General features: G+C 40.4%; 2 protein-coding genes and 1 long non-coding RNA gene across 7 annotated transcripts; 1 reads left to right on the plus strand and 2 right to left on the minus strand.

Annotated features, from left to right (window-relative positions):
* Nucleotides 1-35,465: 35,465 nt before the first annotated feature.
* Nucleotides 35,466-46,239, minus strand: LOC122558287 (uncharacterized). 4 transcript variants are annotated; one of them, XR_015759928.1, is made up of 6 exons: nucleotides 46,125-46,239; nucleotides 43,394-43,545; nucleotides 43,184-43,286; nucleotides 41,817-41,876; nucleotides 36,073-36,170; nucleotides 35,466-35,623 (listed from the first exon to the last, which is right to left on the minus strand). It is a non-coding gene; the product is annotated as an uncharacterized LOC122558287 (long non-coding RNA). The 4 variants fall into 4 exon arrangements; XR_015759927.1 differs by having other exon boundaries at nucleotides 41,817-41,873; nucleotides 43,184-43,311; XR_006314092.2 differs by lacking the exon at nucleotides 36,073-36,170.
* A 30,469-nt stretch (nucleotides 46,240-76,708) lies between these two features.
* On the minus strand, nucleotides 76,709-327,226 carry LOC122558288 (uncharacterized). The gene is made up of 4 exons (XM_087995769.1): nucleotides 324,184-327,226; nucleotides 97,582-97,636; nucleotides 78,920-79,054; nucleotides 76,709-76,853 (listed from the first exon to the last, which is right to left on the minus strand). The coding sequence occupies exons 1-4, from the start codon at nucleotides 324,253-324,255 to the stop codon at nucleotides 76,798-76,800; spliced, it is 318 nt and encodes a 105-aa protein (XP_087851895.1). The 5' UTR covers nucleotides 324,256-327,226; the 3' UTR covers nucleotides 76,709-76,797.
* Nucleotides 138,215-930,173, plus strand: pmfbp1 (polyamine modulated factor 1 binding protein 1). 2 transcript variants are annotated; one of them, XM_087995767.1, is made up of 41 exons: nucleotides 138,215-138,384; nucleotides 170,014-170,168; nucleotides 232,131-232,259; nucleotides 261,021-261,104; nucleotides 300,145-300,267; nucleotides 326,067-326,134; nucleotides 381,008-381,140; nucleotides 424,922-425,068; nucleotides 431,712-431,801; nucleotides 474,320-474,394; nucleotides 485,505-485,588; nucleotides 485,889-486,035; nucleotides 512,608-512,799; nucleotides 529,656-529,739; nucleotides 619,706-619,852; nucleotides 635,903-636,061; nucleotides 648,171-648,254; nucleotides 660,367-660,534; nucleotides 668,700-668,879; nucleotides 675,373-675,540; nucleotides 678,367-678,450; nucleotides 683,629-683,796; nucleotides 715,224-715,466; nucleotides 720,538-720,768; nucleotides 721,324-721,554; nucleotides 741,460-741,582; nucleotides 753,299-753,425; nucleotides 756,692-756,849; nucleotides 758,183-758,429; nucleotides 786,681-786,870; nucleotides 802,028-802,181; nucleotides 804,288-804,455; nucleotides 819,726-819,893; nucleotides 824,459-824,626; nucleotides 830,911-831,078; nucleotides 837,838-838,005; nucleotides 851,760-851,869; nucleotides 854,764-854,838; nucleotides 862,813-862,906; nucleotides 863,231-863,301; nucleotides 927,845-930,173. In XM_087995767.1, the coding sequence occupies exons 1-41, from the start codon at nucleotides 138,285-138,287 to the stop codon at nucleotides 927,936-927,938; spliced, it is 5,757 nt and encodes a 1,918-aa protein (XP_087851893.1). In that variant the 5' UTR covers nucleotides 138,215-138,284; the 3' UTR covers nucleotides 927,939-930,173. The 2 variants fall into 2 exon arrangements, with proteins under 2 accessions (XP_087851893.1, XP_087851894.1); XM_087995768.1 differs by lacking the exon at nucleotides 635,903-636,061.
* Nucleotides 930,174-995,353: the final 65,180 nt, after the last annotated feature.

The raw sequence follows: 995,353 nt of genomic DNA on the forward strand, positions 1-995,353 counted from the left end.
TCTAACCATTACCCATTCAGTGGCATTACCATCATTCAGTGGCACTACCATCACTAAATCCCCCACTATCAACGTCCTGGATGTTACTATTGACTAGAAATTGAACAGCACTAGCCATTAGGTGCTGTTGCTACAAACTTGGTCATAGACTATTAATACTGTAGTGAGTAACTCATCTCTTGACTACGCATATCTTGTCCATCATCTATCAGCACAAGTCAGGAGTGTGATGGAATATTTCCCACTTACCTGGATGAGTGCATACGTCAACAACACTCGAAAAGCTTGACACCATCAAGGACAAAGCAAGCCTTTTGATTAGCACCACATCCTCAACATTTACTCCCTCCAACAGTGCTCAGTAGCAAAAGTGTGGACCATCTACAAAATTCAATGCAGAAATTCATCAAGGCTCGTTAAATAGTACCTTCCAAAATCACAACCACTTACATCTAGAAGGACAAGGACAGCAGATACATGGAAACACCTTGAAAAAACCACCACCTGCAGTTTTATCACCAGCCTGACTTGAAGTATATCAAATGGGAGAAAGTGAGGACTGCAGATGCTGGAGATCAGAGCTGAAAAATATGTTGCTGGAAAAGTGCAGCAGTCAGGCAGCATCAAAGGAGCATATGTCCGAAACGTCGATTCTCCTGCTCCTTTGATGCTGCCTGACCTGCTGCGCTTTTCCAGCAACACATTTTTCAGCTTGGAAGTATATCACCATTCCTTCAGAGTTACTGGGTAAAAATCCTGAAATTCCCTTCCTTGTGGCATTGTGAATATATCTACACCAAACGGACTGCAACAGTTCAGGAAGTCAGATCACCACTATCTTCTCAAGGACAAGGAGAGACGGGCAATAAATGCTGGTTCGGCATGCAATGCCCACAGCCCACAAATGATTGATGATATAAACCACATAATGGTATCTGTGTGTACCGACCATAAAATACACTGCAGGAAATTGTCAAAACTCCTCCAGGAACATTCTACAAGCCTAGTGACTCTACCACCTAGAAGGGCCGAGGCTACAGAAATACTATCGGCTTCAAGTTCATCTCCAAATCACACACTATCCTGAATCAGAAACATATCACCATTCCTCGATTTATGCTGCAGCAACATCTTGGAGCGCCACCTTTAATGCCTATATGAGAGTATCTTCATCACACATCTACAACTGTAGTAGTTTAAGAAGGGGCTAGACACAACCATCTCAAGAGCAATTAATGATGGGAAATAGGTCACACCTAGCTTTCCCTCTCCAGCAGGAAATCTGCTACAGAGGAGAAAACAGGCCATAAAACCTACTCATAGTCATTTGTACCAAACATTGTTATTGCTGAAGGGAGAGATATACAGTTGCAGCTTTGCATCTTGTATGCATCGAGGCATGAATTTTACATTTCAAAAAGGGAGTGACAATTTACATTGTCTGAGAAAAGCATGCTTGTTAGCTAACAAGTCAGCTCCGATTGGTAGAGATGTTGCCATATCGAATCCAGCAGGGAACTTTGTTGCCATTCTTTTGTGCAATTCCAAAGAGATGCATTTCTGTTTTAGTGCAGAGGACAGTTCATTGCATTCTAATATATATTGGTTGGAGAAAATATGAGTGAGCCAAGTAGCGCGGATAACTGATAATCTTTAATTGGTTGTTGGTGCGATTTGTAGCACACTTCGGATTGTTCATTAAGAGCTATCCCATCTCAGAGTTCTTTTTGTATTCATATTACATATATATTTAACTGTGAAACTTTGGAAAGGTTAGCTAAAAAAGACAAGTAAATTGTGTTGGAAAATTTATGCGGTTGAAATGTAATGTATGCAGAAAATTAGTTTATATTACCTACTACCTGACATGTAGGATTGAGAGATGAATGCTTACTCCAAAAATATAGACTATGCAGCTCCTTTCCCTCCTTCAATTCAAATCATTAGCAAAGGAAACAAGTGACAAAAGAATTCAAGTATGTCACAATGATTATTAAATATATTGTCTAGTCTCGCTGCAGTGATGGTGTGATTTCAAGTCTCCAAAAATGCACAGGTGACCTTTATCTAGAGAGTTGCATTTCTGATTTTTAATAAACCATGCATGTTTGTTGAAATGTGCCTGTTTATAATACATTACTGTGTATGGAATTTCCTCACAATCTACTACAGCTTGTTTTGTGGTAAATTGGCAGTAATGACATCACAGAGAAACCTAATATCTTCCTGCGAATGCTATTTGGCACTGCACTGAGACACTGGAATGTTTCTGCACACGGAACTCTTACAAAAATATAAAAAAGTAAACCAAAAATCCATACATAAAATGTACTTTATCAAAAGCAGTACCAGTGAGTGAGTTAAAGGTTGTAATCTAATCTTTGAGTTTCAGCTGGCATTTATAAACCACTTGAGCTTCACTCTCACAGGTTATGATGTCATCTAAATCCCTCAATTAGGTTACAACCTTGTAACTTACTGTGAGAATCCAGTATTCTGCATTTATTTTGCTCAGTAGATTCAAGAAAGATCAGGTTTTGTTAGTGCAAGAACTCAATTCTCATGAAACTCTTTTCACCATTTCATATATTTGGCTACATTTAAAAAAAATAAAAGCAGTAACATATCCTTCATTAACGGTGACCACTGGAGACTTAAATTGTGTACATAAAAGACATTGTTTCATCATAGTCATCAGAACACAGGTAACAGAACATAGGATTTCAAACAATGTGTTAAAAAATATCAGACCATTGCTAAAATTACTTTTCAGGGCAAATAGCAGGAAGGTCCTTTTCCTCTGACAGCAGGACATCTGACTCAGAGAAAATATGCTACCCACAGTGGCCTCCATTGGTGAAGTACTCCATCAAAACAATTATCACAAAGTAGCTATTTATTTGTAATACCTCTTTCACCTAATTACTGTCCTCTAAACTTTCCTCTGGGCTTTTAAAAAAATCTCTTCCCAACGTCCTCAATGTTATTTCTTAAACAACTCAGCAAGGGATGTTCAGGAATAGGGAAGGGCTGTCTTTGAGTATTATTTCTCTCTTGTGAGAAATAACACAACTAGTAACACAACTCTAGGAAAAATCTCAGAGCAAATAATTTCTTAGGCTAGGAATGTACCTCAAGTCTTCTAAATTTGAGTCACAAGTCAAGGGCCGCCTCCAGTATCAACCCAGGAACTTTAGCATAGTAAAGTGTCTACTTGCAGCAGACAGGGTCAGAACCTGCTCCTTGTAGGAATTGAGGAGCCAAATGTCATCCACTAACCCCTATTAACACTTTCTGTCCTAGTATGGGCAATTTTCTACTGGGATGAGAGAAAAAGAGGGTATTGAGTGACATGAAAGCGGCTGGTCCAGTTGTTAGTCCTATTAGAGGTTGGGGCAAGGTGATGAAATATCCCCAAGTGAGTGGGTAGTGTAGCGGCCATGCAGGCTTAGCAGCGTTTGGGGTTGGATGACAGAGAATGAGTGAAGGAAGACATTGCAAGCAATAATGAGAATGGTAGAGCATAAACCTTGGTGGGAGATGAGTGCACTGGCAGAGATAGAGTGAATGCAAGGTAGCAGATGGAAGGTGGTGCCAGTTACACTGATAAAGCAGAGTAAGTCACTGAACCTCTTGCTGCGCTCCTGGGCATTCCTTCAAATGATTGAGACCGTGTTGAGTCAGCTAGTAACCTCAGACCAGGTTGGTTTGGTCTGGTGTTGTGGCCTCCACTGCTGTGGGAAAGTGGATGGCCAGTGCAAACTGATGCACTAAATATCCCCTGACTGCCAAGTGTAGGGCAAGTGTCACGAACCATGCAAGGCAGCTTCAAACTGCAAGGTGCTTTTAAAGATGGCACCTGCACCAGTGCTGACAATCTTTTCCTGGAAATGCCAGCAGCTGCAAATATTTCTGCCTGTAGCAATTGGGAGGATTGGGCTAGCTTCGACCATATGGGTGCCATGGGGCAGGAGGTACTTGACTAAGTGAGTTGGAATGATAGCATGTGAAAGGTAGTAACTCTCACAGAGAGAAACCCTTCATGAAACTTGACAAAAATGACACCTTGCCAGAATATGACACAATTCAGACCGACAATTTTATAGAACGTCCGACTCCCCATGTGTACTGTAAAGCACCACTATCACCGCCTTACTCCAAAGTCCAAATCCTAACTCTCAAACACTACAATAGGGACAACGGACCAAAACATTGGCCATTAAATCAGATGCATTGTTAGCTGAATGAAAAACATACTTGCAAAATGAATTGATGAAAGGAAGTTTGCTGCTACAGATAAATGAATGTGTCATAATTTTCTCTTGCGCTCTGCTTCCCAATTTCAGGTACCACTACTTGACAATATCAAATCAAAAATGGGTTTAAATGTTGAGAATTCTGGAATCATTTTTTAGCATTATAAGAGGCAACTGCTATATATAAATTCTGAAATGTTATGTTACCTTCGAAAATGATGTTAAAGGGACACTCCTGGCTTTTTACGTTGTTGCATAGTTTATTAATACTTCCACTAAGTAAGCAACCATAATTTTTGTGAAATCGCTTTAATTTGGAAAGGTATACAGAACAGACTTCAAGGCAATTTTAAAGGAATTTTAAGTTACAGATCTTCAGTAACAGAAGAGTCCTAAGTAATGATTGATCTAAACACTCGCAAGATTCTGATTTTCTACCGTGTTAAAAAATGCACAGTTCTTGAACCAGAAATAAGGTTAACTAACAAGCCTTCTTCTTCTAATGACACCATATCCACTTCTCATACATTCAAGTAAATAGTGCTACCTCCTGGTAAAATGAATTTTAGAAAATGATCAGCCCATGCCTTCTTCCCCAGTTTCTTTCCCCAGGGGATGGGAGAGTGAGTGATTTAATAACTGGTTAGACCTTTATGCCTGGAGTATATATTGGAAATTAATATTTTAGACCTCCTAGCACAAACACAACAATCTCTGCTGTTTATCTATAATTATTTTTAAAGTACATATTTTGCACAAATGACAGAGGCCTGCAAGCTAATTCAGCTAATGGCATCTGCTACTTTTCAGTTCATATCAGCATTTAGTGGTAAAGATTAAGCTTACAAAAAAAAGTGGATTAGACAGAATATCTTTCACTCAATAGGTGCCACTTGCATGTGCTTGCCATTGAGTGAGTGACTCGGCTAGAAAGTTTTGTTGTGCTCGGTACATTGCCCTCACATTGTAAAGACAGGACAGTGTCACACTCACATTGAATTAAACTGGTTGAAATGAAAAGCATTGCAGATATGCTGACCTTGAATTTAAAGCTGTTTAAAGGATAAAATGGAATGATTGAAGATTTACCTATTGTATAATGGGTAATAATCTATTGTAAAAATTCAAGAAACCATTAAACCGAATGCATTGTGAAAATCTGAGTTTTTTCCCTTAAGAAAATCTTACATTATAGTATCAAATCAATACTACACCAACTGCAAAATGTTAAAGAATTTAAAAACATTCTCATCCTAAAGAATCTGGCAGTACAAATGAGAGAAAAATTATCAGGTGAAGCCAAGTAAATTCTCTCTGAAAACCTCAATCTTTCAGCTCCATTTTATAATATGATGAAAGGCATTTTTTCTATTTTAGGCAGAAACAATTCTAATGTTCTAATGGAGTTTTATGTGAGTTAGGTTTGGCAGTCTCAGACCCCAGTAGACCAAGAACACATCTGCACCAGGTCAAAATCATCTTAAAAGCAGAGGGAAAAGAAAACCCTTCACATAGAAAAATTCCCTAACCGGTTGATGTTTGTCTGTTGTATCCCACAGTTCCTATAGGGGGATATAAGAAAATTTATGGAAGACAGGCAATTGACATTATCTGGAAAATCAATACAATTTAATAGAGAACATATGGAGAAATTATAGGCAAATACAAAACTGAGGAGCAAAATGTCAAAATAACATAGAAATTAATGTAAAATGCATCTTTAAAAAAGACCGAGAATGGGAAGAAGATAAGGGAATGATAAGCAGTCTCTTCAAAGTGCAGAGGGGCAATGAAATGGCAGTTCACAGAAGTCCTTTGAGAATCACCAATTTAAAAGAAAATACCAATGATGTGTAAAGGTAAGAATTAGTTACAAAAAGAATCATAAACTGTAAATTTCAGTTTCTCTATAGTAATCTTCTGATCCAGACTATTATAATTTTCCCAAAAATAGAAAGAGAAACTCCAGACTCTGTGATCCTTAAGCACTTGTAAACATCAATCACATATGGAGACAAGATATTGTATATGGTTTTGGGTTAAAAAATAGATACATATGCCAGATCAACCATTTACCCTTAAATCACCCTTTGTTTTGTTTCTTTTTCTTATCATGCAAGAGTTTTAATTTATTATCTATGGTAAAGAATGTATTTAAGTGGAAGCAAAGAATTTTCGCTAACTTTTGTTAGAGAAAGATATAAATATAAATAAAAAGAACAGTGAAGTCACACAAATGTATTACTCCAAATGTATCAATACATAGCCAAACGTGATACATGTAATACAACTCGGTTCCATCTAAAAGCATTGTACATTTTTAACAATCTTTGAAGTTAAATCTTTGTCATTTACTGAGAGACCCACAAAAAGCTATTATTACAATTCACAACATAAATTAAGTTTTCAAGCTATAAATCAAGTATGGTCTACTAATTTATGTGAACATGTTATTGACGGCTAATCATAATGTGAACTAAATAAAGGATTACACTGAAAAGTAAGTAGCAAGTTGAATGTTTTCTTTTAGACTGTCGATGTTTAGCATTGGTTTCTTTTAATGACTACTTTGCTTACAATGATTTAAAACTCAGTGTTAAGATGGATACAAATGATACAAGTAATTCTTATCTGAACTTATATGTAATCAATATTTCCCTATGACAAAATTTCTAATAAATATTTACAGATTTAGTCTCATAACTGCCATTAAATTTTATCTCTAGCCTCATTTATAAATTGCTTTAATTAATGCTACAACAGACTATTTGTTGGGATTTGGGTTTTTCTACAGTTTCTAACTAATCCTATTCTCTGGTTGCATAGCAGTTCAGAGGAACGCAGTAAAGACTGTAATAAGTTTAAAGAAAACACACAAGAGGTTATTTAATAGGCTTATTTAACATCAACCTGAAAATATAAATTTATCAAATCTACAAAAACATCAAAATTAAAGTGCTCTGATTGTGGTTTTTATTAGTCCTTAAATCAGGCTAACACTGGTATGCAGACACACTGGAACCTGGGTCACAGAGCAGTAATTTACACTGCCAGGCAGCTTCTGTGTTAAATTAAGAATGCTAGCATTTTGGTCGGTTATCAGTGCTCTATAACAAATACAGGACAATTTTTTTTTGATATATTAATTTTTGACCAAATGTTCCCCGCTTGACTGCTGTAACGAGGTATGATATATTGAGCTCAGGCGGTTGCCTAGGAGACCTGGGTCCCCTGTTACTTGTCATTACAGTGCAAACAAGTCCTGGCATATAATGTCATTCCAGTCATCATAGAGAAATAAGGCAATGCTGGCCCATGGTTAATTGCATGCAGACACATCACAACCACTAAAAAGTCCCATTTTGTTTGCAAATAAGAACAAGAGGTTTCTGAATAGTTAGGATCAGAAACATGCTGTAATTGCATTTGAACACTTAATTTCACAAAAAGCAATATAGCCCATGTTGGAGCACAGGCTTTGGGTGAATAACTGAAAATTGCATCTCGGAAATGGGAGGCATGGTACATTGCAAAATAACATTTTATGGAAAAGAGTGGATATGTGGTGGACGCTTCTCCTTTATTTTCAGAGAAGATATGGTGGTCACGTCTGTTCAGTTGTTTCCTTTCTTTCATCTTGCTTTTCTTATTTTCAAAGGAACCAGAGCAATGGCTAAATAATGAGCTGTAATTTTCAATTGTAAAGTGCACTTTGCTTAGGCTTTCTATTTGGATCTAATACTTTATGATTTACCGTTGTAGTAAGGTGAAAGATCAAAGCATTGGTTTTTTTCTCTCCCCACTCTTTTTTTAACTTAGAAATGATAGCTGGTTGACTAATTTATGTTCTAACTGGAAAATAAACCCGTTTATTGGTTTCCAAAGGTAGTTAAAATATTTTTATTAATGTATTAATAAATTCATTCAGCCAAATCATATTTTATAAAACAATTCCACTGGTGTTAGTTATCCTTTATTCCAGAATTTCAGCATAAATAATGGTGTTTTTCAATATCAAAAATGCACCGACCATTTGATACTTTGCTTAGATCTTGACACACAACTTTATGCATTCTAATATTATTCAGATAAAATAGTTACAGTGGACTGGATTAAGAACAATCTAGGCACAACAGAATCAGCACACAGGAAAATATGAAGTCAAGTCAATTGCAACTAGCAAAGTCCTTGCAGATCTTGATGTGGAGGTGCTGGTCTTGAACTGGGGTGGACAAAGTCAGAAATCAGGTTATGGTCTGAAAGTTTTATTTGAAATCACGAGCTTTCAGAGCACTGCTCTTTCGTCAGGTGAAGTCCTGACTTGTAGATCGTAAATGACTGTCAATATCCTATTTGCCTTACAATTTATTGCAAATGCTCCAATTATGTAAGGTTTTCCATCAGCAATCCTATGGAATATTTGACAGGGAAATAAAAAAATTTAACGTCATTTCAGCCTGCAGTACTGTATTGTGATGAATGCTTCCAATTTTGAATACAACGGTAAATAAACCAGCTGCTGTTTTTTAAAACAACTTAAATTTTTCTGCTTTTTAAGCAAGTACTTAACATTACTCAAGTCTATGGATGTAGACATTTGAGAGGACATCTAATTGCACTAAGAAAACAAGGTCAACATTACTTTGATAACCTTCCCAACAATGTTTAGTATGTCCTACTTCCCCCTCCTCATCAAAAAAGAACTGGCCTTAGAAAATGGCTGAGGACACAAGTCTCTGGAAAAAGTGCTGAACATTTAAATTTAAAAACAAACATCAAAATTAGAAAATAAGTTTCCAAATTGTGGTGCCCAATTTGTCTGTTTCGAAGCAGTGGGATGAATGCTAGGACCAAGGCTCTCAATTCTATTCTAAAACCATAGAAATATATTTGTTGTTTTCTGCCTCACTTATTTTCTCAAGCATGTTGATGTAAAATCATTTATACCATAAAATACATTTATTTTGGCACTGTCTCAATTATCAGGGAAGCTTCAAACAGAATCTGGTTATTTGCCATTGGGAAAGGAAAATTAGTGGTCTGGTTTTCTCAACTTACTTGTCCAGCATAGTAATCTGTCATGGAACAGAGGAGCTGGTTGCTTTGTCATTTTTGAAATCAGGGAATAGTGCATCATAGGAGAAGCTGAAAAAAGGGTGCTGATGACCAACATTTGAAATTAAAAGAATGATTGGAAATTTTAGGCAACTAAAATAAATAAGTGAAATATTGTCAACAACAATAAAACCAAATGCCAATAAACAGGTGCATCAGATTACTAAGGTAGAGGAAAATGCACATGCATGTTTTATATATAAGGCAGACATGAGGTCCTAAGTTGTCGCTTAATATTTAGAAAGATCTCTTCACAATCATCTGTTGACTGTATTCTGGTGCAATCTGCCTTAACCATGAAACCCTAGTACAAGTATCTTGAAAACATGGACTGCAGAGATTTACTGTAAGGAATAAAATGAAGAGGGCTTTTCTTTGAGCAGGCTTTCGTCATGACAAAGTGAATTAAATGGTGGTCAGGTAACTGATGGCTCCAGGATACAGGGAGATAATGTAGTATGAAAATAATGGCATATGGAGATTTTAAATCTGAAGACTTCTGATACCAATTTACTCCTGTAGGATTCAGCTGTCGATCCCACTGTGAGCTGAAACTGGATTTCATATTCTTCTGTAGTAAAAAAAAAATGACAGCCTTGACTGGTGAGGTGTATCGCGGGTAAATTATAGATGTAAGACGGAAACCGAACACAGAGGTAGTCAGACAGGAGTTATCAATTTCACAGAACAAAAGGTTTTAACAATTTTTCTGTGATGGCTGCAGGAGAGATTTAGTGACAGTGTTACAGGTCAGCTAATGAAATAAGAAAACAAAGATTCCTTTACAAAATCTGCATTTCAAACACAAACTTTGTACAGTCATGTTATAAAAGGCTTTCATAATTTAACAACGACTTGGTGGACTTTTCTTAACAGTTGACACCAATATCAGGCAGGTATCATGAAAGAAAATACAATATAGGGGGAGTTACAGATCTCATCCAAGCAGGGGACTGTTTGTGAATCACTTTCATTGAGCTATAATTGTGCCTGCTCACTTGAAGCTTTTCACTGTGATTTAGTGTCTACAACATCACACATTAAAAGTGAGAGTTATAACCCATTGCAGCTTTTTTCAACTTTATTTTTCATTTTTCTATACAGATTGCCAAACCCTTGCAAATCTGCTTAATGAAAGAACTGAAAAGTTAAGCCTGTGGATATGCTCCGTTACAACAAAGACAAACTTCACTGGCTGTGAAAGGGGCCCTGTCCAGTCATTCTTACTCCCCTATCAGACAATCCAACAGAAAATGCTAAAGATAGGCAACATGACAAAACATTATGCAGAGAAGGAGCAGAGCTAGAAGATATGTTAAACACAAGAAAAGATTTTTGGAGTACATGTTCTCAATAGGTATCCCTATGATTTGTTGAATTGATTTACAAAAAATAGTAAAGTCATACTGACCCCATTAGATGAGAAAATTTGATTACATCAGTTGAAACTGTGCTTCAGATTTGTTTTTCCCAGATGGCAGCTCAATATTTTATGCTTATAACCACCTGGTTCCAAACTGACAACAATCGAGGAAAACATTTATTGCATGCAATAAAAATGGTGAGACATGAATGCTCTAAAGAAGGTCAATTGTTTGCACATATGAATGGAAAAACAGAAATTATATGTGTATGTGCCTACAAAAATTCAATAGATAACACATCAAATGTTACTTGAAATGGCTTCAATTGTAATGTAAATCCAAGGTGAATTTTGGTTGACTAATACGTATTGACTACAAATAAAGTTTTGCATCTCAGTCTGAAAATTCTATAATATTGTGTAACCTGTAAGACCCTTACAGTTAACAATCATTAGCAATAATCAATAATATTGTTACCCATTAATAAATTGTCCGATGTAAATTAACTGAGGCAACAAAGGCAATTGTCTTTCAACAATGGCGAATTGCCTCTCAGATGATACCCACAACTGAAATAATCATTACAAACTGAGATGTACTAATTATTATACAAGTTGAATTAACAGGATATCAGATTTTTTTATTTTGGAAACAGACTTTAATTATTATATGCCACCAGTCATTATAAATGGTGACCAATATCGAAGAGCTTTGCTGAATAACAGATTCCCCTACAAGCCCATTATCCCCTGCACACAGAAATCTTCCATGTATACAGTTGATGTTATATTGATTTTGTGCCCTAATAATATTGCTGGACTTGCAACATGTGGGTCTTACTCATCTGGTGGCAATCTCAAACTTAGTTTGCTAAATTTGTTAAGGCTGATTGGCAGGAGGACTGCCATCAGCTGCTTCTGCTGTGACTCATGGAAATCTGTGATAAAGGTCTCTTCAGGTCCAAGATAACTCATTTAATTAAAGTTTCATGGTTTTTATAAAAATATGCTTTCTGGCAACCATACATTGCCAGGATACATTGCCTTTGTATTTTTGCTTTTGTATTCTAAGCATGCTTTTATCATCCCATGTGGGATGCCTTTCCATCCTCATCGGCTGGTTCAGTCGTGATCTTCTCTATGGCCTCCACCATTGCCAATTTCTGACTGCTGCAGAAATTATAGTTCAGAAAGAAAATAACTGACGATGTGACTGTATGGTCTAATCCAACAGTAAGAATGGGGAATCATAGCATGTTTTCACAGCCTGGACAAATTAGCAATTGCTAACCGTCTCTGGCCAAAATGGCTGGGTGGCAAGTGGATGCTCAGCCATTATAATCAGGTGACTGGAAGACACTTTCCACTTTAAGTACAAAACGATGTCTGCTTTCTGCCATAAATTACTTTATCTTCTCTGTTATCTTTTCTGCAAAAATATTTCTAGGCAAAAATAACTACAATGGTTCAAGGTGGTCCCATGGTCACTGTACTGTGGGTGCATGACATCTGTAAAGACATTACAAACTTCAAGCTCTGATCTGACAATTACCCTTAAGTATATAAGAAGCAATAAAATGAGAAATAGAAGGAAAAGTAGATTATTCATCCCCTTGAACTTGATCCACCATTTAACAATCTCAGGAGGAACAAACTATTGCAAATGGTGGAACCTGAACTGAAATCAAAAGGTGCTGGCAACCACAATGGGTCAGGCAGCATCCGTGAAGACAAATCAGGCTAACGTTTTTGAGTCTAGTTGACTCTTCATCAGAGCTGAAGTGAAATGTGGAGTGGGCAGCATTTATGTAATAGTGGGACAGGGGGTTAGAGTGCTGAGGGAGAAAGGCTGTTGACAGAGCAGGTAAAGTGATTGGAAAGTGAAAATGGCAGAACAATGGTGTGTCTAACTGCTAGTCTGGAAAGAACAGACAGTCCACTAGAGAGAGAGAGAGAGAGAGAGAGAGAGTTTATATGTGTGTGTGTGTTGGGGGGTGGGGGTGGCACAGTGGGATGAAGAAACAGAGGACTTGTCAACAGCAAATGTAACAACCAAAGCTAAAGTAAGGGGACAAAATGGGTCAATTTGATCTTCTATCTTATCTGCATCTTCTGTATTCTTGAATTCCTTTCAAAACCAAAAGTTCATCAATGTTTGACTCGAATTTACTCAACAACTAAAAATCAACAATCATAATCCAAGAATACCAAAGGAGAAATCCTTGTCCTGTAGAAGATGTCCTCTATAATGCTGGGCTGAGTAAAAATAATATGGAAAGTCATTGTGATAGCTACTAGAAAACCAGGCAAAGAACTATGTGAGTTAGTGATGATGGTCAGTCACAAACTGAACAGCAATAGAATGAAAGCCTTTCCTAACTATGAAGACTGCAAGCTGATTGGGATGTACTCTAGAGGTAAAATAGTAAAGGCAATAACAGCCTGAGCTGGTGTAAAGGCTGCTATTGCAGCAAGACAAAAAGTTTTTTCCAGTTCACTGATGCTACCTATGGGAATGTGATGCCATGGCCCCACAAAGAGGAAATCAAGCACCTGTCTAGTAGCCATAAGACTGATTAATGTGATTGATGACACACGGTCCTGGCTGGAATACGCTTGAGGAAATCGGGGAGTGATTAATGAAGTAATGTGGGATAAGGGAAGAGACCCTGTACCTCATATTGTCTGTTATTCAAAGTTAATTTTTTATGTTTTTTATTCTTTTGAAATGAGAGTAGAAGCCAACTGAGAGATTACGCTGTAGGTCCTGCTGTAGGGGACTTCACAGATCTGGAGAAGCACAACAACCTGATTCACTGATACTTGGAAAGTTGGATATGACTGGGACCCAATAGAATCCACAAGCTTAGTAACGATGCTTGCCAGTAGCTCTCCTTATATGTGGTCTCCCGACAGACCCAGCTGCAGCTTTTCATGTTCCACTTGCAGTTTTTGTTGCTTTTCATTGCATCCTATCCTCTCATTGATTTAACCTGAATGACATGCAGCTTATGTCCTGTGCTTTTTGAAGATCTAAAAGCAAAACATTAATGAATTCAAAAAGTCTGAAGGAATCCAGCCAGCCAAATTCCACATGGATGCCAGTGTTCTGGGTGATAATAGGTGAGTGTCCCATTAAATGTGGCCAACTTGTCATCGCATGCCTGGGTGCAGCAAATGTGGCATGTCAGTTCTGCTTACCTAAACAAATGACATCGGGTCCAATTGACATTAATGTACATACTTCAATAAGGTCTCATCAAGTTTAAATCAGTGCCTGTGCTATTCTTGTGAAAATCTCAGATATTGATGATGGACCTTTACAGAAGGTATAGCACTCCAATTTTGGGGTTGTTACTGTCCAGTCCTGATAGTTAGAATAAATATTTATCTCATTTTTAAATAACTTCAGCTTTTAGACTCATGAGATGAAATGATGTGTTCACACCTGTCATGTTTAGCACTGGTATAGAATGACAATAACATAACCAGTACTCATCACATATGGTAGGTCTTTCATGAATGTAAGACTCATACCTCACGGGTATTCCACATTGGTTTGGAATTGTGTTTGTTGAAATTTTATTGATGCTTGTGTGTCTTTGAATTTTATTTTGTCCTCTCCAGTTCTGGATTTGTTGATGTGATTTTTTTTCCAAGCTAACTGAACTCAACATATTGGAAATATTCACATATCTTGAATACGCTCTGTCCCAAGGGGTTTAGTTGAATAAGGTTCTGCTGTGCTTTTGAAGTGAAACTGTCTGTGATGAACAGCACACTAGCTCATTGATACTCAAGTAAAAGTTCCTGAAACAACAAAACTAGGCACAGCACAGTTATCCTTGCGGTCCTGCACGGCATGCCAGTATCTCATGAAGCAAACAATCTAAATGCTAATATTTTTTGGGTTCTTACCGAGACTGGATTTTAATCATCAAAAATCACATGAATGCAGCAGTCTATGAAAACGCTTAATATTTTTCATGAACAATTCCATAGTTCTTTATTATTTAGCTCAGAGGTGTTGTATGCATTGCTCAGTCCCTGGAATGATTATGTAAAATGCACAATTTAAAATGAGTTGTTGTTCATTTTACATCAACTTATCTGTTTTGATCAGTCCTTCATGTTCTTAAGTAATTTTCTGATTTACGTTTAACAGCAATGCATTTATTCCACTGTTTAGTTCTTGACTTAAAGTGACCTGATTCAGGCATTTTATCTTGTACCTGATTAGTAACAGCTAGAAACCTTTATGGAAATTATGGAAGTACTCAAATTTCTCGACCATGATATTAGGGGCTACCAAAAGCTGAACTAAACTAGCCATAAAAATACTATGGCTACATGGGGAGGTCAGAGGTGAGGAATCCGGCAATGAGTAACTCACCTCTTGACTCCCCAAGGCTGTCCATTATCTTTTCGGCACAAGTCGAGTGTGATGCAATATTCCTCACTTGTATGAACGATTGTATATCCAGCAACACACCCAAGAAACAGGATGTTATCTAAAATAAAGCAACACTTGATTGACACCCCATCCACTATAAATATTCATTCCCTCCACCTCCAGGACACAGTGACAGTAGTGTGTACCATCTACAAGTTGCCCTGTAGCAAGGCTCAGTAAGGCTGCTTTAACAATAATTCACAAACCTATGACCTCTTCAACCTACATGAGAACACTGCCACTTGCAAGCTCTACTCCTAGTCATGCACCATCCTGTCTTGGAACTATATCACTATTACTTTACTGTCACCAGGCCATAACCTAGACACCCCTCCCTTCAAGCACTGTGTAACCCACCATGACCCATTCCCCTACCCTATAGTTATCCCTGATTAATGCACACCTACACTATGAGCAATTTAGCATGGCCAATTCATCTGATCTGCACATCTTTGGATTGCAGGAGGTAACCGGAGCACCTGGAGGAAACCCATGCAGACACGAGGCGAATGTGCAAACTCCACACAGACAGTCACCCAAGGCTAGGATCAAAACCAGGTCCCTAATGCTGTGAGGCAGCAGTGCTGACCACTGAGCCACTGTGCCACCTCTAATTAATTCATACTAATAACTGGAGTTCTTAATAATTGGGTTGGCTGAATGCACACAATTCACTACAATCACTCTGGAAAAAAATGCACTTTATTCTTTAGTTATTCTTGAGTGGCAGTAAAATCTTCCAGTAGATTGTCCAGTCTTCTAAAGTTCTGAATTCTTTAGTATAAAATAGAGTTTTCTCCAGTCCACAAACTGATAAGTGTGTTTCATTGTAAAACCCCTCCTGAACTTTGAAGTTTCTTAAATTACAACTCAGCTAGTCTGAAGCTATACTTTTTTGACCTCAATAACAGCTATGTCTCTACAAGGAGAGCACGTGCACTATATATAGAGCAAACAAAAATCATAAGCACAGGTATAGATTACTCAATTTCTTCATTGGGAGACATTTAAATATAATCATGGTTAACATGCATATTGGGTACCCAGTTTATCACTAAGAGATACAAAAAATGCCCTATGTAGATGGACATATATTTGCCTTTACCTTGGGAATATTAAAATGCCCTCAAATGAGTCATCCTTAAATAATAAATTGGATGCGCAGCGTAGATGATTAAAATGATTAAATAGTTTGAAGCATTACTTTTTTTTGTTCGCAACAATCCAGTAACATTGTGATTATGAAACTTCCTGAAGCTGAAATTTAATCTTATCTAAATTTGGCTCGCACAACTTTAGAACATATTATGGATGAATTCAGACTCAGAAATACACAAATATACACATGCAAGAGAGATATTGTAATAATTTGTCCTCTCAATTCCTTTAGAGTTAATTGTAAAATAGAAGCTGGAGCTCTGCCATATTCTCACTTATGTAATTGAATAGAAGGAAAGAATACTAATCAATGACAGGTTATAGTTGTCCTAGATTTAGAGTAAATTTGATTGAATCTGGGGTTTAATCTATGAATCACTGGTCATGAGCATTTGCATTACCTTCCAGAATGAGAAAGAATGTGCATTTATATAGTGTCTTTTAAAAACTCGAGCACCCTAACAATGCTTCGCAGTCATTAAAGTATTTTTACGTTTTAGTCACTGTTGCAACCTACGAAACCTTATACATACAATAAGGTCTCACAAAAAATAGGAGAATTATCAGATCATTTGGTTTAGTATGTCAGTTGATGAATGCATTTTAACCAGGACAATTATCCTGGTTGTTTTTGTAATATTGTCATTTGATCTTTCATCTCTACCTGAAAGAGCAAGTGTTTTACATCCTACCAAAAGAAAGTACATCCAATAGTGCAACACCTCCAATACACCCTTAGATGTTTTACTCAAGTTTCTAAAGTGGGACATGAATCCACTACATTCTGACCCAGAGGAGGATGCTGGCACTGAGCTGCAGTTCAAACCATGTCAATCGCACTGGTCCATGTTAGCTTGCAGCATGCAAATGGTATTGGAAAGTTTTGGACCATCCTGGAAACAATATGCATTTCTACCTGAAGCAAAATGAAATCCTTTAATGGGCCAAGCTGAAAAGTCAACCATTGATAGCACCTTGGAGTTTTTCAGTTCTCTTATTCAGGTGATGGCCAATATCTCTGCAGTGGGGAAGCAATTTTAAATCCTTGTAAACCAAGTCAAATCCAAAGAAATATCCCGTACTACTGAAAGGCAAACATTGCTGTACTGACAACCTTCTAAACAGCCTTATGGTTACAATGGTTATACTATAAACTAAATCTTTAACTTGGTACCACAAAGTAATATCTACAATACTCTAGCAGTTCAGATTTTAATAATATTTGAGAACTAGAGCTTGGTGGCCTCAAAATGATTTCAGATTTTGAAGGGAAGTATGGATATAAGAATAAATAGCTAGCAATATAGAAGGGGAGACATATGGCCAGAGACATACACAAAGAATTTGAAACACAGAAAGGGGACATGACCACTGTAAGACACATAAAGCCGAAAGTCATAAGGCAGAAAATTGTTTTAAATATTAAAAGGAATATGTCTGCTGTAATATATGTGAAGTAGAAATCATTTAACCTTGTAAATAAATTATTGCTGCAAACATACAGGGTGGGAAACTGTTTTAAAACACAATACAACATGATCACCATGGAATGTGCAAAGGGAAGGATTAATTCACCTTACGAAGAAGTCGATCACTGTAAAATGCACCAACCAGTTACTCGTTCAGTTTTACAAAGTACTGTATTAGCTGTGGGTAGTTTGTAAATATATAATAATTAGGATTCCTAAATAATAGGCATGATTGCAGATTGTGTAAATGTGTGAAATAAACTACAATCGGGGAGACTGCCTCTCCATGAGCTGTGGTTCCTGCATATTTGTACAATAAAGCCTTTGTCTTGTTTGGACTTTCAAGTGTCTCCATCCCAGTATCATTTGAAAAGTACAACAGATTGTTTCTGATAATCTAATAATATGTTGGCAGTCACTTGTGATTCTCATTAAACTCAATGACAGATATGCATATGCATACATATAGCTGTTTGAACACATATGAACATTGAAATAGTAGATCATCCAATTCATTGTTACAAGTAAGAAATTATGGTGAGCACAATGTTATTCAAGTTACAACTTAATACTAAGACATTCAACAAGAAAGGTCACAAATTTGTCTTGCTACTTTGAGGCAAGGTAAAAGTTGAAATGTTATGATTCGCCTCAGCCTCTCTAGATGGGACAAAGATCAGTCAGGATAACCATTGTCCACTGTTCTTGAGAGGCTTCTGCTAGAAATTGCATTTCTGTGGATCTCAGCTGTCAGCTGTTCTGCCTCAACTCTAGCAAAACTCATCTGGTAGACTCACAGTTGAAGAATAGTAATCTCACTGAGGTTACCAGAATTTACCAATATCAACACAAATGTAAACTAGTCAGCACCTTCAGGAGGCAGGAGTGGAATTAGGGATGAATGCATTGCAGTGTAATCTGGTCATTCATTAATTAAAGTATTGTCTTAAGACTATTGCGATTGCAAGTTCCAAACACAGCAAGAACAAAAATGAGTTTGGTGACCACTGTGCAGAATTTATTGCTACAATTTCTGACTTTACAACAGTGACTATACTTTTAAGAGAATTTTATCAACTATACAGCAATTTTGAAAATGCCAAGGTCATGAAAGGCACTGTATAAATAATTATCAGTTATTTGCCTGGATTTGTATGGCACCTCACTTTGAGCAATAACAGCACTCATTCTATTTTGGGGCATAGCTTAACTCCTGTCAGCTGCACAATAGAATAGGAACGGTGTCACCAAGTCAATGGTCTATTTGCTTACCCTACAATTATTGAAGTGAATGTGGGTGTTGGTGGGGGGAGGTTGCATAGTGGATAAGGTAGTGGAAGGGTGCATATAATCTGACTACAATAACGTACTTCATTGCTTAAGAATCATTTTGCATGGGTCCATGGGATGCAATACTAAAACCACTTTGTGCTTTCAGAATTTAAGTGGAGAAATGTTGTATTGAGCTTTATAAGTAGGTTTATGGGTGTAAAACGTATGTGCATATTTGATTTTTGATAGTTCTGAAATGTACCATAAGATGAGAAAACAAAAACACAGCATGCTTATAAGACCATCAGAAGTAGCCAGCAATTTCTGAACAAAACCACCTACCATTTTCCACTCAGCAGGGAAATACATTATATAAATGACTGTCTTGTTTTTTTGTGTCTTGTGATTAGAGGAACGTGATTGTGAGTGATAGCGATGAGTTTCCTGGTGAGCCAGAATAGAAGGAAAGACAAGAGTTATCTTCTGATACAAAGACAGCAATTCTCCCAATGGCTGGCTGCATTATCCAGCCTAAGGACCATCATTATTCTCTTCCCAAACACCTTAGCAGTTTTTTTTTAAACAAAGGTAATTATCTGTTATAATTGGTGTGATATTTTTCAGTTGGCAAAATCTTCTACAGGAAGATTTTGCTACGTTGTTAGCAAAAATTGACGAGTCTCATCTGTGTTTTATACAGTGACTATAATCACTGAATTTAAAACACAGACTCTTGGGCAGTGATACATTAACAGTTATCAAAATCTTAGTACTTTTTGAATGAAGACACAGTCCAATATAAACTAAACATTTTTTTGGTGAAAAATTACATTTATTTTATGTAGGGCATTAACACTGAAGTGCTACATGGTTAAGGTGTGTTGTAGTGTATTACACCGGAATTTATTCACAATGCATAGTGAGTTTGTTGCTTTTCCATTCAGTGCTTGGCAGAATATCTTGCCACAGAGGAAAAAGCAGTCTGGCCATGACAATTACCTGTTCACTTCTTTCCTTTGTTGTGGCATAGAGACATTTTATTCTGGGATGTTCCACATTATCCCATAGTCTTCTTTACCAGCTGAAATAAGGGGGAAACTAATTCAGATGAGGGGGTGGGATGTTGATTGTGAATTGATTGGACTCTGAAGCCTATGAAAGTCTTATTTACAGATCCTCTGTCCTCCTTCCTAGGTAATTAATTTTCCAATTTAAAGGCATTTAGACAACATGATCTCTGATCTCTCCCAATACCTTTTTCATCTACACTATCCAGTGCTTAAGTTGTGGTGCACAGAAAATCGTACATTTCTTAAATCTGTAAAACTCTTTGCCAGGTAATATCAGTGTCAGATGCTTAGTCCTTATACACAGGAGGTGAAATGTAAAGGTAAACATGAGTTTTTAAATCAAGTTACTGGGAAATACTTCACAAGAGAATCTGCGACTGTTACCCTAGTTATACATCGTGTCTTTCTTTACTCTCGGGTATAATCACAGTCAAATGCAACAAAAGTTTACTTTGCTGAACTTTAGTCTGTCACCAGATAGACAAAAAAAGGCAAATCAGGATAGAAAGCACATTGATTGTTCCCTTTCTGCCTGAAGGGATCTTTCTGACACAGTGACTCCTGTTATTTCAATCACAATCAGGAATCTATCATGTGAAACATGGGATATTGCAGGTATCAACCTGACTCCAATTATTGCATTGCACATTGCATTGAACCCCAACATGATGCCTCAGCAAGCAACTTCTCAATGTGCTTTATAATGCAGGGTTTGTTTGTTTAAGTGCATAGAAAATTGAGTTGTTTAGTGCAAGAATAGATTCATAGTAACTTAAAGGGACCAATTTGTGTACTATCTGCATGAAGTGAGTCAGATTGTTTTGCAGCTATACAGTTTAGCGGAAACATTGGCCTCAATCTCACCACTTTATTCCAAATACATTTTAAGGAGTACCAGTCTATGTATTGTATCATAGGAGTCTAGATAAAACAAACATTCTCTTCAAGCTTAGATTCGTCAGGATATGTTGCAAGAAAGCCAAATTTGTAAATGAGCAATGATTTATTCTTTATGAGTAAAGGAAACTTATTGGTTGAGGAGTTGCATGGAGATGCACCAGGGAATCATTGTCCGGAATCATTTAATTCAAAAAACACACAATGCCTATGAAAATGTTTCTTTTCCTGCAGAGAAATGGTGCCCGTACATGAATATATGCAACACAAAGCCACAGAAGTGAGCTATGTTGTGAGCTTAACTCATAATCTTAATCTTAAAAAGATTATGATGATGCTACTTTGAGATGTATTTTGTCCTGGTTGTTTTATGAAGAAAGGTTGAGACAGAGACACTGATCAGTCTGCTCAAAGCCAATAAACAGCTTGTGAGGGTCTTAGGTTTTTTTTAAAGTTAGAACAATAGAAACAGCCTGAATGGGTGGGGTCAAGCTCCCACAGAACCAGGATTTTTAGTTTCAACTGTCAGCAGTTGCTGGGATCTTGAAGCTGGATGGGGAAGCTCTTATTCCCCTCTCAGTTACAGCTAAAAGCTATGGTTGTCATTCTTTTGGAAGAATTACACGTGAGACAATCTATTTTACCAAATTTGCCTTTGCCAAGGATGTGTTTTTGGGATGCTACTATATTAGAACAGTGAATTGGTAAGTGTATACATGTATAATTCTGTTAAGCATTTTGATACAGTTACAGTTAAGCCAATTTGATTCTTTTATTGTTATTTTGTCTGTATTTTAACTATAGTGTAAAAATGAAGTGTGTTTTGTTTAAAGAGAAATAGTTTGACCAATCGAATTGCATCTGGAATGCAATGCCTGACACTTAACCTCAAAATAAGAAAAAGTTAGGGTCTACTTGGAGGGGATTTGTCTGATTCATAAAGAATTGGGGCTTCTTGTCAGGATCAAAATCTCTAATTCCAGGTTGGGTTTAGGATTAATGGAATCAAAGGTGGTGAGTATTGGTATTCTCTTTTCGTGTGTTGAATGTGCTTGGTTAGGTAGGGTGTGCCTTGTATAGTAAAGGCTCCTTCCTGGGAGGAAGAAGTCACTTTGGGAATTTTACAGAAAGTGAGAAAGGTAAAGCTTTTTAATTAGCAGACAAGCTGGAGCTAGAGTTGCCTTTGTCCGTGCAAAAAGATGCAATTGCAGTAATAGCTCGACATTTACGATTGCCAGAAATACCATATTTGGAAATATCTAAAATTCAATTGCAAATGAAGAGTTTGAATATGAAAAGGAAATTAAACAGTTTCAATTATGGTTGAAAGCAAAAGAAAAGCAGAAAAGAGAGATTAGCTCCAGCAGAGGAAAAAGAAAAGGAAAGAATTGCCCTGGCAGATTTAAAAGGAAAGGAAAGGATGGCCCTAGCAGAAGAAAGGGAGAAAGAAAGAGTTTTTGAACTTCAAAAGATGGAAATGAAAACTCAAAGTCGGCTTAAAATGGTCGAGATCGAGGTGAAAGATCGGAGTAGTGATGAGGACAGTGATGGAAAGCAATTCCATTGTAGCCAAAGGCCTGGTGTGGGAATCTGTTTTAATATGTCCAATAGTTACCAAAGTGTGATGAGAAGGATAGGTATTGATGATCCAATCGGAGTTGGTAGGTAGACGTAGTGAGGTATTTGCATCACTATCAGGGGAGGTATCTGGAGAGTACGATGAGGTGAAAACAGCCATTTTAGGTACATAAGCCTAAAGATAATGCTTTAGGAATCTAAAAGGGGAACCTGATCAAACATACAAGTGTTTGAAAGGATCAATCAAAGTAATTTTGAGAGGTGGATAAGGACATTGAAAATAGAACAGACATATGTCGCTCTTAGAAAGATGCTTATTTTGGAAGAGTTCAAAAATTCATTTCCTGAAGTCGTGAGAACTCATGTGGAAGAGCAGAGAGTTAAGACTGCATTATTAGCAGTGGAAATGGCAGATGACTATGAGTAGGTTCCTAAATCAAAGTTTGGTTTCTGACATCGATTTGAATCTAAGGTACAGAAATAGGGGAAAAGAGAAATTTTCAGTTGGTAGGGGAGAAGCAAATTTCATTGAAAATGTAAAGATAGTAACCACAGGGGTAAAAGGAAACCCATGAGGAGGAAAACATAGATGTTTTCACTGTAATAAAGTGGGCCACATAAAATCACAGTGTTGGTTAAATAAAAAAGGCATGGGGAAGATGGAAAAGCCAGTGAGTTTTGTTGAAGTGGTAAAGGAAAGCAAGTGGAAGCTAGAAAACTGCATAACCTGATAGAGAAGAAAGTGCCAGATCTCTTGAAAGAATTTACTTCTGTGGGTCAGGTAAGGTTTACTTATGTGTACCAGGAGGAGTAGGTAAAGAGATTAAGATTTTAAGCAATAAGGGAGCAAGTCAATATTTGATGGTGAAAGATGAAGATATGTGTAATTCAAAAGGAATATTGCTAGAAAAGGTGATAATGTGTGGAATTCAAGAGAAGAGCAGTGTTCATTTATATAAAGTGAGATTAGACAGTCTGGAGAAAAGTGGTGAAATAGTTGTTGGAGTAATAGAGAAATTTGCGATTCCAAGAATAAAATTTATCCTTGGTAATGAAATAGCTGAATCACAGTTAGGAACGATGCCGATTGTGGTTGAAAAACCAGTGGAAAATCATGCAATCAGGCAACTGAGGTGTTACAGAAAGTATATCCTGGGATTTTTCCTGACTATGTACTAACAAGGTCATAAAGCCAGAGGTTGAAGCAGGCGGAGAAATCAAGGAATAAAGATGGAGAAGTTGAAATTCAATTTATCAGAAAATATGTTTGATCAAATGGTTGAGAATAAAACAGGAACAAGTGAAGAATAAAGTGGAACAAAATTCAGAGAAATCAGCAGTATTACAACAGGAAGCTGAAAAACTAAAGCAGTTGTTTAAAAAAGAATATTTAAAAGAACAATCTGAATGTATCCAAGAATGCTACTATCTTAAAAATGAAGTCTTGATGAAGAAATGGAGACCATCACATATTCAGGTGGATGGAAAGTGGGGAAAGGTTCCTTAAGTTGTATTACTGGTGGGTTATAGAAAGGAGGTATTGCAGGTCGCACATGAATTACCAGTAGGAGATCATTTGGGAAAATTCAAGCCAAAATACAAAAACATTTTTATTGGCCTGGACTGCATAAGGATGTGGTTGACTTTTGCTGGACATGTCATACATGTCAGGCAATAGGACTACCTCAGGCAGTGATAAAACCAGCACTCTTGATACCCAAGCCCTCATTTCTTTTTCATTCATTGGAATGAGGTATCACTAACTAGGCCAGCATGTACTGCCCATCCCTAATTGCCCAGAGGGCAGTTAAGAGTCAAACACATTGCTATGGATTTGGAGTCATAAGTAGGCCAGAACAAGTAAGGTTGGCAGTTTTCTTCCCCACAAGATATGAGTGAACCAGATGGGTTTTTCTGACAATCAATAATGGATTCACGGTCACCATTAGTCTCACAATTCCAGATATTTATTGAATTAAAATTCGACAATCTGCATGGTGCCTAGAACATTACCTGAGTCTCTGGATTAACAGACCAGCAATAATACCACTCGGCCATTGCCTCCCACATTTGAGGAACCTTTCATAACCTTTTGCATAGGTCAAAACAAAAAGTGGGAATCAGTATTTCTTGACTACAATGACTACTAGATTTCCAGCGGCTGTTCCATTATGCAATATCATGGCTAAAAGGATTGTAGAAGAGTTCCATCAATTTTTTTATGAGATACGGACTACTCACAGAAATATAATTCGATCAAGGGTCAAATTTTACATCAAATTAATTCGATGAATTTATGGATAGCTTAGGAATTTTAAAAAATTCCAATACCACATACCACCCAGAATCACAGGGAGCATTAGAATGGTGGCATCAAACTTTAAAGACCATGTTGAGGTTATGTTGAAGACTACCCAGAGAATTGGGATAAAGGAATTCTATTTGCACCTTTTGCAATTAGGGATGTACCTAATTAATTTGAATTAGTCCATCTGAATCAGTTTTTGGACATGAAGTGAGAGGACCACTGAAATTAATGAAGAAGAGATTGGTAAATCAGAGTTCAGAGACCACACATTTGGACTATATGTCAAATTTTAGGGAACAATTAAATACAGTGAGTGAATTAATGAGATAGCATTTGAAAGTAGCACAGCATGTGATGAAACAGGAAGCAGACAAGAGTTCAAAAATTCGTAATTTCGCTAATGTGTTAGAGTTACTCCCAGTGGTAGGTGATCCATTAAAGACAAAATTTTATGGGCCTTATCAAATGGAAAGGAAATTGAGTAAGTTGCATTATTTGATAATAATGACATGTGGAAAGAAATCCAACAGTGTGTATCATGTGAATATGCTCCAAAAGGTATTTTGATAGGGAAGAAAAACAAAAGGAGAATATGGTCGTAGTTACAACATGGAATTAAGAACCAGGTACAGGCCATTCTGAATTAGACATTCCTCAAATTAAATTTGACAATGAGGAAGTTGTCAAAAATTGGGATAAATTATTGAGTTGCCTTCCAGAGGAAAATCAAAATGACCTGAAAAAGTTATTACAATCACATGGGGAAGTATGTGGGAATAAGCTGGAAAGTACTAATCTGATTATGCATGATATTGATATTGGAAATGCTATTCCAGTTAAGCAACATCCTTATAGACTTATGCCTCTAAACTTGGCACAGATTCAAAAAGAAATTGAACACATGCTCAAAAACAATATTAATCAAAGTGAGTTGCCATGAATGGAGCTCGCCAATAGTAACATTGTCAAAACCAGATAGTACCCAATAATTATGTGTGGACTATTGTAAAGTCAATGCAGTTACAAACTTTGATTCATATCCTATTCCACATCTGGATGACCATATTGAGAAGGTTGGACAAGCAACTTATATTTCAAAGTTGGACTTACTCAAAGGATTCCGGCAGGTATCTTTATCCAAAACACAATGGACTTGTGGTATTATCGCTAGATTATTAATCAAAAATTCAACTAAATGTTCTGAGGACCTGGGTTTGATTCCCACTACAGAATTTGAATTGAATAAATGTCTGGAGTTAAGAGTCTAATGATGACCATGAATCCATTGTCGATTGTATAAAAAAAGCCATCTGGTTCACTAATGTCCTCAGGGAAGGAAATCTGCCATCCTCACTTGGTTGACAAGCAGAAGACTGAAAGAACACAGCAAGCCAGGAAGCATCAGGAGGTGGAGAAGTCAATGTTTTTGGTATAACCCATCTTCAGGACTAGGAGTGGGTGTAAGGGGAGCTGCAGATAAATGGAGTGGGGGTGGGGGGAGTCAGCATGGTGCAGTGGGGATAGGTGAACACAGGTAGAGGGTGCGACCTCGTTGGTCAATGGGAGGGATCCTCACTTTATCTGGCCAACATGTGACTCCACACCAACAGCAGTGAGGTTGACTCTTAACATTCCTTTTGGAATTCAGGGATGGGCAATAAATGCTGACCTTGCCAGTAATGCCCTCATCTGATGAACGAATTTTAAAAACAGCGAAGGAAATTTTGGCTTTTGTGATCCCGAATAGACTATACCCATTTAAATTCATGCAATTTGGCATGAATAATGCAGCAGCAATATTTGAAAGACTAACCAATAAAGTCATTGTGGGATGATCCAATTGTGAGTTGCATATCGACAATATGCTTAATTTAAGTCACACATGGAAGAAACATTTGGAGCATCTATCAGAATTGTTTGATTAACCTCAGGAGCCAGGCTTGGTGATTAACCTGGCTAAGAGTGAGTTCACAAAAGCCCAAGTCATGTTCCTGGGCCTTGTCATTGGACATGGACCAATGGCCCCATGGGATGTGAAAATAAGGGCCATTGGGGAATTTGCCATACCATTGACTAAAAGGAAAGTACTATGATTCTTGGGACTGAGTGGTTTTTATTAGAAGTTTGTACTGAATTTTAGCAGTGCAGTTGCTCCACTGACTGACTTGTTAAAGAAATGCAGAAAATTTCAATGGACAGAAGAATGTCAGAAGGCATTTGTCAGCCTCAAAGTTGTATTAATCATTACCCTAGTGCTAGCCTAATTACACAAAGCCATTCAAGGTGTCTATCAATGCAAGTGGTATGGGTGTCAGTGCTGTACACTTGCAAGAAGACAAGAAGATAGAAAGGCCTTTTGGGTACTTTTCCAGAAAACTGAATAATCATCAATAGAAATAGTGCACATTTGAGGAGGAAATCTTATGTTTGGTGTTGTTGTTGCAACTTTTCAACATTTATATTGTCTCAGACTTATTACTGGCAATGGTATATACTGATCATATCCCCTTAAAGATTTTTTGAAAAATTAAAGATAAAAATCCCAGACTGTTTAGATGGAGCCTATTATTGTGGTCTTTCAATTTGAAAATTTTACATAGGGCAAGTTGAGAGAAAGTAATTGCCAATGTGTTGTGGCAATTTTGATGAAGGAAGATTGAGGTGTTTGGTGGCGGGGACAAAAATGAACTGAAATGGACTGTAGTGGTGAATGTTTGCATGATTAGAGTCAATATAAAGCATATATATTCTAGTGTACTGATAGTGTTAGGCTAAAGGCTTTTAAAAATGAAGCCATCTTTGTATATTTGTAGTTCATTATTTTTAAGGGGCTAGGTGTGACAATACAAAGGCTTTAAGGGGTGTATTTTGTACTGGTTATTTTATGATGAAAAGTTGAGACAGAGGTGGCAAACAGGTTACTCAAAACCAATAAAATACAAACAGCTTGGGAAGCTATGGATTTTTTTTTAAAGTTGGAACAATGGAATTGGTGGAGTCAATCTCCCAGAAAACCAGGGTTTCTCTTGTGCTGATTCAAACAGAGGTTGTTTTCTTACCTACATTTGCTGCTGATGGATTCACTAATGAGCCTAGATAATCGGAAATCAGGTAGAGGGGTAAGAAATGAGTTGTGACAGATGATGAAGAAAAAGGTTGTAAGGGGCATGATGAAGGAGGTTGTAAGGCAGGCCACATAGTCTTTGCCTTAAGCACCATATTTTACTGAAAGTGGCAATGCTTATGTCATGCCCAATAACATCAGAAACCAAGCATAGATATTGTGGTTTTGAAGAAATGGCAGAAATTTGTAACAGCTGTCGAGAGTGTGGTGCCGGAAAAGCACAGCAGGTCAGGCAGCATCCAAGGAGCAGGAGAATTGACATTTCGGGCATAAGCCCTTCACCAGGAATGACTATTACATAGAATTATTAGAGTTCTCAGACATCTAATGTCTAGACTAACATGAAACTATGCAGGTACAAAGAAAAGAAGGCTTCCAATACTGTGTCATAATTCAAGTGATCCTGAGGTAAGGTGAAGTATAAAACCTTTATGCCCTCAGATCACATGCTCTGCTACAGTGATGATATCTTCCACATATGTATTGGAGATAAAATAACATACTGGCTGTGAGACATTGACAGAATCCCACTTTTTTCAAAGGTAAAACTTATCCCAAACAGATATACTTCATTGTATACCGGCACTTGTTGCTTGTTTGAGAAACACCTCAAACAGAGATAACAAGACTAACATCCCAAAGATCAGTCTAACACTTTGGAGGATTGACAACTCATCCTGATCAGATGATCAAGTAGGATACGCATTGCTCTGTGTCACACTTATTTGGCAACTTGTCTTGCTGCTGGTTGCTGTCACTTAATGTCACTGCACAATCATTATCTGGGATGGTTGCATATACTGGCATCCAAGTATTTATATTTATATTTCTAACTCAGATACTGTATCCAGTGCACTGTTGTGAAACTTCTCTCTCTTTTCCACATTGAGTATCTCTTTCATTCTCTCCTGTCTCTGAAGAACAATGTCCTGTGTCTTAGAATGTTTAGTTCATTGGTTGCTGAGCAAGGTCATTCAAAATTGCTTCCTGAGCAAAGGATTGTGCTGGATATGTTAATCTGTTCTCCAATGGTATTGTCTTGATACTGGTTGTTGTCACTCAGCATCACTACATAGCCATAATTGTCAGATGTTTCTTCCTCACTCACTTAATGAATGATTGGCATGCTACAAAGTGGTCTGAGCTGGCTTCAGTTCTTTGCAATTTTGTACTGTGATCAATAATAACTTTGTATGACCTGCTCTGGTTGCATATTTTAAAAACCTTTGCTGGCATGCAAGTATTATATCTGTATTTCTAACTCTCATTTTCTGCTCACTGCACAATTTTCATACTTCTTTATTTGCTGGCTCATCCCAAATCGATTTCATTCTCCTTTGTATTTGCCATAATTTTGTTCTTTCTAATTAGCCTTTCTAATCAGATATCTTGTGAATGTCTCTTGGTGGCACATGTTTTATAGATATGAAGATAAGCTGGACAGCTTTTGAGTAGAAGCGACAAACCACGTCTGTTACAGATTCTTTTGGTTTGGTGCACTTTGATGACTGTACCAATTGTTGTGGATGGTCAAGCAACCATGGGCCCAAAGTTGAACATGCTAAATTAACCACAGTTAGAGAAATCAGGCCTGACAGAAAACTGGCCAAACTAAGTTAAACAGCAGCTAATAGCTATTAGCTACAGAGAATAAGTGGAAACCAAGAATGAAGAGGTTACAAACGTTCAAGCACACCAGATACAACATGCACATCTCACGAGTGAATTAAAAGAACAAGCCGGGGATTTGTATTGGAGAATTGGCGATCAGACTTTCTAGCGTCTTGACTGCCTGAGAATGTACACTTTACACCTCCTGGCATGTCAGCAGTGAAGGGTGTTGGTGTTGGTGCAACCCCATTGGATGATTTGAACCCAGCTCATGACCCTAATGGCCAAAAGCCACAGAACATTCTGAAAGATCAGAGGCAAAGGGGTAAGAATGCACACCTGAATACCCCCTCAGTGAAGACATGATGAAGACTTGCTGGGAAGAGTTGCAGCAAGACTTGTGGCTGAAGAACATGCAGCAACCCAAGAAGACCCAACAGAAGATCTGCTTTGACCTCAAGACCCATCTTCATGGAAAACAGCCAGCCCTATATCGAAGAGGAAGGAAATTCCAACAGTCTCACTCAAATACATGGATCTTAGCAGGTAACAAATATACTTTCTCATTCAGATAGAGCTAGAAAGAGAGTAAATATTGTCAGAATTTGAGAAATGTTCTCATTGGGTTTTAATAAGGAATATTTTCTGAATATAATTGAGTTGAACTACTAACTGAACTCTGTGTCTCTTTGTCCTCACCAACAAAAGCACTTGGGTAAAATGTTTATAACTGATCAAATCATCCAAAGCATAAACAACAGTTGGCTGCTTCTAGAATATATAATTGTTATTGGCCTGCATCTATGGCTTCTTACTTGAATCCATCCTCAAGTAATATATCGAAGATAAGCCCCTTCCCATTGCACAAATATCCTTCCTAAAGGCTTTATTTAGTCATGCAATATTCACTCGCTAAGCCTCTCTGATAGTTCTTCAAAAAAAAAACCCACATTCAATGCCTTTTGATGCAGCATCTTTTGACAATCTTGTCAACAGATCTTGGATTGATATCTGCTTGACATGTGTTGGAGTCTACTAATCCTGCAGTTAATTCTTTCCTTGAGCTGATAATTGAGCATTTTCTTTCCAATCATCCACAGAAAGATCAGATATATCAATTCTGTAAAGATCCTTCTTACTGATAACAAACAAGATTTTCAGAGATCGCTTCTCAACATGATTTATCACTTGATTTGTAAAGTAAAACTGCATGTACTATTGAAAAATTGTAATTCAATGAAGGAATAATTGGCTGCATAATCCAGAATTAAGTGGTTGCCTTCCATTTTTCCTTGGAATTTTTTTTTTGCTTTATTTTCTTGAATAGGTTGAAGTGCAATATTTGTTTAGTTCTTTTACTAATTTTGCTTCTCATTCCTTTTAGTTTTATCTATTTTCTACTGCTGTCTATCTTTATTTTTGTCTGTTGCCATTCCTTTGGCTTTAATCCCTTTAGGAAATTGGTTTGAGAACCTCTGTCTTGGCCCCAATTTGGAAAAAGCCCAAAATTCCAAAAGCCAATAAGGTGGTAAAACACTGCAACTCTGACAGCAAGGAAAATATTATAAAAGGGTACAAACACAAATACATCCATGAGATTCAAAGTCAACCAAGCAAAAGGCAAATTTCAGAATGCGATCATCCTTCCATAGTGTTAACTTAACACATCATGTCAATAGTATTAGATGATTAGGAGCTTTTAAGGCCATTAGCATCACATGGCCTAAAAAGGCAAAACAAAACGCACTAAAAATTAAAATCAAGTTCGACAAGGCTCTACATGGTAGATTGCTTAGTAAGGTTAGATCACATGGGATCCGGGGGAGCTAGTTAATTGGATACAAAGCTGGCTTGCAGGTAGGAGAGAGAGGGCGATGATAAAGGGTTGCTTTTCAGACTGGTGGCCTGTGACAAGGATTAATGCTGGGTCCACAGCTTTTCTTCAGTTATAGAAATGATTTGATGTGAATATAGGAGGTATGGTTAGTAAGTTGCAGATGACACCAAAATAGGTGGTGCAGTGGACAGTGAAGAAATTATCTCAGAGTACAATGGGACCATTATCAGATGGGCCAGTGGGCTGAGGAGTAGCAGATGGAGTTCAATTTGTATAAATGTGAGGCAGTGCATTTTGGAAAGGTAAACCAGGGCAGGACTTATGCAGTTAAGTAGGGCCCTGGGAAGTGTAGCTGAACAAAGACACGTAGGAGTGCAGGTGCATTGTTCCTTGAAAGTAGAGTCGCAGGTAGACAGGGTCGTGAAGAACATTGGTTAGAACATTGAGTATTGGAATTAGGATATCGTTGTGGCTGTACCGGATATTGTTGAGGCCAGTTGTGTACAATTCTGGCTGCCCTTCTATAGGAAGGATGTTGTTAAACTTGAGAGGGTACAGAAAAGATTTGCAAGATATTGCCGGGATTGGAAGGTTTGAATTATCGGGAAAGGCTGGATAGGCTCGGCCTTTTTCCCTGGATTATTGGAGGGTGAGAATGACCTTATAGAGATTTATAAAGTCATGAGGGGCATGGATAGGGTGAATAGCCAAGGTCTTCTTCCTTGGGTGGAGGAGTCAAAAAATAGAAAACATAGGTTTAAGGTGAGGGGGAAAGATTTAAAAAGGACCCGAGGGTGGTGGGTGTATAAAATGAGCTGCCAAGGAAGTACTTGAAGGTGAGTAAAATTGAAACATTTCAAAGGCATTTGGATAGGGATATGAATAAGAAGGGTTTAAAGGGATATGGGCCAAATGCTGGCAAATAGAAGTAGGTCAGATTGTGGTGTCTGTTCGGCCAAGTTGAACCGAGTTGCTTCCATGCCACACGACTCTATGACTCTAAGTAGCACTCCATTGTACAGCCTGTATAGCAGAATCACATTCAATGAAAATATACTGTTTCAATCTTGACTTCTTGAAATCTTCTACCTAGTCAACATCAGCTGATCAGTGAACCATTCTGAGGCATAGGAAATTCTTGTTCAAAGAACTAAATGTGTTCTGAAGGGTCATTTTTGGGATCACAACCATTCATTTTATACTTTAACAATCTGGACGAAGGAACTGCGGGCATTGTTGCTAAGTTTGCAGATGACACTGGAGGATAGGTTTGGGATGGGTAGAGTTAATGAAGCAGGGAGGCTGTAGAGGAGTTGGACATGCAAGGCAGGTCAGCAAAGAAGCGGCAGATGCAATACACTTTTGGAAAGTGTGAAGTCATTCACTTTCAAAGGAAGAACACAGGCATAAACTATTTCTAAACAGGGAAAGAAATCTGAAGCACAAAGGAACTTTGGAGTCCTAGCTCAGGATTCTCGAAAAGTTAACATGCAAGTTCACTTGGCAATTAGGAAGGCAAATGCAATGTTAGCATTCATTTCAAGAGGGCTAGAATACAAGAACAGGGATATTCTTCTGAGCTGTGCAAGGCTCTGGTCAGACCACATTTAGAATATTGTGTGCAGTTTTGGGTCTTGTATCTAAGGAAGGTGTTGTCATTGGAGGAGGTCCAGAGTAGATTTACAAAAATGACCCGGAGATGAACTGTTTTTCATATGAGAGCGGTTGAGGACTCTAGGTCTGAAGATGATCGAGTTTAGAAGGAAGAGGTGGGATCTAAATTGAAATGTACATGATACTGAGAGGTTTGGACAGAGTGGAGGTGGTGAAGATGTTTCCATTAGTAGGAGAGACTAGCATCAAAGAGCACGGCCTCAGAGTGAAGAGACGACCCTGTAGAACTGAGATGAGGAATTTCATCAGCCAGAGGGTGGTGAATCTGTGGAACTCATTGCTGCAAAAAAGGCTGCAGAGGCCAAGCCAGTTCAGACAGATAGATAGATAGGTTCATGATTAGTTAGGGGATGAAGGGTTAAGAGGATAAGGCAGGAGAATGGGGTTGAGAAACATTTCTGCCATGATCTGCAGATTCGATGGGCTAAGTGGCCTATTTCTGCTCCTACATCTTATGGTCTTATTGTTTAAGACAAAAGGAAATGAAAGGGATACATGAAGAGTGAACAGATAGAGAATCACTACAACTGGCAGAAAATGCAAGCTAGAAGCACAAATACAATACTTGGAGACCAGCAAAGGTTTTTGAAAAACAAGCAATCAGTCCATATCATACAAAGCATTACTAATCATGATGTTATGCTACAATGGAACAGAAATCAGCTTAGACTGATGCTTGACACACCAACCATGTGCGAAGACAGCGAGGAAGAAAACTTTGACAATGATATTTGTGTGGTGAGAGCAATCAGCAGCAAGACAACTAAGTTGTCAAAGAAGTGCAAGAAATAGCAAAACATATCTCTCCAGATAGGCACATGATCACCAAACCAGGTTGAGTTATCAAACCTGCAAAGCATTACATTGAAGTATGAATTGTTAGTCGTGTAAACTCTTTTCTTTTTATCGGTGTGCATATCTGTTCAATTTTTTTTTATCTGACACAGAATTAATATACCAGTACACCTTTAAGAGACATGCTCATGATATCAACACTGTATCAAATGATCTAGGGTATAAAGGTCGCCACCTTATCCTGAGCCACTGGAAACATTTGCTCTTTGTGACTAGATAGCTTAATAGTAGTCCAGACATAGATATGCTCGTGAATATAAAAATTGCATATATACATAAGCTATAATAAAAATCTTTGGATCTTTCAATATCATGTTTCCCACATCCTACTTTCTTTTGTTACAAAGGGAAACTTTTGCATTGCTGCATCCAGTAAAGATAGGAGGCAAAATGCAAATCACATTCAATATCAGCAATGCACTCAGTTATTAGCAATTGTTTGGGCAGTTTTATTGACTTCCAAAAGAGTGTAAGACCATCTCATATTTAAACTCCTTGGCACTAAAATAATAACATTTATTTTAAAATCTATACAGAAACAGAGGCAAAAGGTATACATTTTTACAAACTGACTGATATATAACAATCTGGCTTTGTTTTTAAGAGTGAAACATTGCAAATCAAACCAGAATTCTACAATTTGCTACTGTTGCACGATAGCCGTTTTTGAACCTTATTTTAACAAGTCATTCAAAGCATTTGACTTGCACCTAAAGTGACATTACACAGAAAGCATGTGCAAGTCTTCATCTCTATATCAATTGCAAAAAAAATAGTGGTAAATTTGATGGTAGGAACTTGAACCATGGTGGATTGTCATATTTCCAAATACCACTTTTGAAAATTCTGATGTGTTTTACACCTCTACACAGAGTACACCCCATTTTACCATTGCGCTTTTGTTGAAGTGACTTCTACACATTTCCTTTAAAGGATTATATAAAACCTGAATTGAGACACAATTTATGCACCAAATCTTACATTAATCAAATTAGCTGTGTTCAAAATAGTGACATTTTAATTTAAGTGGAAATGCAGCAACTTCTGTGACATCACAATGGCGGTAGTGTTGACCTAATCCGCTTGGATAATCTGATTGCATATCAGACTGATTGTTCATTTTCAGCAGATAGACAGCAGCAACACAGCATGATTGAAGACACATATATAGGGATGTGACACATGAGAAAAAAAGACTGCAGCAACATGGAATTATAGAGAGGTGCTACTTCACATTAATACTATATCTTCCTTGTATTTAGAGTCCATTCACTGCTATTATTAAAGCAGGAACTATAATCAAAATTAACTGAAATTAGACATAATTTAGCAGAAAAATTTACAAAAAAGAACATTGACATTTAGAATTCAATTTACCAATTGTACAACCTACAGACAGAAACAGAAGTACCTTATTGTCAGAACTCCAATTCATGTTAATTTGAATTACATTCGTTGTGCTTTATTCTTGATTTACATCTTGCTGCTGCTGCTTTTAGTTATTCCGGTGAGGAGATCATGGTATTCACACTTGTCTGTCTTGAGTCATCTTCACACAACTATTGCAGTTTATCCAATTACATCTTAATGGGAAACATATTTTTGAACAGATTAATTTAGTACCTTTGTCTTCTTATATTCTATGTTTCACTTAATATTTATATATCTTATTTCCTTTGTCTCACATGCAAAGGAAAAGATCATTTTAAACATTCTGTGTGAATTAATGTTTAATAAACCCATAATACTACACCCATAAATAATTAATAGTTTAATAAAATGTTATTGTATTGCTATGAATAAGCAAAAAAATGTTGACAAGGGTAGAAAAAAATGCCATAACACATTCTGATTCATTACTGTGTTCAGACAGAGACCTTTGGTGGCACAGCCTCCAGATGTTTTGTCATATGCATGCTTACACATTGTTAGTTGGGTGTATTGGAGAGCATTTTTATTGTTAGAATTTGTAATTTCCCTAACCAAATGAACAGCTGCATTAAAAAATTGCAATGGTATGTATTCTACTTACAATGAAAACATAAATATCAAGCACCCGATAAAAGCTGAATTCGCAAAGACACAATGCTTCTTTCACCACATTGCAATTTTTCAGTATTCAAGTGATGCCTTTAAAATGCAAATAAATCATAAATCAGGAAGCTGCAACAATCTTGAGAAACATGCAAAGGAAACACTTGATATGATTCATCTAATCTCTTATGAACCTGGTCTTCCCACTACTTTACACTATTCTACTAGTGCATTTTGCCTGAACTGGGTTGAACCAACAGAAGAAATCAAGGTATTTATGTTGAATCTATATTGAGTTTCTGCAATCTTTTGCTATGGTGTGGAAAACAAAATCATTCAGCAAACCAGCTGCACCTACAAAACTAGCCAGGCTCAAATCTTTTGCATGACATGTTCCACCATGTCACCAATTGCACTGTTGTAGTTCTTCAAGGTAATTAAGCTTTAGGTATGACAAATTCTTACAAAAAATTAAGAAACGGCCTGGTGCGGAGCAATGTAACTAATGGTTTTGTACAGTTTTTAAAAGTACTTTCAGTTAATTGAAGCTAGGTTGTTTGCAACTAGTACACAGGAGGTGCTTTTTTTTGTATTAAATCTGTTTCTGACTATTGTAAAAAACTGCATTTGTGACCCTCAAATTTCAGAATATATTTAACTGCAAAGAAAAGAATGAGCAATTGTGTTTTATTATGCAGTATGATTGCTTTAGTTCATAGTAGGCATTATGCTTGGTAATATGCAAATAGGTTTGAGTAGGAGCTTGAACTATATAATTCAATACACAAAACCAATGAAGTTTCAAGTACAATGTGCACGTGGATTAAATGCAAAGTGGAAATTCCACCCTGTGCTGTCTGATTTAAAGAAAAAGCTTGATATCTAGACTAAAACAAGTGAAAATTAATAGAATAATACAATTATCATAAGAAAAAGTAGCACCCATTTTACGTTGGTATAAAACATGTGGACAATTGCTATATTTGTGCCCAATACATAAAATCCATGCAGTTACGAGTAACTTAAACATGCCCTGCTGGGTGGATCGGATGAACAGCTAATCTGGAATAGTTCCTTACTTATTCGTTTTCAGTTGATCACAGATCTAACAGCTATTGTATTTGATAGTAAGAACAGTGAATATCAAACAAACACAGAAGTCTCACACATAAATGCAATGTGGATTGATGGGTATACTGGTACAGTGGTTATGTTATTAGAAGATGGTATTAGTAATAACATTAGCAAATTTGCTGATGCTACTAAGCTGGGTGGCAGGGTGAAATGTGAGGAGGATGTTAGGAGATTACAGGGTGACCTGAACAGGTTAGGTGAGTTGTCAGATGCATGGCAGATGCAGTTTAATGTGGATAAATGTATGGTTATACACTTTGATGGCAAGAACAGGAAGGCAGATTATTACTGAAATGGAATCAATTTAGGTAAAGGGGCAGTACAAAGAGATCTGGGTGTTCTTGTACACCAGTCAATGAAGATAAGCATGCAGGTACAGTAGGTAGTGAAGAAGGCTGATAGCATGCTGGCCTTCATAACAAGAGGGATTGAGTATAGAAGCAAAGAGGTTCTTCTGCGGCTGTACAGGGCCCTGGTGAGACCACACCTGGAGTATTGTGTGCAGTTCTGGCCTCCAAATTTGAGGAAAGACATTCTGGCTATTGAGGGAGTGCAGCGTAGGTTCATGAGGTCAATTCCTGGAATGGCGGGACTACTTTACGCTGAAAGACTGGAGCGACTGGGCTTGTATACCCTTGAGTTTAGAAGACTGAGAGGGGATCTGATTGAGACATATAAGATTATTAAATGATTGGACACTCTGGAGGCAGGAAACATGTTTCCGCTGATGGGTGAGTCCCGAACCAGAGGACACAGCTTAAAAATACAGGGTGGACCATTTAGGACAGAGATGAAGAGAAACTTCTTCACCCATAGAGTGGTGACTGTGTGGAATGCTCTGCCCCCAGAGGGCAGTGGAGGCCCAGTCTCTGGATTCATTTAAGAAAGAGTTGGATAGAGCTCTCAAGGATAGTGGAATCAAGGGTTATGGAGATAAGGCAGGAACAGGATACTGATTAAGGATGATCAGCCATGATCATATTGAATGGTGGTGCAGGCTCGAAGGGCAGAATGGCCTACTCCTGCACCTATTGTCTATTGTCTATTATTATAACACAAAGAACTGCAGATGCTGGAAATCTGAAACCAAAACAGAAATAGCTAGAGAAACACAGCAGGTCTGTGGAAAGAAACGGAGTTAATATTTTGAATCCGGTGACTGTTCTTCAGAACTGATAGTATCTTGGGAAAAAGGGAATGATGCTGACAGCAGGGGATGCTGGGGGAAAAAGAGGAAACAGATTGATATAGACGAAGCCCAGAGAGAGAGAGAGAGAGAGAGAGAGGAAAAATGTTAGGCAGGCAAAAGGATTGTCGATAGTAAGCCAGGGAAGAAGAAAAGTTAGATTGATGATAATGGGCACGATGAGTGCATGAAAATGGATTGGATGTGTTGAAAGCAAGCCATGCCATGATGGGACCTGAGGTGTAGGGGTTGGTAAGGAGGTAGTAAAGCTCTAAAATTATTGAACTCGATATTGAGTCCTGAAGACTGCAAGGTCCCCAAGGAGAAGAAGAAGCTGTTCTTCTAGCTTTATACTGAGCCTCTCTGGTGGTTATTGCTATTGGAGAGGTGATGCACACGCCAGAACTTGAGTTCAAATCCTACCAAGATTACTGAGAGACTTAAAATTTGATGAATTCAATAAATATGGAATTATAAGCTTGTATCAGTCATGGTAACCATGACATTACCAATAACACGTTTGGTTCATTAATGTCAGTTAGGAAAATAACTATCATAATTAACTAGTCTGCCCTATTTATGACTCTAAGCACATCAACATAGTGGACTCAACCTCCAAACTGACCTAATAAGTCAGTTAGTAATACTCACCACCAACTTCAAATGGGAAATCAGAGATGGGCTGTAATTGTCGATCTTAGTAATCTTCACATTGTGTAAATACATAAACAAAAGTCCTGTAATATTTTAAAGTTTCAGTACTTCCCAGTATGTTGACAGGCAGTGGGAAGATTAAAAATGTCCACTGGACCACAAACAATTCCTCTGTGGATTTCAAAGAAAAGGAGTGTTCCAAAGACAATCACAACTTCCACTGTTCTATACAGTCCCATTTCCCTCCTTCAAAAGCTCCTCCTCTTCACTTAGATACAAGTCCAAATCTACCCCACTAGCAGCTACACTACGTTCCCATTCCATTTGGAAAAGGACTGTAAAAAAAACAACACAAACCAGCACATGCATTTCAATGCCACTTGCCTGGAACTCACCCCAGGTTAAAATCAACTCCTTAATTTAGGAGAGATCCAATCAATTAATTGGATGAACAAGAGCCAGAACAATTCTGTTCACTTAAGACAGCAAGCACAAAGTGATCTTTGGAATTTCCATAAATTTAGTGTGAGTTCTTTTTTATCTTTGAAGCTGAGGACATTTAAGCTGAAAGAAATTATACCGATTGACAGGGCAAAGGATCATCAAGGTATGACTAATATTGAAATGAATAAAAAGAAAAATAAGAATGAGGTACTTTTATATGATGAGTCTCATAAACTCAGGATATCCCAAAGTGTTTTACAGTCAATTTGGTATTTTTGAAATATTGCAATGCGGAAAACCTGGCAGCCAATTGGCACGCAGCAAGGTTTAACAAAAGAAAATGGCTTAGTAATCTGTTTTATTGATTGAGGGATGAAGGATGCTCAGACACTGGGAGAATCTCCCTGCCCTTCTTTAATTATTGGATGGCATCAATGCAGGTGGGGCTTTGGTTTAAAGACTCCTTAAAAACTTCTTTAGCCAGAGAGTGGTGAATCTATGGAATGCAATGCTACAGAAGGCTGTGTAGGCAGGTCATTGAGTGTATTTAAGACTGAGATAGATAGGTTCTTGTTGGTGGGGGAATCAAAGGTTATGGGGAGAAGGTGGGAGAATAGGGATGAGAAACTTATCAACCATGATTGTATGGCTGAACAAATTCAATGGGCTAAATGGCTTAACTTCTGCTCCTATTAGAGATTTTTTTTTAAGATTCCCTATAATGTGTAAACAGGCCCTTCAGCCCAACAAGTCCACACCAACCCTCTGAAGAGTAACCCACCTAGACCCTTCCCTGGGATACCTGACCTGCACATCTTTAGATTATGGGAGGAAACCAGAGCACCCGAAGGAAACCCACGCAGGCACAGGAGAATGTGCAAACTCTACACAGACTGTCGCCCAAGGTGGGGATTGAACTTGGGTCTCTGGTACTGTGAGACCGCAGTGCTAACCACTGAGCAACCATGCCATCCCCTGTGTCTTATAGTCTTGTCTGACATGGTAGTTCTCCCTCGGTGCTGCACTGCAGTGTCAGCCCAGCTTGTGAGGTGAAGTCTCTGTACAAATCCTTTTTTATGATACAGCAGAAATATCAATTTTCCCAATCTCTGAATGACATGGGCAATAGTAGATCAGTTGGTGAAATGTGGCGGAGCTAGCAAAATAAGTTCTCAACTCCAGCCCAAAATATGTTCAATTTTCCACCCAATGTTGAATGTTGACATGAGAAACTTGCTACAGAGGCACAAGAGGACTGAATTTACATCTCATTAGTATTTAATCGTGCCTCATTTATGTGCAATTTCCTATTCTTCCACAAGATGGAGAGAAACTAGATAGAAATAATTCCCAACCTGAAAGTCAGGGCAGGTACTTGGCAGCTTCAGCTCCCCATTTACTCAGGGCCCTTAGCTTACTTTCATGGGGCTCACTCAGTTACCGGCCACTTGGATCTGGCAGCATCTCTGCCTTGCCTTTTTGCACTGCTGCGTAATTCAGAACTCAGAAACTCACCACAGTTCTGACTTGCCTTACTTCTTATCAGGTTGCACATCATATTTGCCAGCAGCGATCAGTCATTGATCATGGGTGGACATGTTGCTTTATAGCACTGTGCTATGTCAATGTCAGACTTGCAACATTTGCTAACTTATGTGGCAAACACACTGAATGTGCATCTACTAAGTGCTTTGTCTCAAAGTACTTTCATCACTGGCAATGATAGTGCAAGCATGATGATACTGAGGCATAGTACATACATGGTGAGCAGCACACAATGAGATAACTCACTCAAATTCACAGAGTGAAACCCTCCATGAAAACTCCCCAACACTGATACTGCACCAATTTTAACTAATGCCTTCAAAATATTCAATGCATTTCTGCTCACATCCATTCACAGTTCAAATTCAAGCCATTACACTCAAATTAGTGCCCATTTGTAAAGTTATGGACAAAAGAAAAAAAAACAGGTTATGTCTTTGAATTTATACTATGCAAGTTTTATTTTCAATAATACAGTATGTCTCCAACTCCCTCTACAGTTCTTACATGATCTTAGGATGAAATCTGACTGTGCTCCCCAGTGGACACCTATTGATAATAGGTTTGTTTTGTGCCTGAAGCAAAATGTTTCTGAGAATTGTTTAATGGCCAACTCTCTCTCAACTGTTTGCAAAACTGAAAAATCTACTTTTTTGTGAGTGTTATCAGGCTGACAATTCTCAGCCTTTAGCAATGGTTTAATTTATTTCTTTAAACACAGTCCATGGCGGAATATCAACCAAATTCCTACACCAGAGTTGCATATGAACAATACTCACTTTAGTATAATTCCGAAGGGAATCTGATAACAGTGAGCCTTTCCCGAGAATCAAACACTGCTGAAACCAAAGGGGTGCAAAGGAAAGAAATTAGAGGACATAAAGATAATAGTAAGAAAATAAAAGAACAGGCAGCACATATTCTCCAATAATAAGACATAATATTCCATGTAATAGCAGGTTTTGGGATCCCAACATTGGGATCAAAGATCCTGCACTAGCAGGTACTGTTAAGGACAGCAGAAGGTCTTCTGATGCTATAGCCCAATCTGTAAGATTTAGGATCTGAAGCTATTGTTATCTAAAATAGGCAGTTGGTTATTCATCAGTAATTTTCAGACAGTTTATTAAGAAGTAGCAGTTTTGATATATACGGTATTAAAGAAAAGTATACAACCCTTGATCGTTTAGGGCATATGACTGGTTCTAAAGGGTGAGCAGCTGGTTGGTACAGTGTATTGATCTGTTCATACTATCTCGGGAACTCTCCCCTGGCTCACCTACCATCTTCCCTGATCCATCTTCCATCTGAGAAAGGAAATTGCTGGACAAACACTGCCATCTGAAAAGCAGGTGCTATCTGCTAACAAAGACCTGTTAATGTACATTAATTCTAGGTGGTGGTAGTCTGCACTATGTCCATCACATGTTTGAACTTTTTAACCCATGAATTCAGGACATATCTCAAGATATAAGGATAGTCACCTCCCTCTCTCTCTTGACCTGCCAGGAGAGGCCAGTTTTTCTTTTTTTCTACACACTTGCATAGATAGGGATGTACGCAGGACTCCAGACAATTCCCTGATAATAGTTCAGGAAGGTATTGACCTCTGTATGGAATGGAGTCATGGGGCTATGATTATAGGCCCGGAATGACAGTGGCTATGGTGGGAAATGCAAAAGAAATCAAGTGTGGTCTATACAGTTTGTAGAGGTGTTGTCCCCTAGATTGAGGTCAAGATCCCTTAATCTCTTGCCTTGCTATTGGTGATGAGACCACTAGCTAGGGCAATGGAGTGTGAGCCTGCTTTCAAATTATTGTTTACCTGGGGCAACAGGGTATGGATGGAATTGCTGCAATTCTTGTTTAAGGTTGCCCGGTGTCTGACAAACCTATCTGCTAACCCTGTGTCAGCTTGAGCATTTGTATAAATTCCCTGGGATCATCTTCTGCCTGGGGATGTGGAGGTGCCTCACCTCCAGCAGTCCTTTGAAAGTCAGGGAGTTCAGGCCTTTCTTCCTCAACTAACTGAGAAGACGTGGCAATGGAATGCTCACCAGCAGGTACTCCCAACTCTAGTCTAGATAAAATACCCAGTGAGATGTCAATATCTGAGCTGGTGGATGGTTGCAAGAGGCATCCACACCTGTGCGTCCTCTGAGGCACTGCACAAGCTTCTTCAGAGATGGCAAGGGGATGTCGGGCAGATTGGTGCATTGACTATGCCAACGTGGATGTGCTGCTGGTATCTGCAAAAGAGACAAAGTGTGGAGACTGAAGGTTATAAGGTGTGGCAGATGAAAACTGCATTGACAGTGAGGGTAATGGAAGAGTTGCAATGAATGATGCTTCTCACCTGGTTGCCAGGACAGGGATTCCCTTCATCTCTACAGGATCAGACCTCCCACCCAGAGCCAATATCCTCCTTTCATTGAGTGTGAGGAGCCAAATGTCAGGCACCCCACTACCTATCCTGGCTTCTTCGGCCCTACTGTGGGCCTTTTTCTCCTGTAATGAGAGAAAGGGAGGGATTGAGTAAGATGAAGGTGACTGACACTGCTGTTAGTGCTGGTGCTGGTTGGGAGGACTCAGTCAGTAAGTAAAGCAGGGGTGTCTGGGAATGTCAGGGTACATGAGAATGGGAGAGGGAAGATTACTGACTGCAGTAGTTAAACAGTGATGGGATGAGCCTTGATGGGATGTGGGTATAGTAGCTAAGACAGGGTTTATGGTAGCAGAGAGAAGACGGTAAGATTTACCCTGGCAGAGCAGAGAAGATCATCTTTAATGCCTTCCTACACTGCTAGGTGTTCCTCTGGATGATTGAGTCTCTATTGATGCAGCATCCTATTATTTTCCAAGCCTTTTGCTGCCTCTAAGCCTGTCACCATAGGGCCGGGAACATTCAACTCTTAGATTCCTACCGATAATTTACAACACAGAATATTTGCTAATCTTGGAAGTACCAAGAAAAGTGGGCAGGCACTTCCTCACAGAAGGAAACAATTAACGTTGAACTGATGTCAAGAGCTTCCCAGCAATGGGCTCAAAAGTAATAGTCTTAATTTAGTATTCCAAAAAAATGTGGTGATCCTATTACATTTTTGATTCTGGCAAAGAAGTGCCTCAATTCATTTAATTTCTGTGACAGAACTCAACTAAAATATCATAGCATGGAAAACGAATCACGCCCGCAAACAGATGCACCAAGGGACCACATGAAGTTGGTGTTGGCAGCTCATTATAATGATTTAGGCGTGCAGCCATCACTACCCATTATTATCCATTGGCTGTATGCCTGCTTCACTGCTCAGGAAATCCTGTGCCACTTACAGAGAGCCAATGCGCCTTAAATGGGAGGTGCACGCTTGCTGCAGATGAAGGAAAATATCTGAGATTGAAAGTACTAGCTGTTAGAGATTACCCAGGTTGCAATAGAAACTTTGGTCCAACTGGTTGTCAGGTGGTGGTGATGGTGGGGGGTGGAGGAAAGAGGATGAAAGAAAACCCTGTATTCAATTTCTCTCTGCCAACAGGAAGAGGTTCTAAGGAAGGCACTATCAGGTCTTTAGTTCCCACTGCACGCATGCAATGCCTAAAACAGTACAGAAAACCTCATCTGAATTCTCAAGCTAATGCTATTGCTGTCTTGCATTCTGATTCTATGCCCTCTCCCTCTAGTCTCACTACTTAAATACTCCTATACTTTATTTCCCAAATCTCTCCAACAATCATTGTATCACACTTTGCCCCACTTTCTTCTCGGAGTCACACATACTCGTCCACATTGCAAATGTCAGTTCCCTAAACCACTCGACTTACACATTGAATATAAACTATTCGATCTGACATGTATATTCTACAAACACCTCACAGAAATGTCACTAAAATGATTCACTTCTTTCTTTCATTTAGAAGGAAATCGCTCACAACTTGTGACAGGAGGCTGCCATCAGCGGTGACTGTACTCACCCGCACAACCATTCTCTTGTGAAAGAAAACATATGACCGTCAAAGATAAGGAGTGAGTCAAAGTCATGAAAAATTGTGACACTGGGGGAGAGTTGATCCAGTACAACCTCACATCCTTTCCTCCTTATTATTTCAATCTAAACCAAGATTCGCTACTTCAATGGCCATTTCTTTCTCTGTAGTCACTGCACACCAGGCTACCAGCTTTTCCATTTCACATGCTAAAAATCCAATTCTTTTTAAATTCATTCTTGGATGAAGGCGAGGGCATTACTGGCTAGGTCGATATTTATTGCCTAATCCTTAATAACCCAGAGGGCAGTTAAGAATCAACCACATTATTATGGGTGTGAAGTTATATAGAGGCCAGATCAGGTAAGGATGGCAGTTTCCTTCCCTAAAGTACATTAGTGAACCAGGTAGGTTTTTCCTGACGATCAACAATGGATTCTTGGCTACCATTAAACTCTCAATTTGAGATTGTTTTATTGAATTCAAACTTCACCATGCTCCATGGCTAGATTTGAACCCAGGTCCCTCAAACACTACCTGGGTCTCTAGATTAATAGTCCAGCAATAATACCTATTGCCTCGTCCATGGGGAGTTGCTGAGCTGGAACTTTAAGAGGAGAAGTCTAGCTGTCCTAAAGATTTACTATTACTTCATCTACTCCTAGAAAACACTAGCCAAGAAATTGATACTGCATTAACTTTTAGAGTTTAGTTTGGAAGTGGATTTGCAGCTGATGAATCACCTAACACAAAGGTGGAGAGCTAGAGCAAAAGGGTGAGATCACATGACAGCTCTGAAGCAGAGGACATAGCTGCAGGCTTCAAACTCTCAGGCTACCCCAAAAGGTCAATGGGCAAACTTCAGGAAATGCTTACTTTCAAAAGAGAGAGATAATGGGAAAACATTTCCTTGTTGTCACCACTTGGTTGACCACAATAGGATGTAGCTTTAAGAAGTGTTTCAATACTTATTCTCACAACATAGGAAATATAAACACACTACACAGTCCCCCCAAAAGCAGTTGTACATGCAAACAGATCATGATTTCAAGAGATGCAACCCAGATACAAAGTTATTAACAGAGTAACAAGAAACAAGTTACCTGTTTAATCAATATTCAAGATGGAGGTTTAAAATGAGGGAGGCTTGGAGGATCCTCTCCTGGTTCTTCAAAAACAAAGAAGTTTCTGGAAGTTACTGGCTTTTCCAGAGGAAATTGTGTCACCTGCTGTGAAGAAATGCAGGTAAGGTAAGAGATCCCTTTTCACTGCTTAGAAAAGAGATCAAGTCTTTGCTTCTTTGCTAAGTGTGATTGTCTTGTGTTACTTGTCTCAAACTGCCTTGCCAGCTCATTGTGGATTAATAATGTATTGATCCCATCTCTAGCCAATTTAGTCATACAATGTGAGCACCAATGTATTCCATTGCCTACCTCAAGATGGCTTTAATATTTAGAGGAGGCGATGGCCTATAATAGTATTATTGCTGGACTGTTGGTCCAGAAACCCAGGTTCTGGGGATTTAGGTTCAAATCCTGTCATAGCAGATGGTGGAATTTGAATTCAATAAAAATCTGGAGCTAAGGATCACTGTGAAACGATTGTCAATTGTCAGAAAAGCCCAGCTGGTTCACTAATATCATTTAAGGAAGGAACCTGCCGTCCTTACTGTGTCTGGTCTACATGTGACTTCAGCCAAAAATGTAGTTGACTCTTAGCTACTCTCTGAGCAACTAGGGATGGACAATAAATGCTGGCCCAGCCATTGATGCCCTAATCCAGAATGAGGAAAACAAAAAGGCAGTGAATTGAGAGCAAAATGCACTACACTGGACTGGAGGAAACCAATTGATAACGATATTCTGGCAAAAGTGGTGAAGAGTGTGGGATTGTTGATGTTTTCAGAATGGAAGAAATGATTCATGTAAACTGTTTGTGGAGGGGTTGCTGTGTATGACTTGCGGCAGAAGCACTTGTGATGTTGCTAATGTTCTTTTTCCAGCTCTTGTACTTCCTCCTTTTGTTCTTTCTGCTGCATCATGCTGCCCAATTGTTGATAATGGCTCAATATTCATGATTGTAAACATATACAACAAGGGCAATACTTAATAAATAGTCAAGGTTATGCTGTAAAATTTCTCATGGGTGGTCCAGGCATTGAAATCACTGATAAGGCATGCTCCATGTTTCTCGTTGTAGTATGGCTGTTGTTGCAGGATGCAGCTACAAAAGTTAGCCTTCTGTAACTTAAAAGAGCAATCAGCATTTTATAATTCATGTAATGGACATACTCTTTAACTAGTGCCTCTGGAGGGTACTTAGAATACTTACAGTGTGGAAACAGGCCCTTCGGCCCAACAAGTCCACACTGACCCGCCGAAGCGCAACCCACCCATACCCCTACATTTACCCCTTTAACCTAACACTACGGGCAATTTAGCATAGCCAATTCACCTGACCTGCACATCTTTGTGACTGTGGGAGGAAACCGGAGCACCCGGAGGAAACCCACGCAGACACGGGGAGAATGTGCAAACTCCACACAGTCAGTCGCCTGAGTCGGGAATTGAACCCGGGTCTCAGGCGCTGTGAGGCAGCAGTGCTAACCACTGTGCCACCGTGCCGCCCAAACTTGTGGTCAATTGAGTTGCTATATGAGCATGTGGTGAGTCAAAACTTGGGGCCAATCATTTTCCACAAAGTTTTCACAACTAATACGTAAATATGGTTATAAGCAATTCTTCATTCATTCGTACAATATGTCTGATCTGGCAAGGTCAGCATTCATTGCCCATCTCTTATAATCCTTAAAAAGGTGGTAGTGAACTAATCTCATGAACTTCTCTAAGTCTCTATTTATTCTTTCACAGGATGGGGGCACGACCAACAGACCAGCATTTATCGACCAGCCCTAATTGCTTGTGAGAAGGTGGTGGTCTGGATACCTTCTAGTCCAACCTCCAAGGTGTTGTTAAGAGATCCAGCAACAATGAGGGAACAGCAATATGGTTTTCAATCAGGATGTGAGTGGCTTGGTGGGGAACTTGCAAGTTCCCATCTATTTGCTGCCTTTGTCATTTGACTTGGTAGACGTCCTGGGTTTAGGAGGATGCACAATAACCTTAGCAAGTTACAGGTAGAGTTTTCTGGATGGTACACATTGCAGCTACAGTATCTCAGTGTTTAATGGAGTGATGTGTAAATGATATATTTAGAGTCAACAAGTGGACTGCTTTGTCCCGGATGGTCCCGGATGATGTGTTGTTGCAGCACACATCATCCAAACATGTTCGATACATTGCATCAGTTGTATGACACTTTGTCTTTTACTATAAATTCTGTGTCCTATGATCCTGCTCCACTAGCTATCTGACTAAGGAACAGCACTCTGAAAGCTTGTACATTCAAATAAATCTGTTGGATTATAACCTGGTGTGTGATTTTTAACTTTGAAGATGTGGACTCAGTCAAGTGGGTTGCTTTGTCCTGCATGGTGTCAGGTTTTTATGGCTGCTGTTGAAGCTACAGGTCAGACAAGTGGGTAATATTCCAGCACACTCCTGACTTGCACCTGGTAGATTGTGGAAAGGATTTTGGGATCCAGAAGTCACATCTGACTTAGTATCTTCCTGTGTGAGTCTATTGTTATGGACTAGGCCAGACCACATCCTTAAGCAGGCAGCCCAGACCATAACATTGCAATTTGTTTCAGTAAGTGTATGGTGAAAATTACCCAAATTAAGTTAGCGAGGCTGACTCCAGGTTTAAAACAGACAAAAAATGTATTCACAAAATTACACAATGAAACATGAAGAACAGAATATAAAACCCCTACAGAACTCAGTCTAAACTAGACTTAAGTATGCTGTTCCGAATATACACAACAGTCCCAATAAGCAAACCCTCTTTAAAACATAGTACAAAAAAGGGTCAGATGCTTACAGGTTGAAGTTAGAAGGGCAGAAGAGAGAGTTTTCACACAGCTCACTGTTGAACTCTCAACCAGTTCTGGACTGAACTAAACTGCTCAGCTCAGCTAGAGAGCTGACCACTCCCCTTTCATTTTACAGGTCACTTCTAACACATGACCATTTTGGCCTGAAGTCTCATTGTTTACATATAAACAAAAGGTCTCTCAAAATCCTTTTCAGCTCTGTACCAAACCAGTCTGATTGGAGCCCCGCTTGGTTTTTACCCCTCTGAAAAAAATCAAGGATAGGGTATCCTTGACTTTTAGAAAAAAAAGGACCAGCTTTGTGACACTGTTAAATTTTGTTTGACCATCATTCCTTCTGTGAAGTGACTGAGGAAACTTAACCACTTTAAAGGTATTGCAAGTTGTTACTGATATTGTAATAGTTTCTGACTCTCCTTTGTTGCAAACTATGCTGTTCTTTATCCTTTACCACAAATAGCATGAAAAGCAATGCCATTTTGTCCCTTAATATTACCCACTGTGGATAGGTTTGAGGCATGAATAGAATGGAAATACTCTGGTGTTCAGATACTGTCAAAGAAGTGAGCATTCACTCCAATCATTTTAGAATCCATCTAATGAAATCTCACAGATGTAATACCGCAAACTATGAGATGTGCTGTCTTTTGAAAAAAATTGAAGATATGTGTATATAAAAATATTGACAGAAAGTCAGAAAAAAGTGTGGTATTTTAATGGAATGTTTTATTGATTACAAAGTAAATTATAGGGGCTTCACAGCTTATAAAAATGAATAGTATTAAAAAGAACAATAATGTTTAACCGTTTCCAAGGAGAGATATTCTGTCTGATTCATACCTTTGCAACTGATTTCTCTGAAATTTCTTCAACTCTCCCTCTTCCTTTCACCCTCCTCTACTTCACTAATTTACTGTTATTGGTCTGAATCTTGGTAGTGAATGTCAGGAGGCTATGTATGTCATCAAAACTTAACTTATCTTTAATCAATGTCTACATGTGCTCCCAATGATATTGCTTAGTAATAGACTGTTGTACAAAAACACCAAAGATGGATGCTGGAAATTAGAAGCAAAACAAGAAATTGTTGCAGAAACTCAACAGGTCTGGCAACATCTATGGAGAGAAAGCAGAGTTAACATTTCTGGTCTAGTCACCCTTCTTCAGAATTTTACATTTGTGATATTTGGCTTCTTTTCTTCCCAATGTTCTTTCAAAATAACTTTGGTTCCCTTGGGCCAGAGGAAAATGGCAGAAAGGAAGACAAAAACTTTCAATTCTATTACTTTTATATGCACTTTTATATGCGTTTTTCAGGCATAACTCCTGCATACCTGCATCTCACCTCTCTCCACCACCCCATCACCACTGTCACATTTATTGCATTTTGTGGTTTATTCATGTATTTTTTGAAAGGTGCTCTTGATGAGACAGATTTTAGCTTAGGAAATATCAATGAGAAATTTTGTAATTTACTGTTTTCTACTACAGCCTGCAAAAAATATAGTATTTTGAAGAGAAAGAATTGTAAAAAAAGATTTAAAATAGCCTTGGACATCAGCAAAAACAATGGATACTCAGTGTTCAGTAGGGAATAATGAGTACTTGGGAACAATTACAAGGTAATAATCTAATTTAGGAATTCAGGTGACACCTTAAGAAAGAGAACCAAGTTTGACTAGCTTGTTCCACCATGAATTGGATTAGGGGGCACCCTTCATGTTCTATGGAATTTATTCTTATTCAGTATGTACATTCTATTTCAGTTTTATACAGAAGCTTTATTTTGTGCCTTGGTCAGTTTTTGTGCTAGCATTTACTGTCACAATGCTCTGTGTCCTTGATGGATGATGACATTCACACACGAGGATTAATGATTCTGACGACAATACTGCAGGTTTATCGAGAAGTAATTTGCTGTTGATTGCCGGGAAATTCTGAGTGCATAAAGAAACAGCCACCTCGACAGGCTCTTTCTTATATAGAGACAGAATTTGCTACTAGAGATTAGTCACACTCATCATACAGCTGGTTTTTGCCTGTAAAATATTTATTGTTAAAATTGTTGGATTATTTTAATTGCATGAGCTATGTGATATCTTAAGACTGTTACAAATAAGTGCACTTGCTGCAGTTTCATCATAAATTTCTTAATATTTTAAAATATGATCAAAATGGATGATAACAGTTTTAGTGTAAATATAGTCTGAGCATTTTTATTTGCTGAGGTGTGTGGAATCATTTCAGTCTGTTTAATTTTTGTAGAGAATACGTGGAAGGTTTTGATAAAGGCATAAGTGCATTAAAGGGGTTCTTCTTTAAATTTGCTTTCTTTTTAGATTTGAAAAACTGTCTCTGTAGAGCAAACAAAAGAAAATGTAGTCTCTTTCAAGGGGAGTGCCTCCTTGAACAGATATGGAAGCGCATAGAAAAATTACGTAACTAGGTCTCCTGAGCATTTTGTGAATATATATACTGATGTTATTACATTACAATAGAATTCTTTGGAGGTTTTATATTTTACCACTTAATTGTCATGGGAAAAGTAGTCATAAAAGTATTATGTATACATAAAAGACTAATTTTAACAAAAATGTCAAACCCATTGCTTCTAGTTTTCTGCTTTACCAGAGGAATTCTCTCTTGTGCCCTCCAGGATTCTATTGCAACAGATGCTTTGACAATACTAAATAGCAAGTCACAACAACTCATTATTGATTTCCCCAAACAGGTCCATAAACAATTGGTACCTGAATTACAAAGTACTATCTCCAAGACACAGGGAAGAACGTTCTCTCATTGAAGCTAATAAAAATATTAAAGTGGAGTCTTACGATGGTCTGTTTAAAGTGGTTATATCTGCCATATGTGAAGCAGCACCCAATTGTTTCCAACAGGAAAAACAAGTCATCATATGAACTCTTCCATAGTCGAATCACAATGTAGTGATAAAAATTTAGCAAAACATTTATAAAGGAACATTTGATTTTGTTAGTATACCAAGAACTGAAGATGTTTTGCAATAATTGGCATTAAAACAGTGAATCAAAGAAATGTCACACTATTAACATGTGATCCATCTCTCTGAAATGATGCATGGCAATTTCAATTTTCATTCTCTTTCCAATGTCGGCTATATCCTTTAATCATTAAATTCAACTTTTATCCTAACCAAAGATTGTTAACCCTTCCATTGAATTGTATCAAAATATTTTGTACTGGTAAGTATTGCCTCTTGTGGCATGGAAAGAGTTACAGTCTATCAAAATTAACCTCTGATAGAATAAGCATCATTATAACAAGTAGCTGCTTACAGCAAACACATTACCAGGCCTCACAGCTCCATGTTTGAGGAATATTAGCCATCAGCATCACAAATAATTTTTTCTGTAATCTCTGGGCACTTGCAAAAAGTGCCTGATACAATCAAAACTTCAGAGCTTAGGTTCATGAATGTGGGAAACAGCTTCGACACTTCATTTTATTCACCAGCCTGTGGTCAATCAACATAGTCAGAGAAAACCTGAAGCCTGTTTTTTAACTATAAGCAGATTTCCATCAAATAATAATATTGTTGTTTGAAGTTATGTGATCAAAGATGATTATAAATTGAAGTGGTGAAACATACAATTAAATAAAATATGATGGCAAAGAATCAAAAAGCTAAATTAATCTAAAACTTTCTAGCTGAATATTAATGTTAACTAATCATTCACTGGTAGGTTTTAGTGTGAGGTTTTCAGTTTAACACATAATTCAGCGATATTTCTGCACTTTTCTTCTGTGTAGATGTTTTGCAATCATTGGCTGATTAAAAATGATGTAGCATGGATTATTTCAGCCTCAAACCACCATTAGTAGATCTTCTCGCATCCTTTCTGTAGCTACAAATCTGCCAGTCACAGTGATGGATGTGATATGAAAATAAATCCAGTGGTTGATGATTTAGGGGAAGAATCGCCTTTTTTTTGTTGGGGAATATGTGAATGTGTGTAATCAGCAGCCAGCTGCCCCATTGCAGATCATTTATCCAATATCTGCATCGGAGGATGACAACATGATGAATGGCAAACAAATGCATCTTTTATTGCCTGTACTTTTCGGCAGATTCCTGGACAGCTGGATACAGGAATTCATAAAATTTGTTCTGCTTCTTCTTTTCTTGTGTAATAGGATCTGCAGAAATAATTCAAAGGCTGAAAGGTAATTTACTAGTCTTTCACAATGAATCCAAGGTGCCCTCGAGATGAACTAATCATACTTAAAAGATTATATCTGTTTCTAACACACAATTTTTTGCAAATGTTTCAAATTTTGGTTAACAAATATCAATGGTCTTGACCATATAGCTCTGTTAAATTTTGGATTCAGATTATATAAGGAAAAGGGTTGAAACATCGAAGATTACAGTAGAATCTTAAATCATTAACATTCTTCAGCATAAACTTGATCTGCAGTTAAACTATAAGGAACTATGTATACACATGATAGAACTGCAAGGCAGGAACATGACTAAACAATTCACATACAATCAAAACAGAAAATATTAGAATGAGCACTATATACAATATAAAGCGTCTGATTGTATCACAGACTTTAATTCCCAAGTACTTTTCAATTTTTATAATTAATTGTAATTGTAAACTAATAGCGATTTACTATCAGTGAGATTTGTCACAAATTGGCATGGAGCAATTTCAGTCAGTACACATTCTGGGATGGTATTCTACCAACTAACCTGTGTGGTACCTCATACTTAGCTCTGTTGTCAAAGGATAGTGCTTGAAGAAAACTACAAATTGAAGATTAATTTGATCACATCTGCTCAGTCACCATGGATATTTCAATTCAATAAAAATAGCCATCACCCCAACTTCTTGCCCCCTCTTCAATTAAAAGTCTTATCCAATTCTTGATTACTACAAGGGTCACATCCATTCTCCACAGCTACAATTTATCCAGATTGTCACTGTGCTTAACAACAGTTAAATCATTTATTTATTTCCAGGCCAAATTGTGTGGATCTGTGCTCCCAGAAATTTTATTCTCAGGTGCTCAAACTTCACATTTAAATTACCTTTGTGCTTCAACGCACTAAAGCTCAGTCAACTTCCCCACCATATATCCAGGTATGCATTGACCACTCCTCCAACATTACGATACATTTTTCTTGCCTGAATCCTGTACTCCAACCTCAGTGATTTCCCCATCTTCTGCATCTCTCTATGTCAATATGTCTGCTTTGTCACCCAATTTCCTACTCACAAAATCCTCCTTAAGATTCTTCTCTTCAACTGTGCTTTCATTATCTTGAAGCGCCTTCTTTTCTTTTTATTGTTCTTTGTTTATCTTTGGGTAAATTCCTTGTTGATTCCATTGTTGTTGAATGAGATATACAGCTGAGTCCCCATGCATGATCGCATTAGATAAGGTTCTTATGGATCACACTCAGATGTCGATTTCTCAGCAGCCAAATTACTAAATTAGAATCACATATAAAACATGTGTTATGTATTTAGAACCTTCTAGGCCAAAGATGGACTTATTCAAAACTCCTGCGTCAGAATGGGTCTGATTCCACTTTCATGTTACATGACTATTTTTTTTTCCACTGCAGGGGTTTAGTATCAACATTAAGCATAACTGATACCAAATCTGTAGTAAAAATGTACCACCTACAAGCCTCTATCCTCATTCAGAATAATGGTATGCTCCCAATACTTTCATTTACAGAACTCAGAGAAAAACCCAAACTGAAGCAAAGGAGTGAACAATTCTTACTTCTTAGAACTAGAGCAGAATTATGTACATAATGTAAATCTATCACATTAAAATCCTACATACTTAGAGATACCTGATGCTAACGGGCAGGAACTTCTCTCTGTGGTATTTAAAATGGTTAATGAGAGTTCTAAGTAACACAAATTCATTTGTATCAGCCCCTACAATTTCTTTTAAAATCTCACTTCCTATTGTTGCAGAGAACAGATAATAGAAGAAAGATGGAAATACACAATTATCCTGTAGGTCCCATAAGACAGTCACTCAACCAATATTTTCAGTGAGTGTAGAATAGCATCTGTGTGCCGCTGCCTGACTATCCTCTTTTGTGTGGCACTTTGAATTTAAAGCATGAGTAATCAATTAATGAGGGAAAGAAACAATTGGGCCAAATCTTCACTGTCCTTGAATGATGTGAGCAATAACATGTCAAATGGCAAAATTTGGAAAGAACAAAACAAAATGCGATTTTCAGACTCAAGGAAAAAGAAGTTCCAATTTTCCACCTAAAGTTTGAACGATTTCTCTTCTGGGCCTCCACCATGACCAGCTTTGCCAAACATCTCAGGATGATGACCACCTGTGTACTTCATCCATGGAGGTTGGTATCAGACTTTTACCAATCTCAGCATCATCAAGGCACATCTCAGATTACCACTTCAGTACTACACTTTGGAGTTCATTGGCAACTTACATTGCAATGCTGCAGCCAGGCCACTTTGTAGAGACAGACACCCATCTCATGGATCAAAGCAATGTGCACTTCAGGGCTCTGAGCTTGCTTTCTTAGTGTTCACTCACTTCGCACTTCTTGGATGCTCACGGCATCTCGTCCTTGCCTTGCTCTGCATTATTGTATATTGTTGCCTTACTTAGGACTCACAGCCTTCCAGTACTTCTGTATTACCTTGACTCTTAGTGCTGTCACAAAATGAGGCAACCTGTCATGATGTCCAGCATTGATCAGCCCAGGGGCTGAACATGTCGCCCTACAGCACCATGCTACGTCAATGTCACACCTGCACCATGTGCCACAGCTAAAATGGCAAACACACTGTAAGTGCTCCAACCCAATAGCCAACTCTGAAAGTGTAAGATGAATAATCCTCAGTTAAGTCAAGGGGAAACTATTGTCACCACCACAGTCAGTCAAGGCTATTATTAAATCTCAGTTCAACAGCCTGGAAACATTCATGGGTAATTGGGCTGTTCAGGGTCCAGATGTTTCTGTACCATTACAGTCCAGGGAATAGGCCACAGTCAGTTCTGTAGGCCCAGAACAAGCATTCTATGGAGTAGCGGTAAGTCTGTCAGGGAGCTGCAAATAGATCAGTCAAAGGTATTGTCATTTTTTAGTCAGTGCAGTCTTTCTAAGTCGGTTGTGGTCAATAGTCAGTACTGCAGCTCTGTATACTGAAAACCACAAAGGGTATTAGGGGTCACTAATGTGGTCGGACTTCTGAGGAAGTCAATTAAAGGTCTTGGAGGCAAATGCTGGGATGCAAAGGGAAGAATAATTGTGAAGGGGATCAGCTTAACCTAAAAGGGTGGGAGGCCAATGGTATGAGAAGGCAAGAGGTATTGCAGGAGAGAGGATCATCAATGGTCACAACCACCCTAGTTTCCATGGAGGCAAGTGCACAACTATGTTTGGCGTGACTAAGGTGTATGCTTAGGCTCAGGGATAGGAACATAAACAGTTAAATAAAAGAATTGGGCAGGAACATGCGAAAGTGCAAAGCTGATGGGGTTGATAGGCTGTGTAAAACAGAAAGGAACATAAAGGCTTGAGGGTGGCTCACCAGGGTGAGCCTGCAACTCACTTTGTAAGGTGCGACATGTGTTGCTTTCAGTCTCCTCCAAATCACAAGTGCTAAATGAAAAATAACTGTCATCACACTCAGGGGAGTCTGAGTTCTTTTCACGCTGGAGGAGCAAGTACAACTCGTGAACAATGTGAGTGTCTTCAAGGGGCAACAGCATTAAACTGATACATGATAGGTTCAAAACATCTTTATCACATGTTTCTGATTGTGAACCCCATGCATGACCAACTGTCTCACTGAAAATGCTGGTTGAAAGCAATCTTGACCATATCATTTAACAGTACAAATGAATCCTAGTAATGGCTGTGAATCATAAATAATATCAAGCAAGCTGTAAATATTCATCTTACTTCCTCAATTTGCATCACCTTTCATGGTTTCAGAGTCTGGATGAGGCACAGGATTCACTTCACACCCTGAAATATAAAATATCTGCAGCATTGTCTTATATTAAATGTTGCATTTCTTGGATATGTCATGAACCCACCTGATGTTCTACTGGAAATATTCGATTCCAGACTTAAGTCTGGCTTGATAGATCATACTTATTTTTGGCTTTAATGAGGTCATCTCTTACTGAAACATAGGCAATGTTGCAGATTTTGTTTAAACAACGGAACAGATGAAATGAAGATAAAATAGAATGAACCAAATTATTTACACATGACACATATTTAAAGATTTCAAAATTCACAGTAAAAGTATAATCTCATTAATCCCAAATGCACCCCTTTACAGTTGTCATGCTAATGAGAATTCCCTTCTCTATCATCCTTAAAGAACTTAATTTACCTGTGGCTCAGCTCCTGGTTTTGAGAATTGATAGCCTCTCCTTGGAGTCTTCATACAACTGAACATAACTTTCTCAGCTTCAAAAACTCCCTTCAGGGTTTTAATCAAACACTTCTGGTCTGGAACTTTAAAAAATTCATTGCACTAAAGGTAATATACTTTTAACTAACTCCCCTTTTTTAGCCAAGACCTGTAGAACTGCCAAACTGAAACTAAATAAACTTTTATCCCCCACACTTTGGATGTTTCCCCTAAGTAAAATAAATAAAAATCCTTGACCTTGTAAACAAAAGCCTAGTGCACAACTGTTTAACTTGTTTTCTCATGAAATTCTCCAAATGTAAACAAAAACCATTACTCTCCAGGAAGTCTATCTTAAGATAACTCATCATGGTTAAGGAAATACTTACAAATTAATCATTACACCCCTCAGACACAGCCACTACTTCAAATTCAAAAATCCACAGGAACAGAAACATAGAAGCCCAGGAACAGCATCAGCCTCCTGAAGATGTGTTGCAGTGTCATCATGTGGAATTTGTAGCCAAAGGTGTCTCACGATGCAGCGAAAATGAGGGAGCCCAATAGTTGCACATGAACCAGGGAATGCTGTCCAGAGGTGTGAGGAGCGGTGGCAGTATACCTTAAAAAGAAGTACTGGTCTGATCTCCATGTCATGATGTCCAGTGGATCTGCAATGTGTGTTCCACTGGTCAAATGAGGGCCATAAGATTTGTCCTCCACATCAGGTTCCCGTGAAAGCCATGCCTGAGGCTTTGTTGTCTTATCCTTTAAAATAATGGAACACTATACTGTGAATGGCAGTTCCTGGCTTACAGCATTTCACCTGGTGCACAGCGAGGAATCAAATCTGGTGTCAGCAGCATCCCAGAAGATCCCAGCAATGGTGAGTATTTTTGCTGCTGCTGAACTCAAGTTAGCAGTTAATATTGTATATTTTATATGTTTTGATAGTTATTTCATTAACACATTATCACTGCAGCAGTTGACCCAAGGGATTGAGCTGATTGGAAATGGTAGAAGGGAAATGAAAAACTTCAAGAAAATGTGATCTTATGTGCCAAAGTAGCTACAATCAATGTGCTACAAAGTGAATGTCTGCTCATGGATTGAATATTGTAGTTTGCCAAGAGAGGAAAAATACTTTTATTGGTCCTGAACTCTCACATCCAGGGAGCGTTAAGACCAATGGGTTAACAGAGAATGGTGAATTCAAAAGCAGAGACCACCTCTTTTAGTGGTGGAGTCATGTACCTTGGTTGTCAGCCTCTGGAGGATCATGAACAGAACAGCCTCAGAGACGAGACTTAAACTTTAAGAACACACAAGCTGTTCAAAAGATATGTACAAAACAATGTTGACTCCTTTCGCTTGCAGAGGTCTTTCAGAAACAATGTCAGCAACAGGAATGCCTTCTCTACTCTGTGGATTTAACCTTGACTTCCTGAGCCAAATTTCTGAACACATGAATGATGCTACGGGAAAGATCTGGTTGCCTGCTGATAGCCAATACAAATTTATGAGATCTTGGTGTGCTCTCAATAATCACTGGAATTAACGTCCTGAAACATTTATCTTTGTTGAGTTGCCTCTGGAATATAAGAAGGAATTCTTCATATAAGCACACTTTAACCAAATTTCAGTCTATTCCTGACTTAAGAGAAACATATGTAGATCAGAGAATAAAACTGCATTTCTAAGTAGTTTCAGTAAATAGCACGTTGATGGATGGTTAGACATACAGTATAATCACAAGTGATGTGCGGACAGATCTCTGCTCCAAATTATGATATGTTTAGGACATACAGGAATGCAGCAACTGTATAAAGCAAATTTGATATTAACTGTATAGTGAAACTGCCTGAACCCTGTATTTCGCACAACATGACACCCAATTCTTTCACCTACAGAACTCAAACTGAAATCCAAACTAAAGTCATGGATTAAAAGCTTTTCCTTGTTAATCTTATGTAAATAAGTTTAGCAATCCTAAATGATGGTCCGTAACACCAAAACCCTCCATAATTACTTTATACTGATGCTAAAGAGCAGAAACTCTTCTCTGTGCTATTTATAACATATGTACACAGACCTTTTAGTAGTTTAATTTGCTTTTGAATAATTGGTTTTAATTTTATAGAATTGCCTAAACTCATTTTTCAAATGTACCATTATGAAAGCAGCGGATATTTTGTTACTTGCCAATAATACCTTGCAAGTTGTCCCCTACCTGCTTGCAGAGGTAGCTAGCCAACGACCAAATTATCCTTCAACAGGGAATTAAATCCTCAATTCCAAGTGTCATTTCAGCATTAAAAATAATATGATTTACCAGAGAATCACTGGGCTCATATGAATGCTTAGCTCCTGAGTTCAATATAAACACACACAAACAAAATATCTGTTGAAATTTATCATCAGTTATATTGACTTGAGATAGTGAAGTGAAACTGTTAGAAAAACATCCCAAGGGTTTGAAAAGAACCTGAGGCAAATTTATCTCAGAACTTGAGCTAGTTAAATACTGGCAATGGGACAACTTTGCTACCAGTCCCAGAGTCCCTGCTACTAAACCTGATATCGCAAGTCTCCTGACAGATTTAATAAATGGAATATTTGAGTGATGGCCACAAATACAGCTTGTTTTCACAATAAATCATGAAGCCAATATGTTTTTTTTCTCTGACAAAATGTAAGTGCATCTATAAAATAATCTTGTTGAATAATCCCTACATTTACCCCTTACCTAACACTACGGGCAATTTAGCATGGCCAATTCACCTGACCTGCACATCTTTGGACTGTGGGAGGAAACCGGAGCACCTGGAGGAAACCCACGCAGACACGGGGAGAATGTGCAAACTCCACACAGTCAGTCGCCTGAGGCGGGAATTGAACCCGGGTCTCTGGCGCTGTGAGGCAGCAGTGCTAACCACTGTGCCACCGTTCCACCCAAAAGATACTATATGTCACATTAATTCTGTATGGCATGTTGTCACTACTTCTTATGCAAAATTTAGTTTTGATTTTGGGGGTTCCATCCATCATTTCAAGAACCAGTGAGAATCCAAAATTGCTTTCTCCAGAGACCTGCCCCATTACAAGGTGTTACAATTATATGGTTTAATATTGTTAGATCTCGAGAGTACATTTAATTGAAGGTAAAATGAAGAGTGCTGTTTGACCTGTTCTGAAATCTGTCTGAAAGCAAACCTGGGTGGTTAAAGAATCCAGATTGTTTTACTGGAAAGGTAAAGCCATAAGCTACAAAATTAATTCTAATTTGTATGAGAGAAAGAACTTTAAGAACATAAAGTAGACCAGTCTCTTTATTGTTACATGCATTTAGTTGATATAGGTTAAACATCATGATGCTGCCATGATGGGCTGTACAATGGAAAATGTGACAGCATGGAAGAAGAGAATTTTTAATATGGTATTTAGTAAGTTGGTGTTAAAGTAAATGAAATGCTATAAATTATATTTTGGATAGTGTTTATGAAAACTCAGAATGTTATCATCGTGAGGCTTATAAGATTACTACACTTTGGGAATATGTCTTTAATTGAAGGTAAAATGAAGGGGGTCATGTAACCTGTTCTGAAAGCAACTTGACAGCAAGCCTGAGCTTTGATTGTTAAATATTAATGGGGGCTCAGTTAGGTTCTCAGCTAACCTGCATCTCTGCCTGGATACAAGACTCTTGTGATCCATACTGTCATGAAAATATATGTTGTGAGGGAAAGGATTTCTAAGACATCACTCAAAATGCACAGGCACTATTAATCTGCAAAGATCCAGGAGAGGGAGAAAAGTTGCAAGGAACAAGACACTGTGCCTTGATGGGTAAGACTTCAGCTGAGAGTTTATGCTCATATTAGAAAGACCACATTTTTGACAAACTGAGTCCAAAATATTGCCTAGCTTTAAGTAGGAAAACCCCCTTTGTAAAATGTGTTTTTGAAGTTAAAAGATTCCAGTCTGGGAAATGATTAGGAGCAAACCTTTAGAACATGAAATTATTTTGGATTGATTCTTATATGATTGAATGCCTGTTGAAAAAAAGTCTTCTTTCTTCAGTTGTGTTCAAAGTTCTGTTTTGTAGACTTAAAGTATGGGTTGGCAGTTATGTTAATGTTTACTCAATAGTTTGTTTTTAGTATTCTTGTTACTGTAAACAACTTAATGTGTGAAATGTGGTCATGTCATCCATTCAGCTATTAACTAAAAATTTGAACTTCTTTTCAAAAGTTATTCATCTCTACAGGTATAAGCAAAGGTAAACTGATTAGACTGTAATGGGCTCCAATCAGATTATTTCCCAGTACGGCATAATTTCTGTCCCAGAGAGCTACCAGCCATCAAAGGCTACGTCCCTCCTTTACCAACAACACCACTGGGAGTGATGGGTCTTGCTGGTAATATTATTGGGGTCTTCACCAGGGTTCCTATTAGGACAGGATAGGGGAATCACAGGGAGGGGGTCATCAGTGATGCCAGGATCTGGAGCAGGGATGGGGGGAATAGGAGGCAAGGATGGTAGAATGGTCCCATCTCCTTTCCAATAACATATACCTCAGTTTGACATTCAGTACCCTTGAATAGGGATGTGTGCTTAAATTGGAAAAAAATGTGATTCTGATGGAAACTTGGAAAGGAAGTTTTTGTGTATACGCTGATCTTGTAGTTTCTGTGTGGTGCAAGTTTTGGGTTTAAGAGCTATTAATGATGCTCTTATATTTTCCAGAAAGTATCACTCGATAGTGACTAGGAATGCAAACCACCTGATTTTTCAACTTCTCAGATCAGAGATGCTGAAAAGAAATGTAATGCACTAATACCACCCTCTCTGAGGTCAACTAACTCAACATGGACTGACGATTGAGGCAGAAACCTACTTGCACTGAATCACTCAGGGATCCAGTGTGCAGTGTTTTATCCACAGAGGTATTGGAGTTACTTAATAAGAACATAATATAGTCAATTTCTATGAAATGAATAATAGAAAACAAAAAGACTGGGATTAGCATTAGAAATAAATGACATTTTAAACATTTTATAAACAATCCATAAGATAAAATATCAGACTTATTCAATCATATTATGGCTGGAGTTAGTTTCTCTGTCAAGTTGCTCCCTCTGTATTTTCAAATTTCAAATGTGCCATCTAAAATTTTACTGTACTGCACCATAAAAGGTCAGCCAACAAGTTCTGATGTCTTTTACAGATCTTTTGGCCCAGGGGACCATGTTGACCTTGGCAGTTGAATCCTGCCAGATCTTGTTGCAAACATGCTGTAGTCTCCCTGGGATATTCTAATGTGTATATGGCTAAATATTTGTCCCTCTGGCTAGTGACCTTAGAAATTAAGATTTTTAGCACATCAGTGCTACATTTTGGCAGGCCCTGTCTTCCTTGTGGCTCCACAGTCACTATAAAATTGAAACCTACAGTATTCCTGGAGCAGTCCAGATCAAATTCAAACACAATCTTCATTTTAGTGCTATTAACAGAGCCATTTTGTCCAACTTTCATTTGATTGAATTCCCAGATTTTCTTTCTGCAAAACCATTTTGAAATGAAATACTTTTAATATTTGAGCAAGGTTCTTTAACCCTCATTCATTCCAAAATAGTCTGACCTGTAAATAATAACTTGATGCAGCTTGTCATTATTTTTAGAATTAATTGCAAAAAAGCATACCGTTGTGCCTGTTAACATTTCAAATTACATTTTGTTCAATCACATGGAATTATACATATAAATATAAAATTATTACAATATCTTTTCAAAGTTAAAATTTTGATTTATTTTTAAATGTTCAGTCTAATAAATAATCTTAATCTGTTACCAAATTTCACCCATATATAGTAGCATGCTTCCACTGACCTTAATAGAAAGTAAAATATAGCAGGATGTGAAACAATCAACTGATCTGACCACATCAGTCTCCCTCCAGGCAGGTTCAGTTAAAATTACCTCCAAAAGATTTTCTTCATTGATAGTACTGCTCTTTTTCATTTGAATTGTTGAATTTATTATTAAGTGGACTGCATGAGAAATATTTTTAACAGCTAATTGCAATACTTACTTGGGGTTAATATAAATATATTGTCAATTTTGTTTTTCCAAATCATATACAGTTAGATAAACAATTGGCTTGTCCATCTCAGCCTACTGTCCACCATAGGGGAGTTCCAACATAACATTGCTTGGTGCACAATAGAGACTGCTTTACGGCATCTTTGTCCCACCCTAGTTCTATAAACTTTCAAATCCCGGTATCTCACACTTTGAATTAGTTTGTTGAAGTCAATTTGCCAAAACAGTACTTATATTTTCAAGAGTTGTTTGTTTAAACTAATGGACTGCATAAAGACTGGAACACATCAGATCGCAGTGGCATGGCTCACATTTGAATAATATTTTGTACTGTGAGGATGTAGCTTAAGTAGTTTTTCTTTTCCACCTGAGTCCTGAGGTGTGTTACATTGTTAGAACAAGTTTCAACACAGCACATAATGTCTGCAAACTGAAATGTTTGTTTTGTTTTACCCAGCTTTCATTTTTTTTTGTCAGCATGGGTGGGGGTGGGTATTTTGGACACGGCATCCTTTGAGCAGTATTTTCATAAAATGAATATAAACTGTTTTTGTAATTACTCTATTATAATTTTATTTTAATTGTTTGAAAGAAGGATTTCATCTACTGTAAAGATAATTTTCTAAATAATTAATTGCATTTACATACAAATTACATTATGAATTCATTCTTGCCCTGTAAGTTTCAATAAGTATCAAAGGACCCATTTTCTTAGTAAACCTTTTTCTTTTACTATGCTATACATCATGGTTTTTATACATGCAAGATATAAATATTTTAAATTTGAAAATATACTTTCAAACCAATTTTTGTCAACCACAGTGACTCTTTTCTGTCACAGAGGGCAATGTCATTAGCAGTCATGAAATCAAATGAAAAATAGTTCCCTTGGATGACCTTTGATCTCCTCTTAAATTGCAGTGCATAGTCCATGATTATGAAGCAGGGAAATATAACAAAGCATTTTGTTTAATTGTGTTAAATTGGAAGGGTTTTTTTAAAAAAAAGATTTTTTTATTGAAGAAGCCAAAACAAAACAATCCTCGCTGTTGTTGTTCAACATTTAGCATCAACCAGCTTTTATCCCAATGGTAAAAGCATGATAAAAATTGCCCAAGGTCTTCTATATTCTTGCTGTTTTTCGATCAAATGAGACTGCAGGAGTCGAAGCCCTTCAAAGCATATGCTGAATGGTTGATGCTGGCTTACCTAACAATTATTTTTTGTTCAACCTATTTTGGCAAGGCAAAAAAAATGAAAACAAAAGATAAATCAAGATTATTTAATTTTGTGCTGATTTTTGTACAAATCAGCCTCTAGAAAAGATTTATTTTTCTGTTTTACAATATAGCAAGAATCAAATGTAGCAAGAGCTAAGAGCTAATTGGAAGGCAAAATAGAAGCAAGTCCTATTTGTTATTAATATGATCTCGTCAATGAGTTGCATCAATGAGTCATGGAATGCAGTTTTCTGTTTGCGATTATCCAGACTGATTCTGCAGTCTCATCTGGGAAGTAAAAGGAGAGTTCAATTTATGCATGGAGTTTATGCTTTGCTGGCTTGCACAGTTAAAATAGAAGTGCTTTGGTGTTCTGCAGTCATTACCTTTGGCTGCTTCTGTCTCCAGGAGCCACTTTTCAGGTTAACATTAAAGGCTCTCCTGTAATACACTGCATGGCTCAAACAGTTCGTGGGGTACTTTACATTTCTTCTCGCTTTGGAAGTTTACACCTAAATTTAGAGGTAATATCAGCAGAAAATGTCTAACATAAACATGTATTCAGTACAGTGGGATTTTCTTTTACCCAGATTTATTTGCCATCATTATTAGGATAAGGTTAAAGAGGTTAGTGAACAAAAACAAAGAGTGGGCATGAACGACCACATAATTTGAGATTGCCCAACAAATAGTCATCAAAGCCAAAAATAAAAAGAGATATTGCAATCCGATTTAACAAAGATAATCTATTTAATCAGGTTCCATTTGGATGTTCATCCAGTAACAAGTTCCCAATCTTTGTTATAAATAGAGAGAAACACCAAATAATGGTAAAGCTGAAGGAGGAAAGAAATTTTGAAAGGTGAATCACCTCAGGCAAATCTCACACACCTCCAAGTGGTCAATAACAGAACTACAGTGACAAAGACTTCAGCAAGAATTTAAGCCTTACTATTGGTTAGATTAAGGGTAAAAGGACAGAATTAAGCAGTTTTTCTCCCCCTGGAGGAAATAAGGAAGCTCTTAAAAGTTGTGAGAGGAAAAGTCAACAATTTCCAATTGATCAGAAACACAATGAGCTGTTTTTTTTACCTTGACTATAAATGTAGGTCACACACAATTTATACTCAGTGGAATTTGGATATGATTTATACAAGACCTTGAAAATACTGGGAGGAAATTACATTCAGGTGTCCCCTTTTCATTTAATAGCAGAAAAGACTAAAAATAATTGAGTACTTGTGTACTTGATTAATGGCTAATTAAATAATTGTTGAGTTTATGCTTGATAAAAAAAAATATCATAATATATAATGTCATAATGATCAACAAATCAACCTGTCCTCACAATACACCAGATAATGCTATAAAAATGACATTAAAAAGAAATTACCTTTGGAGAATTAAAAAAATAATTAGCCAAACTATATAGTAAAGAGTACAGAATTTAATTTCCTATTTCTGTAAACACAACATTAATAAATTTTCCAAACTGTATTACCAAGATTCTTATAGAAATTATAATCAAGCTATTGGTAATTATTCACTTTAATGTGATAGGGAATTATGTGCTTATTATTTTATTGGTATGTTACTTGTGAAGCTAATTTCAATCACAATTACAGATTTTTTTGATTACTACTAAAAGGGTTTCTAGAAAATGCAGGAAGTTAAATGAAAACTTGAATGTAATAGAGAACGTGCTTTCCTTTATTGTTATCTGCAGCTTTCCAGTCTAATCCATGGTGACAAGCAGGAAGTGATGATAGCTGAGTGTATTCTAATGCATTTTCTTCTGACAAACATCTGAGGTGATGCATTTCTCAGTAAAATAACTCCTAGCTGAGGCAGTCCCTTTTCATAATGCTTCCTGCACTAATATTATGTAGATTTGCATTACAGCATTAAATTTTACTGGAGTCAGGGACAATTACATTTGACTGGAGCATAACAAAATTGATAAAATGTTTCATGATGCTTAAGGCTTACAAAAATGTCAAAAGTTAAAGCAGATACCTTTTTTTAAAATGGTATAATGAATTTAAAGGAATACTATTTGCTAAAACTTAAATACTGAAGCTTTATCCTTTAGTGTCAGTTGCAAAATATATTCTAAATATACAAGCTGTATGAGTGCACATTGAATGAGGAAAAGATAAACATGTTTAAATAGCACCTTTCTCATCCTTATGATATTGAAAACCACTTTGTAATCAATTAATTGCCTTTGAGATGTAGTCACATGTATATTACTCAAATATGGAGCTAACGTGAGCACGGCAATAAGCAAAATGAGCAGCTGATATGTTTTTCATAGAGTTGATTGGCAGATGAATATTAACCAGGATAATAGATAATGACATGACATCTTTTATGTGCAGCTAAAGAAGCCAACAGTATCTTATTACAAAGGTATTGGATCTTTTTCTTCGAAAGATGGTACTTCCGAAATGCAACATTCTTTGTAATGCATTAAAGTATCAGTCTGCATTGATATTTTTCTGTGGGTCAAGTGTTCATGTAAGATAGTAGAACAATATCAATAGGAATTCGTTTCACAATCCACTATTAAAATTCCTATTTAATATGCAGCCAAAAGGATGAATGCCATATTGAGCTGCATTGTTCCTTCATCTCTGGAGTGACTCTTCAACCAATAGTTTTTCTTTATTATGGCCCAACATAATACCAATGTTGTATTTTGGTTGGAAAAGTGGATGCTATGGGATGCATTAAGAGCTCAATGCTTCAAGTAATGTTTGTGGTTGGCTAGAATACTGTCTTTCATCTCTGATATATTACAAGAAACTAACTCAGGGACATTTTCTTTTCTGATGGCAGGTAAATAGAAAATAATTTAGGTTGTCTCCATACTGTGCAAATACAAGGACAGATCCCCGTAATTGTTGGAAGTCTTCAACCAGCAAAGCATTAGTTGGCCCAAATTGGCACATTCACATAGAGAAGGATAGAAAAGGATACTACAGGAAATAGAAATGTAGTACCAGGAACAATCTTATGAAGGTGAGCCTGAAGCACATTGTTGAAAGCTCTACATTTTACCACGCACAGAGGTGGAATAGAATAGCTGAAAATGGAATATGTTCCACTCTCCACAGGTTGGGACCCTGGAGCAACCTTGCAATAATGTCGCTTAGCTACAAATCACTGAGCATAAATAATAGCGTGAGCAGTAGTTAGAGTAGACAAGAAGGAACACTCTGGAAAAACATTAGACCAGCCTATACCAGAACTCTCTATAGCCTGGAAGAAATACAAAGGACACACAAAGAGCTTAGATTAATCTAGTACTCCTTGAAATTTGTTATGCCAATGTAATATAAAAATAACTTGAGCTTTTTTTATTCATTTACAGCTGAGGGCGTTGCTGGTTAGACCAGCATTTATTACCCATCCCTAATTACTGAGAGAGCAGTTAAGAGTCAATCACATTGCTGTGGGTCTGGAGTCACACGTAGGCCAGACGAGGTAAGGATGGCAGTTTCCCTCCCTAAAGAGCATAAGTGAACCAGAATGGTTTTTATCTAGGTTTACTATATAGATCAGACTGTAGTAATATGTATAATAAATAGTATTACTTTGAAATCCAAGCCTGAAGACATACCATGACATTGCCTACTCCTTGACCAGACTGTAAAGAACCCAAACTCATAGTGTGGCATCAAACCACACAGTAAAAGATGGTGGCGACTACAGGAATCACGGCCTAGAAAACTATGACATCTGTGTAGATCGAGAAACAAACCCTAAGTCATCTGGAAAAGGAAGAATTCAATTTCTTATTTCTTTAATTCATATTTAAGATCAGCCAGCAGTCGGAGAATAGCCAAGGAGCTAAACAGCAACTGTGAAGGAAAAGACCTCTGAAAAGGAATGTCACCAAAAAACTCTAAGTCTCAAATCCCCTTTTATAGATAGAAAAAGGGGAAATAAATCTACAAGTAAGAACAGTAAAAGCCAACTTGCAGCTAAGGCACGAATTCTGAATTGAGTATCAATGAAAGGAAGAGAAAGTCAGGACTGCATGCTGGAGATCAGAGTTGAAAAGAGTGGCACTGGAAAAGCACCGTAAGTCAGGCAGCATCTGACAAGCCAGACAGTCGATGTTTTAGGCATAAGCCCTTCATCAGGAATGACATTCCTGTTAGACAATAGGTGCAGGAGTAGGCCATTCAGCCCTTCGAGCCTGCACTGCCATTCAATATAATCATGGCTGATCATTCCTAATCAGTATCCTGTTCCTGCCTTATCTCCATAACCCTTGATTCCACTATCTTTGAGAGCTCTATCCAACTCTTTCTTAAATGAATCCAGAGAGTGGGCCTCCACTGCCCTCTGGGTCAGAGCATTCCACACAGCCACCACTCTCTGGGTGAAGAAGTTTCTCCTGAGCTCTGTCCTAAATGGTCTACCCCGTATTTTTAAGCTGTGTCCTCTGGTTCGGCACTCACCCATCAGTGGAAATATGTTTCCTACTGCCAGAGTGTCCAATCCTTTCATAATCTTATACGTCTCAATCAGATCCCCTCTCAATCTTCGAAACTCAAGGGTATACAAGCCCAGTCGCTTCAGTCTTTCAGTGTAAGGTAATCCTGCCATTCCAGGAATTGACCTCGTGAACCTACGCTGCACTCCCTCAATAGCCAGAATGTCTTTTCTCAAATATGGAGACCAGAACTGCACACTGTACTCCAGGTGTGGTCTCACCAGGGCCCTGTACAGCTGCAGAAGCACCTCTTTGCTTCTATACTCAATTCCTCTTGTTATGAAGGCCAGCATGCTACTAGCCTTCTTCACTACCTGCTGCACCTGCATGCTTGCCTTCATTGACTGGTGTACATGAACACCCAGATCTCTCTGTATTCCCCCTTTACATAAATTGATTCCATTGAGGTAGTAGTCTGCCTTCCTGTCCTTGCTACCAAAGTGGATAACCATACATTTATCCACATTAAACTGCATCTGCCATGCATCTGCCCACTCACCTAACTTGTCCAGGTCACCCTGTAATCTCCTAACATCCTCATCACATTTCACCCTGCCACCCAGCTTTGTATCATCAGCAAATTTGCTAATGTTATTGCTGATACCATCTTCTATATCATTAACATATATTGTAAAAAGCTGGGGTCCCAGCACGGATCCCGGTGGTACCCCACTGGTCACTGCCTGCCATTCTGAAATGGAGCCATTTATCACTACCCTTTGTTTCCTATTAGCCAACCAATTTTCAATCCAATCTAGTACTTTGCCCCCAACACCATGCACCCTAATTTTACTCACTAACCTCCTGTGTGGGACTTTATCAAAAGCTTTCTGAAAGTCCAGGTACACTACATCTACTGGATTTCCCTCGTCCAACTTCATAGTTACATCCTCAAAAAATTCAAGAAGATTAGTCAAGCATGATTTCCCCTTCATAAATCCATGCTGACTCTGTCCTATCCTGTTACTACTATCCAGATGTGCAGTAATTTCATCCTTTATAATAGACTCCAGCATCTTTCCACCACTGAGGTCAGACTAACTGGTCTATAATTTCCTGCTTTCTCTCGCCCACCTTTCTTAAAAAGTGGTATAACATTAGCCACCCTCCAATCCTCAGGAACCGACCCCGAATCTATTGAACTCTGGAAAATAATCACCAACGCATCCACGATTTCCCGAGCCACCCCCTTCAGTACCCTGGGATGCAGACCATCAGGCCCTGGGGGCTTATCAACCTTCAGACCTAACAGTCTCTCCAACACCAAATCCTGGCAAATATAAATTCCCTTAAGTTCAGGTCCTTCAGCCACTTTTACCTCAGGGAGATTGCTTGTGTCTTCCCCAGTGAACACAGATCTGAAGTACCCATTTAATTCCTCTGCCATTTCTTTGTTCCTAGTAATATATTCCCCTGTTTCTGTCTTCAAGGGCCCAATTTTTGTCCTAACCATTTTTTTGCCTTGCACATACCTAAAAAAGCTTTTACTATCCTCCTTAATATTCTTGGCCAGTTTACCTTCGTACCTCATTTTTCCTCTGCGTATTTCCTTCTTTGTAATCCTCTGTTGCTCTTTAAAAGCTTCCCAGTCCACAGTTTTCCCACTTATCTTAGCTATGTTATACTTTTTCTCTTTTAACTTTATATGTTTCTTTACTTTCCTCGTCAGCCACGGCCGCCCATGCCTCCTCCTGGGATCTTTCTTCCTTTTAGAAATGAACTGATCCTGCAACTTCTGCATTATACACAGAAATATCTGCCATTGTTCCTCCACGGTCATCCCTGCTAAGGTATTGCACCATTGAACTTTGGCCAGCTCCTCCCTCATAGCTCCATAGTTCCCTTTATTCAACAGAAGTACTGTCACTTCCGACTGTACCCTCTCCCTCTCAAATTGCAGATTGAAGCTTATTGTATTATGGTCACTACTTCCCAATGGCTCCTTCACTTCGAGGTCTGTGACCAATTCTGGTTTGTTACACAATACCAGATCCAGAATTGCCTTCTCCCTGGTCGGCTCCAGCACCAGCTGCTCTAAGAATCCATCTCTGAGGCACTCAACAAAGTCTCTTTCTTGAGGCCCAATACCATCCTGATTCTCCCAGTCTACCTGCATGTTAAAATCCCCCATAACAACTGTAGTGACATCCTTGCGACAGGCCAATTTCAGCTCCTGATTTAACTTACATCCGACATCCAGACTACTGTTTGGGGGCCTGTAGATGACCCCCAAGAGGGTCTTTTACCCTTAGTATTTCGGAGCTCTATCCACACTGACTCTACATCCCCTGACTCTAGGTCCTCCCGCGCAAGGGACTGAATATCGTCCCTTACCAACAAGGCCACCTCACCCCCTCTGCCCATCAGTCTGTCCTTACGATAGCACGTGTATCCTTGAATATTCATTTCCCAGGCCCTGTCCACTTGAAGCCACGTCTCAGCTATCCCCACAATATCGTATCTGCCAATTTCCAAAAGAGCCTCAAGCTCATCCATCTTATGTCTAATGCTTCGTGCATTCATGTATAGTATTTTTAATTTGTTACTGCTCTCACCCTTCCCATCAACCCTTATTTCACTCAACCTTACAGCATGATGCCTTTCTGAGTTTTCTGCCTCATTGATACAGTTGTCTTTCTTGACTTCTCTTGTTCTAACTTTCCCTTCAATTTCCTTTTTAAACATCCAGCTTGTCCCCTCCTCCCCGCTACTTAGTTTAAATATAGCGGTGTTGCAGTAGAAAACCTGCCTGCCAGATTGCTGGTCCCTAACCTATTAAGGTGCAAGCCGTCTCTCTTGTAGAATTTATGTTTACCACAAAATATACCCCAGTGATCCAAGAACTTAAATCCTTGCTTCCTGCACCAGTTCCCCAACCACACGTTCAAGTCCATTATCTCCCTGTTTCTGGCCACACTAGCCCGAGGAACTGGAAGCAAACCGGAGATAATCACCTTGGACGTCCTGCTTTTCAGCCTTCTTCCTAGTTCTCTGAAGTCTCGCTGTAGTATGTTCCTCCTCTTCTTCCCGACATCATTTGTGCCGACATGTACCACCACCTCTGGCTCTTCACCCTCATCCTTGAGGATTTCCTCCACTCTGTCCGTGATGTCTTTCAATCTCGCACCAGGAAGGCAACACACCATCCTTAAATCCCGTCTGCTGCCACAAAAACCCCGGTCAGTTCCTCTCACGATGGAGTCCCCTATTACCACGGCTCTGTGCGATGTCCGACTCTTCCGCTCTGCCTCTGCGGCAACTTTTGATTGACAAACTTGGCTGCCTTGCGAACTGGCAGTGTCATCAGTCTCTGTTTCCAAAAGCTTCAACTTGTTCCTGACAGGTACTTCTCCCGGGGTCTCTTGCACCTGTCTCATCTCCGCCTTCCTCATCGTCTGCTCTCTTCTGGCATGATTGGTGTAATAACATCGCTGAAGGTCTTGTCCAGAAAGATCTCATTCTCTCGGATGAGCCTAAGGTCTTCGAGTTCTTTCGTCAGCGCTGCAATATGCTCGGTCAATTGCTGAATGTGCACACATTTTCCACACATATACGAGCCAGACACACCAGAGTCGTTGACCTCCCACATCAAGCATGTAGCGCACTGAACCAGCTGGGCAGTCATGTCTTCACCCTCTTCAACTGTGGTGTAATCACTTCACTCAACCTTCTTGTCAAAGATTCCTGAGCTGAAGCCTCACTCTTCGATCTAAACTTCCTTAGACCCTCTTTTTGTGGCACGTCTGTGGACTCTTAATTAAGGTTAGAGGAGGAGGGAGGGAGGGAGACCCTACTTTGTAGGACCTGGGGTTTAGAACACACCCAGGGCTTATGCTGAAAACACTGATTCTCCTGCTCCTCGGATGCTGCCTGACCTACTGTGCTTTTCTAGAGCCACACCTTTCGACTACCAATGAAAGAAACCAATTTCTGGACACCAGAGCAGATATGATCCCTTAAGGGAAGGGATGGAAAGAATTTTGTTTATACTTAAAAGACCTAGGCTGAGGAGCACAGTTAAGACTTCTAACATCTAGCTACACATATCTTAACTATTTAATCAATGAAAACATTAACAGCAAGTTAAGATAATTCTTCAACTGAAAGCTAAAAGAAAATCAATTAAAGAAGAAAAAGAATTGGGAATAAAGACTGTCATTGCAATTAGAAGTAACAAAACTCGAAGTGAAGGTAGTGCAATCTATTATTTCAATGGTTCAAACAAAATATTCAAACTTTATTTGGCAATTAAGAAGCTTTAATCTATTTCATTCATTCAAAAATATGAAACATTGGATGAAGAAAACAGGCATAAATCTGACCAAGTGGTTTTGAGTTCTTGGAGGAAGAAAAAAATTGGCACCAATGACATCAGGCAGATATCATTGGCAGAATCAGAGATTTATTGAATCTTGTTGAGGGAAGCCATTTCAAAAAATTCTACCAATAGATTTTTAGAAATTCTCCAGCTATTATGGAAAAGGAATAGCTTCATACATAAGCCGTACTGGTAAAGCAACAAGTTTAAAGGGAACAGAAAATTTAAAAATTGTCAGTTTTACTGTGACAACAATCTTCATAACAACAAAGATTCAACAACAACTTTAATCTAGTTAGAGTAACAGAAGACAACAAAATAAGTGTAGCACAAGGAAGTCAAAATCCTAATAATATTATGCAAACCAAGGTAATCAACAAATTGAAGTGTCTATCAATAATTAAGTGATGTAACAAAATTTGCTTGAACCAATCTTTCCATCAGGAAAATTTAAGGTCTCAGATTCATTTGATAAATTAGTAAATTGGCAAACACAGAAAACATAATTCCTAAGATATCAAATGGTGTTAGCATTGGATCTAAAATCAAATATAGCACGCATTAACAAACTTCCCTATTATATAGGATCAACATCAGATCATGTGTTACGTGGACAATTGATCAATACAAAACAAATTAAGTTTGACATCATAACAGCATGGGAGCAAAGTTACATCGCCACAACTTCCTTCACCAGATCGACTGAATTTCTGATATAAAGAACCAAGTTATTTTTTAATTCTCAAATGTTTCTTTCTAGGTCATGGAATTTCCTTACCCAACCATTGGCACAAATGAATCAAGTCAAAAACTTGGGGAGGGATGAGAGAGATAAAAACAACATTGACAGGAAATATTGTAAAAGGTAATAACCTAAGTAAATCATTTTCGAATGAATGTAACTTGTAATCAATGTTTATCATGGGGGAAGAAATGCTTGGGGGTAGTGTGTTGTGTTGGGACCCTGGTGCAATGTTGCAATGTTTTTAAATAGCTGCACATAGCTCAGCATAAATAGCAATGCAGATGGAGTTAGAATGAACAGTAGACCAGACTACAATTATACTATCCACACTCTGGAAGAAACATCGAGAGCACATGGGCATGAACATACGTGATGTAACAATAGGTCAGAGCTTGAATATCCATGAAAAACTCAGTGTGGCATCAAACCACATGCTAAAAGATGAACAACCTTCACATTAATTAGTGCAAAAATGAATGTGTAAAAATTGATTTGGACCTTTTGTGTAATTTAAAAGTGAAATTCGGATTTTGACCCATCTTGAAATATTGTTTTCTCAACAATTATTTTTCTTATTACATAATTTGGTGCTGTTTCTGGAAAGGAGGTTTTTAACTATTATCATCTGACACATCAATTATAAGTGCAGATACAGGACTTTTTACTGTTATTGACTCACTGCCTAACTCTTTCCTGCCACTTATATTAAAGGTAGAGAGGACACAGAAGGTCCAAAGGATTTAATTTGGGTCATTAAGTGCAACTTGGCGACTAAAGCAGTTTTCCTAAAGATGATATTGATCTCAATTTGGCAGCTTATTTTTTCCATATCTTCAATTTGACCTTGTAAAGCTTTTTTTTTTCCAATAACTTAGCAATATCAAGCTAGAGAGGTAAAGAGGGACTTGAAAACTCTTTGAGAATTGCCAAGGTCAGGATTTCAGCTATTACATCATATTGAAAATACTTGCTTTAATTTTGAATTAATAAAATTTGGACATTGGAAATTATGCTGATAATGTCTCGCAAATCTATATTGGCATATTTCTCACAACTTTCTTTTTGACAGACATCTCTGTAAAGATTAAAAGGGAAAATTCACATGACATTGTGCATTATTTAGTATTTTAATTGCCAGTTTTATTTTAGAACAATGACAGGCTGAATAGAAATTTATGTAATGCTTGTTTCTAAATATAACTGGGATATTTAACCTCAAAAGGGTAGGAATTTCCTCATGAAGCAATTGCTTTCAAGGTCAGGACAGTATGTTGGTGCATAGATCCAGCACAGCAGGAAATCACTCAGTCCATCACACCAATGACACTTCTTTGGTAGAATTATCCAATTAATCATTTTTCCTTGCTTAATCCAAATAGATATGATTTGTTTTTCTGTCAAGTGTTTATTCAATTCCTTTTGAAAGTTACTATTGAGTTTGCCTCTACCATATTTTTCAGGCAGTATATTCCAGATCATAACAACTCACTTTGTAAAACACCTGTTCCTCACGTCATTTCTGTTTTCTCACTGTCTATTCTTTCAAAATTATGTTTGATTTTGAACACCCCATCTAGTCTTCTCTTTATCCTCCCTGCCCTGAGCTATTCTGAAACCCTTCCTATCTGGCACTCTTCCAGTAAATCTCTTCTGCACCTTCTTTAACAGCACTCTAAAACTATTCTGCCTAACCAGGGTTTTATAAAAGACTAATACAACGGCCCTGTTATTCTATTCCTTTCTTAATAAAGCTTTCTGCTCTTTTAACAGGCTTCTCAATATTTTCCGGATTCCTTCTAGGATTTTTGCAAATTACAACGACTATCCTCTCACTTTTTCATGCTCCTTTCAAAATTACACAGTTCAGTTCATATTGTCACTCCTACATATTTTCCTCTACAAAAATATATAATATTACACACATTTACATTGAATTTAATCTGCAATTTGTTTATCTATTTCATGAGTCTATGTTCACCTGAAGTCTGTTCCTGTTTTTCTCAATGATTACTGTACTTCAAAATTTCAGGTAATGTACAAACTTTGAAATTAGGCCAAACATATCTAGATTCAGGTGTTAGGATCCCTGTAGAGGCTGACAATGTTTAAAGGATATTTGAATTCTCAATGACCAACTTAAAGAAATTCCATAATAAGATTTTACATTTTAAGACTTCTACTACACCAAATGAAATGAAATCAACATTAACTAAGCATTATTCTGTAGGCAACCACTGCTCAAAATCACAAAAAATAAATTTCTTATTAGTAATTTATTGTACTCAAAATACCCACATCACAGTTTTAAATTACTTTCTACAGAATTGACTTCTTTATGAAAAAAAGCAGTTCAAAGTTACTCCTGGCTTCCAATGGGATTCTCCGTCCATACTTTACCCAGTCATAACATCAAGTGACTCTTGAAGGTCTTTTCCATCTGTCTTCCCAGAATTTCCATATTAACATCCTATGGCACAACCCTTTTTGATAATTAATTCCCCAGCCATGTCAGGACAAATCTCTTTGTGTCCTCTGGCTGAAGCGTTGGTGCCCATGAAAACTCACTAGAAATAAATAAAGTCATTGGATTAAAAAGAGAATAGCAATATTAGTACAAAATTGGCTATGGGACAGAAAGCAAAATCGCTGTAAATGAATCTTTTTCAAACTAATGGGAGATATAGAGTTGCATTCCTCAGAAATCAGTACAGAACCATTGATCCTTTCGATTTATATTAATAACGTGTTATGAATTGAGGTTTATGAGATAGATGGATAGTTTAAAAATTGTTTCTTTCAGTTCACTGATAAAGAATATCATATTACTTGTTATTATATCCACCTGACAACAAGTCTGTGTATTGATAGACCAAATGTCAACTAAGGGCACGTTTCACTGAGCATCTCAGCTGGGCCCATTAGTACAAGCATGACCTCCCAGGCACAGCTCATTTCAATTGCCCTTCCCACTATCTCTCCAACATGTCCATCCTCGGTCTCCTCTCATTGCCAGTGAATCAGACCGCAATTGGAGGAAGAACTCATCTTCCATCTGGGCAGCCTACAGCTCAGAGGACTCAACATTGAGTTCTCCAATTTCAAATAACCTTCCCACTCATCCCCACTCCCATTCCAGCCCCACCTCATCCCTTCCATCCCTCTGATCGACCCCTCTTTCCAGCTATCAACCGGATTCATTCCTCCTAACAACCAATCAGGTTGTACCTACCACCTGTATTCAACAATCACGACATCACAACTCCGCTCCTCTCCACACCCATAATCTTCACCCCCTCTTGATCTGAAACTCGCCGGACCCCCACTCCCATTCCTGAAGAAGGGTAATAACCAAAATGTCGGACTCCTCCCCATATTTCTATAATTATTTCCATGGGAACTGGACCAATTTCTTTGGGCTATAATAGAAGAAGTAGAGACAGCAGTTCCAATTTGCTGCAAGTTTTAAAAATTATGCTTTCAAAAACAGAGCTATGTTGCCTTGTGACACAGATAAGTAAGCAGCTGTGAGCATTGAGAATTTATAACAATATTTTCTTGAGTTTGATTCAGGTGCCTCAGTTGACATTGTGTCCTCACTTTGCTTTCACTAGCAAATCTCAGGAACACCCTGGAAGTAAATGGATGCACACTTAAATTTGAGTGCAAGTTGAAATTGAGTGATTAGTGTATGTTAATAGATCTTTCTTGAGAAGTTGCATGCAAGCAAGTTAGTGATCTTGAGGTAAACACAAATTATTGGATTGGAGCCAGCTTCCTGATGCAACTGCCAGTTTTAACCCATTTTACCAAAATCGATAGGCTCCTCCATTTCCATTTATGTCAGAGCCATAACTACTAGTATATTATTAACCATGGAACCATTGAAATTGATATACGGTAATTGAGGATTTGTAGCATCATTTTTATATGATGTCCATTGATCATCATGGTATGTATGATATAATTTACATAGTGTTTCATTCCTATGTTACTTGCTGATTCCTAAGATTTGTAAATTAGTGCAGTGTCCGAATAAATACTTAACAACCATCAATCTCATGGATATTGCGTGCTGCTAAAATCTACCTATTCCCTCTTTATATTATAGAAACAGAAAGTATTGGAGAAACTCAGCAGGTCTCGCAACATCTGAGGAGACAACAAAGTTAATGTTTCAAGTCCAATATGGCTCTTCTTCTGGTTCTCTTGCATCTTCAGTTTTATTTTATATCTCCAGCATCAGCAGAACTTTGTTTTTATTTGAGTGTTTCCACTTTATATTATTCATTTTCTTTGGGGTCTCTAGCCATGTTCTCCAAATGATAGTGTTATGATCCTTGTATGGTCTTATAATATTCAGAGAGAAATTTACACTTTCAGTTAGATAGCTAGATAGCAAGATCACACAACAAGATTTCATGTTTTAAGATCTTTATTATAACCAATGACTAAAAACATATTAAGTAAATATTATTTTTGTAGGCAATTGCAGAAAGGTACATTTCACTTTTATATTAATCACACATTGAACTCTTAAGAAAGTTAGTCTTTATAGTTCTCAGCTTCTAACAGGTTTATATTTGTCTATTCTTAAAGTAGTAACATTGAGTGACTGCTTCCAAACCCTTACCTTTGATTTTGAAGAAAAAAATAACGATAACGTAAATCCACGACCAGCAGGAAAGTGTACCCAAATAAGTCTTTATCCTCTTGCCGGGATTAATCTCCTGGAATCCTGAGGTGACTGTGAGACATGTCTCTTCAACTAAAGGACATAAAATTTCCACATCTGATTGTGTTAGTTTGCAAAGGCAAGTGCTCTCCTTCCGCTGCTGACCACACAGAATGCTACCTCACTGTAATTTTTATTCATTTGTAGAGAAGCCTTCATCTGATCTTAAAAATGGCTTCCTCTGCGTTCTTCAACAAAGCAATGTGGAATACAAGGATCATAAAGTAGAAATGCTAACTAGCAACCTTTAAGAGCCCAGCTCGCTTTCATTTTGGAATTAAATGGTCAATTTACAGCACAACTGTTTGCAACCTGACATTCTCAACAATTTTGTGTAACTATGGAGACACAGATTCTCCACTGTTAACATGTGGCTGCTATTATCACCAATCACAGACCTTATACCTTCTTCCCTGCAAAACAGTCTCGCCATCTTTTGATCACTAAGTCTGGTGGTTTGATTATTACTGCCTGGAGGACTTCAGAGTAAGTCACGTGACCACTAGCAATTTAGAACATGATAACTTATAAAACTCATTATTGTAACAATTGATCAAGTCATCAAATTGTCAGAGACACATTTTGCTACATTTGTTGCATTTTCCCTCCATTTGTGAGTTTGCCAGCATATGTAGATATTTGACATTAAATCAGCTTTCTTCAATTTCATTCAGTGATTTTCCCCAAAAGTTCTGAACATGTTGTGGACGGGATCATTTTCACTGGTTGGGAGTAGGACTGGAGTCACAGGCCAGGAACGGTAATGGGGCTTAAGATGTCTGTTCCAGCCCCTGCCTGGATTCAATGTAGAATGGGGTTTAATTTCATCAAATGCCACAAGAGTGATTAGATGTCATCATTTCTTTACTTTTCTCAATGCCACCTGATGACAAAGCTCTCTTTCCATTCTCATCACACTCAACTACTTTTTACCTTCTATCATATCTTCAACATGGTGGGCAGCATGGTGGCTGTATGGTTCGCAGCACCAGGGATCCAGGTTCGATTCCGGCCTCGGACGACTGTGTGTGGAGCTGCACGTTCTCCCCGTGTCTGTGTGGGTTTGCTCCGGTTTCCTCCCATAATCCAGAGATGTGCAAGTTAGGTGGATGGGCCATATAAATTGCCCATAGTGTTCAGGGATGTGTTGTTTAAGTGCATTAGTCAGGGGTAAATATAGGAGAATGGGTTTGGGTAGGTTACTCTCCAGAGGGTCGGTGTAGACTTGTTGGGCCAAAGGGCCTGTTTGAACACTGTTGGGATCCATGCCTATACAATTGTAAAATGACACTAAGACATCATTCTTTATCATTTCAAACAATCTCACCTCTTATTTTCCTCTTTTCATGCCACACCACCACGAGTATTCTTTTGTCATTTCCTAATAATTGAACATTGCTAACACCTTCCACCAATTTTCCTGCATGCCAGGTGCATTTTCTTTATTTTCTCTACCTCTCCAGCCGCATTCTAATTTTTTTCTTCGAACAGATCTAGCATATGCAAAAGCTCTACACACCTCCATTCAAAACAATCTCACTTTCACCATCTCTTTCTGCAGAACAAGGCAGTGCTAGGATGAGGAAGAGGATGAGTGGAGGAGACCCCAGCATCACACAGAGAGAGCAAAAACTCCTGAATCTTACTAGCCAAGAAAGAGACATGAGCAGAAGGACATTTCAAACCAGGAGAGTTACAGAAAGCTGCAACTTCAACTGGTGTTCTCCAGACTGCTACCTGTTGGATTTCGCTCTGATATTTTATTTTTTCTCCCTGATCTCTGTCTGACTTCAGATCTTTTTCAACACCAAGAGGTTCCTATAGAAGAACAGGCCTGAGTGAATTTAAGAATGTAATATGACACACTCCACCCCTGCCAGGTAGCAGGTCTGATGTTGTGTTCCCAGAGAACAGATGTGGGTTGTCAAGTGACAGATGCCAATGTCAGTGAACGATGGATGTGTGCAAACTGACGTTTGTGAATTGTGCCATAAAATGTAGTTGCCCAGTGTCATGCATTGAGGTCATTCAAATCAAGTGGCAAGCTGAATCCACCAGGTATGTACTCTGATTTCCTTACTGAAAACAAAAATGCCAGCGATCACAGTGGGTCAGGCAGCATCCTGAGAGAAAGCAAGCAAATGTTTCGAATCCAAGTGACTCTTCATCAGAGCTAAGTGAAGTGTGGAGGGGATAGCATTTATGCAATCGTGGGGAGGTGGGAGGTTGGAGTGCTTGGGTGGGGGGAAGGATGTTCATAGTTCAAATTAAATGATAGGAATGTGAGAATGGCAGAAGAATGGTGTGTCTAACTGCCGGACTTCAAAGAATAGACAGTCCCACTGGAGTTGGGGGGGCGGGGGGAGAGGACGTGATGACGGAGAATGCAACAAGCAAAGCTAAAAGGGATGGTATGGATTCCCAATTTGAAGGTGTTGAACTCAATACTGAGCCCACAAGATTGTAAAGCGCAGAGTTTGAACATGAGATGTTGCTCCTCAAGTTTGTGCTGTGATTTGCTGGAGCATTGCAGCATGCTAAGGACAGACAAGTGGGCATGATAGCAAGACGTTGTGTTAAAATGAACAGCTACTGGAAGGTTGGGTTTATGCTTGCACACAGACTGAAAGTGTTTTTCAAAATGGTCACGAAGTCTGCATTTACACGAGACTGGAGGAGATACAGGTGAAATGCCGCATCATCCGGAGAGGTTGTTTAAGTCCTTGGATGGTGAGCAGTGACAAAGTGAAGGGGCAGGTGTTGCACTTTCTGCAGTAACATGAGAAGGTGCTATGGGAAGGAAGGGGTGGTGTTGGTGTTGGAGGAATGGACCAGGGTGCCCTGGAAGGAATGATTCCAGTGAAATGAGGAATGTGGTGAAGATGCATTTGGTGACAGCATTCTGCTGGTGTTGTTTGAAATGGCGGAGAATGATCCTTTGAATGCAGAGCCTGGTGGGATGAAAAGTGTTGTGAGTGATGGGAAGGGGCAAAGGCGGATGCACGGTTGATAGGTCAGATGTGGTTGAGGGCCCTGTCAACCACAGTGGGCTGGAAACCATGGTTATGGAAGAAGGAAGCCATGTCAGCAGTTTTGGAAGATGGCATCATCTAAACAGATACAGTGTAAGAACATAGAACTTGGAACAGTACAGCACAGCACATGCCCTTCGGCCCTCGATGTTGTGCCGACCTTTTATCCTACTCTAAGATCAAACTAACCTACACACCCTACATTCTACTATCATCCACGTGTCTATCCAACAGTCACTTAAATGACCCGAATGTATCTGACTCTACTACCATTGCTGGCAGTGCATTCCATGCACCCACCACTTTCTGTGTAAAAAATCTCCCAAAACGTGCCTCCAATCTCTTGTGATAGCCATTTCCACCCTGGGTAAAGAAATTCTGGTTATCCACTCTATCCACTCTATCTATGCCTCTCATCATTTTGTACACCTCTATCAAGTCACCTCTCATCCTTCTTCGCTCCAATGAGAAAAGCCCTCGCTCCCTCAACCTTTCTTCAGAGGATATGCACTCTAGTCCAGGTAGCATCCTGGTAAACCTCCACTACACTCGCTCTAAAGGTTCCACATGCTTCCTATAATGAGGTGACCAGAACCGAACACAATACTCCAAGCGTGGTCTCACTAGGGCTTTATAAAGCTGCAGCATAACCTTGTGGCTTTTAAACTCAATCCCCTGCTAATGAAAGCCAATGCATCACACGCCTCCTTAACAACCCTATCAACTTCGGTGGCAACTTTGAGGGATCTATGTACATGGATCCTAACATCCCGCTGTTCTGCCAAGAATCATGCCCTTAACCCAGTAATCTGCACTCAAATTCGACCTTCCAAAATCAATCACTTCACACTTTTCCAGGTTGAACTCCACCTGCCACTTCTCAGCCCAGCTCTGCATTCTATCAATGTCCTGTTGCAACCTACAACGGCCCTCCACACTATCCACAACTCCATCAACCACTGTGTCATTGGCAAACTTTACCCACCTTTCCAGTTTCTTATCCAAGTCATTTATAAAATTCACAAAGAGCAGAGCTCCCAGAACAGATCCCTGCAGAACACCACTGGTCACCAAGCTATAGGCTAAACACTTTCCATCTACTACCATCCTGTGTCTTCTATGGGCCAATCACTTTTATATCCAGACAGCCAAATTTCCCTGTCTCTAATGCCTCCTTACTTTCTGAATAAGTCTACCATGGGAATCTTACCAAACATCTTACTAAATTCCATGTACACCACATCCATTGCTCTACCTTCATCGATGTGTTTTATCACATCCTCAAAGGATTCAGCAAGACTTGTGAGACGTGACCTGCCCCTCACAAAGCCATGTTGACTATCTCTAATCAAGCTACGCTTTTCCAAATAATCATAAATCCTGTCTCTCAGAATCCTCTACAATAATTTGTCCACTACCAACGTAAGACTGACTGGTCTGTAATTCCCAGGTGTGTCCCTATTCCTTTTCTTGAACAAGGGAATAACTTTTGCCACCCTCCAATCATCTGGCACAATTCCAGTAAACAGTGAGGACACAAAGATCATCGCCAAAGGCACAGCAATCTCTTCTCTCACTTTGGGTATAACCCTTCTGACCCAGATCTATCTTTATGTTTTTCAAAATTTCCAGCACATCCTCCTTAACATCAACCTGTTTGAGCTTATCAGCCTGTTTCACTCTGTCCTCACAAACGACAAGGTCCCTGTCGGTAGTGAATACTAAGCAAAGTATTCATTAAGGACCTCCCCTACCTCCTCGGACTCCAGGCACAAATTCCCTCTATTAACCCTGATTGGCCCGACACTCACTCTGGCCATCCTCTTGTTCCTCACATAACTGTAGAATGCCTTGGGGTTTTCCTTAATCCTACCCACCAAGGCTTTTTTATGCCCTCTTCTCGCTCTTCTAAGTCCATTCTTCAGTTCCTTCCTGGCTACCTTGTAACCCTCTGGAGCCCTGTCTGATCCTTGCATCATCAACCTTAAGTAAGTTTCCTTCTTCCTCTTGACTAGATGTAAGTAAAGGAACTGGGAGAACGGGATGAAATCCTTGTAAGGCTTGGAGTGGGAAGAGCTTTAGTAATGGCAGCTTTAGACGTCAGTAGCTTTGTAGCGATGGCAACGGACAGTTTATTCACCAAAATGGAGACATGGAGGTCATGAAAAGGAAGGAAAGTGTTGGAAATGGATGATGTGAAAATTATAGAGGGGTGGAAATTGAAGGGAAAATTAACAAATTTCTCAAGGCCCAGGCGAGAGCATGAAGCTGCACCAAAACAGTGCTGTAAAAAGAATTGTGGGTGGGGACCAGTTAGGACTGGAATAAGGATTGTTCCACATAATCCATAAAGAGGCAGGGTATAGCTGGGACCCATGTGGGAGCCCACAGCCACTCCTTTGACTTGGCAGAAGTGACATGAATTAAAGAAGAACTTCTTCAGAGAAAAAATAAGTTCAGCCAGGTGGAGGAGAGTGGTCGTGGATAGGGATTGTTCAGGCCTCTGGTTGAGGAATAAGCTCAGAGCCCTCAGACCATCGTGGCGGGGGGGGTCACGGTGGGGTGGAGGTATAGAGGGTTTGGTCATCCATGGTGAACAGGAGGCAGTTAGGGCCAGGGAACTGCAAATTGTAAATATGGTGGAAGGTATCAGAGGAATCATGGATGTACATGTGGAAGGGTATGACTAAGGGGAGAGAAGGTAGAGTTAAGATAGGAGGAAATGAGTTCGGTGAGGCAGGAATAGGATCAGTGTATCCATTGTATCAGCCTGCTCCTGCCTCAACAAATTCATTTCCTCCCACTTTGACAAGGATCAGTGCTGGATCCACTACTTTTTTGTCATTTATATAAATGAGTTGGATGTGAATACAGAAGGTAAGGTTAGTAAGTTTGCAGATGACACCAAAATTGGAGGTGTGGATAGAGAAGAATATACCTCAGATTACAACAGGATCTTGATCAGATGGGCAAATTGGCCGAGGAGTGACAGATGGAGATTAATTTAGGTAAATATGAGGTGCTGTGTTTTGGAATGGAAGGACTTAGACATTTAATGGTAAGGTCCTGGGGAGTGTGGCCAAACAAAGAAACCTTGGGGTGCAGGTTTATAGTTTTTTGAAAGCAGAGTTGCAGGTAGACAGGGCAGTGAAGAAGGCGTTTGGTACTCTTGCCTTTATTGATCAGTGCATTGAATATAGGAGTTGGGCGGTCATGTTGCAGCTGTACAGGACATTGGTTAGGCTATTTTTGGAATACTGCATTCAATTCTGGTCTCCCTGCTATAGGTAAAATGTTGTGAAACTAGAAAGGGTTCAGAAAAGATTTATAAGAATGTTGCCAGAGTTAGAGGGTTTGAGCAAGCAAGGCTGAATAGGCTGGGGCTGTTTTCCCCGGAGTGTCGGAGGCTGAGGGATGACCTTATAGAAGTTTACAAATTATGAGAGACATGGATAGGATGAGTCCGAAACTAGATGGCATAGATTTAAAGTGAGAGGGGAAAGATTTAAAAGGCACCTCAGAGGCAACTTTTTCACGCAGAGGGTGGTGTGTGTATGGAATGAGTTGCTAGAGGAAGTGGTGGAGGCTGGTACAATTACAACATTTAAAAGACATCTGGATGTGTATATGAATAGGAAGAGATTAGAGGGATTATAGGCCAAATGCTGGCAAATGGGAATAGATTAATTTATAATATCTGATTGGCATGGACAAAGTAGACCAAAGGGTCTGTTTCCCTGCTGTACATCTCTATGACTCTAATATATTTGGATTTTCAGGTGTATGATAAGGTGCCACACATTAGGCTATTCAATAAGATTACAGCCGATGATGTTAGAGGTATTATATTAGCATGGACAGACGCTTGGCTAACTAATATTTGGGGTAAGGGGTACATTTTCAGGATGGCAATCTGTAACTGGTGGACTACCACAGGAATCAGTGCTACAATATAGTAATTGTACTCACCTCTACCACTTCCTCTGGCAGCTCATTCCACATACACACCACCTTCTGTGTGAAAATATTACCCTTCAGTCTCTTTTAAATCTTTCCCCTCTCACCTTAAACCTATGTCCTCTAGTTGTAGACTCCTACGTTGGGGAAAAGACCTTAGCTGCACACCTCATCTGTGCCCCTCATGATTTTATAAACTTCTGTAAGGTCACCCCTCAGCCTCCTTTGCTCCAAGGATAAAAGTACTAGCCTAACTAACCTTATAATACAAACCTTCCAGCATCGGTAACTTACTTGTACATCTTTTTCACACCTTTTCCAGTTTAATAACATCCTTCCTATAACAGGGCAACCAGAATTGTACACAGTACTCTAAATGTAGCTTAACCAATGCCTTGTACAGCCGTAACATGATGCAATGTTTGTCTTTATTTCAAAGGGTATGAAGTAAAGAAATAGAGAGCTTTTGTTAAAATTATACAAGAAATGAGTCAGACAACAGATAGACTACTATGAACAGTTTCAGTTACTTATCCAAAGAAAGATACACTGGCATTGGAACTAGTCCAGAAAAGGTTCACTCAACTGATACAAAAATAGAAATTGCTGGAGAAACTCAGCAGGTTTGGCAGCATGTGTGAGAAGAAAGCAGAGGTAATGTTTCGAGTCATCAGAACTGCTGGATTCAGTACTGGACTCAAAATGTTAATTCTCTTTTCTTCCCACAGATGCTACCAGACATGCTGAGCTTCGCCAGCAATTTCTGTTTTTGTTTCAGATCTTCAGCATCTGCAGTTCTTTGTTTTATTTACTAAACTGATACCAGGCTTAGAGAAACTGTCTTATGAGGAGAGGTTGCCGAGGTTGGACTTGTAGGGAATGGAATTTAGAAGAATGAGAGACAGTCGATTGAACAACAAATGACAGACATTTAGAAGCATTAATCTTTAGAGGGATCTTGGGGTGCAAGTACATAGCTCCCTAAAAGTGGCAACACAAGTGGATAAGGTGGTAAATAAGGCATATGGCATGCTTACATTAATTGGTCATGGCATGATGCATCAGTATAAAACTTTACTCAGGCCACATTTGGAGGATTGTGTGAAGTTCTGGTTGTCGCACCATAGGAAGGAGATGAAGGGATGGAGAGGGTGTAAACGAAGTTTACCAGAATGTTGCTTGGGATGGAGTGCATTAGTTATAGGGAGAGGTTGGACTTGGATTGCTTTCGCTAGTGTGTCAGAGGCTGAGGGGTGACCTGGCAAATTATATAAAATTATGAGAGACATAGATTGGTGGAAATGTCAAATACTAGAGGGGAAAGGTTTAAGGTGAGAAGGGCAAAGTTTAAAGGAGATATGCAAGGCAAGTATTTTACTCAGAGGATGGTAGGTCCCTATGCTGCTGGGGAGTTAGTACAAGCAGATATGATACTAACTTTTATGCGGCATTTAGAGACAAGGAATAGAGAGATATGCACCATGTATAGGCAGATGGGATTAGTTTAGAACATAGAACATAGAGCATAGAACATAGAAGAATACAGCGCAGTACAGGCCATTTGGCCCTCGATGTTGCACCGATCCAAGCCCACCTAACCTACACTAGCCTCCATATGCCTATCCAATGCCCGCTTAAATGCCCATAAAGAGGGAGAGTCCACCACTGCTGCTGGCAGTGCATTCCATGAACTCACGACTCGCTGAGTAAAGAACCTACCCCTAACATCTGTCCTATACCTACCACCCCTTAATTTAAAGCTATGCCCCCTCGTAATAGCTGACTCCATACGTGGAAAAAGATTCTCACGGTCAACCCTATCTAAACCCCTAATCATCTTGTACACCTCTATCAAGTCACCCCTAAACCTTCTTTTCTCCAATGAAAACAACCCCAAGTGCCTCAGCCTTTCCTCATACGATCTTCCTACCATACCAGGCAACATCCTGGTAAACCTCCTCTGCACCCATTCCAGTGCCTCCCCATCCTTCCTATAGTATGGCGACCAAAACTGCACACAATACTCCAGGTGCGGCCGCACCAGAGTCTTATACAACTGCAACATGATCTCAGGACTCCAGAACTCAATTCCTCTACCAATAAAAGCCAGTGCGCCATATGCCTTCTTCACTGCACTATTTACCTGGGTGGCAACTTTCAAAGATCTGTGTACATGGACACCAAGATCCCTCTGCTCATCCACACTACCAAGTATCCGACCATTAGCCCAGTACCCCATCTTTTTGTTATTCTTACCAAAGTGAATCACCTCACACTTAGCTACATTGAACTCCATTTGCCACCTTTCTGCCCAGTTCTGCAGCTTATCTATATCCCGCTGTAACCTGCCACATCCTTCCTCACTGTCAACAACTCCTCCGACTTTCGTATCATCCGCAAACTTGCTCACCCAACCTTCTAGCCCCTCCTCCAGGTCATTTATAAAAATGACAAACAGCAATGGTCCCAAAACAGATCCTTGCGGAACACCGCTAGTAACGGCACTCCAAGATGAACCTTTACCATCAACTACTACCCTCTGTCTTCTTCCAGCCAGCCAATTCCTAATCCAAACCTCCAACTCACCCTCAATGCCATACCTCTGTATTTTTTGAAGTAGCCTACCATGGGGAACCTTATCAAACACCTTACTAAAATCCATATACACCACATCTACCGCTTTCCCCTCGTCCATCTCCTTAGTCACCCTCTCAAAGAATTCAATAAGGTTTGTGAGGCACGACCTGCCCTTCACAAAACCATGCTGACTATCCTTGATGACATTATTCCTATCCAGATGTTCATAAATCCTATCCCTTACAATTCTCTCTAAGACTTTGCCCACAACAGAAGTGAGACTCACTGGCCTATAGTTACTAGGGTTATCCCTACTCCCCTTTTTGAACAAGGGAACCACATTTGCTAGCCTCCAGTCTTCTGGCACTACTCCTGTAGATGAGGACATAAAAATCAAGGCCAATGGCTCTGCAATCTCCTCCCTTGCTTCCCAGAGAATCCTAGGATGAATGCCATCAGGCCCAGGGGACTTATCTATTTTCACCCTTTCCAGAATTTCCAACACCTCTTCTCTACATACCTCAAAGCCATTCATTCTACTTAATTGTGACTCAATATTCACATCGGCAACAATGTCCTGTTCCTGAGTGAATACTGACGAAAAGTATTCATTCAGTGTCTCCCCAATCTCTTCAGCCTCCACACGCAACTTCCCACTACTATCCTTGACTGGACCTATTCCTACCCTAGTCATTCTTTTATTCCTGACATACCTATAGAAAGCCTTAGGGTTTTCCCTAATCCTACCAACTAAGGACCTTTCATGTCCCCTCCTTGCTGCTCTTAGCTCTCTCCTCAGGTCCTTCCTGGCTACCTTATAACTCTCAATCGCCCCAATTGAACCTTCACGCCTCATCTTTACATAGGCCGCCCTCTTCCACTTAACAAGGGATTCCAAATCCTTATTAAACCACGGCTCCCTCACACGACCCTTTCCTCCCTACCTGACAGGTACATACTTATCAAGGACACTCAATAGTTGCTCCTTGAACAAGCTCCACATATCAATTACGCCCTTGCCTTGAAGCCTACTTTTCCAAGCCACGCATCCTAAGTCATGCCTCACCGCATCATAATTTCCCTGCCCCCAGCTATAACTCTTACCCTGCAGTGCACACTCCCTCTCCATCACTAGAGTAAAAGTCACCGAATTGTGGTCACTGTCCCCAAAGTGCTCACCTACCTCTAATTCTAACACCTGGCCTGGTTCATTACCCAGAACCAAATCCAGTATGGCCTCACCTCTTGTTGGCCTATCTACATATTGTGTCAGGAAACCATCCTGCACACATTAGACAAACACCGATTCATCTAACGAACTAGAACTATAGCTTTCCCAATCAATATCAGGAAAGTTAAAGTCCCCCATAACAACCACCCTATTACTTTCATTCTTCTCCTGAATCATCCTCGCAATCCTTTCTTCTACGTTTCTAGGACTATTAGGAGGCCTGTAAAAAACTCCTAACAAGGTGACCTCACCTTTCCTATTCCTAACCTCAGCCCAAACTACCTCAGATGGCGAGTCTTCATCCATCGTCCTTTCCACTGCTGTAATACGATCTTTGACAAGCAATACCACACCTCCCCATCTTTTACCCCCCACCTCTGACCCTACTAAAACATTTAAACCCTGGAACCTGCAACAGCCAATCCTGTCCCTGTTCTACCCATGTCTCCGTAATAGCCACAACATCGAAGTCCCAGGTACCAATCCACGCTGCAAGTTCACTTACCTTATTTCGTATACTTTTTGCATTGAAGTATACACACTTCAAGCCACTTTCCAGTTTACAGGCACCTTCCTTTGAGATTGATGCCATGTTCCTAACCTCCCTACACGCCAGGTCCTGCACCCTAAAGCTACAGTCTAGGTTCCCATGCCCCTGCAGAATTAGTTTAAACCCCCCTCAAGAGCACTAGCAAACCTCCCGCCAAGGATACTGGTGCCCCTCAGGTTCAGGTGTAGACCATCCTGTTTATAGAGGTCTCACCTTCCCCAGAAAGAACCCCAGTTATCCAAATACCGGAATCCTTCCCTCCTGCACCATCCCTGTAGCCACGCATTTAACTGTTCTCTCTCCCTATTCCTCGACTCTCTATCACGTGGCACGGGTAACAAACCAGAGACAACAACTGTGTTCGTTCTAACTCTGAGCTTCCAGCCTAGCTCCCTGAAAGCCTGCCTAACATCCTCAGCCCTCCTCCTACCTATGTCATTGGTGCCAATGTGGACCACGATTTCGGGCTGCTCCCCCTCCCCCTTAAGGACCCGGAAAACGCGATCAGAGACATCACGTACCCTTGAACCTGGGAGACAACAGACCAAACATGAGTCTCTCTCGCCCCCACAAAACCGCCTATCTGTGCCCCGAACTATCAAGTCCCCAATTACTATTGCTCTGCTCTTCTCCACCCTTCCCTTCTGAGCAACGGGGACAGGCTCCGTGCCAGAGGCCTGAGCCCCATTACTTACCCCTGGTAAGTCCCCCCCCCCCCCCACAAGTATCCAAAACAGTATACTTGTTCTTGAGGGGAACGGCCGCAGGGGGTCCCTGCAATGGCTGCTTCCTCCTAGTCCCCCTCACTGTCACCCATCTGTTTAGGGATGGTATCGTGGTTGGCGCAGACATGGTGGACTAAAAGGTTTGTTCTTGTGCTGAACTGTTCTATGTTCTTTGAAACATATAAGATTCTAAGGGACTTGATGGGGTATATATGGAAAGGTTGTTTCCCCTTGTGGGAGAATCAAGGGCCACAGTGTCTCAAAAAGAGGATTGTGCATTAAGACAGAGATAAGGACGAATTTCTTCTCTCAGAGGGCAGTGAATCTGTGGAGTTCTTTACTATGGAGAGTTGTTGAGGTTAAGTCATTAAGTATATTCAAGGTTAAGACAGACGGATTTTTAATCAGTATGGGAATTAAGGAATACGGAAAAGGCAGAAAAGTTGAATGAAGGATTATCAGACCAGCCATGATCTCATTGAATGGTGGACCAGACTCAATGGGAGAATGGACTATTTCCGCTCCTATGTCTTATGGTGTATTTGTAATGCAATTTATCTAAACTGATTTGACTTTAAGCAGGTGAGAATTTTCTCATCTAGCTTGCAAAAGTTGCAAAGTAATTTGCCTCAGGCTGCTTGGTGGCTGATGTTTGCAACCTTCTTTTAATCAAAGAAGTGAAAGTCATAAAATTGAAATGGCTGATTGGCTTTTTTCTTTTCTAAAGATTCAACTGAGTTAGAAATGTAGAGAGAAGTTGCAAGATAGGCAGATATAACTGTCTGATCTTATATAGTATAACTCTTCAAAGTTTCCATTGTACTGGGAAGCTCTTTTCTTTCAGTCAAACCTATATTAAAATATAGCTGCATTTAATAAAAGCTGACATTTGTTCCATGAAAGGCTATTAGTCCTTAATTAAACTGTTGGTGCAGGAAACCCATATTTTCTTTAATTTTCACATAAAGACATAGTCTGTACTTTTGATTATTGTTACAGTACCAAAAAGCATCAACGCTATTTTTTAATCTGTTAAATGTTATTATTTGTTGATAAAAAGCATCAAACTCTCTAAATGTTGATCTGTTTTTATAGCAGTAAATATATACTGATGATCATTTAATTTCTGATCTTCTAATTAAAGTATTGCAGATTTCAACATCTGCCTTATCTCAGTCAACCTATTTAAATGCCCTTTTTGACTTTTGATCATGAATAATTTATAAGATCTAATTTATCTGTTTTTACAATGCCTGACCGGGTTTAAAAGATTTTAAAATTTTGATTATTTTTCTCCAAGTATTTGCAACAATGTTCTCAGCATTTGTGATCCTTTACAATCTAGACTTAATAGCATTTAATCTTTAATCTCTAAATATTATAGCACGAAAGAATTAAACTTTTTGCATTTTAATTAATTTTATATTTGTTCAATTTACTTTTACGATTATGATTTATGCTATTTTATGCACACTGCAAAAATATGCTTTTTACATTATTCAGATTACACTTTGTGAAACAGTGAAATTTTCAATTTAAATAAAAAGTCAATAATAAAGGAAATTTTTTTTAGAATTTACCAATAATCTTGTGAATAAATCTCACGCAAATAAAACTGACTTTGAGAACATGCAATAAATTAAAGTAGGACAGTTTTGCATACTGTTATGCTCTACTTGACCATTCCATAATTAAAACGTATGACCCAGTTTTAGTTCCAGGGTGTCCAGATAGTTTTCAACGGTGAGAGACATTACATAGTTGAGAAACTCACCCGCTGCCCCAGAGATGGTGATGGCCAGTATTCAACACTGATTATCTCCTGGATAAAGTGAGTCAATTAGGACTGCAGATACTGGAGAGTCAGAGTCAATAAAGTGTGGCATTGTAAAAGGCACAGCAAGTCAGGCAGCATCTGAAGAGCAAGACAGTCGATGTTTCGGGTATTTTGGGTCCTGATGAAGGATTATGCTGGAAATGTCGACTCTCTTGCTCCTCAGATGCTGCCTGATGTGCTGTGACTTTTCTAGCGCCACACTTTAACAACTCACTTTATCCGGGAGTCACTTTGAGTTCTTTAGCCAGCATTCCAGCCAACCAGTCTTTCTTTAGACTATGACTGGATCATGGGAGGGAGATGATTAAATATGAGGGTAAGCTAATGGAAGACTGTAATAGTTTCTTCAGCTATATAAAGGGCAAAAGAGAGGCAAATGTGGACAATAGGCTGCTGGAAAATAATGCTGGAGAGATAGTAGTGGGGAACAAGGAATGGCTGAGGATCTGAATAATTACTTGGCATCAGTCTTCACGATGGAAGACTTGAGTAATATCCCAAATATTCAAGAGAGTGAGGGAGCAGAGCTGAGTATGGTGGCCATCATCAAGTAGAAGGTGTGAGAAAAGCTGAATGGCTTGAAGATGGATAAATCACCCCAACCAGATGGACTACACCCCAGAGTTAAAAGGGAGATAGCTAGAGATAGTGGAGGCATTAGTGGTGATCTTTCAGGAATCACGTGAATCAGGGAGGGTCCCAGAGGACTGGAAAATCGCTAACATTACACTCCTGTTTAAAAAGGCAAAAGACTGAAAATTACAGACTTGACAATGTGTTGCTGGAAAAGCATAACAGGTCAGGCAGCATCCAAGGAGCAGGAAAATCGACATTTCAGGCTGGAGCCCTTTGTCAGGATTTTCCTGCTCCTCAAATGCTGCCTGACCTGCTGTGCTTTTCCAGCAACACACTCTCAATTCTGATCTCCAGCATCTGCAGACCTCGCTGTCTCCTAGAAAACTCCAGACTGATAGCCTAATGTCGGTCTTGGGTAAGATTCTGGAATCCATTGTGAAGAATGAGATTTCTGAATACTTGGAAGTGTATGGATAAATAGGGCAAAGTCAGCATGGTTTTATCAAGGGGAGGACATGCCTCAATAATCTGCTAGAATTTTTTGAGCAAGTAATGAGCAGGTTATACCAAGGAGAACCAATGGATGTTATCTACCTGGATGTCAAAAAAGCCTTTGACAAGGTGCTGCACAAGAGCTACTGAATAAGATAAGGGCTCATGGTGTTTTAGGTAAGGTACTAGTGTGATAGCATAGTTGGATAGAAGCTTTGCTGTTTGGCATAAAGCAGAGAGTGAGGATAAAAGTATCCTTCTCAGGATAGCAGCAGGTGACAAGTGCTGTTCCACAAGTTTCAGTGTTGAAACCACAACTTTTCACTTATACATTCATGATTTGAATGAAGAAACTGTGGGTATTCTGGGTATGTTTGCAGATGATACAAAGATAGGTAAAGGGACAGGCAGCATTGAGGAGGTGGGAGGCTGCAGAAGGATTTGGACTGGTTCGGAGATTGGGCAAAGAAGTGGCAGATGGAGCACAATGTGAGGTCATGCATTTTGGTAGGAAGAAAAGAGGCATGAACTATTTTCTAAATGGTGGAAAATTCAGAAGTCTGAAGTGCAAAGAGACTTGTGAGTTCTAGTACAGGATTCTATTCATCTAAACTTTCAGGCTGAGTCAGTCGTTAGAAAGGCAAGTGCAATGATGGCATTTATTTTGAGAGGACAAATATAAAAGCAGGGATGTACTTCTGAGGCTCTATAAGGCCCTGGTTAGATCACATTTGCAGTATTGTGTGCAGCTTTGGGCCCCATATCTCAGGAAAGATGTACTGGCCCTGGAGTGTGTTCAGAGGAAGTTCGCGAGAATGGTCCCAGGAATGAAAAGCTTAATTTATGAGGAACCTTTGAGGACTCTGGATCCACAGTGGATGAAGTTTAGAAGGATGAGGGGAGGATCTAATTGAAACATACAGAATACTGAATGGCCTGGACAGCGTGGATCTTGGGAAGATGTTTTCATTGGTTGGAGAGACTAGGATTTGAGAGCACATCCTTAGAGTAAAGGGAAGACCATTTAGAATGGAGATAAGGAGAAACTCAGAAAGTTAAAAGAAAAAAGGTATAACATAGCAAAGATAAGTGGGAAAACGGAGGACTGGGAAGCTTTTAAAGAACAACAGAGAATTACGAAGAAGGAATTACGCAGAGAAAAAATGAGGTACGAAGGTAAACTGGCCAAAAATATAAAGGAGGATAGTAAAAGCTTTTTTAGGTTTGTGAAAGGCAAAAAAATGGTTAAGACTAAAATTGGGCCCTTGAAGACAGAAACAGGGGACTATATTACAGGGAACAAAGAAATGGCAGAAGAATTGAATTGGTACTTCAGATCTTGGTTCACTGGGGAAGACACAAGCAATCTCCCTGAGGTAACAGTGGCTGAAGGACCTGAACTTAAGGGAATTTATATTTGCCAGGAATTGGTGCTGGAGAGACTGTTAGGTCTGAAGGTTGATAAGCCCCCAGGGCCTGATGTTCTACATCCCAGGGTACTGAAGGGGGTGGTTCAAGAAATCGTGGATGCGTTGGTGATTATTTTCCAGAGTTCGATAGATTCGGGATCAGTTCCTGCGGATTGAAGGGTGGCTAATGTTGTACCACTTTTTAAAAAAGGTGGGAGAGAGAAAGCAGGGAAATTATAGACCAGTTAGTCTGACTTCAGTGGTGGGAAAGATGCAAAGAGACTTGTGAGTTCTAGTACAGGACTCTATTCATCTAAACTTTCAGGCTGAGTCAGTCGTTAGAAAGGCAAATGCAATGATGGCATTTATTTTGAGAGGACAAATATAAAAGCAGGGATGTACTTCTGAGGCACTATAAGGCCCTGGTTAGATCACATTTGCAGTATTGTGTGCAACTTTGGGCCCCATATCTCAGGAAAGATGTACTGGCCCTGGAGTGTAAAGGATGAAATTACGACACATCTGGATAGTAGTAACAGGATAGGTCAGAGTCAGCATGGATTTATGAAGGGGAAATCATGCTTGACTAATCTTCTGGAATTGTTTGAGGATGTAACTCTGAAGATGGACGAGGGAGATCCACTAGGTGTAGTGTACCTGGACTTTCAGAAAGCTTTTGATAAAGTCCCACATAGGAGGTTAGTGAGCAAATTTAGGGTGCATGGTATTGGGGGAAAAGTACTAACTTGGATTGAAAGTTGGTTGGCTGACAGAAAACAAAGAGTAGTGATAAACGGCTCCATTTCAGAATGGCAGGCAGTGACCAGTGGGGTACCGCAGGGATCAGTGCTGGGACCGCAGCTTTTTACAATATATATTAATGATATAAAAGATGGTATTAGTAATAACATTAGCAAATTTGCTGATGATTCTAAGCTGGGTGGCAGGGTGAAATGTGAGGAGGATGTTAGGAGATTACAGGGTGACCTAGACAGGTTAGGTGAGTGGTCAGATGCATGGCAGATGCAGTTTAATGTGGATAAATATATGGTGGCAAGAACAAGAAGGCAGATTACTACCTAAATGGAATCAATTTAGGTAAAGGGGCAGTACAAAGAGATCTGGGTGTTCTTGTACACCAGTCAATGAAGGTAAGCATGCAGGTACAGCAGTTAGTGAAGAAGGCTAGTAGCATGCTGGCCTTCATAACAAGAGGGATTGAGTATAGAAGCAAAGAGGTTCTTCTGCAGCTGTACAGGGCCCTGGTGAGACCACACCTGGAGTATTGTGTGCAGTTCTGGTCTCCAAATTTGAGGAAAGACATTCTGGCTATTGAGGGAGAATTCCTAGAGGTCAATTCCTGGAATGGCGGGACTACCTTACGCTGAAAGACTGGAGCGACTGGGCTTGTATACCCTTGAGTTTAGAAGACTGAGAGGGGATCTGATTGAGACATATAAGATTATGAAAGGATTGGACACTCTGGAAGCAGGAAACATGTTTCTGCTGATGGGTGAGTGCCGAACCAGAGGACACAGCTTAAAAATACGGGGTAGACCATTTAGGACAGAGATGAGGAGAAACTTCTTCACCCAGAGAGTGGTGGCTGTGTGGAATGCTCTGTCCCAGAGGGCAGTGGAGGCCCACTCTCTGGATTCATTTAAGAAAGAGTTGGATAGAGCTCTCAAGGATAGTGGAATCAAGGGTTATGGAGATAAGGCAGGAACAGGATACTGATTAAGGATGATCAGCCATGATCATATTGAATGGTGGTGCAGGCTCGAAGGGCAGAATGGCCTACTCCTGCACCTATTGTCTATTGTCTAAACTTCTCCAGCCAGAGAGTGGCGAATTTATTGAATTCATTGCCACAGAAGACTGTGGAGTCCAGGTCACTGAGTATATTTAAGACTGAGATAGACAGGTTCTTGAGTATTAAGAGGATCCAGGATTATGGGGAGAAAGTGGGAGAATGGGATTATCAGCCATGATTGAATGACAGAGCAGACATGATGGGCTGAATGGCCTAATTTCTGCTCCTATGTCTTATGGTCTTATGGCAAAAAGACTTTGGTTAGCTAATTGAAGAGATGAATCTACTGTAATAGGCATTGTTTGAGGGATAAATTGGCTGCGATAAATTTGTGATCTTTGAAACAAACTTTTATACTCACTTGACCTGGCAGACAAGATTTCGGTTCCAGCATGTATAATATTCCAATGTGTGTTCTGTAACAAAATTGGAATTTGTTTTGTAACTGTTTTCTCCTCCTGTCTTTTTTCTTACTTCTATTTGTGGAATCATGACAGTGTATGACATCAGTACAGCACTTCGAAATGTAGAATAATTCTAGCACAAATTTAGTTTGCAATCATTCTGTGCTTTCTTCATCAACGCAAAGAGGTCATGCTCACAGCAGTTTTAAAATAATAGGATACAGGATAGACCACCATCTTCAAATGCTAACAATCATGCAGAATATTTGCACTCCAATACTGCCATTTTCCATGAATTTCTAAAGTACTTCCACAATTAATTTTAGAATAACAGCACAATCTGTTTTTCATTTAATCTGTACTAGAACTATCCAAGACAAATAAATCACTTGTTTAATACAAAGCTGCAGCATTTTAACCTCTAACTGAAATAATCTGGCAGTCTTACCTCGATAGTTTACAAGCACGGGATAAACAGTCTAGTGAGGATGTTCTTCAGAGACAAGAATCATGATCTGATAGTGGAGAACCTCAAATTTTTACTAATGTTACATTTTCTTACTTGCTGTGATATAGAAATTTATTTTAAACTGTGAAACAGTAACACTTACTTACAATTGCCTTGCTGTGTAGGTAGTTAATTTGTTGATATTCGGTTGGTATAGAAATACCAAGAAGGCAAACATTTTAGTATTCATTACCATATTCAAATAATAAACTCAGATGCAAGCTAATGCTTTCTAAAACTGATAGCTTTTCAGTGCTGAAGGGAGCCCTGAGAACACTAGTCACTTTTGTCACTACGAATGAGTAAATGAATGTTTATTCAAACACATTTAAGTATTGTCTTTTCAACATTTCACTGAAATGCATTTGTTTCAGTTGGCAAAAACTGGGAGAATTTTAAAGTCATTTCCTGTATTTTAATGTTTAAATGGAATGTTTTCTTAAATAAAATATGAAGATGGAGATGTTCTGATTTTCTAATACACTCAGTTGCATCAGAAGCCATAATTTGGCCCTTTTGAAATAACATAGCAAAGAAAAAACTTTCATATCATGAAATTAAGATGTTCAAAGGAAAATAGCAAATAGTGTTAATAAATGTTGCCAGTTTTACTATCTCTTGTATTGTTGAACAAAGGTAAATGATTAGAACAAGGAATTCCATATTGGGCCATTTCACTCAGTTTTGAAAGTGTGGGAGGTTTAAGAAGAAAGCAAGAAACAAATTACTTGGCTCAAATGGGTGGAGTCTTTGCAGTAATGAACATATAATAGAATTGTTATTTTAGCATTTAACCTAGTATTGGTTTAATTAGTCCAAGCTCCTGCTTTGTATTATCTCAGAGTAAAGCCTAATTTAAATTGATTGCTGAGTAGCAGGCTTAGTTAATCAAGCCAACCAACAATTTGTAAGACATTTAGCGTGACAGTTGCGTGTGAGATAAGGAGTACTTGAAGCATAGTTGAAGATTTCCCCTCTGTAAGGTTACTTAGTAACAAATTACCCAAATATATTCAGAAACATGTGAAACTACATTGATTTATAACATCATTATGATTCGTTACCAAGATAAAGCATAGGTTTTTAACATTTGCAAGTACAAATAATTTTATTAAGAAATCGTTAGTCGTCAGTTGTTGGTATTCTGTTCAGTTTCCCATCTAAAGCTCAATTACTTAGCTTAATTTACAGCCGAAGTAAATTTGCAATGGTAAACATATTAAATCACGCATTACCGCTTTCACGACAAGTGAATATAATTATAATTTTACAAGTACAGTATCACAAATTAGTAAAACAAAAATAGTGCTTTGTATTATTTTTCTAACAGGTTATTTTACATTTCTATAATTCTCATTTTTGTATTCTCGTACTGATGCATCCACATCACATTTCTTCTTTCAACTCTAAAGATATGATATTTCCACACCTGTCAGCAATGTCATTTTGTTATCAGGCAAAAAGACATCCTTCTGTAAGGCAAGACTGTACATCCAATTTTCTCACCGTCAGTTAGATCATTTTACCACTGTAAAACAGTTCATTGATCAGCCTGAATGAAAACTTATGAAACTCATTCAAGCCTGGTTATAAATTTTGAATGATTTCTGAATCTGAGATTCAATTCAGAATTTTTGGCTAAATACTCAAAATCTGACTTTTTAATCTTCATATAAAAATAAGCAATTTTCCCTGCAAAGAAATGAAAATGATACAAAAATACAAATTTGCCGATACTTTAATTTAAAGATTGTGCGTCTTCTGTGTCATGAAAATCAATTACCTTTAACAAGAATCTTTTAACTAAGAAGAATCATCTGAAATTCTTCTACTCTTTCAAACCCAAATTTCGCAGAATCCATGGACTTAATGTTTGGTCCTAGGTCCTAATTCCACCATTAAGAATCAATATATGTCAGACACCCATAATTGCTAGTGAAGGAAGCCAAAGGGCCATTTTTGAAAAGGTAGTCAATTAAGCTGCATCATGGAGCCTGTGCTATTGAAGGAGGACAGGTTTCCGAAACTGGAAGGCTAATTGAAGGCCTGCTCTGATGGAAGATTGGCAGTCCCACAGTCTGAGGTGGGGGCGGCCTTTGTTGGTAAATGAAATACAGGTCGTTCTGCTATAATTTGTATTTCATTAAGACAAATTTGCTATAATGTGATTGACAAACTGGGGACACTGTTTCTAAAGTGCAAACTTTTAAAGCGTGTATTGGTTATAATGTGATTCCGGCCTTATTAACTAAATCGTGTTGCTATTACATGATTTTCCAAGAACATGGGATTGCATGAGAATGGAAATATCACGTTATAGCAGAATTGACTGCAATACAGTGCCTTAAATTGGAGGTAACTCTGAAGATTCTTTTTTTAGGGTTGAAATAAACTGTGACCCCAATTACCAGATCTTTATTGTGGAAGGAAACCCCATTCAAGGGACAGCTTGCCATTGCAGCTGTGAGCCCTTGGCAATTGGGACTGGGGAAAGGGGGTGGAAATGGTGTGCTTAAGTTTAATGAGGTATTGATGGTTTCCATGCCCCAGTTTATTTCTAGGAGGCTCCCTCAATTCTCTCAATAGTTTTACGTTAAGGAGAAATTATATCTCTCAAAGTCATGTGAGTCGGTGGAATTCACTACCACAGAGTGTGGTGGATGCTTCAGCATCGAATATATCTAAGGAGGAAGAAAGCAGATTCTTATTTAGTAATAGGTTGAAGGGTTAAGGAGACTGGATAGGAAAGTGGAATTGAGGCCCAGGTGAGACCAGCCATGATTACATTGAATTGTGCAGTAGGTGCAAATGGTGGGACGGAGAGTTGAGTTGCCTACTCCTCATTCTAGTTATTATGTTCTTATATTCTAATTCAATAGCTGGGCTTTGGGCACTGTAGGGGTGAGCCTACAGTTTAGAAATTTCTAGTTAGATTCTGACACTGAGCAATTTAATTGGCCTCATTGCCTACCTATCACCAGTGGGTAACTGCAATACAGTCTCGATCCAGCCTCAGTAAAATAGCCCAGCTATTTTACTGACCATGACAACAAATTGGCACTCTAACCAGTAACAGGAAGATATGGGTTTGTCTATCTCTAGTTCCACATCTACAGCCAAATGAAACATGGTATATGTACAGTATGATTAACCAAAACAATTTAACTATTCTTTATATCTTTGTTGCACAATGCAATTCAAATTGCAACTGCAGGTACATGTGAATTCAGATAATTAAAGTTTAATTTACCAGTAGAAAAAAAAACACAGCACAGCTAATATACTGAAATTGAATCTCTTTGTCACAATAATTACATTTTTCCAAGCATATGAATATGTGTACATACTGGTACATCTGGTGGTCAAAGTGTCTGACAAAAAAGGCAATGCTCGTTAAATAACAGGTATTACAGCTCAGCATGATAAAGTCTTTTCAAATTCCTGGAGGTTACAACAGCAGTTTCCTTGGCATAATGATGAACACAATAATGGAAAATTGAAAGCATTTGCAACAACCATCTCTGTGGAAAAATGGCATTCACTAAACCAACTCAATAGTAAAGAGTAGTGGGAAAATTGGAAAGATTGGAGCAATAGTACAGAAAACTCAAGGAGCAGTCGAAAAACAACTGCACAAATGTAATTGGCGCCTTGCTGTTCAGGCAATGAATGTATATCCGACTGCAACTGCAACATGGAAGGTGCAAAGCCGAGTCATCCTCAGCGATACATAATGTTTTATGGCCCAAGGTACTAAGTGAGCAGCACCATGTGTATGATATGGGAACTTGGTTAAGTACTCCCAATTTGCAAAATTGGATGATTATTTTCAGGCTGTAAAACAACGCTTAGGTATCATAGGCATTAGTGGGATTGATTCTTCATTTTGCATGATGTTATCAACTGTGCTTTGAGCCACATAGAAGATTAATGCCTAAAGTTCACAGTGCTGACAGTTGTCTTTCACCAGTACAGAATGGGTGCTTGCATAATGCTGTTGCCCTTTGAAGGCCTCGCAAACCTCAAGAGTGAAGCCATCTCTTTCACAGAATAAAAAATGTACCCTTCCCATTCCAGGTCTGGTTGCAACCATTTTCAGCTCCATTTACATATTTGTTAATTACAGTATGATAGAAGGAAACAGCAGTCGCTCCTAACACAAGGTATCTCAGGCTCAGCTTCTTACACTTGGTGAAACCCCAAATCTACACATTCCCTTCTTGGCAGCTCTTCCTGTCAACCCAGTCAGTTTTGAACTTCCCAGCATTTTCACTCAAACTGCCTATCTAACTCTTCATCTATTCACTTTACCTTGCCCCAGTCCTAGGCGTATCAAGTCAACATGCCAGTTATAGTAGTCCACTGGCCCCCATCGAAGCCAGGATACTGCTTACTGTTGATTACTCCATGCATTATGCCTTTCCCTTCCATGATCAAGTGTTCCCACCTCCCTTATATATGGAGTTTCTCCCCTTCACAATTGTTATCCTTTTATATTCCACTATGTTGCCTCCAATCCTCACAACTGAGCTCCTCAGCATTATTTCTGAGGCAGTAACCTCTGATAACCCCCCCCCCCCCCCAGCTTTTAGTGGCCACACCCCAGCACTGGTTACAGTCCAATTTTTGATCCACTGAGCCAAACAGTGTTAACATATGGCTCAAGACCCCCTAACTGATTTCTGTGCAGCAGCCCAACTGACTTCCTGTGACTCTCCTCAGCCAGTTTTCGCTGGACATGCAGGAATGACCTTGACCTACTCCCAGACTACAGATGAACAAACCCACCGACCCTGACTGATCCCAGCAGCAGACTAATCATTTCTAACCCCTGGACTTATATAGTGGGTGCCCTTGACTTCCAACGCTAGTCCCCCTGACTGACAACAGTCTCTCTTGACTTGCCAAAGGAACACTCCCCCTAAATTTTAAGACATGGCCATATGTTTGATGCATGTGTAGTGTGTTTGTCATGTTGCTATTGGCACATGTTGAAGGTATGACACTGTTGTAATGTGGTGGTGCACAGCAAAATGTTCACCCCTCCTTACTGATTACTGCTGGCAAATAAGGAAATGCCGCCTGGTTTTGTGCCTGTGCTAAAAAGGGGAGTCAACTAAAACTACACGGGCAATGGAATGTTCTCTAGTGTTCGAATACTGTAATGCAATGGTGTTGGGCTAGCTGGGATTGCAATTTCCTGTACATGCTGAAATCTGTACAATTATGTTATATTTAACAGTTTAGTTTGTGTATTTTATCTTCATTTCTTTTGTGTAATAACTTATATTTTATTCTTGAATGCTTAAAAGTGGATAAATCCCCAGGACCTGATCAGGTCTACTCTCGAACTCTGTGGGAAGCTAGGGAAGTGATTGCTGAGCTTCTTACAGAGATATTTGTATCATCGATAGTCACAGGTGAGATGCCGGAAGACTGGAGGTTGGCTAAGGTGGTGCCACTATTTAAAAAGGTGGTAAGGACAAGCCAGGGAACTATCGACCAGTGAACCTGATGTCAGTGGTGGGCAAGATGTTGGAGGGAATCCTATGGACAGGATGTACATGTATTTGGAAAGGCAAGGACTGATTCGGGATACTCAACATGGCTTTATGCGTGGGAAATCATGTCTCACAAACTTGATTGAGTTTTTTGAAGAAGTAACAAAGAAGATTGATGAGGGCAGAGTGGTAGATGTGATATGTATGGACTTCAGTGAGGCGTTCGACAAGGTTCCCCATGGGAGACTGGTGAACAAGTTTAGATCTCATGGAATACAGGGAGAACTCACCATTTGGAATCAGAACTGGCTCAAAGGTAGAAGACAGAGGGTGGTGGTAGAGGGTTGTTTTTCAGACTGGAGGCCTGTGACCAATGGAGTGCCACAAGGATCAGTGCTGGGTCCACTACTTTTCATCATTTATGTAAATGATTTGGAATGAATATAAGAGGTATAGTTAGTAAGTTTGCAGATGACACCAAAATTGGAGGTGTAGTGGAAAGTGAAGAAGGTTACCTCAGATTACAACAGGATCTTGATCAGATGGACCAATGGGCTGAGATGTGGCAGATGGAATTTAATTTAGATAATTGTGAGGTGCTGCATTTTGGGAACGCAAATCTTAGCAGGACTTAGACACTTAATGGTAAGGTCCTAGGATGTGTTGCTGAACAAAGAGACCTTGGAGTGCAGGTTCATAGCTCCTTGAAAGTAGAGTCGCAGGTAGATAAGATAATGAAGAAGGCATTTGGTATGCTTTCCTTTATTGGTCAGAGTATTGAGTACAGGAGTTGGGAGGTCATGTTGTGGCTGTACAGGACATTGGTTAGGCCACTGTTGGAATATTGCATGCAATTCTGGTCTCTTTCCTATCAGAAAGATGTTGTGAAACTTGAAAGGGTTCAGAAAAGATTTACAAGGGTTGGACGATTTGAGCTATTGGGAGAGGTTGAATAGGCGAGGGCTGTTTTCCCTAGAGCGTTGCAGGCTGAGGGGTTACCTTATAGAGGTTTATAAAATCATGAGGGGCATGGATAGGATAAATAGACAAAGTCTTTATCCTTTGTGGGGGGGGGGGTGGGTCCAGAACTAGAGGTTTAGGGTGAGAGGGGAAAGATATAAAAGAGACCTAAGGGGCAACTTTTTCACTCAGAGGGTGGTACGTGCATGGAATGAGCTGTCAGAGGATGTGATGGAGGCTAGTACAATTGCAACATTTAAAAGGCATCCTGGATGGGTATATGAATAAGAAAAGTTTGGAGGGATATGGGCCAGGTGCTGGCAGGTGGAACTAGATTGGTTTGGGATATCTGGTCAGCATGGATGAGTTGGACCGAAGGGTCTGTTTCTGTGCTGTACATCTCTATGACTCTATGACAAATCTGCAGCCTGTGTTTCAGTAAATGAAAACGAAACAAAATGTGATCTATCAAACCAAATTTTAGTCTGGGATCTGACTTGTGCAGTAATAACATCAGCTGATATCATAAAATGTGTAAAGGTTAGGCTGCTGAGGCGTCATACCTCTGTCTTGCTCAGACTTGCTGCTACTTCTTCCCCACCCAGCCTTTATCACGCAGGTTCTTTCTCTGCCTCAATCAGCCCTGCTCCCGACCAGCTCTCCCAAAATCCCCCTTACCTCTCAGTTTATCCCAGCCTGGCACCTCTGTGGTGTTTGCCTATAAGACGCAGGAGCAGGAGTGGAAGCAGTCCTTTCAGCCCATCAAGACTGCTCCACCATTCAATCTAATCTGAACATCCACAACTCCACCTTCCTGCCTTTTCCCCATTATGGTCAATTTCTTTCTACATTAAAAATGGCTCTCCCATTCTTGAGTATACTTAATGATCCAGCTTCAACAGCCACCCGTGGTAAAGAATTCCGCAGATTCACTCTCCTTGTAGAGAGGAAATTCTTCCTCATCTCTGTCTTCAATGGGTGACTCCTTACTCTGAAACGATTAAGGCTTCTGGTCCAAGGCTATCCCACAAGGGGAAACAACTACTTCACATCTACCCTGTGAAACTCGCTGAGAATCTTGTATATTTCAATAAGGTTGCCTCTCATTCTTCAGAACTCCAGTAAGTACAGGCCTAACCTACTCAACTTCTATTTGTAAAATGGTCCTTCCACACCCAGGATTGGCTGAGTGAATCTTTGATGGATTGCCTCCAATGCCAGTCTCGCCTTCCTTGGATAACAGACCCAAAACTGTTCACATGTTCCAGTTGTGGTTTGACCAGTGCCTTGAATAGTTTTAGCAAAACCTCACAACTCTTACCATCCATTCCCTTTGAAATAAAGACAAATATTCTATTTGCCTTCCTTAATACCCTAATGCTGGCTTTTTGTGATTCATGGACAAGGACACCAAATACATTCAACTGCAGGTTTCTGCAGTCCATAATATTCAGCTCCTCTGTTCTTCCTGCCAAAATGCAAAGTCTCACATTTTTTTGCTTTATATTCCATCTGCCAAGTTTATCCCCTTTGTTTAACCTGTCTATATACTTCTGCAGATTTTTGGTATTATCCTCACCACTTGCCTTGCTGCTGATTTTGTGTCATCTGCAAACTTGACAATATGCATTCACTTATCTCATCCAAGTTATATAATATATTGTAAATAATTGTGGCCCCAGAACTGGTCCCTGTGGCACTCCACTGGTTATGGGTTACCAGCCTTTAGCCATTGCTGTATCCATGCCATTTTACTACCTCCATTAAAGGTATGAAACAGAGGGTGGTGGTGGAGGGTTGTTCAGACTGGAGGCCTGCAACTGCAGGAAATGGTGCTGGGTCCACTGCATTTCATCATTTAAATAGATTATTTGGATGCAAATATAGAAGGTTTCATTAGTACATTTGACAGATGACACCAAAATTGGTGGTGTACTGGACAGTGAGGAGGGGGGTTATCTCAGAGTACAACTAGACCCTGATCAGATGGGTCAATGGGCAGGTTGAGTTTAATTTGGATGGATGTGAGATGCTGCATTGTGGTAAGGCAAAACAGGGCAGGATTATACAGTTAATGGTAAAGCAATGATAAGTGTTGGCAAACAGAGACAAGGTGGTGAAAAAGGTGCTTGGCATTCTTGCCTTCATTGGTCAGTGCATTGTGTATAGGAGTTGGGATATCATGTTGCAGTTGTACAGGATATTGGTAAGGCCACTTTTAGAATACTGTATTCAACTCTGGTTTCCCTGCTGTAGGTAAGGTGTTCTTAAACTTGAAACAATTCAGAGTGGATTACAAGGATGTTACCAAGATTGGAGGGTTTGAGATATGGGGAGAGGCTGAATAGGCTGGAGGTTTGGAGGCTGAGGGATGACTTTATATAGGTTTATAAAATCATGAGGGGCATGTTTTAGGTGAATAGCCAAGATCATTTTCCCAGGATAGGGGTTGTACAAAACCAGAGGGCAGAGGTTTATGGTGAAAGAGGAAAGATTTAAAAGGGACCTGAAGGGCAACTTTTTCACAGAGGGTGGTGCATGTATGGAATGAGCTGGCAGAGGAGGTAGCGGAGGCAGGTACAATTACAACATTTAAAAGGCATCGGGATGGGTACATGAATAGAAAGGGTTTAGAAGGATGTGGGCCAAATGCTGGCAAATGGGACAAGATCAAATTAGGATATCTGGTTGGTGTGGACGAGTTGGATCATGCTTCTACATTTCCATGCTGTATGTGTCTAAGAAGTGATCTTGTGGAATTTGACTTCACCGAATGTAAGAAGGATCCTTTTGTTTTAAAATTACTGGCCGGTGGAGGTTCTGGATATAAAATATTTGCAGTGTGACAAAATTAATTGCATGGAAATTGAAGATGGCTTTGAACATTACTAAGAGTTTTTTTCACATTAATTAAGATTAATTGAAACTCTTCACTAAAACTAAACTGAGTGTCAGCAGATGATTTGAAGGTAGAAGTTAAAGCAGAATTTTGGCTGGATAAGATGCTTGAAATGATTATCCAACATTCTGATAGAAAAAGGTAAATGGAAACTTGGGGTGCCATAGCTGGAAATAACTAAGATACTCTAAGAAACGAAGAGAAAAGCAGAAGGTAATGGAAAGGGACTGAGAATTAAGAAAACTTCAAATGTAGAATAAAAGGAGAAGAGAACAGAGGATAACAGAAATTATGAATAAACAAAAATGGATGAAGATGGAATTAATAATACTCAAAGTCCAAAAAGATAGAGAACTGAGACTACATGGGTTAACCAAAGAAAAGCTCAGAGTAAAGAGTCATAGAGTCATAGAGATGTACAGCATGGAAAAAGACCCTTCGGTCCAACCTGTCCATGCCGACCAGACATCCCAACCCAATCTAGTCCCACCTGCCAGCACCCGACCCATATCCCTCTAAAACTTTCCTATTCATATACCCATCCAAATGTCTCTTAAATGTTGCAATGGTACCAGCCTCCACCCCATCCTCTGACATCTCATTCCACACATGTACCACCCTCTGCGTGAAAACGTTGCCCCTTAGGTCTCTTTTATATCGTTCCCCTCTCACCCTAAACCTATGCCCTCTAGTTCTGGACTCCCAAATCCCAGGGAAAAAACTTTGGCTATTTATCCTATTCATGCCCCTCATAATTTTTTAAACCTCTATAAGGTCACCCCTCAGCCTCCAACGCTTCAGGGAAAACAGCCCCAGCCTGTTCAGCCTCTCCCTGTAGCTCACATGCTCCAACCCTGGCAACATCCTTGTAAATCTTTTCTGAACCCTTTCAAGTTTCACAACATCTTTCCGATAGGAAAGAGACCAGAATTGCATGCAATATTCCAACAGTGGTCTAACCAATGTCCTGTACAGCCACAACATGACCTCCTAACTCCTGTACTCAATACTCTGACCAATAAAGGAAAACATACCAAACACCTTCTTCACTATCCTGTCTACCTGCGACTCCACTTTCAAGAGCTATGAACCTGCACTCCAAGGTCTCTTTGTTCAGCAACACTCCCCTTACCATTAAGTGTATAAGTCCTGATAAGCTTTGCTTTCCCAAAATGCAGCATCTCGCATTTATCTGAATTAAACTCCATCTGCCACTTTTCAGCCCATTGGCTCATCTGGTCCAGATCCTGTTGTAATCTGAGTAACCCTCTTCGCTGTCTACTAAACCTACAATTTTGGCGTCATCTGCAAACTTACTAACTGTACCTTTTATGCTCGCATCCAAATCATTTATGTAAATGACATAAAGGACCCAGCACCGATCCTTGTAGCACTCCATTGGTCACAGGCCTCCAGTCTGAAAAACAACCCTCCATCACCACCCTCTGTCTTCTATCTTTGAGCCAGTTCTGTATCCAAATGGCTAGTTCTCCCTGTATTCCATGAGCTCTAACCTTGCTAATCAGTCTCCCATGGGGAACCTTGTCGAACGCCTTACTGAAGTCCATATAGATCACACCTACCACTCTGCCCTCATCAATCTTCTTTGTTACTTCTTCAAAAAACTCAATCAAGTTTGTGAGACATGATTTCCCACGCAGAAAGCCATGTTGACTATCCCAAATCAGTCCTTGCCTTTCCAAATACATGTACATCCTGTCCCTCAGGATTCCCTCCAACAACTTGCCCAACACTGAGGTCAGGCTCACCTGTCTATAGTTCCCTGGCTTGTCTTTACCGCCCTTCTTAAACAGTGGCACCATGTTTGCTAACCTCCAGTCTTCTGGCACCTCACCTGTGACTATTGATGATACAAATATCTCAGCAAGAGGCCCAGCAATCACTTCTCTAGTTCTCGGGTACACATGATCAGGTCCTGGGGATTTATCCACTTTTAACCGTTTCAAGACATCCAGCACTTCCTCCTCTGTAATCTGGACATTTTTCAAGATGTCACCATCTATTTCCCTACAGTCGAAATCTTCCATATCCTTTTCCACAGTAAATACTGATGCAAAATATTCATTTAGTATCTCCCTGATTTTCTGTGGCTCCACACAAAGGCCGCCTTGCTGATCTTTGAGGGGCCCTATTCTCTCCCTAGTTACCCTTTTGTCCTTAATATATTTGTAAAAACCCTTTGGATTCTCTTTAATTCTATTTGCCAAAGCTATCTCATGTCCCCGTTTTGCCCTTCTGATTTCCCACTTAAGTATACTCCTACTTTCTTCATACTATTCTAAGGATTCACTCGATCTATTCTGTCTATACCTGACATATACCTCCTTCTTTTTCTTAACCAGACCCTCAATTTCTTTAGTCATCCAGCATTCCCTATACCTACCAGCCTTCCCTTTCACCCTGACAGGAATATACTTTCTCTGGATTCTTGTTATCTCATTTCTGAAGGCTTCCCATTTTCCAGCCGTCCTTTTACCTCAAACATCTGCCTCCAATCAGCTTTCGAAAGTTCTTGCCTAATACCCTCAAAATTGGCCTTTCTCCAATTTAGGACTTCAACTTTTAGATCAGGTCTATCCTTTTCCATCACTATTTTAAAACGAATAGAATTATGGTCGCTGGCCCCAAAGTGCTCCCCCATTGAGACCTCAGTTATCTGCCCTGCCTTATTTCCCAAGAGTAGGTCAAGTTTTGAACCTTCTCTAGTAGGTATATCCACATACTGAATCAGAAAATTGTCTTGTACACACTTAAGAAATTCCTCTCCATCTAAACCTTTAACACTATGGCAGTCCCAGTCAATGTTTGGAAAGTTAAAATCCCCTACCATAACTACCCTATTATTCTTACAGATAGTTGAGATCTCCTTACAAGTTTGTTTCTAAATTTCCCTCTGACTATTGGGCGGGGGGGGGGGGGGGGGGGTCTATAATACAATCCCAATAAAGTGATCATCCCTTTCTTATTTCTCAGTTTCACCCAAATAAATTCCCTGGATGTATTTCTGGGAATATCCTCCCTTAGCACAGCTGTAATGCTATCCCTTATCAAAAATACCACTCCCCTCTCCTCTCTTGCCTCCCTTTCTATCCTTCCTGTAGCATTTGTATCCTGGAACATTAAGCTGCCAGTCCTGCCCATCCCTGAGTCATGTTTCCGTAATTGCTATGATATCCTAGTCCCATGTTCGTAACCATGCCCTGAGTTCATCTGCCTTCCCTGTTAGGTCCCTTGCATTGAAATAAATGCAGTTTAGTTTATTAGTCCTACCTTGTCCCTGTCTGCCCTGACTGTTTGACTCACTTCTGTTCTCAGCTGTACCCGTCTCAGATCGATCTCTTTCCTCACTATCTCCCTGGGTCCCACCCCCCACCTCCCCACCTTACTAGTTTAAATCCTCCCAAGCAAATTTCTCTGCCAATATATTAGTCTCCTTCCAAGTTAGGTGCAATCCGTCCTTCTTGTACAGGTCACTTCTACCCCAAAAGAGATTCCAATGATCCAAAAATGTGAATCCTTCTCCCATACACCAGCTCCTCAGCCATGCATTCATCTGCTCTATTCTCCTATTCCTGCCCTCAGTAGCTCGTAGCACTGGGAGTAATCCAGATATTACTACCCTTGAGGACCTCCTTTTTAAATTGCTGCCTAACTCTCTGTAATCTCCCTTCAGAGTCTCAACCTTTTCCCTTCCAATGTCATTGGCTCCAATGTGGACAATGACCTCCTGCTGGCCCCTCTCCTCCAAGAGAATATTCTGCACCGTCTCTGAGACATCCTTGATCCTGGCACCAGGGAAACATTCTGCTTTTTCTCTGTTGGCCACAGAAACGTCTGTCTGTACCTCTGACTACAGAATCATCGAACACAATTGATCTCTTGGAAGCCGACGTACCCCTCGTTGCATTAGAGCCAGTCTCAATACCAGAAACTTGGCTGTTTGTGCTACGTTCCCCTGAGAATCCATCATCCCCTACATTTTCCAAAACAGCTTACCTGTTTGAAATGGGAATATCCACAAAAGACTCCTGCCCTAGGTGCCGACCTCTCTCACCCTTCCTGGAGTTAACCCAAAGAAAGGAACAAGTAATAGCTATGAGGATGATTATGATTCCAATGATTTAACTAAGAATCTACACTTAGTGCCTAATTTACTAAGGACTGAGTTGAAAGGTATTTTATTTTATTTGAGTGTGTGGCTTGAGAGATGAATTCACCAAAAGATGTTTGAACCTTGATAAACCAGAGTGTATTGATAGTTATAGCTATGATTGTATACATTAGCCTGTCGTTTTATCAATTAAAAGAGTACAAAACTGTCAAAAACGAAATATTCAATACTTATGATTTGATTTATTAATGTCACATGTACCTAGGTACAATGAAAAATTTTGTTTTGTATGCAGTACAGCAGATCATACCATACAAAGTGCATTAGGGTAATAGAATAGAGCAAAGAATACAATGTTACAGCTGCAGAGAGTGAGATTACATTAAGTTTAAAATTTGAGAGGTCCATTCAGAGGTCTAATAACAGCGGGGAAGAAGCTGTTCTTGAATCTATTCATACGTGTATCCAAACATTTATACCTATGTATATGTTTTTATTATATTTGTGCCTCAGGCTTATGAATTAAATTTTGGACTACAAGAAGGAAACCTAATTGGACATTTATAGAATTTGTAACAGAGAAAGAAATTCTACAGAATTAATAGTTTAGATCACTCAGCTAGAGATAAATTTTGAGAATGTAAGGGAAATTATGATCATGGAAGAATTCAGAAATAGCATTCCTGAAAACTTAAAAACTTATTTAGATGAAGGTTAAAGATTCAGGATTAAAGTAGACATCAGTTCTGATAGGTACCACACACAGAGAACTGAAGGTGGGAAAAGGGTGACATGGAAATTGGCAGAATAGAAAATCTGTGGAAGGAACAGGTACCAGTCTTAGAAAACAGACAAAAGGACACTAAAGGCATAAAGGAGAAAGGTTAGAACTAAAAATGTTATATAAATAAATTAATATGCTTTCATTGTAATAAGACTAGAAATACCAAAGCAGGTTGCTGGAAGTTAAATGGGAGATTGATAGCAGTTGTAAGAATGTTTAAAGAATCTTCAGAAAAGGGGCCATCAGGAAAGGAAACAAGTATTTGAATAGTATTAGTAGTAGTAGTAGTAGTAGTAGTACTAGTATGAAGAGAACAATTCTTAAAGTGCACTAAGAGGATCCTTTTTTGAATATCAAAGGGAATTAGACCTTTGGAAGTTCTGCAATATTTTACTTCAAAGTATTTCTTTATGTTTCAAATTAGGGAGGTAAGGAAAGTTATTGAGAGATACTGGAGCAAGCGGTTGAAAGATATTGGAGGAATCACCAATGGTTGGTGTTGAGACTATTTGGCTTCCCAGTTGGGTTAATGAAGGAGGCAATATTAATTGAGGGTATATCTGGAGGTTACAACCCAGTGTCATTATATTGAGCTGTTTAAAGAGTGACTAGATAAATGGAAAAGTTGTATGTGCGCTGTGTAATAAATTCATCTGAAAGGAATTAATTTTATTTTCAGAAAATATGAGGTATGATCAAAAATATTGGCTGTACCAACATGATAGAACAACCTGTGGAGTAAAATAAACAGAAATGTTACAGGATGAACATTGTTTCCTGTGCTGTGACGAGATCTCAGATTCATAGAATTAGACAGGAAGAAAATGAGTTCATGAAACAAGGTGATAATTTGTAAATACAGTTATTGGATACAATTGTTGAAAAAAAAGGTCAAGTTTACCAGAATTAAGCTGATATGTTCAACCCTTCTTCTTTAATAGAAATCTAACAAATGGATTTAGAATTAAAAGACCTCTACAAAATAGCTTACTCAGAAATTGCTTTAGAAACAATACCTGAGAGTTATTAAAGTATGGATGAGGAAATCAAGAGCAAATGGCCAATGGTTCACTGGGTGATAGTTCCGGCTAAGTATCAGACTGAAATTTTCCTAGTGGCTCACAATATTCCAATGATAGGTTACTTAAGTATTAGGAATGCACAGGCTAAAATATTAAAACATTTCCATTGGCTAGGATTACATAAAGAGGAAGTCACATTTTGCCAGATCTGCCATACATGTCAGGCAGGAGAAGTCTCAAGTATCAATTAAACCTAAGTCTTTAGTGTGATACCAAAGAACTATTTAGATTGTGTAAGGGACCTACTTCAAATCAGGAATGGGAGTCAATATCCTGCAATAATTATGGACATTTACACAAGATTCCCATAATTAAGTGCCTTTGGGAAAAGCTGGTTCAATTGTTTTACAAGATATTGATTAACCAAAGAAATACAATCAGATCAAACTTCAAATGTTATGTTGCAAATACTCAAAGAATCGATGACTATTTTGAGAAAAAAAATAACATGTTCTGCTTTTGCAGACAATCTCAAGGTGCTTTGGAAAGACAGCTTAAAGCTTTGGAGACCATGAATAGAGCTTATTGTCATGAATATTGTGATGATTGGGACAAAGGAATCCTTTGTTACTGTTTGCCAGTAGGAACACACTCAGGAGTTGATAAGATTAAGTCCTTTTGAATTAATATGAAGAGAGAGGACCACTTAAATTAATTAAAGCAAAGTCAATAAACCGGAGTTCTAAGCTTCCAGCTTATGTTTCAAATTTCAGAGAAAAATGGACATGCAAGTTGGCTAAAAACTATTTGAAGGGTGCTCAACAAATAACAAAAACTGTGGCTGATACATAATTGAACTTTTGGAGATAAGGTGTGACTGTTGTTACCTGTCTCAGGAGAAACACTAGAAGCAAGGTTCACTGGAGTTTATCAAATCAAAAAGAAACTCACGTATGTAAACTGTGAGATGAATACTCCAGACAGGAGAAAGAATCGGTGAATATTGCATATTAACATGTTAACAAGATATTATAACAGAGTCAACAGGAAAAAAAATTTCCTGGAGTAAAAGATGAAATCAGAACAACTGGAAAATGAATCAGAAATTGAAAATTCAAAAGCTGACCCTTCAGCAATTAGATTGCATAATATGGAGGTGTATAAAAGGTCAGATAGCATTATGTTTTATCTTCCAGAAAACTGTCAAAGTAACTTACAAAGGCTATTACAGGATCATAAGTCAATATGTGGGCATAGGCCAGGAAAATGTTTTGGTCGTTAATGATGTTATTGTGGGGGATGTGTTATGTATAAAACATCCCAACAACTTAATCCAGAGAGACTATTTCAAGTGAGGGGTGAACTTAATTTCATGATGAACTGACATTATTGAACTGAGTCATAGTAACTGGAATTTGCCTGTAGTGATGGTGCCAAAAACACTTGGTTCAGATTCTGTATTAAGTCAATACGGTAGCAAAATTGGATTCATATCCTATTTCAAGGAATGGGACAGGAGGTGAGGTGCTGCACAAATGCTGGAGATACCTCTTAGGAAAAAGCCACTTGCATAATTCCCCTTCATCATCTCAAATAACTTCAGATTGGGTAGAAAGTGATTAACTCCAGAAAACAGCTTTAATAATAATTGTAGTTTTAGGGTAATATACTCACCTGGAACCAAGAGACCAACTCCAACTTGAAAGATAACAACAGATACACAGAAACTTGGTTATAAATTTGCCTCACAGGAGAAATAGTTAAAGGACTTATATGGTTTAGAAATGGAGTTACATGACATACACTACCATAAAGAGGAAAAATTAGGCAAGATACAAAGCTAGGTGGGAAACAATGCTGTAACTCCAAGGGCATATTGATCAATAGTGTTACAACACAAGGTAAACCCCTCTGCTAATTTAAGCCCGACACACAGAGAAGCTCACCTCACGCCTTAATCTGTTAAATTTCAAGAGGCAAACAACCATCCCAGATATCACTACTTAAAGTAAAAATTAACAATTTTATTCTTTAACTCCAACAGAGAACATTAAAACAACGATTTACAACTCCTTTCTCTTAAACCTGTCCTTTACCTCCCATTTTACAATACTGGTCTGATAAATTTCCTCTTAAATTTATGGCATATCACTTTCAAACCCAGTTGTCGTCTTCAGATGTTGAATTTTATAGATTTTTTTAGGTTGGGTTCGGTGTTCTGCTGCACAAATTTCTTATGGATAGGTATCTTTGAGAGAGTTGTCCGGCTGGCCTTATGTTGGTGCTTGCTTGGCTGCTCTTTGCTGTTCTCCTCCCAACTGTTCAAAATATCTGGTTTTATACCCCAAAACATCAGATCATTTCATTGGTTTGACGTCATCCCAAACAGTAAAATTCAAATTCGATTGGATTTTGGTATCTGGGGCATAATTTAAACTGATTGGCCAAATTTGAATTTGTTTTTGTTTCATGGCAACACAACTCCAGCTATTTGTTTCAACAGAATGTTCCATTTTCAAACTGTTCAGAACACTCTCTGTTTTCAGTCAGTCCTTGCTAGCTTCCTTTCTCTCTTAAAGGTACAGAACATACCTCTCCCTGGATAACAATAGTGATTGGGCAAAAAAGTGGTAGATTGAGCTTAACATAGGGAAGCATGAAATTACCATTGTTGGCAAGAAGAATGGAAAAGCAGAATATATTTTAAAGGACGAAAGATGAGCAAATGTTGGTATTCAGGGATTTTGGGATCTTTGTACATGAATCAGGTTCAATGGGCAGGATCTTATACCATCACCAAGGTCAAATTTGAAGGCTACAGCACAAAAAGGTCCTAGCATTTTTTTCTCCTGGGCTCTTACAGGAAGGGATTGTCCCTCATTCAAATACACTTAATGCCATTTTTAAAATTCTCTCATTGGGAAGGAGTGGCCTCCTTGGAACTACCCTTTGCACTTTTATATCTATAGCCACTGTCTCATAAAATCACTTGCTTTTGACACATTTACTATCGACTTTGACAGTGTCCTTTGACATTTCTTACATGTCTCACATTTTTCAGTCATCTCTTCTATGGACTTATGGCTCCCCCCATCCTTATTCCTGTATCTCTTCCTAAACCTTTTATTGGACATATGGGCACATTGCCTATATAGTCTTCACACAATTGACTTTTAGTCTTCTAAATTTCTAAACTCTGATGTCAAAAACAATTTTTAAATTTTAGTGGAGACGTCATGTTCTATTAAAGGAATACAACAATATCCGATTGTGTAAATTCAGACTTTCCAAATACAGTAGTTTTGTCAATTTCATCTGTGGTTTCTTCATTGATGGTTTACTTAATAACGTTTCACTGGACACTACATTGTGCTAATAAAATGGTTGATTCTGGCTATTTTAAAAGGAAGGACCAATCTTTTCAAATATTTTAGTATGTCAACATCCCCAAATCTGACATTTACAGAATTTTAAAATTCTAACTTTGTCTCGATCCGTATTACTTAGATCATCGAGGTAGCATTGTTGAGTGTCTATTCCACAGTGCAGTAGATGTGCATCCACTGTCTAATTGAAAGGCTCTGCCACTCACATGTTATCACTGGGCTGAAATTTGTTAATTTGTATTTTCTACTTCTTCCTCTGAATCCTCCATTTCATGTTTAGTTTAAAATTCTTTATTGTACTATTAAGGACATGTCAGGGTGTAATAGAACTTTGAATCACACCTGAAACATAAATTGACTATGCATTGAGCATTTCTGGGGTTCATTTTTTCATTTGAAAACGCCTCTTTGCTTTTCAAAATTATCCTTTCGTATTTGCCTCGTGACCTGTATCTGGACAGTTTCACCAATTTGCTAATATTGTGTCTGCCATTTTCCGTTGTATCATCAATTATCCCCTTTGTGCTGTGAAAGCTGCTATAAAGAAAAGCTTTCCGAGGAAGCTTTTTAGTTCTTCTAACATTTGTTAGAACAGTATATACTTTTGCACAGATTTAACTCGAGTCAAAACTAGAAATCTGTCGATACTTTGGCACAGTCCATTAACTTTAATGACTCATTAGCAGTCAATAAATCAGCATCTTGATAACATTGTATCCATGAAAATTAATAATCTGTTCAAATCTTCACCTGTGTTCAAATAATCAGGCTCCAATTCTGAGAAAAAAAACACTTTTGCTTCTTCTCCTACTTCAGTGTAATAATGAAGGCCATACTTAGTGATTGGGCTCACTTTCAGAAAATAGGGATGGGTAATCACATCCTGAAACTTAATGTTTTGACTCAACCATTCTCTGCTACCAATATTATAGACTAAAAGGTAACCGTGTTTAGCCTCACTGGACGTAGTATGCTGGAAATCAAGCCCCGCTATTGCCAGAATTAACGTAAGAGTTAAATATATTTACAATATGCAAAATTCTCCAATTTACTTGTCTTTTAGACCAAGGTTGACAGAAAACATGGACCAGGTTTCTGGTCAATTAACAAGAATTACAATTTATTACAAATAAATAGATGCTAACTGCAGACAAAATAACCATGAACTGTTGACATATAACTGTACTAGTTAAAACTTTAGCACATACATACAGTCATGAAGTTGGTGTGTAAAGATGGTAAAATTGTGAAATGGGGGAAAATATGGTGTCATCCCTTTAAGACAAAGTACTTGTTATGCTTAGAGATTTGAAAATTAATGTCTGTAGGTAAACAGCTGCTGGTACTTGAAGTGAAACGATGTATCAAAAAGCCATTCAGTTAGCAGGCCCAAGCAGTATTTTTACCCAGACAACAGTTTAAATTCAATCAATTAATTTAAAAAGACACTTGGAGACAAAGGACTAATTGAATTTAAACGGATTGCTTTGACACCCAGAAGCCAATCAAATTATAATAATTTAATGTGTAATCATGGATATAAAAGATGTGAGCTTTTGAAAATTAAGAGAGAGCCAACTGCCCATCTAATATGAAAAGCTCTCAAAAAAATCTCTAAGAAGGCACCATCTATTTAAAAGGTACCAAGACATTAATAGCTAAAAATACTTGCAGTAAAAAGTAAGGCGACAACCCAGGAGAAGACAGCACGTTTGGGAAGAGGAAGGAAGGCTGAAGGAACAAGAGAAGACCATCTATGTGGACTTTAAGAGATAAAGTGCTAATTTACCTTTATTATTCTGTTATTGGAACAGTATATTAATAGAATTGTGGTCAGTTAAGGGATAGTGGTTAGTTAGAGGAAAGAGTGTTTGGTTTGTTAATATTTTTGTTAGTGTTCACTGTTGGGATTAAATAGTTATGTTTTATTTATACAGTGTAAATCAGGGATCTTCATTCATTCTCACATTTTTAACAGATTATGAGCTGAGACGATTTTCTATGGGTGTTTTAGTTTGATTAGCAGAGGGGTTTGATCTCCGTGTCATAAAAATACAGACAGACAAGAAAATAAACATAGGTGTGATGCATAAAGAGAGACTGGGAAGGCAGTTCAATGGTCCCTGTTCACAGGATTTACTATTATAGTCCTCGCAGTTTGTCAGGACATGCAGCATCTTGATTTTCCTTCTCCAGAGACTTTCACTTGCTTGCAAAGGGTACAGGCTGGCTGATTCTCACTAAGCCTCTGGCGTACTTTTTAAGAGCCACAGCTTACAGCAATTCAGAGGAAAAAAAAATCTTTTTTTTTCAAGGTTAAGGTAGTTCCTAACTGCAGAGAACAGTGACAGCTCTTGCTCTAACAGAGGTATGATGATTTCTCCCTCAAACATCCTTATTCCTTATTGGCACGCAGAAGGCCTTTGTTATCAAAATCTAGTCCACAGACCAATTAGCTACCTGTTCCTGGCCAAGACTTCATTCAGAGCCCCCTGGCTGCAGCTCACCTGCAACCATACTTATTCTGTGGCTTGATCAAGCAACTGTGTAAACAACACTTCTAATGAGTGCCACGTTACTTGCTTTCAAAAAGTGCAACAATCCTTCAACAATTCTTGGTTTTAAAAAGTTTTCTTTCCTATTTCAGTCCACAACCGAAAATACAGAAAGATAAAGAAGATACAGCCTTTACAACAGTATTTAAACAGGGTTCAAGTCCACACCTTTAGTGAGAACTTTACTTTAGGTCACCAAACAACATAAAACTCACTCCCTGCTGATTACTAGCTCCTCACATATATGTTATATATACATTTACACACACATACACAATCAATTCAACTTTAAGTAACTATCCATCATCTGTTCCCTCATTCCACTATGTCTCAGGCACTCCATCATATCATATTCAATGATAAAACCAGAATATTTTGAATAGTCTAGGTTTCCTTACTTGAAGAAGGATATATCTGCTTTAGAAGTGTTACAACAAAGGCCCACTTGAATGATTCATGGAATGACAAGGTTGTCCTATAATGAAACATTGAGTAAAATGGACCTATATTTTTTGGCGTTTATAATAATGAGATTATCTCATATATATTATATATAGATTCTTAGAGGACTAGACAGATGTTTCTGTTTGGCTGAAGAGTCAAGAATAAGGGGATCAAAAACAAAAATTGCTGAAAAAAAACTCAGCAGGTCTAGCAGCATCAGTGCAGAATAAGTAGAGTTAACATTCTGGGTCCAATGAGCCTTCTTCAGAACTTCTGAAAAAGGATTATGGACCCAAATCATTAACTCTGCTTTCTCTCCACAGATACTGCCAGACTGACTGAGTTTTTCCAGCAATTTCTGTTCTTGTTTCTGACTTCCAACATCCGCAGTTTTTCAGGATCTTTTTAGAATAAGGGGATCAAGAGCTCAGAATAAAAAACCTTGACCATTTAGAACAAAGGTGTGCAGAAAGGTATTCATTTTGGAGTTGTGAATCTCTGGAATTCTTTACGACGGCAGACAGTGAATTTAGTGTATGCACGAATAAAATTGCAAGGACACTAATAGAATAAATGGATATGGTATAGCTCAGGGAAGTAGAATTGATATAGAAGCTCGGCCATTGTCTTATTGAATGGTGGTACAGGTTCATGGGTAACATTCCCTCTAACTGAGTGGCTGTGCACCCGTACAGCTACTCCAAGGCAAAAAGCGATTGGCACACTTATCATGACTTTGATTTCTGGTAGTTGTTGCTACATCAGGCTCCAGAGGCCCACGCAGCCAGAAAAAAATAAAGTTAATGTAGTTCATGGGGTCAGATGGCCTACTCCTGGCTTTTATCTTCTAATGCACATTTATACTGCTAAAGCTAATACCATGATGTATTGAGAGAGTTGATTTAAAATGGTGCAGAATCAGCTTGTTGTGGAGAAAGGGATTGGTTATTCATAGAGTTTGAGTACAGCTGGGTTATTGGGTATGTGTGCAAATATTGTGAGCGTATCTTTTTTGGGAATTTCTTTTCTGCCATAGGTAGAACCTGCCTCTCTTAAATGAAACCCCAAGTCTATGATTATGGCATGAAGTACAACAGGAATATTCAGCCAAAATGCATAACAAGACTTCCTGTTCAGGAGAAATTTCATAACAGGTAGTAATTGCATTTGCCTGATTCTGTATCTCACATTTACAGCTCAACAAAGTGAAATCTTTATTATATTAACACCTCCCATGATATTATAAAATAAGTTTCCAGTTTCTCTTTTAACTTAACTGAACTCATGACTTCTCCTTATTGGCTCTGCTAAATTGTACTGAATTATGTTCATTGTCAAATACCCACTGTAAGCTGAGAAGGAACTTCTTAATAAAATGGAAAAACAATCCCCATATCTAATAGGGTGAAGGCACATTTCATATCATCAGTATGGGCTCAACTGAAACTTAGCTCAGAGTTGAAAAAGCTGTCTTCAAAGCACCATAACTCCACTATTTTCAATTCAATATACTGAGATGAAACTCATTTTTGTTTTCTCATTATTTTCCTTCTCTTCAATGCCAAAATTCAGTGACCTAAATAGAAAATGAGTACTTGACTAAAACCAATACTAGTATTAATTCAGACATCCATTTGAATGCATGATTCCAATTAAACAGCCCACATACTTTGACTCATGCTCATTAACAGCAGAGTGTTGATTTGTATTGTAAATGTTTTATTCACACTATTCATTTCTCTATAATAACCAAAGTGGTGTACAAACAGAACTTACAGTAATGAGACACACATGTCATGACTGTTATTGTGGTTATCCATGCAAGCATTTGTTAGTTTTCTGTAACACTTGATTCTCATCCCACCCTATCAGGCCATCAACAGTATTATTTTTAATACACAGTCTAAATATTGTGAATCCAAGCATACTGAGTAATATCTAACAATAGGTTGTTGGGCTCTATACCAAAAGCAATGTCTGTCTCTGGTGTCATATAGAAAAATCACTTTCAGAAGCTGATTGTTAGGGTGCAAATGATCTCATTACCTAATACTCTAGTTTACATACTGAAAAATGTAGCATTGCTGGCAGGTGTACTCAGACGTTTCCACACCCTGCTACTGACAGGAGCCTGAAACAGCAGTGTAGCACAGTTGGTATTACATAATTGAGGTCTTACTTCTGGAAAAACATGGGAAATCTACATTGTTTTGTGGCTGCATTCCAAGAGAGCAGGCAATCAAGCTGCATTCCAAGAGAGCAAAGCCTAGAGCAAGACAAGTTATTCCCTAGCACATACATTTAAAATTCTCCATATTGTTATGCGTGCTTCTGTTGAGACAAGACAAAGCCTGGCTCGAGGTGTGGATGTCCAGCTGAGTTCCATTAAATAACCTGTTATAAATTCAGAAGTATTTGGTCCAATTTTATTTTATTGTTAGAATCTCCCATCACAGTTTGCTATAGAATAGTAAGAAACAAGTTCATATACCATGAATATCTAGACACAGTTTATTTACCAGAGTGATGAACAAAACATTCTCCAAAAGGAAAGAAAAATCAATGGATGATTCACTCAAATCTACATTCCTTACCAGAGTGGGGGGGTTCAAGAGATATACCATCAATCTTACAACTTTCTACCTCCAAGCAAATTATTTGCCTGCCTTCACCACTATATAGGTCACAAATAAAAACTGAAACAGGGGCAGAGAATGATAATCAATTTTAAAATGGAATAAACAAAATTTCCACTACCTAGTCTTTTTGTTGTTTGGGTTACAATACAGGTGATATGTATTTGGCTGTCTAAATAGGTGATGCAATTTCCTGTTGTTTCTGTCAGTTAAACATAAATCAGTACCTCCCTCAGACAGGTAATTTAATGCATAAAACGCATAATGCACAAATCTAATGCATAAAACGCAATTGGTCCAGCCTAAATATGAACCCTGGGGAATTGTTCTGAGTTCAGGATCTTGTGGTCTACGTTGGATCCAATCCGTATGAGGCTGCAAAGTATAAAGGAGAGGTAGCTATCCTCACTTAGTTGTCTTTCTCAGCATCCTCCAGGCAACTAGGGGAAGGCAATAGATGCAATGTGCTCCTCAATGATTTGAAATGATACTCTTTATGTTTCCATTTAAGAATAGCAGGCCTCTCTTTAAAGGAGTAAGAAACTGGCAAACAATTATGAAATGTTTAACCAATAAGATATTTTGGGCAGATTCCATATGATTTATAATAAGTATGTCACATAATTAATTAACTGAAAAGAATTGAATCCAGGTCATTATGGACTGATATATGTAAAACAATGTCATTTCTATTCTGTACTGGTGTGGAGGCTCTTTGATTAAACTTAACCCTGAAAAAGATTACCTTAGATTTAGAAAGATTTATAAAATACCAAGAAAGCTGATTAAATGCAATGATGAATACTGTTAATATTATTGGAGCACAATGATTTTCACAAATGTGAACCTATAATATTTGAATTCATTTGAAATTGAATTAAGTCCTGGAAGGTATCATGCATAATATTGTCTTCTAAAGAGAGAGAGAAAAAAGTTATGAAAATAGAACTAAGCAATGTATTTTTTTTTAATGGCTAAACAAATACTATTTTTGTTGCGTTTCAATCCTTTGCAAACCAGGGGCCTATAAAGGTGGGAAAACAAGTCTAATTGTCTATTTTATCATATTTATTTTGAGAATGTATGCGATGCACATTCAGAATTCAGTAAGCTAGACTGCCTATGCAAGATATTTTCCTGTACACATTCAATCCCAATTGACAGAGTCATGGACATATTTAAACTAACAAGTACATAATTGGAACAGCTTTTCACTGAAAATGCAAATTAATTAAAATACAAATAAAATCCCCAAATCTTTTGCTTCTTCCCACTTTCCAACTGTTTTCTCTTTTTATTCAGCTGCTTTTTCTGCATTTAATTTAGGGAGCTTAAGAGCCAACTCTGAGCACCAACAGATCCAGAAAAAAACCCAGGTAATGCTTTCCATAGGTCACCAAAGACACCTTTGCACAAAAGGGGAAACAACTGTGTAATTTATTTTGGGGACTCTTAAGCTCAATTTATAATTATCAATTACATTTACTGTAACATTTGCCCAAAACCCACTTGAATTGTTGATATGGACTTGTCTAACTGCAACTCAGTTTAGATTTTGAACCAATTCAAATCTAAATCCAATTCCTGGAATCGCAGCCACATTTATACCATTCTATCCTTTTCAGGCTGTTGCATCTGACTAAATTTCACATAAAGTCATTGATTTTATCTCACCTATGTAGCGACCATGGGCCAAAATTGGGTGGTTTGGGGTTGACAAGGGAAAATGAATGTCTACATATACATATATTATACAGCAGACATTGAGGTACATATAAACATTTAAAAATAAGAATGAATTAGTGTGACAAGTTATACCCAGAGGTTAGTCAGTTAGTCCAGCATTAAACCTGGATCCATTTTTAATATCAGGTGTGACGCTGAGACAACTGAAGTTAGGCAGAGTATTGAGGGTTATATTGTACTTGTCTTAAATAAAACCACATTAGAGAGGAGATAAAAATCACTCAAAGCAACTGTTATTGACTATTCAAGAGAACTATGATCAAACATATATGTATTTATAGGAATGTCAGGGCACTAGTTGAATCTGCCTCCTCTGTTCAACTGACCTGCTGTCACTCAGATGCACAGGTTAAATGCTTTTTGCTCAGTTGGAACAGTGCAAAGAAGTGTTCAGAAGGTTGATGGGATCTGTGCCACATTTCCAATGAATTGCTGCCATGTATTTTCCTCTCTTGCTTGCATTCAAGCATGAACAGATCAGTCATACCAGGAGAGCAGGGATGAAATTAATGGTCGAAATTAGTCATCAGAATACACATGCCATTTCAACTGGGCTCAACTACTCAAGCTTGAACTGCTGAAAGAATCCAAATAGCTTTTCCTGGGAGATATTTGTTGGCCTCTTGCCCTCGGGTTTCAATCCACACTTACTGACATCAAGTTCATACTTACCTTTTAGAGACCATTTCTATTAGTTCCCAGGGGCATCTTGAGGTCTCACCAAATTTGAATCCATACCCAGTGAGAATAAGAGAATGCATGGAACATGCAGGAATTTGAAATTTTCTGGATCTCACACCAATAAGCCTTACAACTCAGCACGAGCTATGCTGATTCTTGCTCTTGCTGAAAATTGTCAAAGTCCATTCAATTTCTGGATTTATACGAAGTATGACAACTTTGGTTGGCCATGGGCACCTGCATGGACCCCATCTACACCTGCCTCACTGTGGGATAAATGGAACAGTCCATCTTCCGCAGTTATACTGGCACCATCCTTCACCTCTTCCTCCGCTACACTGATGACTGCATCGGCGCCACCTCATGTGCTCCCACAAGGAGGTGGAACAGTTCATCAACTTCACTAACACCTTCTACCCTGACCTTCAGTTCACCTGAATCATCTCAGACACCTCTCTCCCCTTCCTGGACCTTTCCGTCTCCAGCGACCAACTCAACATGGACATCTATTTCAAACCCACTGACTCCCAAAGCTACCTGGCCTACAACTTCTCTCACGTTGTGCCCCCCACCCTGTAAAAATGTGATCCCTTACTCCCAATTCCTCCAACTCCACTGTATCTTCTCCCAGGAGGACCAATTCCATTCCATGACATCCCAGATGGCCTCCTACTTCCAGGACTGCAATTTCCCCTCCCACGTGATCAACAATGCCTTCCAGCACATCTCTTCTACTTCCCGCACTTCTGCCCTTGAACCCCACCCCTCTAATCGCAACAATTTAGAACCGTCTGGTCCTCACCTTCCAGCCCACTAATATCCGGATACAGCGCATTATCCTCCGCCATTTCTGCCACCTACAATCAGAACCCCTCTACCAGAGACATATTTCCCTCCCCACCCCTATCTGCATTCCACACAAACCATTCCCACCGTGACTCCCTCATTAGTTCCACGCCCCCTACCAACCCACCCTCCACACCTGGCACCTTTCCTTGCCGCCGCAGGAGGGATAAAACCTTTGCCACACCATCCCCTCACCTCTGTTCAAGGCCCCATAGGATCTTTTCACATCCAGCAGAGATTGTCCTGCACATCCACGCACCTCATATACTATGTTTGTTGCTCCCGATGTGGTATCCTCTACATTGGGGATGCAGAATGCCAACTCATGGAGCATTTCAGGGAACATCACTGGGACACACTCAAACAACAACCTCACCGCCCAGTGGCCGACCACTTCAACTCTCCCTCCCACTCCGCCAAAGAAATGCAAGTCCTGGACCTCCTCCACCACCAAATCTAAGCCTAATGACTGGAGGAAGAACGTTTCACCTTCCGCCTTGTAACCCTTCAACTACATGGTATCAACGTTGACTTCACTAGTTTCTAGATCTCCCCTCCCCCAACTCATTCCAGATCCAAACCTTCAACTCAGCAACGCCCTCTTGACCTTTTCCACCTGTCCATCTTCCTTCCCATCTATCTGCTCTACTGTCCCCATTGACCTATCACAATCACCTCCTACCTATATCCACCAAGTGCCTTCCCAGCTACCTTCCCCCAGCTCCATCTCCCTATTTATCTCTCAGCCACCCTTCCCCTGCACCCCCCTTCCCCTCAACAAACTTGGGTGAAAGTGAGACTGCAGATGCTGGAGACTGTGACTCTCCAGCATCTGCAGTCTCACTTTCTCTCAACTTTGTTTGACTGACTGCTGCTGAGACTTGTGCATCTAACTTGGTTTACAGCAGGCTAAAGATGGAATGGAAGCTGTTGCCTCATAAATACAGTAGGTTTACGTTAACAAAGTGTCAGTCAATGAAGTCTGGACTTGGGGTAAGCCTGGAAAGCTGTACAACTCCCAAAGCCCTATTGTACTGTTTCCAAGGTGAATGTCTTAGTGTCAAAAGCTTAATGCAAACTTGAAGTATAAACTGTTATTTCAGATATGCTCTGTACAACTTTAAAGTATCCAGAAACAAAGTGGGGAGCATTAGTAACTTCAACTGTAACAGTTAATACATTATCAGCTACAACGCTGAGTTGCAGGTTTTGTTGTAGGAAGTTAAAAATCACACAACACCAGGTTATAGTCCAACAGGTTTAATTGGAAGCACTAGCTTTCAGAGTACTGCTCCTTCATTAGGTGGTTGTGGAGTACACAATTGTAACACAGAATTTTAGCAAAAGTTTACAGTGTGATGTAACTGAAATTATACATTGATTGTTTGTTAAGTCTCTCATCTTTAAGAGTGACCATGTCAGTTTCACGTCTTTCATATGTAAATCAACAAAACTTTTTTAAAAGTTACATTCTCAGGTTAACTTTAACAATTGGTGTTAGCCCAGATAATGTGTTGAAGGTGTTAGCCCCCTGTGTGCTGTTGTCTGTGCCATAATGTTTAGACTGATTCTAATCTAAAAAAATGAGTTAACAGAGTCTTACATGGATTAAAGCAGGTTTTGAGCAAAGTACAATGTAACTCTGCAAGTACATATTCAGCCCACAAACGTATATGTGTATGTATGCATTTGGGTTTGTGTGTGTGGAGTTGTGAGTGTCTGTGAGAGAGAATGTATATGTGTGTGAGTGTAAAGGGGTCTAAGTCTGTGAGAGGGTGTGTGTGGGAGTGTGTGTGTGTATGAGTGTCTGTCTGTGTGTATAGCGCAATAGTGGTCACCTGTAGTGTGACATGAACCCAAGGTCCTTGTCGAGGCCCTCCCTATGGGTACCCATATAGTTGACCACCATTGGACTATACACACACACACACACAGGCACTCTTGTACACACACACGCACACTCCCAACTCACACACGTACTCTCTCACAGACTTAGAGCCCTTTACATTCTCACACACACACACACATACACATATACACTCTCTCACAGACACTGACAATCCGCCACCCTCCCCCGCACCCCTCCACCCCTCCACCCAACACACACAAACCGATATGCACACATACACATATAAGTTTATGGGGTGAATTTATACTTGCTGAGTCACATTTACTTTGCACAAAAACTGCATGAATCCATGTAAGACTCTGTTAACTCATTTTTTAGATTAGAATCAGATCTAAACATTATGGCACAGACAACAGCACACAGGGGTCTAACATCTTCAATACATTATCTGGGCTAACACCAATTGTTAAAGTTAACCTGAGAATGTAACTTTTTAAAAAAGTTTTATGATTTACATATGAAAGAAGTGAAACTAATATGGTCATTCTAACAGGTGACAGACTTAACAAACAACCAAGGTATTTTTCAATGTATAATTTCAGTTACATCACACTGTAAACTTTTGCTATAAATTCTGTGTCTTACAATTGTGTCCTCCACAACCACCTGATGAAGAAGCAGCACTCCAAAAGCTAGTGCTTCCAATTAAACCTGTTGGACTATAGCCTGGTGTTGTATGATTTTTAACTTTGTATACCCCAATCCAACACCGGCATCTCCAAATCATTGTTGCAGGAAGTGATAGTGGTCTCCTTGTGGAAGCATAATCTCCATAACAAGTATGCAATTTGCAACCTACATAATTAGTTCATGGAAGTTCTCCCTTTTCCCCCAAAGTTGTAGGTCCTCAATCTGATACGATGCCTTTCGTCTAACCTAAACAGAATGACTGAAAAGAATTTCAAGAGCGTATTCAGTGCTTCCTCAAATTTCCTGGAGGTGGTCCAGACACTACAGTGAAAAAAGACCAATTTTACAAATGAACATGACTGGGATCACTGGAAAGTAACCCTAAGATTCTGTTACAATGCAGGAAGAAATTTAATGGCATTATCAGGATTGTTATGACAACATTCCTCTTTACATTTCTCTTCTTCTCTATGGGCAGAATCTTATTAACTCCACAGAAGCAGCTTAGGAGAATGGGGCATTGGCAAAGCTGGGAAAATTTAAAAAGTTGCATGGCAGATCAACTTTCCAATGCAATCCTGCCTCTGTATGTTATGGTAAAGATGGACTGACAGAAGAAGCTGCTTTCCACCTGGCAACAGCAGGTACCTAATTAGGCTAATAGCACACATAATCATAGTACATGTGGACACCTCAATACATAGTACTACTGCTGGGCTTTCTTTGCAGGAGTGTGTGGTGCAGGTAGTTGTATCAATACTCAAATTGCTACAATGCAGGCTCTAGACGGTATTCTCTTAGCAGTCTTGGATAGAAAAGGATACCTGTGGATAGAACATTGAACCCCTTTACAGAACAATTGGAGTACTCAGTATAGACCAATATCAGGGGTTAGTAATGCAACTGAAGTTGAATATATTTTCCTCTCTTAGGATGATATGATGTCTGCACTCACCACCTTCTCAACAATATTAGCATTGGTGCTAGAAAGCCAGCTGGACCAGAATAATCTTGCAGCTACCAAGTTGCTACAGTAAAGCTTTAATTCCAAGAGTTTGCCAACTTCAAGATGTGTACTTCAAGATCCCCTGTCTGAGTCATAGGACCATTTCATCTCCCATGCTGAAGACATTGGGGAGTGTTCTGTTGAAGCAGTAAAGAAGAGATTATGAAAGACACTATGACAGCAAACCTGGGTGATAGTGGGTAGGCATGTGTGTAATCCAAATTAGAGTGGTGCTGGAAAAGCATAGCAGGTCAGGTAGCATCTGAGGAGCAGGAAAATTGATGTTTCGGGCAAAAATCCTTCATCAGGAATGAGGCTGGGAGCCCCGGAGATCTCTGGAACACCGGCACTAATCAACCACAGCACCCCGTGACGAACATTTCAACTCCCCCTCCCACTCTGCAAAGACTATGCAGGTCCTGGGCCTCCTCCATCGACACTCCCTTACCACCTGAAGCCGAGAAGGAGAACGCCTCATCCTCCGCTTCGGAACCCTTCAACCCCATGGCATCAATGTGGATTTCACCAATTTCCTCATTTCCCCTCCCCTCACCTTACCCCAGTTCCAACCTTCCAGCTCAGCACCGTCCTCATTACCTATCACATCTGTAAATCTTCCTTCCCACCTATCCACTCCACCCTCCTCTCCAACCTATCACCTTTACCCCACCTCCATCTACTTATTGCACTCTCAACTACCTTCCCCTAGCCCCACCTCCCTCCCATTTATCTCTCCACCCCTGAGGCTCTCAGCCTTGGCTCACAAACCTCATTCCTGATGAAATGCTTATGCCCGAAATGTCGATTCTCCTGCTGCTTGGATGCTGCCTGACTTGCTGTGCTTTTCCAGCACCACATACCCACAACTACTGTTGTGAGCAGTTTTAAACCCTGTATCTAAAAAAGAATATGCTGTCCCTGGAAGGGGTCCAGAACAGGTTCATAAGAATGATCCCAGGGATGAAGGCCTTACCATATGAGGAGTAGTTGAGGACCCTGACTCTGTACTCAATGGAGTTTAGAAGGAAAAGGGGGGAATCTCATTGAAACTTACAGAATACTGAAACACCTAGATAGAGTGGACGCAGAGAAGATGTTTCCACTGGTAGGTCGAAATAGTTTCTGAGGTCACAGCCTCAGACTGAAGGGATGCCCTTTTAGAACTGAGATGAGGAGAATGGTGAAGCTATGGTACTTATTTCCACAGAAGGCTGTAGAGGCCATGCTTTGGATATTTGAGTGTATATAGGACAGAGATAGCTAGGTCCTTGATTAGTAAGAGGATCAAAAGTTACGGAGAGAAGGCAGGAGAATGGGGTTGAGAAACATAACAGCCATGATCAAATGGCAGAGAAGACTCAATTGGCTAAATGACCTAGTTCTGCTCCTATACCTTATGGTCTTACGGAAAGGTTCTATGACGCCATTTGAAGGTGACTTGGGGAGTTTTTCCAATAGCAAAACCAATAAAAACAGAAACTTATCATTTGCCTTGCTTGCAGCTAATTTTGCTGTGTGCACTTTGGCTGCAGTGTTCAACTAAATTACTTCCATGGAATAAAACCTTTTGTTGCGTCTTAATGCACATCTGGTCTACATAATGCAAATTCACGCCAGTGCATGAATATTTAGGTATTAATGATCTTCAATCTCCAGCAGGCGTCTGGGAATTTATGTTTTGGATCACATCAACTAGAGAGACAAATGTGATCCCAAGTTTGAGTAAATTGGGTTTAAAAAGAATTTCACCCAACTATCTATCTGGAAGGACTCAATTGTTTTCTAATATTGAGGGTTATAACAACCTACATGCAATTAAATCTAATATTTGTGTTTCGATGGGAAATGTTTATCTTAAGTGCCTTTACTTAGTTTCGTCCAACATTTGCAAATAAGTAGTGCATAAGGAGGATGCAGTTCTTCATGAAAGCTGGTGACTATTTTCAGTACAGCCTTGGCAGGTTGCTTGGGTACGAATCATTTGGTGTATTCTATATTACTTTGCTGTGCAACAGGAAAATACACATGGGTGAGCACTTCAGTAGAATGAGAAAGAGGCACTGATGACTTTGAGGATGGCAAAGAAATGTGGGGTCTCCCATTACAACATGCAGCTCTTTAACAGTAACATAAGGAACAGCAGTCCTTTGTTTTGATGACTTCATATTTTCGAGATTTGAGTTTAAAGGATTATGGATACTTGGAATTTTTAAAGAGGTAATTAAAAGAAAAGTGGGTTTTTTTGTTAGCCACATGTCTTGTGATAACTGCTTATGACTGTCAGGTTGCAGTTTGTGCTTTGGATATTTATTTCGAGTAGTGGGTGACCAGTCTGCTAAAAGGAAGGAGCTTCAAAGGTAAGCTCTCCTGATTTGAAAAAGCCCCTTGTTGTGAGTTCTAATCGTCCTGTTGAAAAACGACTGGAAAACTTCTTTATGCTGTCTTTCTTGAGCAAGATCCCAGAGACAGTTGTTTGTTGACACCTGGATACACATCTGAATAACTCAAATATTATTATTTCCTTCAAGACGTTAGGCTTATTGGCCAGGTGTACTTTTTCTCTCTCTCTCCCCAGAGTGAATCTCTAAAGAGAGAGTTTTTTTTCCCCTTTACCTATATGTATGTGTGTGTTTTGGGCTTTTCGAGAGGTAAACATTTATATTGTCATATCCATAAACTGAGTGTTAAATTCTTCACCTAGGTGGAATCAGTTTTGTTTTATAATTAATGAATAATTTATGTGTTTATTAAAGAAACCTGTCTGACTGAATTATTTTTATTCTAAGTCTAAGGCTGTACATTCCTCTCATATCCATCATAACAGCTTTAACTGAACAATTCCTACTTTCCTTGCATTAACATTTCCCACAGTGCTTCCACACTCAAATAAACTAGATCTGCCAATAGATAACATTAATATACATTTCACATGAAAGTGTAAGATCATCTGTTGCTATACGAAAATTTAAATATAGTTTGTTTCACCTTACTGAATTATACACATAGGCGAAAGTGGGTACTGCAGATGCGGGAGATTAGAGTCAAGATTAGAGTAGTGCTGGAAAAGCACAGCAGGTCAGGCAGCATCCGAGAAGCAAGAGAATCGACGTTTTGAGCATAATTGTTTCATCAGGAATCAGGTTTGTGAGCCAGGGCTGAGAGATCAATGGGAGGGGTGGAGCTGGGGGCAAGGTAGTTGAGAGTGCGATAGATAAATAAAGGTGGGGGTAATGGTGATAGGTTGGAGAAGAGGGTGGAGCAGATAGGTGGGAAGGAAGATGGACAGGTCAGACAGATCATAATGGCAGTGTTGAGTTGGAAAGTTGGATTTGGGATAAGGTGGGGGCAGGGGAAATAAGGAAACTGGTGAAATCCACATTAATCCCATGTGATTGGAGGGTCCCAAGGTGGAAGATGAGGCATTCATTCCTTCAGGTATCAGATAGTTAGGGTTTGGCATCTGCATGTCCTTGGTGGGAAGGGGAGTTAAAGTGTTTGACCACGGGGCAGTGGGGTTGCTTCATGCGTGTGTCCTGGAGATGTTCTCTGAAACGTTTTGCAAGTAGGCGTCCTGTCTCCTAAAGAGGAGATCGCATCGGGAGCAACAGTAAATGATGTGTGGAAGTGCAGGTAAATCTCTGATCGATGTGGAAGGCTCCTTTGGGGCCTTGGATGGAGGTGAAGAGAGGAGGTATGGGCGTGGGTTTTGCAATTCCTGCGGTGGCAGGGGAAAGTGCCAGGAGGAGAGGGTGCGTTGGTGGTGTGGTGTGGACCTGACAAGAGAGTCACGAAGGGAATGGGCTTTAATGAATGCAGATAGGGGTGTGGAGGGAAATATGGTGGGGTCCGTTTGTAGGTGGCGGAAATGGCGGAGGATGATGCGATGTATCCGAAGGTTGATCGGGTGGAAGGTGAGGAACCAGGTGGGGAGGGGGGGGGTTCTATCCTTGTTGCGGTTGGAGTGGTGGGGTTTGAGGGCGGAGGTGCGGGAAGCGGATGAGATGTGCTGGAGAGCATCATTGACCATTATGGGAGGGGAAATTGAGGTCACCTGGTGTGTTCTGTGGTGGAACTGGTCCTCCTGGGAGCAGATGCAGCAGATGCGGAAGAATTGGGAGTAAGGGATAGTGTTTTTGCAGGTGGCAGGGTGGGAGAAGGTGTAGTCCAGGTAGCTGTGGGAGTCAGTGGGTTTGAAGAAGACATCCGTGTTGAGTCAGTCACTGTTGATGGAGATGGAAAGGTCCAGGAAGGGGAGGAAGTGTCCGAGATGGTCCAAGTGAACTTAAGGTTGGGGTGGAACCAGTTGGTGAAATTGATTAACTGTTCAACATCCTCATGGGAGCATGAGGTGGCACTGACACAGTCATCAATGTAGTGGAGGAAAAGGTGGGGAATGGTGTTCGTATGGAAAATGGACTATTGCATGTACCCGATGAAGAAACAGGCATAGCTGGGGCCCTGCAAGTGCCCCTGACTCCCCCTTTGGTCTAGAGGAAGTGGGAGGATTCAAAGGAGAAATTATTGAGGGTAAGGACCAGTTCAGCCAAATAAATGAGAGTGTCAGTGGAAAAGTACTGGTGGGGACGCCGGGAGAGAAAGAAGCAGAGGGCTTGGATACCTTCGTCATGGCGGATAGAGGTATATAGGGACTGGGTATCCATCGTGAAGATGAAACAAAAGTCATGGAGGAAGTGAAGGGCATGGGTGGTGTCCTGAATGTAGGTGGGGAGTTCCTGCACTGAGAGAAGAGGACAGTATCGCGGTATGTGGAGATGAGTTTGGTGGGGCAGGAGCAGGCCAAGATGATAAGTTGGCCAGGGCAGTCAAGTTTGTGAATCTTGGGTAGGAGGTAGAACCGGGCAGTGCAGGGTTCCCGGACTTTGAGTTTGGAAGCTGTGGGTGGGAGATCCCCTGAGGTGATGAGGTTATGTGTGGTCTAGGAGATGATAGTTCGGTGATGGGAGGTGAGGTCATGGTCAAGGGGGCAGTAGGAGGAGGTGTCTTCGAGTTAGCGCTTGTCTTCAGATCTGTGGAGGTCAGCGTGCCAAATTACCACTACCCCCCTCCCTCCTCCCCCCGCTGGTTTGATGGTGAGGTTGGGGATAGACTGGAAGGAGTGGAGGGCTGCGTGTTTCAAGAGTGAGAGGTCTGACCAGCTGTGCTTTTCCAGCACCACAATCGAGACTCTGATCTCCAGTATCTGCAGTCCTCATTTTCTCATAGTTGTGGGTATGTTTGCTCATCTGGGAAGTTGATTTGCAGACATTTTTCATCCCCTGTCTAGGTGACATCTTCAGTGCTTTGGAGCCTTCTGTGAAGCACTGCTGTACTGAGTCTTCTGGAATTTATTTAGTTCTGTTCCTGCTGCTTCCGGCTGCCGGTTCCGGGTTTGTTGTAGTGGCCAGTATATTGGGTCTAGATCTATGTGTTTGTTGATGGAGTCTGTGGATGAGTGCTATGCCTCTAGAAGAAAACACATAAACCTAGACCCAATATACTGGCCACTACAATGAACAACCGGAATTGGTGACCGGAAGTAGCAGAAACAGAATTAAATAAATTCCAGAAGACACAGTACAGCAGCGCTTCACAGGAGGCTCCAAAGCACTGAAAATGTCACCCACGTAGGGCACGAAACGTCTGTCAATCAACTTCCCAACTCGGTGAACATACCCACAACTACAACAACTCGCACCTGAGCTACAAATCTTTAAGCAAATCTTGAATTGCTCACAATATTTCATAGCAAACTGAATGTACAGGTTTTCTCCCTTTGACATCTAATCCAAAAAATTGTATTTGAGAAATTGGTTTACTTCTGGAAGTGACATCGGTGTTATGATATGTGTTTAAACCATGCTCATTCATTGCATTGCTGTCAGCACGCCAAATTATTGCTGCCTACTTTTTATCTGACTGTACATCGGAGGGGGTTGGGGGGTGGTGAGGTGTTATTCAATGTCGCGGGAAGCTAACACTACTTAAAATATTGGTTGATCCCTCTTAGAGGGGAAATGCATTATATCTGTAAAAAATGTTGCAAAATAATACCAACAGCAATGGCTGAATATACAAGAAAGTATGCAATAAGGATTTTAGACAATGGGCTGATGGTCTTGGTAGAAAAGCTGGAAATGTGGAGAGATAACTTGTCTCTGCAGTGGGGCAGGAGAGCCCCTCAAGATGCAGTAGATGCTTAGGATTCAATAGTAACAAGCAGGGGTGTGTTCCATGGTTGCAATGCAGGAGGATCTCACTGGAGTTGTCAAATTGAGCTTATCTTTAAATAACTTACCAACTAAGTTCCAGTTTCATCATCTGACCTACATGTCAACACTCATGCACACCTACCACTCAACTATAAAAATCATATGCTTTCTTCACACTCACCCATTTAGCACTGTTGTAAATTTTGCACCTACAGCTCACATAAACTGGCAGCTATTCAACCATATGCAGGGCATCTCTGTATGAATTCCTCAGGGTAGTGTTCCAAGGCCAATCATCTTCACCTGATTCACCTTCACCTTCTCTCCATCACAACCTTAGATATGGAGATATTCATTGATGATTGCAAAATGCCCAGCATTTTTTGCAAACTCCTCAGATACTGAGCCAGTCCATGTCGAATAAAACCTAAACAATTTACAGGCTTGGGATGAAAGTGGCAAGTAATATTCACAACACACAGGTGCCACACAATGACTATCACCAGCAGGGAGAATCTAATCTAATCATTGCCTCTTGACATTTAATGTAGACAAGCAGGAGGCCAGAAGAACACTGCAAGCCACATCATATGCTGCCTGGCTTGCTGTGTTCTTCCAATCTCCGGCTTTTTACTTTGGATTCCAGCATCTGCGGTTTCTTTTTGTCTCTTGACATTTAATGGCATTACAATCACTGAACTCCAACTATCAATATCCTGGGTGTTACCACTGATCAGAAACTGACTAGCCAGAAAAGCACTGTGACTACAAAAGCTGGTCAGCAGCTAGAAATCTTGCAGAGAGTAACTTACCACTTCACTCCTCAAATTCTGTCCACCATCAACAGGGCACAAGTCGGAATCCAATGGAATATTCCTCGACTGCCTGAATGAGTACAACTTCAACAATACTCAAGAAGCTTGACACCATCCAGGGTAAAGCAGCCCATCTGTTCAGCATCACACTGCAAATGTTCACTCCCTCCAACACTGATGCATAGTAACAGCAATATGTACTACAGAATTTCATCAAAAGGTACTGAGATTGCACATTCCATGTCAATGACCATGACCATCTTGGAGGACATTGCAGCAGATACATGGGATACATGGGAACACCTTTCTGCAGGATCCCCTTCAACCATTCACTATCCTGACTTCAAAATATATTGCCATTCCTTCTGTGTTGCTGGATAAAAATTGTGAACTGTCTCCCTCACAATATTGTGTGCATACCTAGACCGAATGAACTGTAGCACTTCAAAAAGGCAGCTCACCACAGCTTCAAGGAGGAAACAAGGAATGGGTTTTAGATGCTAGCTCAGCAGTGACATTACCATAACGCCATCTTCTCCCCATAAACATACCTGATGCTTCATCCAAAGTTGTTTTTTATTGCAACTTTTTAAAATTATTTGCAATTTGGCATTGCTTTTCCATTTTCGAATGATAAGTCCCTAGTCTCTCTACCTCAGCCAGATGGGAATAGATCTCAAGGTGATGACATTATTCTGAACTTGCAGAATTGTATTTGCAGACAATTTATTTTTGCTCAAAATGCACATGACCTGCAGGCAGTCAATCCATTTAACATTTTATAAATTCCTACTTTGGAAATAGAACCAGTCTGACTCAAGATTGGGATACAGACAAATTCTAACCTCACACCTTTAATACATTGTCTGAGCTGAGATATATAAAACCTAAAGTTATCTCCAGAATGTGACTTAAAAAAGTTCTGGGATTTACATATTAATGAACTGAAACCTGCAACCCATTTTAAAAGATGAAAGACAAAACAGCAATCTAGGTTTGTTCATTATATTGTTTCAATTGTAGCTATAAATTCTGTGTCTTATGATCCTGCTCCACAGCTACCTGATGAAGGAGCAGCGCTCCGAACGCTAGTACTTCCAACTAAACCTGTTGGATTATAACCTGGTGTTGTGTGATTTTTATCTTTGTCCACCCCAGTCCAACACCGGCACCTCCAAAATTATTCTGAGCCAGACATTTACCATCCAGCCAGATGAGCAAACTAAATCTCTTTTGATAGAACTTAGCAAACAGTCGTCTTCCCCTGCTCTTTCTCCATAGCCCTGATTTTGTTTTGTGGATGTACAATGTATTAAAACAAGAAAGCCCGCGGCAGGTGTGATGAAATGTCAGTTAGGGTCCTGAACTGTTGGGTAACATATCAATTTACTCAAAAACCCATTCCATAACACAGGAGTTGAAATCTCATCACAGATGCCGACATATCTTGACTTTTGCTAATGCAGCGTCGGTTTGTGTGAGAAACTATTTATTTACCTCCTAAACTGACAAACAAACGTTTTGGCCTCCGTCCATCAGCTCCTCTTCCCCCTAACCGCCGGTTGATGAAAAGACGCGAGCCCAGCCGCCTTGACGGAGTGCTCCCGAGATTCCTTCGAGCGGATTGGCTCAACCGCACAGTAGGACCCGCCCTCTGTCTACAACACCCGTTTTCGATTCGCCAAAGGGAGTGTCCACTTTCCCTGCCCCACCTCCTGGTTGGCTGGTGTGCGGCGGTCTCTCTGGTTTCAGCCGGAGCCAATGGTGAGGCTCGAAATGGCGTCGACAGGTTGCAGAGGCAAACACAAACTGCGCTTTGACTTGGGGAGACGCTGTGATTGAGTCGCCGCCGGTCCACGGGGAGGGAGGGTGGGTAATCATCATCAATGTTTCGCTGAACCTCCTCTTCCTAGCTTGTGTGTATTCTTAGCCCCTCCACCCACCCTTTGAAGCCCATCTAACCCACTGTGGTGGAAGTCTCGGCGGAAAGTATGAGCGTGAGCGGGCGGTGGGAGAAAGCTGGGGAGGCGGCGGGAGAGAGCGGAGGCCTCGGCGGGAGAGTCAGGACATCTACTCAGCTCTCTGGGACAGGTGAGCCATGTCTAGAGTGACACATTAAAACATTATATAGATTATACATCCATTATTATAAAAGAATCACCGTACATGTTTTCTTTAAGTTTTGTTTAGAAATCGAAAGATCTGCATCTTGTCAAGTGAACAGCACCTTTTCTGCCAAACATCTCTTTAAATATGATACGCTGGCAACTTTTAACTAACACAAGTTATTGTAATAACCTTCCCAACGAAAGAAAAAGTACATATTTCAAATAAAACCTCAATTATCACTTTTTGTTTCTGCTCTCTTGTTTCTTGATTTGCGATTACGCCGGTTTGCCGCAAAGCAATAGTGAAGACATCAAAAAATAATTCTGAACAAATTATTGTATAACAAATGACTAGGCATGCATGCTGCTTAAAATGTAAGGACCCTCGGTCACCCACAATGGCTTTGTGGTGGGGATGTCACTTATCCTGGAAATGCCAAAGTGGGCAAAGGAAACGATTGAACATTTTCTGGAATCACCTAGAATGCACCTGATTAAGGCGTATGAAGGATGCAGTCAGACTATATTTCAACGTTGCTTTTTTATACACACCTTGATCAAATTAAGTTTTGGAACACACTATTATGCTAATAGATTTTCAGTAAGGCACAACAAAGACTATAGTAACTAATATTTTCAAGTATATTTTACCCTGGAGTATTTGTAATTCTTTTTATTTACGTGTGAGATGTGGACATTGCTGGCAGGGCAGTGTTTTTGTCTGTCCCTAGTTGCCCTTAAGAAGGTGTTGGTGAGCTGCCTTCATGAACCGCTGCAGTCCACATGCTGACCCACAATGCCCTTAGGGAATTCCAGGATTTTGACCCAGCGACAAAGAACAAACGGCAATTACATTTCCAAGTTGGAATTGTGAGTGGTTTTGGGGGGAACTTAGAGATGATGGTGTTCCAATGTATCTGCTGCCCTTGTCCTTCTCGATAGGAGTGGTCGTGTGTTTGGAAGGTGCTGTTTGGAAGTATCTTTTGTGAAATTTTACAGTGCATCTTGTAGATAGTGTATACTGTTGTTACTAAACAATGGTGGTGGAGAGACTGGACGCTTGTGGGTGTGATGTCAATCAAGTGGGCTCCTTTATCCTGGATGATGTGAATCTTCTTGAGTGGAGTTGGAACTGTGCCTGACCAGGCAACTGGGGAGTATTCTGTCATACTCCTGATATGTTCCTTGTAGATGGTGAACTGGCTTTGGGATGTCAGGAGGTGAGTTACTTGCTGCAGCATTCCTAACCTCTAATCTGCCCTTGTTACCGCAGTGTTTACATGAGTCCAGTAGAGTTTCTGTTGCTGGGGATCAGAGTCGAGTGTGGTGCTGGAAAAGCACAGCAAGCCAAGCAGCATGCGAGGAGCAGGCAAATCGATGTTTCGGGATGAAGGGCTCTTGCCCGAAATGTCAATTCTCCTGCTCCTTGAATGTTGCCTGACCTGCTGTGCTTTTCCATGACCACCCTCTCGACAGTTGAGTTTCTGGTCAATGGTAACCCTGAGTATGCTTATAGTGGGGATTCAGTGATGGTAACACCATTGCATGTCAAGGTTTGGTGATTAGATTGTCTCTTATTGGTGATGGTCATTGCCTGGTATTTGTATAATGTGTATGTTACTTGCCACATGTCAGTCCAAGCCTCGATATTGTCCAGCTCTTGTTACATTTGAACATGGACTGCTTCGGTATCTGAGGAGTTGCGAATGGTGCTGAACTTTGTGCAAATATCAGCAAACGTGCCCACTTCTCACCTTCTAATGGATGAAAAGCAGCTGAAGATGGTTGGGCCAGAACACAACACTGAGGAACTCCTGTCAAGGTGTTTTGGAGCTGAAATGACAGACCTCCAACAACCACTACCATTTTTCTATGTATCAGGAATGAGGGTGGTTATTTTCAAGTATACATTTTATTTTCTGTGATCTCACCTTTATTTGGCTATTCCATTTTATGGAGAAAGTGAGGGCTGCAGATCCTGGAGATCAGAGCTGAAAATGTGTTGCTGGAAAAGCGCAGCAGGTCAGGCAGCATCCAAGGAACAGGACAATCGACGTTTCGGGCATAAGCCTGAAGAAGGGCTTATGCCCGAAATGTCGATTCTCCTGTTCCTTGGATGCTGCCTGACCTGCTGTGCTTTTCCAGCAACACATTTTCAGCTATTCCATTTTATGATAAACTAATTGACAAGATATGCACTATATGTTTGTAATTGTTGTGCAATATTTAATGCATCTTGACACTTTTTTTCATGTCTTAGAAATGTTAAGTTGACTGCAGGCACAAATTTTGCGGTGTAATTTAAATGCCCTGCAATGACAAGTCTTTCAATTAAAACATTTAAATAAGTACTGTTTTAACCCAAACGTGTGCAGAGCAGGGAATGTTACTTCAGTTAAACTCACCTAAGATATCTTTCAACAGTGAAACTGAAGAGTCAGTTATTGAATTGTAGAGGTCCACAGCATGGAAAAAGGCCCTTCAGCATCAAATCTGTGTTGATTCCAACACATTATCTACATCAGAGAATCACTTATTTTATGACACGTATGAGTACTGATGTCTCAAGATTTCACAGCAGGTCATTGCTGGCATCTGCAGTCTCCTGGAACAAAACTTACTTTCTCTTGGTCAGGTGGGCCTGCATTGCCAGTGGCCATCAAGTTGCACATCACTAGAGGATCGCCTATGTGTGGAGCTGCAGGAGATGGAGGCGATACTAAACAAGTACTTTGCATCAGTGTTTACTGTGGAGAAGGAAATGGGAGATACAGAATGTGGGGAAATAGATGGTGGCATCTTGAAAAATGTCCAGATTACCGAGGAGGAGGTGCTTGGATGTCTTGAAATGCGTAAAAGTGGACCTGATCAGGTGTACCTTAGAACTCTGGAAGTTAGGGAACTGATTATTGGGCCCCTTGCTGAGATATCTGTATCTTTGATAGGCAAAGGTGAGGTGCTGGAGGTTGGCTAACATGGTGCTACTATTTAAGGAAGGTTGTAAGGAAAGGCCAGGGAACTATAGACTGATAAGCCTGACATCTGTGGTGGGTAAGTTGGAGGGAATCCTGAGGGATAGGATTTACATGTATTTGGAAAGGGCAAGAACTGATTGGGCTCGTCAACATGGCTGTGTGCATGGGAAATCATGTCTCACAAACTTGAGCTTTTTGAAGAAATAACAAAGAGGATTGATGAGGGCAGAGCGGTAGAAACAATTTATATGGACATCAGTAAGATGTTTAACAAAGTTCCTCAAAGTTAGATCTCACGGAATACAGGGAGAAGTAGCCATTTGGATAAAGAACTTGCGTGATGTTAGAAGACAGAGGGTGGTGGTGAAGGGTTGCTTTTCAGACTGGAGGCCTGTGACCAGTGGTGTGGCACAAGGATCAGTGCTGGGACCACTGCTTTTCGTCATGGATCTCCTTCCTATCGGAAGGATGTTGTGAAACTTGAAAGAGTTCAGAAAAGATTTAGGAGGATGTTGCCAGGATTGGAGGATTTGAGCTACAGGGAGAGACTGAATAGGCTGGGACTGTTTTCTCTGGAGCGTTGGAGGCTGAGGGGTGACTTTTTATAAAATCATGAGGGGATAAATAGGCAAGGTCTTTTCCCTGGGATGGGGGAGTCCAGAACTAGAGTGTGTGGGTTTAGGGTGAGAGGGGAAAGCTTTTACAAGGGGCCTAAGGGGCAAATTTTTCATGCAGACGGTGGTGCGTGTATGGAATGAGCTGCCAGAGGAAATGGTGGAGGCTGGTACAACTACAGCATTTAAAAGGCATCTGGATTCACATTTGCCTCAGAAAGGTTTAGAAGGATATGGGCCAAGTGCTGGCAAATCGGACTAGACTAGGTTAGGATATCTGGTCGGCATGGGTGAGTTGGACCGAAGGATCTGTTTCCATGCTGTACATCACTATGACTCTGTACCTATTCCTGCACAAATGTATGTGCACACACAAATGCATACCCTTTAGTGTTCTGCATTTAGCAGTACTTGTATGCAAAGAGAGAAAGCAGAGTTTTGAGTAGCAGAAATAACTTGTGTGGAGAGGTGAGACAGTGACTGAGTTGGTAGTCAAAGTGGAAACAAGTGTTTGGAGGGAGAGAGAGAAGTGAGTGTTTTGAACAATGAAGTATGTTGTTCTGTGGAGTGTTCTGTAGGATAATGCTGGGCTGAGTGTGAGAAATGGAACCTGAAATTGCTATGATGTCTTCCTGTCTCCTGCACACACAAATATAGTCTTAGCATCCTTTGCTATCAACATTGGTTAACATTAATCCAGTTCCTGTTATTGCTGAGATATATACTTTAGAGGAAAAAATGGAGAATCCTACATTTATTTGTTGAGATATATAAAGGAAGTTTGTTGCCTAGTTAGAAGATGAGGCGCTGCTCCTCCAGCTCACATTGACCTGCAATAGGTCTGAGATAGAAATGTTAGCATGAGAGCACAGTGGTGTGTTGTAGAGGCAAGCAATTGGAAACTGTAGGTCATTTTACGGACAGATCATAGGTGTTTAACAAAGTGGTCACTCTGCATTTTGTCTCCCCAGTCTAGTGGAGACCACGTTGTGAGCAGTGAATACAATAGACTAGATTGAATGAAATGTAGGTAAATCGCTGCTTTAACTGGATGATGTGTTCGGGACCTTGGATAGCCTGGAAGGATAAGGTACTCAGGCAAGTGCTACACCAATTGCAAGGGAAGGTACCGTGGAGCTGTGAGGACATGTTGGGAGTGGAGAGGAGCGGAGAAGGGTGTGCTAGTGACAACAGTCCTTACAGAAAGTTGACAAGGGAGTGGAATATGTGTGTGGTGGTGACATCCTGCTGGAGGTGATTGATACGGCAGCTTGTGATCCTTTGAATGCAGAGGCTGGAGAGGTAAAGGAGTGAGGACCAGGGGGACCCTATCATTGTTGTGGAAGGTAAGGGTGAGGGCAGAAGTGCAGGAAATGGGTTGGACTTGGTTAAGGGCCCTGTCAATCACAGTGGCTGCAAATCCTTGGTTGGAGAAAAAGTTGGACCTTTCTGAGACTCATCAGATCAGATATGTGACAGATAAAGAAATTGGAATAATGGAATGGAGTTGTTATAGAAAGCAGGGTGTGAGCCTATCCCCAGAAATGGAAACAGATGTCGAAGAAGGGAAGAGTCAGAGATAGGCCAGGTGCAGGTGAGAGCAGGTTAGAAGTTAGAAACAAAATTAATCTTTTTTTTCCCAATTCCAGCCAAGAGACAGAAGTAGCAACATTGGTGTTACTGATGTACCAGACAAAGAATTGTGGGAAGTGCCTGGCTGTCTGCCCTCCTTTTGTGGTTCCATCCACATTCTGGCATCCTTTGAGATTGAGCATGCTGCGTCCTCTGGCATGATAAAGGTCTTTAGAGATCAGTGTGCACCTCAAGGATAGGAGTGCTTCATCAATGTGGACAAAATTATTATGGTTGTGTTTTAAGTTATCTTTTATAAATTTACATTAACTGTTTCCTTATGTTTTTCTGACTGTGCCCCAACAGGGGGTGCTTAACCTGGTTTTAGGTTTGCTTTAAAAAGGTAAACAGACTTTTAATCAGGAAGCGAATTGATGTTTTTGTGGGCAAAGTCAGGAAACTTGAGTCAAGGATTATCAGGTTAGCCATGATGTCACTGAATGACAGAGCCGACTTGATGGTTTGAATGGTCTCTTTATACCCCTTTGTCTTCTAATAGTCTCCTTCAGTTCTTTTTTTTGGTATACTGATGATAGTATGGGTGTTGTGCTCTGCTCTTATCTGAATAGAAAAACTCTTAGCTTCCAATGTTTGTCCTTTGCTCAGTTTTACGTGGTGGTGGACATAGAGGCCAACCAGTACCACGAGTGCAAAGGTGAGGTGGTTAATGGTAGGAGGTCATGTGACAAAAGTTCCAGGACTATGCCCGACCAGAGGCAGTGAACCTAGCAACTTATATGTACTACTTTCAATTTGTTCTACTCTATTTGTTCCTCTGAACGCGATCTCCTCTGAACTGAAGTGACTAAATGCAGATTGGGTGTCTGCTATCTAGAGCACGTCTGTTCTGTCTACAAGTATGATCCCAAGATTCTGGTGTCCTATCATTTTAATTGTCTGCCTTGCCATTTCTGTCCTCCGCCTGCTGCACTATTTCAATTTATTTCCCTGCTGCACTAAAACACTTACAGCTTTCTAGATGTAACAATAAGCTCAGCCATTTCAGACAGTAAACCCTCTGCTCCATTTTATTCCTATTGTTTTTGCTGGCTTTGTTTTTTTTCAGTCATCACATCTTCTGGAGGCACATTTTTATTTGTTTTTCTTAGCCATCTCCATACTGCCTAGCTGTAGAGGACAATGTTTCCTGTGTTTAAGGCCATCATCGACTTTCCTTGTGTTGTCCTGCCATCCAGCCTCTGCTCAAAAGCTAATATAACTCTGAATTTTCCCAGTTCTGAAACATTTTATTATATTTCTCTCTAAATATACAGATGTGCCAGATCTGCTGAGTTTTCCAAAGATTTTTATTTGAGATTTACAGTGTGTGAAATTCTGCTTGTCAAAAAAATTCTGTCATTCTGTAATTTGGAAGTATGCTCTACATTTCAAGAATTTACATTCCCCCCCCCCCCCCCCCCACTTTGGATCTTAGTTTTAATTTTGTTGGACTCACCAGGTCAGTATAATTATTTTGAAGTACTTTTGAAGAAATAGGAATGAGAAAAGCATTTTTCTCCTGTCTGGCACATTATTTGTTTTGGATGCTGGAAGTGTGCTTGAGATTCTCTGCTAGCAATAATTTAGTGAATTACCAAGTCCGGAACATTTTGTAGCACCCCAACAAGTAATGAGTCAATATGAACAAAATTGACTTGCAATATAATGTTACAAGGGTGTAGACGTCTACTGTACCTTTAAGAGAGTTGAAGGACTTAGCAAGCACATAGAGTGCTGGAGAATTTCTAATGTTACATTTGGTCCAGTAGCTAGCAGTACCTGGGTTGTTATGAGATAAAAACAAATTTAATTTATGCCCCAAGATACTAAATCCAATCAAGTTTGAATTTTGACAATATTAAAAGCAATGAAACAATCCGATGCTTTGGGGTATAAAACCAAAAAAAAAGAAATTGAACAATTGGAGGAGAACTACCAAGCCACCAAGACATGCAGACTGCCCGGAGAATAGATCTCTTAAAGGTACCTTTATCTATCAATGACCTGTGAAACAGAAATTCCTAAGAAGAAGAAAAGAAGACAGAGGAAGATGCAAAGAGAAGATTCAACAGCTGGCTGGTTTTGAAATTTGAATTTTTTGGTTTATTGAACCAGTATTGTAGAAGGGAAAGTAAAAGATAGGTTAGGGAAAGGAGTTGTAAATAGTTGTTAGTTAATATTCTATATTAAATTAACAAATAAAGTTCTTAAATGTGTTGTACTTTAAATAGTGACTTTTGGGATAGTTCTCAGCTTCTTGAATTTTAACAGATTACAGCACTGGTTAAATCATTTCTGTGTTGCAGGTTTAAATTAGCTGGGGGGGTGTTTACCCCGTGTCATAACAGGCTTTTGTCCAAGATTTGAACTGGTTTAGACACGAAAAATCCCAGCAGATTTTAACACTTGCAGGTTAGTGACTGAGATCTTTAAATAAAACATAGGTGAGACAATTAGTTTAATCTTGGTGACTTGTAGTTGATTAAATTAAAAGTGACAGAAATAGCTCTTTAAAATAGCTAAAGAGGTCTGGGATTTGAAGATGATTCTTAAAATTTGCCAAGAGTGTATTAGAAGGAAAGTAAAAGGTCATACTTTTAGAATTAGCAAATAAGTTAGATTTGGGTTTAACCAAGGACAAAAGTAAAGCTTAAATTGTAAGGGAGTTACTTAGGTGTTTCACAGAAACAGATAAGTGTAGTAGAGGTAGAAAAACTTAAATTTCGATTGGGAAAATGGAATTAGAAGATAAACAAAGGAAGAGAGAAAAGAGAGAGAGAGGTTCTTAGCTGAGCAAAGAGAAAGAGAAGAAAGGGAGAGACAAAGAGAGAGAAAATTTGAACTTGAGAAGTTGTGACTTAGTCAGCAAAGTCAAGTTAACAGATAGAGATTAAAAGAGAAGGTAGTGATATATACAAAACTCTGCCACACTTTGAGAAAGATGTTGAAGCCGCCTTTATTTCATTTGAAAACTTGGTTAGGCAGATGGAGTGGTCAGAGGATTTATGGGTAATATTAGTTCAGCCTAAACTGGTAGACAGAGCTAGTGAGGTATTTGCCGCACTGTCAGATGAGGGGTCAAGACATTATGAAGAGGTTAAACAGACTATTTTAAGTGCTTATGGATTGGTACCAGAAGCATATACTCAGCAGTTCAGATACATAAAAAAGGAACTCAGACTTATGTTGAGTTCGAAAGAATTGAACATAGTCATTTTGATCGATGGGTGTGTGCTTTAAAATAAATAGGACCTTTTAAGGCTCTAGGAGAGATTATTCTGCTGGAGGAGTTTAAAAACTCACTTCTAGAGATGGTAAGAATTCACATGGAGGATCAGGAAGTGAGACGAGCAGCAGAATTAGCAGATGAATACATGTTGGTGCATAAGACCAGCTTCCGGCCAGAATTTCATCCTGTGAGTGATAGAAGTTGGGAGAAAGGGAGATCTCTATGAAACAAAGAGAACACTGGAAAGAATTCACTACAGGGTAAAAAAGAAACCCAGGAGGTTGGAAAGTAGGTGAAAGGCCTCAGGTGTTTCCACTGTTGTAAAGTGGGGCATGTTAAGTCACAGTGCTGGTCATTAAAGAATGGCACTGTGGGAAAAGATGTGGTAAAAGAAGCTAAGCATTAGTGAAGGTAGTAAAAAAGACCCCAAGAAGAGCTGAGGAGCTGCAGGAGAGTGCAGGGGCTGGAATTAGTACTTGTCGGTGAAGTTTACTCAGAACAGGAGGAGAAGGACAAGAAGTTATAATTTTGAGAGATACAGGATCTAACCAGTCGCTGATAGTAAGAGATGAGTGAATATACACTCTTTCTGATCTGTTACCCATGAGTGTGGTAATTTGTGGGATAGATGGACAGAAATTTAGCTTTCCCCGATGTAAGATCAGGTTGGACTGCAACTTAAGACTGGGGAAATTACAATGGGAGTGATTGACAGGATGTCAGTTCCAGGAATTCAGTTTGTTCTTGAGAATGATTTGGCAGGATCCAAGCTGAGAGTGACAACCTTTGTTGTGGAGAAGCCCAAGGAAGACCAGGAAACTGAGGAGTTAAAACAGAAATATCTTTCTATTTTCCCAGACTGTGTGGTAACCAGATCTCCCTATCATAAGTCACAGCACAAAGCGAAATGTAAAGAGAAAGATGAAGGAGTTGAGGTTCAGTTAGCAGATACCCCATTTGACGTAATGGTGCAGGAAGAACCTGAACAGGCAGAGGGTCAGGCAGAAGTGTTTACTCCTGAAAGGCTAAGGGACTTGCAACAGCAGGACAAGAACAATAAAAGATATATGGTTGCGGACACCGAAAAGGAGGCAGAGAATATTCTGGAGGGTTATTATCTGAAAGATAGAATGCTAAGTCGGAAATGGAGATCATGGCAGGTTAGTAAAGAGCCGAAGTGTAGCACATTGTGTTGCCGGTAGCATACAGACAGAAGGTGTTATGGGTAGCACATGACCTACCTGGAGGAGGTCACCTAGAGGTACGAAAGACTCAAGCTTAGGTACAAAAACATTTTTATTGGCCTGGAATGCAGAAGGCCGTGGTTAACATTTGCTGTACGTGTCATACATGCCAAATTGTAGGTAAGCCACAGGCGGTAATAAAACCAGCACCTTCATTGCCAGTTCCCACATTTGAAGAGCCATATAATTGATTGATTGTGAAGGTCCCCTCCAGAGAACTAGGAGAGAGAAAGAACTGGAGAAACAGTTGTTAGTTACTGCCCCCCGCAGAGCGAAGACTCAAATCCAAATGATGCGGCTCAAAATAGGTTTAAAAAATGAAGAAATCCTTGAGTGGGATAGGTTAGTAAGCTATCTGTCTCATGAGTATAGAACGCAGTTGAAAGATTTGTTACTTCAGTATAAGGATATAATTAAGAATCAGTTGGGGAGGATTAATGCTATTTTACATGAAGTAGACGTAGGGAATACTGCTCCGATAGAACAACACCACTATCTCCTTAATCCTTTCAAAGCCAGACCGGTACAGATGGAAGTGGAGGCCATGCTCGACGAGGACATCATCGAACCAAGCCAGAGTGGAATTCACCGATCGTCTTAGTTCCCAAACCGACCGGACTCAACGACTCTGCGTGGATTATCGGAATGTGAACGCCACTACAAAATTGGACTCAATTTCAATTCTTAGATTGGAAGATTGTATTGAGAAAGTTGGACAAGCCAGGGACTTGCAACAGCAGGACAAGAAATCCTTGAGTGGGATAGGTTAGTAAGCTATCTGTCTCATGAGTATAGAACGCAGTTGAAAGATTTGTTACTTCAGTATAAGGATATAATTAAGAATCAGTTGGGGAGGATTAATGCTACTTTACATGAAGTAGACGTAGGGAATACTGCTCCGATAGAACAACACCACTATCTGCTTAATCCTTTCAAAGCCAGACCGGTACAGATGGAAGTGGAGGTTGGCAGAGCTCTTCGAATGACTAAGAGCAGCAAAGCTAGTAATAAACTTAAACAAAACTAAATTTGCAAAAGCAGAGGTGACGTTCTTGGGACATAACATCTTGGGACATGACATAACATGGAAAGTTGACCCCACAGCATGCAAAGATGAAGGCCATTGAGGAATTTCCACGATCAACCTCTAAGAAAGAGGTGCTTCGATTGTTAGGACTCAGTGGACTCTATGGGAAGTTAATTGCAAACTTGGGCAGTGTCGTGGCACCATTAATTAATTTGCTGAAGAACAACACAAAAGTTTCAGTGGACAGAACAATGCCAGGAGGCATTTGACCATTTGAAAACAATATTAATCATCAAATCAGTTTTAGCTACACCAAACTTTTCAAAACCTTTTAAAGTCACTGTTGATGCTAGTAACATAGGAGTAGGAGCTGTACTGCTACAGGAAGATGAGAATGGGATTGAACTACCAGTTGGTTACTTGTCGAAGAAACTCCATATCCACTAGAGAAAATACTCCACAATTGGAAAAAGAACAATTGAGTTTGGTATGGCCTTGGGGCATAATGTGTGTGTCATGAACATTGTGTCTGAGACCATTGTGTACATGGATCACAATCCACTTGCATTCTTAGAATGCTTTAAAGACAAGAATATGAGACTCTTGCATTGGAGTCTTATGTTACAGATGGCAGGTCGTAAGAATGTAATCACAGATGCGTTATCTTGGATTTAACTGATAAAGTTTAGATGAGATTTATATTTATCCAATGTTTTATGTATTTATTTTATAAGAAGAAAGTTAAGATGAACTTAGATTAAAGTTATCTGTATGTGTTTAAAGAACAAGAACAAAATGAAGCTATTTTTTCATTACAATGGTTCATTTTTTCTTCGGGGGGGGCGGGGTGTTATGAAGGCGGAGAAGTGTACTGTACCATTAAGAGAGTTGAAGGACTTGGCAAACACGCAGAATGCTGAAAAATTTACAATGTAACATTTGGTCCAGCAGCTAGCAGTACCTGGGTTGCTATGAGACAAAAACAAATTTAATTTATGCCCCAATTATGCCCCACAATGATAAACTCCAATCAAATTTGAATTTGGTATTTGACAATATTAAAAGCGAGGAAATGATAGTTTTTGGTCTCTTGAATTTTAACAGACTACTGCGTGGGTTAAATCATCTCTGTGTTGCAGGCTTAAATTAGCAGGGGGGTTTACCCTGTGTCCTAACAACAGTTACTTTGAAAATGAACCATTTTGTTTTGCAAACAGTTCTGTCAGTTGCTCAGAACTTCCAAAAGATAATAGATTATTTTGCTTAGGATATCAAAAACTATTTTGTATTCCAAAGGCATGCATTATCCATTATGATGTGTCTCTTTCCATTAAAATTCTCCCCCTTGAAAGTCTAAATGATTAGGCCTTTTTGGAGATTAGGTCATTTTCCTTGTTAAATATGGGGTGAAATTGTGTGAAACTAAATTTGCTGAAAACGATGTACAAATTTTTGCTAGTGACAAAATGTGACATAAATGTCAAAATATGCAGTCCCTCCGGAGGGCAATTCTATGACCAGCACTCTCTATCCTTTGCCAGTGATGCTTGCGTCTGGTTAATGAACAATAATAAAAGCACAGAAATTTGTGACCACAAAATTGTGATCCATCTGGTTTGTCACATTTGGGAAATATTATTCTATCTTTGTCCCCTCCTTCCTCTTGGAGATACTTCAAATTCTCCACATTTAAAACCTTGCAAGTAGCAATGGTCACTGATTCCTGACAGTCTGAAAGCTGCTTACTTGCACGCTATTGCAGTTCTATCTACAGCTCTTTGTTTCCTCTGATTAAGCCTGTTTTCAATTAATTTAGAACAGCTCGTGCGCTCTCTCTCTCATGCTGTCTTGTTCTCGCTGTCTCATGCTCTCTTGCGCTCTCTCTTCCATGCTCGCGCTCTCTCTCTTCCATTCCTCTCTCTCTCTCTGTCCACCATCCCAATGCGCTCTCTCTCCCTATCTTTTCCATGCTTTCACTCTTGATCTCTTCCGTTCTCTCTCTTTTTTTTCCATTTTTCTCTCTCTCTCTCTCTCTCTGTCACCCCATTCTCTCTCTCTTCCATGTGCTTGCTCTCACTCTCTTTTCCATGCGCGCACACCATGCTCTCTGCCTTCCATGTTCTCTCTCTTTCTCCCCTCTCTCTTCCATGCACTCGCTCGCTTGCTCTCTCTCTCTCTCTATCTCTCTTACCCCCCACATTCGCTCTCTTTCTCTTCCATGTGCGCGCTGTCTCTCACTTTTCTATGCTCTCTCTCTTTTTTCCATGTTCTTTCTCTTTTCTATTCTCTCTCTCTCTCTCTCCCATGCTGTCTCTCTTCCATGTGCACACACACTCTCTCTCTCTCTCCTTCTTTTCCACACTGTCTTTTTTCCATGTGCACACACTTGCTCTCTCGCACTCTCGCTCTCGTGCTCGCTCTCACTGTTTCGTGTGCTCTCTTTTCCACGCTGTCTGTCTCTCTTCCATGCTCTTTCTTTTCATGCTCTCTCTCTCTTCTATGCTCTCTCCCTCTTTTCCATGCTCTCTCTCACTTTCCCTTTTCCGTGCGCGCTCTCTTGCTCTCTCTCGCTCTCTCTTTTCCATCCTCGTTCTCTTTCTTTCTCTCTTTCTCGTGCACTCTCTGGCGCACGTGCTTTCTCTCTATCCCTCTCGCTTGCTCTTTTCCATGCTCTCTTTCTCTCTCGCACATTCTTTTCCATGCTCTCTCTCTTTATTTTCTCTCTCTCTCTCTTCCCCCCCTTGCCCTCATTCTGCCATGCGCATGCACGCACTCTCTCTTTTCCATGCTCTCCCTCTCTCTCTTTTCCATGTGCGCACTCTCTTTTCCATGTTATCTCTTTCTCCCTCTCTCTCTTCCATGCTCGCTTTCTCTCTTGCTTGCTCTCTTTTTCTGTCTCTCGCTTGCTTTCTCTCGTCCATGCTCTCTCTTTTTTCCATGGTCTCTCTCTCTCTTCCTCTGCCTCTTCCATTCATGTGCTTTTTCTCTCTTTTTCTCTTTTCCATGCTCGCTCTGTCTTTTCCATTCTCTCTCTCTCTCTCTCCCCCCCCTTTCCATGCTCTCCCTCTCTCCCTTTTCCATGCACACACTCTCTCTTCTATGCTCGCTTGCACTCTTCCATGCTCTCTCTTGCTTTCTCTTGTCCATGCTCTCACTCTCTCGTCCATGCTCTCTCTTTTTTTTCTATGCGCTCTCTCTCTCTCCCTCTCTTTCATGCCCACGCTCTGTCTCTCTGTCTCCCATGCGCGCTGTCACTCTCTCCATCTCTGTGTGTGTCTCTCTCTCTTCCATGCACGTGTTCTCTCTCACTGTGTCGCTGTCTCTCTCTCTCTCTCTGTCTCTTACATTCGCATGCGCTCTCTCTCTTTTTCTCTCTTTTCCATGCTATCTCTCTTTTCCATGCTCTCTCTCTGTCCCTTTTTCATGCATGCTCTCTCTCTCTCTTTCCATGCATGTCTCTCTCTCTCTCTTTTCCATGCTCTCCCTCCCTCTCCCTTTTCTGTGCACACACTCTCTCTCCCATGCTCTCTTTCTCCCTTTCTCTCTTCCATGCTCGCTTGCTTGCACTCTCTCTTCCAAGATCTCTTTCGCTGTCTCATTCATGCTCTCTTTTTTTTCCCATGCGATCTCTCTCTTTCATGCTCTCTCTCTTTTTTCCATGTGCTCGCACTCTCTTTTCCATGTGGTCTCGCTCTCTTCCATGCTCTCTCTCTTTCCATGCACACTCTTGCTCTCTTTTCCATGCGCTCTCTCTCTTGCTCTCTCTTTACCATGTTCTCCCGCTTTTCCTCCCCATGTCTCTCGCGTGCTCTCTCTCTCTCTTCCTGCTCTCTCACTTTTCCATGCTCTTGCTCGCTCGTGCTCTCTCTCTCTTTTCCATGCGCACGCTCTCTCTTTTCCTTGCGTGCGCTGTGTCTCTTTTCCATGTACTCTTGCTCTCGCTCTCTCTTTTCCATACTCTCTCACTATCGCTCGCGCTCTCTTTTCCACTCTCTCTCATTCTCTTTTCCACACTCACTCTCTTCCATGTTACCTCGCACGCTCCCTGTCTTTTCTGTTCTCTCTCTCTTTTCCATGCTCTCTCTCTTTTCCATGTGCGTGCTCTCTCTTTTTCATGCTCTATCTCTCTCTCCTCCCCATGCCGCTCTCTGTCTCTGACTCTTTCTTCCATGCACCCGCTCTCTCTGTCTCTGTTTCTCTCTCTCTCTCTCTCTCTGTGTCTCTGTCTCTCTTCCATGCGTGCGTTCTCTTTCTCTCTCTCTCTCTTTTTCTCTGTCTCTGTGTTTCTGTCTCCCTTCCATGCGCGCTGTCTCTGTCTCTGTCTCTCTGTCTGTATGTCTCTCTGTCTGATCTCTCTCTGTGTCTCTCTTTTCCATGCAGATGTTCTTTCTCTCTCTCTCTCTGTGTCTCTGTCTCTCTCTGTCTATCTCTGTCTTCCATGTGCACGTTCTCCCTCTTTGTCTCTTCCATGCGTGTGCTCTCTCTTTCTGTCTCTCTGTCTCTCTGCCCTTTCCATGCGCTCTCTCTTCCATGCTCACACTCTCTCTCTTTTTCTTCCATGCTGTCTGTCTCTCTCTCTTTTTCTTCCATGTGACACTCTCTCTCTTCCATGCGTGCGCGCTCTCTCTGTCGCGTGCTCTCTCGCTCGCTCTGTCGCGTGCTCTCTCGCTCGCTCTGTCGCGCGCTCTCTCGCTCTCTGTCATGCTCTCTCTTTTCCATACTCTCTCTCGCTCTCTCTTTTCCGTGCACACGCTCTCTCTCACTCTCTTTTCCATGCTCTCTCACTGTCTTTTTTTCCATGGGCATTGTGTCTCTCTCTCTCTCTCTCTCTTTTCCATGCTCTCTCTTTCTTGCGCTCTTTTCCATGCGCTTTATCCCCCCTCTCTGTCTTCCATTTGTGCTTTCTCTCTCACTCTTTCTTTTCCATGCTCTCACTCTCTTTTCCATGTGCTTTCTCCCTCCGTCTCTCTCTCTCTTTCATGCTCTGTCTCTTTTTTCCATGCTCTCTCTTCCATGCTTTCTTTCGCTCTCTCTTTTCCACACACACACTCTCTCGCGTGCTCTTTTCCATGCGCTCTCACCATCTTTTCCATGCGCTTTGTCCCCCCATCTCTGTGTTTCATTTGTGCGCCCTTTCTCTCGCTCTCTATTTTCCATACTGTCTCACTCTCTCTCTTCTCCATGCACTTTCTCCCTCTCTCTCTCTTCCATGTTCTGTCTCTCTTTTCCATCCTCCTCCCTCTCTCTCTCGCTCTTTTCCATGCACTTTGTCCCCCTCTCTCTCTGTCTCCCATTTGTGCGCTGTCTCTTTCTCTTTTCTATGCTCTCTCACTCTCTCCCTTCTCCATGCACTTTCTCCCTCCCCCCTCTCTCTCTCCCATTCGCACGCACTCTCTCTTGCTATCTAGCGTTCTCCCTCTCCCATGCTCTGTCTCTCTTTTCCATGCTTTCTCTTTTCCATGCATGTGCTCTCTCTCGTGCTCGCTCTCTTGCACCCTCTCTCACACTCCCTTTTTTCCATGCTCTCTCTCTCACTCTCTTTTCTGTGCTTTCACTCTCTCTCTTTTCAATGTGCTTTCTCCCTCTCTTTTTTCCATTCATGCACACTCTCTCTCCTTTCCATGTTCTCCCTCTCTTCCCCTTCTCTCTTTTCCATGCTCTCATGCTCTTTTCCATGCACTTTCTCTCTCTCTCTTTCGCATACTCCCTCTCTCTGCCATGCTCTCTCTCTCATTCCCATGCTGTCTTACTCTCCCTTTATCTCTGCCATGCTCTCTCTCTCTCTTTTCCATGCTCTCTCTTCTATGCTCTCGCTCTTTTTTCCATGCCGCTCACCCTCTCTTCCATGCTCTCTCTTTTCTATTCTCTCCCTCTCTCTTCAATGCTCTTTCTCTTTTCCATGCTCTCTCCCCCTCTCTCTCCCATGCTCTTTCTCACTCTCTCTCTCTTCCATGCTCTCTCTGTTCTATGCTCGCACGGTCTCTCTCTCTCTTTCTCTCTCTCACTCTCTTTTCCAACCTCTCTCTCTCTTTTCCATGCTCTCTCACCCCCCCTTTTCCGTGTGCTCTCTCTCTTTTCCATGTGTGCTCTCTCTTCCATTCACATGCTCTTTCTCTCTCTTTTCCATGCTCTCTCACTCTCCCTCTGTCTCTTCCATGCTCCCTCTCTCTTTTCCATGCATGCTCCCTCTCTCTTTTCCATGCTCTTTCTCTCTTTCTTTTTCATTCGCGTGCTCCTTCTCTTTCTTCCATGCTCTGTCACTCTCCCTCTGTCTCTTCCATTCTCTCTCTCTCCCTCTCTCTTTTCCATATTCACTCGCTCTCTCTCTTCTCCACCTCTTTCTCTTTTCCATGCTCGCTCTCGCTCTCTTTTCAAAGCTCTGTCTCGCCATCTCTTTTCCATGTTCTCTTGCTCTCTCTCTTCCTCCCTCTCTATCTTCTGTGCTCTCTCTTCACTCTCTTTTCCATGCGCACTCTCTTTTCCATGCTCTCTCCCTCCCACTTTTCCATGTGCTCTCTCTCTCTCTCTCGCTCTTCTCTCTCTTTTGTATGCCCTCTCTCTTTTTCCATACACGCTCTCTCTTTTCCATGATCTCTCACTTTCTCTTTTCCATGCGCTTTCTCCCTCTATCTCTTCCATTCGTGCGCTCCCTCTCTCTGCCATGCTCTCTCTCTCTTTTCCATGCTCACTCGCGCTCTCTCTCTCTCTCTCTCTCTTTCATGCTCTGTCTCATTTACATTTACTCTCTCTCTTTCTCACATGCTTGCTTGTTCTCCCTCTCTCTTTTCAATGCACTCGCGCTCTCTTTTTTCCATACGCTCTCTCTCTCTTTTCCATGCGCTTGCTCTCTCTTTTCCATCCTAGCTCTCTCTCTTCCATGCACACTCTCTCTTTTCCATGTTCTCTCTCGTTTCTATGCTCTCTTGCTCTCTCCCATGTTCTCTCTTCCATGCTCTCTCTTTTCCATGCTCGCTCTCTCTCACTCTTTTCCATGCTCTCTCGCTCTCTGTCTCTCTCTTTTCATGCGCTTTCTCCTTCTTTCTCTCCCATTCACGTGCTTTCTCTCCCTTTTTCTCTCTTTTCCATGCTCTCTCTCCCTCCCTCCCTCTGTCTCTTCCATGCTCTCTTTCTTTCTCTCTTCCATGCTTTCTCTCTCTCTCCACCTCACCCCCCTTCTATGCTTTCTCTGTCTCTCTCGTTTCCATGCGCACGCTCTCTCTCTCTCTTGCTTTCTCTTTTCTATGCTCTCTCTCTCTGTCTGTCTCTTTTTTCCCCGTGTGCTTTCTCTCCTTCCCTCCCCCTCTCTCACGTTTTCTCTCTCTCTTTTCCATGCTTTCTTGCTCTTTTTTCCATGCACGGTCTCTCTCTTTTCTACGTGCTCTCTCTCGCGCTCTCTTCCCCCCTGCTCTCTCTCTCTCTTCCAAGGTCTCTCTTTTCCATGCTCTCTCTCTCTCTTCCTCTCTCTTTTCCATGCTCTCTCTCTGTCTCTCTCACTCTCTTTTCTCTGCTCTCTCTGTCTTTCTTCTGTGCTCTCTCTTTTTTCGATGTGCATTCTCTCTCTCTCTTTCCATGCTCTCTCTCTCTCTTTTCCATGTCCTCTCTCCTTTCCATGCTCGTGCTCTCACTCTCTTTTCCATGCTCTCTCTCGCTCTCTTTTATAAAACATAGAACATAGAAAAATACAGCGCAGTACAGGCCCTTTGGCCCTCGATGTTGCGCCGATCCAAGCCCACTTAACCTACACTAGCCCACTATCCTCCATATGCCTATCCAATGCCCGTTTAAATGCCCATAAAGAGGGAGAGTCCACCACTGCTACTGGCAGGGCATTCCATGAACTCACGAATCGCTGAGTAAAGAATCTACCCGAACATCTGTCCTATACCTACCACCCCTTAATTTAAAGCCCCCTCGTAATAGCTGACTCCATACGTGGAAAAAGATTCTCATGGTCAACCCTATCTAAACCCCTAATCATCTTGTACACCTCTATCAAGTCACCCCTAAACCTTCTTTTCTCCAATGAAAACAGCCCTAAGTGCCTCAGCCTTTCCTCATACGATCTTCCTACCATACCAGGCAACATCCTGGTAAACCTCCTCTGCACCCATTCCAGTGCCTCCCCATCCCTCCTATAGTATGGCGACCAAAACTGCACACAATACTCCAGATGCGGCCGCACCAGAGTCTTATACAACTGCAACATGACCTCAGGACTCCGGAACTCAATTCCTCTACCAATAAAAGCCAGTGCGCCATATGCCTTCTTCACCGCACTATTTACCTGGGTGGCAACTTTCAGAGATCTTTGTACATGGACACCAAGATCCCTCTGCTCATCCACACTACTAAGTATCCGACCATTAGCCTAGTACCCCGTCTTTTTGTTACTCTTACCAAAGTGAATCACCTCACACTTACCTACATTGAACTCCATTTGCCACCTTTCTGCCCAGCTCTGCAACTTATCTATATCCCGCTGTAACCTGACACATCCTTCCTCACTATCAACAACTCCACCAACTTTCGCATCATCTGCAAACTTGCTCACCCAACCTTTTAGCCCCTCCTCCAGGTCATTTATAAAAATGACAAACAGCAATGGTCCCAAAACAGATCCTTGCGGAACACCGCTAGTAACGGCACTCCAAGATGAACCTTTACCATCAACTACTACCCTCTGTCTTCTTCCAGCCAGCCAATTCCTAATCCAAACCTCCAACTCACCCTCAATGCCATACCTCTGTATTTTTTGCAGTAGTCTACCATGGGGAACCTTATCAAAGCCTTACTAAAATCCATATACACCACATCTACCACTTTACCCTCGTCTACCTCCTTAGTCACCTTCTCAAAGAATTTAATAAGGTTTATGAGGCACGACCTGCCCTTCACAAAACCATGCTGACTATCCTTGATCACATTATTCCTATCCAGATGTTCATAAATCCTATCCCTTACAATTCTCTCTAAGACTTTGCCGGCAACAGAAGTGAGACTCACTGGCCTATAGTTACTAGGGTTATCCCTACTCCCCTTCTTGAACAAGGGAACCACATTTGCTATCCTCCAGTCTACTGGCACTATTCCTGTAGACAACGAGGACATAAAAATCAAGGCCAATGGCTCTGCAATCTCCTCCCTTGCTTCCCAGAGAATCCTAGGATAAATGCCATCAGGCCCAGGGGACTTATCTATTTTCACCCTTTCCAGAATTTCCAACACCTCTTCCCTACATACCTCAAAGCCGTCCATTCTAATTAATTGTGACTCAATATTCACATCGGCAACAATGTCCTGATCCTGAGTGAATACTGACGAAAAGTATTCATTCAGTGTCTCCCCAATCTCTTCAGCCTCCACACGCAACTTCCCACTACTATCCTTGACTGGACCTATTCCTACCCTAGTCATTCTTTTATTCCTGACATACCTATAGAAAGCTTTAGGGTTTTCCCTAATCCTACCAACTAAGGACTTTTCATGTCCCCTCCTTGCTGCTCTTAGCTCTCTCTTCAGGTCCTTCCTGGCTACCTTCTAACTCTCAATCGCCCCAATTGAACCTTCACGCCTCATCTTTACATAGGCCGCCCTCTTCCATTTAACAAGGGATTCCAATTCCTTATTAAACCACGGCTCCCTCACACGACCCTTTCCTCCCTGCCTGACAGATACATACTTATCAAGGACACTCAATAGTTGCTCCTTGTACAAGCTCCACATATCAATTGTGCCCATGCCTTGAAGCCTACTTTTCCAAGCCACACATCCTAGGTCGTGCCTCACCGCATCATAATTTCCCTGCCCCCAGCTATAACTCTTGCCCTGCAGTGCACACTTATCCCTCTCCATCACTAGAGTAAAAGTCACCGAATTGTGGTCACTGTCCCCAAAGTGCTCACCTACCTCCAATTCTAACACCGGGCCTGGTTCGTTACCCAGAACCAAATCCAGTATGGCCTCACCTCTTGTTGGCCTATCTACATATTGTGTCAGGAAACCCTCCTGCACACATTAGACAAACACCGACCCATCTAACGAACTAGAGCTATAGCTTTCCCAGTCAATATCAGGAAAGTTAAAGTCCCCCATAACAACCACCCTATTACTTTCACTCTTCTCCTGAATCATCCTCGCAATTCTTTCTTCTACATCTCTAGGACTATTAGGAGGCCTGTAGAAAACTCCTAACCGGGTGACCTCACCTTTCCTATTCCTAACCTCAGCCCAAACTACCTCAGATGGTGAGTCTTCATCCATCGTCCTTTCCACTACTGTAATACGATCTTTGACAAGCAATGCCACACCTCCCCCTCTTTTACCCCCACCTCTGACCCTACTAAAACATTTAAACCCTGGAACCTGCAACAGCCAATCCTGTCCCTGTTCTACCCATGTCTCCGTAATAGCCACAACATCGAAATCCCAGGTACCAACCCACGCTGCAAGTTCACCTACCTTATTTCGTATACTTCTTGCATTGAAGTATACACACTTCAAGCCACTTTCCTGTTTACAGGCACCCTCTTTTGAGATTGATGCCATGTTCCTAACCTCCCTACACTTCAGGTCCTGCACCCTAAAGCTACAGTCTAGGTTCCCATGCCCCTGCAGAGTTAGTTTAAACCCCCCCCAAGAGTACTAGGAAGGATACTGGTGCCCCTCAGGTTCAGGTGTAGACCATCCTGTTTATAGAGGTCCTACCTTCCCCAGAAAGAACCCCAGTTATCCAAATACCGGAATCCCTCCCTCCTGCACCATCCCTGTAGCCACGCATTTAACTGTTCTCTCTCCCTATTCCTCAACTCTCTATCACGTGGCACCGGTAACAAACCAGAGACAACAACTCTCTATGCACTCTCTTTCCTATGCTCTCGCTCTTCCATGTTCTGTCTTTTTTTCCATGCATGCTTTCTCTCTCGTTTCCATGCTCGTCCTCTCTCTCTGTCTCTCTCTCACTCTCTCTCACTCTCTCTCACTCTCTCTCTCTCTTTTCTAATCTCTCTCCCTTTTCTATGCTCTCGCTCTTCCATGTTCTGTCTTTTTTTCCATGCATGCTTTCTCTCTCTTTTCCATGCTCTCTCTCTCACTCGCTCTCTTTTCCATGTGCATGTGCACGCTCTCTCTTGCTCTCTCTTTTCTATGCTTTTTCTCTCTCTCCCATGCTCTCTTTCTTTCCATGTGCATGCGCCCTCTCTCTCTTTACAATGCTCTCTCTTTACTATACACTCTCTCTTCTATGCTCTCTCCCTCTTTTCCATGCTCTCTCTCACTTTCCCTTTTCCATGCTCGCTCTCTTTCTTTCTCTCTCTCTCGTGCACTCTCTGGCGCATGTGCTTTCTCTCTACCCCTCTCACTTGCTCTTTTCCATGCTCTCTTTCTCTCTCGCACATTCTTTTCCATGCTCTGTCTCTCTTCTCCCCCCCCCACCCGCGCTCTCTGCCATGCTCATGCACGCACTCTGTCTCTTTTCCATGCTGTCTCTTTCTCCCTCTCTCTTTTCCATGCTCGCTTGCTCTCTCGCTCTCTCTCTCGCTCCCTCTGTTTTTCTGTCTCTCGCTCGCTCTCTCTCGTCCATGCTGTCTCTTTTTTCCATGGTCTCTCTCTCTCTCCCATGCACGCGTTCTCTCTCGCTGTGTCTCTGTCTCTCTCAGCCTCTTCCATTCATGTGCTCTCTCTCTTCTTTTCTTGCTCGCTCTGTCTTTTCCATTCTCTCTCTCTCTCTCTCTCTCTCTCCCCCCCTTTTACATGCACGCACTCTCTCTTTTCCATGCTCTCTCTTCTATGCTCGCTTGCACTCTCTCTTCCACACTCTCTCTTGCTTTCTCTTGTCCATGCTCTCACTCTTTCGTCCATGCTCTCTCTTTTTTTCTATACACTCTCTCTCTCTTTTCTGTGCTCTCTCTCTCACACTCGCCCTCTTTTCCATGTGCATGTGCACTCTCTCTCTCGCTCTCTCTTTTCTATGCTCTTTCTCTCTCTCCCATGCTCTCTCTCTTTCCATGTGCATGCGGCCTCTCTTTCTCTTTTCTGTGCTCTCTCTTTACAATGCTCTCTCTTTACCATACACTGTCTCTTCCATGCTCTCGCTCTTTTTTTTCCATGCGCTCTCTCTTTTCTGTGCTCTTTTTTTTCTCTCTCTCTCTCTCTCTCTCTCTCGCTCCTCTCTCTCTTCCATGCTCTCTCTTTTTTTCCATGCACGGTCTCTCTCTTTTCTACGTGCTCTCTCTCACTCTCTCGCTCGCTCTCTCTTCCATGTTCGCTCTCTCTCTAGCTCTCTCTCTTTTCCATGCGCGCACTCTCTGTCACGCTCTTGCTCTCTGTTTTCCATGTGTGTGCGCTCTATCTCGCTCTCTCTTCCCCACATGCTCTCTATTTCTTGCTTTGTCTTGCTCTCTCGCTCTGCTGCTCTCTCTCTCTTTTCCATGCTCTCTCCCTTTCTCTCTTCCATGTTCTCTCTCGCACTCTCTTTTCCATGCTCTCCCTCTCTCTTCCATGTGCGCGCGCTCTCTCTCTCTCTCTCTCTCTCTCACTTCCATGCACGTGCACTCTTTCTGTCTCTTCATGCTCACGCTGTCTCTGGCTCTCTCTCTTCCATGTGCGCACTCTCTCTCTTCCACGCACGTGTGCTCTTTCTCTGTCTCTGTCTCTTCATGCTCACGCTGTGTCTTGCTCTCTCTTTTCCATGTGCGCACTCTCTCCCTCTCTCTCGCTCTTTTCCATGCACGCACTCTCGCTCTTTTCCATGCATGCGCTCTCTCTCTCTCTCTCTTTTCCATGCCTTCACTCTCTCTCGCTTTCTCCCGGGGGCGCACTCTCTCTTCCATGCGCGCACATTCTCTCTTTCTTTGTCTCTTCATGCTCTTCTGTTTTCCATGTGCAAGCTCTCTCTATCTCACACCCTCCTGCTTTTTTCCATGCGTGCTCTCTCTTTTTTCCATGCGTGTGCGCACTCTCTCTCTCACACACGCTCTCTCTTTTCCGTGCTCTTTCTCGCTCTCAACTTCTTTCTTTCAAGCTCTCTCTCTCTCTTTTTTCATGTTCTTTCTCTTTTTTCCATGCTCTCTATTCCATGCTACCTGTTGCGCTCTCTCTCTTTTCCATTCTCTCTCTCTTTTCCATGCTCCCTCACGCGCTCTCTCTTCCATGTGCTCTCTCTTTTTTCCATGCATGTGCTCTCTCTTTTCCATTCTCTCTCTCTTCACCTCCCCCCACTTTTCCATGCCCTCTTTCTATCTCTCTATCTCTCTTCCATGCAGCGTTTTCTCTCTGTTTGATTAGATTAGATTACTTACAGTGTGGAAACAGGCCCTTCGGCCCAACAAGTCCACACCGACCCGCCGAAGCGCAACCCACCCATACCCCTACATTTACCCCTTTAGCCTAACACTACGGGCAATTTAGCATGGCCAATTCACCTGACCCGCACATTTTTGGATTGTGGGAGGAAACCGGAGCACCCGGAGGAAACCCACGCAGACACGGGGAGAACGTGCAAACTCCACACAGTCAGTCGCCTGAGTCGGGAATTGAACCCGGGTCTCTGGCGCTGTGAGGCAGCAGTGCTAACCACTGTGCCACCGTGCCGCCCACTCTCTCTCTCTCTCTCTCTCTCTCTCTCTCTCTCTCTCCCATGCACTCTCTCCCATGCACTCTCTCCTACGCGCTCGCTCACTCTCTCTCCCACGTGGTTTGTCTGTCTATCTCTCTCTCTCTCTCTCGGTCTTTCTCTCTCTTCCATGTGCGTGTTCTCTCTGTCCTTCTTTGTCTCTCTGTTTCACTCTGTCTCTGTCTGTCTGTGTCGCTTTTTCTCTCTGTCTCTCTGTCTCAGTCCCTCTCTCTTCCATGCACGTGTTCTCTCTCTGCGTCTCTCTCTTTCTCTGTCTGCGTGTCTCTCTCTCTCTGCCTCTGCCTCTCTCTGTCTGTCTCTCTCTTTTTCTCTCTCTTCCATATGCGCGTTCACGGTGTCGCTGTATCTCAGTCCCTCTCTCGATTCTATGCGCGCGCACTGTCGCTCTGTCATTCTCTGTCATTCTCTATCTCTGTCTCTCTTCCATGTGTGCATTCTCCATGTCTCTATGTCTCAGTCCTTCTCCCTCTTCCATGCACACATTTTCTTTCTCTCTCTCTCTTTCTTTCTTTCTCTCTCTGTCTCCCTTTCTCTTCCATGTGCACGTTCTGTGTGTCTCTCTGTCTCTTCCATGCATGCATTCTGTCTCTCTGTCTCTCTATCTTTTCCATCTGCACTCTCTTATCACACTTCTCTCTCTCTCTCTTCCATGTGCGTGCTCTCTCTCCCATGCGCTCGCTCACTCTCTCTCCCACGTGGTCTCTCTCTCATGCGCTCGCTCGCTCTCTCTCCCATGCGGTCTCTCTCCCACACGCTCGCTCGCTCTCTCCCACGCGCTCGCTCTCTCCCATGCAGTCTCTCTTCCATGCGCTTGCTCTCTCTCTCATGCGGTCTCTCTTCCATGCGCTCGCTCGCGCTCTCTCTCCCATGCACTTGCTCGCTCTCCCATGCGGTCTCCCTTCCATGCGCTCGCGCTCTCTCCCATGCGCTCGCTTGCTCTCTCTCCCATGCGGTCTCTCTTCCATGCACTCGCTCTCGCGCGCTCTCACTCACTCTCTCTCTCTCTGTCCCATGCACTCGCTCGCGCTCTCTCCCATGCGCTCGCTCGCGCTCTCTCCCATGCGCTCGCTTGCTCTCTCTCCCATGCGCTCGCTCGCTCTCTCTGCCATGTGGTCTCTCTCCCATGCATTCGCTTGATCTCTCTCCCATGCGTTCGCTCGCTATCTCTCCCATGCGGTCTCTCTCCCATACCCTCGCTCGTTCTCTCTCCCATGTGCTCGCTCGCTCTCCCATGCGGTCTCTCTCCCATGCGCTCGCTCGCTCTCTCCCATGCGCTCGCTCTCTCCCATGCAGTCTCTCTTCCATGCGCTTGCGCTCGCTTGCTCTCTCTCCCATGCGCTCACTCTCTCTCCCATGCAGTTTCCCTTCCATGCGCTTGCTCTCTCTCCCATGCGGTCTCTCTTCCATGCGCTCGCTCGCTCTCCCATGCGGTCCCCCTTCCATGCGCTCGCGCTCTCTCCCATGTGCTCGCTTGCTCTCTCTCCCATGCGGTCTCTCTTCCATGCACTCACTCTCGCGCTCTCTCTCTCTCTCTCCCCCCCATGCGCTCGCTCTCTCTCCCATGCGCTCGCGCTCTCACTCCCATGCGCTAGCTCTCTCTCTCCCATGCACTCGCTCGTTCTCTCTCCCATGTGCTCGCTCTCTCTCCCATGCGGTCTCTCTCTCACATGCGCTTGCCTGCTCGCTTGCTGTCCCATGCGGTCTCTTGCTCGCTCTCCCATGTGGTCTCTCTCCCATGTGCTTACTCATTCTCCCATGTTCTTGCTCACTCTCTCTCCCATGCGGTCTCTCTTCCATGTGCTCGCTCGCTAGCTCTCCCATGCGCTCTCTCGCTCTCTCTCCCATGCGGTCTCCCTTCCTTGCGCTCGCTCACTCTCTCTCCCATGCGCTCGCTCACTTTCACTCCCATGCAGTCTCTCTCCCATGCGCTCGCTCGCTCCCTTTTGCAGGCGCTTGCTCGCTCTCTCCCATGCGATCTCCCTCCCATGCGCTCGCTCGCTCTCTCTCCTATGCGCTCACTCGCTCTCTCTTCCATGTGGTCTCTCTCTCATGCGCTGGCTTGCTCCCTTTTGCAGGCGCTTGCTCGCTCTCTCCCATGCGATCTCTCTCCCATGCGATCTCTCTCCCATGCGCTCGCTTGCTCTCTCTCCTATGCGCTCACTCGCTCTCTCTTCCATGCGCTCACTCGCTCTCTCTTCCATGCGCTCACTCGCTCTCTCTTCCATGCGGTCTCTCTCTCCCGTGCGCTCGCTCGCTCTCTCTCCTGTGCGCTCGCTTGCTATCTCTCCCTCCCATGCGCTCTCTCCCATGCACTCGCATGCTCTCACTCCCATACGGTCTCTCTCACATGCGCCCTCTCTCTCTCCCATGCGGTCTCTCTTCCATGCGCTCGCTCAGTTGCTCACTCTCCTATGCGCTCTCTCACTCGCTTGCTCTCCCATGCGCTCACTCGCGCTCTCTGCCATGCGGTCTCTCCTCCATGCGCTCACTCTCTCTCCCATGCGGTCTCTCTCCCATGCGCTCGCACTCTCTCTCTCCCATGCGCTCTCTCTCCCTCCCATGCGCTCGCTCTCTCTCTCTCCCATGCGCTCGCTCTCTCTCTCTCTCTCCCATGCGCTCGCTCGCTCTCTCTCCCATGCGCTCGCTCGCTCTCTCCCATGCGCTCGCCCGTTTGCTCTCTCTCCCATGTGCTCGCTCTCTCTCCCATGCGGTCTCTCTCTCACATGCGCTTGCCTGCTCGCTTGCTGTCCCATGCGGTCTCTTGCTCGCTCTCCCATGCGGTCTCTCTCCCATGTGCTTACTCATTCTCCCATGTTCTTGCTCACTCTCTCTCCCATGCGATCTCTCTTCCATGTGCTCGCTCGCTCGCTCTCCCATGCAGTCTCTCTCCCATGCGCTCTCTCGCTCTCTCTCCCATGCGGTCTCCCTTCCTTGCGCTCGCTCACTCTCTCTCCCATGCGCTCGTTCACTTTCACTCCCATGCAGTCTCTCTCCCATGCGCTCGCTCGCTCCCTTTTGCAGGCGCTTGCTCGCGCTCTCCCATGCGATCTCCCTCCCATGCGCTCGCTCGCTCTCTCTCCTATGCGCTCACTCGCTCTCTCTTTCATGTGGTGTCTCTCTCATGCGCTGGCTTGCTCCCTTTTGCAGGTGCTTGCTCGCTCTCTCCCATGCGATCTCTCTCCCATGCGCTCGCTTGCTCTCTCTCCAATGCGCTCACTCGCTCTCTCTTCCATGCGCTCACTCGCTCTCTCTTCCATGCGCTCACTCGCTCTCTCTTCCATGCGCTCACTCGCTCTCTCTTCCATGCGGTCTCTCTCTCCCGTGCGCTCGCTCGCTCTCTCTCCTGTGCGCTCGCTTGCTATCTCTCCCTCCCATGCGCTCTCTGCCATGCACTCGCACGCTCTCACTCCCATACGGTCTCTCTCACATGCGCCCTCTCTCTCTCCCATGCGGTCTCTCTTCCATGCGCTCGCTCAGTTGCTCACTCTCCTATGCGCTCTCTCACTCGCTTGCTCTCCCATGCGCTCACTCGCGCTCTCTGCCATGCGGTCTCTCCTCCATGCGCTCACTCTCTCTCCCATGCGGTCTCTCTCCCATGCGCTCGCACTCTCTCTCTCCCATGCGCTCTCTCTCCCTCCCATGCGCTCGCTCTCTCTCTCTCCCATGCGCTCGCTCTCTCTCTCCCATGCGCTCGCTCGCTCTCTCTCCCATGCGCTCGCTCGCTCTCTCCCATGCGCTCGCCCGTTTGCTCTCTCTCCCATGCGCTCGCTCGCTCTCTCTCCCATGCGCTCGCCCGTTTGTTCTCTCTAACATGCACTCGCTCGCTCTCTCCCATGCACTTGCTTGCTCTCTCTCTCATGCGCTTACTCAGTCGCTCTCCCATGCGCTCGCTCTCCCATGCGCTCGCTCTCCCATGCGCTCGCTCTCCCATGCGCTCGCTCGTTCTCTCTCCCATGCGCTCGCTCGTTCTCTCTCCCATGCGCTCGCTCGTTCTCTCTCCCATGCGCTCGCTCGTTCGCTCTTTCCCATGCATTCACTCGCTCTTTCTTTCTCCCATGCGCTCACTCGCTCTCTCTTCCATGTGCTCGCTCTCCCCCATGTGGTCTCTCTCCCATGTACTCGCTTGCTCTCTCACATGCGCTTGCTCGCTCTCTCTCCCATGCAGTCTCTCACCCATGTGCTTGCTCTCTCTCTCTCCCATGCGCTCGCTCGCTCTCTCCCCCATGCAGTCTCTCTTCCATGCTCTTGCTTGCTCTCTGTCCCATGCACTCGCTTGCTCTCTCTCCCATGTGGTCTCTCTCTCTCACATGCGCTTGCCTGCTCGCTCACTCTCCCATGCGGCCTCTTGCTCGCTCTCCCATGCGGTCTCTCTCCCATGTGCTTACTCACTCTCCAATGTGCTCGCTCGCTCTCTCTGCCATGCGGTCTCTCTTCCATGTGCTCGCTCGCTCTCCCATGCAGTCTCTCTCCCATGCGCTCGCTTGCTCTCTCTCCCATGTGGTCTCTCTCCCATGCGCTCACTCGCTCTCTCTCCCATGCGCTCACTCGCTCTCTCTCCCATGCGCTCACTCGCTCTCTCTCCTGTGTGCTCACTCGCTCTCTCTCCTGTGTGCTCACTCGCTCTCTCTCCCATGTGCTCACGCTCTCTCTTCCATGCGGTCTCTCTCCCATGCACTCACTCGCTCTCTCTTCAATATGCTCGCTCTCTCTCCCATGCAGTCTCTCTCCCATACACTCGCTTGTTCTCTCTCCCATGCGCTCTCTCATTCGCTCTCCCATGCGCTCGATCGCGCTCTCTTCCATGCGCTCACTCACTCTCTTTTTTTCCCCCACTACAATGCACTCTCTCTTCCATGCACACTCTCTCTCTATATCTCTTTACCATGTTCTCTCACTTTTCCACATTCTCTTTCTCTCTTCCATGTGCGTGCCCATGCTCTCTCTCTTTTCCATGCTTGCGCTCTGTCTCTCTCTCTCTCTTTTCCAAACACACACACTCTCTTTTCCATATGCTCTCTCTCTTTTCCATGTGCTTTTTCCCTCTTTCTCTTCCATGCTCTCTCTCTCTTCTATGCTCTCTCTCTTTACCATGCCCTCACTCTCTCTCTCTATCTCTTCCATGCACGTATGCTCTCTCTCTTTCTCTCTCTTCATGCTCACACTCTCTGTTTTCCATGCGCACGCTCTCTCCCCCCTCTCTCACACTCTTTTCTATGTGTGCTCTCTCTCTCTCTTTTCCATGCACTTGTGCTCTCTCTCTCTCTCACTCTTTTCCATGCTCTCCCTCTCTTTTCCACACTCCCTCTTTTCCACGCTCCCTCTTTTTTTCCACACTCTCTTTTTATTCACACTCCGTCTATTCCAAGCTACCTCTTGCGCTCTCTCTCTTTTCCATGCTCTCTCTCCCTTTTCCATGCCCTCTCTCTGTCTCTCTTCCATGCATGTGTTCTCTCTCTCTGTCTGTCTGTCTGTCTGTCTCTCTTGCTGTCTCTCTCTCTCTCTCGCAGTCCTCTCTCTTCCATGCGCACATTCTCTCTCTCCATCTCTCTTCCATGCATGCATTCTCTCTCTGCGTCTCTCTCTCTCTTCCATGTGCACGTTCTCTCGGTCTCTGTGTCTCTGTATCTCAGTCCCTCTCTCTCTTCCATGCGCCTGTTCTCTCTCTCTCTTTTTGTCTCTCTCTCTCTTTTTGTCTCTCTCTCTTTTTGTCTCTCTCTGTCTCCCTCTCTCTGTCTCTCTGTCTCTGTGTCTATCTCTCTTCCATGCATTCAATCTCTCTCTCTCTGTGTATGTGTGTCTCTCTCTCTCTTCCATGTGCGCACTCGCTGTGTCTCTGTGTTTCTCTCTGTCTCTTCCATGCATGCATTCTGTCTCTCTCTCCCATGTGCGCACTCTCCTTCCGTGCGTGCGTTCTCTCTCTCTCTGTCTCTCTCTCTCTCTCTGTCTGTCTCTCTCTTTTTGTCTCTCTTTGTGTCTCTGTCTCTCTCTGTGTCTCTATCTCTCTTCCTTGCATACATTCTCTCTCTCTGTGTGTCTCTCTCTCTCTCTCTCTCTTCCATGTGCACGTTCTCTGTGTCTCTGTGTGTCTCCCTGTCTCTCTCTCTGTCTCTTCCATGCATGCGTTCTGTCTCTGTGTCTGGCTCTCTGCCTCTTCCATCTGCGTTCTCTCTCTTCTATGTGCGCGCTCTCTCTTCCATACACGCTCACTCTCTCTTCCATACACGCTCACTCTCTCTTCCATGCGTGCACTTGCTTTCTCCCATGTGCTCGCTCACTTTCTCTTCCATATGCTTGCTTGCACTGTCTTCCATGCTCATTCTCTCTCTTACATGCACTGTCTCCTCCATATGCACGCTCTCCCTTTCTCATCCATGCATACACTCTCTCTCTCTCTTTTCCATGTTCTCACTCTCTTCCATGTGCGCTCTCTGTCTCTCTTTTCCATGCTCGTGCTCTCTGTCTGTCTGTCTGTCTGTCTCTCTCTTCCATGCACTCTCTCTCTTTTCCATGCTCTTTCTCTTTTCCATGCGCTCTCTCCCTCTCTCTCTCCCCCATGCGCGTGCTGCCTCTCTCTGTCTCTTCCATAGTCTCTCTCAATCTTCTGTGCTCTCTCTCTCGTTTTCTTCCATGTGTGCATGTGTGCGCTCTCTCTCTCTCTCTCTGTCTACCATACTGTCTCTCTCTCTCTTCCATGTGCACGCTCTCTGACTGTCTGTCTGTCTGTCTCTCTCTCTCTCTCTCTTCCATGGTCATTCTCTCTGTTACATGCGCTTTCTGTCCTCCATATGCGCGCTCTCCCTTTCTCATCCATGCACTCTCTCTCCCTCTCCCTCCCTCCCTCTCTTTCTCTCTTTTCTATGCTCCATCTCTTCCATGTGCGTGCACACTCTCTCTCTCTTTTCCATGCTTGCGCTGTCTGTCTGCCTCTCTTTACCATGCTGTCTCTTTTCCATACTCTATTCTTTTCCATGCTCTCACCCTGTCTTTTCTACGCACTTTCTCTCTCTCTCTTCCATGCGCACGCTCTCTCTCTGTGTCTTCCACGCTGTCTCTCTTTTCTGTGCTTTGTCTCTCTCTCTTCCATGCGTGCGCTCTCTCCCTCTCTCTTTCTCTCTCTCTCTCTCTCTTTCATGTGCACTCTCTCTCTCTCTCCGTGTCTCTCTCTCTCTCTCTCTGTGTCTGTCTTTTTATGTGCAGGGGTCGTATTTTCTAGTTTTGTTTAGAAAATATCTTTACATATCTAATTTAAATTTTTTTTTAGCAGGCGATCTTGTTGGGAGATTTGGAATTAGTGATGGTGTTGGAACTGTATCTCAACCAGAGATGCAAGAACTACTTGGTGAATTTCGAGCACTCTATCAGGAACGATTACATCAGTTAGAAGCTTTAAATGATGGAAAAGAAGAAACTCTTGGGGTTGGTTCCTTTTCATAATTATGTTAAATTAGGAAATGTTCATAATGAAAGCCCACCTAATCCTTTATAACGTTTGTTGTTTACAGTCATTTGTATGGTTAAAATGCAAAATTAAAATCTAGAATTGAAAAAAGAGAATGTTTGAAAATATGCGCACTACTGCATAATTATAGTGTTTCAAGTGATTGGTTGAGTAATTAAGTTGCAAAATGTTTGCAATGTAATATTTTTGTGAATGGCCTTTTGACAAAGGCAAATAAATCTCTACTTTCTCATTTACTGTTTCTGTAGATATTTATCTCACACGGTGTATTGGGAATAACATTGATAGTGCCACCCTGTATTGATTTTTCTCTTGTTTGATTTCTGTGGACTAGAAGGTATTTTGAGACTATTGAAACATGCTTCAAGTTATTTACCACTTCAATTGCATCCAGTAGAGTGAGATTTTCTTGCCATCAATCAGGACTGCCTTCAAAGCCAAGTCTTAGAATTAAAAGGTTAATGAACTTACCATACACAAAATTACAACTGGTTGATTGACTATTACCTTAAATTCTTCACCTGCAGATTATGTAAGGTCAGCTGCATAACTTATCCCTTTGCTACTTGCATTTTATGGCTGTAACGTGAAGACCTAAATTTAATATTTGTAAATGACTTTCAAGCTAACAATTAAATTTAGAGGTCCCACAACAAAAGTAAATTAATGTTGATTTACTTCTTAAGGCAAACTCTGATTAGATGTATAATTTCAGGTATTGGCACATCAGGTTTATTACCTTGATTGGTTAGTGCAAATTATTGAACATTATTGTACCGTAATAAAAGTGACACCTTAATCAATACGACCAAATACATTAGTGCTTTAACACGGAAAAGCTCTTTGCTCCTGTTTAACAAGGGTCGTCATTAGTTCTGCAGTGCTTGCTTGTCCACTAAATGTAGAAGTTAACATAAGATTGACTATTTACTGTTATGCAGTGGTAAATATGCTGTGTAATGTATAACCAAGGTCCATGTCCTACTCATGACGAGTTTATTTGCTACTTTGTTTGTTTCGTTTACTTGTAATCCAAATATGACTATTATTGTGCAGTTTTCCATTTTTATCCCCTTCTCAGTTAGAATTGTACAGCATGGAAACAGACCCTTTGGTCCAACTCATTCATGCCGACCAGCTATCCCAAATGAATCTAGCCCCATTTGCCAGCATTTGGTGGGCGGCACGGTGGCACAGTGGTTAGCACTGCTGCCTCACAGCGCCAGAGACCCGGGTTCAATTCCCGACTCAGGCGACTGACTGTGTGGAGTTTGCACATTCTCCCCGTGTCTGCGTGGGTTTCCTCCGGGTGCTCCGGTTTCCTCCCACAGTCACAAAGATGTGCGGGTTAGGTGAATTGGCCATGCTAAATTGCCCGTAGTGTTACGTTAAAAGGGGTAAATGTAGGGGTATGGGTGGGTTGCGCTTCGGCGGGTCGGTGTGGACTTGTTGGGCCGAAGGGCCTGTTTCCACACTGTAAGTAATCTAATCTAATCTAAACTTTTCCTATTCATGTACCCATTCAAATAATTTTAAAATATTGTAATTTTACCAGCCTCCAACACCTCCTCTGGCAGCTCATTCCACACATACACCACCCTTTGTGTGAAAAAATTGCCCCTTAGGTGTCATTTAAATCTTTCCCTTCTCATCTAAAACATATACCCTCTAGTTTTGGAGTCTCCTACCCTGGGAAGAAGACGTTGACTATTCACCCCATCCATGCCCCTCGTGATTTTATTACTTCAACATCCGACACTCCAGGGAAAATAGTCCCAGTATATTCAGCCTCTCCCTGTATCTTAAACCCTCTAAACCTGGCAGCATCCTTGTAAATCTTTTCTGAACCCTTTCAAGTTTAACAACATTATTCCTAAAGCAGGGAGATAAAAATTGAACATAGTATTCAAAAGTGGCCTAACCAATGTCCCCTAGTTGTCCTTATGTAAATTATTTAAAGAACTTTAAAGCATATCAAAAATTATGGAAACTTCAACGAACGTGTTCATAAGTAAGCACTCAGATCCATTCCAAAGTAACTCATCCACAGATTTAAGCAATCAAGCAAGTTTACAAGGATCACTTACCAGAGTAATGTAATCAAACGTAGAACAATTTAACTACTGTACATGGCAATCTGGAAAACGCTCATGAACCACATTTTGAGAAATACTGGCATAAATGATCTGTAAACTGTTGCTGTAAAACTACAGCATTAAAATAGTAACAGCAGAATTATGGAATATTTTGTCAATGTGATTTACAAATGATGAACTTGTAAGTTTCTAGGATTGGCCCTCATTTAAGATTGTGAAATGCTTTATTTCTCCAAATGGATAACAATTTCCAAAGGATGTTTTGAAAGTTGATAATTTTTTTCAATGTTTTTTATTGATTTAAGGAAATTCACTTGAAATAAAATGTGAGTTAAATTGAGTGAAAATTAAATTGCTACTTTAAAAATGTCTACTTCATACACTTCTGACTATTTTGAAGTCATGTTTCAATGTTTTATGATCTTAATTGTGGTATTATTTTAAAATCAAAAATTATTCATTCATTAAATTTCTTGCGACTGAAAAACCAGAGTAAAAGGTGCAGGGTGTCATCAGAGTTGTAAAGGATGAAGCAAGAGAGAAATGAAACCAACAAATAGATTTTTGTAAGCCAAACCTTATATTAACATGGTAGAAATTAAAAAAAAAACAATTGGGAGGAATGGGGAATTCTCCATTTTAAGTCTTTAATAAAATTTGGGTAGAGATTGGGAATGACTCTTGATTTTTACATTGTAGAAGTTTCAGAAAGCAAGTGTGCTAGATTGATGCATTCACATTGCAGAAAGAAAAATGAAACTTCAGAGAAGAGTGGTTGTTGGTGTTTTGACTAAACTAGAGGAAGGTTTGAAAGATTATGATAGAGATAAAGTTTTTTGATTTTTGAGGTGAGTGAAGAACAACTTATCAATTTTCAGTTCTTTATTTCAACTTATGGAGAAAGAAAATACTCCTGGATTAGCGGCGAGAATGAAGAACAGAATATTTGTCATGCTTGCGGTTTATGTAGTACAAAGATTTGAATGCATTAATGTCTGGGATGATGTAAGTATGATCTCTGACTACAGTGAGCAACATGACTCTGGTACAGACAGTTATACTTCGGTAAAGCTGTCTGTAGTTCCTTTTATTATGTAATAAACTAGTTATTTTTCAAACGTTTAAATACTTGGCAAAATCAGCTAGCTAGACTAAATAAACTAAACATACAACACAATGAACAGTGGTGGCTCCTAAAACATGAATAACAGCTGTAAAGGAGCAAGAAAACTTTGAAAGATAATTTTAAATAAGATTTGAAAGTCAGTTTTGAAGAAAAAAGATGCTGAATCTTCTGAACCTGTGAAGAGGCAATGAAGAACTTCTAGCTGCACCATAGGTGAAGTAGATGCTCAAAGATCCAGAAAGCCAGAAATGCAAAGGCATTTGACTTGTGTCACAGAGTGTAGCAGTCTGTGAAGAAAATTTCAATTCAGCAGTTGCAGACTTTGAGTCAGAGAACTAAGCAAGAGTCCTGGATCTGGTGTCTGATCCTCAACTGGAGTAAAAATAATTGATTTAGCAGCACCCTGGACAGACAATTCTAGGTAATTCAGTTCCTCAGAAAGGAAAGCTTAAAGTAAAAATTTGAGTCTTGCCATTATGCATGGGCAACATGAGATAGAAACTCAAATGTGGCTGCAAATATCTGATACTCCGTGACCGGAGAGTGGAGATATTTTTAGAGGCAAAATTAATTAAGATGAATCAATTTTTCATGGTTTTGTTTGATTTTAAATGTAGAAACACTTAGTCTAGCAGAGATTCTTTAAGAGAAGGCAACTGCAATAGGAGTTGTGAGACTAACAACTAGGGAAACTTGCACAACTGGAAAGCAATTCTAAAACTGCAAATAAACCCACTGAAAGCTTAAATTCACACTATTTGAGTAGTTTAGATGCATGGAATGACCAAAGCCATCTCAAAGCTTGGCACTTTGGGGGGGAAAATGAGTACAAAATTGCTTCCAAATGGGCAGCAAATCTGAAGTAGAACAAATCAACTCTTTGCTCTACAGGAATAAGTCACATGGAGTTGCTGAGTATACTTTGGGGCCAGCGACCATAACTCTATTAGATTTAAATGAGTATTTTGCATCAGTATTTACTGTGGAAAAGGATATGGAAAATATAGAATGAAGGGAAATAGATGGTGACACCTTGCAAAATGTCCATATTACAGAGCAGGAAGTGCTGGATGTCTTGAAACGCATAAAGGTTGATAAATCCCCAGGACCTGATCAGGTGTACCCTAGAACTCTGTGGGAAGCTAGAGAAGTGATTGCTGGGCCTCTTGCTGAGATATTTGTATCATCGATAGTCACAGGTGAGGTGTCGGAAGACTGGAGGTTGGCTAGCACGGTGCCACTGTTTAAGAAAGGTGGTAAGGACAAGCCAGGGAACTATAAACCAGTGAGCCAGACATCGGTAGTGGGCAAGTTGTTGGAGGGATTCCTGAGGGACAGGATGTACATGTAGGGATTCCTGAGGGACAGGATGTACATGTATTTGGAAAGACAAGGACTGATTCGGGATTGTCAACATGGCTTTGTGCGTGGGAAATCATATCTCACAAACTTGATGGAGTTTTTTGAAGAAGTATCAAAGAGGATTGATGAGGGCAGAGCAGTAGATGTGATCTATATGGACTTCAGTAAGGCGTTCGACAAGGTTCCCCATGGGAGACTGATGAGCAGGGTTAGATCTCGTGGAATGCAGGGAGAACTCGCCATTTGGATACAGAACTGGCTCAAAGGTAGAAGACAGAGGGTGGTAGTGGAGGTTTGTTTTTCAGACTGGAGGCCTGTGACCAGTGGAGTGCCACAAGGTTCGGTGCTGGGTCCTCTACTTTTTGTCATTTACATAAATGATTTGGATGTGAGCATACGAGGTATAGTTAGTAAGTTTGCAGATGACACTAAGGTGTGGAGGTGTGGTGGACAACGAAGAAGGTTATCTCAGATTACAACAGGATCTTGATCAGATGGGCCAATGGGCTGAGAAGTGGCAGATGGAGTTTAATTCAGATAAATGTGAGGTGCTACATTTTGGGAAAGCAAATCTTAGCAGGACTTATACACTTAATGGTAAGTTCCTAGGGAATGTTGCTGAACAAAGAGACCTTGGAGTGCAGGTTCATAGCTCCTTGAAAGTGGAGTCGCAGGTAGATAGGATAGTGAAGAAGGCGTTTGGTATGCTTTGTTTTAATGGTCAGAGGAATGAGTACAGGAATTGGGAGGTCATGTATGGCTCTACAGGTCATTGGTTAGGCCACTGTTGGAATATTGTGTGCGTTTCTGGTCTCCTTCCTATCAGAAAGAAGTTGTGAAACTTGAAAGGATTCAGAAAAGATTTACAAGGATGTTGCCAGGGTTGGAAGATTTGAGCTATAGCGAGAGGCTTAACAGGCTGGGGCTGTTTTGCCTGGATCGTTGGAGGCTGAGGGTTGACCTTATAAGAGGTTTACAAAATTATGAGGGGCATGGATAGGATAAATAGACAAAGTCTTTTCCCTGTGGTGGGGAAGTCCAGAACTAGAGGGCATAGGTTTACGGTGAGAGGGGAAAGATATAAAAGAGACCTAAGGGGCAACCTTTTTACACAGAGAGTGGTACATGTATAGAATTAGCTGCCAGAGGAAGAGGTGGAGGCTGGTACAATTGCAACATTTGAAAGTCATCTGGATGGGTATATGAATAGGAAGGGTTTGGAGGAATATGGGCTAGGTGCTGGCAGGTGGGACTAGATTGGGTTGGGATATCTGGTCGGCATGGGTGGGTTGGACCGAAGGGTCTGTTTCCATGCTGTACATCTCTATGACTCTATGTCCATGCTGACATGACGGATCTAGCTATTGACATCCCATTTCTCAGCAGTATCCCTCGACTTATATGCTGTGATATTTCAAGTACTTACTTAAGTAGTTCTTAAATGTTGCGATAGTTTCCACTTTACAAACAGTTTGCAAAGAACTTTTGATAGGTTAAATAAATGAGCAAAAAGCTGGCAAGTGGAGTATGATGGAGTGAATGACAATTTCATTTTGGAAGGGGGAGCAAAAGAACAATACTTTTTAAATGTAGAAAAACTGTAGACAGCTGTAACACGAAAGGACTTTGAGGTACTTATGCAAGAAGCACAAAACTAGCACAGAGGTGCAGCAGGTAATCAGCAATTCTAACAAAATATTGGGCCTTATTTCAAAGGGGTTCAAGAATGAGAGTAGGGAAGTCTTGCTATATCTGTACAAGGTGCTGGTGATGTTTAATGCTGTGCGCTGTTTTGGTTCCCTTATTAAGAAACATATTATTTCATTAGAGGGAGTTTGAAAAGGTTCACTCGGCTGACCCCCAATATGGAGGTATTGTCTTATGAGCAAAGGTTAAACAATCTGGAATTCATTTGAATTTAAAAGAATGAGAAGTGATTTCATTGTAACATATAGGATTCTTGAGGAGCTTGACCTGGCAAAAGATGAGAGGATGTTTCGCCTCGTGTCCTCAAGGGCTAGAGGACATAGTCTCAGAATAAAAGTGCACCAATTTAAAATGCCACACAGAGCTGTGGGTGCAGAGTCCTTCTGTATATTTAATGCTGAGATAGATTCTTGAGCAGTAGGGGAATCAAAGCTTATGAGCAAAGGGCAAGATAGTGGATGGGAGCAGTGTTGGATCAGGCTCAAGGGGCAAAATGGCATACTCCTGTCCCTATTTCTTAAAGTCTTATATTCAGACAGTGCGTTCCAGTTAACTACTGCACTTTGGGTAAAAGTATTTTTCTTTCAATCCGCTTGCTACAAATGTTTCCTTCAAGCTGCACAGCAGGTGAAGCCGCTATAAGTTTCTGTGCACAGCAGTTGGTAGTGTCATCCCAATTGTGGCATTGACCTCCAGTTCCGAAAGTCACTGCTGTGCATAGAGTTTGGAGGCCCATGCAGATGGAAAGAAGACTTGGAGGGAACCTTTCCGCCACTTACTTTAGATTAGATTCCTACAGTGTGGAAACAGACCATTGGGCCAAATAGACCAGTCCGCACCGACCCTCTGAAGAGTAACCTACCCAGACTCATTGACACCATGGTCAATAAGCATGGCCAGCCACCTGACCTGCACATCGTTGGATTGTGGGAGGAAACTGGAGCACCCAGAGGAAACCCACACAGACACAGGGAGACTGCCACACAGGCAGTCACACGAGGCTGGAATTGAACCCGGGTTCACCCACAACACCCAGAAGCTTGACACCATCCAAGAGAAAGCAACGCACTTGCTATGTCTACACGTTCCATCCCTGACAATTATTATCAGCAGTATTTATTATCTGCAAGACATACTGCAGAAAGTCACCAACTATATGACTATTTCCAACTAGAGGCCAGGGACAACAGTGGCACCACCACTTACAAGTTCCACTCCAAACCACTCGCTATCCTGACTTGGAAATGTACTGCTATTCCTTTAGTGTCGCTGAATCAAAATCCTGGAATTTCCTCCTTAACAGCAGTGTGGGTCCACTTGCAACACATGGACTGCAGCAGTTCAAGAAGGCTGCCCACCACACTGTCTTGAGGGCAGCTTGAGACCAGCGATAAATGCTGGCCAGCCAATGATGTTCAAATCTTTCAACAAAAATACAGACAAAAGCTCTGATGCTGCAGCTCTGTTCTTTTTAGAGACAACAGTTTCTGAAACTGTGATGCAGAATGAAAACTCTGGAAACTCAATAAGGATATCTATGACCTCAGTGAGGCTTCCAAGTGTGGTATTTTTCTTCAAGGTCACTTGTCTTGAAAATCAGATCAAATTCGTCTCCTCGCAGATTCCTCTGCATCTTCATGATCTCTTATGTGATGGAATTGTATTAAAAAAATGTTAACAAGACTGGAGTAAAATTTGAATTGGAGATCAGATTTTCACATTTGAGGTAGGAATTGGGAATTAAGACATGTCCTATTTCTGCGTTCCTTGTAATTTAAGCCAGACTTCATGCACTTAAATTTATAAACTTCTATATGGTGAAACTTCAAACAATTCTCCAAATCTAAAGGTGCCAGATCTTTATATTGCCTGAGTGTAGTCATCCTTTCCTTAAATTTAATCCTAACTCTGCAAACTAAAACTCTATTAGCCTTCTTTTAGCATCTTATATTGCTTGTGCATTTTTATTAAGTCATGAAGGATTAAGCCATATTTCTTTTTTGATCCATTATCTTTATGAATTAAGTATGCCCAGAATCCACCAATTTCAAATGTTTGAAAGGTAGACTTGATGGATCTGTGATCTTCTGCTGAAAGCATTGCTATATTATGTGATGGAGCACTAGCCTTTTGAAGGTTACATGTTAAAAATTTATCGGTTTACATTATCTGCAAAATAATGGACATATTCCATCCAAATATAATGAATGATTTTATTTCAGTGATTTGATGTAGACTTCTTAATTGTGTTTGAATCTCCATGGACTGAAGCATATGATTCCTTCCATATGTAATGTGAATCCAAACTATTAGCATGTCTGCATACTGTGTTTTCTTACAAATTGTAGCATTTCTATTTGAATGCAATAAAGTGCAATTAATCTGAAAAGTTCTATTCCAAAACAATGGAGGAAGTAAAAACTGGAGTTTTAAGAAATTCTTTCAATGTGTCCTGATTGGACACTAGACTTCATCTCTTGAAACATTTTCTTCCTGTATTATGAGACTGTGGTTATAATTAAAATGAGACAATTGAAATTCACATCGTATACCTTATCACAGACTAGTAAGTAAGTATCACAAATATTTTTTCTTGATGTTACTTCTCTGAAGAATGAATAAATTTGGGACATTGACATGAGTTTAATAAGCTCAATATCATATCTGCAACTGGACCCTCAGCTTCCTGAGCCACAGACCACAATCAGTGAAGATAGCAAATAGCACCTCCTTCATGATAACACTCAACACTAGTGCCCTGCAAGAATACATACTCAGCCCCCTACTATACTCCATGTACACACAAGACTTTGTTGCGAGATTTTGTACGAGTGCCATTTACAAGTTTACTGACGACAGCACCGTTGTAGGCTGGATATCAAACAATGAATTAGGATACAAGAAGGCGATAGAGTGCTTGGTGTTGTGGTGCAATGATTACAATCTGTCTCTCGATGTCAACAAAATGAAAGAATTGATCATTGACTTCAGGAAGAAAGGAGGAGGACACATCCCTTTTGACATCAGTACACCTGAGGTGGAAAGGGTTGAGGGCACCAAGTTCCCAATGAGTGATGATGTTGAGTGGCCTGGAGGGGAACTTGCAGTTTATAGTATTCCCCATATCTGTTTGCTGTTTTTCTTCATGGGAGTAGTTGCACGTTTGAAAGATGCATTCAAAGAAGCTTTGATGAATTCCTGCAATGCATCTAGTAGGCAGTACATACTCCGACTGAATGTTGATGTTAGAGGGAGTGATTGTTTGTGGATATGCCGCCAGTCAAGCAGGCTGCTTTGTCCTGGATGGTGTCATTCTTTAATGTTGTTCGAACTGTACTCTTGGCCATTACATTCTTGATTTTGTGCCTTGTGGATGATAGTCTTCGCAGAGTTGGGAATTGAGTTACTCACTACAGGTACTTTATACAAAATGACCATAAGCTTGATCAAAAAAGCATCTAAACAAATCTTACTTAATGAAGAAGGAAGAGCTGAAAATGTTTCAATAACTGAGGGCATGACTGCAGTGATTGTAACAAGGTCAGTCGGGTGAATTTCATTGAGTGAGTTCCCTAATTAGGCCTGTTAATCTGGTTTAGTAAGGGAACCCTGGCTGACAGATATAAACCAAGTGTCAGGGGTTCTGTTCTCCCTGAGAGCTGGATTTGAGAAAGCTGCATCTGTGTTAAGAACTCTCCACATGTAAATAAAGGGTAACTTGGTAACAGGATACCAGCCTCGATGGTGGTTTTCCAGTGGCGATGAGAGAAAAGCATGCTTCTGATGAAATTCACTCAACTGTCATCTTTTGAGTTGGGGTAAGCATTTCTGGCATTATGCCATTATTTGGGCATAATTTGTTCAATTCTATCATTGAAGACTGGCAAGAATGTTTTTTTTTCTAGGCAAATGACACTGGGGCAGATGAAAAGCAATGAACACTTTCCTGATAGCTTGTGAACCTGCAGCTTTTTTGGTTATTTGGAGCTTAACTTTCCTTGAGGCACCAGATACTAAAACTTTCAAATGTTGATTGATTTCGTTAAGGAATGTTATATCCCAAGCCTCTTCTAATTCTGGGATTCTATTGGTTTTATTCGGCAATCTAGGGAGTTGGTATCAGGATTTTTGACAAGGTTAAGACAATTGACAGAGACGTATGTCTTTGGATTAACCTTAAATGAGATGCTGAGACACAGTTTGGTATTGGATTAATGATGTAACCATGCAAAGGTATCTACCAACTGAAGTGTAACTGGACCTCAAACAGGCACAACATCTGGTTTTATCATTGGAAAATGCAGCAAGTGAAACATATGAGTTGCAGAGTATTCTGAGGGAAGTAGATACTCTGGCTAGTTCAACTGAGCTTGGGGAACACCACTTGAGTGAAGGCAATTGCGTAGCTTCACTCCTGAACAGAGGAACTCTAGGTCAGCCCACAGCATAACTGCAAAACAAATTCAAGCGTCAGCTAAACTGTTAAAATTTTCTTCAGGATCCAGGCTGGCAGTTGCTGCAAGTATGCAGATTCGAGATGGAAAAAGAATCCTGCTTGACCTAAATGGAGTAATAGAACTCAAAGGCTGGTATCCAGGAGAGTGTGCACACTTTGGAAAGTCTACCTACATCTGGAACAGTTAAATTGCTTAGCAACATCCATATCAGAACCAATCAAAATAAGTGTCTGGTTAAATGGTCATCTGATTCTAACTGTCGAGGCTGTATCAGTGATCAGAGAACCAGTCTTGAACAAAATTCACTCTAGACTCTGACTCTTAGTTTGCGCAAGACCTTGACTAGACTGAGAATCTATACCGGGAACCATTATAGATGAAGGGTACAACTTTGATTCTGGTCTGCTATGAGAAGCAGTTTGTTCAATTACCACTAGTTGTAGTAAAAGGTTTGGGCCCAAGATGGACGGGGTGAAATTGGTTGGGAAAGATTCACCTGGATTGGATCAATTTTTCAATTAGGAAATGGCTGCCTGAGTGAAATCCTAATTAAATACCTGGATGGTTTTCAGGAAGGTCTAGGGGCCATTAAAGGAGCCAAGGCCAACCTTGCACGTTGACCAGGAAGCAATTCCACGATTCTGCAAGGCACGTCCAGTGCCATTTGTCTTATGGGCAAAAGTAGAGTCAGAGATCAGAAGGTTAGAAAGTGAAGAAATCATCAAACCAGTACAGTACCGGTCTTACTGATTGTGAAACCCTACAGGTCGGTTTGCCTTTGTGGGGCTTTTAAAGAAATGCTAAACTGCTTTTTGCAGCTGGATAAATACCTCATCCCTTGCACTTATACTCAAAGCTGGCAGGGTGCTGTCCTTCACAAAGCTGGACATGAACCAAACGTACTTGTAATTGTGGTTAGATGAGAGTTCCCACAAGTATGCTACAATTAATACCCATAAGTGTTTGCATCAATATGAGATTGCCATTTGGGGTATTGTCAGCCTGCGCAATTTATCGGTGGATGATGGAGAATATTTTACAAGGTCTACCCCAGGTCTTTATTTAACTGGATGATGTTCTAATAACAGGGAAGCAAATAAGGAGTACTTAAAGAACTTATAGACATTTCTGATAGTGAGGGCAATCAAAGATGCCCTGGCTCCCACGTTTGTACCAGAGCTGATGTGTTTTCTTGGGCTGGTGAATTATTGCAGAAGTTCATACCTAACCTAGCCTCCATTCTGGCACCTTTTACATCAACTGTTAAAGATCTGCCTTGGAAATGATCATGTAGCTAAGCCATAGCTTTGAGGGAAGTGAAGAAACAGCTATCATCATGTTAAGGTGGTGGTGCACATGAGCCCAGGTGAGATCTGGTATTGGCATGTGATGCCTATCTGCATGGCATTGAGGTAGTATTAGCTCATAGATAGCTCAATGGAGAGGAGCACCCAATTGTGTATGCATCCAAGACTTCGGCTAATGCAGAGCATGAACATGCCCAGGTAGAGAAGGAAAGTTTGGCCAATATATATGGAGTCAGGAAGTTCCATCAATACTTTTTTGGACTTAGATTTGTGGGTCCGTTAGCACAAATTTCTTTTAGGTCTACTTAAAAAAGACAATGTAGTGCCACCCATAGCTTCCCACGGAATTCAACCGTGAGCTATAATACCAGGTACATATAATTACAAGTTGAAATGGCATGTGGGAGGCCAAGTCGCAAATGCAGATGCATATACACCACTGGTGATACTGCCACTGGAAGAGTCTGTATTGGTCTTAAGTTTTCTGGGCACACTTCTAGTCATGGTTGACAATATCAGACTTTGGATGCAGAAAGTCTTGGCAAAACTGAAACAGCTGGTGGTGATGAGGGAAACCAAATGGTCATCACAACCAGAACTGAAACCCTTTTGGACCCAGAGAGACCAGATCACAATAGGGAACAGCATATTATTATGGGTAGCAAGAATGATTGTCTTGAGCAAACGCAACTGTCAGATACTAGCTGAACTCCTCTTGTGCCACCAAGGGGTTTCCAAAATGAAGATGTTATGTCCAGAGTCCAGGATTGGATGCAGACATTGCTGCATTGGCGGCGCAGTGCCCACAATGCCAACAAAGACAAAAGATTACTGCCAGCACCTCCCCCACATTTGTTGGAATTGCCAGGTAAACCCTGGATTCGGTTGCATGTTGACTGTGCAGGTCCTTTTGTGGGTTCAGAGTTCTTACTCATTGCGGATGCCCACTCAAAGTAGCTGGACGTGCATGGAGTTCATTTGTCAAACATGGGGATGACACTAGAAAAACTGCATGCATCTTTTGCAATATACGGACTCCCAGAAGTGTTGGTCACAGGAGACAGGCCATCTTGTACCAGTGGGGAATTCAAGTATTTCCTAAAGTCGAGTGGTATTCATCATATAAGGACAGCTCTATACCATTCACCATCCAATTGTCTAGCAGAAAGAAAGGCCCACACTTTGAAGGCAGAATTAAAGAAACCACCTACAACTTCACTAGGTACCAAACTGTCCCTATTCCTATTTGATTATAGGACCACCCATTATGCAACGACAGTGATTGCTCCAGCAGAGTTGCTAATGGGTAGAAAATGTCACGCCAAGTTAAATCTGATCTTCCTGGACCTGGTGTGGAGAGTGAAATGGCAGCAGGAACGTCAATGTTGGCCACAAGACTCCACTAAGTGAGAGACAAACAGTTGACTTTGGGGATGAAGTTTGGTATAGGAACCACAGGAATGGCCCTGCATGGGTAAGAGGCATGGTCAACACGAGGTCAGGTCTAGTGACGTATAAAGTTTGGGTAGGTACAACGATTCTGAAAAAACACATGGACTGTGTAACAGTCGTAAACCTGCAAACAGTGCAGGAGCAAAACGTGCCCGTTTCCTTGCCAGCGCTTCCAACTATTCTGGAATACATGGATTCTCCCTCCCTGTCGTGCATTGAAGATACCGTGGAATCTATCTTGTTGCCTTTGCCTCCTGAAGAGAATGAATTTCTTTCGATGTGCTCTGAGCTACTGTGTGTTACACGCTGCCTGTATCAGAGGCAGATTTGTAGGAACCTGACTCAATGCTAAAAAGTTCCACAAGGAGCTACCAAAAGCACACCACCCAATGTCCTCTAAATCTGAGGAGGAGGGATGAAATGATTGTAACAAGGTCAGCCAGGTGGACCTCATATAATGTGTTCCCTGATGGGGACTGTTAAGCTCCTCCAATAAGGGAGTCCTGGCTGACAGATATAAACAGGAGTGTCTGGAATTTGAATAAAGATTCGTGCACTTTGTGTCTTTCAGTGTGTCTCACACCTGCACACACACACACCATGGGTGCTGGGGAAAAAAATAAGCACCACCACACTTAGGTGGTAGTGTGGGGGTTAAAAAAGGGAAAAAAAAATTAAAAAACACAAATCTGGTTTTAAAAAAAAATTAATAATAATAATAAAAGAGGACATCCGACTGCCTGCAAAAAAAAAGAACAGGGAGCTCCCCTCCAACTCTATTTTGATTTAGTCCCTCCCCTCCCCTTCACTGTTTTGATCACACAGCACTGCCCTTTGATGTGAAGGGCAGTGTTTGTCACTGGCCACCCGGGTGTTTTCCTATCTTCCTGGTGGTGGAAATTGAATAAAGATTCGTGCACTTTGTGTCTTTCACTGTGTCTCACACCTGCGCACACACACACCATGGGTGCTGGTGAAAAAAAAATATAATAAGCACTACCGCACTTAGGTGGTAGTGTGGGGGAAAAAAAGAAAAAAAAAATGAACCAGTTGTGAAAATGGGATTTGAGAAAAACATATATACAGGAAAAAAAGAAAAAAAAAACAGGAGATTCCGGTTACGTTAGAGCCCGGGAAAAAAAATGATAAACAGGAGTGTCTGGAATTTGAATAAAGATTCGTGCACTTTGTGTCTTTCAGTGTGTCTCATACCTGCACACACGCACACCATGGGTGCTGGGGAAAAAATAAGCACTACCGCACTTAGGTGGTAGTGTGGGGGTTAAAAAAGGGAAAAAAAAATAAAAAAACACAAATCTGGTTTTAAAAAAAAATTAATAATAATAATAAAAGAGTACATCCGACTGCCTGCAAAAAAAAACAGGGAGTTCCCCTCCAACTCTATTTTGATTTAGTCCCTCCCCTCCCCTTCATTGTTTTGATCAAACAGCACCGCCCTTTGATGTGAAGGGCAGTGTTTGTCAGTGGCCACCCGGGTGTTTTCCTTTCTTCCTGGTGGTGGGATTTGAATAAAGATTTGTGCACTTTGTGTCTTTCAGTGTGTCTCACACGTATATACACACACCATGGGTGCTGGGGGAAAAAAATAAGCACTACCGCACTTAGGTGGTAGTGTAAGAGAAAAAAAAAGAAAAAAAAGTATAAATATACATGCCCTTTGATGTGAAGGGCAGTGTAAAAAAAATAAACAGGAGTGTCAGATGTTCTGTTCGCTCTGAGAAAGCTGGATCAGTGTCAAGGACTCTCCGTATGTAAATAAAGGGTGGCTTGGTGTCAAAATACTTGCCTCTGTGAATGATTGTCAAGGGTGGGTCTAAGGGAGGAAGGATACTGACAATGACAACTTTGGCAGCTTCTTGGGCAAGAAGAGGTTGTAGAGCTTAGTACGTGTAAAAGCATGAGAAAAGTAAATGTTGATGAATGAGACAAACATAGTGCAGTAATGACCAGGGTTTCAGTAAACTAATCTTGCTGTGGGAATCAGAGGCTGAGTTGAACTTTAGAGAGGTGAAGTCACCAGCCTGGAGAACAGTTGAACCTGGAAATTAAAATAGGCATGGATGGATGGTTTGAGCAGCGATGGAGGCAAGGTGATATAATTAACACTTTTTAAATTTGTTCTGTTGATACTTAATCATGTCTATAATTTAAAAAGCATGCATAAGCTTTTGGACCAGAAACTACAGTGAGTGGTGCTCATTCTTTGGTCGACTTGCATTTATTCATTGACTTTTTTTATTCATAGGATATGGGAATCACTAGTAACGTGAGAATTTATTATCCAACCCTAATTGGTCTCGAAGATGTTGGTGAACTACTTACTGTACTGCATCACTGCAAACTGGTGATGGCTGTCCCTAAGTGTTATTCAGTAGGGAGTTTCTGAATTTAGATCCAATAATAACAAAGGAATGTCACTATATTTCCAAGTCAGGATGGTGTGCAAGTTGTAGATGCTGCAAAGAAATTTACAAAAATACTTACTTAGTCTCTAGACTTGACAGCCTATATCCTTGGGCTTTGAAAGAGATATCAATGTTGATTTTGACTTCTAGAGTTTTCCAGATTCAAGAATAATCCCCATGAAATTAAAAGTAGCAAAGATTAACATTACTATTTGAGAAGGGAGAAATGGAATTGACCAGGAATATAGGCTGGCATCAGTAGTAGGGAATATGATCAAAATCTATTAAGTGGGTGGTAGTATCAGGACACAGGAATGTTATATTCTGATTCAGATTCAAGATTGACTTATCGGGGGAAACCATGACCTACCACCTTTTTAACACTCACTCCCGTCACCACTGTTGCATAGAAGCACCAACGTGTACATTCTGTAAGATTCATTGGAAGATTTCAGCAAAGGTCCTTGGATGACTCCTTAGTCAGTACCTTCCAAATCCACAATGCAGCCACCTAGAGAGGCAAGGACAGCTGACTTACGGGAGCACCACCATGTGCAGATTCTCCTCCAAGCAACTCCATGACATGACCTGGAACTATATCACCATTCCTTCACTGTTACTGGGTCAAGATGTTGCAGCAGGTTGTTAACAGCACTGCACCCCAAGGACTGAAGCAACTCAAGATGGCAGCTCACCAACACTTATTCCAATGCTGGCTGAAGCAATGATGCTCCCATTATATGAACAAGTTAAAAGATGAGTCTGGACAATTGGCTTACACCATTTGATTGGATTTAAAAATGTGAGTTTCTTTGACATTGACATTGTGCTTCTGTTTTTCTAGGCTCTCTAAGCCACCACAATGTGGTTACTTGAATCAAACACCATTGCCAGTGTGGTATGCTGTGAGTGCTGCCTATTATGTTCACTCACCTAACATATCAAACTGCTCATTGACACGAGACTTTGACATTTGACTAGCACATCTGTGGTGTGATCACCTCTCTACTGAAAAGCTGTAGACATCTGTTAGTAACTACACAGTAGTCTGGACAGCATAGGGAATTCAATGGATTGAATAATAAATATTAGAAAATTAAAGAATTACACTACATACTTTTGTCTATTAGGTTCTCTGTGCTTTTGCAGGGAAGATTATTAATATCTGCTCAATTTTTATTTTAATAGCAAAAGACATGAACAATATACGCCTCATTAATGGAAAATCTAATTTGGACATCATAATAGTGCACCAGTTCAAAGTTGTCATTGACCATCACTAATGTTTAGATACTTAATTGATTTCTGTTGCTTATTTGAGTACAGATTGGTTTCATGAAATAGTTTGAGTTTCTTCCTTACTACTGGCACATACTTAAGCACTGTTGTAACTGTAATTGGGATTTCAGGCGATAGGCATGTTTGAACGAGTACTTCACTAATCGGTGGACTTTATCTGAACTTGTAACAAACAAACTGGGGCTGGTATCTGTGAAATAAAAAGCTATCATAGTGAAATGCATTTAAAGTACAAGCTCATAGTAATATATTGTATCCTTGAAATACATTTCAGTTATGTGAAAATGAACAAGTTGATTGATGTTGGCATGTGAAGGCATCTTTGCTTGTGAACTGCCATTCTTGACTTCTTATTCAAAAAATAAAATATCAAGCTGAAAAAGGAAAATTAGTTACATACTCCATTAAGGACATAACAAAGTCTAACAATGATTTAAAGTACTACTGGTTGTCCTATCAATATTTACATTTAAAGTTTTCAGCCTGTGTTGTAGTGACAGCTGATCAATATTATCTACTGGTTCATGAATTTGTACTGAAGCAATAACAGTGTATTTAGGAAGTGAATAAAGATTTTACACTGACATGTTTCACACCAGAGAGAAATATTTAAAATCCCTGAGTGAACCCTTTTGAACTAATGTCTATAAGTATTAACACACTGGTGATAGCTTGTTTAAGAGTATAAAATCAGGCTAGTATATTTGTCAATTCAGGGTTTTTGGTTTATTTACTTTTACTGTAGTAAAAGTACTTAGTGGAGATCATTGAGCATGTCTGGAATGAGAACATAGCTAACTGTGCACCTACAACATTATCAATTATGACAGAATTTGCAAGTATTTGGATAAACAATACGTAATTTTATTTTAATAACCTGTTTAAAACAGGAATGATTCTAATTATTTTACTTGGATATGCACATGGATGGCATCCACTATGGGAATGTAAGTGGATACCATTCAACTACCGTATATACTCATGTATAAGTCGACCACCTGTATAAATAAACCTCTTAGTTTTGGCCAGAAATCTAGTGTTTTTCATATGCCTCATGTATAAGTCAACCCCAGTTTTCAGGGGTCTCTTCCTGACCATATACGCCGCCTTAAAAGGCATGATTTGCATATTTTTGTTTCAAATGCAATACCCGCATCATCACATGTTACGCGCACCAGTATATACTTGCACAGGACAATTTTCAAATTGTTAAATTGAATGTTGATAATTATATATGTACTGTATATATTTATGCCATATTTACATATATTTGACCTGTGCATGCAAGTATCTATGGTACCTTATGGCAGCCCTCAACCTTGTCTTCTTGCTGTTGCCTCAGTTGTGCTCTGAACTTATTTTTCTGACAAAATGGCATCACGAAGGAATAGGTATACAGCACAGTTTAAACTAAAAGTTATTGAAATTGCAGAGAAGAACAACAATAGTTTAGCTGCAAGAGAATTCTGTGCTTCTGAAAAACTTGTTCAAGATTGGAGGGAAAAAAAACACACCGTTAAAGGCTATGCTAAAACAGAAATACGCCAGCCAAGGAAAGCTGAACAAGTGGCCACAACTAGAAGAAAAGATTGCTGACTGAGTAATCCAATGTCATCAGAATTCAAGCATTATGTCTTGACAATGTATAAAAATAAGTGGCAAAAATGAAGCAAAAAAAGATGGATTTCAAAGCCACTGGTGGATGGTACAGTAGGTTTATGAAAAGGTATGATTTAGTGCTTAAACAGAAAACCAAGGTTGCCCAACATCTGCCAGTGGAACTTAATGACAAGTTAATTGGGTTCCATCGCTTTGTAATTAGAAATCAGAAGAAAAACGAGCACAGGCTCTCATGCATCGGCAATATGGACGAAACCCCCATGAACTTTAATATGCCAGGCAACAGAACTGTGGACCAGATTGGAGCAAAAACAGTTTTAGTTAAGACAACTGGCCATGAAAGGAGTCGATACACTGTAGTACTTGGTTGTATGGCAGATGGAACAAAGTTATAGTTTATAGTGATTTTTAAGCAGAAAACTCTGCCCAAACAGAAATTTCTGAAAGGCATTGCTGTCCTCATCCATAAAAAAGGGTGGATGGTTGAAGGTGGCTGCAAGACTTGGATTAGGGAGGTCTGGAATATGCAACCAGGTGGATTTAGAAAGGAAAAACGCTTGCTGATCCTGATAAAGGGCTCCAGCATGAAACGTCGATTTTCCTGCTCCTCAGATGCTGCCTGACCTGCTGTGCTTTTCCAACACCACACTAATCTTGACTCCTGTTCAGATCACACAGAATGAAAAATGTTATCAGTGAACTTCAAGCTAACAATACTGACATTGCAATGATTCCTGGAGGCCTTACGAGCATGGTGCAGCTACTGTATGTTAGCATCAACAAACCTTTTATGGACTTAGTACAGAAGAAATGGGACACTTGGATGCAAGAAGGGAGAAAAGAAAGGTTTCACAAAGGTTGGCAACATGTGTGCTCCATTACTTGCAACTGTATGCGAGTGGATTGTTGAATTCTAGAAGGAGATGAAAACTGAAATCATTCTGAAAGCCTTCAAAAAATGTGGAATTTCAAATGCTTTAGTTGGTATAGAGGATGGCCATTTATGGTCAGATAGCAGTGATGACAAATCAATTGATGATCCCCTTGAGAGTGCAGATGAAGATGATCCATACAATGATATGCTTGACCCAGATAGCTGGAATGAATTATTCAGTGGTGCAGCTAATGAGGACAGTAATTTTGAGGGGTTCTAATGGACTTTTGCATGTACTGGTAACTTTTGTTTTAAGCAGATATCCCATAATATTTGTGATTTACTGTGAGAAAAGTTTTTTGCTGTGAATACCGGTATCAGTTTTTTGATGTAAAATGTTTATCATATATTCTTAACAGTTTGATATGGTCTTTTATTAATAAAATACTATCAAACACTTTTTTTTAACTGCTCCTCTGGTTTTATTTCGTGAATTGTGTATTGCACAAGTACCCCCGGTAGATGGTCTGACCACCCGCTGGTATGCCTATTATCTCTAGTACATATGTGTTTGTACACCTACATGCACTTTACGGAACTGGTAAGTGGAATACGGTATGATAGTACTGTTGTATTGTAGCAGGCAGAATGGACACAGTTATTTTGTTGATATATATTCAATATTGGTCATAATCCTTTTTCTTTGAGAGAAAGTGAGGGCTGCAGATGCTGGAGATCAGAGCTGAAAATGTTTTGCTGGAAAAGCGCAGCAGGTCAGGCAGCATCCAAAGAACAGGAATCCTGAAGAAGGGCTTATGCCCGAAACGTTGATTCTCCTGTTCCTTGGATGCTGCCTGACCTGCTGCGCTTTTCCAGCAACACATTTTCAGCCATAATCCTTTTTCCTTTTGTTGTTTTATTTTATACAGACCTGGCTCTTGTTTGTCCATTTTTGACTTGTTTGTCCAAGCATGAGTTTCATCCCCTCAAATACCTCCATGTAGAAGGTGACCCCCTAATTTCAGCTTAAACAGTTTTCAAAGCTTGTCCTATACATGAGTATATATGTTAGTTATTTTCAGTGCAGGGTCTCATGTAATATTGACCTCAATACATTCATAAAATTACTTTAATCTTAATTAAAAATGGTTTGTAAAATATTTTTAAATGTTCCATTCTTGGTGCATTTTTACACTTCAGGAAATGCAAGGTAATGATCTAATCAAAATAGAATACATACTTTGAAGGATGGGTTTAAATTATTTGCTTTTCCTTCTACTTGGATAAAAATTTATTAGGTTCTTTAAATCTGCACCCGACATTGGAACCTTAGTTAAATTGAGCTGAATAGCTTGTTCTGCTCCTGGAGTCATTTTGTATTATTTGCATTTTAAATAAATAATGTGGCTACCGATCTTCAAAATGAGGGTGTTTGTACTGTTGATGTTGATATGTCCATGTCAGGTCGACACATTGCTCTTAGTTTACAAATCTTAAGACTTGCCCAAAAGACAATGTGGTCAAATATCTTAGGCAAGTGTAAGTTTGGATCTTCAGAAATATAGTCTAAATCACAGATCAGTTCAATTTCAACATCTTCAGAATGTTTCAATATGAAGTTACTATTTGCTGGCCTTCAGCAACATCTGCTTTAATGTGGCTGTTCAAGTGCTCTTTCAAGATTATGAAGTTATACTGCGTAATGTTGCAATTAGGTTTTGAAATAGGTGCACAAATTTTTAAAAAAGTTAAAAATCACACAACACCAGGTTATAGTGCAACAGGTTTAATTGGAAGCGCACTAGCTTTCGGAGCGACGCTCCTTCATCAGGTGACCTGACGAAGGAGCGTCGCTCTGAAAGCTAGTGTGCTTCCAATTAAACCTGTTGGACTATAACATGGTGTTGTGTGATTTTTAACTTTGTACACCCCAGTCCAACACCGGCATCTCCGAATCATGACTCTTTAAAAAAAGTGTTAGTCTCAAAAAGATTTGGGGCTGCACAGTTCTGAAGTCACACACATTGTCTGACAGCTGCCCATGGTCATTGTCAGCTGGCCAATGGTATGATTTCTTTCCACCTTGATGACTCACTGTGCAGTTAGTTTGAGTGTCAACTCTAAGTAAAGACCAATAATCGACTCAGAATTTGAAACCAAAACAATGAGTTTGCCAAATGGTGATTTTTGTTGTACTGACGCAACTGACGGTGTTTGTGTTATATTTTGTGCAGTTATGCTTCTTTGGCTATTGGTCCTATATATTTGGAAATTGGTCCTATATATTAAAATTATTTGCAGAGAAATGCACTGCTAACTGCCAGATGATGCTGCAGAGATACGTTGCAAATAACTAGTTTTATTTCAGTTAACTGGAAGTATGTTTCCTGAGGTAAATGCATCGCCAAAACCTTTTCTTTGATCTATTGTAATTACGGTAGGCCAGATATAAATTCTTGTGAATTCCACTGGTATATCATTTATCTGCAACATTGGGAGAGCGGGAATGAAAAAAGTGAACCAAACAGTTAAGCTATTCAGCCACATAATATGTTTAAGCCTATATTGCACTCCTTGCAGTAGCATTTGCCTACATATAAAATATTTTAGAATGCATTTTAAAAACCTAATCGATTGGCATTAGAATTATTGAGTCTCAAGTTGCATTAAGACTTTCTGAAAAAGGTTAAATTATGAATTATTTTAGAAGATGGATGAGTTTATTTCCCTGTTTTTTACAGAGACAACTGAAATATACCTTGAGCTATTTAAGTGCCTTAACATGGTGTTCCCATTAGTTTTGATACCTGATCTGATCTCAATGTTGCAGTGTATGAAAGATGGATAGATAATCCTGGCTGCCTACAAAGATTGATGGCTGGATTGATTGATCACCTAATCATTTGAGGAAATGGGCCTGAAAATGAATACAACTCTGCCCTTGGCTTTCAGGAAAAATTGCAAAGTTACAGAGTAATGTGCGAAGGCAGGATTTCATTTGTACTTAATATGTAGTTACATCATCCTGTACAATAGCTCAATTATTTTTAAGAAAATAATTGCTAACATTTAATTTTTCAAATTGCTACTTGTTCAGGAAAAGCTAACAAATTTCATAATGAAAATGTCTAAGTTTTTGTATATTGGTCTATTGGGGTAAAGAAGAAAGCAGTATATGGGTCACTGATTTGTCCTATTCACACACTGCCATATTTCTGAATAGCTATCGAGTGATGAAACCCTGAAGGAGCAAATTATATTCAGTTTGACTTGCATCTAATGATTTGTTACTTAATTCTTTTTATGGTGCAAAATCAATTTCTACTTGTAAGTGTCTTTTGTTGTTAAATTTTGAACAAATATTCAATATATGTGTAGTAACTGTGTTTTAAGGTATTCCAGCCATTGGTAAAATCATATTTACATGACCCAGGTGAGGCAGAATGTTAGTGCACAGACATTTTATTACTTGTGTAATGTTGTTCCTTGCAATGGGTGGTGTGGTGATAGTGGTAATGTAATAGCGAATTTGTGTGACATGGAGTTGGCCTCATTCCTGACGAAGGGTATTTTGCACAAAACGTTGACTCTCCTGCTCCTTGAATGCTGCCTGATCTGCTGTACTTTTCCAGCACCACTCTCTTCACTCTAATCTCCAGCATTTGCAGTCCTCACTTTTGTCTCCCTGCCTCAGAGTGCTGCAGTTCTACTCCAAGACCTGATGGCTGTGGAAGGTCTGTTCATGACATAATTAAGAAGTTGATTTGTCAATCTGTCCTTCCTTCCAATGGGCCTATAGCTGGTGGAAAGGTTGGGAAAGATTCCTGGTCAGCCAGGCTTGATGGGGAGTGGCACCTCTCAAGTTAAAGCCTCAAGCAACAGGCTAGCAACCTGTTTCAGGAAAGCCTAGTTATGAAATCTGTTATAAGCATGTGCTTTTTCTGTCTCACATACTACGTATGAAAAGTGAAAGGAAAATGACTGCTGGGAGGTAGTTTTCAGGCCAGTGATTTTCTTAATTGCAGGCAGTAACCTGTGTTTTAGTATGAACACCTTTGAATTTAAGGATGGGATTGGTGTGAAGGAGAAAAAGAGAAAGAATTGACCTCCACTTTGTCAAATCCTACCAGTACCCCTTAACACATAGAGAATCTTACAGAAACTGTGGACTCTATTCAGCTACTGATTATAATATAGTACAATGATGCTTCAAGGCCCCAGAAACTGCCATTAACTTTTATCCTGATTATAAAGCTGCATTAATTTTTTTTCTTTTGCCGTCTTTGTACAAGTGTCAGAATATTGCAAAAGACCACTTGTTACACTCCTGTTCAAAAAGTGGCGAGGGAGAAATCTGGCAGCTGGAAGTTGAATTGAAGGTTATCAGATCAACCATGATCTAATTGAATGGTCGAGCAGACTGGATGGGCTGAATGATCATCTGCTCCTATATCTTGTAGACCAATCAGCATAATATCCATTATGGGGAACCTTTGAGAGTCAGTTGTCAAAGACAAAGTTATTTGGCATTTTAGGAAGTATGGGATAAAAAATGAAAAGAGGTACAGGTAAGCTAAAGGCAAATTGTGTTTGACTAATTGGACATTATCTGGACTCTGGGTTTATGTTTGGAGTTTAGTAGGATGAGTGGAGATCTCATTGAATCTTACAGAATACAGAGAGAGTTGGATAGATGTGGGGAATGTGTTGATGATGGGTTTCCACAAGCAGGAGAAATTAGAATCCAAGGGCTTGGCATCAGAGTGAGGGACAATATTTTAGAACTGAGATGAAGAGGAATTTCTTCAGAAGAGGGTGATAAATCTGTGGAACTCAATGCCACACAAGTGTGTAGAGTCCAAGTCATTGAGTGTCTTAAAAACAGTAATAGATAGCCTCTTGATTAGTAGGGGGATCAATGGTTATGAGGAGAAGGGAAGGGAATGGGTTTGATAATCATATCTCGTTCTGGATCAGTGGTGCTGGAAGAGCACAGTACAATAGGTGAGTGGGGGAGGAGATGAAGGTGATAGGTCAGGGAGGAGAGGGTGGAGTGGATAGGTGGAAAAGGAGCTAGGCAGGTCGGACATGTCCGGACAGGTCAAGGGGACAGTGCGGGCTGGAAGTTTGAAACTAGGATGAGGTGGGGGAAGGGGAAATGAGGAAGCTGTTGAAGTCCACATTGATGCCCTGGGGTTGAAGTGTTCCGAGCGCTTTAGGGAACATCTCCGAGACACCCGCACCAATCAACCAAACTGCCTCGTGGCCCAACATTTCAACTCTCCCTCCCGCTCTGCCGAGGACATGGAGGTCCTGGGCCTCCTTCACCGCCGCTCCCTCACCACCAGACGCCTGGAGGAAGAACGCCTCATCTTCCGCCTTGGAACACTTCAACCCCAGGGCATCAATGTGGACTTCAATAGCTTCCTCATTTCCCCTTCCCCCACCTCATCCTAGTTTCAAACTTCCAGCCCGCACTGTCCGCTTGACCTGTCCGGACTTGTCCGACCTGCCTAGCTCCTTTTCCACCTATCCACTCCACCCTCTCCTCCCTGACCTATCACCTTCATCTCCTCCCCCACTCACCTATTGTACTCTATGCTACTTTCTCCCCACCCCCACCCTCCTCTAGCTTATCTCTCCACGCTTCAGGCTCTCTGCCTTTATTCCTGATGAAGGGCTTTTGCACGAAATGTCGATTTTGCTGCTCGTCGGATGCTGCCTGAATTGCTGTGCTCTTCCAGCACCACTGATCCAGAATCTGGTTTCCAGCATCTGCAGTCATTGTTTTTACCTCGTTGATAATCATATCTGCCATGATTGAATGGCAGAGCAGACTTGATGAGCTGAAAGTCTGAATTCCGCTCCTAAATCTTATGGTCATGTGTAACAGAGATAGTTGGGGAGAACCATGTTGGTTTATATGACTTGGAAGTGCCGGTATTGGACTGGGGTGGACAAAGTTAAAAACCTGTTGGCTATAGTCCAACAGCCTGATGAAGGAGTGGCACTCCAAAAGCTAGTGCTTCCATATAAACCTGTTAGATCATAACCTGGTGTTGTGTGATTTTTAACTGTGTTGGTTGATTTATGTGGATTTTCAAAACGCATATTACCATGTACTGTATAGTATCATTGAAAATTGTAGAAAAGTATAGCAGAAGACAATAGACTTGCTTGCAAAATTAAAGTCCATGAGATTAAAGGGACAGAGACCGTATGAACAGGAATTGGCTAAGCACAGACAGCATTGAGTCCTGAATGATTGATTGATTTTCAGACTAGAGGGAGGTAAACAATAATATTCCTTGGGTTTCTGTATTATGTTCGCTGCTCTTTTTGATATATTTGATGACCTGGCTTAATTTCATAATTTCAAAATACAATTACTTCATTGATTCCATAAAGCTTGAAAATGTAGTGGAATCCCACCATGGCAGATGGTGGAATTCATACTAAAAATAAAAAAATCTGGAATTAAGACTCTAATGATAACCATGAATCTGTTCTCAATTATTGGAGAAATCCATCTGCTTCACTAATAACCTTTTAGGGAAGGGAATTGGCTGTGCTAAATTGCCCATGTGTCCACGGATGTGCAGGCTAAGTGGATTAGCCATGAGAAATGCAGAGTTACAGGAACAGGTTGTATCTCTGTGGGATGGTCTTCAGAGGGTTGGTGTGGACTCGATGGGCAGAATGGCCTGCTTCCACACTGTAGAAACTCTATGATTCTAAATGCCAACCTTACCTTATCTGGCCTATATGTGACTCCAGACCCAGTGTGGTTGACTCTTAATTGCCCTCTGGGCAATTAGAGGTGGGCAATAAATGCTGGCCTAGCTGGAAATGCCCTCATCTCATGAATGAATAAAAATAGTACTGAGCAGAGTAGCAAAGATTATGAACCTGACTACATTTGAAGACTGCTACATAAATAGTTGCACTCCTAGCCAAACTTTTCTAGTATAGCTTCAACAATTGCATCGACTCAACAATATGGAAAATTATTCAACTATGGCCTGTCTACAAAAAAGGACAAACCCAGCTGATGACCACCCCATGAGCTTTCTTGTGATTGTTGAAATGGAAGGTATTTTTGCCTGTGCACATGCCACTTCATTGCACTGTGATAACTTGCACACTGACACTAGTGGTTTCTGTTAGGACAATTCAGCTCCTGACTGGCAGGCACATCGCAGATTAATTAGTTTGGCGCAAAAATGTAGCTTCTGACATTTTTGATCAGAAGATGGATGAAAGGAACATTAATTAAATAGTACAGTTTTAAAGAGTGATGAGGAACAAAGAGACCTCGGTGGATCTCTCAAATTTTGGAAGATGTTATTACATATTGCGAAGGAGACTTTATTAAATGAACATGTGATTGTGCTTTATGGACAGAGGATTATGGTCCAGAAGGAAGGAAATTATGTAAAATCTTTATAAAATACTAGTTTGGCCTTGTTTGGAGAATTGGATTTAATCCTGCACAACACAATTTAGGAAGAATACTCAAGATTTAAGGAGGGTGTAGGAGTATTTTACTGGACTGATGCTGATATGTGGAGAGACTCAAAGCTGGGATCAATGTACACGTTACGCACCAGCGCGCTGCTCAACCTCTCCATTATCGCAACGTTGTGTGCTTTATGAAGGTCCATGTTTTCTGAAAAGGAGTGGTCTAGTGTTATAAAAGCAAAGTACAGTGGAAGCTGGAAATCTGAAATAAAAACAGATCGCTGGGGAAACTTAGCGGGTCTGGCAGCATCTTCTAGAGACAGATACAATGAATGCTTCAAGTCGCTTTCTTAAGTACTCCATTCTGGATCAATATTTTAATGATGGGATGATAATTCCTTTAAAAAAGGATTTCTCCAACAATGATGTAAAAAAAAATCAGTCTAGTAAATTATCATGTTACTGAGCTACTTGGGTGGTAAATAGCAAAAGAAGTACCAATAAAATATTAATTCTGGAGTAGGACATGTGGTTAAGTAGTCCCTAGGTGTGGCTGTGATCTTGAGCAGAGTTATAGTTCGATTAATCTTGGGACAAAACAGTGAACACTTCTTTCCAGCAGCATTTCATTGAAGTTCCATATACTGGTAAAAGAGCATGAGGCTGTGAATGACTTCCGTCAGTGAGTTGAACCTCTTGAATAAACAAGTTGAGAAGAGAGAGAGAGAGGTTTGTGTACCAATCTCCAGAGTCAAAGAATATTCAAACCAGAAGGGTTCAGACCTGAGGTGGCTCGCTTAAGACATTTGCAATACCTGTACTGAACTGGAACTGCAACCATTGAACGGGTTGGAGGAAGTTTACCAGGAAACCCTTCCCAGAAGTAAATAGAAGGCCCAAGACAATTCAAATCTTAACAAATCATTATTACTCTTCCAATTTTTGATAAATATCTGACTTGAATTTTGGAGATTTAAGCCAAATGGGTGTCGAATGAATTAAAGTGAAGTTTCATGTAGCAAATAAGTAGCTGTATTCATTGTACTTCTAGCATCTTGTGGGTGGCACGGTGGCACAGTGGTTAGCACTGCTGCCTCACAGCGCCAGAGACCCGGGTTCAATTCCCACCTCAGGTGACTGACTGTGTGGAGTTTGCACATTCTCCCCGTGCCTGCGTGGATTTCTGGGTGCTCCAGTTTCCTCCCACAGTCCAAAAATGTGCAGGTTAGGTGAATTGGCCATGCTAAATTGCCCGTAGTGTTAGGTGCAGGGATAAATGTAGGGAAATGGGTCTGGGTGGGTTGCGCTTCAGCGGGTTGGTGTGGACTTGTTGGGCCTGTTTCCACGCTGTAAGTAATTAATCTAATCTTTGTATAACTTTCTATTTAAGAAAGAGTATTGTTAATCACTTTATTTATTTGATTTTTGTGTTGTCCAATCCTTTTGATTTAAGCTGTGAACCTTGTTGCTTCATTCATTTCGTGAATATCTGGCTTTTCAGATTGTTTTAAAAAAACACATGCTATTGGTTCTTACCGAGATCATAACCATTGTCATATTGCTTATCTAATGTCCGGTACTGGACAAGCTAGATTTCCATCAATTAATTATTGGTAAGACCCAAGCCACTGGTTTCAGTCCTTGTTGTAAACTGTGGTCCTTTGCCATCAACTCCAGCCTCCTCTTTGGCAACTGCTTCATGGTAAACCAGGCTGTTTGCAAGCTCAGTGTTATATTTAACTCTGAGATGAGCTTCTTCACCATTACTCAGATGGTCTACTTCCAGCTATGTAACATTGTGCAAGAGTGTCCCTGCCTCAGCATGTTTACTGCTGAAACTCTCAGCCTTTGCTAGTGTTTAATTTGACAATTTGAGTGCACTCCTGGCCTATTTCACATTTTACTCCCTGTAAACAGGAGGTTATCCAAAACATTGTTACATGTGCTTTACCTCACACAAAGTCTTTTCTGTTCATTCTTCACTGTGTTCACTGACCTGCATTGGATGCTGCTCGGCTAAACTAGAAAGTCTGTCATGAAGATTTGAAAGCAAATAGGTGTCAGTCAAAGATGATCTGAAACTGAGCAATGTCATTCTGATGGCTTTTAGTTGAACTGAGCCTCTACAGTTACGAACAGATCGAAACAGAGGATATGCTCAGGAAAATATGTTAACTCGATGTTTTACATCACTAAAACAGATGGTCCTGCTATTCAGGAATTGAACAGTTGTGAAGTGCAGCATTTCTTTTGAAGAAAAGCAAATGCCAGAGTCAAAGAGTGTACAAATTGGGTAAATTCCATTATGGTGAGAAATGCCAGATGGCTGAAAAGTTATGAATTTTCCTGGATAATAAATATCTTAATCAACAAATAAACAGGAACAGCAGAAGTCTTTGCAACTTGATACCAGATATCGATACTAGAATATGAACCTTGACATGGGACCTTCACTGTCAATAGTATTCAACGCATCCTTTAGGTGATACAAGTGTCCACATCTACTTGTTGGCCTTTAACCCAGGGTGTACTTCACATGAAAAGAGGAATCAACATAATTGAATATTCATATACATGTGAATAGATGTCCAGATCCAAGGAGTAGATGCAAAAGATTATAATAAACATCTCAATTAAGGTGTGGAGAGAACAAGGAGAGCTGGGATTTAACTACATGCATTGTGAAAGTGGCAGAATGCCAGTGGTTTGGAATAGTGTGCATACTTGATGAATGAGTTCTGGAAATGTCAGCTGTCTCTGAAATGGAAGTTCCAAGATATCAGAAAGAGCAGTGAAATTTCCTTTGTTTGATCCAATACATGAATTCTTTCTACCTCATGTTTAATGTTACAATTGAGGCTTGAAAGGATAATAACCTTTGGAACAAGGTTAAAAATCACACAACACCAGGTTATAGTCCAACAGCTTTAATTGGAAGCACACTAGCTTTCAGAACGTCGCTTCTTCATCAGGTGATGGTGGAGGACTCCACTTTCAGAGCGATGCTCCGAAAGCTAGTATGCTTCCAATTAAACCTATTGGACTATAGCCTGGTGTTGTGTGATTTTTAACTTTGTACACCGCAGTCCAACATTGGCATTTCCAAAACATAACCTTTGGAACTATGTCTTTAGATTCAGGGAAAAATGAAGGGAGCCATATGACATTTTCTGAAGTCTCTCCGGATCTGAGAGAGGGATCACTTACGGTGGGAAAGAAACTTCTTTGATTTGCCATGCAGGTGGAAGCTTGCATTCTGATTTGAAAAGATCAAATTTACAGGCTAGTAAAACAAGGCTGAAAGAATGATCTAGTTTTGTTTTGAGGAAGGAAAAGGATATGTCGCAGTGAAAGAGCATTCTAAGATTGTCAGTTACTAGATTAAGAAAGAGCAGGAAAAATCCATAAAAGCTAAAAATCTATGTGATTAATTGTGGAAAAACATTGAATATGTATGTGAAAACCCATGTAATATATACCTGGTGAAGTGTTTATTTTCAGTTGACTGAGAATAGTGCGGTATTCAGGTCTTTAGGTTAAAATATAAATTCTCAACAAAAATAGTGTTTCATTAGTAGTGCTTTTGACATTTATTGCATTAAAATTTTTAAATCCTGAATTTTTGTTATGTCATCCTTTTCAGCTATTAACTGGATGTTCATGTTTGTAGATGTTATTGGTTTTTATGGGGATCAAAACTTAGAACAGGTAGCAGACTTAGCTGATGGGGGAAGATATTGAGAACCAGTAATCAGTTACAAGATAGGAGTTTCAGCAAACTGAAAGAAATCATATGCAAAGAGACAAAAGTGTCATCCTACAATGAAAATAAACCTGCCACCATAAAAGTAGGTGCTTCCAGAAAAGGACGTGAGGGAAAACTGATAGCATTTGCATCCAAACGCTTTGCATTCACACTCTCACACATACATACACACACTCTCACAGACACTCATACTCCCCCGCACGCACGCGCCCACCCACATGCACATACATATATGTTTGTTGGGTGAATTTATACTTGCAGAATAACATTTTATTTTGCTCAAAAACTGCATGAATCCATGTAAGATTTTGTAAATCCCTTTTTTAGATTAAAATCAGTCTGAACATTGGGGCACAGACAGCCTCACACCTTCAGTGTGTTGTCTGGGCCAACATGGCATCTATTGTTAAAGTTCACTTGAGAATGTAACGTTAACTTTAAGGAAGTTCTGGAATTAACATATGAAAGAACTGAAACCAACATGCCCATTCTAAAAGATGAGAGATTTAACAAACAATCCAGGAACTTTTCAATATGTAATTTCAGTTACATCACACTGTAAACTTTTGCTATTTATTCTGTGTCCTATGATCTTTGCTCCACATAACCTGATCGAGGAGCAGTGCTCCGAAAGCTAGTGCTTCCAAATAAACCCGTTGGACTGTAACCTGGTGTTGTTCGATTTTTCACTTTGTACATTCCAGTCCAATACCAGCACCTCCAAATCAATGGTATTTGCAGATGTCTAATTTTGTCTGTCAAAACATGAGATAAGAAAAGTCTACCTACAACAATCAATCAGCTGGTGAATGTAACACCGTCAAATTAGAGTTGAGACTAGTAAAGGCTGGTTGAGACTAGTAAAGGCATCTAGTTCCTGTTGCTAGCTCAGCATGTGATCCAGGATTGGCTTGTAAAGAGAAATGGATGATGGTGGTGCAATGGTATTATTAGCCTCCACCTTTGGATTTTTAATCTAATGCCCTGAGGGCAAGGATCCAAATCTTACCATAACAACTGATAGGATTTAAATAATTCAGTTTTAAAAATCTGGAATTGAAGGCAAATCTCAGTAATGGCAACCATGAAGCTATCATCGATTTATAGTAAAAATCGATCTGGTTCACTAATGTTCTTTAAGGCAAGAAATCTGCCATCCTTATCTGTCTTATCCATGTGACTCCAAGTTGACACCACTGTAGTTAACTCTTAATTGCTCTCCAGGACATTTCAGGAAGAGCAATTTGTGTTAGCTTGCAGCGACACCCACATCCCACAAATTAATGAAAAGTCGTAGTATTAGTCAATCAGAGATGACATCTCACTAGAAGATAGTGTTCTTCTGGATGAATCCAGAATCATCACACCAAAATGACACAGCGCAAACTTCTGAAAATATATGAAAGTGACATGGGGTTAGAGAAGTGTAAGTTCAGAGCCAGGTCAGCTTGTAGTCAATAGCTATCTCCAGTGAATGAAAGAATGGTGTCTACATAAAATGTACACCAGAAATGTGGAATAGTACACAGCAAAAAGAGATGATCGGAATAGATACTCTCCAGATTTTGTCATACTGTGGGAGCAGTTGATTAATTCACATACAATCAAGAATGACCTCTTCCAGCAGCAAATGCTAAAAAAAAAATCCCTTTTCTCAGAAATGTCAACATTTTGTATTCCTCCTCCAGGATGTGGATGTTGCTGGTTAGCTTTGGAATTTCCCATTTATTATTGCTCTGAAGAAGATAATGCTTAGCTGCTTTCTTGAAAATCTGTAGTCTATCTGGTGCAAGTGCACCTGCAGTGCTGTTTGGGAGTAAGTTCCAGAATTTTAACCAAGTGACAGCAAATGAATGGTGATATATTCCAAGTCAGGAAGTGTGTCACTTGAAGGAAAACTTGCAGGTGTTGGTGTTTCCATGCATCTGCTGCCCTCATCTTCCTAGGTTGTAGAGGTTGTGAGGAAGATATTGTCAAAAGAGCCATTGTGAATTGTGTGCATCTTGCAGATGGTATATACAACTTTTAGGACTGAGAACAATCAGCTCAGCATTACAAATTAGGATATTATGTGATAAAGGTACCCAGTTCCCCTCCAGATAGTTTTAATGAATTTGCTGAACAACTGGTCGTCACCACATTACCAGAGATGTACAATTTTAAAGGAAGAAATATACAGAATGTCATGAGAACTCTTGTGAAATGCTAAGAGATAATGGAAGGCCTAAATATGCTTTGTTGTCCCTCACAGCTGCAACATGTGGGCAGCATGGTGGCACAGTGGTTAGCACTGCTGCCTCAGGCGATTGACTGTGTGGAGTTTGCACATTCTCCCCGTGTCTGCGTGGGTTTCCTCCAGGTGCTCCGGTTTCCTCCCACAGTCCAAAGATGTGCAGGTCAGGTGAATTGGCCATGCTAAATTGCCCGTAGTGTTAGGTGAAGGGGTAAATGTAGGGGTATGGGTGGGTTGTGCTTCGGCAGGTCGGTGTGGACTTGTTGGGCCGAAGGGCCTAGTTCCACACTGTAAGTAACCTAATCTAATCTGTAAGTAATCTAATCTAATCATGCAAGGCTGGCAGAAACTTGCTAGCACAGCTATTCAACAGCAGAAAATACAAGATAACTTTGCTAGGTGCGGTACATCCTCCAGTTGTCCTCCAGTTGACTTGCAGGAAATAACATAACTCACTGTGCAGGTAGAAGGATGTCAACCTTTCAAGCATGCCAAATGTCTGCAAACATTACCAAGATCCATGACAACAAGACAACATCAAGAACATCATCAAAAGAGAGGGATGTACTGGTAGTCTAATATTATTCAGGAACTAAATGTTCATGCATGTGTAAACATAGGTATATAGAGTGCTTCATTATATGGACTGCAGTGTAGTACTGAATATTGAACTAACAACATCCATAGCACATGGTTTGATCTGAAAAATGCATTCAATTAATCTCCAGTATTGGAATTTAGAAGTGTGATTATTTTGAACTACTTTGAACCAGAAAGTATAACAGGAATCATTACTGTTGAAATTCTAAAGAAGCATCACATTCAATTCAGTGTTAATTCTTCCTCTCTCTGCAGTTGCTGCCAGAGTGGTTGAGTGTTACAGCTCTGCAGAATTGTTACAGTTCAGAAGAAGATTATTTAGCCCTTTTGTGTTTATGGTGGCTGTCCAACATATGGCCATTTCTGCAGCATCACTGGGCTAAAATCCTGGAATTCCCTCCCTAAGGGCATTGTCAGTGAATGTACAGTATGTGGACTGCAGCAGCTTAAGAAGGCAGCTCGCTACCACCATTTTAAGGGCAAGTAGGATTGCCAATAAATGCTGGCCAGCCACTGACACCTACATCCCATGAGTGAATATAAAAATCGTAAAATGAATGAGGTCAATTAGGGACCAAGAAAGGGATCCATATATGGAGCACGTTGCCCGCCTGAGGTCATAGAGTCATAGAGATGTACAGCAATATGCGACCAGATATCCTAAATTCATCTAGTCCCATTTGCCAGCATTTGACCAGATCCTTGTAATCCCTTCCTATTCATACACCCATCCAGATGCCTTTTAAATGTTGTATTTGCACCAGCTTCCACCCTCTAGTAGTTCATTCTATATACGCACTGCCCTCTGTGTGAAAAGGTGGCCACTCAGGTCCTTTTCAAATCTTTCCCCGCTCACCTTAAACCTATGCCCTCTATCTTTGGATTCCCCCACCTGGGGAAGAGAACTTGACTATTCACCCTATCCATGCCTCTCATGATTTAACATCTAAATGGTCACCTCTTAGCCTCTGATGCTCCAGGAAAAATAGCCCCAGTTTCTCCCTATAGATAAAACCTTCCAACCCTGGCAACATTCTTGTAAATCGTTTCTAAAAGTTTTCAAGTTTTACGCATCTTTCTTGTAGCAGGGAGGCCAGAACTGAATGCAGTAGTCCAAAAGTGGCCTAACCAATGTCCTACACAGCTGCAACATGACCTCCCAACTCCTATGCTCAATGGACTGACCAATAAATGCAAGCATACCAAACACCTACTTCACCACCCTGTCTACCTGCAACTCCACTTTCAAGGAGGAGAAAAATTCATAGGATGTTACATTGTGCCCATTTTCCTGTGTGCCTCAGAAACCTCGACAATATGTAATGATCTGTGGATCTTTGAAGTGTGAGTGTTAAGACGGATGCTGAAATTACCATATATAGACCAGTGGGCAAATGAATATGTGAGGTTGTAGATTCATTTGCCAAACTGATGTGTCCTTCCGCAGATGCCCTGCCACCCCACTACATGAGACAGCCAGTGCGCCCCTGGCAAAACGTTGGCTGTCCATACCATCTGTTATTTATGTGTCTCTGTTTTTTGGTGCTTTTGGTTCTGTATCTGGATAAATCAGCAATGCTTCACTGGAGGCGCACTGACGATGCCACCCAGTGAGGCGCTGAAACGTCTGCAGAAAAACACATCAGCTAGTCAAACGAATCTACGACCTCACTCACAACCCAAGCTACAAATCTTTTCAAAAATGAATGTGCTTGAAATTGTAAAAGTAACTCTAAAAGTGACAATAAGAAAATGCCAGTTTTTTAATCTTTTGATTGCAGCTGTAAGGCTATAAAGGTATCCTTTAGGGTTCTTGTGCTACAGTGGTAGTGTCCCTGCCTCTGAGTCGGGGGCCTGAGTTCAAGTCCCACCTGCTCTGGAGTTATACACTAATACATCAGGAAAAAGTTGCTTTATAATAACTAGAGACCTCCTCTCGCGGGCTCAGTGCAGGGCAGCAGAAAGAAGAGTTGTCCCAAATGTAGGTGGGTGGCAGAGGTCACAGAGTAGCTGCAGCTGGGCTCCAGGGTTAGGATGGATTAAGACAGATGAATGCAGAATACCAGGTCAGCACAACTCTTGGCAGGAGCAGCTACAAGTAGCAACAACAGATATGGCACAGTAACTCAGTGGTTAGCACTGATGCCTCACTGTGCTGGGGAGCTGGATTTGATTCCAGTCTTGGTTGACTGTCTGTGTAGAGTTTGCATGTTCTCCCCATGTCTGCATGGGTTTCCTCCAGGTGCTCTGGTTTCCTCCCACAGTCCAAAGACATTCCACTTAGGTGGATTGACCATCCTAAAATGTCCCATAATGTTCAGGGATGGGCAGTCTAGCCATGGGAAATGTGGGGTTACAGGGATTGGGTGGGTCTGGGTGGGATGCTCTTTGCAGGCATGGACTTGCTGAGTAGTCTGCTTCCACACTAGGGATTATATGATTACAAAAGAGGAATCAGCTAAACAAGTGAAGGGCAGAACAGTTGCAGGGATATGGGGGTAAAAGCTAAGAAGTGGGACAGACTTGGAAAGAATCTGTGCAAATTTAATGGGCTGAATGGCCTCCTATGCTGCACTGTTGCACAATTATGAAATTGCAACCTTTTTAGTGAGAGTTGTAAGTGCTGGGAGTGGAGGAACAAGCTTTTGGTTCTCTCCCTAATATCTCCTTATGTGGTTTGGTGGTATATTATGTTTCATAATCGTCATGTGAGGTAATTTGCACTCTGCTAAAGATACTATATGAGTCACTGTTGAAGTTGCTGTAATTCTAGTAGCCTCTAGTTATTTGCCAATATTGCATAGCCACTGGTACTGCTCCAGCAGCCTGCTTACAGAAAACAGTTATAGCTCAGAAGGGTACAACAGGTGAGTTGTCACCCTGCTGCAACTGAACAAAATGAGAGATTAGATAGGGGAGGCCCACACTATCTACACCTGAGTTGCAAATGGAGACCATATGGCAGCATTTCTTCCCATGTCGCAGTCAATTTTTAAATCCAATCTTCAGGAGCAATGACCTGGTTAAGGAAGAAAAATAATGCACATACACACTGGGAGTTACAGCAAAGTTCTCAGTAGCATTGAATACAAACCCTCATTCATATGCCAACAGACAAAAATACAGGTAAACAATAATTTAAAAATAGTCGTAAGTTGCTATTTCGAGAACCGCTTCAATGATGAATGAGACTTTTGTGAAATCTGATGAGTTGTATTACAGGCATGTAGGATTGTATCTCTTGATTTCTGAAATCCTAGTCTTCTGCAGAGCTCCAGAGACATTTTTCTGATTTCATAAAGGCTGGTATTCTTTTCTCAGAACATTCAACAAGTCAATAACTAACGAATAACTGTAGAGAGCTAAACCAAACAGCCCAGTCCTGCAGTTTCCAAAGCAACTCTGCCTCCTCTCCAAAAATGTTCCTTTCTTAGAACATAGAATAGTACATGACTGTGCAGGCCTTTCAGCCCACGATGTTGTGCCGAGCATTTATCTTAATCTAAGATCAACCTAACCTACACACCTCTCAATTTACTGTCATCCATGTGCTTGTCCAGCAGTCGCTTAAATGTCCCTAATATCTCTGACTCTACTACCACCGGAGGCAGTGCATTCCACACACCCACCACTCCCTGTGTAACGAATCTAGCTCTGACATCACCCCTTTACCTTCCTCCAATCACCTTAAAATTATGACTCCTCATGACAGCCACTTCTGCTCTGGGGAAAAGTCTCTGGCTTTCTACACTATCTATGCCTCTCATTACCTTGTACACCTCTATCAAGTCCCCTCTCTTCCTTCTTCTCTTCAGTGTGAAAAGCACCAGCTCATTCAACCTCTCTTCATAAGACAAGCCAATCCAGGCAACATCCTTGTAAATCTACTCTGTGCCCTCTCTAAAGTATCTAGATCCTTCCAAAAATGAGGTGACCAGAACTTGACACAATATTCCAAGTGTGGTCTAACCAGGGTTTTATAGAGCTGCAGCAAAACCTTGCAGCTCTTAGATTTAATCCCCCTGTTAATGAAAGTACATATGCCTTCTTAAAAATTTTATCAACTTGGGTGGCAACTTTGAGGGATCAATGGACGTGGATCCCAAGGTCCTGCTGTTCCTCCACACTGCCAAGAATCCTGTCATTAACCCTATATTCAGCATTAAAATTTGACCTTCCAAAATGAATCACTTCACATTTATCCAGGTTGAACTCCATCTGCCACTTCTCAGCCCAGCTCTGCATCCTGTCAATGTCTTGTTGTAGCCTGCAACAGCCCTTGACACTATCTACAACATCAGTGACCTTTGTATCATGTACGAAGTTACTAACCCACCCTTCCACTTCTTCATCCAAGTCATTTATACAATTATTGTCTTCTTTTGGCCAGCCAATTCTATCACCAGACAGCCAAATTTCCCTGTATCCCATACCTCCTTACTTTCTGAAAGAGTCTACCATGGGGAACCTTATCAAATGCCTTACTGAAATCCTCTACACCACATCCACCATTCGAACTTCGTCAACTTCTCTCATCACATCCTCAAAGAACTCAATAAGGCATGACCTGCCACTCTCAAAGCCACGCAGATTATCTTTAATCAAACTATGTTTTTCCAAATAGCCAAACATCTTATCTCTCAGTATCCTTTCCAGTACCTTGCTTACAACAGACGTAAGACTGACTGGTGTGTAATTCCCAAAAATTTCTCTATTCCCTTTTTTGAACAGAGGAATAACATTCACCTTCCTCCAATTATCCGGTACTACTCCCATGGAGAGTAAGGATTCAAAGGTCATCGCCAGAGGCACAGCAATCTCATTCCTCGCTTCCTGTAGTAACCTTGGATATATCTGGTCTGGCCCTGGAACTTATCTATCTTGATGCTTCCCATAATTTCCAGCACATCTACTTTCTTAATGTCAATCTGTTCAAGCCTGTTAACCTGGTCCTCGGTTTTCTCATTATCAACAAGGACCCTGTCTTTGAATACTGAAGCAAAAAGTCACTTAGGTCCTCACCTACCTCTTCAGACTCCAGGCACAAGTTCCCTCCACTATTCCTGATTGGCCCTAACCTTTGTCTGATCATTCTTTTATTCCTCACGTAAGTGTAGAACGCCTTTGGGTTTTCCCTAATCCTTCCCGCCAAGCCATTTTCATGTCCCCTCCTCGCTCTCCTCAGTCCATTTTTGAGTTCTTTCCTAGTTACCCTGTAATTCTCTAAAGCTGTGCCCACATTCTTGCATCCTCAACTTTAAGTAAGCTTCCTTCTTCCTCCTGATGAGAAGGTTCTCTTTTCTTGTCATCCAAGCCTCCTTCACCTTACTATTCCTTGCCTGTCTTAGTGGGACAAAGTTATCCAACACTCGCATCAAGTGCTCCTTAGACAGCCTCCACATCTCTGTTGTGCATTTCCCGTACAGCAATTGTTCCCAATTTATACTCCACAACCTCCCGTCTAATAGAAGTATAATTTCCCCTCCCCCAATCAAATACCTTCCCATACTGTCTGTTGCTGTCCCTCTCCATGGCTGTGGTAAAGGTGAAGCAGTTGTGGTCATTGTCACTGAAATGCTCTCCCACTGAGAGATCTGACACCTGGCCTGGCTCGTTGCCTAGCACCAAATCCAATATGGCCCCCCCCCCCTCCCCAGTTGGCCTATGTACATTTTGAGTCAGGAATCCTTCCTGGACACACCTAATAAAATAGGCTCCATCCAGACTATCTTCACTAAGGAGGTTCCAATCCATATTGGGGAAGTTGAAGTCACCCATAACAACAACTCTGTTACATATGCACCTTTCCAAGATCTGCTGTCCAAACAGTTCTTCTATCGCTCTGCTGCTATTGGGGGCCTATAGAAAACATTCAATAAAGCGACTGATCCTTGCATTTTATTGACTTTCACCCATACTGACTGAGTAGACAAACCATCCTCAACAACCTCCTTTTACAGATTAGATTACCTACGGTGTGGAAACAGGCCTTCGGCCCAATAAGTCCACACCGACCCGCCGAAGCGTAACCCACCCAGACCCATTCTCCTACATTTACCCCTTACCTAACACTACGGGCAATTTAGCGTGGCCAATTCACCTAACCTGCACTTTTTTGGATTGTGGGAGGAAACCGGAGCACCCGGAGGAAACCCACGCAGTCACGGGGAGAATGTGCAAACTCCACACAGTCAGTCGCCTGAGGCGGGAAATGAACCCGGGTCTCTGGCGCTGTGAGGCTGCAGTGCTAACCACTGTGCCACCGTCCCGCCCAATAAGCTGTTATGCACTCTCTAATTAACAATGCTACTCCCCTACCTCTTTTACCTCTCTCTCTGTTCTTTTTACAGATATAAACCCTGGAATATTGAGCAACCATTCCTGCCCCTGTGAAATCCATGTCTCCATTATGGCCACAATATCTTAGCACCAAGTACTGATCCATGCTCTAAGTTCATTACTCTTATTCCTGACACTCCTTGTATTGAATTGGACACAATTTAACCCATCCCTTTGCCCAATCAACTGTGTATCCTTCCTGACTGTCTCTGCATTCTATTTCTGCCTGTTCAACAACTGCCTTCTCCTCTGATGTGTAGCTCTGGTTCCCATCCCCATTCCAAACTGGTATAAATCCTCCCAAAGTGCTCTAGCAAATCTCCTGCCCAGGCCATTGGTGCCCCTCCAGTTTAAGTGCAACACAGCCTTCGAATAGATGTCTCACCTTCCCCAGAAGGTACCCCAATGATCTATGTATCTGCAGCCTCCTTACTATACCAACCCTGTAGCCACGTTTTTGGCTGCACTCGCTCCCTGTTCCTCACCTCACTAGCACATGGCACTGGTACTAATCCTGAAATTACTACTCTTCGGTCTGTACGCAATCAGGTCCTGGACCTTCCCGTGGCTTGCCACTTTAACACACAATCCTGCTCCCATGCCCACATGGCTGTCCTTGGCCTGCTGCAATGTTCCAGTGAAGCTCAACGCAAACTGGAGGAACAGCATCTCATCTTCCAACTAGGCACGTTACAGCCTGCCGGTCTCAACATTGAATTCAACAATTTAAGATGATTATCCCATCTCGACCCCTCTGTTTTCATTCTGCTCCGTAATTTTATTTCATTTATTTTATTTATTTTTTAATATTTTTTTCACTGTTCTGTACCTCTAATTTCTTGATTGTCTCTCTTTCTCTCGCTCCCCACTCTCTCATCACCTTTTTCCTCTCCTCTTCCCTCTTTGCTACCCCTCTCCCCTGTTTTCCATTTTGCCTCTGCTTCACCCTCCCCTCCCGCCCCCCCCCCGCCCCCCACATATTTTGTCACATAGCACTGGCTTCAGCCTTGGTCATACACAGCTCCTAATCTCCCTATAATCTCTCTATACACTGTCATTATCACCTCTTTATTGCTACTTTTGCTTCTGGAGCCATGACTCACCTTCTCTCCACCTAGTATAAATATCTCCCTATTTCTCCCTTTTTTTTAGCTTTGACAAAGAGTCAGTTGGACTTAAAGTATCAGCTCTTTTCTCTCCTTATAGATGCTACCAGACCTGCTGAGATTTTCCAGCATTTTCGCTTTTGGTTTCAGATTCCAGCATCCGCAGTAATTTGCTTTTATACTAATCCTCCCTTGATTGATGAATTCAACATTCAACAGCTGCCAGTCCCTAAGCATAACAATATCTCAGTGCTGGTTTGTCCACAGTGTTCAAAGAGAAATCCTTAACCTAAGTTATTTTTCAAGGCCAGTTTCCAACAGCACGCATCAATCTTTTGTTCCTTCCTTTTTTTCTTTAACTAGCTGCTGTTCAAAGTTTAATTCTCAACTGCAACTCACAGTTCTAAACCAAAAATGAGAAAAATAAAATAAAAATAATGATAGTCACAACAACTTGAAAGTGGAACTTTAATGGTGCCTCTCAAACACCAGATATTCTGAAGTTCTTTATAGTCAACATAGTATGATGGATAGGATAAATTGTCAAAGTCCTTTCCCCAGGGTTGGGGAGTCCAAAAGTAGAGAGGACAGGTTCAAGGTGAGAGGGGAACAATTCAAAAGGGACCCAAGGGGCAACACCCCATGCAGAGGGTGGTGCGTGCATGGGAGGAGCCACCAGAGGAAGTGGCGAGGTATTAAATTAATATTTTGCATCTTACCAAAATTCTACCCAGGTGTTACTGAAGAAGGGCTTACGCCCGAAACGTCGATTCTCCTGCTCCTTGAATGCTGCCTGACCTGCTGTGTTTTTCCAGCACCACATTTTTCAACTCTGGTCTCCAACATCTGCAGTCCTTACTTTCTCCCAGGATAAACTGTACCTAAAACTGACAAAGCAATAGGACCAGATGAGATCTATCCAAGCACAGAGAAAAGTGCAGGTGCAAATTGCACTGGCAATAATTTTTCAGCCTTCATTAAAATGTGGAATAATGTCAGAGAAGTGGAGAATTGTAAATGTTACACCCTTATTTAAGAAAGAGTGCAAGGACAGGCCATGCAACAACAGACCAATCATATTAAATTGAAGTGTCGCAGAAAGATCTACTAACAGATATTTTCTATTGAACCTTTTCAGAAATATTGTTACACACCTCTGGAGTAGGTAGCACCTGAACTCAAGCCTCCTGGTTTAGAGGAAGGGATACCACCACTGCACCACAAGAACCCTTAACTTCTTATAACAATAATTCACAACAAAATTAATTATTACATGGGTGAATGCAGGTTAATTAAGGAGAGCCAGCATGGGTTCCTGAAAGAAATTCCATGTTGTTAAAACCCTTGCAGAATTTTCCTCATTGTAATTATATTAGTTTTGATTTGGAGCTCTGAACTGAGCACTGGGAGCTAAAGATGACTTTTGAACACTACACAACTTTAGAATTTGACATTGACTTGAAGCTTCTAAAAAATTATAAATGACTGAGGAGGATAAGAGTTGAACTTCAAAACGATAAAGACATGCGGTGGGGGGGGGTCCAATTTACTTACTTGAACAATTAACTGAAAGGTTAGAGCAATTAAAACATGATCTAGCTTCTTCCTAATTATAAAGTTGACCTCCCCGCTCCCCACCAAACATACACACACATTCCATCAACTTCAAATTACACTTGAACACCAAACCTATCTTTAAGACCAAACTTCAACCTCACTCTTCACCAGGCCCCAGCAACTGACTCAGTCACTCACCTTTTAGCTGGCACTGTACGATATGCCATCACCCATCCACCTATCCATAACCACCAGCACCATCCCTCTCTCTCTGCCACCTCCAGCACCTGTCAAGGTGCCATTAAAACCTTTAAATCTTTGAATTCAGTAGTTTATGACAACACTGATCCATGTTCAAATGCAACAAGGTCTGAACAGGTTTGGGCTGACAGGTCAGGAGATGAATTACCTGCTGCAGTATTCCTTAACCTCTGACCTGCTCTTGTAGTCATTGCATTTATAAAAAGAGTCTACTTGAATTTCTGGTTAATTGTAATCCCCAGGATGTTGACAGTGAGAGATTTAGTGATGGTAACACCGCCAAGGGTGGTGATTAGATTGTTTCTTATTGGCGATGGTTATTGCTGGCATTTGTGTGGCACGAATGTTACTTGCTACTTGTCAGCCCAAACCTGGATATTGTTCAGACCTTGTTGCATTACTCTAACATACAGATAGTTTTAGTATAAGTTCACCTGAACTTCTTCCCATATAAAATATGTAAACATTAAATAAATATTTGATAAATCCTTGGTAATGCATCTGTAATTACTTTCTTATGACCCGCAACATGTATGATTTTTAAATTAAAAGTCTAACGTAAAACTCCAACAAAATAGTCTCATATTCTTGCCTTTAAAGCATTCTAAAAATGTAAGTGGGTTATGCTTCGTGTACACAACCGTCTCCGACACATTGTTTGTGATATACACATTAAAATGTTGTTAGGCCAGTGCCAAACTAAACAGTTCATTTTCGATTGTGGAGTATTTCCTCTGGCGGATGTTGATCTTCTTCGAAAAGTAACCAACTGGCAGTTCAATCCCATTCTCATCTTCCTGTACGAGTACAGCTCCAAATCCAATGTGATGGCGTTAATAGTAACTTTAAAAGGTTTTGAAAGGTTTGATGTAGCTAAACCTGGTTTGGTGATTAATATTGATTTCAAACGGTCGAATGCCTCCTGGCATTGTTCTGTCCACCAAAACTTTGTTCTTCTTCAGTAACGGTGCCACAACACTGCTGAAGTTTGGAACAAACTTCCAATAGAATCCACTGAGTCCTCAGAAGTGAAGCAGCTCTTTCTTCAAGGATGGTCGTGGAAATTCCTCGATGGCCTTTGCCTTTGTGTTCCGTGTGTCAACCTTCCATGACTGAAGTGATGTCCCAAATACATCACGTCTGCTTTCGCAAATTAAGTTTTATTTAAGTTTATTACCAATTTTGCTTCTTGTAGTCGTTCAAAGAGCTCTGCCAACTGTACCATGTGATCTTTCCAGTACTTACTAAAGATCACTATATAGTCCAAATACACTGCACAGTTTGCTAACCCAACCACAACTTTGTTTGTGAGTCTTTGGAATGTGGCGGATGTATTCTTCATTCCAAACGACATCACTTTAAACTGATATAGCCCATTTGGGGTTACAAACGCTGAAATTTATTTCGCCATCTCTGATAAAGGTACCTGCCAGTAACCACCATTAAGTCTAACTTGGTGATGTAAGTGGCTTGTCCTACTTTCTCAATACAGTCCTCCAATCTATGATTCTGATTTTGTAACGGCATTGACCTTCTGATAATCCACTTAGAATCGTTGAGTCCTGTGCAGTTTGGGAACTAAGATGATCGACGAACTCTACTCGCTCTGGCTTGGTTCGATGATGTCCTTGTCGAGCATGCCCTCTACCTCCATCTGGACCTGTCTGGCTTTGAAAGGATTAAGCCAATAGGGGTGTTGTTTCATTGGAGCAGTATTCTCTACATCTGCTTCATGTAGAATAGCATTAATCCTCCCCATCTGATTCTTCCATATATCTTACATAGCAGTAACAAATCTTTTAACTGTGTTCTGGCTCCTGAGACAGATAGCTTACTAATCTATCCCACTCCACAAGGACTTCTTCATTTTTTAATCTATTTTGAGGCACATCAAAATCCGTATCATCTGGATTTGATTCCTCATCTTGCGGGGCAGTAACTTACACCTGTTTCTCCAGTTCTTTCTCTCTAATATAATACGGTTTCAACATGTGCACATGACATACTCAATATTTTTTTTCTATCTGGCATCTTTACAAGATAGTTCACCTGACTCAACTTTTTCTCAGTTTGATAGGGATCACTAAACCTGGCTTTGAAGGAATCTCCTATCACTGGTAACAGTACTACATATCATTCCCTCAGGAAAATGTCCAAGTCTCAGAGCTTTTATCTGCCACCTGATTCAAGTGTACTGAATGATCTCTCAAACTCTTAACATTCGCTTGTACCAGTGTTTTTGTTTTTGCCGCTGTTTACCTATTATTTGCTATCTATGCTACTTAACTATCTGATCTGCCTGTAAGACAAAGCTTTTCACTATGCCTCGGTACACGTGACAATAAATTCAATTCAATTCAGTTCTACACTATGCCCTCTTCAGATGCTGTTCAGCTCACTCACCTACTCTATTAATCTCTCCCTCACCTCCAATGCATAATCTCAGTGTGAGATCTCCGACCTTGGTCCTGTCAATTTCTCTTTAATTTCAAAGGGCCTCTCACTTCATGACTGAATATTAACTCAAAGGAAGTGAACTGGGTAGATTCATTTGGGGCATTTCTAATGGCAAACAATATGAATGGGATACCTTTATCACAATCATTCTGGTAGTCCTGACAGTGTGCTCTCAATGTGGTCTTCAAGGTCTGATGCTACCTTTCTAAAGCTCCCTGGGATTCAGGATGATATATACTGGATTTAAAGTGCTATATACCTAAGCTATCCATAACCTCCTTAAACAGTCAAGCAGTAAAATTTGACCTTTGGTCCAACTGAATCTCTCTGGGTAGCCCATACGGTATGAAGATAGCTACTAACTCCTCTACTACCCTTTCTGCCTTGATACTCCATAATGGAATTGCCTCCGGAAATCTGGTAGACACATCCATTATGGTTAACAAGTACTGGTTCCCACTTTTGTTCTTGGGAGGGGACCTACACAATCAATTATAACCCTTGTGAAAGGTTCTTCAAATGCTGGAATTGGCAATAAAGGTGCTGTTTTTATTACCGCCTGTGGCTTACCTACCATTTGGCATGTATGACACATACGGCAAAAGTTACCATGTCCTTGTGCATTCCAGGCCAAGAAAACTTTTTTATAACCTTAGCCTGAGTCTTTCGTAACCCTAGGTGACCTCCTATAGGTAGTTCATGTGCTACTCATAGCGCCTCCTGTCTGTATGCTACTGGCAACAGAATATGCTGCACTTCGGCCCATTTCTCCTCTGCACTAAGCTGCCATGGTCTCCATTTCCACCTTAGGATTCTATCTTTCAGATAATAATCCTCCAGAATATTCTGCCTCCTTTTCAGTGTTCACATTCACATATATATCTTTTATCGTCTTGTCCTGCAGTTGCAAGTTTCTTAGTCTTTCAGGAGTAAACACTTCTGTCTGACGCTCTGCGTGTTCAGGTTTTTCCTGCACCATTACGTCAAACATGGTATCTGCTAACTGAACCTCAACTCCTTCATCTTTCTCTTTACATTTCGCTTCATGCTGTGACTTATGATAGGGAGATCTGGTTACCACACAGTCAGGGAAAATACCAGGATATTTCTGTTTTAACTCCTCAGTTTCTTGGTCTTCCTTGGGCTTCTCCACAACAAGGTGTGTCACTCCCAGCCTTGATCCTGCCAAATCATTTTCAAGAACAAACCGAATTCCTGGAACTGACACCCTGTCAATCACTCCCACTGTAATTTCCCCAGTCTTAAGTTGGCAGTCCAACCTGATCTTACATCGGGGAAAGCTAAATTTCTGTCCATCTATCCCACAAATTACCACACTCATGGTTAACAGATCAGAAGGAGTGCATATTCGCTCATCTCTTATTATCAGCAACTGGTTAGATCCTGTATCTCTCAAAAGTATAACTTCTTGTTCTTCTCCCCCTGTTTTTTCTGAGTAAACCTTACCCACAGAGGCAAATTCTTTGTCGAGATCAGGTACTACCTCTATAGTCAGTCCCTGTCTAGGCTGTGCACTCTCCTGCAGCTCCTCGGCTCTTCTTGGAGTCTCCTTTACGACATTAACTAATGCCACTGCCTTAACTTCTTTTACCACATCTTTTCCCACTGTGCCTTTCTTTAACAACCAGCACTGTGATTTTACATGTCCCATCTTCTGGCAGTGAAAACACCTTTTCCCAGTGCCCTTCTGAAATCACCAGCACTGTAATTTTCTGTGCCCCACTACATTACAGTGAAAACACCTGAGGCCTTTTCACCTCCTGTCCACGCTCCTGGGCTTCTTTTTTACAGGATCTTGACCAAATAGTCCAATGGGCTGAGAAGTGGCAGATGGAGTTTAATTCAAATAAATGCGAGGAGCTGCATTTTGGGAAAGCAAATCTTAGCAGGACTTATACACTTAATGGTAAGGTCCTAGGGAGTGTTGCTGAACAAAGAGACCTTGGAGTGCAGGTTCATAGCTCCTTGAAAGTGAAGTCGCAGGTGGATAGGATAGTGAAGAAGGTCTTTGGTATGCTTTCCTTTATTGGTCAGAGTATTGAGTACAGGAGTTGGGAGGTCATGTTGCGACTGTATAAGACATTGGTTAGGCCACTGTTGGAATATTGTGTGCAATTCTGGTCTCCTTTCTATTGGAAAGATGTTGTGAAACTTGAAAGGGTTCAGAAAAGATTTACCAGGATGTTGCCAGGTTTGGAGGATTTGAGCTATGGGGGAGAGGCTGAACAGGCTGGGGCTGTTTTCCCTGGAGCATTAGATGCTGAGGGGTGACCTTATAGAAGTTTACAAAATTATGAGGGGCGTGGATAGGGTAAATAGACAAAGTCTTTTCCCTGTGGTAGGGGAATCCAGAACTAGAGGGCGTAGGTTTAGGGTGAGAGGGGAAGGATTTGAGAGACCTACGGGGTGGCTTTTTCACACAGAGAGTGGTACGTGGATGGAATGAGCTGCCAGAGGAAGTGGTGGAAGCTGGTACAATTGCAAGATTTAAGAGGCATTTGGATGGGTATATGAATAGGAAGGGTTTGGAGGGATATGGGCCGGGTGCTGGCAGGTGGGACTAGATTGGGTTGGGATATCTGGTTGGCATGGACAGGTTGGACTGAAGGGTCTGTTTCCATGCTGTACCTCTCCATGACTCTATGACTCTAAATTCTTACCAGACTCTCTACTTTTGGTGTCGTAGCGTAGGATCTCATCTTCTCCCAACTCCTATCCCTCACAGGACGAAATTCTGGCTGGAACCTTGTCTTATGCACCAACATGTAGCCATCTGCTAATTCTGCTGCCCTTCTCATTTCCTGAACTTTCTGTTCCTCCATGTGAATTCTTTTCATATCTGGAAGTGAGTTTTTAAATTTGTCCAGCTGAATAATCTCTCTTAGAGCTCAAAGGTCCTATCTATTTTTAAAGCACGCACCCATCGATCAAAAGGACTATTTTTAATTCTTTCGAACTCAACATAAGTCTGATCTGGTTCCTTGTTTGTGTTTCTGAACCACTGTCTGTATGCCTATGGTACCAATTCATAAGCACTTAAAAATAGCCTGTTTAACCTCTTCATAATCCCTTGACACCTCATGCTCTGCCTACCAGTTTAGTCTGAACTAGCATTACCCATAAATCCTCGAACCACTCCAGCTGCCTAACCAATTATTCAAATGAAATAAAGAAAGCTTCAACATCTTTCTCATCAAAATGTGACAGAGATTTGAGATTTTATATATATATATATATATATAAAACACTATCTTCTCTTTTAATCTTAATCCTGCTAACCTGACTTTGCTGACTAAGTCGCAACTTCTCAAGTTCAAATTCTCTCTCTTTTTTGTCTCTCTCTTTTTTATCTCTCTCTGCTCAGCTAAGACCTTTCTCTCTCTCTCTCTTTTTATGCTCTCTCGGTTCTCTTCTTCTTCTCTTTCTCTGTCTCTTTCTTCTCTCTCTTTCTCTTTTCTTCTCTCTTTCTTCTCTCTCGCTCTTTGTTTATCTTCTGACTCCATTTTCCTCAATTGTAAATTTAAGTTTTTCTACCTCTGCTGCACTTGTCTGTTTTTCTGGCACACCCAAGTGTTTGAGTAACCCACTTACAATTTCAGCTTTACTTTTGTCATTGGTTAAACCCAAATCTAACTTCTTTGCTCATTCTAAAAACATGGCCTTTTTCTTTCCTTCTAAACTTTCTTGGCAAATTTGAGAATCACCTTCAAATCTTAGAACCTCTTTAGCAATTTAACGAGCCATTATTCTCCCTTTTAATTTACTCAACCACAAGTCACCAAAAGTAAACAAATTGCCTCACCTATGTTTTATTTAAAGATCTCGGACACTAACCTCCAAGTGTTTAAACCTGCAGGGACTTTTGGTACCCCCAAATCTATTCAAATCTGTCTAAAACAGTTCAAATCCCAGGCGAGTCCCCAAACTGTTATGACATGGGGTAAACCTCTCTGCTAGTTTAAAACCTGCATAAAGGATTTATCCTGTGCAGTAATCTGTGAAAATTCAAAAGGTCAAAAACTATTTAAAATAAAAATTAACAACTTTCCTTCTTAAAGTATAACAGAGAATAATTAACTAACAACTATTTAAAACTGCTCTCTAACCTATCTTTTACCTTCCCTTCTATAATATAAGTCCGATAAAACTCCCGATTACAATTTACAAAACCAAACCTGTTATCTCAAAACCAGGCAGCTTTCAGTTTTCTCTGTATTCCGGTCATTTTAGATTAGATTTCTTACAGCGTGGAAACAGGCCCTTCACAAGTTCATACCGACCCACAACCCACCTCGACCCATTCCCCTACATCTAACACTACGGGCAATTTAGCATTTCTAATTCACCTAACCTGCACATTTTTGGATTGTGGGAGGAAACCGGAGCACCCGGAGGAAACCCATGCAGACACGGGGAGAATGTGCAAACTCCACAAAGAGAGTCACCTGAACCTGGGTCTCTGGCGCTGTGAGGCAACAGTGTTAACCACTTTGCCACCGTGCTGCCTTTTCTTCTTCTTGGGGATTGTGCTTCACAGGTTACTGATCAATAAAGATACCTTTTAAAAGAGCTATTTTTCAGACTATCATTACATGTGGGTAGCTTGGCAGTTCTCCCCCCAACTGTTCAATTTTCCCTCATCTTATACCCCCAAAGCATCATTGGCTTTTAAGATTGTCAATATACTAAATTCAAACTGGATTGGATTTGGTATTTGGTATAATTTAAACTGATTGGCCTAATTCAAATCTGTTTTGTCATTTCCAGGCAATCAGCTCCCTAGCTACCCCAGTAGCTGGAGCACATGTTACATTGTATCTTTTTTTCAGAACCCTTGGTGTATCAGGTAGTTTTTGCTCACTTTTAACTCTCTTAATGGTACATTTCACCCACATCTTCATAACAATATGACGAGTCTAGTTGAGTTTCTGGGTAATGATAATCTCCAGGATGTTGACCGTGAGAGATTTAGTGATGGTAACACCGTTGAATATCAAGGGGCGGTGATTAGATTGTCTCTTATTGGAGATGGTTATTGCTGGCATTTGTGTGGCGCGAATGTTACTTGCCACTTGTCAGCCCAAACCTGGATATTGTTCAGACCTTGTTGCATTTGAACATGGATCAGTGTTGTCACAAACTACTGAATTCAACGACTTAAAGGTCTTAATGGCACCTTGACAGATGCTGGAGCTGGCAGACAGAGGGCTGGTGCTGATGGTTATGGATAGGTGGATGGGTGATGGCATATCGTACAGTGCCAGCTAAAGGTGAGTGACTGAGTCAGTTGCTGGGTCCTAGTGGAGAGTGAGGATGGAGTTTGGTCTTAAAGATAGGGTTTAGGGCTGTAGTTAAAGTGTCATTTGGGCTTGGTGGAGACAGTGTGTGTATGTTTGGTGTTGGGGAGGTCAACTTCATAATTAGAAATAAGTTAGATCGTGTTTTAATTGCTCTAACCTTTCAGTTAATTGTTCAAGTAAGTAAATTTGGAGCCCGCCCCCCATTGTATGGGAGCCATTTATCAAGGGCTCTACATACTTCCCAGGTAGTACTGTATAGTCAATGCATTAAGTCTTCCACATCGTCCCAATGTCCAATTTCCAGGATATGTCTTGTCTCCAACCACCTGGAGGCTGGAATAATTTGGTCCAGTATAAGGATCTTGCTGATTAAAGGGAAATTTGATGAACTCTTTGTTGCCGGCAATATTATTTGTCAGGAATATGCAAGAGGTGAAGCTGAAGCATTGGGGAGAGCTCACAACTCCAAATACTCATTCAACGGGTCCTCCAAGCACCACCTAGTCACATGTGGCAGACATTGCTTATTATATATTGGAATTATCAGCCATTGCAGAATCCATTAATCAGAATTAAAGTAAGTCATCCATGGTCCGTGGACTATCTAAGAACAACTCTATGTACAGCAGGCAGTTTAGATTTCTGTAATTTTAATAAACAAGCATATGCTTGTTGTCACTTTTCAATGAAACTACTGTTGGGACTTTATCAACCCAACATGATTAGTGGTGGGAGACAAGTGGATAGTAAAATGCTGGGGATCAACAGCAGGAATGGCAACTTCTTGACTGGCCATGATGAGGTATTCATATATTTTGCAATGTGCCTTGTGACACCAACTTCGCTGCGTGGCATTATGAATATTCCAGGGCTGCATGCCCTTGCTCAACTTCAGCAACATCAGACTCTATCCCTGCTCCCTCCCCACCAGTGCCATCCTTAATTGAGCAGTGGGTCTCGCGATGATCAACTGAGAGGTTGTCTCTGGGATAATTGTTGGTACAAACCTGATACCTGCTCATTTGGGCTTGGTACTTTGTACCTTCTGATGCCCTATATGCCCTATATTAAAGTGATGACTTCAGACCAAAATATGGAAGGTATTGGGGCTAGCTGTCAGACCAGTGCCACTTCAAGCTAATCAGTGCAGATAAATTACTGAAAACTGAGTAAAATATTCCAAATTTGATCACAGTCCTGCCTCTCCTGGTGCACACTTTTGTCATACTGAAGAAAGCATTTAGTCTCTGCCATCAGAATCAAGACCAACAATTCATTTCAACAATTCCAACAATTCAAGACCAACAGTTATTTCCTTTAATAATGGGTTCTGCAGATGTGACCCATATTATCAGTAACTACTGCTCCACTGATGTGTTCTTCTAGGCTTCCAATTTTGGCAAAAGCAATTTCAATCAATCAAATTAATCAACTTTATGATAAAGTAAAATATTGTTCTAGAAAACATTTTTTGTCAGTGTACTGCAATTAATAGAAGTGTAGTTTTATTCAATAGGTATATATTTAAAGACCAAAGTTCACAAATGGTAAAAACTAGAATATGAAATTATGGAACAGTAAGATGAATGTTGTCAGAATTAATGACTTCAAAATTTTCAAGTTGATTTAACCCTTAAAATTACAAACAGCTGTGTGAATATGTACTCCTTCACATTATGTTTGTATAGTATGTATGTTTGTATTAAAGAAAACTAGCTGTGTGACCTACAGATGATAATTGAGGCCATTTATGTGTAAATGAGCCATGCAATAATGGCATTAATTCATGTATAGCGATATTTTAATGAGTCCAGACAAATCTAATGAGTGTCATTTTACATGTTACTAGAAATATTAAGATTATCAGTACTTCAAGGAATAAAATGTAACGTTATTTCCTTTAATAATGAGTTCAATGTATTTTCTGAAGTGGCATTGTGATGTTTAATTTTTGTTTAGATGTGGTGTTCTGTATTGTCTTTTCTGAAATGTGTGGTTATAGAAGTATGCCAGAATGTGTCCATGTAATTAATTAGCAAAATCCATCTTAAAAGCTTGTATTAAATCTAATTTGATCCATGGGGTGGATTATGGATCATGTAGGATTTGAGCTACTGGCCACAGTTGTTGTCAGTGTCCATTATTGCCATGTATTTCTCCGATCAATAGTGTTTAAATCAGTGTTTGTTCTTAATCTTTGGTTGCGTATTCTGCTGATCTTAGTGAGGTATGCCACAACATAATAAACAACAAATGCTGGAGATCGGTGTGTCAGACAGCATCCATGGACAGAGAGTAAGCTAACATTCTGAGTCTTGATTACTCTTCATTAGAGGTGAAGTGAAGTGTGGAGGGGACAGCATTTATGCTATAGTTTGGAGGGTGTGTGTGTGAAGGAAGTGGGTATAGGGTGCTGGAGGAGAAAAGTCACCCTACATTCACTAGCCCCACCTCCCCACTATCTAACAATCTGCCCTGCCAAACAATGGCACGAATGCTGTCCCCTCCACACTTCACTTCAGCTCTGATGAAGAATCTTCAAGACTCAAAACGTTAGTTTGCTCCCTCTCCATGGATGCTGTCTGACTTGCTGTGATCTCCAGCGTTTGTTGTTTTCACTACAGATTCTAGCATCTGCAGTAAATTGCTCTCATAGCTTAATCATACTGACTCCAGAAAACCTGGCACTATTCTCAGAAAACAATTTCTAAAATGAGACAAAAACCATATTATCAGAAATCAAACTTAAAGCTATACATTGTTCTGTCCATGTTAGAACCCAGGTTTTCAAATAATGTAACATAAAGCGGTTAAGATTGGAGATGTTCAAGAGACTAGAATTAGATAAGCAAAGACTTTTCAGAGGGTTATATGGTTGAGGATGTGACCGATAGAGAGGGATTGAAACATGAATGAGAATTATCGAGTGAAGGTATTGCTTAACTGGCTATTAATGTAAGCCAGCCAGAATAGAAATGAAGGGTAAGCTATTGAATATAAGAAATAGGGGTAGGTTTTTTGGCCATTGAGCCTGCTCTGCCATTCAGTAATTATCTTTGATCTGATTGAATTGAATTAGCTTTATTGTCACATGTACTCCGATGAGTGTAGTAAACAGTTTGCAAGTGGCCACTTACAGAGCCATTTTAGCTACAAAAATAGCAAAGTACAGATTCTTCAGGCCAAGTTCTTATGAAAAAAAAATAGAAAATAAAGAAATAAGAAGTCTGGTATTGCAGATAGTAGGAATAAATTCAGACACAGAAAAACAAAAAGTTCAGAACAATGGTTGTTCCAACCCAGTCAACACTGGCACCTAGCCTCCAGTCCTCACCGGACCTTGACTCCAAACCTCGATGCCAGGAGACCTTGAGACTGGATGGCAACAATCAGGCCATGCGATGCTAAAAGACTGCCATAGGCCACTGAAAGTCTACCATGCTGGGCCAAGAGACCACCACGCCAGGCCGAGAGACTGCCGCTTTGGGCCGCTGACAGACTGCCAGCCACACCAGGAGACCACCAAGTCGAAAGGTCGGGAGGCCGCCTCTCCAGGCCAGGAGGCCGCTATGCTAGATTGGGAGGCTGCCTCACCAGTCATTGATGCCAGGCTGCGAAGCTGCCATATCAGGCAGAGACGATGCCTCGCTAGGTCTTTGCTGAGGCCAGAAGTCCGGGTTTGAGAAGAAAGAAGAGAGAAGAAGAAACGCAAAGAGAAAAATAACAAACAGAGCAGATGAGCTCCAGCTGAAGCATCCTATTCCACTGCCATCTTGGAACAGATTGTGGCCTTAGTTTCACTTCTCCACTTGCCCTCAACCCTTGATTTCCTTTGTATTTATTCTCATTACTATTGTCATCACTATCCTGCATCTTGCCATTTTCAAATTTCCCATATGTGAACTCTCCGCCACGGCCTTTTGAATTTAAAGCCCATCCTATAACCTATAGTTTGCCAGGTCACTGATTCTAATGCACATCATGTGAGTTCCATCCTAGTACTATAGCTTCCTGTTTCTATAGGTGAAAAAAGGTAGGAAATGTTCCTTCAAATATATATAAACATGAAAAGAGTTAACAGCATAGGTGTATTCATCATCCAGGAAATGAGCCTGGGGAGTTAGTAATGAAGCATAAAGTGATAGAAGATGAACTGAATTGAATAGATATTTTGTACCAGTCTTCACAAGAGAGAATGTAAGTAACATCCAGGAAATAGCTATATATCAGGAATTGAAAGTGAGGAAGGAGCCCAAGAAATGTATAATTACTAGGGAGGTAGTAGAACATAGAACATAGAAAAGTACAGCACAGAACAGGCCCTTTGGCCCACGATGTTGTGCCGGGTTCAATCCTAATGTAAAATATAATAACTTAACCTACACACCCCTCAACCCACTGCTATCCATGTGCATGTCCAGCAGTCGCTTAAATGTCCCGAATGACTCTGCTTCCACCACCACTACCGCTGGCAACGCATTCCATGCATTAACAACTCTGCGTAAAGAACCTTCCTCTGATGTCTCCTCTATACCTTTCTCCTAATATCCTAAAACTGTGACCCCTTGTACCAGTCAATCCTGCCCTGGGGAAAAGTCTCTGGCTATTGACTCTATCTATTCCTCTCATTGTCTTGTATACCTCGATCAGGTCTCCTCTCTTTGTCCTTCTCTCCAGAGAGAAAAGTCTGAGCTTATTCAATCTTTCTTCATAAGGCAAGCCCTCCAGTCCAGGCAGCATCTTAGTAAACCTTCTTTGCACCCTCTCCAAAGCCTCTGTATTTTTCCTATAGTAGGACGACCAGAACCGGACACAATATTCCAAGTGTGGTCTCACCTGGGACTTGTGGAGCTGTAGCAAAACCTCGCGGCTCTTAAACTCGATCCCCCTGTTAATGAAAGCCAAAACACCATATGCTTTCTTAACAACCCTATCCACTTGGGTGGCAACTTTGAGGGATCTATGTACTTGCATACCCGGATCCCTCTGTTCCTCCACTCTGCCAAGAATCCTGTCTTTAATCCTATATTCAGCATTCGAGTTCGACTTTCCAAAATGCATCACTTCGCTTATATCCAGGTTGAACTCCATCTACCATTTCTCAGCCCAGCTCTGCATCCTGTCTATGTCACGCGGCAGCCTGCAGTAGCCCTCGATACTATTGACAACACTGCCAACCTTTGTGTCATCTAAAAATTTACTAACAAATCCCTCAACCTCCTCATCCAAATCATTTATAAAAATTACAAAGAGCAGAGGCCCAAGAACAGAGCCCTGCAGGACCCCACTCAACACTGATCTCCAGGCAGAATATTTTCCATCTACAACCACTCTGTGTCTTCTGTCAGCCAATCAAATCTGAATCCAGATAGCCAAATCTCCTTGTATCCCATACTTCCTGACTTTATGAATGAGCCTACCATGGGGAACCTTATCAAATGTCTTGCTGAAGTCCATGTACACCACATTCACTGCTCGGATTTCGTCGACAAATAAGATTTGTGAGGCATGACTTGCCCCTCACAAAGCCATGCTGACTGCCTTTACTCACACAGTGCTTTGCCAAATAGTCATCAATCCTATCCCTCAGAATTCTTTCCAAAACTTTGCTGACCACAGACATAAGACTGACTAGTCTGTAATTGCCAGGGATTTCCCTATTACCCTTCTTGAAAAGAGGAACAACATTCACCTCCTTCCAATCCTCCAGTACTCTCCTGTGGAGAGTGAGGAGACAAAGGTCCTCACCAGCAGCTTAGCAACCTCCTTTCTCGCTTTCCAGAGCAGCCGAGGATAAATCTGGTTTAGCCCTGGGGACTTATCAATCTTAATGTTTTCCAAAATTTCCAGCGCATCAACTTCATCAGTGAGTAAGTTGTTGTAACTATGAGTTGACAAGTCCTTAGGTCCTGATGGATTTCATCCTATGGTCTTAAAAGAAGTAGCAAGTAAGATAGTTGATGCGTTGGCTTTAACATTTCAAAACTCATTAGATTCGGGAAAGGTTCCTTTTAGATTGAAAAATAGCTAATGTAATTCCTTTATTCAAAAAGGTAGGGAGGCAGAAAGCAGGAAAATACAGGCTGGTTAGCTTACCATTTGTCACAGGGAGAATGTTAGTAGTTATTTTTCGAGACATTATAACAGGACAATTAGATAAGTTCAAGGTAATCAAGCAGAGCCAACATGGTTTTGTCAAAGGGAAATCATGTTTAGCTAATTTATTGGAGTTCTTTGAAGAAGTTGCTTCTGCTGTAGATAAAGGGGAACCAGTAGATATGTTGTGCTTAGATTTTCTGAAGGCATTTGTTAGGGTACCACATCAAATATTGTTGCAGAAAATAAAAGCTGACGGTGTACAGGGTACCATATTGACATGGATAGAAGTTTGGCTGGCTAACAGGAAGGAGAAAGTAGGATTAAGTGGGTCTTTTTTGGGCTGGCAGGACATCCCATGTGATGTTCCATGGGTATCAACACTGGAGCATGAACTCTTGATAATTTATATAAATGATTGGGTGAAGGGACTGAATATTGGGAGCTAAATTTGCTGATAACACAAAGATATGTAGAAAATTGAGTTGTGAAGAGGACATTAGGGAGGCTACTAAGGGACATGGGTTAAGTGGGTGGGCAAAGATCTGGCAAATGGAGTACAGGGTGGGAAAGTGTGGAATTGTCCATTTTTGCAAAAAGCATGAATAAGAAGAATGTTCTGTCAGTAGTGAGAGGTTGTAGAGCTCTGAGATGCTGAGAGATTTGGGTGTCCTAGCGCATGAATCGCAGGAAGTTAGTGTACAGTGCTGCAAATAATCAGGAAAGCTAATAGAATGTATTATTGTGAGGGGATATAAATGTAAGAATAGGGAGTTTATACTTCAGTCATGTAGTGCATTAGTGAGTGTCATATATGGAGTACTGGATACAGTAATGGTCACTACTTATGGAAAGAAGTTAATGCATTGGAAGCAGTTCAAAGATGATTTACTGGGCTAATAACTGGAATGAACAGTTTGCCTTGTGAGAAAAGGTTAAACAGTCTAGGTCTGTATCCTCTAGAGTTTAGAAGAGTCAGAGGTTACTTAATTGAAACATCAGATCCTGATGAGACTTGACCAGCTGGATGTGGAAAGGATGTTTCCTCTTATGGGAGAATATATAATTAGTGTTCATAGTTTGAAAATAAGGGGTTGCCCATTAAAAACAGATGAAACATTTTTTCTCTGAGTTGAATCTCTTTGCAATTCCTTCCTAAAAGAGCAATTTAAATAGAACCTTTTTAAATATTTTTAAGGCAGATGTAGATAGATTCAAGGGGATGAAAGATTATTGGGGATATGCAGAAATGTAGCGTTGAGATTAAAATTAGATCATCAATCCCTTATTGAATGGCAGAGCAGACTTAAAAGAGCCAAAGGATCTACCCTTGTTCGTTGTTCATATGTTCCATTTGCCAATGAATTGATACCTATTTCTCCTGTACCAGTTCTTGGAGCCCAACAGTCTATCCCCTTACATTGTGCAGATACATATTGTTCAAGTAGTAAAGGATTATTACTTTTGTGTTGCTATATAATTTGATCCCTAGTTATTTGTATTCCCTGTGCATTCTTACTCCAACTCATGCTTTTCGTTCCCATATGGGTCATGACAACTGGATCCTTCCCCTTGTTACACTAAGTCCCTCTCGAGAACTGAGGAGATTTTCGAAACCATGATATTAGGCAAACAACAAACCCTCGGGACTCTCAGTCTTTCCTGCAGCAAACAGTATCTATTCCTCGTAACTAGACTGTTCTCCTGCTATTAATAGTACTGTTGCTACATTCCTATGTACCTGTAGAATAAGTGCAAAGGTAGTGGCTCCACTTTTTTCCTGGACCCCATATCTGCGCCACATCTAGTCACAGATATCTATTCCTGACCATTAACCATATGTGAAATACTTAACAGGTTCCCTTCCTAACTACCTCCTGAACCAAGATATCCAGCTAGCTCCTTCATTTCCTGAAGTATCGTAGCTCATCAATTCTGAGCCAGATTTCCTTGGCCTGTTGATGATTAGAGCGGATGTGGATCACATTGGTGTTCACCATTTCCTTCAAGTTACAGCTGCAACACAAGATCTGCCCTGCCATGTCTATTGTCATAGAGTCATACAGCATAGAACTGTTTGGCCCAATTTGACCATGCCAACCAAATTTCCTAAACTGAACTAGTCCCATTTTCCTGTTTGCTCCATGTCCCTCTAAACCCTTCCAATTCATGTATCTATCAAAATATCTTTTAAATGCTGTACTTGTACAATTTTCTACAACTGCCTCTGGCAGCTCATTCCATACACGCACTACCCTCTGTGTATAAAAAAGTTGCTCCTCAGGTCCTTTTTAATTTTTGCTCTCAACTCAAAATATCCCCTCTAGTTTTGGACTCCCTTACCTTGAGGAAAGACTTCATGTTTTGAAATGACACTCGGTGGTTATTTGTAGTTGTAATAAGTAGTCAAACTAGTAAAGTTATACGTTTAATTTAGTATTTGTATCTTTTCAGCACTACTTTAGGAAAATGAAAGTAGAAAGATGTGCACGTTAGGTGAATTGGCCATGTTAAATTGCCCATAGTGTTTAGGGATGTAGGTTAGATACATTAGTCAGGCGTAAATATAGGATGGTAGGGGAATGGGTCTGGGTGGGTTACTCTTTGGGAGGGGTCGGTGTGGACTTGTTGGGCTGAAGAACCTGTTTCCACACTGCAGGGATTCTATGATTCTATGAACTCATCAACCAATTGCCTATTTGCTCACAAAATGTCTGTCAAACTCAACTCTTGGATCTCACTTGCTTTTCGTAGGACCACTCCTTATCTTTTAAAGTACCACTTCCCTGACTCGTTAGATTCCTGATTAATTGTCCATGTATTACAACATCATGACACTCCCTAAAGGATATTACTGAATCAAATTAGTTTTGCAGCTATTGACAGCAATTTCATGACCACCCTTACAGCGAACAGATTTTAATTCCAGATGTGTTTATGGAATTTAAATCCCATCAGCTGCAATGTTGAGATTTGAAGCTGTAATCCCAGAGAATTAGTTATAGAATACTTGTCTACTGACAGTACCACTATACCCCTGCCTGTCACCACTTGCCCCAAAGTGACAGAGGCCAAAAGGGTTCCAAGTTGGAGGCAGGCAGAGTTATTGGATAGTTTTAGGGTTCTTTATTTCCTTTTTCTGTTTTTTAGCCTCACTCCTTAATTTTCTTATTTCTTTTTCTCCTCTTTCTTCTTTCTCTGCCTTGTCCTTCTTTCTCTGTCTTCTCCTTCTTACTATTTTCATGTCCTCTTTTTCCCTTTTTCTATTTCTCTTGTTCTTAGAAAAAAAGGCTTCAAACCACAATTTGGACCATTTGGTAAAATAAAGTGTGGCAAATTGGTCAGTGCATTGATTATAGGTATTGGGAGATCATGCTGCAGCTGTACAGGATATTGGTTAGGCCACTTTTAGAATAATGTGTTCAATTCTTGTCTCCTTGCTATAGGAAAGATGTTGTGAAACTTGAAAGAGTTCAGAAAACATTTTACAAGGATGTTGCCAGGGTTGGAGGGTTTGAGCTGTGGGGAGAGGATTAATTGGCTGGGGCTATTTACCCTGGAGTGTCGGAAGCTGAGGGGTGACCTTATAGAGATTAGGAAAATCATGAGGGGCATGGTTAGGATGAATAGCCAAGGTCTTTTCACCAGGATGGGGGAGTCCAAAGCTAGAGAGTATATGTTTTAGAAGGGAAAGATTTAAAAGGGACCTAAGGGACAATTTTTTTAAGACAGAGCGTGGTGCATGTGTGGAATGAGCTGTCAGAGGAGCTGGTGGAGGGTACATTTACAACACTTAAAAGACGTCTGGATGAGTACATGAATAGGAAAAGTTTAGAGGGACATGGGCTGAATGCTGGGTGGTTAGAAAGGTTTCTTGTATGTGTGTGTTCATTGCTCAGTCCTTTGAGAATAGCTGAGAAGTCATGTTGAGGTTGTGCAAGACATTGGTGAGGCCCCTTCTGTATACTGTGTCTAGTTCAGGTCACCCATTTATAGGAAGGATATTAATAAGCTGGAGAGGGATCAGAAAAGATTTACCAGGATGTTGCCAGGCACTGAAGGTTGGATAGGCTGGGACATTTTTCACTGGAGTGTAGGAGGTTGATAGGCGTAAAGAAGTTTATAAAATAATGAGGGGTATAGATAGAGTTAATGGTAATTGTCTTTTCCCTAGGATGGGGGATTTCAAGACTAGGACACACATTTTTAAAGTGAGAGGGGAGAGATTTTAAAAAGTCGAGGGGCAAATCTTTTACACAGATGGTGGATCGTGTGTGGAATGAATCTCCTGAGGAAGTGATGGATGTGGGTACAATTATAATATTTAAAAGACATTTGGACAGGTATATGAATAGGGAAGGTTTGGAGGGATATGGGTTAGGAGCAGGCAGGTGGGACTAATTTAGTTTGGGATTTTGGTCAGCATGGACTGGTTGGACCGAAGAGTGTTTCCGTGCTTTACGTCTCTATGACTCTGAATCTCTAATAGCAGGGAACAATGGGTTTGAGTGGGTCTTGGTCCATTCTTCTTGGTCTGTCTCTACTCATGCCAAAGAAGCTTGGATTTCATTTGACTGTCCATCTGAGTTCCCCAAAACTAAAAGAGTTGTGAACCAACACTATTGCAAGACCCTAGAATCTTCTGTTGTGCAACACCTATTTAAATACTGTGGCAGTTTTTCCAAAAAAAAATGATACCACTGTGTGCAGTTATATAGGGGATCTGCTAGGTGTATGTGCAAATTATATATAAGCATGTGCATTTGTGAGTATATATAATTAGTGCAAATATCTCCTAAAGTAAACATACAAGACACTTTTCAAGTTACATGTTGCCACACTGGACGTATTCATTTATTCCTACATTGCATAACATCCTTTATTTATCTTTCAAATGTTCACTTATAGTATATATCTGGGATGTAATTCTGCCAAAATTAATATCAGTTTGAGACTAGATTGTCTACATATTACTTATTTTGATTTGTTTGTTCAGTTGAAGGTCCAGATTCTGCAGTCTTACATCAATGACTTAAGTGAACAGAATGATGCCCTGGTTCAGGCAATGGAGGAGCTTGAGAAGGAAGCTAATCGAAGAGTAACTTCTCTGGTAGAAGATCTGCAGGTATTCAGATATGTTGAATGTTTCAAGATTGTATCTATAGGCCTTTTATTTTCCAAAGAGTATTGGTAATGATTGGAAGGGACAGGTTTAGAGTATAATGTAAAAACTGCTGTCTTTAAAAGAAGCTTGCAGGTTGATCACTGTTTAATTGTAAACCATTCAAGAGTTTTTTCTTAACCATGTAATGTATTGTGATGATATATTTGCTCCAGAGATTCCGAATACTTTAAGGCATTGTGCAATTTTTCCTTGTAAGTTATTTGGGAACTTCCAGTTATTCTTTCAAAACATTTAAAGCATTTTAATGTTCACATGTGAAGGCATAACATTCATATAAATTAACCAATAATCCAGCACCTCAAGACAAATTTTCTAGGGACATGGGTTCAAATCTCACCATTGGAGATTGTAAAATTTGAATTCAATTCACCTTGAATTCCCTCCTGAATGTAATAGTGACTATCTTGTATTTATGGCCCATTGTTCTGGTGTTTCCTGCAACTGAGAACATATCCTCTAGGACTATCCTATTAAACTTTTTTTTGGAATTTTAAATTGCTCTGTTAGATCAGCCAGTGGTTTCATCCTTCTAACTAAAAGAGTCACAACCAGTTCATTCTTTCCTGATAGATATAGCCTATCAGTTCTGGCATCATTCTAGCAAATCCATTTTGTATGTTTTCTAGTGACTCAAAAGTTGTAATTTTCTCAGGCCTTGAGCAGTGTGACCAGTGACCAGGAAGTTCGGAAAACATGGTGAGAATGAAAGTATCAGATTCCCGATGTTGAGAAAATAATTTTTAATTTTCCCTTTAGGTTTTAAGTAGAACATTCTGAATTTTGCAAATGCATGATTACGTCCATGCATTTTCTGCAATTCCCCATTTTCCCCTCCTTCCATGAGAAATTAGACAGTGAAAATTCACTTTATGAAGAACAGAATGGTTATCTAGTGGCCCAGCTTTTCTAGTCCAATTTTACTGCTATCACCACCATTTCCATGTGTACTTAATGGACAATGTCTTTTTCTACCCTTCCTCCGTACAAATGCATATTGTCAAACCCCAACCTCATGAAATTGTTGTTTCTGCTTTCAGAGCAACTCACACCATTTCAATCCTTCAGGATTTCATTTTGACTGGTGTGTGTTCTGTTAGGTTAGGAAACACATACCTCTCCAAAAGATGAGGCTTTTTAAAAATCTTTTCTTTTAGCTTAAGTTCTTAACATTCACTGTCTATACCCTGACTTTAAGGCTGCCAATCTCTTGTGGCTTGCATTGCTTTTCAGCACATAGGCTTTTTAATCCTCAATTGTAGACTGCTGGCCTCTACTGCTTGCTTCCCTTTTGTCGTGACAGAACCTCATAGCGATAACTTAGAGGCTGCCAGTTTCTCTGTCTTGTTTAGTGCAGAGGTAGTGGCAGGTAACTGTCACAGGTAGAGACACTGATCAGTCGAGGTGTGGACATGTTGAGTATGGCATTGTGCTATATCAGTATCACACCTACAGCATATGCCAGCAACAAAAAGCTACATTCAACCAAATGTCTGAAAGCAAAAGGGAACTAGTCCTTATTGGAGTGAAATGGTGAAATGAACTATAAGGGGGTGCTGCCACAGCTGGTGGGCTCTCCTAAGCTCCTTGGATGCTGTCTGAACTGCTGTGCTCTTCCAGCACCACTAATCCAGAATCTGGTTTCCAGCATCTGCAGTCATTGTTTTTACCTCTCCTAATCTCCGTCCAGGGCATTGGCCAACATCAGTAAGGCAAGGAGCTTGGTCTGACCAGAGCATGGGGATCCAGTCCTTGCAGTCCAGGATTTGGGCCATAGTCAGTTCTGCAGATCTAGTGCAATCAATCTAGGAATCATGGACACCTCACTTGGGATGCTGTTGACATATCCCTGCGTGGGTCTGAACTGTGCTCAGTCAGTTCTCTCCTTCCAAGTCAGAATGGGTTATGATCATACCTACAGGCTTGGATATTAATGGTAAGACTTAAGTGGTCACCAGGTGGATATCTGTTCTGTCCTAGGGAGAGTGGGATAATTAAGACTGGGTTGAAGTTCACTGGATTTGGTGACCGAGAGAATGTTATCATGATAGGGAGTAATCCTAGATGGAGGATCGGATCACATACTGCACAGGTGAGGATAATGGGAGGCATTGTTTGCATAATTTATAATCACTCTGCTATCATTGTGAGAAGAGTGAATGGCCCATAAGGGCATGGCAATTTGTAAAACAGTGGGCTCAGGGAGTAAATGGGCTACGGTACGATAAAGGGGCTGAACCAAAATGGGGACAGATTGAAAGGCTATCGGGGACCATGAGGCAGCAACCCAAAGAAAACATAAGGCATAGAGTTAATCTGATGTAAAGTCTATATCTAACTCACAACGACATAAAGTTAAAACCTTGCCATCTTCGCACCAAACTCAACACTGCAATTAGGGGACAAAATAGTTGTTGGCACATGGAGAATGGGTGTGCAAATTACTGATTTTCTCTTTTGGGGGAGTGGAGAACAATGATTTGCTTATGAGGCCCTACTGGAGCAAATGTATTAATCATACATCTACTGATTCTGTAATGCAACCAAACTGCCATTAGATGGGATTCTTTTGAAAGATTGTTCTTCTGTCATCCATGAATACTAAAAATTGTTGCTTCAAGCAATCATGAAAGTTACATACTTTGCATCAGTCAGTCCCCTGTCATGTTAAGCATACAAAGCTATGTAGACACAAATTTAAAAATATCACCCAGTTTTGCCTTGCTTTTCTAATTGATAATGGAATATAGTGCTTTGAAGCTGCATCGTTTCACACTTAACTAGAAGTGTGTGGTGTCTGCTTAGCTTTTAACTATTTTGGGAGGGAATGCTAGCATCATGGAAAGGTTAACTCATTCAACTCAATGTAGCTATTGTACTTCTGTATACATCTCCATACAGTTATAGAGTTTAGAGATCTTTCTCTCGGCATGACTTTGGACCTCTTGCAAATACGAAGCCTTATTCCAAAATGTGGGAGGCCATAAGATCTTGTTTCATTGTGATCATCTGAGAAATCAGGAATATTGATTCTGACATGCTGTTCTATTTCCAATATATCCATCCAGTGGTCAGAGGATACCTTGTGGCATTGTTGATTAAGAGATAACAGCATAGAAGAAGGCATCAATGGGAACAATGTCCGTAAGCCCAGCAATGACAGGAACCTCCCCTGGCTGCTGCCTGCCTCCAGTGGGAGAACCAGTAGCTCAAGCTTGCTCAAGGGTTTGGAAGAGAATGACCAGAGCCTGAATAAACCAGCCTCACTGTCATTATATATAGCTGTTGGCAACACAGTGCAGATGCAGACCAAGTGTGTCCTGGGTCATCATTACTGAATTGTTAGCTGTTAGAAGAGAATTTGCACTGGAAGGAATGGATGTCCACCCATACTGGTGCTGATCAGGTGACAGCTGCCCTGAAACTTCTTTAAGTAGCTTATTCCAAGTAGCAACTGGCGATCCATGTGGCATTTCCGAATCCTCAGTCGACAGATGCAGCTGGAAAGTCACAGATTTAATTTTCTCAGAATTATACCAGTTTATAAACTTTCCTTGTTGTGAGAAGAGTTAAACATTCTGGGCAGTGGGATTCTAAACATTGCTGGCTTCTCTTAGTGCAAGGCGTTATAGACTGCATCCATGTAGCTTTGACAATGCCCATTCACCAATCTGTCAAGTTTACCAATTGAAAAGGCATTCACTCCTCCACGTCCAGTTCATCAGTGACCATAGATGCCAGATTCTGGAAGTGTGTGCCAGATGCTGGACAGTTATCATGATTCTGAGAACTCACTGGTTCCTGTGTCTTTCCAAGGTCCACAGGCCATAGAGATGGCTGCTGGGAGACCAGGGTTACCTTCTAGCAGATGACTCCTTTACAAAACCCTTAAACTAATATTAAACAGAGATGTAGTGCTGCCGAATCATCTGACAAGACCAGAGTGGTATAGGCCATGCATCTCCTTAAGATGAGCTTTCAATGCCTTGGCTGGTCCAACAGTGCTTTGGTCAGAAAGGCTCTGCTCTTCACTGCTGGACAAAACAAGGCAGAGGTGTAACTAGATACAGATGAAAGGGAGGATTGGGAACAATCGTCTCTGAATAAAAACTTTGACCTAGATGGATTTTAGGAGACCATGCTGGTGTTGTGCGCAGTTAAACTTGAGAGGTCAAGCAGGGTCTCATTAAGACCAACTTCCAGAAGGAGTGAGCTGTATTTGGACTCTCTCATTAGTTATTTGTTTTGATAATGTGGTAATTACCCCCAGGTCAGTCAAGAGTGTATGTGGACCAATTTATTTCTGCATTCCTTGAGTTTAGCTGTTCATGAATAAATGATTTGTTAAAAATGATTGTATGTGTGGTATCTTCAGCTGATCCAACCTTCAGGAAACTGCACTTGACATATCCACTTTATCATTTGAGAGACAGGGCAGTGCCATTATAGAGCTATAAGGTTAGGTGGTTTTTAAGGCTTCAGCCAGCATTGTTACACCTCACTAAGGTAACGCACTGGAAATCAAGCCCTAAAATTCCTGAAGTGACAAAAGTTAAAGATTTTTTAAAATATACATTACATTCCCCAATTTACCATCTTAGATCCAAGTTGATAGAAAGTACAGTGTTGAAACTTTATTGCTGGAACAGCACAGCAGGTCAGGCAGCATCCAGGGAACAGGAGATTCGACGTTTCGGGCACAGGCCCTTCTTCAGGAATGAGCAGAGAGTGTTCAGCAGGAGAAGATAAAAGGTAGGGAGAAGGGACTTGGAGGAGGGGCGTTGGAAATGTGATAGGTGGAAAGAGGTCAAGGTGAGGGTGATAGGTCGGAGTAGGATGGAGGCGGAGAGGTCAAGAAGAAGACTGCAGGTCAGGAAGGCGGTGCCGGGCTGGAGGGATTCGGCTGAGACAAGGTGGGGGGAGGGGGGATGAAGAAACTGGTGAAGTCCAAGTTCATCCCCTGTGGTTGGAGGGTTCCCAGTCGGAAGATAAGACGCTCCTCCTCCGACCGTCGCGTTGTTGTGGTTTGGCGGTGGATGAGTCCAATGACCTGCATATCCTCGGTGGAGTGGGAGGGGGAGTTGAAATGCTGTGCTACAGGGTGGTTGGGTTGGTTCGTCCGGGTGGCCCAGAGGTGCTCTCTGAATCGCTCTGCAAGTAGGCGGCCTGTCTCCCCAATATAGAGGAGGCCACACCGGCTGCAGCGGATGCAGTAGATGATGTGGGTGGAGGTGCAGGTGAATCTGTGGCGGATATGGAAGTTTCCTTTGGGGCCTTGGAGAGAAGTGAGGGGGGAGGTGTGGGCGCAAGTGTTGCACCTCCTGCGGTTGCAAGGGAAGGTGCCGGGAGTGGAGGTTGGGTCGGTGGGGGGTGTGGATCTGACAAGGGAGTCGCGGAGGGAGTGGTCTCTACGGAAAGCTGATAGGGGAGGGGAGGGAAATATATCGTTGGTGCTGGGGTCTGTTTGGAGGTGGCGGAAGTGACGGCGGATGATGCGCTGTACATGGAGATTGGTGGGGTGGTAGGTGAGGACCAGTGGGGTTCTGTCCTGGTGGCGGTTGGAGGGGCGGGGCTCAAGGGCGGAGGAGCGGGAAGTGGAGGAGATGCGGTGGAGGGCACTGTCGACCACGTCGGGGGGGAAATTGCGGTCCTTGAAGAAGGAGGCCATCTGTGTTGTACGTATTTTGAACTGGTTCTCCTGGGAGCAGATGCGGCGGAGACGAAGGAATTGGGAGAATGGGATGGCGTTTTTACAGGGGGCAGGATGGGAGGAGGTGTAGTCCAGGTAGCTGTGGGAGTCGGTTGGTTTGTAGTAGATGTCCGTGTTGATTCGGTCGCCTGAGATAGAAACAGAAAGGTCTAGGAAGGGGAGGGAGGGAGGGGGATTTGAATACTCAAATTCACCTGGACAGTCTCGGACTCCTCCCTCCCCTTCCTAGCAACACATCGGTAGTTGCTGTTGGTGATAGCTGCCTTCTTGAGTTGCTGCAGTCCATTTGAAGTAGGTATACCCACAATACTGTTAGAAAGGCTGCTCCATGATTTTGATTCAGCAACACTGAAGGTATCTCCAAGTCAGGATGGTAAGTGGCTTGGTGGGGATACTTGCGGGTTGTGGTGTTCACATGTATCTGCTGTCTTTGTCCTTCTGGATGGTAGTGGTAGTGAGTTTGGAAGGTGTTGTCTGAGAAGCCTTGGTAATTTTCTGCAGTACATCTTGTAGATAGTACACACTGCTGCAACTGAGCATCGGTAATAAAGGAATGTATGCTTAAGGATGTCGTGCCAATCAAATAACTACTTTGCTCTGTTTGGTGTCAAAGTTCTTGACTGTTATTGCAGCTGCACTCATCCATATAATTGAGGGTATTTCATCACACTTCTGACTTGTGCCTTTTAGATGGTGGATGGGCCTATGGAATTAGAAGGTGAGTTACCCACTGCAGGACCCCAGCCTCTGACACCTGCTCTCATAGCCATAATATTTATATGGCTAGTCCAATTCAGAGATCATGAATCCTCTACAGGCATTTCTAGACATTTCTTTTAACCCAGGACACTGTACTGATCCAAGTTGATCTCTCTGGTCAGCTTTGCTTCATCTGGTGGCGCAGCGTCCTTTGGCAAGAGTAAAGAGTTCTGCCTTCCTTGGCTAACCTGTCACCTGACTTCTGGCTCCTTGTTGGATAAATGGGGTGCCAGCCATTTACTGAATTCAAACGCAGGACTACTGTGTAAGGGGCAGTTTCATGCTTGCAGTTTCTCAAGGTGTCTGGGGCTGGGATTTCTACCAGTGGGGTGAATGTCATAAATTCCTTGTAGCTGTGAGGACTTCCACCATTCCTTCCATGGAATTGTATAAGTCCATTGTTGAAGAGGCCTGTTGCATGTACAGTAGGCTGGAAAGTGGTCAATTGTGTGCAAAACGTCGACATGTTGTAAGTACCACATCTTTTCAATTTTCTGTAATTTTGATTGTGAGTTAATAGGGGAAAGAATGGTTTTCAAAAAAGACAAGGAATGTGGAAGAATTTACTCCACTTCTGAAAATTCTGGCTACTGTCACTCATTTGAAGTGCTGTGTACACTGCTATTTGTTCAAGTGAGGTAGGGTGTGAGGTTGCTACAGATGAGTTGGAGTTAGTGGGTGTGGACAAAGGCAAATTTGTCCTAAAACAAGTACCTGATTAGTCTATGGAGTGGGTGACCAGCTGTCAATGACAAAGGCCTTCTGCTAATAGCTATGTGATTAGCTTCCAGGTAGCCAAAGAGCTTGTGGGTTTCAAGGGGTGTGCTGTCTTTCTCTCTGCAGCAATAAATACCTGAAGCTTGAATGGCAGTTTTATTTTCCCTCACTAATTGCTGTAAGCTATTGGTTTAACCAATAGTTCAGAGACATATAGAAAAATTGTCACTTATGCCTTCTGCAAATAATTGAAAGTACCCAGAAAAGAGAAATTGACGGGTAGCAAGTCCTGGCAAACCAAACGGGTCAATCTCCGTGAACCCTATGAACTAGGACCATTGCACTGCCTATCCAGTTTTTCTCCAGCCATAACAGTGATTTTTTTTGTGTCTGTATGTGTGTATAAGAGGAATTTTATAAGGGGTTAGAGTTTTAACTAGTAGACTTGTAAGCCAACAGTTCATAGTTCTTTACCTATAGCTAGAGTCTATTTATTTGTAATAAGATTCTTAATCAGTACAGAAACCTGGTCCATGTTTTCTGACATTCTGGGTGCAAAATGCCAGATAAATTGGGGAATTCTGCATAATTTCAGAACATTTTCAACTTGTGACAACTCCTGGAATGGCGAGACTTTATTTGCAGTGTGCTGGAAATTTGAGGCATGACAATGTGCCCTCGCATATCAACTGCAATGAATCACCCGGAAATGATACTTTGCCAAAAAATGGGAACGTTTAGTGCTTTATATCTCTTCTGTAATATGGACACCAGAATTATTGAAAGTATTGCTTGTATAATCTAATCAAGATTTTACGCAAGTTTAGATTCTTCCACTGTTGATATGAATCCCTGTGTGCTTACTTATGCTGCTTTAATCTGGCGGTGATCATAGACTGATAATCAAATGTATTTGAGTCAGGTGTAATATTTGCTGGGACCATTAAAATGCCACCTTGGTAAGACTAAATAATTAATATTCAAAGTGTAAGCAGGCATAATAAACTTGGCTTTAACTGCTTTGTGGAATTGTTTTGCTCTAGTTACTCAATAGTGCGTATCTATAAAACACTTTGGCATTAGTTTGAAGTATTGCAGATACTTTCTAAACAATCTGTTCAGAGATTTTATTACACACCTCTGGGCAAATGGGACTTGAACCTAGGTCTTCTGAGGCAGAAGAAAGGATATATCACGTGCATCTTTAAGCATTGCATTTTCCTCACATTAATGCCAAACATGTGGTACACATTTGATGTTCAAGGCCAAACTGACTCAAATTAGAGGAAGTGGAGTGAGATTGCCTCCTCCAGGAAACTTGCTCCAGTATACCTTTTTGGATTTCAGGATGTATTTGTTGTTGTGAGGGCAAAATTGTAGCAGGAGAAATTTCATTGTGCTGACACTAGAATAAAAATGTTAATGTATCTTAAGTCAATATAACAGAATCTATGACAAGATATTGTGTGGGATATGGCAATGTTGGAATTTTCATTCTTTGCTGTCTTAATGTCTCTTATTATTATCATCTCTGAAAAGAAGTTTCTTAAATAGCATTCACACCTTTTGACTTAATGCTTGATGTTCAAATCAATCTTGATGCTCTTTGATCTAGCTCCAGTTGATTTTTTTTGTGGGCTTATCAATGGTCAAGTTTGCACTTATTCACAACAAATCTGTCTGTATTTTCCTAATTCTTTCACTAAGTATTTCAGTTTCTTTTTTGAATTGGTAGAATTGACAATGGCATTTTGATGCTTTAGGTTTTTGTGCATGAGGAACAGTTCACGTTGTTAACTGAAAGACACAGAGAGAAGTACATTTCTGTTTTTATAATTCTAATTTGATTTGAGCCCGAGTGTGACCAAGGAAGTGTTCCAGAAAAAAAACTGTTAGACTTTAGGAACATCCAAAATATATATTAAGTATATATATTTCCTTCTTGTTAAGCCTATTCATACTATGCTATATAATTTACTATCTATTTTATTTACTTCCCAATTGCATCTCCGAGGTGACTGGTATTGTTTGTGCACAGTTGGCCTTAGGCTCACAAAGTTTGCATTAGTTTTCACAATGGAAAAGGAAGATGCAGGTATCAATGTCAGGGTAGGGGGGCTGTGAAAGATAAGAAAAAAACAGAGAGAGTTTAATGAGTTTAGCAACCTTAAAAATTTACAGGTCCAGATGAGATGCATTTCAGGCTGTTGAAGGAGGCAAAGGAAGAGATAACAGGAACCCTGACAGTAATTTTCAATTCCCCTTTGAACACGGGTGAGGTGCCAGAGTACGAGAAGAATGCTTATGTTGTCCCATTATCCAAACAGGAAAGAAGGACAGGCCAGGAAATTACAGCCCAATCAGTCTAACTTTGGTGGCGTGGATATTATTTTGAGGGACAGAAGAATATCTGCATTTGTTGAGACATGGATTAATCAGGGATAGTCTGCATGGATTTGTTAAGGAAGGTTGTGTTGAATAAAATTGATTGGCTCCTCAAAAGATTTAGTTCGGAGTGTTGATGAGGATAATGAATATAATTGATTTACATCAACTTTAGTGAGACTTTTGATAAGGTTCCTTGTGGCAAACTGTTCAAGAAAGATAGAGCCTATGGGATTCAAGGTAATAGGCATATTGGATCCAAAGTTGACTGAGAGAGAGGAAGCAGAGGGTGATGGCAGAGGGATATTTTTGTGACCGGAAGTCTGCTTTCAGTCTGGTTCTGCAAAGTGTGTGCTGGCACTTGTTGTTTGTAGTGTACGTTAAGAAATTAAACGGCAATGTAGGAGTATGATCTAGAAATTTACGGAATATAAGAAAATTGGCTGGCTTGTAAATAGTGAGGAGGAAAGCTGTAACTGCAGGAGGGTATCCATAACTGGTCAAGTGCAGAGTAATGTCAAATGAAATTCAACCTAGAATAATGTAAAGTATTGCACTTGGAGAAAGCTATCAAGGCATGGGATTACACTGTCAATGGTAGGACGTCAGAAAATATTGAAGGTGAGAGGGATCCCTGAAGGTAGGGCAGCAGGTAGATAAGGTGATGAAGAAGGCACATAGGGTTAGTTGGGGAATAGAATCCAAGAGCAGTGAGGTTGTACTGAAACTGTACAACAATGCTAGTTAAGCCACAACTGGAATACTACGTGTAGTTCTGATCATCACATTACATCAATAATTTGATTACACTATTTGAGTGCCCTGAGGATATTTACCAGATATTGCTTGACTGAAGGGTCTGAACAATTGAGGATTGTTTGGATAGGCTGGGATGGTTTTCTTTGGATCAGCCAAGATTGAGAGAGGAGCTGGTGGAGGTGTATAATATTATAAGGACAATTGGAAGGCGTGTTTCCCTCTTAGTAAGGGATTAAAGATATGAAATAGAAGGCTAAGAGGAAAGTTGAGATTTTTTATTTACCTAGAAAGTGTTGGAAATCCAGAACTCACTGATTGACATGGTGGTTGAGTCAGAAACTCTCAGAGCATTTAAGCAGTATTTAGCTATTCGCTTGTGTTGCCATTTGCTTGTTTTGAACTCTGAGCTCAAAAATTGCATGAATTCATGTAAAACTCAGTTATCTCACTTTTTAGATGAAAATCAATCTAAACATCATGGCATAGACAGAGAACACAGGGGGCCAACACCTTCAACATACTGTCTAGCTATCACCATTGTTAACAGCTATCCCGAGAATGCAACTTTTTTAAAAAAAGGTTTTGTGATTTACACATGAAAGAAGTGAAACTATCACGGTTTTCTAACGATGAAAGGCTTAACAGACAATCAATTTTTCAATGTATAATTTCAGTTACATCACACTGTAAATTTTTGCTATAAATTCTGTGTGTTAGGATTGAGCCCTCCACTACCATCTGATGAAGGAGCGACACTCTGAAAGCTAGCTTGTTTCCAATTAAACCTGTTGGACTTTAACCTGGTGTTGTGTGATTTTTAACTTTGTACACCCCAGTCCAACACCGGCATCTCCAAATCATGGGGAAACTAACTAATTCTAACTAACTAGTCAAAATATTGAAATAAAATTAGATCAAAGAAAAATCGAACCAACTGAATTATTGGCAACACTTCGAGAAATATGATTTGTGAATTCTTCAAACTGAAATTTCTAGTGCCCAAATTAATACTTCAAAATAATAGGGTCTAAAAAAGATATACTTCATAACATCCTGATTAAATTTATCTACTTCATTGTCCTTTAATGAAAAATGTGAAGTTTTTATTTAAAAGTTTAAACTTTTTCCAGAAGATTTGGCTTATTTGTTGAAACTAAAGATCACCGACATGTACCTGGATGATGTTTCTGCATTGCAATACATGAGAACTATATGCTTATCTTTCATCCTCCCAACACTAGATGATGGTGCTGCTTGCCTATCTGACTGTGGTTCAATTACCAACTGATTCTGCAAATAAGTTTTTATATTTGTATTTTTAATTGCCTCCACCCACCTCCCCCCCCCCCCCCCCCCCCCCATTCCCTCCAGTTAGTTTTAAAGTTAATAATTTTAATTCTGCTTCATCCTGCCATCAGATGGTTTTAGTGTGCATCTTAGATAGTACCAGTTTATGCATAGAGAACTCCTTAAAGAAATGCCCAGCCCATTGTCACCACAACTGACATGGCTCATTGAGGACCCTTAACATACATAAATGCTGTGGCTATTATAGTCTTGGTTATTTCTGTGATGAGTGGCAGTCTACTTGCTGTAAAATGCCTCTTCATTACCTACAAGTCAGGAGTGGAATACTCTCAGAAGTTGCTGGAAAAACTCAACAGGTCTTAGCGCGTCTGTGGAGAGAAAACAGAGTGACTGTTTCAGATCAGGTCACCCTTCTTCAGAACTTCAGATCTGAGTTTTTCCAGCAATTTCTGATTTTGTTTCTGATTTCCAGCATTTTTTTGGCTTTTTGTTTTCTGCAATATTTTTGGCTTGCCTTGCACCTATAATCCATAAGAAGTACAATGCTAGGCAGGAAAATATAGACCACTTGATCAGCAATCCATGCATCAGCTTAAATATTCACTTTTACACTACAGGCACTTTGCTTACAGTTTGCATTCCAGAAAATTGATGAGGTAACAACTACCAATCTGCAAACGTCACCATCTGGAAGGAAAGGGGATGTGGGGACCCTTCCCCTCCAAGTTACACATTATTTCGATGTGCATCGCAATTCCTTAATTGCTGCTGTATCAAAATCTTCGAAATGTCTGTTGAGGGGCCTCATGGAAATACCATTGCCATATGGAATAAGTCAGCTCAAAAAGAAATCTCTTTCTGAAAGACATCTAGAATGGGAAATAAATGTTGAACTTTATGTAGTAGTACACAGTACTTAACAGTGAATCCAAAAAACAATTAACAGTGGCCCTGTATCACTATTACTGTGTAAAAATGAGCCATATGGTCCATGAAATCTGTTGAAGCAGCTGTATTATAAATATTTTTCTCGATGTAAATCACCTTGCTTACTCCAACTCTCCCCATTTCTATGAACTATCATCAAAGAAGCGTTTACATCTGTTTCAAACCAACTACAGACTGCTTCAAGAACTGTTTGTGATACAAAGTTCACCATCACGAAAATGTCTCTTGCCATTCTGTTAATACTTCTGTGATTATCGTAAAGTAATGACCTCTTGTTGCTATTCACCTTGACTAGCATAAACATTCTAATAGTATCTCCAATGTCTTATAATCTTGAACACTTCTATCAGGTCATCTCCATTCTTGCCCCCCTCAGCAACCGAGGATACATCTCCTCTGGGCCTGTGGATTTATCCACTTTTAAGGTTGCTAAACCTACTGTGCTCTTGTGGAAACAAAACTCAAGTCTGAGTTCATAACTGAAATCTCTACTTGCTGTTTCCACCAAATATATATTATTTTATATTGCTTCTCATTATTCCTATACAATAGTGTGTCATAGTGAAATTGTCCATGCCCCTGAGCCAGAGGCCTACGTGCAGTTCCCACCTGTTCCAGAGGAATACTGCAACATGGTTGAATAGGTTGATTGAAAAATATGTATAACTGTGAATCATAAATTGTGTACCACATGAAAAGATTTTGTGTAAGTTCAAGAATACTTCTATGCTTTAAATTCTACAACCTTTGATATGAAACCAAAAATTAATATTTTTTTACGACTTAATCCACTTGCACTCCCACTTTTCACTGAATATTTTTATACATAGTCAGGTCATAATTCCATTTAAAATGTTAGCATTTAATGGTATGTGCTTGCCCTAGTTTGGCTATGAACTGCATGGCTAAGAGTGTTAGCCAGCAAGCGAGAACCTGGTTTGAAGTGTGTGTACTTCAACGTGAGGAGCATCCAAAATAAAGTGGGTGAACTGGCAGCGTGGGTTGGTACCTGGGACTTCGATGTTGTGGCCATTACGGAGACATGGATAGAGCAGGGACAGGAATGGCAGTTGCAGGTTCCGGGATTCAGATGTTTCAGTAAGAACGGAGAAGATGGTAAAAGAGGGGGAGGTGTGGCATTGTTGATCAGGGACAATATTACAGTTGTAGGAAGGATGTTTGGGAACTCGTTAACTGAGTAGTATGGGCTAAGGTTAGAAACAGGAAAGGAGAAGTCACCATGCTGGGGGTTTTCTATAGGCCTCCGAATAGTTCAAGAGATGTAGAGGAGAGGATAGCAAAGATGATTCTCAATAGGAATGAGAGAGGCAGGGTAGTTGTCCTGGGGTACTTCAACTATCCAAATATTGACTGGGATCACTACAGTACGAGTACTATGGATGGGTCAGTTTTTGTCTAGTGTGTGCAGGACGGCTTCCTGACACAGTATGTAGACAGGCCTACAAGGGGCGAAGCCACTTTAGATTTAGTACTGGGTAACGAGCCTGGCCAGTTGTTAGATTTTGAAGTAGGTGAGCACTTTGGAGACAGCGATCACAATTCTGTCAGGTTTACTTTTGTGATGGAAAGGGATAGGTGTACTCCACCGAGCAAGAATTACAGCTGGGGGAAGGGAAATTACGACGCACTTAGGAAAGATTTAGGAAGCGTAGAATAGAGAAGGAAACTACAGGGAATGAGCACATTAAAAATGTGGAGCTTATTCATGGAAAAGCTCCTGTATGTCCTAAATAAGTATGTACCTGTCAGGCAAGGAGGAAGATGTAGAACGCGTGAGCCGTTTACTAAGGAAGTGGAATCCCTGGTCAAGAAGAAGAAGAAGGTTTATGTTAGGACACAATGTGAAAATGCAAAGGAATGGGATTGTGGGAGACATAGCAGTTTGGATCAGTAATTGGCTTGCTGAAAGAAAACAGAGGGTTGTAGTTGATGGAACATGTTCATCTTGGTGTCCAGTTACTAGCGGCGTACCCCAAGGGTGGGTGTTGGGTCCACTGCTGTTCGTCATTTTTATAAATGACCTGGATGTGGGCTTAGAAGGGTGGGTTAGTAAATTTGTGGACGACACTAAGGTCGTTGGAGTTATGGATAATGACGAAGGATGTAGTAGGTTGCAGAGAGACATAGATAGGATGCAGAGCTGGGCTGAGAGGTGGCAAATGGAGTTTAATGTGGATAAGTGTGAGGTGATACACGTTGGATGGAGTAATCGAAATGCAAAGTACTGGGCTAATGGTAAGATTCTTGGGAGTGCAGATGAGCAGAGAGATCTCGGTGTCCATGTACACAGATCCCTGAAAGTTGCCACCCAGATTGACAGGGTTTTCAGAAGGCATACAGTGTTTTGGCCTTTATTAATAGAGGCATTGAGTTCCAGAACCAGGAGGTTATGCTGCAGCTGTACAAAGCTCTGGTACAGCCACACTTGGAGTATTATGTACAGTTCTGGTCATTGCATTATAAGAAGGATGTGGAAGCTTTGGAAAGGGTGCAGAGGAGATTTACTAGGATATTGCCTGGTATGAAAGGAATGTCTTACGAGGAAAGGCTGAGGGACTTGAGGCTGTTCTCGTTAGAGAGAAGAAGGTTGAGAGGTGACTTAATAGAGACATACAAGATAATCAGAGGGTTAGGTGGGGTGGAAAGGGAGAGCCTTTTTCCAAGTATGGGGACGGCAAACACGAGGGGACACAACTTTAAAGTGAGGGGAGATAGGTATGAGACAGATGTCAGAGATAGTTTCTTTACTCAGAGAGTAGTAAGGGTATGGAATGCTTTGCCTGCAACGGTAGTAAATTCGCCAAGTTTAAGCGCATTTAAGTAGTCATTGGACAGGCATATGGACGTACATGGAATAGTGTAGGTGGGATGGGCTTCAGATTAGTATGACAGGGTGGCGCAACATCGAGGACTGAAGGGCCTGTACTGCCCTGTAATGTTCTATGTTCTATGTTCAAATAGTAGGAGTTACCCTCTGAATCAGGAGGTTCATGTTCCAAAAATCAAAAATCAAGGTTGACGCTCCAGTGCAGTACTGAATAACTGCATTGTCAACAGTGTTGTCTTTTGTATTCAATTTTAAACTGAGGTCACCTGTTCCCTCAAGTTAAACATCCCAGGGCATTCTATACAGAAGAATGTGGTGCTGGAAAAGCACAACTGGTCAGGAAGAGCTTATGCTTGAAACGTTGACTCTCCTGCTCCTTGGATGCTGCCTAACCGGCTGTGCTTTTCCAGCACCACTTTTTTTGACTCTGATCTCCAGCATCTGCAGTCCTCACTTTCTTCTAATTATCCCTCATGTCCTGGCCTGTATCTACCAACATCACAAAAACAGGTTATCTGGCCATCATCATATAATTGTTCATGGAATCCTGATTGTATCGGACAGTTCATTATTTGTTTAAAAAAGTGGCTGAATATTAATGATGCCCTTTGACTAAAACTGGTACCTGGAACTGTAAAAAAACTGTTTTCTTTAATATACAACTGTCAGTGGGGGTGAAGGAAACAAACACGATATATTTGCTTTGTGCAACTGGACTGGATTAGAACTCGGGGAAACAATTCCAGGCACAGCACTGACTTAGTCAAGCTTGCTGTTTGTGAAAAGTAGAAGTTGTGTCTTTGTGTTTTGGACCAGACTAAACTCCTTCAAAATATATTAAGAAGATTGCCAAGACCCCAACGTTTTCTTATTTTTGAAGGCATTGTGTTCTGGATGCAATTCCATTGGTCAAACTACCAGGCTTGAAGCAAACCACAATTTAATATTACACTATAGTTAAATACAAACAAAAGAAAGAAGAATTGGAATAATGTAACTCGATTGGAAAACTTGACAGAATATTAGATTATTTACCACTAAATAGCAACTGTTTCAATAGTAACATCGCATAAACACATCCATGGCAAAGGTAAATTCAGTTAAATAGACTGTCTCACATGCAACTCTCCAGTGCAGGAGGAAAGAACATCAATGTATGTGGCGTAGTAGGGAGATGTATAACAATGTCCAAACTCCAACAGCTACTGAAACTTCAACTCAAATCCTGATTCTGTGAGAGCTTCACCACACCCCTTCATTCTGCTTCTATTGTTCCAACTTTAACAAAATATCTGAAAGCCTCACAAGCTGTTTATTTAATTGGCTTGGAGCATACCACTCGGCACTGTCAATCTCTCTTCCCTAAAAAAAGGACAAAGTACATCTGTTTAAAGCTGTAGTATCGTAATTCTGTGTGTAAGTGCTGGAATGCAGTTTTCAAGAATTCAGGAATGTAGTGTCAGGAAAGGAAAGTGAAACAGCAGAATGTGAGTAGTCATTGTGGTAGTCCATGATGGATCTGCTTCTGAGGGTGTTTCAAGAACAGATCGTCAAAAGTGAAGCAACATAATCTCTTGTGAAGTTTAATGAGATTTGATGACCCACAGTGTTGCTAACTGTTTTATTTGGGGACAAGATATTGCTGATTAATCCATGGGATCTGTTCAAGATAACCATATTTGCCTCGTGAAATTTAGTGTGTTAAAATAGAAATCCTATCCATCTTTGCATAATCAAAATCCTTGTTTTGTCAATAATCTTTGCATACTTGTTTGAGAAAGTTTACTTTGGTAACTGCGGGAAGTCACCCAACTTCAGCTCCTCAAAAACCGCGTTAGGGAACTGGAGCTAGAGCTGGATGAACTTCGGATCATTCGGGAGGCAGAGGGGGTTATTGAGAGGTACAAGAAAAAGGCAGATGGGTTACAGTCAGGGGACGGAAAGGGAATCGGCAGGCAATGCAGGGATCCCCTGTGGCCATTCCCCTCAACAAAAGGAAGCCGTTTTGGATACTGTTGGGAGGAACGACTTACCAGGGGAAAGCAGTGGGGGCACAGGGCTCTGACACAGAGTCTGTCCCTGCTGCTCAGAAGGGAAGGGGGAAGAGGAGCAGAGCAGTAGTCATTGGGGACTCCATAGTCAGGGGGACAGATACGAGGTTCTGTGGGATGAGAGAGATTCACGGTTGGTGTGTTGCCTCCCAGGTGTCAGGGTTCGTGATGTCTCTGATCGTATTTTTGGGATTCTTAAGGGGGAGGGGGAGCAGCCCCAAGTCGTGGTCCACATAGGCACCAACGACATAGGTAGGAAGAGAGATGGCGATTTAAGGCAGAAATTCAGGGAGCTCGGGTGGAAGCTCAGAGCTAGGACGAACAGCGTTGTTGTCTCTGGTTTGTTGCCCGTGCCACGTGCTATTGAGGTGAGGAATAGGGAGAGAGAGGAGTTGAACACGTGGCTACAGGGATGGTGCAGGAGGGAGGATTTTGGATTCTTGGATAATTGGGGCTCTTTCTGGGGTAGGTGGGACCTCTACAAGCAGGATGGTCTCCATCTGAACCAGAGGGGTACCAATATCCTGGGGGGGGAAATTCGCTAAGGCTATTGGGGTGGGTTTAAACTAATCCAGCAGGGGGATGGAAACCAAAATTGTAGTTCGAGTATAGAAAAGGTTGAGAGTCGGGAGATCCGAAATCAAGTTTCAGGGACGCAAGATGGCACCGGCAAGCAAGAAGTTGTTTGAAGTGTGTCTACTTCAACACCAGGAGCATCCGGAATAAGGTGAGTGAACTCGCAGCATGGGTTGTTGCCTGGGATTTCAATGTTGTGGCCATTTCAGAGACATGGATAGAGCAGGGATAAGAATGGTTGTTGCAGGTTCCAGGATTTAGATGTTTCAGTAAGAACAGAGAAGATGGTAAAAGAGGGGGAGATGTGGCATTGTTGGTCAAGGATAGTATTACAGTTGCAGAAAGGATGTTTGGGGACTCGTCAGCTGAGGTAGTATGGGCTGAGGTTAGAAACAGGAAGGGAGAGGTCACCCTGTTATGAGTTTTCTATAGGCCTCTGAATAGTTCCAGAGATATAGAGGAAAGGATAGCAAAGATGATTCTCGATAGGAGTGAGAGAGACAGGGTAGTTGTCATGGGGGACTTCAACTTTCCAAATATTGATTGGGAACACTGTAGTACGAGTACTATGGATGGGTCAGTTTTTGTCTAGTGTGTGCAGGAGAGCTTCCTGACAAAGTGTGTAGACAGCCCAACAAGGGGTGAAGCCACATTTGATTTGGTACTGGGTAATGAACCTGGCCAGTTGTTAGACTTGGAAGTAGGTGAGCACTTTGGTGATAGCGATCACAGTTCTGTTATGTTTACTTTAGTGATTGAAAGAGATAGCTGTATACCACTGAGCAAGAGTTACAGCTGGGGGAAAGGCAACTACAATGCGATTAGGCAAGATTTAGGAAGCATAGGATGGGGAAGGAAACTGCAGGGGATGGGCACATTAGAAATGTGGAGCTTATTCAAGGAAAAGCTCCTGTGTGTCCTAGGTAAGTATGTACCTGTCAGGCAGGGAGGAAGCTGTAGAGTGCGGTAGCTGTGGTTTACGAAGGAAGTGGAATCTCTGATCAAGAGGAAGAAGAAGACTTATGTTAGGACGAGATGTGAAGGCTCAGTTAGGGCGCTTGAGGGTTACAAGGTAGCCAGGAAAGAACTAAAGAGAGAGCTCAGAAGAGCCAGAAGGAGACATGAGAAGTTGTTGGCGGATAGGATCAGGGTAAACCCTAAGGCTTTCTATAGGTATTTAAGGAATAAAAGAATGACGAGAGTAAGATTAGGGGAAGGATAGTAGTGGAAAGTTGTGTGTGGAGTCAGAGGAAGTAGGGGAAGCACTAAATGAATATTTTTTGACAGTATTCACTCTAGAAAATGACAATGTTGTCGAGGAGAATACTGAGATACAGGATACTAGACTGGGTGGGATTGAGGTTCACAAGGAAGAGGTATTAGATGAGAGTAAACCGGTTGATGTGGTGTATATGGATTTCAGCAAGGGGTTTGATAAGGTTCCCCACTGTAGGCTATTGTACAAAATGCGGAGGAATGGGATTGTGGGAGATGTAGCAGTTTGGATCAGTAATTGGCTTGCTGAAAGAAGACAGAGGGTGGTGGTTGATGGGAAATGTTCATCCTGGAGTCTAGTTACTAGTGGTGTACAGCAAGGGTCAGTGTTGGGTCCACTGTTCATCATTTTTATAAACGACCTGGATGAGGGCGTAGAAGGCTGGGTTAGTAAACCCTGCAGACGACACTAAGGTCGGTGGAGTTGTGGATAGTGACGAAGGATGTTGTAGGTTACAGAGAGACATACTTAAGCTGCAGAGCTGGGCTGAGAGGTGGCAAATGGAGTTTAATACGGACAAGTGTGAGGTGATACACTTTGGTCGGAGTAATCGGAATGCAAAGTACTGGGCTAATGGTAAGATTCTTGGTAGTGTAGATGAGCAAAGAGGTCTCGGTGTCTGCGTATCCTTGAAAGTTGCCACCCAGGTTGACAGGGTTGTTAAGAAGGCATACAGTGTTTTGGCTTTTATTAATAGGGGGATCGAGTTCCGGAACCATGAGGTTATGCTGCAGCTGTACAAAACTCTGGTACAGCCGCACTTTGAGTATTGTGTACAGTTCTGGTCACTGCATTATAAGAAGGCTGTGGAAGCTTTGGAAAGGGTGCAGAGGAGATTTACTAGGATGTTGCCTGGTATGGAGGGAAGGTCTTACGAGGAAAGGCTGAGGGACTTGTGGCTGTTTTCATTAGGGAGAAGAAGGTGAGAGGTGACTTATAAGATAATCAGAGGGTTAGATAGGGTGGACAGGGAGAGCCTTTTTCCAAGTATGGTGACGGCGAGCACGAGGGGGCATAGCTTTAAATTGAGGGCTGATAAATATGGGACAGATGTCAGAGGTAGTTTCTTTACTTAGAGAGTAGTAAGGGTATGGAATGCTTTGCCTGCAACAGTAGTAGATTCACCAGCTTTAAGTACATTTAAGTCGTCATTGGACAAGCATATGGACATACATGGAATAGTGTAGGTTAGATGTGCTTCAGATTAGTATGACAGGTCGGCGCAACGTCGAGGGCCGAAGGATCTGTACTGCGTTGTAATGTTCTATGTTGTCATTCTTTACGGATTAAAGAAACCTGGTTGACTTCTTTCTAATTCTAAACCAAATACGACTGAGATTTATATACTGGTCAGTATCATCTCATTGGTTAAATTTTAAAATACATGACCAATGGAAGAGTGGGACTAGAAAGGAAACAAGGTACCCCTCCAACCTCAGCCATAAAAACAAAAGACTTCAGCTTGAACAAAAGCAGCAAGAATACTAAAATTTGCGTTGGTAAAAAGGTCTCAAACGATGTGCTGAATGAATAAATTCATTGTTTTGTTTTCTTATCACATCTATTTTCAGAGTTCAGGAAACTGTTGGGCTTATGTTATGGTGACTTGCTTATTTACACCCATGTATAATTTCTGTAAGTAACTAAGAAAACTTCTTTGGATCTCCAATCATTGAGCTTAAAAATGTGTTGCTGGAAAAGCGGGGCAGGTCAGGCAGCATCAAAGGAACAGGAGAATCGACGTTTCGAGCATAAGCCCTTCTTCAGGCTCTCCCGCTCATTCCTGAAGAAGGGCTTATGCCCGAAACATTGATTCTCCTGTTCCTTTGATGCTGCCTGACCTGCTGCGCTTTTCCAGCAACACATTTTTAAGCTCAGATCTCCAGCATCTGCAGTCCTCACTTCCTCTCCAATAATTGGGTAAATCCAGTTATATAATCAAAATACGTTTCTCCACATTAACTAACATGCTTTGCTCTGCCTTCCAGAATATGGTATTGTACAGCCAAAGGCAGCGCTGCTAACAGCTGCACGTCCTCATCCCTGTGCTTGCCATTGTTGAAAGAAAGACCTGAAAGATAATTGCTTTTATGATCGAAGGATATCCCAATTGTTTCACAGTTTTTCAAGTGCTTTTGAAGTGTAGTCACTGGTATAATTTAGGTATTCAGAAGCCAATTTGCATATCAAATGCTCCTAGTAGAACAATCTAACAATGAACAAATAAATTTTTTTGTTGCTGTGGTTCTGTTCGCCGAGCTGGAAGTTTTTGTTGCAAACGTTTTGTCCCCTGTCTAGGTGACATCCTCAGTGCTTGGGAGCCTCCTGTGAAGCGCTTCTGTGGTGTTTCCTCCGGCATTTATAGTGGCCTGTCCCTGCCGCTTCCGGTTGTCAGTTTCAGCTGTCCGCTGTAGTGGCCGGTATATTGGGTCCAGGTCTATGTGTTTGTTGATGGAGTTTGTGGATGAGTGCCATGCTTCTAGGAATTCCCTGGCTGTTCTTTGTTTCACTTGCCCTATAATGGTAGTGTTGTCCCAGTCAAATTCATGTTGCTTGTCGTCTGCGTGTGTGGCTACTAGGGATAGCTGGTCGTGTCGTTTCGTGGCTAGTTGATGTTTGTGGATGCGAATCGTTAGCTGTCTTCCTGTTTGCCCTATATAGTGTTTTGTGCAGTCCTTGCATGGGATTTTGTACACTACATTAGTTTTGCTCATGCTGAGTATCGGGTCCTTCGTTCTGGCTGGCTGTCAGTCTACTGCGACCACGAGGATTTATAACAGCACACAAACCAACAGCCACTCTCAGACAACAACTCACCAGAATCCAAATCTTCTCAAGATAATAGATATGAGGAGTAAATACAATAGCGTCAACATTGCTTCCATTTCAAGAAATTGAATTTATGCTTTCAACACATGAAATTCAAAAGTTTTGATCAATAATTGATTCAAAAGACCACTATTTGTGATACAAGTTCATACACCTGGGCTGCAGTCATGTTGTCCAAATGCTTTCAGCACTCAAGCACTTTTAGCATTCATTCATTGTTGGACACATTCTTGTTTAGTGAGTCACTGCATCTGTGGTTACTTCTTTGGATCAGATAATGAAGGGACTATCAGCTTGATTATTGTACTACCCTCGAGATGAAGCATGCTTCAAGTTCTGTTAGGTGAAGCAGATTGTAATAAATTAAGTAATTGGGATTTGTAAAAACTTGAAGCACATGCAAGTACAGCAAATGATTGGGAAAACAAGTGCATTTATTGAAAGGAAATTTGTGTCAAAATGTAGAAACATTGTTACAGCTGCAAACAGCTTTGGAGTTCCTTCCTTTAGAAAGGGTGTGATTATATCAAAACTGTTTAGGTGAGGTTTAGCTTGACTGATTCTTGAGATAAAGGATTATGTAATGAGAAGATGTAGAGTATGTTCAGCCTAACACCCATTGGAGTTTAGAAGAATGAAAAGCAATATTACATGTAAGATCCTGATGGACTCGTCACAAGGGATGCTGAAAGTATGACTCCCTGTTTAAACTATTCCTTAAACAATTTAAATATTAGGTGTCCCTCATTCAAATCAGAGATGAAGAGGGTTATAAATTTGTGCAATTCTTTTGCCCAGCAAGCAGTGGAGGCTTGATTATTAAAAATGTCATCAACGTCTCGATCAGGCAGTTAGGTATGGGCAATGAATTGTGGCCTAACCACTGTCACACATACCCCATGAATGAATAAAAAAATCAATTCAAGGTTCAGTTAGATAGAATTTTGATTGACGATAGAATTCAGAGATAATCCGAAATGGAATTAAGCCTATAATCTGGTCTGCCATAATCTTGTTAATTGTTGGAGCTAGATCAATGAGCTAAATGGCCTACTCCCGCTCATAAATCTTGTAGTCTTGTGTATTCTTGTCTCTGCAGGATCTTTGAAAATGCAACTGTGCTGGTCCCATATGTCTACTTTATCCAAAACTCTGTAAGTTCCTCTTCCTGAAATACATGTCCAACTTACTTTTAAAATTATTTATTGAATCAACTTCCAACATTGTATCTGGTAGAACTTTCCTGGCCCTGACCATTTTGATTTTTCTTGCACTAATTTGAACTTGTAATCTCTGGTTATTGACCTCCTTGCCAGAGAAAATACATTTTCTCTGCATAGTCTATCAACATTTCTTATCATTGTCAAAATCTGTATTAGGTTATCTCTTAATCTCATGTGATCCAAGAAATAAAAATGTAAACGTTCTCATCCCTCCTCTCAATTGGACTCCTTCCTCTTTGGTAACATCTTGAACCATCCATGTAAGTACTGTGGTTACAAGAGTAGGGCAGAAGTTAGGAATTTTAAGGTGAATAACTCAACTCCTCTCTTCTCAAACCTCCCCAATATCTAAAAGGCACAGGGGGAGCAGTGTGTACCATCTCCAAGATGCACAGGTACATACCAAGGTTCCTCTAACAGCTCCTTCCAAACCCACAGTCTTGAAGGTTGAGGGCAGCAAGTGCATGGGAACAAATACTGTCTGCAAATTCTCCTTCGAGGCACATATCATCCTGATTTGGAACCAAATCACCATTTTTTCACTGTTTCAAGGTCAATATTTCTTAACAGCACTGTGGATGTAGCTACTTCTCCATAGACAATATTGTTCAATCAGGCATCTCATAACTACCATCCGAGGGACAATTGGGGATGAGCAATAAATGCTGGCCACATCAGTGACAGAGCTGAAAAATGTGTTGCTGGAAAAATGCAGCAGGTCAGGCAGCATCCAAGGAGCAGGAGAATCGACGTTTCGGGCATAAGCCCGCAGAAGGGCTTATGCCCGAAATGTCGATTCTCCTGGTCCTTGGATGCTGCCTGACCTGCTGCACTTTTCCAGCAACACATCTTTCAGCTCTAATCTCCAGCATCTGCAGTCCTCACTTTCTCCACGTCAGTGACATCCTGAATGAATAATGTATCCTTTCCAAGACCTTTACTTCTTTCCGTAATACTTCAAATAAGGCCTAACCAATGACCACTTTGCTTTTATATTCAATGCTTTTATTTGTAAATCCAAATAAATTATATAATTTTAATTACATTAACCTTGCCCTGCTACCTTTTTTAGATTTATATCTATGAAGATTAGAATCTCTTTCCTCATTTACACTTTTCTGAAATTGTGTCATTTGTAGTAAATTGTCTTTCAGTAGTAATCCTACTATTATGCTTCTCTCTACATTTATCCCCATCTCCTGTGCTTCTATCATTTCACCATCCTTTCAGCCTGGTGTCTATATTAGGACATTATTATAATCTACTTTAATGCCACGTTTCATACCATCTGCAAGTTTTATTTTGTAATTTAGAAAACTTAAATGTAATGGACTCAAACTGATCCTTAGGAACATTGTAAACCTCATGCACACTGAAAATCATTCATCCACTACTTTTTGTTTTAAGCTCAGTTTAATAGAGGGTGCAAAGTGGGAACATGGCAAGGAGAAATTGGATAGTCAAGTTCCAAAGGGGCAAAGGTAATGGATGAATTTTCAGCAGTAGCTCCTCTTTTTTAGCTAACAGAGGAGCTGCGGCAGGCAATTTTAGAGATTTCAGACATTTGGCTTCAGGTTTTACCTAGTATCACATCATCACTTTGCTATCCATTTGGAAGAGAGTGAAAGCATTTGAAAATAATGCAGTGAAGCCCTCAAAGCAGGATTCCTTGTCAACTCTCTTTTCAACTTGAATATTTGCTCAAATGACTGTCATTTGGGTTTCATGTTGGAGATGTTGGTTAACACAATAGACAAGACAATCTTATCTGCTTTAGGTGACTGGGAATACTTATCCCAACCCAAAAGGAATGGCAGTAGTGTGGTGTAAGGGGTGTATGCTAGCCTTTCTTGGGATGTGAGATGTCTACACACCTCCCTCTTTTCTACCACATTCTCCTGAACTATCATAATGCCATCAGCAACTGAGTTACATCTACCTTTTGCTGTACTTTCACTCAATTGATCACAAGAAATCACTGATCTCATGCAACTTGAGGGCCAATAAACGTGGAGCTCAGCCTGGGCATGAGGGGAGCACCTCGTAGTCGTTGAAGTATGAGTATGTTTAAAAGCTTATGGGGCAAAAAAAAAAGAAAAAAGAAAAATCTTGGGTTTATTTCATTGTGTTGACCTTATGGTAGAAACATGGTTTACTGTATAATCATATTACTTGCTCAATGTACCTATTTTATCATTATTTCTTGTGTTTGTTTTGTTCAAGCTTGTATGGTAAACTTTCTATCAATGTTTCAACTTAACCCTGAAGTCCTGCTGCTTATTTTCTTAACCCAACTTCTTTCATAGAGTATACTTTTTAAATGATCATGGTCTATCAAGGCAGATTCTAATAGATATCCAGCTTGGAGAAAGTGAGGACTACAGATCTGGAGATCATAGTCAAAAAGTGTGGCACTGGAAAAGCACAGCAGGTCAAGCAGCATCCGAGGAGCAAGAGAGTCGACATTTCGGGCATAAGGTCTTCAATCAGGAATGTTGTGGGGCCGGGGGTGGGGGAATAAATGGGAGGGGGTGGGGCTGGGGGGAGATAGCTTGGAAGGCAATAGGCCGATGAAGGTGAGGGAGTGATGGTGATAGGTCGGAACGGATAAATGGGAAGGAAGTTGGACAGGGAAGACAGTTCAAGAGGGCAGTGCTGGTTGGAGGGTTGGATCTGAGATAGGTTGGGAGAAGGGAGATGAGGAAACTGGTGAAATCGAGTTGACGCAATGTGGTTGGAGGGTCCAAAGGCAGAAGATGAGGCATTCCTCCAAGTGTCAGGTGGCTTAGATTTGGCAGTGGAGAAGGCCCAGGACTTGCATGTCCTTGGCAGCATGTGAGGGAGAGTTGAAGTGGTCGGCCACAGGACGGTGGGGTTGTTGGGTGCGTGTGTCTCGGAGATGTTCCCTGAATCTTTCCGCATGTTGGCGTTCTGTTTCCCCAAGGTAGTGAAGACCACATCAGGAGCAACTGACACAGTAGATGAGGTGTTTGATGTTCAGGAAAATCTCCACTGGATGTGGAAGGATCTTTTGGGGCCTCAGATGGAGGCACTGCCCTCTTGAATTGTCCTACCTGTCCATCTTCCTTTCCATCTCTCCACTCCACCTTCTGCTTTGACCTATCTCCATCATTCCCCACCTTCATCTACCTATTACCTTCCGAGCTATCTTCCCCACAGTCCCACCTCTTCCCATTTATCTTTCAGTCCCCTTGATTCTCCCCCCGCATTCCTGATGAAGGGCTTATGCCCAAAACATCAATTCTCCCGCTCCTCCAATGCTGCCTAACCTGCTGTGCTTTTCCAGTGCCACACCTTTTGACCCAGATATACAGCTTGTCCAATGTTCAGATTTTTATAGATTGGTCAATATCTCTACATTGATTAGCTGTACTTTAGCCCCTAGGATGCCCTCCCTATGCCTCTTTAGTTCACTGACTTGTTTTCCTCCTTTAATATTATCCTTGAAAATGTCCTCTTTAACCAAGCTTTTGTTCACCTGCTTTAATACCATTTTACATGGCATGATGTCATGTTTTACCATGCTCTTAAGAAGAATATTGGATGTTGTGGTTCTGTTCGCCAAGCTTGGAATTTGTGTTGCAGACATTTCGTCCTCTGTCTAGGTGACATCCTGAGTGCTTGGGAGCCTCCTGTGAAGCGCTTCTGTGTTGTTTCCTCCAGCTCTTATAGGGGTTTGTCTCTGCCACTTCCGGTTGTCAGTTCCAGAGCGGCAGAGACAAACCACTATAAGTGCCGGAGGAAACAACACAGAAGTGCTTCACAGGAGGCACCCAAACACTGAGGATGTCACCTAGACAGGGGATGAAACGTCTGCAACACAAATTCCCAGCTCGGCGAACAGAACCACAACAACGAGCACCTGAGCTACAAATCTTCTCACAAATTTTGAAGAATATTGGATGTTCTATTATATTGAAACATAATTTAAATATAAATTGTTGACAGAGTGGAATCCATTTCATTGAATGAATGTTGCTTTTTATATAGTACATGACCCAGCTCTTAACCAGGATACATGAACATCAACTAGCCACAAAACAACATGACCCTCTCTCACTAGTATCCTTACATACAGGTGAGGAGGGACACCACTTCGACTGGGACAACGCATCCATCCTAGGACAAGCCAAACAGAGACACGCACGAGAAGTCCTAGAAGCATGACATTCCAAGTAGAACTCTATCACCAAACACATCGAGTTAGACCCCATCTACCACTCCCTGCGAAAAATGACAGGAAATGACATCACCGCAGGAAATGATGTCACCAACCCAAAGAAATCCAACCATTATAAATACAAAGCAGGAATTATCAATAGTGCTTCGCCTGGAGGCCCACTGAAGATGTTACCTAGTAGGGTGACGAAACGTCTGGAAATGAACCTTCCAGCTCAGCTAGCAAACCTACATCCAGAACCTCAACCTGAGCTAGCACTCTTCTCAAAACTCGCCAATTCTCATATTCTTTTCTGTGAACATGGTCATAAATAGTTTAAATGCTATGATTGATTTAATTTCTATAACTGGTTTTCTATGTCTGAAAGGCTATTCACATAAAAATATTTTAATTTAAATGTCCCCACTTATTCTTTTGGCTCTACTCCTAAGCTTGTTCACCAAGTAATCATATTTCTCTGCTGGTTGAAAAATAATTAATTTTTCATTATTTACCTGAAATTCTTTCAGAAATAAGAGAATTTCTACTTATGTCCCTTAACCTTTGTCCTTGTTTTTCCTCTAAGTTACTTGTTATAGCAATATACCTAATACCTATTGAATCTTGTATAGCTATTCAGAATAGTGAGAATACTTTTTGAACAATTGTGTTCTTTGTCTCCAAACATTGACTCTGACTTGACACATAGCTCTCATCTACGATTCTCCTCAACTATTTCTACATTAGTGGTGTACAGCTTGGCCTACCTATCTCCAGGAACTGAAGGAGAGTCATCACATTGTCTCCCTGTTGTCCACATGTGAAATTATATTTGCAACTTTTCTATAAGTGATTATGAAATTAGGCTGGTTTCTAAGACTAAAGTTTTCACAGGCACTGCATAGCATAATTATAAGCTGCTCAGCTGATCATTTTTGTCTCTTCAATTTTCAGAATGTTGCATTTTATATTTACCAAATCTTATAATTTGTAAGGATTTATATTGTCTTATAAAATCATCTATTGATAAACATGCTGCAAACCATGTAGAACCTACTATGGAGGAATTTAAATTAATCAGTTCATAAAATGCACAGTGAAAAATTAGGTACATTCAACATTTTTTGTTTGACAGACATATGTTGCTAAGGTAACTGAGTGCAAGGAAGAGAACAATATTCTACTTACAACAAAAGAAAATCTGGAAAAACAAGTTATTGTAAGTTTATTTTATAATCAACATTGTTTTGTCTGAACCTTTGAATCGCTCGATGATGGATATAATTTTTAGATTCCTGTTATTATTGTTTTTCATTTTACCTATGTGCTTTTGAGAAGGCCAATTGTAGGGTTCTTGAAAAATGAAAATGGCCTCAGAAAATAATGGATGTGCAATCTTTAGCATTTTTATATAATTGTTATACTTTGTATTATAACCTTGGCTTGATGCTATTCACTACTGTGAAATTCGGCAAAGTGGAAGGGATGACAGTTGGTGATAATTGGTAACATTGATCAATGATTATTAGCCCAGCTTACCAGTTTCTGTCCATATCTCACAACATTATTCACAAAGGAACAAATTGCATTAAAGTGAATGAAGTAATGAATCCTGTAGGCAAAATTTTTTTGGTGCATTTTATATTATATTTTGTCATTGAAACATGCAGTAAAATAAATATTTCACAATCTATCAATAAACGGAAGATCAAAAACAAGATTTGTTTTTTCATATTCTGAAAGAAAATTCAATGATTTGGCATAAATTTAAAGTTAACTTAATTGCTGCTCTATAATACTGCATGAAAAATACTCCATAGCATTTATTGACTGGAATGTCATTATAAAAGAGGCTTTAAACCTTTATGCTTCTGTCCCTCAAGTGATTTGTTTTTAAAACTCTTATTTTAAAAAAGATAGCTGCAGTAAAAACTAATTCACAACAGTTTTTTGGATCTGTAATGTGTCCATGTAAGTGCCAAAAATGCATGGGTTTATTGTAATTTAAACAAGAAATGGAGGGTATTCAATAAAATATTTAGCTTTTGTCATTTGAACCAGAATCAGAATTTGATATCAAGAAATGTTGTAGTGTTACCAACACCCATGGAACAATGCAAAATAAATCTATCTGCAACGTATGAAACTGCTTTTAAAACCAATTAATCTGCACTTAACCAAAGCTGCAACTTTGTTGAGGTGAATAACTAAATTAAATATTGCATGATGTTTCTCTTCTCAGTGCTGTTTTAGCAGATTTCAGCATTACTTGGCTAGAAAGGAGAGGGAGAGTTCCCATATACATTCCTCAATCCCCGTTCATCCACATCAATCCCCATTTGCTAGATATGCATGTGTATGGATGATATGCAAAAATGGGATCAAATTGCTTTATGGACACAAGGGCTACCCTTCATGTACATTACTGCTTACACCTATGGAAAGCCCTACATCTGAAGCCAAATGAAGCAAGGATTGCTACGCAGCAAGAAATTGGTGTACTGAAAATGCAACTTAAGTGTCTACACAAATCTGGGGCCGTCTTCAGTATGCATCAGTACTTCTAAACTGCACAGTCACATAGCAATCCAGAATGCACAACATAAGGAATAAATAGGCCTCACAAACTCAACATTCCTTTTAGGATGTGCACATGCAAAGCTATCTAATAACCTTAGGAGACATAAAGTCCAACAAATTGGACACATAAAACAAAGTGAAATTAGAGGGATAATTAGTATGAATGGAAGGATTTTGTAGAATGATAGTGGTCAGCTCCATCTTGCATGCATTTATGCAGCAGTAGGGCTGGAGCCTCAAGAGGACAAAGGTGATGATGATTTGTTCTATGGAGGAGCTGGAGAATGTGGAGAAGCACATTAAGGTGAAGGAACCTATGGTTACTCTCTTAGCTGCTAGGAATGACAGGACTGATTCGGACTTACTTCAGCTTAGCTGAGAGATTGCAGCAATATTGCACAGAATCTATTGTGTAGCCTCCTCCCCAACACAAAGCAATCACACAAAAAGCCTGGCATATTTGTGGGTATAGTTATATTGCAATTTTTCATGAAGGTTTTGAGGATGTCCTTAAAGCATTTTCTTTGCCCTTCTGTTAACTGATCGTTGTAATGAACCTTGGAGCAGAGCTTGTTCTGAAAGTCTTTTGTTAGATATGGAGATTATGTGGACTAGTCAAATGCAGCTGATTGACAGTAACTGGTGCCTTAATGCTGTGTTTGTTGGTCTACCATTGGCTTTTCAGGATTTTGTGGAAACATCACTGATGATATTGCTCTAGAGATTTGAGGTGTTTGCTGTACTTTACCTATTTCTTTGGTGTTTATAGAAGGTCAAGTAATACTACTTTCATTGAAAACAAATGTGTTTGGTGAAATCAAATATCGCTTCCAATGTGCCAAGGGCAGACTTTGACCGTCTAAGAAACAGTGGTTAAAGGAAAAGACCTCAAATTCACACCAAGTGCACTGTGTGCTCTTGATAAACCATTTCTTTCAAAAGGCAGAAGGAAATTTGGTTGGTGCAAGGCAAAAATAGGGAAGACAGAAACATGGTTTTTGAAATTAAGTTTATGATTCATCAACATTGAACAGAAATGTGATAATTTAACATTGTTAAATATGTAAGTGAATACCATTGTGCGATTACATATCCTCTTTTTCTTAGTATTCTTGCACCATGTAACACCTGTGGCTTCAGCAGAGGTAGAGACAGGCTGCTTGTTCCTCTGTGGTGATTGTGCATGCCTAGCATCTTTTAGGTTCTGGAGCCTATGAAGGCTCCACCAAAGATGAACCTGCGCGGGAATAGATTCTGGCTTCACAACATGAGGCAGGATGTGGAGCTCTAATTGTGGGGTAACAAGGAGTGAAAAATACTCTGAAGTCCCCATTTGCATGTGTCCCTTCAAATTCTTCTGCCTTAGAGTGAACCTGCATGTTCCTGCTTGCAAAAAAACAGGAGAGCACTTTGTTGCATTTATTTCTGTTGCAGAGAAGTCTGAAGTGATTAGTTTTGGTAGGAGGGATGAGGAGAAATAATACACAATATAGAGTATGATTCCAAGAGTATGCAGAAGTAAAGGAAGCAGGGCGCAAAGGTAGAACGCATGGGTAATAAATCATGCGGGACCATGGGACTTATAAATAGATTTAAAATCTTGCAGTGAAATGGCCACAGATGCATCTGAAAACTGACGTGTTGCTTTGCATTTGACCTTCTATATGTCCAGTTGCTGGCTCAGTTCTGGCATTTGGAATATTTCCATTCTGACCATTACAAATTCTGTTTAGATAGTGAAGTTGATTGATGCAGATTGTTACTTAGGCCGGCTTGTTCTAATTGGTCAAGAAATCTGGATGTCAGATGTATATGTCATGTGTGAGTTAAACGTGACAAGAGCGCTGCTGATATCTTGGGTTCCTGTCATAATAAAACCTCCCTGAGAACGAGATGAAGTGTTAAAATTCAGTATGAATTCTTATGTACAACATGAAACCTTGGCTTTTGGGGCTTGAGTACCCTATCATGCAACAAGCTGTAGGAAAGTGCATCATTAGTCTTTCACTCCCACACTAGCAAAAGGAGTAGGCTTCTGGACCAATTTCATCACATTCATTAATTCTAGCTGGGTATTAAAAATGGCATAGTAATCGAAATGTATTAAGGCTGAGAAGTCTACTAGATTAATCCATGACCAAATTGGATTATCAGGATGCTAGTATTCATGTTTTCATGAATTTATTGAATTGATGTTCTTGCTGTTTGAAGTTAGTCTGTGTCCCTAACAAATGCTGTTCCTGGATGCACCATTTTCAACTTCCATTAAAAAGGTTTCCTTGACCACAGGAGAACAGAAAGCTGTGAATTGTGAGAAAATGCAATCAAAACTCACCTGGAATAAATCTTGGGCAAATGTGTGCAAACGTTTTGGATTTTTGACAGTCTTAATATTGTTATTGATTGTATAATCTTCGTAATATAGCTCTTTACCAAATCTTGCTAGAGTAGACCATAACTACCATTTTCGAGGATTAGTCATACAGGTCATTTTTTAGGATTCAAATGGATCAGTTTGGGGAATACACACAAGTGATCATGCAGAAATGATACATTGCTGTATTAAAATGTGGACCACAGGTTGGATTACTGGACTGCAAGAAATATTTTGATAATTGAATGTGTTTTGTAAACCTGTCAAAGGTGACAATCTTCAAAATATTGAATCCTTTTCCCACAGGCAGAATATATCAATATCAGATCTTGTGGCCTTTTATCATGCTTGCCACATATAAACAGCTATTTATGTACTCCTATTATCATGTTGCCAGACTTGCCAGGAGGAACAATGAAACCTTTTAAACTGTCATTACATCAGATTGTATTGCAAATTTCCAAATAGAAATTCATTGTGATAGAAATTGCAGCACAAAACTATGTCATTTGGCTAATTATGAAAAGAATGCTGTTGTGTTTTGCATACACCGTTGCTTCTATGCATCATTTTAATGTGAATAAAACTTACTTTTAGCTGATTCAGAGTTGTCTGGTGTTATGATACTGACTGTTTTCTAATTAACATGAGATTCAGTGTGCATCCTATATGCTGTTCACAATGCAATTATCTTTGATTGAACCAAAGTCTTGGTGAATTGCATACCTAGGGCTGTAGATAGGGTTTTAAATTAATAGTGGGTGGATGGGTTCAGTGGCAAGAAGAAATATGGAAGAAATTAAAGTTAGGGAGAGGTCAGCAGATACTATTAACATTTCCAAAGCAAGTAGTTGGACAGAGAGTATGAAAAAAGTCAGGAATCTGATTTCAGGCACAACAGATAAGGAAACAGCTCTGAGAAGTGGGGGAGTCAACACAGGACTGAGGGCGTTGTACTAAACAAGGTAAATGAGCTTGTAGCGCAGATTGAAATTGTCAGGTATGATGTAATGGATATCATAGAGGTGTGGCTACAAAGAGATCAGGGCTGGGAACTAAATATCCAAGCATACACATCCTATCAAAAGGACAGGCAGATGGACAGAGGAGATGAGATTGCCTTGTGAGTAAGAAATGAAGTTAAATTGATAGCAAGAAGTGATTTAGAATTGAAAGGTGTGGAATCTGAGTAGACTTGAGGTACTACAAGGAAAGAAAACCTTGATAGGAGTCGTGTTCAGGCCTCTTCGCAGTAGTCAGGTTATGGGAAAGAAAATACATCAGGAGATAGAAAAGGCATATATGAAAGATACTATTACAATAATCATGGGGGACTGCAATATGCAGGTTTATTGATTGTTAAAGGGGTCAAGGGTTATGGGGAGAAGGCAGGAGAATGGAGTTGAGAAGCATAATCAGCGATGATTGAATCGTGAAGCAGACTCAATGGGAAAAATGGCTTAATTCTACTCCTACACTATACGATTGTATAGACTGGGAAAACCAGGTTGATAGCAGATGTCAAGACCAGGAATTTGTGGAATGTCTATGAGATGTTTTCTTGGAATGTCTATGAGGTAGACAGCATGGAAACAGACCCTTCAGTCTAACTCGTCCCTGCCGACCTAATATCCTAAATTAATCTAGTCCCATTTCCTGTTCTAGGCCCATATTCCTCCAAACTCTTCCTATTCATATACCCATTTACATGCCTTTTAAGTGTTGTAATTGTACCAGCATATATCACATTTATCTACATTAAACTCCATCTGCCACTCCTCAGTCTATTGGCCCATTTGATCAAGATGCCATTGTACGCTGAGGGAACCTTCTTTGTTGTCCACTACACCTTCAATTTTGGTGTCATTTGCAAACTTACTGACTACGGCTTCTATGTTCATACCCAAATCATTTATATAAATGATGAAAAGCAGTGGATCCAGCATCGATCGTTGTGGCACACCACTGGTCACAGGCCTCCAGTCTGAAAAGCAATCCACCACCCTCTGTCTTCCATCTAGTTCTGTATCCAAATGGCTAGTTCTGCCTGTATTCCATGTAATCTAACCTTGCTAACCAGTCTACCATGACGAACTTTGTCAAACGCCTTACTGAAGTCCATATAGGTCACATACATTGCTCTGCCCTCGTCAATCCTCATTTGTTACTTCTTCAAAAAACTCCATCAAGTTAGCAAGACATGATTTCCAATGCACAATGCCATGCTGACTATCCCTAATCAGTCCTTGCCTATCCAAATACATGTAAATCTTGTCCTTCAGGATTCCCTCCAACAACTTGCCCATCATTGATGTCAGGCTCACCGGTCTATAGTTCCCTGACTTTTTCTTTCTTAGATAGTGGCACCACGTCAGCCAACCTCCAGTGTTCTGGCAAATCATCTGTGACAATCGATAATTCAAATATCTCAGCAAGGGGCCTAGCAATCACTTCCGTAGCTTCCCACAGAGTTGTAGCATAGACCAGATCAGTTCCTGGGGATTTATCCACCTTTATGCATTTTAAGTCATCCAGCACCTCCTCCTCTGTAATATGGACATTTTTCAAGAATATCACCATCTATTTCCCCACATTTTATATCTTCTATGACCCTCTCCACAGTAAATACTGATGCAAAATACTCATTTAGTATCTTCCCATCTCCTGCAGATCCACACATAAGCTGCCTTGCTGATGTTTGAGGGGTCCTATTCTCTCCCTAGTAACCCTTTTGTACTAATGTATTTATAAAATTCTTTGGGATTCCCCTTAACACTATTTGCCAAAGGTATCTCATGTCCCCTTTTCGCCCTGCTGATTTTCCTCAAGTAGACTCCTACTGCCTTTATACTCTTCTAAGAATTCCCTTGATCTCTGCTGTCTATACCGGACATATGCTTCCTTCTTTTTCTCAACCAAAACCTCAATATCTCTAGTCATCCAGCATTCCCTACACTTACCAGCCTTGCCTTTCATCCTGGAGTCGAGAGTGTAGTGCTGGAAAAGCACAGCAGGTCAGGCAGCGTCCAAGGCGCAGGAGAATCGACATTTCGGGCATAAGCCCTTCATCAGGAGCCTCCCACCCTAACAGGAATATACTGTCTCTGGACTCTCATTATATCATTTTTGAAGGCTTCCCATTTTCCAGCTGTCCCTTTACCTGTGAACATCTGCCCCTAATCAACTTTTGAAAGTTCTTGCCTAATACTATCAAAATTGGCCTTTCTCAAACTTAGAACTTTAATTTTTAGATCCAGTCTATCTTTTTCCATCATTATTTTAAAACTAATAGAATTGTGGTCACTGGCCCCAAAGTGTTCCTCCACTGACACCACAGTTACTTGCCCTGCCTTATTTCCCAAGAGTAGGTCAAGTTTTGCACCTTTTCTAGTAAGTACATTCACATATTGAATCAGAAAAGTTTCTTGTACACACCTAATAAGTTCCTCTCCACCTAAACCTTTAACACTATGACAGTCCCAGTTATGTTAAAATCCTCTACCATAGCCACCCTATCATTCTTACAGATAACTGAGATCTCATTACAAATTTGTTTCTCAATTTCCCGCTGACTACTGGGGGGTCTATAGTACAATCCCAATAAGGCGATCTCCCTTTTGTATTTCTCAGTTCCACCCAAATAACTTTCCTGGATGTATTCCCAGGGATATTCTCCCTAAGTACAGCTGTGATGCTATTTCTTTATCAAAAACGCCATTACCCCTCCTCTCTTGCCCCATTTTATATCCTTCCTAAAGTATTTGTATCCTGGAACATTAAGCTGCCAGTCCTGTCCATCCCTGAGCCATGTCTCTGTAATTGCTATGTTATCCCAGTCCCATGTTCCTAACCATGCCCTGAGTTCATCTGCCTTTCCTGTTAGGCCTCTTGCATTGAAATAAATGCAGTTTAATGTATCAGTCCTACTTAAGTCTCTGCTTTGTTCCTGCCTACCTCGACTGTTCCTGCCTCACAACTGCTGGACTGTATCTCCTCCCACCCAGTATCCTGCAAAAATTCCATCCCGTTCTCCCAATTCCTCCGCCTCTGCAGCATTTGCTCGGATGAGGAGACGTTCCACTCCCAAGTTTCCCAGATGTCCACCTATTTCGAACAACACGTTTTCCCCTCCTCTGTCATCCACACAGCCCTCCACAGTACCATCTTCATTCCCTGTTCCACTGCTCTAAACCCTCCCCGCCAAGCACAATAAAGACAGAGTCCGCCTTGTCCTCACCTATCATCCCACCAGTCTCTGCATCCAATGCATCATCCTTAAAACACTTTTGCCAACTCCAACTAGACCCCACCACCAAGGACATCTTCCTCTCCCCACTCCTTTCTGCATTCTGCAAGGACCATTCCCTTTGCCAGTCCTTGGTTTGCGCCACTTCCCCTACCAACCTCCTTGAACCCTCAGGTATCTTCCCCTGCAACCGGGCAAGATGCCAAACCTGCTGGCACACCACTCCCCTCACCTCCAACCAAGGCCCCAAACACTCCTTCCAGGTGAGACAAAGGTTCAGCTGTCTCTCTTCCAACTTCGTTTACTGCATCAGGTGAACCTGATGTGGTCTTCTCTAAATGGCCACAACCATTCACATTATACACTAAGGATCTGGACGAATGCATTGAGGGCATTGTTGCTAAGTTTGCAGAAGACACAAAGATAGGTGCTATGGAAAGGTACTGTTAAGAAAGCGGAGAGGCTGCAGAAAGACTTAGACATGACAGGCAAGTGAACAAAGAAGTGGCGAATGGAATGCCATGTGAGAAAATATGAGGTTTTGCATTTGGGTTGGAAGAATATAGGTGTAGAAAATTTTCTTCTGAAATCTGAAGTATGAAGGGACTTGGGAGTCCTTGTTCAGATTCTTTTAAGGTTAACATGCAGATTCAATTAGCGGTTAAAACAAATGCAGTGTGAGCATTGACTTCTAGCGGACTAGAATACAAGAGCAAAGATGTACTGCTGAGACTGCATAAAGCTCTGGTCTGTCTGCATTTGGAATTTTATGAGAAGTTTTGGGCCCCGCAGCTAAGGAAGAATATGCTGGTGTTGGAAGGGGTCCAGAGGAAGTTTGCAAGATATCCTGGGGATGAAGGGCTTGTTGAGGACAGTGGACATATCCGTCCAAACCTTTCGTATTCATGTACTTATCCAAATGTCTTTTAAATGTTGTAAATGTACCTACATCCACACTTCCTGCGGCAGTTCATTCCACACATGTGCCACTCATGTGTAATATGTGATATGGGATATGTGCAAAATGCAGACCAGTGAGAATAGTTTAGTTTAGGGAAATGGGTGGTGTGGACGAGTTGGAACAAATGGTCTGTTTCCATGCTATATGACTCTATGACACTCAGCCCATCAGGTCTAGTCCACTTTTCGATCATGGCTGATGTTTCTCAACCCCATCCACCTGCCTCCTCCCCATAACCATTGGATTACCCTTCCTGAACAAGAACCTATCCATCTATTATCCTATGTTATATTATTCTATAAAACCTCAACACGACTTCCTGTCTCCTATACTCAAAGGTCTTAGCTATGAAGGCAAGCGTTCTTAATACCATCTTAACCATCCTATCTATATGGCAAACTTCAAAGAATTTTTTTATCCGGACCCTTAGGTCTCTCTGTTCTACAACACTACGTAGTGAGCTTTCTTCTGTAATATGTTCAATTGTATATTAAGAAATGCTGACAGCATGTACTGAATATGTAGATGAATTAATTATATATCAACATTGTATAAATTGTCTTAATTACTGAAGCTATTACATACAAATATGCTCTGCATTTTATCATTAATATAAATAGTGTGTACATACGATCCTGCCGCAGAATGCCAATTTTGAGAGTAGAGTTCCTGATAAACTACTATTCATTGGCCTACTTCTGGTCCTGTCTTTTGGTCTTATCCACTTTGCAGCGACATTGAGAGATAGTGGCATGGTGGTAATGTCAATGGACTGAGAAACCAGAGGTTGAGTCTAATTCCCTGAGGATGCCAGTTAATTCCCACCACAGAATTTGAATTTAGTTCATAAACCTGGAATATAAAACTGGTTTCTGAAATGGTGACAATGACATTTATGGTCGGTTGTCATAAAAACCAATTTGGTTCACAATATCCCTCAGGGAAGAAATTCTGCCTGGCCTGTACACGGAACTGGTCTAGGAAGTCACTTTCTTCAAAAGCAATTAGGTTGGACAACAAACACTGGCCTTGGCAGTGTTATTCACGTTAAATCAAAAAAAAAAATTAAAAAGCACAATAGTGGGTGCAGTTCACTGGGAAATGCACTGTCTTAATTTTTTTTTAAACAGGGTTTTCTGCTCACATTCTCCTGTGACAAAATCCAAGAGAGTTTGTAAATGGGATGAGTTTACCCAAACTACTGGTTGACAGATACAAATATTTTGTTCCTTTACTAAATTTTTTGCTGGCCATTTACTGTAATTACAGAAGAGAGGTAAGGAAGAAATATGCAGACCAATTAATAAGTTGAATAAAAATGTATTCAATAATAATTATAGGGTACTTCAACTTCCCTAATAATAACTAGATGGAAGAGGTAGATAAAGAGGATAAGGGATTTAAGTTCCTACAATGTGTACAGGACAGATTCTGAACCCAATATGTTAAAAGCCTACAAGGAAAGATTCATCATTGAATGTAGTATTGGGGCATTCTTCAAAGCAGATAAGAGAAGTAAAAATAAGGAAATGCATCTTGGCAATAGTCAGTGAAATATAATATGCTTTAACATTGTAGAAAAGTTGATTTTTCAGTTGAGGGTAGAACTTGGAAAAAACAAATGGGCAATCATTTTGGTCACAAAGATATAGAACATCAATGGGAGACATTCAGAATGTTGTTCAACAAAGTACAGAAAAATAAATCCTACTCGAAGGAAAGAATAAACTTAAAACACTACTGAGACTTCATGGGTAATTAAAGACATAAAGAACAATTGAGAGCAAGGAAAGAAACACACAATCTTCTGCTGCCTATGTACTTAATACATGATAAGAGGAAATATGAAGAAATTAGGAGAAAATTGAAAACAACAGATTAGGAAGACAAGAGCCTTGAAATTATATTATTGAGTAATGTAAAGGCAAATAGTAAAATATTTTATAGGCATACCCATAAAAATGTCTGTGATAAGAAAAGGACATTTAAGGCATAATGCTATAAATAATATTAGAAAAGTGACAAAGATAATTAATAATTATTTTGCTTTTTATTTGCCAGTGAAAGAAGCCAGATAGATATGACATTGAATGGTGAGTTAAATAATGAATTATGTGGACTTAAATTAAAAAGTAGGGATATATTGAATAAATTAATCAAACTTAAGAAGGTGGAGCTCCCTGTCTGGATAGATTCCATTTTAAAATACCTAAAGAGAAAACAGCAGTTTTGAAAAAAAAAATGCATGGCGCTAGAAGATTGAAAGATAGCTAATCTAAGTCCTATATTTAAAAATGGATGGATGTGCCTAGGAAAGTATAGACCAGTCAGTGTACAATTGCTGAAAGGAAAAATAATAAAACCCTTACTGAAGAAGAGAATAGAAAAACAACTAAGAATAGAAAAAACACAAATAATGTGGATTTCAAATTAAAATCTTGCTTGACTAACTTTATTGATTTATTTTGAGCTAATGTGGAAAGGAGACACTAGTATTACAGTTGATATAATTAATATGGACTTTTGAAATGCTGTTAATAAGGTGTCCTGTAATAGGGATATTGAGAATCTGGAGTTAGGGAACAAGTAGCAGATTATTATCCAGATTGCTATCTGGATTTGGATAACAAAATTTAGGAGTAAAGGATAATCATTCAGATTGGCAGTGTGGTGTTCTTGAAGGATCAGTACTGCGACCATTGTTGTTCACAATTTGTATCAATGATTTAGACTTTGGAATCAAAACGCAGTTTCTAAATTTCTAAATTGACACCAAATTGTAAAGGATAGTTGATACAGTGGGTAATGGTAATAATGGCCAAGTCAGATCCTAGAGCTTGAATGATCACAAGTTGTTATGGTGGTTGACCATTGAATATATTTACATAAGGCTGCCAATATTCTTTAATGCAAGACACAAGTTTATGACATAAGTTTATGACATAACATTTAGCAAAAGCAAAGCTATATATGACAATTGGAAAGATAAGGTTTCAAATTGTTTCCCAGAAATATCATTTCAGTTACTCAATCCCAGAGAAATGTTACTTCTATCTCAAGTCTTTCAATTTGTAATGATTCTTAGACTGCTGAGATAGTCTTATGACTTATTTCCCGTTTTGCTGGCTTCAGTTTCCTTTTAGTTCTGATGGCTTGAAGGTCTTCAACTCTGATTACTTGAAAATTCTATAGAAGCTCTCAAACTTGGAGATCTCACAAACAAAATTTTTTCTGCTTGAGTCAATATTCTCCTGAACTAAAATTTGTTTCTTCAGCTGGAATTAAACTGTTCTCTTGAACGGAACTCCTGATTAATTTGAATTCTAAACTCGTGGTCTCAGTCTGATTGTAAACCTAGCAGAGTAAACATTTTGTCAGTTGACATCACAGGCATTCAGTCAGGCATTGTACTGAATCATGTGGTGTCTTGGAAATGATGCATTTAGGCCACTATTCCAAATTACCTTCTGAACTCTTAAAAAAGAACAGTTACTCACAGAACTGAAACCCTAATCTATCTGCCTTTTATTCAAAAGTCTAAATTCTCAATTGATAATATATATTAAATATCTTTATCACAGCCTGCAACAAATTTCAGGAAGACTTAATAAATACACAAAATTAGCAAATTGGTAAAGAAAATTCAGAAGATGAATGTGAAGTAATATAGTTTGGTAGGAATAAAAAGGAGACCACTTACACAATTCTGGTTAACACACACCAAATCTTCATTATCTATGAGGCATAGGGACAAGGCTTCTCACAGATAACAAAAACCGCTACACTGCTGCAGTGTAGCTGTTCTATTTACCATAAAGGACCACACAATCAGACTAGATGAGTTAATGGAAAAAAGAAAAGATGATTTCTCGGGTCAGCCTTGTGAGTATGTGGATCTGTGAGTAACAAATCAGCAGATAGCAAGAAATGAGTGTATTGGAAAGGAGATATAGAATCATTGGAGAAAGTGCAGAAGTGATTTGCAAGGGTGTCCGGGTATTCATATCAAGAAAGAATTTTTTAGGCTGGTTCTTTTATCATTGAAGAAAATAAGGCTTGAGGGGTGACATAACCTTTCAATTCTGCATCCTTTGGAGATAATGGAATGGAGATGAGGACCATATGAGGGAGACAGAAAGAGTGTGAGAGGGTAATTGTTTTATTGGTGAATAGGACATGAAAGATAAAGGCGAGTAATTGAATAAATGAGTAGTTGCAGAAATATTGTGGCAGATGGACGATTAAAGATTAGACAGCTGGAATTTTGAAATTGCATTTGAAAGTGAGCTGGGCACTTGTTTTTTTCAGGAGTGGATACAGAGCCGGTAGGATTGGAGTGTGAAATGGGATTGTGCTGATGAGTGATACAAGGAAGTGATCGAGAAAGACCTTAGCTGTAATTGATTAGAAGAGATTAGTAAGACAGCATGCAATAGCAACATCAAACAATAGTCATGAATTTATTTTTGAGCATTTATATTGTGGATATTTAGGGAAGATAAGAGGATAGCTAATATAGAGGAGAGAGCACATGCTGTGGTGAAGTGGTGATTGAAACCATCAAGAGTCTGAAGTTGTTCATTGCAGAGGTTAAAGCGGCTAAATGCAGTGAGGTATCACTGTAATAAACATTTTAATTCTTGGGGAGATGTCTCAAAAGTATCATTTTGAAGAGACTTGATCTTGCCTCTAGTTGGCACTACCTAGTTGATGTTCACCTGGCAGAGGTGGGAACTGCCTCGTGTTTGGTTTATCACCTCAGGGAATTGAAATTAGCCCAGTGCTTAAAACGTTAAAAGATCTGCCTCAGTTCACTGAGACAGCAGCCAAGATCTGGAGAGCAGTGTGAGGTTCCAGCTTGTCTTGTACCCTACATCCTCTTACTTTCCTTTTCATTCCCTCTTCTTCTCACCTTTTCTAACCCTTTCCTCCTTCACCCTCCTCAGTTTTCACCCCCTCACCTTCATTATCTGTAGTTTCCTAGCCCCTTTCAAGTTCACTTTGTCTGGTTTCACATAGTCACCAAGTATCCACTTTACATACAGAACTCTCAAGCCCCATATTAATATTTGGAAGGCTTTGAAAAGCACCATGATGTACCATAATAACAAAACTTCACTTGAATAGGTATTTAAAAACCATTATCCTTTTAGAATTTTGAACTAATAAACAAAATCACACGCCTCTGGAAATCTATGTAAATATACTCTGCGTTGTAGAATACATTAGTGGTTTGGAAGGAAGATAAGTGATCAAAATGTCATTCCTGAGCATAGCTGTGTATACCAGCTCTGGAGTACAGAATGTAGTGTTGTTTTTGAGGACAGCCAAAAGAAATCATACATTGGTGAGTTAAAACAACCAAATAGACGTTTGACATGTTCTTTAAAAAATGAATAAAAGCCATGAGAAACTTGACACAGTAAGCCATTGATCTCACACTGGGCTGTAGTTTCAAATTTGTACAATGCAGAATAGCACTTTTCAAATGGATTTTCTAATCTAATGCTTCTATTACACTTTTATGGTGCTTCTCTTTCAATTGAAAACCTTCCAGTTATATCCGAGCGAACAACCTGGCAATGGTCACTTATCTTTCCCAATCACAGCACTAGTATAAAGTTATTTAGGTTTAATACTGGCTGCAACATTTCATGATGAATTATAGTGGGAACAACACCATCGTTCTTATCTTTTAGACATTTTCCACCACCAATCCATGGTTCATGTCTTAACTCAGCAGATGTGATGTAGAAATGCTTCCAAAAATGGTTGCCTCCATGAATATGACAGGTGTTCTGAAACTGTTGTTTCTAATGTGCTGCACCAACTCCTTGGTAGCAGGATGTCGGGTTTCACTTATGTTCCTGCACTGTTGAAAATAGTGGGAGACAGAAATGGGGGTAAAAATTGTGCGTCCTCAATCCACCTGTCAATTTCTCTCACTAACTCCATATTTGTTCGTGAGTTAAGGACATTGCTGGCTGGACCATCGTTTATTGCCCATCCATAAACGCTCTTGATAGAATGTGATGAACTTCCTTCTTTAATAATTACAGATTTTAGTCCTGCGACAGTGAACAAATGGAGATCTAGTTTTATATCAGGGTGATATGTGGCTTGGAGGGAAAATTGCAGGTGTGGTGTTACTATGCATTTGCTTCCCTTGTTTTTCTTGGTAGTAGTAGTAGTAGAAGATGCTGCCATAGGAGCTTAGGTGAATTGCATACATTGTGCATCTTGTAGATGATACGTTCTGCTGCCACTGATTGTTGGTGCCCAAATCAAGTCTTGTTCTAGTTGATTTTCTTTGAAGTGTTGTTAGAGTTACACTTATCCAAGCAAAGGGAGATTATTCCATCAAAGTCTTGACTTGTAGTTGGTGGACAGGATTTGAGGAGACAGAAAGTGAGTTACTTGCCTCAGGATTCCTAGCCTCTGACCTGTTCTTGTAGCCATAGTATTTATAGGGCTAGTCCAGTTCAGTTTCTGGTCAATGCTAGCCTAGAAGATGTTGCTAGTGAAGAATTCAATAGTGATAGTGCCACTAAATGCCAAAGGGAAATGATTAGGTTCTATTTGAGTGGTGCAAATGTTACTTGTCACATAGAAGCTCAAGCCCAGAACTTATTCAATTCTTGCTCTAAATGGGAGCAGGCTACTTCAGTATCTGAGGAGTCATGAACACTGTTGAACATTATGCAATCATCAACGAACATCTCCACTTCTGATTTTGATAGAGTGAAATGTACTGACGCCAAACTTGAAAATGGTTGGGTTTAAGATACTGGCCTGTGGGATTCCTGTAGTGCTTTCTACGACAGGTGCAATTGATCTCCAGAAATCAAAAACGTGTTGCTTTCTTTGAGGTATGACTCCAACCAGCAGAAAGATTGCCCTCTGATTCCCATTGTCTTCACTTGTAGCAGGACTCCTTGATGCCATTCTGAAGAAATTCTGTATTCTGAAGAAGGATCATACCAGGCTCGAAATATTAACTTGTTTTCTCTCTACAGATGCTGAGTTTCTCTGGAATTCTGTAATTGCTCTTTGATACCATACTGAGTCAAATGCTGCTGTGATACCAAGGTCAGTCACTCTCGCCTCACCTCTGAAGTTCACCTCTTTTGTCCATGTTTGAACAAGGCTGTGATAGTATCAGAAGCTGAGTAGTCTTGACAGATTCTGATTTGAGCATCAGTGAACAGGTTACTACTGAGCAAGTACCACTTGATAGCACTGTTCATCATGCTTTACATTTCTTTGCTGATGATTGAAAATGGATTGATTGGGCAACAATTGATTAGATTGGATTTGTCATTTTTGTGGATAGTGTAACTGGGTAATTTTTCACATTGCTGGGTAACTTGCAGTGTTGTAAGTGTTATGCTCTTCATTGAACTAGGGTTGATCCCTTGGCTTGATGGCAATGATAGAATGAGAGATATATTGGATCATGAGGTTAGAAAATGTGGTTGAATACAATTCTGCTGCTGCTGCTGTTGGTCCACTGCACCTGATGGATGCCCACTTTTGAGTTGTTGACTGTGTTTGCAATCTATCCCATTTAGTACAATGGTAGTGTCACATACCATGATAGAGCATATTCTCAATCTAAAGTCAAGGCTTTATCTCCACAATGACTTCACTGGTCACTCATTTTATGAACAGATGAATGCATTGGGTAACTTGGTGATGATGAGGTCAAGTAGGTTTTTCATTTTCTCATCACTTGTTGCAGACCCAGTATGGCCTTGGCTACCTCTGTCAGTAGTAGTGCTACTGAGTCATGATAGACATGAATTTTCTCACCCAGAATATATTCCGTGTTCTTGCCATGTCCTGTTTCTTCCAAGTGGCTTTCAACATGGAGGTGCACTGATTCATTAGCTGAGAAGAGTTAGCAGGAGGTTTCCTTGTCCATGCTTGACCTGATGCTGTGAACTTCTTTGATTCTGGAGTGGCTAATGTTAGAGACTCTCAGGGCAAATCCCTCTCAACTATATACCATTAAACTGCAAGTTCTATCAATCTGTCCCGCTGGTGAAACAGTACATACACAAGCTGTGTGATGGTGGTGTTTGGGGTATGCAATAAGGCCTCACTTAAAGCTGTTGTTGCATTCCTCAAAATGATGACTTCACGTGAAACATGTTTCCAGATGAATAAATGTTAAAGCCAGTATCAAGTTTCTGCAGACATTTTGTTTGCACAGAAGCAATATACAGATTGAGATACTGTACTGTATGTGTGCAGGACTATGTATTCCCAGCTGAAATAACTTGAAATAACTTGAAATAAAACACTAAATATAAAATAAATGTTGTACAGTTAGGTACTTCAGACCCCTTCTTAGCAATACTAAACTTTAAGACATTATTAAGTTGAAAAAATGTAATTCAAAGAACAGTACGGCACAGTAACAGGCCCTTTGGCATACCAAGACTGTGCTGACACTTGATGCGTTTCTAAACTAAAACCCTTTTGCCTCTATGTGCTCTATATCCATCTTTTCCTTTCCTATTCATATAACTGTTTGCATTTATCAATTGAAAGAACCTTTGAAATACAATAAATTGAACAGTGTAGAGGAAATACATTACAAAAGTAATTTCTTGATGTAAATATTCACATGAACTCACCTAAAGTTTAATTTAGCTCAGCTCCACCTAGTGACAGAATGTGGTCTGTGCAAATGCAGGCAATCTACTTGCACTGACCAGTTTCAATCATCAGTTGAAACCTGGGACATCAATGCAAGTTCAGAACAGCAGCCAGGAGAAAGTGATGATAGATGGGTTGAAGATAAAAATAGTGGGTATGAACTGGAGGAAGGGAAACAGTACTGAGTACGGTAGAACAGGGAAAAGGTTTTGGAAGCAGGCATGCAGCACCGGAAGTCTGCAGTTAATAGTGTTAAACTGAAACTCATAATATTATCTCTATTTTGTTAACAATGATAAAGCAAAATAATGTGAGCTGAGTTATCTTTAAACGGGGAAGTATTCTAATTCTAACAGAATTATATTTTACTGACAACATCAGACAGTTTCTTGGCTTGTCTGTGAGATAGCTTTCCTAACTTTGGCAGTTCCTTGGATGCTGCCTGGCCTGCTGTGTTTTTCCAGCACCACATTTTTCAACTCTGGTCTCCAGCATCTGCAGTCCTCACTTTCACAAGTCCCAACATGTTGATTAGGAGGACTTTGCAGGGTTTGCTGCTGATATTTTCAGTACCTGGACAGATGCTGATAGTCCGTTATGTTTTATTCCTTTCAGAATTTTGTTGTAAAGGTCGGTCTGTTATAATGCACGTTTCGCCAACATGTATTTGTAATGCGATTGATGAATCGGGAACGCTGTTTCTATAGCATAAACTTTAAGCACTGTTTCTAAAACATGATTTTTGTATAATGCAGGGCCACACAAGAATGCAACTATCGTATTATAGGAGAACTGACTGTAGTTTGATGCAAGTGAGTAGCTCACTATGCCACTTTGGAGATAACTACATTGCCATGGGTCTGTGATCACATTGTTATGATCCCAACTGATGGTAATAGTGGATAAGTCAGATTCCAGATATCTGGCTTGATAGATCATAAGTTTTATTTTTGCAATTTGTTTACTATGGTAGACAGCCATGAATGTATTCACAAGAGTCTACCAAGGTACTTTTAACAAAAGAATATCCAAGCTTATTACATATAAAAGTAAAAAAGGTCACAAGCTATTTTACACTGCAAAAAAAACTGATTATCTTATCAAATGTTCTTACTAAAAATATCAGAATTAACAATTCAAGCCATTTCCTCTCAACAGCAATCTTGGAGGTGCTCAAAAAGCAGTGAGAGATCAGCCTATCTCCCATTTTCAAGTTCATTTAACACAGCTGTAATCCATTTCTTTTCAGCATATTGCTGCATTTACTCAATGCTATTTCTTTATTTAATCTCTTATCCTGAAACCCTTGAACTGTTACTGTACCTCTCTATTTCTTAACATGGACTCTTCAAACTCCTCTTTACAGCCTTCGGTTTCTGGATCTTTTCTCTTACTGACATTAAATAAGTTAGACTTATTTTCTAAATAAAAATAAAATACTGCAGATGCTGGATATCTGAAAAAATAGCTAGTGATATACTGGAGACTGCTGTTACAAACTTTTTTTCTCTGAATTACCTGTTTCTTTTTGAAAGAAACCTATGTATTGCCTTCTAAATGAACTTATTTCTGCCTTTTCAGTGACACTGGACCCCTGTCTATAGGTCTTATTTTGCAAAGTTGTAACTTCTACCTTTCTTTCTAATGTATTGAATGGTTCACCTCAAGTTCTTCTTCAAGGATCATTTAAATGCATGTATTAGCAAACTTACCACTGCATCTCTCATGGAACAAGTCTAAAATGAAACTAAAACCATATTCTTCCCTTCTTAACACACACAATATAAAATTCAAATGAAACTTAAAGGTATACATGGTTCTGTACATTTTAGAACCCAAGTTTCCAAAATAGTAATGTCTCTTGCTCAAATGTAGGCACAACAAGTCAGAACAGCAAATTTCCTTCTCTAAAGGACATTGTTGAACCAGTTGGGTTTTCACACCAAACAGCAATGATTTTAAAGTTACCGCTTGAACTGCCCTTTAATTTCATTTGTATTAATTGAGTCCCCCTGTTGTCATGCTAGGATTTAACTCCTGGATTTCCAGTTTATTAGTCGAGCATTGTGATCACTATACCACTGTCTTCCCCGGTTGGAATAACACCACAAAAGATTTCATGAGCAACTATCTTGTGGTTTTAGTGCTGTGGTTAGAGGAGCAGTCAGATTCAGAATTTGCAGAGGGAACTATAGGAGATACAAGCACACCACTGGCTAATAGTGATATGTTTGAGGACCCTCCAGCAAATGAAGGTTGGGGGTGGGGGTATTGGGGGTGGAAATGTATCCATGGTTCACGATTTGACTGCAATGATGACAACACTTTGAAGATGAGAAAAGCTGCAAGTAGAAAGATAATCCTGTATGATTGCAGTGTTGAAGAAAGGGGGTTTTCTTGTGTGGGCTTAGACAAGGGGATTGTTCATGGAAAATTATTTAATTTCACATGCCATGACTGCAATACCCCAAAAAAACTCAAAGCATTAATTTTAATTGGCATGTCTTTCATGATTCTAAATATCCACCTCCTCAACCAATATGGCAGTAATGTATTTTATCCATGGCCTGCCATTTTACAGAGGCTAGGGGGTAGGGGGATGGAATTTTGGGTGGTAGGCACTCCTTCTTCTTGCTGGCAATTTACAAGAGACTGGAAAGATGCCAGATAAGCCCCCTGCACAGAAGCCTGTGGAGGTGACCTTACAATGGTCTTACTGGGACTGATGAGCTGCCAGCCCTCTGATTAACCAGCAGACTTAGGGAGTGAGCAACGTCTGTTAAAGAGATGGGAGGCATCCAACAAGGAATTGTATGCTGCTCTAAAAATTAGACCACAATTCTTTGAATCAAATGAGGTGGGATTACCTCATACTTTCTGCCACTGGATAGTGACACTGCTGTCTTGTAAAATCCCATCCTTAGTACACAACTGTAATAACTTGCCAAAATTCCTTCAGTCACCCTTATACTGAAGTCCATTACAACTGAGCAAGGATAGTGTTGTAAAATGATGTGCATACACTTTTGGGGGAATATCTTAAACTGCTGTCAATCATTACACATTTCAACAGAATATGATCTTTAATATCATAACTTGTTTGGCAGCTAAAGCAGCAAGTGATCATTCATTCAGCCAGTGCCAAACTCACTATGTACAATGGCCTGAAGGTTCCATCTCTGGATCCATTACCATCAAGTATTACTACACTAGCACTCTGTGGTTACGCCAGATATTTTAAATTGTGGATGCCTGAGGCCTAGTGATCATATCTGTCAGCATATAAAGACTTGTCTTTATTCATAATGGTATTGTCAAGAGAATGACAAGGACCACAGATCACAAGGGGTAAAATCAGATGCCTTTGCTTACACTAGGAGAAGATCACTTTCTCTGCAAAACAGAACATCTGTCTACAGGCTCTATGACACTGTTTGAATTTATTCTGGATGTGCACACTTTATTGCACTGTGGAACAAATAAGAGTTGTTATTTAAATAGACAAGTAGGGTAAAACTCCCCAGTCTTCATTCAACAATACTTGCAGAAGTCATGATGTATTACTCCATAAACAGGAAGACAGAAGATATCCATGACCAGTATGAGTGAACTTGAACTCAGGCAGAAATTTTGAATACAACACCAACTAATGACACCTGGAGTCCAGTAGAAATTATAGGTACATATCAAAAAGATTGAATCAAGCATGTGTACCAAATGACAGGACAATATGACTAAAACAAATGATAAGTTAGAACAGTGTCACAACCAGAAATACAGAGTGACCTTATTACAAAAGGAACACATTCTAAGAGACAAAAGCAATAAAGCAACGCTAAAAAAACTTCTTAAAATCTACAGCAACATCTAGTAAAAATCATTTGAACTAAGTCGGACAGATGAGCCAACCATCATTACATTTCTGAGACTTGTAAATTTACTCCTCTGTTAAAGCAGATTCATACGTAATGTTATTTTGTGCTGTCATTTAATTTTATTCTTTAAAAAGCATACTGCTTTATTTGTAGAAAGGATTATGTTGTAATTCGTGTGTATGGACCTTTTAAGGCTTTTGCTTAAATCGTTACCCATCTTAACAGGATATGGTGTTTTAGTCTCATTACTTGTTCAACAGTCTGATGCGGAAGCAATAGAAGTCAGATGTATTGTGCATAATTTCCCAGTTAATATTATCTGTGAATAGTCTTATCAATTAAATCAATTCTTTCACCAGTCTTTATGTGTGATTGACTTATGTCTAAAAATAGATGGTAACAGCCAACAGGTGGATGGCAATCTCTCACCCTGTCCTGCTCTCCCCTCCAAGTCAAATACCATCCTAACTTAGGCATATTCTGTAACATTACTGCATCAAAATCCTTGAATTTCTTACCTAACAATATTGTGAGAGTACTTTTGCCGCATGAACTGTTGCAGTTTAACCTATTATCTTGTTGAAACAAGAAATAAATTCTAACCTTGCCTGTGATGTCTCAGTTCTGATTACTGATTGCAAAAAGCACAACCAGCTATTTAATGCTTTTAAGCACTAGTATTTTTTTGCCTTTGCATGCATAAGCATCACTTATTTAGCATTTTTAATATAGAAGTAAGATCCAAGGTACTTCACAGAGGTAAAAAGAAAGGATGCCCAACCAAAAGAGGAGAAATGAGGAGGAACGACCACATCCTTTGTCTAAGAGATGGTTTCTAATGAGGGTCTTAAAAGAGGAGGGGCGGAGTTATCAAGGTACATATTCACAGAAAACATGCCATCATAGGTGGGGCAGAGGTTATATCATATGCCCATAAGCTACCGTGGAGAACCACTATAGTGTTGGGAAATGATAGAAGTTAGAAAGATAGGGAGGAACAAGGAATTTGAGCAAATTAAGAGCTTTAAACTCAAGGAAGATAATTTAAATTGGACATAGTGAGGAACCAGGATGTCCTGCACGTCAACAAGTTCAAGGATAAATGTTGGAATTGCTTTAGGATAGCTTATACTTCTCCACCTCCTGATGCTGCCTGGCTTGCTGTGTTCTTCCAGCCTCCTGCCTGTCTACTTTGGATTCCAGCTTCTGTAATTTGTTTGTCTCTAACCATGTATAGTAGATGTTTGGATGAGCTGAAGATTATTGAGAGTGAAACATGGTAGTGGGCAGGGGAGTTTGGAATGGGAAGTGACTTGCAAGAAGGAAGGTTTCTGGTTCAAAAGTGCTGAACCTAGGAATGGAAATGGCTTATCTTTGCCTCACTATAATAGTACTACTACAAGAGGAGCTTGATTGGGTGGGAGGAGGAATGATCTCTATGATCTTTATGATGCAGGAATGTTCCTTTGCATCTATAAAATTATTTTAGATAATGTTTCTATGATTCAAAGTTAACAGTATTCAAAAATAAGTAGATTAGTTTTTTTTAAATCCATGTTATTGAAGTGCAATTCATGAATAATGGCTGTATTTTTAAGAAAATTGCATTCTAAATTCACTAATTTAATAATTTTGTCCATAGAAGGAAAGAAAAGTACCATCAAAGTAGATGTGGATGTAGAAAAACATCTCATGAAATTATTGTTAGTAAATGAACAAAGGGAAGTATTATTTACAAGATAGAAGGTGTCCATATTATTATCAATTCTGAATTCATGAGTCAGGTTGTTATGAAACAGTGTTAGAAAGTTGCCTAAATTTCTCATGATTTTTTTCATCCTTTTGTGGGACTTGGGCATTGTTGGCAACATCAGTAATTGTTGCCCATCCTAATTGCCCTTCAAAACAGAATGGTTTATTCCACTGGTTCAGGTGGCAGTTAAGATTCAATTACATTGCTGTGGGTCTGGAGTTTTGTATAGACAATAGCAGGTAAGGAGAGCAGATTTCCTTCTTAAAAGATATTACAGAAGCAGATGTGATTTTGCATCAATTATTAAAAACTTTACAGTTAACATTACAGAGGCTAGCTTGCAGTTCCAGAGTTGATTAGTTGAATTCAAATTTGAAACCATTCCACAGACTAATAGCCAGGGGCTTCTGGGTTATTAAGCTGCTATACCACAGTCTCTCCAAATCTCGGAATCTTCTCTACTGTAACTGTTCTGTCCCTGTAATCCATTCCAAAGTGCGACTATAGAATGATGTCTTCTTACAGCAAAGATTGTTTTCTTTCTTGAAGAGACTTAATGCATTTTAGTTAATTCAAAATATTGAAATACTTAGTGCTGTGTGTGCAGAAGAAAACCTCAAACCTCAACCTTGTTATGACACACTATAAAGCTTCTTCCTGCTTAATATTCATATAGGAAGTATATTTCACATTCTTCAAAGTTATATTAGATGAAAGTATTAACTAAAACAACAGTTCTCAACCAGGGATCTGTGAGATGAACCCAAGGTGATACAAAACTTGATGAAATGTGTAAAGAATGTGATTTGCACCAGTGAAATAAGTACTTGCCACCAGGAAGAATTGACTAAATTTATCTGATTGATATTTGCTTAGCTAATTGCATTCTGAAGATAATTCACTTTGTGAAGCATTTGAATTGTTGCAACTCCTGAAAATGATCTCATACTATTTATAGTTTATGTCTCAACATGTCCAACAGAACAAAGGTAATTTCACAATTAGTCAGCACAAGAAAGTGAGGAAGGTACTTGCTAGGAGTGTCAAACATTTCATGTTGTTTCCTCAAGCTGCTTCTGCCTCATGCTGATAGTCAGGTGCCAGATATGCATGGTTTGAGGGCAAAGAATTTAACATAACCTGATTGGTAAGAGTACCAGATTATTAAATTTTACACCAATGGTCATATTTTCACAATTGAAGACCTTTTTAAAAAAAAACACTTTAATTGGACATAGAAGCTATATGACATTGAACTGAATGTTGGTCCAGGAATTGAGAATTGTTGCTCAGCACCAGCATTCCCTCATTTTCAAAGTTCCTGACCTGTTCATTTTGATGCAAAACACCTTTCAATATTTTTACAGGGCTGAGCATGATCTAAGTAACACAAATTATGAGCAGTTTCCGCTGTAGTTTCTGGGTATCTGTGCTCCCACTTATGAATGCATCTTGGAGGGAAGATTGCTCAGGACCAGCAATAAGTTACATTTTAAATAAATCAAAATAGTAATAAACATATTTAGAAAGAAATACTTGAGTGTGTTAGAATTGCATGTGGTCATGGAGTCTTTGTAATACAGAAAGATGGCCTCAAGAGCATTTAGTTAGAACTGCTGATGAAAAAGATATATATTTTTCCTTAGTTCAGAAGATTTGTGTAAACCATATGTAAGTTAATTCTGTTTGTGGGAAGTGGTGAGGGTTAATAAATAAAACTATGTTTACATCAAATATGCCAAACTTTGTTAATTTATCAATTTAGGATGAGATTCCACTTTGTGGATTTGTCAATCCTTGCTCCTGACCGATATTTCTTGAGTGCATCAGTTGTGCAAATGAGCATGCACGTAAAAATAATCTAAAAATGTAATTAGTCATGGAGCATAAAGTGAGAACAGCTCTGATAAGTGCATAAATATGACCTTTTCTGGAAATTGCATGCTCAAACATGTCAATGAGAAACTGCATGGATTGTTCAGATGTTTGAAGAATAGAACTTGTCACATCACAAAAAAAACTGCAATGCTTTGAAATAATTGAAACAGTTTTAGAAAGAATAATTACTGTCATGAATTTCATTGTTCATGTATTTTACAATATAGCTTTAGGTTTTGGGGATTAAAAGTCTTAACTATAGAAAATCAGATAATTGCAATTAAAGCAGGCTTTCGAGTATATTCTACTTAAAGGTTTGGGGCCATATTAACATGATGTGGAGATGCTGGCGTTGGACTGGGGTGGACAAAGTTAAAAATCACACAAAACTAGGTTATAGTCCAACAGGTTTATTTGGAAGCTCTAGCTTTCAGAGCGCTGCTCCTTCATCAGGTAGCTATGGAGCAGGATCATAAGGCACAGAGTTTATAGCAAAAGATAGTACTTCCAAATAAACCTGTTGGACTATAACCTGGTATTGTGTGATTATTAACTTTAACAGATTAATATTTAGAAAAGTAAGATCATAAAATAACTGTGTTTTTTTAGCTAAAGAACTGACATTGTGATCTCTGCAATCCATGTAGTTCGAGATGTTTTTGATTTGAGAATAGAGCTGAATTGATGTAAAGCATTCATTGAACACGGCAAGATTGTAAAATCCGTTTACTTCATCAAATCAAAGAAGAGCTTATAGATGAAGGATAATTAACAGTTTTGTTATAGATGTCCAAGAGCAAGCTACATTTTTATGGAGATGGGTGGAACTTAGGAAGACCACCTGAATTCAGTTTATCAGAAGGTTTCTGAGAAAGAACGTTGCAGTTTAGGTCTGGGTGGGGGGGGTTTACAACTTGCTGAGAAAAGATAATCAAACTAGATGACAGTTAGACCTACGCTGTAAGCAGAATGTTTAAAAAAAAAACTAACTCCATTATTAACTATATAGAATGTTAGAGCCCAACTTCAGATTGAATTTGTAAGAGTCAATAGGTAGAAGTTTGAAACTAATGGAAGAATCCACAGTTGTCCCCAAATAGCTTTGTGTAAAAGAAATTAATCTACTAAATTAATAGGAAGTATTTGAAAATTACAAGTGACTGAGGTGTCCGAAGTCACGAGATGGTAAATGAAAGTTTTACCTCTGAGAATAATTAGAGTTGAGGAGAACTTTTCAAGGGAATGGGATACATTTGTGGGTGATCCATTCAGAGGTAAGTAACTGTAAGACTGACTAAGTCTTATAAGAGAACCCTTGGGGAAAGTAATAAGGAAACCCAATTGCATTATGTTAATGTTTTAAAAGTGGTGCGAAATAAAAACAGCAATTGCTGGAGAAACTCAGCAGATCTGGTGGCATCTATGGGCAGCAAATGGAGTTAATATTTCCAGTCTGGTGACTCTTCATCAGAATTCAGAAAAGCAATATAATAGATGTTGTGTATACGGGCTTTGTAAAGCTATTTCATAAAGAACCACAATACAAACACACTCAGAAAATAGAAATATTTAGGATTGAAAGGATTATGGTTACTTGATCACATAATGAGCTAAGTAGAAGAAGATGGAAGTGATGGACATTTTTTCGTGATTGGATTCACATGTCTTGGAGTGCCTCAAAGCTTGATGTTATGAGTGTTGCTTTTTTGTTATAGAAACCAGCATATGTATGAAATTATCATTTCAAAACTGCAAATAGTACAAAATTTGGTAACATAGTGAGTAATGAATAGCAGACTGAAAGAGGACAAAGAAGAGTGAAATGGGCAGCTACATAACAGTCATGATTTAATGCTGATTAAATATGAATTAATGCAGTTAAAAACAAAAAATGCTAAAAATATTTGCTGCTCTGGCAACAACTGCAGAACAATTATGGTCTGCCTGTGAAAGGCAACGGACCTAAAATGTTCACTCTATCTACCTCCACTGGTCCTTTCATACCTGCTAAGTATTTACACCCTCATCTGCATTATCTCAAATTTCCAGCACGTATTTTATTGTTTAACTTTTTATGAAGTGATGCACTTCAAGAATCAGTAGAATCTAAAGTCATTCTAGTTTGAAGTGCAAAATAGAGGATCATGAGTCTTCATTTTGTGAATTTTTGGACATGGCAAGGAAAATTGAAAAGATAGTTTAAATTACATAATCAATACTTGACTTTGTAATTGAAGGTTTTGATTACAAAAACAATGCTAAATCTTTATAAATTACAAGTTAGGCTTTTGCGGGATTATAGTCTACAATTCTGAACACCATTCTTTAACAAGGATGTCAAGGTCTTGGCTTTTATCAGGATGTTGCCAGAGATAAGAGGAGGCATGGTGGCTCAGTGGTTAGCACTACTGCCTCACAGCACCAGGGAAGTGGGTTCGATTCCAGCCTCGGGCAACTGTCTGTGTGGAGTTTGTACACTCCCCTCGTGTCTGCATGGGTTTCTTCAAGGTCTCTGGTTTCCTCCCACACTCCAAAGATGTGCACGTTAGGTGAGTTGGCCATGCCAAATCAAATTGCCCATGGTGTTCAGGGATGTATAAGTTAGGTGCATTAGTCAGGGGTAAATGTAGAGTAATAGGGTAGGAGAATGGGTCTGGATGGGTTACTCTTCAGAGGGTTGGTGTGGACTTATTGGGCTGAAGGGCCTGTTTCCACACTGTAGGGATTCTATTATACAATTATGTAGAGAAATTGGAAAAGCTGTGGTTCTCCTTCAAGCAACAAGTTTTAAAGGGATGCATAGTAGAGCTATTCAAAATATGAACACATGTAGAAATGAATTGTTTCTGTGGAAATTCTGTGTTAATGTCCACAGGATATAAATTTTCTGTATTGGTAGAAGAGTGAGAAGAGATATATATGAATACATTTTATCCTCATTTAAGGTTGTCAGGTTCTGGAGCATTGTCACTGAAAAGTTGGAAGCAGATTCCACAGAAATGTCAAAAGGCAATTTGGCATGTCCTTGAAGAGGACTATCTTAAATTGAGCTTTCAAAGACCTGTGTCGGCACAACAGGTCAAATGGTTTTGTGAACTGTATTCTGTCTTTATGGAAACAGAATAATTGAGTGTATGCCTTATTTGAAACTGTCTTTATGAAAATTGAAATTAAAATTTCCATATGTAATGATGATTATTTTAAGTACTAATGAGATTTCTTAGGTTTGTCTTAAAAGAGTGCGCATTTCTGTTGAATTGATTGGGATTTAGAATAAGACAGTCTTGCTTGATTATTCTCCAAACATTCCATGCAAGTAGGCAACAAAAATAGGTGCCTTCAGGCCCAATATGCTTTATTGAAATCATTACCTGTCAGTTAGGACAAGTATCCTGCAGGAACGTGATAATTTTGTCGCTGTTTGCCAGGTGTATAATGTGTGAATTATGGCATTTTGAGGCCCAATTGGGCACATTAACAAGTTTGCATCATTGTTAAAGTAAAAGATATATGGAAATTGTTGAACAAAGAATTTAATTTATGGAGCTTCTTTTTAAATGTACGTTGCATACAGTGCATTTTCATGCCATTTAAAAATGTCTAATTGAACAGTGTAGTAGTTAAATGGTTTGTTTTAACCTGCCATAATCAGGAAATCAAGCCTACACAATAATTCCCACTCGAACATGATAATTAGTATGTTCAGTTAAGTGCCCAGCCATGAGGAAAAAAGTTGTAGCTTTATCTCACTTGAAGAGAACTCAGGTTAGCAATCTAAAGATCAGCGTGAACAAGCATGTAGAAATCTAATATCTTGATATTTTCTCATCATTTCAGCCTTCAACATTTTCAGTGCTTCCTTTAAGGCTTTTCCATACTATGCATTAATAATCATTCAAGAAAACCTAGTCAGCTTAACTATTTTGTTGTTACTGTTGTGGAACTGGCTGCTACAATGTATGTAACAAGAGCCTTGAGACTGACTCATCTGTTTTTCTATTATACTACCTCTGTGAAAGTGCTTTGTCTCTGTTATGTATCTTGACTGAGATTTAGTGTATAGTCTATGGAGAATTTTTAGTTGATATGGTCTTTGTAGGTAGGAGAATTCTCCCATCTAACTTTATTTATCTGGATCTAAGGGCCTAATTGATTTATTGTGTTGAAGGATTAACCACCACTGAGTTTTGAGAATAAAGGTTTCTTGTCTTAACAGATGAAATTATTTGCCTGATAGCCATCAGGTACAAGTTATATTCATCATTAGCCATTGTAATAATGGCTATGAGGAGACTTACGGAAAAAGAGTGTACTCTGAGATCTTAAGATGTTCTGCCAAGCTTGTATGACATCATCAGATTGGGTGGAGCTTAATGCAGTCTTCAATATTAACTCTTTCAGAACCATTACCTTATACAACAGATACAGTATGGTACTCCTCCACACTGCACAAATTACAATCTTAATGTGTTTTATGTGATTCACTTTGTTTACTGTAATTCTTCCCTGTCTGAAGCTATAAGATCATGTTTTCTTGTTTGGAAAATTTCACTTAGGTTTTGACAATGAGGATTATGCAAGAAAATGACCATAATACAAAGTACCTCCAATGTTTACTGCCCATTTCACCATTAGTTTAAGTTACGTATAATTGTTCATGACATACATTCTTTTGGAATATCATCATCCAAATTATCATACAGCTAATACTGAGGAAGACATAACAAAATAGAAAATGTTAATACATTTGAAGAATAGACATGTAAAAACAAATGAATTTCAATATAGACAAGTATGAGGTAGTATATTTTGTAGCAGGAACATGGAACCCATTTATTCCTTAGAAAATAAGAATCTACATAAAATGAAGGAGGAAAGAGTTCTAGAGGTACAGATTCATAAATCATTAGAAGTAACAATATATGCTAACAATGCAATATAAATGCGAATCAAAACTGGGAGTTTATTTAATCTAAGTAGAATTCAAAGACAAAACAAAATGGTATAAAGATGTGCCCAACAGCAACAAACCAGCTAGCTCAACCCTGGTAATGCGATTTAATGTTTTAGAAATAATAATTTGAGACAAAATTAACAGTCTCTTGGTAAGCGTGTGGCATTCTTTTTGGGAAAAAGCTTATGAACTTGACAAAGAAAGACAAGAAGAATATGTTGATTGGGTGAGATGAAGGAGGGAGCACATTCATGTGCATCCTTTATTCTTTATTCATTCACGGGATGAGTGTGTTTCTGGCTCGGCAGCATTTATTGCCCATCCCTAATTGCTCAGAGGGCAGTTAACAGTCAACCACATTTCTGTTGGTCTGGAATCACATGTAGGTCAGACCAAGTAAGGATGACAGTTTTGTTCCTGAAGGGACATAATAAAATTTGTTATGGAAAAGAAGGAAAATTGAATGGAACACTTTTCCAAGCATGTGCTAAAGATTGCTTTTGGACCAGGATGTAGATGCTGGAGTCTTTCTCTGTCATGAAAGGTGGGTAAAAAATGGATACATGATGAGACATATGTGAGCAGCACAGGGAGAAGGAGGAAAAACAGCACATAGATTTTAAAATATTGGGAAAAGATTTTAAAATATTGATTTGACTATTCTCTCATCCAAGCAAAACTTGGATTATTCATGTGTCTTGTCTGAACTAAGTGATGATTTTGGTAAAGCTTAAATTCATGTAGTTTAAATTTATACTTAGATAGTCATTTGATTGGAGTTGCATATAGTCCATGTTTGAAACCTATTTATTAACTCCTTATATTGTATTTCTTCATTACTCTGTTTCACCTATTTATTGAGGAGGGTAAACAGAATGTCTCTAGGTTCAGTAAATACAAGGGGATATGTGTTGCTGTTATCAATATTGTGTATAGCTACATATGTAATAACAAAACATAATATTCAGGATTCACAAGAATTCAATTCAAAATAGTGTTTTATTTTGGCTTGTTATTCTTCCGACCAGATGTGTCCCTTCACATTTTTCATCAGTTAGCTCAGTTACTTGGACAACCATTTTGCAGTGCAGAATGATGCCAATAGCATGGGTTCAATTCCTGCACTGACTGAGATTATCATGCTCCATGGAGAATTTTGAGTTGATATGGTCTTTGTAGGTAGGAGAATTCTGCCATCTAACTTTCTTTATCTGGATCTAAGGGCCGAATTGATTTATAGTGTTGAAGGATTAACCACTATTGAGTTTTAAGAAGAAAAGGTTCTTGTCTTTACAGATGCAATTTATTGCTTGGTAGCCATCAGGTACAAGTTATTTTCAACATTACCCATTGTAATAAGGGCTATGAGGAGACTTACAGATAAAAGAGTGTACTCTGAGATCTTAAGATGTTCTTCCAAGCTTGTATGACATCATCAGATTGGGTGGAGCTTAATGCAGTCTTCAATATTAACTCTTTCAGAGCCATTACCTTATACAACAGATACTGCATGGTACTCCTTCACACTGCACAAATTACAATCTTAATGTGTTTTATGTGGATTCACTTTGTTTACTGTAATTCTTCCCTGTGTGAAGCTATAAGGTCATGCTTCTCAACCCTTCACGATGTATATAGTGGGAGTAGAATGAAAAAGAAATACTTCTGAGGGCACATTCGTTCTACAGGTGCCACCTCATCACAAATGCAAGCTCATATTCGTAGATATATTTCTATTGTACATCGTCACAGCTACAAAAATCAAGCTGCACAGGTTATTTGTCCTTTGTTCTATTCTCAGAACCCTTTCTAAGGGAGTGCCATCTTTCCCTAATATGCAGCATGGCATAACGTCTCCTCATTGTTCAATGTGGGAGAGTCACATGGTTGAAAATATTGAACTTATCGAATAGTTGGAACCGTTTTATTCAGCATTAAGCCAAGCAGAGAAAACAGAAAAATATTTCTCTTGGAGCAAATGGGGGCTGCTTACCTCTCAAGCAACAATGAATTTACAGCCAAAGAGTAATTACTACATCTAGCTCAGATCTATTGGAATGAAGGTGCCAATTATGTCCTGTCTGGCTTGCGCCAATGCTGCTTCATTCTATCATCCTGAAGGTGATGTTTCTCCTTCTCAATGTTCTCATCTTGCTTCTCAGAAGACTGCTGCCACTATCCCAGCTCTTCAGAGTCCATCACATCCCCTTGTTGCCTGCTGCAGTTGTGCAGAGCATAGTATGCAAGTATTATACAGCACATTCATTCTGGGGTTGAAAGGTCACAGGTCACAGGTCCTCCTACAGCAGTTGGCTTAATTTTGTGATGTGGGGCATCTTCAGTCTCTGGTGACAAAGTGTCTTGGCCATTTAGAGGAACTGGCATTGAGGATAGTAGACATCTGTACCTCTTCCACATCCTGAGGGGACCTTCAGCTGTAAATTATTTACGTGGAGGCTATTTGGCAGCTGCAGGAGTTTGGTGTGGGCTTGCTGGTGCATCTGCTCCACATTCATTTCCATGTGCCTTTGTAGCACTGTGACCACAGTGATAATGATCCTCCTATGGTTAGATTCACGGTTCATTGAACCTATGTGAGTATTAGAACCAGTTTGTAGTAATGTGAGGAGTCAGCATTTGCATGCCACACAAATGACGATTTAGCATTATCCTTCAAAAAGTAGAGGATGGAAGACTTTGCCAAGGAGGGCCAAGGAATATCTTGACATAGACCTTTGGCATAACAGAAGAAATGTCTGCCTTTGAATGGACAGTCGAGAACCAGGTAATTGCAGTCCCATCCAGAGGGCCATGATGGAGAAGCGGTCAGAGGGTGGTATTTTCAATTGCATGAATGGTTGCATATAGGTCAAGAAGAATGAAAGGAGATTGTTTACATGGTCATAGGAGCATAGGATATATTTTGTGATTTTGCTTGTTTTAGTATTGTGGAAGCATGTAAATCCAAATGTAAGGATTTAGACATGGAGGTCTCAAAAAGACAGGCTTGGATTTGGAAGGCAACTTCACATCTGGAGCCTTGGAAAGGAAGGAGAGTTTGCAGAGGAGCTGCTGGCACTTGTTAGAGGTGAAGATGGAGAAGGCAAAGAAGAAGGGTTTAAGAAGGGTTTCCATTAGTCGAAAAAAGATGGGCTTAATTTTGGATTTCATTCTTGGTCCTGGAGCAGTGCATAGCTTTGCAGATGAGATCTGGACCTGACAGTGCTTTATGTGACTTTACTAGATCTGGTAATAGATGATGAACCATATCCCAACTGTATATGTCCAAGTTTGCATAATGGAGTTCAAACTAAGGGCATACCAAGGAAAAGAATAGAGTGAGAGACGGTGTTGGTTTTATTGGTGCATAAGGTTCAAATTTAGAAGCTAAGATGAGCAAATTAGTAGCTGCTGAAAACCCATTGCGGATGGAGGACCAAAGCTAGATAGATGAAACTTTAGAAGTTATTTTGTAAGTAAATAGGAGAGAGACTTTTCTCTAGAGGATGACAACGAAGAGGGGAAAGGGGCATGTGAGTGGAGTGATACATGAAAGTGACCAGAGATGGCCTTATCTATGATTGACATGCTAGGAGTAATGAGATCATTTGAGAAAGCAAGGCCAAGGGGGTGATGATGAATATGGGTAGGGTAATTTATAAAGAGGGAAAGATTAAGGGAGGGTGGTGAAATCAGAAGAATGAAGGCATGACATGTTGAGGTAGAGGTTGAAACAACTGAGGATAAAAAAGTCTCTTGAGGGAATAAAACAGTGATGATATTTTGTTGATATAGCTGTAAAGAGTGTGAGAGTGGTAGAGATTTTAAATGGGAGGGGAGAGGGTTGGAACAAGGTGGGAAACTAAATAGAGGAGTGTTAGAGGTTCTGGGGTCAGCCCAAAATGATTTGGTGATACAAGTCTTGTAGTCACCATAATAGTTTGGCAAGATAAGTGATGGTTTGGTGTAGCCTGAATGAAGAACTTCAAATTAAATATTTTGAATACTGACTTTCTTTGTTAGTCAAATCAATGAAAATCTGTTTTTTTTTGTAAATTTGTGTTGCTCATCACTAAAGGAGTAATGTTGAAGAAATTCATTCTCCTGACAAAATGATTCTGTTATGACCAACCTCTGCCATGTCACCTTTTCCGAAAATGTGAATGAAAATTATGTAGTAGTTAAAGTTAGAGTTACTCAGAGTGTTAAATTAACAAGCAACAAAGCCCAGTACTGTGAGCTAATTAATATATCCATTGTTTGTCTGAATTTGTAAGCTCAACGGGAACATGTTCATTAACTTGTCACAGGCTATCTGGTATTTGTTTATTACACGAGTACTATATGAGAAATATTGCTGGTAGTTGATACTGAACCTTGAAGTGATAGTTACATCAGTATTTAAAATTCCATATTGTATTTACATTTATTATCTCTGGTATAATGGCTAGAAAAATAATCATGAACAAATATTTTTGGATAAAGCAGTGATTGTGATATGGTAAGGGAAAACTTTGCGACATCGAATGACATAAAGGGTAATCAAGTAATGCACCTGACAACAATGAAATTCATTGTGTCTAAAAACACTCTACTCTAATATGAGCTATATAAAAAGATAATTTACACTTCCTATATGGTTTCATTGTAAATATATTTGTTAATAACTTTGAATTTTGAAGATCAGATCCCATTCACATTTTATTAAACAGAGTGATCAGTAAATACCAATATCACAGAATAACTAAACAAAGGAAATCTCCTCTCGTTTTATAATTTTTGAAAGAGAAAGCCCACCTATATTTGCCGGTATGTGTGTAAGGTAATATTTTTTATTTATAGTTTTTCATAAAATACTGTTGTCCAGCTGTGCTTTGACCTCTTTAATAATAAATGATGGATGTGAGAATTACAGAGAGAACTGAAAAAAAATCCAATTTTGTCTTGACTGTATTAAATAGAAACTGAAATACGTTATTTAATGCATGGTACGAATGGTTACTATTATGTGTTATTAACAAATCAACCTCTTCTTTCTATAATATGAGTCCTTATCGCACCAGGAACAGCATACATGCTTTTCTGTATTGATTTATTGCTGCTTGCCATATGACAGTAGAAAGTAATGAGTTGACTATGTTTTTGATAGGATTGTGCAATAAGTTCAGCAAGTTTTATCTCCGTCACTTGATTAGATTTTGCAAGGGTTACTTAGTTTGCAGAAAACGCTAACTCAGCTGTTACAATTGAACTGTTATGAAATAGATAATGGAATTTGAGGCATCTTGCTGTTTGGAACTGGAGGTAGATCTGAATATTGTGCACGCATAGGCAGGAATACAGTTCCCAGATATAGAGCTTATATTAGCAAACTCTGAGTGTAAAATTACATAAATTAATCTACAACTTATTTTACAATTATAATTTTAAATTGCTTCCCTAATTTTTTTCTGATATGTTTAGAAGGTGCTCCTGCAATATTTAATAACCTTACCACAATCAACCAAGTGAAAAATGATTTGGGTGAATTGTTAGTTTTACAGAAGATATTTTACACATCATGTTTTGAATTGCTGTCAGTGATACCTGGTGCCTGAAAGTGCAATGCATTCAAAAATGTTGAATTGAAGCGATTATCTTATTTACATTTGTTTCATACATTAGTTTGCAAATTACTAAATCATTTTATTGCTAGTTTCAAATAAAGTTGTTCAAAACACATTATTTCACTGCATCCAGAGCTCCAAATCCTTCAATTATCAACCTCCTCATTAGGGTGATAAATTTGACTCTAGCTTTGGGTGAAAGTATGCATTCATATAATTAATTTCTTGAAATTTAAGTTATGTATAAAATAATATAGAGGTTGTTTGATTCTAAAGCCTGTGGTGGAAGGTTCATACTTAACATAGAAATAGCATAATGAACAGAATTATTAAGAAAAAAAACAACTGATATTTATATAGTGCCATTATTGTAGTAAAATATCCCAGGATGTTTTCACAGGAGCAAAAGGAAGGAAAATATTACACTGACCATACGCTGGATGTTTATTTTAAGGAGTGTCTTATAGAAATAAATTAGGTAGAGAGGCAACATTGTGTAGGGAAAGTACTTCAGAAGTTAGAGCCTTAACAACTAAAGGTGTGGCAACCATGGAATTTGGAGTTATTGTAGTCATAGAAATAATTAGGACTGCAAATGAACTTCAAGACATCAGCAAGAACACAACTCTTTGTGGTACATGTTATGTAGACTAACAGATAAAACCACAAAGTGCATCATGGTGGCAGAATACTAGCACTGAAAACTAATTGTGACTGCTGGTTAGTGGCAATAAGTTAAAGGGTAAAAATATGACAGCAGTGTAAAACTTTGTGAAAAGTCCTTTTCTTAACAATCATCCATCGATTTGTCTGAGCTCAGTAAAATCTAAAGTGCTACAACCATAGCTAAAGACTTCAAACCTGTACTGAAACACAGTGAGTACTCCATCTCTCTCTTTAAAAGAAGCAGCAGTTTACAAAGGGCTCAGCTTCAAAACAAAATTTAAAGCATTGATGGATAACTTAACTGAAGAAAAAGCTTCTAGAAAAAAAATAAAGTTTGAAAACTAAGAAAAATGTTTTCCATATTTAAAACCCTTTACCAATGTCCAGATGTTGGGTCATTTCTTCCATTTTCTTGTCTGAAATGGCTTGGAAATTTGAAAGTGCATGATGTCATCACTGTTTTCTTTCTACATGAATGTCATTTACAGATATGAGTCTCCAACTTTTAAAGGGGCAGTGACATTTAATGATTGAGGAAAGAGAACAGAAGCGAATAGTAACAAAAGCCCAGAACAGCATTATACTGCAGTACAGATCTTTATGCAGATATTTTAGAAGGCATAAAGTTACACTTAAGATGCTTGCAAATTTCTCATCATGTACTGGCAATCCATTGATATTCTGTCAAAATATAAGCTGTTTAAAGAAGGACTCAATCTTTCTATTGTCAGATATCTGTGAAAGAAGTGGTCAAACTTCTCAGATTTGACATTGAAAGGTTAAGCAGAATGAAATACTCCAGTATTTATGGCAATGACAATAAAGACCCTGAAAGCATTTTTCAAATTTTAGAAGATCAACTTAAGCTCAGATTCAATTTCAGAATACACAGGTTCGAATTCATATCCTGCCAGATAACAACCACAAATATAAGGTAAATGGTATGCATCCATGTGTGATGATCAGTAGCATATTACAGAGAAAAACTCCACTGTCGAGACATAATAACTGCATTAAAATAAAGTGAATGTGTCATACAGCCAAGTTGTTACTTGAATGTAAAGCCACTGCATATGTATATGAATTCTTGTTCATGTTTATTGGAAAAGGGCTCCATTTCCTGAAAGATAAAATTATGTGAGATGTTCCATTATGGCATTATGTGTATTATGAATTATAGTTGTTGATGCCATAAGCATAATTTATTTTGTCTCCCTTAATACTGTTTTTATACATTTAATTGTTACTGATTCCACAATGCTTGACTGATTGACACTGTTAAATGTATAATGTGTTAACATTTATTTAACATTTGTTAAGATGTTTTTGATTCAAAATTTCAATTTAAAGTTCAGTTTAACTTAGCCAAGTAGCTAATCCTTGTCCCATGAATTTGTTTAGTAATCGTCCGACAGTTCATTCTAAATAATAACAGAAACCATAATGAATGCATACTTTTTAAAATGAGTGTGATTGGATTATGAAAGTGCTGTTGTTTGGAGGTGAAAACCTGGGGATTAAAGGACTAAAGAGCTGACAAATGTACAAAGTTTTCCAAATTTCATTTAAGGTGTTCCATTCCAGCACGTTGGAAATGGAAACTCATAACAGCTTGCCAATCTCCCATGTTGCTTATGATTAGTTAAAAAAAATGTGTAAAGTTTTGACTTTTCAAAATGTAACACATGAAAAGCTTATTTTTCTTGATAGTTTGAATATAAAGGCTTGAAATTTAATTGTTTTTTTCATAAATTGAGCTCTGCTATCTCCACACCCCAAAATCATTCTGATATGAGAAGTGCTGGAGGGTTCATTTTTGTTGGGTCTGTCACTCCCTCACAAAATTAATAAAAAAAACTTAACTTTTTAAAGAAGTGTTTATAACATAATTGACAATAATTGAACCAGTATTATATTCTTTGTTATAAATGAATTGTTTCACAAATTGATTTCCACTCTTTCCTCTTTTATTGGTTATAAATTATTCCATTTCTTTCCTTGCAGAGTGAAACTGTGGCAGTTTGATGTTTTACACTTTGCAGTGAAACAAATTAAGATAGTGTTTTCTTTAAACTTGAGTCCCATCTGCTCATATTAGATGGAACAGTATTTTCATACCACTGCAGCGAGAAGTAACAATTCCGTCCTTCAGTCAAATTACCATATTCAGTCAAGAAAGGTCTTCTAATTTGGCTTCCCAATAGATTAAAAATTATATTTAGGCATTAGGAGGTCAGCATAGTTTATCATTAGAGGTCTATGTAATGTGCAATTTGACACACTGCCTCCTTCTCATTTCTATGACACAACTTTAGTAGGAACAAGTGTACTTTTGCTTCTCCCAGACAAGAATTTTAAATAATTTTGGCACTAAAGTAAGGAGAAATGATTTTAAAAGTCTCTCGTTGTCAACAGTATTGCCACAGTCAAAACGTGTGATGCTGGAAAAGCACAGCCTGTAAAGGCAGCATCTGAGGAGCAGAAGAGTCGACATTTCCAGCACACGCTGCTTATCAAACACCGACTGTCCTGCTCCTTGGAGGCTGCCTGACTGGCTGTGCTTTTCCAGCACTACACTTTTTGACTCTGATCTCCAGCATCTGCTGTCCTCGCATTCTTCCAACAGTTTTGCCACAGATTAACAAAGATCAATTTTACATGTTTCTAAAATGTTCAAAATCTATTTTCTTTTTTTTGTTAAGGAAGTGAAAATTAAACTTGGGTCTTCTGAAGATGCACTATTAAACTTACAAGAAGAGAACACAAACTTGAAGACAGAGATTTACAATCTGAGGGCTAAACCTGAATACACCAGAGCAGACGAGGTGCTTTATTTTAAATAATAATTTCAGTAACCATTCATTTATTTTATATCTAATACTTTTGTGTCATGAAATCAGATTTATTATGAATTATAAGAAATAAATCTTTTATTGGTACCAGTTGCTTGCAGTATCGGACAAAATCTCCATTTATTGTGAAATTTCCTGAAGTAAGCCAAGTGTATAAATTGAAAATGTACTGTTGGTGAATCAGTGCTCATCTCGGGCAAAGTTTGACTACACTTCTTTGAACCCTCTTCTTTCCCCATTCATTATTGTAAATATATCACATTTCACAATTTTATCAAATTCCCACTCTATTGGAAAAGTTCAGAAGCAGGGAATATTTGGTTAGTATGCATTAAGTATTTGAAATTACTGCTTTGGTAGATTAGGTAAATATTGTGCTTTATAAACAAAGACATTAATCTGTCATATTTATCATTAATCAAATAGTGTAATCTTCCAAGTTTCAGCTCTGATTTGCGTAGAATTAAGTTAAATGTACCAGTTCTGTTCGTCATGTAAAGTGAATTTACATTTCTTTCAAAACTGCTTTCAGAAACAGTGTATCAGGATACACTACCAGGTAATTAAAAGAAAATCCCAGAGTCTTCCGTCAATATTTGAATAGCAAAATAGAAAAAAAGGAGTGGACCAGTAAAGGGATTTTTAGATGAAGGCTAGGGCATAGCTGAGATTAATTACATTTTTGCATCAGTCTATATTCAGAAAGTAGATTCTGCTCAAGCCATTGTAGAAGAATAGGTAGTTGAGATCGTTGATGGACTTAAAATTGACAAAGAGAAAGTATTAAATAGGCTAGGTATACTTAAAATTGAGGTCACCAATTTTTATGTCCTCTTTGTCTACAGGAGTAGTGCCAGAAGACTGGAGGATAGCAAATGTGGTTCCCTTGTTCAAAAAGGGGAGTAGGGATAACCCTAGTAACTATAGGCCGGTGAGTCTCACTTCTGTTGTGGGCAAAGTCTTAGAGAGAATTGTAAGGGATAGGATTTATGCACATCTGGATAGGAATAATGTGATCAAGGATAGTCAGCATGGTTTTGTGAAGGGCAGGTCGTGCCTCACAAACCTTATTGAATTCTTTGAAAAGGTGACGAAGGAGGTTGATGAGGGGAAAGCGGTAGATGTGGTATATATGGATTTTAGTAAGGCGTTTGATAAGGTTCCCCATGGTAGGCTACTGCAGAAAATACGGAGATATGGCATTGAGGGTGAGTTGGAGGTTTGGATTAGGAATTGGCTGGATGGAAGAAGACAGAGGGTAGTAGTTGATGGCAAATTTTCTTCATGGAGTGCCGTCACTAGCGGTGTTCCGCAAGGATCTGTTTTGGGACCATTGCTGTTTGTCATTTTTATAAATGACCTGGAAGAGGGGTTAGAAGGTTGGGTGAGCAAGTTTGCAGATGATACGAAAGTTGGAGGAGTTGTTGACAGTGAGGAAGGATGTGGCAGGTTACAGCAGGATATAGAGAAGCTGCAGAGCTGGGCAGAAAGGTGGCAAATGGAATTCAATGTAGCTAAGTGTGAGGTGATTCACTTTGGGAAGAATAACAAAAAGATGGGGTACTGGGCTAATGGTCGGATACTTGGTAGTGTGGATGAGCAGAGGGATCTTGGTGTCCATGTACACAGATCTCTGAAAGTTGCCACCCAAGTAAATAGTGCGGTGAGGAAGGCATATGGCGTACTGGCTTTTATTGGTAGAGGAATTGAGTTCCGGAGTCCTGAGGTCATGATGCAGTTGTATAAGACTCTGGTGCGGCCGCATCTGAAATATTGTGTGCAGTTTTGGTCGCCATACTATAGGAAGGACGTGGAGGCACTGGAACGGGTGCAGAGGAGGTTTACCAGGATGTTGCCTGGTATGGAAGGAAGATCGTATGAGGAAAGACTGAGACACTTGGGGCTGTTTTCATTAGAGAAAAGACGGTTTAGGGGTGACTTGATTGAGGTGTACAAGATGATTAGGGGGTTAGATAGGGTTGACAGTGTGAACCTTTTCCCGCGTATGGAGTCGGGTATTACAAGGGGGCATAGCTTTAAATTAAGGGGGGGTAGATATAGGACTGAAGTTAGGGGTAGGTTCTTCACTCAGCGAGTCGTAAGTTCATGGAATGCCCTGCCAGTAGCAGTGGTGGACTCTCCCTCTTTATGGGCATTTAAGCGGGCATTGGATAGGTATATGGAGGATAGTGGGTTAGTATAGGTTAGGTGGGCTTGGATCGGCGCAACATCGAGGGCCAAAGGGCCTGTACTGCGCTGTATTCTTCTATGTTCTATGTTCTATGTTCTAATAATCTGCAGGCCCAGGCTAATGTTCTGGAGACATGGCAAAATTTGAATTCAGTGGATAAATCTGGAAATAAATGCTAGTTTACTGGTGACCATGAAACCATTGTCAGCTGTTGGTAAGAAAAATCCCAGTTAATTAATGTCCTTCAGGGAAGGAAACCAGCTATCCTTATCTAATTGGGCTCAGATATGTCTCCAGACTCTTAGCAACTGTTACAAAGTCTAAAGAAAGAAAGTCAATTGAATGAGTCTCCAAGATATGGAGACCTGCCTCATAGAATCATCAGTCAACAGCCTGACATGTGAACCTTAAAAAGAACACACAAAGGCTGGTGTAATGGATGGTCACGTTGTAGATGAAGTTTAATGCAGAAATGTATAGTGAAGTGGTTCCTTTGGCAACAAGAATGAATAGAAGAAATGTAAAACAAAGGGTTCAATTTTATGGGGAATCAAGAGCAGAGAAACCTGAGAGTTTGTTGACCAAGAAGTTACCATTGACATGACGAGTTTAAAGGATGGTTAATGAAGCACATGGGGCTCTGTACTATATAGGGGCAGAAAGTATAAAAGCAAGTAAAGTGTACAAAACCTGTATAAAACATTGTGGCCTCTACAGTTTTGTGTCTAGGTCTGGATACCACACATTCAGAAAGATCTGCAGGTATTGTGGAGGATGCAGCTAAAATGTTTCTGGCATTGAAGAATTTCAGTTACATGCAAAGATTGTAGCAGTGGAGCTGTTCTCTATGGAGAAGAGAAAGTTGAGAGTAGATTTGATAGTGGTGTTCAAGATCATGAAGGATTTGGACAAAGTAAGTAGGAAGGAATAGCTATTACTGGAAGTATCCAGAGCCAAAGAAGAAGAAATGATGAGTTGTAGAAAATTTGTTTGTACAGTGAGTCTTTAAGATCTGGAGTGCATTGTCTGACAGTGTAATGGGAAAGTTTCGATTGTGGCTTTCAAAACAGAATTGGGTAATTACTTGAAGAGCAAAATGTTGCAGGGCTGCTGGGAAAAGACAGGGGACTTTGCTTCATAGAGTTTCTCTTACACAGAGCTAACATGGATGTGATTAGCAAAATAGCTTTGTTCTATGCTAGAACTATTATATGACTGATCATCATCTGAAGATGTTAAAACCCAGTCGCTGTAGTGACACTCGGCTTATGCATAGCAAGATGATAATGAGATATTCTGTTGTAATGAAGTTGGTTGAGGGATGAATGTTGGCCAAAATACCTTCATGACACCTGTTTAAATTTCCATGATATTTTTCTAAAATTGCCATGGTGTTGTATGTCCATCTGACATGGAAGACATGACCTCAGTTTAATGTCTCACTTAAAAAAAAACCCTTTTCAGTTCTGTGGACAACTGTCAGACAAGATTTGTTACACTCAAGTCTCTGGATTAAGACTGTGTTACGATCCCTTCTGTTGTTAAGACTGGACAAGTCATATCGCAAAATGAAACCTGCCTTGATAGATCATAAGTTTTACTTTTGCAATTTGGTTAAAATTGTGGTGAGTCACCAAATATATTAATATAAGAATGCCAATGTACTTTTAACAAATGGACATCAAGGTTCATCAAACAGAAGAAAAGAAAAAAGTGTTATAGTGGAAAGATTTTATTTTAAACATTGAAAAGAAAGATATCAACCCTTCTTTCCCAGCAATGTCTTTGTCAAACACTCAACCCTATTGTAGTATCACTCTTGTCTTCACTTTAACTTGGTATTCAACTGGCAAGGTTGTAAGCAATTCCTTTTGGTGAATTTCTGCACATTTGCAGGATATGATTCTCTCTGTTTCTGTCTCCTCCTGAGCCACACAGAGATAGGCTAAGTCATTAAGCTTAGAAAAGATCAGGACATTTTCCAGCCCTGTCTGCTTGGAATGCTAAAACAGCTTAAAACTTCATTCTAGTTCTAATGGCCTAGAGACAATCAAAACAGAACTCTCCTCTGCTGGTATGAAACTTTTTTCCTCTGAACTCGACTTGCATAGGGCCACTCTGTCTGTCATTCTGAATTGTAAATCTTAAATTTGTAAACACTTCAACAATCATCTCCTCAAGTAGCTTGCTTGGACATTTAGCTTAAATTGCATGATTTGTTGAAAAGGTTGGCTTGATCCATTGCTAAATAAAATTAGTTTTTGAAGTTTGAAGAAAGTGATCTTCACAAAACTGAAAACCAAAAACCCAAGTTCCCAAATAGTATTACAAATTTTAATCACATCTGGAATTCAAAATCTTCTGATTTCGAGACAACACTTGTATTATTGAAGTAAGGCTTCCGGCAATGAACTTTATATTAACTATATTGTGAAGTTCAGTTAATAATCATTGACAAGTTGTTTCAACATAATTAGTGCTTTGCTGTTTATTTCTTCATATAGATTTTGTTTTATTATCTGCTGCTTTTATTTTTAAATTGTCAGCCACTTTCACTTCAATGTATTTCTGAAGTTGGTAGGATCTCTATTAATTTGCCATAATTCAGAACTTTTCCAAATCCTTGGAATGACATCAGTCATGCATATTGCAATTAGTTATGCTGCGGACAAGTTCATAAGATTATTATTTTAAAGACAGAAGGCAATTAAAACTAATATTTGTTCTGGAAACATTAAAAGGGGAGGTACTTTTATGCACATGTGACAAGCATTGCAATTTTAGTAGAATAAAGTGGATGTTCTCATCTGACTGAATATAGTTTGTTAAAAGAAGGAAATTGAACACTTATTTTCAACAAATAAATATATTATGAATTGTATTTAATTTGAATGAAGCTAAATAAAAATGGGGAGACAACCTTAATGCTACTGAATCAGTCATAAGAGCTTTCTTTCTTCCTAGTTTTTGTCCTGCTGTTTGTCTTGAAGGAAAAGTATTAGTTTTATGGACCATATACTCAGGTTCTGTTCTTTGATAATTAAATAATGGAGCTGGTGCGAATATTTGATTGTGTACAACGTCAATAATTTTAGCTACACGCTAGATTTATTGTTTGTAGTGAAGAACTGATAAAAGTGAATTTACCCGGCATTATTCATGCATGAAATTACAAATAAGCATTGAACATTACAGTTCAGACTTTTTGACCTATTCAAGTAACTAATGAAATATCCATTGGCAAAATTCATAACTTTAATTTTGAGGTGGCACTCTTTCTACATTTGACTCTGGTACAAATACTTTGCATTGAACATAATTTTAAAAATATTGATGTGCATTTCCTCAAAATGTAGTTGTGTATTTTTCAAAGTTAAAAGTTATTCAGCTGAACAGAAACCAGTGGAATTCGTTGACTGTATTCATAGCTTTACTTTTGGGCATAGATTCAATAGCTAAGTCATTGACTCTTGAATTATGCAAAGAGATTTCATGAGCTGTGGATATCACTCGATAAGCCAGCATTTATTGCCCATCTCTAACACCATGTGGAAGTCAGTGATGTGCTGCTGTGTTGAACTACAGCCATCCTTGAGGTATAGGGACACTGATAATGCTGTTAAGAAGGAAGTTCCAGGATTCTGACCTGATGACCATTAAGGAACTGTGTTACAGTTCCAAATCAGGATGGTATGTGACATGGATGAGAACTTGCAGGTGATGATGTTCCTATAGCATCTGCTATCTTTGTCCTTCTAGGTGGTAGAAATTGTGAGTTTGGAGGGTAATGTCAAAGGAAGTTTGGATAATTAATACAATCTATATCAATAAGAGTGGTCACTGCCTGCTCAGGCATGATAATGGACAAGAATAGCTTCCAGGAGCTTGTATTGAAAGGAGTGTACTAACTGACTACTGTAAACAGCCAGAGAAAGAAGTCAACATTCTGTGAAAAATTAGGTGCTCACCAATCTTACTGGTGAGAAAAATAAAAGGTTTTCTACCTGGAAGCATATTAAATTATATTGTGCTCATAAGAAGATTCATGGGATGTAGTAGAAGGATGTCACTGGTTGAACTTTACTTCAGAAATGAACTTGTTAAAAGTTAGGTGCAAGAGCACTTCCCAAACTTCCCAGTACCCAGAATAGATATTTCTTTAGGGAATTTGTCTAGTAAGAAGTTGTCCCCTTCAAATAGAAATAAGACAGCCCTGATACGTTAGAAGGCTAGAGAATGCCAGCAACAAGTAGCAGGAAAGCTGAGAATTAAAACAAGATCGGAAGCCTTTCAAGAGATAATAAAGCCTTTAAGTCAAGCCAGATGTACATGAATGGGTCACGACAGATCCAAAAGGAGTAAAAAGGCCTCAAGATTAGCCAAAAGCCATAAAGGGCTGGGAAAGATGACAAAAGATGACAGGCCAGAGAGCCAGAGATTGGATTAACAGATACTTGTGGTTTATGCAGAAGTGTAGAGTTGAGATTAAAAGTACATCAATCATAATCTCACTGAATGGCAGAGCAGACTCAACGGATTAAGTGGCCTACTCTTATTTCTTGTTTATAAAAGGGCTAGTTGCGTTATCAAACATGCCAGGAGAAAGTGAAGGTGAAGCTTCACTTTAGCGACAGTGCCGCATGGGTGTATAGTGGAAACTGAACATCCACCTGATAGTTTCGTTTCAGAGACAGTGAATCAGGTTAGGGACAAAATGTTACAACACACGGATAACAAGCCAAACCAAATCAACATCACTCTCATTGAATTCACAACACAGTGAAATTATTCAATTGTTCCTAATTAAACTTTACAATTAACAGTCTTGGACAAAAATTAACAAATTATTATTAAGAATGTAATTTTAGCAGAACATAGATACACTACAATGCAATCTAATTAGTGTCTATGATCCAAATCAAACCTGATTATAAATCCCCACTCACTCACCAACAGACAGAAAACAGCTAAGAGATAAATTAAAGAAAGAAAATTTTAAAATTGTAACTGGTCAGTTGAGAACCATTTCAATTATGGATATCAGACCTTCATGAAATCCTTGGACGATACGTTGTATTACAGGCACATAGGACCATTTCTCTTGTTTAAATTCTGAATTCACCGGTCAATGCAAACAGCTTCCATAAACCTATGGCTGTTTCTTACAGACTGGGATTCTTTTTCAGAACTTTCATTAGGTCAATAACTGGAGAATAACTGGAGAAAGCAAAAGCCCAAAACAATCCCAGTAAGGAAGCTTCCAAAACAAAACTGGCTCCTGCCCAAAACCCGATCAGCACCAGTTAACTGTTTGTTTGTTTCTTTGTTTTTCAATGTATTTATGGTTGGCTAGTTAGTATCAATCTTCCATTTGTTGACCAATTCAACATCCAACCAGCTGCCAATTTCTGAACACAGCAGCATCTCCATGCTGAAATGTCTACAGAGTTTCTAGGGAAGTAATTAGCCTGCATTATCTTTCTAGGCCAGTTCCTAAGGAAACATCTGTCTTTTGTTCTCTCCTCTTTCTTTTTAAAACAAGCTGCTGTTTAATTGTCAACTATAACTCACAGTTCCAAACCAAAATTGAGGAAAATAAAAGAAAAATAGACATGATCTCATCAAAGAGAAAGTGAGGGCTGCAGATGCTGGAGATCAGAGCTGAAAATGTGTTGCTGGAAAAGCGCAGCAGGTCAGGCAGCATCCAAGGAACAGGAGAATCAACGTTTCGGGCATAAGCCCTTCTTCAGGAATGGATTCCTGAAGAAGGGCTTATGCCTGAAACGTCGATTCTCCTGTTCCTTCCATGATCTCATCAAAGCCCATTGACAAAAACAAAGGGAAAAGGGAAGGGAACATATCAGACACCATTGTTAGAGTTCACTGAGGGCATACTTTGAGTTAAATACAGACTCACCCACTGCGAGGTCCAAGAAGCAGAAGCAAGTCTCATATTTCAACTTGTCAGATCAAATTGATGCATAGTTAAATGGGAGCGAGTGAGGGAAGCAAGTCTAATCATCCTAGAGGAGGCAAACTCCAGATTACCACTCACCAACTCTACAGAAATCAATTTTTAAAACAAAATGTCTGATAGAATTGGGCAGTAGATTTTTAAAATTTTGGAATATGGCAGGTCTACGGACCGAAGTTCAATTACTGGCATGAAGGCAGATTTTAATCCAAGTTAGAATAAAGAGAGTGAATGCGGAATCGTGTGTTGTCCTCTTGATTCAATTAGAGTCATAGAAATGTACAGCATGGAAACAGACCCTTTGGTCCAATTCATCCATGCTAACCAGATATCCTAACCTAATCTAGTCCCATTTTCCAGCACTTGGCCCATATCCCTCTAAACCCTTCCTATTCATAAACCCATTTAGATGCCTTTTTAATTATACCAGCCTCCACCACTTCCTCTGGCAGCTCATTCCATACTCGCACCACCCTTTGCGTGAAAAGGTTGCATTTGATGCTTCTGCTTAGTAATCAATGTGCAAGGGTGTAGGGAAAGAGTAAGAGATTGACACTAGGTAATAATGCTCATTAGAGAGCAGGGATGGTCACAATGGGCCAAATCACTTCCTTCAGTAGAACACCTGTGTGATTTACTCAAGAAAACTTTAGAATATGGTTATTTTAAGTTTATTCTAAGTAATTGAAGTATTGATAAAGAAAGCCAAAAATATTTGTTATGGCTGACCAAGAGGGGTTTGAAAAGGAGGGGAGCGGTGACCTCTCCTCACCAGATTGTAATCTTATTTTGAAGAAGAATGGGGGGCTTATACCTGGTGTCCGGGCTATTATTTATCCCTCAGTGAAGATAACAAATACACGTTATTTGGTCATCATCTCAGCAATGTTTTTACAAATTTGTGGCATGTGATTCAGCTGCCATATTTCCTTCATTTGAACAGTGATTACATTTCAAAAACTAGACATGATCTCATTGGCAGGAAGATGCTTTGGGGCATGCAGTGGTACAGCTAGCTGCCTTATCTGTGCAAAATCTTTTACATTTCCTTCAATCTTCCCTCTTGATAAAATTTTCCAGAATTGGCAATATGCATAGAAGTCTCCTCTGTACCTTTTTCTAGTGCAGTCACATCTCTCCAGAAATGTGGTGAGCAGAGGTATATGCAATACATAGTTGTGACACATTATTCTATTCCTAAAATATCTACATGCTGACGATAGTGAGCCCATGTCATGAAACTATCATTGTTGTTGACTGTATGACAAAATTTGAACATAGTTTGAGATTGAATTTTAAGGATCCAATTATAATCACTCATTGTCTACATATTTTTACAAAGCATTTTTGTTAATGAAATGTATGGCCAACTGTACAAAATGGGTTAAACAAAATAAAGAGCTGTAGGATCTGTTTGTGGATAGCTTACCCTTGACCTGGCTCAAAACACATCTGTTATCATTCTTATGCATGGAGTTACATTATTACCTCATTACATCTGCCTCCAATTTTTCTGTCACTGGCTGTTGGTAATGATGCTGCTATTTCCATTTGCACCTTCTCTGGATCCATATTTTGACTTCCTTGCTTATTGCATGAACATCTAATTTTGCCTTGCACCATCATCCCTTTTGTAACTTAGTTTCTCCTACCTTCCATCCCATTACCAACTTTCTTGTTTGTTCTTTCCCTCTTGCCCTGATCTGCCTCAGTATTTGCTTTAAGTTTGTTAATCTTTTCAGGTTCTAATGAAGAGACATTGGGCTGAATTTTAATTTTCATCTGAACTCACAGCAGAGGCGGCAGATGCCAGAATTTCAGCTACATGTTCATCAGGACCCTTTTAGCATATTACAGATTACAGATTACATTACAGTGTGGAAACAGGCCCTTCGGCCCAACAAGTCCACACCGACCCGCCGAAGCGAACTCACCCATACCCCTACATTTACCCCTTACCTAACACTACGGGCAATTTAGTATGGCCAATTCACCTGACCCTGCACATCTTTGGACTGTGGGAGGAAACCGGAGCACCCGGAGGAAACCCACGCAGACATGGGGAGAACGTGCAAACTCCACACAGTCAGTCGCCTGAGGCGGGAATTGAACCCGGGTCTCTGGTGCTGTGAGGCAACAGTGCTAACCACTGTGCCACCGTGCCGCCCACTATTTTGAGTGAGGGGAAGTAATGATGATGCAAGAGGCTACTGCTAGGAATAGACCTAGTCTCCAAATACTTGACCATTGGAAATAGAGAGATCATTTGTTCCCAGCTACCTGGTAATAGAAATTAATAGATGACACACTATTGCACTGAAATATATTGATTAGCATAATGATTACCTGGAACCCTCCTAATCCTATCAATTCTAGAACATCTCTTTCACCTCCCATAGGTTCTACAAGCATCCTTCAGGAGGTAATGCTGGAAGTGCAGAAAGACCTTTCAGAGGAAGTAATTCATTCTGAAGATGCACTGTAACATAATTGATGTATACCCTCTGACAGCTCATACGTGGTGGGGCTGCTAAGACAGAACATTGGGTTGTCAATGGCAATGCATACACCATTAATGATCAGGAAAGGTATTGGACACTGCTGCAGCAGTAAGGAGTCTCATCTCAGGGCATAAGACTTCTAACTGTTCTGGGTGGATTGCTGAATTGATGATGAGGCCTGGTGGCTGATGACAAATGGGACTGATCTGAAGGAATAGCAGGAAACATCTGGCATGCTGTCAACCTTCCCAGAGACACTGGAGATAATTGAAAGAGTCTGACTCAAGCATGAATCCCATGATTCCCTGGCCTTTGCACTGATGTCTGTGTCCATGAAAAGAATGGTCACCTGCATTCAGTATCAGATGCGGCAGATAACAAATGCACACTGACTGTCATTGATGCCGAGCACAACCAAACTGCTATGTTAAACAGGATTGACAATAACCTTGTCTTGGCTAAACAATACCTTACCAAAATGCTTGTCAGCTCTCAGCTAGGTCAAGTGTGAATGAGCCATGAAAATGAAGATGGAGAAAGGGATATGGAAGTGACAATTCTGCTCAAAGCACTTCCATTCCTGACTCCTGACCCACTCCTTGTGTCAAAAAATTAAAGGCTTCCTCCTGCACTGATGACCAAGAATGACTATGCACAGACGTCGGAAGGACAATCCTGAATGTGAACCTTCTAGGCTCCAAAACCCAAAATGCATTGACCAAGAGCATTGTAAATCTTGCTCAGAGACAGATATGATGATCATTTGATTAATGCATGCCAGTTGAACATTTGGCATGTGAATGTTAATTGGTTATCTGAGGAGGTTGCCTTGATTAACACAAGTGCAATCTGTGGCATATTGTACCTGTGGAAATCCAGCAAATCCAATTGTCCGCTTATCCTAACTGACCCAATCAGAACAAAGTGTCCCTGTGATGTCCAGTTTAAGGCTGCAGGTTGTGAGTTGTGCTAATACTGTTAGCAGAGTTCTGGGAGAATCTGAAGATAAAGAAATTAAGTATTTTAAAGACCCTGAGCAGCACGGGCAATGTGTACCGACTTGGTCCATGTACGAGGGATTTTCTTCCTGGAGGCTGCAAATATTAATGACCATTTTTCAAAAAGTCTAAACCTTTTGAGGTCCGATGCTTAATCATGTAGTGAAATTTAATGCTGTGTCTGTATCCTAATGTTTGGGGTGCAACCTCCTCTGTGCTCATTCTTTTTGTTTTGACAAATGACAGATCATTGAGGAGAAGATCAGTTCTTGCAGGTGTTGTTTCTCTGCCCATCGTCTGAGGTCTAACAAAACTGCATAGTGGCTCCCATGCTGCTGTTTAGGCTGACAGCCAGAGAGTTGGTAAGAACAAAGGCAAATATCCCTACAGTTATAGAAACTGCCTGCAAAGCAGTGTTAAACACTCTTAGAATATGTCCTATGAACAAAAGCCTTTCATATAGTTAAGGAAACAGATGTCAAATCTCAGACCTTAAAACCTAACTTGCCTATTAGTTGGTTGAATCTGTCAATTTCCACAGTCTTCTCACTTTATTTTGCTTGGCAAATTTCATGAAGCCTGGAAAACCTGTGCTGTTTGAGCTAAAGGCAGAATTTGATGTTAAAACTACACTTAACTGCCTTGAGCTGAAGAACAAGCTCAGATTAAAGGTGAAAATTAACAAGTTTCTGCCAATTCTCAAGTTTTCAGTTTCAGCTGCCAAGGAAAAAAATACACTGGCTTAAAATGTGTTTGTTAATCCTTTCTCCCATCACAGATGCTGCTTAAATACTGACTATTTCCAGTAGTTTCCACTGTTATGACCACATTTTTTAGTTGTCCTTTATTTTGGATTGTGGGCCAATGGGGAAAAAAAAGAACTGTTTTAAACCAAGGACTATGGAAGGAGTTGCTACACTTTAAAAGCAAGTTACTGAAACTCATTGTGAGTTGTGTTTACACTATTGCTTTGTTCAAGCAGTAGATGTAGGTGTTCAAGATGCCACATAGCCATGTGTGTGTGTGCAGGTGAGCTTCACCCAGAGGTAGATTGCTGATTGATTTCTGCAGTTGGGACTAGTTACAGAGACTAGGAGCCATTATTTATGACAACAGCTGTCTAGGTCCTGAGTAGGTGGATGGAGAGTATGTGACAATATACATGGGGGAGAAAGCTCCAGACTACAATAGGGAATGGTTTTCTCTTTTTCTCTGTCTCTAGAAACATGACTGCAGGGTGACCAGGCATGGGAACTGAACTTCCAAGGGTATTTAGTATTTAGGAAAGACAGTCAAAAAGGAAAAGGTAATGGCATTGCATTGATGATTAAAGAGGATATAAACACAATATTGAGGAAAGATATTAGCTCAGACGATGTAGAATCTATGTATGTAGATTTGATAAATAGCAAGGGGCAAAAAACATTAGTGGAGGTGGTATATAGACTACCAAACTGTAGTGGTGATATTGGGAATGGCATTAAACAGGTAATCAGAGATGTGTGTTGTAAAGGAACATCTGTAATTATGTTTGACCAATCTGCATGTAGATTGGACAAATCAAATCAGTCACAGTACTACAGAGGAGGTATTCCACGTTTTCTAGACAAATATGTTGAAGAACCAATGAGAGAACAGGCCATTTAGACTAGGTATTATGCAATGAAAAAGAAATAAGAGGCCCTTTGGGGATAAGTGACAATGATATGGTAGAATTTTCTATCAAGATAGAGAATAAGGTAGTTGATTCTGAAACTATGGTCTTGGATCTTATTAATAGAAACTAAAATTGTAATGAGGCAAGAGTTGATTGTGATGGTTTGGGAGAAGTTACTGAAAGAGATGACAGTGGAGAGGCAATAACAAACATTCAAAGAATGAATGGTTGAATTTCAAGACATGCTCATTCCTGTCTGGCGCAAGAGTGCAAAAAGAACAGGGGTCAAACTATAACTTATGATGGAAGTTAGGGAGTATTGAATTAAAAAATGTTTTTTTCAAAATTAAGAATCATTACACTTACGGTAGTAGTGCAAAAGTTAACTCAGTTTTTTACTCAGTACAGACTACCAATTGAAATACAATTTGATCAGAGTTCGAACTTTATGTCTAAAGTTTTTCAGGACATTATCACAGTTTGGGTATAAAACAGTTGAAATGAACTGTGTATCACTCACAAATGCAGGGAGCTTTCAAGGGACCCCATCAGACTCTCAAAATGATGGTCAAGGCATGCTGTTATGAATGTCCACAGGACTGGAACAAAGGGTTATCTCTTATTGTTTGCTACCAGAGATTCCCCCAATGAATTTACTGATTTCATCCACTTGAATTAATCTATGCGATAAGAGATCCATTAGAATTGATTTCAGGAAAAATTCTTAAAACAAAACAACTAATTCTCAATATTGAATTACATGTCCAGATTCCTTGAAAGACTCACGAGAATATAAAGAAGCACAAGAACATTTAACAGTTTCATGAGTGGTAATGAAAGAATTAGCAAATAAAAATTCGACAAGTAGAATGTTTGAAATTGGAGATGAAGTATTTGCATTGTTGCCTTTGTAGGATGGACTTCTGAAAGCAAAATTAAAGGTAGTTGGGAGGGTTTGAAAAGTGATTGATTTGATTGATACTGATCATAGGAAGAAAATCAGTTATGTGACATAAATATGTTGTAACTATATCATCACAGGGAAGAGGATAAAAGAAGCAAGTGTGTCAGGTGGTAAGACTAGTGGTGGAGGACAATAAGAATAAGATAGAAGGAGAAGTAGACAGTTCTCAAAGTGACCCTCCTGTAATTCAACTAGCCAATATGGAAATACTGGGACAGTTAGACACCATGTTCTCATATATATAGGAAGGAAAGTGGGAGGACCTTGTAAAACAATTTAAAAAGTGGAAGGAAATCTGTAGAGATAGTCCTGGTTGTAATATATTAGCTGGGCATGATGTGGACGTAGGAGTGTCAACACCGATAAAATAACATCTTTATTGGGTGAGCCCATAGGAACAAGCTAAGGTGGAAACAGAGATTCAGTACATTCTGGAAGTTGTTTGATTGAACTTAGCCAAAGCACCTGTAGTTCATTGGTAGTGCTGGTTCCTAAATCAGACAGATTAACTAGATTCCATATAGACTACAGAAAAGTAAATGCAGTCAGAAAAACAGATTCATTCCCAATTCCTCAAATAAAAGAGTGTGTCACCATAGTTGGCAGTGCCTCGTTCGTTTTGAAGATTGATCTATCGAACATAGAACATAGAACAGTTCAGCACAGAACAGGCCCTTCAGCCCACGATGTTGTGCCATCCATTGATCCTCATGTAAGGTAAACCTAATGTACGAACCCTCAAATTTCTGTGACCATATGCATGTCCAGCAGTCTCTTAAACATCCCCAATGACCTTGCTTCCACAACTGCTGCTGGCAACGCATTCCATGCTCTCACAATTCTCTGCGTAAGGAACCCGCCTCTGACATCCCCTCTATACTTTCCGCCAAACAGCTTAAAACTATGACCCCTCGTGTTAACAATTTCTGCCCTGGGAAAAAGTCTCTGGCTATCAACTCTATCTATGCCTCTCATTATCTTGTACACCTCAATTAGGTCCCCTCTCTTCCTTTTTTCCAATGAAAAACGTCCGAGCTCAGTCAACCTCTCTTCGTAAGATAAGCCCTTGGAGGGCTATTGATGAGTGCCAAGGGCTAAAGAGATATCTACTTTTGTCACATCAATCGGGTTGGCCCAATGTTAGGTCATGCCTCTTGAGTTAATATCACCCCCGTTATATGTCTAAAACTTATGAATTAAATCATGACTTAAGCACTAAACTGTGTGTTTTATTTAGACAGTGTCGTAATATTAAATAGCAAGTGCGAAGAACTTGTGAGACAACTGGAATAGTGGTTTAAGCAATTTCAGTTATATGACTTTATTTAGGGAAAAGTGGATTTGTTAAAGCAAGAGTGACTTACCTAGGACATATCATAGGACAAGGACAAGTGTTGTCAAGGACAGGCAAAGTAAAGACTCTACATGAATTCCCACTTTCAAAAACTAAATGGGAAATCATGAACTACTTAGTAATATGTGTCCTTTACTGGAAATGTGTATGACTTCTGGATGGTAGCTGTACTTTTAACAATTTTGTTGAGAAAACAAGCAAAGGTTGTATGGTCAACAAAGTGCCAAGTGGCCTTTGAGAAGCTGATTGCAATACTAATAAGTGAATCAGTTTTGGCCACCTTTTAAACCTTTTAAAATAATAATTAATATAAGTGGTTTGGGAGTAGATGAAGTCTTGTTACAAGATGATGTATCAGGAGTAGAGAAGCCAGTAGCCTCCTTTTCTTGAAAACTAAGCCAATATCAGATAACCACTCTACTGTTGGAAAAAGTTTGGGATTATTATTAGCTCTTCAACACTTTGAAGTCTATGTCAGACATGGTAGCAGAGAAGCATTAATTGACACTGACCATAATTCACTGGCCTTCATTGAAAAGTTTAAAACTCAATCGTGAGATTATTCAGATAGAGTGTATTGTTTCAACTATTTAATATAAAGATTATTCACATTTCTGGAAAAAAATAATGTAATTGCAAATGCATTGTCCTGAATTTAAGATGTTGGAAGAAGTTAAAGGTTTAGGAAATTCTGAAAGATTGAGTAAGTTTATATAAGAGAAGATGAAAGATGAATTAATGTAAGTCTCAAGATTTTGTTGCTTTTGTGTCTCATGATGAAGCACATTTTTGAATGGGGTTTCATCAGTTATAAAAGGGAGAAAAGTACTACTTTAAACTAAGTAAAAACAGAACACTGCAATGCTGGAAATCTGAAAATGCTGGAGAAACATTAAGTAATTTCTGAACTGTTCTCTGCAGAGTCATATCAGTCTGGAAATGTTATCTTTCTTTCTATCTCCACAGAGCTACTGAGTTTCTCCACCATTTTCTGTATCAGTTTAAACTAAGGACTGTGGTTAGACTTGCTGCACTTTTAAAAAGAAAATTACTGGAACTCGCTGTGAGTTATGTTTACAATGTTATTTTGTTCAAGTAATGGACAAAAATGTCCAAGATGCTGCATTGACCAAATATAGCATCAAAGAGCCCTAGCAAAACTGGAATCAATGGGTATCGGGGACAAACGTTCTGCTGGTTGAAATCATACATCAGATGACAGTTGTGGTTTTTGGAGGTCAGTCATCTCAGCTCCAGGACATCTCTGGAGGAGTTCCTCAGGGCTGTGTCCTAGGCCCAATCATCTTCAGCTGCTTCATCAATGACCATCTCTCCATAATAACATCAGAAGTGGGGATATTTGTTGATGATTGCACAATGTTGAGCACCATTTAAAACTCCTCATAAGCACTCCACATTCAAATGCAACAAGATGTGGACAATATCCAGGTTTGGACTTACAAGTGGCAAGTAACATTTGCCATCACCAATAAGAAACAATCTAACGCATATCCCTTGACATTCAGAGGTGTTACCATGACTGAATCCCCCCAGTATCAACATCGTTGGAGTTACCATTGACCAGAAATTCAACTGGATATGCCACATAAACACAGTGGCTACAAGATCAGGTCAGAAGCTAAGAATTCTGCATTGAGTAACTCACCTCCTGACTCTCCAAAGCCTGTACACTATCTACAAGGCACAAGTCAGGAGTGTGATGAAATAGTTTCCACTTGCCTGGATGGGTGCATCTCCAATAACATTCAAGAAGCTTGACACAATCCAGGACAAAGCAGCCCATATGATTGGCACCACATCCACAAGCATTCATTTCCTCCACCACTAAAGCCCAGTAGCAGCAGTGCAAGATGCACTGCAGTAATTCGCTAAAGATTCTCAGGCAGCACCTTCCAACCCATGACCACTTCCGTCTCAAAGGAAAAGGGAGCAGCACCACATTCAAGGTCCCCTCCAAGCCACTCACCATCCTGATTTGGAAATACATCACAGTGGCTGGGTCAAAATCCTGGAATTCTCTCCCTAATGGCATTGTGGGTCAACCCACATCAGGTGAACTGCACCGGTTTAAGAAGGCATCTCACCACTACCTTCTCATGGGCATCTAGGGATGGGCTATAAATGCTGGCCAGCCAGCGACTCCCACATACCACAAATGAATTAAAGAAAAAACACTATGGATGTGTGAGCTTCATCCAGAAGCAGGTGGTTGAATGATTGTACAGTTGGGACCAGTCATAGAGGCATGGAGTCATCAGCATGACAATAGTTCTCTGAATGTCTCCTGGCAGGTGGACAGAAAGACTTTGTACAATGCAAGGAGAAAAGCCAGCAGGTTACGACAGAAATTGAGTCTCTGTCTCTGGCAGTCTCTCTATACAGTGAAGTAAGAGGCGAGAGGTGTGGTGCTGGAAAAGCACAGCAGGTCAGACTGCATCGAAGGAGCATGAGAGTCGATGTTTCGGGCATAAACTTACAGCCGAAACATTGACTCTCCTGCTCCATGGTTGCTGCCTGACCTCCTTGCTTTTACAGCGCCACACTTTTTCATTCTGATTTCCAGCGTCTGCAGTCCTCACTGGCTCCTATACAATGAAGTAACCAAAGCCAAAAGGTAGTTACTTACTCTCTCCTATTAGTTGCTATAAATTATGGCCTTAAACTAGTGACTGAAAGATGGTAATTAATGGCAACAGTTTTGCACCTTAAGCAAAGAATAAAATCTGAAACTAAGGAAATCGGATAACAGAAGATCTTGAAGAAGCAAAAGGGACTTCCTGTCAAATCCTATGAACTGTGTATCTCCAGTATTTCTTTTCTCCATCCATTGTCTGTGTTAATCTGTGTGTGTGTAGAGGTTTAAAAGAGGGGTTAGAGTTTCCACCAGTAGAATTATATAGTGTCATAGAGATGTACAGCATGGAAACAGACCTTTCAGTCCAACTCGTCCATGCCAGCCAGATATCCTAAACTAATCTAGTCCCATTTGCCAGCACTTCACCCATATCCTTCTAAACCCTTCCTATTCATATACCCATCCAGGTGCCTTTGAAATGTTGTAAATGTACCAGCCTCCACCACTTCCTTTGGTAGCTCATTTCATAGACGCACCATCCTCTGCGTGAAAATGTTGCCCCTTAGGTCCCTTTTAAATCTCTCCCCTCTCACTCTAAACTTATCCCCTCTGGTTCTGGACTTCCCCAGAAGATTTTGTCTATTTACCCATGCCCCTCATGATTTTATAAACCTCTATAAGGTCACCCCTCAGCCTTCGATGCTCCAGGGAAAAAAGCCCCAGCCTATTCAGCCTCTCCCTAAAGTTCAAACCCTCCAATCCTGGCAACATCCTTTGTAAATCTTGATCATTCATAGTTCCTTTTCTCTGTGATTGGCTATGACTGTTTGTTATAAATAGTAGTTTCTTTATAAGTACAGAATCCTTGTCAGTGTTATGCTGAATTCATAAGGTAGGAAAATTGGGGACTTTGTGTAATTTGATTAATTCCTTAATTTTACTTTCACCCCCAGAAGTGGTGCAGCTCCAGAATCAATGCACTTTCCAAAGTGGTTAATCAAACCCTCTCATTATTCTTTCGGCATGACAGTTAGTGTACTTATCAATATGAAATTCTCCTCACCATGTTACATTGTTTTTGTAAAATTATTTTTGTATGGCAATATATTTATATGAACTCTTCAACATATGCCCAGGAAAAGCAGAACAAATTGAGAACATTCAATGACTAATTGAAAAAAAATCCAGCTTTGTTCTCACAGTGATTTTTTTGCTGACAGTATGTGTTGAGTCTTATATTGAGAATATATACTGAATTGCTGGATGAGAATTATGTAATCATGCACAAGTGATCCCTGAAATATTTTAATGAGCAATCTAAGTTGCTCATTTTGAAAGTACGCTTGGAATTAAACACTTTCTGTTATGTTTACAAAAATCACACAAGTTAGTTAGAGTCAGGCTATTGCCATGAAATAAGAGCAGTGAATACAGGTCCCTGCATTCTAAGTATTTTAGGACATTCATTAGAACCTTTTCTTGTGATATGGAAGACTGCAAATTCATTGCATGCTTATTTCCAAAAACACATAATAGATTCAGTCTGAACACTGAGTCAATAATTGGAAGGACCAAAACACTTGGCCTGTCTGGAAGTTCTGAAAGAAGGGAGTATCTTGCCAGACCTCACTTTAAATTTGAAAGCTGTCTGTCACCTGAATTCTGCAGAATTGATGTCAACGTGTGAGTGGGAATTAAGGCTGGAACTAGCCACTGATTGCATTCAAAACAAATCGTTCCTGGCTTGAATTTAAGTGCCAATTTGAATTTCTTAAGTCAATGTATGTATGTTAAGGGAGAGAACTGTCAGGCAGAGGAGGCCTGCAGACTCCTTAGGTTCCAAAGGCCAAAAGAAAGCTCTGCTCTTTCTGGTTCACTCTGAGTCTGAACAAAAACTCAGGACAAAATATTTACACTTTCAGTTAAGGTGTTTTATTGAGTGCTTGGAGTGCGCACTCTGAAAGTGTAATGTTGACAGAAGCTGACACTCTCAAAGTAAGTGCAAAGTAAATGAGTGCTAAGAAAACAAGCCAAGTGCCATAAGATGCATCCTGTGCATGTGTGTCCTGTGCATAAAGTGGCCTGGCAGAAGCATGTAAGTCATGGACTGCAGCGATTCATGAAGGTGGTTCATCAACACCTTCTCAATGGTAATTAGGATGGGCAATAAATGTTGGCTTAGCCAGTAATTCCACAAGAGAATAAAAATCTGGCCTAGCTGGAGTTTAATAACATTCAGCAAAACGTCCCTTCTTTTATCCTCAATACCTCTATAATGGAACGGAAATTCTTATATGCTTTTCTAATTATCTCTCAATATGTCCTGCCTCCTTGCATTTCCTCATAATTACATTCCATCACAGTTTACTGTCATCTGCAAATTTTGGAAAAATTATACTGGAACTAGATTGTGAATGGTTGTGGGCCCAGCACTGATCCTTAATATATCCCTCCTACTAATAGCTTTCCAAACTAAGAATGTTCCATTCACTCCTACTCTATGTTCTGTTTGTTAGCCAATTCTTAGTCCATGCCAATACATTTTCTACTATCCCTTGCTGTCTACTTTTACTGGTGCTATCTTCTGAAAAGCTTTCTGAAAACCCAAATATGCCACATCCACTGGTTCTGCTTTGTCAATCCTACAAGTAATGTCCTCAGACAACAAATATATTTGTCAACTTTACCATATTTTTCTAATTGAGTATTCAATTAAGACATCCTTTATAATAGATTATAAGAGATCTGATACTTATTTGGACCAGGCAATTTATACACTTTATGCACAGCCAGTACATCCAGTCCATTAATTTTCATTCCTTATATTCCTCACTATTTCCATTTCATTATTTTGTCAGTCTTCTTTCATGAGCACTGATTAAAAAGTACTCATCAAATATTATATCCTAATCCTGTGCCTGTAGCATATATCACGCAGTTTGTTTCTAATAGTCCCCACTCCATTTCTTTATGACCCACTCACTGTTTGACGCTGTTGGACCAAACAGAAAATCCTGGAGAAACTCAGCAGTCTGGCAGCATCTGTGGAGAGAGAAATTGAGTTAACATTTCAAGTCTTCAGAACTCGTAGATTGTTTGGGTTCTGTTCTATGCTTATTGCTATGATATTCTCATATTCATTTTGTGCCAATTATAATTTTCTCTTCACCTCTCCTTGCAAATGTTTGTATTGGTCTGGTTTTCACTTGAAAAATTCAGTGGACATATATCAACCACCCATTTTTTTTTTTGTTTCATCATATTTCCATCTCCCTCATCATTACACAAGCACTGGCTCTGGTTTCTCAACTTTACATCTCGTTGGAATGTTCCCTAGCCTATACTTGAAGCATCATCTCCTTAAAGATTACATGCACTATTTCATTATAGGTTTTTCTGTCAGTCTTTGGTTTCTTGGTTAATTTGGCTAGATCTCCTCTCAGCTTTCTATCCAACATTAACAACTTAATGACCAAAAACTTCATTGAGTTAAGTGTCTACAAAACAAAAACTCTTTTTTTGGTTACTGTAAACATAAGAAACCTCTGACATTTTCCTCATCAGTTGACTCAGACCTGGCCAAGTTGTAACAGAATTAGGTTTTGTTGTCTGACCTGAGAGAAACATCAATATTTTCTATCTATTAAATTTTAAACTCATTCAGAGTGTTCACCCAATATGTCCATTTAGTCACATAATATATCTGCCCATGAAAGGGTGGATGCAGGCAAATGGAAGAACTGCATCACATAGCAGGATTTCCTTATTTTGCACTTTGTAATACTGATCGCAAGAGTTAGTTTGCGGGGGGGAGGGTGAAATCACTGGATTCGCTCTAATGAGCAGTGATGACCCCACTACTTTTAGATTTGGTTAGGTCTTAAAAAGATTTGGTTGGTCAAAAACAATTGTGGAGCTTCTTTTTTATTTCTAACATATGTTTATTCCAAAATCAAGTACATCGATATCATGGGAAAAATCAACTCCTACAATCACTTTTTGAACATATCAATCTCTTTAATAACAAGAGGCATTGTGCTGCAAAATACCTCTCTTTTCAAACAAAATAAATTGCAATATAAAATTGTATATTTGGGATTATCAAATTAACTAATGCATTAAAAATATAATTGCATGTGATGGATATAATGGGAAGTATTGATTTATAAGTTCCCTTTAACGGAGGTTTAATTGTATTGTGAGATTTATCACTAAATTTTAATCTGTTGTCCCATCTTTCCTACCAGTATGGAAAAGTTCTGGAATTATCTTACAATATAGAAATCCTATCATCTAATGCTACAGATGTCTATTGGTCTAAGTTTTTACAAATGTTTGTGTAAATGTTTTCTTAATAAAAATCTGACTAATAAAAAGAACAGATCAGTTACACTCTAGCTTTACTGCATGGATGTTAAAAACTTCAAAGAATGCAGCAATCTCAAAGAGAAGTGTGATGTCAAATGCATGACTGCTGACTGTCACACAGCAAATGAAAGTTCTAATTAATTGATTTGTATGTATACAAGAATGTTTCCGATATTAGCTCAAAATTGACTTTTTGTTTTAGAATCTTGATTTTGCTTCACTTCAGAAATTAACACATATTTAAGATAAAAGATATCTCTGAGCAACAATGTCATAAAACTTCTGTGGATTCAATACCATGGAAAAACTAAGATATCATTTTCCAGCAGAATACTTACATCAAATCAATCAGCACTTGAAAGGAGACAAATTCAAATTTCTATTATAATTATTTTTCTGAAATTCTTCAAAAACAATTAATTTCTTTTTTTTCCTTTTTCTTGAATGCTAACACATGTCTGTATTTTCAGCATTTTCAGTTGTGGAGTATTCGCTTTCGTTTTCCAATATGCTGCGCCATTTCTATTTAGAAAGCATTTGTACCATATAAAACAATTTACTTTACAGGAAGTTTTAATTGTATTTTAAAATATTGTGCTAACTGAACATTTATTATGATTTTAAATTATCTTTTTTAATATATGGTAGTTCATAGCGAAATGCTATGTTGTGGAAACAGCAATTTCATTAAACAAATTTGCTCAGTTTTTGACTGTAATAACTTGTAGTAGGTCAAAATCCTGTATTTTGCTCAAGATTTCTGACAGTTCTTTTTAAACAAATGCTTTTAAAATGAGAGCCATACTGTTTGTCTGCAAGCCTCACAAGTAATTTTCATTGGTTATATATTTGACGTTAATAATTTCTTATAGTACATTTTGAATTCAAAAAGCAACCTAATGTACATTTTTCTCATATTAGTATTTTTAAAATCCTCACTAAAATATTTTGATAAAAGTAATTGCTTTCATTTATTTCATGGTAATGGTGAATAGAACTCTGAGTTATAGATTGCCAACAGTATAATTGCATAAAAAAATTTAGAAGCTATTTCTCATGGTGCAAAATGCCATCATTAAAGACACTTACAGATTGCTCTTGTTGAAAAACCATTCATTAAATATGCAGGCCTCTTTTATATTAATCAGAAGCATTCCAAATATTGCTCAGCACTAGCAAATGTAGTTGCCATTAAGGTTTCAAGTGCTAACTTTTCAATTGCACAGAATTTGACAGTCAACAAAGACGCAAAGTCAGTGCATGCATATAAATATGTACCATCTTACCAATAGCAGTGAAAACAGGTGCCCTGAATACCAACGTGTTAAAGTCATCAGTGACTGAGTGATAATATCCATTGGGTAAATTAGTGTAAGCCGTTGGAGAGAGTTCTCTGTAATTCAGTTATGTATGTAAAGTACATCGAAAATTCAGAAATGGAAAAAAAGGTTATCCATATTGATAAATCCATTCAAAAGCAGTTGAATTGGTACTATTCAGGATGACAATAGATGAATGACTGTAACTTATGCCATTATGTTTATAATTCCATAGCAAATTCTCCAGAATTCCTACACCATTTGACTCGAGCTACATTTACAAGCTCATTCCTCCAGAAGAAAGGCAGAGACTTCTTGAAATAAAATTTAAATTATTTTGTATCCAAGTGATGCTCACTATTTTGCATATTATTATACCCATGTAAAGAACAACAGCGACATCTGCATGTTCACTACACAAAATGTCGCAGTCAGCAGTGTGTGGCTTTTTTTGCCAGCTAATTGTACAGTAGAGTCACGATGTATCTCATTTGAATATTAATATTAACAACAAAAGCGAGAGCGAAGGAAAGAACAAAGCGGCCTAATTTCCAAATGAATTCATGTGTTGTACATCAGCAACAGATTTCCATGCTTAATTGTCTTTATAGTTTTCCCAGGAAGTAATTTTGATTATCTGCCAGAACTAGGCAATGTTGGGGTGAATGAATTAAACCATTGAGAAAATACACAAAGGCCTGCGATTACTATGTTATTCATGTATGAAAGTGACAAAGACCCCACTGTATCTGTCGTGTACGCATAATAGGCTTTCAGACTGAAATAATTGATTAATCACATTAATGGTTTAATAGTGGCTATCAAAATTAGATGCACGTTAATTTGTGCAGAAATAGTTGACGCATGTAGTCTCTTGATTACAGACAAGCGTTGCGGGCTGGTGTTCCACAATTTTACCTAATCTTTATTTCTGACACTCTGCTTTTTAATTATTAAGAAAAAGTTTCTATTTTCACAGAAATTAGGAAATTATTAGGACAATTTTCCTGTTCAGTAACATTTCCGCATTAAAGCGATCCGTGGTTCTTTAAATCTCCCTTGCCGTATCATTTTGAATATAATTTTTTTCAAAACGCTGTCATAATAAAAGTAGGAATCCACAATGATTTCCAGCCACTGTGTTTCAGATATAACAAAGTCAGCGGATTAAAAGAGGAGAAAAATGCAGACAGTCAATTGAGCAGAGTAGCTTCTCTGATATGGATCATATGAGACTCACATTGTATTCATCCCACTCTGAATACCCCATGCTTAACCAGCTTAATGATATGCAAATGAAATATGCATAAAACCATTCTACTGTAAGATGATTAAACACTGGGGACGTTAACTGCCACCACATGACTGTTTGACTGTAATAATTTTAGAACATTCACTTTGATTGCGGCGTATGGAACCTAGCAGCTGGTAGAGCCTGTGACCCATTTAACGTTATCCCTCTGCAGAGAGCTTTTTTCCCCTGAACGTCGGTTTTCACAGGCGCCGCTGCCATTGTATTCCAGTCAAACCCTCGTAGATTCTTTCCACAGCACAAACACCTTGTTAACAAAAAATCTCCTCCGTTTACATTCATAAGCACGTACTTGAAAATGAGAACGTACATTAAATGATAAATCCAGAACTCATTTTAAATTGCCCAGAAGATGCCAGGTTAAAATCCATCACCAGCAGGTTGAATCGGCAGTGTGTATACAATTTGCATCCTATGTGTGGCACTTGAGGAAGTTGCAGAAGTATTCCATTATATTGCTCTTTCTTGTCATTTTGTAAAATCCATACGTAATTATTTTCAAAATATCTTTTGTACTTTTTGTCCCTTTTGTTTTCAGCTCTCATCGGTAACGCTGCGTGCGATGCCAACTGAACACCTTTTGGGATCCACGGCAACACTTCCACCGTAAGTAAAAGGCACTCCCTCCCAGATAGAGAGAAACATTTCATTTTCCCATTCAATGTACTGCAGAATTTATCCAAGTAGCACCTTTAAACCTTCGCACTTCAAGTTTGTACACGTCTCTGTGGCATCCCTCCTCCTTCATTCCCATAGTGGATCTTGTAAAAGGCTACAGATCGGCCCATTCATCTCCCTGGTGATAGCACTGAATGCAGATAAATCTCAGGCAGCCTGCCTGCTGCAAGAGTATGATTTTTATTTTCCTTGTGTACCTGGGTCAATTGATGGTTAAAAACACACTCCAGATTAAACAGTAAATCTCCAAAGTCTTGTCAGTAAGAATGTGAGCACCAAAATCGCCTTTATTCCCATTTTTGTAAGATGCAAGGCATAATTTTTACACAAATCCTTGTTTTTCTCCTCGTCAAGTGGCAGTACCATGCAGACATGTACGCTTAGTTCACTGTCATTCCCCATGGCATCGGATTGAAAGCGTTACTCCAAAATAGTTCCTTTGTTTTTTTGTTGGTATTGTTTTTGTAAATGAAGTTGAATAGAAAACAAGTCGACATCGAACAAAACACTGGCTCATGCTTTGACAGTTGGCCATATTGCCCCTGGCACCATGTCGTTACTACTGTTTTTTTCATTTCCTGGCATCCTTCGAAAAGACAGTCGATGGCATGGCGGCTTTTGTCTTCGAAGGGGGGAAAGTATCCGCAGTCGCTTCTGCACGGCCAAGCAAAAGATGATTAAACACATTCATGCACACATCCTTGTTTTCAACTTGAAACATGTCCTCTGAGGAAGGATTTACAGTGGAGCGCATGGTAATCCTGCCAGTTGCGCCTTCAGATATGACTTCGTGTTTGCTGTAGGGGTCTGGATAATCTCCCTTGGCTCAACAGTTCTGACAGACGTACATACGGGCCCTAACATACCCGCTGTTATCAAGAGAGCTGTGGCGCTGCCAGTGAATGGATGGCAGTGTGCCAGCTCTTGCCATTTGCGCGGCTTTCTATAGACTTGACACTAATTAACATAAGGGTTAATTGATTTTAAAAGCTGAAGAATTATAGTTAACATTCCCAAAGGGTAAACACACCAATAGCTTGGCATAACTGCCGTGCTGGCGCAGGGAAGCCCGCAGCAGCAGCAGGAACAGCATCGGCTGCTTATTGGACTATAGCTGATGGGAGACGACGCTTTACAGTCTCATCTGCGACAATATGTTGCAAGGATATTTTGTTATAAATACTCAAAGCCTACTTAAATGAAAGCTGAAATGAAGTTGTAGAGAAATTTTTGTCATATCACCCTCGGGCTTTATTGTAATCAGTAAATTAGTCCCTTCTGTCATATTTGATTAAGTAATTATCAGCATGCCGTTTTACCTAACATTTGAAAAGATGAGGCAAAGGGGAGAGCCTTTAAAATTTTTAAATACTACTCTTCTGTAACCTTCTTTGCAAGACAAGGTCAGAGCTAACTAATTGGCTCAGGTGCTTAATCTACATAAAGTACCTCATTAAGGCAAAGTTATTTCCTGCAATTAAGGAAAAAAGAAAGAAATGAAAAGCTGGAGTATAGATACCTGCTTCACTTAGATAATTTCTGATTGTTACTGAAGGAATTTACTTCACAAATCGGAGGCATGTTGTATAAAATAAAATCCTTTTTCAGTAAAAAGAACTTGGTTTGTGATATCAAAGCTTGCTGAATAGGACGTAAAGAAAGGAGCGGTAGCAATGACAGGAATCCATTATGTAAACGACCTTCATTTGCATGTATCCTACGACTAGAATATGTAAATGAGTTGCATAATTTAGATCTAGCTGCATCTGCCTGAAACTATTACAATAGTTACAAAATGAGACTGCAGAATTCAAAATTAAAATCTGGTATTTTATAAAAATAGATTTTTTTTAAAGGTAAGTAATTTAAATACATTATTACAAGACAAATACTGGACTAATATCTTTCTAAATTAGTTTTTAAACTCAAGTATACATTTCCAAAGCATCCAAAGGTTTTGTCACTTTCAAACCGTTGGAATACACTTGTATTAAATTGGAATTGCTTTTTTCAAATAATTTAATGCTTGAAATATCAAGCAACGACAATAAACGTAGTCCTTAGAAGTACTGTATATTATAATTTTTAGGATGAGATTTGTTTAAGAATTAAAATGGACTACTGTCTTAAAGGTTACTACAAAAATACTGTATATAAGAGAACTTCTAACAAGCATTTATGGAAAATTTGAGATTTTAAAAATGTATTCAACCTAATGCAAGACAACTAGCTTTGTATTAAAAACAAAATTTATTTTTTCATCTTTAGTTGTGATGGTAAAATGAAAAAGTTTGAAATTTATTTTCCATACAAGCATTTTGAGGGCAAATAGGAAGAGTTGGGCATCTTGGAGGATTCTGTCGCTCTCACCACTATTCAATTCCAGGTTCTGATTTCTTTACTGAACTTGTGCCTTCATATTTTGGATAGAATCTTCTGACCCTTGAGGCAGTGAGGTAGAAGGCAGAAATTAGGCAGGGAACAGGTTGTACCCAAACCTCTGATGCCTTTCCTCCTCCACCTGAATTAAGTTCTGTGTAGATAGATTCTTGCCTGACTTTCCTACTCCACTGCTAGTTGACATCGTAAGTGATAATTGATGAACACTTAAGGGCCTTCATCTCCTGCTGCTGGGAATAACCCAGTTGCAAGCAGGCCTGCCGACAGGCACCTTCCCGGAAGGAAAAAGATTGTGCCTCCTTGTCAGCTTGGGGCTTGGGTTTGATCAAAAGTGCTCAGTTCCTCATCGATGTCACATACATTGAGTATAGGATTGGCAACAGAGAATCCTTGTTTCCAAACCTACTGCCCCAATCTCCCCATGGTCCCCACTGCTGGAAACTCCAATCTCGACAAATCACCTGCCTTTGACCTTGGAATCTAGTGTTGTGTTCCTTGAAGTTGCCATGGCAATCTACTTAGGGGAGGTGGTTTACGTAATGGCAATAACACTTAAACAATAAGCCAGAACCCCAGGCTAATGTTCTGGGGACATGGGTTCCAATCCCAACATGGAAAATGATGAAATTTGAATTCGGCAAAAAAAAAGTTTGATGGCAGCCATAGATGGCAGCTCTGTCAATTGCCATAGATTCCTAATGTGCTTTAGGAAAGGAAATCTGCCAACATCGTATGGACTGACCTACATGTGACTCCACTACCATAGCAATAGAGTTCACTAACCCCTAAAGTGGCCTAGGTGTGATGCCTCCAACACTGGAGCTGCAGGCCTCTGATTGACAGTCAGCTCCTGTTGGAAAGGATTTCCAACCCCAGGGACAGGATTCTGGATGAAGGCCACTTGGTGACCTCTTGTGTATCATAGACAGAAGGTGTGATGGTCTTCCTTCTGAGAGTCAGTGTGGGTGGCTCCACAGTCTTTCAGGCAGGATAGATGACACCTTCTAAAGTCAGAAGGTTCCACTCTTTGCTTCTGATTCAGCTGCAGATATTCTAATTTCCATCTCAGTCACTTAGAAATTTGAATCTTTTTTTCTTCATATTAGCAATTTTGGATGAAGTCAAAAGTATAGCTACTTTCTTCTCCAGAGCATAGGTGGCTTTATTAACATACTGTTTTGGAACTTAACACTACTTTGTTATTTTTGTCATTTTTTTGTCATTGATACTAAATTATAAGTTTATAAAATGAATCAGTGAGAGTTTTCCACACAAAATTAATTACCATTCTGTGTCAAATATTACTTGTTATAATTAACTTCATTTCACTTTATTTTGAAAAAAAAATCATATTTATTTTAAACTATTTTAAATCTTTATCAAAGGTTTAAATGTTTCAATAAATTTCATTTTCCATTATACTTTAAAATATTTGTTCACCCCTTCACATCAAAGCTTTATTTTTATTGATGATCAATGTCAACTTGTATGTAAAAATTGATATGAGGTCCCTTAAACCCCAAATTAGAAAGCATTTCTTTGCCTCGGATGGTTTTTCCGGTGTGGTTTTCTGCTTGTTTTATACTGCTGTTGGCACTGGGTGTCATGATGATGAGAGGATGACAATGTGGGCGTTTCCTAGTACATTGGTTCAGTTGGCATTGAAAACCAAAACATAATAGCTGAAATTGCACCATTTATTATTGGTAATGTGCATATTTGTGTTGAATTTAGTTTGCAAAATAGTAGCATGAGATTTTATGTGATGTAAGTAAGAAACTTCATTGAACTTCTAGTGAAAATTTAAAGACATTTCATTTTATTTGCTGAAATTTTATATGAAAAATTGTCATTCTAACATGTCCATTATTAAGATCCTACAACATGTTTGCAACCAAATTAAATATTACATGATGAAAAAATTAACTCTTCCTTTCTCTACAGATGCTGTTAGTATATACATTTTCTGTCTTAATTTCTAATTTCCAGCAGTATATTGCTTAACTTTTACATTCAATAGATCACTGATATAAAAGGATCATTCATTTAAAAATGATTTTTTTTTCCTCAGTGGATCATGGAGTCCTTGGAATCTTCGAAACAGAAGTAAATAAATTGTTGATACTCAAGCAGGTGAAAGATAATCAACAGTAGGTTTAAATGCAGAATTGAGGTTACAATCAGATCAGATCTTATTTACTGGCAGAACAGGCTTGAATATAATAATTTATTTTATATAAAATGGAAGGAAAACTTGTCCTTCAATCTACTCAGTTTTATTGTTTTCATGATATTCCTTTGAATTTGTACCTTACTGGCTCACTGACATTGTTGAGAAAACTTTCTACTTTCATGTCCATGTTATCAGGTCAGTAATTGTATGCATTTTTTAATGAATTAAAGCTATCGCAACTGGGTTTCATTGAATGTCACAAGCAATATTGACTGCTCCCTGCGTGAAGTTATAACTGTTGCTAAAGCAAAATGAGATTTCCTCAGTAGCATGAGTCACATTATAAGTAGCATGCATTAAGAAAATTCTGACGATTAGGGCTAATAGATTAAGGAAGGTTTTAAAGTACTGAAGAAAATCCAGCAAAAATATGAATTTTATACCAAAACATTAAGAATATAACAAGCACTGCTGATGCTGTTTGCTTTGTTTCGTATTTACAGTAATGCAGGCTGTGGCCCTTGGTTGCCTGGTTCAGCACAGCAATACTTTATCAGGTTGCCTTCCTCTGTCTCCCTGCTGAAAATCTTCACTCAGTAATGACGATTCTCAGAGCTGTTCTTGAAGATTTAGCTGAAATAATACCTCACAGTCTGCTTTATAGTGATCAAAACTCAAGTTATGCCAAATCTGTTGCATAACGTTTCTAAATTAGGAAACAGATTCATCTAATTTCTTTTAGCTAAGGTAATTAGCTTTTAAATGTTTCAGCTATTAGTTTGAATAGTTCTCAGTATCAGGTTGCAATTGAAAGTACAAGCTATTCTCACCTCCAGGGGAATCATTATCAGGGAGTTTTGTTTACCCTTGGAAAATTTGTTGGATTTCAAGAAGGTATCTTGTGCTTTCTTCCTGAGATAGGAATCCAGTCCCAATACCAGCTCAATCTCCGAAAGTCATCATGTGACTTCTGGGAGCCATTTTGTAAAATTATGGTGACCATTTTCATGGTAGTTTAGCAGTTTTAGTCAGGAACTCTATACTAATAGCCATGAATGATGCCCTTCTTTCCCTCTTTCCACTTACTGTGCTTGGCTTCTTCAGCCCTCCTACTTATGCAGTGACTTCTCTTAGGTTCTTATATTAGGTGAAGCACTTCGCTCACTACCTGATGGTCGACTTGGGGATTTCCCTAATTCTTGTTTGATCCTGTGGGCATTATCTGAGCTGTTTTAACTTTCAGTGAAGATATTGGCCCCTAAAGAGTTTCTATACTTTCTTTTTTGGCTAGCTTCAACTTTACAAGCTTCTGGTTGAAACTGTTTAACCTGCTCAACCTCTCTGGACTTTCTGGATATTTTGTTGTCCACCTTATGAGGTTATTTCCTAATAACCTGACTCTTTAAAATTCACTCTTTAGGTGAATTTTAACCAATAGACCTCAATGACATCTCCAGTTAGTCCCTGAGCTATTATCTTGGAATTTGTCCTGCTCTACATAGGAAGTCCTCAGTTCTCCCTTCAGTAGTGAGTGTAAGCATCCAGTGTTCTGGAGTGTGCTAACCTTCTTTCCTCACTCTTTGGAATCGTTAGGAGTCCTTTCTCTTTTGCATGTGAAATTCTGGTAGGTTTCTGTGCCCTCCTTTGTATTTGTCCAAAAGCTTCTGACTTTAATAACTAGATACAGATTTCATTGAAAGGCTTTCTGTAGCTTTTGTGTACTGCTCCTTTATAGGATTTAATTTGTCACAATTGAAATCAAAGAGCATGATCCTGCATCACTGATTTCTACATTTTCCCTATAAATATTAGGAATTGGCTTTCCTGATTTTCCCCTTTTTTTTGCCTTCAGGACCCAGCTTCTGTTCCTCTGTCTCCCTTCTGTGTAGATAAGGCTATTAGATCCATGATCCATGACTGCTACACTGTGATTCAGTAGTTGTGGAGTTAGTTTATAACCCATGGCCTTCAGACAACTGCCTGTGCTGAGGCAATTTTAAGAAGTCAAAGAGTGTGTTGCTGGAGTCGAAGAGCGTGGTGCAGATCAGTGTCGAAGAGTGTGGTGCTGATCACAGTTGAAGAGTGTGGTGCTGATCAGAGTCGAAGAGCGTGGTGCTGATCAGTGTCAGAGAGTGTGGTGCTGATGAGAGTCGAAGGGTATGGTGCTGATCAGAGTCGAAGGGTATGGTGCTGATCAGATTCGAAGCGTGTGGTGCTGATCAGAGTCGAAGAGTGTGGCGCTGATCAGAGTCGAAGAGTGTGGTGCTGATCAGTGTCGAAGCGTATGCTGCTGATCAGAGTTGAAGAGTATGGTGCTGATCAGAGTCGAAGAGAGTGGTGCTGATCAGTGTCGAAGCGTATGGTGCTGATCAGAGTTGAAGAGTGTGGTGCTGGTGTGGTGCTGATCAGAGTCGAAGAGAATAGTGCTGATCAGAATTGAAGAGTGTGATGCTGATCAGAGTCGAAGAGTGTGGCGCTGATCAGAGTCGAAGGATAGGGTGGTGATGTGAGTGGAAGAGTGTGGCACTGATCAGAGTCGAAGGGTCTGGTGCTGATCAGAGTCGAAGAGTGTGGCGCTGATCAGAGTCGAAGGATAGGGTGGTGATGTGAGTGGAAGAGTGTGGCACTGATCAGAGTCGAAGGGTCTGGTGCTGATCAGAGTCGAAGAGTGTGGCGCTGATCAGAGTCGAAGGATAGGTGGTGATGTGAGTGGAAGAGTGTGGCACTGATCAGAGTCGAAGGGTATGGTGCTGATCAGAGTCGAAGGGTATGGTGCTGATCAGAGTCGAAGAGTGTGGTGCTGATCAGAGTCGAAGGATAGGGTGGTGATGTGAGTGGAAGAGTGTGGCACTGATCAGAGTCGAAGGGTCTGGTGCTGATCAGAGTCGAAGAGTGTGGCGCTGATCAGAGTCGAAGGATAGGGTGGTGATGTGAGTGGAAGAGTGTGGCACTGATCAGAGTCGAAGGGTATGGTGCTGATCAGAGTCGAAGGGTATGGTGCTGATCAGAGTCGAAAAGTGTGGTGCTGATCAGAGTCGAAGTGTGTGGTGCTGATCAGAGTCGAAGGGTGTGGCGCTGATCAGAGTCGAAGAGTGTGGCGCTGATCAGAGTCGAAGAATGTGGCGCTGATCAGTGTCGAAGCGTATGGTGCTGATCAGATTTGAAGAGTGTGGTGCTGGTATGGTGCTGATCAGAGTCGATGAGAATAGTGCTGATCAGAGTCGAAGAGAGTGGTGCTGATCAGAGTCGAAGAGTGTGGTGCTGATCAGAGTTGAAGAGTGTGGCGCTGATCAGAGTCGAAGGATAGGGTGGTGATGTGAGTGGAAGAGTGTGGCACTGATCAGAGTCGAAGGATATGGTGCTGATCAGAGTCGAAGGGTATGGTGCTGATCAGAGTCGAATAGTGTGGTGCTGATCAGAGTCGAAGGGTATGGTGCTGATCAGAGTCGAAGGGTATGGTGCTGATCAGAGTCGAAGTGTGTGGTGCTGTTGAGAGTCGAAGACAGAAGTGCTGATCAGAGTCAAAGAGTGTGGCACTGATCAGAGTTGAAGGGTATGATGCTGATGAGAGTCAAAGGGTATGGTGCTGATGAGAGTCGAAGAGAGTGGTGCTGACCAGAGTCGAAGAGTGTAGTGCTGATCAGAGTCGAACTGTGTGGTGCTGATGAGAGTTGAAGAGCGTGGTGCTGATCAGAGTTGAAGGGTATGGTGCTGATCAGAGTCGAAGAGTGTGGCGCTGATCAGAGTCGAAGAGTGTGGTGCTGATCAGAGTCGAAGAGAGTGGTGCTGATCTGTGTCGAAGCGTATGGTGTTGATCAGATTTGAAGAGTATGGTGCTGATGAGAGTTGAAAAGTGTGGGACTGATCAGAGTCGAACATTGTGGCACTGATCAGAGTCGAAGGGTATGGTGCTGATCAGAGTCGAAAAGTGTGGCGCTGATGAGAGGCGAAGAGAGTGGTACTGATCAGTGTCGAAGAGAGTCGAAGAGTGTGGTGCTCACCAGAGTCGAAGGGTATGGTGCTGATCAGATTTGAAGAGTGTGGTGCTGATCAGAGTTGAAGAGAGTGGTGCTGATCAGAGTCAAAGACTGCAGCGCTGATCAGAGTCGAAGAGTGTGGTGCTGATCAGAGTCGAAGAGAGTGGTACTGATCAGAGTCGAAGGGTATGGTGCTGATCAGAGTCGAAGAGAATAGTGCTGATCAGAGTCGAAGAGAGTGGTGCTGATCAGAGTCGAAGAGTGTGGTGCTGATCAGAGTTGAAGAGTGTGGCGCAGATCAGAGTCGAAGGATAGGGTGGTGATGTGAGTGGAAGAGTGTGGCACTGATCAGAGTCGAAGGGTATGGTGCTGATCAGAGTCGAAGGGTATGGTGCTGATCAGAGTCGAAAAGTGTGGTGCTGATCAGAGTCGAAGGGTATGGTGCTGATCAGAGTCGAAGGGTATGGTGCTGATCAGAGTCGAAGTGTGTGGTGCTGTTGAGAGTCGAAGACAGAAGTGCTGATCAGAGTCAAAGAGTGTGGCACTGATCAGAGTTGAAGGGTATGATGCTGATGAGAGTCAAAGGGTATGGTGCTGATGAGAGTCGAAGAGTGTGGTGCTGATCAGAGTCGACGGGTGTGGTGCTGATCAGAGTCGAAGTGTGTGGTGCTGATCAGACTCGAAGAGTGTGGTGCTGATGAGAGTCGAAGAGTGTGGTGCTGATCAGAGTCGAAGAGTGTGGTGCTGATCAGAGTCGAAGAGTGTGGTGCTGATGAGAGTCGAAGAGTGTGGTGCTGATCAGAGTCGACCGGTGTGGTGCTGATTAGAGTCGAAGTGTGTGGTGCTGATCAGACTCGAAGAGTGTGGTGCTGATCAGAGTCGAAGAGTGTGGTGCTGATCACAGTCGAAAAATGTGGTGCTGATCAGAGTCGAAGAGAGTGGTGCTGATGAGAGTCGAAGAGTGTGGCGCTGATCAGAGTCGAAAAATGTGGTGCTGATCAGAGTCGAATTCAATGGTGCTGATGAGAGTCGAAGAGGGTGGTGCTGATGAGAATTGAAGAGAGTGCTGCTGAACAGAGTCAAAGAGTGTGGTGCTGATGAGAGTCCAAGGGTATGGTGCTGATCAGTGTCGAAGAGTGTTGCGCTGATCAGAATGGAAGGGTGTGGCGCTGATCAGAGTCGAGGTCTGGTGCTGATCAGAGTCGAAGAGTGTGGTGCTGATGAGAGTCAAAGAGAGTGGTGCTGATGAGAATTGAAGAGAGTGGTGCTGATCAGAGTCAAAGAGTGTGGTGCTGATCAGAGTCGAAGAGTGTGGTGCTGATGAGAGTCGAAGAGAATAGTGCTGATCAGAGTCGAAGAGTGTGGTGCTGAGGAGAGTCGAAGAGAGTAGTGCTGATCAGAGTCAAAGAGAGTGGTGCTGATCAGAGTCACAGAGTGTGGTGCTGATCAGAGTCGAAGTGTGTGGAGCTGATGAGAGTCGAAGAGAGAAATGCTGATTAGAGTCAAAGAGTATGGCACTGATCAGAATCGAAGGGTATGGTGCTGATGAGAGTCAAAGGGTATGGTGCTGATCAGAGTCGAACAGTGTGGCGCTGATCAGAGTCAAAGAGTGTGGTGCTGATGAGAGTTGAAGAGCGTGGTGCTGATCAGAGTTGAAGGGTATGGTGCTGATCAGAGTCGAAGAGTGTGGCGCTGATCAGAGTCGAAGAGTATGGTGCTGATGAGAGTTGAAAAGTGTGGGACTGACCAGAGTCGAAGAGTGTGGCGCTGATGAGAGTCGAAGAGAGAAATGCTGATTAGAGTCAAAGAGTATGGCACTGATCAGAATCGAAGGGTATGGTGCTGATGAGAGTCAAAGGGTATGGTGCTGATGAGAGTCGAACAGTGTGGTGCTGATGAGAGTTGAAGAGCGTGGTGCTGATCAGAGTCGAAGAGTGTGGCGCTGATCAGAGTCGAAGAGTATGGTGCTGATGAGAGTTGAAAAGTGTGGGACTGATCAGAGTCGAAGAGTGTGGCGCTGATCAGAATCGAAGGGTATGGTGCTGATCAGAGTTGAAAAGTGTGACGCTGATGAGAGGCGAAGAGAGTGGTGCTGATCAGTGTCGAAGAGAGTCGAAGAGTGTGGTGCTGACCAGAGTCGAAGAGTATGGTGCTGATCAGATTTGAAGAGTGTGGCGCTGATCAGAGTCGAAGGGTATGGTGCTGATCAGAGTTGAAGAGTGTGGCACTGATCAGAGTTGAAGAGTGTGGTGCTGATCAGAGTTGAAGAGAGTGGTGCTGATCAGAGTCAAAGACTGCGGTGCTGATCAGAGTCGAAGAGTGTGATGCTGATCAGAGTCGAAGAGTGAGGTGCTGATCAGCGTCGAAGGGTATGGTGCTGAGGAGAGTTGAAGAGTGTGGCGCTGCTCAGCGTCCAAGAGAGTGGTGCTGAATAGAGTCGAAGAGTGTGGTGCTGATCAGAGTCGAAGAGTGTGGTGCTGATCAGAGTCGAAGTGTGTGGTGCTGATCAGACTCGAAGAGTGTGGTGCTGATCAGAGTCGACGGGTGTCGTGCTGATTAGAGTCGAAGAGTGTGTTGCTGATCAGAGTCGAAGAGTGTGTTGCTGATGAGAGTCGAAGGGAGTGGTGCTGATGAGAGTCGAAGAGAATAGTGCTGATCAGAGTCGAAGAGTGTGGTGCTGATGAGAGTCGAAGGGTGTGGTGCTGATGAGAGTCGAAGAGAGTAGTGCTGATCAGAGTCAAAGAGTGTGGCGCTGATCAGAGTCGAAGAGAATAGTGCTGATCAGAGTCGAAAAGTGTGGTGCTGATCAGAGTCGAAGAGAGTAGTTCTGATCAGAGTCAAAGAGTGTGGCTCTGATCAGAGTTGAAGAGTGTGGTGCTGATCAGTGTCGAAGAGAGCGGCGCTGATCAGAATCGAAGGGTGTGGCACTGATCCGAGTCGAAGGGTATGGTGCTGATCAGAGTCGAACGGTATGGTGCTGATCAGAGTCGAAGAGTGTGGTGCTGATCAGAGTCGAAGAGAGTAGTGCTGATCAGAGTCAAAGAGTGTGGCTCTGAACAGAATTGAAGGGTGTGGCACTGATCAGAGTCGAAGGGTATGGTGCTGATCAGAGTCGAAGGGTATGGTGCTGATCAGAGTCGAAGGGTATGGGGCTGATCGGAGTCGAAGAGTGTGGTGCTGATCAGAGTCGAAGAATGTGGCGCTGATGAGAGTCGAAGAGAATAGTGCTGATCAGAGTTGAAGAGTGTGGTGCTGATCAGAGTCGAAGAGAGTAGTGCTGATCAGAGTCAAAGAGTGTGGCTCTGATCAGAGTCGAAGAGTGTGGTGCTGATCAGAGTCGAAGAGTGTTGCGCTGATCAGAATCGAAGGTTGTGGCGCTGATCAGAGTCGAATGGTGTGGTGCTGATCAGAGTCGAAGGGTATGATGCCGATCAGAGTCGAAGAGTGTGGTGCTGATCAGAGTCGAAGAGTGTGGCGCTGATGAGAGGCGAAGAGAGTGGTGCTGATCAGTGTCGAAGAGAGTCGAAGAGTGTGGTGCAGACCAGAGTCGAAGGGTATGGTGCTGATTAGAGTTGAAAGGTGTGGCGCTGATTAGAGTCGTAGGGTATGGTGCTGTTCAGAGCCAAAAACCGTGGTGCTGATGAGAGTCGAAGATTGTGGTGCTGATCAGAGTCGAAGGGTGTGGCGCTGATCAGAGTCGAAGGGTATGGTGCTGATCAAAGTCGAAGAGTGTGTTGCTGACCAGAGTCGAAGGGTATGGTGCTGATCAGTGTCAATGAGTGGGGTGCTGATCAGAGTCGACGGGTGTGGTGCTGATGAATGTCGAAGAGTGTGGTGCTGATGAGAATCGAAGAGAGTGGTGCTGATCAGAGTCGATGAGTGTGGTGCTGATCAGAGTTGAAGAGTGTGGTGCTGATCAGAGTCGAAGAGTGTGGTGCTGATCAGAGTCGAAGAGTGTGGTGCTGATCAGAGTCGAAGGGTGTGGTGCTGATGAGAGTCGAAGAGAGTAGTGCTGATCAGAGTCAAAGAGTGTGGCGCTGATCAGAGTCGAAGAGAATAGTGCTGATCAGAGTCGAAAAGTGTGGTGCTGATCAGAGTCGAAGGGTGTGGTGCTGATGAGAGTCGAAGAGAGTAGTGCTGATCAGAGTCGACGGGTGTGGTGCTGATCAGAGTCGAAGAGTGTGGTGCTGATCAGAGTCAAAGAGTGTGGTGCTGATCTGAGTCGAAGAGAGTAGTGCTGATCAGAGTCGACGGGTGTGGTGCTGATTAGAGTCGAAGGGTATGGTGCTGATGAGAGTTGAAGAGTGTGGTGCTGATGAGAACTGAAGAGAGTGGTGCTGATCAGAGTCAAAGAGTGTGGTGCTGATCAGAGTCGAAGAGTGTGGTGCTGATCAGAGTCAAAGAGTGTGGTGCTGATCAGAGTCGAAGAGAGTAGTGCTGATCAGAGTCAAAGAGTGTGGCTCTGATCAGAGTCGAAGAGTGTGGTGCTGATCAGAGTCGAAGAGTGTTGCGCTGATCAGAATCGAAGGTTGTGGCGCTGATCAGAGTCGAATGGTGTGGTGCTGATCAGAGTCGAAGGGTATGATGCCGATCAGAGTCGAAGAGTGTGGTGCTGATCAGAGTCGAAGAGTGTGGCGCTGATGAGAGGCGAAGAGAGTGGTGCTGATCAGTGTCGAAGAGAGTCGAAGAGTGTGGTGCAGACCAGAGTCGAAGGGTATGGTGCTGATTAGAGTTGAAAGGTGTGGCGCTGATTAGAGTCGTAGGGTATGGTGCTGTTCAGAGCCAAAAACCGTGGTGCTGATGAGAGTCGAAGATTGTGGTGCTGATCAGAGTCGAAGGGTGTGGCGCTGATCAGAGTCGAAGGGTATGGTGCTGATCAAAGTCGAAGAGTGTGTTGCTGACCAGAGTCGAAGGGTATGGTGCTGATCAGTGTCAATGAGTGGGGTGCTGATCAGAGTCGACGGGTGTGGTGCTGATGAATGTCGAAGAGTGTGGTGCTGATGAGAATCGAAGAGAGTGGTGCTGATCAGAGTCGATGAGTGTGGTGCTGATCAGAGTTGAAGAGTGTGGTGCTGATCAGAGTCGAAGAGTGTGGTGCTGATCAGAGTCGAAGAGTGTGGTGCTGATCAGAGTCGATGGGTGTGGTGCTGATCAGAGTCGAAAAATGTGGTGCTGATCAGAGTCGAAGTGTGTGGTGCTGATGAGAGTCGAAAAGAGAAGTGCTGATCAGAGTCCAAGAGTGTTGCTCTGATCAGAGTCAAAGGGTATGATGCTGATGAGAGTCAAAGGGTATGGTGCTGATCAGAGTCGAAGAGTGTGGTGCTGATCAGAGTTGAAGGGTATGGTGCTGATCAGAGTCGAAGAGAGTGCTGCTGATCAGAGTCAAAGAGAGTGGTGCTGATCAGAGTCGACGGGTGTGGTGCTGATCAGAGTCGAAGAGTGTGGTGCTGATCAGAGTCAAAGAGTGTGGTGCTGATCTGAGTCGAAGAGAGTAGTGCTGATCAGAGTCGACGGGTGTGGTGCTGATTAGAGTCGAAGGGTATGGTGCTGATGAGAGTTGAAGAGTGTGGTGCTGATGAGAACTGAAGAGAGTGGTGCTGATCAGAGTCAAAGAGTGTGGTGCTGATCAGAGTCGAAGAGAGTGCTGCTGATCAGAGTCGACGGGTGTGGTGCTGATCAGAGTCGAATAGTATGGTGCTGATCAGAGTCGAAGAGAGTGGTGCTGATCAGAGTCGAAGAGTGTGGTGCTGATTAGAGTGAAGAGTGTGGTGCTGATGAGAGTCGAAGAGTGTGGTGCTGATGAGAGTCGAAGAGAGTGGTGCTGATGAGAATTGAAGAGAGTGGTGCTGATCAGAGTCAAAGAATGTGGTGCTGATCAGTCGAAGAGAGTGGTGCTGATCAGAGTCGACAGGTGTGGTGCTGATGAGAGTCGAAGAGAGTGGTGCTGAACAGAGTTGAAGAGAGTGGTGCTGATCAGAGTCGACGGGTGTGGTGCTGCTGAGAGTCGAAGAGTGTGGTGCTGATGAGAGTCGAAGAGAGTGGTGCTGATCAGAGTCAAAGAGTGTGGTGCTGATCAGAGTCGAAGAGAGTGGTGCTGACCAGAGTCGACAAGTGTGGTGCTGATGAGAGTCGAAGAGAGTGGTGCTGATCAGAGTTGAAGAGAGTGGTGCTGATCAGAGTCGACGGGTGTGGTGCTGATGAGAGTCGAAGAGTGTGGTGCTGATGAGAGTCGAAGAGAGTGGTGCTGATCAGTGTCAAAGAATGTGGTGCTGATCAGAGTCGAAGAGTGTGGTGCTGATGAGAGTCGAAGAGAGTAGTGCTGATCAGAGTCGAATAGTGTAGTGCTGATCAGAGTCGAAGAGAGAAGTGCTGATCAGAGTTGAAGAGTGTGGTGTTGATCAGAGTTGAAGAGAGTGGTGCTGATCAGAGTCAAAGACTGCAGTGCTGATGAGAGTCGAAGAGTGTGGTGCTGATGAGAGTCGAAGAGAGTGGTGCTGATCAGAGTCGACGGGTGTGGTGCTGATGAGAGTCGAAGAGTGTGGTGCTGATCAGAGTCGAAGAGAGTGGTGCTGATCAGAGTCAAAGACTGCGGTGCTGATCAGAGTCGAAGAGTGTGATGCTGATCAGAGTCGAAGAGAGTGCTGCTGATCAGAGTTGAAGAGAGTGGGTGCTGATCAGAGTCGACGGGTGTGGTGCTGATCAGAGTCGAAGAGTCTGGTGCTGATGAGAGTCGAAGAGAGTGGTGTTGATCAGAGTCGACGGGTGTGGTGCTGAAGAGAGTCGAAGAGAGAAGTGCTGATCAGAGTCAAAGAGTGTGAGACTGATCAGAGTCAAAGGGTATGATGCTGATGAGAGTCAAAGGGTATGGTGCTGATCAGTGTCGAAGAGTGTTGCGCTGATCAGAATGGAAGGATGTGGCGCTGATCAGAGTCGAAGGGTATGGTGCTGATCAGAGTCGAAGAGTGTGGTGCTGATCAGAGTCGAAGTGTGGTGCTGATCAGTGTCAAAGAGAGTGGTGCTGATCAGAGTCGAAGTGTGTGGTGCTGATGAGCGTCAAAGGGTGTGGTGCTAATGAGAGTCGAAGAGAGAAGTGCTGATCAGAGTCAAAGAGTGTGGTACTGAGCAGAGTCGAAGGGTATGGTGCTGATCAGAGTCGAAGAGTATGGTGCTGATCAGAGTCGAAGGGTATGGTGCTGATCAGAGTCGAAGAGTGTGGTGCTGATTAGAGTCAAACACTGCGGTGCTGATCAGAGTCGAAGAGTATGATGCTGATCAGAGTCGAAGAATGTGGTTGTGATCAGAGTCGAAGAGAGTGGTGCTGATCAGAGTCAAAGAATGTGGTGCTGATCAGAGTCGAAGAGTGTGGTGCTGATCAGAGTCGAAGAGAGTGGCGCTGATCAGAGTCAAAGGGTATGGTGCTGAGGAGAATTGAAGAGTATGCCGCTGCTCAGCGTCAAAGAATGTGGCGCTGATCAGAGTCGAAGAGAGTGGTGCTGACCAGAGTCGAAGAGTGTGGTGCTGATGAGAGTCGAAGAGTGTGGTGCTGATCAGAGTCGAAGGGTATGGTGCTGATCAGAGTTGAAGAGTGTGGCACTGATCAGAGTTGAAGAGAGTGGTGCTGATCAGAGTCGAAGACTGCTGTGCTGATCAGAGTCGAAGAGTGTAATGCTGGTCAGAGTCGAAGAGTGTGGTGCTGATTAGAGTCAAACACTGCGGTGCTGATCAGAGTCGAAGAGTATGATGCTGATCAGAGTCGAAGAATGTGGTTGTGATCAGAGTCGAAGAGAGTGGTGCTGATCAGAGTCAAAGAATGTGGTGCTGATCAGAGTCGAAGAGTGTGGTGCTGATCAGAGTCGAAGAGTGGCGCTGATCAGAGTCGAAGGGTATGGTGCTGAGGAGAGTTGAAGAGTATGGCGCTGCTCAGCGTCGAAGAGTGTGGAGCTGATCAGATTTGAAGAGAGTGGTGCTGACCAGAGTCGAAGAGTGTGGTGCTGATGAGAGTCGAAGAGTGTGGTGCTGATCAGAGTCGAAGGGTATGGTGCTGATTAGAGTTGAAGAGTGTGGCACTGATCAGAGTTGAAGAGAGTGGTGCTGATCAGTCGAAGACTGATGTGCTGATCAGAGTCGAAGAGTGTAATGCTGGTCAGAGTCGAAGAGTGTGGTGCTGATTAGAGTCAAACACTGCGGTGCTGATCAGAGTCGAAGAGTATGATGCTGATCAGAGTCGAAGAATGTGGTTGTGATCAGAGTCGAAGAGAGTGGTGCTGATCAGAGTCAAAGAATGTGGTGCTGATCAGAGTCGAAGAGTGTGGTGCTGATGAGAGTCGAAGAGAGTAGTGCTGATCAGAGCCGAATAGTGTGGTGCTGAACAGAGTCGAAGAGAGAAATGCTGATCAGAGTCAAAGAGTGTGGTGTTGATCAGAGTTGAAGAGAGTGGTGCTGATCAGAGTCAAAGACTGCGGTGCTGATCAGAGTCGAAGAGTGTGGTGCTGATGAGAGTCGAAGAGAGTGGTGCTGATCAGAGTCGAACAGAGTGGTGCTGATCAGAGTCGACGGGTGTGGTGCTGATGAGAGTCGAAGAGTGTGGTGCTGATGAGATTCGAAGAGAGTGGTGCTGATCAGAGTCGACGGGTGTGGTGCTGAAGAGAGTCGAAGAGAGTAGTGCTGATCACAGTCGACGAGTGTGGTGCTGATGAGAGTCGAAGAGAGTGGTGCTGATCAGAGTCGACGGGTGTGGTGCTGAAGAGAGTCGATGAGAGTAGTGCTGATCACAGTCGACGAGTGTGGTGCTGATCAGAGTCGAAGAGTGCGGTGCTGATCAGTGTCAAAGAGAGTGGTGCTGATCAGAGTCGAAGAGTGTGGTGCTGATGAGCGTCAAAGGCTGTGGTGCTAATGAGAGTCGAAGAGAGAAGTGCTGATCAGAGTCAAAGAGTGTGGTACTGATCAGAGTCGAAGGGTATGGTGCTGATCAGAGTCGAAGGGTATGGTGCTGATCAGAGTCGAAGGGTATGGTGCTGATCAGAGTCGAAGAGTGTGGTGCTGATCAGAGTCGAAGAGAGTGGCGCTGATCAGAGTCGAAGGGTATGGTGCTGAGGAGAGTTGAAGAGTATGGCGCTGCTCAGCGTCGAAGAGTGTGGCGCTGATCAGAGTCGAAGAGAGTGGTGCTGACCAGAGTCGAAGAGTCTGGTGCTGATCAGAGTCGAAGTGACTACTGATCAGAGTCGAAGAGTGTGATGCTGATGAGAGTCGAAAGGTGTGGCGCTGATAAGACTCGAAGATTGTGGCGCTGATCAGAGTCGAAGAGTGTGGTGCTGATCAGAGTCGACGGGTGTGGTGCTGATGAGAGTCGAAGAGTGTGGTGCTGATGAGAGTCGAAGAGAGTGGTGCTAATCAGAGTCGACGGGTGTGGTGCTGAAGAGAGTCGAAGAGAGTAGTGCTGATCAGAGTCGAAGAGTGTGTTGCTGATGAGAGTCGAAGAGAAGTGCTGATCAGAGTCGAAGAGAGTGGTGCTGATCAGAGTCGACGGGTGTGGTGCTGACGAGAGTCGAAGAGTGTGGTGCTGATGAGAGTCGAAGAGAGTGGTGCTGATCTGAGTCGACGGGTGTGGTGCTGATGAGAGTCGAAGAGAGAAGTGCTGATCAGAGTCAAAGAGTGTTGCACTGATCAGAGTCAAAGGTAATGATGCTGTTGAGAGTCAAAGGGTATGGTGCTGATCAGTGTCGAAGAGTGTTGCGCTGATCAGAATGGAAGGGTATGGCGCTGATCAGAGTCGACGGGTATGGAGCTGATCAGAGTCGAAGAGTGTGGTGCTGATCAGAGTCGAAGAGTGTGGTGCTGATCAGAGTAGAAGAGTGTGGTGCTGGTCGGAGTCGAAGAGTGTGTTGCTGATGAGCGTCGAAGGATGTGGTGCTAATGAGAGTCGAAGAGAGAAGTGCTGATCAGAGTCAAAGAGTGTGGTACTGATCAGAGTCGAAGGGTATGGTGCTGATCGGAGTCGAAGGGTATGGTACTGATCAGAGTCGAAGAGTGTGGTGCTGATGAGAGTCGAAGAGAGTGGCGCTGATCAGAGTCGAAGGGTATGGTGCTGCGGAGAGTTGAAGAGTGTGGCGCTGCTCAGCGTCGAAGTGTGTGGCGCTGATCAGAGTCAAAGAGAGTGGTGCTGATTAGAGTCTAAGACTGCGGTGCTGATCGGAGTCGAAGAGTATGATGCTGATCAGAGTCGAAGAATGTGGTGCTGATCAGAGTCGAAGAGAGTGGTGCTGACCAGAGTCGAAGAGTCTGGTGCTAATCAGAGTCGAAGTGACTACTGATCAGAGTCGAAGAGTGTGATGCTGATGAGAGTCGAAAGGTGTGGCGCTGATCAGACTCGAAGATTGTGGCGCTGATCAGAGTCGAAGAGTGTGGTGCTGATCAGAGTCGACGGGTGTGGTGCTGATCAGAGTCGAAGAGTGTGGTGCTGATGAGAGTCGAAGAGAGTGGTGCTAATCAGAGTCGACGGGTGTGGTGCTGAAGAGAGTCGAAGAGAGTAGTGCTGATCAGAGTCGAAGAGTGTGTTGTTGATGAGAGTCGAAGAGAAGTGCTGATCAGAGTCGAAGAGAGTGGTGCTGATCAGAGTCGAAGTGTGTGGAGCTGACGAGAGTCGAAGAGTGTGGTGCTGATGAGAGTCGAAGAGAGTGGTGCTGATCTGAGTCGACGGGTGTGGTGCTGAAGTGAGTCGAAGAGAGTAGTGCTGATCAGAGTCGAAGAGTGTGGTGCTGATGAGGGTCGAAGAGGGAAGTGCTGATCAGAGTCAAAGAGTGTGGCACTGATTAGAGTCAAAGGTAATGATGCTGATGAGATTCAAAGGGTATGGTGCTGATCAGTGTCGAAGAGTGTTGCGCTGATCAGAATGGAAGGGTATGGCGCTGATCAGAGTCGAAGAGTGTGGTGCTGATCAGAGTAGAAGAGTGTGGTGCTGATCGGAGTCGAAGAGTGTGGTGCTGATGAGCGTCGAAGGGTGTGGTGCTAATGAGAGTCGAAGAGAGAAGTGCTGATCAGAGTCAAAGAGTGTGGTACTGATCAGAGTCGAAGGGTATGGTGCTGATCAGAGTCGAAGAGTGTGGCGCTGCTCAGCGTCGAAGTGTGTGGCGCTGATCAGAGTCGAAGAGAGTGGTGCTGACCAGAGTCGAAGAGTGTGGTGCTGATGAGAGTCGAAGAGTGTGGTGCTGATCAGAGTCGACGGGTATGGTGCTGATCAGAGTTGAAGAGTGTGGCACTGATCAGAGTTGAAGAGAGTGGTGCTGATCAGAGTCGACGAGAGTGGTGCTGATCAGAGTCGAAGAGTATGATGCTGATCAGAGTCGAAGAGTGTGGTGCTGATCAGAGTCGAAGGGAGTGGTGCTGATCAGCGTCGAAGAGTCTGGTGCTGATCAGAGTCGAAGAGACTACTGATCAGAGTCGAAGAGTGTGATGCTGATGAGAGTCGAAAGGTGTGGCGCTGATCAGACTCGAAGAGTGTGGCGCTGATCAGACTCGAAGAGTGTGGCGCTGGTCAGAGTCAAAGAGTGTGGTGCTGATCAGAGTCAAAGAGTCTGGTGCTGATTAGAGTCGAAGAGAGAGGTGCTGATGAGAGTCGAAGAGAGTGGTGCTGATCAGCGTCGAAGAGTGCGGCGCTGATCAGAGTCGAAGAGTCTGGTGCTGATTAGAGTCGAAGAGACTACTAATCAGAGTCGAAGAGAGTGGTGCTAATGAGAGTTGAAGAGTGTGGTGCTGATCAGAGTTGAAGAGTGTGGTGCTGATCAGAGTCGAAGAGTGTGGCGCTGATCAGAGTCGAAGAGAGTGGTGCTGATCAGAGTCGAAGGGTGTGGCGATGATCAGACTCGAAGAGTGTGGCGCTGATCAGAGTCGAAGTGTGTGGTGCTGACCAGAGTCGAAGGGTATGGTGCTGATCAGATTCGAAGAGTGTGGTGCTGATCAGAGTCGAGGAGTGTGGTGCTGATCAGAGTCGAGGAGTGTGGTGCTGGTCAGAGTCGAAGAGAGTGGTGCTGGTGAGAGTTGAAGAGAGTATTGCTGGTCAGAGTCAAAGAGTGTGGCTCTGATCAGAGTCGAAGGGTATGATGTTGATGAGAGTCAAAGGGTATGGTGCTGATCAGAGATGAAGAGTGTGGCACAGATCAGAGTTGAAGAGTGTGGCACTGGTCAGAGTCAAAGACTGCGGTGCTGATCAGTGTCGAAGAATGTGGTGCTGATGAGAGTCGAAGAGAGAGGTGCTGATCAGAGTTGAAGAGAGTGGTGCTGATCAGAGTCGAAGGGTATGGTGCTGATCAGAGTCGAAGAGTGTGGTGCTGATGAGAGTTGAAGAGAGTGGTGCTGATCAGAGTCGAAGGGTATGGTGCTGATCAGAGTCGAAGAGTGTGGTGCTGATGAGAGTCGAAGAGAGTGGCGCTGATCAGAGTCGAAGGGTATGGTGCTGAGGAGAGTTGAAGAGTGTGGCGCTGCTCAGCGTCGAAGAGTGTGGCGCTGCTCAGCGTCGAAGAGTGTGGTGCTGACCAGAGTCGAAGAGTGTGGTGCTGATGAGAGTCGAAGAGTGTGGTGCTGATCAGAGTTGAAGGGTATGGTGCTGATCAGAGTTGAAGAGTATGGCACTGATCAGAGATGAAGAGAGTGGTGCTGATCAGAGTCGAAGAGTCTGGTGCTGATCAGAGTCGAAGAGACTACTGATCAGAGTCGAAGAGTGTGATGCTGATGAGAGTCGAAAGGTGTTGCGCTGATCAGACTCGAAGAGTGTGGCATTGAACAGACTCGAAGAGTGTGGCACTGGTCAGAGTCAAAGAGTGTGGTGCTGATCAGAGTCGAAGAGTCTGGTGCTGATTAGAATCGAAGAGAGTGGTGCTGATGAGAGTCGAAGAGAGTGGTGCTGATCAGCGTCGAAGAGTGTGGCACTGATCAGAGTCGAAGAGTCTGGTGCTGATTAGAGTCGAAGAGACTGCTAATCAGAGTCGAAGAGTGTGATGCTAATGAGAGTTGAAGAGTGTGGCGCTGATCGGACTCGAAGAGTGTGGCGCTGATCAGAGTCGAAGGGTGTGGTGCTGATCAGAGTCGAAGGGTGTGGTGCTGTTCAGACTCGAAGAGTGTGGCGCTGATCAGAGTTGAAGAGTGTGGTGCTGATCAGAGTCGAAGAGTGTGGCGCTGATCAGAGTCGAAGAGTGTGGTGCTGATCAGAGTCGAACGGTGTGGTGCTGATCAGACTCGAAGAGTGTGGCGCTGATCAGAGTCGAAGAGTGTGGTGCTGATCAGAATCGAAGAGAGTGGTGCTGATCAGAGTCGAAGGGTGTGGCGATGATCAGACTCGAAGAGTGTGGCGTTGATCAGAGTCGAAGGGTGTGGTGCTGATCAGAGTCGAAGGGTGTGGTGCTGACCAGAGTCGAAGGGTATGGTGCTGATCAGATTCGAAGAGTATTGTGCTGATCAGAGTCGAGGAGTGTGGTGCTGGTCAGAGTCGAAGAGCGTGGTGCTGGTGAGAGTTGAAGAGAGTATTGCTGGTCAGAGTCAAAGAGTGTGGCTCTGATCAGAGTCGAAGGGTATGATGTTGATGAGAGTCAAAGGGTATGGTGCTGATCAGAGATGAAGAGTGTAGCACTGATCAGAGTTGAAGAGTGTGGCACTGGTCAGAGTCAAAGACTGCGGTGCTGATCAGAGTCGAAGAGTGTGGTGCTGATGAGAGTCGAAGAGAGAGGTGCTGATCAGAGTTGAAGAGAGTGGTGCTGATCAGAGTCGAAGAGTATGGTACTGATGAGAGTTGAAGAGAGTGGCGCTGATCAGAGTCGAAGGGTATGGTGCTGAGGAGAGTTGAAGAGTATGGCGCTGCTCAGTGTCGAAGAGTGTGGCGCTGATCAGAGTCGAAGAGAGTGGTGCTGACCAGAGTCGAAGAGTGTGGTGCTGTTGAGAGTCGAAGAGTGTGCTGTTGATCTGAGTCGAAGGGTATGGTGCTGATCAGAGTTGAAGAGTGTGGCACTGATCAGAGTTGAAGAGAGTGGTGCTGATCAGAGTCGAAGAGAGTGGTGCTGATTAAAGTCAAAGACTGCGGTGCTGATCAGAGTCGAAGAGTATGATGCTGATCAGAGTCGAAGAGTGTGGTGCTGATCAGAGTCGAAGAGAGTGGTGCTGATCAGCGTCGAAGAGTCTGGTGCTGATCAGAGTCGAAGAGACTACTGATCAGAGTCGAAGAGAGTGGTGCTGATCAGCGTCGAAGAGTGTGGCGCTGATCAGAGTCGAAGAGTCTGGTGCTGATCAGAGTCGAAGAGTGTGGCGCTGATTAGAGTCGAAGAGTGTGGCGCTGATTAGAGTCGAAGAGACTACTAATCAGAGTCGAAGAGTGTGATGCTAATGAGAGTTGAAGAGTGTGGCGCTGATCAGAGTCGAAGAGTGTGGCGCTGATCAGACTCGAAGAGTGTGGCGCTGATCAGAGTCGAAGAGAGTGGTGCTGATCAGAGTCGAAGCGTGTGGTGCTGATCAGAGTCGAAGAGTGTGGCGCTGATCAGACTCGAAGAGTGTGGCGCTGATCAGAGTCGAAGAGTGTGGTGCTGATCAGAGTCGAAGCGTGTGGTGCTGATCAGAGTCGAAGAGTGTGGCGCTGATCAGAGTCGAAGGGTGTGGTGCTGATCAGACTCGAAGAGTGTGGCGCTGATCAGAGTCGAAGAGTGTGGTGCTGGTCAGAGTCGAAGCGTGTGGTGCTGATCAGAGTCGAAGAGTGTGGCGCTGATTAGAGTCGAAGAGTGTGGCACTGATTAGAGTCGAAGAGACTACTAATCAGAGTCGAAGAGTGTGATGCTAATGAGAGTTGAAGAGTGTGGTGCTGATCAGAGTCGAAGAGTGTGGCGCTGATCAGACTCGAAGAGTGTGGCGCTGATCAGAGTCGAAGAGAGTGGTGCTGATCAGAGTCGAAGCGTGTGGTGCTGATCAGAGTCGAAGAGTGTGGCGCTGATCAGACTCGAAGAGTGTGGCGCTGATCAGAGTCGAAGAGTGTGGTGCTGATCAGAGTCGAAGCGTGTGGTGCTGATCAGACTCGAAGAGTGTGGCGCTGATCAGAGTCGAAGAGTGTGGTGCTGGTCAGAGTCGAAGCGTGTGGTGCTGATCAGAGTCGAAGAGTGTGGCGCTGATCAGACTCGAAGAGTGTGGCGCTGATCAGACTCGAAGAGTGTGGCGCTGATCAGAGTCGAAGAGTGTGGTGCTGATCAGAGTCGAAGAGAGTGGTGCTGATCAGAGTCGAAGGGTCTGGTGCTGATCAGAGTCGTAGGGTGTGGTGCTGATCAGAGTCGAAGGGTGTGGCGCTGATCAGAGTCGAAGAGAGTGGTGCTGATCAGAGTCGAAGGGTGTGGCGATGATCAGACTCGAAGAGTGTGGCGCTGATCAGAGTCGTAGGGTGTGGTGCTGATCAGAGTCGAAGGGTGTGGTGCTGTTCAGACTCGAAGAGTGTGGTGCTGATCAGAGTCGAAGAGTGTGGTGCTGACCAGAGTCGAAGAGTGTGGCGCTGATCAGAGTCGAAGAGAGTGGTGCTGATCAGAGTCAAAGACTACGGTGCTGATCAGAGTCGAAGAGTGTGGTGCTGATCAGCGTCGAAGAGTCTGTTGCTTATCAGAGTCCAGGAGACTACTGATCAGAGTCGAAGAGTGTGATGCTGATCGGAGTCGAAGAGTCTGGTGTTGATCAGAGTCAAAAGGTGTGGTGCTGATCAGAGTCGAAGGGTGTGGTGCTAATCAGACTCGAAGAGGGTCGTGCTGATCAGAGTCGAAAAGTGTGGTGCTGATCAGATTCGAAGGGTATGGTGCTGATCAGAGTGGAAGAGAATGGCGCTAATCAGAGTCGAATGGTATGGTGCTAAAGAGAGTCGAAGAGAATGGTGCTGATTACAGTCGAAGAGTGTGGTGCTGATGAGAGTCGAAGAGTGTGGTGCTGATCAGGGTCGTAGAGTGTGGTGCTGATCCGGGTCGAAGAGTGTGGTGCTGATCAGAGTGGAAGAGTGTGGCGCTGACCAGAGTCGAAGGTTCTGGTGTTGATCAGAGTCGAAGAGTGTGGCGCTGATCAGAGTCGAAGGGTATGGTGCTAATGAGAGTTGAAGAGTATGGCACTGATCAGAGTCGAAAAGTGTGCTGCTGATCAGAGTCGAAAAGTGTGGTGCTGATCAGAGTCGAAGAGTGTGGTGCTGATCAGAGTCGAAGAGTGTGGTGCTGATCAGAGTCGAAAAGTGTGGTGCTGATCAGAGTCGAAGAGTGTGGTGCTGATCAGAGTTGAAGAGAGTGGTGCTGATCAGAGTCGAAGAGAGTGGTGCTGATTAAAGTCAAAGACTGCGGTGCTGATCAGAGTCGAAGAGTATGATGCTGATCAGAGTCGAAGAGTGTGGTGCTGATCAGAGTCGAAGAGAGTGGTGCTGATCAGCGTCGAAGAGTCTGGTGCTGATCAGAGTCGAAGAGACTACTGATCAGAGTCGAAGAGAGTGGTGCTGATCAGCGTCGAAGAGTGTGGCGCTGATCAGAGTCGAAGAGTCTGGTGCTGATTAGAGTCGAAGAGTGTGGCGCTGATTAGAGTCGAAGAGACTACTAATCAGAGTCGAAGAGTGTGATGCTAATGAGAGTTGAAGAGTGTGGCGCTGATCAGAGTCGAAGAGTGTGGCGCTGATCAGACTCAAAGAGTGTGGCGCTGATCAGAGTCGAAGAGAGTGGTGCTGATCAGAGTCGAAGCGTGTGGTGCTGATCAGAGTCGAAGAGTGTGGCGCTGATCAGACTCGAAGAGTGTGGCGCTGATCAGAGTCGAAGAGTGTGGTGCTGATCAGAGTCGAAGCGTGTGGTGCTGATCAGAGTCGAAGGGTGTGGTGCTGATCAGACTCGAAGAGTGTGGCGCTGATCAGAGTCGAAGAGTGTGGTGCTGGTCAGAGTCGAAGCGTGTGGTGCTGATCAGAGTCGAAGAGTGTGGCGCTGATTAGAGTCGAAGAGTGTGGCGCTGATTAGAGTCGAAGAGACTACTAATCAGAGTCGAAGAGTGTGATGCTAATGAGAGTTGAAGAGTGTGGCGCTGATCAGAGTCGAAGAGTGTGGCGCTGATCAGACTCGAAGAGTGTGGCGCTGATCAGAGTCGAAGAGAGTGGTGCTGATCAGAGTCGAAGCGTGTGGTGCTGATCAGAGTCGAAGAGTGTGGCGCTGATCAGACTCGAAGAGTGTGGCGCTGATCAGAGTCGAAGAGTGTGGTGCTGATCAGAGTCGAAGCGTGTGGTGCTGATCAGAGTCGAAGAGTGTGGCGCTGATCAGAGTCGAAGGGTGTGGTGCTGATCAGACTCGAAGAGTGTGGCGCTGATCAGAGTCGAAGAGTGTGGTGCTGGTCAGAGTCGAAGCGTGTGGTGCTGATCAGAGTCGAAGAGTGTGGCGCTGATCAGACTCGAAGAGTGTGGCGCTGATCAGACTCGAAGAGTGTGGCGCTGATCAGAGTCGAAGAGTGTGGTGCTGATCAGAGTCGAAGAGTGTGGTGCTGATCAGAGTCGAAGAGAGTGGTGCTGATCAGAGTCGAAGGGTCTGGTGCTGATCAGAGTCGTAGGGTGTGGTGCTGATCAGAGTCGAAGGGTGTGGCGCTGATCAGAGTCGAAGAGAGTGGTGCTGATCAGAGTCGAAGGGTGTGGCGATGATCAGACTCGAAGAGTGTGGCGCTGATCAGAGTCGTAGGGTGTGGTGCTGATCAGAGTCGAAGGGTGTGGTGCTGTTCAGACTCGAAGAGTGTGGTGCTGTTCAGACTCGAAGAGAGTGGTGCTGATCAGAGTCAAAGACTACGGTGCTGATCAGAGTCGAAGAGTGTGGTGCTGATCAGCGTCGAAGAGTCTGTTGCTTATCAGAGTCCAGGAGACTACTGATCAGAGTCGAAGAGTGTGATGCTGATCGGAGTCGAAGAGTCTGGTGTTGATCAGAGTCAAAAGGTGTGGTGCTGATCAGAGTCGAAGGGTGTGGTGCTAATCAGACTCGAAGAGGGTCGTGCTGATCAGAGTCGAAAAGTGTGGTGCTGATCAGATTCGAAGGGTATGGTGCTGATCAGAGTGGAAGAGAATGGCGCTAATCAGAGTCGAATGGTATGGTGCTAAAGAGAGTCGAAGAGAATGGTGCTGATTACAGTCGAAGGGTGTGGTGCTGATGAGAGTCGAAGAGTGTTGTGCTGATCAGGGTCGTAGAGTGTGGTGCTGATCCGGGTCGAAGAGTGTGGTGCTGATCAGAGTGGAAGAGTGTGGCGCTGACCAGAGTCGAAGGTTCTGGTGTTGATCAGAGTCGAAGAGTGTGGCGCTGATCAGAGTCGAAGGGTATGGTGCTAATGAGAGTTGAAGAGTATGGCACTGATCAGAGTCGAAAAGTGTGCTGCTGATCAGAGTTGAAAAGTGTGGTGCTGATCAGAGTCGAAGAGTGTGGTGCTGATGAGAGTCGAAAAGTGTGGTGCTGATCAGAGTCGAAAAGTGTGGTGCTGATCAGAGTCGAAGAGTGTGGTGCTGATGAGAGTCGAAGAATGTGGTGCTGATCAGAGTCGAAAAGTGTGGTGCTGATCAGAGTCGAAGAGTGTGGTGCTGATGAGAGTCGAAGAATATGGTGCTGATGAGAGTCGAAGAGATCATAGATGAACTGAGGCATATCTCCATGTGCCTGATTTTGGTCCATATTCCTTAATACCATTGTTTAATAAAAAAAAACTCTCTCAGTTTTAAAACTAACAACTGATCCTACAGCCAGTGCCACTTGTGGAAGAGAATTCCAAACATCTACCATCCTCTGTGTGTAAAGACACTTGCTCACAGTGAAGCACGTGTATTCCATCAGCCACAGTTTTGCCCATTCACTTAGTCTATCAACATCCTTTCTTAAATTTCTGCTATCAACTAGGCTGTCTACAATGTGTGATTATGTCATTGTTAATTTGGCATACATGACCGTCTATGCCTTTGCAAAAATTATTAATAAATAATGTGAATAATTAAGGCTCTAGCACAGTGGGCCACCACTGGTCACATCTTGCCAGTTTGAGTAGCTACTCATTATCCCTACTTTCTGTGGCCTGCCATTCAACCAATTTCCGGAACAGCCATGTCAGTAATTTGCCCTCAATTCTATGGGTGTCTACATTAGTTAACAGTCTCTATGTGTGACTTTGTGAAATGCTTCTGCAAATCAATGTAAACAACATCCATAGATATTCTCCTGTCCACCACTTTCGTCATCTCTTCAAAAAATTCAACTAAGTTCAAGACCAAAAACATCCATTTACAGTACTCAGAAGAGAGAATTCCATTCGCTATCACCCCTTTTGGACTCAATTTAACTGTGATTTTAACTCACAGTCTTAGGAATCTGATTATCTCTCCTTGGATCCTTCATACAACTGAGCTTAAATTTTCCCTGCTTCAAATAACATTTCAGTGCTTTAACCAAACATACCTTGTCTGAAACTTTTACTAAATTCTATACATCAAGGTAACCTATTTTTAACAATTCTACTCAATATTTTTCCTTTCTCAGGAGCAAACTGAAACAAAAGGATTTTTTTGTACATGCTATAGGTGTTTCCCTTCATCAAAAGACAAATATTAACCTTCAACCTTGTGTTATTTGCTTGTAAAGTTCTCCAACTATGAATAATTCTTCCATTTTGTTGATAATGTAAATCTGGAAATGGTGTCGAGCTATCACTAGACTCAATGTCTCCTTTTTCACTGTAAATATTTATGTGACATGTGGTCCATTTCTGAATTTAATAATTTTAATTGAATAATAATTACTTTAATTAGATTAGATTACTTACAGTGTGGAAACAGGCCCTTAGTTCAATTCAATCCTCTAATTTTGGAATAGGGTATTGGTCCATTTTCATCACCGTGTTGATATTATGATAATTACTATGGAATCTTTGTGACCTATCTGTTTCAGCACCAATGCTTTAGATGAAAAGAGAGGATTTTGCTGGAACCTTCAAAATACTTAAAGGGATAGCCAGGGTTGATAGATGAGGTAAGATGTTTCCCCTGAAACTAGGGGACACAGTTTAAAAGTAAAGGGGATGCCACTTAGATCAGAGATGAGAAATTATTTTACCCAGAGGTTTGTTAGCCTTTTTAATTCTCTACCAGAGATGCTATGGAGGCACAGTCTTTGAGTATGTTTAAGGTGGAGATTTCTAGATTTTTGAAACCCAGTGATGTCCCACAATAATGGAGATGGATGAGTAAAAGACATTGAAATGTTCAATCAGCTATGATCATATTGAATGCTAGGACAGACTGAATAGCTTACTCTTGTTCCTATGTGAGCTTCAGCTACAATGGCTCAGTTCAATAATGTAATTTCCCTTCATTAATCACTTTCTTCACTTAAGATAATCTAGTGGAATTAGTCTGTACGTGTGTTGTTTTAGAGGTAATGTGTCCCCGACGTTAACAAAATGAACAGCCAAAACAATTCTTTTTGGCCTATTCCTGAAAACTGATGTGTAATTTGTAATAGCCTTCATACATTATCTTGGTAGCTCATTAGAAGATAAAACATTATATTGTGTAATCTCTGTGTTTTCCAATCTGACTGTTATAGCATCAATTTTTTAAAATTTCAATTTGTCATTCAATCTCTAATTGCTCTGATTCTTCCATTTCACAGTCTACTTCTTCTATTACTGTAGGTACACTTTTTTCTGCATATCATCACTAGCATAATATTTTTTTAACATGTTGATTTTCTTCTTGTGTCTGGAGTGCTCACTATATAATTCACAAAATTGAGATTATTTTTGATTTAATATAGTTCAGTGAGTCTTGCTTTAATGGTTCCCCAGAGACAGGTAACAACACTAACACCTTGTCTCCCATAATAAGCCTTTTTAATTTGCTCTAATTTTCATTGTTTGTTGAGTATACATCAGATGCCTTTTACCTGGCTCAAGGCGTTGGTCAATATTCCTCAAAAACTGGAAGCATAGAGGCATCATCTCTAAACTTTGGTTTAACAACTTTTCTTTAATAAATTAAGTGGTCTTCTCACCTCATGTGCATACATTAGTTCAAAAGGGCTAAATCCTGAGGATTCGTTAGGAGCGAATAGTAAATGGAATAAAGTAATAAAGGAGTTCCCTGATCCTAATAAATGTTCTTGGCAATAATTATGGTCTTCAAAGTTTGATTCCATCTTTCCAATACACCTTGAGGTTATGGGTTATTTTGTTATCTTTTAATTGCTTTGCCCCAAACTATTTACATTTCCTCGACCATTTGCCAAATAAAACTACCTCAGACTAGCCTGAAGATGGGAAACCAACACCATCCGACTGAGTGCCACCTGCAAGCAACTGTACTTCTGACACAGATGCCTCAAGAAAGACGATTTGTCAAATACAAACCACCTCTCAACATCCCATTGGAATCAACCCTGGAAGACAACTGACTTACTGAAGAAGTCCAGCAGGCCATCAGACAGACAGTAGCACCAACACTAAGCAGAAAGAAAGAAGGGAACACCCTCAACGCACAGGAAAGGGAAGCCCTAGAAATACTTAGAAAAGACAGAAACATTGTAATCCTCCTGGCAGACAAAGGGCGCATGACCATCATCCTGAACAGAACACAATACATTGAAAAAGCAAACACACTACTCACAGATACCGACACTTACCAACAGGTGGCTATGGACCCGATTCCACAGCTGGAAAGCCGTATTACAGCAAAACTAAAGAAACCCCACAAGACAGATGAAATTAACAAAACAGACCTCCAAAGAATGAAACCTGAAGGATCCAACTCACCCCGTTTCTACAGATTACCAAAGGTGCACAAACCAGGGGCCCCCTCAGAACCATAGTCTCATTTCCCAGCACACTGACATAGAGACTAGCAAAGGAACTTCAACACAAACTGAAATGGCTAGTAGAAGACTCACGCCATTCCACCCAGGAATTCATGAACATTGTCAAAAACACCAAGGTAGACTAGACAAAATCATGGTTTTGTTCGAAGTGGCGGCCCTATTCACATCAATAAACATCACCCTGGCCAAAGAAACACTGGCCGCAGTACTAGATGAACCAAGGACACAAACACCAGACAGCACCAACTCCATCAGCAAGGACAGCATCCTTAAACAAGTAGACCTGTGCTTCACAATCCACTTCACCTTCAACGACAAGACCTACAAACAAATCAATGGGACACCCATAGGATCACCAATATCAGGATTCTTGGCAGAAGCAGTTATGCAGAGGTTGGAATGAGCAGCCTTCCCCATGATCCAGCCCAAGCTTTGGATTCCCTCTGTGGTTGACACCTTTGTCATGAGGAAAAAGAACAAATTAGAAGAAACCCACAAATATATAAAGAACGTCCTTACTAGTATAAAGTTCACCAAAGAGGAAGAGAACAACAACATCGATTTGGACCTTATTTACCAACCCTCAGAGAAAGAACCGGAAGTAATATCACCCACCACAACAGACCTAGTCACATAAATAGAAAGCGGGGCAGAACACCAGCGCTTCAACGGAGCATCACTGATGATGTTACATAGCATGGTAATGAAACATCTGCGAACAAATCTCCCAGCTCAGTGAGCAAACTTACAACCTGAACCGCAACCTGAGCTACAAGTCTTCACAAAAATCTCAAAGTTTTGAATCTTCATTTTGAAGTATAATACTCAGAAACTCTAGCAATTTGATTTTCTTTGTTAATAGTCAAAAATAACTTTCATGACTGTCGTCAGCCACCTCTTCATTCTAAATCCATTCTAATGAAACATGTTCTTTTCATACTGTTGTGAGAGTGTTAGGACCTACTTCCTTTCCTGATGTTCCTTTCTGAGGATTCCTTAAACATTCTTCGAACTGCAACTCATTTCCTATTTAACCTCCAGTGATTGGTTTGGGTCTGTCCAATCTTATTAGAATAGAAGCATATCACCTCCTTTAGATAACGTTTTGGTTCCAGCCTTTTGTCTTTGTTACTTTGGTGTCCTTCTGTTTGTTCTCTAGACTAGTACTTCATATATCCACAGAATTTCTAATCTTCCTATTTCCTTATGGATTTCCATATGCCTAATTCCCCACCTGTAATTGTCTCTGTGGAGTATTAATCATTTCTTTCAGAACTGCAGCATCTTTGGTCTTGACTATACAACATTTTAGGTTCCCAATGTCTTTGGAGTTCAAGTTCTTCTAATTCCATCTCCTTTTCCATTTTTCAATACTTTGCTTTCTCTTCAATTTCCTTTATCCTATGTTTTTCATTTTTCTTAACATTTACTTTCCTCTGTTTTTTTTTCCCATTTTCCATTTCAATTTTTCTTAACTCTGTGCCCCCTAATCTCTGTGTAGCTCTGTACTTCAAGTCGAGTTTTTGTTTCAGTTTCTAAGTAAATCTTAGCTAATTCCTGTTATGTCATCCCATTGTCAGATTTCCTTTCTTCCATTTCTAAATGTTGGATAATCACTTGAAGCATGTCATCTTTATGAAGTTGTGCTTTCACTTGCATCTTTTAATTATCTGCCACCTTTCTCAGTTTAGCTGCTCCTCTTTCTCGATTTTACTGCTCCTCGGATGCTGCCTGAACTGCTGTACTCTTCCAGCACCACTACTCCAGAATCTGGTTTCCAGCATCTGCAATCATTGTTTTTACACAGTCAATGTGTTACTTCTATAGTTGGTTTCTGCATTTTTTTGGGTGGGGGGGGGGGTACCTGATTCCTGAACTGGCTGAATTATATAGCCATTTTGTTAACCGGTATTCCTTATTTAGTGAGGACTTATTTCTAAACTGCCTGATCTACACAGTCAGTGTGTTTCAGGTATAACCCAGTTCTCATTAGGAACTGTTGTTTCACTGGCTGGTTACAGACTGTGTGTTACTCTTTTCTCTTTCACTTTCAGAAGAGGGCTATGCTGGCTTAGTGGCAGGGCTCAGCCCTTGTATTCTGGTTTTCTTACTTTTGAATAAGTTTTCACTTTTTTGGTGTTTGAACTGAGGCTTTGTGAGGAAATACGTCTTTTCAGATTAGCTGGCCCTATATGAGTAAGCCTGGCCCTTTGTGGGTGACTAGGCCTCTGTAAAGACTGAACACCTGTGTGTGTGCTAGAAGGTGAGCAATTGCTGCATCATGGAGTGGATTCTGCCTTCGAGACTGGACCAAATCTATGTGAGTTAATTGCACCTTTACAATGTACTGTTCCTGTGAGTGGGTCTGGTCCTTTGGATGGACCAGGCCCCTGAAGCCTGAACATGTGTGTGTCTGGCGTGGACTCTGCCTTCGGGACTGGACCAAACCTCTGTAAGTTAATTGTAGCTTCACAATGTATTGTGTTTCTGAGAGTGGGCGTGGTTATCCCTGGAGGGGCCAGGCCTCTATGGAGACTGACCACCTGTGTGCTGGGATGTAAGCATTTGCTACATCCTGGAATTCGGGCGTGGACTCTGCCTTTGGGCACGAAGTCTGCCTTCTGGCAGGTGGACTCTAATTTTGTACAGGAAACTATATTGAAGATTTTTTGAATTCTGTTACTGTATGTGGATTTTGTAATTAATTGTGTTTGAGTGCGGGCCAGAGTGGGCTAGTCAGTATGTGGAATGGCCGGGACCTGGAGGGAAAGCAGGCTGTGGGGGGGGGCATCTGTTAGTACCAGGGTGGCTGGGGGCTAGGCAGCCAACAGCGTGCCCATTGGAAAGCTGGTCAAGGGAGGGGCAGCCTGTACGCGGGCTGGCTGGGGGCCGGAGGGTTGATGTATGACTTGGAGGAAAGCAGGCTGGGAGGAGCTTGTCAGTACATGGGCAGGCGGGGCCAGGCAACTGATAGCATCCTTGCAGGAAAGCCGGTATAGAGCAGGCCGGTCAGTACATAGGGAGGCTAAGCCAGGTGACTGATGGCAGCCCATAAGAAGGCCGACTGGGGGAGGACCGGTCAGGAAACTGGGAGGCTGGGAGCCGAACAGCTGATGGCTGGTCTGTAGGAGCACTGGCCAAAAGAAAGGGTCAGTCAGTATGCGGGGTAGCCGGCTGCTGGAAGGCTAACAGCTCAACTGTAGGAAAGCAGATTGCGGGTGTTTGGTTAGTACACTGGGTGATGGTGACCGACGCCCGTTAGAGAGGAAAGTGGGAGGATCAGTCAGTACGCAGGGCGGCCGGAGACCAGAAGGCCAAAAACCAGCTCTTAGGAAAGTGACCCGGGTAGTCCGGTCAGTATGTGGGGCAACTGGGAGCTGGGTGGTCGACGACCAGTCTGAAGGAAAGCAGGTCTGGGGAGGGTCGGTCAGTAGGCAGGGCGGCCAGAGACGAGAAGGCCGGCAACTGTCCTGCAGGAAAGCTAGCCAAGAATGATCTGATCAATGTGTGGTGCGGAGAGTGTCACCTGTCTTTTTATAGCTATATTGGGACTGTGTTGTGCACTGTTTCTGATTTGAGTACACTGTCTTGTCTGTGTTTGTTACTGTTATCTTTGTGATGAATGGAAGTGGGTTTTGAGATTTGTCCTCATCTCCCTGAAAACTGGTTGAATTATGTGGTTTGGGGTTTGGCTTTGGTGCCTTTTCCCCCTGTATGTAGTGTTTCTTTTGTGAACTGCTGCTTTCTGTTTATTGTCAACTGTATTTGTACTGTTTAATAAAATAAAAAAAAGAAAATAACCAGGAGATTTAGAATCTCCTCAGTTTAGGGGACTGACTCAGTGCTGGTTGGGCCACAGTCAGTGTTGGTTTCTGTTTGTTTTTGGAGGAAACCTGAAAAAAATATAAGTAGGGGACTTGGCCAGGCCAAACTGAACCATAAACAGGTCCAGGCAGTGGTCTGTGGAGAGTTCGTTATGGCCGATTGCCTGCTGTCTTCCATGGTTACATCTGTGCCTGGGTGTCCTTAGACAAGGAGCATGTGGCATCTATCAACACCCTCAAGGTTTTCAGGGAGAGGTGGGCTCCACTGGGTGTGGAAAGTCTTATTTCCCCCTCCAACTCTATTTTGATTTAGTCCTTGCCTTCCCCTTTTTCTTTTTAGTCATGCAGCATTGCCCTTTAATGAGACGGGCACGGCTTGTCACTGGCCACTCTGGTGTTTCCTTCCTTCCTTGTGGTGGAAAATGAATAAGGATGTGTGCACTTGTTGTCTTTCACTGTGTCTCACACCTGCAAAAAAAAAAGGAAAAAAGAAACAAGTATAAGCAGGGGATTTAAAATCTCCTCAGTTCAGGGGTTGGCCACAGCAAGTGTATTGTGCACAAGTAAGTAAAGGGTGACTTGGTGACAGGATACCGCACTCTGTGCAGTTTGTTTCAGTGGCTACGAGAGTGGGATTAATGACACAACCATGCAGAAGCACCAATTAGCTGAAGCACAATTGGACTTCAAGCAGACACTACAACTGGCTTTGTCATTAGAAAATGTGGCAAGTGGAGCAAAGGAGTCCTGCAAGACCTGACTTGAATAAGAAAACTCATAGGTGGTACCCAGAAGAGTGCACACCCTGTAAAGTCCCCCTACATGGGATTGAAACAATTAAATTGCTTAGCAACATCCAAGTTAGAACCAATTAAAATTAATGCTTAGTTAAATGGTCACATAGTTCCCGTGGTGCAGTTGTATCGTGTTGCAGAATCTGTCTTTAACAAGATTCGCTTGAGACTCTTGTTTGCACATGACCTCAGCCAGACTGAGAACATTGAGGAACCATTGCAGATTAAGGGTACAACTTCGGTTCCAGTCTCCTTTGAGAAGCAGTTGGTGCAGTTACCACTGATGGGAGTAAGAGGCTCAGGGTGGGGTTGGTTGAGGAAGGTTCACCTAGATTGGCTCAACATTTTTCAGTTGGTAAACAGCTGTCTCGGTGAAGTCCCAGTGAAATACCCAGGAATTTTTTAGGAAGGGCTTAGACTATCAAGGGGCCAAAGCCACTTTACATGTTGACCAGGTAGCAATTGCGCAATTTTGCAAGGCCCGCCCAGTGGCATTTGTCTTCGAGGCAGAAATCAGGAGGCAGAGGAGTGAAGGAATGATCAAATCAGTGCAGTTTGCAGAATGAGCAGCACTGGTTGTGCTGATTGTGAAGCCTGTTGGCTCAGTTCGCATTTGTGGAGATTTTAAGCAAATGGTTGTGCACTTCTCGCAGTTGGGTAAGTACCCAATCCCTTGCATAGAGGACTTGTATGCAAAGTTGGTGGGGGCAGTGTCCTTTACGACGCTGGACATGAGTTATGCCTACTGCAATTGTGACTGGATCAGGAGTCCCAAAAGTAAACCACAATTAACACCCATAAGGTTTTATCCCAATATATAAGACAGCCATTTAGGGTATTATCAGTCTGTGCCCTTTTCCAGTGGACTGTAGAAAACATTTTACAAGGGCTACCCCAGGTTGTCATTTATCTGGATAATATGCTAATAACCGGAAAGACCAATAAAGAGCACTTGGAGAACCTGGACACAGTGCTTAAATATTTCTCACAGGTAGAGGTATGCCTTAAAAGAAAAAATGTGTGCTCCAGGTGCCCCAAGTGACCTGCTTACGTTACAAAATTGACGGAACCAGGTTACACCCATTGGAAGATAAAATGAGGGTGACCAAAGGAGCTACAACACCAATGTCCGTACTGGAGCTTAGGTCTTTCCTTGGGTTAGTGGATTATTATGGAAAATTCATACATACCCTGGCCTCCATCTTGGCAACCTTAAATCTGCTATTGAAAAAAGGTCAACCTTGGAAATGGTTGCATAGCCAAGCAGTAGCTTTTAGGGAAGTGATAAAGCAGCTATTGTCATCTAAGGTATTGGCTCGCTACAATCCAAAGTGAAAGTTGGTGCTGACATGCGATGCCTCCCCGTACTGCATCAGGGTAATATCGGCTCACTGACATGAATTCCTATTGTGTATGCTTCCCAGATTTTGATACTGATTGCAAATATGCCCAGATAGAGAAGGAAGGTTTGGTGATCTTTTGAGTGAGAAAGTTCCACCAGAACCTGTACAGACAGGAATTTGTCATAGTAACAGATCACAAACCCCTGCTTGGGCGATTGGAGGAAGACAAGGGAGTGCCGTCCATAGCTTTCAGGGGAATTCAGAAACGGGTCTCAGCACATACAAGTTAGAATATTGTCCAGGAAGCCAAGTGGCTAATACGGATACCTTGAGCCACCTCCCACAGGCAGATACTTGACTGGAGGTGCCTTCCCTGGAAGACTCCATTCTGGTTTTAATCTTCCTGGACATCCTTCTGGTTCCTGCTGACAATATCTGACTATGCTCACAAAAAAGATCCTGCCCTAGCAAAACTAAAACAGCTGGTGCTAATGGGGGAAATAAAAGGGCCATTGCAACCAAGACTGAAACCTTTCTAGATGGCGAGACCAGATCACTGTAGAGGATGGCATATTACTGTGGGGAGCAAAAGTGATTGTTCTGAGAAAAGGTTGCTGACAGATACTGGCTGAACTCCACCAGAATCATCCAGGGAATTCCCAGATGAAGATGCTAGCAAGAAGTTGTCTGGTGGCCAGGATTGGATGCTGACACAGCTGCATTGGTGCCCAGGGTGCCAACAAGGACAATAATAGCCTCCAGTGGCACCAACATTTACTAGCGGGAATTTGAGTATTTCCTAAAGCCAAGTGCCATTCGGTATGTAAGGGCAGCTCCAAACAATCTATCATTCAATCGTCTGGCAGACAGACCGGTCCAAATGTTGAAGGCAGACTTAAAAAAAGCATCAGCATCATTCAATACCAAAATGTCCCTGTTTCTGCAACTACACGGATGGCTCCAGCGGTGTAGCTGATGGGGAGAAGGCTCCACAGCAGGTTAAATCTGATATTCCCAGACCTGATGGGGAGGGTGAAATGGCAATAGGAACACCAAGGCCGACCACATGCCTCTTTTAAGCAAGAGAGACAGTTTAATTTGGAGGGCAAAGCTTGGTGCCGGAACTAGGGAAATAGCCCTGTTTGGGTACAAGGTGAGGTTGATGTGAGTTCAGGTCCCACGACTTACAAAGTTCATTTTGGTGATACAGTCCAGAACAAACATGTGGATCACCTGAAAACTGTTACCTTGCAAAGATGACAGGAACAAAATATACCTGGCCCCTCAATACAGCCAGAAGGCCTGTCAGAAACCATAGGTCTCCCCCTCCGTCTAGTGTCAGGGAAACTTCGGAGTCCGAGATGGATGCAGTCTTCATGCCATTATCAGCGGATGAAGAGGAGGAAACTCTCCCGAGACACACCAGACACAAAAGAAGGCTACAGTCCAGTACATGCCGCTTGTGTCAAAGACCAAATCAGAGAAGCTGAACCTGGGGTGAAAACATCGCAGGAAAAGCTACAAGCCAAAGACCAGGCCCACATCCCCGGACTTGTTGGGGAGGGATGTCAGGTGGAGCTAAATGACTACAAGACCCTTGATTTGCGTTGTTAACCATGGGCAATCATGAAAGCCCTGCCTGATCTACCAACACCCTTGAGATTTTCAGGGAGAGGTGGGCACTGCAGGGAGTGGAGTGTTTTATTTCCTCCTCTAACTCTATTTTGATTTAATCCCTCCCTGTCCTTCACTTCTTTGATCATGCAGCATTTCCCTCTCATGAGAAAGGCATTGCTTGTCACTGGCCACTCTGGTGTTTCCTTTCTTCCTGGTGGTGGAAAATGAATAAAGATTTATTCACCTGTTGTCTTTCACTGTGTCTCACACCTGAACACACACAATATGGGTGCTGGGGAAAATATAAGCACTTCCGCTGTTAGGTGGTAGTGTGGGGAATTTTTAAAAAAGAAAAATAAATAAACAGGGATAGATAAAGAAAAGAAAATGCAAACAGGATTTAGAATCTCCTCATTTCAGTGGACTGATTCTGAGTTGGCTGGCATAGCCAGTGTACAGTGCATTAGTAAATAAAGGGTGACTCGGTCAGGGATACTGGCCTTTGTGCAGGTATTTCAACTGCAATGCAGCCATTTTATATCCGGAATTACTGCATACTTGTTATTTTAAATTGAAAGACACAGACTCCATTTTAAATCCCATGACTCTCAAGAGATCCTAACTGTTATGATCCCAAGTGTTGTTATTACTAGACAAAACTGAATACCAAACTGAAACCTAGCTTGATACATTATATTTTTTGTGCAATTAACAATGTGATTCCTCACTGAAATGTAAGCTTGCAATGTTGTAGGTTTGGTTATAACAATAAAAGAGAAGTTTTTATACAAAAGAAATGAAGATAGAATAAGCCAAACTATTTACAAATAATATATTTAAAGATTTTGAAACACATGATAAAAATTTTATAAATTTAAACAAAACAACAAACAATGATCTTCTGAAATACAGCCTAATGCACAGCCGTTTATTCACTCTAAAATTCTCTCAATATAGACAAAAACTCATTAGTGTCCATCAAGTCTTTCTCTTAACACTTCTTTAAAATAAATCACTATGGCCACAAAACTACTCACATGTTAATCTTTACACCCCTTCCAACACACAGAGAATCTATATGCTACGAGTTCAAATTCAAAAATCCAAACTCAATGATAAATGGTAGTAAAGTACATGTAATACAGACACCTTATTTTACAGTGTCAATTGGATCTTTTGCTCAGCTTGACTAGACAGCCTTACTTGAAAGCAAGATAAAAGCAAACTTGCTAGACTTGAGTAAGAGCAACAAACTGCCAAGTGAGATAATATGATAAGATTCATCCTCATAACTCATTGCATCCACATATATATATGTTGCCTGCCCAAGACACACATAAGTGATGTCTCTTAACACTATTTGTTATGTGGAGAGGCTGAATAGACTATGGCTATTTACACTGGAGTTTGAGGTTGTTGATTTGCTCGCTGAGCTTCACCGGAGATGCACTGATGATGTTACCTGGGATGGTGACGAAACATCTGTGAACAAACTTACCGGCTCAGTGAAGAAGTCAGCAACCTCACTATTTGTTATGTCTGACTGGTTCCGTGCAATATGAACAGGCCAAATGGCGAACTGAGTGAATTGCTGCAACTTATTTTTAAATAATTTGCATAGCCACTGAAGGATTCTTTCACATTTGTGAACACTGTGGAAGACTAACATGTTGATAGCAATGCGGTGTCCATGTGCTCATTTGATGTGATTAGCCTATTTGCTAATTCACAAAAGCCGTATGCATTTGCACTGCAGTGTTATATAATGGCAAATAGACACATCGCCATTGTGTGAATCAACATTGATTCAACCTGTGAACTCAGCTTGAATTCAATTTTAATGACACCAACCATGTCTCAAAAAGTGGTGTTGCCAGAGGACTCCCATGAATCCCAAATCCCCCAACCATCTTTGTTGGGTTCCATGAGATATGTGTCTTTGATTAAATGACACTTAACTTCCTACTCCTTGCATATTTCCAACATGTAGATGATACATTCACCAAATATGGATCTGCAGCTGTATATAATTCTCTTGCATATCCTAATGGATTTCATGTTGTGCTACAATTCACCTTTGAGGTGGAGCAATCAAATGAGTTCACTGTCTTTGATGTACTAATTGACAATTGTCCAGGGTGTTCCTTACTACCATCTATCATAAACCTGCCCTCAGTATAGGAGTTAGACTTCCTACAATTCAATTCACTATAAGATTGGCCTTATCAACAACCTTGTGATGAGGGTTTGAGCCATTTATTTGCAGTCCAAATTGATGCTGAAATAGGGTTTATCAAATTCCTCCTGAAGAATAGTGGTAATTGTGATCAGATGATTTCATGCTCTATCTTGTCCAAACAAATGGATAGGCCTATGGCTGCTTCTTTTGGTACTGAGATGTGCTCAGTCTAACGGAGAATATCCAAGAATGATAAGTTGCCTGAAAATCTTGAACAGCAGCTTCAGCTCACTGCTTCATGATGGATTGATGCAGTCGCAACATGAGTGGTGTTCACTTCTAACATGATGCTTTCGTCAAACCAGGAGAGATTCTGCCATCACGCAAATGTATAATATGCTCTGTGAGTTTTAATGCCCATATGATACATGATTTAAAACCCAAAGGCTTGTCGATCATATCAAACAGCATTTCCTCTTAGTTGTTCACACTAAGCAAGTTATTGAATGCAACTAACCAGTCTGAGCTTGGAATAATTGCAACATAGTGTGCAACATTATGTATGATTCCACAATTGGACAATATTTATTAAGTAGGCCTCAGTATGTGAAGCATTATGCTGAGAACCAATTTAGGTTTATCAATCGAGATCACAGTGTTGTGTACTTGAGTATACTGGAAGCTGTGTATGGTATTGCATTTGGTTGTCCTTTGCAAACAGAAAGAACACAAGAAATCACTGTACCTGTTTCGACTCTTGAAAATAGGGTAATGCAAAACTGGGTCATTTATTAGGGCTATATCTTGACTAGTCAGAGTCAATCTCTCTGGTTTAAAATGTAAATAAAGCTTGGCGACTAATTTCGGTCATCATTAACTAGTACATTCTCCATGGCAATGCCACAATCAATCAGAATGCACTTGCTAATAAATCAACATTCCCCTCATACTGTATAATAATGTTGCTTTCCCTTTATTTGGTGTTTCTCGTGGATTGTCCTGATGAATGAAAGACATAAAGCTTCAGCAAAATATGTGTTTTTTTTATCAATTCAATAAGGATACGGTGAAGAAAGAAAATGATATGTTTGTCTTCATAGTGAAAGGCTTCAAATTCAGAAGTAGGGATATCTTGCTGCAATTGTAATGGACCTTTGTAAGACCCGAGTTGGTGTATTGTGTGCAGTTTTGGTTCTTTGTCTGAGGAAGAATGTTCTGAATATGGAGGAAGAGCAACAAAGGTTTAGCTGATTGATTCCTGGGATGGCAAGACTGATGTATGAAGAAAGACTGGACTGGTTAAGAGCATATTCACTGGGGTTTAGAAGAATAAGGGGGGATTTCATAGAAATCTGTAAAATTCTAACAGGACTAGTCAAGTTAAGTGCAGGAAAGATGTTCCTGATGACCAGGAAGTCCAGAATCAATCGTTATAGTCTAAAGTACAGAGTAGGCCATTTAGGACTGAGCTGAGAAATGTCTTCAATCAGAGAGTAGTGAACCTGTGGAAAGTGGCTGAGCCAAAGTATTAAATGTTTTCAAGAAGGAGTCAGATATATTTCATAGAATCATAGAGTAATACAGTACAGAAGTGACCCTTTGGCCCATCAAGTTTATATTGCTAAAGTAATACTTCTACCTAGACTAGTCCAACTTTTCCACACGAGGCCCATAGCCTTGAAATTGTACTTATTAGGGCTATAGGGATTAAATGGTATGGGCAAAAAGTAAGACAGGTTACTGAGTTGAATGTTGAAAAGTGTGGTGCTGGAAAAGCGCAGCAGGCCAGGCAGCATCCGAGGAGCAGGAGAATCGATGTTTCAGGCATAAGCCCTTCTTCAGGAAAGGCTTGTGCCCGAAACATCGATTCTCCTACTCGGATGCTGCCTGGCCTGCTGCGCTTTTCCAGCACCACACTTTTCAACTCTGGTCTCCAGCATCTGCAGTCCTCACTTTCTCCTACTGAGTTGAATGATCAGCCATGGTCATATTGATTGGTGGAGTAGGCTTAAAGTGCTGAGTGGCCTATACTTGCTCCTATGTTACATGTTCCTATGTTTCTATACTCAAGATCTTTACTGCCAAATGAAATTTATTAGTTCTTTAAGGATATGATAAGCAGGTGGCTATAGGGAAATCAGTAGATGTAGAGTATTTGGATTTCCAAAAGGCATTTCATAGGTGCCACTTAAGAGGTTGATGACAGGTCATGAGAGGTTGATGATTAGTGTGATACATTAATAATTTTGGAAGACTGGCTAACAGGAAATTGAGAATAAATGGACTATTTTCAGAATGTCGGATTGGCAAATTATCAAAGGGATCAGTGATGGACCCTCAATTATTTATAATCCATATTCATGACTTGGATGAAGGAACTGAAACTATTGCAGCCACATTTCCTGAAGCTGTGAAGAAATGTACAAAAGTGAGTTGTAAGGAAAATACAAAATGGCCTGCAAAGGGATAAAGTTGGGATAATTGAATGGGCAATACTTTGGCAGATGGATACAATGTGGGAAAATTTGAGCTTGTCCTCTTTGGAATGAAGAATTAGAAAAAGTATTATTTAAATTGAAAGAGATTGTCACAGAACTTTGGTTCAGTGGGATCTGCATGTTCTTGTACATAAATTACAGATCGTCAGCATGCAAGTACAATATGGAATTAGGAAATAACAAAATGTCGATCTTTATTGCAAAAAGAGATGGAATATTAGAAGTACAGAAGTCTTGCTACAACTGTACTGGACATTAGTGAAACCACACCTAGAGTATTGCGAGGTTGCCTTACTAAAGGAGGGGCATACTTGCAGTGGAAATAGTTCAGAGGAAGTTCTCCAGGATTATTCCTGGGAAGAGAGTTTGTCTTATGATGAAAGTTTGAGCAGGTTGGAGCTATGCTTATTGGAGTTTAGAAGGTTAAGAGATGATCCTATTGAAATGTGCAATATTTTGAGGGGGTATTGTAGTGTAAATGCTGAGATGTTTTTTCCTATCAGGGGTGTTTTAGAACTAGGAGCTACATTTTAAAGATAATGGGTGTCCCACTTAAGACAGAGATTAGGAATTTCATTTTCAAAGGTTGTAAATCTTTGGATCTGAAAGAACAGCAGATGCTGTATAAATCAGAAATTAAAGCAGAAATTGCTGGAAAAGCTCAGGTCTGACAGCATCTATGAGTTAACGTTTCAGTCCATGACACATCCTTAGAACTCTCAGGTCTAAGCAATGTCTACACTTCCTCATCAAGAATCCTTTTTTTAAATATAAGAACACTCTGGAAAACCTTCAGCCTCAACTTCAGTGTGAGCTGCCTGTATTAAATTACTTACCCTGGAATCTGCTTTCTGAGCCTCAATGAACGAAAATATGTTAAGCACTTCTGTATGCTGAAAGAAAATTTTGGCTACTGTACCATCTGTTGTAGTATTACTTTGACCTCTAATGATAGCCTTTGTTAAGCCATTATGCTTGTAATGACCCATCAAAATTAGTTCTTTTAGCCTTTCAAATTCAGCATAGGTTTGCCCATAAGTCTTCCCCAAGTTGCACAATATTTGTCTCTATTCTTCAGGAACTCGCATGTATCTAAAACAGCATTTTTCAAAGCATCAAAGTGCATAGAAATGTCCTCTGCACATAAATTGTATATGTTCTACCTGTCAACTTGCATTGTTTTGGTAATGTCCAGTTTTCTTTTGGCCACCTCATTTGTTGTACTATTTTCTCAAATGATGTAAAGCATGTCTGTAAGAGTTTTGCCTCAATTTTTTGTAGGGCTTGACCAAACCTAAGCATTTCCTATTTGACTTTAGATTATGACTTGGGCATTCTTCATCAGAAGATCATTTGGCATTCAAGGTCTTTTTTTAACTGAATCATTTTAAGATAGTGTACCCTATCTTTCATGTTTCCCTTCCTCACTGATATTCAAGTTCAACTTACTTCATCTCCATTTCCTAGTTTTGAATTTCCTTTTCATCTTCAAGTTGTTTTAACCATAATTAAATCTTTATTAGCTCTATTGATTTACAACTCAGTGTATCTAATCCTTCCTACATTTCAACAAGTTCTAGATCCTTTACAAATATTTCAATTATCTGGACCTTCTTAGCTCTGGCAAGCAATTCCATATCTGACTAATTTAAAAATTCCACCAGTCTGTGTTTTGTTACTTCCTGTAAAACCATTAGGGATACCTATTCCAACTGCTGGATGGGTTTAGCTGATTGCAATGTTAGCGAGATTTGAGAAGATTCCAATGTCTTCTTGAATTGCTACGCTTCATTTGGTCTTGGCACATCCACAATTCCCGCCTCAGGCAACTGTCTGTGTGGAGTTTGCACATTCTCCCTGTGTCTGCGTAGGTTTCCTCCGGGTGCTCTGGTTTCCTCCCACAGTCCAAAGATGTGCAGGTTAAATGAATTGGCCATGCTGAATTGCCCGTGGTGTTGGATGAAGGGGTAAATGTAATAGAATGGGTCTGGGTGGGTTGCTGTTCGGAGGGTCAGTGTGGACTTGTTGGGCCGAAGGGCCTGTTTCCACACTGTAAGTAATCTAAAAAAATATATAATGCCATTTTGGAAGGAATTCCAGGATTTTGACCGAGCAACTCTGAGGATGATGTCTGGATTGGAGAGGAACTTGCTGGTGGTGATGTTCCTAAGTATCTGCTGCTTTTGTCCTTCTAGATAGTGGCAATTATGGATTCAGAAGGTGCCGTCTAAGGAGCCTTGGTGCATTTCTGCAGTGCATCTTGTAGATAGTAAATACTGTTGCTAATGAGTGTCAGTGGTGGAGGGGATGAATGTTTGTGGATGTGGTGCCAATCAATTAGTCTGCTTTGTCCTCATTTATGATTTGTCAAACTTCTTGATTGTTCTTGGAGCTGAACTCATCATATCAGTAGAGACTATCATGCTTCTGACTTGTCTCTTGTAGATGGTGGACAGGCTTTGGAGAGTCAGGAAATGAGTTACTTGCCGGAGGATTCCTAGCCTCTGTCCTGCTGTTTAGCCACAAATATATGGCTATTTCAGTTCAACTTCTGATCAATAGAAACCTCCAGAATCTTGATGGTGGGATATTCATTGATAATTATGCCATTGATTGTCAAGAGCGGTGGGTAGATTCCCTTCTTTTGGTGATGGCCTTGCACTAATGTGGCCCAAAGTTTACTTGCCACTTATCAGCAAGGGTTTCAGAGTGATTTCACAGTGCTTGAAATTTTCTTTCCTTTTCCTATGGCGCAAACACCTAGTTTCCTACCTAAATTTAGTAGCACTGTTGACATGAGAAACTTGCCTATTTTCTGAACAATATCATCAATACGCTGTGCTTTGCAAAATAAATACTATGTGTAAGTGAGGCCTGCAGATGCTGGAGTTTCAGAGTCGAAGAGTGCGGTGCTGGTAAAGCACAGTCAGTCCGACAGCATCCAAGAGCAGGAGAATTAACATTTCAAGCATAAGCTCTTCATCAGGAATGAGGCTGTTTTGCTGAGAAAGATCCAATAAATCTCCAATAAATACCCCAGATCCAAGTGACTAGGGAGAATAAGGAGTTGAGGAATAGAAAGAATATTATACTGGAGAAATGAGTGTAGCCTAAAGTTGATAAGACCCCAGGACCTGAATTTACAAACCAGAAGGGGTGGTTATGGAGCTAGCGGATTGATCGGTGATCATCCAAAATTCTAAAAACTAATTCCAGCAGATTGGAAGCTAGCACATGTTACCCCACTATTTAAGAAGGGAACAAGAGAACAAAAAAAGGGAATTTCAGACCTCTAAGTCGTTGTAAAAATAGATCTCCTCAGCAAATTGACTCTACAATTCTCCTGTGTTTCAATTGGCAATGATAAACGTGAAACCTAGTTTGTAAGTTACATTTTTTGTAAGAAATCCTCTTACAGCAGTTTCCAATGTACTTAACTGTGATGAAAGGATGGAGCTCTTCAGAGTGCATGAACAACTGACATACTATCTTCAATTGTGAGTGCTGAGGCTGGCCCCATATACAGTCAGATACTGATGGAGAGATCACTGTTATAATTAAAGGCTATAACACAGTGCCAATAGGAAATCAAGTTTTGCATCATTACAAGGATGCCATGTCTGCAAAAAGAAAATGTGTTCCGTTTTGTTTGATTACCCACCAATTGAATTGAAAGATACTACAGGCTTAGCCTTCTGCTTTATTTTTCACAATGTACACATTTACTAAAAGTGCACATTTTGTTTGTTGAAAGCAAATTTTCATATTGTGTTGAACTATCAACATTTATTTTTTATCTTCAGTGTCTGCTACTTCTGTACATTTTTATATACATTTTCAGTGCAGTCATTTCCTTTATGTGTTGTTCCTTAGGATTTCCAAGAATCCACTCTGAGTCAACATAGGTCAGTTATCCGAATGTTAGTGGCAAATTGAATAGCTCCCATCATATAGAGTCATAGAGATGTACAGCATGGAAACTCACACTTTGGTCCAACTCATCCACACTGACCAGATATCCTAAATAAATATAGTCCCATTTGCCAGCATTTGGCCCATTTCCTCTTAACCCTTCCTATTCATATACATATTCAGATGTCTTTTAAATGTAATTGTATCAGTTTCCACCACTTCCCTGGCAGCTCATTCCAGACACATACTACCCTCCACATGAAAAGGTTGCTCCTTAGGTCACTTTTAAATCTTTCCCCTCTCACCTTAAACCTATGCCCTCTCAGGTTGGACTCCCCCACCCTGGAGAAAGGACCTTGTCTATTTACCCTATCCATGCCCTTCATGATTTTATAAATCTATATAAGGTCACCCCTCAGCCTCTGACACTCCAGGGAAAATAACCCCTGCCTATTCAGCTTCACCCTATAGCTCAAACCCTCCAACCCTTATAAATCATTTCTGAACCCTTTCAAGTTTCACAACATCATTCCTATAGTAGGGAGACCAGTGTTGCATGCAATATTCCAAAAGTGGCCTAACCAATGTCCTGTACAGTGGCAACATGACCTCCCAACTCCAATAGTCAATGCACTGACCAGTAAAGGCATGCATACCAAACACCTTCTTCACTAACTCGTCTACATGGAAACTACACTTCCAAGGAATTATGAATCTGTATTCCAAGGTCTTTTTGTTCAGCAACACTCCCCAGGACTTTATCATTCTGTATAAGTCCTGTTCTGATTTGCCTTTCCAAAGTGCAGCACCTCACATTTATTTAAATTAAACTCCACCTGCCACTCCTTGACCCATTGGCCCAACTGATCCAGAGCCCGTTGTATTCTTCGCTGTCCACTACATCTCCAATTTTTGTGGCATCTGCAAACTTCCTACCCATACCTCCTATGTTCACAACCAAATTATAGATGACAAAAAGCAGTGGACCCAACACCGATGCCTGTAGCACACTGCTGGTCACAAACCTCCAGTCTGAAAAGCAATCCTCCACCACCACCGTCTGTCTTCTTCCTTTGAGCCAGTTCTGTATCCAAATGGCTAGTTCTCTGTCTATTCCATAACCAGTCTACCATCAGGAACTTGATCGAATGAGTTACTGAAGTCAATATAGGTCATGTCCACCACCCTGGCCTCATCAATCCTCTTCATTACTTCTTCAAAAAACTCAATCAAATTAGTGAGACACTTTCTCATGCACAAAGCCATGTTGACTATCCGTATTCAATCCTTGCCTTTCCAAATACATGTAAATACTGTCCCTCAGAATTCCCTCCAACAACTTGCCCACCAGCAATGTCAGGCTCACTACTGTCTAGTTCCCTGACTTTTTCTTAACACCTTTCTTCTGTAGTGGCACCATATTAATCAACATCCAGTCTTCTGCATCTTGTCTGTCGCTATTCATGATATAAGTATCTCAGCATGGGGCCCAGCAATCATTTCCCTAGCTTCCCACAAAGTTCTGGGGTACGCCTGATCAGATCCCATGGATTTATCCACCTTTATGCATTTTAAGACATCCAGCACCTCCTCCTCTCTGATATGGACATTTTTAAAGATGTCACCATCTATTTCCCCACTTTCTATATCTTCCATGTCCTTCTCCACAGTAAACACTGATACAAAATATTTGTTTAACATCTCCCCCACCTTTTGCGGATCCACACATAGGCTGCCTTGCTGATTTTTGAGGGACACTATACTCTCCCTAGTTACCCTTTTGTCCTTAATGTATTTATAAAATTCCTTGGAATTGTCCTTAACCTTATTTGTCAAAGCCACCCCGTTAAGGATCAGCAAGGCCACCTCTGTGCCAAACAACCCTACCACCCTTTGGCCAACCACTTCAACTCCACTTCACATTCCCCCAAGGACATGCAAGTCCTGGACCTCCAACACCCCCAAATCAAAGCCACCCACCAACTGGAGGATGAATGCCTCATCTTCTACATGGCAACAACATTGACTTGACTAGTTTTCAAACCTCCCCTCCCCCCATCTCATCTCAGATTCAATCCTCCAACTTGGCACCATCCTCTTGACCTGTCCATCTTCCTTGCCATCTATTCACTGAACCCTCCCTACCGACCTATCACAATTAGCCCTCAAATGCATCCACCAATTTCCTTCCCATCTACCTTCCCCCACCCCCCAATTTATCTCTCATCCTCCTTCCCCCTCCACATTCCTGATGAAGGCCTTATGCCTGACACATCGCCTGTCAGAGTCATAGAGATGTACAGCATGGAAACAGACCCTTTGATCCAACCTGTCCACGCCGACCAGATATCTCAACCCAATCTAGTCCCACCTGCCAGCACCCGGCCCATATCCCTCCAATCCCTTCCTATTCATATACCCATCCAAATGCCTCTTAAATGTTGCAATTGTACCAGCCTCCACCACATCCTCTGGCAGCTCATTCTATACATGTACCACCCTCTGTGTGAAAAAGTTGCCCCTAAGGTCTCTTTTATATCTTTCCCCTCTCACCCTAAACCTATGCCCTCTAGTTCTAGAGTCCCTGATCCCAGGGAAAAGACTTTGTCTATTTATCTTATCCATGCCCCTCATAATTTTGTAAACCTCTATAAGGTCACCCCTCAGCCTCTGACACTCCAGGGAAAACAGCCCCAGCCTGTTCAATCTCTCCCTGTAGCTCAGATCCTCTAACTCTGGCAACATCGTTGTAAATCTTTTCTGAACCCTTTCAAGTTTCACAACATCTTTACGAAAGGAAGGAGACCAGAATTGCATGCAATATTCCAACAGTGGCCTAACCAATGTCTTGTACAGCCACAACATGACCTCCCAACTCCTGTACTCAATACTCTGACCAATAAAGGAAAGCATACCAGACGCCATCTTCACTATCCTATCTACCTGCGACTCCACTTTCAAGGAGCTATGAACCTGCACTCCAAGGTCTCTTTGTTCAGGAAAACTCCCTAGGACCTTACCGTTAAGTATATAAGTCCTGCTAAGATTTGCTTTCCCAAAATGCAGCCCATTGCATTTATCTGAATTAAACTCCATCTGCCACTTCTCAGCCCATCGGCCCATCTGGTCCAGATCCTGTTGTAATCTGAGGTAACCCTCTTCGCTGTCCACTACGCCTCCTGCTCCTTTGATGCTGCCTGACCTGCTACGGGTTTCCAGCGCCACCCTTTGCAACTCTGATCTTTAAGGGGCCCTAAACTCTCCCAAGTTACCCTTTTGTCCTTAATGTATTTGTAAAATCCCTTTGGATTCTCCTTACCCCTATTTGTCAAAGTCATCACACGTCCCCTTTTTGTCTTCCTGATTTCCCTCTGAAGTATACTCCTACTTCCTTTATCCTGTTCTAGGGATTCACCAATCTCTGCTGTCCATATCTGACATATGCTTTCTTCTTATTCTTGACCAAAACCTCAATTTCTCTAGTCATCCAGCATTCCCTACACCTACCAGCATTGCCTTTCACCCTAACAGGAACATATTGTCTCTGGATTCTTGTTATCTCATTTTATGGTCTTCCCAATTTTAAGCCGTCCCCTTAACTACAAATATCCGTCCCCAATCAACTTTTGAAAGTTCTTGCCTAATGCCATCAAAATTGTCCTTCCTCCAATTTAAAACTTCAACTTTTAGACCTGGTCTATCCTTTTCCACCACCATTTTAAAGCGAACAGAATTATTGTCACCGGCCCCAAAGTGCTCCACCACTAACACCTTAGTCACCCACTCTGCCTTATTTCCCAAGAGTAGTTCAAGTTTTCCATCTTCTCTGATGGGTACATCCATGTACTGAATGAGAAAATTATCTTATACACACTAAGCAAATTCCTCTCCATCTAAACCCTTAACACTATGGCAGTCCCGGTCTATGTTTGAAAATATCCCATACTATAATCACCCTATTATTCTTGCAGATAACTGAGATCTCCTTCCAAAATTTGTTTCTCAATTTCTCACTGACTATTGGGAAGTCTATAGTACAATCCCAATAAGATGATCATCCCTTTTGTTTTCCTCAGTTTAACCCAAATAACTTCGCTGGACATATTCCCAGGAATATCATCCCTAAGTACAGCAGTAATGTTATCCCTAATCAAAAACATCACTCCCCCTCCTCTCTTGCCAACAAATTTCTGTTTGGCAGAGCTTCAAGATAGCCACTTAGGACTCTATATGGCTCTATTTTCCCACAAATGCACTCTCTGTACTTTTACAAATGTCCCCCAAAAAAACAGAGCAAATCAGTAAGTTATGTAAAGGTTCTATTCTTCAATTTGTTCATGCCTTACATTGGCCTAACCTTGTAAAAGGCATTGAAAATGTCATACGTTAGCTCTGGAAAAACTCAAGAATCTTTTTCTGCTTAGTGTGCAATCATCAGACAAGTGTGATATAGTCCACCATATTGTCAGAACAGTTGACAAAATCACTGGTAGAATCTTCCTTCACAACGTTCACTTATTGCTTTATGTCACAGTTTTAGACTTGCTGCATCAATTTCACCTACTCTCTGATGGACATATGTTTCTCACAGGATTGGCCATTTTTATATAGGCTTTGTATGTCCTTTCACAGCCGAGTACCCCACAATTTTGCGTTTTTGTGTGGCCTAACCCCACCTTGATTGGTCAATGTGTTCATATGACAAGTTTACATGAATTGAACTAATCCAGACTTGCCATTTCAGAATTTTGACTGATCATAAGGATCATTCTCTTGGATTTGCTATTCTGCTTTCTGGAACAACTGACAACTCAAATATAACCAAAGTTTTTATCTCATCTGAATTTGACTTATCATGATTTAACTGTAACTGCGACTAAGAATCTACATTCACCAATAACTCTCCAATGACAGTTTGATAGTTTGATTTATTGTTGTCACATGTATTAAAATAGTGAAAAGTGTTGTTTGACATGCTATACAGGAGATCAAGCCATACAAAAGGTAGCAGAACAGAGTGCAGAATATAGTGTTACAATTGCAGAGAATGTGTGGTGGGAAAGCGATCAGAATTAAAATTTGAGAGGACCATTCTAAAGTCCAATAATTGTGGGAAAGAAGCGCTTCTTGAATCTTTCAAACTTATATATCTTCTGCCCGACAGAAGTGGATGGAAGACAGTATAACAGGGGTAGGAACGATATTTGATTTCGTTGGTTGCTTTCCCAAATCAGCGGGAAGTATAGATAGAGTTAATGGATGGGAGACTGGTTTGCGTGATAGACTAGGTTGTGCTTACAATGCTCTGTAGTTTCTTGCAGTCTTGGGAGGAGCAGTTGCCATACCACGCTATGATGCATCTAGATAAGATGCTTTCTGTGGTGCATCGATATTGGTGAGAATCTTTGTGGACATGCCAAATTTCTTTAGCTTCCTGAGGAAGTAGTTTTGTGGTTGTGTTTTCTTGACTGTCACGATTATCACTTACAGGAACTTGATGCTCTTGATTATCTCCACCTCAGCATCATTGATGCAAACAGGGACATGCCCTCCACTTCGCTTCTTGAAGTTTGACCAGCTCCTTTGTTTTGCTGATATTATGGAGAGATTGCTTCCTGTATACCATGCTGCTAAGCACTCAATCTTTTCTCTGTGCTCTGTCTCATCATTGTTTGAGATCTGCCCTATAATGGTGGTGTCATCAGCAAACACTTAATCGGATTTGGGACAAACTTTGCAGTTGCAAATGTGTAAGGAGTATAGTAATATCTCAACAGAAACAATAAATGGCTCCATTCAGCATTTATTTTCCCAATATCCTTCTCAAAACTACATCCTCTGCTTCTTAAACAATGTTGTGACTACGTCTACTTATAATTCATCCTGCACAAGTTGACTTGGAAAATTAGATCACGTCTTGTTTTCCATAGCACCACGCATTGGTGTGACAGTGTTTTGTATGGTAACACTGCCATTAGCTTCCAAACTGCCAAATCAATTACAGTTAATATTTGTATTGTAATTTATTTAATTATGGGTCATTTAACAAATGCCTGTTTGCAGCAGGGTTATTCATATATTATCTAATATTATCCAAGTAAACTTACATTCAAGTGTATCTTCTTCTAGGCTGGTAGGATTCGAGACTTTTGGAGAATGGTTGCCTGACTGGATTTTTCTTCTGGTGGATGGCTGGAGTTTGAGAGGTCTAGTATTTCATAAGAAATACTGATAAGAATCTCTTCAGCACTCGAGCTGTCTGCTTCCTTGCTAAGGTTTCCTAAATGTGACAGATTAGGGAGAGGTTCAGAGAAGCAAAACAACCGATTATGTAATTGTGAATTGTTCAATACTTTCTTTGCTTTTTGCTGCATTATTTCAATATTACTAAAAATCACTGGTTGCCTTTGATTAGCAAATCACTATTTGATATGGTAAACAAAATACTGGCTTTGTACCCAGAAATAATTGTCAAACCAAAATGGTTGACAGAATGTGTACTATGAGTGACTGTTTCAATATGCTCAATCATAAAAAAGAATATTGGCAACAAAGCTTGCAACTCAGCCTTTATGACTGCTGATTGTTGTAAAAAGAAATGAATATGAAAAGGTTAATCTTTGACTTAAATTGGAGCTTTGCCCAATCTGATGTATAACACAACCACTGGATAAAACTTTAAAATCCTTGATTAAAAATAGTCATTCTGAACCAGTGCTTTTGTCTATTCCATGTGGGTTGCTTGGCTTGTCAGGTGATCACCGCAAACACTTTAGGTTAGTAGTGTCCATTTTAAAACCATTCCTCGTACATCAAAGTCAAATGATGAAAGTTGTATATTGATAGTTCACTTTTGCTACAATTGTAACAATAGGATATTCGCTTGTGTCTTTTGTTTAATTCGTTCACAAGATTTGAGTGTCACACCTGAATCCAACATTTTTTGCCCATCCTAACTAGCCTTAAGAAGGGAAGGGATGATACCAAATCTGACAGGGTTGTAAATATCAAAACAAAAAGTTCCTTAAAATTAATAAAATACAAGCAAAATATTGTAGATGCTGGAAATTTGAAATAGAGCAGAAGTCCTGAAAAGTACTGTGCAGGTCAATTGTTAGAAAAAAACCACATGGTTCACTAACGTCCTTTAGGGATGAAAACATCCATCTTTACCTGGTCTGGCCAATTCCTGATCCACAGCAATGTGATTGACTGTTAAAATGCCATCTGAACAATTAGAGATAGCCTAGCCAGCGATGTCCTCATCCCATGAATGAATAAAAAAGGTGTCTTAGGAATTTTAAATTTGGAATCCTCCAAGTGTCTGAACTACTTGATTTTTCACCGTGAAGTGTGCAACAACTTACTTCATGTTAAAGCACAAAGTACTTATTTAATACATAGGCCAAATCTCCTGCCTCAATGAGAAAATCCCCTTTTTGGCTCCCACCATTTCTTTTACCATCCATTTACAATGTATCTGTCTATAGCAGACTTTAAAGTTCCCTGATTGCTGCCAGTCTCATCTCATACTCTAATCCCCTCTGAATCTTTTATATTCAACTTGGTTCTCAATTGTATTACCCACCAGTCATCTGTCATAACCACACTTGTTCACCTTCATCTTAATTTCTATATGTTTTATTGTCTAGGAAGTTCTATATTTGTTTTCCCTACCTATCCCTTCATGGGAACCTAACTTGATTCCACTTGAATATATCTTCTTTAAGGCAGCTCATCCTTCAGTTATATTTTTACCTGCTGATCTTTGATTCCATGTTATCTGGGCCAGATCCATCAATATCCCATTGAAGCTGTCTTTCTCCTATTAGTAGTCTTACTCTGGATTTCTCCTTATACTTTTCCTTGGCAAGTGTAAAATAACCTAATTATCTAAATTCACTGTCCCCTAAATATTTCCCCACTGATACTTGATCGGTCGGGCTCACCTCATTCTCAAGAACCCAGTCCAACTTCTTACACCCTTTTCTAGAAAGCTGGAGAACAACATTTTGTAAATACTATATCTTAAAGTCATAAATATAAAACAATTTTCTGGAATTTCTATCTTATTTTAAAACATCACTTGGGATATCAGTTTTGTTGAAAGATTTTTCAAATGTTACAAATAGAATTATAGCAATATTATTTTTGAGTTATTTGTATTTATTTAATAGCTGCGTATTTGCAATTTCCCATTTCTCATATTCTGGTCCTAACACTCCATCTTGTATCGCAGCACAAATTCCAATGAAGATTTAATGGAATATGAAGAAGTCAAATTCCACTTAGCAGCAAAAGAACAAGTGATCCAAAACTTACAGAGCCAGCTTCGAGAAGCTGTTTATCTCCAACAACAGTCAAAATATGAGGTTGGTTAAAGTCCAATGATGTAATCCGTTAAATATCATAACTTTTGTTGCTCTATTGTCATCATTGAAATACAGAGAATTTGACTCATTGCATTAGCTTTTTGTTAGCACTTACAAAAGGTTTCTGGATCTTCATATTCTTATGTGATAAGATATCTTGGTCAGAACCTTAACAATTCAAAATACATTTCCATCATCTTCAACTAGAACTGAAGCAAGTAATAATGTAACAGTGAAACAATCAGTTGCTATGCCATTCAGTCATCTCAGTTTGAGAATAGTTTATTGAGGATATTAAATTTTTCTGTTTACTTCCTTGTATTCTCTAGGCTTATAAGAATGCATTTACTTTGCAGCGAGAGTGAACAAATTGCTCCCAGGTTTCCATTTGATGCTGCTTGTGTTAATGTAAGTTAGCACCTAAAAACAGATAGTGGACAATCCTCCTTTTATACTTTACATGTTACTTCTTGTGAAATGGCTCCCAGTCTTTACTGGGAGCCTTGCAAAAGTCATAATGTCAGGAATTCAACAGAAGAAGGCATTAAGCTGCCATGTTCTTCCCTATAATGTTCGGACCATGTTTCTGATCAGAGAAATGTTTTCAACTGGAAACTAAAATCACTATCATTCAGTGTTAGCTAATGTCTGAAGTATACAGAATGTTTAGATCATGATGTTGATCATTGAGAAATGCAGATTTGATGTCAGTGGTGCCATGTTGAGGTTTAACACTCAAGCCAATGTTCTCTTAACTTAACATTGCTGAGTGTGTCGACAAAGCAAGAAGAAATCCTTTCACCAGTCGTTTGAATTTTGTTCATCTGTGGGATGTGGGTGTCACCTTGTCAAGTCCCTTGAGAAGTCGGTGGTCAGCAGCTTTCCTGACCTGTGTAGTGAAGGTATTCTCACAGTGCTCTTTTGTGAGAGCTACTGCTTTTTGACCCCTAAAGATAAAGAAATGGTAAAGAAATGATTCCAAATCAGCATCTTTTATAACTTGAATGAGAAAATTACAGTGATTTATTTTCCTGCTGTTCTTGCTCTTCTAGCCTTTAGAGGTCATGGATTTGGGAGGTGCAGACGTGCAGCCCGGTGGTTCAGTGATTAGCACTGCTGCCTCACAGCGCCAGGTACCCTGGTTCAATTCCAGCCTCGGGAGACTGTCTGTGTGGAGTTTGCAAATTCTCCCCGTGTCCGCGTGGGTTTCCTCCGGGTGCCAAGGTTTTCTTCCACAATCCAAAGATGTGTAGGTTAGGTGAAATGGCCACACTAAATTGCCCATAGTGTTCAGGAATGTGTAGGTTAGGTGCGATAGTCAGGGGTAAATATAGGGTAGGGTAGGGGAATGGGTTTGGTTGGGTTACTCTTCGGAGGGTTGGTGTGGACTTGTTGGGCTGAAGGGCCTGTTTCCACACTGTAGGGATTCTAATTCTAATTCTAATTCAAGCCTTGGCAAATTGCTACAATGCATCTTTGCTGCAACCATTGTGCAACAATGGTAGAGGAGATATATGTTTAAGGTTGTGGATGGAGTATTTATATCTCTGTTAATGATCGGATAAATGTTGTTGTGACCAAAATTGTAGATGATAAAAGATTGGTAGGAAATCAAGTTGTGAGGAGAATACAAAGGATCTGCAGAGGTTTATAGACAGTCTACTGGATGGGGAAAAAGAAATTGGCAGATGGAGTATAATAATGAGAAGTGTGAGGTTATTCACTTTCACGGGAAGAATAAAAACAGATTATTTGGGGGATCCAATATGGCAGCGATCTAGGAAGATTCCATTGCAGCGCTCTGCACTGCATCACAAGTGGGACGAAGTCCTAACCCGCCCTACCCAGACCCCTGCGATATCCTGGAATTCTGGAAAGGTCATGGAGTCCGGAAGCTATCAGAGAGCAACTTACCTTGGTTTTCACAATCCAGGGTTGCCGAAGAAGGGAGGAGGTACATCCAAGGCTGGGACCGCGGCCCAGGGTGCAGAATCCTTGGTCTCGATTTCCTTCCAGGTGTGGTGGAGGAGCTTGCAAAATCTCATGAGATCTTGGGCAAGCAGATAGAGGAGAAGCTGGCCCCAATCTCTATCATGCTGCAGAAGCATGAACAGCAGCTGGGAGACCTCGAGAAAGGGACAGTTGAGGTAGAACACAGAGTCAAATGGTGGAAGCTGACACCGGTTCCTCCAAGGATAGGATCCAGGCCCTGGAGATGCAGGTCCGTAATTTGCTTGACCAGGTTGATGACCTCGAGAACAAGGGCAGGAAAAATAGTATTCGGATCATCGGGTCTGCCAGAGGACAAGGAAGGTGTGCAGCCAGTGGAATTTATTGAGGATTGGTTGCTGAAATTCCTTAACTTGAAGGCTGGAATGAGAAGCTTGAAGATTGAGAGGGCTCACCAGGTCACAGCGCAGAGGTTAGATCTGGACCAACGTCCTCATCCCATCTTGGTGTGGTTGCATCACAATAGAGATAAGGAGAGAATTGTGGAAGCTTCCAGAATCCAGGGGAAGGATCCGAAGGCCCTAGTTTATGAGAGCTCTAAGATCATACTCTTACAGAACTTCTTAGCGGTGGTGACCTGGAAAAGAAAATCCTATGACATTGTCAAGAGAATACTGAGGGAGCTTGGTATCCAGTACTGTCTGAGGTATCAGGTGATTCTTTGGATCACCTTAGATGGATCTGTACATCTCTTTGACACGTCAGAGAAAGCAAGAGACTTTGTGGACAAATTAACTTAATTTGAACAATTTAGTATGTACAAATAGTAGTATTGTTTTGGTCTGTCTCTACTTTTCTTTAAAATAAGAGGAAATGTGGTCAGGGCTTTTCTTTTTCTGTTTTTTTTATTGGTAATAATCTGGTCTAAACTATGCTCGGGGGGGTGGTTGGGATGTGTACTTTCAATTTCTAAGTTAAGTTATATCAAAGGATGGGTGGGGTCCTTACTTTTTTTTCAAAATTTCTTTGTTCACATTGTTATTTCATGGTATATTTTCTTTCTTTTCTGCTTGTATTTGCAGTGCGGCTCTAGCTAGAAGGGGGGGTATAATGGTTGGGATGGCTGGATGCCTACTGACAGGCAGTTTTTTGCCCGGTTCAGGTATTTAAATGCCCTGGCTGCAGTATAGGCAGCGGGATGGGAAGTTGAGTTTTGGGACACGTAGATACCCCCTTTGGGAAGGGGGTACGTTCCCCTATTCAGTGCCATTGGCGCTTTATATGTTGGTTTGTCTTTTGGTTTTTGTTATAATCTTTGATAAGCTTTGTAAACTTGTTAACTGTAGTGGGTTTAGTTTATGTAGTTTTTATGTTCGATGGATCTTGCAACACTCAGGCTCGGCAATTGTAATTCGAGCTCCTCTTCTCTTGAATCTGAACGTTATTGCAGAAGGTTATGGCTAATGGCTTGATTAAGTGGTGTACCTGAACATCAAGAAGAGTCACTCACCAATCAAGAGGGAAAAGGTATTCTTGAGTCTTAGAAAAGAAAAGGTGGATATTGTTTTATTACAAGAGACACACTTGAATGTTAGGGAGCATTTGAAACTACAGCAGAATGCTTTGATCGGGTTTACTTTTCATCTTTTAATACCAGAAGTAGGGGAGTGGCTATATTGGTTAGGAGGAATCTTCCATTTAAGTTACTGGAGTGTGTTAAAGACAATCCTGGTGTGACATTCCTGAAGAAGGGCTTATGCCCGAAACGTCGATTCTCCTGTTCCCTGGATGCTGTCTGACCTGCTGCGCTTTTCCAACAACACATTTCCAGCTGTGTTAAAGACACACAGGGGAAGTTTGTAAGCCTCAAAGCCCTGATAAACGGGGAAGAATATGGTGTTTTAAATGTTTATTGTCCTCCGGCCTATTGCCTCTTATTTCTGGTAGATGCATTCTCTAAATTGATCATTCTCGAGTCCCGGCATATCATTATAGGGGGAGATTTTAATTGTTTTATGGATCTCATGGTAGACAGGTTGCCCAAAGGCGCCCCGATACCTTCTGTACAAATGAAACAGCTAGTGGATCTGTGTGTGGAGTTAGAGTTGGTCGACGTCTAGAGATATTTCCACCCTACAGGCAAGGATTTTACGTTTTTTTCCAAACCACACAGATGTCACACTAGGATTGATTTTTTTTCTGATCCCTGTGGCAACCCTGGACTTGGTGGCATCTTGTACGATTGCTAATATTACTATCTCCGATCACGCTCCAATGTACCTATTGGTTAAGATCAAGGACGCTATAGTGGGTCCGAGGCACTAGTGAATGGATCCATTTATCCTTAAGGATAATAAGTTTGTGTATACTTCTCTAAGGAATTTAGAGCTTTCCTAGACATTAATTCAGGCTTGGTTAGTAGCCTGTCCGTCCTTTGAGAAACTGCCTAAACCTTGGCCAGGGGTTAGTTATTTCCTACTCTGCCAGTAGGAAGTGACAGAAGGGCGAGCAGCAACGTCTCCTCGAAGCATGGATGAAGGCAGTCAAGAAGGCTTACTTTGACAGGCCCTCGTTGGCCAAGCTACAGAGGATTATGGCGCTCCGGTCTGCATAACAAAGGTTATATGATCATGGTGACAAGGCGGGCAAATACCTAGCATATCTCGCCAGGAAAAGGAGTGCCCCTCAAGCCATTACATCGACTAGGGAAGGGTCTGGGAACCAGCATGTGATTCCAAAAAGATTAATGCGGCATTCCAGAGATTGTACTCTGAATTATACCAATCTGAGGGTTGTGAAGAGGGGCGGGCCAAGATGGAATCCTTTTTTGAGGATCTGTGACCCTCAAACAACAGTCTTTTCTCAATTCCCCCTTATCAGAGCAAGAGGTGCAGGAGGCTGTGAAGCAGCTTCAGAGTGGAAAGACGCCCAGTCCTGATGGACTTCCCAGCAGATTCTATTAGGAATTTATAAATATATTGTCAGGCTCAATGCTCAGCATGTTCAATGACACGCACAGTCATGATCGTCTCCCACCATTTTAAGAGAGGCCTATATTTCACTCATTCTTAAAAAAGGGAAGGTCCCAGAGGACTGTGCTTCTTACAGGCCCATTTCACTCTTAAATGTTGTCTTTGAAATCCTCTCTCAGACTCCTGCGTTAAGGCTGGAGACTGTGTTACCTTCTGTTGTTAAAGAGGACTAGACAGGCTTCATAAAGGGTGCAGGTCCTCCAATAATGTTAGGAAGCTCCTTAATGTAATTCAAGTGTGTCAACAACAGTCAATATAGGAACTGGTGATTTCTCTAGATGGAGAGAAGGCATTTAACCGAATTGAGTGGCCTTACCTTTTTTATACACTAGGCGGTTTAGCTTCGGCGAAGCCTTTATAAGATGGCTAAAGGTTCTTTGCAGTGACCCTCTCACTGTGGTCATCACCAGTGGGTACAATCAAGCAATTTTAGCATTTTTAGGGGCAGCCGGCAGGGCTGTTCCCTTTCGCCATTGCTTTTTATATTGGTGATTGAACCATTGATGGAGACCATTCGTGGAGATCCTAACATATCGGCTTCAGAAGTTGAGTCAAAATGACATAAGAATTTGTTGTACGCCGATGATGTCCTCATTTTTTTGTCAAATCCAGCAGTTTTGGTTCCTCGCCTGATATAATGCATTAGCTTCTTTGGCACCTTTTCGGGATACAAGATTAATTTTGCAAACTCAGAGGCCATGCCTACGGGTGGTTTTACGAAGGTGCTAGGTCTTGAGCATGAATCTCGATTCCCATTTAAGTGGTGACGGGGGGTTTATGTATGTGGACATATTCATCACTCCAGTTCTTGATTGGTTGTTTAAAGCTAATTTTGTTCAATTATTTGACAATATCAAACAAGATCTTCAAAGATGGGAGGTGCTTCCAGTCTCATGGTTAAGTCAGATAGCTCTTATTAAGATGAATATTCTGCCCTGTTTATTGTACCCTATATGGATGCGCTCCTAGATTTTTGATAAGCAAACGTTCAGGAGACTGAACAGCTGATTCAGCTCTTTTATTTGGCATTGTAAATTCGCCATTATTAAATTAGTTAAACTGCAATTGCTTCACAGACTGGATCTACCGGACATTAGGAACTATCAACTAAGCTCGCTATTATCTTATGTGAGTGATTGGGCTTGTGGGGACCTTCATTCAATATGGTTAGATAACGAAACCTCTCAGGCAGGGTCCCCCCTTATGAGCTTGCTATTTTTGGACAAAATGAGGACAGTTAAGGAATATTGCCATAACCCAATAGTTATCAATACTGTTAAAGCATGGAGGGAAATTTGGCAGAGGGAAGGCAATATTGGCAAAGCATCCTTTCTTACATCTATAGAGGGTATGCCATTTTTTTCAACCTGGGATGATGGATTCAGAATTCAAACACTGAGCAGTTAGGGGTGTGTTTGGCATCGGTGATTTATTTGAGGGAGACACAATGATGCCATTTGATCAGTTAGCACAGAAAAACGAGCTGTCTAGCATCGACCTCTTTCATCTTTTCCAAGTTAAAAAAACTACACATTTGATTGATCCCTAAAAATCTGGCATAGAGGGGAGGCTGCTCAGTGCTAAGAACACATTTTCTGTCAGCACTTTATATCATCAACTGGGGGGGGGGGGGGGAGCTCAGATGAGTTTGATCGACTTTGCAGTATGGGAGAGAGAGCTAGGTGTGGAGGTCTCCTCAGAGGCATGGTTAAGAGTATGGGGTAACACAAGAAAGATATCCATTTGCAATAGGACCCCTGCTTTGCAGTTGAAGATTCTTCACAGGGTCCACTTGGCTCCGAATCATTTGTCAAAATTTAAATCGGGATATCTTCAACCTACCCCAAGTGTAAGGTTGGTACAGGAAAACTTACCCATTTCTCTGGTCCTGTAGTAGGCTTCAAACATACTGGAGCGCTGTGGCAGGTGCAGTGGAGGGGATTTTGCATGGAAGGGTTCAGAAGCACCTGATCTCTCTTCTTCTTGGCCTTCCCTGTAGATGCACATAAGAAAATGACTTTTCAACATCCTCACTTTCTGTGCAAGAAAGAATATCTTGTTAGGTTGGGTGTCTGAAAATCCCCCGGGCCTGTCGGGTTGGCGTAAGATTGTTATGGATTTTCTTACAAGTATGGTACACCACAAAACTGAGAATTTCTATAAGACGTGGCAGCCCTTTCTGGAATATCGGGACACAGAGTTGTCTGCCACACTAATAAGGGCTTTCATATTGCAGTAACGATTGTGCTTTATGAGTCCAATAGCCAGAGAGGGGGAACTGCTAATGTATGAATAGGTAAAAATTAATGCTCTCAATATTCGAGAGGAGTGTTTTGTTTTGCTAAGCTGTATGTTTGTTTGTTGTTAGTTATTATTTATTTAGTTAGTTGGAGTTTTTTTATACATTTGTACATGAGGGCGGTTTGGGTTTTTAAACTTTTTTTGGTGTTCTTTCTTTGTATTTTATTAGATTAGATTACTTACAGTGTGGAAACAGACCCTTCGGCCCAACAAGTCCACACTGACCTGTCGAAGCGCAACCCACCCAGACCCATTCCCCTACATTTACCCCTTCACCTAACACTACGGGCAATTTAGCCTGGCCAATTCACCTAACCTGCACATCTTTGGACTGTGGGAGGAAACTGGATCACTTGGAGGAAACCCATGCAGACACGGGGAGAATGGGCAAACTCCACACAGTCAATTGCCTGAGCCGGGAATTGAACCCAGGTCTCTGGCACTGTGAGGCAGCAGTGCTAACCACTGTGCCACCGTGCTGCCCATTATTTTGAATTGTATGGTTTTGTATTTGTTGTAATACTAAATAATCTATTTTTCAATAAAAATGTTTTAAAAACAAATTATTTAAATTGAGAGAGACTGCAAAATGCTGCAGAACAGAGGGATTTGTATTAAATAAAATCTGAAGGAACTGTAAATCAGAAACAAAAACAGAAGTTGCTGGAAAAGCTCAGCAGATCTGGCAGCATTTGTGTAAAGAAATTAAAGTTAACGTTTCGGGTCCGATGAACCTTCCTCAGAACTGATGGTAGGTAGGAAAATCTTGGTTTAAACGCAGATGATAGAGTGGTGGAGGTGGGGGGTGTGGGGGGGAGATATGCATAGAGCCCAAAGAGAGTGGTGAACAGTCAGGCACACAAAGGAGTCAGTAATGATCTGTTTGGGAGGGAATGGCTGTAAATGGCAATTGTTAGTGGCTAACAAAAGGTAGTAGAGGGATATGTGAATCACAGAGTTAATGAGAGTATAACAAGTAATTAGGACTGCGTATGTAATAGGGAGGCAATGGTTTAGTGGTTCTATTGCTCAACTATTAAACCAGAGGCGCAAGTAATGTACTGAGAATCTGGGCTGAAATCCCATCATGGCATGTTTGAGGGTCTAATGAATGCCATGTCGCCATTGTCAATTGTCAGAAAAACCATCTGGTTCACCAATGTCCTCGAGGGAAAGAAATCTGTCATCTTACCTGGTCTAACCTGCATGAGACCCCAGACCAACAACAATATGGTTGATTCTTAACTGCCCTCTGGGCTATTAGGGATGGGCAAAGAATACTGGCCTAGCCAGTGATGCCCACATCTGATTCTTTAAAAGTGGAATGGGATATATAAGTCGAGATTAAAGTGGTGCTGGAAAAGCACGGCTGGTCAGGCAGCATCTGAGGAGCAGGAAAGTCAATGTCTCGAATGCTGGCTGACTGATTGTGCTTTTCCAGCACCACTCTAATCTCGACTCTGATTTCCAGCATCTGCAGTCCTCACTTTTGCATGGGGTGTAAAAGTGTTATAACTGTATAGGGGGGAATACAATGCATTTTGGTCAATATTTGCAAATATTTCAATTCAAGAAAATGAAAACAAGTCAAAGCTCTGGCTTTCTTTATAACCCTTCCCGGAAATCATTTGATTAATTTAGCTAAACTTGAGTTGTGTTGAACTTTTTGGAGGGTTTGTCGCGACGAGGTTTTATGAATTCTCTTGTCACATCAGACCAAATTTGACTCAGTAACTTATCTCCTATGTTCCTGTGTTGTCCTTCACATTCAATTTCTGCCACACATGGAAAAACTCGCCACTCCTATTATCATCCTTTGTACCCACACTAACTTTGAATTCCTGTGGTGCACTCGGACAAGCACAGTCCAGAGCCACAAATCCAGAGCCGCACTGCATGGTTATTGACATTTGACTCGGATGTAGCAGAGAGGGGAAGATCTGTGCCTCACTTTGTGAGGAATCCAGAAGTTCCTACTAGAGTGAATTTCATTGGAACAGGACTTCCTCCTTCCCAAGAGCATCAGCTGAAGCTACAACACCGGACCATGCCAGCCTCGTCTGTGGTTACCCCTTGGAGCAATCTCAGCCATCTGGAGGAGTGCCTAACGTTGTAAGGCTATGCACTTTGGCAGGAAGAATACAGGATCTGAATTTTTTTTAAATGGAGAGAAACTGAAGAAAGCTACAGAACAGAGGGATTTGTGAGTCCTTACCCAAAAATCTGGCATTCAAGTTCAAGTTCAGTGGGTGGAAGAGAAGACAGATAGAATGTGGCCTTTATTTCGTAAGGAGGTTTTGCTAAAACAATACAGGGCACTATTCAGATAATTGAGTATTGTGAATAGTTCTGGGTCCCTTATCCAAGGAAAGATGTACTGGCATTAGAGAAGGTTCACTAGGTTTATACCAGGACTGTCTCAGAAGGAGAGTTTGAGTAAATTGGGCCTGTACTCGTTGCAGTACAGAAGGATGAAAGATGACCTAAGTGAAACAAAGAAAATTCCTAGCGGACTTGACAGGGTAGGTGCAGAAAGGTTTTATCCCCTTTGGGAGAGTCTTGAACCAGAGGTATAATCTCAGAATAAGGGGTCACACATTTAGGACAGGTGTGAAGGGGAATTTCTTTTCTCAGAGGATTATGAATTTGTGGAATTATTTACCACAGTGGGCTGTTGAGGCTGGGTCATTAAGTACGTTCAAGTCTGAGATAGACATTTTTTTAATTGCTAAGGGGGAAAAAGTAAGTAAATGGAATTAACAATTATCAGATCAGCCATGAGCGTATTGAATGGTAGAGTAGACCTGATGGGCTGAATAGCCTAACTCCACTACTTTGTCTTCTGATGTGTGTCCCTGAGCACGAAGTGTCCTTACTGCAGCATTACAATGACAGTTGCTTGTGCAGCCTCAAACGCAGCAGTGAAGTGCAGAAGCATTCTGTAAGTGAGTGAGAGATGTGTCTTGAGGGTTCGTGGAGGCTGGCACATGTTGGATTAATGTCTTTGGAGTGCGTGTGGCCTGTGTCCATGGTGGATGCCCTGAGATGTTAGTACCGAGTTATTAGTGTGGAGATCATATTGAGTAAGCAGCATGCTGAATCTGTCTGGTGCTCGCGCTGGTTTATTTATCAAGTATTCCCAACATCAAGCGTGTTTGGTGGGTTTGGTAAGATGGGAGGCTGAATTTTAATGAGGCAAGTGGGGCTGTTACCAAGGCGTTTAACACACAATAATTCCCCTTAATTGGCAATTTGCCAGTGCGCAGAATGAATTTCACCATGCCACTTATGAAAAGCATAAGTGTGTGTTCCTCCTGCTGCCAATATGGGTCTCACTGCTGTTGCCCGATTCTGCTATATATCTCGCCATAGCCCACATTGGTCAGACCCCATTTAAGATTCTGCCCTTATTTTTGTTTAAGTTTTCTACTATGTAAAAAATATGATTAACAGCATTCTTTTTGAAGTAACAATTTCACCTTGGTATTTAAGGGGAGTTTATAAAATGTATGTGAAGTACAGAAATATTACTTTAGTTTGGAGTAGCTTTGGATTTCTCAGTGATATTATTGCCTTGTAATCACTCTCATTTTTCATGAATCATTTTTCTTTTGTTCATTATACTGCCTTAATTTGGTCCAAATTTTACATGAAATCACTGCATGAATGTTTAGGTAGACACCTGTATTATCTGCCAATAGCAGAGCAATCAAATAAGAACAATGAACAAAGAACAGTGCAGCACAGGAATAGGCCCTTCAGCCACCAAGACTATGCTGACACATGATGCCTTTCTAAACTAAAAATCTTTGTGGTCCATATCCCTCTATTCTCTGCCTATTCATATTTCTGTCAAGCTGCCTCTCAAACATTACTATTGTATCTGCCTCCACCACCTCCTTTGGCAGCACATTCTAGCCATTTACTACTCTCTGTGTAAGTAATATGTCCTTTAAACTTCTCTCTTGTTAAACCTTGCGTAATTTTGTGAACTTCTGTCAGGTCGTCCCTCATCCTCTAATATTCAAACCAAATTTGGCCAATCTCTCCTCATATCTAATACCCTCCAAAAGCAGGCAATATCCTGATATACCATTTCTTTTCCCTCTCCAAATCCTCCATGTCTTTCTGGTAATGTGGCGACCAGAACTCTACACAATATTCCAAATGTGGCCTAACTAAAAGTCTACACAGTTGCAACGATGCCCCAACGATGAAGGCAAGCTTGCCAAATGCCTTCTTAGCCATCTTATCCACTTAGATTAGATTAGATTAGATTAGATTACAGTGTGGAAACAGGCCCTTCGGCCCAACAAGTCCACACCGACCCGCCGAAGCGAAACCCACCCATACCCCTACATTTACCCCTTACCTAACACTACGGGCAATTTAGTATGGCCAATTCACCTAACCTGCACATCTTTGGATTGTGGGAGGAAACCGGAGCACCCGGAGGAAACCCACGCAGACACGGGGAGAACGTGCAAACTCCACACAGTCAGTCGCCTGAGTCGGGAATTGAACCCGGGTCTCTGGCGCTGCGAGGCAGCAGTGCTAACCACTGTGCCACCGTGCCGCCCACTTGTATTGCCATTTTCAGGGAACTGTGCTCTTGCACACCTCGACTTTTGTGTATGTTGATTATAAGAAGGGTACTTCATTTACTGTATAATAAATGCTCTCTTCTCCATCTGAAAATCCTTTCCCTTTAGCATTCTGAGAAATTGCTGCCCACCAGCTGAAAGATGGTGCAATTCACTTTCCTTCCCTCCCTTTTACATGCATTTATGAAATTCCTTTCTTTTTTGTGGGCTTGCAATATCAGGCCACATCAGAAAATGGAGTGAGAAGCAGTGGTAACTGCAGTCTTATTTCCTTGTCAAGTAAACCTGTCTTCACCCTACATAAAGTATACCAAAATATAATATTTAAATCTAAATCCTTAAATCTCTTATGGCCTGTTATGTTGGAGCATCTGGCCTACTCCTTAAATTTGTGTACAATATTTTCCATTTTATTTATCTCTGTTCTGCAAATTGCTATTTTTAGTATCCTTTTCCATGAGGTTTGTTCTTGTCAATTAAGTTATGCATTGTTATCACTGTCATCTGTTTCCAGTTAACATCATTATCACTTATATGTAACTTGTATTTTGTGGTAGTTTTGATGGCTTGACTCAGAAATGGGAAGTGGATTATTGGCACATTTAGTGGAATTGCAGCAAGTAGAGTAATAATGGAGGACTGTGTCTTTTGAGATGCCATCAGGTAGTTTAAGCAAAGCTTAAGCTTTGTGTATTATTAAGCAGAAAGCATGTTTTGGTGAAATATGATTTTGTTTAATTTTAATTAGTTCATTTTAATTTTATTTACTTTAAATAAAATTACTTATTTAGTGAACATAATAACATGAAAAGTAGCAAACAAAATAATAGCCAGTGTTGAATTATGATTTTTAAGCAATCATATTGTTTTCCTGTAGCGAATGTTGCAGGCATGCAGTAGTCAACTCAGTAAATTTTATGACAAATGGTTTGAGTAAGCCAGCTGATAGGGCATCCTGAGTGACATTCATCAGACAATTTAGTTTCATTAACTTAAATATTATTGGCCTTCCAGCTAATATCTTCTCTCTAGATGTTTTCCACATTAGGCAACATTTTCAAATGATGGTGAAACCTGATTCTTTAGATGTTGCATGCATACTTTGATGTAACCCTACTATAGTCTGTGAAAACAAGCAAGAAAAATCCAACGAGTTATTGATTATTTCAGTCTTAAGTTTGGAATAATTCTGTCCCTCAACTGAGACCATAGGAATGCAATTTTTATGATGTTTTCAACAAGCTCTCACATGATGCTGTTTATGAGGCTGAGAGGGATGTTAAGCAATTAAAGCAAAATACTGCAGATGTTGAAAATCTGAAATAAAATTAAAAAGTGCCAGAGAATATCAGCAACTCTAGGAGCATCATTAGAAAGAGTCACAGAGTTAACATTTTGAGTCTGATGTGACTCTTCTTCAGAACTTAGATGTTGAATATTTTGAACTGAGATGCCAGTGTCCACCATTCTCTGGGATGCATCAATGCAAGAGCAGTCTTGGTCATGAGACAGGATGTAGCAGGGCTGGAGAGCTGTTTAATGACAATGATGTGCCTTGAGAATGCTCCCCACTGTACATAGACTAAATATTTTGGCCCCTTCCGGGTAGTCATCTCTTGACTGCAATTCAGGAATGGGGAGCAACAGGATGCATATCCATTCCTCTGAGAACCTTTCTGCAACAGAACAATCAGTGCTCCCTGAGTGTTCCAGCCATTTCCTTGACAGCATTTCATTGCTGCAGCATCTATTTATTGATCTGGAGTATGTGAGTCTTCATGATGATGGCCACATATTCAATGGAACTACCATGTGCTCTTTATTCAACTGGGAGGTGGCACCTTTGTTCGAGGATGGGTGAGCTGTGTTAAAGGAACATACCAATTTTGTTGCTGATCTACCAGAATCCCCTTTGTGTGTGATTTCTGGACTTTGCATCTCTGGCAAACTGAACATGACTTCTGCTGTTTTCTGCTTTGTGAGATGGATTTTCCACAGCTTCTATTGCCTTCAACAATAGCTTACATATGACATTCTCATTTTTTTTTGATAAATATTCTACTTGCAATAATGCATCCACCTTGGTGCCAGTGTCTGTCCAAAAGCCAGGTGCTCATGCATCCTGAAAGTGTTGGCCACTCACCAAGTTTTCTGCTATTTCATCCAGTACTTCCTGGTCTTCCTGCAACATTGGTGCTGCTGTGTAGACAGAACATAACATAATGATGTTTGCATCTCTCAATGACTCCTCATGGCCTGTAACATCATTGCAAAGATGGACATCTGAAAAATCAACATAGATGCAATAATTGCATCAACTCAGTAAAATTATTCAAGCATTAGTTATTTACTCTTTCTTGGGTGCAATTCTTGTCCTTTTTTATTTAAAGGTCTGCAAACATATAGGCAATATCCTTCTCTTCTATTAGGGTCAGGTATGAAATGGCAGCCAGGCCACCCCTGGTGTATGTCCTCTCCTTGGCATTATGACCTTTTTTCCTGCAAAGTGAACAACAAGAGTGGCATATTGCAATATTTCCTATCTACATCATGAAAACCATTGTGTTGTTTCACACATCTTACACTCTTAATGCCATGATACCATTCTTAAATGATTGCAATGATAGGAGTTGAGAGGTCATGTTGGAACTGTACAGGGCATTAGTTTGGCCACTTTTGGAGTATTGTGTGCAATTCTGGTCTCCCTCAGGATGCTGTGAAACTTGAAAGGTTTCAGAAAAGATTTATGAGGATGTTGCTAGGGTTGGAGAGTTTGAACTATAGAGAGAGGCTGAGTAGGCTGGGACTATTTTCTCTGGAGCGTTGGAGGCTGAGGGTTGATCGTATAGATGTTTATAAATCATGAGGGGCAATGATAGGGTAAATAGACAAGGCCTTCTCCTCAGTGGGTGAGGTGGTGGTGGGGTGGGGGGAGGGGGGGATGGATTCCAAAACTAGAGGTTTAAGGTGAGAGGGAAAAGATTTAAAAGGGACCTAAGCAGCAACTTTTCACACAGAGTGGTGCATATATGGAATGAGCTGCCAGAGGAAGTGGCAGAGGCTGATGCAATTACAAAATTTAAAAGGGGTCTGGATGTGTATATGAGTAGAAAGAGTTTAGAGGGATATGGGCCAAATGCGTAAATGGGACTAGATTTGGTTAGGATTTCTAGTCGGCATGGACAAGTTGGACCAAAGGGTATGTTTCCGTGCTGTGTATCCTTATGACTCTATATTAATGCATCCTTATGTCATGGTCAATGAAAGACAAGTCCCATGTTGTTCAAACATGTTATCACTGCATCAGTTCAGGGTTGCAGTCAGGTACACTCACCAGATATATACATGTGCCACATGTGTAGGTCTTGCAAATCATTTGCTTTGTCCTCAGGAGGTTATTGAATCATTTCCGATGGTGAATTCAATTCCTCCTTCCAACATTACCCCACCTCCAGCCATGGTTGCTTTGACAGAGCTGCAGGCCTCTTTCTCTCACTTATTGGAAGCAAAATATGGCTTTAGACTCTCATCATCTCCAGTATGATCTTAAGGAAAGTGTTATTGAATGTTGGGACCTCCCCTCAAGGACAAAACCCCCCTGGTCCTCACCTTCCACCATACCAACCTCTGCATAAACCACATCATCCGCTGATATTTCCGCCACCTCCAAATGGACCCCACCACCAGTGATATATTTCCCTCCCCACCCCTTTCTGCTTTCCACAAAGACCGTTCCCTCCGTGACTACCTGGTCAGGTCCACGCCCTCCAACAACCTACCTTTCCCTCCTGGCATCTTCCCCAGCCACCGCAGGAATTGCAAAACCTGCGTCCACACCTCCCGCTTCATCTCCATCCAAGGCCCCAAAGGAGCCTTCCACATCCGTCAAAGTTTCACCTGCACATCCACCAATGTCATTTATTGTATCCGTTGCTCTCGATGCGGTCTCCTTTACATTGGGGAGACTGGACACCTTCTCGCAGAGCACTTTTTGGAACATCTCCGGGACACCCGCACCAATCAACCCTTACCGCCCCATGGCCCAACATTTCAACTCCGCCTCCCACTCTGCCGAGGACATGCAGGTCCTGGGCCTTCTCCACTGCCACTCCCTCACCATCCAACGCCTGGAGGAAGAATGCCTTGTCTTCTGCCTCGGAACACTTCAACCCCAGGTAACAATGTGGACTTCACCAGTTTCCTCATTCCCACCCCCCCTCCCCCCACCTTACCCCAGTTCCAACCTTCCAGCTCAGCATCATCCTCATGACCTGTCCTACCTGCCAATCTTCCTTCCCACCTATCCGTTCCACCCTCCCCTCTGACCTATCACTTTCATCCCCACCTCCATCCACCTATTGTACTCTTGGCTACCTTCTCCCCAACCCCACCCCCCTTCCATTTATCTCTTCACCCTGGAGGCTCCCTTCCTTCATTCCTGAAACATCAATTTTCCTGCTCCTCAGATGCTGCCTGACCTGCTGTGCTTTACCAGTACCACTCTAATCTAGACTCACACCTCAATCTTGTTTATCCTTTATATTCCTCACAAACGTATGGACGGCAGGACTGACATATGAGGAAAGACTGGATCGACTGAGCTTGTATTTGACAAAATTTAGAAGAATTAGGGTTTCTTATAGAAACATAGAAAATCCTGATGGGATTGGACAGGCTATATGTGGGAAGAATGTTCCCGCTGTTGGGGAGGTCCAGAACTAGGGGTCATTGTCTAAAAATAAGGGGTAGGCCATTAAGGACTGAGATGAGGAAGAATTTCTTCACTCAGTGTTGTGAACCTGTGGAATTCTCTTCTATAGGATGCTGTTGGGGCCAGCTCATTTTAAAAAAAATTCAAGAGGGAGCTGGGTGTGGTCCTTGCGGCTAAAAGGATCAAAGGGTTTGGGGAGAGGGCAGGAATGGGATACCAAGATCACATGATCAGTTATGGTCATATTGAATGGTTGTGCAGGCTTCTATGTTTCTTTAACAATTATTCTTCATTTATACAAAGTGAAGACTATCAGGCACCCTTTAAATTGGATGCCTAGCGTCCAGCTTCCATCCTCCCAAATGTGTCTGCTAATCCTAATTGAACGGACAAAATCAGAGGTAGTCTGGTAATTGGTCACATCACATAAAAGCAAACTAATGAATAGATGTCATTAAATAGTCGGATTTGAGACCATAAAAATGGTCCTGGTCTAAGATTAAAACAAGTATCAGCAGGATTCTGCCCATATTCTGCATTGGAATGGGTTTGTTGTGATTAAAATAAGCCTGATATATTTAAAAGTGAAAATATATTTGTTTCATTATAAAATTGCTCAAAATCTGAACAGTATTTCAGTTACATTGCAGAAATTACTACACCTGCTCATAGTTCTCATTCCAGTGTTCAAAAATACTTATACTCTCCAATACTCGACAAACAATGTATTTAATTAGTTTATAATAACAGTGCTGTCATGCAATTCAAAATATCAAAATATCCAACAAGTAAAATTCAAGAAATAACACAGAGTGAAAAGATACTGTCACTTGATTCCCTATTGCTACCTGTTTTCCTTCTCTAACTACCTAGTTAAAGCCATTGCTTGCATTGCAGACATTGCTCCAGAGTAGCCATTAAGAAAGATGCTAATGCAATCTAATCTGATTCATTTGATGATGTTCGATCCTTGTTGAAAAGCAGTTAATCTTCACTTTATGGTTCCTTCTCTTCCCAGTGATGTGATTAATCTCAGGTAGCCCTGTAATGGGGACTCATAAACATAGGTTCACATTATATTATTTTGTAGCTAGTTGAGCTGTAGTACCTGTCCATAAGACAAAATGTTGTGCACTTCATAATACTTAGAATAATTTCTTAGATCTCAAATACTATCTTAGCCTCTAAATGACATGTAATGTCAGTATTTCAGCTGGTGATCACAATGCATAATCAAGATGTGGGGCTTCTCTTCACTTCTTTACTCTCTTTCAATTTCCTGAGTGTCTGAGTGAGGTAGAATGTACGGATGCTAGGTTTGAGTCCTGAAAGGTGGTGGCTCAGGTTTGGAGTTTTAGTGTATATGAGTGGCGTGTTAACTGGCAGGTAGAAGATATTATGTGAAGATGCATTCACTTATCTTGTCTATATACATTAGCTCATCTGACTTCCAATGATACTGCTGTGAACTCCTTATATCCAAATTTGAGAACTGATCTTTCAGACCATCTTTTCAAATCTCTTTTGAGGTTGATTTATTAGGGCCTACTAGTTCCAAATAGAAGTAAGTTGTATCTTCTTGTGCCCCATCCACCATAACCTGTACTACCTCATCTGAACCTTGAAGCCTTCTCTCAGCTCTGATGTTCCATTTTCCTTATATTGCTTTGCAGAAATGGCATTTAGCTGCAGCCTTGTAAAACTCAATGCGGCTTCAGTTTACAAGAGACAGATTGTCTTTAGGAACAAGAAGCCTGGCTACTCTACACGCTACAAGAAAATATTATTCAGTTTTCTATTAAGTGCAAGGGCAGACAACAGCTTGGAGGACACTTAGCCCGAAGATACACTTGGAGGAAAGGTGGCAGCAGTAAACGGTTATCTTAACTAAGAACAACTTGGCAGGTCATGTGTTTTGCTCTTTGTGCAGAAATAATATGCAATCTAATTCTTTGCTCTTGGAAGTTGAAATTTTTAGACAACTACATACAATATATTATTTTGTGATTTTGAGTGCAGATGGTGAAGGCTAGAAGAATTCAATAACATTGAACATTAGTATAAATTAAGTATACTTGAAACATCTTTTGAAATTCATTTGACTAATGGAGTTATGTTATGGCATGCTAAAAGACAATGACCTGAAAATCCAAGTCACAAATGGTTTCAATAGTGTATAATTTCAGATAAGTGATTTTAAAAGATGGAGAAGTAAATGAGAACAGGCTTATGGAGCTTGACTGGATAACACAGAACATCTGTATGTCATTGTGACTTGCAATGTGATGTTAAAATCTGTACGTTAATCTTTTTTCATTATATCTTCAATATTGTTTTCCTCTTTATTACAGTCTAGAGACCTACTGCACATCAAAGTTCCATATTGTACAAAATCCTGAATATTGATATTGTCTTTCTGTTTATATATTTATGTCAAATAATCAGATCTGGAGAAGTGTGCAAAAAGTGTTGAGAAACATAATGCAAAAAAGTGACCAACATAAATGAAAGTAGTAGGCAAGTATAATATAAAAGCTTTGTTAATTATGACATTAAACTTCACAAAATGACATCTGAAATATTCTGACTGAATATTTCTTATTATTATTTTTATTAAAATATTTAGCTTTAATCATTGCAAATGCATTATGCATTAAAACAATTATATACTTGCTGTAATTTTACTTTTAATAGTTATATGACAGTAGTTGGTATTAATATATTATGTTTTTGCATAAATAGTAGTGGTTTGAGGTACCTAATTCGGTAGAACAGAAATTCAAATTTCTTGTTGTTTGCAATTGCAAAGCTGAGCTCCCAAACTTTTAATATAATTGTGCAATTTACAAAGACTAATCTTGAGTATCAGTTTCATTAAAATTTGTTAAATTGTGACAGTCTAGCATCATAATTATTAGTTTTATTGTAAAAAGGAACACACAAAATATCTATTTTTGTTTCTTTTACATGAAATATCCAATCTTCCAGTAATAGTGATTTTTAAAACATCTGCAGTGGTTATTATCCAAATATAAATTGACTGTCAATAGAAAAAATAATGGACAAAGAAAAAGACAAAGAACTGAAGCATCATTTGAGTAGGAATTTCATCACATTCTTTCGTTTTTGTCAGTGTTGTCATTTTTGTTTTTTTTTTATTGTGAAACAGATCTTATTGAACTGGATTATTATTAAAATTGAATATATCATATTGTAATGTTTTGGTGGTGGTGAAGGGTCATTAGTCTCAAAACTATTCCTCCCTTAAAGGCAAACTTCAACCCTCAACCAACTTGTATTCAATACACAAATTGCTACTTCAATATGTACTTCAGTGGAGTAATTTGATTTATCATTTCATCTATATTCAAAGTGAAAAATTTCCACTTACTGAAAGCACTCATGTATTGTTTTGAAGAGATAGCCATCCTTTATCACTGGATCAAAATGTTGCTGTGTTGCTACTGACTGAAGCTGCATAGAATTCTGTGTATTAAAGTTTATTTTTGTACTCATTGACTTTTGACCAATGGAATTAATAATTAAATTGGTTAAAACAGTACATTCTCCAAATTTGTTATTTGGAGTCTTACCTTTGACAATGCATACTGGCGTTGATTGTTATGTATTTTGGAGGTAATGAACAATGTGCTTTCTGGTAATAAAAGGTGAACAAGTGTTTCTTCAAATTAATCATTCTGAGCTAAAGTATTGCAAGTAGATTAGTATTTAGAATCAGGCACTGGTTTTGCATTGTTTAATATACAAATTACACCTGCTTATCAGTTATTTTTGCAGAAAGATATGTATGAAAACAGTATAACATGCATATTAATATACTGAATGTAAACTGAAACATGAAAAAGAGCTTTTGTTGAATGCAAGGTGTGACATTTACTCTGTGAAGGTTCAAGCTTAGGTAGATGGAACAAATCAAGGACTAAAATGGAGACAGGAGAGAAAAATTATAATATGGGAAGTGAAGTTCAGAGTATGGTAGGAAGGGACAGAGAGAAAAAGTATCTGAGCACATACCAATTAGACCTTACAAAGGTAAAGCTGAAGTTTCTTTATCTGAATGCCCACAGCATTTATAATAAGTAAACAAATTGAAAGCACACATTCAAGTAAACAAATCTGATCTGATAGTTATTGTGGTGATGTGGCTGCAGGATGTCAAAGATTCCGTCCCGAATATTGAGAGGAGTTTGATATTCAAGAAGAATAGGAAACAAGTTAAAGATGGAGAAGTACCACCGTTTTAGGAAATCAGGATGTAGAATTATCATTTACCATTGACCAGAAGCTCTATTGGACTAGCCATTTAAAACTGTGGTTACAAGTACAGGTCAGAGGCTAAGAAACTCCCCAAAGCCTGTCCACCATTTACAATGAACAAGTCACTGTGGAATACTCTAGAAGCTGGTACCATCTAGGACAAAGCAGCTGACTTGAGCTCACATCCACAAACAGTCATTCCATCACCGACACTAAGTAGCATCGGTGTGTACCTTTTACAAGATGCACTGCAGATATTCACCAGTGCTCCTTACACAGCTCTTTTCAAATCCATGAGCAGTACCATGTGGAAGGACCAGGGCAGCAGACACATGGGAACACCATCACCTGTATGTTCCCCTCCAAACCAATCATAAAATCCCTACAATGTGAAAACAGGCCCTTTGGCCCAATATATCGATACCAGCCCTCCGAAGACTAACCTACCCAGACCCATTGCCCGACCATATTATCCTATATTTATCCCTGACTAATGCACCTGACTACACATCCCTGAACACAATGGAACAATTTAGCATGGCCAATTCACCTAACCTGCACATCTTTGGATTGTGAGAGGAAACTGGAGCATCCGGAGGAAACCCACACAGACCCAGAAAGAATGTGCAAACTCCACACAGATAGTCGCCCAAGGCTGGAATCAAAACCGAATTCCTGGCGTTGTGAGGCAGCAGTGCTAACCACTGAGCCACTGTGCCGCCCTAAATCATAATCCCGTATTAGATGGATTGCAGTGGTTCAGTAAATCAGCTCACCTACATGTTCACAATGGCAACTTGGCATATGCTATAAATGTTGGCCCAGTCAATGGCATCCACAACCAATAAATGGATAATAATATTAAAAATTGGTCTGGTGGAGATAAGGATTATTATGGGCAATTACTCACTGATCATAGTGACCTACATACCCCTAGCAGTAAGTACAATGTAGGACACAATAAACAAGAAAACTACTGGGTGCTTGTAACAAAGGTACGTCAATAATCTTTGGTGACTTTAATCTACCTTTGGAATATTGTTTGTAATTCTGGTCCCCCTCATATAGAAGGATGTTGTGAAATGTGAAAGGGTTCAGGAAAGATTTACAAGGGTGTTGCCAGGATTGGAGGGTTTGAACTACAGGGAAAGGCTGTATAGGGTGGGGCTGTTTTCCCTGGAGCATCAGAGGCTTATAGAGGTTTATAAAATCATGAGGGGCATGGATAAGCTGGATAGACAAGATCTTTTCCCTGGGGTGGGTGAGTCCAGAACTAGAGAGCATAGGTTTAGGGTGAGAGGGGAAAGATTTAAAGGGGACCTAAGGGTGGACGCAAAGGGTGGAGTCTGTATGGAATGTGCTGATAGAGGAAGTGGTGGAGGTTGGCACAATTACAGCATTTTAAAAGCATCTGGATGTGGTATATGAATAGGAAGGGCTTAGAGGTTTATAGGCCAAGTGCTGGCAAATGGGACTAGATTAATTTAGGATATCTGGTCGGCATGGACAAGTTGGACCGAAAGGTCTGTATCCATGTTGTACATCTCTATGACTCTATGTAAATTGAAAAATATCAAATTGGAAGTTGTAGCCTGAGTGAGGAGTTCATAGAATGCTTTTGACGTTCAGGAATGAAGAAGGGCTCATGCCCGAAACGTTGATTCTCCTCCTGGATGCTGCCTGACCTGCTGCGCTTTTCCAGCAACACATTTTCAGCTCTGATCTCCAGCATCTGCAGTCCTCACTTTCTCCTATTCTCTCCCTAGTTATCCTTTTGTCCTTAATGTATTTGTAAAATTGAGGATCTTTTAGTGTGTAGTGATCACAACATGGTAGAATTCAAATTTAGTTTGAAGGAGAGTAACTCATGTCTTAAATCAGTGTCCTCAATATAAAAACGTAAAATTGACATAGTCCGTCCAGGCTGCAGAGCTGTTCTCTCATTAGATAGAGATGACTGGTGGCAGTTTAACCTGATGGTTATCATGCCTCAGGCAAGGGGAGAGATTGAGAAAGAGAATCTTTCATAGTAACTTCAGCTGGTGTGAGAATTGAACTCATACTGTTGGCATTATTTTACATTGCAAACCAGCTGTCCAGCCACTGAATTAACTGTCCTCTCGCTTCAACATATTGTAAGGGCAATTACAGAGTTTTGTAGAAAGAGTTGTCTAATACTGGCTGAGGAAATAGACTAAAGGTAAGGTCAGTTGCTTTCATGATTTGGCCTCAGTGTGATTCCAGACCTCCGGTATTATGATTGATTCTTAACTACTCTTTGAAATTCCTTTTAAGCATCTCAGTTTACCGAGATCAAATACCAATCCTGCCAGTGATGCAAGCATCCATAAAAGAATAAAATTTTAAAAATCAACAAAAAGGAAAAGGTGGCTTGATAGGCAGTTACAAAAAAGGCAACATTTCCTGCTTACCATTTTGGGATTTAGGTTGACCAGAAACAGGAGCTGCACAGTGGAATTTCAAGGCTACAATGGTATTTTAGTTTCTTTATCATTTACTTAGCATGACAAACCCCACTCTTCATTACCTTCAAAATACTAGCACCAAAGAAGATTTGTCCCTTCCAATCTCTCAATTAATAGATTATTTTCACACATATATGTATTTGCTAGCTATCTTATTCTTTGTGTTTTGCCTTATATTCTGTGTTTTGGAACAGATTTTCTTGAGTTTGACATTAACTGTCTGCCATACATAGAGAAAAATCATCTATTGTATTGAACAGCCATTATCGGGATCTACCTACTATTAACTAGTTTCACATCGATAAAATATTGTGTAGTCTCAATTGTAGTTTTACAATTCTCCGCCATTTATGATTTTCTTTTATGGGATTCATCATGGTAATCCTTTGCACCTGAGTGCTATTTGAAGGATATTTGCCTATTCATTTTCAAAGTTTTAGTTTTCCAAACCAAAAAAATGTCATTGTTAATATCATCAGCACAGCCCTTTCTGGTCATAACTTATCCATTAATAAAAATATTTATGTTCTTTTATATTTTGGATTCCACAATTAAAATGTTTACTTCTTGGACCCTAATTTTTTGAGCATATTAGTTATTGCCATGGATCAATAACACAACTTTCCTTCTACAAATTCTAAATGTAAGAGCTTTTGCAACTAATAGATTTTTATGTTTGATTTCCACCTTTGCCTTATGCATTAGAAAATAATGTACTTGAGCATTAGATAATGTGTCTCTAAGTAATGTACAGCTCTAACATGTGGCCTGTGCTGTATATCATCTACCCTTTCCCATGATCTAGTTCTCTAATATGCTTTATATTAGCATCGTAAACCATACATTAATCCTTTCTTTAGTGTTTCTCCTTACCTCACTAAATAGCACTGAAAGTAGTACTGTCATAAATATATGTGCACCCTACAAACTAAAATATGAATTCAATTCTCAAAGGCTCATCAGTGAGAAACCCTATTCGCTTGCATTTTGCACAGCAGGATATGAGAGATATGATGCTAATAAGACCATACTATGTGTGTGAACAGGACTCATGGGATTATGACGAAGGTTTCTGTAAATTCTTAAAAGAAAGAAGCTTCCAGAAAAATTATATGGCTAGCTTTGAAAAGATTGCCAACTAAAATGTCCTTTTAGGTATGACATCTTATTACGTATGAATAACAAATCAGGAATGTTTCTCAAAAACAGTGCTTGTGAAAAAAAAGGAGGAAAAAACACAAAATTAATGTATCTCACGAACTTGGGTCAATTTTCTGACATTGCACAGCAATTTTCTTTAACAAAGGTTTCTCTATCCTCAAACTGCATTTTACGTTCTTTCACTTCATTGCATCTTCAGCTGACCTTTAGTGAAGTATTGCGGATTTACAGGCAGTGTGATGTTTTTAATCACTTAGTTAAGGCTATTGGTCGTTTCAGCAATTTGGGATTTAAAATGGAAAATAATCACCACCTTGAAGTCACCAATTCAAAAGGTAGAGATTAATCTTTGAAAAGATGAGTGGAGGTATTAGCTGGACTGGAATATATAAAACCTTTGAAGATATTTATTGGTTTTATATATTTCTACAAAAGTATAAAGTATTAGTTGGTTCAATCTGCCTGCTGATTATTTTCTTCTGTGTACCATTCAAAAATGTGATTGTATAAACCTGATTTCTTATTATACCAACACACTTCCACAGACCCCAGTTAATCTTCTCATTATGAAAACATAAAATGTGTAAGGTTTACAAAAATTGATTCAAAATAAATCTGTTCATCATTCTATCTTGTACTATAACTAAATATATAAAATTTAGAATGCTGTCATTGTTTATTTATGAGTGGCTTGATATGTTTAAATGGTATACAAATTATTGATGACTTTTGTTTTTTTCTTAAAATTTACAGAGATGTGGTGTCTGTTGATGTAATCTGAACACCAGAGAGCAATGATTAACAATACATAAGTTGCAGGGGAAGAGTGTACATATGTCTGAAGCCGCTTGGTTTCAGCATTATTGTTGTGGTTTATCTGAGCGGTGCATAATGTTTGAATTCACAAGGCAGCTATGTAGGACTAATTATTTCCACTGCATTTATTACATGCAGTAGAAGAATTTTCCATGTTTACATTGTTTCTGTTTGTCCTACGGGCTCTGCCCATCACTCAGTGATAGGAACACAAACCTTCTATTTACTTAAATGGAAAACTTTCAGCCGCCATCCTGTATTCCGATATCTTGTCCCACCACTTAATTACTGGAAGTGAGTTTGGCAGCCGTAGTACAGGTCTGCCATCTACATACTTTTAATAGCTGCAGAGCAGTATGGCTCAGTGACCCGTGGTGAAGTGAGTACCTTCAGATCATTTCCATGGTGAATTGTTTCCTGATTTGTGAAAGCAGAGTTGAGTTGGGGGAGGGGGGGAGGGGGTATAGCAGGGAAAGGCATTTTTTATTACAGGCAAGCAGAGGTGATTTCCAGTAGACAAAAATAGATGAATTCTGTATGTGATATCACACTAGCGCCCTCCTTCTAGATGCTAATATCAGAGAAAAAAAATCCAGTTTAATGAGGTATATTAATAATAAAATACTTTTACAATGTATAGAATATTATTTTGTCAGGTATTTGTTTGGAAGGAATATAAATATTTTCTTGGGCATTAGCAGTCTAAAAACATTACTTAATCAAAATTTACAATGGTGATTTTCAAAAGAATTCTCTCCCTAATATCCTTTAGAGTTGATTTTTTTTAAGTTGGAGACAACCTTATAATTAACCGATCTGGCAATTAACTGATGTGGTGCAAAAATGCTGTTCACTATAGAAAGCAATCCTGCAGTGAAGAAATGAGTAGACAAAGATGTCCTTTCACAGTCTGGTATCTCTGAATGCATTTCATGGAGGGTGAGCACGAACATTTATTAGATATGTAGAGCAGCATGTGGGCTGCTCTTTGTTGATTTGAAGTATTGTTAATTTGAAGTTAGCTGTACCAGCGAAAGAGATGACCCCTGTTCAGATACACAGTATATCAATGAATGAGGACATTTCTTTTAATATCCTTCATTTGTAAAGTGCAATTTTCAGATCTCGCTAGAGTAAATATTAGCATGTATCCATGTTTATATTTATCAGACAGATTATATCAAGAATTTCTTTCCTAAATTAAGCTGAAGATACTCAATAGCTTTCTGTGATACAGGAATCTTAGTTCCACATGCAAGATAAATTGAATGACTAGGGTGGAAATGAATTTGTAAAAAAATTACAGTCGCTTTCAAAGGCAAAAGTTGACTTACATTTATATTGTTGATCACATGCACTATGCAATTTTCGAAATGTATGTCATGAAATGTAAAGCATAATCACCCTTACAAATTGAAAAATATCGAAAATCAAATATAGGTAAGATTTTAGAAGGAGTTAAAGATAAAAGTCTTTAAAAATGAATGAGATAGCTATTTAATGAGCTGATGATATGGTACATAATCGGTTTAATTTTGTGAACTTGTCCAAGTCACCAAAATCTTGACCAAAAATTGGGTCAGTGATCTGAAGATGGCAAATGGAGTTTAATTTCGATAAATGCAAGACATTACATTTTGGTAAAACAAACAGACACTTATAAGTAGGGCATTGGGCAGTGTTGTAAAACAGAGACCTTGGGATTCAGGTACATAATTCTTTGAAGTTTACATCACATAAAGTGGAGTCACTTGTAGACGGTATAGTGAAGAAGGTGTTTGGTATGCTTGCCTTTATTGGTCAGTGCGTTGAGTATAGGAGTTGGGAGGTGATGTTGTGGCTGTACAGGACATTGGTTAGACCTCTTCTGGAACACTGCGAGCAGTTCTGGTCTCCCTGCTAGCAGAAGGATGTTGTGAAACTTGAAAGGATTCAGAAAAGATTTACTGGATGTTGCCAGGGTTGGAGGGTTTGAGATATAAGGGGAGGCTGAATAGGCTGGGGCTGTTTTCCCTAGGACGTCAGAGGCTGAGAGGTGACCTTATAGAGGTTTATTAAATCATGAAGGGTATGGATAGGGTGAATAACCAAGGTCCTATCCGTGGGGTGTGGAAGTCCAAAACTAGAGGGCATAGATTTCAGGTGAGAGGGAGAAAGATTTAAAAGGGTACCTAAGAAGCAAGTTCTTCATGCAGAGGGTGGTGCATATGTGGAATGAGCTGCCAGAGGAAGTGGTGGAGGCTGGTACAATTGCAACATTTAAAAGGCATGTGGATGTGTATATGAATAGGAAGGGTTTAGAGGGGTATGTGCCAAATGCTGGCAAATGGGACTAGATTTATTTAGGGTATCTGGTCGGCAGGGATGAGTTGGACAGGAGGGTCTGTTTCTGTGCCGCACATCTCGATGACTGTGTATAGATAGGGTGCTTAGGAAGGTGCTAACATGCTCGCCTTCATCACTCAAAGCTTTGAGTATAGGAGTTGGGACATTACGTTGAGGTTGTACTGAACGTTGGTGGCGCCTCTTCTGGAGTACTGTGTCCAGTACGGTTTTCCTATTATAGGAAGGATATTATTAAGCTGGAGAGGGTTGAGAAGAGATTTGCCAGCATGTTGCAGGGAATGGAGGGTTTGAGTTATAAGGAGAGGCTAGATAATTGGGACATTTTTCACTGGCACATAGGAGGTTGAGAGGTGACCTTACAGAGGTTTACAAAATCATGACCAGTATAGATAACATGAATGGCAGTTACCTTTTCCCTAGGGTGGGGAATTTCAAGACATTGGGGGAATATTTTTAAGGTGAGAGGAGAGAGATTTAAAAAAGGACACGAGGGGCAAATTGTTTACACAGTGGGTGGTTTGCATGTGGAATGAAGTGATGGATGTGGGCACAGTTACAATGTTTTAAAGCCATTTAGATAAGTACATGAAAAGAAAATGTTTGGAGGGATATGGGGCAAGTGCAAGCCAGTGGACTAGTTTCGTTCCGAATTATGGTTGGCATTGACTGGTTGAACCGAAGAGTCTGGTTCTGTGCTGTATGACGCTATGACTATGACTCTCTAAATAAGACTTAATGTGGATAAATAAGAAATATCTCACATCAAAAAAGTGAGTTTTCGAAGTATTTAATATTCAAGTAGAGAACAGCCCAAACAGAGGCTTTGAGTGAATTTGCTTTATTCTGGCCTAGGTTGAAGAATAGTTTGTCATGAAGGAAGAGATATGACAAGGATTTAAAATAAGGCCTTATTAAAGATTATTAAAGAAAAATGTCAAATTAGTGTAATGGAAGTATACACTGCACAAGTATGTCATTTTGTCATTTGAAAGAACTATCCAGTTTGTCCCATTCTTCTGCTATTTCTCCATAGTCCTGAAAAGGTTTTCTTTTCAAATCTGTGTCCAACTATTTTTTTAAAATTACATTCACTGTCACAAAACTCTCCTCACAAATTCCTTAACTACCATTGCCTTTAAAATTTTGTTGTAAAGAATGGCCAGTTTTTCCAACGGTATGTTACATACATGTACTTAACAAAAAACAAGGGCTGTGCTGCTTTCTGCACACATGCAGATTAGCTGTAACATTGCCATGACACTTTTGTCCTCAAAAACTGCCATCCAATCTCCATTTGCCCTCAAGTCCTTGAACTCATTGTCGCTTGTCAAATTTTTGCCCATCTTTTCTTCAACACTATGTTCAAGTTATGTTTGAACGTGATATTGATTAATAGAGAGGACGTCAATCAATGCGGAAATTCGTTGGTGGAAAGAGGGTGGTGTCAATTGGGAAGAGGTAGGCAGGAGGTTAGAATAGATAGAAGGGTATGAAGGTTCAATTCAGGAACTGGTTTTGTTGAGGGAAAGAGGGGACTGATCTGTGGGAGTGTGTGTATGGCATCCATAGGGGTATGCTGTCAATTCTGGGAGAGGTTGGTGACTTTGGTGTTGGTGGGAAATAAGTATTGCATGTATGACAAGTAAAGGAGGCATCAGAGAATGATTGAGGAATTGAGTGTCTAGTGATGATTGCAAGTTCTGGAACTTGATTATGGAATTTCAGGTGGGAATGTTTTTTGATGGGAACCTAATTGTGGATGCTCTTCAAACAGGCATTTACCTCTTGAATCCACTGGAATCTGTGAAGTGCTACATTTCTCAACTTTTCAAAACCTACCAGACAGCAGTTATTGTCAAAAAAGCAAAATGACAATGAGACTGACAGTCTCATTATCATATGTTCAAATTCCAGACCACCCCTTTGGAATGGATTGGCTACTCACCTACCAGTTTATGCTGAAAATGTGCAGATAGAAGGCAGCTTTGGGTTGGGATTTTTTTGTTTCTCAGACTTTAACCGCCCCCCCCCTCCTTTTTACGTTAAAATACCCTTCTAAGGATCCTTATTTATTTTTAAAAGTATAATTTCCATCTGTTTCCTTCTGAAATCACGAAAATCCCCTGTTAACCACATTTCAAAGTTTTGTGTCATCTTTAAATTCTAAAATGATGCCCGTGCACAAAAGATCAAGATACCATTGATTTTAATATTCATTCCTGGATAAACAATTGTAGAAATTAATCTCATGATCATTACCTACTTTCCATCTTAGACAATTCTATACTTGTGCTCCCACTGCTTCCTTAATCCCACAGGCTTCAACTTTGTCAATTGTTATTAAATGCTATATCAAGTAATTTTAGCGAGTCCAAATACACAGCATCAATTATGCTACCTTATTATTATTTGATCAAGCATCATCTCTGAAGAACTTGGCTTTGTCTTTAGTATATCCATATAGACATAATTAGACACCCAAAATGAACAGACATGTGGAACATGCAGGACAAATCCAACATGGCCAATTACCACCCCATCATCTACTCTCGATCATCAATAAAGTGCTGAAAGTGTCATCAGCAGTGCTATCAAGCAGCACCTGCTCAGCAATAACCTGCTCAGTGACACCCAATTTGGCTTCTGCCTGGACCACTCAGTTCCTGACCTCATTACAGCTTTGGTTCAAATATGCACAAAAGAATTGAATTCCAGAGGTGAGGCCAGAATGAGGTGATACTAAAAGTTTATTTCAATACATAAGAAACAAACGAGAGGCATAAATAGAAATTGGGCTGCTCCAAATTGATGCAGGAAGGCTAGTGCTGGGAGATAAGGAAATAGCTGAAGAACTTAATAAGTACTTTGTGTCAGTCATCACATTGGAAGACATGAGTAATATCCCAACAATTAAGGAGAGTCAGGGGCAGAGTTGAGTATGGTAGCCATTACAAAAGAGAAAGTGCTAGAAAAGCTAAAATGTCTAAAAATTGATAGATCTCTTGGCCCCAATGGGCTACATCTGAGAGTTCTGAGGGAGGTGGCTGAGGAAATAGCAGAGGCATTGGTTGTGATCTTTCAAAAATCACTGGAGTCCCAGATGATTGGAAAATCGCTGTTGTAACCCCCTTGTTCAAGAAGTGATCAAGACAAAAAATGGAAAATTATAGGCCGATTGATAAATTCTTGAGCTTGCAAGGAATTAAGGACTATAGGGAGAGTGCATGTAAGTGGAGTTGAAATGCCCATGATTAAATGACTGACTGGACCCGATGGGCTGAATGGTCTTACTTCCACTTCTATGTCTTATGGTCTTATGGACAGCCCTTGACAGCAAGGCTACATTTTACCGAGTGTGGCATCAAGGATCACTGACAAAACTGGAATCAATGGGAATCCGGGGGCAAACTCTCTGGTGCTTAGGAACATCTCTGACATATAGGAAGATGGTAGTGGTTGTTGGGGTCAGTCATCTCAGCTCCAGGACTTCTCTGCAGGAGTTTCTCAGGGTAGTGTCCTCCACCCAACCATCTTCCACTGCTTCATCAATGACCTTCCCTTCATCATAAGGTCAGAAGTGGAGATGTTCACTGATGATTACACAATGTTCAGCACCATTCTTCAAATACTGAAGCAGTCCATGTCCAAATGCAACAAGACCTGGGCTCACAAGTGGCAAGTAACATTCAAGTCACACAAATGCCAAGCTATGACCATCACCAATAGAGACAATCTAACTACCATCCCTTGACATTCAATGGTGTTACCATCACTGAATTCCCCACTGTCAACACTTTGGTAGTTATCATTGACCAGAATCTCAACTGGACTCACAACATAAACACAGTGGCTACAAGAGCAGGTCAGAGGCTAGGAATACTTCTGCGAGTAACACATCTCTTGACTCCCAAAACCTGTCCACCATCTACAAGGTACAATTCAGGAGTGAGATAGAATACTCCCCAGTTGCCTGGATGAGTGCACCCCGACAACACTCAAAGAGCTTGACACCATCCAGAATAAAACAGCTGCTTGATTGGCAGTATATCCACAAGCATCCACTCTGTCCACCACTGATACTCAGTAGCAGCAGTGTGTACAGTCTACAAGATGCATTTCAGAAATTCACCAAAAGTCCTCAGACAGCACCTTCCAAACCCACAATCACTTCCATCTAGAGGATAAGGGGAGCAGATATATGGGAACACCACCACCTTCAAGTTCGCCTCCAAGCCACTCACCTTCCTGATTTAGAAATATGTCACTGTTCCTTCACTATTGCTGGGTCATAATCTTGGAATTCCCTCCCTAATGGCATATGGGACATCCTACAGCAGGTGGATGCAGCAATTCAAGAAGGCAGCTCACCACCACCTTCTCAAGGGCAACTAGGGATGGGCAATTAATGCGGCCAGCCAGTGACACCCACATTCCAGAAAATGAATAAATAAAAAATGAAATTTAAGATAGAATAGAATATTCTAGAATATAAGCATAGAAGCATGGAGTGATGCATCTTGCACTAAATTAGAGATGGCATAACTGAAATGGTACAGTCAATTTGGAAAGTTACTGGAATGGAAAAAAAACTTGAACTCTGTATTTATCAGTAAATAAAACTGTTAAAAATAAATGTAGGATCCTTGGAAAGGTATTTTAACCTAAAAGAAGGGGTTTTGTTATGGGAGAGTTTAAATTCTGAAAGTTAAAATGATTAACACACATTGTCCTCCATGATAATTAATTTTATGCTGGATAGTGATCAATAATTGTAAAGACATGTTTCAGCCTATTTCAAAAACTTTACCTAGGATACTGTTAGACAGTCACATCTATGATTAATACCGTTGCTGGCAAAATGCTGAACTTGAAATCTGTGAATTTCAGTTCACATACCAAATATGAGCCCTTGCCCCACCAAGTTACAGACTGCTTGATATTGGCAGAATGTCATATCTTGTGGGAAAGTTTGTTCCACTGTGTTGAGTCTAACACTATGTTGAGACAGGCTGCCTACTTGCGGAACATTTCAAAGAACACCTCTGGGACACCCGGACCAACCAACCCAACCACCCCGTGGCTCAACACTTCAACTCCCCCTCCCACTCCACCAAGGACATGCAGGTCCTTGGACTCCTCCATCGCCAGACCATAGCAACACGACGGCTGAAGGAAGAGCGCCTCATCTTCCGCCTAGGAACTCTCCAACCACAAGGGATGAACTCAGACTTCTCCAGTTTCCTCATTTCCCCTCTCCCCACCTTGTCTCAGTCCCAACCCTCGAACTCAGAACCACCTTCCTAACCTGCAATCTTCTTCCTGACCTCTCCGACCCCACCCCCACTCCGACCTATCACTCTCACCTTAACCTCCTTCCACATATCGCATTTTCAACGCCCCTCCCCCAAGTCCCTCCTCCCTACCTTTTATCTTAGCCTGCTTGGCACACTTTCCTCATTCCTGAAGAAGGGCTCATTCCCGAAACGTCGATTCTCCTGCTCCTTGGATGCTGCCTGACCTGCTGCGCTTTTCCAGCAACACATTTTCAGCTCTGATCTCCAGCATCTGCAGTCCTCACTTTCTTCTAAAACTATACCATGCACATTTCTTGAAAAATAACAAAAAACTTTGGAAGTATTTTGATCAAGTATTGTTGGTGTGAAATGATAACCCTGTTTTCCTCTTTGCAGGTGCTGCCTGACTGTTGAATACTTTCAGAATTATGTTTTATTTCAGATGTGCAGCTTATGTAGTATTTTGTTTTTATATGCATGATTCCTGTCCATACAATGGTGGAACATTTGGGAAATTGTATTAAAGAGAATTCTGTGAATAGCCCTGTATTAAAGTAGAATAATCAAACAATGGAGGATTTAAAGTGGTGTATGCACAATGGGAATAAAGATAGTTACCACTTTGAAAGGCAAACAATCTCATATGATAACTTATTTGAGCATTGAGAATCAATTTTAATGCTGTAAATGAAAGTGTTTGTAATCACAGTAAGTTTGTCAATGAAATAAAAGTGGGTGCATTTAAATTTCCATCTGTTGGAAACCAGGAAGCAAGCAACCAAACTTGCTTTGGAGAATTGGCTACCAGCACCAGGGTACATTCGTACCTGTTAAGGTTGTTGAACTGCTAAGTGTTCTCAGGCTGAATTTTCCAATTGAAGTCAAGAAACTGCAGCCAGTTTTTGTTTTGTTCAAGAATACCCCTCCATTTGGAAAAGACTGAGTTGCAGATTTTCATGTTGTTAAACATTTAATTGATATGGAGATTAATGTCCTATACAAATAAAATTCATCAAGAAAGATATGGAGATGGACTTAAGATACCCACTAACAATCACTAAGGTTGTTGGATGTCCATAAAGAGAGAATTTATGCCGGGACCTGCCATTGTACCACAGAAACACAAGATGGAATAAAGAGGCTGTATGTTAAGCTGTGAAGCGACATCATGAGGTGACAAAAAATATATAGATAGGCAAAGGAAATGGTGCTTGGCATGGAATGTGGCAAATGGAATATAATGTGGGAAGTTATGAAATAGTCTATATTTGCAGGAAGAATAAAAATTAAGCATGTTATCTAAATGATGAGACAGTGTAGCTTAACTCTGAAGATTTAACTTTTATATCTATTTCTTGTAAATTAACAATTATGAGTATGATCTGACGACAAAATTGGCTTGGATTTTGATTGCATACGAAACAATATTCTGTTTGTGAAATATACAGGATAGATGAAGAGAGATAAAGTAAGTGGGATTACCGTATTTATGAAGGATTCTGTGGTAGTTTGAGAATTTGAGAATATTCTAAGAAATTGGATTAGAGTAGAATCGATTAGGTTAGAGTTAAGGAATGTAAAATGAAATGTTTCTGTTTATGACAGACCATCTAACAATGCAGATAATACAATGATAATAAGAAGATAGCCTAAACGCTAACTTTTTCTTATTTTAAAGGTAAATGTAAGGTGTTCTAGATGCAATTTGATTGGTTATACTACGCGAATTGAAGCAAAGCACACTTGTTTTCCACTACAGTTAAAATATAGACAATATAAAAAAGAAAAGAAATCAATTAGCCTAACTATAACTCTGTCAAAATGCTTAACAAAATTAGACAGGGGACGAAACGTTTGCAACAAAAATTTCCAGCTCGGCGAACAGAACCACATTAACAAAATTATATATATATTTTAACTATGACTAATTAACTGTTCCAATATAGTGACATCCCATAAACACATCCTTGGCAAAGATATATTCAGCAAAATAGATGTCTGACATGCAATTCTAACAGCAGGAAGAGAACCCCAACTCTTCACTGTGATAGAGAAAGGAATGAGAGCTTCCATATCCAGCATCAAGATCCCACCAACTCCCAAAAGCTGAATCTAAAAATCTTGGTTCTGTGGAGCTTGACTTCACCCAATCAGGTTGCTTTAATTGTTCCAACTTAAAAAAAATACCAAAGGCCTCACAAACTGCTTGCTTTATTGGCTTTGAGCAAAGTGCTTGCCACCTCTTTCTCAATCATTCTTCATAAAAAGAGGGACACGATGCATCTCTTAAAGCTGTAGTATTGTCACGATTGGAGCACGTGCTTAAATGGTAAAAGGCACAAAAGCAGATAGTGACCATTATAGTTGGAATTGGTGTTAAAATACAAAGGTGTAAAGATTCAAAATTACGAGAAAAAGGCACGGATCAATGAAATATGTGGATATGGCCCTAATTAACTGGAGAGATTAATTAGCATTAGAGATACATCAACATTGACAAAACCTTCAAATATCAGGTGTATTGAGTACCAAATTGCCTTTGAGGTAGACAGGGGCTTAGTGGTACGATTGCTGGATTATTAATGCAGAGACGTAGGTGAAAGAAACTGTATCCTTACCTGGTCTGGCCTACGTATGACTCCCTGCCCACAGCAAGTGATTGACTCTTAGCTTCCTTCTGAACAATTAGGGATGAGCAATAAATGCTGTCCTAGCCAATGATTTCATCATCCCATGAATGGAAAAAAAAACTTGATCCAATAAGGCAAAATGGAATGTGCCCAAAGAGTAGAATTCAGGAGATAATGGAGCAGATTAAAACTAAACTGAGATGTGAAATAAGTACATCAGGGGCTAATGATACTGAAGAAAATCACGAAAAGTGCATTAAGTACAGTGAGGCTATCAGAAGAGAATTTGGAAGATGTAAAAGGAAAGCCAAAACAGATTGATTTCAGCCACATTCCTTCTATCATATTGCACTTTCCCTTTCTTTCATACTTTAACTATTCCATGAGCTTGATTTTAGTCTTCGTGGAAAATGAACAATATGAGCGGTTTACTCCATTTACACTGCCTACAGAATTTCTACAGCATTTTGCATAGGAATGCACTATAAACAAGAGAGTCAATATGGTGCAGAGACCTCTAGAGGAGAGTTTAGTGACAGCTTTAATAAAAGCAAACACAAATCATTTCAGGGTCTCAGTGCAAAAGCAAAATACTACAGATTTTGGAAATCTGAAATAAAAGTAGAAAGTGCTGGAGAGGTCTAGCAGGTTTGACAACATTTGTGGAGGTGAAACAGGTAATGTTTCAAGACCAATGATGCTGTCCATCTCTATGACTGTTCTTTGGAACATTTCTTTACATAACAGATTTCAAGGCAACTGATTCAATTTGTCTTTTGTTAATGTTACAGGGTAGGATTGGGAGTGCTCTTTAACTGTTAAAACCAAGCCAACCATTACACGTAATATCCACCATAGTCCCCCTTGCACTAAATCACACTGTAATCCTGCCTCATGTTACTGATGACCATCTAATAAGTACACCAAGATCTCCACATTCCCGACCTATCCTTGGCTCAGTTTTTGCAGATTTAATTAGTTTGAAGAATTGATGATGAACATTGCAGAGTCCAGGAAGTGTTAATCTGAACAATTGGTACAGGCTAAATCTGAAACAAAGTAAAATAACGAAGCAGAAAGAAATATCAGATTAAATGGTTAAAAGTGACCAAAAATATGCAGTAAAAATAGACAAATCTCCTCAATAATTAAAATCACAAGAAATAAGAATCCACACTTATTCAAAGATAATTTTCACTGTCAGTGATGTTATTCACCTTTAATTAAGACTTACTATGAAAGGAGCTTGCTCATTCTCTGTAGATTGGTCAAGAACACTGCAGAGTTTAAGAAACTGTAGATCATGTATATCCATAGAGTTCCATTCAGTTGGGTTTTGCCACCAACCCAATTGAGGTTACTGAGTTTTCCATCTGGATAGATTTTAATACTGATAATATTAGTTGGATCAAGTTGGATCTTGATGTGGTGAACAGCCACTTTTAAGTAGATTGCAAATAATATGAGGTCCATCACACAGCCTTGCTTAAACTTAGTCTGTAATTTGAAGACAGTTGTTGCAGATCTCCCACTCAAGATAGTTGTACTTGTATCATGATGAAGTCATTTGGATTTCGATCAAGTTTCTTGGATGGCCAAATCTTTGAAGTAGGATACACAAAGCCCATGGATTACTGAGCCTCAAGTAATGATGGCTCCTGCTCTACCTGTGGGAGGACACCAACAATGAGCTGGCAGCTTCCATTACTTCAAGAATGGCTACTTCATTGGTAGGAAAGTACTGGTGACAGTGAAAAACTGCACCTATTTGGCTGCTGCCTCCATAAAGTGTACAGATGATCTTGCTCTCAGCCTGCCTGTGGTAAGATCCCCCCAGAAGCAGGAGTAAACGAGAGAACCATGCTGACATAATTTTGTCCATGCCATGATATCTGGTCTCTGACTCTGCCATCTTGAAGCTGGGAAAATCCAACCTTATGAAAATACATGTTTAATTTTTTCTCAAAAATCAGATTAGAGTGGCCAATGGAATCCCTCAAGATGAGATGAGAGGATAATAGGGTCATTCAATCAGACTGTCATTTGCAGTGAAACACCATAAGGTGGCTAGTGGAAGTGGAGGGGTTTCCCAGATTCACGTACCTGCTTCATAAATTATGGCTTTGAAAGTGGGTGAGGTGGTGGGTTCTGTTTAAAAGGCCCACCTTAATGTTGTAGGACTTTGCTCAGCTTTAAAAAAGAAGAGCTTGCAACCGTCACACATCCTCACCTTCCCAAGACACACCCTATGCCCCTAGCCTCCTAGCCCACAATGCCCCTCTTTGCACTCATAGCCTCTTGCAATCCAAGCTGCTTGTATTGCTTAAGTGACTCTGACAAAATGTGGAAAATCCAGGATGGAGCTCAGGAGTTCTGATTGTCATTTTTAAAGGGCTCTGAGTTGACCCAACTTGGCAGAAATCTGGCCTTTGAAATCCATATTTCAAAATCCACGAATTGGCTGTACCAAAAAGGTAGCTTTCTTGTAGAAAGTATGTTAAGCATGCAAAGAACAGATTTTTACCAGACCTCTGTTGACCCAGTGGTCCTGGGAACATGGGTGAATGTTGTGGCTATGTGATCAATGTAAATATATGGGTAAATAAGGGAATCACAATAGTATTGCCAAATACCCCTACCCATTATTAATAAGGTTTCTCAGAAAATGGACATAAATATTATGGACAACATGCTTTCAAAAGTGAGATGCACGACATCGAAATAAAAACCATAAGTACTGCAAATGCTGAAAATCAGAAACAAAAACAGAAATTGCTGGAAAACTTCAGCAGGTCAGGCACCATCTGTGGAGAGAAATCAGAGTATATGTTCTGAGGAAGGGCCATTCGACCCGCAACGTTAACTCTGATTTCTGTCCGCAGATGCTGCCAGACCTACTGAGCTTTTCCTGAAATTTCTGGATTTCTTGCACCAAATCAATCTTTAACATCTGGATATTCAATACTAATGTTTTGTTAAATGTAGATATCATGGGAGAAATGTTAGGAATGTTTATTCAAATCAAATTCAGAAGTGTTTTATGTTCAGCAATGGAATAAATTCTACGTTGAAGCTAGTAAGTCACATGATAATATTACCAGATAAAAGCAGTCAATCCGTTTCATCTCATCGTTTGGTTAATGAGCTGATAGGTGTAGTGGCCCATATACTGCATATATTCTGGGATCTCCACAAGAATTGAAAACAAAACGCTATTTATTGTTTGCTCACATGGTGGTACTAATGGAAGCGTAATAGGATTTTCACTGTCAGAATGTCATGCTGCTGCAAAGGATATGATTCCCAGGACAACAATCAAAACATCAATTAAGCCCTGTAGGTGTGATGGTAAAAGGAAAATATCTCAGGTGTGAGTACTGTAAAGGAGAGCTTTTGGCATTAATGGCATTGTATTTTACAGTGCTTTTGTAATCTTTAAACTTATTTGTAAATAATTTCCAACGTAATTTTGTGATATCTACAAATTTTGCAGCGTACATTTGATAAAAATAAAGTTAATCATATCAAAGTAGAGCTCTCCACAGACTGGAGTCTTCACAAAGGAAGGTGGTTGTGGTTGTTGAGACCAGCCATCTCAGCTCCAAGATATTTCTCTAAGAGTTCCACAAGGCAGTGTTCTAAAAAGACTAGCTTTCAAAACTTTAACAATTAGCTTCCTCATAACACTAAACACATGCAAGAGGCCTGACAGGGAAGGCAGGTAAACTCAGGGCATGGTTAGGAACATGTGACTGGGAATTCATAGCAATTACAGAAACATGGCTCAGGGATGGATGGGACTGGCAGCTTAATGTTCCAGGATACAAATGCTACAGGAAGGATAGAAAGGGAAGCAAGAGAGGAGGGGGAGTGGCATTTTTGATAAGGAATAGCATTACTGCTGTACTTAGAGAGGATATTCCTGGGAATACACCCAGGGATGTTATTTGGGTGGAACTGAGAAATTCGAAAGGGATGATCACCTTATTGGGATTGTATTCTAGACCCCCTAACAGTCAGTGGGAAATTGAGAAACAAATTTGTAAGGAGATCTCAGTTATCTGTAAGAATAATAGGGTGGTTATGGTAGAGGATTTTAACTTCACAGACATAAACTGGAACTGCCATAGTGTTAAGGTTTTAGATGGAGAGAAATTTGTTAAGTGTGTACAAGGAAGAGAAGGTGCAAAACTTGACCTACTCTTGGGACATAAGGCAGGGCAGGTGACTCAGGTGTCAGTGGGAGAGTACTTTGGGGCAGCAACCATAATTCTATTAATTTTAAAATAATGATGGAAAAGGATAGACCTGATCTAAAAGTTGAAGTTCTAAACTGGAGAAAGGCCAATTTTGACGGTATTAAGCAAGAACTTTCAAAAACTGATTGGTAGCAGCTGTTCACAGGTAAAGGGATGGCTGGAAAATGGGAAGCCTTCAGAAATGAGATAACAAGAGTTCAGAGATAGTACATTACTGTTAGGATGAAAGGAAAGGCTGGTAGTGAATGCTGGATGACTGGAGAAATTGAGATTTTGGTTAAGAAAAGGAAGGAAGCATATATAGACAGCAGTATAGACAGCAGAGCCCACGTGAATCCTTCAAAGTATAATGGCAGTAGGAGTGTACTTAAGAGGGAAATCAGGAGGGTAAAAAGGGGACATGAGATAGCCTTAGTAGATAGGGTTAAGGAGAATCTAAAGGAATTTTATAAATGCATTAAGAACAAAAGGATAACTAGGGATAGAATTGGGCCCCTCAAAGATCACACAAGGTAGCTATGTGTGGAGGTGGGGGAGATATTAAATGAGTATTTTGCATCAGTGCTTACTGTGGAAAAAGGCATGGAAGATGGAGAATGTGGGGAAATAGATGGTGACATCTTGAAAATGTCCATGTTACAGAGTTATGATTTGGAGGTGCCGGTGTTGGACTGGGGTGGACAAAATTTAATATCACACAACACCAGGTTATAGTCCAACAGGTTTAGTTGGAAGCAGTAGCTTTTGAGGCGCTGGCTGTTCATCAGGCGGTTGTGGAACATGACCATACGACACAGAATTTATAGCAAAAGAGTTACAGTGTTATGGAGTTGTAATGATATATTAAACAACTTTAGTTAAAAATCACACAACACCAGGTTATAGTTCTTCAATAAATTTAGATTAAATCTTTCATCTTTTAGAATGGTGGTTTAGGTTCTTTAATATGTTATTTCCAGCATTACATTCTCAAGGCGGTGTCAGCTTATCTAATAATAGGTGTCATCTCAACTCAGACAATGCATTAAATGTGTGAAGTAAAGTCTGTATCAATGTTGAGTCAATTCTTTTTTCTAAAGTGGGGCTTACAGAACCTTTCAAGCTTTATGTAGTTTTTGAGCAAAATAAAATACAATTCTGCAAATACAAATATGACGGAGGAGAAGGTGCTGGATGTTTTGAAAAGCATAAAAGTGGATAAATTCCCAGGACCTGACCAGGTGTACCCTAGACCTTTGTGGGAAGCTAGGGAAGTGATTGCTGGGTGCCTTACTGAGATATTTGCATGATCAATAGTCAAAGGTGAGGTGCTGGAAAACTGGAGATTGGCTAATGTGATGCCACTATTTAAGAAAGATGGTAAGGAAAGGCCATGGAACTATAGACCACTGAGCCTGATATCGGTGGTGGGCAAATTGTTGGAGGGAATCCTGATGGACAGGATTTACATGTATTTGGAAAGGCAAGGACTGATTAGGGATAGTCAGCATGGCTTTGTGCATGGAAAATTATGTCTCACAAACTTAATTGAGTTTTTTGAAAAAGTAACGAAGAGGATTGATTGGAGCATGTGATCTATATGGACTTCAGTAAGGTGTTTGACAAGGTTCCTCATGGGATACTGGTAAGCAAGGTTAGATCTCATGAAATACAGGGAGAACTAGTCATATGATACAGAAGGTAAAAGGCAGAGGATGGTGGTGAGGGTTGCTTTTCAGACTGAAGGCCTGTCACCAGTGGAGTTCCACAAGGATTGGTGCTGGGTCCACTGCTTTTTGTCATTTATATAAATGATTTGGATGTGAACATAGGAGGTATGGTTAGTAAGTTTGTAGATGATACCAAAATTGGAGGTGTAGTAGACAGTGAAGAAGGTTACCTCAGAGTACAAGGGATCTTGATCAGATGGGTAATGGGCTGAGGAGTGGCAGATAGAGTTTAATTTATATAAATGTGAGGTGCTACATTTTGGACAATTGGATCAGAGCAGGACTTACACACTTAATGATAAGGTCCTAGGGAGTGTTGCTGAACAAAGACACCTTGGTTCATAGTTCCTTGAAAGTGGAGTCACAGGTAGATAGGATAAACATTTGGTATATTTTCCTTTATTGGTCAGAGTATTGAGTACAGGAGTTGGGAGGTCGTGTTGCTGCTGTACAGGACATTGATTAGGCCACTTTTGGAATATTCCGTGCAATTCTGGTCTCCCTCCTATCGGAGGAATATCACAAAACTTGAAAGTGTTCAGAAGAGATTGACAAGGATGTTGCCAGGATTGGAGGATTTGAGCTATAGCTGTATAGGCTGGGGCTGTTTTCTCTGAAATGTCGGAGGCTGAGGGGTGACCTTATAGAGGTTTTTAAAATCATGAGGGGCATGGATAGACATGGCTTTTTCCCTGAGGATGTGGAGTCCAGAACTAGAGGGCATAGATTTAGGGTGAGAGGGAAAAAGTTTAAAAGGGACCTAAGGGGCAACTTTTTCATGCAGACAGTGGTGCGTGTATGGAATGAGCTGCCAGAGGAAGTGGTGGAGCCTGGTACAATTACAACATTTAAAATGCATCTGTAAATGAATAGGAAGGGTTTGGAGGGATATGGCTGGGTGCTGGCAGGTGGGACTAGATTGGGTTAGGATATCTGGTCAACATGGACAAGTTGGACCAATGGGTCTCTTTCCGTGTTGTACATCTCTATGACTCTATGACTCTAAATTGTAGATGTTTGCTGATGAGTGCCCAGTATTAATTTCCAATCACTACTCCTCAAATAATGAAGTTATCTATGTCCGTATGTACCAACACCTATTATCGTTTCCAATAAGGAAGAAGCTAACCACCTCCCTTTGATATTGAGTGAGGCTGACATCATTGAACTTCCCCAGCAGCAACATTCTAGATGTCATCACTGAGAACCTTGAATAAAATCCTTGGCTTCAGAAGTAACTTAAAGGTTGTGACTCACCTCTCTGTTTAGAAAAATCAGCAAACGTGTTTTGGTTTAACAACCTTAAAATAGAATTTATGATAAATTAATTGGTAAATAGTGTTTTGATTACATAGTTACAATAAATTCTTTCATGATCTTTCAAGCATCAGTCAGGATTGTGATGTGATGATCTCCCTTGGGTGGATGAGTGCAGCTCCAAAATATTTTAGAAGCTTTAGTGTATCCAGGGCAAAGCAGCCTACTCAACTGGAACCACAGACACCAACTTAAAAATTCACTATTTCCTTCACCAGCTCCCAGTGGCTGCAATCTGTATCATACAAGATTTACTACAACAACTTGCCAAAGTTCTTTCAGAAGTATCTTCTAAACCTGCGACTCCACTGCCCAGAAGGACAGGAGCAATAAGGAACCCTGACAAGATCCCTTCCAAGTCTCACACCACCCTGATGTGCAAATCTATTGCTTTTCGTTTATTGTCTCTGGTTGAAAGTCTTAGAACTCCCGAGTTAACAGTACTGTGAGTGTACTCACACTACGTGGATTGTAATGTTTCAGGAAAAAATACATTGTCAACACTTTCTCAAGGGCAGTTAGAAATGAGCAGTAAGTGGTTGTCTTGCCAGCCACACTCATACTCTGTAATGAAAAAATATGATTGACAACAGCCAAGGAGCAATAGCTGGTCAAAAGCAAGGTGTTATTTTTGTTGGATGTCAGAGCTGAAGTAGAAAAGTAGTAAATAGATTAAATTATTTAAAATCTTATACTTTAATTGTGAAAATATAAGATATATTAGCTACTGTCAAGAAATGAAAGGAAAAAATTAAAAGAGTTTTCTTTAGTTGCATCCTCTTTACAACTACATACAATTGCTAATGTTTGGTGGATGAGTTGTTGTAGGGACTTTATTTTATCTAAAGTAAGTTTTGCTTCCAGTCACTTGTTTCTGATTATTGTAGGTCATTGAAAAGGAACAAAAAATTCAAGATTTACAGGACACCATAACTGAACTGCATAATGAAATGGCTGTAAAAGATTCAGAAAATCTAAATCAGCTTCAGGATATACACCACCTGGAGAGCAAGGTCATAGCCTTGAAACAAGAGGTATGATTCTTGTTCAGGAAAGTTAGAAAATGTCTTTTCATCTTATAAAATTAAAATAGGATTTATGATTTTTAAATTATTAAATAAGGCCTTCATTTCAAAATTACTTTGAAAATATTGTTTCATTAGGATTTGTTAAATCTTTCTCCCAGAGTTTTGAAAAATCCTTCAGTTTGCTCATTTATGGTTTTTGTTTTATGGTTATAAGCTCTTCCTCTCCTGAAATTGTTTATCCAATGGATCACATGATACTTATCTTTAAAAGCAGTTTGTCATTGTTCATGTGTTTGTTTCTTTATGAGATCATAAAAATGTTTTTATTTTTTCAAATATTTTATTCCCATCACAGCAAAGCAAAACAAATATTTGACATGGTAAAATATATAGAGATGCACATTAGAGTTTTCATTTTAAAAGCATAACTGATATTAAAACTGCTGATTTTTCTATATGCTGTCTATTAATCACTTCAGATTTTGTAGCTACAAACAAGGGTTTGGGAATCAGACTGTATGATCCCACTGGTGCCGGCACTGTGTAAGCCCTTAAAATTAAATAATGAACTCTTCCAGTCAGCTCTGGCACAGGTTGTGCAGTTTATGCTGACTGGCTCCTGCCATGTGTGCACCAGACTAATGCAGAGTGAGTAGGTTGTGCATCAGTTGGGCAAATTGGTACAACATTCTGCCACATTAAACCACGCAAGCCTACTTAACCTTCTTTCCTAGTCACACTCAATTCTAGATTCAGCACTTCACCAACTAGCATGATTGAAATGATCATCCATCCATTTACCGGTTGAAATCCAATTAGAACCCTAGAAACAAAGAAAACAGGAGTAGACTATTTGGCCCTTTGAGCCTGCTCTGCCATTCAATGTGATGGCTGATCATCCAATTCAGTACCTTCTTTCAGATTTCTCCCCATTTCCTTTGGTCCCTTTAGCCCTAAGAACTATATGTAACTCCTTTTTGGAAACATTCAATGTTTTGGTATCAACTGTTTTCTGTGGCAGAGAATTCAACAGACTCACCACTCTTTAGGTGAAAACATTTCTCCTGATTGTTCATCTCTCCTCATTGACAGTTGACTTACTGTTACTGACACAATCGTTTATGGAAGTACAGTATTTCATAATGTTCTTGAAGCAGCTTTGCTAATGTGTAAGATTTTAAAAGGAATGGTGTGGCATTGTTATGTTAAGAGAAAACCTGCTTTAATTATGAGGGATTTGTGCTTTAGTATGAAAATAGTGCTCAGGCAGCAGAAAAGGCAAGTGGTTTTCAAATGGAGGAGGTGAAGGCGGATAGTCAATGGAACACCCTACCCACCATAAGTCTTGAGAGAGCACTCCACCCCTATCTCAACTAGGAGCAGTTCGTGAGGCACTTGTGTTTTAACAAGCAGTAGGTGACCGATTGAACCACCTCCTGCAAATCAGATGCAACCTCACATCAGAGCGAAAATGGCACTTCAGTAGCTGTCAAGTTTACTGTTCCCCTCAATTTCTATGCCAGTAGATCCAGATTAATAGTGCTTGACTGTGTCGGCAGCGGTGCAAAGGATTCTGATTAATTCTGAGCTATATGCTGAGTGGCAGGTTGTTCTGGGAATGGCACATAGTAAGATGGGGCTAAGTGACCTTTGTTAAGTATGGTGAGAAAACCTGCATCATTGTGGGAATCCCTCCAAAAAGCTCAACAAACTCAGAGTTGGTCAAAAATAACATAAGGTATAGTCCTAAGGCTGTAGTTCCCATAAAACATCATGTCATCATCAAGGTCACTCTGTTGTTCCCCACTTTTCACTTGACCTGTTACAGATCAATATTTTTTTTTAGCTAAATTTCTGAAATAAAAGCCCTCCAACAAATAAATGTTTCTAACAAAATTCCAGAAACTGTTACAAAACAGAATTAACGACCTTTCTATATACCTCACCAATTTATGTTGTTCCCTGTTCTAATATTCCTAAGCTCGTGCTTCCCATTGTTGCTGCACTATGATGCTTGAAAATTGCTGTGATTCGTGTGAGAATGGGATGAGACTATAGTGAGGTGAAACAGTAGGAGACTTGTGAGAGTTGGGGGGGAATGGAATGGGAGAGGGCAAGCTACTAAGTCCATAGAATTTTCGAGTGAAAAACACATACTTTTCCATGGAATTTTGTGAGACAGTAACGTAACCTCAAGGACAAGGCCATAGTTTTAAAAAAAATGAAATGACTTAAATGGGACATTCATAAGAACATAAGAACTAGGAGCAGGAGGAGATAGTTCAGCCCTTTGAACCTACTCCTCCATATAATGCAATTACAATGGAGCTTATCTCATCCTCAACTCCACTATTCTACCTGTTCCCTAGAACTTTTCAATCTATTACTAATTAAAAATCTGCCTATCTCATCCTTAAATTTACTAATGTCTCAACATCCACCACATTCTGGGGTAGTGAATTTCACAGATTCATGACCATTTAAGAGAAATAAGCCCTCCTCATCTCTGTCATAAATCTGCTATCCCTTGTCCTAACAGCCTCTCATTCAGATTGCCCCACATGAGGAAATATCCGCTCTAAGTTCACTGTGTCAATTCTCTTTGCATTTTATGTATCTAAACTAGATCTTCTCTCATTTTTGTAAACTCTAAAAAGTATAAGTCTAAGCTACTCAATCTCTCTTCATAAGACATACCCTCATCTCTGAAATCAATCCAGTTAACTTCCTCTGAACTGTTTCCAATGCAAATACAGCCTTCCTCAAATCAGAGGACCAAAGTTTTATGCAGTATTCCAGGTGTAGTCTCACTAATGCCTTGTACCGTTGCAGCAACACTTTCCTACCTTTATACTCTATTCCTTTAGCAATAAATGCTAAAAATCCATTTGCTTTCCTTGAGAAAGTATATTCCTGTCAGGGTGAAAGGGAAGGCTGGTAGGTATAGGGAATGCTGGATGACGAAAGAAATTGAGGTTTGGTTAAGAAAAAGAAGGAAGCATATGTCAGGTATAGACAGGATAGATCAAGTGAATCCTTAGAAGAGTATAAAGAAAGTAGGAGTATACTTAAGAGGGAAATCAGGAGGGCAAAACGGGGACATGAGATAGCTTTGGCAAATAAAATTAAGGAGAATACAAAGGGTTTTTACAAATATATTAAGGACTAAAGGGTAACTAGGGAGACAATTGGGCCCCTCAAAGATCAGCAAGGCAGCCTTTGTGTGGAGCCATAGAAAATGGGGGAGATACTAAATTAATATTTTGCATCAGTATTTACTGTGCAAAAGGATATGGAAGATATAGACTGTAGGGAAATAGATGGTGACATCTTGAAAAATGACCAGATTACAGAGGAGGAAGTGCTGGATGTCTTGAAACGGTTAAAAGTGGATAAATCCCCAGGACCTGATCAGGTGTACCCGAGAACTCTGTGGGAAGCTAGAGAAGTGATTGCTGGGCCTCTTGCTGAGATATTTGTATCATCGATAGTCACGATAGTCACAGGTGAGGTGCCGGAAGACTGGAGGTTGGCAAACGTGGTGCCACTGTTTAAGAAGAGCGGTAAAGACAAGCCAGGGAACTATAGACCAGTGAGCCTGACCTCGGTGGTGGGCAAGTTGTTGGAGGGAATCCTGAGGGATAGGATGTACATGTATTTGGAAAGGCAAGGACCGATTCGGGATAGTCAACATGGCTTTGTGCATGGGAAACCATATCTCACAAACTTGATTGAGTTTTTTGAAGAAGTAACAAAGAAGATTGATGAGGGCAGAGCAGTAGATGTGATCTATATGGACTTCAGTAAGGCGTTCGACAAGGTTCCCCATGGGAGACTGATTAGCAAGGTTAGATCTCCTGGAATAAAGGGAGAACTAGCCATTTGGATACAGAACTGGCTCAAAGGTAGAAGACAGAGGATGGTGGTGTAGGGTTGTTTTTCAGACTGGAGGCCTGTGACCAGTGGAGTGCCACAAGGATCAGTGCTGGGTCCTCTACTTTTTGTCATTTAAATAAATGATTTGGATGTGAGCATAAGAGGTACCGTTAGTAAGTTTGCAGAGGACACCAAAATTGGAGGTGTAGTGGGCAGCAAAGAGGGTTACCTCAGATTACAACAGGATCTGAACCAGATGGGCCAATGGGCTGAGAAGTGGCAGATGGAGTTTAATTCAGATAAATGCGAGGTGCTGCATTTTGGGAAAGCAAATCTTAGCAGGACTTATACACTTAATGGTAAGATCCTAGGGAGTGTTGCTGAACAAAGAGATCTTGGAGTGCAGGTTCATAACTCTTTGAAAGTAGAGTCACAGGTGGATAGGATAGTGAAGAAGGCGTTTGTTATGCTTTCCTTTATTGGTCAGAGTATTGAGTACAGGAGTTGGGAGGTCATGTTGCAGCTGTACAGGACATTGGTTAGGCCACTGTTGGAATATTGCGTGCAATTCTGGTCTCCTTCCTATCAGAAAGATGTTGTGAAACTTGAAAGGGTTCAGAAAAGATTTCCAAGGTTGTTGCCAGGGTTGGAGGATTTGAGCTACAGGGAGAGGCTTAACAGGCTGGGGCTGTTTTCCCTGGAACGTCGGAGGCTGAGGGGTGACCTTATAGAGGTTTACAAAATTATGAGGGGCATGAATAGGATAAATAGACAAAGTCTTTTCCCTGGGATCGGGGAGTCCAGATCTAGAGGGCATAGGTTTAGGGTGAGAGGGGAAAGATATAAAAGAGACCTAAGGGGCAACTTTTTCACGCAGAGGGTGGTACATGTATGGAATGAACTGCCAGAGGATGTGGTGGAGGCTCGTACAATTGCAATATTTAAGAGGCATTTGGATGGGTATATGAATAGGAAGGGTTTGGAGGGATATGGACCGGGTGCTGGCAGGTGGGAGTAAATTGGATTGGGATATCTGGTCGGCATGGACGGGTTGGGCTGAAGGGTCTGTTTCCATGCTGTACATCTCTATGACTCTGTGACTCTAATATCTGCTGTACATGCATACTAGATTTCTGTAATCCATAACAATGATATCCAGACCCTTTTGTACCAACGCACTATGAAATTACTCTCCACTTAGACAATAAGGTTAGCTATTAGCATTCAGTGGGGTTTACATGCTAGCCATTACTGCCTTGGAGCTTGCAACCTCAAAACTTTGGCTGGCAACCCCAATGGGGGTTGCAAGCAACAGTTTATGAAGCCCTGTCCTAAGCAGGCTATTCTTGTAATTCAAGAACCATAAAGTGATTACAGCACAGATGGATGCAGCTTGACCCTTCATTTCCATAATAAAATAAAGATCTGTGTGGGTTGGAGGTCTGACACAAAAGCAGACATTGCTGGAGAAACTCAGCAGGTCTGGGAGCATCTGAGGGGAGAAAACAAAGTTGATGTTTCGTGTCCATGACTCTTCACCAGAACAGTTCCAATGAAGAGTTATGGACTCAAAACATTAACTCTGATTTCTCCCCACAGGCGCTGCCAGACCTGCTGAGTTTCTCCCGCAATTTCTGTTTATCCTCCCTTTATTTCCATGTTAACTCTCAGCCAAGGTACGCAGTTAATTCCAGGCTCTGCAAATATTTTCTCTTCAGGTGTTTATATCCAACTTCTTTTTAAAAACGATGATTGAATTTGCTTCCACTACACTGTCAGACAGTACATTCTATATCCGAACCTCCCACTGTCTAAAGTATTCCTCATGTTCCCATGGATCTTTTGCTAATCACCTTAATTCACTTTTCCTCTGCTGATTTTCACTGGTAAAGACTGAAGGTGGCTTAATTAATGACCTCAAGCAACTGTGAGCCTTGATGCCCAAGTTTTAGACTGGACAGGAATGTTACATTTGTACCCTCACAAAGGGATTCCATGCCTGGCAGACTTGATGGAAACATAAATGATTGGGACACAGTAGTCTGGAACCAAAGCTCTGCTCTGCCTTGAGAAGGTTACCATGACCACAGGATTGAACAGTTTTAGGCCATAGTCACCTTTAAAAGTGAGCAACAGCAATCTTCAGCCACTCCTGCTAAAGACGGTAGGAAAACAGATCATAGAGTAACAGAATGAGCAAGCCTTTTGATAAGGAAAACACAATGAGTTAAGCAATAGGGTACCAAAGATTTTGTTTCCTGTGTTTGTAAATGAATGCATTATGTTTTTACATTTGGGAGACCTCTTTACATTGTAGGTAATTTCTCTTTATTTGCAAAAGATCACTGATATGAAAGTTGGCTGCTTAGGGTTTGACTGTTCTAAATGCAATAATCAGTAAAATATCATAATCATACTTGTCTACAAATGCAGGTTTTCTGTCACTTTGAACTAATCCTACAAGGTTATTCAGATTGGCCACTAGGTGAAACCTTTAAGGAGGTTCCAAAAATGAGGCTGCTGTTTTTAGAGGAATCAGTGACCTCATTCTTAATTAAAAATCAAGTGAGCAGTCATGTTGGTGATCAAATCCAAATACAATAATAAATCTGATTTTGTGAATGCATGTTTTCTAATATAGTATTGATTCCTAAATCGGAATAATTTCAATTAAACACCAATGAGAATGTTTTTTCTCTTTATTTAAGATAGTACTTCATATATCTTTTAAATCTTTAAAACTTATAATCAGTTCTGTTGATTTCCTCTCTAGCTATGGCGATCAGAGGAGGCTTTTACCCAACTGAAGAAAGACTTGGAAGAAGTTCGACTTGGTCCCAACAGCGGTTTAAAAGATACATATGTAAGTGTTTGGTTACAGCTCCTTTCTATAGTTGAGCAGTTCCGTATTTAAATCCAGCATGTCTGTTAACCTTTCTAGTATATAAAATAATCAAATTTATTTGAATCAAGGCATTTTCAGGCATTTAGAAGTTTCTCTTCAAGATGGAATCTGAATAATTTCAAAAGAACCAAAAAGAATATGTTGTAAATCTCAAAGCAACTATACTCAAAGGATTAGATATAACTTTTCTCCAGTAATAATATCAAAGTCAAAAATCACACGACACAAGGTTATATTCTAACAGATTTATTTGAAAACACAAGCTTTCAGAGCCTCACTCCTTCTTCAGGTTCTAATGAGAGAGGGAGACCTTAGACACAGAATTTATAAATAAAAGATTAAAGGGTCATATAACTGATGCAAATTAATTGAACACACCTAAGATGGCTGTTAAATCTTGAATCAGTTAGAATGGAGGTGCAGGTTTCGATTAACTAACATGCAAATCCCAAAGTTTCTTCCAAGTCACTACCCTGAGATACTTAAGGTTTTATCAGTATAAAAGAGGTGACGTCACAGGTCAGACAATGCATTTTAGTGAGTTTTGAGAAGATTTTTAGCTCAGGTTGAGGTTTTGAATGTAGGTTTGCTCACTGAGCTGAAAGGTTCATTTCCAGACGTTTCATTACCTTACTAGTAACATCTTCAGTGGGCCTCAGGCGAAGCAATGCTGAAAATTCCTGCTTTCTATTTATATGTTTGGGTTTATTTGGGTTGGTGATGTCATTTCCTGTGGTGATGTCATTTCCTGTGGTGAAGTCACATCCTGTTCTTTTTCTCAGGGGATTGTAGATGGCGTCTAACTCGATGTGTTTGTTGATAGAGTTCTGGTTGGAATGCCATGCTTCTAGGAATTCTCGTGCGTGTCTTTGTTTGGCTTGTCCTGGGATGGATATGTTGTCCCATTCGAATTGGTGTTCTTCCTCATCTATACGTGAGGATACCAGTGAGAGAGGGTCATGTCTTTTTGTAGCTAGTTGGTGTTCATGTATCCTGGTGGCTAGTTTTCTGCCTATTTGTCCAATGTAGTGTTTGTTACAGTCCTTGCTGATGTCATTTACAAAATACCGTGCAAGGACTGTAACAAACACTTACAACAACCACTGAAGATGTTACCAAGTAGGGTAACAAAATGTCTGGAAATGAACTTTTCAGCTCAGCAAGCAAACCTATGTCCAAAATGCATTTTAGGTTTGAGATCTTGTTTAGAGTTTGTCTGTGTCTTAACCTGGAGTTAGATTGGTTTTATTTCCAAAGTAGGAATTTATAAAATGTCACATTGACTGACTGCCTACATATTGGGGGCTTTTTGAACAAAATAGAATGTATCTGCAAATGATTGCTATAGTTTAAGCATGTGATTGCTATAATTAAGGTAGTTGGTTCTATAGAAGTTAATTAATTTTCTTTCGAGTTCTCAGTAGTTTCTGCTAACAGCTGACAAGAGTTCTGCTGAAACCTTTTATGGTCAGAATTCAATTTGCCAACCTCTAATTCCAGTCAACCTGCCGAGTTCCAATCTTATCCCATTGAAGTCAGCCAATTTAATTTTCTCACGTGTCATTCTCCACTATCATCCTGAACCTTATGATACAATATCACTGTCTCCTAAATGTTTCCCAACTGTCACTTGGTCCATCTCATTTCCAAGAACCTGTGTATCTTTTCATGCTGGACTAGAAAAATTGATTGTGTGTCATTGCCACAACATTAAAATTCCAGAGGGCAATCTGTGCCTGTAACTCCCCAATCTTATTTATTATACTCCTTGTATATACGGCACGTTGGCACAGCGGTTAGCACTGCTGCCTCACAGCGCCAGAGACCCAGGTTCAATTCCAGCCTCAGGCTGTCTGTGTGGAGTTTGCACATTCTCCCCGTGTCTGTGTGGGTTTCCTCCGGGTGCTCCAGTTTCCTCACACAGTCCAAAAATGTGCAGGTTAGGTGAATTGGCTATGCTAAATTGCCTGTAGTGTTAGGTGTAGGGGAATGGGCCTGGGTGGGTTGTTCTTCGGAGGGTCGGTGTGGACTTGTTGGTCCGACGGACCTGTTTCCCCACTGTAAGTAATCTAATCTACTTCTACTATACTATACATGCACAATAATCCTGATTTCGACTTAATTTTTTTCTTCCTTACTCTGACCACCTACTAAGGAGGTAATTGCATTGGAGGCAGTTCAGCTAAGGTTTGTAAGATTAATTCCAGAAATGAAAGGCTTGTCTTTCGAGGGTAGATTGAGAAGTTTAGGCTTATACTCTCTACAGTTTAGAAGAATGAGAGGAGATCTAATTTGAGGTATATAATTTGGGATTTGGGCAGCATGGTGGCTCAGTGGTTAGCATGGGTGGCACGGTGGCTCAGTGGATAGCACTGCTGCCTCACAGCGCCAGGGACCCGGGTTCGATTCCTGCCTTGGGTGACTGTGTGGAGTTTACACATTCTCCCCGTGTCTGCGTGGGTGCTCCGGTTTCCTCCCACAATCCAAAAATATGCAGGTCAGGTGAATTGGTAATGCTAAATTGCCCATTGTGTTAGATGCTTTGGCAGGGGTAAATATAGGATAGGGGAATGGGTTACACTTCGGAGGGTCAGTGTGGACTTGTTGGGCTGAAGGGTCTGTTTCCATACTGTAGGGAATCTAATCAGGTGATAAAGTGGATGGACAAAGTAAAGATAGAACAGGTGGAATGAGAGGTCATAGCTTTAGGTGAAGTGGTGAACAATTTAAAACACAGATGAAGAGGAATTACTCCTCTAAAAGCATCATCAATGTGTGGAACTCCACTCCAGATTCAGATGGATGCCAGACATTGAATAACCGTAAGGGGGAGATAGACTGATTTTTAATCAGTGAAGGGTTAAAGGATTATAGGGAACCAGCAGAAAAATAATGAGACCAAGATGAGATCAACCTTGATCATATTAAATGGTGGAGAAGGCATCAGACACAGAGTTCCCTATTGCTACTCCTAGTTCTGAAGTTCTTATATAACAACATAAATTGCTGGAGAAACTCAGCAGGTCTGACAATATCTGTGGGGAGAAAGCAGAGTTAATGTTTCAAGTCCAGTGACCTTTCTCCAAAATTGTTCTGAAGGAGGGTCACTGGACCCCTCGCTCCCTCCATCGATACCAGGCCTCAATATATAGATCATAGAATCCCTAGTGTGGAAACAGGCCTTCTGCCCAACAAGTCCATACCAACCCTCTGAAGAGTATCCTACCCAAACCCATTCCCCAATACTGTCCATTTATCCTAAATAACACATCTCTGAACACTGTGGGCAATTTAGCATGGCCAATTCACCTAACCTGCACATCTTTGGATTGTGGGAGGAAACTGAAGCACCCAGAAGAAACCCACGCAGACATGAGGAGAACGTGCCCACTCCACATAGACAGTCAGACAAGGCTGGAATCAAACCCATGTCCCTGGCGCTGTGAGGCAGCAGTGCTAACCACTGAGCCACCATGCCACCCTAGTAACATATTGCACAGCATTTTAATATATCACTGCTAAGATGTGGCCTGCCCACCTGCTCTAGAACCTCTCCCAATGCCTCAGAAATTTGATGCCCTCCCTCCTATAGCCATATAATACCTTGTACATAATATCACTCAACTTTGCCCTTTTCCTCGTACTTTTATTGTTGAAAGGCTCATTTATTCTTTTGTTTTCTCCAGGATTGAATATTCAAATGCACTCTTTAGTGATCTCCCACAGTTCATTAACTTGACGCCTCCAAAGCTCAGTTGTTTGTGTCTTACCCTTTGTTTACTGACTTACATTCACACTTGGCATTGATTTTTAAAATTTAATTCGTGTTGTCAACTCTTCACCATTCTCCATCTCTAAAATCTCTTTCAACCTTGCAACCCTACGAGAACTCTTGTGCATTCCTGATGTTAATCACTTGCACATTTGTGCTGTGCCTTCAGTTGCCTAGAACATCAAGATCTGGAATACCCTTCCTCCACCTATGCTTCTATACCTCCCTTTTCTTCAATATCCATAAAACATATCTCTTTGACCAAGCTTTTGGTCATATGAACAAATATCTCCTTCCATGGCTTGATGTCACACTTTGTTTGACAATACTATTTTGAAGGATTGTAGTATGTTTCATTATTTCAAAGACACTGTATAAATATAGTTTTTCTAGTTCACTTAAACTAATGTAAAATGAAATTATGTTAATTTGATATGCTCCGTCATCCTCAGAATCTATTTAGTCACTTTTTGCACAGAGCTTAGTGACATTTTATTTACCATAATGTTTGAGTTTTGGATATATCTATCAATTTAAGTTGGATAATATTTGTTGACATTTTTCCTACTGCTTAAAGCATTGTTAGAACAAAAATACAGGTAACAGATCTTATTAGCACATTGATTCAGGTTTGTGTTGCCTGTGATATGAAGAAAATCTACACCAGATTGTATTTGTGCTATTTCATTACTTGTACCACCTGCATATTCAAGCCATGATATGGTCACTACTCTGAGTTATTTGTATAATTGTTCTTAATTTTTACTTACTCCCGCTGAAGTTGGAATCAGTAATTCAATATAATCCTTTTCAAAGAAATTATCTATCTGACTAAATTTTGTGAACCTTAGAATTCTTTTAACCCTTTTGTGCCTATTACAGACAGCTGCATACAGTACATGGTAATATTTATGAAGCCCTAACAGATTTAAGTAAAAACAGTTGCAGAAAGGATCCTTTATTGTCAGGCAGCACAACAATATCTCTTTTTTTCTAGATTTTTACATTTTGTAGGTTTTGATGGAGTCAAGGACATAAGTTTACATTTTCCATTTTGAAATGTGCCTTTAAAAGCTGTTTGCAGCAGGATATATGAAATTGCATGATATTTATATATAAATTGGAAGCAGTGGTGAGTAAATCCCATTTGTGATTTATTTGAGTTTGGGTTTGGGGAATTCAGTAGAAAACTGAGGATTGGATGCAAGTTTTATGCATTTTTAAATTTCAATCAGACATTGCTAATTTTCTTCTATTTCTATGCTGTTTTTGATATTCTGCATTGAATTTACTTTACTTCTCAGCACAATAAACATGACTGCAGTTTATGAAAATTAATTTAATGAAATAAATTTAACTTATAGTTGACAATCAACACATACATGGGAGTTGAATTGGAATTAAATACCCTTAACCAGAAACCAAGGTGAGGATTTGAATAGTCATGAGAATTTGGGTAAACTTGTTTTGCAGTCAGACTATATACACCATTGATTCTAAATACCCAAAGATGTTCAAGAAGGTATGTTTAAAACTTTAAGATTTTTCCTATAATGCTCCAATACATCCCCATTACACAAATTAATAAATCACTACTTATTTCAAGAGCTTATCATGAAATGCCATAATATTCCTTAACACATAAACATTGGAGCAGGAGTTTGCCATTCATCTGAAACCTGCATTCCATTCTTGATCATGGCTGACCATCCACTCAATGCCGTTTTCCCATATTATCCTCATATTTTTTGGTGTCATTGCTATCTATTTATAAGCACTAACTTTTGATTAGTGATCTCTATCATGGGAGATAAAAATGATAAAAATGCATAATATCAGTACTTTGGTTTTGTTTTACAAGAAATTTCATGTTTCTATTTAGGTACAAATGTAGTACATAAGATTAGTATGACTACAGTTCAATTTGGCACAATTCCTAGCACGAGGATTATGATGCACAATTTCCCTGCACCACGTCTCGATGAGACAAGTAAATTTCACATTGCTTGCTCATTAAGTATGATACTGGTGTACAGAACAACACAATACGCATCACTGACTAGCTGCATGCTCAGAATGAGCCCAGTGGCTTGCAGTACAGGTATGATATGAAGCTAGTCTGCATTTCTTCAAGCTTGCCTGCCCCTCTTAAAAGGAACTGTACTCAGGTTACTGCAACCGCTGAAACAACTTTGGGAATATTTTACTTGTTGGAAGATGAGTGGCATTAGGGCAACAGAGTTTTGGACTTCAAAATCCATATGATTGAGGTTGAAAGGAGCACAAATGCTACGTTCTACATGGGCCCATCAGACTCTCAAGGCACACACTGTGAAGGAAGATCATTGGAAACATTTAGACAGAAGTAGGCCATTTAGCTCCTTGAGCCTATTTCATCGTTCACTGAAATCCTGAGACTTCTAATGACATGTACCTGCCTTTGCTCCAAATCCCTTAATACCTTTGAACAGCTAAAGGCTATCAGTCTTAGATTTAAAATTAACAATTTATCAAGTATCAATTGCACTTTGCAAAAGAGAGTTTCAAATGTTTACCACCCTTTGCAGGTACAAGCACTTCTAAATTTCTCCTCTGACTTTTCATTTTAAGACAATGCTGCTGAGTCCTAGACTCCTGAACCAAGAGAAATAGTTTACCTTTATCTACACAATTTGTTCCACTTGGTATTTCAAAAACATTAATCAAATTACCCTTAACCCCATGAATTCCAGAGAATACAACCCTAAATTCATACAATCTCTCCTTTGTAATGTACCATGGTGAGACTGTGCATCATTCTGGTAAACTTTCAGCACTCTCTCTAAGACCACTATATTTTTCAGAAGATGTGATACCCAGAACATGGCAGTCCAGATGTGGTCTAACTATGGCTTTGTAGGACAGGCTTCGACCTGTTCATGTGCTAGCCTGTTAGATATCAAGACCAGATTTCTGTTCTCTTTTCTCATACCTGTTCATAACTGTCTAATGATCTATGTATATGGACTCACCAGTCCCTTTGAATTTCCACTGAGTGTGTAGGCTCAAAGTCTATGGTTTCACATTTTCTTAAATTGAAATCCATTGCCACAATTTGCTCAGTAATTTAACCTAGAAAAGAGAAAGGGAAAAATTGGCTGCAAAGATCATTTCTCAGAGCCTGACTACAAGAATTTGGTTATAGAGCTGGAAAAAATTAAACCATCTGTCATGATGGTCAAGATCAGTTAATACATCTTCAAATAACTTCTCCTTATCACCAGACAAGTAGCCTCTCATGGTACTTGTGCACCAGATCATTCACTCATCATCAAACAAGATTCATACCTAACATTCAAACAGCCTCATCGACACACTCGTCAGTGCTACCAGCCTCACAGACACTTCACTTAGCTCTCCCACATCTCCAGCCAGTCAGCGATGGCAGGCACATCAGCCAAATGTATTGGCTGGGATTTTACATTCAAATGGGGCTGCCAGACCCCTTGGTGTCAATGTCGGGGTTGAGTCTGCCCCACTCTGGCAACTTGCCCTGCAGTTACTTAATGGATGGTGGAGAAGGTCCTGCCTATGTGAACTGCCAGCCAACTGCTGTCTTGTACTAGAAACGTCATCGGGATTGGTGGTCAGAGGTATAACTGCAACCAATCCCAAACAATGATTGTCACAGACACTAGACACCAGGGTAAATGGGGACGGTCAGAATCTCAAGTGCCAACATAGTAGGTTAGGATAAGGTAGGTGGGGAGGATACAGGGTGCACAGATCAGGAAAGGAAGTAAATGCGGAGGATAGTTATCAGGAGGCCTTTGATGGGCCATAATGGATTCTCGCCCCCTGACACTTTTGTCACTGCCTGTCCAAGCAATAAAAGCTGCACTGCTTTGCAGTTGGTTTTAACCTCTAGCTATCACAAGCAAAATTGCAGTGACGGCAGGAAGATTAATTAGTTTCTTAAAGACATCAGTTGAACAGCAGGCATCTCCCCCACTGCAGGTAAAATTACAGCAGGGTGCAAATGTGTAAGTGTTAGGAATGGCATTCATTAGCATTGTACCCAGCCTGCCAACCTGCCTCCAGGGGAGTGTAAAATGCAGTCTCTTGTGACATATTGATTAACATTCTTCACTCTCTGTTGCATGGCAAGGTCACATATAATCACAGAGAACCGCTGGGGACAATGAGCCTGTACTTCTTGAACTCTTTGGTGGACAGAATGTTCAGCATCACCAGTCCCTGCTATGACTGAGGTTGTTGCATCTGATATTGCTGAGGACATTCAATATAATTATATGTCTACAATATCCATTTACTCGAAATCTATTCACCTTCATCCTGCTATCTGTCATGACGTGTAAGCTAAAAATGGTTTGATCATGGACATTAGACAAGCAGCCTTTCATGGCTCTTGTGCACTAGATCATTCACTCATCATCTACTGAGTTTCATACCTAACATTCAAATAGCCTCATCAGCACACACTCGTCAGTGCTACCAGCCTCACAGATACCTCTCTCAGCTCTCCTGCATCTCTAGCCAGTCAGCTATGGCAGCATATCAGCCAAACATATTGGCCTGGATTTTACATTCAAATGGGCTGTCAGACCCCTTGTTGTAAATGTTGGTTATAGTGCTGCACAGCATGGAAACAGACCCTTTGGTTCAACTCATCCATGCTGATCAGGTATCCTAAATTAATCTAGGGTTGGCCCATATCCCTCAAAGCCCTCCTTCCTATTCATCCATCCAGACGTCTTTTAAATGTTGTAATTGTACCAACCTCCACCACTTCCTCTGGCAGCTCATTCCATGCACACACCACATTCTGCATGAAAAAGTTGCCCCTTAGGTCCATTTTAAATATTACCCCTCTCCACTTAAACCTATGCCCTCCAGTTTTGGACTCCCCGACCTCAGGGAAAAGACCCTGACCATTCACCCTATTTATGCCCCTCATGACTTTATAAACTTCTATAAAGCCAACCCCCAAGCTCTGACTCGCCAGAGAAAATAGTCCCATCCTATTCAGCCTCTCCCTATAACTCAAACCCTCCAACTCCTTGCAACATCCTTGTATATCTTTTCTGAACCCTTTCAATTTTCACAACATTCTTCCTATAGCAGGACATCTTGGATCCCATCCATGATCCTAGTCCCACTGCTGCCTTGCCAGCCAGTGCAAATTCATTGTGAAGAATGCAATCAACATTGGCGCATTTCTGAAAACATTATAACTTTTCACTTGAACTCCAACTCTCATTCACCTGCTCGGGGTTTAGCATTCCATATAGTATAGAGTACATAAAGTTAGAGTCAGCATGTGATGAATAACCAAGCATATGGATTGCAACAAGATGGCACATATTCCAGCTCACCCAAAGACAACGTTGTAGAAGGCTTCTGCTGAAGATAATCCAAATGAGGACTTCAGTGAGAGAATAAACAGGAAATGGAAGTGGACACTGTGATTGTTTGTGGATTAGTGAGGATGTCACAGAGCCTTTTGAGGAGCATCAGAATCCAGCTGCAACCTGGCACACAGTTTCATGTCAAACTTGGAGCCCATCATTTCTGCCTAGAAAAGGTAGCAAAGTCCCTGTTAGCACTTATTGATGCAACAAAATGTGGCATCTTGTTACTGATCTCTCAGCTTCCATTGCAACACACACGGAGTCCACCTGATGGCTCAGTGCTGTTGTATGTTAGTTGCTATGTATGCTATGTTTGGAACCACACGGGCTCAAGCTGCTGCCACCATGACTGCATATGCCATTGCTTAAGTTTGCAAGCAGACTAATATAGCAGTCAAACCAGAAGATTACTTGGATTTCTGAAATATCGTCTGCCATTCCTTTCATGGTGTATGAAACTATTGTCCTTTCGCAGAGTGGCATCATTCATACCCCACCATTGTAATTCTGCCAGTGTCCCTGCTGAAGCCTCTCAGCCAGCCAGCAACGACTACTACCACCTGTGCAAAAACATGTTTCTGAAGCCAGATCCTCAGGCTCAGAACTGCTTGAGGTCACCCTGCAAGTTCATCTGCAGTCTCCGATATCACATTAGAATTCTTTAAACAGCCGTTCTGCGACTTTTGGAGCTAACACTGTGTAGGAATACTGAGATATGCTCATGAAGCCTCAAGGCAGACACTAAGGGAATGCTAAAGGTTGATAGTTTCATTTTATAAGTGTTTTTCAATAAAATCGTGAATAAAATCGTTTCAAAATGATATGTCGTTGATACTGAATTTTGAGCAAGAACACTCTGATAGGTGGTAGATGGATCAAAAGGTGGGAACTTGAGAGGCAGTGATAATGTAGATATGAAATGTGAGGGGAACAGGAATTTGAGTACCTGCTCACAGAACACTTGTCCAGAGTAAAGTAGGCCTGCATGCCTCCTCCCTTCGAGGAGAAAGTGAGGACTGCAGATGCTGGAGATCAGACCTGAAAATGTGTTGCTGGAAAAGTGCAGCAGGTCAGGCAGCATCCAAGGAACAGGAGAATCGACGTTTCGGGCATAAACCCTTCAGGAATAAGGAAAGTGTGTCCAGCAGGCTAAGATAAAAGGTCGGGAGGAGGGACTTGGGGGAGGGGCGTTGGAATTGCGATAGGTGGAGGGAGGTCAAGGTGAGGGTGATAGGCCGGAGTGGGGTGGGGGCGGAGAGGTCAGGAAGAAGATTGCAGGTTAGGAAGACGGTGCTGAGTTCAAGGGATTTGACTGAGACAAGGTGGGGGGGAGGGGAAATGAGGAAACTGGAGAAATCTGAGTTCATCCCTTGTGGTTGGAGGGTTCCCAGGCAGAAGATGAGGCGCTCTTCCTCCAACCGTCGTGTTGCCATGGTCTGGCGATGGAGGAGTCCAAGGATCTGCATGTCCTTGGTGAGTGAGAGGGGGAGTTAAAGTGTTGGGCTACGGGGTGGTTGGGTTGGTTGGTCCGGGTGTCCCAGAGGTGTTCTCTGAAATGTTCCGCAAGTAGGCAGCCTGTCTCCCCAATATAGAGGAGGCCACATCGGGTGCAGCGGATGCAATAGATGATGTGTGTGGAGGTGCAGGTGAATTTGTGGCGGATATGGAAGTGTCCCTTGGGGCCTTGGAGGGAAGTAAGGGGGGAGGTGTGGGCGCAAGTTTTGCATTTCTTGCGGTTGCAGGGGAAGGTGCTGGGAGTGGAGGTTGGGTTGGTGGGGGGTGTGGACCTGACGAGGGAGTCACGGAGGGAGTGGTCCTTTCGGAACGCTGATAGGGGAGGGGAGGGAAATACATCCCTGGTGGTGGGGTCCGTTTGGAGGTGGCGGAAATGACGACGGATGATACGTGGAGGTTGGTGGGGTGGTAGGTGAGGACCAGTGGGGTTCTGTCCTGGTGGCGGTTGGAGGTGCGGGGCTCAAGGGCGGAGGAGCGGGAAGTGGAAGAGATGCGGTGGAGGGCATCGTCGACTACGTCTAGCGGGAAATTGCGGTCCTTGAAGAAGGAGGCCATCTGGGTTGTACGGTTTTGAAACTGGTCCTCCTGGGAGCAGATGCGGCGGAGACGAAGGAATTGGGAATATGGGATGGCGTTTTTACAGGGAGCAGGGTGGGAGGAGGTGTAGTCAAGGTAGCTGTGGGAGTTGGTCGGTTTATAGTAAATGTCCGTGTCGATTCAGTCACCCGAGATAGAAATGGAAAGGTCTAGGAAAGGGAGGGAGGAGTCTGAGACGGTCCAGGTGAATTTGAGTTCGGGGTGGAAGGTGTTGGTAAAGTGGATGAACTGTTCAACGTCCTCGTGGGAGCACGAGGCAGCGCCGATGCAGTCATCAATGTAGCGGAGGAAAAGGTGGGGGGTGGTGCCAGTGTAGCTGCGGAAGATGGACTGTTCCACATATCCTACGAAGAGGCAGGCATAGCTGGGGCCCATGCGGGTGCCCATGGCTACTCCTTTGGTTTGGAGGAAGTGGGAGGATTGGAAAGAGAAATTGTTCAGTGTGAGGACCAGTTCAGTCAGTCGAAGGAGGGTGTCGGTGGAAGGGTATTGTTTGGTACGGCGGGAAAGGAAGAAGCGGAGGGCTTTGAGTCCTTCGTGATGGGGGATGGAGGTGTACAGGGACTGGATGTCCATGGTGAAGATAAGGCGTTGGGGACTGGGGAAGCGAAAATCATGGAGGAGGTGGAGGGCGTGGGTGGTGTCCCGAACGTAGGTGGGGAGTTCTTGAACTAAGGGGGACAACCTCATAGTCCCACAAACCCGCACCGCCCGTTTCTACCTCCTGCCCAAAATCCACAAACCTGACTGCCCCGGCCGACCCATTGTCTCAGCCTGCTCCTGCCCCACCGAACTCATCTCTGCATACCTCGACACGGTCCTGTCCCCCTTAGTCCAAGAACTCCCCACCTACATTCGGGACACCACCCACGCCCTCCACCTCCTCCATGATTTTCGCTTCCCCGGTCCCCAACGCCTTATCTTCACCATGGACATCCAGTCCCTGTACATCTCCATCCCACATCACGAATGACTTAAAGCCCTCCGCTTCTTCCTTTCCCGCCGTACCAACCAGTACCCTTCCACCGACACCCTCCTTCGACTGACTGAACTGGTCCTCACCATGAACAACTTCTCTTTCCAATCCTCCCACTTCCTCCAAACCAAAGGAGTAGCCATGGGCACCCGCATGGGCCCCAGCTATGCCTGCCTCTTCATGGGATATGTGGAACAGTCCATCTTCGGCAGCTACACTGGCACCACCCCCCACCTTTTCCTCCGCTACATCGATGACTGTATTGGCGCTGCCTTGTGCTCCCACGAGGAGGTTGAACAGTTCATCCACTTTACTAACACCTTCCACCCCGACCTCAAATTCACCTGGACCATCTCAGACTCCTCCTTCCCCTTCCTATACCTTTCCATTTCTATCTCGGGTGACTGAATCGACACGGACATTTACTATAAACCGACCAACTCCCACAGCTACCTAGACTACACCTCCTCCCAGCCCGCCCCCTGTAAAAACGCCATCCCATATTCCCAATTCCTTCGTCTCCGCCGCATCTGCTCCCAGGAGGACCAGTTCCAAAACCGTACAACCCAGATGGCCTCCTTCTTCAAGGACCACAATTTCCCGCCAGACGTAGTCGACGATGCCCTCCACCGCATCTCTTCCACTTCCCGCTCCTCCGCCCTTGAGCCCCGCACCTCCAACCGCCACCAGGACAGAACCCCACTGGTCCTCACCTACCACCCCACCAACCTCCATGTACAATGTATCATCCGCCGTCATTTCCGCCACCTCCAAACGGACCCCACCACCAGGGATGTATTTCCCTCCCCTCCCCTATCAGCGTTCCGAAAAGACCACCCTCTCCGTGACTCCCTCATCAGGTCCACACCCCCCACCAATCCAACATTCACTCCCAGCACCTTCCCCTGCAACCACAAGAAATTCAAAACTTGCGCCCACACCTCCCCCCTTACTTCCCTCCAAGGCCCCAAGGGACACTTCCATTTCCGCCACAAATTCACTTGCACCTCCACACACATCATCTATTGCATCTGCTGCACCCGATGTGGCCTCCTCTATATTGGGGAGACAGGCCGCCTACTTGCGGAACGTTTCAGAGAACACCTCTGGGACACCCGGACCAACCAACCCAACCACCCCGTAGCCCAACACTTTAACTCCCCCTCTCACTCACCAAGGACATGCAGATCCTTGGACTCCTCCATCGCCAGACCATGGCAACACGACGATTGGAGGAAGAGCGCCTCATCTTCTGCCTGGGAACCCTCCAACCACAAGGGATGAACTCAGATTTCTCCAGTTTCCTCATTTCCCCTCCCCCCACCTTGTCTCAGTCAAATCCCTCGAACTCAGCACCGCCTTCCTAACCTGCAATCTTCTTCCTGACCTCTCCGCCCCCACCCCACTCCGGCCTATCACCCTCACCTTGACCTCCCTCCACCTATCGCAATTCCAACTCCCCTCCCCCAAGTCCCTCCTCCCTACCTTTTATCTTAGCCTGCTGGACACACTTTCCTCATTCCTGAAGAAGGGCTTATGCCCGAAACGTCGATTCTCCTGTTCCTTGGATGCTGCCTGACCTGCTGCCTCCTCCCTTCCCCCTCTTTGCTTTTTCTTTCTTCTTTCTTGTCCCAAGATGCCCTTAGAAGGGCTCATGGCAATGTTTAAATCTTCCTGGATGTGGAGTATGCAGCAAACTACCAGAAACTTGGAGAGATTGCGCCAATGAATACTGGAGTTACTAGTGCAAGCATCCCAACCAGGGGAACTATTTCTTCATGACACGGATGGTTTGCTCCATGACATTATTGGTTGCAGCACGACTTTCATATGTTGCCACACTGTCCTTGCATAGTTTAGTGGTGCAGGCGAGTTATGGGGAGGTATGGAGTAGAATCTAATATCCTCGTTCTTTGCTGTGGTCTGAAGATATAGACTACTGCTGACTGGCACACTAACTACAAGGATAATGGACTTTCACTAGCAAGATGTTTAGTTATGATTGCACATTGACTGGTCATTCAAGGAGTGGAGCCCTTCTGGTTGCAGTACATATACTCTGATACATGGGGTCTGAAGTGCCATGTACATGCGGTTGATTGCTCTCTGAACCATTGGGAATCTTGCTAGATTGGCAAAGTGCATGTGCTTAATCTGTCTACTTCTCTCTCATAAAAGAGAAGACAGTAAACTTTCCCTTTCTTCTGTACAGAGCATCTGTCACCTTCCAGAAAGGCCAACCATGATGTTTTGGTTATGTCAGCTATTCCCACCTGGAAGGATCCACTGGTATAATATTGACAGTTACTGGCAGCATTATATTCACCATTTTCTATTTATCTGTGAATTTTAGTCAGAGTAAGTTGAACATTAATTGAAATTACAAGAATACAATGAAAACTGGAGTTACTAGTGCAAGTAGAGGCATTAATTTTAAAAAAGTTAAATAATTAATTTATTAAAATAAAATAAAGTTAGCAGGACAGATGATGTGTTGCAGGTGCTGGATGTGGGTGCCCTTGATTCCAGTATGATCCTTGGCAAGCACATTGCAGTTAGTGATAGGGTCCAAGGAACTTTGGCTCAGAGTTAATGAACTAGAATCTGACCTTTATTATATCAGGGAGGGGAAACATTTTGTGGATACCTTGTTCCAAGTTGCAGTCATACGTATTAGGCTAGGTTCTTCTAAATGGTCTAAGGTCAAGGATAGGAGGATGTATCTACAAATGTTGAAGTGGATCTGCCTTAGACCTTTGTAATTTTCCAATGGGTTTGAGGTTTTTGCAGCTTATGTGGATGAAAGCCAAGGCTGCAGGTTGAATGAATTAACTGACTATCATCATTGTACAGGAAGTCATTCGAATTGAGCGAACAAACAGGAATGTAAGAGTTGTTGGGACAGTGTAGTCAGAGGGAGGCAATTGACTTCTGTACTTTCCATTTATCTCAATCCTTTTAAGCTGAGGTTTTTTTGCAGCCCAAAATTATTCAATGTGAGACTATCACATACAGGAAAGCCCTCAAAAGATCCGAAACACTCATTTTTAGTCAACAACAGTGACAAGGTTGCAATCTTTCATTTGTCACAATATGTCCAGGATTTCCCAGGGACATTACTTGTCTGTTCATAAAAGTATTTCAGTACGGTGTCCCTGTTTAATATGCCACAATGATTGTGTTATTTCTTTTTTCCTCCATTCTAACTCACAAATCTTAGTTATACCACTGTCATAATACATAGGTTTCACTATGTATGCAGTTTTTTACCTCATTATAAAATACTAGATTTACTCTTACAGTAAAACAGGCAGATCTTTGCAAAGTACATTTATGTGGCAGTGGAATTATAAAACAATTGTTTATATATTCCTATATGTTTAGAAATTAGATGTTTTAAGTTCTTGAAGTTATTTCATAGATCTAGTGTAATGAATGCATTATTTTAAATGAAGCGTTTCTACATTAACAGGCACATTATTGAGCTACAACTGAGTTATTGTTCAGTGAAATAATGGCAACAGATCTCCTATAATGCTTTATAATTTATTATAAAAATAAGATTAGAGTCAATAGCCCAATCAACATTTAATGTTAGAAATAAGAAAATTCAATTTTTAAAACTAAATCAAAGTAAATTACACAGCTGACTTTCTCTTAACATGCATGCAAAAAAAGTAGGAAAGTACATTTTATTCAATCATGATCGCAAAGCCTCTAATGATGTAGTCTTGGCACTGGTTATCTTCACTATTTCTTTTCCTTTGCATTGAAAATATTCAGCTGAAAATATTCAGGTGATTATGCTAGCTTCATAAAACCAAATACGATTAGATATTAGATATATGTAGTTCAATATCAACCACAACTTAAAATATATTAAAATACAGAGTAAGTATAGTTTCTTTGCGCCAATTTTCTGTACCATCCACAGCAAAATGCAATCCTTTTTTCAATTCATTTTTTAATCTTATAAAGAGGAAATCCTTCTTATTAGGCATGTTAATTTTTTGACACATGATGTGAATTTAGTGGCTAAATATAAAAAAGTCAAATATTGATACTTAGTTCATTTTAATGGATTGTTTTAATGCAGATTAAACATTAGAACGTAACATACATTTCTAAAAGATGAAGCTTGAGCCTAGATTAAATAATAAAATTAAGGCTTCCTTTGAAAAACTAATTTTTGTGGAATGCATGTTATAATTGTATCTAATGCATGCATTTGGATGTATGTTCCTATTTCACAGAGAATTAGATCAAATTATTTTATTCCAGTGGCAGTTACTCTGCTTTGAAAGGACCAAGTTAAATTTAATGCATTGGTTTCATAGCATTAATTAAAATTCGTCTTAAGTGGATGGTATTCACATTTGAAATGCAAAACTTGCAGGTTTTTGACTAAAAATGGAATCAGCTGCTTCAGCAGGGGTTGTAGGTTGAGAAGGGTGGTGCAGTCACACAACATTAGCTTCTCATACAGCTCAGTGCAAGTCATTACTCTTCAGTGACAGTATCAAGAGACCATTTGAATTTGCCATGGCTACCTTCCTTTAAAAGAACACTTTCCTGCTGCAGAAATTGCTTTGTACTTCAGCCTTCGGTACTTGACACATGCGACATGTCCCACTGTGTCACTTTGAACAACCTGCCCTGGGTGGGAATGTGGCATTGATATTTTTTTAAAGCAATTTTTAAGGATGGTGTGGAATATAAGATTTTATGTTGTGACCTCAACATAGTCAAAGCTTAGTTCATTTTTGAGAAATATGTCATCTTGCTCTGTCCACACCTATATTCATGCACTTCCCTAAGGGGTTAAGAACATAGAGAAAGAGGCTGATGAGGAAATCACAGCATGGTGTTGCTACACAATGGCAATGACAAATTGTGCTCTCTTCGAGTTACTTTAACTGTCATCATCATTGTGGTTTCGCTTTTAATGCAGCATAGTTTGAAGTGTGACCCATACTAATTTACACAAAAAAATTATAAGCATTCCACATTTTAAAGATGTCCGCTACAAATTCATTAGCACCCCCGTGTGCTTCGTAAAATCATAAACCTTGAAGGCAAGCTACCCTACCGCGGTGACAGAACATTTTACAATGTATGCAGGCGGGTTCTGCTGCAAATTACTGTCTTCCCTCATAAGTATTGCAGTTATAAATATTTAGAAGCTTACATGCTTTGAGGGCCAGAGTTGACTGAAAATGAAAAAGCAACCTTGATTGCTACTAGGAGGCTATGTGTGTGTACTGCATTCATTTTAACATTGGTTCTTTTCAGACAAAGCTATTTTCTTTCCTCTTTTTAGTATTACACTCTGCCAATTGAAATGTGGGTTAACAAACAAGATTTTTGATTCATGAGTGAAGCAAGAGTATCATGCTCTTTTGAAAATGTTACATTCAAGTCTCATGTCATTATATTATTAAACTAAAGAAACTAAAGAATATGCATTTAAAGATTCAATCTACAATGAAAACACAAAATATTTCTATACAAGAATTGGAAAATGCAGTGATTTATTGCGCTTCCTGATAATTTCTTACTTCAGGGCAGAATTGACAAGGGTTGGCTTAGCAATATTTTAATAATAGTCTGGCCCCAAACAGCCAGTATTTAATGATAATTTCCCCCTGATATGCTTTCAAGCATGAGTTGCACACTTAATGTGTGCTTTCTCAACTCAGTCCAGTACAATTATGTAAACTGGTATTAAAAACCCTATGGAACAATTCACGCAGAAATGGTGTGGAAGATAGAAGCAGAGTTAAAAAGGAAGAGCAAGGTTAAGGAGAACAGTCAAATGCAAGAACAGAATCCATTTTTTAAAACTGTTTGATAACCTAATTTTTCATGTACCTTTATCAACTCAGTTATGCAAAACCTGTGCATATAAGTTGTGTCATGCCTATCAAAGAATATACATATTCATATATTCTCGTTGATGTCCAATGTCATTGCCTATAGATAGTCTGAGATCTGAAACAAATTTGGTATGTGTAATTATGAACCTAGATGTCTAAGCACACCTGAGGTCAATTGTAGACTAATTAATGTAGTTATTTAAAATTTCATTTGTTTATCAGGTCTTATTGGGAAGAGCCTGTTATTTCAAGATCATTAAAAACAGTAAAGAATCACTACTGTTTGCTCTTGTTTTGACTTTTTTTAGAAAAAGCATGTTCCTTTGAGATGTTTCATGTAAATGAAGATATGTCTACAAATTTTTTAGAATTGACCAAGTTCATGCTTTTGTAATATACTATCCACATGACTTTATTGTTTTTGTTAATTAAGTTCTGGTGAGTAATCAATTGAATTTCTAGTGCTTACTTGCTAACATTTTTCAAATGTGGATACCGTCATTGCATCAACAAACATGATTGAAGAACAGTGCTAGTTCCATTCTCATCAAATATTGTTTTTGGCCAAAAAGCATGAACTACTGTGCAGATTACATTATGATAAATTAATGAATATTCTGGAATAATATCCCAGAAGTTTCCCAATGGTGAGAATGGTGAAGGACAGCTCTCCACCAAACTGGAGGCAAGCAACCAATTTAAATAAATAAATGGTATATTAAAGACCATTTTTCTGGGCCTTAGGTATTTTGACAGTAAAGTGCCAGCATTTTTTGCTTTCTGGGGAGACCATTGGCTGCAAGGAGGTAGCCTCCCTGTGGCTCCCTGGAGAGGGGCTCATTGATCTCTATGGCTAAAAGGGGGCTGCAAGCGACAAATAGAAAAAAAGAGGCCAGTTAACAACAAATGTCGATTCGGTAGCCTGATACCGCTACAGGATGAGATTCCTCTCTGACCACCAGGCTTGCACAGTTGGCCCCAGCAAATGAGTCAACTCTGTGACTCCTCAAAATGAAGGTGCTTTGAAGCTTGCCTTGCTGCCTCGGTGGTCAGCCAGCTCTCTCGCTGATGACCTGCAGAGCTGCTAGCCCTCTACTTTCCAATCTTCTTTGACTGGCATCTTTCCTGCCTACCAGCTCTTGATTGTCTCTGTCTGGCAATATCATGAGGGAGGTCCAGCCTCCCATCCATTGCGAGTCACTGAAACAACTCCCAGACATAGGACATCCCCCATTATGGGAAGATTCCACCGTGTGGTTCCTCTGCCTACCAGCTCATGGAATAAATACTTGGTCAAACTGGCAGCAGTGGGCAGTTTGTCATTGTGAGTTACTCTGTTGCTGGCGTCTCAGGAATGTGATTTGATTTCCTCATCTATCCTCATAATTTTAATACTGCTGTTAGATTCCCCCCTTTAGCCTTCTCAGCTCCAAGAGGAACAATAATGACTTTTCTACTCTTTCCACATATCTGACATCTTTCATCTTCTATTTTTTCTTTCCATGGGTTTGTCTTTCTTCCTAAAATGTGTTATTCAGAATTGTATTCCCAATGAAGCTTGACCAATATTTTAAAATGTTTTGACATGACTTCCTTGTTTTTGCATTCAGTGACCTTATTTACACTTTTTTAACATTCATGACCCACTTAGGAAAGTGCATTGATCCTTGAACCCCAGTACACCCAGGGTTGTCAGAAAAGTTAAAGATCTAATCAAATTATTCAAAGTCCTCAATTTACCTGTCTTGTAGACTCAGGTTAATGGAAAAGACAGACCAGGCTTCTGCACTTAATGAAAAACTGCTAGTTTTTCAAATAAATCAATTCAAACTACAGGCAAACAAAAATATAAATTATCAACATATAACTCTAAAAACTTAAATTCTAATCACTTGTTAAACCCTAATACAGACATGCAGGGATACACAGAAAAACAAACAGACATGATGTTATGGGTGGTGGAAAAGATATTGGGGAAACACAGTTCAATAGCACTATTCCATTGGATTTAATAAGGTGAACCTTTTTCTTCCTCCAAGTCCTTCTCATCTCTAAGCTTCTTATTTCTAGACCTTTTCAATTTTTTCTTGAAGGTACAGAGTGGTGGACATTAATTATTTAGTTTTTCAGTCAGTGGTTAAATGCAACAATTTTTTGCAAATCTTAGGAGAAAATATCTAGCTATCTTCTGGTTTTAGATTACATCACTGTGGCAAGAGCGAAAATGAGAGGTACTGTCTGTTGCATTTTGGAGGCCTCTATTGTTTATATACACTTTGTCCATTTGTCCAGGAGTCAGTCAGAAGACTTGTTGTCATGATGATGACTCCTGGCCTCCACAACTAGTTCTGATTGCACAACCCAATAAGCATTCTCTCTCTAGGTAAAGCTCACTCTGAACACACACCCACAGTGCCAATGACATCTTAAACATCTTCCCCCACTGATTGAACAAAAAACAGTGTATATACAACTTACAATGTGTTCCAGTAACTAGTTTATAAAAGTGCAGCAATTCCTTCCACAGTCCATGTTTTAAAGCAGTCCTTTTCCATCTTGATCCACAATTCAAAACAAAGAAAAAGATGTGGTCTCTACATAACCATTTTCTTAACATACTCTGCCAGTTTCAAAGACTTATGAATTTACATTTCCAGGTCACCCTTAAAATAATACTACTTACATTACACTTCCTTTCCAATTTGTTCTTCTTAGAATGTATCTCTTTACACTTATCATATTTAATTGCATCTGTCATGTGTTCACCCATTTCTCCAGTATGCCTATTGGCCTTTGCATTCTGCTTTTGTCCTGCTTGTTATATACTATGTTTTGTATAGAGTTTTTTTTAATATCACCTGCAAGCTTTGAAATTGTTCTCTACATTCTTGGTCATTTATATGTAAGAAAAAGCGATGGTTCTATGTCTGATCCCAGTGCATGCTTCTCTTCTAGCAGAAGAAAAACTTCTTTTCACCAATATTCTCTGCTTCCTATCCCTTAGTCAATCAAGCAACCAGGTTACAACTGTCCCTTTTATGACCGTGTGCTTTCATTTTCTAAGTTTGCTGTGTGGCTCTTTAATAAACATCTTTTGAAATTCGACGTATACAACATCTACTGTGTTACTTTGCTATCTCCTTCTGTTTCTTCATCAAAGATCCTAATCAGGCTAATTCAAGGTGGTTTAACAAATCCATATTTGTGTTCCCTTATTAATCCATACTTCTCCAATAAGCATTAGGTTTGTTCTTGACAGTCTTCTCTATCACTTTTCCAGTCCCCACAATGAAATAATTGGGCTGCAGTTAGCAAATTTATCGCCTTTGCCTTTTCTTGAATAGGAGTCTTACACTTGCAGTTCACTTGAACTATTTTATTTAACTTTATTAATGATAAAAAATATAAAAGTATCATATTATGTTCCTTTTAGTGAATGTAAACAGATGGGATTTGGCACATCACAGAGAAATATCTAAGAGTTAATCTTGTGCAAACATTTGGAGGTGCATTTTTGTACATGTCTGGCACAGTTGTTGACAAAAATAGTATCCATCAATTTATTCTTGCTTTACCTAGTCCATCAGTCAATCCTGTCAAAGACCCTTTATTGTCAAAGACCCCATTCCTGTGAACTATCTCTGCAATCTATTTCAAAATCAATGCTATACATTGCGTATTAAATCTAAAGGAAGGATATTGGAGTAGTTTCTCATTAAAATAAACTGATATCTGACTATTTATTTGAATCAATGCATGGTATACTTCTATAGCATTTCGCAGAATAAGAGACTGAATTTCAGTCTCTGGAACAACAAAGTAATCCACATTTTTCTCAGAATGTGAGAAAAACTCACATAGTAAATGGTCTCTAAATAGCCTAAACCTTTGATATACCTCTATTTATATAGTTCAAAGCGAAAAAGCTTTCAGAGCACAACAATTTGAGCAATTTGATTGGCTTTGAGACATAGGATTATTGATAGCTTTACAGTGCAGCCTATATCAACAGATGAAGTAACCTAAATGATCACTATGTTATTACAGAATTAACATATGAGCAGCACAGCATAGTAATTATGCATTCTTCCTTTTTTTTAATGGCTGCCTTTGTCCTAGATCATACCATATCATGAGGTTTCAGGAGAATCTGCACAATAATTTGCATCATCAATGGCACAGAATAAAGTTTCTGTCAAAAAACTGATTTGAAAAAATCATGCTACATCTTAATGCTTAAATAGTGAAAAAACATGTAATTTTAGCCAGAAGTGTACAATGACCATTTATATTTTTAAAATGATTATCTTTATAATCATGTCTAGCTTTTATTAAAATAGTCTGGGGAGATTTTGCAGAGCTGTGGTTTTATTTTATGAGTTTTCTGTCTGACATTGTTTCAGTGGGAAGCATTCTGACTGCTGCTACTGCTGCTGTTTTCAAATTTGACAGATGATGGAATCACAGATGAAATGTCTGAATCCCTAAATTGCTAGCGATAGATATAACAACGTAGCTCTCTCTTTCCCTTCCCCCTCCAAACCTGACCACACTCTGGAGTGCATGTCTTTCTTTTGCATTAATTTGGTCATACAACCACTGCGGCACATAAATACTCAGCTTTGCTGCTGATGCTGTTACTTAGTATTTTATTTCCTTATTTTTTCTGAATTCTCAAGCTTACAATTTGCAATCACGATATCTCAATTAAGTGACAAAGCAACGAGAGTATATTCGCTTTTGATTTGTTCATTTCATAGTTTGATATGTGAGCTTAATTTTAATTATCTTTTGTAGATGGATAGTGAAAAACATAAATGCAGACCAAAGAACATGGCGGTAGTGAAAACTGCATTAAGCAATTACAGATAGGCAGTGGAGAAATGAAATGATGTGGTGATTTTTCTTGGTAATTGCCTCAGTGATCGTCTTTGATCACAGGAGAGTAAAAGAGATGTGCGCAGTGGCTTGACATCAGCATTTTATATTAGAATGCGCAATGTAGCTGAATGCAGCTTTACATAACCACATTTGATCTAAAAGTCTTAGATGCATCTTTTTCCTTTTAATTTAAAAATAACACTGCTGTAGTGCTTATAAATAATCAAATTCTCCCATATATGGATACATTCAAATGAGATGTAAAATATTACAATTGAACAAAGTTAGAATGCTTGACTTAGCACAATTGCATGTTGTACATTTGTGAAGGTGGATTCAGCAATAAGTACAAGGCTCTAATCTTAGTTGTTGTTCTATTGATTTGCTGCAGACCATAGCCTCAGGACAGTACATAGATAGTAATTAAGGGTAAATGATCTATAAGCCACCTGGGTCTTGTTCATTGCATAAATGCTTTCACAGGTAGAGTCAAAGATGAGCAATTTCAAAGTAGGCACTGTATACCTTATATGTGTGTATTATTTTATTTGGTTTGAATTATCTTCACTGATTTAGAGGCGTGGTAGTTGTGGAAGATTTCACTATCTTTACAACTGTACATTTTTGCATAATAAAGTAAAGGGGATTCACAATGTATATGTTTTTAGATAACAAATCCCAAAAGGAAGATGATGGTTCTCTTTTGTGCTTTCCCAAAGATTCTCTTTATTTACTTCTGATTCCAATTTGTGTACAATCAAATGTACATCTACTTTAACCAATGTAGTAATCAGAGCCTATGCACAGTAGTATGCATTAAAGGTGTGTTAAATGACTTGATGTAATTTCTCTGCTATATCGTTCTGACTTTCTGGTTATATTCTATAATTATTTAAAATATTTATAATTTAGATTATACGGCAGGAAAGTCTTATTTGTTTTCTGGAAGACTAACTGAACATACAATTGATTGTTGTGCACACCAAGCTTCATACGACAATCAATTATACTCGGTTATACTAGTGGTAAACCTACCAGTTTGATTCCCGAAGGGATGGGTACAGCCTTTTTAATTTTTAAAAGAGTAGGCAATTACTGTATGTTACTTGAAATACAGAGTTTTCGGTCTGTTCAGTATGGGAAGATCAAAATTATTATTTCCAGTTCACACCAGAATAGAAGGGAAATGACAGTCACCACTTTATTTAACTGCAGTTGGTTAAGATTGCTTGCTCTTCATTTGCTATACTCTGCGTACGTAGGTCATTCACATACTAAACTAGAAAATGTGATAGACGTTGGCCCCTTTGAGACGAATGTGGCAGAATAATGTGATCTTCTCCTTCCTGTAGTGTTTAGGAGCATTTGCTAACAGCCATGTCACATTGATGTCAGCCACTTTGTGCCTGATTTGTTTTGTAAGAAGTCTTTTCTGATGAAGTATTGTACCTTTTCACTACTGTTGCAGGTATAAAATTTAATGCAAGTATGATAGTGCTGAGCAATATTTGATGCAAGTCCTTATATTCATAATTACATGTACACTCTAAAGCCTAGCGTTGTTCAAAAATTGGATTTTTAGAATGTGTAATACATCCTTTTTATAATTTTACTCAAATAAAATTAACTTACCTGGACAATTTGGCCAACTGCATGAGGCTGGACGTGTTATGTTTTGCTTAACTATGCTGGTCTAGTCCCAGGTTCCAAGTAACCCTTGACCCCATTTGACTCAAATTGGCCCAAATTGCCCAACCAAAGTCCAGCAAAATCCAAATTCTGGCCCAGTCTTGTTCCTGAGTTGGCAGGTATTGAGAGAGTGAACCTGTAATTACCTTGACTGTCACCAGCAACCATTCATATTATTTTTAGTAATTTCTCTTTAACTGTTAATTACCATATGCAAACCCACTCAAGCTCACGAGAAATGGAGTGCTAGAGAAGGCATTCCTGCATTTAACAGAGATCTCACATATCTAGCACAGAAGTTGTTGAACTCATTGGAAGCATTCTAAACTGAAGAGGACAGTGGGAAACTAAAAAGAACATTGACAAGTTGGTGGATTGGGCGGATAAGTAGCAGATGAAGTTCAATGCAGAGAAGCATGACCTTATACATTTTTAGTAGAAGGACCATGAGGATACAAAATGAAATAAAGTGCACTATCTAAAATTGTGTGCAGAAGCAGAAATACCTGGGTATGTATGTGCATGAGTTACTAAGGGTGACAGGAAAGGAATTGTGAGCATTTCAAAAAAGCATACAGTATCCTTGGCTTTATTAATAGGAGCATAGAGTTCAAGAACAAGGTTAACTTGTATAAGACACTAACTGGACCTCAGCTGGAGTATTAAGTACAGTTCACAATTTGTGTGTATTTTAACATAGTTTATTTTTGAGTTTGTATTTTTGAATTTGAGCTTGTGGGCTCTCTGTGTGTCAGAAGAGATTTAATAATTAACTTGGAAATATTTATGAAATCATAGGCATTTCTTTTAAAACACAGTGTGCAACAAAGACTTCCTTGGGTGTAATGTGTTTTTGTTTGCATTGGGAGAATGTTGCAAGCAAGTAAAATAAACAGTTGTGTATTAGACTCCAGTTTAGGGTGTCAGGGATTTACTTATTATTTTGATTAGGAGAAATACTCATAACTTGGAAAAATAGTTCAGCTTGTAAAGTTTTACGAAATTTTTGACTGAAGATAGAAAAGTAAAGTAGTTGACCCTGAGAAAGTTTAGAATTGCTAGAAAATGAATGTAATGAGTTTCGTAATAGTTTAAGACCAGAAGTATTTGGTTAAGATACTGAAAAAATTATTTGAGCTGAGAAAACGTAAGGTCAGTTCTAGGAAGCACAGAAAGAAGCTATCAGATTCTCATGACTGGCAGTAGAAACCACTGTTAAAATAGTCCCTGTAGGGGTGACAGAGAAGGAAATTCTCTATGGTGTGAGTACTATAAAGGAGTTCCTTTGGGATTAATGAAATAATATTTTTCTGTGTGATTTTTAAATCTTTAAATTTGCATTATATGTAAATAATTGGTTGATTCTATTATACCTTCATTTCTTTTGTATAATAGACTAATAGTTTATTATTAAAACAAAATCAAGAATATTGCATGCTTACACTTCATTGAGAAACTGTATCATTAAAATAAAGGAAAGCAAAATATAATCTATCAAACCAGATTACAGTCTTGGACCAGACTTGTCCAATAATAACATGATCTGGGATAATAACAACACTTCAGGAAGAGTATGAACGCACTGGAGAGAGTACAGGAGAAATTTACGAGAATGGTTCCAGGGATAAGCAGCTTTTGTCATGAAGTTATTGATGTGCTATGCATTTATCTTCAGAAAGCGTTCGATGCAGTGCCACACAACAGACTTGTGAGGAAAGTTTCTGTTTGTGAACTAAAATGGTCAGAAGCAAAATGGATACAAAATTGGCTAAGTGATGAGAAACAGAGAGTAATGGTCAATTGATATTTTTCAGGCTGGAAGAAGGTTTGTAGTGGAGTCCCCAGCAGTCAGTGTTGGGACCCTTGCTTTTTCTGATTCATATACATGACTTAGATCTTGGTGCGTAGGGAGCAATTTCAAACTTTGCAGAAGACACAAAACATGGAAGAGCTGTAAACTGTGAGGAGAACAGTGTAGGACACAGACAAATTGGTGGAATGGGTGAATAATTAGATTAGATTAGATTACTTAGTGTGGAAACAGGCCCTTCGGCCCAACAAGTCCACACCGCCCCGCTGAAGCGCAACCCACCCATACCCCTACATTTACCCCTTACCTAACACTATGGGAAATTTAGCATGGCCAATTCACCTGACCTGCACATCTTTGGACTGTGGGAGGAAACTGGAGCACCCGGAGAAAACCCACGCAGACACAGGGAGAACGTGCAAACTCCACACAGTCAGTCGCCTGAGGCGGGAATTGAACCCGGGTCTCTGGCACTGTGTGGCAGCAGTGCTAACCACTGTGCCAAAATAAGTAACGGATGAGATTAAACACAGAAGTCTGAAGTGGTGCATTTTAGTAGGAATAATGTTGAACAGCAATATAAAATAAAGGTATAATTCTAAGGGTGTTGCAGGAGGAGTGGGACCTGTGTGTATCCATCCACAGATCATAAAAAGTGGTAGGACAGGTAGAGTGCTTTGGACCAGACCAGACTCCTTCAAAATACAATAAGAAAATAGCCTATACCCTAAGGTTTTCTTATTTTAAAGGCAAGTGCCTGGCTTTTTGTTCTGGATGCAATTTGATTTGGTCAAACCACTGGATTGAAAACAAAACACATTTTATTCATCCATTATAATTAAAATAAAACAAATGAAAGAAGAAATTGGAATAACTTAACTATATTGGAAAACTTAATAGAATAATAGATTATTAACTACTAATTAACTATTTCAATAGTAACATCCCTTAACAAAGGCAAATTCTGAACTCCAGCAACTCCAGCAGCAAGAAGAGAACCCACAGCTTTTAGATGTAACTGAGAGAGGGAAAAAATAGCTTCCACTTCTTCAAGACCCCAGCAACAACTGCTGAATGCTAAAACTAAAAATGCTTGTTCTATGGGAGCTTGACCACACCCATTCAGGCTCCTTCACTTGTTCCAACTTAAAAAAAAGTCTCACAAGCTGTTTACCTTATGAATTTTCAATAGACAGCTCGATACCTCTGCCTTAAAACCTCTCTGCAAAAAAATAAAACAGGTCAAAATACATCTCTTAAAGCCATAGTATCATCACAAGAGCAAGCAGTAAGTCTCCAGTATCCTTGGATTTATTAATAGGGGCACAGAGAACAAGAGCAAGAAGGTGATGTTGTATAGGACATTTGGTAAACCTCAGTGGAGTATTATATACAATTTTGCATGCTATGTTGTAAGAAGATGTGAATACATTGGAGAGAATGCAGAAGCAGTTTATAAGAATGAATCCAGAGATAAGGAACTTTAGTTAAGAAAGTAGATTGCAGAAGTCAGAACTGTTATCCTTGGAGGAAGTAAGGCTAAGAGAAGATGAGCAAGAGATTTTCAAAATCATGAGCAGGCTGGATAGAAGAAACAGAGAGAAACTTTCCATGCTTGTATTATGACACAAAGGTGAACCCCTCTTTTAATTAAACCAAACACCCAGAAAAGCTCACCTCACTCATAATCTGTTAAAATATGTGACAGAGAACTTCCAAATTCTACTATTTAAAGAAAATAGCATCAATTTATTTTTAACTCTAAAAGTGAACATTAAACAATAACTTATCACAACTCCAATCCCTCCTTTCTCTTAACTGCTTACTATCTGCCTCCAACTCTATAACAACATGCTGTTTCAGTTAGACACTTACTACAGTTACAGCGACTGTCTTCTTCTGTGTCTTCACTCTTCTGGCTGCTGATTTCTCTGAGTCATCTTCTTTCTTTTTACTGCAAGTATGTTTCACATGAAAAGGTACCTTTGATAGAGAGTGTTTCCTAATTTCTTGGCGAGCAAGCTGTTAGATGGGAAATTAGCTCTCTCTCAACCGTAGTTGCTGTCTGACCAATTTTCAAAATGTCCACACTTTTACACCCTCCATATTGGATCATCTCATGGGTTAGATGTTGACAAAACAATAAATTCAATCTCGTTTGGGTTTTAGTATCCTGGGGCATAATTTAAACTGATTGTCAAAACAGCAGCCAAAACTCAGGTATCCATTTCATAGCCAAATGTTACATAATTTCAATTTTCCAGTACACTCTGGGACTGCCATCTACTAGATGGTAGATAGGGTCTAAATCAATGCATTTATTGATGGAGTTCTGATTAGAATGCCATGCTTCTAAGAATTCTCGTGCATGTCTTTGTTTTGCCTGTCCTAGGATGTATGTGTTGTCCCAGTCAAAGTAGTGTCCTTCTTTGTCTATATGTATAGAAACTAATGGTAGTGGGTCATGTCCTTTGGTGACCAGTTGGTGTTCATGTATCCTGGTGGCAAGTTTCCTTCTTGTTTGTCTGATGTAGTGTTTTGTACAGTTCTTGCATGGTATCTTGTAAATGAGCACACACATCCTCGGATAGGCGAAACAAAGACACGTATGAGAATTCTTAGAGGCATGGCACTCTAACCAGAACTCCATTAATAAACTCATCGATTTAGACCCTATTTGCCTTCCCTTGAAAAAGGGAACCGGAAATGACATCACCCACCTTAAGAAACCAAAACCTATAAATAGAGAGGCGGAACATTCCACCAGCACTTCACCAGAAACTCTCACTGATGATATTAACTAGTATGGTGACAAAACATCTTAAAACAAACCTTCAAGCTCAGCGAGCTAACTTACTTACATATACATAGGTGCTTGTAAGCTCTCAGTTCAGAATAGCTTTCTCTCTCTCTCTTAAAGGTACGGTACACATCCTCAACTTCATAACACTTGTAAAAAGAACAAGAACAAGTGATCTGCAAAGGAAGTAACAGTGAAATGAAGAAAAACTTTTTCACTCAGTGAGTAGTTAGGATATGGAATGCACTGCCTGAACATGTGTTGCAGACAGGTTCAGTTGAGGCATTTGAGAGGGTGTTGAATGATTATTTGGTTAAAACTATTGTGCAGATGTAAAGAAAAAAAAACAGGAGGTTTATACTCGGCAATTATGTTAATTCAATGAACCAGAACAGTCACAAAGGGCTGAAAGGCCTCCTTCTGCACTATAGTACTTCTGTGATTCTGTGAAGATGGATTAGAGAAATTGGAACAGTTTTCCTTGGAGTGAAGCTCGCTGAAAGGAGATTTGGTAGAACTTTTCGAATTTATGAAGAAGCTGGGCAACTAGATTAAGAGAAACTGTTGTCTCTCATAAAATGATTCAGAAAAAGAAATTAGCTAATTTGCAAAATAAGGAAATGTGATGTGGGAAAAAGCATTTTCATGCAGTGAGTAATTAGGGTCTGAAATGTAATGCCGGGAAGTGTGGTAGAGGCAAGTTGAACTCAGACATTCAAGAAGTCATTGGATCCTTCTTTAAATAGAAACAATATTTGAGGTTATGAGGATAAGGCACTAAAACAGAATGGCACTAAGTCATAATGTCCATTCAGAGAGCTAAAATCCCCTCCTTCTGCACTGTAATAATGCTTTGATTCTGAGAACTCATGTCAATGAATTAGATAGATCCCATTTAGAAATAAGTACTTTGAAGACCCAGCTTTCAGTTTAGTATTAAGATCATAAGACATAGGAACAGAAGTTAGGCCCTTCAGCCAATCAAGTCTGCTCCACTATTCAATCATGGCTGATAAATTTCTCAACCCCATCATCCCACCTTCTCCCCTTGATCCTCTTGATACTCAAGAACCTATTTATCTCAGTCCTAAATATACTCAATGACCTGGCCTTCACAGCCTTCTGTGGCAATGAATTCCATAGATTCACAACTCTCTGGCTGAAGAAGTTTTTCCTTATCTCCATTCTAAAAGGTCTTCCATTTACTCTAAGGGTATGCCATTGGGTTCTAGTCTCTCCTACCAATTGAAACATCTCCTCACCAACTACTCTGTCCAGGCTATTTAGTATTCTGTATGTTTCAATTAGATCTCCCCTCATCATTCTAAACTTCATTGAGTATTAACCCAGAGTCCTCAAACATTCTTCAAATGCTAAGCTTTTAACTCTTGCGATCATTCTTGTGAACCTCTTCTGAACACACTTCCTTCCTGAGATGTGGTGCCCAAAACTGCACACAATACTCCAAATGTGGTCTGAGCAGAGCCTTATAGAGCCTCAAAAATACATCCCGGCTTTTATATTTAAGTCCTCTCAAAATAAATGCCATTGCTGCATTTGCCTTCCTAATTACTGACTCAACCTGCAGATTTACCTTAAGAGAATCCTGGACTAGAACTCCCAAGTCTTTTTTACATCAGACTTCTGAATTTTCACCTCACACCTCACACTTTCCCACGTTGTACTCCATCTGCCACTTCTTTGCCTCCTCTCCTAACCTATCCAAATCCTTCTGCAGTTTCCCCACCTCCTCAATGCTACCTGTCCCTCTGCCTATCTTTGTATCATCTGCAAACGTAGCCAGAATACCCTCAGTTCCTTCATCCAGATCGTTAATCTTACATAGAAAACTCAAATTCCAAAATAAAGTTTGGCAGTGGACCAGCTGAAAATTGCTCCACTCCACACCTCCTGTGCTTAACCACTGCAGAATAGATATTTTTTTCTGCTGTCTCTGAATAGGATATGACATATTTTTAAAACACTCATCCAAATAGTGAGTCCAGCAAATGTATGGGTGAAGTGGGAATGCCAAACCATTAAAGAAGTCTCTCAATGCCTCAGCCTCTGGCTTGTTTGTGCAATGAAGGTTCAACATTTGGTTTTACTGAGGTTAAAGCTAGCACAGCTTTGTCAAATCAAAAATTATCATTTATCATGCAACAATTTAGAACCATTCTAATAAAATTCAATCATTTAATCCCTTTATTATTATAAGTAGAGATCACCCCAACATTCAGGAAAGTCCTTGATCAAAACACTTCAAAGCAACTGTTTGAGATTAAGGTCATGAACAATGTTTTCTCCTTACAGTGAAGAACTGTCTTTTTTATATCCGATCCTCGCTAATAATCTTTTGCCTCAGGATGGAAAGCCACATGAACAGTTAGATACAGCAACACTGTTCAGCCAACATGTGTAGAAGAATGGTACAAAAATGGACTGCAAGCAGTTTTAGTTAATCTTGCAGTTCTGCCTCATCCCACCTTCAACACTTGTTAATTATTGTCTGAATAAATTACATATGAGGGTTTGTATACAAACTGACATTCTTAAAATTAAGCTGAAACTTGTAATCATCTTGGACTCCTGGTGGCACCTCATTTTTAACCTTAGCAAGAATGAATATACTGTAGATAAGACATCTCTGGCACCCACCTTAACTAACTGAGACTAATGACGACTTAATGAATGGGAAAGATTGAAATTTCACATTCTAATTTTCCAGTCATAATAGATTCCAATGAACTTACTAATTTATTGAAAGGCAAAACAGGTTGAAAGCTCTGAATACAAACCGACCGACTCCCACAGCTACCTGGACTACACCTCCTCCCATCCTGCCCCCTGTAAAAACGCCATCCCATTCTCCCAATTCCTTCGACTCCGCCGCATCTGCTCCCAGGAGGACCAGTTCCAAAAACACACAACACAGATGGCCTCCTTCTTCAAGGACCGCAATTTCCCCCCCCGACGTGGTCGACGATGCCCTCCACCGCATCTCTTCCACTTCCCGCTCCTCCGCCCTTGAACCCCGCCCCTCCAACCGCCACCAGGACAGAACCCCACAGGTCCTCACCTACCACCCCACCAATCTCCATGTACAGCGCATCATCCGCCGTCATTTCCGCTACCTCCAAACGGACCCCACCACCAAGGATATATTTCCCTCCCCTCTCCTATCAGCATTCCGTAAAGAGCACTCCCTCCGTGACTCCCTCGTCAGATCCACACCCCCCACCAACCCAACCTCCACTCCCGGCACCTTCCCCTGTAACCGCAGGAGGTGCAAGACTTGCGCCCACACCTCCCCCCTCATCTCCCTCCAAGGCCCCAAAGGAAACTTCCATATCCGCCACAGATTCACCTGCACCTCCACACATATCATCTATTGCATCCTCTGCACCCGATGTGGCCTCCTCTATATTGGGGAGACAGGCCGGCTACTTGCGGAGCGTTTCAGAGAACAGCTCTGGGACACCCGGACCAAACAACCCAACCACTCTGTAGCTCAACATTTCAATTCCCCCTCCCACTCCACCAAGGATATGCAGGTCTTTGGACTCCTCCATCGTCAGACCACAACAAAACGACGGTTGGAGGAAGAACGCCTCATCTTCCGGCTAGGAACCCTCCAACCACAAGGGATGAACTCGGATTTCACCAGTTTCCTCATTTCCCCTCCCCCCACCCTGTCTCAGTCAAATCCATCAAATTCAGCACCGCCTTCCTAACCTGAGATCTTCTTCCCAACCTCTCCGCCCCCACCCCAGTCTGACCTATCACCCTCACCTTGACCTCTTTCCACCTATCACATTTCCGACGCCCCTCTCCCAAGTCCCTCCTCCCTACCTTTTATCTTAGCCTGCTGGACAAACTTTCCCCATTCCTGAAGAAGGGCTTATGCCCGAAACGTCGATTCTCCTGTTCCCTGGATGCTGCCTGACCTGCTGCGCTTTTCCAGCAACACATTTCCAGCTCTGATCTCCAGCATCTGCAGACCTCACTTTCTCCTGAAAGCTCTGAATAGCCTACTCAAATTTATATCTCTTATATTTTTGTTTGCTCATCCATCAAAATTTCCTGTTCATTGTCAGGTGAGCGTTCTTTCCATCATCAGTATGAGTGAGTAATCACTAGTACTCAGTACTCTTAGCATCTGTAATTATATATGAACCAGCCTAGTTAATCTTTGTTCCACCCTCTCCAACGTTTCGGGCATGAGCCCTTCTTCAGGCTCATGCCCGAAACGTTGATTCTCCTGCTCCTTGGATGCTTCCTGACCTGCTGCGCTTTTCCAGCAACACATTTTCAGCTCTGATCTCCAGCATCTGCAGTCCTCACTTTCTCCTCCACTCTCTCCAAGGCAAACCCTTCCTTGGGTTAAAAACCCAAACAGTAATCCATGTGTAACTTCACCAATTTCTTCTATAATTTTAGTAACACTTTTTTTATGGTTGTACCCTAATTCCTTTGTAACAAAAGTTAATATGCTGTTTGTCATTCCAATTATTCACTGTACCTTCATGTTAATGTTCTGTGATTCATGTCCAAGGACACTGGGGTCCTTCAGCTTGCAAACATTTCTCAGTTTCTCACAATTTAAGAAATATTTCACCTTTAAAAATTTGTCCCAAGATAGATAACATCATGCTTCCATGTATTTTATTCCATCCACTACCTTCTGATCATCTCAGCAGTATCTGGTGATACCCCTCTGTTGCTCAATTCCTGCTCTTGAAAGGTGTTTGCACTAGAAGGTCTAGTGGTTATAATATGCCTGAAATAGAGCCAGAGCTAAAAGTAACAATAAAAATACATTGATTTGATGCCATTAACACAAGAGAATATTTCAAAACGCTGCTCAAACACTTTTGTAGAGAAAGAAAATCAAACCAAAGATTGACAAGGTGATTAAATCATCAGGAAATTCCCAAAGAGGTTTGCATAATAGAATGAGACTATTCTGCCTGTTGAGTTTATGTTCATGTTGGCTGCATGTTCCTGCTGGGAAAAATATTAGGTTTCAAGGGGCTTGCCAGTGTCTATGCAAAAGTAATACTTGTTAGTACCACATTAACAAAATGTGGCAGTGCATTTTAGTCTGTTATTGCACAAATACCATAACATACAGGAAATGTGTCTTTTAGACAGCTAGGTGGCATCATAAGTTGTGACTTCCAGTAAAAAGTTACCCACTGCACCAGCAGCAGTAATTGTAGTCAGCTGCTTGTAGTTATCATATCTTTTATCTATCTAGTCAGTAAGCAGAAAACCCAGGCTACATTTAAGTCCGATAGTTAGTGTCATTAATAAACTTCAAGTCATCTGTCTCAATAAGAACTCTATCTTCCTGGTACATAATACAAGGGCTAACATATGAGGAGCTCTCACACTATATCATAAGGCAGTGGTTTTTTTACCAATAGACCACAGGCAGGATATCATAGCAGCCTAAATGACATAAGCTCAGGTGAGAAATGTGGCAGAATCATGCAAGAAGTCCAACGAGGCCAGTCTTGATACCGGGAGCAACAAGCTGCATCTTGTAAGCTAGTTCCCGGCTTTGAAGGAAGATTTTTATTCAGCAGCAGTAATTTGGCTATTAAAGGATCATTATTACTTGTATACAACTTCTATTAACTGCATATCTCGCTTCATTAAAATGCAGCTTCCGATCCTACCACACACCACTGTTATGGACTAGGCCAGACCACTCAAAACATTCTTGAGCAGGCAGTCATAGACCTAACTTTGCAATTTGTTTTGGTAAGTGTACAGTGTAAATCACACAAACTAAGATAGCTAGATTGACTACTAGATTTAAAACAGCCAGAAAGGTTATTCACAAAATTACACAATGAAACACAAAGAACAGAATAAAAGACCCTTACAGAACTCAACCTATCCAGCTAGACTTAATTATGCTGTTCCGAGTATACACAGCAGTTCCAATAAGCAAACTCCCTTTAAAATCAGTATAAATGGAACACATGCTTACAGGTTGAAGTTGCAGGGATGAAAAGAGAGAGAGTTTCCACGCAGCTCCCTGTTGAACTTCTCAGTTCAAGATTGAACTAAAACTGCTCAGCTCAACTAGCTAAAGAGCTGACCAATCCCCTTTCATTATACAGGTCACTTCTAAAGCATGATCACTTTGGCCTGAAGTTTCGTCTGTTTACATATAAACAAAAGGCCTCTCAAAATCCTTTTCATCTCTGTACGAAACTAGTCTGATCAGAGTCAAGCCTGGCTTATTGCCCCTCTGAAATAAATCAAGGACAGAGTCTCCTTGAGCCAAGGAACAGCTTTCAGGAAAAAAAGGACTAGCTTTGTGACACCACGAAGAAAATAGACAATTCAGAGGCATTAAGGTGTAATGTCAGGGTCTGGTGGGGTGGAGGGGTAGAGCACAGGAAGGAGAGTTGGTGGCAAAGTTGAATGTGGTAGCTATCCACATGGAGCAGTGTGTAGAAATGGGCTATCGGGGTACTGCAAGGTAAAGCAAGACATGGAGATTCTGGGGGAGTACCTAGCAACCGGACTGAGCACACTGCCGATGGTGTCCACTGTTATGAGTCAGACCAGAACCCCAAAGTAGATTATAGAGATAGCTTAGCCCCTAAGTTTTGTATTTTTTTAAAATACAAGTGTAAGTCCCAGTGCTCCAGAAATTATTTGTTTTGTCTACCACTAAGCTTTATTCAAAACACACTTTATTCTTACAACACAGTTAAAGTACAACAGAAGAAGAATTGGTATAACTTTATTGAAATGCTCAACAAGATAATGTATTATTTAATCACCAGTCATCAATCCTTTCAATATAGGTAGCAAAGCATAAATGCACTGTTGGCAGAAACAATTCAGCAACACAGTTATTAGTCTCACACACTGTCCTTCTCCAGTCCAGTAGAAAGAAACACCGGAAGAAATAATCTGCCCTTTTGATTTTTAAGAGGAAGTCTCTCTGTCTAAGATTTCACTCCAGCAGCAGCAGATTCTAGCTTTCAGATCTAGCAACCAGCAAAAACCACCAACTAACTGAAAACAAAACCAATGTTCCTTTTGGGGCTGTGTGAGACTGACCTGGTCTACTCATGGTTCTTTTGCCTTACTTTAAAAAATAAAACCCAGGGACCACTCAAAACAGTTTACCAACTGTCTGTCTGAAGGAGAAAGCTTGGCACTCCTCTGCAAGAGAAACAGGGCAGAGCTTAATGGCAAAAGCTTAGAATGGACTATTACAGAGTCAAGTTGATAGGCAAAAGCACAGGATCCATATCTACAGGAATCTTGGAGTGGCAAATACAAAAGCAGGCATTTGCAAACTGTGGCTACATTTAGTCATTTGACGGACATTTACTGCATCGATTCATTTTGTTGGTGGCTCTATAAAGAAGTATTGTCCAATTGGAATTGTGCAATTGCTTATCTATAGGTGATGTTTCCCTCGAGGACAATGGCAAGACATGGGTCTTCAGTTGGTAGTGGACAAAGAGTTGAGGTGACCTGGAGAGGGTGTTTAAATGGGATGTAGCTAAGGTTAGTTAAACTGTGTGACCTCATTGTTAAATGGTAACAGGGGTGAGTTAATGTGATTTCATGTGCAATGGAATATTAGCCATGCTGGTATGGGTATTGAGCAGCATGGTTTTGTGGTAACAGTGCCATTGCTTTGCTGGTGAGCAACAACATCATATTGCCAACACTTGACTGGGTAGATCTCAGCCTTTTAAAAATGACACGGGTGCCATGGATGCAGGTGCTCTGATGAGTGACAAGTTCTTTTGGAACAGTGTGTACCACTGATGCAGGGTAGGTAGTTTAGGGAAAACTCTCACAACAATAATACAGATGTTCTTTCATCAAATTCAGCCTTGAAGACTTGATACCAAGTAGACTCATGTATGAATAAGAATCACAAAACCAGCAATAACTCTGCAATATAGGGAAATACCAATGTCAGCTAATTGAATTTTATTTTATTTCTGCCAAAAGTGGAACTTCACCTCAACTGGAGTGTTTAATTTATGCGCAAATATTATCCAAAGAATCTTTGAAATTCTCCAAGTTAAGGAGGCATTGAAGTACCAACCATTACTTTTATAAGGACAAGCACTGTTTTTTTTCTTGTAATTGTAAGAACACATTTCATACAATAAAAAATACATCAACAGTGTGCAGCAAGCATCAGTGCTGAGTCCACTGTTGTTCATCGTTTATATAAAAGATTTTGATGAGAAGACAGGAAACATCGCTAGTAAGTTTGTGGATGACAACAAAATTAGTGGTATCGTGGAAAGTGAAGAAGGTTATCTAAGATTACAATGGGATCTTGATCAACCGGGTCAGTGGGCTGAGGAATGGCAAATGGAATTTAATTTAGATAATTGAGAGTGGTTGCATTTTGGTAGGTCCAAAGATTGTGTTGTCGAACAGGGAGAGACTTAGGGGTTTGGGTATATAGTTCCTTGAAAGTGGCATCAGAGGTATACAGGTTGTGAAGAGGCATTTGATATGCTTACCTTCATTGGTCAGAGTGTTGAGTACAGGAGTTGGAATATCATGTTACAGCTGTACAAAACATTGGTAAGGCCACATTTGGAGGACTGCGTACATTTCTGGTCACCTTGCTATAGGAAGGCTGTTCTAAACTGGAAAGCTTGTATAGAAGATTTACAAGGATGTTACAGAAACTGGAGGCTCTGAGTTATAAGGAAAGTCTGGATAGGCTGTGACTTTTCTCCCTGGACCATAGGAGACTGAAGGGTGACCTCTTAGAGGTTTATAAAATCTTGAGAGGCATCGATAAGGTGAATTGCCAGTGTCCTTTCCCCAGGATGGACGAGTCAAAACTAGAGGGCAGAGGTTTAAGTGAGAAGGTAAAGATTTAAAAGAGACCTGAGGGGCAACTTTTTCAAACGCAGGGTGGTGCATATATGGAATGCGTTGTCAGAGGAAGTGGTTGAAGTGGGTGCATTTACAACATTTTAAAAGACCTTTTGGCAGGTGCATGACTAAGAAAGGTTTACAGGGATATGGGCCAAACACAGGCAGCTGGGACTAGTACAGTTTAGGAAACCCGGTCAGCATGGACGAGTTGGGTCAAAGGCCCTGTTTCTCTGCTGTGTGACTATAACTTGTGCTGGGTTACATGGTCCATGGAATATTAATGAGGCAGGTTCTTAAGAGCAAAGAGGATGAGAATCTCACTACTCTATTTTTCCTCAAAACTTATCTCCCTCTGCTCAAAATATTTACTCAATTTTCTTGTAAAGAAAGCAATAATCTCTGATTTGGCCACTTCTGTAGCAAAATATTCCACGCTGTATCAATCCACTCCAAATCTCACACCTCATTATACAAGACTTGATACTCATCCTTGGATCGGATGAAACCCTTAAGTTGGTAATTTATGATCACTAAATGGCATCATTCTACCCCTACTGATACTTTACCTGTAGTGAGGAGAAGACCAGACCATTCGACTAGCCTCACAGCCATGTGGAAGGGTGAGGGGTTAACTGTTCTGTGGTTCCTCTCGACACAATAGAGGCAACATTACGTGTTCCCATCAAACATGGTCATCCACCCCATTAGACCCTCCTGCCTTCTTGAACCCAGCCCCTCACCTCCTCCTCACTAAGAACCCTAACCTCAGACTCCTCAGTGTGTCAGGACTACTTGTAGCCAAAGTAGTGGTCACCACTTCCAGCTGGTACTGCTGCGAGTACAGAGTTCTGGGCATCCAATTGACCAGCTGCTCTCTAAGGTGGAATTTGCTCCTGAGAAGGCAATAGGAGCCACACCCTAAAGTGTTTAATGCTACTCCCTGTGTTAACTTTCTGCACTGTAATTGTTAGAATTGTGGGCAAACTCCACTACCCCCATCTATTAGCCAGGGATGGGAAGAGAGTCTGTGGTGTCATGTAAAATCCAGCCAGATATTTTATGCTGCCTCAACTTTGAATACTCTTTATTTAAGTGGTTTACTCAATAGTTTACTCAAATTTGCTATTACCTCTTCGATTCTATTTCCCAATTTCTGGCTTTATTTATTTGCATGTGCATTTTCAGGGAATTATGTATTTGAACCTTAGTGTATCTCCTACGCCTTGTTAATCTCTCAAAATGTATTACTGAGTCTTAATTGACATTACCACTTGCTGACCTATACTGTAAGCCTATATCTTCCTGAAAACTCTTCTTTCCTTTGCCAAATTTAATAATTTTGTGTCAACAGCAAAAGACAAGCATGTCTTCTGTATGTTATATCAAATAGAAAAGGTTTAAAATCATTGAGAAATGGATATACAAGGACGAGCTTTTATAATTTGATAGGCTACAGATCAATTTAGGTTGTGGAAGGGTATTGCTGGTGCAGATTTGATGCAGGATAGGATGTAAATAATGGAATTTTGTACTTTTGGCAAACAGATTGATATCTTGAGAATGCGGAAATAATCAAGTCTGGAGATTACAAAGGTATTGATGAGGATTTCAGCAACAGTTGGACTGAAATAGATATTGAAAAGGGCCATGTTATGGAAGGGGAAATTGGCAGTCTGTAACGAAAGGTAATGAATGAGAGGCTTGCTCAGTCCAACCCTACTGAGATTATTAACAAATTCATCCGGCCTGAGACATTGCTGGAGAGAGGGATGAAGATTGGTGATGAGGATATTGTGGTAGCAATTGAAGACATCCATCTTTACAGTGTTCAGTTGGAAAAATTTCAGTTTATCAAAGACTATTTCTGAGTACTCAGAAAGACACATTTTAGTGAAATGGCACCTAATGTATAGAGAAAATTGAAAAGAATAATATACACACTTATTTTAACAGAATCATATGTGACAAAGACATTTTGGGTGACTAGAGATAGTGATTATTATCAGAAATATATTGAAAAACTGTCACAAAAGAATAATCAATGTGCAAGGTTAAAATAATTTTGTGAAAAAATACTGCAGAGAAAATACACAAACAAGGAAAGATTTTTTATAACTTTGAGAGGCAACTGCATAATTGTTCAGAATAACATTGACAACTGCTTACCAAAGACTGAAGCTGAATCCAATATAATCTTCCCTTTTGTATTCAGCCTATCATTAAGCATTTCCAAAGTTGTTTGTGATAAAAATATTTATGCAATATTTCAGCTTTCTTAAAATTTGGAGTGGCAGTAGCCCTCCTCCTGCACCTTGAGTCCAATGGAGGGACCTTCTCGAAGCTACACCACTGACATTGATCACAAACACCAACCTCCTCCTTCTCTCCCTCCTCTCATTTGCTGGGGGCCTCCCAGTGACCCTGTTTATCCCAACATACTCATCCACACTCTATGTTCCAGTTATGATCTTCAGTCTAGGCCTAAAGTGATACTGGCAGTGTCTACAGCTTGTGGTATCTCGTGATACTGGACTATTTGCCTCTGTTTGGCAACAACTTTTAGAGTGGTGAAGCCAGGAAATCAGTTGGCAACCTGTGGCCTATATGAATGGGACTGGATGAAAATAATCCCAATGGGGTTCCTGTGGTGGGAAAACCTCCCACACTGCATTTTGGGAATGGCCCGCCACTGCGACCAGTGGGTTAGGAGGTTCAAAGGAATATAATTCAGAAAAAAATGTGAGTCAATGACCCTGTTGCCTACCTTACAGCCCCCAATTAAGTCTGGGATGAGAAAGGTCAAGAATGGCCTTCTTACCCAGACGGTAAATGACGCTCATCCTTCAATCGGTGCTCACTAGATACATGTGGACAATATGTCTTGCAAATACTGAAGGCAGACCCCATCAACCTGATTAGCATGTGCCCAATGGCAGGATCCACTGGTTGGCAAGAGATGGTCTCATAGAGGACCTCGCCTGCATTTATATTGACATTTCTCCCCACCAACACTGAGTTTCACCTGACTGGCCCCAGAAATCAACTTTCCCCATCTTTCATCCGGGACTCCAGTAATGACACTTAGCCAGGCCCTACTAGAGTCTTTGTAGTGCCCTAACTCTACCATGACCACAATGCCACTGATGGTACTAGAAAGCTGTCAGCCTTTAACTAGCTGGCAGCTTCCAGCCTCTGATGGGTCAAAGATTTTGTGGAAGGCTGGACATTTGCATTAAAAATGTCAATATAACAGCTATAATAACTAGTGATTTGAGTGCTAAGGCCTCAAGTTCTCTCTCCAGCACTACTTCCTCAAGTACATTCTAATTTAGCACATAGACTAAACAACCATTAGCCATTTCCCATTTAATTTTGATAAATTTCCATCCAACTTTTATTATTTGAGAGAGTGTCAAATGCATTTCTGAAATCAAAACAGAAAGCATCCACTACCATTTTACCTAACCACTAGGTCTGTCAGGCACAAAAACAAATCATTCAAACATGACCTACCACTAAAACCACACAGATTTTCTCAGATTAACTCATGAGCTTTAAGAGATTCCTTTATGTCCTTCTCATAACATTTTGAAACATTGTCCTGATGATGAAAGTAATGTGCAAATGTTTAACTTGATAGTTCAGGCCTCACATTATTTTATTATAGATGAGCTATTTATAGAAGAAATCATAAGCTTTCTTATAAATAAGCTTAATTTATTTTTGGTTCAAAACTGTTGCAGAAATTGACTTTCTTTATGCTCCTGAGATATGATAGCAATGCAAAGAGGTTTGTTAGATTTGTGGCATAAACTTGTAACATTGATTGAATTCCTTATTTCATGACAAATCAAAATACAAAAATCTGGTCTAATGTGTTTAAGAATATTGACAAATAACTCTAATTAAACATATTAACTTAAATAAAAAAGATATTAAATATAACCATATAAATATCTAGTAATCAAAGAACCAAAAAGACTTCGGAATAACCAAAAAGACTTCGGAATAACAAAAAAGGCACCTTACTGGATCCATGCCCGCTCTAGTGACTGGCTGAATTTTTGTTTGTACTTTGGCTCTAATAATTTGGAAAATCTGATGCAGTAAGATATTGCAAAAAATACTTACAATTAGAAAGCAGGGCCAATCCTTTAATGGCATACAGGTGTCAGATTTACATTCACAATGTTATTGTAGCATTGTTTTTAAAATGACTAGTAGTTCTTCAAGTATGTCTATTTGTATTTACAGCTTGGATGTACTCACACAACTCTTCAAGAGAACCAAACTCAATCCTTCAGGGCCACAAGTCTACTGAAAGCTGAGGTAAAGAAAATGCAATCATTGTTGAGCAGGAAAGTATAAATTATATTACAATATGATTCTTGAAAATCAGTATGCTTCCAAAAAGTGGAATTAATTGTACTAGTTGAGAATAGATAGGTGAGTAATGCATTTTTTCCATTTCAGCCAATGATACTTATACTGATTTTTAAAATAATTTTGGTGAAAATCAATTTTAAAAAATGTTTTTCAGTGAAACGCACAGCCTGAGTATATGGAAATAAATTCAACTTACCTTGAATCTTTACACCTTGTCTCTGATGTACTAGGATATTTTAAATTGACTTTGAATGGACATCAAAAGCAGGTTTCAGAAACTCAACAGATACTGGTCAATTTTGCCAACAATAGAAGGGATAATATAATTTGAAGAAATAAACTTTAAAAATAAATTTGAGATAATATACAACCAGGCAAAAAAAATGACAGTTGCAGTGTGATACAGATAAGCGTAAAGTACTACACATATTAAGAAAAACTGGGAGACATACTCCATGAAATAGCAAAAGATGAAACTGAGAGTGACCTAAATGCCTTTGTAAACATTAAGGACAATATATGATTATGAAGTGCAATATGTGAACGTGTCACCTTTGTTCTACTTGTTTCTCTTCACATTCTATATGCTTTACCAGGTCCTCCCTCATCTTACAATTTCATGTTCTTCACAAAGTGGATTTATCTCTGTTTGTGTTTGACAATAATGGACAAACAACATGCAGGGAGAAGCTTGGTTAAGAGTGTACAAGGATGCAGCCACTTCCAGCTGTAAGGCATAAAGACGAGTACAAGATGACATATATTTTATAATGCTTGGCTATGAAGTATCCCTTGAAACATAACAACATAAGAAATAGGAGCAGAGGTTGGACATTCAGCCCCTCAATCCTGTCCCACTATTCTGTAAGATCAAGGTTGATCTACCCTAGGCCTCAACTCCTGTTTTGTGCCAGCTCCACATAGACCTCAACTCTTCAACATTTCAAAAGTCTACCTACCTCCTCTTCAAATAATTTCTGGAAGCTAACCTCTACAATTCTCTTAGGTAGAGATTTCCAGACATTCACTACTCTCTGAGAGAAGAAATTTGTCCGCATCTTTGTTTAAAGTAAATGTCCTCTTATTCTATCCCTCCTAGTTCAAGACTTTCCCACTCATGGAAACAAATTTTCAAAAGCACACTCCTGATGAAGGGGTTATGCCTGAAAAGTCAAATTTCCCACCTCTCGGATGCTGCCTGACATGCGGTTCTTTTCCAGTGCCACACTGTTTGACTCTGATCTCCAGCATCTGCAGTCTTCATTTTCTCTTAACAACTTTTCAATATCTATCCTGTCAAACCACCTCAAAATCTTATGTATTTCATTCTTCTTCCCATTTTTCTAAATTCTACTGAATAAAGGCCTAACTTGTTCAGTCATTCTTAAAAGATCAACCTCTTCATTTCAGAAATCAGCCCATTGAAACTCTTTTGAATTGTCTTCAATGTCAGTATATCCTTTCTGCAATACATGCACAAAACTCCAGGAATGGCCTTACCAATACCCTGCACAGTTGTATCAAGACTTCCCTGTTTTCAAACTCCAACCCCCTTCAATAAAGGCTAAAATTCCATTTGCCTTCTTAATTACTTTCTGTACCTGCATGTTAACATTTAGGGTTTCACTCAAAAGAACACCCAGATTCCTCTGTTCTGCACTTTTGGAGCCCCTCTATTTAATTAATAGTTTGCCTTTTGATATTTCATATCAAAGTGGATGACTTCAAACTTTCTTACATGAACCTCTATCCTCTTGCAAATTACTTGTGTCCTCATCACACAACATGCCTTCCCACCTATTGTTTGTACTATCAGCAAATTCAGATACGTTACTGCCTGCCCCCTCCTCCAAGTCATTAATATTAATGATAAATAATTGAGACCTTAGGGTTGATCCTTCTGGCACTCCACCAGTTACATCTTTCCAAATTAATCCTGACTCTCTGACTTTTGTGTGTTAACCATTTCTTATTATAACCCTCATCCTAACCCTAACTCAAATATCATGCGCTCCCATCTTGTATAATAATCTTTTAGATGGCACCTTATTGAATGCCTTCTGGAAATCCAAATACCCTCCATCTACCAATTCCCTTTTATGACTCCTGTTCATTAGATCCTCAAATAACTCTATCAAATTTCTCTTTCACAAACCATTTTGGCTGTGTTTGATTGTCCCACCTAGTTTTTTTTTTTATAACCCTTCATCAAAGTAATAAACCTCATATGCCATTAATTTAGAAAGCAAATTCTGAAACTGATATTTATGTATACCTGTATGCCTTTTATCACAAGAAGACACCAGGGTCGAGATTTAGTTTCAATTTTAGTTTCTCTCCTCTGGTCGAGGTTTATCAGAGATTGTCACCTCACCGGAATGGTGCAGTTTGTAAAGCTGCCTAACTAGAAGAATTCAATTACAGATCTATAGGTCATTAGAGCTGAGAAAGTTTAGGTTCTCAAGTTTATGAACTGTTTATGTTGACAGACTTTGAAAAGACTCATCAAATTGTTTAGACAGTTCATGGAAACGAACCTATTAGAAATCAGCAAAGGAGAAGCCCTCAAGAATTGAGACAGGGCTGTGATTTCTACGAAGTTGAGTCTCTATGATTATGGGAAATGTGTTGAAATTTTGTTGTGCCTTGCTTTTTGAGATCTTTGTAACTGTCTTCTATACTTAAAAATTTATTATGTGTCATAGATTTCTGTTCTGTTGTTAAAGAAAGTTTGCTGCCTCCTGTGAAATGTTTCAGTGACAAATCACTACATTAAATAATTGCATGAAAATAAACACAATCTATCTAGCCAGATTTCATTCTGAGGTCTGACTTGTCAAATAGTATCACCACTTGGGATCATAACAAGTGGGACCTCTATGCCAGGATTTGAAATTATTGAATAAAAGAGGGGTCTGTGTCTCTTTTAAAGAAATTAGTACATGGAGTGTTGTGGTGAAGTTTATTGCATTGATTGGATTTTCAAATGTCTCTAATGTTGAAAATTTTTGTTCATTCATGTGAAAAGTCACTGGCTGGGCCAGCATTTATTGCCTATCCTTAGTTGCATTTCACAAGGTGATGGTGGTCTGCCTTCTTGAACAACTGCAGTCCATTTGGTGGAGGTTCCCCATAATGTTATTTGGGAGCAAGTTCGAACATGAATGAACAAAAATTTTCAACATTAGAGACATTTGAAAATCCAATCAATGCAATAAACTTCACCACAACACTCCATGTACTAATTTCTTTAAAAGAGACACAGACCCCTCTTTTATTCAATAATTTCAAATCCTGGCATAGAGGTCCCACTTGTTATGATCCCAAGTGGTGATACTATTTGACAAGTCAGACCTCAGAATGAAATCTGGCTAGATAGATTGTGTTTATTTTCATGCAATTATTTAATGTAGTGATTTGTCACTGAAACATTTCACAGGAGGCAGCAAACTTTCTTTAACAACAGAACAGAAATCTATGACACATAATAAATTTTTAAGTATAGAAGACAGTTACAAAGATCTCAAAAAGCAAGGCACAACAAAATTTCAACACATTTCCCATAATCATAGAGACTCAACTTCGTAGAAATCACAGCCCTGTCTCAATTCTTGAGGGCTTCTCCTTTGCGGATTTTGACCTAATAACACTGAGAAACAGCAATATGTTTCTAAGTCAGAATGGTGAGTAGATTTGAGGGGAACTTACACATAGTTGTGTTCCCATGTATCTCTTGCCGTTGTCTTTCTAGATGGTAATAGTCTAAGGAACTATGATGAATTTCTGCAGTGCATTTTGTAGATGATGCACACTGCTGCTACTGACATCAGTCGTGAAGGGAGTGAATGTTTGTGAATGTGGTGCCTATCAAGTAGGTTACTTTGTCTTGAATATTGTCAAGTTTTTTGAGTGTTGTTGGAACTGCTGTCATCCAGACAAGTGGGGAGGATTCCATTATATTCTTGTGCCTTGTGGATGGTGAACAGACTTTGGTGAGTCAGGAGGTGAGTTACTTACTGCAGAATTCATGGCTTCTAATCTGCTCTTGTATTTATATAGCACAATTCCATTTTTATTCAATGGTAAAGCTTAGGATGTTGATTTAGAGAGGATTTGACAATGGTAATGTTCTTGAATGTAATAGTGAAATTCTCTCCTTTGTTGGAGATGGTCATCCCTGGAATTTGTGCGAATCAAATGTTACTTGTCATTTGTCAGCCCCTAGCTGAATATTGTCCAGGTGTTGCTGTATTTGGACACAAATTGTTTCAGTGCCTCAGGAGTTGCAAGTGGTGCTGAACCTTATTCAATAATCAGCAAATATCTTCACTCTATTCTTATTCTGCAGGGAAGATCAGTCTTGAAGCAGCTGAAAATGTTTGGATCTTGGACACTACACTGAGGAACTCTTGCAAAGTTGTCTTGGAGTTGTAATGACTGATCTCCAACAGCCACAATCATATTCTTGTGGCTGAGCCTGAATCAGTCCCTCTAAACAGTGAATGTTAAAATTCACAATATATATAATAATACACCTATCAACAAAACCTCCCCCAGAAAAAAAAATGCATCCTTACAAGACATTTTCATTTCCTGTCAAGAAGATTTTCTTAACACGATTACTATGTTATATTGATTATAACATAATATTTACGATGAGCATACAATGAGTTTTATAATAATCATATTTTACATAAGTCTATTTGAATCACAACATTTGCTTTCCTTCACACATACTCTTGACAAACCTTCTACTATAATATGGGCTTTTTGGGCATGTGAGTGACTTTTACATTGTCTGATTATAGGATTAACCTCCATCAAAACAACTGTAGGATCTCATCCGAATTTCTGCAAAAACAAAGGATTTCAGGTCCATAAAAATACATTTTCTGGGTATATAAACTGTTGTACAGCCAACACATGACTTGGTGTCTCTTTCTGTACTGTTGAGTATTTTTGTTGACAGTCATTCGGGTTTCTTTGAAAAATAACTGACAATCCATTCAATCCACATTTCATCCTCTTATAGTAAAATGACATGCTCACTGAAGGTGCTGGCAGTAACAACCAGTTTGAATGGCTACTCATAATTCTGTGCTGCTAAACCTGAATCAATTGTCAGCACAACCTTCACATTGTCAAACATAATCTGACATTCTTTTCTCCATTCAAATTTCTTGCATTCTTTAATAAATCTATCAAAGGAGCCACCATGGTGTTGAACATTGGAACAAATTTCTGATTGAAATCTACTTATGCAACTGTAGCACAAAGTTTCACATTTTTGTGTTAAGCATGGAGAAATCCAAAATAGCCCTTATTTTCACTTCTCTTGACTCATTAGGTGCATCTCTAATGGCAAACAGTAACAGGGGAATTCCTTTTTTCCCATCGTTAGGACATTGTAGATAATAGCTCTAATCCTGATCCTTGACGTTTGCTGCCATCTTTCTAAAACACATTGAAATTGTGGGTGACAGGCTGAAATTGCAAATTGCTATATTCCCAAACTATTATTTATTTATTTGAATGTTTGTGACAAAAGTTTAGCCTTTTTCTGATTATATTCATTTGGGTAAAGCATATCTTTGAAAAAAATAACTTTTTTGCACTGTCATTTTGGAAGTAGTTTTTCCTGATGAAACATCACTGGACTCTAAATGTTAACTCTGTTTCTTAATTCATCAAGAATGTGGCTCTTGTAACATCATTTTTGAACAGCCACCCAAAGATAAGAAGCACCAGGATGAGTACTTAAAGTGCCAGGGCATTGTAGGCAGTGGACCAACTGCAGGTAAATGGGGTTTATGTAGATCGGTGTTTGTTGGTCAGCATAGACAAGGTGGGCAGAAGAATTTGTTTCCAAACCTTATAACTCTATAAAACCAGTTCCTTTAACAGATATTTGTCTCACGTATCTGACTACATCTTCTTCATTTGCTACCTTACTCTATACTGGAAATGCGCAGCAGGTCAGGCAGCATCCAAGGAACAGGAGAATCGACGTTTCGGGCATAAGCCCTTCTTCAGGAATGGGAGGAAGAGAGCTTCTTCAAGGAAGGCATCCTTGTAAGAGGATTTGCAGTAGGTTAAAATCTTCGAGTCGAAAGTGAGCCCTTCCTGAAGAAGGGCTTATGCCCGAAACGTTGATTCTCCTGTTCCTTGGATGCTGCCTTACCTGCTGCGCTTTTCCAGCAACACATTTTCAGCTCTGATCTCCAGCATCTGCAGTCCTCACTTTCTCCTCCTACCTTACTCTATAATCTAACTCAGCTTAATTGGAATGTTTTTAACCTCTCTGTATACCTCCAATCAACAATTTCTCCTTCATTAATCTCCATGGAATAAAATGGTATTGTCAACCAGCAGCAGGGATTTACTTGCTCCAGGGTCCCTTAATATCTTTATTGATTTATCTCCTTCATTTGAAGCATAGGAAATATCTCTTCTTTTCCAATTAAATACTCAAAATTGATTCCCATCATGAATAATTAGAAAGAATTTTCTTGAACAGAGTATTCTTCCCCTTCTAAGGAAATTCAAAGGTAACGTGTTCTGTTTGTACTGCAGCTAATGGCTTTAACACTTACTTCTTTCTTGATGGTCCTATGCTGAAGGTTCCTTAAGTGTTCCTGCTGCTATGTAGTCATTCTTCCATTTTACATCCAGTGTAAGAGACCACATCTTTCTACTTTTTGGACTATGAATTGAAAATGAGAAAAATGAACACTGCTTTAAAAAGGTAAGAAGATACCAGAAACTATTTGCAGCTTAGAAAAATAAATGTTGCTGACTGACACATATGAGAGAATAGGATGAATCTTACATTTTCTTTGAGCTAAGTTCTGTCAAGTATTTTTTAGAGGGATTCTCACTGTGAGTCCCATCGAAACTTCTCACCGTATCTTACCAAGCGTACTTCCCTAATTGCCTAGACTGTCCACATGACGTCTCTCACATCCAGTTCTAGTCCCCTTCTACTATGCGCACTTCCAAGAACTAATTACCGTTTAGTGGATATCTGCCGAAAGACTGGCATCACTTGTGCTCACTCCATCTTTAAAAGCCCGCTGTACACCTGGACAAGAACTGTCATTCCAAAGCTGCTCTGCACAGTTCCCGACTTCGCCTTGGGCATGGCAGACAGGGGAAAGTTGCACCTTGAGTCCTGTAGGATTGAATGAGGCATAGATGGGACTTCTTCTCCCCCAGCAGTGGAGGTCAGTAGTGACCACACAAGTCTTGTTCAAGATTGTCACCCAGATTAGAGCAGTCTAGCCAACTGAAGGAATGCCTATCTCGGTAAAAAGAAGAAGGTCAATGCCCTTCTCCACACTACCAGCATTACTGCCACCATCTTCTGTCTAATATCTCACATCCCTGAGACTTCTATCTCCTTTCCTCCAAGGCTAATGCTCCACCACCCTCACTATTGCCTGCAACATCTTCCCTTACTTGCTGTCACCACCCCCAACCCCAGACATCACTAACTCTGCAAGTCCTCTGTGCTGCCTGCTCACTTGCTTGGGGCACCTTTCCAACTGCACCATAAGTAACAGCCGTGACACCCACTTTCCTCTTCCATACTTGTGTCTCTCATTCCAGGAGCGAAACAGCTTACGGTAATGCAGAAAGTATCAACAAAGGAGGTGGGCTGCCTAACATTTGATTGCTCATCCTGGTGCAGAGAGGATCCTCATTCTGACCATCCCGGGTGCCTGCCTGACTGTGTCCAAGCCCATGGACTGATGTTGGAGGCTGCCATTGACTTACTGTGTTAGGACGTCTGAGTAAAGGCTATCCCCCTTGACTTGACTGAGGCCTGCTGACAAGCCATGACAGGCTTTCTGGCTTTGTGTCTTTGCTAAATAGAAAGGTGAGACAGAAGTAACCTGAGCCTGGTATCTCTGGCTGAGGGGGCTAGGCACACTGTGAACATCCAGGTAGGCTCAGAGTGAGTGAGAGCTATGATACCAAGTGAAGAGTCTGGTCCAGTCTAAGCTGGGTATGTGTCCTTGAGTGCAAAATGTCCTTGCTGCTGCTTTCCAATGATATTTACTGCTCTAGCATTGAATTACAGAAGCTCAGAGAGGTGCCATGAAGGTTCTTGGAGGTAGGCACATACAAATTACTAATGAGGTGGAGTGCATATGTTTGGTATCCGTGGTATGTACCCTGAGATGTTGATACTCAGTTTTCAACATCGAGGTACGATGGAGCAAACAGGGAGCTGAAGTTGCTATGTACCCATTCTGATTTCTATGTTGCGATTTCTCGATGCTTAGCTAATTTGGCATGTTTAGTAAGGTAAGAAACTAGATATTAATGAGGTGGGTTGGTCTGTTAACCAGATGTTAATAGACTATAATCCCCCTTAATCAGCAACTCACTAGTGCTTAGCAAGACGCTTGCCATGTTCTTGTCAAAAGTATAAAAGATGTTCCTTTTTAAATAAAGAGCTAGTTTGCTAACTTCTAATCTAATGGGATTTTCCCTGAATCACATAAGTTTTAAAATTGAAACCAAAATATTAATTATCTCACTCGCCACTTTTTGTGAAACTTTGATGAAATTGCAATCCACAAACATGTAATGTCAATAAATTGGGTAAAAATATGCTTGTGAGACTGTGATGAGACCCGCGAGTTAAAATATCCTAGCTCTATTTCCCAGAGCTGCAGTGGTTTACCTATTAAGTAGAATTCTGAAATTCTGCTGCAAATTGGAAGTCCTTTGGTTATGTGCTGAGTAATTTTGTAATTGTTGCCGAATTTTGAATGTTATTGGTGAAAAGTACTGCACTGAAGACAATCATATATTTGATATAATTCTCTGTAGGCCATGTGAGAAGAAAGAACAGTTGAAATCTTATTGTAAACACTGTTGTTTTCCATGATGGAATCTAATGATGAGTAGAATGTCGAAACTGAAAAAGCTCCGCCTTATACAGGAAACTAATTTATGACTGCATAATTGAAATAATTGAGGCTATTTTGATTATAACTGATATGCCATTCCCAAAAGAGCATTCGCTGATTATAAAGAAACGTGTCAAAACAATATTTTGACCACTGGTTATTGGTAGGATGACAACAACTTCTTGATTAAAATACTATCCTGGAACATTGAGATGGTATGTCTCCTTTCATGAACTTTGCATGAATGTTTACAATTGAGAAAGATGAAGGCTGCAATCAATATTTTTCTATAAGGTCCATTACAGTATAAAATATGTGAGATTTCTGTGTTGATTATAGTCATTTTTTAAAGCATAGTCTGTTACAGCATTTAAGCATAACAAGATTTGTTTGCAGTTGGCAATACAGGCTTTAACCTTGAGATTGGTCCTGGAATTAACACCGATAAGAACGAAATATATATTTTGTGAATTGCTACTGAATTGTGCAGTTCTAGATATAAATTTTCAACGACTGAAAGTGCATTTAATAATCTTGGTGAAATTGTAACACTATTGTTTATAGACTGTCGAAAGTAGAACTTTGCAAGTTAGCTGTTCTTCTGATGTGTGATCCCTCCTTTTTAACGAAAGTTTAAAATGAATATTGCATATACAAATGTTCTCTTATCAATCAAGCACTCCACTATTCAGTAAACAGCAATTTAAATTATTTTTAATCCTTCTAATTCTGCCATCTGTCAGATGAGTAAGTGTGGTATTTTAAAATTAATGAAATAACAGTAGGATGGAAATGTAGTAAGCTGAAAGGGTCAACTCATGGTCACATTGCTGTGACCATAGTCTCCATAGTTGATCCTGGTCAGATTCAGCATCTGATATGCCTGATCCTGTTACCAATTCAAGTAATTACGTGGATAATAGGCATTTTTTTTTAATCAGAACGTCAGAAAAGGCAAGGACAATAAGAAAACCTCTAAGTTCATTCAAGTATCCTAATTAAAAAACATTGAGAAATACTCAACAGATCTGTCAGCATCTCTAGAGAAGAAAGTAGTTGCAAAAACTACTATGTATTTCCGGCATTTTCTGTTTTTGTTTTAGATTTCCAGCAATTCTTTGCTCTTATATTAAGGTAATCCCTCTAATATTTTATTTCACTTAGATTGCTATTAACTACATCTTGAATTTCATTTATATTTTGGTTCAACTGCCTTTCCTGCTCAATCATTTCAATTTTAATCACTGTCTGTGATTTTAAAAACTTACTAATTTAATATGTGTTCTCTTTGATTAGCTTGATTCATAATAAGATTCAGGATGTTTTCGTCTATGCCATTTAATACTTTCTGTACTCCAATTATGTAATTTCTGCATAAAATGATCTGTGTAAGAACAGTATCAGTTTTTAAAACATTTCTAGCTACTTAATTGAAAGCATATTTTAAGATGGAGGCACTACTTCATTCCTTTAGAATACTGTACCTACATGATTTGTCATTACTGGTTTATATCTTACCATCTCAAATCTGGTTATTCCAAACTTTGATCTGTCCATTCATCTAGCTTAATGATTGCTTTGTGTTTCGGTAGTGACTCAATCCATATTGACAAACCTATTTTATATCTATATTAAGGAAGTGCATTTGTTCAGAGAGAACAGTTAAAAAAAATCACTAAGTTTATTGTACATACCGCAATCACATTGTACGAACACGGCTAGCTTTGATTCTGGTTTAATTTGAGTTGCATGTATTGCTTTAATTGTACAAAAAGATCTATTCTGAATGCTGTTCAGATGGAATTAACAACTGATCCTTTTGTTTTTTATTAAAGAGATTTCCTATTTTATCTCTTACTTAAGCCAAGCTGTAGTAGTCATTGACTTACTTATTTTAGCGCCTGCTCAATTTTGTGGATTCAGACAGGTTTTATGATACTTAACAATGATCAATAAAGGGCAGATGCTAATGAAGAGTTACCTTTCAATGCAGAGCTGGGGAAATGGGACCTTGCTTAGCTGTATGGCTGCGGCTGTGGTTTTCTTAGCAGATCAATATCTTGTCTTGTCTTGCTAATTGCTCATTGGTTGACATTCGTGGATTCTTTCTTGAAATGTGAACTCTTTTCCAGCTCGAGCGACGTGATGGTACAATACTGAATCTCCGTAAAGAGGTCCTCCTTTTACAAGAGAAACGAGATGGGTTAACAACTGAGGTACCTTAAATATTTTTAATTTGTCCTCTTATCCTAAAGCAAATGATTTATAATGCAGAAGTGTAATACAGGAAGCTGAATGGACAAAGCTGATTTGAGACTGGGCTGTAAAGGACATCAATAGTATTGGCTTTTCTGCTCAGTGCCACCATATTGGCTTCCTGATGACATAAGAATAGTCTCCAAATATAAAACATCGTGATTCTGTGAAGATTTCCTTTTTGACTTCTTATTAGTCTAACAGTGTGACAATTGAATGTATTAAAATTTAGAATCTATAATTTGTCTGTGGATTGACAGTTGGATGTACAGGAAAGAAGGATTTACCATCTGCAGGCAGAGCTGAGAGAAGGAGAAGCTAAGCTGGAACAAAAGCAGAGCTGCCTGCAACAGCTGAAAGAGGAGCTGGATACCACCAAAAAGCTGCACAAAGATGCCCAAGAACAGGTAGATATTTACTGTACCCTCACTTTTTAGGCCTTAATCTGCAAAGTAACCTTATTTTAGCTTTCATGTTTGAAATATTTTCAATTCTGCATTAGCTGGAATTATTGCTGTTGTATGTCTAAATCAATTTAGATGTCAGGAGGAGGCATGTACATCAGTTCTACTGGGATGGAAGGAATACAATAATTTGCTGAATTCAAAAAATAACTCAAAAATTGTTATGTTCACTAGGGATTTATTCTATTTGATTATAATCCTGTTATTATAATAACCTTATAATTATAAGATTCTTTAAATTTCAGCATTGTTATTTGCTTTAATGTTATTTGATGTAAAATATATACAGAATCAAAAATTTAATGTCAGCATAGTGAATTATGGGCTGTGAATGCTAATATGTCACTACAAATAGTAGATCCAACTTGTGAAATATATTTGTCTACGTGTTAATTTTTGGAATCTTTATGGAACCCCAAAGTTTCTCAGCAATCCCTCTGTGCAAAAGCTTTTTTGTTATTTATTCAAACTTGTATTGCCAAATAAATCAAAAAAGAATTGGAAATGTAGGTCATTTTTCACTCACGGTATTCTATTTTACCTTTTTTGAAATGGTATGATTTTAAATTTACTTAATCTATGAATTCATCACAATACTATGTGTATCGTATGCATTTTTAGGCTACTGATGTTTTGCTTCAACTATGCCCTTTAAAGAGGAAGATTTCTTTTTAGAAAAGTGAGAACAACCTGTATATATATATCTGTTGCTAAACCGCAGTTTATATTGTTGTACCATTCTGTCATCTCATGTCAGGCGTAGATCGTCCTCTATTCAGGTCAGCAATAGCCTCAATGATGGTGCATATAGATTGATGCAAGAGGGATAAGCCTTTTTTCATTGTTGAACACTCACCTTGGAAGAATGAATAATTCCTTAAGTTAATATGATCAAAACTATACACCTTACATGGCAGTGATTTACTTTTTTTGTTAGTGATATAAACTACAAGTTAAGTTTAAAGATGCTTATTAATTGAACCTCAAGATGAGCTGACAGTCTGCAAATTGATGACTAGCATTTTAATCATACATAGCTGCTAATGTAAAATGTTGTTAAATTCAGCAACGAAGGACAGTGAATAACTCAAAGCAATAAGGTCATAGACATTTACGTGACTTTTCATCAATCCTAGAAGTATGGTATAGAACAACTTAACATGCATAAAAATTGTAATGACCGTTTTTTTTGAATGACATTGTTAAAAATAAAATACCAAATGTATTTCATAAATATACTAGAGGTTAACCAGGGAAAGAGAAGGCCCAATTAGGGAACAACCTGTGTGTGAAGCCGCAGAATACTGGAAGGGCGTTGAATGAATACTTCTCTTCGGTCTTCACTCTGAAAAGGATAATTTAAGTATGGAATTCAGGAAAAGGGACTGTGAGTAACTTGCACTGTTTGACATAGGAAATGGAGAGGTATAGGAGGTTTTGTCGGGCCTGGGATGAAGAAATTGAGCTATAAAGAGACACCATAGAGACTTGGATTGTTTTCTTTGGAGCAGAAAAGGCTGAGGGAGGACATGATTGAGATGTATTAGATTATGTGTGATCTGGACAGGAGGAATAGGGAGTAGCTGTTCCCCTTGGTTGAGGGATCAATCATGAGATGGCATAAATTCCCTGGCCTGGATGATTTGCATCCCTTGGCCTGGATGATTTGCAACCCAGGCTGCTGTAGGAGGCGAGGCAGGAAATTGCAGGAGCTCTAATGCAACTTTTTTAATTCCTCTCTAGCCACAGGGGAAGTCCCAGAGGACTGAACAACAGTTCTTTTACTTCTAAAAGTTATCTTAAAAGTCCAGGATTTTGGTCCTGGTTCCACTTTTTAAAGAAGGGTGGTAGAAATGAAGCAGGAAATTACAGACCAGTGAGTCTCACATCAGTGGTGGGGAAACTATTGGAGAAAATTCTGAAGGAGCAAATTAATAACCACTTCGAAAGATATGTTGAATAGGAAGGGTTTGGAGGGATATGGACCGGGTGCTGGCAGGTGGGACTAGATTGGGTTGGGATGTCTGGTCGGCATGGGTCTGTTTCCATGCTGTCCATCTCTATGACTCTATATGTGTTAATTAGGGATAATCAGCATGGCTTTGTCAGAAGGAGGTCATGCCTAGCAAATTTGTTAGAAGTTTTGAAAATGTGCTCAGTTGTGAGAATGAGGGAAGTTCAGTTGCTGTAGTTCATGTGGATTTTAGGAAAGCTTTTGACAAGGTCCCACGTGAGAGATTGATTGAGAAGGTTAAATTGCATGGAATTCAGGGAAACTTGACGAGATAGATCTGGCTTAGTAATAGGACACAAAGAGTAATGGTAGAAGATTGTTTGAGTGACTGGAGGCCATTGTCCAGTGGCATACAACAAAGATTAGTACTGGGAACCTAATTGTTTGTTTTTATATATATATATATATATATATATAAATTATATAGATGAAAATGCGAAGAGAAAGTTAAGCAAATTTGTAGATAACACCAAGATTGGTAAAGTAGTTACTTGCGATGCAGATGGTTGCAGGTTACAGCAAGATATGTATGGGTTGGTCAGATGCGCGAATGGCACTAAACCCTGATAAGTGCAAGGTGATGCACTTTGGAAGGAGAAACAAGGTGAGGGAGTATTTACTGAATAACAGGACACTGGAGTAGCTTAGAGGATCTTGGGGTAGTTACTGACAGATCCCTGAAGTCAGCAGTGCATGTGAATAGGATTGTTCAGGTGGCATATGGGACATTTGTTTTCATCAGTCATGGCATTGAGTATAAGAGCAAGGAGGTAATGTTGGTGTTGTACAAAGTGTTGTTTAGGCTACAGCTGGCGTACTGTGTGCAGTTCTGGTCATCTCACTACAGGAAGGATGTGATAACGGTGGAGAGGGTACAGAGGAGGTTTACCAGAATGATGCCTGGGATGAAGAAATTGAGCTATAAAAAGACACCATAGAGATTTGGATTGTTTTCTTTGGAGCAGAAAAGGCTGAGGGAGGACATGATTGAGATGTATTAGATTATGTGTGATCTGGACAGGAGGAATAGGGAGTAGCTGTTCCCCTTGGTTGAGGGGTCAATCATGAGATGGCATAGTTTTAGGGTAAGGGGCAAGAAGTTCAGAGGCAATTTGGGAAAAAAAACTTTTTCACTCAGCGGGTAGTGAGAATCTGGAATGCATTGGATGAACATTTAAACCGTCATAACATTCAAGGATATGGGACAGGTGCAGGAAATTGAGATTGGTGTACTTTTAGTGGTAGTTATGTTGGTGCAGACTGAATGGACGAAGGGCCTTTTCTGCACTGTATAAATCTATGAATGAATTTTAAATATGGTAATGCTTTGTTGCAATATTCAGTGACATACAATAATCGTTAACTGCTGTTCAATGGTTGAAACAATTAAATGTGTACTGTCAATTGTGTCTTCACTTTGATAGTTACAAAATTTGACAACCCCAAAAAAAAGGTGTGAGGATTGTAATATACAATAAACCTTGCTTCCATTGAGGGGGTATGCAATCTTTGTGCAGCCTGCTAATTTATGATTGTACTATACAGCCAGAACAAAATGCTCTGTTAAATGATTGTATGGGCAGAATATAGAAAGTTAGGCAGGAATTTAAAAAGGTGGTCCTCGAGGGTAGTAATATCTGGATTATTTCCCATTTTTAGAGTTAGTGAGGACAGGAATAGGAGTATAGAACAGACTAATGCATGGCTGAGGAGCTGGTGCTGAGGAGAAGGGTTCATATTTTTGGATCATTGAAATCTCTTCTGAGGTAGAAGTGACCTGTACAAGAAGGACAGATTGCACCTGAATTGGAAGGGGACTAATATGCTGGCAGGGAGATTTGCTAGAGCTGCTCAGGAGGATTTAAACTAGTAAGGTGGGGGTGGGGGACCCAGGGAGATAGTGAGGAAAGAGATCAATCTGAGACTGGTACAAATGGGAAAAGGAGTGAGTCAAATAGTCACAGTAGGCAGGAAGAAAGCAGAGAACAAGGTAGGACTGATAAAGTACACTGCATTTATTTCAATGCAAAAGGCCTAACAGGGAAGGCAGATGAACTCAGGGCATGGTTCAGAATATGGGACATGGATATCATAGCAATTAGAGAGACATGGCTCCAGGATAGACAGGACTGGCAGCTTAATGTTCTAGAATACAAATGCTATAGGAAGGATAGAAAGGGTGGCAAGAGAGGAGAGGTGGTAGCATTTTTGATAAAAGATAGCATTTCGGCTATACTTCGTGAGGATATTCCTGGGAATACATCCAGGGAAGTTATTTGGGTGGAACTGAGAAATACGAAAAGGATGATCACCTTATTGGAATTGTATTCTAGACCGGAAGAAGGGCTAATGCCCGAAACGTCAATTCTCCTGTTCCCTAGATGCTGCCTGACCTGCTGCGCTTCTCCAGCAACACATTTCCATCTCTGATCTCCAGCATCTGCAGACCTCATTTTCTCTTGTATTCTAGACCCCCAACAGTCAGTGGGAAATTAAGAAACAAACTTATAAGGAGATCTCAGCTATCTGTAAGAACAGTAGGGCATTTTAACTTTCCAAACATACACTGGGACTGCCATAGTGTTAAGAGTTTTGATGGAGAGGAACTTGTTAAGTGTGTACAAGAATGGTTTCTGATTCAGTATCTGGATGTACTTACTGGAGAAGGTGCAAAACTTGACCTACTCTTGGGAAATATGGCAAGGCAGGTGACTGAGCTGTCAGAGGAGGAGCACTTTGGGGCCAGCGACCACAATTCTATTAGTTTTAAATTAATAATGGAAAAGGATAGGCTGCATCTAAAAGTTGAAGTCCTAAATTAGAGAAAGGCCAATTTTGACAGTATTAGGCAAGAACTTTCAAAAGTTGATTAGGGTTAGATGTTTCCAGGTAAAGGGACAGCTGGAAAATGGGAAGCCTTCAGAAATGACATAACAAGAGTCCAGAGACAGTATATTCTTGTTAGGTTGAAAGACAAGAGTGGTGGGTGTAAGGAATGCTGGATGAGTAGCGAAATTGAGGTTTGGTTAAGAAAAAGAAGGAAGCATTTGTCAGGTATAGACAGCAGGGATCGAGTGAATCCTTAGAAGATTATAAAGGAAGTAGGAGTATACTTAAGTGGGAAATCAGGAGGGCAAAAAGGGGACATGAGATAGCTTTAGCAAATAGGGTTAAGGAGAATCCAGAGATTTTATAAATATATTAAGGGCAAAAGGGTGACTAGGGAGAGAATGGGGCCCCTAAAATATCAACAAGGCAGACTGTGGAGCCACAGGAGATGGGGAAGTTACTAAACAAGTAGTTTGCATCAGTGTTTACTGTGGAGAAGGACATGGAAGATATAGAATGTAGGGAAATAGATGGTGACATCTTGAAAAATGTCCATATTACAGAGGAGGAGGTGTTGGATGCGTTAAAATGCATGAAAGTGGGTAAATTCCCAGGGCTGGATCAGGCGTACCCGAGAACTCTGTGGGAAGCTAGGGAAGTGATTGTTCAGCCCCTTTCTGAGATATTTGTATCGTTGATAGTCACAGGTAAGGTGTCGGAAGACTGGAGGTTGGTGAATGTGGTGCCACTATTTAAGAAAGGTGGTAAGGAAGACCCAGGGAACTATAGGCAATTGAGCCTTACATCTATGGTGGGCAAGTTGTTGGAGGAAATCCTGAAGGACTAGATTTACATGCATTTGGAAAGGCAAAGACTGATTATGGATATTCAGCATGGCTTTGTGAGGGGGAAATCATGTCTCACAAGCTTGATTGAGTTTTTTGGAGAAGTAACAAAGAGTATTGATGAGAGTGGAGCAGTGGACGTGATCTATATGGACTTCAGTAAAGCATTCAACAAGGTTCCTCATGGTAGGCTGGTTCGCAAGGTTATATTTCATGGAATACAGGGAGAACTAGCCAATTGGATACAGAACTGGTTCAAAGGTAGAGGGTGGTGGTGGAGTGTTGTTTTTCAGACGGGAGGCCTGTGACCAGTGGTGTGCCACAAGAATCGGTGCTAGGTCCACTGCTTTTCGTCATTTATGTAAATGATTTGGATGTGAACATAGGAGGTATAGTTAATAAGTTTGCCGATGACACTAAAATTGGAAGTGTAGTAGACAGCGAAGAAAGTTATCTCAGAGTACAACTTTGAGATCAGAGGGCCAATGGGCTGAGAAGTGTCAGATGGAGTTTAACTCAGATAAATGCAAAGTGCTGCATTTTGGGAAAGCAAATCTTAGCAGGACTTATACACTTAATGGTAAGGTCCTAGAGAGTGTTGCTGAACAAAGAGACCTTCGAGTGCAGGTTCATAGTTCCTTGAAAGTGGAGTCACAGGTAGATAGGATAGTGAAGAAGGTGTTTGGTATGCTTTCCTTTATTGGTCAGAGTATTGAGTGTAGGAGTTGGGAGGTCATGTTGCAGCTGCACAGGACATTGGCTAGGCCACTTTTGAAATATTGTCTGCAATTCTGGTCTCCCTCCTATCGGAAGGATGTTGTGAAACATGAAAGGGTTCATAAAAGATTTACAAGGATGTTGCCAGGGTTGGAGGATTTCACCTGCAGGGAGAGGCTGAATAGGATGGGGCTATTTTCCCTGGAGCATCGGAGGCTGAGATGTGACCTTACAGAGATTTATAAAATCATGAGGAGTATGGATAGAATAAATAGACAAGGCGAAAGTGAATAATGCAGATGCTGGAGATCAGAGTCAAGAGTGTGGTGCTGGAAAAGCACAGCAGGTCAGGCAGCATCCGTGGAGCAGGAACATCGACATTTCGGGCAAAAGCCTTTCATCAGGACTCAATAGACAAGGCCTTTTCCCTGGGGTGGTGGAGTCCAGAACTGGAAGGCACAGCTTTAGGGCGAGAGGGGAACAATTTAAAAGGGACCATTGGGCAACTTTTTTACACAGTGTGTGGTGCAAGTATGGAATGAGCTGTCAGACGAAGTGGTGGAGGCTAGTACAATTACAACATTTAAAAGGCATCTGAATAAGAAGTGTTTAGACGGATATGGACCAAGTGCTGGCAAATGGGACTAGGTTAGGTTAGGATATCTGGTCGGTATGGACAAGTTGGACAGATGTGTTTCCTTGCTGCACATCTCTATGACTCTATGACCTCAATCGAGATCCCAGAATCATGAAAGGTGGGCACCAATTAAAATTACTCAGCTCTGCCGACTCAAAATAACCAACTTTTCTAAAAGGAAAGCTACGTTTTGACTGAAGCAGTCAATGCCATATGGCATAGGGTATAAGAGCAAGGAGGTAATGTTGAAGTTATACACAGTTCAGTTAGGCAATAGCTAGAGTACTATGCCCAGTTCTCGTTTCACAATTAATTTAAATTAGGAAAAGAAGGAAAATGGCACAATTGGCACAGAGCAAGCTCCAGAATCTGTCTGCACTGTAAAGGAATACTTGTGCAGCACTGGAGAGGAGAGGAGCCAGCAGGCCCTCCAGACTGACTCAGAATCAAAGACCTGGTTTTTTTGTTAGATTGAGAAGAGTTCCCAGATCTGCAAAGAGTCTTTAAAAGTGCTGCCGCTAATCAGATATTTGGTCTGGTGGCAGGTTGTAATCAAATCCGGCATCAGAAATTACAGAAATAGTAAGAACAATGCCAGTTATTTAGATGGGGTGAGCAGAAGGCCTGCTTTGGGGCTCAGGCACTGTATCCGAAACATTAAAATATTAAAATATAAAATACCCTGTAACATCCTCTTAAGGTGAGGTAGTGACATGATGGAATGATACTCTGTTAGTAATCCAGTGTATCAGTCTAATGTTTTGACATTAAGGATTCAAATCCCACAGTTGCAAATGATGAAATTCAAATTTAATTTTTTAAAATCTAAAATTAAAAAGCTTACCTGTTGGTAATCATGTAACCATTATCAATTGAGAGAAATTGTCCATTAGGAAAGGAAATTTGCATCCTTGACTAGTCAGGCCTTCATGTGACTCCAGCACCAGAGCAGTATAGTTGACCTATAACATTTATCTCTTATCAATGGCATTAATAAGTCACTCAGTTCAAGGGCAATTAAGGATGGATAATAAATGCCAGCCTAGCAAGCATTCAATATCCGACAAACAAATAAAAAAAGAGCCCTCGCACCCTTACACAGTTCCCGAGTGCCATCCATCACACTATGTGACATTTCATGTCTTGTACCAATCCCAGGAACCTGTAATATCCTATACCCCAAAGTTTGCCCCTGTACCACCTTTCTATGATCTTTTAGAGCCCTGTGTTGACTCATGTCCCCTCCACCCTTCACCCTTTGTGCTTCCAGCAACCATGCAAACTCACCCAGGATACACCCACAGCAGACAGTGGAAAATAAAGTTTAAGGTCTCTATTACAAACTTCATTGTATTGAAAAAACATGTTCATAAAATTCCACTTACATTCCTTCAATGACAGTATACCTTATGACAACAAGCATTTCATTTGCATGCACAATGTCCTTTAAAAATAAGCTTTGAAATTCATAGTTACGGTTGAAACATTGGTTAGTCACCAAATAATCTGCTCTATCACATTTAATTTGGCAGCATGGCTATTACTGTATATATATTGTCCACATGAATGTGCTAGAATCATCAGCCATCTTGTCAATGGAGCATCCTTATGGCACAATAACCATCCTTTAGTTATGCAATCGTCAAGGCGATTGCATGCATATATAGGGAATTGGATTTTGCATAAACCTGGAAATTATGAACAACCACCATGCTATACCAAATTAACTGCCTTAATTTGTTACGTATATTAATGATCTGAATGAAGGGACTGGGGGCATTCTGGCGAAGTTCGCCGATGATACAAAGTTAGGCGGACAGGCAGATGGTTCTGAGGAGGTGGGATGGTTGCAGAAAGATTTTGACAGTTTAGGAGAGCGGTCCTTTTGTGGGGATTTCAAACAAACGGTAAACAGTTTTTTGCAGTTGGATAAATACTCAATCCCTTGTATAGAGGACTTACATGAAAACTAGCAGGGGGTGTGCTGTCCTTCATGGTGCGGTACATGAGCCTTGTGTACCTGCAAATGTGATCAGATGAGGGTTCCCAGAAGCATGCTACAATTAATATCCATATAGGTTTGTACCAATATTCGAAACTTTTTATTCATTCATTTGTGGAATGTGGGTCTCGCTGGCTGTCCAGCATTTATTGCCTGTCACTTGTTGCCCTTGAGAAGGTGATGATGAGCTGCCTTCTTGAACCGCTGTTGTCTACCTGCTGTGGGTTGACCCACAATGCCATTACAGAGGGAATTCCAGGATTTCAACCCAGCAGCAATATTTTTCCAAGTCATGATGGTGAGTGTGCCTTGGAGGGGATCTTGGAGATGGTAGTGTTCCCATATATCTGCTGCCCTTGTCCTTTTAGATTGGATGTGTTCGTGGTTTAGAAGGTGTTGTCTGAAGATCTTAGTGAATTTTGTGGTATCATCAACCTGTGCCATTTTCTAGCAGATGATGGAGAACATTTTGCAAGATCTACCCCAAGTTGCCATTCATCTGGATGACATGCTAATAACCAGGAAGACCAATAAAGAGCAGTTAGAGAACTTGGTTGTAGTACCTAAACATAAATCCAATGCAGGTTTTCACTGTAGGAGGGAAAAAATGTGTGCTTCAGGCACCTCAAGTGAGATTTGTGGGCTACAGAGTTGACAAGACTCTGTTATACCCACTGAAAGATAAAGTGAGGCTGGTCAGTGGTTCCCTGGCTCCCATGCATGTACTGGAGCTTGTATCTTTACATGGGTTTGTCAATTATTGTGGAAAATTCTTAGGTAACCTGGCTTTCATCCTGACATCTGTACATCTCCTATTGAAAAAGGGTCAGCCTTACATATGAGGAGAAAGTGAGGTCTGCAGATGCTGGAGATCAGAGCTGAAAATGTGTTGCTGGAAAAGTGCAGCAGGTCAGGCAACATCCAGGGAACAGGAGAATCGACGTTTCGGACATAAGCCCTTCTTCCTGAAGAAGGGCTTATGCCCAAAACGTCGATTCTCCTGTTCCCTGGATGCTGCCTGACCTGCTGCGCTTTTCCAGCAACACATTTTCAGCTCAGCCTTACATATGGTCTCATAGCCAAGAAGTAGACTTTAGGGAAGTGAAAAAGCAGCTATCATTGTCGAAGGTGTGGGCCTGCTGCAATACAAAGTAAGATGTGGTGCTGACATCCAATGCCTCCCCTTACGATATCGCAGTCGTCTTAGCTCACTGGTTGCCCAGCAAAGAGGAACTCCCAATAGTGTATACTTTCCAGACTTTGGCCGATGCCGAATGAAGGTATCCCCAGATAGAGAAAGTTTTGCAGTTATCTTTGGTGTGAGAAACTTCCAGCAATATCTTTATAGATGTAAATTGGTAGTAGTAACAGACCACAAACCCTTGCTAGGGCTACTTAAAAAGGATAGGTCCCTGCCACCTCAGGTAAAATTCAGCTCTTATTTTGAGTGCATACAATTACAAGTTGGGACACAGCCCAGGAGGAATCAACTAGGAGAAAGTGAGGTCTGCAGATGCTTAAGATCAGAGTCAAGAGTATGTTGCTGGAAAAGCACAGCGGGTCAGGCAGCATCCAAGGGGCAGGAGAATCAACGTTTCAGGCCGGAGCCTGGGGTGGAGAGATAAATGGGAGGAGGGGAGGGGCTGGGGAGAAGGTAGCCTAGAGGCCAAGTGGCAAATGCAGATGCATTGAACTACCTCCCATTGGCATACAGCACCAGTGGTGCCACCACCAGAAGGGTCTGTTCTGTTTTTAAACTTTCTGGACACCCTTCTGGTCACCGCTGACAATGTCAGAGAGTGGACACAAGATTATCCCACCCTGGCAAAACTAAAACAGCTAGTGGTGATGGGGGAAACGATCACAATCAGAATTGAAACTTTTCTAAACCCAGCGAGACCAGTTTGCTATAGAGGATGGTGTATTATTATCGGGAGCAAAAGTGATTGTCCCAAGCAAAGGTTGCTGGCTGGACTCCATCAGGGTCATCCAGGGGTTTTGAAAATAAAGATGTTGGCAAGAAATTATGCCTACTGGCCAGGATCAGATGCCGACATAGCCACCTTGGTGGGGCAATGCTTGCGCCAGCAAGGACGAAACTTAACACCAAGAGCTCCCCCACATTCATGGGAATGGCCAGGTAAACCCTGGACTTGATTACATGTTGACTGTGCTGGTCCTTTCATGGGCGGCATGTTTTAGTCATTTAGATGCCCATTCAAAGTGGTTGCCCAGGGATAGAGTTCATTTGTGAAAGTTGCGAGCATTTTTTGCAGTACACTGACTCCCAGAAATATTGCTCACAGACAACAGGCCATCATTTACCAGCAGAGAATTTGAGCATTTCCACAATTCAAATGGCGTTTGGCATGTTCAGACAATTCCATATTATCCATAGTCCAATGGCCTGTCGGAAGGGACAGTCCAAATTTTGAAGGCAGGCTTAAAACAAACAGCCTATAGCTCCACTCATACCAAACTGGCCCGGTGCCTGTTTGATTATAAGGCCACACCTCACGCAACCACAGGGACAGCTACAGCAGATTGCTAATGGGAAGAAGACTCCCCACCAGGTTGAATCTGATCTTCCCAGACATGGGTGCGCGGGGGGGGGGGAACAGGTTGAAATGGCATTAGGGACGGCAATACTGAACACAAGACTCTTCTAAGCGAAAGAGCCAGTTTAGTTCAGGGGATGAAGTTTAGTGTCAAAACCAAGGGTATTGGTGGGAATAGTCAACACGAAGTCAACTCCCATGATATACAAAGTTTAGGGAGGAGAGGTGGTCCTGAATAGGCATGTGAACTACATGAAGGCTGCAACCTTACAAATGGGGCAGAAGCAAAACATACCCGGTCCCTCGGAACATCCAGCAAGGATGGCTAGCATTGAAGAAACTTCTGAGGATGAGATGTACGTGGCAGATGTCACAGCCTTGACACCATTACCACATGAAGAAGATGAATTTCGGTCATGAGACTCTAGGTGCAAGAAGTGGACTGCATTCCAGTATACACCGCCAATATCTGAGGCAGAGTCAGAGGAACCAGATCTGGTGTGAAAATGCCCAGGAGAAGCTACAGGAAAAAGAATTGGCCGACATCCCAAAACGTAGAGGGAAATGTATATGGTCATTAGAACAAGGTCAGCTCGGTGGATATCATAGAATATGAGTTCCCTGATTAGGGCTGTTAACCTGGTCCAGTCAGGGAGTCCTGACTGACAAATATAAACAGGAGTGTCTCAAGTACTATGCAAGTATAAATAAATGGGTGACTTGGTGATGGGATACCGGCTGCTGTGGAGCTATTTCACATTTGAAACCAAATTCATCTCTTTAGCAAAAAATCATTTGTTTATCTCTCACTTCAACAATCCCTCAAATTTCTGCAAACCATTAATACAGATATTAAGGAAGGGAAGAGAAAATGTCACATTATACCTGAGTAAAAAAAAACAGGGGTGTCAGAGGTTCTGTTCACTCTGAGACATGGCTGGATCAGTGTCAAGGTCTATGCACGTGTAACTAAAGGGTGACTTGGTGATGGGATAAGGCCTCTGGGGAGTTATTTCACAACCATATTTAGAATTGTGGAGCAGAAAAAAAAGAAAGAAAAAAAAATAAACAGGAGTGTCAGGGATTCTGTTCACTCGAGGAGTCAGCAGGATCAGTGTCATGTACTGTGCATGTGTAAATAAAGGTGACTTGGTGACAGGATACCAGCTTTCATGGAGTTATTTCAAATACCACCTTACCTTTCATTTCAATTACTTTTATTGTATCTTAATTTTGGATTTGTTTTGTACTTTTGATCTTCCATGGTGCTTCAAACAATCAATTGCAAACATCGAAAAGTCTTTGTCGTCAAGTTGTCATGTCACATGAACACGAAATAAATTGACTATTCCATATTGATGAGGTTACAAGCTGATATTGTTGTATCCTATTGTATCGCCATTGTCTTCCCAGACCATAGCGCCGTTCTCTCATTAGAGAGAGATGACTGGTGGTGATTTAACTTGATGGTCACCACACCTCAGGTGAGGGGAGAGGTTGAAAATGAAAGCCCATCATGGTAGCCTCAGCTAGTGATGGGAATTGAACCCAGGCTTGGGCATCACACTGTTTTGCAAGCTAATCATTTAGGCAATTGAGCTAAACCAACACCAACTGACATAATACACTGACCTGAGGCACATGAATATTGCAAAACTGATTATTGAATATTTGATTATTTTTAAACAATAAGCTCCATTTTGTTATTGTGACTGAGATTTACAGGTCATCCTGTTATGTGTGTTTCGTCAATGTGAATTCACTGGAATGTGATTGACAAATTTGAGACGCTGTTTCTACAGCGCAAACTTTAAAACATGTATTAGCTGTAACCCGATTACAGCGCCAACACTTTAAGCGCTGTTTCTAAAGCACGATTTTTTAAAAAACGCGGGGTTGCACCACAATACAATCATTGTGTTATACTAGAACTGACCATACATTAATGTATTCATCTTAATTTCTGGTTTCTTTAGAGTAGTAGTTGACACCAAATTTAAATTTCCTTCATTGAGTATAAACTAATTTTAAATTCACTTCTGGACATTTAAAGACTTCCAAAGTATTTATCTTTTTGTAATTTATTCTGTTTTTGCCATAGATAACAGATCACTCTGCTTTAGACCATTGCAAGAACACAGCTGTAATATCTAGCTATTTTATTGTAACTTGTTATTAAAGAATATCCAGTGAATTTAAAAACAAAACTTATTATTTGCTGTTAAATGTAAAATTGTTCCAAGAAGTGAAAGGAGGTTATTCAGAATAGCTCCAGGCACACTATCCAATGCTGACTTATTCAGGAATACCACAACTGGATTTTATATTGTTGACAGCTGTTAATAATAGTTGCTTATCAATGATCATTCTTCCACTTCTTTCTTTCATTCAGCTTTAATTCAAGCATGTGTGAAGCACTTTAACTGAAACAAGTTAGGACCATAGCCTGTAACATGATTGCGTGGCAGACTAAATCTGCCAATCTGTGTGCACGGAAAGCAAATATTGTGCACATTTTAATGTTACATAAAATTGTCTCAGTATTACCAATGTTTTGGTAATTACAGTCCCACTTTTCTTCTAAGTTAATATATGAAATTGAATAGTTAGTTGCATTGAATAACACTAATGACCTGGAGCAGTTTAAAAAGGCAGCTCACCATTACCTTCTCAAGGACAACTAAGGATGGGCAATAAATGCTGAGCCAGCCAGCCACGTTCATATCCCGTAATACAAATACAGTATCATTTTGAGACCGAAATGTCTTTCCTGAATATGTCCTTTTTAGGTATTAAATCTTTTGGCTATAAAATAGTTGTAAAATTAGGCTAACATTTAGGTTTGGTTTTGCCTTGTCTTGAAATTCTTCAAAATGTAATTATTTTGGCTGCCATAATGGTATATGTTTATGCTGTCATCAAGATGGAATTTTACCAACCCAATAGATAAAAACCGTGATGCAGATATTTTAGTAAAATGATGATAAGGGAGTGCCTAATGGCTTCCCACCAGGGTAACACATTTTTAAATTTCATTTATAGGATGTGGGCATTACTGGGAGAGCTAGCATTTATTGCCAATTTCTATTTGCCCTTTGAAAGGTGGCGGTGAGCAGCTTCCTTGAACTGCTGCAGTCGTTGCATAGTAGGTGCACTACCAGTGATTTAAGGGAGGGAGTTCCAAGGTTTGACTCAGCAATACTGAAGGAATGGTAATATAGTTCCAAGACAGAATAGAGTATGGCTTAGATGAGAACTTGCAGGTGATGCTACTTCCATGTATCTGCTTCCCCTGTCCTTCTACGCACTAGAAGTCACAACTTTGAAAGATGCTGTTTATATAGTTTTGATGATTCGTTGGAGTGCATCTCGTAGATTGTACATACTGGTGCCAATATGCATCGGTGGTGGAATGAATGAATGTTGACAGTCTTAGTTGCGAGAGTGTGGTGCTGGAAAAGCACAGCCAGTCAGGCAGCATCCGAGGACTGGAGAATCAATGTTTCAGGCATAAGCCCTTCATCAGGATTCCTGATGAAGGGCTTATGCCTGAAAAGTCAATTCTCCTGCTTTTCAGATGCTGCCTGACTGGCTATGCTTTTCCAACACCACACTCTTGAGTCTGATCACCAGTATCTGCAGTCCTCACTTTTTCCCAGATTTAGATGCGATACCAATCAGTGGTCTGCTGATGTCCTGAATGCTGTCAAGTGTCTTGAATGCAATTGGAGATGCACACCAGGCAACTGGAGAGTGTTCTATCACACTCCGAATGTGTGTCTCAAAGATTATGGACAGACCTTGAAGAATTAGGAAATGTGTTACTCATTGTTGAATTCCCAGCCTGTGATGTGTTCGTGTAGCTACAAAATTTATATAGTTAGTGCATTCAGTTTCTGATTGATGATAAGCCCAAGCATTAACAGTGTACTGCCATTGAAATTTAAGGGATAATGATTGTGCAGACAGTCATTACTTGGCCGTTATGTGGCACAAATTTACTTAGCACTTATCAGTAAGAGCCTCAATGTTTTTGAGAACTTGCTGCACTTGGACATGTCTGCTTCATTATCTGAGGATTCATCTGAACTTGATGCAATCATCTTCAAAGTCACCCTGCCTGACCTGAGCAGCATTCACAAAACAGAGTTTGTCTCTTTTCAAGAGCACTTCAACATGGGGGTACACTCTCACTCATCCTTTAGCTGCAGTTTTACATCTAAAGGTAATGCTACCAAGCTATTGGCTGTCTTACAGGACTGACAACTCCGGGCTGTCATCCTTATTTGGGCAACTGTCCTCATGGCAACCACTTAATTTGCTGTCACTAGTATAACACCACCATAAAATAGCTTCAGGGTTCTGCTGTCCTAATAGAAACATATAAGATCCTGAAGCAACTTGACTGGGTGGATGTTCAAAGCATGTTTCCTGTTGTGGAAGAATCTTGAACTAGGATTATAGTTTAAAAGTAACGGAATTTCCATTTATGAGAGATAAAGAAACAATTCTTCTGACAGAGGGTTGTGACTCTTTGGTATTCTACCCAAAACTTGAGTCTTTTGCTTATAGAGTTAAATTAAAATTATCCTATTTAATATGTTTAAATTTCTTCCAAAAATAGCACACTTGAAATGTGTGTAAATAACAGTTTATTTTGGGTGTAGACAGGCAAAATAAACTAAATTTGAGTCCACTGCACTGTTGGAGATGGTGCTCAGAAGGGGAAGGCCCTCCCAGCTTGAAGCACTCCACCTCTAGCTGCTCTGGCACACGAAGTGACGCTTCATGCTGAGAAGGGTACTTGCTTAGGCATCAACTGTATGGACTTTAAGCCTCTGAATTGGTGCTGTTTTGATGTCACTCAGTAGTTTGATGCTCGATTCACAAACCTGGACCAGGCAGATGCATCCTATGTATTATCTTCACCCTCACCAAAGAATACACATTCAGCTCCAATAGGGGCTCAGCTCTCATATTATTTAAAGGGACAGATACTCAATCTATAGGAAAGATAATTTATAATATCTTCTACAATGTCAAAATCTCTGGAACCCCAAGTTTAGCTGGGAATTGAAGATCAGAGAGCACTCTTCCCAAAACTGTTTATCATTATTACTGATCTGTAAGTATTAGAAAATGTCTCTTGAATTAGTTTCACATGTTACATATCAATGTCAGTGAAAAATAAATTCCATTTAGATATCAAAGTTTATTCTTTTTGAGACTGTTGGATGATTTTGTTCAAACATACAAATATAAAGCAGTTAAAAAAGCGTACCAAAGCTTTTAATAATTTAAAAATATAAGTTGGACGGAAAACAAAATGGGATCTCTATTTATCCCTAAGAAGTTAGTACACACTTGTATGACAGATTTTAATTATATCTATTTCCAGCTAACAGATATTAAGGGATTTCTAGCTCAGGTTGAAAATGAGAATAAAATGCTGAGAGCTTGTAAATTGGAACAGAATACTAAGGTAAACGTGTATGAAAATATATTTTACTTTGATTTTATGTTATTAAAAAGATAATTAGTTTTCCAATACATTAGTATCCCTCATTTCTAAATGTCCTCACAAATAAAAGAAAATATTTCCTGCTTTCACAGTGTATGCATATAATTGGTTGATTATTTGACCTGTTATTCTAGCTGTTATTACCCTCAGGATTGTTCTGTAAGTGCTGACTAATTCAAAATAATCAATCACGGTCATTGCATGGCTCATTTTGGTTTGTTAGAAATGACACACGTTCGTATGCAGGGACCCATTCTCTGCAAGTAAACCATTCACCTCTTTTGAATTACCCATAACCAGGTGCCTGGGCAGCTTATAATTCCCTTTTGTCTTCTCCAGGGCAATATCTCAGCCAATCAGAGTCAATTTTTGCCAACAATTCAGCACCTTTTGCTCCTGTGATGTAGATTGTTATGACCAAGTGGAAATTTGCATTCTTGAATTCACCTGATGAGTGCAAGAAGAAAAGCTTCAGATACTTCTAGAAATAATTTACTTATTTATTCATTCATTCATTAATCATGGATTATGTGAAACTGGCTCGGCAGCATTAAATTACCATCCCTAGTTGCTCTTGAGACGTTATTATTGGTGAGCTGCCTCTCATGAACCACTTTAGTCCTTGATGTGCAGGGGCATTCATAGTGGTGTTGGGAAGAGAGTTCCAGGATTTTGCCTTCGCATCAATGTAGCAGTTGCAATACAGTTCCCATATAATAAACATGAAGTGCTGCACATGCTGAAGATCTTAAAGAGGAATATAAACATAAAGTACTGGGAAATCTCAGCAGTTCTGGTATTGGGGATGGGGGGGGGAATCTGTTGGAGAATATACTGAGACAGGATTTATTCACATTTTGAAGCAAATGGACTTGTGAGTGATAGGCAGCATGGGTTTGTGTGGGAAGGTCAAGTCTCACCAATTTGATTGAGGTTTTTGAGGAGATGAGAAGAATGATTGATGAGGGAAGGGCAATGGATGTTATCTGTATGGACTTTAATAAGGTATTTGATAAGATACCTCATAGCAGGCTGGTACAGAAGGTAGAGTCTGATGGGATATGGAGTGAGCTAGCTAGATGGATACAAATTGGCTTGGTCACAAAAGACAGATTAGTGGTAGAAGGGTGCTTCTCGGAATGGAGATCAATGACTAGTGGTGTTTCGCAGGATTCAGTGCTGGGATCTTTGTGGTTTAGTCTATATAAATGATCTGGAGGAAAATGTAGGTGGTCTTATTAGTAAGTTTGAGGGTGATATCAAAATTGGCAAAGTTGCAGATACTGAGGAGGATTGTCAAAGGGCACAACAGGATGTGGATAGCTTACAGATTTGGGTAGAGAAATGGCAGATGGAGTTTAACATGAAAAATGTAAGTGATACATTTTGGAAGATCAAATTTAGGTGCAAATTATACACGAAATATCAGAACCCTTAGGAGCATTGACATATGGAGGGATTGGACATACAGGTCTACAGATCCCTGAAAGTGGCAACACAGGTGGATAAGGTAGTCAAGAAGGTACACAGCACACTTGCCTTCATCATCGGAGCATTAAATATAAAAGCTGGCATGTTACAGCTGTACAAAACTTTAGTTGGGCCACATTTGGAATATTGCATGCAGTTCTGGTCACCACATGACCGGAAGGATGTGGATGCTTTCAAGATGGTGGAGAGAAGGTTTACCAGGATGTTGCCTGGTCTGGACGGTTTTAGTTATGAGCAGTGGTTAGATAAACTTGGATTGTTTTCACTGGAAAGACGGAGGCTGAGGGGTGACCTGATAGAGGTCTCCAATATTATGAGAAGCATAGATAGAGTGGAAGGGCCAACTACAAGAGGGCACAGATTCAAGGTGAGAGACGGAAAGTCTAGGAGAAAAATGCGGGAAATATTTTTCACACAGAGGATGGTAGGTGTCTGGAATATACTGCCATTGGATGTGCTGGTAACAAGCTTATTAGCAACCTTTAAGGCATATCTTGACAGACACATGAAAAGAAGACCAACTGAGGATAGAAACTGTTCAAGGGCAATAAGGAGCAGGTCTAAATAAGAATTAGGAATTGGCACAGGCTTGGTGGGCAGAAGGGCTCTATTGTATAGTATTGTATTGGATCATATTATACATTCATGTTAAAAGTTTCCAATTGCAGTGATAATGAAACTTACCAGTGTTTATCATCATCACTCATAGAGTCATAGACTCATACAGCACGGAAATAGACTCTTTGGTCCAACACATCCACGTCGACCAAATATCTTGTATAAATCTAGTCCCATTTGTGAACATTTGGCCGATATCCTTCTAAATCCCTCCTATTCATATATCTATCCAGATGCCTTTTAAATGTTGTAATTGTACCAGCCTCCACCACTTCCTCTGGCAGCTCATTCCATACATGCACCAACCTCTATGTGAAAATATTGACCCTTAGATCCCTTTTAAATCTTTCCATTTTTCACTTTAAACCTATGTCCTCTAGTTTTGAACAGGAAAGACCTTGCCTGTTTACCCTATCCATCCCCCTCATGATTTTATAAACCTCGATAAGGTCATGCCTCAGCCTCCAACACTCCAGGGAAAAAGGCCCCAGCCCATTTAGCCTCTCCCTATAGCTCAAACCTCCAACCTTGACAACATCCTCATAAACCTTTTCTAAACCCTTTCAACTTTCACAATGTCCTTCCTTTAGGAGGGAGACCAGAATTGCATGCAATACTCCTCTGAAACTGGCAGCAACTTCTGGAGTCTGCATATGCAGTGTTCAACATAAAATTCAGAAGTTGCACATTGCTGTCACTGAATCCATACCTTTCCAGATGGCACACTACTGAGGCCCTGCAGAATGCAGCCAAGTAGAAAATTATTGAACTGATGTAGAACATATACTGTTGCGTGGTTTTTTTCTCTTTCAATTTTTAGTAAAGGAAATTAGCAGGGATGGCAGCGCACGAGTCAAGAGTGTAGTGCTGGAAAATCACAGCCGGTCAGGCAGCATCTGAGGAACAGGAGAATCAACATTTTGAGCATAAGCACTTTACCAGGGATGACAACGCAGGCAGTGCAATGTTCCTCCTGTGGCACGTTAGAGGTGGGGGCACCATTAGTGTCCCAGCTGAGTACACCTATAGGATGAGCACCCAACTGCAGCTCCTTGAAGACCGTGTTAGGGAACTGGATGAACTCAGGATCATTGGAAGGCAGAAACAGTTATAGATAAAAGCTACATGGTTATTACTCCTGGAAATGAAGTTAGTTAGGTGACTGTTAGAAGGGGAAGAAGCAGTCAGTGCAGAGATCTCATGTGGCCGTTCTCCTGTATACCAATTATACAATTTTGGATACTGTTGGGGGGTTCGACTTACCACGGGTAAGTCATGGGGTACAGGTCTCTGGCACAGAGTCTGCCCCAGTTGCTCAGAAGGGAAGGGGGGAGAAGAGTACAGCATTAGTCATCGGAGACTCCATAGTTAGGGGGACAGATCGGAAATTCTGGGTGAACGATGGAGAGTCGTGATTGATGTGTTGCCTCCCAGTGCCAGGTTCTGTCATGTCTTGGAACATGTTTTTGGGATCCTTAAGGAGGAGGGGGAACAGCCCCTAGTCGTGGTCCACATAGGCACCAATGACATAGGTAGGAAAAAGGGATGAGGATGTAAGGCAGACATTCAGGGAGCTAGGGTGGAAGCTTAGAGCTAGAACAAACACTTTTTATCTCTGGTTTGTTACCCGTGCCACGAGCAAGCTAGGCGAGGAATAGGGAGAGAGAGCAGTTGAACACATGGCTACGGGAATGGTGCAGGAGGGAGGGATTCAGATACCTGGATAATCGGGGAACATTCTGAGGTAGGGAGGACATCGACAAACGAGATGGTCTAAACCTGAACCAGACATATACCAATATCCTGGTGGGAGATTTGCTAATTCTCTTCGGAAGGGTTTAAACTAATACAGCAGGAGATGGGAACCTGAATTGTAGCTCCAGTGTACAGGAGGTTGAAAGTAGTGAGGTCATGAATAAGGTTTCAAGGTTGCAGGAATGTACCGGCAGGCAGGAAGGTGGTTTGAAGTGTGTCTACTTCAACGCTAGGAGCATCCGGAATTAAGTGGGTGAACTTGCAGCATGGTTTGGTACCTGGGACTTTGATGTTATGGTCATTTCAGTGACATGGACAGAGCAGGGAAAGGAATAATTGTTGCAGGTTCCGGGATTTAGATATTTCAGTAAGATCAGGGAATGTGGTGAAAGACAGAGAGGTGTGGCATTGTGAATCAAGGACAGTATTACAGTGGCAGAAAGGACGTTTGATGAGGTCTCATCTACTGAGATAATATGGGCTGCGTTAGAAACAGGAAAGGAGAGGTCACCCTGTTGGAAGTTTTCCATAGGCCTCCGAAAAGTTCCAGAGATGTAGAGGAAAAGATTGCAACGATGATTCTGGATAGGAGTGAAAGTAACAGGATAGTTGTTATGGAGGACTTTAACTTTCCAAATATTGATTGGAAATGCTGTAGTTCAAGTGCTTTAGATGGGTTAGTTTTTGTCCAATGTGTGCAGGAGGGTTTTCTGAAACAGTATGTAGATAGGTCAACAAGAGGTGAGGCCACATTGGATTTGGGTACTACTGGTTAATGAATCAGGCCAGGCGTTAGATTTGGAGGTAGGTGATCGTGACCATAATTCGGTTACGTTTACTTTAGCGATGGAAAGTGATAGGTACATACCACAGGGCTAGAGTTATAGGTGGGGGAAAGGCAATTATGATGCCATTAGGCAAGATTTAGGATGCATAAGATGGGGAAGGAAACTGCAGGGGATGGGCACAATTGAAATATGGAACTTGTTCAAAGAACAGCTACTGTGTGTCCTTGATAAGTATGTACCAGTCAGGCAGGGAGAAAGTGGTTGAGTGAGGGAACCATGGTTTACTAAAGAAATTGAATCTCTTGTCAAGAGGAAGAAGGATGCTTATGTAAAGATGAGATGTGAAGGCTCAGTAAGGGCATTTGAGAGTTACAAGTTGTTCAGGAAGGACAACTTAGCCAGGAAGGACGTAAAGAGAGAGCTAAGAAGTGCCAGGAGGGGACATGCGAAGTCTTTGGCAGGTAGGATCAAGGAAAACCCTAAAGTTTTCTATAGGTATGTCAGAAATAAAAGAATAACCATGGTAAGATTAGGGCCAGTCAAGGACAGTAGTGGGAAGTTGCCCGTGGAGTCCGAAGAGATAGGAGGAGCGTCAAATTAAAATTTTTCATCAGTATTCACACAGGAAAAAGACAGTGTTGTCGAAAAGAATATTGAGATACAGACTAGATGGGATTGAGGTTCATAAGGAGGAGGTGTTAGCAATCCTGGAAAGTGTGAAAATAGATTAGAGTAGTGCTGGAGAAGTACAGGAGGTCAGGCAACTTCTGAGGAGCAGGAAAATTGACATTATGGGCAAAAGCCCTTCATCAGGAATTAAGGCATGGAGCCTCCAGGGTGGAGAGATAAATTGGAAGGAATGGGGCTAGGGAGAAGGTAGCCAAGAGTACAATAGATGGATGGAGGTGGGGATGAAGGTGATAGGTCAGAGAGGAGGGTGGTGCGGATAGGTGGGAAGGAAGATTAGCAGGTAGGACAGGTCACGAGGATGGTGTTGAACTGGAAGGTTGGAACTGGCTTAAGGTGGGGGGAAGGGAAATGAGGAAACTGGTGAAGTCCACATTGATGCCCTGGGTTTGAAGTATTCTGAGGCGGAAGATGAGGCATTCTTCCTCCAGGCATCGGGTGGTGAGGGAGTGGCGGTGGAGGAGGCCCAGGACCTTGCCAGAATGGGAGGGGGAGTTGAAATGTTGGGCCATGAGGCGGTGGGGATGATTGGTGTGAGTGTCCCGGAGATGTTCCCTAAAGCGCTCTGCAAGAAGGCACCCAGTCTCCCCAAAGTAGAGGAGACCGCATCGGGAGCAACGGATACAATAAATGACATTGGTTCCCACTTTTTCCTCCGCCACATTGATGACTGCATCAGCACCACCTCGTGCTCTCGCAAGGAGGTTGAGCAGTTCATCAACTTCTCCAACACATTCCACCCCAACCTTAAATTCACCTGGACCATCTCTGACACCTCCCTCCCCTTCCTGGACCTCTCCATCTCCATCAATGACGACTGGCTTGACACTGACATTTTTTACAAACCCACCGACTCCCACAGCTACCTGGATTACACCTCTTCCCACCCTACCTCCTGCAAAAATGCTATCCCATATTTCCAATTCCTCCGCCTGCACCGAATCTGCTCCCAGGAGGACCAGTTCCACCACAGAGCACACTAGATGGCCTCCTTTAAAGACAGCAATTTCCCTTCCCACGTGGTTGAAGATGCCCTCCAACGCATCTCATCCACATCCCACACCTCCGCCCTCAAACCCCATCCCTCCCACCGTAATAAGGACCCCCCCGGTCCTCACCTTCCACCCTACCAACCTTCGCATAAACCGCATCATCCGCCAACATTTTCCACTACCTCCAAACAGACCCTACCACCAGGGATACATTTCACTCCCCAACCCGCTCCGCTTTCTGCAAAGACCGTTCCCTCCGTGACTACCTAGTCAGGTCCACGACCCAGCAACCCACCCTCCCCTCCTGGCACATTGGAGAGACTGGATTTGCAGGTCCTGGGCCTCTTCCACCAGCACTCCCTCAACCCCTTGACACCTAGAGGAAGAATGCCTCATCTTCTGCCTTGGAACACTGCAACCCCAGGACATCAATGTGGACTTCACCAGTTTCATCATTTCCCCTCCCCCCACCTTACCCCAGTTTCAACCTTTGAGCTCAGCACCATCCTCATGACCTGTCCTACCTGCCAATCTCCCTTCCCACCTATCTGCTCTACCCTCCTCTCTGACCTATCACCTTCATGCCGACCTCCCTCCACCTATCGTACCCTTAGCTACCTTCTCCCCAGCCCCACCCCCCTCCCATTTATCCCTCCATGCCGGACACTCCCTGCCTTCATTCCTGATTAAGTGACTTTGCCCGAAACGTCGATTTTCCTGCTCCTCGGATGCTGCCTGACCTGTTGTGCTTTTCCAGCACCACTCTAATCTAGACTCTGATTTCCACCATCTGCAGTCCTCACTTTTGCCTAAGTGTGAAAATAGGTAAGTCCCCGGTGCCAGTTGGGATTTATCCTAGGATTCTCTGGGAAACTAGAGAGGAGATTGCAAAGCCTTTGGCTTTGATCTTTATGTTGTCATTGTCTACAGTAATAGTGCCAGAAGACTGGAGGATAGCAAATGTTAGCCCCTTGTTCAAGAAGGGGAGTAGAGACAACCCTGGAAATAACAGACCAGTGAGCCTTACTTCTTGTTGTGGGCAAAGTTTTGGAAAGGAATAAAAGAGATGGGAGTTATAATCATCTAGCAAGAAATAATTTGATTAGGGATAATCAACACGGTTTTGTGAAGTGTAGATCATGCCTCACAAACTTTATTGAGTTCTTTGAGAAGGTGACCAAATAGGTGGATGAGGGTAAAGCAGTTGATGCGGTATATATGGATTTCAGTAAAGCATTTGATAAGGTTCCCCATAGTAGGCTATTGCAGAAAATACAGAGTCATGGGATTGATTGAGGGTGATTTAACAGCCTGGATCAGAAATTGGCTAGCTGTAAGAAGATAGAAGGTGGTGGTTGATGGGAAATGTTCATCCTGGATGTCAGTTATTAATGGTGTACTGCAAGGATCTGTTTTGGGTCACTGCTGTTTGTCATTTTTATAAATGACCTGGATGAGGGGTAGAAGGATGGGTTAGTAAATTTGCAGATGGCACTAAAGTCAGTGGAGATGTGGACAATGTGGAAGGATGTTGCAGTTTACAGAGGGACATAGATAAGCTGCAGAGCTGGGCTGAGAGGTGACAAATGAAGGTTAATGCGGAAAAGTGTGAAGAGATTCACTTTGGAAGGAGTAACAGGAATACAGAGTACTGGGTTAATGGTAAGATTTTTGGTAGTGTGGATGAGCAGAGAGACCTCAGTGACCATGTGCATAGATCCCTGGAAGTTAACACCCAGGTTGATAGGATTGTTAAAAAGGCATATGGTGTGTTAACATTTATTGGTGGAGGAATTGAGTTTTGGAGCCATGAGGTCACGTTGCAGCTGTACAAAATTCTGGTGCAGCTGCACTTGGAGTATTGCGTATAATTCTGGTCGCCACATTATGTGGAAGCATTGGAAAGAGTTCTGAGGAGACTTACCAGGAGATATTGCCCTGGTATGGAGGGAAGGTCTTATGAGGAAAGGCTGAGGGGCTTGAGGCTGTTTTCATTAGAGAGAAGAAGGTTGAGGAGTGACTTAATAGAGGCATACAAGATGATCAGAGGATTAGATAGGGTGGACAATGAGAACCTTTTTCCTTGGATGGTGATGGGTAGCACGAGGGGACATAGCTTTAAATTGAGGAGTGATAGATATAAGACAAATGTCAGAGGTAGGTTCTTTACTCAAAGGACGTGGAATGCCCTGCCTGCAAACAGTAGTGGACCCGCCAACATTAAGGGCATTTAAATGGTCATTGGATAAGCATGTGGGTGATAATGGAATAGGTAGGTTAGATGGGCTTTAGATTGGTTTCAAAGGTCAATACAACATTGAGGGCCAAAGGGCCTGTACTGTGCTGTCATGTTCTATGTTCTCTGTTGCACACTTGGTCTTTCTTCAAAAATACTAGAACAAGTTTGCCTTTTTGATGATCTACAACTGAGTTTTCAGTGGTCTACGTCAGCCCTAAAAAAGGAACTACATAATTGTTTAATATCACATTTTTCCATTATTGATAAGAAATTCCCACAAATGTTTTAAAATAAATTGTTTGTTTACAATATTCTAATTTCTACCTAAATCCCATCCGTATATCCAAATAATTTATTTTACTAACTGAAAAATTTGAAAATTTAAAGAGCAGACATCCAATGCTTTTATCTTCCTGGCTGGTTATATATTAGAATTCTTCAATATGATTGGCTGTTTTGCTTCTTAATGATATTGCACTTGCTGGACCCAAAGGGATCCCCTTGGCTTGGCAACAAATTCAAAACTGCATTGCAGAAAGGGACATCTATACCATGGATAACCTTAGATACTTTAGGGCAGCTTTCTTTCAAGTCAAAATAAGCAATGTTGCTTGGTCACTGACTGTAAAGTCCACCTCACCATCTTCAGCAGATTTCTCATTTTTGCTGTTTTTTTGACATCCAGTGTAGGCAATGGAACCATTGTAAAATCTACACTTATTTTCTTGCCCAACAGAAAATCATTTGGGTAAAAATATCATCATTATACAGCGAGAGAATACTCGGACTTTAAAATTTAAGTGATTTTTGTTTGTACCATAGATTGTAAAGCTCACTGCCACTCTTCAGGATCTTGAACAATCTTCCCGAAATGCCAAATCAGCTTTTGCAGCAGAGGCGGCACAAAAATACAAAGAATTAGTGTCCATGAGAGAAGAGCTTGAGGAGAAAGTGGCAGGAACCCAGGCAGAACTCAGTGAAAAAGATGGGACCATATGCAGACTGCGTGCACAGGTACAGAATGACAGCCTTTGGGTGAGAGATGTAGAACATTGACCTTGATAAGTACAGTCAATTAAATGAAGGAACAGTAACAGTGCAGATGTAATTATAATGTATTTCAACTATATTCACTCAAAAAAAACACTGCTCCATAGAGTCTAATTATTTTTTCTTTCAAACTAACTTTTCTGTGCAAGTTTAATTTGAATGCAGCAAGTTGATTTATATTGCTGTCAAGTGGCTAGATTTGTTTCATTTGCGTCTATAGATTAGATTACTAACTTGAAATTTGTTACAAGAAGACAATGTGGTTTTAAGTAATTTTTAATATCCCATTGTATTTAAACCATGGCTAATTACCCTAAAATGTTTGATTGCTCACTCATTATTGTTTTAATCTGTCCTCTATTCCTAAACTATCTCTTAAATAATGCTTCGAAAAAAATACCTTTTTTTTAAGTACAAAACCTTGTTTGGCACTCAGTGTAGAAAAGTACCACAAACTATTTCAAAGACGTAATAAAATAAATAGACGGCAAGCCAAAAAATGGGCATTTGGCAAGCTGAGACCAAAAACTCAGTCAAAGACATGGTTTGTTAAGGAGAATTTTGGTGAAATTCCTGTCTGTGAGATCTAGACAGATGGCTGAAGGTGTACCGGTGAATTGTGTACAATGGGAGAAGGGAAAACAAAAACCTTAAGGATGGAGAATCTATGGAGAGGTCTCGTGCAGTTTGTGCAGGTGACGGAGATTGGGAGAAGGGTGGGCACAACAAAACGTGAACATGACCACAATAAATTTAATCTGGAGGAGAAATAAAAGCTGAAAAACTGCGAATGCTGTAAATCAGTAACAAAAATAGACATTGTTGAAAAAGCTCAGAAGGTCTGGCAGCAGCTGTGAAAAAAACTCAGAGTTAACATTTCGGATACAGTGACCCTTCCTCAGAACTGAGGAAAACTGAGCAATCTCTGTTTCTGGTTTTAATTTTGAGGAGTTTGAGTTCTGGACATCAAGCAAAGGCCAATGCAATAAGAAAGCAGTGATCACATTAAGGATAAGTTGAAGTTATTTGGAGCCTTCAGGATGAATGGCCACCGAAAGAAGTACAGAATCATATTGTTCTGGTGTAGAATGAGGTCGTTTGGCTTATGAATGTGGAGGCTTTCTGAGCATTTTGGCCGATTTCCAACCTTTTCCCTCTCACTCTGCGCATCATTTTTGTTTAAATAATCTAACTGATGTCCTCTGGACGCCACAATTGAACTTGTCTCCACCACACTTTAAGGAAGTGCCTTGCAGTAGTCACTGTCTGAAAAAATTGTTTTCTCATTTTGCATTTGTTTCTTTTGCAAATTGATCTGCTTAAGAGCAGAGATGGTTTCTCCCTATCTATTTATTCCAGACCCCTCATGACTTTGAAAACTTCTGTCAGATCTTCAGTATAATCTCCCTGTGGTTTTACTCTGTGCCCCGATCAGTAAAAGCTAGAACATTATATGCCTTATTAACAGATATTTATATTTGTCTTGCCATCCTCAAAGATTTATAAATGGATACACCCAGGTCTCACTGCCTGTCCTTTAAAATAGTTCACTTCATTCTGTCTCGACATGTATTTGTGCCAAAATTCATATTCACTTCATACTTCTCTGCATTGTACTTCATCTACCATTTACCAACTTGCCAATATGTTTTTAAAGTTTTATACTGTCCCTATCATATTTTACAATGCTGTCAAGTTTTGTTGCCATCCACAAACTTCTGTATTCTCTTCTGCACACCAAGATCTAGATTTATGTTTACAGGAAAGTAAGGGTGCGAATGCTGACCCCTGGGAAGTGACATTACAAATCGCCCTCCAGTTCAAAAAGTATTTATGAACCATTACTCTCAGTTTCCTATCCCTCAGCCAACTTCTGGAGATTTCCTGAAGAATGACACTTCACACAGATTGCCAATCTATCCCTTTTTTACAAAAGGAGAAAGCTCTGCATTTCTGGCAGGAGATTCTGATCAGGGCTCCTTCAGAAATATGAGTGTCGGGTCAGTGCTGAGGAGGCAGCAGATTCATGGTTGGGAGGAAGATTAGTCTCAAAGGGATGAAGAGCTTCAGAGAGGGTAATGGCTATGGCTGTTGGGGGGAGGTTGAGTCTGGATCAAGTGAACGAAGTTTGGGTCTGTAGCGAGTGAAGGAGTCATTTGGTCAGTTTGGAGTGGAGGAAACAAGGTGCAGGGAAATGATGGTCTGTTTCAAAGTAGACGAAGGATTGGGGGGGCCAGGGCAAGCGCAGGATTGGGTGTGTCCAGCCATTGCCATTACCCTCTCTGAAGCTCTTCATCCCTTTGAGACTGATCCTCCTCCTAACCATGAATCCTCAGCACTGACCTGACACCCATATTTCTCAAGGAGCCCTGATCAGAATCTCCTGCCAGAAATGCAGAGCTTTCTCCTTTTATAAAAAAGGGGTAGAATGGTAATTGTTTATCGGAATCTTTAATTTTGTTGGCAGTTCCTTCAGAATATGCTATGGTGGAAATTTTGCAGGGTCCTCAAGTGCAAGTTTCATCTACACTGGAATAATGACTGTCTGGCCATCAAAAAAAAAGGTCAATGTATCCATGTTGCTACTGTCCCTTTATTCCATGAGCTGTACCTTTTATAGAGTCATAGAGTCATAGAAATGTACAGCATCCAAATAGACCCTTCAGTCCAACCTGTCCACTTGGGAAATAAATTTTGGGAGGTCATGAATGCCACATCAAAAATACTGTACTGCCTTTATCAAGTTAAAATCGCACAACACCAGGTTATAGTCCAGCAGGTTTAATTGGAAGCACTAGCTTTCGGCGTGCTGCTCCACAACCACCTGATGAAGGAGCAGTGCTCCAAAAGCTAGTGCTTTCAATTAAACCTGTTGGACTATAACCTGGTGTTGTGTGATTTTTAACTTTGTAAATCCCAGTCCAACACCGGCATCTCCAAATCATGCCCTTATCAACCCTCTCTGTTACCTCTTCAAAATCTCCAGCAGGTCAGTAGAACGCAATTTTCCTTTAATAAATGAATGCTGGCTCTTCCGAATTAACCCATATTTTTCCATGTGACCAATTTTGTCCAAATAATTACTTCCACAAGTTTCTCCTGTCACCAAAGTTAAATTGATTGATCTGTAATTGCTCAGCTTATCTTCACAAAGGAGCCACCCCACTCTACAAGAAGCAAAATTTTCTTTTCTTTAGGCTCTATTCCTGATGAAGGGCTTTTGCCCCGAAACGTCAATTTTCCTGCTTCTCGGATGCTGCCTGACCTGCTGTGCTTTTCCAGCGCTCTAATCTAAACTCTGGTTTCCAGCATCTGCAGTCCTCACTTTTGCCCACTTAACTTTTCTGTCATCATTGAATCTACTGAAGGCTAGGCCTCAATTGCCAGTCGTTAGGACCTAGAAGATATTGTCCTCTGATCAGTTGGCAGCTTCTTTCAAGTCTGGACTTCACTGTGGAGGTCTGAAATAGGACATGAACCTTGTCAGCTCTTAACAAGCTGATTTGATGAGTTTTCTCGATAGGTATAGCAAGTCAGTTGTTATTGTAGCCACTGATCCACGCACTTAGCTCACAACAAAAATTGCTGGAAAATCTCAGCAGGTCTGGCAGTAGCTGTGGAGGGAAAGTAGAGTTAATGGTTCAAAATTGTTCTGAAGAAATGTCACTGGACTTCAAACATTAACTCCGCTTTCTGTCCACAGCTGCTGAGTTTTTGCAGCAATTTCTCTTTGTGTTTCTGATTTCCAGCATCTGCAGTTCTTTGTTTTTTTTTGTTTAGTGTCCCACACTCAGGCTGTTGACCTAGAGAATCCTGAAGGTGCATCTTCAGGTAGATGGTCTCAGACATTTACACTGTGGTCGATAATATCTGCATTTTGTTGTCTCTATGACTTCTATTTGCAACCATCAAGGTTACCATGGCTATGAATTTCTATACAGTGTTATTATTCCAAGAATCAGCTGTGAATCTTCTTTATATCTTACAGTCACCAGCTTATCATACTTTCAGGCAGGTTATAAAGGTCTTCTTCCAGAGTGAAGGGCCTGTCTTAATTTATTGACAGATGAAGCAGCAGAGGCACAGATTTATGTGGCTATTAAGGCACTAATACATTACTCAACCAGTTATCCAAACATGAAAAATTCTTGGAGGAGCATCTTAGGTAGAAACGTAGAACATGGGAACAGAAGTAGGCCATTTGACCCCTCGAGCCTGGTTCGCCATTTAATGTGGTCATGGCTTATTAATTATCAAGCTCAGTACCCCAATCCTGCCCTCTCCCAATATCCCTAGATCCCTTTAGCCACAAGAGTTGTATCTACCTCCTTTGTTAAATGCAATGTTTGGCCTCAACGACTTTCTGTGATAGAAACTGTCACAGCCTCACCACTCTCTGGGTGAAGAAATGTCTCCTCATCCAAGCCTCAAAAGATTTACTCTTTATCCTTAAACTATAAGCCTTGGTTCTGGAATCCCCCACCATTGGGAACACACTTCCTGCATTTAATCTGTCCAGTCCTGTTGAAATATTGCAGGTCGCATGAGATTCCTCCCTCATTTTTCAAAACTTTAAGCAACTGGTGCACCAGAACAGCCAGGTGTCTTCAAACATTCCTCTTTTACAAACATTCAAGTTCAAATTGACAGATTTAAATTCAATTTGACAGATGTTGATCAGATGTGTCCCAGAACATTGTAGGAAGCTAGGGGAAAGCTTGCAGGGCCCCTTGCAGAGACATTTGTATCATCTGCATCCATGGGTGTAGGCCAGAAGACTGGAGGGTGGTTAATGCTGTGCCATTATTTTAAAAAGACTGCAAGGGAGAGCCAGGGAACTGTAAACCAGTGACTCTGATGCCAGTGTAGGTAAGCTGTTGGAGGGATTCTGAGAGATAGGATTTACTTGCATTTTGAAAGGCAAGAACTATTTACAGACAGTCAAGCATGGCTTTGTGTGTGGGAGATCATATCTGACGAATTTGATGGTGTACTTTGAAAAGGTTACGAAGTTAGATCGAGTGGTAGACCTTGTCTACCTGGATTTTAGCAAGGCCTTTGACAAGGTCTTGCATGGGAGACTGATTAGAATGATGAGATCACATTGGATCCAAGGAGAGATAACCGATTGGATACAAAATTGGCTTGATGGTAAAAGACAGAGAGTGGTGATAGAGGGTTGATATTCAGACTGGAGGCCTGTGACCAGTGGTGTGCCACAACGACCGGTTCTGGGTCCACTGTTTGACATTTATATCAGTGATTTGAATGAAAATAAAGGAGGCATGGTTAGTAAGTTTGTTGATGACACCAAAATTGGTCACTTCTGGAATACTGTGTTCAATTGTGGTTGCCCTGCTATAGGAAGGATGATATAGGAAGAAACTGTTCAGAAAAAAATTACAAGGATATTGCGAGAACTGGAGGATTAGATTTATAAAGGAGAGGTTGGATAGACTGGGACTTTGTTTCCCTGGAGTGTCAGAGGCTGAGGGGTGACATTGCGGACGTTTGTAAAATCAAGAGAAGCATAGAGTCATAGAGATGTACAGCATGGAAACAGACCCTTCAGTCTAACCCATTCATGCCGACCAGATATCCCAACCCAAGCTAGTCCCACCTGCCAGCACCCGGCTCATATCCCTCCAAACTCTTCTATTCATATACCCATCCAAATGCCTCTTAAATGTTGCAATTGTACCAGCCTCCACCACATCCTCTGGCAGCTCATTTCATACACGTACCACTCGCTGTGTGAAAAAGTTGCTCCGTAGGTCTCTTTTATATCTTTCCCCTCTCACCCTAAATCTATGCCCTCTAGTTCTAGACTCCCTGACCCCAGGGAAAAGACTTTGTCTATTTATCCTATCCATGCCCCTCATAATTTTGTAAACCTCTATAAGGCCACCACTCAGCCTCCAACGCTCCAGAGGAAACAGCCCCAGCCTGTTCAGCCTTTCCCCATAGCTCAAATCCTCCAACCCTAGCAACATCCTTGTAAATCTTTTCTGAATCCTTTCAAGTTTCACAACATATTTCCAATAGGAGGAGACCAGAATTGCATGCAATATTCCAACAGTGCCCTAACCAATGTCCTGTACAGCCGCAACATGACCTCCCAACTCCTGTACTCAGTACTCTGACCAATAAAGGAAAGCATACCAAACACCTTCTTCACTATCCTATCTACCTGCGACTCCACTTTCAAGGGGCTATGAACCTGCACTCCAAGGTCTATACTCCCTAGGACCTTACCATTAAGTGTATAAGTCCTGCTAAGATTTGCTTTCCCAAAATGCAGCACCTTGCATTTATCTGAATTAAACTCCATCTGCCACTTCTCAGCCCATTGGCCCATCTGGTAACCCTCTTCGCTGTCCACTTCACCCCCAATTTTGGTGTCATCTGCAAAAGTACTAACTGTACCTCTTATGCTCGCATCCAAATCATTTATGTAAATGACAAAAAGTAGAGGACCCAGCACTGATCCTTGTGGCACTCCACTGGTCACAGGCCTCCAGTCTGAAAAACAACCCTCCACCACCACCCTCTGTCTTCTACCTTTGAGCCAGTTCTGTATCCAAATGGCCAGTTCTCCCTGTATTCCGTGAGATCTAACCTTGCTAATCAGTCTCCCATGGAGAACCTGTCGAACACCTTATTGAAGTCCATATAGATCACATCTACCACTCTGTCCTCATCAATCGTCTTTGTTACTTCCTCAAAAAACTCAATCAAGTTTGTGAGACATGATTTCCCACGCACAAAGCCATGTTGACTATCCCTAATCAGTCCTTGCCTTTCCAAATACATGTACACCCTGTCCCTCAGGATTCCCTCCAACAACTTGCCCACCACCGACATCAGGCTCACTGGTCTGTAGTTCCCTGGCTTGTCCTTACTGCCCTTCTTTAACAGTGGCACCACGTTAGCCAACTTCCAGTCTTCCAGCACCTCACCTGTGACTATCGATGATACCAATATCTCAGCAAGAGGCCCAGCAATAACTTCTCTAGCTTCCCACAGAGTTCTCGGGTACACCTGATCAGGTCCTGGGGATTTATCCACCTTTATGCGTTTCAAGACATCCAGCACTTCCTGCTCTGTAATATGGACATTTTGCAAGGTGTCACTATCTATTTCCCTTCATTCTATATTTTCCATATCCTTTTCCACAGTAAATACTGATGCAAAGTACTCATTTAGTATCTCCCCCATTTTCTGCGGCTCCACACAAAGGCCGTCTTGCTGATCTTTGAGGGACCCTATTCTCTCCCTAGTTAATCTTTTGTCCTTAATGTATTTGTAAAAACCCTTTGGATTCTCCTTAATAAGATGAATCACCAAGGGCTTTTTCCAAGGATAGCTGTGTCCAAAACTGGAGATCATAGATGTAAGTTGAGAAGGGAAAGATTTAAAAGGGACCTGAAGGACAACTTTTTCACATAGAGGGAGGTGCATGTGCAGAATGAGCTGCCAAAAGAAGTGGTAGAGGCAGGTGCAATTACAACATTCAAAAAGATGTTTGAACAGGAAAATTATTTGGAAAGGTTTAGAGGGAAATGGACCAAATGCAGGCAAATGGGACTAGCTATGTTTGGGATACCTGGTCGGCATAGAAAATTTAGGTTGACGAGTCTGTGTCCATGCTGTACAACTCTTCGAATCTATCTTGCAGGGCTGTGCTCAGTTCCCAGTTAGCTGAAGGTCATGATACCCTCATTCGGCCAGAATTCCAGGTGCTACATCTCTTCAGGCAAACTTCAAGATTCATGATTTGGAGATGGCTATTGGACATAAGAGTTATCCTCTAAAGAGATGGTTCTTGATGCTTGTCCAGTTCCCAGACATAGGTGCAAAGTCAGGACAATTAGAGCCAAATACTAGCACAAACCTGAACTGAGGTAACTATTGGCCTTTGAAAAATGTGTCTTAATAGCCTTGATCGGTCAGATGGTGCCCTGCAGTAAGAATGAATAAGGGTATCCCTATGGGTGGTCAACTGCTGCTGTTTCCAACATGATACTATAAAGAGGACAGGAGCTGGATGAAGAGCACCTGTGATGCCACTCTTCATCACAGGAGTGTTTTGCCCTGGTTCCTTTGAGAGAGAGATTGGGGCAAGGCGTCAAGCAGACCATGAGAAGATAAACAACTTGCAAAGCCTTGTGTCTTTTTTTAAATTTGGAACAATAGAAGCAGCCTGAGTGGGTGTGGTCAAGCTCTCACAGATTGGCAGTTGTTGCTGGGGTCTCTACAGGGTGGAAGGCAGTGAATCTCTCCCAGCTGCTACACTCTCTCTGGGAAGCTGCTGCATGTATCTCTTTCTTGTCAACAGGATTGCGTATGAGACAACCTGTTTTTCTGCTTTTTTACCACAGGTGTATCTATAGGATGTTACAACAGTGGAAGAGTAAATAGTAACAGTTACTGTATCTATTATTCTGTTTAGTTTTCCAATAGAGTTAAGATATTCCAAGTTCCTCTTTCTTTTGTTGTATTTTAACAATATTATTTGAATAAATTGTGTTTTGCTTAATGTCGAGTAGTTTGACCAATCAAATTGCATCTGGAACACATTACCTTACATTTACCTTTAAAATAAGGAAAAAAGGGCCTAGGCTATCTTCTTAATATATTTTAAGAGGGCCTTCTCTACTCTATAACACATAAGAAAAAGGGAAAGAAGAAGTTGTGAGGGAACCCAGTGCCAGATTTGATAAGAAGATCATTGAGGCTTTTTCAGCTGGGTTTTTGATTCAGATTGGCTCTCAGACTTATGACTGATTACTCTGTGATGCAACTTCCATCAGAAAGAAACATTATTCAGGCAAGTTGACATGTGTATATCCCAATTCTGGCTTTTGAGTTAGTAACTGGTAGATTTTCTGTGTATCTGAAGTTAATAATTAACTTAGTATTTCTGTAGCCATGTTGATTTCTTTTAAAACAGTTTGAGGCCTGTCTTTGGAGTGAATGGGTTTTGTGTACCACTGAAGGACTTTTCTTCGTATTGTTTCATAACCCAGCAAGGTAAATAATGGGACCTCAAGGTGTCAGGGACTTCTGGAACTTGTTTTTTAAGAGAAATACCCATAGCTTACAGAAGGAGACAGTTGGGTTCAAAGCAAAACAAATCAAAATATGATATATCAAGCCGGGATAGAATAACTTCCAAAGAGAACTTTCAGAAGAAAGTCAGAGGAATTTGTTACTGCAGCTTGCAGCTCCTCTAGAATCACAAAGATTGCAACTGCTACTGCCAAAAACAAACTAGAAAAAAGCTGAACTGTGAGAACATGTATTTGGAAAGGCAAGGACTGATTAGGAATAGTCAACATGGCTTTATGCTTGGGAAATCATGTCTCACAAACTTGATTGAGTTTTTTGAAGAAGTAACAAAGAAGATTGATGAGGGCAGAATGATAGATGTGATCTATATGGACTTCAGTAAGGCGTTCGACAAGGTTCCTCATGGGAGACTGATTAGCAAGGTTAGATCTCCTGGAATAAAGGGAGAACTGGCCATTTGGATACAGGACTGGCTCAAAGGTAGAAGACAGAGGGTGGTGGTGGAGGGTTGTTTTTCAGACTGGAGGCCTGTGACCAGTGGAGTGCCACAAGGATCAGTGCTGGGTCCTCTACTTTTTGTCATTTACATAAATGATTTGGATGCGAGCATAAGAGGTACAGTTAGTACGTTTGCAGATGACACCAAAATTGGAGGTGTAGTGGACAGCGAAGAGGGTTACCTCAGATTACAACAGGATCTTGACCAGATGGGCCAATGGGCTGAGAAGCGGCAGGTGGAGTTTAATTCAGATAAATGCAAGATGCTGCATTTTTGGAAAGCAAATCTTAGCAGGACTTATACACTTAATGGTAAGGTCCTAGGGAGTGTTACTGAACAAAGAGACCTTGGAATGCAGGTTCATAGCTCCTTGAAAGTGGAGTCGCAGGTAGATAGGATAGTGAAGAAGGCGTTTGTTATGCTTTCCTTTATTGGTCAGAGTATTGAGTACAGGAGTTGGGAGGTCATGTTGTGGCTGTACAGGACATTGGTTAGGCCACTGTTGGAATATTGCATGCAATTCTGGTCTCCTTCCTATCGGAAAGATGTTGTGAAACTTGAAAGGGTTCTGAAAAGGTTTACAAGGATGTTGGAGGATTTGAGCTATAGGGAGAGGCTTAACAGGCTGGGGCTGTTTTCCCTGGAGCGTCGGAGGCTGAGGGATGGCCTTATAGAGGTTTACAAAATTATGAGGGGCATGGATAGGATGAATAGACAAAGTCTTTTCCCTGGGGCCGGGGAGTCCAGAACTAGAGGGCATAGGTTTAGGGTGAGAGGGGAAAGATATAAAAGAGACCTACGGGGCAACTTTTTCACACAGAGTGTAGTACGTGTATGGAATGAGCTGCCAGAGGATGTGGTGGAGGCTGGTATAATTGCAACATTTAAGAGGCATTTGGATGGATATATGAATAGAAAGGGTTTGAAGGGATATGGGTCTGGTGCTGGCAGGTGGGACTAGATTGGGTTGGGATATCTGGTCGGCATGGACGGGTTGGACCGAAGGGTCTGTTTCATGCTGTACATCTCTATGACTCTATAACTGACCACTGCCCTTCCATGATTAAACTGAACTCTTCGACACCTCTGCCTTTATGACCTCTCTTCAAAAAAAACAGAAATAAAATAACCTTTTTAAAGTGACAGCATCATCACAGTTCGACAAAAAACCCATCTCCTTTTTTCTTTTAGCCCTTCCTACAAAATGTTGAATGGCCTTGGATACTCAGATCCAAATTTTTGTTACCCGGTACCAGGTCTACGTAATGACAATTCAGTCATAACCTATTTGCTTCAATTTATGCAAACAAATTATCAACCTTTGTACTAATGAGATATGCATTCAGACAGTATCTTTAATTCTGCTTTTTAAAACATTATTCTCTGTTCTGATCCTATTTGAAGCTTATTTTTGCTTTGTATTTTGTTTTGGCTTTCTACTCTTCTACTTTCTTTTGCCATTTATGTTTCCATGGAAAATAACCTCCCTTTTAGGTTCCATCCCTCTGCCATCAAGCTTTACCACTCCTCACTAGGATGTTATCCTTGATCCAGTTAAGATGTAACCCACCCATCTTATCCCGACACCCTAACTTGCTCCAAAACTGATCTCACTGTCTCAAAAATTGAATATCTTCCTTCCTACACTAGTTCACCAACCACATGTTCAATCACTTAGTTCTCCAATTTCTATGAACACGAGCATGCAGGATGGGAAGTAATCCTGAGAATTCAAATTTTAGGAGGTCCTGTTTTTGAATCTGCTTTCAGGGCCTTATTCCCCTTCCTACCCAAGTCATTGGTAATGATATCCACTACAGCTTCTGGTTGTTCACTTCCCCCAGATGAATATCCTGCAACTGCTTCATGACATGTCACACACTGGCACCAGGGAGCCATGTGCATGTCGCCATGCTGCTCCTTCCTCCATTCAGAGTCATTCTGCAAATAGCTTTCCAAGATATTGACCATTCTCACAATGGATGATCCTGTATGCTGAAAACCCTAAATCATTTCAGAGTACAGGCTCTGTATCAATTCATCCAATGATTGCCCTTGACTCTGTAGTGCCTCAGGGATGTTAAAGTTGGAAACTCATTTGTCTCTGACACTCCACGGTGATGGTCTATCTGTGACTCATGAATTTCAACATCTTCACTTAGTGAAGTATGGCTGTATCTGTCCTCTGGGATGGCACAGTGTAGGACTGTGTTGGGACACTCAGCAATTCTTCCACTATTAACCCTGCAGGACACATAGGATGCCAGTGATGAGAACTCAGGGTGTTCAGCAAATACATTAGTACAAACAATTTCCTTGATGACAGCAGTTCAAGAACAGGCTTAGTTGGAGACAAAAAAACTGTCAACGCTGGAATCTAAGGTAGACAAGCAGAAGGCTGAAAGAACACAGCAAGCCAGGCAGCATCAGGAAATGGAGAAGTGAACGTTTGGATGTAACCCTTCTTCAGAACTTGGGGTGGGTGTAAAGGGAGCTGCAGATAAAAGGAGGGGTGAGGGGTGGCAGGGTGGTGAGGTAGAAATAGGTGAACACAAGTAGAGAGTATGACCTACTTGGTCGATGGGAGGAATGAATCCGGTTGGTGGCTGGAAGGAAGGGTTGATCAGAGGAATGGAAGGGAGGGGGAGGGGGAGGAGCGGGGGAGGGGCAGGGAAGGGAGTCGGGTGATGGGAAGGAAGGTTATTTGAAACTGGAGAACTCAATGTTGAGTCTTCCAGACTGTAGGTTGGCCAGGCAAAAGATGAGGTGTTGTTTCTCCAACTTGCGGTCTGATTCACTGTGGCAATGGAGGAGGCCAAGGCTGGTCATGTCAGAAAGGGAGTGGGAAGGCAAATTAAAATGAGCAGTGACAGGATTGTCAGGTTGGCCCTTGTGGGCCTGGCTGAATTCTCGGTGAAACGTGCTGAGTTTACATTTGGTCTCACCGATGTGGATAAGACCATATCAGGAGCACCAGATACAGAAAACTAGGTTGCTTCTCCTCATATGGTATTCTCCACATCGGTGAAACCAAACGTAAACTTAGGGATTGTTTCGCTGAGCATCTTAGCGAGGCCTGTAGGGACTGACCTGACCTCCCAATCACCCCCCATTTTAATTTGTCTTCCCATTACCTGTCCAACATCACCATCCTTGGCCTTCTCCAGTGCTGCAGTGAATCAGATTGTAAATTGGAGAAACAGCATCTCAGCTCCCACCTGGCAGCCTACAGCCCAGAAGATTCAACATTGAGTTTTCCAATTTCAAATAATCTCCTTTCCCATCCCCAGACTCCTGTACCAGCCCGTCCCCCAACTTCCATTCCTCTGATCGACCCTTTCTTCCAGCCACCAGCTGGATTCATTCCTCCCATCAACCAACCAGTCATGTTCACCTATCACTACCTCACTACCCTTTCCCCGCACTCACCTTTTTCTGTATCTCACCTGAAACCAGCCTCCAGTCCTGAAGAAGGGTTACACCCGAAATGTTGACTTCTCCACCTCCTGATGCTGTCTGGCTTGCTGTGTTTTTCCAGCCTCCTGCTTGTCTATTCAAGAGCAGGCTGCATGGTGGCTTAGTGGTTAACATTGCAGCCTCCAGTTTCCTCCCACAGTTCAAAGATGTACAGGTTAGGTGGATTGCCCATGCTAAATTCCCCATAGTGTCCAGGGTTGTGAGGGTTAGCCATGGGAAATGCAAGTTTACAAGGATAGGGTAGGGGGATGAGTCTGGGTGGGATGCTCTTCATAGAGTTGGTGTGGATCTGGTAGCCAAATGGCCTGTTTCTACACTGTAGGGTTTCTGTGAGCCACTGATCACATTAGGTATGAGTTTTTTTCGTGACCTTCATTTGAAGATAGAATTATCAAGTGACCCTGCTCGTCATGACCCCTCAATTTGAATTTGCCCACAATCTGCCATCTTGACACCTTCATGATCCCCAGTGGTGCCTCTTCTATCAGTGACAGGCTGATTAGGTCTTCCAAGTCACCATTCCATCCAATTCATTTCAAAGCTATTGTGAGTTCTGTTTTCCTGCAGTTTGAAAAAGAATCAAGTAGCCAGATCTCCCTCACCCAATTCAGTATGACATTGATCAGGACTGTTAGACTCCTCAATGATACCCACTGTTCAATTGTGCCTAGCATGTGAGGGTGCCTGGTGTCTCAGTGATTCAATTAAGCACTTGTTCTGTAAATGTAAAGGCAAACAATGGGCACTCAGTTTAAATGACACACGTGCATGCTGCTGCATCCAGAGTTAGAGGTCTGTCACCCAGATGTCACATCCCACTCATCGTTTTTGATTTTATATCTTTTACGCCATTGGATCCAAGTCCTCCAGGTTAACTTGTCAAGAGAGGCATGAGAGAATCTGCCGATGGCTGCTGCTTGCTTTCAGAAAAGCCCTGAGTTGCTATGTCCCATGCCACACTGATCTTATCCCCACTAATTATCATAGAATCCCTAGTGTGAAAGCAGGGCATTCAGCCCATCCAGTCCACACCAATTCTCCAAACAGCAACCAACCCAGATCCACTCTATCCCTGCTTTTCCTGTAGCTAATCCACTTAGCCTGTACATCCCTGGATACTACAGGCAATTTAGCATGGTCAATTCACCTGACCTGCACATCTTTAGCCTCTAGGAGGGAACTGACACAGACACAGGGAGAATGTGCAAACTCCACACCGCCACCCAAGAATGGAATTGAACCTGGGACCCTGGTGCTGTGAGGCAGCAGTAGCTAACCAATGAGCCACCATGCCACCCAATTGAGCATTAAATTTGTTCCCAGATTAGTTAGGCATTTTAAATTTCAAAATGATTGCATCATTGACATTAGCACGATGCAAAGTTCTGACGCAGAACATTCTGGGTATCTGATTCCCAATTCAAGATTGAAAATTAGCCAATGTAAAGAGACAAAAATGGACACCACATTCTAGACTGGATCAAGCAAAGTTTTATTTTTAATGACACTATGCTGCTTTTAGTTTTATACTATCGTCTCTTTCTCTCACAATATTCTATTTACTTTACTATATCCTCTTGGCACAATTCCCGGACCTTTAAAACTTCATCCATTATAACATCTGAGTTGCTTAAGGAATATGTATTCAGAATTCACTGTGGTACACACATGCTTGGCATATCACAATATGAAAACATAACTTGTTTATTATTTTAAATTATTAATTCTAATGAATGGTTCTTGAAATACCACATTGTCCTTTATACGATTTTATAAATCATGGCAGGAAAATTTCAATTTCTTAAAATAATCTATCATGTACTTTAAGGTATTTTGAATACTATTACACAAGAGACAAAGACAAATCTAGTTTGAAGCATGTTTAACTCCTGGACAGGTCTCTAAAGTATTTCATATGATTTAAATTTTGATGTGTGGATATGCAGGTAAATGTGGTATCCATTTTACACAGCACAATTACATACTTATTATCACCATCGCTGAAGATAGGCAGAGTTGATATTTCTTCCCCTGTTCTTTTGGCTGTGTCCATAAACAATATAATCTCAAACTAATAGACACATTTCAGCTAAATCTGGTACTCAGATGGGGTATGGCTCAAAGAAGAACGGATTTGTTTTCAAATGACGATGTGGTTCCCGATCCTGGATTTTTTTTGAAAGACTGTTAACATTGGAGATGGGGAAAATTTACTTTCTTTAACTAATACAAGCCGTTTGATTTAGAATGCTGTTGATTATTCCACTATGTTGGGAAGCAACTCAGCCGCAGTGATGGAATTTGGAAACTATAAAAATATGAGCAGAATTTTTAGAGTAGATTGTTGAATATGGATTGACCTGAAGACTCTTCCGTGAAGTGGAATCTGTAAACAAAATGATTTCTTTTGTCAGCGTTGTAGTTGCAGCACATCAATCAAATAGAGAAAAGCTTCAAGGAAGAACTACCTAATTGCAATAATATTGAGTTAACACAGTAAGGCCTACTGAGTGACATCTTCACTTGTTTCATTTATTCTTCGTGGGTTTGATGAGGGATATTAGTCAGGATGTTGAAAGAAATTTGTCCTTCTTTTAGTGGTGTTGTGGGACTTTTTAATATACCCACAGCAGCAAAACGAATATAGAACAGTACCTGCGAAATAAGCACGTCCCATAGGGTTGACAATTCTACTCTATATCAAAACTAATCTTAAAATGTGCCCATTTTACTTAAAGGCATCATACTGTGCATAACATTTTGCTTTAATTTACTGCAAATTGTTCTCTGGCAGTACTCAAGTAGTGTCACCAAGGATTTTAATATTCTTCCAAGTACTATAAAGCGGGACATGTAACAATTTGAAACTGTGTGATGGCAATCAACAGAAGCTGAAATTTCTGACAAAATATAGGTTATGTAGATTGCAAAAGTACATAATCCACTGTCTTTAAAATGTTTTGATAAATGCAACTGCTGTTCATAGAAAATATGATTTAAGAATTAGCTTAATGATGTCATCCAATATCAGTGGTGTAAATTGCTTAGACTTTATGGTCATGGTTTATTAAAGCACCTGACCCCTTTGTTAGATTATAGTCATGTAGCCCCATTTACAAGTATCAATTATCCAGTGTTGCTACTGCTGGACAAAAATATATGTGTTTCTGAAAAGGTTAGTAACTGAAATTGACTGTCTCTCTTTTGATGCGAAGATGGCATTGGCATTTTTCTAAACAATGACAGTTAATAAAAAAACGTAATCTTTCAAACTTAATCTCATTAATTTTAAGTATTTTAATGAGGCAAATGCAAAATGTTTAGTGAACGGAGTAAAGTCATGTTTTGCTTGCATAATCCATCATTGGTATGGTGACTAATTATTGTAATTTGTTGCATGTGCTAAGTCCACATTTTATTATCACTGACGTGATGCTGCAAATCCTATCTTAAGTGCTTAACTGAGGCAGTGTGTTTCAGGTTTGCAGTTGTGAATGCAATGTGTACACACAGCTGTAGAGCCCTAGTAAGAGTGTGAACATTTGGAATTTAACAGTATGGGTCATAGGTTTCATTTTGACATGTGTCAGCTGTCAGGACCTAGTGTCAGTTTCATAACTGAAATTTCATGTCATCTGATTAATGGCTTTAATTAAGAAAAGAACCCAGGCATGTGAGGAGTGCAATGGCTGAGAGTTCTTGTTTTCAGCCTCGGTTTTCTTACTGCAAAGCTCATCCTTCTAAATTTACGCTCAATTTTCTTCTCTTTTAGGCAGAAGAGACCAAGGTGCAGTTAGAAGGGGTGCAAGTTGAACTGAAGACCATGAGAACGAAATATAATCTTGCAATAAATGAGGTATGAACAATAAATTGAAACTTTTTGAAAATCAAAATATATGTAATGTGTAGTCATGTGCTATCATTTATAATCAGTAAGTAAATTTAGCCTTTATTTCTGCCTTAAAGCTGACATAATTGGATATTTGATGAAACAAAGGTTTTTCATGTATTTTGATATCAGTTAAGCTGTGAGCTACTCATTGTCTTGTCCACCTGTCTGGTCTGATATGCCTTTGAGGCAGTCATTGCACTTTGAATCAGTTTTAATGTCTGATAGCGTTCTAATATTTTAAAGGTGCCATTTTGAAATTGTGCAGCACAGTGTTATAATGTGAGCAGGTGTGAACATGTAGTCAAAGAGAGCCACCAACTGGGTGTTATGTGGTATCACAACAATGTTGACTACGTTTTAAATTTCATAGTGTATGCCAGACACAAATCCAAATTTAGCTTTTGAGACTTAACGATGATCACATAGAAATTAGAATAAATGTTTCAGATGTTGTCAATTCACATGTTAATGATTAGGGTGATGAGGGTGGATCTCACTGTGGGAATTAACTGATAAGAACTAGACTTATAGTGAGGAACATGTTAAGTAATTAATTTGCACAACAGCAATTCAGCTGTGATCTTGCCTTTGTTTCTGTTGAATCTACTAAATAGCAATTCGATGACTATAAAGCACGCAATTGGATATGGTGAGGATTCTGCAGTAATTTAAGTTATTTGTCTTTCTTAAAAGGACAATAGTTCCAGTAAAACGATTGTTTCTGTGAATTTAGTATTCATGTTGCATAAAATCGTCCCCTTCAAGGTTTCAAGCAATATAATGACTATCACATTTACTACCTCTTTCACAAATGGGAAAATATTATACTGTAACCTCTGATCCATTGTCAGCCCATTAAAAAACAGATATTTTTTCCCTGAGATTTGTTTTTTTTAATTCACTTTGCAATTTTGCAGAGGACTGTTCATTGCTGAATGTCCAAACATTATTTTATTATAAGTATTGTGATTTTAAAAATTGACTAGAGCATGAATATTGATTATATAGGTGATTTTCCTGATACATAGGAGTCCAAGAAGAACAGATTACCTATTATTTCTGAGACAATATTCAATCATTTAAATGAAACTCATCCATATGGAAAATGGTGTGAAAATACAAATTCAAGAACCTGAAGACTGCACACAATGAATTGGAAAAAGGCTCACCTTTCGGATTTCAGTTAAAAGTTCTACCTGCCGTAATTGTTTATTTACATCTGACGGCTTCGCAAATTAAGTGCACTTTTGAGCCAAAGAAGAAAGCTTCCAAAGGAAGTATGTTTTTTTTCCCAAATACCTCTCCCTTTAACAGAAGAAATAATATATTTGTCTTCCATTTACTGGTCTTTGTATTGTGAAAATATCAATTTTCCTGCCAGCAGGAAGATCCTTCAGTAAGGTTTCCCTCTCTCCAAAGTATCTTCCTGTATCAATTATACATCCCGGAGTAGCTCCATTGCAACCAGTAAGCTGAAAAGGGTAAAGGGAGGCTTCAAATCACTTTGAAGCTGTTCAAGCTTGAGAAACCATGCTGCAGGCTGAATAATTTGCATTCCCTGCCTGTAGCATTGTTTGCTGGATTCAGGTAGGTCTGGAAATGGTCCTCTTGCTGGCTGGCTTTTGTGCTCCAAATGTCTGCAATGGAGGTTCTGAATGATATTTTCCATAATTAATGCTATTGAAGTATCATAGCAGGACAGAAAACATAATACATCTATACTTCATAGTTCTATCAAAAATCTTTCATTATTCTTCTGAAAAGTGCTTTTAGATAAGTTGCTTTATAAATCATACTCCTAACTTGTGACTTACAGATTGATTTGTCAGTGAGAAATAGCAGTAACATTTGCCATAACATGGGGTGGGACGGTGGCTCAGTGGTTAACACTGCTGCCTCACAGCACCAGGCACCCGGGTTCAATTCCCATCTTGGGTGACTGTCTGTGTGGAGTTTGCACATTCTCCCTGTGTCTACGTGGGTTTCATCCGGGTGCTCCAGTTTCCTCCCACAATCCAAAAGATGTGCAGAGTAGGTGAACTGGCCATGCTAAATTGCCCACAGTGTTAGGTACGTTAGTCATGGGTAAATATAGGGGAATGGGTCTGGGTGGGTTGCTCTTCGGAGGGTCGGTGTGGATTTGTTTGCCCGAAGGGTCTGTTTCCATACTGTAGGAAATCTAAAAATAACATTTAAAAATCTCTGCTCTGACCCCACAGTTGATGGCTGTACCTCATTAATGCTTGAATTGAATATAGATTAGATTACTTACAGTGTGGAAACAGTCCCTTCGGCCCAACAAGTCCACACTGACCCGCTGAAGCACAACACACCCAGACCCCATTCTCCTACATTTACCCCTTACACCTAACACTACGGGCAATTTAGCTCGGCCAATTCACCTAACCTGCACATTTTTGGACTGTGGGAGGAAACCGGAGGAAACCCACGCAGACATGGGGAGAATGTGCAAACTCCACATAGTCAGTCGCCTGAGGCGGGAATTGAACCCAGGTCTCTGGCGCTGTGAGGCAGCAGTGCTAGCCACTGTGCCACCGTGCCACCCACGAATCCATATAGCATGGATTTTGCGATAAACTCAACTAATGCCCATGAGTACCCATTAGAACTAAAATAAAAATATAAAGAGACAAAAAATAGAGATTGCTGGAATAGCTCAGCAGGTCTGGTAGCATCTATGGAGAGAAATCAGAGTTTATGTTTCATTTGAGAGTGTGGTGAAGGAAAAGCACAGCAGGCCAGGCAGCATCCAAGGAGCAGGAGAATTGATGTTTTGGGCAAAAGCCCTTCATCTTTATGCATGGCTTGGTGGCTCAGTTGTTAGCACTGCTGCCTCACAGCAGCAGGGACCCAGGTTTGATTCCCACCTTGGGTGACTGTGCAAACTGCACACAGACATTCTCCCCATGTCTGCATGGGTTTCCTCCGGGTGTTCCAGTTTCCTCCCACAATCCAAAGAAGTGTAGGTCAGGTGAGTTGACTGCACTAAATTGCCCTTACTGTTAGGGTAAATATAGGGTAGGGGAATGGATCTGCGTTGATGTGGACTTGATGGGCCAAAGGACTAGTTTCCATACTGTAGGGAATCTAATCTAATCTCGAAACGTTGATTCTCCTGCTTCTTGGATGCTGCCTGGCCTGCTGTGCTTTTCCAGCACCGCACTATCGACCCTAATCTCCAGCATCAGCAGTCCTCACTTTTTGCCTAGTTTATTAGATTAGATTACTTACAGTGTGGAAACAGGCCCTTCGGCCCAACAAGTCCACACCGACCCTCCAAAGACCAACCCACCCAGACCCATTCCCCTGCATTTATCCCTTCACCTAACACTACGGGCAATTTAGCATGGCCAATTCACCTAACCTGCACATTTTTGGGCTGTGGGTAGGAAACCGGAGCACCCAGAGGAAACCCATGCAGACAGAGGGAGTATGTGCAAACTCCACACAGACAGTTGCCTAAGGCAGGAATTGAACCCGGGTCTCTTGCGCTGTGAGGCAGCAGTGCTAACCCCTGTGCCACTGTGCCGCCCACGGTGGCATGTTTCAGGTCAAGTGACCCTGCATCAGAACTGATGGTAACTAGGAAAATATTGGTTTATATGCAGAACATAGGGTGGGGGTGGGCATAAGGAGTAAACAATAGGTGGGGATAGAATCCAAAAAGAGAGTGAAAAGAAGTTAGATAGATAAAGGAATGGAATACAATCTGGCTAGGAGGGTGAATAGCTGTCAATGGGGACTGTTAGTGGCTTAGAATGGGTTGTGTAATAACAAACCATGTGATAACGAGGCCTACTTATGGGGTTGGGATATGGACACTGGAGTGCTAAAGGTATTGAACTTGATATTGAGTTTGGAAGGCTTCAAGGTCACCAGGCGGAAAATAAATATTGTTCTTCCAGCTTGCACTGAGTTTGGCTGGCCAGATGTTGACCAGGGAACAGGGTGGTATGTGAAGTGGCAGGCAAGTGGAAGTTCCAGGATCTTTTTTGCAAACAGTGCACAAGCGTTCTGTGAAGCGGTCACCCAGTCTACGCTTTGTTTCGTCAGTGTAGAGGAGACTATAAAGAGCTGGAAATACTTAACACGTCCAACAGCTTATCTGTGGAGAGAAATAGTTAACATTTTCAGTTGAGTATGAGTTCTTCAGAATTGAAGATAAGTGATGGCTGAAATGAGGGAGGAAGGACAAAAAGAAAGGCTCAGACTAGTAAAGAGGTTAGATGACAAAGATGGTAAAAACAATGACTGCAAATGCTGGAAACCAGAGTCGAGATTAGAGTGGTGCTGGAAAAGCACAGCAGTTCAGGCAGCATCCGAGGAGCAGTAAAATCGATGTTTCGGGCAAAAGCCCTTCATCAAGAATACAGGCAGAGAGCCTGTATCTCTCCTCTCTTCAAGCTCTCTGCCTGTATTCCTGATGATGGGCTTTTGCCCGAAACATCGATTTTACTGCTCCTCGGATGCTGCCTGAACTGCTGTGCTTTTCCAGCACCACTCTAATCTAGACCCGAGATGACAAAGATGTCATGGAAGAAAATGAAAACGGAGTGAAAGTGATTGTAGTAAAGAAACAAAACATTTGCAGAGTGGTGTGAATGAAAAAGAATAAACAACTTTGTCTAAAAGCATAAACATAAGCATAAAAAGATTCAGACCAGCATATCCAAAAAAAATCAAAATAAAGGACAGAGTTCATCATCTGAAACTGTTTTACTCAGTATTCAGTCCAGAAGTCTGTAAAGACCTTAATCAGCAGGTGAGGTACTGTTCCTCAAGATGGCATTGAGCTTCACATGAACACTGCAATAGACTGAAGACAGGAATGTGAAGGTGACAAGGTAGAGAATTAAAATGGCAAGCAACTAGAAGATCAGGGTTATGCTTATGCACTGAGGGTCTGAGAAAGGGTCACTTGACTTGAAGTATTAACTCTGTTTTCTCTCCACAGAGGCTGCCAGACCTGCTGAGTTTCCCCTTCAGAAGGCTGTTTGGGTAGAGGAGGGAATGCTAAGTTTTATAATTACATAATACTGCACATGGAAGAAATGGTGGAGAATGATCTTTTGAATGTGGTTCATGATGGAGTGGAAAATAAGGACAAAGGGAACGGTGTGGTGATTTAGGAGGGGAGGGGCAGGGGTGAAAGCAGAAATGCAATAACTGGATCGGACACAGTTGAATACCTTGTCACCTAGTTGACAGCAATCCTCAGCTAGGGTAAAAGGAAAATATTGTTGTGGAAGGTAGCATCATTACAACGGATGCAATGAAGATTGAAAAACTCGGATAATGGATTGAAGTCCTTGCAGGAGGCACAGTGTAAGTGTAATTGAAGTAGTAATGGTAGTTGATGAGTTTAACGAATGGAGTATGTTCTTCCTTAGAATTGTGGTTGTCTTCCTGCAAATTGTGTCTTTAAGTGAAATGACTTTAATCTAATCACATTTTCTCATTAAAATCAATGTAAAAGCTGTAGTTAGGTTCTATAAGATTTTTCTCATCAAAAATAATACATTAAAATATTAGACCCTGTAAACTGAAATACTTTACTGAATTCCTTTAGTTGTACTAATAAACTTTTTAAACCAAAATAAAATTTAAAATATCCAATAAAAGAAACAGCAACTTTCTACTTTAACTCTTGCCTACTCTGACCCTGCTTACTACTGAACCTGCTCACTGACACAGATCTCACTGTTTGACCATCCTGGTCACTGTGGCCGCTTCTTCTCATCAACTCTCCACCTGCAGCCTCAATCATTCCCTAACCAAATTCTTGCTCCTGATCCACCAACATGCTGCCCACTGACATAACCTCTCACTAATCCTTCTTGTTGCCAAACCCCACAATCCCGACTCTGCTGCTGACCTCTTTTCCCTTCTCAGCCTTGTGGTGAGTGAGGGAGCTGTGCTTACGCAAGGACCCTGAGGATACAACTACAATGTGGAAATTGATTCCAGCAACTTTAGTTTGGCACATCTGTACCATAAGGATTTATTTGAGCGGGGGGACCTAGAATCAGGGGATGTAGAGTCAGTATGGATAGAGCTGAGAAATTCTAAGGGTAAAAAGACCCTCTTGGGAGTTATCTACAGGCCCCCAAACAGTAGTCTGGATGTCGGATGTAAGTTGAATCAGGAGCTGAAATTGGCCTGTCGCAAAGATGTTACTACAGTTGTTATGTGGGATTTCAACATGCTGGTAGACTGGGAGAATCAGGATGGTATTGGACCTCAAGAAAGGGACTTTGTGGAGTGCCTCCGAGATGGATTCTTAGAACAGCTGGTGCTGGAGCCTACCAGGGAGAAGGCAATTCTGGATCTGGTATTGTGCAATGAACCAGAATTGATCAGCGACCTCGAAGTGAAGGAGCCATTGGGAAGTAGTGACCATAATACAATAAGCTTCAATCTGCAATTTGAGAGGGAGAGGGTGCAATCCGATGTAACAATATTTCTGTTGAATAAAGGGAACTATGGCGCTATGAGGGAGGAGCTGGCCAAAGTTCAATGGTGCAATACCTTAGCAGGGATGACAGTGGAGGAACAATGGCAGATATTTCTGTGTATAATGCAGAAGATGCAGGATCAGTTCTTCCAAAAAGGAAGAAAGATCCTAGGAGGAGGCATGGGTGGCCATGGCTGACGAGGGAAGTTAAGAAACACGGTGGCAGAGACCCGGGTTCATTTCCCACCTGAGGCGACTGACTGTGTAGAGTTTGCATATTCTCCCCGTGTCTGCGTGAGTTTCCTCCGGGTGCTCCGGTTTCCTCCCACAGTCCAAAGATGTGCAGGTCAGGTGATTTGGCCATGCTAAATTGCCCGTAGTGTTAGGTAAGGGGTAGATGTAGAGGTATGGGTGGGTTGCGCTTCGGTGGGGCGGTGTGGACTTGTTGGGCTGAAGGGCTTGTTTCCACACTGTAAGTAATCTAATCTAATCTAATCTAAGTAATCTAATCTAATCTAATCTTATAAAGTTAAAAGAGAAAAAGTATAACATAGCAAAGATAAGTGTGAAAACGGAGGACAGGGAAGCTTTTAAAGAACAACAGAGGATTACTAAGAAGGAAATACGCAGAGAAAAATGAGGTACGAAGGTAAACTGGTCAAAAATATAAAGGAGGATAGTAAAAGCATTTTTGGGTATGTGAAAGGCAAAAAAATGGTTAAGACTAAAATTGGGCCCTTGAAGACAGAAACAGGGGAATATATTACGGGGAACAAAGAAATGGTAGAAGAATTGAATTGGTACTTCAGATCTGTGTTCACTGGGAAAGACACAAGCAATCTCCCTGAGGTAACAGTGGCTGAAGGACCTGAACTTAAGGGAATTTATATTTGCCAGGAATTGGTGTTGGAGAGACTGTTAGGTCTGAAGGTTGATAAGCCCCCGGGGCCTGATGGTCTACATCCCAGGGTACGAAGGAGGTGGCTCGAGAAATCGTGGATGCGTTGGTGATTATTTTCTAGAGTTCGGGATCAGGTCCTGCGGATTGGAGGGTGGCTAATGTTGTACCACTTTTTAAGAAAGGTGGGAGAGAGAAAGCAGGAAATTATAGACCAGTTAAGTCTGACCTCAGTGGTGGGAAAGATGCTGGAGTCTATTATAAAGGATGAAATTACGACATATCTGGATAGTAGTAACAGGATAGGTCAGAGTCAGCATGGATTTATGAAGGGGAAATCATGCTTGACTAATCTTCTGGAATTTTTTGAGGATGTAACTCTGAAGATGGACGAGGGAGATCCAGTAGATGTAGTGTACCTGGACTTTCAGAAAGCTTTTGATAAAGTCCCACATAGGAGGTTAGTGAGCAACATTAGGGCGCATGGTATTGGGGGCAAAGTACTAACTTGGATTGAAAGTTGGTTGGCTGACAGGAAACAAAGAGTAGTGATAAACAGCTCCATTTCGGAATGGCAGGCAGTGACCAGTGGGGTACCACAGGAATCAGTGCTGGGACCACAGCTTTTTACAATAAATATAAATGATATAGAAGATGGTATTAGTAATAACATTAGCAAATTTGCTGATGATACTAAGCTGGGTGGCAGGGTGAAATGTGAGGAGGATGTTAGGAGATTATAGGGTAGACCATTTAGGACAGAGATGAGGAGAAATTTCTTCACCCAGAGAGTGGTGGCTGTGTGGAATGCTCTGCCCCAGAGGACAGTGGAGGCCCAGTCTCTGGATTCATTTAAGGAAGAGTTGGATAGAGCTCTCAAGGATAGTGGAATCAAGGGTTATGGAGATAAGGCAGGAACAGGTTACTGATTAAGGATGATCAGCCATGATCATATTGAATGGTGGTGCAGGCTTGAAGGGCAGAATGACCTACTCCTGCACCTATTGTCTATTGTCTATTGAAGTGAGACAAGTTCAAGAAGTAACTATTCAATGAGACAGCAAGTTTAGTCAGGAGGACAAGGGTGGTGCTGCACAGGGATTGATTAAGGGTTCTATCAGGAAGTATTCAGAAAGCCCTCAAACCGTTCTGGTGGAAGATAGAAATGTAGAATGGTTTGAAGTTAATGGTGAAGAGAGTTTGGGTGGGACTAGGAAACTAGAAATTGTCAAAATGATGGGCCGTGCAGAAACCAAACCAAATTAGAGTTGGTGGGCTCAATGAGAAGGTGCTCATCAGAAGAGTGGGATGCTTTTGTTTCTGAATCTGGAACTTGTCACACACGCGAGACCTTTGTATGTAATCTAGTCTAAGAACTCAGAGTAGTATTGAGAAAGTACATTGCCAGAAATGCTATCATTTGGACAAGGGCCAAGGTTTCAAACCAAGGTTTGAGAAGCCTGATCTGGCACATTATGCTTGCTTGTAATCCCAGCAGTTCACCAGAGAGATGCTGACAATGTAGAGTAAAAACAAAATCAGATTGTCTTTTCTTGTTGGACCAGTGCTTTGCAACACTTAGGACTGCCATATAGCTTTATATTCAATTTAATTTCAGTATTCACAAATCTCTTAGCTGCTGAAAGTCTGAGCCCAATGGTCACCCATGCATCCATTGTTTGATGTAAATGCTGGGAAATACAGTGTATACATAAATTATATTCATCTGACTATTTCGAGACAGTTTTGCTTGGTCATTGATGAAGAGGTGGTAAGCATGCAATTTTCTGCTGCTGTTTGTTTCAGAAAGGCTAATATCAGTGAGCCTGTGAAATATCTAGCTTTGAATTCTGAGTCACAGGAAGTCTTTTTTATGAGAACTTATTAAGTTTAACAATTTTGCTCAATGATTATTAATAATGATTTATTTTACTCTAATTCTAACAGTCATACAGGTAAATAAGCAGTTTACTTCTAAATATGCTATTCTGTGCTACCAGGCAAATTTTGCCTGCCGAGAAATGCTGACCTATTATATAATTTAAACAGATTGCCGTGAAAAATCTGGTTTATACTGATAGTGATAACAGATCAGAGACAACAATAATGTAGGAGACATGATAATTAAAGCTAAATAAATGCTTCTTTTTTCATTAGCAGTCCTTTTGTTGAGGTTTAAAATGCTACTTTTTGATAAAACAATAGTAGTGTTAATGCAAGTCATGAATCACTTATATCAGCACTTTGATGAGGTTCCTTACATTGATTTGCTCAATTTTTCATGTTTCATTCAACAGTCCAATAGAATAATAAATGGAAATGCTGCAAATGTTGGAAATCAGATAGGATATTCCAACAAATTAAAATGAAAATAACATATAATTTACTTTCTTTTAAAAATAAAGGTCAGGCATTATTTTTCAACGATGAGCTCAAAGGGGTTCAAGAAAATGTCAGAGACAATGGGTGAAATCTTATAATAGTCTGAGTGATGTGGGCTACAGTGAGGTATGTGGCTAAACAAAATGAGAAGTCTGGCAATGCTTTGCTCAACGTTGAGAGCACCTTGTTGATCTTTTATGCTTTTACTGAATGGCATGCTGAGTTTTTTTCTTGCTAGGCAATGGTGAGTTGCCAATAAGGAGGGCTATTGCTTGCTAGATGCCTAATTAATGGCACAGTTTGTCTCATACACCTAATCCATTGATGCCATGTCCACAGATATAGTCATTTGACATGTACCAGCTTTAAGACCTCCTATGACACATCTCCAAAAAATATTTAACGGATGCTTATGCACTTCCTCCTATAACTCATACTGCATTAGCAACTATCATTGTAAAAGCACACTCTGGGAAAAGCATCCAGCTCATGATCTGGACCACACTGCATCTCTGGAGCTCTTCACTCACTGTTGTAGCACTCATTCATTCCGAACATATCCAGGCCTCAGCATCTCTGCCAAGCATTGCCTTGCTTTTGATTACCTTGCTCTGATGCACTTTACCCCTCAGCCAGACCAACCAGCTCTTCTGTCTTGCTTGCTGTTCAGTGCAGACATAAAAACAGGAAGTTTATCATAATGGTCAGCAGGCCTCAGTCAAGGCAAAGCCAGCCTCCAATACTAATCCAGGGAGTTAGACACAATCTGTCAGCCACTTGAATTAGTCAGAGTAAAGATGCTCTCCACATAAAGTGAGGAGCAAAATTTCAGCAAGTCCACCACTTGTCTTGACTCTTTCTGCCCTATTTTGGGTTACTTTCTAAGCTGGATTGAAAGAGAGGCAGGTATTAAGGAGGGTGAAAGTAGCGTCAAGCATGCAAGTAACACACCTCATTCAGGTGCTGCTTTTAAGTTGGTTAATACCTCATTGTTGAGCAGCTTGGCTTGAAAGAAAATGTTGCAATTGGATCACAATTCTCACCATCAGATTTGGAGGATCTTGCAAAGGCAATGGTTTTTTGGTACATGTTTTAATTTATCCAAGTTTGAGGCATATGGGAACCCAGTAAACAATTACCTTTGTCTTAGATTTGAGATCTAGTCCTCAAATGCATTTTTCTTCGGTCAACTGAAGGCTAAGCCAGCACATTAGAGACAATGATAAATTTCATTTTCTCGGTCAGCCATCATCAAGAGACAGTCTCAAAATGGTCTACAGTTCGTAGGGTCCCACTGTTGATCGTAATTGATGGGTGGAGGTGTTTTACTGTGGAAGAGGATTTCAGTTTTAAAAGTGCTTAGTGAGAAGTCCATTTTCTCAAATGAGTTGACAATGTCATGGAACTCAGTTTCTGGGCTCACTTGCACATAAATATCAACTGCGTACTGAAGCTTTGTGACTGAAATTGGAGTGGTTTTAGATTGAAGGCAGATACATTGAACTATTTCCTTTCTGTTCTGTCAATTATTTTCACTTTTGTACATAGAGTACTTCATTGAAGAAAATTATTCGAGGCAAGGAAAATGCAAAATAGGGTTGGTGCAATTGGCACAGCCTTATTTGGTCCAAATTCTAACTAAGATGAGATTTATGGTGGTTTGTTGGTAATGATTATAGCTTTAGTATCATTGTGGTGTAGGTGTAGGCAGTAGATACAGTCATGCAGCATGGAAACAGTCCAACTAGTCCATGCAGACCAGGTTTCTTAAACTAAACTAGTCCCATTTACCTGTGTTTAGCCTAAATCCTTATAAACCTTTCCTATTCATGTACCTGTCCAAATGTCTTTTGAATGTTGTAATTGTACTCACTTCTACCACTTCCTCATAGTTTATTCTATGTACATGCATTGTGAAAAAGTTGCCCCTCATGCCCCTTTCAAATCTTTCTCCTCACCTTAAACCTATGTCCTTTCGTCTTGAACTCCAAATTTCTGAGGGCAGCCAAGTTTGAAAAGGATTCTCTGGAGGTTTTCAAGGTTGACAGAGTCAAAGGCATTTGTGAGGTCAAAAAAGGTGATGTGGAGAAATTGATGCCTTTCCTTACGCTTGAATTTTCCACACATGCCACTTGATAAGCAAAAAACAGCAGTGCGACTCTAGAAGGAGTTCTTCGATGGCTGGGTGAGGCTTGTTACTGCAGTTTGACCTGCCTTTCTTCTTGAATAAAGTTATGAACACTGTGCCTTGAGTTCCTCTGGATCTTCCCACAAGAGGAACAATGCAGTTAGGCCAGTATATATGTCCACTGTATATCTCTGTGTTTAGAGTCATAGAGTCATAGAGATGTACAGCATGGAAACAGACCCTTCGGTCCAACCTGTCCATGCCAACCAGATATCCCAACCCAATCTAGTCCCACCTGCCAGCACCCGGCCCATATCCCTCCAAACCCTTCCTATTCATATACCCATCCAAATGCCTCTTAAATGTTGCAATTGTACCAGCCTCCACCACATCCTCTGGCAGCTCATTCCATACACGTACCACCCTCTGCGTGAAAAAGTTACCCCTTAGGTCTCTTTTATATCTTTCCCCTCTCACCCTAAGCCTATGCCCTCTAGTTCTGGACTCCCCGACCCCAGGGAAAATACCTTGTCTATTTATCCTATCCATGCCCCTCATAATTTTGTAAACCTCTGTAAGGTCACCCCTCAGCCTCTGACGCTCCAGGAAAAACAACCCCAGCCTGTTAAGCCTCTCCCTATAGCTCAAATCCTCCAACCCTGGCAACATCCTTGTAAATCTTTTCTGAATCCTTTCAAATTTCACAACATCTTTCCGACAGGAAGGAGACCAGAATTGCATGCAATATTCCAACAGTGGCCTAACCAATGTCCTGTACAGCCGCAACATGACCTCCCAACTCCTGTACTCAATACTCTGACCAATAAAGGAAAGCATAACAAATGCCTTCTTCACTATCCCATCCGCCTGCGACTCTACTTTCAAGGAGCTATGAACCTGCATTCCAAGGTCTCTTTGTTCAGTAAGGAGAAAGTGGGGTCTGCAGATGCTGGAGATCAAAGTTGAAACTTTATTGCTGGAACAGCACAGCAGGTCAGGCAGCATCAGGGAACAGGAGATTCGACGTTTCGGGCACAGGCCTTTCATTCCTGAAGAAGGGCCTGTGCCCGAAACGTCGAATCTCCTGTTCCCTGGATGCTGCCTGACCTGCTGTGCTGTTCCAGCAATAAAGTTTCAACTCTTTGTTCAGTAACACTCCCTAGGACCTTACCATTAAGTGTATAAGTCCTGCTAAGATTTGCCTTCCCAAATTGCAGCACCTCGCATTTATCTGAATTAAACTCCATCTGCCACTTCTCAGCCCATTGGCCCATCTGGTCAAGAACCTGTTGTAATCTGAGGTAACCCTCTTCGCTGTCCACTACGCCTCCAATTTTGGTGTCATCTGCAAACTTACTAACTATACCTCTTATGCTCGCATCCAAATCATTTATTTAAATGACAAAAAGTAGAGGACTCAGCACCGATCCTTGTGGCACTCCACTGGTCACAGGCCTCCAGTCTGAAAAACAACCCTCCACCACCACCTTCTGTCTTCTACCTTTGAGCCAGTTCTGTATCCAAATGGCTAGTTCTCCCTTTATTCCAGGAGATCTAACTTTGCTAATCAGTCTCCCATGGGGAACCTTGTCGAACGCCTTACTGAAGTCCATATAGATCACATCTACCGCTCTGCCCTCATCAATCTTCTTTGTTACTTCTTCAAAAAGCTCAATAAAGTTTGTGAGACATGATTTCCCACGCACAAAGCCATGTTGACTATCCCTCAGTAGTCCTTGCCTTTCCAAATACATGTACATCCTGTCCCTCAGGATTCCCTCCAACAACTTGCCCACCACTGAGGTCAGGCTCAACCGGTCAATAGTTGTCTGGCTTTTCTTTACCGCCCTTCTTAAACAGTGGCACCACATTTGCCAACCCCCAGTCTTCTCAGCAGGGATTCCATCTGCTCCTTCGACTTTGTTGTTTTTCAACTATTGAATGTATTTTTCAAATTTGTTCTGGATCAGGGTAATGCTATGATTGAGCCAAATGTTGAGAAAAGAAGTTAAGGATTTTCAAGCCAAGGACAGGAGCTTGTTCAGGAATTTTTCAGTGTTTTCTCCAGTGAGCATTGACTGCCCCATAATCCCGATGAGACACCTCTTCATGCTTGGAGCATCTTGACAGCACTGAAGAAACATGTCAGTGGTTTCTTTGATCTGTTAGATTTCCCAGGTTCTTTCTACCCACCATTTGTCCTCTATATTGTGGATTTTATGTTGTTCTAGTGTTTTCAACCGCCTGCAGAATTGCTGCTTTTCTCTTGAACCACAGTGAAGTTTCCAATCAGTAAACGCTTTGTTCTTTGTCTCAAATAGGTCTTGTATCCCCTGGTCATTTTGCTGAACCAGTCACAATGTTTCCTGCTAGATCCTTTTCTCAAGTGCTTGTTAAGGTTTTTTTTTTAAGGCCAACCAGGCATTTTTGCACTCCTGGTGCCTGGAAGTTGAGAGGTTGGCTATGAAGTGCTGACTGAGGAAGGTCACTTTGGTTGGATTTAGAGGCTTAAAATTTTTTTTTCCTCTGTGTTGCTTCTGCTGTATGAGGGCCAGACTGATAGAGTTGATGGACTGGATAAGACAATGAAGACAATGATCAGTGCCGCAGTCATCAGAGCCTATCATGACACAATTTTGTGAGTATTGCTGCGAAGGAGAAAGTGCGGACTGCAGATACCAGAGAGTCAGATTCGAACAGTGTGGCGCTGGAAAACGCACAGCAGGTCAGGCAGCATCTGATGATCAGGAGTGCCAATGTTTCAAGCATAAGCCCTTCAAGGGCTACGAACCCTTGCTTGAATGATGATGCAATCAAATAAGTACAGGCGTCTGCACCATGACTGTGCAAAATGTCTTGTGCTTTTTCTGCTGGTGGAAGTTTCACATCTTTCCTGACTCTGGCATTGAAATTTCTAAGGAGGATTGGTGTGTTGCCTTCTGGGACCTAGAATGGGCAGTTATCAAGGTTGGTAGGATCAGCCTTTGATCTTGGCTGTTGCCTCAGTTTAGGAGCATATACGTGATAATAGTGGCATTTTGATTCCTTATTACAGGGAACCATGCAGCCACAAGATCCTTGCCTATCCATGTGGACAGTTACAGAGGTTCCAAACAAGCTCATTTTTCATTACAGATGCATTGTTCATTTCTGAAAAGCTCTCCCAGAAAAACATGCACCCCACCCCCAAAAAAATCAAGTAGAGCTAGCAAATGAGATACACTGGTTGATGCATCTTGTGTACATCAGAGCTCCAGTCTGACCAGTACAGTTGTTTCCTAGTATTTGGAAGCTTCAAAACTTCCATCATCATAATAACAACCTAGGAATTTCTGGACCTAGGTACCAAAACTGAGACTTCCTGGACTGTAGAGCCCAATATAAACTAATGGTTTCATTTGTCAAGTGACTGATTGGAGTATGTATTTTTACCTTTATCTTTCCACCTTTCCCATTCAGGTTAAGTACATTTTGAAAACCAAAACTTGAATATTGTTAAAGAGACACATGTTACCACAGTTTTTTTTTTGTCTTGCACTTATCACAATAAAAACAGGAATGCCAAATTTCAAGTGATCAGAATAATTTATACTACAGGAGGAAAGAGTGTTCATTGGTTGGCAAGATAACTCTGAATTGCTGAGGTGTTACCATGAGAAAAATGAGAGAAAGCTCTCAAAGTTCTAGATAATTCAAAAAGTTATAATGTTTGATAAACATTCCTTTGTTTGCAGAGAATTATTCTCATCTTATGAAAATATGGCCTTCTAATAATCTAAATGAGTCATGTTTCGAATTTAACTGATTGTGTTATGTTCATTGTTAGTATATGATGATTGGAGGTGCCAACATTGGACTGAGGTGGACAAAGTTAAAAACCACACAACAACAGGTTATGGTCCCACAGGTTTATTTGGAAGTACTAGCATTCAGAGTGCTGTTCCTTCATCAGGTAGCTGTGGAACAGGATCATAAGACACGAATTTATAGCAAAAGATCTCAGTGTCATGCAATTGAAATTATATATTTGTTCAATATATCATTTCAGTTGCGTGACACTGAGATCTTTTGCTATAAATTCTGTGTATTTCAATCCTGTTCCACAGCTACCTGATGAAGGAGCAGCACTCCGAAAGCTAGTACCTGTACTTCCAAATAAACCTGTTGAAGCCTGAGTGTAATTTTTAACATTGTTAGTATAACTATTGGTGTATTCAGGATTGTTGAGCAAGTGTTGCCTAATCACAGAATCACTTATAACAGTAGAAATTTTATTTTGGATTTTGCAAGTGCTAACTAGTTGAGTGTAAGCTGTACTTTGCCAATTCATGGGGAAGGTTGGGTGCACTAACAGTACAGTGGTGGTACTTGTGAACAAGTGACAAATACTTTATTTTCTCACCAATCTCTTCTTAATTTGCCTTCAAAAAATGGCTTTAAAAATTAATATGCCTTTATCATTCATTTCCTTCCAGAACAAAGTTACATAGCCGCCTCCTTATTATATGTTGAACATATCAATTAAACAGTATTATGACAATTCCCCATTATAATCCATTCTTAGATGATTAAGAGTGTCAATCTTAGTCATTTGGCGTGAGAGATTTGGCTTGTTTTTACTGTATTTAAATATTTTTCATGGATTTCTATGCTTAATGAATTGTGATAAAGTGTGGATGTAATATGAACAGCTAGATTTTGTACAAAAAAACAAATGTGGATACAATCAATCAGCAAGAAAAAGAGATCTTTCAGTTGTCTGTCAAAGCATACAATGCATCACATTGAATTCTTTTATATACAAAAATAATTTTCTTTTTAAACTTTAATTAGTTTAGCAGGAACTCTTCTCAGACATATATACCTCTACTTACTTTTGCTATTGAAATATAACAAGCTAATCAAAGCAATGTGAGAATGGGATATGATTGTCATTCTTGCAATCAGTTTTCACTTTGCACCAACATCACTCTTTCAACACATTTTGTAAGTGACATTTTCATCTTTGCTTTTATTAGTTCAGCTGATAGTCGGTTTCAACATAAAGAGCTTTTTTAAAATGGTAGGTATATTTTCTCCTTTAAAAATATCCCAGTCTATTAATACCTTTACCCCCTTACTTTTAAAATTAACAATCAAATGCAGAATTTCTTTTGCACAAATGGTAGTTAAAATCTGTATATTTATTCTCCCAATTTTCTGTGGATACTGTTTGGAGTTTTCAAAGCATGAATGTCAAGTGATTTCATATATTTTTGCAGTTATGTTCACACTTCCAATTCACTGATAAAATTTTAGCCTAATGTAGACCTAAGGATATAAACTTGCCTTCATCCGGCACTATAGCCCCTGCCTGAAGCATGACATTCGTAAATTGAAATAAATTACTATCTGCATACTTGGTGCATGTTGATCAGCACTGGTTGCACCTCCATGAAAGCAAGATAGGCAAATGCAATTCAATGCAGTCTGCCTGGCTGGCAGTGGCCATAAACAAATTCATGAGGAAGGTTGGGGTGCACTAGCAGTACAGTGGGGGTACATGTGAGAAAGTGGCAATACTTGCAAATCATGTGGAACTGAAGAAACCTATCCTGATGACATACAAAGTGATTTTCTCTTCAATTCTGTACTAGCTATGCGCGCTGCTGAAATGTCCTGTGTAGGGCTGGCCTGAAACCTAATGTTTGCAGTAGAACCTTAAGAGAACCTTTAACATATGAAAAAAAGTCAACTTGAGATTTTAGCTTGTCAGGAACACCAAAAGTGAGCGCCATAAATTTGGCAGTAGGATTAATAGTTGCATTGATTGCATGTAGGCTGATGCATTGCTAAATTTGTATGTCTTGCAGACATTATATGTTCAAGACGCAAGCACGGTACAAACCAATTTATGCCACTTACGTGTCATATTACTTTAGCCCATGCAACAGGCAAACATTGTGAATCAATGAGGCATTGTACGGTTGCCCATCATTTAAATTGTATCTTTGAGTGTTTTAAACTGGTTTTCTTGTCTGCAGATTTTCAATGTTAAAATTTAATGAATATTTGAGCGGTGACAAGAATACATACAGCATGCGCAGAGTCCTTTCCAGACCCATGATGAGGGAACAGTATATTCCAAGCTGCTAGTTCCCATTACTCTGAGAGAAGTAATAATGTCAAGTCAGTACGACATTAATAGTAAGAATATTCTGACTTCAAAGAACTAGGATCTACTAAGGTGTTAAATATTGCATGCGCTGTTTTAAGCTGGTAAAACAAAGAAAATTCTGCTAAACTTAAGTTCAAGCTCTTTAGTTTATCAATATTTTTTCAGATTTCCATGGACTCTTCTCAAGCTAAGCATACAAAGTGTAGTTACGTGGATATCCCAACTCCTTTTGGGAAACAAGTGCTATTCAACACTATATTCAATCGACGGTCACGAGATTTAACTTTATGGGGATGGCAATGCAATGTAAAATTTAAGCTCTAAAGGCTTTTTGTGTTTCATGTGAAAATAAATTTATTAAGCTAATAATCCAGATATAACCTTTCTTTTATCATCTTAAAACAAGGCTTGTTTTGAAAATCTGTCATTCATGTTAAATGTACTCAAGCTTAAAGATAAATGTAGTTAAAATAAACAGATGAACCGATGTGTGGTAAGGAAACTTTCAAAACCATACTGTGACAATGGGCAGTGTGCATACCTAGTTATGTCAGATATTTAGATAGAAAAGTAGAAAATGACTAGGAGGAGGCCATTTGGCCCTTTGAGCATACTCTGCCATTCAATATAATCATGACTGATCATTAAGCTCAATACCCTAATCCTGCCCTGAAGAAATTTCTCCTCATCTCAGACTGAAAAGGTTTACCCCTTTTCCTTAAACTATGACCTCTGGCTCTGGACTCCCGCACCATCGGGAATATCCTTCCTGCATCTCACCTGTTCAGTCCTGTTAGAATTTTGTAGGTTTATACAAGGTCCCTCCTCATTCTTTTAAATTCCATTGAATACAATCCTAACCAACTGAATTTCTCCACATAGGTCAATCCAGCTATCCCATGAATCAGTTTGGTAAATCTTGGCTGCAAAACATTATTCCAGGTGTGGCCTCACCATTATCCTGTATAATTGCAGCAAAATGTCCTTTTTCATGTATTCAAATCCTCTCATTATGAAGGCCAATGTGTAGTTTGCCTCTTTTACTGCCAGCTGCAATTGCATGTCTACTTTCAATGAATGGTGAACAAGGGCACCAGTGTCTCACTGAGCATGATCCTCTCTCAATTTACAGCCATCAAATAATAATCTGCCTTCCTATTTGTGCTATCAAATTAGATAACCTCACATTAATCCACAGTATACTACATCTGTTACATATTTCCCCACTCATCCATCAGCTCCCCCTGTCAACTGTACTAGTTACATCCTTGAAGAATTCCTATAGGTTTGTCAGGCTTGATTTCCCTTTTGTAAATCCATGCTGAGATTTTGCAAACCCAGTCATCAGGTCTAATGTTTTTTCTTGCCAATTTGTATGCCTGATTTATGCATCTAATGCTATCGCTAACTTCAGTCGTAAGCCATGGTTGGTCACTGTTCTCTTTGCACTCTTGCACTAGACAAGAATAAACAATTATTGTAGTTTACCCATTCATTCTTTGCATTTTGTCTTTGCTTATCATTCCTTCCAGTAACGTTTCCCAATCATCATAGCCAACTCACGCCTCATATCATTGTAGTTTCTCTTATTTAAATTCAGGGCCGTAGTCCCAGAATCAACTACATCTCTTACCATTTTGATGAAGAACTCAATCATTTTGTGGTTGCTTACTGCCAAGGAGTCTTTCAAAACTGCATTACTAATTATTCCATTCATTTTGCATTGTACTAAGTTGAAGCTGGCCTTGTCCTAGTTGGTTCCTCAATGTTTTGGTCCAGTAAATCATCCCATTTATACACTAGGAATTTCTCCTCTCCATTATTGTGACTAATTTGATTCACCCAATCCATATGCAGTTTAAAATCACTCATATTTACACATGTTCCTTTACTGCACGCATCTCTGGTTTCTTGTTTAATGCCACTTCCAGCGTCACCACTCCAGTTTGGTGGTCTTTATACCACTCACATTAATGTTTTTGCCCCTAGGTATTTCTCAATTCTACTCACACAGATTCTACATTGTTTGAACTAATATCTTTCCTTAATATTGTGTTTATATCCTCTACTGCTTTTTTCCCTTTCGTCTATTCTTTTTAAATTCTGATACCCCTAGATATTCAGTTTCCATCCCTGGTCACTTTGCAGCCATGTCTCCGGAATCTCAACGATTATCATGCCTGTTTGCATCTATTTGCACGATTAATTCATCCAACTTATTTAGAATGTTCCATTTATTCAGGCTCAAAACCTTAAGGCTTGTCTTTTTTATGTTTCTTGTCCTATTCCCATGATTTTTTTGAATGCTATGGCTAAGTTTAGCCATATGTTCATCCAATATGTCCTGTTATTTCTATTCTGACTAGCACATAGTACTGGTAGTAGTCCTTAGATCACTAGCTTCGAGATCCTACTTTTCAGTTTGCTTCCTAAGTCCTTATATTCTGCTTTTAGATCCCTATCCCCTTTTACACCCTAGCCTTGGGTACAAATGTGTACCATGATCCATGGCTATTCAACTTGCCCTCCAGAATGTCCTGTAGCTGCTTTGAGAAATCCTTGACCCAAGCACTGAGGAGGCAACATGCCATCCTGGAGTCACAGGAACACCTATGTAGTCCCAAAGATTTGCTCGTCCTCTGTGCTGCAGAGCCAATTGTGATGCCATTAATTTGCTGTTGCTGTATTCCACTGAAAGGCCATTCATAGAATCATACAGCATGGAAACAGACCCTTTGGTCCAACTAGTCCACAACGACCATGTTCACAAACTAAATTAGTCCCACTTGCCTGTGTTTGGCCCATACCCCTCCAAACCTTTCTTATTCATGTACTTATCCAAATCTCTCTTTAATGTTGTAAATGTACCTGTATTCACCACATCCTCTGAAAGTTAATTCCACACACTCACCACTCTCTTTTAAAAAAGGTGACCCTGTCCTTTTTAAATCTTCCTTCCCTCACCTTAAAAATATGCCCCTTAGTTGTGAAATCCCCCATCTTAGGGAAAAGACTTTTGCTATTCGGCTTATCTATGCCCCTCATAATGTAATAAACCTCTATAAGATAACCCCTTAATCTCCTACGCACCAGTGAAAATGTCCCAGCCTATTTTTATCACTCAAACCCTCGAATCCTGACAATATCCTGGTAAACCTTTTCTGAACTCTCTCAAGTTTAATAATATCCTTCCTATAACAGGGTGACCAGAATTGCACATAGTAGTCCAGAAGAGATCTCACCAAGGTCTTGTATAACCTCAACATGGCATCCCAACTCATACTCAAAGGACTGAACATGAAGTCAAATGTACTAAACATCTTTTTAACCATTCTGTCTATACGTGACGCAAATTTTAAATAATTATGTTTCTGAAACCCTAGATCTCTCTGTTCTACACACTACCCACGGTCCTACCATTAAGTCCTGCCCTTGTTTGTTTTACCAAAGTGCAAAACCTCGCATTTATCCAAATTAAACTTCATCCGCCACTCCTCAACCCATTGACCCAAATGATCAGGATTTCTTTATGATCTTAGATAACTCTCTTGCTGTCCACTATACCACCAATTTTGGTGTTATCCACAAACTTACTAACCATGCCTCCTATATGCTCATCCAAATTGTTGATATAACTGACAAACAAATCCATAATGGCATATCTGTTTGTCAGGGAAATGGTTACGGGGATTTCTGCACTGTCTGCTGAGTGGTCTTGTTCTATCTGGTCACCTATTCCCTTTCTGTCTACAGAGTCTTAGCCTGCAATATGACTACCTCTCTGTACGTTCTATCCATGTTTCTCTCAGCATTGTGGATGCTCCACCATGTCCCCACTCCAGCTCCAAAACCCTGGCTTCCAGCAGCTATAGCTGGAGACATTTCCTGCACAAATGCCATTCCCAGGCACTGGAAATGTGCCTGATTTCCCACATAGATCTGGAGGAGCACACCATGGCTTTGAGCTTTCCTACCATCATTTACCCCTTAAAATTAAATCTTTTGGAAGATGCTCAATATCAAATCATATCAATTTCTTTTCTGCTCCTGGTTACTACAGGCTACAGCTCTTAGGATCTATAAGCGATTAAAAGTTGTAAATATTTATCTGACCTTACCTACTACTTGCCAATCAGCCCTCTCCCTTGGAGCTTCTACTCCTCTTGTAGGCTATGACTAGTCCAGTTTTGCTGAGATGTCAGATTTTATTTCTTCCTAACAAGCAAGACACCCTTTCCAGACTGTTTCAGCGTGATGCCAACTGAGAGGAAAATCTTCCCAGACTGCCTTAAGGTGATATTGACTGAGAGGACACCCTCAGAGAAAGGGAGGATTGCAGATGCTGGTGGTCAGAGTTGAGAGTGTGGTGCTGGAAAAGCACAGCTGGTCAGGTAGCATCCAAAGAGTAGGAGAATCAACACTTTGGGTATAAGCCCTTCATCTGGAATGATGAAGGATTTATGCCCAAAAAGCCGATTCTTCTGCTCCTTGGATGCTGCCTGACCTTCTGTACTTTTCTAGTACCACACTCTCAACTGTGAGGACACCCTCCCCAGACTGCTTCACCATGACCCCAATTGCGAGGACACCTTCCCAGCCTTACAAGTTGAGCCACTGCTAAATGACTCTACGTATAATACTGTTATCTTTATCACTTTACTAACAAAGGCTTATATTTGAAACCATTCATTTATCTTCATCTGTCTACTTACAATATTCATTTATAGATACACTACTGAATATTCCAAAAGATATACTAATGAGAAACTGGCATTTCAAGGGGCTAACATTATGAATATAATCAAATGACTTTATTATAATCCATTCAGTCACTACAAAGTAAATAAATTGCAGTTAATTGTTAAAGTCTAGAATGAGCTTTGGATTGATTTATGAACTGAACAAAAATTCTGCAACACATTTTTCTTAATTTGTTTTTAATGAGTCTTTCAATTAATTTTCCTGGAAACATCTTAATGATGTTCACCGCGGGTGTTGATGAGAATCTGTCTACTTGTGACATTATGCATATTTTAGAAGATGAAGATCATCTTTGGGGTTTCACTGAACAAATGGCATTTTAAAAAATCAAGTCAGAAACCTATTCTGAATGACTATGTATTGTACGTTCATTGTTTAGAACAAATAGTATGATGATAATGTAAAATGTGGCAATTCAAATTGTTGAAGGGACTAAGAGAGTTCCTTTTATTCAAATCTCATCATGGCTAGATGTTGTATTTTTAAAGCCTGTCATGTACAAAATCTATATCCTGTCAAAGTGCAAGAGAAGGAATATTCAAAGATAAGATAATTTAATTTAGGTTACACAGCATGACTCTGTATGCATGAAGCAATGAGGACAGATTTCAGGAGGACACATGTAGCCTGGTGAAGTAAACAAACTCTTGGTGAAGAATCTTAAAAGGGTTTGAGTAAAAGTATGCTATGAAGAGATTTGTGGCAGAATCATACAAGGTAATTGAGGCATATCTCTTATCAGGAGCATGACAACGACCTCACCTCCCATCACCAAACCATCATCTCCCAGACCCGTACACAGCTCATCACTTCAGGGGATCTCCGACCCACAGCTTCCAACCTCATAGTTTGGGAACCCTGCACCGCCTGTTTCTACCTCCTACCCAAGATCCACAAGCCTGACTACGCTTGGCCTGCTTCTGCCCCACTGAGTTCATCTCCACATACCTCAATACTGTCCTATCCCCCCGGTTCAGGAACTCCCCACCTATGTTTGGGATATCACCCACGCCCTCCACCTCCTCCAGATTTCCGTTTCTCTGGTCCCCAGCGCTTCATCTTCACCATGGACAACCCGTCCCTATACACCTCCATCCGTCAGGACCAGGGCCTCCAAGCCCTCCACTTCTTCCTCTCCCAACTTCCCCACCAGTACCCTTCCACTGATACTCTTATTCGTTTGGCCGAACTAATCCTCATTCTCAACAATTTCTCCTTCGAATCTTCCCACTTCCTCCAGATGAAGGGGTAGCCATGGGCATCTGCATGGTCCCCAGCTATGTCTGTCTCTTTGACAGCTACGTGGAACAGTTTATCTTCTGCAGTTACACCGGCACCACTGCCCACCTTTTCCTCCACTACATTGATGATTGCCTCAGTGCCACCTTGTGCTCCAACGAGGAGGTTGAACAGATCATCAACTTCACCAACACATTCCACCCCGACCTTAAATTCACCTGGACCATTTCTGACACTTTCCTCCCCTTCATGGACCTCTCCATCAACAGTGACCAACTCAACACTGACATTTTTTACAAACCCACTGACTCCCACAACTACCTGGATTACATCTCCTCCCACCCTGCTATCCCTTATTCCCAAATCCTCTGCCTCCGCTGCATCTGCTCCCAGGAGGACCAGTTCCACCACAGAACACACCAGATAGCCACCTCCTTTAAAGACCACAATTTCCCCTCACACGTGGTTGATGATGCCCTCCAGCGCATCTCAAGCATGCCCCATACCTCTGCCTTAAAACCCCACCCCTCCAACCGTATACATCACATCATCCTTCGCCAATTCCGCCACCTACAAACGGACCCTCACCACTAGAGATATATTTCCATCCCACCCCATCCAGTTTCCGTAAAGACCGTTCCTACCGTGACTACCTCGTCATGTCCACGCCCCCCAACAACCCACCCTCCTCTCCCGGAACCTTCCCCTGCCACTGTAGGAATTACAAAACCTGCGCCCAACCCGCGCCCCTCACGCCGCCCCCCCCACCCTCATCTCTGTCCAAGGCCCGAAAGGAGCCTTCCACATCCATTAAAGTTTCACCTGCATTTCCACACATGTCATTTACTGTCTCCATTGCTCCCGATGCGGCCTCCTCTACATTGGGGAGACAGGATGTCTACTCGCAGAGCGCTTCAGATAACATCTCCAGGACACCCGCCCTGTGGCCGAACACTCTAACTCCCCCTCCAACTCTGCCGAGGACATGCAGGTCCAGGGCCTCTTCCAACGCCACTTACTTACCTCATCTTCCACCTCGGGACCCTCCAACCCCATGGCATCAATGTAGATTTCACCAGTTTCCTCAATTCCCCTCCCCCCCACCTTACCCCAGTTCCAACCTTGCAGCTCAGCACCGTCCTTGTGACCCGTCCCATCTGTCCATCTTCATACCCACCTATCCAGTCCACCCTCCCCTCCAACCCATCACCTTTACCCTCACCTCCATCCACCTATTCCTCCCAGCCCCAACCCCTCACAATTATCTCTCCATTTCTGAGGCTCCCAAGCTCCCAGCCTCATTCCTGATGAAGAGCTTTTGCCCGAAACATCGATTTTCCTGTTCCTCGGATCCTGCCTAACCTGCTGTGCTTTTCTAGCACCACACTCTTGACTCTATCAGAAGCACCTCATGCCATCTTGAATGTTTTTTACAACTGGCATGTCAATTTTCTCACTGGCAGTAATGAGTTCACAATGAAGGGGGATTATTTCTTGTTATATGCCTTGTTAATGGCTCAATTCACCTCATTAATATTCAGCTTCCTATCTTATCAATATGCAAAAATCGCTGGAAGTCAAGGAAACTTGCTATGGGAATCAGAGTGGATGCCTGGTGGTTTCAGATCACCATTTCCTCTAACCAAACTGTATGATGGATACTGGGCACGATCATGGGCACTAGCCATATGCAACCCATGTCCATGGATAATGGCATCTAAGAACTAGCATGGCACATTCCTGTTCTACTGACAGGACACTCTGCTCTTCACTGCTTTGAGCTGCACTGGTAACTATCAATGTAATGCTGCAGCAAGGACACTCTACACTCAGAACATGGAATGGACTGGGCCACATCTCTGGACTCTCCACTCACTGTCATAGTGCTCGGTCACTTTGAGCTGCTTGAATGCTTATAACATCCCTGCTGCAATAAGGTCAGCCAGATGGACCTCAGAATGTTACCTGATTAGATCAGATTAACAGTTTCAATCAGGGTGCCCTGGCTGACAGATATAAACAGGAGTGTCGGCATTTCCATTCACTCAGAGCTGAATCAGTGTCAACGCAACGTTTGATTTGATTTATTGTAATCAATTTTACCTAAGTACAGTGAAAAGCTTTGTTTTGGGGGTAGTACAGGCTGATTGTAGTGTGCTTAGAGCGAGGCATACAAGGTTACGTCTGGACAGGAGGTGCACAAGGCAAGATCAACTCTTATTTGAAGTTAGAGAGGTCCAGTCAGCAGTCTAATAACAGCAGGGAAGAACCTGTCCTTGAACCTATTGGTGAGTGTGTTCAAGCTTCTGTAGCTTTTACCTGACCGAATAGGTTGGAAAAGATCATTATCAGGCTGGGAGGGGTCTTTGATGTTGGCAACCTTTCGACGACAACGAGAAGTGTAAATGGAATCTATGAATGGGAGGTTGGCTTTTGTGATGGCCCAGGCTATGCACACAACTTACTGTACCAGGCCGCTATGCATCTGGACAGAATGTTTTCTGTGGTGCATCAATAAAAGTTGGCGAGGGTCCTTATGGACATGTTGAATTTCTTTAGCCACCTGAGAAAGAAGAAGCATTGTTGTACCTTCTCGATCGTCGCAACTACATGGGAAGTCCAGGACAGGTTGTCAGTTATTGTCACTCCTAGGAACGTGACACTTCCAACCCTCTCTACCGTAGCTCCATAGATGTAGATGGGGACATGGCCTCCTCCGTTCTTCCTGAAGTCTTTGATCAGTTCTTTTCCTTTGCCAACATTGAGGCATTGTTATCATTGCTCCAAAACACCAAGCACTCTATCTTCTTCCTGTATTATGACTTACTGTTGTTTGATATCTGTCCTCCCACAGTGGTGTCGCCAACAAACAGAACTTTCCACGTGTAAATAAAGGGTGATTTGGGGACAGGATATGGGACTCTGGAGTTATTTCAGTGGCTGAGAGTGGGATTGATGATATATCCATCCAAAAACGCCTACTAACTGAAACCCGACTGGACTTCAAATAGGCACTACAGCTGCCTTTATTATTAGAAAATATTGCAAGTGGAGCATAAAAATTGCAGGGTTTTCTGATGGAAATGGATACCCTCGCCATTCTGGTACAGCTTGGGGAACACCACTTGAGTGAAGGCAATTGCATAGCCTCACTAAGAAAATGTCATGAACAGAAGGAGTCTAGTTCAGCCCACAGCAAAACCTCAAAACAAAGCCAAGCCTCGGCCAAACAGTTAAACTTTTCTTTAGGATCCAGGTCGGCAAGCCATTGTACTTGCTGTCAGTATGTGGACCCGAGACAGCTAAAGTGACCAACTGGGTCTGAATTGAGTAAGAGAACTCGAAGGTCAGTATTCAGGAGAGTGCACATCCTGGGACGTTCACCTACATCTTATCTCTGTGGAGTTATTTCACGTCCCTTGTTTCCTTTCCTTTGTGTATCTTGTTACCTCAGCCAGAGCAACAGGTTCATATTACTTCTCTCCAGCTATGCCGTTTAGTGCAGACACAAATGTAGAAAGCTTGTTGTAGTTGTCTCAGTCACACCTCAGTCAAGTAAAAGGAGTTAGGCCTGCTCAAGAGGTGTCAGCACACTGTGTCAAGGGCTTGGACACAGTCAGCTACACAGGGCAATAAGGGATACCTTTTCATTATTCCAGGAACAAGATGGTTTATTTCATGACAGCAATAAGTCCAGTTTATATTACTGTTGTACAGTGGCTCACTGCTGCTTCACAGTGCCAAGGACCCAGGTTCAATTCCAGCCTCAGGTGACTGTCTGTATGGAGTTTGCACATTCTCCCCATGTCTGCGTGGGTTTTCTCCGGGTGCTCCAGTTTCCTCCTACTATCCAAAGATGGCCAGGTTAAGTGAATTGGCCATGTTAAATTGCCCATTGTGTTCAGGGATATGTAGGTTAGGTGCATTAGTCAGGAGTAAATGTAGAGTAGAGGGAATGGGTCTGGGAGGGGTTCTCTTCAGAGAGTCAGTATGGACTTGTTGGGCTGAAGGACCTGTTTTCACACTGTTGGGATTCTATGAATTCTCGTCAAATCATAAGACATTGGAGCAGAAGTAGACCATTCAACCATTGAGTCTGTTCTGCCATTCCATGAGATCATGGCTGATCTGATAATTCTCAACTCCATTTTTATACCTTTTCTCCATAACCTTTTATTCCTTTACTGATTAAAAACCAGACTTTCTCTGCCATGAGTGCACTTACCAACCCAGGCTCAACATAATTACTCAAAAGCTGTACAGAATACATCTGTTCTCGACAACAGCAACTGTAAACTTAGTTTCCTCTGCCTAAAGATTGTGCAACTTCATTAGATTGGTGAAACAAATTCAATGTTGACTGTTTCAGAATCATGGTAAAAACAATGACTGCAGATGCTGGAAACCAGATTCTGGATTAGTGGTGCTGGAAGAGCACAGCAGTTCAGCCAGCATCCAAGGAGCAGTAAATTCGATGTTTCGGGCAAAAGCCCTTCATCAGGAATAAAGGCAGAGAGCCTGAAGCGTGGAGAGATAAGCCAGAGGAGGGTGGGGGTGGGGAGAAAGTAGCATAGAGTGAGTGGGGGAGGGGATGAAGGTGATAGGTCAAGGAGGAGGGTGGAGTGGATAGGTGGAAAAGAAGATAGGCAGGTAGGACAAGTCATGGGGACAGTGCTGAGCTGGAAGTTTGGAACTAGGGTGAGGTGGGGAAAGGGGAAATGAGGAAACTATTGAAGTCCACATTGATGCCCTGGGGTTGAAGTGTTCCGAGGTGGAAGATCAGGCGTTCTTCCTCCAGGCGTCTGGTGGTGAGGGAGCGGCGGTGAAGGAGGCCCAGGACCTCCATGTCCTCGGCAGAGTGGGAGGGGGTGTTGAAATTTTGGGCCACAGGGCGGTGTGTTGATTGATGGGGGTGTCCCGGAGATGTTCCATAAAGCGCTCTGCTAGGAGGCGTCCAGTCTCCCCAATGTAGAGGAGACCGCATCGGGAGCAACGGATACAATAAATGATATTCGTGGATGTGCAGGTAAAACTTTGTCAAAGTAAGACATGGGGTTTCACGAGAAGTAAAGCCGGGCTAGAGGTAGATAATTTTAAGTAGACGGACATTTGATCTTCTGCACAATCCTAATGATGGAAAATATATGGGACCAGAAACTGAGTTCCTTTTTTCTTGTAATTTGTTCATGGATGTTGCTAGTGACATCCACAACCATGAACAAATAGGAAAAAAAAAAAAAATTCATTCAAGTGCAAATCAGGACTCCATAGTTTTGAACAATCTGGTTCATCTTGACACAGTGGCTCTGGCTGAAGATGGAGTCAAGAATGAAGTAGCAGAGTATGTGCTAGATTCTGTAGGTTAGAACTTCTTAAGCTTTTTTGGATGAGTATATGAATAGGAAGGGTTTGGAGGGATATGGGCCAGGTGCTGGCAGGTGGAACTAGATTGGGTTGGGATATCTGGTTGGTATGAACGGGTTGGACTGAAGGGTCTGTTTTCATGCTGTACATCTCTATGACCCAATGACTCTATGTACTGTATATCCATATCCAGATCTAACAGCTGTCCATGTATACTTAACAGTATGTCGGCCTAATGTTTTGCTCCATTCAGCATCAAAGCACATAATGCCCAAATTATAAAATACAACTTAAGCAATGGCTTAATAGTATTACTCACCATTTAACACATGAAGTTGTTTATTCCATTGCAGGCACATAATATTTGCACTTAATGGTCGTTGGGTTATTAGTTGTTTCCTGCATAAATTTTGATTCTATTTCAGTGAGAGAATTCAGATTTAAGACTGTCATCAATTGAGAAATCCAGCAGCTTCTCTTTTTTTATTCTTGACTAGACTGGGTGCATGGATAATGCAGGAAGAATTGTGAAGGGGTGACAGACCCAGCTGTTGCAGGGAAAGTAGTCATACAATTGCCCTGCCAGTTCAAAGAGAAGTTAATTTATATTACAATTAATACTGCCTTAAAACTGTAGTTTATTCATTATCTTACATGTTTGATAACATTCCAGTGTTGCTTTTGCTCCATGGTGCATCATCCCAAAGTTCCTGCTTTATTTTTTATCATGAATTCAGTTTCTTTTCTGAACATTGAAGGTGTTTACATTGAGTGCTAGAAATCCTACATTTAGGCAACAGAACATATCTACAAGCCTCCTGGCCATGAGTCATGCTGACTTCTGTAACAGTGTGGGAAAATGGTCTGTAATAACAAACTCAATGTGAAATCCAAATAAATGTTTCAAAATCACCTTACAAGACAGACATTAAACCATTGTGTACAATAATAGATTGAGCTGCTCACTTGCCTTTACATTACATAAGCAGAAAGTACTCTGGAATTCAAGGGGCCAATCTTTTGTAAAGCTTACCACATTCACTGCATTGACCAAAATCATTCAAGTCAATAGACATGCTCTTGGTAGTGAGTACTTCTGTACATATATTGTAATGCATGCACATTGAGAGCAACCAGTCTGATACATGGTCATCCACAGCATCATTAACTTTGCTTAATTGGTGCAGATGTCATTACCTGTGCCCAGATGGTGCCATGTAGATTTCATGAAACTGTTAGGTATCCAGAAATTTCTTCAGCAATTGAAATGGTAGGCAACAACTGGTGAAACAAATTGTTCTACAAAGATATATTAAGCCAACCTATGGATTTTCCCAAGAGTAAAATACAGCTGCTAATGACAGTTGAGCTAGAACATTATTAGATAAGTCATTAATTCAACATAACAACCTGCTTTGATAACGAATGACATTGAGGGGATGCCGATTGATTGGGCTATCATTAGCATGGAATGCAGCCAGGCTAATGATGGTCTAAACAATCCTGTCCTCATGCTGCATAAAATGGTGTCTTTTTTTATCCAAGTCTGTTTCTTGCATCCTGGCTCCGATGATTGCCAGATGAAAAGTTTCAACTTCTCCCCATTATGACAATGTTTAAGTTAATTACTAGTACTATCAAGCATTTATTTATAATACCAATACCATGTCATGAGGATTGTTGGCAACTTACCCTTTCCAGTAGAAAGTGCATACCCCTGCATGTTCCTTCAGCTATCCCTTTCAAGGAAGCTGGGTATCACTAACGGCAGCAACATCAACTTGTCCTCTGAATAATTCACATGTTACCATCACAGCTCTTCTTTCCAAGTGGTCAATCTTGAAATTATCCATCAGTGTTCAAATATTCCAAGTTGCAAAGTTTAAAGTTTTCTTTAACAAAAGGAGAAATTGCTGGAAAAGCTCAGCAGGTCTGCAACATGTGGAGAGAAATCAGAGTTAACAGTTTAGGTTGAGTGACCCTTTCTTCTTTTGTTTTTATTAAAGGTTTCTTTATTTGATGATGATGATCCACAGGATATGGTTTCCCAGTCTGGAGAAATATTTTTTGGAGAAATATTTTTTGGGCCAACATTTCTAACCCCTTCCACATCTGAGGGTATCATGAAGAAGATTGCTTTGTTACATGCTGCTATCCAAAGACACCTCTGTTCTATGACAGATGACCTTCATGCATTTGTCACTTGAATGTAGGTTCTTGAGTTGGGATTTACAAGTTCATAGCCCTGTTCCAGTCACCAGGGTCCATACCACAGGACTTAGCAAATGGCTGTTAACAGAAGCCTATGCATGACTGTTTAACTTGGGGAACTTGAGACACCATTATTGTCCGTGTGGCCTTGTTAGATATGTGGGTGGCACGGTGGCACAGTGGTTAGCACTGCTGCCTCACAGCGCCGGAGATCCGGGTTCAATTCCCGCCTCAGGCGACTGACTGTGTGGAGTTTGCACGTTCTCCCCGTGTCTGCGTGGGTTTCCTCCGGGTGCTCCGGTTTCCTCCCACAGTCCAAAGATGTGCAGGTCAGGTGAATTGGCCATGCTAAATTGCCCGTAGTGTTAGGTAAGGGGTAAATGTAGGGGTATGGGTGGGTCGGTGTGGACTTGTTGGGCCGAAGGGCCTGTTTCCACACTGTAATGTAATCTAATCTAATCTAAATCTAATATGTGGTCAGATTCAGTGACCATTGTAATACATGTTGCAGCTGGTTGTGATAGAATCTTCTTTGGGTAGATTTGTTGCTATTAGTAATCTGCAGGACTTCCTGATATTGAGTGGTGAAGAAGGAACCACTAATAAATCTTCAGCATAACATTTACCTGAGTAAACAATAAGTAGCTTATTACATAACAAGATAGCAGGTTACATTAGCTTTAAGCTGATTAACTACACTAAAACTAAATAAGAGACACATTGCTACCTCCTAAGACATAGTAGCTGGGTTTATGCGACATTGTTGTAGGCTGTTAAAGTGACGAGCAACTCACAACAAACTAGAATGTCCAGCTCCTCCTAGATATGCAATCATTTATATCTCAAAGGATGGAGCTAATTCAAAGCTTCTGAGTTAACTCTTTCAGACCAATTTCTTTATACAATGTTGGAGGGTTGAATTTCAACAACTAAGTCCACCTTACCACAGCAGCTGACTTCTGGTGTTTGGCACCGATGAGATGCACTGTCTTCCTTCATCTGTTCCACTGTTGTGGACCTTTTGGATCACACATTGTCTTGCATCTTCCATCTTGCCATCATTGGTGGCCTTACCAGGAGAAAAAAGTTCCCAGTGGTGTCACTGAAGGGATTGTCAAAGCAGCAAAGTAACTCCACCATGTCATTGGAGGCGATTCATTGGATCCCATCCCCTACCACAACTTGGTGCAAGTAAAATATAAAATTCATCAGTAGCTATAATGAATTAAAATTCTAGTTTGTTATGTCTGTATCATGTCTTTTTTCAAATTTCTAATCAACCTGTTAGAACTGCTATAAGACCTCTATTGGAGATGGGGCTTGAACCCAGGCCTCCTGGTGCAGAGATAGAGACTCTACCACTGTGCCATTCTTATTTAATAATTTAGTCATACCTTTGTGTCATTAGTAGTGGTGAAATAACACCTACTTACATCATGTCATTCTGGGGTACCCTACCTGACACCAATCTCAGCCTTAATCCCACTTTGACTTCTAATCCGATAACCCGTCACACCCTGAAGTCATACTTGCTCCTCAGAAGGTCAGATTTTGTAGCCAACAAACTGCAGCAAGTTTCAAGTGAATAGCTAGGAGCAACTAAATTAAATGGCTACTTTTTATTTGATAGTTTTAAAAGTTGCAAACAAAACATCTCCAGATAAAGGCACACACATTTTCTCTTACCTTAAAAGGCAATTGCAACTTCTTTTGAGATGATGTACCTCCAAATGGCTGTCCAGCTTCAAAACATATCTGTTGTCCTCAACTAGATAGCAAGCAAATCCTCTGGCCACTAACTGTCCAATTGACCTGACATCAGGGTTTCAACCCAAAGTCCCAAATGCTGTCATTGCTCACTCACTGCCTTATTTGAACCAACTCATTTGTGTATTAAACATTAATGTAATTTCATTTTATAAGCTATTGATTATTGGGGCTAATATTAATAAATTAGATCATAGGGAAGTCATGCAGCATGGAAACAGGCCCTTCAGTCCAATCAGTCCATGCTGACCATAATCCCAAACTAAACTAATCCCACTTGCCTGAGCTTGGCTCATATCCCTCCAAACATTTCCAATTCATGTACTTATCCAAATGTCTTTTAAACATTGTAACTATAGCCACATCCACCACTTGCTCTGAAAGTTCATTCACGCTCGAATCACTGACTGTAAAAAAAAAGCCTGTCATGTCTTTTTTAAATCTTTCTCCTCTCACCTTAAAAAATATGCCCTCGAGTCTTGAAATCCCGCACCACAGGGAAAAGACACCTGCCATTCACCTTATCTATACCCCTCATTATTTTATGAAACTTTATAAGGTCACTTCTCAACCTCCTACATTCCAATGAAAAATGTCCCAGCTTATCCAGCCTCTCCTTATAACTTAAACCCTCCATTCCCAGCAACATCCTGGTCAATTTCTTCTGAACCCTCTCCAGGTTAATAATATACTTCCTCTAACAGAGCCACCAGAACTGCACACATTACTCCAGAAGTCATCTCATCTCCACTTAAAACTTCAGTGAAAGTTCTGAAAACATGAGTAAGTGACTATTTTTACCATTTCCCCAAAATTTCTGCTGATTCTCTGACAATGTAATGGCAGGACATCGGGGAAAACTTAAAAGGAAATCATGGTACATATGTCTGCCAAGAAACAGATCCTTGTATCCTTCTAGCAGTCAGAAATTTAAAGTGCCAAGCATTTCATGTGAAAATGACATAGGGTTAAGGTAAAGAACTTTAAGACCCTTAGTAAAGCCGGGGCCAAAGTTCATTTTTCTGAACACAACATAATAGATTCCACAGATTTATTCCTTTGCTAGTATGTAAGTTTGGTTCAAAAGTTGGATCTGACTCTTTGCATGTAGTTACAATGAAGGAATATCATTCTTGCAAATAATTGGACCGATTAGCAGATCTGATCCAACGAAACAAACTTAGAGTTTATATAGTGATGCTTGCAGATAATTCTTGGTCTTTCTGAAAGGACTGTTGCTGAATTATATGATTTATGCTAGCAGTTACCAAGTTCATTAGTTTAGGAAATGGAATTAATCTTGGGAATTTACGAACAGATGGTGTTATGTTCCTTTGCATTTGTTAGAAGACAGTAAGGGTCAGGAGCTTTTGTATTAACATCAAAACATTATACACTGTATTAGTAAAGTGAAGATAGCAATGCTTTCTGTTGCATACAGTGTTGAAATTTCTACGATTGGTGATGTCTGTAAGTCTTTAGATTTTATGCTTTCTTTTTAACTTAGTGATATTGCATTCTAATTTCTTTGGGGCTTTTGGATATTCCCACTTCCTAGAAGAGATGTTTTAAATTACTTGACCCATATTAACCTAGCCTTGGCACTTTTCCAAAAAGAAATCTTTAATACATTGGGGGACTTGTTTGTGTTTGGCAAAACTTTGTTGGTGAATGCTATGGTCTCCAAAATTCAGACTTGTTAAATGAATTAGATATGCTTAATGTCTCTATAGAGAGGAAGCATTTGACATTACATTCAGAAGGTAAAAAGAAATATACCATAACCGCAAAAACCTAAAATTCCAATCTTTTGGTTCATTTCCAGTAAAACCTGAATTGGTGGGATATGAATAAATACATAGGAAAATTGCATAAGCTCTCAAATGAATGTAAGGATTGCATTGTGTCATTAACTCATACTTGTACTCTGCATTGCATCTCACACTGTAACTGATGCAGCTAGCAAATGTTCATTGGCTGCAAATAGCAGCAGTATATCCAAATATCACAAGTGAGACAAATTGCATCTGTTAAACTAAGGGGGCGTCATGGTGGCTCAGTGGTTAGCATTGCTGCCTCACAGCACCAGGGACCACCTGGGTTCGATACTAAATTACCCATAGTGTTAAGTGCATTAATCAGAGGGGGTGGGTCACTCTTCGGAGGGTCAGTGTGGACTGTTTGGGTCGAAGGGCCTGTTTCCATACTGTAGGGAATCTAATCTAATCTAAAAGTGTGGTATAGCTGCATTAAGTGGTACTAATTATTTTCAAAATAAATCTGCATTTTAATACAGTGAACAATGGCTCAAAACCAAGAAAGCATGCACTAAGATTTCCAGATAAAACATTGGAAGCTTCATGTTATGAAAAAGGTGGAATATCAAAAAGATGACTTGAATTCAGAGTTCATCATTCTCCCCAAGCTTTTTCTTTTCCCTGTTTGTTCAACCAATTAGACAAGTAGTTAAAGAGACATATCAATTGATCACTATGTCTTCTTCCCATCTAGCTTCCCCATCTCAGAAATGTCTGACTACACTTGTAAAGTCAATCAGGAAACTTTGTGATTCTTCCAGACTGTGTATGTGTTGCAGTTCACTGGCTTCAGGATGATTGGTTTGAATTTTGCTCATGTACCCATAGTAGATTGGAAATGATTATACTGCAATGTTCAAAGTCAACAAATAAATGAATCAAACTGGACAGACCACTTGGCATTGACTTAGCCACCAGAGATGACAACAGCAAATACAGTCCTGTCAGCCTTGCAATGTCCTCCTTACTAATATGTGAAGGATAGTGCCAAAATTGGCAGAGCTGTCTCACAGGCTAGTTAAGCAGCAGCCTAACATAAACATATTCACGGTATCATACTTCACACACAATGTCCCAGTCAACAATATCACCATTCCTGGATTTGGAGATGCCAGTGTTGGACTGGGGTGTACAAAGTTAAAAATCACACAACACCAGGTTATAGTCCAACAAGTTTAATTGGAAGCACACTAGCTTTCGGAACGATGCTCCTTCATCGGGTGATCAAGGAACATCGCTCCAAAAGCTAGTGTGCTTCCAATTAAACCTGTTGGACTATAACCTGGTGTTGTCTGATTTTTAACCATTCCTGGATATGCCCTGTGTCATCAGAAAGCTTTTGTGGCACAGTGGTATACATCCAAAAAGGAATTGTCATAGGAACCCTTAACATTGACTCCAGACCCCATAAAGTCTCAGAGAATCAGGCCAATCATGCTGGTTACCCCATAATGCCCCACATACTGGAGGACTCCAACACTAAGAGTGATTTGGCAGCAACACAACTAATTAATCTGATCTAGTCCTAAAGGACATAGTTGCTCAATTTTGTCTGCGAAAGTTGGTGAGGAAACCAACAGTAGGGAAAAGATACATGATCTCACCCTTGTGCTAAATGGACAGATTTCAAACAGATCTAACAGATCCATGAAGCCTTGACGGCCATCAGCAGCAGCCAAACTGTACTTAAACAAAACACAGCATATCCTCCATTCTACCATTACCATCAAGCCAGGGGATCAACCCTGATTAAATGAACAATGCAGGATGGCAAGCCAGGAGCAACACCAGACATACCTAAAAATGAGGTGTCAACCTGGTGAACTGATAGAGCTAAGCAATAAGACTGGATCAGATATAGGCTCTACAGCTCTTGCCACATTTAGTTGTGAGTGTGGTGAATAATTAAACAACCTGCTGAAGGACATCACTTTGGCAACATCCACATCCTCAACAAAGAGGGAGTCAGTAGAAAAGATAAGGCTGAAGCATCTGCAATGATGCTGAGTGGATGATCCATCTTGGCATCCTCCAGAGATCTCAACACCACTGGTGTCAGCCTTCAACCAACTTAATTCAGTACATGTAAGAACAAAAAATGGCTGGAGGCATTGGATGCTGCATAAGTTATGGGCAGTGACAACATTAATGCAAAAGAACTATGCCCCTAGCCAAACTGTTGCTGTACAGGTACAACTCTGACAATGTGAAAGATTACTCACTTATGTCCTGTATGTAACTAGCAGGACACGTGCAGCTTGGCAAATTAGCACCACATTAGTCTACTCTTGTCACTCAGATGGAAAGTGTCAAGTAGCACTTAATTTGTAAGAAACTGCTAACTGCTGCAAAGTTTGGGTTCGACCCGGAGCACTCAGCTCCTGACTTCATTATAATCTTCATTCAAGCATGGACAAAAGAGCTGTGTTTTAGGTGTGAGTTGACAGTCACTGCCCTTGATATCAAGCCACATGTAACAGAGTATGGCATTAATGAGCCCCACCAAAACTAAAGTCAGTGGGAAGCAAGGGGTAAATTCTTTGCTGGTTGGAATCATGCCTGGCACACAGAAATATTGTTGTGATTATTGGAGGTCAATTATCTCAGCATGAGGATATCTCTGTATATGTTCCTTGGGTAGATTTTTTTATAGTTAGCAGGAAAATCGATGTTTCGGGCAAAAGCCCTTCATCAGGAATCTCCAGCATCTGTGGTACTCACTTTCACCATTTTTATAATTAGCCTGTTCAAAGACATTATTACACATCTCTGGAGCAGGTGGGACTTGAACTCAGATTCAAAGGTAGAGACACTACTATTGCACAGCAAGAGTTTCCATTTCTTCAGGATAGTGTCCTAAGCCCAACCATCTGTAGCTGCTTTATCATTGATCTTCCCTCCATCATAAGGTCATAAGTATGGAAGTTCACTGATGATTGCACAACATTTAGCAAAATTTGTGATTCCTCAGATACTTAAGCAGTCCCTCTCCAAACAAAGCAAAACCTGGACAATATCCAGGCTTGAACTGACTAGTAGCAGCTAACATTCATGCTACAAGGTGCAGGCATTGACCATCTCCAACAAGAGAGAATCAAACCATCACCTCTTGAAATTCAATGAGATTACCATCACTGTATCTCTCACTGTCAACATCTTGGGAACTATTATTGGTCAGAGACTGAAGTGGATAAGCCATATAAATACGGTGGCTACAAGAGCAAGTCAGGGTCTAAGAATCCTGCAATGTGCAGCTTATCTCCTGCCTCCCCAAAGCTGGTTCAACGTCAACAAGGCACAAGTCAAGAGTGTGATGGAGTACTCCCCACTTGCTTCGGTGAGTGCAGCTCCAACAATACTCTGGAAATTTGACACCATCCAGTCAAAGCAACCCATCATCACATCCACAAACATTCACTTCCTGCACTCCTCTCATTGATCAGTAGCACTAGTGTTACCATCTACAAGATTCACTGCAGAAATTCACTGAGGCTCCTCAGAAGGCACCGAAGACCGCAACCAGCTGGAAGGACAGGGCCAGTAGCTGCACAGAAATAGAGCCACTTGCATGCTCCCCTCCAAACCACCCACTTGTGCTGGAAATGTATTGTCGTTCCTTCAGTGTCACTGGTTGAAAATCCTGGAACTCTGTCCTTAACACCATTAGCAGCAAACCGCAGTGATTAAAGAAGGCAGCTCATTACTGCCTTCTCAAGGGTAACCAGGCATGGGCAATAAATGCTGACACAGGCAGCGAAGCTGGCATCCCATGAATGAATAAAAATAATAAGGAACTTGGTGGGGAAAATGCATAAAGTCTGTGTTTACTTTTTCTGTCATTTGTTTGGCAGTGGATGGCAACAAACTAGTTCTTCAGGAAAAGAAGTACACTATTATCAAAGTCATGGTAGTCATCTTTTCATGAGATCCTCTCACTGGCTTTGAGATCTGCATTTATGCTTTCATTGTCCCCCTTTATCGCTGCTATTTCGTGTGTTCTTTGAGACAATTCGTTCGGAATTGGATTTCTGATGCAGCCTGGAAAATTGGTTTGCCCCTTCATAGCGTATATGGAAAATAGTCAGCTGAATAATGCCTTTGAGAATTTGGTATATATTTTTTCAGTGCCCCGAAACATAGAACATAGAACAGTACAGCACAGAACAGGCCCTTCAGCCCACGATGTTGTGCCGACCATTGTTCCTCATGTAAGGTAAACCTAATGTACGAACTCTCAAATTTCTGTGATGATATGCATGTCCAGCAGTCTCTTAAATATCCCCAATGACCTCACTTCCACAACTGCTGCTGGTAACGCATTCCATGCTCTCACAACTCTCTGCGAAAAGAACCCGGCTCTGACATCCCCTCTACACTTTCTGCCAAACAGCTTAAAACGATGACTCCTCGTGTTAACAATTTCTGCCCTGGGAAAAAGTCTCTGGCTATCAACTCTATCTATGCCTCTCATTATCTTGTACACCTCAATTAGGTCCCCTCTCTAAAGGACAAAGTCAGTCCACATTTCAGCTGGTACTAGGTAAACAGAGAAAATATTAACTAAAGGCGTTATTATGGAAGTTAAGGGATGACATGAATATTGTGTATTATGCTATAATGTAATATTTGTGAAGAAACTATAGGAATGGCTTTGTTCTAGTCCTGGAATAATTAAGGCTGGAAATGAGTGATTCATTCCAATTTTTTCTTTAACGAACATATAATGATTGTTGATTATTTGCAAAGTTCATTACATTTTAATTAAAAGTATAAACCAAAAAGGTGATTAAACAATCGTAATTAATTTGAGTAAATTGGCTGAAATTTATCCCTAGTGCGTTTTGAATTGTGTAGAGTACTTAGAGCTGATTGATTTAACAAAGAGAAAATCATAATTGTTTTGGGAATTATGCAATTATGCTAGACTAACAATTGTGTTTAATTGGTGTATGCCCAGTTTTAATTAGTATGCATTGTTTCTTGTTGTCCTAATATCACAATAAAAAATTAGCAATAAATTTATATAGCTAACAAAATATAAGTAGTGAACTATAGATTTAAGAATATTATTCATGCAATGTGTGCTTTAAGTTCTCATTTTGTAATTGGAAATATGTAGAATATTTTAGAGGTAACTTTCACTTTGGGAAGCAGAGAAATTTGCTTGCTCATTTCACTTCAAAAAGGTGAGTGAAGGCGAAGTCTCCCATGTGGGATAAGCCATGAAGCCACACAGAGCAGTTCATTCTCAACTTGAAGGGTGACATTAGCTGATCTCAGTAGGAGTATCTATAAATTACACTTAGTCTCAGCATCCCTGAGGAAAGAAATCAACCAGATGATCTACACATTAGTTGGAGGTGCCGGTGTTGGACTGGGGTGTACAAAGTTAAAATCACACAACACCAGGTTATAGTCCAACAGGTTTAATTGGAAGCACACTAGCTGGTGTGCTTCCAATTAAACCTGTTGGACTATAACCTGGTGTTGTGTGATTTTTAACTTTGTACACATTAGTTGTTTATCTTGATAACTTTTACATTGGTTTGGTGCCTCACAAAACAAAAAGAACTCTCCAATATACTTGCCAATTTTTTTTAAAAAACAGCTGGAACAACTATGTGATAAATGTGTTTTCTGTTTCCTTGCCATGTTGCTTTCCGAGAATCCATCAAAGCCATCTCAAATCCCCACTGTGGTGGAAGATGCACATGATTTGAAGGATCAAAAGGATTCTGCAGTATAGACAATATATCATAATTTATTTCTAAATAGATTACTCAACCCAGTGGTGAATTTGCAGGTGATTTCGGTTTCTGAGTTGTATTATTGGGAAATTGAAGTGGAATTCCAAAATTCATTTCAATTGGTATTCTATAAAGTTATGGCAAAAGAAACTTGCATCTATTTCAGCTGAACTGGGTTTGAACCCTGCCAACAGATGTGAAAGGGTAGTTGTGTAATGCATGATGCTATTTCAAAAACCTTGCTTTTATATGTTTAAATTCAATTTCCTTAAATGAAAATATGTAATGGTTGAAGCAATCTCATTGCAGGCTTCAGAATTAAATTAATTTAAAATTGCAGTTAAACCTAATGAGTGAATTGACAGGTTGGTTCCGTATTAGTCAGTTCCTCTTTGTATCAATGTCAGCAATATAGCCAGTAGGTATAGAATCCACCCATAATGTTAGAAGAAGACATTTCCTATTGTGCTTCCCTTGTTCTCATGTTCTACAGTACCATTAATTAGCTGAAAATCCCAGCAAGTCTGGGAGCATCTGTGAAGAGAAATCAAAGTTAACATTTTGGGTCCAGTGACCTGTCCTTAGAATCAGATGCAAAATGTTAACTTTGATCTCTCTTCACAGATGCTGCCAGACTTTCTGAGCTTTTGCAGCAACTTCTGTTTTTGTTTCTGATTTATAGCATCTGCAGTTCTTTCAGTTTTTGCCATTAATTACTTGTTCACTTGACCAGGTGCCACACAAGAGGCTGCTGCATAAGATAAAGATGCATGGTGTTACGGATAAAGCATTAGTGTGGAGAGAGGATTGGTTGACTAACATCAACCAAAGAGAGGGGATAGATGAGTGCTATTCTGGTTGGCAATCAGTAACTAGTTTTGTGCCTCAGGGATCAGTGTTGGGACTGCACCTATTCACAACCTATATAGATGATCTGAAATTGGGGAGCGCATGTAGTGTGTCAAAGTTTGCAGATGACACTGAGCTGAGTGGCAGAGCAGAGTGTGCAAAGGACAATGAAACTTTGCAGAGGAACATGGATTCTCAAAGTGAGTGGGCAAAGATCTGGCAGATGGAATACAATGTTAATAAATGTGAAGTCATCCATTTTGATAGGAATAACAGTAAAAAGTATTATTACTTAAATGGTACAATGTTGCTGTATGCTGCTATGCGGAGGGGACTTGGGTGTCTAATGATATTTCAATTGTAATTGTGCAATTTTGCCAGGGAGCACAGAAGCCAAAAGTAACCTGGATGAGAGGTTCATAATTTTTTTTAAGGATTGTTTCTTAGAAGAGCTCCGAAACCAACCAGAGAGCAAGTTAAACTAGGTCTGGTATCAGGTAATTAAATAAGATTATGGGAAGCCATTGTGAATGGTGGATTCTTGCCTTCAGTTTGAGGAAGAGAATAATGGGTCCAAGACTTCTTTGAAAAATGAAATTGTATATGGGAAGTTATGAGAGCATGAAAGTAGAACTGCAGAGTGGTGTTGGCAAATTTTTTAATAAAAGTCAATAGCGATGCAACAGTAGGCTTTAAGGGGATATTTAAGCAAACATAGAACAGATATATTCTAATATAAGAAAACTTCCAAGAGGTTGACCCGCCACTGATGGTTAAATAGAAAGTTAAAGTTAGTGAAAAAGCATATAATAGTGCAAAGACAGGTGGCAGGTCAGAGATTATAAAAAGAATAACCTAAAACCAAGTAGAGAAAATTAGAACTACTGCACTTGACTTGCTATGCTGGGACCTCTGGCTGAAGGCTTTGTCCCTTGACTCAGCTAAGGACTATACCCCTTAGGGTTTTGGACATGGTCATTATGTCAATATACTTGCAGTGTATTTGTTAAGTATCATATTGATACTTGGTCTTGATGTTAAATTGATATAGTGTTGCAATATGTCCAGCTCCTTGACTGATCACTGATGGTAAGTTGCCTTCTTTGTGCCTGTGTAAAAAACAAGGCAAAACATAAATACCTTACAGGAGCCTTTAAGCTCTAGCTTAGAAGCAAAGTGCAAAAAGGAAAGACAGAGATATTGAATGAGCATAAAAAGAGCAAGCAAGAAACCCTGAAATGCATTCTGATTGAATCATAAGCTGGATGCTTATCCCTGTACACAAATTGTGCTGGCAGCAGCATTATATTGAAAGGTGCTGGTGCACTCCAAAGTGCAGAACCATATTGGAAGTGGTTAGGAATATGTCATGAGGATTTGGAAGGCTACTCAGTGTCTGATGCCAACATCTGTGGACAGGGGTTGCAATGGTTGTTCCCGTGGAGCATGCACTGAAACTTTGGCGACTGCTATCCACGACGGAGGCTGATCCAAGACAGACACTGCAGATCAATGAGGTAAGATTAGACAATAATAATATGCTAAGGCATGCACAAGAATCCATAAATGCCTTTTGCCTCTCACTAGCAACATTCTCAGCCTACTGGTCAAAGCTTGGTTGAAGAATCAGACATCTTCCGCTCAAAGTCGAGACCCTTATTCTGCCAATCTCACCCTGTATTCCCAAACAACTTGCCAATGCCCACATAGGTCTATGCTACATAGTTTAGACTGGAGTGACAATGAAGGACTAGCATTATAGTTCCACCTCAGAATGGTGCTTGGCTTGGAGGGAAATTTGCAAGTAGTGGTATTCCCATGTATAAGCTGCCATACATATAGGTGGTAGAGATTTCAGGTTTAGAGGGTGCTGATGAAAGCGTCTTGGTGAGTTGGTGCAGTGCATCTTGTTGATAGTACACACTGCTGCACTGGGCTCATGAAGCGCTTATGCCCAAAATATCGACTCTCCTTCTCTTTGGATGCTACTTGATCTGCTATGCCTTTTAAGTGCTACATGTTTCGACTCTGACCTCCAGCATCTGCAGTCCTCACTTTCTCTCAGTCACAATGACAATTTGTGGTAAAGTATAGAGGAACTGAAGATGCCAGTCCCAGAAACACGACATCAGATGATGACTTGGGGCATCGGTTGTGGAAAACATAATAAACTAGTGGGATTATGGTCAGGAATTTGCGTTGAGTCCAGACAGGGGAGTCATTTATAGGCAGTACTGCTTCAGAGCACCAGAATCAAAATGACATCAGATATGTTTGAGTGGCACAGCGATTAGCACTACTGCCCCACAACGCCAGGGACCTGGGTTTGATTCCAGCTTTGAGTATCTGTCTGGCGTGGAGTTGGCACATTCTCCCATGTCTGTGGGTTTCCTCCAGATGCACCAGTTTACTCCCACAATCCAAAGATGTGCAGGTTAGTGAATTGGCAACGCTTAAAAAAAAGTACCCTGCAGGGTCCAGGTATGTGTAGATTAGGTGTGTTAGCCATGGTAAAAATCCCATGCAGGTTTTATGGGGATTGGACTGGGGTTGGTGCAGACTTGATGGGCAGAATAAACTCTTTCTGCACTGTTGTGATACTATGTTTTCACTGCTATTGAAGTATGTTATGTTATCTCTGAAACTGGTCCTCTTTGTGCCTAATCTTGGCCTGGAATCTGTCACGTTAATTGGAGGAAAGTATGGCAATGCATTTCTCACTGTACTTGATCAACTGGAAAAGACATCATTCACGGGACGTCTCTGGTTTGTTCCTATAAAACAGGATATGAAGGAAAGGGAATGGAGCTAAGGTTCAATTCAATTAAATCAATAAATAATGTTGCTTGTCCTAGAGTAGAACTATGGATATCCGGTCTATGATTATGGTGCCAGGGCAAGGAAGCCAGTTGAATTCACAGAAGCTTGGATAATAAGGATCAGTATGGTGAAATTCATCACAATGGGCTAACTGGCAATATTGGAGAGTTTATTGGAGTGTTGCTCTCAGTGAGCCAAGTGAGTTTGCTCACACAGTTTTAAGTTGCTGGCATAATTATGAATGTTTCACATCTCCATTCTGTCACATTTGTGTTCTCCTATATTTACCATTGAGGGAAATAGTTGCCAATGTCAGCACTTCCAGGATTCATGTCATCACCGTCATATTTAAGGAGCAACTATGCATTAGGTCAATTGTTGCCAGCCACATAGAGTCCACCGGGTAGAAGGGAAATTATAGAGGAAAGCTTCTGATAACACATTCATGGCATGGATGATACTTCATTGCAAAAGCAGCAGATGGATGGAAACACCACCCCAATAATTTTCTCTCCAAGCCACAAACCCTTTCACTGTTTTTGAGTCAATATCATGAAATCACTGCAGGTGTTCGTGGAATGCAGTCCTTCAAGAAGGCAGCTCACCACTAACTTCTCAAGGACAATTTCGGCTGATTTAGCCAGCAACACCTACATCCCATAAATGAATTAAAATAAAATAAACACTGAAGAAGAATTCTTGAAATTGATTTTGAGAAAGCTTGACCAATTTGAAAGGTTAGTCTATGGGAACATTGCATTCAGGTAGAGAATGTCACACTATTGAAAAAAAAGCACTGACTGAAGATATATTTGGGGACTTTGGGGGAATTCAAACTGAACAAAGCGGACTGGTATAATTACGAATGAAGTTCAACATTTGCTGAAAGTGAATAAAATCGAAAATGGAAATAAAGTAAATGTTTTCATCACCATGAGGCCAAATGATTTTGAAATGATGTCTAACCAATGCTGTACTGAAGACCCCAAGTACTGTAAAATATAGTGAACGCAATGACCTGGACTAATATTATGGTCCAACAAAGAATGAGATTGCATTGAGAATTACAGTCCATGAAAGGAAGCAGTTATCAATGAGTCTGTTCATATTACATTCTTGGAATAAAGAAAATTTCTCAGCACTTTGGACAAGAAAACAATGCTGAAGATACATTTGTAAAAGGCCTAAAGATCAATAAAAACCTGACCAAGGTTTTGAGAAAAAACATTAAGCTAATGTCAAAGCAGACCTGTGATGAGGTCACGGCCCAGGAAATAGCAGAAGGAAACTTGCATGTTGCAATGGAATTCTCTCCTTTTACAGCAGAAGAGGTTCATTTAAATTCAAAGTGAGCAACAACTAACCTCACAGCTCCAGAGTCTGAAAATTTAGATGCTCTCTATGCTATAGTAGCCACCAATAATTTAAATGCCCTAATTCTGTTGAAAGTCCCCAACTGTGGCGAAGTTGATTATATCTGGACAACACACAGGGGCAGAGGAAGCAGTCATGTTCCAGATTACGGTGAAGCTTCAAGTCATAGTAATACACTGGATTAAGCTGTTTCAGGAGGAAACCCTTAAAAATGCATTCGATAAAATGTACAAGCAGAAGTTCCTGTCATTGAATGGGAAGATCAATAGTTAAACTCTGTCACAGGATAAGAAGAACAGTGCTTGTAAGATGAAAATAATATGGCTGAAGATAAAATTCCAGTGCCAACAGCATAAGTGTAAGTTGGAGATTCACAACATTGTTACAGCCGCAGCAGTGTCTTTAATTTCGAAAGGAGAGTACAAGAATTTTCTAAATTCTATTCCCTTACACAAAACTGGTGTTAAAAAATTATTTATTTAAAGGATATGGTTATCATTGACAATTCCCTCATTTATTGTCCTTTGTTAATTCCCCACAAGAAGTTAATGATGTGATGCCTACTTGAAATGCTTCTGTCCATGTGGCATTGGTACATCCAGTGTGGCATTAGGAAGGGATTTCCAGGATTTTGACAGTGTTCCAGTAAGGTCAGGTTAGTGTTAAGGTGAAAAATGATACATTCTACTGCTTACAATTGGTAGTTATGGAATGGAACAAAATCTCCATTTTGAGAAGGAATTAGCTGAATAAGACACGGTTATACTCGGCTGAGTTATTTTTTTTAAGATTAGATTCCCTACAGTGTGGAAACAGGCCCTTCAGCTCAACAAGTCCACACCGACCCTCCGAAGAGTAACCCACCCAGACCCATTTCCCTCCGACTAATGCACCTACTACTATGGGCAATCTAGCATGGCCAATTCACCTGACCTTCACATCTTTGGACTGTGGGAGGAAACTGGACCAAACCCACGCAGACACGGAGAGAATGTGCAAACTCAACCGAGGCTGGAATTGAACCTGGGACCCTGGTGCTGTGAGACAGCAGTACTAACCACTGAGCCACAGTGCCATCCTGAGTAAGGATCCATAAGAGTATGTCTGATATAAGAAAACGGTAAGAGAACATAATCTGGTCTTTGAGCAAGGAGAACCAAATGATAAAGTTAAACATCACAGGGCAAAAGGTCAAGTTAAATGACAATATATAGACAACATTTTTTAAGGTCAGGTCAGTGTATTACGCATAGTTAGAAGAATATATAAGGAGCTGAATAGGTTAGAAAGAACAAGGGCAATTAAGAATATAATAGTTCAAAAGCAGACTGAGAATTTTGGACTAATGACGATTATAAGTAAAAATGAAATACAGTGACTGTGAATGATATTTGCTGACTGCCTATTGGTGAAGACTGGTTTATCAATTTGGCCAACAGAAAGATGTTTAATAACATGGGCTGATCAAATACATACATGCAATTAAGATGAACTGAATATGGAACTACTTACCATTCAGAGGCACATTTTTATACCATTGGGGTGTCTCCTGCTTTTACAATTTTCTAGAATTCATGACTCAGATATTAAGAAGGATAATAGGAGTATGTTGCTTTTTTGATGGCATTTTGATCAACAGTGAAACTGAGAAAAAGCATTTTATAAGTTGAAATGAAGTTCTAAGTAAGTTCAAAAGTATTGCATCAAAATGAAAAAGCACAATTATTACTTCATAGTGTCAAATGTAACATAGCTGAGTCAAATAATGAAGGTGAGTGAAGTTGGTGAATCCAAATCCAGAGATAGTTGAAGACATTTGAAAACAAAGAGACCAGACATTAAAGACTTGGAAAATGCACACCAATCCCTATAAATGTTCTACGTTTACCCCTGACTGATACATTTCCTCCATCATATCCAATTGTTCAAAGATGAAATGGATTCAGTGTGGTCTAAGGACATTTTGTTATATTCGACTCGGTTGGAGAAGAGGTGTAAATAAAGTTGGTCAACAATGGCTGTGTCACAACTGTGTAACTGTAGTGTATATCTTATAAAGAAAGCTAATCTGACTTTTTTTAAAATTGGCACAGCATCTTCCAAGATAGCTTTCAGAACACACTTGATTATACCTGTTAAATAACTTACAGCCAAAAAGAGAAACTGTTTTTACTTCAGCATCAAGCACAAAGGAAGATAGTTAGAAATCAATTAATTTTGCACAGCACAATGGGGACCTCCTAAATATGAGAATTCAAAGCTTCTGTGCAAACAGGTGACAGAAAGAACACCACAGGAATTATCATCATAATTGAGTTTGCTTTATTGTACAACAATTTATCAAAGTTAATGTAGCTGTCATGTATGTTTTGGTGATAAGACAGACTGTGAACCACCATTTTAAGAGACCTTCAAGAAGAACTCTGAGACAGACCATCAGAGGTGGAAAGTTCTCAGTCAAAAGGAGCACAAGAAGAAAGGGAACCCAGCTAATGGACTGCTGTACTGAACCAGGCTACTAAAGCCAATACTTGCAATGCCATAGAGACAAAATCAAGGAAACTTCACTCCCTCCTAGCATATGTTCTGCTCAACCCACCTGTAGGAGAAACTTCCATTCTTTCAACTGTATGAGCCATCACAGGCTCACCACCAACTTCTCAAGGGCAAGTCACGATGGGAAATAAATGCTGGCAGTCCAGTCATGTTCATGTCCCATGAGTGAATAAAAAAAAAATCACTTTTTCAGAATGTAAAAGACCCTGCAGAAGTATTTGAAAAATCACAGGGAGTTCGCTCAGTGTTCTTGGCATCATTTTTCCTGTCTCAAACACAAAAAAACTGATCATTCGCTGTTTCTGCAATTATTCATAAATTTACCTGCAAAGCAACAGTGAATGTAATTTCAAAGTAATCAATTGATTGTAAATCAATTTAGGGTATATGAATAGGTGATACAGAAATGCAAGTCTTTTTAGTTAGCATTACTTGACCTTACTTCTTTTTGATGTTGTTGCTCCTAGTGCAGTCAACTTAAGGTGAAACAGAAGCACATTCTTAAAGAAAAAGCATATTCACTGACTTGTCATTTACCCAATACCCTTGACATTCAATTGCATTGACTCCCACAGCTACCTGGATTATACCGCCTCCCACCCTGCACCCCACAAAAATACTATCCCCTATTCCCAATTCCTCCCCCGCCGCCGCATCTGCTCCCAGGAGGACCAGTTCCACCACAGAACACACCAAATAGCCTCCTTCTTTAAAGACTGCAATTTCCCCTCCCACGTGATTCAAGGTGCCCTCCAACACATCTCATCCATGTCCCACACCTCCGCCCTCGAACCCCATCCCTCCAACCGCAACAAGGATAGAACCCCCCACTCCTCACCTTCTACCCACCAACCTCTGTATACATCACATCATCTGCTGACATTTCCGCCACCTATAAACGGACCCCACACCAGAGATATATTTCTCTCCCCACGCCTGTCCACTTTCCATAAAGACCGTTCCCTCCGCAACTATCTGGTCAGGTCCACATCACCTAACAGCTCACCCTCCCCTCCCAGCACCTTCCCCTACCACTGCAGAAATTGCAAAACCTGCACCCACACCTCCCCTCTCACCTCTGCCCAAGGTCCCAGAGGAGCCTTCCACATCCATCAAAGCTTCACCTGCACTTCCACACATGTCATTTACTGTATCCATTGCTCCCGATGCAATCTTCTTTATATGAGACAGGATGCCTTCTCACAGAGCACTTCAGAGAACATCTCCGGGACACCCGTACAAATCAACCCCACCATACCATGTCTGAACATTTCAACTTACCCTCCCACTCTGCCGAGGACATGCAGGTCCAGGGCATCCTCCATCCACACTCCCTTACCACCTGATGCCTGAAGGAAGAATGCCTCATCTTCCACCTCGTAACTCTTCAACCCCTTGTCACCAATGTGGACTTCACCAGTTTCTTCATTTCCCCTCCCCTCAACTTACCCCAGTTCCAAACTTCCAGCTCAGCATCATCTTCATGACCTGTCCCACCGTCAATCTTCCTTCCCACTTATCCGCTCCACCCTCCTCTCCAACCTATCACCTTCACCCCATCTCCATCCACCTATTGCACTCTCAGCTACCTTCTCCCCAGCCCCACCCCCCTCCCATTTATCTCTCCACCGTCGAGGCTCTCAGCATCATTCCTGATGAAGGGCTTTTGCGCGAAACATTGATTTTCCTGCTCCTCGGATGCTGCCTGACCTGCTGTGCCTCTCCTCAAAGGCTGTCCACCTTCAACAAGTCACAAATGTCAGGCAACGCTTCCCACTTATCTGGGAGTCAAATAATACTTAAGAAGCTTGACAGCATCCAGCATAAGATCAAATTGCTTGATTGTCACCCTATCTAACATCTTCAATACTTAGATTAAATTCCCTCTCATGTGGAAACAGGCCATTTGGCCCAACAAGTCCACATTGACTCTCTGAAGAGTAACCCACCCAGACCCATTTCCCTACATTTACCCATGACAAATGCACCTAACACTATTGGCAATTTAGCATGGACAATTCACCTGACCTGTGCATCTTTGGATTGTGGGTGGAAACCAGAACACCTGGAGGAAATCTACACATACACGAGGAGAATGTGCAATCTCCACACAGGCAATCACCTGAGGCGAGAATTGATCCCAGGTCCCTGGCGTTGTGAGGCAGCAGTGCTAATTACTGGAGCCACTGTGCTGCTCTAAACCATGCCACCCTTCACCACTAATATATTGTGGCAGCAGTATGCACCATCTTCAAGATGCACTGTAATAAGTCACCAAGGACCTTTAGACAGCATCCTATAAACCTGCAACTTCTACTTCCTAGAAGGACAATGGCAGCAGATACATGGGAGTATCACTACTTCAAAGTTCCTAGGTACCAGATATGACTCGAACTATTGGAATGTTTTTCCCTGATTCCCATTATCTTTGTGTTCACACAAGACACACACCATTCTGACTTGAAATTAGTTCTCCATTCTGTCAAGATTTCTGTGACAAAATCCTCCCAGACAGGAATCTGGTTGTACTAAAACAACATGAATTACAGCAGTTCAGGAAGACAGCTCATGAGCACCTTCTAAAAGGCAATTGGGTATGAGCAATAAATGCTGGCCCAGCCTTTGACATGCATATTCCACTAATGTATTTATACATAAAGTTGATATTGATGTTTTCCTTAAAGTACACCGATTACAACCACATAAAAGATTGCTGGGTCACGCAGTGGAAATAGATTCAACTGATGAATTATACAACTGCCTATTCAAGATTCAGCTTAATGCAAAAGGGAAATCATTTGGTTAGGTTGCTGATGTGAATCCTTGTTGGACGCCCATATAAACAGGAAGGAGGCGGTGGCATTAATTCAGAAACTCAGCTAATGTTCTTGGGACCCAGGTTTGAATTCCACCAGAGCAATGGTCGAGTTTGAATTCCATTAAAATATCTGGAATTAAGAATCAACTGATGACCATGAAATCATTATTGATTGTCAGAAAAACCCATCTTAGTTGAAGACAAAAAAAACTGAAGATGCTGGAATCCAAATTAGACAAGAAGGAAGAACACCGTAAGCCAGGCAGCATCAGGAGGTGGAGAAGTCAATGTTTCGGTATGTAACCTGTCAAAAGCTACTCCTTTTTTCCTAAAAGCTGTTTCTTTTCTCAAGGATACTATGTCTTTGGGTATTTTCAGAGTGGTCGTAAACAGCTCCCGGTTCTGATTAGACTGGTTTGGTACGGAGATTAAAGGGTATTGAGAGGCCTTTTTGTTTGTATGTAAACAGATGAGACTTCAGGCCAAACTGGTCATGTTTTAGAAGTGACCTGTATAATGAAAGGGGAGCAGTCAGCTCTCTAGCTGAGCAATTCAGTTCGACAGCGAGTTGTGTGGAAACACACTTTCTCTCTCTCCTTCTGCCCTTCTAACTTCAACCTGTAAGCATTTGTTCCATTATTACTGTTTTTAAAAGGTGGTTTGCTTATTTAGACTGTTGTGTATATTCGGAGCAGCATAATTAAGTCTAGTTTGGATAGGCTGAGTTCTGTAGGGGTTCTTTATTCTGTTTTTTCTGTTTCATTGTGTAATTTTGTGAATAGATTTTTGTTTGTTTTCAAACCTGGTAGTCAACCTAGCTAACTTACTCTGGGTAATTTTCACAGTACACTTACTGAAACAAATTGCAAAGTTATGGTCTGGGCTGCCTGCTTAAGAATGCTTTCAGGGGTCTGGCCTAGTTCAGATTTGCGGCTCTTTGCAGGGTATTAAACAGCGAGTGGTAGGTGCTAGTATCTTCATTTCGGGTATTTGTTTGGTTGGGTAGACAAAACTTGGGATAGTAATGGCTCTTTCAGTCGCCAAACATTTTCTGAAAGTGGATGCGGTAACTATGGAAGTTTTGCAAAAGGTGAATAAGACCAAGCTGCAGGAATGAGCAGAGAAGCTGGGATTGGACCTGCCTGCTTCTGCGAGGAAAGGAGAGATAATTACAGCAGTAGTTCAGCATTTAAACTTGCTGGAGAAACAACCAGAATCCATAGAGATGGCAAGAATTTGATTGCAAATGAAGCAGCTTGAGTTAGAGGCAAGAGATAAGGAAAGGATGGCAGTGGTTAGCACTGCTGCCTCACAGCACCTGGGACCTGGTTCGATTCCTGCTTCGGGTGACTGTATGTGTGGAATTTGCACATTCTCCCTGTGTCTGCGTGGGTTTCCTCCGGGTGTTCCGGTTTCCTCCCACAATCCAAAGATGTGCGGACCAGGTGAATTGTCCATGCTAAATTGCCCATTGTGTTAGGTGCATTAGTCAGGGGTAAATATAGGGTAGGGGAGTGGCTCTTGGTGGGTTACTCTTTGGAGGGTCGGTATGGACTTGTTGGGCCGAAAGGCCTGTTTCCATACTGTAGGGAATCTAATCTAATCTAATCTAAAATGAAACAGTTTGAGTATGATTAAAAGCAGAAGAGAGGGAAAAAGAGAGAGCATCAGAAGAGAAAGAAAAACTGAGACTTAAAAAGGAAAGTCAGCTTAAAAGAATGGAGATAAAAGCTGAAGGAAGGCCCCAAAGTTAAGGAAAATTATTGCATGAATGGTAAATGTTTTTGCTGGAGAAGAGAATGTTTAAGGGTGATCATATTGAAATATTCCAAAGCTTAAAGCATATATGCAAAATAAGTATATATTTACATGTTCACCCCACTGTTTCCATTGGCTTCTAATTTTGTATCTAGTGCTACTTAAGTGGTGTGCTCAAGCTCCTGACAACAAATTATGCACTACATACTCAGACCATACAACCTGTTTTCTAGCATATAGCACTGCACCAAAAAATCTTGAATACTGATGCAAGATGAAGGTGTCGTGACTACTGCCAGGAGACTGGGCATCAACCTGCATGGTTCCTTGCCTATCAACTTACTTTAGCTGCACACAGGGAATGGAATCCCTTCACAGTTCTGTATATGCTTTGAAGTAATTGCAGTCAATTATTCCTTGCACTTGGACAAGGGAAAGGAGGTGAAGTTATTTCCCCTGACAAAGAGAGTCTCAGTAAAACCCCTGATGCAGCAACTTGCTGCAAATAGAGTGAAGATGTTGATGCTGCCTGTGACAGCTGGGAATGACAGTAATGCATAGAAACTCTGGCCACAATGACCTTGTCAATGAAATGTAAATACGAACATTTACAAAAATCCATAGGTTCTTATTGCAATTTCCTGATTCCTTCAAGTATCAAATATCAATACTTCTGATGTTCAAAGCCAGAAACTCCCCTACAAAAGTTCCAAAAAATTCTTATCTTTGCCAAAAACTGAGGCACTTCCCAGACTATTTCTACAAGGCTTGAAGTCTAAAAACACAGGTACTGTTCATGAGTACAGTGGCAAAACTTCCATTAGAGTGGAAACACTATTGGTATCTATGTATCTCAGGCAGAGTCCAGGGACAAATTTGGATGAATTTTCTGAGCCCCTGAACGTTATGGGTAATGGTGAGTCAATTGGGGAAATAAGACTACAAGAGAAAAATGAGATTCTCAATGCTGAGATGAACAGGTCGGATTTTCCACTCAAGGTTTGAATGTCAAGATAAGAAACCCTCTTATCTTGACATTCAAACCTTGAGTGGAAAATCCGACCTGTTCATGAGTAGCAAAAGGACCATTTACATTCATTAACATCTCATTGTTATCTATTCTCACCTCACTTATGTGCAGTTTGTTATTCACCCATGCAGTGGAGAGTAACAAGATGGCTACAATTCCTGCCATGATAGTCAAAGCAGTTAACTTGCAGTTCCAGCTCACTGCTTGCTCTTCCAAACCTCCAACTTAGTCAGCAGTCCCCAAGCTCCATGGACAAGAATCACCCACATGCACTAATCACATAGATTGAGAATGGACACATACCAAGCTCACCACATCATCATGGCACATCTCTGATGTATTTAGATTACAGCTACCCAATGCCTCATCTCGTCAAAACCCCCAAAGACTGAACAGCCTGCGCATGAGAAGTTTACAGTGCTGAGTGATGTGATCATTCTTTGACTGTAAATTTGCTGTTGCTGGAAAGCCAAACAGCCTCTGTTTGTTCCCAGCAGCAAATAATATGTTTTTTAGTTTAGGTTTTTCTTCACTCTTTCTGTTGTTCAATAAAAGCTAACATTTTTAACTGTTTGAAGGCTTTCCATTATGCAATGCTTCCGCAATGAACAATGACAAGACATTTGGACATTAGGAAAGAGTAGCACAACTTTGGTCAGGATTCTAACACGATGTTTGTATCTGTTGTTGCAATGGCAGTCAATTAGACAAATAATGATAAAAAATAGCGATATGTGTATGAATATGAGTGTTTTTTATTTGCTCATGAGACTTGGGCATCACTGGGTCGCCAGCATTTATTGTCCATATCTAATTGCTCTTAAGAAGATAGTAGTGAGTCAGCGGATGGGACATCAGATTGATATGTGTCCTGTTGTATATTACACACATGGATTCAGTGTAATCAGCTGCCGTAACTATAACAAATATATCAACAAAGAGGGCAATGAATTATGATTTTGCATATCACATTTAGACACATTTAATTTTTTTTAAGTATTCCAATTTGAAAATAACCACAGCGAAGTTTTAGCCTCAAACAAAATAAAGTTTAGCTTATTTCATAACCACTGTTGAATGTTACTAACTAAAATGGGATACAATTATTAGCTAAAAAGCAGATGCAAAGATTAAAAGTATGTACAGGTAAGATCGGTCTATTATCATTACAGGTTTGTTGCTTATTTTTAAGATTCTTTTTCCAAGTTGAAAGGATTGAAATCTTAAAATCAGAATTCAACGTAGCTTCTGCATTTGAAAGAATGGAGGATTCTCCTACATGTGGATTAAGCAGAACAAGTGCTGGGAGGGAGTGAAGGTTCTTTTATTTTGTCTGTGTGGCATTGCAAGTATTGGCATTAGTAGCCTGGTTCAGCACAGCATTCGTCATGGAGAAAGTGAGGACTGCAGATGCTGGAGATCAGAGTTTAAAAATGTGGTGTTGGAAAAGCACAGCAGGTCAGGCATCATCTGAGAAGCAGGAGTCGACATTTCGGGCATAAGCTCTTCATCGGTAGTCCTTTAGCTGGGTTCCCTTTCTTCTTGTGCTCTGTTTGACTGAGAACTCTACATCTCTCATGGTCTCTCTGAGTTCTTCTTGAAGTTCTCTTAAAATGATGGTTCACAGTCTGTCTTATGACCAAAATTAGAATGGCTGCTCCATTAACTTTGAAAAATTGTTGTTCCAAAACAAAAATCAGTTATGATGGCATCCTTCCTATCTCCTGTTTGCTCAGAAGCTTTGAATTCTCATATTTAGGAGGTCCCCATTTTGTTGTGCAAAGTTAATCGATTTCCATCTTTCTCCCTTTGTGATTAATGCTGAAGTAAATCACCAGATTCTCTTTCTGGCTGTAAGTTATTTAACAGGTATAATCAAGTGAGTTCTGAAAGCTATCATGGAAGATGTTGTGTCCATTTATAAAATGTCAGATTATCTTTCTTTCTAAAATATGTATTAGAGTTTCCCAGTTGTGACACAGCCATTATTGATCAGCTTTATTTACACCTCTGCCTCAACAGAGAAGCCAGTATAACAAAATGCCCACAGATCACACTGAATCTGTTCCATATTTGAGCAAATGGTATAGTAGAGCAAATGTTTTAGTCAGGGATGAACTTAGAACATTCATGGGGTTTGTTATGTATTACTCAAAGTCTTAATGCCTGTTCTCTTTGCTTTTGAAACCCTTCAACTATCTCTTGATTTGGATTCACCAATTTCACTCACCTTCATCAACTGTTTGGTGACTCAGCTACTGTGACTCACTTCACACTATGAAGTAATAATTATGCTTTTAATCCTGAATCTATACTCTTGATTTTAGTCTAGAACTTCTTTCATCTTACAAATTGTTTTTCCTCAGTCTCACTGTCAAAATGTCATCTAAAAAGCAATCTACTCTTAATAAAACAATCGTCACTAGTAGGCAGACAGTAAGTATCGTTCTCATTCAGGAGAAAGTAAGGACTGCAGATGCTGGAGATTAGAGTCGAGAGTGTGGTGCTGGAAAAGCACAGCAGGTCAGGCAGCATCCGAGGAGCAGGAGAATTGACATTTCCCGATTAAGGGCTTATGCCCAAAACTTCAATTTTCCTGCTCCTCGGATGCTGCCTGACCTATTGTGCTTTTCAGGCACCACACTCATCATTCTCATTCACTTTGTTTCACTTTTGCTTATTATTTTCATAAATTCAAACAGCCTGGTCTGCCTTTAAACTATTACACTCTTAATTGCCCTCTTCTTTCTAACGTAATAAGCTCTTTACTTAATCTTATAACTGCATAGTACTTAACCTTACAAAATTTTGTCTCTATGTTGTCATTTATCTCGACTTTGGCCTTGTGATGCTTAATTTTATCATATGGTTCTCTTTCACAAAGAACACATTATGTTCTCATAGCACTTTGTAAGTGCCAGACGTACTGTTACTCATTTCTACTCAAAATAAATCAGTCGAATTTAACCATATCTCCTTATGCCACTTCCTTCCCAGCTTGAAGACTTTGTTTCATTCCATGACTACCAGCTGCAAGTAGTCATTTTTCACCTCAACACTAACTTGACCTAGCATTGGAATAATGTCAAAATCCTGGAACTCCCTTCCTAATGGCACCCTGGATAGCCGCATTTAAAGAAGGCAGCTGATCAGTACCTTCCTGCGGCAAAATAAAAATGGGCAATAAATGAATTGTGCATGCTTTATTGTCTTGTATTCAAATGAGTACTGTGAAAAGTTTATAAGTCGCCACTTACAACACCATCTTGGTAAAAATGTACCTAGTTGCAATCCTTAGTTATAGAATATAAAAATGAATTTAAAAATTTACATTACAGCTATACACAGTATGACCATAGGTCATAAAAAACAAAAGCAAAGTTAAGAAGACTAATATCACAATCTGTCTCCAAAGGCTCTCCACAGCAGACCAACACAAGGGGCCTCCGTGTGATCTGACTACTGGTTCCTGCTACACTCCGCATTGGGCCACTATCCCCACTCCCACACCAAGCCACTAGGCTCCTGTCTGCACTGGTTGCTGGCGCCTCTACTCCGGCTGCTGGTGTCTCCGCCAAAAGCCGGCACTGCTTCAGAGGCTGGGGCCAGGTGTCCGGGACCGAGTGAAGGGTGGAGAGATGGAGAAAAAAGAGAAAAAATAACGAGCAAAGAGGAGGAACTCCAGCTGGGGCATCCTACTCAGCTGCCGTCTTACCTACAGGCAGTTATGAAATGCTGGACTTGTCAGTGCTAACCATATCCTTGAAAGAAATGACTTTATTAAAAACAAATAAGTTTCCCACTGGTTTTGGGAAAGGGAATATAGTTTAGAAAATTCTTGTAATTTCTTGTAGAATAGAGATAACAGACACTGCTGCAGCTGTATCAATAATGGAAATAAGTTGTGAATTTCCAACATACACTTATGCTGTGGGCACTAAAATTTTATCTTCAGCCTTATTATTGTGATTTTACAAGCACTGTTTTTCTTCCTTCAATGACATGAACTTCTGCTTACGCATTTTATCAAATGCATTTTTAAGGATTTCCATCCTCCTGAAACAGCTTAATCTGGTGCATGACTGTGACCAAGAGCTTCACCATAATCGGAAACATGACTGTTTCATTTTCACCTGCATGTTGCCCAGATATGACTTCCTCACAGTTGGAGACTTTCACCACGATTGGGGCATTTATATTATTGGTGGCTACCATAGCATAGATAGCACCTAAATTTCTGACTCTAGCTGTAAAGTTAGTTGCTATTCGCAACTTCCTGTAAGTGAACTTCCTCTGCTAGTAAAGGAAAATAATTCATTTGCAACATACAGCATTTTCTTTCTGCCATTTCTATGGCTGTGGCCTCAACCCAGGCCTGCTTTTTCTCAAAACCTTGGTCAGGCTTTCATTGTTCTTTCAGCCTTCTACAAATGTATCTCCAGCATTGTTCTCTAAAGCTGTTTCTTATCTATAGAGCTGAAAAATGTTCGTTATTCTAAGAATGTAATATGAATAGACTAATTGATAACTGCTTCCTTTCATGGAACGCAACTCTCAATGCAATCTAATTCTTTGTCGGGCCGTAATATGAGTCCAGAAGGTCATTGCTGACACATGGTACTTGGGATCTTCTGAACAATATTGGTTAGATATCATCTCAAAATCATTTGGCTTCTTTGCAATAATGAAAACATTTACTTTATTCTCATATTTGATTTTATTCACTTGGAGCAAGCGTTGAACTTCCTTAGTAATTATACCAATCCTCTTTGTTCAGGTTGAATTCCCCAACATTCCCAAAAATATCTTCAGTGTTATTTTTTTCAATAATGCAATGTGCTAACTGTATCTGAATGCAATTTTCACACAGGTTTATCCTTCAAATTGCTCAAACTTTCTTAAAATTAACTTCAAGAATTCTTCAGTGTATTTTATTTTAGTTCATTTATGGGATGTGGGTATTGCTGGCTAAATCAGTAGATATTACTTTTGAGAAGATGGTAGTAAACTGTCTTCTTAAAGGACATCTGATGATGCAGTGGCTTTAAGAGTTTATTTTATCCTGTTTCTTTTTAAAGATAGGTTGTAAGGCAGAAGTGCCGAGCAGTCTACCAAAATCACTAGCGTAAACTGCTTATGAGGCCTTGGGTTTCTTTTAAGTTGGAACAATGGAGGCATGCCAAACAGCCCAAGTAGCACGAGATACACAGATCTAAGCAATGCCAATTGTTCAAATCTGAACTCTGCAATCCAGCCACAGCCGGTTATCATTCGTGAGGGACAATTAAACATCACATTGGAGGGGAAGGCTGCACAAATACCTCCATCTGCTATGATCAGGGAGCCTAGCACATCAGTCAGAATGACAAGGCTAACACTTCTTTAAGTATCCTTACATAGAACTGCCAAGTGGACAATCCATCTTAGCCTCCTCCTGAGGTTCCCAGCAATGCAAACAGCAGCCTTCAACTAATTTGAATTGCTCCAGATACTGTCAAGAAATCATCTAAGTCACTGGATGCCACAAAACAAATGGACTTTGTTAACATTCAAGCAACAGTACTTAATAGAATAGAATACAATACAATAGTCTTTATTGTCACGTATACTCCAGTACAGGAGTACAGTGAAAGATTTTTACAATGGCTGCCCTTAATGGCACTATCTAGTGCAAGTACCTAGGTACAAATCTTGGATACCAAAGAGGAATAAAAGGAAAAATAGTCGCATTACTTACAATGTCTGGAAAGTAAGTTAGAAATAAGACAGTTATAACATAGTTAAAAGATTGACATTACAGTTCGGTAAAGAATTTCAAATAGCAGCAGCTCAAAACGTGGTCTGACTGCCGGTCCAACAACTGTCCAGCTCCACTCCAAGCCTCCAGTCCACTCCGCACCAGCACTCAGCAGTAAGTTGCGCTGCTCGGGGACTCGCTTGCTCCTGGGTTATTCCGGGACTCAGATTTCCCGTCACACTACTCCAGGACTCCTTCCCCTTGCAATGCTCTGGGACGCAGTTGTGCTCCAGAACTAGCCCCACACCTGGCCAACCTGTTTCAGTATAGTTGCAATATTAGCATCTTCTTGGCAATGTGGAAAATTGCCCAATTGTTTCCTGTCCATAAAAAGCAGAATATATTCGACCTGTTCAATCACTGCCCCCCACAGTCTATTCTGTATTATAAGTAAAATGATGAAAGGTGTCATTGGCGTGCTATCAATTGATACTTACTCAAAAATAACCAACTCGGTGACACTCTGGTTTGTGTTCCACCAGGCTCACTCAGCTCATGGCTTCATTACAGCCTTGGTCCAATCATGACAGAAAAGCTGAACTAAAGGTGAGTAGTGAGGAGGATGGCCATTGGCATCAGCCTTGACCAAGTGTAAAATCAAGGAACCATAACAAAATGGTCAGTGGGAATTGGAAGGAAGCACTCCATTGCTTGAAGTCATGCTAGCACAAAAGAAGATGGTTGTCATCGTTACAGGGACAGGTCAATCATCTCAACCCCAGGACATCATTGCTGGAGCTCCTCAGCACAGTGTCCTGGGCCCAACATATCTTCAGATTCTTCACCAATGATCTTCCTTGCATCAGAGCTGTCAGAAGGTTAGAGATGTAAATGTTCACGATGATTGCACAACGTTTAGTGCCATGCAAAAGTGTTCTTCCAAATGCAGCATGATCTGACAGAATTTGGGCTTAGGCTGAGAAGAAGTAGGTAGCACTTGCGCCTTACAGTACCATGTAATGATCATCTCAAACAAGAGAGAATCCTTTACATTCACGAGAGTTTCAATAGCTGATTTTCAATAGTTTAGAGATTATCAGTAACCAGAAACTGAACTGGCCATATAAATATTTTGGGTACAAGAACCATTCAGAGGCTGGGACTTCTGCAACATGCAACTCATCTGCTGACAGCCCGAAACCGGTCTATCATCTACAAGGCATAAGTCAGGAATGTGATGGTGTAGTTTCCACTTGCTTAGATGAGTACACTCCCAATAATATTCAATAAGCTAAGCTCCACACAGGGCAAAGCAGCAAGCTCAATTGGTACTCCATCCTAAACTTTAAATATTCACTGTCTTCACCACTGACACACAATGGCACATGCTTATTACCAAGAGGCATTCCATCAACTCAACAAGGCTCCTTAGATAGGATCTTCCAGATCCCTCACTGCTAGCACGTAAAAGGACAAGGGCAGCAGGTACAAGGACATACTTCTCCAAATCACAAGCTTTCTGGGTTTGGAACGTTATTGCCATTCCTTTACTGTTGCTGGAAAATCCTGAAACACCCTCCCTAACAGTACTGTAAGTGGTTAGCAGTTCAAGTATGTAGCTCATCTCTACCTTTCTAAGGGCAATAAAGGATAGGCCTATCCAGCAATGTCCCAATCCTGTCAATGAAACAAAAACTTTGCAGGGTTGTCAGGACTTGCCATTGTTGTTTTTGCTGTTGGTGGACAGTCAGTTTCATCCCCTTCTTTGACTATGTAGCAATTTCTTACAACTGAGTGGCTTGCTAGGTTTGATGTTTGTCATGTCTTATCCAAACTGATAATAGATTCCAAATTTCAGTTCAGTATTCCCAGTGTGTGCCAAAATTTCAATCTAATGCAAATGCGATCAATGGAATATTCCAGTCGAGTCTCTGCCTGCAGCAATTTACTGTACCAGCCATAGAAATACTGTGATGTGATGTGATCTTGCACATGTGTATATTGTATTCCAACTAACTGTGGGGTTAGCCACAAAAACAGCTTATTTTCAGAACTTTGAACTTCATTGAAAACTTAGCATAATGATTCTGCTGAGTTAAGATGGACAATTTACGATACGATTTTTAAAATTAATATTAGCAGCAACCATTATGTTCCAAGTATATTGTGAAAGGAGGCATCTTTTGCATGAATTTCTGGTGTTATATAATAACACCAGATTCTGCCTTTTGCAAAGAAGGATATACAAATATAGTTTGGAATTTCTTTACATTGTTGAAATAAATATGTTGTACACGTGGCAGTTTTTAGCAAGCAACTCGTGTCTTATTTCCTCTGCTTCTATTATGAAAATCTATTGAACTCAAATTGCATCCCTGTTTTTGACCACTTATACCAAATACAAAACAAAAACATATATTGTTAATTTCCATAGTTCTAGTTCCCTTCAACATTGCAACTGCAGATACCTGATCCCTCTAAGATGTTGATGCATGGTTGATGACACACTTTAATCAATGGCGATGAAAAAGAATGTAACTGTCCAGTGTTCCTTCTTCACAAATATGCCAAATCAAAGGACCTCCAGGCATCCAAAATACCAGCAGACTCATTGCAGTACCTCCAAAATCCAAGACTCTCTCTCCACCTGCTGCCAGTTCATTGAAACTTTTCTCTTGTCTTCCCAAGTCCACTTGTCCTGATTGTAACTAAAGAACAGAACTGCCTCTAATGTAAAGCCAATTCCTGCTCCACAGTACCTCTACATATCAGCTACCAACTTGTAATTGATGTTTCTTGAATTCAAGATGTTAAAGACAATCAGAGATGTTAGAAAAATAAGCAAAATTATAATCTTAAATAGAGACCATTCATTTACAGTTATTGCAAAATGATGGATCTAATGGTGATGTTCAGTCCCCAAAGTATCAGCAAACATTTCAGAAGGAACTTTAATTAAAAAATTGAATAACTATGTCATATTCAAACATAGTAATCCAATTATCCTGGATTATTCCTAGATTTCACAAGCATATCTCTTGTTGTAAACTCACCTGTGGAATATCATAAGAGCTTAACTGGTAAGAAATTAAAATTGAACATTTCTTTGCAATATAACAGTTAATCAACGTCATCACCACATATCCTAACCCTAGCCCCTGCCTTTAGACACCCTTAATATTAATTTAAATAGAGTAAGGTAAACTGGTCACAAGTCATATCTGTAATGCAGACTTCCCATTAATTACAGACTGTAATTCTGTCTTCAAGTCTTCAGTGTTCGTCTTTAATCTCTCTCAGCCTCATTGCTTCTTCGGCTCACTGGAACAAATTTCAACATAAAAGCTATTCTTGTCACTTATAATTTATCATAAATTTATATTTCCAAATTAATTTCAAATTAAAATCAATGTATACATCGTGAAAATCCATTTCTTCATGGTTGTTGCTCTCCACAATGGTTGCCTCCTGCATTATATACAAAAATTGCATAAATCATTTTGAATCTCATGACCTTTTTAATGGTGCTGATTCGCCCTCCAATATTTGTGACTTTTTAAACTATCTGGGTAAATAATGTGGACCCAGTCTGCTCTGAAAAAGGTGTTACCCCCATCAAGACATATCACCTTTAAAAAAGAGAAATTTGAGCATCCAGTTGTGAGCTGAAAGGATAACATGATAATATTTCACGCTTAAAAGTATTTACAATAATAAAGTCCTAATGTTCTAAAACAAAACAACAGCAGGCGCTGAAGATCTGGAACAAAAACAATAAGTGCTAGAGCAACTCAGCAGGTCTGGCAACATTGGTGGAGAGCAAAGCAGATTTAATGTTTCAAGTCTAACATCACAATTCACCAGAACCCCAATAAACTAGGAACACTGTTGCCTAAACATTTTTTTTGTAACAATACATTATTTGGTCTGCAAATTGAGCTTTAACCCAACCAAAAGAAAAACCCACTATCAGGTACTTTAAGTAAATATTCAATTCTCCCAAAAACAGTCCAAAGTTATTCTTAACCTCCAAGGGTGTACGTGCAAACTTCTTCTTTCCCAACATGGAAACTTTTAACTACAGAACAGGCTTTCACAGTGCATGTTTTCCTGGAGCTTGCCTCTAACTAAATTGAGGCAAATCTTTCATGCTTGTTTTAGCTCCTCATAAATTTGTTTATTCCTAATTGACCATGGGTTCCCACCCACTTAGCTATGCAGTGAACCTTAGAGACTTTCAGATCGTAGCTGCTGTCCTTTGCCAGACTCAGGCAGACTAACTATGTTCATGGATTTTTAAGGGTATCTTATAAGGCTGAACTCTACGGTAAGATGAATCACATGCACCTTCTATATAGGTAGATAGCTTTGAATGCAGAACTCTTTTATTTCGGAATTAAATTGACAGCTTAAAACACAACTATTTACAACCAGACAGTCTTGACACTTCCAAGGATTCTGTAGACTCAGATGATGCATTTTAGCATAGAGGTTGCTGCCATTATCTCCAAGCATAAAAATCTTACACTCCCCTCTGCTTTGTAGTTCTCTATATGCTAACCCGTGAAACAAATACATGAAGATGTTCAATCACATCCTCCCTATAATGTGGTGACCAGAACTGAACACAGTACTCCAGATGTGGCCTAAACAGCATGTTGTACAATTCCACAATAACTACCTTGTATTCTACGCCCTGGCTCATAAAGGCAAGTAACCCACAAGACCATAAGTTATGTTTTCGGCATTTGGCCCATCCAATCTGCTATGCCATTCGATCATGCTGACACATTTTTCAACCCCATTCTCCCCATAATGCGTGATCATTTTACTAATCAAGAACCAATCTATCAATGTCTTAAATACATTCAATAACTCTGCCTTTACGGTCATATGTGACAATGAGTTCCAGAGATTCACCACACTCTGATTGAAGAAATACCACCTCATCTCAGTTCTAAAGAGTCACCCTTCAACCTGAGGCTGTGTCCCCGGGTTCTAGTCTCTCCTACTAATGGAAATATCTTCTTGAGGTCCATTCTATCCAGGCCTGTAAGTAGGCTTCAATCAGATCCTCCCCTCGTTCTTCTAAACTCCATCAAGTACAGACCCAGAGTCTTCAAAGGCTCCTCATATTATAAGCCGTCCACCCCGAGGATCATCCTTGTAAACCTCCTCTGGAGACCCTCCCACTATTTCATGCACACACACACTGACACACACACACACCTCTTCAAATGAATACCAACATTGCATTTGCACTGCAAACTGAAGCTGTGTGTTGACCTTATGAGAGTCCTGAACTAGAACCCTCAAGTTTCTTTGAACTTGCGATTTCTGAAGCCTTTCCCCATTTACAAAATAGTCTATTCCTCTATTCTTCCTGCTAAAATGTATAATGTCACACTTTGCTACATTGTATTCCATCTGCCATTTCTTTGCCCATTCACCTTACTTTTCCAAGTCCTTCTCCCTTTTCCCACTTCCTCAACACTACCTGTCCCTTCACCTATCTTTTTCTCATCTGAAAGTGTAGCAATAATGCCCTCAGTTCCTTCATTCATATCATTAATATAAGACTTCCATTTTTTGTGCCCACACTATCTTTTCAACTCACCATGTGCCCGGATAACCACTGTCGATCCAGAGCTGCCCTGCATGGTTCCTAACATTTGCCCAGACATGGTAGACAAGGAAAATTGGTGCCGTCTTTACAGGCAAGGACCTGAAAGTCCTATTGGATGGGATGGTATAGACATAGGACTTCCTGTTCCCATCGGACCAGCATTGGAGGCCGCAACATCAGATCATACCAGTCTCGTCTAAGGTTTCTACCAGGATTAGTACAATCTCAACCATCTGAAAGAATTCCCAGCACATTGGAAAAAAGATCACTGTCTTTCTCCACTCTGCCAGTTGAAGTGTGACCATCGTATCTCTGAAACCTCATATACTCTATCTCTGCCATTTAGCCCCCTCTCACTAAGGCTCATTCTTTACCACTGTCACTATTGTCAACAACTTTTTCCCTCACTAGCTCTCACCCAACCCCAACAGCACTAACTTGCATGCCCTTCTTGCTGCCCACTTATTCACTCGGGAAACCTCCTCACCTGCACAAAAAGTAATGACCATGCCAATGGGTCTCATCTCCTTTTATAGTAGCCTCTCACCATTCCAAGGGGGAAACAGCCCACAGTAGGACAGAAAGATTCAGTGAGGTGGTGGACTGCCCAACATTCAGCTCTTCACTCCTTAGGTGGAGAGTATCCCTACTCTGACCATGTTCATTCCTGGACTGGTATTGGAGATTGCCTTTGAAATACTATATCAGGACTCCTTGAAGAAAGGCTGCCCTCCTCGACTTGACTGAAAACTGCCAAGTTTCCCGGCTTTATTTCTGCGCTAAAGGCAAGGCAAGACACAAATGATATGAGTTTTGTATCTCTGGCTGAGAGCGCAAAAGACATAAAGGCAAGGCAAGACAATGCAAGACAGGGGTTTTGTGAGTATCCAAGTAGGCTCAGTGTGAGTGAGTGTTACGAGAGCAAACGAAAAGCCCAGAGATACAGTTTGGTCCAGTCCATGAGCTGAGTGCATGTGTTCTTGCTGTAGGATTAGAATGACAGTTGCTGCTGCACCCTGAGGTGCAGCATTGAAATGCATCCTGTAAGTGAATTGGAGATGTGCCATGAGTGTTCTTAGAGGCTGGCACATCAGATACTAAATGTCCATTGGTGGGCAGTATGTGTGGCCAGTGCCCTAAACGTTGTGTGTCTGGTTTCCAACATGGAGGCTGCTCACAGCCAGTGGTGAGTTGCAGTCGATAGGTAACTTCTCTGACTTCTATGTCGAGAATTCTCAACATCACATTTGTTTGGCCTTCCTAGCCTCTCTCTGTCCTCCTTGTATTTTATTGTCCCACATAACTTTATGTTATCAGCAAACATAACACAGGATCCCATTATCTCAGTCATTCATAGAGATTATGTCCAATGCACTGCCATCGGAAGATAGAGAGTGGTGGTGGAGGATTGTTTTTCAGACTGGAGGCCTGTGACCAGTGGAGTGCCACAAGGATCGGTGCTGGGTCCTCTACTTTTTGTCATTTACATAAATGATTTGGATGCGAGCATAAGAGGTACAGTTAGTAAGTTTGCAGATTACACCAAAATTGGTGTAGTGGACAGCGAAGAAGGTTACTTCAGATTACAACAGGATCTTGACCAGATGGGCCAATGGGCTGACAAGTGGCAGATGGAGTTTAATTCAGATAAATGTGAGGTGCTGCATTTTGGGAAAGCAAATCTTCGCAGGACTTATACATTTAATGGTAAGGTCCTAGAGAGTATTGCTGAACAAAGAGACCTTGGAGTGCAGGTTCATAGCTCTTTGAAAGTAGAGTCGCAGGTAGATAGGATAGTGAAGAAGACAATTGATATGCTTTCCTTTATTGGTCAGAGTATTGAGTACAGGAGTTGGGAGGTCATGTTGCGGCTGTACAAGACATTGGTTAGGCCACTGTTGGGATATTGCATGCAATTCTGGTCTTTCTGGTCTCCTTCCTATCGGAAAGATGTTGTGAAACTTCAAAGGGTTCAGAAAAGATTTACAAGGATGTTGCCAGGGTTGGAGGATTTGAGCTATAGGAAGAGGCTGAACAGACTAGAGCTGTTTTCCCTGGAGCATCGGAGGCTGAGGGGTGACCTTATAGAGGTTTACAAAATTATGAGGGGCATGGATAGGGTAAATAGGCATTATTTTCCCTGGGGTTGGGGAGTCCAGAAATAGAGGGTATAGGTTTAGGGTGAGAGGGGAAAGATATAAAAGAGACCTACGGGGCAACTTTTTCACACAGAGGGTGGTACGTGGATGGAATGAGCTGCCAAAGGAAGTGGTGGAGGCTGGTACAATTACAACATTTAAGAGGCATTTGGATGAGTATATGAATAGGAAGGGTTTGGAGGGATATGGGTCGGGTGCTGGCAGGTGGGACTAGATTGGGTTGGGGTATCTGGTCGGCATGGACAGGTTGGACCGAAGGGTCTGTTTCCATGCTATACATCTCTATGACTCTATGCTGCTGTACAGCTCATGTCTGTCACAGAGTCAGCTCTGAAACATTTCCAGGACACACTCATCCTGTATCTGTGTGTCTGTCACTCTCTCGCTCTGTCTCTGAAATTAATTTCCCCATACCATTACTGAGGATGTTAGAAAATAGCTCCATTCCCCCTAAACCAGTTTGAGATACACTGAAGATATCAGGAATACTGTGGACCACTTCCAGTAAACAGTGTCTGCTTGGATCTTCCCAAAGTATACTACTCATCCTTGTTTACTTCATTGTGAACTTTGGTGTCATCTGCAAATTCTGATGATATGTCCCGTTTTATGGAGTTAGATACAGAGTAGAGCTCCCTCTGCAGTATCAGCATTAATGACTCCTGAGATAGATAAAGCACTGGGATCTCTCTGGATGACGTCACAGTCAAATATGTGAAAGACAAGCATCTTCCAGGCAGAAATGCAGAGCTAAATTCAGTTTAAGAAGCTTACATCACACACACAGAAACAAAGTGGAATGAGAACAACCTCTCTTTCAATGTCAGCAAAGTTAAAGAACTAATCATTGACTTCAGAAAGAAAAGAGGATAACATGGCCTCATCTACATCAACAGAACTGAGGTTGAGAGGGTGGAGAGTGTCAAGTTCCAAGCAGTGGCTATAAATGACAACCTGTCCTGTCTTCCCATGTAGATGTGACAGTCAAGAAGACACAACAGCGCCTCTTATTCCTTAGGCAGCTCAGGAAATTTGGCATATTCGTAAGGACCCTCACCAACTTTTACACATGCATCATGAAAGTGTACTACCTGGCTGCATAATGGCCTGATAAGGCAACTGCTCTGCCCAGGACTGTAATAAAACTACAGAAGGTTGTTTGCACAGTTCAGGCCATCACAGAAAGCAAACGTCCATCCATGGATTGAGTATAGGAGTTGGGAGGTCATGTTGCGGCTGTACAGAATATTGGTTTGGCCACTTTTGGAGTATTGAATGCAATTCTGATCTCCCTCCTATAGGGAGGATGTTGTGAAACTAGAAAGCGTTCAGAAATTATTTATGAGCATGTTGCCAGAGTTGGAGGGTTTGAGCTCGAGAGAGAGACTGAATAGACTGGGGCTGTTTTCCTTGGACCATCAGAAGTTGAGGGGTGACCTTATAGAGGCTTATAAAATCATGAAGGGCATGGATAGGATAAATAGACAAGGTTTTTTTTCCTGGGGTGGGAGTATCTAAATCTAGAGGGCATAGGCTTAAGGTGAGAGGGGAAGATATTAAAGGGATATAAGGGGCAACTTTTTCAGGCAAAGGGTAGTGCGTATTTGGAATGAGTTGTCAGAGGAAATGGTGCAGGCTGGAAAGTTTGCATCTTTTAAAAGGCATCTGGATGGGTATATGAATAGGAAGGGTTTAGAGGGATATGGGCCAAATGCTGGCAAATGGGACTGGATTTATCTTGGACATCTGGTCGGCATGGGCAAGTTGGACTGAGGGGTCTGTTTCTGGGCTGCATATCTCTGTGACACTATTAAGGGGTGCGTTGCAGTATTAGTAAACTATTTAATAAGCTATAGTCCCCCTTAGCTAGCAACTCATTGATGCCTGACAAAAAACCCATCACACTGTTTGTCAAAAGCATAAAAGATGCAGCCAGTTGCTTGCAACATCAAGGCGAGCATTGCCAGACTTCTGATTTGATTCTATCACCAATTCCGCCGTAGCCCATTTCACTAAGGCTCCTATAAGACTAGTTTCTATCCTTAGAGTTTCAAAGGTACGGGGTGAATCAGCCAAATCTTTTAAAATAATACATTGATTAACTGGGATAGATTTAGAGATACTAATTCCTCATGTGGGGGGAATTCAAACATGATATAATATTAAAATTTAAGTTAGGCAATTCTGGAATGAGATCAACAAAAAAATTTGCAATATGGTGCTGTAAGTCCAAGATTCTATTCCCCCAAAACATGTAAACATGGTTAGTTAAAGTTTTCAAAGCTGAGATTAATTTGATACCTATTAGTCAAAAGTACAAATTGAATAGTGTTATTTAAGTGTTTATAATGTACCATTTCTTTTGGCTGATCATGAACAAATTATGTGACTATCTGTTGTGTACAAATCATTACATCTTCAAATCCCAGTAATAAACATGTTAATATCATTTGTTCTTTGCAATGTAGCACTATCAAATTATGATACCGAAATCACCACATGAAAGAAACTGATTTCCACAGTTATGAGACATACTTTGAGGTGGAAATTTCCTTGATGGTATATAGTTAAAATGATCATGGCTGCCTATAAACAAATATTAAAACATAATCCCTAAGTATTCTTTTAATGAAATAATTGTCAGGCAACATATAACTGTCTTTAAATTCCAAGAGATTTTCCATCAGTCTTGCCCTGCTTCTTTGACTGGTTTTGCCAATTTCCCATAGAACTTGTGGAGAAAACTCTGCAGGCATTTCAAATATGATGAATTATGTAAGTGTTGGCCAACCAAATGCTTTTAGTTTTGGATCATAACTTTAAATGTTTGCAACACTTGCTTGCTTGGTCATCTGTTATTAACTGTTAACATAGTCACTGAATAGAATTGAGAAGTTATTGAAACACAAGATAATTGTCCCAAACTTACATTTTAAAACCCCAACTTTAGAATTGTGTTTAAAACTCAACATCAGTGTATTGTAATGAAATGCAAACAATGAAGTAACATTTAATAGCTATAAATGCAGACACAATGCTTAATGCTTCATAGGTCTACAACAATAATTAAACTACATATCCTAAATTTTATCCATTTCATCATTGTTACCTGCAATATAATATTCCAAGAACTGCGTTTTCAAAATATACTACTAAGTATTTTATTTATTTTAGTGTTGTTTCTGCATCCAGTCCTAACTTACATCTAGGACTGTTCATTTTCAAAACAGCAACCTATATGCACAAAAGAAATGCATGAAATTAGTTTTTTATTAATTGTATTGATAGACAGCACTGACATATTCAGTGTAAGGCGGTCATAGTAACAGCCAAAAGCAGGAAGTGCTGGATAAACACAACAGGTCTGGCAATACCTGTAGAGAGAAAAACAGAGTAAATATAACTCTTTCTCTTTACAGATGCTGTCAGACCTGTTGTGTTACTCCAGCTTTTAAACTCTCTATTTTTGTTTCAAATTTCCAGCATCCACTGTGCTCAGTGTTTCTTATAGCAACAGAGCCTTTGGTTTGCAATCAAATAGATTATATGGAACAGACAAACATTTTTATCTTGCCTTCATCAGCACACACTGCAAGGAATAATTAAGATAATTATTATAGAAAATACATGAAATAAGTAAAAACATTCAAAATTCTATTCTTATTCAGTATGAAAAATGTTTTTATTTCACATTGATATTTCTTGCAAATTCTCATGAGTGCAAGGCAAAGAGCTTTCTTTCTTGGTAATCTAGGATTAACTGTCAACATAGTCACTGAATCCTGCCTTTTCCAATGAGACAAAAGTGGATAACATTCTAATATTCAGGAATTAGCACTTCAGTTGTCCTCACAAACTATAATGCAAAAACATAAGAAATGTGGCATATGACCCAAAATAATTAATAAATCAAAATGTGTCTCGTTACCAAAAGGTGAACAGATATCAGTTCTTTCTGATGCACAATTGCAAGTTTTGAAATCACTTGCTCAGGAATATAATTAACTGTAAAGTATTAGCATTAACTGGTGAATCTGCTATTACATATCCAAGGTAATTAGCAGCATGCAGTGCATTATAGTATGGGCTTGCTAAGTCAAGACAGCAATTATCTGTCTTGGATTCCAGTCAGAACCTGAGATGTATCTGTGCTGCAACAACAGTCTCTATACTCACCTTCGTTGAACAGGTATGTGTTTGTCCAATCCCTTTAAAGAGAAATCTCTCTTCAACAAATTCACTTATTCCTATTGCTCTTTGCTTTTGTCTTTATCCTTCATTCATAAATTTTCCTGTCTGCATTTTTGTTTTTTTTTTCATTCCTTATTTCTTTTCATTTGCCTTTTTCTCTTTCTTAATTCTGTTCTATTGGCTTTCAGTGGAGAAGGAAGCAATTGTGTGTGAGGACAGTAATCAGAGTGAGAGTGGTGTTGAGGGGGATTGGGGGTACAAGGTGAGTGCTCCTGTTTTTTTTCCATATTAGGTAAGTATTTGTAACAATCACTTTTTGATGGTGGCTTCATGTAAACCCAAGTTCTGAAAAAAGTGTCGTATTGATCACAAAACTATCTCTGGTTCTGTCACCATAAATGCTGCCAGACTAGCATTTTCTGTTTTTATTTCAGATCTCCAGCATCCACAATACATTGCTTTTATTATTCATGCTGATCACGTTTTCTGAATCTAGTTGATGCAATATCACTGTTGCTTTTCTAAAATTTTCAGAAGGTGTTAAATTACTTATTTGCAAATGTTATTAGTAAGTGTATATCCCAAAGCTTGGTGCAAGGACATGATCTGGACACTGCTTTTCTGCCTTCATCAATATAATGGACAGGTATAGGATGTGCTTTGGTGTCCATTTATATCTGTAAAACTGGCGCATTATCAACCTCTGCCTTTGCCATGAACCGTCATTGTAAAGATATGTGCACAAACTTTAAAAGTATACAGATAAAATGGCAAATTCCATCTGCATAAGAATGTTATTCTACATGGCCTAACCTGAATATGATGCCAAAATTGCAATTGAGACACAGTGATGTCTTACAGCTATTTAGGTTAACTAGGAGCATTCTGTGAGTTTTAATAATACTTTATGCTTGCAGGACATGTGATTGTATGCAGTCAGCTTTGCTCTTGAATCACCATAGCAACAGCCATTTCTTTGAATTATGTTTTATTCTAGACTTGCTTCAATAATTGGGCATAAAATTCTTTGAAAAGAGCACGTGAATTACATACAGACCAGTTTTGAGAATTTAAAGGCATTCTGTTAAAAATTGAATCAAAATTTGTGAATTGATTTTGTAGATAACTTTAAACTAATACTGTGTCTACATGTAAAACAAAACATTTTAACTCTTAATAATCTTGGTCCAGAGAACATAAATGTAGACCGAACTGGAGCATAGGAATAGGAGGCAGGCCATTCAATCATTCAATCCTGTCGTATTGTTGGAGATCATGGCTAATTATCTCCACACTGCCACTTTCTCCCACAATCTCTTATCCATTAATGTCCATACAAAACTCTCTAGAAAGCTATTGGTTTCCATCTTGAACCTATTCAATGATTGAACATTTGCAATACTCTACAATAGAGAATCCTAAAGATTTACCAGACTTTAATTGAAGACACCTTCTCAACTGGTGTCATTAATAATTTTTTAAATATTACAATTGGGCCCCATATCAAACCATTTATATAGATTCTGAACAGTTATGGACCTAACACCAATACTTGCAATACCCCGCCAGTAACAGCCTGCTATTCTGAGAATACTGTGTTTATTCCTACTCTCTGCTTTCTATTTATGAACAAAATCTCAATCTATACCAGTCTAATTCACCTCTTTTCATCATTCCCCTCCGAAATCCCATGCCTTCTAACTTTATTTACTGATCTCATGTGTGGGGCCTTGCCAAAAACCTTCTGAAAGTCCAAATACAACACATCCACTGGTTCTTCTTTGTCTATACTATGAGTAACCTTCTCAAAAAACTTCAAAGAGTTAGCAAACATAATTTCTCTTCCATATATTCGATGAGACGCTGCAGTTTTGCCATTCTTTTCTAAATGTTCTATTATCACATCCTTTATAGTGGTTTCTCACATATTTCCTATTGTTGACTTCAAATTAACAGATCTGTAGTTTTCCATTCTCTCTCTTATCACCCCTTATTAGAAATACAGTCATACTGCATTTTCTAATTGTTTATCCAATCTAAATGTAGAATATCCTTGGATATTCATTTCCCAATCTTGGCTACCCTGTGATCACATTTGTGTAATGGTAATTAATTCATATCCATTTACCTCAATTTGCGCATTCACATCACTGACCTTTTTTCCCAAAAGCTCAACCTATTCATCCAGACTGCCTTTAATCCAATATTCTTAACATTATTCTTCATTTTGTTCTTAATATATGCCATTGCTTTGTGTGTCTTCGATGTTTGCTTCCTAATCTTCAAAATCAAATGCTGAATTTGATGCCCAGAGCTCCATAAATTAACATAAAACTGATTCTAAACTGCTGGTAATTGGTATTCTGTGTAGCATGTTTAGTAAAGTAGAAGGGGATCACAGAAATATTATTCCTGATACTAAAAGGATTTTGTGAAGAAAGGTAGTTGGCTGCCAAGTTTCATGATCAAGGAACATAGGAACAGGATTAGGCTACACAAACCAACCTGTGCTCATAATTTAACCATAATGCTGTTTAACCTATGGTGTACATCTTACAAAGTCACTACATCATGAGCCGTGGTGAGTAAAACTAAACCAGTACTTAAAATGGAGTTTGATCAAGGCTCAGTATAAGCACATTCTGTATAAGCACATCACTTTTGTTATCTAATCTCCGAAAATGAAGGTCAGCATTACATTAGTATTTTTAATTGTTATACCTTTGTCTTCCTCAAAATAATGAACACTATCTGATAAGGTGTGGGTCAGCAAGCCAGCCTTCTGTCCAGCAAAGTTGTTATCTATGTCCACAGACATGTTTTCACTTTTCTTTCTGAATATGACAAATATACTCTAGTCAGGTACAAAAACAGAAATTGCTGGAAAAGCTCTGCAAGCCTGGCAGCATCTGTGGTGAGAAATCAGCATCAACGTTTCGGGTCAAATGAGCTTTCCTCAGAACAGTCCCGACCCGAAACATTAACTCTGATTCTGCCCACATGTTACCAGACCTGCTGAGCTTTTCCAGCAATTTCTGTTTTTGTTTATGATTTACAGCATCTGCAATTCTTTTGATGTTTATTTACTCCTGTCAGGTGCTTGATACTACATTATCCAAACACATGCAAATATCCACAACAATAGAGCAGAAACATACCAGTTAATGGAGAAGTTGCACTTTGTTGACACCACGTAAGCTGCTATTAGCTTGAACTCCACATTAAAATAAATGGAAATAGACTAAATCTCATACATACTTTTGACTTAGCAACAGATGGGCTGGTAACTTCACTGCATTCCCAAGCTTCATTGTTTGCAATAAATTGCATTTTCTTTATCCAAAGGTTTTTAGTTTTACATTTGCATTGGACAACACACATGATAAATTGCACAAATATTCTGATACCTCTTGAGCTACTTTGAAATTACTTGCTCCTCACTCCACTTATCCTTTTTGGGAAGTATGTTAAATAAGTAAGCTTAAAAAAAAATCTTCATACTTTATTCACAGCCCAAATCAACTGGACTAAATAAGGGGCACAGTTGGCATCACCTGCTCTGGTTTAGCAAATGATATATTGGCCACATTCAACTTTCCTATTTGTTATTCACTTAGCCAAATTGGAAATGCTAAGTGCGTGAATGTGAGCCGCAGATATCATGTCAGAATCTAATATGTTAAATTGTTGAAGTAGTCTGTGCCCATGAACATTTGAAGATGTTACTGAGCACGGTAACATTGAAATTTGGCCCCTTGCCAAGGATCTATTGTTCATCCTATTGGAAGGATGTTGTGAAACCTGAAAGGGTTCAGAAAAGATTTACAAGGATATTGCCAGAGTTAGAGGATTTGAGCTATAGGGAGAGGCTGAATAGGCTGGGGCTGGTTTCCCTGGAGCTTCAAAGGCTGAGGGTGACCTCATAGAGGTTTATAACATCATGGGGTTAATAGATAAATAGACAAAGTCTTTTCCCTGAGGTGGGGGTGTCCAGAACTACAGGACATAGGTTTAGGGTGAGGGGGAAAGATATAAAAGGGACCTAAGGGGCAACCTTTTCACACAAAGGATGGTATGTGTATGGAATGAGGAAGTAGTGGTGTATGTATGCCAGAGGAAGTAGTGGAGGCTGGTACAATTGCAATATTTAAAAGGCATCTGGATGGATATACAAATAGGAATGGTTTAGAGGGATGTGGGCCAAGTGCTGGCAAATGGGACTAGATTAGGTTGTGATATCTGGTCGGCATGGATGAGTTGGACTGAAGGGTCTGTTTCCCTGCTGTACATCTCTGTGACTCTATGCTGCTCCTTGACAGTGAGTGTCATAGTTACAATTGTTATAATTCTGAGGTTGATAAGATTATTAGATTTGAGGATTGCATATTTTGGTTTGTTAGATTTATTTTGGAACAAGTAAGTTTCAGAGAGAGGCCAAGTACAATAATCGCTGGACTGTTAATGCAGAAACTCAGGTAACGTTCATTGGGCCAGGGTTTGAATCCTGCCATGACAGATGGCAGAACTTGAATTCAATAAAAATCTAGAATTAAGAGTCTAATGATAGCCAGGAAAACCAATCTAATTCACTAATGTCCTTGAGGGAAGTAAATTGCCATCTTTACCTGGTCTAACCTACATGTGACTCCAGATCCACAGTAATATGGCTGACTCAACTGCTCTCTGGGCAATTATGGAAGGGCAATAAATATTGACTTAGCCATTGATGTCCTCACCCTGTGAATGAATAAAAAAATTATGACCTGTGCTGGACTCTGTCTGATAGTAAACCTGGGTAGTTTAATTTTTAGAGATCAGCCAAAGACTCTGGTTATCTTATGGGAGGAAGGTCCAAGGTATTTACAGTTGAAGAGAATGAGCGCAGTCCTTGAATAGACTCTGCATCTTCCAAAATCCCAGAGGATAACAAATTGTAAACAGCAGTGCTGTGCTGATCCATTTACTTCTAAGATGAAAGGGAAAGATTTTTTTCAAAATTCAGTCATGGTTTGTTGACATCACTGACTAGGAGAGCAATTATTGACCTCCCTAACTGCACTGGAAAAGCTGCCTTCTTGAACAGCTGCAGTCTTTGAAGTGAAGAAACACTCACAGTCCTCCTAGAAAGTGGATCAAAGATGAATAACTATCATTTCCACATAGATACAAGACAAATCTTTCCCATTGCCATAGGGAAGAGAGTAGAGAAGACATTCTGGTATCAGCTCACAGGCTTCCAAATAAACCCTGGATTATTTTGAATAGGTGGAACCTGCTGTTATCTTCTTTAGTCTGCAGTCATCTGAAAGGCTGAAAAACTCTACAGCAATGTTCTGAACCTGACATTTTTGACCTCCAACGCTGACAACTGTTTTGAGTTGTTTTCCCTAGAGTGTTGGAGGCTGAGGGGTAACCTTATAGAAGTTTATAAATTCATGAGGGACATCAATAGGATAAATAGACAAGGTCTTTTCCCTGGGGTGGGGGAGTCCAGAACTAGAGGGCATAGGTTTAGGGTGAGCGGGGAAAGATATAAAAGGGACCTAAGGGGCAACATTTTCACACAGAGGGTGGTGCATGTTTTGAATAAGGAAGTGATGGAGGCTGGTACAATTACAGCATTTAAAAGGTGTCTGAATGGGTATATGAGTAGGAAGGGCTGAGAGGGAAATGGGCCAAGTGCTGGTAAATGGAACTAGATTAGGTTAGGATATCTTGTTGACATGGACGAGTTGGACCAAAGGGTCTGTTTCCATGCTTATACATCTCTATGCCTCTGTGACTCTAAGAGTCTAGCCCATCGAGAATTTTTCAGCTGCTTCCTATTGACTATTATTATCTAGTAGGCCCTGGCAGAGATGCGTGATGCCAAATGGAATTGGGAGCAGGTGATAGTTTTATGTTAATTGAAGGTATTTGGGTGAGAACATGACAGGATAGGGAGCAAGTAATCATTGGGATTGGAATTGGTTGATGTGAGATGAACAGAAAAACACATGCCTGAACTTTGCCTAACCAATGATTTAGCCTCTGGTGTGAATATTGCTAGCAGACAATGGTTAGCTGTTTGTAAGTCATAGTTTAAAAACTAAACATTATTCGAAGCAAAGAATAATTTAGAAAAAAAAATCTGCCTAATCAAAATCTGAAGTATTGGGATATGATGATACATCCCTGTTTTCTGAATGGGAACCTAAATGACCACAGGAAGAATGATATAATCATGTGGACCTGCATTACTTTGTTATTGAAAAGAAAACATGGTATTGCCTTGGTACCTATGCTACCATATGAAACAGGATAAGAAGCAAAACCTTTCAGACTTGGAGGCCAAAATTTTAAATACAGGTGATTTAGACAAAGGTTTAAACAAATTAGTAAGTTGTTTGACAAAAAATTATCAAACAAATGATTCATTAATTGTTAATGAGGCATGGTCAGATTTGATAAATTCAGAAAGAATGAAGATAGTTCCATGGAAGAGAATATAATGGAATTCTGTAGATTGTATGTGAGATTATAGAAATTCCATCAGTAAATTCCCTAATCTGTGCTTGCTTTTAAGTTAATAGACTGACCAAAGTATCATGTTTAGCTAGACTGCTAGTTTATTGTGAGCTGCATTTACAGCTTGATGCACGCTGCTAGAACAAATATTGGAGGCGCTGAAAAACATTCCGTGAAAGCAATTGTTTGGGGCAATCCACCACACAACAGAAAATGGAGGACACAATGTTAACAGAGCAGTAAGATCTCTAAATCATGTGGACATACATTGTGGTAATACCAGAGAACTGGCTTTAAGTGGATATTAAGTTTTTCTGAGTGCATGATGTTCTGAAAAGATAGAAAAGAAAGGACATGGGTTAGAAGCATTGGTTAAGGAGAGCATTGCAGCGTTGGAGAAAGAGGATGTCCCAGAGGGTTCAAAGACAGCATCAAGTTAGTTAGAGCTAAAGAATAAAAAGGATGCAATTACAGTACTTGGTATAGTGTATAGATCACCAATTAGTGAAAAGGATGTCGAGGAATAAATCTGCAGGGAAATTATAAAGAGACGCCAGCATTATAGAATAGTTATAATGCTGGACATTAATTACAGAAATGTAGACTGGGATATTGGTGCTCTAATTACAGGATCAAAAATGAAATCAACCATCCTGAAGCAAGCAACATACCTCTCCTCTGAGGCCTGTTTGATCTGGAAGAATCATCAAGCCTCCAGATCAATTAACTTTGTAAAGTCAAAGACTTTGAGAGGGAAAATATAGTGGTAAACTTGAAAGATTTATTTAAATAATTCTGTACTGGGTTAAAAAAGCATGAAAAATGTTTGGAAGGTGATGTTGTATAAGTCAGTTCACCCAAAAGGGTTAATTTGGAAGCTTTGGAATAGCTGTTCTTACGAATATGTAAATAACTGTCTCTTGGAGGAGCTAGACATTCTAAGCAGTTGTTCCAAGTTGTAATTCTATGTTCATTAGCTCTACAGGCTTCAAACAGGCAACATAGACCTGATTACTATTTCTTGGATATAACAGTATTTCTCACCTGGAGTTAATGCAGCTAACCAGTCTTAAACTAATAGAACCTATCATGTAACTCGTATGTAATAAGCTACTACTTCCTATTTAAGTACGAGTCTATTCTGCCAAAGAGCTATTGGTAGCTACTTAACACTAGTAAGTCTGTATAGATTAGTCTTACAAGAAATATTGATAGAAGCAAACTTACCCAGGGGACATATTATCACAACCAAGTGCCAGCTGTGGACATGTCTTACAATAAGCACCTTAAAACCCATGAGCCTTACCACCAAGAAAGGCAAGGATAACAGATACATGAGAACACAATTTCTCCTCCAAGTTATACATCATCCTTACTTGGAACTATGTCACTATATTTTCACTGTTACTGTGTCAAAATCCTGGATCACCCATTTTAACACTGCAGAGAGGCTTCTACATCCCAAGAACTGTAGTAATTCAAGTTGGCATCTCATCACCAACTTATCAAGAGCAATTAGGAATGTGCAATAAATCCTGGCCTCGTCACCATTGCCAAATCCTGTAAATGACAAAACAAATTCTAGATTGAATTGATTCCTACTATGTGTGAATGTGTAAATCTTCTGGGAAACTTTCTGGAGGGTGACCACTGCACATGCAGCAATATCCCAGTAAAAGACAAAACCTAGTGAAGACAGGAAAGGAACAAAGTTGAATTTGAAAGTTGGAACTGTTAGGTTCCTCTAACAGTCTATTTTAAGTCATGTTCAGAATGATTGAAGTAAATGATGTTTCTAATTAACCCAGTTTCAATGCTTTTCACAAAAGAATTTGGTCGATTTTAGTTGTGTATTAGCAGCACAACCATGTTATGCTTTCTATCATCATGATAGACTTGAATATCAATTTCAACCAAGTTTAAATTTGCAGCCTATTACTGAATTGTTAATATGTTCTCATAGTTTTTGTGAATATCATTCCAAACCATTACATGGTAGAACTTAACTACAACATACTGATAAATAGAATGATTTATTTGTTGATAATGCTAATTTATTTCAGAACAATAGTGAATGCATTAAAAATTCAAAACAGCAGAGGTAAATTACATTACATTTTGATAATTTCTACTCAGAAAAACATCTATAATAAATAAAAGGGCAATCATGAAAATATATCTGTAAAATAATAGATATCCTGTAATCAGATTACTTGTTCTTTCGCCTGAGTTTTGCATATCCTTCAATAAAGCTTTGTTCTCATTATTAAGTCAATTTCTAGAAATGTCAGGTTCTATTTTACTACATTTCCATCGTGTGTGTGCGTGCGTGCGTGTGTATTCATTGATTCGAAATAACCACAAGTGAAAGACATGGAACAAATTAATTAAAATTCAAATTGACTTGGATTTCAGACCCTAAAGTGAAACTCAAAATTTTGAAGCAACATTGTATTTAAAGAAAAAGGTAAAGAAAAAATACATGCTTTGTGATTATAAATGTTAAACCATTATGATGTGTAACTATCATAATTGATGGTCACTTCTTCAATAGTATGATGTTTCTATTTCAAGTGAGCACTTTTTACAAAATGGATATTTCAATTACAGAATGTCCTTACAACCTACTCCCTGACTTATTAATGAAATTTTCATTCTACCATTCCAGAAAGGGCACTAGTCAGCATATCTACTTGTAACTTCAATCACCAAAATGGTTATTTTAGGGAAAAAGTGGGAAAATGGGATTGACAAAACTATTAGTCATGATTGAATGGCAGAGCAGACTCGATGGGCTGAATGGCCTAATATCTGCTCCAATATCTTATGGTCTTATGTTCTTATTGTTGTGGCAGACCAAGATTCAGTTGAAATGGGTGCTTTTGAATTTTATGTAAACCACTGTCTACTATTTTGCCTGAATGTTAATGGATAGAGCTTAATTTGTGATAAATCTAATGTAAGAATAAACTCTAAAATTAAACATACAAATGAACGGTGGTAATTGCCATCAGGTTTGTTAAGACAACAGTGCAATTACACACTCTATCTGACCTGACTTCCAAACTATTGGATATAGCAAAATTATGAGACCCTAGTTAACAATTAACAACTAGGTGTCATTTTGTTTCTAAACTTCTCTAAGCTATGATATTTTTCATGGGGTTTAGCTGTAGGCACCCAGTGTAAATATAGGAGCATAAAATTATACCTTGATAGGGGACTTTATAGGGGAAGCCCATCACATTGATTCATATGAAGTAAATAGAGCCCCGATTGCAATTTTGTCATATATCTGTGACTACTGAAGGCTGCCCTAAACAAATTTCCTAAGACCATTTCCATATTTTATTATCTTTTATTTTTGTAAGGCTGAATGTATTCCTAACAAGATTCCCTTTTGGCCCACAGAGGAGTTGACCTAATTTGGACTTAATGAATGAATGAAATTGTATTTTTAAAAAATTTTGAATAGCTGTTTTAGCACTCTTGGGCCTGAAAATATTTGGGGCAATGGAAAAACTGGAAATCCTGAAACTCACTGGCTCCAGTATAAACATGGTGATGGTTTTAGGAAAAACAATATTCCATGTTCAGAAGTTAGAACTTGGATTCCATGATTTCAACTTGATCATTTATTTTCTTCTGGGTTCTATATCTCCAAGGTGTCAAAGTTGTGTAGTGGAAGCAATGCACATCCATGTGATGTTGTTTGAAGTTCACCCACTCAAAGGGCCAATATAGAAATAGAATGTGGAGGACTCACAGAGAAAAAGATCAGGTCACAATTCAGTGACACTTACTTTGAATTATTGTTGACTGTACTCAGAGTCAAGAGGGACGTATTTTTCACTAATAGTAGAGTGAGGTAACCTGCTGCTATCACCAAAAAGATACAGTTGAAGAAGTGTACAGCTTCAATGCAGTAATTGTTTTGATGACAAGTGAAGATGGCAGTGATAATGTCACTGTACTAGTAGTCCAGAGGGCTAAGTTAATACCCTGAGGTTCTGGATTTGAATCCTACCATGTCACCTTGTTGATTCTGAATTAAATTAATAAACTCATGAAATAAAAGACAGTCTCATGAATAGTACAATAAATTTGTCATGAATTTCACTTACCAATCCAATCTGATTCACTGACATACTTTTGGACATAAAATCCACCATTCTTACATGTGACTCACAGCAATGTGGTTGTCTATTGACCTCTGAATGACCAAGGCTATTTCGCCCATTTGCAGATTCACCTGTGCCCAGTGGTGTAAATTCCTTGCCTTCTAGGGTCTTCACATGTAGACCTAGAATTACTGGAGATGCACGAGGTCAATTCCTCAGTGGGCCACAATCCTCAGTGGGAACACTGTTAGAAGACCTATGTGCATGACCCCTAAAAACACTTGAATTTAAGTCCACTCACAAATTCAGATAGGTTTTCACGTGGTGATGCATAACATACAAGTAAGCACAACAAGAAACTGGTGGCTCGGTTTGTTTCAGAAACTGCCCTTCAAGGGGTGCAATTCTTAATTGGATTCAACTGCTGAACCCCATGAACTGAAGATGAGAAGGAAAACAATATTGGCATTGTGTCTAGTTTGAGAGTTACTGCCAGAAATTGCACGTAAATCTTTGGTAATAGCAGTGATGATAAAGGAGTCGAACTCAGATAGTCTTCTCATTGTTCAGTCACTGATAAGTGAAATCAGGTTATGTGTGAGAAGGATATTTTTAATTCTGTCTCCTACTTTGTGAGCTTAATGTCTCCTTATTTTCCACTGAGAAAAATGCAGATGTGCCAGCTATATCCAAGGCATCCTACTCTGCTAGCTGAGCTATTTCTGGTGGTCCACCTCCAGTATTTCATTCTTCCTTGTATTTTACGCTCACTTTGCTCACCAAAGACAAGCAAGGATAGGGTTCAGTAGTGGATGGGGAGATAATAAAACAAAAAACCTAGAAGCTGAATAGATGTGAGGTATATGGTGTAAGCCTGGCAAGCCAATGTTAAAGAGGAAGGGGTGGGCTTAACATGTAAGACGGAGTTAAATTCACAAATGTACTCACTTTTCCTGACCCATATAGGCCATTAGACTATTTCATGCATTCATGATGTGGGAAACTGATACTCAACCTCAAATCATGTTACCTTGATGAGATTGCAGCGTTTTGTTTTGCCCCAGTTATTGTGGAATAAGTATATCTCTCCTGCTCTTCTTGACTGCTACCCAGAAGTAATTTCAATAGTTGTCATTATCTTTGGCAGCTACCCCTGCTCTATGACCCCCATTTATCTCCAATTTCACTTTATGGATTATACATTTCAAAACAGCTTAGATTGCTATGAGAGAATATGCATCATGCCTGTAGCACAGCTTAGTCAAGAAGGCCATGCAGCAAAACTAATTGATACAATTGAATTGAGAATGCAGAATTCAACGTACTCAGTTGACTTCTGATTTTCTCTATGTAATTCCACTAACGTTGCACCTACCCCACTGCTAGGTAGGGTTAAAATTGCCACTAATATGTTTTTACTTACAGTGCAAAGACTTCAAGTACAGTGGTTGACGGTCAATCTTTTTGGCCTAAGGCCACTGATTTGTTCGTATCTGCTACAATATATTTAGCATTTAGGGAGTATTTCACTATTGATCTAATGTTAAAAATCTACTTCTCTGTCTAAACTCTTATCGATTACCTCCTTGGAGAAGTGTATAAAGGATTGAGTGAATTGAAATTTCATTTCCGACACGTTGTTCCTGTTATTTTTACCCTTTTAGATGAAAAACTGTAAATGTGTGACTGAACTCAATTTGGTCAATAGCTCTGCTGAGAAATTTAACATGATTTTCCAAACTTTAACACAGAGAATTAATGGTATATTTGTTGTGTTTGGACGTTAATTGATTGTAAGATAACTGGTTGAAAGGTGTATGAAGGGCTTCTTTTAGAGTTTTTTTAAATGTATAATCAATGTGGAACTCAGATAAACATGTTTCAAAGCTAAGTGATTTAAAAACACATCAGAAATGAAATATTAAATATTGTAATTAATGTTTTTGTTTGCAAGAACGCATATTGATGTGTTAAAAACAAAACTAGAAAATAATTTTATCTATCTATCAACTAGTTCTCCTTTCCATTAAACATTCATACATGAAGAAACAATGTTAACTGAGCCCTGAACATTTTAGGCCATATTTTACTCTACCACAGGGCTTGGAGTGCAGGCACGTAAGATGATGGGAGCTTAAGTAGTGTGCAGCCACCAAATTCCACTACACACCATTTCATTTCCTTGACTTCAGGTCACCTACTTCAAAGAAATGTGTGATTAAGTGAAAAGACAATGGCAATTGTGACATACTTGCCATTTTTTATAACCATAGGCCCAACAATGGTCTGTCACAAAAGCCTTCAGCAACAAGGGATCCAAGCCCTATTGATATATTAACTAGGCCAGAAGGCATAAGTTTCTCTTAATGATTCCACAAAGAAACCTCGATGCTCCCATAATCCAGGAGATCCCTTCTGCCCAGTCTTGGATTGTCATGTAAGCTCTCTTTTCCCACATACTCCCATTCAAAATTTCTTCCATGGAGATTGCTTTGTGGGATCCTGGCTGCATTCATATTGGCCTGAACTCAGGTTGAACATAGATTGAAGCTGCCTGAAGTCTCCATTTCCGGACTGTCCTCTCTAGGGGCTAATAGGGATTCAAGAGAGCCTTAGTCAGCTGCTACTCACAACTATCGGAGACAATCAATTCATTCAGATTTTATTGTCCGCTGCAAATAGAGTTCAAATTGAATTGGTACAAATATACAATGGAGATCGCAAATCATCCTGCCTATTGAAAGGACCTTAAGATCTGATTTTAATTTGAGGCAACTGGCAAACTGACAACCACATCAAGAACAACAGACTCACTCCAGATCACCAACGTGAAATTTAGATCACTTTTGTTCCTTTGCCTTCCTAGCCTATGGGGAAACATTTGAAAAATAAAATTCACTAATCTTTTCAGCCGTGGGCTGAGTCTTATACTCCACAGTACCCATTATTCCCAGAAAAGCCAGCACCAAATGCTAACTACCCACACTTGCCAGGGGCACAGATCTTGTATGCTTCCTGAAATGTATCTGAAAGGTTCTGTTAGGGCATATGTTTACCTTGAAATTGGGCATGAATACTTTTCTTATTTTTATCCACTGTACACCTGTTGTGTTCTGAAATTTTATTAGCAATATAGACAGTCACTAATCCAAACAAGTTTATTACTAGTATATATACAGAGGCCACACCACTCTAGAGTGTCGGGCAACTTGATTGTAGTTTAGCTTATATATTTATACACCCTAGAATCATATAGGTAATGTAGATATTCCAATTATCACAGGATTAGAGACAATACAAAATTATTACAGTATTTTACAACTCCTTGCAAGACAAATGAGTCCCAGTTGACACACTGACCAAGGTAACATCCTATGTAAGGCTAATCAGTTCTTCCCTTTATACATTCCATATCACTTGTATGCTTTGTCTAACTAATCAAGTACCCAACAGTGCCCTATTCCACTGCATTAGTATCTTTTGTGTTTAAAATCAGATCTTATCCTTATCTGTTGTAATATTTACTTCAACTCCAGGTCAGACATTAATTCTAACTTGCCTCATGATTTCCTCCTTTTGTGATACGGAATCGTTTTCCCTCAAACTGTCTATTGCCATCAGTCCTTAACAAAATCAAAGATCATTCCTTGCATTTATGCAGTTACATTATGAAGGTTATAGCCACTGTGTGTGATAATATTTTTCCCTTCCATCATCAGTTCGCAGGTCCCATTTCCAGGCTAAAATGTCTCAGTCCCTGCGGCCATGTTCCATTGTAACATCTATGCTACCTGTAATTTCTGCAATTTTTTAAACTTCAAACCCTATTTTGGACCGTGGCCATGACCAAGGAAGCCAACACAATAAATGATTCTCACTCCTCACCCTGCATTTCTGTAACCATTCTGTAGGTTTGATTTGCAAGTTCCATGTTTTTTTTTGCCTTTTATCTCTGTAAACTATATTTCTCTGTGGCAATCCTTGCTCATCTACTCTCAACCCTTTGAATTCTCTTAGCATTGCACGCTGGCACCTACTACATTCCAAACTAAATTACAAAACTGACAAATCTATCAGCTCCACTACACCAGCATATATTACATAATACCAATTCAGGAGTATACTTCCATTTTGATGTCCAAGTCCCAGAGTCTCTATCACCAAGGTTTTTCTTCTAACTTGACCGTTACATCAGCTGTTGGTGTAGTTGGTAAAATCGTATTTTTTTCTGTATTGTAAAAACATTCCTATTAGTGTTAAATATGATGTGACACAATGCGTCCCAGCTGGGTGAGTCCCTGTGAGTCTTCTCAGCATACAAGACAGAGTAATACCTTTGTGTCACCTATCTTTAACAGGGTAGCCACACTCTGATAGGATTTTATAGATTTCCCTCCTACCCTGGATACCATCATGGAATAGTTTACAATGGGCAATGGGAGATGGCAGTGTTAATAGGCCCTGATTGATATCTATGCACATTCTGCACTGCCAGCTCCCCAACATTGCATTTACAAACATCCTCGCCTTAACTCCTGGGGGGCCAAAGTTATTTATTTCAAGGATTCCAAGTGAAATCCCATCTCCCCCCCCCCCCACTATCTCTGTCCATCATTTCTTTGGCCAATGACCACTGAGAATTGATTCACCTTACCTCTTTAGACCTCACTGCATGTATTTTCTTTTGATGCACTCATTCCCCCTTCCCCTTTAGTTTCAGTCCCCCTCCTCCCATTTCCCTCTTCCCACTACACATTATAGAATGATAGATTTTTACAGTGCAGAAGGAGACTATTTGGCTAAGGGTGTCTCTACCAGCTCCAGAAGGTGCTGCCTAACTTAGCCCATTCTCCAGGCCTATCTCCATCGACCCCTAAATTTGTCATTTTCAGTATAGTGATCAGGGTATCTTGGATCATACGAGAACATTCACATCTCTACCTTGTAAAGGCTGTGGACACCCATTATTTCCTATTATCAGCTATTATCAGCTGATGAATGAAAGATATTTTACTGGTGTCTGTTTTATATTCCCTTGCCTGTACCATCTCTGCTCTTAGACTACAGGAGTCATGACCATCTGGGTTTCCCTAGAGTTGAGCCCAATATATGGAGGGGGTGCATTCCATCTCTTGTCACCATTCATCATGCTTCTCCCGTGTCTAAATTGTGTTCTACAGCCATATGCTGTTGTCCAGATTTCTGTATGGCCTCAAATCTGGTCCTTTGTTTGGTCAGTTCCTGTATCTGTTTTCTCAATCCTAGGTAGTGTACCTACTAAATAAATCACCAGTGCATTAGCCTCTCTGTCTTTGCTTTGGAATTTCCATGTGAACTTTTGCATCTCTGGCTATCTCTTGGGTTCCAGCCCTGGTCCGCCATCCTATTGTCTAATTTCTCCTCTTATCCTTTGAGAATTTAGGTATGGACAGCTCAGTCCCTAACTAAAAGTGTCAACTTTAGACAGTTAGTTCTGAAAATGTCATGCCAACTGGAAACTTTAACTCTGTTTTTCTCTGTCTGCAGATATTGCCAGACCTGCTGAGTTCCTCCAGCATTCATTGAGTTTGTTTCAGATTTCCATCATCCACAATATTTTGATTTTATTTTTTAGGCATGTTCTTGTTTTCACCCACAACAATCTTGTGCCTCTTCTCCCTAATTCTACTGGATCTCATTTCATCTCTGGTCCCTGCAATATTGCTCCTATCCCTAGGATTCTTTTAGATATCTATTCCTCTTCCAAATCTGAATCCTACAATGCTCGCTCCTATTACACAGTATGTTTTGACCTACCCATCAGTGATTCTGCCCTACCAGTTGTGTGTTAATCCATCTGGCTTTGTGTCCTATCCCCTTGTCTGCTTTCACCTTACTACCTCCAAGCTCAATCCCAATGGTAGGGGAGGTGATGGCCTAGTCGCATTATCACTGGGCTGTTAATTCAGAGAGATAAAAACAATGACTGCAGATGCTGGAAACCAGATTCTGGATTAGTGGTGCTGGAAGAGCACAGCAGTTCAAGCAGCATCCAAGGAGCTTTGAAATCGACGTTTCGGGCAAAAGCCCTTCATCAGGAATGAAGGCAGTGAGCCTGAAGCATGGAGAGATAAGCTAGAGGAGGTTAATTCAGAGACCCAAGTAATGTTTTGGGAACCCGGTTCGAAACCTGCCACAGCAGATGGTGGAATTCAAATTCAATAAAAATCTGAATTAAGAGTTTAATAATGACCATGAATCCATTGCTAATCCCATCTGGTTCATAATCATCCTTTAGGGAAGGAAACTGTTATCCTTATCTGGTCTGGCCAAAATATGACTCCAGGCCCACAGCAATGTGGTTGATGCTTAACTGCCCTCTGGGCAATTAAGGGTGGACAATAAATGCTTACCTAGCCAACGATGCTCTAATCCCATGAGTGAATAGAAAATAAACTCAATTAGCCCCCAGACTCCACCTTCTGTAAGAGTGGTAAATGATGATATATTTCTTCAGATATCCTGGCCTCTGATGAATTATTCTGTCGACCATGCCAATTCTGAGTTGACAATAGAGACAAAGGCAGTTGTTGATTCGGTCAAAACAAGAGTTTATTACAAGCATTCTTCATCAGGGAGTTAGACCCCTTGGTTTGAGTTACATATTTATCTGCCCTACAATCATTTGGTTACTTCCAATGAATTTGGTTCATTCCAATGAACACAGGCAATACAATATTTCACCACTCCTTATGAAACAAAGAATTGATACATTTTCTTTGTAAGACTAACTAATTCTTCCCCAGTACGCATTCCATTTCACTTGTGTCTGCTGTCTAACTAATCCAGTTCCCAATGATGCCAATTCCAAACCTGCTGGTGCCCTTTTTGTTGAAAAATAGGTCTCCATTTTATTCATCTAGCAATTTTTAATCTCCAGGTCAAATGGTTCTTTAAGCTTTACAACACCGCATATTCTAATCTTGGAGTTAAAGTAGGGGCTTTCTTAAGCAATGATCTTTGCAGTTGAATATTACAAGTGGTCTCCAATAGCAAACAAAGGGTCAGGTACTCTCTCATGACACACAAAATGAAACAAAGGACTGCAGATGCTGAAGATCTGAAATGAAAGCAAAAACTCAGCAGGTCAGTCAGCATCTGTGCTGACAAAGCAGAGTTAACATTTTGAGTTCAGTGACCCTTATTCAGAACTTAAATGAGTTCTGAATAAGTATCACTGGACTCGAAATGTTAAGTCTGCTTTCTCTACACAGGTGCTGATTGATCTGTTGATTTCTTCAGCAATTTCTGTTTTTGTCTCATGACACATTCTTACAAAAAACTTTGCTCTTCTTTTCTGATAATTCAATGTTCTATTCAATAATTTGAATTATAAATTCATTGTATGTGGTCTAAATGGATGTGTGCATTGCCGTTCATTCAATATTGTTCCATGCAGGTTGCAAAGAAAGCAGAAGAAATACAAGTAACTAACAGTATACATGAAGACTTGAAAGTAACTGCTGCACAATATGAAAAGACAATCTGTGAGCTGGAATCAAAATTCCATCAGGGCCAGAGTAACCAGGAGCATGCTAGAGACAAGGTATCATGACAATATTTAATTTTATTTGACAAATGTGTAAATATGCTTCCCTTTACAGAAGCATATGATGATAATAAAATTTAAATAATAACACAATATAGAGGATTTGAAATTCAGTTTGTTGATCAATATTCATGCTGGATTTGGCAAAGTTTAAAAAGCTGCTACAAAATGGAATAGCTCTTAGGTGAACCACAGAAAATGTTTACGTTATTGCAAGAAGTAGAAAATGCACTGAAAACAATGCTACATTTGGTGTTGTCACCTCAACAAAGCTACAGGAGGGACTTTGGTTGGAATTGGTCTTATGCAGCTGACAGTGCACATATAATAGGATAGCTATCAATGTGCCCTTCCATTTTCTTTCCAGCAAGGGAAGTGACAAGATTACTATTGTTTAGTTTTAATTGGACAGTAACATTTTCTGAAAGGCAATGGCACACTATTTTTGTAACGTGTTAGAGAAAATAGTGACATTTTTCAAAACAATTGAATTTTGCTATCATTATTAATTATTTTTGAAAGCAAAAATTTGCCAGTATGAATCTTCAATTTACCCTGATGCTTGCACAATAGTTAACTCATCATGAAACAAAATATTTTATTGACTTATTTGTCAAACAGATCTAACATGAACGAGGAAGCAGAACCAAGAGTCAGCTGTAATCCAATGAAGATGGTTAAGCTAAAAGATGCATTTCCTATAGGATTTAATGGAATAGCTTAGATTTATTCAATCATCAGCCAAACCTTGTGATTCCAAGCAAATTGAACTGCAATTTCAGTTCCCAATATTTAAACATAGGAAAAGTGACCTGATTAACAAAACAACTTTTGCCTGCCTTTAATACTTGATTACAAAAATATTACACTTCTAGTTTCTTAAGTATTATATGATATATCAACTGAAATTTTCTCATTTGTTACTTGCTTATACGATAATCCTTGAAGTCATGACGTGTGGAGGACAGGAATGCTGAGAAACAGAAAAGAGTCTAGAATATGTCACAAGGTGTTATTGACTTTTTTTAACCATCCCCATTTACCTAGCTCTGAGGTTGTTTTTCCATGGAGGATGTTGTTGCATTACAAAAAGGACAAGCCCTCTCAATAGCCCTTCCTGTAACTCGGTTTCCTCAGATCATTTGAACTCAGTTATGTTGCACCCAAAAAAAACTCATAACCCTTTAAAAACAATCAATAGCTATTTAACAGCTATAGATGGCACCATGCTTCCTGCATCTGTTCTATCTTTTGTACATTGTCCATTGTAGACCACTGTGCTAATATGGCCATGACTTACTTCATTTACAAGATAATGCATGGCTTAGAAAGGGTGGATGCTGGGAAATTGTTTCCATTAGGTGGGGATACTAGGACTCGTGGGCACAGCCTTAGAATTAGAGAGGATCAATTTAGAATGGAAATGAGGAGACATTTCTTCAGCCAGAGAATGGTGGGCCTGTGGAATTCATTGCCACGGAGCGCAGTGGAGGCCGGGATGTTAAATGTCTTCAAGGCAGAGATTGATAAATTCTAAATCTCGCAAGGGATACAGGGAGAGTGCAGGTAAGTGGCGCTGAAATGCCCATCAGCCATGATTGAATGGCAGAGTGGATGGACCGAATGGCCTTACTTCCACTTCTACTTCTTATACCATTACACAATGTCAACCCTGAACATTACAAGAGTCAGATAACAAGTAAGAATTTCTGTTGATTCTCTTGATTTACAGCAATTAAATATGTGGCCTCAGATTACCTAAAAACCAGATTCACCTTCACAGCAGATTAATGCATTATATGTTCAAAATGCTTAAGTTATTATAAAGCAGTATAACACTCGAACTTACAACAGAAGATTATCCAATGCATTAAACCTAATTTTAAATCAACAGCAGGGCTGGGAAAGATAACAAATTAGGAGAAATATCTGAGGTCATCTTTATTGCAACCTCAACATGCTAAAGCTGTTTCACAGTTAAAATAATTTTGAAGAATCATTATTGTTACAAAGTAAGCATGCATTTTTAGGACAGCAAGATCCTACACAGCAATTTATTGATTATCATATAATCAGTTTCCAGTGGAGCTGGTTGAAGAAAAAGTAATATTAGACAGAGGGGAGTGATTGTAGGTGGTTTCACCTAAAGGCCACCATGCCTCAAGCAACAGGCGAAGGTGAGAAGGATGAATCTTCATGGTAGCCTAAGTGGATGTGGGAATTGAACCTATGCTGTTGGTGTCACTCTGCCTTGCAAAGGCCATTTTACCACCAACTAGCTAACCTACCTCCCTTAGGCATTGCTAGATCTGGTTCTGTCGAATGAAATGGGCCAAGTAGATCAAGGGACAGCAATCATAAGGTTTAGGATATCAGTGGAAAAGATGTTGGTTAATCCAGAATACGAATAATCAATTGGTAGAGTAACAATACCAATAGGGAAAGATTGTTTGGGCACATTCAAGGTATATTCCTTCAAAATGGAAAAGTTGGACAAAGAAAATCTATAATTCCTCAGATGATAAAGAAAATAGATGAGATGAGGAAAAACCTTTTCACAAAATGAGTATTTAGGATCTGAAATTCACTGATGGGGTGTATGGTGGAGGCAGGTTCAACTGATGTATTCAAGAGGGAATTAATGATCATTTAAATAGAAATAGTGTACGGGGTTACAGGGAATGGCAGGAAATTAACTCTACATAAGAATGCTCGGAGAGTGGGTGCAGATATAATGGAGCTAAATGGCCTCCTGCACTGTGATTCCAGGATTCAAGGAATGTCACTGTGTCCCAAGGGACCGACTAGGAAAAGATGTATGGGGAAATGGGCTGCAAAGAACATATAGGACAGAGAGTCCATCTACCATGGACCTACTCTACCCATCTTCATAGTCCCCATATTAGTGGGAAGAGAGCAACACAGAGAGAGGAAGATTCAAATATTGGCAGGAATAGAGTAAGAACCCCACAAGTAGCAAAAGCATTGGTATACGTGGCTCAGAAGGATAAAAAGATACACAGTCTCTTGTGCAAATAAGGGCATGTACTCGGGAGAGAGTCCAACATACACAGCTCAATAATCTGCAAATGTCCAAGTGGCAGAGTCAGTACCTAAAGCATTCCAATGACTCTTTCACCACTTGATTTGTGTTGAAACTCATGGGATATTAGTAGCCTGAAGAACGTCATGGTTCTCAACTTGAACTTCTCCAAATCTTTGCACGATTCCACTGGAATGGTCTGAGATCTCATAGACTGCAGCCCATCAGTGCATCAAGGGGTTTCAAGAGGATTGCTAACTATATGTACTAATGAACCAAGCAGGACAGTTAGGTGGAGGGGCACATTGGTTTTTGGAACATTACTGGACACCCCTAAAATGTCATCAGCTGCACACATGGATCCTGTAGACTAGCCAGTGGTCTTTGTCAACAGGAATGGCTTCCATGCATCAATATACAACTGCTCCATGAGAATTAAAAGTGAATAGTTCATGTAACTGCATAGTTGTCAAGAAACAGCCAAGTTTACCAACATGCTTTGGTAGTCCATGTTTCACAGCTTTTACGGGACATGCATTCAGGGATGAATTCTTGAAGACAAGAGCTATCCACTGGAGACAAGGTTATTCACACCTCTATGGAATCTGGCACTGCAGCTAAGGAAGGGTATAACAACTGCTATAGGTCCACTGATGAAGGCATCAAGCAGACCATTCTGTAGCTGATGATGTGATTCAAGTGCCTAGTTCAAGCCAGTGGATCCCTTAACTAGGTCCAATTGTGGTGGTCTCCCATGCTTTGTGCAACTTAGGATTGCAGAGAGAGAGGCTGCGCATAATAAGGACATCATCATCTGCCACATCTCTTCCCACAAGTAGGATGTGAAGCATACTGCTAAGAGGAACCCCTTTGACCAGAAGCAAAGTCAATGAGCGGCATTCAAGGGAGTTTCATTGCAATCTCACTTGTTCTAGATTCCTGTAACACGTATGACTTAGAACCATCTGTGGACCAATCCATACCTTTATGTGTATCTCCTGTCATCTTCATTTTGTACTCCATCAGTAGCACCTAAGTTTCAAGGATGTGTTGGCAAAGCTGAGGAGCTGACCAGATACAATCAACTGAAACACCACCAGCCTATTTACAGAGCAAGACCAGGAGGATCCTGGTATGCTGCATTGGTCACAGCAACTTGAAGCATGGGGACTAAGGAGATGTGTTCAATATGGGATGCCCTGAGAGGAGTTCATAGGTGCAAAAGGTAAACACACCTCCTCATTTGGAATAACACTTGTACCCCCACCGCTGATCAGAGAAGGAAGAACTGTTGGTCACCCTAGATGGCTGGACTCTCTGGGCTTGCCACTGCTGCATAGAACTCACTTACAAGGTATTGGCATGCAGATTTGCACATATCTCTGACTGATTAATCTGCTGATACTGACTCACTATAAGGGGTGCCAAGTAAATATCATTCGCCTACCTCGCAAAACCTGAATGAACATCTCCAAATCTCTGCATAGATTTACAGAGCCTCTGATATCTCTGTCAGACGTATCTGTACCTGTCATTGTGCCACCAGAAGTTGCCATCTTGATTAACTATAGAAACATGTTGTCAGCCTGGGGCTCAGCTTGAGTCAAGAGTGTGGTGCTGGAAAAGGACAGCATGTCAGGCAGCATTCGAGGAGCAGGAGAATCAATGTTTTGGTCAAAAGCCCTTCATCAGAAAGGCCTTGTCAGCCTGGGGCTCAGCTTGAGCCTGGTCTCCTGAAAACTTCCAATGGTCAGTAGCCTCACTCATAAAAGCCTTCATCAGCTGCTTCAGTATGTCTGTGATACACTCACCAGCGTATGACTCTGAGTCTAATCACAAGCACATATGCACTGACAGGAAGATTTCTGAGCTATTGGAATGTGCAGGTGGTTGATGTGATGGGTCCCTACTTCTCCTTAGAGATGAACAGGTTGCCACTAATCTGTCTAGCTGGGTGTCCTTGGTGATTATCAAGACCTACATGTGAGCACACAAATCTTTAGGGGTTAATATCTTCACATTTTCTTATCTCAATCATGTCTGAAGTGAGAAACTCCAAATGTACAGTGGTAAACACATGAGCACGAAGCCTCGTGAGTCCCAATGTGCCAGTGGCCTATGGTGACCCTCCTGGTTTCATCAGGAGCAATCACTGAGCAAGCCTGAGACCCAGTCAGTTTCAGGTTTCCTCATCCTCTTACTTGGGGCAGAATATACAGATCAGGGAGGCCTGCATTGCTTTTGGCCCTCTTTCATTTCTCCGACAAACAGAAGGAACACTGTTTTCCCACAAAGACTGGAATGCTTATGCTGGAGGCACCTTTTTGGCTGATGATGGAGGTTCATAAATGCTTCTACCATACCTCTATTTTTCAGGAACTTTAGGTGGATCAATAAAATAGATGCTGTTGTTAAGATATAGATATGTATCTGAAAGAATGCGCTGCTACTGACCCCTGAGTCACATGCTGAGTGGTCACTCTCTCCCACCTAGCAAATCCTCCCATGTACCACATTCAAACCACAAAAGGGAAAGTTCCTCTTGGAAGAGCGAAGTGATTAATTAACCACACTCAGATGTGGACACAACTCTACAGCTGCTGACCTATTCTGCAATCTCCATCTAGGTATTTTTAGTCGGAAGAGAGAGTCTTGTCTTATTCCACCGTGAAAAGGATCAACTTCCTTGCTCTGCAGCCTGGAGGAAAACCTGCAGGGAGGCAAACTGTGGAGTTGCCAGTGTCTTCACTCTGCCATGCTGTTGCTGTGGTTCTGTTCGACGAGCTGGAAGTTTTTGTTGCAAACGTTTCGTCCCCTGTCTAGGTGGCATCCTCAGTGCTTGGGAGCCTCCTATGAAGCGCTTCTGTGGTGTTTCCTCCGGCATTTATAGTGGCCTGTCCCTGCCGCTACCGGTTGTCAGCTTCAGCTGTCCGCTGTAGTGGCCGGTATATTGGGTCCAGGTCTATGTGTTTGTTGATGGAGTTTGTGGATGAGTGCCATGCTTCTAGGAATTCCCTGGCTGTTCTTTGTTTCGCTTGCCCTATAATGGTAGTGTTGTCCCAGTCAAATTCATGTTGCTTGTCGTCTGCGTGTGTGGCTACTAAGGATAGCTGGTCGTGTCGTTTCGTGGCTAGTTGATGTTCGTGGATGCGGATCGTTGGCTGTCTTCCTGTTTGTCCTATATAGTGTTTTGTGCAGTCCTTGCATGGGATTTTGTACACTAAATCACTCTGCCATGTTATAGCATATTCCTATACTTCTATTTCATATTTTCCACTTTATAGATCAGGACGAAAGAACTTCTGCACCCTTGGTCAGGAGGAGGGGCCTTCTGCACTAGAATTTGTATGCAAGCATTTCAAATAATGGAAGCAGGGCTGTCAGTCCTTTAAATATGGCACCAGCACCCTCTTTTGAGTCAGCTGTCATGCCATTGACGCCTCATTGCTTGTCTCAGATAATTCATCAGTTACCACATGATCTTGTTCCGCCAACCAAATGGTCCTCCAAGATTAGCGACACCTGCTTCCATTTCTGCCACCAGGACCTGGGTCTCCATCAAGATTCAGCCTTACGTACTAATGTGATGTGGGGCTTTAGACACCATTTTTCTAACCAAAGCAAGATAGACAATATATTTTTTTAAATTATTGTTTACTAACTGCATGAAAGTGAACATGTATTCTTTAAATCTAGTTAATTATACAAAAGTTTTGATTTATTCATCTTGATTACTTATTACAGTGAAGAGGTACTTGCAATTATTTTTACCTATTAAATCTTAAATGATATATCATACTAGAATTACAATTGATGTGATTGCATTTTTCTAATTATTTCCTATTGGTTCTCAAGCTCTACATGTAAATAAGTAAACAATTAACAAACACTAAGTGAAAAAATAAATGCCTATTCCATTTTGTTTGGTAATATTTTATCAAACTGCATCACTTAGTAAACAGAAAGAAACATAACAAAAAGTCAGGTAAAATTAATATTATGTTTTACTTGTATTTTTAACCTGGCAGTGATCATGTGTAATTTATTCAGTGCTAGAAGCTATTTTACATAATCAGAATCATAGTATTAGAATTATGCTTCCATATTAAATCTTTATGCATTGTTGGATTTGTAAAATTTGACATGTTGTAATATGTTTTTGAGATCTTTAATAATGCTTTAGTTTCTTTTCAGATGGTTTCATATTTATTGAGGGATTTGTATTGTGTTATTGAAAACCTCTTATTAAGAATGAATTTGTAATCCATGTTATTTGGATGTGTGGTCCTGCTTCAGTGACTACATTTTCCATGAAAATCAACAGATAGGTGACCTTCTTTCTAAGTACAATATAGTAGTACAACTAATAATATTTACTTTTCCAAAATATCTGAATAAAGGATAAGCTTGTTACAAAATCAAAGTTCTAAATCACAGATTGATCTTTTGTAGATTCATTATGCTATTTGTTTTCACACCTTTTTAAAGTGAAATAAAATAGGGTATAATGGAATATTTTGGAACTCTTTTGAATCAATGTAAATAGGTGTTTTATTTTTAAATGGAAATAATTGCACAGAGGCCAGTATCCCATCACCAACTCACCCTTTATTTACATATGTAGAAAACACTGGCTGTGGTCAATCAGCTTACAGTCAGCCCCTGTCAGACAGGAGACTCTGAATTCCTTGGTTTTTTTTTACTATTAAAGTTGTACTTTATTCATAAAATACAATTGTAGCCCAAAGGCTGGATTGCAGTGTAACACAGTCAAAATATGATTTTTTGGATTTAAGTAATCAGATTAAAGCATGCAAAATTGTAGTATCAATATTAAACAAATACATTTGGCAGGTAACAGGACAGCAGTGAATGTGATATTAAAAGAAAATCACTTTGAATTAAAACATTAAAATTATAAACCAATATATTATTCCAATTTACAGCCACTGATGTCCATAGACATTTCATAATTTAGACTCTTAATTGAGGAATTCCTTGTTTATCTTTTTTTTTCTTTTTTTCTTTTATTTTTCTCTTTTTTTTAGACAAACACCCGAGTGTCCAGTGACAAGCAGAGCCCTTCACAAAAGGCAAGGCTGTGTGATTAGCCAAGAGGTTGTGTTTTTTTTTGTTTGTTTTTTTTTAAACTAACCCCCACACTACCACCTAAGTGCGGTAGTGCTTATTGTTCCCCAGCACTCATGGTGTGTGTGTGTATACGTGTGAGACACAGTGAAAGACACAAAGTGCACAAATCTTTATTCAATTTCCACCACCAGGAAGATAGGAAAACACCCGGGTGGCCAGTGACAAACACTGCCCTTCACATCAAAGGGCAGTGCTGTGTGATCAAAACAGTGAAAGGGAGGGTAGGGACTAAATCAAAATAGAGTTGGAGGGAAATTCCTCATTTTTTTTTCTTTTTTTTCCGGCCCTATCTCCTGTTTATTTTTTTTTCTAGGGACTCTCCTGGTTATATATTTTTTTTTCCTTTTTTTTCTTTTTTTCCCAGGGTACGTGTGCGCAGGTGTGACACACAGTGAAAGACACAAAGTGCACGAATCTTTATTCAATTTCCACCACCAGGAAGATAGGAAAACACCCGGGTGGCCAGTGACAAACACTGCCCTTTACATCAAAGGGCAGTGCTGTGTGATCAAAACAGTGAAGGGGAGGGTAGGGACTAAATCAAAATAGAGTTGGAGGGAAATTCCTTGTTTATATCTGTCAGCCAGGGTCCCCCAATTGGCCCAGGTTAACAACCTCATACAAGGATCTCATAGTCAGTAAGATCCACCTGGTTCCAATCACTGCAAATATCCGTCGATGTAATGTGGGCATTGGTGGCTAGACCAGCATTTGTTTCCCTTCGTTAACTGTCCTGGACAATGAGGTAATGTGCAGTCTTCTTAACTGTTGCAGTCCATCTATTGCAGGAATGAATCCTGTTTTGATAGGAAGGGAGTTCCAGGATTTTGATCCAGCAGCAGTGATGAATTTCTGATATTGTTCCAAGTCAGGTTGGTGTGTGACTTGAACGGGAATTTGCAGCTGATGACATAAAATGTCTTTTGTTAGTCATGTACTTCCAAAATTTTTGCTTTTTTTGTTACATACTTTGTTCATGTTTTTGGTTTAACATTGACCATTTAAATTGCCGTGTTGACATTTCCGTGCTAGTTTACAAAGTCAACTATAACAATAGAAGGGCATCTATAAGCAACATACATTGTGGGCCTGCATTATCTTCTTCCAGTGGACGTCACCTGCTTCTTATTTCTTTTCTGTGTTTGTCTTGTTTGAACCTGGTCTCCAAAGCTTACAAAGCTCAGTCCACACATGTATCAAGCTGATGCATCCATTTGCTTGTGGATTTATAGCTCTTTCCCATTGAGTATCAGTGGGACCAAGGCATCTCTGCCCATTGCTGCAGGACTAAAGTCATTGCCAGTTATGTGCCACATTTCAGTATGTCAGTAAGCAATGTTGCATCATATGATAGGCTGTATATGAATGAAAATGTGAATGCACCAAAGATGCCAGATGTACATGGCAGGATGCATCTGTGTCCAGTTAAAGTTTGGGCATTCATGGAAAGCAATGTTGTCTCTATCAGGTTTTGTGAAGACTTGACCCAGTAGTGTATATTCCTTATCTTGACTGAAAGGTAGCATTTCTGCATGTTGCTCAGAAGACTATGTTTTCAGGCCAGCTCGAGATTTTGAGTTCATAGACCAGACATAATTCAATGCAGCACTTATCATTTCTTTGTTTGGATGAACACAAAGGGTGGAATTTTACTAACACATGAAAGGTATGAGCTATGGTGAGTCAATATAATGGTAGTACAATGAAAACAGAAATATGAGATTCTCAACATTGATTAGAAAAAGTCTGATTAAAACCAAGGTTTTAATGGCTAGATGAAAGTCTCATTAGTGAGTGACAGCAAGCATACTTTTTGTATGCATTAACATCTCATTATTGCCTAACCTTATCTCATTTTCATGCAAGTTTTCTCAAGCAGTGGATTGAAACTAGACCACAGCAATTCCTGACAGAGAAGTCCGAACAGGACCTTAATGCTATCGCTCACCCTTGTCTTTTCTGGGCCTCCATCTGATCTAACTTCCTTACACAACAGCTAGAATATGGTATCAAATAAGCCCCAGTCTCTCAATTTTATCAGGGCACATTTCCAACTCACTTATAAAAACGGTTCTCCACATTAATACCGCACATCAAAGCTCACAAACACCTACATTGCAATGCTGCTGCCAGTCTGCTTTGCATGCAGGGACAGGCGCTCATCTTATGGATCAGAATTGGATGCATTCTGTTCTATTACGTTACTTTCTTATCATTCACTCATTGTGTGCCTATTTAGATGTTCTTAACATCTATTCCTTGCTTTACATCACTTTTTTACATATTGCTGCCCCATGCCAAACTTCCAGTACTTCTGCCTTGCTCTTCATGCTGATTACCAATGTCAAAACAGCTATGGATCTTGACCTCACTCAAGTCAACAAGAGCAGTAAGGACCCGCTTCCAGGCAGGCCCATGCCTGTGTGTTTGTTCCACTACCATATAGACAAATACCATCATTGAATCATTGAATTTCCTGCTACAGATAACTGGAGACTGCAATGAGGCTATGGGATTGACAACGTAGATCCATGAGAGCTACAACATTATTAGGGATTAGGGATATAATGACATTTGTCAGACAGAACAAAATCTTCAGTATCAGCCAGTGAGACACAGTCAAGACTTCCTTCTAAGCATTGTTCAATGGAACTGAATTGTGTCACCTTTCACTGACCTTTTGATTTGATGTTGGAGTGATCAGCATCGCCTGTGTAATTACAACTACAAGTGCGTTTAGTGGTTTGATCCTTCTATGCTTTTCATGTTGTTTAATAAACATTAAGGTTACAAACTGATGATATGACAAGCAGAACTGATCTAAAATATAAGAAGCAGAGTTGATATTTAAGGATATAACAAGCAAAGTTAATAATGTAGATATGTTGTATTTGGATTTCCAGAAGGCATTAAATAAAGTGCCTCCCAAAATGCTATTGCACAGGATCGGACCTCACGTATTGAGGATAATGTATTAATATGGATTGAGGATTGGTTAACACACCAAAGACAGAGAATAGGGATCATGTGGAAAGACCTGTCTAGTGGACAACCAAGGATCAGTCTTTGAGCCTCATTATTGTGTACTAATTATTTACTAAATGATTAATAAGTTGGAGGATGGGACAGAGTGTATTACATCTGAATTTTCTAATGTACAGATGTATGTTATCACATATTGTGATGACTATTTCAGGAATCTTTGATGTGGATGTGCCATTGTTGGACTGGGGTGGACAAAGTCAGAGGTCACATGTTAAATTGCCCATGGTGGTTTACTCTTTGGAGGGTCAGGTTAGGCCAAGGGCCTGTTTCCACTCTGTAGGTAATCTAATCTAATCATAACAAGATTATGAAACTGAAGGAAGCCTATCTCCTCCAGTTTGAGTTTTTTGAATAAAGAGCTAGAGCTTTTTCAACATTCAGGGAATAATCTGATTTGTATATAAGCCTGAAAATTTGGATGCAATATATAGAATTGAGAAATAGTGTACTATCATTTGACAGAAATTGTGATTTTGTATTCAGAGACACTGTTTTTGCACAAATTATAGGTATTAAAATCAGTGCCTCAATTTCCCTGTAGTTTTATGATTATTAAGTTATTCTGTTTGGTTGTTTACTGATCTTAGAGGATTCATGGTTCTTTGGCAATGTTTCCGTGCAAAACAAAGAACAAAAGAAATTAGTCTCATTGGACACTGTTATTTTGCAGTAAGATGTGACATTTAGCCTATCTCAGACTGATTACTTTGCTATCTTCTTTAAAAAACCATAACTTGTTATAGACTTGCAGCAATAATATTTAAACTAGCAAACAATTGTCTCTCTCTTGGTTTCTTTTTTAAATTCCTTTGATTTTGTTTAACAGGATATAATTCAATGCTGTTCACTCACAGGTTAGTGAGGTGGAAGATTTAATACTCATTTCCAGTGTTGTTCCGTATCTGGTTTACAAAAAAAATGTTACATGAATTAGAAGGGTTTCTCAGACATCTACTACTTTTGCTCAACCCTAATGACATCTAACATTCTCCAAACAGGTTAATTGCAGCCCACATCTCTCAAAGGAATAGTAATGAAAGCAGCAAGGCTCAGCACACCCTGAGTTTAATAGATTTTATTCCTAAATAACAGTAGTACAAATACAAATTATCGATTGATCAAGACTTTACCGATGATTGGAATATTAAACAATTAGTGATTCATGTCAATATACAACTTGTTGATGTTACAGGGTACTTAACATCGCATATGTACTTTAGAAATCTGCTGAAATTGTTCTAAAGTATGTATTTTAAGATATTTATTTTAAGATCATAGATTTGAATTAATCTATTTAGTAATTCATTCATACTAACTTCTTAACCCTCTACTTGTTGATTTTATTTCATTCCCTTAATGTCCCTTTTGCTTTCCATCTAATTGTATAGTTATTGTATGTAGCTCCCCCATGCCTCTGTTAGTTTCTATCAAATTTATATTCATCAATTGCAGTTGTTCTCCACAGATGAGGTATTGTTCTCAAGACTCCTCACAGCAGCAGCTTCCCTGTATTTCTTATAATGAAAACTGCACATGGTTCTATGTTATAATCATCAAAAACACTTTTCTTATCCTTCCTGTATTGTATATATAAGACTGTAGTTACTTTTAAAACTGACATAACTCGTAAGTGGATTATTTAAAGTGACAATATCCATCGAATGATACTCTGCATCATGCTGGTACTCTGGGTTATTTGAGTTATGTCAGAGTACATGATTCCCCATTACATATCGTCATAAAAGCAAGGCACATGAATGGTAGATCATTCAGAACAACTGAATACCTAACCAGTCAATCAATAAGTAAATTGATTTTGAACTCCTCTTGATTATTATCTCATGCTCTCATGGTGACTGATCTTCATCGCACAGCTGCCTGTTGATACCTTTGCACTAATAAGTGAATAACTTTAAAATGAAAGCAAACAAAAAGATAATAAAGTATAGTTATATGTGTTCACATGATGTGTTATGAGGTAACTAATTTTTATGCAAACCATTCTAAATATAATAATTTATTTTGGATAATCCATAAGCTGAAAATTATCTTGGTTAAATTGACATGAATGTGGAGCGTGGTATTGGAAAATTTAAATAATTGCAAAGAAGAGTTTAAAAAGCATACATACACATCAATTTGGGTTAAAGATCATAGAAGATTAAGATATTTTATTGAAACTAGTCAACATCTATTCATCTTTCAACTGCCTCTCATACAAATTACTCTCAATTATTTTGAAACAATTGCTTTAGCATGTGTTTATTTTATGGTTGCTCGTGATAAGGTTGCTGTTGGCACTGTAATGCTTCACTATAGCTAAACTCAAAGTGCAACACTATCTAGGGCTTTGACTGAAATTTGCGCTTCTATTCATGAGATTCTTAAGTTTCAAGATCAGGTTACATGATTTATCCATATGCTATACAACACAGCAACTCAAAACAGTGTGTGCATCCAACACCATCAGCATTCTACATATCCATTGTAGTACGAATTGCAGTCTATGCCAGCGATTAATGGAAGAGAACAGCAAACGTTTCATGTTAAGCTGGATGTGTTCCACCAGTGTTGTTTATGTAAGATCCTGGGCATCACTTGAAAAGATAGCATCACCAGAGAAGAAGTGTTACGTAGGACTGGGCAGAGGCACGTACAGCATGTTATGACAAAGACATGATGGAGACTGAGAAGATATGAATTTCATCTCCTGGACAAGTGCTCCACCAGATAGCTGTTAAATAGACACACCAGATGAGAAAAGAAGTCCAGGCCAAAGAAGTCCTGACAAAGTAACTTTAGAGAGGATCTTTAAGGGTGGAATTCCATCTCGGCTGCAGCAAAACAGATTGCAGTGCATCAGGACCAGTGGATGAATCTTGCACCCATTATCTTGCATGGACCAGACAAAATAAGTCTAGGTGTTCATGCGGCATGTGTTTCACATAGCAAGCGCTAAAGGCCGCAATTTATTACAACATGGAGATTTTGAGTTCAATTGCATTTAATAACTCAGTTGAAACTTTATTGCTGGAACAGCACAGCAGGCAGCATCCAGGGAACAGGAGATTCGACGTTTCGGGCACAGGCCCTTCTTCAGGAATGAGCAGAGAGTGTTCAGCAGGAGAAGATAAAAGGTAGGGAGGAGGGACTTGGAGGAGGGGAGTTGGAAATGTGATAGGTGGAAATGTGATAACCTATCACATTTCCAACTCCCCTCCTCCAAGTCCCTCCTCCCTACCTTTTATCTTCTCCTGCTGAACACTCTCTGCTCATTCCTGAAGAAGGGCCTGTGCCCGAAACGTCGAATCTCCTGTTCCCTGGATGCTGCCTGACCTGCTGTGCTGTTCCAGCAATAAAGTTTCAACTTTGATCTCCAGCATCTGCAGACCTCACTTTCTCCTTTAATAACTCAGTCTCAAGTACTTGCATTTTTCTTTAATTATGTACATCAAACATTAAATTAGCAATCTTGCACATTTCACATAATTCATGTTGTGCAGTAGGCTTTGAGCATGATTACAGGAGTTGAGGCAAATTGACATGAGGCAATAAGGTTATTAAAATGTTCCCACTCCCTGCTTCCTTTCCTGAAACCTCATTGTGATCAAGTGCTGGGGTGAATAACAACTGGCATGAGCAGCATTGGAAGTCATTTTTTAAAAAAAACATGGATTATAAGTGTACTAGCACTCCTGAACCATCAGGACACACTTCTATGATATTGGAGCTCCAACTTTGGATTGAATCTCGATCTTGAACAGGAATGTAAATCTAGGGGTTGGTAATAGAAAAAGGCTGAGTTTAGATTCCCTACAGTGTGGAAACAGGCCCTTCAGCCCAACAAGTCCACACCAACCCTCCAAAGAGTAACCCACCCAGACTGACTTCCTTCTGACTAATACACCTAACGCTATGGGCAATTTAGCATGGCCAATTCTCCTGACCTGCAAATCTTTGGACTGTGGGAGGAAACCCACACAGACAGGGGGAGAATGTGCAAATTCCACACAGACAGCTGCCTGAGGCTGAAATCGAACTGGAACCCTGGTGCTGTGAGGCAGCAGTGCTAACCACTAATCCACTGTGCCACCTGAGTTGAGGAGGGGGAGAGGCCACAACTTGGAGATCCGGAGAAAACACAACTTGGAGGTGAAGAGGTGGCAAGGCATTGCAATTAGGAAATTAGGAAAGGGAAAAAGACCACAACCAAGACGTTGTGAAGGATGAAAAGCCACATTGGAAAGCAGCTGAGGTGCCAATTAGGGTTCTGGAAGCAAAATTAAAACAGCTCTCAGAATGTTCAGTAAGCTTACAGACCCCATTATTTTACCCATGTTAAATCAAAATTGCATTAAACAGGCGGCTTTAACCAAGGACTTGTTGTACACATTTTTAATGTGCTGTGTCTTAACTAGATTACAGTGTACATGTGTCGACTGCAATAAATTTAGCACTTCTTCTACTGCATTCCAAAATGAAATTACAACCTAGTGAACAATGCCTAAAAATAATCCTTTCTTTCTCCTCTTGTCTTTTTGATACATTTGTCACTGCGTAGTGCATAAGGTTATGGTCAGTTCTCTAAGGGAATGTTAACTAGCATTGCATGTTACTCATTTGATGTCACATTACATAAAGCAAAAAGCCATAATCTAGGGCACATGTTGATCAGTAACATCCGTTTGTTTTAAAGTGAAACTATTCAAGTGAACACTTTCATTTGTGTGATGTAAACTAAATGATTGCTCTGTTCATTCATGCCAACGAGGAGGTAAGATTTAAATTATATGTATTTGGTTTTACAGATGATAAGACTTGAACGGACAGTCAAGCAGCTTGAGGAAGAAAGGGTCCGACTGCAGGAGCACTGTAATGAATTGGTGGAAGAAAATGGGCAGCTTCACGCACGACTGGAAGTTGAGAATTTATCAGTGCAAAATCAACAAAATATTATGGCAATGGAGGTCATTAAGAGAGTTATTAGGTTTTTGACAATTAGGCCTTTGACATAAAAATATAAAGGGAAAACATCCTTTCTATTGTCGTTCATGCTTTGGACCTTTCAACCAGTTTCTACCGAAACTCATTTTACTCAGGAACTGTACTTGTGAGACAAACAGAAGAGTCGACTTGTAATTCAACAAAATTTTATTCACAAAATACAAAAGAAAGGAAAGAGGCACTATAGCTTTATAGTGACCAAAGCCCTGCTCTTTTGTGATAAAAATCAATTATTGTACCAGTTGCAATGTTAGGTGGTTGTCGCAATCTTTATGTAAACTACTACTGGCTACCAGCTACTACATGCAGTCATTCTCTATTTAAGTAGTACTAGGTTTTTTCACATTAGTAAACAACTTCACATTTTCCAACATTCAGCTCTATCTGCCAAATTTTTGCCTAGGAGCTCAATCTATCAATATCCATCTGCAACTTCTTTGCATCCTCTTCATAATTTACCTTTCTACCTATCTTTATGCCATCAGTAAATTACCATGACTTCACTCCCCTGATCTAAGCCATTGATGTAAGTTGTAAAGAACTGAGGCCCAGCACAGACCCCTGGGGACTCCACTTGTTCACATTCTGTCTCTCAGAAAATGACTCATTTGCATATACTGTTTTCTGCTAGCCGGCCAATCTTCTATCCATGCTAGTATGTTACCCTCTACACTTTGAACTCCTATTTAATACAGTAACCTTTTATGTGATACCTTGTCAAATATCTGGAAATCTAAGCACAGTGTATCCACAAGCTTCCTTTTATCCCAGCATGTTATTCCTTCAAGGAACTCCAGTAAGTTGGTTATGGGCGGCACAGTGGTTAGCACTGCTGCCTCACAGCGCTGGAGATCCGGGTTCAATTCCTGCCTCAGGCGACTGTCTGTGTGGAGTTTCTTCCAGTTTCCTCCCACAATCCAGAAAATGTGCAAGTTAGGTGAATTGGCCATGCTAAATTGCCTGTTGTGTTAGGTGAAGTGGTAAATGTAGGAGAATAGGTCTGGGTGGGCTACTCTTCAGAGGCGTCGGTGTGGACTTGTTGGGCCGAAGGGCCTGTTTACACACTGTAAATAATCTAATCTAAATATGCTTTCCCTTTCTCAAAACTAGGCTGACTCTTCCTGATTACCTTGGGTTTTTTTTTAAGTGCTCAGCTATAATCTCCTTAATGATCAAGTTTAACACCTTCCCCGTGACAGGCACCAATCTTGCTTTTCCACGGCTTCCTGCTTGCTGCCACCCTGTTTTCTTGAATTTGAGAAGTTATATTTGCTACTTTCAAGTCTAATGGGACTTTCCAGAATCTAGCAACTTTGGTGAATTTAAATCAATACACCTCTGTTAAAATGAGTATAGTGGCCATCGCTAAGGGGAAGATGCTGGGAAGTTGAAAAATCTGAAGGCAGATAAATCACCCAAACCAAATGGATTACAACCCAGAATTCTGAAGGAGGTACTAAGGAGATGGTAGAGACATTGGTAGTGATCTTTCAGGAATCACTAGAGTCAGGGAGGGTTCCAGAGGTTAGAAAGTAGCTAACCTAACACCCCTGTTGAAGAAGGGAGGAAGATAGAACACAGGAAACTATAGGTTAGCTTGCCTGACCTAGGTCATTGGTAAGATTTTAGAATTCAGTATTAAGAATGAGATTGCGGATTATTTGGAAGTGCATAGTAAAATAGGATGGACTAAGTATGGCTTTGTCAACGGGAGCTCATGCCCGACTACTATGTTACAATTCTTGAGGAGGTAGCAAGCAAATTAGACAAAGGAGATCCAGTAGATGTAATCTATTTGGATTTCCAGAAGACCTTTGATAAGGGGCCGTATAGTAGGCTGCTAAATAAGATAAGACCCATGATGTCAGGGACAAGGTACTAGCATGGATAGAGGATTAGCTTACTGACAGAAGACAGACAATAGGGATAATGGCTTCAGAAATCTTATGAAGGCAAATGCAATGTTGGTATTCATTTCAAGAGGGCTAGAAAACAACACCAGATTTGTACAGAGTAAGGCTCTGGTCAGACCACATTTAGAATATTGTGGGTAGTTTTGGGCCCCACATTTAAAGAAAGATGTGCTGGTGTTGGAGGGAGTCCACAGGAGGTTTACAAGAATGATCCTGGAGATGAAGGGTTTACCAAATGAGGGTCAGTTGGGAAATCTGGATCTGTACTCAGTGGAGTTTGGAAGGATGTAGGGAGATCTGATTGAAACTTACGGCATACTGAGATGCTTGCATAGAGTGTACATGGAGAAGATATTTCTAATAGTAGGAGAGTCTAGTACCTTGGGTGGCACAGCCTCAAGGTGAAAGGATGACCTTTTATAACTAAGATGAGGAGTAATATCTGGTTCTGGTGACTCTGTGGAACTCATTGCCATAGAGTGCTGTGAAGGCCAGGCCAATGAAGTATTTAGGACAGAGATAGATAGTTCTTGATTAGTAACCAGGTTTTTTAATAAACAAAATTATTGTTTTATGATTGAAACACAACTTTTTCAATAAAGATACAATAATTGGTTAATAACAACAGGCAAGAATATAGAAGTGGAAATTTGTATCCTTCCAAATATCTCCCAAACAAATACACTAACACACTTATACTCACCCTTCAAAAAAGAGAAAACAAAACAGATTTCACTGCAAAAATTAGCTTTTTGAGAAAGTAAATACTTTGGTCAATGGATTATCTTGAAGGTAAAAAGATAAGTGTTGAAAGTTCCAAACATCAATTGTTTTAATATTCTAGCACATGTGTTCAGTTCACCAATCATGCACAGTTTTCTTTGAAATCTTACAGACACATACTTGCTAAGGGAACACAATATTGAGATGTTGCTTCAGTCACCTTCAAAAGAATAAATGTATTTCATCCTGAACTGAACAAGAGGGTTTTCACTTCAGAAATGGCAGAAATCAGCTGGACAGCTTGTTCTTAGCAGCTGAATTGAAGTAAAGCTTGCTTCTCAGCAGGCTTACCTCCAATTAAAACAGATAAAACAAGAGCATCTTAAGAAAAATGCTGTTTATAAAAGCTCCAGCAAAGCAAGTAGTTGTTAGCAATCATGTGACTTATAGGAAACTTTATTTTGGAAAAGCTCCAGTGACAACAGTAAACTTTCAATTAAGTTTATTGAAGATTTATTAGACCACTGCCTGGAATGGGGAAGTCAATTTATGAGGAAAGATTAATCAGACTAGGCTAGTATCTGCTGGGATTTAGCAGCATAAGAGGCAGCTTGATTGAAAGATATGAAATTCTCAATTTCTTGAGTATATGTAAAAAGAATGTTTACTCTTCTGAGTAGAACTAGAACCTATTTTAAAGAGACCACTCCAGAGTTTTTTCATTAATCTTGAAATAAATTCCTTTTCCCATAATCATTCAAAACTTAAGTCCTCCAAGCAATATTAAATTTAAAGCACCCATCTAACCTCATGTGACAGAGGGCTAGGAACCAGAAGAGAAGACTAATAGACAGTGAGGTGGAAACTAGAGACTGTAAGGAACATGTTCATGCAGTTAGCATTACCAAGGGGAAGAATAGGCAGAGAGCAAATGAATGCAAAGGAACTGGTGGTCTGAAGTGCATATGTTTTAGTGCAAAGAGTATAGTGGGTAAGGCAGATGAACTTAGGGCTTGGATTGGTGCCTGGGAGTATGAAGTTATTGCAGTCACAGAGACTTGGTTGAAAGAAAGGCATGATTGGCAACTAAATGTTCCACGATATAGATGCTTCAGACAAGACAGGGAGGGAAGTAAAAGGGGGGAGGAGTTGCATTGCTGGTTATGGATGATATCACGGCTGTGCTTAAGGAGGACACTATGGAGGACTTGAGCAGTGAGGCTTCATGGGTAGAGCTGAGAAATAAGAAGGGTGCAGTTACATTGTTGGGGTTGTACTACAGGCCTCCCAACAGTGAGCGTGAGGTAGAAGAACAAATAGGTAAACAGATTATGGAAAGATGTCGAAGCAACAGGGTGGTGGCAATGCGAGATTTTAATTTTCCCAACATTGACTGGGATACACTTAGTGTCAGAGGTCTGGTTGGGGCAGAATCTGTAAGGAGCATCCCAGAAATCTTTCTGGAGCAGTATGTCATTAGTCTAACTAGGGAAGGGACCATATTGGAACAGGTGTTGGGTAATGAGCCAGGCCAGGTGGTAGAAGTTGCAGCGAGGGATTTATTTGGTAATAGTGACCACAATCCTGTAAGTTTTAGAATACTTGTAGACAAAGATGAGAGTGGTCCTAAGGGAAGAGTACTAAACTGGGCCAAGGCCAATTATATCAAAATTCGGCAGGAGTTGGGAAATGTGGATTTGGGGCAGCTATTTGAAGGGAAGCACACATTTGATATGTTGGAGGCTTTCAAAGATAGTTTGAAGATAGTGCAGGATAGGCATATCCCTTTGAAAACAAGGTATAGGAAAGGCAAGATTCGTGAATCGCGGATGACAGGAGATATTGTGCAACTAGCCAAGAGGAAAAGGGAAGGGTACAGGCAGCTAAGAACAGAACAGGCTTTGGAAGAATATCGGGAGAGTAGGACCAATCTTAAACGAGGAATCAAGCAGGCTAAAAGGGGTCATGAAATAACCTTAGCAAGCAGTTAAGGAGAATCCCAAGGCCTTTTATTCATATATAAGAAGCAAAAGGGTAACTAGAGAAAGGGCTGGTCCACTGAAGGATAAGGAAGTTTGTGTCGAACCTGAGAAAATGGGTGAGATTCTCAATGATTACTTTGCATCAGTGTTCAATGAGGGGAGGGACATAATGAATGTTGAAATTAGAGATGGAAGTTTGTTTACTCTGGATCACATTGACATTAGGAGGGAGAATGTGTTGGGTAGGCTAAAGGATATTAAGGTGGACAAATCCCTAGGACTGGATTGGATCTATCCCAGATTGCTGGGGGAGACAAGAGAGGAAATAGCTGGGACCCTGACAGGTATCTTTGTAGCATTCTTAAACACAGGTGCAGTGCCGGAGGACTAAAGAGTTGCTAATGTTGTCCCCCTGTTCAAGAAGGGTAGTAGGGATATTCCAGGCAACTACAGACCAGTGAGCCTGACATCAGTAGTGGGAAAATTGCTGGAGAAGGTACTGAGGGATAAGATCTATTTATATTTGGAAGAGAATTGGCTTATCAGTGTTAGGCAACGTGGTTTTGTGCAGGGGAGATTGTGCCTTACCAACTTAATAAAGTTCTTTGAGGAAGTGACCAAGTTGATAGATGAAGGAAGGGCTGTAGACATCATATACATGGACTTTAGTAAGGTGTTTGATAAGGTTCCCCATGGTAAACCAAAGGAGAAAGTGAAATCACATGATGTGCAGGGTGTTCTAGGTAGGTGGATAAAGAACTGGTTGAGCAACAGGAGACAGAGAGTAGTCGTTAATGGGAGTTTTTCGAAATGGAGAAAGGTGACCAGTGGTGTTCCACAGGGATCAATACTGGGGCTACTGTTATTTGTGATATGCATAAATGATCTGGAAGAGGGCATTAGTGGTCTGATCAGTAAGTTTGCACATGACACTAAGATTGGTGGAGTAGCAGAGAGCAGAGGGGACTGTCAAAGAATACAGGAGAATATAGATAGACTGGAGAGTTGGATGGAGAAGTGGCAGATGGAGTTCAATCCGGGAAAATGTGAGGTGATGCATTTTGGGAAGTCTAATTCTAGAGCGAATTATACAGTAAACGGAAGAGCCTTGGGAAATGTTGATGAGCAGTGAGATCTGAGAGTTCAGGTCCATTGTATCCTGAGGTGGCTGCACAGGTGGATGGAGTGGTCAAGAAGGCATATGGTATGCTTGCCTTAATCGGACGGGGTATTGAATATAAGAGCTGGCAGGTCATGTTAAAATTGTATAAGATTTTGGTTCGGCCGCGTTTAGAATACTGTGTACAATTCTGGTCGCCACATTACCAAAAGGATGTGGATGGGTTGGAGACGGTGCAGAGAAGACTTATGAGCATGATGCTGGTATGGAAGGTAATAGCTATGAAGAGAGATTGAGTAGGTTAGGATTGTTTTCATTAGAAAAAAGGAGATTGAGGTGGGACCTGATTGAGATCTACAAAATCATCGAGGATACAGACAGATGGATAGAGATAAGCTTTTTACCAGGGTGAGGGATTCAATAACAAGAGGTCATGCATTCAAGGTGAGAGGAGAAATGTTTAAGGGGGACACGCAGAAAGTACTTTACACAGAGGGTGTTAGGTGCCTGGAATGCGTTGCCAGCAGAGGTAGTAGAGGCAGGCACAGTAGATTCATTTAAGGTGCGTCTGGAGATTTGCATGAGCAGGTGGGGAGCAGAGGATACAGATCCTGAGGAATTGGGCAATAGGTTTACACAGTAGATTTTGATCGGCTCAGGCTTGGAGGGCCAAAGGGCCTGTTCCTGGGCTGTAAATTTTCTTTGTTGTTCTCTTCTTTGTTGTATAATAAAACATAGGATGGTAGGGAAGAAGTGACAGAACTTTAAGGAGATATTTCATTCAGAAAGGAAGGATCCACAAGGAGGATGAACCATCTGTGGCTGACTAAGGACGTTAAGAATAGTTTCAGTTGAAATAACAAGTATGCCATGCTGCTAAGGTTTGCAGGAGGCCAAAAGATTGAGAAAATGTTAGAACTAACTACTGGTACCTAAATGTAACAACAAAGGGAAACACATGAGATAAAAATGTAAGATAAGATAAAAATTAGAAAATATAAAAACAATAAAAGTTTGTACAAGTAAATAAAGAAACGAATAGCTAAACATTGGTCCCTTGGAGGATGTGTCTGGGAAATTACTAAATGGAAAGAAGGAAATGACAGTTATTGTGTAGGGAGACTTAGAACTGTGCAGATCAGAGGGATGAGAGTGTTCTTGTCAAGAACAATAAAAACTGGCATGTAGGTTCAGCAAACAATGAAAAAGGAAAAGGGAATGTTGGGCTGAAGTGCAACGGGGTTAGGGTATAAAATTAAGGAAGTCTTGTTACCTCTTTTTGTGGCATCTGTGAGACTTAACTTGAGTACAGTTTTATAGGTATTCATCAGGTACCAGAGTCCAATGTAGCAATGGTTTATGCAAGCTAACTCCATTCAAGATGAGTGCCACCTATTGGTTAGGGATCCTCACAAGGCATTCAAACTGTACATCTGAAATTGGCATTGAATCAAATAAACCTTTCTGAGAATGTTACCTTCCCTTAACAGTCGATGGTGTTGCTATGGCAATGTTACTGTGAATTTCTGTATGAAGAATATTTGTGGGGATCACAATTGATCAGAAGCTCAACTGAATCATCCACAGAAATATTCTAGCTGTGAGAGCAGGTCAGAAGCTTGCTATCCTGTTGCAAGTAACTCACCTGATTCCTGGAAGGAACATAGAAAAATATGTCAAGAGTAGAATGGAATACATTCCACATACCAAAATTTGTGCATTTGCAGGAGTTTGACAATGCCCTAGATACTTGATCAGCAATCTAATCCCTTCCATTCGACATGTAATGTGCAGTTGTTGCCATACTTGCTGTCTACGAGAAACTCTGACATAACATCAAGGCTTCAGTGGCAGTATGGCCCATATCTGCGAACTGCACTCCAAGAAAGATAGCGGAAAGATAGCGGTAATTCTTTGGAGCGCTGCTCCTTCATCAGGTGATTGTGGAGAGTAAGACACAGAATTTATAGCAAAAGTTTACGGTGTGATGTAACTGAAATTATATATTGAAAAAGACCCGAATTGTTTGTTAAGTCTCTCATCTTTTAGAATGACCATGTTGGTATCAGTTCTACCTTATCTGGACCAACATGACACCAATTGTTAAAGTGCACTTGAGAATGTAACTTCTAAAAAATTTTTTTACATTGAAAGAACTGATACCAACATGGTCATTCTCAAAGATGACAAACTCACAAACAATTCAGGTCTTTTTCAATATATAATTTCAGTTACGTCACACTGGGAACTTTTGCTATAAATTCTGTGTCTTACAATTTTACTCTCCACAATCACCTGATGAAGGAGCAGCACTCCAAAAGCTGTTGGACTATAACCTGATGTTGTGTGATTTCTAACTTTGTGCACCCCAGTCCACCACCAGCATCTCCAAATCATCAGTAATTCTTTTTCAACTGAATAGCTGTATAGACTTATTCTCTTCTTTGTGCTTCAGTAATGTTTGGCAAATGAAATTACTCTGTCATTGTGGCAATAACTCAAGTATGATTGCCTAGCTAGGAAATTCTGTGTCATTGGCCATGAATTCTTTAGATCTTTGCATAGCTGATGAGCCTGAGCCTAGAACCACATTGCTAACCACACATTAGTCAGGTGTTTCAGGGAAGTAGAATGGGTTTGAGGCCTTGAGATTGCTGACATTCTCTCTCCAGTTCCATTTCCATACTAACTCTTATTTCCACATATTCTCAAAGAATTGTGTCCTTTCATATAGGAGTTTCCTTCAAGTCTATTTCTTCTGAATGATGGTCTCCCATACATTCACATCTAAGTTGGACTTCTTGAGGGAAACCATGCTTCTTTTGTTCTCTCATTTGAATGCCTTCCTTGAGCTAGGCAAAGGAGATCTACTTTAGCAGTTGTAACTCAGGCATCCTAAGTACATAGTCAGCTCGATGGAGTCTGTTTCAGATGATCATGGCCTCAATGTTGGTGTTATTTGATGCTTCTAGGACACTGGTGTTTGTATGTCCGTATTTCCATCTCAAATAGCGTTGGTGGTACTTCTCACAGGTCTTGAGGTGCCGACTGTTTTGGAGCCATATAGAAGAGTCAGAAGGATGACTGCCTTATAGAAACTTGGTATCAGCACAGATTTCACAGCCCTTGAAGACACTTAACCTTATGCATCTGAAGGTGGTGCTCAGAGATTAGATGCAGTGTTGAGTATCTGCAGCGATGTGAGCCTTAGATAAACGGTAGCTTCCGAGGTAAGGGAAGGCTCCACATTGGGGAGGACTTCTCCATTGATCTTAATGGAAGAATGGACCTAAATTTGACATGGGATGGGTTGATAAAAAGTTTCAGCCTTCATGGGGTTGAGGCTGAGACCAATTCTTGGGTATGCTTCCATGAAGACATTAAGAAGATTTAAAGATTCTCTTCCGAGACATCAGAGATGATGTTGTCATCTGCATTATTGAAGTTAAACAAGCATGTAGTGTCATTTTATTCTTGGATTTCAATTGGTTGAGACTGAAAAGTTTTCTATCCATTCTGTAGACAATGTCAACACCAGTGGGAATCTTGTTCTTGACAAAGTGAAGAATGGTGATGATGAAGATGGAGAAAAGGGTGGGGGCGATAACAAATCCCTGCTTGACCTATATCTTGACCTCAAAGGATTTTGTCACTTAACTGTCAGTGAGGACCGTAGCTGACATCTGTTCATGGAGGAGACAGAGAAGGTTAATGAATTTCACTGGAGAGTCAGGCTTTGACAGCATCCACTATAGCACTCCCTGATTGACTGAATCAAAAGTTTTGATCAGATTAATGAAGGCCATGCAGAGTGGTTGATGTTGTTCCTGTATTTCCCTTGGAGTTGCTGAGCAGTGATTGTTATGTCCAGGATTTCCTGAGACTGGTTAAAGGCGCCTAGCGAGGATTCAGGGAATGATCTTCCTGGTAATAGAAAGGAAGGAAATTCTTTGGTAGCTCCACTGTCAAACTTTGTCTCCTTTCTTGAAGACGATGGTAGTAGTAGCATGTGTAGGATTGGCAGGGATGATGGGTTTGCTCTGCGCCTCCAATTTTGAAAATCTCCACTAGAATCCCATCTACTCCTACAGCTTTTCCATTATCCATCTATCTAATGGAGGCTTCAACGTATGCCACACTAGATGGGAGTCCAAGATCATCTTTGATGAGAAGTTGAGAAATTCCGCAAAGATTCTCATCGATTATTATTTCACAGTTTAAGAGTTCTTTGAAATGATCTCTCTATCGGAGGCTGATGTTTTCCCTGCCCCTCAAAAAGGTTCATCCTTACACCACACTGGTTTGCGGCCAAGGCTATTGGCTCTCCTTGGTGGCACAGAACAAACCCATGGAGACCTGCTTGGCAGCAAAAGTTTCAGCTCCTTACCTTTCTCAGTCCACCATTGTTTCTTGATTTCCCTCCTTCTTCTTTGTAACTCCACCTTCACTGTTTGATAAATTCAGTTTTTTGTGTCGCTGGTGATGTTGTTTTGCCAGGCATAGAGAGCTTTCCTCTTCTTGTCGATGAGATCTAGGATGGTATGGTCATTCGCATTGAATTTATGTTAGTGTTTTCTGGTCTTGTAGTCAATGGTTTCTTCATAGCATGAGATGAACTCTTTAGAGATTTTGTTGAAGACATTGTTGGTATTCACTAGTCTGCTTAGTTCATGGAGCCATTCAATGTTGAGCTTTTGTCTGAACTGTTCCTTCATCTTCAGCTGTGTTTGATGACATTCCATGGACATTGAGAAGCAAATGAGCCAATGGTTTGTCCAGCAACCATCTGCACTGATCACCGCTTTGGTAATGAGGACATTCTTTAGATCTTGGGATCAAACAGTGATGTAGTCGATCGTGTGCCAGTGCTTTGATCATAGATCTTTCAAGAAGTTTTGAACTTGTCTTTTTGTTAAAACAGTGTTTTGGTGATCACCAGCTGGTATTTCATGCATCTGGTTAGCAGCAGAATTCCATTGGTGTTGTAACTCCAGGCTCTTTTCTTTCGGATAGTGCCTTTCCACAGTTGGGCATCCTTTCCAACACTAGCGTTAAAGGATCCAAGGGGGATAATTTTATTTCCCTGAGAATGATGGTGAGTGTGGTGTCAGCTGAAATAGAAGCCTTCTTTGGATTCATCTGTAGCATCAAGAATTAGTGGATAGGCACTCACGATCATTGCTTGTTGGTCCATATCAAGTTTAGACGGAGAATCCTGAGGTAAATAATATTGTTAGGAGATCCCTAAAAACCCACAGATGCAATTAGTCTTCCAGAGTCCAAGACAGAGAGAGAGCAGTTGATAGTCAAAACCGTCTGTGATTCACAGTGCAGGGATGCAGGTGATAGGTCATGCTAAAATTAAAAACACTAAATATGTTGGGAGTTAAAATAAGTTGGAAGATTTGCATAGCTTAACTTAAAGGGAGAAATCTATAGGAAAATTTGCAGCATGACAGATACGTTTGGAGTTAAACAGGGTTAGGAAAGAAAAAAATCAGGACCTAAGAATCACTGTTGACTGATTTTCAGAAAAGTTAAATCTTTCCTTAAAGGGCAATGTAAGTACTGGTGAGGTGTGTTCTTTTCAATTGTGTTAAAAGTTATTTTCTGTATATTGAAGTATAAATTTCCTACAGAAGGACTTTGGTGCTTTAAATTTATTTGTTAGATAAATGTTTTAAATGTGAATACCTATCATCTCATCTGTTCAGCTATTAATCAGAAGTTTTAATTGATTTGTAAGCATTATTGGTGTTCGCAGGGATGTTAAGAATAGAGTTCCCTCTAAACTACACACACCATTTAACTTTGGACATGATGTTCCTTTGCTGACATTGGTCAAGGTCCTAGAGTTACCAATGTAAAAGCATTGCAAAAGCATCCTCACTGTAAGCACTATAATTATTCAAGAAGAAGGCAATGTTTTCAAGGCAATGTGAGATGACCATTAAATGCCAGGATTGCTAGCAATGCCCATGCCCCAAAATCAGATTTTTATTAAATACGTCTCATTCTATTCTAAGAACCATAAGTGAAATATCCTGGTCTAATCAAACTGATAACAACTTTTCACATTTTTTGCTCCATATTCGATGCATAATTGTGCTGTTAAGTGTATGTGAAAGGCAGGTGAAGGAATAGAAATAAAGAGAAATAAATAAAAATAAAGGTGATAAAGCCTAATAAAGGATTTCAGTTTACTTTTGAATATATGTTTTTAAGGTATAACAGGTTTTTATTAAAAAAAGCAAAGGAAACAGAATAAAATGATACTTTACCACATCATGATGAAGAATGACTATTGTTATTAACTCAGTCTGTTTTTGTTCAGTTATGTAGAAAAGAAGACTTGATTCAGGAGTTGAAAAATGACAAGATTGCCTTGCAGGCCAAAGCTAATTCAACTGCAGAGAAGGTAAGTGTTACAACTGATGTGTTACAACTCGGCTTTGACATAAATGTTCTGGAATTTATCGCAAAAGAAATTTTATTTATCGTAATTAGAAATCAGACATTTATGCAGAAAACAGTTGACAAATAATGCTCAATTAGTTTGATTTCAAAAATATTCTTTGGCCATTTGTATTGATAATATCAGCACTGTACAGAAATGCACAGTGGCATTTTGATGTAATTATAGCATAGAAAACCTGCAGGGGAAGTTTGGTTTGTAAATGTGGATGTGGGGAGCAGAATTTCCACTTTGGGCACAAATTAGAGAAGTAGTACAATGGGTTAAATTTTACCAAAGGTAGGCTAAGTGTCAATTTTGGAGAGTTTTCTAAAAATTTATTTTCAGGTTCTCTTGCAAATTATCTCATGAAATTCTCTGATGCTCATCTTATTATGTATACTCCACAGCTCTGTGGCAGAGCATTTGATCTACTGTGCACCCACAAGTACTCACTACTTCTGGGATTTCCACTGCCGATTCCATATTTAAAGCCCAGCTCTGTGCAAGGCCAATCACTGCCAGCCATGAGTAGCCCTTCACAGTACATGCATTGGAGGGAAATAAGAAAGAATAAGTTCTGAAAGAACATAGAAATAGTAGCTCGCATTCTTAAATATATTGTTACTGCACATCATTACCTGCCTGACCAATGTCCAGTATAACTGCAATTACAGAAATGACACCACTCATTCTGAGCACCATACCATGTTAAAATGCCTGCTTGGAGGTTCCTACGCTTTCCATAATGATCACGATAGCATAACCTCCTGTCATTGTTCAATGTGAGAACATCACATGTTCTTGGAAAACCTTCAAATTGTTGAAAGTATCAACTTTTATTGAAAAGCAAAGAAAGAAACTAATGGTAAAAGCTGCATTTGCTTCTGTGACTAAACAGGAACAGTTTGCCTTTTGAGCATCAACAAATTTACAGTCAATGAATGATTTCATCCAGCATTGATCTGTTGAAAGCGAGTGCCAATTACATCCACTGTGAATTATTGCACCCAATGCTGCACCATTCCAGTATGATAAAAGTGATGTTCCCCCTTTTCAATGTCCTCATCCTCCTCAGAAGATTGTTCCCACTTTCCCTGCTCTTCAGCATCCATCGCATAACTTATTTGCTTATTGCAGTTGAGCAGGCCAAATCAATCAAGAACTATGCTTCACACTATGTCTGGAGTGTACTGCAAGACCCTTCCAGATTGAGTGAAGCATCAGAACATCATTTTCACAAGGCCTATTATCTGTTGTTAAATGGCTCTCTTGGAAGAATGAGCATCATTGTATTTGTACTAGATTTTATTCAAAGCGTTACATCAACTCTGAATGCAAAAAGTAGCCCTTGTCCCCCAGAAACTACCCTTGTAAGACATCTGGTCATTGAAATAAAGCAGAAACATGAAAGTTCTCAATAATATGGGCAACACTGTAGCTACCAGGATACCTGGCACAGATATGACATTGAAGATCACAGTTGACTTTCATATTAACAGAAATAAAACCAATGTTTCTTCAAAGTCAGCTACATTATCATATAACTTAAATCAGTTACACGTGAAATAAATTATCAAACATACATGTTTGTGTCGACGAGCTTAAAAGAACAGGCCCAATTATTATAGCCTCTCCAGAAAATTTGGTGACCTATCCAAACAGGCTGAAACAGGCAATGGGACTGTTGTTGCAATGCCTCTGCATCTGCAATGCAACAGACAAATGGAAGCAGAAACTGCAGGGAAGGGATACTGCACAAAAGGGGAGGAAGATAGCCTCTTCACAAAAGGCCCTGCTCACCGGTTTTCATGTAGAAGTTTTTCAATTTCGTTAAGGACTACTGTATGAGGGCACTTGAGGTTCAACAAAAAGGTATTCAGAGAACAATGCCATCTCTTTCAACTGAACCTGCAACCTCACACCAAGTCAAAGGCAGCGCTATCAGCAGCCATCAAAGTCAATGTCACTGTAAATGTCAGTGCTATTGGATCAATCCAAGCAGGATATGTGGCATAGGGAGCATTTTGCTGCATTCTTTACATTACTGCAAAAGGAATGCAATAGTGGTTCTCTGCATACAAATACAGTAAGATTCATCATTTTCTTTCCACTAACTGGAGGGAAGCAGGATGTGCAGATTTATGACTTACCATAGCATAGCAGGATTTTCTAATAGTTTATTGAATGCATACTTGTGGCTACGTGGATCTTACTTGCCAATGGGGCAAGATGAAGCTGCTGTAGATTAGCAGCAAAAGAGGTCACTGTTGTATTAGGTATGAGTTGCATTCACTTACCTTGACTACTCATGTGAGGTCATTAAACCTTTTGCAGCATTTCTTCTAAGTCCTCAAGGCTGAACTTAAGAAATCAATCTTCCTTGCCACTTTCTCCTATTCATTTGGAAAACCATTCTCAAGGGCCTCATTGCCCTCCCCACTCACTACACCATAGAAATGTGGTCTATCTCCTCTTCTTAAGGTCCCCAACATTGTATCTGTTTTGCTGGGAACCCTCACCCTGCAGGAAATTTCAGGAGTGATAATCAAGAATAACTTCTTTCGAAGTTCAATAATTCATAAAATATAATTGAGTTTTGAAGACAATTATCATTTTGATAATGTAAACATGAATCCAAAGGAGTAAAGAATTGTCTGTTTGAATAATTTTGTCACTATTTAAGGTGATAGTTGGGTTAGAATGAATAGTCTTCTAACATACTATGCATATGTAGCATGCCACATATTTGATATAATTTGATGCCCAAAGATAATCTATTATCATTATTGTTGCTGTGTTTGTTGTCTGTCATTTCCAGTCTTTTCATTACTTCATCAAATTGTTTTCAAATCTTTTTGTTTGTTCAATGGATTCAATTTTAATATTGAGCAATTGAATTGAATGGGCTGCTAATTAACAATGATCCATTTCTCACATCACACAAGATCAAACTCTACCACAAAGAGTTTTTGTTGTTTTACTGAGACGATCTGAGCAGAGCATAGCTCTTTGAAGCTTTCAGAAACCTGCTTACTCTCATGAGTCAATGAGCCATTACTAACCTACAGTAGGTCCCTTGTCTCCAGTTAAAACACTCATCTTCACTTAACAAAATTCTTTGTGTCTCACACTGACATTGCATTCCCCTCCAGATCTGTGTGCATCCCACATTTTTATTATGAAACCCTCCTTTATCCTTCCCTTCTGTTTAGACAGAGTTTGCAGGTGCCTAAGTCTTAGGGTCAGATGATTTTCTGCCAGAAAATTTCCAGACTCGACAGATCTACCCTAACATAAGGAGCCCATCACAAGCAATTTCTACTCTGGGGGAGGCAGAGGCTTTATGTGAGTGGGCCTTCTGCCTCCAAGGAAATTTGGTGGCTATTACAGAGGAGGGTAAATGCAGAAGTGGGCTAATTAAGGGTCTACTTCAATTCTCTTGGACTTTATCTAGCTTTATGAAAGGCTGTTAATCTGTAGTCTTCATCCCTTAGACATCATGCTCCCTCCATGATTTCTCCTTAACACACCATCCATGGCACTCATTCTTATTTCCATGCATTCTCATGCCCCCATAACACCTCAATAGTCACTAATTATGTTCACTATGAGCAGAGCTGGTGAATCATTTGGAGCTGAAAAAAAACCTCTCACTGATGCACACTTGATTAAAAAAAACTCTTATTCATAAATTTAATTTAGCAACTTTCAAGTCACTCGTGGATTTAAACATCTGTTCCAAAAACATCAAATATAACTAATCATTTAAGAGCTTCTTAAAACTTGAATCAAAATGCCACTTCAGATCTCCCTGGTGAAACCAGTGGTTTTGAGATTTTGCAATTCAGCCAAGTATTCATAATGGGCTCAGGTATAATAATAGCCCTTAGTAAGTGTCAATGATGAAGTCTGTTGAAACTGCAGGAATGAATTGCTTGCTTTTGTGGGAGAGTTTAGGATCAGAAGGGATAATCTCAAAGTAAGGGGTTGCCCAGTTAAGACAGATATGAGGATACATTCCTTCTCTTTAAGGCAAGTGAATTTGTGGAATTCTCTATCACTAAGAGATGTGAAGACTGAGTTGTTAAAAATATTCAAGAGTGACATAGATGGATTTTTAATCAGTAAGGGAACCAACAGGCCTGGGGAAAAGGCAAGGAATTAAAACTGAGAATTATAAGATTAGCCATGATCTCATTGAATAGTGGCAGACTTGATGGGTCGAATAGCCTACTTCTACTGCTACATTTATGATGTTAAGGATGACAATGGTTTTTATTAATCTACATTAGATGGCAATCAATGCACTCCAGAAATGTGTTTTTCTTTTAACTTAAGTTAACTTGTAACTTAGTGTTTTTCATTTATAAAGGTTTGAAAAGTTAACTAACTTCAGATCATGATATTTAAACACTATATCTGGTCTTCAGAAACCTTTTTATCTCCTTCATAAATTTACGATTCCCATATTGTTCTAAAAGCAGTGAAACAATGAAAATTAGTTTTGTTTAAACTCAGCACTGTTTTCAAATGGTCCAACAGATTTTGGTTTCACACCTGATGTGGGACTTATTGAGGTTCATAAGAATAAGTCTGAAAAAAGAACTGATGATAAAAATACCATGGATCAGGCTGTGGCTTTAACTACAACTAGAAACCTGAGATGGATAAGAAATACAAAGGAGTGTTTTCTTCAACTAATACAGCTGAACACATGACTGTACTAAGAAATACAGAAGGTAGTTTCCCTCCTGACAGTGCATTAAAAGCCATATTTTTAAACATTGGCAGAAGTGCATTGTACACCAATTCTGTTGCATAAAATGCGCTTAGAATGGGATTTGATGTCCACGACAGTGGTAGTAGGTGTGTTCAGAAATTACCTATAGATTGAGTTGATGTCTCGAAAAAGGTTTGGCTCAAATGAAAGTTATATCTTCACCTGTAATTATATAATATCTGACTGGGAAAGAGATGTAACATTTACAAGAATGCATTCCAAGTAACTTCCCTTGTGTATGATGCAACATGCAAGTGCATAGATTATAAAGAAGAGGTGATTCAAAAACAAATTATAAAAAACGCGGCATGAATCTGTTTCTGAATTGTCCACAAAGAGCAGATACTTGAAAGTTGTGTTTGTTTTTTAACATAAACAAAATCAGAAATTGCAGGAAAAGCTCAACTCAAAAGATCTGACAACATCTGTGGAAAGAAATCAGAGTTTACATTTCAGGTCCAGTGATCCTTCTTCAGATCCTTCTTTAAAAAACAGAAAGGTGGATAAATCTCCACGATCTGATCAAATGCATCCCAAGATGTTGTGAGAAGCTAGGGAAGAAATTGCAGGGCCCCCAGCAGAGATATTTGTATCATCTGCAACCACAGGTGAAGTGCTAGCTAATGCTAATGCTATGCCTTTATTTAAGAAAAGTTGTCAGGAGATGCCAGGGAGCTATAGATTGGTCAGTCTGACATCTGTGGTGGGTACCTTGATGGATGGGATTCTGAGAGATAGGATTTACATGCACTTGGAAAGGCAAAGGCTGATTAGGGATCGTCAGCATGACTTTGTGTGAGGGAAATCGTGTCTCACAAACTTGGCTGAGTGTTTTAAGGGTGTGACCAAGAAGATGATGAGGGCAGTCTACATGGACTTTAGTAAAGCCTTTGACAAGGTTCCACGTGGTAGACTGGTTAGTAAAGTTAGATTACATGGGATTCAGGGAGAGCTTACCAATTGGATATAAAATTGGCTTAATGATAGGCGACAGAGGGTGTTGGTGGAGGGTTGTTTTTCAGACTGGAGGCGTGTGACCAGCGGTGTTCTGCAAGGATTGATTCTGGGTGCACTGATGTTTGTCATTTATATAAATGACTTTGAGAAGAATTTAGAAAGCATGGTTAGTAAGTTTTCAGATGATACCAAAATTGGTGGAACAATGCACAGTGAAGAAGGTTATCTAAGATTACAAGCAGTTCATGATCAATTGGGCCAATGGGCTGAGGATTGGCATGTTGGAGTTTAATTTAAATAAATGTGAGGTATTGCATTTGGGCAGGACTTATACAATTAATGATAAATCCCTGGGGCGTGTTGTCAAACAGGGAGACCTAGGGGCTCACGTACATAGTGCCACAAGTAGACAGGGTGGTAAAGAAGGCATTTGACATGCTTGCCTTCTTTGCTCAGACTATTGAATATGGGAGTTGGTGTTTTGGACCAGGCCAGATCCACTCAAACATTTTAAGAATAGCCCAGATCGTAACTTCTTTAGCGTTGTTTTAGGCAGATATAAGGTGGATATTCCAAGAATGATGCAGCTTGTCAAACTACTTGGTTTCAAGTAGAACAAAATTTATTTACACGCCACCAAATGAAACAAGCAAAGTAAAACAGAATTTAGAATAGCAACTATTTGAAAGCCCAAATGATGCCATATTCCTGCAACTCAACAAAGGAGCTGTTCCAATTTCCTGCAGCAGCCCCATAAAACATCCCTTGGCACAAAAGGTAACTTCAAATACAGGTTCTTACAGGAGAGAGAGAGACAGCCAGAAATATCTGTTGAAGCACGGAACCTTTTCCCCCAGCAGCTTTCTTTGAGCAGCAGCTTCAAACATACTGCCCGTTAAAACCTAAACCAAACCAGGAACAAAACCCTGAACTGGGAGAACTGGCCACTTCCCTTTCATTGTACATTGTAAAAAAAACCTAAAAGCCTTTTAGACCATAGGATATAGGAGCAGAAGTTAGCCCATTCAGCCCATCAAGTCTGCTCTGCCATTCAATCATAACTGATAAGTTTCTGAATCCCACTCTCCCATTTTCTCCCTGTAACCTTTGATCCCCTTGATACTCAAGAACCTATCCATCTCTGTCTTAAATATACTCAATGACCTGGCCTCCACAGCCTTCTGTGGCAATGAATTCCATAGATTGACCACTCTCTGGGTGAAGAAGTTGCTCCTTATTCTCCATTCTAAAAGGTCTTCCCTTTATTCTAAGGCCATGTCCTCGGGTCCTAGTATTTCCTAGCAATGGAAACATTTTCCCAACATCTACTCTGTCCAGGCCATTCAGTATTCTGTAAGTTTCAATGAGATCCCATCCCCACCCCCATCCTTTTAACTCCATCGAGTATAGACCAAGAGTCCTCAAACGTTCTTTATATGTTTCCTTCCTGGGGTCATTCCTGTGAATCTCCTCTGAATACGCTCGAGGGCCAGTACATCTTTCCTGAAATGTGGAGCCCAAAACTGTGCACAATACCCCAAATATAGTATGACCAAAGTCTTATAGAGCCTCAGAAGTTGATCCCTGATTTTATATTCAAGTCCTCTCAAAATAAATGCCATCATTGCATTTGCCTTCCTAACTACTGAGTCAACCTGCAAGTTTACATTGAGAGAATCCTGGACTAGAACTCCCAAGTCTCTTTACACTTCAGATGTCTGAAATTTCTTTCCATTTACAAAGTAGTCCATGCCTCTATTCTTCCTATCAAAGTGCATCACACTTTCCCACATTATACTCCATCTGCCACTTCTTTGCCCGCTCTCCAAACCTGTCTAAATCCTTCTGCAGCCTTCTCGCCTCATCAATGCTGCCTGTCCCTCTACCTATCTTTGTATCGTATGTAAACATAGCCAGAAAGCCCTCAGTTTCTTCATCTAGGTTGTTAATATATGAAAAGTTATGGTCCCTACACAGCCTTGCGGAACACCATTTGTCACCGGCTGCCATCCTGAGAAAAACCCTTTTATCCCCACTCTCTGTTTACTGCCAGACAGCTAAGCTTCTATCCATGCTAGCACCTCGCCTCTAACACCATGGACGCTTACCTTACTCAATAACCTCCTGTGCGGCATATTGTCAAAGGCCTTCTTAAAGTTCAGATAAATAACATCCATTGGCTCTCCTTGGTCTAACATGCTTGTTATTTACTCAAAGAATTCTAGCAGATTTGTCAGGCATGACCTCCTCTTGATGAAACCATGCTGACTTTGCCCTATTTTACTGTATACTTTCATGTATTCAGAAATCTCATCCTTCATAATGGATTCAGTATCTTACCCATGACCGAGGTTAAGCTAATTGGTCTGTAATTTTCTGTCTTTTGGCTTACTCCCTTTTTAAACATGGGTGTTACGTTAGCAATTTTCCAGTTCTCTGGGACCCTCCCTGACTCTCATGATTCCTGAAAGATCACCACTAACACCTCCACTATCTTTTCGGCCATCTCCCTTATAACTCTGGGGTGTAGTCCATCTGGTCCAGGTGATTTATCCACCTTCAGGCCATTCAGTTTTCCTTGATTGTTGCCTTCAGCAGTGCCTGTTAGCCATTAGCATAGTCCCAAACCCAGTCAAATCAGAACTTCTGCCTTTACAACCCCTCTTGAAAAAAGCTAAGGAGAACAAGTAGCAGCATCATCACAGTTGGGGTGTCATGTTGCAGTTGTACAAGATGCTGTTGAGGCCACTTTTGGAGTACTGTGTACACTTCTGGCCCAACCCTGCTACAAAAAGAATATTATTGAATTGGAGAGGGTGTAGAAAAGATTGACAAGATTGTTACCGGGACTGGAGGGTTTGAGTTTTCAGGAGAGGCTGAATAGCTAGGGCTTCTTTCTCTGGGTTTAGGAGATTCAGGAGTGAACTTAAATACGTTTATAAAATCATGAGGGGCATAGATAAAGTGAATCACAAAGGTGTTTTCCCTAGGGTAGGAGAGTTCAAAACTAGAGGGCATGATTTTAAGGTAAGAGGATAAAGATTTAAAAAGGAGCTGATGGGCAATGTTTTCACAAGGGTGGTTCATATGTGGAATGAACTGCCAGAGGAAGTGGTAGTGCAGGTGTAATTACAATATTTAAAAGACATTTGGTCGGTACATGATTAGGAATGATTTAGAGGGATATGGGGCAAACTCAGGCAAATGAGACTAGTTTATTGGGAAACTTGATCAGCATGGACGAGTTGGACCAAAATGTCTATTTTTGTGCTGAATGACTCTCTGACTATGACCTGGATGAGTCACACCCCACTTTCTTCCCATATTGGTGAAAATTGTATCAGCTGGAACAGGCCAGACTCCACATAAATCCACTCTTTTTTTCAATTGAGCACCTCCCTAGGCCCTTCCATTTCTCATTCAGTCTTAAAGAATCCATACTTGAATCAGGCTTTTGATTGTCCCATGATTTGTCCATGGCTTGATTACTATTTATCTATTTCCGTTGTAAAATATCTTCAGATTTTTAATATGTTCAAGTTATTGTATAAACAATTGTTCTTGTTGTATACTGCCAAAGCAAAATAATTCTGTTCTATTCTTGGATTAAACCAATATGAATAAGGAATTCATTAATATGTCCAGCAGTACCAGACTTGAGATTTATAACATTGATTCTGAGATAATAAAGTTGACTTCTGACAATATGCTATGTTAATAATATGTATTTTGGAAATAGCCACGTGAAACTATCACTTCTGGAATCTTAACCTTTGAACCAAAGATTAATTTAGTCTTCTTGTGACATTTGCAGTATTTTTTTCCTGTTGAATGAAGAGTTTTATTGTTTATAAAACAGCAGGACTATTATGATTTACTTTCTAAAAATTGAAAACAACATATGTTTTAGGCTTCATTGTTAATGCTTGACTTCACTGCTATCTGAGTCCTTTAAGGATACTGTATTGTCATTACTAAAGATGTCCTCCCATTAGAGAGAATGTCTCTGTGATAAATTTTCTCTTTTCTGTCCTATCACAATAGAATTTTCAATATGAAATGCAGATTGAACATCTAATGCAGCAGTTTAAATCAGCACAGTCAGAGAGAGTGTCCAGTGATAAGGTGATCCACAGCTTAGAAAGTCAGCTGCAAGAATACAGAACATATCATCATGAAGCCACACAGGAGGTCACTGTTATATTCTAAGCTGTTTTACATCATAGTCTTTCACTTTAATATGCCAATATTCCACTTGTGCAAGGAGAGTAATAGCCTGCAGATTCTTACAGGTTGCAGCAGTACTGATCAAACCTCTCATTAATCAGGCAAAGATTCTTCTTGAAAAATGCAATAACGTGATTAATTGAAAACAGAACTGGAATTCATTGGTTAATTTATTTGAATAGGATTTCTATTAACTGCCATAATTAACTTGCCTAAGTTTCACAGGTTTTCCATTTGAAATGTTAACGTTTAGATATGTGACTCAAGATACAGGAAGTGAGGACTCAGGAAATAAATATTCTGACAAATTTAGATTTGTCATGTGAATTTCTACTCATGATGGCAACGCTATCATAAGGTGCTCCTTTGAAATGTATTGAGTGGAAGTGGCACTGTAAAATCATTATGCAGTTTTCTCTGAATCTACTTCCAGCATCTCATTATCACACTAAATTGATAAGCTTCAAAAGGAAAATTTCACCCAAAATTACTACAGGATGTTTTTTTAAAAACAAGGAGATGATTAGATATTTGTTTGATAGACTTTTATGAGTAGAATCCAAATTTTAAACCTCATTTTTGTCACTGGGACAAATTTCTGATGGTATTTATCACTAACATTACTCAAAGTTCTAATAAGAAAACTGTAAGTCAAATGTCTATTGTTCCACCACAAAGTGGCTCAGAATACCTGCATTATAAGATTCAAATCAGATTATCACCACAAAGGGAAGCCTCTCCATTGTGGCAAATATGGCAGAACTTCATGGAATCCTAATTCCCACTCCTGAATTTAGCATTTCCTGTTTTCATGGGGGCAGGATTGACATCATCCATAGTTCATACCTCCATTTTTCAGGGAGGATGTTGGCCATTTGCTGCCTCCATGAGAAACGTATTTTGGAGTCATTGGTATCTGGAACCTGGATTGTGGAGATTGAGCCAAGTAAGATCTGGTCTGTTCTCAGTGCATTTTTTTTTGGATAGTTTGGGTACCCCTTGAAGAGCTGAGGTATCCTGTCAGTATGGCTACATAACACGTTAGGGACAGAGTCAGAGTTCCTTAGAGGGAGTGGGAGGTGGTCATGTACCATTGGGATTATTAACAGTAAAGACGATTGTATGGAAAGATGCACAAACCCATTGGAACTGCCCAACATGTTGAGAAGTGCAAACCTGTCTAGAACACTATTGAAATATCAAGATCTGTCAAACCATCTTAAAATGTGTGTTTATTTAGTCTGTTTTCTATTCTAATCTATTGAGTGTAATCTGCTCTTCTCAATATAGTCTGCAAAATAGAACTTTAAGTCATAGAGCTTCACTTTTCCTCCTCTGTGCATGAGAACTTATGGTTATCAGCTAAGTTGACATGCTAAGTGAGGGAGGAAAAGGTGGTGTGTAGAAATAGGAATAAAGTTAGCATAAAGAGTTTGAGGTACCATGGGACATGGAGTAGTGTAAGACACCTGGTCAAGGATCATGGGAGATGGATGAAGGTCTTAGCTGGCATGGATTCGTATTGATGGGGCTTGGGGTGATGGGGAGTGATAAGAGTGAGAGCTGAAAGAGGCTGGCTTTCTGTCCAGCTCATTGCAGTAACTGACAGCCTCCTTTAAAATTAGTAAACTTGGCAGCCATTTTTAAAAGTCAGGTTTGTGGAGTTGGGATTTCTCCTGCATCTATGCACCTGACCAGAGAACAAAAATATGGGACTCCGTCTTTGTGATTTGTTCTTTTAAAATATCTCAATATGTTTCTACCAAATTACTTTTCTGGATAGCACATAGAACAAGATGTATTTGCACAGTATCTGCTAGAATGTAAAATGTTGTCAAATGACAACTAAAATTGACAGCTGAAGGCAATCTGGGGGAATCAGGCTTCAGTAATATCAAAAAGGGAAAGTTCGATGAAGGAACCCCAATCATCACTAATATCACAATGACAATCCTTGTGAAGTCACACCAGGAATGTATCTAACTAACCCTAGCTGTTAGAATGGTAAGTGCACTTCTTTAATCTGTTCAAGTCCATCAGGTTCCCTTTACATCATATAAACAAGCTGTTGATCTTATGATGTGGCATGACATTTTATTCCTGTTTTAGGTAAATCATTGTCAGGATACAATAAGACAGCTGAATACAGAACTTTCATCTCTTCATATTGCTCAAGAATCTGTTGAAAAGATTTCTGAACATAAGCAGCAGACAATCTACCAGCTGGAGACTGAGACTCAGGCACTACAAAGCAAAGTGCTAGAGCTCCAGACAAAGGTAACTACTTTTCAATGATGGTACAATTCATAGAAATGTGTCTAAATAATAATCAACAACGGTGCAGGTACATTTTTATTAATTCTCTATATCTCGACCCACTGATATTTCCCCCCTATATTTTGGTGGTTTCATTCTTCTGAATCTAATAGTATGGATAAAGGGCTGTTTATCAGAGCAAAACAGCACATAGGCATCATGTTCAGCATTTTAATATTGCAGCAACAGAAACTAATTCTTGTTCAGTTCAAAAAATATCAGATTGAAAAAAATCTTAAATTCATTTAAATTTGTCAAGCAATTTTTAGTAGAATTAGTTACAGTTTGATCAAAGCACATTTATCTACTACATAATACATAGCTTCTGCTGAACTATTATTAAATTAGAAAATTATGATTACTGCTAGCAATTATAGCCTATTAGTTCCAGAAATGACTATTTTTAGAGCATATACTGAAGTTTCATTCCAAAATAAATAGATGAATTAGAAATCATTGTATGTTTGTGTTTGTCTAAAGGTAGAAAAATGAACTTTCTTTTCTATTGAGAGAATGCTGCCATAATGGACTGTGAAAGATTTTATTCTAATCATTATTTCTGAACTAAGACACTTGTAATTTAGATTGACTTGTACACTATTCCTTTGTTTTTCTAAATCAATTTCCTGTTCTGCAGAGACTTACTCAGTAGTCCATTCCATGCAGTCACCAGGTACTTGAGGTAATAAAATTCTGTCTGCTGTACTGTGAAGTGTTTGATGTTACTTTCTATAGAATACATCTACAGTTGCAGAATAATAATGTTAAATTCCCAATGGGTTACATAGAACAGTACAGCACAGAAAACACTCTTCAGCCCTCGGTGTTGTGCTGACCTTTTCTCCTACTCTAAGATCAAACTAACCTACATACCTGACATTTTACCATCATCCATGTGCCAATCCAAGAGTCACTTAAGTGTCCCTAATTTATCTGATTCTACTACCAATACTGGCAATGCATTCCACGCACCCACCACTCTCTGTGTAAAGAACCAACCTCTGACATCTCCCCATACCTTCCTCCAAACAATTTAAGATTATGCCCCCTCGTGATAGCCATTTCTGCCCTGGGAAAAAGCTTCTGGCTATCCACTCTATGCCTCCCATCATCTTGTACACCTCTATCAGGTCACCTCTCATTCTTCTTTGCTCCAATGAGAAAAGCCCTAGCACCATCAACCTTTCTTTATAAGACATGCCCTCCAGTCCAGGTGGCATCTTGGTAAATCTCTTCTGCACTATCTCTAGAGCTTCCACATCCTTCCGATAATGAGACAACCAGAACTGAACACCATACTCTAAGTGTGGTTTAACCAGGGCTTTATAGAGCTGCAGCATAACCTTGCAGCTCTTAAACTCAATCCCCCTGCTAGTGAAAGCCATATGCCTTCTTAACAGCCTAATCAACTTGAGTGGTAACTTTGAGGGATCTATGGACATAAACCCCAAGATCTCTCTATTTCTCCACACTGCCAAGAACCCTACCTTTAACCCTGTATTTTGCATTCAAATACGACCTTCCAAGATGAATTACTTCACATTTTTCCAGGTTGAACTCCCATCTGCCACTGTCGGCAAGTTCTGCATCCTGTCACTGTCCCATTGCAACCTACAACAGCCCTCCACATTATCCACCGCTCCCCAAACCTTCGTGTCATCGGCAAATGTCTTAACCCACCTTTCCACTTCCTTATCCAAGTTGTTTATAAAAATCACAAAGAGCAGAGGTCCCAGAACAGATCCATGTGGACCACCACTAGTCACCGAGCTCCAGGGTGAATACTTTCCACCTACTACCATCCTCCTCTATGGGCCAGTCAATTCTGAATCCAGACAGCCACATTTGCCTGTATCCCATGCCTCCTTACTTGAACCTACCATGGGGAACCTTATCAAACGCTTTGCTAAAATCCACATATATCACATCCATTGCTCTACCTTCATCAAATGTGTTGTGTCATATCCTCAAAGAATTCAATAAGGATTGTGAGGCATGACTTACCCCTCACAAAGCCACGCTGACTATCTCTAATTAAGCTATACTTATCCAAATGTTCATATATTTTATCTCTCAGAATCCTCTCCAATAACTCGCCCACGAACAACATAAGACTGACTGGTCTGTAATTCTTAGGGTTATCCCTATTCCATTTCTTGAACAAGGGAATAACATTTGCCACCTCCAATCATCTGGTACTACTCCAATGGGCAGTGAAAACACAAAGATCATCGCTAAAGGCACAGCATTCTCTTCCCTCGCTTCCCGTTTCGGACTTCTACCCGTAATGACTCAGTAGACAAACGCTCCTCAACAACCTTCCTTTCTGCAGCTGTGATTCTATCCCTGATTGGCAATGCCACTCCCCCACCTCTTTTATCTTCCTCCATATTCCTTTTGAAACATTTTTTGATGGTAAAGGAAGTATGAAGACTGATGATGTTTTCTGCATCAAGAATTGGGTACGAGCAAGCGTAGGCCTCTCGGACCTTTGAGCTTGCTCCACCATCTGGTCGGATTTAAAGGCCAGCTCTACATACCTGCATATCCCTGATCATCTTACATCCCTTTGGAGAGATGAATCAAGAATTACTGCCTTTTGAGGAAAAGAATTCATAAAACTCACAACCCTCTGAGAGAAATACTTTTTCCTCATTTCCTCTGAAATATGTGACCCATTATTTTTAATGTTAAAAATCACACAACACCAGGTTACAGATTTTTAACGGCGTACATCCCAATTATTTTTAAACTATTTTGCTTTTCTTTAAACTTTCAAAAGGATATCAACATTGGACTTAGAGAATCTAGTCGATTAAAACAAGACCATCAATTTGTTTGTTGAATAAGTTAATGTTGATAAGGTTGCAAGGTAACCAAGGTGCAAAGTAAATATTCCAAGAGACATTATTTTGAAGAAAACAGATAAAAAGATTAAAAAAGTAGTAGTCCTGAGAGTAAAGGATGACATATCAAGACCAGTGAGTGAGGATTTGGCTCAGGAATTCACCAGATAGAATCAGTATGACCGGAGATTAGGAATAACAGTATTTGGATACATCCTCTGACAATTATTGCACTGTTGCTCCGAGTTTTAAGCAATAAATAATTGGAGCTTGTAACAAAAACAATGTAGTAATTGTGGTAATGTAGTAATTTATATAGGCATAATAAACTCTAGAGAACAGTACTCTAGAGAAATGCAATTGTGACATTTTCCTGGAGAATTATGTTGCCAAGAAATTGGGATGAAGATATTTGTATTGTACAATAAGGAAGGATTCATTAATAATCTCAGTGAAAAGGTGATCATAAAACAGTTCAATTTCAATTAATGTTGAAAGCAGTAAACTTCAGTAATAAGAATCTTAAATGTAAACAAAGCCAGTTATGTTCACAGGAGAATTATCCAAGGTTGATTTAATAGATAATCTTGACAAAAGTGTATGACAGTAAAGAAACAGTGCCAAATACACCCCCTGTTCATTAACACTTAATTCAGAGTAAATGCTATTTAATATTACATAAACATAAAAAGCATTGTGGAAAACGATTTAAAAGGCATTTAGTACGTATAACAATAACATAATTAAGAAAAGAATCATGATCTTGAGAATCAGATGTCTGTAATCCAGTTGAAATTATATTACATAGTTTCGATAGTGACATTAGCCATAATAATAGTAATACAGGTTTTCGGTATTTCCATTTGTTAATGAAATGTTGGGTATAATTCTTTACCTAATCAAAATATAATATTTGACAGAATAGTATGTTAAAAAGTTTGAATTGTTGTGATAAGCAGAAATTGTAAAACAGGTTCATTGAGCTCAATGTTCTATTTCTGTTTCACTGTTATTTTAAACAGTGTATAAACTTTATAGCTTTTAAAGTTAAATGTCATAAAAGATAATTTTTAAAAGATATGGGGAGGCGATAGCCTAACATGGTTAATCCAGACACTCGGGTAATGATCTGGGGACCGGGGTTCAAATGCCAGGACTGCAGATGGTGGGATTTGAATTCAATAGAAATCTGGAATTAAGAGTCTAATGATGACTATGAATCCATTGTTGGTTGTCAGGAAAAAACCCATCTGGTTCATTCATGTCCTTTAGGGGAGGAAACTGCCATCCATCCTTACCTGGTCTGACATACATGTGTTCCAGACTTACAGCAATATTGTTGAATCTTAATTGCTGCCTAGGATTGGGCAATAAATGCGGCCTACCAGCGATACCCTCAAACCGTGAATAAATTTTTAAAAATTGTACATTTGATAATTTAAAAATTGAGTAGATAATATTGATTCAAGGAAATTAGTTTCTCTTTTCTGTCCTAATAGATTTATCCATTTTACATGTGTACTATGGTAATTATTACCAATTCATAAAATCATAATTTATCATATAGATATTTGATTCCTGAGGAGAGTTGAACCTTCTAAATGTATCTTTATTGAAAGTTAGGAAGGATTAGAAAGCCAGCAGTATCTGTTTAATGTTTATAAAATTTGACCGAAAGTTATCTTCTTTGTGGATAAAACTGTAAATGCATATTAAAGGCTACAAAAGATCTTTTCTATTTTATTTTCTTGACAAATCTGAGATGTTGTATATGGGGCTGCAACTAAATTTTGTTTAAAATAATTAAAAGCTCTATTTGCAAGGTTGGGGAAATGTGAGTTGATGTGGCACAGTCTGCATCAGCGGATCAGCAATTCAGTGAGTTGCTCTCCCTAGTTTAAGTGAGGTATTGACACATGAAAAGCTTGCCCACGCAAAATGGTCTGTAACACAACAGATGCAATTTTCTATTTAACGGAAAATTGTGGCAGTGGCATATTAGAAGAAAGGGACTCAGCAAAACATTTGCAATTTTTTTTAACCTTGGTGACCTTTACTTCTCATTAGCACCAGCTTGTTTCCCTTCTTGCTGATTGTTGAGCCTATAAAAGCTAATTTTGTTTTAGCACTATCCTCCTTTCCACCCACAAAGTAGTCCTTTATTCTAAAAGTGCCAGCACCTTTCTATGTATAATTGTTGCTGGACATTCTTCAGCAAGCCGGGAGCAAAATTTTATTTGTATAATTCATTATGAGGCAAGTTCATGTTGTTTGTGAACAAGCATAAAAGGTGTTCCTGAAGTTTTGGGCCAAATACTTTGCAATTAGGGTTACATAATTATTAGTCATCAAAGTATTTCTACAGGATTGTGTATTTAAATTAATGACCTCAAGCAAGTATCCAAAAGAAAATAAGGAGCTCAGCAAAGAAAATATTACTATTCAACAAAGCCACAAAGCGTCAAGGGAAATTAAAATAATTTGATCACAGCACACATTGCCCTTTACTCCAATAACAACAACTTTCTTAATATAGTGACTTTAACAAAGTAAATGATTTCAAGGTGACTGACAGGAGCAAAAACAAATACAATTTGACACTGAGCAATATGAGAAGATAGAAAGGTAGATGAATAAAAGCTTTTGCAAAGAGATTAGAGCTTCTCAAAGGAGTAAAGAAAGGTAAAGTGGCAGAGACATTTAGTGAGGGAATTCTAGAGCGTAGGATCTTGACAGCTGAAAGAATGGCAGTGGCAATCATGGAATGGTTAAAAGTGGATACGCTCAAGAGACCATAGTTGGAGGAACACAGAGTGCTTAGAGGGTTGTGGGTGGACAGGAATTTGCAAAGTGAGGGTGAGGCAAGGCCATGGAGGAACTTGAAAAGGTAGAAAATGAAAAACATATCTGCCAATCCCAGAAGAGCATGGACCTTGGTGAGTGAGGTGGGAAAACAGGGTGCAGTCAGCAGAAATGAGATGCATGCCTACAAGAAGTAAGTGGCTGGTTCTCTAACTAAGTGCTGAACTGCAAAACAAGAACCTTGCTAATGGGCATTGAGGGCCCTATTTACATTCATCTTTAGAACCCCCAGAGGTAATGATGTGGGCACAGCAAGTGTAGCCATTTCATGTGATTTGCTGGCTATGACTGGAGAGATAGAGTTAAAATGAATGCTTTCTCACTGCCTAAAGACAGAGAAAGGAGTTAGAGAAAAGTGATGCCAAAGTGAACTAAACATTTCAGTACCTGTACCCTTTGGCCTTCTTTTGTGTGCACATCAAAGTCCTCATGTAAGTTTTGTACAGCAAAACAAAGGTGCAACCTTGCTATCTGATGAACTTATATCTATGTTTCCCTTATCTCCCACCCTGGCTACCCATTGTTTCTCCAAGTACAGACCTTTTCTCCATGATATCTGCTAAATGTGTGTACAGTGTGAGTCTCTGAGCTGCTAGCTCTAACTGGAGGAAAAATTAAGATATTATCTCTTCATTACTGCATTCCTGTTCTTCCAACTTTCTCTTATCCAATTGATTGGCCAAGTTGTAATTCTTCAGTATCTGAAAGCAGAAAAGTACAAGATTGGGGTTGTGGTAAGGGGAGGGTAAAAAATAAGATGTACATGCTCACGCTATGTGCATCATACAAATCAGAAGAGGTGAGAGGATGAGATAGAAGTGGAAATGAGAAGGAGGATTAGGTACAAGAATATAATCATTTTCAATGTTTTCAGTCCTATCACGGACTACTACAATGACGATGTGTATCTGGCTCCACAGGGATGAGGATATGAAGTCTTTCAGTCCTCTACATGTACAGTGCTGCTGTCTCCAATAATTCGTCATCCTGTCCTGCAAAAGGAGAGAGAAATTTATCAATATGTGTGATGCAGTTTGTTTGTGTGTGGCTACCATGGTTGAATGGCTGACAGTATGAACAAGCTAGGAGAAGTGATAATGATGCTTGCAGCTCTGCTAGCAAGAGGGGTTTAGGTGAATGTTGAATATGAATTAAGATTGATAAATGTTGTTGGTGGGCATCTTATGAGGTGATAGCGTGTTGAGCAGTGTGTGTAGGTATTGATCTAGGTGGTGATATTTGATTTTTGGAGATATGTCCCTGACCTTAACCGTTAGGTTAGGTCATAGAGTCATGAAGATGTACAACACAGAAACAGACCCTTCAGTTCAATTTGTCCATGCTGACAGGAAATCCTAAACTGATCTAGTCCCATTTGCCAGTATTTGGCCCATATCCCCCTCAACCCTTTCTATTCATATACCCATGCAGATGCCTTTTAAATGTTGTTATTGTACCAGCCTCCACCACTTCCTCTGGCAATTTATTTCATACACACACCACCCTCTGCGTGAAACTGTTGCCCCTTAGATCCTTTTCAATCTTTCCCCTCTCAACTTAAACCTATGACCTCTAGTTTGGACTGTCCTATCCTGGGGAAAAGACCTTGGCTGTTCACCCTAGCCATGTACCTCATGTTTTTTAAAACCTCTGTAACATCCCCCCTCAGCCTTTGACACTCCAGTGAAAATAGCCATAGCCTATTCAGCCTCTCCATATAGCTCCAAACCTCAACCCTGGCAACATCCTTGTAAGTCTTTTATGAACCCTTTCAAATTTCACAACATCTTTCCTATACCAGGAGACCAGAATTAAACACAGTTCATTGAACGTCTTGCAGCACTGCATATATTTTTGCAGGACTAGATGCCCAACATTAACTTCCATGTCTATATGGCCCCTACTGCCTTTTTTAAGTTTTTCTGAAAGGACTTCTTATCACCTTACTTGTGTATAGATGACAACTGCCTCATTCTCTAACTCTAGTACAAAAGCTTTCAGTGAAACGTAAGAAAATGTTCGAACAACTCTGTCTCATCCTGCAGTGTTCTTATATCTATCACAGGCAAAAATCACTTCTAAAATTACTCTAACATCTGCTCGAGCACGTGCTCATTTAAGAAATGCAAGTTGACTTTAAGCATTGCAAGCTTGCTTGAACACATTAGCCTCTCACAATTTTGCAATCTCTGCTCAGACTATGACAACTCAACAGTATACTTTGCATTGGCTATATATCACAATCAATTAAATGAGCAAGCAGTACAGAATTTGCACACTGTTTGTTGGCTCAGAAGCAACAAATATACATTAATGACCCATCATAATATCCACACCAGTCTTAGGTCTTTTTCAATTTTGTAGCCGTTGTGATTTTGGCATTTTTGAAGTGATTTAAAGTGTATACTTCCTTTGTAGAGGCTGAACTTGGAGGAACAATTGAATGCAACTGACTTGGAATCTGCCTCGTTGAGAGCCAATCTGCAAACCAAATCAGAAGAAGTTCAGCAGCTCAGAGAGCAACTAGAAAAATCGAAGAAAACTATGAATCGTATGACTGAAGAATTAAGCAAGATTAAAGCAAACTTGCAACTTGAAGTAAGTGCGTGGCATGGCAACAGGGAGAGATGGGGAGCTTGTGGAAAACAAGGAGGAGGGATATGGAATGGGGAGGGAAAAGGGATTGAGAGGGGAAGTCAAAGGGGAGCAAGGAGTAGTGGTGTCTGGCTGGATTAGATGGACTTGCAATGCAGTGTTTCACATGACTTCCAAATATGCTTTACAACCAACGAGGTACCTTTGAATTGCAGTAACCGTTGTAATGGAGGAAGCATGGCAGCCAATTTGGGCACAACAAGGTTTCACAAACAACTTTGAGATAAATTACTGAAAAGTCTATTGCAGTTATTTTAAGGGATAAATATTCATCAGAATATTTTTCCACTTCTTCATATTAGTACCATAGAAGGTTTTACTTGGCATAGTAGATAGCCAACATCTTAAATGAAAACTGAACACCTCCAAAAATATGGGTATTTACTGCACTGTAATGCCAATGTAGATCAAATCTGTGAAGTGGGACTTGGATTCAAACTTTAAGCTGTGTGGACTATCTATCTAGCATTTTAAATTTGTTTTCAGTAGAGCATAAAATTTGGTAAACTGTAAAATAGGTGCCAAACTAAATCTGCCCTGATCCCTTTTGGGGAATTATGTTAAGGTCTGGACTGAATTTGTGATAAATACCTCAACTTCTCATTTGATTTACAGCTGTGATAGTCAGGGATAATAATCAATATGTTTTTCTTCTGATAAAAACATTTATGGAAAAGGTGCATATTTTTGAACTTCAGTTGATCAAAAATATACGTAGCCTTTGAATATTGCAGCTTCAGATATCCTAGATACAGTAAAAAGTTTCATCAGACTTCATTGTGTTACAGCATTGTAATTTAATGAGGAGCTAATTTGTAAGTTTTTTCGGAATTGCTAAATCATGAAAAACAGATCCTGTGTCAAATCTCAAGAAGATGCCAATCTACTGGGGGAAAAAAATAAATGTTGCTGTGTTGTTATAATCCATTAGGGTAGCACACCATAAGTCGAGGCCTGCTGTTCCCAGAGTCAAACCAAATGTTAAATGTTTTTATTTTGAGTACTCCAGTTTACCTGTCTCTCAGTCCAAATTTGAAAGCATAATCAAGTTTCTGCATGAAACAATAATTGTTTATTTATTATAAGGAACTAGATTATGACTAAGTCTTCAAACTCCACCTTACAGACATATACACACAGACAAATAACTAAGAAAGTTAGATTATTGACTGAGTAGAATAAAAACTGGTAAGTCAGATCCGTGCTCTTTCCTTCCTGGTTATGATGTTGAGATAATCCTTCTTCAGATAGTCAGGCCCTTAGTGTTCAGTTGAGGTTCTCTGAAAGCTTCTATTGGTCTGTAAGAAGTACAGAGCATTCATTTGGAAAAAGATACTGATTTATGAATTCAAAAATCATAGCTATTGCTATTTCCACAGGAAAGTTATCTGGTTTATTTTAAGTTCAATTTTTTTTTACTGGAGAGAACAAGCAGCTTATGGCGGGAAGAACAACAGCACACCCTTCAGTGTCTTTCTCTCTCTCTCTCTGCCTGTGTCTCTGTAACTTGCTTCCAGTTCCAACCTGTTCAGTTAGCTGAGAATCAAGCAGCTTCATTTTTAAGCTGTTCATCAACTCCTGATCATCTGCACATTGCAAGAATCCATTGCCACAAAAAGAAATTTACAGTTAGCATTCATTGTGTAAAGTTGTGCAGCCATTCTGGTAAATTCTTGTTTTTAAAAGCTGTTCTTTCTTATTGCAATCCACAGCTTTTAAAGATATAAAAATACATGGTTCTTTTAGAATGCAATGACATTTTCATAATAGTAATGAATTTGTCAGCATAAACTTTTACCAACAGCAGAATAAAAAGAAATTGTGTAGATGTCCTATTGAACCTTCCAACAAATGTACAAAGTTGTTGGTTACCCTTTAATTCAGGTAATGGGGACAACACTTAAAAATGTATCATTAAGAACAAGCCCTCAGAATAATCTTTGGGAGGTAAATTGGATAGCTTCCAAAAATGGGATTTGCACAGTTAACTTGTTCATTGATTGTAATGCAAGGGAAACACCACCTTTGTGTTACCTGCTTATTTGCATGACCTTTGAGTTTAGCCTTTGTTGTTTCTTGGCTAGACATATCAACAAGCGGTTACCATCATCAGTAACTTTGCTGAACCACTAAAAAGGAAGTTGCAACGTGACTTGGAGTTATATAACTCAAGCATAGAGTGAGGAATAGCACATGGAAGAGAACACACTCAACGATATTTTGACAAGAATGAAAGAGAGATATCCTGTACTTTCAAGGGATCACTCATCTCCTATTACTAATTCTGGCTTCAGAAGCATCTTTGCTCTTGGAAGACCAGTTTTTGTTTGGTGTGACATTAATCTTTGTTCTGGACTATTTTCCATATCTTCAGTGAATGTGTCTCTCCACTCAAGGATTACTTGTATGAAGAATTTGCTTGATTTCTTTCTGATTCTTTTGTTCATTTTTAATGATACCTTCACATGAACCGAGGCCGTTGTCGCTCATGGAGTGTTGGAAATGCCGTAATGACTGAAGTTTGCTTTTGAGCATTCAGCAACCTTAGTGGTAGTAATTGAAGTCAACTGCTCCATTTCTCATTAGTAGAATAGTACTCTGCCATGACATGGTTCTAGTCAACAACAGCAGGCAATATTGCACTGTAAAGTATTTGTTGTCATCATGCTTGCATTTAGCTTACATTACGGAGGTGAACTGCAGCCACTACTCGCTACATTTGTGTCAGCTATTGCTGTCTAAATAAAAACCCATATCAGGAATTGTTGGATTGCTAGCCTTTATGTGATGGTTTCCTCCTGGTCTTCAGTGGGCATATGGAACAGAATAATGGTGACTTAGAGAGGGTGTTTAGATTAAATGTTGCTCAGAACAGGTACGCTGATGGTCACATAGCAGCAGTTGTGAAGAGTGGGGCTATATAGTCAAGGAAGCATCAATCATGTCATTTACGTGCCACGAACAGCATGGCTTTGTGGCTGCTGTGCCATTAGCTTGCCAGTGAGGAGCAACACTGGATTGTGAACACTTGTCCTGATGCACAGTAGCCTCTTAATGATATTCAGGGGCAAAAGATTCCCACCATTCAGTAGACAACACTGAGTGGCAAGTTATTTTGGGAACGGCACATGGTAAGATAGGGCTAGATCTGGACAAAAGGGATACCATTGGGGTGCAATGGGTAGTTAATATGAGGAGTTTGGTAGGCTATGGCAAGCAATCTCATTAGGCCTCACTACGTAACACCCTCCACAAAACTCAGTGGAACTAGAACCCAGCCAAAGAAGATTCAGCTCCCTGTCTCTGCACAATTAAATGCATTTTCCTTAAGTTTGATCCAGTATTAAACCTTTCAAATTAAACATGGATGGTAGAGGTATCCCCCTTGGAACATTCCTTGCTCATTGCAATGATTCTATTCTGTGTATTTCAAACTTTTCCTCTCAAGTATCTGTCTATGTATCTCTTTTCACCTATCCTTTAACCTAATTTACCAATTTAGTTTAGTCATCTCTACTTTCATGCCCTCATGATACCCTTATTTAAATTTTTAAAATAGTCTCAAACCCACTCATCTCTCTCAAACTGAATGAAAAGTTTGGTCATATCATGGTTGCTGCTATCTTGGGATGCTTTCATTATGAAATCATCAATTAGTCCTATCTTGTTACACAGTGCTGGATCTAGTATAACCTGCTGTCTGGTCAGCTCTAGTACATGTTGTTCTAAGAAACTATCTCAATAACATTTCATGAACTTGTCATCTGGGCCACATTTGACCATCTTACTTTTCCACCTTACATGTAGATTCAAACCTCAAATGGTTATGGTCATGCCTTTCAGAAAAACTCCCATATTTCTTTCTTAATGCTCCATCTTTCTATGTTGATGCTGTTTTCTAGTACCATCCCACACATAACCTCTTGCCTTAATCATTTCTTGTCTCTAACCAAACAGTATTCGCATCCTGGTTTTCTGTACTAGGTCACCTTCCCTATTATGCTAAAATCACCATGTTTTCCTAGCTTTCTGTCCTTATTTCTTGTACCTTTCAATATTCAGTTCCTAATCCTTGTCATGCTGCAGCCATGTCTCTGTAGTAGCTACCAAATCATACTTACATTTTCTATTTGCATTCTTTGTTCTCAGTTTTGTTTTGAAAGCTATATGCATTTTGATACAGAGTCTCAAATTTGTACACTGTATCGTATTTTAGCATGGGTCTCCTTATCATCTTCTCTCTTGTCTTAACCTTGCTCTTTGGTGCATCACAGCTTCGAAATTTAATCCTTTAATCTTAAATTCTCTTATTTACGTGACTCACAAGGGTACTGAGCCCAACATGTTTCAAGTGGAGACCATTTTAATGGTACAGATCCCAGTACCCATGAACCGGAACCTACCTCTCTCACACCAGTCTGTCAGCCTTGGATTTATCTCTAATCTAATTTTCCTATCAATTTGCATATGCTAATAATCCATAAATTATGATCTTTGAGATTATGTTTCTTTATATGGTGTCTAGCACCCTCCTCTCCTAAACAGAAGAATTGTCTAATGATCCTCAACTCTCAAATTCCAGTGCTGCAGATGAGTCAGATGAAAATAACACCACCTTCCAGCTCCAGATAAGAAATCTTGTATATAAGAAATTAAACAATATTCTGTTTACATGTTTTCATGTCTATTTTGGTGTCTTGTATTAACATTTTGAACTTTGTATTTGTTTAATGATCTACCAACGTGATCCAATGGATTTACTTATGCTACTATGGGAATATATATAAAAGTGCAGTTCCAGTAGCTCAGTTTCACTTTACACAGCGATTATCAGGAATATAACTATCACATTAGTCAAGGGTTACCTGTATCCTTGAAATATATTGTTTATAAAATAAATAAAATATGTTTTTACATACTGCTTTTCTTTCCAAATTGCAATTTTGAAAACAACACCACATCTTTTTAAAATTAAATGCATACGGGAGCTGTTTGTGATACTTCAGGAAAAATGGAGAAAAACTGATCTGGCTCATAGATATTGCTCTACATATGTAGTTTTTGTTTTTGATTTTGAAATAAGTGATCTGGATACCTATGCTCTTTAACTATAGACACTTTCCCAAAAGCAGCCATCTACAGAGGAACCACGATTATCTGAATATCAATTATGTGAATTTCGGATTATCCAAAGGGGATCTCAAGATCCCAATAGAAACATTATGTCATACAGCTGTTTCAACCCTGATTGCGTCTTTTGTTTACAGGTACAATGACTAAAAACGAACTCGGCTCACTGAAATGCTGCCGAGAACAGTCCTGGACAGTCCAGGAACTGTCTCTAAATGACTGATCTCCCACCCTCTCTCTCACACCCCCAACACTTTCCCTGGAGTTCTACCCTGTACCCCCTTTCCCCAGATAATCTCTCCAACATTGTCCTGTACAGGGCAAGGGTGGAAACTTTCAAAGATTTGCAGTAAATTTTTTTTTGTGTGTGTGTATGCGTTATTTGGAGACTTACCCCACAAAGGCAGCAGCAGTCTTACTGTTGGTGTGCAGTTCAGCTGCCCCAGGGGCGAGAGGTGGGTGCGGGGAGCGGGCCGGGTCAGCCAGGGGTGGCAGGGCGCAGACTGGGGTCAGATGGTGGGTAGGGGTAAACAGGGTTGCAGGGTGGGGTGTCGGACACGGTTGGAGGAGGGCAGGGATGGGGGTGGGCAGGGTTGTGGGCAAGCAGGGGGCTGGGGTGGAGATATCGAATAGAGACTTGCAGGAAGAGGAGTGTACAGTCCTGGTAACTGTGTAGTCAGTGGACGAATGGTGGATTTTGGTAGCCAGCCTATCCCCAGAAATGAAAACGGAGATTTCAAGGAAGGGAAAGGAGAAGTCAGAAATGAATCACTCTCAACACCTCCTATACCTCCATGGCATCATTCCCATGCAATTACAGAAGGTGGGTATGGGCATGGTGGGATGTACAGGGTTGGGGGCAGACAGGGGGGCGGGGTGGAGGCAGACGGGGTTGGGGCAGACAGGGGGACGGGGTTGGGGGTGGGTGGGGTTGGGGGGGCAGGGGAAGCGGGTTGGAGCGGACAGGGTTAGGGGCAGGGGCTCGCACACGAAGTGCTGCTGCCTAGTCTCCAGAACAGGGAACAGACTTACCAGAAAACTCCGAGCCCCAGTGAAAATCAATTAACCGAATAATCAATTATCTGAACAAAATGGTGCCCACCTACCACGTTCAGATAATCGAGGTTCCTCTGTATTAGTCACTGTAAACTTGTTTGGGAACAGGTTACAAAGTAAAATAGACCCATGATGGAAAATGTGTTTTTCAACAAGTAAGAATATTATATTTGTGTTATGTGTTAACTAGGATAGTATTATAACTTGAGATATTTAATGGCAACTTTAATTAAAATGTTTGTGTATTCAGCTGTTGCACAAAGAAGATAATCTTGAGAAAGTGAAGAAAGAGCTTTTTGCTGTGACAGAAGAATCAAACCAACGTGCAGTGCAGCTCCTCAACAGTGCTGCAGAGAAGCAGAAGCTAGAAGCAGACCTGACTGACCTCCATGAGAAACACAATGTAACACAACAAGAGGTAACATTAATTCATAACTATAAAATCCACATCTGGCATTTTAGGGCTATGTTATGTTTCTATCAGAGTCTAGAGTGGGATGCTGAAAGAGTACAGCAGGTCAGGCAGCACCGAGAAGCAGGAGAATCAATTTTTCTGGCAAGAGCTCTTCATCCTGAAGAAGGGCTATTGCCCAAAATGTCAATTCTTCTGCTTCTCGGATGCTGCCTGTGTGCTTTTCCAGTATCCCACTCTTGACTCTGATCTTAAGTATCTGCAGTCCCCACTTTCTCCTGTTTCTGTCACTCACTTTTCTCTGCTATCCTGCTAATCTCCAGACTGCTCTTTTCTGCTAGTAACATATTTTACTAAAAGACACTTGTAACCTAAACTGTTTAACTTTATGTAACTCTTTCAGCTTTCCTTTCACCAGCAATTGGAAGTGAGGGAAGACATTGCAATTATTTGGGAAGAAGGGAAACACGCATAGTAACTATGGTGTAATGGCTGTGTTATTTGATACCAATCTCAAGACCAAGACTACAGACTCAGACCATGAGTCTAAGACCAACCATGGAAGCTAATTAGTTTCAATTCATTGAATTAAATAAGTCTAGAATAATAAAGCTAGGATCAAAATGCTAGCCATTTTCACAGAAATCGATCTAGTTATCTAATGACCTCAAGAAGAAAATCTGTTGTTCTTACTCATTCAAGCTGACATATAATTCCAGATCTACAGCAATCAAGTTGACACTTGACTTCCATATGAAATATCCAGTAAAGCTCTAAAATGAATCAAATATCTTTTGAGTAAAGCCAATAAAAAGAAAACCAGATGTATCATTTGGTATTGACCTAGATACTGCACATGACAAAGGTGGACCTAGCCCAATTAACCATGCATACTCCTCCTGACTAATATCTGGAATCCCTTGCCAAAATTAAAAGTGTTCACTCAAAGACTAGTCAAGCAAAAACCTGATTTAATCATGCTCACAAATTCTGTCTTTCTCTGAATGTCCTGTAGTCCTCTGTCACTATCCACCAACATGATGCATCCACCAGACACTTGCCCAGATGACATCAGGCCAAAAGTGAGCAAGGAAATCTCCTGCTGATTATGAACTCGCATGCATTTAGAATGGGTGATAAATACTGGTCTTGCCAGTCCTCCTTATCTTCCACTAATGAATATAATAAATCGTAATAAGGCAAGAGTGAAACCACAGTGAGCAATGGAGAGATACACCTTCTGTAATTGCATGGGAATGGTGCCATGGAGGTGTAGGAGGTGTTGAGAGTGATTCATCTCTGACTTCTCCTTTCCCTCCCTTGAAATCTCCAATTCAATTTCTGGGGATAGGCTGGCTACCAAAATCCACCATTCGTCCACTGACTGCACAGTTACCTGGACTATACACTCCTGTAAGTCTCTATTCGATATCTCAGTTTCTCCTCTCCATTGCATCTGTTCTGATCATGCCAGCTTCCATTGTCATCAGAAAGGCTAGAATTTGTTACTCATCTCTAATTGCCCTTTAACTGATTGGCATGCTAGGCTACTTCAGAATCAATCATAGTTCTGTGGGTCTGGATTCATATGTGGACTAGACCAGGTAAAGATGGCAGATTTCCTTCGCACAAGAGCATTAGTGAACCAAATGGGTCTTTTAATGATTGTAATAGTCACCATGAAGCTAGCTTTCTTAATTTCAGATTTTATTGAATTACAGTTTCACCAGCTGACATGGTGGAATTTCAACCTGTGTTTCAAGAACATTAAGTGTGATGCTCTGAATTATCAGTCAAGTGGAATTACCACAACCTGTCCTACATTAAAATAAAAAAAAACTTGTTTTTTTAATGCATCTTTCACATCTTCAGGATGTCCTGAAGCATTTCATAGTCAATGAATTATTTTCACATGTAATTGTCATTAAAACCAATTTGCAAGGCTCCACAACCAGCAATAAGATAAATGATTAGCTCATCTGTTTCATGATGATAATTGAAAATTACTTTTTAAAATTATTCTCTGACTAAATTTGATGCCTTAATAATAGTGTAAATTTGATACAAATATGCTCACCTATAATTTATTTTAAACATGATGTAAATATCATGTGAGAAGTTAGGGTTTGGAGCCCAAAAAGTACTTACTTTAGTGCTAATTAGTAGGATTCACAAAGTATGTCATGACTAACCAAGTGAAATTTCTCAGTGATTAGAATTTCATGAGGGATGAAGTCATAAGGGGTTTTGATAAGTCTTAAATAGAATGATTGTGGAGTGTTCCATTTGTAAAACTTTAGTTTGTTTCCAGAAAAGGGAAAAAAAATGGCTTATTAAGTATTTTGTAACTGTTGTAAGCAAATAAGCAGCTACAATGATGTCAGTCTGTAATTGTTGAGTCATACCTAGGGAAATATAATTTTTATTTCCATTGATATCTCACCGCACAAGTTTTATAATTTTTTACAGGACACTTAGAAAGACAGTTAAAGATAAATATATTAACTATTGTTTTTATTTCATTCTTTAGTAGCTAACAAGATCAATCTAAAACAAAATGAGGAAAGTGGACTGATAAAATTTCATTAACGGCTTTTCTACCGAGAAGTAGTTCATCTTAAATTTATGAGTACGAGAGTCTACAAAGAAGTCCAGATTACCCAATTTAATATTATGACTTTGGAGTTCTAGAATAGAATGTTAGTGCTTATTAAACTTCACAAAGATTTTTAATTGGTCTAAACATGTGTTTGAGCTCTTAGACCAGAATGTTATCATAAACCTAGCTCCTTATTTCATTCAACAGCATTGCATTTCTTTGCTATATGACAGGTCAACAGCAGGGGTCAGACTGTTTTGAAGCTGAAAACAGACTTGAAGACTGCAGAGGAAAACTTCAGAAGTGCAAAGGTGGAAGTAAGTGTTGTAAGAAGAATTGCTTTTAACTTTGACTTATGTTACTTTTTTGAAGAACCAAAGATCGAGCACGCTTCTAATACTTTTTAGTTATTTGAGAAAGGTACTTATTCATGAAGGACACCATGTATTTCTTAGAATGAACAATTTATCCTGACTACCAGTGTGCAGTCACACTATAACGCCCCATGTCTATTTCTTCCATTATCCAAAAGTCACATTTATGAACATTGTCCTGAAATGAGACCAAGAAAAATCAACCTGTTGATCCACTTTATACAGAAACACAACTAGAGTAACAATTACTATTTTAATGTTTTGATGTCATCTATTATAAATCTGCTTGTTAACTCTATAAATATTTTTTGTGGTTTGTAATTAAGTTAAGCAGGGGATTTCACTTGCTTTGTGTTGAATCTTGGCCAGACATCCATCAAATTCTGTGTTTATCCTTTGTTATTTGGACGTAAAACCAAAGATTTGGCCATTGACTTATCCTCACATCTCTATATGTAGATTGAATGAGCTACCAGTTAAAATTTGCTACCAATCCTACTCAGATTAGAGAGCCTGAGAATGAATATGAACACAAGAAATTAACAGTTGGAAGACCAAATGGTGCAGTGAAGCCTCTTCCATTTTGTCATAGTGCAACTTAACATGCCAGATTGAATTTTACCAATTTCAGAGAGCTTAATGGACATTTTCTCTTTGAGCTCTGGATGGTTACCTCACAAAATTTTCCATTGTTACCCACTTAAAAATATGTAGTGCTGTAGCAACATCAGTTGAAAATGTTGCTGTTTAGTCAGCAACAGGAAAAGTGCAGAATAAAACAAACAAGAAAGCTACATTTGTTTCTGGGAATAAACGGGGACTGATTACTTGCAAACCACAAAAATGACTAGTAAATGAATGATGACTCATCTAATTCACATTTATTAGAAATGGATGTCAGTTAAGTTTTGTCTGGTTTGTTGCACCCAGTGCTGCATCAACACCACTCCATTATGTTGAAGGTGATATACTTGCTGCTTAAAGTTCTAATTTTTCTTCTCGGAAAACTGATTTTTCTCTCCTAGCTCTTCAGAGTTCACCAGTTTCTCTTTGCTTATTTTAGTTCAGCAGTTCACAATGTATGCTCCTTCTGGAATGTACTGCAGTCCCCCACCCTCTTATCTTTCCTTAGATAAGAGAAGCAATCTAATCACAGCTGTGGTATGATTAATGCCTTGTACAGTTTTAGTAAACTTCCCTATTTTCATACTCCACTCCCTTTGAAGTAAAGGTCCTATTCCATTTGCCTTCCCTTTTACCAGCTGAACTTGGATGCTAGTTTTCTTTTATGATTCCTGCACAAGGACTCCCAAATCCCTTAAATCTGTTGCTTTCTGCAGTATTTATCCATTTAAATAATATTCAGTGCCTCTATTCTTCCTGCCAAAGTACATAATATCATATTTTCCCACATTATCATTAACAAGTTTTTGCTAACTCACTAAATCTTTCTATATTTTTCAGCAAACTCTTTGAATCCTCCATCCCATTTTCCTTCCCACGTATTTTTAGGTCAATCACATATAATCCATTATACACCATAGCACACTTGCTTTCATGATTTGGAGATGCTGGTGCTTGACTGGAGTGTACAAAGATAAAAATCACACAACACCAGGTTATAGTCCAACAGGTTTATTTGGAAGCAATAGCTTTTGGAGCACTGCTTCTCTATCAGGTAGTTGAAGGAGCAGCACTCTGAAAGCTAGTGCTTCCAAATAAACTTGTTGGACTATCACCTGGTGTTGTGTGATTTTTTAGCATTTGCTTTCTTTATCCACGCCATTACGATACATTGTAAATAATTGTAGCCCAGTCTCATAAAATTCTAGTATCACTTTGATGGTCAACAGGACAGGATGGCCTCCCACCTTTCAGGTTACAAGCAGCATTTCCTGCTCCAAGGATACGTATGTCCAATCAGCCTTTCACTGAAGGCTAAAGCCTAAAGCCTTTATAAACCTCCAGTTTTGGAAGACGTTACTAAGCACAGACCTTGGAGATTCCTGCAACCAAAAACAAAATTAAAGAGAATGCTGGTTACAAGTCCTGCTCCAACAGATGGTACGATTCATAGAGTCTCTACAGTGTGGAAGCAGGTGATTCGGTCCATTGAATCCAAAGACTATCTCACCCTGACACAGCCCCTGACTCAATCCCTATAACCCTGCATTTCCCTTGGCTAATCCACCTAGCCATCACATCCCTGGACACTATGGGCAATTTAGCATGGCCAATTCACCTAACCTGCACATCTTTGGACTGTGGGAGGAAACTGAAGCACCGAAGGAAATCTGCACAGACACTGAGAAAATGTGCAAACTCCACATAGCCAATCACCTGAGGATAGAATCGAACCTGGGTCTCTGATGTTGTGAGGCAGTAGTGCTAAACACTGAGCCACTCTGCTGCCCTCCGTAACTGTATCCCAGGACATCTTCGGTTTCTGTTGGAAATGTGCCTTGCTTTTCTGGAGAAAATGGCATTGATCGCCATAGACTCTGGGTCTCCTGTAACTGCTCTGTATCCTGAGGGGACCTTCAGCTGCAACTTCTTCAAGTAGAAACTGTTCAGCAGCCCCGGAAGGTTGCTGTTGTTCCACACTTACTGGCATACTTGTTCCTTCTCAAGTTACCTTCACAGATTTTCAAGAAGTACAGGATGGCTGGTTCACTTTTATGAAAAGTCCAATGCTTATTAGTTAACAGTCACAGCTCACAGCAACCACTGAAGGAAAGAGAATCTTATTTTCTTCAGCTTTAAAGTAGCGTTTTTTGCAGAGACCAGGGAGAGCACCTGAGCTGGTGTTGTCTAATGGCTTATCACCATTCTATTCCCAGCTTATCACCATTCTATTCTCCAGCTACCTGAGAATCAATCCCGTAGTAATTAGAATGCAGAAGGCTTTTGTCATTGATAACTGATCACTAGTCCACAAATCATTCAGCTCCTTGCTGATGGCTGATTCTTCATTAATACACAGTGTTGGCTCAAACTCATGTGCAAACTACACTTCAACAATTGCTTGAATGTGCAGCTGTGTGAATGGTGCTTGCAATGAGTAACAAAAGTAGAAGTTGCTGGAAAAGCTAAGCAAGTCCGGCAGCATCTGTAAAGCAAAATCAGAGTTAATGTTTCAGTTTCAGTGACCCTTCCTCAGGATGCAGAATGCTTGCAGTGAGTGTCAGGTTATTTGCTTTTGCGACCTGCATTAATTCTTCAATAATTCTTGGTTTCTAAAACAGTTCTTTTTAAAATTTTTCTTCACAATTAAAAGTACAGAAAAATAAATGGTCTTTACATGTGTGGTCACCTTCTAAGTACCTTCATGGCACATCTCCAATCTGCTCACAGGGTGCTGCACATCATGCTGTGCTGCCAACTATCATTGTAGGAGTGAAGAAAGTGAGGGATGCGAAGGCTGGAGTAATGTTTTCTATTTTATATTAATTTTGGCCACAGGGCTGCAGAGCTGAGGAAGACTTTCTGTCTCGACCCCCTCAGGAACTAACAACCTCCAAAGTTCCTGGTACAATTCCCAATCAAGTCTGGGTCCCCATTCTAAAAAATGGGAAGTGCACACAGCAGTATTTAGTGGCCTGATTATGGAGCCAGAATTTCTCCTGCCTCTGCACATGATCCAGGAATGAAAATCTATACCTTAGTCTCTTAAATCCCAGGTACAGTGTTGAGAATATCATGTTTTATAAATAGACACCAAGATAGAATTATGTTAGTAATTTGAAGGATACAAAGTCAGCATGCTGCCTGGATGTAAGGCAAATGTCATAATATGAGTTGATGGGGGAAAGGTATATGGGAAGCCATTGTAGGATTGGATTTCGAGGTTCTCCTAAAAGTTAACCCTGAGTGAGTTTTGAGCAGATTTGTAGCTCGGTTGAGGTTCTGGATATAGGTTTGCTCGCAGAGCTGGAAGGTTTGTTTTCAGACGTTTCATCACTATACCAGGTAACATCTTTGGTGAGCCCCTAAATGAAGCACTGGTGGTATAGCCCGCTCTCTATTTATGTGTTTGGGTTTCCTTGGGTTAGTGATGTCATTTCCTGTGGTGACAGCATTTCCTATAGTGAATGCATTTCCTGTTCTTTTTCTTAGGGGATGGCAAATGGGATCCAAGTCAATGTTTGTTAATAGAGTTCCAACTAGAATGCCATGCTTCTAGGAATTCTCGTGCGTGTCTCTGTTTGGCTTGTCCTTGGATAGATATGTTGTCCCAGTCGAAGTGGTGTCCTCATCCGTATGTATGGATACTAGTGACAGTGGGTCATGTCTTTTTGTGGCTAGTTGATGTTCATATATCCTGGTGGCTTGTTTTTTTTTTTGCCTGATTGTCCAATGTATTGTTTGTTACAGTTCTTGCAAGGTATTTTGTAAATGACATTAGTTTTGCTTGTTGTCTGTATAGGGTCTTTCAAGTTCATTAGCTGCTGTTTTAGTGTGTTGCTGGGTTTGTGGTTTACCATGATGCCAAAGGGTCTGAGTAGTCTGGCAGTCATTTTCAAGATACATTTGATGTGGGGGAGAGTGGCTAGGATTTCTGAATATGTTTTGTATACTTTGGGTTTGTTGCTGAGAAATCGGTGGACTGTGTGCATTGGGTACCCGTTCTTTTTGAATACATTGTAGAGATGGTTTTCTTCTGCTCTTCGTAGTTCCTCTGTGCTGCAGTGTGTGGTGGCTCCTTTTCCTGGAAGAATTCCTAGAAGCCTGACATTCCATCCAGAACTTTATTAACAAACACATTGACTTGGATCCCATTTGCCATCCCCTGAGAAAAAGAACAGTAAGTGCATTCACCATAGGAAATGCTGTCACCACAGGAAATGACATCACCAACCCAAGGAAACCCAAACACATAAATAGAGAGCGGGCTATACCACCAGTGCTTCATTTAGAGGCTCACTAAAGATGTTAACTGGTATGGTGACAGAACGTCTGAAAATGAACCTTCCAGCTCAGCTTCCAACCCACATCCAAGATATCCCTGAATGTCATGGACAAGTCAGTCTGCCAAGATGTGAGACAGAGAGGAACAGATACAGCCAGTAAATCTCACTTATGAGGAATAATTAATAATTCATATTTCTTTCTGTTCTGCAGCTCGCATTCCAGAAAACAGAAATAGTTCATAAGAAGACAGAGATAAACAGTCTGCTGACTGAAGTACAGGGCTTACGTGATGCTTGCAAAGAACGTGATAAGAAAATGAGTCAACAGGAGCAAGCTATATTGAACCTGCAGCATGAGCTAAAAATCAGTAACCAACAGGTGAAAGACAATGTTTTGCATGAGATTGAAGATAAGACCCTTAATTAAATCATAGTGGTTGCTTTTTTTTATCTGAAGAGTAAATGTATGACTTAGAACTGAAGTCAATATCGTATCATGTAATTTCCATAATGTATTTTCAGATTCTTTACTCTTAGAGTAATGCCATAGTTCCTGAAGAATTTGAGCATCAGAAAATTGCCACATGATAACTACAGACAGAGAGATAGAAAGAAAAATGAAATCAATGTAATTAAGGGTTCCTTGATCTAGTCTATTTTTAATAATTTGGAGGTGCCGGTGTTGGACTGGGGTGGACAAAGTTAAAAATCCCACAACACTGGCTTTCAGAGCACTGCTTCTTCATCAGGTGGTTGTGGAGTATAACATTGTAAAAAAAGTTCTGAGATTTACATATCGAAGAACTGAAATGAACATGGTCATTCTAAAAGATGAGAGACTTAACAAACTATCCAGGTCTTTTTCAATATATAATTTCAGTTGCATCACACTGTAATCTTTTGCTATAAGTTCTGTGTCTTACAATCTTATACTCCACAACGACCTGATGAAGGAGTAGCACTCCAAAAGCTAGTGCCTCCAAATAAACCTGTTGGACTATAACCTAGTGTTGTGTGATTTTTAACTTTATTTTTAATGACATTCATGTGCACCCCCATTTGTAATAAATCTTTAATTATGTTGTTTTTTTTATGGGATTGGGTCTGCTACCAAGCTGAAGTTTGCATTTCAACAATTGCTTGAATGTACAGTTGTGTAAACGGTGCTTGCAATGAGTAACAAAAACAGAAGCGAACAGTGGAACTCGCTTAAGGGACTGAATGGCCTATTCCTGTTCCCGTGTTCTTATGATTTAAAGCATTCAAATAGTTAAAGCGTTTTCTTCGTTCTTCTTGATGTGCTTTGAAAACACTCCTCAAATGTAATTCTGACCACCTGTTTTAAGTGAAGTTGCATTACAGCATTGTTGCACAAATTTGATTCTCAAAATGCCTTACAATCATTATAGCATTCTACTAGACTGTTTGGCCTCTCATCTCCATTCCAGCTGTCTGCAAGGGAACTCCATGAGCTAATCCCACTCCTCCACCCTTACCTTTTGACGTGATTATCCATTTCCCTTTTGAAAGCCCAAATTGTACCTGCTTCCACAGGCTCTCAGTGCATTACGGATCCTAACCACTCGCTGCATAAGTGTCCTTTTCCGGAAGTCATCTTTCCTTCTTTTGTCAGTCATCTTAAGTTGTTGTTCCTGGATGTCAATTCATCCACAAATAGGAACAGCTTCCCTATCTAATCTATCTTCACCACTCATGATTTTGAATACCTCAACAAATCTCAATAGACAATAGATTTCTCCTTGATTTCTTCAATTGACCCGCCAAAGTTCCCAAGACGCTGAAAAACTTCACTTTTTTATCAATTGAGATGAAATATGCCGATGTTGAAAGCTAAGAGACAAAAAGTCTAGACTTTCCTGTTCCCATTACCAAACATCGCAAAGTACTTTACAGTCAATAGAATACTTTTGGTAAATGTTTCTCAGGACACTAGGTATGTCTCCCCTCCTCTTCAAAGTAGTGCTGCGATCTTTTACATCCACTTCAGAAGGCATTCAGTTTAACAACTCATCCATTCCAACATATGGAACTTGCCGGACACCATGGTGATCCACAGTGAAAATATCTGTAGCAAGCGTTTTCAGTTCAAGCAACCTCAGATCCAAGTTGAGAATCTGCAGTCTGATCTGCAGACATTGTGCAACATCAGAGAGGCAGAAAGTTACCTGGATACTTTGCTCCAGGAGGCAGTCACATCCCTTAAGGTTTAAACTTGGCCTGTGATCAAGGATAGGAAGGTGTAGTTGTAGATCAGAGCTAAGGAGCAGCTCTCAGGGAGTCTTGGTCCCTTTCAATTGTCTAACACTTTTTGAGCGGGTGCAGTGGCTCAGTGGTTAGCATTGCTGCCTCACAGTATCAGGGACACAGGTTCAATTCCAGCCTCAGACATCTGTTTGGAGTTTGCATGTTCTTCCCATGTCTGCATGGATTTCCTCCACATGGTTCGGTTTCCTTCCACAGTCCAAAGGTATGCAGGTTAGGTGGATTGGCCATAGCGTCCAGGGGTATGCAGGCTAGGTGGATTGGCCTTGGAAAATGCAGTGTTACAGGGATAGTGTGTGGCGAGGGATGAGATGCTATTCGGAGAATCAATGTAGACTCGATGGGCTGAATGGCCATTGTAGGGATTCTGTGATTATATATTCTGTTTCAAGCTTTGTGGATGAGAGTGTGGATTGCAGGGAGGCTGAGTGATCTGACCACAACACCATGGTACAGGGAGTAATTCAAGTAGAAGGAGGAAATAGGAATGTAGTAGTGGCCATGAGCATAAGCCTTGAATGTTGCATTGACTGCCCGGTGCCAGGGTTAAAGACTTCTCCTTGAGAGGATCTCTAAGCGGGAAGGGAAGGATCCAGTTATTTTCATCCACATTTGTACTGATGATATTGGAAAGGGTGTTCTGCTGAATGATTTTGAACAGTTAAGAGCTAAATTAAATGGTAAACCTCCAAGATGATAGTTTTAAGATGACTGCCTAAGCCATGGAAAAATTGGCATGGGTTAAATAAAGTCAAGGAATTAAGTGAAATAAGTAAAGGAAAAATGTTAAATACAGCAAACTTTGTTTTAATTGGCACTTTATGAACCGGTTCTTTCGATAAACTGGAAAAAAAATTATATACCTCAAATACCGAACGTTTACTGTATTCCTGTGGTCTCTGCGATGTCTTAGTCAGTTGAGAGTATAACTGAGAAGCTGTCTGCTGGAAAGTTTTATTTAAGGCAAAATTGCATTATTATTTAAGTGATTTGAGCTGTAAATAAAGTTTATCAATGATGTATATATCCCCTACTTTACTTAGTGTGTGTTTTTACATTGATTATGTGGACCCCTTGATCAAGCAGGATATTTGATCAGTTGGCACACTCCTGGTTCCATAGGTGCCAGTTAATTAAAGGTTTGCTGTATATGTTTCAAAGATTGGTGTGGGAGGAATGAGTTTCAGTTCTTGGGGCACACGCACCAGTGCTGAGGTAGAAGGGAGCTGTTCTGGTAATACTGGCTTCACTTGAATCATGCTGAGACCAGTGTTCTGGCAAGTTGAATAACTAGGGCTCAAGAGTGGGCTTTAAACTAATTCAAAGGGAGCGGGATTCAGGACCAGGGTGATGTCATCTTGCAAAAAGATGTGGCACATTGTAGGGTATCTATTTTGACAATGATACCCAAGGTGGGATGAAAAGGAACAGAGAATACAAGGGATAATAAGGTAATGTAAAATAGATCATGGGTGACTTTAAGTTGGGTAAATCAAATTGGCAGAGGTAGACACAATGAAGAATTTGTTGAGTACCATCAGAAGAATGGTTCATGTATTGAATGAACCTCCAAAGGAAGTGATGGATATAGGTACAGTTACAATGTTTAAAAGACATTTGGATAAGTACATGAATAACAAATGTTGGGAGGGATATGAGCCAAGCCCAGGCAGGTGGGAATAGTTTAGTTGGGATAATGGTCATCATGGACTGATTGGACCAAAGCTTTCTGTGCTATATGACTCTATGACAGTTTTCTAGAACAATGTGTTGTGGATCCAACCAGGGATCAGGCTCCTTAGGGTCTGGTAATGCATAATGAGGTATGTTTGATAAATGATCTCAGAATAAAAGGTTTCTGAGGGAACATTGATCATAACATGGTAGAATTTAGAACTGAATTTGAGAGTGAGAAAGCTAGATCAGAAACAATTGTGCAAAACTTAAAGAAGGGTAATTATATAGGAATGAGGGCAGAGTTGACTGGAGTAGACAAGGAAAGGAGTTTAACAGAATAAAAGTTCGATAAACAATGACATATCTCAATGCGGAAAAAGGGTTTGAGGGAGAAGATAAGCAACCATGGTGAAACAGAGAATTTAAGGACAGTATCAAATTGAAAGAAAAAGCATGTAATGTAGCAATGATTAGTGTAAATCAGAGGATTGAAAAAGTTTTAAAAGCTAACAAACATGCCTTGAACAAAAGGGAGAAATTGAACTGTGAGAGAAAACCAGCAAGAAACATTAAAACCAACCGTAAGAGCTTCTTTAAATCGATGAAAAAGAAGCAAGTGACAACAATTAGTGTAAAGTCCTTAGAAAATGAGGCCATGAAAATAATAATGTGGAGCCAGAAAATGGCAGAAAGTTGAACAAATATTTTTCATCAATCTCCACAGTAGAGGATACAAATTGTGTTCAGAAATACTAAATAACCAAGCAGCTAAGGTGTCAGGGATGGGGGGAATAAACACAATAACTATCACCAGAAGAAATAATAAGCCGCAAGGCTAGTAGGTCTCCTGGCCCAAATAGGAAGTAGCTGCAGAGCTAGTGGGTGCACAGGTAGTATCTTCCAAAAATGCCTCGGTTCTAAAACATTTCCAAAGGAATGAAAAACTGTGAATGTAACACACTTATTCAAAAAGAAGGGAAACAAAGAACAAGTAACTATAGGCCAGTTAGCTTATCACCTGTCATTGGGAAAATATTAGTCTTTTATAAAAGATATAATAGCAGAGCATTTATAAATGCAAAATAAAGAAGCAGAGTCAACATGGCTTTATGGAAGGAAACCAGACCGGAAAAACCTAATGCATTCCTTTGAGGAGGTAACAAACAAATAGATAAAAAAGCACCAGTGGATGTAATATATTTGGATTTCCAAAAGACATTTGATATGACATAGTACCACACACTATGCTACTCAATAAAATGAGACCTTGTTATCGATGGTAGTACATAAGTGTGGATTGAGGATTGGCTGACAAAAGACAGAAAGTCGGTGATAAAGGGTTTTCAGGATGGCAACGTGCAAGTAGCAGAGTACCAGAGGGATCAGGGCTGAGGCTACAATTACTCATAAGATATATCAATAACTTGGATGATGGAAGTTAATGTACTACAGCCAAATTTGTAAATAACACAAAAACAGGTGGTAAAACAAATGGTGATGATAACCTAAGGAGTCTTCAGCAGAATAGAAACATGTCAAATGACTGGGAAAATGCAATGTGGGAAAATATGAGGTTATGCACTTTGACTGAAAGAATAGAAAAGCTAAATATTATTTAAATATGGACGGCAGAAAGCTGCATTTGGGGTGCATGTGCATAAATCACACAAAAAAACTGCCATCCATTCATTGAATAAATGGAGAATTTATCTTGATTTAAGAGAATGGAGTTTAAAAATAGGAACCTGTTACTAAAATTATCAACGCTCTCGTCATAGACTAGTGGAAGTCTCTGAATAGTTTTGATTCCCTTCTTTAAGGAAAGATACACTGGCATTGGAAACAGTCCAGAGAAAGTATATTTTATTCATTTTGTGGGACATGGGCATTGTTGGCTGACGAGCATTTATTGCCCGTCCCTAGTTACCCACAATTAAATTCTCAGGCAACAGATATTCTGCCAGCTTAAAGCTACTGGTCAGTCAGAGGCTGGTTACATCTTGTTATAGGTGGATGGAGTATTGGCAGATGGCAACAATGCATCCACCAGAATTCCAGAATCATCACTAGGTTGATCCTGGGTATAGAGGGATTGTCTTATCAGGAGAGATTGAGTAGGTTGATCTTGTAGCCATTGAATTTAGAAGAATGAGAGGAGACTGAATTGAAACATAGGATTCTTAGGGAGCTTGAGAGTAGACACAGAGATTGTTTACCCTTATTTGAGAGTGCAGAACCAGAGGAAATGATCTCGGATTAAAGGGTCACCCAGTTAAGACAAAATTAGAAGGATTTTTTTTCTCTCAGAGGGTACTGAATCAGTAGAACGGCATGGAGGGCTATTGAGGCTGGATCATTTTATATATATATATATATATATATATTCATGATAAGATGGACTGATTACTAATCAGTAAGGGAATCAAGGAATTTGGGGAAAAGGAAGGAAAGTGAAATTGAGGATTATCAAATCAGTCACGATCTCATCAAATGGCAAAACAAGATCATTGGGCCAGCCTCTGCTCCTGCATCTTATGATCTGAAAGACAGCTCCTTTCTTACTGCAGCACTCCCTCTGCCCTACACTGGAATGATAGCTGTGATTTTTGTGGGCCAATTCTAGAGTGTGACTTGAATCCAAAACTTTATGATTCAGAGACAAGAGTGCTATCAATTGAAGCACAGTTGGTATTGGATTGTAGCATTTTCCTTGAAATGTATAACAAAAATTTGGCAGACTATTACAAATCTAAAATGAAGCAAGTTTGATGTTCTTGTCATTTGTACAGAAAGTTTCTAGCTCCTTATGTCTTACATGTCTTACATGTCTTACATTATGTCTTCCTTCCCAACTCTAATATCATCCAGAGATCAAAATTCAAGATTCTTCCGCCATAATGGAGTAGAGAAGATGTCAATTTAAACAATTTTAAAGGTTTACAAAAGCTGTTGTAAAGATACTAGCTTTCGAGGACAATTTCTGCTGAGTTCTGATTAAAGGCACAGTTTAATGGGAGTGATTTCTTTATGAGGTGAAGCCACAGGCAATTCTTCAGCAATGTCTTATCATTCAGGGAAAAAAAATCAAGCGTGACTATGTTGGTGTGCTCTTTTAATTTCTGTGCATCAGGGAAAGAAGCTTTAAAAAAGTCTGAGCATAGAGATGAATATGGTAGCTTTAACCCTACCCACCTGGAGAAAACTCAGCAACCAGTTAAAGTCTCACAACTCATCCATTGGAAAACTGCACTGTTCTCTCATGCTTACCCTCACAACATCAACAATGTCTTCTTTTCCTGCAAGTGTATGGTCATAATGATGTCATCGTAAACCGGTTGCAGTTTGAGCTGAGGGCCTGAATGAAGAAGACACTGGAGATTTTCCTTTTGGTGATGAGAGGGGCAAGTATAGCCAGGGTCAAAAGAAGCCCTGCAGACAAGTATTTTTACTTACTTCTGGAGTCAGGAGAAGTGAAACCAAGGCTTTGTCAGTTTAGTTTGAAATCAGATTGCAATTCTAAAGATCGTATCTTTTCATTTTTCTGTTTTTGATTGTGAATGAAATTGGAACAGGGCTGTTTTAAAAACCAAGGATTATGGAAAGGATTTCTACACTTTTAAAACAAAAGTTACTGAATTTCTTTATGAGTAGTGTTTACATTGCTGCTTTGTTCAATCAGTGGAGGAGGTTGTTTACAAGTTGACAGGCACCAGAGTATGTTCACAAAGTGAGATTTGTTTTCAGCAAGGAGCCAATGGGTTTGTGGAGTGGTGGCCTGTTGTCAATGACAAAAGCCATCAGCCTACCAATAACTATGTGGTTGGTTCCTGAGTAGTTGAACAGTTGTGAGTATCAGTGAGATTATCAGAAGCCTTCAGACCTCAAGAAGAGGAGGTAGTGTGTCTGAACAGGAGAAAGTACCTGAATCTTGAAGAAAATCTGTTATCTTCACCAGTTGCTATAAAATGTTGTTTCTAACCAATTAGTTAGAGACTTTGTAATTTATGAACCAGTCACTCTGTTAAAATAAAATTCCATTTTCTTTTCCAAGAAAGAGATAGATAGAGCTCTTATAGATAAAGGCATCAAGGGGCTGGAGTTGGGGAAGGGGAGGGTTAGGGTGCTGAGTTCACTCATCAGCCATGAGTATCTGAATAGTGGAGCAGGCCCGAGGGATCTAATGGCTTATTCCTGTTCCAGTTGAATTGAATTGAATAATCTTTATTTTCACTGAATGAGTGCAGTGAAAAGTTTGTAATGTCACCCATTTGGTGCCAAGTTAGGTACAGGGTACCTTGGTACAGAATACTTACATGTTTGTTACAGACTTGTACAGAGAATCATAAATAAAGTTCAGCATTAGAGCAAGGAATACGGAAGTTTTCTTTTTTTTAAAACCTCAATTTTTAGTATATATACCAAGTCCTTGGGACTCACCTGAACTCACCGTGCCCACACTGGCCTTACCTGAGACTCACCTCCAGGCCTCGCTTGGGCTCACCGCTCCCACAGTCATGTCTCCGGGCCTTACCTGGGCTTCTATTTCTATATTTCCATGAAAGAGTTGAACAACAGCAAGTCCTGACAAGCAGGAGAATCATATCAGTGAATCCCATGTACAGGGGCCATTTAACTGCCTTCCCAGTTTTTATTCCCTCCACCCATACCAACAGTTTTTTTTGTCTGTATGTGTGTGAGTAGGGCAAGTTTTGAAAGGGGATTAGAGTTTTAATTAGTGGATTTATGTGTCACATTTCATATGGGAGAATGGTTTTCATTATATGAATATTGCCATAGTGCATGGGTTGTACTCTGTGGTCTTAAGTCCTTGTTGTCCAGTAGCCACACTTGGGTGACTCAAATACAAATGCACAGAATGAAGAACATCATGACTATGGCCAAGATATTTTGTTTTATTCATTTGTGCGATGTGGGTATCACTGGTTGGACCAGCATTTTCTATTCATCCCTAGTAACACTGGAGACAGGTGGTAATGAGCTGTCTTCTTCAACTGCTGTAGTACATGAAGTAATATGATTAGGAAGGGAGTTCCAGAATTTTGATCCAGCAACTGTGAAGGAACAACAATAGATTTCCAAGACAAGGTGGTGAGTAGCTTGGACAGGTATTTGCAGGCCATATATTTGCTGCCCTTTCCTTTCTTAATGGAAGTGGTTATGGATTTGGAATGTGTTGTCTAAGGAACCTTGGAAACTTTCTATAGGCATCTTGTTGTTTGTACACACTGCTGTTACATTGGTGTTGAAGGGAGTGGAAGTTTGTGGATGCGGCCAAAAAGACTGTTCAGTGCCTCCAGCCTTGCAGAAGGGTTATTTTTCATATCCTGACGCTGCTATCTACAGAGGTCAACAAGTTCTATACACTGAACATCAACATAATCCACTAAGGACTTGATTCCTATCTCTAGATAGCTTCTTGTTAGTTGGTTGAAAATGTACTTCTCCATGGTGAGTTTTTGCTGAGGGTTTGCTGAAACTCTGAGATCTCTTTGTAGGATTAAAGGTGGGGCGGCATGGTGGCTTAGTGGTTAGCACTGCTGCCTCACAGCAGCAGGGTCCTAGGTTTGATTCCAGCCTTGGGCGACTGTCTGTGTGGAGTTTGCACATTCTCCCCTTGTCTGCATGGGTTTCCTCCAGGTGCTCCAGTTTCCTCCCACAGTCCAAAGGTTTGCGGGTCAGGTGAATTGCTATGCTAAATTGGCCATAGTGTTAGGTGCAATAGTCAGAGGGAAATGGGTCTGGATGGGATACTCTTCGGAGGGTTGATGTGGACTGGTTGAGCCGAAGGGCCTGCTTCCACACTGTAGGGAATCTAATCTAGAAAGGTCTCTTTCTAGTTCCAAAATTCTGGTTGTTGCAGATTTTGCAGTCACTTTACTGGTTGTGAAATTTATTCAGAAGTTCATTTACTTTTATTAGTATTTGTACCAATACAGTGTTACTTACTTGCTTCCCAGCAGTAGTCTGGCTTTGTACTTTGGAAGGAATTTCTTTATCAAGCAATGCTGCCTCTGGTTCTCCTTAATAGTTTTCATGCAATAAGTCAACAAACTTTACTTCCTCCTATCCTCTTCAGTAAAGAATTGATTTTCCTTGGAAGAGAAACTGGGTTTTGAAAAAATGTGTGCCAAGCCCAAAGAGATACACAAACATTTTTCTTCTCGATAACTAGGTTCTGAAAGAGCTGGTGGCTTTTTGCCTACCATTTCCAGTTTCTGTTTTAAGAGAAATCATGTTTTTTTTTCCCCCACCCTCTTGTATTACTTGAACCAAAGTGTTTTCAGAGTCCACTAAATGAAGAATGTCTAAAATCAGACAATCAATTCCACTCAATAAAAAAGTCATAAAGGTTATAAGCTACTTACAAGGTCTCCATAATCTACTTTTCTTTGCTGTGTAGCATTGTAAGCATCCAGCCTCTTCAATTTTTGAACTTAGAGTCCCAAATTTTAATGGAGGATGTTCCGAGATTTCTGGTCTCAACTATACTCGAGCATTCAAAAGAATCAATAAATCTATTTTGGTATCTAAGTTAAAAGATGTTCCTCTGACATTTACTTTAATACCTGCATTCCAAAATTCATCCTATTGGACAGTACATCAAGGAAATTGAAATCTTGCTGTGGGCTTGTGACACACCCAGGAAGAGTTAATCTTGTTCTGATGGGGCTCCCACAGATTGTTGTTATGTGTTTACTTTTCAGTTGCATTAGTTGCCACTGCAACTACAGGGGACGCATTCAGCCCTCATTCTATCGAAGTGCGTCTGATGCCACTACCAAGTCATTGAATTAACCAAAGTATTGGACCAACAATGTTCAAGTATTGTAAATTAATTAAATTCAATCCTGCAATTGCAAGGAGGCAATGGCCATATAGTACTAATGCTAGATTATTAATCTAGAGACTCAGGTAATGTTCTGGGGACTTGAGTTTGAATCCAACTAAGGCAGATAGTGGAATTTGAATTCAATAAAAATCTAGAATTAAAAATCCGATAATGATCATGAAACCGCCATTGATTGTTGCAAAAATCCATTTGGCTCACTAATGTTTTTTACAGAAGGAGACTGTTGCCCTTATCTAGCCTTGCCTTCATATGATTTCAGACCCACAGCAATATAGTTGATTCTGAACTCCCCTCTGGGCAATTAGGTTGAGGCAATAAATGCTTGCCCACTGACACCCACATCATGTGCTGAATTTAAGCAAACACAATTTTCACATTGACCTCGCCCTAAAAGTTGTTGCAGAGCAGCAGATGGGAGAGAGGCAATTAGGGTCAGAAACAGGGCAACCAGCCAAGCAAAACAGTGACACCCTCCTTCGACTGACTGAACTGGTCCTCACTCTGAACAACTTCTTTTTCCAATCCTCCTACTCCCTCCAAACCAAACAAGTAGCCATGGGCACCCACATGGGCCCCAGCTATGCCTGCCTCTTCGTAGGATATGTGGAACAGCCAATCTTCCGCAGCTACACTGGCACCAGCCCCCACCTTTTCCTCCGCTACATCGATGACTGTATTGGCGCTGCCTCGTGCTCCCATGAGGAGGTTGAACAGTTCATCCACTTTACCAACACCTTCCACCCCGACCTCAAATTTACCTGGACCATCTCAGACTCCTCCCTCCCCATCCTAGACCTCTCCATTTCTATCTCGGGCGACCAAATCAACACGGACATTTACTATAAACCGACCGACTCCCACAGCTACCTAGACTACACCTCCTCCCACCCTGTCCCCTCTAAAAACGCCATCCCATATTCCCAATTCCTTCGTCTCCGCCACATCTGCTCCCAGGAGGACCAGTTCCAATACCGAACAACCCAGATGGTCTCCTTCTTCAAAGACCGCAATTTCCCCCCAGACGTGATCGACGATGCTCTCCACCGCATCTCCTCCACTCCCGCTCCTCCGCCCTTGAGCCCCACCCCTCCAATCGCCACCAGGACAGAACCCCACTGGTCCTCACCTACCACCCCACCAACCTCCATATACATCATCCGTCGTCATTTCCGCCAACTCCAAACGGACCCCACCGCCAGGGATATATTTCCCTCCCCTCCCCTATTAGCGTTCTGAAAAGACCACTCCCTCCGTGACTCCCTCGTCAGGTCCACACTCCACACCAACCCAATCTCCACTCCCGGCACCTTACCCTGCAACCGCAAGAAATGCAAAACTTGCGCCCACGCCTCCCCCCTTACTTCCCTCCAAGGCCCCAAGGGATCCTTCCATATCCACCACAAATTCACCTGCACCTCCACACACATCATTTACTGCATCTGCTGCACCCGATGTGGCCTCCTCTATATTGGGGAGACAGGCAGCCTACTTGCGGAACATTTGAGAGAACACCTCTGGGACACCCAGACCAACTAACCCAACCACCCCGTGGCTCAACACTTCAACTCCCCTTCCCACTCCACCACAGGCATGCAGGTCCTTGGACTCCTCCATCACCAGACCATAGCAACACGATGGCTGGAGGAAGAGCGCCTCATCTTCTGCCTAGGAACCCTCCAACCACAAGGGATGAACTCAGATTTCTCCAGTTTCCTCATTTCCCCTCCCTCCCAACCCTCAAACTCAGCACCACCTTCCTAACCTGCAATCTTCTTCCTGATCTCTCCGCGCCCACCCCAACTCCGGCCTATCACCCTCACCTTAACCTCCTTCCACATATCGCATTTCCAACGCCCCTCCCCAAGTCCCTCCTCCCTACCTTTTATCTTAGCCTGCTTGGCACACTTTCCTCATTCCTGAAGAAGGGCTCATGCCCGAAACGTCGATTCTCCTGCTCCTTGGATGCTGCCTGACCTGATGCGCTTTTCCAGCAACACATTTTCAGCTCTGATCTCCAGCATCTGCAGTCCTCACTTTCTCCTAATTACAGACTGCAGTCAGTCTTACATCAGTGGTCGGCAAAGCATTGGAGATGGTTCTGAGGGACAGGATTTATGATTATTTGGAAAACCATAATTTGATTAGAGGTAGTCAGCATGGCTTTGTGAGGGGCAGGTCATGCTTCGCAAACCTTATTGAATTCTTTGAAGATGTGACAAAATACGCTGTTGAAGGTAGAGCAGTAGATATGGTATACATGGATTTCATCAAGGCATTTGAGAAGGTTCCCCATGATAGGATCATTCAGAAAGTAAGGAGGCATGGGATACAGTGAAATGTGGCTGTCTGGATACAGAATTGGCTGGCCCATAGAAGACAGAGTGTAGTGGTAGATGGAAAATATTCAGCCTGGAACTCGATGACCAGTGGTGTTCCGTAGGGATTGGTTCTGGGACCTTTACTCCTTGTAATTTTGTATAAATGATTTGGGTGAGAAAGTGAAAGGGTGGGTAAGTATGTTTGCTGATGATACGTAGGTTGGTGAAGTTATGGATAGTGTGGAGGTTGCAATAGGACATTGATAGGATGCAGAACTGGGCTGATAAATAGCAGATGGAGTTCAACCTGGAAAAGTGTGGTCGTTCATTTTGGAAGGACATGTTTGAGTGCAGAATACAGGGTTAAAGGCAGGAATTTTGACAGTGTGGAGGAACAGAGGAATCTTGTCGTCCATGTATCACTCAAAGTTGCCACCTAAGTTGATAGGGTATTTAGATTAGATTCCCTACAGTGTGAAAACAGCCCTTCAGCCCAACAATTCCACATTGACTCTCCAAAGAGCAACCCACCCAGACCCATTCCCCTACACTTACCCCTGACTAATGCACCAAACACTACGGGCAACTTAGCCTAACCTACCTAACCTACACATCTTTAGACTGTGGGAGGAAACCAACGCAGACACGGGGAGGATGTGCAAACTCCACACAGACAGTTGCTCGAGGTGGGAATTGAACCCGGGTCCCTGGCACTGTGAGGCAGCAGTGCTAACCACTGAGCTACTGTGTCACCTCAGTAGCTTGAGGCTTTCAATTTATTGATAGTGGGATCCGAATCCATCCACAACTCGATTCACTTGGGCTCGATAAAATCTCACAAATTTGAATGCAGACAATATATAGATATTGAGGATGTAACGTGCCTGGGCTGACTGCTCGGGCTGATTCTGGTAGTATTTTAATGTTTTAACGTGGGACTGGTAGAGAGATCCGACATGGCAGCGTTAGGCTCTGTCTGCAGAGAGGGGAGCTTATAGCAGCCATGTGGAGATCTGACAATCTACTCCTCACTACCTCCCTTATAGAGGCAGAAAACCTTGGCCGAAAGGTAAACCCAGCAGCCTGAATATTGGCAAGCGAAGGAGGGACCACAGGAGGCTGTAGGTTTTTGACTGAGGCTCTGTTGTTCCTTCAGTAATTGCCCTGTAAACGTAGTTAACAATTTATGTTTATTATTTTGCCTCTGAACCTATTTCATTAGAGATTGATTGTCAATGTAAAGTGATGCCCCAAGCTAGAAGTTGCATTTGTACACAGCTAAAATATGATCCATGTCTAACAGGTTGTCTATGCTTAAAAATGTGTTGCTGGAAAAGCGCAGCAGGTCAGGCAGCATCAAAGGAACAGGTTGTCTATGCTGCACTTTATAAACTTTGTGAATTACGATTTATTTTGCATCACTATTGATCATTTTCTTCACGAAGTAGTTTGATATTTCCCCTGTTTTGCAGAGCAGTTGAAGTGCGTACCAATTTCTGTTGTTAAGAAATCATATGGTATGTTGGCTTTCACTAGCAGGGGGCTTGGGTTTAAGTGCAGCGAGGTTATGCTGCAGCTCTATAGAGCCCTGGTTAGGCCACACTTGGCATATTGTGTTCAGTTCTGGTCACCACATTATAGAAAGGATATGGAATCTTTAAAGAGTATGCAGAGGTGATTTACCAGGATTGGACTAGAGTGCAAGTCTTGTGAAGAAAGGTTGAGGGAGCTTGAGCTTTTCTCATTTGAGTGAAGAAGGATGTGAGGTGACTTGACAGGTGTACATGATGTTGAGAGGCATAGATAGAATGGATAGCCAGAGACTTTTTCCCATGGCAGAAATATCTATCATGAGGGGACATAATTTTAAGGTAGTTAGAGGAAGAGTTAGGGAGATGACAGAGGCAACTTCTTTAAACAGCAAGTGGTGGGTCCGTGGAATGGACTGCCAGCAGTGGTAGTAGAGTCAGATACTTTAGGGACATATAAGCAACTCTTGGATAGGCACATGGAAGATAGTACAATGCAGGGTATGTAGGTTAGTCCGACCTGAGAGTAAGAAAAAAGACTGGCACAACATCGATGGCAAGGGCCTATGCTATGCTGTACTGTTCTGTGTTCAGTGTTCAAGCAGGACACTGGGTGGTATGGTGGCTCAGTGGTTAGCACTGCTGCCTCACAGTCCTAGGTTCGATTCCAGCCTCAGGCGACTGTCTTGTAGAGTTTGCACATTCTCCCCCTGTCTGCGTGGGTTTCCTCCCACAATCAAAAGATGTGCAAGTCAGGTGAATTAGCCATGTTAAATTGCCCATAATGTTAGGTGCATTAGTTAGAGGAGAAATTGGTCTGGGTGGGTTACTCTTTGGAGGATCTGTTTCCACACTGTAGGGAATCTAGTCTAATCACATAAGAACATTCCTTGGGCATACAATTACCAGTGACACCAGGCGAGTACCTAAGAGCAGAGTGGCTTCAGGTTCCAGGCATGCATCCGTGCCATTAGCAACACCAACCTCCTGTTCCGCTGCTATGTCAGGAGATAGATTTTCTTTTTTGTGCTACTGATACAACCCAATCTCTCTTTTCACTGTGACTCTAAAAAGCTGGCTTTATGGGGTTACTGTCAATAGAGTTCCTTCATGGCTTGCACTGCTCCCATTCCTTTGCACACTTGTTGTTTGTATTTTCTGCGTGCTCATTTCTTCCCCATTTCTGTAAGTGTCATATTCTCCCTAATACTTTACTTACTGTAGCCAATTGATTTTCCTCTGTTGCTAATGGCATCCTACTATGGGCCTCCTACTGTGTTTTTGTTTGTTTGTTTGTATGCGGGCTTTTCATTGAAAGGAAAGAATTTGGAAAAGGGTGGCCTTGACTTTTTTTGCAGACAACAAAGGAAAGATACTGTTGCTCCTGACACACAAAGAAAATATTCCAACTCACATTAGAAGATCTCATTGTTCTCCTGACTGCTGCTTCCTTTAAGAAAGAAAATTTGCTATTCTTTCTCAATGTGGTGTGCATATGACTCCAGATCCAGTGTAATGTGATTGACACTTAACTGCCAACTGAAGTGGCGTAGCAAACCTCTTAGGTTCAAAGTCAGTTATGGATGTGCAGCAGATGCTGATCGTGCCAGTCATGTCCACATACCATGAATAAAGTAAAGAAAATAATTATATTAATTAATTATAAGTAATAAAACAATTCATAGTGTTGACACTCTTATGCAAAGCAACATATTTAAGTAACATGGTGTTTTGTAGTGATATATCTCTAGAATATCAGTTATCATTCCAAATTCACCAATTGCATCAATCCATGTTGGTACTGGACCTTCAATTGTTTGTCAACATGAACTAAAATTAGTTAAACCCCCACTTTATTATATTCCTTATTGATGGACATTTTCTGCTGACAAATTTCTTGCTGATTCTCATGAAATCTACAATGTAGAAAGAGGTACCTCTAAATATGCTTGTTATGTTCCTCAGACACTTAGTTGCATTAACAATATAGAAATGTATGGGACCGGAAGAGGACATTGTGGTGTATCTGGTCAGCAAAGTTTTCTTCTTCTAATTCACACTTTTATATTTCAAATGATTTGCGTATCTGGAAATTAGATACATATTTGTGTGTTTGATAAAAATAAATTCAACACAAGAAGGGTTCACTTTCAATGTTACAAATTAAAAACACCATTAGCGACTCTCTTTCTTCTTCTGACCTTTTATCTTTTAGAATTATGACAATTAAAATGGTAATAAAGTCAATTCATTTCTGCCATTCATATACAGTGAAAATTATGTGATATTTCAAAATGATTTACATGAACTTTTGTCTCCTATTGAAGCAACCAGCATGACATTAATTTTTAATGATTTCTTTCTGCTTCATTTGGAAAGAGATTGTGGCAATGCATTTTGCAGGTATTCAGGCATGCAGACCTGTACAGAATGATAACCATTATGCCAACAATCTCAGAAGAAAGAGAAAATAGGTTGAGGTTAGTCACTAAAGGTGATGCAGTAATGTATTCATTGCCAACAAATTACTTGGACATTTGCTTTCTTTCCTGTAGCTTAGAAACAGGTATGTTTAATCATCCGAGGATATTGGAATTCTGATTGACCAACACTCTCCTGGAAAAGTGTTTCTTAATTTTGATTGATGAAGTGGTTTATCTTTGACTTTTTTCTACTCTGCATCATGAAAATGATATTAGAATCTAAATGAGATTCAGAATTCCCTGTTTGACAAGCTTGGTTGCTGAAAGTGTTCCATGTCAAGGTCTGACACACTAAAATTATATGCAAATACTGTTTGAGCTCCATTCAAAATTAATCAAGGGGCAAAAAAGCAGACTATCATAGGAACATGTTCATATTTCTGGCTCATTTTAAATTGCCAAAGGCTGTTTTCAGATTAGTTAGTTTGAGAAATTGGGATTTGACAAGTATGTGAAAGCTCAGCTGTAATGGATTCTGATGACTAACGCTTTCTTAATTTTCTTTATCTTTGCAGATTTGCAGGCATTTATTTTTGTTCCTCATGTTGTAATGTTGACAGTTACAATGTCTTTTGGTCTGTATTATCATTATATCCTTTTAAAAGAAACATATCTTATCCAAGTGCACCCTTTTTCATCATCTAAAATCTTACCCCCATTGCCTTGTGAAATATTAATGATAATATTCAAAATGTTATAACATCAAACATAACAAAGATGAAGGAACTATATTATCAATATTAATTTTGGCCTAATTTAGCACTATTTTAGAGGTTTCTATATCACCATGACCACATGTAAATATTTTATGTGTCATCACATGAAAGGTATGATTTCTGAAATAATACACCATGTTTTGCTAGATATGTATTTCAATTGAATTAACAATACAAACTTAGATAATAGCATCAGTAGTATGCACAAATGTGTTAGAATTAATTGGCAGAGGTTTGCATGAACATAAGTTAAATAAACCAGTCGTGACAGGATGTATAGGTCAGATGAAAATTAAATTGAGAAGAAGCTGTGTATCCTTTTGGGAGAAAGATAAGATACTCAAACACAGATAATGAAAAGTAGCTGATAAAGAGCAATGTCAACTATAAAGAAAGTTATGACATTCAACTTTAAAATGTCATTATAAATAAATTCCTCTGACTTCAAATATTTGACTAATTTGTTTCAAATTGGTTGGAGAAAAAATTTCATGTTAAATAGCTTTGGGCAGTTTGTTTGTTTGCATTAAACTTCATGCTGAATTGTAATATATTATGTTCTTTTATGATTCATCACACCTCAGAGCTTGCTGTTAATTTTTAACAAGTAAATAAGGCAGCTGTATACTTTCAGTACTGGAGAAAATTTCAACACTTACTGAACATACATTAAACAATAAGCCACAAACTGCAAAGATTTCTAACTAAATACATCAATGTATGCCATTCAAATTATTTCTCTACTTGTCCTTCATTGTAGTTTTAATGAATTTTCTCCTCTTCCTGGAATATCACACAGCTTTGCACCATTTCCTAAATTGGTTTTCCTCAAAGATCTGTCAGTGCCACGTTGGTTGGATACATAAAGGAATAATAAGAGCAACAATAATTTGAATTCCGATAGTAGCTTTACAAGGGAGAAGTACCCATAAATGCCCTTGAAGATCGAACCAAAAAATGCCATTGAACCAAAGAATTACAACAAAACATTAAAAAATAAGGCAATTGTATCAAAAGCATACACAGAAGAGGAATCTGAGTGTATAATCAGAGTTGCAATGAATGGAGATCACCTATTGTGATGATGCCAAGACCAGATATTACCCAATGTTTATGTGTTGATTACCACAAAGTAAATGCAGTTATTACTACAATTATTATGGGGGATTTTAACATGCAGGTAGACTGGGAGAATCAGGATGGTACTGGACCCCAAGAAAGGGAGTTTGTGGAGTGCCTCCGAGATGGATTCTTAGAACAGCTTGTGCTGGAGCCTACCAGGGAGAAGGCAATTCTGGATCTGGTGTTGTGCAACGATCCGGATTTGATCAGGGACCTCGAAGTAAAGGAGCCATTAGGAGGTAGTAACCACAATACAATAAGATGTAATCTGCAGTTTGAAAGGGAGAGGGTAGAATCGGAAGTGACAATATTTCAGTTGAATAAGGGAAACTATGGAGCTATGAGGAGGAGCTGGCCAAAGTTCAATAGTGCAATACCCGAGCAGGGATGGCAGTGGAACAACAATGGCAGGTATTTCTGGGTATAATGCAGAAGATGCAGGATCAGTTCATTCCAAAAATGAAGAAAGATCCTAAGGGGAGGCAGGGGTGGCCATGGCTGACGAGGGAAGTTAAGGACCATATAAAGACAAAAGGGAAAAAGTATAACATAACAAAGATGAGTGGGAAATCGGAGGACTGGGAAGTTTTTAAACAACAACAGAGGATAACTAAAAAGGAAATACGCAAAGAAAAAAATAAGGTGCAAAGGTAAACTGGCCAAAAATATAAAGGAGGATAGTAAAGGCTTTTTTAGGTATGTGAAAAGAAAAAAAATGGTTAAGGCTAACATTGGGCCCTTGAAGACAGAAACGGGTGAATTTATTACGGGAACAAAGAAATGGCAGAAGAGTTGAATTGGTATTTTAGATCTGTCTTCACTGGGGAAGACACGAGCAATCTCCCAGATGTAATAGTGGCTGAAGGACCTGAACTGAAGGGAATTTATATTAGGCAGGAAATAGTGCTGGAGAGACTGTTAGGTCTGAAGGCTGATAAGTCCCCGGGACCTGATGGTCTGCATCCCAGGGTACTGAAGGAGGTGGCTTCCGAAATCGTGGATGCGTTGGTGATCATTTTCCAATGTTCTATAGATGCAGGATCAGTTCCTGCGGATTGGAGGGTGGCTAATGTTGTCCCATTTTTTAAGAAAAGAGGGAGAGAGAAAACAGAGAATTATAGACCAGTTAGTCTGACCTCAGTGGTGGGAAAATTGCTGGAGTCAATTATAAAGGTTGAAATTACAACCCACCTGGATAGCAGTAACAGGATAGGTCAAAGTCAGTGTGGATTTATGAAGGGCAAATCATACTTGATTAATCTTCTGGAATTTTTTGAGGATGTAATTCTGAAGATGGACAAGGGAGATCCAGTGGATGTAGTATACCTTTCAGAAAGCCTTTGATAAAGTCCCACGTAGGAGGTTAGTGAGCAAAATTAGGGCACATGGTATTAGGGGCAAAATACTGACTTGGATTGAAAATTGGTTGGCTGACAGGAAACAAAGAGTAGTGATAAACGGCTCCCTTTCGGAATGGCAGGCAGTGACCAGTGGTGTGCCGCAGGGATCAGTGCTGGGACCGCAGCTTTTTACAATGTACATTAATGATATAGATGAATGTATTAAAAGTAATATTAGCAATTTTGCTGATGACACAAAGCTGGGTGGCAGGGTGAAATGTGAGGAGGATGTTAGGAGAATACAGGGTGGCCTGGACAGGCTAGGTGAGTGGACAGATGTATGGCAGATGCAGTTTAATGTGGATAAATGTGTGGTTATCCACTTTGGTGGCAAGAACAGGAAGGCAGATTACTACCTAAATGAAGTCAAGTTAGGTAAAGGGGCAGTACAACGAGATCTAGGTGCTCTTGTACATCAGTCAGTGAAAGCAAGCATGCAGATACAGCAGGCAGTGAAGAAATCTAATAGCATGCTAGCCTTCATAAAAAGAGGAATTGAGTATAGAAGCAAAGAGATCCTTCTGCAGCTTTATAGGGCCCTGGTGAAACCGCACCTGGAATATTGTCTGCAGTTTTGGTCTCCAAATGTGAGGAGAGACATTCTGGCTATTGAGGGAGTGCAGCGTAGGTTCACAAGGTCAATTCCTGGAATGGCAGGACTACCTTACGCTGAAAATTTGGAGTGACTGGGCTTGTATACGCTTGAGTTTAGAAGGCTGAGAGGGGATCTGATTGAGACATATAAGATTATTAAAGGATTGGACACTCTGGAGGCAGGAAGCATGTTTCCGCTGATGGGTGAGTCCTGAACCAGAGGACACAATTTAAAAATAAGGGGTAGGCCACTTAGAACAGAGTTGAGGAGAAACTTCTTCACCCAGAGAGTGGTGGGTGTATGGAATGCTCTGCCCCAGAAGGCTGTGGAGGCCCAGTCTCTGGATACTTTCAAGAAAGAGTTGGATAGAGCTCTTAAGGATAGTGGAACCAAGGGTTATGGGGATAAGGCAGGAACAGGATACTGATTGAGGATGATCAGCCATGATCATAATGACTGGTGGTGCTGGTTCGCAGGGCAGAATGGCCTACTCCTGCACAGAGTCTATTGTTATGAAATCTAATTCGTATCCTATTCCACGACTGGAAGATTATATTGAGAAGGTGGACAAGCAAGTTATATTTCAATGGTGGACTTACTCAAAAGATTCTAGCAGGTACCTTCATCTGAGAGAATGAATAGACTTTACCAGTTTAAAGGTTTGCCCTTTGGTATGAAAAATGCTTGAGCTACATTTCAAAGACACCAACATGGTGGCACAGTGGTTAGCACAGCACCAGAGACCCGGGTTCACTTCCCATCTCAGGCGACTGACTGTGTGGAGTTTGCACATTCTCCCCGTATCTGCATGGGTTTCCTCCAGGTGCTCCGGTTTCCTCCCACAGTCCAAAAATGTGCAGGTTAGGTGGATTGGCCATGCTAAATTGCCTGTGGGGAACATTATCAAATGCCTTATTGAAATCCATATATACCACATCAACCATTTTACCCTCATCCACCTCTTTGGTCACCTTCTCAAAGAACTCATTAAAGTTTGTGAAGCACAACCTACCCTTCTCAAAACTGTGTTGACTATCCCTAATCAACTTATTCCTTTATAGATGATTATAAACCCTATCTTTTATAACCTTTTCCAACACTTTACCCATAACCAAAGTAAGACTCACTGGTCTATAATTATCAGTGTTGTCTCTACTCCCCTTCTTGAACAAAGGGACAACATTTGCTAGCCTCCAGTCTACTGGCATTATTCCTGTAGACAATGACAACATAAAAATCAAAGCCAAAGGCGCAGCAATCTCCTCCCTGGCTTCCCAGAGAATCCTAGGATAAATCCCATTAGACTCTCACCTCCTTCTTGTGAACCTCAGTCCCATCTAGTCTAGTAGCCTGTATCTCAGTATTCTCCTCGACAACATTGTCTTTTTCTAGCGTGAATACTGGCGAAATGCATTCATTTAGTGCTTTCCCTATCTCCTCTGACTCCATGCACAACTTCCGACGACTATCCTTGATTGGCCTTAATGTTACTCCAATGATTCTTTTATTCCTGATATACCTATAGAAAGCCTTAGGGTTTGCCTCCATCCTATTCGCCAATTACTTCTCATGTCCCCTCCTGGCTCTTAACTCTCTCTTTCGGTTTTTCCTGGCTAACTTCTAACTCTCAAGTGCCCTAACTGAGCTATCACATCTCATCCTAACATAATCCTCCTTCTTCCTCTTGAATAGGAAGGGTTTGGAGGGATATGGGCCGGGTGCTGGCAGGTGGGACTAGATTGGTTTGGGATATCTGGTCGGCGTGGACAGGTTGGAGCGAAGGGTCTGTTTCCATGCTGTACATCTCTCTGACTCTATGACCAGAGATTTAACTTCCTTAGTAAACCACGGCTTCCGTACTCGACAACTTCCTCCCTGCCTGACAGGCACATGCTTATCAAAGATCCGTGGTAGCTGTTCCTTGAATAAGCTCCACATTTCAATTGTGCCCATCCCCTGTAGTTTCCTTCCTCATCCTATGTATCCTAAACCTTGCCTAATTGCATTGTAATTGCCTTTCCCCCAGCTATAACTCTTGCCCTGTGGTATATACCTCTCCCTTTCCGCCACTAAAGTAAACATAACTGAATTGTGGTCACTATCACCAAAGTGTTCACCTATCTCCAAATCTAACATCTGGCTGGGTTCATTACCCAGTACCAAATCTAATGTGGCCTCACCCCTTGTTAGTCTGGTCTACATACTGTGTCAGGAAACCCTCCTGCACACATTGGACAAAAACTGACCCATCTAAAGTACTTGAACGATAGTATTCCCAGTCAATATTTGGAAAGTTGAAGTACCCCATAACAACTACCGTGTCACTCTCATTCCTATCAAGGATCATCTTTGCTATTCTTTCCTTTGCATCTCTGGAACAATTTGGAGGCGAATAGAAAACTTCCAACAGGGTAAACTCTCCTTTCCTGTTTCAAACCTCAGCCCCTACTACCTCAGTAGACAAGTCCTCAAATATCCTTTCTGCAACCATAATGCAGTCCTTGACTCAAATGCCACACACCCCACCCCGTCCCCCTTTTACCATTTTCTCTGTTCTTACTGGAACATCTAAATCCTTAACTTGCAATAACCATTCCTGTTCCTGCTCTACCCATGTCTCCGAAATTGCCACAACATCGAAATCCCAGGTACCCACCCATGCTGCAAGTTCATCCACCTTATTCCGGATGCTCCTGGCATTGAAGGAGACAGACTTCAAACCAACTTCTTGCTTGCTGGTGCCTTCTTACAACCTTGAAACCTTAGTTCTGACCTCACTACTCTCAGCCTCTTGTATGCTCGAACCACAATTTTGGTTCCTATCCCCCTGTGTAATTAGTTTAAACCCTCCTGAAGAGCATTAGCAAATTTCCGCCCCCACCGCCCAGGATATTGTACCCCTCTGGTTCAGGTGAAGACCGTCCTGTTTGTAGAGGTCCCACCTACCCCAGAAAGATCCCCCATTATCCAGGAATCCAAAACCCTCCCTCTTGCACCATCCCTGTAGCTACGTGCACAACTCTTCTGTCTCCCTATTTCTCACCTCGCTAGCGCGCGGCATCGGCAAAAAAACAGAGAAAACAACTCTGTTTGTTCTAGCTCTAAGCTTCCACCCTAGCTCCCTGAATTTTTGCCTTAAATCCCCATCTCCCTTCCTACCTATGTCATTGGTACCTATGTCATTGGTGCCTATGTGGACCACGACTTGGAACTGCTCCCTCTCCCCCTCATAAAAACATGATCAGAGTAGTTGTTGGGTTTTGAAGCTGCCGTACGTGTCTCCCTGCTACAGCAAAATGCTTGAGTTCTCTCTCTCTCTCCACCAGACTTTTCTCTTGAATTTCTTTCCTCCTGGACTAGAAAAACTTTGCCTGTGAGACAGTCTATTTTACTGAATTTGCCTTTGCCATGGGTGTGTGTATGGGATCATACTATATTGGTACAGTTGCTGTTTAGTAGTTAAATAATCTATTATTCTGTTAAGTTTTCCGATAATGTTAAAGTTCGACTAATTTTTTTTGTTGTATTTTAACTATAGAGTACGAATAAAGTGTGTTTTGCTTAAAGCCGAGTATAGTAACCAATCAAGTTATATCTGAAACACAGCACATTACACTTGCTTTTAAATAAGAAAAGGTTAAAGTCTAGGCTACCTCTTTGATATATTTGAAGAGGATTTGGTCTGGACCATAACAATTAGCATTTACATCGTACAAGTTGAAGATATCTCTCATCATAGAATTTTATATGGTAACCTCGGAGTCTGTATTGTGTATCAGCTTTGCAAATAGTGGTACATTATTCGAATTATTTGCACGGTTTCATTTTAATTCATTCATGTGATGAGGACATAACTGCTTATGCAAGTATTTATTGCCCACATTTAATTGTCCAAAGGGCAGTTAATAGTCAATCACATTGCTGTGGGTCTAGGATCTCATTTAGGCCAGACCACTTAAGGATTTTCTTCCCTAAAAGGACATAGTGAACCAGATGAGTTTATACAATAATTGATTGTGGTTATATGGTCGCCATTAGGCAAGCATTTTATTCCAGATGTTAATTGAATTCAGATTTCAATACCTGATATGATTAGATTCCAGCCCATGTTGCCAGGACATTCTGGCTTATTAGGTAAACTCACTACATTTCCAGAGGACTGTAGGGCTTGATAAAAAGCTGGTTACTTTTTTTTTCTAAAAGCTGTTCCTTTTCTCAAGGATACAATGTCCTTGGTATTTTTCAGAGGGGTTGTAAACTGCTCTCGATGCCAATTAGATTGATTTGGTACAGAGATTAAAGGGTATTGAGAGGCCTTTTTGTTTATATGTAAACAAATGAGACTTCAGACCAAAGTGGAGAAAGTGAGGACTGCAGATGCTGGAGATCAGAGCTGAAAATGTGTTGCTGGAAAAGCCAGCAGGTCAGGCAGCATCCAGGGAGAAGGAGAATCGACGTTTCGGGCATGAGCCCTTCTTCAGGAATGAGGAAAGAGGAAAGAGGAAACTTTCCTCATTCCTGAAGAAGGGCTCATGCCCTAAACGTCGATTCTCCTGCTCCTTGGATGCTGCCTGACCTGCTGCGCTTTTCCAGCAACACATTTTCAGTTCAGACCAAAGTGGTCATGTTTTAGAAGTGACCTGTATAATGAAAAGGGAGTGGTCAGCACTCTAGCCGAGCAGTTTAGTTCAGTCCAGAACTAATTGGGAGTTCAACAGAGTTGTGTAGAAACAAACTCTCTCTCTTTCTGCCCTTCTACCTTCAACTGGTAAGCATCTGATCAATTTATACTGGTTTTTAAGGGGATTTGCTTACTGGCACAGTTGTGTATATTCAGAGCAGCATAATTGAGTCTAGTTTGGATAGTATAAAGTGAGGACTGCAGATACTGGAGATCAGAGTCAAGAGTGTAGTGTTGGAAAAGCACAGCAGGTCAGGTAGCATCCGAGGAGGAGGAGAATCGACGTTTCGGACATTCCTGATGAAGGGCTTATGCCCGAAACATTGATTCTCCTGCCCCTCGGCTGCTGCCTGACCTGCTGTGCTTTTCCAGCACTACACTCTTGATTCTTGTTTGGATAGATTGAGTTCTGTAGAGGTTCTTTATTCTGTTCTTTGTGTTTCATTGTGTAATTTTGTGAATACATTTCTGTCTGTTTTAAAATCTAATAGTCAATCTAGTTAGCTTACTCCAGATAACTTTCACTGCACACTGACTGAAACAAATTGCAAAGTTATGGTCTGAGCTGCCTGCTTAAGAATATTTTGAGTGGTCTGGCCTAGTCCATGACAGATTGGGGTTTCTTTGCAGGGTTTTAAACAGTGAGTGACAAGTGTAGTGTCTTTATTTCGGGTGTTGGTTTGGTTAGGTAGACAAAGCTTGGGATAGTAATGGCTCTTGAAGTCGCCAAAAGTTTTTCGGAATGTGGATGCGGTTACTTTGGAACTTTTGCAAAAAGTGAATAAGAACAAGCTTCAGGAATTAGCAGAGAAGCTGGAATTAGAACCGCCTGCTTCTGTGTGGAAAGGAAAGATAATTATAGCGTAGCTCAGTATTTAAACTTGCTGGAGAAACCATCAGAATCTATAGAGATGGCAAGAATTTGATTGCAAATGAAGCAGCTTGAGTTAGAGGCAAGAGATAAAGAAAGGGCAGCAGAAATGAAACAGTTTGAGTTACAATTAGAAGCAGAAGAGAGGGGAAAAAGAGAGCAGAGAAAGAAAAAGAGAGCTTTTGAACTTCAAAAACTGACACTTAAAAAGGAAAGTCAGCTTAAAAGACTGGAGATAAAGGCTGAAGGTAATTTTAGTGAGAAAGTAGTGTGAAGTCAGGTGGAAGAGCAGAGAGTTAAAACAGCAAGGTTAGCAGCTGAAGTGGCTGAGGATTATGAGCTAATCCATAAAACTCAGTTTGGCTTCCAGAATCAATTTCAGTCCATGAGGGATAGAAACTGGGGCAAAGAGAAATCCACACATGGAAAGGGAAAGATAGATCTCAGTGAAGATTATAAGGATAACTTAGCACAGGGTAAAAGAAGAAACCCTTGAGGGGGACAAAGAAGTTAAAAAGCTCCGGTGTTTTAAATGTAATAAAGTGGACCACACAAAATCGCAGTGTTGGTGGGCTAGGAGAAAGCTAGATGCTACCCAACAGTCATGTGTGGACTATCGCAAAGTCAACACCATTACAAAGACTGATGCATATCCAATTCCATGGTGGAGGACTATGTCGAAAAAGTGGGATAAGCAACTTACATTTCTAAGCTGTACTTGCTCAGAGGCTACTGGCAAGGACCTCTGTCAGAAAGAGCAAAGACGATTCCAGCTTTCAGAATGCAAATGGACTATATCAGTTCAAAGTCATGCCATTTGGTATGAAAAACGCTCCGGCCACTTTTCAGAGACTGACTAATAAGATCATTGCCAGATACCCAACTTTATGGTGTATATTGATGACCTATTGAAGGAACATTTACAACATTTATTGGACTTGATAGTAAACCTAGCTAAAAGTGAATTTGCCAAAGCCCAAGTCACCTTCTTGGACCAAGTTATTGGACAAGGATGAATGGCCCCACGGGATGTGAAAATGAAAGTAATTAGGGAATTTCCCACACCATCGATAAAAAAAAGCAGTGCTATGGTTCCTGGGATTGAATGGATTTTACCGAAGGTTTGTGCCAAACTTTGGCAGTGTGGCTGCTCCACTCACCGATATTTTTTAAAAAGTGCAAGAAGTTTAAGTGGATAGCGGATTGTCAAAAGGCATTTGACAGCCTAAAAACTGTGTTAACCACTGCCTCAGTATTAGCCACCCTGGATTACACAAAGCCTTTCAAGGTGGCTACCGATGTGAGTGATATGGGTGTCAGTGCAGTGCTCTTACAGGAGGATGGCAAGGGAATAGAAAGACCCATTTTCTAGGAACTTGAACATTCATCAACAGAAATATTCAACGGTGGAGAAAGAGACTTTAAGCTTGGTGTTGGTATTCCAACATTTCAGCGTTTATATTACCAGCAATGCACCTAAGACAATCGTATACACTGATCATAACACATTGACCTTTGTGGAAACATTTAAGGACAAAAATGGCAGACTGTTTAGATGGAACTTGTTGTTACAGCCATTCAATTTGACAATTGCGCATGTGGCGAGTCATGAAAACATGATTGCCGATGCATTATCGAGACTCGAATGAGATACGGAGGCATTCTGTGGTGGGTGTGCCATGGCCTGAACTTGCATGTTGTTGTGCATGTTTGTATGTTTATAGTTAGTGTAATGTATATCTGTGTTTAGACTACTAACCAGGTTTTTGAAGGGTTTTAAAAATGAAGCCATCTTTTGATAATGATGGTTCTTATTTTTTAAGGGGGGAGGTGTCACAAAGCTGGTTTCTTTTCTCCAGAATTTGTTCCTTGGGTTTTTTGTCGGAGGGGGCTGAGAATTACGAGCTGGTCCATAAAGCTCAGTTTAGCTTCCAGGATCAATTAGATTGTGCCAATTAGACTGGCTTGGTACAGAGATTAAAGGGTATTGAAAGGTCTTTTTGGTTATATGTAAAAAGATGAGACTTTGGGCCAAAGTGGTCATGTTTTAGAAGTGACCTGTATAATGAAAAGGGAGTGGTCAGCTCTCTAGCTGAGCAGTTTAATTCAGTCCAGAACTAGTTGGGAGTTCAACAGCAAGTTGTGTGGAAACAAAGTCCCTCTTTTTCTGTCCTTCTAACTTCAACTGGTAAGCCTCTGTTACACATATACCGGTTTTTAAGGGGGTTTGCTTACTGAGACAGTTGTGTATATTCGGAACAGCATAATTAGGTTCTTTATTCTGTTCTTTGTGTTTCATTGTGTAATTTTGTGAATAAATTTTTGTCATTTTTAAAACTTAGTAGTCAACCTAGCTAACTTACTCCAGGTAATTGTTACTATACACTTACTGAAACAAATTGCAAAGTTATGGGCTGGGTTACCTGCTCAAGAATGTTTTGAGTGGTCTGCCCTAGTCCATAACAGGCTGCTTTCTCATAGAGAGATGACTAGTGATGAGTTTAACTTGAGGATCACCGTGCCCCAAGTGAGGAACAAGGTTGAAAGACAGAAGCTTCGTGGAGACCTCAGCTGGTGTAGCAATTGAGCCTATGCAGTTTGTCTACATAGCAAACCAACTGTTTATTAGTCCAGTGACGTTACCACAAAAACCACCACCTTTCCTTACCTTAGATTAATCAAATCCTTTTACTCTCTAACTATCCATTTTACCCTTGCCAGAAGGTAACCTCCTTGTACAATGGCTAAAATCAACTTGCTTTATTTAACATAAAAAGAAGGAAAGGCGTGAAGAAAAATTAGACCCTGAGATAATTATGGAAGTAAGGAAATATTAAAGGAGGTTACCAAACAGTGTTCAAAGAGCTGATTTTTGTTGTAAAAAGACTTCAGGATCCTGGAGCAAGTTTGTGATGATGTTATGAAGCTGCATAAATAGCACAATGTGAGTGAAACCAGACTACACTGCACTTTAAATGAGAGCATTGACAGCACATGGACATGAACATGCATAAGCTAAATTAGTTATTAACTAATGTCCTTTCTTAATAGGATCAGAGCCTGATATATCCATGTTTACTGTGTGTAGCAGTATTTAGAATTAATGTTATTTTGAAGTCAGTTCTTGATTTTGCCTTCTCCTCGACCTTTCTATATTTAACCTAAACATGGTGTGGCATCAAATGACATAGTTATAGATGGTGATAATAGCGGCACACACTGCCGAGAAAATTGTGGCAGCAGTGAAGCTCAATGAACAGACCAGAGTTCATCTGGAGAAGAGAAGGAATCAAATTTGTTTCAAGAAATTATTGGTACAGCATTAGACTAGCTATAAGCAATCATGAAGGAAACATGTCTAAGCATAAAACTCCTCCAGAGAAACCACCAAAATCCTAAATCTCAAAAAGCCTTTTACAGCTAGTAATAAGAGAAACAAACTTTCTTGAAGAAAAAATCATATACTTGACTGTCAATACATTCAAAGCTATGGGCCACTTGCTGGACTGTGGATAGATCAACACAGCCTTGATTGAGAAAAGGTGTCCTCTATGCTGTATGACTCTACTATACTAGACTGAATGTTTAGAGAGTCCTAAAACTACCTGAACATGAACACACAAATTCCTTACCTCAGATTGGAGCCAATTAAATCTATAGTTACCAGGTATAGCAATACCTAGCATTAATGTATAATAATATAGTGTCACTTTCAAGTCCAAACCGAAAGACAGTTACTGACTTTGACTTCTCCTTGACCAGCCTGTAAAGAACTCAGTGTGGCATCAAACTACACGATAGAAGAGGTTTTAAGGAAGGTCTTAAAGAAGGTAGCAGAGATGGAGAGGTGGAGGGGTTTAGGAATGGATCTTTTCCTCTGCAGTGGTTGCCACTGTTGAGCAATGAAATTAGGTACATACAATAATCCAGAATCAGAATCAAAACGTTTGCTGGGGAGAGAAGTTCATTTCATGGAAGAGATTAAAAACTGTGGAAAAGCAATGCCATGCCGAGATTCTAATGAAAATTTTAAACTTTGACATTTTTATGAATTGGGTGCTGTCTGAATTGATGGTGCAAGTCGGGAAGATCCTCTGGTACGAATTGAATAGTTAATAATGAAACCAAATAAATGCAGTCCCAAGAAACTGGACAGTGATGGAGAGGCAATAAAAGAAGTTGATTTTTGTTGACTTAGTTACTGTCTGTTCAGAAGTTAAGGAGGAATAATGGATTGTAGCCACAGAAGTATAGTATGCTATTCGTCGTGTATTATAAGGACAATTTTGAAGCTATGAACGTCTGCTTGAAGGAATGGGCACTGATCACAGAGATATCATAAAAGTAGAGGTGGCCAAACGAATGGTCTCTATCATTTTGACAAATCTGTAAATTTTCATCCATAAGAGGATAGATGGCATAGTACAAGGTTTTAATAAGGCATTTGGCAATGAAGATAAGTTACCAGGATTACTTTTGCATAAGCGAGCAATTAGAAGAGCCCTTAGAATGTTATCCTTTATTGCAAGAGGAATTAAATACAGAACTATGGAAGCTCAAGATCTGAAACAAAAACAAAACTTGCTGGAGAAACCCAGCCGTTCTGACACTATCTGTGGAGAAAAAGCAGAGTTAATGTTTCGGCTCCAGTGACCCTTCCTCAATTGGGAAGAGAGAACGAAGGCATGTGAAGCAGAAGGCATGTGAGACTGAAATAAATGGATAATAATGCAAAGCAAAAATGCATAGAAATAGGATATGTTTAGAAACAAAAGATGGGTCTAGAGGAGCTGTAAATGGGAATGGAAGGCTGAAGGGTAGGCTTAGGTTATGTGCTCTCGTGTTACAGTGAGCGAAGATGACCAAAAATCTGAGTTTTGTGTCTGTCTTTGAGTTGTAAACACTGATGTATCCTCAAAAAAAAGTACTATGGATGCTGAAGACCTAAAATGCAAACACAAAGTATTAGGGAACGTCAGCAGTCGAGTGACATCTTTGAAGAGAGAAACATAATAAACATTACAAGTCCAATATGACTCTTTTCAGAAATGACATTTTCTCTTTCTTGTCTATAACAATTAATTGCTAAGAAAAATATATAGTCTCCAAACATGAAGAACAAAATCATGTTCAAAATTGTTAGAACACTAATTGAAGAAGCATTTTCACGAGTGTATCTTCATCAGCTATGTGGCTGGTTAATAAAGTACAATAGCATCGAAATAAATTGCAATCTAACTGTGTCTAATTCAATCCCTAGAATCACTGTCAGGAGCAATCCATGGAGCAGCTTCAGAAAGAATTTGATGTTTTCAAACAGGCACATGAATCTGACATGGACCATTTTAGTCATGAAACTGCTCAAGTGCAAAAGGAACTTGACTCAACTACAAAGGAATTACAAGAGAGGTTGACCAAACTGCAACAGTACAAGTCCACAGTTGACAGACTGAATTCTGACCTACAGCATGCACATGAGCAACACCAAGAGGTGGTCCAGGAAGTAAGGATCTATTTTCTATATATTTCCAACAAGAGGCTACTTTTTCTTGCATAAAATCAGAAAATACATGAGCTGCTCATCAGGTCAGGCAGCATGTGTGGAAAGAGAAACAAGTTAACATTTCAGAGTAAGGAATTTGATAAGGTACCTCATAGCAGGCTGGTACAGAAGTTAGAGTCTCGTGGGATCCAGGGTGAGCTGTCTAGATGGATACATAACTGGCTTGGTCAGAGAATAGCGATGGAAAGGGGCTCTTTGGAATGGAGATCAGTAACTAGTGGTGTTCTGCAGGGATCAGTGCTGGAACCTTTGTTGTTCGTAATATAAAAACAATCTGCAGGGAAATGTAGGTAGTCTGATTAGTAAGTTTGTAAATTACACCAAAATTGGCAGAGTTGCAGCTAGTGAGAAGGATTGTCAAGAGATACAGCAGGATATAGATAGACTGTAGATTTGGGCAGAGAAATGGCAGATGGAGTTTAATCCAGTCAAATGCGAGGTGATGCATTTTGGAAGATCAAATTCAGGTGCAAATTATACAATAAATGGTAGGACCCTTAGGAGCTCAGGGATCTGAAAGTGGCAACGCAGGTGGATAAGGCAGTCAAGAAGGCACACAGCACGTTTGCCTTCATTGGCAGGGGCATTGAATATAAAAGTTAGCAAGTTATGTTGCAGCTTTATAAAACTTTTGTTAGGCCACATTTAGAACATTGCATGCAATTCTTGTCACCACAATACCAGAAGGACATGAATGCTTTGGAGAGGATACATCAACAGCAACTGTCCAAAATATGCGAGTAGTATTGTCATCTGAAATGGTTGAACTCTGAATTGAGTCTAGAGGTTATAACGTGTCTATTCAAAATGTGTGACAGTGTTTCTCAAGCTAATGTTGAACTAGCAGTGTAGGAGGACAAAGTCAGAGTGGTTGGAATTCAAGAGGTAACTGAATGCTCTCTTTCAGGTTTTCAGAGTACACTAGGTGACATGCTTTCAGTGTTACTGGAGGTGATTCAAGGAATGTATGCATGAGTTAAAACAAATATTAATTGTGGTGACGAGAATTGCATGCAATATTGTAAATGTGGCCTAACAAAATTGAAGAAGGGCTTATGCCCGAAACGTCGATTCTCCTGTTCCCTGGATGCTGCCTGACCTGCTGCGCTTTTCCAGCAACACATTTTCAGCTAACAAAATTCCTACCTGGCCAAAAATAAAGCAAAAAATGTGGTTTAACCATGGCTTACAAAAGAAATTTAGGATTATAGCTCCAAAGAGGAAGCATATAAAAATATTAGAAAAAGCAGCAAGTCTGAGTACTGGGAGCAATTTAGAATTCAGCAAAAGAGGACAAAAAGGTTGGTCAAGAGAGGGAACATAGATTACAAGAGTAAATAAGCTTGTAGGGAACACAAAAATTGGCTGTAAAAGCTCGAAAGTGGAGTTAAGGCCAAGATGAGACTAGATTGTATTAAAAGACATGGCAGGCTCATTGGGCTGTATTCTCTACTCCTGCTTTTAGTTCTTATGTTCTCAAGGGATTAGACCATGTCAACATGATTTTATGAAATGTAAATTACACTTAATTAATCTACTAGAGTTTTTTAAAGGTGTAACTGGTGGAATACATAAGGAAGAACCAGTGGATTGGAGGGAATATAATGGATTGATAATTAGTTGACAGACCAGAAATACAAAGTGGGAATAAATGGGTCTTTTTCCAGGTTGCAGGCAGTGACTAGTGCTGGGATCAGTGCTCGGGACTTCTGCTATTCACAATATATATGAAATATTTCCAAGTTTGTTGATGTCACAAAAGTTAGTGGAATTGTGAGCTGTGAGGAGATTGCATGAGGCTACAGGGTGATCTAACAAGTAGAATTTGTGGGAAAACACATGGCAAATGTAGTATAATGTGGAGAAAGGAGTCATATTATTTAACAAGTGAAGTATTGGGAAATATGGATGTACAAAGAGATCTGAATATCCTTGTATACCAGTTAATGAAAGAAAACAGGCAGGTACAAGCAATTAGGAAGGCAAATGGTATATTGATCTTCATTGCAAAAGAATTTGAGTTTACAAGAAAGGATTTCTTACTGCAATTAAACATGGTCTTGGCGACACAGCACCTGAACATTGTGCACAGTTTTGGTCTCCCTACCTAAAAGAGAAAATACTTGCAAAAGAGGGTGTGTCGCAGAGGTTCACAAGGTGGAGGAAGAGAGTTTGGCATAACTGGGCGTGCATTCATTAGAGTGTAGAAAAATGAAAGGGGATCTGATTGAAACTAATATGCCTAGACAGACTAAATGCAGGGAAGGTAGTTCCCATGGTTGACGAGCCTAGGACCAGGGATCAGTCTCAAGGTATGGGCCAGGCCATTTAGGACTGAAATTAGGAAGCATTTCTTCACTCAGGTGTGATCAACCTGCTGAATTTGCCACAACCGGGTCACTGGTATGTTCAAGAAAGATACTAATATATTTTTAGATATTAAAAACATCAGTGGTACGGAAAGAAAGCAGGAAAATGGTGTTGAGATAGAGGATCATATATGTAGAGGAATACAGCTTGTGGTAGATGCCATCAGACAACCAGGCTACCGCCCCCACCCAACCCTCCAGGTCTTCTTTCATCTTGTGCCACTCTAGCAGCCCATTTGCACCTATCCCACCACCTGAAGACCTACCACATTAAACCTTGCCCTCTAACTTTCGTCACAGTCCCATGAACCACAATATGACATCTTAATGATGCCTATCCTGGTCCTCTGTATTCCCCCTGTGGAGACAGTGATGGTCACTGCCATTAATCTCCCCCACTCCTCCATAGACTATCATGTCCACTAGTGATGTTCCATATATCCATTTGTGCATTGAGTTTTCTCGCATCACCTTATTTTTCCTCACTTCAATAGATGCCTCTGCATCCGTTCCCATCCCAGCCTTGACTGCTCCACTCCTTTTGGAATTAAGCCCCCTTTTGTCCCTTGCAACGTCTTTAATGATCAATGCATGGACCTCCATGACTGTATTTGCCCCAGGTCTCTGACCAGCTTTGAGGAGCATAACTGATCAGATCCTTGACACCTGTCTTTGCTGCCCTCAACTAAGGATATGCAAATCCCCTAATGACTTGTCCATACAAGACTGACTGTTACCCACTTTCCAAATTGAAGTTGACCATATCCCCTGACCATGGCAGTGCTGAACAGATGGCTGACTATGACCAAGCTCATGGTGTGTCTTCATGCTCTGCAGACTGTGCCAATAAGTGACAGGACCGCTAACGTACAGCAGACCCACCTTGATTGGACTGAGGACTGGCTCCCATCCAGTTTTCAACATGGCCATTTGGTTGTGCAAAGTGACATTGTACAGCAGCCTTTTAATTCTAGATACTGGTGTGCCTGCGATGCAGCTCTGCGTTTTGTAAGTATCCTGTAAATTGATTGGACATATGCAATGTGGAACTTGAGAGATCGGTAAACATTGGATGCCAATTTCTGAGGACAAAGAACGCTTACAGCTCATGCCCAAAGCCCATGACCTAAGATGCTGTTTCATGCTGAGCGGCGTGGAGGCTATTCACAGCCAACAATGAGCTGAAGTCACCAAGTACCTGCTCAAGAATTCTTGACATCTAGTTTGCATGCAACAGATGATAGGATGGGAAGCTGTGTATTAATGAGATGTACAATCAATAAGTCATTAACAACCACTAAACCTCCTTACTAGGCAACTCATCACTCCCTAGAAAGAATCTCACCTCGATTCTCGGAAATCACTTAAAAGATGCAGAAATTTCTCGCTAGACTTTTTGCATGATTCTATTGCATTTCCCACCTTAGCCCATGTTGTTCAGGCCACTATAAGATTCCACTCACAAAAGATGAGCAAGAGTTCTGCTGAAGCTTTACTCACTAAAATCATGCAACATGGAAGAGATCATCAAGAATATGCTGCTACTTTCTCATCAAAACCTGGGCTTATATGGAGGTGTATTTTGAATCAATATCCATTATTGCCACAACACTGTATGGAGGGTTTGAGGGCAATCTATCTGATCATGTATTTAATTAAACAATTTCTATGTCAACATCTTTTTCATCATTAAAATGATGCTACTTAGCGATTCTATACATCCTCTTAAAAATGCATGCATTATTTCATACTCCAAAATTTTCAGACATTTTTCTTTAAAGAATAGCTGAAATTCTCAAATTTATTAAATTGATCCCTTTAGTTGCTTTAAACTTTTAAAAGTTTCAGCAACAGACAATGTTAGCATCACAGAGAATATCTCTGATATTGAGAAATCACTCAAGTTCTGCTAATTCAGTTGATGCCAAAAATTCCAACCAGTAACTCATTTTGACTAAAGAAAATCCCACTCTGCTATATTTTCTGAGCAGATAATGTCAGTTGCTGTTTACAAAAATAAGGAAATATACCCTCCTGTTTGTTTGTAACTGTAACTTCACTGCAACAACTACCTTTGGTTTTGAAATTAAACTAATAACTATATAGTGCATTTCCAATAGCACAAATTATTTCAGAAAAATAATCCCCCTTCCACTGTCAGATCAATAATACCCTCATCTACTGTCAAATTAATCATATCCTCTTCCAATGTCAGATTAATAATGTCTGGGGTCTCTTTGCACTCTCCCACCTTTCTCTACCCACCAATCCTCAACTAGTAATAGCACGTATCAGCATTTCTACTGTAATGAGTCTACTTACCTGGTACTTACAGTTTTTAAAAAATATTTCAATCCAGTGTATTTTTTCTGTGTCATGGGTTCAACTGGGGTCTTTGGTTAAGTTCATGCATGAATCCACCCAGGATCTTTTCAATGCAACAATATGGATAATTCAGCAAAAGAAATACTAAAAGTAACTTGGGATCAGAAAAGTCACAAAGGAAAAAAGTAACCTTATTAAAATTTAGTTACATTTCTGAATGGTTACTAGTCCCATTTGTAGGTAGTCATTGTCAATCAATTCTTACAGTCCTATGTTCTGAATTCATTTGCACAAACTGACAAATGCATGTTTTTCAGGTCTCTCAGTGCGAAGATATTATGCGCAATCAAGAATCGGAAATAGCTCATCTTAAACAGCAGCAGTTTGATTCTGAGAACCAAGTAGCCACAGCCAAACAGAATTGCAAATCACTTGAAACTATGTTGGATCTTTATAAGCAAAAATACCAGACTTGTATAAACAGGATCACAGAGTTGGAAAATTCAATGCAAAGCCTGGAGACAGACTTACAAGATGCAAATAGACAGGTTAGAAGAACAAAATGAAATCTCACAGCCTATAAAGCTGCACTGTAGCAAATCTGTCTGAGACATCAAATTGGTAATTGTGGCATTCGACCTGTTTTCAAGCTTTTAAGATAAAAGTGGTCTTACGTAATACCTCTAAATGATTTGCACCTCAGGCCTGTTACTTTTAAAATTTTCCTGGTGTTGCCAATGTTAGGTGGGTTAGCAATAAAGGAACCCAAGGGTCTGTTGAAGACATTATCATGCCAATTCTACACAATTGTATATAGTCTCTGGTAAAACATTTATCATTACCTGTTATCATGGCTGTTAACTTTGCAATAAATTGTGAAAAAATATTAATTCTTCCCCATTCAATGCATGTCGTATTTGTGACTCTGATAATACTTTTAGACTGATATATAAAGCCATTGGCTTTGCTACCACATTGAGAATGAGGAAAATTGAATATCAAGATGCATTTCTAAAGAGGAGTGCCCAGTTCAGTTGCTGGGCAACTAAACTTAAATTTAAAATTTTTACTTCTAAGATACTTTTCTCTATCCATTTCATTAGCTTTGCAACCGTGATGAGACTGTTCACAAGCTACGGAATGACATGCTCACAGTGCAACACCAATATGAAACAAAGTGTACACAAGTGGAACATTGTGAGGACAATGTTGATCAGCTTACCCATCAGTTACAGGTTGCACAAGAAAGCCTTTCTGCAAACAAAGAACATGTTAGCCAATGTGAGGAGATCATTCGTAGCCTTCAAGAACAGGCCACAGTTCATCACAATCAAGTGAGTGTGCACATGTTTATTCACCTGTAAAAGTTGAGATAGAAATGTTTCACTCCATATTACTTCTTTCTGGAAATATTTTGTATGAAGAAACTTTTAGAACTTAAATGCCAAATGTTTTCAATAGCAGGATGCACCCAGCTTATATGTCTAAAATTTTGTATTTAAAAAAACCCAGTTAATATAAAGGAGCATGTCTCAAGCGGAGCTTGACACTGAAAGATGATATCATTTAGATAGTTGCACCTGACCCCTGATTAAATAATTATATAATTATTACAAATGCACAACTTCAAAATGTAACCTACAGACAAATGGTAACTTCATAAATTGATTTGCAATTAGGGTTAACCTTCTGGATAGGAGAAAGGGAAGTGGAACTCAGGAAAATTGATGATTTTCTCACTATATTAATAAAATTGTTGATCAAATTTATTAGACTCATAGAGTTATAAAGCATGGAAACAGACCCTTCAGTCCAACCCGTTCGCATAGATAAGATATCCTAAACTGATTTAGTCCTATTTGCCAGCATTTGGCCCATATCCCTCTAAATCCTTCTTATTCATATACCCATCCAAATGTTGTTACTGTACCATTTCGTCTGACAGCTCATTCTATACACGCACCACCCTCTGCATGAAAAGGTTGTCCCTCAACTCCCTTTTAAACCTTTCCCTCTCACCTTAAACCTATGCCCTTTAATTTTGGACACGCCTACCCTGGGCAAAAGACCTTGACTATTCACCCTTCCAATGTCCCTTATGATTTTATAAACCTCAAAAGGTGACCTCTCAGCCTCCAAAACTCCATGAGGAAAGAGGCCCAGCCTACTCAGCCTGTCCCTATATAGCTCAAACCTTCTACTCAGCAAAATAAATTTCTGAGCCCTTTCAAGTTTCACAACATCCTTTTAACAGGGAGACCAGAATTGAGTGCAGTAATCTGAAAGTTGCCTCACCAATGTCCTGACATCCCAACTCCTGTTCTGACCAATGAAGGCAAGTGTGCCAAACGCCTTCTTCACCACCCTGTCTGCTTGCGACTCCACTTTGAAAGAGCTATGCATCTGCAACCCAAGTTCTCTTTGTTAGGCCACATTCTCCAGGGTCCTATCATTAACTGTGTAAGTGCTGTCCTGGTTTATCTTACCAAAATGCAACACCTCACAGTTATCTAAATTAAACTCCATCTGCCACGCCTCAGCTCATTGGCCCATCTGATCAAGGTCCCGTTGTACTCTGAGATAGCCTTCTTCACTAACTACTATCCTCCTGGTATATCTCTGACCCACTTATAGTACAGTTCTCTCCTTCAATGTAGAACATCAGAGCACACCAGCACCTTTCATTATAATCTCAGGACACCATGTGCACGCTGTAAGCACCCATCTCATGGACGGGATCATGGTTCTTGCATGCAACGCTCTTTTTTACTATGTGGTGGTATTATCCACACCTGTAGACCAGGAGGCTGGGGTTCAAACCCCACCTGCCAGTGAGGAATATCGAAACATTGCCAAGCAGGTTGATTAAAAATGTTTGAGGGTCTTGTGGCAGTGTCCTTAACTCGAGGCTGAAAGGTCCTAGTTCAATCTCATCTGACCCAGATCTGTACAGAAACAGGATAAGAGGGAGCCTGGCCCTGGGGCAGAGGCAGATTGTATCTGGAATGGGGAAATAGTGGGAGGGAAGGGGGGGGTGTGGAAAGCTGGGAGCAGGTCCTGAGTGAGAAATGGGTGTGGAGTTGGTAAAGGAGCATGTGCTCCCAAGAAGGGGGTAAAGGGGTCAACTCCTGGTGGATGACAGGTGAGTATGGGTCTTGAGTGAGTGAATGGAGCGTCGGACCCAAAGTAGGGGGAAGGGAATTAGGACCAAGAGGTGAATGTGTGATTCAGTCTTGAATAGAGCAAAAGTGTTCATGATCAGTACTAGGAGAAAGTGAGGACTGTTGGAGATCAGAGTCGAGTGTGGTGTAGAAAAAGCACTGCAGGTCAGGCAGCATCTGAGGAGCAGGAGAATTGACGTTTCGGGCATAAGCCCTTCATCAAGAATGAGGCTTGTGGGCTGGGGGGCTGATAGATAAATGAGAGGGAGATGGGGCTGGGGGGAAGATAGCTGAGAATGCAATCAGAGGAGGGTGCAGCGGATAGATGGGAAAGACGATGACAGGTCAAGAGGATGGTGCCAAGTTGAATGCTTGGGACTGGGATAAGGTGGAGGGAGGGGAAATGAGGAAACTGATGAAATCCACATTAATCCCATGTGGTTGCAGGTTCCCAAGGCAGAAGATGAGGCATTCTTCCTCCAGGCATCATGTGGGTTTGGTGATGGAGGAGGCCCAGGACCTGCATGTCCTTGGTGAAGTGGGAGGGGGAGTTGAAGTGTTCAGCCATGGGGCATTCAGGTTGGTTGGTGCGGGTAGTTCCAGAGATGTTCTCTGAAACAAACCGTGAGTTGGTGTCCTGTATTCCTAATGTAGAGGTGATCACATCGGGTGTAACGGATACAGTAGATGACATTTGTGGAGGTACAGGTAAATTTCTGTCAGATGTGGAAGGATCCTTTGGAGCCTTGGATCTCCGTGAAGGGGGGAGGTGTTTGTGCAGGTTTTGCAGATCCTGCAGTGATGGGGAAGGTGCCGGGAGTGGAATAGACCTGCCAAAGGATGTGCGGAAGCAATGGTTTCTCCAAAACACTGATAGGGGTAGGGAAGGAAATATATCCCGAGTGGTGGGGTCTATTTTTGGTGGCGGACGTGGCAGAGAATGTTGCAATGTATAATGGAGGTTGGTGGGGTGGAAGCTGAGTACCAGGGTAGTTCTGTCCTTGTGCATTGGAAGGGGTGGAGTTCAAGGGCAGAGGTGCAGGAAGTAGAGGAGATGTGCTGGAGGGCATCGTTAACCACATGGGAGGGGAAATTGCGATCATGGAAGAAGGCAGCCATCTGGGATTTTCTATGGTGGAATTGGTCATCCTGGGAACAGTTGCGGCAGAGGCGGAGAAATTGGGAATAATGGATGGCATTTTTATAGGAGGCAGGGTGGGAGGAGGTGTAGTCCAGGTAGCTGTGGGAGTTCATGGGTTTGTAGTAGATGTCTATGGTTAGTCAGTTGCTGGAAATGGAGATGGAGAGGTCCAGGAAGAAAAGGGAATTGCCCGAAATGGTCTAGGTGAATTTGAAATCAAGGTGAAAAGCGTTAGTGAAGTTGATGAACTGTTCAAACTCCTCATGGGAGCACGAGGTAACACTGACACAGTCATCAATGTATCGGATGAAAAGGTGAGGATTGGTGCCAGTGTCGCTGTGGAAGATGACAAAGAGGCAGGCATAGTTGGGGTACATGCGGGTGCCCATGGCTACCCCTTTCGTTTGGAGTAAGTGGGAAGATTGGAAGGAGAAGTTGTTAAGGATGAGGACCCCCAGTTTAGCCAAGTGGATGAGGGTGTCAGTGGAAGGATACTGGTTGGAATGGTGTGAGAGGAAGAAACGGAGGACTTAGAGGCCTTCGTCAATGATCAGCAGTAGGTAAGGGTGTCAGGTCTGGCAACTCTAGTGCTGGGTCAGGGTCTGGTGTGTATAAATAAGCTAGGGGAGATGTAGTTGGGCGTGTGTGAGGTAAGTATTGGGTCAGTTGAATAGGTAATCAGGAGCTAGACAACATATTTAATAATCTAACTTTTCCTGAGTAACTATTTACTTAATTTCATTGGAACCCTTTGGTTTAAATGGAGACATTCAGTAGGTTCTAGGTGTAGAGAAATTGCCCAGCAGAATCTTCAATTACCTGGGCAATTCCTCTGAGTATTCTACAATAGGAATTCCACAGGGTCCCAGGCATAATTCCCATCAATGCAGGAATAATGACTGTCTGCACATTGGATAATCTGGACCAATTATTCTCCCACTAGAGCAAACTAATCAGTTCCATGCAGTCTGAAGTGACAATAAAAATTCTTCATCTGTCAATTGTGTTCCTTTTCTGATATAAAAACAAGTGATTTCACCAAGAACAGATTGTAGAAACGTCTACCAGTCTAACAAAATCAGCTTAGACCAAACTAAGTTTATTGTTTGAATCTAAGATTAAACACCTAAAAAGTAAGGCCAGCATTTTAGAGTAACTCTGATTGCAGGTTTAAAGAGGATGAAATCATTTTTTTGACTAGTATTTCTGTTTCTGTTCTTTAATTATTACTTTTCTGTTGTGTTCAAAGGTTTTATTAATCGCGATAATTGAGGTCAGAGTGGTGATACTCTCCATTTTTCCCCTGCCAAAATTGTAAATGCATCCAAGATTATTGTTTCAGCTAGAATTTGAGACAAACTATGGAATGGTACTAGATCCAGCATTTGTGAATGTGTAATTTGCTCCACATAATTATTACCATGCAATAATATTGTGAAATCAGACTGCTGGTCTGATGCAGTCCACAACACCATTCCATTTCGTCAAAATACAAACGTCCATCGACACCGGTCTCAATCCCTTTCACGATTCACAATTTAATTTTTCTGTTACAATGTCATGCAGGCAATCAGACTTCCTTTCCTCTGGTTCTGCTGATTTCAGAGTCCATTGTCTGTTCCCAAAGTGGATGGTGACGAAGGCTTTTAGCCTGTAAAGATAATGTTTAGGCTCCATATAACTTCAACTGGGGCCAGTGCTTCCATTTCACCTGCCCCACCACCCTTAAATACACTAGAGTGCATGTATTCCCCGTAATAATTGCCTAATAGGGTCCAACCCATCGCGATCGCAGTCCCATATGTTTTGGTAATATTTTCGCCCTTACCTGATCTCCTAGGTTAAGGAGTGTCACCTTGGATGTTTCTGTACTCCCTATCCCAGTCTCTGATTCTCTGTACATCTGCAACATGCCCTCTCAGCTCATGCAGCTGCTTCACTAGTTTTTTCACCAATTGTTTAACCCTATCCTTGCCATTGCACATCACCAATCCTCCTACTACCACGTCCTCAGGTAGCTGCATAGCCCGCCCAGTCAATAATTCAAACAGGGTCAGCCCTGTTTCCTTTGTTGGGGTTGACCTCAGTTTCATTCGGATAGCGGGTGTGTATTCTAACCCATTCCTGCCCTGTCTCTGTTGGGGCCTTAATCAGACTAGCTTTAAGTGCCTTGTTCTACCTTGTTGTACCATTCCTGAACTTTGGGCATGGTATGGGAGATGGAATTTCTATTCACTATCTAACTGTACAAATACCTGTTTAATTACTTTCCCTATAAAATGTGTCCCTCGGTCAGAATCAGCAGGGGAATGCTTCCATACACCGAGTAAACCTGTCTATTAAGACCTTGCAGGATTTTGTTCCCAGGGACTGGGGTAGGAGACCTGTAAAGTCCATCTGCAATTGTTCCCATGGGCCTCTGGGTCTCGGCTGGTGGCTCCATTTTATTTTGTTTGCTTTCTTTGGCTCGCACTGTGTGCAGACTACATATCTTTAACAACAATTTGCTATATCTCTCCCTATTCCAGGATATTTCTTGCAGCGGGTGATCTGATATTGCATTTTATCCTACCCTATATGTTTTTGTTTGTTTTGTTCACTGTGGTGGCACTGCCTGATCTTGCATGTTCCAGATTCTATCTTGCCTTCTCATTGCCTCACCTTTTTCATATTCCTGTTTCCCCTGTTGTGGGACTGTTTCTTGGGGTGTTTTTAAGCTTTCCTCTCTTCCTTCTGTAACTACTACCATTTCTTGACATTTCTGCACTGTTTCAGTAAAGATTTAGTGGTGCCGGTGTTGGACTGGGGTGGACAAAGTTAAAAATCACACAACACCAGGTTATAGTCCAACAGGTTTATTTGGAAGCACCAGCTTTCGGAGTGACGCTCCTTCATCAGGCAGTTGTGGCGCTCCGAAAGCTAGTGCTTCCAAATAAACCTGTTGGACTATAACCTGGTGTTATATAATTTTTAACTGTTTCAGTAAGCATTTTAACTGCCTTACACACATACTGACTGCCCCATTGTTGCAGGACTTCTGCTTTTCTGTGAGCTCCAATCTTCTGCTGCTTCACTTGGAAAGTTAGCTGTTTCCATCAACTCTTTAATTTTTTCTTCGTTCTGTATGTGGTCTCCAGACAAGGTAAAGTACCCTTGTCGAGCTCTGGCCAACATATGGTCATGAACTGTCTACTTTCAATGTTCTGTCAGGGCTTTTAATTCTGCTCCTTTTGCTTAGTACTTGCTCTCCTGGTATCAAATTTCCCTCTACATCTACCACCGTCCAAGCAACGCAGGGTGTGCCATCACAGTATTCCCTTACTCCATATATAAATAACTCTAACACTATGTCTCCTTCAAATGGTTCCCCGGCAATCCTGCCACTCTCTCCATCATTAATTTCTCTCACACACTCAAGTTCATCTCCTTCTTTCACCATCAGTTCTGCCAGATTTACTAAATTATCCCTGACTACTTGTACATTAAAGATGTTGTGGTTCTAGTCAGGAGTAAAAGAGAATCTCATTTTAGATATAGACAACTTGATTTAATTGAATTTCTTAATCAATACAAAGAGTGTAGGGGCATTTTTAAGAGAGAAATCAGGATAGCAATGAGGGGATCTGAGATAGAATTGGCAGGTAAAGTTAAGGATAATCCAAAGAGATTCTCCAAATACATTAAGAGCAAGAGGATAACTTGGGAGAGGGTAGGTGCTCTTAAAGATCAAGGAGGCATCTTTATGTTGAAGCCCAGGAGATGGGAGAGATACTAAATAAATATTTTGTGTCAATGTTTACTGTGGAAAAAGAAATGGAGTCTAGACAATGCAGAGGAATAAACTTTGATGTTTTAAAACAGTTCACATAACAGAAGAGGAAGTTTAGGAGGTCTTAAAGAATATAAAGGTGAATAATTCTCTGGGATCTAATGTATCCCAGAATGTTGTGGGAAATAAAGAAATTTACAAGACCCCTTGCAGAAATATTTGCATCATCTATAACTACGGGTGAGGTGCCTGATGACTGGAGGGTGACTAACATTGTACTTTTGTTTCAGAAAGGTTGTAAGGAGAAACCAGGGAACTATGGACCTGAGAGTCTGACTTTGGTTATGGGTAAATTGTAGGAGGTGATTATAAAAGATAGGATTTATGGACATTTAGAGAGGCAAAAATTGGTTAAAGATAGTCAGCATGGTTTTGTACAAAGAAAATCATGTCTCAAACTTGATTGAGTTTTTTTGAGGAAGTTACCAAAAAGATTGATGATGGCAGAGCAGTAGAGGTTGTTTATTTGGATTTTAGTAAAACCTTTGACAAGGTTCTGCATGGTAGACTAATTAGTAATGTTAGGTCACATGGGATTCAGGGTGAGTTTTCCAATTAGATACATTTTGGTTAAACGGCAGAAGACATAGAATAATGGTGGTGGATTTCTTTTCAGACTGGAGACTTGTGACCAGTGGAGTTCCACAAGGATCAGTCTGGGTCCTCTTTTGTTTGTCATTTATATAAATGATTTGGATGAGAATATAGAAGGCATGGTTAGTAGATTTGTGGACGTCATCAAGATTGGTAACATTGTAGACAGTGAAGAACCTTTTCTAAGATTACAAAGGGATTGGGCAATGGGCTGAAAAATGGCAGATGGAGTTCAATCTGGATAAATGCAAGGTATTGCATTTTGGTATAACAAAGAAGGACAGGGCTTATACAATTAATGGTCGGACCTTTGGTAGTGTTGTAGAACAGAGGGTACAATCACAGCATTTAAAAGACGTTTGGATAGATACGTGAATAGGAAAGGTTTGGAGGGATATGAGCCAGAAGCAGGCAGATGGACTAGTTTAGTTTGGGATTAAGTTCGTTATGGACTGCCAGGTCTTTTTCTGTGCTGTATGACTCTCTGACCAGCTTGAAATCAAATAATGTTTGAAAAATTGTCAATTTAAAACCCAACTTGTTAATAGGTTTACAGTTATTTGTGCAATGAAAGTCATAAAATGAAGAGAATTTAACCTTGTATAACAGAAAAGAATTCTATTGTCTGGCTGAAGTTAATGTGCTGAAACTATGTTAGACTAAGAATTCCATTTCGTGACATCTATAAAAAAATCCTTGGTGAGATTTTCAACAGCATCCTGATATTGGAATCCTTGACTTTTTACTATCTCTATTAGTTCTTTGCTTGAAAATTTAACTTTCAGAAGGATTTCCTCATTGAGACCCTGAAAGACTAGAGTCCTCAGAACATAAATATAAAGTTGCAATCTTGAAGAAATGACAAGGAGACCCATTCGCAGCTGCAAGAATCTTTGTCCCAGAGATTTCATCTCATTCTATTCTCCATTACTATTTTTAAAACTATATTTATAGATTGCTAGTCCCTATGACTCATTGCTAGCTTCCACTGAGCCACAGGTGCAGTGTCCTATTCTTCCACTTAGCAAACAGACACAGAGTACCCATGAATAAATCTGCAATTTATTTATTATTCTTTGTCATCTCACCTGCATTCATTTTTAATGGGCTCACATTGCCCTAACTAATCTACCTCGACATATTTCTGAAAAGTTCTGCAATTTTATTTTATGTCATTAGCAAATTTTATTTTATTTCATTTTATCTTCATTCTACTTCAGCGGTATTTCTATGTGCTGGTTATAGTTTACTTAGTCTGCTGGATGCCCACTTTTCCTTGTATTACTACAATCTTTTATTTAAAAAAATGCCAGAGTCCCTTACCTCATTCATTTGTCATGAATGCTTAACTACATGTTTACATTATATTACTATTACTAGTTATTTTATTGAGTAGCGATATTCCAATCTATGACTCTATAAGTGGACAAGAAGGACTGGAATAGTGAAATAATGACATCTTATAACACAACAAAGGTTCAAGTGTTAATTAGACTAAATCCAGGCATACGCTTTTTTGATCAGAGTTTGATTTAAACTTAAATAACACAAAACTTTAACACAAAAATAACAAAACATTACTTTTTTCACCATATATTTACCCAAGTTTCCCTTAATTGTAACCACTCTCTGTCCCATAGTTTTGTTTGGTGTCAGGTATCCTTTTTGAACAGCCACTAGATAATGATACCAAGGTGGAAGGTTTACCATTGTGTCAGTAGAATAGGTTTTTACACTGAATATAATGACGGCAATTTGTCTAAATAGGGCTGTGATTCTGAACTGACTGTCTAGTAATGTTTTAGGCCAGTTCTGCCACTGTTTAGATGATCAGTGGTGTATTGACTATTGGACTGCTCACATGTCACAGCATTAAAATAGTATTGAACAAGTTATGTTCTTGAACAAGGGATGGTGTGAAAGATAGTTATTCCATTTTCCAAAAAGTAAAAAAAAAAATCTTTAAGTAGAATACCAGTATATGAAAGACTTATCCATGCATCAACTTCTCAAGTTATGGCTGTTTATAAAATCTGACTCTGGAATGTTAACTTGTCCAAAAAAAAATTCCCAGGGATGTGCAATATTATAAGGGTTAATATAATAAACCTTAATTAGAAACAGGACTTTTTTACTTTAAATGACACAGAACTAAATCTGAAAGATAAAGTGATAAAAAACAAACTCAAAACTCGGGAATTAAATTCAGTCAACAGCTAAGCCAATGACCCATTAAAAAGCTCACGTGAAATCGGCATGTTTTTGTGTTATCTTGGGTTTTTGTATTGATTTTAAAGCAGAAGTTATTTGACTGTTCAATTTGCAAATATGTCATCAAGGAACAAGGCTTGCATTTGTCACACAAAGTCACTTGGATAGAAAAGCAGTATTGATTTGTGTTCCTGTTAGCTGAATGAATGCCTGGAATGTTTCCCTTCATGGTTACTTTCTGTAATAAAAGCAGACTAAAGGAACTCCTGGGGATTTACAGAAGGTGACTATCATGTTTTACATCCCACAAAATACTTACCCTGTGCTTTGCGGCAGCTGAGGTTGATATTTGTATGCTTTTGAGCTCTTACTGTGCTGGTCCTGATCTTTAGCTTGACTTTAATCAAATTTTTCCACCATCTAGTGTAAAAATCAATTCCAATGAAGTTCTAAAATAGTGATAAATAAAAGCAAATTTTGGAGAAAAAAAATTGAGGTGTGTTCAGAAATAAAAACAGAATTAGCTGTGGGCATTATTAACTGCCAGAGTAGACAGTGGTCTATGTCGAAAAAAATCAAAAATTGTTTGCAATTCAGTAGAAACTGAAAACCTTTGAATTTATCGTGAGTACATTTGTTAAAGCATGGGAAACTCTGATGGAACTGTTCTGAAAGACACGTTAGCATGTTAAATGCCAATGAAGTGTTAAGCAGGATTCTGCCTTTGACTCTGAGACCACAGATTTTCAGAGCATCCTGGAGCTCACCGGTAAAGCAAGAGTACAGCGGCGATTGATAGCTGAGTAATTGACAAGCAGCACAGTATTTACATACTGAGACATGGCAGCTTACCTTAATGAAAGATTTCTCACACAGGCCGAATGAGAATGTGCTTTCGATGTTTTGGAGATGAATTCCAAGACTTGAGGTTATTTCTGTTACCTTTGAGAAATTTAGCTTTGATATTCAATTTCAGCCTTCATAGCAGCTTGGGAGCCAAGTATAGCTCTTGCTTAGACCTCCAATAAGGAGCAAGCGGGCAGCAGCAGTCTTCTCCTTAACCATCTGCACTGGAGATGGGTACAGGGTTTTACTTTTCAGGAGGTGATACTCCCAAGCACACTGTACAGGCACAAGGTCAGCCTTCTGAACCTGACTGAACACCAGATTCTCAGGAGGCTTCAACTTTGCCATAGGGATGTTGCTGACATTTATAACCTCCTGGAAGAAGAACTCCTTCCTAGTGTGCTAGCTGTGCATGGATTGTTAGTGGCAGTCATCATCATCTCTATTCTTTCCAGGGTTTCACTGTGATATTTTAAAATCTCACAATTTGCTACTAAAACCTGCAACTTCCAGGTGACAAGTGCCAAGTTTGCTAGGACAGGCAATTCTGTTCAATTCACTACTGATTAGGCCAGTCAGTAAGCAAGGGCTCTCAGATTTGCTGCTCAAGCTGAATTCCCACAGGAATTGTGAGTCATGCATTACACGTGTGGCAATGAAGGTGCCTTTATACCATCCTGGAATATTCATCAGCCAGGAAGGGTTTCACTCCAACATGGGATGCAACCACTGAAAGGTTATCATGCATGTCTCTGGAAGATAGTTTAGAGGTCTCAGGATGCCTTCATCCTATGGCAGTCAAGTCTCACACAGATAATATCATCTTGAAAAATCAGTAAGTGGTCCCTTTGGAGACAGTGGCAATCCCTGAGACATCTTTAGGAACCCTTCAACTGATGCCCAGGAAAATGATTACTTAATTCACTTGAGCACCTTATTGGTAATTGAGCAAGCCAGTGTGCAGTGAAGATAGAAACTCACTTCCTAGACAGATCTTGGAGTTTTTAAAAATATATTCATTCATAGCACCTGGACATTGTTGACTAAGCCAGCATTTATAATGCCTCCCTACTTGCTCTTGCAAAGAAAATGGTGTTGGCCCTAGCAATCATAACATTTAGAATGCCAGGTTGTAAGTTTACTCGCTGAGCTGGAAGGTTTGTTCTCAGATGTTTCGTTACCATGCTAGGTAACATCATCAGTGAGCCTCCGTTGAAGCGCTGGTGGACTGTCCCACTTTCTATTTATGTGTCTTGCTCTGTTGTGGTGGGTAATATCGCTTCTGGTTCTTTTTCTGTGAGGTTGATAAATGGGGTCCAAATCAATGCCAGGTCTCGAGGAATTCCTGCGCATGTCTTTGTTAAGCCTGTCCCAGGATAGATGTATTGTCCCAGTCAAACTGATGTCCCTTATTGTTTGTGTGTAAGGATACCAGTGATAGTTGGTCACGCCTTTGGTAGCTAGTTGGTGCTCGTGTATCTTGGTGGCTAGTTTCCTGCCAGTCTATCTGATGTAATGTTTGTTGCAGTCCTTGCAGGGTATTTTGTATATGACTCTTGTTCTGCTGGTTGTTGGTGCATGGTCCTTTAGATTCATCAAGAGTTGTTTCGGTGCATTGGTAAGTTTGTGAGCTACCATGATGCCAAGGGGCTGGAGTAGTCTGGTTGCCAACTCCTAGATGTCTTTGATGTATGGCAGGGTGGCTAGTGTCTCTGGGCATGTTGTGTCTTCTTGTTTAGGTTTGCTGTGTAAGAATCAGCGGACTGTGCTTATCGTGTTCTTGAATACGTTGAATACATGTTTTTCTTTGGCATCTTGTAGTTCCTGCGTGTTGCCATGTGTTGTGGCTCGTTTAAATAATGTCCTGATGCAGCTCCGTTTGTGGGTGTTGGCTGATTGCTCTTGTGATTGAGTATCTGGTCTGTGTGTGTTGCTTTCCTGTAGATGCTGGTCTGCAGCCCTCCTTTCGATTTCTGTCCTACTGTGATATCTCGGAAGGGGAGTCTGTTGTTGTTCTCTTCCTCTTTGGTGAAGTTTATACCAGTAAAGATATTGTTTATGTGTTTGTGGGTTTCTTCTAATTTGTTCTGTTCCCTGATGACAAAGGTGTCATCCACATAGCAGGTCCAAAGCTTGGGCTGGATAGTGGGGAGGGCTGCTCATTCCAACCTCTGCATAACTGCTTCTGCCAAGAAATCTGATATTGGTGATCCCATGGGTGTCCCATTGATTTGTTTGTAAGTCTTGTTGTTGAAGGTGACATGGGTTGTGAGGTACAGTCTACTAGTTCAAGGACGCTGTCCTTGCTGATGGAGTTGGTGCTGTCTGTTGTTTGTGTCCTTGGTTCATTCAAAATGCCCTTTAACATACAGTAGCAAGATTTTACAGAATAATAGCGGATTGGTGCACCTTTAGCAAATTGTACAGTGACAGGAGTGACACTACTATAGAAGGAAAATAATGTGATAAGTAAATGCTGTACATCATTGAAGGACCAATTGGAGAAACAGGAAGTGCTTGCTGCGATGAGGAACTGCACGGCACTCTTTGCTATCAGAGATGCCCATTTTCAGTTATTCAGAAGTGGGGTAGTTATCAGACATATTATTTCTGTATCCCTCTAACCTCAACTATTAGCTTAAAGTAGTCAAGCAAGCAATAATTCATTTCTCTCACAGACACCCATTGCTTTAAATTCTGTTATACTGTTCTTTGACAGGTCACTTGGCTGACTGCAGGGAGAATATGAGAGATGGAACTTAAATTTAGAAATAAAGTTTACACATCAAACAGAAATTAAACAAATGTGAAGCTATAGCACAATGGATCAAAAAACTGTAAATGTAACAAATGCTCTTCAAGAAAGGAAGGACACAGAAATCAGAAAACTATATGTCAGTCTAACATTTGTGAGGAAAAGTGAGGAGGATATAAAGAATTGAGAAGGAATGCAAATATGTTAAGTGAGTGGCCAAAACATATATGGAACATCATATGGAAATTGGAAAAATGTGAGGGGAAATAGAAAAAAAATTATTTTTAAGGACACAGTTGAATACCATATTAACCATGCTAAAAGACAAATGCTTTGTCCAGAAAAAGAGGAAAACATTGGGATGGAACCAAAAGAGAAAATGCTGGAAAATCTCAGCAGGTCTGGCAGCATCTGTAAGGAGAGAAAAGAGCTGACGTTTCGAGTCTAACTGACCCTTTGTCAAAGCTGGACTTTGACAACGGGTGAGTTAGACTCGAAACGTCAGCTCTTTTCTCTCCTTACAGATGCTGCCAGACCCGCTGAGATTTTCCAGCATTTTCTCTTTTGGTTTCAGATTCCAGCATCCGCAGTAATTTGATTTTAACATTGTTATGGAAGTTGACATTGTCTTTAAGATGTGACAATAGATGCGTAATTGAGAAATATCAGTCCCTTTATACAGAGTCATAGAGATATACAGCATGGAAACAGACCCTTCGGACCAACCTGTCCATGCCGACCAGATATCCCAACCCAATCTAGTCCCACCTGCCAGCACCTGGCCCATATCCCTCCAAACCCTTCCTATTCATATACCCATCCAAATGCCTTTTAAATGTTGCAATTGTACCAGCCTCCATCACTTCCTCTGGCAGCTCATTCCATACACGTACCACCCTCTGCATGAAAAGGTTGCCCCTTAGGTCCCTTTTATATCTTTCCCCTCTCACTCTAAACCTATGCCCTCTCGTTCTGGACTCCCTGACCCAGGGAAAAGTCTTTGTCTATTTATCCTATCCATGCCCCTCATAATTTTGTGAACCTCTTTAAGGTCACCCCTCAGCCTCCAATGCTCCAGAGAAAACAGCCTCAGCCTGTTCAGCCTCTCTCCATAGCTCAAATCTTCCAACCCTGGCAACATTCTTGTAAATCTTTTCTGAACTCATTCAGGTTTCACAACATCTTTGCAATAGGAAGGAGATCAGAATTGCACGCAATATTCCAACAGTGGGTTTCCACCGGGTGCTCCGGTTTCCTCCCACAATCCAAAAGATGTGCAGGTCAGGTGAATTGGCCATGCTAAATTGCCCGTAGTGTTAGGTAAGGGGTAAATGTAGGGGTAGGGGTAGGGGTATGGGTGGGTTGCGCTTCGGCGGGGCGGTGTGGACTTGTTGGGCCGAAGGGCCTGTTTCCATACTGTAAGTAATCTAATCTAATCTAGTGGCCTAACCAATGTCCTGTACAACTGCAACATGATCTCCCAACTCTTGTACTCAATACTCTGACAAATAAAGGAAAGCATACCAAACACCTTCTTCACTAACCTATCTACCTGCGACTCCTCTTTCAAGGAGCTATGAACCTGCACTCCAAGGTCTCTTTATTCAGCAACACTCTCTAGGTCCTTACCATTAAGTGTATAAGTCCTGCTAAGATTTGCTTTCCCAAAATCCAGCACCTCGCATTTATCTGAATTAAACTCCATCTGCCACTTCTCGGCCCATTGGCCCATCTAATCCAGATCCTATTGTAATCTAAGGTAACCCTCTTCGCTGTCCACTACACCTCCGATTTTGGTGTCATCTGCAAACTTACTAACTGTACCTCGCCTCCAAATCATTTATGTAAATGACAAATAGTAGAGGACCCAACACCAATCCTTGTGGCATTCCACTGGTCACAGGCCTCCAGTCGAAAACAACAACCCTCCACCACCACCCTCTGTCTTCTAACTTTGAGCCAGTTCTGTATCCAAATGGCTTGTTCTCCCTTTATTCCGTGAGATCTAACCTTGCTAATCAGTCTCCCATGGGGAACCTTGTTGAATGCCTTACTGAAGTCCATACAGATCACATCTACCGCTCTGCCCTCATCAATCTTCTTTGTTACTTCTTCAAAAAACTCAATCAAGTTTGTGAGACATGATTTCCCACACACAAAGCCATGTTGACTATCCCTAATCAGTCCTTGCCTTTCCAAATACATGTACATCCTGTCCCTCAGGATTCCGTCCAACAACTTGCCCACCACCGATATCAGGCTCACTGGTCTATCGTTCCCTGGTTTCTCCTTACCAGCCTTCTTAAAGAGTGGCACCACATTAGCCAACCTCCCATCTTCCGGAACCTCACCTGTGACTATCGATGATACAAATATCTCAGTAAGAAGCTCAGCAATCACTTCTCTAGCTTCCCACAGAGTTCTAGGGACCAGGACTTGGGGATTTATCTACCTTTATAATTGCGTTTCAAGACATCTTGCACTTCCTGCTCTGTAATATGGACATTTTGCAAGGTGTCACCATCTATTTCGCTACTTTTTTTATCTTCCATATCCTTTTCCACAGAAAATACTGATGCAAAATACTCATTTAGTATCTGCCCCATCTCCTGCGGCTCTGCACAAAGGCCGCCTTGCTGATCTTTGAGGGGTCCCATCTCTCCCTAGTTATCCTTTTGTCCTTAATGTATTTGTAAAAACCCTTTGGCATCCAATTTGCACATCACACATCACAAATTAGATAAACACAGACAATGTGTTGAATGAAACTTCCTTTACCTGTCCTCACAATTTTCCTCAACACAACCTAGTAAGAACAGCATATGTGTCACTTTCTCCAATTGTCACTCTCATTACTCTCATCTATCTAAACTATTATCAGTTTGTGTCAAGTGATGGGAATTTTGTGCATGCCCAGAATGACCTCAGTCTATCTGTTTTGAAATAAGGCATTTCTTGTAGTAGCATTACAGCAGATTTTAATCAAGTGATCTGCTTACATACTTAAGACTAAAGAAAGAGTTATCCCAATTGTTGCCTCCTTCCCTCCATATCTACAAAGAAATTTATTTCAATCATTCCATTGTTCCATTTCCCAAAAGAGAGATTTCTTTGTACAAACTGCATTTATTTAGAAAATCTATTTTAGTAATTTTAAGGAAAGACTCTTTCCAAAAACAGATTTCACATTTAAGAAGCAGACTATATCTACTAAGACATCATTGCATAATTGTCTAAGCCCAAATAACTCCATATTGGCCGCTATTTCTGCCCTACTGCACATATATAGAGTATTCTGATAAATAACTACATCTTACTCTTAAGGAAAATATCCCTTCCTGTGAAATTTTACCACACTGCTTATTTGGCTTTCTCTCATTAATGAAATAACCTTCAGATTAAGTTGTGTTCTTTGGCCATCATGATGTTAATGGAAATATTTTTATTTATAACTGAAGTTTAAAATACAATTAGTTATGGAATACCATGTTTTACGACAAAGTTTGATTTTTCTTGTTTTAGTAATAAAATTGTTTTACATGTTTTTTAAGCAAGCTATCTGCATTTTAAGACAGGTGTGACATTAAGGCCTTGTTAACATTGCATTGGAGGTTATCTGAATGGTGCATTTATAAATTGTGTTTGCCCTGGAGGTAACACGAAAAGATTGATTTTACAACCTTACTTGGTTTTGATTTACAGTTTTAGATTACCTGGACACAGCATGGTTTGCTTTATTGTGTGCAGTGTTAAAGCCTGTGCTTCTGTACCAAATAATTTAATCAACCCCACACCTTCACTATTAAGCTAACAAGTAGAAATTTGAAAGAAAAAACATCTCAAAAAAAGCTGATTTAGTTACAGTCGTCTGAAATAGCTTTAATAGTCTCCACATCTAATCATGAGCTGACCAAAAAATTTTCACTTAAGAATTTATAAACGTTCTATCTGAACTTGCATTTTATTTTCCCCTTAACCATTTTGTGACAAATACCAGACAGGTTACCGAGTTGACTAAGCATAGTAAACAATTAGAAACTCATTTTGTTCTTTAAAATGAAGCTCAGGTTAGTTTAATAATGTGTACTGTATATTGTATAATTAAACTTAATTGGAGAAGTACAGTGACTGGTGCCAAGGGATAGAAGTCTGACTTGAACCTAAAGCAGACCACAAGGTAGTGGAGAGATTGGTCTGGCTACTAACCAACCCTCCCTTGATCCCAAAGGCAAATTCAGCATTAGACTCAATTCAATTAAAGTGGCAAGGTGCCAGTGCATGTTACCTGCAACCTGATGAAATGTAAACAATCCTGGTGTTGAGTCATCACACAGGTAGAATTGGGGAAGCTCTGCCTATTTGTGTTAGACTTTACATTGTGGTCCTACAACAGACAAACGATCCCAGTTTGTCTAGGAAAGCAGACTTATGGTTTGTTGCAGATAGGCTGCTTGCAGGTAAGCAAGTAGACCTGAATATATTATTAGGTAAGGACTCAGGACGAGTGACCATTGAACTTTCCAATTTTTTCCCCATTTCCTCAATCACAACCTCTTGAATGCACATTGCTTAGGTACATGCTAGTTGGCTATAATCTGAATTCCTACTCTATTCCTCAAAGAATGTGCATTTAGAAGTTTTTCTGTACAAACAAAGCAAGAGATTAACATAGTCCTGTAAAGTGCTTCTGCTGAAGCAAAAACAGGACTACATGCATGCCAAATATCAGAAGCATTGTGTTATTATTAACAGATCAGATTTAAGCTCTGCAGCTGTCCGACATCCAGTTCTAAATGGTGGCAGACAATTAAACAAGAATAAGAAATTCCACAACTATCACCATCCTCTCAGTGCAAAAGAGAAGGCTGAAACATTGACATCCTTCTTCAGAGGTGTGGAGTGCACAATCTGTCTTGGCTTCCTTCTGAGATTCCCAGCATCCAACTGCCAGGCTTTAGCCAATTCAATTTATTCAACACCATATCAAGAAATGGCTGGAAGATTTTAGATACTGCAAAGGCTGTAGGCACTAATGACATTCCAGATCAACCATTCCCCCAACCAAGCTGTTTCAGCACAGTTCCAGCACTGGTATCGACTTACCAATGTGAAAAATTGTTGTGGGTTTTTTTTTGCACAAAAAGCAGGGTAAATCTAACCAGACTAATTACCACTCTATCAGTCTATTCTTGGTCATCACCAAAATGATAAAAGAGGTCATTATCAGTGCTATCAAGCACCACTTGCAAAGGAACTTTCAAACCCACAACATCTACCACTTAAAAGATCAAGGGCAGCGGATGCATGGTAATACTCCCATCTACAAGACTCACAACATCCTGAATTGGAACTATATTGCCTTTCTTCACTTGCTCTGGGTCAAAACCCAGCATTGTGGATGCATCCACATGCCAAGTACTGCAGCAGTTCAAGAAGGCAGGTCACCACTTCGCCAATAAAAATTAGAGATAAAATCTACTCTGTGGCACCTTGAAAGATCACATGTGTGTTGAGCTGCTACACTCTAATGTTTGTTTGAAATTTCTTATCTTACTGTAATGTCAACCCTTAGTGATGTTTTATTTCTCACATATCTTTAAATTCTGTAAAAGTACTTTTGTTCCTCTGTTGTATCCAAGATTGTACCTCAGTACTTGTACCTAAGATGTCACCATAAGAAGGCAGACATTGTGAAAGCTTTTCACTGTGCAGCTACGAAGGAGTACACGTGACAAGAAAGGATATTCTACTCTATTCTATAATAAGGTGTTTTTCTTTGTCCAAAATCCATCCTGCACATTTTCAACTGTCTAAAAGGAAACGTAAAGTTGTCACAGTCCCTGAGCAATGAGGAAGGGAAAAAAAGGCTAAAAGAAAAGTGCCTTTTTTGTGTTCATTGGATGTAGGCACCACCAAGAAGGCATCAATTGTTGCCCAACCCAAATTGCCTAAATAGCTACCATGGTGCCATTTGAACCCGTATCCTCATTCTGACCCTCTGGATTGCTAGTTCATTATATTATCACTACATCACCATGAAAATAATGAAACCGTAATCATATATGCCTGGGAAAATGCACTGACAGCAAATTTCTTCCAAGGCATATTTGTGCTGTTTTTTCCTTTCAATAACTGCACACAATTTCTGGCTATACATGTCTTTAATTATATACCCCAAAGGAGGTGGTGTTGTTGTGAAATGTCACTGAACTAGTAATCCAGAAGCCCAGGTTAATGTGCCAGAGACATGGGTTTGAATTCCACCTTGGCAGATGGTGAAATTAGAATTCAAAAAAATCTGTCCTAATGGTGATCATGCAACCACAGTTTCATTGTATAAAAATCCAACTGATTCATTGATATACTAAGTTTGGCAACCTCACATGATGTGGCCGACACATAACTCCATACCCACCACAATCTGGATCACTTTTAACTGCCCTCTGAGCAATTATGAATGGGCACTAAGTGCTGACCTAGCACAAGATGCCCACATCCCATGAACAAATTAAAGAAAAATAAGTGTATTTCCTCAACCCAAAGCACCAAGCAGATGCATTGTCAGAATACTGCAAAATATTTCAATGAAAATATTGGCAACAAATAAAAATAAAGGAAAATAAGGTGCATATAATTGCTTTTTTAAGATACTTCAAATTTCAAGTGTGTTCTCTTTCTAAAATGAAGTTATTTTCATTCCAGGTTATTGGATGGGAAGAGTCGCTTGTAAAACTCCAAACAGATTTTACCTCCTACAAAGCCACACACTTCCATTCCGATACAGATTACAATCTCCAGACTGCTCAACTTGACCAATTAAAGAAAGTATGACAATTTATTTATTTTTCTCATCCATTGCAGAGTAATGCTTGTTTGACATTGTTCCGTACATTAGCTCCAAAAGAAGAACTCCCAGTAACTTATGAAATACAAAATAGAATTCAAAACCACACATCTGCTTGAGAGATTGTCATATTACAGTAAAGGAAAAAATCTTTTCTGACTACATGAAAATTTACACAATATTTTTAGGCTATACTTTCACATATTTTGACCAAGTTTCCTTTTCAGGGAGTTTCATGGCAAGTCTTCCTCCATGAGTCCTGACCACTTTTTTCACAGAATTCTCTGCTGCTCATGTCATTAATCATGCATTTGGCATGAAAAAGATATTTATTATACAATTTTTTAAAAACTAATTATCTAAATGTAATGCAGTTTGAAAGATTTCAAAACACACGACAAAGTAAAGTCTCCTTTAAATTGTTCTCAAAAGTTTTTAACTAATATAAAAAATCTTGCTCATTTAGCTTTTGCTAATCTATTACTAAGTGTTTTTCTCCTGTCGTAAACTACTACTAACTCGCAGAAAGCCTTCAAATCACCTGCTCTTTGATACATACTGGTTTTAAAATCTTAGTTCTGAAACGACTGATCCAGTTAATTGTTAAACCCCTTCACAAAAAATAGACAAACACCCATATGCCATTAATTTGAAATCCAAACTCAAAAATAAACTATATTTTAATGTATAAATCACACTCCTTAAATCATAAACTCTTTATTTACAACTTTATTTCAACATTACTAAGATTTTTCACAATTACAGTATTCTTTAAATTTACATTTGTCTCAAATCTCCACTATTTCATGGATGGTACATAGGTTGGCGACTTGACATAAAATAACAGAGAGAATGATGTCAAAGAAATACATTAGGTGTTTGTGCTCCAGAATCCTATAGCAGAATTTCAAAAGCAATAAACATGATGTTCCCAATGTGCCAGGCTTTGCAAAGAGCTCTCAATGAAGATCCGCACATCAGTTCTTTTTTAATTATAAAATCTATGCATCTGAGGGCAATCTAGATTATGAATATTTCATGAATCCTTCCACTTCCAAGTCCATTCACACTTCTGACTCAAGGAAAAAGTAATAGTAGCAAAAAGAATCAGCATCATCTACGACAATGGCAGAAACCCAATGTAGATTTTAGGCTGAAAGAAATTGCTGCCACTTTTTCTTCAGAGTTCTCACAAATAATTTATTATTTGTAGTGGATTCCAAATCTTTATTTGTTACTATTCATGGTGTTTGATATTTATTTGCCAGTGGAGGCAGCTCTGGCTGTTGGTGCGATTTCAAACACGCAATCCCAGGGGGCAGGGCTACATCATGCAAACTCCACTATACAACACAATATTTAAAATAGGGGGAGATCAGGAATCCCACTCCTCTCTAATTAAGGACCTGTTAAGCTCCTTGAGGAGCTTGTTAACAGGCTGGGGAGAATAAGAAGGTAATTTTCAGTTCATGCATTGCCAAACCTGAACAGTCTGCATATTAGTGCAGACATCAGGTTCAAAACAGACAGAAATTAAACATTTTGTTTTAAAGCAGGTAATTGCAGGATCTTGTGCATTAGCTTTCAATTTGGCCACTTTTGTGAGTCTGCTGGCCTTCCAAGGCAATGTCTGTCTTCCTCCTCAAGTAGCAAAGGCACTATCATGTTTCCTGTCTGTATTTGCTGTTTATGCTCAGGAAACAGCTTCCACCATTTGATAATGCTTAGCACCACCAATTGGAATCCAAGCTTGCCTTAACCCTATCAAGGTATTTACATTTCAAGGTTGTGTTGCAACATTTAATAGAAGTCTTACCTTCACCCTATTTTGATTCATTTGTGCTTCTCACTACTGCAAGCTATTTTTATGCCTTCTCATGTGCGTCTCACATATCACCCCCTTCACCTCCATTCTACTAGGTGGATTGTTTTCTTTCTAAAATTGTAATTGGTGTTTAGCACCCCTTTAAAATAACAAAGTCATTTTCAGTCATGTTCTTTAATTGATTGATGGCTAAGAAATAAGTAAGTCTAAATAGAATTACAGAAAGAAATAAGACTTTTCTAAGACATACGTGATTGAAAAATTATTGTTATTCATTCAGTTATTTCTTTACAGTTTGGATATTGTTTTTATTTAATAAAACTTATTGCTTTTAAAAATGAATGATTAATCCATCCAATGTAATATGATGTTGATGTGTAGAACCGATGGATTTCAAATCTTGCAAAGCTGATGGTTTTACTTTAAGTAATTAATTTATTGTTTTCAACTGAACCACATATGGAGTGGAATGTGACAGTCTGCAAATAGTTCCATACACAATAGTCTTAGCATTGTAAATGATTCACTATCCACTATTTAGGTGGTGTTACATTCTTATTGCTTTATCAACTTTGAATATAATTGAATAACATGCCCTTCTTCAGCTAACTGAAGTTTCTATAGAGCAGTGTCCATTTTCACACATTTTATAATGCTTTTCTAAACAGTTTATAAAACTGGTAAACTCTTTTACATATGGAGTGGCAACATTTACCCAAATCTATTGTTTAATATCAATAGGCCTGTGCACAGTATGCATATCCTAAAACAATTTCTTTTCACCTTTCTCTGTTACTCGGGCCATCATTTTCTGACCCCTTTGAGGATCCCCTTGGAGGCAGGGGGAGAGTGGGATGTGTAAAATTCTTTGGGCACAGTTGAAATAGCATTTTGACATCTTCACACTTGGAACCCATTTTAGAAAGAGCAGATTGCAATTCTTGTGAGAACAGTTCATGGTGATGAAAATAAGCATTCTTTTCCCATTCATTCTGGGAAAATGGGAGTAACCAGCTGGGCCAGTCTTTATTACCCATTTCTAATTGTCAGCACAAACCTGAACATTTTCCAAGTCTTGCTGCATTCGGACATAGACTGCTTCAATATCTGAAGCGTTACAAATGTCTGAACATTGTTCACGGATGATGCACATGACCATTTCTAACCTTGTAGGTCATTACAATGGAGGGAGATTACACTGATGAATTCCTGTGAAATATTTTGGAAATGAGATGACTGACCTCTGACAACTAGGAGAAAGTGAGGACTGCAGATGCTGGAGATCAGAGCTGAAAATGTGTTGCTGGAAAGGCGCAGCAGGTCAGGCAGCATCCAAGGAGCAGGAGAATCGACGTTCCGGGCATGAGCCCGATTCCTGAAGAAGGGCTCATGCCCAAAACGTCGATTCTCCTGCTCCTTGGATGCTGCCTGACCGCTGCGCCTTTCCAGCAACACATCTTCAGCTCTGACCTCTGACAACCACAACCATCTTCCTTCATGCTAGGTATGACTTCAACCAGTAGACAGTCTTTCGTCTAAGTCCTCACTGAATAGCTTTGCTAAGGCTCTTTATGCCACATTTAGTCAAATGCTGCCTTGATGTCAAAGGTAGACAAGCAGGAGACTGGGAGAACACAGAAAGCCAGGCAGCTACAGGAGCTGAAGAAGGGTTACACCCAAAATGTCAACTTCTCCACCTTCTGAGGCTGCCTGGCTTGCTGTGTTCTCCCAGCCTCCTACTTGTCTACCTTAGATTCCAGCATCTGCCATTTTTTTTGTCTCTAACAAGCCTTAATGTCAAAGGCAGTCACTCACTTATTGCCATTTAAGTAAAAATTGATTGTTATTTTGGCCCATGTCAATTTGTAATTATGGACTGGGGTCACGCAGCATCAGTGCACCAAGCAGTTATGTCAACATGGCAAACAGGCAGCAAGTTCAGCTGTTCAGATCAGTGCTCCACATAGATAGGGTCAGACACGGTGGCACAGTGGGCGGCACGGTGGCACAGTGGTTAGCACTGCTGCCTCACAGCGCCAGAGATCCGGGTTCAATTCCCACCTCAGGCGACTGACCGTGTGGAGTTTGCACGTTCTCCCCGTGTCTGCGTGGGTTTCCTCCGGGTGCTCCGGTTTCCTCCCACAGTCCAAAGATGTGCACGTCAGGTGAATTGGCCATGCTAAAATTGCCCGTAGTGTTAGGTAAAGGGGTAAATGTACGGGAATGGGTGGGTTACGCTTCGGCGGGTCAGTGTGGACTTGTTGGGCCAAAGGGCCTGTTTCCACACTGTATGTAATCTAATCTAATCTAATCTAAAAAAAGGCTGAGTAGTGTGAAAGGAACATTTCACACGGTGAGTTCAGGTACCAGGACTTTGGAGTTGAGCCTTTACAGTGTCATCTAACTGACAGTTGGATCCAATGAAAGGATGGTTGGAGGAAACAACTGGGAGAGTGGCCTTAAGACTGGCAGAACACCCACCATATGCATTGTCCACTGAAAAACCCTCAGAGGGAATGATAAGCAGGCTGCAGTGCAGGCAAGAAACTGTTGTATAAACACAAATCGACAAAGATAATAAAGAAATACGACCTGACAGCCATTATATAGATAGTTGCAGGTTGAAAGAGGTTGGGAGCTAAATATTGAAGAATGTTTGACATTTCTTAAAGGTAAGATAGTAAGAGATATTGGGGTAGCTCTCTTTGGATTAGGTATGTTATTAGTACAGTACAGAGAGTTGAACTAAGCTTTAAAGATCAAGATGTAAAATCAGTTTGCACAGAGATAGGAAATAGGAAAGGCAAGAATTCACCTGTGAAAGTAGTTTATAGGCCCTCCAAATCATGGAGCAGTGTATACAGAAATAAATAAATTGGACATGTAAAAACAATTGGAATTATCATGCATGACTTTAATTACATGTAAATGAATTAGACTAATCGAGGTAATGTAGAAAATAAGTTCATATAGTGTATTCAGGACAATTTTTTTAAAGCAATACATTCTAAATCTAACCAAACCTAGTAATGAACATTGAGACACAATTAATCAATAACTTCATAGTAAAGGAGCCTCAAAATGACAGCAATCATATACATTATAAAATTTCAAAACCAATTTTAAGAAGAGAAGTTTGAGTCTAAGAGTACCCTTTGAACCTGAATTCAGTAATTATAAAGGCACTTAGACAAATCTAAATGAACTGGGCAGCTACAAAAAGTAGAACACTAGAGATGCAATCACAAACATTTTAGACATTATTTAATAATTCTCAACAAAGTTTTATCCCTGTGAGAAGGAAAGACTTGTTGAGAAAGCCACATCATTTATATCCAAATAAGGAAGTGAAAGATAATTAAATCTGAAAAGATTAGTGGTTGGTCAGTATTAAGAACCAGCAAAGAATGACTAAAGAAAGGAAGAAAATAGAGTATGAGAGAAAGCTATCTAGCAATACAAAACAAATAGTAAGAATTTCTACAAATATATAAATGGAGAAAGAACAAATATAGTTTGTGTTGCTCCTCTAGAGAATAGATCTGAGGAATTGATTATGAAAAACAAAAAAATGGAGTAGATGTTGAAAAAGTATTCACTGTAGAGGACTTAGAAGAATTCCCAAAGAGAGCTGATGCTGAATCCTATGAGAAATTGGCTAATTGTCATTTTTGTACACTTGCATGGAGGTTTTTTTCTAATGAGGCCTAATAAGTTTTTTCCTGCTAGCATCCTAAACATGCCTTATTAACTAAGTACCACATTCCTATAGTGTCACACTCATCCATTGTTATCCAATTCTGCCACTCGCCGAAGTCATAAATACATCACTGAACTAAAAACAAAGAAAGATACAGTACAGGAACAGGCCTTTCCATCCTCCAAGCCTGCACCAACATATTTTGTCACTGCTGGGATTCCTAGTACCAGCAACTTTTTAGAAGGCCCTTTTTCATCCAGGCACATGATGACAATCTTGAGCCGCCCAGCAATGTTTATGACATTTGTCCAGATATGGCAGGTAAGGATAAATTAACACCCCACTTTATGAACTAGCACCTTGAGGTCCTGATTGGTGGGGTGATGAAGTGGAGGATCATCGTCTTCTCCAAAGAGGTGGAGGCCATGGCACCTTGCCAGCCTCGTTCAATGTTATCATCAGGGCCAGTGTAGTCATCACAGCCTCAAGGAATACACAGCAGTAAAGGAAGAAGGTTGTTTTCCATTCCATGAAGGTAAGTACTACTATCTTCTTTTTGGTACCCACACTCATTCTATCTCTGCTTCCCCAAGTCTCATGCTCCAAAATTACCATGATTGCATATAGTATGAAGCCTCACACAGTTTCACCCACCCAGTTCCCCCAGATTACTAAACCTGTGTGGCCTCTGCATTCCTACTCATTCAGAAAAGCTCATCATCTCTTTTACGATCTGCACCAACACTAACAACGATGCCAGCTGCTTTCATCTCACTCAATCTTTTCCTTTGTTTCATTCCATACAAAAACTGCCTACAATAGGACAGAAAGAACAAAGACAGGTGGTGGGTGGATCCCCAATATTTGGTTCCTCACTTCCCACAAGAAGACAATTATGATAATGGCTTCCTGGAGTGCCGACTGACCATGCCCAAGCCCCTGGATTTATATTGGTTATTGTCCTTGACTTACTGTGCTTGCATCCCCTGCCTGAGGGGCCTTGACCTGAGGACTAGCTCTTAAACCTTGGCCATATGGTTGATGTACAGGGAGTGTTTGTGGCATATACACAGCTGGCACATGATGCAGAAATGTCATTGACACCGCATGGTTCCATACAGCATCACGTTTATTCCTTTGACTATGGAGTGCTGACAACCATGACAAGCTGCATGGCCTTGCATCTGCTGCCATGGCAAGGCAAAACAGAAGTACCCTGTTAGTTCTGACCTGAGCAAAGGGCACATGGGCAAGGTAAAGCAGAGATGTTGTGGGGCTCAAAGTGAGTGAGCGCTAAAAGAGCAAGTGAGGATGCCTGAGATTCACCCTGGTCAAATCCATAAGATGTGTGTCTGCCCTTGCCATACCCTGCAAGTGTCCTTGCAGCAGCATTGCAATGAGAGCTGTCACTGTGCTCCAAACTGCAGCATTGATGTGCAGAACTGTACGCAATAATGCGGTGAGGCTGGTATGTATCTAATGTCATGGTCTGTGGATATGATGTGCAAACAGTTGCTAACTGTGCAATGTACCCTAAGATTTAATTTTATGATTTCCAAGATGGCAGTCTGGAGGAGGAATCAGCAACAGAGTCACTGGGTAACCATTTTGACTTCCAAATCAGGGATTCCTAGTTAAAAATCACACAACACCCAGGTTATAGTCCAACACGTTTAATTGAAAGCACACTAGCTTTCAGAGCATTGCTCCTTCATCAGGTGATAGTGGAGGGCTCAATTATAAAACAGAATTTATAGCAAAAATTTAGTGTGATGTAACTGAAATTATACATTGAAAAATTGATTGTCTGTCAAGTCTTTCATCTGTTTGAATACCATGATAGTTTCACTTCTTTCATGTGTAAATCACAAAACCTTTTTTTTAAAAAGTTGCATTCTCAGGTTAGCTGTTAACAATGGTGATAGCTTGACAATATGTTGAAGGTGTTAGCCCCCTGTGTTCTCTGTCTATGCCATGACGTTTAGATTGATTCTCATCTAAAAAGTGAGATAACGGAGTTTTACATGAATTCATGCAGTTTTTGAGCTCAGAGTTCTACATGAATGCATGCAGTTTTTGAGCAATGTACGATGTAACCCTGCAAGTACAAATTCACCCCACAAAATATATATGTGCATGTGGGTCTTTGTCTGTCTGTCTGTCTGTCTGTCTGGGTTGGGGGTTATGAGTGTGAAAAAGTGTATTTGTGTGTGTAGTGAGTGTAGAGTGTCTTAAGTCTGTGAGGGGGTGCATGTGTGAGTGTGGGAGTGTGTGTGTCTGTAAGGGTGTGTGTGGGTGTCTGTGTGCGCGTCTGTGTATATGTGTGTCCGTGTGTATGTGTGTACAGGAGTGCCTGTGTGTGTGTGAGAGTGTGTGTATGTAGGAGTGTCTGTGCATGTGTATAGTGCAATGGTGGTCACCTGTAATGTGACATGAACCCAAGGTCCCGGTTGAGGCCCTCCCTCTGGGTACCAAACTTAGCTATCAGCCTCTGCTCGGCCACTTTTCGCTGCTACCTGTCCCGAAGTCCGCCCTGGAGGATGGTCACCCGAAGGTCCAAGGTCGAATGTCCTGGACCACTGAAGTGTTCCCCAACTGGGAGGGAACACTCCTGTCTGTTGATTGTTGTGCGGTGCCCATTCATCCATTGTCGTAGCGTTTGCTCGGTTTCCCCAATGTACCATGCCTCAGGGCATCCTTGCCTGCAGCGTATAAGATAGACAACGTTGGCTAAGTTACATGAGTACCTGCCATGTACAAAGCATTCCTAGAGTATAGTTGCTATCTGATGTGTGAGCGAATGGAAAACTGCATAATAATGAGGTGAAATTAAGTGATAATGAGGGTGATGATGTGCAATATAGTGAAAATTATATTTAGCAATTCAAAATTTGTTGGAAAATGGGACTTTTTGATCTCAACATGTCTCATTAAGAGTCTTACCCAATTTTCTCACCATGGTCAACTTTGTTCAGAGACTGGACAGATTCTGTCCTTGAAAATCAAGAGGTGAATAGGTAGAAGGGACTTGTAACTATCATCATCACCTCATAAGGGATACTGGAAAACTAAAGCCAGACAAGTCCCCAGGATCAGATGGCCTTTCCACCCGCCATCGGGTTCTAACCTTAGTGACCACTAAAGAGGTGGTTGTGACTCCAAACAAGAACCCTTGGGTGAAGGCAGTGGAGAAATACACTACCAGATTTGAGACAACCCCAGCCACAATCAGGCCGACCACAAGTTGCTTGAAGATAAGCGTTAGATGCTGGGACCTCTCTGGGGGGGGGGAGTTTCCCTGGTAAGGATACCCCAGATCATGGTGACCTGCTCAGTTTTGCACAAGCAAGTGCTGCAAAATGGAGGGGCCATGGTCAAATAGGATATGGTGGAGAGCAAAGCATCTTCAGACAAACAGGAAACTGAAGCATCTGGAAAGTTGTGCAGAGGTCACAGAGAGGACATAATGACATAGAGGTTCAGGAAATATTCATAAATGTTCATTTCTGATGACTATTCCACACCATTTTTCCAAATAAAGGTTTACCTGGAACCTCCACTGTTGCAGTTTACCACAATTGCAAGCAAGTTTCTCAATGGAAGAGACCACATGCATAGCCAAGAGGGATTTGACAGCAGACATATCTAGATGGACTCCTCCATAACTGAGCCAGAGTTCAGCCAGCCTCTGGAATCTCTACTATCTTCACACAGCATCTGCTGCTTTATGACATTTCTTGAGGCATATCATCTGCCTGGGGCTCAACATCAGCCTGGTCTACCCCACTCCTCAGAGCGTTAGTGGCCTCAGCTACCCTAGTCTCTAACATCCAGTCAAAATATTGTGGATCTAGTATCCAGCACATCCCACAGTCCAACAGTGGCATATTACAGTATTTTCACGTTCAAACAATTCAGATGATGCTTTTCTGGCAGAAAGGTAGTACACTCCTTTCTAATAGAAATGAAACATTCTTGTCTCTGCTTACTTTCTCTATTAATGGCCTGTGAGGCTTTCATTGAGAATCTCATACTCAAGAACCACTGCATTCCAGTCAAGAAGAAACATTCTGATTAAGCACTGGACCACCTCACCCTTGCCACTCCAGTACCCTACTCTCATAAAATGTGGAGGTCACCAGGAACAACATCAGGTTAGTTCAAAATCACTTGCTCAATGGTATACTTCCACAGTACTAGTGCAATTCACGATGAGAACTAGTCTATCAAATTCAAATTAATGCATTAATGCCTCAAATCTATGTACCAGAAACGCATGCACATGCAACTTATACGGGGGTTTACTCCATGTTGCAACAGTTTTCTCCTTCTTTGCTCACCTAAGGATTTACATGGTCATCATGCTCATTTTGTACCTGTTTTTGTTATGAGTATTTGGCCTACATCTAAGTTTTGCCAAATATAACTGCATTACACTGCAAATTTATCATATCATCTGAATTATCAATAACAGTGCTGCTTTTTAGACACTTTTGAATATGCATCATTCTGAATGTACTAAATTAACAAATCACAGAATGTTTTACACTGTAAGATTCCTGGCACATTTTCAGCTCAATATATAATATGCCAATATATAAAATACTCAAGTACATACACATAAGCTCATGCCCCTTACGGATTGAAATTTAGCAACTTAGAAAATGACGGCATATACTAAACACTTGCTAAAATAAATATTTCTGCTCTAGTTTTCTGAAATCAGTAGAAGAAGAAAATATATTTTTCATTTATTCTAAGTTAAAGATGTTAAGTAATTACTTTAATATTCTAATATTTATTGTTCTTTATTATCATTAATTCACCTCAGATTAATACATACTGCAACTTAGTATAGCTATGCATCGTATTCTGAACTTAGTCATGTAATGGCAATAAATAGAAGTGGTCCCCATTGAATTATGTGTAACAGTTCCATACCTATTACAAATATTTGTTTGAAAACCTGTAAAATCTTCAGCATGCTCCATCCAGGCACAGATGTTGAATAGGTCAGAGATCACAAGCCGAACAACTTTGTCACACAATGTCAATCATCCAAAGTCCATAGAGGGTAACTCCTACTGACACTGTTCAGTTGCTGCTTTATGAGATTTTGCTTTTTTTCTTTATTTTGTCTTATAATGCAGGTGTTACTCGCATTTGTTGACCTTGATCTAGGGCCACTGTAGATGGCAGTTAAGAATTAACTCCCTTGCTCAGATCTATAGTCACATGTATGCCAGACTGGGTATGACAGCAGATTTCCTTCCACATGATATTAGTTTAATGGGTTTTAACAACAACTGGTTTCATGGTTGACTACAGTGACCAGCTTTATTTTCTGGGTTTATTAATTGAATTTAAATTCCAATAGTTACTGTGATAGGATTTGAACCCGTGTTCCCAGCCAATGAACTTGGGGCTCTGGATTCCCATTCCAGAGACATTACTGTTATCCCACCATCTCTCCTACAAAGTTGATATATGTGTCAATTCAACCTTGCATCTTTAACATCTCAAATCACTTTTTAAGATTTTATTTATTCAGCAGAGAAAGGGCAAATTGTTGAAAAGTTGGATCTGTTTCTTAGTCCATTGAAGCCACATGAGTTTATTTTCTGCGTATTTCTGAACGCCTGATTTGGTTGGTTAATCAATAACCTACATTTTGCTAACCTACATTTAATAAGCGTTGAACCCATCTACCAGATACAGTTATATCCATCACGTACCAAATTCCCAGAAGTGCACTGGCTTCCAAATTGGTAGCCAATGACATTCAGTTTCCAGTCTATCTACCTAAAACAGATTTTTTTCATGGCTAAGATCCTCAATAAAAATCACTACAAGTAACGTTGTTTCTGCCACATAGATAAATAACCCATCTTTCCCGAAGCAAGTTGTGTGCCAATATACACTTGTGAAAACATAGAACAGGATAATGTTGACTATTATTTTTCTATAACAGCAGTCATGTCGTACAATGGTGTAGTAGGATGAAATAAGTACTTCCCTGCCCCATTACTATAGTTAATTTGCAGTTCTATTTTGTGTTTTTTTAATATGGATGAATTATTGTTTCTGTCCAAACTTATGGGGCATTACATGAAATGGTTTATTCATGTGGCTGAATAAATCATTCTCTTTGTTTTAATATTTGTACTTCCAGGATTTTGCACAAGTCAATGTTCAGAGTTCTGAATTTGCACAGGAAATCAGTAATTATCAGGAAATGATACACAAGATGAAAGCACAGTTAACCACTGTTACAGAACAGAAGAATGATGGTATTAAAGGTAAATATTATAATTGATAATGTGTTCATATTTTATGTCCATTGTTTAATTTTTTGTTGCATAGAGTGAAAGATATTTGAAAGATTATGGGACAGGTTTTAATTCCAAGTGTGCTTTTTGGCAGAAAACCTGTCTGTTGAGTTGATTTCCTACTGGAAGGGGCAGCAGGAGATCAGTTCAATTTTATCTGCCAGGCTATATTTAAATGCTACCCAGTTGACTTTCTGTTCAGATTGACCATTAAGAGGAAGGAGAGCAACAACACTCAGCAACCAGATCCACAACACTCAGATCCACATTAGTTTGCTGGTTTCTGAGATTCCTGAGTCTGAGGAAGGGTCATCCACAGCTTCCCTTGTGGTCAGGGACTTGCATTCTTGGTCCTTCTTTCTCCACAAAGCTAGGTTTTGGTCTCACCTGTGTCTTCATATCAGCTATTGATCTGCGTCAGCCAAGCAGGACATATGGTTTCCCTACTTAGAATTGCTTCAGAATAGTTGGGCTGAAATTGGATGCCTATGTTTGTTTTTGGAATATATAACTAATTTGCTTAAAACTGGCAGGAGGGTCATGTATTTATCCATCTCCTACTCCAAGTTGCAAAACTCTGCAGATTAATATCATGGTTGGTCAGAACGTTGACCTGAGGAGGAAGAACGCCTCATCTTCCGCCTCGGAACACTTCAACCCCAGGGCATCAATGTGGATTTCAACAGTTTCCTCATTTCCCCTTCCCCCACCTCATCCTAACTTCTAACCTCCAGCAACTCGATCCCCTGACCTGTCCGGACTTGTCCGACCTGCCCAGCTCCTTTTCCACCTATCCACTCCACCCTCTCCTCCCTGACCTATCACCTTCATCTCCTTCCCCACTGACCTATTGTACTCTATGCCACTCTCTCCCCACCCCCACCCTCCTCTCGCTTATCTCTCCACGCTTCAGGCTCTCTGCCTTTATTCCTGATGAAGGGCTTTTGCCCGAAACGTCGATTTTGCCTGTCCTCGGATGCTGCCTGAATTGCTGTGCTCTTCCAGCACCACTGATCCAGAATCTGGTTTCCAGCATCTGCAGTCATTGTTTTTACCTCTCTGATACTCTACCTGTTCATTATTAACTGCTTAGCCAGCTATTTTCCACAGAGCATGTAATGTTACAATCAACTCTTTCAATGTGATTTCTACTTTGCCACGTTACCTAACGTAATTAAACTTTAAAAAATAAATTTTGGAAACAGAAAATGCTTGAATTACTCAGTAGAACAGAGGCAGGTTTAATGGGTTCTGAAAAAGGATGTTGGGACTTTTTGACATGCAACAGTGAGGGGTCTTGATTTTCTTGGGGCTGACCTACTATTTGCTTGAGGTGGGTTGGATGACAAATTAATGAAAGAGGGCCAGAGCTAGAGGAGGGAGAGCCGCCCAATCTAAGCACAGAATGGCATCCATTACTAGTGCTCAAGTTTCATTTGCAGGAAAGGCAGAGGACAGGAAATCAGCCTACCACTGCCACATACTTTGCAGATACTGTCCTGAAGGTTTGCCTTGACTCTGTGAGAAAGAACAGGAATGTTCTTTTTCCAGAGGACGACAGAACAAAACTGCTTTTTCAAGCCAAGCAAACCTGGATTGAGATGGATGAGAATGTCAGTTGGCAGCGCATACTCACTGGGTGGAGCACAAGAGTGGTTACTGTGCCTTAATTCATTCCAGCGAGGGGAATGCAATTCCAGACTTTTGTAACAGGCCTCTGGGAATTCAAACACCAGCAGATGAGCCTGAGGGTGCATGCTGTTCCTGAACATGCAATAAATCTGTGCCCAGTGTGCCTAATGACCTTTCAGCAACAGCTTTGAGCAGAATACTGAGTCAATAGGGCTTCTTCACTTGTAACCTTTAATACCTTATACATATTGATATGTGACACATGTGACCTTCCATTTATTAATGCTGGATGCAAGGAGACTTCAAACTAATTTAGAGACCTTGAGTGATTGGGCAAACACTTGGCAGATGCAGTACAGTGTGGCAAAATGTGAAGTTACATATTTCCTCGTGAAAAATAGAAAGGCAGAATACCATTTAAATGGTGATAAATTGTGGATGCTCAAAGGGATCTAGGTGTCTTTGTACACCAGTCAATGAAAGTATTCCTGATGAAGGGCTTTTGCCCGAAACGTCGATTTTCCTGCTCCTCAGATGCTGCCTGACCTGCTGTGCTTTTCTAGCACCACTCTAATCTAGACAATGAAACAGGCAGGTGCCTATCAGGAAATCAAATGGTTTATTGGCCTTCATTGCAAGAGGATTTTAATTCAGAAGTAGAGAAGTTTTATTACCGTTATACAGGGCCTTGTTAAGACGACCTCTTGAGTATTAAATATTGTGTGCAGGTTTTTCTCTCCTCCTAAGAAAGAATTTACATGCCGTTAGGGGGACTGCAGTGGATGTTCACCAGGCTGATACCAAGGATAGTAGGACTGTCCCATGAAGAGAGATTGTTCACCTGTGTCTCAATATACAAAAGTTTCGAAGGATGACAGGGGATTTGATTGAAACATATAAAATTCTAACATATCTGGAAAGACTAGATGCAAGGAGAATGTTTTCCTTGGTTATGGAGTCTAGAATGAGGGGTCAAAATCTCAGGATGTCAGTTAGACCATTTAGCACTGAGATGCGGAACAACTCCTTCACTCTACCACAGAAGAGTGCTGAGGCTGAGTCAATGAATATAGTCAAGAAAGAAATTGATAAATTTTAAGACATTTAAGGCATCAAAGGTACAGGAGAAAGCAGGAATAAGACATTGAGGGAGAGGAACAGCCATGATCAATTTGAATGGTGGAGCAGCCTCAAAGGCCTAATTCTTGCTCCTGTTTTCTAGTTTATATGCCTATATTCCATGAAGAAATGCAAAGTCAAGTCAATAAATAAGTATGGTTAGGAAGCTTATTGCAAACGTGCAAATGTGCTAGAAAAATCCACGTTCCTATGTTAAGTGCAAAAGTCACAGTTTGACAGTTATATTCGTATCCTATACTAACTTGCAGAACGTCAAACTGATTAAACATTTTACCATGCTATAGACAGTATCCTTGATTGATCTCTTTCTGTTGAACCCTCTGATTGATCCTTGGCCCCGTCCTTTGTTACCTGCTCTATTTGTGTCACGATGGTGTGGAACGGCACAATTGGTTCATTATTAAATGTCACCAAATTCTTTGATAAATTCCAATAACATTTTGAACTTAAAATCTTCCCTAAAGATGTAGCCCGCTTAGAGAATGTTGTCCAAGGTCTTCAACTTGATCTAGCCTCTGAGTTGCAAAAACACCAAATGGAGTCAGCCAAACTGGGACTGCAGATCACTCAACTGGAAAATGACCTCCGCAACAGTCAAAAACTATACAACCAACGAGAACAGGTGAGCAATTAAAGATGTAAGGCTAATAATATCACAATATCAATACTTTCAAAGCACTAATTGAACAAATTGAAAATAATAGATTTGAAATACTTCTTTATTGAAGGAAATACTGCATGAAGAAAATATGGAATTTCATTGTTATAACTGAAAATGTCTTTGTTCCAAAGGCAGATTTCCCACACCATATCTTATTGAAGGGAGTAATTCTGATTACGCTGGTGTGTTCTTAATATTCTAGTTTCTGCAATACCTACATTTTATTCTGGCTTCTACAGTCCCTATCAATATGTAGTGTATTCTTCTGAGAATTACTTTAATCCAGCCTCTGCTGGCTAGCAAATTGATTGCTTATCTAATGGTGTGGAAAAAGTCATTAGCAATTTAGCATTAACATTGGTCAAAACTGATACTAGCTTGAGGCAAATTTGTGACTAATTTGCAGTCTTAAAGGTTTCTCATTTATAATTAACTACAAATTTAATAAAATGGGTGTTTTTTCAGTCAAACAAAATTAACAGATGCTGTGATGATTTTTAATATTTACACCCCCCCTCCCCCCCACCAAATACAAAGTGACGTGCCCTAGTTACAAATATTAAATGTAATAATACTTCCCTTTCAGAAATCGTACTACAACATCATAAAGTGCCTGAGAAAAAGAATATACAGCTGGGGTTGGCATAACTCAAGTATTACACATGAATAGTATTCATTGAGTTGAAACATTGTTGCTGTTTAATTATTAGATAGGTACATAGTGGTATTCATTATTTGTCACAAAACCTATTTCATCCATTTCAAGCAACTATCTTTTGAGGGCTAAAATTATGTTCATTTGAATGTTGTGTCAAATATAACCAATTCATTTTTACACTACTTCACAAATTAGAAAGTCTGCAACTTGGTTATAAAATGTGCTTGTGATTTCCAAGCCTTGCAATTACTTATGCTGCTTTCTGATTTAAAGCAAAGTCCAGTGTAGGTTCACAACTTTTTCAAAAGCATATGTTTAGTTTTAAGATCACTTTAACACCAATATTAATTTCAAAACCTATCTACACTTTAGCTGCTGGTTCATATTTCAGGGCCTTAAGTTGGATTTATAATTTCATAACATGCCTGTAGATTTATTTTTAACAATGTTCTGAGGTTGATGTGTTGTTTGAAGCTGTAAAGTCACTTTGATGTCTCTGATTTAAGCTTTAATGCAGCTTCTGATGGACATGATCAACTTCTGATCCAAGTGATTAAGCATAGGTTTTGGACCACTTAAATAATGCCCTTAGAAGTGAATTTGCATTCTACATATTCTGCATGATTTCCTCCAAAGGCAATACAGAAGAGAGATGACCTCTTGAGGAAGTCTGAAACAGACCTGCTTCAGGCTCGTGATAGTATCAAAGGGAAAGTAACAGAAATTGAAAAGCAAGGCGCTGTGGTGAAAAGCCTAGAGATGGACGTTCAGAGGCTGGAAAAAGAAAAGCAGCAAAAAGAAACTGAAAACATATCCCTTAAGGCAGAAATAGAACAATTGAACCAGGATCTACAAAACAGCAATAAAAACTGCAGAGAATTTGGTAAGCATGCTCTGGTATTCTGGTTTGTTCCACAGTATATAATTTTCAAAGTCATATTGCTACAACAAGAGCATATCCTTACTTTCCAGTCTTTTTTTTTTGAAAGAAAACAACCGATTATTCAAATGTACCTTGGAGTTCCTTGATAATTTTTTTATATATTTTAAATTGCTCAAGGTTATGCTTAAATGCTTTTCATTACTTTTTCTGTTTCATTGAGTTAATTCGGATGTAAAAGGTGGTGAGATACCTGGTATCTACTGCATAGCTAATATGGTGGATTTTGCTGTGAAAATTAGACCACACCTTTCACTGAACATACATGTACAGTTAAACATGAAAATCCAGAAGATGCTGTCTAAGACTGTTCATTCAGAAGCAGTGAACAGCATGAAATTCCTGTGCTGGCTGACATTGTATGTACAGCAGATTAAACTAAGTACAAAAAGTCAAATTATTCCAGTCTACCTAACCATTTAACAATGTGGGAAGTCTTCAGTATTACAGAAGAACCTCTCTGGCATCAAGAATTAACTTTAAGAACTGAGGAGTCTTTTTTCCTTCAGTTTTTAATTATTGTCATCATCTTTTACTTTCTGGCTGTATCTCTATCTCAATTCAGTCTTTCTTTCCTATTCTTTATTTAATTTCCTCTACCTGATTTGACTTTGAATTGACTATCCCAACTGACTTTCTTTCTTCAGACTCTGAGCTGCAAATAAATGATTCTCTACAACCCCGTTTACTGCCTCATCTGCCTATTCCTAAGTGCCTTCCTTCTGTCTTCTAATCATCAGCAATATTATTCAAAATCATTTGTATTAATAAAACCTAACTCAACCTATCCAATCCTCAATTGATTCTCCCAGCGCTTTATTCTGTTAGAATACTTGTTTGGCTCTCAATATTCAAATTTCCCAATTGTTGCATTCCAAAACCTGTTCAGCTATCTTCAACATAATCTACCTGTTTTCTGGTAAGCCCTAAGGATGGTATTCAAATCCTAAGTCTTCCTGCCTCTTCATCTCGCACACGTTTGGCCAAACCTTTATTCACTCCTAGCTTGTCTCCACCATTCACAGTGATTATACTTGTGTGAACGTATGAACAGAGATATCAAAAGTATGAGTCGGCCGTCAGGCCCTCAAGCCTTCTTCACCATTCACTAAGATCATGGTTGATCTAATTGTAGTCTCAAATCCACTTTGTCACCTACCTCTGATAATCTTTCATCCCTTTGATTAACAAAAATCTATCGACTTTTTCCATAAAAACTTTCAAGGACTCTCCATCCACTGGCTAGTTACTGAATTTCAATTTTAAATAGGTGACTCCTGGTTTTTAAAAAAGTGACCCCTAGTTCTAGGTCATCCCATAAAAGGAAACATCGTCTTCACACCTACCTGTCAAAACCACTCAGGAGTTTATGTCACAAAACCCCTCTCTAAACTTGCCATCATTAATTTCTTTGTCCTTGATGAATACCAATGTGATTTACTGATTAAGGACACCGCTGATTTCTCCTTACTCCACACATAAACTCCCTCCTCGATCCTTGACTCTACCCTTTCCCTACTTACCCTCTTGCTCCTAATCTATATATAAAATGCCTTGGGATTTTCCTTAAGTCTACTTTCCTTAAGATATTTCACATTCCTTCTAGCCATCCTAATTTATTTAATTTTCTTTTTATCTTCCTTTGTACTCACCAAGGTCCTTGTTTGATTTCTGTTCTCTAAATATTGCATATGCTTTCTGTTCCTTTTTAACTAACCTTACAATATCTCTCATTGTCCAAGGTTCCCGAATCTTGCCATTCTTATACTTCATGCTGGTGCTAAACTCTGGTCAACTGGCTTTTAAAAGACACCCACATGTCAGATGTAGGTTTAACTTCAATATGCTGCCCCCCCACTCCAATTTTTCTAGTTCTTGCCTGATACTGTTCTTACTAGCCTTCACCCAATTTAGCACTTTCATCCCAAGACAATCCAACTTTTTCCAGAACTATCTTAAAATTTGTGGAATTATGATCACTGTTCCTGAAATGCTCCCCCACTGAAATTTCAATCACCTGAACAGGCTCATTTCCCCAGTACAAGGTCTAATATGGCTCCTGCCCTAGTTAGACTATCTAAATATTATTTCAAGAATCCCTTCTGGATGCACCTAATAAATTCTGCCCCATCTAAGACATTACTACTCAGAGTGTCCCATTGAATTTTGGGGATATTAAAATCACTCACTACAACAATCCTTTCGATTTTACATCTTTCCATGATCTACTTACATATCTGTTCCTCTATTGCCTTTTGGCTGCTGGGGGAGCCTCTCACATAACCCCATTATAGTAATAGCACCTTTCTTATTCATAAATTTTACCATATGGCCTCGCTGGGTGAGTCCTCCAATGTGACTTCTCAGTGCAGCTGTGACATTCTCCTTAATCAATAATTCAACTCTTCCCCCTTTTATATCACTCTCTATCATGCCTGAAACATCTAAATTCTGGAATGTTGAATGCCAGCCACACCCTTCTCTCAACCAAAATTCTCTAATGGCTATTACATATGCTAATCCAGGCTTTAAGTTCATATGTCTTATCTGTTCCACTCCTTGCATTAAAATAAATACACTTCAAACCACTGGTCTCACTGTGTTCACTCCCTCCTACACCAGGTGCATGGCCATGCATTCAACTGTATTATCTTCCTTATTCTGACTAGTATGAGGCACACACAGAAATCCCAAGATTACAACCCTCGAGGTCCTGCTTCTCAATTTCCTATCTAATTCCCTAAATTCCCTTTGCAGGACTTCACCCAGTTTCTGCCTACCAAATGGACCACAACCTCTGGCTGTTCACTCCCCCACTTCAGAATATCCTGTGCATGCTGGTACCGAGGAGGCAGCACACCAACCTGGAGTCTCATTTACAGCCACAGAAATGCCTACTGATCTGGATGCTGCTATTGCTTTCCCTTGAGAGGCCATGCCTTCCAACAGTAATGAAAATGGTATACCTGTTTAATAGGGGAATGGCCACAGGGGATTCCAGCACTGCCTCCTCACAATTATAGTCTTACTGATAAGAGAACAAACAACGAAGAAAATTACAGCGCAGGAACAGGCCCTTCGGCCCTCCAAGCTTGCATTGATCCAGATCCTCAATCTAACCCTGTCACCTATTTTCAAAGGATCTGTATCCCTCTGCTTCCTGCCCATTCATGTATCTGTCTAGATACATCTTAATTGATGCTGTCATGACCACCTCTACCACCTCCACATGCAACACGTACCAGGCACCCACCACCCTCTTCATAAAGAATTTTCCACACATATCTCCCTTAAATCTTTCCCCTCTCACCTTGAACTTGTGACCCCGAGTAAATGAGTCCCCTAGTCTGGGAAAAAGCTTCTTGTTAGCCACCCTGTTTATACCTCTCATGATCTTGTAGACCTCAATCAAGTGCCGCCCCCCCGATCTCTGTCTTTCTAATGAAAATAATCCTAATTACTCAATCTCTCTTCATAGTTAGCGCCCTCAAACCAGGCAACATCCTGGTGAACCTCCTCTGCACCTTCTCCAAAGCATCCACATCCTTTTAGTAATGTGGCGATCAGAACTGTACACAGTATTCCAAATGTGGCCAAACCAAAGTCCAACTGTAATATGACCTCCCTACTTTGGTAATCAATACCCTGTCCGATGAAGGAAAGCATGCTGTATGCCTTCTTGACCACTCTATCGACCTGCGTTACCACTTTCAGATTTCTCTGTACATTAATTTTCCCCAGGGCTTTTGCATTTACCATTTGGGATCTTCCAAAATACATCACCTCGTATTTGCCCAGATTGAACTCTATCTGCTAGTTCTCTGCCCTACACCCGTACTCAGTGTCATGGATGGTCCATAGTGAGTCCTTCCACAGCCCCAGGCACATTATGCACTAAATCAGAAACTGAGGCTGAACATAAATCCCACATACATTGTCACCATTATTTTCCACATATTGCTGGTGGAGAATTCCATGGTGTTATGATGTGGGTTAAACCCCTCTGCTAATTTAAACCCGATATACAGACAAGCTCACCTCACGCCGTAATCTGTTAAATTTCGAGAGGCAAAAAACTATCCCAGATCTCCCTAGTGAAAGTAAAAATTAGCAATTTTATTCTTTAAGTTCAAAAGAGAATATTAAAACCACAACTTTTTACAACTCCTTTCTCTTAACTCTATATTTTACCTCCCACTCTACAACACTGGTACGAATAAAAAAAAGATAAAGATTTACAAAAAAAAAATGTCATTTCAAAAATAGCCAGCTTTGTCAATTCTCCTTTGTAGATTTTCTTCTGTATTTTCCTGAGTCATCTTTTCTTCGGTCTACTGCTGCACAACTTTAATTATGGACAGGTACCTTTCAGAGGGCCATATGGCTAGCAGTCTGTACTTGTTAGTGCTCTTTGTAGTTCTCCCCCTAAGTGTTCAAAATGTCCAGTTTTATACCCTAAAACATCAGATCATTTCATTGGTTTGATGTCATCCCAAACAAGAAATTCAAACTCAATTGGATTTTGGTATCTGGGGCATAATTTAAACTGATCGGCCAAATTTGAATTTGTTTTTTGTTCCATAGCAATGCAATTCCAGCTATTTGTATCAACCAAATGTTATATTTTTAAATTGTTCAGCACATTCTGTGCCTTCAATCAGTTCTTGCCAACTTCCTTTCTCTCTCTTAAAGGTACAGTACACAGCTACACCATCATAACACCTCCCACCTTCAGAAAAAATGAACCATCACAATGAAAAGATGGTTTCATTTTTTTCTCTATTCCTTAACCATATTACCATGACATATGTATAACTTTAATCTAAGTTCATATTAACTTCTTCACACACACGCATATATAAAACTTTAAATAGATACCAATCGTATCTATACTTTATCAGTTAAATCCACAATAATACATCTGTGATTACATTCTTTCATGTACAATTTGTAAATTAAAAGTCTGTAACATAAGACTCCAACAAAATAGTTTCATATTCTTGTCCTTAAAGCGTGCCAAGAATGTAAGAGGATTGTAATCCATGTACACAACCGTCTCCAACACAACATTCATGACGTACACATTAAAATGTTGTAAGGCCAGTACCAAACTCAATAGTCCTTTTTCAATCATGGAGTATTTTCTCTGGTGGATGTTGAGTTTCTTTGAGAAGTAACCAACTGGCAGTTCAATCCCACCATCATCTTCCTGTAGCAGTACAGCTCCAACTCCGAAGTCATTAGCATCAATGGCAGCTTTTAAGGGTTTTGAAAAGTTTGGTGTCGCTAAAATTGGTGTGGTGGTTAATATTGCTGTTAAATGGTCAAATGTCATCTCCATCCCGTTAACTTGACTTTGCTGACTACATCACAATTTCTCAAGTTCAGATTTTCTCTCTTTTTGCTCACCTAAGAATCTTCTCTCTCTTTCTCTCTCCCTTTCTTCTCTCTCTCTTTGCTAAGCACCTTCTGTCTCTCTCTTTTCTGTCTCTCTCTTTTCTCTCTCTCTCTTATCTTTCTCTCAGTCCACCGAAATTTTGTATTTGTGGGGTCAACCTTCCAAGACCGATGTTATATCCCAAGAACGTCACCTCTGCTTTCGCAAATTCAGTTTTGTTTAAGTTTATTACCAGTTTTGCTGCTTGTAGACATTCAAAGAGTTCTGCAAAATGTACCATATGATCTTTCCATGACTGACTACATCGTCTAAATAGACTCCACAGTTTAACACAGTCACAACTCTGTTCATGAGTCTTTGGAATGTGCCGGGTGCATTCTTCATTCCAAAGGGCATCACTTTGAATTGATATAGCCCATTTGGGGTTACAAACGCAAAAATTTCTTTCATCATCTCTGATAAAGGTACCTGCCAGTAACCATACAGTAAGTCCAACTTGGCTTGTCCAACTTTCTCGATTTTGTAATGGCGTTAACCTTCCGATAATCCACTCAAAATCATTGAGTCCCACCTGGTTTGGGAACTAAGACAATCGGCGAACACCACTCACTCTGGCTTAGTTAGATGATGTCCTCATTGACCAAGGCCTCCACCTCCTCTGGACTTGTCTGGCTTTAAAAGGATTAAGCCGATAGGGGTGTTGTTTTCTCGGAACAGCTTTCCCTACGTCTATTTCATGTACAATATTCCTCTCCATCTGATTCCGACAAATGTCTTCATACTGCAGTAACAAACTTTTCAACTGCGTTCTTTGCTGCTAAGGCAGTTTACTAACCTATGCCACTCCACAAGGACTTCTTCATTTTTTAATATTTTGTGGCACATCAAAACCCACAACATCTGGATTTGATTCCTCACTCTGTGGGGCATTAACTAACACCTGTTTATCCAGTTGTTTCTCTCTAGTATAATACAGTTTCAACATGTTCACATGACATACCCGATACAGATATTTTTCTATCTGGCATCTTTACCAGATAGTTCACCTGACTCAACTTTTTCTCAATTTGATAGGGACCACTAAACCTGGCTTTGAAGGGATCTCCTATCACTGGTAACAGTACGAACACGTCATCCCCTCGGGGAAACGTCCGGGTCTCAGAGTTTTTGTCTGCCACCTGCTTTATTATATGCTGTGCCCTCTTTAGGTGCTGCTTAGGTAACTCACCTATTTGATTTAATCTCTCCCAAACCTCCAATACATAATCTAACTGTGAGATCTCCAACTTTGGTCCTATCAATTTCTTTTTAATTAATTTCAAAGGGCCTCTCACTTCATGTCTGAATACTAACTCAATGGGAGTAAACTGAGTAGGTTCATTTGGGTTATCTCTAATGGCAAACAATACGAAGGGGATACCTTTATCCCAATCGTTCGGGTCATCCTGACAGTATGCTCTCGACATAGTCTTCAAAGTCTGATGCCACCTTTCTAAAGCTCCCTGGGATTCAGGACGGCACACATTTGATTTAATGTGCTCTATAAGCATTTAAAATAACCTGTTTGACCCCTTCATGATCTCTTGACCCCTCATCTAACAGTGCGGCAAATATCTCACTAGCTCTGCCTACCAGTTTAGTCTGAGCTAGCATTACCCATAAATCCTCAGATCACCACATCTGCCGAGCCAATTTTTCAAATGAAATAAAGAAGGCTTTGATACCTTTCTCGTCAAAATGTAGCAGAGTTTTGACATATTTGTATATATCACTACCTTCTCTTTTAATCTCCAGCCTGTTAACTTGACTTTGCTGACTAAGTCACAATTTCTCAAGTTCAAATTCTCTCCCTTTTTGCTCAACTAAGAACCTTCTCTCTCTTTTCTTTCTCTCTCCCTGTGTCTTTCCTCTGTCTCATTGTTTGCCTTCTAACTCCATTTTCCTCAATTGTAATTTAAGTCTTTCTACCTCTACTGCACTTGTCTGTTTCTCTGACACGCCTAAGTATTTGAGTAATTCCCTTACAATTTCCGCGTTACTTTTGTCCTTGGTTAAACCCCATTCTAACTTCTTTGCTAATTCTAAGAGTATGATCTTTTCTTTCTATACTTTCTTGGCAAATTTGGGAATTACCTTCAAACTCCAGAACCTCTTTAGCCATTTTAAGAGCCATTTCTCTCACTTTTAATTTAACCAACCACAAGTAACTGAAATTAAACAAATTGTCTCACCTATGTTTTATTTAAAGATCTAGGACACTAACCGGCAAGTATTTAAATCTACTGGGCTTTTGTCATACCCCAAATCTATTAAAAGCTGTCCAAATCTCAGACTGGATGTGTCTAAACCAGTTCAAATCATGGATGAGAGCCCCCAAACTGTTACAACATGGGTAAACTCTTCTTGCTAATGTAAACACGACACACAGAGAAGCTCACCTCGTGCCGTAATCTGTTAAATTTTGAGAGGCAAAGAACTATCCTGGGTCTCACTAGCTAAAGAAAAAATTAACTATTTTATTTTTTAAGTCCAAAATAAAAAATATTAAATCCACAACTTTTTACAACTCCTTTCTCTTAAACCTGTATTTTACCTCCCACTCTACAATACTGGTCCGATTAAAAAAAACCCAATTAAGAGTTATAAAAAAAATTAATTTTAAAAACCAATCAGCTTTGTCAATTCTCCTTTGTAGATTTTCCTCTGTATTTTCCTGGGTCATCTTTTCTTTGGTCTTCTGCTGCACAACATTAATTATATGACTAGCAGTCTGTACTTGATGGTGCTCTTTGCAGTTCTCCCCCTAACTGTTCAAAATGTCTGGTTTTATACCCCAAAACATCGGATCATTTCATTGGTTTGATGTCATCCCAAACAGGAAAATTCAAATTTGTTTGGATTTTGGTATCTGGGGCATAATTTAAACTGATTGGCCAAATTTGAATTTGTTTTTTGTTCCAAGGCAATGCAATTCCAGCTATTTGTTTCAACCAAATGTTACATTTTTAATATCATTCAGCACATTCTTCTTTCAATTAGTTCTTGCCAGCTTCCTCTCTCTCTTAAAGGTACAGTACACAGCTACACCATCATAACAATGGTGCTGCACTGTCCTGCCATTTTGAACCTTATCAACTTCATACAATAAACTAAGCACCAATTATGCAACCTTTCCCACTACTCACCAAAATCAGATTTCTTACTCTCATGCTCTCTTCCAAACAAACTGCAGCAATAAAAGTAAGTACTTTATGCTCTATCTCCCCTTTGACATTACTCGCTTAGTCTCTTGACCTGGTTGGTGAAAGTGGGTACTGCAGATGATGGAGATTAGAGTCAAGATTAGAGTAGTGCTGGAAAGGCACAGCAGGTCAGGCAGCATCCGAGGAGCAGGGAAATCAACATTTCAAGCAAAAGCCTTCGTGCTTTGTTATCCACCTCAACTATTCTCCTACTACCTTCAAGGAACTATTCACATGCCCACGCAAAACTGTTCATTGTACCTAGCTACATGTGACAATAATGAACCAAATCAAAATCTTTTCATCTCAATAAATAATATAAGTTGCAAACAGTTGTATTTCTAGCACTAACTGCTGTGGCACATCACTGATTACATCCTTGCCACTTGTGCCTACCCTCTTCTTCCTGGCAACCAGCCAATGTTCTATCCATGCCAGTATACTACCCCTTACTCCACAAGGTTTTATTTCCCACAATAGCCTTCGATATTGTAAAGATCACGGGTTTAGAATTTTCTATTGCAGACTTGGTGAGTTGCTGCAGTGCATTTTGTCTGTGGTACTGCTGCCATGGGTGGTGTTGGTAGACAGGGTGAAATTAAATGTGGATGAAGTTATACCAATCAAACAGATTGCTTTGTCTTGGATTGTGTTAGCTTCTTGAGAGTTGTTAAAGCCTCATTCACTCAGGGAAATGGAGGGTATTCCATCACACTTGTAGATGGTCGACAGACTTTGGAGAATCAGGAGATGAGTTACTCACTGCAGAATTCCCAGTTTTTGATATGTTCTTGCAGCCACAGTATTTATATAGCTGTTCAGTTTGCATCAATATCAACCCCCAGAATATTGATGTTTAGGAATTAACATGAAAAATAAGACCATAAGACCATAAGACATAGGAGCGGAAGTAAGGCCATTCAGCCCATCGAGTCCACTCTGCCATTTAATCATGGCTGATGGGCATTTCAACTCCACTTACCCGCATTCTCCCCATAGCCCTTAATTCCTTGTGACATCAAGAATTTATCAATTTCTGCCTTGAAGACATTTAGTGTCCCAGCCTCCACTGCACTCTGCGGCAATGAATTCCTCAGGCCCACCACTCTCTGGCTGAAGAAATGTCTCTGCATTTCTGTTCTGAATTCACCCCCTCTAATTCTAAGGCTGTGTCCACGGGTCCTAGTCTCCTCGCCTAACGTAAACAATTTCCTAGTGTCCACCCTTTCCAAGCCATGTATTATTTTGTAAGTTTCTATTAGATCTCCCCTTAATCTTCTAAACTCCAATGAATCCAATCCCAGGATCCTCAGCCGTTCCTCATATGTTAGACCTACCATTCCAGGTATCATCCGTGTGAATCTCCGCTGGACATGCTCCAGTGCCAGTATGTCCTTCCTGAGGTGTGGGGACCAAAACTGGACACAGTACTCCAAATGGGGCCTAACCAGAGCTTTATAAAGTCTCAGTAGCACAACGGTGCTTTTATATTCCAACCCTCTTGAGATAATTGACAACATTGCATTTGCTTTCTTAATCACGGACTCAACCTGCATGTTTACCTTTAGAGAATCCTCAACTAGCACTCCTAGATCCTTCTGTACTTTGGCTTTACGAATTTTCTCACCGTTTAGAAAGTAGTCCATGCTTGTATTCTTTTTTCCAAAGTGCAAGACCTCGCATTTGCTCACATTGAATTCCATCAGCCATTTCCTGGACCACTCTTCCAAACTGTCTAACTGTCTAGATCCTTCTGCAGCCTCCCCACTTCCTCAGTACTACCTGCCTGTCCACCTAACTTTGTATCATCGGCAAACTTCGCTAAAATGCCCCCAGTCCCTTCATCCAGATCATTAATATATAATGTGAACAGCTGCGGCCCCAACACTGAACCCTGCGGGACACCGCTTGTCACCGGCTGCCATTCCGAAAAAGAACCTTTTATCCCAACTCTCTGCCTTCTGTCAGACAGCCAATCCTCAATCCATACCAGTAACTCACCTCGAACACCATGAGCCCTCACCTTGCTCAGCAGCCTCCCATGTGGCACCTTATCAAAGGCCTTTTGGAAGTCTAGGTAGACCACATCCACTGGGTTTCCCCGGTCTAACGTACTTGTCACCTCTTCAAAGAACTCCAACAGGTTTGTCAGGCACGACCTCCCCTTACTAAATCCATGTTGACTCGTTCTAATCCGATACTGCTCTTTCAAGAATTTAGAAACCTCATCCTTAATGATGGATTCTAGAATTTTACCAACAACCGAGGTTAGGCTAATTGGTGTATAATTTTCCATCTTTTGTCTTGATCCTTTCTTGAACAAGGGGATTACAACAGCGATTTTCCAATCATCCGGGACTTTCCCTAACTCCAGTGACTTTTGAAAGATCTCAACCAATGCCTCCGCTATTTTCTCAACCACCTCCCTCAGAACTCTAGGATGTAACCCATCAGGGCCAGGAGATTTATCAATTTTAAGACCTTTTAGCTTTTCTAGCATTTTCTCTTTTGTAATGGCAACCATACTCAACCCAGCCCCCTGACTCCCTTTAATTGTTGGGATATTACTCATGTCTTCCACTGTGAAGACTGAGGCAAAGTGCTTATTAAGTTCTCCTGCTATTTCCTTATCTCCCATCACTATGCTTCCAGCATCAGTTTGAAGTGGCCCAATGTCTACTTTTGCCTGTCGTTTGTTTCTTATGTATTGAAAGAAACTTTTACTATCATTTCTAATATTACTGGCTAGCCTACCTTCATATTTGATCCTCTCCTTCCTTATTTCTCTCTTTGTTATCCTCTGTATGTTTTTGTAGCCTTCCCAATCCTCTGATTTCCCAGTGCTCTTGGCCACTTTATAGGATCTCTCTTTTTCTTTGATAGATTTCCTGACTTCCTTTGTCAGCCATGGCTGTCTAATCCTTCCCTGGATAATCTTTCTCTTCTTGGGGATGCACCTGTGTACAGTGTCCTCAATTTTACCCACAAACTCCTGCCATTTTTGCTCTACTGTCTTCCCTGCTAGGCTCTGCTTCCAGTCTATTTTCATCAGTTCCTCTCTCATGCCCTCATAATTACCTTTATTTAACTGTAACACCATTACATCCGATTTTGCCTTCTCTCTTTCAAACTGCAGACTGAACTCTACCATATTATGATTATAAATGGATAGATTCTTTCTGGTTGGAGATGCTTGTGGCTTGGCACGTAAGTAGCGCGAATGTTAATTGATACATCTCAGTTCAAGCTTTGATGATATCCAGATCTTTCTGCATATGGACACAGATCTCCGCACTCAGTCCTTTGATGTCAAGGTCTGTCACTTTCACTTTATCTCCTGAATTCAGCTTTTTGTCTATGTTTGAACTAAGGCTATAATGAGGTCAGAAATCAAATAGCCCTGGTGGAACAATAACGGAGTGTGGATGAGCAGGTTATTGCTATTTAAGTGCAGCTTGATAGCACTGTTACCAACTTCTTTCATCACCTTTACTGATAACTGAGAGTTGACCGTATCATGACAGAAATTATAATCCTAGATTACGTATTAAACACTTCAAACTTCAATTACAAATGTCTCAAGGAAAGGACATATGGCCAAAGGTTGACTGCAAAAGTAACTTTGATGCGTGTCTGGAAAGAGAGAGAGAGAGAGAGAGATCCTGGAATATTACACCTGATGAGTTGTCAAGGAAGATTTAAAGGAATGCACTTAATTTGACAAAATGCTGGTAAAAGGAATTGAATGTCTGGAAGGGATGATAGTCTTGGTGATGCCTATCCTCCTTTACCTGCTGCATGTGGAGTGTGAACTTTTGTTAGGACCAGTGATCGGAGGAGTCATCCCCTATTTGCCTGTGGATGAGAACGACCTGCTTCTTGGCAATAACCTGGCAGAATCAAAGGGAATTCCTTCCCCAGTTTTCTCAAGTTTTGAAACATATCTTAAAGTGCCAGAAATAAACTAAGGGTTTCCTTCACTACTGTAGAATATAGTCTGTGGTGTTTTGCTTTTGTTTTAGGAAGTACTTGATTGGTCTTTGCATTTAGGGATTATCTTCCTGCAGGGAGGATATCCCCAACCCTGATGTTACTCACATTAATGGCTATTTAAATTGCTTATTTGAAGTTTGGAACTGCAAGCTCAAGCTTGCTTGTTAAAAAGGTCTTTAGCCTTTCAAAAGCAGTTTGGCATTTTTCAGTCCATGTTACCTTTGCTTTTCTCTAAAGTAGGTGAGTCAGCAGCATAGCTATTGCACTGAAATTTGGGACAAACCTTTGGTAGAACCCACACATTTCCATGAATAGGAAGATGCATGATATTCAGTTTTGTTGTGGGAATATGTTACTGGTACTATTTTACTTGTCCTTGACCCAATATGTGACCTGAACAGATCACTTGTGCCTTGAAGCAGTTGTTCTTTGTAAGATTGACCACAAGGTCAGCCAGTTATATTTTCTGGAATAGTGCTTCCAGATGCTCTATTTGCATTTCCCAGATGTCATTGCACAGTCAGAGATTGTCCAGGTACACCACACAAGATAGTCTGCCACTATCTTGTTCATCAGCCTTTGAGAAGTGTCTGGGGCATTTTGGAGTTAGAAAAATTGAGATTTCCTGGGTGGGTGGAATCAAGGGAACTAGCTTGAACCCTTTAAGTACATCTGTCTTGGGAATGTAGAATAAAATGGTAATGGTTAACCTCGGTCTATACTGACAGCAAGCTGTCAACGTTTATGGAGATGCTTTTTGCTCCCAGAATTTCCGTTTATTCCTTCAGCCACTTAAAAATTATGCACATTGAACAGGAATCAAATGTCATTGCTGACGCCCTGTCTGGAATCTAGGACTATCTCATTAGAACTAACGCAGTATAATTGACCAAAGTTAGCAGAATTGCTCTTTGTAGAATTGACCACGAAGTCAGTCAGTTGCATTTTCTGGAATAGAGCTTCCAGATGCCCTAAGTGCATTTCCCAGATGTTATTGCACAGTCAGAGATTGTCAAGGTACACTACAGTGGGGTGGCATGGTGGCTCAGTGGTTAACACTCCTGCCTCACAGTGCTAAGTACCTGGGTTCAGTTCCAGCCTAAGGTGTGGAGTTTGCACCTTCTCCCCATGTCTGTGTGGGTTGTCTTCGGGTGCTCCATTTTCCTCCTACAATCCAAAAATGTGTAGGTTAGGTGGATTGGCCATGCTAAATTGTCCATGGTGTCCAAGGATGCAGAAGCTTGGTGTATTAGTCGTGGGAGGTGCAAGGTTGCAGGGAGAGGGTGGAATGCTCTTCAGAGGATCAGTGTGGAAGTGTTAGGCCAAGTGGGATTCTATGAATGAATGTGTGTGTCACTGTGTCCACTGTTTTTTGTTTTATTTTTGTTTTTCTCATTCATGAGTCTCATGAGTCTTGTGGGAGAAGTGTCATGACTGCAGATCAGCAATGGACAATCCAAACTTTAATTACAGCATTTTTGTTTTAAATGACAAAGTCTAAGGTTGAATGCATATGTAAATTCGGTGGCTGTTTGGAGAGAGAGACTTGGAATGCCACATCTGACAAGGGTCAAGGAAACTTCAAAGGAATAGAGTTATAGGAGGAGCTATGTTCTACAAACAGAGCTATCATTCCCTAGGAGTTATCCCAGGCTATGAATATGATGTGAGGAAAGGCAACTGAGTACGAGAGATTGTGCCTTCCCTTTCAAGAATAAAGAAGAAAATGGGCTAAAAGCCAATTCAACCTGGTGTTGTTGTGTTACAGATGGTGTTCTACTGAGCTGAGGGGCTTGTATGCTAGTCTGGGTCAAAGCAACAGTTTGCTGTGAAAGTCACACTAGTCACTTCGACAATATACGTAAAAGCTTCACTGTCACTCTGAGTGCTAGAAGTCAGCAAGCCAATTGATAATAAACAGGGCAAATGATTTCAACCAATCTGAAAAGCTAAGAATTCCTAAATCAGTTGTTCAACTATCAATGTTCCACTCTATAATCCATGCAAATGACTCATAGAGAATGAACCATACACATTCTAACTTCTATCATTTTTTGCACTCACTTCTCAATTTTTGATGTGTGTACCTGTGTTCTATTACTATTTCTTCTTGTGTAAAATAACTAACATAATCACTTTATGTTAACTCAAAAATGCCTGGTAAAGTTCTCTCCTTTAAAACATAAATTCATATGATCTAGGAGAAAAGTATTCATAATAGAGGTGTTCCTTTGTAAATAACTGTGGTGTGATGAACCAAGGGGATGGGTGAATTAGTTAGAGTAGTCATTTCATCCCTCCACATTCATGGGTGTGACAATTTGTGGTGTCCTGTCTGGAGCTGTAATATCCTGGGAACCTCACAAAGGATCTGCTCCCTCTTCCAAGAGCTGGTCATGACATCAAAATTTGTGGTATTTGAACTGATTGGAATTATCCTAGTTTTGGTGAACAGGACGTTCTTATGATCTTCATTGAAACTTTTAAAAAGAGATTTGAATTCTGAGTTAAATAAATGATGACAAAATTTCACATTTTAAAACCTTTATTGAATCAAATTATCTCAAACTTAAATTTCTGTGCCCTCTTGTCAATGACATTTTTGTTTATTCATTCGTTAGATGTGAGTATCATAGGCTAGGCCAGCATCTAGTGCCCATCCCTAATAGCCCAGAAAGCAGTTAAGAGTCAACCATATTGTTCTGGAGTCACATGAAGTCCAGACCAGATAAGGATTTCCTAAATGGCATTAGTGAAACAGGTGGGGTTTTCTGACCATTGGCAATGGATTAATGATCATCATTTGGATTCTTACTTCCAGATTGAATTCAAATTCCACATCTGCCATGGCAGGATTTAAACCCAGGTCCCCAGAACACAACCTTGGTCTCTGAATTAACAGTCCAGTGAATGTACCACTAGGTCATTCCACCCCCCACCCCTGCCAAAATACATGACCTTAATTGAGGTAGAAATGCTAATCACCTATCTTTGATCCTAACTCTCTTTAATGTTTGAAGTAAATGATTGTTTACAGCACAAGTGTTGACAGCTGAATATCTTTCACAACTTTGTGGGACTTTGGGATTCTACTCATTGTAGACTCAGAAATTGCCATTTTTTCCATGTACAAATATGTTTTATCTTTTCATTAAAACCAATCTAAGCCTTCAGATTGTCTAACAATCAAATCACTAGGCATACCATCAGGCAGACTGCAACATAGATCACATTATTATCTTCACTTACTTTAAATTTAAACTGCAGTCATAAAATACAATCATCTTTTTAAATCTTGTAACTGTAGCAACAATCAAATTTCACATTGTTGGTTAATTGCATGCTCACTGTATTGAAATAGCTAAAGGCAATGCTAGTCCAGAGCACAAAGCTTCAGTACTACTGCTTTGATGTTTCATAATCATGGTGTAACTACAGCCTGAATACAGAGTTAGGACCTGAATCATCACTTAAGTAAGGAGGTGAGAAATTCCCTGGAGAAGGTAGTCTCATTCTACTTTGCCTCAGAGAATTTTCCAACCTTGATGCCCATTTACATTGCTAAAGTTAGACGTAAGTGGCAAGCTAACTACAATTAGTAGTGAAAATATATATTTCACATGCAATGTTAGTATCCTTCTTAGTGATCATTGGTCTTAAAATTTAAAATAATACTTGTTGTCCAGTTAGAAAAATAAAACAGAATTGATAAATACTAGCAAACTTGTTGACTCTGGTCTTTGATAACTTTTAGGCAAAAGCGAGGACTGCACATGCTGGAGATTAGAGTCGAGGATGTGTTGCTGGAAAAGCACAACAGGTCAGGGCAGCATCCGAGGAGCAAAAGAATCGACGATTCGGGCAAAAGCCTTTCATCAGGAAGGCTTTTACCCAAAATGCCAACTCTCCTGCTCCTCGAATGCTGCCTGACCTGTTGTACTTTTCCATCACCATACTCTCGACGTTGATAACTTTTAAACTAATTACAATAAATGAGTGAAAGAAAAGAGTCAGAGTTGAAGACAGATACAGTGCTAAATCAGATGCCTAGGGATTGTTAGCCATGTACTTTCATTGCTGAAGTCTTGCATTATCATGAATGGCTATTGTAGATCAGGGCTGTCCAATCTTTAATCTGCATGGGATGCAAAAATGATTACTATTAATGCTCAAGAACTCAGTAGAAATCTGTGTTCCCAGTAATTTGCATAAATATCCAATGGCTTTGTAACAGATCTTAGGAATTTTAGTTTGGAATTATTAACCATTGAGAGAAAAGCACTAAAACAAAAGGCTTCTCCAAACATTCTAAACCCATGAAACAAACCAACAACTAAGAAATGTAATCCCAGAAGGAACTGGTTTGTCAAAGCAAAAAGATTGGCAATCCTTTGGGCTTTAAATGGAATGATTAATCATGCTATTTTCCACAGAAATATATGCATGGCTGTTTGATCAGTGTAACTTGGCATGATAGAATATTTGCTGCTTGTAAGAGATTGTACATAGGCTCTTTGACATCCTAAAACAGCTTGAATCTGTCTTTTGTGCAGGCTATAGTGGAATAGAATAAAAAATGCAATAGCAGTAAGTGCTGGATTTACCAATGATATTCAATCCCTTACATAAATAAATATGTATCCTTCTGCTTAGAATATTGGCAACTTTGTAGATTCCTCCCCAAAAGCAAAAAGCTTCTTGCTGCAAAGTGCATATAGACCAATCTAATCTAAAATGTAAAACATTTACACAATGACTGAATCTTATTAAAATTTATATTATTGATTATTTGGTGCTCAGTGAATGCCACTTATTTGTAACAAGCAACAAAGGTGATGGGAATATGCAATTCGCTATAATTCTTCTAGATTAAATACGTGTGATACATCTCCAAAAATAAATTGCTGAACATAAGAAAGCATGGAATGAGAATAATTCAGTTTCCTGAATTGTCCACAGTTTGCATGTAATCTACATTATAATAATTGCATCCCTGTTACTTCAGACCCAAACATCCTGGGCATTTGTTCTGCTGCCAGATGACATTGGCTTTCTTCCAAATTTAAATAATTGGTATTGGTAGCCAGCACCCATAACTTGGGACAGTGCAGAGGTTCCTGACACAAAGGAATACCAAACAATTGAAATGGCACACTTAATGACCAAAGATAAACATCTTTAAAGGTATGGCACAACTACATCTGGAGTGTCCCGAGAGAAACTGCTGAGGGGCCTGTGCAGGTGTCCTCTGGCATTGCCCTTGCTCTTTGTGAGGAAAGGACACATGGAGTGTGGGCCTGGTTCCCCATTCTCTGGTTGCTCAGCCTTCAGTTTTGAAAACCAATGGCTGAGGCAATGGAATGCAAGTGTATGTATCTCTCCACGGCTGGAGCTGTGAATGTTCGATTAATGTTCACAAATCAAGTGAACATTAATCAAATAGAGCCTCTTCCTGTTGATGAACTTTACAATGTTGTGATATGGCCCTCTCAGTGCCACATGTGTGCAACTTCAGAAAGCTAATTGTCTTGCCAAATCATACTGCTAAGGCTGCAGCACTGACCTTGTCATGGGACAATTAAGTGAACTGGTGTGATTTTGCACAGATGGCATCAGTCAGTATCCTCCTGATGCTCCTGTAGGTTCGTGACTGAGAGATTCACACAGGTCACTGTAACTTCTTGGAATGAGTCAATTGCAGAGAAGTTCAAAGATTATGTCACCTTCACAACTACATGGAACGGATTATCTTCCCACTCCTTCAGGCCTCAGGAACCGCTCCAGTATCCAGCACAGTTCCATCACAGTATCCTGGGAAATATGAAACCTATGTCAATGGTATGCCTTTCTTTGGCCCACGAAAAGGAGTTGAGGCTGAAAACCTGTGGGCCTTTCACAGACCACATGCATCCTGAGGGGCCCTATGGCTGTGACTGCTCCTTGAGATAGGTGGTCCCCAACCTCTACAGTGAGATTTCCTTCAGCCCTGAACCTCCTGCGTCCACCTTTGCCTTCTTAAGAAGACAGCAACAGTGACCAACATCCCACCAGGGGCTGGGTGGAAATGACGATTTTGGAAAATTAGAAGTAAAAGAAGATTTGGTGCTCAGAAGAGTCACTGGTTCCATACTCTGCAGATGAGGCCTAAGTGCACTTTTCCAGACAGTAAGACATGCAGCACCCCAGTAACAGGGCCATACCTCCACCATTCATTCAGCATCAGCTTCAGCATGTGCCCCAGCTTGGTGAAGATACAACACTGGCTGAGGGTTCAACACAATACACTAAAAAGGGAGTCCCTGCTGTGCTCAAAACCACTTCCCATCTCTGACCCACATCAACCATTCAACTTTTAATTGCAGTCAGTGTAGACTGTCGATGAACTTGCATATCAGATGATGAACTGATAGTTTGCACCTCCCACAACACCCTAAGAAATTCCATGATTAATGGTTCACTTTTGGCCAGCATTGACCTCTTTTGAAGCTTGTGTTGCTAACTTCACCTTCACTGAGATGCCAGCATTCAATTTGTAAGCCCCAGTGCCTTTGACCAGCATCTGCACCTAAGCACCTTCAGTCTGCATGCTTAGTAGCTGGGTGATGCAATGACTGTAAACTAAATGTAGCTGGGGTTTACAAAGGGGCCGTTTCATGTAATTTGTTCCTTGAATTAATTTGTATCCTCTATCCTGCATTTACGTCCATCAAGCTAACATTTACTCCACTCATCGTGGACATTGTCCAAGCTATGTTTTAGCTTCACATCTAGAGAACAGCGCAGGATGGCTGGAAATGCAGATTGCAGTAGGCACCCTCAGCAGCAGGCTCTGCCTGGTCATCAACTATTCTTCACCCCTCTCCCCCCAAATCTGGGGAGTCACCATTGAACATTGAACATTGCCCACAACTGTACTCCCCAACCTCTTTCATTGATGTTTCCATCTACTGCCTATTCCAGCCCCCTGCACCCTCCTGAACAATCAACAATCCGACCCCGGGGACTGTATTTGTCCCAGAGATCTGATCAACATTAGTAAGCAGCCCCCAGACATAAACTAACCAGACACCCAACTGCGTTTGTAGCTCCCAATTGACAACCATTTCTGTGACTGCTTTGTTTGCCGTTATAAGACAGACCATAGGCTCTGGACTATAGTTGAACATATCCCCGAAAGTAAGCATTCCAAGCAGGTGATAGATTGTGGCCATACCCTTGCATTGTGTGTGAACCATGGCCATATATGATGGGGAAACTCTGACAACACAGGGATCCCGTTGACTGGACTGAATAATAGCTCCCATCAGTTTCCGACATAATCATTTAGTCAAAAAAAAATGCTGTAGGTTTGCCATGCAAGTGGCTGACCCATGTTGCAGGTTTAGATTGACATGTTGGTGTGCTGTCCATCATAAATGGTGTCAGTAGTGGAAAGCAAGGCAAGACATGAATGGTGTGAAAAGCCAGGTCAACACAAAGCAAGTGAGTGCTATGAGAGCAGATGAGCTTTCCTGGAGTGCAACCTAGTCCAATCCATGAGTTGGATGCTTGTCCCTGCAAAATAACCTTGTAGCAGCTTTTGAATTCTAGTTGCTGTATGCCCTGCAATGCAGCTCTGTGCTTCCTGAGTACCTTGCAAATGTATCAGAGAGGTGCCATTGAAGAGTTGGAACATGCCAATGTCAGTGGATGAGGGTACATGCTGCTGGTGCCCATGGATCATGCCATGAGATGCCACAGGACCAAGAGATATAGGGAGCAGAATTAGGCCATTTCAACCCATTAAATCTCCTCTGCCATTCAATTGTAGCTGATATTTTCTCAATCCCATTCTCCTGCTTTCTCCCCGTAATCCTTGATCCCCTTACTAATCAAGACCCTATCTATGTCTGCCTTAAATATACTCAATGACTTGGCCTCCACAGCCTACTGTGGCAATGAGTTCCACAGATTCACCACCCCTGGCTATACATTCCTCTAAATCACGGTTCTAAAGTGTTATCCCTTCACTCTGTGTCCTCGAGTCTTCTTCTCCTCTCCTAGTCTCTTCTACATCTTCTCCACAACCACTCTATCCAGGCATCTCAGTGTTGTATAAATTTCATTGATGTCCTGTCTCATTGTCCTAGATTCCAAGAAGTACAGACCCAGAGTCCTTAACCACTCCTCATATGGCAAGCCCTTCATTCCCAGGATCATTCTTGTGAACCTCCTCTGGACCTTCTCCAAGGCCAGTGCATCCTTCCTTAGAAACAAAACTGCTCATAGTATTCCAACTGTGGTTTGACCAACGCCTTATATAGCCTCACCAGAATATTCTAGCTCTCTCAAAATGAATGCCAACATTGTATTTGCCTTCCTAACTGCCAAATGAATCTGCATGTTAACCTTAAAAGAATCATGAACTAGGACTCATAAGTCCAAAACTGCTCGCCATTTAAAAAATAATTTTTGCCTCTATCCTTCCAACCAAAGTAAATAACTTCACACTTTCCCACATTGTATTCCATCTGCCATTTCTTTGCCCTCACTCCTTCCCTGTCCAAGTGCTTCTGCAATCTCCCTGTTTCCTCAATATTACCTGTACCTCCATCATCTTCGTATCATCTGAAAACTTCACAACATACCCTCAGTTCTTTCATCCAGATTATTAAATTTGCATGGTTACAGATTAAATTATATCTATTATGTCATGGCTCTCCTTAGGCTTGCTCAGTGCTTTTATCACTACTCTAGCAATGGAACAGTACAACATTTAATTGGAAGTGCAATAGCAATTAACAACAGCACCATCACTAGTACATGGGAAGAAATTCTAGTTCAGGGGTCAACGGTCACCTTAATACCCCAGTCCCAAACCAACAGCACCCATTGTGCATATTCCAGTTTGGCTTCCACATCCTCATCCAGATGTTTGACCTCCTTGCTCTCTGGGCCTCTCTCCTCATCTTCCAGAAATGTTTGGATGATTTGGGATTGCTTCCCATTGGGAAGTGGGTATCTCAGCAAATCCTCCATAAGATCATTAGTTATGTCCATCGACAGCAACGAGAAGGCCGTATATTAGTTATCACCAAAGATCCGGTTGTTTTTGAGATTTTGGGTGGAAGCACAAACTCAAGTGATAACTTGGCGGTGGATATGACCATACTATTATTGAGACTTGTTTGCAGTCACTCTCCACGGTCTGCCATCTGCATTAGTTCATGGTAATCTCTTAAAATTTCAATGGTATAGTTTAGGTGATGCTTAAACTATATATGACTCCTGTTGCTATCCCTAAGTGAAATAGACAGGCATTGTTGTCCACATCCAGCCAACAGTAGGAAATCCCACTGTACTTGGGTACAGTGAAGTCCTTTGACCAGTTCGTATCTCCAGTGTTCTCAATGTCGTTAAGTGTTTTGTTATCATGTTAATCATGTTCAAATTGAACTTAAAATTCTGTTTGAACATTGCTTTGCTCATTGTTATTTAAAAGTTGGCAATCTTGTTATGGCTAACAACTGTAATTCATTAATAAATACTGACTGACTCTCTACACAACTACTGTAGCAATTCAAATTTTCTTGAAATTAAGTGTTACGATTGAATTGTTGACTCTAGCTGTGTAATTCAGCTATCTTAAGTGCTCATGTACACCTAATGAAGTTTAGAAATTTCTCTCATTCAGGCTACAAACACTGAACAGGTTATCAACAATGTGAGCTGTTCCTTGGATGCTGCCTGAACTGCTGTGCTCTTCCAGCACCACTAATTCAGAATTTGGTTTCCAGCATCTGCAATCTATTGTTTTTACCATGTGAGCCTGCAGTCAACATTCACAATCTGAAAGCAAATAACTTGAATAATAATTAATTCATCACAAATAACTGCATATAGATATCATGGGGATGATAACATTTAAACTACAGTGGATGATTCTGATGCTAGATTTATACTTGATAGTTTTACGTATAAAGGGAACTTCATTGCCATACTTCGTGACTTCAGGCATTTCTGTTCCCCATTCCTTCTGCTCAGAGCTATTCCTTATGCATATTAATTTGTTAATAATGAAACATAATGTTTCACACTGCTGATTGCAAGAGACATCTCAATTTTTTATCGAACTGGGACCCACAGTCAGTTCCTTCCACAATCATGGTTACCAGATGTATCAACAGTACTGTTGTTTTCATGGTCTTGTAAAAAGAGAACATAATGGACACTAGTTGTCACCATTTAGTCCTTATTATTTTGTGTGCTTCCATACTTCTTGATCTGAATCCAGTGTTTCCACAAGCCTGTCCTTTCCATATCCGCACATGCAAGTGTCGCTGGTGACCAGTATAAGTCCTCTCCAGCAAAGTACTAAGCCTGGTTTTACAAGTAGGACTTAACCATTCCTTGATCCATGTCAAACGTTACATATATAAATATCACACATATAATAACTAAATCCACTTGTTCCATAGACAAAGAGAATGGAACAGCATATGCTCTGAAAGAAAATACACAGAAATCAAATTTGAAACTGAAACAACAAATTGCCTTAAAACTACCTACAAAACAGACCACAAGTCACCAGCCTGCAAATACACATTTGAAGAGCTGATTGTTCAGTCTGTGTTCCTGATGAAGGGCTTTTGCCCGAAACGTCGATTTCACTGCTCCTTGGATGCTGCCTGAACTGCTGTGCTCTTCCAGCACCACTAATCCAGAATCTGGTTTCCAGCATCTGCAGTCAATGTTTTTACCTTGTCCAGTCTGTGTATTTGTCTGTCTCTCTCTCTCTCTCTCGCTCTCACACACACACACTCCAGAACAAATGAAGAAGGTGCTGCAACACACAGTGACAGATTCAGCTGCAGCCTTTCACAACCATTCTTTTGTTAGTATTCTGAACGAGTTGTCCTATGTCCCTTTTCTGAAGCCCACAGTTCATGATAACTAGGATTTCAATTCATCTGAGGTGCCTCAAGCCATTCTCTTTTTTTCTGATAGGACTGAGTACATCCCTGGGGTTAGGTGGTCAGCAGTAACTTATTCTCTTCTGTTTTATCAAAACCATGGAATCCCACCTTCAATCTGGAAAATGACATGCTGCTTTTGCTCTTGTGTCAGTTTTCAATCCCTAAGGCCAGGCTCTTCAATTCCTCAAGTGCATGGAACTACAAATTCCTTTTCTTTCTCTCTGTTGCCTGTCCTCAGTACAGCCCTTATCCCAAGGAGGTCACAGAGCAGAAATAATCCCTCTCTGTTGTTATAAGCTACGTTTGAGGCTGCCAATGATTCTGTTACATCATGCATGGTCTGTCCTGGTCTTGTATTCTGACTGCAAAATCAGTGACCTTATTATCATCTCTCTCCTGGTCATCTTCCCATACCTCTGCTTTACTTTTTATCCACCTCCCACTTTTCCCTTTCCCTTGACACATCCACACAATACGACTTCAACAGCTCCACTTTCCCAACCGATCCATCTGTCTCCTCTGTATATCTGCATCATTCTGCCTCTCATTTATCCCTTTCTTTCAGTAAAAGATTCTTTGTCCTGTCATCAACAACAGACCTTTTTATTTGTTACCCAGGAATTTAGTTATCAACATTTCAGGTACTCATCTAAAGGTAGTGCCTTCTCATGCACCCATGTATTTCCACTCATCACTACCATGAGTTTATTATTTTTATTCTTATGACCGTTCTCTTCCCCTGGCCCCTACCCTATGGCAATTCTGACCTTCGCCACAAAACAGTTCACATCCACCCCCAAGTGGTTCTGGCCTACCATCTAACAGTTCTGATCTACCCTGGCAGCCCTGCACACCACCCTCCAGCACTTATCTACCTTGAAAGCGCTTTAATAATTTGAAGCTCGAGTCTCCAGACATTGGTTCTTTGATATTCACTTAAATTGCCAGTCCTTCAACTATGAGGAAGACCTTTTCTAACTACAGCTGATAAAGTAGAGGTACTCATCCCTTAATTGGTCTCTTCAGTGCCACAGTCCGGATGTAGCTTATCCCATCTTACCATCCTGTGTAAGCATCAGGGCTTGCTCCCATACCCAAAAACACTTTGAGAGTCAGACAATTTGTTCAAAATGAGTGATGTTGCTTAGATATAAATAGTGCAAGGAGAATTCCTACTCTCTCAAATGATTGGAGGTGGTTTAAAGTAGAATGAGCAGTCAATTTGTACAGTTACATGTTTCTTTGACGAGCTGTATCTTTGATTATGGTATCTTCCCACTTTATTCTATTCCCTAGCCTGCTACCCCATGATTAGATTCAAGTGATTATTGTGTATTACAGCAAGCTTTCAGTCACCCAAAATTTACTCTAAATATCCCATCAACATATCAGTGACCCCCTTACACAAGGTATTTGTGTGTCAGTTTTGAATATGAAAGGGATAGCCTGGTCAAGGCTTAATGTTCCTGAAAAATAAAGCTCACTTGCCATTCCAAAAAAATTGTGATTAAATGGGAAGTATGCTTATTTACGAAATACGGTTATTTTTGTTGAAGCTGACTAACTCTTTTTCTTAATCTATCATAAAATGTACTTAACATGTCTTAAGCATGTAACTAACTACTTAGCAGTTCTTGTATTGCGATAGCAGTGTCCCTAACTTTGAGCCAGGAGTTCCAGTTTCAAGTTTTACCTCCTGCAGAGGTGTGCAACCCTGATCAGGTTCATTGGAAAATACCTATAACTAATATTTTCAGCTGGAGTACAGTATCAAAGTTTTTTTGCCAATAAATGTATTTACATATGTTGAAATTTATAAAATTGATAAATAAAAATGTTTTATGGTAATTGCTCCAATTCAGACAGTGTTACACGGACAGAAATATCTGGATGTTTAGCTAACAATGTAAAATAGCTTTAGTATGATGGTTCAGTAAGTGCCGACAGTAAAATGCTGGAGATTTTAAAAGATATTTTGAAGGGGTATTCTCCTTCACTTTATTCAGTTGGTAATTATTTATATAAATAAACTAAGCTGCAAAAAATGATTTGAAAGCAATTGGGTTTCCTGCCCATGCTATAACAGTATGCCTTGAACATCTACCTGAAGGCACTACGTAAATTGCTTTGTTTTTCGTATTTGTCATTAATCACCTTTATTTAATGCAATTAACTAAATCTTTTGATAACAATTTCAAAATATATCTAGACTGAAAAATATTTGAGAAATTCTCATAATTATTTTGAGTCTTCATGCTTGTATCTCAAATCTCAGTGTTTTTGTTTTGTGACTCTGATCTGGAGAAAACTTGGGATCTTGTTTCTCGACCTTTTTCTATCTGTTATACAATATAGAGATACAGCAACGCTTAACCTTTTGCTTAGCATCAGAAATGCCCTGTGCTGTATTAGAAATGTAAGAGTGCCTCAGGCAATGAATTGATGAACCTTTTTATTTCTTACTATCTGGCTTTACTAACAAGGGATGGGATTTTGGAGCTTATTAAAACTACCCATGGGGAGAGGGTCAATCGTTAGCATGCCTTGGAGAATTTTTTTAAAGTGTTAGCAGTTGTGATTTCTCTCTCTTTAATTTTCATTTTCTTTTTATTAAAGTTAATTTTACTAATTTAGCTACACAGGAAAGCACTTGATTATTTTTAAGACACATGCAAAGACTGATGGTAGAGATAGGGTAGATTATAAAGAAGAATCAATAGCTTACAGGAGAGGTGCTCCACATTCACTGTATATTTCAGTTCTGTTACATATTTTGCCTTCCTAACAACTTTTCCCTGTGGGCCACATCTTCTCCCCAGCTATACAAAAATACTGTTTTATCATTCCGCCCCCAGAAAGAGGAGTGGAAATGGAGTAAATGGGGAATTTTTCAGCTGCTATGTACCTTTTGATTAAATTTTTGATCCATTCGACACAGATTTATGGGCCAAGCAAGTTCAGAAGCCGTCTGCTGTATTGCCTCCTCAGAGAGGAGAGAATGGAAGCAAACCCACATTATTATTGTGAAACAGCAGTAACTGACACCCCCTATTGGTGGTTTATTGTGTTCACTAGCATGTACTCTACATGTCTGTTCCTGATCATTTTACAGAAATGATAGCACTTTGAAAATATCTGAAACCTGCTGACCAACACAAAATCTGATGTGTGCAGTTAGATAAGCATGGTGAGCAGCACTAGTGAATTTTTTTATTTTTGTTCTACACAGAAGTATCCATGTTAATAAAAATAAAGAAGTAATCCTTGCTTTCAGAATTAACAACTGAGTCTAATCTGCTGCTTCTGCAAGTGTAAATTATTTGTTATTGATTCTTGTTTGATGATATGTTAAATTTGTGATTTGCAGTAATCAATAACGTGTTAACCAATAATGAAGTAAAAAATATTGTGCAAGAGTACTGCATGTTATGTCTTGTGTTTTAGAATACATCGTCCATGCATTTGTTATATGACTAGTTTGCCCAGTTTTCCAATCATGAGGTAATTTTCATAGCACTGCTCCTGTTTCCTTTACTGTTTCAGTTTACAGCTCTATTAAGGATGGTGCACTAACAATATGCACAAGCAAAACAAAAGAGCTCACATTTATGTAGCATCTTATCACATCTTCAGGTTGTCTCAAAAGACTACACAATTAATTAATGACTTTTAAAATATAATCATTGTTGTTTTGTAGGTAATCCAGTCACCAGTTTAAATGCAAAAGGTTTCACAACAAGCAAACAAGTGCTCACAAAATCTTTATTAATAATGGCTTGAGCATATTCAGTTTAATACTGCTTCTGTTAGAATAATACAATTCTTAATTTGTGCAATTCCTCAGTATAATTTTGACAGATTTTTTTCACGTCATCAGCACAGCTCGTACAACACATCTTCATAACTTAACCTATGTTATTCAAGGACGGTATCAGCAGTGCAAACTTTATGCCACATCAGTTCTGCGCTCTTATTACTTATGAAATATTTGAACTCCAAGTCTATATACAGCAGTCAGTAGTGAAGGAATGACAGTTGCCATACCCCTTGTGCCTGTAAGAATCTATGTTTGAATTTACTTTTTGCCAAGGGATGTTTATGGGATGTTGCAGGAATCGAACCAGCTTCTTGTTTAAGTTGCGATAGAGTCAGTTGAGTTATCAAATAAGTTGTTATTCTAAATTCCATTTTCTTTTGTTCGTGTTTCTTCCGTGGACTTTAAATGTGTGGTTTGACCAGCTGCATTACTCCTGGAATATCCACTCTACAGCTGCTATTAAAATTAAAAAAAGTTAAGGTCTGGGCTACCTTCTTAAAATGTTTTGAAGGGATCTGGCCAGTCCATAATGAAATCAATTGCTGGAAAAACTCAGCAGGTCTGGCAGCATTTTGGAGAGAATTAAGAGTTAATGTTTTGGGTCCAATGACACTACTTCAGAACTTTAAAATAAAAACTTTAAAAATAAAGCACAAGTTTATTTTAAGGAAGATTGACTGTGGTTTCATCCTGTGTAGTAATAAACTGAAAATGATTTACTGTAGGCAAATCCTTGGAATCATTTACAAAATTATAAACTCAGTGTTATTGTGTGACTGTTTTTCACAGCACAGGAGCTGGCACACCATCAGGAGAAACTTTTACTGATGGAGAGTAGCCTACAAACCACACAGGATCAGCTCAGTGATCGTGTTACAGAGATTGTCCAGCATGAACAGGCAAATCGTAAACTACAATCAGAGCTTAAAATTCTGAAAGAGCGAGAAACTAGCAACAAAGAAGAGATCGATGCTAACAGGTGAAATGTTTAGTGCATTGTTGATCAGAAAGCAAGTTACTGCTAAGTTTATCCAGTGTTGTATTTCTGCCAAATTAGTTTGGACTCAGAGTTCCAGTTAAAGAGCACATAATTCAATGGTCAAAAATCTTATGAACAACCTATGCAGTAGTGGTGCAGTACCTCAGCTTAATACTTTCTAGCTACTCAGCTAGAAAAGCATCATTGCTTCAGCCAATTCAAATTTTCTATTTCTCAAGTTGTATGTTGCTTTTTAACTATAAAAAATAAATATATTTCATTAAAACATATCTTAAAAATAAGGAGAACATGATTGACTTTAAAATGGTGACTAAATTATATATGCAACCATGAACAAATTATACCAAATATCTAACTTTGTTTCACTTGAAGAATGCATGTGCTATGCAGTCCCTGTGCACAACCCCTTCTACAATCAACTAGTATGGAACAAAATCATGATATAAGCAATCTTGCACAAAGTCCCAATTATTTTCTGCTGACTTGCATTTTCTAAGAATCCAGATTATCATCCTGAAATTATGCAAGATTCTCCAGGTTCCTTGTCACTTCATTCTTTAGCATGAAATCAGCAGAAGCTAGCAAAACAACATTAATAGTTACTTTTAAGTATTTTTTGAAGCACTCTGAGGGTTTTGCCAATCTCATGCTTAAAAAAAACTTCCAAAACTTCCAGCCCTGGATATTTTGCATGTCTCTGCTAGTATGCTGTCAAATAATTCCAACCTGTCATAGAAAATTGCAAATTAATTTTGGAGAGAATTTTAATTGGAAAGAAACTGCCTTAACTGGGCCAGCTGAAATCATTGATTAAGATGTCATTAATTAACAATAACACAGACTTTAAGAATAGTACTTGACAATAGTTGTGCTTTCACAATAAATCTAAATTCAGTAATTGACTAACTACTACCCAGATAAAATTTATTTCCTTTCAGACTTGAGATTATTTACTGGAATAGTTTTATGCTTTGAAAAAAATTGTTGTGTAAAGTAATAATGCTGAAAGGTTTAATGTTTATGTTATATTGGTTCCATCCATTTCACTGATATCACATGTTGTCTGGGAGTGAAGACAAGAAGTTCTACTGTAGCTTTTGGCAAGAGTAGTTAAATCTATAGTAGTTCCTTAAGGTCCTAGCAATTATGGCAGACCAAACGTAGGCGTACATATTGCTATCACACACTATATCATCTTGTTGTCTCAGAACAATGCCTCTTCTGTAGATTCTTTACCATGGTGCATCTTGTACGGCTAATTTCCAGATAGACCCAAAGCAAAGGAGGATTGTTGAGTAGCAAATTACCTCAAACAACCCAATATCACATACTGGAGAGATAAGATACCAGGAATTGTCATCTGCAGCAGTGTAGATTTGACCTTCACCACAAGAAGATAAGATCCCAAATACACAGAAGAACAGGAAAATTTTCAAGCAAGTGAGTTTACCATTTTAAGAGCATTACCACTTTAAAACGACAGTCAGCAGCTGAAACATGATTACAAATTTAGAGAGACCGTAGCAACATTGGAAGCACCAAAAAGGCAAGCTCAGCACTCCAAAGGCAAAACTTCATTCTAAAGCTGATAAGATAAACTAGGGCAACAAGATAGGCTCAGAAGAGGGAAAAGCTTGCCACACTTAGAAAATACAGAGGTATGAATGAGGAAGACTGTGAACAGAACAGCTGCAAGCTCCAGGAAGTAGATGGAATAACTTGTGAAAAATGGGTCAAAGACCAGAATAGGAAGACAAGGGAGTGTAAAAGAGAGCTTTCACTTCCATTGACCAACATTGATACTTGGCGGAACTGCAAAAAAACAGTGAAAAGGTCAGGAAAGAAATTTAGACCAAAGTTACAGAATCGGGAAAGTCTCAGAATTTAATTGAACTGATGAAAGCTATTTTGAAACAATCTCATTGAAATGTCTAGCCAAAGAATTAAAACCAGAAAAAAATACAAATTTGAAAGGATTAAGTCTCAATAATTAAGCTGTGATTTTGGTGGGAAAATTTATAAGTGTAACAGCCAGAGAACTTAATTTAAACATTTATGCTGAGAGAAGTGTTTGTTGTTTTAAACTATGAAAAGTGAAAAAAAATTCATTTTACCCAGAAAGAAAGGAAAAATCTTGCCTCAGAAGGTGTGAAACCCCTAGAACCAGTGGGTAATCACTAATTTGAATTGTTAAAAAAGGCAGGCAAATGCTCAAAAATACAGGAAAACCCAATAAGCAATACAGAGTTAAAGCATTTCAGAAACAGATTCAAAATCCTCAGAAGTAATGAATTATAACAAAATAACCAATAATTCAAATTAAAGCTTTATTAAAAAATTCAACATAGTATTGCAGAAACAGAGTTAAAATGATTGGCATATACAGTACAGACAGCTCCATTGCTGTGTTGCAGAGTCTAACAAGCTCTACAAGTCATTCAGTTTAAAACAACAATGGTGAGTACAAGGTTAAATAACAGCAATTTTTTAAAAAATGAAATGATAAATTTGAAAGACCTTTTCAGCACTAAGATTAAACAACACATTGAGAAAAAGACAATGGAATAATATTAATGCTTCCTAGCAGATTCAATGTCAAAGAAGAACCATACAAAGGTAAAGATTGGTCATCATGGAGCTGGCAGTTTCTAAGGTGTAGCATTGCCCCAAAATTGAATACCAGAACTTAATCCAACTATGTCCGTTTATGGATGATGTTATTAACAGACAACATCAACCAGAATTCAGACACTCTGGAAGCACAGACTTGCATTGCACGTTGCAGCAGCAACTTGCACTGAAAGGTTGCATCAGGAACACAACACACAGGAATACCCACCTAGCTTGCAGACCTAGATAACAAATGTAGCACCTAGCTGTTTGCTCACAGCTGCCTGCTCATGTTTCTTCCAGAAGGTGCACAAACAGAGCTCCGTGCTCAGCAGCCTGAAGGAAGAAGATGGCTTGCTAACGTCATCTCAAGCTGACGTTATGAGGATCAGTAAATCCTTCTATGCCAATCTGTATGACGCGAAGCCGACTGACAGCGCGGCCTCCCAGTCATTCCCGTTCTCTATCACGGAGGTCTTAGACGACAGAACACGCGAGAGGCTGGACCAGCCGCTATCTCTGGACGAGCTGACCAAGGCCCTTGAGTCCTTCGAAAGGAATAAAACTCCCGGAAGCGACGGCTTACCGGTCGAGCTCTATTCCGCTCTGTGGGACTTGATTGGCCAGGACCTGCTGGAGGTGTATGTCAGTATGCTTCGGGCAGGTACCATGAGTGAATCCATGAGGAAAGGCATCATCACCCTCATCCAGAAGCGGAAGGGGGGGAGGGAGGAACTCAAAAATTGGAGACCGATCTCACTGTTGAATGCGGATTACAAAATTCTGTCAAAGGTAATCGCCAACCGGGTCAGGTCTGCTCTGGGGTCGGTGATTCACCCTGACCAAACCTGTGCTGTGCCGGGCAGGAAGATCGCTGAGAGTCTTGCGCTGCTCAGGGATACGATCGCCTACGTGCGGACAGGGGGTTGGACACCTGCCTGATCAGCCTGGACCAGGAGAAAGCCTTTGACAGAATATCACACAGGTATATGAGAGATGTTCTCTCCAAAATGGGCTTTGGGGAGGGAATGTGCAATTGGATCAGACTGCTCTACACCAACATTGTCAGTGCAGTCTCAATCAATGGGTGGGAATCAGATAGCTTCCCAGTCAGATCTGGAGTCAGGCAGGGCTGCCATCTCTCTCCTGCCTTGTTTGTGTGCTGCATAGAGCCATTTGCCGAGTCCATCAGGAAGGATGTGAGCCTGAGAGGGGTGACTATTCCTGGCAGCGGGGGCCTGCTGGTTAAGGCCTCCCTGTACATGGATGACGTCGCCGTTTTCTGCTCGGATCCGCTGGCTGTGCGCAGACTCATGTGCATATGTGATCAGTTCGAATGGGCCTCGGGGGCCAAGGTAAACCGAGGCAAGAGCGAGGCCATGCTCTTCGGGAACTAGGCTGACCAATCCTCGATCCCCTTCACCGTCAGGACCGACCACCTGAAGGTGCTGGATATTTGGTTCGGGGGGGCTGGGGCGTGCGCCAAGTCTTGGGAGGAGCGTATCAGCAAAGTGAGGCAGAAACTGGGCACTTGGAAGCTAAGGTCGCTCTCCATTGCGGGAAAAAGCCTGGTCATCAGGTGTGAGGCACTGTCATTGCTATTATACGTGGCACAGGTCTGGCCTATTCCCAGACCCTGTGCCGCTGCAGTCACCCGGGCCATCTTCCAGTTTATATGGAGGTCAAAGATGGACCGGGTCCAAAGGGACTCGCTGTACAAAGATCTGGGCAACGGGGAAAAAAATACAGCCAATGCCACCCTCACCCTGATGGCCATCTTTGTGTGTGGCTGCATCAAGCTGTGCGTGGATCCCCAGTACGTAAAGTGTCACTACAAACTGAGGTTCTACCTGTCCCCGGTGTTGCGAAGGATGGGCCTGGCCTCGTTGCCGCGGAACGCTCCGAGTAGTTGGACCGTTCCATATCACCCTCTCCTTCGTGGAGAAGTTTATGAAGAAAAACACCTTTGACCACAAGTCCATCAGGAAGTGGTCAGCACGTAGTGTCCTTGAGACCCTTCGGGAAAAGGAGAGGGCGGATCCTACCGAGCGGTTCCCTGAGCAGACTGTCAAAGCCATTTGGCAGAATGCCTCATCGCCAGAACTTTCCAACAAGCACCAAGATATGGCTTGGCTGGTGGTGAGAAGAGCTCTGCCTTTGAGATCCTTTATGCACGCCTGGACTCTCAGCCGCACCGCATGCTGCCCTCAAAGCAGCTGCGGGGGGGAGGAGACTGTCACACACCTCCTTCTGGAATGTGCCTATGCAGAGGAAGTCTGGAGAGGAATGCAGTGGTGTTTGTCGAGGTTTGTCCCGAGCAGCGCTGTGACGCGGGACTCCATGCTCTACGGCCTGTTCCCCGGGACGCACACCGAGACAAACATCAACTGTGCCTGGAGGATCATCAACTCAGTGAAGGACGGTCTCTGGGCGGTCCGAAACCTGTTGATCTTCCAGCTGAAGGAGTTGACCCCGACTGAGTGTTGCAGACTGGCACATTCCAAGGTCCAGGACTACGTGTTGAGGAACACGCTGAAGCTTGGGGCAACTGCCGCCAAGGCACGGTGGGGAAAGACCACCGTGTAACATCTGCCTGCCTAAAGAAGAACAGGGGGCCCACGCAGTCATTTGGGCTCTGCTGACGCCTCAGCTAAGAATGTAATCGTACAGACCTGTAAATAGGAATGATTACTCTGTTTTCGGTATGCAAACAAATGGAATGTTTACATATGTATGGCATGTCCAACTGTACAGACTATTAAAGTATTTTATGAATAAAGTATATTTTTGAAATAAAAAATAACAGCTGCCTGCCTTACCATTCCAATTAGCTCAGTCACACATTCAGGTAGCATGCCTTGCTGCTAAGCAATCCTCAGTCTAGGGACCACACATCTTGCTGTACAGTAGTGTGTTACATCAATCATTCATCTACACTATATGCGAACAATACAATGCATGTGCAGCAGGCAGCCATGGATCTGACTCTAAGAGAAGTAGTCCAGAATAAAGTTCATGGAGGCACCTGTCAGTCAGTTGGTCCAGGCACAGGGCAGCCTTCCATACCAGGCAGGGGCATTGGCCATGGTCAAGCATCCGATCCAGAGCTGGCTTGGTCAGGGGGCTCATGTTGGTACAGTCCAGGGAGTGGGCCACGGTCAGCCAGTCAGGTGTGTCTGAGACAACAGATGATTTATTGCATGACAGCAATAAGTACAACTATATTTAACCTGCCATAATTGCTAGGACTTAAGCAACACCTACAGATAGAAACCAAGGAAAAAAGTGGGAGCCTTAGCAGTTTAGTCTTCGGGGCTGAGGATGCCTGGTGTAGGTAAGGAAACAGTGCAACTGTGATGGGGAGCAGGATTTCAAAGGGGTCAACACTGTAAAGCATGGCTGGGAAGGGTGTAATGCCGAAGGGAGGGTCATCCACGGTCATGAACACCCGGGTTTCATGGGAGGGAAGAGCGGATCAATGAATGTGCACCTTGAGCATGTGCACCTTATGCCAGAGTCTAGATTGAAATGGTAGGCTAGTGTAGGTGAAATTGGATGGGTGGATGTTGGCCTGGGAGATGTGTGAATCCTGTGGGATGGATGGGATTGCCTCCCAGAAAAAGGATGTGGATGTTTGGGTACACTCACTGACATGGTCAGACTGAGGCTGAAAGCCACCAAAGAGGAAAGTTCAGTGTCACCTTCCATCTTGCTGGAATTCGAAAATGGCCAATAGTAGAAAATGGCTGCAAGCACACAGGGTCAGCAGGGTAAATGAGGGAACAGACTGCAACAATTACCCACACACCGAGCTTTTAAATGGGAATGAATTTGGTCACAGGCCCATGAAAAGTGTAGTGAACAGTCACAGAGGCTGTCAGATTCCCTGGCCATTCTACAGCATTGACCCTCTCTGTACGTGGCACATCCCTGGCAACACCACCACTGGACAAATCTTTGAACTCTACACTTTCCTCAGACAGAGCCAATCATACGGGATTTTAAACCAAGAGGGACAAAGGTGTCAGCAGCACCCAATGCCATGTGTTCCCATTGTTCCTCCTGTTTACTGATGATGCAATTGGCTGTCAGCACAGACCTCCATCCAAGTCTCATGAGTGACCATGAATTTTTCCTAGCTGGTGTGGAAATGCATTGACTACCTACACAGAGAGATTCAAAGCAGATCCATGAATGTTAAAGTCATCATTATTTATGTACACAATTCCATTTACGAAAATGTCTTCTCTACTAATGTCACAAAACTGTCCTCAGTACATTTCCTTCTTTCTCTCCCTCCCATTACAATTTATTGCCTTCCCTGGTCTCGAAGAATGGTTCTGGAAGGTCTACTCTGACCCCACAGGTACTTGTGTCTAGACAAGCCAGACATGCTAAGGATCTTTTGGCAGAGGCAAGTTGACCCTCCTTGACTTGAACTTCCAAGGGTCAGAGGCAGGTGTGATGGAGGAGGAGAGCTTGGCCACCTTTGTAGTATCCTAAGTGGAAATTACCAAGGGGCTTGTATGATTCCACTTTTAGCTTGGTATTCCTGGAAACCTCCCCACCCCGCCCCACCCCAACCCACCCAGTCTCCATATGAGGACAGGCCACTTGGACTGGTGTCAAGGTTCTCCAATCCCTGTCTTTGGGCTGAGGACCACTAGCTGAGGTGATGGAGTGCAAGTGAGTTCACTTTTCCAGCAGCTCTGGGCAATGTTTATCCTGGCTTTCCATGGCAGTGTAGGCAGATAGAAGGTTGCATGACATTGCAGGAATGCAGCTTCAGGACATTGAGGACCATTGCATCCTCTGTGCATCTGCTGCTGCTGCTTACTTCCCTGTGCATTTTGGGTGATGTCCCTGATTACCATAACCATTGGATTATCCACTGCCTAGGGCTGAGCAGGTGGCTGGCCTTTGGCAGTTCTTCAAATCCCAGCTGCCTGGACTGTTTTCTTCCTCAGTCAGCTGCAAACGTCAGTGTGGTGCTCATCAGAGTGCGAACCCACACTTTCTATGCCTATGGATCCCACTACCTGGGCTTCTGGAATGTAAGAGACAGCCTTGCAAATTCTTTCTCTGAGGTCTCAATTCTCTCGTAGAGGAAGGCAGTTCTTCCACAGCTGGCTGCTTCTCCATACACATCGTGGGGAGACTTGAGGAACCTACAAGACAGGAAGAGAAAGAAAGTATCATAGGCATGAGTTAGCAGTGCCATGTAGAGTAATACTAAGTAATTTGGCATTCCCAAAGGACCAATACTACTGTGAGCCTTCGGATTTTCTCCTTATTGGGAGTAAAATCACCGATGTCAGAATCACCTGATTCCCACCTCCCACCCCCACCCCCATGACCTGTATGAGATCCCTCTGCCCTGTTATGGGCCACCTTCTCCTGTAATGAGAAAAGGTGGGGAAAGAGTGAGATGACAGTGGGTGACATGGTGCTGATGCATATCAGGGAAAGGTGGTGAGATGTTCCAAAGGACTAAGGAGACAGCATGGAGTCATGCCAAGATAGTGATGTGGGAGGCTGAGGGAAGAGCTGTGAGGAAGTATATCTTAGCCAACATTGCGGGTGGTTGGACATGAGTCTTGATGGGAGATGTTGGAAGTGGCACTGTTAGATTGAGTCTGAAGTGGCAAAGAGAAGAGTTTAGCACTTACCCTGGCAGAGTGGAAAAGGTCATTAACCTTCATTTTGCCCTGTTTACCATTCCTCCACATCTTGGGGATGACATTGACCCAGATCTGGTGGCACAATCATCTTTGCCAGTCCTATAAGAAGAGGATGTTGCTCCTTTGCAGTACCTTATTTACCAAGACCTACAGGTCATTGTTTAAGAAATGCAATGCTGTCTTCCCTTTCTGCACCAAGTACTGATTCTGTCTCTCACTGAGAGGACAACTTTGGAACGCCCGCACTCATCCATATATTCTATTAATCTTTACATTGATATCCACTGAGTGGCAAGTTATTCTATGAATGTATGTGATCAAATGGGGCAGAAATTGGATGTAAGAGATGAATTAATGAGGCAATGTTGGTTAGATAGAGCAAGAAAAGTTGCTCAGCCTTGTACCGAAAAATCCTCCATAACATGCAACTCAAACTGATCCAAAAATTGCAATAGTCCACCCAGAATGGTTGTTGAAGTTCTTAATGAAACTTGTCAGATTCTTTATAATTCAAGGGAGATTTAATTTCAGAGAAAGCTATTCAAATCATGCTGGAAGCACTAACCAGAAAGACACAGACAGATCCTGAGAGGAGAAGACAAACACTCCATCAAGAAGCCAATAGAGTCTGTTAACTTTGTAAGGTATGAACACTCTAAACATACATGCAACAGGCCAACAACAAAGAACAACCCAAACAGCTGATGCTAAACAAACCATAGTCAGCACTGTGAGACATTAAGGAATCATAAGATTAGACAAGGTCCATGCATCTCGAAGGAATACTACATTTATAAAACTATAGGTCATTTCTAGAAGATGTACAGAAGTAAAGCATAGTTTCAGACAGTGGAAATAGTCTGAATTAGAAGTGTATACAGTGGCATGTCCATGACTATTAGTAAGGATATCTTCACTTGATGATATCCATCCTCTGGACAAGACAACTGAGATACTCCTAACTAATCCAGATGAGCCAAAAGAGACAGAACCTGTTTACATAAATGGATATCCTGTTGATTTTGCCCTTGATACATAAGCAAATGTTACTATCCTAAGGCACCAGTTACTTTGGCTGAAGAAGTAGAAGCTGCAGCTTGCTTCAATAATACTACAGATGCCAAGTGCAACTGACAGAAGAATAGGAATGCTACAGTTACACGTGTACATTATTCACAATCAACCAAATTCATTTTTGAGCTTGTGTGCATGTCTCAACATTATGTGCATAAGAGGAATTGAAGGCGATTGATAGGCTTCCAGAAAACAAATCGCCCAGAAGCACACAGCTGTTCGAGCACTAGTTGAGGAAAAAGAAACCATTATTGACTGATCAGGAGAAGACTTCACTCGATTCATGGTAGAACATAAATAAATGAAACAATCCAATAAGATGCTGGCATGTTATCAACATGGAGGAAGTCTCAGATTTTGTGGAATTGGTGGCAATGTTTTTCTTCCAGAAAACAGAACAGTCAACACCAGTAACAGAGGTTGTGGTGAGCGAGCACCAATCTTTCAGTAATGTGACTGAGTATCTGGACATGTTTACCTCAGCAATCAAACAAGCACAAAGAGTAGGAGAAGAATTTCAGATCATCAACTTTAAATGAGATGAGATGCATTGTCCACAGATTCAGGCATGGCTAAATAAAGGAAAATGTCTAATTTCATCATCCAGGATTCTGTAGCAAATACCTGCACCAATCTGAAGACTATCGGCTGGCTCAGAAATCGGGGAAACTACAAGGAGGAAAGTACTTGTTTCACAAAGCAGTTTCTTCTATTGATGGGCATTCATAAGATTTTAGGTAACCCACCATAATGTGATCGGATAACTACATAAATAGTAAAGAAGTGCTCTTCTGCAAAGATAACTCAGAAAACTAAATGATAAGGGAATAAACCAAAAGTTTTATGCATTGACATACTATTACCTCATTGGTATGTTGTTTCTCATTCTCCCAGTTAGAAACTGGACGGTGACAATTTTTAACACAAAAGATAGAGTAGATACTTAATGACTCCAGTTTACTACTTGTTCCTCTAGACCTCCACCTTGGACAGCAACATCCCAATGTCTTATGATGTGTTCCATGAGCAGTGATCACCCCCAAAGTTCATGGACTTTGTCATTGGACGCATATCAATCTTACCACATTTTCATTGTACATTTCTGACCAAAATTAGAATACAGTGAGGCACTTCAGTGCTGAATTTTGGAGAACACAGGCAACAGTTATTTTGATGCTGTTGCCAGTACACTTTGTGCACAGGTACAGGCACACAATTCATGGATTGGCCAGGGTGCTTGTCAGAGCTCCTTGTTTTATCTCTTAGCACTCATTCACTTTGCTCCTGCTTGGAAGCTCCTAGCATCTCTTCCGTGCCTTTCTTTGCTTTTTTATGCTTTTTTTCTCCTCAGGTAGGCCTTAAGGATCATTCAAATCTAAACCCTGAAGGTATTTGAATGTAGACCCTGGTAATTAATGATCTTTGTGCCTCATGTTATAAATACCACTGAAACCAATTTTTTTGAGCATTGTATTGACAACTGGTTGATCTCTGTATAATAATTATATGAGAGTGGATTATAGCTTAGAGTTGCATCCAGGTGGCTAGTTGCTGAAACTGTGCTGGTCAGCACACTTGATGTTCCTGTTGAGAGGCCTGTCCACTTTAGCGACCAGGCCTCATTTGATATCAACAGAGAATGTATGTATTACTGGCATCACCTGATAATTAGTTGCAGCTATTGTTCTCCACTAATGTCCCCACCCCTCAACCACCCCCTTCATTTACCACCATTGCCAATAACCTTGTTGTCTCCAGTTTGGAAACTTTTAGTTTAGAGCTATGTTACTGCATTCTTAACAAAAAGCTAACAGAAAGTAACTTAATTAGAGTGGGCAGGTTACTACAGGTATAAATTTCAGATTTTTGCTGAGTATTATTCATTATATATCAGTTTTCTTACAATTAGTTTTGAGGGCATAGTTTTAAAATCCAATGTTGTGTATTTTTTATTTGTATGAATTCACATCAGCTAACCTCTTAAGCAACACTTTAAACATTTATTGTCTTTTCTTTAAATTTCAGATAGCAACATGAACTCTTTTAGTTAATATCAATACGTTGGAATATTTGAACAGTAAAATTGTAAATATTTGTTTCAGAGAATTGTTTAAAAAAGCAATCTGACATTATTGCTGTAATATTTTCCTATCATCATTTAGAAAGATGACTGCACAGTAAGTGAACAAAAGTGTTAACTACGTGATATGCCAATAGGTATTAGATAGGATTAGTAATTAAGTGATGGAATGAAGAATAAACTAGGTATTTTGTCAAACCTGAAATGATTCCTTAAGTGTCTTCTACCGCAGACCTGGCAAACATAATTGCTGGTGTATTGATTAGGCTTTATGCTAGTGTGGTGGCATAGAAAGATGCTGGCAGTCTGCAATATTGATTAACCATTATAGGAGTTAGTTGTTTGTGATGTCTATTTGTTGTTGGAACTTTACTCAGTGAGAAATATTTCTTTTGACAGAGTGAATAAGTAAATATAATATAGCACAAAAAAAGGCTCATAATTTCACACATTATTACAGATAGGTTATTTTACTCATTGCATTGTATTGAACATCTCTGCAGGAATATATTTCAAACATGAAATTGCATTAGAATTATCACATAGATTTTTAGATCAATGTTTCTCATCATTATAGACAATATGTTGAAGTATATTAAATGTTCTTTATCATAGACTGTTTTATAGAAAGCTACGGTATAAATGATAGGAAGTCACACTGTAGTGAATTGGGTAGTTTTCAAGTGGATGCTATTCAACATTAGCATAGGGCTGGGGGAGCTGTTAGTGGAAAATAATTCCCTCAGGACAGACTTTCAATTCTGGGCTTCAACAATGTTCGGTGACCATACCCATCTCCAAGTCGAGGAAACAATACTTCTATGGGTTGGAGGTGGAGAGCAACAAGATATGGCAACCAAGAGGAGCTTGGAGAAGCCTGGTATTTCTGATTGCACAAAAATGAAAAAAGAAACATTTTGAGTTTTATTTCAAAATTACCCTCATCAGTCAGGTGCAAACAAAGGTTTCTGGATTAGTGGTGCTGGAAGAGCACAGCAGTTCAGGCAGCATCCAAGGAGCAGCGAAATCGACGTTTCGGGCAAAAGCCCTTCATCAGGAATAAAGGCAGAGAGCCTGAAGCGTGGAGAGATAAGCTAGAGGAGGGGGGGTAGCCATGGGCACACATATGGGCACCAGCTATGCCTGTCTCTTTGCTGGCTACGTAAAACAGTCCATCTTCCATAATTACACTGGCACCACTCCCCACCTCTTCCTCCGCCACATTGATGACTGCATTGGCGCCACCTCATGCCCCCGCGAGGAGGTTGAGCAATTCATCAACTTCACCAACACATTCCACCCTGATCTTAAATTTACCTGGACCATCTCTGACACCTCCCTCCCCTTCCTGGACCTCTCCATCTCCATTAATGACGACCGACTTGACACTGACATTTTTTACAAACCCACCAACTCCCACAGCTACCTGGATTACACCTCTTCCCACCTTACCTCTTGCAAAAATGCCATCCCGTATTCCCAATTCCTCCGCCTCCGCCGTGTCTGCTCCAAGGAGGACCAGTTCCACCACAGAACACACCAGATGGCCTCCTTCTTTAGAGACCGCAATTCCCTTCCCACGTGGTTAAAGATGCCCTCCAACGCATCTTGTCCACATCCCACACCTCCGCCCTCAGACCCCACCCCTCCAACCGTAACAAGGACAGAACGCCCCTGATGCTCACCTTCCAACCTACCAACCTTCGCATAAACCAAATCATCCGCCGACATTTCTGCCACCTCCAAAAAGACCCCACCACCAGGGATATATTTCCCTCCCCACCCCTTTCCGCCTTCAGGAAAGACCGTTCCCTCTGTGACTACCTGGTCAGATCCACGCCCCCCCCTACAACTCACCCTCACATCCTGGCACCTTCCCCTGCCACCGCAGGAACTGTAAAACCTGCGCCCACACCTTCTCCCTCACCTCTATCCAAGGCCCTAAAGGAGCCTTCCACATCCATCAAAGTTTTACCTGCACATCCACTAATATCATTTATTGTATCCGTTGCTCCCGATGCGGTCTCCTCTACATTGGGGAGACTGGGCACCTCCTAACAGAGCGCTTTAGGGAACATCTCCGGGACGCCCGCACCAATCAACCACACCGCCCTGTAGCCCAATATTTCAACTCCCCCTCCCACTCTGCCGAGGACATGGAGGTCCTGGGCCTCCTTCACCGCCGCTCCCTCACCACCAGACGCCTGGAGGAAGAACGCTCATCTTCCGCCTCGGAACACTTCAACCCCAGGGCATCAATGTGGACTTCAACAGTTTCCTCATTTCCCCTTCCCCAACCTCACCCTAGTTCCAAACTTCCAGCTCAGCACTGTCCCCATGACTTGTCCGGACTTGTCCTACCTGCCTATCTTCTTTTCCACCTATCCACTCCACCCTCTCGCCCCTGAGCTATCACCTTCATCCCCTCCCCCACTCACTTATTGTACTCTATGCTACTTTCTCCCCACCTCCACCTTCCTCTAGCTTATCTCTTCAGGCTCTCTGCCTTTATTCCTGATGAAGGGCTTTTGCCCGAAACGTCGATTTCGCTGCTCCTTGGATGCTGCCTGAATTTGTGCTCTTCCAGCACCACTAATCCAGAATCTGGTTTCCAGCATCTGCAGTCATTGTTTTTACCACAAACAAAGGTTTTGCTATTGTAAAATCATCTGAATATTCTCTTTAACGCATTTGCTTGATGGTAGTTACATAGCAAAACTGAACTCTTATGTATCCAAATTCTTGTTACTTTGACAAAGACACCCAGAAAGAGAAATTAGAATTCTGGCATGAAAACATCTTGTAAATTTGTTGGGATAATTATTTCTAGCAATTGAGGAAATGTTTTTAGACTTTATTATAAAGTGACAATGCTGTTACAGCATGTCAGGATGCTTTCCATTCTGTTTTGTCTGTGTCAATTCTCTAAAAGAGTAATTCATTTATTGCCATGCTCTGCATTCTCCATGTAATTTGAACAAGTTTTGCTTTTTTAGATAATAATACAATTCCCTCTTGAAATTCTCCATTTACTCTGCCTCCACTATACTCATAGTTTTCACATTCCAGCTCATAACTAGTCACTATGGGACATTAATTCTCATAATGTTGTCATTGCTTGCTTTGCCAATTACCTTAAACCCATTTGTTCTCGATTCTTCCCCTAGTAGTCTACATCTTCTCCCTATCTGCTCCGTCCAGGCCCGTCATGATTTTGAATACCTCTATCAAATTTCCACTGCACATTCTCTTCTTCAAGGAAAGAGGCCCAACTTGTATAATCAGTCTGGGTCTTGGCTGTGTGATCCACCTGACATCTGTCATAAGTACACTGTGCCTTCTTTATCATAATGCTGTCTCTTTCAACAGCTAGGAAGCTCTGGATTTTCTATCCTTCCTTCCATTTTCATGGGAATATATCTTGTCAAACCTGAACTGACTTCTTTAGAGATAGTCCATTATTCAGTTACCATCTTACCTGTCAGATTTTGAGACCAACTTACCTGGTACAGATCCATTCTAATGTAATTGCCTTTTCCCTAATTAATTATTTTTACGCCAATATTTTCTCTGTCCTTTTCCATAATCAACCAAAATCTTATGATACCATGATCACTGTCCTCAATATGTGGGAACCATTGTGGCAACAACATCCTTAATTAGATTCTCTATTTTTCGTTAATATAAATAGGGTACAAATTGAAAAACTTAAAGCTGAAAATGCTCAGAATAAACAGAGTCACGAAAGTGCAGTCACAGAAGGACTCAAGCACCAGCAATCAATTTGCAAGTTGGAGATGGAAGTCAACACCAGCAAAGAGCAGATTAAAATGCTACAAATGCAGGTGGGTGAATAATGAGTTGAATTTTGCTGACTGTGGAGTCAGAATTAGATTTGGGTGGGGCTTGATAAGTAGCAGAAAAACTCCTTCAGGACAGCCCTTCAATGGTGTCTGACCTCCCCCAAACTGTCCCAACTCCATACGACTTACCCAGTAGGTGGTTATCATGGAAACTGGTAGTCCAGTCTATTGTGGCAGGCAGGTAGACAATGAATTAAGGCCCCAATCAAGTGCTCTGTTCCCCTGTGATCTGGCATTGCATGGGACCCCACTGCAAATTTGTGGGAGTGAACAGTCACCTAGAAGTTAGCAGGTTAGAATTATCAGCTACATCAGGGAGCTACGGTGACAACAAGGACTCAGATATGGCTAGAAGGGTCAAGACTCCACTCTGAGCCGGGAGTACCTTGTCAGCTTTTCACCACTGAAGAAGAAGTCTATGTGAACCCTTCCATTTTGCAGTACTCCCTTAGTCACCTTTTCCAGTAGAACTCACCTCTCCCAGTGGTGTTGCATTCTGGATATTTTGCTGAGGACCCTTACATTCTGCTCATCATTCCATTAGTTCACTCTATCTTTTGGTCAATGAACTGGTAGGTATTCCATTAGATGACCACCTCATATAAAGTTGTCCCAGTGGACTTGCTAAGCCCATTGTTAGTACCATCCTGACAGTGAAACTTCAGGAACCATTGCTTAAACTATATGATCCACATTCATTGTTCATTTAGGGATAGCAGTCAAGTTCCAGTGACATGAAAAGGACGACATGGGCACTACTGAAGCAGAGAAGCAAACTCGGAAGCTGTCTGAAATGGAAGTGTCTCAGAAGCCTCCTAAAAAGTTAAAATTTTAAAAAGCCGGCAGTATGGGGTAGAAACATTCCTGAATGGGTTTGGGTTACAGCCGTGGCTCAGACAAATGTGGCTCATTTGTAGGGCCAGTGAGGACGGGGGCAGAGGGTAATGTATCCAAATTTGGTGATGATACATAAATAGATGGGTGAACATGTTGTGATTAGGACATAAGGAATCTGTAAGGGGATATAGATAGGTTGATTGAGGAGTCAAACACTTGACAAATGTGATTTAGGAAAGCATGAGGTTGTGCTCTTTAGGGATAAGAATCAAAAGCGGATTAGTTAAATGGAGAGCAATGCCAAAAAGTTCAAAGCAGAGGGATCTGAGTGTTCTTGTGCATGACACATGAAAAGTTATCATGCAGATGTAGCAAATAGTTAAGAAGGCAAACAGAATTTTGGCCTTTATTTTTGGGGGGGTGGGGTTGAAGCTTGAAAACAGGGAAGTTTTGTTACAATTGTACGGCATGTTGATGAGGCTGCTCTCAGGTACTCTGTGCAATTTTGGCCCTATATTTAAAACGAAGTACAGCATACTGGCATTGGAAGCTGTTAAAAAAACATTCACAAGGCTGATTCCTGGTATGAATGTGTTGACTTATCAAAAATGGCTAAATAGGTTAGGCATTTATTTATTCAAAGTTAGAAGAACGTACACAGACATTGAAACATACAAGATTCTGAGAGGGCTTGTCAATATAGATATTTAGAAGATACTTCCAGTAGTGGAAATCACAAACTAGGAACACAGTTACAGAAAATGGAAAGCCATTTCAAACTGAGAGGCAAAGGTGTTTCTTCTCCCTCAAGAGTAGTGAATGCCTAGAATTTCCTACCCCAGAGAATTGTGAAGGCTAGATCACTGGAAGTATTTAAAGATGAGGTAGATAGATATTTAAAATATCAGGGAGTTGATGACTCTGCTGAGCTGGCATCAGAGAGGAGTTGAGGACTGGGACAGATCAGCCGTGATCTTGTTGAATAATGAGCCAGGGTTTCGGGGGCCAAATGACTTACTCTTGCTCCTATCTCTTATGTTCTTATATTTGTTAATAATTTGGTCCAGGGTACAGAAGGATTCACTTATTTATAATTTTCTGGATTAGTGGTGCTGTAAGAGCACAGCAGGTCAGGCAGCATCCGAGGAGCAGTAAAATCGACGTTTCGGGCAAAAGCCCTTCATCAGGAATCTGGTTTCCAACATCTGCAGTCATTGTTTCTACCTTATTTATAATTTTGCCTGTTTTTAGATTCATCAAAAGGAAGGTGAGAGCAACAGACTTCGAGAAGAATTAAAATCGGAACAAACGAGACAAGAGGAGTTACAAAGACAGTCTCAGAAACTGAAAGAACAAGTAGGAGAGCTCAAAAGAGAAACTGATGAATTGAATGACAAATTTAAAGAAAGTACCCAGTTGGTAAGTGGATGGTATTAAAATGTGAACATATTTTATGAGCGTAGTATATAAATATGAATAGTCAGATAACTAGTAACAAGGATTTTATAACAGATCATTTGAATCTGCAAATATTTACAAATTAAGAACTCTGATCATTTTTGAGAAATTTCATCATACTCATTTCATTAGCTTCGAACAATACAGTAGCTTCAACAGAAGGAAAGGCATTTGTCTCCCATGATTTGTATACCTCTGAAAATTATTATTGGATCTCCAATAGAATAGGGATTTCTGAACAATTTGATGAGATTGTCAGAGTGTGCTTTGACACCTTGGCACTTCTGAAATGTGATTTGGATGTATTTGATACACAGCTGCAACTAGGAATGCTTACAATTCAGTGCACGATGAACACTGATGCTCTTTCTCTGCAGCAAGACAATACACAGTCAACAAAACTAATATGTGATTATTAGGGCTCATATTGCAATGGCAGTGTTCACCCGACACAAGCTGGAGCACAGAGATCCAAATAGCCAGTATCTGAGCAGTAGATATTCCTCCTATTGGATGAGATAGAAGCAGTCATGAATGGAAGAAACCAAGGCAGCTGCAGAAAAGAAAAGTCTAAATTGTTTGAAAACTACTGGGAAGATGTCAGAGACAACAAAAAACTGCAGATGCTGGAATCCACAGTAGGCAGGCAAGAGGATGGAAGAACACAGCAAGCCAGGCAGCAGCAAGAGGTAGAGAAATCGACGTTTTGGGTGTAACCATTCTTCAGGACTGAGAATGGGTGTAGGGGGAGCTGGGGGCAAGGTGATGACGTGGGGATATGTGAAGACAGGTAGAGGTTGGTCAATGGGAGGAATTAATCCGATTGATGGAAGGAGGGTCTGCAAAGGGAGTCAAGGGATGTGAAGGGAGGTTATTTGAAATTGGAGAATTCCAATTGGAGTTTCCTGATGAAGGGCTTTTGCCCAAAACTTAAATTTTCCTGCTCCTCAGATGCTACCTGACCTGCTGTGCTTTTCCAGCACCACTCTAATCTAGGCTCTGATTTCCAGCATCTGCAGTCCTGACTTTTGCCTTGGAGAACTCAATATTGAGTCCTCCGGGCTGTAGGCTGCCCAGGGGAAAGATGAGGTATTGTTCCTCCAATTTGCGGTTTAGTTTGTTGTGGCATTGGTGGAGGCCAAGGATTGTTATGTCAGAAAGGGATTGGGAAGGGAAATTAAAATGAGCAGTGACTGGGAGGTCTGGTTGGCCCCTGCGGGCCCAGCTGAACTGTTCCCTAAGTTTACATTTGGTCTCCCCGACATAGAGAAGACCATATCAAGAGCACTTGATGCAGTAAACAAGGTTGGAAGAGAAACAGGTGGACCTCTGTCTCCCCTGGAAGAGCAATTTTGGACCCTGGATGGAGGTGAGGGATGTGGTTTACCGGCAGATTTTGCATCTTTTCTGGTTGCAGGGGAAGGTACTTGGGGATCGGGGAAGTTGGTGGGGAGAGTGACGCAATCCACGGACAGTTGAAGGGAACTGTCCTTGTGGAAGGGGTAGAGCGGTGGGAAGGGGAAGATTTTCTTGGTGGGGTCTAGTTGGAGTAGGCAGAAGTGTTTAAGGATGATGCGTTGGATGTGGAGACTGGTGGGATGTTAGGTGAGGACAAAAAGGACTCTGTCTTTATTGTGTTTGGTTTTGAGCAGTGCAGTGGGGAATGAAGGTGGTGCAATGGAGGGCTGTATGGATGACAGAGAAAGGAAAAGCATGTTGTTTGAAATAGGTGGACATCTGGGGTGCTTGGAAGTGGAATGTCTCCTCGTCCAAGCAGATGCATCGGAGGCGGAGGAATTGGAGAACGGGATGGGGTTCTTGCAGGATACTGTAGGTGGGAGGGGGTGTAATCCAGGTACTTATGGGAGTCTGTGGGTTTGTAGTAAACATCCACCTGGAGACCGTGGCCAGAGATGGAAATGAAGAGGTCAAGAAAGAAAAGGGAGGTGTCTGATATGGACCAAGTGAATTTGAGGGTGGGGTGGAAGTTGTGCTGAATTCGATGAATTCCCCAAGTTCAGCCTGGTGCAGAATGTTGGGGGACTGTGTGGGTACTGAAGAGGGACTGTTTGACAGAGCCAACAAAGAGGCAGGCATAGCTGGGACCCATTCGGGTGCCCATGGCCACTCCCTGGAATTGTGAGAAATGGCAGGAGTATAAGGAAAAGTTGTTGAAGGTGAGGAATAGTTCAACGAGGCGGAAGAGTGAATTGGTGGAGGGGCATTGGATGGGTCTACTGGAGAGGAAAAAGCGCCCTCTGGTGTAAGTACACACAGTGCTGTTCGGAAGGACTTCAACCCAACAACAGTGTAGGACCAACAATGTAGTTAAAAATCAGGATATGTGCTTGGATGGGAATTTGCAGGTGATAGTGTTCATGTGTATCTGTGACTTTTCACCTTCTGACTGGTAGAGGTCATTGGAATGGACGTTTAGTTCTGATGAACAGTCACCAAACTCAAAACATTAACTCTGTTATCTCCCCACAGATGATGCCAGACCTGCTGAGTTTCCTCCAGCAATTTCTGTTTTTGTTTTGGAAGTGCTATCACAAAATAATGTAATTAAGTCACGGAAAGCTAGCATGCAAGTGCAGCAAGCTATTCGGAAGGCTCATTGAATGTCAACCTTAATCACAAGAGGAATTGAGTACAGGAATGCAGAAGTCTTGCTTCACCTGTTGGGAGCTAGGTTCATTAGCACCTGGAGTGCTGAGGTTTGGTCTCCTTATCTCAGAAAAGGTATTTTGGCCACAATGGGAGTGTAATGAAGATTTAATAGTCCTGTTGCCAGAGTGACAGGCTGCCAATGAAAAGAGATTGGGCAAACTGGATCTATATTCTCTCAAATTTCAAAGAATAAGAGGTGATCGCATTGAAATCGACAAAATACTTGAAGCAATTGAATGTGGGCATGGTTCAGTAATTGACAAACAGGGCGCACAATTTAAAAATATGGGGGATGCATAAGAGACATTTCTTTTGCTTGGATGGTAATGAATCTTGGGAATTTTCTACCCCAGAGGACTGTGGAAGCACAGTCTTTAGCATAATTAAAGTTATGGGAATAGTGAGGGAGAAGACATTGAAGTTTTCAATTGGCCATAATTGTATTGAATGGCAGTGCAGACTCAATGGACCGAATGGCTTATCATTCCTTCTTTGTTAAAATTTCCAGCTTGAGCCCTCTTGCTATAACCACTGTGTTCTGGTAATTTGTTTCTGGTCAGTGCTAACATCCAGGATGTTAATGGTAGATGATAATACTGATACATTCCTGGGTACTATTAAGTGCTATGGGAAGATGGCTATATTCTCTTTTTGGAGATTATCATTGCTTGGCTGTTATGTGGCATGAATGTTACTTGCCACTTACAAGCCCAAGTCTGAATGTTGTCAAAGTTTCTGCATATTGGAACAGACTGCTGCCACATCTGAGCAGTTGTAGGTTGTGCTGAACAATGTACAATCATCAGCAAACATCCCCACTTCTAATCTTGTGATGGAAGAAAGGTCATTGATGAAGCAGTTGAGCATATTTGGCCAAGGACACTGCTCTGAGGAACTATTGCAGCAATATTCTGGAACGGAGGTGAATGACCTTGAACAACCACAATCATCTTCCTTTGTGTTAGGTATGACTCTAACAAGTGAAAATATTTTCCTTTTTCCATTGTTACTTAGTGATCTCAATTTTACTTGAGCTTCCTGCTGCCACACTCTGCCATATGTTGCCTCATCAGCAAGGCCAATCGTTTCACCTCACCCTCTTTAAATTAACTCTTTTGTCCATGTTTAGATCAACAGTGTGGTCTAGAGCTAAATGGCCTTGGCAAAATCCAAACTAAACATTGGTGAAAAGGTTCTTGCTGAACTAGTGCTGCTTAATAGCTCTTATAAGAATTATAGTAAAATAACATAGAATATCTAAAACTAGGGGGCATGCATTTAAGGTGAGGGGGGCAAGTTCAATGGAGATGTGAAGAGCAATATTTTTACACAGCAAGTGGCAGGAGTGTGAAATGCGCTGCAGATATGATAGGGGCGCTTAAGGGACTTTTATGTAAGCACATGAATATGTGAGGAAAGGAGGGATATAGACCAAGGGCAGGCCGAAGGGATTAGTTTAATTTGGCGTCATGTTCAGCACAACATCGTGGGCTGAAGGACCCATTCCTGTACTGTATGGTTCTATGTTCTGTGTTCTAATCGCAGAAGGGTTACAGTATAAAATGGGCCTTTTGGACCTTTATGTCCACACCAGCTCTTCAAATGAGCTTCAGGACTTAGAGCCATTGTCCCACTTTGTCCCCAAACCATTGCACATTGGATAACTATTTAAATAGAAACAATGCTGTCATGAATGCCTCAATTAGACCTGTCTCCCGCATATTTCCAAGCATTGAAATCCAGAACCAAACCACTTGTTGTGTGAAAAGTTTTTTTCTTACCTCTCATTTGCTTGTTCTTGACCCTCCTCTTATCTTTCTCTGTCCTAGGAAAGCAGACCCAACCTCTCAAATCCATCTAAATAACTGAAGTTTCCCATGCCTGGAAACATTCCTGTAAATTCTCTTCTGTCCACTGTCCAATGTAATCACATTCTTCCTGTAGTGTAGTGCCCATAATTATACACAATACTGTAGGTGAAGTCTAACACTTCTTATACACTCAAGTTCCATTCTTACACCACTAAAGTCAACTCTCCTCCCGTTGATTTTTCCTACTCTGGGTTGACCATTGTCCTTTTCCAACATCAACCTAAACCTCACAAGACACTGATCATTGTCTCCTAAATGTTCTCCACTTACAATGGAGCAATTTTCTACCTTGGTGGGTAGATGCCAGTGTTGATCCTCCCTCTCGGCTCATAAGCCTCATCCCTGATGAAGGGCTCTTGCCCAAAACATTGATTCTCCTGCTTCGCGGATACTGCCTGACCTGTGCTTTTCCAGCACCATACTCTCGACTCTGATCTCCAGCATCTACAGTTCTCATTTTCTCCTGGTTGATTTTAACTTTACTGTGAAGCCTCTTCCAAGGATACCTACCTTGAAGAAATTCTCCTCCTCTGTCTACAAGGATCTAGTGAGTCTCTGTCACTGCACCCCCAGGTCATCTCCAACCTATCGCACTCTCAGTTACCTTACCCCCAGCCCCTCCCATTTATCTCTCTACCCCTCAACTCACAAGCCTCATTCCTGATGAAGGGCTTTTGCCTGAAACATCAATTCTCCTGCTCCTCTGATGCTGCCTGACCCCTATGTGCTTTTCCAGCACCACACTCTCGACTTTGATCCTAATGTGTGTCTATCTAATAGTTGCTATTCCAGTTCTTGCTACGTAGCCATGCCTCACTCACAGTCGGGATGATTGCAAAACGTGATTATGCTTTTTAATTCAGAAGGGGATTTTTTTAACCAATAATGCATATTTTATTGTGCTGTAATTATCTTCCAACAAATTAAACACTTCCAATCTGTAAGACCATAAAAGATGAGTGGGGAAAGAAGAGGGCTATGAGATGGCTTTGGAAGGAGGCGGATGCTGAGAAAGGAGTGATGGAGAGAAGGGGGCTGCAGAAGGAAGTGGCGGTGGAGGACCTACAGAAGAGGCATGTGGAGAAGGAGCATACAAGATTGGTGTCAGGAGAAAAGGAGTCTACAAGAACACAGTGGGGTGGGGGGGCAGAAACTTGGTGGGGAAGAGGGAGGGGAGTTTTAAACCTGTCAACATATGAATACATAGCTAACTGTGATTCAAGACATATTTAAATCACTGAGGTAGTGCATTCGTTGGAGCCTCTGGTTTAAGGCTGTATTAGTTCAGAAGCTGCTATATTTGGAAAATAATGTATTGCATCCTTCTGCAGAGAAAACTCTATATTAATCATGTAAATCTGAGACTGAGATGCTGTAAGAAAGTTTGTGGTTCGAGCTTTGTCCATAGGCAATGGAAATGTAATAGCTGTGACATTATCAGTCTGTGGAAGATGATGGCACTTTGTAAGCCGAAGTTTGTGCCAGTTATTTTAAAAAATAACTTCTGTTGCTAACTTATTGCTGTTGTCTTATACCAATTTAAATATTGTGGTATCTAGGAAATGAACGATTTTCTTAGGTGTTGAGGTTTTAAGTTTAATGGAGAGTTGATTGTTCTTGAAAACATTTAATCAATTTCTCTAATTCTGTTTCTGAATGAGTCGAAATACCTCATACATCAATAAAGGTCAATGTGGGGTACTGTTGGCATAGTAGTATTATCCTTGGCTATTAATCCAGTAACTCAGTTAATGTTCTGGGAAGCCAAGTTTGAATTCTGTCACGGTAGATGGTGGAATTTGAATTCAATAAAAATATCTGAAATTAAGAATCTAGCGAAGACCATAAAACCACTGCCAGTTGTCAGTAAATCCCTTCTGTCTTTCAAGAAAAAAAATCTGTCATCCTCCATGTGACTCCACAGCTACAGCAATACAGTTGACTCTCAATTGACCTCTGAAATGGACTAGCGAGCCTCTCAGTTATATCAATCGCTATGGTGTCCGTCGCAACAGAGATATGAAACTGTGCCTCGACCTAGGCACAGAAAACGATAATGGCAGAAACAGCCCTGTCAACCCTGCAAAGTCCTCCTCACGAAAATTTGGGGCTAGTACCTCAACTGGGAGAGCTGTCTCACATAATAGTTCATTAACAGCCTGACAGTGTCATACTCATGGAATCATACCTTCCAGACAGTGTCCCAGACATCACCATCGCCATCCTTGGATATGTCCTGTCCCACTGACAGGGCAGACCCAATAGAGGTAGCAGCACAATTGTATACAGTTGGGATAAAGTTGCCCTTTGAGTCCTAAACATTGACAAGAAACTCCTGATGTACTATGTCATCAGACTGAACAGGCAAGGAAACCTCCTGCCGCTTACCACGTACTTCGTCCTTCAGATGACAAATCAATACTCCTCAATGTTGAACAACACTTGGAAGAAGCACTGAGGGGCAATATGTACTCTGGGTGGGGATTTCAGTGTCCACCATCAAGAGTTGTTTGGGAGCTGCACTATTGACCGAAATGGCTGGGTCCAAAAAGACATTTGTGCTAGACCGGAGCTACAGCAGGTGATGAGGGAATCAGCTTGTGGGAAAAGCATGCTTAACCTCATCCTCACCAATCTGCCTGCTGCAAATGTATCTGTCCTTGACAGTATCGCACGATCATTGTGGAGTCGAAGTCCTGCTTTCACATTGAGAATACCCTCCATCGAGTTGTGTGGCACCATCACCATGCTAAATGGAGCAGACTTCAAACAGATCTAGCAACTTAAGTTGGGCATCCATAAGATGTTGTGGGCCATCAACAGCAGCAGAATTGTACTCCAAGAAATCTGCAACTTGATTACCCCCCCACTCAGCAATTACAATTAAGACAAGGGATCAACCCTGGTTCAATGGAGAGTACTGAAGGGTATTTCGGGAGCAGCACCAGGCTTACCTAAAATGAGGTGTCAACCTGACAAAGCTACCAGACAGGACTACTTGCCAAACAGCATAAGCAGCAAGTGATATATAGAACTAAGTGATCACACCCGATGGATCAGACCTATGTTCTGCAGTCCTGCCACATCCAGTAGTAGAAAATGAAATATTTAACTGGAGGAAAGCCTCCTCAAATATCCCTGTCCTTAATTTTGGAAGAGTCCAGCAAAAGATGAGGTTGAAACATTCACAACAATCTTCAGCCATTAGTATCAAGTGGATGATCTGTCTCTGCATCCTATAGTGGTTCCCAGAATCACAGATGCCAGTGTTCACCTAATTCAATTCACGCCACATGACATCAAGAAACAAGCACTGGATACTGACAACATTTTGGCAATTGTACTGAAAACTTAAACCATAGATATAGGAACAGAATTCTACCATTCATCTCATCCAGTCTGCACCACTATTCAATACGACCAATACATTTTTTGTGCTCCAAAACATGCTGCACATCTAACCAAGTTGTTCCGGTACAGGTTCTGCACTACATTCTGCCTGACAGTATGTGTCTGCTAATAAAAAGCAAGACATATCCAACCCAGCCAATTTCCATTCAATCAGTCTACACTCGATCATCAGTGAAGTGATGGAAGATGTCATCAACAAGCAGCTATCAAGCAGCACCTGAGGAGCACTGCCCTGCTCACTGACACTCAGTATAAGTTCTGCCAGTGCCACTCAGCTTCTGACTTCATTACAACCTTAGTTCAAACATGGACAAAAGAGCTGAGTTCTGGAGATGAGGTGAGAGTAACAGCCCCAAGGCTGCATTTGACTGTATGCAACATCAATGAACTTTAGCAAAAGTGGAATCAGTGGGTATCGGGACAAATGCTTCATTGTTTGGACTCATACCTAATACAGAGGAAGATGATTGTGGTTGATGGGGGTCAGTAGGAGTTCCTCAGTGTAGTGTCATAGGCCCAAACATCTTCAACTGCTTCATCAATGACCTTTCCTCCATCATAAGGTCAGAAGTGGGGATGTTTGCCGATGATTGCACAAGGTTCAGCACTACACACAACTCCTCAGATTCTGAAGCAGTTCATTTTCAAATGCAACAACATCTGGACAATATCCAGGCTTGGGCTGATAAGTGAAAAATAACATTTGCATCACACAATGCCAGGCAAATGTCCGTCTCTAATAAGAGACAATCTAACCATCTCCCTTTGACACCATCCAGGACAAAGCAGCATGCTTGATTGGCACCACATCCATGAACATCTGCTCTCTCCTCCACCGATGCTCAATAGCAGCAATGTGTATTATCTACAAGATTTACTGCAGAAATTCACCAACGATTCTTAAATAGCATCTTCCAAACTCACAACCACTTCCATCTAGAAGGACAAGAGCAACAGATACATGGGAACCATGATACTAGTTTCCTTTAGGGAAGGAAACTGCTAACCTTGTCTGATCCGGCCTACATGTGACTCCAGACTCACAGCAATGTGGTTGACACTTAACTGTCCTCTGGGATGGGTAATAAATGCTGGCCTAGCCAGTGAAGCCCTCATCCCACGTATGAATAAAAAAAACACCTTGCAAGTTCCCTTCCAAGCCTCAGCATCCTAATTTGGATGCACAGTCTGTTCTGCTATAATATGTGTTTCTTCAGCACAAATTAGCTTTAACACAATTGAAGAATTTTAGACCATTATTTGTAGTATGCAAACATTCCTTAACTGTATTGGCTATAACGTGATTCTGACCCCATTAGTTTAAATGGCGTGGCTACTACATGATTTTCTTATCATGCGAGATCACGCAAGAATGGAACTATTGCATTATATCAGAACTGACTATATATCATCATTCCTCAGCTGTAGCTGGGTCAAAATCCTGGAATTCCTTCCCTAAAGGCATTGTGGGTCAACCTACAAAACGACTGCAGCAGTTCAAGAGGAAGGCTCACAACCATCTTCTGAAGGGCAATTAGGAACCAGCAATAAATGAAACCAAAAGAGAAAATGCTGGAAAATCTCAGCAGGTCTGGCAGCATCTGTAAGGAGAGAAAAGAGCTGACATTTCGAGTCTAACTAACCCTTTGTCAAAGCTTGACAAAGGGTCAGTTAGACTCAAAACGTCAGCTCTTTTCTCTCCTTATAGATGCTGCTAGACCTGCTGAGATTTTCCAGCATCTTCTCTTTTGGTTTCAGATTCCAGCATCCGCACTTATTTGCTTTTGACCAGCAATAAATGCTGGCCTGGCCAGTGACGCCCACATCCCATGAGAGAATTTTTAAAAATGGTATTATTGCCACATGACTGCATCTCCTAATAAATTATGAGAATGAAAATGTATCTCACAACAACCAAAAGGTAACTTCCAAAAATCAGAAAAATAGTCCTCAGGAAATTCTCACAAAGAATGCTCAAAACTATTCTTTGACCCCGATTGACATTTGAGAGATTGCAATGATAAAGGGCTTCATTTATTAACGTGCAAAATGGTTAACTCCATTACATTTGCACTCATGTTCTGTTCGATGCTTGACAAATCCTGTAATAACTGCAAAAATAACAGAACTCAGGCAATGTTCTTCTTTTAAGTTCAAATTTGAGATCAAATCTCAAGAGCTATGCACCTGAACAAAGATGTGAGCTAACCCTAGAATGCACATATTCTATTGCCTTTCACTTCCTCCACAGGTACAGCTATCCAATCCTCATTTTGTATATCACTCAGTGGATGTCCCTACATCCCATGATCAAAATTCCCTGAGGTAATAGTTCCCATGCTGGTGGTTAGATCGGAAGGAATGCTGTGATATGATATCTTTTAAGTCAATGCAACCAATTAATGTTATGCTTCTGTTTACATAACTCCCATTTACATGCAAACTTTCAACATCATATGCCATCGTACTTGAGCACTGGCTTGTGAGACAGCATATGACTGTTGAGAAAGAACACCAAGGAAATTATACTTGTTCTTTACTGTAGCCTGTAATTTTGCCTTTGTTGCTCGATCTATCCCATGTGGCTCAGCAGTCGTGAAAATCTCAACTTCAAATGCATTCAAGCAATTTGATACGTTGCGCTTCAATGCTCTGACTGCTCTCTTTTGTTAAGTGATTATCAGGGTGACAAGGTAATAGCAGAGCTGAAGGGTTTTTCAAGTGTCAGAAGTGCAAATAATTGTTACCCTGCAACTTATCATAAGGAATCATAATGTGCATATTTATTGTGCAGTAATATTTAGATGGAACAGTTTTTGGGATGAAAAGATCCAAAGATGTGCATAGAAATAGTGATACTGTTGTGTCGTGTGTCCTGCTGCAGAATGGGCATAGATGGTTATGGTTAAAACATTGCATCGTGGCATACTTTGTAGCGTACATAATTTACCTACCTACTTAGGACAAAGTAATACTGTGCTCACTTATATTACTTGATCTGGTGAGATACCTGAATATTTTCCTTACTTGCAGTTGTGTCTTTAATGTGAGTGAGACAGGGCTGATATCCAATACATTTATTCCCTTTGCGTTATTCTTGTAAACAGACCCATCTACTATGTCTTGCTTCTTTCACTACCACATCTACAGGTGCATCAGTGAATAATACTGCTTTGCTAGGCGTCTGCTTTCTTCTGATTACACAGACATTTCTTCCCCGAAAAAAGATCCTCCTGATTAAATAGCTGCTGAAAGTCTTCAAATCCCTAATGAAGTGCCAGCTTCCAATGAAAATACACAATACAAACGAGGATCTTACTATAAATATTTAACTAGGCCTGATCCTGAAAAGTTTGGTGAGATTAGATCGTTTCCATTCACAGTTCAATTCCATTCTATGTCTCCCTTCACTTTCTATGAACTTCCCAGAAAATTCATAATTCTAAGTATTTGTATTAATGATTGTGATGAGGTAACACCTATTTATCGAGAGACATTTATTTACATCTATTACTTTGATATTGATAACTGCTTAGTATTACCTTGCTGTTAGTGTGCACCATGTTCCCTCAATATCAAAAACATTTTGGAGCAGATTGCTGAAGGTTAAACAAATAGATGTAAAAATCACTAATGAAAACTTTTGGCCTTCAAACATATGCTTCCCTTGAGATAGGCGTAAATTTAACTGATATAATGAATACTTTACTCTGTAGAATAGGTCTGAATATATTTTAGAATGCTTATAAAATGAAACAATTTAACTCCTTCAGTTGTTAAACCTAACATTTTTAAAATGGCATTCATGTATACTTGGCTAAATTTATCCCGAATTATTTTATATTCTGCAGATAACGAATACATTAGCTTTTGAGTCAATGCCCTACCCATGTGATTATACTACATCATCACTATCGATCTAAACACACAATTTCTGATAGTCTGTTTAAAAGCATCACTGCAGTCCTATTTCATGAAGCAAAGAATGATCATAAGTTGTGATGTAGCATTTCACACTGGTGCTTTCTGCAATTTATGTTAACCTCCAACATCACAAAAATGAGAGATAAATTTTGATTTTGTTATACACCTAGATGCCTAATTATTGCTCAAAGACTGAATAGAGTTTGGTCTTGCTAAAGGTGATCTTTGATGGGATTACTTTCTTTCCTATTTAAAATAATAGATTTGTATTGACTGCAATATTATCATGAATGTTTGCTGGTTATTCAGAAAATTTACCTTCATGCACCAAACATTACATTTCAAATTCATCCAACTCTGTTATCTCTGTTTGAAGTATGACTGTTCTTGCACATAACCCAAACTAATTCTGATTTTAAAAATAAATTGTACTTAAGAGATGACTCAACAGCCAATTTTCCCCATTTGCTTATCTTAGTAAAGCTTTATGCAACCTTGAATTGAGTTTCAAAATCTGACTTATTCCCTTTGTACAGTTCTAGTGTTTGACTTAGTTAAAATTTTAGGTAAACTTTCAGAAAAGTCGATAATCATTAGTCCTTTTGGGCAAAAATTTGGCACATGAATTTAACATGGATTAGTGTGAGGTTATCCATTTTCGTCGGAAGAACAAAAAGGCAACTTTTTATCCAAATGAAAAGAATCTTCAAAGTGCTTCAGTTTAGAGGGATCCTGGTCTCCTTGTGCATGAATCACAGAAAGCTAGTATACAGGTATAGCAGGTAGTAAGGAAGGCAAATGGAATTTGAGATTGAGCAGTTTAGGCCTATACTCACTGTACTTTAGAAGAATGAGTAGAGATCCAAGTTAGGTATATAAAATGCTAAAGACAATTGACAAAATGGATGTGAAGCAGATATCTTCCCTTGTGGGGCAATGTTGAATGAAAGGTTATAGTTTTTGTCTTAAGGGTGCAAATTTAAAACAGAGTTTTAAATTTATTCAGCCTGGAGCCCAGTTACAAGTGGAGTTCCGCAGGGATCAGTTCTGGATCATCTGCTGTTTGTAATTTTTATTAATGACTTGGAAGAGGGAGTCGAAGGGTGGGTCAGTAAATTTGCAGATGATACGAAGATTGGTGGAGTTGTGGATAGTGAGGAGGGCTGTTGTCGGCTGCAAAGGGACTTAGATATGATGCAGAGCTAGGCTGAGGAGTGGCAGATGGAGTTCAACCCTGCCAAGTGTGAGGTTGTCCATTTTGGAAAAACAAATAAGAATGCGGAATACAGGGTTAACGGTAGGGTTCTTAGTAAGGTGGAGGAGCAGAGGGATCTTGGGGTCTATGTTCATAGCTCTTTGAAAGTTGCCACTCAGGTGGATAGAGCTTGTAAGAAGTCCTATGGTGTATTAGCGTTCATTAGCAGAGGGATTGAATTCAAGAGTCGTGAAGTTATGTTGCAACTGTACAGGACTTTGGTTAGGCCACATTTGGAGTACTGTGTGCAGTTCTGGTCGCCTCACTTTAGGAAAGATGTGGAAGCTTTGGAGAGGGTGCAGAGAAGATTTACCAGGATGTTGCCTAGAATGGAGAATAGGTCGTACGAGGATAGGTTGAGAGTGCTAGGCCTTTTCTCGTTGGAACGGCGAAGGATGAGGGGTGACTTGATAGAGGTTTATAAGATGATCAGGGGAATAGATAGAGTAGACAGTCAGAAACTTTTTCCCCGGGTACAACAGAGTGTTACAAGGGGACATAAATTTAAAGTGAAGGGTGGAAGGTATAGGGGAGATGTCAAGGGTGGGTTCTTTACCCAGAGAGTGGTGGGGGCATGGAATGCGCTGCCTGTGGGAGTGGTAGAGTCAGAATCTTTGGTGACCTTTAAGCAGCAATTGGATAGGTACATGGATGGGTGCTTAAGCTAGCACAACATCGTGGGCCGAAGGGCCTGTTCTGTGCTGTATTGTTCTATGTTCTATGTTCTATGTAGAGTTAAAGAGGAATTTCTTCTCTCAAAGAGCTGTGAATGTGTGGAATGTGTCGAAGGGTGGGTCAGTAAATTTGCAGATGATACGAAGATTGGTGGAGTTGTGGATAGTGAGGAGGGCTGTTGTCGGCTTCAAAGGGACTTAGATATGATGCAGAGCTGGGCTGAGGAGTGGCAGATGGAGTTCAACCCTGCCAAGTGTGAGGTTGTCCATTTTGGAAGACAAATAAGAATGCGGAATACAGGGTTAACGGAATGTTAACCCAGAATGTTGCAGACTCTGGGACACTGAATAAATTTAAGGAGTAAATAGATTTGGCACGATCATTTCAAATGACGGAGCAAGCTTAAGAGGCTGAATTGCCTACTGCAGCTCCTAGTTCTTATGTTCTTATGGAGTTGCATAATACTAGCTAATACTCAGTGGGAATTTTGATCTCACTCGAATTTATTGTCCACAATTTATGCATCCAGTCGTCCTTATCTAGAAACAGATAGGATAATGCAGGTTTTGGAATGAAGGTGAACAAGGAGGGGGATGCCATTGCCTTCCCACACCTTCTGATAGTTTGCCGGTGGCAGAGCAAATGGTGAGCAGTTTGCCTGCCTTGGATCAATTGAGACCCTTAAATAGCAAATTAATGGCTACTTGAGGACTTCTACCTGTATCACTGATATTTTACCAGCACCCTCTCCTGGGCAGGCCAACTAAAACCTGGCAGCCTCCCTATAGGCTTGGTGGGGATAGGGGAGTGCAGATCTATCCTCTTCACACTCCTCAGAGCAGTGAGGGCTGTCACAGCTGAAAGACCCCTGTCCCAAAAATCCTGATAAATTGCTTCCTACCAATTCCTGATTAGTCTCAGCAATCCTGGACCCTACTTACATTTACACATTTACTGCAGGTCTTGTCTATTATCACTGGTCCAGGGCATGGTACAATCCCAACACTGGTCATCCATTCTGTGTGTCTGGTTTAAATTAGCAGAAGGGTTTACCCCATGTCACAACACTGTTGAAGTACCAACAGAGAGAAGCTTGCTTCCAACTTTCAAGCCAGTGGGTGGATCCACCTCCTCCTAGTAAATCCCCAGGCATTAGATCCAAATAGCTTGTCCAGGAAGAAATTCATAGGACACTCAGATGAGTGTCATTAAAAATTCAAACTTGCCATAGTTGTGACTTTATATTTAATGATAGAAGTAATTGCTTCTTAAGCACTTTTGACTATTAGAATCTTGGAAAATACATATGTAGGTTTGTTTATTTATTGATTAGAAATATTATAATAGCAAATACTGTGTGAGAAGAGCCACTAAGAAGAATAGAATATCACAGCAAAAATGCTGCCATAAAATTTTATCTTTCAGCTGAAGGAGAAGGAGGATCATATTTTATTTCTGGAAGATAATTTAGCACAATTTCAGAAAAAGCACCAGGCTTTACTTAATGAATACAGAAACTGTGAATCAGAGCTACAGGTGGCCCAAACAAATCTATCAACAGCTCAGAAACAGAACAAGTATTATACTGAAGAGGTAAGAATGGCATTATTATTTTCTCCCATCTTTAGTAATTTAGGTTATTGAAACATAAAAATATTAATTCCTCATAGATACATTGCAAAAGCTTAAGATATCTCCGTCAGTTTTAAAAATGCTGCTGAATGATACAAATTGCAGGATCAGATAATTTCAAAATAACAAGTTGTTAAATTTTTAGTTTTGTTTTGAAAATTTGCCTTCATAACGATGCAGAATATTCTTGTTGGGAATAGATTGTATTCTGTTTCAGCCATCTGATGTCAGCGTTGAGTATTCCTTGTTAAAATAATGTAGTTACATGCTAATTAAATTTCCTTCTATTCTTTCCCAACAATATACTTCATTTGCAGAAATACAATATAACCATACCACTCCTTAGAAAGTTAACTTGAGAGCAAGATATTAGCTTGACGTGATAAATTAATTTGTTTTTGCTATTTTTATTATATTCAAAAAATGTAGTGTTCCAAAGTTATCTGCTGGATCCAAGCTCAGTGACTTAGAATCCCAAGTCTACTTATTTGCCATAATATTTAAGAGGGAATTTATCGACAAGTATCGTAGAGTGGGAGGTAAAAGTAGGTTTAAGAAAGGAGTTGTAAATAATTGTTGTTTAATGTTCTCTTTTGAACTTAAAGAATAAAATTGTTAATTTTTTTTTAAATGGTGATATTTGGGATAGTTCATCGCCACTCAAAATTTAACTGATTGTAGCGCAAGGTTTTGGTATTTAATTAACTAAATTTCTGTTCCAGCTTTGGAAGTTTACTTTCTCCTCCTTTTCTCATTCTTATGTAACTTCTTGTGGGCCCATAATTTCAGTTGAGTTTTGATCACGCAGGTAATATATGTTTGGATAGAAACTTGCGGATGTGGAGGTTTTGGGTGGGAGCTTCTTCATGCAAGATTTCATCCCACCTTTGCCGGTGGACACCAGCATGAGACAAAACTGGTTATATTTGTCTGAAAATCATTACTCCAATAATGAGGTGGAAATGTTAATGAAATTCAAATAAATTAGTTAATTTTACTATTTAAGTGCTAGAGAGAAAAACTGACATTCTGGATTTTGCTATATAAATAACCGCAAAGCTGTCAGCAGCAAATTTCATCATCAACATATGTGCAGTTAAATTCAGGAACCCAAAGGGCTGTGGGTAATACGGTGTGCTTCCAGAGCCTGTAGTACTTAACAAATAAATCTGCACAGATATCACTATCATCCCCTACTTAGGTGAACTAAGCTTTTGTTTTGTTCGAAGAATTGCTGAAACAATTAGAGCTTATTCATTCAGGAGTAACTGAGTTTTCAGTGCTTTCAAGAATAATGTTCTCTCTAATTTCTGTTTGCTGCATGCATCCTGTTTGTTGCATTTCATGATCCCTTTGAGATTGACATGCAGCATTGCATATAAAGGATGTGTTTCTTGTGTGAGACCTGTTTTGGCATGCATATTTCCAAATGTTGCACACATACATATCTGGATACCCGTGTACCTATTTTTGCTGAACAACTTCTCAGGCTCGAGAGATTTATTTTCCTTAGCCTTTTGAGTTAATCATTTATATGTATTCCTTAATCCTATGTATATGTACCAATTTTTATTTTGCTTTCTGTGCAAGATTAAAATGGAATTTGTATTTCCTATGCTGAGCTTCCTGCTTTGAATTCTGTGTCGATGAAAATTTTTCTGTCTGATGAGAAAGACTCTCTCCTACTCACTCTTCTCACAATGGTCACAGAATCCTGAAGAGAGAATCATGTTCAAATAGATATCAGTTGACTAGAGACCTGCTGAAATCTATGACCAACTGCAAATGCAGTGAATTGACAAAAGACATTCCTTTATCAATCACACCAAAATATGTGCCATTTAAAGAGTCATAGAGACGTACAGCACAGAAACAGACCTTTCAGTCCATCTTGTCCATGCCGACCAGGTATCCCAACCCATTCTAGTCCCACCTGCCAGCACCCGGCCCATATCCCTCCAAACCCTTCCTATTCATATACCTATCCAGATGCTTTTTAAATGTTGCAATTGTACTAGCCTCCACCACTTCCACTGGCAACTCATTCCATACACGTGCCACCCTCTGATTGAAAACGTTGCCTCTTAGGTCTCTTTTATATCTTTCCCCTCTCACCCTAAACCTATGCGCTCTAGTTCTGGACTCCCACACCCCAGGGAAAAGACTTTGTCGATCCTATCTATATCCCTCATGATTTTATAAGCCTCTATAAGGTCACCCCTCAGCCTCCGACGCTCCAGGGAAAACAGCCCTAGCCTATTCAACCTCTCCCTATAACTCAAATCCTCCAACCCTGGCAACATCTTTGTAAATCTTTTCTGAACCCTTTCAAGTTTCATAACATCTTTCCAATAGGAAGTAGACCAGAATTGCACACAATATTCCAAAAGTGGCCTAACTAATGTCCTGTACAGCCATTACTTCCCAACATGACCTCCCAACTCCTATACTCAATACTCTGACCAATAAAGGAAAGCATACCAAATGCCTTCTTCACTATCCTATCTACCTGCGACTCCACTTTCAAGGAGCTATGAACCTGCACTCCAAGGTCTCTTTGTTCAGCAAAACTCCCTAGGACCTTACCGTTAAGTGTATAAGTCCTGCTAAGATTTGCTTTCCCAAAATGCAGCACCTCACATTTATCTAGATTAAACTCCATCTGCCACTTCTCAGCCCATTGGCCCGTCTGATCAAGATCCTGTTGTAATCTAAGGTGACCTTCTTCGCTGTCCACTACACCTCCAATTTTGGTGTCATCAGCAAACTTACCGCTTATGCTCACATCCAAATCATTTATATAAATGATGAAAAGTAGTGGACCCAGCACCAATCCTTGTGGCACTCCATTGGTCACAGGCCTCCAGTCTGAAAAACAACCCTCCACCACCACCCTCTGTATTCTACCTATGAGCCAGTCCTGTACCCAAATGGCGAGTTCTCCTTGTATTCCATGAGATCTAACCTTGTTCACCGGTCTCCCATGGGGAACATTGTCGAACGCCTTACTGAAGTCCATATAGATCACATCTACCGCTCTTCCCTCATCAATCCTCTTTGTTACTTTTTCAAAAAACTCCATCAAGTTTGTGAGACATGATTTCCCACACACAAAGCCATGTTGACCATCCCTAATCAGAACTTACCTTTCCAAATACATGTACACCCTGTCCCTCAGGATTCCCTCCAACAACTTGCTCACCACTGACGTCAGGCTCACTGGTCTATAGTTCCCTGGCTCGTCATTACCACCTTTCTTATACAGTGGCACCATGTTTGCCAAACTCCAGACTTCCGGCACCTCACCTGTGACAACGAGAGGCCGAGCAATCACTTCCCTAGCTTCCCACAGAGTTCTAGAGTACACCTGATCAGGTCCTGGAGATTTATCCACTTTTATGCGTTTCAAGACATCCAGCATTTTCTCCTCTGTAATATGGACATTTTTCAAGGTGTCACCATCTATTTCCCTACATTCTATATCTTCCATTTAGTTCAAAACTGTTTTATTTAAAAATAGATAACGTTGCTATAGACCTTCACTGTCATTAGAGAGAAATGACCGGAGATGGTTTAACCTGAAGGTCATCACACCTCAGGTGAGGGGAGAGCTTGAGGAAGAGAATCTGACACGGTAACCTCAACCGGTGCAGAATTTGAGCCAAGCTTGTTTACATCACTCTGCATTTCAAACTATTCATCCACACTAATCCTCTATTTTAGGGCCAGTCTTTCAGTGAAATATGTGACAATACTATGACAAATGTTTAGTATTTATAATAATTATGTCTAATATTAATTAAAGTAATGTAGAAATAGAAACACCAGCATTGGAGTTTATACACAGAGCAATAGCCCTATTTTACAGCAACCTAAAATGGAAGCTACGATATAGAATGTTCTAATGTCTGCATTGATGAATGACTCCTGCCAATTTATTCTTCACGTGACAACTTGACTCAACCATATTACAATTGAAGTATCAAATGACGTGTTTCAATTTAAATTTAAATAAGTATCAAACTAAGATGGATATTAAATGTAAATTAACGCTAATATTTCTTGTATTGTGACACAACTTGTGTTGACAAGCTAGAGATTGATGAGAATAAATCTGTCCCACTGGTACAATGAGACACACCTTCAATTTTCACCACTTGTTTTCTTACCCTGCAATCTCCAGCAATTGTATTTCACACCCTTTAAGGAGCTGGAACATCAATAGGTGCATGAACAATAAAATTGCTGGTTAAAATTAAATCATTTTCAATGTATGATATTTTCAACATGAGGGAAACAACATTGCTTTTCGTACAATTTCAGACAATCGAAAGCTAGGTTGTAATCCAAATTTTTGTTCCCTAACTGGTGCATGCAGTTTATCATGGCTGAGTTTTAATTCAGTTCTTTACAGTTTCATCTTTGCAAAATAACTTTACACTGCTTGTCTAAGCAAAAACAACGTTGATGTCACTTTCAAAATTTACCTGTTTAATTTCTAAAGCTGTAATAATGTCATGCCACAGGCAACCCGACAAGAAGATAAATTTGCCAATCTTCAGTCAGAGCTGAATACAGTCCAGGAACAGGCACGAAAGACTAACCATGAACTGAAATCAGCAGACCAACTCATCCATGAACTCAGACGAGAGCTAACAGCATGTCATGGTACCCAAAAAGAAAACATGGAGCAGGTTTGCTATAAATTCAAGTCTTTCTTTTTTTGCTTGAATATTATCTTGAAATCAGTGGCTTATTTAGGCAATCTGAGTGTGTTTCTGTTGTGGGAGTTGGATTGTATTTCTCTGGGTACATACGGCCATTAATATTATGGCATAATCCTCAGCCCTTGTAGCCTGAACCATATGTTCATGGTTTTCACGACTGTGCTGCTAAATCTCAGGAACAATAGACCAAACACTTGGTGACAAAGTCTGTTAAGAATTGTTACTGTGCTTTATTTCATAGTCCGGTAAATATAAAGAACAGCAATCATAATCATATAAAAGCAAAATACTGCAGATACTGGAATTCTGAAACAAAAACAGAAACTGCTGAAGAAACTGGGTGGGTCTGGCAGCATATGTAGAGGGAGAAGCAGATTTACTGCTTTGAGTCCAATATGACTTATTTGGAACACATAATCGAATTTCCTTAATTCAAACAGGAGAGCCTATCTTGTCCAATGAAACAAAAAAAAAGAATATGCATGTTTCTTCACATAGAAAAACTGTCTTTACTAATTTAGCAAGGGCAATTGCTCACTTTTAGTGGCCTGCGAAAAAAACATTGATTTTGAAACTGGATCTCAAAAATTGTTTTAAATGAAAGAAAAGATGGCTGCAGAAATACAGACAAGTTAATCACTCATATCAGACTCACAGAAAGCCTATATGTCACTAACTCAAAAAGCCCAAATTATTATGCACCTGAACTTAAATGTACTTAGATTGACATAACCTGTTTCAAGTTTCAACACAACACATCTAGCCTGGAACTAACATTGATTCTTTACTCTAAGGTAATTTCAGAGTGATTTGGACAAGCTGACTACAAAAACATGGCAGATGCAGTATGTGGATAGATATGGGGTTTTCCACTTTAGTAGCAAAAACAAGGAGGCAGATTATTAACTGAGTAGCTATAAATTGAGAGAGGGAATGTACAACGAGATGTAAGTGTCTTCGTGTATCAGTCATTGAAGGTAAACTTGCAGATGCAGCAGGAGGTAATGAATGCAAATGGTATGTTGTAGAATTATTGTACAGAAGCAGAATGTCTTGCTGCAATTATACAGGGTCTTGGTGACACCACACCTGGAATATTATAAGTTTTGTATATATATTTTGGTCTCTTTATCTGAGGAATGATGTTCTTGCCATAGAGGGAATGCAGAAAAGGTTTGCTATGTATGTGGAGAAGTTGAATTGATTAGGATTATATTTGCTGGAATTCAGAAGAATGAGGGGGCAACATCTTATAAAAATCTATAAAACTCTAACTGGATGAGACAGGTTAGATGCAGGAAAGATGTTTCTGATTGGGGGCGGGCGCAGGGAAATTTCCAGAAAAAGGGGTTAAGAGGTCACTGTTTAAGGATTGGGATAAACCACTTAGGTCTGAGATGTGGAGAAATTTCACTAAAAGAGTGGTGAGCCTGTGGAATTCACTATCACAGGAAGCAGTCAAAGCCAAAACATTGTATGATTTTAAAAGGAGCTGGATTTAGCACTTCTGGCTAAAGGAATCAAAGGATATTGGGTAAAAGTGGAGTTGGACGATTAACCAGGATCATAATGAATGGCGGAGAAGGCTCGAGGGTCAAATGTCCTACACCTGCTCCTCTTTTCTATGTTTCTATGTGTAACCTAGTTACCCTATCCTTCCCTTCTCAGGAGCACTGACCTATACAGCCATCTACATCTAAGGACTTCATAGGATTGCTTTAAACATGAAGTAAACTTAAAAAGAAACCTTCCAAGAGTGTTTCTCCTAATCCTGAAAAGAAAACAAGTTTTGGAAACCTCTAATAAATCTTGAAGCTCCATTATGTGGCACGCTGAGTTACAAAATAGTCTAAGATATATGTCTATTAATGGTACACAAAACCTCATACATTCTAAAGCTAGGCCTCATATAAATTACCATAGCTATAGAAATAATTGCATGTTAATTATTAACTTCAGACACATGCAAAACACAAGTTGCTATCTTAAAATCCAAAAAAATTTCAATCACTGATATTTAAAAGTTATATAAATCACACAGTGTCTATCACATGGGGTCAAATTTCTAATGAGATTTGGTGGCCGACAGTGTCATTAACAGTGAGTTGCAGAAAAATCTATGGGATGCCTGAGACAAAGGAAAATGGTCATAGTTATCAGAGGCCAATCGACACATCTATCACTGACAAAGTGAGAATGGGATGAATTCAGATAATGAATGTTTTTGCCCTCCAAAGGCCAAGAGAGTAAAGCATTATTTTATTTACCTTTTTACTTCCATTCCTTATTAAAGCAGACTGCAGAGTGTTCTCCAAACTCTGCTGTCACATTCCAATTAATGAAATCAAAGATTGGGGTTATTAACAAAACATTCCAAATGCAACGGGATTTGCTTCATTGCTCTATCCTCACACAAGCACTCAGGAAATTAAGGAAGACAGGATAGGAGAAGAGTTTGGAGTTTTACCAAGCCCAGAGGCATTAGAGACCAGTTCATGTCAGTGACAACCTCTCAGAAGCCTGTGTCTAACAATAGTTTCCCAATTGATCTGGAGCTTTTCTGAAGAAGAGTCTTACTAGGCTTGAAACAATAACTCTATTTGTCTCCAGAGATGCTGCCAGACCTGCGGAGTTTCTCTAGCATTCTATTTGTTCCTGTAGCTTTCCTTTCTTGCAGGCAAAATGTAAGTTTCTTTGTAGCTAGTAACTTGGTGACATCGATGGAAGAGTGAGGCAGGCTATCAACTAAATTCATTCTTCCTCTGGGGGAAACACAGTATCTGATTTAGTGTCCCAAAACTGTGTACTAAGCCAATTGGAAAGCTCAAATTTCAGCTATGTGATATAGTTGAGCATTTCAGATGTTGAGGGCCCATCTTGGTAGGCTAATCAGTGTAACTTTACCTCCCCTGTTAGATTTTCCACTGCAAATTAATGCAGTAACTATAAAAACATTAACACTCAGATTTTACTCATACGTGAGGAGTAAGAGAATGATCAAGGAGAAAGTAGGGCCGATCAGGGATAGCAGAGGGAACTTGTGCATGGAGTCTGAGCAGATAGGGGAAGGCCTAAATGAGTTTTTTCTTCAGTTTTCACCAAACCTTGTTGTGAATGAAAACTTTGAAGAGCTGGGATATAGGCTTGACCAGATCAAGATTGATGACTTTGGTGTGCTGGAAACTTTGGAAAACATTAAGATTGATAAGTCCCAGGGCCAGACCAGATTTATTCTAGGCTGTTCCAAGAAGCGAGAAAGGAGGTTGTTAAGCCTCTGGCGAGGATCTTTGCTTCCTCACTCTCCACAGGAATTGAATTCAACCTGGATAAATGCGAAGCGATGCATTTTGGAAGGTCGAACTCGAATGCTAAATATAGGATTAAAGATAGGATTCTTGGCAGTGTGGAGGAACAGAGGGATCTGGGTGTGCAAGTACATAAATCCCTCAAAGTTGCCACCCAAGTGGATAGGGTTGTTAAGAAAGCATATGGTGTTTTGGCTTTCATTAATAGGGTGATCGGGTTTAAGAACCACAAGGTTTTGCTACAGCTCTACAAGTCCCTGGTGAAATCACACTTGGAGTATTGTGTCCAGTTCTGGTCGCCTTACTATAGGAAAGATACAGAGGCTTTGGAGAGGGTGCAAAGGAGGTTTACTAGGATGCTGCCTGGACTGGAAGGCTTGCCTTATGAAGAAAGGTTGAATAAGCTCGGACTTTTCTCTCTGGAGAGAACGAGGAAGAGAAGAGAGCTGATTGAGTATACAAGATAATGAGAGGAATAGATAGAGTCAATAGCTAGAGACTTTTCCCCAGGGCAGAATTGACTGGTACGAGGGGTCATAGTTTTAAGATATCAGGAGAAAGGTATAGAGGAGACGTCAGAGACAGGTTCTTTACGCAGAGAGTTGTGAATGCATGGAATGCATTGCCAGCGGTGGTGGTGGAAGCAGAGTCATTAGGAATATTTAAGTGACTGCTGAACATGCACATGGAGAGCAGTGAGTTGAGGGGTGCATAGGTTAAGTTATTATATTTTACATTAGGATTAAACCTCGGCACAACATCATGGGCCTAAGGGCCTGTTCTGTGCAGTACTTTTCTATGTTCTATGGATTTAAAGGTTTCCTTTGTCCAAAGCTGACTGGAAGCAGACTCCAAACCCTTTCTGTCAGTTTTAGCTGGAATATATATACAATACAAGGGGTTCAGAAATTTCTGGAAATAAAATCATGTTATCAATTTCATCCATGTTATAAGCCCATTCCAGGTTGTCCATTTCTAAAAGTAACAATATAAACTTGGAAATATAGAAGAGAATAGTTTTCTTTGGGATTTCCCTTCCTACCCTCTGGCCACAACACAGCAATAAGTAATTGCTGGTCAGGCAGCATCCGAGGAGCAGAGAAATCAACGGTTCAGGCAAAAGCCCTTCTTCGGGAAGCAATCCTGATGAAAGGCTTTTCCCCGAAGCATCGATTTTCCAGCTCCTCAGATGTTGCCTGACCTGCTGTGCTTTTCCAGCACCACTCTAATCATGATTCTGATCTCCAGCATCTGCAGTACTCCCTTTTCACTAAGTTGTTGCTGCAGGTTTTCCATGGGGAAGCATCTCCATCTTCACAAACTCCATTCACTGTTTGCATCCCATGAAATTTCAACATCCTTGTTACCTACATATCCTTCCAATGGCAACCTTTCATGCACTGGAGGAGAAAGAAATAAAATTACTTTCTATTCTCTATCCTGCTGGAGCAGTGTTACTCATCTGTCTTTGCTCCACCATTGTGATTAATTACGTAAGCACAGTAATTTTAGCTATATACATAATGTCAGCAGTTGCTCCCTGTTAATAGCTTACTAACTTTATTAGTAACTATGAGATAGAGTGCATCCTCAGTGATCTCAGATCATTTAAAAACTGTTTGCAGAGAAATGATGGTTTTAATGGAGTACTGCTGTTTTCTTTACTTATTCATAGGATGTGGGCATTGTGTTTAGGCCAGCATTTATTGCCCATCCCCAGTTGCCCAGAAGGTATTTAAGAATCAACCACACATTATGTATCTGGAGACACATATAGGCCAGATCAAGTAAGAATGCAATCTCCTTCCCTGAAGGGGCATTAGTAAATCAGATGGTTTCTTCCCCTGACAATCAACAACACTTTCATCATCACATTCCAGATTTGTTATTGAATTTGTTCTTCAAATTTCTACATCTCTGGTGAATTTGAACATAGGTCCTAAGAACATTACCTGGGTCTCTGGATTAGTAATCTTGCAATAATACCAGTAGACTATTGCCTTCCCACTGCTGAACTTTGTCTCTGTGAATAGTGCAAAGAATTAGTAAACATTCACCAATTTTCACTAGCAAGGCTTCCAGTCCTCATGTTAAAAGCATTGGAAACCAGTCATATTTATGCACTTTGCACCAAATTCAGTTTTAGGCAGCCTCTTGCAGTTTGGGACAATGTTGCCCCATTGTTCTGTCTCTCACTTCTATCAGACTTGAATCATTGAGTACAGTAGCGCCTCAACTTATGAACTTAATCCGTTCCGGGACCTGGTTCGCGAACCGAAAAGTTTGTGAACTGAATCAATTTTTCCCATTGTTCGGATAGCGTAAGAATGCTTGGACGGCTGTTCACAGCGCATGCGCCAAAGACAAACTGAATGAGATCACGCGGGGCCCAAGAGCTTTTGCGTTCAACAAGCGTGTAGCAAAGCAAAACAATGAAACCATGTGGTCGCACACGGGCTTTTTGTGTTCGTACCTTCGATCGTACCTTGAATTTCGTACGTACGTTGAAGCAAAATTTTACGTACAATCCTGTTTGTAAACCAATTTGTTTGTGAACGGGGTCGTTCCTATGCCGAGGCGCTACTGTATATTGAAAATTATAAATGCTTGGATTTTATGTTTGCGAGCCAGCGGATTTGGAGCTGGGGGGTGCTCAGAAAGTAGAGCGAGCAGCATACCCACCCATCCTAGTGCCTGCCCTTGGCCTACTGAGGCATTTAAGTAGCAAATTGAATACAAATTTCTTCATTGCGAAAACCTGTAAGCTCTACTGAGTTTTTCCAGCACTTTGTTTTTATTATATTTAAAAAATGTATGAGGTAAATGAGACTGCCCCATAATGCAAGGTCCTAAGCGTATTCTGCAGTAGCATGACATTTCTGCCTCTGTATTCTTTTGGCTTTTACAAGTAAGCAGTGCCGCTATTAATTGTGCTTTCCATTGCAGCTAAGTGAGAAGAGCCGAGAGGTAGCCAGTCTGAGAAATGATATTGCACGTAGTCAACAGAGAAATATGCAGTTAGCAGAGGAAAGTGCAGCATATGAGGAAAGGATGAGAAGACTGCATGATGAACTGAAAAAAATGCAAGCACTGAATCAACGGGCAGAAGAGGAAGTAAGAGTTTTATTTAACGTTACGAGTATGTATGTTACTTTCAGTTTATAACTTCAAGTTGCTTTCCCTCTCATCGTGTTGTTCCATTTCCTCTTCTCTGCAGGTATATTTAGTCCTTGCTAGTGTGCAATTCAGAGTCATACCTATACTCCAGTAGTTAGACAAGGTTACCATTATACTTTGTATGAACAGTCTGTTTTGTCACACACACAATTTCAGTTAAGTGCAATCCTTGCCTCAAATTCTAAGGACTGTAAGGAGGGTTAAAGATTATATATTTCATATCTAGTTTGAACTTATAGAGATGAAACTGTATTTCTTTTTGCCAAACAGTGACCCTTCATGATTTTAAAATCACTTTTATTAATGGGAGTTATTAAAGCAGATGGGAATGAAAGCTAGGAGGAGGAATTAGTCTACAAAGAATACAGGTTGGTAAAGTGAATGGGCAAGGAAGTGGCAGATAGGGGATAATGTAGTAAAATATGAGATTATTTGGTTCGCCAGAATAATAGAAAATCAAATTTTTTTTCAAAAGACATTAAACTTCTTAGTGTCGATGTTGAGAGGAATTTTGGAGTACCAATACAAGGAACACAGAAACTTATCATACAAGTATAGCAAGCAATGTAAGAGGCAAATAGCATATAGACATTTATTACAAGGGAGATGAGTGCAAGAATAAGGAAGCCTTATCACAACTGCATAAGACTTTATTGAGCCCAGACCTAGAGTGCTGTGAGTAATTTTGATCTCCACATTTAAGAAAGCTTATACTTCTAGTGGAGCTGCAAAGCAGATATTTGCCACATTGCTTCATGGTAGGTTGCCATATGGTAAGAGTCTGAATAAATTGAGCCTTTCAGGCTGAATTTTCATTTTCAGTTTAGCAAGTGTCAGTTAGGCTATTTTTTGGCTTTGTAAAGTTAACCTAGTCATCTGGAATTTTCATTTCTGAGAATCTGTGACGTGCTAAAGTTAGGACGGCGAATGGAGATGGTCAGATTCCAATGCAAACATATTAGAAGTGTGTATCCATTCACTTCAACATCAGGCAGTGCTCCACATAGTTATTCGGCATTCCAGCTATCAACCCTCCCACCTACTGACATGCCCTTCTTCAATTCTATAATGCCTCATCATACCCTCTCAAATCCCATATACTCCCTCCATGCCTTCATCCCACATGCCAACCAACGAGTCATCATTATATACATAAGTCACAAGCCATATGCTAATACAGGGAAACTTTTTAAATGTTTAGGAATTATTTTTTAAAAATAAGCCATTCAAATTCTTTTTTGAAATAGGTCCCTCTTAGAACCTCATAAACTGTCAATCAAATATAACTATTGAACTCCCTTTGAACAAACATTCTATCATCTTGATTGCTTGTTAATATGAAAATACACAAATTAGAAATTCAGAAACTTCTTATATATTCACAAAACTGTCAACCAAATCACAGCAGAAAGTAATATCATACATAGCCAGAGGTGTGCAAGAGATCTCAGAAATAGCCAAGGTTGGTCACAAACTTGTATTTCCAGAAACTTCTTAACCCTCTGCATTTTATAGATATTCCAGCTAAAGCTGACACAGAGAACCTGGAGATAAAACATCTGTTTCCAACCAAATCTGGATAGAAGACAGCATCAAGACCTGTTGTGCTAAAATAAGAGTTAACATTTTTATGGTTACCTCATTACCTCATAATCGAAAGTATAGTAGAGAGGTAAAGCTACAATATTAGCTTAACCTTCTAATAGCCCACCAGAATGGATCATCAGCACCTGAAACACCAATCCTTGCCACATGACTGGTATTGGATTGCTTAAATATATAATTCTGGGATTATATGTCTGATACTGCTTAAACCCCAGAAGAAAAGCAGGAATCCCTGATGAGTTGGCAGCCTACCTTTGACCCTCCATCTCTGTCTCCAAGTTGTTGGCTGGAAAAAAGCCTACAATTCTTCTACAAGAAGGAAAACCTACTGGACCCAACTCACCAAGTGAAGTATTATCAGATACTGACCTCCAGGATGTTGCAACTCATGAGAACTGATTTCAGTGTCTCTAGATTTACCAAAACTGTTGTAATAGATTTTTCAGCTTTTATATAGAAAAGAAAGTTAGTGGTTGTAATAAACCATCAGCTAGTCATACTTTCACAGCACTTGGATTAAATAGAGTTGAACTCTCTGAGCACTATTTTTAACGTGTTGATGAACATACACCTGCACAATTCCTAAGTGTACTATTTTAATATATTTCTTTGTTTCACTATATATTGTATTGCAGCAATATTGCTTGTATTTAACTCATATATATATTTTTCCAGTCATTCAAGTGATTTGAAAACTTCCTCTATATGACAACTTAATCGGTTGCTATTTATTTCATAAATTCTGTGTTAAAAATCACACAACACCAGGTTATAGTCCAACAGGTTTAATTGGAAACACACTAGCTTTTGGAGCGTCGCTCCTTCATCAGGTGGTAGTGGAGGGCTCAATCCTAACACACAGAATTTATGTTAGGATTGAGCCCTCCACTATCACCTGATGAAGGAGCAAATATTACCTGGTGTTGTGTGATTTTTAACTTTGTACACCCCAGTCCAACACCGGCATCTCCAAATCATAAATTCTGTGACATGTATTTTGGGCTGGGCTTTGAAAAGGGGTTTGAAGGCAGAAGTGACAAACTGTCTATTTGAATCTAATAATGTAAATACTTGTAAGGCCTTAGATTTTTTTTTAAAGTTGGAACAATAGAAGCAGCTGAACAGGTAGGGTCAAGCTCCTCAGAGCCAGGATTTCAGTTTTAGATTTTCTGTAGCAGTTGCTGAGGTCTTGAAGCTGCAGTACATCGCTCCCTGCTACAGTCTCTCTCAGGGTTTTCTCTTGACGTTTTTCCTCCTGGACAGGAGAATTGAATATGAGACATTCTACTAAATTTGCCTTTGCCAAAGGTGTGTTTGTAGGATTTTACTACATTGGAACAGTTACTGTTTAGTAGTTAAATAATCTATTATTCTGTTAAGTTTCCAATAGAATTAAGTTACTCCAATTTCTTCTTTCTTTTGTTGTATTTTATTTATAGCGTATGAATAAAGTGTGTTTTGCTTCAAGATTGGTAGTTTGACCAATCGAATTACATCCAGAACACAACACTTGCCTTTAAAATAAGAAAACGTTTAGATCTAGGCTATCCTCTTAATATATTTTGAGGGGTTTGGTCTGGTCCCTAACATGAGGAATTACAAGGTTAGCACCACTTTAAATCATCTTTTCATGGTACACACCCATCACAGATCTTTAACAACAAGACCTGATTCATTAACCCAATCAGATGTGAAACAAGATCACACATTGTAATTTTTCTTTAATACTGTGCAAATGTAATTGTGCTGTGAGTCATCTGAGATATTAGCAGTTGAAGAACATAGCGCAGGTGGAATACATGAAAAAATAATTAATTCTTTATAATGCAATGAATTCTGCTAAGGTCATCCTCAATACTGATTAAACGTGAGACTGTGATGAAATTATTTTTTATAGACCCTGTGACATAGAGATTGCTTAAGGATTAACCTAGATATGGCACTAATACAACAGCAGCCAATATTAATGTAATCTCACCCCCACATACTCACACTTTGGGCACACTTAATCAGCAGAAGCTTAATTAAAAATGCTTTACAAATCAAACTTATATTAGTTTCTGCATTAAGCCATCTCCCATTGATTTTCCTGTGCATTTTAGATATAAAGGTTATCTGCTGACGCTTCATCTTTGTGAAGAAGTGGCATTGGCTTAGGCTGGTCAGAATAAATGCATTAATGGTTTTCTGCAGATGATTCTGCATTATTTTGTAAGATACTTGAATTGAATGGCACCTAAATTTTGTGTTTAATTCAACATTTCAATTAGCTGTTGCTAATACCTGTAGTGTTTTGGTGGTTAAAAGTCTGTATACCAGTTCTGCTTGTACCTGCTTCTTGTTGCTGTATTACTTCTGTTGCCGCAGACAGCTATGCAGAAGGTAATACGAGGTATCTAAAAGTAAGGGTAAAATTCAGAATTACTCCAGTGAAGTAACATGTGCATGGTGTCAGCTATAATTTTGGCCAAGATTTATTGGAGACTTTTTCTACTTTCCAAGTCCATCATGGTTTCTTGCCACCACTTCTGTTGGGGCAGCACCACCATATGAACTAATAGCAGGCATCATCAATTCAGCCCATCAAGTCTGTTGAGCCATTCAATATAATCAAAACTGATCTCATTTTGCACTCAACTCCACTAATACTGCCTGCTCTTCAACACTGTAACTATTTAAAAATCTGTCTATCTGTAAATTTTTAATCTGAAGGGAATTCAAGGTTACATGGGAAAAGACAGGAAAGTGGACTTGAGGATCATCAAGGAAGACAAGCAGGAGGCTGGAAGAATGCAACATGCCAGGCAGGATCAGGAGGTGGAGAGGTCAACATTTCAGGTGTAACCCTTCTTCAGGACTTGGGGGTGGGTGTAAGGGGAGCTGCGATGAAGGGTGTGTGGGGCAGGGTTCTGGCTAGGTAGAGAGGCTTGGTGGTGAGGTAGTGACAGGTGAACACGGATAGAGGGTATGATCTGGTTGCTCAATGGGAAGAATGAATCCAGCTGATAGCTGGAAAGAAGGGTCAATCAGAGGAATAGAAGGAAGCGGGGGACTGGAAAGGGAGTCGGGGATGGGTAACAAAGTTATTTGAAATTGGAGAACTCAATGTTAAGTCCTCTGGTCTGTAGGCTGTCGGGTGGCAGATGAGGTATTGTTCTTCCAATTTGCGATCTGATTCGTTGTGGCAATGGAGGAGGCCAAGGGTGTTCATGTCGGAAAGGGAGTGGAAAGGCAAATTAAAATAGGCAGTGACTGAGAGGTAAGGTCAGCTCCTGCAGGCCCACCTGAGATGCTTGTCAAAACGTGCCCTGAGTTTACATTTGGTCTCACTGATATAGAGAAGCATCAGGAACATCGGATACAGTAAACTAGGTTGAAGGAGAGATAAGTTAATCTCTGTCTCACCTGGAAGAACTGCTTGGGGTTCTGGATAGAGGTGAGGGGTTGGTGTGCTGGCAGATTTTGCATCTTTTACAGTTGCAGGGGAAGGTACCTAGGGGTACGGGGGAGTTGGTGGGGAGAGTGGCGCGAACCATGGATTGGCGAAGGGAACTATCCTTGTGGAAGGCGGAGAGGGGTGGGGAGGGGACGATATTCTTGCTGGTGGGGTCTAATTGGAGTTGACGGAAGTGTTGAAGATGATACATTGGATGCGGAGACTGGTAGGGTGGTAGGTAAGGACAAGTGGAACTCTGTCTTTATTGCGTTTTGAGCGGTGGTGGTTTAGAGCAGTGGAACAGGCAATGGAGGAGGTGCAGTGGAGGCTCTTAATGACAGAGGGGGGAAACACATTGTTCAAAATAGGTGGACTTCTTAGCAGTCATGATCTTGTTGAATGTGGAGTCGGGCTGAATGACGTGTTTCTGCTCCTACGGCTTATATGGAGGAACAGATAGGTGGCAGCTTGATTCCATAAAAACATTGACCCAAAGTGATGAATTTCTTGTAAATCATACCAACTACTCCTCCCCATCACCCCATATCAGTTTCAGAATTTTGTTCACCAACAAATCTGAATCAATGATTAGGAAGATGCTGAATAACTTGGTGGTGCAGCACATTATGTACTGATAGACAATCTTTCATGATGATGTAACATAGAATCATAGAATTATACAGTACAGTACACTATTCAACCCATCGTGTCTGTACCAACTCCTGAAAGAATTCCCCAGCTAGTCCCACTCCCCAGTCCTACCTCCATATCCTTCAACTTTATCACTTTCAAATATGCACCCACCTCCATATGAAATCCGCCTCCACCACTCTCATGCAGCGAATTCCAAATCCGAACAACTCTCTCAGTAAATAAGTTCCTCCTTATCTCACATCTAGCTATCTTGCTAACAATTTTGAAATTCTAGCCCCTCAACAAAACATCTTTTAAGTGCATAGTTAACATTCAACTATGTCAAATCTCTGAAAAGAGAAGTCAAGCAATGAATAGATGATAAGAGAAAATATCCAGTCTTTGACATATTTCCCAGCCAAACAAAAAGTAACTGGATAGGAAAGAATCATTTTACTTGGTCAGGAAATGGGAAGTTGTGTGTGCATATCTTAGAGGTGTGTTATAATTAGAAGTGGGCTACATTTCTCTCAGGAAGTGTGAGTTGTTGTGTTAAAAAGCACTTTCACATGCGTATTGTGGTCTTGAGCTATAGGTATTGATGGTGGCTCCGACTTTCTTCACACCACGTGGCTGACCAGAAATCTTTCCCATTCTTTCCAACTGCTATTGGCCTTCTGTTAGATTAATATTCAGTTCACCTTTCCTGGCCATCAAGTCAGAGGATAAGACTCAAACTCAGAGTTCCTGACTCAGAGGTAAGATGGTTCTCACTGTGCCACAAGACCATCTCTATTACTTGGAATTGGTTATGAAAACAAGATAAAATGCAAAATGAGCACAAAATCCAGGGGTCTTTGTTGTCAGATTGAGAAAATTGGTCATTAAATAGACCGAATTGCAACGCACCAATAATACAAGTTATATGTGGATATCTTAGAGGTCTATTTTATAATTAGAAGTGTGCCATAGTTCTCTTAGGGAGTGTGATTTGTGGTAAAATGCACTTTCATTTTTTCCAGGCTCACATTTGTGAGAATCGATTAGTGGAACTAAGCAACCAGATGATAATGTCACAGGGGAAATCCCACGAAACCATGAAGGAACTTAGCAGTAAGGAAGAAGAGTTACTAATAATGAAAGTCGAACTGGTCTCCCTTCGAGAAAAATATCACTGTAAAACTGAAGAGGTAATACGTATTTCCAGATCATTTAATAAATATTAGGCTCCAAATGTTACTTTACTTAATTTAAAAATAGGAGCTGGGTTTTGCCCACCAATGTGGATAATTCAAGTCAGAAAGTTTCCAAACTTGCTGTAGAAAGTGGTCCAATGCACCGAGTTTTCATGGGGCTTAGGGGAGTTGTGTGAAATGGCTTCAGGTTCACTGACCCTAGGAACAGATTGTAGACAGCTAGAAGGGCAGATGAATGAGGTGGTGGCCTGTTTAAAAAACCCATCTTCATTTTTTGGGGCTTTGTAACAGTTCTTTTAAAAGCTGTTAGACCTCTCACCATTCCCACTCCATGATGCACCCACACAGCTTCCATGCCACTGTACTCAGTGAATGAGACATGACTGTATTCAAACATACAGAATTCTGGCAGGCAGATGAGATTAGTTTAGAATGGCATCATGGTCAGCATGGTCATGGTGGGGTGAAGGGCCATATGCTGTACTGTTCTATGTTCTTATAGGGATTGAAAGGGAAAATTAAGGAATGATGCTTCCCCGGCCTGGCAGCCGTAGAACTAGGGGACACAGTCTTAGAATAAGAGACCGGCCATTTAGAACTCAGATTTTCACTATGTTAAAATGCTCAGGGAGCCAGTGCAGACACAATGGCCAAATGGCCTCTGTCTGCACTGGAGCAATTCCGTGTTTCTAAGAGTTGGGAAAAAAAACTCTTACTGAGATAGTTGTGAATGTTTGTAATTCTCTTCCCCAGATATCTATGGAGGCCATTACTGACTGTGTTCAAGATAGAGATTGATACATTTTTAAATATTTAAAACATCAGAGGATTGGTGGGACACACTCAGGTTTGGCTGCATCCGTGGAGAGTTTCTGCCTCCACAGACAATGCCAAACATGATGAATTTCATCAGCATTTTCTGTGTTTGTTTCAGATTTCCAGCATCTGCAGGTTTTTATTTTTATTCCAGGGGTTGGTGGTAATTGCAGGGAAATGGTAATGAAGTAAAGGATAAGCCATTGATTAGTGGGATGGGTTCAGAGGACCAAATGGCCTACTCTTGCTCCTATCTCTTAAGTTCTTGTATTCTTAGTCAATGATTTCTGGCTAATTTAGAAAGTAGAGCCTTAATCAAATGGTAAGTTTTAAGCAGACTTCAAGGAAAACATTCTTTCAATAAACTATATTTTTTTAATTAAGATCATCTTCACAGGAGAAGCAGTACAAGGCTTTAAAGGGTAAATTTTCCAAGGCAATAAATTGTCAGCAGGAAAATACTAAATTTACCTTAATGTTATTTGGCCTTTTTAGCCAATTGACTTAATCTTTATAAGGCATATATAGAAGACGGTGAGATTTGCATGTGGCAGTTTTTGCTGTTTCTTAAAAATTTATATACACCTTCTTTGAATTAAATTGAGTGCACTCCACACTTCAATCAAACATAGAAGGGCAGAGATCAAAATTTGACAGGATGCAAAATGACAAGAACAGAAGAATGAAAGGTGCATATCTGCTTTGAGTATGTAATTGTGCTTCCCATAAGTAAATGAAAGATCCAAGTATATAGTTGGTCCTTGGACTGTATTGCATTTGAAGATCACCATTCTAGGAATGAAAATAATTTTTTCTAAGTAAGTAATATTTCTCTTTACCCATAGTTAAACAGGCACCTGCCTAAATGAAGGACGTTTTCTTAAAACTTAATTGCTACTTTCTGTCTTAATTAAATATAACTTCAACTTGATTAAAAAGCTTCCTTTAAACACAAATCATTGATCAATACCTGCCCTAAGGAGCCATTTTGATATGTTCCCAAAGATACTGCATAATGCAGTTTTCATTATAAGAAATGTAGGTTATAGCTGAATCTAATTTCACCGTATGAACATTTCTATTAAAACAAGACACTGTATTCCTTTACGAGCTGTCTTTTCTCTGACACTCCCAGAGAGATGCGCATCAACTGGACAAGAAGTGAATTCGAAATGTTGTCAGCCATGACAGCTGTTATATAGTATGCCATCCACAATGGCTAAAATTGCCATATTCATTACACCACCCCTTGTCCACATAGCCAGGCTTTAAATTGATGTTGAAAAGTATGTTAGTCAGTGCCTCAACTGTGTATTACAAATCATGTCACCAGAAAGTGATTTTTTTTCACTTTATTTCTATCATGTTCTCTATTACTGTCTGTTCTTGATATTGCTATGTTTAGCTGGGTAATTAGGTGTAATAGAAAATTTAGACTGAAGTGCCTCTATTTCAGAAAGGGTCTTCTGTTAATAAATGACTACAGTGTTGTTTGACTTCTTTTGAACAAGACATTTCTTTTTGTGAAACCAGACTGTGTTCTTCAATATGAATTTTAATAGCAGCACTGAATCTAGCAAGTGAACTACTAGTCAGAGATGCAAAACTGCAGTCAGTAACGCAGGAATCAAACTTCTACGAATTATTACAGTTTATGAAACATTACTATACTGCATAGAGCAATTTGGAAATGAGAAGTATTGCGTAAATACAATAACAATTTACTACTTTAATTATGGAGCCCAATATAAGTTGGCAATTAATCTGTTCTGTTTACTGATATAGATCATTAGCTTTACCATTCATGGAATTAAAATGTTTTTGAATGGGTCAGTAATTTAGTTATCTCAAAGTAATAAAATGTATAAAGTATTTAGGGTAAACAAAATTGCGATTTGTTGTTGCAGGACTTGATTTCTTAAGATGTGATGAGTGAGCTGAATGTTAGTGACATCTAGTGGCCAAAGTACAGTATAAAAATGTTGATTGGTTTGTGAGACATTTTTGCATATAAACAAATTTAATTGCTACTTTTCTTATTTTCAATATAATTATTTAAACATAGGCTTATGAATTGATTAGCAATCAGCGCATTACTTGCTGTTTATTATGGAAATTATAGAGTAATCTTGATAACTAGTTCATAGCATGTGTACATAAAAATGCTACGTCCATGTAATGACAGCAGCAAATTAAGTGGCAAGTTTTATTTTTAAGAAAGATCAGCAATTAGATTTTCTGGTTTAATGTGCCCTTCATATTTTGAATAATTTCCCCAAATTGTTGTTTTGAGTTTTGTTGGTAAAAATTTTGAAAATTGTTATTGATTCAGAGCTAGTCAAGAAATCATCTGCAAATAAATAACCCAGATTCTGATGTTAACCAGATTGAAAACAACCACCAAAGAGAGCAAGGGAATTAATATCATTCAAAGAAAGCTGGTGGAGCATGTTTTGTTTTCTCATCTGTCCATCAGAATTTCAGATTTATGTATTTTCTAGGGATGGTAGCTATCAACAACAAAACTAGTTTCCAGTATCTACATCGATGCAGTTTGAGTTCACCCTGGCAGCAGCAACTTTCTCCTGGCCAATTGATTGAAAGCAAGCATATTGCAAGCTGCTCCAAAGAAAGCAACAACCAAGTTAACTACTGTAGTCAGTATTTCTACACTACAACCTAGGATTTTAAATTGGCCTTGTCAATTTTGCAGATTATTTCAAGAAACTGGAAATGGTATAATTTCATATTTTCACCAAACAAATTTTTATAGAAATTGTTTTAAAATGTGTACTATTCAAAATTAGCTTCACTGTAAACATCAGTACTTGAGGTTACTTACTGAGAACAAAAAAGACAAAAAAATTCATGATTTCAGGATGTACCAAAGTGCTTTATAATCAAGGAAGTACTTTGGAAGTGAAATCACTGTTGTCACACAGGAAACAGGGCAGTCATTTTTGTACAAAGTGAATTCCCACAGACAAGACCCAGACAAATCTTTTTACTGATCTTGATTAAGGGTTAATTATTAGCCAGATTAGTGGACATAACATCCCTGCTCTTCTTTGAAATAGTGTCATGAGATCTTTTGTGACACCTAAGAGAGTAGATGTGGCCTCAGTTTAACTTGTTATCCAAGGGATATTTTATAAATCTCTATGCCACCAAATGTTCTCAAATATCTGAAATGAAATTGTAAGAATAAGAACAAGTGTGTCGAGGGAACTAATATTTGTATAAGCGCCTTGTGTGTAGAAGAGGAAGATCAATTCCTTGATGCTTTTAAAGACCATATTGACTATTGGCTGTTTGATGAGGAATATTACCTTTCTGCGTTGAAATGCAAATTTCTTGAGACAGAACATATTTAAGAAATTGAATGATGAAAGAAATACGATATAATCTGTGAGCAGTTTGGCACAATTATTTAGCTCATTTAGCCAACACATAATATATTGCTGCATATAAAGGTATTTATTTGCGCTAGCTTGTATGAGTTTCCAAAGAAATTTATCTTGTTGAACTAGAGTATTTTTCAAAGTATTGATATCTGACTTTGATGTTTTAAAAATGGCTGTTTTTGGAAGCTGCATTCCTTAACAGGAGTAGAATTTTTGCACAACTGCAAATTATAATTAATAATAATTATAATTAAAATGCAAAATAGAGTAGCTCTCCTGCTGTTTCACCCAAGAGATTATTTTTAATGTAGTTGGGCTAACAAAGCCATGAAACTAAATTCTTATTGATAAATTGTGCCTGATGACTCAGCAGACTCAAGATGGATGCCATCACTCCTCCTGCTAAAAGCAAAATGCACTGATTATCCTTCATTTATATCATACTACAAAGAACAAAGTTAGGATTGGTACATACGCATTAGAATTATCATAAATATACTTTTAGAAAATGTAGTAAATTCAGATAGTGGAATTTTTCTCTTAATAAGATATATCAACGTAGCAGTTATGAACAAAGAAGTTAAGGATTATGAATTTATGTGGAAGAACTAAGCTGACTCAAATAGAACATGTGGGGCAGAATGTTGTAAAGGCTTGAAAAATATGGACTATGGCAAAAAATCACACATGACATTGGGCGAAGCCTTTTTCTACATTGGGAGGAATTTATTGCAATTTCAAACAGAATTCCAAGCAACGTGATGGTATTCTCACTATGGAGTGACAAAATGTCTGTTAATGAGATTAATGCGGGTTAACAGTATCATTAATAACCAATCTCACCTCATTAATGTACAACTTCTTATTCTATCATATAAATAGTCATCAACAATTCCCAATGTACGAGCAGGTACCTAGCGACATACACTCCTCTGGGCACTCAGTAACAACTTCTCAAGGCACAGTCTAGTGCACTAGATTGCAGCGTGTGCAAAGAACACTGATAATTGCCAGCCTCTCAGAACCCATGAGGTATCTCTCCACTCTGCATGCAGGATGCTGCAGTACTTTAAAGCTGCACTTTGAGGCACAATGGTAACTAGTATTAACAAGGCCAGTTTGCATGAAGGGACAGGCTCCCAGCTTGCGGATTGGATCAAGCTGTGCCCCAGGACTGCTTGCTTGCTCTGTCAGCACTCATTCATTGAGTACCAACCCAGTTGCTCACTGGATTGCTTACCAGTTTTTTTAGCACAGTCACAAGAGCCAGGTAACTTGTCTTTCCGATAAGCAATCCTCAGTCAAGAGAGTGGACATTGTGCTGTATAGCATATCACTACGTCAATCTGAAACCGACACCATGTGTAAGTCACGTACACGTACTGCGTGTACTTCAAACAGTCATATCTAAAATTCTAAGGGGAGTAATTTTCACTGAAGGCCATCTGTCAGTCAGGCGGTTTGGCTCAGTAAGTCAAGGGCAGCCTCTGAGCTCAATCCAGAGGCATGTCCAAGAGTCCTGCCTGGGTGCCCATGGTCCAAAGGGTCATGCCTCTGAAATCTATGGTCACGGTCAGTCATGTGGCTCCTTAATAGTCGGTTCAGAGTCAATGCTGACACAATCATGTGTGGCCATCATTCAGTGTACTGGCTCTTGAATGATTGATTGATTGATTTGATTTATTGTGACGTGTATCTGAGTACAGTGAAAAGTTTTGTTTACAAACAGTATAGGCAGATCTTGGTAAGCAAGGACATTTGGATCATAGGATAAGAGAGAAGAAAAATGTTGGACAGAGGCATACAGATTACAGTGCACGCGTCAACAGTAGCAAGATCAGCATTATTTGAAGTTAGAGAGTCCGCTCATCAGTCTAATAACGGCAGGGAAAGAGTTGTTCTTGAACCAGCTGGTGCATGTGTAATTGGGGTCTATGGATGAGAGGTGATGGTCTGGGCAATGCACACAACCTTCTGTAGTTTTTTTTTACGGTCCTGGACAGAGCAGTTGCTGTACGAGGCCATTACGCACCCGGACAGTATGCTTTCTAAGATGCATCTTTACAAGTTGGTGAGGATCCGTATGTACATGCCAAATTTTGTAAGCCACCCGAGGAGGAAGGTGCGTTGTTGTGCCTTCTTGACCATCACATCTACATGGGAAGTTCAGGACAGGTTGTCAGCTAACATCACTCCTAGGAACTTGACGGTCTCAACCCTCTCAACCTCCACTCCATTGGTGTAGATGGAGGCGTGTTCTCCTTCTTTCTGAAGTTAATGATCAGTTATTTAGTTTTGCCGCCATTGAGAAAGAGGTTGTTATCCAGGGTTATGTAGTTAAGTGGGTTAAGGGAGTGGATTATGGTCTTTCATTTATGTTCATCCAATAAAAGCAAGGGACACAGGGGTGAGAGGAAACATGACGGGCCACTGTTGCAGGAAGGGGAGTTGGTAACTTTATTCAAGGGGATACAGTGCTGCAGGCACAGAGACAGGAGAGATAAAGGAGTGAAGGCAACTCAATATATAAGATGATGACACAATAAAGCATGGATAAGAGCTGAGTCATACAAGATTGGGGAGTTCACCATTGGATAGAGTCGTGCTAGCTTCCAGTGGGTACAGTGTCTGAACAAACCTGGCATGGGGCTGTTGGGGAGGGGTAGCAATATAGGCAGGTGCAGAGGAACCTCGGTTTTCCGAATATCAATTATCTGAATATCGGATTATCCGAAGGAGATCTCGAGATCCCGATAGAAACATTACATAAAAGACGTATTTCCAACACTGATCGCGCCTTTTGTTTACAGTGATTAAAAGTGAACTCGGCTTACTGAAATGTTGTCAAGAACAATCCTGGACTGATGGGAACCCAGGCACAGTCTCCAACTGACCTCCTGCCCTCTCTCTCTCCCCACAGACTTTCCCAGAGTTTTACACAGGGGTGTACCCTAAAGCCCCCTTCCCCAGATAATCTCTCCAACATTGTCCTGTACATGGCAAAGGTGGAACTTGTCAAAAAGTTACAGTAAAAAGTTGAGTGTGTGGCTGTGTGTGCACGCACTATTTGGAGATTCACTACCCAAAAGGCAGCAGCAGCAGTCTTGTTATTGTTGTCCAGTCTGGCTGCCTCGGAGAGGGGTCGGGGGCAGGCGGGGGGGCACACGGGTGGGGCTGTGGGCAGGAGGCCGGGGGTGGGGGCAGACAGGGTGGGCGGTTTTGGATGGGGTTGGAGGGTGGGCAGGAGTGGGGACAAATGGGAGGGCGGTGTTGGACAGGTTTGGGGGGTGGGGGATGGGGGACAGTGTTGGATGCGATTGGGTGCCCGGATGGTGTTGGATGGGGTTGGGGGGGTGGGGGGCGGGCAGGGGGGCAGTGTTGGATAGTTTGGGTGGTGGGGGAAGGGGGGCAGTGTTGGGTGGGTTTGGGGGCACAGGCGGTTTTGGACAGGGTTGGGAGGCAGGTGAGGGCAGGGACTCGCGCGCAGTGTGCTGATGCCTAATCTCCTGAATGGGGAGCGGACTTAAGAGAAAACTCCGAGCCCCAGAGGAAAGGCATTGAATCAATTAACCGAATAATCAATTATCTGAACAAAATAGTGCCCGCCCATCTCGTTCAGACAATCAAGGTTCCTCTATAGATGGGTTTGGTTGGGACCTCAGGAGGTTTCTGGAAAGAGGATTTGGAATTTTAGGGCCTCTCTGACACACAAATGCACAGTCTGGAAATTACTTTCCAAGAGCGTCATTCGCCTTCCATCATCCTGGAACTTGTAACTACTCAGTTGACAAGACAATAGCTCTAGCTGCAGCTGGAGTAAGGTAATGTAAAGGTCTTGGCATGTGTTAGAAAAAGCTGCAAAACCTATCAATGTAAGGCCCTTCAGTAGGCAACAAGACAGATGGACCCATTCATTACATAGGATCCAGACCTACAGGCTCCCAGTCCAATGCAGACTGTTTTGCTTTTCTTCACTGTATGTTACACACCTCTAGGCAGAAACATTGCTGCCCATTTCAAGCAAGAGCAATATCTGAGGTCACTGTTGACATACCAACATGGTTCTGGATTAGTGGTGCTGGAAGACCACAGCAGTTCAGGCAGCATCCGAGGAGTAGTAAAATCGACGTTTCGGGCAAAAGCCCTTTATCAGGAATAAAGGCAGAGAGCCTGAAGCGTGGAGAGATAAGCTAGAGGAGGGTGGGGGTGGGGAGAAAGTAGCATAGAATACAATAGGTGAGTGGAGGAGGGGATGAAGGTGATAGGTCGGGGCGGGGGGATGGTGGAGTGGATAGGTGGAAAAGAAGATAGGCAGGTAGGACAAGTCATGGGGACAGTGCTGAGCTAGAAGTTTGGAACTAGGGTGAGGTGGGGGGAGGGGAAATGAGGAAACTGTTGAAGTCCACATTGATGCCCTGGGGTTGAAGTGTTCCGAGGCGGAAGATGAGGCATTCTTCCTCCAGGTGTCTGGTAGTGAGGGAGCGGCAGTGAAGGAGGCCCAGGACCTCCATGTCCTCAGCAGAGTGGGAGGGGGAGTTGAAATTTTGGGCCACAAGGCGGTGTGGTTAATTGGTGCGGGTGTCCCAGAGATGTTCCCTAAAGCGCTCTGCTAGGAGGCGTCGAGTCTCCCCAATGTAGAGGAGACCGCATCCGGAGCAACGGATACAATAAATGATATTAGTGGATGTAAGCATGGCAGGGAACAAAGAAAGACTGATTAATTAAACTTCATTTATATCAATACAAGAGGCCTGACAAGTAAGGCAGGTAAACTCAGGGCATGGATGGGTACATGGGACTGGGATATCATAGCTTTTACAGAAACATGGTTGAGTGAGGGACAGGACTGGCTATATGGGTGGAACTGAGAAATAAGAAGGGGGTGATCACTTTGATGGGATTGTATTATAGGGCACCCAATAGTAAGCAGGAAATTGAAGAACAAATATGCAGGGAGATTTCAGATAGCTGTAAGAATAATAGGGTTGTTACAGTAGGTTGTTATAGTTCCAAACATAGACTGGGACTACCATAGTGTTAAGGCTTGGGGAGCAATTTTTTAAGTGTGTTCAGGAAAATTTTCTCAAACAATTTGTAGATGGCTCTACTGGAGAACAGTCAAAGCTCAACTTCCTCTTGGGAAATAAGGCAGGGCAAGTGACTTAGATATTAGTGGTGGAGTGCTTTGGAACCAGTGACCATAATTCTATTAGTTTTAAAATAGACATCTGGCAAGTGGAAGGTTTTCAAAACCAAGATAATGAGAGTTCAGGGCCAGCATTTTCCTATTAGTGTGAAAGGCAAGTCTGGCAGGAGTAAGCAACACTGAATGACTAGAGATATTTAGGCACTAGTTAAGGAAAAGAAGGAGACATATGTCAAGTATAGACAAGTGAATCTCATGATGAATATGGGGATTGTAGGAGTACACTTAAGAGGAAAATCAGAAAGGCAAAAAGGGGACATGAGATAGCTTTGGCAGAGAAGGTCAAGGAGAACCCAAATAGATTCTACAAGTATAATAAAAACAAAAGAGTAGCTAGGAAGAGAATAGGGCCCCTTAGAGATTAGTAAGGTCATCTATGTATGGAGCAACAGGAGAAGTGTGAGATTATTTCTCTTCAGTATTTACCATGTAGAAAGAATAGGGAACTCAGCAAAGTAAACAGCAAAGTCGTAAAAAGAGTCTGCATTACAGAAGAGGAGGTGCTGGATGTCTTAAAAATCATAAAGATAGATAAATCCCTGGGACCTGATCAAGTATATTCCAGGACATTATCAGAAGCTAGGGAAAAAAGCGTGTGGGCCCCTCTTGGAGATATTTATATCATTGACAGCCACAGGTGAGGTGCCAGAAGACTTGGGGTTGGCTAATGTTGTGCCACGACTTAAGAACGGCTATATGAAAAAGCCAGGAAACTGATGGGCAAGTTGTTGGAGGGGATTCTGAAAGACTGAGAAACAAGATCTACATGCACTTAGAATGACAAGGACTGATTAGGGATAGTCAGCATGGCTTTGTGCATGGGAAATTGTGCCTCACAAAATTGGATTGAGTTTTTTGAAGAGGTGACCAAGAAGATAGATGAGTGCAGTGTAACAGATGTTGTCTATGTGGACATAAGTAAGGCATTTGACAATATACCACATAGTAGCCTGGTTAGTAAGGTTAGATTACTTAGGATCCAGGGAGAGCTAGCCAATTCAATACAAAATTGTCTTGATGCTGAGACAGAGGGTGGTAGTAGAGAATTGTTTTTCAGACTGGAGGCCTGTGACCATTGATGTGCCACAAGGATTAGTACTGGATCCACTGTTGTTCATCAGTTATATAAACAATTTGGAGGAGAACATAGGAGGTATGGTTGGTAAGTTTGTAGATGACACCAAAATTAATCGTATGATGGACAGTGAAGAAGATTATATAAGAGTGCTTGGACTCTTGATCAACTGGGCCAGTGGGCTAAGGAATGGCAGTTGGAGTTTAATTCACACAAATGTGAGGTGTTGCATTTCGCTAAGACAAGCCAGGGCAGGGCTTATGTAATTAATGGTAGGGCCCTGAGGAGTGTTGTCGAACAGAAAAATCCAGAGGTGCTTGTAAGTGGCATCACAGATAGACGGGTTGGTGAAGAAGGCATTTGGGATGCTTGCCTTCATTGTTGCAGGAATCATGTTACAGCTGTACAATACATTGGTAAGGTTACATTTGAAGTATTGTGTACATTTCTGGTCACCCTGCTACAGGAAGGATGTTATTAAGCTGGAAAAGATGCAAAAAAGGCTTATAAGTAGAGTTGAGTTATAAGGAGAGTTGAATAAGCTGGGACATTTTTTTCCTGAAGCGTTGGAGGCTGAGGGGTAATCTTATAGAGCTTTGTAGAGGCTGTACAGGACATTTGTTAGGCCACTTTTAGAATACTGCATGCAATTCTGGTGTCACTCCTATCGAAAGGATGTTGTGAAACTTGAAAGGGTTCAGAAAAGATTTACAAGGACGTTGCCAGGGTTGGAGGATCTGACCTATAGGGACAGGCTGAATAGGTTGGGGCTGTTTACCCTGGACCATCGGAGGCTGAGGGGGTAACCTTAAAGAGGTTTATAAAATCAAGAAGGGCATAGAGAGGATAAATAGACAATGTCTTTTTTTCCTGGGGTGGGGGAGTCCAGAACTAGAGGACATAGGTTCATGGTGAGAGGGGAAAGATATTAAAGGGATCTAAGGGGCAACTTTTTCAAGCAGAGGGTGGTACATATATGGAATGAGCTGCCAGAGGAAGTGGTGAAGGCTGGTACAATTACAATATTTAAAAGACAACTGGAGGGGTATATGAATAGGAAAGGTTTGGAGAGATAAGGGCCAAGTGCTGGAAAATGGGACTAGATTAGGTCAGGACATCTGGTCAGCATGGATGAGTTAGACCGAAGGGTTTGTTTCCATGCAGTACACCTCTATGACTCTATGAGGGGCATAGATGAGGTGAGTAGTCAGGTCTTTTTTTCCTGGGTAAGGGAGTCCAAAAGTAGAGGGTATAGGTTTAACACAAAAGATTTAAGAGGGACCTGAGAGGCAACTTTTTCACATAGGGTGGGTGTGTATATATGGAACAAGCTACCAGACAAAGTGGGTAGAATGACATTTAAAAATCACTTAGACAGCGACATGGATTTGGAAAGGTTTAGAGGACCACACATAGACAAATGGGCCTAGTTCAATTTAGGGGACCTGGTCAGCATGGACCAGTTGGGACAAAGGGTCTGTTTCTGTGCTGTATACCTCTCTGACTCGATGAGTGGCAACTTCATCCAGCCAAGGTGAGATGGTAGAAATCCAGCTAGCACCAAATGAGGCTGATTCCATAGGTAGATAATTGATGGGTAATTAATTGAGTTTGGTATGATATGGTGAGGAGTGTCATTAAGCTTAATGGAGAGAAGCTTTCTATGAAACTTGATGAAATCGGCACTTAGCCAAAATCAAATAAGGTTCTGCTCAAGAGGCTAAAATAAAATGCTGCTACAGGACACCCATCTATACAGCTAGAAACTCTTAAGAGGATCATAAAGATATACCCGGAAAGGTAAAAATATTTAGAATACCAGAAGTTTGCAAACAGATAATGAAGGTATGAGAATTCTAGCTTTGGAGAGAAACAAGAGGAAGAATTTCAAAGGAACTCAGTATAATATACTTTCTTTGTCTTGTGGAGCCCTTAATTCCTCAAAATAACAGATTTTAATTTCAAGCTTTTGAACAGTACTGTATAAAGAAACTTAAGCTAAGAGCAGCTAATGTGCAGAAAGAAGTTTTGAGACCAAGGGAGATCAAATAAATAAAAGTATGCAGAAACCAAAAACTATTTTGATGAGGGCAAGTGAGCCAGAAAGTGTTAAAACCACACAACGGGTGAGTAATAAGGAACATTCTGTCCCTCCCAAAATTTGCTGTTCTGAACAGCCTGCCTTTACAAGAAAATGCCAACTGTTCAGCTGTAGAAACCATTTCAGCCACTGGATCTGATCTGAAATGTTAATATTTTTAACTTCAGCAAGAAAGAAGAAAACAAAAGGTACCTACAGTAAATCACAAAGGCCTAATGTGGCTTTGTTCTAAATATTATTTTGTCTTACCTTTAATTATTATGTTCTTGGTATTTGATATTTTTTGATAACAACTTTATGTTTTTAAACTAAGGAATCTTGAGTAATAACTTGTAATAAACTAACTTTAAACCTGTTTAAAATGAAAATATAATGGCTAGACTTCTTTAACTTAAATAATTATATATTTTTAAAAGGGCTTCATGAGCTATACTAATACACAAGTCACTGACCATTGGTGGGTGTGACAATGGCAGAAATATGAAAAATAGACGTTCAGGACCAGAGAAGTTGTTAGGTAGTAGTTAGTCTGTATAGGTCTTTGTAAATTCACTTGCATGCCATTTACATGGCATAACTTTTTTTCAGGTGTTTTCAACAATAATGTTACAACTTATAAGGGGATGTTCCCATCAGTTCATTGACTTCTACAAAATTACTGTCTATAGGGACTTTAACAGCACACTCTGTGAAGGAGCAGATATTAACAGACAACCATGTTCAAATTTTCACATTTAACTACAGACGCAAGATCTTGCTGTTAGTTTCACAGTTTTAATGACTGAAATATAGATATCTTTATCATTTCAACTGCAAAACCCGGACCACTATAATTTAGTGTCAGACCTATGCCAATACCTCTCTGAAATTCAGTTATAAGTCAGGGAGACTGCCCTTCCAATTTTCCATCTACCTCTGTTGGGAATTCTCTTGCAAGTGTTTAGTAGATTTTCCCTGCACGATATAGCTAAAATAGAAACTCAACATGTGAAAGGCTAGAGTCACAAGCCCATGCTGAAACAGCCTGGCATAGTATGGGCAAACTTCAACACATTTTCATTGTAGCATCACTACTTATTTCTGATACATGAGGTTTAAATCCACTGCAGTTAGTTTATTCTAACTGACAACTTTGGATTGTTTTAGCTCGAGACCTTACGAAAATCCCTGCATGGTGCAAGGTCAGACAGTTCAAGATTGCATCGAGAGAGTGAACTGGTTGTAGCGAATGTTAACCAGTGGGTAAAGGACCAAAAGTAAGTAACTTAATTTCTACTAAGATCCACAAATTAAACATGTAACAGGTTAACGTTCCAGTATGTTTCAAATATATATGTGGTTCAGCTGTCAGTTTAGGCAGTTTGACCAATAATGGGGTATGAAACTTTAAACCTGTGTCCAAACAATGAAGTATTACTTTAATGTGAGGGCCTGTTAACAGGACCAATGATACTTTCTATAATGTTGCTAAGAAGGACACATTCTGTTGAACCTTTTGGCCTGCACTTATCAGGGTATTACCCAACAATACAAATTCAAGGGAAAAAAACATCTATACTGCATGGGAGGAGAGTATTGACTGATTAGCAAGCAGACTGTAATTGATAGATGTCTTGTCATGGAGAATGCACACATACATGCTGATTGACAGTTAACAACCGAGCTTTGTTAAATTTTAAACCAGGCAAGTTGACTTTGATTGGTCAGGACATTGCCATGAAAAATAAACCAGCAAATGTCTGTCACCTGTTTTGTTGAGTTCAAACAAGTGCAGTATATGTACATGTTCTTTCTGTCTGCAAAGAACAAGGACCTTGTATATTAATATCAGTGGCTTTGCACACATGTAAGTGCACCACACTGAAAGCCTGATTACAATCCTAAATTGCTTGTGATTCTGTTTATGTTGATTTAATGCAGGTCTGTTTCTTCAATGATCAAAATGTTTAATAATATGAATACATTCGCAATGTTATCTTTTGGAAAATAATATAGAGTGTTTGATGGATTTTTCAAATTGATTAATAACCTTTATTAAGCTATGAAACAAATACTGAATGGGAACTTGAACCCACAACCTTCCAGTTCAATGACAAGTCTACCAACTGAAGTGCTTGAATTCCCAAAATGTGAACTACATTTGCTGTCTTGTCCTACCAAGTCCCGTGCCGTATATAGGAAAATACTAAGGACAAGTAGCTCTTTTAACTAAAGTACATTCCTCCATTAGTTTGCTTTATTTAAAATAGGTTAGTTCATATAATTAGTTTTCTATATAAACAAGCTTTCCACTTTGAAAGCAACATTTTAACATGTGTTCACCAAATATTACCACTTAGTGGTGGTGAATGGAAAATGACAGCCACAATATAGATTATGATTTAGAATGACTAACTTCAAATTATTGTATATTTTTACATAGAATAAAATTGTCTGGAAATGCATCCTTTCTGATAACAAATTAATTTCACAAAACATCCAAGCTATATATTCTCATCATTCATAATAATCTCTGCCTCTTGAGTGAATTGCATCTTTATTGTTTAGGTCGTAAATGTATTTGTATTAAACCAGAACTGAATGTTTGGAATTTATTTAAATGAATATCTCAATTTTAAAGTAATTCCCAACAATCTATTCCTTAAAAAAATTACCAAAATTGAATGTCACTAGAGAATAGTGAAGTTCTGTTGCGCCCTGTGGTTGATTCATGAAAACATTGTGATTGTTGCTAAGAAACAACCTGGATCAAAATTAGTGAGTAATGTGACTGACATCATTTAATCATATCACAGAAATAAGCAGCATCACAAATCTTATTCTATTGATGGTGTGATATTATTAGCTTTAGGTTAAATTAATTATTACAAAAGTAATCTAATAACGGGATCACTATGGTGTCACACATACATCATGTGCTGCTTAGCAACAAAGTTGCGCCATTCTTGGTGATTTTGATATAAATCTGATTATTTTGCTGTCACATCATTTGTGACCATGAGGAGGAGCGTGAATCATTGAACTACTGGTACAATTAACTTGTGCCCAGAGCTGTGCTGAATGTAGTTTATTTATACTATCTGGTATCTGCTTTGACCCCTGTGCCTGAGCTCACAAATAAACTTCACAAACCATCCAAACTACGTTCTCATCAATCAGAACATACCCAAACCCCTTGAGCTTATTGTATCTGTATCCTGTATTAGATTAGAATTGAATGTTTAAATTGAATAAAATGAAACTCCCCAGACCGAAGCCAATCTCTAACTAGAGATAGCAATTGTATAGGAATGATTGTTCAGCAAGTTGTAATGGCAGTAAGGAGTCACTGATTTAGTATTTTTGTTAAAATAAATATGGCAATGCTAATAAAGCCAAGAATCAAATCCGATAAAGTAATATTTATGAATATACATAGATATTTTCCAAATACACAAAACATGGTAAAAGCAACTAACCACATAATGATTAGATTCCCTACAGTGTGGAAACAGGCCCTTCGGCCCAACAAGTCCACACCGACCCTCCAAAGAGTAACCCACCCAGACCCATTTCCCTCTGACTAATGCTATGGGCAATTTAGCATGGCCAATTCACCTGACCTGCACATCTTTGGACTGTGGGAGGAAATCCACACAGACACGGAGAGAATGTGCAAACTCCACACAGACAGTCACCCAAGGCTGGAATTGAACCTGAGATGCTGGTGCGGTGAGGCAGCTGTGCTAACCACTGAGCCAACATGCCGCCTCAAATGATGTTATGCTTTTCTGAAAAGATGGAAATGGTTAGTTCTTTTTTTTTACAACATTTCTGGCCAAAATGAATGCATTAAGAGATCCACTAAGGCATATTACAAAATCACACAAATTTGTTCTGTTTTTTTACTTAATTATTCGACTGTAATATTTTTCTGCAGCAGCGTGACAAGTATAAATAAAAACTGAATGCTTGAATTCTGATAAAATTACTGGAAAATTAGAAAAATGTGGTGTATAAAACATGAAAACATTACTTTTCATGCTGCACGATGCCAGGTGCTTCCATGGTCAAAATGACATTCCATGTGGTTCCTTATTATAGATTTTTCTGTGTCTTTCCTGTATTAACTGCAAGCAATTAATACATTGTGTGTGTGTTTTTTATAAAGGCAAGCCAATGAAAAACTTGGGAATAAGATCAAAGAACAAACAAAGCAAATCCTTCAACTAACAACTGAAAAAGAGTAAGTATCAACACTGGAAACTAACTAGTGTAAATGTCAGACTTGCCTGTTGTAGGTATTAATATTGCAGATCTTCATCTGTGCTGCCTGATAACACACCTTTGGATAGAAACAACATTGCTCCTTTAAAACACAATTGTTCAATGACCTACAAAGATAAATTATGTGCAAAATTATTTTGAGAAGTAGATGAGTCTGATCGAAACAAAGCAGATCTATTAGTTCTTTGTTTATTACAATATAGGATGGTACAGATGAGCAAGTAAATATTTATTTTCAGAAACCCCAGGTCAATGATGATTGTCGTATAAACGGAGTTCAGAGCTTCAGTTTCCTTTCCTTAGCTCACATTCTCCATGCCTCCCCAGACTAGGAGTGTGCCTGACATGTCTTATGATATATTTGACCTTTACACATTTTGATTTATGTCTTACCACTTGTACTCAGAGACATGAAAGCTTATTTCATTGCAACTTAAAATAAAAAGCACCAGTAGGGGATATTCAATATTTTGGTCACGGTTCCTGATTTGATTTGAATTTCTGGGTGTTCTGGGCAGCGCAATCATTCAACCTTTGGAAGCCGTTGATGCTATAAAGTCTGCTTTGCAAATTCAGCACTTTTGCAATATATTGTTGCCAATGGACTAAGGGAAAAATTTAAAGTTATGAGCTGACTTCATGTTATAAAGCAAAGTGAGCCCATTTGTGGACAAGCATACAGAGTGCCTTCAGATCCACCACAGCTGCATTATATGAAATGAAATGATAAAAAATTGTCATTGGTATATGTTGTGGTTGCATCTACCACTACCATCTCAGATATGTAAATTCACTTCCACTAATCCTTCTTACTTATATTCGTCTATATCGCTGATACCAACTGAAGAAGAATGCCCACACAAAGTCTTCAGTCGAAGTGAGGGTCTGTCATGCTGAAGAGACTAGATTCATAGTACATAGTACTTAATGCATACTCATATCACATCTGAGTTACACACCCATTTCCATCAGAAGGACAAAGGCAGCTGATATATGGGAACACCACCACCTTGCACGTTCCCCTGCAAGCCACTCACCATTCTGAGTATAAAAGTAGTGATGTCTTACTTCAGTTGTATTGGAATTTGGTTATACCACAGCTGGAGTACAGTGTACAGTTTTCAATCTCCTGAGAGCTATTATTGTCATTGAGGGAGTGCATTTAAGGTTCACTAGATATGTTTCAGTGTTGCTGAACTATCCTATGAAGAGAAATTGGACAAATTGGTCTGTGTTTTCCAGAGTTTTGAAAAATAGAAGATTATCTCAACAAAAGTTACAAAATACTGAAGGGATAGAGAGGGTGGATGCAGGTAATACGTTTCCCTTGGCTGGGGTGTCTAGGACCAAGAAGGCAATTTAACATAAGTAGGATGTCACTTAGGTCAGAATTGAAGGAGGTTTTCTTTACTCAGAAAGTTGCGAACCTTTGGAATTCTTTATCACAGATGGTTGTGCAGGATCATTTTTTGAGTATGTTTAAGTTAGTGATTGATAGATTTCCGATTACCAGTGGCATAAGGGGTGAATTGTAAGGGATGGATAAAGACATTGAAGTGTTTAATCAACCATGATAGAACTGAATGGTTGGCAGGTACATGGGTCCCTGTTTCTATGTTCCTAAAACCAGGAATTTGGATTTGATTTTCGTAGATTGATCTATTACAATTTACCTGTATTTTTCATTTCCTCTATAATCTTTACTTTTGCTTTAGCAAGTTTTATGCTATCCAACACAATGCCTCCTGACAGAAAAACCATACATTTGTTTGGTAACTTATAGATTCTGTGATTGTGATTGAACAGCACACCAGATTGAGATGTTTATAGCTATTATTTCTTTTCACTGTTGACATCTAATCTTAGGGGATACTACCTAGAAAAAGTGTTCAGTTCCAAGCAAAGACCATCAAAACCTCCGCTTTACTTATGAGGCAGCAGGACTAACCACTGAGCCACCGTGCCTTCCAAATCTTATCATTGCGCTTCGTTTCTTAATTCACAATTTTTTGGAGTCGAGGATTAACAATGTTAAATAGCATGGTTCTGTGTGCTTATATATGTTGCTAGTTTCTATGTATGATCCTACCCATTTATAGCTTTAATAGGGCTCTTGTTGCACTGTGGTAGTGTGCCTACCTCTGGGTACCTAGTTCCTACCCACTTCAACAGTGCAATTTAACAGGTACAATTACATTAGCGGATATCAATATTTTCCCTTTTTCAAGCTAGTAAAAACTGCTATTATTTTACAATTCAGGTAATAAACACAACAGAATGAGATTCTAACAATGAAGTGATTCTCATTTTTAAGATTTATTCTCACTTAGAGAAAAAGTTTCTACCATATTGAATACCGAAGTTTGAAGAAAACACTACTTTCCTCTTAGGTGCCTTGCATCGTCATCTGTAGTAATTGATCCGTGGGGATTGAGAAGGTCCATACCAGGATCATTACCATGTATGGCAGTATTTAGTATTGTTTATAACTAATAGTGTTACTTTGAAGTCTAAGCCTGAAGAACATTCTTAATTTTGCCTTCTCCGTAACCAGTCTATCTTGATCTCAAACTCGGGGTGAGCCACACGATAAAAGAATACCCCTTGCATTAAATTGCCTTTCCTTTGTCTTCCTACAAAAATATATCACATTTCACTTCTCTATCTGAAATTTATTCTGCCACGCCTGCCCCACATTCAAGCAGCCTATGTTATGCCAACCTATGTTAAAATATTAACATATTCATCCAACCAGTGTAAGAGAACCTAATGTGCACCACCTCATATGAAATGCATTTTATTTCTATCTATAAAAATGCTAGCTTACCATTGGGAATCTACAGGAAGGAGATTCCCGACATTGAGAGCAAAGAGCTCCATTTTACAAACAAGTGTTGAACAATGAGACCAGAATTTGACCAGTGAATGGGAAAGGCCATTCTGCATTTATTAGCATGCATTAACATCTTATTAACAGCCAGCCTTCAGCAGGATCTACTATACTCAATTGACTGAGACAAAAGCTTTGGTCAGATCGATGAAGGTCATATAGAGTAGTTGATGTTGTTTTGGCATTTCTCTTCAAGTTTCAAACTGTGAAAATCATATCCAGAGTTCCACAGGTTGATCAGAAGTCACACTGGCTTTCAGGAAGGATTATCTCGGAGACTGGGAGAAGGCACCTAGCGAGGATTCAAGTAATGATCTTCTTGGTGATAGACAGCAGGACAATTCTTCCGAAGTTCCCACAGTCAACTTTGATTCCTTTCTTGAGAACAGTGATAATGGCAGCTTCCTTAAGATCAGCAGGAATTTCTTCTTTCCCCAGATTTTCAGGAGCAGTTGATGAAGATGACAGGTAAGCTCTGCTCCTCCAAGTTTGAAAATATCCAAAAGGAATCCAGTCTATTCCTGCAGATTTTCCATTATCCATTTGTCTAATGGTCACTTCAACTTCTGCCACACTAGGTTGAAGCACAAGATCATCTTTCGTGAGGAATTGGGGGATTTCCTCAAAGATGTTGTCATTGATGATTGTATCACAGTTTAGGAGATCTGTGAAGTGTTCCCTTCATTGGAGGCTGATGTTTTCTTTGTCTCTTAACGGGGTTCTTAGCCTTATCCTTACTTTGCACTGGTTTAAGGCCAAGGATGTTGGGTCTGTAAATTGACTGAAGAAACCCCTAATGTCTTGTTTGTCAGCAAGAAGTTGAAGCCCCTTAGCTTTCTCAGTCCACCATTAATTTTTGATTTCTTTCATTCCTTTTTGTAGGCCAGCCTTTGCTATTTAATAAATTCTCCTCTTTGCCTTACTGGTAATGCTGCTTTGCCAGGCATGGAGAGCCTTTTGTTGATACGAATTTGGATGATATAGTCATTCTCATTGAACCAGTCTTGGTGTTTGCTGGTCTTTTGGAGCCAATGATCTCTTCACAGCATGAGATGATGGCTGTCTTCAGCTCTTTCTTGATTTCCTTCGCTCCACTAAAATTAATTCTTGGAGATTTTGGTGAAGACATTGTCACAAGTCTACTTGACACTTGAAGTTGCAGGATGTTGAGTTTTTTTTCAGAGTTGTTTCTTCGTCTTTAGCTGCTTCTAATGTCATTTCACAGACATTTAGGAGCAGTCATCTGCACTCGTCACCACTTTGGTAATGAGGACATCCTTTTGGCATTGAAATCAAACAAAGACATAGTTAATCGTGTGCTTGTACTTTGATCATGGATGCCACCAAGAAGTCTTGAACTTGTCTTTTTCATGATGGTGGTGACCAGCTGTATTCCACAAATTTGATGAATAGGAGAATCCCATTGGTGCTGCAATTCCTGACTCCTTCTTTTCCAGAGTTTGGTGTCTTTTCCAATCCTGACATTTGAAGTGCCCAAGAATGATAACTTTATCTTCCTTAGGAATGTTGGTGAATATTGTGTCCAGGGTGGAGTAAAAGCTTTATTCGGATGACCATTCAACAACAATAATCTGCTGGTTCTTGGCAAGTTGTAGACAGGGTTGTGAGATGATTGTTTATGCCAACAGGCAGCTCTGAGAGTTGTTTAATGGCATCATTCTTGATAACAAATCCAATTCCATGTGTCCTGGATTGAGCATTGTATTTTCCACTCGAGAATAAGGTGTGACTATTACCTACTTCCCTCAAGTGCCCTTCACCTGCACTTCTAGTCTGCAGGGCAACAATATCAATGTTGACGTGCCTGAGTTCACATGCAACCAAGGCAGTTCTTCATTCTGGGTGATTGTTTTCTTCATTATCTATGAGGGTAAGTATATTCCATGTTTCAAGATTGAGTTTGATTTTGGTTTACAGACTGCAGGGACATGAGCTGCCTGGATGTAGTTTTCCAGCTAAGTTGCTGAAAAATTGTATATTTGTAGGGCACCTTTCCAAGCCCTTCCCTGTCAGGTTGAGTGGAGTGGATCCTGACAAGAGCTGCTCAGTTGTGAAGAAAGCTGCAGAAATGCTTGCCCATTCCTATTCCAAGAGTGAAACAGCAGAGTTAGACTCAAACACCTATGTGATGGACCGAACCTAGGAACTTTCAGATCTCACAATCCTGTCCCTGTCACCTCTCACCGATCATCACAAAGCTTAAATTATAGAGGAAAAGAGATATACAGCATGGAAACAGACCCTTCAGTCCAACTCGTTCATGCGACCAGATATCCTACATTAATCTAGTTCAATTTGCCGGCACTTGGCCCATATCCCTCTAAACCCTTCTATTCATTTACCCATCCCGGTGCCTTTTAAATGTTGTAATTGTATCAGCCTCCACCACTTCCTCTGGCAGCTCATTCCATGCACGCACCACCCTCTATGTGAAAAAGTTGCCCCTTAAGTCCCTTTTAAATTCCTAAACCTATGCCCTCTAATTCTGGACTCCCCACACCCCAGGGTAAAGCCCTTGGCTTTTTAGTCTATCCATGCCCCTCATGATTTTATAAACCTCTAGAAGGTCACCCCTCAACTTCTGACACTCCAGGGAAAACTGGCCCAGCATATTCAGCATCTCCCTATAATTCAAACCCTCCAACCTTGGCAACATCTTTGTAAATCTTTTCTGAATCCTTTCAAGCTCCACAACATCCTTCCTATAGAAGGGAAACCAGAATTACATGCAATATTCTAAAAGTGTGTCGATAGTCTTATTCCTCTATGTCAATGCCTTGTGCAGGACACTTTTTTATTGGGAGAGTGCTGCTGCTCATCAGCCTCCAGAAGTTAGATCCAGTTCCGGTGGCAAGGAAACTTTGACGGCTGGGGATGCCCCTACTGCTCAGCCTTCATCCACCTTCAGAGCCATTGATATCATACAAATATCTTCTGCCTCAATTGCCATTGAGGACTTGCTTTAGATTGCTGTTTGTCTGGTTCCTCCCCTCCAACTTTACCATCATGGGTGACCCTGCCAAGTGTTGAAAACTCTGACAGCATCATTTTCAGGATCACCAAAACAGGATACCTGTAAAGACAACATTCTGCATGTGAACTCAGACATTGAGCTCTGTGTGGAGTCCAAATCCTGACTGCAAACTCCCCTGATCACCTCATGCAGCATTTAGAATCAATCCCACTAAAGGCTGCAATGCGCAAGCAGCACATTGCAGCCTTGAAGGACTGACCCTAACAGCTCGAAAGACATACATTCACACAGCTGATGATGAACAGTGACCACATATTTAGAAATGTAACAACGTACATCAGTGAAGCTTCACTCATGCCTTCAGAAGATGATATTTGTCCTTTCCCTCCTGTTATTCATGGTGTAGTCCCAGGTTCTGGTACTGAGATGAAGACTGCTTGCCTTTCAGTGGAGTCTGTTGGCCTTTAAAATTTGGTTTGGTGACAATGGGGTATTTGTGGCCAGAGTGCTCAGTCATAGTGAGGGTGACAAGCCATTTAGAGGGGAAACTTCTGGGGCGGCCTGCATGTGATTGCTCCTCCAGCTGGGCGCATACAGGCACCGCCCTGTCCCCTGGTGAGGAAGGTGCCCATGAGATGGTCAAGGTCTCTTGTCCCCCATTACCTTGCCAATTGTGCTGAGCACCAATGGTTCAAGAGATGAAGCCCCACCCTATACATGTACTCAGCAGACACTGAGGATGCTGGACCTGGCTGTCCATGACAGCCACCTACCTGCCCATGGAGGCAGCCAAAGTTCATGTGCTGGAGGCAACATAGTGCAAACTATGTTGGTGGAGTCTTCCAACCTTGGAGTCAGTTGCCCAATGTCTCTGGCAAACTTGACAAACATGTGCTGCTGTATCTGCTTGTGCATTTGTATGAAACTAATCATTGACAACATGAGATCCTGTCCTGCCTTGGTTCTGGCAGTGCTCTGAATACGAGCAGTTTGGGACATTTCTTCCTCAACCAGCTGCGCAAATATAACAGTGATGTGCTTACTAGCATGTGCTTCTGACTCTATTCTAACTAAAATACTCATGGAGCTTTCAATATCTGAGCTGGTGAGGTTGCAGGAGGCAGCCTTCCCTGTACACCCTATGAGGGATCTGTAGCTTCTTCTTCAAAGGTCGAAGAGGAGATATCTTGCTGGGATATCCTCTTGCTGCCAAGACCTTGCAGATGTGACTCCTATTTGCAGGAGACAAAAGAGGGAATGTGTATCAAATCAGAGGTAGAAGTTTAGGCACATTAAGAATAATGTCTGTATGGTGATATGGGAGAGCAGCAACATCCAGTGTCAACCTTGGGCCAATCTAGCAGAAAGTGGCATCGAAGTTTCTTTTGATAGTCCAAGGGGAAGAGGGCAACGCTGCTTTGCCCCACCAGGACCTCCAAGCCAGAAAAGCAGGGTGCCAATTTCCCTATGCCGAATGTGCCTGGGCAATTGACAGGAACTTCACAAGGCAGCTCTGAACAGACTGACACTGCTGGACCTGGTGCACAACTGCATTTTAAATTCTGGAAGGTCTGGACATTGACAACCTGCTGTCATTGAGACAATGCAATGAGCAGGGCATGGTGCATAGGTAACAAAGTGAGTTAGAGAAATCTTGCTAGGCTTCATGGAAAGAAACACTCCACAGAACTTGCCAGCATTGACAATGTCAGGTTAAACTCAGCTCACAAAATTTATCGAGGATAACGTGTACTACTTTTGTGGCAAATTCAGCAGAGAGCTTCTTTTTATCTATGCTAGTGGATAGATTAAGGTTTTTCTCTTACAAGATCAATACATTACAAAAAAATATTATGACATAAAACCTGAGGTTTACAGAAGTGTTGTGGCACATTTTCTTACACCATCAAATTAATGACTACCAGATGGCTTTTTGGTTGAAATATTTTTCATTGTTAGTTATTGCATTTACATTCTATTATTCCTTTATCTTTGCTGCAGTAATGACCCTTTCTGTTATTGCTATTGTAATCTTTGTCACAACACAGCCATCTGCAGGAAATGAATGAACGACTACAGCATGAGAATAAGAAATTAAAAGTTGAAGTGGATGAGAAGAGAATAGCAAACGAGAGGCTAAAGGTAAGCCTCTTAATTCCTCAAAGGTACAACAAGCAGATGAATAAGTTGTAAACTTTATATGTTGGCTTGGTGTAGGCAAATCTGGTCCCAAAAGATATCATTAGAATGCATGTGTGATGTGTTATGTGTTATCGATATATTCTTGAAAATGTTCATAATCTGCGTTTGAAAATATTTTTTGCTCACCAAAGTTCTTTTATTAATATGGAATCAGGAAAGTTCTGAATGTAGACTTCCTCCATGGGCACTCTGAGTGCAGCACCTGGAAATGTCAGTGTCCATTTGCCCAGTTGTCAAACCATGTTAATTTGTATCTCTTTTCAGGCTTTGCACAGTCATCCAGGTGAGCACTCTAATGTCACACGTCAATTCCGGAGTCCATTTCAAGATGAAGAGTAAGTATTTATCCCTGAATATTAGCATATTTCATTTTCTTAAAGCTCAGCTATACATTGGGATCCAGCACAATTCACATGACCACTGACATTAAACTGCAAATGGGAACCCATTCTATTTAACAGTGAAGCACTTTAAAGTTATTTCTGAATTATAAACAGTTTACTAATGGCTCAGTGGGTTTGCATCATAAATAACAGCCATAAAGACCAGGTCAGCAATCTTTGCTGACTTAACACAAGTACAGTTGGCCTCAACAGCTCGAGGTTAGACAAGAGTTTTTTTTCTAATCACCATTAATTGATCCTTCAGAGAAGTGAATGTTGGTGTATGTGTTAACATCAGATGAGGGCAGAGTTGAGCTTGGCTGAGGTCATTAAATAGCTTGCTGACACTTTATCAAACATTGTGCTTGAGTAATGGGCACTTGGGCAAATGTACGTGAGAGCATTCATTACCTGTATAATGTCCATGTTGCAAAAAGATATTCCGTGATGAGAAATGGAGAAAAAGGAAGACAATGAGTGTGGCATGACTTAATCCAGCATTTTTGTGTCCTTCCCAGCTAAGTGCCATACCAGATGTTTGTTAGATGTTACTTGGACAATTCAGATTTGACTTGTTAGAATCAAATTCTAAAACTTGAAAATCTGGAAAACAATGTCATGATGTAGCATGTTCTGTTCATCTTGTAGGGTATAAGGAAATGTTTGTCTGGAATTCTGATTGTCCCATTGATTAAATACAGACCACAAAACACTACCTTTAAAAAAAAATCACTGAATCATGATATAAATATGCATTCAATACAAAATTATCGGTCATTTATCAATGAATAAGCCACAATCATCTCTAAAATAAGTTACTAGAAAATAAACTTCAAATTTCCCTAAATATCATGCTGTTTCCATATCTAGGAGAAAGTGAGGACTGCAGATGCTGGAGATCAGACCTGAAAATGTGTTGCTGGAAAAGTGCAGCAGGTCAGGCAGCATCCAAGGAGCAGGAGAATCGACGTTTTGGGCATGAGCCCTTCTTCAGGAATGAGGAAAGTGTGCCAAGCAGGTTAAGATAAAAGGTAGGGAGGAGGGACTTGGGGAGGGGCGTAGGAAATGCGATAGGTGGAAGGAGGTTAAGGTGAGGGTGATAGGCCGGAGTGGGGGTGGGGGCGGAGAGGTCAGGAAGAAGATTGCAGGTTAGGAAGGTGGTGCTGAGTTCGAGGGTTGGGACTGAGACAAGATGGGGGGAGGGGAAATGAGGAAATTGGAGAAATCTGAGTTCATCCTTTGTGGTTGGAGGATTCCTAGGCGGAAGATGAGGCGCTCTTCCTCCAGCCGTCGTGTTGCTATGGTCTGGTGATGGAGGAGTCCAAGGACCTGCATGTCCTTGGTGGAGTGGGAGGGGGAGTTGAGCCACGGGGTGGTTGGGTTGGTTGGTCCAGGCCAACATACCCCATCCTCCTGGACACCCCGTGCTGGCCTCTTACCTGCCCTTGATCTCTTCATAGCCAACTGCCCCCGTGACATTAACCGCCTCAACCTGTCCACCCCTCTCACCCACTCCAACCTCTCACCCTCGAAACGTGCAGCCCTTCACTCCCTCCGTTCCAACCCCAATCTCACTATCAAACCTGCAGACAAGGAAGGCGCGATGGTAGTTTGGCGCACTGACATTTACACCGCTGAGGCTAAACGCCAGCTCGCGGACACCTCATCCTATTGACCATGACCCCACCTCCCACCACCACACCATCATCTCCCAGACCATCCATAACCTCATCTCCTCAGGGGATCGCCCATCCACCGCCTCCAACCTCATAGTCCCACAACCCCGCACCGCCCGTTTCTACCTCCTGCCCAAAATCCACAAACCTGACTGCCCCAGCCGACCCATTGTCTCAGCCTGCTCCTGCCCCACCGAACTCATCTCTGCATACCTCGACACGGTCCTGTCCCCCTTAGTCCAAGAACTCCCCACCTACGTTCGGGACACCACCCACGCCCTCCACCTCCTCCATGAGTTTCGCTTCCTGGGTCCCCAGCGCCTTATCTTCACCATGGACATCCAGTCCCTGTACACCTCCATCCCCCATCACGAAGGACTCAAAGCCCTCCGCTTCTTCCTTTCCTGCCGTACCAACCACTGACACCCTCCTTCAACTGACTGAACTGGTCCTCGCCCTGGACAACTTTTCTTTCCAATCCTCCCACTTCCTCCAAACCAAAGTAGTAGCCATGGGCACCTGCATGGGCTCCAGCTATGCCTGCCTCTTCGTAGGATATGTGGAACTGTCCATCTTCCGCAGCTACACTGGCACCACACCCCCACATTTTCCTCCGCTACATCGATGACTGTATCGGCGCTACCTCGTGCTCCCACGAGGAGGTTGAACAGTTCATCCACTTTACTAACATCTTCCACCTCGACCTCAAATTTACCTGGACCATCTCAGACTCCTCCCTCCCCTTCCTAGACCTCTCCATTTCTATCTCGGGCAACCGAATCAACACGGACATTTACTACAAACCGACCGACTCACACAGCTACCTAGATTACACCTCCTCCCACCCTGCCCCCTGTAAAAATGCCATCCCATATTCCCAATTCCTTCGTCTCCGCCGCATCTGCTCCCAGGAGGACCAGTTCCAATACCGAACAACCCAGATGGTCTCCTTCTTCAAAGACCGCAATTACCCCCCAGACGTGATCGACGATGCTCTCCACCGCATCTCCTCCACTTCCCGCTCCTCCGCCCTTGAGCCCCACCCCTCCAATTGCCACTAGGACACAACCCCACTGGTCCTCACCTACCACCCCACCAACCTCCATATACATCGTATCATCCGTCGTCATTTCCTCCACCTCCAAATGGACCTTTCCTCCCCTCCCGTATCAGCGTTCCAAAAAGACCACTCCCTCTGTGACTCCTTCGTCAGATCCACAACCCCCACCAACCCAACCTCCACTCCCGGCACCTTCCCCTGCAACCACAAGAAATGCAAAACTTGCGCCCATACCTCCCCCCTTACTTCCCTCCAAGGCCCCAAGGGATCCTTCCATATCCACCACAAATTCACCTGCACCTCCACACACATCATTTACTGCATCCACTGCACCCGATGTGGCCTCCTCTATATTGGGGAGACAGGCTGCCTACTTGCGGAACGTTTCAGAGAACACCTCTGGGACACCCGGACCAACCAACCCAACCACCCCATGGCTCAACACTTCAACTCCCCCTCCCACTCCACCAAGGACATGCAGGTCCTTGGACTCCTCCATCGCCAGACCTTAGCAACACGACGGCTGGAGGAAGAGCGCCTCATCTTCCGCCTAGGAATCCTCCAACCACAAGGGATGAACTCAGATTTCTCCAGTTTCCTCATTTCCCCTCCCCCCACATTGTCTCAGTCCCAACCCTCGAACTCAGCACCACCTTCCTAACCTGCAATCTTCCTCCTGACCTCTCTGCCCCCACCCCCACTCCGGCCTATCACCCTCACCTTAACCTCCTTCCACCTATCGCATTTCCAATGCCCCTCCCCCAAGTCCCTCCTCCCTACCTTTTATCTTAGCCTGCTTGGCACACTTTCCTCATTCCTGAAGAAGGGCTCATGCCCGAAACGTCGATTCTCCTGCTCCTTGGATGCTGCCTGACCTGCTGCACTTTTCCAGCAACACATTTTCAGCTCTGTTTCCATATCTAGCCCACATAAAAACCTAAACAATTGTAAAAATAACTGTCAATAAGCATTTTGCCTTATTCTACCTCTTCAGTTCTATGACTGAAGGCAAGTCCGACTAACAGTGCCACAATCTACAGGGAAATAGACATACCCCAACAAGTTTTCATCCCCATCAGAAGAAGGGTCAAACTCCATGCTGTTGGCACTAATCTGATCCACACCATACAGCTGAGTTACTGTAGTAACGTACACTTTTTGCACGCATGTTATAGTCCAGAGCTATGTAGGCAATGGCTGTAGTTTTCCTTGTATCTTATGGCTGACTAGGAATCTGTTCCACACGCACTACCTGGTACTGGTATTGGTTGGAAGGATTTATAGATTGGTGATTGACCTGTGTGGCTGCTATACGAATGCACCTTCCTTTGCCGTCAAGTCCTAGAGTGAGACATGAAACCAGAGATTCTGACTTCAAAGAAGGAATGTTACCAAGTTCATCACAAGATCTCTAGGTCTGAGATACAGTAACCAAAAGTTGCACTCATGCAAGTGATTCCTCTTGCTTAGGGCTTGCTTTTACTCCATTTTGACAGCCACTTCAAAAGGTGAACCATATCAACAACAATAGAATATGGTCTGACATTAAATTAAAATCATTCTGTGATTGCATTAATAAAGTGGATTAGATTGGCTGGAATATTTAGTAGCAAATTATTGGAGTATTATTGAGTTGAAGGAACCACAAGCTGTAAATTTTAACTATCCAATGATCTGGACCTTCATTTAGAATGTCCAGTTGTTTAATTCACAGACCATCACCATAACACGTTGCTACAAAATGTGATGCGTTGTACTCTTATCAGAAAATGTAAACCCAGACAGATGAGAGATTATTCTTCTCCCCATTATCATGCTACTGTTTTACAAACTTTACGATGATATGTAATGGATCCATATGGCTTCATTAATTATTCACAGTCCCTATTTTTAACATTTCAGAAGATGTAATTTTCTACATTTGCATCTGCATTCCCTACACTACAACAGTGACAACACTTTAGAAGTACTTCATTTGTTGCAAGGCATCTTGTGATTGTGAAATCTACCACATAAATGCAAGTCTTGTTAATTCTTTCTTTTCTTTCAACTCATTCTGACCCAAGCTTTCTCTATCCTTTTCAGGCAAAGTAGTAGCTGAACTAGTAAATTGTGAGAACTGTTTTTTTTTCATTTTGAAAACATAGTCTGTTCAAGCAAATCTAATCAACTCCTATTCCTGTGTCTTCCAATTTGGTGCTAATTTTGTTGGGATATTGTATTGGCCAGTTACTTGGAATACTACAAATGTAATGACAGTGGATTTTGAATGTCAAAGCAGATAATGGCATGAGGTAGAACTATGTGTTAGTGCATGAGTGTAGAAACTGACCAAAGTCTTTGGATGATGTTACGAAGGTTCGTCAAGTGTTGAGGAAAAGGATGGATACTCAGAGACATTGAAGATGACTGTATGCAGATACAGGAAGATGAGCCATTTTTGGAGATTCTCTGGCTGATTGGATAGTTAATAATAAGCTCTGGTAAGGATAAAGTCAGAATAGAAAATGTGTTGCTGGAAAAGTGCAGCAGGTCAGGCAGCATCCAGGGAACAGGAGAATCGACATAAGCCCTTCTTCAGGAAACGTCGATTCTCCTGTTCCCTGGATGCTGCCTGACCTGCTGCGCTTTTCCAGCAACACATTTTCAGCTCTGATCTCCAGCATCTGCAGACCTCATTTTCTCCATAAAGTCAGAATACACTAGCAATACATTGAAAAAGGCAGCAGTGTGGTCAAATTGAAGGCTGCAGAGAAGTCAAAGAAGAATAATGCACCACAGCTAGAATTTATATAATTTGTGACTTTGAATAGGAAATTGTATTCCTTTAGCAGGTTGGAGAGCTGATTTGGGAGATTCAAGGAGCCATATACAAGACAGGTGGACATCGATTTTGAATACGTTAACCGTTCTGTGACTTTACAGGCAAGTAGGAGATGATGTGGCAGTTTTGACAGACAGAGGAACTGAGGTCGGGTTTTCTGAGGAGGAAACTGGTAACAGCGATTTTCAAAGAAACGGAAATGATACACAAGGCAAGGGGACCATTTACAAATCAACCAGCATTAAGGCCAGGGGGTGAATTTAGATGATCAGCCGTTGGACCAGTATTAAGAGTGTAATGAGGCAAACACTTTCCTTCAACATCCCTTACAATTTTATTTACTCTTCTTTGTTATCTCAAACCTTGCAACATTCCTTGACCAACCATCTATCCCCTGCAACAATCTCTGATCACCCACCCGTAGATGCATGAAAGTGATTTTTAAAAAGCTTGTAGTGACTTTGGAGAGAAATAGAGTTAGGATTTTCAAATCCTGAAACCTTAACTGTTTCTCTGCACAGATGCTGCCTGAGTTGATGGGTTTTTATTAGTTTTTTTTAATAGTAATTTCAGGCATTCAGTATCTGCAATATTTTGCTTTCATGAAGTTATCAGTTAAGGATGATGATTTTATTTTTCCTTTTCTCTTCTGCTATTGATAACTTCTTGCTTATCACTTCGCAGAGACGAGGAAATCCCAGTGTGGATAACATTTATTCAGTTCTGTATTAGCATTCTGGTACTCCATCTTGATTACCCACTGAACCAATTATTCAGAATTGCACAACCAACATAAGCTTCTTCATAATTTTTAAATTTTATAAAAGAAGCAAGTTTATGGCAAATAATTGTGGATGCTTATTTCTAACATAAAAATTTAATGTCATAATGAAGGAATTAAAGAAAGATGGAAGAAAACAGAATGAAAATGTTTTTATAACAGTGTACCTTTGACTTGTAACTATTTATGATCACATTTCAAAACATGAAATTAAGCTCTGTAATTCATTTTGCACTGTTATTTTATTTCTCAAAGTTGAGAAGGATAAGTCAAGAGATCGGCTGTTTCATTCAACAGCGAGACATTGCTTGGCTGTCTATTTTCTCTCTTGATCCTAATAGTTAAAAGTATTTGTGAAAGCGTTTACGTGAAACCTAATGTAGCTGTTTAATAAAGTGACAGGATTTGTCATTGATTGGTAATTACACCACAAAAAAATCAATTCAGCTGCTTCTTACTTAAAAGAAATCTACAGTTTTCCATTATCCAGCGTAAAGGAAAAAATTTAATGCATGACAGACAACCAAAAGGTCACACTCACTCCACAATCAAATGTTGATCAATGAAAAAATCCAATTAACCCTATCACCACTCATAACTATTTTGTTTCATATTTCATTTAAACCGCTTAGTGTACAGAGAGAGGAAGTTGTACAGGGATTTAACTCAAGCTGGTAAGCAAAAAAGGGTAATTTAGTCACAAAAGGTTATTACAGTTGACAGCAGGAGGGCGTAGGATAAATTTTCTACAGAATAAACCTTAATATATATATATATTTAACTTCTGTGCATTGATTTACAAATTTACTAAAATTTCAGCTGAATTATAACTACTGATTTCTGAAACAAAAACAGAATTAAATTTTATACTTGTTCTAAGCAAGAGAAATACTGAGCTCTAAATAATAATAATGACTTATGATTAATCATTGAGTTGTACACCATGGATGATACTATAAGTGTCCTAAAAAAAATACGAGCCATCAGATCTTGTCATTCATCACTTTCATTTCTGTGTTCATAGTTGTCATGCAGCAGCTAAACACGAAAATTATTCAAAATTATTTAAAAGGACTGATCAAATATTCACTTCTCCATGGTACCTCATGACAGGAAGAGCTATATTATTTTCCTTTTACCCATTTCAGCTTGTTCATGTTTTAAATTCGATGCTTCACCGTCAACAGATGCTGAAGTTTTACCCTTACATCAGATTACACAGCATGTACAAGTCATTTGATTCAAACAATCCATATTTCATCAACTCATTGGGCCTCATCAAAATTACTTGTAAGTGTTCAGGCAACAGTAAGATTATATAGGAGAGCTGGCTCAGATAGGTGTCAAGCATTCTTTAATGCCTTCCTTTACCTGAATGTCAACTGTTTCTGTCAGTTCTATCTTTCTCACCCTAGTCAATATTAGTGTCTATAAAAACACTAATTGGCTGGTTGTAGGACAGGAATGATTATTCCCATATTCGTACACTTTTTGTGACATAGTAATGCAATATCTTCCTGTACCTGGATATACGATGTGAGCTGGTTCCTTTCCAAAATATATAACTTCAGTTGTACATTTGGCTGTTATATTGATCCCACACCTTGCTTCTTCTGCCTCATACTGGGGAAGCGAAGGCCTAGTAGTATTATTTGCTAGACCATTAATTCAGAGACTCTGGTAACATGCTGGGGTCTCAGGTTCAAATCCTGCCTTGACAAATGGTAGCACATGAATTCAATACATTTCCAAAATTAGGAATATATTAGTTACCATAAAACCATTGGCAATTGTTGGAAAAACCCTTCTGGTTCACTAATGATTTTTAGGGGAGGAAGCTACCATCCTTACCTGATCTGGCCTACATGTGACTCCACAATAATTTGGTTAACATTTAACTGCCCTCTGGGCAATTAGGATTGGGTAATAAGTCCTAGCCTGGCCAGTGACACCCACCTGTGAATGAATAAATATAAATTATATGTGGACACACCACCAAAGAGGCTTCTATCTTGCATCTATCTTAAAGTAGTGTTACGATATAAACCTCTCTATTTTGACAGCGAATTGCATATATTGTAATTGCAAATTAGCACAATATTTTCTGTATGATGCCTTAAAGGTTATTCACCCAGGTACAACTGAGATTGCCAAAACATCAATGGTTAAAATAATTTACAATACATTCTGCTTCATTTTTATGAACACTGGTCAGGCCACATTGCCTGTGCTGTGACAAGTTAAACAAGTCTGCATTTGTTATTCACAGGGCTACCTCACACTCAGAAATTTGTCTCAGGTTTTTTTGTCTGCTCAAGCATCCATGATCCACAGATGTTGCGGAAATCATTGCAGATTGTTTCGTCTGAGAGACTTTTCTGTACATTAATCAATGTGTTAATGATTTTCTAGCACAGTGGCCAAAATCTGAATTATCTGTGTCAGGTCTTAGAGCATAGTGAGCTGTCTGTCCTGGATCTGTTGACCTTTTTCCAAACTTTTCACAGCTGAGAACTTAAAGTCTGAATCTTTTTGCCCACTGTTGCCAAATCAATTGAGTTTACTGCTGAGGTCTCTGTGTTAAATGCTGCTGTGACATCAGTAACCAGACTGTATTTCAGTTGACCTTTTCCCTGATCAGGGTATTCAGTCATTGGTCACACACATTGTTCCATAAGCATATTCACCACTGCCCTATTAACATCTCCGGTTTTACTAAATATCACTAAACCACTCTGACATGCAGCCTAACTTGGAATTGGTGCCAAAACTTTTCTCCTCCGCTATAGAGGAGCATGATACAGTGTGGGAAAGCTGCTCACACTTGCTTGTCAATCTAATAATTGTTGGCATAGGGCAGTGACTTAATTACTCATTTCTTCTGCTTCCACATGTGCAGTTTTAGGGAAATCATCACAAGTCATGCACAGTAGGTCTCTCACCATAAGGTTATATTGCCCCTAGGTGTTGCCAATTTCATTGTACATTAACATGTATTGATAGCTTCTCAGGAGTTATTGGGGGGAGGCAATTAGTATCCCAAAATGTGTACCACTGACATGGTTGGTATAGTTAAGTTAAGTTGCTCCCATAACAAATTATTCTGCAAAACATAAATAATTTCATGAGTTGCTTCAATATGAGTACCTCTAATCACAAGGTCTCATCCACTCAGGTTTTCCAGGGGTCAGTTTCAGCATTACTTTATCGACCATTACTTTATCGACAGCTCTGAATACCGCAGTCTGTTCTGTTCCTGCCTCTGCTTCCACACCATGTATGATTTACTCATCGCTAGCTTCTCCCACAAACTCTCTCTCTCCCTCTGTCTCTCTCCACCCTTCTCTCTCTCTCCAGTCACAACATCTCATCACCCTTCCTGTCTTAATTCATATGGAGTTAATCCAGTAGCTCTACTCAGACTTGCTTGATACCAAGCAGTAGATCTGTCCATTGCTGATCTATCTGCTAGATAGTGCTCTCTTTCAATTAATCTTTTAATTCATTCCCACAACCATGTCTGAGCTCTGTCAAGGATAAATTTTTTGTTTTATTCACAGCAACTTACAAAATTTCTTAATCAACTGTCCTGTAAAATGTGTTCCCTGATCCATATCCATCTGCAATGGTACTCGTCATCTAAGGGTTACCTCTTCTACCATTACTCAAGCAACAATTTGTAGCTCAACAGTCTCAGGTTGAAGAGGTTTTGACCCACTTTGTAAATTGATTAATAATGACCAAGCAATCAATCTTTCCCTGACTTGCTGCAACAGTTCAGTGAAATCTAACTGTAACTGTTCCTGTGGTCCCTTGGTCAGGGGAGGTGCAACGTGGACTTTGACTGGTCTTCCCAAGTTATGTTGGGCACATACCAGACATCGCTGTCAATGTTTTGCTATGTTTTTTCCCATTCCCTGTCATCACAATGTCTTTCCATTGATTACCAAATTGGTTAAGATCTGTTCACGTTTGGTGTGTTTTAACCTTTGTCACCACTTCCTATGATGGTAGTCTAGCAGTTTCCACTGATTCCTTAATTATTCATAGTGTAAATTCCCTCCTCCTGAGGTGACGTACCTCCTTAAACTCTTTACTACCTTATAGTTATCTACTAAGCCAAATATGTTTCTACTGACAGTGTGAGTGTTAGCTCACTGAGTGCAGTAATCTGTACCCAGTATTATGATTTATTTTCAAGATTCTGTTTCTTCTCTGCTCAGTCCTGAAGTTGTTGATAGTCACTATCTACCTGTGATGGTACTGCCCATCTACAGATCACCTCACTCAATAGCATTCTGTCACAAAAGTTTTGCTACTTCTTGATTACCTGCACTTCGGCATGAATGCTATAAATCCCAAATAAAACAGACTTTAAAAATCCTACAGTTCACTTTTTCTTACACTGTCTCCAATATGTGGATACTCCATACTATTCGTGTCACAGTTCCCAAAATTTACTTGTTCTAACCCAAACTTTATTCCATGTTTACCACTCTCAGCTGCACTCTCCTTTCACAAAACTCTATATAAATCCCAAAGTAATACATTCAATTGAATTACACCCTCACAAATCATTTAAGTTCTCAAAATAAAATATGTTTGCTGTTTGTAACTTCTCTTCTAAGGCATATAATTGGTACCATTTTATCTCATTTACAAGTCTTGAAAAATGTTTAAAGTCCAATAAAATTATAGAATCATAGAACCACACAACACAGAAAAGGCCCTTTGACCCATGATTTTGTACTCCCAAAGCTACACTAAATCTACACTAGTCCCACCTTGCAGAACTGGGCCCATAGTCTTGAATGTTATGAAATTTCAAGTGCTCATCCAAGACCTTTGAAAGGTTGCGAGGTTACCCACCTCAACTAACTCCGAGATTTCCAGAACCCCACCACCCTCTGGGTGAAAACATTTTCCTCAACTCCCTGCTAAACCTCCTGCCTTTACCTTAAAAGTATATTGCCTTGTTATTGTCCTAAGGGAAACAGTTCATTTCTGTTCACCCTTCATAATCTTATATACCTCTATCAGGGCCCACATCAACCTTCTCTGCTCCAAAGAAAACAACCTTAGCTTATTCATAACTAAAGTGCTCCACCCCAGGCCATATCCTGGTGAACCTCTTTGGTAGCCCTTCCGGTGTAATCCCATCCTTTCTACAGTGAGAGACCAGGACTTCACAAAGTACTCCAGCTGTGTCCTAACCAAAGTCCGATACAGCTCCAACACAATCTCCCTGCTATTATAATCTATGCCTCGACTGATAAAGACAGGTGTCCCTTATACTTTCTTAACTACCTCATTAACCTGCCCTGCCACCTTCAAGGATTTGTGGACAAACACCCCAGGATCCATCTGTTCTATTCTTACAATATTCTTGAAAGAGAAATCAACATTTCTATTTGATTGCAAGCATGGACATCTCTTGCATAAAAGCAAATTACAGCGGATGCTGGAATCTGCAACCAAAAGAGAAAATGCTGGAAAATCTCAGCAGGTCTGGCAGCATCTGTAAGGAGAGCAAAGAGCTGACGTTTTGAGTCTAACTGACCCTTTGTCAAAGCTTTGTCTGCTTTGACAAAGGGTCAGTCAGACTTGTAACGTCAGCTCTTTGCTCTCCTTACAGATGCTGCCAGACCTGCTGAGATTTTCCAGCATTTTCTCTTTTGACATCTCTTGCATGTTCATTCTTTGCACTTAGAATCTTATCTGCTTCTTCAAATGTAACTTTCTAAATTCCGTTAGACATTTCACTTCTCAAAATTAGTCCAAATTAAAACAATGGTGTCATTGGGCTAATAAATTTCCTTTAATTTTAAATTTCCTTTGTTAAGTTTGTTGTTTCCATAGAAACAACTTGTGTCTGTGAAGTTGTCTGTGCATTTGTTCATTTTTAAAATCTCTTGTCCTTCACAAGCATCCCCCCACCAACATAGGTTTCTTTCTTTTCATTTTTTTTAGCTGTTATGGTCACAGGTCTAAATTTTTCTCACGTGGCAGTGCAGTGAGATCCCACTTTCATACAAAGATTCGTCCTGCTCATTCGTAGCCAGACCCTCTAAGTTTTCCAATCAATTTCTTCCTCTTATCTGTAACAGGGGGTGGGGGTAACAGTGCCTGACAGTTCTTTTTTTAGACAATTGTACACTGGCATTTACTGGCCTGCACAGATGTAAATATAAAGTCATAGTAATAGTTGTCCCTTTTCATTCCTTTTCCTTCTTCTGGCCTAGTCACCTCTTTTCTGTTCCTCAAGAATTCTGCAATTAGTTCATGACCTTTTCCTGGTGCTCCACCATGAAAACTTAGTTTTTGAGTGCTGCAGACCCTACTCATTGTTTATGGTGCCCTGTGAGTCATATCCAAATTGATGGAGACATATTAAAGGTGCATGGTTGTGAGGCTTACAAGATTTTCAAGTGTGTCAGATTAGTGTGATTGGGATGTGGTACACTTAGCATTGTGTGTAAAACTAGTGGTGCTTTAAATAGATGACATTTAAAAATGCATTCACTTCACCTGATCATTCATCTGAAATCTTCAAACTTATGCAATGGTACAGACAGGTCCTTAGACACAGATAACTTAAATAGTTATCTGCTCCCAATCCCTTCACAGGGTATACCTGAAGAGCTTCTTGAACCCCTGTGGAGACATGAACTCTCTCCTTTCTACCTGTAGGACTAAGGCCTCTGACACCACACCCAAGAACCAGTGAGCTCTCTCTGTCTCTGGCTGGCTGCTCCATTGGTTCTTTTGTTCTTTCTCTGAAGTACTTTTGGTACAGTCTGCCAGCTGTAACTTGTGCTGACCATGTTAAGCACTGGGTACATGCTGCAATCATGCTGGTGAACAGGCAACACAAGGATTGAGTACTGTGTTCACCACATCAACCAGACATAAAATATTCATTATGCACATGTCTGATTACCAGCACTATCACAATTTACAGCCTACTGTATTCTGAATTTATCAAAAACATAGAAGGTTCTGAGGGAAGGTGAAAAAATAAGACAAGCAGGGAAGGATTATGAAAAACATAACTATAAACTAACAAGCGAATCCCAAAGTCTTCCACAAGCATATAAATCATTAATGTAGTGCCATCTGGACACCAAATTGGTGGATTTATACATGGAAGCAGGGGGCACCACTAAGATATTACATTAATTCTCAGGAAATTTGCCAGGAAAAAAACGATGCTATCCACTCCACGGAGAAAAATGAGCTGGCTTTGGAGTGGTTCCAAAAGAAGTTTACAAGAATGATCCCTGGGGCTTGTCATATGAGAGCAGTTGAAGATTCTGGGTCTGTACTTGATTGAGTTTAGAAGAGTGAGGGAGGAGTCTCATTGACACTACTGAGAGACCTGGATATAGTGGACGTGAAGAAGATGTTTCCATGGGTAGGAGAGACGAAGACCTGAGAGCATAGCTTCAGAGTGAAGGGACAACACTATAGAACTGAGAGGAGGAGGTATTTCTTCAGTCAGACAATGATGAATCTGTGAAACTCATTGCCACAGTGGGCTGTGGAAGCCAAGTCACTGAGTATATTTAAGGTAGAGATAGATTCTTGATTAGTAAGGGGATCAAAGGATTCAGGGAGAAAGCAGGAAAATGGGGTTGAGAAGCATATCAGCCATGTTGGTGGAGCACTCCTGACAAGTCGAAAGGCCTAATTCTGCTCCTATACTTTACAGTCTTTTCCTGATATAATGGCATAAACCTTGGTGTATTGGGCACAATTTCACAAGTTGTGGTTGTGGAACTTGAAAGTAATCTGTGAGAAGTTTAATGGAGAACTTCAAAAGGACTTATAGAAGATGCTGAAGTGGATAGGTATCTGACAGATGAAGTTCAATGTGGAGAAATGTGGGGTGATTTATTTTGCTTGGAAGAACATAGAGAGACAATGTACAATTAAAAATATAAATCTAAAGGAAGTGCAAGAGCAAAGAGTCCTGGTGGCACAGTGTCTCAGTGGTTGGCACTGCTGCCCCACAGCACCAGGGACCCGGGTTTGATTCCCACCTCGGATGACTGTCTATGTTGAGTTTGCACACTCTCCCCGTGTCTACGTGAGTTTCCCTGGGTGCTTTGGTCCCACAGTCCAAAGTTGTGCAGGTTGGGTGAATTGGCCACGCTAAATTGCCCATAGAGTTAGGTGCATTAGTCAGGGGTAAATATAGGGTAGGGGAATGGGTCTGGGTGGGTTACTCTTTCGAGGGTCGGTGTGGACTTGTTGGACCAAAGGGCCTGTAGGGAATCTTATCTAATGTGTGCATAAGTAATTTAAGGTCACAGGACAAGTTGGTAAGACAGTTCTTAAAGCATGCGGTATCCTATGCATTATTAAGGGGGACACAGAATGCAAGAGCAAGGAAATAATGTAGAATTTGTATAAGACATTAGTTTGCCCTCCCTGGAGTATTGACTCCAATTCCGGGAGAAACTGGCTCACCTTCTTTATTCAATCCACCCTCTCTGTCCTCCCTCCTGGATACCTTTCCCAACTTAAAGAGTTTATGCTTTAAAGGGAGTCAATTTAACCATATTTTCTTGAGCTAAAGAAAGAATGAGTTTGAGTTTCTAAAATGCAAGGATAAAGAAATGCAACACACATGTACACAGATTAGAAATGAAAACTGAACAAAAAGAATAACAGTTTAAAAAAGTAAGAATCTATTTTTGATTTATCCATGTGATGATGATGGTGTTATGTTGCACATTGGGTGATTCCGGGAACATTGACTCTGGCAGTTGGGCAGTTGTGTTGGAGCTTCTCGGTTCTGCAGATTCACTTGGAGGATTTGAAACAAACACAGAAAATATTTTATTTTGAAATAAAAGAATGTATTTTGAACTATTTGATTTCCTGGTCAATTGTGGCCTTTCAGTGGTGACTTGCTTCCATTAATAAGAGACAGAGAGAAAGACATTCTGTACTTTTACTTTTTAGCTGCAAGTGTCTACCAGATGTGCTTCAACTTAATTCTCATAACACAATCGAGTTAAGTTTTTTTTATTCATTTGTGGGATGTGGTCGTCACGAGCTGGACAGCATTTACTGCCTGTCCCTGGTTGCCCTTGAGAAGGTGGTGGTGAGCTGCCTTCTTAAACTGCTGCAGTCCACCTTCTATGGATTGACCCACAATGCCATTTGGAAGGGAATTCCAGGATTTTGACCCAGTGACAGTGAAGGAACGGTGATTTATTTCCAAGTCAGGATGGTGAGTGGCTTGGAAGGGAACTTGAAGATGGTGGTGTTCCCCTATATCTACTACCCCTGTCCTTCTAGATGGAAATGGTCGTGGGGTTGGAAGGTTCTGTCTGAGGACCTTTGGTGAATTTCTTCAGTGCATCTTATAGCTAGTAGCTGCTCCTGAGCATCAGTGATGGATGGACTGCTTTGTCCTGGATGGTGTCAAGCTCCTTGAGTGTTGTTGGGGCTGCACTAATCTAGGCAAATGGGGAGTATTCTGTCTCACTCCTGACTTGTACCTTGTAGATGGTGGACAGGCTTTGGGAGTCAAGAGGTGCATTACTCGCCACAGTATTCCTAGCCTCTTACCTGCTCTTGCTCTTGTAGCCAGTGTGTTTATGTGGTGAGTCCAGTTGAGTTTCTGGTCAATGGTAACCCCCAGGGTGTTGACAGTGGGGGATTCAATGATGGTAACACCATTGAATGTCAAGGGGCGATGGTTAGATTGTCTCTTATTGGTGATGGTCATAGTTTAACATTTGTGTGGTGCAAATGTTACTTGCTACTTGTCAGCACAAGCCTGGATATTGTCCAGATCTTATTGCATTTGAACATGGACTGCTTCAGAATCTGAGGAGTCGCAAATGGTAATGAATGTTGTGCAATCATCAGCAAGGATCCTCACTTCTGACCTTATGATGGAGGGAAGGTCATTGATGAAGCATCTGAAAATGGCTAGACCTAGGACACTATCCTGAGGAACTCCTGCAGAGTCACAGAGTGTCATTGAGTCCTACAGCATAGAGACAGGCCCTTTGGTGGTCCATGCCAACCAAAATGTTCATCAATGCTAACCCATTTTGCTGCATTTGGCCCATATTCTTCTAAACCTTTCCTATCCATGTATTTATCCAAATGCCATGTATTTGTCTGAATATCCTGAAGCTGAGATGACTGATCTCCAACAAGTATGACTATCTTCCTAAGTGTCAGGTATGACTCTAATCACCAGAGAATTTGCCCCCGGATTTCCATTGATTCCAGTTTTGCCGGGACTCCTTAATGCCACACCTGGTTGAATATAGTCTGATGTCAAGAGCTGTTCCTCCCACCTCACCTCCGGAATTCAGCTCTTTTGAACCAAGGCTGTAATGAGGTTCAGAGCTGAATGGTCCTGTGGAACTCAAACTGGACATCACTGAGCAGGTTATTACTGAGTAGGTGCTGCTTGATAGCACTGTTGATGACGTCTTCTATTACTTTATTGATGGTCGAGAATAGACTGATGGAGTGGTAATTGACGGGGCTGGATTTGTCCTGCTTTTTTATGCACAGGACATACTTGGGCAATTGTTAAGTAAATGCCAGTGTTGTAACTGTACTGGATCAGCTTAGCTAGGGGAGCAGCAAGTTCTGGAGTAAAGGTCTTCAGTACTAATGCCAGAATGTTGTCAGGGTCTGTAACTTTCTCAATTTCCAGTATCTCCAACCATTTCTTGATATCACGTGGAGTGAATCGATTTGGCTGACAACTGGTATTCATAATGCTGAGGATCACGAGAGTACCAGAGTAGCATGCTAAGAAAAGAACACCAGACTGGTTTATACACACCAAGTGTGCACTCCTGGCAGAGGAAAATGCAGATGTATCTCTTTGGAAATGCCAGAATGGAATAGGCTAGAGCTGGATTACTGAAGGCATGCTTGTTATCCACACCCTTCTCCCAGGGCCATTAAAGTCCCACATGGATGATTTTCCTCCACAGTAGGGGTGGGAATCCCTGGAGTCTGATCCCATGAACCGTTTTCAAATCATTCTCCTAGCTCCATTTCAACACAGACAGAGGGAAAATATGTAACCATGACTAGCTCTTCAGCTGATGCATTTTCATGCTGTGCGCCTCTGCAATATCTACAAAAACACTTCTACATTTAGCCCATTTAGCCTCGTGATACTTTTTTTTAATCCCGCAGAAAGTACAATTTCACTCAGCTAAATCATTTAAAAAGTACTGGCACTGAAAATCAAAGACTCATCTGCAATCTTGTTTATTTAGACGATGACTTAAAGACAAAAATGATTTTGGCCAGGGGTTGTTGGTTGGGAGTTTGTTTTACAGGAAAAATTAAGAATGAGAAAATAAAATCTAATTCAACAAATTGCCCCTGCAATCCTTAAAATATTTAGACAAGCCCTCATTTTGTTGGTTATTTTTCTTTGATCTTTGCTTATTTTAAACTGATTAATGACTTCCCTGCTTCCATTGTAGGGAAATGTGCAGCTGGCAGGCAGCATGCTGCAAAATGCTGACTCCTGCCATAGAAGTTTAGATCTGACCCAGCAGAGCATGCAGAAACCTGCAATTAAGGAATATCTGACCTGCTTTTACTATATTGTCTTATTATTTTAAATTAAGAGCTGTGAATTTGCTATTGTCCCACTAGAGATGGCCGGAAACATCAGAAGCGTGCTCGTGAGTGTGGATTCAATCCTTTGTTCCGTAATTAATGCAGTTTTATTAACTGTCATTATAATCCTCGGATCTGTGAAACTAATGCAACAGAGTATTTCATCTCATCTGAATTAAGCTCCTTTGAAGTAAAAATCAAGGCAATTTTCTTGGTCAGAAATCCACACCTGCTTTGACAAATTACCATATTTTAATAGAAATGTGTAGATTTTACAATAAAGAGAAAGCTGCGCTGTCCCCAGATGTTTGATTTAAAGAGTTGTCCTCATTAATTTTTAGTCCATACAGATGGGGCTCTTATCGATTGAATGCTCTATTTATTTGGGATTAAAATGAAATATTTATTTGATATGCATATTGAGGCATGATTTTTTTTGTGTTAGTTTTTTTTGTCTTTGTAAATGTCAGCTAACCAATAATGACATTGACTGTTTATCTGCTCCTAACTGCAATGTTAGGAAACTTGAAGAGCTTCTTTGGATATTAGGTTTACAGTGATGATCAAATGGAAGCTTAATGCTGCATGGCAAAAGTGCTTTGCTTTTATGTTGAACCATGTTAAATTGCTAAATACTTTGGCCTGGTCACAGTTTCATATTCCTGTGAAACATTTTATGGATTTCTGTAAGACTTAAACCACAGTAAAATTCATATCTGATTCATAAAATGAAATCTCTATCTTAATCAAAGCCAATTTCTACTGTAGCCATATCCCCAAAATATTAATTGCAACTCATATCCAAGCCAGCATTTGGAAAGGCTTAGCAAAAGAAAGAGCAAAAATAGCTTTTTTTCCTTTTGCCTTTGCTGTGCACCTTTTCCAGGTTCAGAAAACTTGTTGATGTATATGAATTTGAGGTGAAACTTGTAATCCCAATGTCCAAAGCATTGGTGGGATAAGGTCCGCTGTTAGGAGAAAGTGAGGACTGCAGATGCTGGAGTTCAGAGCTGAAAATGTGTTGCTGGAAAAGCGCAGCAGGTCAGGCAGCATCCAAGGAGCAGGAGAATCGACGTTTCAGGCATGAGCCTGAAGAAGGGTTCATGCCCGAAACGTCGATTCTCCTGCTCCTTGGATGCTGCCTGACCTGCTGCGCTTTTCCAGCAACACATTTTCAAGGTCCGCTATTAACCAAGGTAAACTGATATCTGACTATTCCTTGGCACTGTGAATTGCACTCCTAAAACATGGAGGTATTTTGGTTAACTATCAAAGCTATATCAGAAAGCTTAATAGGTTTCTTCTTCTCAAACAGGGCTATTGACTCAACTGCCCAATCAATCATTGTGAAGGAGTAAACAAAATCTTACAATAATCTCACCAAAGTGGTTGGTTCATGTAAGAGTGGTTGGTCATTCATAATCCTTCCACCTACCACCAAGAGAGGAGGAAATTTTTACTTACATTTAGAAACTTCACATTTTTTGTACCTGCTGACTTGATCATTTATACATTTTGTATTAGTTCTTGAACTAACGAAAGATCTTCCATTGCTTCCAATACTTAATAGCATTTCAATAGATCAAAGCATCATTTTACCATTTGTTTGTGCTTTCAGATCATTCTTGTGCACAACTAGTGTGTGAAAATTCCAGAAAAATCTTCCCAGCCATTGACCTTTCAATCTCACAGTACTTGGAAGTATTAAAATTACTAATTTTAAGAAAACATATGATAGCAAATAAGCAGATCAGCCATGCCTCAAAGATAGCATTCTTCTGAAGTGGAGCTTAATCCTGAACTTCCAACTCAGCAACATAGAGCATATTTCAGGCTAGACCATACTGTGGGAGTGCTGCGCTGTCAAATTTTGAATGAACCATGGCTGTGTATGCCTGTTGATTATACACACTATTTGAAGAAAAGTGGGAGGTTTCCCCTGGTGTCCTGGCCTAGATTTATCAACCATTGGAAGTAAAACAGATTGTGTGGTATCCATTTTATTGCTGTTTGCAAGACCTTGCTCTGTCCAAATTGGCTGTCACATTTTATCACATTTATTGGGATTATTCTTTTTAAAAAAATTGCCTGTCAATAGCTTTAGGAGGCTGATGATGTAAAAGGTGCTTCATAGGTGCAATATTTTTCTTAGCTGCATGAAGGGAAAACTCAAAGGTTCTAAATGTGTGCCTAAAGTGTGTGCAATTATTGGAAGCTATAGAAAGGGAAAATTGTTTCATGAGGTAGGATTCAAGTTTGTTTCGTTGGTGCAGTTCTGGTCTCCTTGCTATAGGAGGGATGTTGTGAAACTTGAAAGAGTTCAGATAAGATCTACAAGCGTGTTACCAGGATTGGAAGGTTTGAGCTATAGGAACAGGCTGAATAGGCTAGGGCTATTTTCCCTGGAGCATCGGAGGCTGAGGGGTGACCTTTTAGAGATTTATAAAATCATGAGGGGCATAGATAGGGTGAATAGCCAAGGTCTTTTCCCCAGGATGGGGGAAATCTAAAACTAAGAGCATAAGTTTAGGGTGAGAGGGGAAAGATTTGAAAGGGACCTAAAAGGCAACCTTTTCACACAGAGAATGGTGTATGTATGGAATGAGTTGCCAGAGGAAGTGGTGGAGGCTGGTGCAATTACAACATTTAAAAGGAATCTAAGTGGAAATACGTATAGGAAGGGGTTAGAGTGATATGGGACAAATGTTGAGAAATGGGACTCGATTAGTTGAGGATATCTGGTCGGCATAGGTGAGTTGAACTGAAGGGTCTGTATCTATGCTGTATATCTTTACTTTGCTCTGTACTTTTCTAACAGCCTAACCTTTCCTGAGTAATCATTTACTTAACTACAATGATACTCTGTAAATTCTCCATTTTGAAAGGATGATTTTGGAAGATTCTAGGCCCATCAGAAGTTCCAGTTTCTTGGACAATTCCCTCGGTTTCTGCTGCATCAAGGTTTCAAGAGGGTCCTGATACAGCCATTCTCTCTAAGCTGCAGAAACAACTGTGTGGCCATTGGAAAATTCAAGCCATTTTATTTCTCAGGGTCTCTCTGTACTGTCTCAGGGAATGCCTTTTCTATATAGAATCTGTGGTATTTGTGGAGTGTATTGCTAAATGACAGTCTGATAGAGCTTAGCCTTAAGAAAATTGAAGAAAGAAATAGGTTCAAATATATTTGCGGGGAAAGGTGTCAACTTTGTAACCATGTTTGTACCTTCAGGCACAAAAAGATTAAAGTCATAAGAATTTAATATTGCTTTCCTATCATTTACCACATTCCAGTTGTAAACAGCTTCCATAAAACACAATGAGGAGCTCAAACAAGAGGCATAAGGAGCAATTTTAACGATCAGGCAGCCAGTTAATAGACAGACCAGATCTTTACAGTTGGATGCCCTGTTTAAAGCTGGTCTCATCGACATATTGTTGGTAAATTGTTCATACCAAATTTGTTCCCATTGCAGCTCACCAACTCTAGCCAGACACAATATTAGGTGGCAAGAAAGCTGACTCAGCCTGAAAAGATGTCAGTGCAGGCAGGTCAGGACTCTGGGGAGGTGATAGTCTGATGGAATGGAGTGACAGGGAGACAGTCGCTTACACTGTGGTTCTTCCTAGCTTCACAAAAGTACTTTGACTTACCTTTTGCAACCTCTTAACTTCCAGCCTTTACTGAGTGTCCTTAATTAAAAATGCATGTGTCCAATGAAATTCACTGGTGCCCAATTTGGATTAATGAGGCTCCCACCTAATTCAATAGGAACATGAGGGCATCCAGTCGCAGTTGAACAGGATAAGACTGATTAGTCGACAATCAGTTTTTACTTCCACTATCATCCACCTCCTCAAGGAAGATGGATGAGTTACTGTCATCCCGTGGCACTCTCTATTATCCAGTTTTGTTTCAGAGTCATTATTTTTTCTGCAGATGTATTTAACCAAAGTCTTTAGATCAGATTTAGTTGTTCATGCTTGTATAGAGGTGAGCAGAGTAAATGATATGAATGTCATTATCAATATGCGGCCTTTTTTTCTTTTTCACTTCACAGTTTTTAAATGATTGCAACTTCAGATCATTACGTGTAGCCCTGTATCTATACATTTGAATGATAACTAACTGCAAAGCATGATAGTATCTTTCCTCAAAAACTAGGGCTTTCTTCACTACTGATGTTCCATGTGAAATTTCTGCTTCTGTGTAATCTCAGTAAATGTGTTAGTTTTGCTGTTTCTAGCAGCCAGTCTCTGGGAATGAGTCTGGGAATAATTTGAAGTGCAGTCCTGAGATTATGCTATTTAAGGAGTTAACATAAATTTGAAACAAAAAAACACAAGTTGCCAACTGGCTGATCCTGACAGCTGTTCTTCAGCAATTTAGTGCTGGGAATATTGTTAATTGCTTTAAGATTAGTTGTGTGCCATTTTCCCATGAGGAAGTCCAACCATAGAGAGCTTCTGGCCAATCAGATGGCTGGCATTTCTGAAATACCGACAGTGCCAACTGTGTGTAGCAGTCACTGCTGGGTTTAAAGGTAGTCCCAATATACCAATGAATCCATGTATTTCTGGAATTGAACTATTCAGTGAAGGAAAGGAGTAAAGAAGTGTAAGATAGGTTCAAGAGGACAGGGTGGTGGGTTCATAGGAGCTATCATGGTAGGCGATTACTAATTGCAAAGGAATATGGTACCACCCCTCAAAATTAGACACTTTTTAACTATTGGCATTTTTAACTAATGTTCAATTTCCATTTCTTTATAATCTCAATAAATAGGGCCCAAGTTGTAGCTAAAGCTACTGGACTTCTTGCATGATGTGGGCCTCCCCCCACCCCACCCAGACTGGATAGAATACCAATGGAGATGTAATATCAGTGTTAAGTGGTCATTCAAGGGCTACCCAAAACCTTGCGAGTCTCATGTGGTCAGGAGACAGAAAGCATACCTGCTGGATTTTAACTGCTCACTCATCTTCAAACCTGCCATCAGAAGAGATCAAATCAGCTCCACAAAACAGGGCATGGAGTAATTGAATTCTTATAGCTAAAAAGAAAGTTCTTCATGTCAATGATAAAGAATACATTATTGTTTAGATAAAACTATTATAAAATAACTCTTCCTGGACCAGTGTGTGCTATGACAGAATTTGCACTGGAATAAGCAACTAATTAACAAAAAAAAGGAAGGAGTAGAAAATATGTGTAGAAGAGTGCAGTAGAAATTAGAGCAAATAAGAATAATAATGGTAATAAGTCAAAGCTCTTTATCTGAATGCACATGGCATTTGTAATAGGACAAACGAGTTGAAATATAAATGAATGAATATGACTATATAGCTGTTACAGAGATATGATGACAACATGACCAAGAGTGGGAACTCAATATTCAAGGGTATTTGACATTGCAGGAGAAAACACAAAAAGGCAAAGGAGGTGGGGTGGTTTTGTTGATAAAAAAATGCATCATTACAATGATAAGTAGTGATAAAGGTGCAATAGATCATGATGTGGAATCGGTTGGAAGTAGGAATGGCACAGAAGGGAATCATCCATAGGCCCCAAAGAGTTGTCCCATTATAGAACAAAGTATAAATTGGCAACTATTGGATGAGTGTAAGAAAGACACTGCAATTGTCATGGGTGATTTTGACTGGACAAATCAGATAGGAGGCAATGACATGGAAGACTTATTTCTAGTGCACATCAGGGATTGCTTCTTAGAGCAGTAGGTTACAGAACCTACCCAGGAATAAGCTATTTTAAATCTAGTAATGTGTAACCAAGTAGAATTAATAGGAGATCTCATAGTTAAGGATCCTCTAGGGGGCGGTGATCACAACATATTAGAATTTTAAATGGGAAAATAGAGTATGGGAAAAGTTAGTGGATAAGCCATGGAAGACATTAAAGCAGATACTTCATAATGCTCAGCAAAAATGTATTACAGTCAAAAAGAAGGGCTTGATGAGAAGGATGAACAATCTATAGTTAACAAAGGCATTCAAGAAGAATATTCAATCAAAAACTAAGGTGTACAAGATAGTGAAAACTAGTGGTTCGCCCGGATGTTTGGCATTTTTTTAAGATACAACGGCAGATTACTAAAAAGACAGAAAATTGATTATGAAAGTAAATTGGTAAGAAAACAAACAAAAACAAATACCAAGAGCTTCTATGCATATATGAAAGGAAAATGAGTAGCTAGACAATCACCAGGACCTGCTGGCCTGTATCCAAGGATTTTAAATGAAGTGGTTCCAGAGATGGTAGAGACATTAATCAAAATGTTCATGAACTCACTAGAATCCAGGTGGATTTTGGTGGACTATATAGTCACTAATGTGAGACCTTTGTTCAAGAGAGAGGGACACTAAAAATAGGAATCTATAGGCCAGTTAACCTAACATCTGTCATTGGGAAAATGCAAAAATCCATTGTTAAGAAAGAATTAACAGGATACTTAGAAAAGCTTAAGGCAATCAGAGTCAGTGCAGTTTTATGAAAGGGAAATTATGTTTAACAAGTTTACTAGAGATCTTTGAAAGTATCGAAAACAGTGTTGATGAAAGAGAACTGGTAGATAAAGTACATTTGGATTTTCAGAAGGCAGTCGAGAGTATGGTTCTAGAAAGGCACAGCAGGTCAAGCAGCATCCAAAGAGCAGGAGAATCAACATTTTGGCATAAGCCCTTCATCAAGGCCTTATGCCGGAAACATCGATTCTCCTACTCCTCGGATGCTGCCTGACCTGCTGTGCTTTTCCAGCACCACATTCTCAACTCTGATCTCCAGCATCTGCAGTCCTCACTTTCTCCTATTTTCAGAAGGCATTCAATAAGATGCCATATAAAAGGGGATTGTACAAGACAGGAGCACACAACATTTAATGTAATGTATTAGCATGGAGTGAGGATTGGTTAACACACAGAAGACATAAAATTGGGATTATTGCCTGTTTTTTCAGTTTGGAAAAACAGGCAATAGAGTACCACAAAAAAGCGGGTTCTGAGGAAAGGTCACTCGACCTGAAATGTTATTGCTGATTTCTCTCCACAGATGCTGGCAGACATGCTGAGCTTTTCCATCAATTTCTATTTTTGTGACCACAAAGAGCAATCCTGGGCAATGCCACACTAAGCTGCACAACCAAACCTGCATATATGAATTGATGTGTTGATGTATTGGCTTTTGGTTCCAGAAGCCACTACCATGCATGGACCCTGGAAGTCTGCATAATGGCAGGAACATTAGGCAGAACATAGGATTTCGGTGTTCTTGTCCCTGAATGAAAAGTTAGCATGCAGATGCAACAAGTAATTAAGAAGGCATATGGCATTTTGGAATTTATTGTTAAGAGGTTGGAGTTTAAAAACAGAGTCATATTACAATTGTACAGGGTATTAGGCTGCATCTAGAAAATGGTGTAGCGTTTTGGTGTGCCTTTTTAATACAGGATATGTTGGTATTTTCAAAAGAGATTCACAAGACTGATTCCTAGGATGAAGGAGTTGTCTTATCAAGAACAGCAAATCAGATGTTTATTTATTAGAGTTTAGAAGACTGTGAAGTGGACTTTTTGAAACATGTAAGGGGGTACTGAGGGGACTTAACAAGGTAGATGTTGAGAACATGTCCTCACTAGTGGCAGAATTGCCAACTAGGAGGCATAGTTACAGAAAAAGGGTACATTCATTTAAAACTAAAATGCAAAAGAATTTATTTTCCCAGAGGATAATAATTGTCAAGAATTCTCCACTCCAGAGGGTTATGGAGGATAGGTCACTTAAAGATGCAATTGATGGAGTTTTATAAATCAGGAAGCTGGTGGGCATGCTGTGCTGTCATGATATAGGATTTGAGACTTTTGGCAGATCAACCACAATCTTGATGAATAGCAGACAGGTTTGAGAGGCCAAATGGCCAATTTGTGCTCCTATTTCTTATATTCTTGTAACGCCACACAAAATAGAAGATAGCATGTCCTAATGGAGAAAGCAATGCTCTAACTCTAAAATGCTGAATCAATTTCTGCAAAAGTGTTTAGCTAGAAAGAAGCAAATCAAGCTAATAGAAATGATTGCTGGATCATCATCAGTTGATGATTCTGTTGAATCACTTTATACCACGCAACAGGTTGCTGTCAACAAATCTAAAGATTGTGACTGTTAGAATGATGACTTCAGAAGGAGAACATCAAGGTAATGTGAAGTGCCAGATAAACACCAATGCTTTGTGCAATATTATGAACTTTGCAGACTTGTGCCAAGTGGCTCAAGTGGGTAACCAAAAAAATGAAGCCCTGGTAATTTAGTTTGAAGATATACAATGAAATTATTACAGATGTCAAGAGGACAGATAAAGCTGAGGTCCCAAAGCAATAGCATGACTGAAGACCTGGAGATACAGCAACATTCACTCATCTCAGCTCAAGCAAAGTTATCCATTTATGATGAATAAACACCCCTGAAAGAGCAGAGAAAAAGCTTGGAGGATCTATTTATCCTGCAACGAATGACTACTTTCCTTACTACTGGGAGTTAGACACACAGACAGCAAAGACTATTGATGAGATTACAGACAACACATTTCAGTCCTTCCAGCATTTCATGCGATGTCTGACAATTGCCCTCAACTTACTTGTGAAGAATTCAGCCACTTCATGAGGATTGAGAAATTCAACACAATGCACTATCTTCATACTGTCCCCAGTCAAATAGAAAGAATATGGTAATGGTAATGAAAATTCCAAAAATATCATAAAGAAATCAAGCAAACGCTGGACAGATCTTTGCAAGGCAATCTTTAAGTGGAGACTTACAAGAATTGAAAAAATGGAAAGTAGCCAAATCCAGAAACTCATTTCATGCCGCACCTAAACTACTCTCCAAATCGTTAAAAAAAACTGCGGAACCCAGAATTGATAAGAAACATAAGTGATATAGACAGTGTGAAATGATAGAGAGACAAATTTCATTTGATAAAACTACCAAATCATTACCAGAGCTCAGCATTGGAGAACCAATTAGAGTTTAAGCATTCAGTGCTCTCAACAAACGTCAGCTCTCATGATGACTTCGTACCTGTTTAGAATGATAGCCATCTTGATCTTACATATGATGAAAGATGTATGACTTATATATATATTTTGATTTTAGAATTTGGATTTAAAACTAATGACATATGAGAGGTGGTTTATTTTTATGGAAGTATTTAAAAATTAACGAGGTCAGTCTTTCCGAAACTAGGTCAGTCTTGACTTAAAACCAATATGTGTCACAGATAAAAACAGTTGTTGGAGAAATCCAGCAGGTCTGGCAGCATTTGTAAAGAGAAAACAGATTAATGTTTTGAGTCCAGTGACCCTTCTTCAGAACTGATAGAAGCTGGGAAAAAGTGGTCCCTATACTTAAGATGGGTTGGGTGGAAAGGAGTAAGTGGATAAGCAGAGATGAAGCCCAGAGACAGAGAACAACAGTTATAGAGACAAAGAGAAGGATGATAGGAAGCAGGGAGAAAGCAAAGCTGATAATAGGTAGATGAAAATGGGTTGGCTTGCTGAGAGTAGCCCATGTCATGAAAGGACCTAATTGTGGGGGTGAGTAAAGGATATGGAAGAAAGTGTTCAAGTTCTAAAATTATTGAGCTTGATATTGAGTCCTAAAGGCTGCAAGGCCTTGAAGCAGAAAATGAGTTGCTGTTCTTGCAGTTTGCATTGAGCTTCATTGGAGCACTGCAGGATGCCCGAGACAGAAATGTTGGCTAGGGAACACAGTAGTATGATAAGTCAAGGCTACAGACTGAACAGGAAAGGAAAATTTCTTTGGATTTTGATTAACTGTAGAGTTAGGAAATGAATGGGACTTTGTTTTGCCATACATTTTGAAGTCTTTGAAACTGTATTATAGTTAGATAGCTTTTTTTTTTAATTTCTTTTATTTATGCAATGTAATAAACTTCTGTTTTATTGTTCAAATAAAATCTGCAGCATAGTGTGTTGTCTTTCAGTACAAGACCACCAAGTTATTTTTTATTAAAAAATACAAGATGTGACCTATGAGACCAGATTTAATTTGGGAATCTGACTTTTTCAATTGTAACATCAGCTGGATTCATAATGCAACTCTTAGATATATTGCCATGACTTACTGGGTAGTATGCTGGAACTCAGGTGGAATTGTCATAAATGTGAAAATTGATTGAACCACCTACTTGCCCAATTTTACCCAACTGTCTCATTCCGGTTAAAAAAATGATACATGCCAGGTTATTCATTAATAAGTAAAAACTACTTACTGTAATGAAACTGTTTTTAACCAATGTCAAGAAAGAAACATGAATTGCTAACTTATGACTTAAACTTTACCCTGCCCTTCAAATTTTCATACACATACAAACAGACACCTAAAGAGACAAGACAAAACTCTCAAGTGCTATGGGTGAGAAAGGACTAAAAGGACAAAGTGCACAGTTGAGCTGAGATCACAGTTAAGTTGTTTCCTTGAAGTTCCTTCATTTCTATCACTTCTTTGCTGACTTTTATTCACGAGTTAAGAATTTTCCCCTTTTTCCAGCTCTGAGGTGGTTTTTCTCCCCTTTGCTTTCAATAGGCAATTTGCAGAGAGAGTCATTTATTGGAAAATGTTGAGTGAAAACAGCTACCAAGAGAATTTCTGTTACTTCTCCAGACAAAGAAGAGAGACTGATTGAGGTGCATTCTTTTAGCAGCCCAGATGCTTCTGCTCTATTCTCCACATACATGACTGTAGCCACAATTAGTAGCTACAATGCTGAAGCTTTCTGAACTTGGTCAATTGAAAAACCAATCGAAGGAGTGACTGTGGGCAAAATTGCCCTGAACACTCACACACTTGCACACGCACAGAGACAGTGTCTGGTATTCTTCCAACAGCACTGTAGATACAACTTATAATATCCTTCAGTAACATATTTTCAAAACATCTTCCACAGTTTCCTTGGTTTAAAGCAGTATCTTTTCCCACTTTTTAGTCCATAGTTCAAAGAAAGTGATCTTTACAGCATACAACTGGTGAAGCTATGCCTTTGCTGCAGGCAGCAGATCAGAAAGAAGTGACCTCACCATCTGCACGGAGTATAGAACGGTCATCAGTCCCAGAGGTCCACTGTTCACCAGCAACACAAATAAATAGCAACAATGAGTACCAGCACAATATCACTTACCATGGGAATGACATTCCCTGGAGAAGAAGCATCACTCCAAGAGAACGAGAAGATGCCAGATGAACAGCTATTAAGACAATGGGTCAGAACCCCATGGACATTTTTAATCCTTAATTCCAAATACGTGTTTAAAAAAGGACTTCTGCATAGGCTGATCTTCTGAACTACTACTATAATCTTCTGTGTGGGACTGATTGAATATAACACCTAAAGATATCCAAGAGACTTCAGGCAGACAGGACTGTGACTACAAAGAGGGGCTGTCAACCTCTGATCAATAGCAAGCTACAAACTCTGGATTAAGTGCCAAGCTGCACAGTCACTTGGTGATATTTCCCTTCAAAAATTTTCCCTTTGAAAAATATAGATGGACAATGATTTAAAAACAGTTCAGATCAACAAGGATAGATTTGACCATTATTGTGCTGTGAATGTCAATCAAAGTGCTATCCCCTAATTACCACTATGTGGTGCAAACACACAGTTTTTTTGAAGAAGTAACAAAGAAGATTGATGAGGGCAGAGCAGTAGATGTGATCTATATGGACTTCAGTAAGGCATTCGACAAAGTTCCCCATGGGAGACTGATTAGCAAGATTAGATCTCATTAAATAAATGGAGAACCAGCCATTTGGATACAGAACTGGCTCAAAGGTAGAAGACAGAGGGTGGCGGTGGAGGGTTGTTTTTCAGACTGGAGGCCTGTGACCAGTGGAGTCCCAAAGGATCGGTGCTGGGACCTCTACTTTTTGTCATTTACATAAATGATTTGGATGCGAGCATAAGAGGTACAGTTAGTAAGTTTGCAGATGACACCAAAATTAGAGGTGTAGTGGACAGCGAAGAGGGTTATCTCAGATTACAACAGGATCTGGACCAGATGGGCCAATTGGTTGAGAAGTGGCAGATGGAGTTTAATTCAGATAAATGCGAGGTGCTGCATTTTTGGAAAGCAAATCTTAGCAGGATTTATACACTTAATGGTAAGGTCCTAGAGAATATTGCTGAACAAAGAGACCTTGGAGTGCAGGTTCATAGCTCCTTGAAAGTGGAGTCACAGGTAGATAGGATAGTGAAGAAGGCGTTTGGTATGCTTTCCTTTATTGGTCAGAGTATTGAGTACAGGAGTTGGGAGGTCATGTTGCAGTTGTACAGGACATTGGTTAGGCCACTGTTGGAATATTGCGTGCTATTCTGGTCTCCTTCCTTTTGGAAAGATGTTGTGAAACTTGAAAGAGCTCAGAAAAGATTTACAAGGATGTTGCCAGGGTTGGAGGATTTGAGCTATAGGGAGAGGCTGAACAGGCTGGGGCTGTTTTCCCTGGAGCCTCGGAGGCTGAGGCGTGACCTTAGAGGTTTACAAAATTATGAGGGGCATGGATAGGATAAATAGACAAAGTCTTTTTCCCTGGGATTGGGAGTCCAGAAGTAGAGAGCATAGGTTTAGGGTGAGAGGGGAAAGATATAAAAGAGACCTAAGGGGCAACTTTTTCATGCAGAGGGTGGTACGTGTATGGAATGAGCTGTCAGAGGATGTGATGGAGGCTGGTACAATTGCAACATTTAAGAGGCATTTGGATGGGTATATGAATAGGAAGGGTTTGGAGGGATATGGGCCGGGTGCTGGCAGGTGGGACTAGATTGGATTGGGATATCTGGTCGGCGTGGACAGGTTGGACTGAAGGGTCTGTTTTCATGCTGTACATCTCTATGACTCTAAACAAGTTATTAAAGGAATTGAAACAAAGGAACTTCAATCAGTTTACAAAACCAAGAATTTGTAAACTGATAGTTCACAACCATCAAAACTCATGATAACCTGCACTCCAATATTAAACTATCCACTCGTGGTTTTGTTTTATCTACTACTTCCTATATTTAGTTATGAATAAATTCACACTTTCTTACCCAAGAAGCCCTCATCTAATTGGTTCCTTTTGAAACATAGGACTGAATTTTTCCCAGACCCCCAAATTATGTGTGAAATGGTGAGTTAGTTCGGAAAATGTCGCAAGATCAAACAAAAATCTCAAGATTGGGAAAAATTGCCCAATTTTGCACACAAGGTTTGAATAGCATTTCACCAGTGAGGCATGAGAGGCCAGTTTGAATGCATTTACATCTCAGTACCTAATCTCACCTCATTTACATGCAGATTTCAATTCTCCCGCACACCAGAGAGAAACTAGAAGATGACAATTCTTGATATGATGGTTAGAGCAGATATCTGGTGACTCCAGCACACTTATTCCTCCAGGCCTCCATCTTGGACAGCACTTCCCAACATTTACTTGCACCCCCATTCACAGATGTTGGCAATGGACAAGGACCAGCATCGCCACATCTTCACGGCAATATCTCTGACTCACTTAGAACATAGTATTCTACTTCAGTACTATACTTTGGAGCACAATGACGCCTTACATTGTTAATGCTGCTAATGGGCCATGTTAGGGGACAAACACCTATGTTATATAGTGGACCAACATGGTTGATCATTCAACACTCCCTCACTTTCCATGTATTTACTGAAGGCTAATCAGGTTGGCACTCTATTCACTGGAGTTTAGAGAATGAGAGATGAACTCATTGAAACATGATGGATTCTTAAGGGGCTTGATAGACTAAATGCCATATGAGACTCTAGGTCCAAAGGGAATGATCTTAGAATGAGGGGATGCCAATTTAAGACTGAGATGACAAGAAATTTCTTCTATCAGAGGGTTTTAAGTCTTTGGAACTCCTTGCCCCAGAAAGATGTGGATGCAGAGGTGCTTGTTTATATTTAAGGCTGACAATCATTCTTGATCTGTAGGGAAATCAAGGGGTCTAGGGAAAATGCAGGAAAGTGGGCATGAAAGTTGAATCAGCCCAGATCTTAATGAATGGGCGGAATGGCCTAGTTCTGATCCTTTTGCTCAAGGTCTTACGTGGACCTCTTGAAAGGACCTACTATGTCAACTAAAAATCCTGGCAATAATAATCTTGACCACATCATTTAACCTTACAAATCATCCTACAAATGTCAGTGAAGAACAAGTAATGTCTTGTAGACTGTAAAAACTCACTCAAATTGCCAAAGTTGTAATTGCCTCATAAATAATATAATCAAGCAGAATCAGCATAGCTTCATGAAGGGCTCATCATTCCTGATAAATTTACTAGAATTCTTTGAAGAGGTAACAAGCAGTTCAGAAAAGCAGTGATGTAATATATGTGATCGAAGGCATAAGACTGTAGGATGTAGAAGCAGAATTGGGCCATCCTGCCTTCTTCCCCCATAACCCTTCATCGCCTAACTAATCAAGAACTATCTCTGACGTACATACAATCAATGACTTGGCCTTCACTGCCTTCTGTGATAATGAGTTTTAAGATTAACTGGCATCTGGCTGAAGAAATCCCTCCCCATCCTGGTTCTAAAGGGTCATCCCTTCATTCCGAGTTTGTGCCCTTGTGTTCTTGTCTCTTTGTCTAAGAGAAACATCTTCTCCATGACCACTCTGTTCAGGGCTCTCAGTATTCTGTAAGTTTCAATGATATCCTACCTCATCCTTTTCTTCTAAACTCCATCAAGTACAAGCCCAGAGTCCTCAACTGCTCCTCATATGATAAGCCCTTCTACCCGAGATCATTCTAGTAAACCTCTGGATCCCCTCCAACACAAGCACATCCTTCCTTAGATACTGGGCCCATAAGCGGCACGGTGGCTCAGTGGTTAGCACTGCAGCCTCACAGCACCAGGGACCCAGGTCCGATTCCAGCCTCTGGTGACTGTCTGTGTGGAGTTTGCACATTCTTCCCATGTCTGCATGGGTTTCCTCCGGTGTTCCGGTTTCCACCCAAAATCCAAAGATGTGCAGGTCAGGATTGGCCATGCTAAATTGCCCGCAGTGTTAGGTGAAGGGGTAAATGTAGAAGAATGGGTCTGGGTGGGTTGCTCTTCGGAGGGTCAGTGTGGACTTGTTGGGCCGAAGGGCCTGTTTCCACACTGTCAGTAACCTAATCTAATCTAATTTGCCCTTAGTGTTAGGTGCATTAGTCAGAGGGAAATGGGTCTGGGTGGTTTAGTCTTCGGAGGTTCAGTGTGGACTTGTTTGGCCAAAGGGCGGTTTCCACACTGTAGGGAATCTAATCTAAATAATTGCTCACAATATTCCAAATGATGTCTGACTGAGCCCTGTAGAGCCTCAGCAGTACATCTCTGCCCTCAGCCCTTTTGAAATGAATGTTGTCATTGAATTTGCCTTCCTCACTGAACCTGAATCTCCAAGTGAGGCTGGAGGTTGACTACAGGCTAGCAAACTGTAACTAGTGGTGTGCCACCGGAATCAGTGTTGGGGCCACAATTACTTACACTTTCCTCATTCTAGTCATTAAATATATATTGTATGTACTATAGCCAAGTTTGCAGATGGCACAAAATGTATGGGAAATCAAGTACTGAGAATGACACAGAGTGTCTGCAGAGAATCATAGTTGGTTCAGCGAATGTGCAAAAACTTGGCAGATGGAATATAATGTAGGGAAATGTGAAGTTATACACTTTGACAGGAAGACGAGAGGAACTGAGTATTGTTTAAATGGTGAATGATGCAGAGAGCTTTGGAACAGAGGAATTTGGGAGACCTTGCCCATGAATCACAAAAATCTCGCATCCAAATTCAGTAGGGAAGAGGGAAGGCAAATGGAATAAAAGCAAATTACTGCAGATGCTGGAATCTGAAGCCAAAAGAGAAAATGCTGGAAAATCTCAGCAGATCTGACAGCATCTGTAAGGAGAGAAAAGAGCTGACATTTCGAGTCTAACTGACCCTTTTTCAAAGGTATATTCAAGGCTGGTCAAACAGATTTTTGAGGGGAAAGTGAACACCTCTGGGACACCCGGACCAACCAACCCAACCACCCCATGGCTCAACACTTCAACTCCCCCTCCCACTCCACCAAGGACATGCAGGTCCTTGGACTCCTCCATCGCCAGACCATAGCAACACGACGGTTGGAGGAAGAGCGCCTCATCTTCCGCCTAGGAACCCTCCAACCACAAGGGATGAACTCGGATTTCTCCAGTTTCCTCAGTTCCCCTCCCCCCACCTTGTCTCAGTCAAATCCCTCGAAGTCAGCACCGCCTTCTTAACCTGCAATCTTCTTCCTGACCTCTCCGCCCCCACCCCCACTCCGGCCTATCACCCTCACCTTGACCTCCTTCCACCTATCGCATTTCCAACGCCCCTCCCCCAAGTCCCTCCTCCCTACCTTTTATCTTAGCCTGCTGGACACACTTTCCTCATTCCTGAAGAAGGGCTCATGCCCGAAACGTCGATTCTCCTGCTCCTTGGATGCTGCCTGACCTGCTGCACTTTTCCAGCAACACATTTTCAGCTCAGACAGATTTTTAGTAAGTATGGAAATTAAGAGTTATGGGAGAAAGGCACGAAATTGGAGTTGAGGATTATCAGATTATCTGCATACCAATCGAATGGTGTGCAGATTCACTGGGCTGAATGACCTACTTGCCTACATCTTATGTTTTCTTGTGGTTCCATAGCCCACACAACGTGTATGAGCTTCTCACTTCATACCCTGGAGCAAAAATCATCCACATCATTATCATATATGCAACATTGCATTTCATGGTAGTGTGAAGATTGAGGTTGAGCAGAGTTCCTCATTATTGCTGCCCCATGTACAGTCACCTGCTCTATGTTCACAAAAAGGCTAGAGCACCAATCTACTCAGGGCAACTGTGTGCAACACATGTGACCATGTAAAGGCATCTAATTGGTCTCTTTGTCTCCATGTCTAAAGTTTGGAGGATGCAATCCAAATGATATTTGCATTTGCTGTGACTGCTGAATGATCACATGACTGAGGAGCTGCTTTGTTTCTGATAATGCCCACATAGACTCATAGGAATCATCCCCAGTGGATCCAGGCACCGAAGCTGGGGGTCGTCCCGGCATCCACTAAGGGTTGCTGTACGAATGGATGACCGATCACATATCTGGAAACCCAGGATCAAGATCAAACTTCAGCAAATTTGGAGCCATCTCCTACTGCAGAGCTTGGAGCTATAGGGGCTGCCATGATGCAGTGAGGCAACAGGAGATGAACATTCATTCATTTTCCATGGAATGCTGTGCAAATAAGAGAGGGGCAGAGTCACTATACACTTTCCAGAGCTGGTGGTCAGAATACCATCTTATGATGTACCTGTTATGCAACAATTTCCTCCACAGGAGCCACTAAAAGCAATAGGATACCCCCTCTACTTCAGATTTCCATGAAGGTCATGTCAGTGCCTTCATACCAGTATTGTGCAGTTAGAGGAAGCTGTTTCATCCTTGCAAGCTCTGCTCTTGACAAGTAGAAGATGCACCAGATTGATGGACAATGAGGATCAGTGAAATCTGCAAAATTGTGCTGAGTAACAACATGGGGACATTCTTCAGACGGAACAACACCTTGAGCATCCTGCAGCATAGAATCATTGGCCAAAGCAATGTAGGCAGAACTTTTTTTGTGAATCTCAGTCAATGGAACTGTGTGTGTAAAATCATCTTTTATAGACCAAATGTTTTGATGCAGCTGAAGCCAGCATCCCTATATAATCCCAACTACAAGTGCAACTTCACAAGTTGATCTTTCTATATTTTTCCTGTCTTTTTGTAAAAGTTAAGATTACAAATGGATGGAACCCTTCACAAAATTCAATGCTCCCACATTGGATCATGACAAGGTTTTATGCTGGTATAGCACTGAGAAAAGAATAGCAATTGTTCAGACGGAACATACTGTAGTGTTAAGGATGGCTAGCTTTTCTACCTATGATTTTGTAGTTTCAACTAAAATGACATTTGCTGTGGAGCTGATGATGAATAGTGAACATATATTAACAAGTGTGATAATGTATTGAAGTGAAGAATCAGCTATTCCACCTATGCAAGTTCATAAGGTCTTCATTTTCCTTTTCCTTACACTACATGTGGGTGTAGTTCCACAGTTGGAGTGGAGGGATCCTGCCCTATATTGGAGCCTGTTGGCCTTAGAGATTTAGTCAGGCCTCCCTCGGCTTTTTTTCACAAGAGAGCCCAGATAGGGTTAGGATATCTGGTCAGCATGGACGTGTTGGACCGAAAGGTCTGTATCCATGCTGCACATCTCTATGACTCTATATGCTGAGTGACTTCTGTCCAGATGCAGGTTCACCTGCTTAAATTGAATCCCCTCAGGGTCAGGGATCACGTGTAGAATGGAGGTAGAGGTTCCAGCCACCTCTGGCCGGTCCTGAGAGAAGACTTCTGAGAGGCATGTATATTGTTCCTCCTCTGCTAGATAGCTACTGGCACACCCTGTCTCCTTCTGAGGAAGTGGCACCTGGAGGGATTTCAAGGACCCTCATCCACACATTGCCATTTTTGATGAGCCCCAGTGCCTGAAGCGATGGAGTGCAGGCCTATGCTTATATCTGGCAGTGCTGGAATCTGAGTTTCCACAGCAGCTGCTGTCTGTCCATGGAGACAGCCAGAAATTCTCATGCTACGGGCAGTATGCTACAGTTGGCATTGGATGATTCATCCAACCTTCGAGTCATACTATCTGACAAACATGGCAGCTGCTCCTGTGTCTGCCTGTCTATTTTAATAAAGTTCTTAATGGCTCTGTGGCTCTCTACTGCCCAGTGTTGTGCAGATGATAACCAGTATCCAGGAGTCCTCTAATGGCCATCAGCCTGGGGTGTTTCTACCTCAGCTGGCTGCAGAGACACGGCAGTGTTGTGCTTACCAACATTGATGTGCTCCTAAATGTATTCTAGCTAAAGTGGTATCCACTGAGGAGCCAGCATTTAAACTGAAGGTCAGTGCAAGACTCAGTTATGCTGATGCATCCTCTGAGGGATCTGTAGCTTCTTCCTCAGATGTGATGGAAGAGATGATGTCTTGAGGAGCTGATCTGTTTCTCTTGGTGACTATATGGACGCCAATGGTGCTCACAGGAGACAAGAGAAAATGAGTTATGAATAGGGGTAGAGATTTGGGCATGTAACATGACTTTCATGGTGGTGGTAAACAGGGAGCAAGGCAGTCCTTGTCAGTAATTCTTACTTGGTTGCTGGGGCAAGGATGTCTCGACATTATGACATTTGTGATCACAGTTCATTCCCACCAGGGCAAGGATCCTCTTCTTGCAGAGGGTGAAAAGATTGATGTTGGGAACTCCAATGTTTATCTTGCATCACTCAGCCTGAATGTGGGAGGTTTTCTCCTAGGATGAGAAAAAGGGGGAGATTGAATGAGCTAAAAGTGGCCGGCTCAGTGGTTAACACTGCTGTCTCAAAGCACCATGGATCTGGGTTTGATTCCAGCCTTGGTTGACTATCTTTATGGAGTTTGCACATTCTCCCTGTGTGTGCGTGGGTTTCCTCTGAGTCCTACAGGTTCCCCCCACAATCCAGAGATGTGCAGGTTAGGTGAATTGGCCATACTAACTTGCCCATGGTTTTCAGGGTTGTGTAGGTTAGGTGCATTGGTCAGGGGTAAATATAGAAAAATTGCTTAGGGCAATAGGTCTGGATGGGTTGCTGTTCAGAGGGTCGGTGTCGATTTGTTGGGCCAACTGGCCTGTTTCCACACTGTAGAGATTCTATCATTCTGTAATGACATCTGTTAGTTCACGTGGGGGGAGAATGGTGAGGTTTTAGCATCATAGAATCACAAGTGTGGAAAGAGGCCATTGAGCCCATTGCGTCTGCACCAACCCTCTGAGGAGTATCCCACCCAGACCCAGCACTCCTTCTATCCCCATATCTACCATTATTAATCCACCTAACCTGCATATCATTGGACTGTGGGAGGAAACAAGAGCACCCGGAGGAAACCCACACATTCACAGGGAGAGCATGCAAACTTCACACAGGCAGTCACCCAAGATTGGAATCGAACCTGGGTCCCTGGAGCCGTGAGGCACCGTGACACCCTGACTGGGAGCATTTTATTCTGTAGGATTAGTAGGCTGGGGATTGGACTGGATGGCAGAGTGAGGGAAGACACTGTATGCAATTGTGAGCCTACTCCTGCTTCTGTTTTCTCTGGTTCTGTGGTAGTTGTAGATCAATGAAAAGGAGATAAGTTGGAGAAATGCAATCATATTATTAGTGTACTACCTGCCTTGCCATAATCAGGTTACCTCTCCGTCTAATGTTAGTGCCTTTGTGTGTAATCTATGCCAGCCATTAAACACCTTTAACATTCTCCAATCCAGCAGAGGTGGTTCTGGATAATTTGTAGCAATCTTACTCTGCTTATAGTTATGCATTCAATTAATGAACTTCCAAACTACATGTTGATATGCATTCCAATATAATGTAGTCTGTGAATTGACAGCACTTTATATTATCATTGTCATGTCTTGCTATCAAAAGAATGCTTAGCAAGGGGATATTTGGAGGTGAGCAAGGTGTTTGTAGTGAAACTCCAATATGATAAATCCATTAGTGATTCAATCTGAAAACATCTCAACTCTATAGTTCATTTTAACCCAGGGTAGGTTTCAGATAAGTGGAAAGTTGGGCTGAGGGTGCAAAGTTAAGTTTCATGACAAGCCATTTTAACTTCTGTAAGTATAACACCTTAAATTGTCACGAAGAACACATATCTAGCAACCAGTACTAAAGGATCAGACTGATGAGGGGCTTTGAGAAAGACTTGAAGTAGAAGAAATCTGAACCAAAAGCAGCCACAAAATTCCTTGAGAGACCTAAAGGAGCATTTCTGCTCCTGGTGTCTTAAAGGAAAAGCTTCCATTTACTTCAGAAGGATTTTCTTAGTCCTTTCTGCAGCATAGGAGCCTGATTCAATCTGATGGAAAGTCGCATAGCATCCTTCCTCAGGCCTTAATTAAAAGGTATTCTGGGCCTATTTATATTGTAGAATTCCCATGAGCATCCATGCATGCATGAGGCTTCTGCAGGAGTCCATGACTGCCTTGTCTGCAAGGATGTTAAAATTGGGGCCCAGCAGGAATGGATTGGAAATACTATAACTACTTGGAACTCTGTTTCCACACAGTTGTGTTAAAATTCGTCATTTTTCCCAAGTTGGTTACCTACATCATAGTTTGATTTATACACCAAAGATGTAAAAACCTATACAAGATTCGGTTTGTCTTTTTTTTTGGAAAATGCGTTCTAATCTGTGCTGAGTTAGTTAAAATGAGGAGGTAAATTGTAAGGCAGTAATCACCCAGGATTCACATGCTCTTTCTTTATTCAATAATTCTGAAAGGAAAGTACATACCAAACTCTTGGAGAGATTAGGTCCCTTTGAATAACACATGTCAAGGTTGTCCATTTCAGCAAAGCACTCAAGAGGGACCTGTTCCTATCTAGCCACAAGTCAATATCAATGAAAGAATACCAAATTTTTAAAAAAATCATGAGGATACTCATTTAAGAGATAATATTTGGCTAATATCTGATTATTGCTAATCTAATGAGTATCTGGAAATTGGAGTGATTGTGCCATTGTTCCAATTATTCAATTCTTAACAACCTGATCAATGATATAAAGTCTAACAAATGATGATTGCCAATGCCCAGTGGCATTAGCCTTCGGACAAAGAATAAGCAAATTATACACTATGGAAGGACTCCCACAGCTACCTGGACTATACCTCCTCCAACCCTACCTCCTGTAAAACGCCATCCCTTATTCCCAATTCCTCCACCTCTACCGCATCTGTTCCCAGGAGGACCAATTCCACCACAGAACACATTAGATCGCCTCCTTCTTCATAGACCGCAATTTCCCCTTCCATGTGGTCGGTGATGCCCTCCAGCGCACCTCATCTACTTCCCGCACTTCCACCCTCGAACCCCACCCCTCCAACTGCAATAAGGACAGAATCCCCCTGGTTGTCACCTTCCACCCCACCAACGTCTGTATATATTGCATCATCCTCCACCATTTTCGGCACCTACAAACAGACCCCTCCACCAGAGATATATTTCCCTCCCCTCCCCTTTCCACCTTCCATAAAGACCATTCCCTTTGCGACTCTCTTGTCAGGTCCAGGCCCTCCCCACCAACCCACCCTCATGTCCCGGTACCTTTCCCTGCCACCGCAGGAATTGCAAAACCTGCGCCCTCCTCCCTCACTTCCATCCAAGGCCCCAAAGAAGCCTTCCATATCCATCAGAGTTTTACCTGCACTTCCACACGTTATTTACTATTGCTCCCAATGTGGTTTCCTCTACAATGGGGACACAGGACCCTACTTGCAGAGCACTTCAGAGAACATCTCCGGGACACCCGCACCTATCAACTCCACCACTCTGTGGCCGAACTCTTCAACTCTCCCTCCAAGGACATGCAGGTCCTGGACCTCCTCTATTGCCACACCCTAACCACCCGAGCCTAGAGGAAGAACGCCTCATTTTCTGCCTTGGGACCCTCCAACCACACAGCATCAATGTGGATTTCATCAGTTTCCTCATTTCCCTTCCACCCACCGTATCCCAGTTCCAACCTTCCAACTCAGCACTGCACTGTCCTCCTTGTCCACCTACCTTTCCACCTATTCGCCCCACCATCCTCTCCGACCTATCCCCATTACCCCCACTCAGTCTACTTATCGCACTGTCAGATACCTTCCACCCAGCCCCAACTCCTCTCATTTCTCTCTCCACCTGCTTGGCTCACAAGCCTCATTCCTGATGAAGAGCTCTTGCCCGATGCGTCGATTCTCCTGCTCCCAGGATGCTGCCTGACCTGCTGTACTTTTCCAGGACTCAACTCTCAAAAGAGAAATGACAGGCAAGACCACAAGATATAAAGCATAAATTTCTCCTCTCTCTTCCTCTTAGCTTTTACATTCAAAATGTGGAACTATGAAAAATGATTCCTCTCCAACGTAGTAGCATAACATGAACCAAATATAAAAATATTGTATTGGTATTTCTATTCCTACAACTGTAAGTGATTTAACATGTATTTACTTCAGTGGAGTGATTTATATTTACATAAAAGCGTAGTGGTAGCTGGTTAATCTATCCTTAATTGCAGCTATGATAAAGTGGCATGTGTATGTAGAACATTTGTATAATTCTCAATTACCAGGTGTAATTCTTAATGCAAGTATGACTAGCAGAATGGTTCGCTACAAATTTGAATGGATTATCAAGTCATAATGGTTCAGCAGTATTTCTCTTCTTATTCTTATGATTTCTGCTTGCTTCCTTGCTCTACTTCACAGCACAGCCACATTCATTTCATCAACAACCTAATGCAAACTGACAGGAATCTTCTATCCTGCTGCAGTTAACCCTCCCACTGTAAGACTGAGCTTCTTTCTCCCCCTATTTTCACAATTTGATATCTTCTTGTATGAGTGCTTTCCATGGAGATATAGCAATTCCACCAACTATCCGTTTTTTTTTCAGTTGCACACTCATTGTAGCACTTTGGGAGTTAATCACGAACCTTCTCTGCACAATTGTCATCAGTAAGTAATTAAGTTCATTGGACTGTGGCCTTTGAAGTCACAGCGGAAAAGTGAGAGACAATTAGAGTAGTGGAGCCCATGACAAAAGGCTATAAATTAAACCTTGGCAAATATGACACTGATTTATGTACTGCAGTTATTTGCTTTAGTTCTTCAGAAGTGGATGCTTCTCTGTGAGAAATATGAAGAATTCATGTTCTCTCTTCTACCCCCACCCATTCCTTACACATTCAATCTGAGAACAACATTTTCATCTTAGCCTATGAATAACAGAATAGTTTCTGCTTCACAGGAAATACCAATTGGATGTGTACTTCTAGTTTGACTGTATGTATTTAAACTAACCAGTATATTTTATTGAACAGAAGTGTACCCGTAAATATAGTCAGAGCTTCAGTTAAAATCAGTGACAAGAACCAAAGAAAATTAGCTTTAATGGCCGAGCCTCCAATTCAAACATAAAATTCATTTGTTTAATACTGTCCTCTGTTTTGTTTTTTTACATTATTCCATGTGATTTTATGACAAATGTATTTCAAATATATTTTCCTTTCAAAATGTGCTTTTTTCTTTCAAGTTCATTTCTAATTTCGTAATGAAGAGAGACTAAGGAATAATGACAATAGAACTGTTTTAAAGGTATGTTGAAAAATGCAAAAAGATCCTTACACAAGGCTGAGTTGTGGTGCACATTATAAAGCAATTCAGCTCTTATACGCATTCCCTTATTTTCTACCATGGTTTAAACAATTAAGGCACATTTTAAAAATACTGACTTTGAAAGCTTTTAACCTATAGAATGGGAAGTATAAGAGGGACAAATGAACCTGGCACGTTATCACCAACCGTGTGATGTTTTGAATGTAGTGAAGCGCAAGTTATAAATTATCATAGCTGATAAAGGCACATGACAGTCCAATGTGTTCATAGCACATTCAACTCTAATCTGCTTAAAATAAATGCTATCTTTGCCAATAGTAACTGCTTGTGTGATATATCGTTACAGTTACACAATAAGAACAACATCTTGCTTTTCATCAGTGGGTGATTATCTGATTACTCCATATTCTTCTCACTCTTAATTCAAACAAACCCTTCTGTCCCTATCCATGATGTTAACAGCAGATCTCTTTCAATTCCATTATTACTTTTGCTTCCTTTTATAACTGTATCATGTATAATACCAGAATATGTTTCAGATGTATAGCAGAGCAGTAGCATAGCGATAAGAGTAATCACCAAGTTTTATCAATGTGACAGTTTCCTAATATGGTACTCCATATCAATCCTCTTAGCTCAAGAAGCTCATTTGCATATGTTGCATGGTATGTCAGGTTGTTTGATTTAGCATAATCTTGATTGATTTAAAAAAATAAAATTAATCTGCAACATTGATAATCTCTGCGAAAATTTAATTTTGGTGGATGGATGGAGTTGGATCTTGGTTGTGTTATTCTAGCTAGAAAATTTGGTCCTGACGATCAAAAGTCACCACATTAACTTTATGCAACTTCATGGCTGAATTGTTTTCTGCTTCAATTCCAAACAAAATCACCTTAGATTGCATATTGGAGATGGGGTAGAGGGATGGGCTCAAGTATTGCGTTCTGTTTCTTAATCACTGCTATTTCTGCTGAATTCCCAGTATTAAAATAGAAATTATTGTTTTTTTCAATGGAGGACTATTGGTTCACATTCTTGAATAAAAATTGTTTGTAATCAGGACAGTCTTCTCCAGCTACTACCTGCTTTTGAATGTAAAGTGCTGAAAATTCAAAATTTATGTGATAATAAGAAGTACTCTACCATGGTTTACGATGGAATAGGAAGATGGAAAACTGATTAAAGCACAAGACACAACTGAGTGCTTTAATAAGCTCTTTGCCCTCTCTTTGTCATAAAACACATTGGAAAGGTTTGTATGACCACAAGTACATCATAAAATAACAAATCCTTTTCAAAGTCCAGAATTTTATTTATATTATTCAGAATCGCATCATTCATGTTCTTATCATTACAAAATATAACTTGTTAGGATTCTGGAACGGAAATTGTCTTAAACTGCAGAGGTTTCCGGAGGTAAACCCTCATATCTATAGTTTTTTTCTCTGCATATTGTCTGGTGTTGTGTAAAGAAGCTGATCCATTTTACCAATATCTTGGATATATCTCAATCATTTTCACATCAGCAAAAGTAATTGCACATTAAAGAAAGAAATAGTGGACCACATTCAATTTTTGATCAACCAATTATCTAGTAAACTACATTGTGATTTAACTACTGAAACAGTTGAATGAACTTGCACAGTAATATGAACAGACAAGGGTTTTGGTCCATTTGATTAATCTATCTGGATATATTTTATAATGAATATTCCAGTACGTTGATGCTGTAACTGGAAATTGAGACGTGATTACAGTGTGCTGAAGTTTCTTCCTGGTTTATCCCAATGTAACAAACAGAATGTCTATTGAAATCATTAGTATAGGTTTGTGCCATAAATCATTTATAATTGTTTTTCTTATATATTGAGGTTCCCACCTCACTTTGAGTGTTACAGATTCAACTGTCTTTTACATAGCTTTTCTTCCTCTCTGATCTCTGCTATATAATCACGTGTGTGTTCCCCTTCGTGAACATTTCCTGATATTATCCACTTTTTCTTCCTTCCTCCCATGGGGCAGACTGGTTCTGATGATTTTGTATGTCCTTTCTCTTGCTATTTCATAGCAGTTCTCCGACTGTTATCAATGTTTCACTCTTAGCACTGTCTCTCATGCAATAACATAAAAGGCTGTCACTTTTCCTTTGCCTTCGCCTTTTTTTCCTCTTTGTCTATCCTACTACTTGTATTGAATGTCTCCTCTCTGCTCCTAGTGTCAATGAGTCAGAGAGATCTACAGCACGGAAACAGACTCTTCTGTCCAACTCATCCATGCCGACCAGGTATTCTAATCTAATTAGTCCCGTTTGCCAGCACTTAGCCTATATATCTCTAAACATTTCCTATTCATATACCCATCCAGATGCCTTTTAAATGTTGTAATTGTGCCAGGCGCCAACACTTCCTCTGGCAACTCATTCCATACAAGCACTGCCCTCTGTGTGAAAACGTTTCCCCTAAGTCCTTTTATATCTTTCCCCTCTCACCCTAAACCAAGCCCTCTATTTCTGGACTCCCCGACCCCAGGTAAAAGACTTTGTCTATTTATCCTATCCATGCCCCTGAAGGTTTTGTAAACCTCTTTCAGGTCATCCCTTATCCTCTGACATTCCAGGGAAAACAGCCCCAGCCTATTCAGCCTCTCCCTATAGCTCAAACCCTCCAACCCTTTTCTTACCCCAGCTTAGATTCCTAACTCTCCGGGTATAATCAATGAGTTTATAGCCTCCCATGCTCTACTGTTTTTCAACTCTCATTTTCTACTTTATCAGTACATCATTCTGGGGTATTTGGGACAGCACAATGGCTCAGTGCTTAGTATTGCTGCCTCACAGCGCAAAGACCTGGATTTGATTCCACTATTGGGTGGGGTAAGGTTCTGCATTTTGGAAAGGGAAATCAGGGCAGAAGTTATGTTCTTAATGGTAATGTCCTGGGAAGTGTTGCTGAACAAAGAGACCTTGGAATGCAGGCTAATAGCTCCATGAAAGTGGAATCGGAATTAGATAGGATAGTGAAGAAGGCGCCATGTATGCTTTCCTTTATTGGTCAGAGCATTGGGTACAGGAGTTGGAAGGTCATGCTGCGGCATACAGGACATTGGTTAGGCCATTTTTGGAATATTGTATGCAATTCTGGTCTCCCTCCTATAGGAAGGATATTGTAAAAATTGAAAGGGTTCAGAAAACCTTTACAAGAATGTCGCCAGGGTTGGGGGGTTTGAGCTATAGGAAGAGGCTGAAAAGGCTGGGCCTGTTTTCCCTAGAGCATCAGAAGCTGAGCAGTGACCTTATAGAGGTTTATAAAATCCTGAGAGGCATGGACACAAGATCTTGTGTAAGGGAGTAGAGCTAGAGGGCATAGATTTAAGGTGAGAGGGAAAAGATTTGAAAGGGACTTAACGGGCAACTTTTTCATGCAGAGAGTGGTGCATGTATGGAATGAAATGCCAGAGGAAGTGGTGGAAGCTGGTACAATTACAACATTTAAAAGGCGCCTAGGTGGGTACATGAATAGAAAGGGTTTAAGAGGGATATGGGCCAAGTGCTGGCAAATGGGACTATTTTAGGATATTTGGTCAGCATGGACGAGTTGGACAGAAGGGTCTGTTTCTGTTCTGTACATCCCTTATGACTCTATGACTGTCTATGACTGTATGGAGTTTGCACATTCTCCCCATGTCTATGTCGATTTCCACCACATGCTCCGGTTTCCTGTCACAGTCCAAAGATGTGCAAGTTATGTGGATTGACCATGCTAAATTGCTCGAGAGTCCAGGGATGTGCTGGCAAAGTGGATGAGCCATGGGAAATGCAGGATTACAGGAATGGGGTGGGTCTGTGTCGGATGCTCTGTGGGAGGTGTCAGTGTAGCTTCAATGGGCTGAATAGCCTGCTTCCACAATGTAGGGATTCTATAATTTTTTATTATTACTGTTCAAGATAAAATAGACCCCACTACTTATAGTTATATATGATGGATAGTAAAATCAAAATTGTATGTTGATAACACTTAGCAAATGTGCTTCCTGATAATTAGATATTGCAGTCTGAATTACATCACTAAAGTAACCTCAGTAATCCAATTGTTAAAACAAAAACTGAGAAATTAAAAAGAAACAAATTATGCTAACTATGTTCTGTCCTGCTGTATGTAGTATAATGTTTTCTTATTAAGTTTTCACACATTATTTAATTTGAAAAATATTATTGTTAATGCAGGCAGTTGTTCTTGTGCACAAAAAAAAGAGAATCCGAGCTTGCATGGACTTTACTGACATTGAATGAAAACCTTTTAAATAAAGTCAGAAAGATTTCAAAACAAAAAAGTAAGGAATCCCCATCTTCTAATAGTCAAACAGGCTTTCTGGAAGTAGCAATATCATGAAGAAACCATTTCGGTTTATCAGTGTACTCAAGCAAAAAGAACTGTCAGCCCTAACCTGCAACCATTCATCATCTACAACTGCAGGCCAGTTTTTTCGACCCCACCTGGAAAAATGGAACAGGCCTTGCACCAGAAGGATATTTATTGTGCTGAGTTAACCATATGACTTTGCTGGAGGTTGCCTGGCTTGGTGCTGGGGACAGTTAGGTTCAAACTGCCAAACTGACCATTAAGTAAATAGAATTAGATTGTCAATGAATTTACATGCAATGCAACATTGTCAGTGCAAGTGAAGAATCACACTTGCCCTCTTGTTCTTTTAGCCACCCCTCAGTACAACATTTTTAATGTGTTTCAATTGTTAGTTAGTCAATCACATTTTGGTTTGCCATTAGAGAATGAATGCAAGTTGAAATAAGTGTCTTACCATCCATTTAGTCTGTTATTTAGCACATAGATCATAAGTTGTGATGCTCAGATCTTTAGCAATTAGTTAATGTTCATTTTGTCTGTTTTTGGTTAAGGCAGTAATCCACAGTAAACATTATTCTTAACTCTTCACAAATATTATTAAACACGAATATACCACTATGCCAATTTTTTAAAAATTGGTGCCTAAATGTCACTTTTCCACAATCATATGTATCTTTATTTGAAATAATGTAAGGATAAAGGTTCCTCTCCTTGATGTACTACTAACAAAGCCAATTAGGTAACCTACTATTTAGTAATAAAATAAAACATCAGTGTAGACTCTACTTTGCAAGTTTTAAAATTGTAAGAATTGCTTTTTTTAAATCAATTACCCACAATTCTTCAAGTTTGTTTCTACCTCTGATATATCCTGAATGTGCTTTTTTTTTAACAAACTTTGTTCTAGAGTTCACAGCTATGTAACCTGGAGTTACTTCAGCACAAGCCAAAGGTTATAGTTGGTTACAGTTAAACACATTTCACACATAGTTACAAAGGAATGCATACTAATTAGCCATGTAAGCCAAAAGCTCCTTGACCATTATTATCAGTCGTTCCCTAACTATGCAGTGCTACCATATTGACACTTAAAATTTGATACTAGTTGCCTAAATATTTTATGGCTATGCTGCTTTACTTAACGCTTCCTAACAAATCTTGATGAGCGCAATAAAACACCAAGCTATCAGAGCCTCTCTGCAGGGTTTACTCCCACATTGACAAGCCATCAAGAGAGCATTATAATAAGACTGCTGTACCAGAGTAGTTTTGTGTGCACATTGTTATTAAACTGTATTAGACTGACTGGTGTAAGCTTATCTTTTCCTTAGATATCTGTAAGAATATCACCAGAAGCAACTATGTTGATGCTAGCAAAATAAAGCTGTAGGCAAGTACAACATTTTGTCAAGGAAATGGTAATTATAACACCATTAAATATTCAGTTTCAGAAAATTCAAAGTCGCTCCACATCTCAGTACAGTGTGCCCTGTTCCATTATTACCATAACCCTTATAGGTGTAGGTTATGATTCAAGATATAACAGCCATTTGAATTAATTGTAATAAGATTTTTTTGGCATAATTCTGATATACAGTGAAAAATCACACAACATCACGTTATAGTCCAACAGGTTTATTTTGAAGTACTAGCTTTCAGAGCACTGCTCCTTCATCACGTAACTGTGGAGCAGTATCATAAGGCACAGAATTTATAGCAAAAGATCACAGTGTCATGCAACTGATATGATATATTGAACAATCTAGGTTTGTTCAGTATATCGTATCAGTTGCATGATACTGTGATTTTTTTGCTATAAATTGTGTGTCTTATGATCCTGCTCCACAGCTACCTGATGAAGAAGCAACGCTGCAAAAGCTCCTGTTGGACTATAACCTGGTGTTGTGTGATTTTTAACTTTGTCCACCGCAGTCCAACACCAGCACATCAGCATCAGGGCAGAATACGAGCTAATTGTAATTCTAGGAAAAAGATAACTTAAAAAGATCTTAAATGATTAGCTCTCATTGGGCAAATACCCAACAAAGAGCCCAACAAGAAAGAGTTGTTTCAATCAGAATTCTATTTTTGAAGCAATTTCTACAGATTTGATGCCTCCTTGGGGGACAGTAAAATTCTTTAATTGATTTAAGGGCTGCTCAACCTGAGTGACATTTCAGAATTCTCTTGATCTGAACCCAACTCTGAGTGTCATTATCTTCTAATTGCGCACTTTCCAATCCATCTTCAGTTAAAAGTAACAGCACATGTAATAATTCATTAAATGTATGAGACCTAAAGATTCACACATCAGGTTTATTTAACAAACACAAAGTTACTGATTGTTATGAATAAAATTTTATTCAGTATTGATGCAAAATTGGTTAACATATTTCATTTGCAGTATGAAAATATAAGTGTTTACGCCTCTAAATAACCCTAAAACTCACGGACACAAGCACACACACCAGGTAAATGAGGAAGAAAACACATTTCTTTCTGCAGGGTTGCATTTTTGAGGAAAAAAATTACTTTTGGCCAATAATTCTTCATTCTTGATGGCAAAAATAAATAAGTTGTGAAATTCTCAGATGGTTATCAATCTAACATTTCAGCACATCAGAGGAAGTTTCTATGGATTCTGACAAACTGTTATTCTGGGTACAAATGAATCAGTTCCTGAAACACAGAAGCAAAAGTTTTGAAATTTAAGAAAATTACATGAAAAAACCTACATTAATTTTGAAAGGATTAAGCAAAGTAATTTTGATAGGTGGACACTAGCATTAGAATTTGAAACCTAATATGAAGGTCTCAAAGAAGTCATTCTCTCAGAAGAATGTAAAAACATTTTGTAAGAAGACACTCTGTTAAAGACGAAAGGTTTGCATCTGCTAAACAGGGAGCAGTAATAGCTAATGGTGTTTATTTTCATTATTTCGTTTGTGGGATATGGAATGTGGGCATTACTGGCTGGCCAGAATCTATTGCTTGTCCCAAGTTGCCCTTGAGAAGGTGGTGGTGAGCTGCTTTTTTGAACTGCTGGAGTCCACCTACTGTGGGTTGGCCCACAATGCCTTTAGGGAGGAAATTCCAGGATTTTTATCCTGCAACAGTGAAGAAATAATGATATATTTCCAAGTCAGGATGGTGAGTGACTTGGAGGGGAACTTGAAGTTGGTGATGTTCCCATGTATCTGCAGCCCTTGTCCATCTCGGTGGAAGTGGTCGTGGCTTTGGGCAGTTCTGCCTGAGAATACTTGGTGAATTTCTGCAGTGCATCTTGTAGATAGTACACACTGTTTTTAATTAACATCGATAGTGGAGGGAATGAATATTCGTAGATGTAGTGCCAATCGACTACCACAAAGAGAGCTGATTTGTCTTGGATGACATCAAGCTTCTTGAGTGTTATTGGGGCTACCCTCTACCAGGCAAGTGGGGAGTACTCCGTCATCCTCCTGATTTGTGCCTTGTAGATGGTAGACAGGCTTTGGAGAAGCAAGTAAGTTACTCGCCACAGTATTCCTAGCCTCTGATCTGCTCTTGTAGTCACTGTGTTTATGTAGTGAGTCCAGTTGAGTTTCTGGTCAATGATAATCCCCAGGATATTGACAGGGGAGTATTCAGTGATAGTAATACCATTGAATATCAAGGGGCGGTGGTTAGATTGTCTCTTATTGGTGATGGTCATAGCTTAGCATTTGTACATTGCAAATGTTATTTGCTACTTGTCAGCCCATGCTGGTATATTGTCCAGAACTTGTTGCATTTGAACATGGACTGCTTCAATATCTGAGGAGTCGCAGATAATGCTGACTATTGTGCAATCATTGGTGAACATCCCCAATTCTGACCTTATGATGGAAGGAAGGCCATGGATAAAGCAGCTGAAGATGGTTGGGCCTAGGACACTACACTGACTAACTCCTGTCCTGGAGCTGAGATAACTGACTTCCAACAACCACAACCATTGTCCTGATCCACAAAATTAATCTTTTTTTTTCCCTGTCATCTCCATAAACTTGAAAAGGATTGAGGATTAGAGAGTGAAAAGAAGGTATATTACCAGGGTAAAGAATAGACAGCTGAGAATGCCCCTAAGGTCCCTCACCAGAGCAGAAAGAGTAGAAATGAAAATGAGTGTTTCCATTGTAATAAAATGGAGCTCCTTTATTCAGAAGTATTGAAATTGCAATAACCCCATAGGATTTATTGAGTTTCATAAGAGTGAGTAAAAAAGAAACTCAAAAGTAAAATGTCGCAGATCAAGTTGTAGCTTTTACTATAACCAGGAAACCACAGGAAAAGTTGCCATGAGTGCAAGAAAGGGAAACGAGGTGGATAAGAGATATAAATGGTTTTCTTTGCCAAGAGAAAAATAACTCCTCTATCTTCACATGATTCAGGTAAACCCATAACTATATAAGGGATGCAAGAACTTCTCAAATTCTTTTGTTGGAGAAATATCTACTTTTCCCTTTTGAGACTGAAATGAAGGCATAAGTGTTAGTAAATGGGATAAGTAAAGTGTGTATCCCAGATTCCACTGTATAAAATGCAATTGATGTGTTGTCCAGAGCAGTGGAAGTAGGAGAGTTTAGAAATTATCCATAAATGGGGCTGACTTACTCCTAAAGAATGATTTGGCTGGAGTAAAGGTTATGGCTTTACCCATAATCACAGAAAGTCCAAATGAGCTTAAGGAAACAGAATTGTTATAGGAACAAGTTCCAGGTATTTTGCATTGTGTCTGGTGATCTGAATAATGACAAAACAAGTCTCTCACCAGTGGTCAGAGTAATGCAAATACTAGAGTAGGTGAAGCTTGATTTAAAGTTGGGGATAATTCAAAGGATTGTCTGCTCATGAAGAAGATCCAAAGTTAAATACCTTAGCACAGGCAATTCACACTGAAGCTGAGGCTGAAGGAGTCCAAAGTGTTATCACATTAAAAACAGAGAAGCAAGGAAGCAGAACCAGCCTCATAGACCTGTGGATGAGGAATGGATGGTTGTTCAGCGGATTGCAGTATCCCCAGATATTACGGGTAACTCATGAAATTCTTATAGCAGGACATGGAGGAATATGGAAAATCTTTCATTGTCCCTGTCATCCTCTATGACTCTTACCACTTGACATATTTGCTCTTTCTCATTTCTTCTCTGTGATGATGTCACATCAACATGTCCACATGATATAATTGATTTTTCTTCTTGCAATCAGGGCAATCCATCAAGTAAGTCACTTAGGACTGAATTGAGGTGGAACGTCTTCACCCAGAGAGTAGTGAATCTATGGAATTCCCTGCCCAGTGAAGTGGTTGAGGCTTCCTCAGTAAATATTTTAACATAGATAATTTTCAGAACAGTAAAGGATTAAGTGTTATGATGAGAAGGCAAGTAAGTGGAGCTTAGGCCACAGAAAAATCAGCCGTGATTTTATTTAATTGGCAGAGCAGGCTCGAAGAGCCAGATGGCCAATTCATGCTCCTAGCTCTTATGTTCTTATGTTCATTATCTACTAACTATAAATGTATATATATGAATATTTGTCTTTGTTACACCAAATGAGTTACATCAGTATTGAGTGATACTATTTGGTTTTTAAGATGCCCAGATATGTTACAAAGACTTATGAATCAAGTTGTAGCTGAGACTAAGTGACTGTAATTTATTTAGATGACCTTGCGCTATGCAATAATACATGGTAAGAACATTAAGACAGCAAGAGGACCAGTTTATGAAATTGAAGTTTGCTAGCTTCATAATAAATCTGGCCAAAAGTAAATTTACAAAAGCAGAATAACTTAACTATAACGTGATAGAAGACAAAAATTAAGATTCTGATCAAATTCCTCATTCCCAACACTAAACAGGAAATCATTAGATATTTATGAATGGGTGGGTTTAATTGGAAATTAGTGCCTAATTTCAACATGATAGTTGTACCATTAACACATTTGAAATGAAAGAAGCAAAAGTGTTATGGTCAGCAGAATGGCAAGCAGCCTTTGAGGAGCTGAAGGCAATCCTAATAAGTGAACTGGTGTTGGCCACCCTGACTTTACCAAATCTTTCAAAATGGCAATTAATGTTAGTGATTGGGAATAAATTAAGGCCTACTGCAAAATGATGAGTTGGGAATCAAGAAGCCAGTGGGATATTAAAATTAAATTAGAGAAAATAGTCCACAGTAGAAAAGGAGACTTTGGGACTATTATTGACTCTTAAACATATTGAAGTCTATGTCTGACATGGTTGCAATGAACTATGAATCCATATCAACTATAATCTATTTTCATTTTTTAAAAGTATAAAACCCAAAATGCATGATTATTCAGATGATGTTTAGTTATGCAACCATGCAATATAAGGATTGTTCACAATGATTGTAAAGATAATGTGATGGCAAACACATTGTCTACTAAAAATCAAAAGTGATTAAATAAGTTAAGAATTTAAGTGAAAGGTTATAAAAACTGTATATGACACGCATAAGAAAGGACAGATGGATGCAAGTTTCATGTTGTCTTTGTGTCATATACCTTGTGATGAAACACATTTTGAAATGGCATTTAATCTTTCCTAAGGATAGATACATGTAAAGACCATTTTTGCTATGAACTGTGGACTTACAAGAATGGGAAATGATACAGCTTCGAACTAAGGGAACTGGGAGAAAATACTGACATTTTAAAGAACAAGTTACTGGAACTCATTGTAAGATGTATCTATAATATTACTTCATTCAAACAGTTGGGAGGAATGATAGACACATTGACTTCATGCTTGTATGTTCAGGAAAACTTTGCTCAGGATAGTAACAACTACTTAATTTTTACCTGGGCTATTAGTAACAACACTGTATGTTGACAATAAAGCTGAAGCTTCTAACTTGCAAAGTGAACACACCTAAACCTTTCTTTCTGTCCTTCCTATGTGAAATAGTAACAAAACATCTGCTAGTAGCTGTTGTCACTCACCACTCCTCTGTACACTGCTTTCTGCAATTGTCCTTGTTGAGAGGAAAATGGGGGACAAGAAGCATTCAGAGGCATTGAAAGGGTGAATGTTCAACCACTGAAAGAAAGACTGATATCTTCATGTTATTGGTGAAGAACCATAAAAGGCCAAAAGAAAGTGCTGGGTTCCTAAGAAATAGGGAACGAGTCTACAATCTTTTAAAAATCCAGCTTTATTTCTTCTTATTCGTAGACTACATAGTTGCAAGTTGAGACTTCTGGATATAATCGTGCCTCTTACTTACATTTTTACTTGATCCTCCACAAATAACAGTCAGTACCTTCAGTTAATCTATTCCATGATGTCTTCCCGTGAAATCCTCGCAAACTGTGCCCAACATCCTAACTACAAGATCTAGGCAACAGTCTGTTGGTCACGTACTTCCATATCTGCTTTGAACCAATCTTTTCAGTCTCAACCACATCTGCAATTCGGTTTCTTGCAATAATATTTATACATTTAATCCTTGTTAAGTTGTAGCTTAATCACACAATTTTCAATGTACTACACAGAGAGCAACCCATCAATGTCTGTGAACCAGGAATTGGTGCCAGAATAATGCTTCTCTGATATTTTCCCCATCCATATTACTTATGTCTTGTCTGCTTGTATTGCACTTTTTAAAATAAAGGATAGAGTTTAAATTGTTGAATTACAAACTAGTAACCATGTTTTGTTCTTGTTATTGTTTGAAGACAGTTTAATTATTGTAAATAGTTATGTTCTTGGTATTCATATGCACAGTCTTTTAACCTGATTGATAGCTAAGTAGTATTTGGCAATTTAGTGGGTAAATCACATTTTCACATTTGTGATCACTCCAAGAATAGTGAGGCTTAATTTCCAATGTGCTCCAGTAAGCATAATTTTTAAAATTGTAACTATCACTTCACACAATCTCCTTGATTTAAAGTAGTAACTTTCTTTTATAATCTACAGTCCAAACGTAAATGAAAGACAAAGATGTGGATCTTTACAATCTTTGGGAACCTGGAATAACTAGTCTTCTGTCACAGACCAGTAAATTATCCATGAGTTTGAAATGCTGTTGGTACTCAATGTATCTGCTTCCAGTCAACTCACTGAACATTTAGTCTAGTCATCCTTCAACATCTAATGAATGGTATCACAGATTGGCCACTCTTTTGTTTTTATCAAACCTAATTGAGGTTCTTTTGATTTACTAACCACTGCTTTTTTCTTAACTATACAAACCATTTCTTTTATGTCATGATACATAATCTTAACAGATTTCTTTGCTTAGATTCACAGAATCATACAATACAGAAGAGGCCCTTAAGGCCCATTGAGCCTGTACTACGAAAAAATACACTATGGCCTACACTAGTCCAATTTTCCCACACTGGGCCCACAGCCTTGAATGTTATGCTGTGATATTTCCTTTAATTTCTACATGAGTCTCGGAAGCCCAATAAAATCTTCTACCAGTTACCCTGTGATTTGACAACTGTTTGTGTTTGGACTGGATTTTGTCTTAGAACTATTGGGATGCTTTCAATCCTGTTAAGGATATTGAAGGAGAAAGTGGGGACTGCATATGCTGGAGATCAGAGCTGAAAATGTGTTGCTGGAAAAGCGCAGCATGTCAGGCAGCATCCAAGGAGCAGGAGAATCGACGTTTCAGGCATGAGCCCTTCTTCAGGAATGAGGAAAGTCAAGGATATTGAAGCCCAAACCATGCATATTGGATCAAATCTGAGGAGCTTAGATTGTGAACTATGTAAACACTTTAAACTACCTTGTGCATCTCCTATTTCTTGTAACTTGTACTATTCTTATGTTCTTGACAGTTATTCCACTTATACCACTTAGTGTCATCTATTGTAGCTTTTACTTCATCAGCAATGGTAACTAACAGTATACTAACCTCACCATTTGCAAACATCAAATTAACAGGATGTACATTGATATAAATAAGTGCTGTCGTTAGAATCATCAATTTCCCCTATGAATGCCTTAGATATCTTTTCTAAGGTATATTGCTCCACTGTATGGAGCTCTTAGCATATTAAGCATCCTCCTTTTCTTCAGTTCCATAACTGTCCTACTTCTGTATTTAGAGTCATAGATTCGTACAGATATGCAGCATGGAAATCATCCAAATGAATCCACCTGGGGGAAAGACTTGGCCTATCCATGCCATCATGATTTTATAAACCTCTATGAGGTCACCCTTCAGCTTCTGATGCTCCAAGAGAAAATAACCCCAGTCTATTCAGTCTCTCCCTATAGTTCAAACACTCCAACCCTTCCTTTTCTGAAGATTTACAACATCCTTCCTATTAGCAGGGAGATCAGAATTGTACACAATTTTCCAATATTGACCTAACCAATGTCCTGTACATTTCCTCCCAACCCCAATGCTCAATGCACTGACCAATAAAGGCACGCATATCTCCTGGGACAATTACCTTTCTTCATTATCCTAACTACCTGTGACTCCACTTTCAAGAAACTATGAACCTGCACTCCAGGACCTTACCATTAAGTGTATAAGTTCTGCCCTGATTTGCCTTTCCAAAATGCAGCAATTCACATTTATCTAAATTAAACTCCATCTGCCACTCCTCAGCCCATTGGCTCATCTGATCAAGATCCCATTGTACACTAAGGTAATCTTCTTTGCTGTCCACTACAGTTTGCTGTCCAAACTTACTAACCATACCTCCTATGTTCACATCTAAATCATTTATATAAATGATGAAAACCAGTGGACCCAGCACTGATCCTGACCACAGGCCTCCAGTCTGAAAAGCAACCTTCCACCACCACACTCTGTCTTCTACCTTTGAGCCAGTTCTATATCCCAATAGCTAGTTCTTCCTCTATTCCATGTAATATAACCCTGCTAATTGGTCTACCATGAGGAACCTTGTTGAATGCCTGACTGAAGTCCACGTAGATGACATCCACCACTCTGTCCTGATCAATCCTCTTTGTTACTTCTTCAAAAAACTCAAAACTTAGTGTTTGATTTTGAGGCAATTCTGTATATTAAGAGTTTTCTCCAGAATGTTCAATCTTATGTTAAATATGGCCCCACTCTGATCTTGAATCTCTATAGATATATTATCGTTCCTTCCATTTCTTCTGAAAGTAATTATGCTTATTTAATTATTGTAGAGTGTCCTAGACTCTGTACAGTATTTTGTTTATTTATAATTTTTTAAACTCTGTATTGCAGTAATATTGCTTAAAGTGCTTCAATAATGTTTTGAATTGTAATATTGTATCTCTGTATTACTTCCTATGTGTTCATGACTCTTTGAAGGGTCTTCCCATCTTTTTTAACAATCAAAATTATGATTGCCCAACTTTTTAAGTGCCTTCTTTACTGCTCAAGATGGAGTTTCCTCAGTTCCTCCTGAGCAAAAACCTTGTTTCCCATTTTTCACAGTCTAAAATATCAAGCACTTCCTTCTTCACAAAATATGAAAATGTTCTTTGGCTTCAGCCCCTATAAATCTTGACACCAAAATCACAGTTTAATTAATGAGTTCCAATCCTTTTAACATTTAGTTTCTGTTGAATTGCCTTCTGCAAAAATCTTTCACCAGAATTCTCTAAAAATTCTAAATCCATCTTAGATAAATTCTGAGGTCTTCCCATTTCTTTATAACCACTTTAAAATTTCTTTTCCTGGCCCTTTCACTCTTTCTTTCAGATGCAACTGGTGGAATCAAATCTCAGTGGCTGCAGTGTTCATTATGAGAGATGAGAACTCTCTTGACTTCCTTTGCTTAGGCTTTGTATTCATAAAGTTATTCCCTTTGCCCTTTGAAATTTTACATGTGCAATCTTCTCCTGCTGCCTACAAAACTTCCTTCAATAGGCAATGGTCTTTTACTGGGTGTGGTTAGCTTTTCTCTCTTTTCTTAACCCACAAGCATTCCCTTTCTTCTCATTTTTCTTGTGAAAGTCCTGTTTCTCTTTGGCTACTATAGTCTCTGTTTGTTGATAATCACATTTTAGCTGCATGTATTCCTAAAGCAGTAGTGCTCTTAAAGTGTTAAACCCATTTATTTTCGATATTTTATTTTCTTCTGGTTTTTATTCTCCTCACAGATGAATGTCTCAGCATGGAATTTGATCTGTGTTATTGCTCACAATGTGGCATAGTCTGATTACCCCTATTGGCACCTCATGATATCTGCCACCATGTGTTTAGAGTAACAATTGTTTGAGTCACCAATCCTCCTATCCAATGATCTGTGATAGAGCTTTTAGTGGGGAGGCACTATTTTTTAAACAATAAAGTGGTATCCAGTGTGATAGCTATACATATAACAACATACTGCTTGACAGACATAATTACTGGGACTCTTTAGAGCTGGTCCCTAGAATGGCAAGTATAGAACTTACTGTCTCCACCTACAGATTTGGTTAGAGACAAATAAACTGAAGATGCTGAAATCCAAAGTAGACAGACTGGAGGCTGGAAGAACACAGCAGGCCAGGTAGCATCAGGAGGTGTAGAAGTCAATGTTTCGGGCGTAACCTTTTTTCAGGACTGGGGTGGGTGTAGGGGGAGCTGCACAGAATACAGTAAGCTAGGTTGGAAGAGAGGCAAGTGAACCTCTGTCTCACCTGGTTCACCAGACAAAGGTTCACCAGCTCTCTGCATCAGGTGCTCCCAAAGTTGTCTTCTCTACATTCGGGAGACCAAACATAAACTTAGGGAACGGTTCGCCGAGCATCGCAGCCAGGCCCACAGGGCCAACTGGACCTCCCAGTCACCACCCAGTTTAATTCCCCTTACAACTCCCGTTCTAATATGACCATCCTTGGCCTCCTCCATTGCCACAACAAACCAAACCACAAATCGGAAGAACAACACCTCATCTTCCGCCTGAGCAGCCTACAGCCCGGGGGACTCTACATTGAGTTCACCAATTTCAAATAACCTCCCTCCCAATCCCCCAACTCCCTTCCCAGTCCCTCTCCCTCCCATCCACTCCTTCCAGCCAACAACCAGATTCATTCCTTACATTGACCAACCAGGTCATACCCTCTATCTGTCTTCACCTGTCCCCACTTCACCACCCTGCCACCCCCTTTATCTGCAGCTCTCACGATACCCACCCACAGTCCTGAAGAAGGGTTACACCGAAACGTTGACTTCTCCACCTCCTGATGCTGCCTGGCTTGCTGTGTTCTTCCAGCTTCCTGCCTGTCCACCTACAGACTGTCTCTGGCATCAACAGAATGGCTGGGGCTCAGTGTAATGTGAACATGAATTCTTACAGAACCATTACCTAATACAGCAACAGTTAAGCTCATATTTAAGGACCAAAGAGTGGTTGACTGCCTGCCACTACCCCATCACAATTAAAACCTAAATGGGTAAGTTTGAGGAAGTTTTGGGTTCAGAATGTGATTTTTGAGACTCAAGTTCTCCCAGCCAATATAAACACTGCAGCTGTGTTAGGTTAGTAGGGGCAATATTCCTAAATCTGGCAATAATTAGAATCTAATTGGCACTTGGATTAGGAAGTAAAGATGTTGATAACAGTACTGACGTTTAGGTCAGTTACATTGTTGTCCAATATACAAGATGCATGCTGTGACATCTTCATGTCATAACTAATCTGAGAGTATTTAATTCTGATAGCAAGTACAATGCATGCTATTTCTACAGTTCACAATCACTTTGATCACGAACCATGAAAAAAACAATTAGATGTCACAAAAAATGTCACATTTCTAAATGTTTCATTTGAATATTGCTGCAATTATACCACCTCTTAAAGTGTTCACATTTTAGAATTGATGACTTATCTATGCTGTCTATTTTATACTCAACAAATGATGCTTTTACCATGTTGAGCACTTTAATATCAAATGGCTGCATATATTATAAATAATGACAGGTACTTAGGAAAGCTGTTAAACAAATCTGTCTTAGTTAATAGCACTCTTCTTACTTGCAACTGCCTTTCTTAATTTACATCAAACATATCCAGAAGCAATAAAACATCACTTACCTGTAACAAACACTGGTGCAAATCGCTTGTAGTTCTATTTTATGCCAAACATATTATGCAAACAAATCCCAAGGCATTTTTAAAAAATCATCATTGCATATGGAATAGAACACATTTAGTGCAGTATAATTGTATCTTATCTGAATAGTGCAGAATATTTGTGATCATTTTCAATTATGTGAAAGATGTGTATTACAGAAATACTCCCCACATCTTCAGAATATTTTCATGGTATAGTATCAAAAAGAGAGATGAGAGTGTGACAGATGAAATATTTTTTTCTGACTCAACTTGTGCTATTGGTTTTGACTTTATAGATTGCCTTCTTGTTTTAAGAATGAACAAAGCAAAATCCATTTCATTTTCATTCTCTGGATTAAATGAGATACACTTTTACATCAACACTTTCTGCAGTGACAAGTCCAAAAACAATAAAAGGCTGTACACATTTTAACCAATCTTCCCTTCCAATTATATTCCTGCATTCAAATATCTTAACCTTTTAACCAACCAATAAAGGGCATAGACCCCAAAACCAAGAAGAAAAAGGCAAATTAAGGAAATTACTTTGATTTCCTTTCACTGACCTTGACCTCTCCTTTCTACACATATCACTGTTAGAAATGATCATCAATATGCACTTGCCCTATCTTATCTTTCATTTGCATGTTGAATTTATATCTAAAAAGCTTCATTCCTTTCTACATGGGACAAAAACGACAGAAGAATCTGGATTTTCTGCAGAGTAGAAAGGAATTGCAGAATGCCCAATATTGATTGATTGATTTATTGTTGTTACATTTACTAAATTACAGTGAAAATGACTGTGTTGCATGCTATTCAGGCAGATCATTGCCAGACTCTGAGGGAAATGCCTAGGAAACTGAAGATTACAGTGGGCAATTCTGCTCACTTCGTACCCTCTGAAAGTATACATTTAAATCAGAGAAGTCAGAGAATCCTGCTACAGTTTATAGCAACCCAGGAAAAATTAGACAAGTAAAAACCTCGTCTAATTAAAATTTTTAAACTGATTCATGACTTACCAAGCAAACGTCAGCCAAACCTTAATCAAACCCCTTAAACCTCCAGACCAGCCTCTTGAGTTCCCCAGGGCCTAACGATTCAATCTCTCTCCCAGGGACCTAGCAACCCTTACCATCACCCCTGATCCCAGCATCCCACCGCCATATCTGGACCCACTGGATCTGACAATCCCTCTCCACCAGCCCTCTTCCCTCGACCTGACCAACCTGCCAGACAACTGACATAATCCCCATCTTCCTGCAATCCACCCACCATCCATCAGGGAACTGACAACTTCCCTATCCCGGGATCAAGCACTGTCATCTCCTGAGAATCTTAATCCCAAGATCCGGCACACCCGTTCCTATGTAGTCAGAGCTGCCAGGTCTTCTTCCCCTTGCTGGCCACAACACTCCTCTAATATACGCCCTGCCTTGCCCAACCCAACGCAACCCAAGCTACCTTAAACACCCTTCCCACTTTGCATCATAGCAGCCCACCCACCTGCAACCCTTACAATCAATCCACCTGACAACCACACACCTAGTGCCCTTGCCTATCACTATACCCATCTGGCCCCCTACTTACCTAGCACCTTGATTATTCCCTACAGTGTGGAAACAGGCCCTTCGGCCCAACTAGTCCACACCGACCCTCCGAAGAGTAACCCACCCCATCCTATTTCCCTCTGACTAATGTACCTAACACTATGGGCAATTTACCATAGCCAATTCACCTGGCCTGCACATCTTTGGACTGCGGGAGGAAATAGGAGCACCCGGAGGAAACCCATGCAGACACGGGGAGAATGTGCAAACTCCACACAGTCACCCGAGGCTGGAATCGAACCTGGGACCCTGGTGCTGTGATGCAGCAGTGCTAATCACTGATCCATGGTGCCGCCCCCACCTTATCCACCTAAAATTCTTCCCACCAGGTACCCTAACCTTATACTTGACCTAAATATGAAAACTTTCATAGGAGCAAACAAAATGCCTGCCTGCCTGCGCTGCTGGGTACTTAGATCTCCAAGTACAGCAATTAGTGCTGTGAAGAAAGGAGTATGGGTGTGCCTTCCTCCAACTATCCTGCATTATGAAGAGGTCATTAGGTTAAAAATATACTCCTCATTTTTGCAGAATCCATGACCAGAATCTTCTGCTAAAACTGGGGAGATATTTCTCAATGGAAAAAATAGAAAGAAAGTGGCAGTCTGACTATCACTACCATTCGTCAGAAAATCTGGCTCTAGATTCCCTGCAAAGGCTCAGAATGTAATGTACTGGTCTCCCCATGACAGGAATTTAAGCTTTCAAGCTCATTCTAGGCGGTATTTAATCACAGAAAAACTGATTTTGATAGTTAGTTCTCAAAATGCCAGTCACTTTTATTTTACTATCAGTAAAAATTAAAGCTATATGCTTCAATGAGTATGGGGCATATTTCAAACCCATGACTTAAAATGGAAGAAATCATTGTTCCTAGCTCTATCTGGTCAACTCAAATTTGAAATTACAGGTATCAAAGGGCCCAAAGCCAGCCATGTTCTTTAAAGATGCAAATCAACCTTAATGATGTTCTGAGCATGTTACAGCACAGGAGAAGGCTATTCTGTTTAAACGTCCATAATTGTTTTCTACAATATGACTTAACCTATTCCTGCTCCCTTTCATTTTCCCTTTCACACAGCAGTTTGTTTTCTTCAATTAATTGAACAATTCACTTTAAAGGCCACCCCCCATACTTTCAGGCAGTGCATTCCAGATCCTAAAGACTCACTGCTTATAAAGATTTTCCTCATGTCACCATTGCTTCTTTTGACAATCTCCTTATATCAATGTCTGGATCCAGATCCATCTGGTTATCAGAAAAGCCGTTCCCTTCTTATTTTGTTGAAACCTTCATGAATGTGCTAAAACCCATTGTCAAATCTCCTTTTACTCTTCTTTCCAAGGAGAACAATGCCACCTTTCCCATCTACCTCATGAATCTTTCATCCACCCTCTGTAATGTTTTCACCTTTTTAAAGTGTGGTCCTCAGAACTGGCACAATATTCGAGTTTAAGCCAAACAGTTTTGTAGGTTTATCATAATTACTTTGGGTTTTTTTGTGTTCTCTGCACTATTTGTAAATAGAATCCTATTTGTTTTGTTAACCATTTTCCTAATCTTTCCTGTAACTTTCAATGATCCATGCACCTCTACCTTGGTCTCTCTGTCTTCCACCTGCATTAGAAGTGTACTCTTTATATTGCTTCTCCTGTTTCTTCCTACCAAAATGAATTGCCTCACACTTATCAGCATTAAAGTTTATCTGCCACTCATCTGTCTGTTTCAATACCGTCTTGAAGATTAACACTCTCCTCCTCACAGTTTGTAATAGTTTAAGGTTTGTATCATCTACAGATTTTGAAATTTTGCACCATACTTAATCTGGGTCATCAATGGATAGAGGGTCCAACAGTGACCCCTGAGGAACCCCTCTACATACCTTTCTTCAGTTCAATAAATAGCAATTCACCACTGTTTCCTAGCACTAAGCCAGTTTCGTATCCATGATCCTCCTGTCCATTTTATTTCATAGATGCTGACGTTGCTGACAAACAGCATTACCCTCATCAATCTTGTGTTATTGCATCAGGGCCCAATTGCTATTTTTGTTTGATTCATGAGCAAAGATCTCAGGATCCAGACACAAAGCTAAAAGAGACTCTAGTAGTTGTAGACACCAAATTTTTTTAAATAGACTTCCTATGACCAAGAAGAGTGCATGCACTGCCCTAGGTTTTCATCCCTTTTGAATAATTAAATCTCCTGCCTGGAAATTCAATGCATCTATCTCACACTGTGAAACATTCCAACATGTTCATTATAATGACCTCTGTGATATCTGTTTTAACGACTTGTTGAGATATTTTGCTATCACTCACACTTGGGAAAGAAACTCATTGTGCTATGTTCCTGCCAGATGTAAACATCTATAATTCAAAGTACCGGGTGCTTTTTCTTACCTGTAACCAAAAAACTGTAAGCATATCTGAAGCTTTGAAGTGACTATTTTGCCCCAGCCTTATTTCACATAGTGCAATTATGTACTCTTTTATGGTAAATGTATCATATAGCGTGTCACAGAAACAAATTTCAAAAGCATATCTTGACATCTTTTAATGCAACTTAGTCATAACAATGTGTTTATAATCACATTCTTTTATTCTCCAGTGCCGATTTCACTGAAAATAATAAATTTATGGATTATGCCAAAGAAATTCTGATATATATTAGCCAAAGACAATAGTCACAATGATTTGTTTGATTCCAACAATTTTTATTTTTACAAGCTATTTTTAGTTTTTAAGTGAATCTTCACACATATTTCAAAGTAGTAAAAGTCCTATGTAAAATAACTGTTCTTTCTATCCGTATCTGTGAATTCACAAATGCCTTCTAACCAGCAAGCTCTTTCACCACAGTAATTAACTTCTAATTGATCTCTGAATCCATGCTATAGGTAGCAGTTGCAGGATGTGACTTTGAAGACCAGTTCGGATTCATTCAATTCTAACCACAGCAGTGTGAATGTTTTATAATGTCAAGTGTATTAATTGTAATTGTATCATCCACGTTATCTAGAGGAGCCTCCTGGTGATTCACTGGTGGGTTAAGAAAGTAAGTGAAAAATTGAGTGATTGTCAACATCTCATAGAAAAATATTTACTTAATTTGCATTTCTTTTTATTTCCTATAGCTACAACTCACTGCGGTCAATGAGGAGAACCTTCAGCAGCACAGGGAACCTGAGAAAGCTCAAGCCTCTTGCTGCCAATTGGAATTTTGATTAGACAGCTGTACCCTGAGAGTCCAGATTGAGCCAAGCCACCTTTACCTGTTCAGCCACCGATGTATTTCAAGAAGATTTTTAATCTTCGTTGTAATATTCTGAAACATATAATGAATGATCATTCCAAAATAAAGGGAGAAGTTAAGTGCAAGAAGACTGGATTTAAGACTGGATCAATAGGCCTGACAGCTCAGGCACAAGTAGGAGACCACTACCGAGACTAAGGGAAATTAAATTGGCTGAAGGCCCAAACATATGGAAAATGAGTAGGAACCCACCTTATACCCTGCCTGACGTTCTTATCCATTGGAATTCAAGTTCCACCAATTAGGGCTGTTAAACGTCAGTAGCTCAATGGCCAAATTTAGTAGTGCATTTTATAAATTGATTCATTTCCAAACTTCCCTCTAACTAAGAATCTCCTTGATTTGCATAGATTTCATCAGACCCAAGATGGGGTGAAATCAGACATTGACAGTAAATGGGTACAAGTTCAGTTTAGGAACATGGTTCCCACACGATTGCAAACACTGAGTATGTCCCTGGCCACTTGTTGAAACCAAAGGTCAAGTCCTTGAATAAGCCAAGGGCCATCACCTACTTTAGGACCTTATCTGGATTAGAATTTGCCTTGAATATTGTAAAGGATAAGGGGTTGCTGCATTTAAAATATCCCAGCAGTAACCAGCAGTGGTCCTTCATTGTAGCTGTGGGCCATCACCAAAGGATACAAAAAAATCATTTATAAAAGCTGCAGGCCACAGTTATCAGGCCATAGCTCTTCCAATTGAATGAAATCTGGTACCTTCTTCATTCTTTAAACACCCCTCCTGCTTAGATATTTCCAATGGAGTTGACAAAGAATAGAAGTGATTATGAAAATAATCTAACCCTTAAACAGTTATTGGTGAAAGTGATTGCAAAAGTAAAAGTTTCTGTTTTGGTCTGCTTGTTGCAAGATTCTTAATACACAAGGCTAGTATGATACTGTGTGACATTGGTAAAATTAGAGTTTTTATTAATATTGTACTGAAAAAGAGCAGTTTTTTTTTAAATATCAGAATCCAAAACAAAGTAATCACTTAAGGAGTCCTTTTGGTGGTCTTTGTATCCTACAGTTCGAACCTTACTAATTGTCTTTGTTTAAACTGTTCAAAAGCTCATGTATTTGATAATATTATCGTTGTATCACTTGACTCAAATATCTCAACATGTACCTCCTGGCAACTCACCAGGAGAGGGAGAATCCATTTAGTCACCTAATCATACTTTTTTCCAAGAAGCAGACTGAGTCATCAAAAGAAATAACAATTGTCAGTTCTTAATGTCATGATGTTTATGGCGAACAAACTTTAAATTATTTCCCAATTTAATTGGCTATTGCTAATGCTCTTCTACTATCACCACTTTGTTGTCAATTTGTGTTTTGGATCTCCCAATCTCCTGCCATAATATCAATGGAAAAGTCACTGAAACATGGAAAGGACAATATAAATCCATCCACAGAAACTCATTTCCATACTCAGTAAGGGCCAGGGGTTACTAAATACTACTTATTGTAGTTACTTGTATTTAATTTTTATTTATTTTAATATTTTAATTGTATTAACTGATACTAAAATCCCCTGCTGGTCCAGTGGTTCTCAACTCAGGATAGCACACAGGTGGTACTGAATGTGTATCTTTGTACAATGAAAGGAAGAGAACTGTATCCTTCATGTAGGATTTGTGCCTGCAGCAGAAAGCATATTCCTTGCTCAAATCTTCACATATTGAATGCACGTCCAAATAAGCATTTAAACTAGATGAATTTTTCATTTATCACCAGTTATCTACTTAACTTATTAATAGAGTTTCAGTCTGTTATAAATAAGAGAAATCAATTTGAATAATTTTTAAAGTATCTTGTAAAATTATTATATAAATCTTTAACTATGAAGAGGCAAACTTTATTCTCTTGCCAATGGTCAGCATTCAGTATGATAATAGATGTTTTCATCATATGTACAATACTGTTTTGCACATTGCAGACTTTTGTAACATCTTTATATCTTTAACATGTGCGTGCCACTTAGTCCTGTCTGTAGGCTCTACAGAACTTAGCCTTTATCTTGAAATTGAGACTTTTCCAAGCACTGCGAGTGTCATAATGAACTGGCAATCAAACAAACCTCCAACCTATTAGCAAATAAATGATCAGCTAATAATCCTGTGTGTTTTGTAATTAGATAAAGCAAGCTTATTGGAGTCATTTTATAATCTGAATGTTCTCATTCGATTTTGTGCAATATTTTCATATGCTAAAATCTCAAAGCTATTTGAAAACCATTAGGGCCCCATTGCTGATTAATATCATTGCAGGATAACAATGTACAGGCACATATTTGCTACAGGAGGGATCTTAATCTCTACACTACCCTTAAAAATTTGACAGCAGTCTAGATAGTACATTCTTGCACAGTGTCTGTTAATCAAAGGATATGATAGGCAGGTTTTGTGCAGTAAGTAGCCATTGCTGCATGAATGGTATCCAATTTGCTGTGGGTTTAATTTTTCTTATTTCATCATGAGATGTGACATTACCAGTAAGACCTTTTGAACCACGATAGTCCATGTGGTGTAGGTACATTTGTTTAAGAGATGAAGAAAAGAGTTTCAGAATTGTAACCAACTCACAATGTTAGATTGCTGACATAGTTCCCTAGTCAGGAAGGTAAGCCTGTGTGACTTGGAGGAGGACTTGCCCAGTGGTGGTCTGCTGCCTTTCTTCTCGGCTGTCAAGAAAAGGAATCAAGCCCTGAATATGATCCAATGACTGTTTTAGCCCGCCCTTCTCAACTTTTCCCCACGAAGTAATTTCCTCATCCCAGGAATCAGTCTAGTGAGCCTTTGTTTTATCTTCTCTCAGACAAGTATATCCTTCTTAAGGTAAGATCAAAAGTATGCACAAAAATATGTACCAAATCAAAGCACTGTTAATCAAGAATTGTCCTTCGCCATGCATGTGGTGGGTAGGGAACCAAAGTGAAACACTTCTCAGGGCAGATATGTGGCATAGCTTGCATTTAATTGCACATTTGTAAACATATTGTGGTTTAAGAACCAAGCTCCACAAGTCCTTAGTGTCATCTCATCTTCCAGACTATGGGAGTGTTAATCTTTCCCTAACATCCAGTCGAACCTAACATCTTCCTGTTGTTGAGTGTGGGACAAACACGTACTGAAAAGTCTTCAAATGATTGAAAACATTCACCTTTTATCAGCAACAGCAAAAGGGAAGAAGAAAAAAAATAAGCAAAAGCAATATTTGCTTCTGGGAACAGACAAGGACCACTTTCCTTTCAAGTAGCAACAAATTTACAGCCAATGAGTGATCCCTGCATCCAGCTCATATTTTTTGTAACCAGATGTAAGTTAGGTCCAATCTGCTTTGTTATATCTGATGCTGCACCGTTCAAGCATACAGAAGATGATGTTCCTCTTAATCAATGTCATCATCTTTGTCCTTGGAAAACTGCTACCCGTCTCCAGCTCTTCATATCCCCTCTGCCTGCTCCAGTTGTGTAGAGCACAGCATGCAAGGATAATGTGGCACACTCTTTCTGAACTGTACTGCAAGCTTTCCCTCAAAACCAAATCAAGAACTATAACCTCATCTTCAGCACACTGATCATGACCCCCATGATGACCCTGCTCAAAGAATAGGCACATTGTGTTGAGGCTCAGCCTCTATCACAGGATTGTATAACGGAGTCAGCAGTCATGGTTGCAGAGGGTAGGCCTGTCTACCGGTAATATTCCTTGCAAGGCACCCATTCATTGATGGTAAAGCATAATCTTCCATAGAGTGGACATGTATGACTCTGACAAGGAAGGCCATAACTGCTTCTACCTTTGACATGGGACCTTATTCCCATGAATGTAGCATAAGCAATGTCATGCAAATAGTGTAAGAGATTGTAAGTGCTGAGTGATTACTGATAGTTTGCACTCCCCATCACCCTTATCGCCAAAGAAAGGCAGCATTGCATATAAAATCACGTTGGCAAATATTTACAGTGCAACATGAGGGCAAATCAGTTTCGTGTGCCTGTACAGCCTGACCTCTTGGATTATCTTTGTGGTTATGGCCCACAAGGGCCAGTTTTAAGGTTGCATGAGATTACTTTTGCTTCATTGAGTTATCTATCTTCAGATGGAATATCATGGTCAAGATTTGCCTATAACGAGCATTTGTACACCACTAAGTTGGACACTGTCTGCGTTTCATATGCAGGATTTATGATTACAGATAACTCCAACCTATACTGTAAAAGTGCCTGCAACTGCCCTTGCTCACAAATAGAGCCAAAGTACTCAGAACAGAACAAAAACACATTTTTTTCAAATCCTAGTGCACATGTATTTTTGTATCAGTATGAAGGCATTACAGATCACACTTGGCACAGTAAGGTAAATGCTCACTGAACTTTCTCATGTTCCCACATATTTCTTTGAATTACAGCCTTGTCTTAGTCCAACTATCTTGCTGCATTAGTTACCCATCAAATTCATGGTGGCAGTGACCTTTGAGAAACACCCCTCCTGCAGTAACCCATGTTCTCCAATATACCATCATCATTCCCCCACTTTACAATTAATGTCCATTCTGCATCACAACATGCTGCTTCCAATCCTCAGAATTGACTTCCCCAACTTCTCTACCACAATAGTGGCCCCTGATGACTGCCTTTGACTTCCATTGAGTTGACCCCCTCCCCCTCAAACACTAATCATAATCCATTCGCTTGACTGACTTGAATGGTCTCAACCAATGACTGACCAAACCCTAACCTAATGACTGGCTTATCACACACCCCTGGGCTGGGTGCTTTGGACCTGCAGAACTGATTGTTACCTACTCCCCGGACTTTAGTGATACTGACTCTCTGATTCAGACAGCCCAAGCAGCCGTTTGAGCATGTCCATCACATAGATTGATGGTGAATAATGTCCTTGACCCAGGACCTTCAGAATAAAGGCTGGGTCTGACTGAGGACAACTCTCCTTAAACATTTGATTGACACATATGCAGTGTGTTGGCGCATAATGCAGCTGTGAGGTTGACATGGCATGGTAACATAGCAACACATTCACCCCCTGTACTGACTACTCTTAACAATCATGAAAAAATGCCTAGCTTTGTGTTTGCACTAAACAACCGGGCAAAACAGAAATCATATGAGCCTTTAAGCTCTGCTGAGGGGGCAATGTGCAATAGGTTAAGGCAGAGATGCTGTAAGCATCCAAGTAAACACAAAGTGAGTCAGCAACAAGACAGCAGGCAAGAAGCCTTAAGATGCCCTGGTCAAATCCATCATATGGATCGAGAGTGTGGTGCTGGAAAAGCACAGCAGGTCCGGCAGCATCCAAGGAGCAAGAGAATCGATGTTTCGGGCATGAGCCCTTCATCAGGAATGAGGAACACTCTTGACTCTGATCTCCAGCATCTGCGGTCCTCACTTTCTTCTAGTGCATCATATGGGTGCCTGTCTCCACGCACAAAATGTCCTGGCAGCCAGCAATCCAATGAAAGGTGTCAGAGCATTCCAAGATGCAGCATTAACATGCGGAATGTATTGTAAGTAAGTTGGAGGTGTGTCATGAAGCTACAGTGAGGCTGGTGCATGACTGACGACAATCTCTGCAGATGGGGGTATGTGGAGTCACTGTCCACGGGGTCCTAAGATGTTGGGGTCTGCTGTCTAAGTCAGAGACCCAAAGGTGCATGCAACGTGCTGGAGTTCCTGTTACCTGCTCTGACTTACATGCTGGGAATTGTTGCCATCTAGTGTCTATCCTCAGCATATGAGAGAATATAAAACTGCATATAATGAGGCAAGATTCAGCAATAATAGTTGGCTAATGCATGCAAATTTCACAAGTGTGATTCGAATCCCACCATTCAAAACCTGGTTGATGAATTGAAATTTCTTTCTTGACATCAAGAATCTAATTTCTGCTCATCTCACCATATTTTCCCATCTGACTTGTTAATGCCCAAATTGTTCAATGGCTGTGCAGCTTCTGCCCACTGTGTTGATCAATGTAAAGCACTTTTTACCTTCAAAGACTATAATCCTATCATGAATTATAAGACCATAAGACCATTCAGCCATCAAGTCTGCTCCACCATTCAATCATGGCTGATATGTTTCTCACCTTCATTCTCCCCATAACCCTTCATCCCCTTACCAATCAAGAATTATTACATCATGTTTGTGGTACTGAACTAGTTAGAACCTATTAATGTGAAAGTTGCAAGTTATTCTTGTTCTGTTGTTTGTCCATTAACCGATCTACCATGAAATATTACCCCAATCACATAAGTCCTGATTTTGTCTAAATAAACTCTTGCTTGGCAGCTTATCAAATGCTTTTTGAAAATTTGAATGTAATGCATCTATAGCTGTTATCTACCCTACTAGTAATGACATCAAAACAAATAATTTCCATTTCATAAATTTATAGACTCTGCCCAATCACATTTATGATTCCTACTTCTGATGCTTTCTCTTCTTTCTTCTGAGCATAACCTAGTTATAGTTGCTACAATTCAATCTATGCCAACCATTTTAAAATCTAGAGAATTCTTTAAGATCAAAACTAATTCATCAGCTATTTCTAAAGCCACCTCTTTTGAAACCCTAGAATGTAAGCCATCAGGTCCAGAAAATTGTTTGACTTTTAATCCCATTAATTTCTGCTTTGCTACTTCTCACTAGATCTTCAGTCTTCCATGATTTTTGGAACATTGTCTGTTAGCCACCAATAAGACAGATATAAAGTGTTCATTCAATGTCATTGCCAGTTCTTTATTCTCCATTATAATTTCGCCTGTTGTGAGGACTTTTGTTTGTTTTCACAATGCTGGGACAAAATACTTCAATAAACATTCAGTATGAATGTATAAGTGACAAATCTACTGCAAATTTAAATGGGAGGTAGTGCACCATGGTTGGTGGAATAAAGAAGGCCCCTGCTTCTCCACTTCTTGGAAAGAGCATAAACAAAATAGAGGAGTAAAGGAAACATCAGGTTACAGATTTGCAAATCAATAAAGTAGCAATGTAGATGGGCAAGGCCATAAAAACATGGAAGTAAATTACTGGGGTTTATTTGTAGAGAAATAGAATTGAAAGTAGAGTGACTATGTTAAACTTGCATAACACTTAAAAAGTATTGTGCACAGTTCCACTCTCTATTTTACAAAGTGATAAAGATGCACTGGCAAAGGTGAAGAAACAGAATTACAAGTATGATCCAAGACCTCTATGTTAAAAAGATTTTTTCTAACTTCTCTTGATTCTTCTGCTGAGAATCCTGACACTATGTCCCATTAATACTTATTCACTACTAATATTATTGTCATCAATAGGGAAGAAGTACATTAGGAACATGATATTATTGTTGGTTGACCCACTTATGTGATACATATGGAGTGTGTACTTCAAAATTAAGCTCATTATCTTTTTTCTGCTGCATCTTTTCATCAGCAGAACTATTCTGGTTTCTTTTTTTTTTGCAGTGTTTAAAACAGAATCCCATTTGACAGAATAGGCTAACTCCTGAAGCAATTAAACACCTATAACAGTGACAGCCCTAAAGCAATTTTTTTTTCTCTCAACCCATTAAAGCTGAATAACAGACACCAATTATTAGAATCTAACACAGATGGTGTTTTTTAAAAAAAACTTAACTGGACTGAATGATTGCCGGTAGAGCTGTCTCTTTTGAAACTTAACAACTAACCAACTTATTCTGATGCCTCTTCACTGTTCCTACAACATTCGAGCTGGGATGGACTCACTATTAGGTTTTTGTTGAATCTAATCTGTCGGTGTGAATGAAATGTACTGAACAAGGCTATCTTGGTCACAGAAAATTGAGTATAAAGGCTTAAAATAACTGGATACTTTAATTTGCTCTAATAATCAAGCCACTAGTGACCACATGAAAGCTTTTATGATGTCACCAGTGTGTACATGAATGCATCACCATGTTGTGGTGTTCTGCATCTTGCAGCAAGCCAGATCAGCCAGTCACCTGCTTAGCAGCTCATTGCCTACTGTTGCAAAGTGTCAAGCTCAAGCGGGTAGACCGGTATGGAGATTGTCTTGTTACGATGTATAGTACACCAACTTCAACAAGCACAGTATTCTTTCTACCACCACCTGAGAAGAAGCGAACCCATAGGTCAATTTCGATCCAATAGTTCTAAGCATAGTTTTATTGTTCTAGGCTAAGGTGTTACTACATCACATTTAGTCATTAGTCATGGTCATTGTTTTGTAGCTGGGGCTAAGCAGTGTAAAATGTATTCAGCTTGCCTCATAGAGGTATTCAGGTCATGATCTATGCTTGGGTAACTGGTGCAACTATTATATCTAAAATGGTATGCTAAAAAGTTAACCGATAAAATAGTCAAAAAGTAATCCATAAATTCCATTTTGCAGAAGAGTCTTACCAGACTCGAAACATTAATTCTGTTTATCTTTCTCCATAGATGCTGCCAAAACAGCTGTGTTACTCTAACATTCTCTGTGTTTGTTTCAGATTTCCAACATTCACAGGATTTTGCTTTAAAACCTAGTTGTAATCTGTATACACTAAGTGGAATAGTCATGGGTGAGAAGAAAGACAGAGACCCTTGGAAACTTAGTAATTATTCCACCAGCCCAATAATGCGCTCTGTCTGCATACAGTTCAACGCAATCTTGATCAATTGGTTATTAGACAGTAGACAATAGGTGCAGGAGTAGGCCATTCTGCCCTTCGAGCCTGCACCGCCATTCAATATGATCATGGCTGATCATTCCTAATCAGTATCCTCTTCCTGCCTTATCTCCATAACCCTTGATTCCACTATCTTTGAGAGCTCTATCCAACTCTTTCTTAAATGAATCCAGAGACTGGGCCTCCACTGCCCTCTGGGGCAGAGCATTCCACACAGCCACCACTCTCTGGGTGAAGAAGTTTCTCCTCATCTCCGTCCTAAATGGTCACCCCATATTTTTAAGCTGTGTCCTCTGGTTCGGCACTCACCTTTCAGCGGAAACAGAGTGTCCGATCCTTTCATAATCGATATGTCTCAATCAGATCCCCTCTCAGTCTTCTAAACTCAAGGGTATACAAGCCCAGTCGCTTCAGTCTTTCAGTGTAAGGTAATCCCACCATTCCAGGAATTGACCTAGTAAACCTATGCTGCACTCCCTCAATAGCCAGAATGTCTTTCCTCAAATTTGGAGACCAGAACTGCACACAGTACTCCAGGTGTGTTCTCACCAGGGCCCTGTACAGCTGCAGAAGCACCTCTTTGCTTCTATACTCAATTCCTCTTGTTATGAAGGCCAGCATGCTAATTGGCTGAGGAGTAGCTGATGGAATTTAATTTGAATAAATGGAAGGTATTGTATTTTGATAAAACAAACAAGGGCAGGACTTACACAATTAATGGTAGGGCCCTGAGTAGTGTGTAGAACAGTGAAACGTAGGCGTTCAGGTACATAATTCTTTGAAATTTGCATCATATCTGGACAGGGTGGTTAAGAAGGCATTTGGCACGCTTGCCTTCATTGCTCAGACCTTTGAGTACAGGAGTAGAGGCAGTAGGGACCTTTGAGTACAGGAGTTATGGGATGTGAGGTTGAGATTGTACAGGATGTTGGTGAGGCCTCTTTCAAGTATTGTGTACAGTTCTTTTCACTCTGCTACAGGAAGGATATTATTAAATTGGAGATGGTTCAGAAAAGATTTACCAGGATGTTGCCAGGAATGGAATGTTGGAGTGAGAAAGATAGGTTGGATAGGCTGGGATGCTTTTCACTGGAGCATAGGAGAGGGATGACCTTATTGAGGTTTATAAAATCATGAGGGGCATAGATAAGATGAATAGGAAAGGTCTTTTCCCTAGGGTGGAGGAGTTCAAAACCAGGGAGCATATTTATAAGGCATAAGGAGAAAGATTTTAAAAAGAACATGAGGAACAACTTCTTTTACAAAAAGTGTGGTTTGTATATGGAATGAACTGCCAGAGGAAGTGGTGGATGCAGGTACGGTTGCAACATTTCGTAGAAATTTGGATAAGTACATCCCCTTTGGGGATGAGCAACCATAACATGATAGAATGTTTTATCAAGATGGAGAGTGAGGTGGTTGATTTGCACTGGGATGCTGAATCTTAATAAAGGAAACTAGGAAGATATGAGACATGAGTTGGCCCTCATAGATTGGAGAGAGTTACTTAAACAGATGACACTGGATCAGCATTAGCAAACATTCAAGGAATGTATGGGGGACCTGCAACAACTGTTTATTCCTATCTGACACAAAAACAAAATGGGTAAGCAGGCCAGTCCATGGCTTATAAAAAAAAATTAGAGATAGTATCTGATCCAAGGAAGAAACATACAGATTGGTAATGAAAAATAATAGGCAAAAGGAGGACTGCAGATGCTGGAAATCAGAGTCTAGATTAGAGTGGTGCTGGAAAAGCAGATGAGAACACCTCAGAACACTTCAACCCCGGGGCATCAATGTGGACTTCACCAGTTTCCTCATTTCCCCTCCCCCACCTTACTCCAGTTCCAACCTTCCAGCTCAGCACCATCCTCATGACCTGTCTTACCTGCCAATCTTCCTTCCCACCTATCCGCTCCACCCTTCTCTCTGACCTATCACCTTCATCCCCACCCCCATCCACCTATTGTACTCTTTGCTCCCTTCTCCCCAGTCCCACCCCCGTCCCATTTATCTCTTCACCCCAGAGGTTCCCTGCCTTCATTCCTGATGAAGAGCTTTTGCCCAAAACGTCGATTTTCCTGCTCCTTGGATGCTGCCTGACCTGCTGTGCTTTTCCAGCACCACGCTAATCGAGACCAAGAAAAATAATATGTTTGAGAATTGAGAACAGTTTAGAATTTAGCAAAGAAGGACCAAGGGATTGATTAAGAAGGGGAAAATACATATGAAAGTAAGTTTGCAGGGAAGATAAAGACTGAAACTAAGAGTTTCTATAGGTATGTGAAGAGAAAGAGATTGCTGAAGACAAATGTAGGTAACGCATAATGGAGGACAAAGAAATGGCTGTGCCCTTGAATATACACTTTGGCTCTATCTTCACTAAAGAAGACACAAATCAGATACCAGAAATGTTGGAGAATGCAAGATTCAGTGACAGGGAAGAACTGAAGGAGATCAATATTACTGGAGAAATGGTGCTGGGAAAATTGATGGGATTGAAGGTAGATAAATCCCGAGGGCCTGATAATCTATATCCCAGAGTAATTAAGAAAGTGGCTCTCGAAATAGTAGATGCATAAGTGGTCATCTTCCAGGATTCCATAGACTCTGCAGATTGGAAAGTAGCTAATGTCACTCCAATATTCAAAAAGGGAAGTAGAGAGAAACCAGGAAATTATAGACCAGTAAGCCTAACATCAGTGGTGGAGAAAATCTTGAATCCATTACAAAAGACTTTATAGCAGAGCATTTAGAAAGCAGTGGCAGGATCAGACAGAATCAGCATGGATTTACGAAGGAGAAATCATGCTTGACAAATCTGTTGGAATTCTATGAATATGTAACTAGTAGAGTTGACAAAGAGGAGCCAGTCGATATGGTATATTTGAACTTTCAGAAAGCATTTTAATGTGCAAGATTAAAAAGCGTGGGATTGGGGGAAGTGCATTGAGATGGATAGAAAATTGGTTGGCAGAGAGGAAACAAAGAGTAAGAATTAATGGGTCCTTTTCAAATTGGCAGGCAGTAACTAGTGGGGTGCCACAGGGATCGACGCTGGGACCCCAGATAATCACAATGTATACTAATGTTTTGGATGAGAGAACAAAATGTAACATCTCAAAGTTTGCAGATGATACCAAGTTGGGAGTGAGGGTGAACTGTGACAAGGATGCAGAAATTCTTCAGCATAATCTGGACAGGTTGGGTGAGTGGGCAAATCAACGGCAGATGCTGTATAATCTTGACAAATGTGAGGTTATTCAACTTTGGAAGCAAAATCAAGAAGGCAGATTACTACCTGAATGGCTGTAAATTGGGAGAGGGGAGTGTGCAACGAGACCCGGAGGTCCTTGTACATCTATCGCTGAAGGTAGGCATGTAGGTGCAGCAGGTCGTAAAGAAGGCAAATGGTATGTTGGCCTTCATTATGAGAGGTTTCAAGGACAGGAGCAGGGATGTGTTGTTGCAGTTATACAGGGCCCTGGTGAAACCACACCTAGAATATTGTGTGCAGTTTTGGTCTCCTTTTATGAGGAAGGATGCTCTTGCTCTCGAGGAAGTACAGCGAAGGTTTACCAGGCTGATTCTGGTGATGGCGGGACTGACGTATGAGGAGAGATTGACTAAGTTAGGATTGCTTTCACTGGAGTTCAGAAGAATGAGGAGGAGATCTCACAGGGACCTATAAAATTCTAACAGGAGTAGACAGGATAGATGCGAGGGGGCTGTTCCCAATAGTGGTTGTGTCCAAAACCAGGGTCACATTATGAGGATTCGGGGTGAACCATTTAGGACAGAGATGAGGAGACATTTCTTCACCCAAAGAGTAGTGAGCCTGTGGAATTCATTACCACAGGAAGTAGTTGATCCCAAAACATTGAATGTATTCAAGAGGCAGATTGATATAGCACTAGGGGCGAATGGGATCAAAGGTTTTGGGGAGAAAGCAGAATTAGGCTATTGAGTTGGACAATCAGCTATGATTGTGATGAATGGTTGAGCAAGCCTTCTCCTACTTCTATCTTCTATGTTTCTATCTATTGGACAGATTTGAAGGGATATTGGCAAATGCAAGCAAGATGGACTAATTCGGTTGGGAACATGGTCTGCGTGGACTAGTTGGACCAAAGAGTCTGTTTCCATGCCGCATGACTTTATAGCAATCAGTATACAATTAAGACTGGTAAGTTCCCTTTTGCTTACAAAGGTGCAATACTGCAAGTACTTTACTGGGGACAGCATCAATCAATCAATTTTGTTCTTTGAAGATGTTGAGATTGTACCTGTGGTCTCAGGAAATACATCCATATTTGTCAGAACTAATTCTCTATCCCTAACATCACCATTTTGAGGCTTTCTGATCTTAGAAATTCTGAAACCCAAATCCTAGAATTAGATTATAAATAGTAAACTGAGTGGTTTGCTGAAATATTTCAGAACACGTTTAAGAATCAACCATATTGCTGTCAATCTGGAGTCACAGGTAGGCGAGATCAGGTAAGGAAACCACATTTGGTTTCCCAAATGGTAATTAGTCAACCAAAAGCATTTTTAGAACAATGTTTTAATAGCCACCATTTGATTAGTGTTTAATCCCAGATTTATTATTTGAATCTAAATTCCACCATTGCCTCCTCTTTTAAAGCACTTGCGCAACCAACCCTGACAGTTCAAAAATTTGTGTACTAACCCTGTTCTCCTTCTGTTCCTGCACACCTTTTAAAGATATGTCATGACTTTAAGACATATCTTAAAGCCTAGTGATAATGTAATTCATCTGCACATCACTGAGCATAAATGGAGCAGTGTGGATGGTGTTTGTTCAAACAAGACGCAGAAGGATAAGTGAGATAAAACTGGAAGTCTCACATGAGCAAGTAGACATGAACACACAAGGAAGGTGGATCAGTCTTTACCTAAAGTCAGAGCCTGGTATAGCTTTGATTACCATGCATAACTGTATTTAATATTAATGTACAATAAATGCTGTTACGTTGAAGTCTAGGCATGAAGACCTTTGTGACTTTGCTTTCTCCTTGTCCAGTCTATTTTGAAACTATACTCATAGCGTGCCATCAAATCACATGAGAAAGAGTACCCTTTGCATTATATTGCCTGTACCTCATTCTTTCTGCAAAACTACATCACATCACACTTCTTTAGCTGATATTTATTCTGTCATGCCTGATCATCCTAGCAGTCTATGTTACACAAACCTATGTAAAAATATTTCATACATGTCATTCAACCAGTGTAAGAGAACCTAATATTCACTACCTCATATGGAATTCCTTTTTTTTTCAATATACGACCATGGTTTACACTGGGAATATAGAGCAAAATGTTCTCAGCCCCTCAATGTAACTAAGTGAAATGCTTATGGTTTGAATGCTAGAAATCATAGTTTCCCTATCTCCCATCTGTCTTTGTGCCCTTCCAGATAAATTAATAAAAGGTTGCAAAAAGGCTCTTGAGTTACAGTGGTAGTGTCTGTACTTCTGATCCAAGAGACCTGGTTCAAGTCTCACTTGTTCCAGAGTTGTGTAAAAACATTTTTGAACAGCTTATTTTAAAGTACTTTTTAAAATAATTTTTAAAAGTTGCATTAAGGATCAATTGACAATCTTATTATTTCCAGTATTTTCTGTTCATTCTTCAGTTTAGTACAATGGCCAGTTTTGTTTTCATTTTTCTTTTCCTCCGTGCTATTGAAATGCAATCACTTTTAAGCTATTTTAGCCATTGTCCTAAGGTTACATCAACTGTAAGAAAATAAAACACAGCAGTTTGGAGATGGCCTTAGCTCACAAAGAACTTTTCAAGCAAGATGAAGTTGACAAAAAGGCAATTTTATTAACACAAGATCCTAAAATAAATAGTCCTCAGCAACAGAAATGGAAAATACACAGCAATAATGGAGAAAGGTACTAAGGTTTTCCAGCTTAAAAGAAAGGCAAGACTCCAAAATGAAACATAAACCATTAGAAGCTTTTAACAAAAGTAGGATTGCCCAATGAGGCCATCTACAAAAGATGGCTTGCAAAGGTGAATGCTGATAGAGGTAGCTCCACAGTAACAAAATCCATGACAAAGAAATGTTACAGTGAGAAGATTATAGTCATGTCTATAACGGATAACTCAAGCACTTTTTGACAAATCTAAGTTATCAAAAGCTAGGCTTACACCTCTACATGTCAATCAGATTTTAGTACATTTCTTTGAAAGCATCATGTTATTGTAGCACAATTCATTGAAAATCCTTCAGCTTCTTATTGGTATTTTAAATTATACTTAGATCAGTGAAGGCCCGTTGGGGCTCAAAGAAATAACCTGGTGCAATTCTGGACCAATACTGAAAACAAGACAAGCCAGAAATTCTTATTTATCACAGAAAAATATTGTTCTTTGTTATTCTGGCAGATGCACCTCTCATGATCAGAAGATTCACAGGTATATAATATACTGGTCCTTCCATAAAACACAACTAAATTCCATTTCTTAATTCATAACAAAACTTGGCCAGTGGTACAGCTTCCCCACTTCCTTGATTGTAGCAGCATGAGGCACGTACCTTTAAACAAGCAGGCCCCATAAATCTCTAGCAGAAAAGAGGATGATTGAAGTAAAGCTACCAGCTCATAGAATATGATTAGCAGTGGTGATGATTCTATGAGCAGTCAGTGGAAGAAAGAAAATATCAACAACAACAGAAAGAAGACTGTCTAAAATGGCAGCTTCTCATGCAAAGCTTCAAACAAGTCAGTAGCTTCCCAAAAAAAAACTGTCTCCTGCCCGAAACTCAGTCAGCATCAGTTCACTTCTTTTTCTTTTTTATCTTTCTTTTTCACCATTCTCTGTGGTTGGCTGGCCAGCACCAGTCCTCCCTTGATTGATCAATTCAACATCCAACTGCTGCAGTCCCTGAGCAGATATCTTGGTACCAAAATGTCTGCAGGGTCCTTAGAGCCAGAATCAATCTGCATTATCTTTGCAGGCCAGTTCCCAAAAGTAAACATCTGTCTTTTCTGTTCTCCTTTTTATTTAAAACAAAACAGTCTGTTAATATTCAAAGTTCATTTTTCAACTGCAACTCACAGTTCCAAACCATAAATGAGAAAAATAAAAGAGAAAAAAATAGCGATGATCTCAACTATTTACACCATGTCAATTTGCCTGTGGCTCAGGTAGTAATCCTGAGATTATCACCGCGGAGGTTCTGCATTTTAGTTTAGTTCCTAACTGTTCCAAACCTTTTAGCAGAACATAATTTCCAGCCCCATCAATGTTCAGGTGCTAATGTAGACCAGAGAAAACCCCTCAAAACATGTCAATGATATAGCGTAGACCCTAACTTTTTCTTAATTTAAAAGACAACTGCCAGGAGTTGTGTTCCAGATGCAAATCAAGTGGTCAAATTATCAGGCTTGAAGCAAAACATACTTTATTCATGCACAATAGTTAATTTACAGATGAACTGTCTTGAAATACTTAACAAAATAATTAACTACTATTAACTGTTCCAATATGGTAACATCCCATAACCACACCCTTGGTGAAGGCAAATTCAATAACATAGATTTTCTCATAAGCAATTCTAGCAGCAAGAAGAGAACCCATGCTTATAGCTGTAGCAAAGAGAAAGAGAGACATTGCAGTTTTCACAACCACAACAAACACTGAAAACTAAACCAAAAATCCTGATTCTGTGGGAGCTTGACCCCACCATTTCAGGCTGCTTATATTGTTCCACCTTTTAAAAAAATCTCAAGACCTCACAAGCTGTTTACTTTATTGGCTTTGAACAGACCACTTACCACCTCTGATTCAACTTCTCTTCATAGAAATATTGACAAAATACACCTCTTAAAGCCATAGTATCATCACATTCTCCCTCCTGCTCCAAGTTCTTCTCCAGCCCTGAGAAGATATCCTTAACCCTGGCACCAAGCGAGAAATAGTCTTCAGATCTTATGGATGCAGAGACCAATAATATACACAGAGAGGAGCAGGAGTGGCATACAAGTATGTAGGATGCAATAGTTCTCGTTGCCCAGAGGCTACAAAAGTGCAGCTATGCAATGGGGATCCAGCTGCCCCAAGCATTTGATCATCCAATTTTTTCTGGATGGATCTGATGGAATGACTATGTCCACCTCCTTAAATGATGTAAGCAGACAACTCAAATAAGAAGTACCCTGACCCATGACTGATGCCTGTACATCTCTCTGTTTGCATTAATTATATTCCCCTGACTGTCCACCATGGTGTCTCAGGACTAGCCATGACCCATTCCCTGGATAGCAAGGACATAGATCCCAGACTGAGGGCACCCTGGCCAGATGCCTAACAATGGCCAATCCTTTAGACTGATATCAGAGGCTGTCTTTGACACAACATGCCAGGACTCCCCAACTAATGAGAGCTTCCATGGGCATTGGTGAGGATTACTTCACTCATCCTTTGAGAAATGGCTACTTGGTTGCTACATATGCACTGTGTTTGCTTTGTATGGTCCTGGCACATGGTGCAAGTGTGAGATTGGCATGAAAGATTAAGGTGGAAAGGAGGAAGGATGTTCTGTAACTGTAGACAATGGAGGCCATGCACAGAAACCCTCAAAAGCAGCAGGAACATATAGTCATAATGTAAATGCCAGGAGTCAATCGCTGAAAGCTTGGATCCACTATACTTTCATCCCAGCTGATGGAACTACAGGACAAATCAGATCCAACAATTAAACCCATTTGGACTGATCATATTTTTAATGTTTTTGTTTTGTGTAGTTAGTCGCTGAAACATGGCACATTCACCTTAGGCACTCTTTAGTGCCAGAATATAAACTTATCACACAAGCCAAATAACTATAAGAAAGATTTTAACAGGAACATTAAAACAAAAGTTTCGACTTGTTTCCCAGCTCAATCCATTACTGAGACTTTAGTCCAGAAGACATTTATTGTTATCTCAATTAGTTAGGCTTCTATTCATCTAACTTTTCCTGCTTTCTCTTTCTTAGATCTCAGAGGCAATTTTACAAATTCCTATCCTCAATTCTTGTAAACTAAAGTAAAAACAAAACTCATGCGTTAATATATTTGTGCTGCCCATCATGAGCCTAAATGTATAAACATGTTACTCCTTTAACATTCCAGGAATTCCCCAAGGCCCTTGATTCCTTGATTCCAGTTACATGGAATCTGTCTTCTTGGAACTGATGTATTTAGATCACTGTTCAAGAATGACTTATTTTTAAAAGGAACCTTCGCAAAACTGAAAGGAAATAAAGTAGTAAAAATTAATATCCTACTACAAAGAAGAGGTTATATTTGGTTGTAGACATCAGTAAAAGGGTGAAGTACAGGGAATGGCAAGATGTACATAGCTCAAAAATGAGACCTGCTTCTGAATTAAAAGAAGGACAGGAAAACAAAAGGGCTAGAGATGGAAATTATTTAGCCTGACTGTGTAGGAACTAATGACTGTAAATGGGTTAAAGCAGAGAACTGCTATGAAACACAAAAAGGCAAGATTACCACAGAATGTGTAATATGAAAGAACTGATTAACTTCGGAAAGGATGTGATCACTGTAGAATGTGCTAACTGGAGACATGTCTAGTATCACATAGCATCACAAAGCTCTGCAGTTGTTTAAAGCAACACATAGCTGTATGTTAATAAGAATCTTTGGATACATAGAAACATCGTAAAGTAAATAAATATGTACAATTTATTGCGGAGATAATCTCCTCATGGGTTGTGCCCTCTTGAATAATAAACTATTGGCTTGTTAGGATCCCCAAAGGTCTCCATCTACAGTGTTACTTGAACACTGAAACAGCACTAACCATCATCCTCCACATGCCCCTCTTTGAAAGACTTTTAACATATCTATAGTTCTGGTGAAGCTGCACGCCACCTCTTCCAACATCATTCCAAACTGAGAACATTATTCCAGTCAAGATGTCTGAAAAATCTGAATTCACTGCCTCAATTTAAAATTCTAATCCTTTTGATATGAAGATTAAAATTACAGTTGGGTTCTTGGATAATTTTACCTTTGCACTACTTCATAATGACTTGCGCTTTTGTTTCTCCTCAGATACTGTCGCCTGATGTTGTAAAAACGTCCTTCCATTATGTAAGGGTGGAGATATATACACACACACACACATTTATTAATATTATTTATTTTATAGTTTGGACTTCAAACAAGTGACATGCAGGTGTTGGTCGGCATGCATGATGGAGTTTAATAATCATCTTGTGAGTATTAATGGAGTGCTTTTTTAACTAATATGAGAGAGTTCCTGGAATGAAAATGGGAATAAATTTGTGTTGTGGGAATTTGCCATCAAACAGAGTTTAGAAGAATGAAGTTTAGATTTAGCAGAATGAAGTTTTTTTTAGCATAAGGGAAAATCTCATTGTTTCAAAAGCTTTTAGTTTTAGTTTGCAGAAGTGAAGGTTGAAGTTCGATGCAAGAACACAATTTCTCCAGAAAAAAGGAGATAGTTCTGAACAGATATGAAATAGGTCACCTCAGCAATAGGGTGTTAGTTTGAAAGTTCTAGATCACAAGTATTTGGTTAGAACCCTGAAAGAATTATTTGAAGCCAAGTCTAAGCTCAGTTGTGTGACTAATCAACAAAAAGGCCATCAAATTCTTAAGACTGGAAATTGAAAGAAACAATCCAGTCCAATCTATAAACAAACAGAAAATGCTAGAGAAACTCAACAGGTCTGGCAGCATCTGTGGTGGGACAACAGAAGTAACATTTCAAGTCCAGTAAGAACAACCAGATTTCCAACATCCACAGCATTTTGCTTTTATTTGAGAAGTCAGAACTACAGATGCAGTACAGTGGGAATTTCTCTGGGATGTGAGTACTGTCAAGGGATGCCACTGGAATAGGGAGAGTACCGTATTTTTAATGTGTGTTTCAAAATATTTCAATAGCTTTGTTTATTTCATATTATCCCCATCTTTGGGGTAATAAACGTCTGCTTTATTGTTAAGCAAAATTTGTAGCATTGCATGTTAGTGTTTAAGTGAATGAATATCTTGTTAAATAATAAAAGCAAACTACAATCTATCAATGTTCTGACTTGTCCAGTAATAACATCAGGTCGGATAATAACACTTCAAACATTTTATATTTTATTAGAGCTGGCAAAAATACTCAAATCTTTATAACTGAACTTTTGATGGGCAGAATTATGTTGCCTGTCCATAAGTCAGTAACAATTAAACACTTACAATGGAAATCATTTATAAGTGCAAGAACCCTGTATATTACAAGAGAAATAATTTGCCAATAGCTGCAAATGTTTTCCTGTTCAGCCATCTACTGTGCGTCTGTTTTAACTGCAAGCAGTCGAGGTTAATACGAACTAGTTCAGAGGAACACCATCACTTTCAGGCTTACAGCTAAATCAATAGCTAACATTTTCCTAGAGCACTTTAGTCAATATACAACACTTAACTTGTCTGAAAGAAATGGAAGATGCCAATAATCACTACTAATGCAGTTTTATTTCTCAGATGTCCCTTGTGACACCTTGTTACTGCAGGTGATGGTTACTTGTTACAACAAGCCTCAAAGTAGAATGGGCTGCTTGAAGTTATTGTCTTTATTCTCATTCATTCAATGTTATGTACTGCTTTGTAAATGACAAAAGTTGCAGCAAATTCAAAGTGGGACGAGCTGTGATTTGAACAGCAACCCAAATTGCTGACTAACTAAGAACAATGTGAGTAACCTGCAAAATCAGTTCATGACCAACAGCAACACAATAACACCCCTTGCTCAGGCTCAATAAAAGGGTGCTTTCAAAGAATGATAAGTGACTACAGCATAGAGGGTGGCATAGGAACAAATTACTACAGATGCAGGAGTCTCTACTGTAAACAGAAAATGCTGGAGATCACAGCAGGTCAGGGAGCATCCATGGGAGAGCAAGCCAATGTTTCAAATCTAGATGACTCTTCATCAGAGCTGGAGTGAAGTGTGGGGGAGGCAGCATTTATGCTATAGTTGGGGGGAGGGGATTTGGAGTGTTGGGGGGGAGAAAGGGTGTCGATAGAGTAGATTAAGTGATCGGAATGTGAGAATGGCAGAACAAGGGTGTTTCAACTGCCAGACTGGAAAGAAGCCCTCCACTTCTTCCTCTCCAATAGACCCATATAGTCCCCCTCCACCAATACCTTCCTCCGTCTCACCAAACTGGTCCTTATCCTTAATAGTTTTTCCTTTAACTCCTCCCATTTCCTCCAAATCAATGTGGTGGCCATGGGCACCCTGATGGGCCCCAGCTATGCCTGCTTCTTTATCGGCTTTATCGAACAGTCCCTCTTCAGTATCTGCACAGGCACCGTGCCCCAACTCTTCCACTATTACTTCTTCCATCAGTGCAGCGTCCTGCACCCAGGCTGAACTGAAGCAGTTCATTGACTTCGCCCACAACTTCCACACTGCCTCAAATTCACTTGGTCCATCTCAGACACCTCCCTCCTGTTTCTTGACCTCACTATTTCCATCTCTGGTGACAAGTCTCCAGAAGGACATCTACTACAAACCTACAGAATCCCATAACTATCTGGACTACACCTCCTCCCACCCAGTTTCCTGCAAGAACTCCATCCCATTCTCCCAAATCCTCCACCTCCGCTGCATCTGCTCAGACAAGTAGACATTCCACTTGCAAACATCCCAGATGCCCACCTATTTTGAACAATGTGCTTTTCCTCTCTCTAACATCCAGACAGCCCTCCACCACACCATCTCCATTCCCCGCTCCACCACTCTAAACACCCCCAAATAAAGACAAGTCCCCTTGTCCTCATCTACCACCCCACCAATCTCCGCATCCAACACATCATCCTCAAACTCTTCCGCCAACTCCAAATAGACCCCACCACCAAGAATATCTTCCCCTCCCAACCCTTTCAGCATTCCACAAGGACTGTTCCCTCTGACAGTCCCTGGTCCATGCCACCCCTGCCACCAAACCCCCAGGTACCTTCCCCTGCAACCAGAAAAGATGCAAAACCTGCCGGTACACCACCCCTCTCACCTCTATCCAGGGCACCAAACAGTCCATCCAGGCGAGACAGAGTCTCTCTTCCAACATCATTTACTGCATCAAGTGCTCATAATGTGGTTTCCTCTAAATCGGGGAGACCAAACGTAAACTCAAGGAATGGCTCATCGGGCCGGAGCCCTTCATCAGGAATCAGTAATGAGAAACAACATGTAGCAATTAGGCCAAATGAACAAAACATTACAGAATATTGAAGGTACTTATAAGGATGGGAAAGAAAAGAGCACTCAGAACATTCACCAATAGCAAACGTGCACAAAAGAACAGGGCATAATTGATGTGATTAAGGAACCCCAATAGCAGAGCCCAAACCCTAGACCTTTGGACGAGGTTTGTGAGGTCCAAGAAAGGGAGAGAGAGAGAGAGAGACAGAGAGAGATGGAGAGTCATAGAGTCACAGAGGTGTACAGCATGAAAACAGACCCTTCAGTCTAACCCGTCCATGCTGCTTTCCAAAAATGCAGCACCTCGCATTTATCAGAATTAAATTCCACCTGCCACTTCTTAGCCCATTGGCCCATCTGATCAAGATCTTGTTGCAATCTGAGGTAACCCTCTTCACTGTCCACTACACCTCCAATTTTGGTGTCATCTGCAAACTTACTAACTGTACCTCTTAAGCTCACATCCAAATCATTTGTGTAAATGACAAAAATTAGAGGACCCAGCACCGATCCTTGTGACACTCCACTGGTCACAGGCCTCCAGTCTCAAAAACAACCCTCCATCATCATCCTCTGTCTTTTACCTTTGAGCCAATTCTGCATCCAAATGGCTAGTTCTCCCTGTATTCCATGAAATCTAACCTTGCTCATCAGTCTCCCATGGGGAACCTAGTCGAATGCCTTACTGAAGTCCAGATAGATCACATCTACCACTCTGCCCTCATCAATCCTCTTTGTTACTTCTTCAAAAAACTCAATCAAGTTTGTGAGACATGATTTCCCACGCACAAAGCCATGTTGACTATCCCTAATCAGTCCTTGCCTTTCCAAATACATGTACATCCTGTCCCTCAGGATTCCCTCCAACAACTTGCCCACCACCGAAGTCAGGCTCACTGGTCTATAGTTCCCTGGCTTGTCCTTACCACCCTTCTTAAACAGTGGCACCACGTTTGCCAACCTCCAGTCTTCGGCACCTCACGTGTGACTATCGATGATACAAATATCTCAGAAGAGGCCCAGCAATCACTTCTCTGGCTTCCCACAGAGTTCTCAGTTACACCTGATCAGGTCCTGGGGATTTATCTATCTTTACCCGTTTCAAGACATCCAGCACTTCCTCCTCTGTAATATCGACATTTTGCAAGATGTCACCATCTATTTCCCTACAGTCTATATCTTCCATGTCCTTTTCCACAGTAAATACTGATGCAAAATACTCATTTAGTATCTCCCCCATTTTCTGCGGCTCCACACAAAGGCCGCCTTGCTGATCTGTGAGGGGCCCTATCCTCTCCCTAGTTACACTTTTGTCCTTAATGTATATGTAAAAACCTTTTGGATTCTCCTTAATTCTATTTGCCAAAGCTATCTCATGTCCCCTTTTTGCCCTCCTGATTTCCCTTTTAATTATACTCCTACTTCCTTTATACTCTTCTAAGGATTCACTCGTTCTATCCTGTCTATACTTGACATATGCTTCCTTCCTTTCCTAAACCAAACCCTCAATTTCTTTAGTCATCCAGCATTCCCTATACCTACCAGCATTTCCTTTCACCCTGACAGGCATATACTTTCTCTGGAAGAAATTGGTCGATGGGAGGAATGAATCTGGTTGGTGGCTAGAAGGAAGGGTCAATGAGAGGAATGGAAGCTGGCAGGTGGAATTTAATTCTGATAAATGCGAGGTGCTGCATTTTTGGAAAGCAGCATGGACGGATTAGACTGAAGGGTCTGTTTTCATGCTGTACACCTCTGTGACTCTATGACTCTCCATCTCTCTCTGTCTCTCTCTCTCTCCCTTTCTTGGACCTCACAAACCTCATCCAAAGGTCTAGGGTTTGGGCTCTGCTATTGGGGTTCCTTAATCACATCAATTATGCCCTGTTCTTTTGTGCACGTTTGCTATTGGTGAATGTTCTGAGTGCTCTTTTCTTTCCCATCCTTATAAGTACCTTCAATATTCTGTAATGTTTTGTTCATTTGGCCTAATTGCTACATGTTGTTTCTCATTACTGATTCCTGGAGAGGAATGGAAGGGTCAATGAGAGGAATGGGAAGGGAGGTGGGTGATGGGAACAGAGGTTATTTGAAATTGGAGAACTCAATATTGAGTCCTCCAGTCTGTAGGCTGCCCAGGCCTACTCCATTGCCACAACGAATCAGATCACAAATTGAAGGAATAACACCTCATCTTCCTCCGGGTGGATTCATTCCTCCCATTGACTAACCTGTCTTCAACTATCCCCACTTCACCACTCTATCCCCCCATCCTCTTTATTTGCAGCTCCCCCCACACCCACCCCCAGTCCTGAAGAAGGGTTACACCCAAAACATTGACTTCTCCACCTCCTGATGCTGCCTGGCTTGCCGTGTTCTTCCAGCCTCGTGCTTGTCTACCTTGGATTCCAGCATCTGCAGTTTTTTTGTCTCTAACCAAGGAGATAATATATCAGCATGGACGGAGAATTGGCTCATGGGCAGGAAACAGCGAGACGGGTAAAGTCTTCTTCAGATTGGTAACATGTGACCAGAAGGATCAGTGCTGGAACCACAACTGTTTACAATATATGTTAATGACCTGAAGAGAGGAAGCGAATACACTGTTACCAAATTTGTGACAACACAAAAATAAGTGGAACGGCAAGCTGTGAGATGGTTGCAAACGGTTTACAGGGAGGCATTGATCGCTTAAGTAAGTGGGCAAAAAGTGAACAAATGAAGCATAATGTCGGAAAATGGAAAGTTGTTCATTTTGGAAGGGAGAACAAAGAACAGTAACAGAAATCTGCAAAACAAACTAACTTGGGGTACTGGTGCACAAACCACTGAAAGCTAGCACACCACTACCTAGCAGTTAATCAGGAAAGCTAATGAAATGTTAATCCTTATTTCAAGGGAGTCAGAGTGTAAAAGTGGAGAAATCTTACTGCCACTGTAAAAGGTGCTGGTGAGGCCATATCTGGTGTATTGTAAGCAGGTTTGGTCTCCTTATTTAGGACAAAAGATCATTTTATTGGAGACAGTTCAGAAAAGATTCCTTACAATGATCTCTAGTATGGAGGGATTAGAGCAAAGGTCAAATAGTTCGGGACTTTAATCATTGGAATTTAGAAGAATGAGAGGTGATCTCATTAACACAAATAGAATTCCTAAAGGACTTGACATGGTACATGCTGAATGGATGTTTCTTCTCATGGGAGAAAGTGAGGACTGCAGATGCTGGAGATCAGAGTCGAGAGTGTGGTGCTGGAAAAGCACAGCCAGTCAGGCAGCATCCGAGGAGCAGGATAATCGACATTTCGAGCATAAGCTCTTCATCAGAACGAGGCTAGTGGGCCAAGGGGGCTGAGAGATAAATGGGGGGTGGGGGTGGGGCTGGGGGGAAGGTAGCTGGGAATGCGATAGGTAGATGGAGGTTGGGGTGAAGGTGATAGGTCAGGGTGGGGCTGAAGGTAATCTAGAACCAGAGGGCATAATCTCAGAATAAAAAGGTGTCATTTTAAACTGGAGATTAGGAGGAATTTCTTCTGTTGGGGTTGTAAGCCTTTGGAACTTCTTGCCATAGAGAGCTGTCAGGGCCTTCTGTATGTTGAAATCTGCAGTCGATAAATTCTTGATTAGCAGGGAAACCAAGGGCTATAGCGATGACCAGGAAATGGACATGAGGAGTGTTGGATCACTCATGCTCCTATTGAATGGTAGAGCAGGATCAAGTTTATGGTCTACTCCTGTTCCTATTTTTTATGATCATTGATTGCTGTTGTAAACAAAATCATGAAGCTCCAAATAGTTTTCACGCAAACAGCACCTAAACCAGCCTGTTCCTGAGGTGGATTACGTTATTGTCAGAGCATGAAGCTTGAGTTCTTCTTCCAAGTCAGGACTGTACAGCCTCTGATACACCTCTGCAAAATCCAACAGCAATTTTATCTTGAACTGATACAGCACTGTGCACTTTCACTTGATAGGTTGGTAAAACTATATTGTAATGTTCAAACATGGGATCATTTAGCTCTGGTGCACTTTAGTGTGACTGAAGTTTTTTTTATATGAATGTGTGTGCATACAGATAACATCCTTCTGGCTGCTAATAATTTTATCATAAAATCAAACATTTTTGGAATCTGTGATCACCTTAATAGCCCATTAAGGAGAGAATATTTTCTTACATGTGCACTGAAGAAATATGTTAAAGAATGCTTTGCTAAATAATGTTAATTCCACTCAACATAAAATCTGTAATATTCCATTTAGAGTGGATGTATATAAGAAGAATTGTACATTATGGAGGAATTTAGCAAATGAGTATCATAATTACTTGGAAGCAATCAAGCTGCGTCAGGTCAAGAAGGCACCTTGGGAGGCAAATGTGCAAATCATGCATATTTGCATATCGTTCACTGAAGCATAGCTAGTGTCACCATTTTTACTGCATGGTAATTTACTATTAATTGTAAATTAAGGTGAGAAATGAGAACAAGATTTCTCTATTTGATTTAGCTGATATAAATGCTTAATGAAGACGTGAGCAATGTCTATTCCCGCACCCCCTTCACCAACCATGAGAGAAGACAACTGAGTAGCTAAATGAGATTTTCAAAATTAAAAAACATGATTGATCTCAGAAAAAGTATGTAATGCTGGAAGGAAGCTAGCCAGAAATAAGAGTGAATAGAACATGACAGCAATCACCATTGAATCTGAAGCGATTGACACCTGTCAAGGAGGGAATGCTCAGTTGATTTACATTGAGCATTTGGAAAAAGCTTAGAAATCATTCCTACTGAATTGGATTCTGCTTAATAATCTAAAATCGTTTCAACTTCAATCATTTCCATATGTCAAATAGACCATGGTATATTCATAAAATGGACACAGTTTGTTTCATTTTGTTCTTGTTCTTCATTTTCTTATGATTTGGACCAAGGCATAGGGTTACAGTACATCTCATGAAAAATATGAAATACAATGAAGGATAGTGTTGCAAATGTATATTTATCTTAAATGAATTCATCTTTAAGGACTCCATGTACAATGTGTACACATTATTGTGATTTTGCCCGCTTATCTTTCTCTTTCAGCTTGCAAGTTGCACGTAGAGCAGTCAGTTGGTTTTGATGTATTGTAATGTTTGCTTCATAAGTTCAAATGTGTTATACTGCATTAAATAAACTAGGATATGGAGTTAATCAATCCTTCATAAGAACTTGATTATTTATAATTGGGGGAAAAAATGGCTTTCAAAGATAGGTTGAAGATAGTGCAAGATAGGCATGTCCCTTTAAAAACAAGGATAGGAAGATCAAGATTCGTGAGCCATGGATGGAAGGAGACATTGTGCAACTAGCCAAGAGGAAAAGGCAAGCATGCATAAGGTCCAGGCAGCTAAGAACAGAATGGGCCTTGGAAGAATATTGGGTGAGTAGGACCATTCTTAACTGAGGAATCAAACGGGGTAAAAGAAGTCATGAAATAGCTTTGGTAAGCAGAATTAGGGAGAATCCCAAGGCCTTTTATTCTTATATAAGAAGCAAGAGGGTAATCAGAGAAAGGGTTGGTCCACTAAAGGATAAGGAAGGAAGGTTGTGTGTCGAATCTGAGAAAATAGATGAGATTCTCAATGGGAGGTGATGAATGCTGAGATTAGAGATAGAAGTTTGTTTACTCTGGATCATGGGTAGGCTAAAGGATATTAAGGTGGACAAACCCCCAGGACCGGGTGGGATCTATCCCAGGTTGCTGAGGGAGGCGAGAGAGGAAATGGCTAGGGCCCTGACAGATATCTTTGTATGAAGTTAAAAATCACACAACATCAGGTTATAGTCCAACAGGTATATCCCACAGGATATCTTTGTAGCATCCTTAAACACAGGTGAGGTGCCGGAGGACTGGAGACTTGCTCATGTTTTCCCCCTGTACAAGAAGGGTAGTAGGGATATTCCAGGTAACTACAAACCAGTGAGCCTGGCATCAGTGGTGGGAAAATTGCTGGAGAAGGTACTGAGGGATAAAATCTATTTATATTTGGAAAAGAAATCAGTGATAGGCAACATGGTTTTGTGTGGGGTAGATCGTGCCTTACCAACTTAATAGAGTTTTTTGAGGAAGTGACCAAGTTGATAGATGAAAGAAGGGCTGTAGGTGACATATACATGGACTTTAGTAAGGCATTTGATAAGGTTCCACATGGTAAACTAATAGAAAAAGTGAAGTCACATGGTATGCAGGGTGTTCTAGCTATGTGGATAAAGAACTGGTTGAAGGGAGTTTCTTGAAATGGAGAAAGGTGACCAATGGTGTTCCATAGGGATCAGTGCTGGGGCCACTGTTGTTTGTAATATACATAACTGTTATGTATATTACAAGAGGGAATTGTTAGTCTGATCAGTAATTTTGCAGATGACATGAAGATTGGTGGAGTAGCAGAAAGCATAGGAACTGTCAAAGAAGACAGAGAGTATAGATAGACTGGAGTGTTGGGCGAAGAAGTGGCAGATGGAGTTCAATTTGGGCAAATGTGAGGTGATGCATTTTGGGAAGTCTAATTCTAGAGCGAACTATGCTATTAACGGAAGAGCCTTAGGAAAAGTTCATGAGCAGAGAGATCTGGGAGTTCCGGTCCACTTTATCTTGAAGATGGCTACACAGGTAGATAGAATGGTCAAGAAGGCATATGGTATGCTTGATTTCATCAGATGGGGTATTGAATATAAGAGCTGGCAGGTCATGTTAAAATTGTACAAGACTTTGGTTTGGCCGCATTTAGAATACTGTGTACAGTTCTGGTCGCCACATTACCAAAAGAATGTGGACGCTTTGGAGAGGGTGCAGAGAAGGTTTACAAGAATGTTGCCAAGTTTGGAAGGTGCTAGCTATGAAAAGAGGTTGAGTAGGTTAGGATTGTCTTCATTAGAAAAAAGGAGATTGGCGGGGGTGAGGTGGAGGAAGACCTGATTGAGGTCTACAAAATCATGAAGGGTATAGACAGGGTGGAGAGAGATAAGTTTTTTTTCCCAGGGTGAGGGATTCAATAACAAGAGGTCACGTGTTCAAGGTGAGAGGTAAAAAGTTTAAGGGGGATATACGTGGCAAGTACTTTACACAGAGGGTGGTAGGTGCCAGGAACACATTGCCAGCAGAGGTAGTAGAGGCAGGCACGGTAGATTCATTTAAGATTCATGCGCAGGTGGGGAGCAGAGAGGTGCAGATGCTTAGGGATTGGGCCATAGGTTTCGACAGTGGATTTGGATCAGCTCAGGCTTGGAGGGCCGAAGGGCCTGTTCCTGGGCTGTAAATTTTCTACGTTCTTTGTTCTCTTTGTTCTAAGTACAAGAGGACTTCATACTTTATTGAAGTGTTAGACATGTGGCAAATGTTACAACAGCTAATAAATATGAAGCAGCTTTTTTAGAAAGAAGAACAATGCAAATGTAATCTAAACAATAAAATTCTCAACTGAATGCAAAAGCAGATTTATCTAGAAATACAAATATGCTAATTTGGCTCTCCCTCTCTACTTCTCTATCTGGACCTCCCCTGGTTTTGAAAATGTCTACCAGATTTCTCCTTAGCCTTCTTGTCTGCACGGAGAGCAATCCCAGGTCCTCCAATTTAACCTCTTTCACTGAAGTTTCTGATCTCTGAGTCCATTTTTATAAATTTCTACTGGAAAATTGTTCCTCTAATGTATTGACATTCTTTATGTAGTGTGCCACCCAGAACTGGACATATCACTCCAGCTAAATTCTAATAAGTGTCTTGTACAAGTAAAGCATTACCGTGCTCCTCTTGTAATCTCTACACCTTTTAATAAAGCACAGGATACTGTATGAGCTGCTTTATTAACTGCTGTCCACCTGTCCTGCCATGTTGAATGATTTGCACACATATACACCCAGTTCCTTCTGCCCTATACCCCTTATCTTATATTGTCTTACAATGTTCTTCCTACCAAAATGCATCACCTCACATGGAAATTCATCTGTTACCTATCCACCAACTCCACCAACTTGTCAATGTTGTTTTGTCTATGCTCCTCTTCATAGTTTATGATGCTTCTAAATGTTGTATCATCTGCATACATTGAAACTATCCCCTGCACACCAAGATCCCAATCATTTATACATAGCAGGAAAAGCAAGATTCCCAATAGCAACCCTAGGGAACTAACTGCAAACCTTCCTTTAGCCTAGAAAATATTTATTGGCCACCACTCTCTGTTTCTTATTATTCAGACAATGTTGTATCCACTTTGTTACTGTCCTTGTTATTCCATGACTGCAACTCTTCTCACAAAAGTCTACTGTGACATTATTTCACGTACCAAATTAAAACCGAAAGAATTGCAGATGTTGTGAATCAGAGACAAAAATAAAAATTTCTTGAAAGGCTCAGCAGATCTGGCAGCATCTGTGTAAAGAAATCAGAATTAATGTTTTGGGTCAAGTGACCCTTCGTCAGAACTACCATCAGTTCTGAGAGGAAGGGTCACTCGATCTGAAACGTTAACTCTGATTTCTCTCCACAGATGCTGCCAGACCTGCTGAGCTTTCCCAGCAACTTTTATTTTTATCTATTATTTCAAGTACCATTTGATCATCCATGAACACTGACAACATGACTCTGAATGACCCTTTCTGTTACTTCTCCAGAAAAGGAGAAAGTGAGGACTGCAGATGCTGGAGATCAGTGTCAAAAAGTGTGGTACTGGAAAAGCACAACCGGTCAGGCAGCATCTGAGGAGCAAGAGCATCATCCTGATGAAGAGCTTATGCTCGAAACGTCGACTCTCCTGCTCCTTGGTTGCTGCATGACCAGCTGTGCTTTTCCAGCAACACACCTTTTGACTCTTCTTCAGAAAAGCACCAGCAAGTTTGATAAAACAATTTCCCTTTAGAAATCCATGTTGATTATTCCTTATCAACACAAATAGTTCCATGTGACTGCTACTTCTATCCCAAATAATTGTTCCTGGAAGCTTCTCCATCCACTGGAAGTAAACTGACTGGATTGTAATTACTAGTCTTAACCATACAGCCTTTCTTGAACAAGGAAATAATGTCTAAAACTCTCCAGTTCCTGGGACTTCCTCTGATTCTAAGGCAGACTGAAGGATTATGGCCAGTCCCGCTGCAATTTCCACTCCAATTTCCATGAAACTATTCTTGGAAGCAGCACATAAGATCCAGGTTTTTTGCCATTTTAATTATTGACAGTCTCTCCAAAACTTGCAATTTATCAATTTGAATTCTTCTAATTAGATTAGATTAGATTCCCTACAGAATGGAAACAGGCCCCTCGGCCGAACTAGTCCGACCCTCTGAAAAGTAACCCACCCAGACCCATTCCCCTACATTTACCCCTGATTAATGCACCTAACACTACAGGCAACTTAGCATGGCCAATTCTATTGACCTGCACATCTTTGCATTGTGGGAGGAAACTGGAACACCCAGAGGAAACCCACGCAGACACAGGGAGAATGTGCAAACTCTACACAGACAGTCGCCTGTATGGGAATCAAACCACTGAGCCTCAGAGATTACAGCACAGAAACAGGCCATTTGGCCCAAAAGGTTTGTGCTAGTGCTTACAGACCACACAAGCCCAAGTCTCACTTCATCTCACCTTTTCTATTCCTTTCTCCTTTCTGTGTTTATCTAGCATGATCACCTCCAGTACTCTGCAGGGAAGTAAGCATGTTCCACAGGTTAAACACTCTCTAAGGTAAAGAAATTCATTTGTTTGATTTACTGGATAACATCTTATTGACCCTCATTTTGGATGGTCCCACAACTGTAAACATGGAGTGAAGTTTTCACTGTTGTGGAACTCTAACCTACAGATAGTATCAATCCGTGTTAAAGAAGTTGTCATGCCTGTGGAATAAGTGGGACTTGACCTCAGGATATCTGGTTCAGAGGTAGGGACATTACCACAACATCAGACCCCCTGGAATTCCAACATTTATGGGATGGATGGGAATAAGATCCATAGGGCTTTCTTCATGGAATCAGAACACAGACCTGGAGCTTCCCACCTTTCCCCACTCCCCTCACCTCCCAATAAGCATTTGACATTTAAACTTCTGAATGATCACATCAGGAATAAACGTGAGAGATAACTTGAGGGGAGAGTTGAAGCTCTGACCTACACAATGTGCTCTCTACAAGCCTGGTGGAAGGCGCATTCGATGGAAACAATGTGGATGTGCATTTTTGGGTGTACTTTGCACAGCTCTGGGGTAAGTGAGGGAGAATGGGAGAGTTCTATCATGTCTGACCTCACTCTCATCAGCTTCAGGTCAAAAGGCCTCCCCTGCCCACAGTACAGTCTCCCCGCTGTGACAGGGAGGCCCCTCCTGCCTCACTGCAATGCAGTCTGGCTGCTCTGTATCTCAAAATCAGCGACACACTCTTCCCACTAACCCACAGCTCACATAGCACAGGGCACAGGTTCGAGTCCCACCTACTCCAAGGCAGGGAACCACATTGGAAAAGGTGATGTAAAATATCTACAGCTAAAGGGGACAGCTGGGTATTACCCAGCAGAATCTTCAAATTCCCAAGCAAATCCCTCAGAGTCTGCTATGTCAGTGATTTTGTACAGTCCCAATGCATAACTTCCATCTATGCTGAAGAATGATTAATTGGTCATTCAAAAATGAGAGAGATATTGTAAAATAGATGGTACTATTCTAGTAGGAGCAAGTTGATCTTGGTGTATAACTGTCTTTATCAAGTGTGGTGCTATGCTTGCCTTTGTTGGTCAGTGCATTGAGTATAAGAGTTGAGATGCCATGTTGGGCTGTATAGGATGCTGGCAATTCCCCTACACCTCTGAATGTGTGACCACTTTGCTGCTTCAATAGTAGCCTTGAGATTTACAGCTGGACAGTGAAGACTGACTGAACGAGTTCCTGGTTTCCCCGATAGGGTTGCATTTCCTCAACCACTCGCAAACGAGCAACTCCTCGAGAGCAGGCAAGTTCAAACCACTCAATGAAACCTGAATCCTTGTCCCCTTTACTTACTGCAAGCCAAACAAACCAGCCCTTCCCCACCAGAACGGAACAGTCCAGAAGGCAAGCTCTCTTACCTGGATAGGTGTTCGTGTCAGGAGGAGGTTTCCCTGAGAGAAGTTATCCTGTTCCCTGGCGAGCAGGTCAATGTGAGAGGTCAGAAGTGGAGGGTGGGGTGTCCGAGAAGGGGAACCCACACAACTTTGCCAGAGGCACAAAAAAAATGACAGAACTTATTTTTCTCTGTCATAGAGTCATAGAGTTGTACAGCACAGAAACAGATTCTTTGGTCCAAATTGTCCATGCCGACCGGATATCCTAAATAAATCTAGTCCCATTTGCCAGCATTTGGCCCATATCCCTCTAAACCCTTCCTAATCATATACCCATCAGATGTCTTTTAACTCTTGTAATCATACCAATCTCCACCACTTCCTCTGGCAGTTCATTTCATACACGCACCGCCCTCTGTATGAAAATGTTGCCCCTTCAGTCCTTTTAAGTGTTGCCCCTCTCACTTTAAAGCTATGCCCTCTAGTTTTGGACTCTCTTACTCTGGGGAAAAGACCTTGACTATGCACCCTTTACATGCCCCTCATGCTTTTATAAGGTCACCCCTCAGCTTCTGACGCTCCAGGCAAAACAGCCCCAGCCTATTCAGCCTCTCCCTGTAGCTCAAAACCTCCAACCCTGGCAACAGCATTGTAAATCTTTCCTGAACCCTTTCAAGTTTCACAACATCCTTTCTATAGGAGGGAGACCAGAATTGTACACAGTGTTCCAGAAATGGCCTAACCAACATCCTATACAGCCACAACATGGCATCTCAACTCTTATACTCAATGCACTGACCAACAAAGGCAAGCATAACACCACACCTGATAAAGACAGTTATACACCAAGATCAACTTGCTCCTACTAGAATAGTACCATCTATTTTACACTGTCTCTCTCATTTTTGAATGACCAATTAATCATTTTTCAGCATAGATGGAAGTTATGCATTGGGACTGTACAAAATCCCTGACATAGCAGACTCTGAGGGATTTGCATGGGAAATTGAAGATTCTGCTGGCAATTCCTCTACACCTCTGAAAGTAGCCATTTAAACTGGAGAATTTGGAAGGTTCTGCTGCAGTTGAGTAAATAGTAACTGAAGGAAGGTTAGACTATTAATTACCGAGCTAACAACTAGGTACTGATCAAACTATCCCCCAACCCCAAGAAAAATGTACTGATTAGAGGTCACCACTCTCCTCCGCTATCAACTCTGACACCCCTCAGCTTCTCAGGACCAAATTAAACTTCATGATTCATTTAAAATATATACAACTGAGCTGTCCTGACCTGCCCTAACTAGTATTGAAACATTTAGAAACAACTTACACATTTTGATAGCAAAGGCATTATGGACCACAGCTCTCAGCTATCCCCTGATGTTTCCATTCATTTTATTTATTCTCATGTGGTACATGGGTGTTGCTAGTGACCCAGTATTTATTGCTTGTCCCTAGTTGCCTTTGACAAGGTGGTGCTGAACTGCCTTCTTGAACTGCTGCAGTAGGTTGACCTGCAATGCAGTTATGGAGGGAATTCCAAGTTTGACCCAGTGACAATGAAGGAATGGCGATATATTCTCAAGTCAGAATGGTGAGTGACTTGGAGAAGAACTTGAAGGTGATAATGTTCCCCTGCATCTGCTGCCTTTGTCCTTCCAGGTGGAAATAGTCATAGGTTCTGGAAGTGCTAAGAATCTCAGGTGAAATTCTGCAGTGAATCTTGAAGAACATCTTCACTGCTGCTACTAAACATCGAAGGTGGAAGAAGTGGATGCTTATGGATGTGGTGCCATTCACACAGGCTGCTTTGTCCTGATGGCATCAACCTTCTTGAGTGTTGTTGGAGCTGCACCCATCTGGGCAAGTGGGAGTATTATACTCCTGACTTGTACATTGTAGATGGTGGATAAGCTTTGGGGAGTCAGGAGGTGAGTTACCTGCTGCAGTATTCCTAGCCTCTGACCTGTTCCTGTAGCCACAGTGTTTATGTGGCAAGTCCTGTTGAGTTTCTGTTCAATGGTGACCCTCCAGGATGTTAATAGTTGGGGATTCGTGATGATAATACCATTAAATGTCTAGGGGCAGTGATTAGATTATCTCTGAATAGGAATAACCATTGTCTGGCCTTTCTACGGTGTGAATGTTACTTGCCATTTGTCAGCCTAAGCCTGATCTTGTTGCATTTGAGCATGGATTGCTTCAGTATCTGAGGAGTTACCATTGGTGCTGGTCATCAGCAAACATCCCCACTTCTAAATTTATGGTGGAGGGAAACAGTTCAAGTTGGTTGGGCCCAATAACCCTCTGGAATTCCTGCAGAGATATTCTAGAGCTGAGATGACTAACCTCCTTCAACCACAACTATTTTCCTCTGTGTCAGGTATAACTCCAACCAGTGGAGAGTTTGCTTCGATTTCCACTGATTTCAGTTTCACTCAGGCTCCTTGGTGTCACACTTGGTTGAATGTCACCTTGTTACCAAGGGCTGTCACTCACCACACCAATGAAATTCAGCTCTTTTGTCCATGTTTGCACTCAGGCTGGAATGAGGTCAGGAGCTGAATGGCCCTAGCAGAATCCAAATGGGCAGGTTATTGTTAAATAATTGCTTCTTGATAACACTGATGATGATACTTTCCATCACTTCACTGATTCTTTTTATTCATTCACAGGATGAGGGTGGCATTCGCTATGCAGAAGGCAGTTAAATCATACTGCTGCGGGCCTGGAGTCTGATGTAGGACAGACCAAGTGAAGATGGTAGTTTCCTTCCCTAAAGAACATTAGTGAACCAGATTTTTTTTTTCAACAATTGACAATGGTTTCATGGTCATCATTAGATTCTTCATTTCAGATTTTTTTTAATTGAAATCAAATTATATCATCTGCCATGGTGGAATTCAAACTTGAAGCCACAGAACATTACCTCGGTCTCTGGATTAATAGTCCAATGATAATACCACTGGACAGACAAGGGCGGTAATTACTGGGTTAGATTTGACCTCCTTTTTGCATCAGGACATAGCAAGGCTATCTTCCACATTGTTGGATAGACGGCAGTGTTACAACTATGCCAGAATGGATTGGCTAAGGGTGCAGAAAATTCTGGAGGGCAAGTCTTCAGATCTGTTGATGGAATATTGTCAGGAACCATTGCTAATGCAGTATCTAATGCCTCTAACATCCAGTGATGTTACGTGGGGTGAATCGAATTGCTGAAGACTGTGATGACAGGGACCAATTGAGAGAAGTTGTTACATTTGGCTGAAAATTGTTGTAAAAGCTTCAGCCTTATCTTTTACACATCCTACATGTATATAGGATCATGTAACAATGTAGCTTCAAAGGAGGATATTTGGCCCACTGTACCTGTGCCACTTTTTCAAAAAAAAATCCAGTTTAGTTACGTTACCCTGCCCTTTCTCCTTACACTTCCAAATGTACTTATCCAGAATTTACACAATTGCCTTGTGAAATGTATTAATAACTCTGCATCCCTACTCTTTGAAGGTAGACAAGCAGGAACATAGCAGGCCAGGCAGCATCAGGAGGGGGAGAAGGCAATGTTTTGGGTATAACCCTTCTTCAGGACGGGGGGTGGGTGTAAGGGAAGCTGCAGATAAAGGGGGTGGGGGGAAGGGGTTAGTGTCAGGGTGGTGAAGTGGGAATAGGCGAAGACAAGTTTATTTCTCTCCCCTGACTCTTTCAGGCAATGCATTCCAGATCATAACAATGTGCTACATTATTTAATTTCACCTGCAGATCTTTTGCCAATTGTATTAAATTTCTGTCCTGGTTACCACCTCTTATGCTACTAGAAACAATTTCAAGATGTTTTAGCATAACCAACCATTCACCAGGAGTGGTTTTCAAACACACACTCAGATACTCATTGGACATAATATCTAATTCCTTTACCAATCCATGATTCGAGGATAGAAACACATATGATTTTTCTATAGGTACATTTGTGTATCTCAATTTATGAGTACTGTCCATTTTAGACCCAAATCCAATGATGAATTCCCATTGATTACTTTTAATTTTAGCTTATTTTCCAACACAGTCTCACCTTTTGTGTTATTCAATGTTGAAATGCTGTCATCAAATTTAACTCCATATATCTGCTGCCATTCAAAACAGCATGGTGGAGATCATTAAGAGTCAAAACTTAATAGAAGCGACCTGTATTGGCAAAGCGAAAGCAGAAATTTACTTGCTAAAATGGTTATTGTGAAGTTTTGTCCATCATACTTACTATATAGAAGGATAATTAAGGTGCTATACAGATATTCAATACATCAATCTCAATTGCCACAGATCAGATTAACAGTGGCAGTCTTTTCACAAATTTAATAAAGCTGGAATAATAAAGGAAATCTCTGATTGCTTAGCTGTTTAATTAAGAATACTCATTTTATTCAATATCAGTTTTTGCCAGAGCTCGTCAACATATATTGCAGAAAAGTATCCCTACAAGAGATATTAATTGTACCAGGAGATTTACTTTTAAAACCTCCCACCTCCCACATTTTGACCAACTGTACGAAAAAAATAAAGACAAGGAATAATATTCTAAATTAAGTTACTTTGATCCTACCTTACAATTTGTGAACTAAACTTGTGCAGTTTTCTTTTGCCACTATTACTCATAATTGCTTCATTAGTTATTAATATCATTGCAAGGCAAATAAATCTGGTATAGATTGTTTTAAATTGCCACATGAAGTATTGATACAGCTATACCCTTAAGTTCATTTTTATCATTAGATTTTACTTTCTTTGTTTAGTATGTCATCTTATGCTATTTAGGAATGATAAATCAGATCCACAAGTGGATATTAAGAGGTAACTTAATAGTCACGAATTCTGAATATTGTTCTGATAGGTGAGCATTGAATAAAATAAACATTTTAAATACAATATTGTCAGTGAGTTAGCTGCGATTTATGAAAACTGTATTAGGTAATTATAGTACTGAGAGGAAGCTTAACTTGATTGAATGCATTCTTAATTGAGAGTGTGTTGCTGGAAAAGCACAGCAGGTCAGGCAGCATCCAAGGAGCAGGAAAATCGACATTTCAGGCCGGAGCCCTTCATCAGGAATATGTTCTTGTATGCTTTTCTCTCAATCATTTCTGTTATCTCCTCAAAAAACTCAATAGAGTTAGTGAGGCATGACCTTTCCCACACAGAACCACGTGTCGATCACTAAAGTCCATCTTGAATGTATTCTTATGTCATTTGTTCTCAACTACTATGCTATCAGTTATTTCATGAGAAAAAGACAGACGCAGGCAGAGACAGATCATTTTCAAGAAGCAACAACCAAAAGTGGTGCAATGCCTCAAAAGTATCTCAATGAGAAAGCTACATCGGCATATAATATTGTTAAAATGCATTAGGAAGTGATTAATAATTGTTACCATGGTGACAAGAATATCAAATCAGACTGCAGTTGTAAGTCTTAAATCTGTCTTTCCTCCAGGTATCAATGTGATGATTTTGCCTGTCCATCCAATTTGCTGCAATCTTTTCCAGGCCAGGAACCCTCCAACCACAAGGGATGAACTCGGATTTCACCAGTTTCCTCATTTCCCCTCCCCCCACCCTGTCTCAGTCAAATCCATCAAATTCAGCACCGCCTTCCTAACCTGAGATCTTCTTCCCGACCTCTCCGCCCCCACCCCAGTCTGACCTATCACCCTCACCTTGACCTCTTTCCACCTATCACATTTCTGACGCCCCTCTCCCAAGTCCCTCCTCCCTACCTTTTATCTTAGCCTGCTGGACAAACTTTCCCCATTCCTGAAGAAGGGCTTATGCCCGAAACGTCAATTCTCCTGTTCCCTGGATGCTGCCTGACCTGCTGCGCTTTTCCAGCAACACATTTCCAGCATGGGAGTAGGTGAGAAACGGTACTCATATGAAAAGTGATGAATTGGTCCATACTTTTATTCATTTGCTCCTGCATCTGAAGAGTCATGGCACAGTGAGGTAACAACTCTGTAACAGGACCAGCAATCAGAGAATGCAAGTTCAAATCCCATCATTTCCAATGGTATTGTCCAATTGCATGTTGTCCAATTGTCAGAAACTCTGAAGATAAAATAATGGAATTAGCAAATGTGACCAGAATATTGTCATAAATATTCAAATAAAGAACCAATATATTTTAGGAAATGAAACCTTTCAACCTTATCCAGTCTGGCCCACATGTGACTAAGCCAAGTTTGCACCAGGGACAAGATCGATACTCATTTCGAAACTAATAGACTTTAGTGATCGATATGTGGTTCTGTGTAGGGAAAGTCATGCCTCACTAAATTTATTGAGTTTTTTGAGGAGGTAACAAAGATGATTGAGAGAAAAGCAGTTAATATTGTCTACATGAATTTCAGTAAAGCTTTGCCAAGGTCCCTCAAGGCAGACTGGTACAAAAGGTGAAGTCACATGGTATCAGGGTGAGCTGGCAAGATCAGTACAGAACTGGCTTAGTCATAGGAGACATAGGGTAGCAGTGGAAGGATGTTTTTCGGAATGTAGAATTGTGACTAGTGTTCCACCAAGAATCAGTGCTGGGATCTCTGCTGTTCATCATCTACATAAATGATTTGGAGGAAAATGTAGCCGGTCTAATTAATATCATCCGCAAACATACAAAGATTGGTGTTGTGGATATTGAGGAGGATTGTCAGACGATACAGCAGAATATAGATCAGTTGGAGGCATGGGCAGAAAAAATGGGAGAGGAGTTGACTATGGACAAATGTATGGTAATGCAATTTTGAAGGCCAAGCACAGATGGAAATTATACAGTGAATGGCAGAACCCTTCGGAGTATTGATATACAGAGGAATCTGGGTGTGCAGGTCCATAGATCACTGAAGGTGGCAGTATAGATAGATAAGGCAGTAAAAAAAGGCCAATGGCATGCTTGCCTTCATTGGAGGGAGCATTGAGTATTGGATTAGACAAGTTATGCTACAGCTTTATAGAAGTTTAGTTAGGACACATTGGAATATTGCCTACAGTTCTGGTCACCACACTACCAGAAGGATATGGATTCTTTGGAGAGAGTACAGAAACAGGTTTACCAGGATGTTGCCTGGTATGGGGGGAGTTTGGCTGGACAGAATTTGTTTGCAATGAAATTCAGGAAGTCGAGGGGCAACCTGATAGAAGTTTATAAAGTTGTGAATGATCAAGTGGAAAGTATGAGGTTTTTTTTCCAGTGTGAATGGGTCAATTACTAGGGACACAGGCTCAATTTCTAGGGTGGTGGTGGGTGCAGAGCTGTGAAGGGGTTAATTTAAAAGAGATGTGCAGGGCAAATCTTTCTCACAAAGGGTGGTGACTGCCTGGAGCATGCTGCCAGACGAGGTGGTGGAACCAATCACAATAGCAGCATTCAAGAAGCGCCTAGACGAATACATGAATAGGAAGGGAATAGAGAGATACAGATGCCGTAAGCGATGACAGATTTCACATGGAACGGCAAAATGTGTCAGCACAGGCTTGGAGGGCTGTGCTTCATTATTCTTTGTTCTTTATTTGTTTAATATAATTAACTGTCAACCCCCCTCAGACGTAGCCCAGCAAACTCCAGAAATTCTGAAAGAAAACCAAATATAACCTTTTCAGGGCAACATGGATAGGCTTTCCAATGACAGCCAAATCAAAACTCTTCCTATTTTTTAATTTTTCAATCATTGTTGGATCTGAGCCCTTGATGATAAAGGTTATATTTGTATAGGAATGCATTACTTTTTGTTTAGTACAGTATATATTTGTTAAATTTTTACCACGTTGCACAACATTAGCATCATCCTGAATTGGTTCTTGCATTATACTGAATATAACCTTCACCCATAACTTCACTTGCACAATGTGTTAATTTAGCGGAAGTTATATAAGATTTGTAATGCGCATGACCAAGTACAACCAGCAGAAAGCGCAGTGGGGCAGTTTGATAAGTGTGGGAGTGGATTTTTTTTTTCTCTTGTTTTCTAATGTCTTGTTTTCCTAGCTACTTTCATCAATGGGAGCAGGAGCAAACCAAGGCCCATGAGCTGAGAGATTATGATTAGATTAGATTCCCTACAGTGTGGAAACAGGCCTTTCGGCCCAACCAGTCCACACCAACCCTCCGAAGAGTAACCCACCCAGACCCATTACCCTCTGACTAATGCACCTAACACTATGGGCAATTTAGCATGGCCAATTCACCTGACCTGCGCATCTTTGGACTATGGGAGGAAACCAGAGCACCTGGAGGAAACCCACACAGACACGGGGAGAATGTGCAAACTCCACACAGAGAGTCACCCGAGGCTGCAATCGAACCTGGGACCCTGGTGCTGTGAGGCAGCAGTGCTAACCACTGAGCCACCCTGCCACCCCAGCATAGAAGGCCTACAGTGTGGAAACAGGCCCATCGGCCCAACAAGTCCACACTGACCCTCCAAAGAGTACCCCACCCAGACCCCTTCCCCTATTCTATTAGTTTATATTTCCCCTGACTAATGCACCTAACCTACACATCCCTGAACATTATGAGCAATTTAGCATGGCCAATTCACCTAACCTGCACATCTTTGTGACTGTGGGAGGAAACCAGAGCATCCAGAGGAGACCCAAGCAGACAGAGGGAGAATGTGCAAATTCCACACAGACAGTCACCCGAGGCCAGAATCGAATCTGGGTCCCTGGGGCTATGAGGCAGCAGTGATGACCACTGAGCCGTGCCACACCATGCAATTATTAAGGGGTTAACTGAGAATCACCAGGGCTAACTAAAAGTCAGTTAATGAGAAGGAGTCTAAAGTTAAGGTAAAGGAACTTTAAGATTAAGTAATTCCAAAAAGTTAGCAAGAAAGACTAAGTAAGTTCAAGTTTAAGTCATGGCAGTGTAAGGTCGGTGTACTGGAATGTGTGACCTGTCATATCCAGGAAGTCATGAACCGTAAACAAGTTGCAACAAAAGAAATTGTCCTGTATTGCATCTTGCAATTATATATTTTTACTTAACTGTACAAATTGATTTAATCAAGTACAGGACTATAAGTTTCAAAGGTATTGATACTACAATTGGTAACTTAACTGGACTACAGTTTAGTATGTCCTTATATTGCATTTGCACTGATTCTGAGAGGATTATTATCACTTTGCATTACCTTTAACATTGTTTACTTAATTTTACTCACTGTTGGGCAAAGGAACTATGTCTACCACCCTGAGGGTTATACCTCAGTTTAATGCTACCAATGCTGAAACACGTTATTTACTGATTATTGCTAACACTTTGAGAAAGCCAGCTTTCACCAACTGACAACATAGGCACTGAAAGGAGTGAGTATAAATGGGATAAATAAAACCTTAGGAGAAACAATGAATGAAATCAGAAAAGGTTTCTTCTTTCTTTCCCTTCCGCTAAATCTCGAGGCAGTCCTAGGTTCCACAACTGGGGTGAAGAGAGCCTGCACTGTGGTGCAGCCTGTTGGTCTTGAAGTGTCAGGCAACTCTAGGGGCAGCGTTTGTGTCTAGGGAGCCCAGACATGTTGAATTTGTCCTGCTAAGAGGCAGGTGCACCCTCCTTGGCCGGAACTCCAGAGATGTTGAAGTGCAGATCTGTCCCAATATCCTGAGACTGCTGGGTCTGGCTCTCCTCTACAGCTGCCAACCTGCAGTGAAGGACTGAGGTGGCAGGACCTTTCTGTTGTTGCTGCAGACCTGTAACAGTGTGCTTTGGTTGCCATTGTCACTGTCCATCCCACCCCTCTCAAATCAGCTTGTTGCTCCTTTGTCTGCCTCTGCATTTGTGAAGTCCCTGATGCTGCCACCATAGGGTGCTGACTTCCCTGGGTCTGAGCAGGTACCTCATCACCAACAGTCCTCCAAGTGCCAGCGACTGGGGGTTTCTCCCTCCATTAGGTGGGTGGCACGGTGGCACAGTGGTTAGCACTGTTGCCTCACAGCGCCAGAGACCTGGGTTCAATTCTCGCCTCAGGTGACTGACTGTGTGGAGTTTGCACATTCTCCCCATGTCTGCATGGGTTTCCTCCGGGTGCTCCGGTTTCCTCCCACAATCCAAAAAATGTGTGCAGGTTAGGTGAATTGGCCATGCTAAATTGCCTGTAGCGTTAGGTGAAGGGGTAAAGGTAGGGGAATGGGTCTGGGTGGGTTACGCTTCAGCGGGTCGGTGTGGACTTGTTGGGCCGAAGGGCCTGGTTCCACACTGTAAGTAACCTAATCTAATCTAGTTGTGGAGACGTGACAGTGATGTGACAGATGTGTCCTGACTCCTTTGTAACTAAAATACCCTCTGAGGTGCTCATATCCAAACCAATGAGGAATACAGAAGGCAACCTTGTTCGTGTTTCTTGCTCAGAAGTGTGGCAATGACATTCTCTTATTTCCCTAAGACCTCGGACCTGTTAACTGCAAGACATGAAAATGAGAAGGCACCATAGCCAAAATTACATTTACAGTGAGGTCAATGTAAAAGTTGCACTGCAAAGAATATGGCTTCTTAGCCTGTTGGCAGGACATGGATCTCTGCAGGAGAGGTCCCGGTTCACTCCAGCCACTGACAGAATCCTCTCATCATGGCCAGCTGGAAACAGATGTTGGGTATGCCAGAATGGAGGGGTTTGGGTTGGGTGAGGGCAAGTGAGGGATGATGCTGCATGGAATAGTGAGAGTGTTTGAGCATGAGCTTCAATGGGTGGTGGGTGCAGTGGCAGAGGTAGTGAGTGTGAGGCATCAAAGGAATGGTGGCACCATTCACCCCAGTGGAGCAGAGAAAGTCATTGACATTTTTGCACCATTGCTGGACGTTTCAGTGAACCATGGAGAATGCACAGACCTGAGTAGCGAATGTGGTCCAGGATACATGGCCCCATCTGAAGGTTCTGAAGGAAGAAGATGGCTCTCCTCTGCATCCTGCCACCCTTCGAGCTGTCATGATGCCTGTTGGCAATTTTCCTTTATTTGTCAAGATTTCTGGGAGTGTGTGCAGCTGCACAGGGTAGTTTTGAATTGCTAGCATTTCTCTGGGTAACAGCTTGTTAAGGCTGGTACTGAGGGTGCTGTTATACCCCAGGATACCCAAGTAGAGGCAAATGCTTCCAGTTGTTGCAGAGTTGGACTACCATCAGACTAGAGGGGTATGAAGATTCAGAAGGTAATTAATGAAGCGAGTTTGGGACAATAGCATAAGACAATTCACAACCTCACAAGGAGAAAAACTCTCCATCACTCCCAGAATAGGTCCTTCGATGGAATCATCTAGTTCACATTTCTAGACATTTGCACTTTACCTTTTGTTTTGAAAAGTATATTGTCTAACTAAAAACTTTTCAATTTTCTGAAACACTTTCTTAATTTCATGTGAATTCCCCTATCAAATTATGCTAAGATTTGAACACCTTTCACAAGAAGCTTTCCAAAACCATGATTTCACAATAAGTATCCAGTAGGATTTACAATTTGTGTTACTTAATCAAGTTGGAGATGAGAGCTTTCATATTCAATTAGGATCAGAGGATTTTTATTACAGAATATCAGTTTGGCTATCTTAAGGGAGTGTGGAATGACAATATAAAGTATGCGTACACACAGACACCCAATACTTAATTAAGAATTGTATTTTGTGCATCATTACTGCAATATCTTTATACGACCTTTGAACAAACTTGACCTGGTTCAAAGCTGTCAGCAAATGTCCACATCAAACAAACAGCAGTTATATTATATGTCATTTATAGAAAAAGGACACTTCAACATATTGGGAAATGAATTTTGTAGATGAAATGGTGCAACAAAGATTAGAATTGAAGGGCTGGAAAAATAAATTGCATTGTGAGCAGTATTCTATAAGTAGACTGCAAATTTGAATGTATGTGGTATTGTTAAAACACATCATTAATTTCACTTTAAGAGTATTACTATATCACATTTAGTGGTGATGTACAGGATTCAGTGCTATTAAAATCTATGTATATCCATAATACTTTAATTCTTAAAAGCATCACTATACTTGTATCTCTTGTCAGAAAAGGGAAAGATGCATAAAAAAGATTAACAAGTAAGGAGTTAAAGTAAATATTGGTGGCATTAAAATATCTTTTTACTTATAGCATCATAAGTCTGGTGTCATATCATTCATCAAGCAAATTAAAGGAGCATTTATCCTGCTGTTGAAATGGACACAAAACAAATTACCATGATACACAATGCATATGGGAGGATGGGAAAGGCAAAGGTCATTTCAGCATCCTCAACACAAAACAGCTGATTTTCTTTTGTTTCCTGATGATCTAAATGCCACCCTGGAGAAAGACGATCATCTATCATGATTATGGAAAATGTCAAATACCTTTCTAGCTGATAGAGTGCTAATTAAATATTCAATTTCTCTATCTGTATAATTTAATTATTGGTAACACAGGCCACTGTACAGAATGTAATTAAACAATATTAACATCAACTGGTGCCTATGATTTCTCATGGTAAACGGTACAGTTTCCATTGCTAATAATTAGACAGTTTCACTTGGAATCACAAAGTAATTTGTCTTGCTTTTCTCTAATCCAGAAAAAGGTTAAGAATTATTAAAAGTTGCATAAAATCAGAAATATTTACCTGCATATCAAATTATGAATCAACATATTTAAACAATATTCTGCATATAGGCAATATTGAAAATATTATTTTCCATTATTGCCTTTATGCACCTTAAATTTTTACTGCTGCAGCCACATAGGACAAATTACTACTTGAATCAGTTGCACAAGTTTTAAAGTCCGACAGCACAGAACCAGGCCCTTTGTTTAACTATAGGTCAATGTGAAAAACCAAAAGAACTGCAGGTGCTTGAAATCAGAAGCAAAAAAAGGAATCGCTGGCAGCAGCTCCGGGGAGAAATCAGAGCTAACATTTTGGGTCCAGTGACCCTTCTTCATGATTAGGATCTGAAGAGTGTACCCAAGTATAGTGAAAAATGTACAAAGTCACCATTTCTGGCACCATTCTGGGTACACAGCTACCTCAGTCTAAAACAGAAAAATAAAGAAATAAGTTAAAAGTTCATTATTACAGTTCATTTATTGCCATGAACCTATAGTCGCTCGATGATGGGCTTTCACCATGAGGGCTCACTCTCCCTGGTGCTGGGCTCCCTCACCACTGACTATCGTCTGGGCTCGCCAGCTACATTGCCACCAACCACCATACTTACTTGGCACAATATAACAAGTGGTGCACTACAGAGCTCAGTGCCCTGTAGCACATAATTTTTATGAACGGCTTACATGAAAGGACTGAAAGGAAAGCTGGTAAATTTCCTGTTGATATAGAGGTAAGTAGGAAAATAAGTTTTGAAGAGGACATAAGGAGTTTAAAATGAAGACTGTTAACTGAGTGGGCAAGAATCTGTTAATTGACAAACTAATGTAGGACAATGTGAAATTCAGTTCCAAGGAAGGGTCACTCAATCTGAAATGTCAACTCTTGATTTCTCCCCACAGATGCTATCAGACCTGCTGAGGTTTTACAGCAATTTGTATTTTTATCTTTGATTTACAGCAACCACAATCCTTTCGGTTTTTAAAATGTGAAATTGTCCATTTTAGCAGGAAGAATAAAAAACAGCATGCTGTCTAAGTGGTGGTAGAATGGAGAGTTCTGAGATGCAGAGAAATCCCGCTGTCCTAAAGCATGAAACACACAACTGCAAATGAAGCTAGTAATTAGGAAAGCTAATAGAATGTTATTGTTGATTGCAAAAGGAACAGAATTTGAAAATAGTGAGGTTTTGTTTTAGTTATACACTACTGTTATAGTATTGGTCACCTTATTTAAGTAAAGATATAAATACATTGGAAACAGTTCAGAGAGGGTCTACCAGCCTAATACTTAGAATGGCCAAATTGCCATATGAGCAACGGTTGGACAAGCTTGTACCCACTCGAGCTTGGAAGAGTAAGAAGTGACATGATTGAAATATATAAAATCCTGATGAGTCTTGACAGGGTGGATATGGATATCCTATAGCAGAATCTAGAAACAGGGGTCACCCATTTTAAACAAAGGTCAGGAAGGTTTTTTTTCCCTCCCAGAGGATTGAGAGTCCTTAGAACTCTCTCTTCTTGAAAAGCTAATGGAAGTGGAATCCTTGAATATATTTGAGGCAGATGTGGATTACTTCTTGTCAAGCAGGAGGGTGAAAGGTCATCAGGAGGAATGCAGAGTGATCAGATTAGGCATGATCTTGTTAAGTGGTGGAGCAGGCCTATTGGAATAAATGGTCTACTCTTGATTTGAATGCTTCAGGTTGTTGATGATGGGATTCAATCGAAATGTTTGATTGAAATATAATGAATAATTATCAGTTAACTCTATGATAAACTGCTGTGTAATCTGGAGTGTTCTGCCTGAAAGGCTGGTGGATACAGGTGTAATAAGAAATTTCCAAAGAAAATTAGATAAATATTTGAAGGTGGTAAAGCTTACAGGGCTATAAGGAAAAGGCAGGGAAGTGGGACAAAATGAATAGCTCTTTTAAAGAACCAGTAAGGCACAATTGGCTAAATGGCCTCCTTGTACCTATAATTCCAATTGACATTTAGTGTCTAATCCTGTTTTTGACACTTTAAAACACTTCACAGCAAATGAATTACTTTTAAAAATCAAAGTCACTTTGTAAAAGTAAAATGAAAGATATTAACCAGGAGACTGCCATGTTTTTCTTTGATTGGTACATCTTTGATATGTCTGAACAGTGTCTTGGCTTGGTGTCTCATTTCATAAATAGAACTACTCATAATGCAGCACTCAGTTAGTATCACATTGACTTAGCAACCAGGATCACATGCTTAAGTCCCACAGTGGAACTCGAACTAACCCAGTCGGAAGTCAACTAGACTTTCAATAAGGTAGATTATTTAGCTTTATTTGTATGGTGTTCCTATGCACAAAGAGGATATAATGATAAAACACTAATTTCATTGGACTAATTATTCAGAGACTGTGTAAAGCTCTGGGGCCAAGGGTTCAAATCCCACTATGGAATTTAGATTCAATTAATAAATCCATAATCCAGTGATAGTGACCATGGAGTTATCAGTGATTGTTGTAAAAACTCATCTGGGTCACTAATGTCAGTTTAGGAATGGAAATCAAGCAGCCATTCTTGGTCAGATCTATATGCAACTTCATACCTGCATGTGGTTGACTCTTAACCACTCTCTGAATGGCTGAGCAAGTTATGCAGTTCAAGACCATTTAGGGATGGGCAACCCATCTTAGACAATCACATCACATCAAAGGATAAAATAAAAGACTACCTGATTTGCTACATTATAACAGTGGCTACACTTCGTGAGTCATAGAGTCATAGAGATGTACAGCATGGAAACAGACCCTTCGGTCCAACCCGTCCATGCCGACCAGCTATCCCAACCCAATCTAGTCCCACCTGCCAGCGCCCGGCCCATAACCCTCCAAACCCTTCCTATTTATATACCCATCCAAATGCCTCTTAAATGTTGCAATTGTACCAGCCTCCACCACAAGTACTATGACTTGTCTGAAAGCTACATTAATGCTTGTGTAAAATCAATTTTGCCGGAGCTTTACAATAGAATGGAGATAACCTTTTTGGGGAGAAATGAGGAAAAATTCCAGGATAAAAGCTTGGATCCTATCCTTGGATGAACTGGCATCAGCTTCCACCACTATGACCCTGTGCTCCCCCTCTTCTATCCTCCTCTCCAGGTCTCCCAGCTGCTGCTCATGCTTCTGCAGCATGAGAGAAATTAGAGCCAGCTTCTCTTCAATCTGTTTCCCCAGCATCTCGCAAGATTTCGTGAGTTTTTTCACCAGGACTTGGAAAGTAATCGACTCCGAGGATCCTGCAGGCTGAACTGCAGACCCAGCCTCAGCTGCTCCTCCTCCCTTTTTTGTCTTCTCTGGACGGCTGGAAACGCAGGTAAGTTAACTTTTAGACGTTTGTTGGGACTCCATGATCTTCCAGAGTCCCAAGATATCGGGATGGTCTGGGTTGTGCAGGTTAAAGATTTGTCCTTCTTGTGCTGTGATGTAGAACTTTGAAGTGCAATCTTCTTAGATCGCCGCCATCTTGGATCCCCTTCCTGGCTTTTCTTAGACCTCTCTTTAGATCTTTTCTGGCTTACTTATAACTTTCAAGCCCCCTATCTGAGCCTTCATACCTCATCCTTACATAAGCCTTCTTCTTCTTCTTGATAAGAGCTTCAACTTCTTTAATAAACTATGGCTCCTTCTCTCAAAAACTACTACCCTGCCTGATAGGTATATATTTATCAAGGACCTGCAGTATCCATTCCATGAATAAGTTCCACATTTCAACTGTGTCCAACCCCTGCAGTTTCCTTCCCCATCCTATGCATCCTTAATCTTGCCTAATCGCACCATAATTGTCTTTCTCCCTGTTATACCTCTTTCCCTATGGTATGATTAGATTAGATTCCCTACAGTATGGAAACAGGCTATTTGGCCCAACAAGTCCACACCAACCCTCTGAAAAGTAACCCACCCACACCCATTCCCCTACCCTATATTTACCCCAGACTATGGGCAATTTATAATGGCCAATCCACTTTACCTGCACATCTTTGGACATTGGGAGGAAACTCATGCAGACACAGGAAGAATGTACAAACTCCACACAGACGGTCACCCAAGGCCAGAATTGAACCTGGGTCACTAGCACTGTGAGACAGCAGTGCTAACCACTGAGCTACCGTGCCTCCCAAAACCTATATAGCTATCCCTGCCCATTGCTATTGTAAACATAACCGAATTATGGTCACTATCACCAAAGTACTCACCTACCTCCAAATCTAATACCCGGCCAGGTTCATTTTCCAGTAACGAATCCAATATGGCATTGCCCCTTGTTGGCCTGTATACATCCTGTGTCAGAAAATCCTTCTGCACATATTGAACAAAAACTGACCTATCAAAATACTGAACTGTAGTATTCCAGTCAATATTGGGGAAGTTAAAGTCCCCCATAACAACTATCTCGTTACTCTCGCTCTATCAAGAATCATCATCTTTGCTATCCTTACCTCTACATCCCTGGGAGAAAGTGAGGACTGCAGATGCTGGAGATCAGAGCTGAAAATGTGTTGCTGGAAAAGCGCAGCAGGTCAGGCAGCATCCAAGGAGCAGGAGAATCGACATTTTGGGCATGAGCCCTTCTTTCTGAAGAAGGGCTTATGCCCGAAACGTCGATTCTCCTGCTCCTTGGATGCTGCCTGGCCTGCTGTGCTTTTCCAGCAACACATTTTCAGCTCTACATCCCTGGAACAATTCAGACGCCTACAGAAAACTCCCAACAGGGTGACCTCTCCTTTCCTGTTTGTAACCTTAGCCCAAACTACCTCAATGGATGAGTCCTCAAACATTATCTCAGCTACAGCAATACTACCCATGATTAACAATACCAACTCCCCTCCCGACCACCTTTTACCATCATCTCTGCTTTTGCTGAAACATCTAAATCCCGGAATCTGCAACAACCATTCCTGTCCCTCCTTTAGCCATGTCTCTGAAATGGCCACAACATCAAAATCCAAGGTATCATCCCATGCTCCTATTCACCCACCATATTCCGGATGCTCCTGGCATTGAAGTACATGCATTTCAAACCAACATCCTTGTTGCTGGTGCCCTCTTGCGACCTTGTAAACCCATCCCTAACGTCACTACCCTCAACCTCTTGTACACTGGAACTGCAAATATTGCATTTTAAAATTGTAAGGAATATTGTAAAATATTCTGATATGTCTGTGAAAGAAATGTAGTTTACACTTGATGTTACTCATGACACATTGATCTATTCCACAATCACATATTCTATTTATTCCAGGTAGAACTCTTGATTTTATATCTTACATATAACTTTACATGTCATTTAGAATTCATAGATCTCCCACAATTTTCAGAGAAGAATTTCGTACAGAACTCAAGAATTGTAGGAAAAAAGAAGACATTTTCACCTTGCACTCTTCAGGGCATTTGCAAGATACATCAATGTAAGTTTTTTTAAATACTCTGAGAAGAGAGCGTACTTAGTTGGCAAGTGGACTCCAAATGACCGAGGTGCTATCACACAGAATGTACCAAGCAGATTATTACCATGCAATGTTTATATTTAAACAATGAAGGTTGACTTTCAGTGGTCAAGGCATTGCCATGAGGAATGAACCAGTGAATGGCTGTCACCCATTTTATTGTGTTGAAACAAGAACAATTGAATATGTGTGTTCTTTCTGTCTGCAAAGAATAGATCTCTATGTATTAGTATATGTAGTTTCCAGTATGTGGAACTACACTGAGAGCCTGAAAATGTGTTGCTGGAAAAGCACAGCAGTTCAGGCAGCATCCAGGGAACAGGAGAATCGTTGTTTCGGACATAAGCCCTTCTACACTGAGAGCCTGACTGACAATCTTAAATTGGCCAATCACGGAATCACATCTAACATTGTTATGTTTTACAAGCATTGTCTGATTGAGTACAGTCAGTAGCTTGCCTTTTGAGGATGGCAGATTGTCTTTTCAGCCAATCATTGGGACATATAGCATCACACCAGCATTGAAATTCATATATCATATATCTCATTTGTTTGATAGGCAGAACCACTTTTTAACTTGGTAGTATTCTGTAGTGTGAACGACCCTTGTGAAATAACTAATTTTACCTGTTAACCAAAGTTATGACAGAATTTACCCTTCTAGGATCATTTTAGACAAAGTAGGGATGTTTTAGGACTGCAAGTCATGGCCCTAGATCCATACCCTGAGTTTGCATAATATACAGCAAGAAATGATCTGATCAGGGTAGCCTTTCCCTACAGAATAGCTTCAATATTCCCTATCATCAGTATCAATCTGCCACAGTGTACAAATATAGTATGTACATTAAGCCAATCTATAATAACATGTGGAACTATAAGTTCAGCTATAAACTGTCAGTTGTCATCTAACTGGTGCACTGTTCATGGCAACTCAAAGTCCACCCTGCAACCAACCAGCATAGTCCTCCCATACAGTGCAAAACATTGATCCACTTTACATTGTTATTTCTTGTGAACAGTGCAAGATGGAAACTTGACAAAATGTCTCTTCAACATTTCCTCTTTTTTGACAATATTCCAAAGAAAGGAGGACTGTAACTATAAATGTAGGGTTTAATAACAAACCCAATTTACAAATTCAAATTTATAGTTTTAGTGGAATACCAATAATTCTGGGATAACTATTTACTCAGAAATGTCAAGAGTATTTTCCTGAATTAATGGTCATGTTGGCAGGCAGGCAAATGATAACTAACTGTCATGGAAAAAATAGAAGCTATTCTAGTGAAGGACTAATATGTAAATGATCATGTGCTCAGAGACACAGCCAGTGCAAGAGGATGTAGGAAAGGTAAAAGGTAGGAATAAATGGCGGTGAATGATCCTCTAGATATGGATGCTGTTGGCCATTTCCATCACCACCAGCAGAATGCCACCACCAGATACACATTGCCGTCCTTGTCAGCCTTCTGTAATTGCCATTTCCTCTAGGACACCCTAGTCCAGCTATCCTCCATTCTCAATATCCCTCTTACAACCCCATGGCATCTTCCCCAGCAACCATAGAAGGTGTAACACCTGCCCATTTACTTCCTCCCTCCTCAGTAACCAAAGGCCCAAACACACCTTCCAAATGAAACAATGTTTTTCCTGCACTTAAAAAATCTAATCTATTCACTGCTCATAATGTGGTCTCCTCTATGTTGGGAAAGTGAAGCATAGGAGAAAGTGAGGACTGCAGATGCTGGAGATCAGAGCTGAAAATGTGTTGCTGGAAAAGCGCAGCAGGTCAGGCAGCATCCAAGGAGCAGGAGAATCTTCCTGAAGAAGGGCTCATGCCCGAAACTTCGATTCTCCTGCTCCTTGGATGCTGCCTGATCTGCGCTTTTCCAGCAACACATTTTCAGCAAAGTGAAGCATAGACTGAGTGACATCTTCGCAGAACACCTATATTCTGTCCTCAAAAAAAGTCCCTGAGCTTCCAATCGCCTGCCACTTCAACATAACACCATGTTCCCTGGCCAACAGCTCTGTCTCAGGCTTGCTGCAGTGCTCCAACAAAGCTGAAAGAATAGCACCTCATTTTATGCTTGGAAACTCTAAAGCCTTCTGGACTCAATATCAAATTCAGCAATTTTAGGGCTTGAGGCAACTTCTCCCATGGCCTTACCCCAACTCCCACACCACAGGCCTTGTTATTACATGGTTTGCTGTTACACACAACCCATTGTTAGCCACTAATAGAATCCATTCTCCTAGCTTGATTGTTATTCACTTCTTTGTCTGGCAAACAGTTCTTCTCTTTCTTTGGGCTCTATCTCCACATATCCTTTGCTCCTTACCCCCTCCCACCCCATCTTCTGCATTAAAACCAATTATTTTCCTAGTTACCATTAATTAGGGCTGCACGGTGGCACAGTGGTTAGCACTGCTGCCTCACAGCAGCAGGGTCCCAGGTTCGATTCCAGCCTCAGGTGACTGTCTGGGTGGAGTTTGCACATTCTCCCTGTGTCTGCGTGAGTTTCATCCAGGTGCTCCAGTTTCCTCCCACTGTCCGAAGATGTGCAGATTGGGTGAATTGGCAATGCTAAATTGCCCATAGTGTTAGGTGCATTAGTCAGAGGGGAATGGGTCTGGGTGGGTTACTCTTCGGAGGGACGGTTTGGGCTGAAGGGCCTGTTTCCACACTGTAAAGAATCTAAAATAAATTCTAAAGAAGGGTCACTGGGCTACAAATGTCAACTCTGATTTTTCTCCACAAATGCTGCCAGACCTACTAAGATTTTTCCAGCAATTTCTATTATTGGTCAATGTGAATTTACTTTCTGCTAGACTAACATCTACTGTGATGAGTGCTTGTACGGGTCATGAAGTGGTTAAAGGGATCGTTTGTGAATATGGCTAAAGGGATCATTTGGAACAAGAAAATGTTTGAAAATATAAAACACTACTGACTCGACTAATACATTCATTATATAGATCAACCCACCTACCTGCCACTTCACGATAACTCTCAACCCATTTTCTCTCCAGAAATCCACTCAATCACTTCTTGTACCATTTAAAACTGTAACCCAATCAGTCTTTATGTGACTGTCTCTTGTGCAGAACGTGATCGTTTTTATTTTGTGCCTTTTTGGTATAAATCCCAAATCATTTTGACAATTTGCTTGAATCAACATAGATGATGTATTTCAAAGCAGTGGCTAAAATAGCTATAAGACTCTAATTGTATTTCTTCTAAGAAAGCCTAAAGGAACTATCAAGAAACACCACCTTGGAATCAATATGCCTTGAGTTTTATAAGGCTAAATTCCTTCAGCGAAGTGTGACTTGAAAGTATATTTCACAGTACAAGATCTGATGCACAGAATGAGGCAAATAAAGTTTGGATAGTCTTTGATGACCAAATATTAAATGTGCAGCTTTTGTCACTGTTAGCAATTGGCTCAACTAATCCTCTAGCAGTTTCGTAGGGAAAAAGATTTGCAGTTGCAAGTCTTTTACACTCACCTGACATTTCAAAGCACTTTACAACTTTATATTTGATATGTGATGTGGCAATACTGGAAACAGGCAACCAATTTTGTGCTTTGCAAACTCTCTCAAATACCAATGTGGTAATGAACAGATACTCTGTTTTTGTGGTCTTTCTGCCATTAAATACTGGGAATGCTGGTGTTTTCAGTCTCTGTTCAAAATTCCATTTGCTAGTTAACGACTGCTTCCCTCTCCCTGGCAAAAATTTGATATTAAGCCAGTCTCAAGCCAGTCAGACCCTCGAGCTTCAGTTGATCTTGAGCTGAGACTCTGACTTCAAATTTGCTCCATCACAAATGTAACCTGCTTCCAATTCCATAACATTGTCTGACTGTGACTATTTTTCAGCTCATCACTGGTGTGGGGAGACATGATGGCATAATGATAACCCAGAAACCCTCAACTAATATTCTCGGGACCTGGGATTTGAATTCCATCATGACAGATGGTGAAATGTGAATTCAATAAAGAACCTGGAATATAAAGCAGCCCGAATGGCAGCTATGTAACCACTGGCGATTTTTATAGACACCCAAAAAAACTTGCAGATTCTGGAAATCAAATACAAAGACAGAAACTGTTGCGAAAACTGAGCAAATCTGGCAGCATCTGTGGAGAGAAAGCAGAAACAATAGAGAAAAAACTGAGGTTCTGAAGAAGGGTCTCTGCCAGACCTGTTGAATGTTCCCAGCAATTTTTGTTTTTGTTTTTAAAAGCCCATTTGGTTCACTGATATACGTTAGAGAAAGAAGTCTGCCATCCTTACCTGGTCGATCCTACAGCAACTCCAGACCCACAGAAATATATAGTTGATGCTTAAATGGACAATTAGGAATTGGAGATAAATATGACACCCACACTTTTGGAATGAATTTTTAAAAATCATTCATTTGTTTGTTTTCTTTAGACTTAACTATTTCAGTGCATTTCTCGTTGGTTTCCCACATTTTACTCTCAACAAACGAAATGTCATCTCATTCTGCTGTAGTAGTGTTATCTCACACCAGGTTCAGTTCCCACATCATCCCTCCCATTTTTTTTGCAGATTAATCCAGCCTCACAACCTGCCAGATTATTTGCACTCTTCTAGTTCTTGCCTCTTGTCTGTCCTTAATTTCAATAATTCACTATTGATAACCAATTGCTTAACTCCCAGGTGCTGGAAAGTCCTCCCTACGTCTAAACCCACATTCTTCCTTTAAGACACACATGATCTCTTTGGACATCTGACCTAATCACAGAATCATTAAAGGGCAGAAGGAGGCCATTCAGCCCAATGGACCTGCAATGGCTGTCTGAGTATTTTGGCTTAATTCTGAAAATGTGTTGCTGGAAAAGCACATCAGGTCAGGCAGCATCCAAGGAGCAGGAGACTCGACGTTTCAGGCATGAGCCCTTCTTCAGGAATGAGAAGAGTGTGCCAAGCAGGCTAAGATAAAAGATAGGGAGGAGGGACTTGGGGGAGGGCATTGGAAATGCGATAGGTGGAAGGAGATTAAGGTGAGGGTGATAAGGTGAGGGTGTTAGGCCGGAGTGGGAGTGGGGGAGGTCAGGAAGAAGATTGCAGGTTAGAAAGGTGGTGCTGAGTTCGAGGGTTGGGATTGAGACAAGGTGGGGGGAGGGGAGATAAGGAAACTGGAGAAATCTGAATTCATCCCTTGTAGTTGGAGGGTTCCTAGGTGGAAGATGAGGCGCTCTTCCTCCAGCCATCGTGTTGCTATGGTCTGGGGATGGAGGAGTCAAAGGACCTGCATGTCCTTGGTGGAGTGGGAGGGGGAGTTGAAATGTTGAGCCACGGGGTGGTTGGGTTGGTTGGTCCGGGTGTTCCAGAGGTGTTCTCTGAAACGTTCTGCAAGTAGGTGGCCTGTCTCCCCAATGTAGAGGAGGCCACATCGGGTGCAGCGGATGCAGTAAATGATGTGTGTGGAGGTGCAGGTAAATTTGTGGCGGATATGGAAGGATCCCTTGGGGCCTTGGAGGGAAGTAAGGGGGGAGGTGTGGGTGCAAGTTTTGCATTTCTTGCGGTCGCAGGGGAAGGTGCCGGGAGTGGAGGTTGGGTTGGTGAGGGATGTGGACCTGACAAGGGAGCCACGGAGGGAGTGGTCTTTTTGGAACGCTGATAGGGGAGGGGAGGGAAATATATCGATGGTGGTGGAGTCCGTTTGGAGGTGGCGGAAATGACGACGGATGATACGATGTATATGGAGGTTGGTGGGGTGGCAGGTGAGGGTTCTGCTCTGGTGGCAATTGGAGGGGCGTGGCTCAAGGGTGGAGGAGCGGGAAGTGGAGGCAATGCAGTGGAAAACATCGTCGATCACGTCTGGGGGAAAATTGCGGTCTTTGAAGAAGGAGGCCAATCTTGGCTTAATGCCAATCTCCTACCTTCTACATTTCACCCTAACTCTGTACATTGTTTCTATTTAATTATTAATCTAATGTGAATTCCTAAATCAAACCTGCCCTGAACACACCAATATCGCCTTATCTGGCTCTGTACTATATTTTATTTGATTATGTTTTTATAAAGTGCTTTAAGTCATTTTGTTATGTTAAGTTGCTTTATATAAGTTGCAATTTTTGGAGGGATGGAGAGATCTGATAGGAGTTTACAACATTACGAGAGACAGATAAAGAATAGCAGGTGGTGTGAGGAGAAGGAGACACAGCTTTACCATGTTGACTGAGAGATACCGTGGGAGTGTGAGGAAGAACTTTTGAAAACATTGCTAGAAAGAGACACAAATTCAATGCTCTTTCTCTTGCTCTCATTAGGACAGACATGCAAGAAACCAAGCTTGGAAAGGGAGCTTCAATGTATACTGCAAGAGAAGAGCATGCTGATGTGTTGGACCATGGTTAGAATGGAAATACAGCAAGAATTGTTAACTGTTAATCCTAATTAGCTGAAAAGCTCAGATGTGTCAGAATGGATTGATAGTCTCAATTGTCCTTCTCTCAATGAAAATGTGCAACATATTTGTTCCATCAACAAAGAACAGGGTCCTTTGTGTTCACATATGTAGCTTCTCACATGCACAAATCAATTACATGACGAGGCCACTGTGACACAGTGCTCTGAAGTTTGCAAGCATGGCCAGGTTGCGCACAGTTGGCAGGCCGCCCACTGCGAATAGTCAAAAAGACAGGTCCAGGTGTTATATTCCACCGGTTCTTCACGAAGTCTGGCCATTAGATTGTTCTGTGGATTCCCAGTTTAGTCATCTTCTAACATATAAGACCTAATATTTATGATTAAAAGTGTTAATAGTGCCAAGAACCATCAGGGTGTGTTACTTGTTAAATGCTTGGGATATTGTCACATACATATGATGAAAATGATGATTGGAGAGAATCGCATAACCCACAAGACATAGTTCACAGATTTATCTTATTTATATAGCACAGTGATTTACTTAACAAGTGTAGATTCTTCAAGAAAGTGATAATTTCACCATCATTGCATATTTCAGACAGACTGTGGCACACTGGCAGTATACATGCTAATTAGTAAAATATGAAAGATCCAGTGCAGGATATTGTGCAATTCCACATAGTGATTGTAACGAGGTCAGCAAGGTGGACCTTATAGAATGTTAATCTGTTCCAATCAGAGAGCCCTTGGTGATAGATAAGAGCTGGAGAGTCAGATATCCTACTCACTCTGAGAGCTGGCTCTGAGGGAATTGAATCTACAGTCTTTCTTTATTATGTACCAAGTGAACTTCTTCTGTGACTAGTTTGGTAATGATTTTCCTCAAGGTGTGTAAAATGGTCATTAGGCTGGTTAAAACTAATTAGGGGTTGAAAGGAAGATCTACATTTGGAGGCACAAGGCATGGCTGAGTAGCTGCAGGATTACTTTATAGACAAAAGTGAGGACTTCAAATGCTGGAAACCAGAGTTTAGATCAGAGCGGAGCAGGAAAATTGACGTTTCGGGCAAAAGCCTTCATCAGGAATGGAGGAAGGGAGCTGCAAGGGTGGAGTGATAAATGGGGGGGCGCTGGCGCTGGGGCTGGGGGGAAGGCAGCAAAGAGTACAATAGGTGAATGTGGGTGGGGATGGAGGCGATAGATCAGAGAGGAGGGTGGGGGATGGTAGCAAAGCGTACAGTAGGTGAATGGGGGTGTGGATGGAGGTGATAGGTCAGAGGGGAGGGTGGGAAGAGACATTAGCAGGTAGGACAGGTCATGAGGACAGTGCTGAGCTGGAAGGTTGGAACTGGGGTAAGGTGGGGGGAGGGGAAATGAGGAAACTGGTGAAGTCCACATTGAATCCCTGGGGTTGAAGTGTTCTGAGGCGGAAGATGAGGCGTTCTTCTTCCAGGTGTCGGGTGGTGAGGGAGCGGTGTTGGAGGAAGCCCGGGACCTGCATGCCCTCGGCAGAGTGGGATTGATTGGTGCGGGTGTCCTGGAGATGTTCCCTGAAGCGCTCTGCGAGGAGGCGTCCAGAAAACCACTGTAGAGGAGACCGCATTGGGAGCAACGGATACAATAAATGACATTGGTGGATGTGCAGGTGAAACTTTGATGGATGTGGAAGGCTCCTTTGGGGCCTTGGATGGAGGTGAGGGAGGAGGTGTGGGCGCACGTTTGCAATTCCTGCAGTGACAGGGGAGGGTGCCCGGATGGGAGGGTGGGTTGTTGGGGGTCGTGGACCTGACCGGGTAGTCATGGAGGGAACGGTCTTTGCAGAAAGGGGTGGGGAGGGAAATATATCTCTGGTGGGGTCCGTTTGGAGGTGGCGGAAATGTCGGTGGATGATGCGGTTAATGTGAAGGCTGTTAGGGTGGAGAGTGAGGACCGGGGGGGTTCTGTCATGTTACAGTTAGAGGCATGGGGTTTGAGGGCAGAGGTGCGGGATGTGGATGAGATGCATTGGAGGGCATCTTCAACCATGTGGGAAGGGAAATTGCAGTCCCTAAAGAAGGAGGTCTTCCTGGGAGCAGATACGGCAGAGGCGGAGGAATTGGGAATACGGGATGGCATTTTTGCAGGAGGTAGGGTGGGAAGAGGTGTAATCCAGGTAGCTGTGAGACTCAGTGGGTTGGTAAAAAATGTTAGTGTCAAGTCAGTCGTCATTAATGGAGATGGACATGTCCAGGAAGGGGAGTGAGGTGTCAGAGATGGTCCAGGTAAATTTAAGGTCAGGGTGGAATGTGTTGGTGAAGTTGATGAATTGCTCAACCTCCTCGCGGGAGCACAAGGTGGCACCGATGCAGTCATCAATGTAGCAGAGGAAGAGGTGGGGAGTGGTGCCGGTGTAACTTTATATCCACCTTTGCAAAGAAGGGAATGCTGTCAGAGACAATGAATGAGGTTGGATTTGGAATATTGAATGGGCTACAAAGAGAAACTATTTGGAAAGGTTAGCTGAACTGAAAACTGACAAGTCACTAGGTTTGGGTGGTATGCATCTGAGGATACTAAGGGAAACAAAGGTGAACATTTCAGCAGTCATAACTGTGCAATCCTCCTCCAGTACAGGTGTGGCTCCAGAAAATTAGAATTCAAAAAGTCTGGCAAGGATAAACTCAGTCACTGTGACGCAGCAAGCTTAACTTTGGGCATGAGGATCTTTCAGAAATGGTAATCTGAGACAAGATTAGCAGTCATTTGGACAACAGTATATTAATTAAATAAAACCAACAAAAGCAAATTGAGTTTTCCTAACTCGCTTGAGCTTTTTTAATGAAGTAGCAGGGTTAGTTAGGGTAACATGATCAACGTGGACTGCCAAAAGATATGCCACATAACAGGAGTGCAGGCAAAGTTGAAGCCAATGGAATGAAAAATACTGTGGTGGTATGCATACATTGTTGGCTGAGGGACAGGAAGCAGTGAAATGGTGAATATAGAACGTAGATCATTACAGTGTAGTACAGGCCCTTCAGCCCTCGATGTTGCACCAACCTGTCATACCAATCTGAAGCCAATCTAACCTACACTATTCCATGTACGTCCATATGCTTGTCCAATGACGACTTAAATGTACTTAAAGTTGGCGAATCTACTACCTTTGCAGGCAAAACATTCCATACCCTTACTACCCTCTGAGTAAAGAAACTGAGTAAAGACATTTGTCCTATATCTATCACCCCTCAATTTAAAGCTATGCCCCCTCATGCTCGCTGTCACCATACTTGGAAAAAGGCTCTCGCTGTCCACCCTATCTAACCCTCTGATTATCTTATGTCTCTATTAAGTCATCTCTCAACCTTCTTCTCTCCAACAAAAACAGCCTCAAGTCCCTCAGCCGCTTCCCTCCATACCAGGTAACATCCTAGTAAATCTCCTTTGCACCCTTTCCAAAGCTTCCGCATCCTTCTTATAATGCAGTGACCAGAACTGTACACAATACTCAAAGTGTGGCTGTACCAGAGCTTTGTACAGCTGCAGCATAACCTCGTGGTTCTGGAACTCGATCCCTCTATTAATAAAAGCTAAAACACTGTATGCCTTCTTAACAATCCTGTCAACCCGGGTGGCAACTTTCAAGGAACTGTGTACATGGACACCGAGATCTCTCTGCTCATCTACACTACCAAGAATTTTACCATTAGCCCAATACTTTGCATTCCGGTTACTCTGACCAAAGTGAATCACCTCACACTTGTCCGCATTAAACTCCATTTGCCACCTCTCAGCCCAGCTCTGCAACTTATCTATGTATCTCTGTAACCTACAACATCCTTCGTCACTATCCACAACTCAACCGACCTTAGTGTCGTCTGCAAATTTACTAACCCACCCTTCTACGCCCTCATCCAGGTCGTTTATAAAAATGACGAACAGCAGTGGACCCAACACTGACCCTTGCGGTACACCACTAGTAACTGGACTCCAGGATGAACATTTTCCATCAACCACCATCCTCTGTCTTCTTTCAGCAAGCCAATTACTGATCCAAACTGCTATATCTCCCACAATCCCATTCCTCCGCATTTTGTACAATAGCCTACTGTGGGGAACCTTATCGAACACCTTGCTGAAATCCATATACATCACATCAACCGGTTTACTCTCATCTACCTGTTTGGTCACCTTCTCAAAGAACTCAATAAGGTTTGCGAGGCACGACCTACCCTTCACAAAACTGTGCTGACTATCCCTAATCAAATTATTCTTTTCTAGATGATTATAAATCCTATCTCTTATAACCTTTTCCAACACTTTACCAACAACTGAAGTAAGGCTCACTGGTCTATAATTACCAGGGTTGTCTCTACTCCCCTACTTGAACAGGGGAACCACATTTGCTATCCTCCAGTCTTCTGGCACTATTCCTGTAGACATTGACGATTTAAAGATCAATGCCAAAGGCTCGGCAATCTCCTCCCTGGCTTCTCAGAGGATCCTAGGATAAATCCCATCCGGCCCAGGGGACTTATCTATTTTCACACTCTGCAGGATTTCTAATACCTCTTCCTCGTGAACCTCAATCCTGAAGAAGGGCTTATGCCCGAAACGTCGATTCTCCTGTTCCCTGGATGCTGCCTGACCTGCTGCGCTGTTCCAGCAACACATTTTCAGCTCTGATCTCCAGCATCTGCAGACCTCACTTTCTCCGCAATCCCACCCAGTCTAGTAGCCTGTATCTCAGTATTCTCCTCGACAACATTGTCATTTTCTAGATGAATACAGTCGAAAAATATTCATTTAGTGCTTCCCCTATCTCTTCTGACTCCATACACAACTTCCCACTACTATCCTTGATTGGCTCTAATCTTACTCTGGTCATTCTTTTATTCCTTATATACCTACAGAAAGCCTTAGGGTTTACCCTGATCCTATCCGCCAACAACTTCTCATGTCTCCTCTTGGCTCTTCTGAGCTCTCTCTTTAGATCTTTCCTGGCTACCTTGTAACCCTCAAGTGCCCTAACTGAGCCTTCACGTCTCATCCTAACATAAGCCTCCTTCTTTTTCTTGACCAGAGATTCCACTTCCTTCATTAACCACAGCTCCCGCACTCTACAGCTTCTTCCCTGCCTGACAGGTGCATACTTATCTAGGACACACAGGAGCTTTTCCTTGAATAAGCTCCACATTCTAATGTGCCCATCCCCTGCAGTTTCCTTCCCCATCCTATGGTTCCTAAATCTTGCCTAATCGCATCGTAATTGCCTTTCTCCTAGCTGTAACTCTTGCTTACTTCCATCACTAAAGTAAACCTAACAGAACTGTGATCGCTATAACCAAAGTGCTCACCTACTTCCAAGTCTAACACCTAGCCGGGCTCATTACCCAGTACCAAATCTAATATGGCTTCGCCCTTGTTGGCCTGTCTACATACTGCACCAGGAAGCCCTCCTGCACACACTGAGCAAAATATATGTGTATGTGTACTATAGTGTTCCCAGTCAATATTTGGAAAGTTGAAGTCCCCCATACCAACTATCCTGTGTCTCTCACTCCTATCAAGAATCATCTTTGCTATCCTTTCCTCTATATCTCTGGAACTATTCAGAGGCCTATAGAAAACTCCCAACAAGGTGACCTCTCCTTTCCTGTTTCTAACCTCAGCCCATACTACCTCAGTTAATGAGTCCCCAAACATCCTTTCTGCAACTGTAATACTGTCCTTGACCAATAATGCCACACCTCCCCCTCTTTTACCATCTTCTCTGTTCATACTGAAACATCTAAATCCTGGAACCTGCAACAGCCATTCCTGTCCCTGCTCTATCCATGTCTCCGAAATGGCCACAATATCGAAGTCCCAGGTACCAACCCATGCTGCGAGTTCACTCACCTTATTCCGGATGCTCCTGGTGTTGAAGTAGACACACTTCAAACAACTTCTTGCTTGCCGGTGCCATCTTGCGTCACTGAAACTTGATTTCGGATCTCCCTACTCTCAACTTTTTCTATACTCGAACTACAATTTTGGTTTCCATCCCCCTGCTGGATTAGTTTAAACCCACCCCAATAGCCTTAGCGAATTTCCCCCCCAGGATATTGGTACCCCTCTGGGGGTTCAGATGGAGACCATCCTGCTTGTAGAGGTTCCACCTACCCCAGAAAGAGCCCCAATTATCCAAGAATCCAAAACCCTCCCTCCTGCACCATCCCTGTAGCCACGTGTTCAACTCCTCTCTCTCCCTATTCCTCGCTTCACTAGCACGTGGCACGGGCAACAAACCAGAGACAACAACTCTGTTCGTCCTAGCTCTGAGCTTCCACCCTAGCTCCCTGAATTTCTGCCTTAAATCGCCATCTCTCTTCCTATCTATATTGTTGGTGCCTATATGGACCACGACTTGGGGCTGCTCCCCCTCCCCCTTAAGGATCCCAAAAATACGATCAGAGACATCACCTGGCAGGCAACACACCAACCGTGAGTCTCTCGTCCCCACAGAACCTCCTATCTGTTCCCCTAACTATGGAGTCCCCAATGACTACTGCTCTGCTCCTCTTCCCCCTGAGCAGCCGGGGCAGACTCTGTGCCAGAGCCCTGTGTCTCACTGCTTTCCCCTGGTAAGTCGTCACCCCCCAACAGTATCCAAAACGGTATACTTCTTGTTGAGGGGAATGGCCACAGGGGATCCCTGCACTGCCTGCCGGTTCCCTTTCCGTCCCCTGACTGTAATCCATCTGCCTTTTTCTTGTACTGAGGAGTGACTACCTCCCTGTAACTCCTCTCAATAACCCCCTCTGCCTCCCGAATGATCCGAAGTTCATCCAGCTCTAGCTCCAGTTCCCTAACGCGGTTTTCGAGGAGCTGAAGTTGGGTGCGCTTCCCACAGATGTAGTCAGCAGGGATACTAGTGGTGACCCTTGCCTCCCACATTCTGCAGGAGGAACATTCAACTGCTCTAACCTCCATTCCCACTATTCTAAATTCTCAAAGACACTGTTGAAAAATCAGAAATAAAAAATAAACTCATTAGCTTACCAATCTGGCGCACAGAACCTGTCTTTTTTGGTTAGAGGAGGAGGATGGATGGGAGACACTACCCGAGTAGTGTTTCGGGTAACACAACCACACAAATATGACTTCCCAGAAGTCCTTCGCTCCTCCCTTGCACCTCTTGGCAAATGATTGACTGTATTTTAGACTGGAGGAAGATACAACGTGAGATTTTCTAGGGGTCAACACTGAGAGTGCTGTTTTTTTCAATATATAAGGAAACCAAAGACTTGTGTGGACAGGGGACTATGCCAAAATTTTCAGAAAACTTGAGTTCATTGTGAACAGTATGAAAGATTGTAACAGATTTCAAGAGGGCGTAGACAATTGGTAGAATGGGTGGTCACATGGCAGACAAAATATAAAATAGAGATGTATGAAGTAATACATCTTGGTAGAACAAAGAGTGGCATAATAAACTAAAGGGTCCAATTCCAAAGGGGGTGCAGGAGGAGAAACACCTGGGAAAATATTGCATCCATCATAGAAAGTGGGAGAACAGTCTGACAAAGTGTTTTTAAAAGGACTTTGGGATTCTGGACTTTGCAAACAAAAGGATTTAATTCAAAAGAAACAATATATTACAAAACTTTGTTAGATACATGGTTTGCTTCTGGAGTATTGGATATGATTCTGGGCACCACAATTTAGGAAAGCTGGGAAGGATTTACGAAAGAAGGATTTATGAAAATGATTCAAGTGTTGGGGGACTTCAGTTCCCTGAATAAATTGGAAAAAAGCTGGGATTGTGTTTTCCTCAGAAAAATGATTGACAGGAAATTAGTTAAAGAAATCTAGACAGAGGAGATCGAGTGAAGCTATTTGGTGGAGGGGTTGAGAATCAAAGGATACAAATTTTAATTTTCAAGTTTAGTATACACGAGGAAGGATACTATCTACAGCGCACAATTATTGTGACAAGACTGCATTTATCCTGAAGCTCAATGGCAATTGCTTGGAGGCAAACAGGAGGCAAACTGCTCGTTAGTTCTCAGGATGTCCACTAACACAGATTTTTTTAAAAAACTCTAATGCACAAAGGGCATAAATAATTAATATATTATGTCATGGAGGCTAAAAGTCACGCATTGATGAGTTTGAATCTTTGTATATATTATAGAAAAGATGATAGATCAGCATAATTTGAGCAGACGTTTTCTTTCTGGCTCCAATACAAACCCATGTTTCCATACCTTTGTGAAGAAACTAAAATATGAGCTGTTTTTCATTGGATTCCATCAAAACATTTTTTTAAAGAAATTATTTATTTGTTCACAGGATGTGGGCGATGCTGGCAAGGCTTGCATTTATTGCCTATTCCCAACTGCCTTTGAGAAAGTGGTTATGAGTCACTTTCTTAAACCTTTCATGCAACCTAATGTAGGAGTACATGCAGAGTTGTTAGGAAGGGAGTTATGGGATTTTGTTCCAGTGACAGTGAAGGAATGATGATATAGCTCTAAATGGTGTTCGCATGCATCAGCTGCCTTTGTTCTTCAGGTGGTAGAGGTCATGGATTGGGAAGCTGCTGTTGAACATGAATGAAAATTTTAAAAGACTGCATTTGTAATGCATCTTGCATTACCTTAGGATGTAAAGGTATTGCAGTGAATGAAATTCTCTTGGAATCTTGCCTACAATGTAGAAAAAGTAGCAATCAATTTACACAGAGCCGGGGTTGAAAACCACCAATACTAATACCACTGAACCATGCCTGACTCCTAGATATAGTCAATCATATGAATGTGGAAACACAATTTCATGTGTACATACATTAAGATTCAGTATGCCTATTGAGTTTTAAATTATGCAATTCTCCTGAAAGTAATATTAATAGTATGAAGATGGAACAGTAAATAGATCTGCACTTCAAGTCCGCAAATTACCATCCTAAAACATTTTTTAAAAAATGACCACATACAAAGACTATTTTATATCTGAATTGTTCTTCAAGATGAAGAAGTACACATGGATGTTTCTGGTGGGAAACAGTCATAGTTGCCATCTGTACACAGAAACTCCTGCTACAAATGGGATAGGATATTGCAGCTCGCTCTAGATGTAGTGACCCTGATCAGGTTTCTCACAGGACTCCAAGTTCATATCGAAACACCATTCCATTTAAGTTACTAATCACTTGCTGAATTTGGAGGAGGTTGGTTTGGTCAGTTGGCTGAATGATTGGTTTGCAAAGTAGAGTAATGCCAATCGTGTGGGTTCAATTCCTGCATTGGCTGAAGTTACTATGAAGGACTCTCCTTCTCAACCTCACCCCTTGCCTGAGGTGTGATGATCCTCAGGTTAAATAATCACCAGTCATTTCTTTCTAATCAAAGAGTAGGACAATGGCAACTTTACCATTTTTTTTTTACTAGGATACCCAGATCCCTCTGTCTCTCAAAGCACTAGAATTTCTTTCCATTTAAATACACTTATTTATTCTTCCTGCCAATCTGTCATGTTCACACTTTCCCAATAATACTCCATGAGATAAACTTTGCCCACTTGCTCAGCATATCCCTTTGCATACTGCTTATGTCTTCTTTACAACTTACTTTGCTACTTATCTTTGTACCATCAGCAAATTAAGCAACTAAACATTTGGTCCCTTGCTACAAATCATTGATGTAGATCATGTTATTAAAATCTGTTTTGGGGAAGATGATGTAACATTTGGCAAACAAGAACACAGGCAGAACTTTGGATGATTTC

This window comes from Chiloscyllium plagiosum, unplaced genomic scaffold (assembly GCF_037043375.1).
Source record: "Chiloscyllium plagiosum isolate Xiang-an unplaced genomic scaffold, Cpla_swu_hap1 HiC_scaffold_17, whole genome shotgun sequence".
In the NCBI taxonomy this organism is placed as follows: Eukaryota; Metazoa; Chordata; class Chondrichthyes; order Orectolobiformes; family Hemiscylliidae; genus Chiloscyllium; species Chiloscyllium plagiosum.

Coding starts and splice junctions, on each gene's coding strand:
- LOC122558288 (XM_087995769.1), bottom strand. CDS start 324,255: ATGGATATTATCACTCAGTCACTGATGACTTTAACACGTTGGTATTCA. Junction 97,637..324,183: donor ACCTGTTTTCACTGCTATTG/GTAAGATGGTAC, acceptor ATTTTGTTACAG/AACACACATTGGAATATTAT. Junction 76,854..78,919: donor TTTTTTCTTCAAAATCAAAG/GTAAGGGTTTGG, acceptor ATTTATTTCTAG/TGAGTTTTCATGGGCACCAA.
- pmfbp1 (XM_087995767.1), top strand. CDS start 138,285: ATGAGCGTGAGCGGGCGGTGGGAGAAAGCTGGGGAGGCGGCGGGAGAG. Junction 675,541..678,366: donor ACAATGTAACACAACAAGAG/GTAACATTAATT, acceptor GCTATATGACAG/GTCAACAGCAGGGGTCAGAC. Junction 786,871..802,027: donor GAAGAGATCGATGCTAACAG/GTGAAATGTTTA, acceptor TAATATAAATAG/GGTACAAATTGAAAAACTTA.